The sequence below is a fragment of the Delphinapterus leucas genome, chromosome 10, assembly GCF_059928025.1.
Source record: "Delphinapterus leucas isolate spDelLeu-1000000601 "Yukka" chromosome 10, BTC_Dleu_Yukka2, whole genome shotgun sequence".
Taxonomy (NCBI): Eukaryota; Metazoa; Chordata; class Mammalia; order Artiodactyla; family Monodontidae; genus Delphinapterus; species Delphinapterus leucas.
The window spans coordinates 59,517,605-60,671,037 of NC_143138.1; the positions used below are offsets into that span (position 1 = coordinate 59,517,605).

The 1,153,433-nt window shown below is 43.3% G+C and overlaps 6 protein-coding genes, 1 non-coding gene and 1 pseudogene across 53 annotated transcripts; 5 read left to right on the forward strand and 3 right to left on the reverse strand.

The window, feature by feature from the left end:
- The first annotated feature begins 80,892 nt into the window (after positions 1 to 80,892).
- LYZL4 (lysozyme like 4) lies at positions 80,893 to 86,670 on the forward strand. The gene is made up of 3 exons (XM_089919877.1): positions 80,893 to 81,305; positions 81,410 to 81,610; positions 86,309 to 86,670. The coding sequence occupies exons 1-3, from the start codon at positions 81,167 to 81,169 to the stop codon at positions 86,431 to 86,433; spliced, it is 465 nt and encodes a 154-aa protein (XP_089776003.1). The 5' UTR covers positions 80,893 to 81,166; the 3' UTR covers positions 86,434 to 86,670.
- A 49,530-nt stretch (positions 86,671 to 136,200) lies between these two features.
- CCK (cholecystokinin) lies at positions 136,201 to 141,362 on the forward strand. 2 transcript variants are annotated; one of them, XM_089919103.1, is made up of 3 exons: positions 136,201 to 136,294; positions 137,039 to 137,591; positions 140,929 to 141,362. In XM_089919103.1, exons 2-3 carry the CDS (start codon positions 137,378 to 137,380, stop codon positions 141,060 to 141,062), a joined length of 348 nt encoding a protein of 115 aa, XP_089775229.1. In that variant the 5' UTR covers positions 136,201 to 136,294; positions 137,039 to 137,377; the 3' UTR covers positions 141,063 to 141,362. The 2 variants fall into 2 exon arrangements, with proteins under 2 accessions (XP_089775229.1, XP_089775230.1); XM_089919104.1 differs by lacking the exon at positions 136,201 to 136,294 and having other exon boundaries at positions 136,315 to 137,591.
- A 24,984-nt stretch (positions 141,363 to 166,346) lies between these two features.
- On the reverse strand, positions 166,347 to 330,404 carry TRAK1 (trafficking kinesin protein 1). 31 transcript variants are annotated; one of them, XM_089919118.1, is made up of 19 exons: positions 329,473 to 329,576; positions 323,857 to 323,935; positions 279,592 to 279,713; positions 270,251 to 270,547; positions 243,882 to 244,076; positions 210,133 to 210,209; positions 203,294 to 203,410; positions 200,597 to 200,697; positions 199,657 to 199,765; positions 197,697 to 197,775; positions 196,601 to 196,776; positions 195,858 to 195,932; positions 195,202 to 195,339; positions 191,503 to 191,579; positions 189,951 to 190,187; positions 188,578 to 188,894; positions 182,223 to 182,441; positions 172,454 to 172,556; positions 166,347 to 169,196 (listed from the first exon to the last, which is right to left on the reverse strand). In XM_089919118.1, the coding sequence occupies exons 6-19, from the start codon at positions 210,181 to 210,183 to the stop codon at positions 168,398 to 168,400; spliced, it is 2,598 nt and encodes an 865-aa protein (XP_089775244.1). In that variant the 5' UTR covers positions 210,184 to 210,209; positions 243,882 to 244,076; positions 270,251 to 270,547; positions 279,592 to 279,713; positions 323,857 to 323,935; positions 329,473 to 329,576; the 3' UTR covers positions 166,347 to 168,397. The 31 variants fall into 31 exon arrangements, with proteins under 31 accessions (XP_089775244.1, XP_089775248.1, XP_089775247.1 ...); XM_089919122.1 differs by lacking the exons at positions 323,857 to 323,935; positions 329,473 to 329,576 and adding an exon at positions 330,313 to 330,382; XM_089919121.1 differs by lacking the exons at positions 323,857 to 323,935; positions 329,473 to 329,576 and adding an exon at positions 330,259 to 330,282.
- LOC115804020 (hypoxanthine-guanine phosphoribosyltransferase pseudogene) lies at positions 231,738 to 234,899 on the forward strand (annotated as a pseudogene).
- A 20,610-nt stretch (positions 330,405 to 351,014) lies between the features above and the next one.
- ULK4 (unc-51 like kinase 4) lies at positions 351,015 to 869,236 on the forward strand. 12 transcript variants are annotated; one of them, XM_089919133.1, is made up of 37 exons: positions 351,015 to 351,220; positions 360,365 to 360,558; positions 365,445 to 365,544; positions 367,586 to 367,725; positions 370,047 to 370,209; positions 372,102 to 372,203; positions 372,774 to 372,857; positions 374,495 to 374,570; positions 376,548 to 376,640; positions 379,057 to 379,172; positions 379,319 to 379,388; positions 380,724 to 380,820; positions 385,076 to 385,180; positions 388,363 to 388,423; positions 389,800 to 389,981; positions 390,874 to 390,920; positions 406,214 to 406,292; positions 441,545 to 441,652; positions 447,590 to 447,673; positions 453,836 to 453,997; positions 464,066 to 464,248; positions 481,452 to 481,579; positions 496,852 to 496,985; positions 498,388 to 498,509; positions 498,658 to 498,714; positions 509,716 to 509,767; positions 509,870 to 510,009; positions 530,149 to 530,200; positions 530,300 to 530,444; positions 544,030 to 544,122; positions 573,623 to 573,671; positions 626,596 to 626,701; positions 691,565 to 691,731; positions 702,592 to 702,690; positions 737,683 to 737,868; positions 860,283 to 860,368; positions 863,247 to 869,236. In XM_089919133.1, exons 2-37 carry the CDS (start codon positions 360,421 to 360,423, stop codon positions 863,308 to 863,310), a joined length of 3,870 nt encoding a protein of 1,289 aa, XP_089775259.1. In that variant the 5' UTR covers positions 351,015 to 351,220; positions 360,365 to 360,420; the 3' UTR covers positions 863,311 to 869,236. The 12 variants fall into 12 exon arrangements, 11 of the variants coding, with proteins under 11 accessions (XP_089775259.1, XP_022419342.2, XP_089775258.1 ...); XM_022563634.3 differs by having other exon boundaries at positions 351,015 to 351,196; XR_016394710.1 differs by lacking the exon at positions 351,015 to 351,220 and having other exon boundaries at positions 357,274 to 360,558; positions 863,247 to 867,019; positions 868,082 to 869,236.
- On the reverse strand, positions 430,355 to 431,036 carry LOC111169442 (barrier-to-autointegration factor). The gene is given in 2 exon segments (XM_022563652.3): positions 430,355 to 430,985; positions 430,987 to 431,036. Coding segments are annotated over 2 exon segments (267 nt in total). The 5' UTR covers positions 431,022 to 431,036; the 3' UTR covers positions 430,355 to 430,753.
- Positions 859,525 to 910,555, reverse strand: CTNNB1 (catenin beta 1). 5 transcript variants are annotated; one of them, XM_089919144.1, is made up of 16 exons: positions 910,393 to 910,555; positions 882,289 to 882,349; positions 881,621 to 881,848; positions 881,160 to 881,413; positions 880,790 to 881,028; positions 880,500 to 880,701; positions 879,228 to 879,372; positions 875,710 to 875,813; positions 875,292 to 875,630; positions 874,865 to 875,023; positions 873,240 to 873,359; positions 872,454 to 872,604; positions 872,244 to 872,365; positions 871,088 to 871,148; positions 869,820 to 870,040; positions 859,525 to 868,668 (listed from the first exon to the last, which is right to left on the reverse strand). In XM_089919144.1, the coding sequence occupies exons 2-15, from the start codon at positions 882,299 to 882,301 to the stop codon at positions 869,832 to 869,834; spliced, it is 2,346 nt and encodes a 781-aa protein (XP_089775270.1). In that variant the 5' UTR covers positions 882,302 to 882,349; positions 910,393 to 910,555; the 3' UTR covers positions 859,525 to 868,668; positions 869,820 to 869,831. The 5 variants fall into 5 exon arrangements, with proteins under 5 accessions (XP_089775270.1, XP_022419350.1, XP_022419346.1 ...); XM_022563642.3 differs by lacking the exon at positions 859,525 to 868,668 and adding an exon at positions 868,746 to 869,358; XM_022563638.3 differs by lacking the exon at positions 859,525 to 868,668 and adding an exon at positions 868,746 to 869,517.
- On the forward strand, positions 876,871 to 876,943 carry TRNAR-CCU (transfer RNA arginine (anticodon CCU)). Its single transcript has one exon. It is a non-coding gene; the product is annotated as a tRNA-Arg (tRNA).
- Positions 910,556 to 1,153,433: the final 242,878 nt, after the last annotated feature.

The following is a 1,153,433-nucleotide window of genomic DNA, read 5'->3' on the forward strand; positions in this document are numbered from 1 at the left end:
TTCTTTTTTCTTTATTCTGCTCTGCAGTAGTTATTTCCACTATTTTGTCTTCCAGGTCACTTATCCGTTCTTCTTCCTCAGTTATTCTGCTATTAATCCCTTCTAGAGTATTTTAAATTTCATTTATTGTGTTTTTCATCATTCCTTGTTTCCTCTTTACTTCTTGTAGGGCCTTGATAAATGTTTCTTGCATTTTCTCTATTCTATTTCCAAGATTTTGATCATCTTTACTATCATTATTCTGAATTCTTTTTCAGGTACACTGCCTATTTCCTCTTCATTTGTTAGGTCTGGTGGGTTTTTACCTTGCTCCTTCATCTGCTGTGTGTTTTTCTGTCTTCTCATTTTGCTTATCTTACTGTGTTTGGGGTCTCCTTTTTGCAGGCTGCAGGTTCGTACTTCCCGTTGCTTTTGGTGTCTTTCCCCAGTGGCTACAGTTGGTTCAGTGGGTTGTGTAGGCTTCCTGGTGGAGGGGAGTACTGCCTGTGTTCTGGTGGATGAAGCTGGATCTTGTCTTTCTGGTGGGCAGGTCCACGTCTGGTGGTGTGTTTTGGGGTGTCTGTGGCCTTTTTATGATCTTAGGCAGCCTCTGTGCTAATGGGTGGGGTTGTGTTCCTGTCTTGCTAGTTGTTTGGCATAGGGTGTCCAGCACTGTAGCTTGCTGGTCATTGAGTGAAGCTGGGTCTTGGTGTTGAGAGGGAGATCTCTGGGAGATTTTCACCATTTGATATTACGCAGAGCTGGGAGGTCTCTTGAGGACCAGCGTCCTGAAGTTGGCTCTCCCACCTCAGAGGCACAGCACTGATTCCTGGCTGGAGCACCAAGAGCCTTTCATCCACTCGGCTCAGAATAGAAGGGAGAAAAAGTAGAAAGAAAGAAAGATAGAGGATAAAATAAAATAAGGTTTGATAAAATAATTAAAATAAAATTAGTTATTAAGAAAAGTTTTTTAGAAAAGAAAAAAAAACCGGACAGACAGAAACTTAGGACAAATGGTGAAAGCAAAGATATACAGACAAAATCTCACACAGAAGCATACACATACACACTGACATAAAGAGGAAAGGGGGAAAAATAATATATCTTGCTCTCAAACTCCACCCCCCCAATTTGGGATGATTCGTACTCTATTGAGGTATTCCACAGATGCAGGGTATATCAAGTTGATTGTGGAGATTTAATCCGCTGCATCTGAGGCTGCTGGGAGAAATTTCCGTTTCTCTTCTTTGTTCTCACAGCCCACAGGGGCTCAGCTTTGGGTTTGGCTCCGCCTCTGCGTGTGAGTCTCCTGAGGGCGTCTGTTCTTCGCTCAGACAGGACGGGGTTAAGGGAGCAGCTGATTCGGGCGCTCTGGCTCACTCTAGCCTGGGGGGGAGGGAGGGGCACGGAGTGCAGGGCGAGCCTGCGGCGGCAGAGGCCGGCGTGACGTTGCACCAGCCTGAGGCACGCCGTGCGTTATCCCGGGGAAGTTGTCCCTCTATCACGGGACGCTGGCAGTGGCCGGCTGCACAGGCTCCCGGGAGGGGTGGTGTGGACAGTGATCTGTGCTCGCCCACAGGCTTCTTGGTGCCAACAGCAGCAGCCTTAGCGTCTCATGCCCGTCTGTGGGGTCTGCGATGCTAGCCGTGGCTCGCGCCCGTCTCTGGAGCTCCTTTAAGCAGCGCTCTTAATCCCCTCTCCTCGCGCACCAGGAAACAGGTAAGAAAACGTCTCTTGTCTCTTCGCCAGCTCCAGACGTTTCTGGGGACTCCCTCCCGGGTAGCCGTGGTGCACTAACCCCCTGCAGGCTGTGTTCACACCGCCAGTCCTCTCCCTGCGATCCCACTGAAGCCTGAGCCTCAGCTCCCAGGCCCCGCCGCCCCGGTCGTTGAGCAGACAAGCCTCTCGGGCCGGTGAGTGCCGGTCGGCACCGATTCTCTGTGCGGGAATCTGCCCACTTTGCCCTCCGTGCAGCTGTTGCTGCGCTCTTCTCTGCCACCCGCAGTCTCCGCCCACGAAGGGTCCTCCTAGTGTGTTGAAACCTTTCCTCCTTCACAGCTCCCTCCCACTGGTGCAGGTCCTGTGACTATTCTTTTGTCTCTCTTTATTCTTTTTACTTTTGCCCTACCCAGGTACGTGGGGAATTTCTTGCCTATTGGGAGGTCTGAGGTCTTCTGCCAGCGTTCAGTGGGTGTTCTGTAGGAGCAGTTCCACAAGTAGATGTATTTCAGATGTATCTCTGGGGAGGAAGGTGATCTCCGCGTCTTACGCTTCTGCCATTTTCCTCAACTCCTTTATGTGGGCCCTTATGTGTGAGCTGGTTCCTGCTTGGATCCTCATCCCCTTTGTGATGTGGGATATGGTGTGAGGTGGTTCCTGCTTGGTACCTCATCCCCTTTGTGCTGAGGACCTTTTGGTGTTAGGTGGTTCGTGCTGGGTTCCTCACCTTTTTTTTTTTTTTTCATTTTTTAAAGTAAAAATTTTATTGGAGTACAGTTGATTTACAATGTTGTGTCAGTTTCAGGTATACAGCAATTTGAATCAGTTATACATATTCATATATTCATCCTCTTTTAGATTCTTTTCCGATATAGGCCATTATAGAGTACTAAGTAGCGTTCCCTGTGCTATACATTGTAGGTCCTTATTAGTTATCTGTTTTATATATAGTAGTGTGTATATGTCAATCCCATTCTCTCAGTTTATCCCTCCCTTCCTCCCCCTTCCTGCCTGGTAACCATAAGTTTGTTTTCTACATCTGAGACTTCTCATTACCTTTTATTTTATATATTTATTTTTTTGGTACACGGGCCTCTCACTGTTGTGGCCTCTCCCGTTGTGGAGCACAGTTTCCGAACGCGCAGGCTCAGCGGCCATGGCTCATGGGCCCAGCCGCTCTGCGGCAAGTGGGATCCTCCCGGACGAGGGCACGAACCCGTGTCCTCTGCATCTGCTGACGGACTCTTAACCACTGCGCCACCAGGGAAGCCCTGATTACATTTTATTTTATTTTACATCTTTATTGGAGTATAATCGCTTGACAATGGTGTGTTGCTTTCTGCTTTATAACAATGTAACTCAGGTATACATATACATATGTTCCCATATATCTTCCCTCTTGCGTCTCTCTCCCTCCCACCCTCCCTATCTCACCCCTCTAAGTGTTCACAAAGCACCGAGCTGATCTCCCTATGCTATGCGGCTGCTTCCCACTAGCTATCTGTTTTACGTTTGGTAGTGTATATATGTCCATGCCACTCTCTCAATTTGTCACAGCTTACCCTTCCCCCTCCCCATATCCTCAAGTCCATTCTCTAGTAGGTCTGTGTCTTTATTCCCGTCTTACCCTTAGGTTCTTCATGACATGTTTTTCTTTCTTAGATTCCATATATATGTGTTAGCATATGGTATTTGTCTTTCTCTTTGTGACTTACTTCACTCTGTATTACAGACTGCAGGTCCATCCACCTCACTACAAATAACTCAATTTCGTTTCCTTTTATGGCTGAGTAATATTCCATTGTATATATGTGCCATATTTTCTCTATCCATTCATCAGGTGATGGACACTTAGGTTGCTTCCATCTCCTGGCTATTGTAAATAGAGCTGCAATGAGCATTTTGGTACATGACTCTTTATAAATTATGGTTTTCTCAGGGTATATGCCCTGTAGTGGGATTGCTGGGTCATACGGTATTTCTATTTGTAGTTTTCTAAGGAACCTCCATACTGTTCTCCATAGTGGCTGTACCAATTCACATTCCCACCAGCAGTGCAAGAGTGTTCCCTTTTCTGCACAGCTTCTGCAGCATTTTTTGTTTCTACATTATTTGATGATGCCCATTCTGACTGGTGTGAGATGATATCTCATTGTAGTTTTGATTTGCATTACTCTAATGATTAATGATGAATTTTCTTTCATGTGCCTGTTGGGAATCTGTATATTTTCTTTTGAGAAATGCCTATTTAGGTCTTTTGTCCATTTTTGGATTAGGTTGTTTGTTTTTTTGTTATTGAGCTGCATGAGCTGCTTGTAAATTTCTGAGATGAATCCTTTGTCAGTTACTTCATTTGCCAATATTTTCTCCCATTCTGAGGGTTGTCTTTTGGTCTTGTTTATGGTTTCCTTTGCTGTGCAAAAGCTTTGAAGTTTCATTAGGTCCCATTTGTTTATTTTTATTTCCATTTCTCTAGGAGGAGGGTCAAAAAGGATCTTGCTGTGATTGATGTCATAGAGTGTTCTGCCTATGTTTTTCTCTAAGAGTTTGATAGTTTCTGTCCTTAAATTTAGGTCTTTAAACCATTTTGAGCTTATTTTTGTGTATGGTGTTAGGGAGTGTTGTAATCGCATACTTTTACATGTACCTGTCCTGTTTTCCCAGCACCTCTTATTGAAGAGGGTGTCTTTTCTCGACTATACACTGTTGCCTCCTTTATCAAAGATAAGGAGACCATATGTGCGTGCGTTTATCTCTGGGCTTTCTATCCTGTTCTATTGATCTGTATTTCTGTTTTTGTACCAGTACCATACTGTCATGTTTACTGTAGCTTTGTAGTATAGTCTGAAGTCAGGGAGCATGATTACTGCAGCCCCATTTTTCATTCTCCATGTTGCTTTGGATATTCGGGGTCTTTTGTGTTTTCATACAAATTGTGAAATTTTTTATTCTAGTTCTGTGAAAAATGCCAGTGGTTGTTTGATAGGGATTGCATTGAATCTGTAGATTCCTTTGTGTAGTAGAGTCATTTTCACAATGTTGATTCTTCCAATCCAGGAACATGCTATATCTGTCCATCTATTTGTATCATCTTTAATTTCTTTCATTAGTGTCTTATAGTGTTCTGCATACACGTCTTTTGTCTCCTTAGGTAGGTTTATTCCTAGATATTTTACTCTTTTTGTTGCAGAGGTAAATGGGAGCGTTTCCTAAATTTCACTTTCAGATTTTTCATCATTAGTGTATAGGAATGCCAGAGATTTCTGTGAATTAATTTTGTATCCTGCTACTTTCCCAAATTCACTGATTAGCTCTAGTAGTTTTCAGGTAGCATCTTTAGGATTCTCTATGTATAGTATCATGTCATCTTCAAACAGTTGCAGTTTTATTTCTTCTTTTCCAATTTGGATTCCTTTTATTTCCTTTTCTTCTCTGATTGCTGTGACAAAAACTTCCAAAACTATGTTGAATAAGAGTGGTGAGAGTGGGCAACCTAGTCTTGTTCCTGATCTTAGTGGAAATGCTTTCAGTTTTTCACCATTGAGGATGATGTTGGCTGTCGGTTTGTCATATATGGCCTTTTTAATGTTGAGGAAAATTCCGTCTATGCCTATTTGCTGCAGGGTTTTTATCATAACTGTGTGTTGAATTTTGTTGAAAGCGTTCTCTGCATCTATTCAGATGATCATATGGTTTTTCTCCTTCAATTTGTTAATATGGTGTATCACGTGGATTGATTTGCGTATATTGAAGAATCCTTGCATTGCTAGAATAAACCCCACTTGATCATGGTGTCCGTTCCTTTTAATGTGCTGTTGGATTCTGTTTGGTAGTAGTGTGTTGAGGACATTTGCATCTATGTTCATCAGTGATATTGGCCTGTAGTTTTCTTTCTTTGTGACATCTTTGTCTGGCTTTTCTATCAGGGTGATGGTGGCCTTGTGGAGTGAGTTTGGACGTGTTCCTCCCTCTGCTATATTTTGGAAGAGTTTGAGAAGGATAGGTGTTTTCTCTTCTCTAAATGTTTGATAGAATTCGCCTGTGAAGCCATCTGGTCTTGGGCTTTTGTTTGTTGGAAAATATTTAATCACAGTTTCAATTTCAGTGCTTGTGATTTGTCTGCTCATATTTTCTATTGCTTCCTAATTCAGGCTTGGCAGGTTGTGCGTTTGTAAGAATTTGTGTATTTCCTCCATGTTGTCCATTTTATTGGCATAGAGTTGCTTGTAGTAATGTCTCATAATCTTTTGTATTTCTGCAGTGTCAGTTGGTTACTTTTCCTTTTTCATTTCTAATTCTATTGATTTGAGTCTTCTCCCTTTTTATCTTGATGAATATGGCTAATGGTTTAGCAATTTTGTTTATCTTCTCAAAGAAGAAGCTTTTAGTTTTATTGAGCTTTGCTATCATTTCATTCATTTCTTTTTCATTTTTTTCTGATATATTTATGATTTGTTTCCTTCTCCTAACTTTGGTGCTGTTTTGTTCTTCTTTCAGTAATTGCTTTAGTTTCAAGGTTAGGTTGTTTATTCGAGATGTTTCCTGTTTTTAAGGTAGGATTGTATTGCTATAAACTTCCCTCTTAGAACTACTGTTGCTGCATACCATAGGTTTTGGGTCGTCGTGTCTCCATTGTCATTTGTTACTAGGTATTTTTTGATTTCCTCTTTGATTTCTTCAGTGATCACTTCGTTATTAAATAGTGTATTGTTTAGCCTTCATGTGTTTGTATTTTTTACAGATCTTTTCCTGTAATTGATATCTAGTCTCATAGCATTGTCATCGTAAAAGATACTTGACACAATTTCAATTTTCTTAAATTTACCAAGGCTTGATTTGTGATCCAAGATAGGATCTATCCTGGAGAATGTTCCATGAGTACTTGAGAAAAATTTGTATTCTGTTGTTTTTGGATGGCATTTCCTATGAATATCAATTAAGTCCATCTTGTTTGATGTATCATTTAAAGCTTGTGTTTCCTTATTTATTTTCATTTTGGATGATCTGTCCATTGGTGAAAGTGGGGTGTTAAAGTCCCCTGCTACGAATGTGTTACTGTCACTTTCCCCTTTTATGGCTGTTAGTATTTGCCTTATATATTGAAGTGCTCCTATGTTGGGTGCATAAGTATTTACCATTGTTATATCTTCTTCTTGGATCGATCCCCTGATCATTATGTAGTGTCCTTCTTTGTCTCTTGTAATAATCTTTATTTTAAAGTCTATTTTGTGTGATATGAGAATTGCTAGTCCAGCTTTCTTTTGATTTACATTTGCATGGAATATGTTTTTCCATCCCCTCACTTTCAGTCTGTATGTGTCCCTAGGTCTGAAGTGGGTCTCTTGTAGACAGCACATATATGGGTCTTGTTTTTGTATCCATTCAGCCAGTGTGTATCTGTTGATGGAAGCATTTAATCCATTTACATTTAAGGTAATTATCGATATGTATGTTCCTATTCCCATTTTCTTAATTGTTTTGGGCTTGTTATTGTAGATCTTTTCCTTCTCTTGTGTTTCTTGCCTAGAGAAGTCCTTTAGCATTTGTTGTAAAGCTGGTTTGGTGGTGCTGAACTCTCTCAGCTTTTGCTTGTCTGTAAAGATTTTAAATTCTCCATCAAATCTGAATGAGATCCTTGCTGGGTAATCTTGGTTGTAGGTTTTTCTCCTTCATCACTTTAAATATGTTCTGCCACTCCCTTCTAGCTTGCAGAGTTTCTGCTGAAAGATCAGCAGAAACTCATGGGGATTGGGGATTCCCTTGTGTGTTATTTGTTGTTTTTCCCTTGCTGCTTTTAATATGTTTTCTTTGTATTTAATTATTGACAGTTTGATTAACATGTGTTTTGGCATGTTTCTCCTTGGATTTATCCTGTATGGGACTCTCTGTGCTTCCTGGACTTGATTAACTATTTCCCTTCCCTTATATGGGAAATATTTTCAAATATTTTCTCAGTCCCTTTCTTTTTCTCTTCTTCTTCTGTGACCACTTTAATTCGAACGTTGGTGCAATTAATGTTGTCTCAGAAGTCTCTGAGACTGTCCTCAGTTCTTTTCATTTTTTTTTCTTTATTCTACTCTGCAGTAGTTATTTCCACTATTTTATCTTCCAGGTCACTTATCCGTTCTTCTTCCTCAGTTATTCTGCTATTAATCCCTTCTAGAGTATTTTAAATTTCATTTATTGTGTTTTTCATCATTGCTTGTTTCCTCTTCTTGTAGAGCCTTGATAAATGTTTCTTGCATTTTCTGTATTCTATTTCCATGATTTTGGATCATCTTTACTATCATTATTCTGAATTCTTTTTCAGGTACACTGCCTATTTCCTCCTCATTTGTTAGTTCTGGAGGGTTTTTACCTGGCTCCTTCATCTGCTGTGTGTTTTTCTGTCTTCTCATTTTGCTTATCTTACTTTTTTTGGGGTCTCTTTTTTGGAGGCAGCAGGCTCATAGTTCCTGTTGTTTTTGGTGTCTGTCCCCAGTGGCTACAGTTGGTTCATTGGGTTGTGTAGGTTTCCTGGTGGAGGGGAGTAGTGCCTGTGTTCTGGTGGATGAGGCTGGATCTTGCCTATGTCGTGGGCAGGTCCACGTCTGGTGGTGTGTTTTGGGGTGTCTGTGGCCTTTTTACGATTTTAGGCAGCCTCTGTGCTAATGGGTGGGGTTGTGTTCCTGTCTTGCTAGTTGTTTGGCATAGGCTGTCGAGCAGTGTAGCTTGCTGGTCGTTGAGTGAAGCTGGGTCTTGGTGTTGAGATGGAGATCTCTGGGAGGTTTTCGCCGTTTGATATTACGTAGAGCTGGGAGGTCTCTTGTGGACCAGTGTCCTGAGGTTGGCTCTCCCACCTCAGAGGCACAGCACTGACTCCTGGCTGGAGCACCAAGAGCCTTTCATCAACAGGGCTCAGAATAAAAGGGAGAAAAAGTAGAAAGAAAGAAAGAGCACAAAATAAAATAAAGTAAGCTAAAATAAAGTTATTGAAATAAAAAATAGTTATTAAGAAATAAATTTAAGAAAGAAAACAAAAAAAAACGGACGGACAGAACCCTAGGACAAATGGTGAAAGCAAAGCTATACAGACAAAATCGCACACAGAAGCATACACATACACACTCAAAAAAAGAGAAGGGGAAAACATAATGTATCTTGCTCTGAAACTCCACCTCCCCAATTTGGGATGATTCATTGTCTATTGAGGTATTCCACAGATGCAGGGTATATCAAGTTGATTGTGGAGATTTAATCCGCTGCATCTGAGGCTGCTGGGAGAAATTTCCGTTTCTCTTCCCTGTTCGCACAGCTTCTTTGGTTCAGCTTGGACTTGGCTCCGCCTCTGCTTGTAGGTCGCCTGAGGGCGTCCGTTCTTCACTCAGACAGGACGGAGTTAAGGGAGCAGCTGATTCGGGGGCTGTGGGTCACTCAGGCCGGGGGGAGGGATGGGCATGGAATACGGGGCAAGCCTGCGGCGGCAGAGACCAACGTGATATTGCACCAGCCTGAGGCGCGCCGTGCGTTCTCCCGGGGAAGTTGTCCCTGGATCACGGGACCCTGGTAGTGGCGGCAGCAGCAGCCTTAGCGTCTCATGCCTGTCTGTGGGGTCTGCGCTGTTAGCCGCGGCTCGTGCCCGTCTCTGGAGCTCATTTAAGCAGTGCTCTTAATCCCCTCTCCTCACGCACCAGGAAACAAAGAGGTAAGAAATCGTCTCTTGTCTCTTCGGCAGCTCCAGACGTTTCCGCGGACTCCTTCCCGGATAGCCGTGGTGCAGTAACCCCCTGCAGGCCGTGTTCACGCCGCCAGTCCTGTCCCTGCGATCCGACCGAAGCCCGAGCCTCAGCTCCCAGCCCCCGCCGCCCCGGTCGTTGAGCAGACAAGCCTCTCGAGCCGGTGAGTGCCGGTCGGCACCGATTCTCTGTGCGGGAATCTCGCCGCTTTGCCCTCCGCACCCCTGTTGCTGTGCTCTCCTCCGCCACCCGCAGTCTCCGCCCACGAAGGGGCTTCCTAGCGTGTGGGAACCTTTCCTCCTTCACAGCTCCGTCCCACTGTTGCAGGTCCTGGTCCTATTCTTTTGTCTGTGTTTATTCTTTTTAATTTTGCCCTACCAGGCACGTTGGGAATTTCTTGCCTATTGGGAGGTCTGAGGTCTTCTGCCAGCGTTCAGTGGGTGTTCTGTAGGAGCAGTTCCACAGTAGATGTATTTCGGATGTATCTGTGGGGAGGAAGGTGATCTCCGCGTCTTACGCTTCTGCCATTTTCCTCAACTCCTCTATGTGGGGCGTTGTGTGTGAGCTGGTTCCTGCTTGGTTAATCATCCCCTTTGTGATGTGGGCCCTTTGGTGTGAGGTGGTTCCTTCTGTGTTCCTCATCCCATTTGTGATGTGGGCACTTTGGTTTGAGGTTGTTCTGGTTGGGTTCCTCATCCCCTTTGTGATGTTGGCCGTTTGGTTTGAAGTGGTTCCTGCTTGGTTCCTCATCCCCTTTGTGATGGGGGCTTTTGGTGTGAGGTGGTTCCTGATGCGTTCCTCATCCCCTTTTTGTTGTGGACCCTTTGGTGTGCGGTGTTTCCTGCTCGGTGCCTTATCCCCTTCGTAATGTGGGCCTTTGGCGTATGTTGGTTCCTGCTGGGTTCCTCATCCCCTTTGTGATGTAGGCTGTTGTCGTGAGGTGGTTCCTGCTTTGTTCCTCATCCCCTTTGTGCTGTGGGCCCTTTGGAGTGAGGTGGTTCCTGCTGGATTTCTCATATCCTTTCTGATGTGGGTCTGGGGTAAGTGGTACCTGCTGGGTTCCTCATTCCATTTCCAATGTGGGCTTTGGTTGTGAGATGGTTCCTGCTGTGTTCCTCATCCCCTTTGTGATGTGGACCTTTGGTGTGAGGTTCTTCCTGCAGCATTCCTCATCCCCTCTGTGATGTGGGCTGTTGTTGTGAGGTGATTCTGGCATAATTCCTCATCACCTTTGGGATCTGGGCCCTTTGGTGTGTGGTGGTTCCTGTTGGGTTCCTCATCCCCTTTGTGATGTGGGCCCTTTGGTGTGAAGTGGTTCCTACTTGGTTTCTCATCCCCTTTGTGATGTGGGCTTTCAGGGTAATGTGGTTCCTGCTGGATTCCTCAACCCCTTGTGATGTGGGGCTTTGGGTTAAATGGTTCCTGCTTGTTTCTTCATTCCATTTGTGATGTGGGCTTTTGGTGAGAGCTTGTTCTTGCTGGGTTCCTCATCCCCTTAGTGATATGGACCCTTTGGTGTGAGGTGGCTCTTGCTGGTTTCCTCGTCCACTTTGTGATATGGGCTTGTTTGTGTGAAGGCTTCCTGCTGGGTTCCTCATCCCCTTCGTGATGTGGGCTTTTAGGGTGAGGTGGTTCCTGCTGGGTTTCTGATTCCCTTTGTGATGTGGGCTCTTTGGTGTATCATGGTTCCTTGTTGGTTCCTTATTACCTTGTGATGTGGACTGTTTGATGTGAGGTGGTTTCTACTGGGTGCCTCATACCCTTTTTAATGTGAGCTTATGGGGTGATGTGGTTCCTGCTGTGTTCCTCATCCCCTTTGTGATGTAAGCTTATGGTGTCAGGTGGCCCCTTCTGGGTTCCTCATCCCCTTTGCGATGTGGGATTTTGGTGTGAGGTGGTTCCTGATGGGTTATTCATCCCCTTTGTTTTGTGGACCCTTTGTTGTGAGGTGGTTCCTAGTGGGTTCGTGATCCCTTTTGTGATGTGGGCTTTTGTTGTGAGGTGGTCCCTGCTGGGTTCCTCATACGCCATGTGATGTCACCTTTTGTTTTGAAGTGGTTCCAGCTTGGTTCCTCTTCCCTTTGTGATGTGGGCCCTGTTGTATTTTCTTAGGACAGGGCCAAAAGTCAGCTCATCACACGAGATGAATTGTGCCGAAGCACAGCAGTAGAGGGCTGCCGCTTGCTCAGGCAGAACAGCACCATCTGTCTTGCTGTGGTAGCTTTTATTAAAGCATTATCTAGGTTTACACTTTAAGACTTGTTTTCTTAACATTTCAGAAGTGCCAAAGCAGCAACCTATGTTTTTATTAATTATACAAGCAATAATTGGCTTTCGTGAGCACCTGCCGTGCTTCGTCCTTGAGCGCAAGAACAGCACAAAGTTCCCACCATGATTTTGATTATACTGAAGCAGCACAAGGACATCTCCTTGCATTCCCACCACTCTGATTACACTGAGGACATCTCATGGATCAGTGCCCAGAGCACTCAATGCTTCTTTTGCAGGCCCCCGGTTTGCCGCAGGGGCGCTCGAAGCATTCAGGACTGTTCACAGCTCTGGCTTATTCGCATGCCCCCGGTTTGCCGGGGGGGCTCAAAGCAATCAGTACTGTTTGCAGTTCTGGCTTATTCGCCAGCCCCCAGTTTGCTGGGTGGGGGGCTCATGGGTCACGTCTCCTTTCCATGTCCTCAGTTATCCCACTACAGGGCCCTTTGCTGTGAAGTGGTTTCTGCTGGGTTCCTCATCCACTTTTTGATGTGGACCCTTGGTTGTGAAATGGTTCATGCTGGGTACCTCATCCCATTTGTAATATGGGGTTTTGGTGTGAGGTGGTTCCTGCTGGGTCCATCATCCTCTTTGTCATGTGGGCTTTAAGTGTGATGTGGTTCCTGCGGGGTTCTACATGCCCTGTGAGATGTGGTCTTTTGGTGTGAGCTGTTTCCTGCTGTGTTCCTCATACACGTTGTGACGTGGGTCCTTTGGTGTGAGGGGTTTCCTCCTGGGTTCCTTATCCCCTATATGATGTGGGCTTTTCGTGTGAGGTGTTTCCGGCTTGGTTCCTCATCCCCTTTGTGATCTGGGCCCTTTGGTGTGTGCTGGTTCATGCTGGGTTTGTCACACCTTTTGTGATATGGACTCTTCAGTGTGAGGTGGTTACTGATGGGTCACTCATCCCCTTTGTAATGTGTGCTTTTGATGTTAGGTGGTTCTTGCTGGGTTCCTCATCCCATTGGTGATGTGGGCCATTGGGTGTGAAGTGGTTCCTGCTGGGTTCCTCATTCCCTATGTTTTGTGGGCTCTTGCTGTCAGGTGGTTCCTGCTGGGTTCCCCATCCTCTTTGTGATGTGGGCTTTTAGTGTGAGGTGGTTCCTTCCAGGTTCCTCATCCCCTTTGCGATGTGATGTTTTGGAGTGAGGTGGTTCCTGAGGGGTTCCTCATCCCCTTTGTGTTGTGTACCCTTTGGTGTTAGGTGGATCCTGCTGAGTTCTTCATTGCTTTTGTGATGTTCGCTTTTGTTGTGAGGTGGCTCCTGCTGGGTTCCTCATACCCTATGTGATGTCATGTTTTGTTTTACAGTCGTTCCAGCTTCGTTCCTCATCCCCATTGTGATGTGGGCCATTGTGTGTGAAGTGGAACCAGCTGAGTCCACATCCCATTTGCGATGTGCCCTTTTGGTGTGAGGTGTTTCCTGTTCGTTTCCTGATTCCCTGCGTGATGTGGGCTTTTGGTGTGAGGTGGTTTCTGATTTGTTCCTCATCCCCTTTGCTATGTAGGCTTTTGGTGTGAGGTGGTTCCTGCTGGGTTCCTCATCCCCCTTGTGATGTTGGCTTTTGGTGTGACGTGGTTCCTGCTGGGTTTCTCATCCACTTTTTGATGTGGGCTTTTGTTGTGAGGTGGTTTATGCTGGTTTCCTCACCAACTTTGTGATGTGGGTTTTTAGGGTGAGGTGGTTCCTGCTGGGTTTCTGATTCTCTTTGTGATGTGGGCTCTTTGGTGTAATGTGGTTCCTTGTTGGTCCTCATCCCTTTTGTGATGTGGGCTTTCATTGTGAGCTGGTTCTTGCTGGGTTCCTCATATCCTCTGTGATGTCATCTTTTGTTTTGAAGTGGTTCCAGCTTGGTTCCTCATCCTGTTTTTGATGTGGACCCTTGGGTGTGAAGTGATTTCTGCTGGGTACCTCATCCCATTTGTAATATGGGCTTTTGGTGTGAGGTGGTTCCTGCTGGGTTCCTCATCTCCTTTGTGATCTGGGCCCTTTGGTGTGTGCTGGTTCATGCTGGGTTCCTCATTCCTTTTGTGATGTGGATTCTACAGTGTGAGGTGGTTACTGCTTTGTTCCTCATCCCCTTTGCAATGTGGGCTTTTTGTGTGATATGGTTTCGGCTGGGTTTCTCATCTTCTTTGTAATGTGGGCTTTTGGTGCATGGTGGTTCCTGCTGGGTTCCTCGTCCCGTTTGTGATGTGGACCCTTTGGTGGGAGGTGGTTCCTGCTGAGTACCTCATCACATTTGTAAGTTGGGCTTTGCTGCGAGTTGGTTCCTGCTGGGTTCCTCATCTCCTTTGTGATGTGGCCTTTGGTGTGAGGCACCTCCTGCTGTGTTCCTCAACCCCTTTGTGATGTGGGCCCTTTGGTTTGAGGTGGTTCTTGCTAGGTTCCTCATCCCCTTTGTTATGTTGGCTTTTGGTGTGAGCTGGTTCCTGCTGGGTTCCTCATCCCATTGCTGATGTGGGTCATTGTGTGTGAAGTGGTTCCTGATGGGTTCCTCATTCCATTTGCGATGTGCACTTTTGTTGTGAGGTGGTTCCTGATGGGTTCCTCATCCCATTTTCGATGTGGACCTTTGGTGTGAGGTTGTTCCTGCTGTGTTCCTTATTATCTATGTGATGTAGGCTTTTAGTGTGACGTGATTCCTGCTGGGTTCCCCGTCCTCTTTGTGAGGTTTGCATTTAGTGTGAGGTGGTTCCTGCTGGGTTCCTCATCCCCTTTGTAATGTGGGCTCCTTGGTGTGAAGTGGTATCTGCTTGGTTCCCCATACCCTTTTTGATGTGGGCCCGTTGGTGCAAGGTGGTTCCTGCTGGATTCGTCATCCCCGTTGTGATGTGAGCTTTTGGTGTGAGGTGGTTCCAGATGGGTTCCTCATCCCCTTTGTGTTGTGTACCCTTTGATGTTAGGTGGGTGCTGCTGAGTTCTTCATTCCTTTTGTGAAGTTGGTGTTTGGTGTGAGGTGTTTCCTCCTGTGTTCCTAATACCCTATGTGATGTCATCTTTTGTTTTCAAGTGTTTCCAGCTTGGTTCCTCATCGTCTTTGTGATGTGGACCCTTGGGTGTGAAGTGGTTCCTGCTGGGTACCTCATCCCATTTGTAATATGGGCTTTTGGTATGAGGTGGTTCCTGCTGGGCTCCTAATCCACTTTATGTTGTGTGCTTTTTTTTTTTTTTTTTAGCATCTTTATTGGGGTCTAATTGCTTTACAATGGTGTGTTAGTTTCTGCTTTACAACAAAGTGAAACAGTTATACATACACACATGTTCCCATATCTCCTCCCTCTGGCGTCTCCCTCGCTCTCACCCTCCCTATCCCACCCCTCCAGGAGGTCACAAAGCACAGAGCTGATCTCCCTGTGCTATGCGGCTGCTTCCCACTATCTATCTACATTACGTTTGATAGTGTATATATGTCCATGCCTCTCTCTCGCTTTGTCACGGCTCACACTTCCCCCTCCTCATATACTCAAGTCGGTTCTCTAGTAGGTCTGTGTCTTCATTCTGTCTTACCCCTCGGTTCTTCATGACATTTTTTCCCCTTAAATTCCATTATATATGTGTTAGCATACGGTATTTGTCTTTCTCTTTCTGACTTACTTTGCTCTGTATGACAGACTCTAGGTCTATCCACCTCATTACAAATAGCTCAATTTCGTTTCCTTTTATGGCTGAGTAATATTCCATTGTATATATGTGCCACATCTTCTTTATCCATTCATCTGATGATGGGCAATTAGATTGTTTCCATCTCTGGGCTATTGTAAATAGAGCTGCAACGAACGTTTTGGTACATGACTCTTTGTGAATTATGGTTTTCTCAGGGTGTACGCCCAGTAGTGGGATTGCTGGGTCATATGGTAGTTCTATTTGTAGTTTTTTAAGGAACGTCCATACTGTTCTCCATAGTGGCTGTACCAATTCACATTCCCACCAGGAGTCCAAGAGTGTTCCCTTTTCTCCACAGCTTCTCCAGCATTTATTGTTTCTACATTTTTGGATGATGCCCATTCTGACTGGTGTGAGATGATATTTCATTGTAGTTTTGCTTTGCATTTCTCTAATGATTAATGATGTTGAGCATTCTTTCATAGGTTTGTTGGCAGTCTGTGTATATTCTTTGGAGAAATGTCTATTTAGGTCTTCTGCCCATTTTAGATTGGATTGTTTGTTTTTTTGTTATTGAGGTTCATGAGCTCTTGTAAATTTTGGAAATTAATCCTTAGTCAGTTGCTTCATTTGCAAATATTTTCTCCCATTCTGAGGGTTGTGTTTTGGTCTTGTTTGTGGTTTCCTTTGCTGTGCAAAATCTCTTAAGTTTCATTGGGTCCCATTTGTTTATTTTTGTTTTTATTTCCATTTCTCTAGGAGGTGGGTCAAAAAGGATCTTGCTGTGATTTATGTCATAGAGTGTTCTGCCTATGTATTCCTCTAAGAGTTTGATAGTTTCTGTCCTTGCATTTAGGTCTTTAATCCATTTTGAGCTTATTTTTGTGTATGGTATTAGCGAGTGTTCTAATCCCATACTTTTACATGTACCTGTCCAGTTTTCCCAGCACCACTTATTGAAGAGGCTGTCTTTTCTCCACTGTATATTCCTGCCTCCTTTATCAAAGGTAAGGTGACCATATGTGTGTGCGCTTATCTCTGGGCTTTCTATCCTGTTCCATTGATCTATATTTCTGTTTTTGTGCCAGTACCATACTGTCGTGATTACTGTAGCTTTGTAGTATAGTCTGAAGTCAGGGAGCCTGATTCCTCCAGCTCCATTTTTCATTCTCAAGATTGCTTTGGATATTCAGGGTCTTTTGTGTTTCCATACAAATGGTGAAATTTTTGGTTCTAGTTCTGTGAAAAATACCAGTGGTTGTTTGATAAGGATTGCATTGAATCTGTAGATTGCTTTGCATAGTAGAGTCATTTTCACAATGTTGATTCTTCCAATCCAGGAACATGCTATATCTCTCCATCTATTTGTATCATCTTTAATTTCTTTCATTAGTGTCTTATAGTGTTCTGCATACAGGTCTTTTGTCTCCTTAGGTAGGTTTATTCCTAGATATTTTATTCTTTTTCTTGCAATGGGAAATGGGAGTGTTTTCTTAATTTCACTTTCAGATTATTCATCATTGGTGTATAGCATTGCCAGAGATTTCTGTGAATTAATTTTGTATCCTGCTACTTTACCAAATTCATTGATTAGCTCTAGTCATTTTCTGGTAGCATCTTTAGGATTCTCTATGTATAGTATCATGTCATCTTCAAACAGTGACAGCTTTATTTCTTCGTTTCCAATTTGGATTCCATTTATTTCCTTTTCTTCTCTGATTGCTGTGGCTAAACCTTCCAAAACTATGTTGAATAAGAGTGGTGAGAGTGGGCAACCTTGTCTTGTTCCTGATCTTAGTGGAAATGGTTTCAGTTTTTCACCATTGAGGACGATGTTGGCTGTCCGTTTGTCATATATGACCTTTATTATGTTGAGGAAAACTCCGTCTATGCCTACTTTCTGTAGGGTTTTTATCATAACTGGGTGTTGAATTTTGTTGAAAGCATTCTCTGCAACTACTGAGATGATCATATGGTTTTTCTCCTTCAATTTGTTAATATGTTGTATCACATTGATTGATTTGTGTATGTTGAAGATTCCTTGCATTGCTGAAATAAACCCCACTTGATCATGGTGTATGATCCTTTTAACGTTCTGTTGCATTCTGTTTGCTAGTAGTTTGTTGAGGACATTTGCATCTATGTTCATCAGTTATATTGACTTATAGCTTTCTCTCTTTGTGACATCTTTGTTTGGTTTTTGTATCAGGGTGATGGTGGCCTCGTAGAATGAGTTTGGGAGTGTTCCTCCCTCTGCTATATTTTGGAACAGTTTGAGAAGGATAGGTGTTATCTCTTCTCTAATTGTTTGATAGAATTCGCCTGTGAAGCCATCTGGTCTTGGGCTTTTGTTTGTTGGAAGATTTTTAATCACAGTTTCAATTTCAGTGCTTGTGATTTGTCTGTTCATATTTTCTATTGCTTCCTGATTCAGTCTTGGCAGGTTGTGCATTTCTAAGAATTTGTCTATTTCCTCCAGGTTGTCCATTTTATAGGCATAGAGTTGCTTGTACTAATGTCTCATGATCTTTTGTATTTCTGCAGTGTCAGTTGTTACTTCTCCTTTTTCATTTCTAATTGTATTGATTCCCTGTTTATTTTGATGAGTCTGGCTAATGGTTTATCAATTTTGTTTATCTTCTCAAAGAACAAGCTCTTAGTTTTATTCATCTTTGCTATCGTTTCGTTCATTTCTTTTTCATTTATTTCTGATATGATCTTTATGATTTGTTTCTTTCTCCTAAACTTGGGGTTTTTCTTTTCTTCTCTCAGTAATTGCTTTAGGTTCAAGGTTAGGATGTTTATTGGAGATATTTCCTGTTTCTTAAGGTAGGATTGTATTCCTGTAAACTTCCCTCTTAGAACTACTTTTGCTGTATCCCATAGGTTTTGGTTCATCGTGTCTCCATTGTAATTTCTTTCTAGGTATTTTTTGATTTCCTCTTTGATTTCATCAGTGATCACTTCGTTATTAAATAGTATATTGTTTAGCCTCCATGTGTTTGTATTTTTACAGATCTTTTCCTGTAATTGATATCTACTCTCATAGCATTGTGGTCGTAAAAGATACTTGATACAATTTCAATTTTCTTAAATTTACCAAGGCTTGATTTGTGATCCAAGATAGGATCTATCCTGGAGAATGTTCCATGAGTACTTGAGAAAAATTTGTATTCTGTTGTTTCTCAATGGCATTTCCTATGAATATCAATTAAGTCCATCTTAATTGTATCATTTATACCTGGTGTTTAATGTACCATTTAAAGGTTGTGTTTCCTTACTTACTTTCCTTTTGGATGATCTGTCCATTGGTGAAAGTGGGGTGTAAACGTCCCCTACTATGAATGTGTTACTGTCACTTTCCCCTTTTATGGCTGTTAGTATTTGCCTTATGTATTGAGGTGCTCCTATGTTGGGTGAAGTATTTACAAGTGTTATATCTTCTTCTTGGATCGATCCCTTCATCATTATGTAGTGTCCTTCTTTGTCTCTTGTAATAATCTTTATTTTAAAGTCTATTTTGTCTGATATGAGAATTGCTAGTCCAGCTTTGTTTTGATTTCCATTTGCATGGAATATCTTTTTCCATCCCCTCACTTTCAGTCTGTATGTGTCCCTAGGCCTGAAGTGGGTCTCTTGTAGACAGCACATATATGGGTCTTGTTTTTGTATCCATTCAGCCAGTGTGTATGTTTTGATGGAAGCATTTAATCCATTTACATTTAAGGTAATTATTGATATGTATGTTCCTATTCCCACTTTCTTAATTGTTTTGGGCTTGTTATTGTAGATCTTTTCCTTTTCTTGTGTTTCTTGCCTAGAGAAGTTCTTTAGCATTTGTTGTAAAGCTGGTTTGGTGCTGAGCTCTCTCAGCTTTTGCTTGTCTGTAAAGATTTTAAATTCTCCATCACATCTGAATGAGATCCTTGCTGGGTAATCTTGGTTGTAGGTTTTTCTCCTTCATCACTTTAAATATGTCCTGCCACTCCCTTCTGGCTTGCAGAATTCCTGCTGAAATATCAGCTGTTAACCTTATGGTGATTCCCTTGTGTGTTATTTCTTGTTTTTCCCTTGCTGCTTTTAATATGTTTTCTTTGTATTTAATTTTTGATAGTTTGATTAATATGTGTCTTGGCATGTTTCTTCTTGGATTTATCCTTATGGGACTCTCTGTGCTTCCTCGACTTGATTAACTATTTCCTTTCCCATATTAGGGAAGTTTTGAACTATAATCCCTTCAAATATTTTCTCAGTCCCTTACTTTTTCTCTTCTTCTTCTGGAACCACTTTAATTAGAATGCTGGTGTGTTTAAATTTGTCCCAGCGGTCTCTGAGAATGTCCATAGTTGTTTGCATTCTCTTCTCTTTATTCTACTCTTCAGTAATTATTTCCACTATTTTATCTTTCAGGTCACTTATCCGTTTTTCTGCCTCAGTTATTCTGCTATTAATCCCTTCTAGAGTATTTTAAATTTCATTTATTGTGTTTTTCATCATTCCTTGTTTCCTCTTTAGTTCTTGTAGGTCCTTGTTAAATGTTTCTTGCATTTTCTCTATTTCCAAGATTTTGGATCATCTTTACTACCAATATTCTGAATTCTTTTTCAGGTACACTGCTTATTTCCTCTTCATTTGTTAGGTCTCGGGTTTTTTTACCTTGCTCCTTCATCTGTTGTGTGTTTTTCTATCTTCTCATTTTGCTTATCTTACTGTGTTTGGGGTCTCCTTTTGCAGGCTGCAGGTTCCTAGTGCCTGTTGTTATTGGTATCTTTCCCCAGTGGCTACAGTTGGTTCAGTGGGTTGTGTAGGCTTCCTGGTGGAGGGGAGTAGTGCCTGTGTTGTGGTGGATGAGGCTGGATCTTGTCTTTCTGTTGGACAGGTCCATGTCTCGTGTGTTTTGGGGTGTTTCTGGCCTTTTTACGATTTTAGGCAGCCTCTGTGCTAATGGGTGGGGTTGTGTCCCTCTCTTGCTAGTTGTTTGGCATAGGGTGTCCAGCAGTGTAGCTTGCTGGTGGTTGAGTGAAGCTGGGTCTTTGTGTTCAGATGGAGATCTTTGAGAGGTTTTCGCCATTTGATATTATGTAGAGCTGGGAGGTCTCTTGAGGCCCAGTGTCCTGAGGTTGGCTCTCCCACCTCAGAGGCACAGCACTGACTCCAGGCTGGAGCACCAAGAGCCTTTCATCAACACGGCTCTGAATAAATGGGAGAAAATGTAGAAAGAAAGAGGATAAAATAAAGTAAGATAAAATAAAGTTATTAAAATAAAGTTATTAAGAAAAAAAATTTTTAGAAAAGAAAAAAAACGGATGGACAGAAACTTAGGACAAATGGTGAAAGCAAAGTTATACAGACGAAATCTCACAGAAGCATAGACATACACACCTACATAAAGAGGAAGAATGGAAAAAATAATATATCTTTCTCTCAAAGTCCACCTCCGGAAATTGGAATGATTCATTGTCTATTCAGTTATTCCACAGATGCAGGGTATATCAAGTTGATTGTGGAGATTTAATCCGCTGCATCTGAGGCTGCTGGGAGAAATTTCCGTTTCTCTTCTTTGTTCGCACACCTCCTTGGGTTCAGCTTTGGGTTTGGCTCCGCCTCTGCATGTAAGTCGCCTGAGGGCATTTGTTCTTCGCTCAGAAAGGACGGGGTTAAGGGAGCAGCTGATTCGGGCGCTGTGGCTCACTCAGGCTGAGTGACGGAGGGGCATGGAGCGCAGGGCGAGCCTGCAGTGGCAGAGGCCGGCGTGACGTTGCAGCAGCCTGATGAGCGCCGTGCATTCTCCCGGGAAGTTGTCCCTGTATCACGGGACCCTGGCAGTGGCGGGCTGCACAGGCTCACGGGAGGGGTTGTGTGGACAGTGACCTGTGCTCGCCCACAGGCTTCTTGGTGCTGACAGCAGCACCCTTAGCGTCTCATGCCCGTCTCTAGGGTCTGAGCTCCTAGCCACGGCTTGCACCTGTCTCTGGAGCTCCTTTAAGCAGCGGTCTTAATCCCCTCTCCTCACGGACCAGGAAACAAACAGGTAAGAAAATGGCTCTTCTCTTTGCCAGCTCCAGAATTCTCCCCGGACTCCCTCCCGGGTAGCCGTGGCACACTAACCCCTTCAGGCTGTGTTCACGCCGCCAGTCCTCTCCCTGCGATCCGACGGAAGCCCAAGCCTCAGCTCCCAGCCCCCGCCCACCCCGGCAGGTGAGTAGACAAGCCTCTCGGGCCAGTGAGTGCCGGTCGGCACTGATTCTTTGTGCGGGAATTTCCCCGCTTTGCCCTCCGCACCCCTGTGGCTGTGCTCTCCTCCGCCACCCGCTGTCTCCGCCCACGAAGGGGCTTCATAGTGTGTGGAAACCTTTCCTCCTTCACAGCTCCCTCCCACTGGTGCAGGTCCTGTCGCTATTCTTTTGCCTCTGTTTATTCTTTTTACTTTTGCCATACCCAGGTACGTGGGGAATTTCTTTCCTATTGGGAGGTCTGAGGTCTTCTGCCATCATTCAGTGGGTGTTCTGTAGGAGCAGTTCCACAAGTAGATGTATTTCGGATGTATCTGTGGGGAGGAAGGTGATCTCCGCGTCTTACGCTTCTGCTATTTTCCTCAACTCCTCTATGTGGGCCCTTATCTGTCAGCTGGCTCCTGCTTGGCTCCTCATCCCCTTTGTGATGTGGGATATGGTGTGAGGTGGTTCCTGCTTGGTACCTCATCCCCTTTGTGATGAGGACCTTTTGGTGTGAGGTGGTTCCTGCTGGGTTCCTCAACTTTTTTTTTTTTTCATTTTTTAAAGTAAAAATTTTTTTGGAATACAGTTGATTTACAATGTTGTGTCACTTTCAGGTATACAGCAGTTTGAATCAGTTATACATGTTCATATTCATCCTCTTTTAGATTCTTTTCCGATGTAGGCCATTATAGAGTACTAAGTAGCGTTCCCTCTATACAGTAGGTCCTTATTAGTTATCTGTTTTATATATAGTATAGTGTGTATATGTCAATCCCAATCTCTCAGTTTATCCCTCCATCCCTCCCCCTTCCTGCCTGGTAACCATAAGTTTGTCTTCTACATCTGAGACTTCTCATTACCTTTTATTTTATATATTTATTTTTTGTGGTACGCGGGCCTCTCACTGTTGTGGCCTCTCCCGTTGCAGAGCACAGTCTCCGGACGCACAGGCTCAGCGGCCATAGCTCATGGGCCCAACCACTCCGCGGCATGTGGGATACTCCCGGACGAGGGCAGGAACCTGTGTCCCCTGCATTGGCCGGCGAATTCTTAACCACTGTGCAACCAGGGAAGCCCTCATTACTTTTATTTTATTTTACATCTTTATTGGAGTATAATTGCTTTACAATGGTGTGTTGCTTTCTGGTTTATAATAATGTAACTCAGTTATGCATATACATATGTTCCCATATGTCTTCCCTCTTGCGTCTCTCTCCCTCCGAGTCTCCCTATCTCACCCCTCTAGGTGTTCACAAAGCACCGAGCTGATCTCCCTATGCTATGGGGCGGCTTCCCACTAACTATCTATTTTACGTTTGGTAGTGTATATATGTCCATGCCACTCTCTCAATTTGTCACAGATTACCTTTTCCCCTCCCCATATCCTCAAGTCCATTCTCTACTAGGTCTGTGTCTTTATTCCTGTCTTACTCCTAGGTTCTTCATGACATGTTTTTTTTCTCAGATTACATATATATGTGTTAGCATATGGTATTTGTCTTTCTCTTTCTGACTTACTTCACTCTGTATTACAGACTGCAGGTCCATCCACCTCACTACAAATAACTCAGTTTCGTTTCTTTTTATGGCTGAGTAATATTCCATTGTATATATGTGCCACATCTTCTGTATTTATTCATCCGATGATGGACACTTAGGTTGCTTCCATCTCCTGGCTATTGTAAATAGAGCTGCAATGAACGTTTTGGTACATGAATCTTTTTGAATTATGGTTTTCTTAGGGTATATGCCCAGTAGTGGGATTGCTGGGTTATACGATAGTTCTATTTGTAGTTTTCTAAGGAACTTCCATACTGTTCTCCATAATGGCTGTACCAATTCACATTCCCACCAGCAGTGCAAGAGTGTTCCCTTTTCTCCACAGCTTCTCCAGCATTTATTGTTTCTACATTTTTTGATGATGCCCATTCTGACCGGTGTGAGATTATATCTCATTGTAGTTTTGATTTGCATTACTCTAGTGATTAATGATGAGTTTTCTTTCATGTGCTTGTTGGCAATCTCTATATTTTCTTTTGAGAAATGCCTATTTAGGTCTTCTGCCCATTTTTGGATTGGGTTGTTTGTTTTTCTGTTATTGAGCTGCATGAGCTGCTTGTAAATTTCTGAGATTAATCCTTTGTCAGTTACTTCATTTGCCAATATTTTCTCCCATTCTGAGGGTTGTCTTTTGGTCTTGTTTATGGTTTCCTTTGCTGTGCAAAAGCTTTGAAGTTTCATTAGGTCCCATTTGTTTATTTTTATTTCCATTTCTCTAGGAGGTGGGTCAAAAAGGATCTTGCAGTGATTGATGTCATAGAGTGTTCTGCCTACATTTTCCTCTAAGAGTTTGATAGTTTCTGTCCTTGCATTTAGGTCTTTAATCCATTTTGAGCTTATTTTTGTGTATGGTGTTAGGGAGTGTTCTAATCGCATACTTTCACATGTACCTGTCCAGTTTTCCCAGCACCACTTATTGAAGAGGCTGTCTTTTCTCCACTGTATACTCTTGCCTCCTTTATCAAAGATAAGGTGACCATATGTTTATCTCTGGGCATTCTATCCTGTTCCATTGATCTATATTTCTGTTTTTGTGCCAGTACCATACTGTCGTGATTACTGTAGCTTTGTAGTATAGTCTGAAGTCAGGGAGCCTGATTCCTCCAGCCCCATTTTTCGTTCTCAAAATTGCTTTGGATATTCGGAGTCTTTTCTGTTTCCATACTAATTGTGAAATGTTTCGTTCTAGTTCTGTGAAGAATGCCGGTAGTTGTTTGATAGGGATTGCATTGAATCTGTAGATTTTCACAATGTTGATTCTTCCAATCCAAGAACATGCTATATCTCTCCATCTATTTGGATTATCTTTAATTTCTTTCATCAGTGTCTTATAATTTTCTGCATACAGGTCTTTTGTCTCCTTAGGTAGGTTTATTTCTAGATATCTTATTCATTTTGTTGCAATGGTAAATGGGAGTGTTTTCTTGATTTCCGTTTCAGATTTTTCATCATTAGTGTATAGCAATGACAGAGATTTCTGGGCATTAATTTTGTATCCTGCTACTTTATGAAATTCATTGATTAGCTCTAGTAGTTTTCTGGTAGCATCTTTAGGATTCTCTATGTATAGTATCATGTCATCTGCAAACAGTGACAGCTTTATTTCTTCTTTTCCAATTTGGATTCCTTTTATTTCCTTTTCTTCTCTAATTGCTGTGGCTAAAACTTCCAAAACTATGTTGAATAAGAGTGCTGAGAGTGGGCAACCTTGTCTTGTTCCTGATCTTAGTGGAAATGTTTTCAGTTTTTCACCATTGAAGACGATGTTGGCTGTCAGTTTGTCATATATGGCCTTTATTATGTTGAGGAAAATTCCCTCTATGCCTACTTTCTGCAGGGATTTTATCATAACTGGGTGTTGAATTTTGTTGAAAGCTTTCTCTGCATCTATTGAGATGATCATATGGTTTTTCTCCTTCAATTTGTTCATATGGTGTATCACGTTGATTGATTTGCATATATTGAAGAATCCTTGCATTGCTGGAATAAACCCCACTTGATCATGGTGTCCGTTCCTTTTAATATGCTGTTGGATTCTGTTTGGTAGTAGTGTGTTGAGGACATTTGCATCTATGTTCATCTGTGATATTGGCCTGTAGTTTTCTTTCTTTGTGACATCTTTCTCTGGTTTTTCTATCAGGGTGATGGTGGCCTCGTAGAATGAGTTTGGGAGTGTTCCTCCCTCTGCTATACTTTGGAAGAGCTTGAGAAGGATAGGTGTTATCTCTTCTCTAAATGGTTGATAGAATTCACCTGTGAAACCATCTGTTCCTGAGCTTTTGTTTGTCGGAAGATTTTTAATCACAGTTTCAATTTCAGTGCTTGTGTTTTGTCTGCTCATATTTTCTATTGCTTTCTGATTCAGGCTTGGCAGGTTGTGCATTTCTAAGAATTTGTCTATTTCTTCCAGGTTGTCCTCTTTATTGGCATAGAGTTGCTTGTAGTAATGTATCATGATCTTTTGTATTTCTGCAGTGTCAGTTTGTTACTTCTCCTTTTTCATTTCTAATTCTATTGATTTGAGTCTTCTCTGCTTTTACCTTGATGAGTCTGGCTTATCAATTTTGTTTATCTTCTCAAAGAACAAGCTTTTAGTTTTATTGATCTTTGCTATCATTTCATTCATTTCTTTTTCATTTATTTCTGATATCATCTTTATGATTTGTTTCCTTCTCCTAACTTTGGGGTTGTTTTGTTCTTCTTTCAATAATGGCTTTAGTTTCAACGTTAGGTTGTTTCTTCGAGATGTTTTCTGTTCCTTAAGGTAGAATGGTATTGCTATAAACTTCCCTCATAGAACTACTTTTGCTGCATCCCATAGATTTTGGGTCGTCGTGTCTCCATTGTCATTTGTTTCTAGGTATATTTTGATTTCCTCTTTGATTTCTTCAGTGATCACTTCGTTATTAAGTAGTGTACTGTTTAGCCTCCATGTGTTTGTATTTTTTACAAATCTTTTCCTGTAATTGATATCTAGTGTCATAGCATTGTGGTTGTAAAAGATACTTGATACAATTTCAATTTTCTTAAATTTACCAAGGCTTGATTTGTGATCCAAGACAGGATCTATCTTGGAGAATGTTCCATGGGTACTTGAGAAAAATGTGTATTCTGTTGTTTTTGGTTGGCACTTGCTATGAATATCAATTAAGTCCATCTTGTTTAATGTATCATTTAAAGCTTGTGTTTCCTTATTTATTTTCATTTTGGATGATCTGTCCATTGGTGATAGTGGGGTGTTAAAGTCCCCTACTATGAATGGGTTACTGTCACTTTCCCCTTTTATGGCTGTTAGTATTTGCCTTATGTATTGAGGTGCTCCTATGTTGGGTCCATAAATATTTACAAATTTTATATCTTCTTCTTGGATCGATCCCTTGATCATTATGTAGTGTCCTTCTTTGTCTCTTTTAATAATCTTTATTTTAAAGTCTATTTTGTCTGATATGAGAATTGCTAGTCCAGTTTTCTTTTGATTTCCATTTGCATGGAATACCTTTTTCCATCCCCTCACTTTCAGTCTGTATGTGTCCCTAGGTCTGAAGTGGGTCTTTTGTAGACAGCACATAAATGGGTTTTGTTTTTGTATCCATTCAGCCAGTCTGTATCTTTTGATGGAAGCATTGAATCCATTTACATTTAAGGTAATTATCGATATGTATGTTCCTATTCCCATTTTCTTAATTGTTTTGGGCTTGTTATTGTAGATCTTTTCCTTCTCTTGTGTTTCTTGCCTAGAGAAGTCCTTTAGCATTTGTTGTAAAGCTGGTTTGGTGGTGCTGAACTCTCTCAGTTTTTGCTTGTCTGTAAAGATTTTAAATTCTGCATCAAATCTGAATGAGATCCTTGCTGGGTAATCTTGGTTGTAGGTATTTCTCCTTCATCACTTTAAATTTGTCCTGCCACTCCCTTCTGGCTTGCAGAGTTTCTGCTGAAAGCACAGCTGTTAACCTTATGGGGATTCCCTTGTGTGTTATTTGTTGTTTTTCCCCTGCTTCTTTTAATATGTGTTCTTTGTATTTAATTTTTGATAGTTTGATTAATATGTGTCTTGGCGTGTTTCATCTTGTTCTTGGATTTATCCTGTATGGGACTCTCTGTTCTTCCTGGAATTGATTAACTATTTCCTTTCCGATATTAGGGAAGTTTTCAACTATAATCCCTTCAAATATTTTCTCAGTCCCTTTCTTTTTCTCTTCTTCTTCTGGGACCACTTTAATTCGAATGTTGGTGTATTTAATGTTGTCCCAGACGTCTCTGAGATTGTCCTCAGTTCTTTTCATTCTCTTTTCTTTATTCTGCTCTGCAGTAGTTATTTCCAGTAGTTTATCTTCCAGGTCACTTATCCATTCTTCTGCCTCAGTTATTCTGCTATTAATCCCTTCTAGAGTATTTTAAATTTCATTTATTGTGTTTTTCATCATTGTTTGTTTCCTCTTTAGTTCTTGTAGGTCCTTGTTAAATGTTTCTTACATTTTCTCTATTCTATTTCCAAGATTTTGGGTCATCTTAGTATCATTATTCTGAATTCTTTTTCAGGTACACTGCCTATTTCCTCTTCATTTGTTAGGTCTGGTGGGTTTTTATCTTGCTCCTTCATCTGCTGTGTGTTTTTCTGTCTTCTCATTTTGCTTACCTGATTGTGTTTGGGGTCTCCTTTTTGCAGGCTGCAGGTTCGTAGTTCCCGTTGTTTTTGGTGTCTTTCCCCAGTGGCTACAGTTGGTTCAGTGGGTTGTGTAGGCTTCCTGGTGGAGGGGAGTAGTGCCTGTGTTCTGGTGGAAGAGGCTGGATCTTGTCTTTCTGGTGGACAGGTCCACGTCTGATGGTGTGTTTTGGGGTGTCTGTGGCCTTTTTACGATTTTAGGCAGCCTCTGTGCTAATGGGTGGGGTTGTGTTCCTGTCTTGCTAGTTGTTTGGCATAGGGTGTCCAGCACTGTAGCTTGCTGGTCGTTGAGTGAAGCTGGGTCTTGGTGTTGAGATGGAGATCTCTGGGAGGTTTTCGCCATTTGATATTACGTAGTGCTGGGAGGTCTCTTGAGGACCAGTGTCCTGAAGTTGGCTCTCCCACCTCAGAGGCACAGCAGTGACTCCTGGCTGGAGCACCAAGAGCCTTTCATCAACATGGCTCAGAATAAAAGGGAGAAAAAGAAGAAAGAAAGAGAGAAAGAGAGAGGGAGAGAGGGAGAGAGGGAGAGAGGGAGAGAGGGAGAGAGGGAGAGAGGGAGAGAGGGAGGGAGGGAGGGAGGGAGGGAGAGAGAGAGAGAGGGAGAGGGAGGGAGAGAGGGAGAGAGGGAGAGAGGGAGAGAGGGAGAGAGGGAGAGGGAGAGAGAGAGAGAGAGAGAGAGAGAGAGAGAGAGAGGGGAGAGAGAGAGAGAAAGAGAAAGAGAGACAAAGAAAAAGAAAGGATAAAATAAAATAACGTAAGATAAAATAGTTATTAAAATAAAAAATAGTTACTAAAAAAATTTTTAAAAGGCTAAACTATACAGACAGAAATCTCACACAGAAGCATACACATATACACTCACATAAAGAGGAAAAGTGGAGAAAATAATATATCTTGCCCTCAAAATCCACCTCCACAAGTTGGGATGATTCGTACTCTATTGAGGTATTCCACAGATGCAGGGTATATCAAGTTGATTGTGGAGATTTAATCCGCTGCATCTGAGGCTGCTGGGAGAAATTTCCCTTTCTCTTCTTTGTTCGCACAGCTCCCTGGTGTTCACCTTTGGGTTTGTCTCCGCCTCTGCGTGTAAGTTGCTTGAGGGCGTCTGTTCTTTGCTCAGACAGGACGGGGTTAAGGGAGCAGCTGATTCGGGCGCTCTGGGTCACTCAGGCCAGGGGGAGGGAGGGGCACGGAGTGCAGGGCGAGCCTGCAGTGGCAGAGGCCTGCGTGACGTTGTACCAGCCTGAGGCCTGCAGTGTGTTCTCCTGTGGAAGTTGTCTCTGGATCTCGGGACTCTGGTAGTGGCGGGCTGCCCAGGCTCCCGGGAGGGGTGGTGTGGACAGTGACCTGTGCTCGCACACAGGCTTCTTGGTGGCGGCAGCAGCAGCCTTAGCATCTCATGCCTGTCTCTGTGGTCCATGCTGTTAGCCGTGGCTCGTGCCCGTCTCTGGAGCTCCTTTAAGCAGCGCTCTTAATCCTTTCTCCTCGCGCACCAGGACACAAAGAGGTAAGAATATGTCTCTTTTCTCTTCGCCAGCTCCAGAGTTTTCCCGGACTCCGTCCCGGCTAGCTGTGGTGCACTAACCCCTTCAGGCTGTGTTCACACCGCCAGTCCTCCCCCTGCGATCCGACTGAAGCCCGAGCCTCGGCTCCCAGCTCCCACTCGCCCTGGTGAGTCCCAGTCGGCATGGATTCTCTGTGCGGGAATCTCCCCGCTTTGCCCTCCGCACCCCTGTTGCTGTGCTCTCCTCCGCCACCCGCAGTCTCCACCCACGAAGGGGCTTCCTAGCGTGTGGGAACCTTTCCTCCTTCACAGCTCCCTCCCACTGGTGCCGGTCCTGTCGCTATTCTTTTGTCTCTGTTTATCCTTTTTACTTTTGCCCTGCCCAGGTACGTGGGGAATTTCTTGCCTATTGGGAGGTCTGAGGTCTTCTGCCAGCGTTCAGTGGGTGTTCTGTAGGAGCAGTTCCACAAGTAGATGTATTTCGGATGTATCTGTGGGGAGGAAGGTGATCTCCGCGTCTTACGCTTCTGCCATTTTCCTCATCTCCTCTATGTGGGCCCTTATGTGTGACGTGGTTCGTGGTTGGATCCTCAACCCCTTTGTAATGTGGGATTTGGTGTGTGGTGGTTCTTGCTTGGTTCCTCATCCCCCTTGAGATGTGAGCCCTTTGGTGTGAGGTGGTTCCTGCTGGGCCCGTCATCCTTTTTGTGATTTGGTCCCTTTGCTGTTAGGTGGTTCCTGCTGGATTCCTCATCCCATGTGTGAAATGGGCTTTTGATGTGAGGTGCTTCTTGCTTGGTTTCTCATCCCCTTTGTGATGTGGGCCCTTTGGTGTGAGGTGGTCACTGCTTCTTTCTTCATGCCCTTGTGATGTGGACTTGTGTGAGGTGGTTCCTGCTGGGTACCTCGTCCCCTTTGTGATGTGGGCCCTTTGGTTTGAGGTGATTCCTGCAGGGTTCCTCATGCCCTTTGTGATGTGCGCCCTTTGGTGTGAGTTTGTTCCTGCTGGGTTGTTCATCTCCATTGTGATGTGAGCTTTTGGTGTGATGTGGTTCCTGCTGGGTTCTTCACCCCCTTTGTTATGCTTGCACTGTGTTGTGAGGTTGTTCTTGCTGGTTTCCTCATCCCCTTTGTGACGTGGGCTCTTGGTGTGAGGTGATGGCTGCTGGGTTCCTCATCCCCGTTGTGATGTGGGCGCTTTGGTGTGAGATTGTTCCTGCTGGGTTATTCATCCCCTTAGTGATGTGGGCTTTTGCCGTGAGGTGGTTCCTGCTGGGTTCTTCATCCCTTTGCCATATGGGCTTTTGGTGTGATGTGTTTCCTGCTTGGTTCCGCATCCCCTTTGTGATGGGGGCTTTTGGTGTGAGGTGGTTCTTGCTGGGTTCTTCATCCCCTTTGTGATGTGGGACCTTTGGTGTGAGATGGTTCCTGCTTGGTTCCTCATCCATTTTTTTTTTTGAGGTACGCAGGCCCCCACTGTTATGGCCTCTCCCTTTGTGGAGCACAGGCTCCGGACCCGCAGGCTCAGCGGCCATGGCTCACAGGCCCAGCCGCTCCGCAGCATGTTCGATCTTACCGGACCTGGGCATGAACCCGCGTCCCTTGCATCGGCAGGCGGACTCTCAACCACTGCGCCACCAGGGATGCCCTTCATCCCTTTTTTGTGTGGGCTTCTGGTTTGAGGTGGTTCGTGGTGGGTTCGTCATCCCCTTTGTGATGTAGGCCCTTTTGTGTGTGGTGGTTCATGCTGGTTTCTTCATCACCTTTGCGATATGGGATTTTCGTTTGAGGTGGCTCCTGCTGGGTTTTCATCCCGTTTGTGATGCGGTACCCTTGGTGTGAGTAGGTTCCTGCTGGGTTCCTCATCCCATTTGTGATGTGGGCCCTTTTGTTTGAGGTGGCTCCTGCTGGGTGCCTCATGCCCTTTGTGATATGGGCCCTTTGGTGTGAGTTTGTTTTTGCTTGGTTGCTCGATGTGGGCTTTTGGTGGGAGGTGGTTCCTGCTTGGTTCCTCTTCCCCATTCTGATGTGGGCCCTTTGGTTTGAGGTGGTTCCTGCTTGGTTTTATCCCCTTTGTGATGTTGGTTGTTTGGTGTGAATTGTTTCCAGCGTGGTTCCTTATCCCCTTTGTTATGTGGGCTTTTGGTGTGAGGTGGTTCCTGCTGTGTTCCTCATGCCCCTTGTGATGTGGGCCCTTTGGTGTGAGGTGGTTCCTGCTGGGTTCTTCACCCCCTTTGTTATGTTGGCCCTTCATTGTGAGCTTGTTCTTGCTGGGTTCCTCATCCCCTTTGTGACATAGGCTTTTGGTGTAAGGTGGTTGCTGCTGGGTTCTTCATCCCCTTAGTGATGTGGGCTTTTGCTGTGAGGTGGTTTCTGCTGGGTTCCTCATTCCATTTGTGATGTGGGCCCTTTGGTGTGAGGTTTTTCTTGTTGGGTTCCTCATCCCTTTCCGATATGGGCTTTTTGTGTGACGTGGTTCCTTCTTGGTTCTGCATCCCCTTTGTGATGTGGATCCTTTGGTGTGAGGTGATTCCTGCTGGCTTCCTCATCCCCCTTGTGATGTGGGCCCTTTGGTGTGAGGTGGTTCCTGCTGGGTTCTTCACCCCGTTTGTTATGTTGGCCCTTCGTTGTGAGGTTGTTCTTGCTGGGTTCCTCATCCCCTTTGTGACGTGGACTTTTGGTGTGAGGTGGTTGCTGCTGGGTTCCTCATCCCCTTTGTGATGTGGTCTTCTGGTTTGAGGTGGTTCCTACTGGGTTCTTCATCCCTTTGCGATACGGGCTTTTGGTGTGAGGTGGTTCTTGCTGGGTTCCTTATCCCCTTTGTGATGTGGGATCTTTGGTGTGAGATGTTTCCTAGCTGGTTCCTCATCCTTTTTTTTTTTTTCAGTACGCAGGTCTCCCACTATTGTGGCCTCTCCCTTTGTGGAGCACAGGCTCCGGATCCGCAGGCTCAGTGGCCATGGCTCACTGGCCCAGCCGCTCCACACCATGTGGGATCTTCCCGGAACTGGGCATGAACCTGCGTCCCTTGCACTGGTAGGCGGACTCTCAACCACTGCTACACCAGGGAAGCCCCTCATCCCTTTTTTGATGTGGGCTTCTGGTGTGAGGTGGTTCCTGCTGGGTTCCCCATCCCCTTTGTGATGTGGTCTTTTGGTGTGAGGTGGTTCCTGCTGGATACCTCATCCCCTTTGTGATGTGGTCCTTGTGGTCTGAAGTGGTTCCTGTTTGTATCCTCATCCCCTTTGTGATGTGGACCCTTTAATGTGAGGTGGACAGTGCTGGGTCCCTCATCCCTTTTGTAATGTGGTAATTTGCTGTAAGGTGGTTCCTGCTGGTTTCCTCATCCCCTTTATGATGATGGCTTTTGGAGTGAGGTGGTTCCTGCTGGGTTCCTCATCCCCTTTGTGATGTGGACCCTTTGGTGTGAGGTGGCTCCTGCTGGTTTCTTCATACACTATGTGATGTCATTTTTGTCTTGAAGTGGTTCCACCTTGGTCCCTCATCCCCTTTGTGATGTGGGCCATTGGGTTTGAAGTGGATCCAGCTGGGTTTCTCATCCCATTTGCGATGTGTGCTTTTGGTGCGAAGTGGTTCCTGCTCCTTTCCTAATTCCTTATGTAATGTGGGCTTTTGGTGTGAGGTGGTTTCTGCTTTGTTCCTCATCCCCTTTGCGATGTGGGCCCTTTGGTGTGAGGTGATTTCTGCTGGGTTCCTCATCCCGATTTTAATGTGGACCATTCAATGTGAAGTGGTTCTTGCTGGGTACCTCATCCCCTTTGTAATGTGGGCGTTTGGTGTTTCTTGCTGGGTTCCTCATCTACCTTGTGATACTGACTTTTAGTGTGAGGTGGTTACTTGTTTTCTTATCCCCTTTGTGATGTGGATCCTTTGGTGTGAGGTGGTTCCTACTTGTTTCCTCATGCAGTTTCTGATGTGGGGCTTTGGGTTAAGTGGTTTCTGCTGGTTTCCTCATTCCGTTTGCGATGTGGGCTTTTGGTGTGAAGTTGTTCCTGCTGGGTTCCTCATCCTCTTTGTGATGTGGACCATTGGGTGTGAAGTGGTTCCTGCTGTGTTCCTCATTCCCTTTGCGATGTGTGGTTTTGTTGTGAGGTGGATTCTAATGGGAACCTCATCCCCTTTGTGATGTGGGTCCTTTGGTGTGAGGTGGTTCCTGCTCGTTTCCTGATTCCCTATGTAATGTGGGCTTTTGGTGTGAGGTGGTTTCTGCTTTGTTCGTCATCCCCTTTGCAATGTGGGCCTTTTGGTGTGAGTTGGCTCCTGCTGGGTTCCTCGTCACCTTTTTGATGTAGGCTTTTTGTGTGAGGTGGTTCCTGCTGTGTTGCTCATCCCATATGTGCTGTGGGCCCTTTGGTGGGAGATGGTTCCTGCTGATTTCCTCATCCTGTTTGCGATGTGGACCCTTTGGTGTGAGGTGTTTCCTGCTCGGTTCCTCATCGCCTATGTGAAAGGGGATGAGGAACCCAGCAGGAACCATCTCACACCAAAACCCCACATTACAAAAGGGATGAGGAACCCAACAGGGATGACCTCACACCAAAGGGTCCATATCACAAAGGGATGAAGATCCAAAAAGTAACCACTTCATAACAAAAGGCCACATCCCAAAGGGCATCAGGAACCATGCAAGAACCACCTCACACCATGGTCCACATCACAAAGCGGATGAGGAATCAAGCAGACTCCAGCTCACCAAAAGCCCACATCACAAACGAGAGGAACCAAGCAGAAGCCACCTTACACCAAAAGCCCACATCACAAAGGTGATGAGGAAACAAGCAGGAACCACCTGGCACAAAGGGCCGACATCACAAAGGCGCTGAATAACCCAGCTGGGACCACCTCACACCAAGGGGTCCATGTCACAAAGAGGAGAAGGAACCCACTAGGTGCCACCTCAAACCAAAGGTCCCACATCACAAATGGGATGAGGAACCCAGCACGATCCACCTCACACCAAAATTCACATCACATAGTGGATGAGTAACCCAGCAGGAATAACCTGACAGCAAAGGGCCAACATCACACAGGGGATGAGGAACCCAGCAGGAACCACCTCACACCAAATGGTCCCCATCACAAAGATTATGAGGAACCTAGCAGGAACCACCTCAAAGCAAAAGCCCACATCGAAAAGGGGATGAGGAACCAAGAAAGAACCATCTCACACCAAAGGCCCCATATTGAAAAGAGGATGAAGAACGCAGCAGGAACCACCTCACACCAAAAGCCCACATCACGAGAGGGATGAGGATCCAAGCAGGAACCACCTCACACCAAGAGTCCACATCATATAGGGGATGAGGAGCCCAGCACAAACCACCTCACACCAAAAGCCAACATCACAATGGGGATGAGGCACACAGCAGTAACCACTTCACACAAAGGGCCCACAATACAAAATGGATGAGGAACCCAGCAGGAACAGCCTCACACCAAAGGGTCCACATCACCAAGTGGATGAGTAACCAAGCAGGAACAACCTCACCCCAAATGGACCATATCAAAAATTGGAAGAGGAACCCAGCAGGAAACACCTAACACCAAGTGGTCTACATCACAAAGGGTAGCAGCAACCCAACACGAACCACCTCACACCAAAAGGCAACATCACACAGGGGATGAGGAACGCAGCTGGAACCACATCACAAAAAGGGCCCAAAACACCAAATGGATGAGGAACCCAGCAGGAACAGCCTCACACCAAAGGGTCCACATCACAAAGGGGATGAGGAAAACAGCAAGAACCACCTCACACCAAAAGACTACATCACAAAAGGGATGAGGAGTCAAGCAGGAGCCACATCAAAACAAATGGCCCACATGACAAAGGGGATGAAGAACCAAGCAGAAACCACCACACACCAAAGGGCCCACATCAGAACTTGGATAAGGAACCAGGCAGGAATCACCTCACAACAAAAGCTCACATCTCCAAGGGGATAAGGAACCAGGCAGGAACCACCTCACACATTAGGGCCCACATAGAGGAGTTGAGGAAAATGGCAGAAGTGTAAGAAGCAGAGATCACCTCCCACCATACAGATACATCCGAAATACATCTACCTGTGGAACTGCTCCTACAGGACACCCACTGGACGCTGGCAGAAGACAGACCTCTCAATAGGCACATGGGTAGGGCAAAAGAAAAAGGAATAAACAGAGACAGAAGAATAGTCCCAGGACCTGCACCGGTGGGAGGGAGCTGTGAAGGAGGAAACGTTTCCACACACTAGGAAGCCCCTTCGTGGGCGGAGACTGCGGGTGGCGGAGAAGAGCACAGCAACAGGGGTGCGGAGGGCAAAGCGGGGAGATTCCTGCACAGAGGATCGGTGCCGACGGGGACTCACCACGGTGAGTGGGAGCTGGGAATTGAGATTCGGGCTTCGGTCGGATCGCAATGAGAGGACTGGCGGCGTGAACACAGCCTGAAGGGGTTAGTGCACCACGGCTACCCAGGAGGGAGTCCGGGAAAGTCTGGAGCTGCCAAAGAGACAAGAGACGTTTTCTTACCTCTTTGTGTCCTGGTGCACGAGGAGAGGGGATTAAGAGCGCTGCTTTAAGGAGCTCGAGAGATGGGCGTGAGCCGCGGCTAACAGCAAGGACACCAGAGACGGGCATGGGACACTAAGGCCGCCACCACCAAGAAGCCTGTGGACGAGCATAGGTCACTGTCCACACCACCCCTCCCGGGAGCCTGTGCAGCCCGCCACTGCCAGGGTCCCGTGATCCAGGGACAACTTCCCCAGGAGAACACACGGCGCGCCTCAGGCTGGTGCAGCGTCATGCTGGCCTCTGCCGCCGCAGGCTCGCCCCACACTCCGTGCCCCTCCCTCCCCCCGGCCTGAGTGAGCCAGAGCACCCGAATCAGCTGCTCCCTTAACCCCGTCCTGTCTGAGCGAAGAACAGACGCCCTCAGGAGACTTACACACAGAGGCGGAGCCAAACCCAAAGCTGAGCCCCTGAGAGCTGTGCGAACAAAGAAGAGAAAGGGAGATTTCTCCCAGCAGCCTCAGATGCAGCGGATTAAATCTCCACAATCAACTTGATATACCCTGCATCTGTGGAATACATGAATAGAGTACGAATCATCCCAAATTGGGGAGGTGGAGTTTGAGAGCAAGATATATTTCCCCTTTTCCTCTTTACGTCAGTGTGTATGTGTATGCTTCTGTGTGAAATTTTCCTCTGTATAGTTTTGCTTTTTTAAAACTTTTTTCTTAATAACTATTTTTTATTTTAATTATTTTATTTTATCTTTATTTTATGTTATCCTCTCTCTTGCTTTCTTTCTACTTTTTCTCCCTTTTATTCTGAGCCGTGTTGATGAAAGGCTCTTGGTGCTCCAGCCAGGAGTCAGTGCTGTGCCTCTGAGGTGGGAGAGCCAACTTCAGGACACTGGTCCTCAAGAGACCTCCCAGCTCTACGTAATATCAAATGGCGGAAACCTCCCAGAGATCTCAATCTCAACACCAAGACGCAGCTAAACTCAACGACCAGCAAGCTACAGTGCTGGACACCCTATGCCAAACAACTAGCAAGACAGGAACACAACCACACCCATTAGTAGAGAGGCTGCCTATAATCGTAAAAAGGCCAGAGACACCCCAAAACACACCACCAGACGTGGACCTGTCTACCAGAAAGACAAGATCCAGCTTCATCCACCAGAACACAGGCACTACTCCCCTCCACCAGGAAGCCTACACAACCCACTGAACCAACTGTAGCCACTGGGGACAGACACCAAAAACAATGGGAACTACGAATCTGCAGCCTGCAAAAAGGAGACCCCAAACACAGTAAAATAAGCAAAATGAGAAGACAGAAAAACACACAGCAGATGAAAGAGCAAGGTAAAAACCCAACAGACCTAACAAATGAAGAGGAAATAGGCAGTGTACCTGAAAAAGAATTCAGAATAATGATAGTAAAGATGATACAAAATCTTGGAAATAGAATACAGTAAATGCAAGAAACATTTAACAAGGACCTACAAGAAGTAAAGAGGAAACAAGCAATGATGAAAAACACAATAAATGAAATTTAAAATACTCTAGAAGGGATTAATAGCAGAATAACTGAGGCAGAAGAATGGATAAGTGACCTGGAAGATAAAATAGTGGAAATAACTACTGCAGAGCAGAATAAAGATAAAGGAATGAAAAGAACTGAGGACAGTCTCAGAGACCTCTGGGACAACATTAAATGCACCAACATTTGAATTAAAGTGGTCCCAGAAGAAGAAGACAAAAAGAAAGGGACTGAAAAAATATTTGAAGAGATTATAGTTGAAAACTTCCTTAATATGGGAAAGGAAGAGAGTCCCATACATGATAAATCCACGAAGAAACACGCCAAGACACATATTAATCAAACTATCAAAAATTAAATACAAAGAAAACATATTAAACAAACACAGCAAGGGAAAAACAACAAATAACACACAACGAATCTGCATAAGGTTAACAGCTGATTTTTCAGCAGAAACTCTGCAAGCCAGAAGGGAGTGGCAGGACATATTTAAAGTGATGAAGGAGAAAAACCTACAACCAAGATTTCCCAGCAAGGATCTCATTCAGATTTGATGGAGAATTTAAAATCTTTACAGACAAGCAAAAGCTGAGAGTTCAGCACCACCAAACCAGCTTTACAACAAATGCTAAAGGACTTCTCTAGGCAAGAAACACAAGAGAAGGAAAAGATCTACAATAACAAGCCCAAAACAATTAAGAAAATGGGAGTAGGAACATACATATCGATAATTACCTTAAATGTAAATGGATGAAATGCTTCCATCAAAAGATACAGACTGGCTGAATGGATACAAAAACAAAACCCATATATGTGCTGTCTACAAGAGACCCACTTCAGACCTAGGGACACATACAGACTGAAAGTGAGGGGATGGAAAAAGATATTCCATGCAAATGGAAATCAAAAGAAAGCTGGACTAGCTATTCTTATATCAGACAAAATAGACTTTAAAATTAAGATTATTACAAGAGACAAAGAAGGACACTACATAATGATGAAGGTATCGATCCAAGCAGAAGATATAACAATTGTAAATATTTATGCACCCAACATAGGAGCACCTCAATACATAAGGCAAATACTAACAGCCATAAAAGGGGAAAGTGACAGTAACACATTCATAGTAGGGGACTTTAACACCCCACTTTCACCAATGGACAGATCATCCAAAAGGAAAATAAATAAGGAAACACAAGCTTTAAATGATACATTAAAACAAGCTTTAAATGATACATTTAAGATGGACTTAATTTATATTCATAGGAAATGCCATCCAAAAACAACAGAATACAAACTTTTCTCAAGTACTCATGGAACATTCTCCAGGATAGATCCTATCTTGGATCACAAATCAAGCCTTGGTAAATTTAAGAAAATTGAAATTGTATCAAGTATCTTTTACGACTGCAATGCTATGAGACTAGATATCAATTACAGGAAAAGATCTGTAAAAAATACAAACACATAGAGGCTAAACAATACACTACTTAATAATGAAGCGATCAGTGAAGAAATCAAAGAGGAAATCAAAAAATACCTAGAAACAAATGACAATGGAGACACGACGACCCAAAACCTATGGGATGCAGCAAATCCAGTTCTAAGAGGGAAGTTTATAGCAATACAATCCTACCTTAAGAAACAGGAAACATCTCGAATAAACAACCTAACATTGAACCTAAAGCAATTACTGAAAGAAGAACAAAACAACCCCAAAATTAGGAGAAGGAAACAAATCATAAAGATCATATCAGAAATAAATGAAAAAGAAATGAATGAAATGATAGCAAAGATCAATAAAACTAAAAGCTTGTTCTTTGAGAAGATAAACAAAATTGATAAACCATAAGCCAGACTCATCAAGGTAAAAACAGAGAAGACTCAAATCAATAGAATTAGAAATGAAAAAGGAGAAGTAACAAACTGACACTGCAGAAATACAAAAGATCATGAGACATTACTACAAGCAACTCTATGCCAATAAAATGGACAACCTGGAGGAAACAGACAAATTCTTAGAAATGCACAACCTGCCAAGCCTGAATCAGGAAGCAATAGAAAATATGAACAGACAAATCACAAGCACTGAAACTGAAACTGATTAAAAATCTTCCAACAAACAAAAGCCCAGGACCAGATGGCTTCACAGGCGAATTCTATCAAACATTTAGAGAAGAGCTAACACCTATCCTTCTCAGACTCTTCCAAAGTATAGCAGAGTTAGGAACACTCCCACACTCATTCTATGAGGCCACCATTACCCTGATAAAAAAACCAGAGAAAGATTTCACAAAGAAAGAAAACTACAGGCCAATATCACTGATGAACATACATGCAAATGTCCTCCACAAACTACTATCAAACAGAATATAACAGCACATTAAAAGGAACGTACACCATGATCAAGTGGGGTTTATTCCAACAGTGCAACGTTCTTCAATATACGCATATCAATGAATGTGATACACCCTATTAACAAATTGGAGGAGAAAAGCCATATGATCATCTCAATAGATGCAGAGAAAGCTTTCAACAAAATTCAACACCCAGTTATGATAAAAAAAAAAAACTCTGCAGAAAGTAGGCATAGAGGGAATTTTCCTCAACATAATAAAGGCCATATATGACAAACCGACAGCCAACATCGTCCTCAATGGTGAAAAACTGAAACCATTTCCACTAAGATCAGGAACAACACAAGGCTGCCCACTCTCAGCACTCTTATTCAACAGAGTTTTGGAAGTTTTAGCCCCAGCAATCAAAGAAGAAAAGGAAATAAAAGGAATCCAAATTGGAAAAGAAGAAATAAAGCTGTTACTGTTTGAAGATGACATGATACATAGAGAATCCTAAAGATGCTACCAGAAAACTACTAGAGCTAATCAATGAATTTGGTAAAGTAGCAAAATACAAAATTAATGCACAGAAATCTCTGGCATTCCTATACACTAACAATGAAAGATCTGAAAGTGAAATTAAGGAAACAATCCCATTTACCATTGAAACAAAAAGAAAAAATATCTAGGAATAAACGTATCTAAATAGACAAAAGACCTGTATGCAGAACATTATAAGACACTAATGAAAGAAATTAAATATGATACAAATAGATGGACAGATATAGCATGTTCCTGGATTGAAGAATCAACATTGTGAAAATGACTCTACTACGCAAAGCAATCTACAGATTCAATGCAATCCCTATCAAACTACCACTGGCATTTTTCACAGAAGTAGAACAAAAAGCTTCATTTGTATGGAAACAAAAAAGACCCCGAATATCCAAAGCAATCTTGACAACGAAAAATGGAGCTGGAGGAATCAGGCTCCCTGACTTCAGACCATACTACAAAGCTACAGTAATCACGACAGTATGGTACTGGCACAAAAACAGAAATATAGATCAATGCAACAGGATAGAAAGTCCAGAGATAAACGCACGCACATATGGTCACCTTATCTTTGATAAAGGAGGCAAGCGTATACAGTGGAGAAAAGACAGACTCTTCAATAAGTGGTGCTGGGAAAACTGGACAGGTACATGTAAAAGTAGGCAATTAGAACACTCCCTAACACCATACACAAAAATAAGCTCAAAATGGATTAAAGACCTAAATGTAAGGACAGAAACTATCAAAGTCTCAGAGGAAAACATAGGCAGAACACTCTATGATATAAATCACAGCAAGATCCTTTTTGACCCACCTCCTAGAGAAATGGAAATAAAAACAAAAGTAAACAAATGGGACCTAATGTAAGTTAAAAGCTTTTGCACAGCAAAGGAAACCATCACCAAGACCAAAAGGCAACCCTCAGAATGGGAGAAAATATTTACAAATGAAGGAACTGACAAAGGATTAATTTCCAAAATTTACAAGCAGCACGTGCAGCTCAATAACAAGAAAACAAACAATCCAAAAATGGGCAGAAGACCTAAATAGACATTTCTCCAAAGAAGATATACAGACTGTCAACAAACGCATGAAAGAATGCTCAACATCATTAATCATTAGAGAAACGCAAATCAAAACTACAATGAGATATCATCTCACACCAGTCAGAATGGCCATCATCAAAAAATGTAGAAACAATAAATGCTGGAGAGGGTGTGGAGAAAAGGGAACACTCTTGCACTGCTGGTGGGAATGTGAATTGGTACAGCCACTATGGAGAACAGTATGGAGGTTCCTTAAAAAACTACAAATAGAACTACCATATGACCCAGCAATCCCACTACTGGGCATATACCCTGAGAAAACCATAATTTACAAAGAGTCTTGTACCCAAATGTTCATTGCAGCTCTATTTACCATAGCCCACAGATGGAAACAACCTAAGTGCCCATCATCGGATGAATGGATAGAGAAGATGTGGCACATATATACAATGGAATATTACTAAGCCATAAAAATTAACAAAATTGAGCTATTTGTAATGAGGTGGATAGACCTAGAGTTTCTCATACAGAGTGAAGTAAGTTAGAAGAGAAAGACAAATACCATATGCTAACACATATATATGGAATTAAAAAAAAATGTCATGAAGAACCTGTCTTTAGGAATAAAGACACAGACCTACTAGAGAATGGACTTGAGGATATGGGGAGGGGGAAGGTTGAGCTGTGACAAAGCGAGAGAGAGTCATGGACATATATACACTGCCAAACTTAAGGTAGATAGCTAGTGGGAAGCAGCCGTATAGCACAGGGAGATCAGCTCGGTGCTTTGTGACCGCCTAGAGGGGTGGGATAGGGAGGGAGACGTAAGAGGGAGGAGATATGGGAACATATGTGTATGTATAACTGATTCACTTTGTTGTAAAGCAGAAACTAACACACCATTTTAAAGCAATTATACCCCAATAAAGATGTTTAAAAAAACAAAAGCTCACAACATAAAGTGGATTAGGAACTCAGCAGGAACCAACTCACACAAAAAGCCAACATTACAAAGGGAATGAGTAACCCAGTAGGAACCACCTCACACAAAAGGGCCCAATTAACAAGGTGGATGAGAAACCAAGAAGGAACCACCTCACAGCAAAGGGCCCACATCGCAAAGGGGATGAGGAACCCAGCAGGAACCACCTCACACCAAAAGCCAACATTACAAAGGGGATGAGTAACCCAGTAGGAACCACCACACACAAAAGGGCCCGATTAACAAGGGGGATGAGGAACCAAGAAGGAACCACCTCACAGCAAAGAGCCCACAACACAAAGGGGACGAGGAACCCAGCAGGAACCACTTCACACCAAGGCCCCACATCGCAAAGTGGATGAGGAACCCAGCAGGAACCACTGCACAACAAAGGGCCCACATCACAAAGGGGATGAGGAACCAAGCAGGAGTCACCTCACAACAAAAGCCTACATCACCACAGGATGAGGAACACAGCAGGAACCACCTCACACCAAAGAACACTGATCACAATGGGGATGAGGAATCCAGCAGGAGCCAGCTCACACCAAAAGCCCGCATCACAAAGGGGATGAGGCACCAAGCGGTAAAAACTTCACACCAAAGGGCTGACATCAAAGAGGGGATGAGAAACAAAGCAGAAACCACCTCATACCAAAGGGCCCCCATCAAAAAAGCGATGAGGAACCAAGCAGGAGCCATCTCATGACAAAAGCCCACAACATAAAGTGGATTAGGAACCCAGCAGGAACCACCTCACACAAAAAGCCAACATTACAAAGGGAATGAGTAACCCAGTAGGAACCACCTCACCCAAAAGGGCCCAATTAACAAGGTGGATGAGAAACCAAGAAGGACCACCTCACAGCAAAGGGCCCACATCGCAAAGGGGATGAGGGACCCAGCAGGAACCACTGCACAACAAAGGGCCCACCCACATCGCAAAGGAGATGAGGAACCCAGGAGGAACCACTTCACACCAAGGCCCCACATCGCAAAGGGGATGAGGAACCCAGCAGGAACCACTGCACAACAAAAGGCCCACATCACAAAGGGGATGAGAAACCAAGAAGGAATAACCTGACATAAAAGTCACACATCACTAAGGGGATAAGGAACCCATCAGGAGCCACCTCACAACAAAGGGCCCACATCACAAAGGGGATGAGGAACCCAGCAGGAACCTTCGGGCACCAGAATCCCACATTACATAGGGAATGAGGAAAGCAGCAGGAAGCACCTCACACCAAAGGACCCTCACCACAAAGCAGATGAGGAACCCAGCAAGAACAAGCTCACACGAATGGGTCCACATCACAAAGGGGATGAGGATCCCATTAGGATCCACCTCACAACAAAACCGCACATCGCAAAGGGAATGAGGAACCCAACAGGAACCACTTCAAACCCAATGACCCACATCACAAAGGTGATGAGGAACCCAGCAGGAGCCACCACACACCAAAGGGCCCAGATCACAAAGAGCATGAGGACCCCAGCAAGATCCACTTCACACCCAATGGCCCACATCACAAAGGGATGAGGAACCAAGCGGGAACCACCTGACACTAAAAGCCCACATCACATAGGGGATGAAGAACCCAGCAGGACCCACATCGCACCAAAAGCCCACATCGCACCAAAAGCCCACATTGCATAGAGAATGAGGAAACCAGCCTGACCACCTCACACCAAAGAACACTGATCACAAAGTGGATGAGGAGCCCAGCAGGAGCCAGCTCACACCAAAAGCCCACATTGCAAAGGGGTTGAGGAACCAAGCAGTAAACACCTCACACCAAAGGACCGACATCACAGAGGGGATGAGATACAAAGCAGAAACCACCTCACAACAAAGGGCCCCCATCAATAAAGGGATGAGGAACCAAGCAGGAACCACCTCATGACAAAAGCTCACAACATAAAGTGGATTAGGAACCCAGCAGGAACCACCTCACACCAAAAGCCAATATTACAAAGGGGATGAGTAACCCAGTAGGAACCACCTCACACAAAAGGGCCCGATTAACAAGGGGGATGAGGAACCCAGCAAGAATCACTTCACACCAAGGCCCCACATCACAAAGGGTATGAGGAACCCAGCAGGAACCACCTCACAACTAAGGGCCCACATCATAAAGGGGATGAGGAACCTGGCAGGAACCACTTCACAAAAAAGGTCCCACATCACATAGCGGATGAGGAACCAAGCAGGAACCACCTCTCACCAAAGTGCCCACATCACAAAGGTGATGAGGAACCCAGCAGGAACCTTCTCGCACCAAAAGCCCACATCACATAGAGAATAAGGAAAGCAGCAGGAACCACCTCACACCAAAGGACCCTCACCACAAAAGGGATGAGGATCCCAGCAAGAACAAGCTCACACGAATGGGTCCACATCACAAAGGGGATGAGGATCCCATTAGGATCCACCTAACAACAAAACCGCACATTGCAAAGGGAATGAGGGACCCAGGAGGAACCACTTCACACCCAAAGGTCCACATCACAAATCAGACGAGGTACCCAGCAGGAAACACCTCACACCAAAGGATACACATCAGAATGGGGATGAAAACCCCATCAGGAACCACCTCACACCAAAAGCCCACATCGCAAAGGGGATGAGGAGCCCATCAGCAAGCTCTCACACCAACGGGCCCATATAAAAAAGGGGATGAGGAAGTCAGCAAGAACCTTCTCACACCAAAGGGTCCACAGCACTAAGGGGATGAGGAACCCAGCAGGAACAACTTCACACCAAAAGCCCACATCGCAAACGGAATGAGGAGACAAGCAGGAACCACTTAACCCAAAGCCTCACATCGGAAACGAGATGAGGAACCAAGTACGAGCCACCTCACATCAAAGGACTCACATCACAAAGGGGATGAGCAAGTAAGCAGGAACCACCGCACAACAAAAGCCTACATCACCACAGGGATGAGGAACCCAGCTGGAAGCACTTCAACCCAAAGGCCCACATTACAAACGGGATGAGGCACCCGGCCGGAACCACCTTACACCAAAGAACCCACATCACAAAGGGGATGAGGAAACAACAAGGAACCACCTCACACTAAAAGCCCATATCACAAGGTAGATGAGGTACCCAGCAAGAACCACTTCACATCGAAGGGTCCACATTAAAAACGGGATGAGGAACCCAGCATAAACCACCTCACACCAAAGGGCCCACATCACATATGGGATGAGGAACACAGCAGGGACCACCTCACACCAAAAGCCCACATAACAAATTCGATGAGGAACCCAGCAGGAGCCACCTCACACCACAAGCCCACATTACATAGAGAATCAGGAAACGAGCAGGAACCACCTCACACCAAAAGTGCACATCGCAAATGGGATTAGGAACCCAGCTGGATCCACTTCAAACCCAATGCCCCACATCACAAAGGGGATGAGGGACCAAGGTGGAAACACTTGAAAACAAAAGATGACATCACATAGGGTATTAGGAAACCAGCAGACACTAAATCACAACAAAAGCCCACATCACAAAAGGGATGAGGAACCCAGCAGGAGCCACCTCACACCAAAGGGCCCAGATCGCTAAGGGCATGAGGACCCCAGCAAGATCCACTTCACACCCAGTGGTCCACATCGCAAAGGGGATGAGGAACCCAAGAGGACCCACCTCGCACCAAAAGCCCACATCGCAAAGAGAATGAGGAAACCAGCACGACCACCTCACACCAAAGAACACTGATCACAAAGTGGATGAGGAACCCAGAAGGAACCACCTCATGACAAAGGCCAACATTACAAAGGGGATGAGTAACCCACTAGGAACCACCTCACACAAAATGGCCCGATTAACAAGGGGGATGAGGAAGCAAGAAGGACCCACCTCACACCAAAGGGCCCACATCACAAAGGGGATGAGGAACCCAGCAGGAACCAACATGCACCGAAAACCCACATTACAAAGGAGATCTGGAACCCAGCAGAAACCATATCACACAAAAAGCCCACATTACAAAGGGGATGAGGAACCCAGCAGGAACCACCTCACACCAAAGAGTCCACATCACAAAAGGAATGAGGAACCCAGCATAAACCATCACACACCAAGGACCCACATCACAAAGGGGATGAGGAACCCAGCAGGAACCACCTCATACCAAAAGCCCATATTACAAATGGGATGAGGTACCCAGCAGGAACCACCTCACACCCAAGGGTCCACATCACAAAGAGGATGAGGAACCAAGCTGGAAACACTTGAAAACAAGATGACATCACATAGGGTATTAGGAACACAGGAGGAAACACCTCACACCAAAAGCCAACTTCACAAAAGGAATGAGGGACTCAGCAGGACCCACCTAACACCAAAGGGTACACAACACAAAGGGGATGAGGAGCCCATCAGGAACCACCTCACACCAAAAGCTCACATCACAAAGAGGATGATGGATCCAGCAGGAACCACCTTGCACCAACGGGCCCAAATCACAAAGGGTATGGGGAACCAAGCAGAAACCACTTCACACCAAGGGGCCCACATTACAAAGGGGATGAGGAACCCAGCAGGAACCACCTCACACTAAATGCCAACATCGCAAAGAGGATGGGGAACCCAGGAGGAATCACGTCACACTAAAAGCCCACATCACATAGATAATAAGGAACACAGCAGGAACAACATTACACCAAAGGTCCACATCAAAAATGGTATGAGGAACCCATCAGGACCCACCTCACAACAAAAGTACACACGCAAATGGAATGAGGAGCCCAGCTGGAGCCACCTCACATAAAAGGCCCCAGATTGCAAAGGGCATGAGAACCCCAGCAGGAACCACCTCACAACAAAAGTGACCATCACAAAAGCAATGAGGAACTCAGCAGGATCCACCTAACACCAAAGGGTACACAACACAAAGGGGATGAGGAACCCCTCAGGAACCACCTCACTCCAAAACACCACATCGCAAAGGGGATGAGGAATCTGGCAGGAACCACCTCACACTAAAAGCCCACATCACAAACAGGATGGGGAACCCAGCAGGAACCACCTCACAGCAAGAGCCCACAAAACATAGGGAATGAGGAACCCAGCAGGAACCACTTCACACCCAATGGCCCACATCACCAATGGAATGAGGAACCAAGCAGGAACCACCTTACACCAAAGAACCCACATCACAAAGGGGATGAGGAAACAAGGAACCACCTAACACTAAAAGCCCATATTACATAGTGGATGAGGAACCCAGCAAGAACCACCTAACACCAAAAGCCCACATTACAAAGGAGAAGAGTGACCCAGCAGTAACCACCTCACACAGAAGAGTCCACATCACAAAAGGTATGACGAACCCAGAATGAACCAGCACACACCAAAGGGCCCAGATAACAAAGGGGATGAGGAACCAAGCCGGAAATACCTCACACGAAAACCCCACATCATATATGGGATAAGGACCCAGTAGGAAACCCCTCACACCAAAGGGCCCACGTCACAACGTGTATGAGGAACACAGCAGGAAACAGCTCACACCAAAAGACCACATCTCACAGGGCATGTGGAACCCCACAGGAACCACATCACACTTAAAGCCCACATCACAAAGAGGATGATGGACCCAGCAGGAACCACCTCACACCAAAACCCCATATTACAAATGGGATGAGGTTCCCAGCAAGAACCATTTCACAACCAAAGGTCCACATCAGAAAGGGGATGAGGAACCCAGCAGAAACCACTTCACACGAAAGGGCCCACATCACAAAGGGGAAGAGGAACCAAGCTGGAACCACTTCAAAACAAAAGGTGACATCACATGGCGTATGAGGAACCCAGCAGGGACCACCTCACAACAAAAGCCCACATCACAAAAGGGATCAGGAACAAACTAGGAACCACCTCACAACAAAGGGTCCACAAAACAAAGGGGATGAGTAACCCATCAGGAACCACCTCACACCAAAATCCCACATCACAAAGAGGATGAGGAACCCAGAAGGGGCCACCTGACACCATAAGCTTACATCACAAAGGGGATGAGGAACACAGCAGGAACCACGTCACCACCTAAGCCCACATTAAAAAGGGTATGAGGCACCCAGTAGGAACCACCTCACATTAAGGGGTCCACATCACAAGGGGATAAGGAACCAACAAGGAACCATGATACACCAAAGAGCCCACATCACAAAGGGAATCAGAAACTCAGCAGGAACCACCTCACCCTAAAAGCTCACATCACAAAGGGGATGAGGAACCCAGCAGGAAGCCTTCACACAAACGGGCCCATATCACAAAGTGGACGAGGAAACCAGCAAGAGCCACCTCAAACCAACGGGTTCACATCACTAAGGGGATGAGGAACCCAGCAAAAACAACTTCTCACCAAAAGCCCACATCGCAAATGGAATGAGGAAACAAGCAGGAACCTCCTCACAACAACAGCCTACATCACAAAGGGGATGAAGAACCCAGCAGGAAACAACATACCCCAAAGGCCCACATTACAAAGGGGATAAGGCACCGAGCAGGAAACACTGCACACCAAAGGGTCCACAACAAAAAGAGGATGAGGAACGCATCAGGAACCACCTCACACCAAAAGCCCCCATCACAAATGGGATGAGGAACCCAGCAGGAACCACCTCACACCAAAGGGCCCACATCACAAAGGGGATGATTAACCAAGCAGGAACCACCTCACACATAAGGCCCCACATAGAGGAGATGAGGAAAATAGCAGAAGCGTAAGACGCAGAGATCACCTTCCTCCCCAGAGATACATCCGAAATACATCTACTTGTGCAACTGCTCCTACAGAACACCCACTGAACGCTGGCAGAAGACCTCAGACCTCCCAATAGGCAAGAAATTCCCCACGTACCTGGGTAGGTCAAAAGTAAAAGGAATAAACAGAGATAGAAGAATAGCGACAGGACCTGCACCAGTGGGAGGGAGCTGTGAAGGAGGAAAGGTTTCCACACACTAGGAGGACCCTTCGTGGGCGGAGACTGCAGGTGGCAGAGAAGAGCGCAGCAACAGCTGCACGGAGGGCAAAGCGGGCAGATTCCCGCACAGAGAATAGGTGCCGACCGACACTCACCAGCCCGAGAGGCTTGTCTGCTCACCCACCGGGGTGGGCTGGGAATGGGAGCAGAGTCTCGGGCTTCGGTTGGATCACAGGGAGAGGACTGGCGGCCTGAACACAGCCTGAAGGGGTTAGTGCACCACGGCTACCCAGGAGGGAGTCCGGGGAAAAGTCTGGAGCTGGCAAAGAGACAAGAGACGTTTTCTTACCTCTTTGTTTCCTGGTGCGCCAGGAGAGCGGATTAAGAGTGCTGCTTAAAGGAGCTCCAGAGACAGGCGCGAGCCGCGGCTAACAGGGCAGCCCCCAGAGACGGGCATGAGACGCTAAGTCTGCTGCTGCCGCAACCAACAAGCCTGTGTGCGAGCACAGGTAACTGTCCACACCACCACTCCCGGGAGCCTGTGCAGCCCGCCACTGCCAGGGTCCCGTGATCCAGGGACAACGTTCCCGGGAGAACGCACGGCGTGCCTCAGGCTGGTGCAGCGTCATGCCGGCCTCTGCCGCCGCAGGCTCGCCACGCACTCCATGCCCCCCCCCGCCCCCGCCCCCGGCCTGACTGAGCCAGAGCGCCCGAATCAGCTGCTCCCTTAACCCCGTCCTGTCTGAGCAAAGAACAGACGCCCTCAGGCGACTTACACGCAGAGGCGGAGCCAAACCCTAAGCTCAACCCCAGGAGCTGTGTGAACAAAGAAGAGAAACAGAAATTTCTCCCAGCAGCCTCAGATGTATTGGATTAAATCTCCACAATCAACTTGATACCCTGCATCTGTGGAATACCTGAATAGACAACGAATCATCCCAAATTGGGGAGGTGGATTTGAGGGCAAGATATATTTTTCCCCTTTTCCTCTTTATGTAAGTGTGTATGTGTATGCTTCTGTGTGAGATTTTGTCTGTATAACTTTCATTTCACCATGTGTCCTAAGTTTCTGTCCGCCCGTTTTTTCTTTTCTAAAAAATTTTTTTCTTAATAACTATTTTTTATTTTAATTATTTTATTTTATTTTATTGAACTTTATTTTATTTTATCCTCTTTCTTTCTTTCTACTTTTTCTACCTTTTATTTTGAGCCATTTTGATGAAAGGCTCTTGGTGCTCCAGCCAGGAGTCAGTGCTGTGCCTCTGAGGTGGGAGAGCCAACTTCACTGGTCCTCAAGAGACCTCCCAGCTCTACGTAATATCAAATAGCGAAAACCTCTCAGAGATCTCCATCTTAACACCAAGACCCAACATCACTCAACGACCAGCAAGCTACAGTGCTGGACACCCTATGCCAAACAACTAGTAAGACAGGAACACAACCCCAGCCATTAACAGACAGGCTGCTTAAAATCATAAAAAGGCCACAGACACCCGAAAACACACCACCAGATGTGGACCTGCCCACCAGAAAGGCAAGATCCAGCCTCATCCACCAGAACACAGGCACTACTCCCCTCCACCAGGAAGCCTACACAACCCAATGAACAAACTGTAGCCACTGGGGACAGACACCAAAAACAACAGGGACTATGAGCCTGCAGCCTCCAAAAAAGAGACCCCAAAAAAAGTAAGATAAGCAAAATGAGAAGACAGACAAACACACAGCAGATGAAGGAGCAAGGTAAAAACCCTCCAGAACTAACAAATGAGGAGGAAATAGGAAACAAATCATAAAGATCATATCAGAAAAAAATGAAAAAGAAATGAATGAAATGATAGCAACGGTCAATAAAACTAAAAGCTTGTTCTTTGAGAAGATAAACAAAATTGATAAACCATTAGCCATACTCATCAAGATAAAAAGGGAGAAGACTAAAATCAATAGAATTAGAAATGAAAAAGGAGAAGTAACAAACTGACACTGCAGAAATACAAAAGATTATGAGACATTACTACAAGGAACTCTATGCCAATAAAATGGACAACATGGAGGAAATACACAAATTCTTAGAAACGCACAACCTGCCAAGCCTGAATCAGGAAGCAATAGAAAATATGAGCAGACCAATCACAAGCACTGAAATGGAAACTGTGATTAAACATTTTCCAACAAACAAAAGCCCAAGACCAGATGGCTTCACAGGAGAATTCTATCAAACATTTAGAGAAGAGATAACACCTATCCTTCTCAAACTCTTCCAAAATATAGCAGAGGGAGGAACACGCCCAAACTCACTCCACGAGGCCACCATCACCCTGATACAAAAGCCAGACAAAGATGTCACAAAGAAAGAAACACAGGCCAATAACACTGATGAACATACATGCAAATGTCATCAACACACTACTAGCAAACAGAATCCAACAGCACATTAAAAGGAACGGACAACATGATCAAGTGAGATTTCTTCCAGCAATGCAAGGATTCTTCAATATACGCAAATCAATCCACGTGATACACCATATTAACAAACTGAAGGAGGAAAACCATATGATCATCTCAATAGATGAAGAGAACACTTTCAACAAAATTCAACACCCAGTTATGATAAAAACCCTGCAGAAAGTAGTCATAGAGGGAATTTTTCTCAACATAATAAAGGCCATATATGACAAACCAACAGCCAACATCTCCTCAATGGTGAAAAACTGAAACCATTTCCACTAAGATCAGGAACAAGACAAGGTTGCCCACTCTCACCACTCTTATTCAACAAAGTTTTAGAAGCTTTAGCCACAGCAATCCGAGAAGAAAAGGAAATAAAAGGAATCTAAATTGGAAAAGAAGAAATAAAGCTGTCACTGTTTGAAGATGACATGATAGTATACATAGAGAATCCTAAAGATGCTACCAGAAAACTACAAGAGCTTAACAGTGCATTTGGTAAAGTAGCAGGATACAAAATTAATGCACAGAAATATCTGGTATTCCTATACACCAATGATGAAAAATCTGAAAGTGAAATTAAGAAAACACTCCCATTTACCATTGCAACAAAAAGAATAAAATATCTAGGAATAAACCTACCTAAGGACACAAAAGACCTGTATGCAGAACATTATAAGACACTAATGAAAGAAATTAAAGATGATACAAATAGATGGAGAGATACAGCATGTTCCTGGATTGGAAAAATCAACATTGTGAAAATTACTCGACTACGCAAAGGAATCTACAGATTCAATGCAATCCCTATCAAACAACCACTGGCATTTTTCACAGAACTAGAACAAAAGTTTTCACCATTTGTATGGAAACACAAAAGACCCCGAATATCCAAAACAACCTTGAGAACAAAAAATGGGGCTGGAGGAACCAGGCTCCCTGACTTCAGACTATACTACAAAGCTACAGTAATCACGACAGTATGGTACTGGCACAAAAACAGAAATATAGATCAATGCAACAGGATAGAAAGCCCAGATATAAACGCAAGCACATATGGTCACCTTATCTTTGATAAAGGAGGCAAGAGTATACAGTGGAGAAAAGACAGCCTCTTCAATAAGTGGTGCTGGGAAAACTGGACAGCTACATGTAAAAGTATGCGATTAGAACACTCCCTAACACCATACACAAAAATAAGCTCAAAATTGATTAAGGACCTAAATGTAACGATAGAAACTATCAAACTCTTAGAGGAAAACATAGAAAACTCTATGGCATCAATCACAGCAAGATCCTTTTTTACCCACCTCCTAGAGAAATGGAAATAAAAATAAACAAATGGGACCTAATGAAACTTAAAGGCTTTTGCACAGCAAAGGAAACCATAAACAAGACCAAAAGGCAACCCTCAGAATGGGAGAAAATATTTGCAAATGAAGTAACTGACAGTGGATTAATCTCAGAAATTTACATGTCAATAACAAAAAAACAAACAACCCAATCCAAAAATGGGCAGAAGACCTAAATAGGCATTTCTCAAAACAAAATATACAGATTGCCAACAGGCACATGAAAGAAAACTCATCATTAATCATTAGAGTAATGCAAATCAAAACTACAATGAGATATCATCTCACAGCGGTCAGAATGGGCCTCATCAAAAAATGTAGAAACAATAAGTGCTGCAGAAACTGTGGAGAACAGGGAACACTCTTGCACTGCTGGTGGGAATGTGAATTGGTACAGCCACTATGGAGAACAGTATGGAGGTTCCTTAGAAAACTACAAATTGAACTACCTTATGACACAGCAATCACACTACTGGGCATATACCCTGAGAAAACCATAATTCCTAAAAGAGTCAGGTACGAAAATGTTCATTGCAGCTCTATTTACAATAGCCAGGAGATGGAAGCAATCTAAGTGTCCATCATCGGATGAATGGATAGAGAAGATGTGGCTCATATGTACAATGGAATATTACTCAGCCATAAAAAGAAACGAAATTGAGTTATTTGTAGTGAGGTGGATGGACCTGCAGTCTGTAATACAGAGTGAAGTAAGTCACAAAGAGAAAGACAAATACCATATGCTAACACATATATATGGAATCTAAGAAAGAAAAACATGTCATGAAGAATCTAGGGGTAAGACGGGAATAAAGACACAGACCTACTAGAGAATGGACTTGAGGATATGGGGAGGGGGAAGGGTAAGCTGTGACAAATTGAGAGAGTGGCATGGACATATATACACTACCAAACGTAAAATAGATAGTGGTGGGAAGCAGCCGCATAGCACAGGGAGATCAGCTCGGTGCTTTGTGAACACGTAGAGGTGTGAGATAGGGAGGGTGGGAAGGAGAGAGACGCAAGAGGGAAGACATATGGGAACATATGTATATGTATACCTGAGTTACATTGTTATAAAGCAGAAAGCAACACACCATTGTAAAGCAATTACACTCCAATAAAGATGTAAAATAAAATAAAAGGTAATGAGGGCTTCCCTGGTGGCGCAGTGGTTGAGAGTCCGCCTGCCGTTTCAGGGGACACGGGTTCGTGCCCCGGTCCGGGAGGATCCCACATGCTGCGGAGCGGCTGAGCCCATGAGCCATGGCCGCTGAGCCTGCACGTCTGGAGCCTGTGCTCTGCAACGGGAGAGGCCACAACAGTGAGAGGCCCGTGTACAAAAAAAAATAAATATATAAAATAAAAGGTAATGAGAAGTCACAGATGTAGAAAACAAACTTATGGTTACCAGGCAGGAAGGGGGAGGGAGGGAGGGATAAACTGAGAGATTGGGATTGATATATACACATTACTATATATAAAGTAGATAACTAATAAGGAACTACTGTATAGCACAGGGAACGCTACTTAGTACTCTATAATGGCCTATATTGGAAAAAATATAAAAGAGGATGAATATATGAATATGTATAACTGATTCAAACTGCTGTATACCTGAAACTGACACAACATTGTAAATCAACTGTATTCCAATAAAATTTTTACTTTAAAAAATGAAAAAAAAAAGTTGAGGAACCCAGTAGGAACCACCTCACACCACAGGGCACACATAACAAAGGGGATGAGGATCCAAGCAGGAATCACCTCAAACCATATCCCACATCACAAAGGGGATGAGGATCCAAGCAGGAACCAGCTTACACATAAGGGCCCACATAGAGGAGTTGAGGAAAATGGTAGAAGCGTAAGACCCCGAGATCACCTTCCTTCCCACAGATACATCCGAAATACATCTACTTGTGGAACTGTTTCTAGAGAACACCCACTGAACGCTGGCAGAAGACCTCAGACCTCCCAATAGGCAAGAAATTCCCCACGTACGTGGGTAGGGCAAAAGTAAAAAGGATAAACAGAGACAAAAGAATAGTCACAGGACCTGCACCAGTGGGAGGGAGCTGTGAAGGAGGAAAGGTTCCCACACGCTAGGAAGCCCCTTCGTGGGCGGAGACTGCGGGTGGCGGAGAAGAGCACAGCTACAGGGGTGTGGAGAGCAAATCGGGGAGATTCCCGCACAGAGAATCAGTGCTGACCAGCACTCACCAGCCCGAGGACCGGTGGCGTGAACACAGCCTGCAGGGGGTTAGTGCACCACGGCTACCCAGGAGGGAGTCCGGGGAAAAGTGTGGAGCTTGCAAAGAGACAAGAGACGTTTTCTTACCTCTTTGTTTCCTGGTGTGCGAGGAGAGGGGATTAAGAGCGCTGCTTAAAGGAGCTCGAGAGACAGGCGCGAGCCGCCGGTAAGAGCGCAGACCCCAGAGATGGGCATGAGACGCTAAGGCTGCTGCTGCCGCCACCAAGAAGCCTCTGGGCGAGCACAGGTCACTGTCCACATCGCCCTTCCCGGGAGCCTGCGCAGCCCGCCACTGTGCAGCCCGTGATCCAGGGACAACTTCCCTAGGAGAACGCACGGCATGCCTCAGGCTGGTGCAGCGTCATGCCGGCCTCTGCCGCCGCAGGCTCGCCCCGCACTGCGTGCCCCTCCCTCCTCCCGGCCTGAGTGAGCCAGAGCACCTGAATCAGCTGCTCCCTTAACCCCGTCCTGTCTGAGCGAAGAACAGACGCCCTCAGGTGACTTACACGCAGAGGCGGAGCCAAACCCAAAGCTGAACCCAAGGAGCTGTGCGAACAAAGAAGAGAAACGGAAATTTCTCCCAGCAGCCTCAGATGTAGCGGATTAAATCTCCACAATCAACTTGATATACCCTGCATCTGTGGAATACCTCAATAGAGTACGAATCATCCCAAACTGGGGAGGTGGAGTTTGAGAGCAAGATATATTTCCCCTTTTCCTCTTTATGTAAGTGTGTATGTGTATGCTTCTGTGTGAGATTTTGTCTGTAGAACTTTGCTTTCACCATTTGTCCTAAGTTTCTGTCCGTCCGTTTTTTTTCTTTTCTAAAAATTGTTTTCTTATTAACTATGTTTTACTTTAATAACTTTATTTTATTTTATCTTCCTTTTTTAAATTTTATCCTTTCTTTCTTTCTTTCTTTCTTTGTACTTTTTCTCCCTTTTATTCTGAGCCGTGTTGATGAAAGGCTCTTGGTGCTCCAGCCAGGAGTCAGTGCTGTGCCTCTGAGGTGGGAGAGCCAACTTCAGGACACCAGTCCTCAAGAGACCTCCCAGCTCTACATAATAGCAAATGGCGGAAACCTCCCAGAGATCTCAATCTCAACACCAAGACCCAGCTTCACTCAACGACCAGCAAGCTACAGTGCTGGACACCCTATGCCAAACAACTAGCAAGACAGGAACACAACCCCACCCGTTAGCAGAGAGGCTGCCTAAAATCGTAAAAAGGCCGCAGACACCCTAAAACACACCACCAGACGTGGACCTGTCCACCAGAAAGACAAGATCCAGCTTCATCCACCAGAACACAGGCAGTACTCCCCTCCACCAGGAAGCCTACACAACCCACTGAACCAACTGTAGCCACTGGGGACAGACACCAAAAACAACGGGAAGTACGAACCTGCAGCCTGCAAAAAGGAGACCCCAAACACAGTAAGATAAGCAAAATGAGAAGACAGAAAAACACACAGTAGATGAAGGAGCAAGGTAAAAACCCGCCAGACCTAACAAATGGAGAGGAAATAGGCAGTGTACCTGAAAAAGAATTCAGAATAATGATAGTAAAGATGATCAAAATCTTGGAAATAGAATAGAGAAAATGCAAGAAACATTTATCAAGGCCCTACAAGAAGTAAAGAGGAAACAAGGAATGATGAAAAACACAATAAATGAAATTTAAAATACTCTAGAAGGGATTAATAGCAGAATAACTGAGGCAGAAGAATGGATAAGTGACCTGTAAGACAAAATAGTGGAAATAACTACTGCAGAGCAGAATAAACAAAAAAGAATGAAAAGAAGTGAGGACAGTCTCAGAGACCTCTGGGACAACAATAAACGCACCAACATTCGAATGAATGTGGTCTCAGAGAAGAAGAGAAAAAGAAAGGGACTGAGAAAAGATTTGAAGAGATTATAGTTGAAAACTTCCCTAATATGGGAAAGGAAATAGTTAAGTCGAGGAAGCACAGAGAGTCCCATTCAGGATAAATCCAAGAAGAAACATTCCAAGACACATATTAATCTATCAAAAATTAAATACAAAGAAAACATATTAAAAGCAGCAAAGGAAAAACAACAAATAACACACAAGGGTATCCCCATAAGGTTAACAGCTGATCTTTCAGCAGAAACTCTGCAAGCCAGAGGGAGTGGCAGGACATATTTAAAGTGATGAAGGAGAAAAACCTACAACCATGAGTACCCAGCAGGGATCTCATTCAGATTTGATGGAGAATTTAAAATCTTTACAGACAAGCAAAAGCTGAGAGAGTTCAGCACCACCAAACCAGCTTTACAACAAATGCTAAAGGACTTCTCTAGGCAAGAAACACAAGAGAAGGAAAAGATCTACAATAACAAGCCCAAAACAATTAAGAAAATGGGAATAGGAACATACATATCGATAATTACCTTAAACGTAAATGGATTAAATGCTTCCATCAAAAGATACAGACTGGCTGAATGGATACAAAAACAAGACCCATATATGTGCTTTCTACAAGAGACCCACTTCAGACCTAGGGACACATACAGACTGAAAGTGAGGGGATGGAAAAACGTATTTCATGCAAATGTAAATCAAAAGAAAGCCGGACTAGCAAGTCTCATATCAGACAAAATAGACTTTAAAATTAAGATTATTACAAGAGACAAAGAAGAACAATACATAATGATCACGTGATCGATCCGAGAAGAAGATATAACAACTGTAAATATTTATGCACCCTACATGGGAGCACCTCAATACATAAGGCAAATACTAACAGCCATAAAAGGGGAAAGTGACAGCAACACATTCATAGTACGGGACTTTAACACCCCACTTTCACCAATGGACAGATGATCCAAAATGAAAATAAATAAGGAAACACAAGCTTTAATTGATACATTAAACAAGATGGACTTAATTGATATTTATAAGACATTCCATCCAAAATCAACAGAATACACATTTTTCTCAAGTGCTCATAGAACATTCTCCAGGATAGATCCTATCTTGGGTCACAAATCAAGCCATGGTAAATTTGAGATAATTGAAATTGTATCAAGTATCATTTCCGACCACAATGCTATAAGACTAGATATCAATTACAGGAAACAATCTGTGAAAAATACAAACACATGGCGGCTAAACAATACACTACTTAATAACGAAGTGATCACTGAAGAAATCAAAGAGGAAATCAAAAAATACCTAGAAACAAATGACAATGGAGACACGACGACCCAAAACCTATGGGATGCAGCAAAAGCACTTCTAAGAGGGAAGTTTATAGCAATACAATCCTACCTTAAGAAACAGGAAACATCTCGAATAAACAACCTAACCTTGAACCTAAAGCAATTACTGAAAGAAGAACAAAACAACCCCAAAGTTAGGAGAAGAAAACAAATCATAAAGATCATATCAGAAATAAATGAAAAAGAAATGAACGAAACGATAGCAAAGATCAGTAAAACTAAAAGCTGGTTCTTTGTGAAGATAAACAAAATTGATAAACCATTAGCCAGACTCATCAAATAAAAAGGGAGAAGACTCAAATCAATAGAATTAGAAATGAAAAAGGAGAAGTAACAAACTGACACTGCAGAAATTCAAAAGATCATGAGACATTACTACAAGCAACTCTATGCCAATAAAATGGACAACCTGGAGGAAATAGACAAATTCCTAGAAATGCACAACCTACCAAGACTGAATCAGGAAACAATAGAAAATATGAACAGACAAATCACGAGCACTGAAATTGAAACTGTGATTAAAAATATTCCAACAAACAAAAGCCCAGGCCCAGATGGCTTCACAGGCGAATTCTATCAAACATTTAGAGAAGAGATAACACCTATCCTTCTCAAACTCTTTCAAAATATAGCAGAGGGAGGAACACTCCCAAACTCATTCTACGAGGCCACCAACACTCTGATACAAAAACCACCCAAGGATGTCACAAGGAAAGAAATCTACAGGCCAATATCACTGATGAACATAGATACAAATGTTCTGCACAAACTACTAGCAAACAGTATCCAACAGCACATTAAAAGGAACGTACACCATGATCAAGTGGGGTTTATTCCAGCAATGCAAGGATTCTTCAATATACGCAAACCAATCCACGTGATACACCATATCAACAAATTGAAGGAGAAAAACCATATGATCATCTCAATATATGCAGAGAAAGCTTTCAACAAAATTCAACACCCAGTTATGATAAAATCCCTGTAGAAAGTAGGCATAGAGGGAATTTTCCTCAACATAATAAAGGCCATATATGACAAACCGACAGCCAACATCGTCCTTAATGGTGAAAAAATGAAACCATTTCTAGTAAGATCAGGAACAAGACAAGGTTGCCCACTCACACCACTCTTATTCAACATAGTTTTGGAAGTTTTAGCCACAGCAATCAGAGAAGAAAAGGAAATAAAAGGAATCCAAATTGGAAAAGAAGAAATAAAGCTGTCACTGTTTGCAGATGACATGATACTATACTTAGAGAATCCTAAACATGCTACCATAAAACTACTAGAGCTACTCAGTGAATTTGGTAAAGTAGCAGGATACAAAATTAATTCACAGAAATCTCTGGCATTCCTATACACTAATGATGAAAAATCTGAAAGTGAAATTAAGAAAACACTCCCATTTCCCATTGTAAGAGAAAGAATAAAATATCTAGGAATAAACCTACCTAAGGAGACAAAAGACCTGTATGCAGAACACTATAAGACACTAATGAAAGAAGTTAAAGATGATACAAATAGATGGACAGATATAGCATGTTCCTGGATTGGAAGAATCAACATTGTGAAAATGACTCTACTATGCAAAGGAATCTACAGATTCAATGCAATCCCTATCAAACACCACTGGCATTTTTCACAGAACTAGAACAAAAAATTTCACCATTTGTATGGAAACACAAAAGACCCCGAATATCCAAAGCAACCTTGAGAACGAAAAATGGGGCTGGAGGAATCAGGCTCCCTGACTTCAGACTATACTACAAAGCTACAGTAATCACGACAGTATGGTACTGGCACAAAAACAGAAATATAGATCAATGGAACAGGATAGAAATCCCAGAGTTAAACGCACACAAATATGGTCACCTTATCTTTGATAAAGAAGGCAAGAGTATACAGTGGAGAAAAGACAGACTCTTCAATAAGTGGTGCTGGGAAAACTGGACAGGTACATGTAAAAGTATGCGATTAGAACACTCCCTAACACCATACACAAAAATAAGCTCAAAACGGATTAAAGACCTAAATGTAAGGACAGAAACTATCAAACTCCTAGAGGAAAACGTAGGCAGAACACTCTATGACATCAATCACAGCAAGATCCTTTTTGACCCACCTCCTAGAGAAATGGAAATAAAAATAAACAAATGGGACCTAATGAAACTTAAAAGCTTTTGCACAGCAAAGGAAACCATAAACAAGACCAAAAGACAACCCTCAGAATGGGAGAAAATATTTGCAAATGAAGTAACTGACAGAGGATTAATCTCAGAAATTTACAAGCAGCTCATGCAGCTCAATAACAGAAAAACAAACAACCCAATCCAAAAACGGGCAGAAGACCTAAATAGGCATTTCTCAAAACAAAATATGCAGATTGCCAACAGGCACATGAAAGAAAACTCATCATTAATTATTAGAGTAATGCAAATCAAAACTACAATGAGATATCATCTCACACCGGTCAGAATGGGCATCATCAAAAAATGTAGAAACAATAAATGCTGGAGAAGCTGTGGAGAAAAGGGAACAATCTTGCACTGCTGGTGGGAATGTGAATTGGTACAGCCACTATGGAGAACAGTATGGAGGTTCCTTAGAAAACTACAAATAGAACTATCGTATAACCCAGCAATCCCACTACTGGGCATATACGCTGAGAAAACCATAATTCAAAAAGAGTCATGTACCAAAATGTTCATTGCAGCTCTATTTACAATAGCCAGGAGATGGAAGCAATCTAAGTGTCCATCATCGGATGAATGGATAGAGATGATGTGGCACATATGTACAATGGAATATTACTCGGCCATAAAAAGAAACGAAATTGAGTTATTTGTAGTGAGGTGGATGGACCTGCAGTCTGTAATACAGAGTGAAGTAAGTCACAAAGAGAAAGACAAATACCATATGCTAATACATATATATGGAATCTAAGAAAGAAAAACATGTCATGAAGAACCTAGGGGTAAGACGGGAATAAAGACACAGACCTACTAGAGAATGGACTTGAGGATATGGGGAGGGGGAAGGGTAAGCTGTGACAAAGCGAGAGAGTGGCATGGACATATATACACTACCAAACGTAAAATAGATAGCTAGTGGGAAGCAGCCGCATAGCACAGGGAGATCAGCTCGGTGCTTTGTGAACACTTAGAGGGGTGAGATAGGGAGGGTGGGAGGGAGAGAGACGCAAGAGGGAAGACATATGGGAACATATGTATATGTATAACTGAGTTACATTGTTATAAAGCAGAAAGGAACACACCATTGTAAAGCAATTATACTCCAATAAAGATATAAAATAAAATAAAAGGTAATGAGGGCTTCCCTGGTGGCGCAGTGGTTGAGAGTCCGCCTGCCGATTCAGGGGACACGGGTTCGTGCCCCGGTCCGGGAGGATCCCACATGCTGCGGAGCGGCTGAGCCCATGAGCCATGGCCGCTGAGCCTGCACGTCTGGAGCCTGTGCTCCGCAACGGCAGAGGCCACAACAGTGAGAGGCCTGCGTACCAAAAAAAATAAATATATAAAATAAAAGGTAATGAGAAGTCACAGATGTAGAAGAAAAACTTATGGTTACCAGGCAGGAAGGGGGGGCGAGGGAGGGATAAACTGAGAGATTGGGCTTGATATATACACATTACTATATATAAAATAGATAACTAATAAGGAACTACTGTATAGCATAGGGAACGCTACTTAGTACTCTATAATGGCCTATATCGGAAAAGAATCTAAAAGAGGATGAATATACGAATATGTATAACTTATTCAAATTGCTCTATACCTGAAACTGACACAACATTGTAAATCAACTGTATTCCAATAAAATTTTTACTTTAAAAAATGAAAAAAAAAAGTTGAGGAACCCAGTAGAAACCACCTCACACCACAGGGCACACATAACAAAGGGGATGAGGAACACCGCAGGAACCACCTCAAACCATATCCCACATCACAAAGGGGATGAGGATCCAAGCAGGAACCAGCTCACACATAAGGGCCCACATAGAGGAGTTGAGGAAAATGGCAGAAGCGTAAGACACCGAGATCACCTTCCTTCCCACAGATACATCCGAAATACATCTACTTGTGGAACTGCTTCTAGAGAACACCCACTGAACGATGGCAGAAGATCTCAGAACTCCCAATAGGCAAGAAATTCCCCACGTACCTGGGTAGGGCAAAAGTAAAAAGGATAAACAGAGACAAAAGAATAGCGACAGGACCTGCACCGGTGGGAGGGAGCTGTGAAGGAGGAAAGCTTTCCACACACTAGGAAACCCCTTCGTGGGCGGAGACTGCGGGTGGCGGAGGAGAGCACAGCAACAGGGGTGCGGAGGGCAAAGCGGGGAGATTCCCGCACAGAGAATCGGTGCCGACCGGCACTCACCGGCCCAAGAGGCTTGTCTGCTCACCCACCGGGGTGGGCGGGGGCTGGGAGCCGAGGCTCGGGCTTCGGTCGGATGGCAGGGAGAGGACCGGTGGCGTAAACACAGCCTGAGGGGGTTAGTGCACCACGGCTACCAGGGAGGGAGTCCGGGGAAAAGTCTGGAGCTGGCAAAGAGACAAGAGACGTTTTCTTACCTCTTTCTTTCCTGGTGCGCGAGGAGAGGGGATTAAGAGCGCTGCTTAAAGGAGCTCCAGAGACGGGCGCGAGCCGCGGCTAAGAGCGCAGACCCCAGAGACGGACATGAGACGCTAAGACTGCTGCTGCCGCCACCAAGAAGCCTGTGTGCGAGCACAGGTCACTGTCCACATCGCCCCTCCCGGGAGCCTGTGCAGCCCGCCACTGCCAGGGTCCCGTGATCCAGGGAGAACTTCCCCGGGAGAACGCACGGCGCGCCTCAGGCTGGGGCAACGTCACGCTGGCCTCTGCCGCCGCAAGCTCGCCCCGCACTGCGTGCCCCTCCCTCCTCCCGGCCTGAGTGAGCCAAAACGCCCGAATCAGCTGCTCCCTTAACCCCGTCCTGTCTGAGCGAAGAACAGACGCCCTCAGGAGACTTACACGCAGAGGCGGAGCCAAACCGAAGCTGAACCCAAGGAGCTGTGCGAAGAAAGAAGAGAAACGGAAATTTCTCCCAGCAGCCTCAGATGTAGCGGATTAAATCTCCACAATCAACTTGATGTACCCTGCATCTGTGGAATACCTCAATAGACAATGAATCATCCCAAATTGGGGAGGTGGAGTTTGAGAGCAAGATATATTTCCCCTTTTCCTCTTTATGTAAGTGTGTATGTGTATGCTTCTGTGTGAGATTTTGTCTGTATAACTTTGCTTTCACCATTTGTCCTAAGATTCTGTCCGTTTTTTTTTCTTTTCTAAAAATTTTTTTCTTAATAAGTATATTTTACTTTAATAACTTTATTTTATTTTATCTTCCTTTTTTTATTTTATCCTCTTTCTTTCTTTCTTTCTTTGTACTTTTTCTCCCTTTTATTCTGAGCCGTGTTGATGAAAGGCTCTTGGTGCTCCAGCCAGGAGTCAGTGCTGTGCCTCTGAGGTGGGAGAGCCAACTTCAGGACACCAGTCCTCAAGAGACCTCCCAGCTCTACATAATAGCAAATGGCGGAAACCTCCCAGAGATCTCAATCTCAACACCAAGACCCAGCTAAACTCAACGACCAGCAAGCTACAGTGCTGGACACCCTATGCCAAACAACTAGCAAGACAGGAACACAACCCCACCTGTTAGCAGAGAGGCTGCGTAAAATCGTAAAAAGGCCACAGACACCCCAAAACACACCACCAGACGTGGACCTGTCCACCAGAAAGACAAGATCCAGCTTCATCCACCAGAACACAGGCACTACTCCCCTCCACCAGGAAGCCTACACAACCCACTGAACCAACTGTAGTCATTGGGGAAAGACACCAAAAAAAACGGGAAGTACGAACCTGCAGCCTGCAAAAAGGAGACCCCAAACACAGTAAGATAAGCAAAATGAGAAGACAGAAAAACACACAGCAGATGAAGGAGCAAGGTAAAAACCCACCAGACCTAACAAATGAAGAGGAAATAGGCAGTGTACCTGAAAAAGAATTCAGAATAATGATAGTAAGGATGATCAAAATCTTGGAAAAGAAATAGAGAAAATACAAGAAACATTTATCAAGGCCCTACAAGAAGTAAAGAGGAAACAAGGAATGATGAAAAACACAATAAATGAAATTTAAAATACTCTAGAAGGGATTAATAGCAGAATAACTGAGGCAGAAGAATGGATAAGTGACCTGTAAGATAAAATACTGAAAATAACTACTGCAGAGCAGAATAAAGAAAAAAGAATGAAAAGAAGTGAGGACAGTCTCAGAGACCTCTGGGACAACATTAAACGCACCAACATTCGAATAAATGTGGTCTCAGAAGAAGAAGAGAAAAAGAAAGGGACTGAGAAAAGATTTGAAGAGATTATAGTTGAAAACTTCCCTAATATGGGAAAGGAAATACTTAATCAAGTCGAGGAAGCACAGAGAGTCCCATACAGGATAAATCCAAGAAGAAACATGCCAAGACACATATTAATCAATCTATTAAAAATTAAATACAAAGAAAACATATTAAAAGCAGCAAGGGAAAAACAACAAATAACACACAAGGGTATCCCCATAAGGTTAACAGCTGATCTTTCAGCAGAAACTCTGCAAACCAGAAGAGAGTGGCAGGACATATTTAAAGTGATGAAGGAGAAAAACCTACAACCCAGATTACCCAGCAGGGATCTCATTCAGATTTGATGGAGAATTTAAAATCTTTACAGACAAGCAAAAGCTGAGAGAGTTCAGCACCACCAAACCAGCTTTACAACAAATGCTAAAGGACTTCTCTAGGCAAGAAACACAAGAGAAGGAAAAGATCTACAATAACAAGCCCAAAACAATTAAGAAAATGGGAATAGGAACATACATATCGATAATTACCTTAAACGTAAATGGATTAAATGCTTCCATCAAAAGATACAGACTGGCTGAATGGATACAAAAACAATATCCATATATGTGCTGTCTACAAGAGACCCACTTCAGACCTAGGGACACATACAGACTGAAAGTGAGGGGATGGAAAAACATATTCCATGCAAATGGAAATCAAAAGAAAGCTGGACTAGCAATTCTCATATCAGACAAAATAGACTTTAAAATTAAGATTATTACAAGAGACAAAGAAGAACAATACATAATGATCACGTGATCGATCCGAGAAGAAGATATAACAACTGTAAATATTTATGCACCCTACATGGGAGCACCTCAATACATAAGGCAAATACTAACAGCCATAAAAGGGGAAAGTGACAGCAACACATTCATAGCAGGGGACTTTAACACCCCATTTTCACCAATGGACAGATCATCCAAAATGAAAATAAATAAGGAAACACAAGCTTTAATTGATACATTAAACAAGATGGACTTAATTGATATTTATAAGACATTCCGTCCAAAATCAACAGAATACACATTTTTCTCAAGCGCTCATAGAACATTCTCCAGGATAGATCCTATCTTGGGTCACAAATCAAGCCATGGTAAATTTGAGATAATTGAAATTGTATCAAGTATCTTTTCCGACTACAATGCTATGAGACTAGATATCACTTACAGGAAACGATCTGTGAAAAATACAAACACATGGAGGCTAAACAATACACTAGTTAATAACGAAGTGAGCAGTGAAGAAATGAAAGAGGAAATCAAAAAATACCTAGAAACAAATGACAATGGAGACACGACGACCCAAAACCTATGGGATGCAGCAAAAGCACTCCTAAGAGGTAAGTTTATAGCAATACAATCCTACCTTAAGAAACAGGAAACATCTCGAATAAACAACCTAACCTTGAACCTAAAGCAATTACTGAAAGAAGAACAAAACAACCCCAAATTTAGGAGAAGGAAACAAATCATAAAGATCATATCGGAAATAAATGAAAAAGAAATGAATGAAACAATAGCAAAGATCAATAAAACTAAAAGCTGGTTCTTTGAGAACATAAACAAAATTGATAAACCATTAGCTAGACTCATCAAATAAAAAGGGAGAAGACTCAAATCAATAGAATTAGAAATGCAAAAGTAGAAGTAACAACTGACACTGCAGAAATTCAAAAGATCATGAGACATTACTACAAGCAACTCTATGCCAATAAAATGGACAACCTGGAGGAAATAGACAAATTCCTAGAAATGCACAACCTAGCAAGACTGAATCAGGAAGCAACAGAAAATATGAACAGACAAATCACAAGCACTGAAATTGAAACTGTGATTAAAAATATTCCAACAAACAAAAGCCCAGGACCAGATGGCTTCACAGGCGAATTCTATCAAACATTTAGAGAAGAGATAACACCTATCCTTCTCAAACTCTTTCAAAATATAGCAGAGGGAGGAACACTCCCAAACTCATTCTACGAGACCACCATCACTCCGATACAAAAACCACACAAGGATCTCACATAGAAAGAAATCTACAGGCCAGTATCACTGTTGAACATAGATACAAATGTTCTGCACAAACTACTAGCAAACAGAATCCAACAGCACATTAAAAGGAACGTACACCATGATCAAGTGGGGTTTATTCCAGCAATGCAAGGATTCTTCAATATACGCAAATCAATCCACGTGATACACCATATCAACAAATTGAAGGAGAAAAACCATATGATCATCTCAATATATGCAGAGAAAGCTTTCAACAAAATTCAACACCCAGTTATGATAAAATCCCTGCAGAAAGAGGGCATGGAGGGAATTTTCCTCAACATAATAAAGGCAATATATGACAAACCGACAGCCAACATCGTCCTTAATGGTGAAAAAATGAAACCATTTCTACTAAGATCAGGAACAAGACAAGGTTGCCCACTCTCACCACTCTTATTCAACAAAGTTTTGGAAGTTTTAGCCACAGCAATCAGAGAAGAAAAGGAAATAAAAGGAATCCAAATTGGAAAAGAAGAAATAAAGCTGTCACTGTTTGTAGATGACATGATACTATACATAGAGAATCCTAAAGATGCTACCAGAAAACGACTAGAGCTACTCAGTGAATTTGGTAAAGTAGCAGGATACAAAATTAATTCACAGAAATCTCTGGCATTCCTATACACTAATGATGAAAAATCTGAAAGTGAAATTAAGAAAACACTCCCATTTCCCATTGCAAGAGAAAGAATAAAATATCTAGGAATAAACCTACCTAAGGAGACAAAAGACCTGTATGCAGAACACTATAAGACACTAATGAAAGAAATTAAAGATGATACAAATAGATGGACAGATATAGCATGTTCCTGGATTGGAAGAATCAACATTGTGAAAATGACTCTACTACGCAAAGGAATCTACAGATTCAATGCAATCCCTATCAAACACCACTGGCATTTTTCACAGAACTAGAACAAAAAATTTCACCATTTGTATGGAAACACAAAAGACCCCGAATATCCAAAGCAACCTTGAGAACGAAAAATGGGGCTGGAGGAATCAGGCTCCCTGACTTCAGATTATACTACAAAGCTACAGTAATCACGACAGTATGGTACTGGCACAAAAACAGAAATATAGATCAGTGGAACAGGATAGAAAGCCCAGAGATAAACGCACACACATATGGTCACCTTATCTTTGATAAAGGAGGCAAGAGTATATAGTGGAGAAAAGACAGCCTCTTCAATAAGTGGTGCTGGGAAAACTGGACAGGTACATGTAAAAGTATGCGATTAGAACACTCCCTAACACCATACACAAAAATAAGCTCAAAACGGATTAAAGACCTAAATGCAAGGACAGAAACTATCAAACTCTTAGAGGAAAACATAGGCAGAACACTCTATGACATAAACCACAGCAAGATCCGTTTTGACCCACCTCCTAGAGAAATGGAAATAAAAATAAACAAATGGGACCTAATGAAACTTGAAAACTTTTTCACAGCAAAGGAAACCATAAACAAGACCAAAAGACAACCCTCAGATGGGAGAAAATATTTGCAAATGAAGTAACTGACAGAGGATTAATCTCAGAAATTTACAGGCAGCTCATGCAGCTCAATAACAAAAAAACAAACAACCCAATCCAAAAACGGGCAGAAGACCTAAATAGGCATTTCTCAAAACAAAATATGCAGATTGCCAACAGGCACATGAAAGAAAACTCATCATTAATTATTAGAGTAATGCAAATCAAAACTACAATGAGATATCATCTCACACCGGTCAGAATGGGCATCATCAAAAAATGTAGAAACAATAAATGCTGGAGAAGCTGTGGAGAAAACAGAACACTCTTGCACTGCTGGTGGGAATGTGAATTGGTACAGCCACTATGGAGAACAGTATGGAGGTTCCTTAGAAAACTACAAATAGAACTATCGTATAACCCAGTAATCCCACTACTGGGCATATACGCTGAGAAAACCATAATTCAAAAAGAGTCATGTACCAAAATGTTCATTGCAGCTCTATTTACAATAGCCAGGAGATGGAAGCAACCTAAGTGTCCATCATCAGATGAATGGATAGAGAAGATGTGGCACATATGTACAATGGAATATTACTCGGCCATAAAAAGAAACGAAATTGAGTTATTTGTAGTGAGGTGGATGGACCTGCAGTCTGTAATACAGAGTGAAGTAAGTCAGAAAGAGAAAGACAAATACCATATGCTAACACATATATATGGAATCTAAGAAAGAAAAACATGTCATGAAGAACCTAGGGGTAAGACGGGAATAAAGACACAGACCTACTAGAGAATGGACTTGAGGATATGGGGAGGGGGAAGGGTAAGCTGTGACAAAGCGAGAGAGTGGCATGGACATATATACACTACCAAACGTAAAATAGATAGCTAGTGGGAAGCAGCCGCATAGCACAGGGAGATCAGCTCGGTGCTTTGTGAACACTTAGAGGGGTGAGATAGGGAGGGTGGGAGGGAGAGAGACGCAAGAGGGAAGACATATGGGAACATATGTATATGTATAACTGAGTTACATTGTTATAAAGCCGAAAGCAACACACCATTGTAAAACACTTATACTCCAATAAAGATGTAAAATAAAATAAAAGGTAATGAGGGCTTCCCTGGTGGCGCAGTGGTTGAGAGTCCGCCTCCCGATGCAGGGGACACGGGTTCGTGCCCCGGTCCGGGAGGATCCCACATGCTGCGGAGCGGCTGAGCCCATGAGCCATGGCCGCTGAGCCTGCACGTCTGGAGCCTGTGCTCCGCAACGGCAGAGGCCACAACAGTGAGAGGCCCGCGTACCAAAAAATATATATATATAAAATAAAAGGTAATGAGAAGTCACAGATGTAGAAAACAAACTTATGGTTACCAGGCAGGAAGGGGGAGGGAGGGAGGGATAAACTGAGAGATTGGGATTGACATATACACATTACTATATATAAAGTAGATAACTAATAAGGAACTACTGTATAGCACAGGGAACGCTACTTAGTACTCCATAATGGCCTATATCGGAAAAGAATCTAAAAGAGGATGAATATATGAATATGTATAACTGATTCAAATTGCTCTATACCTGAAACTGACACAACATTGTAAATCAACTGTATTCCAATAAAATTTTTACTTTAAAAAATGAAAAAAAAAAGTTGAGGAACCCAGTAGGAACCACCTCACACCACAGGGCACACATAACAAAGGGGATGAGGAACACCGCAGGAACCACCTCACACCAAAACGTCCTCATCACAAAGGGGATAAGGTACCAAGCAGGAACCACCTCACGCCATATCCCACATCACAAAGGGGATGAGGATCCAAGCAGGAACCACCTCACACCATATCCCACATCACAAAGGGGATGAGGAGCCAAGCAGGAACCAGCTCACACATAAGGCCCCACATAGAGGAGTTGAGGAAAATGGCAGAAGCGTGAGACGCGGAGATCACCTTCCTTCCCACAGATACATCCGAAATACATCTACTTGTGGAACTGCTTCTAGAGAACACCCACTGAACGCTGGCAGAAGACCTCAGACCTCCCAATAGGCAAGAAATTCCCCACGTACCTGGGTAGGGCAAAAGTAAAAAGGATAAACAGAGACAAAAGAATAGTCCCAGGACCTGCACCGGTGGGAGGGAGCTGTGGAGGAGGAAAGGTTCCCACACACTAGGAAGCCCCTTCGTGGGCGGAGACTGCGGGTGGCGGAGGAGAGCACAGCAACAGGGGTGCGGAGGGCAAAGCGGGGAGATTCCCGCACAGAGAATCGGTGCCAATCGGCACTCACCGGCCCGAGAGGCTTGTCTGCTCACCCACCGGGGTGGGCGGGGGCTGGGAGCCGAGGCTCGGGCTTCGGTCGGATGGCAGGGAGAGGACCGGTGGCGTAAACACAGCCTGAGGGGGTTAGTGCACCACGGCTACCAGGGAGGGAGTCCGGGGAAAAGACTGGAGCTGGCAAAGAGACAAGAGACGTTTTCTTACCTCTTTCTTTCCTGGTGCGCGAGGAGAGGGGATTAAGAGCGCTGCTTAAAGGAGCTCCAGAGACGGGCGCGAGCCGCGGCTAAGAGCGCGGACCCCAGAGACGGGCATGAGACGCTAAGACTGCTGCTGCCGCCACCAAGAAGCCTGTGTGCGAGCACAGGTCACTGTCCACATCGCCCCTCCCGGGAGCCTGTGCAGCCCGCCACTGCCAGGGTCCCGTGATCCAGGGACAACTTCCCCGGGAGAACGCACGGCGCGCCTCAGGCTGGTGCAACGTCACGCTGGCCTCTGCCGCCGCAGGCTCGCCCCGCACTGCGTGCCCCTCCCTCCTCCTGGCCTGAGTGAGCCAGAGCGCCCGAATCAGCTGCTCCCTTAACCCCGTCCTGTCTGAGCGAAGAACAGACGCCCTCAGGCGACTTACACGCAGAGGCGGAGCCAAACCCAAAGCTGAACCCAAGGAGCTGTGCGAACAAAGAAGAGAAACGGAAATTTCTCCCAGCAGCCTCAGATGCAGCGGATTAAATCTCCACAATCAACTTGATATACCCTGCATCTGTGGAATACCTCAATAGAGTACGAATCATCCCAAACTAGGGAGGTGGAGTTTGAGAGCAAGATATATTTCCCCTTTTCCTCTTTATGTAAGTGTGTATGTGTATGCTTCTGTGTGAGATTTTGTCTGTAGAACTTTGCTTTCACCATTTGTCCTAAGTTTCTGTCCGTCCGTTTTTTTTCTTTTCTAAAAATTGTTTTCTTATTAACTATGTTTTACTTTAATAACTTTATTTTATTTTATCTTCCTTTTTTAAATTTTATCCTCTTTCTTTCTTTCTTTCTTTCTTTGTACTTTTTCTCCCTTTTATTCTGAGCCGTGTTGATGAAAGGCTCTTGGTGCTCCAGCCAGGAGTCAGTGCTGTGCCTCTGAGGTGGGAGAGCCAACTTCAGGACACCAGTCCTCAAGAGACCTCCCAGCTCTACATAATAGCAAATGGCGGAAACCTCCCAGAGATCTCAATCTCAACACCAAGACCCAGCTTCACTCAACGACCAGCAAGCTACAGTGCTGGACACCCTATGCCAAACAACTAGCAAGACAGGAACACAACCCCACCCGTTAGCAGAGAGGCTGCCTAAAATCGTAAAAAGGCCGCAGACACCCCAAAACACACCACCAGACGTGGACCTGTCCACCAGAAAGACAAGATCCAGCTTCATCCACCAGAACACAGGCAGTACTCCCCTCCACCAGGAAGCCTACACAACCCACTGAACCAACTGTAGCCACTGGGGACAGACACCAAAAACAACGGGAAGTACGAACCTGCAGCCTGCAAAAAGGAGACCCCAAACACAGTAAGATAAGCAAAATGAGAAGACAGAAAAACACACAGCAGATGAAGGAGCAAGGTAAAAACCCGCCAGACCTAACAAATGGAGAGGAAATAGGCAGTGTACCTGAAAAAGAATTCAGAATAATGATAGTAAAGATGATCAAAATCTTGGAAATAGAATAGAGAAAATGCAAGAAACATTTATCAAGGCCCTACAAGAAGTAAAGAGGAAACAAGGAATGATGAAAAACACAATAAATGAAATTTAAAATACTCTAGAAGGGATTAATAGCAGAATAACTGAGGCAGAAGAATGGATAAGTGACCTGTAAGATAAAATACTGAAAATAACCACTGCAGAGCAGAATAAGGAAAAAAGAATGAAAAGAAGTGAGGACAGTCTCAGAGACCTCTGGGACAATATTAAACGCACCAACATTCGAATTAATGTGGTCTCAGAAGAAGAAGAGAAAAAGAAAGGGACTGAGAAAAGATTTGAAGAGATTATAGTTGAAAACTTCCCTAATATGGGAAAGGAAATAGTTAATCAAGTCGAGGAAGCACAGAGAGTCCCATACAGGATAAATCCAAGAAGAAGCATGCCAAGACACATATTAATCAATCTATCAAAAATTAAATACAAAGAAAACATATTAAAAGCAGCAAGGGAAAAACAACAAATAACACACAAGGGAATCCCCATAAGGTTAACAGCTGATTTTTCAGCAGAAACTCTGCAAGTCAGAGGGAGCGACAGGACATATTTAAAGTGATGAAGGAGAAAAACCTACAACCCAGATTACCCAGCAGGGATCTCATTCAGATTTGATGGAGAATTTAAAATCTTTACAGACAAGCAAAAGCTGAGAGAGTTCAGCACCACCAAACCAGCTTTACAACAAATGCTAAAGGACTTCCCTAGGCAAGAAACACAAGAGAAGGAAAAGATCTACAATAACAAGCCCAAAACAATTAAGAAAATGGGAGTAGGAACATACATATTGATAATTACCTTAAATGTAAATGGATTAAATGCTTCCATCAAAAGTTACAGACTGGCTGAATGGATACAAAAACAAGACCCATATATGTGCTGTCTACAAGAGACCCACTTCAGACCTAGGGACACATACAGACTGAAAGTGAGGGGATGGAAAAAGATATTCCATGCAAATGGAAATCAAAGGAAAGCTGGACTAGCAATTCTCATATCAGACAAAATAGACTTTAAAATAAAGATTATTAAAAGAGACAAAGAAGGACACTACTTAATGATCAAGGGATCGATCCAAGAATAAGATATAACAATTGTAAATAGTTATGCACCCAACATAGGAGCACCTCAATACATAAGGCAAATACTAACAGCCATAAAAGGGGAAAGTGACAGCAACACATTCATAGTAGGGGACTTTAACACCCCACTTTCACCAATGGACAGATCATCCAAAATGAAAATAAATAAGGAAACACAAGCTTAAAATGACACATTAAACAAGATGGACTTAATTGATATTCATAAGAAATGCCATCCAAAACCAACACAATACAAATTTCCTCAGTATTCATGGAAAATTCTCCAGGATAGATCCTATCTTGGATCACAAATCAAGCCTTGGTAAGTTTAGGAAAATTGAAATTGTATCAAGTATCTTTTCCGACCACAATGCTGTAAGACTAGATATCAATTACGGGAAATGATCTGTAAAAATTACAAGCACATGGAGGCTAAACAATACACTAGTTAATAACGAAGTGATCACTGACGAAATCAAAGAGGAAATCAAAAAATACCTGGAAACAAATGACAATGGAGACACGACAACCCAAAACCTATTGGATGAAGCAAAAGTATTTCTAAGAGGGAAGTTTATAGCAATACAATCCTACCTTAAGAAACAGGAAACATCTCGAATAAACAACCTAAACTTGAACCTAAAGCAATTACTGAAAGAAGAACAAAAAAACCCAAAGTTACCAGAAGGAAAGAAATCATAAAGATCATTTCAGAAATAAATGAAAAAGAAATGAAGGAAACGATAGCAAAGATCAGGAAAACTAAAATCTTGTTCTTTGAGAAGATAAACAAAATTGATAAACCATTAGCCAGACTCATCAAGATAAAAGGGGAGAAGACTCAAATCAATAGAATTAGAAATGAAAAAGGAGAAGTATCTACTGACACTGCAGAAATACAAAAGATCATGAGACATTACTACAAGGAACTCTATGCCAATAAAATGGACAACCTGGAGGAAATAGACAACTTCTTAGAAATGCACAACCTGCCTAAAGTGAATCAGGAAGAAACAGAAAATATGAACAATCCAAACACAAGCACTGAAATTGAAACTGTCATATGGGTTGAAGAGCTAAATAGACATTTCTCCAAAGAAGATATACAGACTGCCAACAAACACATGAAAGAATGCTCAACATCATTAATCATTAGAGAAATGCAAATCAAAACTACAATGAGATATCATCTCATACCAGTCAGAATGGCCATCGTAAAACAGTCTAGAAACAATAAATGCTGGAGAGGTTGTGGAGATAAGGGAGCACTCTTGCACTGCTGCTGGGAATGTGAATTGGTACAGCCACTATGGAGAACAGTATGGAGGTTCCTTAAAAAACTACAAATAGAACTACCATATGACCCAGCAATCCCACTACTAGGAATATACCCTGAGCAAACCATAATTCAAAAAGAGTCATGTACCAAAGTGTTCATTGCAGCTCTATTTACAATAGCCAGGAGATGGAAGCAACTTAAGTGTCCATCATCGGATGGATGGTTAAAGAAGATGTGGCACATATATACAATGGAATATTACTCAGCCATAAAAAGAAACGAAATTGAGTTATTTGTAATGAGGTGGTTGGACCTAGAGCCTATCATACAGAATGAAGTAAGTCAGAAAGAGAAAGACAAATACCGTATGCTAACACATATATATGGAATTTAAGGGAAAAAATGTCATGAAGAACCTAGGGGTAAGACAGGAATAAAGACACAGATCTACTAGAGAATGGACTTGAGGATATGGGGAGGGTGAAGGGTAAGCTGTGACAAAGCTAGAGGGAGGCATGGATATATATACTCTACCAAATGTAAGGTAGATAGCTAGTGGGAAGAAGCTGCATAGCACAGGGAGATCAGCTCGTGCTATGTGACCGCCTGGAGGGGTGGGATAGGGAGGGTGGGAGGGAGGGAGATGCAAGGCCGAAGAGATATGGGGACATATGTATATGTATAACTGATTCACTTTGTTATAAAGCAGAAACTAACACACCCTTGTAAAGAAATTATACTGTAATAAAGATGTAAAAAAAAAAAGACGGGAATAAAGACACAGACCTATTACAGAATGGACTTGAGGATATGGGGAGGAGGAAGGTAAGCTGTGACAAATTGAGAGAGTGGCATTGACATATATACATTACCAAACGTAAAATAGATAGCTGGTGTGAAGCAGCTGCATAGCACAGGGAGATCAGCTCGGTGCTTTTTGACCACCTAGCAGGGTCAGATAGGGAGCGTGGGAGAGAGGGAGACACAAGAGGGAAGATATATGAGAACATAAGTATATGTATAACTGAGTCACTTTGTTATAAAGCAGAAACTAACACACCCTTGTAAAGCAATTATACTCCAATAAAGATGTAAAATAAAATAAAATGAAATGAAAATAAAAGGTAATGAGAATACACTGATGTAGACAACAAACTTATGGTTACCAGGCGGGAAGGGGGAGGGAGGAAGGGATAAAGTAAGAGATTGGGACTGACATATACAAACTACTATATATAAAATAGATAAGTAATAAGGACCTACTGTATAACACAGGGAATGCTACTTAGTACCCTATAATGGCCTATATCAGAAAAGAATCTTAGAAAAGGTGAATATATGAATATGTATAACTGATTCACTTTGCTGTATACCTGAAACTGACACAACATTGTAAATCAACTATATTCCAATAAATTTTTTTTAAAAAAATAAAAAAAAAAACAAAAAACGGGATAAGGAACCCAGCAGGAACCACCTCACACCAAAGGGCCCACATCACAAAGGGGATGAGGAACCAAGCAGGAATCACCTCACAGCAAACGGGCCACATCACAAAGTGGATGAGGAACCCAGCAGGAACCATCTCACACCAAAGGGTCCACATCACACACGGGATGAAACCAAGGAGGAACCACCTAATACCAAAGGGCCCACAACACAAAGGGGATGAGGAACCAAGCAGGAACCACCTCACACCAAGGGTCCCGCATCACAAAGGGGATGAGGAACCCAGCAGCAACCACCTCACAACAAAGGGCCCTATTCACAAACGGGATGCGGAACGCAACAGGAAACACCTCACACCAAATGGTCCACATTCCAAAGGGGATGAGGAACCCAGCAGGAACCACCTCACACCAAAGGGCCCACATCACAAAGGGTCCTTATCCCTTTTGTGATAGGGGCCCTTTGGTGTGAGGTGAGTCCTGCTGGGTTCCTCATACCCTTTGTGATGGGGGAACTTTGGTGTGAGGTGGTTTCTCATCCTCTTTGTGATGAGGGCCCTTTGGTTTGCAGTGGTTCCTGCTGGGTTCCTCATCCCCTTTGCAACGTGGGCCCATAAGCTCCCGGACCGTAACGGTGGCTCCCTCCTGCGATGCCGGCACTTAAAGTCGTGATGTGTCCCCTGCTTGCTTCCTGCTCAGAGTCTCTCTCTGTTCAGCCTGAAGTCTTTCTCCTTCCATCTCAGCATCCGAGGGAGGCTTTGTCCTACACGGGCAACAACAAAAATTTTCATAGAAGAAAACACCTCCTCTCCCCTCTCCCTTTCCGCGAACACACTTTGCCTCAGACAACCCCTCAGTGAGTACACAAAAGTGGGGCTGTTTTCTTTCTGATGCCATTTCAGCTGAAGTGTGAAAATATCTTTTCAAACTAGGGAAGCAACACCACAGCTAGAAATGCTTGGATTTGAAAATAAACGCGTGGCAGATTTACACAAATCCCTTGAATCTGTCAGAGATGCTTTCAGCAGAAGGTACATTGCCTGACAAAAGGGGGCTCACGCCACAGAGCTTTGTTTTCCTTGCGTAAGAAGAAGTCTGGAGGTGGGTGACTGCTGATAGCGATTCAGGGATCAGGGGTATCAGGCTCTGATTTGGTATCAGTGTCATTTTCTAGGTCCCCTAATGTCAAATAATGGCAGCATCATCCCTCGTGAGGCTGAGTTCAAAGGGGAAGCAGGGTGGCCTCGAATGGGACTCTCTCCTTCCTTGTGTCTGTTACCAAAAGGAAATCATTCCCAGGGGCCCTCTCCTCAGTGCATTTCCCCTTACATCCTACAGGCCAGAACTAGGTCATACACCCACCCCTAGGCCAGAGACAGGGGTCCTGCCCAATTCAGGGCTCTCTGCCCACCACGGTGGTTCTTTTAGGGAGGAATGGTTTTGGCTGGGCGACCAAAAATATATTCTCAGACCTCTTTCTTTGGGCGCAGAAGCCCTGAGTTCCGGACCTGGTCCTGTTTCTGCCTTACTCAGATATGAATAACATGATGAACTGGATGCATCTTCCTCAAGCCCTGATATCGTCCCTATGGGCCACTTGCAAAGGCAGCAAAGAAGGTGAGCTGGCATCAAGGGTTTCTGCATGACACTGGCTTCACTGGCAAGAAACAGTTTTGAGAACAGGTAAACTAGATCATTTCAAAGGGAACTTCTACCTTGCATGTTTTTGAGTGTCTGTAGGATTGGCTAGCCAGCATCTTTTCTTGTCTCCAGCCTTTTTTTTTTTTTCTTTTTTGTGCAGACGCTGTACAGATATAGATGCAGATACAAACGTAATTATAGACTGTGTTATCGGGTGATGTCTGAGGAGCAGATGGAGATCCATCTGTTGGGGAAGGCTCAGGAGAAGTCCGGCTAGAGCCCAGGGCTGGGGCAAACTGAGAGGGCTCAGCCCTGCGAGAGCAGGTGAAACTCAGGGATTCAGGGCTGGCTCCCTGTCCCCGACTTAGAAGTGGCTGATCCTGGCCCCAATTCAGGGATCCTGGCTCCTGTAGTGGACTTGGGACTTGAAGCAGCCAAATTTATCTTACAGTTAGATTATAGTTGACAAATGATCTTTACAATAACCAAAGCTGTGATGGAACAGTTGGCAGGGGCCCCCTTATGCGCACATCTCTGTATTCTGGGGCTAAAGGTGGCCTTCGTGTATACGCAGGTGTTCTCCACTTGTGGGAGGAGGGATCCTAGCAGCTTTGCTGGAAGACTCAGGACCATGGAGCTTAATGATTGATGCCTTTTCCTGGGTCACCAGGCCTGGGGAACAGAATGTGAGGGGCCAGTGTGATGTTGTGTAGCTTCCCCCGTAGGGCACGAGTGACACGTAATGTCAGGCCATCCCACTACTGTCAGTGCCAAGCCTGACACCTTGGTTAGAGTGGTGCTGTCAAGACTTCTCCACGCAAAGCACATTTCCCCCTTTGTAATTAGTACAGGCCAGGGAGGGAAGGAAACTACATCAGGTTCTAGGGCTGCAGGAGAGGATGGTCCCACAGTGCGCCTTCCTCAGGGCAAGCACATCCCCTGCCACTCCCGGAACCTAGAGAATGTCCAGATAACAATAAGCACTTATGATATTGACTCCCAAGGCCACAGTTTTCTCCCCTCATGCAAATTCAGTTAGGTCATAGTAAGTGAGGAATGGGTACTGATGCATTATTCCTGGCAGAGTGATTATAGCATCAGAGCTTCTGGGGATCCCAGGACCCAGCCAGGGCCGCTCCCCTGGAAAACCTCCCAGAAGCAGCGTGTGGGTGCCCCATAGTAGAAATGAACATACCCTCACTCTGTCCACTCTGACAGAAGCTTGTTTGGGGGTAACTCCAAATGACATAAATGGGGAGATTATCCTGGAGAGTCTGGGTGAGCCTGTGTAGTCACATGTGTCCTTAAAAGCAGGAGGGGAGGCAGAAGGTGAGTCCATGAGATACAACGATGGAAGGAGAGGCAGATGAGATTCAGCGTGAAAGAGAGACCCTTGCTGTCTCTGAAGTTAGAGGAAGGAGGTAGAGTCCAGAAATGCAGATGGCCCCTGGCAGCTAGGAATGACCCTCAGCTGACAGCTGGCAAGGAAACAGAGATCTCGGTGCTACAGCTACAAGGACCGTATTCTGCCAACAGCCCAAATGAGCAAGGGAGTGGATCCTTCTTTAGGGCCCCCAGAAAGGAGCATGGCCCTTCCAACACCTTGCTTTTAGCCTGGTGAGCCCTGTTAGACTTCTGACCTATAGAGCTTTGAGTTCATACATCTGTGTTGTTTTAGCTGCTAAGCTGGAGGTGACCTGTTATAGCAGGAATAGAAAACTAATACAAATGTGCTGGTGACCAACCCCTCCCTGTTTCAGAATACCCTGGTGCATAGCAACTGATGTCATAGAAAAGATTCTAGAAGAGCAGGTCACGAAGAAGGACTTAGGGTTTGGAAGCTCTTGGGTGAGGGCAAACGGGTGATCAAGGAAGTGACCTCTGAAAAATCCCGGGAGCGGAGTGTAGATAGAGCGACTTTCCTGCAATAAACGTTGAGCCTGTTGCAGTGGCTGCTCTTCCCTTCCCCTGAGGAGGCACCAAGGGCCTGCAGAAGGATGGTAAGTGGGTGTACGGTGGGCACGAACTGGGACAGGCATGACTATTCCTGCAGGAGATGCACATCAGCACATTCACTTATTGCTCATCCGATGACAGTTCTGTTGGGAAGAGTAGGTTTTTGTTCAATCATTCATTCATTCATTCACTGATCAAAGATTCACTGAGCACCTACCGTGCCCCAGGTTCTGTTCTAAGTTCTGAGGCTAAAGCAGAGGACAAGACAGGCCAGTTTTCTGCATGCCTGGTGTTTACACTCTGGTATGGGAGGTAGACAAATGAACGAGGAACTTTCTGAAATTTACTTATATTGTGAAGAAAATGAAAACTATTTTCTGGGATGGGGAAGTGCTCAGACAATCCTATTTGAAGTGGTGAGCTTGTTTGAGCTGAGACCATGACAGGAAAGAGCAAGCTCTGTGGTGGCTGGGGGAATCATGTTCCAGGCAGAAGGGATAGCAGGTGCAAAGGACTTGGGTGGGAATGAGATGGGCAGGTACAACGAAATGTGCAAGGTGACTGTGACGGTGTGAAGGTGAACAAGAGGAAGAGAGGAGTGAACGCAGAGGTGCTGTGAGGCTAAGAGACTTCTCTGCTCTTTCCAGTGACGACCCAGCTAATCACTGGCAGGTCCGGGCAGGTCCAGGTCTCCTTGTGAGGACAATGAGAGAAAGGGTCACTGGAGTTTGGTTTGTAGACCACAGCACAGAATATATTCCAGGATAAAAGGCAATGGTGGAAATAATTCAACATGACAGTGGCTGTTGTGCTCCTCATGGTGGGACCGTGATGAGTTATTTTTTTCTTTTCTCATTTTCTATTTTTCAAAATGTGTTTCATGAACAAGTTCTGCTTTCACAGTAAAGAGGAAAAAAGCATTTGAGCATCTGTATCTACTGTCAGGAGAAATGAGTGTGAAGAAGCAGCCATTGGGTTTTGCTGGAGGGAAAGAATGGGGGTGGGGGGTGGGAAGGAGACCTTGGAGAGAGCAGTTTCCTGGGAAAACAGGAGGTGAAGGGGAGGAGGAGAGGCAGGGCCTTGGGTACCATGGGTTTGCAGTGACACGAAACACAGAATTAGGATGGGAAGAGGTATTGTGATTAAGCCAGGAGGGCATCCCTGAATTGCACAGCCCCAGTCCCACAGCACCCTTCTCTTCGGCCAGAGTCCCAGTGATCTCGGTGAGAATTACCTGTGACTCCATCCACTCACCTGGCGGCCATCACCCTGAGCTGGAGAGGATGAAGGCGTCCATGGTGCTCTCCCTCGTTGGGTACCTGGTGGTTCCAAGTGGCGCTGCTCTCTTGGGGTGCTGTGTGGTGGCTAAAAAGCTCCACGAAGGAGGCCTGAGTGATTTTGAGGGCTACAGCCTCGAAAACTGTAAGTAGTCCCTCTCAGCCCCACTCCTCATGTCTTTTCCCACTGCCCCCTGCCCAGGCTTCCCCAGCTCTCCTCTGAGCCACACCCCTCCCGTTCCATCTTAGGGGTGTGCCTGACTGCTGCCTACGACAGCTTGCGCGGTGACTACACCAGCTATGGCCTCTTTCAGATCCGCAACCGTGACCGGTGTGACCACGGCAAGAACCGTTGCCACGTGTCCTGCTCTGGTAGATCCCTCCCTCCTTCCACCCTGGGGCCCGCGGGGGCGGCCGCATTGAGCTCAGAGGGCTGGCCAGCGTTTACAAGTTTGGAGCTGAGAGAAGGAGGGCCTGGCAAAGGCGGGGCTGAACCAAATCCAGGGTGGACCCCAGGGAGGCCAAGCAGAGCACTGCACTGCCAAAGGTCCGCGAGGAGAAGGGGCTGCGGTGAGTCAGGCTGGGCAGCCTGGGACGCAGCGATGGAGACCCACGTGCAGGTGGGCAGAGGGGGAGGCAGGGAGGAGCCTGACGGGTGAGGGCAGAGGGCTCTGGCTGGGCCTGATATAGAAGACACTCTTCTTCAAGGGGAGCGGAGGCTGCCACTTTGACAGGCAGAGTGATCACCGGGAGAAGATGGGCTGTAATTTATGTCTCATAAGAAGGTTATGTATGTTTATCTCCAGAATCCAATACAATTATCTGTAATAGAGGTGGTATTGAGTGCTGTGATGAAAATACGGTGGACTAGGTATCTTGAAAAACCCTCCCACTAGATAAAATGTAAAAAAGTAAAAAAACAAAACCAAAAAACCCCCCATCTTTTAAAGTACCTAGCTGAACTGGCAAGAAAGTAAGAAATCCCTAGAGGCTAAAGAGAGGAGCAAGAATGCAGATAGATAAGTGAAGACTGAAGCCGATGACGACCCTGGGGGTTTGAGGTCACTGTGTAGACAGGGTCTGAGCAAGGTACGTAGGCGCACTGGCAACGTCCAAAGAGACCTGAGAGCCCTGAGAGCTACCCTGTCAGCTGAAAGGGATGAGCTAGAAAACCCCAGAGGGAAGACACTCTAACGAAAGGGGTAAGACAGTCTTCCCTGGGAATTTGTGACCACAAGCCAACAGGACTCACAAGGCACCATCTAGAGGGGCTAGACCTTGTGCTAAGTACTGGGGGCAATTCAGAGGAATTGCATAGTTTTCCTGTCAGGCAGGGTGGGGAACAGAAAAAGCACAGGCTTTGAGGTCAGACAGAACCTTGGCTCTACCTCCACATAATCACTAGTTATGTGATTTGAGCCTCAGTTTTCTTATCTAGAAAATGGAGTTATGGGACTTCCCTGGTGGTGCGGTGGTTAAGAATCCGCCTGCCAATGCCAGGGACACGGGTTTGATCCCTGGTCCGGGAAGATCTCACATGCTATGGAGCAACTAAGCCCATGCACCACAACTACTGAGCCTGTGCTCTGGAGCCCACGTGCCACAACTACTGAAGCCCGCGTGTCTATAGCCCATGCTCCGCAACAAGAGAAGCCACCGCAACTAGAGAAAGCCCGCGTGAAGCGACGAAGACCCAACGCAACCAAAAATAAATAATAAAATTTTAAGAAGAAAATGGAGTTAATAATAGTACCTACCTGACAAGGCTTTTATTTTATTTTATTTGATCTTAGCAGCTTTTTTTTTTAATAAAACCCAAAAACTGGAGCAAATGTCCATCAACAATTGAATGGATAAATAGATCATGGTATACTCTTATTTAGAGACTCTTTTTAAAAACCAAAGTGCATGAAGGAACGTTTTCCTAAATATGTTCTTTTTTTTTTTCTAATCACACATTAATGGAAATGAATAAGTTACAGCTATAAGCAACAACATGGATAAATTTCACATAATGTTGAATAAAATAAGGTAGTCACACAGAGTACGTACTATATGAATCCACATATAAAGTTTAGAAACAGGCAAAACTAATCCATGAGCTACAGATCAGAATAGGGATGAGGTTTTTTTGGGGGGGAAGGGAGTGAGGGGTGCTCCCACAAGGCTTTTACAAGTTTTAAGTCCTGAGCATGGTGTCTGGTGCTTGATGAACACAATTTTCCTTTATTTAAAGAATTTACAAGATAGTTTGGGCATTAGGACTGATACATGTATGTATGCGTGCATACTATGCAGGTAAGTATGTTTGTATGCATGTATATAACAGATAAGTGCCGAATCAAAGTGACGTTTTATTCAGAAAAGGGGAGAGGGCACAGTGGGCTAGGTGGTCAGTGACAGGCTTCTAAGGACTATACTTTTGGATGAGCAGACGCAGGTTGGGAGATGAGTGTGAACAAAGTCTGGGAAGAGGATCTGTGCATGACCCCCAAGCTGTGGGTATCGGTACCATCAGGGTTGGCACTGTCTTTGCCTCCTGCCCCTTGACATGTCTTGAATGGTGGGGTCGTGGAGGAAAGCAGTGGAAGTGGAAAGCCACGTTGGGCAAAGTTGGACTAAGCCAAGGATTTGAGGTTCTGTTTTCCGGGCAACGAGGGGGCAATGAAATAATGTTTTAAGGAGAAGCAATCAGACCAGGTTATGGAAGGGGGGAGACTGTAGTGCGGGCAAGAAGGAGGGGGTCCCAGGTGGGAGGTCTTGGTTTCACGGTCCAAGGAGGGAATGGAAGGATGGATGCATAGACATGTTGGTTCTTCAGGGGCACCTCTGGGCCCTCTCACATGCTGTTCCTTCTGCCTGGAACAGTTTTCCTTCTGTGATGTCAACCCCTTTTCCTTACCTACTCCACTAGATGTCACTTGGCCCAATAACCCTCCCGTGACCCTAATCCAACACTGAATTAGATGTCCCCACTCAATGCTGCATCCCCCATGGTTCCAGGTATCCTTTGTATTATAATTGTCTATAATCTGTATCTACCCCCTTCCAGACTGTAGGCGTTATGAAGGCAGGGATGGATTTATTGTGTTTCTCATTCTATCTCCACTGCTTCTGCTATAGCCTAGCACAGGATATTCACTAAACATATACATTTTTTTGGGCTGCATCGGATCTTAGTTGTGGCACATGGGCTCTTTCTTGCAGCGCGCAGTCTTCTCTCTAGTTGTGGCGTGCAGGTTTTCTCTTCTCTAGTTGTGGCGCGTGGGCTTAGTTGCCCCGCGGCATGTGGGACCTTAGTTCCCCGATCAGGGATCAAACCCACGTCCCCTGCATTGGAAGGCAGATTCTTTACCATTGGACCACCAGGGAAGTCCCCATCATATACATTTTTAATGAAAATATCATTATAAGAATTATAAGAAAAAATCAATAGATTTAGTAAAAGATGACCACATCCTGCTAACTTCCCAGTGTTGTCTGAGAAAAATACAGGGATAGATTTATTCTTGGAATCACATGGAAGCCTCTCTAACGTGAGCCCCTGGTAGCTTCCTTGACATCACTCTGACTTAGCTGCCAAGTGGTGACATGGCATCATTCCACTTCATTTTCTTCACAGCTTTACTGAATCCAAATTTAAAGGAGACAATTGAATGTGCCAAGAAAATTGTAAGTAGCCTGTATTAATGACTTTCACCCACTCATCAAGTCCCACTGGTTTGGGACTGTAAGTGTATAGCAACCAAGATTAAGATGAAAGATCCTAAAGAAACCAAGCCATGTTTTCCTCTATATTAGAACAGTCCCTGGCACAAAATACCCTATGTTAAGTTTTTGTTAAATAAATTATAAAATAGAATTGTCATGGCTTTATACCTACATGTTGGTCCTTCTTGGAAATCATTTTGGTATTAAAATGTGAGACAGGGCGTCCACCTTTTTATTTTTCAAATGGCTGGTCGGTGGTCTCAACACCCATTATTCGTTAACCTATTTTTCTCACTAATTTAATAGACTGCATTTTAGAGTGGGAATCCCCTTGTTAATGCTAACTGTCTTCTGGGTGTTGGAAATATCTTCCATGCATAGTCTTGACTTTCCAATTAATTTGGAAGCTTGGCTGGCCCCCTAGGGCAAGCACTAATGAGCTAAAACCATCTTCATTGTATGGCACTAAGTAGAGATGTGCTGGGCCAGTCTGATCAAGGTCTCTTACGTGCTCAGGATTCCCAGTGAAGTGAGCTCTCATTAAGCTAATAAGCCGCCATGGCTTTTCCAAAGCTCAGATCAGGCTGCTCTGTGGAACTTGGGGCGGACAGGAAGGGAGAAGACCCAGGCTCCCCCCACTCGCCTCCCCAAGGAGTTCCTTCTGCAGTGCCTGCCAGGGGCTATGGAGGGCGCTGCAATTTCTGAAAATACGTCTGTGTGTGTTTTCCCTGCTGCTTTGTAGCTATGAGGGGCCAGGGGGTCGCCGCCCCTTCTCCAACTGTGTGACCCCCTACCCTGGAAGACTCATGGAGCTTCATGCCCGGTCGAGGGATGGGACGAACTGATGTCTAATGGCCTGCAGTGGCCTGGTGACTCCCACCACTTCTAGGATGGGAGAGGAGGACCTGGGGTCTGGATTCTGGCCAAGGGGCTGGGAATAGGAGGGTCATGTTTGGGGGACCAGGAGAAAAGGTTAGAGAAACTCAGTCCAGCTGACCTAGGTTGAAGAGCTGGAAGGAATTTTGGAAGGTGAGGGGTGAAGCAGGTGCATGGAAAGGTAACAAGAGGCCGTGGCTGTGGGACAAGTGTTCCAGTTTCAGGACTAGGATCTGCCCAGTACTCACCATACATGTCACAGAGCTTCTCTGATGCTCACTTCAGAGAAGCTACAAATGCTTTGCAGGGTTGGAGAAGGATTTCGCAGTTCACAGCTCAGCCTCTCCATCTTGCAGTGTGGGGTTTACGGGAAGGGGAGATGTCGTGAGCAGGATGGAGGAAGCACCAGCTCTCATGCCAGCGGGTGGTGGAGCCAGCCAGAGAGAGAGACATACTTGGGATGCAAGAAAGCTTTCAGAACTGTGCCCACTCAAATGCTCCAGGGGCCAGGCAGTGGGTTTAAATTGGCCAGCGGGGGCTGAGCTCCCTGGAGATGCCGAGCTGTGAGTATGGGGAGCCCCCTCCGGTTCTCTCTCCCTGGCCTTCCTCCCCGCAGGACCTCCTGGACCCTCAACTGCCAGGACTCTGACACTCTGGAGCGGTGGTTGGACGGATGCAAGCTGTAGCTACTGGGAAGCCCTCGCTGCACTTGCCCCTGGCATCTTCCTGGTGAAGATGCTCTCCTGTTCACTGCCTTCACTCATCCCGTTGATTATCTCACCGCTTGATGGCTCCGGGTGGAAAAGGGCAAAATTTGCTTCATCCAGGGATGCAGGATGCAGTGTAAACCACTAGTTATTCAACCTGGTTCAAAGGGCTCCGCCTGTCCTATTATACTGTGATTGTTACGACGAAAATCACTATTTACCATTATCATGCCTCCTTAGTATTTAATCTCAGGTGGAGGATTCGAAGGAAGGAAAACATCTGGAAAATAAGATGTGCCCATGATAGTCAATATTAATAGAGAAAGGAGGAAAAGATACAGAGGATGGGAAGGGGGGTCAAAGAAGAGAGGAAGAGACGCCAGCGCCAGCTACGGTGTCCACACTGGGACACACAGGTGGCAGTAAGGAGACCACAAAAATCCTCTCTGCACTTTCGTGGAGAGACTCCAGTGACAGTTGATCTTTCTTATGAAATGTTAAGTTTTAAAAACTTGTCAACACATACTTGTATTAGAGAAATTGTGCAAAAGACAGAAACATAAACAAGAAGAGTCCTCCTGTGATCTTAGAAGCCAAAGACAATCAGTCACTGTCATGCTTTGGTTGCATCCCCTTTCGGTCTTTTTTCTGATTTGGGTTTTTCTTCTTTTCCAACAAGGCTGTGATAATGCTCTAGAGAGAATTTTGTACCTCACTTTTTAGAAAGGAAGAGCATGGTAATGAACCTTTCCCTACATGTATTTCCATTTTAAGAAGAAAGGGGTTTATTTCCAAAGCTTCATGGCTCACAGAATCCTTGCACGGAGTGGAGCAGCAGGTGACAGTCTGGGCTTCCAGGGCGCACATGCCTGAGACATGGAAGCAGTAGTAGCAGCAGAGGACCTGTTCCTCGGAAGCCAGTTCATTTGCGGGAACCCAAGCTATGATGGGGGACCCTTGTACAGGAGGGAAAGAATGGAGGTGGCCCTAGAGAGCCTCTCTGCAGCAACACTTCACCAAGGTGCTAGAGCCTTCAGAATGAAATCTTAAGGCCAGTTAACATGCCATTGGATGAATACACCAGATTTTACTTAACTTTTCCCCCTACTGTCAGATTTTTAGATACAGCCATTTTTTAAACCATTACAAAGAATGCTGTAGTGCCTGTTTGTGGCTTCCCCCTTTTCATTGTCTGCACTTTTAAAACTAAACAACATACATTTCATAAGGAAAACTCGGAGAGTACAGGGAGTCATATGGAAGGAAATTTAAAATGCTCATCATCCCCCCACTGGAAGCAGAAGTTTTCATTATTGTCAGGTAGACACGGTTGGGGGCACCCTGCCGCGGGGATGGTTAGTGTCAACCTCTTCATGTGTGCTCTTCCTGACTTTATTGTGGGTGTGGGCACATTTTTTCCTTATAAACATGAACTACTACTGTGTATACAGTTCTGTATCTTGCCTTCTTCACTTAATATTTCGTGGTCTAAAATTTCCATGCCTATGACAGGGATCCCAGAACCATTTTTAACAACTGCACCGTATCCACTTAGTGGACAAACTATAATGTATATAAGCCCATCTTGTTTCCCCGGTCAATCTAGACAGAAAGTAAACAATATGAGTGAATCATGGCCACCTGAAAGGCAGGCAACACTGAGAGCAAGTCAGCCCTTCCTTTTGTTTGCTTCCTGGTCATTTTCAGAAAGGAGAAGAAAGAGCTGCAAGTTAGAATTTCAGGGGCAGAACTTTTCATCATTCTCAGTACTGATGGATCAGCTTAATCAGTTGGTTTGGGGTGGCTTCCCCTACCTCTAGAGAAAAGGGTACTTGATAGTTCCTGCCCACACAGCATGAATCGTACAGTAAAATTCCTGCTGGCGGCCTCCCTTGCTGTTGAGGTCATTGAGAAGCTTTTGAGGCCTTGAGAGCCCCTTTCTTCTTGAGCTGGGAACCCACATTGTTTCCGAGGTTGGGTCTGCGTGCGATAACACACCTGACCTCAAGCCAACCTTATCCCAGACATTAATGACCACCTACAATTGATTAAAACACTATCTCCTCAAGTGCCACATCCAGCGTGCTGCCGCCTCCTTCCAGCCCATTACTTCTGCCATGGCTCGTCATCGTCCTCTAATGGCCACTTGTGTCAACATGGGCATGAGGCTTGATGACAAAGCAAATGTTAGTGTATTGATTGGACCGGCCTCTCTAGGGTTTCCCAACACCAGCTCCTGGCGTGTTGCTCTCAAAGCCACTGATAATGGGCGTTACGATGAGCACTCATCCCAGGGCCAGATCTCCCTGTCTGCTTCACAGAATGATCAAAGCTAGGTTTAAAAATATCACTAACAATGATTCCTGTTACTATTCTATCACCAGCAACTACCATATTAACGCCAGTTTTACAAATAGTACACATAGGCCCTTACATGCAGTGTTTTCAGAACTTGCAAAATCTTACAGGGTAGGTATGAAGGTATGAATCATAACTATATCATAGGTGGAGAAATAGAGGTTGGAGGAGCTAAATAACTCAGCTTTACTCCAGCCTGGTAAGCGATGGAGATGGAATGGGTATCTCCCCAAAACCTAGAGCTTCCCCACACAGCCCCTCCAAACTCTGGTACAGTACTGGTGTTAATTTTCCATCCCATTCATTAGCTGGAAAATCGGGTCTCCAGCTTTTTAATTAAAGACTTTGCACTGAAGACGTTTTAGGCAACTGGCACATAATAATGGGTCACTATCATAGTGCCCAAGTCAAAGGCTGGAAATTGAGGCCCCAGGAGATGAAGTAACTTTCTCAGCTACGGAAAATCAATAGAGAAGGCAGCGTGGTGACTTGCAATGTTTCCACACTTGTGTCATGATAAAAATCACCTGGAGTGGCTGTAAAATGGTGATTCCTAGGCCATGCCCTTTACCTACTGAGTCATAACTGCTGCAAAGAACTCTGGCCTGTGGATTCTCAATGTACACCAGTTCCTGTGAGATGGAGAATGTCTACTACCTCCCTTCTGCCTTCTAAATTTCTGCAAATGTAGCTCAGTGGGGAAACCAAAACTGCATCTGGAACCCTGTTGGTGCAGGTACCTCCCAGGCCCCCAGCTCCTCCAACCCCAGGGAAAACAAAGAAGCAGGAGTATTGCTCACGACACCATCTTTTCCTCGGTGGGAAAGATTCATTTACTTGAAAAGAGACAAAAAGGATTGTACAAATCCTCAGAGAGGTCTGGTTTAATTAGGTTAATTTGTTAAGTACTTATTGCAGCGAAAAACTTTAAGTTAGTGTGGTTTGTTTCTTTTAATTATTAATTTTTACATCGCTATATAAGCTCATAATATAAAGAGCAAAATAGGTTTTGTGGTGAAAGGGACGAGCGTTCATGGTAACGCACCCATGGTGATTTGAGAGCATCACACCAGGAGCTGGTGTTGGGAAACCTGGGGACCTTGCCACTACGGCATCTCTGAGAACAACAGCTCACAAATCCAGCATGGATGAGCCCTCACAGGTTTTGTCTACACTGCACGTCCCCACCCTCTTGGCCATCCCTGGCTGATATATGGGAGAACCCAATTTTGGCTATGGCCATCATGTTCTCTGCCCTTGAACTGAGGGGCTGGACCTTGGGTTGCTAAGTCACGGACAAGTCAGTTCACCAAAGAGGTCATCAGCAAACCTATTGCTGAGTCCGCAGACCTGTCCCTGGATCTTGCCCTTCTCCAGCCTTGGGTTGACTGTTCCTTTTAACTCTGCGGGATCCAGCAGTATTTACACAGTAAGTACTGCTTTTTGTCTCATTTGACACCCTAAGAAACTTAATATGATGGAGATTTAAAAAAAAAACAAACAGCAAATGATTTACACAGTGAGGGTTCAAAGAGATGCTATCATACAGTCAAGGTTACCAGCCCTGTGTCTGCGCAAAGTAGGTCATCAGGACACGCAACACGTATCTCGTCTCCCTTCCCCCTTTCCTTCTCTTGGGTACCCTACGCGGGAGAGACACACTCATTACCACAAGAATGCTCTGGAGTGTTGTCCTATTGCTTCAGGAGCCCACAGCCCTCTGCCCATCTCATCTACATACTAATGCAATTTCTCAGTATGATATATCGTAAGCGTGGCTAAAAATCCTGGAAGGTTTATTAAGTTCCCTAGTTCTTATAGATCAGGGACAATTTTTTGTAAATTCTTGCTTTTGCTAAACACTTTAATATGCCATCATCTAGGCAACAAAATTTTCCTCGATTCGATTTTAAGGCTAATCTGGGGAAGAACTTTCCCCCTTCCTCTCCAACACTATTAGGAAAGGCCATAAGTCCTGATCAAGAACATTTGCTGGTGCCTCACAGGGAACTTCAAACCTGATTCTGTTTTGCAGCAGTACTGGGTCCTACTTTCTGCCCCAGACCTGATGTCTTGTTGAGGTGCTTGAGGCTACTAGGGGAAAGAGCCCTCAATCACATTTGGGGTCCTGGTACTGGCCATACAGAGAGGCCCCCATCAGGGAACACTGACCCTGGAGAATGAGTCACTCATCTGGTTCTTACCTTCAGCCGTGTAAGCTCAGAGATTGAATCTTTTCAGTCCCAGAAGTTACTGATGCTTGAATAAACATAACCCACGCGGGACCTGAGAACAAACCAGAAAGAAAATTACTAATTTCAAGCAGCCTGGAGGTTGGCAGCAGTGGGGTGAGAACATTCTCTTCTTGGAGGCATTGCTCCTCAGGAAGCCAGGTTATCCGATGGTGCCTTGGTGAACATGAACTCAGAAAGCGAAATTTTAATGGCTCCAGCCTCTCTCTTGGGCAGTGGGTGGGCAGACTCCACCAATGTGCAACTTCTGCCTCTCCTTCAGGCTTCCCTGTTTCATCAGCCTTCACCAAGGGACCCATTCTCCCTGCGAAGGAGTGATTCCATTGTGGGCCTGGGGCCTCTGCATTTCTGTTCACTTGATCACGAGCTGATTTTCTGGTGTAAGTCTCAAGACATCCTTAATTCCTTCCTTCCCATGCTCCCTGGGGTCTCTCTCTCTCTCTCTCTCTTTTTTTTTTTTTTTTGCTGCACCATGTGGCACATGGGATCTTAGTTCCCCGACCAGGGATGGGACCTGCACCCCCTGCAGTGGAAGCCTGGAGTCTTAACCACTGGACCACCAGGGAAGTCCCTCGGGGGTCTCTTTTAGTCACTATGCAGATAGAATCTTGGTTTGGACTGGACTTGAAGGTGGGTAGGAGGGAGGAGTTAAGGCTGACTCAGGTCATAGATTTGGGTGGCAGGCTGGGCGGTGGCACCATTCTGAGCAGTGTGACAATAGTCCCTGTGTATGGAGTGCTATGCTGTGGACCTCAGAATCATCATCTCGTTTAATCTTCCCAGTGTTCCAATGAGAAAAGTACCAGTATATTTCCCACTAGGCTGAATGGCAACTTTGATAAATTCACTTCTTTTGTTTAGTCATTTCATTTTAATTGAAGTTTTCATTATGTCTTTATAGCAGCATTTAAAAGGAACATTCAGAGTGTCCTTGCTCCCATTTCCTGCTGCTGCTGTTGGAGCCTAAGGGTGGAGAGGGGGAGGGGGAGGGAAAGGAGAGTAATATATTCTTTAATAAGGAGAATTCTTATGAGCATATTCTTCATTCATGCTTTCTTATTCATATGGATAATGTATTTATGAGAGTCTTCATAATAAAGAACACAGTCTCATGAATGTATTCTCTTTATGCATCGCCCCCAGTCCCCGCCCCAGCCTGCCTCTCTTTAATCCTCTTTCTCCCCTGTAATCTTCTCCCCTACTTGGTGCTTCAGTCTCCAGCTGCAGCAGTGGAGAGCTGGGGAAGACAAGAGCTAAATATCCCGTAAAATCCTGATATGGGGACAAGACAAGAGCTGATCAACGGAAACAGGATACTTCAAAGAATCAAATGATTTGGTGACTCGCTCATTTGGCAGACTGGGTCTCAGTGTTTTGGGCGAACTGAGCATTTGACTTGCCTTTTGTCTAACTGCCCACGTTAAGTGACCTGGAGTCCTTTTCCAGATGAGGAAGCAGAGGCTGGGGAAGTTAAGGAAGTTGCCTGAGGTCACAGTAACTCGTGTGAGATCCACAATTTTAAAAAGGTTCGTTCGCGGGTGAGTTGGTGTCTTTGTGCCATTCAGCAGGATAAGAGCACAGGAGAGAGGACAGTAAACCTAGGATGGTTTCCTGGTGTCTCTAAAGAACCGAACTGGGGAAGCTGATTTTCTTTTTTAAACAGTTAAAGAGGAATTTGTTTATTAATTTTTAAATGGATAATAGAGAGTATCAAATAACCATTCCATTGAATTCATCTAAAGAAGTTGATTTTTAAGTGTCAAAACCTCAAATGCCTACAGAGGCCAGGAAGGTGAGAAAACCATTGCGGGGGTAAAGGAATTAGAAAAATCTAATGTACTCTAAGAAAAAACACAGTGCAAAGTGTGATGCTACCTGGCTCCTGTCACTTGGCACCAATGATAGGGAGGCATTAGAGATGGGTGAGGACTGCGGTGAACAGAAGAGGGAGCTGCCATCAGCATTGTAGATCCTCTGATTATTCACAAAGATCTGGAAATCTTGATTTTGATATCAAATCTCCCAAGCTGTAAGTGTAACTTCAAATTACTTTTAAATACCGTGTAGGCCAATGTAAGCAAATCTGCATGCTGGATTTGGTCTATAAATTTGCAGCCTTTGTTAGTTGGTTGGCATGGAATCATCACCAAGTCTGGAAGTCGAATCAAAACCATGGATTCCATGTGGCTGTGGGAATTCTGCAAATTCTGATTACGATAAAGAGTAGATAAAACGGTCAAGAAATGACCTCAATACTTACAAGAATACCATTTTACCACTCAAAGGAAATCAGTTTCAAATATATCACCTTGTACATGGAGTGAAGAATTTAAAGAGCAAGCTTTGGAACGTGAGAAATGTGGTGCTGAATCCCAGCCCTACCACTTAACCACTGTGCAGCCTTGAGCAAATCAATTAACCTCTCAGTGCCTTTGTTTCCTCATATCTGGATTCTTGTGAGGCTTCAATGTAATAAGATACAAAAATCAAGATAACTGGCACATGGGAGATTCTTGAGAAACGGTGCTTGCTGAAATAGCAATAGTGATTGTTATCACTGATAATAATGATTATCATCAGTACCTGTATTTATAAACTCTGAGGAAAACTCTAATGAAACTTGTGTTCTAAAAGCTCCTTTTTTTGTTTTTCGGCCTCAGCACGCGGCATGCGGGATCTTATTTCCCTGACGAGGGAAAAAACCTGTGTGCCCCCTGCAGTGGAAGTGCAGAGTCTTAACCACCGGAGGGAAGTCCCCTAAAAGCTCTTTTCCTGGGTGATTTTTCCATGAGAATGGCGAGGCGTTTTGATGTTACTTTCTCATTTCATTATACTTACATTTGGAAGTCACAAAGTCTCTGTAATTCTGTCTGCAAAGCATTCAGGGAACCCAAGTAATCGGTTCAAATCCAAACCGGGTGGGAATTTCTGACACTTGACTTAGCATAAGGCATCTCCAGATACTGTTATCCACTGGCCTTTGGGGGAGGCTGCGCCTTGAGAGGATTCACACAGAATTCAGCCCGTTTCTCCTGCACAGGGCTCCTTAATTCTGTTCTCTGCCCCTTCCATGTTGCCCATCTCTTATTGTGCTATTCATCTCAGCCCAGTCTGCAATCACTGTATTCGATGCGAGAACGGGTCGTCCTCCAGGCAGTCCTCCCAGGACCTGCACACACACACACACAACACACACACACATGCACGCTCTCTCCCGCTCTCATGCTTGGGGTGAATCTAAAGAGCTGGTACCGAGTGCTGAGTGAGGGTGTGTGTGGGAAACAGGGACCCTTATGTTTTGAAAAGACTGAGAAAATCTCTCAACATAGTCCCAGGTCATCCCGGCAGGGAGAAAGCTAACCTGCCTCACACTGTGGCTAGTGCCCAGGAACACAAGACTTGGGGCTCCAAGACAGTTGATGACAAATGTCCAGGACCCCTCACCTCATTCCTGGCTCACTCCTCACCTCCCAGGGCCACCTGCACCAGCTCCTGACTTTTAGGTTTCGCATCCTAATTCTAGCCCAAGCTCAGACCTGATAGGACAGATCTGACTTCTCCTGATGAGCTGTGTTGCCTTGTAGCAGATACCGTGGGTGGCTTGCCCTGACCATTCCCATCCATGTGGACCCCATGATGTCCCCAGCAGCGGCAACCTGCTGCCCAAAGAAGGCTTTCTCTGGCTACTTACACCCACTGAGCTGGCATAAGGAGCAAGCTGTGCTGGGAAATTAAGCCCAGTCCCCCGGCAGCCCTCAACCAATGGTGGATGGTCACTGGGGTGGATAAATATTCCAACTTCCTCACCCTTTCCTGGAGGGACAATCTGAGGTGTGTTCCATCTGCCTTCCAGAGGTCCCAAAGGGGTTGAACTCCAATTGCTCACAGGGGTAGGCTGCACATTAAAACATTCCCTTTCCTGACTCACTTCCCCACTCTCATCCTGGTGTTCCCTAAGATCACCTCCCAAATAAACTCCTCGGCTCAGGGTCTGCTTCTGGGGGAGCCCAGCCTGAGACTGCCCTCTTTCTTATTCTACAGAGTAAGATAATACTCACTGACCACCTTTATTCACCTCACGTCAGCTCCCCAGGGTGAAAGTTTTTAATACTCCCACTTTTCAAGTGAGAAAATGAGGCCACAGGGCGAGCAAGTGGCAGAGGCAGAATTTGAACTCAGATCTTTCTGGCTCCAACAGTCCTGCCTGTCCCATCACAAGACACTCACCTGGTTCCTTCCATCTTGGATGTCTCTCCTGCCTGTTCAAGCCTCAGCTACCAGGAAACAAGTGGGCATGGTTGACCAGTTACTGTGATACCAATTATCACCACAAGTAAAGAGCAGGAAATTGTAATTCAGGAACCGAGTGTACCAAGACAGCTGGCTCCAGCCCACAGAGGCAGGCAGCGCTATTATTTTGAGAATGCTCCTGGGCACGGAATAGCAGCCTTTGTGTCTATGGAGGTTGGCACAGGGATGCTGATGCCCTCCCCAGGCTGTGTAGGAAGACCCAGTGGAAAAACCCAGCTTGGACCCTCTCTTGTCTGTCACTCTTTGTAAGAAATAGAGGACAAACAATCTGGAGTCTGCGCTTCTACTTCCCACGCTTCCCTTTATTTTCTGTGTGAATTTTGGTTTCTTGCTTCCCCACTCTGGACCTTGGTTTCATGGGTTCCATGTGCTGAAGCTATGAGCACAGGCCACCAGGATCCCCTCAACTGCAGCAGAAAGGTTGGAGTGAATTTTGTGTTGGGTGCTTCATTCGGATGTTTTCCCATAAGGTTTGGCCCGTGGCCGACCCCAGACCCAACTTCATCCTTGGACAGGGTAAATAAGATGACAGCCATGTCCCATCTCAGGATAGAAGGAAGCACATCACTGGCCCCAAATTTATTTGTATTATGTGCTTATTCTGACCTGAGATTCTAGAAAAGATGGACATTTGTTCATGCCTGCATTCAAACAACCAACAACCAACAACCAGCTCTTTAGAATATACCTTTGTTCTTGGCTCTGAGCTTGACACCATGGATACAAAAATAGATACTACAAGACCCTTAATCCCAAGCGTCAGTGGCACCCGAAATGCCGCTGGAAAGTGACTAACAGGGATGAATGTGATGGAAAAGGTCTTGGGCTCCCTCTGCTCCCCCTGAGTGTTGGTCTCAGTGAGTCCACCCTGGTAAGGGAATAAACCATACAGCTCGTAAAGGAAGGTAAGCTGCCTCCGGACTAGGGGCAACTGCTTCCAGTATTGCAGAGGGGAGAGGGGATGCCCGGAGAACCTAGACATGGTGTTCGGGTGAAGTCCTGAAAGGTGCACAGGACTTCAGCCTCTGGAGATGGAAGAGGATGACCCAGGCAAAGCAACTGTATACAAAGCCCCTTGACATTCTCTAGGGCACATACTGTTTCAGTTGGAAGCAGCAGAGGCCATTGAAAAAGAAAAGGATGGTGGGGAAAGGCTGGAATGGAGCATTCAGATCATAAGATAGAGCTTCTGAATTCAGCCCAAGGAGTGGGCAACTCTGCAGAGGAGACTTGGCCCATGAGTTCTACAATCCGGACTGTGTGACAAGCCACAGAAATCAATTCCACCTAACTTTAGCAAAGAGAAGAATTTATCAGGAGGATATGATGAGGCTTGCAGAACCGAAAGGAAAGCTGACCAACCAGGCCTCAGAAAATGCAGGAACCAGAACATCTAGAAGAAAATTGTGGTAGGAGTAAAGAGCAGTGTATTAGTCAGGTCTTGCTGCAATAAAGCTGCTCAACAAACAGTCCTTGAATCTCAGTGACTCACAACCTTTCATTTTTCTTGTCCTGGGCATGGGGGTTGGCTGGGATGGCTCTGTTTCAAGCTACAGCTAAGTTCAGGTTGTGCAATACATATCTCCTCATTCTCCTTGGACCTGGGGCTAGCTGGGGCTTGTCTTTTCATAATAGAGAACAGAAGAGTAAGACAAACCACAGAAGGACATTTGAGACCTCTGCTCCTGTCAAGCTCAGTAATATTCCGTTGGCCAGAACAAGTCCATGTAGAAAGAGAAGGAAAACTAAGAAGGTGGGAATCCATGAGGGGTGTGGGTATGTATGTGGGGGAGAGGAGGGTGGTTTTTCAAGGAAAGATACTATAACTACCAAATAGGGGCAGTTTGTCTGTAGGATTACAACACCAGCCAGAGCCCCCTCCTCTCCTCAGAACTCCACTTCCTGAGGAATGCCCTGGAAGTGCTAAAATCCACCCCCTAAGCCTCATGGTATGGGAGACCCTCAGGTGGTTTTACACATTACTGCTCAGACCCAGGTGATAAGGCTGGACCCCCAGGAAGCAGCCTTCATGTCCACATTCTTTTTTTTTTTTAAGTATTTTTTAACATCTTTATTGGAGTATAATTGCTTTACAATGGTGTGTTAGTTTCTGCTTTATAACAAAGTGAATCACTTATACATATGCATATGTTCCCATATCTCTTCCCTCTTGTGTCTCCCCCCCTCCCACCCTCCCTATCCCACACCTCTAGGTGGTCACGAACCACCGAGCTGATCTCCCTGTGCTATGTGGCTGCTTTCCATAGCTATCTATTTTACGTTTGGTAGTGTACATATGTTCATGTCACTCTCTCACTTTGTCACAGCTTACTTCTTTTCCCCCTCCCCATATCCTCAAGTCCATGCTCTAGTAGGTCTGTGTCTTTATTCCCATGTTACCCCTAGGTTCTTCATGACCGTTTTTTTTGTTTTTTGTTTTTCTTAGATTCCATATATATGTGTTAGCATACGGTATTTGTTTTTCTCTTTCTGACTTACTTCACTCTGTATGACGGATGGTCACCTTATCTTTGATAAAGGAGGCAAGAATATACAGTGGAGAAAAGACAGCCTCTTCAATAAGTGGTGCTGGGAAAACTGGACAGCTACATGTAAAAGTATGCGATTAGAACACTCCCTAACACCATACACAAAAATAAGCTCAAAATGGATTCAAGACCTAAATGTAAGGCCAGAAACTATAAAACTCTTAGAGGAAAACATAAGCAGAACACTATGACATAAATCACAGCAAGATCCTTTTTGACCCACCTCCTAGAGACATGGAAATAAAAACAAAAATAAACAAATGGGACCTAATGAAACTTCAAACCTTCTGCACGGCAAAGGAAGCCATAAACAAGACCACCCTCAGAATGGGAGAAAATATTTGCAAATGAAGCAACTGACAAAGGATTAATCTCCAAAATTTACAAGCAGCTCATGCAGCTCAATAACAAAAAAACAAACAACCCAATCCAAAAATGGGCAGAAGACCTAAATAGACATTTCTCCAAAGAACATATACAGATTGCCAACAAACACATGAAAGAATGCTCAACATCATTAATCATTAGAGAAATGCAAAACAAAACTACAATGCGATATCACCTTACATCGGTCAGAATGGCCATCTTCAAAAAATCTAGAAACAATAAATGCTGGAGAGGGTGTAGAGAAAAGGGAACCCTCTTGCACTGTTGGTGGGAATGTAAGTTGATACAGACACTATGGAGAACAGTATGGAGGTTCCTTAAAAAACCATATTCTTTTTTTTTTCACACCTTTTATTTTATTATTTTTTTAACATCTTTATTGGAGTATAATTGCCTTACATTGTTGTGTTAGCTGCTGCTGTATAACAAAGTGAATCAGCTATAAGTATACATATATCCCCATATCCCCTCCCTCTTGTGTCTCCCTCCCACCCTCCTTATCCCACCCCTCTAGGTGGTCAGAAAGCACGCAGCTGATCTCCCTGTGCTACGTGGCTGCTTCCCACCAGCTATCTATTTTACATTTGGTAGTGTATATATGTCCATGCCACTCTCTCACTTTCTCCCAGCTTACCCTTCCCCCTCCCCGTGTCCTCAAGTCCACTCTCTACATTTGCGTCTTTACTCCTGTCCTGCCCCTAGGTTCTTCAGAACTTTTTTTTTTTTTAGATTCCATATATATGTGTTAGCATACGGTACTTGTTTTTCTCTTTCTGACTTACTTCACTCTGTATGAAAGATTCTAGGTCCATCCACCTCACTACAAATAACTCAATTTCATTTCTTTTTATGGCTGAGTAATATTCCACTGTATATATGTGCCACATCTTTTTTGTCCATTCATCTGTCGATGGACACTTAGGTTGCTTCCATGTCCTGGCTAGTGTAAATAATGCTGCAATGAACATGTGGTACATGACTCTTTTTGAGTTATGGTTTTCTCAGTGTATATGCCCAGTAGTGGGATTACTGGGTCATATGGTAGTTCTATTTTTAGTTTTTTAAGGAACCTCCATACTGTTCTCCATAGTGGCTGTATCACTTTACATTCTCACCAACAGTGTAGGAGGGTTCCCTTTTCTCCACACACTCTCCAGCATTTATTGTTTGTAGAGTTTTTGATCATGGCCATTCTGACCCGTGTGAGGTGATACTTCATTGCATGCCCACATTCTTGAGTGAAGCTTTGAGCCCTGTGGCTCCCAAGTATTGACCACTGGGGAGCACCAAGTGTTCCAAGAGCCTCAGCTACCTGTCTCAGATCACTCAGGGGTTGTGGCACCCAAGTTGAAAATACCGAGCTTCTGGTCACCCCTTAGAGTGGGGATCAAAGCTCCCAGAGGTTGTCCCTGAAGCCACGCCCCACTCCAACTCTGCCTCAGGACTCAGTGAGCCTGGGTTCCCCTGGGAAAACGATCTTGGCTCTTCCTTCTCACTCAGTGCTGTGTCTCTGGCTGCTCTCAAGTTCAAAGCTAAAACTTTTCATTCCAATTGGTGATTTTCCCCTCTTGGCCAGGCCACAGCTTAGGTTTCTATAAGCAGAGCGCTGGTTGCTAGGTGACAGCCTCACTCCCGGTTCCAGAGGCAGCCAAGGCAGATATGAACCTGAGAATCTGAAGCTTCCCTTTTCAAGACAAAATATGAAAACTAAAAGAGGAAATAAGACCCTAAATTAATTGGAGGGTTATATAACAGCCAGACACGGTCCTCATGCCCTCCCCACCACCCTGCCAAGACCAGAGGGATATATTTAAATGTATTTTTCAAAATAGACAAAAAAAGTAGGAAGTTGAACTGATAAATATAGTTGGGTCTTTTGATCGGGAGAGGAAATTTCTAATTACGTTGCTTTTCTAAGCTCCCACAATCAGATCTACACCTTCATTAACCACTGAGTCATTAGTGAGACTTATTAAAACAATTAGATCTGCAGAGAACTGCAGCCGTAAGCAGTTCTGACAGCTGCACCAGGAATTTAAACTTTTCATTAAAATTGGATGGAGGCTCTTGCAAATCAATACGGAATAGATGAGCATTCCAAGTGAAAAATGAGCAAAGAACGTGAATAGGCGATTCATAAAAGAACCACAAATGGCCAATAAACAAATGAAAAAAAGTCCCAGTTCATTAGCAACTGAGGAAATATATTAAAACAATGACGAGAAAGCATTTTTTAGCCTATTAAATGGCAAGAATTTAAAAAATGATATTATACTGGATGGTCAAATACACAGAAAACATCTGTGTTTTTGATACACTGTTGGAATGAGGATAGAGAAGACCTTTCTGGAAAGCAATTTGGCCACATATTGAAAATGGTAAACATATAAGCATCTTTTGACAGAGTAACGTGATGTCCTTATTTACAAAGATGTTCGTTCATGCAGCAGCGTTTATAAAAAGGGAGAAATTTGAAAAAATATCTATCTAAAAATGGGATGTTAGTTAAGTAAAAAGAAAGCATTTAATACCGCAAGCCATCCTTCTCCGGATGTGGTAGGAAAGTGTGCAGGGAAGAGGGGCCATTTCTCATGAGTTGAGTGCACACATGTACCAGGTAAACTCCACGTAGAATCAGGGCGGGACTCCTTGTCGCCTGGGTGATGGCTGCTTTAGCAGTTGCTTTTCTCTTTTGCTAAGAAACCCAGGGGATTGTAGAATGTGAGGTGATAACCCAGGGTGGGGTTCCTTCCTTCAACCTCACCCTTGGACGTGAGGCCCTGAAGATAAGCCTGCCCCTTATCACGGATTCATTTTTACTGTCTTTCAAGCCCTGGACTATAGGGCTACAGGCTGTTTGTAGGTGGTTGTTGAGTTGAGTGTTGATTTTGCTTTGGAGGAGCCATGTCCCTGCAATCTGCACATCGACAATGTTCATCCATAATGCATGAGGCTGGAGACCCAAACAAAGAGTACATTCATGCAATGGCCTGTGGGAGTTGATTATCCATACAGAAAAATGAGGAACATTTTCTTCTGTAAGAGCTAGCATTTATCATCACTGTTTCTGTCATCGTCCTAGGCTTTTATTTCTATGCAATTTTGTACCTTTCAGTGCTCCATGATTAGAAATGAATTAAACTCAACTCACCATATCAACCAGGAACAGAGCACCCCGAGGACTCAGAGGATGGGCATGTAGTGTGGTGGGAAGAGCACTGGTCAGGAAACTGGAAGATCCAGACCTGTCTCCAATTTTCTGTCCCTTACCAGCTTTGGGTTTCAGCTTGTTTTTGTTTTTAATTTATAAAATAAGATATTTGAATAATATTATATTAATCAAGTGTCTGGTATATCATTTGTGTCAAATGTAGCTGCATCAATATTCACCCACCAAAACTCAGGCATAAAATGTAATTTTCTTTGTGTGTGTGTATGCATGTATCTGTGTGTGTGTGTGTGTGTGTGTGTGTTGTATGATACATATGAGAAATATATATGACCATATCTTGCTTCAGAGTCATTTCCCTCTGAGGGCAGAAAGCATTTACATTTATCAATTAAAGGTAATTAATTCTTTTAATCAAATTCTTCTGATCTGAATGCCTCTTTTGTGTAAATATTCAGTTAATTCTAAGTTCAAACTTCATGTCTGGAATGACGATGCTTGCCTCTCAAGAATTCTCCTTACCCCTTTTCCTTTCCAAGGAAAATGCAAATCAAAACCACAATGAGCTACCACTTAACACTCACTAGTGTGACTAATGACAGCTAACAAGTGTTGTTGAGGATGTGGAGAAACAAACCCTCAAACGATGCCGATGGGAACGTAAAACTGTGCAGGCTTTTAGGAAAACAGTCTAGCAGTTCCTCAGAAGGTTAAACATAGAATTACCGTATGACCCCCTAATTCCACTGCTGGGTATATACCCAAGAGAAATGAAAACATATGTCCACACAAACACTTGTGCACAAATGTTCATAGCTTCATTGTTTACAATAGCCCCAAATTAGAAACAACTCAAATGTTCATCAACTAATGAATGGATAAATAAAATGCTGTATATCCATCCAGCACAATACTGTTAGACAATAAAAAGGAATATAATATAATACTGATATATACGACAATGTGAATGAACCTTGAAAGCCTTATGCTAAGTGAAAGAAGACAGTCACAAAGGACCACACATTGTTTGATTTCATTTATGCGAACAGTTCAGAATAGGCAAAGCAGTAGAAACAGAAAGTAGATTGGTGGTTGCCTAGGGCTGGAGGTGGGAGCTCCGGGAAAGGGGGAATGACTGCTAAAGGATATAGAGTTTTGTTTGGGGATGATGAAATGCTCCCAATTGATTGTGATGATGGTTGAATAATTCTGTGAATAAATATACCAAAAACCATTGACTTATCAAGTGGGTGAACTTTAAGAGGGTGAGCTGTTTAATATGGGAATTATATCTCAAGAAAGCTCTTACAAAAAGTGAAGAGTCGGTCTCCTACCTCTGATGTTAAGCTGGTAGAATAAAATCTTGAAACTGCTAGTGGTCATATTTGTCTATTTCTGAATGAAGCCAACACAAAGGAAAGCAAACACAAGAAAGGTAGAGAAAGTTTCCTGTAGATATTATCTGAGCCCCTGCTTCAGCCATACCTGAAGCCATATACACCCGGGACTTTTTTGGTTATGCCAACCAACTAACTCTTTTGTTTAATAAATTTTATTTTGAGTCTCTCTCTCTCTCTCATAATTGAAAATATCCAGACTTGTATAGCAAGATGGGCAATCTGTTTTTGTAGAGTTTACCTTGGCTATGATTCCAATTCTACTTTTGAACAGGACTTCCAGAATTTTCTCAGCTACATAAACCTCAGTGTGGGTAAGAGGTGGCCAATTCTGCACACAGGTGTGCTGGGCCCTGAGAAACATCTGTACTGAGTCCACTCCTCACCAGGGATTAGCATGGATGGGACCCCAGTGTCTTGGGGCTCATAGTCACAGGATGGCCTATAACATGAGGCTGATTTTGCTGCAGGGGTAACTATTTCAATCTCCACAGCGTCTTACTTGAAAGTGTCTCAGGACTTCCCTGGTGGTGCAGTTAAGAATCCGCCTGCTAATGCAGGGGACACGGGTTTGATCCCTGGTCCGGGAAGATCTCACATGTCACAGAGCAACTAAGCCCCTGCGCCACAACTACTGAGCCTGTGCTCTGGAGCCTGCGAGCCACAACTACTGAAGCCCGTGCACCTAGAGCTCATGCTCCGCAACAAGAGAAACCACTGGAATGAGAAGCCCGCGCACCGCAATGAAGAGTAGCCCCCGATCACTGCAACTAGAGAAAGCCCGCACGGCAACAAAGACCCAACGCAGCCAAAAATAAAATAAATAAATTTATTTTTAAAAAAGAAAGAAAATGTCTCAGATGCTCAGACATAAAGTGTAGAGTGAGCGAACTCATTAAAGCCATGGAATACTTGAACTGAGGATAAAAAGTTACACAAAACCCTGTTCGTTTCTGAAAAGCTATGTGAAATTTATTCAAGTTATTCAATTTAGCAAAAGCAAGACCATAAAAACAAACGTTTAAGCTGGAAGAAATCTAAGGCATTATCTGGCTCAGGAGCTTCTATTTTCGAAACTGAGTTAATGAAAAAAGAAAAAGAAAAATACTTTCCTTCCTGTACATTTGAAATAACAGTACTAAGCTCTGATTTCACTCCAGAGAACTGTAGGGTAACATGGAAAACCAGATCCACATGTTTGTCTGTCAAAGGTGCCATGGGTTGGCCATGCAGGGACCACTCAATAAGCCCATTTTCTTATTTAGACCAAACACCATCATATTATTAAAATGCACTTTAGAGCAGATTTCATGTTAAAATTTAATGACACAGTTTGAGTTTGTCAGGAAGTGAGGATGAAGTAGATGTAGGGCTGCGGACCGAGGGGCAGTGGTCAGGCTCAGAAAGAAGGGCAAAAATGGACAGAAAAGGCAAGGTGTCTGAAACTGAGGAGGCAAGAGGAGGAGTCCAAGGTCAGTCAAAGGTGGAAAAGAGAAAAAAAGAAAAAAAGATGGAGGAGAGGGAGGCACTAAATCAATCAGGTCTCCATCCAGGGCTCCAGCAAGAGCAGGGACTCGGGGTGCTGGGTGGGAGACTGGACAGCAAGAACCTAAGAGTTTGGACAAAGGTCTGGGTCAGCAGAGGTCAGGGAGGGGACAGAGCCTGGGAACCCAGTGGAGCTCAAGGCCAGCAGGAAGGGCTCACGAAGCTCCGCCCTTGGGCTGAGGGCTACCAGTCAGGGCAGGCGTTCCTGGCTGGGTGGGGAGTCAGGGGCCAGTTCTTCCTGCACCCCAACCTGGCTCTCCCAAGGTCTCTTTTCCCACCTTGACCCGGCGCACTGTCCTCCAATGCTGGGCTCTGCTTGCTCTGGCTTTGGACCTGGCTCCTGTACTCAGAAGTTAGCTTCTGACCTCCAGACATTCACCCTGTCTGCCAGAGCTCTGGTCTCTACCATAACTCACCCCACAGCTTGGAGCCGGAAACCCACCACTTATTCCCAGTCTCTCTGTCACTGTCCTGTGGTGTCCATTGTCCCTCCCCTCCCCCTATGACACCTCTGCTCCCACCAGACTGTCCCAGCCTCCCAGGCACAATTCTCTCCTCCCCAGGAACCTGCCCGGTCCACTGCAGCTTGAAGGAACAGTGCTCAGACCATGATCTGAGCTGCTCGTTTGGCCCTTAGATTGCCCGTGAGTGTTAGTCATCTGATTTGTGCAAACGTCTTACCTCTCAACTAAAGTGAAAAGTCCCTGAAAGCAGGGACTTCCTCGCAGCCCTTATGCAATGCCAGATATACATGTCGTTGATGCCCAATGTAAGTTTCAGTTGAGTGAATGAGGCCTTTGCGTAGTTTTCTTTTCCGACCAGCTTCTCAGCCTGATTGCAGGAGGCTTTTGCTAACAAGCTGTTCTAAATAACGTTGGTTTTGTACTTCAGAATTTGGAATTGCTTATTGGGCTGTTGGTAAAAACCAAACCCAAGGGTGCCTTTTAAGTCAAGGACCCAATGTTTAAAGCTCATGGTGAAAATAAAATAATGAATACCCTGGAGGGATCTTGAAATCAGGGCTGGAATTTCAAATTGGTTATAATTACTTTCTGTCCAGCTTGAGAGCTCTGAAAGCAACTCAGAATTTCCCTTAAATATAATAAACAACCTCAAGTAAGGGAATGAAAGACTGTCCCTGGACCAGAGTCACACGGGGAGGGTTGTAAACGGGGACACCTGTATAGCTGGGCCAGGCGATTTACCTGAGCAACAGGGGGCTGCTTCCAGGCCAGGAGAGGGAAGAGAAAGATGGAAATGCAATGCTTGTTTTTGTAGAAAAGTGCCAATGAGTAAAATAAACATAAGTGAGATGATATTAGATCATTATTGAGAATTTTTGATGTTGATAATGCTTCGAATAAAAGAACCTTTGTATTTTAGAGATATCTACTGCATGATTTACTAACGAAGTGATAAGCACCCTCCCTGGGATTTGCATAAAAATAAAAATAGATGCAAGTAATGGGTAAATGAGAATTTGTGTATACTGTTTTCTCTACTTTCATATGTATCTGAAATTTTCCATAATTAAGAAGTGAAAATGAACAATAAAATAGTCCTGAGCCATCGGCTATGGCTTCAGAATTTCTCCATGAGCTGACTGGGGGAGGTAGGGGGAGTGAGGGTAAGCTAAGGATAATTGTTTGCATAACAAGGGCACTCCTTTTACTTAGATGGTTTATTTGGAATGGCCTGGTGAGGGGCTGTCGGCAGTTATGGGAGAGGGGATGGTAAAGTCCTCCAAAGACTGGCTAATCCTAGGGACCTCCCAGTGAGTTTTTTCTTGAAGTCAGAAACATTCTGGAACGTGTGACCTGTTCCTGCAGGTTTGGGGACTTAGAGGAGGAAGAGAAGCAGCGAAACCACAACCGCTGTGTTCTCTGGCTGTAGAGGGACTGGGTCTACTCCTGTGATCTCGGCTGGTCTGGCTCTGTATGGCCAAGCCCTGGACTCAGAGTTCAAAGAGTATTTGAGGATTGATAAATTGACTGACTGACTGATCATTTGATGATCCCTGTAAAGCCAAGTTATTGGGAGGATTACTTGAGAGCACACGCCTGGCCCAAGGCTAGGCACACTCAATAAATGGTCATCCTCTCCCTCTGATCCCACATATTCTTTGCCCCTTGCATACATCAAAACTGCACGGAACAGTGCCTGGAAACAGAGTTTTTCTCATTTCCGTTTTCTTGCTTTGCTGTATTCAGGTTCTGAACTTAGTAATTCTTTACCAGCTTAAATTTTAAAAGCGTGGTTTTTGGAGAAAACTTCCTACCTAGATGCTGCCTAAACTCAGCAACCATGTATTCTTTCTCTAAAAAGAATATTATACACAGTTAAGCAGTCAGCTCAGGGTCCTGAAGATGCAAAGTGAGCACTATTCACTTATAATGAATACGGGAAAGGCACACGAAAAAGCCCACCTGTCATCACTCTGACCCTCACTTCTTTGTCCCCATGCTCAGTTGATTCTGTCTCCTGAACATCTCTGGAATCTATTCTCTCTCTTCAATCTGAGGACCTTTTTTTCTTTTTTTTTTTAATAAATTTATTTATTTATTTTTGGCTGCATTGGGTCTTCGTTGCTGCGCACGGGCCTTCTCTAGTTGCAGAAAGCGGGGGCTACTCTTCGTTGCGGTGCGCGGGCTCTAGGCGCACGGGCTTCAGTAGTTGTGGCACACAGGCTCAGTAGTTGTGGCTCGCAGGCTCTAGAGTGCAGGCTCAGTAGCTGTGGCACATGGGCTTAGTTGCTCCGCAGCATGTGGGATCTTCCCGGACCAGGCCTTGAACCTGTGTCCCCTGCCTTGGCAGATGGATTCTCAACCACTGCGCCACCAGGGAAGCCCAATCTGAGGACCACTGATGGTTAAGAAGTTCATCGTCTCACTCCTGGATCCTGACAGCAGACCACAGCCTTGATACTTCCAAGTGAATGGATTTAAGGTATTTCCTTGAACAATGAGTGAATAGACAATCTCAGGAAGATAAGTAGAGGCCAGTCCCTACTGAGAACTGGGTCTTTATCTATGCTCTTTACACTATCTTGGCAGGGAGGGGTAGGGGGAGGAGAGATAAGGTCCTTAGCCAAGAGAAGGGCACCATGGCACTGTTCTAGACACCACAGACAAATCACCCTTGTCCTTGATTTCAGGTAGTCTCATATGGGTACATTAGCTCAGCACAACTTAGGAAACCTTACTTACAAAAAAATCTGGAAAATGTAGTTTTTAGTTTTTCAGAGGCTGCAGGAACAGAAGGCAAGCAGAAGAGGAAAGTGTGTGGTGGGTATTGAGTGAGTCCGTCTACAGTATCTGCCCCAGTGGCTCCCCAAACTCTTCCAGTGACACTTTCAAGAAAAAAGGTAAGAGGAGAATCAAATAAATACTATGAAAGCTGTGAAGACAAAGAGCCTAAAGCCACCCTCCATAATTCTAACATTTCTTTGACATCTCATATTTTATCTTAAAAATTAATGGTGAGATTGCTTTCTACTCCATAATATGTCTATGTTTGTTTGTTTACATAAAACTGTGATGCTTCCCCTGAACCTTTCTGGAAAAATTGATATTTTAGATAAAAGTACCACTTTTATGTAACAGCTGCTCATACTCCTGGGATGCTGAGAAGCTCCACTGGGGTAGATCCACCTGCCCTGGCCTGAGAAGCTTGGGATGAAGCCAATATGACAAAGTTTGGCGACATGCCTGGAGCTCACCCAGGAGCTCACCCAGGTTCCAGCACCACCAGCACCTCAGCGCTGAGGTTTCCTCTCTTACCTTCTGTAGGGTCAGGAACCAGGCAGGAGGAGCCCATGGGTGGTGAGAGATACTGTTTAGTACTCCTTCTCAGAGGAGCTGGGGAAGGTAGAATAGTGTGGGTATTCTTATTACCTCTACTGCTTTCATGGGCAATTTCTCCTGTACCACACAGATCCCTATCAGTTTGCAGATAAATTCAACCTCTTTCCACCATGATGACTGCTTCCCATTTGTAATTCTCAAGCTCTTACCTGCAAAACATTTAACATTCTTATTAAAGCTTGTTTAAAGATGTCTTCCTTGGATAAAGTGGCAATTACCAGGTATATGGGTTGTGACTTGGGATCATCTATTATCTTATGATCAATGGGATTGATTTAGATTCTGAGCACTATGGATCTGAATGTTTTCCAGCCAACAGTAGCATCACGGAATGGCAACCAAGTCATTGTTATTACAATGGATGATAGAGGAATCCCTGACAGGAATGGGATTCGAGAACACCATGATTCCCTAGGGTCCTTCCTTTGCAGTCTTAGGATCATTAATGGGAAATAGTTCAGATCCTAATTTTGCAGTTTCCATTCCTACTCTGGGAGCCCAAGGACAATTTTGTCAATGCGGCCTAATTGCCTGCTTATACTTTTTACAAAGTATAAGCTTGGATCAAGAGAATTATACGTATCCACTGCAGTCTCCTCATTTAAATCCCAAGAAATTCAAGAAAATGTATCTTTTAAAAATCTATAACTATTTTGGAAAACAAGAGATGGTGCCATTAGTGGACATTGTGAGAGATACCTGAAAGTCAGAAGGAAATGGGATCAATTTGAAGGATATGGGAAGGAAAGGACTCAAAAAGGAGGAAGGGATTCTAGGGGGAGCTCCGAGGTGGGGAGAGGTGGGTACAGAGATCTGAAGGGGTTCTGGCTGGGATATGACAGGAGAAGCAGACAGGTGGTTCAAAACATCTCCCACCTTCCACTGCTTATGCTACTAGTACGTGACAGAAGTGTCAGCGTTCAGGAGGGAGAAGGGAGTGTAGACGCTTAGGTCACCAGGCAGGCAGTATCCTTCCCGGCCAATGACTCAGAAAGAAACCAGTGGTCCCCACATCCAGAAATCTGGACTCTCCCCAGGCAGCTGTATGTCACCCATTGCCTGCATCAGTGATGATAAACTGTGGTAAATAATGGCACACACACAGACAGGCTTTCAGGACAACTCAACTGCAAAAATGAACACACAACCAAAATTTACAAAACACCTGAAAAAAGTCAAGATCACGTAAGAGAGCACTAATGAAGCAGAGAGAAGAATGAACGAACACCCGAGGAAGCACAGTTAATCAAGAGAATAAAACTTCAGAAGGATGAGAGAGAATTTCACATTAAGCAAGAATAGGTTAGCTTAAAAAAACCAGCTTCAAGGGGACTTCCCTGATGGTGCAGTGGTTAAGAATTCGCCTGCCAATGCAAGGGTTCGATCCCTTGTCCATGAAGATCCCACATGCCATGCGTGGAGTAACTAAGCCCGTGGGCCACAGCTACTGAGACTGAGCTCTACAGCCTGCGAGCCACAAGTACTGAGCCCGCATGCCACAGCTACTGAAGCCCGCGCACCTAGAGCCTGTGCTCCGCAACAAAAGCCACCACGAGATGCCCACGCACTGCAACAAAGAGTAGCCCATGCTCGCCGCAACTAGAGAAAGCTTGCGCGCAGCAATGAAGACCCAATGAAGCCATAAATAAATAAATAAATTTGTTTTAAAAATAAAAAAGCAGCTTCAGGTGTTTAAAGGAATCCATCCATATTTTCTTTCAGTACTTATGATTTCATTTTTTACATGTAGATCTCTGATCTATTTGAAGTTTATCTTACTATACATATGAAGTATAGGTCCAGTGTGATCTTTTCCCAAATGGCTGGCCAGTTGTCTCAAACCAGTTATTACACATCCCATTTTCCCCACGGATTTGAGACACCGCCTTTATCCTGTACTGGATTGATACATGTACTTGGGTCCTACTCCAGGTCTTTCTATGATGCTCCATTGGTCTGTCTCCTCAGGCAACAATTAGTTTAAATATTGAGGATTTCTAGTATGTTTTAATATATGATAAGGCGATACCATATTCTCCAGTATTTTTCTTTTTTTCATGGTTTTCCTGGCCAATTTTGCCTTTTTGTTTCTCCATAGGAACTTCATATCTATCTTCGCAAGTTCCTGGGGGGCGGGGGTGGGGGGAGGAGGAAAGCTTTGTGTTTCTGTAGAGATCACATTAAATTCTTTAAATAGTTTGAGCAGGATTTAAATCTTCATGATGTTGTCTTCCTATCCAAGAATACGTTATATCTTTCATTGGTTTAGGCCTGCCTTTTTGACTTTCAGGAGTGTTTCAGAGGTTTGCACATGAAGGTTTACACATTTCCTGTTCAATTTACTTCTAGATATTTTATCTTTCTGATGCTAAAGTGCAGTGACAACCGTTTCTTTCTTGCCTTGTTCTTATCTTTAGCAGGAACGTCTTCAGTATTTCCCCATTAAATAAGAAGCTGGCTTTGGGTTGAAACATATCTATTTTATCAGAATGTGACCTAACTTTTGACGTATTCTTTAGGCAGCTGGAGAATGAGCAGAAATTGTGCTCCAGGATTGTGTAAAAGAAAGGCACATTTAGAGAACAGTCAGTAATTTAAAATCATTGTAAGGGGCAGGAGAGTAGGTTGCCTGTTACAGGAAAGGCAGGAAATGGGGATGGAGACCGTTAGAAGGAGATCATGAAGACCTCACAGGCTGTGCTGGGGAGCTTGGACTTCTTCCATAGTATAAAAAACCACCAAAAGGTGGTAAGTAGGAGAATGGCATGATTAGATTTATATTTTAGGAAGATTCTTCTGGAGGCAATGGCTGTTGATTTCCATTAACAAAACATTTCCAATACGACAGCAAATCAGACCAGATGCGACCCCACTGGATAAGCCAGGAGGATGAACAAGATCGGTCCAGAAAAAAAAATTGCAGCCATGTCACTTTTTTTTCCTTTAATGTCTTAAAAATTATGGAGTAAGTAAATCTATTCGGGACTAAACGTGAAAGATATTTTCTTTTTTTTTTTTCTATATTTTCAGGACATTTTCAGGTTTTTTTTCAAAGCCTGAAAGTCTTGCTGGGGAGATTCAGCTCCAGGAGGCTGCTGACTCCTCATCCGACCTCAGCGTGAGCTCGAGTGGGCAGACCTAGTCAGGAAGTGGCCCCAGTGGCATGGCAGGGCCTGAGGGACACTTACAGCAAGCCCCAGAATCCCTTCCTTTTGATGAGGACATGACTCTCTTCTCTCCCTTTCTGTTTTCCTGAGTGGAGCACTGGAAATAGTCAAGCACAAAGCACAGCATAGTGGACAAAGAATATGATATTTGCGTTCATGAAAAATTCAACCCTAATTATACCTCTGGGAGCCAGTGGGAGTTATTGAAACAGTGTGCCCAGAATGTTCATCTTGTTAATAGGTGCTGGCCATGGGGTCCTTATTTTCCATGCCATTTATAAAGCCTTTGATGGACAGAAAGAAGCTACTTGCATCAGTCCATAAAATTATAAGATATGAAGGATATTATAATTCTTTGGGGTGGTTTTCTTTTAGTATCTGGTCTAGGAGAATGCCGTTCCTCCCTTCAGTGCAATTTCCAACAAATGCAATAGTCCGCTTAGCAGGAGCTCTCAAAATATACACACTAGCTTTGGTTCAGACACCAGGGATGCATTTTGCTGCCATTTAAAAGTAATTATTTTCAATATGTTTGTGAAGGAAACAGTCTTTAAATTTTATTGCTGACTCTCAATTTAGGAGTGATAGCTCCTAGATTGCAATCACATGGGCTGACATACAGAAACCTTTCAATCACATGGTTTTGGACCCAACTGAAATGGGGAAAGCTCAAAGGAAGTTTTCTAAGGACCGAGGCAGACAAGATCCACTTATTCCAGCATGACAGCCAGCTTTCTGAAGGCAAATGAGCAGTCAGATAAGGTAAACACAAAAGAGTGAAAAGGGAAAAGTAGCTGGTCCTTTTGTTAGAAGGACAGAGAATATACAAACAAGGGTCTTCAGCCTGAAACCAAGTTCAAAAACTCTACTTTAGCGACTTCCATCAATGCTTATGTATGTTGAACCATATGTAGCTCCTGACCTACAAAATCAGTCATTTTATACAGTTCAACCTAATGCTTTAGGAATAACATCATGTCCACACCCTAGAACTTGGCATAACCTGCCATTGCTTTGACTCTAAAGCCTTAAACTACCTGACTGCAGCTTCCTGTCCTTCTAGACCTCTTAGGTCCTCCCTTTCATCACAAATCCATGTCTTCAGCCCAGACCAGTTTGCTAGTCTTCAGGCCCAATGGAGCCAAAAGCCCCCTGGGTGTCTCTACAAGGAACTCCCACAGATACTTCAGTGTGATGGTTTAAGAAATATATCTACAAATTCTTTGAAACTCTTCCCTTTAAGAGGTGGAGTCTAATTCTTCTCCTCTTGAGTGTGGACTGAACTTAGTGACTTGCTGTTAGTGAATAAAATGAAGGAGAAGTGTGTAGCTTACGAAATTGGGTCATGAAAAGCCTGTGGCTTTTGTCTTGGTCTCTCTCTCATCTCATCAACTCAATTCGTCTGTTGAGTTATTTTGAAAGTGGAAAGTGGTTCCTTCAGTTCCAGTCAAGCTTTCAAAATCCTGCATCTTTGGCTAACATCTTGACCACAGTGTCATGACAGACTATAGACAGGCTTACCCAACTAAGAATGTCCTAAATTCCTGACCCACAGAAAATGTGAGATAATAAATGTGTGTTACTGTAAGCCAGTAAGTTCACGGTAATTTGTTATGCAGCAATAGATAACTAATACAACCAAGAACAAGAAGCCCAACTCTTAATTCACCATTGTATTGGTTTCCCAGGATTACTGTAGGCAATTACCACAAATTACCTTTCAACCCAGCCAGTCATTCCAGGAACCCAGGAATGTTTTAGACTCTTCTGTTTTACTCACTCTGACCATCAGGTGGTTACTGAGTTTTGTCAACTTTACTTGCTAGACACCTCAGATCTGCCCCATTCTGTCCATCCCCAACGTCACTGTCTCAGTTGGGGTTCTCATTTCCTTGTAGCCAGATGGCTGGAATTGCTTCCCAAGTGGGCTCCTTCACTTCCATCTCACTCCCCATTTCTTTGCAGCCAGAATGGTTTTCCTAAAGCTCACCATGTCACTCTTCTGCCTGCAAAATTTTGATGACCGCTTGTTTCCTCAGGAACTCTTTGGGTTAACCCTAAAACAAATCCATGATCTAGACTCACCTACCTCACCTCCTGCCATTTTTTACAAGCATTCTTGGCTTTAGCAATACCAATTTGCCTTCAGACATCAGAAAAGCCAAGTTGTTTCACGCAGGTGCTGTTCTTTCCATCTAAAATGCCCATGATTTTCTCCTTTCCCACCTTTATCTAGCTACATTCAAATGTGTTTAAAATTCAGGTTATATTTCATCTCTTCCTAGAAGACTTCTCCAAGTCCCCAGAGGGATTCTGATGCTTCCCCCTACAGCCTCCCTGGGCAGAGGGTGTAATTCTAAATCCATCTTCCCCTTTAGAAGTGTGCTTCTGGGCTTCCCTGGTGGCAGAGTGGTTGAGAGTCCGCCTGCCGATGCAGGGGACACGGGTTTGTGCCCCGGTCCGGGAAGATCCCACATGCCACGGAGCGGCTGGGCCCGTGAGCCATGGCCGCTGAGCCTGCGCGTCCGGAGCCTGTGCTCCGCAACGGGAGAGGCCGCAACAGTGAGAGGCACGCATACCGCAAAAAAAAAAAAAAAAAAAAAGTGTGCTTCCATGAAATTCCAGGATAATGTCCATGTTCATCTACCTTTTTATCCCTAATGCCTGGCACAGTTGTTGCATGTGGTAGGTAAACAGTAAGAGTTTGCTACCTAATAAGTGACTGAATGAGAGCGTCAGGGAAGGCAACATTTATGGCATGATTATAGAGCCCTGATTGAAAAAAAAATCTTCTTCTTTGATAATATAACTTCACCCCTTTATTTAGATTAACATGGTGGTACTTTGTAAAAATTCACCTTGTGTATTAACTGGGGCCCTGCTCACACCTCTGACCACGGAGGAAAGGGACAAAGCAACAGGGAAACGTCACAGTCTGAATTACTTCCATGCCTGTCATCCAGGAAGGATGGGGTTAAGTTTCCTCATTCCTGAAACAGCCAAGGGTAAACAGACTGAGCTTGAGGGAATCCAAAAATCGTCCTCTGCTTCCAGAAGACATGCTAGTCAAATTAAATGGAGGCCTGAAGAGTGCTGCCAGACCTCTGTTTTAGAAAAGGAGGTGGTATCTCCTCTTCCAGCAGACGGAAGGCCTCTGTGGCCTGAGGGGGAGGGAGAATTTCTAACGTCCATACCAGGGCTTCCCACAGGTGCATCTCCATGGCTACCTTTTCATTATCACCAGAAACAAGGGCCAGGCTGATGTAGACATCCGCCAGAGGGCAACTGGGATTTTCCAGATGGAACTGCCACACCCTTGATAGAGAATACCCAGGAAAAGAGGAAAGGGGGCAGGGCTGGTAGAAGCGGTGACCTGAGGGCTTGATGGGCCAGCAGAGGGAACCACCAACTAGCCTGAGAGAGCGGCCCAGGACACCAGCCTTGGGGAGCACGCTGGAGAAATGGGAAGATGGCTGGGGTAACAGGAGAGGATGGTGAAGCTCACCCAGCAGGACGGGCAGGCTAAGCAGTGTTCTTACACATCAGGAAGAGAGGCCAGGAAGGTGACAAGAGGCTGACAGGGAAAGGCTGGGCTAGGCAGGGCTGCAGAGTCTCAGGATCTTTATACCTGTCCCTGGGCCTTACAGAGGTGAGCATTGTCTTTCGGTCCCAATAAAGATGGTCACAAAGGATGCCCCTAGGTCTGAGCAGAGGGACAGGGATGTTTCCTGAGCAGATGGGGGGAGAAGTTAGAGCCCATAGGAAGATCTGCAGTGATGACCCTCAAGAATGGGGGTAGGAGAACACTGCAGATGAGGGGCATTTGCATGCTGTCATTTGTGGTGCAATCTGTGATTCTTGAGTATAAGAACTAAAACCTGCATGAGAGGGACCCCTCCAATTTCCTCCTTGCCTTCTAACCTTGTCCCTTTTTCTTATTTCTTTGCTATATAGCTCCCTCATGCTGGAAACCTTGACTAGAGGATAAGCCATGGCTTACAAAAATGCTTCTTGGGATATACTATACTGATGATGGTATTGGGATTGCACTGATGACATGAGCAAGAGGCAGAAAACCAGGAGTGACTTTTAAACCATGAGTTGCTATTAAAGGTGAAAACTGTTGCCTAAACCCAAACCACACGTCCACGTGTTCAGCTCTCCCGTCCTATAAAAACCCTGACCACAGTTTAATCTAGGGTCACCTGTTCTTTAGGTACTCTCTGAATTGAATTGAATTAATTGAATAAAGTCTTTATTTCTATTTGTCACTTAAATAATTTTCTGATATTCAGAAAAATGGTCCTAGAATGTTATTTGGGTTGTCTGTCCCAAAAGCCACATTCTGGCAAGTGTCCAGTGGCATTCAGGGAGGGGATTAGCCTCTCTCTGCCATGGTTTTGGGCTTCATCTGACCTCACTTTGCCAAGCACACAGCTGTACAGGACGGGGAGAGCTTGAGGGCAAGCATGTAGGAGTTAGTGCAAACCAGATGGAGCATAGCGGTCAGCTCACCCCGTCTCAGTCCATGTGGAAGGAAAGGAGGTGGGGTGGAGTAGGGGCAGGAGAGGGGAAGTTTAATGTCCTTGGGTGTGTGATAAGCATAAGTTTCATCTTTTGAAATAAAGAATTCAAGAACTAGAACTTGCTTTGTATCCCATGACTCTACTTAATTTCTCACTCAAGTTCCCATTCTGCTGGGCTACAGGAAAAACAACCTCAGTCCTTCCTGGGAAACCCCACTCTCTAGGTGGTCCCACAATCCCCGGTCTTGCACAGCGCCAAGGCATTGGGGTAGGGGAACCCTATTTGGTCCTTAGTCATCAGTGCTCACAGGGAGTCATGACAACACCCGTCATCCTGAATTCCCAATTCCTTCAGGCTGGGCAGCTCTTGAAGAGAATTAGTATGTCTTTGTGAAGCACCAATTCGAGTGAGGTCAACATGATCTCCAGGCCAGGGGAGACCATCTCCTCTGGCAGAGAGAGGAGGTTGCTTTTCACAGCCAGGAAAGTTCAAGGGAATCTGGGGATTCAAGACTGTTGGCTTCAGCCACCAAAATGTTTCCCACCCAGGTGTCAAGCTCTCACTCTTTCCCTATTAGCTCCTCATATAGTAAGTGGGATTGTTTTCTTAATTTCTCTTTCTGATAGTTCATTATTAGTGTATAGAAACGCAACAGATTTCTGTATATTAATTTTGTATGCTGCAATTCTCCTTAATTCATTGATGAGTTCTAATAGTTTTTTGGACCACCAAAAAACTTAGGATTTTCTCTAAGGTTTTCTATATACAGTATCATGTCATCTGCGAAGAGTGACAGTTTTACTTCTTCCTTTTCACTTTTAAAAATATATAAGAAGATATTGACATTCTTTAATCCAATAATCTAATTCATGGAATTATGCTTTAAGACAATAATGAACTTAAAGGAAAAAGATCTATTCACGAAGAAATTAGGCCCTTACTTCCTTAAAAAAAATAACACTGGGGCTTCCCTGGTGGCGCAGTGGTTGACAGTCCGCCTGCCGATGCAGGGGACACGGGTTCGTGCCCCAGCCCGGGAGGATCCCACATGCCGCGGAGCGGCTGGGCCCGTGAGCCATGGCCGCTGAGCCTGCACGTCCAGAGCAAAAAAACAACACTGGAAATAATATGAATGTTCAAGAGTAGGAACTCTGGGGACTTCCCTGGTGGTGCAGTGGTTAAGACTCACACTTCCAATAAAGGGGGCCCGGGTTAAATTCCTAGTCAGGGAAGTCGATCCCACATGCATGCCACAACTAAGAAGCCCACTTGCTGTGACCAAGACCCAGTGCAACCAAATAAATAAATAAATATTTTTTTAAAAAGTAGTAACTCTGGTTCATTCATTCCTTCATTCAATAGATGTTTACTTAGCTTTTACTATGTGCTAGACATTAGGTTAGGAACTAAGAACCTAAAAACAAATGTGGCATTTGCCTAGGGATCTGCTGGGGGGAACATGCAAACACATTTAGTTCACAATGTGAGAAAACCACAATGAGGTTGATTTCCCATCTTTAATGATTTCAGTGTACTTCCCCCCGTGCACCATGACCTCCCCAGATGAATTGATTTCCAATTCATTTGACATTAATTTCTAATGTAATTGCAATGTAGTTTTATAAAAGATAAACAAAATGATTTTTCAGGTAGCACATATCGATAAACCTGTATCTCTGAAATACTGAAGAGTCCCAAGATATGGGAGATGATATTTGTTCAACAATAGAATTCGATCCATCAAGTTTTAATGGCCTGAGAGAAAATGTATGGGGGGAAATGAGCATGATTTATTTGTAGATGTAAATCTTATCAGGTTTTTTAAAAAATAAATTTATTTATCTGGCTGCATTGGGTCTTTGTTACTGCGTGTGGGCTTTCTCTAGTTGTGGTGAGTGAGGGCTACTTTTCATTGCAGCACGCGGGCTTCTCATTGCGGTGGCTTCTCTTATTGCGGAGCACAGGCTCTAGGCACGAGCGCTTCAGTAGTTGTGGCCCACGGGCTCAGTAGTTGTGGTGCACAGGCTTAGTCGCTCGCGGCATGTGGGATCTTCCCAGACCAGGGCTCGAACCCGTGACCCCTGCATTGGCAGGCAGATTCTTAACCACTGCACCACCAGGGAAGTCCAAATCTTATCAGTTTTTAATGATGCCTTTTTACTCTCTCTGAGCCTAAAATTATGTCCCAAAGGTAGTTTACGTCATGGCAGTGGGGGGTCAAGTTTACACCATCACCAGGCCCAGATTAGCAGCAGGGCAAGCACATGGGAGCAGGTGTGTGAATAGACCCATGTCTACATCAGAGGATCTGCTCATTGCTGACCTTTCTCAACACAAAGGCTTTCTGTTGATAATCTCAAAATGGAGCTTATCAAGTTAGGCTCAGACACTTTTAAATGTTCACTTGATAAGCTATTCTTCAAAGTATGTTTATGTAAAACACTGTAAAACTTTTTATGATTGAATCAGACCTGGATGAAGATTTAGGATGTCTGTAGTCCATTCCTCTGCCTTTAGACTGGACGGACCAAGGCTACTTCAACTCAGAAAGATGAGAATTTATCTTTTTTCCTGGTAGCATTACGGGTAGTAGCCAAAAACTGGAAACCCTCAAGTGACAATTAGAATAAACTGTAAGATATATTCATTCTATGAAATATAATAAACCGAGCAAGGAAAGTGAGTAAACGACAGCTACAATTAATTCCCCCTTCTATCCTATTCCTGCTACATCCCAGCCCTTCACTGAAAAAAAAAAAAAAAATCAGTGATAATGATAATTGCCCCAAGAGCTAGTTAGCCATTTCTGCTAATTTGCGCCATTGTTTAGAGACATTAACATTTAAAGGCTTCCTCCTACATTCCTTGTGCTTCAGAATAAATTTAGTCCCTTTGGTTCTAATCTTAGCAAAATGAAGGGCCTTGGATCAGTCCCTTGGCCATCTCACCCCCTCATCTTTCTCTGCATCGACCTAACAGCCTTGGCTCTACTTGGATAACTCTTATTGCAAAGTTTCCAAACACATGCCACCCCCTGGGCTAGCCTGTGGCTCATTTCTCAAGGGACAGTGAGAGGAAAACATCTAGGAATTTATTGTTCGGCAGAGAGGGTATCTGCTCCCAACTCCACCAGTTCAGGGGAGCTTTCCCCATTTGTTTTGAGGAGGCAGCACTGTCTTATCTAAACACTGTTTTCAACTCACTTTAAAATTATTATTAGCGAGCCTAAGAAATGGAAACAAATCTATACTGACAACAGATCAATGGTTTCCTGGGGCTTGGGAGGGAAGGTGGGAAGAGATACTTGGAAACTTTGCAGGAGATGGAAATGTTTGTTGTCTTGATTGTGATGGCTTCAAGGGTGTACACATAGGTCAAAAGTGATCCAACTGTATACTCTATGTGCTGTTTATTGTACTCTATACCTCAATAAAGTTATTTAATAAATTCTTAGCTGTTAGTTCAACATCTTTCAGACCTCGTCTAATTTCAAACGCCTTGGTTTACTGATTTGGAAAGCAAAATCCCTCAGTCAATAGCTTGTTTCCCCAGTCCCCAGAGCTGGAAACCAGTAACATCCTAAGCAAGCCCTGCTCTGTAAGACAGCCTTAGCTCCCTGTAATCATGCAACCAGTTCACTGTCAATGAAGCCCAGAGAAATTAAGTCAATTGCAATTTGTTCTTGCCAGAGAGCCTCATCCTTGCAGTTCAGCTGGGAGTGGGCCACTCTGTGACATTGGAGAGGCAGTACAATGGACATTTCATAGATGAATATTATGAAGAGGACGTTCAGCTTCAGATATATGGACCACCACCCCCACCAAGACCTCCTCAAGGCCACGACTAGGCCTTTTCCTTTCCGAATGTGTTTGTTGAGGTGCCTTGGGGTTCACCCAGTGTCTCCTTGCCGGCAGCATCCCAGCTGTGTTAAAGGGAAGGGAATCTAAGGCTTTCTCTTCCGAATCAGTCCCCATCAGTCCCTTTTCTCCATTCTCTTCATGGGGGAGCAGTGGAGAGAGAACACTGAGTATCTTAGAACACCGCCAGAGCCTTCCACAGCAAAGGCTCCAATTGCATTACGCTCTAAGGCAAGGTAGAAGCGAGGAGAAGACGATGATGAACACATGTATCCACGTCTGAGCTGCCTTTTCCAAGGAGTGGCGTGAGTCGTTGATTGTAATCACAAATACCCTTCCTATCCCAAGAATAAATGCTTCTTCCTCCATTCACCTGGATAAACAAGGCGGGACAGACTTGATAGAAGTCAAGGTTCAGACTGAAATGAATGTGACAAAAGCCTGGCTCAAACAAACTGGCAAGAATTGGAATTTACTGACTACCATTACTAGGAAATCCAGATGTAGGTCTTCTCAGGCACAGATGGATACAGGAGTTAAAATCCAAAATATGAAGAAATCAGAGCATCGTTAACATAAATCAGCACTGGACGGGAACATAAATCTTTTCTTCTGGCTTGCTCTTTTTTTTTTTTTTATGTACCATTAAATAGTCTATCAAAGGTCCTAAAAGAAATGAACGCCTCATTTTTCCTAAGGCTTACATCTTATGATTATAGTCATTCTGCATTTTCTCTGTCATGTAAATTTTAAGAATCTCACTAGTGGGCTTCCCTGGTGGCGCAGTGGTTGAGAGTCCACCTGCCGATGCAGGGGACATGGGTTCGTGACCTGGTCCGGGAAGATCCCACATGCCACGGAGCGGCTGGGCCCGTGAGCCATGGCCGCTGAGCCTGCGCGTCCGGAGCCTGTGCTCCACAAGGGGAGAGGCCACAACAGTGAGAGGCCCGCGTACCGCAAAAAAAAAAAAAAAAAAGAATCTCGCTAGTAAAATTTCACTAGTATTGGGAAAAAAAAAAAGCCATTGTCCATCTCTTTTTCTCTTTCCTGTCTCTCTCTCTCTCAGTCCTCCATACTGGCTGAATTCTCAGGCAGACTCCTGCATTTTTGCAACCACCCACAGCTCTTGATTACAAAGGCCTCTACTGATTCTACTGTATCCTAGATAAAGACAAGCCAGCTCCCTCAGTGGTAATGTATCAAGTCTTATAGAGGAACTCTGATTGGCTCTGCTTGGGTTAAGTGCTGATCTGGGAACCAATCACTGCAGCCAGGAGAATGGCCATACCTACTGCCATGGCCCACGCATGAGGGAGTAGGTGAGGAGGGGAATTATAGACCCATCCAAAGCACATGAGTTGGTTTCCCCACAGTAAAGAGGAGCTCTGCTAGCAGAATGGGAGAGGAGATGGCATTCTGGGAAGCTGTCATGGTCCACTAGAAAGAGGAAGAGAAATTGCTAGCATCATACCAGAAGGCTGTTGCCTGAGGATAAAAGTCTCTCCACTTGCTACCTCCTGGAGGGTCACAGAACGCGTCTTCTCTCTTGTGAACCTCCACAGTTCCCATTCATCTGGGGGAAAAGGAGATACTTCAACTCTTCTAGAAAGGCTACTGCCCGCCTCTGCCTGTGCTATCTTGCTTCTGCAGCAGGAGGAAAGGCTATTGGACTGCCCTCCCCATTCACGGTAAAATAACGATGTCGGCTTGTGATTCATTCAGAGCACAGAGAAACCTGACCTTCACAGAGAAGAAAATAGCTCAGACGGGCAGAAGTGATGATGAATGAAATGTCATTTTTCTTGGCCTTGACCTGGAAGACTTAGATACATAGTGATGACATTCATGGAGGAAAGGGGCACCTGTAATCATCTTTTATTATGTGCCTGAGGTTTATGTTCTCAGAAAGTCCGTAATTTGAGGTTCTTTCTCCCCCTCCCTTATTCAGTGCTATTCCGCTTAAGAGAAAGGAAATTTTAGCTGATGTTGCTGTGATTTGAAAGCAAGTCTACCTTGTGCTAAAGCTTCTACTTTTACCATTGACCCCCCCATTTCCCTGGTCCCTGCTTTGCCATCTGTTGGCTCTGTGGCCTCGGACAAGTACTGTAATCTCTCCAAGTCTATTCCCTAAAGGGCAGGTAGAAATAATCAGACCATTTTGGTAGGAAGACACACCAGAAAATGTTCCTCAAATTTCTTTCTTTCCCCAAAACCTAGGACAGCTTTTTAGAACTGCATTTTTAGACAGACTACACTAATAAAATGACACTTGTGCTATATACAAATGAAGGTTATCCAGACCCCCTAAAATGTGAATTTATACACATTTGATATCACTCTGTGCTATGCTAAGAATTGTGTCTTTATCAAATGCTTTTCTTAAATCCACGCACCATTGCATCCCCTTTCTCCTGACTCTGATGCATGAGCTACTTCCTCATAAACACAACTAGGACAACAACAGGGGAAGGGAAAGAGAAAGAAGTGTGTGTGTGTGTGTGTGTGTGTGTGTGTGTCCCTGCACGTGCACACACAAATATGTGGTGAGGTGGGCACCATGATTATTTGACCTGTGCATTCCTACCTAGCAAGGAAGTATTCTGATCATCCCATATGGGCTCCATTCCCATGAGGATCCTCTGTGGGAACCCAGTGCCTCCATGATGTGAGTGGGCATTCAACCAGTCCTAACTTCATACCTAAGGGGAGGGACTTGTCCTCCTGCAAAGTTATTCCACCCAGAAAAAGCAGAAAAGAAAAAACCCTGCATGCCTGTGTCCTTTCCTCTGCCCTGTTCTGTATCCTGATTGCCAAGTAGAGAAAAAAAATAATAGCTTAGGCTTGGTTGGAGCAGTGTATGAGGACAGAGATTTCAGGATGACTTTAAGCCCTTGACTACCGTTTGCTGAGAAAATATGGAATTGCAATCATTTCTCCAACAAAGAATATTTGCTTCACTGACAATATATCTAGGTCTTACTGCTGTTTCTGTGTAAAAGAAACACAGAAAAACCTTTTATTTTGATGCCAAATTGTAATGTAACCTTATGAAAGACATGAAAATAGTGTTGAAACTCAACACGCAACAATGCCATTACTTAGGTGAAGCGATATCAATGTGAACAACTACAGCAATCTAGTCTCCAGCAGTTGTGAGATGCCTGATTTCAAATGTTAAAATGTGAAAAAATATCTACATCTTAGAATTGATAAAATATGATAAACAGGGACTTACCTGGTGGTCCAGTGGATAAGACTCCGTGCTTCACTGCAGGGGGTGCAGGTTCGATCCCTGACGGGGGAACTAAGATCCCCCTTCCGATTATAACCTGCCATCTCAATGAAAAACCGTGCTCCATCCAAGGGACTGTCTAACAAGGTGAGGAATTAATGCTAAACTCACACCTCTGATTGCACAGCGAGCCCACTATTGGCAGTAGGTGTCCTATCCCAGAGGATGGGGAAAAGCCCAGCTGGTACCCCATTTTCCAAACACAACAGGCTTGGTCCATACCTGGTTTGCCACCATCCCCAAAGTGAAGATTACCAGCTCTCCAGTACTTACTCAGTCCCTTAAGCTAACGTTAGCCTTAAGAGGGAGTAGGAGAATATGCCCCCAGGTGTTCTTGGGCCACATTTTGGCTCCAAGTGGGAAAGGTAATTGTAAATTTCAGCTAACCAAGAAGAAGGAGAGAATCCAGGCTTAAAATGGGGGACACCTGGTCAGAGAATTATTTTTCTTTAGATGCCCTTAATTCTGGTTTGGCCCCAGATCTCACACAGACAGAGGATAGATGCAGGTGGGGAAACTGTAGAGGCAGGGGGATGTGGAGGTCACTGCCAGAAAAAGCTAGTTTTGGGGTGATTTGTCATGCAGCAATTGATATTGGAAGGAAGGGAAGGAGGCGGGAGTGTTAGAGGCTATGATAACAGCCCCAGTATGAGCCCATGAGAACCTGAACTATATAGACTGAGAGAGAGAAAAAAATCACCTTTGATTTGACCCAGAAAACTCAGAGCTTGTAAGCCCTGACAGACATGAAATAATCCAGCAGCCAGAATTTCCACTGTCAAAACCTTCCAGATTGGACAACAAACCATCAGACAATTTCGGTCACTGCCCCATATAAAGTTCTACTCTGTAAATTTTCCCTGAAAGGAAGAGCGTGTTTTCATTCGCAGTGGTGATCAGGTTCTAGCTACAGAGAGGCTTCACTGATCTGAACGTCAAGCCCTTCTGAGGAGTGTTCTTGAGAAGTGGCTGCTCTGAGGAACAAATAGAAATGTGTGTGAGGGTGGGAACAAGGTCCAGAAGCTCCTGGCATCCTCCTTGCCTCCCTTCCTAAATTTATCTGCTCTCACTTTCTTTTCTTTTTTTTTTTATTAGTTACCTATTTTATACATATTAGTGTATATATGTCAATCCCAATCTCCCAGTTCATCCCACCACCACCCCCGCCCCCGATTTCCCCCCTTGGTGTCCATACCTTTGTTCTCTACATCTGTGTCTCTATTTCTGCCCTGCAAACCGGTTCACCAATACCATTTTTCTAGATTCCACATATATGTGTTAATATACAATATTTGTTTTTCTCTTTCTGACTTACTTCACTCTGTGTGACAGTCTCTAGGTCCATCCACGTCTCTACAAATGACCCAATTTCGTTCCTTTTTATGGCTGAGTAATATTCCATTGCATATATGTACCACATCTTCTTTATCCTTTCCTCTGTTGATGGGCATTTAGGTTGCTTCCATGACTTGGCTACTGTAAATAGTGCTGCAGTGAACATTGGGGTGCATGTGCCTTTTTGAATTATGATTTTCTCTGGGTATATGCCCAGTAGTGGGATTGCTGGGTCATATGGTAATTCTATTTTTAGTTTTTTTAGTTCTCCATAATGGCTGTATCAGTGTACATTCCCACCAACAGTGCAAGAGGGTTCCCTTTTCTCCACACCCTCTCCAGCATTTGTTGTTTGTAGATTTTCTGACGATGCCCATTCTGACTGGTGTTAGGTGATACCTTGTAGTTTTGATTTGCATTTCTCTAATAATTAGTGATGTTGAGCAGCTTTTCATGTGCTTCTTGGCCATCTGTATGTCTTCTTTGGAGAAATGTTTATTTAGGTTTTCTGCCCATTTTTTGATTGGGTTGCTTGTTTTTTTAATATTGAGCTGCATGAGCTGTTTATATATTTTGGAGATTAATCCTTTGTCCGTTGTTTCATTTGCAAATATTTTCTCCCATTTGGAGGGTTGTCTTTTTGTCTTGTTTATGGTTTCCTTTGCTGTGCAAAAGCTTTTAAGTTTCATTAGGTCCCATTTGTTTATTTTTGTTTTTATTTGCATCACTCTAAGAGGTGGGTCAAAAAGGATCTTGTTGTGATTTATATCATAGAGTGTTCTGCCTATGTTTTCCTCTAAGAGTTTTATAGTGTCTGGTCTTACATTTAGGTCTTTAATCCATTTTGAGTTTATTTTTGTGTATGGTGTTAGGAAGTGTTCTAACTTCATTCTTTTACATGTAGTTGCTCAGTTTTCCCAGCACCACTTATTGAAGAGGCTGTCTTTTCTCCATTGTATATCCTTGCCTCCTTTGTCATAGATTAGTTGACCATAGGTGTGTGGGTTTATCTCTGGGCTTTCTATCCTGTTCCATTGATCTATATTTCTGTTTTTGTGCCAGTACCATATTGTCTTGATTACTATAGCTTTGTAGTATAGTCTGAAGTCAGGGTGTCTCATTCCTCCAGCTCTGTTTTCTCCCCTCAAGATTGCTTTGGCTGTTCGGGGTCTTTTGTGTCTCCATACAAATTTTAAGATTTTTTGTTCTAGTTCTGTAAAAAATGCCATTGGTAATTTGATAGGGATTGCACTGAATCTGTAGATTGCTTGGGGTAGTATAGTCATTTTCACAATATTGATTCTTCCAATCCAAGAACATGGTATATCTCTCCATCTGTTTGTGTCATCTTTGATTTCTTTCATCAGTGTCTTATAGTTTTCTGAGTACAGGTCTTTTACGTCCTCATGTAGGTTTAACCCTAGGTATTTTATTCTTTTTGTTGCAATGGTGAATGGGATTGTTTCCTTAATTTCTCTTTCTGATCTTTCGTTGTTAGTGTATAGGAATGCAAGAGATTTCTGTGCATTAATGTTGTATCCTGCAAATTTACCAAATTCATTGATTAGCTCTACTAGTTTTCTGGTGGCATCTTTAGGATTCTCTATGTAGAGTATCATGTCATCTGCAAACAGTGACAGTTTTACTTCTTCTTTTCCAATTTGTATACCTTTTTCTTCTCTGATTGCCGTGGCTAGGACTTCCAAAACTATGTTGAATAATAGTGACGAGAGTGAACATCCTTGTCTTGTTCCTGACCTTAGTGGAAATGCTTTCAGTTTTTCACTATTGAGAATGATGTTTGCTGTGGGTTTGTCGTATATGGCCTTTATTATGCCCACTTTCTGGAGAGTTTTTATCATAAATGGGTGTTGAATTTTGTCAAAATCTTTTTCTTCACTTTCTTTTCATTATGATTCAAAAATATATTTATTTTATGTGGACATAACCCCTCCCCCACCCAAAAGAAATAATAATAAGCCTGGTTTTCCCAGGACAGTCTTAGTGCTTGACACCAAGGCATCTGCTTAAAAATACAGCCATTGAAGTGACTCTCTCCTATTGTTCAAGTAATTACACCCATCTCTCCACTGTGAAACCCCATAAGGCATTGGGATGTCCTTTGCAGTATCTGTGGGGAGGGAAGGAACTTGGCAAAAGAGCCCTGGGCCTCCTCTTTCCCTTCCAGCAGACAGAAGGGAGAAAAACCTTTGAAGGTTTCATCCAATTATGTTTACTCTAATGGCATGTGCGCATGCTTGTACGTTAAAAGTTACCCATTAGACAACCAGGAAGACTGATCAGGCACATTTGCACATCTCAGTGGTGGAGAGATCTCGAAAGGAGCTGGCTTGGAGAGCCAAGCCCATCTGGAATTGTCTGACCCAACCACACTCCCCAAAGCACCCTCCATCCCCCGCCCAACTCCTATCACCATCTCCACTCCATGGAGTTAATTGTAGTCCAAGATCCCGATTTCAAATAAGAATCAACAGATACATGGACACGGTCTGTGTTCTGCCAAGGTGGATCAGTTTTGCTGCTTCTAATGGCTTCCACTTGTGATTTTATCTAGAGGGCTGTGCTCGGGCTACTGGAGTTTCTGCCTGCACCTACAGAAAACCGGAAGTGCCCACACAGCCCTCAGCCAATGATTGGCGGGCGCAGCTATGAAAGCTCAGCCCCCTTGCCTCAAGTAGGGACATCACTGAGATATAACTTAAATGCCAGAGCTTCCCTGAGGATCAAGTGGAGGCCATCCTGTGTGGGATTTCTCTGGGATCACACCCTGCCTTGGCTTCCCCATCCCTGTCTTGCTTCCCTCACTCTTCGACCAGTCTTCCCTGGGAACACTGCCTGCTGCATCACTCAGATCGGCTTCTGGGGAGCCCAGCCAAGACATTTCAGGAACTTGTTAAAAAAGCAGACATCTAACTCATCTCCAGAGGTTCTGATGCAGTAGGTCTGAGAGGAGACCCCTAGTCTGCCTTTTTAATAGGCATCCCTGATGATTGTGAAGTAGGGGATGGATCCATGGACTCCACATGGAGAATGATTAGTCCAAAACATGGCATTCAGACTCAAGGAAATATATACCTGGGGGTTACCCCGTGGTTGGATGGTCCTAAGAAAGCATGAAAGTCTGGATGCTGGATTGAGGCCGCCTCTGTGGATTAGGGGCCATGAAATATTCAGCAAATGCTTTGCCAACTTGCGCAAAAGGAAGCTTCTGCAACCTGCCAAGATAAACCCTCGTGTTCACATCTACACGTCAGCCCCTGATGCCTGGGAGAAGAAGACTCTTCAAAGCCAACACTACACCCTACTAACCACAGCATCCCAGGACTGTGCAGGTCTCTTAGCTGCATAGCCAGCAGAAGTTTATAGCCCATGGACAGGGGTAATAAGCAGGAGGAATACATTTAACCCTGGAATATGACTCAGGTTGATGGAAGCTGGTTGAAAATTCAACCATTGTAGTTTGGGTTTTTGCAGAAGTAGACCCTAAGCAAAGGCTTTGAGGGCAAGTGGTTAATGTGGGAGGTGATCCCAGGAAGCACAGGGATGGAAATAAGAAAGTGAGACAAGTCAGGGAAGGCAGCCAATAAAGGTTGCATTACTGAGCATGATACCACCAAGGGCCATTAGGGCTGAACTGTGCTAGGGACCTATGAAGCCAGCATGGAACATGGTTCAGCAGGAGAGAGCTGAGGTATGTGGTCACCACTTCCCACTAGTTGCTGGTTGAGGGCTGCTCCTCGGGGCATTCATTCCTTAGCCCTTGAAGCAGGCTCCCCTCTACGAGAGAGAGCACTCCGGCAAAGACTCATGGGGGCTGGGAGCTGGAAGTCAGAACAACCCACACAGGAAAGCAAGTGCTAAAGAGACATGGGCAGGGCACCCATGCCATGTGATGAAGCACCTACACTAATAGGTGAGAGCCTGGTCTGTGAAGGCAAGTTCTTTCCAATCACAGTGCCTATTGCATGGGCCTTTTTAAAGCAAGAAAGCAAATTGTTATGGGCAGAAGAAAAAGAAACACAACCACAGCCAAGAAATCAGTAGCATTTCTCCAGACAAATCCTTGAGACCCATCTGTACCTTCTCAAGGAGAGCAGATTGCCTTGTGAGTTCCAGGGTTTTGGCTGGTAACAAACCCAGCTCCTCGCTTCTGATTTCCCAGCTGTGTGTACAGCCCAGGCGAATGCCTTTAGCAGCCTGGCAACTCTTGCAGCAATTAGGATTGCCAAGAAATAGCTACACGTTCACTCCTGCTCTCTGCATCCATGATTTCCCGTTAAAATTAGCATCTTGTTATACAAGGGGTCATCCCCAGGGAGCCCAGAATAAACCTTCTAAAACTTGATGGTTTCAGTGGACTTGAGTGCTGTTCTCTGTCACTTTGACATCAGTGGAGCTGCTGTTCTCCAAGTAACTGATAGAACTCAGGAGCCCTGGATCTGTAAAACTGGAATGTGGAAAAGGGCTGGAGGTGAGAGTTTTCTTGTCCCCGAGCCCTCACCTCACATGGCCAAGGTTTATCCCCTTGATGGTTTACATCCTTCTAGGAAGTGATTTCTCCCCACCTTGGTTCGTTGTGCAAACGCAGGGTCGTGAAACCAAAGTGGCTTGCTCTGCGTGACACAGACAGTGGGTGTGAGACCTGAGACTCAGAACTAATATCATTTTCACTATGAAGTTCCCAGGGTCAGAGAAGAAAGAGAACAGAGCCCACCATGAAAGAGGACATATTCCTTGAACATTTCTCCAGGTCAAAATATTTGTACACATTGGTGCACATGTTCCCCCCCAAACAAGAAGAAAATAGGGAGATTTGTGTGTTTTCACAGTTCAAGAATGTAATGGGGTCTTTCCTGAGACTTGCACTTAGGGGCTGCAGGAGCCGCTGTTGATGTTTCACCTGATATCCCCTCTGCCTCCCTGAATTCACCTGCAGCTGTGGGGGACACTTCTTGTACCAGCTGATGGCTTCCCACGCCGAATACCTGCATCTCTCTTCTCTGCCTGTTAGGTCTCCCTCTTTCACACTTGCTACAGAAACCCTCAAACAATAGGACATAGGAGTCACGGATAAACGCTCTAGTGGGAAAATTTTGAAGTGATTTCTGTACAGCTTCTTTGAACCCCAGTGGGCCCCAGCAGTAGCCTGTTCTTTTTTTCTTTTTTTTTTAAGACATTGTATGCTTTATTATTATTTTTTTAATTGTATTTATTTTTGGCTGCATTCTGTCTTCATTGCTGCATGTGGGCTTTCCCTAGTTGTGGCGAGCAGGGGCTACTCTTTGTTGCGGTGTGCAGGCTTCTCATTGTGGTCGCTTCTCTTGTCGTGGAGCATGGGCTCTAGGTGCACGGGCTTCAGTAGTTGTGGCACGTGGGCTTAGTTGCTCCACAGCATGTGGGATCTTCCCAGACTAAGGATCGAACCAGTGTCCCCTGCATTGGCAGGCAGATTCTTAACCACTGCACCACCAGGGAAGTCCCAGTAACCTGTTCTTTAACCCATGTTGTATCGACTTTTCTCTCTTCCCCACCTTCTCAGTTCAGCTTCCTGGGATGCCCTCCCAAACACACCACCTGCATCTGGACTTTGTCTCAGGGTCTGTTTACAGGGAGTCCCAAACTAAGGGACTCAAAATATAAGCCAACATTCTTGCTTAAAGACTGAGTCTCTTTTTCCTCCCCACTCCAAGCTCTAGAAACTTACATAAGAAACCCAATCTGGCAGCCACCATCATATCCTCACTCCTCTGCACGTCCTCGGCGACCCTGGGCCCAGCACCCTGACGCTCCCCGCTCAGCTGGAGGCCTGTCTGTTGCCAGCGTCTCCAGGGAAGTCTCACAATGGGATAAACAAACCCCTTCCTTCACTCATCATCATGGGTGCTAGGAAAATCTATGCACAGATCCCTCATTTCCGGGCTGCCAATTTCCACACATGCTGCAGGTTCCTGCCATTCCTTAAGGAATGGATGTTGTGAAAATCTAAATAGAACTTTTACTTTCATGGTTAAATTCCCTCTGCTTTTTTTAAAGCACTGAATGATTTTCTCTTTTCCTTTTGCTCCCTTTCCCGTCAACACGCCCTTTGCACATTGCTCAACATCATCCCTAGGCAAAGTAGCCTCAAACTTGCTTCTCCTAAAACCCTGAACCTCTGGAGCACCTCAGCTGGCTCTGCCCATCTCTGCGCTGAAATCTGACATCTCCCTTTCCACCCTCAGGTCTCAGGCTTGTCCAGGAGAAGCTAGTGCAAATGGGATGCCGTGGTCAGGCCCAATGGTCAGTAGCTTGGTGAGGAGGAGCTTCTAGGCTTGAATAATTATAGGTAAGATTTTCACCCACATGAATCACCGGGGGTCATCCGACATCATGTGCTTGTCCGTCCAGCAGCTTGTCAGACACCCTGCCTCCTGGCCCCCTCCCGCCAAATGCCAGTAGGCACTGCCTATTACTGTGCTCACCCAAAAATTCCTCATAAATTTCCAAAATGTCACCTAGAGAGCAGTATCTGCCACATTGAGAAGTATCACCCACCCTTTGCCCCCTACATGCACAGGCCACAGGAATTCAAACAGAACGGTGATCCAAAGATAAAACCCAGTGGGTTCAGTGGGGTCAGCTCTCCACCACCTCAGAGCTAGTGTTCTCAGGCAGTGAGGAGGTGGCCAAGAAGCTGGAGCTGAAGCATCAATAAGCAAGAAAAGATAAATATGCTGCCCTACTGACAGGCGCGGACGATTGCCCCAAGGGTAACTTGGCAATATTTACCAAAAGTTTAAGTGTACATACTCTTTAATTCAGCAACTCCACCTCTAAGAATTCATCCCAAAGGTAAAAGTGTGCATGAGCAGAATGGTATATATTCAAGGAGCCTCAGTTATAATCGGAACATATTGGAAATTATTTAAATTTTTATCAGTAGGGCACTGGCTAGATGAATTAAGGCACATCCATCCAGTGGAATGTTCTACAGAAACAGAGGTAGAATTATGCCAACAATACAAAGTGACCTCCAATATATATTTTAAGTGAAAAAAGTAAAGCAGGGAACATTACGTATTGTGTGCTTCCAAGTAGGAATTATATGTGTGTGTGTGTCTGTGTGTGTGTGTTTGACACTTAATTGATTTGCTTGTATGTCTGTGGACTCTCTGTGGAAGAATTCACTAGAAACTAGAAGCAGTCCTTGCTTCTAGGGAATGACAGAGGTGAGGGGGAGACTTAGTTTTAACTATATACCCTTTTCTACCTTTAAATTTTTGAATTATGTGCATTTAATACCTATTCAAACCACTTTAATTTGTAAAATTCAGAGCCTTCCCTGATAAGGCTGTCTAGGCACAGCTGTGTCCTCAAGCATTAATTTGGAGTAGGGGAAACAGCCCCCATTGACCAGCAGCCAGGGTGGTAGGTGGGACGTGTCTCTGCTGGAGCCTGGGACATTGCAGGGACTCTTGCTTGTCCTCTACTCCGAGGGGCCTGCTTCAGAGGGAATCTGGATCGGCAGGACCTCAAAGACTTCAGACTGCCCCTCAAAGAATTTAAGTCTCCCTGTTCATTAACTTTTCCCAGTTATGGCCATAGAGGCTGCTCTTAAAACTTCTACAAAGGCAAGTGACCCAAAAGACAGGCCTGGAGACATTGGTGGATGGTTTCCCCGGCAGCTACAATTCCTGTTGGCTTTTCAGTATTAGCTTGAAAAGGAAAGGCTCATTCTGCATGTGGGGATCAATGGGCTGGGAGATGACCTCTCCTCTTTCCTGTCACCTGTTCAGGAGGTGACCTCCCATTTCTGGTGGCTCTTACATCCATGGCTAAAGAAATGGTGTTACAAACAATTCCTGTGGCTATTTGGGAGACAAACAATTCCTGTGGCTATTTGGGAGTCCATGACCCAGCCAAGGGCCAACCAATGGCTTTTCATTCACCGCTATATGTCTTGTAAATCCAGTCAACTAAACTAAGAGTTGTTTCCTCAGTGAACATGTATTGATCACTTAGCATGTGTCCGGGTTCATTCTTGCATTGGGAGAATAAATCATGGCTCCTGTCCTCTGGCGTACTGGCAGATGAGATGTTCGTATAGATGAAGAGTTCAGTTAAACATCTACTGAGCAACTGCTCTCCTCCCAGGCTCGGGAGGGCTGGTTATGATGTGTGTGCCTTGGGTTATCTCACAGAGACCTCAGCGGGAGTAAGTCCACAGCAGTAACCCCCTCGTTAACATGCACTTGATTTTCTTCTGTCTCTTCCCTGCTCCTTCACTCCTGCTTCCTTGAGATCACTCCCAAGTAATCTCCCTGCACCCAGATGCTTGTCTCAGCCTTGCTTTTGTGAACATCTGAACTAAGACAAGAGATTCTGAGGGAACTCATCATTAGGAACAGGAAACTGTTCGCCATGACCACAGCTACTTCTTTCTTTTCTGTCAAATTGCTTCATGTAATGGCAGATGACATTGGCTATGTGGGCCTTTGGAAAATTCCAGGGCAAATAATGGCATTTCTAATACAAGGTTAAGAGAAGAAAATTCAAGGTCCCAAACAGAAGCCTTCAAACACATTTCTAATCACAGCAAACATTCTCCTGACCTCCTTTAAATGGGGATCACTGTAACAAGTTTAAATTCCATGAATAATAAAGTAGGAGTCTCTAGTAGGTCCCTGGAAATTCCACTAAGTTTTGTACAAAAGCAAAATGGACATATATCTTTGAGATACTTCCCATGTCTTTGAGATACTACCTGGAAACGATCACATTCCTGTTTCAGGGACTGCTTTTGGGGATGCCTCCCCAACTCTGAATGGGACCTCACTAAAATTATTTTCACCACAATCAGATGGAAATTTCTAGATTCCAAACCAATAAACAGTCATAGGTTTTCTCTCACCTCTACTCTCTTTCCAATGACACATCTGGATATGGTTCCCACCCTTTCAGTTCCCTGCATGAAGCTAGGGACCTTCCACATCATGGGGCATCTGAGTCCCAGCTGTGAGTCTCACTCAGTGATAAGAGGTTGGCTGGGGTTGGGGTGGCGGCAACAGAGAGGGCTCTGCCCTTTTCTATTTCTTTCCTGAGACAAGGGTAAAATTTAATTGCCATCTCACACTTGGGAAAATAGAAAAAGAACCTCCAAACAAGGTAAAATTCCATTACAACTCCCCTGGTCTTTATTCGTACTGAGAAGAAAAACCATTTCTCCTTAACATGAGCAGTGAGGTCTACATGTCAAAGACCCTCACAGAGGGACCTCAAGCAGGGGTTTGCACGTGTTCATGCAGATACCCTGCCCAACCCCCTCATACCCTCGCCCGGCTCTACTTTTCTCCTAAGCATTTGTGACCATCCATCACCTACTGCACCTGCTAATATTTTCTTGCTTATTATCTGTCTCCGCAACTAGAATGGAAGCACCATAAGTGCAGGGATTTTGCCTGTTTTTCTCTCTGTTGTAACCAAACAGTGCCTGATAGACAGTTGGTATCTTCAGTAGTATTATCCTGAAATTAGACAAAAGCTTGGGGGCAAGTAGTTTATTTGGGAGATGATCCCAGATACCAGAAGTGAGGAAATGAGGAGAGGACAGACAGGACACAAGGAAAATTGTTCAATAAATGTTAACTAAATGGATGGAGGGAAGGGAGTTCAGTAACTGGCTTACCCTAAGGAAATTCTACAGCAGTGGGTCTCTAAGTGTGTCAGGGAAGCACCACCAGCAGCATTAAGGAACTTGTTATAAATGCAGATTCCTGGGCCCCACCTCAGACCTACTTGAATCAGAGACTCTGGGAGGTGTTTCAACAAGCCCCTTAGGTCAGCAGTCCCCAACCTTTTTGGCGCCAGGTACCGGTTTACCGGAAGACAATTTTTCCACAGACCGGGGTATGGGTGGGCGGATGTTTCACACAGTAATGCGAGTGATGGTTCAGGCGGTAATGCCAGCGATGGGGAGCCATGGGGAGCGGCAGAGGAAGCTTCACCAGCTCGCCCGCCACCCGCCACTCACCTCCTGCTCTGCGGCGGGTCCCTAACAGGCCGCGGACCGTTAGCGGTCCGCAGCCCGGGGATTGGGGGCCCCTGCCTTAGGTGATTATGCTCTATAACAACTTTTGTGTTCTCAGACACTTCTTGGCCACAGTCACAAATCAAACGAGTTTCCCCAACTGAACTACACAGCATACTCGTGGGAAAACCACTGGAAAACATCTAATCTGCAGCTCTGTTTCAAAAATGTTGCCTTTAGATTGCAGAAATGCAGCAGCTTCTAGAGTTTAGAAAGGGGGACGGCAACCAGAGGCGGCTCCCCGCCAAGCTCCCTGCCCCGCGCCGGCTCCCCACCCACTTCGATCCCTACAGTCCCACCGTCCCGGGAGCTGAGTACAGATTCCCATTTTGAAAGAATCACTTCCAAATCTTTCTCCGGGAGGGAAAAAAGGGGGAGGAGTGGAGGACCCCGGGAGGGGACGAGGGATGGGTGGCGACCCCCAAGTCCCAGGCTGGAAGGCCTCGGTGCGCTGAGGCTCCAGGGGTCTGTGGAGGAGCCTCGGCCAGGCACTGCTCCTGTTCGCGCCTAGGTTGCCGACGGTGAAATGGGGTTGTCAGTGACGTTTGCAGGACGCGGCGAACGGGAGCAGCAACTAGCGGACTCTCACCCAAACGGCTTCAAGGCGGAGGTGGATGTAGACCCCTACGGCGCACTAGCTGGGGGTCGCCTAGCTACGGAGCCAGGGACGCGACCGCGCAGGGAGGGGCGCACAGCGGCCGCGGCGCCACCCGTGTCCCTACCAGGTGGTTGAGTGACGAGGGGCGAGGTCCTTATTTCAAAGCCGGCGGGGACCCGGCCAGGTGTGAGAGCTCGGGTACTCAGGGAAGGTGGGAGTGGCGGATGCCGATGCCAGAGGGGAATGGGGACTGGGAGGATTTGGGGGACACTCGCTGGCGCCACTTGGCCACAAGGAGCCGCGGCCACCGCGGGCAGGAGGTAGCTCCGCTCGGAAGAAAACACGGCCCTTTCCCAAACTCCAGGCAAAGCCCAGGGGTGTCATCCTCATTTGACAGCTATGTGAATCGGGGCCCAGGACGCCAACAGCCAGCCGTAGCCGAGCCCTTTCACTGACCCGGGAACCCTTGCCCTCAGAATCCTGGAGAACTTCGAGGGCTTTTCATGCGGCTGAGAACAAAGTGAAGACCCCTCTTCCCTCCCCCCCCCCCCCGGAGGAAGCCCACTCTCGGGTCAAAAGACCAGAGCTGCTTGCGATGCTCCAAGCGGGGCCGACACTTCCTCCATCTCAGAATTACACTTTGCGGACACCCAGCCTGGTCTAGCGTCCCCTCCACCCCACCCCCAGTTTCCCTTCTGGCCCCTCTGGTCCCCCGAGCGGACTATAGGCGCGCGGGCAGCTTCTCCATCCCGGAGGAGGGTCCCCATTCCTAGGTCTCCCGCCCTGAGAGGGGGAGATTCGAGCTGGAATGGGCAAGGGAGAGGGGGTGGGCCCGGCTTGGGGAGGAAGCTCTCCCGACAGAGACAGGGCTGACGCCGGACACCCCGCCTGGGACAGGATCACCCGGCTCCGCTGGGCCATTGCCCCCTCTCTCCCGGCAGCCACCTAAATCTTTTGTCGCCCCGGTTGCCGCCCTCTGAGCACGTGTCGCTACCCGGCTGCGTCAGCGCTGGGTAAATAGATGACTGGCCAACGGCTCGGGCGGGGCTATTTAAGAGGCAGCCTCCTGCCCGCCTACCATGAACTTGGCTCGGCTCCCCCGCTGCTCTGGCAGGAACGCGAAGCCGGTCGTGTCCTGTTCCGAAGGTAGGTTCCCCGCTTTGGGGGATCCAGGTGCCAAGTGTCCTTCATCCAAGTGAAGAAGGGTGTCTTCACTTTTGGGCCCCTTCCGTTTCATGTTTCTGTTTTCTGTGTCTTCTTTCCGACAGCTCGAAAGACATTTCTTGTAGTCAGAAAGGACAGTGCGGGTGGGTAGAGCTGCTTTAGAGACTTCTGCTCGCCGGCTTTGTTCTTCTCTCGCGCAGGCAACGCCGGAGTATCTGTCTGTTTGCTCGGATTAGCATGTAAATTGCGATTTGCTAGATGTTACACATCGGGGCAGTCTACTTTGCAATCTTTTCAAATAAACTACCGAGAGCTTTTAAGATTTAAATTCCTTTTCTGAATACTGCAGGGAAATTCAAGTCTTTGGGGGATAGAAACGTGCGTGTTTTATCTGCCGGCGGATCTAAAATGCAGCGGTGCTTGGCTGAAGCCCGATGACTGAGCGCAGATTTCTGACTTTCTTTAAAAAAAAAAAATCTGCCTGTGCTTTGCGTAGTGGCTCATTGCCAGTCCCCATGTACACCTTGAAGAAACTTGAAAGATGTGGCTTTTATTTATTGCTCCCACATTCTAAACCGTGCTTCTTGGTTTTTCACCATTTATTTCCCTATTGGAAACTTCTTAGCTCTCTGGGAAGGTGCTACTATTCCTTAAGGGTCTCATTTCTCCCACAGAGTCTTCTCTTTAGGATAATTTTCACTTATCTTTAATCTCTTGCTTTTCCAGTTAGGAGAAGAGAGACGACACTCTGTAACACTTCCTCAAACTAAAGGAAAACAGAAGACATTCCTTCTGCTAAACAGGGCAGAGGACAGGGTCTCTCTCCGTCCCCTGCACCATTGCCCAGCCCCGGCTGTGGTTCCCCCAAAAAAGACGAGCGCGGTGAGCCCGGACGCGCGCGCTGGGGTCACGGCTCCCTCGTGCTTGCACCTGCCTGGCGGGTCCCGAGCCCTGCGCGTTTGGACTGAGCCCCCTTCTCCGTACCTCGGGGGCCCGACCCTCCGCGAGAGCCCGCGGAGGCCCCACCTTTTCGTTCACGTCCCCTCCCCTCTGCTCCCCGCAGCCATGAACGGTGGCTTGTGCCTGTGCGTGCTGATGGCTGTCCTGGCGGCGGGCGCCCTGGCGCAGCCCGTGCCTCCCGCGGACCCCGCGGGCCCCTGGGCGCAGCAGGAGGACGAAGCCCCGCGGAGGCAGCTGAGGGCCGTGCGGAGAGTGGACGACGAATCCCGAGCGCACCTGGGCGCGCTGCTGGCCAGGTACATCCAGCAGTCTCGGAAAGGTACGGAGGTCGCCTCCCTGTCTCTCCCTTCTGCCTCCAGCAGGAGCTAAACAAGCCACACTTTTCTCAGCCTCAAAGTCTTTCTCCAGGAATAAGGTGGTTCAGCAGCTCAGTAGCTGAGTGGCATATGGACAGCCCTGTCCCCTTCCTGGGCCTGGCTATCTCATCTGTAAAAAGGGCATGAGGGTGGGTTCCCCTCGGCCCCTTCCAGGTCTTTCTGAGATTCAGAGGGAGGCTCATTCATCTCTAGAATTCCTGGAAATCATGATTTGGACTGGGGCAGATTTTTTCCTACCACCTTTATCCACAGTGATACTGATGGCGAACACACTGACTGGGGAGCGGTATTTTAAACTGGACCAACACAGCTGGACAATAAACCACAGCTGCTGGGAGGGGTAGGGATGGGCTCCATTCCCATGAGGCTCTCTTAACCTGCTGTTGTGCCATGACCTGGATTTGAAATTTAACTCATGGCTTGATGAGATGGGGAGAAAATAAAGGGCTTGGCTCTCCAGAATCTCCTATAATTCCATATGAAGGTGAGAAGGGACCTTTTTACCAGGGGATTTCAGAAGGAAAGAATAGAAGATGATTTGTTATATTTCATCCTCTCATTGGGAAATTGTCCCAACTACCATCTTCTATTTTGCTTTCCTGCTAATTAAACTGAAAGATGTGGAAATACTAGTCAGATGACAGAGAACATCTGAAAATTTGGGGGGTGCCTGCTGTTTGTTTGCCTGAAAGTAGTTTAGTATCTGTCCTTGGATATGGGTTGAATTGCAGCCAGACCAGTCTGAAATATCGTAGGCTTTTCATTGACCATAATCTGGAAGCCCCTTCATACCTTCAAGAAAGATCCACCAGAAACAGTTGTGGGTAAAAAAGCCAATTACCAGATGATTTCTCTAGAACTGACACTCGACAGTGGCTTTAAACCACAAATCTTAGCTGGAAGGTCCTTCTTGGTGCCTCTTCTCAGCCCTTTGCCTTCGGCCTGCCGTGACACACAAACTCATATGGGAATACCCGTCACTTGGAACTTTAGCTGCCAACACCCAGGATCAGCAGTAACTAGAAAATAATCATGCTCTTCTATTTGACAAATATGAACTAGAAATAAGTATCTACATCTATAGAGTTTCTTTGACTGTTTTACACATTTTGAGATGACAGTGACTATTTACTCAACTATAGTATATATTATGCTTAAATATTCCAAACAAGAAAACGTACCCTTTGGGGAGTGCTCAAGAGTTTATCATTAGAAACTATCTGTAGAGCTTTCCATGATCTGAGGAGAAGCAATTCTGTTAGTGTACACCTGCCCCAAGTCCAGCAAAGCCCAGTGCTACATCTGTATTGTCTCTCTTCATCCTCACAACAGCCCTGCACAGTAAGGTCTATTATCCTCCTTGTGTCAGTGTGGAAGCTGGGATTCTGGAAGACTGAGTGACCTACATGAGGTAGCACATCTAGGCAGCATCAGGGTTGAGAGTCTACTCAAGTCCTGCCCTCCCTGGAACGTCTGGAAGCCATTCAGCTTCCCAGCTGTACTGTCCATTTTACAAGATTTAAAATTTCAAGGAGCCCGGACCTTCAATTGTGTAAGTCAGGTGTAAGTGCCTACTCTGTGTCCACTAAGTGAGTGAGGACCCTGGTAAATGCACAGAACCATGTGTACCTCAGCAGCAACAGGCAGGAGGATGGGACATATTGCCGTGTGACTGTGCACAGATAACTGGGTCTGAGAGTTTGGCTGAATGCAAGGACTAATATTTCACCTGAAAGGTGTTGAACAATTAAACAGCAGGGGCTGTTTTTCCTCTGCGTATACTGGGGATACCTGCAAAGGGGCTGGAATGTGCTGGGGTGACGCTTAGTTCCAGAGCGCTTAGTTCCAAAGCTGGGAATTAATGGAGCGGGGGGTGGGGGAAGAGAGAGGGGAGAGGAAGAAAGGGTGGGGATATAACCTGCTCTGTAGGGTTGTTTCTGATTTTTAATTTAGCTAGCTTTATTTGATTATCCAACAAGACAGAATACCTGCTTCTGCACTGTCATCAATGAATAAGCCATGGTCTGACTTGATGCAGCCTGTGGGCAGGAGTTGGCAAGGGCAGCCTTGTACAGAAGAGCTCAATGTCAGCTGTGGGACCACGGTGGCTCCCGATACAATAGGAACCATCGAGTGATCCTCCACCCCTCTGCCCTTGAAGCCACCTGGACTTTACCTGTCGAGGTCCCTGAGGGACCTTTCTTGGCCCTTAGGTTGTATAAGAGAAGGCATGACACTGATTTTCCACCCAGGAGACCACTCTGTGTGATCCGTAGGCCAGGACTGTCACATGCCTCATCATGGCCCTATCCACTCAACGTGAATCATTCCTGGACTCATCCTTTTCCTAAGAACTTAACTCCCATCCCTAAGGGCCCATTTCAGGTTCAGTTATTGCATTTTGGTCAAAATGGCTGAATTAGATTACCTCTTTGTTCTGCCCACCCTTCTTTGAGTGTTACTGAGGTGCCGAGATTTTAATGCGATGGTGTGCCTTTTTCTCAATACCACTTTTTTAAAAGAGAAGGTAGCTTTCAAATTAATAATTTTAAAACAGTATTTATCTAGCAGTGGGACTGGATTCCATTTTTTAAAGAACATCCTAACATCAAAATATCGTAATTGCATTACCTTAAAAAGAGTCAGGGGGCTTCCCTGGTGGCGCGGTGGTTGGGAGTCCGCCTGCCGATGCAGGGGACGCGGGTTCGTGCCCCGGTCCGGGAGGATCCCGCGAGCCGCGGAGCGGCTGGGTCCGTGAGCCATGGCCGCTGAGCCTGCGCGTCCGGAGCCTGCGCTCTGCAATGGGAGAGGCCGCAACAGTGAGAGGCCCGCATAACGCAAAAAAAAAAAAAAAAAAAGGGTCAGGCAGGCTCAGGGATATTAAGGTGTAAACTTTAGAAGTGGGTAGTACTGGGGAAATCCTGGGTTAGCACCTGCTGAGAGCCAGCTACATAAGGGAAAACACCCCTAGGAGTAGAAAAACCTAGGCAGGTCCCAGCTGTGAAAGGTGAGAGTGAATGAATTCACCTAAATTCATACAGATCACAAACCACACCCACGACTAGAAAAGACTACCCTGTCTCCAGTTAAACAGACATGGGTCCTTCTCCTCGCTTAGATTTTGGCCCAGCAGTCCCACTATCTTGATACCTCTTTGATACCTTTCAGAAGGTACGTGTTATGTATTGTCTGGCCTTTTCTATTGTTTTCCTTTACAAACTGAACATGTGATGCTCTTAGATATAATGAGCCCGTTTCCTTCCTCTCTGCCCCTTGTAGCTCCTTCTGGCCGAATGTCTGTAATCAAGAGCCTGCAGAGCCTGGGCCCCAGCCACAGGATAAGTGACCGGGACTACACTGGCTGGATGGATTTTGGCCGGCGCAGTGCCGAGGAGTATGAATACACCTCCTAGAAGACCCAGCCTTCGTCAGCACAACAGGAAGCAAACTCCTGACTCAGAGGAGGCAGAATAAGAAAACAATCACGCTCATAACTCGTTGTCTCTGACGTCTGACATTTAAAGTATCTATTTATTAAGTGTTCAATGTGAAAAATCTGTCTGTAACGTTGTCCAGTGTAACCATGCACCTTAGCACAAATGTACAAGTGGAAGACAAAATGTTTCCCTCATCTGTGACCCACACTCCCCGTTCCTAAAGTGTTGCTATGCTATTAAAGTGATTTCATTCTGCCCCTTATTCCCTGTTTCTACCGAGGGCAAAGGGTCCTTTAATCCTCAGAACATTCAAGGAGGGATTCCTGATGTATGCGGCCCAAGGAGGAATCCCTGTGGTAGATGGTCCCAGAAAGGGCTTGAGAAATGAGGGTCAGGCATAGAGCTGGCTTCTCTACTTCAGGCCAGGTAGCTAGTGAAAGGGCCTTCTGTGTCAGCTCCATGGCCCAGCCCTGGCCGCCCTGGGCCCTGGGCCCCAGTGGGGCACCGTGGCAAAAATAACCTGCCCAGCTTATAGCGCTACTCGTTTGTCTGGGTGAATCCCAGAGAGGCAGCTGGAGATGGAGGTTTCCATCAGCCCATCCCCACGGAGTGCTCTCATCTACCAGCTCCATCCCACACCAGGGTTTCTCTGGGGGTGCTCTTGGCCTTTAAACAAATAATGGGGCAGCGCTGGTCAGCACTTTTATATGTATTGGACCTCTCCACGGCCCTGTGGCACAGAGGTTATTGTCCTTTTACAAATGAGGAAACAGACTCTGAGAGATGAAAGTGACTAGCCCGTGGTTCCCCAGCTAAAGAAATTCACAGACTTGTGGGCATATGGCTCCTAGGTTAGCGTGACCTCCATCGCTCTAGCACTTCTCAGACCCTGGAGTGGGTATGAGTCACCTGGAAATCTTGATGAACTGCACATTCTGACTAAGCAGTTCTAGGCTGTGGTCTAAGCAAGGCCCCAGGTAATATCTGGTCCTGGACCCCACTTGGGAGTCACGACAGTATAGAAAAGAGTCTGTGATTACAACCCCTTGGGTCTCACCGTATTCCAGAGATGTATTGCCGGGCATATTCTGGGGGATCTGGTAGTTACCCAGAGCAGAAGCTCTCTTTTCGTGGGCCACTCCCTCTATTGGGTCTCTGCCGGGATCAGCAGAGAGAACTAGTCCAAAGGGATGTCCAGGGATCATCTAACACCAGCCATCACACAGCAGCCTTTCTGTACCTCCTGGCTGAGGCCCCCAGGAACCCAGGGTTTTATCCAGCAAAGGCCTCAGGTGGCCCAATGCAACAGGACATGCAGCCCCAAAGGGGACAGACATTGGAAAGGCTGGTGGTCAGTTCAGTTTTCAAGGAAGGCATACCGCTGTTTGGTTCCATATCAGTTGGGCACCACCCAGTGACCAGTCTGGGAAGTAAATGCTGGTCTATGTGTTACTTTCGTTCTCAAAGTCTTTGATATGCTAATTAGGACCAGATTCAAGCATGCATGGCTTGGGGTGAGCCCTGGAGTTCATGAAGGACTATATGGGGTTGCTTTCCTGAGCTACTCCCTTTCTACGATCTCCCCAGTACTTTCCAGTTCCCTGGGGCTCCCCTTTTTGGTCCTCCACCCAAAAACTTGGGGCTCTGGCTACCCTATTCTGCCACACACTGCCACGTTTGGGCCCATGTTCAGGTCCAAGTAGCAGAAGAATAGAGAGAGAAAAAAAGCAATGGGGATTGACTCCAGCCTCTTGGGATCACAGCTCCTCTGATCCAAGAGCAAGTTTCCCCTTCCCTAGAGTTTTGGCCCTGGCCAGGCTCATGACTGACTGCTACCACAGCAGCTGTGTGTTTGCCTGGGGGCTGTGGCATGAAAGAAAGAGAAGAAAGAAAAAAACAGGAAATGTTCATGCTCTCTGGCCATTAGGAATTCCCTTTTTCACTCCTCGAGCCAGAACCAAGGGGCATCTCCTGGAGGTGTCTGTGGCCCAGACCCCACTTCTGGTCCTCAGCTGTGTTAGGCTCAAGAAAGACCCCACTCATAGCCTTCAGGGACTGTCCCTGCCTCCTCTCTGCCTACCAGGGCCTGGTAGTTTCCGCTGAAATTCTAGGATCTTGATGAAATATTATCTCAAGATGTGCTGAAATTTAAAAACCCAGTCATTCACAGCATCAGCCTATTCTCTCAGATTGGGTGGCTTATTTTATTCTCTTAATTTTGAATCCTTTACTGTGACTCCCAAGAGGCTTCTGGTTTGGAAAATCCCAAGACAGCACAAATGGGATTAGTGACAAGTGGGATGTTACATCTAATCAAGCTCCAAGACTAACAACTTCTCTACCTTTCCTTTCCATGGCTCACATGCTGGTCTGGGCACATGGAAGCAGGCAGAATTGGCAAGAGTTCAAGCCTTATCTGCCCTAACACCTCTGGACTGTAGCCAGAGTGACTCAAAGTGTTTGATCTTTTTCCAAGTTCCATTCTGGAAAGGATTCAACTGCTCTCTGGTATCACCTCGTGTGGACTGTTACAAGCTCTTCACTAGCCCGACAACACTCATGGAAGCGCACCTGTGTGTCAGGCACTATACTGATGTGGCAGGTACAGTAACCAAGAACTCCAGTGGGAGATTCACAAAAGCACAGTATAATGTTCCAAGAATGATGGCAGGTAATATTCAGAGGCTGGGAGAGAGCAGCAGAGCTGGCTGAGTTAAGGGGCAAGACAGCTGGGCAGCTGCCCCAGGAGCCAGTCTCAAAGAGACATCTAGTCATCACTGCAGCATTGGAACCTGGGTATCAGTGAAATTCTTCATACTCAGTAACTTAGCTAACTGAAGAAACGGGCATCGATTCCTCCTCTACAGAAGATGACAATGCCCTCAAGTGGACAGTTTTTTAAAACAACCACTCCTGTGGGTGCCAGCTTCTCTCCATAGAGAAACACGTTGAAATCTGCAGGATTCTCTTTGCCAAGCTGCTGGTTAACCCACCTAGTCAGCTGAAATTTTAAAACCAGATAATTCAGGCCCTCAGACTGTTTATTCTAAGAATGGGTGATTTATTTTATCTTAACGTTGGAACTTGAATACGACTGCCAAAAGGCTCCAGAGCTTGGAAAATCACTCAATGAAACTGAAAAGAGAACAAGAACCACCGACAAATGAAATGCTTTTTGTAGAATTAAAACCAAGAAAAAAAAAAAAGGAAATCTTAGATGTATTTTAAAGATAACTTGGTAGCTATGGTTACCTCTAATTAGTGAGCGCCTCACGCTTTCCAGATTTGAGCGGAGGAAAGCTGAAGTGAAAAACAATTCCAAGTTATTAAAAACGTTAAGTTCCAATGAGTGCATGTAATGTACTTTGGAAATGTAACTTAATGTCTGTTGAATCCAGTAATTAAGAAGTTGGTCTTGCATTTTGGATTTTTTAATTTTATTTTTTTCTGTAACTTATCATTATAACATGTTACAAAAAATATTGCCCCGTGATAGATCAACTTAAAAAGCAAAACCAGGGGGGACCTTCAAGATAGCAGAGGAGTAAGACATGGAGATCACCTTCCTCCTCACAAATACATCAGAAATACATCTACACGTGGAACAACTCCTACAGAACACCTACTGAACGCTCGCAAAAGACCTCAGACTTCCCAAACGGCAAGCAAATCCACACGTACCTGGGTAGGGCAGAAGAAAAAACAGAGACAAAAGAATAGGGATGGGACCTGCACCAGTGGGAGGGAGCTGTGAAGGAGGAAAGGTTTTCACACACTAGGAAGCCCCTTCGCAGGCGGAGACTGCGGGTGGCGGAGGGGGGAAGCTTCGGAGCCTCGGAGGAGAGCTCAGCAACAGGGGTGCAGAGGGCAAAGCGGAGAGATTCCCGCACAGAGGATCAGTGCCGACCGGCACTCACCAGCCCGAGAGGCCTGTCTGCTCACCCGCCGGGGCGGGTGGGGCTGGGGCTGAGGCTCCGGGCTTCGGAGGTCAGATCCCAGGGAGAGGACTGGGGTTGGCTGCGTGAACACAGCCTGAAGGGGGCTAGTGCGCCACAGCTAGCCGGGAGGGAGTCCGGGAAAAAGTCTGGAGCTGCCTAAGAGGCAAGAGACCATTGTTTCAGGGTGCGCGAGGAGAGGGGATTCCTTCCCTGTCTGCCCACAGAAGGCAGAGCACCGCCTAAATGAGCTCCAGGGATGGGCGCGAGCCGCAGCTATCAGCTCGGACACCAGAGACGGGCATGAAACGCTAAGGAGCATTTCACCTCCTGCAGCCACCAAGAAGCCTGTGTGCAAGCCCAGGTCACTATCCACACACCCCCGAGAGCCTGTGTAGCCCGCCACTGCCAGGGTCCTGTGATCCAGGGACAAGTTCCCTGGGAGAATTCACGGTGCACCTCAGGCTGTTGCAGTGTCACGCTGGCCGCTGCCGCCGCAGGCTTGCCCCGCATTCCAATTATAACTACCGTACCCCACACCCCCCAGCTTGAGTGAGCAAGAGCCCCCTAATCAGCCTCTGCTTTAACCCCGTTCTGTCTTGGAACAGCCATTGGGGCCAAACCCAAAGCTGAACCCCAGGAGCTGTGCGAACAAAGAAGAGAAAGGGAAATTTCTCCGTGCAGCCTCAGGAGCAGCGGATTAAATCCCCACAATCAACTTGATGTACCCTGCATCTGTGGAATACCTGAATAGACAACGAATCATCCCAAAAGTGAGGCGGTAGACTTTGGGAGCAACTGTAGGCTTGGGGTCTGCTGTCCATGACTGATTTGTTTCTGATTTTTATGTTTATCTTAGTATAGTTTTTAGCACTTGTTATCATTGGTGGATTTGTTTATTGGTTTGGTTGCTCTCTTCTTTTTTAAAAATTATTTTAATAATTTTTTTTCTTTCTTTTTTTCTCCCTTTCTTACTGAGCCATGTGGCTGACAGGGTCTTGGTGCTCCGGCCTGATGTCAGGCCTGAGCCTCTGCTATGGGAGAGCCAAGTTCAGGACATTGGTCCACCAGAGACCTCCTGGCCCCACGTAATATCAATCGGCGAGAGCTCTCCCAGAGACTTCGTCTCAACCCTAAGACCCAGCTCCACCCAAGAGCCAGCAAGCTCCAGGGCTGGACGCCCCATGCCAATCAACTAGCAAGACAGGAACACAAACCCACCCATTATCAGAGAGGCTGCCTAAAATCATACTAAGTTCACAGACACCCCAAAACACATCACCAGACACCAGAAAGACAAGATCCAGCCCCACCCACCAGGAAGCCTACACAAGCCACTGAACCAACCTCACCCACTGGGGGCAGACACCACAAACAACAGGAACTACGAACCTGCAGCCTGCGAAAAGGAGATCCCAAACACGGTAAGTTAAACAAAATGAGAAGACAGACAAATAGGCAGCAGTTGAAGGGGCAAGGTAAAAACCCACCAAACCAAACAAATGAAGAGGAAATAGGCAGTCTACCTGAAAAAGAATTCAGAGCAATGATAGTAAAGGTGATCTAAAATCTTGGAAATAGAATGGAGAAAATAAAATAGACATTTAACAATGACCTAGAAGAACTAAAGAGCAAACAAACAGTGATGAACAACAGAATAAATGAAATTTAAAATTCTCTAGAAGGAATCAATAGTAGAATAACTGAGGCAGAAGAATGGATAAGTGATCTGGAAGATAAAATAGTGGAAAAAACTACAACAGAGCAGAATAAAGAAAAAAGAATGAAAAGATTTGAGGACAGTCTCAGAGACCTCTGGGACAACATTAAACACACCAACATTCGAATTATAGGAGTCCCAGAAGAAGAAGAAAAACAGAAAGGATCTGAGAAAATAGTTGAAGAGATTATAGTTGAAAACTTCCCTAACAAGGGAAAGGAAAGAGTCAATCAAGTCCAGGAAACGCAGAGAGCCCCATATAGGATAAATTCAAGGATAAACATGCCAAGACACATATTAATCAAAGTATCCAAAATTAAATTCAGGGGCTTCCCTGGTGGCTCAGTGGTCAAGAATCTGCCTGCCAATGCAAAGGACACAGGTTCGAGTCCTGGCCCGGGAAGATCCCACATGCCACAGAGCAACTAAGCCCGTGTGCCACAACTACTGAGCCTGTGCTCAAGAACCCGCAAGCCACAGCTACTGAGCTCACATGCCACAGCTACTGAAGCCTGCGTGCCTAGAGCCCATGTTCCGCAAGAAGAGAAGCCATGACAATGAGAAGCCCACGCACCACAACAAAGAGTAGCCCCCGTTCACTGCAACTAGAGAAAGCCCGCGCACAGCAACGATGACCCAACACAGCCAAAAATAAAAACAAACAAATAAATAAATTTATTAAACAAAATTAAATTCAAAGAAAAAATATTAAAAGCTGCAAGGGAAAAGCAACAAATAACATACAAGGGAATCCCCAGAAGGTTAACAGCTGATCTTTCAGCAGAAACTCTGCAAGCTAGAAGGGAGTGGCAGGACATATTTAAAGTGATGAAAGGGAAAAACCTACAACCAAAATTACTCTACCCAGCAAGGATCTCATTCAGATTCGACGGAGAAATTAAAACCTTTGCAGACAAGCAAAAGTTAAGAGAATTCAGCACCACCAAACCAGCTTTACAACAAATACTAAAGGAACTTCTCTAGGCAGGAAACACAAGAGAAGGAAAACACCTACAAAAACAAACCCAAAACAATTAAGAAAATGGTAATAAGAACATACATATCAATAACGACCTTAAATGTAAATGGATTAACTGCCCCAACCAAAAGACATAGACTGGCTGAATGGATACAAAAACAAGATCCGTATATATGCTGCCTACAAGAGACCCACTTCAGACCTAGGGACACATACCTAGGGACACAGACTGAAAGTGAGGGGATGGAAAAAGATATTCCATGCAAATGGAAATCAAAAGAAAGCTGGAGTAGCAATACTCATATCAAAGTAGACTTTAAAATAAAGATTGTTACAAGAGACAGAGAAAGACACTACATAATGATCAAGGGATCAATCCAAGAAGAAGATATAACAATTGTAAATATTTATGTACCCAACATAGGAGCACTTCAGTACATAAGGTAAATGCTAACAGCCATAAAAGGGGAAATCCACAGTAACACACTAATAGTAGGGGATTTTAACTCTCCACTTTCACCAACGGACAGATCACCCAAAATGAAAATAAATAAGGAAACACAAGCTTTAAATGATACATCAAACAAGATGGACTTAACTGATATTTATAGGACATGCCATCCAAAACAAGAGAATACACTTTCTTCTCAAGTGCTCGTGGAACATTCTCCAAGATAGATCATATCTTGGGTCACAAATTAAGCCTTGGTAAATTTAAGAAAATTGAAGTCGTGTCAAGTATCTTTTCTGACCACAACACTATGAGACTAGATATCAGTTACAGGAAAAAAACTGTAAAAAATACAAACACATGGAGGCTAAACAATACACTATTTAATAACGAAGTGATCACTGAAGACATCAAAGAGGAAATCAAAAAATACCTAGAAACAAATGACAATGGAGACACGACGACCCAAAACCTATGGGATGCAGCAAAAGCAGTTGTTAGAGGGAAGTTTACAGCAATACAATCCTACCTTAAGAAACCGGAAATATCTCGAATAAACAACCTAACCTTGAACCTAAAGCAATTACTGAAAGAAGAACAAAACAACCCCAAAGTTAGGAGAAGGAAACAAATCATAAAGATCATATCAGAAATAAATGAAAAAGAAATGAACGAAACGATAGCAAAGATCAATAAAACTAAAAGCTTGTTCTTTGAGAAGATAAACAAAATTGATAAACCATTAGCCAGACTCATCAAGATAAAAAGGGAGAAGACTCAAATCAATAGAATTAGAAATGAAAAAGGAGAAGTAACAACTGAAACTGCAGAAATACCAAGGATCATGAGAGATCACTACAAACATCAATATGCCAATAAAATGGACAAATTCTTAGAAAAGCACAACCTTCCGAGACTGGACCAGGAAGAAATAGAAAATATAAACAGACTTATCACAAGCACTGAAATTGAAACTGTGATTAAAAATCTTCCAACAAACAAAAGCCCAGGACCAGATGGCCTCACAGGCGAATTCTAACAAACATTTAGAGAAGAGCTAACACCTATCCGTCTCAAACTCTTCCAAAATATAGCAGAGGGAGGAACACTCCCAAACTCATTCTACGAGGTCACCATCACCCTGATACCAAAACCAGACAAAGATGTCACAAAAAAAGAATACTACAGGCCAATATTACTGATGAACATACATGCAAAAATCCTCAGCAAAATACTAGCAAACAGAATCCAACAGCACATTAAAAGGATCATACACCATGATGAAGTAGGGTTTATCCCAGGAATGCAAGGATTCTTCAATACATGCAAATCAATCACTGTGATACACCATATTAACAAGCTGAAGGATAAAAACGATATGATCATCTCAACAGATGAACAAAAAGCTTTCGACAAAATTCAACACCCATTTATGATAAAAACCCTCCAGAAAGTAGGCATAGAGGGAACTTACCTCAACATAATAAAGACCATGTATGACAAACCCACAGTGAATATCGTTCTCAATGGTGAAAAACTGAAACCATTTCCTCTGACATAAGGAACAAGACAAGGTTGCCCACGCTCACCATTATTCAACATAGTTTTGGAAGTTTTAGCGACAGCCATCAGAGAAGAAAAAGAAATAAAAGGAATCCAAATCAGAAAAGAAGGAGTAAAACTATCACTGTTTGCAGATGACATGATACTATACATAAAGAATCCTAAAGATGCTACTAGAAAACTACTACAGCTAATCAATGAATTTGGTAAAGTAGCAGGATACAACATGAATGCACAGAAATCTCTGGCATTCCTATACACTAATGATGAAAAATCTGAAAGTGAAATTAAGGAAACACTCCCATTTACCACTGCAACAAAAAGAATAAAATACCTACGAATAAGTCTACCTAAGGAGACAAAAGACCTGTATGCAGAAAACTATAAGACACTAAAGAAGGAAATTAAAGATGATACAAATACATGTAAACATATACCAAGTTCTTGGATTGGAAGAATCAACATTGTGAAAATGACTCTATTACGCAAAGCAATCTACAGATTCAATGCAATACCTATCAAATTACCCATGACAATTTTTACAGAACTAGAACAAAAAATTTCACAATTTGCATGGAAACACAAAAGACCCCGAAGAGCCAAATTAATCTTGAGAATGAAAAATGGAGCTGGAGGAATCAGGCTCCCTGACTTCAGACTATACTACAAAGCTACAGTAATCACGACAGTATGGTACTGGCACAAAAACAGAAATATAGATCAATGGAACAGGATAGAAAGCCCAGAGATAAACGCATGCACATATGGTCACCTTATCTTTGATAAAGGAGGCAACAGTATACAGTGGAGAAAAGACAGCCTCTTCAATAAGTGGTGCTGGGAAAACTGGACAGGTACATGTAAGAGTATGCGATTAGAACACTCCCTAACACCATACACAAAAATAAGCTCAAAATGGATTAAAGACCTAAATGTAAGAACAGAAACTATCAAACTCAGAGGAAAACATAGGCAGAACACTCTATGACATAAACCACAGCAAGATGCTTTTTGACCCACCTCCTAGAGAAATGGAAATAAAAACAAAAATAAACAAATGGGACCTAATGAAACTTAAAAACTTTTGCACAGCAAAGGAAACCATAAACAAGACCAAAAGACAACCCTCAGAATGGGAGAAAATATTTGCAAATGAAGTACCTGACAAAGGATTAATCTCCAAAATTTACAAGCAGCTCATGCAGCTGAATAACAAAACAAAAAAACCCAATCCAAAAATGGGCAGAAGACCTAAATAGGCATTTCTCAAAAGAAAATATAGAGATGGCCAAAAAGCACATGAAAGAAAACTCATCATTAATCATTAGAGTAATGCAAATCAAAACTACAATGAGATACCATCTCACACCGGTCAGAATGGGCCTCATCAAAAAATGTAGAAACAATAAATGCTGCAGAAGCTGTGGAGAAAAGGGAACACTCTTGCACTGCTGGTGGGAATGTGAATTGGTACAGCCACTATGGAGAACAGTATGGAGGTTCCTTAGGAAACTACAAATAGAACTACCATATGACCCAGCAATCCCACTACTGGGCATATACGCTGAGAAAACCATAAGTCAAAAAGAGTCATGTACCAAAATGCTCATTGCAGCTCTATTTACAATAGCCAGGAGATGGAAGCAACCTAAGTGCCCATCATCAGATGAATGGATAGAGAAGATGTGGCACATATATACAATGGAATATTACTCAGCCATAAAAAGAAACGAAATTGAGTTATTTGTAGTGAGGTGGATGGACCTGCAGTCTGTAATACAGAGTGAAGTAAGTCAGAAACAGAAAGATAAATACCATATGCTAACACATATATGTGGAATCTAAGAAAAAAAACATGTCATGAAGAACCTAGGGTTAAGACAGGAATAAAGACACAGATCTACTAGAGAATGCACTTGAGGATATGGGGAGGGGGAAGCGTAAGCTGTGACAAATTGAGAGAGTGGCATGGACATATATACACTACCAAACGTAAAATAGATAGCTAGTGGGAAACAGCCGCATAGCATAGGGAGATCAGCTCGGTGCTTTGTGAACACTTAGAGGGGTGAGATAGGGAGGGTGGGAGGGAGAGAGACGCAAGAGGGAAGAGATATGGGAACATATGTATATGTATAACTGAGTTACATTGTTATAAAGAAGAAAGCAACACACCATTGTAAAGCAATTATACTCCAATAAAGATGTAAAATAAAATAAAAGGTAATGAGGGCTTCCCTGGTGGCGCAGTGGTTGAGAGTCCGCCTGCCGATGCAGGGGACACGGGTTCGTGCCCCGGTCCGGGAGGATCCCACATGCCGCGGAGCGGCTGGGCCCGTGAGCCATGGCCGCTGAGCCTGCGTGTCCGGAGCCTGTGCTCCGGAACGGGAGAGGCCACAAAAGTGAGAGGCCCGCGTACCAAAAAAATAAATATATAAAATAAAAGGTATTGAGAAGTCACAGATGTAGAAAACAAACTTATGGCTACCAGGCAGGAAGGGGGAGGGAGGGACGGATAAACTGAGAGATTGGGATTGACATATACATACTACTAAATATAAAATAGATAACTAATAAGGACCTATTGTATAGCACAGGGAACGCTACTTAGTACTCTATAATGGCCTATATCGGAAAAGACTCTAAAAGAGGATGAATATATGAATATGTATAACTGATTCAAATTGCTGTATACCTGAAACTGACACAACATTGTAAATCAACTGTACTCCAATACAATTTTCACTTTAAAAAATGAAAAAAAAAAAGTTGAGGAACCCAGTAGGAACCACCTCACACCACAGGGCACATAACAAAGGGGATGAGGAGCACAGCAGGAACCACCTCACACAAAAAGGTCCTCATCACAAAGGGGATGAGGTACCAAGCAGGAACCACCTCACACCATATCCCACATCACAAAGGGGATGAAGATCCAAGCAGGAACCAGCTCACACATAAGGGCCCACATAGAGGAGTTGAGGAAAATGACAGAAGCGTAAGACGCGGAGATCACCTTCCTCCCCACAGATACATCCGAAATACATCTACTTGTGGAACTGCTCCTACAGAACACCCACTGAACGCTGGCAGAAGACCTCAGACCTCCCAATAGGCAAGAAATTCCCCCACGTACCTGGGTAGGGCAAAAGTAAAAAGGATAAACAGAGACAAAAGAATAGCGACAGGACCGGCACCAGTGGGAGGGAGCTGTGAAGGAGGAAATGTTCCCACACGCTAGGAAGCCCCTTCGTGGGCGGAGACTGCGGGTGGCGGAGGAGAGCACAGCAACAGGGGTGCGGAGGGCAAAGCGGGGAGATTCCCGCACAGAGAATCGGTGCCAACCGGCACTCACCGGCCCGAGAGGCTTGTCTGCTCACCCACCGGGGTGGGCGGGGGCTGGGAGCCGAGGCTTGGGCTTCGGTCCGATCGCAGGGAGAGGACCGGTGGCATGAACACAGCCTGAAGGGGTTAGTGCACCACGGCTACCCAGGAGGGAGTCCGGGGAAAAGTCTGGAGCTGGCAAAGAGACAAGAGACGTTTTCTTACCTCTTTCTTTCCTGGTGCGCGAGGAGAGGGGATTAAGAGCGCTGCTTAAAGGAGCTCCAGAGACGGGCGCGAGCTGCGGCTAAGAGCGCGGACCCCAGAGACGGGCATGAGACGCTAAGGCTGCTGCTGCCGCCACCAAGAAGCCTGTGGGTGAGCACAGGTCACTGTCCACACCAACTTTCCCGGGAGCCTGTGCAGCCCGCCACTGCCAGGGTCCCGTGATCCACGGACAACCTCCCCGGGAGAACGCACGGCGCGCCTCAGGCTGGTGCTACGTCACGCTAGCCTCTGCCGCCGCAGGCCCGCCCCGCACTCCGTGCCCCTCCCTCCCCTCCGGCCTAACTGCGCCAGACAGCCCGAATCAGCTGCTCTCTTAACCCCGTCCTGTCTGAGCGAAGAACAGACGTCCTCAGGCGACTTACACGCAGAGGCGGAGCCAAACCCAAAGCTGAACCCAAGGAGCTGTGCGAACAATGAAAAGGAAATATTTCCCAGCAGCCTCAGATGTATCGGATTAAATCTCCACAATCAACTTGATATACCCTGCATCTGTGGAATAACTGAATAGACAATGAATCATTGGGGAGGTGGACTTTGAGAGCAAGATATATTATTTTTTCCCATTTTCCTCTTTATGTAAGTGTGTATGTGTATGCTTCTGTGTGAGATTTTGTCTGTATAACTTTGATTTCACCATTTGTCCTAAGTGTCTGTCCGTCCGTTTTTTTTTTTCTAAAAAATTTTTTTCTTATTAACTATTTTTTATTTTAATAACTTTATTTTATTTTATCTAACTTTATTTTATTTTACCCTCTATCTTTCTTTCTTGTTTTCTACTTTTTCTCCCTTCGATTCTGAGCCATGTTGATGAAAGACTCTTGGTGCTCCAGCCAGGAGTCAGTGCTGTGCCTCTGAGGTGGGAAAGCCAACTTCAGGACACTGGTCCACAAGAGACCTCCCAGCTCTACGTAATATCAAATGGCGAAAACCTCCCAGAGATCTCCATCTCAACACCAAGACCCAGCTTCACTCAACGACCAGCAAGCTACCGTGCTGGACACCCTATGCCAAACAACTAGCAAGACAGGAACACCACCCCACCCATTAGAAAAGAGGCTGCCTAAAATTGTAAAAAGGCCACAGACACCCCAAAACACACCACCAGACTTGGACCTGTCCACCAGAAAGACAAGATCCAGCCTCATCCACAAGAACACAGGCACTACTCCCCTCCACCAGGAAGCCTACAGAACCCACTGAACCAACTGTAGCCACTGGGGAAAGACACCAAAAACAACGGGAACTACAAACCTGCAGCCTGCAAAAAGGAGACCCCAAACACAGTAAGATAAGCAAAATGAGAAGACAGAAAACACACAGCAGATGAAGGAGCAAGGTAAAAACCCACCAGACCTAACAAATGAAGAGGAAATAGGCAGTGTACCTGAAAAAGAATTCAGAATAATGATAGTAAAGACGATCCAAAATCCTGGAAATAGAATAGAGAAAATGCAAGAAACGTTTAACAAGGACCTACAAGAACTAAAGAGGAAACAAGCAATGATGAAAAACACAATAAATGAAATTTAAAATACTCTAGAAGGGATTAATAGCAGAATAACTGAGGCAGAAGAACGGATAAGTGACCTGGAAGATAAAATAGTGGAAATAACTACTGCAGAGCAGAATAAAGAAAAAAGAATGAAAAGAACTGAGGACAGTCTCAGAGACCTCTGGGACAACATTAAATGCACCAACATTCGAATTAAAGTGGTCCCAGAAGAAGAAGAGAAAAAGGGAATGAGAAAATATTTGAAGAGATTATAGTTGAAAACTTCCCTAATATGGGAAAGGAAATAGTTAATCAAGTCCAGGAAGCACAGAGAGTCCCATACAGGATAAACCCAAGAAGAAACACGCCAAGACACATAGTAATCAAACTATCAAAAATTAAATACAAAGAAAACATATTAAAAGCAGCAAGGGAAAAACAACACACAAGGGAATCCCCATAAGGTTAACAGCTGATCTTTCAGCAGAAACTCTGCAAACCAGAAGGGAGTGGCAGGACATATTTAAAGTGATGAAGGAGAAAAACCTAGAACCGAGATTACCCAGCAAGGATCTCATTCAGATTTGATGGAGAATTTAAAATCTTTACTGACAAGCAAAAGCTGAGAGAGTTTAGCACCACCAAACCAGCTTTACAACAAATGCTAAAGGACTTCTCTAGGCAAGAAACACAAGAGAAGGAAAAGATCTACAATAACAAGCCCAAAACAATTAAGAAAATGGGAATAGGAACATACATATCGATAATTACCTTAAATGTAAATGGATTAAATGCTTCCATCAAAAGTTACAGACTGGCTGAATGGATACAAAAACAAGACCCATATATGTGCTGTCTACAAGAGACCCACTTCAGACCTAGGCACACATACAGACTGAAAGTGAGGGGATGGAAAAACATATTCCATGCAAATGGAAATCAAAAGAAAGCTGGAGTAGCAATTCTCATATCAGACAAAATAGACTTTAAAATAAAGATTATTACAAGAGACAAAGAAGGACAATACATAATGATCAAGGGATCGATCCAAGAAGAAGATATAACAATTGTAAATATTTATGCACCCAACATAAGAGCACCTCAATATATAAGGCAAATACTAACAGCCATAAAAGGGGAAAGTGACAGCAACACATTCATAGTAGGGGACTTTAACACCCCACTTTCACCAATGGACAGATCATCCAAAATGAAAATAAATAAGGAAACACAAGCTTTAAATGATACATCAAACAAGATGGACTTAATTGATATTCATAGGAAATGCCATCCAAAAACAACAGAATACAAATTTTTCTCAGTACTCATGAAACGTTCTCCAGGATAGATCCTACCTTGGATCACAAATCAAGCCTTGGCAAATTTAAGAAAATTGAAATTGTATCAAGTATCTTTTACGACCACAATGCTATGAGACTAAATATCAATTACAGGAAAAGATCTGTAAAAAATACAAACACATGGAGGCTAAACAATACACTATTTAATAACGAAGTGATCACTGAAGAAATCAAAGAGGAAATCAAAAAATACCTAGAAACAAATGACAATGGAGACACGACGACCCAAAACCTATGGGATGCAGCAAAAGCAGTTGTTAGAGGGAAGTTTACAGCAATACAATCCTACCTTAAGAAACCGGAAATATCTCGAATAAACAACCTAACCTTGAACCTAAAGCAATTACTGAAAGAAGAACAAAACAACCCCAAAGTTAGGAGAAGGAAACAAATCATAAAGATCATATCAGAAATAAATGAAAAAGAAATGAACGAAACGATAGCAAAGATCAATAAAACTAAAAGCTTGTTCTTTGAGAAGAAAAACAAAATTGATAAACCATTAGCCAGACTCAGCAAGATGAAAAGGGAGAAGACTCAAATCAATAGAATTAGAAATGAAAAAGGAGAAGTAACAAACTGACATTGCAGAAATACAAAAGATCATGAGACATTACTACAAGCAACTCTATGCCAATAAAATGGACAACCTGGAGGAAATAGACAACTTCTTAGTAATGCACAACCTGCCAAGACTGAATCAGGAAGCAATAGAAAATATGAACAGACAAATCACAAGCACTGAAATTGAAACTGTGATTAAAAATATTCCAACAAACAAAAGCCCAGGACCAGATGGCTTCACAGGTGAATTCTATCAAACAATTAGAGAAGAGCTAACACCTATCCTTCTCAAACTCTTCCTAAATGTAGCAGAGGGAGGAACACTCCCAAACTCATTCTACGAGGCCACCATCACCCTGATACAAAAACCAGACAAAGATGTCACAAAGAGAGAAAACTACAGGCCAATATAACTGATGAACATAGATGCAAATATCCTCAAAAAACTACTATCAAACAGAATTGAACAACACATTAAAAGGAACGTACACCATGATCAAGTGGGGTTTATTGCAGCAATGCAAGGATTCTTCAATATACGCAAATCAATCAACGTGATACACCATATTAACAAATTGAACGAGAAAAACGATATGATCATCTGAATAGATGTAGAGAAAGCTTTCAACAAAATTCAACACCCAGTTATGATAAAAACCCCGCAGAAAGTAGGCATAGAGGAAATTTTCCTCAACATAATAAAGGCCATATATGACAAACTGACAGCCAACCTCGTCCTCAATGGTGAAAAACTGAAAGCATTTCCACTAAGATCAGGAACAAGACAAGGTTGCCCACTCTCACCACTCTGCCCACTATGTTGAATAATTCAACATAGTTGTGGAAGTTTTAGCCACACCAATCATAGAAGAAAAGGAAATAAAAGGAATCCAAATTGGAAAAGAAGAAAAAAGCTGTCACTGTTTGAAGATGACATGATACTATACATGGAGAATCCTAAAGATGCTACCAGAAAACTACTAGAGCTAATCAATGAATTTGGTAAAGTAGCAGGATACAAAATTAATGCACAGAAATCTCTGGCATTCCTATACACTAATGATGAAAAATCTGAAAGTGAAATTAAGGAAACACTCCCATTTACCACTGCAACAAAAAGAATAAAATATCTAGGAATAAACCTACCTAAGGAGAAAAAAGACCTGTATGCAGTACATTATAAGACACTAATGAAATAAATTAAAGATGATACAAATAGATGGGGAGATATAGCATGTTCCTGGATTGGAAGAATCAACATTGTGAAAATGAGTCTACTATGCAAAGCAATGTACAGATTCAATGCAATCCCTATCAAACAACCACTGGCATTTTTCACAGAACTAGAACAAAAAATTTCACCATTTGTATGGAAACACAAAAGACCCCGAATATCCAAAGCAATCTTGAGAATGAAAAATGGAGCTGGAGGAATCAGGCTCCCTGACTTCAGACTATACTACAAAGCTACAGTAATCACGACAGTATGGTACTGGCACAAAAACAGAAATATAGATCAATGGAACAGGATAGAAAGCCCAGAGATAAACGCATGCACATATGGTCACCTTATCTTTGATAAAGAAGGCAAGAGTATACAGTGGAGAAAAGACAGCCTCTTCAATAAGTGGTGCTGGGAAAACTGGACAGGTACATGTAAAAGTATGCGATTAGAACACTCCCTAACACCATACACAAAAATAAGCTCAAAATGGATTAAAGACCTAAATGTAAGGACAGAAACTATCAAACTCTTAGAGGAAAACATAGGCAGAACACTCTATGACATCAATCACAGCAAGATCCTTTTTGACCCACCTCCTAGAGACATGGAAATAAAAACAAAAATAAACAAATGGGACCTAATGAAACTTCAAAGCTTTTGCACAGCAAAGGAAACCATAAACAAGACCAAAAGACAACCCTCAGAATGGGAGAAAATATTTGCAAATGAAGTACCTGACAAAGGATTAATCTCCAAAATTTACAAGTAGCTCATGCAGCTGAATAACAAAAAAATAAACAACCCAATCCAAAAATGGGCAGAAGACCTAACTAGGCATTTCTCTAAAGAAGATATACAGGTTGCCAACAAACACATGCAAGGTTGCTGAACATCACTAATCATTAGAGAAACGCAAGTCAAAACTACAATGAGGTATCACCTCACACTGGTCAGGATGGCCATCATCAAAAAATCTACAAACTACAAGTGCTGGAGAGGGTATGGAGAAAAGGGAACCCTCTTGCACTGTTGGTTGGAATGTAAATTGATACAGCCACTATGGAGAACAGTATGGAGGTTCCTTAAAAAACTGAAAATAGAACTACCATATGACCCAGTAATCCCACTACTGGGCATGTACGCTGAGAAAACCATAATTCAAAAAGAGTCATGTACCACAATGTTCACTGCAGCTCTATTTACCATAGCCAGGACATGGAAGCAACCTAAGTGTCCATCGACAGATGAATGGATAAAGAAGATGTGACACATATATACAATGGAATATTACTCAGCCATAAAAAGAAACGAAATTGAACTATGTGTACTGAGATGGATGGACCTAGAGTCTGTCATACAGAGTGAAGTAAGTCAGAAAGAGAAAAACAAATACCGTATGCTAACACATAAATATGGAATCTAAAAAAAAAAGGTTCTGAAGAACCTAGGGCCAGGGCAGGAATAAAGATGCAGATGTAGAGATTGGACTTGAGGACACAGGGAGGGGGAGGGGTAAGCTGGGACGAAGTGAGAGAGTGGCATGGACATATATACACTACCAAATGTAAAATAGATAGCTAGTGGGAAGCAGCCACATAGCGCAGGGAGATCAGCTCAGTGCTTTGTGACCACCTAGAAGGGTGGGATAGGGAGGGTGGGAGGGAGACGCAAGAGGGAGGGGATATGGGGATATACGTATATGTATAGCTGATTCACTTTGTTATACAGCAGAAACTAACACATCATTATAAAGCAATTATACTCCAATAAAGAGGTGAAAAAAAAGGTTGTTGGTTACAAGCAAATCAGAAAAACAAAACCAACCAACCAATCCTTCACCACTGAGGGCTGAGAAGTAGCACAGTACATGTTGTTAAAGTCCCAGAGGCTTGGCTGGCTGTTGACACCTGGCTAAGACCCTTGTACTCATCCCCGTGTAATCTGCTGGTCAGAACTCTGGCCTTGAGAGGGCAGCCTCAGTGGGGCCCAGAGACTGGATATGAGCTGACGGGAGTGGAGGTACCTTCCTACCCAGTTCCTGAGCCAAGCAACCGTTTCTGTGGTGGGTCAGCCACTCATACAGCCGAGCATGCAATGCAGTTTCTTCTCCAGTCACAGACTAGTAGCCCAAGGGTGGTGAAGGCCACCGGTGGCTGGACGTCAGGTAACCAGGAGAGTCAGGGGTCACATGCTGTCACTGCTACTCTGGGCCTTAGTGTCACAGGTGACACATAGAAGCCCCTGGGGGGACCAAGGGTTTATATACTGGGGGGCTTGGGAGAACGACACATCTGTGGCTTTTCTCTTCTGAATAATGTCCGTAAACTTTAGCCTGCAGTTGGGAGTCTCTGCTACCGACGGCCCCCCAGTGCTGCAGCTGCCTGGCCCTAGAAAACCCTGCCGAATTCTGCCCTGCCATCTGTCTTACCTGAGACTGGGGCTCTTCGAGAGCAGACCTCTTTTTCCTCGTAGTCAGGCACCCTGAGGCAGGGCTGTGTCTTCCCTCAGAATGTGGCCCCTCAGTAGCAGTGCTGTGTTTTCTGAGAGTGGTTTCCTGAGGCCGGGCTGTTTCTGTCATCAGACTAGGGCTCCCTGAAGTCATGGCTGTGTCTCCCCTCAGAGTATGGCCCCCTGAGGCAGGGCTAGAGCTCCTCTTTTTTCTTGCTGTCCATGCCCTTCATGGCTTGAGGGATCTTAGTTCCCTGACTAGGGATTGACCCCGGCCAGGGCCAGTGAAACAGTGCAAGCGCCGCATCTCCTCCTCACTGTGTCTCCTCAAGGGCGGAGCTGTGTCTCCTCAAGGGTGGAGCTGTGTCTCCTCAGCCTGAGGCTCCCGGAGGCGGGGCTGTATCTTCCCTCAGACTGGGGCTTCATGAGAAAGAGCTGTGTCTCCCCTCAGACTCAGGGTTTCTGAAGCAGGGATCTCTCTCTCCCTCTTTGAGAGCAGGGCCGTGTTTCCTCACACTGTGGCTCCCTGAGGGTAGGGCGGTGTTTCTTTCCGTTTCTGGCTCTCTGAGGAAGGGCTGTACCTCCCCTCAGAATGGGGCTCCCTGAAGTCGAGGCTGTTTTAATCCTCAGATTTGTTTGCACTCCCTGAGGCAGCTCTGTGTCTCCCCTCAGATTCCGGCTCCCTGAAGGATTGCTGTATCCCCACCTCCTCACTGTGACTTCTCGAGGACGGGGCCGTCTCCCCCTTAGACTGGAGCTCCATGAGGCCAGGGCTGTGTTTCTCTCAGATTCGGGCTAAGGAAGGGCTGTATCTCCCTTCAGAATGGGGCTCTCTCAGCAGGGCTGTGTCACCTCTCAGACTGGAGCTCACTGAGGACAGGGCTGGGTCTCCCCTCAGATCTGGGTTCCCTGACGGAGCTCTGTGTCTCCCCCTCACTGTGATCCTCAAGGATTGCAAGGCTGTGTTCCCTCATAGTGCGGCTTCCTGACTTAGGGAGGTGTTTCCCCTCAGAATGGAGCTCCCTGATTGCAAGCCTCTTCTTCCCCCTCAGCTTCCCACTCCCTGAGCCAGGGCTGTATCTTCCCTCAGCCTGGGGCTCCGTGAGCCAGGGTTGTATCTCCGACTCAGACTATGGCTCTTGGACAGCAGGGCTGTGTTTCCTCAGACTGGGGCTCCCTGAGGGTAGGGCTGTGCTTCCGTAAGATTTTCTGGCTCCCTGAGGAAGGGCTGTATCTCCCCTCAGAATGCACCTCTCTGAAGGCAAGGCTGTTTTTCCCCCTCAGATTGGGGCTCCCTGAAGTCAGGACTGTGTCTCCCCTCAGAGTGGGGCTCCCTGAGCGAGGGCTGTATCTCCCCCTCAGACTGTGCTTCTTGGAGAGCAGGGCTGTGTTTCCTCACAGTGGGGCTCCCTGAGGTAGGGAGGTGTCTCCCCTCGGACTTGGGCTCCTTGCAATCAGGGCTGTGTTTCCCCCCGGAGGGGGGCTTCCTGAGGTGGGGCTGTCCCTTCCCGCAGACTGGGGCTTCCTCAGGGAGAGCTGTGTCTCCCCTCATCTCGGGCTTTCTGAAGCAGGGCTGTATCTCCCCCTCAGACTATGGCTCTTCGAGAGCAGCGCTGTGTGTCCTCATGGCGGGGCTCCCTGAGGAAGGGCTATATCTCTTCTCAGAAGGCAGCTCCCTCAAGGCAAGGCTGTTTTTCCCCTTAGATTCGCACTCCCTGAGACAGGGCTGTGTCTCATCTCAAAGTCGGGCTCCTTAAGACAGGGCAGTGCCTCCCCTCAGAATGTGGCTTCCCCAGGTTCCCGTCTTGCTTGCTTTCTCTGAACAAATACTTCCTCCAACTCTGGATTCAATCATAAAGAATAAAGATTATTTTTAAAAGGAAGATGTATTAAAAGTGGGGTGGGTTAATTTCAAAAGATGGAAATACCGTAACATAGAATGTTTTTTTGTAAACTATTTTAAAAAGGTGTTTTCGGGCTTCCCTGGTGGCGCAGTGGTTGAGAGTCCGCCTGCTGATGCAGGGGACACGGGTTCGTGCCCCGGTCCGGGAAGATCCCACGTGCCGCGGAGCGGCTGGGCCCGTGAGCCATGGCCGCTGAGCCTGCGTGTCCGGAGCCTGTGCTCCGCAACGGGAGAGGCCACAACAGCGAGAGGCCTGCGTACCGCAAAAAAAAAAAAAAAAAAAAAAAGCTGCTTTCCTCTGTCTCCTGGGTATGGCAAGAGGATATTCGAGGTGCTTTCCTCCCCATTCTACGCTCAGTTTTTTCACTAATGCCCCAAACCTGTGTGTATGTCATGCCCTTCGCTGTGAATGCCTGCCTTGGGTTCACCTGGTGAACTTAGACCAGGCCTCATGACTTTCCTCAGTGTCTCTACTAGGACAGCTGCCTGCCTTGAATTACTTTCCAGGGAAAAGCACACCCACCTGATTTTAGGATTGGATCATCAGGGCAGGTTCCTTCAGGTCTTCTGCTGTCTCCAAGTGCCCTCTACAGGCCAAAGAAAATAAATCCTCCCAGGATATGGTGTTTTCCAAATGTGCAAAACATTAATTTTTTTCTAAATTTGACTTAACCCCTATTATGATCTCCCAATCAATTCAGGTAATTCAGAATAACTTTCCACCTCCACCAACTTCTCCCCAGGAAGCATCTAAGTTCTGTGCACCGGCTCTCATTCGAGCTTGGGGTAGGCACATGTCCACTTTCTTTATCCTGTTGGAAAGCCCCCAGGCCATACCTGCCTCTGCTCCCAGGCAATGTTTGGAAGTGAGTCCCACATTTGCCTGGTGCTAGACACTTCGGGACCTCCTGCGGATCTTTCCATTGAGACCCACTTGCTGCCACTTCTACTCTCCCTGTGGTCACTGCTCTGTGATGGGGGTGAGGAGCTGCGCAGGGGTTCTGGAACATCTCCATTTTCTCAATCCCCCCAGGAAATGAGCTTGCCTGTCCTTGGATCCCCACACTCATCTGGGGCTTCCCCCGGACCCTGGACTTGGTTCAGGGACAGGGAAGGCGAAGGCTGCCGCAGCAGCTCCCTCCTTCCTGCGTCAGCTTGGTGAACCTGTTTGGGCCCTGGGAGGCATGGAGTGGGGCATGGGGGAGGGGCAGTAAGCAGTAGAAGGAAAAACTGCTAGGTTTTCCATCCAGATCTTTTTGTCCTATGCCAAAACAGATACTCAGCCTTTTCTTTCTTCGTAACTAAAAACCAAGACTTTGACATCTTTGTTTCCTGGTCCCATCAGCTGCGTCTTTGAGAGCTTCCCTTTGGGCCGTGGTGCCCTCTGGTCAAGCTCCCTGGGCAGGGGGCAGGGCTCAGATCTACAGAAGGAATTTCGTCATAGAACAGGGAGGGAAAAACCAAACCACCTCAAGCAACCCTCTGCCACAGTCACAAGACGGAAGAATGCATTCCTTTTTGTATTTACAAAACATATAGTACGAGGGTGCTTCCCACCTTTTGAGGGTTCCTTTTCTTGCACCTTCCTTTAAAAAAAAATTCTTATTTGCTTTTGCAAGAAATATCTGAAGGTGACTTGCAGAGAGGCAGCAAGCCCCTTTATTTTAATCCTTTGGCTAGTCTCTGCTAGGAAATAGGACATGCTTTCACATAGAGTACAAGGACTGAATTCAGGAAATTTAATATTAATACAATATTTTAAAATAGACTCCCAATATTCAAATTTCTCCGATCATCCCAATCTTTTCTTGTATAGCATCTTTTCCAATTTGGGATCAGGAATTGCATTCGTTGTCCCTTTATTCTGGAACAATTCCTCTTTCTTTCATGGCATTGATGTTTTTCAAGGGAACAGGTACATGGTTTTATAAAATGTCCCTCAATTTGGGTTCGTCAATTTGTGAACTTCATGATTCAGGTTTTGCATTTTTGGAACAGCAGCATAGAAGTGCTGTGTCCTTCCCAGGACATCACACATGAGTGGTACCTGATAGCAGTTTGTCCCATTTGGGTAATGTTCAGTTTGATAACGTGTTTAAAGTGGTGCCCAACAGGTTTCTCCACTGCAAAGGTACCTCCCCAGCACTTCGAAAATTAATAAACATTCTATGGGAAGGTACCATGTATGTAAATATCCTGCTACCTAACAAATTCTTACCCAATAGTTTTAGCATCCACTGTTGTCTAAATGAGTTAGTTTTGCAAAATTGTGGTTTTCCTAACTCTATTGTCCCTTCTACTCAGCATTCTACTTAGAAGCATGCATTCCAGCCTCCTCTTCCCATCCCTCCTCCCCTTGGAATGCCCTCCCCACTTGGCAAATCCTGCCCATCCTGGAAACCCAGATCCAGGGTCACCTTGTCTCAAAGCCTTCCCCGCCCCAGCCAGTAGATTAACCCACCCACGCTCTCTCTCCACTTCAAGCAAGGTGGCTACAGCTACAGCTGTCTGGCCTCCCTGAGCCCGAGATAGGGAGACACTGGGGAGGGGAACCCACTCCTCCCACGGCAGGACTCCCACCCGAACTCCGCCTGATCTAGCACAGTGGTTCTCAGAGCCTAGTGAGCCCCAGGACCCCTTGCCGGGCTTGGTGAAACACATACCTGGACCCTACCCCCTGGGATTCTGATGCACCACCCCAAAACCTCACTGGCTTAACAACAAAAGTTGGTTTCTCCTTCAGAGCGTATGTCAAATGCTAGAGGGCGGGGAGTCTGGTCCACACAGAGACCCAGGATAATGGTGGCTCTGCCAACTTGTGACACCATCATTTCAACATGTGGCTTCAGAGCAAGAGAAGAGCATAGAAAATCATGCATGGACTTTTCTCTGCTCACAGCTCACTGGCCAGAACTAGTCCTGTGCCCTGCCCACTGCAAAGTGACTGGGAAACACGGGGATCAGGAGGGCCATTTGGTGACACTGGTTTCTCTGCCGTAACAATGCTCCCCTTCTCTACTGGCACACAGCCATGGAGACCTTCTCTCTGTTCCTCAAACACACCACATGCTTTCCTACCTTTGGGCCTTTGCACCAGCTGCTCTCTCTGCCTAGATGCCCGTGTGCCAGATGTCACATGGTTGGCTCAAATGCCACTTCCTTGGAGAGGCCTTTCCTGACGGCCCAAAGTAGCCACCCCATCTCTCACACCAGCCTATTTCAATTCTCTGTTGAAACAGGCCTTATTATGCCACGTTTGGGGTCATCTCTCTCCTATTAACAGACTGTACGCACACTCCATGAGAGAAACTGATCACTTATCACCATGTCCCATAGATGTTCAAAATATATCTCCCTCAGCGCATCAACCCTAAGGTGTATTACTATTCCCATTTTACAGGTTAAGAAAATGGAGGACCCAAACAGAAGTGGCTTGCCCCGGGTCACACCACTACCAAATGGTAGCACCTGATTGAAATCCATGCCGCCACCACCCACTACTGTTTGCTTGTGTGATTTCACTGCTCCCAAATATTAAGGTGGCAGAAAATTTTATTTTATCCTTTCGTTCTCCATATGGTGATCCTCCACTGTGCTTGGTTTTTAAGTCTCAACAAGTTCTATGGAGGGCAATTTGGCAACATCTATCTGGGAATTCATCCTACAGATATGCTCACGTATGTGGAAAATTACATATACGCGAGGCTTTTTCATTACAGTGCTGTGAGAGGAAACATTTGGAATTAACTTATAGGTCCGTGGGGGTGTGTGTGCATTCACAGTGGGCATGTGCACGTGGTGGAGTAGTATGCAGCCCTGAAAAGTGAGAAAGAGCTTCAGGGTCTGATTGGAAGGTTATCTAAGGGGATGTATGACATTAAAAGAAAGGTGGGTTACAACAGAAGTATATGACTTTCGTTTCAGTTCCCCCAAGAGCTGAATACCTTCAAGTCCTGCATAGAGATGGTCTCCTCAATGAAAAGAACAAAATACAAATCAGCATAGCAGTGTGCTTTCCATCATTTGAACTTATTTTATTGGTACTAGCAAATAAAATTTAATTGTTGATTTTGGATGCATTACAACACACTTTTTGGTAATGGGTACACGATGCTGATCGTTTATTAACTATACTAAATACTGCGACCTCCGAATTGTTGATTTTTACACGGTTATTTCCTTTATGAGGATGGGTGGCCCCTCTCTCTGAATACATAAAATGGTCCATTCCATCCATGGTTTTCATATTCCTTTGTTATTCTACCTACGGCTTTGAAATACATTCAAATAAAAAGATGTAAGTTCCCTGCAGTGAGTGCACACATACCACAGCGAGGAGAGTTGAAAACACAATTAACCAACACCCTCGTGTTCAGAGAATAAATGGTATGAAATCATGGGACCAAAGCTTGCTCCTGGGGACTTTCTCAAAGTATCTTCAGTGGACATAAGGTCACACTCACTCAATTGAAGGATACGTCTTTTGCCAAGGGTGGCGGGAGGAGGGTAATGGGGGGTGCAAATGACGATTTCATTTTCATATGGTGTTATCCTTCCATAAATGTCTGGAAGAAATGGCCACAGAGCACCGTGATGTGCAGTGCAGTCCTCAGATCAGAATAAATAAATGACCTGCTTGGATTGGAAAGCCGCAGGCGCACCGTGACCGAGCCGGAGAGGACAGAAGATGTTTGTTTAAAATACAGCACACACAAATAATAAATAAAAGTTTGAAACTTAGTCAGTGACGGCGATGGGACCAGACTCCCTGTCTGTTCATGGTTCTTCTCACAACACCTCTACCTCTTCCTAAGGATGAAAAGTGGCACAAGGACACAAAGGGCTTTTGGGGACCACTCTGTTCTGAAACAAGAGGGCAAAACGTGTTTTGAGGGCATCGAATGGCTGCAGAAGAAGACCACAGACATGAAAGCATGCTCACCAGTCTAGGGTCCAGAACAAGGACCAGAACAAGAGGACCGCCAAAGCCTCATTTCTCTGTGAACCAGTCTGGTGTTACCTTTGGCCGTGGTTCTTCTCTTTTACTGTTGACAAAATTTCATCCACCACCTTTCCCCAACCCCCTTTCCTTATGATCCTATTGTTAAAATCGCCTTGGTCTTAATTTGGTTGTGACACTGGGTCCCAGAAATAAGCTGCTATCTCATTAGCTGCTTGGTGTGTCTGAAACTTGTATTTTGGTGCCACAGAACCACAGAGAGAACATTCACTGCGACTTCCCATCTAGTACCATTACTTCCCTGCATATATTAAAAAAAATAATAAAAGCAAAAAAATAAAACAAATCACACAGAACACACAGGGGCTGCCAAACGGGGCAGCAGGAGTGTAAATACATTCTCTTTCAGGTCAGACGTCTGGCCCGACGGTGGATTACAAAACACGGAGGGATGAATTCAGGTTGAAGGCATGAGAAGAAAAAGTCACAGCTCAAGAAAAGAAGCGACCGTCCGTCGGGGCCGAGCAGTGAAGGTCTTGAAGAAGCTGGGACCCAAGAAAGAAAGAACAGCTCTCCCATCGTGAAAGCTACAGCAGCTGCACGTGGCAGCAGACGGAGGCCCCTTACGCTCTTACAGGGAGGGTGAGACGAGGTGCCCAGTGACACCAGGCGGCACAGCCACCGTGCTACGTGACAGCTCAGGATGTGTGGCTCCGGCAGCCAGCCACAGCTTCACTGGTTTCCTATCCATGGGATAAGAACACACATGGGGGTTTCAACGCTTCTCAAAGGAAAGAAGGAGGAAAGACACCGGGCTGCCCCTGCCCCCGGCCAGCACGGGCCAAGTCCTCAAGAGAGCGATGTCGGTGCTGGGGTGCTTCCCGTGGGATTCGAAGGAAGGGCAGGGCAGATACAGGTCTCCAGGTCCTATGTACACATTTTACAGAGTCTCCACTCTGCCCCCATTAGGCACGAGGCTGATTTGTCTAGCTCAGGAGGGGATGGGCAGAGGAGAGCAGAGGAAGCGTGTGCAGTGAAGGGGGAGGGGAGGGAGGGGAGAGCAAGACTGGTTTCATCTAGGGGAAGGGCCTTCTCCCAGCCTCACCGTAAGCTAGTTTGTTTGGGGAGTTTAGCACCCATCAAGATGCCCGAGGTGAGCGTCACGGGGGCTTTCATCTGCATGCTGGACCCCACCATGGTGGGGAAGCTGCGGTTCCGTCGGATGCCACTGTTGAGCTGGAGCCCGCCGATGGCACTGGTGACAGTGGGGCATCCGAGGGGCAGGCCCTCAGGTACCAAGCCTCCGGGGACAAGGGCCTGCGTGGGGCCCGGGGGCCCACAGAGGAGAGGTCCCTGGTCCTCAGTCAAGGTGGGGACGTGGGCTCGCCCCGAGTTCACCACTTTGGCCACACCAAACCTCCTAACTTTGTCCACGAGGTTAAGGTTGGAGACAGACACATCGGTCTGGCTTTCGCTGCTCCGGACAGCCTTCTTCTCCCTCACCTCCCTGAGGATGGAGCTGGCTGGCTTGGAAGCCAGGAAGTTGTCGTAGGGAGGGCTCGTGCACTTGAGCTCGAAGGAGGGCGGGGAAGACACGGGCGACTGCATAGGCGAGTTGGGCGGAGTAGAGGGGATCACGGCCATCCTGGGGGTGTAGGAGTGCAGGATAGAGCCCCGGCCGGCCCTGTCCCAGCTCTGGGGGTCGTAGACAGCCGCGGAAATGCCCCGCTCCTTCAGCAGCCACACCAGCCCCAGGGATGTGCTCATGGTGGTCGTGGACTCACGGACGTTAGTGAAGGATTCGGCCAGGCTCAGTCTCCGCGGAGTGCACGGCGTGGCCACCGGCGTGGACTTCAAGTGGCTGGTGCTGCCACAAGCTGGAGTCGGGGCCGAGTTAAGGCTGATTAAGAAAAGACGACAGGTCATTGATCAGAAAATGCCCACGAGCACCAAGGAAGCAGTCCGTGGCCAGCCGCCTGCAGGGGTGCAGCGCAGGCCTAGGACATGCTAAGGGGACTCCCCCAGCCCAGGCTCCCCAGGTGCCTCTTTCCATGTCTGCTTTTCCTCTCACCAAAGGGGCCATGGATTCCCCGAAGTGGGGACGTGGTTTAAGTTAAGGAAGCTGCATGTGATTTCCCTCTTTCAGCCCTAGAGGGTGGGTACAACTGTCCCCTTTGCAGGTGAGGGAACTGAGGCTCAGCTTAGGTGACTTACTCAACGTCACACTCACCTACTCAGTGGAAGACCCTGGATTTAAACACAAGTCTGAGTGACCCCAAAGATAGGGGAGGAAGGCCTTCAGCAGAGAGGCTTTCTGTCCCTACCAAATTTACTCAGATTCCTGCCCTCCTTCCCAGTAGCCGCTTCCCTGAGGCAAGACGTTAACCAGGGCTACGGGATATGAGAGTTTATCCCGGGAATGGCCGAGGCAGGTGGGACATCTCGGTGGAGGACCCTAGGGTGATGGGGAGACTGAGGCTGAAGGTGCCCATCAACTCAGCAGCAGACCCGGGCCTCCTGACTCCCACCACAGTGTTCTTTCCTCTGCACCCTGCTGCCCTCTAGTCCTTCTCCCGTGGGTGCCCAAGTCCACCTTGATGAGTGGAGTTATTGGGACAGAGGGAGCCACGTCACGTATTATCAGATCTTCATCTATGGAACCACCTAGAAAAAGGCCCACTGGGTGTATGAAACCTGGTTACTAAAGGAAAAGTGGAAAGATTCCTTCGTCTACTCATGTCATGCTGACTGAGGACCCACTGTGTTCCAAAAGCTGGTATCCAGCAGTGAGGGAGTTAGGGCAGAAGGTATAACAGAGGGGCAGCAGGGGGGAATGCACTGCTGTCTGCCTGAAAACCAGGAGAGACCCACTTTTAACAACTGCTTCAGGGATGGAGTGAGGCCACCCAGGCACAGAGGCCCTGAGCTGCTGCTAGATGAGCAACTGAGCGGCACAGAAAACACATCCCTCCTGACGGTCTCATGAGATCTGCCCCGGCACCTGCCTAAGGACGCAGCAGGGGCTTCAGGTGCCCCTGGGAACAGGCAGCTGGGTGGTCCGCGGGAGCCGGGGGATAGAGCCCTCTCTCCCCAGCCTGACAGGGGACAGGCCACATACCTTGGACAAAGCACCAACTTAGGGAAAGGGGAGGAAGGGGATGGGCTCTGGAGCAGGTCCTTGGAATGAGTGGAGCAGGGCCCCCTCCTGCAGGAGGGGCAGGTCAAGGGCAAGTACAAGCAGAGGCATCACTTGGCTGCACACTCAGGAGACCTCACCACTGGCCAGTCTGCACAGGGTGAGGAACCCAGAACAGGCCTGTCTCACACAAGCTCGGGACTGGGGATGCTGGTGGGTCGGGAGTACTCAGAGGAACATGGGATTAGAAACCACAGCAGATTCCTCAGGTTAAAAGGTGGATTCTTCAAAAGGCACAGGTGGGGCTTCCCTGTTGGTGCAGTGGTTGAGAGTCTGCCTGCCGATGCAGGGGACGCGGGTTCGTGCCCCGGTCCGGGAAGATCCCACATGCCACGGGGCAGCTGGGCCCGTGAGCCATGGCCGCTGAGCCTGCGCGTCTGGAGCCTGTGCTCCACAACGGGAGAGGCCACAACAGTGAGAGGCCCGCATACCGCAAAAAAAAAAAAAAAAAAAAAAAAAAAAAAGGCACAGGTGGAATTCTACAAAATTGATCTACAAGCAATAGAGGGCCCCCAAAAAATCTGGACTTAAAATCTTGTTCACAGAGCCATTCCTAGCGAGATTCTCTATTTTGTTTCAAGCTGCCATTCTTTCAAACTCAGGTAGAAAGCCTTTTCTTACTACTGACTTCTCAGGCTTTTTCATCCCTGACGAGGCCAGAAGGACTTAGAGAAGAAGGCAGGAGTGTGGTGCTGAGTCCTATGGCTACAGTCAGAAGGGCACCAGGATGCCAGCCTCTCCCAGGGCGAAGCTCTGTCCAGTGGTTTTAAACACGATCTCTTCAAACATAAAGCTGAGGGATAGGGAAGCCGGGTTCTCCAGAGGCAGGAAGGAAGACTGAGAGACAAGCTAAAATTTAGAGGTCCCCTTCCGGTGAGAACCTCGGTTAGACCTGTATTAGTGCTGGCACTCGGAGCGACTGGGGCATTTAGACAGGTTAGGGGTATCCGTTGTCAAGGCCGAGTTAGCCAGGCACAATCAGAGACACATCCACGCCTACATCGTGGGTTAGTGGCGGCCACGCGTGCACACACAGCTCCTTCATGGGGCCCTGCTGGTAGTGTCCTCACCCCCTGCCTTGCCCGCGGGCTTACTCTCTGCCCTACATCTGCTCTCAGCTCAACGGGGCCTGGGGCTGCTTCGTCGTCCTCCTCACATGACCTGCGGAGAATTATTCATCATTGAAGGTGCTCCTTGGGGCAGCTGCTCCCTCCGAGCTGGCCCTGCTCGCCTCTCTCCCGTAAGTTACCTTCCACTCACCCTGCCACCTCGTACCACAGAGAAGTCAGCTGATGGGGTCACGCTACCACGTTGGGGGAGACCATTTTCCCTTTTACTGGAAGCTCTGAAATCCAGCCAAGCAGACCGCCCCCCCCCCACCCCCGCCCAGGCCATACAAGTCCTCTCGTCCCATGGTACCAACTCTTACCACTTCTTGGAGGTGCCCAAGGGAAATGGACCACGCTGGGCATGTGGTTCCATTCAAGTTTTATCATTTCGGTCATTACAGGGTGGCTGTGACGCATGGCCCCTGGGGCCATCGCCAGAGGCATAAGTGCTACCAGAGGGCTCAGTAACTCCATTCTGTGAAAGAACACGTTCTACTGACAAACTTCGGGGCAAAAAGCCAACAGACTTGGACTTAGGGGCTGTGGTAGTGCCCTAAACTTCAGCTGGTTGAGAAGGGACGTAAGAATCTTCCACGGCCAATAAAAGAGCAACTAAAAGTGGGTCCAGGTCTCTCTATCTGTACTGGATCTGAATCAATAGCGGTCTTGATTCAAAAAGAAAGAAAGAAAGATGGGACTCAGAACAGGCGACTGCAGTGCTTGGGAGATGCTTCCACTGGCTAGGGGTAGATTTGAATGAGCCTCTCTACTTTGGCTTTCCTCAACGTTAAGTCTCACAGGGAGTGTCTCAACCTCACCCCACCCTGCCCACCCCCCGGCCGGGTCCCTTACCTTGGTGTGACCCGCGTGAGCTCGTCTGAAGGGTGCAGGATGCGACAGGTGGTGAAGGTGAAGGTGGAGTTTGTCTGTGACATGCACTTCCCAGGGTGGTGGGCTAAATCGGGGGGAGGGGGGGAAGGGAGGAACAAAATATAGTCCTTGCATCCAAGTACACCCATGAGAAAAGTCAAAATCCCGCATGGCCCTGGACAGATGCAAGAAGCGATGGGCTACCTTGTGAACTGGATCTGGGCGAGGAAGGTGAAACGCAAATGTTCTGGATCGAAGGTGGTCCCTCAAAAATAACCACACTTTTGAGCACTGGTGTGCAGAGCATCGAATTCCAGCTTCCAACCCAGTCCAGACAGGGTTTCCCATCAGCGTTCTTTGGCCAGTAGTGGATTCAGTTTGAAGGGCTAATGGGCCCTTGGGGGTAAATTTGGGTTCCCTCCTCAGAGGTCCAAATCGGCTTCCTTCTTTTGTTGCTTTACTTTTCTTTTCATTGGCAAATAGGTGCTAAACTCTGCCAAGGGGAGGGGAGAGGTGCAGGGCAGGGAGAGGTACTTGCGCCTGGGAACAGGGCAAGGCTCACCGGCTCCCTTTTCTGTTTACACAAAAAGGGGCTTGAGGAAGCTGGCTCCACTACTGTCTAACTGTGGTCGACAGGGAGGGAGATGGGGCCTCAGCTGCCTCAGCAACAACGTGGCAGGAGTCCCAGGGCCTGGGCTCTCCGTGGGGCTGAAGTGCCAGGACCTGGGCTGGGCTGACACACAGCGGTGCGAGCAGCACCAGTCCCCCTGGGCTGCTTTCTTGCCATCTCTAGGATGTCTGGTTTCTGATGAAAATGAGACAGAACAAGTCGTCCTCAACTTATTTCCTCTGAAAGCTCCAAAGAGTTGTTAAGGCAGCTGAAAGACTAAGATCTGGAGCAAAGTAAATCACAGAAGCGTTAGGACCATGCACCAGAAAGCCGGCAGGGGATAAGTAGGAATAGAGTCTACAGGAGACATCATGATTGTAGAGGTCATCCTCGTTCATAACTCAAATGTAAAAAAAGAAGAGAAAAAAAAAAGGAAAAATGATGCTGCTCCCAATAGCATGCAAGGTGAGGTCTGGGTCAGCCCCCCTCCCCACCCACTCCACCCCTGCAGCCCCTCAGCCCCCCAGAGACCTCCTTGGGAGACAACGGATTAGGATATTGGAGGCCATGAGCACGCTGAAGATTCGAAAGGCTGGGACTAGAATCTTCTAGCTCTTTATGGCAAGTTTTCTCTTGGATTTGACAAAAAGGAAAAGGAAAACAAACCAGAAGAGATCGGTGCCCCGAACCTACAGATCCACACACGGGTGATTGTATCTTAAAACAAAAAGAAAAGAAAAAACTAGAACCCAGATGAAACAAACAAACAAAAACATATTGGAGACATGCAAATTGAAGGCAGGCAGGACACAGCCAAGGCACAAAAATGGTGGCGGTGACTCAGGAGCTACGCAAGGCTGGTTTCCCCTGATTATTGTGGTCCAATCCATGTCTTTGTGTCAAGGAAGGCTCCCGTGGCCCCTGGCATGGCAGCCAGCACCACGGCCACAAGAGCAAACTCTCAGCCACTGGGAGCTCCAGGCAAAGCAGGAGGGGGGTGGAAAACACACGTAAAAATAGCCTTTATGCATCTTTGTTTCTCAAGCAAAAAAGTAATGGTTTAGGAACTCAGATAATTGAGAAATGACTGCAAGCAAAACAAAAATGTTAGAAGCTATGAAGAAAAGGCAACCAACCAATCACGATTCTCTGATTGCAATAAGGTCTAGAAGCAAAAGCAACAAAAAACCTGAGAAAAGCATTCCAAATAACAGGCGTGAGGGGTTATTTGGGAGGGAGGAAAGAAAAGTGCAGTAAGTAGAAGTAATTAAGACAGAACAGTTGAAAGAGAGAGAACATTTTTTTTTAAAATCAAACAAAAGCAAGGCTTGATTTAAACTTAGAAGTGTACCCCATTTAAATAGATACATGGCCAGAATATCAAATCAAAAGGTCACACATGTTCACTTTCTCCACCCCATTACATATCGGATCTTCAATCGCAACAGTTAGTGTGAGATGGACATTTTAGAGAGACAGTTGCATCAGCAGAAGCAAAACCCATCTTATTGCAAATGGGTTTTGGGAATAGGAAAAGGCTGCTAAAATTCAGAGGTCATCATTCCCCAGAAGCGATGGACAGCTTTAGAAGACCAAGGAAAATCAACAACAAGGATCAAAAGTGCCAAAGCCAGAGGTTCGGCCCCTCCGCAATACCACTGGGACGCCTGGACCGGCCAGCTCTCCGAGTCACCACTGCCCACCGGGCCGCTGCAGCATCTCCCTTCCTTGGGACACAACACAGAGACAGTGAGTCACCCGAGGCTCCTTGAGCTGCCGGGGGCTGATTCCTACAGTTCTGTGAACAGTAGAGAGCAAATTCCCAAAGCAAGAGGCACTGACAGAGTCCTCTAGGCAGGGAGCAGGGGCTCAGTGGGAGCGCTCACTACTGCAGTCACCACTGCACCCCAAAGCCCTGCCTTAGGTGCTGTGGGTTAACCGCATGCTGCTCGCTTGGGGCCTCCAAGGGCAGGGGTTTTGGATTTAATGTTCTGACTTCCTACTTAAATCCTCATTCCTTTTCTCGGTCTGACTGGAGGACTGCAGTGTTGTGAGCCAAAAGTATCAACACTGCCAAGTACTTTCATCAAATATTTTATTTAGGAATGAACTTGCATTTCCCCCCCTCAAAAGACCCTAACCTTTATTATTTTTCTTTGTCCCTCCGGCCATGGGCTCTGAAACTGGTACAAAAGCCTCATCTGTCAAAGAGAGCCTTTAAACTTAATTGATCCTTGATTATTCAAGACCATCTACGTTGGTGAACTACATACAGGTAGCTACCGTGCAGATTTTTTGTTCTTTAAAATGTGCCACCTGCAAGCACACACCCTTCAGCCGAGGTGGGGTCTCAGAGGGCTGTATAAGGAGGACAGTGCCCCTGCCCACTTGCACTCTGACCAACCCCGGTGTGCTTTCTGCCCAGAGCAGGTGCACTTGGTAAATGGCTCTGACTGGCTGTGCTCCTCTGGGGGCACATGGTGCCTGGTACTGAATGGGAAATTGGGTGCTTGGGATCTTGCCGCCGCAGCCAGTCGTGAGGGAGCCCTGGCCCAGCCCTGAGTCTCCAGTGAGTTGGGGCTTCCTTCTTGGATGCCCTGAAGACCACGCTGGGGATTATCTGCAAGTGTGCTACCCAGACCAGGTTGACTGCTGCTTGGTGGAAGGCTCAGGTCTCCAGGGAAGATGGGCAGGAAAGCCCAGTGCTCTCCTCGCAGCCCAGGGATCCAATGGTGAGAAGAGGAAAGAAACACGGATAAAGTTTGGTATACTGGCAGGGACCTGCAGGGTGACTGGGCTTTGCAGCCTGGCCGTCCACGTGATGAGATCTGTTCACACGAGCTCATGCATGTCGGTCAATTGGAACGATGCTTTCCTTCCCCCACCCACAGGGAAGGCCAGGCTGGGAATGTGCCGGGAGACCAGAAACTTCTCTCTCTAAAGGCCATCATAGCATCGTCCTTAAAAGAACCCTCCCGGGAGCCCACACAGCTGTCAGGTTGCAGCTGCACCTACTGAACTCTATGGGGAGCTGGGACCTACACACACACACGGCTTCCAAGGGGATCTCTGAGGACAGAGGAATGCTGGCCATGCTACACATCCAAGCTATTTTTTGGCTTACAGAAGTAACTTATTAAAATATTTTCTTTAAAATGACAAACCCATCCCAAAATCTTGGAAAAAGGGGTTTTTATCTTTGTGACATACTGAGAGCCTTCCAGATTCTTTTCCCACTCTTCACGGGAAGTGGCCAACTTGTGCAAAATAAACAAAATGGCTTGACGTTTTTCCCCTTTTCTTGATTTGAACATGTTGTGTGAAGCTACCGTCACACGACTTGGATCTGCTCTGCCATTTCTATAAACTCATTCACCAACACACACACACACACACACACTCCCCCCACCTCCTTTAATTCTAGTAGCTGCCACCACATCAACAGTGGCATCCACCGGCCGACCTTTTCTGTCCAAGAAAAAACAAACCTATTGAAAGTAAAAGCACTGTCCATCCAGCTTAAAGCCATGGCTTGAAAGCCCTGCAAACATCAGTACTTTATTTTTTTTCATCTTTTTACCAGCTTCTAATGACTTTGTTGTTTTTTGCTCAAGGAGTAACCACAGTGGAGGTGGGACGCGTATCTTTGCCTGTCAGCTACATGCCCCCCCCCTTTTTTTTTTTTTAAGCCATGTTTTAGAATTCTTCCTAAAAAACTAAACTCTCAGGGCATAGAAAAATGCTCTAAAGACTTTTTCTATCACTTCTTTATATAACTCTGCGTATAAATTTTTCTGGAAAAAAAAGTTCTATGATGAGTCCATGTGGGAAAAACTCCATAAAACCTTTGTTTGCCGTGTGCTTCATCATTTACATAAATGCTGTTTGGGATTAATGTGGCTTTAACAAGTGTTTTTCTCTGGGGGGGTAGGGAATCAAGGGCAGTTTCAGATACAGCAGTACAGCTTCTTTTCTTTTTTTAAAAATAAAAGTGATATTAAACTACACAGTATTACAAGATGACATTTTTAAGCCCTTAGTTCCAGGCTTAACATGGGCCTGTGACTCTTTTTCTCTGCTTCTTAAGCATTTCTTTTATACAGCCCCTGTCTGGTCCTGCAGCTCTAGGGACCCCTGAGTCCCCAATGCAGACATCCAGCCCATAGGCACTGGGGAGGTTTCTAGCACAGAGATTGTGAACCACATCACAAGATCTCTTCCTGGTTTCTGTAAAACTTGTGTTTCCTGCAAAATTTTTAAAAATAAAAAGTCTACTTGTCCCCCTTACACCAAGCTGTCTACTCTGTTTCATCTAAAAAGTGACTTAACAGAGAAACAATCTCACGGAATGGCAAAGAGAGGACCAGAAATTCCCTCAGGTGGCCCTTGGGATATCTTCAGGAGATAAAATGACTCCAAAAAAGAGAAAGATATACTTATTTATTTTTGCCTGCGGCAGGTCTTAGTTGCAGCACGCAGGATCATTGTTGAGGCATGCAGCATCTTAATTGTGGTGCCCGGGCTTCTCTCTAGTTGTGGCGTGTAGGTTTTCTCTTCTTTAGTTGTGGCGTGCAGGCTCCAGGGTGCATGGGCTCTGTAGCTGTGGCCCGCCGGTTCCAGAGCACATGGGCTCTGTAGTTTGCGGCACGCAGGCTCTAGTTGAGGAGCTTGAACTCAGTAGTTGTGGCACGCCAGCTTAGTTGCCCCGCGGCATGTGGGGTCTTAGTTCCCTGACCAGGGATCGAACCCATGTCCCCTGCATTGCAGGGTGGATTCTTTACCACTGGACCACCAGGAAAATCCCAAAATCACTTTTCAGAATGCTGTTAAAATATCAAAAGGGCAAACGCAAGAGTCTCTTTGGATTCTTCGGATGCCAACAAAGCTGGACCCTGCGCCCTCTGCCTTCATGTCCGTCCTGTGGCAAACACCAACAGGTGTGGGAAGCGGGCCTGGCTAAGCGGCCGCAAGTCCATCATCCAGCTAGTGCTACCAGAGCCTGTTCAAGAGCGTACTTCTCCCGTGCGTCAATAGGCGGCGCAACTGGACAACTCACCGGAACCTCAACGCGCACCCACGTGCTACCTCAAGGGCCATCCACTTTAGAAGAGGCATTGTGCAAACAAACGCCCACTCAACAATCCACGTGAGTGCCCCTTGGAGCACGGCAGTGCCCTCCTATGGTTTTCAGAGGTGAGGTTCCATAGAAAAAGCGGTTCCAGCAAGCGGGCTTGTTCTGGAAATGTTAAGCAGGGTTGACTCCGTGCTGTTTGGGATGAGTCAATTATGTGATTCTTCATTCATTTTTCACTTCGGGCTGCACTGGCCTGGTTCTGGTTTACTATACATTTTGATGCAAGAGCACAGGGCTTCCTTAGCATCTCCTAATACAGGGGGGTGAGAGCAGACCCCAGCTTTGTCCATAATAACCAAACTCCTGTAACCGCTACACACCAGGGTGGGGTTGAAAAGTCTTCTCACTAGAGTGGGATCTCTTTGTCAACTCCCTGGGTGGAGATAAGAAGGGACCTTCCCAGAGGGTCTGTGAATCGAATGTATCAGACTTTCCCTTCTACATTCATCAGGTCCTCACGGCCAACGTTCCCTCACAAGCCCCTTTGGGTCCTGCTTCTGCAGTGGGACTGACAGTGCAACAGGATGCCCACCCAGGGCTTTGCTCACACCAGCCCCTGCCCCAGAGGAGGCTGGAGTGATACTCAGTTCCTCGAGCTTTCTGTCTGCCTCCTTTCATCCACCAGCTGTTCCCTTCTCTTCACGTAACCTCTCCTGAACAGAGCCTGGAGCTACGTATCAAATAAGCAAGCTACAAAAGCAGCTAGTTCTTGGCTTTTGCTTCTGGGGGCCCAAGTGCTGCAGCTTCAGGGGTTTTCAAGGGCACTTTTGACCAAATGTGATTTTTGCCTTCAACACTCAGCCTCAAAAATGACACACAGCTCCACTGCAGCACCACTGCCAGATAGGCTGCCATGATTTATCGGAGCCTGTTTTAGGATATTTGTCCCACTGGAAATGGTCTCCATGTGTATGAGCATTAAGTAAACTGACCTTTGCTTTCTTCTATGTTGCATTAATCCTGCCTCTGTCTCTCCTTTAAGAATCAAGGCATCCACGATAATTCACCTGGACTGTCCATCCAACCATCTGCTGACCTAACTCTGTGACTTTAAACTCGGACCTTAATCCTTTACCACACGCGGCCTCTTCTCTACACATAAATACCTAAAATTCAGGACACTGGCAGTACGAGATTATGTCTATTTCTGATAAAAGTGCACTTTCTATACGAATTGAAACATAAAATATATTACTGAAATAAAGTAAAACTGTAATCTAAAAATTGTTTTACATAGTCCATTTTAATCATCTAAATTATTTACAAATATAACAAGGATTTATCCTTTTTAAAGACATGGGATTATAAAAATCAAATAATGACACAATAATACATTAAAATATATTAATAAATATTTTTCAGTACTCAAAATGTTTTCTCCATGAGAGCAGGCTCTAGACAAAAGTGCCTAATGTACAAGTTTTCCCAATTTCCTCCCATAATACCAGTTATTAAAAAAGAAAGGTTAATCACCTTCTGTCTTCAAAGGTTCTCCCTACTAAGTCTTCCCAGGCAGATGGCAGCTCCTGGAACTGTGCTGTTTGGCAACAGGAAAGGGCAGACCAAGGCAGGGACCAGGCCAGCGGGGGGTACAAATTCCAAGACAGAGGAAGCCCCAGGCTTTCCCACTGAAACTTATCTGTCTGCCTGTGACTCCGAGATTGTGTGCATAATGCCACTCAGGGTCCCTGGGATGATTTATGTAGAGTGACGTGCTTCTTACATTCCTAGAATCAAAGTGGTTCTGTCATTCCCCACAGGGAAAAAAGAGCCAGATCATTGTCCGTGTCTTTCCCTCCTGCACTGAGCTTTTACCAAGTCTTGCCCAGAAAACAAGTTCGAAAGAACCTTTGCCTAGATGATCAGACCTTCCCTAAATTACCTTCAGCGATCTATATAATTCTTTCTGGTTGCACACTACCATTGGGACTCCTCTGTAGTTTCCACTGTACATTTGCATGCCTCTCCTCCAAGTTGCTGGGATGGATTTGCTGCAGGTTTCAGGAAGGTGGGAAGAAGCAATGGATACGCCTTTGTGTGTGGTAAGGAAAGTGGTTAGGACTTAGCTCCTCATAACTGGTCCCCTTGCTCCCTCTGTCCTCAGAGAGATATTCTTAGCTGAATTGATAAGCTTTATTCCTTCTCTACAACTTCTCCAAGAGAAACCGAATGGTGCTTCTTTAAATTTACAGGATTCACCTTCTAATCCACCTGCAAGGCTGCAGGGAGGGGTCACCACCCTCAACACGATGCCTGCCCCTTCAGCCACAAAATTAGCAGACACAGTGTCTCCTGTACCACGGTCTGCCTTCCAGAGGGGCACCAGTGCCGATGACACAGGGAGGTAACAGTTCCAGAGGGAAAAGGATTCCTTTTCTTAAGTGAGAAGATCCTAAATAATGTGCATTTTCATTCCCTTGCAAGCTTAATCTGGTAACTCAGTGGCTAAAAATTAAAATAAGACATAAACAAACCCAGGTGCTAAATAATCCTTTTTACTTGATGATACCTCTAAAGTTTATGTCAAAGAAAAAAGAAAAGTTCCTTGGCCAGAGATGTGTGAACTTAGCCAGGGGATGGGAGACACCACCATGAACCTCAGCTCTCTCCTGCCCTGTACTCTATGGGGAGTGTTGTACCTCTCAGGAACGAAAATTATCAGTCACGAAGATGAACGGCCTCTCCTCAAATCTGGCGGCTTGGGGATGTCATGAGGATGACGACATTGGGTTAATTCATCGTTTTCTGGGTCTCTCCCCTCAGCCCAAGCAGCCAGGGGTTCCAGGAAGTCTGGGGTAAATAGTAAACCACGTGACCCTGTGATGCTAGGGCCCTGGGCACAAAGCTTTTCATCCCAGTGAGGCCTAGGATGCGTAATTCTGCAACCTCATGGTCATATCTTTAATATTGGGGTGGAGGGAGGTGGGCACAGAGATCAGTCAGTGCTCTTTCCAGATCCATCTAGAGTTCTCTCTCTAAAAAAGCTTACTGACATCCTCTCAGGGTTTGCTGGATTAAGAAGTATTGCTAAAACACTTAAAAAAAAAATCTACTTTGGGGCTTCCCTGGTGGCGCAGTGGTTGGGAGTCCGCCTGCCGATGCAGGGGACGCAGGTTCGTGCCCCGGTCTGGGAAGATCCCACATGCCGCGGAGCGGCTGGGCCCGTGAGCCATGGCCGCTGAGCCTGCGCGTCCGGAGCCTGTGCTCCGCAATGGGAGAGGCCACAACAGTGAGAGGGCCCCGTACCACAAAAAAACAAAACAAACAAACAAACAAAATCTACTTTGAACACATGTATAAGCTGGAAAGAAAACACATACGCCTTCACTGCAGTTAGGAAAGGGAACAGGCTGATCTATGAAGTGATCTCTGAAATCCTGAACACTTTCTGGGCTTCTTCCAATTTTAATGCATCGTGTAGGTAACAGATCCTCTCATTCACCTTCTGAACGATCCAGCACTCATAATTGCCCCTAAAACTGCCCAACTCAGCTCAGCTCAGTTTGGAAGTCACCAGGGGACCCGAGAAGCTGCCTTTTAGACATGGGGAGAGAGCCAGAACAGGAAGGGGAGCTGATGCTCGGGGCGGGTAGGGGGCAATAATCCACTTCTTTTTAGCAGCCTTTCCTGCTCCCCTTTAAGAGCCCACCGGGCCATGCACCTCCAAGGTGGGCAGGGAGCCGCACCCATTTGTTACAAAAGGAGGCATCAGACTCTATTAAAAAACGGAACCGCACAGTGGGAATGCTTTCATCATCACCCACACAGACGAGCAGAAGCTACAGACAGAGAGCCACTACGGATGGTGCTTGGGACAGAAGTGAGAATGGCCCGGAACTCTGCCTCCGGTAGAGATGCCAGGTTTACAGGAGTGATCGCGATGCCCTCACCAGACCCCTCCTCCTCCTCGGCCGCTGGCGGCTCCTGCATCTCCTCTGGGAAAGCCTGAGGCCGGCTCGGGTAACTCCTGCTGCCTGAGACAGTCACGCGTGCTCGGGACCTCTCACCTGAGGTCTCTGGGTGCTGAACTGGCGTGGAGGTAGCTAGGCCCGGGAGGGAAATGTGGTCACCTGTGTCATCTTCTTCGAAGTCGTTAAGGCAGTACACTTCGTCCAGGTCAACGTCCAGCGTCCGGAAGCCCTTGGTGACCACACCAGGCCGGGGGTCCAGGATGCCCCCGAGGTGAGGCTGGGCCAACTGCTGCCAGTGGTGAAGGGTGGCAGAACCTTGCAGGGGAAAGGGCAGAGGGGGCGACAGGGAGAAGAGAGGGTTAGGACGGGGGTCGAAGCGGATGGCTGTTCACCACCCTCCAGTGCGGAGCGTGAGCCCCAGGGGGCCCTGGGTGCCACAGGTGGACTCTGGTAGGGACACCCATTGAGCTTCCCTTGCCCCTCCTGCTGTGCAGCAGGTGCTAATCCCCTTCCATGCCCGGAAGGGGCACCAATTTAAGGACGAAAATCAATTTTTTTACAAAGTAAAATTAACGCCATACTATGTGCCAAGGACGTTTGGTGACAAACTCTTTATTTTAATCAACTGATGTCAACCCCCAAATCCAACACAGAATCACTTGAGAAATAGAAGAGGAAAAGATAAGCGAGGCAAGCACAGAAGAGGGGTGGGAGGGGGGAATGTGTATGGATTCTATACCAAGTACACACAGCTGGGAACAGGGAAGACAGAGCAGAGGCAGAATAAGACGATGTCAAACCAACTCTAGGACCCACAACAAGAGAAAAGCAAAAAGAAATTAAAGCAGCACACAGAGAAGTGGTGGGCACGGCCGTCACCTCCTTTACCTAGGTTTTCTGTATTCCGCCAATAAGCCTGACAGGCTGCAGGCTTTGGGGAGTGGGAACTGGCTTAAAGAGACGTGATTTAAGAACACATAAGTCCACACAGAGGTCTGAAGCAGAGGAGCCCATCTCCTGGCTGACACCAGAGCCTGGGACTCAGATGACACCAAGCAAGCTCTGTAATAACACCGGAGTGCGTCCTTGAGGACCTGGAAGGTAAACCCGGTGCTCCCAAAGAGAGGTGTTCCAAGACCAAGTCTGCTTAGGAAACTTGGGTTAAGAAGTGTATTTACTGAGGAACTACATCTCAGAACCTTTAGCATGCCACTCTGTGCCGGAATTCTGCCCAACCCATCTGCTAGAGCAAACTTTCTCCCCCTTAGGACACTTAATACCCCTCACACGGCCCTGGTACTGTGGGTGCCCCGCCCGTGGGCATTCTATCCCCATTCCACAGATGAAGAAGCTAGCCACACCAATAACATTCCACGCTCAACAGAGAGACTTTGAGAACAGTTCTCAATGAACTCCCAGACACTCACTGCTGGTTTCCCGAGGGCATCCTGTGTTGGGAGGGCAAGAATCCCTCCAGACTACCAGGATGCCCTGGGGAACGTCAGAAAGGGGAACCAGGGATGCCAGGGGCCAGGAGCTCAGGAGTCAAGATGAAAGAGAAATGAAAGGCAGGCAGGCAGGCAGTGGGGTCAGGAAGTGGTCCAGGAATGTAACTGAACTCCCCGACCCTCCGCTGTGCCCAGTGAGTGCACTGCCTCCAAAACACTGCTGGGAAATAACTCTTCATGGGGCAGTCTCGGCCGAGGAGTCTTGAAAGGATTTTGCAAATGGGCAATTTGAAATCCACTTAAAAGAGAAAAAACTGTACACACTTAGGGGTCTCTCCCGGTTTTAAGTGTCCCAAGTACGATAGCAATCTACGTAACCGCAACCTATTGAATATAACTAGAAAATACTCTAAATGCAAAAAAGAAAAGAGATGAAAGGTACATATAATGAAACAAACCTGTGCATGGGATCCTGAGTCCCAGGTGCCACGGCAACATTTTTTAACAAGCTACCCTGTATGGAGGCGTACCAGCAGGGCAGCTTGCTTTACATGTATCACCTAGACTCACTCCTCAAAATCGCCCTGCAAGGTTAAGTATTATTACCCACACCTCACAGACAGAGGTTCACTGAAGTTACGTAACTTCCAGAGTCACTGAGTTAGCGGTAGCATAGCCAGGGTTCAGTGCTAAAGGCCCAGTTCTTTCTGTAAACTCATCCTGCCTCCCTCCTCAAACCATAGGTCTGAAAACTAGCCAGGAACCTGGGCTCAGTGAGAATATGGAGGAATAAATGGCGGGCAGGGCAGCTTCCCCGTGGGCGTCCAGGGCCTGCCAGGAGATGCACTCTCCCACCAATGGGGTTTCTCCTGCCACTCCTGGGGACCTCCACGCATAATAATCCAAAATGGGCCCCCGGTTTGTGTGTTCACTGTTCACATGTCCACATTCCTGGCAACAAAACTGCACTGGGGAGAAATTTTAAACAAGGCAATACGACACCCAGCCTGGGGTGGCGCATCCAGGTCTTAGAAGGAAGATGAGAAATCCCCAGATGCAATGTGGCCATGGCCACACTGGGAAGGGGACTAAAGGGAAAGTCAACACAATGGAAAGTGAAGAACCATGTCAAGGAAGTGGCAGATCTCCTCATCCTTCTGAAGGGGGTTCTAGACGTTTACAATGCACCGGGAAAGAACTCATTGAGGCTGGAGGTCTGGGCCCGGAAAAGAGTCCCGTGGGCCTCCATTCTCCATCTGTTTAACAGGCTGCCCCATCTCTCCCCACCCCATGCATGAGTCTGAGAGAGAAATGAGGCTACAGAGAGTTGCTATTTGGAGTTAAAAAGGCTACAGAAGTACATGGAGTTTTTTGCATTCCCTGAAAATGCAGAGCAAGGAAATCTAGTGAGATTACAATGGAAAGGTTATGCGGAAAGATGCATAATACGTGCCTTTTCACCCCACGCCTCAGGCCTCCTTTACTCATGGAATAGCCAACCTTTACTGAGCACTAAGGGCCAGGCTCTCTTCTAAGACGCCTACACTTACTGACTCATTCATCAGGATAACCCTGCCATCCTCACATTACAGATAAGGAAACCGAGCGCAGGGAGGTAAAATGACTTGCCAGAGGCTGCACAGCGAGGCCTTAAACCCAGGCTGGCTCCAGTGCCCAGCCTCTTGACCATAAACACCACATCTCAGACAGCACTGAGGAGGCCTCACATAATGTGAGCCTCAGAAATCAGGTGAGTAACACACATGAATGGTCTTCTAATTCTCAAACAGGTGTCTTCTATTCTACAAAAGTGACTATTGGTGAAAACCTCTGCAAACTTGACTGTCATGTGAGTTATGCCATGCAGGGAGCTCATGGACCATCTCCACTCCTGACTGGTTCTGAGGGCCCGAGCAAACGTGGTGGTCCAGGCGTGGCAGTGGATGGGAGGTGGAGTGTGAGGAGTTCTGCCTTATTCAGAGCCTTTGTTGTCTCTTTCCTATCCCCAGCTCCCCCCCCCACCTCCCGTGCCCACCCCTCCTGGCCTCCTTTATTTGTCAAGCACAAAGCAGGAGGATTGCTGTACTATTAGCTACCTCCCATTACCATCACCTTCTCCCCACCCACACGAGAATGAAGCGGGGGTCAGGCAGGCAAAGAGGGGAACCTTCACGTTCCTAGTTGGCACCAGGATGGTCTATGGAGCAGGGCGTGGACAGCGCAGAAACGTAGTTACGGCCACTGCCCCTTTCCTTCTGTTTGCTTTCTTTCCACACCCCGCTGTTCTAACTAAAAGGTTTTCATGTCACCAAAGGAGAAGAAAACTAAATCCATGTATGTCAGCAGAGCACCTAGGGCTTAAAAGTTAGAACTAAACCTGCTGGATAATGTACAGCTTGGAAGTGTATGCTTTTCCCTAATTACATATTAACTTGTTTATATTTGGAAATACTATCCGGTTATAATCAATCAGAAAGGAAGAGCAAAATAGAGGGGAAAAATACTGCCTGATTCATCCTTTTAATGCCGATATATCTCTTTCTAGTTTGAATATTTTGTTTGTCCTTTACCTGCTTAAAACGTGTAAGATAAGATGAAGAGACAAGAGTGCTAGCATTCTTAAACACCTAGCCCAGTTATTTTGGCTGACACCAATAAGCAGATAGCAAGATTAATTAAATAGGTAAGGGAGACACAGATGGACGACACAGATTGGCTATCTGCTATGATCCCAGCCAACATTCTCCAGGGGCCTCACCACAGGTACATTTACCTGGGCCACTGGAGAGCACGGGAATCCTATCAGCTTCTTGGTGGCAGTGGAAAAGGATGTAAGAACACTGGCCCCAGCAAAATACTGGTCCAGGTCTCAACACTGGTAAGGCTAGCCCTTATACCTGAATTACTGGAAAAGGGGCAAGTTCAAGGAGCCTACAAGTTAACAAGCACCTATCAGATGCTGGGCACGATAAAAACACATCACATTTATTCCTTGACACAATCTTGAGTGGTAGATGTGAGCCCTATTTCACAATAAGGGAAACAGGACTCAAAAAGGTAAAGTAACTTATCCAACACCACAGTTAGAGCTGTAATGAACCCAGCATCAGGCAGACTTCCATGTCAGCACTTTACCATATCAAATTAAACATGGTAACACAGAAGTAATTGTAGAGGAGAGGAAGAAAAAAAATATTGGTTGTATTTTAAACAACTAAGAAGTCAGAGCACTACAAAATGGAGCCAGAGGGATAGATCTCTATCATGAGGATACCTTACAGCCCATAGTGATAAGACATGACTTTTTAATGGTAGTGATATGGGTTCCTGGTGAGCAGGGTACTATAGTTGAAATTTATCTTGCAAATCTAATGGGATTTCCTCTTATTCTATTAATTTATCACAAAACTACTGCTATCTACGTCACAAGATTAAAAGAGAAAAGGATGAATTGGTCAAAATAACTTTTAAAAAAATCTCTTCCTACAATATGCTTGGAAAATGAATCCAAAAACATATCCTTAGATGATCTAATGAAACACAAAGTAAAATATAGAAAGCAGACAAGATAGAGATGATAAATTCCAATGACCTCTGAGAGACAAAGGAGAAAAAAGAAAAGAAAGGCAAAAAGTAAAATTGCAGAAATGGAAGATTTTATTGAAAGAAAAACAGACATAATTATGGATCAGAAAACAATCACCAAGCTTACAACTGAATAAACAGTTAAAAAAAGGATGAGCCATCCCTCTTCTGAAATCTAAGAAGGGCCTAAATTATACAATTAAAAAGTAATTATGAAAAAAGAATGTTCGCCCACCCTCTTCCTTCCTTTGGAGAATTATGGCACCCAGCATTTCTTGGGTCTTTTACAAGTACAACCTCATCTTACAGCATGCATCCTAACAGGGGTGATACTGCCCCCCAGGGCTGAAAACTGGTTCTTCTGGGGTGAATATCTGTACTCTCTTTAGGCACAGATACACATATAACACATATATCTATGGCATTAACTTTTCTGGGGGGGAGGGATTGGGAATTCATGTCTAAAATGGCTTCTTAAAGAGGGTAATAAAAAAAAAGGTGAGAAATACTGCCTTACAGAAATTCTGATTTGGCTTTGCATTAGATACATAGTAGAATTCTGAAATACCTTCTCAAACTCTCTTGGGTTTCCAAACTAAAGAAGAAGAAAAAAAAAAATTACAAGCACTTAGTGGCTCTCAGCAGGGTAGCGGTAGGTAAGGGGAACACATGTTATAATGCCTAAAGCAAAAAGAAGGAAAAAAGGGGAGTTTTTCCACGGGGTTAATCATCTAGGGTGTCCATGACACTAGAAACTGAATTGCCCCTGGAAAAGGTAGGCTTAAAGAGGGACAGGACTCACTCGCGGCCAGAGCCACCCCCTTCCCGGCCCCCAAATTGTGGAGGTCTACAAGCCTTGCTCAGAACACTGCATCTGCGGAAAGCCACACCCTCTTTATTTGAAGACCAAAGCGGAACATGTGAGTCAACAAATAGCAAACCGCTTTCACCTGGTTATTGAAAAAAAAACAACTTACAGCGTTTGCTTTGCACACCCCCTCCCTGACACCAAATTTTTTGAGAAGTCAAAGCATCAATTGGCTACACTTCTCACACCCCCAGGCATGTCCTGATTAACCTCTGAGGATGTTAGGAGCGCCTCTGCCTCCCCAAAAGATTTGTACTTCTAAGGTCCTAAATGCAAGAGAAAGAGAACTAGGAAAACCGGCGCCAACACGTTTTCTTTTCTTTGGCTGAGTTGGAGGTTAGTCTGGGCTGCCTGTGTGTGCATTTCCAAACCTGCACCGGGAGAGGTGGAGGCCTGGGCACTCAGAGGAACTCAAACCAGCAGCGCGGGTGGCTATCTCGGAAGAAAAAGGAGTAGGCGTTACAGAGGTTGCCAGCTTTCCGGTGGTGGATCAGGGACCACAGAGAGTCGCTGAGGAGGGCAGAGAGGGGCCGAGGCCCCTTGTGATCACCTTCCAGCGGCTTGACGATCTGCAGCTTCTCGGGCAGGTAGGAGCGGCTGCTGAACGACATGCCAGAGAAGCCGGTGAACTCCGAGAAGCGCGAGTGCGTGCCCAGGGACATGATGCTCTCGGTGGGCGTCAGGGAGCCGCTGAGCAGCTCGCCCTTCTCCGCCAGCTCCCTGAGCTTCCGCTCCTGCTCCTCCTCGAAGAACCTCCTCTCCGAGAGGTAGTTCTCCCGGCGGAGGGACAGCCGCCGCAGCGCCGTCTCCAGGTCGTGGGAGCCCGGGGTGCCCGGCGTGCCCGGCTTCTTGCTCCGCTCCTCGTTTCTGGAAGGAGGGGAAACGGGGGGTGAGCGCAGAGCACCCAGCAGGGGGCGCTAGACAACAACGGCCTTACTGCTAGTTTCCAGGTGGCAGCTGGGTCTTTTAAGGAAACCAAGGCAGTTGAAATTTAGGCTAAAATGGGGAAACAAATGCCTGTCCAGAATAACAATTCCCTCTGTTGGTTCTTTTTTTCCTCGGGGAGGTGAGGAGGGAGCACTAAGGTGCATTGCAAATTTGCACACACTACATAAAATCCAACCCCTACAAAACATCTCCCTCATGACGCCTTAGTCGAAACCTTCTTCAGGCTGATAACCAATATTTTATAATAACTCTAAGTGGACTATAACCCTTAAAAATTGTGAATCACTATGTTGTACACCTACCTGTAACTGACATAATATTGTACAGCAACTATACTTCAACAAGAAAAATGATAAAGTCCAGAAAAAACCAGAGTTCCGATAGAGCAGTTTCCAACTGTCTGACCCATCAGTCAGAAAAGCCAATTTTGTGAAGTCATAGGAAAAGGATGGACAATGAAATGGCGGTGGTGGTGGGGTCCTGCAGGGCTTCAGGATGAGAGGGACAGACCACCACTGAAGAGGACCCATCCCAGTAATGCATAGTGTGGCGGGCACTTGCCAGACACCCTGCACCCCACCTCCTGAAGCAAACCAGATTCTGCTCACAAGACCAAGCCTGAGTCCTCCTCAGCCTTTCAGAATCCAAGCTACAAAGGGGTTCATGAAACAAATGTCTGGTCTGTAGCCTAACAGATAAAGGTTAACAGAAAAAAATTGTCATTTCTCCTCTCCTCCAACATTTTACAGAAAAGCCGACTTCTGGTGCATCCTGTTATAACTCTTTAAACTGGTTAACATAGCAGCATCAAGATAAGCATAAGCTCAGCCGGTTGGTACAACAGATTTGAGAACTGAAAGGTCTACACTTTTCAGGCGACTCTTATCAGCCCCCCTTCTTCTGATTACCGAACCTGTGTTCAATCCCCCCTACCTGTCCCCAAAGCAGAAAGATAAAAGACCCTGGCTGGCTCACCCCAGGTCTGCTGACTCTGCTTCCAGGATGATGCTGTTGGTCTTGTTGTCAAGGACGACATTGCTGACATCACTGCCGTAGAAGCTGGACCGGGGGGTGCTGACACAGCTGGACAGGAGGGAGTTCATGGCCGAGGACTGGTTGGAGCCAGGGATGTTCATGGGGGACGGGGTCAGAGACCTCTGCTTGACGACCTGGTTGATGTTTCTTACGGTCTCAAAGACTCGCTTCTGGTGACTGGGGAGAATGCACAACATCATCCATGACTAAGCAAATGCAGGAACGACCCTGGAGTTCAACCCTCCAAACACTATCCACTGAGAAGCCAACAGGCAGCTGGCCCACTGTGACCCCCAAGCAACCCGACACCCTGTGCCTTTCACGTGTTTCTTAGGGTGTTGGTTGGAATTCAAGAGACTCAATACCCACAGAATTCAGGGCTCCACTACGTGGTTGTGTCCTAAAGTTGATACTGCTTCCTACCGGAGCACAGGCTCCGGACGCGCAGGCTCAGTGGCCATGGCTCACAGGCCCAGCCGCTCCGCGGCATGTGGGATCTTCCCGGACCGGGGCACGAACCCGCGTCCCCTGCATCGGCAGGCGGACTCTCAACCACTGCGCCACCAGGGAAGCCCCTACAAATATATTTGATGTTAACTTTTGTCTCCCACCTAGTTTTCTTCTCTCATGATAGTCTCTAGAAAGCGAATTCCAGGAGGGCAGTGTTCACTGCTCAGCACATAACAGGGCTCAATAAATTTTTGCAGAATGAGTCTTTGTTGACCATTCATATTTTTTTAAAAAAGTAAGACTTAAAGTTAGTCTTAAAAACTTCTATGATGAGATGATAAACACCAAATTAGTCTTTTTTTTTTTTCTGGAAACTGCCATTTCTAAGAGCAGAACCACACTTTGATGCTCATTTGTTCTCTTTTAAGGAGAAAAAGGTAGGTATGTTTCTATAATGGCTGCTTCTTTCTGGGCTGCAAAGGGCTTCACACATGCACCGAGGCTTAGGGACTGGTCACTTCCAGGATCCCGTTTAAGTTCTGTCTATGGGATTTGGGTACAGAGAAAACTTGATGAAATCAGATCCACAGGTTCCTTACACCTCTGAGCAGGCCAAGTGCAAGGTTTCAAGTTAGGAAGAGAGATGGCACAGGCCGGTATGTATGCAGAAAGGAAAGGGAAGCCTTGCTCACACCCCACCCCCTGAAGAGCCCTCTGTATCTCAGATTGCATCTTATTCTTCTTTTCCTGACAGACGTCAAAAAATTTTTAAGTAACATTTTCCACTGAAAAGAAAGATAAAAATGAGCGGTGGTATCAAGATGGAGCCTGTGTGAAGAGAGATGGGAAATACATCTGTCCTTCCCTAACTTTCTGCAAGTTCATAATATATATTTAGAACCCAACCAGAGGAGGAGGGGGGTTGTCAGCTGTGTTCTCTAATTTCCCTTAATCTAGACTGTCTGCGGAAGGATCACAGTGATCACTGCTGGCATCTGAGGCCCACCCCACAGTCCCTGGGAGCTGAGAACCAAGGCCGTACGCGATGTCTGGCGACTCGGGCTCTTCCAGCTGTAGCTCCTTGCGCATGGTTCCCTCGATCTCCGCCGCCAAGGAGTCCTGGGAAAAGCCGGGAGACACACAGTGAGTGAGCAGCAATTCAAGTGCTCTGTCTCTAGAAGAGGCGCGAAGACAGCCTGGACGCAGAGCATAAACCGAGGCCTCGGAACACAGGGTGACAGCACCTGCCACGGGCAGAACGCCGGGCTGAGCGATCCCCATGGAGCTGAGTGTAAAGCCCCTTGGCTCCTATGAACTAAGGGTCTGATAGCAAACCCTATGTTCCCTGGGCTAAACCATGGAGCCGTGGCGGTGACCACAAGAAGAGGCAGAGAGCTTGCGGGGAAGGACCTGAGTGATGGGTGCTGTCACTTGGGCTCTGCTCTTGTGATCCCTGGCCTCCGGCAGGGAAAGCTCCCGTGCCCACCAACCATCTGTGGCCCACCCACCTTTAACAACCGGCTCACATCTCACTTCCGCCAGGAATCCTTCATCTCCTCCCCAAGGAGACAGCAAACACATGAAGACCTTGCCAGTTCTCTGAACACTCCACTTGCGTCTTTCTCTAGCCAGGTTGTGAATTTGTGGGTCTGGGGAAGACCGGTCATTGAGGACTTCTCACCTCCTGGATGGGCCAAGCCCCAAGCTCAGACTCAGCAATGGAGGGGCCTGCTGAGTACCCCTCTCCCTGAACCGCCCACCAGGCCTCACTGGGTGAAGCGGAGGCTGACAAACAATCCCTCATGCTCACGCAGGTGGATGCCGATAGGACCAGGGTGTGCAGAAAAGCACCTGCCGAGGCCTCAGAGGAGGACACCACCTAGGAGAACCTGAAGAGAAGGGCTAAATTCGTGCCGAACTTCCTGCGATGACAGGAATGTTCTCTTTCTGCACCATCCAGTATGGGAGACACTGGCCACAGGTGGCTACTGAGCGCTTGAAATGTGACCAGTGTGACTGAGGAACTGAGTTCTTTTTTTTTGCGGTACGCGGGCCTCTCACTGTTGTGGCCTCTCTCGTTGCGGAGCACAGGCTCCGGATGCGCAGGCTCAGCGGCCATGGCTCACGGGCCCAGCCGCTCGGCGGCATGTGGGATCTTCCCGGACCGGGGCACGAACCTGTGTCCCCTGCATCGGCAGGCGGACTCTCAACCACTGCGCCACCAGGGAAGCCCGGAACTGAATTCTTAACTGCACTATTTTAAGTGATTTAAATTTACATAGTCACTTGTGGCCAGTGGCTTCCCAGCTGACAACGCATGGGGCCTCCTCCAGGGCCCCCCAGTCCACTGGGGATGCTCCCGTCTGGAATTTGTAATTTTTAAGCTAGTTTATTTTTCTTAATACTGTTTACATTCCAAGTTCTGCACAAGGGAAGGACCTTCATACCACTTAAGAGAAGAAACAAGATACCAAACTACTAATGACACTGCTGTTCTGAAGGAAGGTCACAAGCAAGGTCTGTGACATTTGTGGCCATGATCCCCCCTGGGCCATCTGGAGATGAGCATGGATCCCTTCTCAGAATGTTTTTAAATGAATAAAATAATTAGGATTAAAGAGGAAGCCAGATATACTGAGTTAATTACTAAAATATTAATAACTGCAAGTATGATAGAGTAACACACAGGATCGGGTTTCAGGACTGGTAATGACTGAAGTGGAGATTAGCACAGGTGGTGTCTTGGGACATCTGTGGCCACTGACATGCGCTATGAAAAGAGCTGTGATTTCGATGGATGACAAAGTCACGGGGATGCTAATATCGCTGTGGTTTGTTACCTACCTTCATGAAGGAAGGAAACACCAAGTACAGTTAGGGATTAATGAACATATGAGATATAATCCTCCCTCGAAGTTCAAGGGCCCACTGAATCCTGTCTGTAGATCCCAGATTAAGAACTCTTGGCCATAACGCAAGAGAATTGGGAACATACTTGAGCAAAGCCTGCTACTCACTGTTTTATTCGACAGTTAGAAGGGCTGTGGGAGCAAGAGAGGCAGAGCCGGGTGTTCTGCTCCAGAGACACAGGCATGATGCAAGCTTTAGATTGCCTTAAATACCTTTCATGCATAATGCACTTTAAAAATAGCCGTCTTCAAAAACTGAGCTCTGCCAACAGCAGAAAAAGGGCAAACAAAAGCTCCGCCTCAGCAAATAATAAACGTTGAGAATCAATCTCTCCAGAAGAAACCCAAATGCAGACTTAATTCAACTTTTCTTACGTCCTGGTTCAGCTTTAAAGTACAGGTCTGTCCTTGAGAGCAGGAACACAGGACAGTGAACCCCAGGCATGCAGGAGACAAGACAGCCCCAGGAGATGTGAAACCGGGAAGGAGGAAAAGTGAGGCAGGGAGCGTACAAAGCTACACGGGCCCGTCTGTGAGCCGAGCATAGTCAGCTCTAGATGGGGATTCAGGGGATATATTGTCCTTTGCTGCCTTCACTGGGATTCTTGGAATCACTGGATCACCAATCAGCTTCTTGGAAAGCTGACTTATTTACGCTGTGTCTTTCTTTTTTGGTTTCCCTTAGATTTCAATCAGGTGGAGAGAGAGCGCCTGACTTTATATACGAAATCAAAGAAGAAAAGGAGATCATGATTTAGAAAAAGTGGTTCAGACAGCAAGGGGTTGGGTGACAGTGTCTGCAATGCGGAGGGGGAATCTGTGAAGAAAAAAGAGCCCTGAGTAAAGGTCAATTTGAAAGGGACCAACTTTCACAAACATTTATACAGCCCTCCACTCCTATTTCATTTAGAGGAGTTTCTCTCAAAAGGTCTTCTCTCCTCAGAGAGAACTGGTATCTCATCAAAGCATGGAAATAGAGCCTGAAAAGTCTGTGGTGGTTTGCTTTTCAGTCTGTTGATCCAGCCATCCAGATCTAACATCTAGTAAGCACCTACAACTCTACAATGTACCAAGCACTGTGCTAGAGTATTAAAGAGAGGGAAGGAGGAAAGAGCAAATAAGACATGGTCCCCACCTTCAAGGGGCCCTAGTCTGACAGAAGAAGATAAAATGAGAAAGTTCCCCCCAGTACTACTGGGAAATGACCAGCAGAGGGGCACCACCCTGTGCTGACCATAGGGAGAGGTCAGCGTCCTGGAAAGCCCCCTTCTCAACCACATTCCCCTAAAGCTTAAACATGAAACAGATCAGGCCAGGGTGAAAGAAATAAGACTGTGGGGAACTAAGACGAAAAATATAAAAACGTCACACCCAGCATAGAGGGAAATCTTTTTTCAGATCACAGATGCCGAAAGCCACCAGAACGGTTAATAAGCATACAAAGAACCAGCGGAAGCTTAAGGCAATTTAAGAATTCTCCAATGCGCTTGTGAGCCCAAAATAGCACATACTCTAAAAAGGTCGGGGGAAAAATAATGTAGAGTGCCTTCCAAATACCTGAGGTGCCTACTAAATCTAGTTCCTACTAAATTTATCTTCCAAGGGCAGGAGTAGAAAAGACAGATTCAGAGGGACGGAAAATAAAGGACCAATTCGTCTCACGTGGTTAAGAAGCCACGGGCTGGGCTCGCGAGCCCTCATCTCGGATCCAGATCCAAGCTGCAAAAGGAGAAGCCACCTGCAGAGGCTCAGCTCCAGACCCGCCCTCCTCCCAGGAGCACCCGCTGGCCTGAGGGTGGGAAGTGGGGGTCAGGCAGCAGGCGGGCACTCACCATGGGGAACAGGCCCAGCGAGTGGTAGCGCCTGGACGTGGTGTTGGGCATGGTCTTGTTCCGGAGGTTCTTGAGCTCTTCCTGGGCCTCGTGGAGCATCTCCATGCACTCGGCGTACTTGTCCTCCAGCTCGCGCAGCTGCCGGACACCAGGAAAGGGCAGAGGTCTGGGATGTGAGACCTGGTACCGCCCACCCACCCACCAGGATCACTACCAGAAGCTCCCGCCCTCCACGGGACCAGCTGCCCTGTGTCCTGAGGCATAGTTTTTCTTTTACTTGCAGACTCGGAAATCTCCTAAAACACTAACGAGCAACTGAGAGAAAACAAACGAGAGGGCGAATCATCACTCCCTCGTTTCCTGCCACGTCTTTGAACGGGGCTCCTCTGACATGGCGTGCTCTGTGTCCTTTCCCTTATTGGAACGTTTGTCGTGGGCCCGTGCGCACCGGGCTCCAGGCTGGTGTACAGCCCAGCCCCCCAGGTGCTCACGACCAGCGTCAGCTCAACTGGGAGCTGCCTTAGGAGTAAGAATGACATTCAATTCAAAATCAGAATGGTTGTTAAGATGGACGGGACCCACACAGCCTGTTGGAGGGAGGCTGATGTACCCCAGCTGGGACTGGGGCCCTGATGAAATGAGGGAGAGCCACTCACCTCGGCCGTGAGCTGCCGCTGGGCATCCTTGGCGGCCCCCAGGTGTTGGACAAGTTCTTCATTTTCCACTGCACACTAGAACGTGGCAAAGGGAAATCAGCTTCTCTTTTAAGACACGTAGAAAAGTCTAACTTTTCCCCTCTTATTCCCTGATCCGTTATGATCCTATCACACGTCCACAGGGAGATTTTATCTTATACTGGAGTAAAATTTTGTCTTTTATATAGTTTGGAGGGCAGCGTACTTCCTGTGTCCGTGTTCATTCCCTATCGCTTACCCCTACCCTCCATAGTCACAGCCGCTCTCTGGAAGCATTTCACCTCAGGCTTCTAGCAAAGGCCTGACGTGGGGAAACTTAATTGTTTTTTCGCTGCTACATCTTAAATCTAAAGGGGACAAGGTTCTACCGCGGAATATACAGGTGCCCTAAGGACAAATACCAAACTAGATCATTCAGACTTTGAATTCCCAAACTCTCTGTTTACAGCCCCTTTACCTTTCTTAATGAGTTCTATTCATTTGCAGGTTTTTCTTAGGAGGTGAGTGGTGATAAATGTGATCCCCTTGCCAATTCAGGGCAACAAATTTTATGCTATTGAATCCGCTAAGCTTTAGCAAAAGCTCTAAAGGGACGGCACAAATTCCTAAAATATGAATCTAAAGGGCACTGTCTTTGGGGTAAATGCCCCTTCTCCATCTCAGAACAGCTAGTTTTGTATCGGCCAGAGAAACAGAAGCCTTACAGCTTTTGCCTTCTTCTGCAAATCAACTATCTGGGAAAGCAGGTGTGTGATCTCCTCCTGCTGGCGGGCAGCATCTTCCGTCTTCTTGGCCAGTTCCTCCGAGATACTGGCAATCTGCACGTTGGCATCCCCTTTGACCAAGAAACGACAGTCGCAAGAGCCAGAGAGAATGGCTTCTTTGTGGTTTGTCCAAGAAAAAAACATCTTTATTACAAGACAGGGGGGAGTAGTGGAGAGGGCACGTGAAGATGGCTTGGAGGGAGAGTCCCCATCTTCCTATATGGGCTCGGTCTGTCGTGAGGAGGAACCGGCCCACCAGCTGTGGCTCGCAGGCTCTGTGTGGGTGCTCACCCCATTGCCCAGAGAAGATCGGGCAGGCTTTCGCAGTCAGCCGTGAGGTGCCATACCAAACAGAAGGCGCCTCTGGCCAATTCTGCACGTTCCACACAGGAACACACCCCCATCGGTAACAGGAACCCCTGCTGCACTCTGTTCTAGAAAGGAACTATCGCCATGCACAACACAATTCCCCTGGGCGTTTTCAACCCATATTCAGAGCCATAACTCATTTTACTAGATTTAAACATAGGGTGCGTTTCATTGACTTAGTGTCTTGCTGACACTCAGAATACTGTGTTGCCCGTTTGTCTTAACGTGTAAACTTATAATGGAGAGGGTCGGGGGAAGCACATCGTATTTGCAAAGCTGAGAACTCTGGCCTCAACGTTTACACATCAAATTACTGATACTATAAGGCTGTTCTTCCACATCTTCAGCTCAGGACTCCGATGCTGGACCTAACTCAGACATTCGATAACCAGTATTCCAGCAGAAAGCCAAAACTAAAATTAATTTTAATTAATTGCGAGAGACTGGGAATGTATGGCTGACAACACCGCACCCGCTGTCTCATACACGAGGGTGAGGGGTGCCACACAAGATCAGGGGAGGCCTCTAGTTTTCGGAAAAAATGCTACTGAGCCCAGGCTGGCAGGAAGACCACACTCTATCAGGTAATGCAAATCCATCTGGTCTTAATGATGGCAGATGGGGAAAGTAAAAGCGGGGGACAGGAGGGGCGGGGGGCAGGCCATACTCAGCTCCTTCACGCAGTCGTTGACCAGCTGCTGCTCCTTTTCTTCATAGGTAATGGTCTCCGTCTTCAGCTGGCAGGCCTGTGGACAAGGCTCAGGTCAGAGATCCCACAGTCGCACCTGGACGGCCTAGGGGATGCAGCAAGGGCTAACCTGGGTCTGGAAAGCTGCCCTTCAGCATCTCCCCAGCTGTGACCCACTGAGCCCTCAGATATAGAAAGTCAATCCCAACCACTAGAGGGCGCCACACAAAGCAGCTGCTAAAACTCTTGTGAGCGCCCCCTCTATCAGTCGGCCTGTCTATTCACGTGTGCCCGTCCTGGCTCACAGTCATGGACCCCCTTGTGACCCAAACAGTGGCTATGACACAGCCCTGCCTACCGTGGGCATTCTAAGGATAATCACCACCACAAGAATGGCTAACACTTATCACACCTACTACGTGCCGGGCACCATCCTCTGAGTTTCTGAGTAGGAGTTAGACCTGTTGTATTCAGCTGAGCAAAAACAGGGTATAATATGAAAGCATTAAAGTTCAGAGACCCAAGAGCTACCCCTCGGACTCTGGATGGCTTTGCTCCTGGCTGAAAAGGTGGGAAGAGATCTGAAGGCCCCAAGAAAATGCCCCAGTTAGAGAGGTATCTCTGAGCCCTCAGGTCCTGGCCCCAGAGATGCCACAGTCCTGAAAGCCAGATGCAGGAGCCGGAATCTGTGGCTGGGATCAGATTCCCTCCGCTTGCTTTAGGGGAAGACTCCGACAGAGGGACAAATTGCTGTGTGCCTGGGGCTAGAGCATTTACTTGGGGCAGATGCTGGAACTCAGAATGGGGAAAACTGGACTGTAGTCGTGGCTCAGCCACTGCCTGGCAGAGAAAGCTTGGTCGCACTGGGCTTATGTGTCCCATCAGTAAATGAGAGGCTGGAAGAGTTGATGGCTAAGAGACACGAATGACCCTTTCCTCAGGCAGGAGAGCATCCTGTTAAGCCCAGACATGAGGCTCTTCCCAACATGTGAGGCAAGTTCGAGGTGACAGGTGGTCTGCCCTATTGGAGGGACTCTGGGGAACCCTGGGCCAGCTTAGGTGAACATGCAGCCCAAACTTGACAGACAAGGGCCTGATCGATAGGGCTGTACCACACCTCTGGCTAGAAAGCATAAACTCATGGATAAGTAAACAAATAGTACTAAATTTGCATGCATCTGTATTTCTGGATAGGGGTAGTGGGTGAAGGGAAATAATGTAGGGTTTGGAGCCACAGAGACTTACAAACCCTGGCTCTGTTGCTCACTAATTTGCGAGATCTTTGGCAATCAAAACACTTAGTAGCCTGGGTCCCGGTTTTCCCTACTGTAAATGAGAATCAGAGTAACCAACTTCCAGCCTTGTTGTGAAGATTTTTTTAAAAAAAGAATGCAGGCAAAGTACCCACCACAGTGACTAGCCAATCAGAAATACTCAAAAGCACGGGTTTCCAAGCTGCCTCACTCAGTTCAACCTTTTTAAGTTAACTGTCTAAGAAATATGTCTCCAAGTTCTCGTGTACTATTAGGGCACATCTGACCTGCAGTAAAGTGAAAACGAGGCTTTCACACCAGGCCTCCAAGTCACTTCTACGTCCGAGCTGGAGACCACCATGGCAAGGCCCCACTTTCCAGGAGCTTTGGCCCTGACCGAGAAGGAGAAGGGTTTGCTACTCTTACCCAGCCTCATGCTGCATAATTCACCAGTCCGTCTGCTGCAGCCCGGACAGTATGTGCTGCCCTTTGAAGGCAATGCCCAGCTCATAAGTGAGGCACGCCCTCTGGGCACTTGGTGTGGCTGTGACCCCAGGTCCACATGGCTCTTTCACAGACCATCACCCTGGAGGACGGAGGGGCTGTAATCACAGCTATTCTCACCAGACATGCAAAATGGGGCCACCACCCTTGCAGAGGGGACGAGGGCAGGGAGTGCACTTCACCTCTGATCGAAGTACAACGTTCTCCTCTTCAAGGTCCTTCAGCTTCTTTTGGAGAGAATCCAGATGAAAGTAATTCTGGACGGAGGAGGACGACTCATTCCTCTTCAACCTGGGGGAGAAAGTTCACTTTCTAGGGAGGGAGGCATTTCCTCCGACCACCTGGCAAGCCATGGAGAAGCACAAAGAAGGGCCGTTTCAAGGAAAGCTCATGAAAGGTGCAGGGGTGACAATGACCCATCAGGCTGCTCCCTCACCACCAGGAAAACAGCACAGGCTCACAACACTTCAGGGCCACATCCCAACCCTTTGCGGCTACTTTGCCTCAGGTTTCGGGGGAACCAACTCTATTTGAAGTCTACACAATCTGGGATGCCTTCTATGTGCCAAGAACTATTTTAAGTACCCTACATGTATGAACCCATTCAGTGCTCACAGCCCTAAGAACTGAGTACTATTATTATGCCCACTTTACAAATGAGGAAGCAAGCACAGAGAGGTTAATAACTTGGCCATGAGCCACAGAGCCAAGATCTGAACTCAGACCATCGGGCTCTACAGTTCATGTTCCTAATAGGAGACTCTGCTGACTCAGAGAAGCCCCTCCCCCCAGGCACCCCCCAAGGACCCACCACAGCACTGCTGGCTCCAGAACCCTGTATTTCCTCCAAATGCAGAGTCCAGCCTGTTACTCCTTAACAGCCAGGCCAAACCAATCTGAACTGACAAATAAGCAGTAAGACCCAGGAAGAGGAAAACTAAAATCCCATCAGAACGGGAAAATCCATCTGTCGGAGGCACTCAGAGATGTCTGGCCTACAGAAGGCTGAGAGCAGCTGACCTGTGCTGTCAGTGAAGGTGACGCTGTCTAGGCAACTCCAAGCTCATGGACCACAGCCAGCCAGTGCTCCGGCCTCTAGAGACAGGCCCTTGGGTGACTTACGGGGTGGAGCACACAGACTCCGGCTCGCTCTCCTCTGCGGCGCTGGTGTAGAACTGAAGCAGCTCATCCTTCATGGACAGTTCATGCCGGAGCTGTGACACCTGCACAAACACAGCCCGTCACGCGCTCTCTAAATGTGACAGCATCCCCACTCGTGCTTAAACACTTATTGCTCACTGACAACATTTTTTAAATTCCTCATTCAAAGTGAAGGCATGTCACCGATTTTGTGCTATTCAAGGAAAACAAGGGGCTGAGTTTGATCCCATTTAAGAAAAATGCAATCAATTACTTTTTGGCAAAAATCCCTCTGTTTAAATTTGTAGTTTTTACTTTGGTACAAAGAAGAGGTGAGAGGGGACTAGAAGGTGCTAGAATGATGGCTGGGGCGGGGGGCGGCAAGACAGCATAGGGGCTTTGCAAGTAAATGGATGACCAGCTGGGAAAACACTCAGAGAAGCGGACCATGTTACCACATGGAGGAAGAGGTCATTCACTTCTGCCAAAACCAAATCCCATCTCGGACCAGGACCCCTGGTGATGTCAGTTCCGGGTGGGCAGCTACAAGCAGCAAGCCCGGCAACCCTTGTTCTCCCGCTTGGAAAATCTCGTAGCGCCACCTTGTGACTGCTACACCCTCACAGGAATTCTGGCCAAGCTTGGCCAGACCCTGCTTTGTACTCAATGATTACAAGATAGGCATTCCAGATACAGGAAGAAAAGAGGCAACCATGAGGAACTGGCCGTACCGACTACTCTGCAAGGATGGTTCTGCAAGTCGCACTTATTTATACTTCAGGTTTAAAATAAACAAACCTGAACCATAAAAATTTTCACCTGCCCTTTCACCATTCAGCACCGATGAATAGGCAACCAGCACTGTGAGCGAGGATTATAATCGTTTTAATTCTTTCTTGTTTCTAATTTGATTTGGGGTCTATAGTTTATCCCAACTTTCCTACACAACACCGTGAATATATTTTATCTTCCATGGAGAAACCAGTTTTACGTACGTAAAGGCTTCGGCTTCAACACCTGGACTGATCATTTAATGATGTGCCAAGGGGAAACAGTTTTCAAACTCCAAGGTTTCCCAAGGGGACAAAAAGTCACTTCCACCCCCAAGTGCAGGATGCACTTTGTGTGAGGAAAGGAAGCCCCAAGCAAGGGCAGCACCTTGGAGAAGTAGCGCGTGAGGGGCGACGGGTGACCATTTACTGGTTCCTGATGGCATGTCCCTCTGCTCAGAAGGGGCCAAGTAGGGGGCCAGGCTGACCTTCTCCCATACTTGGGAGAAGGGAGATTCAGGTCATGATGCTGGAGGCCGGGACAGCAGGGGTCAACTTTATTTCTCCTTGAACACGACCGTATCTTACCTCATCACCTTTTAAAGAAAGCCCAGGGTTAAAACTTGTCTTTATACAGTGCTGTACATCAATTATATCTCAGTAACACCGGAAGGGGAAAAAAAATCAATAAAAATTACAATAAACGCTTAAAAAAACTTTTTCTTATTGAGTGGCTACTCTGTTTCATCACATTAGATTGGTAAACCCAGACAACAATAGCTGGGAATATCTTTAATGAGGAAAAAGTCTGAATACGTCTTAGGGACATGAATATGGGCATCCCCGTCGCGCCCCCCCCCCCCACTAAGAAAGTTTCTGATAGAAAATAAGGGAGAAGAAATGAGAAGAAGGAAAGCCAATCAAAGTCCTCACAGTTCAGATTCACTGTTCAAAGGCCAGTTACGGGGCTTCCCTGGTGGCACAGTGGTTGAGAGTCCGCCTGCCGATGCAGGGGACGCGGGTTCATGCCCCAGTCCGGGAGGATCCCACATGCCGCGAAGCGGCTGGGCCCGTGAGCCATGGCCACTGAGCCTGCGCATCCGGAGCCTGTGCTCCGCAACGGGAGAGGCCACAACAGTGAGAGGCCCGCGTACCGCAAAAAAAAAAAAAAAAGGCCAGTTAGGATGATGGCAAAGACACTAGCAAGGGGGGCCTGGCTGTAAGCTCCTAATTCTGGTTGTAGCAAACCCGCCCGACTCTGCAGCCTTCCTCCTCCCGTCCACACCGTATCCCTCCCAGAAAATCAGTGCCGCTCCTCTGAGACCTCAGCCCCTAAGTTAAGCCTAAAATGTTCTTCCCCTGCCCCCCACGCCCCATAATGATGGGGGCTGAAGACATAGACCAAGATTTGTATCATTAACATAGTAGGGCTTCGATCATGAAAACAATAGGCTATTTTTGGGTTTGTTTTAGAAACACAAAATTATATTGTGCTGACGAAGGGGCAGTCACTGCCTCACTCTGCAGCATGGCTGCAGTTCCTTCTCCGCCTGCCAACGCCCACCCTGGCTCAGGGATCTCCGCTCATTGTTGGAATAGCCTGTGTGCCCTTCAGCCAAGCTCTGAGTGTCTTTCTCAGCTGACATGATGATCTAGATTCTTGGAGGACACGGGCTGTAGCTGGTCCACACTGGGGGCCTACTGACCATGTGAGGGCTGGTCCCAGCCTGGGCGACCTGTCCACACTGTCGGAAGGAGACACAGGTGAACAGGAGGGGCAGCAGGAAGGCAGCTCTCCATGTCCGGGGAGGGCCTTCCCCAGCGGGATCCCATGAAATCATGACCTTCCTCAGGCATGCCTGTTGCGGCACCCAAGCCCCTGCAGATGCCCCTGCTGGCAGGTCCTTACCTCCTCCCTGATGTGTTCCACCTGCTCCTCCAGCAACTCATTCCTCTCGGTGAGTGTCTTGTTCTTCTTCAACAACGACTGGCCGATCCGAGCAGCCAACTCTAGATCCCGCTCTTTCTGTGAAAGGCAGAAGCGAGAGCAGAGGTTGAGAAAACCTCTGGTGCTTCCAGCAGGAGCCCACAGAACTCAGGGTCAACTGAGGAAAACAAGGGCGTTCAGCAAGGACAAGGGAATCAACTAATTCACCATCCACACACCAGCATCTGACACCTGTTCAAAGAGGAGCTCACTCAGCTACCAGGGCCCCAAGCAATGAAAGGGAACCTTCCGATCTAATGAAAACAAGTCTCTTCCTACAGGAAAGACATGCTTCCAAAAACCTTTCTGTGCAACTGCTTTTGGTCCTTATGTAATCATTTGATAACCTATCTCTCTACCTGAAGGGCTGGGCTATTGTATCGCCAGCACCCAGCACAGGGAGACACTCGGTAACTATTTGCTCAATGAATAAGTGAATCCAGAAATTCCAAAGTGCACTTAAAATAGCCAAGGCAGCCTCTCTGGCACACATTAAGCTGGAATTTACTGAGTTAGAGCACAGCAGGGCACAGAGGAAAATCTTTACTGGCATACAAAGATACAGCTGCCTTTATGGGAGGAAAGCTGTGGCCTGACAGTGGAGACAGCGGGGTGGACGCCGTCACCAAATGCAGACTCACTGATCCTTGCTGGTGAAACTGCTGGCCATCACGAGTAGATGCACTTGCTCACTTTTAGGCGGGGATTGGCATGGGGAGGCGAACTCCGGAAAATGAAATCCTTTTAGAAGCCTACGCTAATTATTCTGCTCATCTGGTGTAAAAAAGCAGAAGAAGAGGGACATGGGGTTTTGAGCAGAAAAAAGCTGGGGATTCAGGAATCTCCGCTTCTGATAACGATGTAGTCTTATGGCTTCCACTTAACAAGGATCGGGTACCCTCTAGATCCATCTTTCCCAAACACAGATTATAAACCATCAGTAGGTTGAGAATCATTTTAGTCATGGCAACTGTCATTTTGTTTTAAATGACATTCAACAGCATAGAACTGAAATACCAAAGTGCATTCCACATAGTAAGGTTATCACTTCATGCTTAAATTTTGCTTGTCACACATTTACCGACAACCTAAGAGGCATTTCTTATAGCAGGTACCCGTCAAAAGTTTAACTGCTCCAGGTGAACCGTTCTACCCTAAAATTTGAGAGTCTGGGTTCTGATTCAACATCCCTGGGGTCCAGTTCCCTCGTCTGTGAGATGAGGTAGGGTGGACGGGCAGACTTGCTGAGGGACCCTTCTAGCTCTATGATTCATTGAGTTGTAAGATACTTCAAAAAAGCATTTTTTATTTCTAACTTCTTATGTATCCACCAAATTATACCATGCAATAGTAGCACACCTTCCTTTGCTCATCACGGGAGTTTCGCTGAATTACGAGCAGAGCACTGGAGGTCAGAGCATGGTTTGGGGGGACTGAATCCAACAGCGATTTGGCTCTCTGGAGCTCTTGCATAAATGATGGTCTCTCTCCCCTAGGTCTTCCATGGTCCTGAAACCTGTAACTGCTGTCCCAGAAGCCAGCTGGGTGTCATGTCAAGTGAGCCATAAATTCCTCCAACTCCTTCCCAATCTGTGCCTCCCCCTCATGCCCTCCCAGGGAACAAAGGGGACCAGTGAGTCTGCCCAACGAACCGAGACGCCCCTCTCTGTGCATTCATCCGTGCCGGCTACTGTGTCTACCAAGGAGGGTCCTTATCTCAGTGGCCCTTTATTACTTTTCAGACACAACGGTTGTGCGTATTTGGTACTGGGAGGAAATGACCCACAGGGATTGTGTGAGGGAACCCACTTCTACAGGGGCCGTCTCAAAATTAGCAACTAGTGCAGGTTTCAGCTGGCTAACTCTCCGTGAAAACTGTAGTACCACTGTCCATTTCCCTTTGGAAGTGTGGTCTCCATAAATCTCACTCCAGTCTGTTAAATCTTTCTACTAGAGCAAGCCCTCAGACTGAATACCCAGCAGGTGCGTCATGCTCGTTGGCTCACTGCCTACTGTCCCGTGCTGCTTGCCGTCATGCAATCCAGCTGCTAAGTTCCAGCACACACAGACATTGCATATGCAGATTTCAGTGCAAACGCATCAAGCCAAAATCATAATGATGAAGACAGGCTGGGCAAGGCACTGATGAGCACGTGAAGAATGCTGAAGGCTTCCCACGGCACACAGGGGCCAGAACCCAAGAGGAATGGGACGCAGGCAGGGGAAGGAAACAAATGCTGAGGGGCTCGACAACGAAGCCCCTCGCCCCTCCCCACTATACCCCAATACACGTCAAACCTCAGACTTGAGGGCCTCCTTGCCCTCCAGAGGGGACAACTCTCACTTTGTCTACACCCAAAATCTAATCTGTATAGTAACATAAAGAAAATGCTCTGCTGGAAAAAAAAAAAAAAAAGGAAGTTAGAGTAAAAATATTCAGAGATGAAATGAAATTCTTAAACAAAAAAGTCATCAGGTCTCTGGTTTTTCTAAGGCAAAAGGCCAGTTGGGTTTCTCTTTAAGAATTTCAGTAATCGGGCTTCCCTGGTGGCGCAGTGGTTGAGAGTTCGCCTGCCGATGCAGGGGACACGGGTTTGTGCCCCGGTCCGGGAAGATCCCACATGCCGCGGAGCGGCTGGGCCCGTGAGCCACGGCCGCTGAGCCTGCGCGTCCGGAGCCTGTGCTCCGCAACGGGAGAGGCCACAACAGTGAGAGGCCTGCGTACCGCAAAAAAAAAAAAAGAATTTCAGTAATGAAAAGAGTCTCATTTCTTACAACCAGCCAACATGTGATAAATATTTACTTCGAAAACCAGGAAAACAGCTAGGAAATGACCACTGGATCAAACTCCAGTGAGAAAATGAGACCATAAATAAATCTCAATTTGGAAATCAGTCATTAGAAGAACTGGTTCTTTTATTCCCCAGGAGATGGCGGTCAGGTGGGGCTCATTCTGACTCTCCTAGCTCCCTCTCTGCAGCTATGTTTCGCTGAAAACTTAATGCACTGTAGGATATACGTATATGTATGGCTGATTCATTTTGCTGGGCAGTAGAAGTTAACACAACCTTGTAAAGCAACTATACTCCAATAAAAATTTTTTTTAAAAAGACTGTGACTTGTGTCTCAGCCCCTTTTAGCAATGACCATGAACACTCGAGCCGCCTGGCACGGCCCCAGAGACGGAGAGCTGCCTGCCTCCCACGCTGAGCAGCTGACTCATCTCATTCACCCATTTTGGGATAAAAAAGCATGACTAAGGAGCTCCTGGAATAACCCTCTCCGTAACTGGGGAGGAGACAGCTTTGCCCAGAGGTAAATTCCGAACAGCAGCAAAAGCCAGGGCGAGCTGCAGAATCCTCTTCCCCTTTAACCCGAAAGCAAACTCTTCACATTGGCCAAGGGCTGTGCTCCGGCATCCCGTGCAAATCCCGCCAGCACCCCGCCTGCCTGCGGCAGCCGTGCAAAACCAAAGCAAACGACCAGAGGAAACGGGACCAAAGCCAAGAAAAGCACAGCATGGCACAACCTTCACGCGACTGGGGCAATTAGACTTTAACCAGGAAACCCGCCTAGTTCCAAAGAAAGGCAGCAACTCAGATGTGATTCTTATCAGGAAAAGGAGAGGCACAGCGTTGTATATAAAACACGCTGATGCCCACAGACCATGGCCATGGTGAGCTGTTAAAAATAAAACAAAAAAGCACAGCAAAGAGCCACCTGAAGAGACTGCCCCACAAATATTCTTTTGAGCAACTCAGTTTTTTTTTTAAAGACGACAGCCTACTTCTTGATACAGTGACACTCATTTAAGCAATGAGCTGTGAGGTGCTGATGACCAGGATCTCCATACAGGGCTGGAGTCTCAGGCTCCTCTGAAGTGGTCCTCAAACATCCAAGCAGAGACGGGTCTGGCCCTGCAGAGTCCTCACCCAGCCCTGCCAGCTCACACCCGGCAGGAGCCAGGAACCACGGGCCATGGATACTCACTGAAGCAGCATCCCATTAAAAAAAACATTATCCAGTTCATGTTTTTAAAGTAAAAATGTCTCACTGACAATCAACTAACCGTACTCCCCAAAACTAAACAAACAGGGCAGTAAACACCTACAGCCAAAATCAACAGGGCCACGTGCATAGTGGTTAAGGGCCCGGGCTGGAAAGCAGCTGAGCCACCGGGTGTCGTCTGTCCTCTCAAATGTAGGTCCCCTCACAGTAGGATGGGGGAAATAGTGGCATCTACTTCTGAGAACTATCGTAGAATTAATGAGATGATGCACAGACGACACCCAGCTCTCAAAGTTTACCCTTAATAATAAGCGTGACCACAGAGGCAGACACTTATCAAAGGCCCATCATTTCCAGGATTAAAAGGGCGAAAGAAATCAGGACCCAACAGGGTCCTCGCCTTGGAAAAACTTCTAACCAATCCAGTTGGATGAACAAAGCCAACAGAATGACAGGGTGGTTCCCGAGCTCAGGGCTGGCTGGGGCACGGACTACCTGGGGCTGGGGGAGTGTGACAGCTTCAGAGATCCCTAATGAGCCCTGCAGTATGACACTCAAGGCAAGAAAAGACAGAGGGGCCAAACGGTGCAAAAGGTCACAGGTGGGAGAGCAGGAGGCAGGTCCCGGTGATGAGTATTAAGAGGATTCAGGAATGTGATCGAGTGTGTAGCCTTGAATGCCATGCCAAGGAGTTCTGAGTGTCGCGGGAAGCCGAGGTCATTAAAGAGGGCTTGGGAGGGTGGCAGCTGCAGGGAAGATGACAGCAGAGAGAAAACTCAAATCTCACTGCCAGGGCTCCAGGAGCTGGAGTGGTGGCCTTGGAAAAAAAATAATAAAGGTACAGACGTAGGACCTCCCTCAGAAGACTTGAGGACTAATTGGGTATGGAGTGAGGAGTGGATTTAGAAACAGGACAGTGTTGAGGAAAATTGACACAGCAGGAAGGGGGAACATGGTAAAAACTATTTTCAAAAGTTGGTGGTGCCAACCAAGCTAGCCTACGAGGTCACTAATGCCAGCCGCCAAGACGGCTGCAACTGGAGAGTCACCAGAAGGCCAGTGCCCTAAAATGCCTCACCAATGGCCCTGTCACACGGCCAAAAAATCTAAACTCACTTATTCGGGGCTGAGGAGTTTGTAACTTCCCTGACATGCAGGTGGTCAAGCGGGTCTCGGCTCCTGCCCTGTCTCAGCTACACTGGGTCTACCCATGGGTGGCCTCCAGGAGAATGGGAGGGGAGTGTGTAGCAGGGCAGGTGAACCCTCAGGAACTTGAGGTAGGGGTAGGGGAGTATTGGAAGGGTCCAGCCCTCAGAGCAGGTAGGAGAACACTGGATGTGCAGAAGGGAAAAGCGCAGGGAAAGAGAGAGACATAAAAATGGGGTGAAAAGGGCTTCTCTGGTGGCGCAGTGGTTGAGAGTCCGCCTGCCGATGTAGCGGACCTGGGTTCGTGCCCTGGTCCGGGGGGATCCCACATGCCGCGGAGCGGCTAGGCCCAAGAGCCGTGGCCGCTGGGCCTGCGCGTCCGGAGCCTGTGCTCCGCGGCGGGAGAGGCCACAGCAGTGGCAGGCCCGCGTACCGCAAAAATAAATAAATAAATAAAGGGATGAAAAGATGCCCCCCACCAAAAAACCTCAGGTCCCACACTCCTGCTTGGTCCTGTGTTTCAACTTTGTTCTGCCACTGGCTGAAAATGATGATTTCTGTGTCTCTCATATCTTTCTACTCTCTTCCTCAAGAAGGGCTAATGAATAGTCACATGACCCCAAATCATTCTAGATTCTAGAGCAGAAGCCAGGGTCTAAAAGTTAGCACCTCTGGGACTTCCCTGGCGGTCCAGTGGTTAAGACTTCACCTTCCAATGCAGGGGGTGTGGGTTCGATCCCTGGTCAGGGAGCTAAGATCCCACACGCCTCAGGTCCAAAAAACCAAAACATAAAACAGAAGCAATATTGTAACAAATTCTATAAAGACTTTAAAAATGGTCCACATCAAAAAAAAATCTTTAAAAAAAAGGTTAGCACCTCTGCATTTGAGGTCTGATTTTGTGGGGAGAGTGGGAGGTAGTGCTTTAAGATGGGCACTTATTCAATAAATACTGAGAACCTACCATGTTCTGACCTGCTGAAGGCATGGGGATACACACATTACACTCACCTGCTTCCAGAGGCCACCATAGCACCTTAATTCTCAAGTGTCAACAGAATGCTGAGAAGAAATTGAGAAAAGCATAGTCTCTAAACTAACTACAGCTCATCTAATCCCAAGCACGTTTCCTAAAATTTTCCTTGCCATGCTTGTTTTGGTTATTTCCATGCTGACACCGCATAATAATATTCCCTTAACCTGATGTAACTAAAAACATAACAAAATGCAACTAAAACATTACAAAGATATGGATAATGATGTATTTTTCTGACATTTTTGTATACACTTAACATATATCATTAGTATATATTTTAAGGGTTTATAAATCTTAAACAGGGTATTCTACAGCAAGTATTTAAATGCCACCCTATTCTGTGTCATTAATACATTCCTTTTAAAATCCAAAATACCCTGTACAAAGTTACAGTGACAGAAGCCAACATAGCTCTCAGTTCAAAAGATAAATAAAATAAAGCCACTGAATTATACCCTGAGAGGGCTCAGTTGCTGAGATTCTTCACCGAGAAAGATGGTAATGTATGCTTTAATTGATATAAATTATAATCAGCTATAAATGACTCTTTGCCTTGCCCCAAATCACTTACCTCCTCAAGAAGCCGAGTTACAGAATCTATGTCATTATATGTCTTAGTCATCTGGCCAACTCTTTCAGCACATAAAACTGCAAGAAATAAAAATGACAATGAAACTACTGATGCTACAAGCCTGCCAAACAAACAACCCACCTAAAAAAGTGACTCTGAAGTCGTACTGGGCATAAAGGGTGATTGGTTTTGCTGGGTTCAGCCCCACCAGGTTTCGTTCCCCGGTTCCAGAGAAAAGATTCAAGCTGTGGGGTGAGGGGGCAGGGGTCTACTGTTCACTGCAAAGCCTTGACGCCGCGCGCGCGCGCGTGTGTGTGTGTGTGTGTGTGTGTGTGTGTACGTGCACATACGCACGTGCACACTCGGGGGTGGTGCTGAGGGCAGGGCGCTGGAGTGGAAAGGGGTCTGGCTTCGTATACGGTCAGCAAACCAAAGTGGGTCAGTAGCACAGCGACTGAGGTATGAACCGTCAGAAAGATCCATAGGATCTCGAACCCACTCACTGTACAGACCCAACTACGTGGATAGACTGGGTCCTTCCCAAAGCAGCTCTTGGTATAATTATTAAACAGCCTTAGCTGATAATTTCATAATGGCACACAGCCCACTCTTCCCCAAATGGACTAAATTCTAAGGCTATGCAACCGGTTTCCAAACCATGAAAACCAGGGTGACAGATTTTTTTTTTTAATCCACACTCCCACCCAATACTCTCATATATGGTATTTCATGACATATGCCATTTGCTTAAGAGGCCTTAAGAGGCTGTCTGCAGGCCACTTTAGGACTGCGCTCTTCCACCGGAGAAAAAGGGTGTGCACTGAAAGGAGGCTTTAGTCTCCAGAAAAATCTCAGGGTGGTTTTATTTTAAATCAATGGCAAGGAATCGATTTGTAGTCCAAATACCATGAAGGTAGCATGGGTTTTATTCTGAGGAGGAAGGAGTGAAAGCAAATGGATTTAGGGCCAAAGTGTAAAATTTTTTGAAACCAGCCACTTAGGGGCTACATAATAACTTGTTAGTAACTCCTCATAACTAAGACTCTAGAAAATCATTCTTTTAAGCGTAGAGAACTTAGCTTTTGCAACAACCCACTTGCAGTCACAGCCCATGCAAGGCCTTTGGGAACTGAAGTGTATTGCTAAACCAAACTCAGTGGCGTTACTAATGGCTAACTGCAACTGGAGAGCAATAGGTTTCTAAATATTTTATAAATCCAAGTAGAGATCATCCTAGCGGGTGAGCGCAGAGAAATCTGATCTGTTGGAATGATTTTCTAGCTTAAGGAGGAGACCTGAAATCTGGTTCCAAATCTGAAACCCTCCCAACACAGGGCCCTCAGAGCTGGGGGCTGGGGGGATGAGCAGAGGTTCCTTTGCTGGCCTCTCCTCCACCCAGTTTATGGCAGGAACCCTCCAGCCAGTGGAGGCAGCATTGCCTCAGGCATTTTCCTTCTCTTCCCAGGGGTTGGTTTGAACCAGAATTTAATTTGATGGAGACGGAGTCCAGCTCAAATTGCTCTAAATAGATCATCAGCCCGAGGTCACAAGAAATCCTTAAGTGGAGATTCCTGTGCCTCGGACAGGAGTTGGTTTTCATGCTGCACAGCTGTGATGCTCTGCAATGGTACAGACAAGACCCGGGAGCCCTCTAGCCAGGTCCCTCTAGGAGAGCATGGCGTCCCCTGTCATCTACCGGCAGGTACAAAGGCCTCTCTGTTGAAGCTTGTGCTGCGACTCTAGGGCCAGCTAATGTCCCCCTTGCTCTCCTCAAAGGACCAAGTCCTCTGCTTTCCTGGAAAAAAAGACGACCAGGCTACATTTTAAACTAATCTTGGTTCTATGTCACCCTAACATAAGAGAACAAGATTCGGAGCAGCTTTTTGCTCTGGGATTGTATTAAACAGAAATTATACTTATATTTTTAAAGCTATTTTTTAAAAATTGCGATCACTGTCGTTAATCACGTGTAGATAATCAGATGCAGATGTCAGAAATAACACAGAGATCCCATATACCCTTTAAGTGTCACCCAACAGTAACATTTTGTAACATTATATTCACAACCAGGGTACTGACATTGCTACAATCCAGGAATCTTACTCGATTTCCCCATTTTACTTGAATGCGCACGGGAGCACATGTGTGATTGTGAGCGTGCATGTGTGTGTGTGAATATTAAGCTCTAATGATGTTATCGCCTGTGTAGTTTCTTGTATCCCCCAGCACAAGGACCCCTTGTGTTGCCCTTTTATAAAGCTAATTGTAGAAATATTTAACATGCTTTAACAATTGAACCCAATAAAACGTACACCTGGGCCAGGGTTTTTTCCAGCATTAACCAGTCAGGCACATAGTGTCACCACGTACACGGTGACTGGAGGCTTGGGGTGCAGAATATGCAGGGAGAACCTCCGGGAGGTTCTGAGGTCTTTGACAGAGCCCACCTACAGAAGTCAGAGGCAGAAATGAAAAACTCCTACGGAAGCATGTGCACTATTATTCCAGTTATGTTTTCAAAATACATATAATCTCACCGGCGGGGGGGTGTACGGATTTACAATACACACAAGAAAACAGCAAAGCCATTAAAAACGCTGATATTTGGATAGAATTACCAATTTTAATATTCTTTTTTGTGCTTAAAAATTTTTTTTTGGAATGATCATGCACTGATGGGAAAACATTACTTAAAATATTTTTCAAAAAATATGCAGTTGACTACAATAGAGGGTCCTTCCTGAAGTAACTTTTAAGAGAAATTAGTAGCAGCAGCAGCCTACTTTTACCAAAGCATGCTGACTACAGCCTGGCCTTGTTCTTAGCCCTCTAGATGGATTATATCATTTATTTCTCAGAGCAATAAATACTACAGGGTAAACACTCACATTAACCTCATTTTACAAATGAGAAACTGAGGCCCAGAGAGGTTAACTAACTCATCCAATGTCACACAGCTCGCAAATGGCGAATTTCAAAATAAAAGGAGACTCCTAGCAGGGGCAGCAGCTAACATTTATGGAGGCCCTGCTATGTCCGGGGATTTAATGTGCTTCTTTTCGTTTACTCCTCAGAACAATCTTGCAGGGTAGGCGCTGTTATGATGACTACTCCACGGATGAGGAAACTGAAGCTCAGAGAAGTTAAGGACCTGACCAAGGTCACAGCAAATGAGGTTGCATATGGCGGGAGCTGAACCGAGGCCAGTCTGGCTCCTGAACTAAACTAAGGAGCCACAAAGAACGCAAGGGCAAGGCTGAGGTCAGCACAAATCAACAAAGTTTAAGAAGCACAAAGAAAGCAAAAAGCATCTGTGGTGTAGGTCAGATCCCTGACTCTGTGGCCCTGAGGCTGAAGTTTTCATAGGAGACTCTACCAAGGTCATGAGGCCCTGGGCAAACTCCTGTAATTGTGTGTCTTGGGTTTCTCTTCCGAGAAATGAGGAATAACAAATGACTCTTTAAACAGGAAGACAAGCACAAGCTGCACGTTTCAAGCACCAGTTTTCTAGATACTCAATCTAAAATAAACTGTCACAAGTTTCTCTCTCCAGGAGAACAGTATTTCAAACAGAAGTTCCACTTCTGACCAAGGGAGCTCTACCAAATAAATCCACTTCCCCCAAAAGGTGTCCAAAACAAATGAAAATGTTATGCTCAGCAGAAGCTAGACATAAAAGACCATCTATTATATGACTCCATTCATATTAACTATCCAGCACAGGCAACTTATAGAGACAGAAAGCAGATCGCTGGTTCCCTGAGATTAGTAGGAGTAGGAATGGGGATTAATTGTAAACAGGCACGAAGGATCTTACGGGAGGGAGATGTGTACGTTCCAAAACCGAATTATGGTGATGGTTGCCAACTCAGTAAATTTACTAAAAAACACTAAACTGTTCACTTAAAATGGGCGAATTTTACAGTATGTAAATTATACCTCAATATTTTAAGTTACCACCAAATAACATGCAAACAAGCATCCCTGAACTACCTATGCCATATTCCAGCCACGTCCCCATAACATGACAAGGTAAACACATTCTTCCATGATCTCACGATGGAGACTTCCTCCGGCCCCAAGAATGTTCTCAGACAGCAAAACTGTTTAGGAATAGCAAATCATCCATTCGAAAACTCAGCACTGGTGAACGGCACATAAATGTACTAATCTATCTCACACAGACTAGACTATTTTTATTTTTTATTTTATTTATTATGTATTTTTTTATTGGAGTATAACTGCTTTACAATGTTGGGTTCGTTTCTGCTGTACAATGAACTGAATCAGCTATATGTATACATATATCCTCTCCCTCGTGGACCTCCCTTGCACCCTCCCCCATCCCACCCATCTAAGTCATCACAGAGCACCGAGCTGAGCTTCCTGTGCTTTATAGCAGGTTCCCACTAGCTATCTATTTTACACAGAGATAGCTGTCATAAATACTTGCTCAGATGGCAGAAGAATTTCATGATATGTCCATAAGAAAACCGAGAGCCAGCTCTCTCCAGTTTTACTGTTTCACCCTTCTCCCAAGTTACAGCCACTTCTTGGAGATTCAGCCATGCCCTTCCTTTGCCTGTTGCCCTTCAACATCTATCTTCAAAGTAATTTAGACTTGGCCCCAAAGCCCAAGTGTATTAACTACTAAGACCCATAAGACACACATGATTTGGCTTAAAAAACAAATAAAACCTAACTATTTTCATGCAGCCCTTGAAGTGTGTACAGGAATAGGGTGAGGCCCACAGTACCTGGTAATAAAAAACAATGCTCATTTGTCAGTAATTAGAACAAAACGAAAAAAGGCAGAACAAATGCTTTGTATTCTTGTTTAAATGGCTTCACGTCAAAACTGGCCAGAAGCGTAAGGAACCTAATTCTTACGAATGTCCCAGGTCCCTTCCCACCTGTATAAGTCACATGATTGATGCTCAAAAAAAAGGGAAGGTTTTGTTTTACTCCCAGACCAGTCTTTACAAAGAAAGGCTCATTTCTAAGCAACCAGAGGGCCCAGAGAGGGGTGAAAACATAAAAGCCTGGTGTATATCTCATCACCTCCAGATGAGCATGTGTCTTGGAAAGGGGAGGTACCCCCTCCCCGCCAGGCTTCCTGCATGAAAAAGAAGCCATCTGGAAAGAGGTAATCAAGTTCAAATCCAGTGTGACGCAAAGACATGATGAGGCACAAAGCTGCTAAGAAAGAAGCTGCATTAACAGAAAGGCATCAACTAATAAGCAGCTGTGGTCTTAAGCTAGAAGCAAACGGGCAGGCTGCTGGCTACTACGGCTGCTCTTAGGTGAAAGGTGCTGGTTTATCATGGCAGCTTCAGGGACGGTCTGTGGGACGGCGTGGTGGCAGAGGCCGGCCTAGAGCCCAGTCCATCGCGAAGAGTGGTCTGTTTGGCCACGACCAGCATCTGCATGGTGCTGGGTCTGTGCACTGGGAGGCGGGAGCGAGGTGTCTTGCCAAGAGCAGAGACCTGACCGTACAGCTCTGGCTACATTTACCTGCCCATCAACATCACCATCAGCTGAAATTTTAGTGTGACGATTGTACAGGCTCACTTCCCCTTGCCAGGGTAGTCTGAGAGCAGGGCACCAAAGCAAGTTACTGAAGAGGCCAGGAAGAAGAAAGGAAATAACTATTAAGTATTTACAACATGCTAACTGCTACCACGGGCATTTTACACATATTATTTCACTTAAAACCCAGAATAACCCGATGACACAAATATGACCCCCATGAAACACTACGAGACAGAGAGAGGGGCTAAGTGACTCGTCCAAAGCCAGACAGGACATAACCATGTACTTGAACCTGGTCTGTTGGGTGATATAACCATCCGCCCTTCCCTAACCTTGAACACTCAGAGTTGACCTATGGTGGCCATCCATCACCAGAGCACTTAATGAAGGCCTCCTTGGTAATAACCAAGTGGCTCACTTATGGGCTGCTCACTGTGTGCCCAGCACTCTGCTAAGTGCTGGATGTCTAAGTGCTGGATGTAGACCCCTCCTTCAGGGTCTATCCTCATCCTAGAAGAAAGTACTACTATTACCCACACTTTAGACATGAGACTGCACAAGGTCACAGAGCTATAATGAGAGGGTCTGATTCTATTTGACCCCCAAGTTGGGGCTCTGAACCACAGCTGAGTAAACACATGAATCCTACCCTCGAGGACTTCGAGGCCTAATTGGGAAGGTCAGACACATGTATAAATTAGTATGGAACAAGCAGGATGTGCCAGGTGACAAAATGCTCTTGGGGAGTTCAGACACAAGATGACTGGGGACTGGGGGACAGGTGCCCCAAGTGGGCAGAGCAGTGAGGGGACCCCAAAATGCACAGACTGTGGGTCAGCTTTGCCCATGGCCAGCCCTGGGGTGATGCTGGTACCCCCACCCCAGAAAGAGAACCGCCCTGAACAAGGGACGTCACCAGAGGCCCGCGTGGAGTAGTCATGGATACTAACAAACAAACCCCAGGCCGAAACCAAGGTGATGAAAACCATGGGCAGAGAGACCTTTGTAACAGTGCTGAGGTCAGTGCTGATAAGCTAGGCCAGCTCCTTTCTCTAACGTGATCCTACAGGAGAGAGTGTTGTAGGGACTCAGTGCTGCTGGCCACGCTGCATCAATACAGACCGCAGGGCCCAGGCCTGATGGCTCTTTCCATGGGGCGGACATTCCCACCCCACAAGACAGCACAACCACCAGCGGGACGCGGCACCATTCCCCACATGGCCCAGCCTTCCCCCTGCAGCCCAGGATGTCCCTCTCAAACTGGAGAAATGAGCTCCATTTGCACTACTTCTTGTGCTTCACCTTGGAACCATCTGGAGAGTTTGGACATGGGACGTTGGCCACCGTTTTCATCTCAGCTTTTGTGGATGATAATTACTGGTCAGTGCTCAGCACCCGAAAACTGCCCTTTGTGCGAAAGACTGACAGCAGGCACCTCTGAGGAGGGGAGTCAGGAAACCCCAGACCATGCCACAGGCTCTTCTCAAATCCTGCCACCCGAAGGCAATCCTGAATGACACCTGCCAGGAACTGACTGACCAAGCTTGCAACTGGCTAACAGCCTCAGAAGCGTCCAGGTGAAAAAACATTACATAGTCGGCCTTCTTTAGGCCTCTCCTTGAGAAAGCTGAGGGAAAACTGCCATGCAACAAACCACAAGGGAGTGATGACAAAACTCCACTCTTCACCAGTGTTTTCCTGGTGTAGGTGCTGCCAACTCGGGCACAGAGGGGGTGTGACCACCATGTCACTCAGCATCACTGTGATTCCCCCCGCTCCAGCTCGTCCTGAGCAGACGGGATGGGGGAAAACGAGCAAAGCCTGTCTTCAAGAACACCACTCAGTAAGAAATCACTTGAGATCGACTCAGTTTCTGCACAACGCAAGCCTCCAGTGACCAGAAGACACAGAGCCCAGGTATTTTCTCTCCTGAAGACAGAAAGAGCAATGCTGCCTCTGACAGCTGTGTGAGCCAAGCAAGCTGCTTCTCCGGGTGCCTTGTGGGTTATGAGGATGACATGAGGTAATGGGAGGCAAGGGCCCGAGGCTCTACTAGCTGAGAGCCTGGGTGTGGCAGAGGGCAGACCCCAAGGCAGGGCGAAGGCCCTGCTCTGTGCTTGTGGCCCTGGGACTCTGGACAACATATCTGAGCCTCAGTCTCTTTGAGTGCAAAATGGGAGTAATGCTTATTTCAAAGGCTGTTTTGAAGATTAAACGGGTGACACTGGGAAGCCTATCACCCCCACAAGGTGACCTGGGAGGGGACAAAAAATGTCTCCTGTATCCATGGCTACCAATATGAGTGTTACCCCAATCTCATTTTGTCCTTCAGTTTTCAATCAGAAGTATCTCTTTTAGAAACATTAGTGGTGTAGAAAACCACCTAAATCACCTCAGAATCCAGGGAACATGGTTACATCCATGTCTTGCACATATTCTCACTATTCACAGGGTCAGAAGAAAACAGGGTCCCACCCAGTGAACACCTTGCTCTGGGATACAGGTCAGGCTTCCAGCAAAACTGGACACAGAAACCAAGACTTCCAAACCAAACCTCTGTCTTCCTGATCTACGCCACAGACTTCCTTCAGGCCGGGAACAAGTCTAGTGAATTTCAATTTACAAAGAAAATTAAGCATGTTGACAGTGAAGTCTAGTTGGCCTTCCATATCCATGGGTTCTGCATATGCAGATTCAACTAACTCCAGATTGAAAATATTCAGAAAAGAGAAAATTCCAGAAAGCAAAACTTGAATTTGCCACACTGGCAACTATTTACATAGCATTTACATTGTATTAGGTATCATGTGTAATCTAGAGATGATTTAACATATACGGGAGGATGTGTGTAGCTTATATGCAGATACTATGCCATTTTATATAAGGGACTTGAGCATCCATGGGTTTTGGTATCCAAGGGGGTCCTGGAAACAATCCCCGGCTGATACCGAGGGTCAATTGTATCTTTCTTTTGCAGTTACTGTCCTGAAAATATTATTTTCACCTTCAGGACAGCTAAAAAAATTTTTATTACTGAAAGGAGGGAAATTGGATGGGAACAAAGAAGAGACAAGGAAGAGAAATATAACAGTCTATCTTAAGATGGCAAATACAGAGACTGTTCCCCCCCGCCCCCCGCCCCCTACCATCGAATGTGATCACAAAGTAGAGACCCTGTCATCTGTGAGATGTGGACCAGCACAGGACAAGGTGCACTGGAATCACCCAGAAGGTGTGCTAAAACCCAGATTGCTGGGTCCCACCCCAGCATGTCTGACTCAGCAGGTCTAGGGCGGGGCCCAAGAATGTGCATTTCTAACCCGTTCCCAGGTGATGCCGATGCTGCTGTGTAGGGACCCTACCTTGAGAACTGCTAGCACAGTACCTAAGAGCAGTCTATGTAGGGCCCTAGAGCCAGTCTATGTAGGCTGAAATCACCTATGAGCTGTGTAACTTTAGAAGGGTTGCTGAAGGTTCCTCTTATAAGTCTATGAAATGGAAAATGATAACAGTACTTAACCTCTTATGGTTATTTTAAGGATTAAATGCATGAATCCACTTAAAGTACTTGGAACGGTGCCTGGCACATAGCAAGTACATACTAAACACTGGTATCATCACCATCTGGCTATCAGTTTAAAAAAAAAGTTCAAAATATATAGATATATGTACATAAAATACATACAATATGATTTTTCTTCTCTTGACGAGGATATATGATACTGCTCTAGAACCTAGTAAAACCTTTCATTTTAGAATCATATGGTTCAATAATTGATTTTAAAAATGATCTTACTATGCTTTTAGACAGCAGCTCATCTCATACTTCAATGTGCATAGGAATCCCCTGAAGGTCTTGTTAAAATGCAGATTCTGACCCAGTAGGTCTGGGGTGGGGCCTGGGAGTCTGCATTTCTAACAAGCTCCCAGGTGATGTGGGTACGCAGGATGCACGCTGAGCGGCCCAGCTTCAAGGGACACGAGCTGATCCAGTGAAATGTGGGCTGGCCCTAGTTCTTAAGAGCAGATGGAGGCCTTTCTCTTGATCACTTCCAGGAACCCAACAAATGCACAGTCCCAGTCGGTCTTTCATTCCTCTCTCCTTTCACCTCCACCATCTCTTTCATGAAAGGACCAGGCAGGGGGTGCCAGGTTTCAGCACTGCTCTCCCCCTTTCTCCAATTAAACACTTTTAACTGTCCTATAGGTGAAGTGTTAATATTTTCAGGGCAGTAACCTCAAAAGAAAAACACTTTCAGTATATAGCCAATTGTAAACCATTTAAAAAATAAAAAGTTATTCTGAGACATGAAAACAGGCCATCACAGAGGAGAATTTTGAAAAAGTTTTTTGATTGCTTTTACTCAAGACCTAAAGAACTTCTTGAAGTCACTCTTTAAACATTCTGTTTCACAACACCGCCCCCCCCCCAAAAAAATCCCTTTTTCCGGGCTGTGAGTGAAAGCCCCAAAAGCCCAATTAGGAAACTCACACTCAGCATTTGGGTGCATCTTTATTTAAAACACTCCTCCTCTTCTCCAAAAGCAGCACCCCTCTGATACAGCCTGGTGGTGAGTTCCCAGGTAATTTCAATGTCAGCCCTTGTACTTTTCTATTTGAAGTATTTCTAAACTTTTTTAAAATTCCTATTTCAAATTGGTGATTAATAATTTTTTAAAATAAACAATTTCCTAAAGTAAACAAAAACATATTATTTAATAATGACTCAGTTTCTTGTCCATTAACCCACCAAAAGCCATTCAGTCAGAAGAAAACAATGAAAACTCTTAAAACAGAGTGCTGGAATGCCGTAAAGTGTGTGCACGCGGGGGGGACTACCGACGTTTGCAAAAAGTATGAATTTCAGGGCTTCCCTGGTGGCGCAGTGGTTGAGAGTCCGCCTGCCGATGCAGGGGACACAGGTTCGTGCCCCAGTCCGGGAAGATCCCACATGCCGCGGAGCGGCTGGGCCCATGAGCCATGGCCGCTGAGCCTGCGCGTCCGGAGCCTGTGCTCCGCAACGGGAGAGGCCACAACAGTGAGAGGCCTGCGTACCGCAGGAAAAAAAAAAAAAAAAAGTATGAATTTCAAAGACCTCGGTTAAGCAACAGAAGCTAGACAAAATAATACACACTGTTTGATTCCATTTACATAGATCGAGAACAGGTAAAACAAATCTAAGGTGATACAAGTCAGGACAGTGGTCTCCCAGGAAGGAGGTGTAAACTAGAAAGAAAGTGGGGCAAGGGGACTTCCCAGGATGCTGGAAACGCAGCTTCTCTCCTGGCAGCTTTACATTCACCACGTAAGACGTGTGTACTTGACCTTATACCCCACTACGAAAATAAAAGACTGCTGTGAGATCAGTGAAACAGCCAGGCCTACATAGACACTGAGAGGGAAAGGATCAGACTGGCGCAAAGAACAGAATTTACCCTCCTCCAAGAGGTCCAGGGTTTCAGGCTGCTTGTGGATGGGCTTCCTCTCTTCACCCTGGCAGTCACACTCAAAATATTCTTCTTCTCCTCCCACATCTCTTAGGGACATTGCTGAAGTCACCCCAAAACCAAAACATCACCCAAAGGAGCGGTCCCTGAAGGAGCTCCTGGCTGCCCTCCCGGAGGAGGCATTGGGGCCGGGGCCCCCGGGGCGCACGCTGGGCCTTGGCTGGGGCCACGGACAAGCCCTGGCTCAGCTGAAGTGGAGAGTGTGCACAGGGCCACTGGCCCATTGGCGCCCAGACGACCCGGAAGCGGGTGGCTCCCACAGAAGGAGGCGGGGCGGAGGGGGGGAGAAGCACCTATCGGAATGGGAAAGCCCTGCCCAGCCCTGGGGTGGCCCTAACGGGTGCTCTGGAGTCAGAAGGAAGGCGAGCAGGCAGGTGCACGGCCTTGGGCCAGCTCTCTGCATCCAGATTCTTCTTCCGCTTTTGCTCCCCCAGAAGCAATGAGGAATGGTAGCTTCCTGGAAGTTTCGCAGCAACTGCACAGGGCAATACCATCCATGCCTCAAGCAGGCACACCTGTCTAAAGGTGGAGCTCTGGCGGAGGAGATGCCCTGGTGACTGATTGCCCAGTTCCCTCAGGTGAGAGAGTTCCTGTGGGCGTGCTTCAAAATTTGAGACAAATCTGACTGTGACAACAGCATGACACAGGGCTGAAGAGGGAAGGAAAAGATCATTCTGGTTTCTAGCAAGAGGAAAAGAAAAAACTGCAGTAAGCACTACTTGTATTAAGCTTACTTCATCCCAGTTTTTCTTTGGTAATAATACATTGCATTTGCTCTTTTTTAAACTGCGTTTTGTAAATCACACTCTCACCCTACATCTGTGTATACACAGCCAAATTTATAAAGATCTTTTCTAATGGCAGGATAAGGGGGAAAAAATCTACAGCCTAATAGTTTGCAAAGTTGCCTGAGAAAAGAATCAAGTTTTATTGCACATCTCACTACCAATTCCTCTACACTGTTTGATTTTGCCTATAACAGTGAAATGGCAGGTCCTTCCATCAAACGCACTGAAAGGTGGCCTGAAGCAATGGTGTCTCAGAGAATCATGGCGCATTCTACAATTCCTGTGCTTCAGCCACCTGCCCGCTACACTGTGGCACATCTCCCTGCTCCTAAAAGCTATACCAGGAGACCTAAACCACCTCTCTGCCCAGTCACCTCCCTCAGGTAACCAAGGGGGCCTTTAGCAGAGGCCAGATCGTCAGCAAGAATTCTCTGCACAAGTTCAGGAACTAGGTCTCGTCCATCTTTAAATCCTTAGGGCTGCAGATCCTGCTAAGTCGGCTAAAAATGTCTGCTAAACTGAATCGCTACCTCCATAAAAACAAATAGAAGACCACAGACCAGTGCCTGTAAACAGAAAACCAGAATAGAATAAAGATTTTCTTACGAAATTAACACCTAGAGACATACTCATTGCCGGGTTACTTTTCTGGAACCTGAAAATGATTGCTACATTTTGGGGTGATAAAAATGTGTTCTTTGTAAAAAGTAGGGTCAGGGCTTCCCTGGTGGCGCAGTGGTTGAGAGTCCGCCTGCCGATGCAGGGGACACGGGTTCGTGCCCCGGTCCGGGAGGATCCCACATGCCGCAGAGCGGCTGGGCCTGTGAGCCATGGCTGCTGAGCCTGCACGTCCAGAGCCTGTGCTCCACAACGGGAGAGGCCACAACAGTGAGGGACCCGCGTACCGCAAAAAAAAAAAAAAAAAAAAAGTAGGGTCAGTAGAAATTCAGTAGCAGGGAGTTCAAAATCACATTTTGAAAATCTTCGTAAGCTTTAAATACAATGTTTATAAAGGCAGACACTCAGGGGAAAAGAATCGTTCTTTAACGATTGGGGCTTGTTAACTCAATGCAAAGGACAGTGAGTCTGAAGCTCTGGGAGGGGAGGGAGGGAGGGAGGGAGAAAGCTCCACTTTGTGCATTATTCATTCGGCGAGTATCAGATTGACTATAAGACGTGCAGGCTAGTGGGAGGGGCTGTAGTATATATAAATGAAAAAAAAAAGCTGATTTCATATATTTGAAAATACTTTTAAGTGATTTTACTCATAACCAGTTGCTTATACTCATCTTTTAACTCAATTCTAGGCTACCTTTAGCAAATGATGTTCACGTCTCTATATATTATATAATTAAAATATATATACATGTAAATTAAAAGATAAATTTAGGACATGGCATTGTGAACACAAGACCATCCTAGCCTCCCCATGTCACCCCATTTCTCTCATTCTTCAGGGTACTCCCCACCTCAAACCCTTCCTCCTTCCCTCCCTCCCTCTGCAGGGGGTGTGAGGGAATTCTCCAACCTCATCCACACCTGCATTCACTTCAAGATTAAAGGCAGAGATGGGACAAAGTGTACCTTCTCTGAGAGAACAGTTTTCCAAAAGTCAAAGCAGAACAGACCCCTAAAGACCAGCACGAAAGCCCGGGAATCCCTGTGCCAGGTGACGGATGGACCATGGGACACGGACATGGGAGGTGGAGCTGAGGGTGGCCCAGCTCACCCCGGACAGTCAAGCAGCTACAGTGTGTGCTGTCCCAGAAGTAAGGACTAGAGCCGTGGCCCAGAGCAGGGGGGCAGGGCACGGGTTCTGACCCACGTCCGGGAACGTTCAAGGCCACAGAAGGCAAGTGTCACTCGCCTCCCTCCAATCAGAGGGAGCTCTTCCTGTGAGTGTCCTCTCCAGATTTATTCTGCACACCCCACAGAAGTCCACCCTCCGCTGCCCAAAGAGTGGTCACGAGCCACTAGGGCTATTTACATTGAAATCTCTATTGATTAAAATTAAATAAAATCCAAAATTCAGTGGCAGTAGCCACATTTCAGACGCTCCATAGCCACATGGGGCTAGTGGCTACCAAACTGGACAGCACAGAACGTTTCCATCATCACAGAAAGTCCCACTGGACAGGCACGCCCAAGGATGCCCCTCGTCTTCAGACATGAACTTGATGCTCCTCAGCCAGCTTGGCCTGCTTTTCCCCTGCAACCTGTTCCCGCTGACCCCCCCCTCACCCTCTGCCAAGAGTCTCCTTCCCCTCTGTATCCCATGCATTCTGCTCCTCTCCACGAGCCTCCCTGTCCTTTTACTTCTCTGCCTGTACAGAGCAGGGTGGCCCGTCACTGAGGGTCACTTCCCCAAGGCCCTTACTTATGCTATTTAAAAAAAATAAATGAGAAACACAAAGCTCTGAAAACTTGGGCTCTAAGCTCCCTCTGGCCCTCTCATCAGTCCTCTAGTCCTCCGCTTCTACATCTGAGGGAGGACGTTATCTCTGCTTTACCAAAGTTGCTGATAAAAATGTACAGCTACGTCATACATTTACATTTAGTTCTTTTTTTTTTTTTTTTAAATCATCTTAACAGCCATTCAGAATACTGCTGAGTTGGAAAGGGAAAGCCAGCCTCTACCTCCAATGGTGCATCCCACAATAAACACACATGAAAAATGGGGCCTGCTTACATGTCTGAACACAAGTGCAGGAAAGTTAGAAAAGCATCTCAAAAGCCTAGTAACAGTTTTTCAATTAATGCTTAAAATACCTCTGACAAAACTTCACTCGCAAACCAGCCACCCTGACCCTGGGTGACATTTTAGAGGTCACTGCAGTCAGGGAACAGCACCCGTGCCACCTGTGTGTAATGCTGTGGATTTTCATTATGGAATAAGACGTCCTAAAAACAACCACTGCGCAATCTGCCTGAGTGTCCCCATTTATAAAATCAGTATGAATTAGACCACCTCCTGCTGTGACATTCAAACCTATAATGTTGTAAAAGGGGACACGACGGTGGATGAGTACAAAAGAGATTGCAGCAAGAAACAGGTGGTCAAGATACCATACCTTTTTTTTTCTGGCTGCGCTGCACAGCTTGTGGGATCTTAGTTCCCCGACCAGGGTCTGGACCTGCGTCCTCAGCATGAAAGCATGGAGTCCTAACCGCTGGACCGCCAGGGAATTCCCAAGATACTATACCTTGTTCAAAATACCAATTACCTTTTGAAAGGGATTTTTAAAAAGAACTTAATAACTAGTACTATTTCTGAAAAAATAAAATTAAGCACTGGCCTGGCACTTCGCCGATCACAAAGAGCTTTTACTTTATTTACACGCATTACCCTCCTTCGCAACGGTTCTGGCCAACGTGGTTATCCCCATTTGCCAGATGAGAAAGCTGGGTTGACAGAGGCTCACTGGGGTACCAGGATGTACCCAACCACTGGTAAAAAGAAACAACAGGCCCCAAATGGAGTTGCTTGTGCTAAGCCCCAGGGCAGCCAACCAAGACTTAATACCTGACCTAAATGCAGCTTCAGCCTCTTCCAGGAATGGAGTCTTAACCAGTCCGTCTGGAATTTCCCAGTCAGCAGTAATGAGGTAATCTGCCTGATAGACCCCATCCATCCCCCAAAGAAAGAGAGATAATCTGCTTTTTCCCTGTCCCTGCTCCCATCTGTCTATAAAAGCCTTCCATTTTATACAGCTCCTCAGAGATCCTTTCTACTTGCTAGACAGGATGCTGCTCAATTCATGAATCGCTGAAGAAAGCCAATTTGATCTTTATATTTATCCGTTGAATTTTGCTTTTTAACACCACACAGCCATGCAGAATGCAAAACAGGCCCCAAAGGCAGACTCCAGGCCAGCACTCTTTTCTGGCATTCTACCTATTTCTAGAATAACTACAAAAGTGCACTCCAGGGCTTCCCTGGTGGTGCAGTGGTTGAGAATCTGCCTGCTAATGCAGGGGACACGGGTTCGAGCCCTGGTCTGGGAGGATCCCACGTGCCGCGGAGCAACTAGGCCCGTGAGCCACAACTACTGAGCCTGCGCGTCTGGAGCCTGTGCTCCACAACAAGAGAGGCCGCGATAGTGAGAGGCCCTCGCACCACGATGAAGAGTGACCCCGCTTGCCACAACTAGAGAAAGCCCTCGCACAGAAACGAAGACCCAACACAGCAAAAATAAATTAATTAATTAATAAACTCCTACCCCCCAACATCTTCTTTTAAAAAAAAAAGTGTACTCCATTTCTTTAACTTAGGGGCATATATAATTGAACCCAAGCCTTTCTGAAAATTAAAAAAGCCTCACACTCTTTATAAGCATACTTTTTTTAAGTGACCAGTGTAGCCAAGAAACAACATAGGATTTCGTGACAGACATAAAGAATTATCTTCCAGACCCCTGTGCCCAGGAATGGTCTCCACTCACACTGGCATGGTTTCCCAAACACACCTGACGTAAAGAATCACCGAAAGTGTGCACTAAAGATTCAGATTTCTCAGGGCCTCTCCTGGTCTGGAGTTAGTCTGGGAATCTGCTTTTTTAATAAGCGAATGATTGCCATTATTTGCCAGGTTTTAGAGGTTCCTGCAATGAGAGGTGGGACACAGCCAACGTAGGTAACCAGGACCCTGTTTGACGCTACAGTTGTTGTTTTTTTAATTTGTATTGGAGTAGAGTTGATTTACAGTGTTGTGTTAGTTTCAGGTGTACAGCAAAGTGACTCAGTTATACATATACATATATCCACTCTTTCTGATGCTAGAGTTTAAACGGTAAACACTGAGTACATGTGTGAAAATTCTGCGAAAACCACTGCTGTACTCTGTTGATCGCTAGCTATTTCAAACCTCTAAAAATTACCTTAAGGTATCGGGCAATCAACCCCTCCAATTTCCTACTATTCTAAGCCCCTGCCCCATACCCCTTGTTTGGGCGGTAGTGGGGGCCACAGAGTATTAGACTCCACAACTAAAACTGATTAAGGGGGAAGGATACAATCAGTGGACTGAATAAAGCTCTCCTAAACCTCAAAGAGGAAAGAGAAAAGCAGCCATTTCTTAATTCCACCTTTAAAAGAGGGGTCCCTAATCATCCTGCAATCCATATTCCCACCCATATGTATTACTTTTTCGGTGCTCACCCTGCAATTTAAGTGCGAGTCGGTAACTCTGACATAAATGATGATTTTGCATCTTTTTCAAAACATATGACTTATCTTTTGTTATTAGTATGGAAAGTTCCCTAGAAGTTTCCCTCACTAAAGATTCGAATGGCAAATAATAAGAGAGACAAAGCAACGCTGTGTGTCTAACTCCTACCTGGCCTCCTCACCAGGAAGTTCAGGACCAGGAGATGAAAGGGTTATTCAAAGACTGATTTGCAATTTTAAAGATGCATAAACACAAAGGCAAATTGCCTTCGTTTCCAGACTAACCTGCCGAGGTCAGGAAAGAACCCTAGTTAGACACGTATAAACAAGTAACGACAACATTAGCATATTCTTGAATTCCACCCTCTTTTGTGGGGTTTCCTAAACCAGATTAGTTCTGAGCTTCCATTCCTTTAATTCCCTGCTTTACTTAACTATCTTTAAAACGAAATGTAACGGGATTACGAAAATGTCAGTTGCCACAGTAAATTCCGTCCCAGTGGCCTTCTCTGCTTCATCTAAATTGGGATGGAGGATAAAGGCAAGTATTTTACTCAGCATAATTCCGACAGTAATTGCAATCAACATTTATTTACCCTTGGACAGATGAGCTGCCTCTTCTTCCATTTTCCTTTTCTGCTGGAAGAAGAGAGATCTGGCTGCCTCGGGGCCAAAAGACTCAACTGAGAAATGGCTGGGTAAGAAAATCCTTCCGATAGACACTCAGATAAGAGCAGGCCTCCTCTCACCCTTCAGATTAACCCCCGAGAGTGACTGGCTTCATTTCCTCAGACAAGGGTGTAAACAGAGCTGGACGGTGTCGCAATTGGGTCAAGACAGTAAGAAACCTTCCTCCCTCACTTCCAGGATGGCTCCGTGGGAGCTATGGCCACACCCAGTGCATCCCCGGGCTGTGAGACAGGCCCTCTGCTGTAACCAATGCTCCGTGATCCTGTGGTCCATACTTTAAAAAGTTATGGAGGGTTCAGCCAGTCACAAATCACCAAGAAAACTTCAAGAGGTCAATGATGGATTCTGAAAAGAAGCACCCCTATAATTGCCTCCTGGAGTTGGGTAATAGGATGGGAACTTGCTTCAAGAATAATATACCCAAAAGAGAAAAAACTGAGTCATCTTTTCCCCTCACAACCCTGGGAGTTGCCCACCATCATCATTACTCAAGATGTTTAAAGATGCACAGGGCCTCAACGTGGCAATGTCTTCATCTAATGCTTGGGGATGGTGGGGCTCAGCTAGGGAAGTTTCTCAGCACATTTTAATATCCATTCACCCCCACTAAGAAAGGCTCTTGGCCCTTTTCCTGCAGCCCATAGTCAAGGCAGAAATCAGCAGATAAAGAGATAATTATGTAGTTCTTAGCTTACTAATGAGGTCAGGTCCCAGCCTTTTACATCATTCAGGTTAATCAAATGTAGTCATGTTAGAGAGACTGAAACTCCAGATTCAATTAAAAACCAGTTAGTTACCTTACCTATTACTGGCTCGCGTGAGGCTGGGAACGTATCATCACTGGGGGAATGGACCCTCTAAGTATATATATTAATTGTGTCCTTTTTGTGTGTGTCTATGTAAAGGCATAGATTGAGAGTCACTTTAAAGAAGAAATTAAAGATGACAGGTTAACTGTGTCATATACAATTTGATGCCAACAGCACAGGAGCCCGAGGCTCCTCCCCTGTAGCCTGAGAATGCACCTCAGTGCAATTTCCTGATGCCTAGAACCTCCTGAGGCCGATCCAGCCACATAAACTCCACCCAGTCTCCTCTGGAATGTGCCACACCCTCCCTGCACACACAGCAGAGGATACCGGCTCTTCCAGCCCCTCCCAATATCTCCCACCCCCATCTCTGGGAGCCCACAAGGAAAATTCATTTGACTTGTCTGCCAGGTGGGAGGCTGCTTCTGCCTTTTCTCCAGCCTCCCCTGTGCCCCCAAGTCTGGGCTCAGAAAAGGGTGGATTCTCCCAGGGCAGAGGACCACTTCCTGAAGACACTAGTCCCTGAACCCTAACGAGGACCTCATCTCCACTTGCGCGCGCGCGCACACACACACACACACGCATCACCCCAGAGAGAATTCAATCCCACTGAAGTGTGATGCTCACAAGCCCATCACACACCAACACCACCTCCAAACTGCCAAGGAGCCTCCCACAATCACGAGCCCTGCCCACCTGCTGTCTCCTCCACCATGCCTTCGCAAGGGTCAGAGCCATGCGGTGCTGGTCCCGTGGCCCTCCTTCTTCCCGTCTCCCCAGGAAGATTCCAGGACACCCCCTCCCCCGAAGGAGACAATGGCCCTACACATCCCCGCTCTGTTCTGCAGGAGTCATAATTACCGTCCGAGCATTCTTCATAATACCAGTCTAGTTCATAATAATCCGCTTCGATAAATTTCTGCATAGTCAGTATTCTTGCAGAGGAGAGAATGCACTTCACGGCGCCATCGACGTCAAGTGAAACGCTGCCATGCCTCCCCGCCCTTCCAAAACACTGGGCAGAAGAGCGTCCCAAAACACGCCAGAATTAAGCTGTGCATTCTTAATGACAGTCTGGAGCCAAAACAGAAAAGGGGCAGTGAAAAGAAAAATTGTGGAGGGTCGGAGGAGCAGAAAGAAAGGCAATTTGCAGAGCTATCAGAGACCCTGGCAGCCCCGCTAATAAAGCGACACCAGCCAGCAGCCCTGAATGGGAGTAGCCAGAATCGTCCTATCCAGAAGCACAGAAGGTGACGTCAGGGACACACACCACCACCCTGAGGTCTCACTCCAGCCTCGCCTCCCGCTCCCGCTCATCTTTCAATCTCACAGTTGCCATAGAAACAGGCCGGCTCTAAAAAATGATGCAGAGATGGAGGAAATGTCTTCCAAGGATGCTGGGAGCAGGGGCTGAGAGGTGCCGCGTTGGCAGAAAGGAGGGTGCAGGTGGAAAAGGGGGGCAGCACCAGGGACCTTACCACCATCGTACCCTCCAACAAATGTCAGCACAAGTTTATTTGCTTAATTCTGGGTCACTACAGAATCTGCATTTGAAAAGGCCACCTTTAAAAATCTGCAACCATTACTTCTTTCCTCAACCTGATTTTAAACATTAAGCATGTTTTCTTAAAAATTTTAACGACCACCTAAAGGAAATGTAAAATACTTAGAAAAATGGAAACGTTTTCATTTAGATACAGTCCTGTTCTCTGCTCATGCCTTTGCTCAAACTCCTAGAAAAAGATCCTGCAACATACAAATAGAGGAGAGGGCCATTACAAAGGGGCCCGTGCAATATAATAGGCTGTTTTCATGGACATTTATATGTGTAATCAAGGTACAAAAATACACACCTGAAGGAAACAGCCCACCCTCAGGAAGGTGGTTCCCTCTGGGGAAAGAGTGAAGGAATGGGACTTTGAAACTGTACTTATAAGTGCATCGGTAACGTTTTATTTATAAAAAAAAAAAAAGTGAAGTTAACATTTATTAGTCCTAAGTGTTTAGCATGTTTGAAATATTTCTTTTAAATGAGTAATGGGATAATTAAACAGATTTTAGACTTCCTATAAGTTAAACTCACTCCCTAAAGCAGGGTTTCTCAACCACAGCACTACTGACATTTAGGGTCAGATAATTCTTTGTTAAGGGGCGCTGTCCTGGGCATGGCAGGATGTTTAGCAGCATCCCCGACCTCTACCCATTTAGGTGCCAGAAGCACCACCCTCTCTCTCTCTCTCTGTAGATGTGACATCCAAAAATGTCTCCAGATGCTGCCAAATGACCCTTGGGAGCAAAATCTCCCTTGGAAAACCACTGCCCTAAAGCAAAACTACCTACAGAACCTCACCAGCCTGTTAGCCAGGTACTGTAACCACCTGTTGGTGGCAACAGCAACAAGCGTGGCCTTGATTCAGTTTTCCTCTTAACTTTCTATAATATATAACATATAATTTGTGTATAATTTGTGAATGAGTAATAGTAAAAGGACTCTTCAACCACCACTGGGAGGGCAAGCTTCTTTCCTTCCACAGTGACCAAACGGGGACAATTTCCCTTTATCCTTCCAATGGCATATGATACCTCAGTGAATGAACTTGGAGGAAAAGGCATCCCTCTAGAGCAGGGCTTCCCAGGCTTTAACGAGCATGTGAATTACCTGGAGCTCTTGCTAAAGGGCAGATTCTGATGCAGCAGGTCTGCAGTTGGGCCCAAGATTCTGCATTTCTAACAAGCGCCCACATAATAGCAATGCTGCTGGTCCCCAGACTACACTGGATGGCAAGGCTCTTCAATAGAATAGACAGATTGGGGTGGGGGGTAGATTTTACAGTGTGTGTGTATATGTGTGTGTGTGTGTGTGTGTGTATCTGCCTGTCTGTGTGTCTGGTAGAAAATTTAGAGGAAAACTATATAAGAGTGTGTGTGTGTGTGTGTGTGTGTGTGTGTGTGCGCGCGCGCGCGCGCGCGCCCTCCTCAGACCCTAACTTGGATACACATTTAAAATTTTCTAGGACATTCACCTAATTAAAGTCAGCAGCCAATGATTTTAATTCCTGCTGTAACTGCCCCCATTATCTGAACATATCTCATCTCTCCCTTTGGTCCTTATCATGTCTCTTCCTGGCAATGATGGCACCTCTCAAGAGCCCCACAGCAAACCACTAGGCGACCTCTCAGATGTCATTCCTCATGACAGGTGAGCTGAGGCTGGTGTCCTAAGGTTTTCCGAGACTTTATTTTTTTAAAGTTCCCTAAGGTGTTTCTAAAAAGATGATTATAGGCCTCATAAATAAACCTATCAACAGTTAACAGGTTCCTCAAAATCACCATGTTCAACAAGTTCAATCCAATATTCGGGGCGGGGAGAGTCCAATATTAATTTTCAAAATGAAGATGTAATAAAGGAACAGGAAATGCAAACTCCACAAAGCATCATAGAAAAGTTAGGTGCAGTTAGAAACCCCTTAAACAAAGGCTGGGCCCATTTACCTCACAGTGCTACGAATTTCAAAAATATTTTATTCATCCCACATCACCATAAAAGCAAAAAATCAATGGATGGATGGATGGATGGATGGTCAACCAATGGCAGGCAGTTTAGCTTCATAGCTAAGAGCAGAGCTTCTGGAGTTGGGCGGCCTGAAGTTTGGTCCAGGATCCTCATTTCCCATCTCTGTGACTTCTTAGACACCTGAGTCTTATCTGCTCAATGGGGTGACTATACCTGCCGCATAGATGGGGCGAGGCGTTAATTAATTAATGCATGGCAGAGCACTTAGCACAGTGCCTTGGGACAAAGTGAGTTTGCGATAAATGTTAGTTGGGATCATCTTCATCACTCTAATTCCTTAAAAAAGGAAACAAGCCAGTATGAGCAATTAAAAAGAGAGTACAATTTTCTAAGCTGTAATTAGGGAAATGAGGTAGAAACGTCATTTATTAGCTTTTCCCAGCATAATTCGTTAGAAGGCATTGAGTTCACAGTAATGAGCAGAAGTGGCAATCTGGGGGTGGGGTGAGGCCATTTACAAATTACTGAACACAACTTACCTCAAATCTGAAGACTGCATATACCCAATTGACTTTTTTTCTTTTAATTAATTATTTATTTATTTTGGGGGGCTGCGTTGGGTCTTTGCTGCTGCACGCGGGCTTTCCCTAGTTGCAGCGAGCGGGGGCTACTCTTCGTTGCGGTGCGCGGGCTTCACATTGCGGTGGCTTCTCTTGTTGCGGAGCACGGGCTCTAGGCGCACGGGCTTCAGTAGTTGTGGCTCGTGGGCTCTAGAGCGCAGGCTCAGTAGTTGTGGCGCACGGGCTAAGCTGCTTCGCAGCATGTGGGATCTTCCCAGACCAGGGATGGAACATGTGTCCCCTGCATTGGCAGGCACATTCTTAACCACTGCGCCACCAGGGAAGTCTCCCAATTTATTTTCTTAGAAAATGCGAAAGAAAGCAGAATGTGTATGAATAAGGAAACAGCATCATTTATGGGTGAATTTTATGGGCCTTGAGCAAATTTTAAATTGAACCTCTATACCAAAACTGCCATGTGATAGGCTCAGAAGGATGCAGTAATCCATCCACAACTCTGCAGAGATGGTTCCAAGGTTAAAATACAGGTTTCTCTGCCTTCAAATCCACACTTTCCTCCAACATTCCCACGACTCAAGACAGTTACAGCCCTTCCTTGGCCCAGGCTTACTGCAGCTGAAAAAGCACCTCCTCCTCCGATGTTCCTGGGCTCCCCCCCATCACTGCCCCACCCCAGGAGGATCAGGAATCGGGATTGGTCCCAGGAGCAGCCTCAGAGAAGACCCCCTCACTCACCCTCATGTTCACACAACACTATTTAAGAAATGCTGACTGCACATCAGACAACAGCCCTTTACAGCTCACTCACTCCTCAGACCCCTGCTACCTAATACCCCCTCACTGGGCAGACAAGGAAAGGGGGCTCAGAAAGTTGAACTCACTTGACCAGGATCACTCAGCAGAAACCAAGAGCAACTGAATCCAAACCCGGCACCAACCACCTGCAAAGCCTTTTCTGTCTATAAGTGAGAAAACAGGCCTGGGCTCTGAGCAGCGGCGGCCGGAGCGCTGGGGCGGGCCGCTCTGCTTTCCCAACGCCTCCCGCCGTGCCGCCGCCTCCTGCTCGGCCAGCCGCCGGCTTCTCCTCCCCAGACGGCCCTCAGCCCGCGCGCCGGCCGGCTCCGTTACGGCGACCCGCAGTCCCAGCATCGTGATTAGTGATGATGCACCAGGTTATGACCTAGATTTATTCTGTAGACCTAATCAGTATGCTGAGGATTTGGAAAAGGTGTTTATTCCTCATGGACTAATTATGGACAGGGCGGAACGGCTGGCTCGAGATGTGATGAAGGAGATGGGAGGCCATCACATCGTGGCCCTCTGTGTGCTCAACGGGGGCTATAAATTCTTTGTTGACCTGCTGGGTAACATCAAATGAACAGAAATAGTGATAGATCTAGACCTATGACTGTAGATTTCATCAGACTGAAGAGCTACTGTAATGACCAGTCAACAGGTGACATAAAAGTAATTGGTAGAGATGATCTCTCAACTTTAACTGGGAAGAATGTCTTGATTGTTGACGATATAATTGACAGTGGCAAAACAATGCAAACCTTGCTTTCCTTGGTCAAGCAGCATAATCCAAAGATGGTCAAGGCTGCAAGCTTGCTGGTGAAAAGGACCCCTCGAAGTGTTGGATATAGACCAGACTTTGTTCGATTTGAAATTCCAGACAAGTTTGTTGTAGGATATGCCCTTGACTACAATGAACACTTCAGGGATTTGAATCATGTTTGTGTCATTAGCGAAACTGGAAAAGCAAAATACAAAGCCTAAGATGAGAGTTCAAGTTGAGTTTGGAAACATCTGGAGTCCCACTGAAATCACCAGGAAAATGATCAAATGTTCTAGTTCTGTGGCCAGCTGCTTAGTAGAGCTTACTGAATGTATCCTCTAAGAATTGTATCCGTTTTGTATCTTAGAAAGGTCAGTTGCTGCATCCGCGAACTCTTTATTTGCACTATGAGCCTACAGACTCTCAGTTCCCTTTGGGTGGATTGTTGTTTGACTTGTGAATGAAAAATCGCTTAAACCACACCACTATTTAATGAAAATATTGAAATTGTATCTGTAAGAAACATTTAAAGAGAAGAATATATTAGTTTTTTAATCGGTATTTTAACTTTTATATATTCAGGAAAGAACAGAAGTGATTGAATATTGTTAATTATACCACTGTGCCTTTAGAAAAGAAGCAGTCGGTTTCATATCAGTGACAGCATTTAGAGGTATCGTTATGTCGGATAAACCATATGTCCTGGAATTATTTTAGTAGGTTTCAGTAGTATTAACTGTATTTTCCCTTTTGTTCAGATTATTTCTGGCGAATCTTTGTCAACAGTTCCTTTTAAATACGGGTCAATAAGTTCTAAAAACCTACCACTTTTTAAGTCTTCAATGTAAAAATCCTTAAAATAAAGGCTGTCTCTTTAAAAGAAAAAAAATAATTGAGAAAACATTCAAGGAGTATTTACAAATAAAATTTGAAAGAAAAAAAAAAGAAGGGGTAGAATTAAAGGAGATAACTCAAGTTGGCATCGCACAGAGAAAACAAATTGAAAAGATATTTTTAAGAACGATATTAAAAATGATCAGGAGAGTAAGAGTTAAGTTAAAATTACCAATATGTCTTTTGTGATGTTAAAAAAAATTCTATAGGTATACCTCAGAGATCCTGCATTTTTGGTTCCAGACCACCACTTTCATAAACCAAATATCGCAATAAAGCAAGTCACATGAAATTTTTGGCTTCAAAGTGCATGCAAAAGTTATGTTTGTATTATATTGTTGTCTATTAAGTGTGCAATAGCATTATGTCTTAAAAATATGTACATACCTTAATTTAAAAATAACTTATTGCTAAAAAAAATGCTAACCATCATCTGAGCCTTCAGCAAGTGGTAATCTTTTGGCAACTGTAACATCACTCATCACGGGCTTCCCTGGTGGCGCAGTGGTTGAGAGTCCGCCTACCGATGCAGGGGACACGGGTTCGTGCCCGGTCCGGGAGGATCCTACATGCCGCGGAGCGGCTGGGCCCGTGAGCCCACAACGGGAGAGGCCACAACGGTGAGAGGCCCGCATACCGCAAGAAAAAAAAAAAAGATCACTCATCACATCCCCATAACAAATATAATAATAATTTAAACTTTTGAAATATTGAGAGATTTATCAAAATGTGACACAGACACACAAAGTGAGCAAATGCTGTTGGAAAAATGGTGCTGACAGATTTGTTCGTTAAAAAAACCTTCAATCTGTAAAAAATGCAGTTATCTGCAAAGCACAATAAAACGAGGTAGGCCTGTATTGTCAGCTCTGTCAAGAAAGCGGCCCAACTAGGACACTATTCCACCCAGCCCCAGCACATCAACATTCTGGTGCCCAGATTTGGGTTAAATCTTAACAGGGCTCCTTGGAGAGTTGCTGATTCCACGTCTTTGGGCAGGAAAATTCAAGACAGGCCTGCAGTAGCATGTTGCAGAAAAGCAAAAGACCACTCCAAAAGGTCTGGGGTAGAAGTGATAAGGAATAGGCACCTGCTTAAAAGGACATCACCAGCCAGTTTGTGATCATTCGAACACCAAAAAGAAAAGATAGCTAATAACAGTTAAAGGAAAGGGGTTGAGTCTGTAAAGGCCACGAACATCAATGAATATGAAAATAAAAAAAGGGCAACCAAGTGAACAAGGCAACTGATATATTGCCTTAGGGAAAGGGGAAAATAATAGAGAGACATTTTTAATCCATCTTAAGAAGTAGGGGAGGGCGGGTGTGTATGACTGTTCTCTTTCTGGCACTAATATCTTTTATAAAGCACTGTATGAACATTTCTCTAAGTAGAGTGGCTATGAATAAGCCAGCCGCATATGGAATGAGGAGGTAGGTAGAAGAACAGAAAAACCTCATGTTGTGGCCACAACTACCCCCAGGTAGGAGGAGGATCAGATCCTGGGCTGCAAAGTTAGTTATATATTGTCTTTTGTAAGCATTTAAGAGACTCTAATAGATTTGGTCTGCAAAGTTAAGAAGACTCTAATTAAATTAACCTGTAATCAAAGTTAAATGTGTGAAAGAATTTAATAAAATTTCTGAGTTTCTAATTATTAGTTGTGTGAACACATAGCTATTCACATACACAGTTTAATAGACTCATATGTATATATATGTACATATAAGAATTTTTAAGTTATTCAATACATTTTAAAAATGACTAAATGCTAACAATTTTGGATTAAATTACTACTGATGCAGTTATGAGTTTGCATATAACTGCAAATTAAGATGAGTTTCTGATCTTAATTTTTTAAAACACTGCCACTACCAGCCACTGAGCTCCTGTGGCAGAAGGCAGACTGCTAGCGAACAGCTTGCTGTCAACTACCCCCTCCCAAACCATCTCCACCTCATTTCAAGCACAGGAAAAGCAGGCACCCATCCCACCTCCAGGGAGAAGGTGGGGACAGAACAAAGGCAGGAGACGACACCCAACAGAGACCTACAGACTCAAGTGCACCCCAGCCTGGATGCAGTCCTCATTAAAATCACTCATACATCTGAGAAGCATACAGAGAAGAAACAGAGTTCGGATATGTTGCATGGTTCCAAGTTTGCTTCCTGCAACCTGGGAGGGCTGCACAGGGCATCTCACGCCTGGGACCGGCAGGTCATGTAGCAGACGTCACAGGGTTCAAAACGCAAACCAGAAGCTCAGAACACAAACCGTACCTCAGAACCACTACGGCCTGAGCCCATCACCCAGGAGGGACGGATGGGCTACAAGCTGAGCTGTCATGTCAATTTCCCACCTGAGTCCGTTCCAACTTTGTCTTAGACATGCTGGATTCACATGAAAAGGAAAACGGTCAATCTGTACAGAATTGCTTGCCAAGCATTTTTGTTCTTAAAAGAAAAAGCAAAGATAAATCAGCACTGGAATCTAGAATGATGAGAAAGAGTGAAAGCTGGCAGGTGGCAGGTGACAAAGTAGGCCTAAGGGTCACAGGGTCATCTGCTCACTGGGATAAGTAGCTGGCTGCTCTGCTCACCAGACACTGTGCCCAGGGGTCCTGGTCCCGGTCAGTACCCTGCATGGATGTGGCTGCTTTGGACCTTCAGAGATAAGCTCCTTCAATTCTCCCGGACGCCTGGCGCCCAGGCCCACGCCTGGAGGGGAATGGCGGGGAGGCGGCGCCTTGACCGCGTGTCGCTGACATGTGGGGAGTGATGGTGCAGCCAGAGCTTCTCTGCTTCCACCTTTGACCCTGCAGACCTCTGTGTAGCTAAAAGCAATGAAAATGGGCCCAAGGAAGAGCCCGCTCACAGGAGGAGCGAGCAAGAGAGGGGAGAAGATACAATTCCAGGGCTCACTCAGGTCCTCACCTGGAAACAAAATTGCCTGAGGTCTTGAGAGCAGCAGAAAGGACACAACCAGTACGTGGGCGTTTACATGAAAGAAACTCACGGTAACTATTTATAAATATATTAATGTGTACGTTTTAGTATTATTTTTGTTAGCTGATGATAATGAAATGTTTTCTCTGGCTATTAGATCCCTTCTCCATGCCCTGTACAACCTCCCCTGACTCCCATCTTTTATCTTTCCTTCCTTCTTTCAACCCCACCTACCACAATGTTTGTCAGCGCTCCACATGGCACCCCTCCCGCAAACACACACGCACACACACACACGCACACAGTGTTTTCTCTTAGGTCACCATCTCATATAACTTTTGACCCCTCCCTTTAGAAGGTCAGCATTGTGTGTTATTTATCCCTTTAATTTGCACAGGCTCCGTGCATATCGTGGTGCCTTTATTTTTGTTTCACTTACGATTTTAGTTAGATGAAGGCAATCTTTGGAAGGGGGCAACAAACAAAATCGTCTTTCTATTCTGTACGTTGTTTTTAATTTTGCTTTGTTTTTACAAAAAAAGATAAGAAAGGAGAAAAAACTTGTTTTTTAATTTGAAGAAGATGCTTTTCCATTTTCTCTTATTTAAGAAGCACTTATTAAGCACCTGTTTAATACAAGGCACTGGGCTGAGGACTCTGGCCTATTCAGACATGAAGTGGGCATGGGCTGTACCATAATGGTTGGACTAGATCAACGGCCTTTGATTTTTTTGCCGTTGTTTAAATTAAATGTTACAAAATTAAAATGGGACGGGGAGCTGGTTTAACATGCAGGTTCCCAGACGCCATTCACTCCTCCCACACAAGCAAGGTAGACAACTCAGTACAGGATGCCAACGGAAGGCCTCAAGGGCATCTTGTGTTGGCCCAACCTGGTGCAAAGTCCCTGGTTAGGTAATGAAAGAAAATCAATAATCAGATGTCTTTGCTTCCTTAGCCAGAAAACCTCAGCTGAAACTCAAACAAGTCAAGCTCATGAAAGATTACAGGTACATAACAGGCACTCAATAAATACCTGTTGATTGATTCATTAATAATACTTTACAGCAAAAGCAAACAGTGAGATGATATCTTGAAACTCTTATTTGCTTCATAACCTTCTCTTCCTAGGAAAAGGATTGTTCCAGATAAACTCAGAGGTGAAGTTGTCAGCAGATCATTTGCACTTGATACAGAGAGAGATTTCTTCTCTCGTCCAATGCTCCTTAACCAAAAAGTTAACAAAAAGCACTGCTCTTAGAAAAGGAATCAGAAGGAGGCGTAACTACCTACATACCAACACGGCAACCCTCATGGCTGGTGTCCACTAAATGTTATGAGACTAGAAAAATCTACAGCACACAGAGTCATCTCCACTTGAGTTCAGGGAAGCATAACCTATAGACCACAGGACACAGGGGCAAAAATCACAGGGAAGAAGGAAACCTCATCTTGAAATTAAGCTACATCAGGCTAAGTTTCACTTGGGACCGTGACCTTGAGTGAAAGAAAATGAATTCTGAATATGTCGGACACATTTTTATAAATAAATAAGCTACTGACATATTCTAAAGCTGAGGGTTTGCTTTCTTTACATTTACTAAATGTGTTTTATTCCTAAACTAGAATTTTTTCTTATTTAGCTTCTCTGAGAGAATGGCTAATTAAGACATAAAGTGAGACCAGACAACCTAGGTTTGAAACTCAGCACCCCACCTTACCAGCTGTGTGATTTGGGGCAAAAGCTCCTTAACTTCCCTGAGCCTCAGTATTCTCATCTGTAGAATAGGGAGAGCAAGACTATTTTATTCAGAGGTCACTGTGAGAATTAAATGAGATACTTGTAAAGCATTAAAAACAGTGCCTGGGGGCTTCCTTGGTGACGCAGTGGTTGAGAGTCCGCCTGCCGATGCAGGGGACAGGTGTTCGAGCCCTGGGCCGGGAAGATCCCACATGCCGTGGAGCAACTAAGCCCGTGCGCCACAACTACCGAGCCTGCGCTCTAGAGCCTGCAACCCACAACTACTGAGCCCACACACCACAACTACTGAAGCCCGCGCGCCGACAGCCCGTGCTCCGCAACAAGAGAAGACACCACAACGAGAAGCCCGCGCGCCGCAACTAGAAAAAGCCCGCGTGCAGCAACGAAGACCCAACACAGCCAAAAATAACTAAATAAAATAAAACAGTGCCTGGCACACAGTAAGACTATCCTTTCTTCCTGTTGCACCATCGAATCCTAAATGCTCCATATTTATGGGTACATTTGCTGTGTGGGTCATTTTCATTTTCTGTGTTTCTCAGACTCAACAGGAGTGAAAATCCACTTGACTGTTGAAATTTGTCTGGAAAGGTCATTCTACCACCTGGTAAAGGTGGAAACCCAAAGCTTTCTTGCCTCTTCTTAACAAGCCAGGTGAGGGCCAGATTTAAAAGGCAAAGCATCGTTTCTCTCCTCTGGGGGATGACATGTAGGAAAGGGAGATGAGTTTTATCCCACCCAAGGTGTCCGCTCTGATCTGTGTAGCAATGGTGTAGGTGACCCTCTTGTCCAATGGTTCTCACCTGAGGGAGCGTATCAGAACCCCCTGGGGAACCACTTACCCTGATTCCCAAAGAGAACCACTGCCCTGATTGATGCAGAAAATAAATCTAAAATGAAAGGAAGGTTTACGTTGTCTTCCCACACACCTCACAACTGATTTAATATGCTGGTGAGTCACAGTGGTGTGAACCATGGCGTGTCCTGGGTTACAAGTGTAAACAAACAGATGAAATCCAGGTACAGAGCAGCGCTCCTAACCTCTGCTTCCACCGACCCCTGGGCCAGTCTGGCAAGGCTCACAGACCCCTCCTCAGAAGGAAGATTTAGAGACGTAAAATAAAATACAAAGGACTACATAGGAAACCAATTGTATGTCAATGCAGTTATTAAAACTTCAAAAAGAAGTCTGCGATATCCGTGCCTCTTTATCAATGCACATTAAATAACAAGATCAGCACATCTAATAATGAATGTAATTTCAAAGCAGTGATGAGTAAAGACCTTATTTCTTCTGTATCTGCTTCTTCTGTAGCATGACATGAAAATATCTGTGACTTCTACTGGTGACAAAGTCACAGGCCCTGGTAATACCACTGTGCTTTGTTTTTTCTATGTTCATAATGAAAGTAAATGCTGCATTTCAGTTAGAAGTTTATGAAATTAAGGATGCAATTTTTTTTCCTTTACAAGTTAACAGAACTCCAATTTCTCTCTACAGACCCTTTGGGGGTCCCAGGACCTCAGTTTGAAAGCCCTGCTCTAGAGGGCGCTGTACGTAAGTTAAGAGTTAAAGCTTGATCGTTCATTTAATTGATATTTAGCAAATACCCACTTTGCTCTAAGCGCACGTACCACAGAAGAAAATACAGAATTAAGGTTAGACTTGAAGGCAAACATGCTCTAAGAACTTTTGGAATCTCTGCCCAATGTTTATTTTGGTTTTCTAATTTTATTATAATTTGTCTTATGCACTGCCAAATCCACCAGGATCTTTTTTCTCTCTCTCCTTTAAATATATCACTAGAAGCAAAACAAACAAACAAATAATAACAGGCCACAATGTCTGTTCCAGTATACTGTTAAAAGGATTTTAGAAGCTATAGATCAGTGCTATGGAATACATACTACGAGCCCTCCACACCTCAACTTCCTTGATAATAAAATCAGCCTGGCCCAAACTGTAGTCATTTTCCAGGGATGAGATGAGTCAGTTCGTATGAAAGGTCTCTGACAACAGTGAAGTATTATCCTTGGGTGGTGTTCCAATTATACTGTGAATGTCAGTGATTGATCAGTGCGTGTGTGAGGGAGCCGGGAGCCTCCCTCAGCAGAGATGGCCAGGCGGAGTCCTGCAGAATCACAGGAGGGCCTGTTAAGGAAGAGTAAGTAACACACAGGGATTTCTGGAAAAATAACTCTGCTGTGAATTCTACTGTGAAGCAGTCTGGAGAAACCAAACACGAAACCTACCGGGGAGGTCACCCAGGAGGCGGTTTTCCAAAAACTACCACATGTCCCTGGGCATACAGATACCGTGAGTAAAAAACAAAAGTGACTTGTAATGAGCCTCCTCTAGGCTACAAGATACACTGGAAGTTCTGAAGCGTCAACTTGACCATTAGTTCAAGTCTAATGTGCTTCATATCTGCCCTGGTGTAGACTATTCTATTTTTACTCCTATCACAACTGACCGTCTGCAGTGCTCACAAACAGACTGTAGGGTTTGCATGAAGTATAAAAACACAGGCCAATTTAAACAAAATTCCTTCCTTACTAATATCTAATAGAGAAAATGTGAAAATAGCCCAGATACATGCTAAAGAAGAAACTTGCAAGTTCGACTTGTTTATTATTAACGATTTCACAAATTCAAGAATATTGGAGATTGGTTTGTATTAGCAAAAATAATTACAGAAAACTTTACAGATGCACAAAACGCTGGGGTTTTTTTTCTTTTTTTTCCCCACTTTATTTATTTATTTATTTTTTTGAATAAGTTGGTTTTGAACCAAGTTATCTCGAAATAGAAGCAGGACTGCTGTACTCTTTTTTTTTTTTAAAGGTGACACAATGATACATGGATATGTAAATGATGTCACTTTCAAAGTGACATCACTAATTTAGACTAGGTTCAAATTAACTTGAATTTTAAGTCAGGAGGGTCAAAACAAGAGAGAACTGGTCTTCCCAATCTCACAGGGCTGCCATGAATTTCTAAAGAGAAAAATTACATCAAAATTACATCTTGAGTGAACGTCAGAGATATCATTGGTATGTTGTAAATCAACTAGACCTCAATCTAAAAACAAAAAAAGCAATATCACTGGTATGAATCTTTTTAATTATCGTATATTTTTCAGATCTGCAAAATCAAGTTTCACATCCTTGTCATCACAAACACACTGAAAGAAGCCCCACCTAGTGTACTGCTCACCCTAACAGGTGTCAGCTCTGCAGCCCACGGCAGGACCAGTTTGCTGCTGCAGCAACATTTTGCCTCTCCTGAATAACCAGTGGGCTTTCACACAGAAATCAGCAGCCTTGATATGTCAGGCTATGTCCTATAAACACTGAGCAGCCTAGAGATTCCCAATACCTTGGGTTTTAAATGCAGACAAGCTCCTCCCCAACACAAGTTTCTAAGGATTTACATGGAAGGAAATGGGAGCATTTTTTTTTTTGGCCCTGGCTAGGGAAGTCCCTGGGAGCATTTTCTTTTTTCTTTTTCCATCTTTTTTGTTGTTGTTGTTAGTAAACTTTTATTTAGTTAGTTTTTGGAATTTTATTTATTTATTTTTTATACAGCAGGTTCTTATTAGTTATCTATCTTATACATATTAGTATATATATGTAAATCGCAATCTCCCAATTCATCCCACCACTGCCCCCCCCACCCCCCTTTCCCGCCTTGGTGTCCATACGTTTGTTCCCCATATCTGTGACTCCATTTCTGCCCTGCAAACGTGGGAGCATTTTCTGTTCTTCAGTATGGTTAAGAGAAAGCTGGTTCAAATGAAAACTCATACTTGTCCCCACTACTCTGACATTTCTATCCAGAAGACTCAAAGTCAAGGCCTTTTATGGGGCTAAATCCCACAGCCGCATTTCTTCAAGTACTTTCCACAGATGGCAGGCTGCAAGATGCAGCGGCCAGTACAAGCGCTCACGTGCGGCCATGGCTAAGGAGGACAGGGCATCACAAGAAAGGGGAATCACTCACGGAAGTACTTCAGCGTCTCCTCAATCTGCTCGGTCGTGAGGTCAATGTTGGCATCTGGAGAAATGAGGGGGGTATGGAGCCAGTCGTCGTGGTCATAACCGTAGATGGTGTCAGCTCTTAGCTTGTAATGGGGCAGCTGCTCCTCCAGCAGGCTGATGATCTCAACTTCCGGAAGGTCAGTGCTGTTGCACACGTCTGGAGGGGACAAGATGGAGAGATGAAAGCCCGACCTGGTGGTGGCCCCGCCGCTGCTAGTGACCTAACCCTGGGGCCTACAGCCAGTGTCTTGGCTACTTACCCGCAGCACAGAGAGGCCAGATGAGGCCACATCAGAGATCCTTTTCCAATTTAAATTCTACTCTTGAAACTAGGAGTTATGCATGCTTACCGCCAGACCTACCTGAAATAGTTCCCGCTTGTTTAGCTGCCTACTTTCTGTGATGTAAAGCCAAATTTCTTGTGCTTTCACCATCTGGGCTAAGTCTTTCTTTCCAACCCTTTCTCTGGCCATTCTCTCAATGACTCTACAATTAAGCCAAACCAGTTATAATTTCACCAATATGCCAAACTTCTTCCTGCCACTGTTAAAACCGTGTCTCCACATAGATAAGATTTTGCCTTTGTTTAATTCATTCATTCACCTGTTCATCCTCCTGCATTTCCTTCCATCCACCGATCCATCCATCCATCACCACAGCTATATCCTGAGTCCCACAGTCACAGGAGACACGATGCAAAATGCAACAGTCATGGTCCTGCCTTTGCAACGCTTGTATCCTCATGGGGCTTCCAGCCATTAAACCAACAAGTGCCCCTCCGTCAAGGCACAGCTTGAATACCACCTCTCCCCCGACAGAATGGTGTTTTGAGCATACCAGGCAGTATTAACCCGTCTTCCTCAGGAAGAATGTGGACACCTTTGCCCAGAAGAAGGGCTATACCAGAGACTTACCAAAATCCCCATCTCCTTCGTATTTAATAAGAAGGCTGCGCGGCAGCCAAAAAAATTACGGAATCACAGGTAAAGAGAGCGTTCAGTGGCCAACTTCCCCCCTTCTGGGGCAGGAGCCCAGGGAAAGCACCTGCTAGCCGCGCCCCCCCCCCCAAACCTCCTACCACTCCACGCTAACCGTTCTTACTTAATTCAACATATAAAGCTTCACTGCAGGACATTTCGACTCAGGAAGTCCACATGGCTTTTCAAGTGCTTACGGAAAGAGTTATAAGTGGAAAGTAAAGACATCTCAAATTTTACTTGGAGCTCTGGGGACTGGAGGGGGACATGTGAACGCTCAGGATTCTCTGTCTCATGTGGGAAATGTCACAGCCAGCGCACTTGGCATTTCAGCCAGCCCCCACCAGGCTGGAGCTGCTCAGACACTCTGCAAAGGTCTGCGGAGAACAGAGTGATGCCCTCCCCTCGGTCAGGGCCAGCAGCCCAACCTCAAGGCAGAAGATGTCTCATATCTCTTTATCATCTCCCACCAACGACAAAACACCCTCCAAAAGGCTCCAGCTGAGCTCCTAACTAAGGAAGTATTTCCTCGTCTCACAGTCGAGTGGGGAGTAAGTTCCCACAAAGCTCATCTCGAGGTGAGGCCTCACAACCATAAAATGACGAGCATCTGGCTGAGGGGATACAGGGTCAAGGAGGGATGACACCCAAACGATGGCATCTCTTGGCTAACCATAGGTCTATCTGCTCCACAAAAGCCCACGCCAGCCTGTCCCTAGGAGAACGGGCAGGGTACCAACACATTCCTGCGTGACGCTCCCACACGACAGGCTAGAATCTTCTGGTGTCACTGCCATTTGGCGGTGGGAAAGGCCACGGACTCCGAAAAATAAAAATAAAATCCCTTCTAAGAACACCGTGTTACTTGTGAGCACACTGGCAGCTGCTCAAACGCTGAGACTCCCCTGTCCTTCCAGGTTCCCAGGGCTGAAAGTCAACATATTTACAGTGTGGGTCCTTGTGCCCAAGAGGTATCGTTTTCCTTAAAGCGTATGATGACCAGTGAGATCAAGTATCCAAAGGTGAGGCTGTGTCAAAAAGCCTTTTTAAAAAACTCTGAATGTTTGACTTTTCCGTAATGTGACCCGCCATGTAAACGTCAACAAGTTTTCAGCTGTGTGGCAGGCCCAGAGAATTAGGAGACGATTTTAAAGACTGCCCAGGGAGCTTTCCTTGACCCTGGCTGCAGGGCTAGGGGCCCCAAGGACCCCCTGTGGAGCGGGACACCACCTCTGCCACATGGAGAAGACACATCTGAGGCCTGAGGTTGGGTAAACATAATATGAGAGCCTTTGAGAAGTCCCCCGGAATGCTTTCACCGTGCCAAGCACCAAGCCAGGAGCCTTCAGTGCATTCTCTGACCCTCCCGGCAACCCGCGACGTAGCTAATATTTGCTCTGACTGATAGGTGAGGAAGCTGATTCACGGGAGCTGTGGAATATCTTGTAGGGCAAGGTCGCCTGGCTAAATAAGTGGTAGATTGTGTACGAGAAGCCTCAGCCGTCTGACTGTAAGCTGTGCCCTTCCCTCTGCCATCTGCTGCCCGTCTCCCAGGCGAGAGCACTAGAAATGCTGGGGGATTCCCAGGCTATTCTCAACGGGAAGTTTTCGTCCTCAACAGGTACAGATTTCATAAGTATGGTAGAGGTGTCCGACTAAACACACTGACAAATCAGGGAGGTGTCTGGATGATTTTTCCTTCCAGAGCGTAGGAAGTAGAGACAAGAACTGAAGTAGCTTGTCTGCCAACCCACCCCCACCCCTGGCGCTTACTCAAGCTCAGTGCGTGAAAGGGCACTGCTGGCCTCACCTGGAGGAAAGGAACCTTTGAATGCTCTCTACGGTCATCATTTCTCCACTGCTCCAGCTCACACTATTAACAAGCTATACCATGTAGTCTCGGGTAAGTCTCAAATGAAGGGCATCCACCTCCTGAGTGAACCCAGGCCCCGAAAGGTCCATGGCTTCTGGCAGATCGACAGCAACAGCAGCCCGGAACCCACCGACCCCCAGCCTGGCAAACCATCAGAGGCCAGGCTCACCCAGGCAAGTCGGGTGGACTTAGGCTCAGCGTCCTCCCCTTCTCCAATTACAACAGCCCCATGGATGCCGGCTCCACCTGTGAAAGACACTTTTAAAATCACAGTATTGCCCTGCTTTAAAAACCTCCCAGCTCCCTATAAAGTGCTTCATGATTCAGCCCGCACTTTCCCAAGACAGAGTCTACTGACTGCTTCCCGATATCCAATTTCTGCTTCTTTCTTTCGGTAAAGTCACCCCGAAGGTGTGGCTGGGCACGTGGCCACACAGCTAAAAACTACATTTTCCACCTTTCCTTGCAGTAAGGTCAGTCCATATGCCTGGTTAACAGGATGTAAACAGAACTTCCGAGTCAGACCCTATCCAACTGTCGAAATGCAGAGATGGGGTGGTGCTGGAGGAGCCGCCTTCAACTGTATAAGTAAAGGCAGCACCTAGGGGGTTACCAGAGCAAACCTGGGTGCCTCGGACAAGCGGATAGGGGCAGCACTCCTGGGCCATCTACCACTTGGACTTTTAAGAGAGAAAGAAATACACATCTACCTTATTAAAGCCACTTCTCAAGTGTCCCTTCAGTGAAGCCACACCAACTTTTTGCCATCCTCCAAACACATTTTCGCACAAACCTTGGTTTGGACGCCAGCTGTTCTAGCTGTCTGGAATGCCCTTCCCTGCCAGCAAACTCCATCGCAAAATATCACTTAAATTCACCCCATATTTCAAGCTTCCCTTGACCTCTCCCCTCTGGCTATGTGTTTAGTACAGAGATTATTTCACTACAATGTTACATGCGTTTTCTAACAGAGAGTCCCTGGGGAGGAGCTCTGAATTACCCCTTAACATCTAACCCAGCTCTCAGCATCACGCTGGGCAACAGGAAGTGCTCCGTAAGCGCTGGATGAATGATGGGAAAAAGGGAGGAAGAATCAGCAAGGGGTGGCAAGCCTAGTCGGACAAACACCCAGCCTTTAGCATGGGGGAGGTGGAGCCATCTAGTGTCCAGGTCTTTTCAAGTCTCACTCAGTATCTTCATCCAGCACGGAGGAAAGTCCCCACGGGGAAGTGAATGTCGCCTCAACCGCTCAGCAAACGCAAATCCAATCCAATGTCCAGCATTCTTATAGCACCACCCTGGGAGCAGAATGTAAGACCTCTTTTCATCTCTTCAGAGCTATAACCCTTCCTAGCTTTCTCCAAGGCATAAGGTTTGAAGCGGGTCCTCCTGTCCAAGCATGGGGGCTTCACTGAGGGCTGTGGGAGGTGGGAGAGGGCCCTGAGGGTCTGGGGCTGTAGGTCCAGCTATGTCCACTCTCCACCTGACTTGGGCTAGATCCATAACCCCCAGAGGGGGCTTGAAGGAGGCCCCTCCATCTAAGCGTTTGCACTGACGCAAAGGTGACACGCCAGGTTCATGAAACGTGCCAGGCGCCCCAGATGATGCACACACTTTACAGCAGAGGCTGCAGCTCTAAATTAGTGTCCAACGTTTAAAAATCAGAGAATCTCATGCAGAAATACAGGTCCCTAGCCTGTTGGAAAAAGCCAGCATATCTAGGACCACACAGTTATAGGCTCTGAGTGGTGGCCACCTCCAGATGGGCGGGGGGTAGCTCCACTGGGGTTTCTGGGCCTTCTGCCTGTACACAGGAGCTGAGGGCGCTGGGCCCAGGAGAACAGAGAGCTGCAAGGGAGAGGAGGACAGTATCCTGAACACTCCCCCAGGCTCCGGAGATCCTAGGAAAAACAGCAGGGGGAGAGGCGAGGATAAAAGGAGGGAGAGAGTGCAGTGCTGGACAAAGGGGAAAAGCTTGGCCAGAGAAAATCTGGCAAAATCAAAGTAAGAGAGGAACAGAAGGGCACAGGAAAGGAGGAAGGAGGAAAGCCAGACCCTGAGGCAGGCCAGCCAGCACCACGACTGCCACCTGCTGGCAAGTGCCTGAGGCCCTGGATGCAGCAAGAGCTGCTCCAGGAGTTTGGAGAATGCGCTCCCAGCCCTGGCCCTGCCCCCAACTTCGCCATGTCACCCGCAAGTCACGTCTTGGTTTATCTGGGGCTTTGTCTCTCCATCTGTAGAACAAAGGCATCAGGTTGCAGAAAAGCTCTTTTTCTACCCAAAATGTCTCCGAGCCACCAGACCAAGGGCTGTGTCTGGGGGTGGCCGCCACTCCCAGCACACCCCGCCTCCAACGAGGGGGGCCCATAGCACCTGGATATGCCAACTTCTTCTGAGAGGGCGGGGATCTGTATTTTTACATAAGATTCCCTGATTTTTAAATGTTGGACGCTAGTTGAGAATTCTGTAAATACCTGAGGTCAAATTAAACACATGTGCCTCCGGTTTGCACGCCGGGGTTTCCCATCCTGGTGTCTAACTCTGGGCCTTGGGAGAAGGTTCCAGACTACACTAAAGGTGACAAACAAAGAACGTGACCCCAGCCTGTGCTTGAAGAAGTTCTGGCTAGGGTCCGTAAGCCCCTGTCATTACGCATTAACCTTGGCAGTGACTGCAAACCCACAGCCATGTTTTAAAGTCTTCACAAGACGAGACAGCTCACCTACTCAGCCGCCTGCAAATCATTCTGTACAGACTTGGAAACAACGCCTTTTTCTTGAGTTATTAGGATTAAAGGGCATGGGCTCAGAGACTCACACACAGGCCATACTGGTGCCAGGGACACATCTGATACTTTGCAACTGGTATCTGCCAGACGTCCTTCTGGAAAATTCTTCTCTATCATAGGGTCACATAGTTAAGAGCCTCACCTAAGCTTCGTCGGGGAACTCAGTGTTAGTAATTATTCTCTAGAATACCACAAAAGTTGTGATTTCACCAACTACAAAGGGACCTTTAGAACTAGAAATTACTGGCTCAACCACGTCATTTAATAGAAGAGGGCTGCACTCAGAGAGGCGGAGGAGGTGGCTGAACGTCACAGAGCAGCCCGTAACAGACGTGAGACCGAGGCACGGTCCGCTGCATGGCCCCCCGCACCAGGAGCCTCAGGAAGTGGCAGGACCACCCCGCAGGCTGACATTCTCCACTGTTTACCCAGCACCCTGCCTGGTAACCAGTAAACGCTCAATAAACATTTTGCTGAACGATACAAACCACTTGTGTCTTTTCCTGCATTTCACTTACTCTCACAAACCAGCAGGGAGAGCAGGGTGAAGGGCAGGAACACATTTACAAACCAGGAAACCAAAGGTTACACGAGGAGCCCAAGTCATTCCACTAGGAAGTGACTGAGCCCACTGCACACACACCCCTGCCCCCCGACACCGTCCCCCCAACTCTAATCCACACACGATTCGCTGCTATTCTCTGCGGCCCCTTGAGAGGATCACCTAGGGAAGGAACCTGCAAGAAAGCATTTCTCCTCCCTTCACTCGTTTGTGGGCATTTCAGCAGAACTGGGGGACCCTCCCGAGAACTGAGCCTGGGGTGATGGTGCCCCGGAGCAGACAGCACTTCTGTAATGGGCTCTTTATATGCTCCTTCGGTTCTACCACAGACCTTCTGTGCCAGGACCTATGAGGGTGGGATCCAGGAGCTGGCTTTTACATCAGGTTCTCCAGGGGGATCTCGCCCATCAACATTTGAGAGTTGACAGCCCCTTGTGATTTTCATTAACTAAATTTGCTTTCTTTAAAAAAAACTGATAAATAAGGCCTGTGGCTCAACGTTCAAACGGTCTAAAAGGGCAACGTGGTCCCCTCGCGCGTCCCTCCCACGCACCTGCACTCTCCCCATTTCCACCCGAGACTTCTCAGACCCCTCCCCAGGGCTGGCGTGAGCTCACACCCAAGCCAGCCTCTCCCAGCCCTGCCACTTACAGAAGGGGACACTGAGGCCCTGCCAGAGGTGCGGGGACCTGGGCGAGGTCTCGTGGCTGAGCAGTGTTGGCACTGGACGCCAGGTCTCCCGATGCCTTCCTGTCCCCACCATCCTGAGTTCACCTCCCAACACACTACCTCCTGCTCACATTCCAGCCCCACAAGGACATGACGGGGACAAGAGTTCTCTTCTCTTCCTTGATGCCTCGCTGTGAGCAGTAACCAGTGTCTCCAGAGACATTCGCATGGAAGCAGAGAGGCCAAGGTAATCAGGATGCAGAGAGAGAAACAAAACCTGACGCTGGAAGGGCCGTGGCCTTACCTGCCACCAGAAGGGACTCTTTCTAAGAAAAAGGATAAACAATGACCCCGGTTCAGTTCCACACAGGTGGGGTGTCAGGTTCTGAGCTGTGGCTTGATCACACACGACACCAGCTCCCCATGACAGCAGCACAAACGGAGACGGCCGAGCCGCCCAGCGGCCGCCTTCACGAGCAGGGTCTCCAACACAAGGCGGAAGTGCCACCTCGTGCAACTGAATGTGGCCCCAGCCACTCAGACTCGCCAGCGTGTTGCGCAACCAGAGGGCAGGAAGAGGCGGGACAAAGCAAAGTCAGAAGAACCCTGCTATGGAGGCCCCCGGATGTCAAACTGATCGCAGTGTTTTGCAGAAATAGTGACTCCAATGGGCTTGGCACAGAAATCTACAAAAGCAGACGATACCATATTACAAGATAGATTGATTCTAACACTAAGACATAAAGTTAGAACTGCACAGAAATTTTATTTTAAAAGGAAAAATTAATGTGTTAATTTTGAGTTAAACCTGCAGGAAAATGCTCAAAACATGGGGTGGGGTAGGGTGGATTAATATTCATTCGAATTTGTTTTACTAGGAAATAAATAGAAAAAACTACTTTGGTTTTCCAGTTTTCTTGATAATTTCTCTTAAAAGCGTACATATTCTATATCTTATAATTATTAAATTACCAGGCGAAAATATTTACATGAAAATAGCCAGTGTCAGTGTGATTGTAATTAATGCGCTCACAGCTGAATTAGTGTTTAGACAGATGGAGCTGGTGGAAATTGGAACGACACTTGCAGTAAACGGTTTGACAGCATGTTTGGAGGACCAAAATTCTGCCATGACCCTCAAACAAGTAATCTCCCATATGGGATTAAAAATGAGAGCGGAATCCAAAAAATCTGAAGGGCAAAATACATAAGTCTGTTTATAGTACATACCTGATAAAGTTAAAAACATGCACAACCAGGTTCCTTGAAAAGTTAAACAGAATTACCATATGATCCAGCAATTCCACTTCCAGGTATATACCCAAAAGAAGTAAAAGCAGGGACGTGACCAGATATTTGTACACCGGGTTCATAGTAGCATTATCACAATAGCCAGAAGGTAGAAGCAACCCAAGGGTCCTTCAGTGGATGAACAGATAACAAAATGTGGTAGATATGTACAACGGAATATTATTCAGCCTTACAAAGGAAGGAAATTCTGACATAAGCTACAATATGGATGGACCTTGAGGACGTTACACCAAGTGAAACAAGCCAGTCACAAAAGGACAGACGCTCTGAATCCTCCTGTGGGGGCTGTTAGAGGAATCAAATTCAGAGACGGAACGCAGAAAGGTGGCTGCCAGGGGCTGGAGGAGCGGGGAAGAGGAATCTGTGTTTAATGGGTGCAGCTGCATCTGGGGAAGATGACGAAGTTCTGGAGATTTACAGAGGTGATGTGTGCACAACAAGGTGAAGTGTACACTTAAAAATGGCTAAAATCGGGCTTCCCTGGTGGCGCAGTGGTTAAGAATCCACCTGCCAATGTAAGGGACCTGGGTTCGAGCCCTGGTCCGGGAAGATCCCGCATGCCTCGGAGCAGCTAAGCCCGTGCGCCACAACTACTGAGCCTGCGCTCTAGAGCCCGCGAGCCACAACTACTGAAGCCCGCGCGCCTAGGGCCCGTGCTCCACAACGAGAGAAGCCACCGCAATGAGAAGCCCGCGCACCGCAGTGAAGAGTAGCCCCCGCTCGCCTCAACTAGAGAAAGCCTGCACGCAGCCAAAGGCCCAACACAGCCAAAGAAAGAAAGGCTAAAATGGTAAACTTTATGTTATGTATGTTTTACCATTATTTTCTAAAAATAAATAAAAGATGACCACTCTACTCATGTTATCGCCCAATGTACGGTTTTTGTTGGTTCTGGTTACAAAGTCACATAACTCCTGCTATTTTTAGTGTCCCATCTTGTAGAACACAAAGTTTTTCAGAAGCAAATATATTGTTCTACATCAAGAATGCCTGTCTAAAGTTTAATTTTTGTGCAGTCAAATTTTTTTCCACCAGTTTTACTGAGATATAATTGGTATACAGCACTGTATAAGTTTAAAGTGGACAGCACACTGATTTGACTTACACACATCATGAAATGATTACCACAATAAGTTTAGGCAACATTCATCACCTCATATAGATACAAAATTAAAAAGAGAGAAAAAATTGTTTCCGTGTGATGAAAACTCTTAGGATTTACTCTCAACAACTTCCATATATAACAACAGAGTTAATTATATTTATCATGTTGTACATTACACCCCTAGTGCTTATTTATCTTATAACTGGAAGTTTGTGCCTTTTGACAGCCTTCATCCAGCGCTCCCTCCCCCGAAGCGCCCATCCCCCCCTTTGGTAACCACAAATGTGATCTCTGTTTCTATGAGTTTTTGTTTGTTTGTTTCTGAAGTACAACTGACCTACAACACTATGTTAGTTCCTGTTACACAACATCGTAATTCAATATTTCTATATATTTCAAAATGATCACTAGGATAGGTCTAGTCACAGTCTGTCACCAACCAAAGATACTACGAAACTACTGACTATACTCCCCACACTGTACATTTCATACCGTAAATCATTTGTTTTGCAACTACAAGTTTGTACCTCTTAATCTCCCCTTGATCATTTTCTTTGTAATCCTAGCCTTTGGATGGCCTTCCCCATCTCCAGATTACTAAAATATCCAGCAATATTTACTTCTAGCACTTCTACGGCTTCATTCTTAACATTCTCTCTTTGAATCACATGGATTTTATTGGGTTTGAAGGAGCTATACAGGGATCCAGCTGTACTGTTTATAATGATAACAAACAACAGCAATAATAATGGCAACTGTTTATGGATGCTACCATCTCCAAGCATTTATCTCCACTGACTCATTTAAACTTCCCAACAGCCCTAAGAGTGGAGACTATTAGCATCCCCACTTTACAGAAGGGGAAACTAAGGCACAGAGGTTAAGTAACTGGATCCACATCACGTGGTAAGTATTAGACCTGGCTTTCTCACACAGAGTCTGGACCCATTGGCCATAGCCACCACCCACGCTGCCTCTGGCCCTCTGGTTGCACTGATTAAATAATTCCTCCGTGTAACTCTCTTTTCTCTAAATTCTCCTCCTCCTCCCAACTTCCACTCTCTTGAGTACTTTGCTTTGAGACTTCCTAAAACATAGCACATCGCTAAAGCTTTACTTTTGACCCATTCAGAGACTTTGTCTTCAAATGTCAGACGTGACTGATCTTACTTTTGTCTTGCCTCCTGGTGGTTCTACTCTCGAGGTTCTGTTAGTTACCTGTCTTTTGTTTTATAGAATATGTGTCACCAGATTCTTTTTTTTTTTCCCTAGTGATTTAGGGCTGAGTTTCCTCCAAGTGCTGGGAATGGAGGGTGGCAGGCACTAGGCAGGGTGGCCTCCAGCTATGAGTTACCAGCACCATTTACCCTTTTGTTTGTTTTGCGGTACGTGGGCCTCTTACTGCTGTGGCCTCTCCCGTTGCGGAGCACAGGCTCCGGACGCGTAGGCTCCGCGGCCATGGCTCACAGGCCCAGCCACTCCGCGGCATGTGGCATCTTCCCGGACCGGGGCACAAACCCATGTCCCCTGCATCGGCAGGCGGACTCTCAACCACTGCGCCACCAGGGAAGCCCACCATTTACCCTTTGAGCTATGCAAACATCATCATTTTCTTATGGGGGTCATGTTGTGAAAGACAAGGAAACACTGATTTGGAAGGTTCACACTCTATCTTTAAGATATGACACCTTATGATATCACATCAAAGAGGCATGATAGACACTGCTAGTGGCTTCCCAACCACCCATACTCTCCTACTTTCCTTAGTATCAAAGACCTGGGAAGTCTACATTTCTCAGCCTCCCTCCTAGCAAGGTATGACCAAGAGCGTTAAGTTCTGGCCATTGAGATTTAAGCAATGGAATGGTGAGGCTTTCCCAAAGGCTGCCTTCCTACAACCTGGAACTTGGACATGATAGCTGGAGCTTCAGCAGCCTTCTAAGACCATGAGGTGACCTTAAGGATAGAAACCACGAGTATGGTGGAAATGAAGGACAGGAGGAGCCCAGGCCTTTGAAGACAGGAGGGTCACACCAGCACGGCAGAGCCTCCCTCTGAACTTCTTTTACGTGAAAGAAAAATAAATCCTATCAGGTGAAGGCACTGCTCTATGCAGCTGAGCTTAAGCCTTGCTGATACAGGTAGTTACCTTTACATTACTAGGAGGTAAATCTGTATTTTTCTCATTATCTGTAGCAAAAATAGGATAACTTGCTTATACTTCATCTCACTAATCTTCCTCCCCCCTCTTGGGTTTTGTTGCTCTAATCTGGGGGTTCAGATCCAATTTCCTGTTTTCAAATTATTAACTCTTTACACTTAACCTTTGCTTTCTGGTTTCCAAAAACACTTACACCCAATATTTACAGTTAGACTCTCAAAGACCTTCAAGGCAGCCTGAGCAGCTACCAGAGTTCAGGGCCCAATCCTTCTGTCTATCCTCTCCTCCCCAAAGTCAGCCCTTACCAAGGAACAAAGGAAGTCAGTTAGCATAAGGGATAAACTTTGAGATAAAGACTTATGTGCCAAATCACAGAAACTTTATTTTATTAATAGAACAAAATTTTGTGAACCCGAAATTCCTGCTGTGCCTCTACCATTCAATGCAGTCAACTGTCTTATTGTTAATCTAAACTAACTTCCGGAACAGGAAATTCTGTTTATAAATGAACAATGGTTACTTTTTCAGAACATCACATGAGATCATCTGGATATTAAAAGATTTCAAACTCACCCAAAAACAGATCACTACAGTCTGATAATAAACAGTTAAAACAGATGAAACCATAAAACCTGGGCGTGAAACGATGCCATGTTACTTGAACCAGGTTTCAAACCAACACAAATGTACACTCAAAATGTAGAAAATTACAAAGGATAACCTCCTACAAAGAAGAATACACATGAAGAAATATAAGCCTTTGTTAAATATAAATAAATAAAGGAAAAAAAATTAAAGTTATCTCATCAGGTGACGTATGTATGATACACAAGCGTCAGGAGCAGTTAAAGTTCCTCTGAGGTGCGCACTTGAATAGCATGGATGACCACTCAAGATTCCTTGCTCAACTCCCCAACACCAGGGATGAGCCAACAAAAGCAAGGACAGCAGAAACCAAAAAGCGACTCTCTGAAAGCTTATTAAAAATGCAGGGCTTCCCTGGTGGCGCAGTGGTTGAGAGTCCGCCTGCCAATGCAGGGGACACGGGTTCGTGCCCCGGTCCGGGAAGATCCCACATGCCTCGGAGCGGCTGGGCCCGTGAGCCGCGGCCGCTGAGACTGCACGTCCGGAGCCTGTGCTCCGCAACGGAAGAGGCCACAACAGTGAGAGGCCCGCGTACCGCAAAAAAAAAAAAAAAAAATGCAGCCACACTGGGAGACATGTGAGTGTATTGGTGGGTGACAGCTAAAGGGCCTGGGGTGTCTTTTTGGGGTGATGAAAATGTTCCAAAATTAACTGTGGCGATGATTGCACAACCCTGTGAACATACTAAAAACCATCAAATTATACACTGTAAATGGGTGAATTCTATCTCAATGAAGTGGTTACTCACACACCAAAAATGTAACCCCACAAGGAATGTGAAAAAAGGTCTCTGGGCACACCTACCACCACCCTTGGGCATATCTCCAAATCTCCTGCCAAACACTGTTCATGAAAGACGTATCTGAATCCATCCAAAAGGTTAAATCACCTTCCCTATCATCCTAGGAAAGCCCAAGGAATTTCTAATACCCTTCACTGCCATTTCTACTGAAAATGGGTCAAGCAAAATGAGATTTCATGCTTAGAAACAATAAACTCTGGCTGCCTGGAGACTCCAACGATATGGAACAACTGTTCACGGCTTAACAATGCTAAGGAGAATGGGCTATTACTGGACCCAACAGGAGCCCTTTGAATTTTTATTTTTGGCTTCTCAGCTAAGAAGGGATATTTCTCTCTTATTGTTAAGTTGAAGTCCTGATACAGATCAGGGCTTGAAGGTCTAGACCAGCAGTCCACCAACTACAGTCCACAGTAAAATTCGGCCCCCTGCCTGTTTTTATAAATAAAAATTGCATTGGAAAAGAGCTACGCCCATTCCTTTAGGTATTGTCTGTGGCCGCTGTCTGCTACAACAGCAGAGGCCACAGAACTGACAAACCTAAAATATTTACTCTCCGGCCCTTTAGGGATAAGTCTGCTAGCCCCTACCCTAGGCCATCAGAGCCCAGGTCCTTCCCCTACCCACCCCCACTGAGTTTCCCAGCCCAGCAGAGCTAAGAGACTAGGCAAAGGGCTTAAAGGTCACTGACACCACTTCAGGGGCTTTCCTGAAGACCACCTACATGCCTGTGCCATTCAAGACCACTACTGCTACCTGAGGGTCTTCTAAAATCCAGGCTGATCTTCCCTCATTCCCCACCCTTGCTATGGCTCACTTTGAATGAAGAATCATTTCGCAACTCAGTGACCTTGAGCTAGGCCATGGAACTTCCCTGGGCCAATGGAATGTGTCACTTACTGCATGTCCAATCAGAGGCTCTGACTGTGCCTGTGTGGTTACATTTGTCCCCTTGAGCTCCTGTCCCCTGCCAGGAGAAGAACACGGCCCTACACAGCTGCTGCCCGTCATCCCAAATCTTCAAATGAGACAAAGTGAAGCAGACCTGAAATGAAGCTCAGGCATGGAAACTTAAGACAAAGAGCAAGGAGTAAATGTTGCAGTAGCCACTGTGAAATTGAGAGTTGTTACCCAGCATTTCTACAGCAAAACCTAACTAATACACACACCCAATTTAAAAGCATGTAAAGTACGGCCACCGATAACTAGAAGGATAAAGTTCACTGCATAGGACTGACATTCCATCACCATCAGGATCTCCTAACAAGTAGTCTAAGCAAGGAAGATGTGGCCACTCTTGGCTTTCATAACACCCTCCCTTAAAAAAACAACTCCTGGAATTAACTCCAGCAAATAGCAGATGGGAATAAAATAAAATAAAGGTGGGATGGACCAAGGCAGGAGAAGAGATGGGAGCAGATTTCTTTTGTTCTACACATCTAAAGTTGCCGGCCCTACCTGTCATACTCTTTAGACAAGTAACTCCTCTCTCCTCCAATCCCTTTCAAAAGTTGCACACCCAGGGCACTGCAGGTGTCTGGTCTCAAGGTTAAGGCTACCACTCCAGTTGCTAGTGCTCCTCTGGCCCACTAGGTGGCGCTGCATCCGCACCTGGGCAGGCCCACACCCTCCCTCAGGTCCCAGACAAAGGGAGGAGAGGACACCAGAATACAGTACTTCCAGGCCTGCCTCAGACTCAGACTTGGCCCTTCCCATTTCTACTCTCCACAAACCCCTCCTTAAATAGAAATGAAATAACACTGAGCAATGGAGTTCAAACCTACAGTTAACGACAACCTGAGTTGTCTGTTGTGAGGTTTTTTCAACACCGAAAAAAAAAGTATAGTTATCAGATACGCTGAAATCTAACGTGTTGGGTTGGGTGTGAGAACTGAATTCCTACCAAAAGAAGAGAAGGGAGGTCAGGGTTCCCATGCCCATTGGCTCTGCCTCATCATCATGTTTCTAACCATTAAGAAGCAAGACCTTCCTTCTCTCCCACCAAGAACATGACCCACATGCACGGTCCATCATGTAGATCAAAATCCAGTTTAGCGCTGAAAACCTCCTGGAACAGGAAAATTCGAGTCTTGCCCTAAGCTGACTCTCTGGGGGTCTGGGCTTCGTGTTGGCAATCTCTGGCTCCTCTGGCCATACCAGGTCATTTTCTTCCACCTGCCTTAAAAAGTCCTTGCTAGCTTGAGACTGAAAAAGGGAATACTGCCTGCTATATCAGTAAACAAAGGATGTCACAGTCATCACCGATTGCAGCCATCACCAGACAGTGAGCTGGTGAGCCCTGAGGGAACTCGGGAAGGAAGAGAATACCTGCCATCTAGCAGCCTTCAGACTGCAGCCACTCCCTACCGTGAGCCCCGAGGAAACTCAGGATGTGAAAACACAGGATACTGGCCCCAGATAGCCGAGATGCCTATCAAAGGAATGATTTCAGTGAGCCCAGACTCTTTCATCTTCCCATACATAGAGAAGTGCTAAATTCCTTAACTTGGGATATCTGTTTGTTTTTAATTAACAATTATCTTTTTTAATTTTTATTTATTTATTTATTCTGGCTGCACAGGGTCTTCCTTGCAGCACGCAGGATAGGATCTTCCTTGCGGCATACGAACTCTTAGTTGCGGAATGCACGCGAGCTCTAGTTCCCCCACTAAGGGTCGAACCCAGGCCACCTGCATTGGGAGCGCGGAGTCTCACCCACTGGACCATCAGGGAAGTCCCATAATGATATTCTTTTTTTTTTGTGGTATGCGGGCCTCTCACTGTTGTGGCCTCTCCCGTTGCGGAGCACAGGCTCCGGACGCACAGGCTCAGCGGCCATGGCTCACAGGCCCAGCCACTCCGCGGCATGTGGGATCTTCCCGGACCGGGGCACGAACCCGCGTCCCCTGCATCGGCAGGCGGACTCTCAACCACTGCGCCACCAGGGATGCCCCAATGATACTCTTTTGACATTCAGACTACCTGCCCTTTGTTGCAAAACTTCTATATAACCTGGCTCCCCACTTGCCTCCTTGGAGCAGTTCTCTCAGGGTTACTTGAGATGCTGCCTCTGGGCTTGAAGTCCTAAAAATTCCCACTAAATAAAACATAACTCTCAATCGTTAGGCTGTGAATATTTTTGAAGTCGACAAGACTCACGCTGCCCCTGGCTTGTGCTCACTTGTCCACTGCCCAGTCCGTCCCCCTGCGGCATCAGGCTTGCAGTCATCATCCCCATGACGTGATGGGCACATCACCTCCAAGCCAAACACCGTCCAGCTCCCCACCGCTCAACTCCTGGACCCCATGCTCCCCCTCTGCCAGCGACCTCTGAAATTTGAAATCCACACATCTCCCTCCCTGCCCACAACCCCCAGTCCTCACAGTTCTCAAGACCCCCTCCCCTTGATCCCCCATATCGCCTCCATCGCCTCTTCCCATGCAGCTTCAATCCCACAGCCCTCCCTCCCTCTGTGGTACTTTCGCGGCACCCACAGGACAAAACCCAATGCTGCACAAAACCAACAGTCCACCTTACTCTGCCCTGAAGCTGGGCTCCGGGGGGTGAGGGGTAATCACAAAGCATGATGGGTAGACGGAGAGCCCTAGAATGCCGTGGGCTCCCAGGCTCACCGCGCTTGGCACCCCATCTCCTCCTCCAGCACGGTGCCCAGGGGTGCCAGGGAAGGAAGTCCGATGGGCTGGGTAGGGTCTGAAACAGCCTCTCCCCGGGCGGGAAACTAGGGTAACACAGCCTCTGCGCAGCTTCCAGGTGCCCAGAGCAGAGGCGGGCTGGTCCTCTCTCCTTTCCTCCTCTCCCAGAGGTCACTTCCCTCCCGAAGACTCCCAGAACTCCCAGCCTTCAAGCCTCCTCTTCACTCCATTCCTCTCCCAGCACGTTTACCTCCATCCAGAAGAATTCAGAAGATGTCCTGCCCAGGGACTGCAGGCAGAGTGAGACAGGCCCTCCTCCCTCCATCCCCTCACCTGCAAGCTCACACCTTCACGACAAACCCCTGTGTTTCCCAATGAGCATTACAAAGCCCTTCATTATCACAGGAAGCCTGTTACCTAAGACACTACAGCGAAAGGGCCAGCTTTACAACAGGCCAACCTCACCTCTCCCACATGCTGGAAAACACCAAAGAACATTAACGCAGCACTCCCTGTAACCTGCTGTCTTTACCTAAGTGGTTCTGACTGAACGGGACGGCGAGGCTTACCATGTCTTCACCAACCGAGATCCACCTCCGTTGTCAAATTGTTTTACAAGGCAAAAAATTAAAAACTGTAACTGTTTCTTTTTATGCAGTGGGGGAGGGGAAACACAGGGAAAGGAAGGAGAGAAGGGAAGGAGTAGGGAGATGGGGAAACAGGTAGCACGGAGGAGAGAAAAGGAGTGGGAGGAAAAAGAAAGAGGTGGAGAGAAGAAGGGGGACGCAGTGGTGAGAGGAAGAAAGAAGCAAAGGAGAGAAGAAAGGAAAACTGAAAGCAAAAGTTCTCCAAGAGCGCCCTCTGGAACCAGAAAGCCTGCTGGCCCCTGTCTCTATTCGATTTCCCTATTCCGGACATTTCACATGTGACCTTTTGTGTCTGGCTTCTTTCAACGAGCACACTGTTTTCAAGGGTCATCCATGCCATAGCATGTATCAGTACTTCATTCCTTTTTATTTCTGAACTATACATACTCCATGGTATGAATATACCACATTTTGTTTACCCATTCATCACTTGATAGACATTTGGGTTGCTTCTACTTTTTGGCTATTGTGAATAATGCTGCTTGGAACACTCACATAAAGTTTTGTGTGTGGAAATTACGTTTTCAGTTCTCTTGGGTACGTAACTAGGAGTAGAATTGGTAAGTCAAACAGTAACTAGTATGTTGAACCTTTTGAGGAACTACCAGACTGTTTTCCACAGTGCAAGCTTTCACCTTGACTGCAACATCATGAGGGACCCTGAGCCAGAGCCACCTAGCTAAGCTACTCCTCAGTTCCTGACCCACAGAAATATGTGAAACTATAAATGTTTGCTGTTTCAAGCTGCCAAGGTTTGCGGAAGTTTGTTACACAGCAAGAGATAACTAACAGATGAGAATTAAACGAAGTTAGACACAAAAGGTGTTTAGGGCAGTGTCTAGCACATAATAAGTGCTCTATCAATGTTAGCTACTATTAACACAGTATCTTCCCACCACAGGGCCTTTGCTCATGCTATTTTCACTGCTTGGAATGCTCTTTCCCTCCCTCCCTTCCTGCTATCTCCTACTTATCCTTCAGATTTCTGCCAAGACTACTTTCCCACAGAAACCTTCTTAGAAATGCCACTTCAGGGAATTCCCTGGTGGTCCAGTGGTTAGGACTCTGCACTTTCACTGCCAAGGGGCTGGGTTGGATCCCTGGTCAGGGAACTAAGATCCCACAAGCCACGTGGCGTGGCCAAAGAAAAGAGAAAGAAATGCCACTTCAGAAATCCCCTTTATACAATCTCTTAGCACCCTGTACTTGTGTGAATATCAAACATAGTCATAGTTAAATTGTAATCTGTGTAACTATTTTCAAGACATTTTTCCCCTTCCGAAATATAAAAGAATCTCAACCTGGCACACCGCCCTACCCTCTGTACACACAATGAAATCTCAATAATACCTCTTAAAGGCCAACAACCCACTAGAAAAATAAGCAAAGACAAAAAACAGGTTGTTTGCAAAAAATGAAATAGAAAGGAGGCAGAGACTCATTCATAATTAAAAAGAAACAAAATAAGATGAAATACCATTTTTTATGACTATCTGATTAACCGTGATGAAAATGGTTGATCAAACTCAGAGACTGCCACTTCCCCACATGGATGCTGGGCACTTAATGGGTGCAGGCTCTCTGGAGGGCCGTGCTGTGATGCACGCAAAATCCTAAATGCACATTTCCTGTTAGCCCACAGACATGCAGGATAAGTGACCCAAAAGATGTACACGCAAGAACGCTGTTCCTTGGAGCACTGTTAAAAAGCAAACACTGGAAACAACTTAAAGCATCTGTCAAGAGGGGACTGACAAAAAACAGAGGCTCTTTTTTGGCCACTGAGTGGCGAGTATGATGAACTCCCTGCCCTTATAGCTGCTACTTGCACAGCAACCCTGTCTGCAGGGGCAGTGCCTGCCTGCTCACTACATACCCTAATGAGGCCAGGTCCACACACCTACAATCAGAATCCAGGCTCCATCATTTTAATTTAGTTTCTCCTTTACATTACAGTAAGGCATTACACTGGTTCTTCTAAGATGATGTGTTTAGATGGATTCGTTGTCTATTAATTTCTGATTAATAAAGGAGGAAGTACACAATGTTTGTTATAAAAAAAAAACATGTCTGAGAACAGCTGGTTTAAATAAATGGAGATGATAACGATACAGCCAAACGAGTGACTATAGAGCCATTGCAAAGCATAAGGCAATATTCTATGTACTGTAATGAAACAATCGTAAGTAGTAGTTAATTTTTTTAATGCAGATTAGGGTATATGGTATGGTCCCATTTGTGTATTTCTAGAAAAGGAATTATGTGCATAAAAACTTCCTGGAACGATTTTTTTTAATGGTTAAACTGTACAGATGGACGAGTGATGGTTACCCTACGTTGACTATGCTTTGGTACAATTCCAAGTTTTACCATTTGCATGTGTTACTTTCATCATTTAAAACCCTAGTTAAATGAAATTATTAGAAGAGAAAAATCCACAATGAAGGAAGTTAAATGGGGCCAGAAAACAACACTACTGGATTGTAAACCCAAGGATGCCTGGTTTCCATGAGAGGACAGGCCACCCCACTCTGCACCTCCTTAAAGGTGAGGGTGATAACAGTACCTGCTCGGCAGGATTGTGCTGAGAAAAAAGTGAGTTTCCAGAGCAGTGCCTGGAAGCCTGCCAAGCACAGAGCAACTACTCAATATGTGTCAGCCATTGCTAGCATCTGTGATGGCTGTCAACTTGACTGAGCCGTGGGGTACCCAGATATCTGGTCAAACATTATTCTGGGTGTTTCTGTGAGGGCGTTTTTGGATGAGATGAAGATTTAAATCGGTAGACTGAGTAGAGCAGATTCCCCTCCACGATGTGGGCAGGCCTCATCCAATCCACTGAAGGTCTGAAGAGAACAAAAAGGCTGACTCTCCCTCGAGTAAGACAGAATTCCTCCTGCCTGACTGCCCTCCAGCTGACATCAGCTTTTTCCTACCTTTGGACTCAAACTGAAATACTGTCTCTTCCTAGGATGGCGAGCCTGCTAATCTCTGGACTGGAATGACACCGCTGGTTGCCCTGGATCTCCAACTTGCCAACTACAGATCTTGGGACTTGTTAGCCTCCATAATTGCGTAAGCCAATTCCTTATAGTATGATATATATATGTAATATTATATATATATATATATATATATATATATATCCTGTTGGTTTTCTCAGGAAAGCCCTGACTAATACAAGATTTGTAAAATTTGATTTGTTCCAGGTCTAATTACAGTTACAAAGTTTCTGTTCATAATAGTTTCACTTGATTTGCTCAAGTCTGTCAATGTTCACACAAGATCAGACGCCAGAGAAGAAAGTCAAGTTTCTCTGGGCCGTGAGTCCCAGAGTCACCAGTGAACTGTGTGGCTGGGAGAACATCCAAACCCAGCTGCAAGGCACACCCAGCACCCTCTCTTGCTGAATCCCTGGAAAGCCCCTACCCAAACCTCCGCAAAGTGGGACAAACAGGGTGCTGACGGCAGAGGCCCACATCTGGCCGCTTCAGTCCCACTAAAGAGCATCTTGAACGAAGTGTGTGTGAAGTGACACTTGCTCTAATACTTGCAAAACAAATTAATGTAAATCCATTATGAAAACTTGGCATCTAAAAGAACACCCTTAGGAATAGTATTTGTGGCTGGGACCAAAGCACCCCTGATCAATTCTTTAATAAGATTACTCTTTACTTTTCTTGTAATTTATTATTTGCCAGCTTCCTAAAATGGTTTAAAGTAGGCAAGGACTAACACCAATACATTAGGTGCATTAAAAACCTGCTTCAAATTCAGAACGAAACCAATTAGGAGGATAAAAATATAGCAGGCACCTGCAACTGTAGCCTCCCAATCACATGTCAAGAATCTTACTAATACATTTTAACTAAATTTTACCGTATATGTCAAAACCTTGTGTGATAAATATTCTACCCACTCACCTAAGGATGAGAAATGGAGAAGCAAGGTCAGCTGGTAACTCCCAATCTCATTTACAGCATGTTTAAAAGGCAAATGTGAATGTTTTGTGTTTTGCTGAAGATTAAGTGTTAGCTCTAAAATCAGCATAACAAGGCCCTCCTCCTGCACTGCATTTGCAAAAACAAACCAACTGCTAAATAGGGGCCATTCCACTGAGAGAAGAAGCAAAGAACATTTCTAAATGATAAATTTGAAAAAAACTTGTAATTCCCTAGATTCTAATTCACGTTTTCTCTCTCTGTGAAAGAAGATATGTTTCACTGTCCATTCTTTTCTGTTTCACCTAGCCAAGTAAGTACCATTTACATCATATATTTTCAATGGAAAACACAGTAAAAATTTTATTCTAGACAGGAATTGACAAGCAAGATTTTACATTCAATTCATAAAAGAAAGTCCATAATACTTTAATTTGAGCATGTTTTCAGAGGACAAATCATCAACTCTGATGGCTTTCGATCAGTGACAGAAAAGGGACAAATCTGAAATGGTGGCCCTGTGATGACAAGGACACCAGACAGGACAGTTCCCATAAGCATAGTGGCAGCAATCCTGTCTGGGTCACAGCGAGTCATTTCCACCTCTGCCCACCTCCAGGGCTCCGAGGGAGAGGCCAGAGCTCATCTACGGACACCAGCAAAAAGCTGGCCTCGAACAGATGCTAGTTGAACAGAATTATTGAACAAGCCTGAAAATACTTTAAATACACAGACGCACACACACACACACACACACACACCCCACAGCATCTCCATTATCTCCCATCCAGAGTCTCATCTGTCTTGAAACCTAAAACTGAATAGAACAGGGCGAGAGGAGCTCATGCCTCTGAGGAACTCACTGGTTTGTGGCCCAGCAGACTGTGAGCAACAGCACACAGACGGGACAGAAACCAGACGGGCCATCGATCATCAGGCTCTGATCAGCCTGGAGGAAGTGAGGAGCAACGCCAGCCCCACATCAAGAGACAGGCCAGGGCAGAACTCATTAGCAAGCTCGCCGTCACCGGGGTGTGGATGGAGGTACAGGGCCAAGCACATTTAGTACAGAAAAAAAGAGAAGTGGGGCAGAAAAGAGGGAAGGAGCGGGGGAGACACCCTGCCTGACACTGTTCTTCACCTCCTGAAAAATTCCTTGCTGACCCAGACACCAGGTGACGCTTTAAGAAACCAGGATAAGACACAGGATCAGGAGGATCAGTAGGAGAGGCCAGAAGGGGCCTCAGAGACTGTGGTCAGCCGCTGCAGAGAATTTCAAAGAGCAAGGTGGTGGAGTCCAGAAGCCCGGTCCCAACTCAGACCCACTGCTCATGGCCCTGCAGGGGTCACCTGCCTCCCCTGAGCCTGCATGAGGGGCTGAGGGGTGAGCAGCCTCCGAGGTCCCTCTGCTCTGCCTGTCAGTAACTCGATACTGCAATTCCCCACCCCAGGTCCAAGGACAACCCGCCAAGCCGAACAGAACAGGAGAGAAACAACTTTCCCTGTGGCCTTTTCACCCTTCCGGCCGCAACTTTCACAAAGAAAAGCAACAGTGGACATGCCGGGCAAACACACTTACCACATGAGCTTGTCCGAATGAGCCTGCCTGGGCAGAGTCTTGGCAGAGGCTGGGCCCTCACGGGCTGCTCAAACTGACATACCAATGCCATGTGCAGAAAGAAACTCCAACAGCAGTTCAGAGCGAACAGCGATCCCCCATTAGCACCCGACCCAGGCAGCACCTCAGCACAGCCAGCTTCTGTACCTACTCAGCAGTTCTCTGAGCTTGCTTGTTGGGGCAAATCCTAAGACTACTCGCTGCCCTGGAAGCACAATGGGTTACGTAACTAGAGGCAGCATGGGCACCCTATCGGCTCATCTTGTTAAACTGCCCCAAGAAGAAAATGACGCACCCCAAAATGTGATATCCCTAGGTTGAGGATAAGGGGAGGGAGAGGGGGAGCAGGGCTTTGTGATGGGCATTTGGGCTTTGCCTAAAAATTAAAGAGGAACAAAAAGTCTGCTGTTCATCTCAGCGCTCCCCAGGAACTGTGGGTGGCGTGGATTTATTAGAGGCCGGGTGCCAAACGGTCTCCCAGGACTGCACTTGGCAAAGCCCTTGGAGTCCACATACGCATTCTCGGAGAAACTCCAGATCTCTGGAAAATGTTTTCTGTTCTGTGTCTTCCTCTCGGTGACCGACAAATGAGACTTTAACCTGAGCGTGTTCTGCGTTGTCGGGCTGCGTCTTAAACACGTAACAGTGTCTGTGTTTACGCTCCTGTTTACCAAGCCACTGCCAAACGTGACAGCACTGAGCTGCTTCTCAGCTGTCTTATGGTGCTTGCTACAGATGTTCCAGCAAAGAACCCCCAGTTACCATGCCCCATAGCCTTTGAAGTTTCAGCACTGCAATTCTGCCATTACTTTGCCCTCGGTTGTCATGTTCAAAGCGAAACGACTTTGACAAGCTAAATGTTTCCCGGATTTCACTGGCACAGATGCCACTAGAATCCCAGTGATTATTAGCTCATGTGTTTAGACGAATGAAGATGCAGTTGGGACACTGCCTCCTCCGAGAAGCCCTCCTAGTCTCCCGGATCCTTTCCCCTCCAAGGCTCACCCAGGCACCCTCCTTGATGCTCTCCCGTGTGCTGTGCTTATCACTGCACAGCCTGCACAGCCTGTTTGCACAGCCTGTTTCCACTCATCTACGTCCCCACCCAACTGGACGATATTCCTTGGTGGGGGATGGGGGGCAGGTGGCAGGGAACACATAACCCGGGGGTCATGACCTACACGCAAGCCCCGCCCCTTAGAGCTCAGGGTCTTAGGCCAGATGCTGAACCTTTCCTGATTTAGTCTCTTTACCTGTAAAAACAGGACAACAGTCTCCATTTAATGGGGATGCAGTACTAATTAAATGACACAACTCATTCATTCAGCAAATGTTTACTGAGCACTGGCCACAGGCAGGCGCTCTTTCAGACACTGGGACTCGGTGGTGCACAAAGTCCTTGCCCTTAGCGAGTTTCTATTCTACTGCAAGTTTGGTCAACGAAATACAAACATGTAGTACTCACGGCTAAGTATGGGGAGACAGCTAAAGCAGGTAAGGGAGATGGGGAAGGTGGGTGTGGACCACCCTCTATGCAGGGGAGTCACAAAAGGCCTCTAAGGAAATGCCATTTGGAGAAAGTAAAGAAGGAATCAGGAGGACATCTAGGGTTAAGGCGATCCAGGTGCTGAGCAGCGCAAGAACAAAGGCCCTGAGGTGGGATGTGCCGGGTGTATCCAAGAATTAGTGAGGAGGCCAGTGTGTCCGGAATGGAGTGAGTGAAGAGGAGATAGGTCAAAGGGGCACAGGCAGCCCTGTCACTTAGGCCACGGTCAGAAGGGAGCCCGCTGGAGGTTTGGAGCACAAGAGTTAAACCACCTGACGTTGTATTTAAAAAGCCACTCTTTTGGCTGGGCAGAGATTGGATTGCACAGAGGCAAGAAGGGAAACAGGAGGCCCAGTTAGGAGCCCACTGCAATGATCTGGGCGTGAGATGAAGGTGGCTTGGACCAGGGTAGTTACTGTGGGGCTGGTGAGAACCAGTCAAACTCTGGACACACTGGGAACAAAGAGTCAACAGACTTCCCAGCAAACCAGGGTCTGATAGAAATACAGAGGTCATGAATGCTTCCAAGGCTTCTGGCCTGGGCAACTGGAAGGATTAAGTACCATTTAGAAAGACCGCAAAGAAAGCAGGTGGAGGGGGAAATCAGGAGTTCATTTCTGGCCAAGTTAGTCAGAGATGCCCAACAGGCGTCCAAGTGCAAGTGTTGTTATGTGGAGTCAGACCGACACATCTGGCCTTCGGGGCAAAGGTCCAGTCTGAGGACAGGAACTGGAGAGTGCTCAGCGTAGAAGCACATTCTAAATCCCGGAGCCCGCGTGAGATCACTTAGGGCGTGGGTTACCCGAGAGAGTGAAGGGCTGAGCCCCGGGGCCCCCAAAGTTCCCAGAGGGGAGCAGCTAGCAAGGTCGGGACCCAAAGCCAAGGGAGGACAGTATTTCCAGGAGAAGCGGGTGGTCGGCAGTGTCAACTCCTGCTGAAAAGGCTAAGGATGGACCCCTGAACCGAATGAGGCCGTCAGCACTGGGGGCACGGTGGGGTCACAAGCCTGCTCGCGGTGGGCACAGGAGAAAAACAGGAGGAAAAACAGAGCAAACCGAAGAGCAGAGACACAGGCGCTAGCTGCAGGGAAAGCAGAGCAAAGAAGGATTCTTTTTAAGAAGGGAGAGATGATAGCATGCTTTTGTGCTAACAGAAAAGATCCAGGAGCAAGGAGAAACGGATGGTGTAGTAGGGAGAGGGCGGGGGCCGGAAGCGTGTCCTTCAGGGCACAGGCAAGCAGCAGTAGGATTTAGTGCACACGTGGAGGGGAGGCCCCTGGTGCAATCGGGAGCTCAGGGGGTCAGCACCCAGGCATTCGGCTGGGATCCCGGCACCTCCAAGCCCCTCACACCCAGGAAGCTCTTGACATGGGGTGGGGCTGGGGGCCCTCAATGCCTAACTGGAGAGAGAACAGGGGAAAACTACACACCATTCCCACTCAGAGCCCCCTCCTGTGAGGGCTCCAAGCAGTTGTCTCAATGATCCCTTGAGGAAAGACACAAACGAGAGCTCCGTTACAACGTGCCTGAATAGCAGATGTCGCCAGCGCGCTGGGGGATGAGCGCCCTGTTCTCAAGACACTGGGAAGGCATGACTGACAAAACTCGACAAAGTTTTTGTCTGTGCAAAACTTGACAGTGTACAAAGGGTGCTGCAGGGAGTTCCCCACTGCTGCAGCCCACAGCATCATGGCATGTTATTTCCATTACACCTATCTTATGTCTGAAGAAACTGAGCCTCAGAGAGAGGGGCAGGGGGCCAAACTACACTGAGCCCCGCTACGGGCCAGGGACGCTGCTCAAGGTTCAGTGATCCCGTCTTTAACCTTCACGACAGTTCTATGAGGTGCTGTCTTCATCTCAGACAAGTCAGTTCTGGATGGCCAGTCTCATGATCCCAAAGCTCAGCCTCTTTGCACTTCGGTAGTCCCTCCCCACTCTCCACATCCCTCCCCGGGACCCACTCCTACGGCCCCACCCTTCCCCGGACCTCACTGACTTCCCCCGTTCCTGGCAAGGAGAGGTACCCTTACCAGTGATGGTGCAGGCATCCCGGTACCCTCTGCAGCCGGGAGCATCTTCCACAGCCTCGCTTACATAGTGTTCCTCAGGGATGCCCGGGCTGCAGGCTAGGACTGCATGGTTGCACGCCTCCGAAGGGGGCACGGAGTTGGCCAAAGTGTCGTCGTGCAGAGCTGTGGCGTCCAGCTTGGCAGGTTTCACGGGGAGGTGCCCACTGCCATCGGGGACCCCGCTGCCGGAGTCAGGGGCAGTCGGGCAGACGGCCCCCAGGAGGTCTGGCACACCAGCAGCGGCTCCTCACGGGGAATCTATGGGACAATCCAGAGAGAGGAGCTCAGTGACTTAGAGTCTCTGAAAAAAAAAAGAACAGAATCTTCAGAAAATAAGGACCCCGAGATGATGTGGGATCAGACTGTAAATTCTGTTTCCTTCAAGCCAAGGTACTTCCAATTGAATTCTTCAGTTTCGATAAAAGAACTGCAAGGGAAGTTCCATTCAACCAATCAGGTACCAGTACAGAACAAAATACAGAGTGTGTGGCTTCATTTACTAACTGAAACCTGTCTTGAAGCAGCTCTAAGCAAATCAACAGACTGGACCACAGCTAAAATGATGACACCTACCCTGAAATGAGCATACCCAGGTCACCTGGCAGCCACATGGAGCGTGGGAAGAGCTATGCATGAGCATCCTGGGGAAGACATGCACCCCTCTAAAAAAAAGCCATCTTTTTTTTGTATATTGAATTATATAAGATGTGATACCTCTCTTAAACCCTTTCCAACCACCGTATATTCTCAACTCTCCAAGAGCTTTACGGCATGCCCCAACCTTAAGCTACAGCATGAAATTAGAAGACTTCTTTAAGAATATGATGCAAACTACAGACCTTATGCCAAAAAAACACACGCAGGTTCAGGAAAATCAGCCCATTCATAGGCTCTCAGGAATCCAAGGGCAGCAGGTTAAGGGTCTGGGGACTAGCAGGTCACTCTCTCTAGGGGCCATTCCAGCAACATCAGCCTGACCCAGGGTCCACACCCCCGCGTAAAATCTGGATGGGCCTAAAAAATACCTGCTAGAAAAGGGATGGTGCATGGCAGAGGCTACTGAGAACCCCATTTGGTTCCAGTAACAGCAAACCTACATGCAAGAGATGTCTCCACACGGTTCAGGAGAGCGCTACCACCTTAGACATTAACTTTCAATTCAGCCAAGGGCCCTTTCCTCCAAGCCCACCTCCACATACCACATACTGTGGGTATGCACACATATATCCAGAAAAAATGCCGAACATGACCATCATGAACAAGACAGAAAGCCTGAGAAACATTCTTCAGCAGGACAGTTCTCAAAGTGTGGCCTGAGAACGCCCGGGGTTCCCTGAGACCAGTTTAAACGGTCTGCAAGGTCAAAATGATTTTCTAAGGTACTTTCACTATCATTCTCTCATAGATGGTACGATGGAGCTCTCCAGAGATTTCCATGATGTGTGATGATACCTTTGTTCTGAAGGTTAACGAAGGGAATGTGTACTTCTGAATCCTTGTGGTTTAAAATTTTCTGTTTTGATTTCTAATACAATATGTGTAAATCAAGGTGACACACGTGAACAAAAGCTCTTTGGGATCCTCAATCATTTTCCTGGGACCAAGAAAGTTTGAGAATTATTGTTCTAGTAATAATATATTTACAGTTCATTTTTTTTTTAAATAAGAAAAAAAGAGAAAAAAGAGTAAAGTTAACAGAGATTTACTCAACATGGTGCAGTCAGTGATGAAGGGAAACAAACTACAGCCCTCAATATGAAGTTATTTACCAAAATACACCAAGAGTTCCTATTGTAAATGGTGATAAACTCCCTGCCCTCATTAAAATGAACATACAAATATAAAGTAGGAAGAGGTGCGGGAGCCTGTACATCCCTGGTGAAAAGTGATAGGGAGCCAGAGATAAAAAACAGGATTGTATCAACAACATCTCCTCAGTGATTCAAGTACAGACAAACGGAGAAGCCGCCCAGTAAGAAAAACCCTGGAATTCTCAAGAAGAACCCCCAAAATATTGTGGGCAGCAGAGGCCTGAGGGAGTGGACTAGAAGACCTTCCAGAAGGGAACCAATTAAGCTATTGTTATAGGGTACTCTAAGATATTTAAAGACATAACGACCCCACTCTTCCCGAGGAGCTGCAGGTACTCGGACCACACCTTGTGAGCTATCCCTATTAAACAGATGGACAAAAAGAACTCAGAGGTGGGGAATACAAGCTAAGTAGGCACGGCAGTGAAATTAAACCAGGGACACTTAAAAGAAGAAAAATGGGCAAAGGATATGAAGATTCTCTCCCCTCCCCAAAAAAGAAGTACACAAACCAAACATTGTCAGGACCCTTAATTGTGATCCAAAAAAATCTCTTTATCAGACTGACAAAGATTTAAAAACTATAACAATGCTCAATTTGATAAGAGTTTTAAGAAACTTATAGTGGAGAGATGGGTAATAAATTCAGAAGGACAGCTTGGCTAAATGCATGTAGCTTTTTGGCCCGAGGATGCACAGACCAAGGGTGCTTATCACAGTGAAAAGCTAAGAACAAGCTAACACGTAACAGAGAGGATGGAGCCAATTACGGTGCAGCCACAGAGACGTGAACTCTGCAGCTGCTAAAAGGAAGTGTCAGAGCAGATATGAATTGATCAGCGTGGAAGGATGCTCTACACAGAGAAATGGTAGGTAATGAACACGGGCTCTAAAAGGTTTTGAAAACTCATTAATGGATTGGACCCTCATTCGAATTTTCTTTAATCTGTACTTCGACGCAGTCTATATGATCCTTACACAAAAGTTTGAAATAGTTTCTCCCTTTGCAAAATGCCATTGTCCCCCTGAAATCAATAGGGTTTTTTTTAAGTTGAAATATAATTAACATACCATATTTTGTTAGTTTCAGGTGTACTACATAGTGATTTGACATTTGCATACGTTATGAAATGATCACCATAAGTCTAGTAACCATCTGTCCCCACCAATCAATGTGGTTTTTAAAACAAAGGGTCAAAAACATAAAGATTTCTTAAAGAGAACTTCAATCATGGATTTTACAACGTTTGCTTTCATTTTCTATAAAATGAGGGAGTTGGCCTAAATCCTGATCACCAGCCCCAAATCACTACCGTCCCTCCTCCTAGTACCTTTGCTTCAACTTACAGCTCTCACACACTAACTCCGAAACACAGCCAAATAGTTCAAGTAAGTGCAAACATTTTCTCAAAAAAACAAATTTTGGAGACACCAGCCCGTGCTCACTCAAGCCTCAAGGGGAACTCAAGCAACCACATTCAAGTCCAAAGTCCCCTTTTTATGGGCATCAACTGGCAAAGCCTTCAAAAGCTTGAGAAGCCCTCTTTTTTTTTTTTTTTAAAGTAGAACAAAACTACTCCAATTGATTTTCTTTCATCTCAAACCCCAGTTAAAATAATTAAGCACACAGATGTGTATATTCAGCATTCACATACATACCAACTTGAGGTCCATCATATCCCATGATTTGTGAATTTTAATTCTCACCGTATGACTTTTTTGCCAGAACAGTATTTTTGTTTTACTGTGGTTAAAAACAAACACATAACATAAAAGGTACCATCTTAACCATCTTTAAGCTCAGGAGTGTTAAGTACATTCACACTGTTGCACAACCCATCTCCAGAACACTTTGCATCTTGCAGAAATGAAACTCTGTATCCGTTAACCAATAATCCCCCACTTCCGCTCCTGCCAGCACGGGGCAGCCACCAGTATGCTGTCTATCTGTATCTCTATGAACTCACTACTCTTAGTGCCTCCTATAAGAGGGATCCTACTGTATTTCTCTTTTAGTGACTAGCTTATTTCACTTAGCATAATGTCCTCAAGGTTCATCCATGTTGCAGCATGTCAGAATTTCATTCCTTTTTAAAGGCTGGATAATATTCCACTGCACTGAGAAACCCTTCTTGAAGTAAAAAGATCAATCTTTAGCCCATGAAAATCTAGTGGGAAATAATCTAAATCTCTATCAATACAAAAGCAGTTTATAAATTATGGCCCGCCCAAATCACTGGATTTTATAAAATAAGATTATCCACATAAGGCACTTACATCCATGCCAGGTACATATCACAGTCTCAAAATAATCATTATCATTGAAAGTATCATTTCCAGACTCTCGGAATCAGGCACCTTTCTGGACTCTCCGCCAATATCCATATGCCAACATTTCCAAACCTATTGTATTTATATCGTGAAACCTTTTGCCACAGGATATCTGGCCCCATGGCATTTATTTCATGGAACAGACTTTGGGGAAAGCTTCTCTGTATTTGGCAAACCTCCATACCTTCATCACCCCCCTGTCCAGGACTCATCTCTCCCACAGGCTGTGGGAGCTCCTTGAAAGCATGGGCTGGCCCTAGCACCTGTTAGTTACTGAGTAAAGATCTGCAGAATAAATAATAATGAATGAAACAAGGGGTTTGGTCCAAACGACCTGAGGATTTCCTGAAGCTACGAAGCTGTAGTTCTATGATCCATACAGGAACCAAAGGGTCAAAACTCCCAAATTACACACAGCTAACCCTGAAGATTCACAGAAATCAATGGGGAAACTTTCTGAAACACTCCTGAGGTGTTCCAGGGATGCAGACCACCTCCCATGGGCCCTTCAGAATGGCCTCAAATGAACCTCACTTCATCCTTTCCAATACAGATCAACATACACCAAATGTGATGTCACGATTAAACGTGTAAGATCATCCATATACAATAATTCAGGAATCAGGAAGCCTCATTTATAGACCACTGAAAATCTGGGTTGCAAGTCCCTCATCCAGTTTTTAGAAGAAAGAGTCACAGCAGGTACCCTGTGAGGAGACCCAGGGACCGCGGAGTGCTGAGTGGTGCTCAAAAGGGCACCGTTAAGGACTCAATTTCCTAGGACAACTGTTTATCAGTGTTTTTATTCATAATGCAGTTTTTCTGCTGATAACTCAGGATCTCTAACAGCTCAAGGATCAGAAATAAACAGAGCCAGGCATCTGATCAGACTTGCAGAGGAGGCAAGCCTCCACTGTGGGAGAGACCGCCTAGCACATGGCCTCAACGACCCCAAAACATCATTTGGGGTGAAGAGGAGAGAGATGAGTTCCTGTAGGTCTCCAGCCTCAGTTTCCTCCTCTCTGAGGTAATAACACCCACACCTCTCGGACTGTTAAACTGATTACGGACACAGATGCAAATAATGTACCCAGCACAGTGTTAAGCACACAGCAACCCTCCAAGTTCACACACTCTCAAAGTGGTCACCTCCCCCTCAAAATGATTCATTTACTGTCTAAGAGAAGTGACCCTTGCATGTTCCTAAATTTTCACAATTTCCCACACCAGTATTCTGTTAAGGCAGTGCACAATTGTACAATCTTAACAGTATCAACTTTTGTTGAGACTTATGGTGTGCGCCAGATACTATGTCAAGTGCTTTGGAACCTCTAACTTCTACCACCTGCCGCTGGTCACCTCTCTCTTAGCTGAGTACTGCTACCAGTTCCATTTTACAGCTGAGGACAAGAATGCTCAGAGAGGTTCAGTAACTTTCCAAAGGTCACAGAGCCAGCAGGAGGGGGAATCCAGGTCTGAACTGAGAAAAGTGATGGGAACCCCATGGGAAAACGATCCTCAGCTCCTGGTTACTGCCCCTCACTCTAATGTACGCAGGCATTTCCAAGGCTTCACACGGGGTTCAGGAACAAAGCAGCCACAGCCCTGGATGCTCTCTGGCTCTGGCCAACCCTGGCACACCAAGCAAAAGGCTTCTTTCAGGCAGAGGGCACAAACGAGGCTTAAGCAAAGTGAGAGTGCATGGCCCTGAGAGATGAAAGCGCCTCTGTCTTATCGATTCTGCTTGGGGAGCCTTTGGGAAGGAGAGATTTTTCTTCGCAGAGGAGTGAGAAATTCTGCAACCTGGTCAAATTTTCAGCAAAAGAGGTACCAGGAAACGAAGCAGGAAATAGTACCCAAGGAGGCAGGCTGTTTTGCATTTGAGCTGAGAGGGATCTCCTGCCTCTCGCCTGGGGTGCTTGGCCCAGGTCCGGTGCCTCACTCTTCTCCTCAACTCGTGATCAAGATTCCAGCCCCTAGGCTGTCAAAGAGTACTGACCAAGCTGCTCAAGCCTAATGCAGTTTGCTGCTGACAGAATACATGTGTGCACGATTTCCTTCCCCTCCAGCATGGGATTTTTGTGGCTCAGAACCTGAGCAAAAACTCCAAGAGCTGTGTGACACTGAGGGGACGGTGTCACTCCTCTGGGCCTCAGCCACCCCATCTGAACAAAGAAGAGACTGAATGAGCAACAAAAAGCCAGTGGCCTTGCAGATAAGCCATGCCAGGAACCCCAAGTGCAGGCAGGTGGAGCTGCAGGAGGGCTTCTGTGTCCTAGTCAGCCCTTCCCCCACTGCCCCAGTGCTATTAGCACGAACCCTCTGCCACCCACGTGTAGGCAACTTCTGGCAGGAGAGCCAAGCGATACTGTGCAGACAGAGCTGCCCTTTGTGAACACAGATCACCTGTTTCCCAAGGGCTAAAGCAGGAGCTTCCTCCAGGACAAACTCAGAGGCTGTCAGGAGAAAACCAGAACAGATCTTCGGGGCTGGCGGCCCAACAGGTGACAAGGAGAAGCCCGTGCTGGGTGACCCCCTCCATGGTCAGCCAGGTGCCTGCCCTTTCAAGGTTTATGTTTGGGGGGCAGAGGCAGCCAATGTATCTGGGGGACTGACTTACTGTCACAGTTCAGCAATTCTGAACAAACAGGTCCCAGTGCAGCAAAAGTTTTCAAAACGGGATAAATTGTTCTCCAGGGTCATATCAGCCCTCTACTGCTATTGTGACAAACTGCCACAAACTTAGTGGCTTCAAATAGTCATTTTTCAAGTCACAGTCCTATAGGTTAGCAGTCAGACACGAGCCTCGCCGGGCTCCAGCGGAGGCGTCAGCAGGGCTGCGCTCCTTCCTGGAGCTCCAGGGAAAAACCCGTATACCAGGTGTATTCTGGTTGTTGGCAGAAATCAGTTACTTGTGGTTGCAGGACTGAAGACCATACTTCCATGCTGGCTGTTAGCCGGGGGCTGGTCTTTGTTCCTAGAGGCTGCCCGTGTTCCTTCTCCTCCTTTCCTCCTTTCCATGGGCTCCTAGAGGCCTCTCTCCAGTCCCTGCATGCGACCCCTACATCTCAGAGCCAGCAAAGGCATGTCGAATCCTTCACACACTCTATCTTCTCCTTCTGCTGCATCTTTCTAGTCTCCTCTTCTGTCCTTTTCTGTTTTTAAGGGCTCATGTGATCACACTTCAGATAATCCAGGACAATCTCCCTATCTTAAAGTCATGTGACCAATAGCCTTAATCCAACCTGCAAAGTCCCCTCATAGCAGTACCTAGCTCATTACGTGACTGACGAACCAGGCGACAGGAGCCTTGAGAAAACAACTTCAGAATTTTGCCGCCCACAAGGGCCTTCGGTTCTAAAGGCACAGTATGCTTTAGAAGCCCCCACTAGCCCCAAGCCTACTGAGAAGGCAGACCACAGTCAGCCCACAGCCTCCCAGGCCCTTTCAGCTCCAGAGCAAGATGACTCAGATCCAACGATGGGTACCACACAGGACTGGGTTTAGTCCCAGCCCAGCCACCCCCTACTGACTGCAGTCCCGGGTCAGGTTCCAAGACGTCTCATCTATAAAATGTGGGTACGACCAATGGTTGACAAGCTGCCGGAAGAAGCAGACACAATGAAAGGAAATGGCCTGCCAGGCCTAGGACGGCAGGCCTGAGACCGAATCAAAAGTCTGGAGACCCACCTTAGGGATCACAAGCATTTAGCACCTGGACATGCAATGGAGGCACTTTTTCACCACATTGTTTCTATCTTAGGAATAATCACATGAGGCCAAGGAACTTGCAGGCTGTGGATAGTCCTAAAGGAAAAGAGCCGTTTGAAATCAGGGTGAGCACCCCAGAACCTTGATACCTGCTTGAGGCCGACACGCTCGCAAAGGATCTTGACTAAGGCCTGACTAGCACCAGGGTTCCCCCCTCTCTGGCCAGGGCTATTTGCTTTGATGCTATCTTACAGCTACTTCTCTGAGCAAACGGCTGCCTGCTTACATGGTGATAAGATGAACATGTGCTTTTTGCAAGTGCAGAGAGCCCCAGCACTCCTTGCAAAATGAGCTACAGGTCTGGCACTGGGCTTGTTCATTTACATGCATGATCTCGTTTAAGGATCACAACCTATGAAGTAATATCCGTATCTGCTTTTTACAGGAGAGAAAACAGCCTCAGAGAGATTAAATTACTCTCCCAGGATGTGAACCTAGATTTGAATGGCTCCAAAGATGTTGCTGTATTACAGTTTTGAGTGTATTGTGCTTATGTCCTTAAAGTTGTTCGAAGTCCGGTGGAGAATCAGATATTTCATGGGGTCCTCGACCAATGATCATCCTCCTTCATCTAGCCACTGTCTCTCAAAACAATGCTCTTGCCATAACAGAGGCAAAGGAACTCAAAGCGAAGACCCCACTGAGACCACTCAAGCCTGTATAAGAAATATGCACACCCCGGATTCAAAAAGAGTCATGTACCAAAATGTTCATTGCAGCTCTATTTACGATAGCCCGGAGATGGAAACAACCTAAGTGCCCACCATCGGATGAATGGATAAAGAAGATGTGCCACATATATACAATGGAATATTACTCAGCCATAAAAAGAAACGAAATTGAGCTATTTGTAATGAGGTGGATGGACCTAGAGTCTGTCATACAGAGTGAAGTAAGTCAGAAAGAGAAAGACAAATACCGTATGCTAACACATATATATGGAATTTAAGAAAACAAAATGTCATGAAGAACCTAGGGATAAGACAGGAATAAAGACACAGACCTACTGGAGAACGGACTTGAGGATATGGGGAGGGGGAAGGGTGAGCTGTGACAAAGCGAGAGAGAGGCATGGACATATATACACTACCAAACGTAAGGTAGATAGCTAGTGGGAAGCAGCCGCATAGCACAGGGATATCAGCGCATAGCACAGGGATATCAGCTCGGTGTTTTGTGACCGCCTGGAGGGGTGGGATAGGGAGGGTGGGAGGGAGGGAGGCGCAAGAGGGAAGAGATATGGGAACATATGCATACGTATAACTGATTCACTTTGTTATAAAGCAGAAACTAGCACACCACTGTAAAGCAATTATACCCCAATAAAGATGTTAAAAAAAAAAAAAAGAAATATGCACACCCCAAACAGACCAAAGATGGGGGTCTGACCTCCAGGGCCATGTTGGGCTGGCCGACAGCTGACGGGCGACTGTGCAGGTCTTCTCCTCTCCTACTTCTCCATCATATCACTCCCCACTTCATCTGACTTTTCTGGCCAACGGGACAAGGGGCTAAGGAGTAGAAAATATCATGTAAGAGTTGAACAGCTGGGGGAGGAGGAGATGAGTTGCAGTTTTGCAGCAACGGTGTCAGGAAAGAGCAGGACCGCCAAGAAGCAGCCACTGGCCCTACAGGACGATGCTGCTCTCTGTGGGCTTTCACACGCGTAACGCCATTTGTCCCGTAAAATAAATCCGTGCCACAGCTCGGTAGAACCGTTCTCATTCTGTGAGGTGGGGAAAGGTTAAGCGACTTGCTCGAAGTCTTCTCTCAGATAATGGCAGAAGCATCTCAGATGATGACGGGAAGCATTTCTTATTTACTCAAAAATGTCAACTACTGCTATACCATGCTGCAAGAGGAAGGAGCATCTTGGGAGAGGGCATGTGTGGCCACCCACAGAATGAGGAAGAATACTCGGAGGAGCTGGTATCAGCAACTACAGCCAGAAAGTCGGAGCCACGTGAGGTAACCAAAGGCACAGGAAAGGAGATGCCATATGGTCTCCAGGATGGCAATCAGGGCTCTCTGTGAAGTCCTATGAGCATGACTGAGGGTTCCTAAAAAAGGAGAGGCCAGGACAGCTGGAGACTAAGGCAGATACTGTCAAGGTTTCCACGAGGATGACTGAAGGGAAGAACTCGAGCACGGAATGGGGGCTGCACGGGTGTGCCCGTCACATATGCCCAACACCTGCGCCTGTCACTTGTGTCTGTCACGTCTGCCTGACCCGGACACCTGACAGGTGTGCCCGTCACGTGCGCGGTGCCCTCACATGTGTCTTTCCTCCCTTGCTCTCTCTCTCTCCCAGGCTCTCATGCCCAGGCACACACAAGCACCCACGGACACCAACACACACATGTGAAATAAATGTCATTCTTAAGGCCATACTGTTCTCTAGCTCTGAAGGTGAATCCCTCCGATTTTTTTTTTTTAATCAAGAATCACTCAAAGAAAATTTCCATCACTCAAGTCAAGTGGAGAAAAATGCCTCTGACCCAGCTTAGTCCCATAACTCAGCCTTCTCTTTCTAAACTGTGCTGAGGACAGAAGCAAACCCACCAATACAAGGCAGTGCCCCCTGCAGATGCCTACGAAGTAAGGACAAAGCCATTTCATCGGTCAGGTCTCACTGAATGAGAAGTGTCATGTGACCAATTCCCCGGTTTCCAAAAATAATTCTGCTACAACCCAGAGCACAGAAGTGCCCAGCCACGCTGCCTTCTGTAAGCCCAGTGCCCTCTCCCAGAATAAGGAAGAAAGGAGAATAAAAAGGCAGCGCGCTCTGACAGCCTTACGTAACAGTCCCTGTCTCTCCGGCTGGCCGCAGCAGATTTATAATGTGCCATAAATAGCTCCCTCTCCAGGGAAAGGAGACCACGCTGTGAGGCTGAGCTGCAGAGCCTCACTGACAGCCTGCCTCTCCTCTTCCATCCCCAACGGAACCTTCATGCGTCTTGCAGCACAAAGCGAGTTCAGTGAGAGCAGCTGGCCCAAGCCCAGCGCAGACCTAAGAGACCTGAGTCACCTAAGAGACCCTAAAAGCTGAACAAGACATTCAGGGAGCACCGTGTAGCACAAGCCAGTGTAGGAACCATAATTACAGCACGGTCCTCTGCAGACAAGCCTCCCCAGCATAGCAGGCCGACAGAGCCGCTCTGTGCTCCCAAACCAAGTCGGGACAAACAGCAGCCTCTGGACATTTCATTCTGCTAGCCAGAGAGTGTAAGCCACCCTGGCAGGCGGCAGGCAGGCTGGAGGTGGTTCTTGGTGGAGCATCATGGCCCGTATGCTCCCTGCCCCAATTCGAACCCCCATCAGAAAACCCCGATCTGCACCAGAGTCCTCTCCACATTCCCAGGTCCAGGGAGGAACCCTAGAGGCTGGCCAAAGCCGGGCAGGGTGTAGCAGGAGTGGGAAGCTCATCCCAAATCCCTGTGGGGTGGCTTGTTGGAAATCTCTGCGATTCCAGGCTGGAAAGCGGTTGCTCTGAAGAGGAAAACTTTCCGAGAAGACTCAGATGTTTTAAATGAGGAAGCCCTGCAGCCCACACTGCATGTGCTGTCACTTCGAAGGGGTGTGGGGTGCAAGAAACGGGGAGAGAGAGAGTCGGGATCCACGGGGAAGGCAAGTACGTGAGACCTGTTAGTGATAAAACCTCACCCAGCCAGAACAGTGGCTGCGGAGCTGTCACGCTCAAGGATAAAGGTAGTATAATAACCAGAGTGAGGAAGAGGCCTGGGAATGCGGGGCAAGAGTGAGAGAGGAAGAGAGGGAAAGAGAACAGTTCTCTGTACGGGACCCCTTGCTGGGTCCCGGCTTTTACTGCACTCACTCCCCGGGTGGAGTCTGGCTTTAAAAAAAATCATAATGACTCCAACAAGGAAAAGAACACGAATGCTTCCCGGTTATTGCAGTGACCGTGAGCCCAGCCAGGCCCGGGTACATTACCCCAGGGAATGCTGACCTAAAACTCAGGGCAGCCTGCAGGCCTGCGTCATGGCCCTCCTCCAGTTGCCGATGGGGAAACTGGGGCTGGAGGCAACGCCCCACAGTCCCAAGAACCTAGAGGCGGGGCCAGTGTTGAACCCAAATGTGTTTAATGCCTCAGCACATGGCAAACGCGCCAATAAATGCGTAACGACAACATCAACTTAGTTCATGGTATTCTTCTCTTACCACTTATGTAGATCTAAAATTTTCAAAACCAGTTGGGACATAAAAAGGAGCAATCCTACATGAAAAAGAAACTTTTAAGATTATAAGAGAAGGTCGATTTCAAGACAAATGCTTTCAAAGAAACCATGAAGATTATTTTACACTGAAAAATGTTAACCTCCCCAATAAAAATACTCATGTAGGAATCATTATGAGAGAAAATTCAATAATAGTTTTCAGGAGAAAAATCACAAGTAATCAGAGAAATGAAAATGAAAACAAGTATGAGATACCCTCTTATTATCTATCCCACATGCACACCTTTTCCCCCTAGTTATAACCTGTGCCTCTGACCATGTGGGTAAGGAGGTCACTCACACCCGGGAGTACGCATCAAAAGCAGTTCCACTTGGGGCTTCCTGGTGGCTCAGTGCTTAAGAATCCACCTGCCAATGCAGGGGACACGGGTTCGAGCTCTGGTCCGGGAAGATCCCACATGCCACAGAGCAACTAGGCCCATGTACCACAATTACTGAGCCTGTGCTCTAGAGCCGGCAAGCCACAACTACTGAAGCCCACGCGCCTAGAGCCCATGCTCCACAACAAGAGAAGCCACCGCAATGAGAAAGAAGCCTGTGCACCACAAGGAAGAGTAGCCCCTGCTCGCTGCAACTAGAGAAAAGCCAGCGTCCAGCAACGAAGACCCAACGCAGCCATAAATAAATAAATTTATTTTAAAAAAAAGAAAAGAAAAAAATAGCAGTTCCACTTCTACAATTATTTCCTAAGGAAAAATCATAACGGTGCACAGAGATTGAACTTTCCTCTTCCAGCACTGCGTCACAGTGAAACACTGGAAAATAAAAAATGTCTAATAATACGGATTTCAATGAAATAAAACATGGTCCATCCATATAACAGGTCCGTACATGTTCCATTCCTAATGATGCTGCAGAGAAACCCACGGAAGCCAAGAAAAGGTACTCGGGATAGCCAGAGTGGGAAAAAGGCAGGTCACCAAACAGGGTATAGAATATAGTGTCTCTGTTTCAGTAAAAATGAGACACATACAAATATAATTGAAGAAGATCTCCAGTAGAATTTCATCTCCGCAGGCATCCTTTTCCCATCCACAGAACTACACCCAATAGCCCTGTTACCCCTCCTTATTAGGTCCTTGGCTGTCCTCCAGCACGACAATCGAGCCCTCACCTCTCCACGCTTCAGCACCGCTGCACCGTCCTACCAGCCCACACGTTTGAACAGCCTGGATATGAGCACATTTCCTCACCATGGCCACAGAGGTACAAATGCCATTTCCTAAAGCACATCCACTACAAGTTCAACCCCTCTGGGGACAGAAAGACACCGTCACCATTAGTCACTATGGGATGTTGGGCAGGTCGGTTTAACTTCTACAAGCCTCAGTTTTCTCATCTGTAAGATGGGAAATAGTAATAGTACCTAATGATGCAGGGCTCTCACGGGGATTAAAGGAGATAATACACTAAAGTCAAATGTCCTCTAAGCCCTTAGTAAATGCTCAATAAATCACACCTCTGCTCAGACCTCTGAGAAAACTCCCCAGAAGCAGGGGTTAACCTTCTGGGGAAATGGGCGCCCTATTTCAACAGGCACTTTCCTACAATCAGACTTTATAAAAAGTTCAAGCACACGTAATTTGAATTCCATGCCTCCTACAGTATTGGCAGAAACTGAGTAAAATAAAGACTTACTCCTGTCTGTTTTGTTCACTGTTGTGTCCCCAGTGCCTGGAACATAGTAAAAGTCGAGTGTAGAATGAATTAAATGATTCACCCTTTATGCTCAAACCTACTGAACACAACCAACCCAACTGTTCTATCTTAACCACAACTACACGATAGGCTAGTCACCACGATAATTGTGGTGACATAAAGTACAATGGATTTCCACTGAGTCATCTGTCATATTAGGAAATGAGAAGGAAATGTGGGATCTTCCCGGACCAGGGCTCGAACCCGTGTCCCCTGCATTGGCAGGCGGATTCTTAACCACTGCGCCACCAGGGAAGTCCTTAAATTGTGTTTTGAAGAAAGCTTCACTTCCATTTCCATGTGAGCTTCTCAATGTGCACTGAACCTACAGTGAAATCATAGCCTTGTGTTTTTGAAAACAGATTCCGCAGCTATGGAAACAAGTTGTCACTGTATACTGACTTCACTGTAGGATCAAGTGAGAAGAAACATCTCAGCTTGGACACAGCTACTTAGCTACAAACATTGTTCTTTTCAATAAAAGTGCTTAACCGTAATCAATAAAGCCCTTAAGTTCCTAATTCTCTAGACAAACTGTAGCACATAAAAGTTCCTTCAGCCAACAATTCATACTTCAGGCACATGTGTAGTAAAAAAAAGTGTCCCATTCCTGATTTTATTAATTCCAAATAATCCCCCGAGAGGCAAGTGGGTTCCACTTGGTCCACATTCAAAGTCAGATTCTAGACTTAAACCAGCTTGACGGCAAAGAACAAATTCTCTATAAAGCACTAATGCGGGCATCTGGAAATTACCAGAAAGGAATGGGAAATCTTAGCTCAATTTTTATCATCCACTTTCAGTAAGTAATCCAAAACAGACCTTGGAATTACTCATGAAGTAGCACAAATAATTAGGAATGTGTGGTACTGACAGCAGAAGCCCAAAGTCTCTATATAAGAATATCCCAGGAAGCAGTGAGGTCAGAGATCAGAGCCACCAATGGGCTGAAGGAAGCACATTTTTACCCCAGAAAAAGGCACTCCATTAGTCTTTCTGACTGAAATTAACAGGGCCGTTACTAGGAAACTCGTCAAAACAGCCATGCAAACATTGAGTGAACACTGACAGCTGGGCCTTCAGTCACAGAGCTTCCTGGGATGGCAGGATCTCACTAGGGTGAGGGATTATGGTTAGTACAATGCATAAAGGCAACAGCAAGACAGGAAGTGAAAGGAGGAAACACACCAGCTAGGCACTGGATGGCGGGGAGCCGGGGGGGAAGGGGGCAGGGAGGACTGAGTCATCCCCAAGCAGAAGAGGGCTGGCACCTCACTAGTCCCCGCCAGACACCACCCCCAAGGGTGCCAACTGCGGGAGGCCCCACAGAGGCACCACATCTGACCGTTGATGACCTTGCTCAGAGGGACCAATACCCACATGCAGCTTTATTTAGCAAGCCAAGCTATCTCTTTGTCCCTCCATCATATTTCCAGAACAGAGCAAGCAGCATCTCTGCACAGCCTTGGTGGGTCTAACACACCTCACAGCTCCTCTTCACAACTTAAAGTTGAACAGCAGACCCAGCTAAGACAGCTTGCTCATAGCTTTAAAACAACACCACCCACGTGGCCTCAGGGGAACTGATGGGGTCACATTTTTACAACTGTGTTATGCTTTGCCTACACTGTGTTTTTAATTTTTGGACTAACTGCCAAGTCTTAAAAATCATAAGTTTTCACACACGAAAGTCTGGATTGCTCAGCCCCTCTTGATAAATGTGGAGATCCGGCAACTTGAGGCTCACATTCGTGAGATTTTGCTGACAAGTAACACTTGGTCAGGACCTAGAAAGCAGCTGCCCTCCAATGTGCCAAAGTCCCCACCACTCCCTAGTACCTGGTACCCGGTTGATCTCATCCCTTTGTGTTATCCACCTGGCCTCTATTAGCATGTTCTATAGGAAAAAAAGGGGGCAACATTCTGGAATAGCTTTGCTTCCACCAATACAGAATGATTCCAATCTTGGCAGATCTTCTTTTATATGTCAATGTCATTTGCAAAATTCCAGTTAAAAAGAATCTCCGGAAAGGGGATTGGTTTTAGATAGAGTTCTGATTAGCTTACTGTTTATACTTACAATTGTGACATATAACCCAACATAAAAATTTTTAAAGAAATCCTTAAACTTCACATCACGAGAATTTTCTCCAACAAATCCTACTGTTCAATTTACAATCAGAATCTTCCAGGAGATCTATCAGACAGACCTTCAAAGACTAGATAATCCCAATTATACTTAAATTGTTCCAGAGCAAAGGAAATGAAAAAGAAATCCATTTCTTTTTATGAAGTACATATAACACTGACACCTAGGTACTTCCCTGGTGGTACAGTGATAAAGAATCCGCTTTCCAATGCAGGTTGGGTTCGATCCCTGGGACCCCACATGCCGCGGGGCAACTAAGCCTGCGTGCCTCAACTAGAGCCCGCGTGCCACAAACTACAGAGCCCACATGTCCTGGAGCCTGTGCGCCACAACTAGAGAAGAGAAAACCCACATGCCACAACTAGAGAGAAGCCCGTGCACCACAACGAAGAGCCAGCATGCCGCAATGAAAGATCCCACATGCCACAATGAGGAGCCTGCGTGCCACAACTAAGACCCGAGCCAAAAATAAATAAAATAAAAATAAATAAATAGGGACTTCGCTGGTGGCGCAGTGGTTAAGAATCCGCCTGCCAATGCAGGGGACACGGGTTCGAGCCCTGGTCTGGGAAGAGCCAGCATGCCGCAATGAAAGATCCCACATGCCACAATGAAGAGCCTGTGTGCCACAACTAAGACCCGAGCCAAAAATAAATAAAATAAAAATAAATAAATAGGGACTTCGCTGGTGGCGCAGTGGTTAAGAATCCGCCTGCCAATGCAGGGGACACGGGTTCGAGCCCTGGTCTGGGAAGATCCCACATGCCGCGGAGCAACTAAGCCCGTGCGCCACAACTACTGAGCCTGCGCTCTAGAGCCCGCAAGCCACAACGACTGAGCCCGCATGCCACAACTACTGAAGCCTGCGCGCCTGGAGCCCGTGTTCCACAGCAAGAGAAGCCACCACCATGAGAAGCCCGCGCACCGCAACGAAGAGTAGCCCCCGCTCGCCGCAACTAGAGAAAGGCCGCACACAGCAATGAAGACCAACGCAACCAAAAATAAATGAACAAAATTTTAAAAAATAGATAAATAATAAATCTTAAAAGAAACCACTGACACCTAAACCAGATAAATACAGCACAAAAAAAATGTAAACTAGAGACTAACCTCACGCGTGAATAGCAGCACCTTGCTCCACGAGGAAATGCCAGCAGCATTCTCAATAAGGTTGGCGACAAAGTTATATCTATACTACTGTAATATCTCCACGGCTATGTAACAATGTGCACAACAATCGACAGCCTTCATCAGTAACCAGTTAGAAGATGCAACGGAAGATAAAACGCCAAATACGACAACAAAATATAATACTCAGAAGTAAACTGAACAAGATTCATGTAAAACACAGGAAAACATTTTTAAAAATCCAAGTGATTCACTATGACACAAATTAATTGTAAGAGTAAAATACTGGAAGCAACCTCCATGTTTACATATAGGAGTTTATACCAAACAATGGAATACTACGCCACAGTAAACAAAAGAATGTATCGGGAAGATCTCCGTAAACCGATTCTAGAACAGTCTCTGGAATATACTGCTAAGTGAAAAAGAAAAGGTTACTACTTTCTCTACAAGGAAAAGGGGAAATAAAATATTCACACTTAAGTAGCTATTTATTTTTACAAAAAGAAATAAGGAATAAACTAACAATGGAAAATGGATTACCTTTGGGGGTGGGTAGGAAAAGGGTGAAAGATTAAGAAGGTAATGAGCCGCCTTTGGGTAGAGCCTTTCCTACACTTTGGACTTTGGATCATGTTAATGTTTTACATAATCTAAAATTTTAGTTAAGCCAATGAAGATGGAGACTCTAACACTGAATATAAACAGAAAGAAATGGACATAACCAGATAGCAAACAGTAACAACCTTAGCAACCTTAGCACTCAGAAGAAAAGAAAGCATCAATCAAAAGAGAAAAAAAACAAAGAAAGCCTCAATCAATGTCACTGGTGCATACAACACTCTTGTATGTACTCAATGAGATACACTCTCTAAGGGTCAAAAAGAACTGCAAAAAGTAAATCTTGAATTTTATATAGTAGGTTTGTTGATGGTAGTGGTATGAGTGTAGCCAATTTTTTAATTATTTGGGGTGCAGTGTGTAAATATATTGGTGTTGTTTATAACAAGGTTCGGGAGTTGTCAGTTTAGTTGGAAGGGCAGGGAAGGCATTTTTGGCAGAAGGCACAAGAAAACCGTAAAAAAGTTCAACATGGGTGGAACTTAAGATCTGGGGGGTAAAGGTGGAGAGGCGAGTGCAGACGCAGGCCACTTCAGCACACAGCTCCAGGGGCTACTACTCACACTGTAGTCTATGTAATCGTATAGTAAGGTGGCCCTGGCCTCGCACCCCATGCTAAAAAGAGCTTGGCCTTTGTCCAGAGGCAAATAATCCACCATGGCAGACATTCTCTCGGCTGCAAGTTCACCCTGAGACGCTCAATGATTTAAAGGTAACCATGGGCTTTGACATGAGAGCTTCATGGCCTGGAGGTCAGGAATACTCAGTATAAACCAACACTGCCAATTCAGATCTGCAGAAAGACATGTATCTTAAAACCTATTCTAAAACCTATTCTAGAATTTCCACAATTCTGTGACCTCTGATTAGACTCAAACAATATCAAAGCAAACGGCCTTTACCCAATGTAACTACTGAAAAAAATGTGGCTACTTAACCCATTGAAAATATATCCTTAATATTCTAAGGTAAAATCAATTCATAGATCATTTTCAGAAAAGCGTTTTCATTTCCCAGAAGAAATCTAGCACAAATATTTTAACTTCAGTATTTTAGGAAACATTCTGTAAGCTGCTTAAAATCTTTACTTTTCAATTGCTTTTCCATGATAAGTTCATAATAAAGCAAGATTCATCCTGTCCTTATTAGTCTAGAATCACATGGTAGCTTCCCAGATTCCACTTGACAACATCCTAAGAGTTCTTAGGAATTACATTCAGGTAACTCAGCAAGTTCAGAAAACTGTTTCGCAACTCAAAAGTCCTCCTGCACTGACTTGGGACTGTCTGTGAGAGAATTCACATTTTTGTGATGCGTCACCATCACCCAATCCAGGAGCCTTCTGTGGCATGTCCCCCAGGTCCTATCTCACCTTGGTCTTGGGGTGTTTCAGTTATCTACTGTTATACAGCAAACCACCCCAAAACATAATTGCTAAAAACAACAACGACTGACTATCTCTCACATTTCTGTGGGTGTGGCAGAGGCTCAGCAGGATGGTTCTTCTTCTGGTCTCACTTGGGACCTCTCGCGAAGTTGCATCAGATGATAACAAGGGCTAGGGCATTTAAAATGAGTTCCCTCACATGTCTAGCACCTTGGCAGCGATGCTGCAAGACTGGGACCTCTCTCTCACGTGGAAACATGTTGTTTCCACCCATTGGGCTTCTCCAGTGGTGGCAGGAGTGTTCAAAGTATGAGGCAGAAATCGAAGATCTCTTTAAACTCGGTCTTGAGAGTTACACAGTGTCACTTCTGCCACAGTCTACTGGTAACAGTAAGTCCCAAGGCCAGCTCAGATTCAAGGGGAAGAGATACAGACTCCACCTCTCCACAGGAGTGTGGCAAGAATCTGGAGCCCAGCCCAGATTTGTATAAACTCCTATATGTAAAGACAGCATCGTTCCCCTCGGACAATAAGGTACAGCTGTGCTGCCCCTGCCTGCTTTCTCTTTGTTCACCATATGGCTCACAAGAGAGTAAGAACTTGGGACTTCCCTGGTGGTCCAGTGGTTAAGACTTCGCCTTCCAATGCAGAGGGAGCTAAGATCCCACATGCCTCGCAGCCAAAAAACCAAAACATAAAACAGAAGCACGATCGTAACAAATTCAATAAAGACTTCAAAAATGGTCCACATCAAAAGAGTAAGAACTCACGAAGTCACCAAGTCTTTCCTGCAAGAAAAGTCTGATTACGCAAAGAACCTTAATGCTTCTTCGGCTATGGTCAAGGACAAGAGTTGCCAAACTTTTTCTATAAAAGGAAAGAGAGTGAATATCTCAGGCTTTGAAAGCAATATGGTCTCTGTCACAACTATTCAACTCTGCCACAGCAGCAGGGAAGCAGCAGTAGATAATATGCAAACAAATGGGTATGGCTGTGTTCCAATAAAAGTTTATATACAACAACAGGTTGGAGGGGGACGGAGTTGGCCTACAGGACTTAATTTGTCGAGCCCTGGGCTAGGAGAATGAGTGCTGGATTTCGGACTGGAAAATCAGGCCTGGAAGTCTGACTTTACTCACTATCCATGTGACCTGAGTTTCTTCAACTTTCTGAGGTTACCTTCCTCATCTAAAACGTAGAGAAAATGCCATTCATCTTCTGAGGCGGTTGTAGGAAGGGATATGCGTGAAAGTGCACAGCCCCTTCCCTCAGTAAGAAAAACATGCCTTAGTTCTAGCCTGCAGGGCCTGGAGAACAGCTCCTCCAGAGGGGGGGGTCCCAGGGAAATCTAGCTGGCAGGACAGAAGGACTGTCCACCACTGTTTCCCAATGGAATGGAACCTTCACTGATGAAAACTGTATTTCGCAGCAGACTGAACAGTCTTTGTTAGAGACCTGGCCCTGTTTTGCTCTTCCTCGATAGCAAAATATCTTGTTTTAAGGCATACAGACAGTATGGACGCAGATGGTTTTTCACAAACAAGTAAGCATACATGGTCAGCGAGAAGAAAAAAAATACCAAAGTAAGCAAGCCTCAGAAGTGTGATTACTCAAATAGAAAGTTTATTCAGCGGTACAGCAGTGTGATCATATTGTATTCAAGCTGGTTTTGTAGCTTCTGAAAAGGTTAAACAAAAAACAGTCTCTGAGACAAGTATATATATACATTTTTTAATGCTAAAGGCGTCACTGGAATTTTTTTAACATGGGAGTGCAAGCTTTACTTTTCTAAAATTGGCCCTGAGAAGGAAAAATAAAGTATTCAAAAAATCTATCCTTAGCCAAAAGGAATTTAAAGCATTAAAGTACTTGGTTTGCATCTCCCCTAATAGGGCAGTGCTTTGTAATACCAACAGTCCTCTAAGAAAATAAGAGATTCCTGTGTAGCTGGCAGCGTTCTACCCCAGCTTTCAGAAGATTCCATTCATCCACAGGAAAGTAGACAGATCAGAAGCTGAGTGATTTGTCCACTGTCAAAACCTCGTCCGCTGTAGGATTTTCCCGCAGCACCCACAGGAGCAGGATCTCAGCCATGGCCCCTCTTGCAATTTCATCGCCCCCTTCTGCCACAGCCGTGTGGCCCTGGCCAGAGCAGCTGTCCCAGTCTCCAGGAGAGACAGCTGCGTTCTGGGGGGACGGCGTTAGAAGGGCGTGCGTTCCCTCCTAAGCCCCAGAGTGAGTGCCAATGGCTGTCATCATTTGGATTGAAGGTCCCCTTCCAAAGCAATCTGGATCACTTCCAGAGCAAAATACTACTGAATAAAGTTAAAATCTAGGCAAACGGATGGATGGAAGGATGGATGCTTCGGACTTGTTGCTCCTGATCCATAAATTAATAAATGGATGTATATTGTTGGTCTTCTGAGTCAGAAATGAGATGGAAAAGAAGTGAGATGACTTAGCATGAGACAAGCAAAAGCGAACATTCCCAAATTCCCTTGTATTTGTACTTGAGCGGAATGGAATTCTCACATGATAGCTGGGATGTCTATATTAAGGATCTCAGGCCAATCTTCTACTAAATAAAGTTCCAGTGGCGTTGAGTTCACATGATACCCAGAGCTCTCCAGACAGCTGCTTGTTCTCCCCACATCTCCCGCTTTGGAACTGCAGCTTCAGAGTAGCTCCTTGCCTGCTCTTGCCATGGCCAGAGTCCATGCTGTACCCAGGAGGTGTGAGGGTGATGAGCTATCAAAGGACTGACAGATAACAGAGCTGCCTCTCTCACGCTCTCTGTGTATGTGTGTGTGTGTGTGTGTCCGGAGCCTGTGCTCTGCAACGGGAGAGGCCACAACAGTGAGAGGCCGACGTACGGCAAAAAACAAAACAAAACAAAACAAAAAAATCCACCACTGAAGGTCGATGGGTATGAAACATGTTAACATCAGGGGAAGATGGATCAAGGGTGTGTGGGAACTCTCTGTACTCTCTTTGCAAATTTTTTGTAAATCTAAAATTATACCATAATAGAGGTTTTTTTTAATAATAAACTTTAGGTCAACTTGAAGGCTTGAAGCATATCATTCCAGTTTCCAAAGGCTCCTCCTACATAAGGAGATGAAGCTGATCAGGTCCCCAAAGGACTGCAAAACACACCTGACGTTCTGTGACTCCTTAGTGTTGACATCAAGACGTTTCCCCCTTCCCCGATGGCAGGCTGCAGCTATACACTAGTGAGATTGCTAAGCCGAGTCCCACCTGCAGGACAGGCAGTCAACTGCTTATTATGTTCCTAAGCCTTCCCACACTGTCGGTGCCTCCCTGCCTCCACTCTCCCAAACGCAAAGGGATAACAAATACCAAGACGTGACAATGCGCAGGGGAAGCAGAGGGGCAGTATTCACATGTCTCCTTCTTACCCACAAGAACCTTCCTCAGGAGACTGAAGCAGACTGGTCCTAATTGCGACGGCCCGTGTCAAAACCATGGCGGGGGCGGTGGGGAGAGGGTGGGGGGATGGAGGGTATGGGGGTGATGGTCAGTGGGGGTGGAGGGTGGGGGAAATGGGGGTGAAGAGGTGGGGGGATAGGGGAAGGGGGGGTGAAGAGGTGGGAAGGGATGGGACCACGGTGATAGGCATGGACCAGTCAATGCCTGCTCATGCCTCCCCCTCCCCCAGCCCCAGGTGTTGCAAAGGAGGAGGCTAAAGAGTGGAACAAAATCTGGATTCTGTTAGGAAAGAGGAAAGGGTAGTAGAAGACGGATATGTGAATTGGCAATCGGTTTCTGCTACTCCCATCATTCATTTGCTCATTCATTCATTCATTCAAGCAGCACCACTGTGAATCTGCTGACAGTCTGTGTCTTGAAAACTCTTGCCCAGAATTGGATTCTAGCCCTCCAGGAGCTTATGGTAGAGCCACATTTGCATAAGAATATTCCATTTCTCTGATATTCAAAGTAGCACTGGATATCCCAGGCAGTCTAAATACCAAAGAGTAATTTACTGGTTTCAGAGTGATTTTAATTACTGCACCGTAAAATGCACCAGTGCCCCACTTCCCATCTCCATGGTCACTGCTGGCTGGGAAGCTGCTTAATCTGAATCGGTTGAGGCAGCAGAAGGTGCCCTTCACCAGGCCCCATCCTATTAATAGCAGCTGTGCGTGACTCAGGTTACAGGTTGGCTCAAATCCGTATCAAACTGGCTCCTCCAACTGAGGCAATTTTGGTACTTAACTTTGTCTCTCACATGAGATTCTTATTTTTAAAACCCAAGTACTGGAAACAGAAAAGTTGATGTTGAAGTATATTAGAAAGGATATAGAGCAGTCTATTATTACAATTAAGGCCAGAAAAAAGTAAGCACTGTGATTTTCAGAAAAAAAAAAACCATCCCAAGTACTCCATGTTGTATCCTCACGTGGCACACAGTTAAAGCTTAAGATACGAAAAACACATACTATTATGTTGCATTTGGGACATTAAAAAGCAGGATTTCTTACCTTGTTTCTACAAGATTTCTGAGTGAATAGAACAAAAAAAGAATGCTTTTGATTTGACAATTTCTAACATTCACCTGGGTTAAACAAACTATTTAATGTCAGTTAACAGATATACTATCTATAATTTTAAAACTCAATGATACAAGAGAAAAGGGTATATTTCTATTTACGTTGAAATATGGTAAGCATTTATTGCAGGATACTTAACCCCAGGTATATTTCAATTAAACAAAATCATTTCAAAGGTTTGAATGACACAAATGGCCAACGGGCACATGAAAAGGCATCCAACATCAACAAACATCAGGGAAACGCAAATCAAAACCACAGTGAGACACCAATTCATACCCTCTGGGATAACTAAAATCAGAAAATAATAATAAGGTACTTCCCTGGTGGCACAGTGGTTAAGAATCTGCCTGCCAAGGCAGGGGACACAGGTTCGAGCCCTGGTCCGGGAAGATCCCACATGCCGCGGAGCAACTAAGCCCATGCGCCACAACTACTGAGCCTGTGCTCTAGAGCCCGTGCTCCACAACAAGAGAAGCCACCGCAATGAGAAGCCCGCACACGGCAACGAAGAGTAGCCCCCGCTTGCCGCAACTAGAGAAAGCCTGTGTGCAGCAACAAAGACCCAACACAGCCAATAAATAAATTAATTAATTAATCAAAAAAATAAAATAAAAACAAATTGTTTTTAAAATAAAAAAAAGATAATAACAAGTGCTGGAACCCTCATACACTGCTTGTGGGAAAATGTAAAAGGGTGCAACCACTCTGGAAAGCAGTCTGGCAGTTCCTCAAAAAGTCACCATATGATCTAGCAATTCCACTCCTTCCCATCTACCCAAGAGAAATGAAAATATATGTCCACACAAAATCTTGCCTATGAATGTTCGTAGCAACATTATTCATAGGAGCCAAAAGGTGGAAACAATCCAAGTTCATTAACTGATAAATGGATAAACAAAATGTGGTATATATCCACAGAGGGAATATTATATGGCAATAAAAGGGAATAAAGTACTGATCCATGCTAGAACATGGATGAACCTCGAAAACATCACGCTAAGTGAAAGGAGCCAGACACAAAGGACCATATGTTATATGATTCTATTTATGTGAAATGTCCAGAATAGGCAAATCCAAGGAAACAAAGCAGATTAGTGGTTGCCTGGGGCTGGAGGATTGGGGGAAATACGGAGGAAGTGGTGATGAGTATGGGGTTTCTTTTTGGGGTGATGCAAGTGTTTAAAATTGATTATGGTGATGGCTGTACAACTCTGTGAATACACTAAAAACCAGTGAATTCTACACTTTAAAGGGGTGAATTGTATGGTATGTGAGTTCTATCTCAATAGAACCATTTTTTTTAAAGCTGTTAAAGTCTATGGGAAGGGGTGACAATAAAGGGATAGGCACAATTTGGAGTGATGAAACTATCCCGTATCCTGGTGGGGATCACACAACTCTATACATGTATTAAAATTCACAGAAGTGGATACGCCAAAAGAAAAGAGTCTATTTCGCTATATGACAACGTGAAAAATAAACATTTTTCCATGAGTCTATGGCTTTGGGTATGCACAGCTGACGTATTATGAACAAATGCTCAAAGATAATCACGTCAATGATTAGTCTGTAAGACAGGGAATGACTGACCTCTTGCTGACTTGGCTGTATCTGCCTCAGTGAATAAAATAACCAAGTCACCTCCACTTAGCACCACGCATAAATTGTAACATTCCCTTCCAAACAGTTCAACCATGCTGGGAACAGGTATGATGGTGATAAAACAGCAGAAGGCCATTTTGATAGGAAATAATGGAGTCTTCCGATATAATGCCGCTTCTTCCAGCCACTAGGTGAGGAGTGGGACTGGCTGTACGACTGGTGAGCAGGTGACCTGGGGTGAGTTATTTCAGACACTCCTGCTTAAACCTACCCACAGCTTCTCATCATTGCTTAAATAAAACCCAAGCTCCTGATTCTGGCCTGCAAGGCTCTCACTGTGCAGCAGGTATCTGGCTGTACCAGGCTGGGGGCCAGGGCAAGGCAGGACAGCAGCGTGGGCCATGAAGCCAGCCAGGCCTGACCCTGCAGCCAAAGGGAAGACTGAAGGAGGTCATTCACTCCACGGGATTGATTCATTGATCACGCTGACTCAGTGCTCAGCGCAGTAACCGGCACATACGAGCCCTCAATAAACAGCAGCTGCTGTTACTAATTTTTTTTTTTTTTTTTGGCTGTGTTGGGTCTTCGTTTCTGTGCGTGGGCTTTCTCTAGTTGCGGTGAGCGGGGGCCACTCTTCATCGCGGTGCGCGGGTCTCTCACTGTCGCGGCCTCTCTTGTTGCGGAGCACGGGCTCCAGACACGCAGGCTCAGTAGTTGTGGCTCACGGGCCTAGTTGCTCCGCGGCATGTGGGATCCTCCCAGACCAGGGCTCGAACCCGCGTCCGCTGCATTAGCAGGCAGATTCTCAACCACTGCGCCACCAGGGAAGCCCCTACTACTGTTACTATTATAGACACACAAGTTCCACACACATACACAGACACACACACACACACACCCCAACGTCAGCTTCCTAAGGACAGGTGTCTGCCTCCCCCGTATCCTCAACACCCACAGAACCAGTCTTAGAGAACAGAGGTAAGATTCAGGAAGAGCCCAAGTGTTTAGAGAAAATTCTACAAAAATTGAAAGCAGACCTTTCCCAATATCTCTGTCACAGCTTACCTAAGTGTCAGGGTAGAGTAGGCTGTCTTCAGGGAGAGAGATTTTGGTTCCCACCTGTGTGAGACGAGCAGTAAATCCATCGCTGGTCATGGAAAAGGCACAGGGGACCCTCAGCAGACAGGGGCTGGGTCTCATTTCACTCAGGAAAGACAAATCAAGGAGGCAGGGAAGGCAGCGTCCCTGGATTTGGAATACCTCTTTGCTCGGGCCAGCTGAGGCCTGCTCTACCTGCCCAGCCAGGTCAAGCAGGGTCAGTGTGAACTTGGCTCAGAGCAGGCCCTTGCCAGGGCTCCTGTGGGCCTGGATCCTGGGGGCGGCGGCGGGGAGGCAGTGGCTCTTCTGACAGGATTTCTCCAGTCTTCACCCGGGTCCAGGAGGAAAGGAGACCACACCACAGAAGGGGGCCAAGCAGAGTGCACCCAGCTCCCTCACGGAGAGGATAGGCTTAGCAGGACCCTCGAAAGCAGCCACTTGCCCCAAGGGTCCTCTTTTACCCTCTTCCTTCGCCACCAACGTGATCCCTAATTCTGAATGGGACTGTGGTATTTTCTCTCTCGCAGAGTGTTCGGGTTTTTTTTTTTTTTTTCCCAGGGATGGGCGGCTGGGGGGTGGTCATCATCCACCTTTTCTTTCTCTAGGTGCAAAGGATGAGCTCAGCTATCACACTACACAAACTGTAAACGTCCACTAAAAGTCAAGCAGACGGGGTCCATAAGGTCCACCAGCTTAAACAAATGGAAAAGAAAAGATTTCATTGTATGGGGCATTGCCTGGGAGAAGCAAGAACTCATAAAAACAGCCATTGTTCGGGAGGAAAGAATCCGACGGCTTTATTCCAGGCAGCACATGAAAAAGCAACATTCAGCCAGCTTGCAGAGTCAGGGAATCTAAATGGCAGTGGAGTGGCCGGTCAGCCGGCTCCCCCTGCCTTTCCCCCTTAACAGAAGGCTTGAGAGGAGCCAGGCACACCAACACCACCAAATGCCATGGGAAAATGGCTTCTTGAGGGCCTGTGCACCTGGCCCCCGATTTGCTCAGGATGCAGGGAACTCTGACAACGGGAACTCAAATCCTGAGGCCCCTCACCACCCCAGTCCTTAGCACACTGGTGTCCGTGGCTCTTGCATGATGGGGGGGAGGGTCAGAGGGAGACAAGGGAGAACAATGCATACAGTGTGAGCTCAACCAGGTTAAACACACATCTCATGAGCATATGCACACAGAATAAAGACTGGAAGGAACCCCCAGAATGCCAACTGCTGTTATCACTAGCATCCACACACACAGACCTTGTTAGTTCTTCACATAATGTACAATAAGACAAGTTATTTTTTCCTTCCAGATTTAATCATGCTTTGGGTCCACTTGGCTACTTTCCCAAATCAGAGGCTGAAATTGCTCAACAATGGCATAAGCAGCCTTAAGCAGTGATGCTCCAGGGATATTTCCCTCAGGAAGCCTCAGGTGAGATTACGGCTCCCTAGGGGGATAGCTTTCCAAGTTTTCTGGGACTAAACCCCAAACCCACAACAACTGACTTTTCTGTGTGTGTCTACAAGATCATCTGAACGAGTTAGCGTGCACTAGAACCTTCTGGAGGGCTTGCGAAAACACAGATTGCTGGGCCCCAAGCCTGAGTTTCTGTGGTCTGGAGTAAAGCCCGAGAATTTGCATTTCAGACAAGCTCCCAGGTTAGCTGATGCTGCTGGCTGGGGACCAGCAGGAGGGCCACTGTTCTAAACCAAAAGGTAATTTCAAGCCAAACGCATCCCTAAGACAACAACACACCGAACTCCAGCACAGGGCTGATGCCATGCCCCTCAGAGCCCAACCTGGCGTGGAGCGTTTTTGCCTTGTAACCTCCTTTAAATTCTTGTGAGTTTGGACTTCAATGATTACTCCCTGCTTCTGACGGAACCTGCAGATCTAATAATTCAAAAACTGGGCACGTGCTAAGTAAGCTATCGTATCACGAGGCCATAGCGCAGCTGCAAAACACAAAAAGGTCTCCAAATAAGTCACTGGGGTGTCGCCAGGCAGTAGAGAACACAGGATTAGAAGGGGGAAAAGGCGATCCTGATGAACAAGAAATAAAGTTATTTTAAGACCCTCAGAAAATACCAAAACTCACAGTGTTCAGAATTGACAATCAAAAAGCATACATTTGGGGTTTCCCTGGTGGCGTAGTGGTTGAGAGTCTGCCTGCCGATGCAGGGGACACGGGTTCATGCCCCGGTCCAGGAAGATCCCACATGCCATGGAGCGGCTGGGCCCGTGAGCCATGGCCGCTGAGCCTGCGCGTCCGGAGCCTGTGCTCCGCAACGGGAGAGGCCACAACAGTGAGAGGCCCACGTACCACAAAAAAAAACCAACAACACAAAAAGCATACATTTACTGGGAAGGAAGAGAAAGCTACTCAATTAGCACCAGAAATATGACCCATTGGTGCTTTATGGATTTATGATTGGCAGTTAGTTTTAAGGGAAAACATTTCTATTTCTTCCTCCCAAAACAAGTACTATAAATTACAGCAGACACTGCACCTTCTAGCCTAAATCCAAGTGTAACAACTGTGAACACACTGATCCATCTTCCCCCCGTTAGACGGGCTCCAAGCATGCAGTAGACATCCTCTGAATTCCATCTTCGCAGGAGTGGGAACTCCAGCAAGAGCTGGTTTATCCTCCTGGCCGGTCAGCTGAGCCACAAACTCCTCCAGAGCAGGAAAGTCTTGTACAAGCAGCCAGGCAAGGCAGCACAGAAGCAACCAACCAGAACCCACACCTGCCGGTGGAGCCACCTAACTCCAGCCTGTCTTCCTAAGCTATGGCCTTCTGAGGGGCTCTTAGGAGTTCCAGATTAGTGCAAAACTTACGTGTGATTTTTTTTTTCCCCAGATGTGCTCTATGGCAGATCTGAATCAATAGAAAGAAATAAAACTGTAACAGTTGGACTTCCCTGGTGGTGCAGTGGTTAAGAATCTGCCTGCCAATGCAGGCGACACGGGTTGGAGCCCTGGTCCGGGAAGATCCCACATGCCACGGAGCAACTAAGCCCGTGTGTCACAACTACTGAGCCCACGTGCCACAACTACAGAAGCCCGCGCGCCTAGAGCCCGTGCTCCACAACAAGAGAAGCCACCATAATGAGAAGCCCACACACCGCAACGAAGAGTAGCCCCCGCTCGCTGTAACTAGAGAAAGCCCGCGTGCAGCGACAAAGACTCAACGCAGCCAAAAATAAAATAATAATAAAATAAATTTTTTAAAAAAACAGTAACAGTTGCTCAGCCAAAACACAACACTTCCAGTGATGCAACGCTACCCAAGTGAGTCCCCAGTTTTTATCTGTTTGCCACTCAGTTTGGAGACCACTGCCCCAGAACACACATTACTGGCTCAGATACCAGCCTGGTACAGGAGAGGAGGGAGGTAGGAGAAGAAGGCCAATCTCTGCAGGCTCAGAGGTGTGCAGGCACAAGTGCTCTGCTTATAGGATATACTAAATTGTTCAATTACCTGAAGTTCACACAACCAAAAAGCTCCAACAAACAGATTTTTTAAATTACCTTTATATGTAACGGGCAATTATGACAATTCTGAAGAACGTCTAAATAAAGAGTACACTGCGCAGTGTTCCAATTTATTAAGCACAACGGCCTGATTTCCAGCCCTCCCAGCTGCAGGAGCCTCGGCTAAGTGGAAAACACATGCCAGGTCCTCAGGATCACAGAACACCGCGGGCTGGGCTGAGATCTGCGTCCCAGTCTGGGGCCCAACCACGGCAGCGAATGGAGAGTCCAGGGGCCTCAGAGGCCCCATCTTCACTTTAAGCGTTAGCATTAGGCAAAGGGTATCTGATCTTCCTTATCCCAGAGTAGACCCATGACTACCCAACCTCACAGAGAAACTTCAGCTTTTGTTTCAATGAATTAAATAACAATGTGATTCCACCTTTAAAACTTCTACCCTGGAACAGTTTCCACAGTGGGTTTCCTGTAAGCGAAGATGAGTCCAGCTTCCATATAAGGTTATAAAATGAAAAGGTATACATTTATAGAGATAAAATATACTATAAAGTGTGTTCTCATGAGCAGAAGTTTATGGTAGCAATAGGTTTCTGCTTTGAGAAATTTTAATCATCACATTTCAAAATTGCCACATCTTACAGGAAATCTTTCTTTTTTTACATCTTTATTGGAGTATAATTGCTTTACAATGGTGTGCAAGTTTCTGCTTTATAACAAAGTGACTCAGTTATACATATACATATGTTCCCATATCTCTTCCCTCTTGCGTCTCCCTCCCTCCCACCCTCCCTAGCCCACCCCTCTAGGTGGTCACAAAGCACCGAGCTGATCTCCCTGTGCTATGTGGCTGCTTCCCACTAGCTATCTACCTTACGTTTGGTAGTGTATATATGTCTGTGCCACTCTCTTGCTTTGTCACAGGAAATCTTTTTAAAGAAACGCACAGGCATCAGCTGGTAAAGGTTTTATTTTCTTCGAGGAAACTGGTTTTACGGCTTGAGTTTCTTAAACTGAGCTAACTTAAAAATCCAGAGAAATCATGTAATTCAAGTGAAAAAACAGAGCCCAGAAAGAAAACTGGCAGCAGGCTCATAGCTATTTCAGTGGCTGACCAGCTGACCTTTGCCACTAAATATTTGTAATAACTAATAGATAGCATTTATTAATAAGCACTTAACCTGTAGCACCTCTCCTCACCCTCACCACCTGATGAATGAAGCACCCCATCTCAGTCCTACTGAGGAGACCGCAACTTTAGAAGCTTAGGAAATGATCACACGGCTGGCAAGGGGTAGAGGGGGCTAGAACCTGGGAGGTCTGGCCCCAGAGCCCAAGCTCTTGGCACCGCAAGACGAAACTTGTACTGGCAGATCCAATTTATCGACTCTACTTTCTAGGAAAGTTGCCCTCTTAGACAGAGAAAACTCCTTCCACGTAACACAAATGAGATGCAAACGACCTTTAAAAAAAAAAAAACAGCCTGAGCCTGGGTGGGAGGGGAATCTGGGGGAGAATGGATACATTCTCAGCCATATGTATGGCTGAGTCACTTTGCTCTGCACCTGAAACTATCACAACATTGTTAATTGGCTATACTCTAATATAAAATAAAAAGGTTCTTTTTACAAAAAAAAAAACAGGCTTAAGAGTAGATGGGGGTGAGGGAGGAAGACACTGTAGTAATGAAAAAGCAGTATTTTAAAATTCCAGCATCAGTGTTATGGTCCACAATCTACAACAACCCAGTGCCTGGGGCCACCTGAAAGGTGGGTTTGTACCCAAGCCAGGGGACAGGGACACCTGGACTCCAGCAAGTCAAGAGAACTAGCTGGTCACGGGCCACACTTTTTATCCCATACCAATCCACTTCCGGAGATCAGCACAAAGAATCACAACCAGACGGCAAGGAACACTTGCCTTTCCATTTTCAAAACACTAAACTATGATCACAGTCATCATTTTGTTTTATTTAAACTATACAGCCTCCCACTAACCAAAGGCATTTTAAAGGGCCAGGAAGAAGGCTGTCCATCAAGTTATCAAGAGCTCTAAGAGGCCAAAGCATTGTCCTCTTCCAAATCCCAGTCCCCTGGAGAAGGAGCGGGGAGGGGCTCCTGTTCCCTCAGCAGGCCACTGTGTGAGAACCGGAGACACAGGGAGCAAGGCCAGGGACTGGCTCAGAAATGGCCAGACCTTCCAGACACAGCCCGTCTGAGACCATGGACACTGGGATCCCCTTTACTCCCCACCTCCATGGAGAAAACAGGACACAGGGGCTCGCGTTGGAAAAACCCACAGGCAAAAAGCCAAAGACAACATCCATCTAAAGCTGGAGAGATTCGCCCACAGGGCTGGGGGTTTGGAGCAGTTAGAGGGGTGCTGGGGTCAGAGCAAGGACAAAGGATTCCCAAGACAAAGGGGGAAGGGAGAGGGCAGGGGTCAGGAGGAAGGAACTAGGGAGAGGAGGAGGGATGAAGGAGGGACCAGCAGGAGAGGCCATGGGGAGGAGACAGGAGGAGGAGAAACGGGAAAAAGACAGGAGGAGAGGGGCGAGATGGAGGGGAGAGAAGAGGACAGGCAGGAGGAGAACTAAAAGCAAAGACAAAATGAGACAGCTTAGGGCTTCCCTGGTGGCGCAGCGGTTGGGAGTGCGCCTGCCGATGCAGGGGACACGGGTTCATGCTGCCCTGGTCCGGGAAGATCCCACATGCCGTGGAGCGGCTGGGCCCGTGAGCCATGGCCGCTGAGCCTGCGCGTCCGGAGCCTCTGCTCCACAACGGGAGAGGCCACAACAGTGAGAGGCCCGCATACAGCAAAAAAAAAAAAAAAAAAAAATGAGACAGCTGAGCTCCATGAAACGGTTGCCAAGCTGCTGCCCGTAAACCCACAATAACAACCACCGATACACTAATCCTTACCCCAAAAGGGGAGGAAAGGTCAGCAAGAACCGTAAAGCAGAGTTCCCAGGATCGAATTCCACATAAGCATCCTTCTTAATGAATTCTTTACAAAGGAGACCAACATCCTCTGGTAATAAGAACCCAGGATCATCATTCTTTTTAAAAGATGAGACAAAGAGATCAGTATAATTAGCAGCACTTCCAGACCATGACAGGTCAGGGTCTACTTCAATATTAAAGACAGTAATCACAGCAGTGGCAATGATACATAATCAGCCCTAGAGAGTAGAACAGCCCTTTCGCCATCCAAATTAAGAATTGTATTCCTTGTCTGGGACATATACTGTGAAGCAATCACTTTTATGGGTTCTTTTTCCAAAAGAAAAAGGACAAAGAACTTTAGTTCAATGAAAAAGAATTTTTCAAGCACAAGCAACTTCTATTAAGAAGTGTCTGTTTCATTGAAAAGAAAAGGTATTTTCACTTAATGGCAGTTCTGAAAAATAATATAAAAAAGTAGTGAGGCAATTTCTGAAAATCATTTATTGTAATATACCATATTAATAAAATAGAGGACAAAGACCATATGACCAGCTCAAGAGATGCAGAAAATGCATTTCACAAAATTTCAACAACCTTTCAGGACAAAACATTCAAGAAATTGGGAATAAAAAGAAACTTCCTCAACCTGATGGAGCGCATTTATGAAAAACTTACAGATAACATCAGACTTAATAGTGAAAGACTGAATGTTTTCCCCTATGATCAGGAACAAGACAAGGACGTCCACTCTTGCCACCTCCCTTTAACACTGTCCTGGAAGTTCTAGCCAGAGAAAATAAGCCGAAAACTACTTGCCGGCTGGGCAACCTCTAATTGGTTTCCATGAACCCACCTCTGCGGGGGTCGGCTGGGAGGATAAATTGCTATAATCCATGTAAATGCTCAATAAATGTTATCCACTGTTATCATTAAGAAAGAAGAATTTCCACTAAGATCAGGAACAAGACAAGGTTGCCCACTCTCACCACTCCTATTCAACATAGTTTTGGAAGTTTTAGCCCCAGCAATCAGAGAAGAAAAGGAAATAAAAGGAATCCAAATTGGAAAAGAAGAAGTAAAGCTGTCACTGTTTGCAGATGACATGATACTATACATAGAGAATCCTAAAGATGCTACCAGAAAACTACTAGAGCTAATCAATGAATTTGGTAAAGCAGCCGGATACAAAATGAATGCACAGAAATCTCTGGCATTCCTATACACTAATGATGACAAATCTGAAAGTGAAATCAAGAAAACACTCCCATTTACCATTGCAACAAAAAGAATAAAATATCTAGGAATAAACCTACGTAAGGAGATACAAGACCTGTATGCAGAAAATTATAAGACACGGATGAAAGAAATTAAAGATGATACAAATAGATGGAGAGATATACCATGTTCTTGGATTGGAAGAATCAACATTGTGAAAATGACTCTACTACCCAAAGCAATCTACAGATTCAATGCAATCCCTATCAAACTACCACTACCAAACTAGTTCCATTTTTCACAGAACTAGAACAAAACATTTCACAATTTGTATGGAAACACAAAAGACCCCGAATAGCCAAAGCAATCTTGAGAATGAAAAACAGAGCTGGAGGAATCAGGCTCCCTGACTTCAGACTATACTATAAAGCTACAGTAATCAAGACAGTATGGTACTGGCACAAAAACAGAAATATAGATCAATGGAACAGGATAGAAAGCCCAGAGATAAACCCACGCACATATGGTCACCTTATCTTTGATAAAGGAGGCAGGAATGTACAGTGGAGAAAGGACAGCCTCTTCAATAAGTGGTGCTGGGAAAACTGGACAGGTACATGTACAAGTATGAGATTAGATCACTCCCTAACACCACACACAAAAATAAGCTCAAAATGGATTAAAGACCTAAATGTAAGGACAGAAACTACCAAACTCTTAGAGGAAAACATAGGCAGAACACTCTATGACAAAAATCACAGCAAGATCCTTTTTGACCCACCTCCTAGGGAAATGGAAATAAAAACAAAAATAAACAAATGGGACCTAATGAAACTTCAAAGCTTTTGCACAGCAAAGGAAACCATAAACAAGACCAAAAGACAACCCTCAGAATGGGAGAAAATATTTGCAAATGAAGCAACTGACAAAGGATTAATTTCCAAAATTTACAAGCAGCTCATGCAGCTCCATATCAAAAAACAACCCAATCCAAAAACGGGCAGAAGACCTAAATAGACATTTCTCCAAAGAAGATATACAGACTGCCAACCAACACATGAAAGAATGCTCAACATCATTAATCATTAGAGAAATGCAAATCAAAACTACAATGAGATATCATCTCACACTAGTCAGAATGGCCATCATCAAAAAATCTAGAAACAATAAATGCTGGAGAGGGTGTGGAGAAAAGGGAACACTCTTGCACTGCTGGTGGGAATGTGAATTGGTACAGCCACTATGGAGTACAGTATGGAGGTTCCTTAAAAAACTGAAAATAGAACTACCATATGACCCAGCAATCCCACTACTGGGCATATACCCTGAGAAAACCATAATTCAAAAAGAGTCATGTACCAAAATGTTCATTGCAGCTCTGTTTACAATAGTCAGGAGATGGAAACAACCTAAGTGCCCACCATCGGATGAATGGATAAAGAAGATGTGGCACATATATACAATGGAATATTACTCAGCCGTAAAAAGAAACGAAATTGAGTTATTTGTAATGAGGTGGATGGACCTAGAGTCTGTCATACAGAGTGAAGTAAGTCAGAAAGAGAAAGACAAATACCGTATGCTAACACATATATATGGAATTTAAGAAAAAAATAATGTCATGAAGAACCTAGGGGTAAGACAGGAATAAAGACACAGACCTACTAGAGAATGGACTTGAGGATATGGGGAGGGGGAAGGGTAAGCTGTGACAAAGTGAGAGTGGCATGGACATATATACACTACCAAATGTAAAATAGATAGCTAGTGGGAAGCAGCCGCATAGCACAGGGAGATCAGCTCGGTGCTTTGTGACCACCTAGAGGGGTGGGATGGGGAGGGTGGGAGGGAGGTTCAAGAGGGAGGGGATATGGGGATATATGTATGCATATGGCTGATTCACTTTGTTGTACAATAGAAACTAACATGGTATTGTGAAGCAATTATACTCCAATAAAGATCTATTAAAATAAATAAAATGAAATACTTTGCCCAACATCAAAAAAAAGAGAAAGAAGAAGCAAGTGTTAGAGCCCAATTTTAGAGGCTGAAAGAGATTATCTAGATCTCGCTCAGGTTGGTTCCTCTAACACACTCTCCCAACACAGAACATGCTATTCCCTCCACCTGAATGGCACTGCCCCCTCCGTTTGACTGGCTACTTTTCCTTTAGCTCTCGGCTCCTCAGGGGAGCCTTCCCAAACTTCCTAAGCCACAAGTTCCTATGATAGCCCTCCAAGCACAGTGGCCTCATGGTCACAGTTACAACTTTACATTTGTTTGTGAAATTGCATTATGTCCATGTACACAACCATACTGTAGACTCCGGGGGGCAGGTCTGTGTGTCTGTTCACCATCCCCAGCACTGTGCCTGCCATTCATTCAACGAAATCACTGTGGCAGTTATCTAGAATAATCTTTACTTAAAACCAACTGATTATGGACTTTAATCACATTTACAAAATACCCTCACAATAACAGCTAGATGAGTGTTTGATTGCATAACTGAGGACTACAGCCTAGCCAAGTGGACACATTGAACTGACCATCACACCCCCTAAGATCAGGAACAAGGCAAGTATGTCACCTTTTACCACGCTTACTCAGCACAGCGATGAAAGTTCGAGCCAGTGCAATAAGGCAAGAAATGGAAATGAAAGGCACATGGGTAGGAAAGGAAAAATAAAACTGTCTCTATTTGAAAAAAACAAAACAAAACACTGTGCCAGGCACTCTGCTAGCTCCTGAGCATCCCCAGTTCACGTGATATATGACGTCCCTGACTTACAGCAGCTTCCATTCTATTTAGGGGAAAGGCTGGAAACAAAACCCATAAACCAGTGAGTAAGATCGTAGAAGAAAATAGGCAAGGGTGGTCCAGTGGTTAAGACTCTGTGCTTCCAATGCAGGGGGCGCAGGTTTGATCCCTGTTCGGGGAACTAAGATCCCACCTGTGGCGCTGCCACAAAAAAAAAGAAAGAAAGAAAATGGGCAAAAAATGGGCACACCATAAGTATTTGTCCAATAAAAGAATGACAAAGACCCTTCTCTAATTAGTTACTTAACTCCTAAAACTATCAAAGTAACTTTTGTTTGTATCAGACCACAATAGCACGGCTCTCCTCCATGGTTCCACAGTGCTATCTCTTCACTCTGCCAGGTTAACTTCAAAGGAGCATAAGCTCCCCAGAAGGTTAAAAGGCACTTCAATAGCCAGGGACAGATCTGGCCTGAAAGTGAGGAGACACTGCCTCTAATTCTCAGGACCAGAAACACATCAATTTTTCCCAGTTGCGACATGAGTCAGAGCAGCCACGGCTATCTCATGACCCAGGAATTCTGTTACACGGCTCTTGTGACTACAAGTTGTGATTTTAAAAGGTTCATGAATGTGTGATAAAAGAGAGCACAGGGAGGCTGCAGAGAAAGTCGGCTCCTGTGAGGCCGGCTGCTATTTCCAAATCCATGCCCTTCTATCACCCTGGTGGAGGGACGGAGCAACTTAAACCAGCACCATGAAAACCAACTGAGTTAAGATTGGAAAGCTCACTTTTGCCCTTCAGTCATTCGGGAAATATTTATTGAGCAACTATTATGTGCCAGGCACCATTATGTGCCCCCCTAGTACTGGGAATATAGCAGAAAATGAATACAACAAAAACCCCCGCCCTTGTGGAACTTGCAATCTGTGGGGAGTACCTATCTCAACAAGTTTTGTCCCCTATACTACACAGACAGGAATGGCCCTTTGGCTCAAGAGCTGAATGCCGAGTCAGACGTCTGCGTGCCTTCCACTGTCCAACTGAAGCCTTGCACAATGCTCTTTACCGTCAAGGAGCCACAGACAAAAATAACAGCAGTGATAGGCCACTGGAAAAAAACCTGCTGATACAGACAGGTAACCTGGTGTCAGGAAAGGCTTCCGAGGCCAATCTCAGGTCAGAACTAAAAGGTGAGTGGGAATTAGCCAGCCTGCCAGAACAGGCTGTGCAGAGATTGGGGGGGGGGCGCCGGGGGGTCCTCTACAGGAGAGGTAACAGCAGAGGAAAAGTCCCGGAGGAGGAAGAAAGCATGGCTCAGTTAGGGGAACTGAAAAAGCTCTGAATGGCTTCAGCAAAGGAAGGAGGGGCAGCAGCCTCTTTGGCCCCATGGGGAGTTCCTGAATGGGTTTGAAGCAGGGGAGGGATGGGATTCTATCTGCACTTTAGAAAGGTCACTTTAGCAGCAGAGTAGAGAAAATACTGGAGCAGCCAAGCCTAGCAGGGCATTAAGGGAGATCTGGGAGGCGACTGCCCAGAAGGGAGGGAATAACAGAAATGGAGAGTCAGGAAAAGGTCCAGGTTCCTGCCTGAGCAGCTGAGAGCAGTGGTGCCCTCCAAGTGACTAGGCAGACCCTTTTTATGGCGGGGAGAAGGCGGGGACGAGGGGGAGTATGTGGTGGCACTGGCGGTGGTAATGAGCTGGGCAGTGTCTGTGCATCTTAACATGGAGGTGTGCGGTGCGCAAGCCGGTAGGTAAATGGGTCCAGAACTCAGGAGAAAAGATTTGGGTTGTGATGGGAACCGAGGCCACAGGTGTGGTGGCCTGTAGGGGCAAAGTACAAGGCAAGGTGCTCACCTGAGGTGACACACCATGAGGACACCACCACTGAAAGGCTACACGGGGGCAGAGGAGGCTGCAGCCTGCCAAGGCGGGGTGGCGGAAGGAGGGCGAGGGAGGCCTTGAGGGTGTAGCTTTCCAGAAGCCAAGGGAAAAGAGTGTTTTGGGATGGAAACGATGCAAGTAGTGTACTCTGTGCTGTCAAAGGTCAAGAACGCCAGGACTGGAAGGTGTGCTCCGGGCTCAGCACCAAATTCACTGTGCTGGTGGTGGTGGAATCAATCATGGGCTCAGGCGCCCAATGGTAATAGGGCCACAAAGAAGAGGAGAGGACGTTTCAGCGAGACTGGCAGCAAAGAAGGGAAAAGCTATGAAAGGGGGTGAAGACATGGGGTCTAGGAAGATAGCAGAGAACTGGGTATGTTATAGGATAGTGGGTGGGGTCCACGGATAGATGATGCTCTCCTAAGAGACAGAAAGGAGGGCTGATCAACAAGCACCAGCCCTGAGTAGGTGGGATAGGATGCGATCCAACAAGAGGGCACAGATCAGCCTCAGGCAGGAAGAGGGTCCTTCCCTCACGTGACAGGAGGGAGGACAAGAGAACGGCACTCCCACGGCCGGCCGGGCATGAAGGCTGCAGGGCAGCTAGGCTGCTGTCTCCTGCTCACTCCGTTAAAAGTATCTACTGGGCTTCCCTGGTGGCGCAGTGGTTGAGAGTCTGCCTGCCGATGCGGGGGACACGGGTTCGTGCCCCGGTCCGGGAAGATCCCACACGCCGCGGAGCAGCTGGGCCCGTGAGCCGTGACCGCTGAGCCTGCGCGTCCGGAGCCTGTGCTCCGCAACGGGAGAGGCCGCAACAGTGAGAGGCCTGCATACCGCAAAAAAAAAAAAAAGTATCTACTGAAAGCAAGCGCTTAGGTATTTGAAAGAGACATGGGAAGTCTAGATCAGTCACTGCAGCAAAACGCAGAGAGAGAAGCCCAAGGAACCACACGGGAACTGCTGGGCGGAGCCCACGGCTCGGCTGAAGCTGCTTTTACACGGTCATCACGCTGGGTGACAGGTGATTATATAATTTCTCCAGCCATCCCCAAAATGCAGGGGCAGAGTTCTGCCAGGTGGCACCAAGGAAGGACAGCAGGTACTCAGTGAGGACAAGATAGGGTGGAAGGGGAGAAGCCAGGAACCTGGAGGGGGCAAGGAATGCGTGCAAAAGGCTGGAAGGACTGGAGTTCAGAGAGCAGGGACGTTACGCCTAGGATGTGAGGTGAAACAGATAACTCCAGGAGATGACACAGTCCAGCTGTGACAGGGGCAGTGGGTGAAGCAGGGTGGAGAAGCCACTGCTGGAGGGGAGACAGGCAAGGTGCTAGGTGAGTCATCAGAATCCAGAATGATTCAGAAGTAGGTCGGGGAAGATGACCTGAAGTCAAATGCTTAAGTCTTCCCAGGAGGAGGCAGTGAGGCTGGGAGCGAAAGGAGGAAGGAGGGGATAATACACCGAAACTCACCAGCCCCAAAGGAACAGGCTCAGAGCTTCTTCACTGAATGCCTGCTACATGCTGCCAACCAGCAAGAACAAGGCAAACCTTCCTATACATGCCCTTCTTTAATCCCTGCAATCACACTACACAGTCTTATTCTATAGATGGAAAAATCGAGGCTCATTGGCTAAGAACTCGCCCAGGGTCACAGTGCTGGACCCAGAATATGAGGTTCCGGCTTCTGACATCAAATCAGCTCGTGCCCACCACATTCACAGAGAAGACAGGGTAGATTGCATTATTTATGCCCCAGCAATCACATATGCCCAGGCAAGGGTTCTCTAATTGCACCTCACACCATCTCCGAGGAGGAGGGGTCAGGGGCCACCCGCTGGTGGCTAATAAGCGACCACCTGTCCTCCTGAATGGCTCACTGTACTCACTGAGATGGAAGGCCACAGTAATTACCCAGAGCCCATTAAAAAGAGCCCAGAACATGATGTGCTAATAGTTCCAGAATAAACTCATCGAAATATCTGTTTTTAAGGAAACACTAGTCTGGAATTTATATTTCTAAAAGAGCTAACTTGACCCTACTCAACAGGAAAAATCCCTTCCTTCCCACACTTCCAAACAAAGCAGCCAGCGTTTTAATTCCAATGACAATGGATTTTCATTTTTAGGAGGACAGTGGCCTACCACACTTTTTTAGGGAGGTAAAAAATATTGGTGCCACCGTCTCAGGGTGATTTAAAAAACAAAAACAAAACAACTCTGCCAGAAAGCAGCATGATTTTCTGTCCTCAAATACTTCAGATTCCAAGAGAATGCACCCTTCAAATTCTTTACCCATAACCTCAGCCTCTGACCCATCTGAAGCATGAACACCTGCTTTACAAGGGAACCTGCTAAGCATTCTTAGCTCAGTCCCTCCAAGGCTGCGGTGGACCAGCCGAGTCCCCTCACTTCTCCGGAGCTGTGGCTGTGTTTAGTTTCTCCCCTGTGCCACGCCTCAAGGCCAGCCTTGCAGGGAGGGAAATAATCTCAGATTGCTGATGTGAGCAACAGTGATAATGATAAACCTTGGATCAGCTGTTTAATCTTTTTTAATCTCCCTGGCCCCTGAAATTCTGATCCTCCCTGGGGGGAAAATGCTATCACCCACATCCATCATAAGGAAACCGGAAACGTACCTTCAGATAGCCCCAGTCTAATGTAGGAGAGAAGCATTTTTAAAATAGTCAATTTCCCAATGCCATTTGCAGCAACATGGATGGACCTAGAGATTACCATACTAAGTGAAGTAAGTCAGACAGAGAAAAACAAATAACACATGATATCACTTATATGCAGAATCTAAAAAATGATACCAATGAACTTATTTACAAAACAGAAACAGACTCTCAGACATGGAAAACAAATTTACAGTTACCAAAGGGGAAAGGGTGCGGGGAGGGATAAATTAATTTGGGATTAGCAGATACACATTACTATATATAAAATATATAAACAAGGTCCTACCCTATAGCAGAGGGAACTATATTCAATATCTTGTAATAAACTATAATGGAAAAGAATCTGAAAAAGTATATATATACATAAAAAAACTGAGTCACTTTGCCGTACATTAGAAACTAACAATATTGTAGATCAACTACACTTCAATTAAAAAAACATAAAAAATAAGAAATAAAATGGTCAAGTTCCAATAGGGCACTGTCTCCAGACACAGGTTAAGCAAATATGTGTACTTACACTGAGACAATATTATCGAGCCCTTTAAGAATCCCGGAAAATTTTCAATTTTGAAAATCCATATTCCTAAGGTTAACAATCATCAATTGTTATTGATACTGTGTTCTGAGGCGTATTGCTCCTCTGTCTCTTCGTCATCTGTTCAGTGGTTACTTCATGCTCATTGATTTGAGATGCACCTTCTGACTTCTGCCACGAAGCGTCGTTTCTCAGCCATAAAAGAAAATAGCATTCTCGTCCTTCCCACTGTTTAGCTCCAGCTTGAGATGAGGACGCCTCCACTCATTTCTTTGGTGTTGGGAAAACTTAAACCCCAGTGCCCCTACCAACCACTTGACCAACAAATTGCATGTAACGATTTTTAACACCAGGATTCTTAAACTGTGTAAATGCTTTGTGATGTTAAAAATTCCACTTAGAATACATGTAAGATTGAAGGCATCACACTAGATCTTCTTTGCTCGTGGCTTCCCTCACCCAGCGCCAGGTGTCCCGAACTGCCAGCCACCGGGCCACAACACATCTTTCCACTGGCCTTCAGCTGCTACCACTCTCCCTAGGCCTGTACCAACCTCTCCTCTCTCCCTGCTTCCACTCCTGCCCCCATACCCTGGCTCTCCACACAGCAGCTGGGGGATCGGTGAAAAAAGTCAATCAATTCATGTCACTCGCCTGTCCAGAATCCTCCAGCAGCTTCCTTCCAATCATACTTGGATTAACATTTCAATTCCCGACCAGGGCCCGGAAGGCCAGTGAGATGCAGGCTTGTGCTGACCATCCCCCTATCCGTGTCCACTTACCCAGAGGGGTGCTGCCCTCCAGCCACACTGGCCTTCTTGCAGAGGCCTGGGCACTTGCTGTCTGCCCTACCTGGCACTCTGTTCCTCCATATTTTCCCATGGCTCATTCCCCTCCCCTCACCATTACTGGGTCTCTTCTTACCCACAACGTTTGCATCTCTCTGGCCTGCCCCCAGACCTGGACTGTCTGTTTACTGTCAAATCTCAAGGCCTGGCCCAGAGAAGCCACTCAACACACACTTAGCAATCATTCTTCTAAGGAGACCTCCAGCTCCTACCCTGCCAAGAACACCCTCACTCCAACCAAAGGTGACTCTTACCTGCAGAAGGCCGATGAAATCAGAACTAACCACCTTTCTGGAGCAAACATGAACCACTCAGCAAATACATCGGATGTGGCATGTACACATCTCTGCCCACAGCCCGGAGCTCCAGCACCTGCACCCACCAGTCTGTAAGGTTCCTCTTCTCCAGATAAAGTTAGGAAAATGAAAAGAGACTGTTCCTGTTTTTCTTTCCCATTCTCTCAATTGGCAGAGATATCAATGTGAATAATTAGTTGCCCAGTTCAGTATCACTTTTCTCATGCTGATCTCACTCTATAGTTGGAGTTTGGGGTGTTTTTTTTACCTTTTTTGCAACTAAATACTTTTTTAAATTCAAAAAAGTATTTTTCTACAATAGTTATATTTACTCTCTCTTGAAGAAAAATGCCTAGGTTACAGAAACTTTTCTCAAGATCTACTTCTGACAGTTATAGCCATCATTAGAGTAAGAAAAGATGCTAATGTATGAACATATTATTTCATTATTTTTGAAATGAGAATATAATGCTGTGTCATAGCTACAAAATTAATATAAATATTTCAAAATATCAACACTTTGAAATAAACATGAGGAAACTTCTATAATGAAGCCTGCATCACTCTGAGCTTTAAAGAATATACATTGAGGTCATATCATATAACAGCACATTTCCTGCAGAAATTCAGGCTCCTAGAACAATAATTTAAGTCAATCTGATATTGATTCTATCTTGTGATCCCAAGCTGCGATGTAGGTTACTATCAAAAGAAAGGGAGAGGGGGAAGGGACATGTGGAAGCTGACTGATAAAAGCTGGTCAATGAGATGCAGGAGAGGTCATCAGCAGAACCAACAAGGCACAAATCGTGTGCCAAACTAAACAACAATTACCCGTGCTCCAGGCCAGCTCATCGATCTGTTCGGGCTTAGAGTGGCCCTGCAGCCACCGCTGTGCCACAGGAATGAAGAGGGCATTTAAAACGGACACTTGGCCAAACAACCTCCAGTGTAGCATCACCCTCGGACTTACCTGCCCTCCTTATACTTTCTAGAAATGCCAAGGTTCACTTTTACCCTAAAACGGGCAAACTTTCTTCCTGCCCTACTGTGTCTTTTTCTAGTTCCACACAGGGTTAAATAAAAGGGCCTAAAAGGAGAAAATAAGGAAGTATGGAAGGGAGGGACAGAGGGAGCACCAGGGGAGTGAAAACAACACAGAAATAGAGAGACAGAGGGAGGGGAAAAGACACACAGAGAGAAAACAGAGAGAGAGACAGAAGGAACAGCAGAGAGAGAGAAAATAACACCGAGGGAGTGACAGTGAGAGGGAAAAAAAAGGAAAAAGTTCATGGGAAAAAAGGAATAATGTGTTTCATGGAAAAGCTATTTGTTTCCGAGTCGCTCTTTTTTCCATGTACTGTATCATGCCATATGTGGGAAGTGAGGGAGGCTGGAACTCCGCCTAAGAACATCTGCCAGGGACCTTAAAAGCCTTAATAATAGCACAGCTGGTGTCCCCAGCCTAATGAGCTCACCACCCACGTGACCCCCCTTCCTCAGAGGCTCCTCCAGGGAAACGAGGGGCCGAGGGCTGGCCCAGGCCCGCCTCCTGCCCTCCCCCACGTCCAGGCTCTCCTTCCTCCACTGCCTTCGCCCTCCCTTTCCTGAAATCACCCCCACCCGTTTTCCTGAGCTAACTTACTCTGATTCCCCCAGCTCCTCGGAACAGAGAGGTTCTTAACACGAAAGGCAAATATCAGAAATAAAAGAGGTGGACATCCCTACAGACCTTCTGGACATTAAAAGCACAATAGTTATGCCAATAAATAATTCAACAGCTTAAATGAAATGGACACACTCCTTGAAAGAGGCAACTTGCCAAAACCAACACCAGAGGGAAGAAAAGGTCTGAAAAGCCCAATATCTATTAAAGAAATGCAACTCCTAAATGAAAAACCTTTCCACATTCAAGGAAAGGCCAGGATGCCACCACGTGGGCCTTTCTGCCAGGGTACAGGCCCCTCCAGGATCTCTGGCGATTCACTGTCTCTGACAGGGAGGCTCTCGGCCAGCTTGACTTTCCCACTGATCACTGCCTGTAACTAGGAGGAAACCATGCACACAAAATTGGAAAGGAGGGTGCTGGGGTATGGGAACAAAGAAGTGAAGCTTTACAAGTTTGGGAAGTTTTAACCCTCGCTGGTATAATTTTTTGAAACCAATTCCCATCACAGTGCACTTTTAAAGGCCCTCTGGGACTTGAACAAACGGCACCTTAGCATCAGGATGGGCAAGGATTTCAACTTCTAAGGGGAAACCTATTGGAAATTGACAGAGAGGAGACTCCAGTTGGCCCTGACACGGTATCCATAGTAATTGGAAGAAGCTGAAAAATCTGCGATCTCTCTCTCAGTCCGAGCAACACATCCCAACCACAGTGAGGAGCCAAATGGACATGATACGTGGGGCTTATTCACCAGAAAAAGACAAAGGAGGCCACGTTTCAGAAACCGCGCTCGGTGATACACAATACCATGGATGTCTGTAAGCACGTACTGAGGCTAGCAAATTACATGATTCTATCCCTGCCTACCAGGTAATTATATCAACAGCAATCACATGATTAGCTGGAAGGTAGGCAATCATTAACTTTTCCTACTGTTAAACACGGTTACACACCAAAAGACAGTGTTTTATACCTTGTTAATGCCATGAATAAGCTATCTAAGCCTTGACAACTTCCTGTTTTGATTTATGACACCAATGCCACTCCTGCCATAAGTTAACATGGCAAAATTCACAAAACTTTAAAGAACAATTATGGTATTTTAAGGACTATAAGCACTTTTATACAGTATTCCCTTTTGTTGAAATGTTTAATAAACTGAGAATCCTTTCCAAAAATAAGAGTTGTTTCCGTTCGCAAAACACCAAAAGCATTAACAGAATCAGTATATTCTTTATCAACCTTGTCCTTCCACTTTCACTCTTTTTAGGTTATACATCCAAGGTCAAGTCTATGGTTCTCAAGTCTTAGGGACTCCTCCTGGCTCCATCTTCGGGCCCATAACAGTACACCTGGCCAAGCTGTATTTGGGCATCAGGCAAAAAGAAAATTCAGTAATACCGATTATGTCTTTATTTAAAATTTTGATTTTTTTCATCACTGATTTCTTTACATTAATTTAGATTTTTTTTGAAATATTGCACTAAAATACTATTGATATTGATTACTTAAATTTTTTGGCAACTCCCCCGCCCTTAAATTTTGTACTGTAGGCAAGTGCCTCAGTCACTTTAACTTAGCCAAGGTCCTAGCCCACAATAATAACAATACACCTTGGGTGAACCAATGAAGCAGAATAAACACCCATGCTCCCTGTCAGAGACTGGACAACAGCTGCCTTACGGACCATCTACTAGGGGTATGTATGTGTGTGTGTTCTAAATGACTCCAAGGGGAAGGGGGATTGGTAGGAAAGCCACAAGTTCGAGCACAGTTAAATTCTGTGGAATAAATATTTTACATCATGTTGCATTAAAATCTAACAGTGGCCAAATTAACTAGGATCTTTAATTATCTTACACATTCAGCTCCATTAATTTTTACTTACATATACACCTTATACAGTCAATACTCCCTCAGAGGTAACCACCACTATTCTGATCCTTATTACAGGATAGTTTTGCCTGTTTTTTTTGTTTTACTTTTTGTTTTATTTATTTATTTTTGGCCGCACCACGCGGCATGCGGGATCTTAGTTCCCCAACCAGGGATCAAACCTGCGCCCCCTGCAGTGGAAGCGCGGAGTCTTAACTGCTGGACCGCCAGGGAATTCCCTGCCTGCTTTTGAAAACGGAATCCTACAGTGTATAATTTTGTGTCTGGTCTCTTTTGCTCAGTATTTTGCCTGGAACTTTCATCCATCTGTTGCATGGATTAGTATTTCATTCCTTTGTATTGCTGAGTAGTGCTCCGTTGTGTGGATATACCAATTTGTGTATACAGTCAGCAATAATTAATGGACATTTGGGCTTCTTCTAGTTTGGAGCTATTGCTAGTAAAGCTGCTAGGAACTAAGTAAAGAACACTGGTTTCTGCTGAGTGTATGCCCAGAAGTGAATCACTGGGTCATAATATATACGCTCAGCTTTAGTAAATATTGCCAATGTTCCCAGTGTTTGTTCTTCTTTGCATGCGGTGCATGAGGATTCCAGCTGTTCCACATTCTCACCAGGGGTTGATATTGTCAAATTTCTTATTTTGTCCATTCTGGTGGGGCTGCAGAAGCATCTTTGCTAAAACAAGTGATTTCTAATTCCAATTTTACCACGATTCTACAGCTCCAATAGTACAAACCGTAAAACCTCAAGTAAGATGTACGTGAGTCACAAAGCGCAGAAAAATCTCTAATTCACAGCTCATTATTTCAGGAATTCATAAAAATATGGACACAAGCAATATGTGAGACAAACACACATGATGCTTGGCAAGGAAACCTGAACACATTCATGAATACCAAAGGAATTCTTACAGTCAATGTGTTACTGTAAGATGTTTACAAGGCTAAGCCAGCATCTCTCCTGAACCATGGAGAAACGAGTGATACAACTCTACAAATAAATGCACACCTATTATGTATGAACGAACCCAAAGAACATTTTAGCCCTTATCCTCCTTGGCCTCTCACAGCAGAGGGACCCTATGAACCCCACCTATCGCCACAAGAACACTCTCTCCCAGCATTTCTGGTCTCCTCCTGGTCAATCTCTGTGAGTGCTTCTACATGTGGTATCACCACTGTCCACACGGGGATAGCCCCCAGACCCTAACCTCACACTCAGATCTTTCTACTGAGCATCAGCCCCAGACGTCCCACTGCCCTAAATACCTCCCCTTGGAAATCTCACGAGCACATCAAACTCAGCACATTCACAATAGGATCCTCCAGGCCTTCACCCCTACACAACTGATTGATGTTAATCCAATGTGGAAATCTTGGCCCCAGGCTTGACTCTGCCCCCCTCCCCGAACCCTACCACCATCTCCCCGAAGAGCAGGGCTCATCCCCTCAACATCACTCAAAGGAATCCACTTCTTTCCACCCACAATATCACTTACAACCCCAGGTGAAGTCACCACGCTCTCTCTCCCTGGGTAAAGCCAGGGCTTTCACTGCAGGTCTCAGTCAACCAGGAGGTGGATGAGGCCTGGGACCACACGCCGGCCTGGGCACGTTCACCAAGGGAAAGCCAGCCACCTCCCCTAAACGACACCCCTGCCCTGCCACGGCTTTCTCTTAGGAAAGTCTACAAACTGCATCCCTTTTCCGCCCTTGTGAACAAATGTAGCTGCAGCTTCAGAGTTTATGAGGGAAATTCTGAGACTTGATTATCCTCGTCATTCTCTGTCTTGCTGCCTCTTGCCAAATAGAGAATCCAGTATATCATAAACGATAAAGGTCTGACTATAAGATAACCAAACTCCCAGGGATATTTATTTTCTTTTTTCCCTTCCATAGGAGTATTATTTCTCTTCTAGTATCAAGAGACTTACCCAGCTAAAAGTTTTTCGTGTCATGGATAGATCTAGAGATTGTCATATTGAGTGAAGTCAGAGAAAGACAAATATCATATGACATCACTTATATGTGGAATCTAAAAAAATGGTACAAATGAACTTATTTACAAAACAGAAATAGAGTCACAGATGTAGAAAACAAACTTACGGTTCCCGGGGGAAAAGGGGGGAGGGATAAACTGGGAGATTGGGATTGACATATACACACGACTATATATAAAATAGATAAGTAATAAGCACCTACTGTATAGTGCAGGGAACTCTACTCAATACTCTGTAATGGCCTATATGGGAAAAGAATCTAAAAAGTAGTGTATATATGCATGTATATAGCTGATTCACTTTGCTGTACACCTGAAACTAACACAACATTGTAAATCAACTATACTCCAATAAAACTTTCTATTTATTTACTTTTTTAATGTTTTTTTTTTTTACGGTATGCGGGCCTCTCACTGTTGTGGCCTCTCCCGTTGCGGAGCACAGGCTCCGGACGCGCAGGCTCAGCGGCCATGGCTCACGGGCCCAGCCATTCCGCGGCATGTGGGATCTTCCCGGACCGGGACACGAACCCGTGTCCCCTGCATCGGCAGGCGGACTCTCAACCAATGCACCACCAGGGAAGCCCTCCAATAAAACTTTTTAAAAAATAAAAAGTTTTTCATGGTAACATTCAATAGTTGCTATGACATTCCTCTTGTACTTGTAAAGTAGCTCCTCGTTTAATAATACAAACTATTTTCCTACCTTGCAAGTATAGTATAAATACATCCACTGCATTAGCCAGCACTTTAGCCTATTTTCCCAATGATCTGTTTGTCATTCCTTATCTACTGTTGTAGTAATAAGAATATTCTCCTTATTTTCTCAAATAGAAAGGTATTTTCTCAAAATTTTAACACAAACTACACTTCTCCCTTTAAGAGACCTTTGAAATGTCTTGATATTTGTGTCCAAATATCAAGTCAAAGGGATTTCTCTAATACCTTGGGATTCTTGCAAAGTTAACCCTTTCTCCTCAGAGCCAAAGGAGGGAAGATAGTTGTCAGATGAACAAAAATCACTGCCTTAGATCATGGGGGCCATTCCTGCTAGTATCGCAAAGATGAAGGCCAGCACACACCCCTAGGGCGTGGCACAGATATGTGCTCCAAAATTATCTGTGGATGAATGGATCATAACAATGGCTAACACAGAATGCTTACTGAGTTAAGCGTACATATTAATTCATGTGATCCTCTTAAATAACTATATGAGGTTATCATATAAGGTAATGATTCAGGAACTCGCTATCATAAACAGTTCTTTGCTGGGTTCAACATATCTAGCCCCGACAAAGCACCAATCTTAAAGTGGGGAATAAAAAAGGAACACGGCTTCAAACACATCAACAGTATGGTAGTTTATCCAGACACATTGTTAAATCTGGACGTTTTTATTTTTTTACCAAATGAAAAAAAAACAAGGCTATACACTACTCAGGTCCATAAAGCAAAATTTTACAATTCCCATAGTACTCAGCCTTTTATTGAAAACATTCTAGATACAAAGGTTGAAATGAAATACCCACCGTCCAGATAACAATCTTTTCTTCTCTGCAATGAAAGCCAGTAAGCCAGTTGTCTCAGAAATTCTGCACCCAAATGTAGCACTCACAGGGCACCAGTGAGTCATACATGTAACAAATTGCTCATTTTCCTGCTCCCCACCTTTCCTCTAAATCATTACGGCTGCTATCCCAGAATCATAGGTTTGCTTTTTTGTTTGTTTGGTGTTTTTAATCCCCCATCACAAAGCTTACCAATTCCAACTTTGTTCCAATTTCGTAACTCAACAAGAATCTGCCTGTCCCTTTAGTTTAAGTAAACCTCCAGTTTTCTTCCCAGGTTTGAAATTCTCCAACGAAAGCAAGGCCCACATCTTTGGACTCCTCTTTTAATTGAGGGAAAAAAAAAAAACAAAGGCCCTTGCCATTCTAACTGTCCTGCCAGATTTCTGCCAGTGTCAGACCACCACCACCCCACCCCCACTGAAAGTCAAGGTCCGAGGAGAAAACCAAATTCACTGTTAGAACCCTGTATTCAGAATCACAAAATGTAATGGATTGTCTTCCTGAGTTGCCCTTCTGTTTTATCCTCTTTGGTCCTCCAACTCACACACTCCAATTTCCATTCAAAATAAAGAAGGTGAGGGAAAAATGGAGGCAAAGACCATAAACACAGAGACCCTAAAACACTGGTAGCATCTAGAAACCTTATTAACCTGAATCCCACTACACTTGCTAAATAAATTAAATGTGACGCCCCCAGAGTTAAGCAGCAATCAAAAGCAAGGGCTGAAGCAAGAACTCCTATTACCAACCACTTTTCAGGAACTCCCCACAGCTCAAAGCAAGGCAAAGACCACGGTTAGTGCTGGGAGGATAACAGAATGAAGGGAGAAAAGTGACTTGAAATAACCATGTCACAACCATTATGATGGCAACTATAAAAAACAAAAACAAAAACAGAAAATCGGACTTCCCTGGCGGTCCAGTGGTTAAGACTCCATGCTTTCAACTCAGGGCTCATGGGTTTGATCCCTGGTCAGGGAACGAAGATCCCACATGCCGTGTGGCTAAAATAATTAATTAATTAATTAATTATACATAAAGTAAAATTAAAAAAAACAGAAAATCACAAGTGCCAGTGAGGATGTTGAGAAATTGGAACCCTTGTGCACTGCTGGTGGGAATACAAAACAGTGCACTCACTGAGGATAACGGTGTGGTGATTCCTCAAAAATTAAACACAGACTTACCATAGGATCCAGCAATTCCACTTGTGGATACATACCCAAAAGAAGTGAAAGCAGGGACTCTAACAGTTGTTTGTGTACCCATGTTCATAGTGGCCTTACTCACAACAGCCAAAAGATGGAAGCAACCCAAGTGTCCAAAGATGGATGAATGGGTAAACAAAATGTGGTACATACATAACAATGCAATAACATTCAGTTTTAAAAACGAATGAAATTCTGGTACGTGATACAACATTATAAACCTTGAAGACATTATGCTAAGTGAAATAAGCCAGATACAAAAAGACAAATACTGTATGATTCCTCTTATATGAGGTTGCTAGATATTCAAACTCATAAGAGACAGAAAGTAGAATGGTGTTTGCCATGGGCTGAGGAGAGGGGGAGAATGGGGAGTTAGTGTTTATTCAGTACAGAGTTTCACTGGGGTAAGATGAAAAAGTTCTGGAAATAGATGGTGGTGATATTTGTACAACAATGTGAATGTACTTAATGCCACAAAACTGTGCACTTTAAAATGGCTAAAATGGTAAATTTTATGTTATGTTTACTTTACCACAATTTTTTTAAAGAAACAAAAATGGTCACTGCATTAGGGATTTCCCTTCATCTCTCAGACTGGAGGACTTGGGCACCTCTAAGGGAAAAACAGAATTTGGCAAAGATAGGTTATCTGCTCCCACACCCCACAGGAGGTTATGGAAGGGGCACGGTAGCCCTGTGGCGCTGCACCTGCTAAGGAAGCAGGAGGGAAGATGGTAGGGTGAGGAGAAAGTTACATATACTGGGGTCAGATCCACTCACCTTCCATCTGGCTCCCATTCTGTCATTCTTGTGGTCTCCCATATTCACAGTGCATATGAGCCAGCACTTAAGATTTACTCTTCAAAGGGTAGGTAGGTGGATAGGTAGGTGGATAGATGGATGGATACATGAATGGACATTTCAACTACTTGGCTAGAATTTGAGAACTGCCTATGACCGCTCTGGCATATTTTTAAGAACTCAAAACACCTCCCAATGTTGGGGTAGGGAGGGTAAACCACTGGTTACATTTTGGGCTGCTTTTCTCACTACTGATTTAGAATGACAGTTTGTCCCTTCCCTCTTGGGTCCTCCGATTATACAGTTCACTGCATACAAGTGAAGGAAGCGAAGAGGTGGGTGTTGGGAAGAGAGTGGATTCAGCAATCTTTTCTGAAAACCCCAGCCCCTTTCTTTTCAGTGGAGGGCAAGGGGTTGAATCCAGCTTTGAGCACCAATTCTCCCCAGCAACGCAGGGAGCAAGTGTGTGCTGGCTACTTACTCTTCCCAACATACGAGAAGTCTGGCCTTGTGCTTCTGAAAAGAACATTCTGTGTAACCATGAAGGAATGTCTAACGATTAACACCACCTGGGGACGTGTTTAAAATGCAGATTCAGATTTAGCAGGTCCCGGGCAGGGTCTGCCATTTTGCAGGTCTAACAAGCTCCCAGGTGATGCTGAGGCTGCAGGCCGACCCACCACACATTGAATAATAAGGCCTTACACTCCTGCAATCAGCTGGAACCATGACAGCAGGGACCAAAATCAGGCAGAAACAGCAACAGTCAGGATCTCCCTCTAATGAGCATCACCCTCCTCCCACTGCCATTCTCCACCCAGGCCACAGCCACTTGGTTCCACCATGAATCTGGACCCTTTGTCACTTTGGGATAATTAGCCAAGCCATCTGCAGTCACTCACTCCCAGCTTTTCTCATCATACTGAAGACAACTGATGCTCCTGGAGCTCAAAGAAATTTTTGCTCCCCACTCCCCAAGAAAAGTTTCCCCATGGTCCTCAAACAGAAACTCGAGGATGGCTTCTGCATTCATTGCTTACCTGCTCCTCTTGGCTAAAATGCATGATTCAATAATACAAGTGAAGCCAAACTATTTTCAATACTCTAGGGAGACATTTTAGCTTTGGCCACATCACAAACTGGAAATTTTGGGGGAAGGACCATAATAAAAGGAGGCGAGCATACACTAGATCATGCCTCCTCTACTTTTTGCAAAACTGAAAAACTGAGAGCTTGCAGGATGCTACCATTAAAAAAAAAAAAAAATCCAAGCCCACCCACAGTATATGCTGTTGATATTAAAGAGCTGCCTGGAAGGACTTTTTTGACTTTACCAAAACATCAGAGGAACTGATGGAGAACCTCGAAAATCCTCTGGTTCTCCATATGCATGGATGCTTCTTCTCTCCAAACCTGGAGAGAGAAGAAAAAATAAAATCTCATATTCCTATTCTAATCAGTACCTATTTTAAAAGCTGCAAATACACCTGCATCTATGTTATCAAATGTAGAATTTACCAATAGCTAATCTGTGTAAACACAAGTCAGGAGACAGTGGCTTTTTTTTTTACGGTCTTTTTTTTTTTTTTAAATAAATTTATTTATTTACTTATTTATTTTTGGCTGTGTTGGGTCTTTGTTGCTGCATGCGGGCTTTCTCTAGCTGCGGCGAGCAGGGGCTACTCTTCGTTGCAGTGCACGGGCTTCACATTGCAGTGGCTTCTCTTGTTGCAGAGCACGGGCTCTAGGCGTGCGGGCTTCAGTAGTTGTGGCATGTGAGCTCAGTAGTTGTGGCTCACGGGCTCTAGAGTGCAGGCTCAGCAGTTGTGGCACACAGGCTTAGTTGCTCCGCGGCATGTGGCATCTTCCCGGACCAGGGCTCGAACCCGTGTCCCCTGCATTGGCAGGCGGATTCTTACCCACTGCACTACCAGGAAGCCCTCCACAGTCATCTGAGATCCCACACCAGGTTTTAGGACTTAATTAAGTTCAGGTCCTTGATGTCTCATCGCAGATAGAATTCAGTGAGAGACAAAGTGATAGGTTAGAAGCGGATTTATTTAGAGAGAAACAAACCATCACAAAGCCATCTCAGGAGGCAAAAGCACACCAGTGGCATTTTGTTAGTCAACAAAATCACACTATCTACTAACTAAGCCTAGGCATTAGGAGAAGTACAATAAAGAGGGAAGGGCTCTGAATGGCACGCTAAAGGATACTCGTCAGAAAAAGTCAAACCACTTACTCCACATGTTCGCAGTTATGTCCAACTAATTCTTTTTTTTTTCTTTTTCAATTCTTTTATTTTTCGTTGCATTGGGTCTTCGTTGCTGCCCGCGGGCTTTCTCTAGTTGCGGTGAGTGGGGGCTACTCTTGGTTGCGGTGTGCCGGCTTCTCATTGCAGTGGCTTCTCTTGTGGAGCACGGGCTCTAGGCATGCGAGCTTCAGTAGTTGCGGCACGTGGACTCAGTAGTTGTGGCGCATGCGCTTAGTTGCTCTGTGGCATGTGGGATCTCCCTGGATCAGGGATCGAACCCGTGTCCCCCGCATTGGCAGGCGGATTCTTAACCACTGTGCTACCAGGGAAGTCCCTCAACTAATTCTTTTTTTCAAAAAAGATTTCAAAGCCCCCTGAATACCCCGAGCAGGGTCTTCCTTAACATTCAAATCCAGATAATTTATATTCTGGTGGTTCTTTAATTTACTCATATACCTATTTCCCCTAAAAAATGGAGCATCCTTTCCAGATGTCAGTACAAAATCCATTTCCTCTGGGAAGATTACCTTCTGCTGTGAAGTGTCCTGGCGTATCATAAAATCTGGAACTAGAAGAGATCCTAGAAATAATCCAGTTCCAAGACTGTCAAACTGGGGTACAGGTGCTTATGCTGTGGGGAGCCCCCAGAGCCCCAGGGAAAATAAGGTGCATCTTCCCTGAGCGCTTTTTGACTCAAGGCAGCAATTTAAAGCATTTTTATACTAAAATACGTAAGATGAATCCTGCATTCCATTCTACATCAAAGGAATCGCTGAGGGCTTCCTTGGTGGCAGAGCGGTTAAGAATCTGCCTGCCAGCCGCATAGCATAGGGAGATCAGCTCAGTGCTTTGTGACGACCTAGAGGGGTGGGATAGGGAGGGTGGGAGGGAGACGCAAGAGGGAGGAGATATGGGGATATATGTATATGTATAGCTGATTCACTTTGTTATAAAACAGAAACTAACACACCACTGTAAAGCAATTAAAAAAAAAAAAAGAATCGGCCTGCCAATGCAGGGGACACGGGTTCAAGTCCTGGTCCAGGAAGATCTCACATGCCGTGGAGCAACTAAGCCCATGCACAACAACTACTGAGCCTGTGCTCTACAGCCTGTGAGCCACAACTACTGAGCCTGTGTGCCACAACTACTGAGGCTTGTGCCACAACTACTGAGCCTGTGTGCCACAACTACTGAAGCCCACGCGCCTAGAGCCCGTGCTCCACAACAAGAGAAGCCACGGCAATGAGAAGCCCGTGCACTGCAACAAAGAGTAGCCCCCACTCGCCGCAACTAGAGAAAGCCCGCCAGCAGCAACAAAGACCCAACACAGCCAAAATAAATAAATTAATTAATTAAATTAACTAATTAATTTCAAAAATAAAAGGAATTGCTGAAGTAACACTGAAAAGTCGTGGAAATCTCAGGCTGAGCTCCCCCATCCCCCTTTCCAGGGTTCCTTTGCCCTGAAGGTTATGAGGGCAAGTTTCAGAAGCATGAAGAGAATCCATTCCCTAGCTTGAGACACGGAAACCAAAAGACTTTCTCAAGGCTGTGAGTGGCCATCTGAAAGGTCACTGCCCCTAGATAGTCTTCAGAGAGATTTACAGTGCTTCTCACCACCACCCAGGTGAGTCTGGGAGCAGTCTTTCCTAGAATGCCAGACTAGAAGCACAAACAAGGATTTTAAGAGCTCACTTCCCACCCAGTTCCACCCTCTTCTACCTCAGGTGCAGTATTAACAAACACATAATTAAATAGGCTTCTCAGTGAATAATGAAGCCACACAGCCCTTCAAAAACACATGTCAAACCCTTTCTTTAACCAGCTACACATCATTTGGTATTATATGTAGCTCAGAGGCATCTAGATTGACACATATGCTATTATTTACTGTCTCTTTGCTAAAGCTTTGAATTTTTCAACAGTGCAGGTGGCCTCCATTTGGATACACCTAATAAGAAGGCAAGTCAAAATAGGGAACATTTATTCAAAAAGAAGAAAAAAGAGTGGGGGAGGAACCAGAAGACCCATTCACAGTGTATCTCTATACAACAGACACTCACCCAAGATAAAATCTAAGAACACACATGAGCCTTGGGCTTGGTGGAGATAGTTCTCTCCCTAACATCTGAATCTCCTTAAAAGAACCATCCCTGGGCTTCCCTGGTGGTGCAGTGGTTGAGAGTCCGCCTGCCGATGCAGGGGACATGGGTTCGTGCCCCGGTCCGGGAAGATCCCACATGCCGCAGAGCGGCTGGGCCCGTGAGCCATGGCTGCTGAGCCTGCGCGTCTGGAGCACGGGAGAGGCCGCAACAGTGAGAGGCCCGCGTATCGCAAAAAAAAAAAAAAAAAAAGAACCATCCCTTTGTCCTCCCACAAAAATCATGATGCATACCAAATACAGATGAGTTAAATAGATCAGGGTTCATTTTCAAAACCAAGGGTCATGTAATCGTATATTTGAACAGGCTGGCCACTGTAATATTATCCTCAAGTTTATTAAGCTGCAAGACAGGTGAAAGGCTTGATTTAATATCTGCAACCCTCAGTGAGTTTAAATGAACTCTTCACCCTTCAATGCCTTTCTCATTGGAGCCCTATAGGAGAAATAAAGAACTGCCCCTTCAGGAAAAGCGGCCACCAACCTGCTTGCCTTCCTCGGCTGTCTTCCAGGCTGTATGGTGCCAAAGAATAATCAAGTGTATGAAAACACCAACAGCTGATGGGGCAGAGAAAGCCCAAGGTCTGCTGCCCATCTTGGGAGCAGGCAGTCAAGATGGGAAGCCCAGAGGGTTAATGCCAGACTCATCTAACAATTACAGAGACCTACTATGTGCAAAGTCGGGGTAGGGGCTCAGAAGAAAGTCCACATCAGATGGCAAACAGTAAAAGGTTGCTAGTTTGGAAACTGAAAGTTTAGGAACTCCTCGGAATGCGAACAATGCTATTTTATTTTCAAAGTCCTTTTACAGGATCTGATTCAACCCTCACAATAAATCTATAAGAAGGAAAATAACCGCTATTATATCTGCTATCTTATCCCTGTTAGGGCTCAAAAATGTTACCAAGTCACAAATCTAGTCATGTTGGAATGAGACCTGAAAATCCTCCCAGGTCATTCAAACTTTTGCAGACACTTTCATTCAAAACACTCTTTAATCCTTACAACAGTCCAGTGAGGTTTGTTTGGGTTTTGTTTGTTTGTTTTAGGGGGGCAATCCCAGAGAAGGGGAAGCCAAGTCAAAGAGGTTAAAAAAGGGCCCAAGGTCACCCAGCCAGCAAAGAGAGAGAAGAGCTGGAATCTGAATTCAGGTTCCCCACTCCAAGGCCAATGTCCTTTTTTAACACACCAGAGAGGAGTGTGGGCAACACAGCGAGAGTGGAGACACCCTCCACGGAGAGCTGGGGATGGGAAACCAAATCCCACAGGTCCCTGGGGCATCAAACAGGAAACGGCTTGTGCTCAGGCCAAGCTGAAACCCAACTCTTGCCAAACCTGCTGCACACAGACATGGGCTTTCTAGCCAGCTCAGCATCATCCCTGAGCCCGGCTCAGCGCTCCAGGTGGCTCAGCCCATGATTGTCTGGGCACCTCTGTGATAAAGCTGGGGCCAGAGGTCGAAGCGCAGACAAGACTGATCTTTCCAAACCAGGAGAAAGAGGAAGGTGCCATCTGTCACTCCAGGTCGAACTCTGAACCTGCCAGCCAACCTGTCATCCTCCACTGGAACTTGGGACACCCTTCCCAATGCAGCCTGCCCAGAGCCCACACTGCTCAGTTGGCCACCTCCCTCTCTGCTGCTCTTGTAGTTGGAAACCGGAAAAGACCCTGTTCCTAGTTTCCCTGGGGTTTGTCTCCCCCCCACCCCATAACCAAAAGATGCTCCACGGAAAGGGTACCCAGCCGGCCTACACACTCGCAGACACTGACAACGTCCACACATTTGTTTGAAGCAAACAAAGTTCTAGGGAAGCTTATGGGAAAAAATATTTTTTAATCAGAGGCCTAGACATACTTAGGAGGCGCTCAAAGTGGACGCTGATTTCAGTTTCTGAACAAGTGCAGCGAAGGGTTCTACAGCACGTAGACTGAACGGGTAGGGGCCATCCAGCGCCAGCCCCAAGAGCAGCGGGGCCGGGCTTTTGACCTGTACTTCCCTAAACACAACTTTACAAAAGAAGCAGCAATACATTTCATTAAGTTTCTTGTTACCTGCAGGAGGCTGACCTTGGAGATTCGAAAAGAACTGAAAAACTCAGGTCAAAAAAGTGACAAAGTGAACTTCTTAACTCTCAGGACGGAAAGGAGGGGTCCTAAAAGCCATTTGTCTCGACCGAAACACTCTCAGAATATGTAGTTTACATTCGTTTTGCGGGTGAGTGGCAATCGGGGTTCAGCTCTCGCTCAGCTCGGGACTCTTTGAAGGTCGCCTCACTGTCACTTCGGAGTGCCGGAGCCCGGAATCCAGGCCACGCGGCGTGACCGATACGATGCACTACTGGCACCCTCCTGTGCCCCCCAGGGCCTCCCGTAGGTGCGGCCGATGCCAGAGGGGGGCCGCCCCCTCAGGGTCCCTGCCTCTCGCCGCTACCACACCACGCATCCACACTCCCGGGACACCCGTGTCCTTCTCCACCCACCCCCGGGCCCGATGCGCCTGAGGCACGGGTCAGCGGTCCTCGGGCTTACCCTCGAGAGGCGCACGAAGCGCGGCCCCGTAGCAGGCGTGATCCCGGGGGCCTCCGGCGCGGGGCTGCCCGGGCGCTCGGCTCTCCTGGCCGCCTCCCCTTCGTTGTCCTCGGCCGAGTCCCGGCCGCCCGGCGGCTCCGGTTCCCTCCGCAGCAGCCGGCCGGGCGGCACCGGGGCGCACGCGACAGGCTCGGCTGGGGCGCCTCCTCCTCCTTCCTCTGCCCGCCCGCCGACTCTGCGCTCCTGGGCTCGGGGTCCGAGGTTCCGGACGCGGGGCTCGTCGGGGCGCTCGGGCACCCCAGCGCTCCCTCCCGCGCCGCCCTCCCGCGCGCGGCCGCTCTCTGGGGGCGTCTCGCTCGTAGCGCGCGGCCGTCAGGGGCTCTGGGTGCGCGGGGGCGGCGGCCGGGTGGGCCCCAGGGCGGCGGGCGGGGGCGCTGCTGTGGACCGGGGCACTGATGCGGGCGCCGCGCCGCGGCCTCTCGCCATGGCTCTCGGCGGGCGGGCGCTTCGCACCTCCCCTCCGCGCTGCCGTCACCGCCCGACGCTCGCCGAGCCCTCCCCTTCGCCCGGCCCCGCCTGCCGGCCCGCGCCGCCACCTCCAGGACGCCCGCCGGGCGGAGCGCGTCCCAGCGGCCCAGAGCCAAGCCCCTCCTACCTCGCTGGCAGGTGACCCGCTCCTGCGACTTTGGGCCTGGAGAAGTCCCCGGCGAAATACCCCGGGTCGGGAAAAGATATCACACACCACCACCACCACTACCACCACCCCCGCCGCGAGCACTTATTTACTTCTAGCACTTCTCCGTGCCCGTCCAGCCAGTCTAAGGGCAGGGTGGAACTCACGCGGAGGCTGTTTGCCGAGAATACAGTAGAAGTCCAGACGTTTCGTTCCTGCAGGCCGGGCCGTCCCTTAGGAAAGCAGTCCTTAGTCTTAAATAAGGGTGGGACAGAGCTGGGAGGTGGGGGGAATATGGATGAACAAAATGCCACCAAAGGGTAAGGGAGGAGGACAGGTGTGCGGCGGATCAGGAAACGATCCAGGAAGTAAGTCCTCACAGGCTACTCTATTATGCAAATGACCGGTGGAAGGTTTAACGGGGAACAACACGCATGACCTCATTTCCACTTGAGGCTGCTGAGTCTACAGCGTTGGGCTAGTCCCTGGCCAAAGGTCATAGAGGACATTGGGAGGACATGGAGAAGACTCAGACCAGAACTGAAGACCCAAGGAAACTAACCCATAGAAAACCTGGTTTCCAGTACTGGAAGAGTCAGTGTACAGTAGAGACTGGGTCAGGCAAGAATCATCAATGGATACTCACCCTAGGGGAGACTTTACTGGGGAGAAGATATTTATCTGGATTAATGTGCTTTCCCATAGGTGGTTTAGGCTTATTAGTAGCAAGAGAGAAATATTCAATATATAAAGGCACAGGGAGACAGCACCTTGACCAGGATCAAAACTGACATCACTGGGCTTCGCTGGTGGCGCAATGGTTGAGAGCCCGCCTGCCGATGCAGGGGACGCGGGTTCGTGCCCCGGTCCGGGAAGATCCCACATGCCACGGAGCAGCTGGGCCTGTGAGCCATAGCCGCTGAGCCTGTGCGTCCGGAGCCTGTGCTCCCCAACGGGAGAGGCCACAAAAGTGAGAGGCCTGTGTACTGCAAAAAAAAAAAAACAAAAAACTGACATCATTAATGAAAGCAGATGGATATCATGTCCTCAGAACACATCACCTATGCAGTATTTCCAGGAAGAATGCATAACCTGAATCTAATGATAATGAAACCCCAGACAAACCAAAATGAAGAATATCTATTAAAAGGGGGCAGGAGTTGTATTCTTCAAACATGTCAATGTCACAAAAGAAGGCTTGGGAAATGTTCCAGATTAAAGAGTGCTATAAAGTCATGACAGCTAAATGTGATACCTGGTCCTGGACAGGATTCTTTTGGGGGGAGGGGACGCTGTAAAGGACATTCCAGTGGACAAAATTGGAATCCTGATAGTAGATTAAAGTATTGGATCAATGTTAAATTCGCTGATGTTGATAATTTGTACTATGTTCGTGTGTAAGAATAGCCCTATCCTTGGAAATACACACTGCAGTATTGTGTAGGGGTAAGGGGGCATTCTGTATGCAACTTACCCTCAAATGATTAAGGAAAAAAATGTTGATAGAAAAATGATAAAGTAAATGGGCAGAATACTAACAATCAGTGAATTTGGGTACAGGGCGTATTGGAATGTTTCTGTAAGTTTGAAATTATTTCCAAATAAAAAGATTTTGAGGGACTTCCCTGGTGGCGCAGTGGATAAGACTCCATGCTCTCAATGCAGCGAGCCTGGGTTCGATCCCTGGTTGGGGAGATAGATCCCACATGCATGCTGCAACTAAGAATTCACATGCCACAACTAACGAGCCCTGGAGCCGCAACTAAGGAGCCTGCCTGCCGCAACTAAGACCCGGTGCAACTAAATAAATAAGTAAATAAATATTAAAAAAAAAAGATTTTGAAAAACCATCAAGTGGGAGAAGAGATGAGGTGGGAGGAAGGCAAGAAGTGGTCATAAAAAGACAACACAGGATCCTTGTGGTTTTAGAGCTTGTGGCTTTAGAACAGGTGATAAAATTTATATAGAACTTACACAGACACACATAAGTACAAGTAAAACTGGGGAAATGGAGTAAGGCGGATTATATGAATGTCAGTATCTAGTTGTGATACCATATTAAGGTTTTGTAAAATGTTATCATTGAGGAAATTGGGTAAAGTGTATTATTTCTAATGACTGAATGTGAATCTACAATTATCCCATTAAAAATTTCAATTGGGGGCTTCCCTGGTGGCGCAGTGGTTGAGAGTCCAATTTCAATTGGGCTTCCCTGATGGAGCAGTGGTTGAGAGTCTGCCTGCTAGTGCAGGGGACACGGGTTCGAGCCCTGGTCTGGGAGGATCCCACATGCCGTGGAGCAACTAGGCCCGTGAGCCACAACTACTGAGCCTACGCGTCTGGAGCCTGTGCTCCGCAAAGGGAGAGGCCGTGATAGTGAGAGGCCCGCGCACCGCGATGAAGAGTGGCCCCGGCTTGCCACAACTAGAGAAAGCCCTCACGCAGAAATGAAGGCCCAACACAGCAAAAATAAATTAATTAATTAATAAACTCCTACCCCCAACATCTTCTTAAAAAAAAAAAGAAAATTTCAGTTAGAGGGAGTTCCCTGGTGGCCTAACGGTTAGCATTCCAGGCTGTCACTGCTGTGGCCAGGGTTCAACTGAGATCCCTGCAAGCCACATGGCAAGGCCAAAAAAAAGAAAAAGAAATTCAATTACAAAAAGAGATCAAGCATATTCCAGGTGTACATAAATGAGCATGGCTGCCTGGGAATTCAAAGAGCAAATGTGCTGGAGCTGACTCCTAGTGGGTTTAGAGCAGACATGGAGCTGTTACCAAGAGCGAGGGTTTTTAAGGAAAAAAAAAAAAAGACTATGTGAAGTATAACTGACAGATCAGGTTCCTACCAGTTCTGTAATTTAAGAATCCTAGAGCTGGGGGATCTTTGAGATCATCTAGTCCAACCTTCTCATTTTCAGGAAACTGCGGGCAGAAAAGTGGTACATGACCAGAGGAGCATCAAATTAGTGGTAGACCCATAACTACAACTCTTGTCTGCTGAACATGTGCAATGGTCTTTGCACCTTTACCAGCTGCCTGTCACTCTCTATATCCATGAGATTTAGTCAAGTTTGGTACAGAATTTTGAAGTCATTCATTCACCCGTTTGGAGTGTGACAGTGGCCTTGTGGGAGCAGGGTCTTGACATTTGGTTTCCAGCACCAGATGGCAGACATGTGGATCCCGCTCAGGAGGAGGAGGGGCCAATCTCCCTCTAGAACTCCCAGCTTGGAGGAAACAGGTGGCAAGCAGAACGCCTGGAGTGAGTGAGCCCCTCCCCCCAGCTATGGGCCCTGAGCTGCTTGGAGATGCTGATAACCTGCCTTTGCTGCAAGTCAAGGGTGCAGGGCCCTGGGAGGGAGCCAGGATGGGCACACAGAAGAGAAAACAGTCATTGCCCTGGTAGGTCCCAGCCTCATCCAGTGTTAGCAGAGGTCTCTGCACCAGCAGTGACTCTGGGCTTCCCTGGTGGCGCAGTGGTTGAGAGTCTGCCTGCCGATGCAGGGGACACGGGCTCGAACCCTGGTCCGGAAGGATCCCACATGCCTGGGAGCAACTAAGCCCGTGTGCCACAACTACTAAGCCTGGGCTCTAGAGCCCACGAGCCACAACTATTGAGCCCAGGAGCCACAACTACTGAAGCCCGTGCACCTAGAGCCCGTGCTCTGCAGCAAGAGAAGCCACCGCAATGAGAAGCTGGGGCACCACAACGAAGAGTAGCCCCCGTTTACCGCAACTAGCGAAAGCCTGTGCGCAGCAACGAAGACCCAATGCAGCCAATAAATAAATAAATAAATAAAAATTTTTTAAAAAAAGTCACGCTGGCCTCCCTTGAGCCACAGAAAGCCACGCTATTCTTTCCTTTTGTCAAATCAAATAAAAATCAACACGTTTGTTGATATTTGCCAGGCTCTGAATTAGTAACTGGGGGAAAATACAAACAAACAAAACAAACAGCAAAAAAAAAAACCCCATATCTGATCCCTGACCTTTAGGAACACAAAATACAGCAAAGAACCCAAGATGGAAATGTAGAAAATGATCTGACAAAAGAATTAAAATGCTATTAGCTCTGTAGGCTCGGGTTCTCCTCAAAAGCAGTGTTGGAGAAGGGCTTGAGGGCAGTGATCACTTTTGGGAAGTGATCCCATGGAACAGGGATGGGAAAAGGAACCAGGACCACACAAAACAGAGAGGGAGAGAAAGCCCATCCAAGGGTGCTTAATCTAGGTGGTCACCTCTGTGATCAACTGAGCTCAGTCCCACTGGGGGGGCCCTCTGAGGAACTGCATAGAATGCAAGACAAAAGGAGGATACATCTATCCACCATCTCCTACCTCTCATTGGTCAAGTGGATGCTGAGCAAAAAAGTAAACGAAGCAAGTATGACACAGGACATACATGCATAAAATGATGGCTGACTCACCAGCAAGAAAGCAGCCTGAGGGCAGGGATTTTTGTCTGCTTTATTCATTGTTGCTTTCCCAGCGCCTGTTACATAATGGATGCCCAGTCAATACATACGGAATGGTTGAAATACTAACTCAGGTTGATAATAGAAGACATTGTAAAAAAAAATAGGAGCATAAGTCATTTTTTAACAATTTGTGTCTGTATGTGTCTATTTGTGCCAGGTGTTGGATAGGCTAGGGTGACAGTATAGTGAAAACAGGTATAGTCCTGGCCTCATTGGACCTTTCAGTCTAGGAGAGGAGTCAGGTAACATGATACATACACACATATTGAGTTAGCTTGTGACAAGTGCTATGAAGAAAAGGGTGCAGGCACTAGAAGTAGGTAATAGGCAGATTTATGATAGATTACTTGGTTTGGGAGGACCTGTCTAAGGAGGTGACGCTTAAGTTGAGACCCAGAGGAATAGGAGCCAACCATGCAAAGGGGAGGGGGCAGCATGAGACAGAGACCCAGAGGCAACAGAGACTCTCAATAGCTGGAGCTCTGGGGAAGAGCCAGACCATGGGCCTGTGATGGTTTTGGTAAGAGAAGAGTTTTAGGTAAGGGAACTTGAACCTGCCACCATTCCAGAATGAGAGCAAAGGTCCAACTACCTTATATCCACATTCACGTTATCATTGAATGTCTTATCTTGGGGTTTTAATCTAACATTTATTGAGCACATATATGTACCAAGCACAGTACTAAATGCTTTCATAATAACAGCTCATTGAATCCTCACAGTAACTCTATGGGGTAGCTGTTACCATCTGCAGTTTATAGATAAAGAAACTGAACCTCAGAGAAGTTAATTAACTTACCTAAAGTCACATACAATTGACAAGGTCAGAATCCACTCCAGGTTTCTAGCCTCTTATGACTAATTAAACACATTGCTTTTGTTCCCTGCATATAAAGGAGAATCAACCTCAGTCTCGGAAGATGGGAAGAATGGAGAGGTGAGGATTGGGGCGGGAAAGGAATCCTATAATTAAGACATTAATGTCGATGCATTGCTCACAGATTCCTTAGAAGGAAAAAAAAATGGATTAGTACCAATAGCTTCTTTATTGCATCTGGTGTTTATCTTGAGACTTTAAACACCAGCTATGCATGGATAGCTTCCAAATTTATACTTCTAGCCCCGACTTTCCCTCCTGAACTCCAGACTCCAGAAGTTTATAAACAAACTTCCTACTTGACACTGCCATTTGGATGTCGAATAGGCATTTCAGCCTTCTATGCCCTAACCGGAATTGCTGGTCTTTCCCCAATTTCTGCTCTTTCAGGCTCCTAGGTTTCAGTGGCTCAGGCCAGAAACCTTGTAATCATTTATAACTTCTCTCTTCTTTCCACCCCACATCCAATCTGTCCTCAAGTCTGTAGGCTCTACCTTCAAAATATAGGCCAGAATCTACTTCTCACCACTGTCACTGTTTCCGTCTTACTACAAACCACCGTCACCTCTCCCAGATTCCTGTTAGAGCCTCCTAAATCCCTGCTTACTCCCCGGCCCCCATCTCCCCCACAGTCCATTGTCAACACAGGAGCCAATGTTCTGGAAAATGTGAGTCACATCATGGCTTTCCTCTTTTATTTTTATTTTATCTATTTATTTATCTATTTATCTATTTATTTATTTATTTATTTCTGGCTGCGTTGGGTCTTCATTGCTGCCCACGGCTAGTTGTGGAGAGTAGGGTGGTCTGCTCTTCACTGCGGTGCACGGGCTTCTCATTGTGGTGGCTTCTCTTGTGGAGCACAGGCTCTAGGAGTGCAGGCTTCAGTAGTTGTGGCACGCGGGCTCAGTGGTTGTGGCTTGCGGGCTCTAGAGCGCAGGCTCAGTAGTCGTGGCGCACGGGCTTAGGTGCTCTGCAGCATGTGGGATCTTCGCGGACCAGGGCTCGAACCCGTGTCCCCTGCATTGGCAGGCCGATTCTTAACCACTGCGCCACCAGTGAAATCCCAGCCTTCCTCTTTTAAAACTCTAAAGTCTCCCCAGTGCTGTCAGTATAAGCAAGAGTCTTCCCAATGGCCCATAAGACCTACATGGTCTGCCCCCGACCTCATTTTCCTCTTTTCTCCGACTCACTCACTCATTCCAATGGTCTCCTTGCTGTTCCTTGAACGTGCCAGGGACACTCTCACCTCAGCACTTTGGCTCTGTTCCCTTTGCCTGGAATACCCTTCCCCTCCTTGAACCATCTCATTTAATAATGCCACTTCTATTCCCTTTGCATCCCACTTCCCTTGCCCTGCTCTATTTTTTTCTTATTTAGCACATTTAAAAATACTATAAAATTTATTATTGTTTATTTTCCATCTCCTCTTTCTTGATTCATGAGGTAGACTTATTCCTAGATGTATCCTCAGCACAATATCTAGAACATAGTAATTGCTCAATAAATATTTGTTGAATGATCAAGCCTTCAGAATCTAACCAAAGATCAACATTTTATTGTTTAGGGGGTGGAGAATGTAGTAATTTTTGTTTTTCATATAAAACTTAAAAGATCTTGAGGATATGTCCCAAACATTCTTAGCTATCTTTTCACAGCCCATTGTGAAGTGACCATCTATCAAAAACCTACTAGATCCTATTTGTTTCAAGATCTACATTATTATCCTTGGGGTAATGAATGTCCCACATTACTTTCTGATTATGGTGGAAAAGGACTCCTTATCTCCAAGTTCTAGGACTCTACAGTTTCATTGGATGACTCTGTTGACACTGGCTAAACCTCTGGCTTTCATGGACTTTGAGCTCATCTAATCCTCTTTCTAAGCTAAAGAGTCCTAATCTCAGTTTAGCCTGGTAGAAAACAACCTCTGCTATTTTAATTCTCTAGTTGCTCCTATCTAAATCTTTTCAAATGTATATGCCTTTCTGAGTTTCTGGTGTATATTTTAAGTGTGGCTAATATTATCCTAGATGCTTGTTTCCTAGTGCTGTGGGTATATGTTTTGTTTTATTTTCCCCTGAGCAAGGATTCTTCATCCAGGGTCCATGGGGGTCCCAGGGTAGGTGTTGGGGTTAATTAATATTAGAGTGGACTAAAGTGATATAATAGGTAACACTAAAATATAATGGCTGAACACAATGCCAATGTTTTGCTCAAGTAATAGCCTAGAGTAATTCCAGATTGTTTCACACACTTATTAAAGGACTTGGGCTAATTTTGGCTCTGCTGTCTTAGGTCACCCTGGGCCTGGCCATCTCAGTTAGGGGTTGGGGTAAAGAGCATGGAGGAGGTTTTATGAGTCAGGCCTGGCAGGGGCACACATACCACTTCCACTCAAATTTCACTGGCCAGAGTTCCTACTGACATAGCCACACTTAATTGCAAGGGAGGCTAGGAAATATAGTCTAGCTGAACAACAAAGAAGAAGGGGAAAATAGATTTTGGTGCTCAGCTAGCATTTTCTGCCAAAGGGAGGTCTGAGAAACGGACACATGCACAAAATATATTTTTTATTCCATTTGTTTTGTGCTATTTTGAAAAATATCAAGAAAATTTGCTTCATCAGTTAAAATTATTAGCTTATGGTTTTACTATACTTTATGCTTCACCAGGAAGCACGAAGTTATATGACTGGCCCAGCTCGGTCACATGACTGTAAGGACTTAGGGCTGCCGTCTGTTACTCATGAAAGATGCCAGTGCATATGATCTGGCAAGGTACAAGCATCATCATACCATCATACTGTGTTATGACATCTGAAATAATTTCTTGTTAATAAGAATGGAGCAAAACCTGCTCTGAGGGACACTCTTGGGGCTCCAGCCACATCCTTTGTGGCCCTACAGTTTCGTGCAGCCAGTACCAGCTGCCAGCCCCTGCATCTCTTTCACTGTCTGCCTCCCCTGGCCACTGAAGGCTGCTCTGCTCGGTACAGTGGCCTGGAAGTTCTGGGGAATTGATGACCTTGTACCAGAAGTTCCTCTGTCCCTTAGGGCAATGTATGTTTTATGCTGGCTGCCAGAATCCCTCCATGTGATTAAGTTCCAGTTAGTTTTGCTTGATTAAACATCCTTCATTGGCTATCCTCCTTCCCCTGTCTCACTTCTCTTCCCTCCTGCCTATGTTTCCTGGGATCACCAAATAAATTGCTTGCATAGCTCTGGATCTTCTTCTGGAGGAACCCAAACTAAGACACCTATCCTGCCATGAGTATTACGCATACTAGTCAGTGTTTGCGCTCAGAACAGATTATATTGGAAGCCGTCAAAGCAAAGAAAAGAGCCTCAGAGAAAATTCTTTAGCCACTCTGTGATTATGTCACAGTAGAAGGGAGGTGAGGAGAGGCAGGGTCAGCTGTTTCCGCACTGCAATGTCTCTGAGAAGAAAACGAAAGTAACAATCTTGCACTGCTCAGCACCATCAAGTAGAACATTTTCCTCCTGGTGTTACTAAATTTATCGCATTTAGCAAAATAAAGCCATTGACCCAATATGAATAGATTCCTGTTTTTTTGACTGGGCCCTGGGAGTAAAGAACCAATAAGAAACAAACTCCAGGGCTTCCCTGGTGGCGCAGTGGTTGAGAGTCTGCCTGCTGATGCAGGGGACACGGGTTCGTGCCCCGGTCTGGGAAGATCCCACATGCCGCAGAGCGGCTGGGCCCGTGAGCCATGGCCGCTGAGCCTGTGTGTCCGGAGCCTGTTGCTCTGCAACGGGAGAGGCCACAACAGTGAGAGGCCCGCGTACCGAAAAAAACAAAAAGAAACTAACTCCATGTAGGGTATGCTAACTTGGCAAAGACACAGCTGAGTTAAACGATGGAATAAGGTGGCGAGACACAGTTTAACTTATTCCTCCCAAGCCCACTCCGCATGGACCAATTAAATGGAGGATGCAGCAGCAGCAGTCTCTTAAAGGAAGATGCCAGGCCTGTCAGCTGAGTACACAAAGAAGGACTTTCAGGAATGGAACGAAGCGCTCATTCCTTTCATTTTACTTGAATCACCCCATGGGACAGGACACAAAAGCCACCTCATCACATGGGATGACATTATTGCCAACAAAAGCACAAAGCCCAGGGCAAAGTGCAGGAGTGCCTACGTCTGAGCATCTTGGACATTCTGAAGAAAGCGTGAATCTTTTTCCTGAAAAGCCAAACTTGAGTCAGCTTCCATTCAGAAACCTTGTTTGAAGCAGCCTTCAAGGTCATACATCCCAGGGCCAAGCAGGAAAAAATGACACACTATTCGAAGAAACTTGATTAAGTCATTGTTTCCCTTTTCCCGTCTCTATTTCAAAAGCTTGTTGGATAGAACACATTTTATTGATTCTTTTCCTCCCCCTCTCAATGGGTTTGAAAGTTTTGCAAACTATTTCTATTTCTTTAATATTTACCCTTAAAATTTTAACAAATTTGTATTTTTTTAAAACAAGACGTAATCTTACTTGAGGATGTACTCTAGGAAAACAAACAAGGATGAACACAAATAAAGAACGTAATCATTCACACGCAAAACATGATGATAAAATACAATATATGCCTGGAGCATCTGGGAGTGCCAGCAAGTAAGAAGTGCTCAAAACACAAAACCCAATCCAGCCCACAGTGATAGGGTATGTCAAAGGGCACAGGAGTTCACTGAAAGAGCATCCAATGGTCAAAGCTGAAATAATTTGAACCACAAAATAAAGTAGTATTGGATTATAACCCCCAAGGTACAAAATAAATAGCCATGAATCCACACTGATATAGATAAATGATTGAATAAATAAATACATGGGGAGGCAGAGACAAACCTCTCATGCAGAAGAATTCCAAATAAAGTGTGTAGATCTCTACTCTCAAGTGCATGGTGCACAACTCCGCACTCCATAAGTGTGGACTGCACATAGTAACTTTCTTCAAAGAGTACAGCATAGAAAGGGGGAAGAAATCACTGTATGGTGGAAAAACCTGACAACCACCAGCTCAGTTAGGCAATCAAGGTTTTCAACAGTGATAAGTCAGGTTGATAGTATGTAATTTTGATATGATGTGATGAGAATGGTACTTTGCCTCCGTGGTCATCCTCTCCCAAACCCACAACCCCAGTCTAATCATGAGAAACATATTATAAAAATCTCACTTGAGGGACATGCTAAAAATATCTGACCAGTACTCTTCAAAACTGTCAAATTCATCAAAAACAAGGAAAATCTGAGAAACTATCACAGCCAAGAGGAGCCTAAGGAGACACAACAGCTAAGTGTAATGTGGTGTCCTGGATAAGATCCTGCAACAACAAAAAAAGAATATTCAGTAAAAATTCAGGATATCTGAATAAAATATGGACTTTAGTTAATAAGGTATCAATATTTTTTCATTAGCAGTATTTGTGAAAAATGCACCACACTAATATGAGATATGAATAATACAGGAAACTGAGTGTTGATCATATGGGAACACTTTTACTATCTTTGCAACTTTTCTATGAATCTAAAACTATCCTAAACTAAAAAGTTTACTTCAAAAATAGTGGTAAACATTGAAATTGGTACAATTTAAGGTCTAAATAGTTTTTAATAATGTGATGAGAATGTTTAATGCATTGGTTATTAAACAGCCATTTCCGTTAACAGTATTATTTAAATGTCAACAAAATGAATGACTTGAAATTAAGAGATAATTTCTGCAAAGTCTGGACCGTTATGGGTGAAGGAAGAAGATGGAGAATGGAGATCAGTCTAAAGGTTTCATCCTGTGTAAGGTATGATTTTGATGGAGAAAGGTAAGTTTTTTTTAGATATTAGAGGTTTTTGCTAGAGAAACTGAAGTATAGCTGTAGAACATTCAGATCAATAGAGGGGAACAGTGATAAAGTCAAAACAAAATATGACAAGAATAAGGGCAATGAGTAACCGATGGTCAGAGGAAACATTAAAAGGTAAATCCTCCTTTAGAAAGAGAAGACTCTCAGACAGGGTGAAAAAACAAAGTCCAACTTTCTGGTGTTTATGAAAGACACACCCAAGAGAACACGATTTTTAAAAAGTTGAAAGTAATGGGAAGGGCAAAAATACAACGAAAGAATGCACAATAGGGGGCTTCCCTGGTGGCGCAGTGGTTGAGTCCGCCTGCCGATGCAGGGGACGCGGGTTTGTGCCCCAGTCCAGGAAGATCCCACATGCTGCGGGGCGGCTGAGCCCATGAGCCACGGCCGCTGGGCCTGCGCGTCCGGAGCCAGTGCTCCGCAACGGGAGAGCCCACAACAGTGAGAGGCCCTTGTGCCGCAAAAAAAAAAAAAAAAAAAAGCACAATAAGTTAAGAAAAGAAAAAATAAAGAGAAAGCACAGGTGACTGTTAATATAGCAGCAGTGTCCTCAAATTTTGTACACCTGCCTTTCTCAGTCAGCTCACCTACAACCTGAGTCCACATCTGACCTGGGTGCAAGGAGTTGTGCCTCTCCCCCCGGTAAACCTGAGGATCCTGAAAATTTCACATTTTCCAAAAATCCATCCCATTATTCTCATCACTTCTTGTGCTGGGCCTCTAAATGACCCATTGCAGGCCCCTTGCCTCTGCAGATCTCACTAGCCAATGCCACTTTGAGGCCCCCCAACTGTCTGCCTGAGCACAGCTAATATAAGGTTGTCGTGTTTAATTAGAGTTGACTAAGACCTGCGGATAGTAATTACACGTTAGCCCAGTTAACCAGATGGAAAGACTCAATGTTGTGATATGTCGTTTATCCCCAAATTAATCCGTGAATTTTATGTAATTCCAATCAAATGCCAAAGAAATCTTATTTTAAGGAAATGACAATATATCCTAAAGTTCATATGGAAGAAAAAATACATAAGAATATACATGACAATTAAAAAAACAATCAAGGGGTACTAATTTTGACCAGAAAGCAAAATATGACATAAAGTGACAGTAATTAAGGAGTTATTTCTGTCATAAGAATAGACGAATTGCACAGAACTGAGAGTAGAAAAGCAGAATAATGTATCTGTGAGATTTTAGTTTTATGGATAACAAGACACTATTTTCCCCTCATTATAGTAATCTAGATTCTTAAGGGTCCTGGATAATCAAATAGAAACTATTTTACTGGAAGAAAACTGTATTAAGTTTCAGTAATCCTATGGTGCCCACTGTGACATGGGTTTTAGGCAAAATCCTGGGACAAATCAGAGAAAACACTTTTCAAAAAAACCACTTTTCTCTAAGTGTTCCAGTCTTCTCTAATTTCTTCTTCCTCTTTTTTTTTTTTTTTTTCTTTTTTCGGTACGTACGCGGGCCTCTTACTGTTGTGGCCTCTCCCGTTGCGGAGCACAGGTTCCGGACGCGCAGGCTCAGCGGCCATGGCTCACGGGCCCAGCCACTCTGTGGCATGTGGGATCTTCCCAGGCCGGGGCACGAACCCGTGTCCCCTGCATCGGCAGGCAGACTCTCAACCAGTGCACCACCAGGGAAGCCCTCTTCTTCCTCTTTTTAAAGAGGTGATCCTGATAATATAACCCTAGGGGCCTCACTTCATCCTTAGAAATTCCAAGATTAACAGCCACCACCAATAAAATCAGCCGTTTTTTAAAAAAAGTTATATTATAAAAAATTTCAAATATAAAAATAGAATCAAAGGGACTTCCCTGGTGGTCCAGTGGCTAAGACTCCGAGCTCCCAATGCAAGGGGCCCGGGCTCGATTCCTGGTCAGGGAACTAGATCCCACATGCCACAACTAAAGATCCCACATGCCGCAACTAAAGATCCCACATGCCGCAACGAAGCTCCCGCATGCCGTGATTAAGACCCAACGCAGCTAAATAAATAAATAAACAAATATTAAAAAAAAATAGAATCATAGAGTGAGCTCGATGTATTCACCACCAGCTTCAAGAATTATCAGTGCGGAGCCGATCTATCTCTACACTCACACAATCCCCTCATCCCTTGAATTATTTTGAAGCAAATCCCAGTCCCGGACATCATATAATTTCACTCATAAACATCAGTGTTACAGTTGGGGCAAAGATTAGACTTAGGGTTAAGGTTAGGTCTAGGGTTGCAACAGAGTGAGTTTTAGGGTTATGGCTTGGGCTTGGCTTCGGGCATTTGTTAACCTTAGGACAAAGAGCCATAGGGTGGAGGTAGGGCTACGTCCAGCGTTATAATTAGGATGAGGGTTAAAGCCAGTGGAATGCTCATATGGTGAATGTAGTACATGTTCTTGATTTCACACCCAGGTTTTCTAGCCTGGCTAGTGTGCGCATCCTCCATTCACTTCCTTCTGAAATTTACTCTTACCTTAACTGTAACAACCTCAACCCTGGAAATTAGGTTGCCCGTCCCTAGTAGCCTGCAGTCACAGTTTGACTGCTACAGGCATTCTAAAGTGACACCCTTGCCTCAAGGTGGGACCAGCTCTGGGGTGCAAATTTTGGTTCCAGGCTCCCCATGGGTTCAGGCCTATCGTAGTCTCCATTGCTTAGCTCTTCTCATGCCCTGTCTTGTTTCCCTCACTGCCCTCCCCCTACAAGCAGTTTCCCAGTAAATCACATCCACAACAATCCCCTTCTCAGGTTTCACTTCTAGGCAACTCAACCTAAGATAGTGATCAACAACCCAAATATAACAAGGAGATTAATATTCTGAGCTGTCAAAAACTGACAGTCACCTACAATGCTTATCTCAATAAGAAAAGGAAACAAGATGCATAACCCCCACTGACTACATATCCTACTCCAGGGACAATATTTTTCTCTCTCTCCTTCCAGTAAGCTCAAGGAGGCAGAATCCCATTTTTTTGTTCACTGCTTTAGCCTCAGGAGCTAATGTAGTACCTGATCAAGGAGGCAGAATCCCATTTTTTTGTTCACTGTTTTAGCCTCAGGAGCTAATGTAGTACCTGACACATAGTGGGCCCTCAATATACATCTGTTGAATGAATGGACAGATGATACATATGATTCCTCTAACCCTGCTCCTAGACTATTGCCGACTCCAGGCAGTCACGATGCCAGACTTTTCTCTCATAATCTGAGGTTCTTTAGTTACAGCCAGGCCGTGAGACAGCTCAGTGCCCTGACTCGAAATGAACCCCTGTCACACACACTGCACTGCCTTGTCTTAACCATTTTCCCTCTCTGTATCTTTTGTCATCCTTGCCCCTTCATTCTCTGCGATAATTTTTCTTTCTTCTGTATTATTAACATTTAATACCCAGGGGATTAAGAACCATCTCCAACTTGTTCAAAAATGGAGAACTCAATGGCGCAACTTTAACAAGCTAGCAACAAACCTCAATGTGCTTATTAAAAAATTGGTCTGTAATGAAGGAGGCACCACAAATTCCCGAGGAAAGGAAGAATTTTAGCACTAGGATAATTGGTTAATTATTCTGAGGGGTAATAAAGTTATAACCTAATTTACCAATGTTCATCAGAACAAATTACAGATGGACTAAGTAATCTGATACCCCAAACTGAAACAAGTAGAAAAACAGGTGAACAACTAATCTCCATGTGGGAAATGCCTTTCTAAGGTTAAAAATAATTTTTTAAAAATCACAAAGGAAGTGTTAAACCTTTGGCACCACCCCATCACATATGAATTTATCCTCAGGCAAAAAGTCAGAGATACTTGCCAAGATGGATGTATAAAAATGTTCATTTCAGTGTTAACTATGTATCAGGAAAGAGGAAAAGAAACTGGCGTTTACTCTCGACAAGGAGAGTGTGCCTCTCCTCTCCCCTATCAGAGACTGTTAGGGAGGTTGACCTAGTTATTTGTAAGAGAAAAATCTGAACTCAAAGAATCTGCATATTCTTTGCACTGCTAAAGGTAAAAGTCAGGAGTGGGCGACATTTGTTTAGGCAAACTCCTCAATGACTTCACTGATGATGAAAGGTTAGATTAGGTTAGTTCTGTCTAGAGGGAGGTGAGTAATGGATAGAGAGTTTAGATGCTCCAACAGATAACATGCTAAGACCTACAATTTTCCCCTGAGGACAAGGAAGAAAGGGAGGTAAAGTCCTGGATGAGTAGAAGAGGTAAGAAAACTTGCAGGCTGTAGATCGGCCACACTCCATTTTGTCCATTTAAATTATAAATGTATAAAGTACACACATATATAAAATATAATTTAAACATATATTCATTTAAATTACATGGTGTACAGATAGAATAGGTAGTACAATTGTGTGCTTCCAAATTAGAACTGTTCAAAATGCATCTCTAATACCCAGTCCTGCACCCATCCACCCACTTCCCCTCCACAGAGTCAGTAGTTACTGGTTTCTCGTCCATCTTTCAAGAGATGGTGGATCTACTCTTTTATATATGAGAGACATATATTCTTGCCCCTCTTTTTTTCTTTCCACAGATGGTAGTCTACTACACTCAGTGTTATGCACCTTGTTTTTTCTCCTTAATCATTAGTCTTGTAGATATTTTCATATCAATGCACAAAGAGCAAATTCATTTCTAATTTAATCAGTCTCCTGTTGATGGACATTTGAGCTGTTACCAATTTTTAAAAATTACAAACAAGGCTGTAATGAATACTTTTGTGCTTACGTCGTTTTGCAAATGTAAGAATATATCCACTGGATAAATTTTTAGAAGTAGAATTTCAGGGTCAATGGGGATGTGCATTTATTATTTTGATAGATATTGACGGATCACTCTCCCATCAGCAATGTGAAGGTGCCTGCTTTCTAACACCCTTATAAGCATCATGTCTAACATTCACTTAAAATTTTTATTGAAATATAGTTGATTTACAATGTTGTGTTTCAGGTGCACAGCAAAGTGATTCAGTTATACATACATACGCACACATATATTCTTTTTTAGGTTCTTTTCCATTATAGGTTATTACAAGATACCAAGTATAGTTCCCTGTGCTATACAGTAGGTCCTTGTTGGTTATGTATTTTATATATAGTAGTGTGTATATTTTAACCCCAAACTCCTAATTTATCCCTCCCCGACTTCCCCCTTTGGTAACCAGAAGTTTGTTTTCTATGTCTGTGAGTCTGTTTCTAACACTTTTCAGTTGTTCCCTTTCTGGGCTGTAACCTCCCTCTGTTATTGCTACAACTTCAGTAAAACCTGTTTCACACAGTAACGTGGGCTTTGGGGAAGGAAGAAGAAGAAAGCACTGTCAGGTACAGGAGGGGAGTCAGGGCCAGAGGTGGACAGGATGTGCTGGAGATAAGACGGTCGGAAGGGACCAACCATTAAGAAATTTTTTGCAAGAAGTGACCAAAAAATACATTTTCACTGGAAATCTAGTTCATCCAGGAGTTGCCACAGTATGTGCAGTGGATGTTAGAGTGATTAATTTTGTTATTAAAGGAAAAAGACATCCTAGGAGGCCAGACATTTTACAGGCAATGGGTTAGTATTATAAGGTTGAAAATCCCCTGTCCAAGAGGGAGGTGGTGTTTGGCTTTTCAGGAATAAGTTGGTGCTGGTAGGATGATCATGCTCTCTCCCAGGCCTTCCAGAGTGATGGGGCACAGCAGTCCTGAGGCTCCAGGACTCCAGCTTCTGTCTCCAGGAGAATCTGTTCCTTGAAGGGAGGGCTGGAAACCCCATGACACCTTGGCAAGCCTCTGTGTCCAGTTCTCTGGGGAAATGACAACCTAGAAGAACATCATAGAAACCATCTCCTGCCCTCTCGGTTTATACCCCTGGTTAGTGGATTCCTCCCCACCCTCCATTCTGTTTCATTCATTTCTGTTTTTTTTGGTGTGTTTTTTTTTTTTGGTACGCGGGCCTCCCACTGCTGTGGCCTCTCCCGTTACGGAGCACAGGCTCCGGACGTGGAGGCTCAGCGGCCATGGCTCACGGGCCCAGCCGCTCCGCTGCATGTGGGATCTTCCCGGACCGGGGCATGAACCCGCGTCCCCTGCGTCGGCAGGCGGACTCTCAACCACTGCGCCACCAGGTAAGCCCTCATTTCTGTTTTTGTCTTTACTAATGCTTTCCTTCTATTTCCATGGGGATCATTTTGTTGTTATTTTTCTAAGCTCACTGTCCTTGAGCTAAACTTAACAACAAAGAATTGGCAAATCCACAACCATAACGAGTAACTTCTAAAAATGGTTCTCAGGAACTGGCAGAGCAAGCAGGACAAAGCAACGTAAAAAGAGGATTTGGAAGATTTGAACATGTCAGTTAATAAGCTTGAAGATATGCATATAAAATTTTGAACCCAACAAATAAAAACAAATCTTCTTTTCAAACTCCTGTGGAACATTTAAAAATAGTAACCACCGATTAGACCACAAAGGAAATTTCAAAAAATCCCCCAAAGCCAAATAACATACAGGCCAACTGCAACAACAGCAAAATTTGTTAATTAAAACCAAACAAAACCGTAACTCTTAAATATCTCTTAAAGAAAAAAGATAACACAAACTATGGATGCTATACCTTTTCACGTCTATAAGGCTATTAATTATAATTTTGAAGTTTTAGTCTGCTCTCTGCATTGTTTTTGTTTCCTCTGAGTTACTTTATTCGTTTGCTTATTTTAATCTTTGTCTTTAGAGTCTTTTCTTGTATATCATGATATTTCTGGCTATGTGTTCACATGCAAGGGTAAGGCACTAAAAGGCTCATTCAGTGTTTATTGCACATTTTGAGGGTTTATTGATGAATAAGCTTCACTTTGTGTCAAGGCGCTGAAATAGCTCTTGTGAGGACAGTTATAGCCTTTTACAAGTGTCCTGGTTTGGCTTCCTTCTGAGTAGAAGTGGAGCATCTTTCTCAGGTTCCCCAGTTGTCATAAGAATATGTGAACTTCTTTTTTTTTTTTTTTTGCGGTACGCGAGCCTCTCACTGTTGTGGCCTCTCCCGTTGTGGAGCACAGGCTCCGGACGCGCAGGCTCAGCAGCCATGGCTCACGGGCCCAGCCGCTCCGCGGCATGTGGGATCTTCCCCGACTGGGGCACGAACCCGTGTCCCCTGCATCGGCAGGCGGACTCTCAACCACTGCGCCACCAGGGAAGCCCAGAATATGTGAATTTCTTCAACACAGGTGCTGCATATTTAACTGGCTTTAAGGAAAAACTACACTCCAGGTATTTTTCATGGTAGATAAACCTGGATTTAAAGCTCTTCTATCATTAAAAGTTGTGAGCTAAGTGTAGCAGTGTCAATGGAAGCTTCTCTGCTGAGCCTCTACTCTGAAAGCTTCCCCAGACTAAACAGACCAAGAGGGCTGAGTGCCCTGAAGCATACCCATCCCTGAAGAGGCCAGCGGCATTGAATGGGGTAAAGCTATCTGCTTATGTGGAGCGAACATGAAGAGGAATCCGCCTATGAACTCATAGTGTTTACAACAATGCAGCTTTTCACAGCGCATGTTATAGACCTCGAGGATGCATTTATTTCAGGAATAAATTTTTCCTGACTAAACGGTTTGTTTTTACTTTGTAGCCAGTGAAGATTTAAGATTTTCTAATAGCAGCTAGAATACACAAAGCCCATTTCAGGGCCCATTCTGCACACTTACCATCATTCTGGGCCTTCAAAATATGTATTTTTTTGTTGTTGTATCTTCTATCCAGGATCCAGGTGAATTTTCTTAATTTGTTTGCCCTTTCCCTAATTTTTTTTTGCCTAACTTTACATGTATTATTATTTTGCATGCTTCTTCAAATGAAGAAAGATAACCAATAAGTGATTTTTTCTCCTCTGCAATGTCTAACATAGTGCTTTGTTCAAAGGAACTTTGTATGTGACTGAATGAAGAGATTCTTTATGATAATCTAGACAGTAGGAAGAGGAAGCAGAAGGTATTTCTGAGAGGAAGAGGTTGCATGTAATTCAGCATTTGGTATCCTTCATGTCAGATTCATTCTTACCAACTATAATGAGAAGGAAAATCTAAAATTAAGGTGAAGGCAAAGGTCACCCTGAAAGTGACCAGGAATTGAAGCAATTAAGAACATGGTGTTTCAGCTCTGCCCTGTTCAAGAACCTAAACAGCACTCAGCTGTTTTTTATTTTTTGAAATTGAACTAATGCCTGTTGAGGTCCTACCTTTGGTCCAGTGGTTGTCACTGAGCGGGGTGAGTTTTTCCTTCAAGTGCTCTCTAGCTTGTGTTTGTGATATTGTCTTAAAATTATCTATAGCAGTTTTTAAACTTTTCTGGGTCATTGGTACCTTTGAGAATCTGATCAAACCATAGACTCTCCACCCAGAAAAATGCACATGCACACAACATTTTAACTGCCTTGGCAGGTTTATGTATTCCCTGGAGGCATCCAAAGAACTTAGGCTAAGAAGCACCAGGATTTGGTATTGTTTCTGACATGAACGCGTAGGCTGTCAAAACTCGGAATAAACTAGCTGATATTTCATTGTATGTCTTGATTAATTAGGAAGCGATAGATGAGGAATTTTTTTCTACATCAATTCTCTTAAATACAAAAAACTGACAATAATGGCTAATGTAAGACTCCTGAGAAGGCAAGAAGGGTTAGAAGTCAAAGAATAGGAGATGTGGTTAACTTGAGATCAGAGAGAGGCACGGTTCCTACACGTAAAGGTTTGCAAAGCGTGGTCCCTTATCGGCAATATCCACATCACCTGGAACCTTGATAGAAATGCGAAATTAGGGGCCTCGTCCTGATTTACAGAATCAGAAGTTCTGTGGGTGCGTGGGCTTGTTTTAACCAGCGCTCCAGATGATTCTGATGCCAAAGTTGATAATCTCTGCGCTAACTCGCATGGAAGAGAGGAGCTGGTGTTAACGTTTCTGGTGGTTGGAATTTGAGAACGTGGAGCTTTGAAAGTCATGAGCAACCAACTGGAGATCAGGGATCTGGTCTGTTTTCTCATGTACAAGAAAGAAGGTAATTCATAGCCTTCTTTTTTCTAAAGGGTCAGGAAGCTATTCGAGGAGCCATTCGTTATCCGGATTATGTCGTCACGTCCACCTGAACTCTGGAGGGCGTCAGAAAGAAAAAGGATGGAAGGAAACGGAGGACACTGGGTGCAGGAAGAAATGACGAGGGCCCAGGACTCCACTGCCACAAACTATGCAACTACCGCCGAGGTAGTTCTCCTCCACCCGCCCAAGCCCCCAGTCCCCACACACAGTTCTGATGGACACTCTCCAACACTGCCGCCCGCTTCCGGGCCCCAGCCAATAGCTACTCAAAGTGCTCAGCCAGTCAGCGCCCCTGTGCTCCTTCCGGCGTTCGGCGTGCTGCCCTGGAAACGGGATGGGCTAATCCAAACGCGGAGGGGTGCAGAACTCGCAAGGCCGGTCGCCGACGCTCTGAGCCCTGCACTTTTTACCCCGACCTAGGGTAGATCGGTGGACTCGTCCTAACGCTGGGCGCGAGGCGGCTTCACTTCCAGGCCCCAGCCAATGGGAAGCGAAACTGCTCAGCCAATCAGCGCCCTGCGCTCCTTCCGGCGTTCTGCGTGCTGCCCTGGAGACGGGCAGGCCGAATGCAAACACAGAGGGGTGCTAGACCTGCACGGCCTCACGCTGTCGGCCTTGCTCCATTGCTTCGCCCCTGGCTTTTGGCCAGTGGACTCGTCCTAAGGGGTCGGGGGCGAGACGCGCGCACTGGCGGCCGGCCTCCAGTGGACCTGCGGCTTTTCCCCACCGAGCTAGAAGGTGAGTGGTAGTGCCGTTTTTAAGGTGGGTTCCTGTGTCTTTCAGCGTTTGTTGGAGAGACTGTAGGCCTGCAGGGGAGCCAACCACCACCCTCCCTCCCTCCGTGGACCCTGTGCCCTCGGCGCCCCCTCTCTCTTCGTGTTCTGCTTTGTGTTTGTGTTAAACCCTGCACAACTTTTGGTTCAGGGTACGCGGGACACCTATTCTAGACCTGGGTTCGGGAGATGCGCTTTATAGACGCCCCGTATTCGGAGTTTTATCCCTTAAAACGCTGACTTAGCTTTCCGGGTTCTAAGCCGGCCTCGCTGACTGATGTCGGTGGACGTGGGGAGGCAGTGAAAGCCGCCAGTTCGCCGGCAGCGATCTACTTGGGGTGGGGAGGAGAGGGTGTTTACGTAGCGACTTAGAGCCTACACTTCCGACGTCAGACCAGGCTCAAAGCTTGCAGTTGATTTGGTTCGAAAAGTGTTGCGAGGAGGAGCACTTGTTTAGTGCTTAGCATAGTGCCCGCCGCCTTTTGTGCTCTCGGGAAAGGTTGACTTCGCCTGCGGTTTTCAAAGGTAGCGCGCATCCGGACGGCGAGCTAAAACGCAAAATTGCTGGACCCTGTTTCCAGAGTTTCCGATTCAGTAGATCTGGGCCCAGGGCGAGAATTTGCATTTCTTTCGAGTTTCCTGGTGTTGCTGATTGCCGCTAGAGAGGGAGTTAATGATTTGAAGGTGGGGATGATTAAGAGGAGGGTTCACTCATGTCTTTACCAGCGTGCTGTTACCACCTGAACCGTTTCAGAGTTTATTGAATGTAGGCTCTGTCCGCTGAATCTTAAATGCTTCAGTTGCTCGTATGTGTGAATTCCTCTGACTTCTGGCTTCTCAGATGATACCTAGGTGAACTTGTAGATTAAAAGAGACTTAAAAATGCACCATGCTTTTAGAAAATGTGGAAGACTAAACTGTGGTATATGGGAATGCACACTACAGTGAGAAAACTATAAAGAAACGCATCAAAGTCCGGAGAGTGATTACTTTTGGGGAGTAGGAGTTGTTATTGTCCTAGGCTCAGGGAAGGGATTCTGGGGTCGCTGGTAAAGTGCTATTCCTGACCTGAGTGATGATTACAAGGATGTCTCTCTTATAATAGTACATTAAAGTATACATTTATTTTGTGGGTTTTTCTGTATTTGTGTTTTATTTTACAAGTTGAGGTTACAAATGTTAAAAAACATGCATATTAGGAAGTCTAAGGTGAGGAACATCCCTGGAGTGAGTCAAAAAGAATCTTAGTCATGGGCTTTCAAATTTGGAAGATAACTTAAACTTAGAAGACCATCTGATCCAATTCTTATTTTAGCCTAAGGAAGTTGAGCTCACAGAATCGGGAAGTGCTGCAGGTAATAAACCCTTGTCTAAACCCAGTTTGTAATTGATGTGTTTTGTTAATTTCAGCTGCCTGCTCTGCTCAGATGCCTCTATTCAGTGAAAGATTGAGGACGTGAATTTGGCCTGACTCAAATTCAAAATTTTAAGGTTTTATTTTCTTGTGGCCTAAAACCTTGTTTTCAAGAAATCACTCATCTTACATAAAAACTTATTTCAACATCTTATTCTGATGTATCCTAATGTACCAATTCGTGAACATTTAATTAAGGTCTCTGGTTATTTTTTTTGCCACATAATTACTCCTGTTAAGGCTGCATTTTAGTGGGTTAGGACTCGGCACTGGTTCTGTTTACCTGAACCAAAAGACTGGCACACATTTCTCCAGGAAAGATGGGTTTATTTGGCATCAGCAGGGAATCCCAATTCGGGGTGTGTAACCATGACAAGCCACCGTGCAATTCCCCAGCATGGCAGGGAAGGCGAAAGCTTTTTTTAGAGAGGAAAAGGAAGTTGGGAGGGCTGTAATAAACAAAGAATCCATGGCTTTTCATTGAGTTGAGTCCTTGCCAGCCAAGAGGAATCTTTCTTCTTCTCCTTGGGCTCTGCTATCTTTGCAGGGCATGAGAGCTCCCCGCTTCTGGTCTTCTGACTCTAATTGAGGTTTCTGTTTATTAGTTTTTTACACTTCTCCATTTTGATCAAGATTTTTCTCTGAAAGCATTGCTGATCAAGAGTCAGGTTTTCTAGTTTCAGGGGCTTTTTGTCCCTCAATGTCGGGAAGTATCTTTCCTGGGTGTAGTGTCTCAAGTCGGAGGGAAAGTGCACAGATGGGAAACCTATTAAGGTCACAAGTAACAAGGAAAGGTAGGAGGGAGAACTCTCAGGCACTTTTAATCTAAAATGCATATGTTGTCAAGATGATAGACATTGGCGATCCTCTGAAGTCTTAGGCCATCATCAAAGGTTTGGCTTCTGTCTGGTTAGGCCATTCAAAATGGCTGTTCTCTGCTCTCTGTACACGCCCAGCTTGACCAGTCCCTGCCTCACTCACGTGACTATCCAATCATCTTAATTATAGAGGTTAATTAGTCCCTGGTAACTGATGAGCCCATCTGATGTCAATTCCCGCCCCCGTAAATGGTAGCCTCCTCCTCCCTTGAGTAGTGAAGAGTGCTGCCGTGTCCTGTCCTGCCTGCTGTCTGCCATACACGGTGGGGTGTCACTCCAGGACCTTGCTTCAGGCATGTAAGATCCTCTGTCCAGTAAGCCATTTATGTCTCTGTCACTGAGTCTGGGCTCTTCGAGGCTTGGCAGCTACAAGGCTTGCAGGCCTGAGGGGTGCAGCCTAACAGTGGCAAACTTCCAGCAGGTCTGATCTGGATGTCTTGGGAAAGCTGTCTCATCAGATACTGTCTGCTTCAATTCCGGGAAATCTTTACTTTCAGGTCACCAGAGGATGTGCAGGTCCAGTCAGAGTGCGGTGCTTCCTTTAGATGTATTGTGAATCCAAGAGTTGTATTCCTTGGAGTTTGGTGGCACAAGCGTTGGTTACTAGTACTTGATAGGGGCCTTTCCAGTGATGCTGAAGACAGTTCTTCTGGAAGTGTCTTTTCCAGTAAATGAAATCTCCAGTTTGCAAGGTGTGATGCTTAAGGTCTTCGTCTCCTGAGGGTGCATGGTAAAAAGACTGCCCTACCGGGCTTCCTTGGTGGCGCAGTGGTTAAGAATCTGCCTGCCAATGCAGGGGACACGGGTTCCAGCCCTGATCTGGGAAGATCCCACATGCCACGGAGCAACTAAGTCTGTGCACCACAACTACTGAAGCCCGTGTGCTTAGAGCCCGTGCTCTGCAACAAGAGAAACCACTGCAACGAGAAGCCGGCACACTGCAACGAAGAGTAGCCCGTTTGCTGCAGCTAGGAGAAGCCGGCACACTGCAACGAAGAGTAGCCCGTTTGCTGCAGCTAGATGAAGCCCGCACACAGCAACAAAGATCCAGCACAGACAAAAATAAATAAAATAAGTAAATTAAAAAAGACCGCCCTACCAAAACATGTTTTTTTTTTTTTTTTGCGGTACGCGGGCCTCTCTCACTGTTGTGGCCTCTCCCGTTGCGGAGCACAGGCTCCGGACGTGGAGGCTCAGCGGTCATGGCTCACGGGCCCAGCCGCTCCACGGCATGTGGGATCTTCCCGGACCGGGGCACGAACCCGTGTTCCCTGCATTGGCAGGCGGACTCTCAACCACTGCGCCACCAGGGAAGCCCATCATGGTTATTTTTAATAGAGACGATTAGACCTTTCAATGTTGGAGTATCTCTCCTTTTATTAATTGTGGGTAGTAAGAAGCAGGGGACAAGTGCTTTGGGTGTCCTGTGATGATCTCAAAGGTTGAGAGTTTCTGAATTCCAAAAGGGGTGGATCTGAGATTTAGGAGAACCAACAGCAATGCTTTTGGCTAAGGTGTTTGGAGGGCCTTTACACATTTTGCCAATTGAGTCTTCATAATGCTGTTAGTATGTTCAACTAAACCAGAGGATTGAAGATGGTAAGTAAAGTGTAAGTGTTGTAAAACCAGATGAACAGCGCACACTTGTTGAGGCACCTGACCTGTGAAATGGGTTACTTGATTACTATGAAGTTTGAGAGGAGTTTCCCAAGTAGCAATACTCTTTTCCAAAAGGACTTTAGCCACGTTAAGAGGCAGTAGGCTGTCTGCAAGGGAAGTCCAGTGAAAACGTACAGACCGTGACTAAATCATACTTTATTCACTAGATGAAGTTTTATGAAATCCATTTGCCAGACCTCAAATGGTCCATCATGGAGATGAAAATGTCCCGGGGCAGTACGCACAGGCCTACATGGGTTTTATTTTGACAAGTGAGGTAGGCACCTTTTGTGGCCTTCTTAATGTTTCCCCAGCAGTATTGATTCATGAAGGCTATCATTTTGTCAGTAGACTGATGCTTTAATGCATGTACAGGGGTGAGGAGTGGGGATCTTGGTCTCCCATAGGACTGTTGTTACTTAGTTCAAACCAGAGCTTTCTCTTCTATCAAACCAACAGTTGCTGAATTTCTAATTTTTTTTTTAAGTCAGCAGGCAGCTTTCTTTTATTTATTTATTTTTGGCTGCATTGGGTCCTCGTTGCTGCGTGTGGCCTTTCTTTAGTTGCCGTGAGTGGGGGCTACTCTTCGTTGCGGTGTGCGGGCTTCTCATTGCGGTGGTTTCTCTTGTTGTGGAGCACGGGCTCTAGGCGCGTGGGCTTCAGTAGTTGTGGCACATGGGCTCAGTAGTTGTGGCGCGCAGGCTGTAGAATGCACGCTCAGTAGTTGTGGCGCACGGGCTTAGTTGCTCCGTGGCATGTGGGATCTTCCCGGACCAGGGCTCGAACCCGTGTCCCCTGCATTGGCAGGTGGATTCTTAACGACTGCGCCACCAGGGAACATCCTGAATTTCTAATCTTGTTTTTCCTTTTCTGAGGCCAACTGTTGGGCCTTTCTAGCCAGTTTTTCTAAATTATCATTTGGAGAAATATCTCTGGACCGTGACAGAGGTTTGGCTGCCGTTGGTCCCTTTAAGGGCAGCATTCCTTGCAGAAATAGCAGCAAGGTGATTTCCTTTTGCTTCCAGAGAGTCAAGCTTAGAATGCTGTGGAATCTTAATAATAGCTAAAGCGGCAGGTTAAAGTATTGCATTCAATAATTCCCGAGCATAGGGGCCACTTAAAATTTTATTTCCACTGGAAGTAAAGAAGCCACATTGCTTCCCCAACATTCCAAAATCATGAGCTACTCTAAAAGCATATGTACTGTCATTGTAAATATTGACACTTTTGTCCTTGGCTAAACTACAAGCCCCTGTAAGGGTGTATGTTGGGCTGAAGTAGCCATAGGTAAAGATGCTGCCTCAACAACATCAAAAGGAGTTGCAATAGCATACCCAGCACAGTATTTGCCATTGTCACCTTTAAAATAACCATCAGTGAACCATGAGAAGTCACGTTTACCCAGTGGAATTTCCTATAGAACCATGAGGTGATTCGTGTGGAGAGGTACTTTGTTGGTGAAGGAGGGGAGAAGAGTAGCCAGGTTAAGTTATTACAACAATAAAAGAGTTATGGGAGGGGCAGTTAACAAAAGGATTTCATAGGCGGTGAGGAGTCCAGCTGATAAACGTTGAGTGTAATGAGAATTTAGGAGAGCTTCTATTGCATGAGGTACAGATGGTTAAAGGGGATCCCACATGATTTTCCCAGTGGCCTTAACCAAAGGGCAGTGGCTATAATGGCTCTAAGGCAAAGGGGTATCCCTGTGCCACAGGGTCCAGGTGCTGTTTATAATACCCTTTGGGCTGATGGTGGTCTCCATGGGTTTGGGTGACTACCCCAAGGGCATGCTCTTCCTTTTCATATACAAAAAAGAAAAAGGGAATATGATAATGGGGATGCCCAAGGGCAGGTAGGTTCATCAAACTCTATTTTAAGGCCTTGAAGGCTGTGTCTTGTGGTCCTTCTCAAAAGATTGGGTTGAGGTTGTTATTGTTGAGTAAAACATGTAGAGATTTGGCTGTAAGCGAAATGTGGGATCCAATTTCTGCAGTAACCAACTAGCCTGAGAAAACCTCACAGCTGGTGGTTAGTTTTGGTTTTGGGAAACGTAGGCTGCCATGAAGTCTATCTGGGTCTAGGTGTAGCCCTTTTTCTGATATTAGATGCCCTAAATATCAAATCTGGGTTTGGGCAAATTGCAGTTTTTCTTTGGTGACCTATGTCCCTTTAAGGCCAAAAGCTTTAGGAAGTGGATGCTATCTTCCTGTGTTTCTGTTTATTAATTAAAAAAATTTTTTTTATTGAAATATAGTTGATTTACAATGTTTTAATTTCAGATGTACAGCAGAGTAATTCAGTTATACATGTTCATTAATTTTTTACAGTTCTTTTTAATGAGTGGGTTTCAGGGAGGAGAGGAATGTAAAAGGGACTTAGTAAAACTGTTTCTTAAAATAGATATTATCTGTGCCTTTTTTGGGTTTGATTGATTTAAATTCAAAACTGTCCTACATTTTTTCTACTTAGAATTTAGAAAGTTCGCTGTTAGTAGTTCGATTTCTTATTTGTTCTAGATACCAGGTTTATAATCCAAATGACTAAATGTAATTACTAGCCTATAAGTGTTTTTAATTTTAATTTTAATTTTGGCTGCATTGGGTCTTTGTTTTGTGCGGGCTTCTCATTGCGGTGGCTTGTTGCAGAGCACGGGCGCTAGGCACATGGGCTTCAGTAGTTGCTGCACATGGGCCTTAGAGTGTGTGGGCTTCAGTAGTTGTGGTGCGCGGGCTCTAAGGCACGCGGGCTCAGTAGTTGTGGCTCGCGGGCTCTAGAGCGCAGGCTCAGTAGTTGTGACGCAGGGGCTTAGTTGTTCCGCGGCATGTGGGATCCTCCTGGACCAGGGCTCGAACCCATGTCCCGTGCATTGGCAGGCGGATTTTTAACCACTGCACCACCAGGGAAGTCCATGAGCCTATAAGTTTTTATAGTAGAATTTTTCCCATCTTGCAGTAAGTTTTAATTTCATTGGAAGTTGGAATCATAGAGTTATTCCTAGATTCTTAGATTAATGGTTTCCTATACCAAGACAGGGGTCAGTAAACTATTGCCTACGGGCCAAATCTTGCTCCTCTGTCTGTTGCTGTATGGCTTATAACCAAAGATGAATAAGTTCTGGAGATATAATGTACATCATCGTGATCATAGTCAGCAAAAATGTACTATGTACTTCGAAGTTGCTAAGAGACTAGATCTTAAATGTTCTTGCCAGAAAAAAGAAACAATTATGTGGTGAGATGGTTACCATCATAGCATTACTTAACACTATTATAATGTATAAATGTGTCAACACGTTGTACCCTTTAAACTTACACGCTGTTATATGTCAGTTATACCTCAGTACAAATATTGAGATAAAATTCACATACTATAAAATTCACCCCCTTTAAAATTGTACAATTCAGTGAATTTTAGTGTATTTACAAAGTTATACAACCATCCACATTATCTAATTCTAGAACATTTTATCTGCCCCCAAAGAAACCCCATACCCATTAATTTATTGCTCTTTTACGTTCTGTTTCATAGGGATTTTGCTATGTTCTGACTTCCTGGGTACCATACGGAAACATAAGCTGTTTTTAAAGAGGATATCTTACTGCTTGGATAATTTCTGGGAAGTTTTATGTAGTTTAGCATGTATAATCCTCTCAAAGAGATGCCAGTTTAAAAGATGTTTTTGGTTGAGTAAATAACTTTGTTGTTGGAAATATATTTAATATATCAAGTCCATTGTTTTATTTCAGTTTTAATTAAAAATCTAGACTAGTGGGCTTCCCTGGTGGCGCAGTGGTTGAGAGTCCGCCTGCCGATGCAGGGGACATGGGTTCGTGCCCCCGGTCCGGGAAGATCCCACATGCCGCGGAGTGGCTGGGCCCGTGAGCCATGGCCGTTGAGCCTGCACGTCCGGAGCGTGTGCTCCGCAACGAGAGAGGCCACAACAGTGAGAGGCCTGCATACCACACACACACACACACACAAAAAGTCTAGACTAGTAAAAGACTACATCAAATTGTTATTCACTCAGGAATACTAGGGGATTTTTCTTGGCAAAGAAAATGAACTCATTATCCTTGATAATGATGTGGATGTTTTAAAAAAAAATTCTTGATTTAAAACAGGAGTTGGCAAACTTTTTCTGTAAAGGGCCAGATAGTAAATATTTTAGAGGGTGTGCAGGCCATAGGGTCTCTGTTACTACTACTCAACACTGCCATAGTAGCCTGAAAGCATCCTTGGGCAAAATATATAAATGATTGAGCATGGCTATGTTCCAATTAAGCTTAATTTATAGAATAGGCAGCAGGCTGGATTTGGCCCAGGAGCCAGTAATTTGCTCAGCCAGTAGTTTATTTGCTTCGAATAATATTTGGATTGACGCCAATCCTTATGGATTAGATAGATGTACTATCATTCCATATTTGTTTATAGAGTGTATTCACAGACATTGTCTCATTTCTCATCATTTGGGTTTAGGTGGGGCATATTACCCCATTCATTATACAAATATTGACACAAAGTGCTTTCCAGTGTAACAGAGAAAGTAAGAGGTATCAAGATACACTGGCTGAAATCTCACTCATTCCCTGATTTTGTTCCATGTGTTGGAAATAGCTGTCATTTTCATTATTTTTATTAAAGTCTTGTTACTAGGGCGTTGGATATTAGTTTGTGAATTGTTTCTTTTATTTTTTTCCTTTTTTCATTCTATGAAAAAGACTTGTATTCAACATTTGTAGGTGAATATTTTGAATTTATAGAATTATTAGATTTATTTACATATTAAATAGCTTAGGCTAATTAATCATGCAACTAGCTTGCATTAAAAAAATATATTTATTTATTTGGCTGTTACTTGGTGTTCGTTGCTGTGTGCATGCTTTCTCTAGTTGCAGTGAGTGAGGGCTACTCTTTGTTGCACGGGCTTCTCATTGCGGTGGCTTCTTTTGTTGCACAGCATGGGCTCTGGGTGCGTGGGCTTAAGTAGTTGTGGCTCGCAGGCTCTAGAGCGCAGGCTCAGTAGTTGTGGTGCAGGGGCTTATTTGCTTTGCGGCATGTGGGATCTTCTCAGACCAGGGCTTGAATCCGAGTCCGCTGCATTGGCAGGTGGATTCTTAACCACTACACCACCAGGGAAGTCCCAAGCTTGCATTTTTAAGTGTCATTTTTGTTTACTTTTTAGGAGCTAGAGATGCTATTAGGCTGCCATTTTATCAAACGTGAGAAGTCAGCCCAGAGATGGAAAACTTCATTCTGTATGAAGAGATTGGCAGAGGAAGCAAGACAGTTGTCTACAAAGGGCGACGGAAGGGAACAATCAATTTTGTAGCTATTCTCTGTACTGATAAGTGCAAGAGGCCTGAAATAACCAATTGGGTAAGTCAAGTATGTTTCCCTCCCTTTGGGAAAAGACAGTTATGATCAGATAGAGTTAAGTAGTATGTAAACAGAAGCCATTGAACTCACTATAGCAAATGGCACATTTTCAATTTGGAATGGGCAGCCTTTTCTCTGTAGTGCCACCAATCCTGAATAATGACTAATAAACATACCCAAGTAATTAGCAACTTAGGTTTTTGTTGTTTGTTTTTGTAAGAGTCAGGGAAAATATACTCTATATTAGATCACTTACTTTTAAATTTAGTATATGATTATGAAGCTTTCCAAAGGAAGGACATTGGGTGAGAGTGACTTGGGTTTGCAATAGCTGTACCAACTTTGCAGCCCAGGCTCCTTGGACCAAACCTAGCTTTTTTTTTCCAACTTTTTTTTTTTATTGCGGTAAAATACACATAAAATAAAATTTATCATCAAGCATTTTTAAGTATACAGTTTGATATTAAATACATGCATATTGCTGTGTAGCCATCACCATTTTATACGAGGTACCTTTCAGAAACAAAGTACAAAGGTGATTGCCGGAGGCCAGGGAAAGGGGAAATGGGGAGTTATTGTTTAATGTGTATAAAGTTTCAGTTCTGCAAGATGGAAAGAGTTCTGGACAATTCAACAATCAAACTCTTGGTATTTTCCCAAAAGAGTTGAAAACTTATGTCCACACGAAAACCTGCACACACATGTTTATAGTAGCTTTATTCAAAATTGAAGCAATCAAGATGCCCTTCAGTAAGTGAATGAATAAACAAACTGCTACATATATGCAATGAAATACTGTTTAGTAATAAAAAGAAATGGGCTATCAAGCCACAAGGAGACACAGGAACCTTAAATGCACGTTGTTAGGTAAGAGAAGCTGATCTGAAAAGGCTACATACTGTATGATTCCAACCATATGACATTCTGGAAAAGGCAAAAGTATGGAAACAGTAAAAAGATGAGTAGTTACCAGAGTTTGGGGGGCGGGGGGAGGAGTGGGAAGGATGAATAGGTGGAGTATAGAGGATTTTAGGGCAGTGAAACTCTTCTGTATGATACATGTCATTACATATTTGTCCAAACCCATGAAATATACACTCTGTTTTCCACAGAGGCTATACCATTTAATATTCCCACCAACAGTGTGCAAGGGATCCCATTTCTCTACATCCTTGCAGGCACTTGTTATTTTCTGTTTTTTTGTTTGTTTGTTTGGTTTGGTTTTTGTTTGTTAAAACAGACATCCTCATGTACATGAGGAGGTCTCGGCTTTTGAAAGGTGTGTGAACAGTTAAGGGAAGACTTATGGGGGGCATATGGGGGGCAAGGTGCACAGTAGTTGGTAGATTCAGAGTTGGGAACATGAGGAATTTCTCTTCTGAGGTGAAAATCTAAGCCTTCAGTTAGGAGATGGGGGAAGGGGAAGGCAGTGTTCTAGAAAAGAGGAAAGAAAAGGTGTGAATTAGTCACCTGGAGAACAGACCAGCTGGGGCCATTTGAGATTGGGAATCATCAGTGGAAGGTAGCTCAGTCAGCGTGGTTTGTGTCTGCTTAAGTGCCTTGGGTGTATGCAGAGTGTGTGGAGGGTTGAATTGAACTGGAATAGCAGTACTAGAGCGAGTGAGCTGGAAAGTGAGTGAGTGGTGGTCATGGACTAGGGTGTGTGGAAGAGATTTTGGAGAGAATACAGTTATCAGTAAAAAGAAAAAATCTAGGGCTTCCCTGGTGGCACAGTGGTTGAGAGTCTGCCTGTGATGCAGGGGACACGGGTTCGTGCTCCCGTCTCGGAAGAGCCCACATGCCGCGGAGCAGCTAGGCCCATGAGCCATGGCCGCTAAGCCTGCGCGTCCAGAGCCCGTGCTCTGCAATGGAAGAGGCCACAACAGTGAGAGGCCCGTGTACCAAAAAAAAAAACAAACAAAAAAACCAGGAAATATCTAGCAATGCTGTCCAGTAGGAATATAATGGGGGTTACACACATTTTTATTTTTTATTTTTGGCTGTGTTGGGTCTTCGTTGCTGTGTGAGGGCTTTCTCTAGGTGGTGAGTGGGGGCTACTCTTCGTTGTGGTGCGCGGACTTCTCATTGTGGTGGCTTTTCTTGTTGCAGAGCACGGGCTCTAGGCGTGCGGGCTTCAGTAGTTGTGGCACACGGGCTCTAGAGCACAGGCTCAGTAGTGTGGCCCGTGGGCTTAGTTGCTCCGCAGCATGTGGGACCTTTCTGGACTAGGGATCGAACCTGTGACTCCTGCATTGGCAGGTGGATTCTTAACCACTGCGCCACCAGGCAAGTTCTTGTGGTTACAAATCTAATTTTTATTTTATTTTATTTTATTTTATTTTTTTTTGCGATACGCGGGTCTCTCACTGCTGTGGCCTTTCCCGTTGCGGGGCACAGGCTCCGGACGTGCAGGCTCAGCGACCATGGCTCACGGGCCCAGCCGCTCTGCGGCATGTGGGATCTTCCCGGACCGGGGCATGAACCCGTGTCCCCTGAATCGGCAGGCGGACTCTCAACCATTGCGCCACCAGGGAAGCCCTACAAATCTAATTCAGTATCTATGCTGAAAAAGGAAAAATAAGTGGAATTCATTTTATTAATATATATTACTTAATCCAGTATATACAAAGTATTATTATTTTAGCGTGCAACCAGTATAAAGTTATCGAGATATTTTTCTAATTTTGATGTTAAGTGTTGAGCATCTGGTGTGTGTTTTACACTTGGGGCTCATCCCAGCTCAGACCAACTGCTCCTCAAAAGAGCACAGTAGCCATCTGTGGTGAGTGTTGGCCACGGTATCTCCTGCATTGGCCAGCGCAGGCTGCAGATGGGTGGTTGCGGTGAGGGTGGAGGGTGAGGTTGGCAGCCCAGCGTCTGGAAGAGTGGGTACTTGGCATGTGTTGAGTGTACGGGAGGGTCCGGAGGGGTGTGCTGTGGCCTGAATTCTGTCGGGATTTCTGTACCTCTTTTATTTTTTCACTAGAATTTTCCCTTTTCTGTGCCAGAATCAGCAGAGATCCCTTTCAACTTGCTCACTGAGGGTTCTCCGCATTTTCTCTTGGCCTTATATTAGGGATCTATTACAAGGTGCTCTTCAAATTCTTTCTTGGTCACTCTGATGCTTTTTTTCCTACTCATCTGTCTTCTAAGTCATGTAGATTCATTTTCCTTTATTTTTGGTACAGTATGAGCCCACCTAATTGTTCCTAGAGTGTGCCAAATTCCATTTCTTTTTTTAAAAAAATATTTATTTATTTATTTGGCTGCGCTGGGTCTTAGTTGCAGCACATGGGATCTTTTTTTCTTTTTTTTAGCTGAGGCATGCGGGATCTAGTTTCCTGACCAGGGATCAAACTCAGGTCTCCTGCATTGGGAGCGTGGAGTCTTAACTGCTAGACCACCAGGGAAGTCCCCAAATTCCATTTCTAAAACAGGGAGCTCTGTATTTCTACTAATTATGGGCCCGTTAGCCAGTGTTGAGTGATAGTAGAATTTGTAATTTTGTGTTTTGTTTTTTTTTTAAACTGTACGAGGGCCTCTCACTGCTGTGGCCTCTCCCGTTGTGGAGCACAGGCTCCGGACACGCAGGCTCAGCGGCCATGGCTCACGGGCCCAGCCACTCCGCGGCATGTGGGATCTTCCCGGACCAGGGCATGAACCTGTGTCCCCTGCATCGGCAGGCGGACTCTCAACCACTGCGCCACCAGGGAAGCCCTAATTTTTTTTTTTTTTTTTTTTTTTTTTAAAGAAAATCAGAAAGCAAGGGTGCAAAGCACTTTGGTAAGTTAGTCATCAGCAGTTCTGAGTCTTGATGGTTCGCACACATTTTTGTGGTTTTAGTTCCTATATATAATGGGATTTTTAAAGGGAGGAAGCAAAAATTCCAGAAGCAACTTAGCGTTTTTTAAACAGACAGGCTTTTGCATCTTTATTGTTGAGTTTTGAATTCACTCTTGTTTTTGGTGCATAAGTATTCTTATAATCTAATGGAAATGTACATTTTAAGATCAGTATGTTCATTGTAATCATTCCTCTTTTAAGAATCTAGGTGAATTGATATTAGAATTCACTAAGGATATGCTTAAAAAGAAAATAGAAGGCTTTGAGAGTTCTTTTCAGTATTGTAAAAGTAATACACTGTCATTATAGAAAATTTGAGAATATAGAAAACTGAATAGAAGGAAAGCAGCATTGTTGTATCACCCGAAGGCAATCAGTGTTCTTTTTGGTTTGTTTCTTCTAGTCTTTTTTCCTATGGGCTTTTAAAAAATTTTCTAATCATGTTATTACATAATTTTATTTCTTGCTTTTTTCACTTAACATTATAACGTCATTTTTCCATGTTATAAAATTCAACAAATACTTTAATGTTGGCCTAATAATAATTATTAATATACAACTTATTTAACTATTATTGTATTTTTGAGCGTTTAGGTTATTCTTACTTAAAGGTTTTTTTTGTTTCCTTTAAAATTATTTCTTTTTTCCTCATTATGAAAGTACTGGGTACTTAATATAGGAGATAGAAAATGAGAAGTAGAAAGAATTTAAAAACACGAGTAATTCTACTCCTAACGGCAGCTATTTTGATGTATACCTTCTGGTCATTTTTCCTATGAGTATTCTTTTGTGATGTTAATTTACACAAATACACAAAACTTTTGTACAAGGTTTTGTTTGTTTTTAAAGACTGTATATTGAATTAGCATTTTTCCATGTCACCAGCCTTCATAACCATCATTCTTAATGTCTGTATAGAATTCCACTGAATAAATCCCAGTGTCTTCTTATTTATTTCCCAGTTGTGTATTTAGGTGTTTCTTAATAGATGCAAGGGTTTAAGAACTTTTTTATTTTAGTGTGAATGCTGTGTGTTTTTATAGGTTCGTCTCACCCATGAAATTAAACACAAGAATATTGTAACTTTTCATGAATGGTATGAAACCAGTAATCATCTCTGGCTAGTCGTGGAACTCTGCACAGGTAAGATCATGTAAGAAGTGCTACGATTGTAGCCACAATTATATAGTTTTGAAAAACATATGATGTAGTTTTTTTTTTTTTTATAAATTTATTTTATTTATTTTTGGCTGTGTTGGGTCTTTGTTGCTGTGCGTGGGCTTTCTCTAGTTGTGGCGAGCAGGGGCTACTCTTCGTTGCAGTGAGTGGGCTTCTTGTTGTGGTGGCTTCTCTTGTTGCAGAGCACAGGCTCTAGATTCGCGGGCTTCAGTAGTTGTGGCACGCGGGCTCAGTAGTTGTGACTCATGGGCTCTAGAGCGCAGGCTCAGTAGTTGTGGCGCACGGGCTTAGTTACTCTGCGGCATGTGGGATCATCCCAGACCAAGGCTCAAACCCGTGTCCCCTGTTTTGGCAGGTGGATTCTTAACCACTGTGCCACCAGGGAAGCCCTGATATAGTTTTTGCTATTTTCCATTTTTCTTCTATTACAAATATAAGCAGTGTTGATACTATTGAGTACGTTAACTTGAACACCTATTGCTTGATAGATATTAGGGACTGGAAAAGGGTAAAGGTGTTTGGTAAGAGGAAGACGTGTAAAATTCAATTTGGGGTTAACTTTACTTTGGTATAAAATAATGCTAAATCACCTATATAACACTTAGAAATCTTTTTTAGTGATTATTGATCAAAAAAGCTTTCCCATTCAGTAAAAACAAAGTATTTTAGGTCAACTAGCTATTAGCTAATTAGTTTATAAAGTGCTTATCTTTTTATGCGAAGGATACTTGCTCTTAAAAACTTAAGCAATATGGAAAAATACAAAGATGAATCAACAAATACCACCACCTAGCAATAATTAGAGATAACATGTTATAGCTCTTGCTTGCTATAACTTTCTAGGACTATATACAGGAAGAAAGGTGACTAAATACATAGATACTGTATTATCTGGGCTTTCAGTTGCAGTGTCTTTAGGAAAAAATGTAACAAGTACCATGGTTAGTGTACTTCTATTTATACACTGAGTAATAATAAATCATTAAATATTAAGATGAAATATAATTATAGCTTTATGAATCTCCTACATACTGGCACTTAGAATTTAATACAATCATTAAAGAGGTTATTTGGAATAATTCATTTGCATTTTATTTTTCTGAATCAATAGGAGGAGTCTATGGTTTAATTACTTTCATGAGATGTACACACTTTTGAGGTGATCAGGGCACTCAACCTGTTTTACTTTTTGCTTCAGCTGTTATTTGTGACCCCTGGCCATTGTAATAGCCTAACTCTAATTTATGCCTGTGTTTGGAATGGTTCCTCACCCGCCAAACAAAATGAACAGACCCCAAAATACGCCTACCTTCATTGCACTAATTCTGATTGAACTTTCAGATGCCGGCTAAGACTTCACTTTCTCTGAACTTGACTCCTGTTATAATCTTGACCCTAAAAAAAAAAAAAAAAAAAAAAAGGTTTGTTTCTGGCACTTAGATGGCAGCAGATGTGAGTGGGACCCTGGTAGGGTATAGAAATGGAATTTGCAGCGTGTCTGCCATTGGCCTTTTATTTCATCAGTGGTGTACGTGAGGGTTTGTGATTTTCTGACTATTAAGGAAGAGCACCTTTTTTTGTTATGCAGTTCTTGTAGAATGTGACCTCACTTTGCACAGGAGTAAACGTAACTGTACTTTGCACAGTGTGATTAAAGTGCACAGCTTAGGTTAGTATTTAACACTAATTTTTGTAGCTGTTTCTTTCCTGAGGGATCTGGAGTGAGAAATCACAGCACCACAGTGATTCTCCCTTCATCCCACTGGCTTATTTATTCACTGTTCTTACAGTCTGAGCAGTCATTCTCCCTGAGCTGGCTCTGGAGCGTGGAGGTTTCCATTTACGGTGCTTGGACCACTGTTTGTTAACATGTATGTTTCCCCTGCCAGACTGTCCAGGTATACTGATTTGATCATGTTTTAATGCTCAGGTCCCAGCATGGAACCTCCCAGAGGCACTGTGTAATATTGGTGGGTTAAAGTGGGTGATTTTAATCAACTTGCAGGTGGTTCCTTAGAAATGGTTATTGCTCAAGACGAAAACCTCCCAGAAGATGTTGTAAGAGAATTTGGGATTGACCTGATTACTGGATTACATCATCTTCATCAACTTGGCATTCTCTTTTGTGACATTTCTCCTGGGAAGGTAATTCATGAAAGTTTGGGTTTCCTGTTTGTGTTTCAATTCATAGGGCTTCCTCAAAGATGTTTTTATTTTTAGATACAATTTTGATATAGAACATCTTGAAATTTTAAGTGAACATTTTTTTTAAACAAAAGGAAGTACATTGTACTATATTTTAGGTTCCTATTTAGCTACCTATTGAAGTAGCTTTTAGAAAGGGAAGTCTCCCCTCCTTTCAGGGTTCTTTGAGTAATTATTATTGCTCTTGAGGTATATGGTGAATGATGAGCTCAACAGATCAGTAAGATAAGATTCTTTGCTCTTAAATTATAGTACACGGTTATGAGCCATTATTTTAGTTTGATGATGACATTCTTGGCTATGTATGTATGATTCCTGATATTATGGATCAAATATTTTTCTTTTCTGGTAAAACTAATTATCCATAAGTAAACGTGCTTCAGTGTAGTAGAGTCACAAAACCTGCTTAGAGTCAGAGCCACATTAACACTGATACTTAGAAGCTGTGGGCCCTGGACAAGTTACCTTTTCTCTCTCTCTGTACCTTAGTTTTCTTGCCTGTGATGTGGAAGTAGATATTTCAGGGAGATTGTGAGGATTATGCATTATATTTAGGTTAAACTTTTAGGACATTTCTCAGGGATTGTATGTGTTACTGGTCTTAGCTGCTAGTTCTTTTCCTTTGTTAATGTGAACACAATGAAATGAAAAGTTGAATATTTCCTTGTTAAACATTTTTCTAGGCCATCTATATAAGAACCTAATTAAACCTACAAAAAGCTCCGTAAAAATTCTGTATAACAAATAGAAGTTCTTGTTGGAATATTCATATACTTGTGTCAAGACTATAACCACTTAACTGCATTACAGCCCTGAAAGCAGCTATAGACAATATGTAAATGCATGGGTGTGCCTTTGTTTCAATAAAACTTTATTTATGGACACTGGAATGTCAGTTTCATGTAATTTTCACATGTCAAGAAATATTAGCTTATTTTCATTTTTTTCCAACTGTTCAGAAACATAAAAACCTCTCTTAGCTCATGCTTATACAAGCCTAGAGGCTATAACGTACCAACCTCTGTGTGGGAGCTCTTTAGTGAGGTCTAGTATCAGCTCTTTATAACCTAGGAGCTTCAGGCTGATAAGTAAGGTTACTTTTATTCCAGAACTGGGGTTGGCAGAGTTCCGGCAGGATGACTGTTTCTGTAAATGGAGTTTTACTGGAACACCCACATTCTTTCATTTATGTATTGTCAGTGGCTGCAGACTTCCATAATCAGGACAGAAGCCTTACGGCTTGCAAAGTCCAAAATATTTACTAACTTAAAATTTTTATCTGCCCCCTGCCGGTGGTTTTCAAAGTGTGTTCCCTGTACCAGCAGCATCAGCATTACCTGGAACTTGTTAGAAATGCAGGTTCTTGGGCCCTGCCCCAGACCTGTTGAATCAGGAACTCTCAGGGTAGGGACTAGTAGTTTTTCTTAACAAGGCCTCCAGGCTGCTCAAAAAAAAAGTTTAAAGGTCACTGTTGTAGACTAACTGACATCCTTAGTATTTGTGACTAGAAGTTGAGGGTGAACTTTAAATTGCTTTTAAGGACCAAGAAGCCCCCTGATCCATTGCCAGGGAGGAAGAGATAAAGGTATGATTTCAACAATCAACAGATAACTTCTAATCACAAATTATATTAGCAGACTTGTGCACTTAACACATGCCAGTCACTGTCAGAAGCCTTCTGCATCGTGTATAGCCTCAGTCCTTACAACAGTCCGAAGAGTTAAGTATCATTTTTTCCATTTTGTAGGTGAAGAGACAGATTTACAAAGGTTAAGTAACGTCTGCAGGTCAGACTGCCAGTAAGTGGTGGACCTAGGGCTCAAATCTAGATCTCTAACTTCAAAACCCTAGTCTTAACCCTAAATCATATGTCCTCATTTGAATGAACAACCCCTAGGACAGGTGGGCTTCCAAATCCTCTTTCAGCTGTCACTGAGAATAGGTGAGTATAGCTTGTTTCATATACTTTCCTCTTTATCTTTCCCAAAAGACTGAGGTTTCCCTCTGTGGTTAAATGATGTGTTTTTCATCTACATCTGAGAAGGGACAATTTAATGTTTGATTCTATTACTAGTCAAATGTTGGATTTATGTTTCTTTGGCTTCTTTTTCTAAAAACTTGTAAGCATTTAATTTTCTAAGTTGTGATGAAGCAAGAAAACCAATACTCAGAGTTCTATAGTGAGATTATAAGAGGTACGGATGGAAATGCAAATTGAATAGAATTTGTTTCTGAACACATTTGTTTTTTAACCTTTATAGATACTCTTGGAAGGGCCTGGCACACTGAAGTTTAGTAATTTTTGCTTGGCCAAAATGGAAGGTGAAAATTTGGAAGAATTCTTTGCATTGGTGGCAGCAGAAGAAGGAGGAGGTGATAGCGGGGAAAATGTACTGAAGAAAAACATGAAAAGTAGAGTCAAAGGTACGTGGAGAGCTTCCAGGTCAGAACTCTAGTTGTGGGCCGCCCAAGTCACGTGTTTAGGAAATAATGTCCACCTTTTATGTTGCCAGTCAAAAAATGTATTAAAAATGATCAGGAGAAGTCTGGATTTATGGATGGTTTTGTCCAGGGCCCACATTTTCCGTGTGGCTCTAGTGCCGTGTGAGGCGCAGGGAACCTCTGACAAAGCCTTATCCTTAGCTTTATCACTGACCACTCATTAGAACATAAGGAGCGGGGTTTTGTCTCCCTTCCTGCTGTATCCTCAGCACTTAGAACAGTGTCTGGCATACGCTGGTGGCTCAGGAGATACTCAGCGTTGTTGAGCAGCTGATATTCTTCTGCAAGTAAGGAAGGTTTCTAAGGGTGCGTCCTTGGGAGGTGGTTTTGTCAGTGAGATGGGGCCTGGGCCGTTAGATTGCTGTGCTTGAGGGGAGAGTGTGAAGTCATATTTCTTATACCAGAACTTTTGATAGAAGTGATAAAGATCTTTTTTCCTCAAGTTCCTGGTGTATGTACTTGAGACTTTGGACCACCGAAGCTCTGGTACACTCACCAGGAAGCAAAGGGCACTGAGAGAGAGAGTGGCATCCTTGGGCTTGGTAGTCATATGGCCGTGGATGAGAGGAATGAGGGAAAGGGACGGCGGGGGAGCAGCGGGTTAACAGAGGCCCCATAAATACAAGCAAGGAACTTTAACTTGCAGGGCCAGTCTTGAAGTAAGATTTCACGCCCAGGAAGAAGGCTTTCTAAATCCCCAAATATCATTCCGTGGCATCCTATGAAAATGAGTATTATGGACTATGCTTTTATACAGAAACCAAGGAGGGCAATATGTTTCAGGAACGTGTATTTGAAATTTTCCCCTTTCGTAAGGGGAAGAGGGCTGTGTTGTGAAGAAATGTCAGAGTTTCTAGCAGTGACACTCGATTACTTCTGAGCTTAATCTAAGAACAGTCCCCATGGTGGGCGCACATTAACCTCTTTTCCAAGGGATTGGTGATTACTCACTTCATGGTAAGAACATTCTCATTGGAAGATGGGAGGCTGTGGGTTTTGGCGAGTGCTCTGTTACTGCCCAGCTCTGTGACTTAGAGGATGTTAGAGTACCTTCCAGGCTTCAGCTGCTCTCATAAGTAAGCAAGGGAACTTTCTATCTCTAGAATTTGGTGTTTCTATGTAATACTAAACTCTGTATCGAGTGTACATGATACACACTAGTGCTGTTCACCAAATAGGTCCTGTTCTGTTCCTCTTCTGGTTACATGGTAGGATTGCATCTTCCCTGCCAAAGCTCACCAAGTGTGCGCAGAAGTGATGCGAGTCTCTTTGGGAATTTTAAGAGCCAGTGTTTAATTTGCTACGTTCTTTGCCCCTGCCTTGGTGATTGAGGAAGCATGGTTGAAATGAAGCCTGGGTCTTGGATGGACTGACTGTGAGGGTCGGGGCCCCTTGGCTGACCTGTGAGGGACGTGTAGTTTCAGTTATAAGAAAACCTGTGTGGTTAAGTCAGTGGGAATTTGGGGTGCTTACTGCTGCATAACTTAACCTATCCTATTCAAAATACTACAATCAAAGGTTCTTTTCTTTCAGCTATTTGCATTGTTAATTTAAAAAAAGAATGCACCTCAATGTGCCACACCTCTTACTCAGGTGAACATTCAAAATCTTTGTATTTTTATATATTCTCACATAGTCTTGGGAAGTGGGACCTTAATATTAGAAAACATTAAAAAAATGTGAAATATGCATGAAATTATATTTATGTGCGTGTTCTCCCATCTTTTTTCACCTCACCTGGTCTCTCCTAGGTAGATTTGTGTTGGGAGCAGGACAAACGCCTAACAAAGCTGTCCTTTCTCCCTTGTTCTTAGGATCTCTTATCTATACAGCTCCAGAAATTGTGAGGGGTACTGACTTCTCCATTACCAGTGACCTCTGGTCCTTGGGCTGCCTGCTCTATGAAATGTTTTCAGGTGATTACTTTCTGGTTCAGTTTAAAATCAGAGCTGGACACACACACCCAAAGGTTACATCTGGAGTTTTCAAAGAGTTTACCTATAAGATGTGAAAAAGCTAGTTTTCCTAAAATTTTCTATGTACTGATTTTGGCCGACTTGCTTGGTGTCTAGGCATATGCAGATTTGTAGGAACTTTTGACATGGAGGTATTTTCCATGATGATCATTTGGAATGTTGAAATATGCCTAACTGATGTGTCTAACTGATTATTAGCAGAAAATCTTGTAAAGGTACCTGTGACTGTGAATTGTCAGATGTATCCAGTGGCCCATGTAGCCATTGGATCATGGTTGTCCATAAGTGAATTTTGTATTTGTTAGGTTGATAAATTTTGAATTACACAACTATAAAAATACATAGACAGTGTGCCTGGTATGTACTAGGCATTCAATAATTAGTTATTGCTATATACATATTTTTTCCTGTAAATTATGCAATCCTGAACTATCTGTAGTTGAGATTTATTAAGAATTGTTGGTAACAGCAAACTGTTGTTTAATTTTGCAAGTTTTCACATGATTTCAGGAAAACCTCCGTTCTTCTCAGAAAGTTTCTCAGAATTAGTTGAAAAGATTTTTTATGAAGATCCTTTGCCACCTATTCCAAAAGGTAGGATGTTTTTATTATAAATGCAGTTAATATACTCCTTACGTGGACTAAAGGTGCACTTTTATCCCCAAAGTGTGTTTGTATTGATTCATAACCCCTCAAATTTATATTTTCTAAATAGTCACAAATTGATATTTTTAGAAATGCTAGCATTCCTTTTGCTATTTTTAAAAAGATACTGAAATGGAAAACAAAGTACTACTAAGACTTTCCCTCATTTAAAAATACAAATTATCTTGTGCTCCTATATCAGAAGAAGTCTGGTTCAAAGATTTAAGAAACTCAAACTTTTATGTCTTTTTTTGGTGTGTTCATGTGTATGTACCATTTACTTAATGTGTAGTCATGTCCCATGTAGTTATTTCTATTTAGTGCTTGAATAGGAACAAAAAGGTGTTTCTCAGTCCTTATCTTGATGAATCAGAATGCTACCCAGATAAGCTTTTAAAGTCTTTTAAGCTAGATATGGTTGTATTTTTAAAGTGTTGGCAATTTAATCATACAAAGTGTAATTAATGTAAGTCTACCATTAACAGTTTTAAGAAAAGAAAAGGTACAAACATAATAAAACACTTTGCTACACAACTCAAAAGATGTGAATCTTAAGTCACAAAGATGAAAACAGGACTTTATGAAAAATAAGGTTGTGAGTTTTTAAAGAAAAAACATCCTCAGTAATTAATGGAAAGAATAGAAATACAGAATATTTTCAATATTTTAAGAATCATCCTTGGTGAAAAAAACAACTCTCGATATTTTGAAAATGGTCTATATTTCTTAAAACAAAACATTTCTTTTTTATTAACTTTATTTTAATTTTCGTAGAAATCAGTCCTTCCTGTCTCCTATAATGATGACTTCTGATTTTTTTTGTTGTTGTTTTAAGTACTCATAGTACTGAGTATTGTTTTCTCCTAATAAGTTAAAGATTTTTATGTAGGGAACAGAAATCTGAGAATGAAGATATCAAAGGTCTGGTCAAGATACTACTTTGGCCTAAGCGTAATTATTTCACAGGGATCTTGATCAGACTGTGGCCACAGTGCCTGATAGCACCATCTGTTCTGATGGCTTTGGCCGTTATCTTCATGGCCACTTCTTTTAATGATAGACTGATAATTTGACCATGGTATGTACCTTTCTAATATAAAAAGACAAAACACTTGGAGATTAATGGAATTGGACATTGTCATAATATTGTGATGATTATTTTCCTGTTAAAAATCTTTAAAGAGAGATTGCAAGTACTCTAATCATAGTATATTATAAAGCAAAGCTGGTCAAGTTAAGAGAAAATGGTCAGAAAATGAGGCATAATTAATAGCTGAAGACCAAGGGTATGAGTTTGTCAAGCTGGTGGTCCTTACTGGGCTTGTTCAGTAAAGAGAAAGTTTAGAGGTTAGTCAGAACTTAGTTTTTGAGATTCATATTTTTTGTGGTCCAGGGAAGAGTTTTTAATTTTTGTGTCCTGCCGCCCCAGCCCTCTCCTGGCATTAAATGAAGACTGTTACTATGTATTCAGTGTTCTCTTAAAAATAGTTTATGTGCTTAAAATACTGTTATTATGATGTTGATGTAGGGTGTGTTTTCAGCTACTTATCACTTTTTTTCTTTTTTGGGTATTACTTTGTGTATAGATTCTTCTCGTCCTAAAGCTTCTTCAGATTTTATTAATTTGCTTGATGGTTTACTTCAAAAAGATCCTCAGAAAAGGTATGTATGGGTAGTACTTTAACATGAATAGAGACTGGAATCCTTTTTGCCTTTAGTGTACTTCTAACACTGTACCGGTCTTAATATAGAAAGAACTGTTCAAATTATCTTTTTTGAAAAAAAAAGAAATCTTGAGTTTACACTGAGTGGCTGCTCTCGGTTTACAGGTGTTTTTAATCATGAGGAATTTTAACTCTTTTAATGTAGCAAATGGTCGCCTCATAGGTTGACAGATTTTCTTGTAACTCCCAAATCCAAGAGGTACATTTTTTTTTTTTGCCCCCCCGTTGTGGATTTCAGGCTAAAACTGTCTTAGCCTACTCAACTAGGGATGACACTGTCAAGATACTTAATGTAATAACGACTAACGGAGCAATATTTCAATGCGATGTGATTTATGATAATCCTGTCATACTGGGAATATCAAGTGACAGGATAATAGGCACAGTGTGAATTTTCTGTGTTGCAGGGATGGCAGGAAGTTAGAAATCCTTATGGTGTGGAGTGGGGCAGGGCAGGAGGGAGTGGGGAGTGAAGAGGGGGTCTCCCTGGCCTGGGAGACAAGAGAACCTAGGTTCTGGTTCTGCCACTAGGTATCTAGGGGTTTTAGGCAAGCATTTGGGGTCTCTGCTTCAGGGTATAAATGAAGAATAAATTTAGTGTAGCATGTAATGTATCTTCATTAAATATAACTGAAAAACTGCAGAAGACTGTTGATTCTCGTATAAGTTGTAAGACACTCCTATGCTTACAATAGAATGCTTTTAGGATCAACGTTATTTTAGTGGATACCTTCCCAGACATATTTGGATAAGATATAAATATACTTAATTTAACTTACTTTATTTAGGATTTATTTAGGACACATTTCCACATATTTATATCCCATATTAAATACTCTTTTGCATACATGAGACCACCCCATAATCTAGCCTTTTTCTCTCTCTATATTTGCTTGGTTATTTTAAATGGCTGCTGAATGTACATGTAATAACCTGTAATAACAACATTGAGAGTTTTCTTGATTTAGAATATCATATACACCGACTGCTACAGTAAATATCCTGTTTTTGTTTTTGTTGTTCACTTAGGCAGTTATCACCTTTGGATAATTTTCTTAAGGTGGGGTGGCTGGCCAAAGGCTGAGAACAGTAAAAAGTTTGACACATTTGCTGCATCCTAGGAACACGGGTGGGTTTATACCTCCAGCATTAGAAATTTCCTCCCCCCCCCCATTGTTACCTACAATGGGTTTTGTTGACCTTATAAATTTTTGCCAATCTAATGGATGAAAAAATATTCCATTTTATTGGTAATTTTAATTGTTAGTGAATTTTAGGAGCCCATTGTATAAAGGGAATATTATATGTGGTTGCAAATTCTCTCTTTTATATTTGTGTTTTAATTGTGATCAAGGTAGTTTTTATTTCAGTATGGAAATTTTGAACGATTAAATGAATCAGATACAAATTACTTTTTTGTTTTAAAATTTTAGTCGAGCTTAATCATTCTGAGTTTGAGTATACCTCAGGTATAATCTGTTTAATTAATTAATTAATTTTTTGGCCGCCTCTGCGGCATGCGGGATCCTAGCTCCCCAACCAGGGATTGAACCCGTGCCTCCTGCAGTGGAAGCATGGAATCCTAACCGCTGGACTGCCAAGGAATTCCCCTCAGGTATAATCTACTAGTAGTAAAATTTGATGCTTTGCTAGTGAGTCTGGGTTTTAAATATGGCCTGAAGTCATTTTACAGTGGGTGAGCTAGTTAGATAACGTTTCGACTTCTAAAGAGAAGCGTGACTCTGGATATAGTCATGAGGTTGATAATCTTGTTTCTTTCTGAATGAAGCTCTAAAAGTGAAGTTCCAACAAGAATGTGTGAAACAAATCTGATCTATGTAACTGGGGCATGTCCTGGGAATTCTCCATGGTAAATCATGTTAAAATAGATTTTTAACATTTATGTTTTATAAAGATTAACTTGGGCAGGACTACTGCAGCATTCATTTTGGAAGGATGCTTTCACTAGAAAAGATCAGGACTCAAGCAACGAGGATTCCAGTGTCAGGTAGTATAAGCTTATTTTTGTGTGTGGGGCATGGTTATTAAACACTTGTACCCTTGCTATTCTATTTTTGCAGCATCAATGACATGAATTTCTATGCCTTCCTAATAGGAGGAAATCAAGCATGTGTTTAATTAAGGGTTGCTTAAAGAGTTTAGTCATGACATTTTGTGTTCTTGATTTTGCTGATTTTCTGGTCAATTGTTTATCCAGGCAGGGATTTAGTATGGTCGTCATTAGTTTTTGTTCATTGTGTTCAGCTGGCTTCCCACCTTGTCAGCACATGGTAGGATCTCATTTCCCCAAGTTAGGTGCAGTCACGTGACTTGCTTTGGCTAATAAAATGTGAGCAGAAGTGACCTGTGTTATTTCTGGATGGAAACTCGAAGAGCCACTGTGTGATGTGCCACATTTCTTTCTCTTGATGAGGTAATTGGGAAGGAAATGTCCAAGTGGAGTTGCTGTCAGGCTGGGTCTTTAGTGACCATGGTGAGCATAGCTTTCCTGCCAGCCTTCAGTGGCTATGTGCTTGAGTGAGACATAAAGCTAGGAGATTCTGAGTTCTAGGATTTGTGGATTTTGTGTTACCACAGTATAACCTAGTTCATCCTGACTAATCCACTTCATTTTATTATAAAATCTTTTTAGCCCAGGACAGTTATAAAAATGATGGTATTTTCAAAAAATTAATTAATTTGTTTTTGGCTATGTTGGGTCTTAGTTGTGGCATGTGGGATCTTTTGTTGCAGCGTGCAGGCTTCTCTCTAGTTGTGGTGCACAGGCTCAGCAGTTGTGGCGCCTGGGCTTAGTCGTCCCACGGCATGTGGGATCTTAGTTCCCTGATCAGGGATTGAACCTGTGTCCCCTGCGTTGGAAGGTGAGTTCTTAACCACTGGACCACCAGGGAAGTCCCAAAGTGATGGTATTTTGAAAAGAACAAGGTGAGAAGTAGATGAATAGAGGCAAAGTCCAGATAATTGACTCCCCCTCTCCTCCGTTCATTCGATGGTAAGTGGTTGTCTGATTCTTAATTTTGATCTTGTAAATTCACTGTATCGGATAGAGAAGTCTGAATTCTATTTAAGGTCTCTCCCAAACTTCAGTTTCTGTGATCCATTGAGCTTCAGCTATGTTTTCACATTGTATTAGACTCTGAAAAGTACAGAAACCTGGGCTTAGGACCTGGTCCATCAGTGTCAGCAAATCCCAGGACACCTTTCACCTTAGTTTGTCATCTTCCTTTTAATCTGTATACTTTTTATTTCTTTTTCTTGCCTTACTTCCCTTGCTGGGACTTTTTCGGTAAGGTAATGAATGAGGAGTGATGAAAATGAACACATTGCCTGGTTTCTCATTTTAGAACGAAAGCATTCAGCCTTTACTTGTTAAATATGATGAGCTGGAGGTTTTTGTAGCTTCCCCTTTTCAGTTTGAATGAATGTTAAATTTTGTCATTCTTTCTGTATCATTTGATATGATCATGTGGTTTTTCTTCTTTAGACTCTCATTATGGACTCTTACATAAAGTGGTTTTCATATATTGAGGCAGCCTTGCCTTCCCACAATAAACCCCACTTAGTCATGGTGTATTATAGTTTTTATGTCTTGATGGATGTGTTTGGGACCAAGTAGCAGTAGGACAAGGAGAGAGGAGAAAAAAGAGAACAGAGCGACAGAGATTTGCTTCACATTCTTGGGGGTCATAACTCTCTGGCTAGAGAAGAGAATGTTCCTCCTTCAGGGTTTTAGGCACTGGCCAGAAGCGGCTACTGTCCCCTGTAGCTGCTGCAGGATTACCTGCAGGCTGGGGAAGGACAAAATGGAAAAAGCAAAAGCACAAACAAAAAACTAGGGTGTTTCCACCGCTCTGACCCTTAGGGGTCCCCTTTCCTGTTCCTTGGAACAGAAATAGAGGGCTTCTCTTGGGGCTCCTGTCTACTCACTGCTTTTGAGTCCAGGTCGAACAATACTGGAAGGGAAAAAAATAAAAGGGAAACTCACTACTGGTTCACTGATATCTTGAGTTCTGGTTTACTTCGCCGATCTGCCTGCTGTTACTTATTTTTCAGGGATAAGGTTTATAGGCTTCTTAGTACAATACCTACCATGTAGTAAGTGCTCATTTTAGCTACTCAATGAAAAATATTACTTTTCTAACTCGCTAGTTGTTTTTTTTTTTCTGGCCATGCCACACAGCTTGCAGGATTTTAGTTCCCCGACCAGGGATTGAACCCAGGCCCTGGCAGTGAAAGAGCGGAGTCCTAACCACTGGACCACCAGGGAACTCCCTCTAACTCAGTAGTTTTGCCAAATGTCCTGTGCAGTTTAAGTATCTTTTCCAACCTCTTGTTTGACAGAGAAAACTCTACAGAAAGCTCAGTAGTAAGCTTGGTTGTGTTGGGTTTCTATCGTTGAACAGCAGAAACCTGGAGTATTCTGGGTCACAAGATTCCAAGGAGCTTCTCAAGAGCCCTCATTGTGGACAAGCAAAAGGGGAGAAGAGTGGTGAGCAGCTCAGTCACTCGTTTAGACTAGGTGAGCTTTCATTTGGCACTCTTGAACTCAATGCTATTTCTGAGAGTTCCTAATTTGCGTTACCTTTCTCTTTAAATCTCTGTGTACGTCGTGCCCTGCTCATATTTTTGTTCATTGATGGATATTGTTTTATCTTCCTGCCACAGAAAATCCATCTGAGTTGCGGCCTAAGAGCACTCTTGGGGGTCAGTTGAATGAGTCCATGTTTCTTCTCAGGTATGTAAAATGACGGAGCAATAAGGGATCCATGGGAGATGAAAGTGAAATCTTCTTCAAGTGTCTGTTGTCTGGCTGGTAAACCATGTTACACAGAAATAAAGGACAGGGAGAAATGCAAATTCCAGTCTCACTCTCTACTTTCAAAGTTACTGTTAAGTGCTGGCCAATGGAATGTAGACGTCGCTACGTATTTTTAAAAAATTGTAACCAAACCACCTTATTTTTCCTATTTATAAGGGTTAATTAAAACGTTTTCATTTTGTACTTCTACTTCAAATAAAATTGAATTTAAAATTTCAGAACTCCAGCTTTATTTAGATAAAGACTTACAGAAAAAGAACAGGTTGTGTTTTTATTTAAATGTCGCTTTATCTGGGAGGCTTAAACAGTATTTGCAATCATTGAAATAATAAAATCAGAATGGTATTTAAAGTGACTAAGACCAGTGTATTTAAAATTTTATTAATGTGTAAATATTGTGTTATATTTTATTTATAGTTTTAGTCTCATAGAGAAATAGTTTAATTTCATGACATAGGGGTTATAATGATAAACTAAAATTTCCTGATTTGTTTTACTCATATTTAAATATAAAGCATGTTAAATTTATTTATATATATCTTAGGCATTTTAAATTCAGTTTTTTAAAAAAAATTTTGTATGATCTCTGGTATATTTTATGACCTAAGTAAGTCCTTGTTTAATGAATGAATAAAAAGGCAAGTAGATGAAGGAGGGGTGATAATTTGGAAATTTGAAGGAGTTCATTAAAAGAGACCGTAATGATCTGAATGGAAGAATTTCTTAAAATGCAGAAAACTCAGAGACCTGGGTGTAATGGAGTGGTCCACAGAGTATGGCAGCCATCGATAGGTGTAGGAGGAATCATTAAAAATAGATACAGAATATAACTTGTTGCTTAAGTAGGTACCAAGGTAATTTTCCATTTCAAACATTTTATGAAATAAAATTGTAAACCTTGTCTATGCTTTGTAGAGTATCTGTTCTATTTTATTATGTTAATCCTGCTTAGATCAGCAGACATTAAAAAAATCTTTTTTTTAGGTTTCTGGTTAAAACAGAAAATACTGTATATAGTATAGAAGCTCCAAATAAAAAAAACAATTACCCAGGAAATTACTTTGAAAACAGTTTAAAAAAATGAGTGTCATAAACACAAATTAGAGTTTAAAGTTTTTAAAATCTTAACGAGGTCACATAGAATCATCATATTCTACCGTTTTTCATGAGATGTGTTTTTTAACCCAGAAAATAGTAAACAGGATAAAGTTTCTGAAATGTGAGTAATGTTAACTGGTGTGCACTTTTCAGTTCTCGTCCGACTCCAAGAACTAGCACTGCAGTGGCATTAAATCCTGGTGAGGCTATGACTCAAAATTCACCACAGAAGACTTCTCCCTTGACCAAAGTAAGCAGAGATGGAATTTTCTTTTTTTCTTTTTGCGTAGGATACAGGGATTCAGAAGAATAATTGCAAGTTAATCTCTGAACTGTGTTTTTAATTGCAAAATTTACAACTGAGTCATCTTCCTTGATTATCACTGGTTTTTCTAGTAAGTACTCTTAAGAGAGAGGTGCTTCATAGGTGTTTTTTTGATAACAGCTTTATTGAGATATAATTGACACACCATATAATTCACCCATTTAAAGTGTATAATTCAGGGGCTTTTAGCATAGTCACAGAGCTGTGCAGTCAGCACAGTCAATTTTAGAATGCTCATCATTTTGCAAAGAAGCCCTGTGCTCATTAGCAGTCACTCCTATTTTCTTCCAGTTTCTCTACCCTCTTGCCTGAGGCGACCACTAATCTACTTTCTGTCTTTATAAATATGCCTATTCCGGACATTTCATATAAATGGGATCATACAATATGTGATCTTTTGTGACTGGCTTTTTTCACTTAACGTAATGTTTTTAAGATTCATCCAAATTGTACCATGTATCAATACTATATTCTTTTTTACTACCCAATAATACTCTGTTGTATATACCACATTTTATTTTTCCATTCATCCATTTGTGGACGTTTGGATGGGTTTCCCCTTTTGGCTATTCTGAGCGATGCTGCCGTGAACATTTGTGTACATCTTAGTGTGGGTGTGTGTTCTATGCTGTATCACATGATAACTGTTTAACCTTCTGAAGAACTGCCAAATTGTTTTCCAAAGCAGCTGTACCATTTTACATTCTCAGCACCAGTGTATGAGGGTTCCAATTTTTGCACATCCTCACCAAAACTTGTTATTATGTCTTTTAAAAAATTGTGGTAAAATACACATTACATAAAATTTACCGTTTTAACCACCGTTAAGTGTACGGTTTGGTGGCATTAAGTACATTCACACTGTTATGTAACCATCACCACTATCCATTCCCCCCTACCCATCCCTCACCCCAACCCCATCCACTGGCAACCATTGTTCTACTTTCTGCTTCTATGAATTTGCCTAGTAACCTTATATAAGTGGAATCACACAATATTTGTCCTTTTGTATCTGGCTTATTTCACTTAGCATAATGTCTTCATGATCCATCCACGTTGTAGCGTGTATCAGGAATTTCATTCCTTCTTAAGTCTGGATAATATTCCATTGTGTGTATGTACCAATTTATTAATTCATCTTTTGATGCACAGTTGGGTTGCTTCAACCTTTTGGTTATTGTGAATAGTGCTGCATCGTCTCTTTTTGGTTACAGCCATCCTAGTAGGTGTGAAATTATATCTCACTGTAGTTTTAATTTGCATTTCCCTGTTGGCTAATGATGTCGAGCATCTTTTCATGTGCTTATTGGCCATTTGTATATTTTCTTTGGAAGAATGTCTATTCAAACCTTTTGCCCATTATTGAGTTGTAGGGGTTCTTTATATATTACAGATATATGATTTATAAACATTTTCTTCTGTTCTGTGAATTGTCCTTTCACTTTCTTGATGGTGTCCTTTGAAGCACAAAGATTTTAAATTCATTATCTTTTTTGTGTGTTTGTTGTTGCCTGTGTACTCTTGGTGACATAACTAAGAAACAGTTGTCTACTCTAAGGTCATAAAGGCTTATTTCTCTGCTTAGATCTTACATTTTGGTCTGTAATCCATTTTGAGTTAATTTTTGCATATGGCACGAGGTAGGGGATCCAACTTCTTTGTTTTGCATGTGGATATCCAGTTGCCTCAGCACCGTTTGTTGAGAAGGCTCTTCTTTCCCAAGACATTAAATAATGTCTTGGAATTCTTGTTGAATATTAATTAACTATAAATGTGAAGGTTTACTTCTGGGCTCTCAGTTCTATTCCATTGATTGATATGTCTTTCGTCATGCTACTAGCACACTGTCTTAATCACTGTGGCTTTTTAGTAAGTTTTGAAATTAGGAAGTATGATTTCTGACTTTGTTCTTTTTCAGAGTTTTTTGTTTTTGGCTATTCTGGGTCTCTTGCATTTCCATATGAAGTTTAGGATCAGTTCGTCAGTTTCTGCAAAGAAGCCAGCTGGGACTGTGACAGCAATTGTGTTGAATCTCTAGGTCAATTTGAGGAGTATCGCCATGCTAACAATATAAAGTTTTCTTCCACAAACATGGGATGTCTTTCTATTTATTTAGTTATTCTTTAATTTCTTTCAATCATAGTTTTTTTGAATGCAGAAATATTCTGAAGTAAAAAATTCACCAAGTTATTATTTATTGTACTTATTGCAGTTGTTGCTGTATTTTTTATGTAATGTGAAATGCATTCGAACCATGTGAAACTTAATTTTGTATGGAAATGAAATGTAAATAGGTTGTAATAAAATCTCACTGTGCTAATAATTGGTTATATGTGAGATAGAAAATCACTGTAAAAGTAAAAAAATGCATTCTGAAAGGCGATAGATGTTGAATTTCTTCTGCCAGATGTTTATTGTGGAGGAGTGTATGTAATTATTTTATTGAGAATATTTAAGCACTAATTATATAAGGGAGCTTATGTTTTGTAATTTTTTAAAATAAATTTCTAAGTTTGTTTACTGGCTGCGTTGAGTCTTTGTTGCTGCGCCTGGGCTTTCTCTAGCTGTGGCGAGCAGGGGCTTTTCTTGTTGTGGAGCACGGGCTCTAGAGCACAGGCTCAGTAGTTGTGGTGCACGATCTCAGTTGCCCTGCAGCATGTGGGATCTTCCCGGACCAGGGCTCGAACCCACGTCCCCTGCATTGGCAGGCGGAGTCTTAACCACTGCACCACCAGGGAAGCCCCTATGTATTCATTTATAAACAAGGGAACATAATTTTATGACTTAATTTTTTCATTTAATATGTAGGACCTCATTGCAATTTTTGATTAGTTTATTCCTGAGCATTTTATTTAACAGTTTATTTTTTACTATTGTGAATGGGATATTGTATTTTTATAACCTGTTTTTGTGCATACATTCACTTTATGTATATGAAATTAATTTCTACATATAATTTTCTAATTGGTCTACCTTACTCATTTTTAGATTATTGTAAAAGTTTTTCAGTTGACTTCATTTTGGCTTTTCTTTCAAGTTTATCTGTTTTGAAAGTCCATGTTCTTAAATTTTCTTTAACATAGTTTTTTACAGAAGTTCCTCCTTACTTATTCTTCATGTGTTTTTAATATGTCTGTCTTCTAAGTTGAAGAAGGGTTGTTGAGGTTTCCATGAACTTTGTTAGCTAATTACTCTGTCCCTTACCTTAGTTTTGGATCATTTCTTTTTCTGCTTACCTTTCACTTCACTGATTTGATTTCCTGGTTAGCATTTTTTCAGTCAAAGTTTCAGTGGAAGTTCTTAATGCATAAATCCTCTTTTTTTTTTTTTGTCTGATGTGAAATACTAAGGCATAGCACTAGGAATAAAAGTTGAGTGTTGGGCTTCCCTGGTGGCGCAGTGGTTGAGAGTCCGCCTGCCGATGCAGCGGACGCGGGATCGTGCCCCGGTCCGGGAGGATCCCACATGCCGTGGAGCAGCTGGGCCCGTGAGCCATGGCCTCTAAGCCTGCGCGTCCGGAGCCTGTGCTCCGCAACGGGAGAGGCCACAGCCATGAGAGGCCCGCGTACTGCAAAAAAAAAAATAAAAGTTGAGTTTAAGGAGAGCACAAAGAAACATCTTGAATAACTGATGGGGAACATCTAGTTATTCATTTTCATTATGTGTCAATTCCGCTTTAACTAGGATTTGTAAAGATGTGGGTGTTTAATACTTACATAACAGGTCAGTACTTCAGCTTGAAATTTTTTTATGCTGTAATTTAAATTTCATATTGAATATTCTGTAAAGCAGAAATAAGCTGATTAAGTTTTGGCCGATGAAAGATAACAACCCTGCTGGTAATTGAAAGACCAATTTGTCTCATCATAGTTCAGAACATCAAACTATAGAAGATCTGTTTTCTAGTTCTAACCAGCTATTGTGGTAAACACGAGCAAGTCAGTTACTTTCTCTGAGCCTTGTTTTTTCCATCTGTAAAAATGGGAATAGTGATACACTAGATTTAGGATTTTTGTGAAGATCAGATGAGACTGTCTGTGGAAGTGTTTTGAATAGCAGTGGAGGTCCATTGATACAGGTGACTTTTTTCAGTGGAGTCTACTCAGCATCTTACTAGCTCCGTCTCTTAAAGCTTTTCACTAGTCACAGAAACCGGGTCTAATTTTTGTTCTTGTTTCAGATTACAAGTGGACACCTGAGTCAGCAGGACCTGGAGACCCGGATGAGAGAGCTTATCTACACAGACTCAGATCTTGTCATCACCCCAATTATTGACAATCCGAAGGTGCGGGAAGGCACCCTAACAACCGAGGGCTGAAATCTGGGTCATGTTTTCATTCCCAGTATACTTTGCCTTATTTTCCTTTTTTTTAAAAAAATTATTTTTTGGCCACGCTGCATGCGGGAACTTAGTTCCCCGACCAGGGATTGAATCCACGCCCCCTTTCAGTGGAAGCGCAGTCTTTTTTTTTTTTTTTTTTTGTGGTACTATGGCCTCTCAGTGTTGTGGTCTCTCCCGTTGCGGAGCACAGGCTCCGGACGCACAGGCTCAGCGGCCATGGCTCACGGGCCCAGCCGCTCCACGGCATGTGGTATCCTCCCGGACCGGGGCACGAACCCGTGTCCCCTGCATTGGCAGGCGGACTCTCAACCACTGCGCCACCAGGGAAGCCCGGAAGTGCAGTCTTAACCACTGGACCTCTAGGGAAGTCCCTTCTTTGCCATATTTTCTCTCCTGTTCTTGTTGTCGTCTGCTTTTCTTTCTTTCTTGCCACGTGTCTACATTCCTAACCCTCACCTTTTCTGTAACCCTCTCCTCTTCCTGCATCACTCTCTCTTTCACTGGAAGGGTAAGTTTTCTTCCCCCCTTTGCAGCAGCTCTGCCTGTCAGTACATGAGCTGGAGAGTACATGAGCTGGAGAGTGGCTGCTGACTTCTAGACCTCAGACCTTAGCCTCAGTCCCTTCATTTCTCCATATTTACTTGGGTGAATTACTCCAGACATTCTCCTCGCTGATGTGTTGTGAAGGCAGATGTCAGGGAGCAGCGCTCACCAGACTGGGGTGGGTGGGCAGATCACAGGGAGGCCACACCTCTCATAGGTTGTCAGGATTGTAGGGCAGACGATGGGGAGACACGGGGAGCTTGGGGAGTCAAGGTTACAATGCACTTCTAACCCAGTGGGATTTTCATTGCTTCACATCTTTGGAATATAATACTGTATTAGTAGGGAATGATGAGTACTCTCCTTGGAAAAGGAAACTAATTTCTCAGTTCCTCTGTTTTCTGTTGATTTCCAGCTCCAGCACACATTTCACCACCTATTATGCATTTTTATTTCCTTCCTTTTTTTAAAATGTCTTTTTCTTTATTCATTTATGACTGTTTCATCTCACTGGGGAAGTTTCTATAGTCTGGCACAAAAGGCTTCTTAGATCAATGTTTATTTACTAGATAGACAACATTTAATATAGATTACTCAGCTATTTGTCATAATGGAGCTATCTCTTTTTATGCATTCAGGTATCTGGCAGAGTAACTGTATATTATACCAAATTTAATGGGTAACGGTATTTTCCCAGTGGAAGTTCTAGAACAATTTGTGCTATCTTTTGACCATATTCTGTATTTCTTTCTTTTTATAACCAGACCTAGTTGTTTCTGGGAAACCTTAGAAGTTTTTTTTTTTTAACTTTTAATTTTGAACTAATTTTAGACTTAAAGGTTCAAAAATAGTAGACTTCCTGTATACCTTTTACCCAGCTTCTCTTAGTGTTAACAATGTACAGGAACACAGTACTGTTAGCAAAACCAGGGGATTGACATTGGTACAGTGCTGTTAACTGATGAGCTGATTTGAATTTCATCAGTTGTGCCACCAGTGCCCTTCTTCTTATGTTCCAGGATCCCATGTTACAGTTGTTTTTTTTTTTTTTGCGGTACGTGGGCCTCTCACTGTTGTGGCCTCCCCCATTGCGGAGCGCAGGCTCAGTGGCCATGGCTCACGGGCCCAGCCGCTCCGCGGCATGTGGTATCTTCCCGGACCGGGGCACGAACCTGTTTTCCCTGCATCGGCAGGCGGACTCTCAACCACTGCGCCACCAGGGAAGCCCTACAGTTGGTTTCTGTGCCTCCTTAGTTTGCTCCAATCTGTCCTTGTCCTTCACAGTCATGTGGTAATTTCATATTCCTTCCTTGTGTCTCATGACCTTGACACTTTGAAGAGTACTGGGCAGGTATTAATATTTTGTAGAATGTCCCTCAATTTGGGTTTGCCTAAGTGTTTCTCATGATTAGAATGAGGATATGCAGTTTTGGTGAGAATACTACCAGCAGAAGTTTAAAAGATGCTCTATGGAGAGGTTTTGGAGAAGTTAGACATAGAAATGATGATTGAATTTTTTTTTTTAATTAATTATTTTTGGCTGCATTGGGTCTTCATTGCTGCATGCGGGCTTTCTGTAGTTGCGGCGAGCAGGGGCTACTCCTCATTGCGGAGTGCGGGTTTCTCATTGTGGTGGCTTCTCTTTGTTGTGGAGCATGGGCTCTAGGCACATGGGCTTCAGTAGTTGTGGCACTCGGGCTCAGTAGTTGTGGCTCGCGGGCTTAGTTGCTCCGCAGCATGTGGGATCTTCCCAGACCAGGGCTTGAACCTGTGTCCCCTGCACTGGCAGGAGGATTCTTAACCACTGGGCCACCAGGGAAGTTCGATGGTTGAATTTTTTAATTAAAAGTGTCATGTTGAAGTACCCCAGCTATTCCAAACTCATGGTTCCAGCTGCTATACGCTTTCCTCACTTTGCTCAAGGAAATCGTGTGCTTTCCTATTCATGAAGTGTATCTTCGCCAATTCAGTCATCAAGTCCTGACCACTCTTCAAGACCTCATGCCACTTTCCAGGTCTTCCATATACCCTGCCCTGACCACATCAACCTAAAGTCCTTTCTGATTCTCTTTCTTTTTAGAAACACTTCTCTGAAGTGTTCTGTCTGTAATTATGTCCCGCCTGTTTTGCATTCTAATTTAAATATCTTATGTTTTTCTGTGGTTTCACAGATGTTTGTCTTATCTTTCTAGCCAGTGTGTCGGCTCTCTGGCAGTAGGATCATGTCTTTGTATCCCCCTTAGCATAGTGCCTCACCCTAGCAGGTATCCAATAAATATTTGTTGAGGAACTAAATTTCTAACCTAGAGGTAAATTAGCCTAAGAGTAAGCCAGGATAGGGTGACCCTTTTCCATGATGCTTTATTTTATTGAAGATATCAATTGAAATGATTTTATTTTATGCATTATTACCTATATTTGTATATTTTACTCTGAAGGGGCTTTGTTGAATGCTTATTCTTTTTGGTGATACATTTTACAGTGTTCTTTTCTGTCCTCATTGATTTATAATCTGATATAGGAGACATATCAGGAGATAGATACCCATCTTAAAAGGTTTTGTTTTGTTTTTTTAACCACAGATAATGAAACAACCACCAATTAAATATGATCCAAAAATATTGCATCTACCAGCACATTCAGGTAGGATCATAAAGGGCTTATCAAGCACATAGATTCATGGCGGACAAATACAAATATGAAATTTAATAGCAAATGGAATATTTTATTTATGAATAGCTAAATTTTTATTTTCTTGCCAACTGGCTGTATTCTTGAGACACTGTATAAATTATAAACAACCTGTAATCCATTTGAGCCAGCGTTTGCCCTTACTCAGCTGGGTCTAGGCTGCTCAGTACTCTTGTGAGTGGGAAAGTTCCTATGAAACTGGGCGAGTTTTCCTGTTGAACGGGTGGGCCCTTCTCCTGTCCTTTCCCTTGTAAAGCCAGTTGAATTTCCAACATTAATGGTGCTCTTATGGGTACAGAAGGTTGGAAACCACAATGAAGAATCGAGATTCTACTTGAGGGAGTAGGGCAGTTGAGATTAGGGTCAGATGGTTGGTTCACTTTTGTGGGGTTGATGTAGGACTGGAGGTACTTAAAGGTCGATTGTTACGTTCCCTTTCCCCTAACAAAGTCTTACTTAGGGTGAGTATAAGAATTTTTCTTATACCTTAAATTTTGTTTGATAAGTTATATTTTAAGCTGTTAAACTAGATCTGGAAAAATTCTTCATCATAGCTGGAGTAGAATCTATGATTTGAAATCAAATCAAAGTAAATTCAAAATAAACAACATACGTTCAAATTGAAATAAACTGTTCCAAGTAGAAGCACTATTTATGAAAACTTAGAGGAAAATTATCTCAAAATAATATTCCGTCCCTTTCCCCCTTTACTTTGAATTATTTTAGGAAATTATTGTTATAGCTTATTTTGTTTAAATATAGAGATTAGGTGAAACTATGTTAATTTTAGCTGGCATTTCATTTCCCACTTTTTGTCTTTTGTTTGTATAGGGGTTTGGAGGTGGGACTCCCAGATGATTTCAGCTTTGTATTAACCTAGTTATGTTTACTAGTAATTTCACTGGGACCTTATAACATCTGTAGAAAATTTGGCTTTTCCAGTACTTTAAGGCTAGGTTGCTTTATTTATGCAAAGGGTATCTTGTTTTTTCCATAGTACAGTTTTATTTAAGTTTGCATTTTGTTATGTTCTTGGTTGCGAGAACATTCTCCTAAATTTAGGCATCTACCTTCTTTTTTTAAGCATAGGTTTCCATTGACATAGTTCAAACCGTCTCCATGGGGAGAAAAAGAGATGAACATAGAAGAGCAAATAAAAGTAGTGATGTCTTTCGAGTATTTTTGGTTTTGACAGTGTAAATTTATAATTTTCTGTGTGCCCTCACCTTAGGCGTTGAAATTCTGTGTTCCGTTTTATTCTTCTTGTAATGTTCTCAGCAGTCCTTTTTCACATGGGCCCCACTTTTAATATTTTCTTTCCTCTGCAGTGGATAAATTAGTATTTCTAGAAGACCAAGATTGGAATGACTTTCTGCAACAAGTGTGCTCACAGATCGACTGCCCCGAGAAGAGCACAGGGGCCTCCCGAGCCAAGCTGAATCTCCTTTGCTACTTGTGCGTGGTGGCCGGGCACAGGGAGGTGGCCACCAGGCTCCTCCACTCACCCCTGGTACGTAGTTAAGTCGTGAAGTAAAGGCTCCTCCTATCACGGGCTTGCAGCTCTCCTTCTGCACATAACTCTTTTATTTCTGTAGAGATTAAAACAAGCGCTAAAATACTAATACGATTTAATTACAATGAAAAACAGTGACTCATCAAGATGATAGGTTTGCCAGAATTGTCCTCTGTTTAATGCTTAGATCTAAAAGCAGTTGAATCGACAGTGATTTTGAACCACTCCTTTGGGAACACTCAGCTTGCATTTTACGTTAATTTGTAGTAGTTGTAAGGTATTTTTCATCTGTGAAATCAGAAGACAGAGGTCTTTTCATCAACTGCTGGAGTGAGCTGCCCACGTGGAATAGGGGCTCTTTTTACTGGGTCTTCCTGGTAAATTCCAAGGCTTCCGATGTGACGCTGAACGGGGAACTGAGTCTCTAAGACTTTTCTTTTTCCTTCTTCCCCTGGAGATATTTCTTGGACCGTCTTGATTCATCGATGAAACCATGGGAATTTGGCAGATCTTTTGAAGTCATCCTCAGAAAGGAGTTACAGTGGTCTGGGGCCTTTTCCCTTGTGGGCCTTGGTTTGGGAACTGGCTTGAAAAAATTTAAGTTCATTTTCTTCCAGGATAGTATTACAGCTCCTTATTTGGTACTTGGTGTGTGTTTGTGGGGTGAGGGGCAGAGGCATATTTAGGGAATATAATTCAGTTGGAGAAACTGAACGTTCTTATTTTTAGTTTTTATTTTTATCTTATATTTACAAAGATGCAAAAACACTGAACGTAATTAATTTCCTTGGTGCAGGATTTGCATTTCATATGTATACTGGTTTGATTTGTTAGTGGTCACTTTCTGTGTCATTTCATGAATTAAATACATCTTAATTTTTTTTTCTAGTTCCAATTGCTAACCCAGCATTTGCGAATAGCTCCAAACTGGGATAGGTAAGTAATATTTACATCTTAATAAATTATTATATTATTAAGTAGTTAAAACATACATATTTATCGAAAGCACATAGTCCTAAATACTTATCACGAAATAGTCTAAAGTAATGATGACCCTGAATCATAGCACTTTCTGTAGGCATCCCAGTTGTCCATTTAAAAAGATTTCAAAATAGTCTTTATTGTAATATTATAAATATAATTCCAAGGTTATGTAAACTACATCTGGAAGCTTTATTAATGATTACTCTTTTGAATATTCTTTATCAAATACTTTACAATTATCCCTGTGTTTTAATTTAGTTATGCTTCTAAGGCGTTTTCCCTTGCCACTTTATCTTTCCTTAAGATGGTTTACAAAATCTTATGAGATTGTGTTCTGTAAACTCCTGATGGAAGGATGTGTACTTGCTTATATGAGGGCAGCATACTTGGTGAAAAGCTCATTAAAGTGTAAGAAGGCTCTGTGCTCTAGTTGCCAATGAGACTTGGTCAGATAATTGATTACCTCTTTCCGAGTCTCAGCTTCTGGGGGACTGTTTGTGGGATGATGAAAGTGCTTTGGATTCAGACAGATGTGGGTGTAGATCACAAATCTGCCCCCGGGCAAATTATTATAACTGCTGAGTGTCAGTTTACTCATCTGTAAAATGGGGATAGTGTATCAACTTCATAGATTTTTGGTAACAATCAAATTTTTTTTAACTGAAGTATAGTTGATTTACAATGTTCTTAGTTTCAGGTGTACAGCAAAGTGATTCAGTTTTATATATTCTTTACAATTAAATTTTGAATGAAGTAGGTGTATGAAATACCTTGCCCGGTGCCTGGTTCTTAGTGGGTACTTAGTGTATTTTGGGGGTTTGGAAGTTGGTGTTATCAATCCTACTTATCTTGTATTATTGTTGAGAAGCTTGTGAAAACTTGAATGTGAAGGGGTTTTGTAAAATGTGCCAGTGGTAGGATAGTAATTATTCTTCCATGCTGCCAAAATATAGGGGAAACAATAGGTGTTCACAAAACGCTTTTTTGGATAATTATTCCTACGCATCTTCTAATGTTACTCTCTCAAGGTAAAATCTGGCGTTACAAAATAGGATTTTTAGATCATTTTTGGGCATGTTAAACTTTGAGAAGGATTGTGGTATGCTCACTGTAAAAGAAACCAACAAAAAAATCCTAGCACTTCGGCTAAAACAAATTATATCCTTGAATAGGGTGCCCTCTGCTGATTTTTAAACAACAGACATTCTTAATCCTTTCCAGGTACTACTATTTTTTTCCATTTTTTAGATTTAAGTTTAATTGTAAAACAGTTTTTATTTGAGGAAAATATGGATAGATAAGCCCTATGCTTGGAGCCTCCTTTTAACTCTCTTTCTCCATTCTAATACTGCTTCTTCCGGCGAGGCCTTTTCTGTCCTGGGTCATATCACCTTGACAGCATATGATAAGGGTCTTTAACTTAGCCGGGGGACAATCACTGTTGAAGTATGTGTGTTTATTCCTTGGCTTTGTTCAGTATATAGAAAAACAAAATAAAATAACATGTAACTTTTTATGTTTCTCCACTTTATAACATGTATTCTTTTAATGTCACTAATTAATTTGTCTAAGTTTTTTTATGGTATGCCTCTTTTTATATGCTATGAATATTTGATCATTTTATTTACCCTTCCCTATTTTTGGATAGTATTATAATATTGTAAATAACATATTGATGAACATTTTGTGCTTAAATCTTCATGCCTATTTTTCCTTTCTCCCCTAAGGGCAGATTTGTAGAATTAGAACGAATAGGTAGAGGGCAATAGATATTTTTGTGACTTCTGATAAATTGCTGAAATGGTCTATAGAAACATGATATCAACGTGCATTCCCAGTCAATGTGTGTAAAAATGCTGTTTTGTTAGAACTTTTAACAGTGAATACTTATCAGATTTTATAGCCTTTGCCAGTCAACTTTATTGAGGTATAATTCACAGATAATGCATAATACTTTAATTTAAAAATTCTATTAATTATAAAATATACGTAACAAAATTTACCATTTTAGCCATTTTAAGTGTATAATTCAGTGGCATTATGTATATTGTGATACGTATGTTGGGCAACCACGATCACTGTCAATTTCCAGAACTTTTTCATTATTCCTAACAGAAGCTCTTCCCCATTAACCAGTAACTCCCATCCCTCCTCATCCCAGTCCCTGAAAACCTTTGTTATACTCTTTGTTTCTATGAATTTCCCTGTTGTAGATACCTAATATGAGTGGGATCATACATTTGTCCTTTTGTGTCTGGCTTATTTCACTTACCTGAATGTTTTCAGAGTTCATCTGTGTTGTAGCATGTATCAGACTCATTCTTTTTTAAGGCTGAATAATGTTCCATATATGTATATGCCACAGTTTATCTTTCCATTTGTTGATGGACACTTGGGTTGCTTCTACCTTTGGCTGTTGCAAGTAGTGCTGTTGTGAGCATTGGTGCACATATATCTGTTTGAGCCCCTGCTTTCAGTTCTTTTGTGTATATACCTAGGAGTGGAATTGCTGGGTTATTTGATAATGTTATGTTCAACTTCTTGAGATACCATCATAACTATTTTGCACAGTGGCTGCACCATTTTACATTTCCATCAGCAATGCTTGAGGGTTCCAATTTCGCCACATCCTCTTCAACCCTTATTTTTTTCAATTTTTTTTAATAGTAGCTCTCCTAATGGGTATGAAGTTATATGTCATTGCGGTTTTGATTTGCATTTCACTAATTACTGATGTTGAGCACCATTATTTACCTTCTCTGGAGAAATGTCTGTTCAGGTCCTTTGCCCATTTTCTAACTGGGTTTTGTGTTGTTTATTTATGGGAGTTCTATATGTATTCTAGATGTTAACGACATATTAGGTATATGACTGACAAATACTTTCTTCCATTCTGTGGGTTGCCTTTTTACCCTGATAGTGCCCTTTGCATAAAGTTTTAAGTTGTGATGAAACCTAGTTTTTCATTTTTTCTTTTGTTGCCTGTGCTTTTAGTGTTCTAAGAAATCACTGCAAAACCAATGTCAAAAATCTTTTCATTTGTTTTTTTCTAAGGGTTTTATAGTTTTAGCTCGCATTTAGGTTTTTGATCCATTTTGAGTTAGTTTTTTTTTTTTATACAGTGTTAGGTAAGAGTCCAGTTTCATTCTTTTGTTACGTTTATATCCAGTTTTCCCAGCACCATTTGTTGAAAAGGCTGTCCTCTCCCCATTAAACGGTATTGGCACTCTTGTTGATAATCATTTGACTGTATACGCTGAGGGTTTGTTTCTGGGCTCCCTGTTCTGTTCCCTTGGTTTATAAATCTGTCTTTATGTGAGTATCACAGTGTCTCGATTACCATAGCTTTGTAGTAAGTTTTGAAATCAGAATATGTGATTTCAACTTCGTTCGTTCTCAGGTTTATTTTAGGGTCCTTTGATATTTATATTCTAGGAAAGATTTTTCTAATTTTTAGTATAGTTTGGTACTTTAATAAAGTAAATGCTCATCGTCAATTTTTAAAATACAGTTTCTCCATTTGTGAATTACTTCACTTCTTGGTTGATGGGATTTCACTATTCGGTAGTTTTTTGTTTTGTTTTTTAAATAGAATATCTCTCAGGCTCTGCTTCTGGAGTTCCTCCTTCCTTGAAGCTTTCTGCCTGTGGTTTGGGGGCTCAGGCATAGCAGGCTGAATGAGACCTTCTTGCACCTTCAGGCCACACTCACCTCTGTGCCATGCTGCTTTGTTGCTCACTCCTGTGCTGGCTGCAGCTCTGGAAGACTCAGGGGCCAACCTGACTTTTTCTTCCTCTTATATGTGACCAGTTTGATTTTGTTTTCCAGTGAAAAAAGAATTTTTCTTTATATTCCAGGCTTGCAAACTTTTACTAGAATGTATCTAGGTATCCCTTTTTACTAATTTGCATTGCCAGTCGGTCTGTTAAATGCTGCAACCTTTCTTTTGCTTTCCTACTTCCTTACGATTTCCTCATCTCTATTTCATCCTTTTTCTGCTCCTGAAACTCCTGTAAGATGGGTGTGGGATTTTGTGTGTCTCTCTTTTTTTTTTTTTGCTTGCCTATTTATTTATATTTTTGGCTGCGTTGGGTCTTTGTTGCTGTGTGCGGGCTTTCTCTAGTTGCGGCGAGTGGGGGCTACTCTTCGTTGTGGTGCATGGGCTTCTCATTGCAGTGGCTTCTCTTGTTGCAGAGCATGGGCTCTAGGCGCGCGGGCTTCAGTAGTTGTGGCACGTGGGCTCAGTAGTTGTGGCACGTGGGCTCAGTAGTTGTGGCACATGAGCTCTAAAGCGCAGGCTCAGTAGTTGTGGCACACGGGCTTTAGTTGCTTTGTGGCATGTGGAATCTTCCCGGACCAGGGCTCGAACCCGTGTCCCCTGCATTGGCAGGTGGATTCTTAACCATTGCGCCACCAGGGAAGCCCAAATTTAGGGTCTATTGACTTAATTTTCTTTTGCTTTCTCACTCTTTTATTGAGATACAATTCACATATCAAAAAATTCACATTTTCTTGGTTTTTGTTGAGTTTATTTTTTAGAGCAGTTTTAGGTTCACTGCAAATTAAGGGGAAGGAACAGAGTTTTCCCACATATCTCTGCCCCCACATATGCATCGCCTCTCCCAATTATCAATATCCCCTGCCAGAGTGGTACATCCTAAATTGACACATCAAAATCATCCAAAGTCTATACTTTACATTACAATCCTGTCTTAGTGTTGTACATTCTGTGGGTTTGGACAAATGTATGATGATGTGTATCCATCACTGTGGTATCATAGAGTATTTCCACTGCCCCCAAAATCTACTGTGTTCTGCCTATTCACCCCTCTGACAACCACTGAACTTTTTATTACCTTCATAGTTTCTCCTTTTCCAGAATGTCATGTAGTTGGAAATGTAAAGTATGTAGTTTTCTCAGATTGGCTTCTTTTACTTCGTAACATTCATTTAAGGTTTCTCCATGTCTTTTCATGGCTTGATAGATCATTCTTTTTAGTGCCAAGTATCCCATTGTCTGCAGGTACCACGGTTTATTTGACCATTCACATACTGAAGCTCATCTTGATTGCTTCCAAGTTTTGACAATTATGAGTAAAGCTGCTGTTAACATCCATGTGGACATATGTATTCATCTCCTTTGGGTAAATACCAAGGAGCCTGATTGTTGGATTGTGTGGTAAGAGTACATTTAGTTTTGTAAGAAATCACCAAACTGTCTTATAAAGTGACTGTACCATTTTGTATTCTCATCAACAATGAACGAGAGTTCTGTTGCTTCACATCCTTGCCAGCATTTGGTATTTTCAGTGTTCTGGATTTTGCCTGTTTTGATAGGTGTGTAGTGGTATCTTGTTGTTTTAACTTGCATTTCCCTGATGACATATGGCGTGGAGCATTTTCTCATATGCTTATTTGCCATCTGTATATCCTCTTTGGTGAGGTGTCTGTTCAAGTCTTTGACCCATTTTTTCATCAGGTTGTTTTCTTATTGTTGAGTTTCAAGAGATCTTTGTATATTTTGGAAAACAGTTTTTTATCAGATGGGTCTTTTGCAAATATTCTTTTCCAGTCTGTGGCATATCTTCTCATTCTCAACATTTCTTTTGCACAACAGAAATTATTAGTTTTAATGAAGTCCAGCTTATCAATTATTTCTTTCATGGATCATGCCTTTGATGTTGTGTATAAAAAGTCATTGCTACACCCAAGGTCATCTAGGTTTTCTATGTTATCTTCTAGGAGTTTTATAGTTTTGCATTTTACACTTAGGTCTGTGATCTGTTTTGAGTTGAAGTTTTGTGAGCGGGTGTAAAGTCTGTATCTAAATTCATTGTTTTTCTTGTAGATGTCCAGTTATTCCAGTACCATTCATTGAAAAGACTATCTTTGCTCCATTGTATTGCCTTTGCTCCTTTGTCAAAGATCATTTGATTATGTGAGTCTGTTTCTGGGCTCTCTATTCTGTTCCACTGATCTGTTCTTTTGCCAATACCACGCTGTCTTGATAACTGTCGCTTCGTAGTAAGTCTTGAAGTCAGGTAGCATCAGTCCTCCAACTTTGTTGCTCTTCTCCAGTATTGTTGGCTATTCTGGATCTTTTGCCTCCATGTAAACCTTGGAATCAGTTTGTCAGTATCCACACTGACAATGTGGAATCACATCAAATCTACAGATCAATTAGGGAAGAATTGACATCAGGACAATATTGAGTCTTATTCATGAACATGGAATACCTCTCCACTTGTTTACTTCTTTGATTTTGTTCAATAGCGCTTTGTAGTTTTCCTCATATAGATATTATACATATTTTATTAGATTTGTTCCTATGTACTTCACTTATTGGGTGCTAATGTAAATGGTATTGTGTTTTTAATTTCAAATTCTACAAGTTTGTTGCTGGTAAGACTTTTATATATTGACCTTGTATCCTGCACCTTGCTGTAATCACTTAATAGTTCCAGGAGGTTTTTTTGTTGTTGTTAATTCTTCAGGATTTTCTGTATAGACAGTCATTTCATTTGCAAACAGTTTTAGTTCTTCCTTCCCAATCTGTATGCCTTTTGTTTCCTTTTCTTGTCTTATTGCATTACCTGGAGCTTTCAGTGTAATATTCAAAAGGAATAGTGGTGAGAGGTGATGTCCTTGTCTTGTACCTGATCTTTTTTTTTTCCTTAACTATTATTTATTTATTTTGGTGGCGCCAGGTCTCAGTTGCAGCATGTGGGCTTCTTAGTTGCAGCACGTGGGCTTCTTAGTTGTGGCACGAGAACTCTTAGTTGTGGCATGCATGTGGGATCTAGTTCCCTGACCAGGGATTGAACCTGGGCCCCCTGCATTGGGAGCATGGAGTCTTACCCACTGGACCACAAGGGAAGTCCCTGTACCTGATCTTAGTGGGAAAATTTTGAGTTTATCACCATTAAATATGATGTTAGCTGTATTTTTTTGTAGATAGTCTTTATCAAGTTAAAGAAGTTCCCTCTATTCCTAGTTTACTGAGTTTTTGTCATGAATGGGTGTTGGAATTTGTCAAATGCTTTTTTTGCATATATTGATATGATCATGTGATTTTTCTTTTTTAGTTTCCTGATATGATGGAAATTCACTTTTTAAAACTGTACAGTTTAGCGGTTTTTAGTGTAATCACAAAATTGTGCATGTATCACCACTGTCGAATTCCAGAACTTTTCATCACCCAGTGAGATCTCGTACCTGTTACCCTCTTCCCCTCAGTCCCTGGAAACCACTAACCTACTTTCTGTCTATAGATTTGCCTATTCTGAATATTTCATATAAATATACAAAATGTGATCTTTTGTGACTGGCATCTTTTCACTTAGCATAATGTTTTCAGGGTTCATCCATGTTGTAGCATGTATTAGTACTTCATTTTTTTTGGCTGTGCCACATGGCTTGTGGGATATTAGTTCCCTGACCAGGGATCGAACTTGGGCCCCTTCAGTGAAAGCAGGGAGTCCTAACCACTGGACCACCAGGAAATTCCCACTTCATTCTTTTTTATGACTGAGTAATATTCCATTGTATGGATAAACCGTATTTCATGTATCCATTCTTAATGGACACTTGGGTTGCTTCCATATTTGGCTGTTACGAATAACACTGCTCTGATCATGTGTATAAAGGTTTTATGTGAACATATGTTTTAATTTCTCTTGGGTACATACCTAGTAGTGGAATTGTTGGGTCATATGGTAATTCTGTGTTCAGCCTTTTGAAGAACTGCCAAACTCTCTTTTACTGCTTTTCCCTGATCTTATCTTTGGGTTTTCAAGCTTGATACTTATCCTTGCTCATTTTACTGAGAATCACTATTTTATTTCAGCAATCATATTTTCAAGTTTTTGTTCATTTGTTCTCTGATTGGTCCTTTTTCCTAGCTGCCTATATTTGATTTACAATGTACTTTTGAATTTGAGGATAAATTATAGGATTATAAAAATTCTGTTTTGGAATAGATTTTAGGGTTAAATATTGTGACTAATATTTAAGGTTAAACATTAGGATTATAAAAATTTTATTCTTTTTAACCTGTGGGTCACTTCGTTTTCATCATGGTCCTGCTTTTTAATGCTGTTGGCTCCTCAGATGCTTGGTGATCTTTAGTGCTTAGTTTATATTATGAATAAATGGTTAAATTGATCAGCATAGAAACTGGTAGTACACATTTCCCCTATGGTTCTCTTACTCTGTTTCTCCAGCAACGTCTTCTTTAAAGGGCTAGCCTGTGAGTGGATGATGCCTGTTGACTAGTTGACTTGTATGTTGGGAGCCCACCTAGCTGAAGGAGCAGGTAGGCAGGCTGGAGGCCTCTTCAGTTTCCAGGTTGGGTTTTTCTTTGGGGTGGGGCTGGCTTTCCTCCATTAACCTCTTTCCTTGCTCTGGTATCTGGTGTGGAGGACCACTCTCTGTTCTCCACATCCATACTTGTATCCCACCCCAGAGTAGATTGCTTACTGCAGGGATAATTTCACATTTTTACCCTGGAGGCCAGGACTGAGGGTTTATTCTGTGTATCAGGGAGGGAGATGGGAAGGAGGCAGGACCTAATTGGCTCACCTGTTCATTGTGAAGTTCTCTAATCTGATGATTGTCTATGACTAATCCTTGCTTTCTGTTTTACTTTATTCCAAGCCTCTGAGGCTTGTTGGGAAGACCTGTCTTTACCTGTGGTTCTTAGACAGGAATTTCTTCTCTCCATTTTCTAATTCCATCTAAGTGTGTCATCTAGGATTTCCTCAAACATTCTGGTCTACTTTCAGCCATTCTTTCTGTCTCCAGTTATTTAATTATAAATTTGTTTTCTTTTAGCAGACTCTTGAGGGAACAGAAAAGTGGGTGTCAGTGTCCCGTCTGCTATCGTAAAGTTTTTTTTAATTTAATTTTTTTAAAATACAGCAGGTTCTTATTAGTTATCTGTTTTATACATATTAGTGTATATATGTCGATCCCAATCTCCCAGTTCATACCCCCACCCCCACGTTCCCCCCTTGATGTCCATACGTTTGTTCTGTACATCTGTGTCTCTATTTCTGCCTTGCAAACTGGTTCATCTGTACCATTTTTCTGAATTCTACATATATGCGTTAATATATGATATTTGTTTTTCTCTTTCTGACTTCACTCTGTATGACAGTCTCTTGATTTGTGTTATTTACACGATTGTGATTAATGGGCTTTTTTTTTCTTTTTGCGGTACGCGGGCCTCTCACTGTTGTGGCCTCTCCCGTTGTGGAGCACAGGCTCCAGACGCGCAGGCCCAGCGGCCATGGCTCACGGGCCCAGCCGCTCCGCGGCATGTGGGATCCTCCCAGACCGGGGCACGAACCCGTGTCCCCTGCATCGGCAGGCGGACTCTCAACCACTGCGCCACCAGGGAAGCCCTAATGGGCATTTTTATTTTTCATTTGCTGTCTAAGCTATACAGAAGTGCTTCTAAATTTACAAATGTTTAGGATTTTTGGTTTATGTTTGTTATTTCACTTTTATTATATCATCATATGTCCTGTATAATTTCTGCCTTTGGGAATTCTATGAATTTATCTTTGTGCTCTAATAAAAAATCATTAAAAAAATGTCGTGGGGCTTCCCTGGTGGCGCCGTGGTTGAGAGCCCGCCTGCCGATGCAGGGGACACAGGTTCGTGCCCCGGTACGGGAAGATCCCACATGCCGTGGAGCGGCTGGGCCCGTGAGCCATGGACGCTGAGCCTGCGTGTCCGGAACCTGTGATCCGCAGCGGGAGAGGCCACACCAGTGAGAGGCCCGCGTACCACACACACACACACAAAAATGTCATGAATGTAGTAGATAATGTGGTAATCATAGCTGGCCCATTCAGCACATATTAAATGTTAGACACCATGGTAATTTCTCCACACGGATTATTTCCTTTGACTCTTTGAGTAACTTGGTGAGGTACATATTGTTGTTAGTCCTAGTTAATTAACATGAAGTCATCAGGCACATGAAGGAGGAGTAACTAACCCAGGGTTTCTCTCCTCCCCCGCCCCAACCATGGGGCCAAGACTGGCCTCAGGACATTTCATTCCAGAGTCCTGAACACCATCCTATACAGCCTCCCACTGAGTAAGTGTGGTCTGAGTTTAGATCGTAGAGCTTGATATATACATCTGTTACTATGATGCTTGTATGTTTGTATTCACTGTGGCTTTCTTGCTGTGCTTGGGAGAGAGGTAGATTGGAGTTTCCCACTACTATTGGGTTTACTTTTTATTCTTTATTATTATTAATATAATAATATTATATATTATTATTCTTTATTAATATGGTTTGTAACGACTCACAGCTTACATCCTTTGTAGGTCATACTGTTTTTAGTCCTCAAACCATCTTTTCCTCATTTAATGATTTTAGCCTTAAATTCTGCTTTGATATTTACGTTGAAAATCCTGCTCCAATTTTGTTTACCTTTATTCAGTCATATTTTTACCCACCCATTTTCTACTAATGTGTTTAGTTACTTTGTTTTGATGTTGATATTATATTCATTCAACAAACACATATTGAGGGACCATGCCAGGTACTGTCTTAGTGCTCGCAGCCCTGCCTTCATGGACCTTGTGGGCTAGTGGGGGAGATGGATGATAAATAGTCTGTTTTATTAAACACACAAAGAAGTAACTGTAACATTTTAGATCTGCTCTAATACAGTAGCCGCTAGCTGCATGTGGTTATTTATTTCTTTATTTAAATTTATTTATTCATTTGTTTAATTTTTGGTTGCATCGGGTCTTCGCTGCTGCATGCAGCCTTTCTCTAGTTGCAGTGAGCGGGGGCTACTCTTTGTTGCGGGGCGCAGTCTTCTCATTGTGATGGCTTCTCTTGTTGCAGAGCACAGGCTCTAGGCGCACGGGCTTCAGTAGTTGTGGCACAGGGGCTTCAGTAGTTGTGGCTCGCGGGCTCTAGAGCACAGGCTCAGTAGTTGTGGCACGCAGGCTTAGTTGCTCCGCGGCATGTGGGATCTTCCCGGACCAGGGGTCGAACCCGTGTCCCCTGCATTGGCAGGCGGATTCTTAACCACTGTGCCACCAGGGAAGCCTCATGTGGTTATTTAAATTTAGAACTAGTTCCATATTTCTCAAAAAACTAAAAATAGAACTACCCTATGACCCAGCATTTTCACTCCTGGATATATATTTGAAAGAAACAAAAACACTAATTTGAAAAGGTAATGCACCTAAATGTTCATAGCAGCACTCTTCACAATAGCCAAGACATGGCAACAGCCTAAATGTCCATCAGCAGATGAATGGATAAAGGTGTGGTACATATATACAATGGAATACTACTCAGCCATAAAAAGAACCAGATTTTGCCATTTGCAGCAATGCAGATGGATTTGGAGGGCATTATGCTAAGTGAAGTAGAGATAGACAAATACTGTATGATATCACTTATATGTGGCATCTGAAAAATAAACTAGTGAATATAACAAAGAAGCAGACTCATAGAGAAGAAACTAGTGGTTATCAGCAGTAAGAGGGATGGAGGAGAGGCAAGATAGGGGTAAGGGATTAAGAGGTACAAGCTAATTTGTATAAAATAAGCTACAAGGATATCTTGTACAACACAGGGAATATAGCCAGTGTTTTATAATAACTATATGTGGAGTATAACCTTTAAAAATGGTGAATCACTATATTGTACACTTGTAACTTATATAATATTGTACATCAATTATACTTCAGTAAAAAATAAACTAGTTCCTTAAAGTAAATTTTGTGTGTGTGTGGGTATACATATACATATATATATTTCTTCAGTTGCACCAGCCATACTTCAAGTGCTGGATAGTCACATGCGTGTGGTGGATACTGTGCTGAACAATGTAGACATGGAATGTTTCTGTTATCGCACGAAGGTTTATTGGCCATTGCAGCTTTGCGTGCTGTTATGGATGTGGGATGTTCTGAGCTACAGCGTAATGGGTCATGTGGGGCACCCGAAATGGTGACCTTTAAGAAGAATTCTGAATTACGAGACGGAGCCAGTTTTATGAGGGCATTACATATAGATATAGCTGTATGTAAGTATTTGGTATAAATTGAGAAATATTGTCACTATTAGTTTAAATAGTTTACAACTTAAAACTGTAGGAGTTTCAAGGAGGGTGTTTTCTCTTGTTCTGATAGGAATTGTTTCTCGTGAGAATGGGAAAAATATTTAATTAGCATGTCCTGATACATTTTTCTTTTAGTTGGATAAATCTGGTTGCCATTATCTAATTTTGTAGATTGAAAAAGTGCTTCAAGGTTTCTGAAGTATTTTGAGCTTGTCTTTGAACTGAGATAAATAAGTTTTTGCCTTGCATCCTTTAATTCATTAGTGAGTTTTTGATAATAGCATTTGTTTTACATTGTGAGAAAACTTAGAAGTTAATCCATCTGACCTTCTAAACTGCACACATTTAAGCAATTCAAAACTGAAGTGTAATTGACTTGACTGTGGTCCCGTATCTGGTCAGTGACAGAGCTGTGACTGGAAGCTTTTCCTTGTAACTTTTGGGCCAGTGTCCTGCCAAATCTTTTTCAAAACCATTACTTTTAAAACATAATCTTCTTACTCAGAGGCAGAATGCTAATCATAGAAATGCCTAGGACTTCTTTAATCTGTTTATGTTTAGAGATTTAAATGGCTAATCCAAGAAGCATTGAAAGCCATAAGAATTATCTCTGTATGATAGAGTTCTGACAACATGAACACTTACCTGTGGTACTTCTCTGAGTGTGATTTGTTTCCCTCCACGGGTTTTGCACAGTTTATTTTACGAATATGAAAAGTAGAGGCTCTCTGGATGAGGAACATGCAATGCAGGCATTACTAAGTAAGAGTACAGTTATAATCAACTCAACCATTTTTTTCCAATTAAAAAAGTCTTATGAAAACTAATTTTCTCCATGAAGTGAACTTTTCCAAATCACCTGAAGTGATATTTAATAATTATATTTCATTATAAAACTACTTTTATAATTTAATACTTCATTTTCTGCTGGGTAATGAAACAAACACCTCGCTGAAAGTATTTTTACAATATTTGTTAGACTTGTAAAAATTTCTTTTAAAGTGACTATATATGCTTCACTATCCTGATATTAATTACTGACTACTTGCGTATAAAATCATTGGTCTACTAATAAGTAGAGCAGAAATCTTGAGAAAGAAAGACGGAGCTGGAGGAATCAGGCTCCCAGACTTCAGACTATACTACAGAGCTACAGTAATCAAGACAGTATGGTACTGGCACAAAAACAGAAATATAGATCAATGGAACAGGATAGAAAGCCCAGAGATAAACCCTCGGACATATGGTCACCTTATCTTTGATAAAAGAGGCAAGAGTATACAATGGAGAAAAGACAGCCTCTTCAATAAGTGGTGTGGGGAAAACTGGACAGTTACATGTAAAAGAATGGAATTAGAACACTTCCTAATACCATATACAAAAATAAACTCAAAATGGATTAAAGACCTAAATGTAAGGCCAGACACTATAAAACTTAGAGGAAAACATAGGCAGAACACTGTATGACATAAATCACAGCAAGATCCTTTTTGACCCACCTCCTAGAGAAATGGAAATAAAAATAAACAAATAGGACCTAATGAAACTTAAAAGCTTTTGCACAGCAAAGAAAACCGTAAACAAGATGAAAAGACAACCCTCAGACTGGGAGAAAATATTTGCAAATGAAACAACTGACAAAGGATTAATCTCCAAAATATACAAGCAGCTCATGCAGCTCAATATCAAAAAAAAACCCCCAAATGGGCAGAAGACCTAATTAGACACTTCTCCAGAGAAGATACACAGATTGCCAACAAACAAATGAAAAGATGCTCAGCATCACTAATCATTAAAGAAATGCGAATCAAAACTACAGTGAGATATCACCTCACACCAGTCAGAATGGCCATCATCAAAAAATCTGCAAACAATAAATGCTGGAGAGGGTGTGGAGAAAAGAGAAACTTCTTGCATCGTTGGTGGGGATGTAAATTGATACAGCCACTATGGAGAACGGTATAGAGGTTCCTTAAAAAACTAAAAATAGAACTACCATATGACCCAGCAATCCCACTACTGGGCATATACCCTGAGAAAACCATAATTCAAAAAGAGTCATGTGGGCTTCCCTGGTGGCGCAGTGGTTGAGAGTCTGCCTGCCGATGCAGGGGACATGGGTTTGTGCCCCGGTCAGGGAGGATCCCACATGCCGCGGAGCGGCTGGGCCCGTGAGCCATGGCTGCTGAGCCTGCGCGTCGGGAGCCTGTGCTCTGCAACGGGAGAGGCCGCAACAGTGAGAGGCCCGCATACTGCACAAAAAAAAAAAAAAAAAGAGTTGTACCACAATGTTCATTGCAGCACTATTTACAATAGCCAGGACATGGAAGCAACCTAAGTGTCCATTGACAGATGAATGGATAAAGAAGATGTGGCACATATATACAATGGAATATTACTCAGCCACAGAAAGAAATGAAATTGAGTTATTTGTAGTGAGGTGGATGGACCTAGAGTCTGTCATACAGAGTGAAGTAAGTCAGAAAGAGAAAAACGAATACCGTATGCTAACACATTTATATGGAATCTAAAAAAAAAATGGTTCTGATGAACCTAGGGGCAGGACAGGAATAAAGACACAGATGTAGAGAGTGGACTTGAGGACCCGGGGAGGGGGAAGGATAAGCTGGAACAAAGTAAGAGAGTAACATTGACATATATACACTACCAAATATAAAATAGATAGCTAGTGGGAAGCAGCGGCATAGCACAAGGAGGGTGGGAGGGAGATGCAAGAGGGAGGGCATATGGGGATATACGTATGTATATAGCCGATTCACTTTGTTATACAGCAGAAACTAACACAATATTGTAAAGCAATTATACTCCAGTAAAGATGTTAAAAAAAAAAACAAGCAGAGACTTTAAAAAATTTTTATTTTCCATTTCACTATTAAAGCACAACTTGTTCAGTTTTTGTCACCGTTACAGATGGTGCTACAGAGGGCATTGCGTTCAGGTCTCCCTGTGTACACAAGGGAACGTTTCTCTGGACCGTATACGTACAGGAATGTTTGCTCACCCTGTCTCATTCCACTTCTATCTCATGTTAATGCTTACAGTTGTGTAATGTGACTAACTGGGGTTGGTTTCCTTAGTCCTAACTCTCCACTTCAGAGCCCATTTTCTCTCTGTTTACAGAAGGGCCAAGGTAGCTCGGTTGATTGGTTTACTGGCCTCGCACACAACGGAGCTCCAGGAAAATACACCTGTCATTGAGGTAATTTCTTTCATTACTGAAATGTTACGAATGGCAAAGATTGTTCTTGATTTTAGAACATGCAGCTTTCATTGGTGTTAAGTGTGGAATTGTGGCAGTTGTTATAAAATAACCTCAGTAGGCCTGTACACTTCAGCACAGCCGCTCATTTACAGCACAGTCTGTCGTCAAAGGTGGTGCGGTGGAATTACAAGGCTTGTGGACTCTAGTCATCATTACTGCATTTCAGTAATTTATGGATAAGGTTTATTTCATTACTAGTTTTCATGTGGTCTACTCAACATTTTATTATAACTGAAGTATTTTCTACTGAAGCCCAGCTCAACTTCAAATTAAAATTTTTTGGGGTTTTTCACATTGAATTTAGTGTTTTTATCCCCACCAGTTGTCATTTATTTCTGACAATAGTGACAGTATTTAACTGCCAGGCATGCACTAAAGGTATTTTCAAATGTGGTCGGCACTGTGTATTCACGGGTTCTGAGTCTGTGGATTCAGTCAGCCGTGGATTGAAGATAATCAGGGGGAGAAAAGTTCTAGAAAGTTTCAGAAAGCAAAACTTGAATTTGCTGCACACTGGCAGGTATTTATATAAAATTTACATTGTACTAGGTAGTATAAATAATCTAGAGATGATTTAAAGTATGTGGGAGGATATGCATAGGTTATATGCAAATACTAGGCCATTTTATATAAGAGCATCTGTGGATTTTGGTATTTGTGGGGTTCCTGAAACCAGTTCCCCACAGATGCTGAGGGACAACTGAATCAGCCATTTCTTTCGAATACCAATATTGGGAAGCCCTTATTAATTAACCAGTAATTCCAAGTCCCACGAAGTGGATGCTACTATTGTACTGCCCTTTTTTTTTTTCTCGTGGTACGCGGGCCTCTCACCGTTGTGGCCTCTCCCATTGCGGAGCACAGGCTCTGGACGCGCAGGCTCAGCGGCCATGGCTCACGGGCCCAGCCGCTCCGCGGCATGTGGGATCTTCCTGGACCGGGGCACGAACCCGTGTCCTCTGCATCGGCAGACGGACTCTCAACCACTGCGCCACCAGGGAAGCCCTGTACTGCCTTTTTGAATGTTCCTGAACACTAAAAACTACTTTCTATCTATCCTGTTAATGTGTACTGCACTTAACTGGCAGTAGATTTTGAGAGTGTTGAGTCAAAATAGGTGAGAAAAACCAAGGCTTTTAAGGGGGAAGGGCAGAACTCCTGAAGGAAGGAGAAAATGGTAAAAAGAAGGGATTTTTATAGAGCCAGACCTGGTAGTGTGGTTTTTGGGAGAATTGTTTAGCCAAGTACTGTCTAATAGAACTATCTGTGGTGAAAGAAGCTGTCCTGTATCTGTGCTGTCCAGTACCGTAGCCAGTTGCTGGGATGGTATTCCAGCTAGTCCTGGGCTGTCTAAGTGGAAGCAAATGGGAGATTAATTTGTGCCCTGTGCATTTCCTCTGCTTATGATTCTGTCCCCATTCCCTGCAGTTATTAGACCTCTGAGCTACTAAAGAAAATGTTACTAAGTCTAAACTTTTCCTTCTTTTTGTGACCAAGAAAAATGAATTGTGACCTATATGATCACTGATGGTACCCAGCTTGGCTATCAGAGATCTATAAACTAGATTTTTATCTAAAAGACCAAGCAGATAGGGCAGTGACACTTAGGCAGAAGAGGAGAAGACTTAGAAGCTCAAGAGTGGAGGCTCCTTCTGATGACTCAGAGCAAAGGGTCTCCAATGAAACAGATTTGCTGGAGGAGATGGGAGAGAACTTGATGAAAATTCTAAGACGAAGTCCTGACATTCTAGAGGACATTCCTGGATAATCAAAATAGGAGGGAACAGTGTGCCATGAAGAAAGAGCCCCTGAAGGTGTAAAATATGACTGAATTAAAATATTCAGTAGATGCAGTAGTAAGTAGGAGGTACTGGGTACCTTAGAAGCCGAGTTAGTGAATTTGAAGATAAGTAGGATGTGAATTCTCTTAGGATTCAGAAGAACAAAAAAAAGGATAAAAATCATGAATTAAAAAGGCACGGAAGACAGTTGCAGAACATCTCTTACACTGTCCAGTATGGTAGCCATCAGCCAAAAGTGGCTACTAGGCACTTGAAAAGCAGCAAGTCTGAGTTGAGATGAGCTGCAAGTAGAGACCACACACCAGATTTTGAAGACTCAGTATGAAAAAAAAATAATGTAAAGTATCTCACCTGTAATTTTCTTTATAGATTACATTTTTATTTTAAATTTTTATTGGAGTATAGTTGATTTACAGTGTTGTGTTAGTTTCAGGTGTACAGCAAAGTGAATCAGTTATACAAATACATATATCCACTCTTTTTTAGATTACATTCTAAAACAGTATTTTTGGATATATTAGGATAAATATTTTAAAATTTTTACTTTTATTTTTTAATGTGGCTACTAGAAAATTTTAAATTGCCCGTGTGGCTTGAGTTCTATTTCTATGGGACAGCACTTATCTAAGATAAACACAATGGGATTTCCAGGAGGAGAGATCCAAGCAAACAGAAATGAAAAATAATGGGAGAAAATTTCACCCTGAGCTGAAGAAAGACTCACATCTTTAGATGAAAGGTTTTTCACCAAATGTCAGGCAAAACATTGAAAAAAAAGAATGCATATGTAGACCTATCCTGGTGAAATTTGTAATTTCAAAGATAAAAATAAAACTTGAAACCCAGGTTATAAGGAAATAAAAGCAAATTAGACTTAACATTTAATTTTTCTGTAACACTAAAGGCTAGAAGATAAAGAAAATGGTGGAAATGGATCGACACTTAGGAGGTCATGTGATGTTAAATTTCTCTGTTACGTCCATTGTACTGCCTACTTGTGGGGACAGAATACATTTTCAGAAACTCAATCTGAATTTCACCAACATTTCTAAAAAAAATTTACTTGAGCAAGCTACTTGAGGAGCTGCCAACTTCAACACCCACTTTCCCACCCAAGTTTTAAGATAATGTAAAGGAGAAACAAATAAAAACAATGAATCTATTTAAATGTAAGTCTAAATAATAGCTGCTACTGTTGTGAAATATCATCTGGAAAGAATGGATTCTTGAAAAAGAATATAAATATTCTTAAAAAATTAATAGTAGCATGGAAGTAAATTCTGCATTGTTTTAGAGGGTCTGAAAAGGTAGGGGAGAAGGGAATGGAGAAGGAAAAAGCAAGTTCTTTCTTGTTCTTTTACGAATTGAACACTTACGGAGTACCTCTTGTGGGTATGGCCTGTGTTACTTGCAGTAAGACCGTCGTTTCAGGCAAGTTCTTGTCTTGTTCTAGAAGGAATTCATAGATGCTGTTTTATTCTTGGCACTGATAATCCATTTCATTCTTGGCATTGATACTCTTATTCTTCTTTTTTTTTTTACATCTTTATTGGAGTATAACTGGTTTACAATGGTGTGTTAGTTTCTGCTTTATAACAAAGTGAATCAGTTATACATATACATATGTTCCCATATCTCTTCCCTCTTGCGTCTCCCTCCCTCCGACCCTCCCTATCCCACCCCTCCAGGTGGTCACAAAGCACCGAGCTGATCTCCCTGTGCTATGCGGCTGCTTCCCACTAGCTATCTATTTTACGTTTGGTAGTGTATATGGGGAGGGGGAAGGGTAAGCTGTGACAAAGCGAGAGAGTGGCATGGACATATATACGATACTCTTATTCTTAACAAATATTTGTCAGTACCTGCGTATGTACAGGGTGCTATCTAGGTGCTTATTTTATAAAAATAGATGGCAATCTCTGTTCTTGCAGAGCTTGTGTTCCAGTGTAAGGAGAGAGATAATAAACAAATAAATATATAAAATTCAGTGGTGATAAATGCAGTGGGAAAGATGTAGCAGGGTTTGGAAATGATGAGGTGGCAGCAGTGGTGGTTTAGAGATTGGCTGTTTGGGGAAGGCTGAGCAGAGACCTTAGGGAATTGAGGGAATAATTCCCTCAGCTGGTGAAGAACATTCCAGATGGGGAAGACACATGCACCCCAATGTTCATTGCAGCACTATTTACAATAGCCAGGATATGGAAGCAACCTAGATGTCCATGAACAGAGGAATGGATAAAGAAGATGTGATGCATATATACAATGGAATATTACTCAGCCATTAAAAGGAATGAAATTGGGTCATTTGTAGAGACATGGATGGACCTGGAGACTGTCATACAGAGTGAAGTAAGTCAGAAAGGGAAAAAGAAATGTCGTATATTAACTCATATATGTGGAATCTGAATAAATTGGTATAGACGATCTTGTTTACAAAGTGGAAATAGAGATGCAGATGTAGAGAACAAACGTATGGATACCAAGGAGGAAAGGGTGGTGGTGAGATGAATTGGGAGATTGGGATTGATGTATATACACTATTGATACTATGTATAAAATAGATAACTAATGAGAACCTACTGTATAGCACAGGGAACTCTACTCAGTGCTATGGTGACCTAAATAAGAAGGAAATCCGAAAAAGAGGGGATATATGTATATGTATAGCTGATTCACTTTGCGGTACAGTATAACACAATATTGTAAAGCAACTATACTCCAATAGAAATAAGTCAAAAGAAAAAAAGAAAGGACTGGGGGTAGATAAGTGATTGGCACGTTTCGAGAAGCAACGAGGAGGCGAGTGTAGCTGGAACTGAGCATGAGATACCGATGGGAGATGAGGTTAGTGAGGTAGCCAGAGGCCAGGCCATCCAGAACCTTGTTGTAAACCATGGTCAGAACTTGGGGCTTTAGTCTGAATGAGATGGGAAGCCATTGGAGGATTTGGAGCAGAGGAGTGCCTTGGTGTGGCCGATGTTTGGAAAGGATCACTTTGTTTCAAGGACAGGGGCAAGGTGGAATCAGACCAGTTTAGGGGGCTGTGGCAGTTCAGATGAGGGATGGTGGTGGTCACTTGGACCAGGTTTGTAGTGGTGGAAAGAGTAAAAAATGATTTTATTCTGGATACGTGTTTTTTTTTTTTTTTTCCACAGATAGATTTTGAAGAGTGTTGATAGATCTGCCAGTTGCTATGATATTTGAAGGCAGACGTTAATAACCAAGTCTGGCCAATATAAATTCTAGTATTCAATATGAAAAGTGCTGAGGCATCAGAAAAGCAAATCCGAAATGAATTTTCAAGACAGGCACCCGACTGGCAAAAATTAAAAAGCCTTAATAGTCCTCAGTGTTGGTGAAAATACTGAGCAGAAGGAGGGTTCACATGCTCCTGAGGAATGTAAATGGGCGGAGCCGCTCTGGGAAACTGCTTGATCTCTGAAAGCTGAGCACGTCACTACCCTGTAACCCAGGGTCACAAGTGACATGTACAGGAATATATATTGCCAGCATGATTTGTAACAGCCCGAGATTTGAAACAACCCACGTGTCTATCAACAGCAGAATCGACAAAGTATGTCGCCTTCACACAGTGGAATGCTGAATAGCATTGCAAATGAGTTCATCCTTTCAGCACTGGGAAATAGGCTGGGGTGAATCTCACAGTCATAGATAGTTTTCCTAGACATCAGTAGGACATTCCCTGGGCAAGACTGATCTATATATTCAGGAATGTCCTGGGGCTGTGATGGCTCTTGTTTAGAGGGTCAGCTCCTGCTCGGTGCCAGAGGTGATGAGGGAGAGGCATACGTAGGTAGGAGTCATGGAAGGTCTGGAGATGAGGGCTGCCTTGAGGCACAGAGCCTGGGGAAGACAGAACAGAAGGCAGGGCTGGAGCTGAGAGGCTGCCCAAGTCCTCGTGCTTGGGACTCCTGTGGCTCTGATGGGATAGTATATTCTGCCACAGGAACTGGGCAGGTCTGGGCAGAAGGCACCAGTCACCTCGGGTGATGTGCCCAGCTCACCCCTGGCTCCACGCCTGTGGCCTGGTCCCCCTGGAAATTGCTGCGGCTGTGGCTACTGGGAGCATTTGGCCCAGCAGTTCTTGAGCTGAACCTGTCCCCGTGCTCACTCGGGTTGAGTTCTGTGGCCAGTGCTTTTTTCTCTTCAGAAACTGGGTACTCGGTGTTCTCAAAGTATTTCCCTAGCTCCTGTTGCTGTCCCTTATTAAACATTGCATTCCTGGGCTTCCCTGTTGGCGCAGTGGTTGAGAGTCCGCCTGCTGATGCAGGGGACACGGGTTCGTGCCCCGGTCCGGGAAGATCCCACGTGCCGCGGAGCGGCTGGGCCCGTGAGCCGTGGCCACTGAGCCTGCGCGTCCGGAGCCTGGAGCCTGTGCTCTGCAACGGGAGAGGCCGCAACATTGAGAGGCCCGCGTACCGCAAACACACACACACACACACACACACACACACACACACACACACACACACACACACACACACACACACACACACACACACACACACACACACACACACACACACACACACACACACACACACACACACTGCATTCCTGATGCTCCATTGAGAGGAGGAAGTGCGTGTTAATTCCTGAGGCCCTTGTGTACTCTGTTCTTTCACTTTTCCCTCTCTAGGTTTGCTGGTGTTTTATTAATTTGAAATTAAACTTGGGAAAAATCATACTTAATTTAAAACAGCAAGTGTATATTTAACTACCTAGGAAACTTTTGAATTATGAATATACTATACTGTGAATTATTTTCTGTTGGATAATGACGAGCTTACAGAATAACTTGAAATTGTGTCAGGTGCTCCTTTGTGATGCCATCTTTTTTTTTATTCTGTTACTACTTAACGTTTTTTAGCTCTTGATTAATTCCTATGACCAATTGGCTGTAACAATTAAAACAGCCACTAGAGGGCGCTCAAACACTGGAAACAAAGTTTTTCAAGTTAAGAATTTATTTTACAACTTCGGGAAGAAGTAGGCTTGGCAGGTATTTGGTACTGTGTTCATCTTTTCCCTGTTTTTTGGAGTTTCTGCTGCATGAAATGTGGTTCCAGTCCATTGGCAATTATTACCATTTGAGATTAACGAAAGCCATGACAGCCTCTCCAGAACAATGCAGTCATTTCAGGAGATTTGGACTCCTGGGAGGCCGTATGATGAGCCTTAGGTTCAGAACTCTTGAGACCAGCTTTCTGTAACACAGTTGTGTCTTCATACATAGTTTTTCAGTAAATCATTAATAAAATTTCAAGTGTGAGACGCGTTCTGATTTTTCCGGTAGGTTTACTACCAGCAGACAATAAAACTCGTGGTTGAAGATCCTGTAGGCATTTTAAAGGCATAGAATCTCATTTTATTTTATTTAAGTAATTTATTTTTTAAATTTTATTTTATTTTTTATTGGAGTATAGTTGATATAGTGTGTCATTTTCAGGTGTACAGTAAAGTGATTCAGTTATGCATACATATATATTCTTTTTCAGATTCTTTTCCCTTATAGCTTATTACAAAATATTAATGGTTTCCTGTGCTATACAGTAGGTTCTTGTTGGTTATCTATTTTATATATGGTAGTGTATATATATGAATCCAAAACTCCTAATTTATCCTCCCTCTCTTTCCCCTTTGGTAACCATAAGTTTTTCTATATCTGTGGGTTTATTTCTGTTTTGTGTATAAGTTGATTTGTATCATTTTTCTGTTTTTTAGATTCCACATATAAGTGATACCATATGACATTTGTCTTTGGCTTATTTCACTTAGTATGATAATCTGTAGGTCTTTCCATGTTGCTGCAAATGGCATGATTTCATTCTTTTTTATAGAACCTCTTTTTTTTTTTTTTTTGCGGTACGCGGGCCTCTCACCGCTGTGGCCTCTGCCGCTGCGGAGCACAGGCTCCGGACTCGCAGGCTCAGTGGCCATGGCTCACAGGCCCAGCCGCTCCGCGGCATGTGGGATCTTCCTGGACCGGGGCACGAACCCGGGTCCCCTGCATCGGCAGGCGGACTCTCAACCACTGCGCCACCAGGGAAACCCAGAACCTCATTTTAAAGATAGATTTTATTCATTTTGTTTTATTATTTTTGGCTGTGTTGGGTCTTCGTTGCTTCAGGCGGGCTTTCTCTAGTTGCGGAGAGCGGGGGCTGCTCTTTGTTACGGTGCGCAGGCTTCTCATTGCGGTGGCTTCTCTTGTTGCGGAGCACAGGCTCCAGGCGCGGGCTTCAGTAGTTGTGGCTCGCGGGCTCTAGAGCGCAGGCTCAGTAGTTGTGGTGCACGTGCTTAGTTGCTCCGCGCCATGTGGGATCTTCCCGGACCAGGGCTCGAACCTGTGTCCCCTGCATTGGCAGGCGGATTCTTAACCACTGTACCACCCGGGAAGCCCTAGGACCTCACTTTATTATTCATCACTGTAATCCACAGTGCCTAGCCAGCCGAGTAACGTGTATTTCTGGTATTCAGTCAGTGTTAAAGGATTTAATGAATGATTATAAGAATGGTGGGAAAGTGTGGCAGTATAATTTGTTACAAAGAGACAAGAAGAGATGGAGAAAAATCTATTTTACTATTCTTATGATACAATTCAGGTCCCTTCCATCCTATTCTATCATCAATGGCTACAGAAAAGAGTTGGTCATGATCTCTTGTATATATTGAATATTTAGAAGCATTTATTCAATTCTTCTTTGTCTTTTCTACAGAAAAATATTGCCAGCTTCTTAAACTTTTCTTCCTAGATATCACATTTACCACCCTGTTGTGATTTGTTGTGGTTCTTATGTGTAATAATTTATAGTAAATATTATATTATCCTACATATATGTAGTCTTAAGCATGCAGTGGATATATTTTATGAAATTAAATATAGAGCCTTAAAATTTAGAACTGGAAGGAATATTAATAGACACTCTAGTTTGATCCCTTCATTAAACATTTTTATTATGGAAAATGTCAACATACATAAAAGTAGACTGAAATAATGAGCTATCAATTCCAACGATTATTAGAATTTTACCAATATTGTTCGTCTGTTGTCTTATCTCTCTCTCACTCACCCTCCCTATCCCATTCCTTCTCTCTGTTCTCTTCCCTCTGTCTTCTCCCTCCTCCTTTCCCTTCCCCTTGCTATAATGGTGTGCGGGATCTTATTTCCCCAATCAGGGATTGAACGTGTGCCCCCTGCAGTGGAACTGTGGAGTCCTAACCCCTGGGCTGCCAGGGAATTCTACCACCACCTTGCTATAGTATTTTTTAAAAAAATTCCGGACATCATATTATACTCTTAAATACTCTAGTACATATATCTAACAGAAAAGGTTTTTAAAAAATACAATCACAATACCATTATGACACCCAACAAAATCGACAGTGGTGTCTTAATATCATCTAATACCCAGTGTTCATGTTTTTATGATGGTCTTATACATGTCATTTTTTTGTGTGTGTGTGTCGCGTCTTAGTTGTGGCACCCGGGCTCTTTGTTGCGGCACGTGGACTTCTCTCTAGTTGTGGCTCGTGGGCTCCAGAGCGCGTGGGCTCCAGAGTGCGTGGGCTCAGTAGTGGCAGCACACAGGCTTAGTTGCCCCATGGCATGTGGGAGCTTAGTTCCCTGACCAGGGATTGAACTAGCGTCCCCTGCATTGGAAGGCAGATTCTTAACCACTGGACCACCAGGGAAGTCCCTCATACCTGTCATTTTGTATTTTATCATTGAACCAGGATTGAAACAAATGCAGTGTATTGCATTTAGATAACGTTGACTCTTAAGTCCCTTAATTTCAAACATTTTCCTGTTATTTTTTAGTGCCATGTATTTATCAAAGACAAATTGTCATTTGTTTTAGCCAAAGCTGCAATGTTGGAAACTTTCTTCTGTCCTTTTGGTGCCGTGGTTCTCTCTCACCTGTATTTCCTGTGAACTGCTAGTTAGGTGTAGAGCCTTGATTAGATTCAAGTTGCTTTATGGAGGAAGGGTAGGAATTCCCCCTGCCTGGTGCTGTGTATTTCCTGTTGCCTCATAGGGAGGTGTGTATAATAATGTCTGGTTGCCTCCTTGTTACTGGTGTTGTGATTGCTCACTGGCTTCAGGTGTGGTCAGCCCTGTGATTATGAACTTGCCCATCACACTCTCATACTTAGTAGTTTTAGCATCCATTGATGACCATTGCTTAGCTGCATTAGTCCTTTAGGGTTGCAAAAATGATAATTTTCTCGTTCTGTAATTCCTTTCTCATTTACGGCTGGGAGTTTTCCTTACATAAGAGCTTTCCCATATCAGCTAATTGGTTATCCTAAAATATAGTTTGTTTAGAGAAGGCAGGATAAATGATTGTTGCCCTTTATAGACCAATATTCAGAATAATAAGTTGGTGCCTTAGTAGTCTTAATCTGTCCAATGAGATTTTCTTTCTATTAAGAAATTATGGATTTACATATGTATGTTTATTTCAGTCTGTTGCAGTCATTAGTCTTTTAGATGCTTAAGTTGTTCCATCTCAGGCCAATAGGAGACCGTTCTAGTTTGCTCCTCTCTACTTTCTACATGAGCCTACTACTGTGTCTGATACCTTCCTTGCTTTCTGTCAACAAGATTTCACTGTTCTTGGGAAAAGTCAGCGCTAGTTCTGAAGTCAATTCTATAAGGAACCTTGTTTAATTTTAGCTGAAAATGGTGCTTCGAGAATGCAGTCTGGGTAGGGGTGCTCACTGCTGCTGGGATTGTCGTTTCTTTTAGAACTTTTCACGGGTGAGAGCTAGGAAATATTTCTTAAAGAGAAAAGTCACAAGTTCTTTCATACCTATACTTCCAGTTCACATTTAAAATTATGTTTTTTACCTTTTTATTTAAAATTTTAATTTCTCATAAACTGCAAGTCTTAGCTGCTAATGACATTAACATGCCTATTTTCTTTAACCTATAATTTGGATTAAATAGTTTAAAAATAATAACCATATTATTCCTAACAGTAAAACTACAAAGTGCTGTTTAAGATATTTTTGTTTTGTTTTGGTGTTTTTGGTCCTTGGGATACAATCCACTAGGTGATATATACCGTCAAAATACTGAGTTTTCAGGTCAATTCAAATAATTCTTCACTTTGTACTTCTGTCACCGGTATGATAAATAATTATATATATTTTTCAATTTGTATTACATATTTTGGCATTAGAGATTTAGGGATTGCTTTGTGCTTTCTTTTCGAATCAAAGATGGTAATGCTTTTTTTTTTACTGAAGAGTTACAAATATACAGAAATGTGTACAAAACATAAATTTCATGCTCAGTGAATTGTCACAAAGTGAAAACCCAGGAAGCTGCCACTGGTTCAAGAAATAGAACATTGCCAGCTCACGAGCACACCCCGTGTGCCCTGTCTCGATCGCTAGTCTCTCCCTTTGCTCTAAAGGTATCTACTACCATACCTTCTGGTACTGTGATTACTTTGCCTGTTTTGAAATTTATTTAAATTGAATCATATGACGTATTCTTTGGTATCTGGCTTATTTTGTTACGTGTCATGTGTGAAATTCATCCTTGTTTTAGGTGTCTAGTTCCTTTACAGTATCACACCACTAGTGATGGACATTTGGGTTGTTTGCCATATTTGGCTATTATAAATAAATCTTGTAAAAACATTTTGATGCACTTATGTGAACTTTCTGTTAGATAAACCTAGGAGTTAGAATTGCTAGGTCATAGGGTATGTGTATGTTCAACTTTAGAGGGTAATCTAAGCTGTCTTCCAAAACAGTTATATAAACTTAAAATCCTTTCACCAATGAAAGAGAATTTTCAGTGATTTGTATTCTCATTAGTACTTGGTTTTGGTATAAAATCACATTAAATTAGTATCTACCAAGTTCTTTATTTTTAACATGAATGAGTATTGAATTGGTTATATGATATCTATAGAGGTGATTGATAGGTTTTATTCCTATCTCTGTTAATAGGTGGATTATATCAGTGGCAACCCTAAAATTAAACCACCCTAGCATTTTTCAAAGTAACTCTACTTGAGTCATGATGTAGTAACATCTTTATAATGCACTGTTGGATTCTTTTTGCTAATATTTCTTCTGGATTTATCTCCCCATTTTTCCCCCCATGACATTGAGTTCTTGAAAAGCCCAAGCCAGTTGTCTTGTGGAATGTTCCACATTTGTCTACTTGCTTTTTCTTAGTATCATGAAACTTGATTTTCTAGTCCCTACATTTCCTATAAACTGTAAGTTAGGTTTGGAGGCTTGATTAGATTCAGGTTAAAGTTTTTCTTTTTGTAAGACTATATCATAGGTGATGTTGGGTGCTTCATATTTCGTCATATCAGGAAGCATATGGTGTTTGTACCCTATTAATTGTACTTACTTGGGTCACGTGATTAAAGAGGTGATGCCATATATCTCCATTGTGAAGTTACATCTTTTTCCTTTGCTTTCCTTTTCTTTGGCCTCTTGCTCTCTATTAAGCTGCACAATTGCACCGCTTCCTCCGCTCTCCCGGTGCCTTGCATGCTGTAGCTTTTCATTACTGGAACAAACTGCACATGGCAAGCTCAGTCATGGTCCTTATTTTCCACAGTCCTCATTTCCAACTTATAGCTTTTTTGAAGAACAAATGATACTTGTTTCACTTTTGGGGATGTACATATTTTATGTACATAAATGAAATTGTTTTTACCTAGAGTTTTCCCCATGTAGCATTTATTATGCTTTTTTCTAATTATAAAATAACGTATGGTTTTCTTCTTTAAAAAATATTTCATTTATTTATTTATTTGTCTGAGCCGGGTCTTAGTTGTGGCACAAGGGGTCTTTACGTGCGGCATGATCTAGTTCCCTGACCAGGGATCAAACCCTGGCCCCCTGCTTTGGGAGCGCGGAGTCTTAGCCACTGGACCACAAGGGAAATCTTTGGTTTCCTAATCATGACAAGTTAGCTACTTAGATTACCTGGAAATCCTCCCACAGCAAAAGAAATATCTAGAAATGCAGGATAAAATGTAACAAAAAGATCTGTAAAATACTTAGATGCGCAAGAAAGGGAAATTCTCAAAAGTCAGAAATGGGGAGCTGAAATCTGAAATGGTAAGACTTTGAGGTAGGGTGGTGGTTATTGCTGTTAATTTTGAGATCTGGTAGAACCTAAGAACAGTAGATGAGGCCTTAGTTTCCCCAGTGGCAGTTAGTTGGAACTAAGGCTCTTGAAGAGCTATCCCTGTAGTAAAAGGGGAATTTTGCAGGGAGAATAAAAAAAGGAGCAATCCATTTATCTACACGGGGAGATAACAAGCAAGCTTGTTGATTTTATCTTCAGCTCTAGAAAGGTTAAAAAAAGTTTTCATATAAGTTTGTAACCACAGTTTTTTGAGTTCATTAATGTTTGGAGTATGCATTTATACTTCTTCCCAACTGAGAAATTAACATAAAAATCAGACCTGGGTTGGAGTTCTGGTTCTGGTAATGGTTGAGAAGCTTCTGCCAATAATGATAAATCTAGACAGAATATAAAAACGGAAGTAGGTAGAAGCTAGAGGGGACCCACAACTTGAAAGAAAGGAATCTGTGTGAGCTGTGTTTTTAACTGGCTTATCCTCAGGCAGGTACTCTGAGTTCACACAGGGGAACAGAGTTCAAGTAGAACCCAACAGTCTTGCTGGATCAAGGAACTGAGTCCCACCACTTAACTTGGTGGGACTTGACCTCCAAACTCCATCTCCCCAGCACACTGAGCAACTGTTGAAATTTCTACTCCTCTTTGACCTCTCACTCACTGCTTTCTGCTGGGGTCCGGGGAGTTTCACTCAGTGCACACACACAGCCTCCAAGTTAGCCAAGGACCTCAGAAACTTGCGGAAAATTTTCCGCAATTATCCCATCAAAATTTTTTTCTATCTCATTCTGTATTTTATGTGTATATTATGTTGTATGTACACATTGTATGTGTTTTTGCATTGTATGTGAAATAGGTAATGTTGATTTAAGGTGAAATGTGATTACTTAACGGATGCTGTCATAACCTGAAGAGTATCCAGTAAAAACGTAAACAAAGAGCTATAGCTAATTTGGTCAGTAGAAGAAATGAAATGCAATTCTAAATCGATACTCAATCAAAAATAAGTCGGGAAAGGAAGATTAAAGGGAGAAAGATCAAATGGGACAAATAGAAAGCAAATAGCAAGATGATAGACTTAAACCATACCACATTAATAATTACATTAAAGTTCAGTGGCCTAGATACTTGAGTCAAAAGGCACAGATTGTCATACTGGATTACAAAGAGAAGCCTAGCTATATCTAGTTACATAAGCCATACTTTAAACATGAAGATAGACTAACAACATGGAAAAACATATACCATGGAAACACTGATAACAAGAAAGCTGCATGGTTATGTTAATAACAAAGTATATAGTAAGGGAGTTACACTAGAGATAAAGATGGGTGTTTCATAATGAGAGTTTCAATTTATTAGAAAACATTAACAATCCTGAATTTGTAGGCACCAACCAAGAGCACTTTAAAATAAATGAAGGGAAAATTGACAGAACTAAAAGAAGTAGACAAATCTGTTATTGTTGGGTAATTTTTAAACAAGCAAGACAAAGTCAGAACACAGCAGATTTGAATGATATGAATGAAATTGAAATAATTGACATTTATAGAATACTAATTTGAACAACTGTAAAATATTTGCATTCATTTAAAATGTACACTGAATATTCACTAAGACCATATTGTCAGCTATAAAATATATCTTAACAACAAAGGATTAAAATCATTTAGAATATATTCTCTGACGACGATGGAATTTAGAAGTTAATAAGAGGAAATCTAGAAAATTCCTGAAATATTTAGAAATTAAGCAAAATACTTTTAAGTAACTCATGTTTTTTTTTCCTCTTTTTTCATCAGTTGCATGATTTATTTATTTTTACTGAAGTATAGTTGATTGACACTGTTGTTTCAGGTGTACAGCACAGTGATTCAGTTATACATAATATATATCTATTCTTTGTCAGATTCTTTTCTCATAGGTTATTACAAAATATTGAGTATAGTTCCCTGTGCTGTACTGGTCCTTGATGGTTATCTATTTTATATGTAGGAGTGTATATATGCTAGTCGCAGACTCCTAAATTATCCCCCGCCCCTTTCCCCTTTGGTAAGCATAAGTTTGTTTTCTATGTCTGTGAGTCTCTTTCTGTTTTGCAAATAAGTTCATTTGTATCTTTTTTTTAAAATTCCATGTATGAGCGATATCATATCTGTCTTTCACTTAGTCTGATCATCTCTAGGTCCATCTCTGTTGGTGCAAATGGCATTATTTCATTCTTTTTTCATGGCTGAGTAATATTCCATTGTATACACATTCCACATCTTCTTTATCCGTTCTTCTTCTGTTGATGGGCATTTAGGTAGTTTCCATGTCTTGGCTATTGTAAGCAGCACTGCAGTGAATTGTAATAGTGCTGCATGTGTCTTTTTGAATTAGTTTTCTCCAGATACACGCCCAGGAGTGGGATTGCTGGATCACAGTGGTAACTCTAATTTTAGTTTTTCAAGGACCCTCCATACTCTCCTCCATAGTGGCTGTTCCAGTTTACATTCCCACCAACAGTAACTCATGTGTGAATGAAAAACTCTGAAGAGGGTTTAGGTAAATTTTAAACTGAATGATAATGGACGCCTACCACGTCAAGAGTTTTGTGATGCTGTTGAAGTGGGAGCGAGAGGGAAATAGTCCACAGCTTTAAATGCTCAGAGTAGAGCACTAGCTATGAAAAGCCGAACACATATCCCAGTTGCCTGGAAGGCTTGTTAGAATGCAGATTGTTGGACCTCACCTACAGAGTTCCTCATTCAGTAGGACTGGAGTGGGGGCACACTTTGTATCTTAATAGACTCCTAGATGACTTTGTACTGCTGCTGGTTCCAGGACTGTACTTTGAGAACCACTATATGAGAAATCAAGAATGTTCTAAGTACCAATTTAGGAAGTTTAGGGCTTCCCTGGTGGCGCAGTGGTTAAGAATCCACCTGCCCATGCAGGGGACACAGGTTCGAGCCCTGGTCTGGGAAGATCCCACATGCCGCAGAGCAGCTAAGCCCATGCGCCACAACTACTGAGCCTGCGCTCTAGAGCCCGTGAGCCACAACTGCTGAGCCTGCATGCCACAACTAATGAAGCCCACGCACCTAGAGCCCATGCTCTGCAACAAGAGAAGCCACTGCAATGAGAAGACCGTGCACCACAATGAAGAGTAGCCCCCGCTCACTGCAACTAGAGAAAGTCCGTGTGCAGCAACAAAGACCCAATGCAGCCAAAAATAAATAAATAAAATAAATACATTTATTAAAAAAAAAAAGTTTAGGAAAAGGAAAGGAAATTCAACCCAGTGCAATTAAAATAAAGGAAATACTAAAAAATAAGAGCTGAAGTCAATGAACTGTAAAAGTAAAAGTATATAAAAACCAGTAAAACTGGTAGTTCATATGTTGATAAACTTATTAAACTTGTAGCCAAATTGATCAAAAGAAAATAAAGAGAAAATACAAATAAGCCATGTCAGGACTAAAAGGGAGACAGCAAGGGAGTAGATCCAGCACTCAGGGTACTAAGGGGGTAATCTGAATAGCTTTATGCCTACTTACTTGACAGCTTAAATGGACAAGTTGTCCGAATATCACAACTTTCTGGAACTGATAGAAGACAGAAAAATTTGGAGAACCCTATGTGTGTGAATACATTAATAAAAAACCTTCCGCTCTAAACAGCTCTGGGCTTCTGTGAGTTCATTGGTGAATTCAACCACCACCCTGCCCATATATTTGTGTGTGTGTGTGTGTATGTGTGTATATACACATATGTAACAGTATATACACTGATATATGTTTATATTTACTCAACATCACGTTTACTTACCTTTATGAGAAGGTACAAGACGGGCAACATAGCATGAATGATAACCGGGTAATTGTCCTTAAATCAGAAGGGACACGATTCACTGTCACAGGAAGAAAGGATTAATAAATGGAGGTGGAGTGGGGGGTGGGAGAATGATTTGGTGGTGGGAGAATGAGGGATCTTGTATCTAATGGCTTCTGACAATGGAGTATCTCAAGGTAACCACCAGAAGGAGGTGGAGGAAAAAATATGAAGTTGTCATTTCAGAGAATGGGACAGAGAATAAAGCTGCACAGAAACCAAGTTTGGTTTGTTTCACCTTAAATTGTTTATCACAATCTGCCTAGTTGTGTGATGTTCTCCAGAAGATAATTGGGTCTTTATTCAAGGGAGGACTTGAGTCTGTCGAGGGGAGAGAGTGGTCATTTCCAAATGCTCTTGCCTAAGGCCTTACAGTTTTAGGTCTTTTCTGTTCAGAACCCAGTCTATGTAGGAAAGCATGTAAAGAAAGACTGTGAGAAGGTGGTGGGATCATTGGCTTGGGTGTTTAAAGGAATATTGCGGAAGGGCTTTGAATAAGGAAGCTTGAGAGAGGTGTGAGTGAAGGCTGTGTGAATTGGAGAAGTATTGGGGATACTGTGAGGGTGCTGGGTGTGACTGGATGAGTCGGGGTAGAGGAACAGGTCAAGGGACCAAGTGTTACGAGCTCAAGGGACCGTTGCGTGGTCAGGGTTCCAGTGTGCCTCCCATAGGGACGTCCACCTGGCTGAAAGTGAGGGCAGGAGTATAGGTAGGGAGGAAGGTGGTGAGCCAGGAAGGAAGCCGTGTCCTCAGCGGACAAGAAGCCTGAGCAGGGGGGTCAGCAGCCAAGGGCACTGAGGAGAGAGGGCAGTGTGATAAGATGATGCGAGACTCAGAATCACAGGCCCTTGGTCAGGACAGAGGTTTTGAGAGCATCAGCCGGAGTGAGGAGGAACGCAGCCTCACCCAGCCTCAGGATACACTTTGAGTTCGGCTAAGGATGTTTGCTGCTTGGCAGGGCAACAGGAAACATAGAGAGACGTAGGTTTTCCACGTAAATCTCAGGGAAAACGATCTCTCTCTTCTTTGGCTAAAGTGCTATTGATAAATTTGGCCCACCATAAGGACTCGCTGAACAGCAGTGCCGCCTGTGTGAGGGTCTGTGTTATAGCCAAACACAGAGCACTAGTCAAAATGTTGCCAGTGGGAAGAGCTCTTAATGGATTAGTTAACCATGTTTTTGTGAATACTTTTCTTTCTAAAACCTGGATTTGAGCAGGATTTTCTTGTTGATGGTAATTTATGAAAATGGTGCTAGGTGCTTTCCTGAAAAAACTACCTCTACCTTGTTGGGCTTATATTCCCCCCTTTTCACAGGCATCAGATGGCCCCGCAGGGTGCTTTGTACCCCACTGCTGCCTCAGTGTAGCATCACCAGCAGTTTCTGTGCTGAGGGGCTGTAAGACGCCATCTTTCACACCAGGCACTGCGCGACCGTTTCTGGCTTGTTTGAGGGCCTGAGCTGGGACTGATTCTCATTTATAATTCTTCCTCATGGTTAGTTTCAGTGAATTTGCCCTTGTAACTTTCTGCTAAACAAACTTCTTTTTCTGTTACTTTATGGACAGCATGAGAGACAAATTTGTTAAATAATAAAGCAAGGGTTGAATAATATTCATACCTTTGTGTAGAACGAAGTGAAACGTTCTGGGTTTATTATATTAAGCCATGATGCTGAAGTGCGTATCGTTTGGGGAATTGCCATATTTGAATCACTTTTGCATACAAATTAAACATCTCACGTCAAAGAATATTTAAAAGGCATGCTTCCTAATTTCTTATAATGATAGAATTCATTTAATTTCTTACCTGACATCTTGTAGAACAATTTTCAGCCTCTGTGTTTGCTGCTCTGACTAATTTTTATGCTCATTTTACCTGGGCTATGAACATACCTTTGTTATAATGTTTTTAGGACAGCAGTTGTGAGGCTTATATATTTGAATGTGATATAATTTAGTAATCCTTGGGAACCTAGCAAAGCATCACATTTAATTTTCTGTTAGATGAAAGAAACATGGGAAGAGAATTGGTGATGGAAGGAATTGCAGAGAGCACAAAATGAGAGCTGATTCCTGAAGCAGAAAAATGCAATTTAAAAATGGGCTTCCCTTATATTTCTATTTGAGGAGTGTGGAAAAGATGACATTAAGAATATAGTGATGGGCTTCCCTGGTGGTGCAGTGGTTGAGAGTCCGCCTGCCGATGCAGGGGACACGGGTTCGTGCCCCGGTCCGGGAAGATCCCACATGCCGCGGAGCGGCTGGGCCCGTGAGCCGTGGCCGCTGAGCCTGCGCGTCCGGAGTCTGTGCTCCGCAACGGGAGAGGCCACAACAGTGAGAGGCCCGCGTACCGCAAAAAAAAAAAAAAAAAAAAGAATATAGTGACAAGTAAATAATACTAGTTGTATATAGCAAGCTCAGAACTACAGTATTGGAGCTATGTCTCTGTGCCATAACTTTTAAATTATTATACATCGAAAAGAATTTTAATAAAGGACAATGGTAACTTGACCTCTTAAGGAAACATTTATGTCGTGAGCATGATTGTCTTCTGCTCTTCCCAAGTAAAATGTCATTTAACCCTCAGTAAATATATATATATATATATATATATATATATATACTTTGCCCCCCAATAGATGCTTACATTAGATACAGAAGAGGGGACCTGCCACCGTGTGGCCATACCTGGAATATATGTCTGGCTTGGTTTCTTCTGCCTGGCCTGGAATGGCCTCTTCCCCTGTCTGTGTCAGGTTTAGTTTGTGGGCGCCAGAAGGAAGCAGAGAAGAGTGGAAGGAGGGTATATGCATCTCTTTCTGGTATGGCTGCCAAGAATTGTGACTATAGTACCCTATGTTGGTAAAAAGGCACGTGTTAGGACAGCATTGCTGTTCTCGTCACCGTAGGTAGATTCTCGCTGGAGGCCTCTGCAGGCTGCCAGTGTCTACTTTGCACCCCTCTCCTTAGCCTCTGCCACCCATTTGCCATCTGTGTACATCGATGCTTGATGAGTAGTCAAGAAGTGGGATTCAGAGGCTGATTCTCTGATACTGAGATGACATATGAATTCTGTGTCCCTGGTGATTCCAGCAGTTTCTTTCCCTTTTTAAAAAATTTGAGTAAGACTAACTCAAAACTATAAAACCAGTAGTTTATGAAGGCTTAGAAGGCCATTGCTCAAAATGAAGCCTGATAACTTATTAATTGGTCAGTCTAAGTGTACGATATGGGGTTCCACCATTCTTTTCCAAGGTGGAAAAGATGAATCCAGCTATTGGGGTGAACCTGTCATTTTCAGTATTAATTGATTTCACAAGGTGATAAGGAAAAACTGGAAAGTGAAGCTTTTCAAAGGGGACTACCATTCACCCTCCCTAACCTGTGGCACACTCAAATTGGGATAATTCAATGATGGTTTATTTACAGAGGGGTGATTGAGTACAAGGGATGGTGCCATTTTCCAGGGTTGGTAATAGTAGAATTGTTCTCACCTTTCGGTCCCAAAGGAATAAGTGGGTTGGGGAGTTCCCTGGCGGACCAGCGGTTAGGACTTGGCACTTTCACTGCTGTGGCCTGGGTTCAATCCCTGGCCAGGGAACTAGGATCCCGAATGCTGTGTGGTGTGACCAAACAAAAAAAAAGAAAAAGAAAAAAAGTGGGTTGGGATGAATGTGGGTCCTGGAGCCCAGAAGGAGATGCGTTTGGGAGGCTGATTGAAAGGGGCAGGACCGTGGATGGTGGAGTTGGCACAGGTGCAGGGGCAAGGATGGCTGATCCATACCTGGAATGGGCATCTCTTCCTGTGAGGGCACAGTGCTGTCCCCTCCATGATCAGAGAGTTCTAGTGTAGTCAACTTGCTGCTGGCTGGCCGGCCAGGCCCTCCAGGGAATGGAGCTGTATGATGGCTCAGTATTGGCCTCTGTTCATGGCAGGTTGGGCACCCAGCAGTGGCAGTAGGCAGGTCAGCCTTGGGGAGCAGAAGCCCCTGTTGTTGAGCCTATGTATTGCCTCCATCCTTCCCCCCACGTTCTTTGTACATGGCCTCGTTGAGCGAGCACCAGTGTAGCTGGTGAAAGATGCTGCCTGGCATCCGCGGGATCGTTCTGCTGTTCCAGCTGGCTGGTGATGCCCTCTTGTGGGCACTTATATGGTGGGCTGTGGATGTCCTCACACTCTGTTCCTGTCCCAAGAGCCCATCTATGCCTCTCTCCCCCAGACTTTTTTTTTTTTTGTAGTACAGTTGTTTTCTTTCTAAGTATTTGACCCCCTGGCAAGCCTGTTAGCTACTGCTTTCTGAGCTGGTACAGATGCATCCCTAAGTCCATCTCTCTCTGGGCAGTGCATGTACATTTACCATAAACAAAGTCCTGCCCACTCAGAGGATTTCCTTTCACCGCTGTCCTTCTGGGCCACCTTTGGGTGGGATTGCACTGAAGTGGCCATCCACTTTGTACTGGTGCCGAAGTACCATGCAGATCCATGTGTGTACCAGGTCTATTTATGCTTTTTCGTCCTGGCAGGGAGGAAATGGTAGAACTCCCTAGAAAGTCACGGGGATGGGCTGAGGAAGGGAGAGGCAGCCGAGCAGTGACAGCGGATACCATGGGAGTCTGAGCTGCCTGCATATGGAATGTGAATGAGTGAATCTGCTTGGCTTGGGCTCATATGTACCATTTCAATTTTAAAATAAGATGCTACTGTGCATAACCAATTTTGTGGTAACATCAGGTTCATGATGGGCAGATCTGGTCCCGAAGTATCTGGAGGCAGGCATTCAGTCTCAGCCAGGGCCCAGCAACAAGCCAGGAATGGCTTTTCAAATGGAGAATGACGGTTGGCAGAGGGGAGGGCAAGACTTATTCCAAAATCTGGGGCATCTGTGCTATGAGTCTGCTACAGGAGCTTGCCACAGGCTTTCTATAGCATCCCTTTCTGCCACAGTCAGTTCTGACAGTGATACGACACGTCTGCTGGGTCTGGCAGACAAGCCTGGACCTGCTGCAGAACTCCTTCTTGGGCCTCTCTCAAAACTGGCAGCCTTATCAATGATCACTAAATGGTTGGAGCCTCTGAAATCCAGATGGGCTCGCTAATCATTGGACCTCCTAATCTTGGTGGGTAGTGCCAGGTGTAGCAAATTCTGTCTCACTTTAGAAGGAATGTAATCGCATGCTCCAGGACCCCTGGATTCCTAGGAACTTCACCAATGTTAATAGACCGTGAACTTTTGGCAGGATTTATCTCCTACCCTCTGGCATGTAAGTTAGGGTGCTGCTCACTAGGTCCAGTTAGCATAATATCGTCGGTGTAATGGAATAGCATGTTGTCCCGCAGAGTAACAAGATGATCAGGGTCCCTCTGGACTGTATTATGACAGAGTGGGAGACTTGATATAGGGGCAATTCAGCAAGTAGAGACAACTTTTGATTTTTTTTTTTTTTTTACACTGATTGGCATAGAAAAGAAAGTGCCAGGGGCTGTATTGATTTGCTTCTGTAAAGATGCCATATCTGAAATTGCAGCTACAATCAGCATCGTCATCTGATTCGATTTGCGAAAGCTGTAGTCATTCTGCGTGACCCAAGTGGATTCTGCACTGGCCTAACAGGAAGTTCAGTGGGCATGTGGTAGAAATCACTGCCCCGACACCTCTCAGGTCTTTAATGGCACTGATCCCTAATCGTTGATCTCCATGGATATGATTTGCTTTTGGTTTACTGTCATCAGGTGGGCAGGCAGGGTAGGTTTTCTATTTTTTTTTTTTTTTTTTTTTTTTTTTTGCGGTACGCGAGCCTCTCACTGTTGTGGCCTCTCCCGTTGTGGAGCACAGGCTCCGGACGCGCAGGTTCTGCGGCCATGGCTCACGGGCCCAGCCGCTCCGCGGCATGTGGGATCCTACTGGACCGGGGCACGAACCCGCGTCCCCTGCATCGGCAGGCAGACTCCCAACCACTGCGCCACCAGGGAAGCCCTGGGGTAGGTTTTCTAGTTCAGTTGCTGCCACTTTGGTCCTTCCTACTCTAAATAGGGATCTGTTGTGGGAATCCTTCTAATTAGTATCTTTTTTCACTGTATGTTCTAGGGCTAGGAAAATAACAAGGGCTAGGTGTGTGGGCCCACTGGACAGATGTGAGATGGATTTGGTTAAGACTCCACGCAGCCCCTGGCCTTAATAAGCTCCTCCTCTGACTCCTGGAGTATAGTGACACCTTAGGGCTTCAGAGGTCAACCCTCGTTCAGAGCCAGTATCTAATAAGTTCAGAGAGTCTGAGCATTTCCCTTTGCCCAGTGCTCAGTCATGGTAAATGGCTGAGGACCCTCTGGGGAAGCAGAGTGCTGGAACAGATTCACAGCATTTACCTGTGGCCAATTTGTAGGCGTCTCTTTCACGGGGACTTCAGCTTGGTCCAGGAGCTCTGGGTCTGTGAACCAGCTTGGGCGTGGGATCTGGATAAGAGGCTGTGAGTCCTTGTTACGGTGATTTTTGTTAGGTCTCTGCCCAAATAGACCCAGACGTTTTCTTACTGTATGTCAAGTATCACCTTTGTAGGCTGATTTGATGGTCAGTTGACCAATGACTCAGATTCTAATGGGTCAGAATACTCTGATCACCAAATTGCCCTGTGACTCACTGTGGCACTTGTACGGTTAAGTGCTGCCATTGGTCTTTGCTATCCCTAAATTCCTTTGCTCCCTCTGTGATCAGAGAACCCAATTCCATCGTCAGTGTGTCTTCCCACTGTCGTTTCTGACCTATAAAGGATCCCGCTGCAGAGCTGCTCAGAGGCGCTGGTGCCCCCCCTCACCAAGGCATGTTTCTTAGGTCCTCCCAGGAGGGGTGGTTTAGGGGGATGGCTGGGCAGATTGCACTTTGCAGAACCATTCCAATGTTTCCAGTTCCCTGAGCTTTCAGACTCTGTCCGCTGTAGCAGTGGTTCTCAACTTTAGTGGCTCATAAGAATTCCCAGGGGGCTTTAAAAATTCTCATGTCCAGGCTATACCCCAGACCAGTTAAACCAGAATCTCTGGGGGTGGATGCAGATAGCCGTAGTTTTTAAAGCTTCACAGGTGATTCGAATGTGCAGACACTGGAGTCCCGCAGTAGTGATTCTCAGTGTGGTTGAGGCCATCAGCATTAGCATCTCTTGGCAGCTCTTTAGAGTTGCACATTCTTTTTTTTTTTTTTTTGAAGGCCACTGACTTTATTGATTTAAAAAACTTTACAAGGACAGTGACTGTTCTGCCAGAAAGAGGGCCAAATGGCATAAAACAGACCAGAGGTGGGGGCAGGGGGGCAGGGACAGGGCCAGGAATCACTCAGAAAAGCTGGTAACTGCTGTCACGAAACTGGCAGGGAAAGGAAAAGGGGGATGCATGCAAGGGTAAGAATTCCAAAAAAGTTGAAATGGTGAGGGGAGAGAACTCCCAAAAGACCCTGGAGTACATGGGATGTGCGCACGACAACAGCAATCTTTTCCTTTGTAGAGGACGGGGGAGGAGTCCTCACTTGACTGCAAACTCTGGAGACTCAGTGCTGGGGCTCGGGGTCGGGGGCTCCCCAGAGAGCATCACAAGAACGCGTCGCACCACTCTCGAAGGCACCCGAAGCAGTCCCGGGACTGCTTGGCGTTCGCACCGCACGTGTCCTTCAGCCATTCCCGGAAAAGATCTTCATCTTTCTTTAGCACCAGAAACTGACCAAGGACCACATAGGCCTTATCAAAGCCCCTTTCCTCCAGCTTCTTGCCCAGGACTTCGCCAATCCCGGCCAGGCTTCCCACTGGCTTTTCCCCCATGGGCTGCCACGAAGTCTCGGTGCTTTTGGGAGGTTGTCATCTTGATCAGGCTTAATCTGGGAATCCCACAGCTCCGGTTCCGTAACGGGTTCTCCCGCCACCCTAGAGTTGCACATTCTTAGTGCCCACCCCAGGCCCACTGCGTGAGAAGCTCTGAGGGCAGGGCCCAGCTTTCTGTGTTTTTACAGATTCTTCAGCGATTCCGTTGCATACTAAAATTTGAGAACCAGTGCTCTGCAGTGTGCTGGTGAAATCCTAGCGTTTTGACCTCATTAATTAAAGGCCATCATTAAGGCCACATTTCAGTTGGTCAAGCTAGGAAACTCCCAGGTGTTTGAACCTCTGGCCTCCAAGGTGAGAGGCATTGTGACTGTGAGCTGCAGACCTGCTTTTTTTTAAAAATTAATTTATTTTGTTTATTTTTGGCTGCATTGGGTCTTTGTTGCTGAGCGCGAGCTTTCTCTAGTTGCGGTGAGAGGGGGCTACTCTTCGTTGTGGTGCGCGGGCTTCTCATTGCGGTGGCTTCTCTTGTTGTGGAGCAGGGCTCTAGGCGTGTGGGCTTCAGTAGTTGTGGCACATGGGCTCAGTAGTTGTGGCTCACGGGCTCTAGAGCGCAGGCTCGGTAGTTGCGGCGCACGGGCTTAGTTGCCCCTCGGCATGTGGGATCTTCCCGGACCAGGGCTCGAACCCCTGTCCCCTGTATTAGCAGGTGGATCCTTAACCCCTGTACCACCAGGGAAGCCCTGCAGACCTGCTTTTTTTTGATTCTCAGGGAAGATTTTTTTTTTTCCCCACCGTTTCATTCAGTACCAAGGTCTTGAGGTTCCTTACTGCCCTCTCTTGCAGGCTGGTTCACTTCTTATTCGTACATCCTTGGGGTACCAACATAATGTGAATGGTTTCCTGTGTGATAGCACACCATGGGTAAGCCCTAGAGTTTGTGTCTTGTTCCATTTCAAAAGGTCATTTCAAGGTCACAAAGATTCACCCACACGCCTGCAGGGTTAAAGTGTCTTGAATGCTTACCTATTTCTTTATTTTCTTGTTTTCTCTCTGTTTGAATATTTTTTAAGTTTCTGTCTTTGAGATTTCCTTAATTTCTTGCCAGTTCAGCTATGCATTTTGTAAGGATATTTGAAAATATTTTATCTGGCATTTTACAATTACTTTCCATGGGAGGAATCTTTAGGATATTTTGTCTGCCATCTGCCAGAAATGGACAAAAGAATTTTAATGATTAATCAGGTTTTGAACTACAGATTTATTACAGAGTTATTGCAGTTTGACATTGAATTTCTTAACCTGTATAGCAAGATTTCTCAGTATACTTCTCATTCACAGCTTTTCTGGTGATTGGTGCTTTGCGACACTGGTGTCAGTTCCATGATATAAATGTTCACGGCAGATCTTAGCTGCCGCACAAATGATCTTGTACCCTAAGATATGGGTGCAGCAGTTTAATGACTTGTTTTGTCAGTGATTCTTTTAAAATGGGAAAACTTCATCATTCCTATGTATCATTAGAGTGGTCTCTGTGAATTGGATGATTAGCGCTGTGTCTCAGTCAGGATATGACTAGCTAAAGATATGGTAATGGAGACCATCAAAATCTCAGAGGCTTCAAATTCTCTTGCTGCAGGCCTAGGTGGCTCTGAGGGCAGCTGCCCTCAGCATTCCAGGCTGCTTCCAGCTCACGTGGCATCTCCATTCAGCAGGATGCTTTCATGTTTCCTGGGGCAGGGGAATAGAGTAGGGAAAATTGCACGTAGGTGTACATACATCATTTCTACCCAGCCAGTTGGTCAGAACTACTCACAGGCCCCACCCAACTCCAGGGGAGCTGGGAAGTATTTTTGTGTGTCCAGGAAGGGATGGGAACTGGGCGGCGCAAGTACTGTTTACTGCTTTTGCAGGTTGACTCTGCCTAACTTAAGCATAAAGGGTATTTATTAGGGGAAATGAGCAAGGTCAGAGACTCCAAGAGGAGGTCTGGAACAGTCAGGACCTGGGAGCTCCAGAGGGCCTTTGGAGCAGGACCCTCTTGGAGTCTTGCTTGGGACCATTGCTAGAAGGAATGAGTGAACTTCAGCTGTTCCTTTATTCTCTGTCACCCGACTCAAGGTTCAGATTTCTGAGCAAGAGCCTTGGCTGTGGGAGGAAAGATGTTTCTGAAGGGAGCCAGGGGCCCTTGCAGGTTCCATGTTTGGAGGGCTTCCCACACAGTGCCTGCTTTGTCATCCCACAGACCAAGCACAGTACAGGAGAGGTATTTCTTCAAAAGGAAGTTGGGTGATGTTAGGAAGAGCGATTGGGTGACTGTTGACCAAAAAAATGACACATTCTTTTGCAGTTGGAATTTGTTGACATCTAATTAAAAGAAAAAATCCAGGAACTTGATAAAGTTTGTGTACCTACTACTTCCAAACTTTTTCTACGGCTGTAAAAGACTGAGAAATTTACTATGCGTTTTATTTGCTTTTCCTGACAGTTCATAATCTTTAAGAGAAAAAAATCCACCAGTTACAGGTTGTTTGTTTACATTTAGGCCTTGATAGGGAAGTGACAAGATAGCAGTCCTTACTTCTCCCTGATTATTTACTTTTAGGAGTTCGATGCCATGTAGTTACCCAATTAACATGCAGAGAATTAGGGATTAAAGTTTACATCCATAGACGCTATTTTTTTTAAACATCTTTATTGGAGTATAATTGCTTTACAATGTTGTTAGTTTCTGCTGTAAAACAAAGAGAATCAGCTATATGTATACATATATCCCCATATCCCCTCCCTCTTGCGTCTCCCTCCCACCCTCCCTATCCCACCCCTCGAGGTGGTCGCAAAGCACTGAGCTGATCTCCCTGTGCTATGCAGCTGCTTCCCACTAGCTATCTATTTTACATTTGGTAGTGTAGATATGCCAGCGCTACTCTCTCACTTTGTCACAGCTTACCCTTCCCTCTCCCCGTGTCCTCAAGTCCATTCTCTACGTCTGTGTCTTTACTCCTGTCCTGCCCCTGGGTTCGTAAGAACCATCTTTTTTTTTAGATTCCGTATATATGCGTTAGCATACGGTATTAGTTTTTCTCTTTCTGTCTTACTTCACTCTGTATGACAGACCCTAGGTCCATCCACCTCACTACAAATAACTCAGTTTCGTTTATTTTTATGGCTGAGTAATATTCCATTGTATATATGTGCCACATCTTCTTTATCCGTTCATCTGTCGATGGACACTTAGGTTGCTTCCATGTCCTGGCTATTGTAAATAGAGCTGCAATGAAAATTGTGGTACATGAGTCTTTTTGAATTATGGTTTTCTCAGGGTATATGCCCAGTAGTGGGATTGCTGGGTCGTATGGTAGTTCTATTTTTAGTTTTTTAAGGAACCTCCATACTGTTCTCCATAGTGGCTGCATCAATTTACATTCCCACCAACAGTGCAAGAGGATTCCCTTTTCTCCACACCCTCTCCAGCATTTATTGTTTGTAGATTTTTTGATGATGGCCATTCTGACCGGTGTGAGGTGATACCTCATTGTAGTTTTGATTTGCATTTCTCTAATGATTAGTGATGTTGAGCATCCTTTCATGTGTTTGTTGGCAATCTGTATGTCTTCTTTGGAGAAATGTCTGTTTAGGTCTTCTGCGCATTTTTGGATTGGGTTGTTTTTTTTTGACATTGAGCTGCATGAGCTGCTTGTATATTTTGGAGATTAATCCTTTGTCAGCTGCTTCATTTGCAAATATTTTCTCCCATTCTGAGGGTTGTCTTTTCGTATAGACGCTAATGTTAAAACTTTGATGTCCAGACATCACCAAGGAGAACTTCTTAGTGTTGCCACATTGCAACAACATTTTTAATTATTAGATACAGAATTTTTTTTTCTTCCAACAGGTTTACCATCTTTCTGTTCCTGCCTCTTCAGCCTTCTCCTATCTGTCTAGTGTGTTTTCTCTCTCTCAAACTTTTTAAACCAACACTTGTGAAAATGAGAACTTGAAGTTTCAAGTCTACAGATCTGAAATGCAATACCCAAAGAAATCTAAGATTTCATAAAATTGAAGAAAGAATTATGGGCTCCCCCTTTATGTGCCCAAGCTGTGTTTGGGACATTGAAAGTGGTGTTCTAAGAAAGAAAAGGGCTGGGCAGAGTGGTATCAATTGGAATTCTCTGTTCCTTTGAGATTGTGGAATGCCTCTTACTTCAGGGATTGGGGAGGAATACTGAATAGTATCTAATTTAGAAGACTACGTTGTTGTGATGGCTGCTGCTTTATCTCCCTTTGGGAATAGTTGTATAGGGTTTCAAAAATGTCCCTTTGGCCTGGAGTTTAATTCAGTTTCTGTTTGTAGCTGTTAATTGTATACCTGTTAACATGGACATTTAAAAACTATAATTTGAGAGTCAAGAGCAAGCAAACTCTTTCTGCAAGTTCAGAATATTAGTTTTATAACTGCAGAACTTCTTACTTCTTGATCTTCCTGTCTTTCTGCCTAAGAGACTCAGTCCAGGGTATGTGAGATTGAAGCACATTTGACCTTTTAATGTCAATCTGATGATTTCAGATAAAGCCAAAAGAGGCCTGGCTTCACTTTGTCAGAGTTGTTGTAAAATGGGTTTTGATTTCAAAATAGTTTAGGAAATAGCATTACAATCTTAAATTATTACTAGAAATAAGCAACCCATCATGCCCGTGGTCGCAGAAGGATAGTTTCTATTAGGGTAATAGAACCAGTGATGGTGTAGATATGCCTCAAAGCATAATGATACTAGAAATAAGAGTCCCCCCACCAACCCCCTCATTTTCCTTAGGTTTTCCAAAAATGCACACAATAGTAGCACAATACTTGAATATCCCATTTTTTATCTCTTTGAGTTTCAATGTTAGAAGGCCAGGCAAATTTTTTTTTTATAAATTTATTTTTGGTTGCACTGGGTCTTTGTTACTATGCAAGGGCTTTCTCTAGTTGCAGAGAGCGGGGGCTACTCTTCGTTGCGGTGTGTGGGCTTCTCTTGTTGCGGAGCACAGGCTTCAGTAGTTGTGGCACGCGGACTCAGTAGTTGTGGCGCACAGGCTTAGTTGCTCCTCAGCATGTGGGATCTTCCTGGACCAGGGCTCAAACCCATGTCCCCTGCATTGGCAGGTGGATTTTTTTTTTTTTTTTTTTTTTTTTTGCGGTACGCGGGCCTCTCACTGTTGTGGCCTCTCCCGTTGCGGAGCACAGGCTCCGGACGCACAGGCCCAGCGGCCATGGCTCACGGACCCAGCCTCTCTGCGGCATGTGGGATCTTCCCGGACCGGGGCATGAACCCACGTCCCCTGCATCGGCAGGCGGACTCTCAACCACTGCGCCACCAGGGAAGCCCACAGTTTTCCTTTTTAGTATTAATATTTCTTTAAATTTTTATAGAACAAGTGGAAAATCTATGCAAATAACATTGCAGGGAAACATTATTTGTTGTGTATTGTTTAGTGGTATCCAAAGTTAATTTTTGCAAGTGAGATGTCATGTTGCTGTGGCATTACTGGCATAGATTATATGATGTTTGTCAATTTACAGGACACCGAGCTCCAAAGCAATTTCTTTTATGCTGGAGGCAGTTCAGTTTTATCTCTTTAAGGGTCTGCAGCATTAAAATGTTTTTAATTTCCTGTGATGCTTACTGATACAAAATGCCGGTGGATGATAAAATGGAGAAAGGCTATATGTCCCTGCTATGAATTTTGTGAAGCAGAAAGTTGGATCTGGATTTTGAATTTGGTATGAGGTTGACTTGAAAAGAAGTAAACCTTTTAGTCTGAGATAATTGTAGATTCACATGCAGTTGTAAGAAATAGTACAGAGAGACACTGGGTATACTTCATCCAGTTTTCCCCGATAGTGACATCTTGGAGAACTATCGTGCAATATCACAGCCAGAATATTGACGCTGAGATAGTTAATGAAGAGAACAGTTTCATCCCCACAAGGATCACCCTTATTGCCCTTTATAACCACACCCTCTTCTCTCTGTCTCATGCCCCTCCTTCCAACCCCTGGCGACCACTAATCTGTTCTCCAGTTCTGTACTTCTGTCATTTTGAGGATGTATGAATGGAATTGTGTGGTCTGTAACCTTTCAGAGTTGGCTTCTTTTCACTTAACGTAATTCTCTGGCTATTCATCCTGGTTGTTGCACGTGTTAACAGTTTGTTACTTTTTCTTTTATGATTTTTTTTGACGTGGACCATTTTTAAAGTCTTTACTGAACCTGTTACAACATTGCTTCTGTTTTATGTCACGGCCCTCTGGCTGCGAGCCATGTGGGACCCCAGCTCCCCGACCGGGGATTGAACCCGCACCCCCTGCATTGGTAGGCAAAGTCCCAACCGCTAGACTGCCAGGGAAGTCCCAACAGTGTGTTACTTTTTATTGCTTAATAGTATTCCTTAGTATGGCTGTACCACGGTTTATTTAACCATTTACCTGATGAAAGATACCTGGATCATTTCCAGTTTGGTTAGTTACAAATAAAGCTGTTGTAAAATTGATGTACAGATTTGTGTGTGGATGAAAGTCTTCATTTCTCTGGGATAAATGCTGATGAGTTTCTGGGTTCTCTGGTAAGCTGCATGTTCAGTGGTTCATTTGTGTTGTAGAGAAACTGCCGAACTACCTGTACCATTTTACATCCCCACCTGCAATGGTATGAGTGATCCAGTTTCTCTCCATCCTCAGCAGCAGGTGGCGGTGTCACTCTTTTATTTTTGCGATTCTGATAGGTGTGTAGTGATGTCTCATTGTGGTTTTAATTTGCATTTCCCTGATAGCCAGTGATGTTGAACATCTTTTCATTTGCTTATCTGCCAGTTGTATAGCTTCTTTGGTACAATGTCTCTGTGCTTTTGGTATCAGATCTACTCTTTACCTAGATTCTGAAGACTTTATCTTATTTTTTTACTACTAGTTTTCTGTTTTACATTTAAATCCATGATCCATTTTGAGTTGATATTTTGTATAAAGTGTCAGATGACTTAGGTTGATGTTTCCTTTTTGTTTTTCCTGTGGAGAGCCATTTGCTCCAGCAACATTTCTTGAAAAGATTGACTTCCCTCTGTTGTATTGCCTTTGCACCTTTGTCAAAAGTCAGTGGGCCATACTTGTATGGAGCTAGTTCTGGATTCTCTGTTCTGGTCCGTTGATCCGAGTGCCTGTTTCTCTGACAATGCCACACAGTCTTGATTACTGTAGCTGTATAATAAGTCTTGAAATCAGGTGGAACAGTTTCAACCACCATATTCTCCTTTTTCAAAATTGTTTTGGCTCTTCTGACACTTCTGCTTTCCACATGAACTGTAGGATAATCTTATTGATATCTACCAAAAAAATCTTGCTAGGATTTTGATAGGAATTTCAATAAACCAAGCTGTCAGTTTGGGGGAAATTGACATCTTTACCGTGAGTCTTACTATATATGAACATAGTATATCTCCTTTTTGTATTCATTTATGAGATGGTTAGTCAGGAGCCGCCACAAGAGGAGAGAGAGGAGAGGCTCAGGAAAATAAAGTTTATTATGTTTACAGGTCCTAGAGACAGGCATGGCATACAGGGCCATATGGAAAAACCCCAAGGTAGTCAGGAGGCAGAAAAGGGGAGGGCTTAAGCCATAGCCTTTATTGGGGTTTGCACGGGAAAGGCGAGGCAGGATAAACACCTTAGAATTGGCTAGTCTGAATAATTTCAGCAGGCTTTGGGCTATAGGAAGAGTCTCTCGTTGCGTGGTACCTGGTCCTGGGATGATGAAGGGGAAGAATATTGCCTCCTGAGGTATAAGGGCCAGATAGAGGAGGTATGGCTCTGGATTGGCGAGTTTGCATATTAAAGACATGATCTCCTGGGCCTTTGCTACCTCTAAGAATTGGCTGGCCCTGGGAGGGTAGGGTCATTCTCTCCCCAGCCAGAAAGGTTTTTTTTAAGATGTCAAAGCATCATATTGTACAGAAAATAAAATACACAGACACACACACACACGCACACACACACAAATACATGTTTTCATTTATTTAGCTTGTCTTTGATTTTTGAAAAAACGACATTGTTTATATTTATATTATGCATAACTTTATCAGCCTAGTGGTGTCATCGTTTTACCCATTCAGGTGAAGTACAGAAAACTTATCTCCCTTTTCAACATTTAACCTCCCTCATTTTTATATAGTTGTCTTAAATATATCCTCTAAATACATTTAGAACCAAATCAAGCATTTTCCTAACATTTACTTCAACCATCCAACATAATTTAGAAAACTTAATAGGAGGCGGAAAGCCTATTGTATTTACCTGTATTTTTGCCTACCATGTTTTTGCTTCCTTCCTGATTTTCCAAGGTTCTTTTTTTTTTCTTTTTTTTAATAATGTCCTTTCTCTTTAGAACACTTCCTTTATCTGTTCTTTTATGATAGGTATGCTGGTGACAAATTGCTGTTTTTGTAGGTGAAAAGAAAAGGCTGAACATTGTTAATTTCAGATGGGTTCAAGGTAATACTAGTGGATGATCAGTACGGGTTGAAAGAAAAGGAAAACTGTGTGTAGAAGTGACCTGCAAGGGCTAAAGTGATGTATATGATTCCTTTTTCCTCCTCAACCACTTTATATGGGGGATTCACTGTGTGTAAGGCAGTGGGTGGTGGGAGTTACACAAGGTGGTATCCGTGTACAGGGGAATACTACTCAGCAACGAAAAAGAATGGACTATGTATAAACATAACAACGTGGAAGAATCTCAAATGCATTATGCTAAGTGAAAGAAGCCAGACAAATAAGAATACATAGTATATGATTCCATTAACGTAAACTCTAGAAAATGCCAACTAATGACAGAAAGTAAATCAGTGGGAGGAGAGAAAGGTAGTGAAATTGAGGGATAACCAAGGGAACTTGAGGAAACACTTGGGGGTGTTGCTGTGTTGATTGTGGTGGTGATTTCACTGGGACGTGCGTATGTCAAACATATCTAATTGCACACTTTAAATATACGCAGCTCTGGAAATTCCCTGGCGGTCCAGTGGTTAGGAGTCGGCACTTTTACTGCCGTGGCCCTGGGTTCAATCCCTGGTCAGGGAACTAAGATCCTGCAAGCCTCACGGATGGCCAAAAAAAATGCAGCACATTGTAGGTCAGTTGTAACTCAATAAAGCTGTTCAGAAAAACCCACATCAACAAGTGTTCCTCCCATGCATGACTGTTGTGCAGCTCCCTGATGTGCAACTCCAACTTGTCCACACTCTTGTTTTACAATACGGGACCAGTGATTACAGGCTGGGATGTTGTAGCATCGTCAAATTGCTCTGAAAGTTTTTAAGTGCTCAGTTTCAGGTTTTAAACTTTTTAATTTTTTAAAAAATTTATTTTTTGTTTATTTATTTTTGGCTGCATTGGGTCTTCATTGCTGCGCACGGGTTTTTTTCTCTAGTTGTGGTGAGCGAGGACTACTCTTCGTTGCGGTGCGCGGGCTTCTCATTGCCGTGGCTTCTCTTGTTGCGGAGCACGGGCTCTAGGTGTGCGGGCTCAGTAGTTGTGGCTCACAGGCTTAGTTGCTCCGTGGCATGTGGGATCTTCCCAGACCAGTGCTTGAACCCGTGTCCCCTGCATTGACAGGCGGATTCTTAACCACTGCTCCAACAGGGCAGCCTTAATTAGTTTTTAAAGTGAGATATAATTGACATATAACATTGTATTAGTTTTAGCTGTACGACCTAATGTTTTGATATATGTTCAATTTAAAAAGTTATATCTTGTCACAGTAAGAAATCATCTTGTTTGTGCAGCATGTTTTCAGTTGCACGCACTGTTTCGGAGCAATGCTTCACACTATTTATACGCAGTTTTTTCCCATCTCATTCTGTATGTATCATTCTGAAACCGTTGTACCCTGCTTCATGGTCACAGTATCATTTGATTAGCCTGTGTTCTGGGGTATACATCCTGGCATGGAGCACATGGGATTTTCTCAGTGTGAGTCCTAGGAAATTAACTAGATCTGATAAAACATGCTGCCGGATTTCAAAGTGGATTATAGTGGGATGTTGGTATAATGTTGCCCCACTTGTATTTTTGAAGGAATCATTTAAAAGTTTCATGCAGTGTAAGAATTTTTCCAACTGGGGTGCGCTGGAGCATCCCAGGGATCTGGCATGGGAAAATCTGTGTTCAGGTTCTGGTTTCCAAGTGGACTGGATGGCATGGGGGCAAGCTGCTGCAACTCTCTCAGCCTAGGTTTTTTGGCTTTAAAGATAGAGCAACGGTTCCCTCACAGAAGATTGGCGATATAGTGAAAATGCTTGGTACCTGATAAGTGCTGTAAGTCGGTAAGTTTATTTCACTGGGTGTATTTGTATCTTCGTCTGGGAGAGTTACTGTTTTTTCCCTTCAGGAATAAGGCCCGTATATTGAAAATAATTTGGAAACCAGTTCTTAAAAATGCAGGGTGAATTTTGTAGAGTGTCTTGCCTGTTACATATAGGCTAAAGAACCAAGAGATACACATGAAATAATATACTTTTTCCCTCTCTTTTCAGGCAGTTACTCTCTTAACCGAATTAATTAGGGAAAACTTCAGGAACAGCAAATTAAAACAGTGCCTTTTACCAACCCTGGGGGAGCTGATCTATCTTATAGCCACCCAGGTAAGATTGTCTGGTTAACTCTGTTGTTCTTTGATGTGTTCTGACATATCATGGCGGATATCAAAATCAAAGTTTTTTGATTTTGCCCCTTTGAGCACACCTAAGGAATTTAGGAAAATTTTTACCTCTGGAGGAGAGAGGCTCTCAGTGTCTTTCTGACTCTTCTTCTATCTCTCCTTGTCTGTCTTCCCTCTCCCCCAGTGCCTCTTTTTCTTTAAAGTGTAGGAGATTCTAAGGCTGTATTTTAAAACCAGTGGACCAGAGTCCCCGAAGTACTTCCTAGGTTGCTGCCATCTTTGACTCCTTCATGCAAGAGGGTCCTGTTGGTTCTCCCAGTGTAAAAGCGCCATTATTATTTAAAACACTATGTGTAAATATAGCTCTTAACATGGCATGAGAATTTGTGACTGCAGAATTTGACCTCTTATATTTGGGAATATACTGAATAGATATAGATAAATTATGAGTTATTCATTTCATGTGATGCTCTGAGTGTTTTAATGAGCACCAGTAAGTTACAAGTTAATCAAAAGTTCTCTCCTTGTACTTACGTTTTGCTTCTAGAACTTGCTTAAATGTTATATAACCTGAGTATCCTTAGTATCTAAATTGACTTTCTGGATGATCATCATTTTAAGGCAATTAACTTAATTACTATAAAACATCAGTATTTAAAATCATTTAGTTCCATGCGTAGTATTGATAGCCTGTACCGCAAATCTCACCTCCTTAGTCTTCGTTTTCATAAATGTCTTGGCTATTCCTGGCCCTTTACATGTCAGAATAAATTTTAGAATCAGATTGTCCAGTTCTGAAATCATCTTTTGAACCCTGCATTGACTCTACAGAAATACTGCTGTCTTTGTGATTTTGAGTCTCCTAATGCATGTTCGGGATTGTACTGCATCTATGAGGAAAGTATTACCACATTTATGATATGTTGTCCTTTAATGCACACAAAAATGGTGTTTTCATATATTTATATTAAAAGATTTTTCATTTAAGTCATTTAAATTATTGGGTTGGCCAAAAAGTTCGTCATCTTAACAGAAAAACCCAAATGAACTTTTTGGCCAACCCAATATATTTCACTCATAAAGCTTTTGTACATTTGGCTTGGTTGAGTTTATTCTCAGGTAATTTTATATTTTGAAGAGATAACACACTCATGAAACTAGAAAACTTGGAAGTATAGAAAGGTATACAGAGAAGGGTCTCTTTTCTATTTTTGTCCTCCATCTGTGTAGTTCCCCAATAAATAACCATTACGATTACTTTCTTATATTTACAGCATTAGTTTTGCACAAATGAGTGATTAGAAATGTAGATTCTTACTTTGTCTCATTTTATATAGCAAGTAGAGCAACATTTTTCACTTAATAGTTACACAGTATTAAAAACAGTGTATGGCGATACATACGCTGGAGCTATTTCTTAATAATTAATATGGATGTCTTTCTCAGTTAGTACTTAGAGCTCCCTCCCTCCTCCTCTTGCACTGGAACATTCTCTTGTGTGCTAAGTTTTGTGAAAGACAGTTTTCCTTGCAGTTCTTCGGGGGTGGGGCTGGAGAGTTTATATTGATTTTACTCTTACCTTGGGCCCTGGAGGCCTTGACATCAAAGCTCAAATTTACCAAGTTCTGCAGGCCCTCAGAATAAAAGCAAACTTCAGTGCTCTGTTTATCCCTTCATGCTTGCAGCTAATTTTTGGCTTGATTATTCTTTGTTTTCTTGTCAGCTCTCTGAGGCATTTTAAGGATACAGAATAAAACTGCTTTCCTTAGAAGAAAGGTCAGGTATGTCAGACCACAGGAAGTGTGGTCTGCCATCTTATCATGGGTGGGAGTCTAGTCCAGTTTTTTTTGGGGGGGGGGGCATGTGTCCCATTTTTTTTTTTTACCTTTCCCCCCAGCTTAATTGAGGTATAATTGGCATACCATAAACTGCACACGTTTAAAGATTAAAATTTGATCAGTGCTAATATATGTATACATCTGTGAAACCATCACCACAGTCAAGATAATGAAAATATCTATCGCCTCCAGAAGTTTTCTCAGCACCGTTTGTTACCCCTCCCTCCTGCCCCTCTCCCCACCCCCAGGCAACCGCTGATTGCCTTCTGTCATATAGACTAGTTTGCATTTTGTAGAGTCTTATATAAATGGAATAATGCAGAATCATATTTCTGTTTGTTTCTAAAAGTAGATCTAGAGAATCATTTCCCTTCGTTCTCACTTTAATTGGATGTAAGCTAGGCTGTTTTAATAAAGGGATGATTCTGTGGCCATGACATTTGACCACATTTTATGATAGCAAACCAGAAAAGGAAGTTATGTCCCTGGACCCACACAAATCACTAATATTTCATGAGATGAGGCTGTTTGTGGCGTTGTCACTTAGCATATAGGTAAACCTTAACATCTCAGGTCAGTGCTGACGTAGTGAGACTGACCTGAAGTGATATATGTATACGCACACACACGTACGTACATACATGCATATCGTATATAATGTAGACACCTAAGTCCTGTCCTTTTGATTTTCTGGTAACACCCTAAGGTTATAAGCATGAGAACAGAAGACCAGACTGTGATTCTGACGAGGATATTATGAGGCAGCACATTTATAGTTTACGTATTTTTTTTTCTGACTTTTGTCAAGGATACATATCACATTGAGGCCAGGTATTCTTATATTTTGTCCTTTTTGTCCAGCCCATAATCATTTCCAGATGATCTCCTTGCTTCACTCTTGTGTCCATTGAAGTCTTCCCCAGACATCAGCCAGAGTGAGCCTGTTAAACCCATGAGACTCTGCCGTTGTCACTCCTCAGAGCCCTCCCATGCTTCCTGTCTTCCCGGTTGTCACAGCTAAATCTCCAGTTACCTTCTGGGCTCTTGTGAGCTGCCTCCCCAGTCCGCATATGACCTCTGCCCTCACGACCCTCTTACTTGTTTCCTCCTCCCAGGCGCACTGCCCTCCCCACAGTTCCCTGAAACCCTTTGTACCCTGATCCTGCCTCCACACCTTTGCATTTGCTGTTCCTCTTGCTTGCATTGTTTTCCCCCTAGATGTTTACAGTTTCTCTCTGCTCACGTGGATCCCTGCAGAGAGCCTTCTCCTGGCCCTGAGCAATGTGAGATGGAGCCTCTCTGACTACAGTCTTCCTCTAACCCCTTAGCCTGCTGTGCTTTTCTTCCTTTTTTTTTTTTTAACTAAAAAAGTTTTGTTGAGGTATAGTTGATGTACAATGTTGTGTTTAATTTCTGCTGTACAGCAAAGTGACTCAGTTTTTTTAATATATATATATATTCTTTTTAATATTCTTTTCCATTATGGTTTATAACAGGATATTGAATATAGTTCCCTGTGCTATACAGTAGGACCTTGTTTATCCATTGCTATGCTTTTCTTTATAGCGCTCATCACTATCTTGACTTTATTTTGTTTAATTAAAAAAAAACTTTGTCCCCCACTAAATACCATTAAGACAGAACGTTTATCTTTCTTGCTCACAGCTGTGTGGCTATTGTTTAGAAGAGTTCCTGGCACACAGTAGGTGCTTTTTTCCACTCATGAACTGCACCAAGGCCAATGGGACTGGAGGGGAATGAGCAGGAAGCAGGGCTGCAGAGACTGGCAGGGACGTGACCATGGAGGGCTCCTCGGCCAAGTCGGATGCCTGGGTCTTCATCCTGAGAGCAAGGGGAAGCCGATAAAGTTTTAAGAAGGGTAAGCGTGTCATCTGATTTAAGTGCCACAAAGATGACTGCTTTATAAGTGGAGAATAGATTGGAGGATGGTAAGAGAGGCTTCTGGATCCTAACGGACAGTAAGTGAAGCAGGAGCAAACTTAGGAGAGGAGTGGGCATTTCAGAAAAGAGAATGTCGATAGGGCTGAATGTCCAAGAAAGAGGACCACAGAGTCCCCTGGCTTGAGTGACACGAAAGTCACCGGTAACCCAAAAAGAGCTGTTTCGTGTATTTATTTATTTAATGTGGAGTGAGTGAGGCCGAAGAAGTCAGACGGCAGCGTGTTGAGGATTTAGGGGGAGGTGAGGACACTTGAGGAAGTGAACGTAAAGCTTAGGATGGTTGTGGGAAAGAGCGGAGGGGCGAGGGGCTGTTGTGAGAATGGGAGACAACAGGGGGCCAGATCAAGCTGGCGGAATAGAAGGACGTGGAGCTCACCTTCTCCCACAAAGACATCAAAAATACACCTCCAGGGGACTTCCACTGCCGGGGGCACGGGTTTGATCCCTGGTCGGGGAACTAAGATCTCACATGCCACGTGGCCCAGCCAAAAAAAAAAAGAAAAACATCTACATGTAGTTCTCACAGCACATCTGAAAATGGGAGATGACAGTGAGTCTGTTCTAGTGGAAATGGAAGGGGTCCCGTGGAGATAGGGCATCGAGCACTTAGGAGAAATAAGGGATGGTCCAGACCCTAGTGACCCTGAAGAAAGCAGGGTGGGAATGGGCTTGTGAGCCCACGTGGAAGGGGTGGAGGAGCCTGTCCTGCTGTAACCACTGGGTATGAGCGGCAGCTCGCTGCAGGTGGAGGTGAGGTCGTAGTTCCTCTCTCATCACTTCCATGGTCTCCGCGGAGGAGGAAAAGTAGGTGAAGTGATGGCAGGGCCGCGGGATTGAAGTACTGTGGTCCTTTAGGAGAGGGAATTGGTCAGAGAGAGAGATGGGCCTGGAGAGTGACGTGGAAGGTCCCTGGGCTTACTGATCCTAGGTCCTTTGTGGACTCTGTGTTCTTGGTGTCACCCTTCCAAGAGCCCAGCTGTCTGAGCGCAGGCCTGGAGAAAACAAGCCACTGGCTCCCTCTAAGGTCGAGTTTCCCCGGGCCCAGGACAAGGGCACTCCAGAGGGTGAGGTCATTCAGGCCTTTGGCAAGAGTGATTAAATGATAGACCAGGAATCTAAATGGCTGTCAGGGAGGGTTGGGGATAGACTGGGGGGATGAGAAGGGGTGGGGGAGGGGAGACGGGGAGCAGAGCCCAGTGACGTTAAGGAGAGGCTGTGGTGGACCTCTTGAATAAATGAGCTGGAAGGGAGGAAAGTTGTGTTTGGAAGTTGAATTGGGTGCTGAATTCGCGATTTTTGGGCTGGAGCAGCTCTGGATGGTAATGTCTAGATTATGACCCTATGTGCAATTCCATGATTAAGGGTACAGTTTTAATGGGTCACAATTCTCATCATGGGTATTAAATACTTTTGGATCAGTAAGGTACCAGTTCTAACATTTGGACAATCTTAAAGAAACATTCTAAGCAGAGCTGAATTTCTTCTGCTATAAAAAGATTATTGTTTTTCACCTTTCTCTGTGGCCCCTGGTTTAGTTTGTGATTTCATTTGATAGGTTCCAGGAGTGTTCTAGCGGTTAGCTCTCTAATTTGCTTCTTCTGTGAAAGAATTTTCCCTGATGTCATTAAAATCAGCGTACCCGCTAATCATAATTGCTGACTTTTATTGAGCTTTGTCTTGCTAGGTAGCATCCTGAGTTTTACTAGTTCCTATGGATTATCCGGAGATATTACTCAAAGCTGTGTGCTCTGTGCTTTCAAATCGTTACAGATAATGTCATACCTTTTAGGTAGGAGTAGCTGTATCATCACCTACAGTTATCAGTGGAATGGTTTCTCTGTCGACCAGGTCATACTGTCATTTCTTAGTTCTTTCCATCTAGCTACTGCTGAGGGGATCTTATCAACATCATATACAACATAATGAGAAACAGAAGAAATACCTTGTATGTACAGTGCAGTAAAAGACCCCTCATCAGGTCATAATTGTCAGACTGTACTTTCAATAGAATGTTAAGAAGTTTTAGGTAGTTTGTATATATGAAACCGAGCCTTTTTCTTGAAAGGGTTAATATCTTTTGTGCTATTAGCTTCACTGCCTTTCCTTCCACTTCATTTTAGGAAGAAAAAAAAAAGGAGCCCCGAGAATGCTGGGCTGTTCCCTCGGCTGCATACACGGTGCTAATGAGGTGCCTTCGGGAAGGGGTAAGCCCCCTTTGTTGTCCTCTGTAGACGCTTGCAATTGTAATAACCCTTCAGGCACTGTGTGAGGATTGTAGCCTGCAGCAGTGCAGGAGCCTGTCAACCAAGCACTGTATTGCTCCTGAATTTAAGTAATGCCGACAAGCCACTGTGAGCCAGGGACCTACAGTGGATCAAGTGTAAAAACGAACTAACTCTCATTCACTTGTTTAAATGTCTTGCTTTTTAAGAGGTGATAGCAAATATAAACAACCTAACTAGTTCTCAATAACATATACTTAATCCTCCCCTCTCTTTTAAAGTTATCAATACAACAGTTTAACAGGCAAGGTGTATGCAGAGAATTTTCTGCGAACCTCAACATCCCTGTGATTATCTTGTCAGGTTGCCATTTTGTGGTTCAGAAACGGGGAAGCTGCCACTAGTATCTGTTGATTTTAATATTAAGTAGTAATTATTATGTGATGTGGGTTTTTTTTTTTTTTCAATTTATTCACATCCCTTCTCATGCTATTGTTAATGGCTGAAAACCAGCCAGCTGGCCAAACAACCAACCTGAATACGTAGCTCCTGTGTGTAATTGTGTAGAGGATTTAGTAACTGACCTAGAAGGTTGGCATTTTTCTGTTTGCTTTAAACCTTGACATTGTTTCACCCAAGGCAGAGCCATAAGCTAAAAACATTCCTTAAGGAATGAAAAAAACACATGTCAGAATAAACATCTTTCTTTTGAGTTCATTACTTCATGCGTTATATGGTAATGGAATGATGTCCCAAGTGTAGAAAAATCTCTGCAAGGTTTTCCCCTGGTGATCCAGAAAGGAGGTGTGAACACTTACCCGCCTGTAGGGTTAACGATGTAGTCAGTTGTCACTGTGGGATGTGAATGAAGCCAGTGTTCTTTACTTTATCAACAATATGAGAATTAAGTTATTTTTATCTGTAGTCAAAAGACATGTTTGGATTTATCATTCAAGGCCTCAAGCTAGGCACACCTGGGGGCACATGGATGAAGAAGGTGGAATTTCTATTCATGCACAGATCCTACCTGTTGTGGGAGCTAAGATAAAAATATAAAGTGGAATCTGTCAAGTACATTCATGCAAAAGAATAAAATACAGGAGCTCAAAGGAGAAAGGAGTCTTCTAGAAATTTTTTAAATGGTGTAAAGAAATTTTAAAAACTTTGTGTCTTTAATTTATAAAACTTAGATTAATGCCTAGTAAAAGATGATCAATTCTAATCCATGAGGTGGTATCCTTTATTAAATATATCCTCCCCACCCCCTCCTGTGTTTTCATTGAGTACATACTGTAAAGAATAGAGTTTGAGGGCTTCCCTGGTGGCACAGTGGTTGAGAGTCCGCCTGCCGATGCAGGGGACACGGGTTCGTGCCCGGTGTGGGAGGATCCCACATGCCGCGGAGCGGCTGGGCCCGTGAGCCATGGCCGCTGAGCCTGCGCTCCGCAACGGGGAGGCCACAATGGTGAGAGGCCCGCGTACCGCAAAAAAAAAAAAAAAAAAAAAAAAAAGAATAGTGTTTGATATACATGTGCATTGTTAACAAATAATAACTGTAAAATAGCGATGTAGCTAATGATATAGTTAATGAATATACACACTTGCCTTTTGTCTTGGTATGTATGACAAGTCTTGTATACTTTTCATTAAGAGGGAGAAAAGTCCAGAACTCTCTAATTTATGAAAATTTTATATGTTTGAAAAGCATTTAAGTGTATGCTTTGGCAGCATGTACACTAATATTGTCCCTATTAAATAAATTCAGAGGTGATCATCATTTTAACAATGGTAATAGAGATGTGAGTCAAATGCCTTTGATCTTGTTACAGATGTAAACGCTCAGGTGGAAAGAGGGGAAGTATTTAGAGTGAGAGACTTAAGGTGGAACACGCAAAAAAAAAAAAAAGGAAGATTTGGTATAATTGTTTTAAAAAGAGTGTGGCAGTATAGAAGAAAAGGTACCCATGATGACACTGAGTCATCGTTTCAGAGTTGGGGCTGGCATTTCGGAGACCTTGAGCCGGGAGTCAGAGGATGTGGATTTCAGTCCCAGGTGTGCCACTCTTGAGTAGTTTGATACTGGCCAAGCCCTGGGGCCCCAGCTGATGTTTTGTATAAGGAAAGGTACCTGTGTTGGTTGATCTTCCACATGCTTCTGACTTGGGCCCTCTTTGACAGCTTTCCATTCCATTGCTTTGACCTACTGTAGACAATAGCAAAGAGCAGTTCTCCCCTTGGTATCATTGCTGTATTGATCTCAGGAATATTTGGCATTGAACTTAGATGGCATATGTTCTGTATGTGCATGGAATAGGGAGGCTGAGAAAGCTGGCTTTTCTTGAAGGTAGTTATTTTTATCTGGGTAGGTAGCAACCTACTGTACAGTGCGCACAGAAGCTGGAAATAGTACCTAGAGTGTTTCCACGTGTTTAGAGGAGATTAATTTATGCATTTGTATCTAATCAACCACCTGTTTTTTTTATAGCTTGCATAATAGTCTGTATATAATTATGGGTGCTGAACTGACACCTGGCATATGTTAAAATGTGAGGTTCAAAACATAAATGGTTGGCTTTATTATTCATTTCTGAACAATAGCTTATTAGATAATTTTGGTGTAACAAAATTCTTTTAAGAGGAAATTGAATTTTCAGTTTTAGTGCTTTTTAAAAAAGAAAACTATTGGTAAATTGCTTGTATTTAATTAGGAAAAGATGGGGCTTGAATTAGAATGTATAGAGGCGTTAGCCATTATATGTATTACCTTTGAAGTGTTTTTAGACACTAGTTAATGAAAATGAGAGAGAAGTTAAAATTCTTGATACTGGATAAAAGTGAAAATGTACAGCTGTATTTTCTGTTTTTGTAACTGTCACAGTTTAAGTTTAATCTTCCTAATAAAGAATGTGTGTGCCATCAACATTGGGTTCTCTGCGGGTACGCACAGTTCTCCTCGCCTTTATGTAGTGAAAGTGAGCAACACGTATGTGGAATAGGAATGATGCAGGGTTTCTTGTGTTTTTCCTTTTAATATCACTATTCATAATATTTGGAATGCTGTTATTAGTAGGACGCAATACTAAGTATGGAGTTACCTAATGTTTCTTGAAGCAAACCTTTGAGAATGGCACAAAGAAGCGATCCTGAGTTTGCACTGAGTAGGGAGTAGACCAGCTTCCAGAGACTTGGTGGGGTAAGAGGCACAAAGTATGGTATGTTCACTGCTAGGGTGAGAATTATACCTCCTCTTCTCCTGCAGCAGATAATCTTCAGGGGGAAGCTCCACAGGGTTCTACGATTTATATTGGTTCGGTTTCTCTGTAAGTTTTCATGTTCCTTTAACTGTTTTATCCCATTACATGCTTTGTAAACTTAACAAATTCTACACCTCTTTTGTTTCTTTCTCATTTAATACCTGCTTTTATGTTTTTTCTATTTATCTTTTTATTATCTAATGGTATTGTGTTTAGAGGGAGTGGTATATGTATGATTTTAAATCTTTGGTATTTGTGGATACTTCTCTCATGACTCAGTATGTATATGTACTTAGGGGGAAAGAAAGGTGAATTCTGCCATTGTTGGGTGATGTGCTTTTTTTCTTATAGTAGCTCAAGCTTGTTAATGTGATAGATAGATATAGATATAAATCTATGTTCATGCTGATTGTTTTTTGTCTTTTTTATCAGAGATAGGGATTTAAATTGTTTTTCAGCTTTATTGAAGTATGATTGACATAAAATTGTAAGATATTTGAAGTGTACAAAGTGATGATTTGATATATGCATACATTGTGAAAGGATTCCCCCACTGAGCTAACACATCAGTCGTCTCATATTTTGTCCCGTTAATCTTTTTTTGGGGTTGGGGTGAGAACATTTAAATTCTTCTCTTTTAGCAAGTTTCAATTATACTATATTGTGTTATCAACTAGAGTCACATTGTTTTACATTAGATCCCCAGACTTTATTCATCTTACAGGTGAAAATTTGTACCTTTTTACCAACGTGTCCCTATTTTCCTCACTTTAACCTTTGTTTTTTTTTTTAAGAATGTCCCTTTTCTTTCTTTCTTAAATTTACTTTTTAATATTTATTTATTTATTTTTACTTTTGGCTGCATTGGGTCTTTGTTGCTGTGTATGGACTTTCTCTAGTTGCGGCCAGCGGGGGCTACCCTTTGTTGTGGTGCTAGGACTTCTCATCGTGGTGTTAGGGCTTCTCATCGTGGTGGCTCCTCTTGTTGTGGAGCACAGGCTCTAGGCGCGTTGGCTTCAGTAGTCGTGTCTCGTGGGCTCTAGAGCGCAGGTTCAGTAGTTGTGGCACATGGGCTTAGTTGTTCCGTGGCATGTGGGATCTTCCGAGACCAGGGCTTGAACCCGTGTCCCCTGGTGGATTCTTAACCACTGTGCCACCAGGGAAGTCCCTTACCTTTGTTTTTTTTTTTTGTTTGTTTGTTTGTTTTTGCGGTACGCGGGCCTCTCGCCGCTGCGGCCTCTCCCGTTGCGGAGCACAGGCTCCGGACGCGCAGGCTCAGCAGCCACGGCCCACGGGCCCAGCCGCTCCGTGGCACGTGGGATCCTCCCGGACCGGGGCACGAACCCGCGTCCCCTGCATCGGCAGGCGGACTCTCAACCACTGCGCCACCAGGGAAGCCCTTTACCTTTGTTTTTGAAGGGTGTTATTGTTGGATATAGATTTATAGGTTGACAGTTATCTTTTTTCTTTTGGTACTTTAAAGATTGTTCCACTGTTTTCTGGTTTGCATTGTTTCTGATGAGAAGTCTCCTGTCATCCTTATTTTTGTTAGGTTATGTGTTAGATAATCTCTACATAATGTGTCTTTTTACTCTAGCTGCTTTTACAGATTTCTTCTTATTGCTGGTTTTTAGCAGTTCGATGATGATGTACCTTGGTGTGAGTTTTCTTTTTTCTACTTGAGGTTCATTGAGTTTCTTAGAGTGTGAATTATTAATTTTCATAAATTTGAAAAAATTTCAGCCAGTAGTTCTTCAAACAAATATTTTTTCTGCCTCCCTCTGCCCCCTTTTGGGATTCTCATTGCACATACATTAGGTTGTTTGAAGTTGTCCCACAGTTCACTGATGTTCCAATGCTTTTTTCTTTTTTACCCAGTCTTATTTCTTTCTGTGTTTATTTTGGATAGTTGTTTCTTTTTTTTATCTTTCTTCTTCTTTTTTTTTTTTTTTGCTAAGTGTTGTGTCTTCACTAATCTTCACTAATCATTGAGTCTGCAGAGTCTAATATGTTAATCCATTTCAGTGTATTTTTCATATAAGACATTATAATCTCTAGCCCTTGGATTTAGGTCATTTAAAATTTTCTATTTCTTTCCTTATGCTTCTTTCTTCTTTCTTTCTTCTTGAGTGTATGGACTGTATTTATAGTAGCCATTTAAATACTTTTTTCTTATTCTGTCACCTGTGTCATTTCCCTTAATTAAATTTTCTTTGTATGAGTCATATTTTCCTACTTTTTAGTGTGTGTGAACTTAATTGGATGTCAGACGTCATGATTTTTATGTTGGGCACTTTTGTTTCTTTATAGCCTTTTAAGTACTTTTGTGCTTTTTCTTGGACTCATTTAAGTTACCTGGAAACAGCTTGATCCTTTTTGAGACTTTTAAGCATTCTTAGAACAATCCAGAACAGCCTTTAGTGTAAGGGTTAATTTGGTCACACCACTGGTGCAGTCTCTTTCTTCGGGCTTTCCTTGATGCCCTGTATTCAGGTGGTCTTTAGCTTATTGGTACACTAATCATTTCCAGCCCTGAGTAATTTCTAAAGATTGTTCTGCATACTCCTTATGATTTTAAAATTATCTTCCAGTTTTTATGTTATGCTGTAAGCTATAATTGTGTATTTTCCAGATTATTTCAGCCTTTTTATTGAAATACGTGGAGAATTATGTTATGCTAGGTTTAGTGATTAACCAAATGTAATAGTTTTATAATAGCCTGAAAAAATGACCACACCTCCTAAAACACCTAACACATCCAGGGGCGCTCTTGGTATCAGGGCTTTATTTATAAAGCAGTGATTATGAAGAAATGATGTGTATATATTTCTCATCCTAAATAATACCTATTTAATTTTCTCATTGTTTTCTACTCCTTCTCTCTCTCTAGGAAGAACGTGTCGTGAATCACATGGCAGCAAAGATTATTGAAAATGTCTGCACTACCTTTTCCGCTCAGGCCCAGGGCTTTATTACAGGAGAAACTGGGCCTGTTTTATGGCACCTATTCAAACATTCTACCATTGATTCTCTTAGGATAACTGCAGTATCGGTAAGATGGAGCATCTTTTGGGGATATATTTGCGTGTATTTAAATACCAAGCTTGAAGAACTGTGCTAGATACAGAGTAAATTTCATTGGATAGGTAGAAATCTCAGAGTAACAGTTGGTGAGAACAGTAATTTGATTTTCTCCTGAAGCAGGAGGACTGTCAGGAAATTCCAGTAGGATCTTGTGTGACCATGAATTACAGTTTCAAGAACTATTTGGAGGTGATAGTGGAAAACCATGGCAGTGGTTAGGGTGCAGGATTTGGTTTGGTATATTTCTAGTGTCCCTTGACTTTTCCCGTTAGCTCCCTCTTTCACACTTAACGTTAAATGGGTTTATCATGTGGTTCAAATGAATTCATGTTAATGTTCAAGCATCTGTGATTTTGCAGTTTCTGTATTTTGATTGGTTGTCTACTGCTTTGCTTCCGTGGTTATAATGACTTGATGTAAAGGATAATTATGTATGAAGATGTGTTAACCTGGTTGTATCAATTTAATAGCCGGTTGAACAGACACAGGCCTTTCTCATATGATTTATTTATATATTCTTTTTGATCACCAGTCTTATCTGGACTCTCAACGTTATCTGGTACCCTCCCTGTATTTCTCTAGTCTCCTCATTCTTGTGCTTCTCACTGTGCCAATTTCAGACCTTATCCTCTTTCCTTAACCCTCCAATCCCATGTTTTCCCTCCTGCCTCCTCAGTAAATGGCTTCCCCCTCAGTAAATACTTCCCAGAGAAAAATGGAGACATCCAGCGGGAATTATCCCAGTGTCTTTCTTACACATCTTTGGACCTATTTGCATCCACAACTATCCTGCCTCAGTTCTTTCTCTCCTGTTACAGCTGACCAACTGTCCCTTCTCCTGTCAGAGACAAACATGTCCATGATTCTTCTATCTCTTCTTTTTTTGAGAATCTCAACTCAAATGGTTATTTTTGCTCTTTCCTAAATCTTTACCCTCTCCTTGTGTACTAGATCTTTCTAATCAGTGTTCAGGTATTCTTTACCACATTAAAAATAAAAAGACACACATAAAAACATATCCAGAGTTTCTTAGGAGGTACCTCCATCCCTCCTCCCCCCTCCCCCGCACCCCACCCCAGCCATACTTCTTTAAAGGGTTATTGCCACAAGCTTGCTCCTTTCTGGCCTGTTTTCTCTTCAACCCTATCTGGTATCTGTCCTAAAAACACTAGTGAACTTTCTCAAGCCATCTTTGAGTCACATCTTAAGGCATTCGTTTTAATCCTGGGCCTTTAATAAAGAAAAACCTTGCTTTAATTGGGTTTGTATTACCATTTTCATTTTTATGCTCAGCATGATTTCTTTTCTTGGCAGAGATTTTTTTCCACTTGTTCCCACCAAACTCTCATACCTTCTAGCTCTTTCTTCGTTTGACACATTAAGCTTCACTCTTTGATCTTGGGCTTTTTATATTTTGTTCTTAGTGTTCATCTAATTTATTAATTTTTCACTGTAATTTTTCCGATTTCCTCCAAAATGTCTCTTCTTTTCTGCTCCAGGATCATGTTCAGTATCATATGTTATATATTCTTTTCATATTTCTTTAGTCTCCTTCAGTTTGAAACAATTCCCCAGTATTTCTGGGAACTTCATGTCATTTACAGGTTTAAAGGACACAGGGCTTGTATTTTGTAGGGCAAGGCTCGACTTGGGTCTATATAGTGTTTTCCCATTAAACCTCCTTAACATCATTGAGGACCCTTACCTGTAGCATATGCCTCTGTGATCGTTGCCATATGATGACCATCTGTTTCATTCCTTTTATATCAGAGATTGGCAAATACTTTCTATAAAGGGCCAGATGATATGTATCTTGAGCTTTGATGGCCACATATGGTCTGTGTTCCATATTTGTTTGTTTTCTTTAACACTTTAAAAATGTAAAAACCATTGTACATTGTTCTCATGAGCTGTACAAAATCAGGCCTTTGGTATTGGTTGGAATTCTATTTTAAAGAAGCTCTTTCCCTTCTCCCACACGTATGTGTGTATTTATATCCTTATGATCATGGATACCTTTTTTTTTTTTTTTTTTTTTTTTTTGTGGTACGCGGGCCTCTCACTGCTGTGGCCTCTACCGTTGCGGAGCACAGGCTCCGGATGCGCAGGCTCAGCGGCCATGGCTCACGGGCCCAGCCACTCGGCGGCATGTGGGATCTTCCCGGACTGGGGCATGAACCCGTGTCCCCTGCATCGGCAGGCAGACTCCCAACCACTGCACCACCAGGGAAGCCCCATGGATACCTATTTTATTCAAAGAATTGTAATGTGATACTACTATTACCACTATTATTATTTATTGTTTGGATGCTCAGATCATCCTAGAAGCCTTACAAGCTGGCTTTTGTGTCCCATTGACCTATTTCTTTTTTTAAAAAATAAATTTATTTATTTATTTTATTTTTGCTGCATTGGGTCTTCGTTGCTGTGCGCGGGGTTTCTCTAGTTGCAGCCAGCAGGGGCTACTCTTCATTGTGGTGCGCAGGCTTCTTATTGAGGTGGCTTCACTTGTTGTGGAGCATGGGCTCTGGGCACACAGGCTTCAGTAGTTGTGGCCTACAGGCTCAGCAGTTGTGGCACACGGGCTTAGTTGCTCCACGGCATGTGAGATCTTCCTGGACCAGGGCTCGAACCCGTGTTCTCTTCATTGGCAGGTGGATTTTTAACCACTGTGCCACCAGGGAAGCCCCCATTGACCTATTTCTATCATTGATCACTTCCTTACTTTCTGACACCATGCAGTTTCTGGGCTACTTTTGTACTTGCTCTGCCAGCCCTGGAACCAATCATTTCTCCAAGGGACCTTTGGTATTTAGAAACCACGATCAGAGTGCTGTGCTTATTGCTATGGGGTGTTATTGTTTTCAGGCCTTCTTAGTATTCAGAGCTAGAAAAAAGTATATGTACTCATAATACACACGCATATAGAATTGTTCTTATATCTATCATTGTGGGTATTTGGAACAAAACTCATGCATTCATATTGATACTTCCAATTTGAATCCCATACTTAGGATTCTTTTCAGCCTTCCCATTTTCTGTGTTTGTAAATCTAATCTCATGCAGAAACCTGGTTTCAGTTATTCTCAGTATATTTACTGATCTGTTCAATCAGTTAATTTATTCATTCAGCATAACAGACTCCATCCACTCTGGCCGCTGCCTCTATGTCATTCCCTTTCTCCCGTGTCACTGCCGAGTGTGTCCTGAGCCACTTGTGCTCAGTGCTCCCATTCCCCTCTGACCTCTTTCCTCAGAATCTGATGTATTGCCCTTGGGAGGGGAAGGTAAGGGAAGATAGACTAAGGAAAACAAAGGGTTAGGTATCATTTTTGATGCTTTATCTTCCCTAATTCCTTCCCCTTCGCTGTTTACATCCAGCCAGTCGACCTGTCCTCTGACTCTAATTCATAGATACTGCTCAGATCTGTCTGCCTCTCTCTGCAGCTCTGCTGCTGCCTCCATGATCCAGGCCACCACCATCTCTCACTGAGACCAGTGGAGTGGCCTTAACTGGTCTCCCACGGCCAGTTTGCTGCTCCACTAGTTCCATTTTCCATACAGGGTGAACTTCATAAAATCACATCTCCTCTTCTTACTGCTCTGCTAAAACTTTTCAGCATCTTAAAATTTTTTTTTAAAGGACGATAATACTAGATAAATACTACAGAGTACTAGGTAGAAGTTAAGAATTGGCAAGTGCTTTGAGTTTCAGGATAAAATTTAATGTTTAAAGCAATTAGCACATTTTGTGGGGTAAATTAGTTATGCTAGCTTATTTTACTGTAATCCCTTATAGATTGTAAACTCCTGGAAAGCCAGGACTGTGTTTTGTTCATCTTCCTATCAGTTTGAAGCCAGGTCTTTGGTTGCAGGTTTGGACTTTCCCTGCAAAGGTTGATATGGAGCCTCTTGTCTCACGTCATGAGTGGAGGGCAGGAGGTTGATAACATTAAACGTTCTTCTTTACTTGGGCTACAAGGGGAAATAGGCCACAGAGGTCCCGCTAATAATAGAATGGGGAATACAGTATGAGATCATTGTTTGGGGGGATCCTAAAACAAAGTTATTCTAACATCATAATCTTAAGAAAATTTCACCTGCCTTAAGAAGATTCATTAAAGGTTGAGGATATAGAAACTGAAAATACGCATCCTGACGACACTTTACACAGATTCCTAGAGGGATGACAGTTGAATTTTCCCCAGCACGTCCTACAGAGCTGAACTTCTTTTTTGGTTTCTTTTCCGATAACAACCTCTCAGGAATGTGCTCTGGAGGTTAACGTACCCATTTAGTGATAAAGATCAGAATTCTTCACATGACTTTCAAGATGTTGGGTGATTTTTGCCTCTGCCTACCTCTTTTGTCACATCTCCTAACACTCATTCCCTCACTTACTGTGCTTCAATGACACACATGTTCTGATATTTTCAAGAATTTCCAAGCACTCTTCGGCCTCAGGACTTTTCCCCTTGCTATTCCCTGTGCCCAGGATGCCTTCCTCCGGCTTTTCACATGGCCGATTCTTCATCTTCTAGTTCTCAGCTTAAATGTTACTTCTTTCATCAGGATGTTTCTTGCCCCTCGAGTCTCTTTGTATTTTCTGTCATAGCAGTCAACACAGCTGTATTTATGCAACCTATGTATGCACATCATCATACATTCTGTTAGGAGGTCAGTTCTAGGAAGGCAGGGACCCTGTTGCCGTTGTTCCCTCCTGAACACGTGTGGTAGGTGCCCGGTGTATATCCGTTGACTTGATGGCTGCAAGAGCAAGGCTGGAGGATGGTGTCATCAGTGCTGAGTCACCATCTTGCTCCTTGTTCCACGTGTTAACAGTCTGTGCCTCCTGCCCGTGTCACTGATTTTCTGACCCGTTTCTCCTCGTCATCTCTTGGCCCCATAGAGTCCCCCTGGACCAGTGTGATGCAGATGAGCAGCATTAACATCACCTGGGAACTTGTTAGAAACACAGGTTTCTGGACCCTGACCCAGACCTGCTGACTCAGAATCTCTGCGGGGAGAGGCCCAGTAATCTGCATTCTGACAAGCCCCCAGGTGCTTCTAATGCCTGCTGAAGTTCGAGAACCAGTGCCCTAGACCTTGGAGCTCTTGAAGAACACTGGCCTGGCTTGGAGTGAAAGATGGCTAATTAATCCTTCCCGCTCAGGAGTGGTGGCATCCATTGCTTAGGGATTAGTTGTCGAAGGGAGCGGACCTGACTTGGGAAGTGTATTGAATGCATAAAAGGGTTCCTAGAATTATTAGGATTACAGGGAATCTCTGTATGAGCCACAGTGGGAACGAGAGAAACCTTTAGAGTTAGATTGAGTAGAATGGCTCCTATGAGGGAGGTTGCTGGGCTAATTAGAATTACTGAAGTGCTGAGAGGAAAGGTGACAAAGTGAAGAGTTTTTTGGGGCAGTGGTTCTCGCTGGGGTTGGAGGGGAGCTTTTCAACAACACTGACTGCTTCCTCCTCTCTCTCCGCCCCCTGCCCCTGTTCTGATGTGTCTTAAGATCTCAGAGCAGGTGAGAGTGTGTCTAGTTTGAAAAAGTTCCCAATGTAATTTTCATATGACATGAAAAAATCATTCAAAAGACAGAAAAGAAATGATTCTTAGACTTACTCCATGGTGACTGTGTTCATGTTTCTAATAGATATGCCGCCTTCAGTTTTGAATTAATCTCTTTCTTAGACATTGCTTTTAATAAATAGATGGTCACAGATTCTGGAGGTAACACAGTGTCCTTTTGGAGGCAAATTTTGAAGTGAATTTTGAACTGGAAGTGTACTTTCCAGTTTTAAAATGTAGTCTCAAGCTCTATTTTATTAAGTAAATATTTCAAAACCTAATCACTGAAGATCTATGTTGAGATTTGATTTTTTTTTTGATTTGGAAAATACAAGCCCTCATGTGCTCTTAAGCTTCTGTGAGCTTTCAACTGTGTTTGATATCCAGAAGTGACGGGTTAAAAGTTATTTGCTGCATGAGCTCTTCAAAATGGAAGGTAGGTTAGGCTTTTGAGCAGCTTTCTGTAGAGGAGAACTTCCAGTTGCCCTCATATTGCTTTGAATACACTTAGAAGCAGTCTGGACAAATCTTGTATCAAGAAACATCCCCATTATGATTGCGTAGGGATTTTATATCAATAGGAAGTCAGTTTTGCTGTGAAAGCCTCTCTGAGAATTGTTACAGTGCTAATGAGACTTACTGTTCATTGTCTCGAAGCCAGTTTAAGGGAGACCCCTAAATATCCTTGAAAAATTCTAATCGTAGCATGATCTTTAGGGGCTCTATTTAGACTGCTCTTATTTTTTTTAATCCAGGGATTGAATAATCTTTGAAATAATACTGACTGAAATAATGAAATAAATCTGTTTTCTTAATTGAAATATAATTGATTTACAGTATTATTAGTTTTAGGTGTACAGCATAGTGGTTCAGTATTTTTACAGATGATACTCCATTAAATGCTATTACAAGATAATGCTATCATTTCCTGTGCTATATTCTGTATCCTTGTTGCTTATCTATTTTATACATAAGTTTTTATCTCTTAATCCCATATCCATGACTTGCCCCTTCCCCTTTTTCTCTCCCCTCTGGTAACCACTAGTTTGTTTTCAGTATCTGTGAGTCTGTTTCTGTTTTCCTATACACATTTGTTTGTATTACTTTTAAAAAGTCCACGTGTAAGTCATATCATACAGTGTTTGTCTTTGATTTATTTCACTAAGCATAATATTCTCTAGGTCCATCCACATTGCTGCAAATGGCAGAGTTTCCTTCTTTTTTATGGCTGAGTAGTATTCCATTGTGTATATATGTACTACACATTCTTTATCCACTCATCTGTTGTTTAGGTTTCTTTCATATCCTGGGTATTATAAATAGTGGTGCTGTGAACATTGGGGTGCATCTATGTTTTCGAATTAGTGTTCTCATTTTTTTCTAGATATATACCCAGTAGTGGAGTTCCTGAGTCATGTGGTAGTCCTATTTTTAGAGTTTTGAGGAGCATCCATAGTGGATGCACCAATTTACATTTCCACCAATAATATACAAGGGTTCCCTTTTCTCTGCATCTTCTCCAACATTTGTTATTTGTAGACCTTTTTTTAAAATTATTTCTTTGGCTGCGTTGGGTCTTCGTTGCTGCGCACAGGCTTTCTCTAGTTGTGGCGAGTGGGGCCTACTCTTTGTTGAGGTGTGCGGACTTCTCATCGCGGTGGCTTCTTTTGTTGTGGAGCATGGGCTGTAGGGTGCGCGGGCCTCAGTATTTGTGGTACGCAGGCTCAGTAGCTGTGGCCTGAGGGCTCTAGAGCGCAGGCTCAGCAGTTGTGGCGCATGGGCTTAGTTGCTCCATGGCATGTGGGATCTTCCTGGACCAGGGCTCGAACCCGTGTCCCCTGCATTGGCAGGCGGATTCTTAATCACTGTGCCACCAGGGAAGTCCCTGTAGACATTTTGATGATAGACATTCTGACAGGTGTGAGGCCACCATTAGCCTGGTACCAAAATCAGACAAAGACACTACAAAAAATAACAGGCCAATATCTTTGATGAATATAGGTGCAGAAATTCTCGACAAAATATTCGCAGAACAAACCAACAGTATGAAAAAAGGATCATACACCATAATCAAGTTGGATTTATTCTAGGGATGCAAGGATGGTTCAACATTTGCACATCAATCAGTAAGGTGCACCACATTAACAAAAGGAAGAATAAAAATCACACGATAATCTCAGTAGATGCAGAAAAACCATTTGACAAAATTCAACATCCCTTCATGCTAAAAACTTTCATTAAAGTGGGTATAGAGGGAACATATCTCGACATTATAAAGGCCATTTATGACAAATTCACACTGCCATTATACTCAGTGGTGAAAAGCTGGAAGCTTTTCCTCTAAATTCAGAAATAAGACAAGGATGTTCACTCTCAACACCTCTATTTAACACTGTATTGGAGGTCCTAGCCATAGCAGTCAGGCAAGAAAAATAAATAAAAGGCATCATCTAAATTGGAAGGGAAGAAGTAAATTGTCACTATTTGCAGGTGACATGATACTTTACATAGAAAAACCTAAAGTCTTCACCAAAAGAACTATTAGAAGTAATAAGTGAACTCAGTAAAGATTCAGGATACAAGATTAATATACAGAAATTTGTTGCTTCTCTATACACTAATAATGAACTATCAGAAGGAGAAATTAAAAAAAAAATCACATCAAGGGACTTCCTTGGTTGTCTAGTGGTTGGGACTCCAAACTTCCACTGCAGCAGATGCAGGTTTGATCCCTGGTTGGGGAACTAAGATCCTGCATGTCATGTGGCCAAAAAATTAAAAAATAAAATAAAATCACATCAAAAATACTAAAATACCTAGGAATAAACTTAACCACGGAGGCGAAAGACCTATACTCTGAAAAGTATAAACACTGATGAAGGAAATTTAAGATGATTCAAAGAAATGGAAAGGTATCCCATGCTCTTGGATTGGAAGAATTAATATCAAAATGACCATACTGTCTAAAGCAATCTATTAGATTTAATGCAATTCCTATCAAAATACAACATTTTTCACAGAATTAGAACAAATAATTCTAAAATTTGTGTGGAACCACAAAAGATCCCTAATTGCCAAAGCAATCTTGAGAAAAAGGAATGAAGCTGGTGGCACCACACTCCCAGGCTTCAGACTATACTACAGAGCTACAGTAATCAAAACAGTATGGTGGGCTTCCCTGGTGGCGCAGTGGTTGAGAGTCCACCTGCCAATGCAGGGGACACGGGTTTGTGCCCCGGTCCGAGAAGATCCCACATGCTGCAGAGCGGCTGGGCCCGTGAGCCATGGCTGCTGAGCCTGCGCGTCCGGAGCCTGTGCTCTGCAACGAGAGAGGCCACAACAGTGAGAGGCCTGTGTACCGCAAAAACAAAACAAAACAAAACAAAAAAACCAGTATGGTACTGGCACAAAAACAGACACATAGATCAGTGGAACAGAATAGAGAGCCTGGAAATAAACCTATGCACCTATGGTCAGTCAATCTTCAACAAAGGAGGTAAGAATATACAATGGGGAAAAGACAGTCTCTTCAATAGATGGGTCTTCATTTTCCCTTCTTTACTACCTTCTCTGTCCTTCACCTGAGAGATGCACCAGACAAATTTCCCTTCCGAGAACCTGCTCTGCTCTTCATGTCTCCGTGTGAATACGTGTCCTCTTCTCTCTGGCTAGAATTTTCTTTACTTACTTTTTCACCTTACTTTCCCACTCACCTTCAAAAACCGACTCAATTATCATTTTCCTTATGTAGCTTTTGTTGACTTGCTTTTCCTGCCTTTCCAAGCATAATTGAGCCCATTTCTATGACAACACATTAAATTCTATGAGTTTATTTATTTTAAGTTTCACCTTTGATACTCTATGAGCAGTTGAGGAGTAGCTCAGGGGTCTGATTACCTTGGTTTGAATTCTAGCTTTGCCATTTACTAGCTATATGCCTTTGAGCAAATTACTTAAATATTCTGTGCCTTAGTTTTATCACCTATAAAATGGGGTTAATAATAATACCTTTCATATATGTTATTTGGAAGGATTAAATGAGGTAGTCTTCAGATATTCTCAGATCATGTTTTTCACATACTAAACAATAAACACTTTTATGACTATTTTTCAACCCTTAGCTTAGTGTCTGCACAAAGAAGGCTTATCTTAATGTTTTTTATTAAAGTTTTTCTGTGTAGACTCATGAATTATTTTCTCATTTTAGTTAACTCATAATGCATATGATCATTGTAAGAGTTTCTAATGTTTTACAGCAACTTAAGTATTTATTGGTAGCTGGATTATTGTTTTAATTTTACATGTGTTGAAATTGCCCAAATTTCTTATGCCAAGGTAAGTAATGAAGGAGCAAGGTAAACACCTTCTACTCCTTTCCACAGAAGTATTTGTTCTCTTTTGGGGCACTGGTTCATGGGCTTGGAGTAGTCTGATGGATCTGTTCTTCTGTCCCTGCAGGCCTTGTGTAGAGTCACTCGCCATTCTCCTACTGCCTTCCAGAATGTTATTGAGAAGGTGGGACTGACCTCAGTAATAAACACCCTGGCCTCTGCCATCTGCAGAGTCCAGCAGTACCTGTTGACCTTATTCAGTGCTATGCTGTCCTGTGGGATTCATCTTCAGAGGCTAATCCAAGAAAAGGTTTGACCTATTACTCTACTTTAAAAATTGTTGTGTTCTCCTACAATTTTAGTGGCTCAGTAAGCAATGTATCTCTGTAGAATTTATTTTTCATCTCAAGGGGCCCTTTTGAACTTTGCCAAACCTCTGTACCACAGGACATTCATCTGAAGATGTTATAAAGTCTTTTAGTGATTGAAATAGAAATCTGTCTGCTTGTCCCATTTTAGTAATGAAAAGTTAGAAAATTTATGAGCCCTTCTTACATGCTAATATTTCTTATGCCTCCTTGTCGTCAGCCCTCATCTCTTTTCCCATATCCCTTGCCTGCCTTAAGGAGGGGTCCTTTTATATTCTCTGCTTACCCTGATTCATTTTTATTCCTTTCCTTGTCCTAATACCCTGCCGGTACACATAACCTTCAGAGCTCCCTTTCTCTTGTTTTTAACTTAGTCTCCTTCCAATCCTTTGATATTCCTTTATTTTATGGAGTGTAGAGTTTGTAAGTATTCAATTCGTATCAGAAAACTACATAGCTACAAAGAAGTCCCTGTAGTAGCTTTCCTCAAAGTGTCTTCTCTAGCGCCTGCTAAGGAGTGATCCCTGGACCAGAAACATTGCATCACCTGGGAGCGTCTTGGATACACAGACCCTCAGGCCCCACCCACACCTGCTGAATCAGAATTGACATTTTAATGAGGTCTTTTGCGGATTTGTTGGAAATTTATGGTTGGAGAAGCCCTGCCCTTGAACATTAGTGTTCAGTGAGGTGTTAACAGGTGAAAAAAAGTGGACCATGGTTATATACACATTTGGAAAGCAATGAGTCAGACATATTTTCAGTTGTACAACATTTTCCACTTTTTCGTGTGCTCATGTATATTATGAATCTTCATGAGGGCAGTGTAGTATGCAGTATTCTTTATACTTATTGGAGCAATTACCCTTTTTCTGAGGGGAGATAACTGTCAAATTGGAGTTTTGTACAACATGGTGAAGGTAACACTGCTAGGAAGTATGGAATGGGGCCACTTAAATATAGTGTTTGCCATGTTTCTCCTGCATGAAATGCAACACGTTAAATTTGGTTTTTTATAAAACTAAAAATTTCAGTAATTAATAATTGTCAGGCTTACATAATAAACTTGATCTTGAAAGTCAAAATAGAAAGCAATCCATTTTTTGCCTTTAATTAATCTGATTTAATTCTGTGAAGAAATTTGAGCCTCAGAGAAAGTATAGTCTGTGTCTAATTTTTTGCTATTAAATTTTCCAAGTCATTGTATTAGAAAAAGTACCACTTGGGTAGTTTTGCTATGTAAATTGTGGTAAGAGAGGCTGAGAGTTTTATTTTTCTCGGATTTATTGAGTTTAAGATATTTCACAAAGGTAGTAAAATAATATGCACTAATTAATATGACTTTGTAATTGTTTTATAATGTTTAATGTCCCATGTATCTTAAATAAATGATTGAATAATTACATGTGTTAAATGAGAAATAATCTTTTGATTTTAACTAATATTGGCACTTAAAAATTTTTTTAAAATTCTGGTTAAAAACATAAAATTTACTGTTAACCATTCTTTTTTCTTTTTTTTTTTTTTTTTTGTGGTACGCGGCCTCTCACTGCTGTGGCCTCTCCCGTTGCGGAGCACAGGCTCCGGATGCGCAGGCTCAGCGGCCATAGGTCACGGGCCCAGCCGCTCCGCGGCATGTGGGATCTTCTCGGACTGGGGCACAAACCCGTGTCCCCTGCATCGGCAGGTGGACTCTCAACTACTGCGCCACCAGGGAAGCCCTGTTAACCATTCTTAAGTGTACAGTTAGGAGTGTTAAGTAGATTCACATTGCTGTGAAACAGAGCTCCAGAACTCTGTCAACTTGTTTAACAGAAGCTGTATATACATTGTATATTTTGGGTGGTATGTTTTAAGACTCTGGATTTTATTTAAATCTTCTGTTTTAGTAGGCCTCCTCTGACACCGAACTGGCAGAGGAAGGATGGTGATGCTTTGTTCCTTCCAGGTTGGGGTGAAAGTCCAGGTTCCCCTGTAGACTTCTCTTGACACCCGAGGGGTGTGGTAGAGCCCCTCCTTACTGCTGGGCAAGGGTGGAAATCCAGGCTTTCCACTGGACTTCTTCCTATGCCCCCCTGGCTGGTAGGGGGAGGGCTCCTCATTATTCCTCCACTGACACTGGTTGGGTAGGGGTGGGCGCCCCATTCCTGGTGGAAGGTGGTAAAGTTGAAGGCTTCCCACTTGCCTCCTCTGATGCCATCCCAGCAGAAAGAAGGAGGGGAACGTGATTACTGCTATAAATGCTTGGAGGTCCAGGCGTCCCATCAGTATCTCTACTGATACCATGGTTGGGGCCAGGGGGCCTTGTTATTGCTGGGTTGGGATGAAAGTCCCAGCTCTCTCTTGGTCCTTTCTATTTCCCTGGCAGGGAAGAGTGTTGGGGTGCCTTGTTACGGTCACGTGAGGGTAGGAGGCTAGTCTCTCTTCTTGCCCCTTGCTGAAGGGGCCATCTTCTTTCCGTGGTGTTCGGCTAGAGTAGAGTAGCTATTGTCTTAATGGTTTTGGTCTTTCCACGCTGCCCCTTTCCTGATCCTTTGGCTTGAGAGAGCTGATTTTTCCTGTGTATTTGTGTTTCTGTGCTGTTTGGCTCCTGGATTATCCAGCACCCAATCTGGGATGTATGAGGCAGAGAGAAAACCTAGCAAACTCAGTGATATATTTATTGATCCTCAGGTGCTGAGGCCTCTAACCATTCTGCATCTTTTCTGTCTCGTCCTATAATCTTTAAAATGTATCTACGGCCACTGAGTAATATACAGTGAATTGTCATTTAAAAGGTAAGGTTCTATTTTTTTAAATTAAAACAATTTATAGCGAACATTTATTATAGGCCAGACACTTAGTGACTTATAACCCTGGGTTATTCTCAAATGAGACTTAGTGTGTTGAGTGATTTTGTCAAGTTCATGGAGTTTATAAATGCTAAAGCTGATGCTCAGGCCAGGCAGTAAACAAGGAAACAGAATTACTTTGGATAGTGTTAGTGCTCTGAAGAGCATCACACAGGATGATGTTGATAGAGTGTCTTGCAAGGGGAAGTGTGCAGGGAGTGGAGCCAGACACCATTTGCTGGGAGGGAAGTCAGGGAGGGCCTCTCTGAGGGGGTGAGGTTCCAGCTGAGCCCTCAGTGACAAGAAGGAGTGTGCTGTGTGAACCTCTGCAGGAAGAACTTTGTAGTTCAGCTTCCCTGAGGTGTGAGGTGTCATGGGGAGACCCAGGAGGAGAAGGAAGGCCAGCAGTGCTGAACGGAGTGAGCAGTGAGGAGGGGACATAGAAAGAGGCTGAGCAGTAGGAAGAAGACCCGGCTCATGTACGGCTGTGATACTGGCCTTCCTTAGGGGTTTCGACACAATGGCCATTGTTTTATTTTTACTTAAAGAAAAGTACAAATATTTGTATATAGGTGTGTGTTTTAGGGGCAGGTTTACCAATCTTAGTATTGCTAATTGTGTTTTTTCAAGTGCTTGGTTGTTAATGGGCTAGAATGAGTGAAAGAGGAAGGGACCCAGGAACAAATACCAGGCTTATTGCTTCCTGCTGGACAGGGAGAAAGAACTGCACCTGTTCTTTTTGGGGGATTGATGCCTCTATATGGTGATATTTTTTTGTTGTTGAAATTCAGTCCCCAAAAGAGGCCCATGCCATTCCTTTTAAATAAGAGAAATTACTATTTACTGCAGAAAATGTAGCAGAACCTAAAGAAGAAAACAAAATCGACTGTAATCTCACCACCCAGAGCTAATTACCATTGCCATGTGGGTTTATCTCTTTTTAGCCTTTGGTCCGTATGTCTATGAATTTTATGCATATTTATACAATTACGATAAAAATGTGTCGATTTATCATTTTCATGAATATGTCATTAAATATACCGTAGGAACATTTAAAAAATTACTATATAATTTTTCATTTTGTGCCACTATGGTAACTTAACCCTTCTCCCACTGTTGACCTGTTTGCCTCTGACTTTTTGGTTTGCACTCACCCTGATGCAGTGAGCATCCTGTTTACATACAACTTTTTTTTTGCGGTACGCGGGCCTCTCACTGTTGTGGCCTCTCCCGTTGTGGAGCACAGGCTCCGGACGCGCAGGCTCAGCGGCCATGGCTCTCGGGCCCAGCTACTCCGCGGCATGTGGGATCTTCCTGGACCGGGGCACGAACCCATGTCCCAGGCATCGGCAGGCAGACTCTCAACCACTGCACCACCAGGGAAGCCCTACATACAACTTTGTGTCTGCTGCTAGTAGAGTACCACAGGTGTTATGCACACTTAGAAGGCTGTGCATAAACAATGCTAAATTGTTCTCTAGAAAGGTAGTTGATGAGAGTACAATTTACTTGTGATGGTGTGAAAAGTGTTCACAGCCATGGTGACAAGGGAACTCTTTTGAGTTACAAATCATGTGTTCTGCATATTCAAGTAAATAGAAAAATTGGGCAAAACAAAAAGTGACAAACTGTTTTTCTACCCTGTTTTCAAAAAAGAAAAAACAAATGAAACTCTTAAAAGGATACTTTCTGTACCCGTGGTAGGTGGTCCTTTGTAAGTAATTCTTGCATCATCACTAGATGTAGGGAATTGATAACCTTTTCACAATTCAGACACTTGAATGACTCTCAGCGAGAAGCTTCTGGAAGGCCTGACCAGGCATAAGAGAAAACCTTGTAAGTTAGGTGTGAGTTTATTTACTAATCTTTGCCCTGTAAACTGATTTTTTAAAAAGAATTCCTGGTTTACTTTGTAAACTACTTTGTAGTTTTATTTTTCTCATTCTTCCAAGCTTATTAATGTGTCCTACAAATATTCGATCTTGAAGATCTGGGGCTGGAGGAGTTTGGGAGTGCATAAAGGTGTTTCCTGCCGTTTTACTAGGAAGACAGGTATTGGATGAGGTCATTGCAATTTCCCTTAATTATAATATCTAGAAACTTAAAGTAGCTAATGCCATTTTAATTTATTTTTTATCAGATTATGTTTATAACTTTTATGAATTTGAGTTTAGTATTGAAAATCCAGAATATATGAGATATAGAATACAGAAGACTAAAATAAACTGCTTAACCATCCCAAAATAATCTCTTTAAAAATTTTGATATCTGTCTTTCAGATTCATATTTATTATGTGTATATGTGTACACATACACAGACCTTCACGAATTTCCTTCTCCCTGCTGCCACATACACATGCTATTAGAATCTTTTTACGGTAATTGGATCAGTTGTATACTGTTTGTTCATACTTTTCCTATTCAGTGATGTTGGGAACGTGTGTCTAACTCAGTATAACTCTTCAATATTGTTTTTAAAGTGTTATGACGTTCCATCATGTGAAGGTATCCCAATGCATTCCAGCAGTTCACTACTGCACATTTTAAAATTTCATTTTTTTTGCTAGGGAGAACATTCTTATGGCTAAATCCTTTCACATGGACATCTGTAATTATTCCTTTAGGATAAACTTTTAAGTAAAATTAAGCACTATCTTAGCTGCTCCTCCCAGAGTCTCTCATCAAGGATTTTATATTCAATATCTTGGGTGTTCTGTTACAGAGACCACAGGTAGATGTATGAACATGGAAGAGATCAGTTCCCATGAACTCTTCCTGAGGAATCTGTCAGAGGATGAGCTTTAGACAACCAAGAAATGTTTGAGTAAGTTAAGAAGACCAAGTAATGTGGGACTTCCCTGGTGGTGCAGTGGTTAAGAATCCACCTGCCAATGCAGGGGACATGGGTTTGATTCCTGGTCTGGGAATATCCCACATGCCACAGAGTGACTAAGCCCGTGTGCCACAACTACTGAGCCTTGCTCTAGAGCCCGCGAGCCACAACTACTGATGCCTGTGCACCTAGAGCCCGAGCTCTGCAACAAGAGAAGCCACCACAGTGAGAAGGCCACGCACTGCAACGAAGAGTAGCCCCTGATCGCTGCACCTAGAGAAAGCCATGCGGCAACGAAGACCCAATACAACCAAAAATAAATAAATAAAATTAAAATAAAAATTAGAAACAAACAAAACAGGGCTTCCTTGGTGGCTCAGTGGTTGAGAGTCCGCCTGCCGATGCAGGGGACACGGGTTTATGCCCCGGTCCGGGAAGATCCCACATGCCGCGGAGCAGCTGGGCCCGTGGGCCACGGCCGCTGGGCCTGCGCGTCCGGAGCCTGTGCCCCGCAACGGGAGAGGCCACAACAGTGAGAGGCCCACGTACCGAAAACGAAACAAAACAAAACAAAAAAAATAACCCAGTGCCCGATTCTTGATGTTAGAAAATTGAAAATATATAAAACCCCGGGAGCCCTACTCTGCTGTATTTCAATTAATTGAGCATAGTATACTCACATCAACTTTTTTACAAGTTACATGGATTCAAACATCTGCCTCATTTTTTTTTTTTTGAGGTATGTGACCTTGAATGTACTTTGTAACTGCATAATCAGTGATGCATACATTGCACTTCATATGCTTTGGGGTCACTTAACAATTTAAACATTACTCTTTAAAGTCATACCGTGTTTCTCAGGTGGGTTTGTTCATGCTCGTTGGTAAGATGATTTCCTCCTGGGCGTTACTGACTACGGATACTGCCTTTCTAATTTTTGTCTTATTTGCTAATTTTGACAGGAGCTGCTGTCCATTTTTATTTTAGCAGTCTAGTTTACTGAAGCTGTTGCTTCAGGTTTCATGTTGTGACCAAGTAGCACAACAGTGATTAATAATAAGTTGGAAGGTGCAGACTGCTTATGTTGTTTGGAAGTACTATGGAAGATCACTATGAAATTTCATGCATAGAAAACTTTGAAAAATTTGAAAGCTCAGTCAGCTCAGGTTTTTTTTTCTCACAAAGTCACTAGGCATCCTGACTCAGTGGTTGCTAATTTAAAATATGGTAATTAGTTTATGCATTTTAATAACATGAGTTTGTATTGACATTCTGTTGTCTACGTTAATAAATGTGTTCTATAAGAAACATTTTACTAAGCTACTTGGCTAAACTTCTTTAAGGAAAGTGTAAACCAAAAACAATTTTAGATTTAATCAGTACATTTTTCACTTCCATCAGCCTTAAATGGGAAAATCGTGTCAGTGTATTATCCACATTTTTTTTTTTTTTTTGAGGCTATTATCATTTGGTGGCCAGGCTGTGCTCATTGATTTTCACCTGTGACAGTAGATTGAAACAGATCAGTTTTACCTCTTGAGAAATAAATAACTTGGACGTTCTCTACATCATCATTATTTTTTATTTATCTCATAATTTTGTCCTTATGATATGTACTGGAGGGGTTTTTATCCTTTTGCTTACTTTTGATCAAGATATCATTTTCTTTGTGATGGAAGCTTCATATATTTCGACCAGTTCCTCACATTGTGAACATTTCATCACACCATCTTTACATTACGTAGGTATGTCCGTTCTGAAATCACTGCCAAGAACCATTTGAATGTTGGACATGAACTCGTTGTTCCGTGGTTTGGGCTATAGAGCTAAACAGCTTCTGTTTTTTTTTTTTCTCCACGTGTAAAATTTAGTTATGTTGAGCCAAATGGCAAGATGAATTTAAATCAAAGCTGAATACATAGTGGATTGCAAACTGAAGTGACCCAAGGTCATTTTTGGTCCTCTAAAGTAGCTTTGATTATTCATCCTTGGCACTAGGCTTTGCCTGCAGCCTGTAATCTTCCCTCCTCAGTGTTGTAAGATTAATACTGTTCTAGAGGTCTGGTGCATGTTGCTTAAGATTAAATATGGTGCCCTGGGCAGTTAGTTTTAGGGAGTCAGTCAGTACTGTTCATCTAGTTTTTCTGAAATGACTAAATGAGAATTTATTTAGGGCACAAGATGCTTGTAGGTTTAGATCCAAAGTTAGAGTCTGTAATATATTGTATCTTCTAAGGGACTTGGAATTACTATGTTAGAAACAAATCTTGTATGCGGTTTCTTTTATCTTCGGGTATTTGCTGTGCTAGTTTGTTTCACTCAAAATAATAGGCATTATTTTAGTTTTGCCAGATTGTTAGTAATGGCTGCATAACGCTCCATCAATAAGAAATACGGTAGACCTTATCATCACTTCTTAGTGACATGTCTGTGTTTTTAAAATTATGACCGTTGCTGTACGAAACTTCTGTTGCGCCTGGAAAAATTTCCTCTTTTGTTACATGCTTAAGCTATATTTCACTTTTGCTGTGTAACTACTTCAAAATGTAGTGGCTTAAACAAGAGCAGTAATTTAACTTTGCTCACCAATCTGTAATTTGGGCAAGGTTGGGAGAGATTGAGTGGGAGCTGGAGAATAAACTTGCCAGAAGGCTCACTCAGATGACTGGGAAGTTGGTGCTCGCTGTTCCCTGGGAACCCTACTGGGCTGTGGGCTGGGAGCCTCAGTTGCTTTCCACATGGGCCCTTCAAGGCTGCTTGGGCTTCCTCACAGTGTAGTGGCTGGGGTCCAAGAGAGAGTGTCCCAAGAGAAGCAGGCAGAAGCCGCATGGCCTTTCAGAGCTGGCTTTGGAAATCATGTAGCGTCACTTCTGTGACTTCCCTTTCCTACTCCACCTGCCCTCCCCACATGCATCATTAGTGTTTGTAATGAAAGAAGGTAAAACTGGATATGGGTAGATGCAATCTTTTCTACAATTAGGATTTAACAAATTCCCTATTTTGGGAATGTTAAGGTGGTTTCTATTTTTGTTTGTCTTATAAACAGTACTACCATGAGCATTCTTCTTCTCAAAGCTCTTTTGTTCATCACTTGGTTAGGCTAAAATTCTTGAGATATAACAACTGTGTCAGAAGAAAATAACAGTTTTAAGGCTTTGGAGAAGTAACAACTCACTTTCCTACCAGCTAGAGGAAAGGTTGAACACTTACTCTCATATGAGCTACATTTGAGATTTATCCATTTACCCATGACCATGCCAGCTCATCTTTGCTAGTCTGCTTTGTTTTAAAACAGATTCTTTTTCTTCCTAAATTTGCATTTCTTTGCCTACTAGTTAGGGTACATGACTTATTTGCTTGTAGGCAGTTTAGAATTCTTTTATTAGTTGTTTGCTTGTTTCTGTAATTTTTTACACTAGAGTGTTCATAAAAGTTATATTGGTAAAAGTTATTTATACCTAAAGATATTGATTCTTTGTAAAAAGTTTCAAATATTTCAAATACTTTTTCCAAGGTTGCGTATTTATTTTGACAGGTATATAGTATCATAAGTTTGTTTTCCCCCGTTATTTAAAATTTTCACAACCTGTTGAGAGTCTTTCTGGTAAAGGTAGTAAAGTAAGGATATCATTAGATGAATCGTCTGCCCTTTATCTTTTTCATTTGCTGAAGTCTTAAATATCCTTGTGAATGTTTTGCTCTTTCTTTTGTTTTATTTGTATTTTCCATACAAATTTCAAAAATGGAATTCTTGCAGCTTTATGCTTTATGATATTTTCTGGTATCTAGTTGGACAAACACATTCAGCCATTATATCAAGGCTATGAAATGTGTGTGTTTGATCATCTCCTACATGCTATTCTGTCAAGCACTGTTGCTCTCGCACTCAGGTTTCTTGACTCCAGATTACAAGTTCTTTACCACGATATTAAGCTGCTGCTTCATTTTTTCCAGTGTTTTCTTATCGCTCCATAGCAAGCTATAGTTTTCTTTGTGTAAATCATACATTTCTCTTTTAAGTTTTCTTAAATTGTTCTGTATTTTTGTCATCCTTAATCAGAACACATGTTTATGTGTTTACTAAAAGACACGTATAAGAATGTCCATAACAGCTTTACTCATTGTGGTTCCAAACTCCAAACAACCCAAATGTCCAAGAGTAAAATGGGTATATACATTTTTCTGTGTTCACACCATGGAATATTATACAGCAATAAATTATGAACTACTTCTATACGTAACATAGCTGACTTTTACACCATTAAATTGAGGTCAGGCAGTGGTAATTCTTCTTTTTCAGGCAGTGGTAATTCTACTTTTTGTGTATCTTTGCTGTCTCCCCTTTTTCTTGATTAATTTAGTGAGTGCTTTATCTATTTTGTTGATATTTATCAAAGGCAGCAGTTTGATTTATCATTTCCCTTTTTTTCCTTTTACCTTGTTAGTTTCTGCTTGCATCTTTATTTTCTCCCTTTGCTTCATTTTGCTTTACCTTGTTCTTTTTACAGCTTTTTGTGTTGGGAATTTAGTTCACACACTTCTTTCATTTTAACTTACAAATGTATTTTCAGGTCACATTTTCTTCTGACGACTGCTTTAATTGTATCCTATAGATTCTTATATATAGTGTTTTTACTGTTATTTTTTTTAAGTTCTACAATTTTGGTTTGCATTTTTTCTTTACTCAAGGATTGTTTAATAGAGTGTTTTAAAATATTCCAGGTAGGAGGGCCTTTTGTATTATTGATTTTTTTTATTACTTTCTACTTCTACAGCACTGTGATCATTACAGTTATTATTTTTTACTTTATGGATTCTATTAAGGTTTTCTTTATCACCTATTATGTAGGTACCTTAAAGGAACATTTCATATTTAAGAAAAAGGTACATTTTCTATTATTTGAGTCTAAATTTTAATATATATCCATAATATCTAATCTTTTACTTATGTTAGTTAGGTCTTCTATATCCTTACTTATTTTTGTTCTCATGACAGTCTTGGACTGAGTACTGTGATTAAGTCTTCTATTCCTTCTTCCATCTCCTGTAGTCTTCACTTTTTAAAGGTGTTCACTATACTATGTAAGGCATAACCTTCATTACTGTATTCAATACTGTTGTGTATGTGTTGTGAATGGTGGCCTTTGGCATTAAAAATTGTTGTTTACTTCTTTTTGTCCTAGATTCTACCCTATATATCAGGAAAAATCGTTATGTAATTCTTTGTATATCAGTAACAAACTTTCTGCTTTCGTTTTTGCTTGAATTTGCCTGATTGTATGTTTATATGTATTGATTTATATATAAAATTTATACACAATGCAATTCATATTTTTTTGGAGTGTAGTTGTACGAGGATTAACACATGCATAGACTCTTGTCACCATCACAAGAACGATACAGAACTATTCCAACATCCCAAAGAATGACCTTGTGCTGCTCCCTTTTTTAGGTAAACCATGTCCCATCCCAGTTCCTGGCATTCAGTGATGCCCGTATGGTTTTACCTTTTCCAGAATGTTATATAAGTGGGATCCTATATGCAGTATGTGGGCCTCTCACTGTTGTGGCCTCTCCCGTTGCGGAGCACAGGCTCTGGACGCGCAGGCTCGGTGGCCATGGCTCACAGGCCCAGCCGCTCCGCGGCATGTGGGATCTTCCTGGACCAGGGCACGAACCCGTGTCCCCTGCATCGGCAGGCGGAGTCTCAACCACTGCGCCACCAGGGAAGCCCAGTATGTAATTTTTGAGACTGGTTTCTTTTACTTAACATCATGCAGTTGAGATTCCTCTGTATTATTGTGTGTACCGTTAGTTCATTCCTTTTGATTGCTGAGTACTATTCCTTTATGTGGATATACCACAGTTTATTTATCTATGTACCTGTTCAGGGACTTAAGGATTGTTTCCAATTTTTGACTCTTATGAGTAATGTTGCTATCAACTTTTACATGTAGATTTTTCTGTGAACATAAGTTTTCATTAAGTGAAATGATATGCAGTGGTTGGGGCATATACGATAGATATGTGTTTAACTTTTTTTTTTGGCTGCGTTGGGTCTTCGTTGCTGCACGGAGATTTCTCTAGTTGTGGTGAGTGGGGGCTACTCTTCGTTGCAGTGCGTGGGCTTCTCGTTGCAGTGGTTTCTCATCACAGAGCATGGGCTCTAGGCACGCAGGCTTCAGTAGTTGTGGCACGCGGGCTCAGTAGTTGTGGCTTGCGGGCTCTAGAGTGCAGGCTCAGTAGTTGTGGTGCACGGGCCTAGTTGCTCCGCAGCATGTGGGATCTTCCCGGACCAGGGCTCGAACCCGTGTCCCTTGTATAGTCAGGCGGATTCTTAACCACTGCGCCACCAGGGAAGTCCCTGTGTTTAACATTTTTATGAAACTGCTAAACTATTTTCCAGAATGATTGTGCCATTTTGCGTTCCCACAAGCAGTGTATGTAGAATTCTAGTTGCTCCACATACTTGTCATTTTTAATTTTAGTCCTTCTAATAAATATGTTGTGGTGTCTTGTGATCTTAATTTGTGTTACTATAATGATTATGATGTTGAACATCCTTTCATGCGTTTATTTGACATCTGTGTACATTCTTTGGTGAAATGTCTGTTTAAATATTTTGTCCTTGAAAAATACTTTTCTTAATGTTGAGTTTTGAGAGTTCTTTATATATTCTGGTAACAAATACTTTCTCCTAGTATGTGGCTTATCTTTTCTTACAGTGTCCTCCCCAGAGGAGACATTCTAAGTTTAAGTTGAGTTCATCAATTATTTCTTTTATGGATTGCGATTTTGGTTTATATCTAAGAATTCTTCCTAACCTAAGGTCATGAAGATTTTCTCCTCTGTTTCTTTTTAAGATTTTGTGGTTTTACATTTTACATTCAGTTCTGTGATCCATTTTGGGTTAGTTTTTGTATATGGTGCAAGGTGTGAGTTGAAGTTTAGTTTTTTGCATGTGGATATCCAGTTGTTTATAGCAAAAACTTTTTTCCAAAATTCCCTTTGTACTTTTGTCATAAACCAATTGACTATAATATTTCTGAACTCTCTACTGTTTCCCCTTAGTCTGTGTGTCTGTCATTTTGTCAATACCACATTGTTTTGATTACTGTAGTTTTTAAAATGTCTTAAAACCATTGTGTGATTCTCCTGTCTTTTTTCCCCCCAAATTGTTGTGCTTATGCTAGTTGCTTTGCCTTTACATATAAATTTTACAATTAGCTTGTCTGTATCTACTAAAAATCCTGCTGGGATTTTGATTGGAATTGCATTAAATCTATGAGTCAGTTTGGGGAGAATTGATATGTATATTAACTATCTTGAGCCTTTAATACATGAACAGAAAATGTCTTTTATTTATATCTTAAAAATTTTTTTCTTACTGTTTTGTAGTTTACTGTGTACAGATTCTTGGCATACTTTTTAAGGTTTATACCTATATTTCTTCTGTTTTTGTTGTTGTAGCTATTTAAAAAAATTGTTTTCCAGTTCATTATGACTGGAATGTACAAATTCCAGTGTATACAAATATATCAGATCTTGCTAAAACTCACTTATTAGTTCAAAAGTTTGTTTTTTTAGATTATTTGGGCTTTTCTATATTGTCTTGATATCTGATACTATTTCTTCCATTCCAATCTGAATACCTTTTACTTTTCTGTCCTTATTGTACACTGCCTATGACTTTCAGCAAAACATTGAATTATGAATGATGGGACAGCCTTGCTTAATTCCCAGTTTCAGGGTGGGAGGAAGCATCAAGTCTTTGAACATTTAGTAGTTAGCTGTAGGTTTTTTCCTAGATGTTTTTGAGACGGGGGAAGTTCCCTTCTGTTCCTAGTTTGGTGAGAGATTTTATCATGAGTGGATATTGAATTTTGTCAGATGCTTTTTTGTTATCAACTGATGTGATTCTGTGGTTTTCCTTTTTTAATCTATTAATATGGTGAATTACACTGATTGATTTTCATATATCGAACTAGTCTTGAATTCCTGGGATAAATCCCACTTGAGTGTAATGTATTATACTTTTAATATATTGCTGGATTCAACTTATATTTTGTTGAGGATTTTTTTGCATCTGTGTTCCTAAGGCATAGTGTCTATACTTTCTTTTCTTATATAACGAACTGTTTTGGACCTTTTTTATGTCTATAAATGCTTGTTTAATGATACTTCCTTCTGATTGAGCTGTTATATTACAGATTACCTCTGTTTCATTTTTTTGTTTTGCTTGGGTGGAGTTGGAGACTCTTCATTGGCTGAAGTACTTTAATTCTCACTTTTTGTTGCCTTCTTAGAATAGCTTTATATGAAACTTGCGTCCTGTGTTCTGTACATTTTGAAATGTCTTAAATTATTCTGGGATAATGTTCCATGTAGAAGAGATCAGAGGTTTCAGTTGTTTCTAGGGCTCTTAGTTATTTTTATTTCCCTTAGTTCTTTTTGTGTTGTTGTTAGTGATATTTATATATCAAGAAATTTAGCAATTTATCCATAAAATGTGCTACAATTATCTTACCTTGTTTATGCAATTCTTTTTTGTTCATTTATAGTGTTTTATCTCCATATAGAATTTAACATTTTTTGGTATTCATATTTCTCATGCTTGTTTTCTTCCTTTCTAATACATTATTTATGAACATTTTCTCAAATCTGAGATTTTATTTATCTATTTTTTTTTTTTGCGGTACGCGGGCCTCTCACTGTTGTGGCCTCTCCCGTTGCGGGGCACAGGCTCAGCAGCCATAGCTCACAGGCCCAGCTGCTCCGCGGCATGTGGGATCTTCCCACACCAGGGCACAAACTCGTGTCCCCTGCATCGGCAGGCGGACTCTCAACCACTGCGCCACCAGGAAAGCCCTCAAATCTGAGATTTTATATATGTATAAATATGTATCTGTATCTTCCATGGCGTCTTGTAGATCTTTTAATCATTTGGTGTTTATTTTTTAAATCTTAGATTTGTCTAGGGCTTATTTTCAAGTAGGACAGAACCACCACTCATGACTCAGTGTATTGATTTTGGTTAGATCAACATTTAGCAAACTTTTATTACATCACTTTTTGTTTTCAAATTGCATTCAGATGCATCAGGTATTCTGTCAATTTTTTCTCCTTAAAGAGATCTCTCCTGGAGCCTTCTGACCAACTCTGTTACGAATAGGCAGCCTCTGTAGCTGGTTACAGTAGCTGTCACCCTGGAATCATCCTGGGATCCCCTTTGCCTCTTTCCTGTGTTCTCCGCTTCCTTGGTTTATTTCCTCATGGTGACTGTTGGGAGTATATGAGAGGAGTGGTAGTACAATAAGCGACTTTGGAAGGGTCATAACAAGCCAGATTGTGAAGGGCCTTGTATGCCGCGATAAGGGATTTTAGCTTCATCTGCTGAGGATATTTTATAGGCGAATAATGTATTTGCTTTTATGGAAGATCACTGTGGCTGCAACTTGTAGAATAGGTGGAAGAAAGCAAAGTTAGACAAAGCCTGCTACAGTAATTCAAGAAAGATATAAGGATGCATTGAAATAGGGCAGTGACAGTGTGAGTGTTGTTCTCATAGAAATTGGGTATCAGTTGGACACCTGAGAGAGGAAGGAAGAGTCAAGGAGGGTGCTCATTGATGACCCTTATAGTAGGGTTATCATGCTTAGGGTAGGTGCCAAGTTTAGTGTTGGACGTGCAATACAAAGAATTGCACTATATCCTGTACCCACGTTCACCAGATGTTAACGTTTTACCTTATTTGCTTTATAGTTTCTATCTTTTACCATGTGAGTGAGTGAGTGTCTGTGTGTGTGTGTATTTCTATTCATTTGAGATGAGGTCACAGACCTGATGCTCCTTTACCTCTAATTCACTGAATATTCCCAAAAAATAAGCCATCCATTTAAAAAGCAAGAAGCTAACATTTATTTAGCATAAATTGCTAATCTGGACCGTATTCAGATTTTGAAATTGTCCCAGTAATGTTCTTTGACGTGAAATAAAACTTCCAGATCTTGAATTGCAGTCAGTTATCATGACTCTCTAGTCTTCTATAATCTGGAACAGTTTTTAAGTCCATGGCTAGTGGGTATTTGAATGGTTTTGGAATTAGGCACGTGGATGTGTGGGAGCAATGTTAATGCGGGAAACAGATTTGTGGTTTTGGTCCTTGGACCACAGTGTATAAATTAGAACTTGGGAGCTGACTGTGGGGAAATGGGCTTTCTACTGTAGACTGGAAAGGTGGAAACAGATCTATTACTCAAAGGCACCTTGGTGTTGATCCTGTTTTTTTACTCCAATTGATGAATTAGTTTATTTGGTTCAGGATCCAGGTCAGCCTGATGCAGAGGTACAGATAAATAGTTATATAGATGTATAGATATATCTCCATCCTTAAACAGAAGCATATACCTGACTGTGTAAGCTCTTCCTGCCTGACAGTATAGCACTCAGTGTAAAAGAACTTTGGCAAAAAATTGAGCTGTTTACATCTACGTTGGACACACAGTGTCACTGCTAGGTGCTTACCTCTGTCAAGGACTCTAGGGAACTTAACGTTCCTGCTCTCTGTAGCCATCTTGTTAACAGTACGATTCCATATTTCTGCCTACTTACATTCATGAACGCTTTGTGTGTGTATTCCATTTTTTTACATATCAATAGGCACCTGAAGTGATGTATAAATCTGTCTGTTAGAAGAGAAAATGACACTAATACTTGTCAACACTTATTCCTCTGTGTTGTATTAAACCTTTAATTAAAGAATGTTATAGAAATATAGGTTTTTCTTTTGTATCCCATACTGGCTGTTTTTTTTTTTGCTGTATGCGGGCCTCTCACTGTTGTGGCCCCTCCCGTGGTGGAGCGCAGGCTCAGCGGCCACGGCTCACGGGCCCAGCCGCTCTGCGGCATGTGGAATCCTCCCGGACCGGGGCACGAACCCGTGTCCCCTGCATCGGCAGGCGGACTCTCAACCACTGCGCCATCAGGGAAGCCCTGGCTGTTGTTTGTATTTTATGTCTGTAGGACCTCAGCTGTGTAGACTGGAGACGTGATCTCTGTGTGTGCAGGTTTGCTCAGAAGTTGATGCCTCCATGCAGTTGTGACTTTCAGTTCTAGTTGTTTATTGCTACGCTTCTAGTCGTGTGATGGAGGGGTTAAGAAGCAGGCTTTGTCATCTGCCTGGCCTGGATTTGAATTCAATTTTGTGAATTGGGGCAAAGTGCTTAAATTTTCAAGATTCCTTTTTCTCTTTAAAATAGGGATAATATTATCAACTCTTCATAACTTCTTTTCAGGTTTAAATGAGATCATACATATTAATAACTTGGTATAGGGAGCAGCACAAATTAAAAATGCAAAAGCAATAGCTGATATTATTTTATTTTCTGCTATCTGTTTGGTTATTACAGTCTATTGACCCTCAGAGTTGACTGCTCTATTTATTTCATGTTTTCTCAAAAAATATTCTGATGTCTCCCACAGGATTTTGTCTCTACAATTATCCGTTTACTGGACAGCCCCTCGACATCCATCAGAGCAAAATCCTTCCTGGTTCTTCTGTATATTTTGATTCATAACCACGAGATGCTGCTGCTCAGCTGCCAAGCACGGTAAGATTTTCTCTGACAGTTTCACCAATGACGTCAATTTGACCCCTGCTTATTAGTTTTATTAGTAGTATTTCTTGGCCCCTATGTACCTGGTATTCAAAATTTTTTTCCTAGATTTTTCCAAAGGTTTAATGTTTCACTTGTCACCTCAGCTTGGAAACACTGAAGCAGGATGTTGGGAAGTGCTTGGAGTTTCGAGATCTGAGTACAGTCCAAGGCAGGGTGTTAAAGTTGGTTTTGGTTTACATTTTTGCAAGGCGTTCTTGACTGGTGGTTTGGTCATAGTTCCGATTTGTGTGAGCTTCTGGAATGAGTAGCTGAAAGCCCAGAGGAGCAGCCTAGAAAAGCGGAGGAAGAGGCAGGGCGAGGATCAGGAGTACATGGACTGGTTCTCGACTAGGCAGATCTCTCACTGTCTCTGGGTCTCACCTCCTTCCTCTAAAAGGAGAAGCTGTTCTGATGCACCTCAGGTTCCCTTCATCTTTTTTTTTTTTGCGGTACACGGGCCTCTCACTGTTGTGGCCTCTCCCGTTGCGGAGCACAGGCTCCGGACGCGCAGGCTCAGCGGCCATGGTTCACGGGCCCAGCCGCTCCGCGGCATGTGGGATCTTCCCGGACCGGAACACGAACCCGTGTCCCCTGCATTGGCAGGCGGACTCTCAACCACTGCGCCGCCAGGGAAGCCCCTCCCTTCATCCTTTGATGCTTCTCGATTAACGTTTTTGAAACTGTCTGGTCCGTGCTCTTGAACATACGGTTTATCACCTATTTCTCAATCTGGCTTTTTACTTGTTGTAGGATACTGGGGAGATCCTAGAATTGCTGAGATGGATCTAGGTTAGGAACTAGAAAACTTCTCCTGGAAACAGAGAGTAAATGTTTTAGGATTTACGGGTCAAGAAGCAAAATTGCTAACACATATATATGGAATCTAAAAAAAAAAAAAAAAAATTGTTCTGAAGAACCTAGGAGCAGGACAGGAATAAAGACGCAGATGTAGAGAATGGACTTGAGGACACGGGGTGGGGGGAAGGGTAAGCTGGGACGAAGTGAGAGAGTGGCATGGACATGTATATACTACCAAATGTAAAATAGATAGCTAGTGGGAAGCAGCCACATAGCACAGGGAGATCAGCTCAGTGCTTTGTGACCACCTAGAGGGGTGGGATAGGGAGGGTGGGAGGGAGACGCAAGAGGGAGGAGATATGGGGATATATGTGTGTCAAAACTCAGATTTGTTTAGGCTTTGTAGATTAAAATTAATAATATAAATTACTTTCAAAATCACATAGGTAGCCAGTCCAGACTATGGAAGAATGGTTGGTATTTTTTCCTTTTTGCTTTGCAGCCCAGGTATTACACTAGTGAGCATATAAAATGCAATGTTGAATATAAAGGTATGCGAAAGGGAGGCAGACTTCAGGTTAGCGAGATGTTAAAATTCTCTGTGATGAGTTTGTATAGCAAACTCTTCTCCCTTCCACACCTGTGCCTTGAAACTCCGCTAGCACCTGTGTTTCCGAGCTAACCGTGATGCTGCCTGTCTGCCGGAGAACTGAAACCTCATATCAGGAGCCCACGATAACCTTTGCTACATTATGTAGATATTTTTTCCTGCTTACCATCATCACCATCAGCCTTTTCTGGATTAAATTTCAGCACGGTTTCTATGATGTCAGCTCTGAAATCTATCTCGTACAACAGGCAGTGAAATTGAGCTGTCAGGGTTAGATAAAAATGATATAATAGCCCCCAAGTGTTCACCTATTTCTCCAAACGATTTCATACTCATATTGAAAATGACAGGAGATAAAACAGGGTCTTGTGTGTCTCTAGAAATGATAACCCTCTGAGGGATGAATGGTCTTGTAAGTTCATTGTGTAGGTTTGCTGTGAGCCAGCAATGTCAATGCCTCCTGATGGATCAGGTTTTCCTAGAGGTTTTTTGTTTGTTTCCCCATAGCATTGCTATTAATATGGTAATCAGTGGGGAAAAAATCTGCTTTGATCTTAAAAGATTTTTTTTTTTAAAAAAGAAACGTTTACTTTGTATAATTGGTTAACTGTGTGGGAAAATATTTTCTCAGCTTATACCATACAAAAGTCAATTCCAGATGTATTAAAGAATTATATATGAGAAAGAAACTGTAAACAGCTGGAAGAAAATATGTTTACATATGGGCAAGGAGAGCTTTTCTGAGCAGAAAAGGATTGAAAGAAACCATGAAAGGAGATAGTGATAGTTTAGCTATATGTAGTTTAGAAACATTTATATCCCCCGCAAATCATAAATAAAATTTCATGGTAAGAAAATCTGTGAATTATTGCATCGTATATAACACAGAGTTAATCTGTGTACTGTAAAAAAGATTCATAAAGATATTCAGCTTCAAGTCTAATCAGAGAAATGCAAATTAAAATGATAACCAAATACTGTTTCTATCCATCATAATGTCAAATTAAGGGAAGAAACCTTGCACTGTCTTATATCCAAAGTACTATCGTATATCCAAAGTACAGTTACAGGGGCAACTTTTAGCCAGTAGGTGAGGTTACCTTTTTGAGGGCATTTAAAAATGTGTATCATGAATCCTTCTGATTCAGAAGTTGCACTGTTATAAATAAACTTGAATCACAGATTCGTACTTTTCTGGGGATGTCAAGTACCTGAAGGATCTGAACCAGCCTTTTCTTGGTTGCTTAGATTTTTGTTAACTTTAGCTTTTAGATATGGAAGTACCGTGAGGCTCTTCAGAGAATCTCCTGGGTAGCCCCAGTCTGCACTGTTTGACAGCAACGTAATATTCCCTTGGTGGTGATGAATCACTCACTCTTCATCAGTAGAGTAATCCTCTTCATCCGCCAAAATGGAATTTTTGCTGTGTCTTCTGGTGGAAACCTTTCTTCCTTGGACCCCTTCCAGCAGAGCTCAGGGTCATGGAGACTGGAAGTAAAAATCTTGTGAGTGGGCTATTAGGTATAATACTGAGAGGCAGTCACTCCCACTTCTGCCCCTTGATTACCAGACCTGTGTGTTTTGACTGTGGGGAAGGCAAAAGCATATATTTTGTTTACTGGTTCAACGCATACACTTTGTTGTTGTAAGGTAGGACCCAGTTTTTCGTTGTGTTGTTTCCCAGCTGGCAGCACGACTGAGTTCGCAGTCGGCCATTCCTCCTTTCAGTCAAGCCAGGTGCCTCTGGGTGATGGCGTACTTGCTGATGGGCAGGTTTAGTGGGCTTGAGCGTATTACCACCTTTCTTTTGCTATTAATAAGTTGCTTGATCAGATATAGTGTTACATTGATTATCATGATGGTAAATGAGGTATTTCTTAAGTCTGTACTTAGTGGCACTGGCAGAAGCATGTGGCAAGGACAGCGAGTCCATATTCAGGGTATAACGATTCCAGCGAGGAGAGTTTACTGCCCCTTTTGTACACCAACCTGTTGCTAGATGACTGGCTGTTCCCCCCAGGATATGGGGCCAGGCTGAGGGCTCAGCACTGGTTTCTTGTGTTGGCTGGAGCGGCAGAATCTAGGCCGTCGTTGATGAGGAGCATTCCTTACATTGAGTGTTAGGATTCTAATGTACATTTTGGGGAGGACACACATCTTCAGAATATAGTGACCCAAAGATCAGGGTCGTGATTCACTTATTGATGCTTCCCTGGGGCGCCATGCATCAGCCCTATTTTCCAGGCACCGAGAATATCAGTAGACATGCTAGGTCATAAGGCTCAGCATATGGCAAAGCAGCTTACACTGCAAGTTGGAATTGCAGCAGAGCCTTTATTCACTCCAATCCCATTAAAAACTATTAAATTTATGAGTCTCTCAGATAATGAGTCCGAGGGACACATTCAAAGGTGGTATGTATGTATTGCCTCCTAAGTTCACAAAGCCTACGTTTTGGGTCATAATCAGTAGCAGACGCAATAACTTGTCTTTGACCTGGAGGGATAGCCCAACATGCTGTAGACCACTGAGCCCTAGGAACTTCATTGAGGGCTAGTAGGCCATGGATTTTTATGCGGTTTATCTGTCTCTCCCATGTTTTACTAAGCCAACTGAAGTGCTTGCTGCTACCTGTTTCTCAGATCCAGTCAGCCTCATGTCATCAAAGTGCCAGTGCGCAAGTACAGGTGTGATGTTGGTGGGCCATCAAGAGGATGTAGACCTTTGCGGACTGTTTTGATGGCCAAGAGCAGGATCGTTAGCATAGCTCAAAGGCAAGGCAGTGAACTTTACTGTTTGCCCCGAATAAGAAGCAAACACGTGCTGGCAGTTCTTCCAGATGCATACATAGAACAAAGCCTTTGCCAGGTCGGTAGCGAGTACCACGTCAGGGCGATGTTGATTTGCTCCAGTAGAGGTACCAGACCTGAAACTGCAGCTGCAGTTGGAATCACAACCTCTTTATATTTTGGATAATCCACACAGTCATTTTCTAAGATTGTTCACAGACCAGACAGGCGAATGGGGATATGATAGATTTTATCATCCCCATACCTTTCAATTTTTTTGATGTTGGTATCCATTCCTATGATTTGGTTTTCTATGGATATGGGTTACTATCTTTTTTAAAGAGGGGACATGCCAGGGGCTTCTGTTTGTCCCTTTTTACCATAATAGCCCTCACCGCACAGATCAGATGGCCAATGTGTGGATTCTGCTAGTTGCCAAGTATGTCTATTCCAGTTATAAATTTAGGAGCTGAAGAAATAAGCATGGAGTAGGTCCATACATGTGGTGTGTCAGTGTAATTTGAATTTGGACCAAAACTGACTATAGCCTGACCATCGCAACCCAAGAGACGGTAGCTTTCATTACAAACAGAAGTGTTGGATGATGAGTTTGTTGAAGATCCCATATTTATTTTTTTATTAATATTTTATTATTTATTTATTGAAGTAGAGCTGATTTACAAAGTTTCAGGTATACAGCAAAGTAATTCATTTATATATACATATATATTTTTTTCAGATTCTTTTTCATTATAGGTTATTACAAGATATTGAATATAGTTCCCTGTACTATGCATTAGGTCCTTGTTGTTAATCTATTTTATACGTAGTAGTCTGTATCTGTTAATTCCAGATTTATCCCTCCCTCCCAAGATCCCATATTTAAACTACAAATTTTTCCTTAAGGGGGAAAATACACTTATAAGTTAAAGGATGTGCAGTAGATACATAAAAATGTGTTTAGATTGAAGTGAAGCAAAGAAAAGCATGGTGTCTTGATTTTCTGGAATAGTATATGGTTTCAACAAGGAACTGTTTGTGAGGTGGTCCAGGGTGAATCCAAGTCGGATAGATTAGCCACAGTTTGCATCTCATGTCAGCATCATACTGCACATGGGGAGATCTGCAGTAGAAATAGACAGTGGAGTAGTCCATTGATGGGCACCGAGCCCAGTAGGACCAGAAGGGGAGGGAGGATGTCTCAGGGGGGTAGGAATGGGGGTGGGGCAGAGGTGAGGGCATCCTGGAGGAACCCGGATTAAGGTAAAGCAGGGGGTGTGGCTTCTTCATTTTTAAACCCCGTATAATTGATTTCTCACCATGTGAATGTGCCATCCTCTCAATAAGAGACTAGTGGAATCTTGTCTGCGGTTCACACCATTTCCAGGCAGCCAGCTCTTCTCTGCTCTTGAGCTCCCTTCTGTTTCTCCTGTTCACCTGCATACTCGTAACTCCTAATTGCCCGCCTGGCTGACTTCCTCTCTCATCATTTATCTGTGCCATTGCCAGATTCATATTCCTCAAATGCCACTTTCATGACGTCATTCCTTTGCTTTTTCCTTCAGTCTCCCTGTGACCCCTCTCCTCTTAGTTACCGTGGCCTTTGTTCCACGTTTGCTGATACTAGTTCCTTTAAAAATGGTTCATAGCGTTGAGAAACTCACCTCTTCGTATCAGCTTCGAAGTGTAAACTTGTTCCCCTGCCATTCAGAGCTTAGGGTTCTGCTGGGGTTCTCCTTGCTTCCCAGGCACGTTTTTCCTTCATGTGAGCCTGGGCCTTCCCTTAATGCACTTATATCTGCACCATCATCCTTAGGAAATTCTTTGAAGGTTCTGGCTGTGAATGGTGCAATTTCCTGTTTTTCGGGATAATGTGAATCTCCTTTGGGAATGTGAAGAAAAAAAAAAAAAGGGAAGTATAATATTTGGGTTCAGTTGGCCAACTTGAACCAGAATTTGCCTCTGTAGTTACAGGGCTCATGGTAGGAAGTTAGCATACATTCTTTGCTTTTGTCCCACCTCAGTCTCTTCTTTGCTGGTTCTCCCTCTTCTGCATCTTCCTGGGCCCTCTGTTTCTCTTACATTGCTATCCTAATGTGATTTCACCTAATCCAGTGGCTTCAAATACCATCTATTTATTGATATGCACCTGTATGACCTCTCTACACTCCAGCCTTATATTATCTTAACATATTCAATGGCATGCCCGAGAGGAATCTTCAAGTTGCCATAAACGAACCAAATCTGTTCCCGAAGTCCACTTCCACTGCCAGACTCCCCCCATCTCAATAATACTTGGATTACTGTTCAGATCGTTTATCTTTTTAACTTGATATCTTTGTAGACCACTAAGAAATAACATTTGCAGTTCCATCGTAGAACAATTTTGAAGTGTTTATGGACACTACCCTCAAATGTTTCCACATTTTATTTCCTTCGTAGAATGTGAATTCTTTTACTAACTAACGTTCCGCTGTCAGTAAAGTCAATTTATTCTACTATAGCCTGTGTAAACACATCCTGTAATGTGAAGGCGTCAGGGAGGGCATGAAGAAATGAAGCATCATTCTAGACTGAGTTTTATATTATTTATAAATATATTATTTATAATATATTATATGGATCCCTTCAGTCTTTTATTTCTCCCAGCAGAGGTAATAGATATTTTCTTATGTGTTAACAGTCTGTGCTAGTGGTTGAAAAGTGAGTCGTTTTTGCCTTAAAGAGATGGTATTTCATACTGTCGTAATTAAGTAGCACGTTATTAAATTTTGTAATCGATAATACAGATTTTAGAAAAAATTGACTCCTTAGAGACAAGTGTGAATTTACTTTTTATACTCTGTAAACTTTGATGGGATTTCTTTTGTATTCTCTGATTTCCAAAAGATAAACATTTCCATTTTCCCTGCCCTCTGTTTCTGGCAACCCTGTTATTTATATGGAGGATTTCCAGGCATAGGGAAAGAACCACTTTTGAATCATCTCAGTCTCTGGTTGGGTTAAGGTGATCCAGGATTATATGTAAATCCTGTCTCGGGAAGTCTAACCCTAGGCCTCAAAATATCCTTCCACTGTTTACAGACTGTGTGGATAGAGTCTAACGCTCATCAGAAAGTACTCAGGCGTATGAGAAGATAAGATGATATGATACAAAAACCAAATGAGATAAACTACAGTATCCCCAGGGGTTACAATGGAGTTAATCAGGTATAGACCTTAAAATAACTACGATCAGTATATTCAAAGAATTTGGAAGATGGAGAATTTCAGTAGACAATTAGAACTATAAAGACAAACAAAGTGGATGTTCAGTAACTGAGAGGAAGAACTCAGTGGATTGGGTTAACTGCAGATTAGACACAGCTGAATAGAGAATTAATATACTGTACTCAAATCATCTGGGATCAATGGAGAGCAACAAAAGGATGGAAAATATGGAGAAGAGCAGAAGAGACAGAAGAAAACAGTGGGGAAATGATGGTTTTTAACAATAAATGGTGCTGGATCATTTTGGCATCAATATAAAAAAAACGCTTTATCTCTAAATTACACTGTACAAAGGAGTTAATTCATGTAGATTGCACATTGAAATGTAAAAAGATAAAACAATAAAATTTCCAGTAGATCAGACACATGAACATTTCTTCATTACCTTGGAGTTAGACCAAGAGTTTTTAGCAGGACACAAGAGCACTGTCATAAAGGAAAGTACTGATAAATTGGATTGCCTTAAAATTAAGAGCTTCTCTTCATCAGAATGCATCACTAAGAAAGTAACAAGACAAGCCATAGAGTAGGGAAAAGTATCTGCTATACACATAATCGACATGGGCTCTTAACTAAAATATATAAACAACTGAAGGGCAGATAACCCAATAGAAAACTGAGCACAGACTTGAACAGGAACTTTACAGAATTGGTTTTCTTTGAATGGCCAATTAATACCTGAAAAGATATGTTCATAATCATCAGGAAAATGCACTTTGGTCACAATGAAATACCAATGGATGTCCTGAAGCATGGCTATAATTAAAAAGCCTCATAATGCAGAATTGTGGCAAGGATGTAGAGGAACTGAAATTCTTATACCTGCCTGTTGCAGTGTGAATAGACTTAATCACTTTGGAAAACTGATCATCAGCAATGCCTATTAATCTGAATCTAGGCATACCTTATGATCCAGCAATTTCACTTCCAAACACATATCCAACAGAAATGTTTCCATGCATTCAGCATAAGAAGTGCTTGGCCATATTCATTAATTGAAATAGCCCCAATGTCCATCAACAGTAAAATGAATAAACTGTGGTATATTCACACACTGGAATACCACACAGCAAGGAAAAAGAATGTAGATGAAGATCTGCAAATATAATGTCAAACAAAGAAGACATGCTCTCAGATAACTGGTAATATTTAGTCTGGTGGTTGAAGAGTTGAGGGAATGCCAACCTGTTCTAGAAGTACTCAGCGCATGGGCAGATTTTGTTGACTTTGAGCTTCACACCAAGATCATCTCTATGGGCATTTTGACATGAACTTTAGCATCAATATCTCTAGGGTGTTTCTCTTGGGCCAGTTAGTTTCGCCGAAGTGCGTTGCAGGTGTCAGCCTGGAGGGCAGGGACCTGGCTGCCTGGGTCTGGGGAGCCACCCTGGGGAAGGCGGCTGGAAGTTCTAGTATTCATTGTGCAGAAATTCACCTAGTCTCCTGGTTTTGTTTGGTGGCCACTTCCTTTTTTTTTTTTTTTGGCTGTACCATGTGGCTTGTGGAATCTTAGTTCCTCTACCAGGGATTGAACCCGTGCCCTCAGCAATGAAAACACAGAGTCTTAACCACTGGACCGCTGGGGAACTCCCCCGGTGGCTCCCTCTTTGACTTGGTTTGCTTTCTCCTAGTCTAGAAACTTTCTGTTTGACTTTCTTTAGAGAATAAATCTCCAGACTTCCACGTGTGTGCAAGTCTGGCAGTAGTCACCTAGATTCATTGGGTAGAGGAGGTAATCTACAAATCAAACACTTTTTAATCAGATTTTGCCAAATATTTGTACTTTTGCTCCCTTTCCTTCACCCTTCATTTTTAGAAGTATCTTTTCAATGCATGGTACCAGGGCAAGTGGTTATCTACTTGGAAAAACAGTGGAATTAGATTTCTTTTGAAATCCATATGATAAATCAGTTTCCAGTGGATTGAAGACTTCCGTGTGAAAGACACTCAAAGGAGAAGAAAGAGAAAGAAGGAAAAAAAAAAAAGGAAGGGGAAGAGGGACAGTTCTGGATCATATAAATAATGCCTCCAAGTCAATAACAAAAGATCAATAACCCGTGGGAGAATGTGCAAAAGACCGGAACAGGTATTGCACAAAAGAGAAAATATGAACAACAAAGAAATATCAGAATATGCTTACCATATTAATAATTACTAAAGTTCGCATTAACACCACAAATATAAATGAGTAAAAATTGGATACTACTAGATATTGATGAGGTGGTTGCTCAGGGGGACTTGTACACTGCTGGTGGGAGTAATTGGGACAACCATTTTGGGAAACCGTTTGGCAGTGCTGTGAAGTGGGACATTTGAGGTTCCATTTCTTTTTTTTTTTTAATTGAAGTATAGTTGATTTACAGTATTGTGTTAGTTTCAGGTGTACAGCAAAGTGAGTTATACATATATATGTGTATATATCTATATTTTTTCAATTCTTTTCTGCTGTAGTTTATTATAAGATACTGAATATAGTTCCCTCTGCTACACAGTGAGTCCTTGTTGTTTATCTGTTTTATACATAGTAGTGTGTATCTGTTAATCCCATACTCTCAATTTATCCCTCTCTCCCCTTCCCCCTTTGGTAGCCGTAAGTTTGTTTTCTATGTCTGTGAGTCTGTTTCTGTTTTGTAAAGAAGTTCATCCCATTTATAATGAGAAAACTGAAGCTTTAAAGAGCTTAAGAAATTTGGGCTTCTCTGGTGGCACAGTGGTTGAGAGTCCGCCTGCGGATGCAGGGGACACGGGTTCGTGCCCCGGTCCGGGAAGATCCCGCATGCCGTGGAGCAGCTAGGCCCGTGAGCCATGGCTGCCAGGCCTGCACACCCAGAGCCTGTGTGAGCTTAAGAGATTTGTTCAAGATCACGCTGTTAGAAAGTGCTAGGGCTGGGAATTATAGCCAGATTTGTTGAAATCTCTGTCAATATTATCAAGTTAAAAGAATGACCCTACTGAAGGAAAGGAGAAAAATAATCTAGAAATCATAATGGGGCACAGGCCGTAATAAAGTTTTGGGGTACTGGTGTGGTATTGCTGTTGATTTACCCCTTTTCTAAAGTCAGCCTGACTCTTGACTCAGTGAGAAGATGGAGGTCTATAGCTCTTACAGAAAGTGGTAGTCTGTTTGCAGGGCACACAGCATTTATCACCTGGTAGCATATCCTGTGTAATTGAGCATTACATCAACTAAAAATTTTTTTTAAAAAATTGGCTGTGTAGAACAATGATACTACTTCATGTTTTCAAAACATTTTAACTTAAGTTTTGAATAGGTAACTCCTACTCATGGTTCATAATCCAGAAAAATTCAAAAAGTAAGAAATTACACGTCATGCTCCACAGCCCCAGATTACCACCATACGAAATAAAGCGTTATTATTACTTGCTTATTCATCCTTCCAGAATTTTTTTTTAAATCCAAGCAAAAGTGAGTATAGATTATATTCCTCTCTTGTTACACAAAAGCGTACTATTTTGAACTTTGCTTGTTTTACTTAACGTACCTTGCGTTTTTTCCCCAAAATATATGTAGAGCTTGCTCATTTTTTTGGTAGCTTCATTGTAACAGTGGACTGTATTTTATTTAACCAGTTCCCTTTTGCTGGACAGTTTCCGCCTCAAATTTTTGCTGTGTGTCATATGTATACAGGTATTTTAATAGGAATTGGAAATGTTTTTTCCCAATTTGTCTTAAAAATTTTTTAGCTTTATTGAGATATAATTGACATATAGAATTATAAGATATTTAAAGTGTACATCGTGGTGCTTTGATATATGCATACATTGTGAAAGGATCCTCCCATCTAGGTAACACATCCGTCACTTCACATATTTTCTGTTTTTGTGTTTGGTGAGAACATTTAAGTTTTACTCTTAGCAAATTTGAACCGTATAATACAGTGTTCTCAATTATAGTCACCAGGTTTTACGTTAGACCCTCAGACCTTATTCATCTTGTAGCTTAAAGTTTTGTACCCTTATACCAGCTTCTCACTATTTACCCCAACCCCTGGCAACCACTTTTCTATTCTTAGTTTCCTTTGAGTTTGACTTTTTTTTTTAGATTCCACATATAAGTAATACCATGCAGTGTTTATCTTTCTCTGTCTGGCTGATTTTAACTTAGCATAATGTCCTTAAGTTCCAGCCTTGTGTTGCAAAGCAATGATAATTCCATTGCATGTATACACCACATCTTTTTTTTATCCATTTATCTATTGATGACCAAATGGGGGACGTATTTTTCCCCAATTTATTTGTCTCTTGGTTTTGCTCATGGTATCTTTTCCTAAGCAGAAGATTCTTTTACTTCTTATGTGATCCAGCAGTATAATCAAACAGTAGAATTAAGAAAAAGGCCTTGGGGGAAATAAGGACCAAGGAATTGATGTAGAGAACTAGGTAAAGTCTTACAGCAATCTCAACAGCCATATGTATCTATTCAGCTGATGTTTATTGAGCCCTTATTTTGTGTCAGGAACTATGCCCATAAGTGCAATGATGTTGTGGTGAGAAAAATCAGATACAGTCCTTGCCCTTGGCTATTTTTAAATTTACTGGAATGACAAACAGTATCAGATAATAAAAATATATCAAGAAACTGCAGTTAGGTAAGGGCCTTAATGCTATGAGACAATGTCATAGGTTTAATTTAAGAAGTCAGTGAAAACTGCAGTGAATTATGGAATATGTATAGGAGTTCACCGGCAAGGAGCGGAGAGAAAAGCCATGCAGGCAGAGAGGCAGTACCTTGTTGCTGGGGGAGGTATTGAGTTTGAGGGACTGTAAGAAGAACAGTATGACTGCCGGGGAGAGAAAGCAAGTGGAAGCTGGAGAGATAGTTGGGGGTGTTGTAAGTTATGATAAGGAGTGTTAAGAACTCCCATGTTAAGAAGAGTGGTGTTCCACTGAAGGGTTTTAAACACGGGAGCAAGGTGGTGGACAAGATCAGTTTAGATGTAAAGCGTGTAAGGGTTAGACAGAGTAGAAGCAGGTAGGCCAGCTAGGAGGCTCTGGTCATAGAAGAAGGAGAAGGGAGTTTGGAAGCTTGCATTTGGTGAGGAGTGGAAAAGTGTGATGGTTTAAGGAGTATTTAATGATTGACTTGGTGTGGGAAGTGAGAGAAAGGGCGGTGAGAAGGATGACTCCTGGGTGTCTGGCTGGTAGAGAGTGACGCTGTATGGTGGAATATTATATTCTGAAAGACAACCAGTTTTGTTGGGATGATAATGGTGTTTTTTGGGGATCTGTAGAGTTAGGAATGCCTTTGAGACAAGCAAAAGCAGATGTCAAGTCAAGTCAGCAGTTGAATGTACAGGTCTGTAGCTTGAGACACTAGGTTTGGGCTGTACATAGGTGACTGGAAAATGTCTGTGTAGGTAGGTGGTAAATTAAATCATGGGTGGGGATGAGATGACCTGCGTGAGATGGGTAGAAAGGAAAGAGTAGTGGACCCAGAACTGAGTTTTGATAGATTTGAGCATTTAGGAGCATGAACCAACAAAAGACCCAGAGAAGGAACAGCTAAAGAAACCAGAGAAGGAAACTAGAACCGTATGCTGTCATGATGTGTAGACGAGCAGGAGTGGCAGGTGTATTGAACCCTGCTGAATTGTTCAGACAGGTGAAGGCAGACAGGTGTCCATTGGCTTTGATGTCATGGAGGTTGTTGGTGACCTCAGAGCAAGTGATGGGAATGAGAGCACATTGTGGTGGGTTGAGGAAGTTAGGAGGAAAATTGGAGATACAAGGTGTAGATTTCCCTTTTAAGAGGTTTTACCGAGAAAGGGAGGAGAGAGGCAATGGGGCAGTTGGTAGAAGGACGTGAAAAGCGTTTTGTTAAATGGGAGAGTGTGAATATATAAAAGCAGAAAACGAGTAATTGGCAGTTTTAAGATTCTGAGAAAGTGGAAGGGAATGTGATCCAAAGCACAGTTGGAAGGAGAGAGAGGTCTGCAGTTGTGATGGGAGGAAAGGAGCCTAGGATAGGACGCACAGTAAACTGAGAATTAGGAAGAAGAGTTTTTTTCATGATGCTCTCTATTTTCTCTCTACAGTAGGAGGCAAAAGCACTCACTGAGAGTCTCATGAGAGGATGGAAATTTCAGGGTATAAAGAGAAGAAAAATTTGAAGATAGACTGGGAATAAGTCGACCAGTGAAATGTAGTTGGGTCACTGGTACTGTCCAGTGCCACTGAGTATTGGTGACATGCATTTACAATAGAGTGAATCTGCCCCATATTTAACTTGAGCAGGCTCTCTGCAGATGTACAGAAAGTATATAGATCATTGGATTCATCCAAATCGTTTGGCTGCTTGGGTGCAAAGAAAAGAAAGAGGGCAAGAGTGTAAGTGAAGAAGTTCTGATGGATTGGGAGAAGATGTCATGGATTCAATTAGTGGAAGTTCCCAGCAGGCTGAAGAACTGTCACAGTGCAAGATCGTGCAAGTAGGAATAAGAGCAGATTATGGTCAGAGGGCATGTTTATAATACTTAGCTTGGAGGGGATGCAGTTAAATGCCGGAATCTTTAATGTTGGAAAAGCTGTTCAGCAGATGGCGAGACTGGGCAGGGAGATATCGCGACCCATCTTGGGGAACCGAAAAGGAAGATGGTATTTTCTGGTCCCGCTCCTTAGCTGGGCTGATGGAACAGGTGTCAACTAACCAAACTTCTGATTTGGTTTCATTCCCAGGTGTTTGCTAATAGGGCTCCAAATAATAATAAGCAGGAAGGCAAAAGGCTGCATAAATCTACCAAGAGAGCCACGTAAATGCTAAGTGTTAAGATTTCAGTGTACGTTACGTGTGTGTATTGTGTCCAGAACCACCCCTTTCCGGTTTATAGTGGGAGTTTTTGGAAGTTCTGAGAAGTAGAAGTTGGGTGGGATGAGTGATTGCAACAGAGCTGGAGAGATGGATAATGGCAAGGGAGTCCAGCAAGGGAGATTGCTGTAAAGGGGTCTTTGAAGTCAGGGGACTCGTTGACTTTTAGAGAGTTTCGGGGACTGGGAACTTGGGGAGTGGGTCCAGCAAAGGGAAGGAAACGTGGGCCTAAAACTTTTCAACAGTACCCTAAGTAACGAGACTGATGGTTCAGTATGTCCCCTAGTTCTGGATCGGAGGCAGTTGGTTCAGAGATTGATATTTAATAAATGCCAATTGTTTGAAGAAGAAATAAGTTTGTTGAGACAGATTTCATAAAACCAGTGGACAAAAGGGCATGTGAAATCCAGATGTTCAGATAGTGTCTGCTATCTATATCACCCAGTGCTGAAATGAAACTTTTTCTTTGGATTTATATACACAGTTTAATGAAAGAACTGGAATTTATATGACTCGCCTGGGGTTCAGAGCAAGTTTAAGACTGATGACCAACACAAGTGCAGACAACTTGTGGTTCTACTTTGAATCTTTAGAACACCAAAGCCCTCTCCTCTCCAGTGGCTTTTGTTTGCCTTTCATCTGTCATCTGAAGAATGTGGTTTCCTTTCATGGGCCGGAGGCAAATGAAGTCAGGGCATTGTTTTGTAATACATCGGCAGAGAGATTCAAAGTTGCCTTATTTTCTCTCTGCATAAATGTTTCGATTTTTCGAAGGCAAAAATAGACTGTGCTTGACAAGTTGCTCCAAATCTAAATGTCAACAAGATGGGGACTGTGCCCCCTGGAAACACTTGCCTTGGTGGCATGTTCGGGCAGGTGCTATCAACTGTTTTATCATGAGAGGTAATCTTTTGCATTTTGCTGTGTGTAGACTGGTGATGTACATCGAGAGAGACAGCAGAAAGACCACTCCAGGCAAGGAACAGCAGAGCGGCAATGAGTACCTGTCCAAATGCCTGGACCTGCTCACCTGTCACATCGTGCAGGAACTGCCGCGAATCCTGGGTAAATTGGAGTCTCGTCCTCAGGCCCCTTGCTGCTTACCTTTCTGCGACTTGGCATTTAGGCATCCCTTCTTTTTTTGTTCTTGCCGTTTTTTTTTTTTTCAGGCGAGTGCAATGACACTTTTTCTTGAATGTGTAGTTTCAAAATTTGAATGTGCCTTATCTGTTTTCATAATTATTTTGTATCAGTGACATGAATGAGGCAATGAGCAGGCTAACGGTTACACTGAGTGTCATCTAGCAGTTTTGGAAAATAGAAGGAAAGCATTTTAATTGGTTAAAATTGGACTTAGGCTATCATTTTAGGTAACTTTTCTCAAGATTTCTCTCTGCATAATTCTGAAGAAAAGCTTTTTCCTTCAGGTTATAGCCACAAATTTATTTTTTGTTAAAAAAAAATTAAAATGCATAGGCATTAACATTTAATATTAAAGAATTTTGATATTAAAGTTCAAAGTTTGAAATTTTCTTTGGTCTGAATAAAAGATGAAAGTAATAATGATTTGCAAAGGATGTTTACTACAGCTAACAAAATTGGTTATTCCACTGTTACTTACAGACATGAAAATAATCTAAGGAATGCGTACGCGTACGTTTAGTTTAAATCTCATTCCATGCTTTTCCAGCAGATGTAGCTATAAACCAGGAATGTTTAAAATGTTAAATTTGACCCAACCCATTATGGGAAAAGATATTTAGGTGCAGAAATTCAGAATATTAAATCAAAGTAATGAAAATATCTTCATGGCTGATTTGACAGTAACTTTTTGCTCCTTACTAATACTGTGGGAGATTTTTGCCTGTTAATGACTGAAAATAGAGCATTTCAAAATTTATTTGGATTGTAACCTTTTTAAAATCTGCAAACCAAAGGCCATGAGCTGGTCAATTGATAGTTGAGTTTCTTATTACCTGACTCGTCCTATCTTAGGAGATGAGGGATTCAGGTATCCAACAAACAAGTTTTATTTATTATTGGACTTGCCATCCAATGAGAAGTATTAGGAATTGATATCTTATTACTACCATCCTGTTCTATTGTTAAAAAATTCTGACCTATAATCTGTTCACTTGTAATTTTTTAATAACTTTTTTCTGTTTACATAAGTAATGAGTGCTCATGGTTGAAATTCGGAAAGTGCAAAAAAAAAAAAGAAAAAAATCATTTCTATTTTAAATTTCTAGGTGAGATATCAATTTTATATCCATCCTGACCCCAGAGGCCACAACTTTCTGTTGTAATGTCAAGAGTTGTGAATAAAACAATGCAGCTTCTACCCACTTCTTTTATTTGGAGATTAATTGCCTCACTCAGCAGTCCCATTAGTGTTCAACCCCCAGCCAGTGGTCCCTACGTATCTGTGGTCTCTAACCTCACGTGTGCTCTGGGGTGTGCTTCGCAGGTGACATTCTGAACGCCTTGGCTAACGTTTCTGGTCGTAAACACCCATCCACAGTTCAAGCGAAGCAGCTGAAGATGTGTCTCCCCCTCATGCCTATAGTGCTTCACCTCGTAACGTCTCAGGTAACATCCTGTTTGGAAAAAATGTATATAAATGTGACTCCCTTCTTTGTAAACTGGAGCTGAGAAACATCAACTCAGACAAAACATTTTCATTTTTCTTTTGTACATGGCTTTCGGGATTTAATCTGTGGAAACTTTCATCACACAGGTATTTCGACCTCAGGTTGTAACAGAAGAGTTCCTTTTCAGTTACGGAACTATTCTCGTGAGTAATGCTGAATCCTTCACGTTCCTAATAAAAATGTGGCTGTCTCTACTGTTTGTGGGATTTGGTGTCAGAATGAGGTAATTTTAAAGTCTTAGTGGTATTTATTTGTCTCTAGGGAAGTGACCTTTTTATATTTTTATCTGTTGACTGTAAGAAAATTTGACATTTGGAGGAAAAATACATTCTCTTCTGATAATGCACTTTGTTCAGAGACAGACCCAAGTAGCGTAAATAAGTCCATAGAAAACATTTTCATAGATTTTGATATTAAACAGCATGAAAAAATTTAAAATAATAAATTAAAAAATTTTTATATATTTATATTTAAAGTGTGCACTTTGATACACTTTGATATGTGCACCCCTACGTTTATAGCACCACTATTTACAACAACCAGGACATAGAAACAGCCTAAATGTCCACGGACAGAAGAATGGATAAAGAAGATGTGGTACATATATATAATGGAGTGTTACTCAGCCATAAAAAAGAATGAAATAATGTCATTTGCAGCAACAGGGATGGACCTAGAGAGATTATCATGTTAAGCAAAGTCAGCCAGACAGACAAATATCATATGATGTTGCATATATGTGGAATCTAAAAAAATGATACAAATGAACTTATTTACAAAACAGAAGCAGAATCACAGACATAGAAAACAAATTTATAGTTACCAAAGGGGAAGATGGGGGAGGGATAAATCAGGAGTTTGGGATTAACATATACACACTAATATTTAGAAAATAGATAACCAGAAGGGGCCTACTGTATAGCACAGGGAACTGTATTCAGTATCTTATAATCACCTATAATGGAAAAGAATCTGAAAGAGAACAGATTTATACATATATAAAAAATGGAATTCTGGGAATATAGCATCATCATTTACTTTGGCTAGCATTGTTGAGTTTTGTGCAGTATCTCTCTTTGTGATGGTATTTCTCTAACTTGAGCTCAATTTTTTTTTTTTTTTTTGAGCTCAGTTTAACCTTGCCTTTAATTTTGAAGAGATGAGTAACAATGAAAAACAAATCATCCTATTATCTTTCACTTTGATTTTTGCTCACAAAAAATAGCCTCTTTGGTCAAGTTGTGGCTCGTGAATTATGTTATCTTTTTCCCTTGCCTGGAATAGTTACAGTATGTACTATTGATAAAATGGGGAGCTGTACAAAGGGTCACACAGCATCTTCGGTCTTACTTTGATATTAATAATAAACAGTGAACGGAGATTTTCAAAATGCCATGTCATATAGGTATCTAGTTAAAATGAAGTAAACATCTCAATTTTATTGCTTGTTTGGAATAAAAAAAATGATAGCCACCCACAGGTGAGAATATAGTTTTCTAGAAGAGTCATCATACGGTGAAGTATGATGTTTTGAAGTATGAATGTTGAGAAGAGAGGTCACTGATTTTTGTAAGCAGTGTGTTTAGTCAGTGCAGTACGGGTCCTTTTGTACTCATTTTCAAAGTGTTATCATCCTTGAGTCCTGAATTCTACGAAGCACATAATTTTCCTAGTACATTCATGAATTTGAAAATTATTAGAATTTTGTCTGCCACCTCCTTTAATTTGCTTTTTAATCGTTTTAAAGGACAATGTGGGCATCATTTTTAGCAGAACTATAATTCTATATTTGTAACTCCACTGCGCTAACATATTGATGCCTGAAAAGAGTAATTTTGCCCTTGTAGCCCACCTTGGAACATTTTGGCACAGTGATCGTTTGGGACAGATATAATTGTGTTCATTCTCTTTATTTTTTCTCATGTGTAGTACTTTTCTGGGCCTACATTAACTGAGTACAATTTAGGTTTTCAAGGAACTACCAATATAAAAGTCCTCCAATATAAAAGTCTTTGTGGGCTTTAGGGAGACCTCATCTGCTCCATGTAACTCATCTGCTTCCACTGAGAAAGGGCCTCCTCATCTTCTTCTCCCAGGGGTGGGTGTACCCTTTGAAGGTTGGGGGTGTTCTGTAGGGCTCTGTATGGGTTTTCTTAACAAAAGCACTTTCAGGGCATAGAAAATAACTTGCCTAGTTCAAAGGTAATTGTGATACTGAAAATTCTTTAGCAGTCTTTTCCCTGATAATGTCGCTCAAGTACTGGGAGTTCATACACATAATGAAAAAGGTCTTTTGGCTCTCTTTGGACCATTTTCCTGGTTTGAGTCATGGCCAGTCCCAGAAATCTTTTGTTATTTTTCTTACCTCATCTGTTATTTGGCCTTAGCTGTGTGTTCATCTTTCTTTACTCGGTGTTGATGGCACTGATGAGACACTAGTCCAGGGAGAATAGTATTGGCTAAAATCAAGGACCTGGATTTAGTTACCCACGCAGCTCTAGTGTACGTTATGATGAACCGTTGAGAGTTAGATGTTGCTTCTGTGAGTTGATTCACAGTCTACTCAGAAGATGCCACAAATACTGTTGAAGTCACAGTGCCCCTCTGGTGCCGGAGGCATAGGCAACTCCCCGGCAGCCTACAGCCCCTTAGAAGTTCATGGTGTTCATTTGCACAGTAAAGCCTCTTGAGTTTTCTGCTTTAAAAGAATTAACTTTACATTTTGCATAGGCAAGGCTTTCCTGAAGTTGTTTGAGAGGTTTTGGGTTTGTTTTTTCTGGGGGTGGTGGTGGTGGGAAGGTTGCACAGTTATAAATGTTTGTAGGCCAGTGTGCAGAATGGCTTTGTGGAACTGGCCAGAGCACAGTGCTTCTCCCGTCCTGGTGGTCTGAGGGACCAGACCATTCATGTGTATACACTTAGCACGGTGTTGTGAAAGCCCTGTTGTTCTACCTGGAGGTAAATTATTAGTTTTAGTGTTTCTCAGAATGTGTCTGGTTGAGTAGCTACTGTATTATGGCAGGCCTGTTGTCCTTTTATATTTAAAAAATACACCTTAATTTGAGGTATCCAAGCTTGGTCCACCTTTAGTAGCTGTATACTTGGACTTCTGCTGAAGGAGCTCTCCAGGAACTGCTGGCCTGCCTCAGGTGGTATGATCTCCCCTCATTAGAAGGCTCCTGACGGCACAGGCCGGAGGGGGCATTGGAATTGTGTTTCCCATTGGCTTCAGTTTTCCTACTGGCACCAGGCATGGTTTGCCTGTTAACCTATAGACATCTTTTATCTTTTTGGTAGAAAAATTCAGGGTACTTCTTAGATGGAGGTATGAGTAGAGGAATTAACTTTTTGTAAACACTTCTTCTTCCCCAAGTAAAATGAAGTTTTGGTCTCCTTATGTTTTAAAGAGGCAAGTGTTTGGAAGCAATTTAACAGGGCACCTTTAAACCATTATTAAGCTTTCAAAGGGTCCAGGCCAAAGAGAACTACATAGCTGATAATTTCTATTTTCACTTCTTATTGGCAGAAGCAACGTGCCATTGTATCTGCCTCCCTCTCCAGTTAAAAAAAAAAAGTACCTAGGGATACTTTTAGCAGGGAAGCATCTAGGGAAGTGCTATGAGGAAGTTCTGCGGTTAATTTCACCATAGTTCTTTCGAGCCTCGGTTGAATTGGGCTGAGAAACAGGAAGTAATGACAGGAAGGAAATCTGTTTGAGAACTCATGATGTGTATTATCCTTATGTTCACTGTGTTTCTTGTGTCCTTCTGAAAGTGCTCTTGATTAATGAGCTGAGGAAGAGGACTTTGTTCTTAAGTTCTGGCCTCATCAGTTGATAAAAGTACAGTGGTTGTGTGGTGGCTATAGTTTTCTACAAAAAGACATCAAAATTCAAATTTTCAAATGAAAGAAATGATAAAATTATTGTGATTTTTCACATAAGAATATAATTACAATCTCTGTCATTGATAAATCTTCACTCATCCTGGGCATTGGGATGATTATTAAAAGACATACTCCTGCCCTCTACAGATTTTTATTTATTTATTTATTTAACTTTATTGTTTTGGCTGTACTGTGCAGCTTGTGGGCTCTTAGTTCACTGACCAGGGATTGAACCCGTGCCCCCTGCAGTGGAAGCTCTGAGTCCTAACCACTGGACTGCCGGGGAATTCCCTGCAGATTTTTATTTTAAGTGAATGTTGTTTTGTTGATAGATTGTGACTTCACTTGTAGCAGATAAAGCAGAGAGAGTGTACTCTTGTATTTTTAAAAAATATACTGTATAATTATTTTTTTAAACATCTTTATTGGAGTATAATTGCTTTACAATGGTGTGTTAGTTTCTGCTGACTATATACTTACTCATTGCCACACGAATGTTCTTGTTGTAAGGTTTTTTCCTTTTTTTCCTTTTCTTTCTTTTCTTCCTTTCTTTTTTTTTTTTTTAATACAGACCCCGAATTGATATACCCACCTTGCTTTGAGAGCTTATTCTCAGCTTCTCTGAAGTACTGAATAGTAATGCAGGGCACTGGTCTGCCCTGGAGGCACAGCTTTCCCTTTTTCTCTCTAGATAGGGCCATTTTTTTGCCCCACAGTAAGTGCCCATCCTATTTGTTCCCCTGCTAAACTCCCAGCTTTGAAGCTCACACCCTTAGAAGATGCCCCATGTACTGTGGTCACCTACAGATTTTTCTGGGTCATTGCTTCTCACTCAGAGTCTTTTCGCACTGTCATTCTTAGAGAATCGGATATCCCTAGGGAGGGTCCTTCCAACACCTCAGCCTCTCAGCTCCTCAGCCACCTCCCTCCCCATGAGCTTGTCTTTCCCTCCCTCCGTTCCCTCCGCCCATGGCCTTATATTCAGCGTCACTGCTCTCTGGGTCCCACACCTAATTTCCAGCTCTCTAGCCCTGCTCCCCATCTCCAACAGCCGTTTAATTCCTCTGAGACTTAAATTGGCCTTTTACCACTTTGCACTCACCATCCTGCCCTCCCTGGGCCCAGTGACTTTTCTCTTTACTCCCCTTAGAGTCCCTGGTTCAACCCCTATCACTGCCACACGCACCCGTAATCCCTCTCCTGTCTCTTCCTCCGTTGTCCTCCTCTGGCAAACCCAAGTCCTCGTTCAGTTTAATTCTCTACCTACCCCACCCCTGCTTTGAGTGACTAAATATGGCTAGAGGAAAACACGACGAAAATAGCTGGTCTCGCTTTAAATTCATGACTGCTCCTCTCAAACAAGCCCTGTCTGCAGACTGGGACATCTAGTTCCTTTTCCTAATTTATACACCTTCGCGCTCACCAAATGACTCTTCATACGTTCCCTCCTCTCCTTGAATCTGCAATGCCTCCTGCCCTGTCCTCACTCTCACCTGATTAATTCCTGTTACACTGAGAATGAAGAAGAAGGAATAGATCCAAAGAGATTTAAATTGGTAAATCATTGAAACATTCAGTAGGGATTTTTTTTAAATTAAACTGGGGAAGTATAAGGAAGAAAATAAATTGAAAGAACCCTATAGTTTCACCATCTAGAAAACCCTTGTCGCTGTTAAAACAGAAAAAAAATTAATGCATGTGCATAGCTAGAAAATTCCAACAGTGCAGAAAAGCAGAAAATGAATAGTGAAAGTGTACCTCCTGGGCCGGTAGTCCTCCCCAAAGGGAGCCTCTGTGAGTGGTTCCTGTGACTTCTTCCTCGAAAATTTTTGTTCACATCTATGTTTGTATATTATCTATATATTCTTTAAAAAATTATATAGAAAGATCATACTATAAACACTGTTCTCCCTCTTCTTTCTTTACTTAAGTAAGCTATTGACATTTAAGTAGATTTATTGAAGTCAAAAGACATCTTTTTATGAACTCTTTTCAACATCAAATCCATATTTATTCAGCCAAAGTTACGTGCCCATGTTGAAATGTTATGAAATTATTTCAGCCAAATTATTACGAAAAGCTTACAGTGCCTCTTTTTATTACTTATCATGTTATTTCGTTGTTAGTCTTTTTTGCTTTAGTTATAGACTGAAAAAGAGAATTCAAGCATTTATAAGACATATGCTTATTACAGAAAATGTAGAAAATTATAGTGATATTGGAAGAAAAATATCACCTATGACTATCAGTCGTTAACAACCATTGGTAACATATTGTTGTTTACTTAGTGTTTTCAATTCATGTATATGCATTTGTGTGTAGAAATCTACGTATGTATATATAAGATATGTATATGACTTATACCAATACATGTGGTTGAAACTATGTTGAGTATATATAGATTTGTATTCTTTTTTCCATTTAACATTGTATCATAACTATTTTCCCGTATCTTAAATTTTTTTTTCACTTTTTTTTTTTTTTTTTTTTTGGCGGTACGTGGACGTCTCACTGTTGTGGCCTCTCCCGTTGCGGAGCACGGGCTCCGGACGCACAGGCTCAGCGGCCATGGCTCACGGGCCCAGCTGCTCCGCGGCATGTGGGATCTTCCCGGACCGGGGCATGAACCCGTGTCCCCTGCATCGGCAGGCAGACTCTCAACCACTGCGCCACCAGGGAAGCCCTTTTTTCACATTTTAATCGCTACATACTGTCCCACCTGTACGAACTGTATACAGTTTGATATCATTTCAGTAAAGTTTAAAAATACTGAAACAAAAATAGTATTTAGAGACATATGTATATGTGGTAAAACTATTAAGAAATGCTGAGGAAATGATAAATTCATGGTAGTGGTTATCTCTGGAGGAATGACAGGCAGGTGGGATGTGGGAAGCTCATGCAAAGAATTGGGAATATCTTAGTTCTTAACTCGAATGGTAGGTTTAAGAGTCTTTATTCTTTATAACATAAAATCTATCTGTATATCTTCTTTTGTGTATGTTATATATAGTCTTGTTTTTTGAATGTTTGAATTTTATTTTATTTTTTTATACAGCAGTTTCTTGTTAGTCATCCATTTTATCCACATCAGTGTATACATGTCAATCCTAATCTCCCAATTCATCACACCACCACCCCCCCACCCCCCACTGCTTTCCCCCCTTGGTGTCCATACGTTTGTTCTCTACATCTGTGTCTCAATTTCTGCCCTGCAAACTGGTTCATCTGTACCATTTTTCTAGGTTCCACATATATGCGTTAATATACGATATTTGTTTTTCTCTTTCTGACTTACTTCACTCTGTATGACAGTCTCTGGATCCATCCACGTCTCAACAAATGACCCAATTTCGTTCCTTTTTATGGCTGAGTAATATTCCATTGTATATATGCACCACATCTTCTTTATCCATTCGTCTGTCGATGGGCATTTAGGTTGCTTCCATGACCTGGCTATTGTAAATAGTGCTGCAGTGAACATTGGGGTGCGTGTGTCTTTTTGAATTATGGTTTTCTCTGGGTATATGCCCAGTAGTGGGATTGCTGGATCACATGGTAATTCTATTTTTAGTTTTTTAAGGAACCTCCATACTGTTCTCCATAGTGGCTGTATCAATTTACATTCCAACCAGCAGTACAAGAGGGTTCTCTTTTCTCCACACCCTCTCCAGCATTTGTTGTTTGTAGATTTTCTGGTGATGCCTATTCTCACTGGTGTGAGGTGATACCTCATTGTAGTGTTGATTTGCATTTCTCTAATAATTCGTGATGTTGAGCAGCTTTTCATGTGCTTCTTGGCCATCTGTGTGTCTTCTTTGGAGAAATGTCTATTTAGGTCTTCTGCACATTTTTGGATTGGGTTGTTTGTTTCTTTAATATTGAGCTGCATGAGCTGTCTATATATTTTGGAGATTACTCTCGATTTCGTCTTTTATAGCTGTTATCAGTTGCCTTATGTATTGAGGTGCTCCTATGTTGGGTGCATAAATGTTTATAATTGTTATATCTTCTTCTTGGATTGATCCCTTGATCATTATGTAGTGTCCTTCCTTGTCTCTTGTAACAATCTTTATTTTAAGGTCTGTTTTATCTGATATGAGCATTGCTACTGCAGCTCTTTTGATTTCCATTTGCTTGGAATATCTTTTTCCATCCCCTCACTCTCAGTCTGTATGTGTCCCTAGGTCTGAAGAAGGTTTCTTTTAGCCAGCATATATATGGGTCTTGATTTTTTTATCCATTCAGTGAGTCTGTGTCTTTTGGCTGGAACATTTAATCCATTGACGTTTAAGGTAATTATTGATATGTATGTTCCTATGACCATTTTCTTAATTGTTTGGGGTTTGTTTTTGTTTTTGTTTTGTGGTACGCGGGCCTCTCACTGTTGTGGCCTCTCCCGTTGCGGAGCACAGGTTCTGGACGCGCAGGCTCAGCGGCCATGGCTCACGGGCCTAGCTGCTCCATGGCATGTGGGATCTTCCCAGACCGGGTCACGAACCCGTGTCCCCTGCATCGGCAGGCGGACTCTCAACCACTAAGCCACCAGAGAAGCCCTGGGGTTTGTTTTCGTAGGTCCTTTTCTTCTCTTGTGTTTCCCACTTAAAGAAGTTCCTTTAGCACTTGTTGTAGAGCTGGTTTGGTGTTTCTTAATTCTCTTAGCTTTTGCTTGTCTGTAAAGCTTTTGATTTCTCCATCAAATCTGAATAAGATCCTTGCTGGGTGGAGTTATCTTGGTTGTAGGTTCTTCCCTTTCATCACTTTAAGTATATCATGCCACTCCCTTGTGGCTTGTAGAGTTTCTGCTGAGAAATCAGCTGTTAACCTTATGGGAGTTCCCTTGTATGTTATTTGTCATTTTTCCCTTGCTGCTTTCAGTAATTTTTCTTTATCTTTAATTTTTGCCAGTTTGATTACTATGTGTCTTGGTGTGTTTCTCCTTGGGTTTATCCTGTATGGGACTTTGTGCGCTCCCTGGACTTGGGTGGCTATTTCCTTTCCCATGTTAGGGAAGTTTTTGACTATAATCTCTTCAAGTATTTCCTCGGGCCCTTTCTCTTTTTATTCTCCTTCCGGGACCCCTATGATGCGAGTGTTGTTGTGTTTAATGTTGTCCCAGAGGTCTCTTATCTTAGGCTGTCTTCATTTCTTTTCATTCTTTTTTCTTTATTCTGTTCTGCAGCAGTGAATTCCACCATTCTGTCTTCCAGATCACTTATCCGTTCTTCTGCCTCAGTTATTCTGCTACTGATTCCTTCTAGTGTAGTTTTCATTTCAGTTATTGTATTGTTCATCTCTGTTTGTTTGTTCTTTAATTCTTCTAGGTCTTTGTTAAACATTTCTTGCATCTTGTCGATCTTTGCCTCCATTCTTTTTCCGAGGTCCTGGATCATCTTCACTATCTTTATTCTGAATTCTTTTTCTGGAAGGTTGCCTATCTCCACTTCATTTAGTTGTTTTTCTGGAGTTTTATCTTGTTCCTTCATCTGGTACATAGCCCTCTGCCTTTTCACCCTGTCTGTCTTTCTGTGAATGTGGTTTTCGTTCCACAGGCTGCAGGATTGTCATTCTTCTTGTTTCTGCTGTCTGCCCTCTGGTGGATGAGGCTATCTCTAGCTCATTTTTTAAAGGAAACAAACTGATATATTTCCTGATTGTGTGTTTCATAATAAACTGGTAGGAACACTTTAGTGATTGTGATGAATTATTGGAGAGTCAGCATGAACTAGCTTGAGAGTTGAAAACTCCTGGGGGCTCAGTCTAAGGTAGGGGACACTTTGTGGGTTTTACCTCCAGAAGCTCCACGTAGTTCTCACATTAACGATTGGGAAAAAATCTCATGTTCTTGACAGTCCAGTGATTAAGACTCTACGCTTCCAATACAGGCGCTGCAGGTTCGATCCCTGGTCTGGGAACTAAGATCCCACATACTACTCGTGTTGGAGGGTCTCCTGCAGAAGTAGGGGGGTGGCTGTGGTTTACCATGGGGACAAGGACACTCTATAGTCTTTTATATTTACCAAAAATTTTAAGAAACAAATAAGATCTATTGATATTTTCCACTCCAGGCTAATTGCTGACATAATTATTTTTTATTCCAAGGCTATCTTATATTTTATTTGCTATTTGTTATCATATCTAAAATATGATATATGTATTATCTTGTGAGCTAGGGGCAGGCACTCAGTTGCAGTGTCTCCGTGCATCACCAGCACAGGTGCTCCGCCTGTTATTAGCCGGGGCAGTGATGGTTTCATTCACATCATGTTCACAGAGCACCCCTTCTGTTTGGAGCACTCACTTGGGGTCTGGGAGGTTCACCCCAGGTTGTTCACAGCTGAGCTGCTCAGGCCTGCCTCTGAAACATTGTTGGGGGTCATCCCACAGGGAGGCATGGGCATGGTGTGTGGGGCACAGTTAAGGGAGTTGGGGTCGGGGTACAAAGTATGTAGGAGGGTCTCAGAACAGTGGTGAATTTTGAAGACAGGCCTTTAACTGCCGCATCTTGATGCAGTACTGATGCTCAGGGTAGCTAAAGCTTGACCTCCCTTTGAGATGACTGTTGCTCCTGATTCAGTGCCATCCTCACTAATGTCCCAATGTACTGCGTGAGTAAGTGTGGCACGTTGGAAATGGTTTATGTGTCACCTGGATTATCCTCACTTTACCAGGTTGACCTTTCTGTGCTTATATTGCTATTGATTTTATTTTAACATTTCGTCACACTGGTAGTGATTTGTATATTTAAAAATGATTATAGTTTATAGTGTATATATACTATTCATATGATCATGTTTCAAAGCTATGATTATAGTGTTCATAATATGTATATAGTACTTAATGCCTTCCATGAGTTATTTCATTAAGAATGATAGATAGAGTTTTGGGCAAAATGTTACTGTTTTTTTAAGGACTGTCTTATAAATATTATTTATTTGCAGTTACCATTCACGTGTAGTGTAGAATTATCCAAGTTTTAAAAAAAATTTCTAATGACTTTTGTGTGTTAACTCCATCAAGAGACTTTCTAAAAATATTATCTTTCCGCTTCTGGATAAAGAAATTAATGCCTACTTATCCCATGAAATTTAGAAACTGTAGAAAAATATAATGCGAAGATAAAAATCACTTGATTCCTACTGCCTGGAGTTCATCATGGTGAACATCTATAGGATCATATATTCAGTTTTTTCTGTGCATGATTCTTATATCAGAGCTATTTTAAAATCTCTATTTATTAACGTTTTTATTTTTTACAGAGTCATATTAAATCAGTAGACTCAGGAGAAACTAACATAGATGGAGCCATAGGTGAGTAGACCATGGGACATTTTACATCTGTACTTGAGGTATTCTGATATTATGATTTTGGACATATAAATAAACATCTGTAATAATTAACTGTATTTGTAGGACTGATGGCATCAGAAGAATTTATCAAGATCACCCTGTCGACTTTTGAAGCAGTGATACAGTATCCTGTTTTATTGAAAGACTATTGCTCTACGGTCAGTTCTGGCGACTTTGGAGAAAGATACTTCTTTGTTTACTTGGTAATTCCGTATATAAAGAGACTAGTTTACATGTGCTTGGTTCATATATGTTCCTCACATGAAATAACCATTGAGAAAAGTTGCCCCTTGACAGGATGAACATAAGAAATCCCTTCCTTCCTTGTTGACTTGTTTTTGGTGGTTCTTTGCTCATTATTCTCTTTCCCTTCTGGTCCACACCTTACCCCCAGTGTGCTCCTTCTTACTCCTTGCCTGATTGTTGGTTGTAACCAACAGCGAAGACTCTTAGAACAGAGTTTCTCAACCTTGGGCTATGGGCATTTGGCGATGGACAGTTCCTTGCTTTGGGGCATGTCCTGGGCATTGTAGGATGTTTACCAGCATCCCTGGCCTATACATAGTAGATGAGGGTAGCACCCAGTCCAGCCCCCCTCGGCTGCAACAACCAAAAGGGTCTCTACACATTGCCAGATGTCTTCTGGGCAGTGAAATTGCCCCCATTTGAGAACCTGTGCCTTAGGGTGATCCTTAGGTGAGCTGAGTGATGACTTTAGAGGAGGGAGGAAAGTTTTGTGACTACGTTCTCATCAGCAGAAAGCCTTCAAGAAGAGGAGCCAGGTAAGACGAGGACCACAGCAATCATTTTCGTATTCTCCTGGTTCTAGGGGTTGACTTAGGTCAGCAAGGCAGTTCTCAGTCAGGGTCTTTCAAGAGGTTCCAGTCAGTGGTTCCTGGGGCTGGAATCATCTGAAGGTCACTCCCTCACATGTCTGCCTCCAGCTGGAACTCTGCAGGCATCTCTCTCTCCATCTCTGTGGGTGTCTCCAGCAGGGAGACTTCAGGGTGGCCCGACTTCTTACATGGCAGCTTAGGACTTTAATGATACATTCTCAAGAGAGAGGGGATAATTATAATAATTATTATTATTTTTTTGCGGTACGCGGGCCTCTCACTGTTGTGGCCTCTTCTGTTGCAAAGCACAGGCTCCGGACGCGCAGGCTCAGCGGCCATGGCTCATGGGCCCAGCTGCTCCGCGGCATGTGGGATCTTCCCGGACCGGGGCACGAACCCGTGTCCCCTGCATTGGCAGGTGGACTCTCAACCACTGCGCCACCAGGGAAGCCCGGGATAATTATTTTTTGAGGCTAGGAAATGTCTACCAGCTCTTTATGGTTGTTCTCTTTTCAATATATTTTATTATAAAATATAAAATACAGAAAAGTGTATTAAAGTGTGTGTAGTTTGATGACTAGTTGTAAAGCAAGTGCTCAAGAAATCACCACCCAGTTAAAAAAGAAAAACAAAACACAATGTTACCATTCTGAGCCCCGAAGTCCCCTCAGTCACAAATCCTTTCCTCCCTGGAGAGGGGACCACTATCCTGACTGTCATAGTAATCATGCCCGTGCGTTCCTTTGTGGGCCTGTGCCTGCATTCTTAAACAATATAGGCTGGTTTTGCCTGCTTTTGCTGTTTGTTTCAATACCGTATGTATGCATTTGTGACTTGGGTTTTTTTTGCTCAGTGTTTGTAACATCCATGTTGTTAAGTATCTTTGTGCTTTTATTCTTCATGAGTGTATAGCGTCCCATTATAGAAACCTGAGTATATGAAATATCACAGTTTACTTATTTATCCTTGATAGACATTAGGCTATGTCTAGTATTTGGCACTTACAAACAATACTGCTATAGATTTTCTTGTTTATGTATTTTGCTCCACATAAGCATGCATTATTTCTGGGGTACATACATAGGAACGGAATTAGTGGCTATAGGAAATATGCAAACTCAGTTTGTCTAGAAAGTGACATTGTGTTTTCCAGAGAGGTGGTGCCAGTTTACTTTCACACCAGCACTGCAGGACCTCATGTCCTCGTTCTTCCCAATTCTTGTTATTTCAGCCTTTTAAATGAATGGGTGTATAGTGATGTTTCACCATAGTTTTAAATTGTATAGTCAAGACTACTTATGAGGCTGAGTGGTTTTTCACATGTTTACTGGCCATTTGGGAATAATCTTTTATGACGTGCTTGTCCACGTCTTTCTAAGATTTTGGTTTTCTTGTGTAGTTTTTCAAATTTATTGGCGTAAAGAAGTTCATAGTATTTTCTTGCCAATTTTTCTCAGTGTTTGTGTAATTTAATAATATATCCTTTAAAAATATTTGCTATTTACTGTTATTCCTTCTTTTTCTTTTCTTTAACAATCTAACTAGAGGTTTCTTAGTTTTAACTAACTTTATCAAAGAGCCAGCCAGTGTTCGGTTTTGCTAATCTCCTACATACTATATGTTTCTTTTCTATTTTATTAATTTCTGTTCTGTTTGCTTAATTTTGTTCTAATTTTGTTAATTTCCATTCTGTTTGCTTCCTTTCTCCTATCTTTGGATTTATTCTGCATTCTTTTTCTAACTTTTTGAGATAAATAGTTGATTTTTAAAAATATTTCTTCCCTTCTGACATATGCATTGAAGATCGTGTCTCCCTCCTAAATACTGCTTTAGCTGCATTCCACAAGTGTTGGTATGTAGCATTTTTGGTATCATTCAGTTAAAATATTTGCTTTCATTCATGGGTTATTAAGATAAATAAATTTTCAAACGTATGGGCACTTTTTAGTTTTTTTAATAATTGATTTCTGACTTAATTGCATTGAAGTTAGAGAAATATTCTAATTTCAGTCTATTGAAATTTATTAAGACTTGCTTCATAGTCCATTACAAAATTTTTTGGTAGATGTTCTGTATGTGTTTGGAAAGAATAGGTATTTTGCAATTCTTAGGTGCAGTATTCAGTTATGTGTCTGTTAGGTTAAATTTATTAGTTATCTTGTTCAAATCTTTTCTATCTTTATTAATTTTTATCTGTTTGTCCTAGAAGTTACTAAGAGAAGTGTTTCTAAATCTCCTTTAAGGCTGTTATGAACTTGTTTATTCTTGTGTAGTTCTGTAGTTTTTGTTTTATATATTTTGAAGCCATATTATTAGGTGCATGCAAATTTAAAATTATTATGCCATTTTATGAAATTGACCTTTTTCTCATTGTAAAGTGACCTTTATTTTCTAGTAATGCTTTTGTCTTAAGATCTGTTTCATCCCAGCTTAATATAATCATACCTGCTTGCTTCCTGATACATCTTCTCTCATTCTTTTCCTTTCAACATCTCTCTGTCCTTATGTTTAGATCTGTGTCAAGTAAATATATAGTATTTAAAAAAGTCTAATTTGACTTTTCCCTGGAACATATACTCCATTTACATTTACTGTAGTTGTTAGTATATTTAGATTCATTCCACCATCTTCTTTCAAGCTTTGTCATACATATTTTCTTTTTTCCCACTTCTACTTTCTTATCTTTCTTTTCTGTTGGCTAACTTTTTTCTGCATTTTTTTTTCTCTATGTAAGGTTGGTAGCAAAAGTTGAACTTAAAAAGAAATGATCTTTAAGTAAAGTACAGGCCATAGCCTACTCAACTCCATTTAGTCCTCTCATGATATATATGTAACTTTTACCTGATATATATATTTTTTTGATATTTTAAAGTCTGTCTTGTTTCTCTCTCTTTTTAACTCCCTTTTGTTATGAAATGATAAAAGAATACTCATTATTACTACTATAATATGGTCATTTGCCTTTGCCCCCATATTTACTACTTTTCTTGCTTTTCTTTCTTTCTTACTTCTCAGTCCTTCCATCTGGGTTCACTTATTTCTGACTGACATTCATCCTTCACAGTTTTCCTTAGCTTTGGGTGAGCTGGTGGCAAACTCTTTGTCTGATAAAGTCATTGTTTCTTCCCCCCCCCCCCAATATTTATTTATTTTATTTGGCTGCGTCGGGTCTTAGTTGTGGCATACGGGACCTTTTAGTTGCAGCATGCAGGACCTAGTTCCCTGACACTGGATTGAACCCAGGCCCCCTGTATTGGGAGCACGGAGTCTTAACCACTGGACCACCAGGGAAGTCCCAAAGTCATTGTTTCTTGAGGGAGATTTTTTTTTTCTGACTGTTGAATTCTAGGTTGGCAGTTACTTTTGTTGTTGTTTAGTACTGTGAAGATACTATTTCATTATCTTATGTTCTGGGTTGTTGCTATTGAGAAGTTCACTGATAGTTGGTTTTTCCTGTGAAGATAATCTGTCTCTCTGTTCCTTGTTTCCTCCTAAGACTTTTTTTGGGGTGGAGGGGGGAGGGCCTTTGGTTTCTATAGACTCACTGTGTCGTAACTAAATATGAACTTCTTTTTGTTTATTCTGCTGAGGATTCTGTGTACTTTTTGAATCTGCGGATTGTCCCTTTTTCTTCAACTTTGCAAAATTCTCAACCCTTATCTCTGCTTATCTTCTCTCTCCCCTGCTCTGTCTCCTGTTAGCAGCTCAGATCCCATGTATATTAAACTTTCTCACTGTATTTTCTATACTTCTTACTGTCTTTCTGTATATTTCACCTTTTTCTCTCTCAGGGTTATATTCTGGTTAATTTTGCTCTGTTTCTGTGTTCAGTCTGGGGCCACATACATCCACAATGTTTTAAATTTTGGTTGCTTTTCATGTGTAGAAGTTATGTTGTCACTAGAAATTCTGCTTGTCTGTTTTATTCAATCTACTGTATTGCTTGTTATAATTTCCTCTTCCTTATAGTTATTTCCCAGTTTGTGCTTTGTTTATTCACATTTGTTAGATGTAGTTATTTTACACTGTCTCATAATTTCAGTGTCAGAAGACTGTGATGTGGTGTCTGTTATATCTTGCTCATACCCACTTCGTCTTGTTTTCTTGCACACCATGTTAACGTTTACTGCGTGTTGGTCATGGGACTTGAAATCTGTTTGTGGGCATTCCCTCAAGCCTAGTGTGGATGTTCCCTCCTCCAAGAGGCTTCATGTTTGTTGGGGCCCTGCCAGTCAGGGCTATCTCAGACCACGGTCATTTGTACCCAGTGTGAAAATTCCTGAGACCGTAGGTCTGAGAGCATAACTTCTCAGGGCAGCCTTCTCAGCAGTTCCCAGGAGTGTGAATTTATGTGGAGGGGTTGGTGACTAGATCTGGTTTTCCTAACTCTGAGGGTATCATCCCCACACCCGCCCCAAAGTGCCCAGCTCCGTGTAGAAGACTCCCAAAACTCCACACGCTGGGCAGACGTGAGCTCAGACCCCTGTCTCTCTGGTCCCACTGGCCTCCATTGGAGCCTTGTGTTTGTGGTATTGGTAAATGCCTCCAGAGCACTATCAGTTCCTTGCTCATATGTTCTACTCAACTCTCTAGCTAAGGCTTTCATTCAGAAATTGGTAGGAAGGCTCCCCCACTGCCTTTTCAGGTCTTAAATATTTTAAGGTTTTGGTTGTTGATATTTTATCTGGCAATTTTTCATTGTGAATTTTCAGTGAGAGAATTAATCCAAATAACCATACCCACTATTGCCAGAAAGCCTGTTTGTTATGGTTACTTTCTTAGCAATGATTTCTCAGTCTTCCATTGAGATACTACTTGCCTGAGTGTTGCTTATTGATTCTTTTCCTTAATGAGCAGTAACCCCATGGATAATTTGTTAAGATCCAGTATTTACAAATGTCTATACTTATATTTAATTAGACATTTAATTAGTTTATTTTCTAATCATGAAGTGCTACCATAATAATCATTGCAAGGACAGCCTGTGTTACTATAGGAAAGCTATCATTGTAACTCATGGACTTCCTAAAAAATATTTTTTTAATGCTGTAACTCATGGGAAATCCTCTAATTACCTCTTCTTGAGCATGACTGGAATTCGTGAAATTGAAGATCCAGCACCGCCAAGGGTATCACATTGTTGGAAATGTTAGCACAAACTATATTCAAGGGTACTGGTCAGTACTTTGTTATATGGAAGTGGTTACATGCATTTAATTCTTGCCGAGCACAGATAGTTGACTCACATTTTTTCCCATAGTTGAGATCATTTAGTGCCTCATAGTTGGAAATTATCAGTGTGGCTTGCAGAGCAGTTAGAAATACCATAATGATTTGGTTTGTACAGAGAATTTGTTCCCATTCATGGTGGTTTCAAAAAAAATGTTATTAATAGCAAAGGGGAAAATAAAGATGATTCTTTATTAGAAATTTCTAACAGTAATATACATAAGTTGCCTAAAATATAATCTTTAAACTTTAAAAACCATAAAAGCTTAAGCCATGGCTTTAAGCTAAGCCATAATACCTTCTTTAATGAAAAGCCTGTCCTTTTGTAAGTTTTTAAACTGAAGGCTGGAGGCTAATAAACATTGAGTAGTTTAACTTGAATGAAACTAAAGTTTTGAGTTAGTACCAAGAGTTGGTGAGGATGTAGAGCAAATGGAACTCTCAGAAACTTCTAGTGGGAATGTAAGTTGGTACAATTCCTTTGGAAACCTGTTTGGTAGTAGCTACTGAAAGTAAACATGAATACATTATGACTCAGCAATTTCACCTATAAATATACATGCAATAGAAATGCAAGCATATGTTCACCCATATACACGCAGAGGATGCTCATAGCCCCAAATGGGAAACTATCCAAATGCCAATCAACAATCTAATGGGTAAGTAAGCTATGATTTGGTCATGCGGTAGAATACTTTGCAGCAAGGAAAACGAATGATCTGTAGTTACACTGAAGAACATGGATAAATCTCACAAAGTTAATCTGTGACAAAGATAACAAATACGAAATAACATGATCGATTTGCATTAAGTTTAAAAACAGAGAAAACTAATCAGTTACGAGTCAGGTTAGTGGATACCCTTGGGGCAATTAAGGGTTTACAAGGGGGCTTTGTCCAAAATGTCCTGGAAGTGCCTTTTTTTTTTTTTTTTTTTTTAATCTGGGTGCTAGTAATATGAGTGTTTTCATATTGTGAAAGTTAACTAAGTTATATACTTAGATTAGTACATCTTTGTGTTATATTAAAAAGTTTACATAGATATGAAAAATTTTTTCTAATAAAAAAGTGTTTAGAGCTTAATGTAAGCCTATTTTTTTAAGCCTATTTTTTAAATGAAGTTAACTGATATCAATTAGCATATCTATGTATCATTGACATGGACTTGTATTCTGTATCAGTTTCCTGTAGCTGCTATAACAAATTACCACAAATTTAGTGGCTTAAAAAAACACAGATTTATTATTTTAGAATTCTGTAGGTCAGAAGTACAGAATGGGTCTTTGGGGCCACAAGCAAGATGTCAGCCTACCTGTGTTCCTTTTAGAGGATCTAAGGAGAAAATCTGTTTGTTTGTTTGTTTGGCTTTTCCAGCTTCTAAGAGCTGCCTGCATTCCTTGGGTTGTGACCCCCTTCCTCCATCTTTGAAGCTGGCAGTGTAGTACCTTCAAATCTCTCTCTCCCCTCTCTCTCTCTCACCTCTGCTTTTGTTGTCACATCTTCTTCTCTGACTCTGGCCCTCTTGTCAAGGACCTTTGATTTTACATTGGGCCCACCTGTATAATCCAGGATAAACACCTCAAGTTACTTAATTTAATCACATCTACAAAATCCCTTTTGCTGTGTAAGGTAACAAATGAACAGGTTTCAGGGATAAGGGTGTGGACATCTTTCTGTCTACCATCATTCTGTCTACCACAAATTCCTATTTTTTTCGATGGCTTCATTACTATAATTATTTTGGTGCTCTAATTACATCAGATTTGGCCTTTCAAGTTGGCTCCTCTGTCCTTGTGACATACCCTCTCATTTTTTGAGTGAATTTTTACTTTGTGTCACAGCAAGATATTCTTGCCTCAGCTTGTAACTAACCTGACCTGGCTCTAGAATCAGTCATTTCTTTGAGGAGCCCTGGTTCCCTTTTGTGGGAAATGGCTTTAGAGACCACAATCAGGGCGCTAAATGTCTCCTGTCTCCTGGGATGTCTTAGCTTCTAGACCCTTCCAAGAAACAGAGCTAGGAAATATATACATGTAAGTACACGTATGAACACACAGAGGACACACTTGTATGCATACTTACATATACACGTACACACACATAAACATAGTTTGAAATCATGAGTTCACACCAGTGTCTTCAAATCCAGTTCATTCCCACATGGTTCTTTCTTACCTTGCCCCATTCCATATTTTTGTGTCCTTTCTTCCTTTGTAAAAATTCTGGCTTCCAGCAACATCAGCACATTTCCTCATTTGCTTAATGTTATAATATGTCTGAAATTGTTGCAGAATTGCTTTACCCAGACCAGTACGAAAACAAACCTCATGAAATCAGGATTTGTTTGCAGAATTTCCTCCTCCCCCCACCTCCCAGATGTCACCCAAGCAAGGCTGGGGTGTATAGTCAATACTTGGATTAGTGCCCCGTCTTCCCTTTTAGTGTGGTCATATTGAATAATATTCATTTGAAATATAGTTGATTTATTTTCAGTTTGCTTTCAATTTTAGGTTTTCTTTTCTTCCCTTCTTATGCTTTTTGATTTGATTTGATTTTTTTATTTTATGTATTTATTTATTTTTGCGGTACGTGGGCCTCTCACTGTTGTGGCCTCTCCTGTTGCGGAGCACAGGCTCCGGACGCACAGGCTCAGCGGCCATGGCTCACGGGCCCTGCCACTCCGTGGCATGCGGGATCTTCCCGGACCGGGGCACAAACCCGTGTCCCCTGCATCGGCAGGCGGACTCTGAACCACCGCGCCACCAGGGAAGCGCATTGATTTTATTTTTTGAATATGTAGAAGGTTAGCATGCTTCCAAAAGTAAAAACTGTAAAAACAGACATATTCAGAGCAGCATCACTCCCTTCCCCTCTCCCCCCCGGGTATATAGCCTGTTCACTTCATCACCATTCCATCATACCCTCCCTACTCTTATAGGTAACCAGTCTCGTTTTCTGGCTTGTCCTTTCAGTGTTTCTTTTTGTAGAGATAACGTTTTCTTATTTCCCCTTTCTTCCTTATATAAGAAGTAACATACTATATTTTCTCTTTTGCACTTTGCTTTTTCATTTAGTATGGATACTGGAAATTATTCCATCTCTTTCTTCATAAGAGCAGTGTAGCACTCCGTCATGTTTGTGTATATCATAGGTTGTTCAACCCATCTCTGATGTGTGGACGTTTGGGTAGTTTCTAATCTTTTCAATCACAAACAAGTAACCTTGTGCATGTGCAGTTTCCTTCTGTTGGAGGTGTCCCTTCAGTGCAAATTCCTGGACTGTGGGATCAAAGGGTAAATGCGTATGTAGTTTTGCTAGATACTTCCCGAGTCCCTTCCACATGGGTTTACTATTTTGCTTTCCCACCAGCGGTGATCAGAGGGCCTGTTTCTCCCCAGTCTTGCCAGTAGTGTATTGTCAAACTTTTGAAATTTTGCCAACCTGGCGTGGCCTTGGGAGTTCCTTAACATCTTTCTAAGCACTTAACATTGTAAAGAAGATTTGAACAGTGTTGTGTCTAGTTTTTATAGTTAGTTGTTCTCCTGGGAAGGGGCCTTCTGAATCATCTGCTCTGCCATCAGCAGTGGTAGAGGTCATGTTCTAGGCACGTTTTTCCTGGACACCTGACAGTACCTTGTGCGGGGTAAGGAGACTTGCAGTTGGTGTGAACATGTTAATTGTGCTGTCAGATGTACCAGGTTTTTTAAGGTCTACTGAAATGAAGGAACTGCTGATTAATTTTCAAAGGTAGAATATAGGAATTTTAGTTGAGTGCTTAGAATAGTAAACTTCCATTTTCAAATTATTTACTTCCATCAGTAAAATTTTTTTTAAAGTAAGAAAAAAAACACCCTCTACAAAAATAAGAGTATGAAGCATACTTTCATTATAAATGATTAAGGTTTAGAAATACACTTTCCATAGGTTATAAGATTGTTGCTTTATTCTTTGTGAAATAAGAACATTTGCATGTGGGTACGTGGTTACTTACAGTTTAAAGCTGCTGAACTTCAGTATCTCATGTTCAACCTTTCCTAAAATGGAAAAGAAGTTTTTAAAATTATAAACAAATCTTCATCTTGGGCATCAGTGGCTTTACTTAAGAACAAATGAAATATGGTTTAGCGTGAGCGTAATTTACATGTTTCAGTGCATTTGTGATCGTTTAGCTTGAAGGTCTCAGAGCTGTCTTTAGCATCCCTACCTCACAGACATTCATTTCTTCTGAGCCATGTTGCTGAGGACCATTAGTAGTAATTAATGTGCATATGCAGACACATGTGTTTTGAATGAGGGACCCAGTTTTTGAGCACAGAAATAAAAATGTCCCTAGACTTGGGAATCTGCATTTTCAAAAAGACTTCAAAACGACTCTGTTTTTATGACATGTCCTGAAATGACCTTTAGCACATATGAATATCTTTGTTTAAGAAAGCAATACCACTAACATTAAATATTAAAATTCATTGGATTGCTCCATATAGGTGTATTACCTCTGCAACTAGAAAAAGTAATGAATGGTGGAATCTTATGATAGAGAAAAGCCATTAATGCAGGGACATTGCATAGAGTTACAGTGGTATTTATTTAAGTGGTGTACATGTTGTTTATAAGCTCTGTGGAAGATTCTAGAAGGGGAAGGCACTGATGAACAAATCATCTAACTCCACAGCAGCAAAAGGGCTCTCAGTCTATTGTCTCAGATGTTCCAGTCTCTTCTTTTTAACAAGGAGACCTAGTACCAATGAGCAAACCATGCCAATTGGAAGGGTTAGAAGAGTTTCTCTGTCATAAGCTGTATCAGACTTTTGTCATCCTAGATTCCTCACTGTGACTTGGAAGTGATTTGGTAAAGAGAGTTTTTAGGTTTTTGTCCTTTTTTCTTCACTGTTATCTATTTTATTGCCGTTTGGCATTGGGTTGTCATTAAAGCATACCATTTTCCTTGAGGAAACAGTGGGGGGGTGGTGGTGAAGAGTAAGCTGGGACGAAGTGAGAGAGTGGCATGGACATATATACCCTACCAAATGTAAAATAGCACAGGGAGATCAGCTCGGTGCTTTGTGACCACCTTAGAGTGGTGGGATAGGGAAGGTGGGAGGGAGATGCAAGAGGGAGGGGAAATGGGGATATATGTATACATATAGCTGATACACTTTGTCATGCAGCAGAAACTAACACAACATTGTAAAGCAATTATACTCCAATAAAGATAAAAAAAAAAAAGATACACGCAAAAAAAAAAAGCATACCATTTTCATGTGACTTCTCAAAATGCAGACTGAGGCTCATCATGGGTCACACCGCACTCCCCAAGTGATATTTTTGAATCACACATTCTGTAACATGACTAATCGATAATCGTTCTTTGTATTGGTATTGAAACTGTACAACCTCAGGTGAGATTCAAACACAGCCAAAACTCATACTGGAGCTCAGACCCACTGTCTTTTAATTGAAGTCGCACACCTGAAGCTCAGGCTCTTTATGTCTCAGTGCAGAAGGAATTCAGTGAGAGGCGAAGTGATAGGTAAGAAGCAGATTTATTGAGAGAGGTACACACTCCACAGACAGAAAGCAGTCCGTCTCAAAAGGCGAGAGCAGCCCCAAAATACAGGGTGGTTAGTTTTTATGGGCACAGTAATTTCATAGGCTAATAAGTAGGAGGATTATTCCAGCTATTTTGGGGAAGGGGCAGGGATTTCCAGGAATTGGGCCACCGCCCACTTTTGGGCTTTTTATGGGTGGCCTCGGAACTGTCATGGCACCTGTGGGCGTGTCATTTAATATATGCTAATGAGGGAGGGCTTAAGGTGTGCCCTGATTGCCATGGGGGGACTGGAGTCAAGCTGATGAGAAACAGAGCATCCTATGTGGTTTGGATAGGAGAGCATATTTAGGTTTCTCTGGTTGGTCTTGAGTCAAAGGGGACACAGTACAAAAAAGAGTGAGGCTGGCAGTTACCGACCAAGTCCTAACCATTCTGAGTTTATGGCTGCAGCTGTTACAATGTGGCTTCCATGCTGTTTCCTGCACAGGTTGCGGCTGGAGTCCTTTTGTCATAAATAGTCTGACCACTGTTCATTTGTATATTCAGACTCTTGGAAGCAAACATTAGGAGAAGGTGAAAAGCAGATAAAATACTAGAGTCAGTGAGGTAAAAACTCAAGCATTGGCAATGAACCATGGAAAGTAAATAAGCCCTTGCACATTCCTGTAAATCTTGGAGAGGACACTAGATTTCTTAGAGCGTGCAGGGCTAAGGGTTTTCCTTTTAAATCTCGAAGTTTGGGGTGATGGCAGCTGACAACTAGGATACAAAATCAAATGAGTTTTTTTTTTTTTTTCTTGAGAAATTAGCATTCTATAGGACAAGTACCTTTTATGTTTCAAAGTTTTTTTTTACATCCTATTCATATTAATAGGATAAATTAGTATGAATAGAGGTATAGCAGTGATATAAAAATGGACACAGAAAACAAGTATTTTGTTTACTCATATATTCATAATAAGTGCCTTTTGCAAACCACCTGTTTAAATGAAGCAATGAGAATACACTGGGGTGCTAGAATCAGGCCCTGCTCTGAATCGGTTCAGTGCTGGTTGAGAGGAAGGGACCCATATGGAAAGCAAAGATTGGACCGCCGTAGTTGATTGGACTGTGTTGGTGGTACGCATGGGGCATGCCGCGAGCCCTACTCAGTCTAACAGGGTCTGGAGATGATTTTTTAGAGGAGGCAATTCTTGAGCTAAATTTTGAAGGCACGTAGGAATCAACTCCTGATGGGCTCCTGTGGGAGGAGTGGGTGTTATAGGCAGAAAAAAATCATGTATACAAAGGGAGAGGAGTGTGAAACGATTTCATAAGTCATTTTATGGTTTCTCCGAGTATTATTTTGAGAAACCTAGTGTAATTTACTTGAAACTACTTAACCTTTCACAAGAGGTGTGAAATTATATGCATGAGTTAGTTTTTTTTTTTTAACTGAAGTAGAATTGATTTACAATTTTGTGTTAGTTTCTAGTGTATGGCAAATTGATTCAGATATATATATATATATATATATATACACATACATACACATATATACTTTTTCAGATCCTTTTATAGTTTATTACAAGATATTGAATATAGTTCCCTGTGGTATATAGTAGGTCCTTGTTGTTTATCTGTTTTATATATAGGAGTTTGTATCTGCTAATCCCAAACTCCTAATTTATCCCTCCCCACCCTTTCCCCTTTGGTAACCTTACGTTTGTTTTCTGTGTCTGTGAGTCTGTTTGCGTGAGTTAGTTTTAATCTCTGTCCTAGGAGAGGTCAGTTTATATGTGAAGTACACTTTCAGGAATACATCCTCCAGGGATGATTAGTTAGCATTTGAAAAACTCTGATCAGAAGTTCACACTTGTGAGGTGTCTTTATATTGATGATACTTTTGTTAGAAAGATTTTTTCCTTCGGTGAAATTAGTCCTTTTTGCAAGAGATGTGGATTAGCTAGAAATATTGTACAGGTGGCCCACCCTTGGAAGGGTTCAAGAAACCACTGAGCCCAGCCGAGTGGTGTTCTTGGCATTGGACTCATTTGTTCCTGTGTTTTGTATGCTGGAAGCCTTGGGCAGTCTGCCGAGGTTTGCGGACTCCTTCTAACAATGGTGTTTTTAAATGCATAAAGCAAATTAAATAAAATGCACAGGGTTATATAGGAAACCATTTGTACTGAAATATAGTTGTCAGAATAGTTTTTTAAAAAAATTTGCCCTGCTCCTGGGCCCAAATAACCATCGTTACTGTGGTTCCAAGAGCCTTTTCCTGTGTTTGTTCTCCCCTGTGCCCCCAGATCACTTCGAGCACCCTTGGAGCTGCTCTTTTATTTTGCAGCAGTCCCCTTCTGTGAGCGAGCACCTGTGAGCTCCAGAGATTTGGGCCTGGAGGCTGAGGCTAGAACTTTGCTTCATTTGTCATCTTGAGACAGTCTCTCAATTTAGAGTTCCTTTCTCATCTCTGACTGGAATCTTGCAAATTGTATGTCTAGATGATTGTTTTAATTCTCATGTGAATGTTTTCAAATTAAATTCAGAGTAAATTACTGTAAATATCTCAGAAAAAGAAGAAAGAAAGCCTAAGTCATCGCATGGATCTCTAGGCCTTTGAATCTAACTTCTGGCAGCTCTTTAGTTTAAAGGCAGTGGCAGCAACAACAATAAAATACATCCCAACCTCTTCCAGGAAACGCTGGCTTTTGTCTCCACATCCCAATTCATATAATGTTAGTTACTTTATACATATGTGTATACGTATTTGTAAATGGGCTCATTTCCCTTCTGGCCCTTAGTAGCTATTAAGTTCTGAGAGTGGTGGTGATAAAAATCCCCTTACCTACATACTGTGAGCTCATCTAAATCATTTATTTTATGTTTGTGTGTGTATGTATATGTATTATATACACACACAATTAATGTTTGTAAATGTTGGGATGTGTCAGTTATACAGACTTTTTTCCCTTGCGTTTTTTTTTTTTTTTTCCGTACGCGGGCCTCTCACCGCTGTGGCCTCTCCCATCGTGGAGCACAGACTCCGGATGCGCAGGCTCAGCGGCCATGGCCCACGGGCCCAGCCGCTCCGCGGCATGTGGGATCTTCCCGGACTGGGGCACGAACCCGTGTCCCCTGCATCGGCAGGCGGACTCCCAACCACTGTGCCACCAGGGAAGCCCTCCCCTGCATTTTGTTGAGAGTAGATACCCTTCTGATTTGTATGGGAATTTATTGAAATGGTTTATTTTCTTTAACTTCCTTTGTTACATTTTCTTTACATTTTCTGCCTTAAACGCTACTCCAGGAACTAAAGGTGTTTCTTTGCTCTCATCTCCGAAGTAACTAACATTTTAAATGTTTTATTTTCATGTTGTCTTTTTGGCTGGAATCATTGTATATTTAACTTTAAGTGAACATTTTGCCAAAAGATATGTGGTCTCCTTTTTCTTGTGAGGATTGTAAAAACAAGTCTTTTCCTGAACACCATTTATTATTTCAGTCTCTGTAGTTATTGAATAGAGTATAAATAAAACTAATGAAATTGTTCTTCAGTTTTTATATCCTTTGCCTGGTTTGACTGGCTAAGCATGCAGGTATTTTCAGTGTAATTTCATTTTTCAGTTCATGTCTTCATGGGTAGCTTTCGTTTGATAAAGTAGTCAACTGTCATCGCTCACCAAAAATACGAATTAAAGGTGAATAGTCAAATAACGTTCTAAACCTTCTTGTAGTCTTCATTTACGTATTATAAAAAGCATTTTATTTTTCCATTACCACCCTCCTGTTACTTCTTCTCAAGGATCATTCTCAGTTGGAAGGATTAAATTTGTATCATCTTGGGATGCTATTATAATTGCCTTGAGTTATTCAGAGGAATACTGTGTTAATTTAAAAATTAAATAATATTATAATTAAATAGATTTCTTCTTTTAAGACTTACGAAATACATTTTTAATACAGAAATTTACATTTAGTATGTATTTTAAGATTATAGGTATTGTTTCAGGATACATAGTGTCATGCTGCCTGTATCATTTTGCAAGTTGATGTTTTCATTAAATAATGAAATATAAATGTAATGATTTATTCACTGTCTTTTCACTCCTGAAATCAGATCTGCAGTGAGTGTTTTTAAATGTGTCACGTAGAAGCTGAATTGCTGAGTTGTATGCTGTGTTCATGTTCAGCTTTGGTTGGTATTGTGAAATTGTTCTTCCAAGTTAAATACTGATTTTTTTGTGTGTGGTATGTGAGTACCCATTTCCCCCAGTCTTGGTATTATGTGATTTTCTAACTGGATTTGTGTAAATTGGTATCTGTTTTGTTCTACCTTTCATTTCTCTGATTATTAGTGGAGTTGAGTAGTTTTGATATGGTTACTGGCTATTTAGGTATTCTCCTTCGGCGGGTCCCCTGTTCATGTATTCTGCATATTCATCCATTGTCAGGTATAGGGATTGCAGAACTTTCTCCTAGCCAATGGCTTTTCTTCTCATTTTGTTTATGAGGACTCATCTTCTACGAGTATTTTTCATTTTAATGTCAAATTTATTAGTATTTAAAAAAATTATTTATTTTGGGCTGCATTGGGTCTTCGTTACTGCACGCGGGCTTTCTCTCGTTGTGGCGAGCGGGGGCTACTCTTCACTGCGGCACGCGGGCTTCTCATCGCGGTGGCTTCTCTTGTTGAGGAGCACGGGCTCTAGGCGAGCAGGCTTCAGTAGTTGCGGCTCGTGGGTTCTAGAGCGCAGGCTCAGTAGTTGTGGCGCACGGGCTTAGCTGCTCAGCGGCATGTGGGATCTTTTCGGACCGGGGCTTGAACCCGTGTCCCCTGCATTGGCATGCAGATTCCCAACCGCTGTGCCACCAGGGAAATCCCTGTTAGTATTTTCTTTTAGTTTGTACTTTTTAGGTATCATTTAAAAAGGCTTTTCCTACTCTAATAACACAAAGGCCATTCTCTCATATTTTCCTTTAAGAGCTTTTGTTTTAACTGTTAGATCTTTAAGCCTCCAGTAATTTTATTTTAGCATTATGATATTTTTTTTTACCAAATAGACAACTAAATTGTACCTATTCCTTCAGTGAATAGTCTATGTGTTTTTCCACTGTTGGTAGTACTCTATCTGCTACTTACTGCGTTCCCATATGTATCTGTTTCTAGGCTCTCTGTTCTGTTCCATGAATCTCTTTGTCTACCCCTTTGCTTGTGCCATCATGTTTATTTCCATCACAGTAAACTTGGAAACTTGAGAAGGTGAACCAAATATGCCTCATGCTTTTTGGAAAATTTTCCATTATTCCTGACCCTCTCCTTTCCAAATACATTATAGAATCAGTATGAGGAGTTCATGCAAACCTCGTTAGAATATTTATTTTTATTGGAATTACAGATTAATTTGCACAGAGTTGACCTCTCTGAGGCTTCTCATCAATTACTATATTTTACCTTCATTTATTTTTTCTCTAACATATAGATCTGAGTGTCTGACCTATGTCATTTTCCTTCTTTCTGAAAAACTTAACATTTCTTGCAAGGCAAGTCTACTGGCAAAAGATTTCTTCAGTTACTGTGTGTGTGAGAAAGTCTTTATTTTTCCTTTTACTCTTGAGGGATAATTTCACTCAGAATTCTAGGGTGGTGTTTTTTTCCCTCTCAGCACTTCAAATATTTCACTCCAGCATGATGTATCAGGTAAAATGAACTGAGATCACTGAGCCGTTAGTGTGAAGTTTTGTGTTTATCTGGCTAAGAGCCAGGCTGTGTTTACTGTTTGCCGTAGCTGTAGGTTTCAGAGGCTAAAATTCCCCATAATGTCCTTATTTTGTCTCTCCTGTTGTCTTGGGTTTCCCTAATAGCTCCTTCTGAAATAAAGCCTGTGTCTTTATAATAAAGCAGCTCTCTGTTGTAATCCTGTTATTACACAGGAGCCCTATTGATGTGGTGAGGTGGGGGGAGGAGGGTTCCGTAGCCCCTCTGATTTGGTCTCATTCCTCTTCTGAGCATGTGCGCCTGGGCTGTGAACTTCACAAGTGCGTCTCACCTCACCCCCCTCCCCGTGTCAGGTGCAGGTGCACGCAGGGCCTGAAGGAGGTTTTCTCTCTTCTGCTCAGACACCGGCAGTTACTCAGTTACCCTTTATGTTTTTGCTCCAGCTGCTGGCTCCACGGGTGGTTTCTGCTCCTGTTAAGCCATGATTCTCTGTCTTTGCCTGTCTCTTCACTTCTGGGGGACAGCTGGTTTGCCCTGCGACTTGAAGCCTCTGGTATGTCTGAGAAGAGTTACTGATTTTCAGTTTGTCTTTTTTCTTGTTTTGAGCATGGTTGTGACAGCTTTCAAGCTGTTTTTCAGAAGTCCATCGATGGCTGTCATACATATTTTATATATATATATATATATATATATATATATACACACACACACACACACACACACATATATATATATATTTCTGTGAAAGTCATGATGTCGTAGACACCTTGGAATTTTATTACTGTTGTAAATGGTATCTTTTTCTAATTATGTTATTTGTTTGGTTGTTGTAGGCATATTGGAAAACTACTGATTTTTGTCTCTTCATCTTCCGACAGCCTTGCTTTTTGGACCATGCCTAATTGTTGGTTTTCGAACTTATTGAGTTGGACATGTAGATAATTTCAGTCCCACTCCTCTCTTAATATGCTCTCTTAAACCTTCAAGATAGATGTTGAGCGTGTTGATAGCGGTTGATAGTGGGATATATTTCTCTTCTTCGCATAGTTTTTGCTTTTGGTGTACCTGGGAGTTTAGAGTTCTAAAAATTCCTTAGTGAAGCTTGATGTCTATGCTTTGAGTGATGTGATGTCACTTAATGGAAGAGGGTAAACAAAACATCCCTAGTTCTTAGGGTTGTGGTACAAATATCTAGATATAATGTTACGTATAAACTTATTTTGTGGAGTGGAGCTAGAACAGGGTAACACTGACGGACCACTACCCATATGTGGAGATCCTTACCTGTGTAGGGTATCCTTTCATTGGTTTGGACAGCAAGAGGGTGGTGTTGGGCCGTGGACCGCTTTTCCTGCCCTTTTGTCAGTGTGGTGAGGAGAGCAAATACACATCTTAGGATCAGGAATCAGTTCAGCTATAAACAACAGGAATTTTGTTTATTGTCACCAAAAGAGATAGTAGTTTTCAGAATTACACTGTGGAAATGATTTGTCCTTTCTTCATCATCCATTTTCATTTGGGGGGTAAATTTGTTATTTTGGAGTAGGTTGCAAAACATATTTGATTGTGCTCTGTCTGATATAACTAGAAAATCATAGAGGTGGTTTGTGTAATGGGTTTAGATCTTTGGAATCTATTTCTAAAAATCACCAAGATTAACTTGTCATAGCGCTTTGATGTATTTGCAAAAACATGAGGATTATGTATCTCCTTTTCCTCCAACATTTTAATTGTTGTTTACTTTAAACCTGACTATCACCAGCTTACATATCTATATTTGATGGTTCAGTGTCAACCCATGCCAACCAGAGTTTGTATTATATACTAAAGATCCTTTCATAAACTCTGAAGGTTTTGATAAACTACTGTCTTGATGACCATAATGTCATTTTGACCTGAGGACTTTTTCAGATTTAAATGAGCTTGGTGGTTTATTAAATGTCATGCAGAGTTTAAATCCTGGGTAAATTTAGCTGTTGCTTTTTTTTCAGTCCTTTGACTAATGATTCTGTCAGTGGAAAAGGCATGGGTAGTGGTTGATATTGTAATAGGGGTGGGGTGGGCGCGAGTGACAGCGTGTGACCCTTAGTGGGGCGGTTAGACGTCCTGCTCCCCCAGCAGTCAGCCTCACAGTGGTCTGCGCGTAGCAGAGAGTGCGGTGAGAGGCGGATCGTGGCTGGCCTTCTCCTTGGGGCCCTCCAGGCCCTCTGGCCTTGGGCCGGTGGGTGAGCTGGGGGCCTTGGGGGCAGGCTGCGGACTGTGTCCTGCAGGGCTCCAGAGCCCTCACCAGGCCACCCACGGTCCAGGCTCGGCCTCGAGGCAGCGGCGAACCTCTACCCCATCCCTGCCTCCACGACCTAATGGCGGTGGCGGTGGTCTCCGTGGGTCGCAGTGCGTGGGACACGGCCCCTGATTTGGGCAGCCTGAGGGCCGGTTGGGTCCTGGGCGCCTGGCTCCCTCAGGGATGACGGCTGGGCGGGGTCTGGGGACCTGGCACCGAGGGCGCCGCCAGCTGAGATCTGCCTCCTCAGCCGGGCTAGGCACTGGCGGGAGGACCCGGGCTGGGTGCTGGAGCAGCACTCCTGGGCAGGGTGACCGGCCCGCGCAGGGACCCCTCCTCTTAACGAGGCCTGGACCTCGGAGGGCGAAAGTTGAGCCTTGGGATCTTGCCCCTTCTTGTCAGAACAGAGACTAACATTTGTTTGGTGGACGTTTACAGCAACATCATGACCTGACCTCAAGAGCAAAGGATCTGACACCAAGAAGCTTCCAACAACTAACCCTGCCCCTCCCTCACCTTTCCTGTAAAAGGGCTTTGCTCAAAGCTTTCGGGAAGTTCAGGGTTTTTAAGGCAAGAGCCGCCCGTCTCCTTGCAGGGCCGTGCAATAAACCTTTGTCCGCTCCAAACTGCGACGTTTCAGTATTGTTTGGCCTCACTGTGTGTCAGGCACACGGACTTGAGTTCGCTCACAGTATCAGTTTTTTGTTTGTAGGGATTTGAACCAAGTCTTTTACGTCTTTCCTTTTAGGTGGTTGATTATATCCTGCCACCCTTGGTCTCCTTGGTTCAAAGCGGGAATGGTAAGTGTGACCACATCAGTGAGAATTCCATCAGTTACACATTCTGTTTTCATTCTATCTCCATGTGGTCACGTTCTTGGCATTTTGTTTTCTTTCAAGTGGAGTGGAGACTCTTCAGCTTGCGGCTGCTCTCAGAAACCACATCTCTGCTCGTGAACCAGGAGGTTGGTGATGGCAAGAAGGAGGCGAATGTCGACTCTGACAGCAGTCTTCTGGCTCTCATTAGAGATGTCTTACTTCCCCAGTAAGTCCCATGCACTGCACTCAGGTAGAGAAGTGTAGGGTGCCCAGGATGCTTCTGGCAAACGAGGTCCAATGATGGGCTCGGGGTCGCAGGGACCTTATATTTTTGTCCGGGGGCTTATGCGCTTGCTGTAAAAGAGGTCTAGAAAGAGAGGCAGTAACTACTATGCTGTATAGGATGCAGGAGAATCTCAGTCCATCTTCAAAAACATCCATTTAGAACTTTATCTGTTTTCTACAGGGGACATGACTGGAGTTTTGCAGGTTTAAAAATGTTTGTGGCCAGAGGGATAAGGTTTATTATTCAAGGTCCACATGACAAGACTCCTGAACATAAAATTGGGACTTTTCCTGGACCTACTCAGAAATAATAGAGATGGAAAGAAATCTTCCTTTCCTCCCCTCCAAACTCTTGGAATGGAAATTAAGTTGAGTTAAAAACAGAATATTTTTTGCGGGGGAGGGATGGCGGCAGAACAGTTAATGAGTATTAATGAACAGAAGGGGAGTATTTTTTTCCTTTTACTCCATTGCTCACATAGCACACACACAATAGATGACTGCTAAGAGCACCCAATGCAAATATGTTAAGCTCTAAAATGGCACCTTATAATTCAGACAACACTGTAAATTTTATCAAAGAAAAAAGTTGAAGTTAAAAAAAGTGCATGCCACATATCACTATTAAATAAATTTTTTATAAAATTAAATGTTGGAAAGCGCGTCAGGCATTAAAGCGCGTGCCTGATCCTGCTTCCTCAGGGCCTGGCCTGCAGTCTGAGTCAGTTCAGCAAATTTTCAAGGATGGCAGCTCCACCAGATGCTCCCCGATATTTGTTAAACTTCTCAAGATCTGTTCTTATTAAAAAGCCTTTTTTTTTTTTTTTGCACAATATAGAAACCAGACCTAATTATATTCCGAAGAGCTCGACCACTCCTTGTTGGCTTAGGAAGGTATATTTTATGAAGTGTGTAGCCAGCGTGTGACAACCCTTCTCCCAGCTGAGGGAGCCTGTCTTGACTGACGGGAGCTTGACCTGTGATGGCTTGATTTACAAGCTAGCCCCTTGGTTCTTTTTGCCTCCCGTGCTTCTGCAGTTGGCTTCAGGGAGACTCCTGGTAATACATGCAGTAAGAATACTTTTGATACTCAAAGTAAGAAAATGATTATCTATATGAAAAACAATTAAACTTTGTCATGTGGAGCTTTCTCAGTGATAAACTATCAATGAATATATTTTTGGTTGCATTTGTTATATATGCGTGTGTGCATTGTGTGGTTTGTACTTAATGTGGGTAGATATAAGATTCCAATCTTGTTTCATGGGATTAATTAATGCTATCAGTGCCATCTTATGTGCTACCCGACGACTTGTACTGAAGCAATTTTCAGGATCTGAGATGTCCCCCAAGAGGGACAGGATTACCTCCAGCAAGACTTCTCAGTTTAACAATAGTTTGTTAACACCGGTGCACATTTGAAATAAAATCTCATCGTTTCTAAAGTCTGCCCACTTATGGAACAGTCTGTAGTATAAAAAGTATTGAATCTGTAATTTTAGTGCTCCTATTTTATTCATTTGAGCTATCATAAATAATATGTATTTCCTTTAATGGGCATCTTTACCTTTTCCAGAGATGAGGAATTAAAGAGGAAAACACAAATGTAAACCACATGGCAACTCAAGAACAAATGTAATGTAGATGAGCTCAGGTTTTGATTAAGCAATTTGAAATCCACTTTGGATAATGTTATGGGATTTATTGGGATGTGGTGTGGAATGTTTTCAAACCTTGTGTACTGATTCTGATGTGAAGTGCAGGTCTTGGCTCTGCATTTAATTTTTTAAGCCTCAGTTTCCTCATCTATAAAATGAGGATAATAGTACCTAATTTAGAAGATTCAGAAATGAGGATTAAATGGGATACTTCTTGTAAAGCACTTAGTACAGTGTGTGGGACATAGTACGTTCTTTGTTTTATTGTTTATTTTATTTATTTTTGGATGCGTTGGGTCTTAGTTGCGGCATGCGAGATCTTCGTTGAGACATGCGGGAATCTTTCGTTGTGGTGTGCGGGCTTCTCTATAGTTGTGGTGTGCGGGTTGTTTTTTCTCTTCCCTAGTTGTGGCATGCGGGCTCCAGGGCGCGTGGGCTCTCTAGTTGAGGAGCGCAAGCTCAATAGTTGTGTCGCGTGGGCTTAGTTGCTCCGCAGCACGTGGGATCTTAGTTCCCTGACCAGGGATCGAACCCACATGCCCTGCATTGTAAGGCAGATTCTTTACCACTAGACCACCAGGGAAATCCCCCATAGTACGTTCTTGACAAATATGTAGCACCACTACTGTTATTATTAGGAACATTGTAATCCCTCCTATTAAACTTTAAAATGAAGATTGTAATGGTACAGTGATAGTAATACTCCATACTCCATAGAAGTGGCCATTAAATAGATGCTGATGGCTGTGCCCACCTGGCATATATAGTAAGGGCTCAATAAATATTATGTAAAAAATCTAAAAAAATGAAATACAAATGATGAATTCATTTAATTTTGATACTAGAAAACTAGAAACCTTGACAAGGAATTTGGTCTTTGAAGATAGCTCTTGGTAATCAATAAGTTTAGAAATGCTCATAATGGAAAATTCATGTTCTTCAATGAGTATGTGCATATAATGGCTTAAGGATAATGAAGTTTCTAGAGTTTATAGGAGCTATATAAAACCTGCTTCAATGTGCAAATAGACATATTAACGTCGATCCTTTTAATTTTGTTAAAAGTTTTAATCCTTTTTTGACCTTAAAAAATACTTTGGGTAAAGCCAAGGTGACAATCTTTTCAGTCTTTTCACCTGTAAGTGTTGTATTAGTTAAGACGATTTCTTTTTTTTTAATAAATTTATTTTATTTATTTATTTTTGGCTGAGTTGGGTCTTCATTGCTGCACGTGGCTTTCTCTAGTTGCGGCGAGCGGGGGCTTCTCTTTGTTGCGGTGCGCAGGCTTCTCATTGCGGTGGCTTCTCTTCTTGCGGAGCACGGGCTCTAGGTGCACGGGCTTCAGTAGTTGCAGCATGCAGGCTCAGTAATTGTGGCTCATGAGCTCTAGAGTGCAGGCTCAGTAGTTGTGGCACACGGGCTTAGTTGCTCCGCGGCATGTGGGATCTTCCCGGACCAGGGCTCGAATCCGTGTTCCCTGCATTCGCAGGCGTATTCCCAACCACTGCGCCACCAGGGAAGCCCCAGTTAAGACGATTTTATTTGCAAACAGTAATACTTAACTCAGACTAATTTGCAAAGTAATTATTTGCTCACATAACGAAGAAGTCAGAGACTTGTGCTGGTGTCAAATATAGCTGGATTCAGGGGTTTAAATTACGTCTGCAGTACTGTGTGTATGTCTCTTTCTTACCATCTCTTCTCTGCCTACACCTATGTGGCTTTGTTCTCAAAGAGGCTCTTTCTACTTGGTGGTTAAGTGGCTCCTGGTTGATGATTCTAGCGAAAAGAGTGGATGTCTTTTCTAATGGCTGTTACAAAATTTTCAGGGAGCACAATAATTTAATCTTGTTATAAATACCATGTAATACCTCTGTTCCAGGTGCTTTTCAGAACTGTGGTGTGATATGAATGAAAATTCAGTTGTAAGAATAAATATCATATTAAAATAAGTATTAGTTATGGTTCTCAGAGAAACAGAACAAATAGGATATATATATATATATATAGAGAGAGAGAGAGAGAGAGAGAGAGAGAGAGGGAGATTGAGATTTATTATAAGGAATTGGCTCACATGATTATGGAGGCCAAGAAGTCTTAAGATCTGCAGTGTGCAGGCAGGGACCCAGGAGAGCCAATAGTATATTTCCAGTTTGAGTCTGAAGGCCTGAGAACGAGGAGAGCTGAGGGTATACTTACCAGTACCAGCCTGAAAGCTGACAGGCTGGAGACCCAAGAAGAGTTGATGTTTCCATTCAAGACCAAAGGCAGCAAAAGACCCATGTCCCAGCTCAAGGAAGTGGGGCAGGAGGAGTTCCTTCTTACTCAGTCTTTTTGTTCTATTTTGGTCTTCAGTGGATTAGATGAGGCCCACCCACAGTAGGGAGGGCAATCTGCTTTACTCTGTCTACTGACTCAAACGTTAATCTCATCCAGAAATACTCTCACTGACACACCCAGAATGTTTGGTGACACACCAGTAATCAAACGTTGGTGGCCTGTGGCCCAGTCAAGTTGACGCGTCACCCCATCTATCATAGATAACGTGAGTGAATGGCTTACTATATAAATTGTGAATATCAAAGAACCGTTACCCCTTCTCACTGTGCATGCTTTGCTTTCTAAAGAGATGAAGTTTAGTTACAAGCATTTGTTTAGTGCCTTTTGTATGTGGAGGATTATGTAATAACCACATATAGAGAGATGGTATTTGAGTTAGACTTTGAAACCTGGGTATGATTGGATGGAAGAGGCGTGGCTACCCCAGGCAGGAATGGGGTAAGCAGAGGTGTGGAAGTGGCAGAGTGGTGGGCAGTAAGCAGACCAGCTTATTTCTAGCAGAAATCTGCATGTGAGAGTTCTGTGAAATAAGCTTGGGAGAAAAGTTTTCTCTCTTCATCAGCCCGTTCATTCACTGATACTAATTATATCCATCTTATTTCATGGGCATATTTCTAATAATGACTAAGATAGGCACAGCCTCTGCCTTTGTGGAATGGATTGTCTGGTAGAGCCAGGTAGTTCATAAATTAATCATTTTTTTTAACCGTAGAAGTTTGTAAGTCATAAATGTTTAAGTATAAATTAAATAAATATCAAAGCTACCGGCTTAAAACAACAGAAATGTATTCTCTCACAGTTTAGGAGGCTGGAAGTCTGACATCAAGGTGTCAGCAGGGTTAGTTCTGTTTTGAGACTCTGAGGGTGAATCCACGTATCTCTGCCAGCTTCTGGTGGCTTCCGGGCATCCTGGGTTTATGGCAGCATCTCTCCAGTCTGTGTCTGTCTTCACATGGCCTTCTCCCCTGTGTGTCTGCCTCACATTCGCCTCTGCTTCTCTCTTGTAAGGACATCTGTCATTATCTTTAGGGCCTACCCTTAAATTCAGGGTGATCTTACCTCAAGATCCTTACCTACTTCTGTAAAGACCCTTTTCCCAAATAAGGTCACATTCACAGGGGGTCAGCACTTGGACATATCTTTTGGGGGCCATCATTCATCCCAGTATACAGATGCAGGACCAAAGTCACTGTTTCTGTGCTGCCTCACGTTCTTTTAGGTGCCCGAAATTCTTTTCACGTGGCCCCTCCATCTTCAAGTCCACAGTGGTTTGTCAAATCCCCTTCATGCTTGCCATTACTCTGACTTCCTCTTTGGCCACCAGCTTGAGAAAACCATATGCTTATTGAAGCTGGTGGTAGTGTTCATTGGTAATGTGGATCTTGTGATTAGAATGTATTTGTATTCAAATCTTGGCCCTGCCATTGACTTGGTGTGTGTGCCCTCCCTTCCTCCTTCCCCTTCCTGCTTTCCATTTCTCCTCCTTTCTTCAAGATAGTTGAAATGCCAGGAACGTAACTGCTATCTGTATGGTTAATGAGGAAAAGTTTTTTTCTGGGAAGAAAGATAAACCACATATACTCAGAAAATTGCCATGACTTTTTCCAGCAAAGAGATAAGATTTAATTTTAAAGGTTCATGCAGAAGAGAAGAAGCAATATTTAATGGAACTTAAGCCCAGAGTGACCTTATTAATTAAAATCAGCATCTCTCAGAAGTTTTATATCAAAGTCATTATCAGTGAAATCTTAACATTGAAAGTAGTCCTCTGCTGACTGTTTGAACTTTTTCTTCTGACACTTGTTACATAAAGGGAGAGCATTGCTCTTTCAGTATTTAGCTATAAACAGGACTAGATCCTCCACTCAGGAAACACATCACTACTCTTGGGGAAGAGGAAATTCTAATATTCCTACAAATGTAAATAATGTAATTTGAACTACCTTGTGTGATTGTTCACAGGAGGTTTAAAACCCTTCGTCTGCTCTCCTCTCCCTCCTTTCTCCCATTTATCATATAAATGATATATCAAGTGACTTCTATGTGCCGGGAACTCAGAATACAGTGGTGAGAAAGATTGAATCCTTGCCCCTGGGTGTTCTTACAGTATATTGGGTGAGACAAAGCAGTAAATAAATATATAAGGTGATTTCAGTTAATTGTGAGTGCTCTGAAGAAAATACAGAAAATGGTGTAAGTAGGTAGAGAATGACACCTGCCGTATCAGTAAACAAAGGATGTTGTGGCCATCAAGCCCTCAGCCACTGCCACCACCCCAGACTCTGCACCCTGGGGGGATTCAGGATGGAGAAAAGCAGGACACTGGCCCCAGATAGCTAAGGTGCATATCAAAGGAATGATTTCAATCAGCCCAGACTCTTGCATCTTCCCATACAGAGAAAAGTGCTAGATTCATTCACTCGAGGTGCCTGGTTTTTCTTTAATTGACAGTAATCTTTTGATGTTCCGACTACCTGCCTGGTTTTTGTTGCAAAAACTCCTGTATATCCTGGCTCCTCCCTTACTTCTCTGGAGTAGTTCCTCAGATCGACCTGAGAGGGTGCCTCTCAGGCTTAAGTCCTCAACAAGTCTGCCAAATAAAACATAATTCTCAACTTTTAGGTTACACTTTTTTTTTTTAAATCGACAAAGGGAAATGGAGGGAGGGTCTATTTTATTTTATTTCAATAGCATAGTCAGGGAAGGCTTTATGCCAGGCAGCAAGCCGTGGGGAAAAAATGTGCTGAGCAATTTGCCTTTGGTAGACTGGAACCACTTTGCGAACATGTTTTGTTCTGTTTTCATATTTTTCTTTAGCTTTGAGTGTTTCGTATTGAAAAGAGATCACGCTGATATAAATGTGTTTACAGTGTTTTTATGACAGTAGGACATTCAGCATTTCTCTCCTGGGGAAAGTGAGTACTGTCTTTTTTTTTTTTTTTTTTTTTTTTTACAATTCTCTTGTGACCTGTACAATCATCAGGGCCATAATGACTTCATAAATTATTAAGGCTTTGTTTTTTAAAATCTCAGAAAGGACTGTATCCTTGACAACTTAGAATTGTATTTCCTTTTAGAAATTTGAATTTATAAATGGATTTTATTAGTTGCAACACACTGTAGAGTTGATGTCTCTGAAATAATATCCAGCAAAAGTCATGAGTTTCACTACCTGATTTCTGTGTTGGTGGCTCAGAGGACATCCAGATGTTTCTGTGTTGCATCTTTGTCTCCCTTAACTACAAGTATTCTATGTTGAAATAGGCATGAACTTGACCATCTTTGATGGGAAACAGAATATATAGGAGTATTTCATTTTGGGCCATTCCTTAGATAAGATGTTTTTTTTTGCAGATAATATTTAATTAAATATTTTTGCACCAAAAGAAAGTTCCACTTTGTTCTTTTTACTTAATCCTTTTATGTTTTGAGTGTGTACCTAAATCAGTGCATTTAGGTGGAGTGATTTTTCCTCTTTTGGGGGTACAACCTATGGGAATCTGAATTGGGATAATTTGGGAGTTAGAGTAAAGGTAAAGGTACTTTCATCCTTCTGAATCAGAATAATTCTAGTGCTCCAGTTCTTTGGATAATATTTTGTAAACCTTAAGTGTTGCTTTAGTGAAGTCATTGTTTGGTTGTTGTTTTTTAGCCTTTCAGGCCTTCATAATGAAAATTTGCTGTTGATTCTATCGAAGAAGCCCAGACATTAGGGCTTACCATCTGAAATTATATTTAATACTTATTTTGAAGTCTTACTTATGTTTCTCTCACTTAAAAAATATAATATATATATATGTATGTATATATGTATCTTCCCCACCATTTGTTTATTTCTCCATCCACTATGTATCCATGTAACTACTGATATGCCTAAGTATCTATGCATCCATGCAAGACAATAGAGTGTCGCGTAGAACTTAGGTCACATAAAAACACAAGATTGGAAAGTCTCAAGATATCAACTATTTATTTGATTTATGCCCTCTCTCAGTTCATAAAATTTTGGAGTTGACTCAAGATATCACCTAGTACAAATTTTGGAAGAACCTGTACAGAAAATGCCCAAAAGAGTAGGCTATCTTCCCCTTTCTCATAGCAGTCCAGGGAAAGTCCGCAACTTTCTCCAAAGGTAGATTTCACCTCCATGCTTTTGCTGTTTGGCAGCCTTCTCTTTATCTAGCCCCACACATCTCCTTCCTTTAAACTCTTTAAGCCTGGAATCCACCTTGCACTGTTACAAATGCATTTTAACATAATGCCTTCCTCATAGCTTCCTTTGCTCAGAAACCTTGAAACCTTTAGGTTGCAGAAAATAACATTAATAGTTCTTACCCCGCCATTCAAGACTCTCAGTGTTTTGCCTCTTGCCTACCATTTTATGTTAACATCTGCCTTCTCCACTATATGGTTTCTCCATTCCTGGTGAGATTTACTTAGTACTTTCTGAAATTTCCTCCTTGGAACCTGTGTCTTCCTCCTACCCCCAGACATTGTACTGTGAATATCTGTATCTATACTTATATAACACTCTTTTATTGACTGTCTTGTGATCTCCTTACCTATACCTACATTTATAAATGTTTTAAAATCATTAAACAGTTCCTGGTTAGTAAATATGTAGGATTTTCCCTGTATTTCACTATTATATGTACTGCTACAAAGACCATTTTTAGGGCTACAACTTTGGGTGCATACTGATTTCCTTTTGTTGAATCTCTAGATGTGGAACCACTGTGTTGAAAATTAAATACATGTTAAGGGCATTTGACATGTTTTGACAATGTTTTTTTTGAAGATGACAAACGGTGTATACTACCAGCTTCTGTTTATGAAACTGCCTGTTTTTCTGTACTCTTAGTAGCTTCAGCTTGCATTCCTTCAGATAGTCATGATGCTGACAATTTTCTCCCCATATTTGTTGGCCATTTACATTCTTCTTAGGTGGATTTTATACTTTTTCTTTTTTTAGTGGGATGGTTGTTGGTTTGCAAATAGCTCTTTACATATTAAGAATGTATAGGGCTTCCCTTGTGGCACAGTGGTTGAGAGTCCACCTGCCAATGCAGGGGACACGGGTTCATGCCCCGGTCTGGGAAGATCCCACATGCCGTGGAGCAGCTAGGCCCGTGAGCCATGGCCGCTGAGCCTACGTGTCCGGAGCCTGTGCTCCGCAACGGGAGAGGCCACAACAGTGAGAGGTCCGCGTACCGCGCAAAAAAAAAAAAGAATGTATAAAATATACCAATATTCTGCAAATAAATTTTCCTGCATTTGATTTGTTTATGGTGGTTTTGCCACTGAGAAGCATTTACTACTTAAAAACTTTAAAACTGTGAATATTTTTTGGATTCATTTCTCTTTGTTGTCATGCTATAGAGGCCTTCTCACCTAAGAATATGTGAATATTTACTCATTTTAGTATTTCAACAAAGTTAAAATTTGTACTTGAATTTTTAATTTATTGATGATACATTTTCTTAAGATATGGCCTGACCGTTCTGTCTCCCTTTCTGTGATGACTCTTTCTTGTCCAATGTTGGGTCACCTTTCTTTCCTTATAATTTGTGTGTCTATTCTTGATCCCACACTACACTTAACAATTCTAGTGGTTTTGTAAAGTACTTTTCGCTTTTCTTTTAGCAGGTTCTTCCTCATTGTATTTGTCCTTAAAATTCCATGGATATCCTGGAATCACTCTTTCCTCCCAGATTCTCAGAGTACACTCCATTGACATGTGAAATGTGAGTTTAGGGTTTAATTCCAGCAGAGTGGACCTTTTTATGATATGGTGCCTCCCCTTTCCCTCAGTGAAATAGGCACTTCTTTCCATGTGGCCAATTCTTTGGTCACACCCCCCAGAATAACTCCTCACAATAATCAGAGTTATTTAGGTAGCCTGTTTCAATGTTCTGCCAGCCTACCTGCTTGACACTGGTTACTCCAGGCACTTGACAAGGTAGGGAAGAGTCTATCCCTCGGATCCCTGAATATGTGATTTTTAGCACTTTTCTCTCCTCTTGGATAGAGAATTTAGTATGAATGGCTTTTCTTGCTTGGTTTTCAGCTGTTTGGGACCTAGCAAAGATCCCTTATTTGGGGAGGATCCTAGAAGTGGAAGAGAGGGGTGTTGGGACACTATCTAGACAGCATGCTCTCATGTCGATAGCGATTGCAGTCTCTGGCCGGGCTCAGGGCACTTGGAGGGCTCCTCTCCAGCCCCCGTCCATCCAAGTGGGCCAGCTCCTCACTGGTCACTCTCCTTTATAGCCATATCAGGAGTCTGGGGTTATCTTTTTTTTGTTTTGTTTTCCTGCCAAGTCTTATTCAGAGGAGTGCAAAATACAATTACTATCAGCTCAGTTGCAATCTCTCTCTTGAGAAAGACAAGCTTAATAAATCACAGCATTCTTTTGGCTAGTTCTTGCTGACCATTAGAAACCTATCTAAAATATGTTCAATATATCAATATTTCTATTCTAAACATATCCGTTATAAAATTTACCCTTCTTTTTCCAAGGGGGGAAAAACATAGCAATATTCTTTGGGAAAATTGTTACACATTAGGCTGGTACAAGCTTCACCCTTCCCTCCTGTTTCAAGGTTAAATAACCTTCAAACAACCTCAACACATTCGTATTTCAGACAGTAAAAGTTTCATCAGTGTTTTGTTTTTAAATGTAGGTTCTACATATTCTTCAGTCCCTTTAAAAATATTTCATATTTTTCAGTCCTCTTGAGATTGTTTTCTCTATTATATTTCTAACTAATTGTCCATATATTCTCCTCTGCTTTCTATACAAGCATGTGAGTAAGGACATCCCATGGGCAGCTTTTTAAAATTCATAGTTTTGTGGTCCTTTCCTCAGTGATTCCAGTAAGTCTGGGAGTGGGGACGAGGGGAGCTGGTCATCTGGGATATGTGAGTGACTCCTAAGAAGCTTCTTACCCCTACTTCTGTTGAAATTCTCTGGCTGACAATTTGCGAATACCAGTCATCAGTGGAAGAGTGCATTCTTCTCTTATCTCTGACTTTAATGCCTCACTATAAACTCAGCAGTGCCTCAGTTTCCCTGTTAAGGATGTGTGCTGCAAACGCTTAGCTCAGCAGGTGTGGGGTGGTTCAAACCCTGCACATTACGAAGAAACTGGCTCTTGACTCCCTTCTGGGAGAGTCCTTCTGAGCCTTTGGAGTATCCTTCCTGATAAGAGAGTCTGTATCCCTGGGGCCTTGAGCCATGCCAGATAATTCACGCTAACAATGTGAATTAAGGCGGGGCATTGGGCCACACCATATCAGCTTGACCCTCGGAGGGGCTGGAGACAGAGGTTAGCCACACAGGCACTCCACACCTAAGGGACCGACCGCTAATAAAACCCTGGACGCCAGTGCTTCCCTGGCTGGCAGTACTTCACACGTGTTTTCACGCCTTGTTGCTGGGAGGATTAAGCTCTGTCCACACAACTGCACTGGGAGAGGACAGCTAGAAGCTTGTTGCCTGGTCCCTCCTGGACTCTGTACTATGTGCCTTTCATCTTTGCTGATTTTAACCAGTATCCTTTCTCTGTAATAAACCGCAGTCGGGAACATAACAGCTTTTCTGAGTGCTGTGAGTCCGTCTAGCAAATCATTGAACCTAAAGGTAGTCTTGGGTGCCCCCAATTGAGGATGATAAGAGCTTTTTATTTTATAAGACTATTAAGAAAAGGAAAATGCTGAGTTGTTAGTTTTTTAAAAAATTTCGAATTGTATGTTAATTTTACAAATACATTTTTATCACCTCTAAAGATGTTCCTTGATTTTTGTTTTATTCGTATGATAAAATGTCTGGTTTTCCTCAATTTGATTTTTATTTGTTAATATTTTATTTATGAACGATTGGTATTTTGTCTTTTATCTTTGTCGTACATGGGTGAATCTTTAATTGCTGTAATTTAAAAATATTTCATAAGAAAAATTACTGAAATGTGGTACTTCCTGGCTCCTTAAACAGAGTGTTCTACCCAGTTTAACATTTTCTTGACTCACTACCCCCGTTTTGAACATTATGGTGTGTAATGGGCCCTCAGCTCCCATTGGGGGATGAGCGGCTGCTTCCTCTGCGTTAAATGCTCCCTGGACTGCTTTCTGCTAGGAGTTCTTGGGTTTGCTTTCTTTTGTTTTTCCTATGCTTTCAAGCCCCACTTCTTGTAATTCTTGGGTTGTCTTTCTGTAATAGTCCCTCTCCTCCCTTTATTGGCTCCTTTTTTAAAGACTGTGGGCTTAGAGGCTGCATAATTAAGCTTGTTATGTAATGATTTCTAAAATGAGAGTAAATAGGCTCTGAGTAAGAGCCTGGGGCCCTCTACTCTAGAGGATAAAACATCTGCTTCATGTCATGGAGTTTTAAATACACATTTTGGATTTTTGGAGATGTTTTGCTCCCTCGTTAGTTGGTTGTTCTGGAGAGTTAAGTCGTAAAGTTGATTGGTTAGTTTGTCCATTTATTCGTTCATTCATTTGGTGCTTATTAACTGAGCATCTACATGGTATTGTTTACTGGATAGCTGAACCTAAGTAGGTCACACACAGTATACAGGCCAGCTCTGTATCTAGCAAATAACATGGGAGCGCAGTGGAAACTTTTGATGAAGCCATTTTGAGTTTTATTCTCTCTGGTAGTACTTTTCATTTCAGGTTCTAAAGTATTAATAAGAATGCCATTCAGCAAAGAGTTGACATAGCAGATCTGAGACTTCTCTCCTGAGAAAGTCCTGCTTGCAAGGTTGGCCTTGGCTGCCATCTTGGAACTTGGCTCTCAGAGAGCTGCCATTCAGTGTTTAATTGATGAGGTTAGTCCACTGTGCCCAGACTGTTTGTGCAGACAGTATGGTTTATGCTGGATGCCTGCTTTCATTCTGGGAGTCTGGGATTTTTGGTACATGTTAGGTTGCCTATGCGACCAGCCCCACATGATAAATACCTCGGTCACTTGAGTGTCTAATGGGCCCTTGGGCAGTAACATCACGCACACATGCTGCGTTTTTGTGGCTGGGGGGAGAGTGTGCTCTGTGTGACTGCTCGTGGGAGGGAGAGAGGATAAGAAGGACGTAGAATCTTCCAGTCTCCACCTGTGTCTGTCTCCTTTATGACTCAGCTGTGTGCCCTTGCTGTGCTGCTGTACAAAGTCTGTACTATAAATACAACTGTATGTGAGTCTCATGAGTCCTCTAGAATCCCCGAATGTGAGGGTGGTCTTGCGACACCCAACACAAATGCCTAATGTTTCTGGACCTCTTACTGTGTGCGCAGCTCAATACTAATCATTTTACCTGCATTGTCTCATTGAATTTTCCCAACATCCCTGCTCTGTGGGGTAGGTCAGTATCATCACCACCATTGGCAAGTGCTGGTCCTATATCTCATACATTTATTTCAGTATCTATTTTCTTCCACATGTTGAAAACATGGAATATTATTTCTGTTGTTCAGAGGAAACGTTAAGTGACAAAAGCACTGAGTGTTTTTTAATCACGTTGTCATTTCAGGTACGAGCACATCCTCACGGAGCCTGACCCCGTACCAGCATATGCTCTGAAGCTGCTAGTTGCCATGACTGAACACAACCCAACTTTTACCAGGTACTGTCACTTCAAATTTTCTTTTCTCTGCTTCTCATCTAGAAAGTGAATTTTCTGTGTTCTGAAAATGTTGTTAAAGATGAGATTCTACAAGGCTTATGTTTGAGTTACCATAGTGGTAAATTTTCATGTTTTATGGTTTGTAGTATCTGTCATCTGTGGTGTTTTGGGTCATGTTCTCATATTTTTATTCTTTATTAGAGTTTGCATACTGTGGAATTCATAATGCTTTAAAATGATAAATTCTTTAAAGAGAAAATACTAACACATATACTTTTATTCTTTTTAACATCTTTATTGGAGTACAGTTGCTTTACAATGTTGTGTTAGTTTCTGCTGTATAACAAAGAGAATCAGCTATATGTATACATATATCCCCATGTCCCCTCCCTCTTGCGTCTCCCTCCTACCCTCCCCATCCCACCCCTCTAGGTGGTCACAAAGCACTGAGCTGATCTCCCTGTGCTATGTGGCTGCTTCCCACTAGCTAGCTATTTTACATTTGGTAGCGTATATATGTCAGTGCTACTCTCTCACTTTGTCCCAGCTTACCCTTCCCCCTCCCCGCGTCCTCAGGTCCATTCTCTACGTCTGTGTCTTTATTCCTGTCCTGCCCCCTGGGTTCATCAGAACCATTTTTTTTATTTTTAGATTCCATATGTATGTGTTAGTATACGGTATTTGTTTTTCTCTTTCTGACTTACTTCACTCTGTATGACAGTCTCTAGGTCCATCCACCTCACTACAAATAACTCGATTTCATTTCCTTTTATGGCTGAGTAATATTCCATTGTATATATGTGCCACGTCTTCTTTATCCCTTCATCTGTCGATGGACACTTAGGTTGCTTCCATGTCCTGGCTATTGTAAATAGAGCTGCAATGAACATTGTGGTACATGGTTCTTTTTTTTTTATTTAACATCTTTATTGAGGTATAATTGCTTTACAATGGTGTGTTAGTTTCTGCTTTATAACAGAGTGAATCAGTTATACATATACATATGTTCCCATATCTCTTCCCTCTTGCGTCTCCCTCCCTCCCACCCTCCCTATCCCACCCCTCCAGGCGGTCACAAAGCACCGAGCTGATATCCCTGTGCCATGCGGCTGCTTCCCACTAGCTAGCTACCTTACGTTTGGTAGTGTATATATGTCCATGCCTCTCTCTTGCTTTGTCACAGCTCACCCTTCCCCCTCCCCGTATCCTCAAGTCTGTTCTCCAGTAGGTCTGTGTCTTTATTCCCGTCTTTACCCCTAGGTTCTTCATGACATTTTTTTTTCTTAAATTCCATATATATGTGTTAGCATACGGTATTTCTCTTTCTCTTTCTGACTTACTTCACTCTGTATGACAGACTCCAGGTCTATCCACCTCATTACAAATAGCTCAATTTCGTTTCTTTTTATGGCTGAGTAATATTCCATTGTATATATGTGCCACATCTTCTTTATCCATTCATCCGATGATGGGCACTTAGGTTGTTTCCATCTCCTGGCTATTGTAAATAGAGCTGCAATGAACATTTTGGTACATGACTCTTTTGGAATTATGGTTTTCTCAGGGTATATGCCCAGTAGTGGGATTGCTGGGTCATATGGTAGTTCTATTTGTAGTTTTTTAAGGAACCTCCATACTGTTCTCCATAGTGGCTGTACCAATTCACATTCCCACCAGCAGTGCAGGAGTGTTCCCTTTTCTCCACACCCTCTCCAGCATTTATTGTTTCTAGATATTTTGATGATGGCCATTCTGACTGGTGTGAGGTGATAGATACCTCATTGTAGTTTTGATTTGCATTTCTCTAATATTAATGACGTTGAGCATTCTTTCATGTGTTTGTTGGCAACCTGTATATCTTGTTTGGAGAAATGCCTGTTTAGGTCTGCCCATTTTTGGATTGGGTTGTTTGTTTTTTTGATATTGAGCTGCATGAGCTGCTTGTATATTTTGGAGATTAATCCTTTGTCCGTTGATTTGTTTGCAAATATTTTCTCCCATTCTTAGGGTTGTCTTTTGGTCTTGTTTATGGTTTCCTTTGCTGTGCAAAAGCTTTGAAATTTCATTAGGTCCCATTTGTTTATTTTTGTTTTTATTCCTGTTTCTCTGGGAGGTGGGTCAAAAAGGATCTTGCTGTGATTTATGTCATAGAGTGTTCTGCCTATGTTTTCCTCTACGAGTTTTATAGTGTCTGAGCTTACATTTAGACTTTAATCCATTTTGAGTTTATTTTTGTATAAATGACTCTACTGCCCAAAGCAGTCTACAGATTCATTGCAATCCCTATCAAACTACCAATGTCATTTTTCACAGAACTAGAACAAAAAGTTTCACAGTTTGTGTGGAAACACAAAAGACCCTGAATAGCCAAATCAATCTTGAGAAAGAAAAACAGATCTGGCGGAATCAGGCTCCCTGACTTCAGACTATACTACAAAGCTGCAGTAATCAAGACAGTATGGTGCTGGCACAAAAACAGAAATATAGATCAATGGAACAGGATAGAAAGCCCAGAGATAAACCCATGCACATATGGTCCCCTAATCTATGACAAAGGAGGCAAGAATATACAATGGAGAAAAGACAGCTTCTTCAATAAGTGGTGCTGGGAAAACTGGACAGCTACATGTAAAAGAATGAAATTAGAACACTCCCTAACACCATACACAAAAATAAGCACATACACTTTTAAAAAGTCAGTTCTCACCTCATTGTACTGAACAATTATTTATTTTTTTCTGAACAATTATTTATTAAATCTCTGTAGTATTTATAGACTATAATTTTTCTGCTTTTTTTAGAATTAATGTTTTTTTTAAAAATAAATTTATTTATTTATTTTTGGCTGCTTTGGGTCTTTGTTGCTGCATGTGGGCTTTCTCTAGTTGCAGCGAACGGGCTACTCTTTGTTGCGGTGCATGGGCTTCTCATTGTGGTGGCTTCTCTTGTTGTGGAGCACGGGCTCTAGGTGCGCGGGCTTCAGTAGTTGTGGCACGTGGGCTCAGTAGTTGTGGCTCGTGGGCTCTAGAGTGCAGGCTCAGTAGTTGTGGTGCACAGGCTTCATTGCTCCGTGGCATGTGGGACCTTCCCTGACTAGAGCTCGAACCTGCGTCCCCAGCATTGGCAGGCGGATTCTTAACCTGTGCGCCACCAGTTAAGTCCTTTTTATTTATTTATTTATGTTTTTAGTTGACATATTTTCATTGTGTAGTGGAGAGCTTTTTGTCTTTATTGAAGACCCTGCCTGTGATGATACCAAATTTTTTCGTGCTGGTTGCCTAGGGTAGCAGCAGCTGCTTCACACTTGCAAAGAACGGCTTGTCAGAGAGCACCCAACTCTGCAGAAAGGCAAGAGAAGAGTTGTTGCTTTCAAACAAGAAGACTAGTTTTGGTTGTATGGATGGTGTGTGAGGACCTTTTGCGTTTGGATCCTGTACCTGTAGGTGCAGTGCACCTGTAGAGTTTCCCTTTGATGTTTCTCAGAGAACTAAATCATACAGTCCCAACCACCTGGATTTCACCCGGTCTTCTGTTTACAAGTCCTGCATAGTGATGAGCCAGCATCATATTGTTAGTGCTGAACAAGAAAGGCTATTTGTAGAGTATCTGTATTGAGTGAAAGGCTGACCTAAGACAACCTTCGCAAGGGGTGTGCCAGGGCCCGGGGTATGCCATGACCCAGTCGCAGGGCTGCCCCGGTGCTCTGGGTCTTCAGGTCAGCCACAGTGTGGGGCCTGTCACAGCTCTCAGGCCTATGTCCTGCTGTGAGCAGCCTCATTTGTTTCCAGAGAGTGACATATAAACATTACCCTGTACTCCCTGTGCCACGTTGCAAAAGAATTTGGGGAGCACTTAACCCTTTATATTGTTGGCAATTCTGAATCCTGTGTTTCTGTAGTCTTTTAAAAGTCTGTCCAATGAGCCTTCTAAATTTCTCACTCAGAAGGCACCATTCTCTATTCCTACAGAAGAAGTTTATGTCTAAAGAGTGAATCTGTGTTAGGAGTTAAAGCCAAATTCAGATAGTTGTTTCTTTTCTGGACCTTTGATACCAAGTGGGAATATTGTATACTGATTTTATCCTTTCATTAGATTGAACAGATTGCATTTCCTTTTTTTTTTATGTTGACTCTTGCTCATTGATGTGGCATGTTTTCAGGCTACTTTCTCTTCTTGCCAACTCTTTATTAAATTCATCTGAATTTCTTCATATTGAGGGAAAAAATCTAGTGAGATGGAAACAGATAACTGATGGCCTATAACCTTTTTATTTTAAAATGGTTAGACACTAGGTTTAGAAGTCAGTTTATTTTTTTTTTTAGTCTACAAGCAGAATTCAATGGATTAATTTTTATAAACTTTTTTCTTTGTTTTCCTTGCATAATTAATACTTGAATATGTTGTCTTTGTATTAAATTCCAACACTATGATCAAGAGGTCCCCTGGGCTTCCTCATTCCCCACCACTGCTGCACAGGTCTCTCCCCCAGGGCTAATACTTCTTATTATTTTGGTGGGTGTCCTTCCTGAACTTTTTGGGGGGCTATTTAAATTCAGTATGTATATACTGAATTTAAATAGCTTTGCTTTGTGGTGGTCAGTTTTTTAAAAAATCATAGATAGTATCATTGGGTATGTGTTTTTCTGAAATTTGCCTTTTCATTTATCAAAATTATTTGAAGATCTTTTTGTATCAGTATTTATTCACACTCTTGGCAATATCTTTGCCAAAATTACGGATGAAAATGGGATTTCATTTCATTTTGCATTCACTTATCTACTGATAAGCTCGAACCTCTTAATATTTATTCACTAAATTCAATAGTAAAAGGTCCACAGCCTTCAACCGTCAGTTCTACTTCTAATTATCTGTTCAAGAGAAAAACTCATATATACACAAAGATTTCTGCCTAGGCAAATAATTTTTAAAGTGAGAAAAATGGTTTTAAAATTAAGTTATGTTATAGCTGTAATAAACACAACTATGTAAGGGTTTGAAAGGGCAAGATACATTTTGCATACTGCTCTACAAAAATATCCTAATAATTTTGTAAACTGAAATTGTTTATCACCCCCAAACCCCATTTAAATACCACTTTGCCTTTTGTAGGGTCTCTTTCTGTATTCACTGTCCTCTTCTGTTTGCCTTTTCTCTTGAAACAGGACATTAAAATGAGAGTTGTCCCATGTCGATTTTGGCTCAGGCTCCAGAGGTCAAGAGCAAAGCATTAAAGGCCTGTTTCCACCCACCCGCTCTCTTCTCCCCCACCCCTTCTAAAGGGAGGTGCTAGATCCCACAGGCCCTAGCAACCTGTGTGCATTTTGCAAAATCCATTCATATACCTTGAAGCGGGGGATGGGGGAAAGGAAGTTTTTTATTTCCCTAAGTGGATTTTCTTTTTTTTCAAAAACGAATTTTAAGTGCAACATTTCAAAATGGGTAATACATTTCTATTTGGGGGAAAAAAACAATATAAAAAGATAATACCAAGAAGACCTGTTCCTTCCTCTCCCCACTGTGGTCTTTCCTCACCTTCCCATTATATCCCTTACGGCTGACTGCTTTATTCCTTTTATGTCCAAAGGCAAACTAACGTGACTGTGTGTTTTCTCATCTCTCCCTTTCACACACAAATAGCATATTATGTATGTTTTTCTACCCTATGGCTTTTTTCCCCAATTTTGTTTCTGTGTCGATACATAGAGAGCTTCCACGTTGTGTTTTACAGTTATAAACTCTTCCATTGTATAGATATACCATACTTTGTCTCATTAATGTCTAATGGATAGACTTGAGTTCTTTCTAATCTAGTGATAGAGCAAAGAATGAATAATCTTATATTCATACTTCATTTTGTATGTATGCATGTATGTCTTACAGGCTAAATCCCTAGATATGGTATTTGTGTATCAAAGGATAAATGCACTTAAAATTTGTTTTTAAGTTCGGCCAAATTGCCCTATGGTGGGGACTTGACCATTTTGCATCTCCAAAGGACATGTTTGAGGATGCCTGGCCCCCTACAACCTTGCTATCAGAATTTGTTGTTAAACTTTGGAACTTTGCCAGGGTGATGAGAGGTTATTTCATTGTAATTTTAATTTGCATTTTCCTTTTCATGAGTGCAGTTGAATATTTCTTTATATGGTTAAGGGCCATTTGTATTTTGCTTTTTGCTCATGTTCTTTGCCATCAGTCCTTGGTCTTGGCAATGCCACCCTTCAAACAGAAACACCTCCTGCTTGGCTTTCCATTGCACAAATACGTTACAGGCCACTAATCCGTTTTACTTCTAACAGTGTCTGCACTATTCCTATTTTTTTTTTGCTGTCCTGAGTAGCGTGACCATGGCTGTTACTTTGTATGCTACTTGTGAATCCATGTACGTGTCTCCATTGTGTATCCCTTCTAGAATGGAAATACTGTCTCACAGAGCTTGTGCTTGCCCAGATCCAGTAGATACTGCCAAGCAGTTTTCCAAATTGGTTGTACCAATTTACATTCCGACTAGCATTGTTCACAAGGTCTGGTTGTCATGTAAGCTTTTAATTTTTTTTTTTTTTTTTTTTTGCGGTACGCGGGCCTCTTACTGTTGTGGCCTCTCCCATTGCAGAGCAACAGGCTCCGGACGCGCAGGCTCAGCGGGCATGGCTCACGGGCCCAGCCGCTCCGCGGCATGTGGGAACTTCCTGGACCGGGTCACGAACCCGTATCCCCTGCATCGGCAAGCGGACTCTCAACCACTGCGCCACCGGGGAAGCCCTAAAATTTTTTTTTTAAGTCAGGTTTATTGAAGTGTAAGCTTACATAGAGTAAAATTCACTCATTTTAGGTACGCAGTTCTCTGAGTTTTGAGAAACATACACAATCATGCAACCACCACCACTATCAAGATAGAGTATTTCCATCATTCCAAAGTGTTCCCTCATGCCCCTTTGAATGTTAGCTTATAAAAATTCTGTTTGCCTGGAGAATGATATGACCAGACTGATTTTAAGTTTCATTTTAGTTTTTAAAATTTATTTTTTAAGAGTTAATATATAACACATTTCAAATTTCAGTATTTGAAAGAGTTTACATAGAAAAGCATATTTTCACCCCAGGAGATAGCCACCCTTTGACCAGTTTGTGTGGACACAGTGAGTCCAAGTCCCCTTTGTCCCTCGCTAAGGCTGGACATTTGACCAGTTTGTATATTATCTTTCACATATATGGTAGTATGTCGACTGCACCATTCTATACTCCTTTTCAAAAATATGTATAACAGCTTTATTGAGATATAATTCACATACCATCTGTACTTTTTTAAAAAACAGATACATAGTATTACATTTTATGAATATTCCGTGTTTATTTAACAAGTCACCTTTTGGTGAACATTTATGTTTTTCTAATCTGTTGGTATTATAAAACAAGGCTACAATTATAATGAATTAATTATTCATCACGTGTGTATATATATGGATAAGATAAATAATGAGAAGTGGAATTGCTTCATCACAGGGTACATAATATCATCTGGGGATCTTTTTTTTTTTTTTTTTTTTTTTTTGCGGTACGCGGGCTTCTCACTGTTGCGGCCTCTCCCATTGCGGAGCATAGGCTCCGGACGCGCAGGCCCAGCAGCCATGGCTCACGAGCCCAGCCACTCCACGGCATGTGGGATCTTCCCGGACCAGGGCACGAACCCGTGTCCCCTGCATCGGCAGGCGGACTCTCAACCACTGCACCACCAGGGAAGCCCTGGGGATCTTTTAAAAAGTCTAAAACCCAGGCCATATCCCAGGCCAATTAAATCACAATCGCTAAGGCTGGACATAGACATCAGTAGTTTTTGAAGCTCACCAGGTGATTACATCGTGCAAAGAAGAGGGTTTTCTTTTGCTCTTTCAATTGAGACCTGTTTCTCTGCCTTTTCATTTTGCTTAACTTACTCTGCCTCTGTAAATTTAGGTGAAACACTTAGAGGTTGCTGTCTTGAAGTGTTGTCCTTATATGGGAGTGTCCCTGTGTAGACTGCGCGTGCCCAGTGCCTTTCGTGGGAGATCTGGATTTGACGTGGACCCAAGTCACATCAGTGAGTGCTGGCAGCTCTCTCCTAGGTGGGGGTGGAGCTGGAGATGGAGGGGCTAGAGCTGGCACCAGGTGTGAGGCAGGACCACCCCTCTGCTCAGTGGCTATCACCACCTAACAGGGGCAGGGTCTGATCCCAGGTTGTAGAGCAGAGGCCCTAACGGTCGGGCCGGAGCTGGCTCTTTGCCTTTAAGCATGGGCCTCCCCTGCTCCGTGCCCTGGGACCCTTGCCCCAGAGGGGGCAGTGCTGAAGTAAGGGGTCCCGTGGGGGCTTTTGGCTCATGTCAGCTGCAGACAGAGGTTCGATCTGTCTCCAGTGCGCCTCCTGCAGAGGCACCAGCAGTTGTTTCCCTTGCTCTGCTTAGACACAGTGAGTCCAAGTCCCCTTTGTCCCTCACAGCCGCTCACTCCCCTAGAGCAGTCCTCAGTTTGCGCTCTCCATCCTGCCTCGGGGACAAGCCAGCATGCACCTGTGTAGGCGTGGAGTCCAGGCTTCCCACAGCCCTCCTGTTGGTCCCAGTGGTCCTCCAGCCAGCCAAGGGGGCTCATCTCCCCTGTGTAGGACCCCAGGGTTGGGGCCCAATCTGTGGCTCACAGCACTCCCTCCCCAGGGCGGGTCTCCACCCATGTATCTTCCCCTTTCCTCTGAGTTCCCTCCCAGTGGCACAGGTCCCAGGCTGATTGCTTTTCTTCCCTTCCTACCCAATTACTTGTGGATCTTTATCCCAGCCTTAGTTGTACAGAAATCTTTTTTGCCAGTTTCCAGTTAGTTTTCAGTGAGAAGTGTTCTTCATGTGGATGTATTTTTGATGTGTTTGTGGGGGAAGCCGAGGTCCACATCCTCCCCCTCTGCCATCTTGATAGATCTCCCACTGTTGTTAACTATTTTTTGAAGGTAAAATATCTTACATTCTTATGGAAGATTTTATAGATGGATGTGTTTATGTTATACTGTCTGGTTGTAGGGAAATCCGGAGTGTATACACATGTATTAGGATGTCTGTCTGCTTTCCTTGTAAACGATTTTTTGATTTGTGACCCTGTTGAGTTTGTGACCCCTGGACTTTAGACAGGATGCTTATTTCAACAAAGGAATCTCTTCTCATTCAAATGAGAATCTCATTCTCATTCAACACAGATGTGAATTCATGGTTACATGAATACTTAGCAGCTATTTCGGGGTCAGAAGTGTATGGTTTCAGATTGCTTTTTTGGTGTGACATTTACAAGTCTACCACTTAGAGTTTATTGTACACCTTTAAAAGTAGTGGTTCCCCAGTTGTGTACAATAGAGTGCTGGTAAATCCTAGTAGGGGTTCAGTAAAGCTTTTTGTGTTTCACAAGGCATCCTCATCTGTAGGCTTTCCCTGGTTGTCTAAAACAGAGATTCATAAGCTCTGGCCCACAGGGCCAGGGCCTGTGAGGTAAGAGTGGTGGTTATGCTGTTAAAGAGTTGTGCAGCCTAAGCGGGCTTCCCTGGTGGCGCAGTGGTTGAGAGTCCGTCTGCCGATGCAGGGGACACGGATTCGTGCCCCGGTCCGGGAAGATCCCACATGCCGCGGAGCGGCTGGGCCCGTGAGCCATGGCCACTGAGCCTGCGTGTCCGGAGCCTGTGCTCCGCAACGGGAGAGGCCACAACAGTGAGAGGCCTGTGTACCGCAAAAAAAAAAATAAAAAAGAGTTGTGCAGCCTACAGACACAGACGAATTTGAGGCACAGAGAACTTGCGTCTGGCAAAGCCTAAAAATATACTTTCTAGCCCTTTTCAGAGCATGTTTCCTGACTGCTGAACTGAAGGAGTACAACTTTTTTGTCTTTATTCATGAGAATAGAGAAATATTAGAACATTAGCACTATATGGGACTTTGGGGAGATCATTAAAATGTACATTAACAAAAAATTACTCTTGAGATCAACACACCAGGAAATGACTGCCCTCAAAGAGAGGGTGTGTTACACTCACAGATTCCGGAGAGGAGGGAGCACACCACGCCACGGGCAGCCACGTGGGGAAGCAACAGAGGCAGTCGGGAGGCAGAGGAAGGAAGAGGAGAACATGGGCCAGAGCCTTTGTTGTAGTTGACAAGGGTAGGAGTGGGTGAGCAGGCTTAGGATTGGCTGCTTGAATCATTTCAGTGGGCTCTGAGGTGTGGGGTTTATCTCTACTTAGCTGGTACCTGGCCCTGGGATGGTCAGGGCAGGGAAACAGTGGCCTGGAGTTTAAGAGCTCCATATAAAGGAGGCTGTTGGGGGTTTGGTTGGCTTGCATAGGAAAGGCAAGCTCAAAGGAGAGTAGTTTGCTATCTCTGGGAACTGTCTGGCCCTGGGAGGGGCCTTCCCCCCAGAGTTAGTAAGATCTTAAGATGTCAAAGAATCAAAAATACAGAATAAAAAGACATGATCAGTATCCTGGGCCAATGTCTTCATTTTACACATGAGGAAAGTGAGGCCCCAGAGGGAATTTGTGTGCCCCAGACGCCGTAGTCAATGCGAAGAAGATCAGGTTTCAGATCTAGACCTCCCAGTCCCCTGTTGTTTGTACTTATCCAGCAGAGCCACATTTTAAAAGACACCCAAGTGAATATCACAGTGGATTTTGAAATAGGATTGTTTTAAGTTTCTTTGTGTCACATTTACCTGTAAGAGTGGTCCAGTTCCTCAACATACTTGTCTTCAGTGTCGTGTGGATCTGATAATAGCACACGCGTGATTCTCCTTTGTTTCCCTCTGCCATGATCGTTAGGTTCTGGCACTCCTCTCTCTCTGTTTTTATCATTGAGGCAGCTCTTGGCACAGTTCTGGTTAGTAATATCCTGGTTGCTGACCTGTGCCTTCCCTCACTCTCCTGGATTTTGAACCCTCCTCTGCTCATGACTTAAACCACACTTACAGGGTTGAAATCCTTCCTTATTATGTTAATTATGATATAACGCATCATCCTGTCTCCTACAGGAACTAATGTAAGTCTTTTTTTAAAAAAAAAAATTTATTTTATTTATTTATTTATTTATTAGTTTTGGCTGTGTTGGGTCTTCGCTGCTTTACGCAGGCTCTCTCCAGTTGCCGTGAGCAGGGGCTACTCTTCACTGCGGTGCGCGAGCCCCTCACTGCGGTGGCCTCTCCTGTTGCAGAGCACGGGCTCCAGAGTGCACAGGCTTCAGTAGATGTGGCGCGTGGGCTCAGTAGTTGTGGCTCGTGGGCTCTAGAGCGCACGCTCAGTAGATGTGGCACACGGGCTCAGCCGCTCCGCAGCATGTGGGATCTTCCCGGACCAGGGCTCGAACCCGTGTGCCCCGCACTGGCAGGCGGACTCCCAACCACTGCGCCACTAGGGAAGCCCCTAACGTAAGTCTTTACGTAAGCACTCATGGAATAGGTATTAAATAAATTCTCTCCATCCATCCCAGTCTTCTGATAGAATTATGGAAGGACACCAATCTAAAGCCTTAGGAGTTTGATCCAAGGCATTCTGTTTTCCTTAGTGCTTTGTGAGGAAGATCAACAGTAATTGATCCAAATCTGTTTTGGTGTTTTTTTAAATCTTTTCAGGAAATAAAAAACTCTTATGTGAGTTTTTCCTGGTGCAAGTGGTAGTACTACTTCTGCTTATTTTCTTCTATTATCTTGTTCATCATCACAGAGATTTCCCCTAAGTTCCTGGTGACTTGGTACACACTTTATTGCCTAACCTTACTGTATGGGGATCAGTTGGGTCCATTGAGACTGTTTATCTCGGTCCTTAGAAACAACTTAATCTCTTGAATCTGTTTTCCTATAGCAACCCTGTATGCTGGAGGCTTACTCACTTCAGTTATCCTCTTCTGATTCTCATGGGACCAGTGACAACTTTCCTTATGGAGTGGCAACCAGGGCCTGGCCAAGAGCCCAACATGCTGATGTGTCTTTGGTCACATGGTGCCTGGGCTTGAGCCACTCACTTGTCGTGTTGGAAGCCAGCATTTAGTTGAAGTCTTTGGTCAGAGCAGTCCCTGGCGTTTGGGGGGCTACAATCAACAATAATTCGCAGTTCCTTCCTTCTTTATTTAAATAGATGTTAAGGGATTTTTAACAGAATGCCGCCTAACATTTCCTCTTGAAGTAGTTCCTTACTTGCCCACAAGAAAGTTCATTTGTTTCTTTTCTCTTCTTCACAAAGTCTCTTGAAGGTTTACAGTTCATTTCCATTGTAGAATTATGGAACTTCAGGGCAGAATCAGCTTTGATATTTTTCTACCTATAGGAAAAGTTAGTATTATTCATTCATTCATTGAGTCACCTCACAAATAGTTGTGTTCTCTGAGTTGGACAAAACATACACGGTCCTGATTTTCATGGAGCTTATGAATGCATGGGGGTAATAGACAATAAACAAGGAAATCAGTTTAAAAAACCCATGATTTCAGCTAGTGATGTAAGTGGTGTACAGAACAGTAAAGCGGGGTTAGAGAATGGAGAGTGATGGGCTGGGGTCAGCTGTTTTCAAGAGGGTGGTTAAGAGCTTCTTTGGGAAGGTGACAACATACAAGATTGAGGTGACGAGGTGCATTAATGCTAGCTTCATTATTAGAGAAGCAAGCCTCTGATTTTCTGCACCTTTCAGCTGAGGGGAATAACAGCAGTGTCAGGTGCTGCTGCGAGTGTAGGTAAGATGAGGATGGAGAACTAACCGTTAGAGCTGGCAAGAGGAGTGATTTCTTAGGGGTTATTTTTGGTGGCATTCAGGGGCAAAAGCCTGGTGGAATTCACTGAGAAGGGAATGGTGAGGTGGAGACAGGGAACATCAGTAATTCTAAAGAGAGTTTTGCTATAAAGCAGAGCTGGAAAATGGGGAGCTGGAGGGAGATACAGGATCAAAGCAGTTTTGTCGTTCTGAATATTTTAGTGATGTTTCTATGTTGATGAGGATGATCTAGTGCAGAGGTTGGTAAACTACAGCTTAGGGGCCAAATCCAGCGCACCTGCTTTGGTAAATAAAATGTTATCAGAACACAGCCACACTGATTCATTTATTTATTGTTTGTGGCTGCTTTTGTGCTACAGTGGGAGAGCTGGGTAGTTTTGAAAGAGACCGCATGACCTGCAAAGCCAGGAGTATTTACTTCTGGCCCTCAACTGGAACAATTTCCCAACCCTTGATCTCATAGGAAGGGTAAAACTGATGAAGCAACAGGGTGAGCAGTGCCTTGTTAGACTGATATCCTTGCCTCCTAGAGGGGTAGCCCCCGCAATGCTCCCTAAGGGAGAGGTGTTAGAATCCAGTGCACGGGCGCAGGGGTAATTGAGCCCGGAAGTTAGGAAGTGATGCTCTGCCTCTGGGATGCTTGAAAGTGGTGCAATTAGTAGTCATAAAACTGTCTAGAAACTGGGTGCCTGAGGGGGGATTAGAAAAGAGTTTGGAAGTGATGAGGTCATTGAATTGAGTGGTCAAGGTACTGAATTCTTATTTGGGTAACTGGAAACTATGTTCTGTATTCCTATTTTTAGACTATTTATAAAAACGAACTACTAAAGCCTCAATGTTGTCTACATATTTCTGTTTGGGGCTGTTGCCATTTGTTACTATCCTCCGTTTCCTACTTTCAGATAGAGAGTAAAATGATAACTATTACTGTGATTATTGTGGTCATTATTTTTTATGAGTTCCTCTTTTTATACTTGCGTTTTAAAAAATTATTAAGACATTATTTTCTCTGTGGAAAATGCGTTATATTTCCCTTATTAAACTGTTTAAGCATGTTCAGAATTACTATTTATTCTTAGCTCTTTGAGGTAGGACAGAGCTCAGTCCTCTCTGGAACCCTGCTTAGAGGTGTTTTTTAGCCTGGGTCTTCTATCTAGAATAGATATCTTCTGCCTAGAAACATATCTAACAATAGAATGTTGGTTAAATCTCAGGTGTACTATGTCCTTGGCCATAATTTATCACCTGCTCATTACTTGCTCAGACTTAAGCGTTAGAGACACAGTTTGGGCCTGTGATTCTCCATGTCTTCCCTGGTGCAGCTTGATGGAACCTTGGAGTGGTGGGCAGTGTGTGCAGCCCATAGGTCCCTGGTCATCTCCTCCTCAGCTGTTCACTGTCAAGAGCCTTCGGCTTCGTGCGCCCCTAGACAGAGCCAGAGACTGTTCTGCAGACTCTGTGGCCATTGTAGAGATGACATGAAAGCACTGGGAAGATAGTACTGCTCACATACCACAGTTCTTTTAGCGCAAGAGTTTAGCCTGGGCTGTCAGAGTGTAATGCGAATTCTGGGACTGCATTCCAAGCCTCCCAAGTAGTTGAACACTGGGCTTAATTCAGTGGCAGGCTCCTCAATTCCCCAGTCATTATTAGGGAATGAGTCAGTCGCGTAGAGAAACCTTTCTCTGGGTTTTGTGCCAACAGTTTTATAGGTGTGAGTCCGCAGTGAGTTTTCCTGCCAGTTCTATGAGGAAGTGAAAGCTCTAAGTGGCCTGTGTGCCAGTAGAAATGAGACCTTCCCCTTGGACAGCTCTAGGGTGAGAGTGTCAGTGTCCATGGCTAGCTGGCAGTCATGGGCATTGGTAAAACCAAAACCTTCCGTAGCTTTCGTAAGCCATTGCCATCTAAATATTGGTATCCTTCAGTGGAACACTTGATTTCTCATTTACATATAGGGTATGCCGTCAAAGCAATCTACTTTATTCTTTACCATAATAAACAGTTTTCCATTTCTTTATCCAGCCATCATAGGCATCATTATCTTTAGGATTTAAAAGGAGTATCCTTTAAATTATTTGTTTATTTAACATCAGATTAACATCTTCATTTAATTGGTTCGTTAAGGAATATGTCAAGATGACAGTTGAACCAATGGCCTCAGACCAGAATATTAATGTATGATATGTTTATTTTGACTGATGCATTTATTTACCTTTGCTTGGTGGGAGTTTCCAACTTTTCTTATTGGCGTCTTTGATTTTTTTGAGTCATCAGCTAATGCCTTTTGGTTATTTTGTACTTGTAAAACAAATTTGTTTTACTTCTGATGGTGTTAAAATGTGCAGCACTGGGGACTTCCCTGGTGGCGCAGTGGATAAGACTCCACGCTCCCAATGCAGCGGGCTCGGGTTCGATCCCTGGTCAGGGAACTAGAGCCCACATGCATGCTTCAACTAAGAGTTCAGAGGCCCCAACTAAGGAGCCCACATGCCACAACTAAGAGCCTGCCTGCCACAACTAATACCCACCACAATCAAATAAATAAATATTAATAAATAAATAAATAAATAACTAAAATGACTTGGCTGAAGAGGCCCACCAAGTCACTAAAAGAGCCTTCATTTAAAAAAAAAATGTGCAGCACTGAAAATGGTGGCAAAAGGGAAAAGATAACATTGGCAATGAAACATTTCCATATTTCGTACTTATACAGTTATTAGGTCTCTTTATGAATCATAGTTAATTTAGGAACCTTTGTTTACTTGGTTATTACAGCCAGCGAACCATCGTGGCATCCTAACTGTAGAAATAACAGCTAAACAAAGTCTTTTGATGTGATCGGTGTACCTTCTGAAGTCTGAAAGAATAAGTCCCCTGATAATTTTTGGCAAGATTTAGCCTCATATTTCTGTTGTCATGTTTGCACTTTCTTTTGGTGATTTACCAAGGTAATGGACCATTTTAGAATTAGCAATGTACTTATGCTGCAGACTCGTCGTTGTTGTTAATCTACTGTTGATGAAGCCAGGCGTTGTCTGAATCCATCACATACACCTGTCACTGTCAGTCATCTTTGTAGAACAAAGTGAAATCCAACCGAGTGGAATGTAACATGAGGCACAAAGCACAGATTACCAATTCAGTCCTCTTGTCTCAACACCAAACCCTCTTCCATGTCAGGTCTTCTGATTTTATATGATGACAGTTATTGGTCAGAATATATTACAGTGTTTGCTGTACAGACGGGGCCTTTGTCATGTAATTAAAGAGCATGAGAGCTGCCAGACTAAACAGTGGTCTGAGTTTCAAATAATGTTCTGAGACTTCCTTGGCACATTTTTATCACCATCTCGAACATGTGTTATTACTTAGCATTCTTTGCCATAGCTAGATTACAGAGGAAAAAAACCCAGGCAGTGAAGGAGACTAACCCTGGTTCTTCAAGGAGATAAATGCCTCCGAGGTACCTTGTACCCTCAGAATGCACCATTTTTGTGTGTGCATCTCTCTGCTTGTACTCATACATCCTGCTTAAACCAACTGTTTACAAAGTCAACATAATGGTCAGCTTTTACGGACAGACTTCATTAGTTACCTTGAAATTCTAAAGAAGGGTAGGCCCAAAGGGCAAATGGACAAAGAACTTGAAATAAACATGAAAAAAAAGAGCCCCCCTCATTAGTAATCAAAGAAAATTCCACTACGATGATAAAAAAAAAACATCAAACTGGTAGAGTTTTTTAAAAAAATAGCACTCGTTCAGAGGCTAGTGAAACATCCACTGTCATAAATTGGTACATCTTTTATGACAGGCAAACTGACAGTATGTATTAAACCTTAAATGTAGCCTTTGATTCCACTTCTAGGAATTCACCCTAAGAAAATAGTACAAGATATACACAAATACTTGTATACAAGAATGTGCATTAAAACATGATTTAAAACAGCAACAACAATATTAGTAAAGACAGCTGGTATCTGTCTTTACAGAGAGCTTTGTATGTACCAGGCAGGGCTGGGTGCTTCACAGGCACAACCTTATTTGCTCCTTACCATCAGGAAGGGAAGTAGGCAGTGGTATCACACGGGAGGAAAGTAATGCTTGGAGTTATGTGTGCAGAGCTAGGAAGATCGAATGAGAAGTTGAACTCATTTGACACGATTCCTTAACCATTACATTTGTTTTTTTCCCTAAAGAATACTAGTAAAAAGTGGAAAACAGGGTTTCCCTGGTGGCGCAGTGGTTGAGAGTCCGCCTGCCAATGCAGGGCACATGGGTTCGTGCCCCGATCTGGGAAGATCCCACATGCCGGGGAGCGGCTGGGCCCATGAGCCATGGCCACTGAACCTGTGCGTCTGGAGCCTGTGGTCCGCAACGGGAGAGGCCACAACACTGAGAGGCCCTCGTACCGCAAAAAAAAAAAAAAAAAAAAAAAAGTGGATAACAGGGGTCCATCAATAGAAGACTCGTTAAATACAATGTAGGGCAGAAAAGTATACAATGGAATATTACTCAGCCATAAAGAAGAATGAAATAATGCTATCTGCAGCAACATGGATGGACCTAGAGATTATCATAGTAAGTGAAGTAAGCCAGACAGAGAAAGACAAATATTGTATGATATTGCTTATATGTGGAATCTAAAAAAATGATTCAAATGAACTTATTTACAAAACAGAAATAGACCCACAGACAAAGAAAACAAACTTATGGTTATCAAAGGGGAAAGGAGGGGAGTTTGGGATTAACAGATAAACACAACTATATATAAAATAGACAACCAACAAGAATCTACTGTATAGCACAGGGAACTATACTCAATATTTTGTAATAACCTATAAGGGAAAAGAATCTAAAAAAGGATATATATAAAGTATATGTGTATATATATATGTATAACTGAGTCACTTTTCTGTACACCTGAAACTAACACAACATTGTAAATCAACTGTACATCAATTAAAAAAAAAGAAAAAGAAGTTGACCCTAATAACAACAACAAAAAAAGTATGTAGGTATGAGAACTCATACTTTAATTGAATATGTGATCACATGGGAAATGTTTTAAATACATTTTAAAAATCCCAATATATGTAGGATGATTTGAGTTTCTCTCTCCCCCTCTACTGTGATATAATACACGTAACGATCTATTAAAATAGGCGGATTCCAGTTCTAACCCCAGATCTATTGTTGGCTTTGTGAGTGAGTGTGAGCAGGTTGCTTCACCAGCCTAAGCATCAGTGTTTTCCTCTGTAGAATGGACTCAGCTATGGTTATTACACATTAAACAAGGCATGGCTGTCCAAGCAACACAGAGTACATGTACAAGAAATGGTAGCTATTATTTTAATGATGAGGTTGGTCCCATGTCTTATATGAATGAAAAAACAAGGAAATAATACATTAAAACTTATTATTTTCTTAGAGTGCTGGCATTATAATATTTTATTTGTAATGCTTTGCTATTCTCCCAAACGTAACATTCAGTGTATTATATTTTATGCCTCCGTATTTATATATTTTATAGAAAAAATTTTATATAAATAGCTACATACAATTATTATGGTTTTTAATAATTTTCTATAATCAAGAAAAAATACATTTGTTAAAACACATACACACAGAGACACAGGCTGGCGGTTCTTATCAAAAGTTAAAATGTGAATGACAGTCTCTAATCCATCTTACGGTTTTTCTGGTCAGCAAGGTAGCCTTTGGTTCAGTAGTTTCAAGTTGATCGTCACTCTCTATTTTTGTCTGTTAGTACCATAGTATCATGGATTGATCTTAGAAGTAGCCCCTGAAATGAGCTTGGGGATACTGAAATTATTCAGCGTAATGAAAGTACAGTTTATAGGAATTGGGACTGAAGCGAAGGTCTGAACATCAAGGAGGTTGAGCTGAGTGTTAAGCTGTTCTTTTTGACCCTTTTCCATTCCACTCCCATTGACGTCCTTGCTTCCTACCTCCTGTGAACTTTTGAGACTTCCAGGTTTTCTTTTTCTTGCCAACTCTTTAAATGTTGGTGTTCCATGGGTTTCTGTCCTCAGCTCACTTCTTACTACTCTTTCCAAACTTAACTCACTTCTTCTCCAAACTAGCCTTTCCCCCATACGTTAGCTTAATATTGTATCTTAGAGCAGTTAAAAATCATGAAGTCTGAAACTGATTAGCTGTGTACCTTGGATAAGGTTCCATGCTAGTGTCCTCCTCTATAGAATAGGTTACTCATTCCTACCTCAAGGTAAGGATTAAGTAAGAGGTGAAGCCCTAAGCCCAGTGCATTATTGCATAGGAGCTTCCATAGATGAGATCCCTTGCTGTGATGTTTGTTGTTCTGGTGGCAGTCATGGCGGTGGCCTCCAGGTAGGACAAGTCAAGCACCTAGAGTCATTCTGAATTTCCTTCCTCCTCTGTCTCTCCTGCATCCAATAGATTTTCAAGTCCTGTTGATACAACCTCGTTGGTCTTTTCCTATTTACTCCTGCTTTGGTTCTTATCACCTCTTATCTTGAAAGTGGTCATTGGCAGCTACCTGACCTTAGTGTTCCCAGTCGTTTTTGCATTCAGTCCATCCTCTCACTGTAGCCTGAATAATCATTGTAAAAAGGTAAAGCTGGTGATGGCATCATTTTGCCTAATCCTTCTCTTAGTGGTACCCAGTCACCTAGAGCAGGGACATGTGCTAACTCAGCAAACTTTTTCTGCAAAAGGCCAGATAGTAAATACTTCGGGCGTTGCTGGCCATATGGTCTCTCTTGCAGCTACTCTGTCATTGTGGTGTAAAAGCAGCCATGGACAATATGTAAATGAATGAGCATGGCTGTGTTCCAATAAAACTTTATTTATGGAAGCTGAAATTTGAATTTCATGCAGTTGTCATATGTCATGAAATATTCTTCTTTTGATTTTTTTCCAACCATTTAGAAACCTAACAACTTTTCTTAGCTCGTGGGCCACACAGATACTGGCTGGTGGCAGGGTTTGGCCTGTAGGGTGGAGTTTACCAAATAAGTTGAAGTTCTTCAGCATGGATAACAAGATCTTTTGTGATCTGCCCTGGTTTATTCCTCCAGCCTGATCTTTTTAAAAAATTATTATTATGTTTTAATGCAGACTTTATTTACTTATTATTTTTGGCTGCATTGGGTCTTAGTTGCGGCACACGGGATCTTTCCTTGCGGCGTGTGGGCTCTTTGTTGAGGTGCACGGGCTTCTCTCTAGTGGTGGTGCGTGGGTTCCAGAGGACGTGGGCTCTGTAGTTTGCGGCACACGGGCTTAGTTGCTCCGCGGTATGTGGGATCTTAGTTCCCTGACCAGGGATTGAACCAGTGTCTTCTGCATTGCAATATGGATTCTTAACCACTGGACCACCAGGGAAGTCCGCAGCCTGATCTTCTGTTACCTTCTCCTTACTTCTTCCACTTATTCAATAAACTCACCTTTTCTCTGTCCTTAATGAGTCATCATGTTTTTGCTTTCTCTCATGCTGTTCCCTTTGCCCAGGGCACAACTCATTCTTAGCTGTCCTCCCTCCCCTTCGACCCTGTCTTCCATCCACTACTTGTAGATAACCTACTCCTCTTTCAAGGTTCAGCTCGAGCAGAGCTTACTCTGTGCAGTGAGGACACTCATGTCAGCTGCCTGGGTTTATATCTCAGCCCCACTTCTTGTCTCTCGATCAGTTCTTTGTCTCTCAGTTTCTCGTCTGAATAAAAAAAGGAATTCATCATCATCCCTGTGGTTTCTCTTCGTTAGAACCCACTGAGCTAGCACGTGGACAGCACTGGGAATCATGTTTTTCACATAGTTATTGTGCAATCCACGTTTACTCTGCATCTCAGATAGAAGAGACTATTTCTGTTGTCCCTTCTGTACCCTTTATAGACATCTGTCATAGCACTTACAATACTTGATATGGCTCTCGGCCCAGTGCATTGCATTCAGTAGTAATAGGTACTCAGTAAATGTTTATTGGGTGAATGAGAGAGAAAAGGGAGAAATCTTAGCTTGACTTTAAGTGGATTCCAAAACAAAAATCTCTTGCACGTTACTAAGTAACAGGACAAAAAGGAGCCACAGAGAATAAGGTTCATTAAATTGAAAATAAATTTTAAAATATCTTATATACAATGGCTGTTTTTTAGTATCGGGCTCATGTCCATAGGAGGAAAGAAATGCCACGTGGACAGTCTAGTGGTCCTCTTAGGAACCTGTGTTCCTGCCAATCCTTTCTCTTACTGATTTGCATTTCTTTCTGTTCCTTCCCCTCCCCAGTCCTGCAAGGATGAGCACAGTTCTTACCTGTGGTTTCAACATGTGGAGCTGTGGGACCAATACAGAATTACGTCTTGGAAAAAGTGCCAAGGATTCAGTGAATTATTAGAGTAAGGAGGCCAGCTGCAGAGCCACGGGGTTCAGAAAGACAGAAGGTGAGGGCTCAGGACCCAGGCAGAACAGAAAGCACTGGGCTGGATGTGGGGAGGCGGGGCCAAAGCCCTTGGCTGGTTAACAAGAGCGTTGTTGCCTGTGCAGGGACGGTTTGTGTAAAGCCGAGGACAGAACGGGACTTTCAGGCATATCACAGCATCTAGAATTAGAAGGAGTCAGAGATGTCTTGTCAATGAGCAATACACTGCGTGGAGAGCCTCTTGACTACTGTTCTTCCTTCTCACCTTCTGTACTTTCTGTGATAGAAACATTCTGTTGCCTGGATTCATTCAACAGATGTGGATTATCACAGGGCTGTATTGGGCATCTATTGAGGTAATAGGTAGAAAAGCATGTTTGAAAGTTGCTAATGTAAAGTTCTTCTGTTTCCACCTAAAACCTCCTTTCTATTGGAAATCGTTTGCTTTATACATAAGCAAAGTGTCTCTTACTGAAATTCATATCTTTTTCATCTTTTTTAAGCTCGTGTGCTAGCTTATTTCTGACACTTTCTCAGCAAATGAAGCAGTCAACTTTATAACTTGGATTAAGTTATTTTTATATTGTTTATGTTTTGTGACCACTGGGGTGCAAATTTCCTCAGGGAATAAGTAGAATGCCTATACTAAGGAGGATTCTGTAGATGTTGGTAAAAATGACTACATCTGAAATTCTCTGTGCTAAAGCTGCTCAAATCTTAACCCTGCCCCTTCTTTTGGGGAAAAATAAGTCTTTATATGTGTACCTTTATTGGTAAGACTTCTGCAGTTCTCTGCAAGAGGATTAGCAAGCATTGCAAGCAAAGGCAAACATTTCAAGGAAAAACCTTACAAATATTCTTGCTTTCAAGATAGACATAATATCATGCCATAAGTAAACATTATGAAACCATTTCCTTTTGAAGTTGATTCACTGAACCACTAATTTGAAATGCAGCTTGATGTTAGAGACCTTTTATTTTAAATGACTGTTGTTGGTCCACTAGACTGGTAAGTTAGGTGAGCCATAAGAAACACAAAAGCTTTGTGTGTAGTCTAGCACTCAGTTATTAACAAATATGAAATCTAAAACTCCTAACCAACGTTGTTGGAAAGCTAACAGACATCCAGCATCTATTTTGGGTTCGTACACAAGTTGGCCAGAAGCAGCTTATTCAGAGAATGAAATCTGAATTATTAAAAAAAAAATGGAGGCGGGGGTAAGATGGAATTGGGGTTGGGGGGAAGGTCAAGTTTATAGTGGGCAGAATTCTAAGATGACCTTCAAGACTCCAATCCCATCTTCTCTCAGTGATTCAGTTAAACACTAACTTAGTCCTGTTGTGAGGGGATATTGCAGATGTCATTAAGGTCCCAAACTAGTTGACCTTAAAATACGGAGATCATTTGGGTGGCCCTGACTAATCATATGAGCCATTTAAATCTGGTCTAGAGGTCAGAGACAGGTAAGCCAAAGAGATTCGAAGCTTGAGAAGGATTCTACGTGGAGGAGATTCTCCGTTGCCGGTTTTGGAGATGGAGGGAGCCACGTGGCAAGGAATGTGAGTGGCCTCTAGAACCTGAGAGGGACCCCTAGCTGACAGCCAGCAAGGAAATAGGGGCCTCAGTCCTACAACTGCAAGGAACTGAGCTCTGTCAACAATGATGGAAAATGGATCCCTTCCACCCTCTAGATGAGAATTTAACCCAGCTGGCATCTTGATTCCAGAATTTTGATACTCTGAGCAGATAACTCAGCCATGCTGAGCTAGACTTCTGACCTACAGACCTTTGAGCTAATCAGCAGGTGTGCTTTAAGCCATGAAGTTTGTGGTCACTTGTTGTGCAGCAATAGAAAACTAATATGAGGCCTCTGTCATGTCTCCTTTGCATCCCTGTAGTAGCCTATTAACTGGTCTCTCTGCTTCTAGACCAGTGTTGCTCAAACTGGTGAAGAAACAGTTTTTGAAATTCCAGTGTGTTGCAGACCAGTACTGTGGCAGATCGTGCAGAGGGCTGCAAAAACATCTCCCGTCCCTGTGCTCTTCTGTCACGTGACCATGCCACGCCCTCTCTCAGGAGGCTCTAGTTTCCTCCACCTGAGTCTGGGCTGGCCTTAATGACAGGCTTATAACCTCTTACCATTTTCAGGGGATGCCCTGTGTTGCAAGGCTGTTAGAAAAGGCCATGCAGCTTCTGCCTGGTTCTCTAGGAAGGCTCCTCCTTGGCACTCAGCTGCCATGCTTTGAGAGGCCATGCCACGTGGAGAGGGCAGTACTGGGTGATCCAGTCAACGGAATTAACAGCCTTCCTTGAGTCATCGCAGCCCAGACGCCAGACATGTGAATGAGAAGCCTTCAGATAATTACAGCCCCTAAGCTGGTCTAGTCAACCCCAGCCTTGTGTCTTCCCAGCTGAGGCCTCAAACATCGGGGACAAAGACAGGTCATCCCCACTGTGCCCTGTCCAAATTCACGACCCACAGAGTCAGTGAGTGTCATAAAGTACTTACTGCTTTCTGGCACTACATTTGGGATTGGTTTGTTATGCAGCAGAAGATAACCAGAATAAACATTTTAATAAAATGCTGTGAAAGCGAAATTATAAAAGGACAGAATATAAGCAGAAAACACAGAGTGTCACTGCTATGCTACTCTGTCGGTCAAAGTAGTTACAAACCTGCCAGGATTCAAGAGGAGAGGATACAGGCCCCACTTCTCAAAGAGAGGAGACTTGAAGAATTTGGGAGCCATTAAAAAAAAATTTTAATTTTGAAATAAATTTAGCCTTATCGAAAAGTTGTAAAAATATTACAGAGAATTTCCATATGCCCTTCACCCAGCTGCCACTAATGGTAACATCTTATGGAGCCATAGTACCGTTGTCAAAACCAGGAAATTATCATTGACGTAATATTGTTAACTGATCTGCAGATTTTATTCCAGTTTTGCCGGTTTTCCCAATAATGTCCTTTCTCTGGTCCCGGGTCTAATCTAGGACCCCACAGTGCATTTAGTTTTCAGGTCTCCTTAGTCTGCTCCAATATGGGACGGTTCTCACCCTTCCCTGTCTTTCATGACTAACGCTTTTGAAGTGTACAGGTAGTTATTTTGCAAGATGCCCCTCAAATTTGCTTGAATTTTTTCATGGTTAGATTAGGGTTATGCATTTTTCACAAGAGTACCCCAGAAGTTATGGTGTGCCCTCCTTAGTGTATGATATCAGGGTGTACATGATATGTATGTCTTATTCAGTATGTCTTATTCCTGGTGATGTGAAACATGCTCCTTGGGGAAGGTGCTCCCTGCCAGGGTTCCCCACTGTAAATACCTTGTGGATAGATCCTTGGAGACTATGCAGACTATGCAGATATTCTGTTTGTCATCATATGTTGCTGGGGCCTTGTTATAAAACTGCCACAAAGTTCAAATTTTTTTATCATTAGATCCAACAGATTAAAACTTAATCTTGCCAGTTTCTGTCATTATGGTGTCATAGATGTGGGATGTTTGCAGACTGGCTCTGGTCTGCAGACCACACTTTGAGGAGCAATGTTCTAGGCTGCACTGCTTCACCAGTTCCTTTATTCCTATTACTGTCAGACTGGAGTTTGAATAGCAAATCCAACGGTGTCGTTCTTCAGCTTAAAATTCGTCAGTCTCCCCATCCTTTTAGGGTGCAATCCAAACTTCTAAGCCCGACGGTCAAGGCTACATCATTCTGCTCCATCTTTCACATTGTCCCTTTACTAGTTAGACTTCTCCGATTATCCTCACCATTGTATCCAGGTAGGCACACCTGGCTCCTCCACACACTGTAGCTGGCCAATCCCCTGTCTTTCAAGGCTGATGAGCACCTCTTTTCAGTAGTCTGGGCTCACTAGGTTTTCCCCACGTCTCGTCCCCTGTATCCTGTGCATATATCTCTGATATAAGTTGAATTTTGTTTTTATGTTTGGTTATGTATATGTCAAGCCATTTAAAAATTTTATTGGAGTATAATTGATTTACAATGTTGTGTTAGTTTCAGGTGTACAGCAAAGTGATTCATTCATATATTAGCTATATCATATGATATTTGTCTGTCAAGCTATTTGACTTGACTGAGCTTAAAGGCATCGATTTTGAGTTATAAGATTAGCCCATGACAAGGGTTCAAGAGTGTTAATCATAACTTGAGATAGTATCCAGGAAGAAATGTCTCCAGTACTAAATAAGATCTGTGTGACCAGATGGATTCCAGAAATGCAGAGACAGTGTGTGGAGAAGCCCTTTGGGGAGGACATTGTCCCTGTTGGATAGGGTTGACTGTTGGGGCTCTAGACTTGTGGCCCTTTTTCCTGTGTATGGTCTCTACCCCAGGGGTAGATAAAAACTTCAAGCGAGGAAGCAAACTCAAGACAGTGCAGTTCCATGGGTGGACCCCTGTGTCTCTGTAGGCCTGTTTTATTGCTTTTGGGGACCACTTTCTTTGTCCTGCAAAACTGAGCAAAGAGCAGGTGGAGATCCTCTGCCTTCCTCTCCCTGTACCTCCTAAGTTTTAAAGGAAAATTTTAAAGAATGCTAATAATGGTTTGAAATTCAACCCAACCTAGTGTGATAGCTCTCTAAACAGAACGGGAGTGATCTCCCTGTACAGATTTTTCCTGTGTTGCAACTAGTCTTTTATATCTAAATATTGCTAGGCTTACTTTATATTTAGCCCTATTTTCAAAGTATATGAAATGTAATTGTGCCAGAAAATAGAGAAAAGCAAGGCCGCCATGATTCCATAGGTCACCGCTAATAACTTTACCTCGAAAGCAATTGTCCTTTCTTACATCAAAAGTGTTGACCTATTATTTAAAGTATACATTTTAATCTTTTTGGTAATCATTTAGCACATTTTATGATAAAATCTTCTTAAAATTTGTGCTCATAGCTTCCAGAGATAAATTTCAACTAAGTATTTATCAGAATTTAAATACATGGTATTTTAGATGAGTTATCAAGCATTAATAAATACATGAAGATGTTATCAATAAATGATTTATCAATTAAAAATTATCAATAAATAATTTATCAATAAATAGATGTTTAAAAATTTCCCAATACCAATGGCAACATTTACTTTAAGAACAGGAGGGAGTTAGGATGCCAAATAATGTATCCTAAAGATTTTCATAAGTTCATTCAAAATTTTCTAATTCAAACAGCACCTCTTTTGTTAATAACATAAACCACAGATATACAAAGTCCCAGACAATCTCCTGTAATAAAACCTTGTAAGGAAGATTCTTTCACCATGTACAATCTTATCATTAAATTACACTGTTGAGGGGAAGAAGAACGCCCCTCCCCAAGAAAAAACCCAAGGTAAAGTAGTCCCAAGAATGGAATTTGGAAAGGGCAGTATATTTCAATTTAATCATCTGGAATTACTTAAATACAGTGTGCTTAGATGGCTAACATAAAGGAAGAAAAGTTTACTGGTCTACAGTTACTGTCTTCACAATCCTTTGAAGATTTGGGATAAGTTCAAAAAGATCTCTACTTTGTTTTTGGTTTAAAAAATTCACATAAATCTTTTCCCTTCCTGTCCTTCAGGCTGTCTATAAACCATAGAAATTTCATTCGTTTCAAATTCAGGACATAACAGACTCATGTAGTAAGATGATACTGGTCGTTTAAATCATGGGGGCCAACCACAACAGAGCCCCCGGATAAGATAGCCTTTGGAGGCATGATTTTCCAAAGTCTCTGTGATGACTTAAGACCTGCTGCCTGAATAAATCCCTGAGAACCGGCCGCATCCACTTTGTTTAGAGGTAAGCCTCCTCCTCCCTGCTCTACAGAGGCCTGAGCACCGGAGCTGCTCCCCAGAGGACCAGGTCAGAGCAGGAGAGCTCCATTACTCAGAGCACATCAAGGGTTGATCATTTGAGAACCGAGCTACTGATTGGACTTATGATGGTATGAAAGGAGATGCTTAAAGTAAGGAGACGTATTTTTTAAAATCAAAATTTAAGAACATATTGAAAACTATGGTCTCTAAAGCAGTCTAAAATCTGTGGATTTCAGATATATTATATACAGCTCACAGTAAAACAAAATGCATTTTATGTCACTACCCAGTACACGTATTCAGACCTATAAGTGAAATAAAAATGCCACGGACAATACTGTGTGTGACACCCTTGGATATTTTCTATTGTATTGTTTTAAATTAAGAAAATGCTAGTCAATAGCCGGTAAACTCATTGCCCACTTATCAGTCACTTCCCATGGTCTGGAAAAATGCTGCCTCAGATAGTTGTAAGTGTATGCAGCCACCGTTGTCCCATACCTGCTTTAGAGTGCTTTGGGGATTACATGTGAGGTTAGTTCACGAGTCACAGAAAATGTCATAGAAAAAAAATTTTTTTCACTAAAAGTGATTTTATTTAGCTTGAGTTCCCTTTTTATTTACCAGATGTGGCTCTAAATTATGTGTTAGTCAAATCAAAGAACAAAATTTTTCTGGTTGATTGTGTTCAGAAGAATGTGAGGATCGAAGTGTTAGAACTTGAAGGGGACTCAAGAGGTAGTGCAGGCCAGCCTGCTCGTCATGCAGAGACCAGGAGACGAACTAGTTGCAATTTTTAAGAAAGAATTAAGGTCGTTTATGTGATCATATGTTAGTAATAGAATGTATTTTAAAATACCATCACAGAAAGGCTGGTGTTGTGAGTGGCTGCTTCTGGATCTGAATGTTGGGGTAGGCTGTGATACAGGGAGCTGTCACTTCTAGGTACCATTGGGGAGGCAGTGGTGCCTGTGTCCCTGTGACTTTCTTGGCTGTGGTTGCTAGGGCCACTTGGAGATGTATGTGCTTGGCTCTTTCAGCCTGGGCCTAATAAAAGTATATATCATAAAAATTGAAAAAGACCTATTTAGCAAACGATATGGTTAACATCTAGGAAGCTGAGCAAGAGGATTAAGAATGTGCTGAGGTAAAGTTGTGCTTGGTCCTGAGTCTGTGCATTTCCTGTCCTGCCCAGGCATGGTATAAGGAGCTCCATCCTCACATCTGAGCCTTCAGTTGCCCAGGAAAGTGAGAGAATGTAAATGAATTTAATATTTGTGGTCAAAACCTTTTCCCTCTAATATATCGAGACTACAGAAATCATCGCGTTTATTTGTGCTAGATACTGAGCTAGGGCTTTCTAAGTGATTCAGTCTCTGAGACTTCTCTCTGTATCTCACTTTTCCTTAACAGATATTTGTAAAACGCTGTGATCTTTTTTTTGGCTAATCTCATAGGCTTTTCTTTCATCAATGTATTATCATAGACAAACAAGCTCTAGGGAGGCCAGACGATAAATTCCCTTCCTGTCCTCCTGGTGTTTTCTGTGAAATAGACAAACAACACATACATGCAACGAAAACAACATGCTTGTCTTAAGTGCTGTAGTTTATCCTACAAAGTAAATTCTAATCAAGTTAAGGAACCTGATTGTTTTTTTAAACTGGAGCAGGATCAGAAAATTATAGCTTGTGGGCCAAATATGGGACACTGCCTGTTTTTATAAATAAAATTTTATTGGAACACAGCCATGCCTATTCATTTATGTATTATTTATGCCTGCTTTTACATTATGGAGACAGAGGTAAGTAGATGCTATAGAGACTGTGTGGCCTGCAACGCCTAGAATATTTACTATTTGGCCCTTTATAGAAAAAAGTTTACTGACCCCTGGAATAAAGGAATATTTAGAGATTGAAGTATTGTCCTTAAAAAACTATCACTTTTGAATCAAGGCTATTTTCCCTTAAGTAGCATGAAAAAATTCTTCTGTTACAAACAGATGACAATTTATAACTAGGTTTGATGAGAGAAAGTGCCTAGAAACTATTGCGTGATTGATGTCTACCTTTTTTAAAAGATCATTAAAAATCATTGTACATTAAATCATTAATGCTGAGAAGATAGCTAATGAGGCATATGAAAGATTACAGTGTGGCATGCTAATAATTTAACCACAGGGAGGATTGGTTACATTATTTCAGCTGGCATTGCCTACTTTGACAGTCTTTATAATAATTGTGAACTTTAATAAAATTTTACATTTATAAATATCAGTCTGAGGTTTTACTTGCTACAGTTCAGTGAGGCTAAGCTAATAGTCATTTGCAAAGAAGCCTCATGTTTCTTGTGTTTAGATGTAGTTCAGTGTATTAAAATGAGTATTTAGTCATAATATTTTCCGGTCACAGAATTTAAGCAGTAAAACATGGGGCTGCAATGCTCCATATCAGGGTAGCAGTTTAAATAATTTTAAAATAATTAATAAATTATCTTTTCATTTTTTAACAGACTTGTGGAAGAAAGCAAACTGATCCCACGCATTTTTGATGTAATTCTGGTAAGAGAAGAAATGTGCGTCCGAAATTCAAGTGAAATTTAAAAGTTTTTAAAGTTTTGACCACGTTGTTTGGTTGGGTTCTAACCCTAACTCTGCCCAGAAGGATTGTGTGTCCATCATGTCACTTAACCTTATTAGGCCTCAGTTTCCTTGTATGAGCTCTTGTCTAGCTCTGAAATTGTATAGGGATGCTGTTTAATGACCTGCCCTCTTTCTGAAAATCCTTTGCATTTTATTTCTATAAAGTTAAAAAATATGTTGTCTAATATAGAAAGAATACTGTATCTGAGGTTGGTTTGTGGAGGAAGGGTAGAATGACGATCACTGTGCTTCAATATGAATTTTCTGATTTTCACCATGAAGCTCTCTGACTTTGTCATCACTGGGTCAGATCAACAATTTTATGCCTATGGGCAGAAGTTGTCTTCTTCAGAATGTAGAATAGCTTAGCTTCTGTACACCATTTTTTCCATTCATAGAACACAAGTTGATTGAAAACCATCGGTTAAAGAAGACCTTTCCTCTCTGGTTCCTATGTGTAGAGAATAAAATGGGACGTAGGGTTGGCTTTTCTCACTTCTGATAAATCCCTATTTATACTAAATAGAAATCTGAGAATTAGGCTGAAAACTCAGTTGGTACTTATAGCAAGGGAGTGCCCTTAGCCAAAGAAGTGTTCTCTTGTACCTGAGTGGGTTGTCCCCCCCTTACCAAAATGTTTCCCTCCATAGCTGACTGACAGTGCAAGGGACAAAGGAGGGGGACATACATGTCTGCAGTCAGATCAGCCGAGCCTGCCTTGGTCATCAGTAGAGCAATAGCTGTTATTGTCTGATAACCCTACCAATGGAAGATTAGCCCTGTTTAATCATCCTAAATTATTAATCTACAAGTTGTTTGCGTGCTGATAGGGCTGTCTGGTAAAAACGTTATTTTTCTTAGCTGCAGATCGCCCTTTTTTTGGTGAAGAGCTGTTGGGTTTGCTGAGCTATTTGAGTTAGGCGGGGAGTAGGGGTGGGCATGGGTAGTATTCCCAAAGCACGCTCAAGTGACAACAAGATGACCCAGAGCTGCCATGCTAAGAGAATTGTATTGCTTCAAATAGTCAAAGGGGATTTTAGAGGCAGTATCAGGAGAAGAAAGGGAGAAAAAGGAGATGAAGAACCATGGAGATCATCAGCTGTCTAGTGGGGATTTTTTAAGCTTTCCCAGTGGTATGTGCATCTCCCACCTTCAGTAGGAGATACATCACTTGCTAATTCGTTGTGGAGTTGGATTTGTTTTTGGAGGGCCACGGGTGCCGTTAATGTTGGGTTCGGCTGCACGGTTGGGCAGGGGGCAGGAGCCAAAGCTGTCCACATTCAGCCACCTCTGGCTTGCACTTGAAAAGAGACTTGGTGCTGCAGACAGAGAGAGCTGGAGCTAGACTGGACCTTAAACTCATGGATGTGACTCATCCCCTTGCTGTGCCAGGAGGGCTTCTGAGCTGCTGAGGTCAATACAGCTCCTTTTGTGACTGATAGAAAGTTCTCTACCCAGCCTTTGGCAATCATCTCAAGGTCTAAAATCCCACACCTGGAAAATTCTTCCGTGTATGTTACCGAAACCCCTCCATACGTGATGAATCTTTGTATAACAAGCACCTAGCAAGGCTTCATATTGTGCAGATGTTTAACTGATTAATGCCACCATTGAAACCCCTGTCATTGTGTTGTAGCTGTCGTTGGGGGTGCGTAGAAGTGACATATACTTTCCAGGTCAGGATTTCAACTTGTCCTGAGCCCTGTGACCTCGGAGGCATTTCTGGGAGGAGGCTTTTCCTCCTGCCGGAACAGCTCCATACTCAAGTGTTTTGTAGGCCCTTATTTTGAAAAGAGGTCCTGCTGCTAAGAAAAAGTAAAGAAAAAAAACAGTTGGAAATCACTGCTTTTTGGGACAGGACTTTTGATGTGTTTGAAAAACATTATTGAATCCCTATTCTATTTTTGACTTTCTTGAGTTGAATAATCACTACTTTTTTCTCTGTATAAATACATTTTTAATCAATGAAGTATCTTTGTAGCAGTTATCCTATGAACTATTACCTTGTCCTTTCTAAATTTTTGTCACCGAGCTAGACGTAATATTTTATTGATTCTATGCTGTACTTTTTTTTTTTCCCCTCATATTTTAACATTTCTGAATCCAGGCTATACTTCCCAAACCAATGACATTTTACAGTTGCTTTCAGCCAGGTGACCTGGTTGTCATTGCCTTAACCAATTCACTTCAGTTTTATTTTTCTTTTTATTAGTGCCCAAGAACGATATATTAGAAAAATATATGTCTAAGTTTAAAAGAGCTCTTTCAATAAAAATAAAATGAAAATTCTAAGTAATAAGAAACCATGCCATAGTTTAATTGGCAGCATTTTTCTTCTGTAGTGCTTGATAAAATAATGGTGTATCTTAGAACTGATGGATTCCTGGATTCAAGAAAACACAGTGTATACTTCAGTTGGGTTTGGTTTCTAAGTTCAAGGGCCTAGGTGGTGTCTGGCATATATATAGCAGCTTCTAGCAATGGTTTGATCAGAACGAGACGTAATGAAAAGATTGTACGAGACCCTTTGGCTACTGCTTGTGTCTTTTAGCCACTCATTAAAAAATACAACAGCATTTGACTCGTTTAGCTGGTGGTCCACTGTGACCTCTTGATGATTTTTTTCTTCACTCTTAGCACATAACTGTTTTCCATCTTCGGTTTGATGTACTTAGAGCCTGATAATGGGCTTTATAACATCGTTGTTTTCTAGAGTTCCTCGTATGATATGCTCTTACCCACAGTGTAAGAATCCTCTCCTAGATGTTTTTCATTACAAAGCAAAGCTGTTTCTTCTGGTGGGCAGGAATTGCAGTCAGCTTCCATGTCTTTCCTGCAGGCTTGGAGGGAGGTGAAAATGAAGGCAGCAGAATTCTAAATTTGTCATCCTGTTTGGTAGGAGGTTTCTCAAGGGAGAAAGAGAATACTGTGAACTCCAGGGGAGGGAGTGATTGGCTCTGCTCCGTGTAGGGAGAGGAGTTTCACAGAAGAAGTAACCTTTGAACAAGGGCCTGGTGCTGCAGGCACCAGGAGAGGGGGCATTCCAGCTTTGGGGATGGTGAGTACTTAAATGTGCCTGCACCAGAGCCGTGGAGAGATGGTAGGGAGTGAGCAGTTTGGGACCAGATTCCCGCAGGGCTTTATACTGTGGTTCTTTCTTATTTGTTGGCTTTGCAAATAATTTATGCTCTTCAAAATCACAGTCCTCTAAACAAACTAGTGGTTACCAGTGGGGAGAGGGGAGGGAGGAGGGGCGATATAGGGGTAGAGGGTTAAGAGGTACAAGCTATTATGAATAAAGTAAGCTGCAAGGCTATATTGTACATGGGGAATATAGCCAATATTTTATAATGCCTGTAAAAGGAGTATAGCCTTGAAAAGATGTGAGTCAGTATCTTGTACACTTGTAGCTTATATAATATTGTACATAAACTATACTTCAATTTAAAAATTAAAAAAAATCAGGATCCTCTATTTAAAAGAAGACTTTTTGAGCCCCTCTGCTGCCTGGCCATTGGGGTTGGGTCTGGGAGAGGATCAGGATTAGGGTCATGGGCTTATACTGGAAACTTGAAACAGGTTGAAAGCCGGATTCTGGGAGTCACCTGTAGGACTCCATCAGCGAGGCTTCTGACATCAGCCAAAGGGACTGTGGGAAGGGAGCTTAAAAGATAGAGCTGGTCTCAGAGGTCTCATCTAAGGGTCCAGGAGTTCTAACACCACATTCAGGCCAGAGAACAGGCAGGATGTTTTTAATCCTGTGTTCCAGCTGCAAGTGTCCCCACTCTTGGCAGGCCAAGCGGTGGGAAGAACCAGGTAGCTGATAGCTTACAAAAGGGAGCTGTCGCAGCAGCTCGGTGCTGCTTCCCTGGCAGCACAAGGCAGCTGTGTTGAGGGGAGTGGAGGCTCAGGCAGCCTGCATTGATTTTAGCTGACTCGATTCCCACATACAGCCTTCAGGGTCTACGACTCTAAGGCAGTCTGGATCTGCTCAATAAATGCGGGCTCCTGGAGAAAGTCAATCATAGGAGGACCTGGTGGCTTGGTTTTTGAGTGCAGAGTTGCTGGGCGAGCGGGATGGAAAGCATTCTTCTTTCTCCTTTGCCACTTTCCAAAGAGTAGACATTGCTTTGAAATGTGTCTTAAGTATGAATTTGGATGGATCAGCCTTTGGGTTTTGCTATAACTCTAATCTCTCTTCATTTTATTTCAGTGGTTTATGTTTTGACCTACTTCTGTAAATCATTATAATGCCAAGTAATATGGGCAACCTGTATTTTATTGGAAAAAAAATCTATATTCATAGCAGATTTTCCAATATGTGCCAAAATATTGCTGTCATGACATTTTATGTGTCTATTCCAGAGCAGACAATTAAAGAGCAATTTCATTGGCAAATGTTAACAATAAAAATGGGATTAACAGCACACGAGTTTGACAATTATATTGTTTTAACAGTTCTCGAGGATAACAGTTGAAGCAAGCTTGAGTAAATCTTCCAAGTCAACTGTATATTTAGAAAAGAGTCTCTTTACCAACCTTTGGAGCCTAAAGGATTTAGTCCCTGAAATACCAAAGTAGTACAGACTGGTAGCCTCATTACATGTAAGGAACGTTTCCAATCCTGAGCGTTCATCAGGCTTCTAAAATTACTTTGCTCCATTCTAGTTGCAGCCCATCTAATGTGAATTGGTTCTTAGGGTTAAAATGACAAGTTACTTATAAGTTTAAGCGTCTGCATGCTTGTGTCCAGTATGCCATTAATAAGCTGCTGCCCTGTGCTTGAGCATGAGCTTCTAAAACAGAAAACATGATTGGATTAAAATTTCAAAATGCTTGACTGAGGAAGGTACTTTAAAAATTACACAAAGAGTACGTACTGAATGCAGGGGATAAATCTGAATTTTCTGTCTACATGGATACCTATCAGGGATTCTGTAGATTGTAAGATGGAGCTCTATAACCAATTCCTGGTGTATACGAAGATGATATTATACACTGCTAACATTACTGCCATTAAAGTATGTACTTCGAAGTGTTTTGTTCAGTGGGGGTGAGGAAGGAGATGGATTTGCGCAGATCTGTTCTGTAAACTGATATTTACAGAATAACTCTGGGGCTAGTGTGCAATGTATTGATACTGGATTGAATGAAGTGAAGTTGCCCGTACAGCAGCTGAACCTAATGGCTTTGATCTGATCAATACCATGTTATCTGGTTAGCTGAATAAATGGGTTGAAGCTAAGTAAAATAAACTTCTATCAGTATACTTGGACTAAAGCATGACTAGTTACTGCATAATCAGCCCAAATGGTTTGAAAGAAGATGGACTGTATTAAGATAAAAACTACATGTTATATCCACTGAAAAAATGCTAAAATAGGGCTTAGGATATCTTTGGCCAGTCACAGGGCATATATAGGGAGTGTGTTACATAGCGCTTCTCCCAAGTCAGTGTAATCTTGCGTGTTATCATCATTGTTCTTGTTTCTAGTTATGCTCTAGTTCCTGGGCTTCACTTTGAGGAAACAGGTACTATTCCCTCTTCCTTCTCTGTAAGGAGATGGTCTAGTTACAAACCGTAGAAGTAGAAGGTGATAGGATGTCAAATAATGTACTTCCTAAGAGTGTTAAGCTTTTGTGTTTTTTTGGTTTTATTCTTAATTGATCGTGGGATTAGACTTGTGAAGAAGTAAGTGTAAAATTAGGGCATAGCAAATAAATGAAACCTCAACAAGAATGAGTTACAGACCAGTGAAAAGAGACACATGGTCCAATAAGGTGTTATAAGGGAGAATCAAGAGAAAACAAACACTGGATTAAATTTTGAACAAGCAAAAGAATTAGTATAGTACTGGAAGAAGAGGAGGTGGTCTTGTTTGAAGGGCTGTGAATCTTAGGTACTTATGTGAGCCTGTCCCCCTGCACTCATCTCATTGCCTGTGCTGTTGATTAAATTTCTCGTGCAGACCTGCGCTTTTCAATATGGTAGCCAGTAGCCACATGTAGCACAACGAGCACTTGAAACGTGGCTGTCTGAATTGAGATGCGCTCACAGTGTCAAATAGATACCAAATTTCCAAGGGAAAAAAGAGTGTAACGTAGCTGATTAATTTTCCTGTATTGATTACATGTTTAAATGGCAGCATTTTGGGTGTGTTGGGCTAAATGGAATATTATTAAAATTAATTTTATGTTTCTTTTTTTTTACTGCAGCTTTCAGAATATTAAAAATACGTGGCTTGCATAGTGCTGCAGTAGGTGATTTCCTGTCTTGTATCCTCAGTCACATTGTGACTTTCGCTTCAGGAGGAAACTGCTCTATGTACAACCAAACCGCATTCGTCCCCAGCACATTGCCCTCCCTGCTTTTTGTTTTTCAGTATGTTTTGATTTATTAGTGAACAAGTGAGGGAAGTGAGGCATGGCTGTTATATTTAGACCCTTTCTTCAATCGCAGCTGACCTTTCGCCCCTTGATGGTGGATTGGAAGATGAAACGGTAGGAAGCGCCAGTGTTCTTCAGTATAATGTACTCACAAAAGACAGTGTGGTTGTAGCTCCCCTGAATTTTGGCCATGACTAGTGATACCACTCAACTTTACTTCTTTCCTAACTCTGCAATATATGAGGATGCCCAGTGATTGGCCGTTGGTCAGCTTTGGGTTCAGGCTTCTGTTAAAATGCCCACTGTGGTCATCAGGCCTTGCCCATTCTCACTACTCCAAAGCCCTGTGTGTTTGGGGCCCTTTGATAGATGGACCAAGGTAAGGTAACTTGTGGTATATACAAAGAGGTACTGGAAGAGCCAAGTTTAAAAGCAGTGATCATTCATTCTCAATATATGACCAGTGAATGTTATGTTATCTGAAAGTTCCTCAGTAATGTAGGACCCCATAAGTTTATTCATGACCAAAATTATTGAGATACCCACTTTTTTGAGAATGTGGAAATACCAGTAAAAAGTTACTAGTTTTGATTAAAGCAGCAAACATCTACTAGCATTTGCTTTTGATGCTCTTTGCATTTATTTTCTTGGATGAGCAAGAAAAAGCAGAATTTATGTGCTTACCCCCTCGCTGCAAAGGATTTTCAAGCTGAGCCAGGAAATCTGATGCAGTAAAGCAGGTTACAGATTTATGGGGAAAGGAGAGCTTTTTAAATAGCTCTAGCAAGTGAATTGCATTTTGGATTTATTAGAGGTACCAAATTGGAGAAACACTATGATGAGATGCCAGTAAGGGCAAGTTATTACACAGGATTTTTTGGTTTATTTTTTTCTGACAACAAAAACAGTACGTGCTTGTAAAAAGTTCAAATCGTACAGAAATGTCTAAGATAGAATGGGAAATTCTTCCATAATATCACAGCCTACAGCTTGATGCATATTTTCCTCATTGTTTTTCATGTATGTATTTTAAAAAAATATTTATTTATTTATTTGGCTGCACTAGGTCTTAGTTGCAGCATGTGGGATCTCTGTTGCGGCACACGGGATCTTTAGTTGCGGCATGCGGGATTCTAGTTGCGGCATGTGAACTCTTAGTTGCAGGATGTGGGATCAAGTTCCCTGACCAGGGATCGAACCCAGGCCCCCTGAATTGGGAGTGTGGAGTCTTAGACACTGGACCGCCAGGGAAGTCCCCCACATATGTATTATCTCTCTCTTATTTTTTTTAAAAAAATGGGACCCTACTAAATAATATATTTTATATCTGTCTTACTTTACAGTGTCCATGGCAGCAGGGTGTGTGTGTGTGTGTATGTATGTACACCCATATGTGTTATTTGTTCTATTTGATGGCCATATAATATTTTTTGTATTAGCATAATTTATTTAGCCAATCCCCACTGACGGACATTTCAGGTTTCCCCCCCAACTTTCTGCTAATATGAGCAGCACTGAACAGAGAATATCTTTGTACATCTGTGTGAGTTTCTATAGGATAAGTTCTTAAAAGTTGCATATTACACCAAAGTATATACATCTTTTATATTTTAATATTACTCTCTGAAGTGGTAATATAAAATTCCCCACGCAGCAGTAGTATAAAACAACACCTGCCTTGCCATACTCACAACTGAGTATTACTGGTCTTTTAAATCAGGGGTCCCCAAGCCCTGGGCCACGGACCAGTACCGGTGGTCCTTGGCCTGTTAGGAACCCGGCCGCACAGCAGGAGGTGAGCGGTGGGCCAGTGCGTGAAGATTTATCTGTGTTTACAGCTGCTCCCCATTGCTCACGTTACCACCTTAGCTCAGCCTCAGCATTATGGTGAGTTGTATAATTATTTCATTATATATTTCAACGTAATAATAATAGAAATAAAGTGCACAATAAATGTAATGCACTTGAATTATCCCCAAACCATCCCCCCACTCCGGTCCGTGGAAAAATTGTCTTCCACGAAACCAGTCCCTGGTGCCAAAAAGGTTGGGGACAGCTGTTTTAAATTGTCAGTTGTTTGTATTTTGACCCGTGTGCTTTTTAATATCAGAGTCAAATTTATCAGTTTTTTTTGCTTATAGCTTCTGTTAGGAAAGAACTTCTCTTCGACAAGGTTATAAAGTATTAATCCATCTTTTATTCTATACATTTATGGTTTTATCATTAAATCCTAAATCTTTGCTCCAAAATAACTTTGTTGTGAGGAACGACTACAAGTCCAGCTTTTCTCTTCCCCATACCTCCCTCTCACCATCACCAAATTCTTTCAGTGGTGTTCGTTGATGTAATTCAACATGATGGTGACTTGAAATGCCATATTTATCATTCATTCACTGTATTTTGTTTATTGTTTGTATTGACATATGTAAGCTGCATATATTAAATGTATCAATATAATTTGATGAGTTTTTACATAAATATGCAATCAAGATAATGAATGAACATACCCATAATCACCAACATTTCCTTGTGCCTATTTTTAACCCATCCCTCCCTACCCCCATTCCTGTCCCAAGCAACTATTAATTTACTTTGTCTCTGTAGATTAGGTTACATTTCCTAGAATTTTATATAAACTAGTAATAAGGGATGGACTCTTCTCTTTTTTAATGAATCCCTGGCTTCTTTTGTTGAGCATACTTACTTTTTCCTAGGGAGAAAGCATTATGTCTGATCTGAACCATTGGTTTTGTTAGAATCCTTTAGCAGGTTGAGAAGTTCCCTTTCATTCCTAGTTTGCTGAGAGATTTCACTGACGGATTTTTTTTCTTCGTCTCTTAAAATCATCATGTAATCACTTTAAAACATTTTTTAATATGGTGAATTTATTGATTGATTTTTGTATGTTAAAACAGTCTTGCCGCCTGGAGTTAAAATCCATGTGATCATGCTGTATTTTTTTAATATATAATGCTGGATTTGATTTAGTAAAAATTTTAAGTATTTTGTGACTATGTCCATGAAGGATATTGTTCTATAGTTTTCTTTCCTTATAATCTTTTTCTATTTTTTGTATCAGGGTAGTGTTGGTCCCAGGGAATGAGTTGGAACATGTTCCCTCTTCTGCAAATTTTTGGGAAAAATTTTCTTTTAGAATTGGTATTTATTTTCTCCTTAAATGTTTAGTAAAAATAACCGGTGAAGCCACTTGGGCTTGAAGTTATCTTTGTGGGAAGCTTTTAAAGTACAAATTGATTTTCACTACTGGATAGAGGGTTATTCAGTTTATTTCTTTCGGTGTCTTTCAAGGAATTTGTATATTTCATTTAAGCTGTGAGATTTATTGGCATGAAGTTGTTATGGTGTTACCTTATTATCCTTTTAGTGTCTGAGAATCTATAATGATGCCTCCCTCTCATTTCTGATACTGCTTTTTTGAACAGTGATGAAAAAGAGTGTTCCCTTTTTATTTCCCTTCTGATTTAGTTAGCTAGAGGTTTACTGCCTTTATTTGCCCTCTGAAAGAACTAGCTTTTGGTTTTATTGATTGTTTTTCCTATTTGTTTTTTCGTTAATTTCTGTTCTTTATTACACCTTTTCTGCTCTTTCCTTTGGGTTTCATTTTCTGCTCTTATTCTGATTTTTTAAGAGATGCTGAGGTCATCAGTTTGTGACTTCTCTGTTTTATTACTGTAATCACTTAGTACTATAAATATCCCTCTAAGCACTGTCCTAGTTTCAATTTTGATATGTTTTATGTCATTTTCATTTAGTTCAACATAATTTCTAATTTCCTTTGTGATTTCTTCTTTGATTCATGGATTATTTAGAAGTCTGTTAGTTAGTTTTCCCATATTTGGGGCCCAAATGTATTTTTTATCGATTACAACTTAATTACATTGTGGTTAGAGAACATACTTTGTACGATTTGCATCCTGTACAATCTCTTCAGACTTGTTTTATGGCCCAGTCTATGGTAAATGTTTCCTATATACTTGTGGAGAATGTGTAACTGCTGTTGTTGGTTGGAGTGTCCTGTGAATGTCAATTAAGTCAAGTTGGTTGTTAGTGTCGCTCAAGTCTTCTGTGTCTTTACTGGTTTTCTGTCTACTTGTCTGTCACTTACTGAGAGAGGGGTAATAGTGTCTCTGGCTAAAATTGTGTCTTTGGCTAGTTCCCTTTCAGTTATATCACTTTTGTTTTCTGCTTTGAAGCTCTGTCATTCCATGTAAAAATTAAATTTGAGATTATGTGTCATTTTGAGGAATGGAACTCCTTATCATCATGAGATGCTCCTCTTTCTCCTTGGTAATATTCTTCGTTCTAAAACCCACTTTGTCTGATGTTACTATCACCACTGCAGCTTTCTTTTCCTTTTCTTTTTTTTTGCGGTACGCGGGACTCCCACCGTCGCGGCCTCTCCCGTTGCGGAGCACAGGCTCCGGGCTCGCAGGCTCAGCGGCCACGGCTCACGGGCCCAGCCGCTCCGCGGCATGTGGGATCCCCCTGGACCGGGGCACAAACCCGCGTCCCCCACATCGGCAGGTGGACTCTCAACCACTGCGCCACCAGGGAAGCCCATGCAGCTTTCTTTGGTTAGTGTTAGTAGGCATATCTTTTCCCATCCCTTAACTTTTAACCTGTCTACGTCTTTGTATTTAAAGGTGTTTTCCTGGAGATAGATGTACTTTGATTTTACCTCTTTATCCAGTCTTACAATATTAATCTTCTATTTGAGGTGTTTAGAACATTTTCATTAAAAATATTTAAATCTACCATCTTACTACTAGTTTCATGTCGCATCTTCTGTTCTTCTTTCTCGTTTATTTCTGTCTTTTCCAGCCACCTTTTATATCAGTTGAGTATTTTACCTTTTAATGGTTGGTGTAGGGTTTACAATATGCATCTTTAATTTACCTCAGTTTGCCTACTATCATGTAGGTAATTACCCTGATGTAATGATTACCTCCCAATATACTACCAGACAAAGTAACCAAGGGTCATTGGACATAGGGGATCACAGATCAAATAAAAAAAAAACTCACATCACGTGATTTATTGACCCAATTAAGTGCGTATAGTGAGAAGTAAGGCGTAGGGTAAATTAAGACCTTTTAATAGGGTGCAAGCAGAGTGAAGTACACTCCACCTGAATCCTGAGGAACAGTGTGTTTGTATGCTATCCCCCCGCACCCTCAGGCTGCATCAGCCTTCCTCAGAGTTGCGTCTGAGGAACAGTTGCCACCGATGGAAAGTATCTCAGGCCAACAGCACATACTTGGTGCGACATGTATAGTTGGCCCTGGCCGTACTTGCCAGTGAACTTGCTGACCATCCATGGGTTTTATTTGTGTTTCTCAAGCAAAGAACACACCTGAGTAGATGTCACCAATGTGTGGCTTAATTAAAACTTCATGTATTGGTATCTGCTATTTTAGTATTTAGTTTAATATTTAGTGTATCATGAACATTTAGGGCCCAGATGTCTTATGTATGTTTAATGACTCGTGAATACTAGGTATCTTCTGGTCGTTTCATCCATTTGTATTCATCTCTAGCACACTTATGCTCTATCTTTATATGTCACATCGTATGGGCATCAGACATCCCGTTTTTTCTTCCATCTCAGAATAAATCCTCCATGTAATATGGAAGTGTATGTCACACCACTCCGTGTCTTATGTGAGAACCTTTCAGCAGCATATTTCTATTTGTAGGGGCTTCTTATCACCTATATCATGAGATCTAATTCCTTCCGAACCCTGCATGATCTGACTGTGGTTTCCTGTCCCACCTCATGTCATCCTCACTTTCCCTTCCTGACTGTGCTGTTACCATGTTGACAGCTCAGTTTACTGAATAGGCTACGCATAGGCCTCCTTTTCTCCTCCTCAGGACCTTTGCTTCTACTAGTCCCTCTCCCCAGAATGTTCTTCTCCCGTCTCCTTGCATGGCTGAGTGCATCTCATCCTTTGAATTTCAGAGACCTCTCTACCTCGTCCGCACTTTGAGAATAAGGGGCCACACCTGTCTCTGTAGCCTCGCCTGTCATCTGGCACAGAGTAGCCTTAGGTGTTACGTGGCTATATTATAGTTAAGGAATAATGCATTATTATTTCTAATGTCGTGCTAGATTTAATACGCGAACTTGTAGAAGGGTTTTTACTTAAGTATTTGTAAATGTATGAAATTGTTCTGTAGTTTTCATGTCAGGCCTACCACTGTTCTTAACTTTATATTGGGATATAGCTATAGTTTCACAAGAAACTGGAAAGGTGGCACAGAGAGGTCCTGTGTACTGTGCTCAGTTTCCCCCAGTGGTTGTAGCACACTTAACTAGAGTACAGTATCAAAAGCGGAAAATCTACATTGGTACACCATGTTCTGCATCATTCAATTTGTGTACATTTTTTGAGGGTTGTTTTATGGCCAAGGATATGGTCTTTTGGTTTATGTTCTGTGGATGCTTGAAAAGAATATGTATTCTGCTGTTATTGGTTGAAGTGTTGTATAAATGTTGATTAGACCGTTTTGGTTGATGGTGGTGTTGACTTCTATATCCTTGTGATTTTCTTTCTAGTTATTTTATCAGTCGAGGAGAGAAGGGTGTTGAAGTCTTTAATTATAATTATGGATTTGTTTCTTTCTCTTTTCTCGTCTCCCAGTTTGTATTTCCGTGTGTTTGCGTCTCTATTCCTTGCTTCATACATATTTAGGATCGTTAAGTCTTCTTGGTGATTTGAATCATCATGTCATTTTATCATTATAATTTTGTCATTATGTAATATCTGTGTTCCTTCTCATTTTCTTTCCTCTAAAGTCTGTGTTTTCTGATATCAATATAGCCACACCTGCTTTGTTTCGATAAATGTTTGCAAGGTATGTCTCTTTCCATCCTTTAAATATTCAGCCTCCCTTTATCATTATAGTTAAAATGAGTTTCTTGTAGGCAGCATATAGTTGGGTCGTTTTTATTTCTTAATCCACTCTTCAAATCTGTCTTTTCAGTGATTTATTTAGACCTTTTATATTTAATGTAAGTATTGATGTTAGATATTAAGTTTGCCATTTTATTTTTCTGTTTTTCCTTTTTTGTTTTTGGTTCTTTCTCTGTTTTCTTTCTCCTGCCTTCCTGTGGATTACTTGAATATTTAGTTATCATGTCTCCTTAATCTTCTCTAGGCTGTGGCATTTCCTCAGACTTTACTTGTTTTTGATGACCTTGGCAGTTTTGAGTATTACTGGTGTTTTCAAGAATATCCCATGATTCGAGTATGTCCAATTTTTTTTCATGATGAGATAGTTATGGGCTTGGGGGAGGAATACCACAGAGGTAAAGTGCTGTTTTCATCACATCATATCAAGGGTACAGGCAATCAACAAGACCTGTCACTGAGTGTGTTAACCTTGATTATGTGGCTGGAATTTGTCAGGTTCCTCTACTCTAAAGTTACTCTCCTCCCCCATTTCCATACTTTACTCTTTGGAAGCAAGTCATTAGGCACTCAGAGGTTGGGGATTAAGTTCCACCTTCTTGAGGGCAGAGTATCTAAGTAAATTATTTGGAATTTTCTATACAGCAGATTTATCTCTTCTCCTCATTCAATTACTTTTTGACAACTTTAAAATTTGTCCCCTGGTTATTGGCTCTTCAGGGTTTTTTTTTTCCTTCTTTAATTTACTTTGGAAATTTGAATTTGTCTAGACTATCCAATCCATTATTTATTAAAGTACATTGTGTAAATATTTATTTTCATATTGGACATTTACCTTTCTTCCTAATTTCGTATATTTGTGACTTCTCTCATTTTGTCTGCATTAAGATAGTGTTTAATGCTTTTTCCCCAAATCACTAGGTCTTGGATATTTATCAATTCAACTGATTGTATTCTATTACATTAATTTAAAAGAATCATTAATCATTCCTTTTTCTCTCTTTTTTTTTTTTTTTTTTCTTTTTGTGGTACGCGGGCCTCTCACTGTTGTGGCCTCTCCCGTTGCGGAGCACAGGCTCCGGACACGCAGGCTCAGCGGCCATGGCTCACGGACCCAGCCGCTCCGCGGCATGTGGGATCTTCCCGGACCGGGGCACAAACCCGTGTCCCCTGCATCGGCAGGCAGACTCTCAACCACTGCGCCACCGGGGAAGCCCCCTTTTTCTCTTTTCATTAGAATTATTTTGTTCTTGTCCTGGTCTCTTGATTTAAGTGCTTTTATCCATTTATCAATTTTCCTTCTGAGAAATAATAGGCATCAACCTGAGCTACATCTGTTTCCTGAGTGTGTGTCAGGGAGAGAAGTGGAAAGTGGTATTATGTGGAGTTTTGGGGCGTGACCTGTGGCCATCATTGTTGTTCAGTCAGTTGGTCATCAGGCACTGCTGGAATTAGAGAGGAGAATGAAACACAGGTCTTGGCCTCAGTGAGCTCACAGTTTACAGTGGAGGCAGACATAACTCGAAAGCTATAACACAGAATGGTGTAAATTGTAACAGAGACACAGTGGGCCAACTCCCTGCTTGTGGGGTGATCAGCGCCCCTTCCAGGAGGGAAGCACACTTGGGCTGAGCAGGAAGTGTTGCAGTTTGCACATTGGACCATATTCACCAGCAGAAGTGTGTATTTGTTCTGTCTGCTCCCTTCCCCAAAGGGCGGGCGTGCCTGTCCTTCCTGTGCTTGGATGAGTCTGTTCTCCTGTCAAGGTAAACTGGCAGTGAGTCCTCGTCTCTTTTCCCAGCTGTCTCTTCTGAGCATCACCTGGTCTCTGTTGACCAGGTGAGAGGCCTTTGTCACAGGTGCTCACAAAACCCTGTCCTTCTTCATAGCACTTGTCATTTTGCAGTTTTATGCTTGTTTTGTGTGATTAGTTGATTAAAAGTCTACCGCATGATTACTGACTTCGTGAAGCAGGAACTATGTCATATTTGGTCGCCATCGTATCCCTGCACTCAGATCACTGACTGGCACATAGTAGGTGCTCAGTGAATACCTACGCGGTCGAGAGAGTGTGTAAGGGGGAGTGGTGGTGGATGGAAGGAAGGTGCTTTGGGGGTCCAGACTCTGTTTCTTGTCCTCTGTGAGCCTCAGAAGAATATTAACCAAGGATTTGACATGGTTCAATTTAATTTAGAAGTATCTACCCGGGAACCATTTGTGTGGAAAGCACATTTTACAACACGTGAGTAAAACAAGCAGTGTTAAGTAGATTATTTTTGTAGATATTAACCAGTAGTTATTATTCACTAACCTTCCCATTTTGAAAATGCCTTTTCTGAGCAGTCTTTTTATATGTTAATGTAGATTCTCTCCTGTGCTGTGGGTAGGAGTGATGTTGAGAGGTTTTACCTATGAATATTGTCTCCACCCACCGAGACGTCCACGTCCTAATTCCTGAAACCTATGCACATGCTAGGTTGCTGGGCGACGGGGATTTAAGGTTGCAGGTGGAATTAAGGCTGTTAATTAGCTGACCTTCTGATAAGGAAATGATCTGGATTTTATCCCCCTGGGCCCAGTGTAATCACAGGGTCCTTAACTGTGCAAGGAGGAGTCCTCAGAGATGTGACTCCATGGTCACGGGTGGCTTTGAAGGCGGAAGGTGGGGCCCAAGGGATGCAGCGGCCTGCAGAAGCTGGAAAAGGGAAGGAGACAGCTTCCAGGAAGGAATGCAGCCCTGCCAACATCTTGATTTTCGGTTCCGTGAGACCCGCCTTGGACTTCTGACCCCCAGAACTGTAAAATAATACTTTTGTGTTAAGCTGCTAAGTTTGTGGTTAATTTGTTACAGCAATAATGGAATACTAAGAGAATACCGCTTACTGTATTTTATGATAAGCCTATCTTGTAAACAATCATGAGGAACATCACAGAGCAGTCTTTGTAGAAGCAGCAACTGAGACTGCCTTGGAAATCTGCTTGGGTCTTTTTGTGTTGGTGTGTTTGGTAAGTGATACAAATATCCACATATATTTGATGTTTTCTTAGATTAAGACTCACATTATGATTCTTGACCTAAATTGGGCGAAGCAGAAAAAATGTTCTCTTTTTATTCTGATGCTGCCCCACATGATTCACACGTGAGTACTTCCTGCCGCACCATATAACTACGGCAATTTCTAGGTTTCGTTGTAAAAATGATTCATTTTGCTCTCCATGACAGGCTTTCGTTTGAAATATATTACTCATGTGCTCTGGGAGATTGCTCACATACATCTCTCTCCCCCTGTCTGGTCTCCTGAGATGCTCTGTATCTGTTGAATCATTGGAATTTTATTTTACTTCACTATAAAATGTTTTATAGTTTTCCATAGCTCCAGTTGAGCTACTTTTTAACAATTAATATTTTAGAGGGTTTAGTTGAGAAAGTATGCAGTGCTGTAAACTGTTTAGATAGATGCCGGGGGTTGCAGCTGAAGCCAGGCCAGGCCTTTCTCCCTGCGATGGAGGCGGCTCAGCCATGGGGTGGTGAGGTCATCTGGGACCAGGGCGAATCTGCTTTCATTGGTTTTGCATACGGGGGATACTTGTAATGTTTGGTGGGTCCACTCAGCCCTCAGGGGCCTTAGAACTCTTAAGGGTTATTAGCTTGGGTCCTTTGGGAAGTCAGGGATCGCCAGTAATGAAAGGAATGCTTAGAAAAGAGGGTTTTTTTTGTTTTTGTTTTTAGGAAGTGGTCATTATTTTTTTAATTTAGGGAAATACATGTCAAGAGGCACGTTTTGGTTTTCACTTTTTGCCACGTGGTATGTTTTGCCAATGTATCTCCCTTGGTCCACACAGAGAAAAGAATTCTTGGATCCTGTTGAGTTGCCTCAAGAATCCTTAAGGAAGGCCCAGCTACAGAAGAAGAGTTAGCTCTTGGGTTGGCTTTGGATGGCACATGGGGACATATGTCCCTTAAGGCTTTTCCACGGTGCCCCACCAGAGGGTGGGGAGATACCAGAACATCTGGGTGTCCACTCTGGGTGGGACTTCCCTTCTCAGGCACCTCCATGCTGCCTGCGAACAGGGGCGCTCAGTGGATTTTACCCCCGACTCTTAATTGAGGACTCTGCAGGTGTGGCCTGTTCTCAGGCCTGGCCGCCCACCCGGGGAGCTGCAAAGAGACACTCGGGTGGGATGCTACCTCTGTCTCGAGGGTGGAGGTCAGGGATGCTATGGTAGCATACAGTACACAGGGTTGGCCCCAACAGAGACCTCCCTGGCCCCAAATGTCAGTAGTGCTCACGTTGAGAGAGCTTTCCCTGGAATCTGGCTCACTTTCTTCCTTCCCACGTCTACTGCTGTCATCATTCTTGGTGACTTCAGTTTTCGTGTAGATGGCCATCAGTACCTCAGCCGTCTCACTTCGAATGTTCTATTCCATCCCCTGCACGTACCTCGTGTGTCCAGCCTGGGGGACACATTTCTAACCTTGTCCTCGCTCATCAGGGAACTCCCTTCACAGTCTCGCTCCAAGCAGCCCACTTTGACTGCCCCTCCTGTCCTTCCAGCTCACCTACTGTGGTTCTCTCAGGAGTCCTTCCGCCTCATGGGGGTGTCCAGACCCTTGATGCCGCCATTCTCACTATCTCTCCGTCCCTTGTGTCCTCACTTGCCTTTCTCTGCTCCGTGATGTATCCATCTCATGCCCTTGGACCCCAGTTCCCTTACCGCCCCCCCATTCCTTACCTGTCACAGCCACAACTTTTATTAAGCCCAGCTCTTTTCCTGTTTTCCATCAACCCTAACCTGATAAATTAAAATCTGCTGGAGAAAAACACAACCATACTGACTATACCCGTTTCTCTTTAACTGACTAAATCCCAACTGGGAATCCGTGGTGCTCTGTGTGTTCCCGCTCTCAAACCACAGCTCCCACTACCAAGCGGCCTTTAGCTTCACTGAAACATTTGCTCATCCAGCACCAAAGCTGCCGACCTCTAGGCACGTGTACCCGTCTCCTTCTCTTTCTCCCCCACCGTCCCCTTGGTGGAATGACTAGAATAACCCTCCTTTTATCAATGGCAAACCAAGTCTTCGACTTGTGTTCTGGGCCCACCCCCTCTGGCCTTTGTAAGGTTTTTCTCTCAGCTGTTGTCTTCTCTGGCTCTCTTGTTACGAAATAGTAGGCATGCTCTTCTTCCCACACTTCTCTGCAAGTTATTACTTAATTTCTCTTAGCACCCTCGTAGCTAAATTTCTTGAAAGAGTTGTCTTTGATGCTCTCTTTTTTACCTTAGGCGGTTTCCTCACCTACTCTGTAGGTTTTTGTTTCACTTCTTTACTGAGATTGTGCTTGTCAATGTCAGCAATGACTTTCACACTTGCACATCCCGTGGTCTCTGTTGTTACTTCCTTGACCTGAAAACAGCTCTTGATAAAATTGCCTGCCCTCTTTTGTTGAGACCATTCTCAGCCTTGGCTTCTGTGGCCCCACCCTCTGCAGTTTCCCTCCCACCTCCCTAGCTCCTGCTTCGCAGGCCCCTTTGCGGACTCCTCAAGCTGTATTTGACCTCGAAGATACAGGGCGCTTCAGAGCCTGTCTTGGGACCCCTTCTCTTTTTTATCTGCATACTTCGCCCTAAGTAAATCTATCCATGTCCATAGCTTCAAATACTATTGCGTTAGTAATTCTCCATTGACTGCCCTTTTTAGAACGAACAAACTGCATTTTTAGCCTGTTCAGTGCCCGGGGAGGCCGGCCCAACCAGCTACATCACCTGGTTTCCTTAGCCTCTGGCTTCTTTGGGGTTCTGCCAGTAGGAGGTGCTGGCGTGATTGAGGGCACCTCCCCGCCTGGTGGCCGTCCTGGCAGTGGCTGAATTCCTTTATAACTGCACTTCCTGTCTGGGGTCCCCTCCTCTGTGGCTCCAGCTCCTCTGGGGCTGTGGCAACACGATCCCTTTCCCTTGTCACTTCGGGCCTAAGAGTAGTCACTGCTGGTTCCTGGGTGCTTCAGCACCCCTGCAGGCTCTCTCCAGCTTGCCTACGCATCTGTGAAGAGTCCCTTCATGCTGCATTTTCAGCTGAGTCCTTTTGAGTGTGCCATGTGTCATCTCATCTGGTCAGTGCACCACCAGTAATCTGATAACACTGTCTGTATCTGCTGCAAACTTGCAAATCTTATGTTCAACCTTGATCTTTCATTTGGAGCCCAGAGTCTTGTGTTGAGCCGCCCATTTGAAATCTCCACATAGGTGTCTTAAAGGTATCTCAAACTTCACCTAGGCAAAGAGGTTTTCTGATTCTGTGCCCACTGCCCTTCCTCACCCATACCCAAACTGTTGCTTCTATAGTTTTCTCCATCTCCGTAAAATATACCTCTCTCCATCCATGTAGGACGATTATATTCTCTTCTTCTTCTAAACATACCTCCATTTGCCTACTTTTTCCATCTCTGTTACCACCACCGTGTCCAACTCACTGTCATATCTCACTTGGATTGCTGCGATGTGTCCTGCCTGACTCATCTCTCTGCTTCATGGTTTCTTTTTCCTACTATCCGTGCTCCAAATGGCAGCCAGATTTTACCTTCTTAAAATGAAAATTATATATCCCTCTGCAGTTTAAAACCTGCCAGGGCTTGACATCCCACTGAAAATAAAACCAAACCTCTTTACTCAGATTCACAAAGTCCACATCATCTCTTCCTTGCACCCCTCACCGCTTGCCCCATCACCTGCTTCAGCCACAGTGGCTGTCCTGTTTCTCCAGCTCGTCAACCTGATATCCACTTGGGACCGTTATGTAAAGTTCCATTTGCCTAGAATGCTCTCCCCTCACCTTGGTATGGCTGGTATCCACTTATCATTCAAGTTTGTCTAAATCTTACCTCATCTGGGAGGTGCTTCCTCCAACTGACCCGGTATTTACTTAGTCACTATTTATCAGATCACACCATTTTAATTCTTAATGTGGCCCTTAATACTTTTTGATAGTTTTGTTGCTTATTTGTCAGTTTTGTGTCTTCAGTCAGTAAGATTTAAGCTTCATGAGGGCAGGGATCTTCTTTGTCACATTCAGCACTGAAACCCCAGCACCTGGAAGAGTGAGTGACATTACTAGAAATTGTATTTGTTTTTCTATCGATTGCCTATTCATGGCCTTGCCCATTTTTCAATATACATATTTATCATTTTCTTAGTGATTTATAAGAGCTCTTTATATGTTAATTACATTAAATTTATCACATACGACCTAAATATTTTCTTCGTTTGTCATTTGATTCTTAGTCGTATTTGTTGATCTTAGACATTTCAGATACTTTTGGAGTCACATCTATATACTTTAAGATTTTGGTTTTGATATTAGACTTTAAAATAATTTCCCTGCTCCTAATTAGAACAACATTTCTCTCTCTTTTATGGTTGTGATTTTATTTTCTAACACTGAACCTTTGAATCTACTTAAAATTTGCTTTGGAGTGTGATTTAAAATAAAGATCTAAAATTGTCTTTCTCCAATATTTAATGATTTAACACATATTTAGGGCGTTTAGTATATACAAGGTGCTTTATACATATTAACTTCTAATCCTCATAACAACCTTATGAAGTAGTTTGCCTCATTGTTACCATGAAGACTGCAGAGGCATGGAGAGGCTAAGTACTTGCCCAAGGTCACAGGATGGTAAGGGTCAGTTCTGTCTTGCTCCGGAGTTTTGTACTGTTAACCATTAACAGTCTGCTACCTCTGTTACTGTTAAATATTCATTTCTGCACTGTTTTGTAAGTAGCCCATCCATCTCTACTGTTTGGAAAAAGCCACTTTTAACATGATGTGAAGGTATATACATACTCAGGTCTCTTCACAAACTTTCTCACCTGCTTAATTGTTTTAACCTCTATTGTAGTGAAAGTACCACACTTAAAAATTTAGACTTTCATTTAATCTTTTCCTCATTCTTCTTCTTCAGGTGTTTTAGTATCGTTATACATTTTTACTAAAACCCAGCTCTATAGAAAAATAAAAACCTGGACCATCTCTATTAAGGTTGTTTCAGTTCCATAAATTCTGGCTTTATTATAAGGAACCATGAACAGACTCTTAGCGGGATATGAGGAATTACTTTTTCACACTATGATGACTCAACTCTATGGCCACTGCAGGTCGAGTCTTCACGGGACATGAAATTGTAGTGTGAACGTGATTAGCACAAGGCTGGTGACAGAATAGACGCTCAGTAATTATGCTATAAATGTAGAAATGAGAATAATGTGTCAGTCTCCACATTCTTTTTCTAATTTTCATTTGTATCCTTTCTGTTAGCCTTACATATTTAATGAGTAATAATGACTTTACTCAAATGAGATGAGGCATTGAAATCTATCCCCTCGTGCCAGTTCCTTTTGGGGAGAGAAAAATGCTGAGTTTCCAGGGTTACCCTTTCCTCCTCCACTGCTATTATCATCCCTACTGGAATGGATTAGGAGAGGCACCAAGATGTCTGGCTTCTCTGCAGGGACTTTCAGAGATTTTATTTTCAGAAAACTTTCCTCATTAGAGCCTAGGCAATTTGGGTCCACAAGAAGAAGTTTAGTAACACAAACCCATTGTTTCTTATAAGGAATCGTTATGTAACCCATTGTTTCTGAGAGAAATGGAAGCATCCATTATATGAAACACTAGTCATTGGAAACCAAGATGAGCAGGGAGATAGAAAGAATATCACTGGGTAACCTTTTGTTCTACTGAGATTGGCATTATGTATGGCATCTTTCCAAAACCGATCTATAAATAAAATTCCATACCTTTTTTTATTATGCCGCATGCTTTTCTTTAGGTCAGCCTAGCCACAGAATGGTTTATATCCTAGGGATGAATGATGTCATTCCAGGAAGAATGTTTTCCATTGAGTATTTTCATAGAATGTTCCATATATCAATATTTGTAATGGATTTCTTATGATGAGGCTTTGGAATTGATGTGCTACTTTGAGGACCACATTGTTTTCTTTTTTAAAAAAATTAATTTTTAAATTTATTTTTGGCTGCATTGGATCTTCGTTGCAGTGGGTGGGCTTTCTCTAGTTGCCGCGAGTGGGGGCTGCTCTTTGTTGCGGTGCATGGGCTTCTCATTGCAGCGGCTTCTCTTGTAGAGGAGCATGGGCTCTAGGGCACACGGGCTCAGTAGTTGTGGCTAATGGGCTCTAGAGTGCAGGCTCAGTAGTTGTGGCTTGCGCGCTATAGAGTGCAGGCTCAGTAGTTGTGGTGCACGGACTTAGTTGCTCAGCGGCATGTGGGATCTTCACGGACCAGGGGTCGAACCTGTGTCCCCTGCGTTGGCAGGCAGATTCTTAACCACTGCACCACCAGGGAAGTCCCCATATTTTTTCTAATAGATAGGACGTTAACCTCCCACTTACATGGAGTAATTGTTGGTCCTAATGGTTAATCCTTGAAAACCACCCCCCCCAAAAAATAAATAAAAAATGTCAACTGAGTCATGCAATTTGGCTTGTATTATGCATGTATTATATATGGCTTGGGTTCAGTTGAAAAGTGAAAACAAAACTGGACTTTAGTGACCTGTGGCAACATTCACACTTTGCAGTGCAGATGTATGGTTCTATATTACTCAGTGTCAACTGAATATATTTTTTCTGTGTGTGGTTAGTTTGTGTGTCATTAATGAGGTTCGTGATATCAGTTGCTTAAGAAGAATACACTCACCAAAAAACTAGGGTGGGAATGTTAATGTGCCTACCAGAAAGCAATTGTGTAAGTAATCAACTTAATGGTAATATTATTTTATACACTTATTTCTGCATGTATTAATATTTCCTCTTTTATGTTTCAAGTTAAGGGGCCATTCAAGGGTAAAACACTTCACATAATGTATGGATAGAGTTTGATAAACTCCTAGGCCAAGCTAAGGGTAGTGCAAGTTTTTGTTTCACTTACTGTGTTGTTTTGTGCTTTCACCATGTGTGTACAAACTCTGTACACATCTGCATAATTATTGACATGTACACATCAACATTTTTCCTTTGACATTTTCTCAGGCAAACTCGTTGCACTTACATTGTTGGGGAGAAATAATTTATGCCAAATAATTTTAATAAGGTAAATATTTAGGGAAATGAGCTATGACTTTTCCCCCCTGGTTAAATGTTAAAATATATTTACAGAACCCATCACTGCTTTAGGAGTCAAAGAACTTGGGAAAAGGAAGAAAATGTGATAGTTTGTTCATTGGAAAAGGAAAAACAAAACGAACTAGAAAATATTTGCTGGCACTTAGATGAAATAGTCCCTGTGACATTTGATCAGTATTTACCTAAGGAAAACTGTGAAAAAAAATACGCATTTTCTGATTTCCGGTGGTTTGTATGAGTTTAAAATTATATATGTTTGGTCTTCCCTGGTGTCGCAGTGGTTGAGAGTCCGCCTGCCGATGCAGGGGACACGGGTTCGTGCCCCGGTCCGGGAGGATCCCACATGCCGCGGGGCGGCTGGGTCCGTGAGCCATGGCCGCTGAGCCTGCGCATCTGGAGCCTGTGCTCCGCAACGGGAGAGGCCACAGCGGTGAGAGGCCCGCGTACCGAAAAAAAAAAAAAAATTATATATGTTCTACACCAGGAAATGGTAACAGCCTAGATCATCAGTTTGAAAAACTCAGTATTGTCCTTTAAATATAATGATTGCTTTTCCTTTTTGTACAAGTGTTACATTTAGATCTTCATTGTATGAAAACTGAAATACACAGAAAAGCCCAAAGAAGAAAATAGAAATTAGCTATAACCCCATACCCAGAGATAATCATAGTTAATATTTAGTGTATTTTTGTGTTTGTTTCTATGTGTCTTTCTCTCTATACGTCGTTTCTGTTTTAGATATGAACTAATAAATTTCTTTGTGTGGTTCCAGTATGCATGAATTTCAACTACTGTGGTTTAGTTAAGTAACTCCAGTTTCCTAGAAACATGGCTCACATTTCACTTACCATGGTATATAAACTGTGAGTAATTGCATTAAGTATACACTTCACTGCTAGCTTTTTAAATCAAGTCACTAAGTGAATAACAGATGCACATCACAATGAGTGGCCTATCACATCACTTCTTTCAAAGTCTGTTGGTGATTTGTCACGGTGTTTCTGTTCAGGCTGAGACAGCAAAATCTGTAGTTGTGTTTCCTTCTCATCTTCCAGTGATAAACCCACAGGACATTTCACAAATGTGGATAATTGAAAAAGAGATTGAAAGACAAAAGTTCGGCAGAGAAAGGAAATGTGATAATGCTGGAAATAAAATTTTAATCAAATGTAAATGGAATTAGAGAATAAAAATCTGTGGGAATGTTGACCCCTGCTGCCATTCCAGGAAGTCTATATATGCAGCCAGAGGAACTCAGCAAAGGTGCATGTATTGACACTAGTGAGGAAGGTGGTTGTACTGAAAAGAGTTAAGATTTCCCAGAGGAAGTGACATCAGTTAAACAGTAGCATGAAGGGAGCTCTCAGAGATATTTCACAACACTGAAAGGCAAATGATAAAATATTAGAAAATGAATATGACAATTCCCCAAAGCATAGAAGAGATGATCAGTTTATAAGTTATATGATGAGGAAAACACAAGTACTGTTCAAACTGTTGTTTGTTGGTGTTTTACAGCGATGAAATAAAACACTTTAATTCTCAATGTTTCTAATGTTTCAAATTACAGTGTAGTAAATATCAGGGATTAAAAATTCCCCTCTACATGCATAGCTGATGATAAGAGTTTTGAATGTTTCGACAACAAATTTTAAAGGTCATGCAACAATTATATTTTTTTCCCATTAATTATTAAGGTCACTTTGTGTGATTTTAACTTGCACGGTCATTGTAGCAGTAGTTTCTGTAATAACTGTAGAGGTTACAGATAGTATATTTTCCATCAAAGAGAGATCCTTTTTTTCTTAGGCATTTAGGGTAAGGGGTGGATCAACTTAATCCAGTCAGAAAGCAAGCTGTGTTAGGGCTGTCTTATTAAGACTCCATTCTAACTTTGGTACAGTCTGTTCTTTAGGTGTGGCTTTCCTGGATGTTTGATTGAGACCTCTTAGTTCTTTGTCCCCTCAGCTCTGTAAGACTGGAAGATTCAGCTCTATCCTTCAGAATGTCCCACCCTCATTCTCACAGCTAATGCCTCATGTACATGCAAACATATTAAGGCAAATATCTTAAGGGAGAGACCATCTGAATGCTTGAATGGATTGCTTTTCCTGACTTGTTGTTGTTTCTTTCTTTCTTTCTTTCTTTTTTTGTTATTGGAGTATAGTTGATTTACAATGTTGTGTTAGTTTCATGTGTAGAGCAAAGTGAGTCAGTTGTACATACACATATATCTACTCTTTTCTTAGATTGTTTTCCCATACAGGCCACTACAGAGTATTGAGTAACTCGAGTTCCCTGTGCTATGCAGTAGGTTCTTATTAGTTATCTATTATATATCTATTATATATCTATATATATTTATATAGCAGTAGTGTATATATTTCAGTCCCAATCTCCCAATTTATCCCTCTCTGCCGCAGAGCAGAATAAAGAAAAAAGAATGAAAAGAATTGAGTACAGCCTCAGAGACCTCTGGGATAACATTAAATGCAAGAAAATTTGAATTACAGGGTTTCCAGAAGAAGAAGAGAAAAAGAAGGTGTCTGAGAAGATAACTGAAGAGATTATAATTGAAAACTTCTCTAACATTGGAAAGAAATAGTCAATCAAGTCCAGGAAGCACAGAGAGTCCCATACAGAATAAATCCAAGGATAAACATGCCAAGACACATATTAATCAAACTATCAAAAATTAAATTCAAAGAAAAAATATTAAAAGCAGAAGGGAAAAGCAACAAATAACATACAAGGGAAACGCCATAAGGTTAACAGCTGATCTTTCAGCAGAAACTCTGCAAGCCAGAAGGGAGTGGCAGGACATATTTAAAGTGATGAAAGGGAAAAACCTACAACGAAGATTACTCTACCCAGCAAGGATCTCATTCAGATTTGATGGAGAAATTAAAACCTTTACAGACAAGCAAAAGTTAAGAGAATTCAGCACCAGCAAACTGGCTCTACAACAAATGCTAAAGGGACTTCTCTAGGCAGGAAATACAAGAGAAGAAAAAGACCTACAATAACAAACCCCAAACAATTACGAAATGGTAATAGGAACATACCTATCGATATTTACCTTAAATGTAAATGGATTAAATGCTCCAACCAAAAGACACAGACTGGCTGAATGGATACGAAAACAAGTCCCATGTATGTGCTGTCTACAAGAGACCCACTTCAGACCTAGAGACACATACAGGCTGAAAGTGAGGGGATGGAAAAAGATATTCCATGCAAATGGAAATCAAAAGAAAGCTGGAGTAGCAACACTCATATCAGACAAAATAGACTTTAAAATAAAGACTATTACAAGAGACAAAGAAGGACACTACATAATGATCAAGGGATCAATCCAAGAAAAAGATATAACAACTGTAAATATTTATGCACCCAACATAGGAGCACCTCAATACATATGGCAAATGCTAACAGCCATAAAAGGGGAAATCGACGGTAACACAATAATATAGGAGGAGACTTTAACACCCCACTTTCACCAATGGACAGATTATCCAAAATGAAAATAAATAAGGAAACACAAGCTTTAAAAGACACATTAGACCAGTAAACTTAAGTGATATTTATAGGATATCCCATCCCAAAACAACAGATTGCACTTTCTTCTCAACTGCTCATGGAACATTCTCCAGGATAGATCATATCTTGGGTCACAAAGCAAGCCTCGGTAAATTTAAGAAAATTGAAATTGTATCAGGTATCTTTTCCGACCACAGCCCTATGAGACCAGATATCAATTACAGGAAAACAACTGTGAAAACTACAAACACGTGAAGGCTAAAAAATACACTACTAAATAACCAAGAGATCACTGAAGAAATCAAAGAGGAAATCAAAAAATACCTAGAAACAAATGACAATGAAAACACAATGACCCAAAACCTATGGGATGCGGCAAAAGCAAGTTCTAAGAGGGAAGTTTATAGTAATACAATCCTACCTCAAGAAACAATGAAGATTTACACCTATAGCAATTAGAGAAAGATTTACACCTAAAGTAATTAGAGAAAGAAGAAAAAAAAAACACCAAAGTTAGCAGAAGGAAAGAAATCATAAAGATCAGATCAGAAATAAATGAAAAAGAAATGAAGGAAACAATAGCAAAGATCAATAAAACTAAAAGCTGGTTCTTTGAGAAGATAAACAAAGTTGATAAACCATTAGCCAGACTCATCAAGCAAAAAGGGAGAAGATGCAAATCAACAGAATTAGAAATGAAACAGGAGAAGTAACAGTTGATACTGCAGAAATACAAAGGATCATGAGAGATTACTACAAGCAACTATTTGCCAGTAAAATGGACAACCTGGAGGAAATTGACAAATTCTTAGAAAAGTACAAACTTCCAAGACTGAACCAGGAAGAGACAGAAAATATAAACAGACCAATTACAAACACTGAAATTGAAACTGTAATTAAAAATCTTCCAACAAACAGAAGCCCAGGACCAGATGGTTTCACAGGTGAAATCTATCAAACATTTAGAGGAGAGCTAACACCTATCCTTCTAAAACTCTTCCAAAATATAGCAGAGGGAGGAACACTCCCAAACTTACTGTGTGATGCCACCATCACCCTGAAACCAAAACCAAAGATGTCACAAAGGAAACTAAAGACCAATATCACTGATGAACATAGATGCAAAATCCTCAAGAAAATACTAGCAAACAGAATCCAACAACACATTAAAAGGATCATACACCATGATCAAGTGGGTTTTATCCCAGGAATGGAAGGATTCTTCAATATACAGAAATCAATCAGTGTGATACACCATATTAACAAATTGAAGAATAAAAACCATAGGATCACCTCAATAGATGCAGAAAAAGCTTTTGACAATGTTCAACACCCGTTTATTATAAAAAATCTCCAGGAAGTGAGCATAGAAGGAACATACCTCAACATAATAAAGGCTATATATGACAAACACACAGCCAACATCATTCTCAATGGTGAAAAACTGAAACCATTTCCTCTAAGATCAGGAACAAGACAGGGTTGCCCAATCTCACTGCTATTATTCAACATAGTTTTGGAAGGCCTTGCCATGGCTCTCAGAGAAGAAAATGAAATAAAATGGATCCAAATCGGAAAAGAAGAAGTAAAGCTGTCACTGTTTGCAGATGACGTGATACTACACATAGAGAATCCTGAAGATGATACCAGAAAACTACTAGAGGTAGTCACTGAATTTGCTAAAGTAGCAGGATACAAAATTAATGCACAGAAATCTCTTGCATTCTTATATGCTAACGATGAAAAATCTGAGAGAGAAATTAAGGGAACAATCCCATTTACTACCGCAAAATAGTAAATACCTAGGAATAAACCTTCCTAAGGAGAAAAAAGACTTGTATGCAGAAAACTATCAGACACTAATGAAAGAAATTAAGATACAAACAGATGGAGAGATATACCATGTTCTTGGACTTGAAGAATCAACCTTGTGAAAATGACTGTACTACCCAAAGCAGTGTACAGATTCAGTGCAATCCCTGTCAAGCTACCAATGACATTTTTCACAGAACTCAAACAAAAACTTTTTACAATTGGTATGGAAACACAAAAGACCCCGAATAGCCAGAGCAATCTTGAGAAAGAAAAATGGAGCTGGAGGAATCAGACTCCCTGACTTCAGACTATACTACAAAGCTACAGTAATCAAGACAATATGGTACTGGCACAAAAACAGAAATACAGTTCAGTGGAACAGGATAGAAAGCCCAGAGATAAACCCATGCACCTATGGTCACCTAATCTATGACAAAGGAGGCAAGGATATACAATGGAGTAAAGACATCCTCTTCAATAAGTGGTGCAGGGAAAACTGGACAGCTACATGTAGAAGAATGAAATTAGAACACTTCTTAACACCATACACAAATATAAACTCAAAATTGATTACACATCTAAATGTAAGGCCAGACATTATAAAACTCTTAGAGGAAAACATAGGAAGAACACTCTATGACATAAATCACAGCACAATCCTTTTTGACCCACCTCCTAGAGAAATGGAAATAAAAAGAAACAAATGGGACCTAATGAAACTTCAAAGCTTTTGCACAGCAAAGGAAACCATAAACAAGACGAAAAGACAACCCTCAGAATTGGAGAAAATATTTGCAAACGAAGCAATGGACAAAGGATTAATCCCCAAAATATACAAGCAGCTCATGCAGCTCAATATCAAAAAAACAACCCAATCCAGAATTGGGCAGAAGACCTAAACAGACATTTCTCCAAAGAAGATATACAGATTGCCAACAAACACATGACAGAATGCTCAACATCACTAATCATTAGAGAAATGCAAATCAAAACTACAATGAGGTATCACCTCACAGCGGTCAGAATGGCCATCATCAAAAAATCTACAAACAATAAATGGTGGAACAGGCGTGGAGAAAAGGGAACCCTCTTGCACTATTGGTGCGAATGTACATTGATAACAGCCACTCTGGGAGACAGTATGGAGGTTCCTTAAAAAACTAAAAATAGAACTACCATATGACCTAGCAATCCCACTACTGGGCATGTACCCTGAGAAAACCATAATTCAAAAAGAGGCATGTACCACAATGTTAATTGCAGCACTATTTACAATAGCCAGGACATGGAAGCAAGCTAAGTGTCCATCGACAGATGAATGGATAAAGAAGATGTGGTATATATACACAATGGAATATTACTCAGCCATAAAAAGTAATGAAATTGAGTTATTTGTAGTGAGGTAGATGGACCTAGCATCCATCATATAGTGAAGTAAGTCAGAAAGAGAAAAACAAATACCGTATGCTAACACATATATATGGAATCTAAAAAAAAAATAGTTCTGATGAACCTAGGGGCAGGACAGGAATAAAGACACAGAGGTAGAGAATGGACTTGAGGGCACTGGGACAGGGACGGGTAAGCTGGGATGAAGTGAAAAAGTATCATTGATATATATACACTACCAAATGTAAAATAAATAGCTAGTGGGAAGCAGCTGCATAGCACAGGGAGATCAGCTGGGTGTTTTGTGACCACCTAGAGGGATGGGATAGGGAGGGAGGGTGGGAAGGAGGTGCAAGAGGGAGGGGATATGGGGATAGATGCATACATATAGCTGATTTAGTTTGCTATACAGCAGAAACTATACAGCATTATAAAGCAATTATACTCCAATAAAGATGTTAAAGATGTATATATACCCAAAAGCATTGAAAAAAAATAGTACTGCTCATTAACAATGCATCTAGTTATCCAAGAGCTCTGATGGAGATGTACAACCAGATTAATGTTGTTTTCATGCCTGCTAACAGAACATTCATTCTGCAGCCCATGAATCAAGAAGTCATTTCAACTTTTAAGTCTTACTCTTTATGAAAGACATTTCATAACGCTGTAGTTGCCATAGATCGTGGTACCTCTGACGGATCTGGGCAAAGTCAATTGAAAACCTTCTGGGAAATATTTACTATTCTAAATGCCATTAACGTCATTCATGATTCATGGGAAGAAGTCAGACTCTCAATATGAACAGGAGTTTCGCAGAAGTTGGTTCCCACCTTCATGGATTACTTTGAGGGGTTCAAGACTTGAGTGGGAGAAGCAACTGCACATGTAGTGGTTGTAGCAAGAGAACTAGAATTAGAAGTGGAGCCTGAAGATGTGACGGAATTGCTGCAATGCTGTGATAAAGCTTTCATGGATGAGGAGTTACTTCTTGTGGATGAGCAGAGGAAGTGGTTTCTTGAGATGGAATCTACTCCTGCTGAAGATGCTGTGAAGATCGTTGAAATGATACAAAGGATTTCGAATAGCGCGTAGACTTAGTTGGTAAAGCAGTGGCAGAGTTTGAGAGGATTGGCTGCAATTTTGAAAGACTTTCTGTGGGCAAAATGCACTCAAACAGAATTGCAAGCTACAGAGGAATTGTTCATGAAGGGACGAGTCCACGGATGTGGCAGAGTTCATTGTCGTCTTAGTTTAAGGAGTTGTCGCAGCCGTCCCAACCTTCAGCAGCCACAAAAATGACCAGGCAGCAGCCATCAGCATCAAGGCCAGGCCCTCCACCAGCAAAAAGACTGTGACTTGCTGAGGGTTCAGGTAGTGGTTAGCATCTTTTAGCAAGAAATTCTTTTTAAATTAAGGTATGTACGTTGTTTCTTTAGACATGACGCTTTCGCACAATAGACTGTAGTAGAGTGTAAATGACTTGCACGTGCCCTGGGAAACCAAAAAGTTTGTGTGACCCACTTCATTATGATATTTGTGTGTTTGTGATGAAACTGAACTTGCAATATATCTGAGTTATGCCTGTACCACTGACTGTGGGAGATTTTACTCAGCCTTTACAGACTTTCTGTTCGGCTTACTAGCCTTGTGCAGCTTCGGAATCCATAAAATGTCTTCCGGGGATACTACTATTGCATTTGAGGCCCCTGAAGTTTCCTATTTGTCATTCCAGCCCCATACAACCTTTCAAACCATTGCTAGTTTCTCATGCCTTCAGTGGAGGCCCTCTCTAGGTACCAAGCTTAACTTTCAGCCAGCATCTAGAACCAGCAGATGCCCCCCTCCCTAGTGGGGGAAATGTTTGGAAGTGTCAGTTCACCCTGGAAAAGTTCTCTACTTTCTGGATTTTAGTTCAGTTACTTCTTGGTGCTTTTGAGCCCCTGTTATCTCTACAAATATGATTTTGTAATTTTTCTGGAGTTTTCTAGTAGTAAGGTGGTATTATTGGCCTGTGTGACCCATTGTATCCTACTAGAGGCAGAAGTGTCCTAATTCATTATACTTTGCTTTTATCTTTTTGAATTTCCTTTTGCTTTCTTTTGGTAACTTCATTATTTCCTTAGCTTTTTAAAAACTGAGTGTGTATTTCTATATTTTTATTGTTGCAGTATCTAATGCTGTATGTTTTCCTCTGATAACTTTAGCAGTATTCCATAGATACTAATGCGTTGTTTTCATTATCCTTATTTTCATAGAACTTTGCAATTTAGATCTGTATTTCCCTCAAGAGTTTTAAAATAGCATTTCAGAAAAGCTTGTTTGGTTTTTTAATTACTTAATAGTATTGGATAATTGCACTGAAGAATTTTTATTTGGGGGGAAATTTATTGATGTTTTCTTTGTGTCTGCTCTGGTGACTTTTCATGAATTCTCTGTGTATGCTTGTGTACACTCTGTGTACATATGTCAGAATTTGACACATGTCTCTAAGATATGGCTTATGGAGCAGTTATCATGCGTAGCCATACTAATAAGCTATCTTAGATGGAAGGAGGTGGTATATAGTACCCGATTATTAGTATGGTTTCATGTATTTCTCTTCACTTCTTCTGACTTCTGAGAGTTGCTGCTGTGTTATTGGGCGTTTACATATTAGTAATCATTATGAACTTATTACATTTTATGATCTCTAGTTAAAGTTGTTTCGTAAGTGTACCCTTAATAATAATTTTTTTTTCTTTCTCTTCAGACCTTAATACAAAGTTAGAATGGAAAGTTGGTACGGATTTATGTCTGTTCATCATATAACACCCTCCCAACCTCTTTTCCCATTGGTACCATTCTTTCTAAATGTGAGTTTTTCTACTAAGTCCTTTATTTCTTAATAGCCTCCCTTAGGATTTGGCCCAGAGACTCATTTAATTAGCGAATGGTGATTCTAGTTAAGCTTCATAGCTTTATCATCGTGACACGTTTTGCAAGTAAACATGCTTTGGAAAGAATATCTAAAACCCCACCTACCTATTCTGACAGGTGCTTCCAGTTCTCTGCAGAGACCAGAATGAACATCCTTTCCCATCTTCCTCTATGGCATTCCATGAGAGATCGCATGATTGTTGACAGTCGTTTGCCTGCCCCTCGACAGATTGTGTGATTGTTCACAACTTATGTACTCAAGGATTCACATGTAGATGGCTATGCAGGAGCGTCTTGCTGGAAGCAAACAGTCCAGCAGTTCCAGTCTGCAGTAACAAAACACTCGGAACATGGTACCAGTCCATCAAAGAGTCGTAGGAGGAGAACAAGCATGGGGGCTAAGTCCTGAGGAGGTGAGGTGGCTGGTAGTGTGGAACCCACCAGCGGCTGAGGTGGGGATGACTGTGACTCCCTTTCAAGCCTGGTCTAGAAGGAGCTGCCTGGTTGGAGATAGTCTCTCTAGCAGGTAATACGTTACTGTTGAATAGGATTCTAATTAGAGTGTAATGTTTTCCTCTGAAATAAATATAAAACAAAGTATTCATCTCTCTGAATGGTTACTTCCTCATTGCAGAATGAGTAAAATTTTAGATGATCCGTCTCATCTTATTAATCCCACTGGGTTTATTAAATGAGACTTGTTTATGCCTGCAAATCACATTGCTGTAAAAGGTTGTTTCAATAGACAGAGGTAAAATCATAATAAAATAATTTAGTAAAAGTGGGAGCTAGGAGTATCCTTAATGGAACACGATTAGATTTAATTTTCTTACTGTTTCCATCATTAAAGCTCCATTATCTTTTCTGAAACCTCATTTAGGCTTCCAGCCACAGCACAACTCTGAGGCATTTCTGGGGAGCACATAGAAGCCCGTGAGTTCCATTAAAAAACAAAAAGAGCCAGTAATATGCCGTTCTTTCATTTTTGCTGTTTGATATCAGCATCTCACATCCAGAGTATCGTATATCCTCCGTCTAACCTCATCTCTCTCTTTTTTTAAAAAATTTTTTTAGGCATAATCACCATGTGTGGTTATGTTTTGGTTTTTGGTTTTTGTTTTTTTTTGGCCGCATTGGGTCTTCGTTGCTGCGTCTGGGCTTTCTGTAGTTGCAGCGAGCGGGGGCTACTCTTGGTTGTGGTGTGCGGGCTTCTCATTGCAGTGGCTTTTCTTGTTGTGGAGCACAGGCTCTAGGTGTGTGGGCTTAGGTAGTTGCAGTATGCGGGCTCAGTAGGTGCAGCACGCGGACCCTAGAGCATGCGGGCTTCAGTACTTGTGGCTCGCGGGCTCTAGGGCGCAGGCTCAGTAGTTGCAGCACACGGGCTTAGTTGCTCTGCGACATGTGGGATCTTCCCGGACCAGGGCTCGAATCCGTGTCCCCCGCATTGACAGGCGGATTCTTAACCACTGCGCAACCACGAAAGCCTTCTGACCTCATCTCTTGAAAGCCGTATGTATCATTATCTGAGAGCTTTCATACAAAAGAAGTTTGGTTTTATAGTTGAGAAGAAAACTTAAGACTTACTGATGACTGTGCCTAAAGTGCAGAGGCTCTGAGGATTCCTAAGAATCCTTCTGGTTAGCCCTTTGCCTTCAAGGATATCCACAGCTACATCATATTTGTAGATAATAACAGAATCACTAACAGTGTTAGCCTTCTACTCATGGTAGAAGGATAGTTAAGAATCCATATGCCTTAAAAACCTCCAGAAGTTTTTGCCCCCTCTGTTTGCTGTATCTAAGGAGTGAGAACTGGCCTTTCCAGCCAGAGAGGTAGAGCCTAGTGAATTCAGGCTCAGTCTGAAGTCAGTGCCCAGAGGCCCGCAGGGCCAAGTGAAAGCAGGAAGGGAGGTGTGGAGACCAGGTGATGCAGGCTGCTCAGAGGTGAGCTGAGCGAGGTTGGCAGGGAGTGACCCCTGTGGAGTTGACCACGAGGGTGACATGGTGCCACTCCTGCCCACTCTGTGCGGAGATGATGTAACTCAGATCCGTGAGTCATAGTGACAGTGGATGTCTAGTTTGCTTTCAACTCCACTGAATCCCCAAGAAATTAATATCCTGGGCATTTACTATAAACCAGGATTTAGTGCGGGTTCCAAAAGTCTTAGCCAAGTGTTGAGAGTAACCGGCCTCAGTGTGCCCTTGTAACGTCTCCTGTCTCTCAACTGCATGTTCCTGAGTTGCAGGGTCTCTGCTCTTCCTCAGGTTCTAGACCTCCCCAGGTTCCTTCCCAGGTCCGTTCCCGTCTCTTTCCTAAAATCTTCTTTCATCATCTCAGTTCTCCAAGGTCTCATTCCCTGGGATACTTAGAGTAGGGCTTGCCTTGATAGGCACGCCGTGCTGCCCCTTAGCCTGTTCTGACTGTCTGCCCTGCCCACCCACTGGATGGGAAGCTCCCCAATGGCAGGTATCTCGGGGCAGGTTTGGGGCACTTCATCAGGATCTAGGGCAGGCCTGGCATATGCTGGTCTTCAGTACAGATTGTTGAAGGAGTGACATTCATTTGTGTGCAGAGGAGATTTTTCATTTTTTACCTTCTTCAAAATTATATACTCTATCTTCTGTAATACAGCAGGGTATCAGTTGGGCAGACTACTCAAAATGATGAATAATCAACAAATTGTTCATATAGTACTTTGTAAAGAGTTTTGTGTATGTCTGTGCAAGTGTATGTGTTTGTATGTTTTTAAATTTATGCAATTTCACACTAAGACCTTTTTTCTTTTTTAGTGTGGGGTCTTAGCTACCATCCATTTATTCTGTCCAAGTGAGTTTTGTTTTCTATGTTATAAAACCCTGTGATTCAGCAGACAGTAATTCATAAACATACTCTTTTTCTCCCTCCCTTCCAAAATTTATGCGGTGAAGTTGGCATTGACGGTAACTCAGCTGGATTCTGCTATTTGGGGTTCTTCTGGGGGGCTGAAGAAAGGCAGGATTCTGAGGACTTTTTTCCTCACATTATATCACAACTTTATATTGTTCTTGGGTTTGATCAGTGAGCATTCTGTGGAGGGGTAGATGGGGGGATGCCAATCTAGTGCTAAAACTTATATTTAAGTGATCTTTGCCACAACCCACAGATAAATATTTGAGACTGTGCAGAACAGTTTCATTTAACTATAGTCACAAAGCTTAGAAATTGTTATATAATTTGACATTGTTTAACCTCTCATTCAGAGATTCATTTGGGAAAGACACAGCATCGGGTATAGCATCAAAGGATGTTAGGGAAGAAAAGGACCTTAGCTTGAGTCTCCAAGTAGATCGTTGCTCTCTGGGCATCCATTTCTGCAGCCATAAAAGACCCCTGCTGCTTGTTTCCAGTGGAGCTCGCAGCCCTGCACCTGGATAAGACAGCTGATGCAAAATGATGCATCTGGGTGCTCTGCCCCTCTGAGTTGCTGTAGGGGAAAGTCTGCCTGTCATCTGTATGGCTTTAGACAACGTGTTTCCAGCTGCCGGAGGTTTTGCCTCTTTCTCTGCCCTTGTTGGATCTGGTGACAATGAGTTGGACGATGTGGCCTAGAGTCATTGCTCTCGGCCTCTCTCTCTGGTGGAGTGCAGATCCCTGGTGGGAGCAGAACGCACACGTTTTGTTGAACTTCAGAGCATAGAGACGTGCAACGTTTCAGAACTGGAGCTACGTGAATTATTTCTTCTGCTTCCTCAACAGGTTTTGGTTGGTTGATTGGTTTGCTTAACCTGCTACTTGTGCCCTGAGAGATGAGATTCTAAGTTTAGCCAGTAAGACTGGCGAATGATAAAGTCCAGTCCTCTGGGAGTGGGCTGTTTATGCCTGTGAAGCTCAGGGGCATCGCCTAAGGATCAACTCCCCTTCTCTGTTCACCCCATGCCAACACAAGCTCATGACAGCCGTCACCATTCATTATCATGCACCCCAACAGGAGGAAGGATTCCCGGCCAGCCACTGAGCCCGAGGGGACCAGGCATCTAGTCATTTGCAGCTCATCAAAATTCACATGCAGGCCCCCACTCACTGCAACTAGAGAAAGCCCGCGCGCAGCAAGGAAGACCCAAGGCAGCCAAAGAATAAATAAATGTAAAGTAAAGAAAAAAAAAATTCACACGCAGGAGGGGCTGTGACACCATCACTCTACTCGCAGGTGAGAGTGTGGTAGCAAGAAAGCAACCCAAAAGGAGGGCTCCACGAATCCAGAAACAGCTGGAAGTGCCCAGAGTTAAAGAGAACAGTTAAAGTGCCCAGACTTAAAAAGCACTTCCTCTTGCTTTTCTGCTCCCTGTCTGTTGAGAATGGCAGGGGTCCCCTGGGGGCTGACAGTAGACAGTGGTGCCGTGCAGGAGCAAGAGCTCTGTCTCTGTGCACCTCCCTCTGAAACACTGGTCAGCATTTCTTTGGAGGCACCCAGTGGCTGGATGTGTGCTAGGTCTGTGCCTCACTTTTCGTTCCAGATGGAGGTGAACAGCTGCCTTGGATGCAGAGACCTCTTGATTTAGCACCTGCAGACGAGGGGTTATTCCCTGAGCTCAGCCCTAGTGGGCTGACTTTTCCTCTTGGGGAAAATCCTTCTGACCCTCTTTTCTTCCTTCCCATCCTTTCTCCCGCCGTAGTCTGTCTCCCTTCCATCCTTCCTCCCTCCCCTTATTCTTAGCACTCGTTCTGATTTCTGGTTTTCTCTCAGACCTGCATGAGGAAAATTTAATGATGCCAACTTGACATCTAAGCTCTTCAAGCTGAAGTTCATTTATTGAAATACAGGAGTTAAAAATATGAAAACACCATAGCTTTCCCTTTTCCCTCCTCCTCACTTGCTCATTTCTGAGCTCAAGGGACTTTTCATGAACTGGTGGGACTGTTGGTTTCATGCAGAAACAGTGCCGCGACCAAATGGGCACTCCATAGATGAGTCTTTGATGCCTAACCTATAGCCAAGGCTGCCAAGGGTGTTTGTCCCAGAATAGATATTAAAGGGGAGGGTCAACTGATGTCTCAAGGCTCTTAGGCATACTGCCTGGTTTGGCATAAGAAATTAATTTAAACTGTCATTTCCCTTTTCAGCTTCAGAAATGGACATGGCAAGTATATGGTCACTTTCTCCCATGGTCAAGTTGGTCAGTCTCCTGACTCTTCTCGTTTGCCCAGCCCATGCCCTGCAGGTTTATTGATCCTTTTTCTCAAACCTTTTCCCAGCAAAATACACCTTGATCCCCCCTGTGGTTGTCCAGCATGAACCACATTAACATTGACCAGTTTATGCTTATATCTAGGGAATCTTCCAATTCCATTTAATTTTTTAAATGCTAGTAAGAACACAAAATATCATCTAGGAAATGAAAAATTCCTGAGATGATTTTATCACATTGCAGCCAGTTTGTTTTCCAAGATGTTATAGTTTTTATCGTCGTGTGGCCAAAAATGAGCTTATCGAACGTTCCAACAAATACAACTGTTATTATCTAAGTAGAGTCTAAGAAAAGGAAAACTGCCCTCCATTATGGAGATTGAGAACAAAAGTGTGATCATGCATAAAATACCAAGTGCAGCAAATTTTAGGGAGAGTGACAGAGATCTGGGCTGCCTTAGATGCTGCTGATTTTTAAACATCACATATATGTGTTTGCAGTTCCCCTGATGTCTGATTTGTTACCTGCTCAGAATAATTTATTGGGAAAAGGTGCTCCTTGTTTAACATTTCTATGAGATGGCTAGGCTCTCCTATCACCTGTTTAGAGATAACCCTCTGCAACAAAAACTGGTTGAAAATATCCTGTCAGCTCCAGAAAGTATGTGCTTCCCAGGCATGGGGGTCAGTAGGCATTATGTTGAGGTTTTCCCATTTCCCCAACGGTATCTCACCTACCTGTTCAGGGATAAGAGCTGACCTACCAAAAAGATGCTAAGGACAAATGAGTCTGCAGCCCTGGGGAGCAGTACTTAAAGCACTACTCCAGTGTGCACAAAATTTGTATCCATCTTTAAAGTTACCTCCTTGACTCTGCATACCTCGATATGATCGTTATTTACTTTTTTATTGACGTATAGCTGATTTACAGTGTTTTGTTAATTTCTGCTGTACAGCAAAGTGATTCAGTTATACATGTATATACATTCTTTTCCATATTCTTTTCCATTATGGTTTATCACAGGATCTTGAATATAGTTCCCTGTGCTTTACAGTAGGACCTAGTTTATCCATTCTGTATATAATAGTTTGCTCCTGCTAATCCCCAACTCCCAATCCATCCCTCCCCCACCCCCCTACTCCACCTTGGCAACCACAAGTCTGCCTCTATATCTGTGATTCTCTTTGTTTCGTAGATAGGTTCATTTGTGTCATATATGAGGTTCTGCATATAAGTGACATCATATGGTGTTTGTCTTTCTCTTTCTGACTTACTTCACTTAGTATGATACTCTCTAGTTGCATCCATGTTGCTGCAGATGGCATTATTCATTCTTTTTTATGGCTGAGTAGTATTTCATTGTGTATATGTACCACATCTTCTTTATCCATTCCCTGATGTGAATTTTAGAATCGTGAGGGCAAAGTGAGGTAATGGAAAAGGAAGATGCACTTCTGAGTTGAAGTCCTGGCCCTATTCCTTATGTTCGCTTCTCAGGGCTTTGATTTCTTTATTTTTAAGATCAAATGATTGACATAGAAAGTCCTGTCCAGTTCTTCCAAAGTCTGGTAGTGTGATTCTTGCTTTGCTCCTGGCTTGCCAGCTGTTTTGGGGCAGGCCAAGGAGCTCTTATGTTTTTTTCAGCCCACTTTTTTTTCACTTACTGCACCATTTCTTTATGTGCCTTGCAACCCTAGGTTTAAGTAAACTTCCAGTCGTTTCCCGGTAATATCTTTTTCCTGCAGGTTTTACTGGTTCTGCTTTGGGACAGGAACCATGAGTACCAACACCTGGGGAACTCCCACTGCAAAAACTGCCAACTCCCACAGTCACGATAGCTGTAATTGAAAGCTGTCTTGTGCTAATTCTGTGTACTGATCTTTTCATTCATTTTTGCCTTCTGTAATATTTTCTTTCTTTAGAATAGGACACTTCCTTATATTTTTGAGCAGTTATCTTTAACGGAGGGTCCCATTAAAACTGTCATCGTCTTTCAGAATTTTAGAGTGTACATTTTCCATGCTGATTCAAGTGCTTCATGAGTACTTGACAAATATGTAGCAGGTGAGAGATTTTATGTGTTTCATTTTAAGTCAAAATGTCTGAATGTATCACTTATTGCAAACATTATTCAGATGTAAATAGATACTGATTGAAAACGTTTTGAGAAAGGTCTTTTTTTTATCCTTCTGTAGTTTTTTCTCACACCCTTGAATAGCATACTTTAGGCGCTCCATAAATATTTACTGATTGCTTCATTGAAGGCAGTTTCTAGTTGCTGACAGGTTCATTTCTCGGAGGAGCATCCCACAAGCTGTATATCCCTTCCCGAGCTGTGTTCGTATAAGCGACATCGAGCGTTTCCTTATTTTACCAGAGGCCACTGCACACTGGGCACTGCACCTAGGCTCTGGAGACCCGGCTAAAAGTCCTGACTTTTCCCTCAAGGGGCTCGGCACTGGCCGAGGAATCGATGAACAACAGTTAAGGGATGTGGTAGGTGCTGTGACGAAGGCAAGCACGGGAAGGTGATGGAAACGCCGTCCAACGTGAGAAGGGCAGCCTTCGTGCCTGCCCGCACCCCAGCTTCAGCAAACAACATCTGGCCTGAATTTTTAAGAAGGAATATGAGTTTGCCAAGCCTTTAATGTTTTTTTTTTATTGTTGTTCTTTTCCTTTTCTTTTTTTTTTTAATTCGGGTATAGCTGTTTTACAATGTTGTGTTAGTTGCTACTGTACAGTGAAGTAGAGCTCCCTGTGCTATACAGCAGGATCTCATTAGTTATTTTATACATATTAGTGTATATATGTTAATCCCAATCTCCTGATTCATCCCCCCCCGCTCCTTGGTGTCCATACGTTTGATCTCTACATCTGTGTCTCTATTTCTGCCTTGCAAACTGGTTCATCTGTACCATTTTTCTAGATTCCACAGATAATATACAATATTTGTATATTATATACAAATAATATATATAATAATATATTATTATATTATATATAATAATATATACAATATATAATATACATATATATACATATATATGTATATACATATATACATATATGTAATATATACAATATATATAATAATATACAATATTTGTTTCTGACATACTTCACTCTGTATGACTGTCTCTTATGTACAAATATATATAATTATATATAATAATATAATAATATACAATATATATAATAATATACAATAATATACAATATTTGTTTCTCTCTTTCTGACATACTTCACTCTGTATGACTGTCTCTAGGTCCATCCACATCTCTACAAATGACCCAGTTTTGTTACTTTTGTTGTTGTTCTTACTTTGCACGTTGGCAGGGATGCTAAGAGAAGGCAGGAGGGGTTTTGTGTCTGGGATGCACACTTGTATTTTCTCTTTCTCATCTGTCCCTGCTATTTCAGGCCTGTATTTAGCTCAGAGAGCGTGTTGTGGGCCAGAGTGGCCTGTCTTTCAACACTCCAGGCAGACACATGAAAGGGGTACAATCCATCCCTGGGGACACTGGTCCTGGCAGCTTCCCTTCGGCTCCACGGCCAGGGTTCTCCCTCCTGAATAGTGTTGGCTCGGGCCTACTGCGCCTGCCTTGAGGCCTAGGGCCCTGCTGGGAGCCCAGAGGACGGAAGCTTCCTGCTAGAAGCCTAAGTAATGTGAAAGGGCACGGCTGGGGAAGCCAAGTGACACAATTAACCTGCCGGAAGGGCATCCACAGTGCACTGCCGTGGGTGTTGCACAGGACTGGGATTCTAGAGCCGAGCTGGCACACTGATTGACAGATGGTACCAGCCGAGCCAGACTCCCTTCTGTGCCAGCTGGAATGTATTGCTGATAATAACTTGTGTTTGCTGCCAGAGGGGCTCTACCATGTTTGTCAGTCAAATTTAAAAACAATTTGAAACTCTTTTCTCTTGTGTGTTTAACCAGAAGGATGGAGGGAGATCTAAATAAAAGAAAGGACTTAATTTTATACCTCTAGGCCCTTAGGGTGAGAGCATCTTATGTTTTTGGCTACAGATTGGGGAAGAACATTTCCAGGCCCTTGGAGTCTCCTCAGAGCCTGCTCAGCCCCACAAAACCCCGACCACAGGGCAGAGGAGCTGGTTAACTGCTTCACAGCTGGTAGAGCAAAGGCCCAGTAGCGGTTACCCCAGCACCAATTTCCTCATACCCCAAACAGTCCCACTTTGGACCCCTACATCCTGGCCTTTCTTCCCAGGAAATCCCATGTATATATTTATGAGTGAATTCATTTTAAATCACTCTGCCCTTGCCGTTTAATCCAGTTTGTTTCCTTCCCTGTTTCTCACCCCCAGGGGTCAGTATTTGTCTCGATAAGTCTTGAGACTATTTCGAACTCATAATGCAATGCTCCTCTGGGATTGAAAGCCTTGGAGCTCCAGTGCCCTTGCTCTGTCATCTCCTGGTTCTTGTGGCTTCTCCCCCTTTCAGGCCTTGGAATCCCACTGGGACTTTGGACACAAACTGGACTGTGGGAAACAGTGGCCTCCCTCCACCCTGGATCTACTGTAGACTCTGACACACTCACTCCCCAGGCTCGCGGCCCCCGATGTCAGCCCTGAGAGTGGAGCCTAATCTCTGCCACTTTAGAAAGAGGAAGCTGGTTAGCAGTCAGAACGGTGAGGCCGGAGGTAGAGATACCTTTAGGAGACGGTGGTGGCCCTGGCCAAAGAGGGCAGTGGCAGTGGGGTTGGAGAGCAGACGACAGATTCAGGAGGGGCTCGGGGAGAACCAGGGGACTGTCGTGGCTGTTTGGATGTGGGAGATGAGAATAGAGACAGTAGTCCCGGGTGATTCCAAGATTTATGACTGGGTAACTGGGCAGATTGGAGGGCCGTTCATTGAATTGGAAAATGGAAAAGGAGAAAGTGTGAGGGGAAAGGAGCTGAGTTCAGTTTAGATCCCACTGAGTTTGAGCTGCCTGTGGGACAGCCTTGTGAAAAATCAATAACATGAAAGTGTCCTCTTCGGCACGCATGTACTCACGTGGTTTGGGTGCCCTGAAGGCTCGATTCTGCAGGCTCCAGATCTCTAGCGTTCTGGGCACGCAGGAGAACGTATGAAAAGGAGAGTGGGTGGACACCCCACTACGTCCTGGGGCAGCACATCTGTACCAAGTGCAAGTACATGTGCAGTACAGGGGCAGCTTGCAGAACAACGTAAGTGTTTCCCCCTGAAAGGTAATGTGAATGTGTGTTGAATGGGATATGCTGTGTGTTTATTTCTAAGAGATCGTGGATGTCACGTGTGCATCACTTGTGTGTGCTTCTGCTTTTCGGTCTCTCGGTGCTCTCTCTGACCTTGTAGGATCGGTTCTTGTCTTCTAACGTGTTGTCTTTTGAATCCCGACCCACACCAAGGGCGGAAGAGAGTTGCCACAGTTCACTGTTATTTTTGATCGTTAAAGGTATCTCCTACCCGGACTGTTCAGACCCCAGCCCCACTTTTTCATCTGGACCTCTGGAGTCTTCTAGTGCCGTTTCCATCGTCAGATATTAGCATCAAGTATAACGCTCCGTTTACAGTGAAAGCACTTTGGGAAGGCTGATCGTTTTTTAGCGGTGTTTCCTTGCTGTGCCCTTGGTGTTGCAGAGCTGTCCTCTTCAAGCACTGAAGCAATTAGTTTCGAGAAGGCTGATTCTTCAGGGTCCAGTGGTCTCCTGCCTTTCATTTGCTGAAGCTGTACATTTTAATGAAGTTGTTTCATCTATGTTGCCAAACACTAGAATTTTGTGGCTTCCATTCTAATTATCTCTACTGGCAAATGCTATGTTTTATTAGAACTCTCAAGTGCCCTGTTTGTTAAATGTCCGTACACTGTGGCGTTGGGCACACAAATTAGGTCAGCCTTGCTTATTGGGCTATGGATGAAGGAGTTAAAGATTTTTGTCATAATCTTAAAGTGCAGTAGGATCGCCTTGGGTGTCTTTGTAGGATAGCAGTGATGTCTTCTCCTGTGAGCTCAGCTTTCTTTCTCACCCATCAAGCCTACACTGACACTGAGCGTCTCAATCATGTGGCTGTTGACTGTGGGGCCAGTACGTAATTTCATCCTTGAGGGTAGTATGCCCATTCTTCCCTTTCCTTAGTTGCCTAATACCCACATCTTGCTTCCCGGGTTGCATGTCTTACAGCAAATGATCTGTATTAAGGGCTCTTGTGAAGCCAGGAGTTCCCAGTGGTGGTGACACAGGGCTGGTCACATTGTAGCCAAAGACGGAGGGCAACATTACAGTAGTGGCCCCAAATCAATATGTCTGTGCCTCTTTCCACCCCTGCCTCTGGATTCTTTTAAGTCCGTGGGTCCTCAGGTCATGTTGGCTAACCTGGGGTGTGCTGACTGGTGACCCTGACACCCCACCCTCCATTAATGTGGTCAGCGGGCAACGTCGCTTGGTGATTAGGTACCCCTGCCATCCAACAGACTGGATCCCAGCTTCACAGTCGAGGAGCTGGGTGATCCTTGGCAAGTGACACTTCATCTCGCTAACCTCAATGTCCTTATCTGTAAAGAGGGGAGAACTGTAATGACTTCAGGATTTTGGTAAGGATTAAACGAGATAGAATGCTTGGGGTAGAGTCCATGGCACATAGTACCTTATCAGTATATTGTCAGTGCTGCCTTGTCCGGGCTCGGGCCCATATGGCTGCTCTGCCTCAATCAGCACAGAAGGTGCTGGTGCCTGGGCCCCAGACCCTGTGCCAGAGACCCTGTTGCAGGTCATTAAAAGCTTCCTTCTCTCCTCACACCACTTTTCTTCCACGTGTTGGGGTGCCAGTGGTGTGGACCCCTTTCTTTATTAGTGAGCCATGGGGATTTAAAAAAAAAAAAAAAAAAGACACCAGGATTTTACCTAGGCTTCTGTTACAGTCCTTTTACCCTGGGGCTCAGGGAGACTTTTTAGGGAGAGGGGTTGTCTTAGAGGAACATCTAATGAAGACACAGCCTTTAATCAGCATCTTCCCTTCCCTCCAGCTCTGACCCAATGTCTTTGAATCAAACTTGTGGTTCCCTTTCCTCTTTACATCAGTCTTCCGGGGGCCCAGGAAGAACCCTCGTCCCACATGTTTACCCTGGTGGTTTCTCCCTTCGTATAATTCCCTACTCTGACTTTGAAAGTAAATACGATGTTTTTCAAAGCATAATTTATCCCCTGTGGGCTATGAACATGGTTGTGAACAGCAAGAACAAATCTTAATAAAGTTGCTAAGAGAAATGAAATAACTCAGTTTGATAGAAAATAATAGAAGTATGCTTAATTCACATGTATACCTTCTCAACTCTTCTTCGCCTGTCTTTAGCATTCTTTCTGGGGGCAGTTATGATCTAGGCCACAGCAATAACTGTCTAGGTTCCCCCTAGAGAACCATGTTGTCATCTTGAGCAGGAACAGTGACTCTGTTCCATGGTCTCCCTCCCTCATACTAGGTAGGAAACATTTATGCCTACAAGAAGGAAGAGGAAGTAAGTACAATTTTATAATATAATTTTAATAATGCCCCTACTTTATTTAGAACAAAGTTCAGTCTATGAATGGTCTGAAAATCAACAACAAAGAAACTAAAACACAACAGTGCTCTGAATAATGGCTGGAATAGAAAAGGAATCATGCCTCCCAGTCTGGCTGTGGGATTATTGGTCTCTATTCTCTGCATCAACTATGGTGCCCTGAGTGTTTCCAGTGATAAGGTTAGTGGGGGCTTTTGATAGAGTGTACCTTTATGCCGCTCTGCGGATTGAGTAGTGGGGCTTCCTTCTGCAGTGATTCTGGAAACCCCAGGCCAGGAGTCTCAGGACCTGGTTGGCTGGGGTACGGTCCTGGGTTCTTAGTGTTCAGGAGTAACGGAGGTTTGGAAACTTGGCTTTTGTACTTAAGGGAAATGCCTACATCAACAGGTGGCTGTCGCTCTGTGAGCACAAGGAGAAACCAAAGTATTGGCTTTGCAATGAGCCCGAAATACTGCCAAGAGCACAGAAAAGGTGCATTTAATCATAAAAACATGTATATGGAAGGAACAATGGATTTATCTCCAGTAAAACTGACCTATATTTGCCGACAGACTGGCCTTTGAACCAGAAGTGGTATGTGTTATTTTACCAAAGGGGACCAAAAGAAGAGATTTGTTAGTGTCTTTATTCTTCACAAGAACAGGTTTCCTATGTATCGTTAGTTACTTTATCATGAGTAACATGTCACGTCATCTTCGTGCTTATTAATCACCCTTTCCTTCCAACCAACTGTACGAATAATTAGACGAAATTGGTGGCAGCCCGTTGCTTCCACATTAATATTCTTAAGCTGGTGTCAGTGAATTTTATATGGTTGAGGCTGTTCAGTTTGGCTTCTTCGTATCTATCGATTGCCCTTTTTGAGCAGAATGAAGGTGTTTTTATTAAGCTTGGATGCCAATGAGAGTTATTTTACGGTGACCACAATGCAAGGCACTGTCAGCATGTCGGGGAATGGCAGGCGTGGCGCTGGATGGGCTCGGCTGTCCCCCGGGCCCGGCTGCCAGCCCCGCAGCTAGTAAGTCTTCTGTTTAGGCTCGTCTGATGTCTTTCCCTCACTTATACGTTCAATGACCTTGTGTGTATCTATCTGTAAAGGTAGAACAGAGAAACTCACAGCCTAATAGCATCAAACATTAACATCCACTCTTAAGCCTGTGTTTCTAAAGAATATAAATTTTCAGCCAGTGGTATTTGGAAAGCAGACCTTTTTGGCTTGTATTAAAGATATAGATGGTAAGACTCATGAAATCACGTGGCTCCTGTTGGTGGGATGTACACGTCTGTTAACTGCAGTTTCAGAGCCTGATGCTGTGTTGGTATTTTGGTGCGCTTTGGAAGCCATGTGTTCATCAGGGGAGTCCCGGTGTCTCTGCTGCACGTCCTCACTCTGAGACCTGGGCTACTGGAGCCTTTACCGTCTAGACCATCACTGGTCTTAAGGGCAGAGGAAAGACAGGACGGCGAAGCCCTCTCTGACCCTTAAAGCGTCTGCCCAGTTGAGTCTATTGGCCAAAGTAAGTCCAGTTATGGGCATCTCGAATTATGAGGGGGCAGGGAAGTGCCATCCTCCTGCATATGTAGGAGGGGGAAGTGGGAAATCGTGTACATTTGTAATGACTAACTCGAAGTCACAAATGTAGATTCTTGAGTAAAACGGAAAGCTGGTTCCTTGAAAAGACCAATAAAATAGGCAAGGCTTTGGTGAGTCTGACCAATAAGAAAGCGGGAGGAGACAGGTAAAAGGTGATGTCAGTCGGTTCAGAGAAGACAGGTGAAGACAGGTGACTGCTGTGTACGATTCTATTACAATACGTTTGGAAACTTGGACATTATAGGTGATTTTCTTGGAAAATGGAAAGAAAATTGGGTCAGTGTGTACATTCCTGAGTATAAGACGTTTTTCAAAAAAATATTTAAAGATCTACCGGTAAAAAGACATTGAGCCCAGTTGCTTTTATTAGTGAGTTCTACCACATCACCCAGAAATAGATGTACAATAAGTATTTGTGGAATAAAATGGATGGACAAGGCTAGCGTGAGACTGATACTAAAATCAGATGAGGATGTCACTCACAGGCCAATAACATTGAAGAACATTGATTCAACTACCCTAAAACAAACGAGCTAACAGAGCCTGGCAGCATAAAGAGTAAATCCAAACCTGCTCAGGCGCTGCCTTCCGAAGGAGGTATGCCTTACGTGCCTTGTTTAAAACTGCAGCCTTCCCCCGCGGCACTCCCAAACCACTTTACCCTGTTCTGTTTTCTCCTGTAGTGTGTATCATCTTTAACATACCATGGAATTATTTACTATGTTGTCTTCCCCCTCTGCTTCAAGGTAAACTCCACAGGGCAACCGCAAGGGCAGGGCTGTTTCTTAAAAAAAATTAGTGAAAAAAAATTTTTTTTGGTCTCTTCTATTCACTGACATAAGCCAAGTGCCTAGAACAGTGGGCACTTGGTAAATGTGTATTGCAAAAATGAGTTAATTCTAAATGCAATATGGGATCCTGGATTGGATCCCAGAACAGAAAAGGATGTTAGTGGAAAATGTGAAATTTGAATAAAGTCTGTAGTTCCACTGTTACTTTTGTATCAGTGTTAAGTCCCTAGTTTTGTTTCTTATTTTAAAGATTTATTTATTTATTATTTATTTATTTTATTTATTTTTGGCTGCGTCAAGTCTTAGTTGCAGCGCACGGGATCTTCGTTGAGGCATGCGGGCTCTTTTGTTGTGGTGCGCGGGCTTCTCTCTAGTTGTGGCATGCGGGTTTTCTCTCCCTAGTTGCGGCATGCAGGTTCCAGAGCGTGCAGGCTCGGTAGTTTTCCAGCACGCAGGGTCTCTACTTGAGGCGCGTGAGCTCAGCAGTTGTGGATCATGGGATTAGTTGCCCTGCGGCATGTGGGATCTTAGTTCCCTGACCAGGGATTGAACCTGTGTCCCCTGCATTGGAAGGCGGATTCTTTTTTTTTTTTTTTTTTTTAACGTTTTTATTGGAGTATAATTGCTTTACAATGGTGTGTTAGTTTCTGCTTTATAACAAAGTGAATCAGTTATACATATACATATATCCCCATATCTCTTCCCTCTTGAGTCTCCCTCCCTCCCACCCTTCTAGCTGGTCACAAAGCACCAAGCTGATTTCCCTATGCTATGCGACTACTTCCCACTAGCTATCTATTTCACATTTGGTAGTGTATATATGTCCATGCCACTCTCTCACTTCATCCCAGCTTACCCTTCCCCCTCCCCGTGTCCTCAAGTCCATTCTCTAGTAGGTCCACATGTTTATTCCCGTCTTGCCCCTAGGTTCTTCATGACCTTTTTTTTTTAAGATTCCATATATATGTGTTAGCATACAGTATTTGTTTTTCTTTTTCTGACTTACTTCGCTCTGTATGACAGACTCTAGGTCCATCCACCTCGCTACAAATAACTCACTTTTGTTTCTTTTTATGGCTGCGTAATATTCCATTGTATATATGTGCCACATCTTCTTTATCCATTCATCTGTCGATGGGCACTTAGGTTGCTTCCACGTTCTGGCTATTGTAAATAGAGCTGCAGTGAATGTTGTGGTACATGACTCTTTTTGAATTATCGCTTTCTCAGGGTATATACCCAGTAGTGGGATTGCTGGCTCAAATGGTAGTTCTATTTTTAGTTTTTTAAGGAACCTCCATACTGTTCTCCATAGTGGCTGTATCCATTTACATTCCCACCAACAGTGTATGAGGGTTCCGTTTTCTCCACACCTCTCCAGCATTTATTGTTTGTAGATTTTTTGATGATGGCCATTCTGACCGCTGTGAGATGATATCGCATTGTAGTTTTGATTTTCATTTCTCTAATGATTAATGACGTTGCGCATTCTTTCATGTGTTTGTTGGCAATCTGTATATCTTCTTTGGAGAAATGTCTATTTAGGTCTTCTGCCCATTTTTGGATTAGGTTGTTTGTTTTTTTGATATTGAGCTGCATGAGCTGCTTGTAAATTTTGGAGATTAATCCTTTGTCAGTTGCTTCATTTGCAAATATTTTCTACCATTCTGAGGCTTGTCTTTTTGTCTTGTTTATGGTTTCCTTTGCTGTGCAAAAGCTTTTACGTTTCATTAGGTCCCATTTGTTTATTTTTGTTTTTATTTCCATTTCTCTAGGAGGTGGGTCAGAAAGGATCTTGCTGTGATTTATGTCATAGAGTGTTCTGCCTATGTTTTCCTCTAAGAGTTTGATAGTGTTTGACCTTACATTTAGGTCTTTAATCCGTTTTGACTTTATTTTTGTGTATGGTGTTAGGGAGTGTTCTAATTTCATTCTTTTTTTTTTTGTTTTTGTGGTACGCGGGTCTGTCACTGCTGTGGCCTCTCCCGTTGCGGAGCGCAGGCTCAGTGGCCATGGCTCACGGGCCCAGCCGCTCCGCGGCATGTGGGATCTTCCCGGACTGGGGCACGAACCCGTGTCCCCTGCCTGGGTAGGCGGACTCTCAACCACTGAGCCACCAGCGAAGCCCTAATTTCATTCTTTTACATGTAGCTGTCCAATTTTCCCAGCACCACTTATTGAAGAGGCTGTCTTTTCTCCATTTTATATTCTTGCCTCCTTTATCAAAGATGAGGTGACCATATGTGCATGGGTTTATCTCTGGGCTTTCTATCCTGTTCCATTGATCTATATGTCTCTTTTTGTGCCAGTACTATACTGTCTTGATTACCATAGCTTTGTTGTATAGTCTGAATCTGGGAGCCTGATTCCTCCAGCTCCGTTTTTCTTTCTCAAGATTGCTTTGGCTATTCGGGGTCTTTTGTGTTTCCATACAAATTGTGAAATTTTTTGTTCTCAGTCTGTGAAATATGGAAGGCAGATTCTTTACCACTGGACCACCAGGGAAGTCCCATTTCTGAGTTTTGATCAGTGTACCTTGGTTGGGTATGCTGTTAACATAGGGAACATTTGGGTGAAGGGTATATGGAAACTCTCTACACTGTCTTTGCAACTCTTCTGTAAATCTAAAATTATTTCAAAAGAAAATTTTATTAAAACTAAGTCCAAAGAATTCTAAGATCCTTCAGCATTTAAAAAGTAAAATAAAATTTCCACTCAGATGACACCTTCTCAATGAGTCCCACCCTGACAACACCATGTAAAATGATGGACAGCCTCACTGCTGAACTCCCAACCCTCCTTTCCTGCTCTGCTCTTTTCTTTTTCTACCATAGCACTTGTTATCTTCTAACACGTAGTCCAGTTTACTTACTTACTGTGCCTGCTTTTTTTTTTTTTTTTTTTTTTTTTAGTATTTATTTATTTGGCTGCTCCGGGTCTTATTTGTGGCATGTGGAATCTCTAGTTGGGGCACGCGGGATCTAGTTCCCCGACCAGAGATCGAACCTGGGCCTGCTGCTTTGGGAACACAGAGTCTTAACCACTTGACCACTAGGGAAGTCCCTGTGCCTGTTGTTTGTTGTCTCTTTCCATGAGGACAGGGAACCTTGTTTTGTTCTCTCAGGTGCCTAGAACAGTGCCTAGAACAGATACATAATAGGTCTTCATTAGTTATTTGTTGAGTGACTTAATAAATATGATATAACTTATGTTTAGATAACAGAGCAAACCATGTATTCTGTGTGTGTGTGTGTGTGTGTGTGTGTGAGAGAGAGAGAGAGAGAAAGGGAGAAAATGAATAGGAAAGGGTCTGGATGGAGTCTACTAAATTGATACACCCATAACTCTTTAGGATAGGACTCGTTATTAACAGAGTGACCAAGGGGCGGGGCCAGGGCTAGTGTGGGACAAGCTAGCTGCCTAGAAGCACTCACTTCCAGCAAGTGCTTGCATTGGCACAGTCCTGAGAGAGAGTGCCTCCATTCTTTCTATACTCTATGCAGCTGGCTTGCCTCCCCTAGTCCTGGAGCTTAAAAACTTTATTTTTATACTATTTGAAATTTTATAGTTTCAATCACAATCAGTGCTAGTTGTTTAATATTTAAAAAATTCAGAAGAGTAAATAGGAAACAAAACTAAAGCAAGTTATTTTTTAAATTTTATTTTATTTATTTTTGGCTGCGTTGGGTCTTCGTTGCTGTGCGTGGGCTTTCTCTAGTTGTGGCGAGTGGGGGCTACTCTTCATTGAGGTGCACGGGCTTCTCATTTCTGTGGCTTCTCTTGTTGCGGAGCACGGGCTGTAAGCATGGGGGCTTCAGTAGTTGCGGGATGCGGGTTCAGTAGTTGTGGCTCACGGGCTCTAGAGCGCAGGCTCAGTAGTTGTGGTGCACGGACTTAGTTGCTCCGCAGCATGTGGGATCTTCCCGGACCAGGGCTCGAACCCATGTCCCCTGCATTGGCAGGTGGATTCTCAACCACTGCGCCACCAGGGAAGCCCCAAGTTATTTTTAAGGTCCCTTAAAAGTTACAAAGAAGTTGTCTTTTGTGTCTTTACAATGAGAAATGAAGGCCAAAGTTACTCCCTGCTGTATGATGCAAAGCGTTAGGGAAAGCAGAATTCACTTTTTCAGGTCCCAAGTGTAGTTTATTACACTGAAGCAGTGATGCAGTAAGTCATATCCGACGTAACCAGCAATGTGTAAGACTAAAGAAGGAGAACAGCAGTTTACTCTCCAAACTGCAGAAATATTTCTTTCAGAAGTTTTTCTTCTGTGATCTCAAAATCACTTTCATGTGGTTTCCTAAGTTCCACGTACTTGATCTCTGATCTCTCTGACTCCTTTGGTGCCCTTTGAAAGCACAGAGGGCTATGTGGTTGTCCCTCAGTGCGTGGGCAGGGGACCGCATGCAGCAGTGCTGGCGATGAGCGATTCGTACTGCCTCCCGCTCACCTAACGCACTGATGGGCCCTTGCCACAGAGGGGTCTGCTTCACCCAAGTGCAGAAAGATAATCATTCAACCTTGTAAAAGAATGCACGGATGGAGGTCGTTTGATCATTTGTCTTTATTATGATGTAATGCTATTTCTGTACTGTTCTGATGGAGTGGTGATCTGTTGCAGGAACATCAGGCGAACATTCTGGGTAACACCATGCAAAGTGTGGTTGCATTGCTCAACAATCTGGTCACCTGCAAAGATCTGAATATGAAGCTCCTTTATGAACAAGGTAAATGCTTCTTAGACTTCATCTTTGATTGTGTTGAATTTTGCCTATTTGTAAGTTTCCTCATTTTACATAGTAGAGAGTCAAGAAGTACTATTTAAAGTTGATCAATCAAAATAGATGTTTAAAGGTGTACGAATAATGATAACATTACCAGCAAAAATGGAAAGTGTCGTTAGATTGTGGTAGATTCTCTGAGTTAATTCATTGTCCTTCATGGCACAAAATCAATACAAACTCCTTACAGATGAGAAACCAAGAAATAGAGTGTAAGCAGAGTATTTAGACTTATTTGTGCCTGTCAAAATGAAAGCATATATGGTCAAAAGCACCTTGGAAAATGAGACTGGATGAGTTGAGGGTGGCTTTACGTTGCACTTGATGCATATCTGTAATATTAAAATGAAAAACTTTTTAAGGACTTCCTTTTTTTAGAGTAGTTTTAGGGTTAAAACCAAACTGAGAGGGAGGTACAGAGATTTCCCATAAAACCCCTGCGCCATTGTCAACATCACTCACCAAAGTGGTATGTTCTTTACTAAAGAGAGACCAACACTGACATCCTAGTCACCCAGAGTCCTTAGTTTACAATAGGGTTCACTCTTGGTGTTGTACATTCTATGTGTTTGGACAAATGTATGACATATATCCATCATCACAGTATTACACGGTGTCTTTTCTTTCATTGCCCTAAAAATCCTCTGTGCTCTGCCTCTTCACACCCCTGCCTTCCGCAAACTCTGATCTTTTTATTGTCTCCCTAGTGTTGCCTTTTCCAGAATGTCATAAAGTTAGAATCACACAGTAGGTAGTCTTTTCAGATTGGCTTCTTTCACTTAGTAATGTTTATTTAAGGTTTCTCCATGTCTTTTCATGGTTTGATAGCTCATTTCCTTTTAGCGCTGAATAATTCTCCGTTGTCTGGATGTACCACAGTTTATTAATCCATTCACCTAACAAAGGACATCTTGGTTGCTTCCAGGTTTTGGCAGTTCTGAATAAAGCTGCTGTAAATATCTGTGTGCAGCTTTTTTGTTGTTGTTGTTGTTTAACATCTTTATTGGAGTATAATTGCTTTACAATGGTGTGTTAGTTTCTGCTGTATAACAAAGTGAATCAGTTATACACATGTTCCCATATCTCTTCCCTCCTGCGTCTCCCTCCCTCCCACCCTCCCTATCCCACCCCTCTAGGTGGTAATAAACCACCTAGCTGATCTCCCTGTGCTACGCAGCTGCTTCCCACTAGCTATCCCCTTTACGCTTGGTAGTGTATATATGTCCGTGCCACTCTCTCACCTCGTCACAACCTCCCCCTCCCCCTTCCCATATCCTCATGTCCGTGCTCTAGTAGGTCTGTGTCTTTATTCCCGTCTTACCCCTATGTTCTTCATGACCTTTTTTTTCCCTTAGATTCCATATATATGTGTTAGCATACGGTATTTGTTTTTCTCTTTGACTTACTTCGCTCTGTATGACAGACTCTAGGTCCATGGGGACTTAAGTTTTGAACTCCTTTAGGTAAATACCAAGAAGTGCAGTTGCTAATCATACACTAACTGTTCGATTTTGTAAGGAACTGCTAAATTGTCTTCCAAAGCGGCTGTACCGTTTTGCATTCCCACAGAGAGTGAGAGGTCCTGTTCCTCAGCACCCTTGCCAGCAGTTTGTGTTGTCAGTATTGTGGATTTTGGACATGGTGATAGGTGTGCAGTGGTAGCTCATTGTTTTAACTTGCCTTTCCCTGATGGCATATGATGTGGAGCATTTTCTAATATTCTTGTTTTCCATCTGTATATCTTCTCTGGTGATCTCTGCTAAGATCTTTAACCTAATTTTTAATTGGGTTATTTGTTTTCTTACTGTTGGGTTTCAGGAATTCTTTGCATATTTTGAACAAGTGTCCTTTATCAGATCCGTCTTTTGCAAATATTTTCACCCAGTTTTGTGGCTTGTCTTCTGATTCTCTTGGTATTGTCTTCTGCAGAGCAGAAGTTTTCAATTTTAATTAAGTCCAACTTATCAGTTATTTCTTTTATGGATTTTGTCTGTGGTGTTGTATCTCAAAAGTCATCACTATACCCCATGTCATCTTGTTATGTTATCCTCTAGGAGTTTTATAGTTTTGAATTTTTTACAATTAGGTCTGATCCATTTTGAGTTAATTTTTGTGAAAGGTATAAGGTAGGTTTTGTGTGTGTGTGTGTTAATTTTTGTGAAAGGTATAAGGTAGGTTTTGTGTGTGTGTGTGTGTATGTATGTGTATGTTGCTGTCTAGTTCCAGCACCATTTGTTGAAGGGACTGTCTTTGCTCCATTGTATTGCCTTTACTCTTTTGCCAAAGATCTTTTAACTATATTTATGTGAGTCTGTTTCTGGGCTGTCTGTTCTGCTCCATTAATCTATTTGCTGATTCTTTCACCAGTACCACACTGTCTTTGATGTCTGTAGCTTTATAGTAAGTCTTGAAGTCGGGTAGCGTCAGTCCTTCAACTTTGTTCTTCTCCTCAATATTGTGTTGGCTGTTCTGGGTCTTTGCCTTTTCATATAATCTTTAGAATCAGTTTGTTGATACTAATAAAATAACTTGCTTGGACTTTGATTGGGATTGCATTGATTCTGTAGATCAAGTTGGGAATATTGTTGCATTTTAAACATAATGTCTACTACTTTTATATTAATAAAATCTTTCATTTGAATGTTCATAAAAATAAGACTTGAATGAGATCAGTCAGTGGATAAGATCATTAAGTCCCTGTTCTGATTTTTTCCCCCAAGAATTTAGAGTTTTGTTTCTGTGTGGTCATTATATTTAAATGTCGGCAGTATTTTTTTCCTCCCCTAAGAAAAATGTACATTCCCAGCAGTAATAAATATTGCCAACAGTTGAGGGATTCGAGTGCATAGAAATATTTATTCTTTTATACAGCAGCATCCTATTCTGTTTTATGAGTATGTCAGAATAGACCAGTACTCTAATGGATATGGGTAATGTCCAACCTTTTGCTATTACAGATAGTTCTGCAATGAATAACCTTATGCATGCATACCTTCACACGGGAGCAGGGCTATCTATAGGGTAAATTCCTGGGGTTAGAATAGCTGGATCAAGGGGTATATGCCTCTGTAATTTCCATAGATATTGACAAGGTGTTGTAAGTAACATGCCAATTTGTACTTCCATCAAGTCACATGAGATTGGTTGTCTTGGGACCTAAGAGTATGTTATGTTTTCCCATTTGTTTGACTTTGTTTCTTTATAGTTTTCCTTATATAGGCCATATGCATTTCTTGCTGTTTATCTCTTCCCAGGTTCCTTCCCATCCTTTTTTGCTTGCTGTTAGAAATAAGGAATTTTCTGCCAATATAGTTTTCAGTTATTTTTTTTAGTACGTGTTTTTGATTTCTATTTATTCACTTTGTTCCTAGGTTAATTCTCTTATTACTTTCCATAGTAATGGTTTCTAAATGATTCTGTTTACTTTCTGGTTATATAATAATAACCATTAGTAACCATCTTCCTTTTCAACTTTTATAGTTCTATTTTTTCTTTCTTGTCCAACTGCAAGATTCAAAGAGAATGAGATAGAGGATACCTTGGTATTACCTCAGAATCCTTTGTTCTGTTTAAGAAGTACCTATCTATTTAAATTTTATCTTCTGTAATCAAGAATAAATAATGACTTTTGTCAAATGCTTTCTTGGCATCTCTGGAAATGAGCAAATGATTTTTCCTTGGATCTATTCACGTAACAGATTATATTTAATAGATTACCTAATATTAAATCATCCTAGCATTTGAGTCAGTAACCACACTTAATTGTGATATAATATTCTTTAATTGTGCTACTTAAATTCTTTGTTAATCTTTTATTCAGGATTTTCCATTGCTACTTATAAGTAGGATTGTTGTCTTTAGTTTCGTTTCCTGTTTCTTTCTTTCTTTTTTTTTTTGCATGTGGGATCTTCCCGGACTGGGGCAACGAACCCGCGTCCCCTGCATCAGCAGGCAGACTCTCAACCACTGCGCCACCAGGGAAGCCCCTGTTTCTTTCTTTTTTAAAAATACTGTTTCTTGCTAGATTTTGGTGTCATTGCTATGTTCCTTCTTCTTTTTTTTTTTTTAAAAGGACGTTTTCTCTCTTCTTTTGAACTGAATTGAGATAGCAGAAATTATGCAGTGATAGGAGATGTAGGAATTCCATCCTAGCCGGTGAAGAAACCTTGCTATGCACCTAAGTAAAGTTACACCAGCCTGAAACTAAAGGCTACTCTAGACCTGCCATAGAGTTTCGACCATGTCCTAGGACTAAGGATTAAACCACTGTAGACCTTTCCTAACAAATAATAAAACTTATCCCTTAGGGTCAAAAGGTTCACAAGGAATTTAACTGCCTGCTAGAACAAAATACCACTTAAGAGATGACAATATAACCCACACTCTCTACAACATATTATCCACAGTGACAAGTATACAGCCAAAACTTAATATACATGAAAGAGAAGCTAGAAAATGTGGCCCATGATGATGATATAAAATAATAATAATAATAATAATAAAATGTCAGTTCAAACAAAGCCCAAGATAACCCAGATGTTGGAATCACCAGATCAGGCGCTTTTTTCCTATCTGTTAAAAATGTTTATTAGCAAATAATAGAGAGGTAAGATAACCCTAGCACCCAACTGATGCTCAACAATCAGGAGATTTGAAAGGAGAGTAATGCTCTCACTTTATTATTCAAGGTGATTTCATGTGGTCTTGGCATTCTTGTACTTCCTAAAATCATCCCAAATTCTGAGAAACTCAAAACCAGGAATCTGTACCAGTTTTCATGTGTTGCACTTTTTTTTTTTTTTTTTTTTTTTTTTGGATAGAGTTTTTTCCAGCTTTTTAAAGATGCAGCCGAACTACAACAATGTGTAAGTTGAAGGTATACAAGGTGATGATTTGGTAGGTGTATATATTGTGAAATGGTAGATCAGGCTTTTAAACAGCTATTATAAATATATCCAAGGCCAAAGAGAAAAGAGGTAGGGAATTTCATCAGAGAAATGGAATCTATGAAAAACTAGAGCCAAGTAGAAGTCTAGAACCAAAAAGTATAATATCTGAAATGAAAACTTCCCTGGAGTTTAGCAGATTAAAAACTGCAGAAGAAACAGTAACTAAACTTGAAAGATTATTAAAGTTTTCCCATCTGAAGAACAAAGAGAAAGATTTTTAAAAAATGAAAGAACGTCAGTGACCTGCGGGACAGTAATCAAGCATTCTAACATATGTGTAATTGGAATCCCAGAAACAGAAGAGGGATAATGGGGCAGAAAAAGAATTTAAATAAATAATGGCCAAAGTATTCCCACATTCGGTGAAAATATTTGCTTATAGATCCAAGAAGCTAAGAAAACCCTTAGCAAGACCGAAAAACAGAAACTACCTAAGCACACAGTATCCAAACTTCTGAAAATTGAAGATAAAAATTTTGAAAGTGTTCAGAGAAAAATGACACATCAAGGAGGTCAGCAATACAAATGATGGCTGATCTCTTGTCAGAAGCAGTAGAGGCCAGAAGAGCAGAAAAATACCTTGAGTGTTGACATAATAAAAGCTGCCAACCTAGATTTTTATATTCAGTGAAAATATCCTTTCAAAGTGAAGGTGAAATATGGACATTTCAGATAAATGAAAGGAAGGGGAATTTTCTGCCTAATGGTAAGTGTTAAATTGACTTTTCAAGATACAGGGAAGTGATACCAGATGAAAACTGAAACTCAGATCTGCAGAAAGAAATAAAATATGCAAGGCAGGGCTTAACTAGAAAAGAATATCTTTTTTTCCCTCTTCTCTGAAATTCTTTAAAAGAAAACTTGCTAGGCAGGCCCCCAGAATGGGTACATTGATGACCCCCATAAACCTATCTTGCCATGAAAGTAACAAAAACACTGGAAAAAAAAAAGTTTGGTAGTAAACTTTGTGAGCTCTGGAAATTACCAAATTACTATAGGCTTGCAACAATGTAAGGAATGTTTATTCAAGAAAAACTGATGAGTCTCTATAAGAAGAGGAGAAGGCTCTCTGGCTGGAGCTGTAAACTGCCTAAATGTTGAAGGCATTCTCCAACACACACGCAGCCCCTTGGCAAAGGTGGAAGACTTACTGATTCAAGGCATTTAAGGAAATCTCTGGCCAGTCTTTAGCTGGGTGCTGAGCCAAATGACACAGACTTCTGTGGCTTGACACTACAGGTAATACAGACTTAAAGAATTAGCACAGGAAAGTCACTGAACTAACTACAACAAAACAGCAGTAACTGAAAACCGTTGGGGTGTGTGTGTGTGTGGGGTCTGATTTCCAAAGTTTACACATTATATGATCTAAGATACCCAGTTTTAATCAACAATTACAAAGCATGCTCAAAAAAATAAAAAATAGGAAGGTATGGCCCATATACAGGAAAAATGCAGTCAATAAAACTATTTCAGAGGAGATCCATATGTTGGATTAACTAGACAAAGATTTTAAATCAGCTGTTATCAATACATGCAAAGAACTATAGGAAACCACGTCTAAAGATTTAAAGGGTAAGCGTGAAAATGATGTCTGCACAAGTTGAGAATATCAATAAAGAGATAACATTATAAAAAAGAACCAAATGGAAATTCTGAAGTTGAACAGTATAATAATTGAGATGAATAATTCACGAGAGGTTCTCAACAGTAGATATGAAATGGCAGAAGAAAGAATCAGCTAATTTGCAGATAGGTACGTCATTACTACTGACCTTATAGAAATAAGAAGGATTATAAGGGAATACTATAAACTAACTATATCCCAGTAAATTAGGTAACTTAGATGAAATTTCTAGAAAGGCTAACTATTAAAATTGTTTATTAAAACATCTGAATCATTGTTCCTTTTCCATAAGAATGACCCGTATTTATAGCCTAGTAGGTTTTTCAGCCTGATTCCTGTGCATAGAAGTTAGGGGGCCCCAATACCTCTTTTCATTCTGAAAATGAATTATCCCTGTCCTTTTTAATCCAAGCTGGTGGTTCTTCTGACGTTATAATTCTAGCAAAAACTTTGTTAGTTTCCTGTAAATCTTACTGAAGTTTATTCCATTAAACAAAAAGCCTGCCCATGAATCCTTCAAAACATTCTCCTCTCTAAGTTGGGCTGAGAATCAGGATACTGTGGAATAATGCCTGTAAGATTCTTAGTAGCCTTATTGGCCAGCTGAGAGAGTGGATGAGGAGTCAGGTGCCTGAAATTGAGATTCCAGAGCTTGCAGCTACTAGCCCATGAAAGCATGGGATTGCATGGCCGAGGCAGGATAAAGGAAAAAAAATCCTAGAAGACAGAATCTTAGGGAATTGGGAGGCCAGGCATGGAAAGATTGTCTATGATGATGGAAGGCATCTACTGAAATTTTGTGTTCAGAGGACTGTTAGATTTGGAGCACCGGAAGAAGCACAGGCGGATTTAACACGAAGCTTAAGTGTCAAGGGCCCTCATTTACGCAGGGACAGTTTACATTCGTAGTTTTTTTTCTTCTTACAGCCTATCCCCACTCCCCAACTGGATAAGCTTCAGTTCTCATAATATCTAGCCCCTTGCCGTGTTTTGTGGAGTGGAGTGGACATCACAAAAATAATTATGGCAAGAGTAGTGTTACTGTAACGTTGAGCTCGGAGAATAAGGGGGCAGGGGTGATCTAGTGGTCTGAGGAGGAGGAGGAGGAGGGGAAGTAGGTGGGACAGACTTTTGACCTGAGATTCAGCACCTTATAGCCTGCCAGCTGGCTGCTTACTTCTACAAATAAATTCTTGTTGAAATATAGATACGTCCATTCATTTGCATGTTGTCTATGGCTGGCTTTGTCGTATAATAGCAGCGTTGAGTAGCTGAGACAAAGACTAAAACATTTTCCTCAGGGCGTTTTAAGAAAAAGTTTGCCAACATCTGGTCTAGAAGCAGCAACAGGGTACGAGGCGACACCACCAAGGCCCAGTGTTAAATGCGGACAGAGTGGACAAAGAAGTATCCATCACTTGAAGGTCCTGCTGAGGAGACATGGCTCTAAAAGGGGCAGGTTTCAGGTAGAGTAGGAAGATAAAAGGTACATATAGACGAGAAGTGGATGATTTGAGGGATTTAGCTGATAACTGACCATGAGCTCCAAATGTCACAGTGGAAGGGGTTCAGAGGTTGGGCAGGGATGGGATGTGGCCTCTGAAAGGAGATGCACAAATCCTCTTGCTGTTTATACTATTTGTGGGTGACTGGGAGTCCTGAGCTTCTTGTGACAGCATGAGTAGGGACAGAGGGCGTGTTGAGTCCAGGTGGTCTTAAGGCTGAGAAGGGTGGTCAGGCTGCAAGTGTGGTGGGGTGAGGAAGGGTAGTGGGATTCCAGGAGTACACCGAGGTTGGGATCTCCTTCCTGGCCCTTGCTAGGGGAGGTTAGAGGGGAGGAGAGGCGAGGCCCTTGTGGCTGCAGAAAGTCTGATTTCATTCTCCAGAGATAACACCAGGTCTGACTTTCCGTTATACTCTGCTGCTTTCCAGACTCTTTGGCTACTAAATGTGTGGGCTGATTTTTCCAAAGTTGGGTAAAAGAGCTGTTGGGTGTTTGCCAACCCAGAGTGTATTAAGATTCAGTGGAGCATGGCCACATGAAGAGTTACTAATGATCTGCCACCGTATGGGCTTGAATGTATGTGGTTGGCTTGAATGAAGTCTTCTTGTTAATTTTTATTTTGGATCACTTCTGGCTCAATCATTGGTTTATGTATTCATTACTTGTCATACAGAATTAAATTCCCTCTTCCAAACATAGTTAACTTGTAACATTAATACCTTAAAAAATCACCCCAATATAAGTGAGCTGTACTGCAGATGGAGTAGAAATGATTATTCCTGCCTTGAGGTGCTTCATTACGGAGCTGTATTAGGCCAGTGTCAAACTGAGTTTCATCCTCAGACCACACACTAACACCCAGTGGTAGAATGAATTCTAAGGCGTCCATTTTTTTGCCCCTCCCATTTTAATATCTCTGAAATAAGTACATCAACCATTGCTATCCACATGGCAGTCCTGATATAGTTTTTGCTGCTGACATGTGTGTGTTGAACCTTGTGGACTGGGTGTGAGTGCCCTGGAAGTGAACCCAGAGACCTCAGGAGAGATGCTTTGCAGTGCTCTCTTGCATCCGTGTTCTCATGGAACAAAGCTTACGGAGCAACGTGGACGTTGATGATTCCGAGTTGACAAATGAGAAGAGTCAGCCTCCAAATGGGAAGAATTTTTTAGAAAAGCTCAAGCGATTAATTTTACTTAGATTTCCTTTTTTATGTATTATAAAGGCAATATATGAGAAAATCCATATCAAAATAAGTCTCAGAGCACTTGCATTGAGTGTAAGACGAAGTTCTAAGTGATAAAGCGTGTGCCATGTAATTGGTAGCGTGTTTTCGTTCTTAGTGGTACTTAAAATAATACTGTTCCTTCTGATCACTGGCATCTTAGACTCATTGAGGTGTGGTAGGTAATATATATGAGGACCTCCGTACAGCGTCTGCCACCTGGTAGGCATCCCAAAAAGTATGCAGACTCTGAGAAGTAGAGTCATTGACACATCTCCAGTATGCAGCTGCATTGTATAATTCAGGATTTTTGCTTAAACATTTTCATTTTTAAATGAAACGTTTAGGGAAAGAATTAAAAAACAAAGACCTTTTGTTTATATTTGAAAAAAGTGTTAGAGTTATTAACATTTTAAAATGGGCTGCCGGCTCATCTCGGTGCAATGACCTTTTGATAATGGATATTAATTCCAGCTTCAGTTTTACCAGCAGAGCTGTCAGCATAATGGATGTACATGACACACTGCAGTAGCCAAAAAACTGTAGCACCTCCAAAGGAGCATTTAAGGAAATTGTTTGTCCCCGTTGGTTTATGGTGTGTCAGAAATCAAAACACTCATTTCTTGCTAGGTTTATTATAAAACTGCCTAAATCGGTGTTTCCTCAAGAGACCAGAAAATCACTATGAGAGCTGTTTGGGCTTTGAAGGTGTACTTGATAGCTCTCTTAGATTCCTTTATATTTAAGAATAACATTCAAAATGATGTCGCAGAGCAGGAGTTGGCAAACCTTCCTGTAAAGGCCGAGATAGTAAGTATTTTAGGCTTGTAGGACCATATGATCTTTGTCGCTACTGCTCAATACTGCCAGTATAGAAGTGACTTAAAACAATATTTGCTTACTCTTCCGTGGGTCAGCAGCACAGTCTGGGCTCTGCTGGTGTCAGCGGGACTCACTCGTGTGTGTGTGTGTGTGTGTGTGTGTGTGTGTGTGTGTGTGTGTGTGTGTGTGTGTGTGGAGCCTTGTGTGGCTGGGGGGATGCTCACCCTCAAGGAGGCACCCTCAGGCTTTTTCCCGTGGTGGCAGCATTCAAGAAGAGTCCGAGTGGAAGCTGCAAGGGCCCTCGTGGCCTGGGCTCGGGAATCTTCTGTCACTTCCATCACATGCTATTGACTGAAGGAAATCACTAAGCCAGCCTGGGTCTAGGGATAGGGAAAGAGGCTCCGTCTTTGATGACGAGAGCTGCAATGAATCCATGACCATCTTTAGTCTAGTACAGTTACCTAGACATTTAGAACCAGAGCGTTACATGACACCACGACTGGCGCACTTGGGGTTGGCACACTACCCTGTAAAGAGCCAGATTTTACATACTTTAGCCTTTGTCGGCCGTAATCTGTTGCAACTACTCAGTTCTGCTCTTGTAGCAGAAAAACAGCCATAGACAATAAATACATAAAGGGATGAACATGACTGTGTTTCAGTAAACATTTATTTACAAAACAGATGATTTTCCACCCTGATCTAGATCATCCAGTCTTTCAACAAGCATTTGTGTGCCAGGCATTGTTCTCGGTGTAAGGAATATGTCGATGAACGAAACTGGTAAGACCTCTGCCCTCATGGAGCAGACATTCTGGTGGAAGAAAATAGACAACAAACCAAACAAACAAACAAGAAGTTTACATTAGATAAAGTTAGATGTTACACGGTGATAAATACTGAAGGAGTCAAAAAAGAAAAAGGGGGTATGAGGTGTCTGGATGGGAGTGAGGTCGACATCCTACCTTGGGGAGCCAAGGAAGGCCTCACTGTGAATATGGTTGTTAAGTAAAAGCTGGAAGGAAGTGAAGAAGCAGCCATACGGATAAACCTGAGGGAAGGTGGGCGGAGAGAACAGTAGGTGTGAATCCTAGGTGGGAGCCTGCCTGGCAGGTCAGAGGAACAGTGGGGAGGCCAGTGTGGCCGCCGCAGCAGAGGAAACACTGGGCAAGACACGAGGAAAAGCCAGCAGAACTGGCTGGTGCCTTCGGGGAGTACAGAGTCATTTTTGTCAAAAGCTGTTTGGAAACTTATGGCTAGACTGCAGTTCAATTTGATTAGGAAATTGGTTGGTAATTACTGACTACCTACTTACCCCTCTATCTTGGTTGACTTGTGAAGATTAGACCGGTGGCTTGGGAAGCAGTGGGACTGAGGACGGTTCCAGGTGAGGCTAATGATAACCCAGGTTGGAAAATCTTTGGTGTATAGACTCAGCTCCCACACAGAGCCGGACTCTTGTTTGCTGTCACCCTGAGGGATTGCTGTGTGAATGGGTCTGGAATTAGAAAGCCCTTTATCCGCAGGAGCAGCACACTCCATCCTTTGAAGAATTCTAATTGTTAGAAAGTGTTTCTTTACCTTGAACTAAAACTGGCTTATCTGTGATTTTTACCTTAGTTGATTCTAGTTTTCCCTGTTGAGACTACTTAGACAACATTTGTTTCCTTCCTTCTTCCTCCCCCTCCCCTCCCCTCCCCTCCCCTCCCCTCCCCTCCCCTCCCCTCCCCTCCCCTCCCCTCCCCTTCCCCCACCTTCCTCCCCTTCCCCCACCTTCCTCCCCTTCCCCCACCTTCCTCCCCTTCCCCCACCTTCCTCCCCTTCCCCCACCTTCCTCCCCTTCCCCCACCTTCCTCCCCTTCCCCCACCTTCCTCCCCTTCCCCCCTTCCTCCCCTTCCCCCTCACCTTCCTCCCCTCCCCCTCCCCCTCCCCTCCCTCCTCCCTCCCTCTCGCTGCATAGGGTCTTACTTGCAGCACACAGGATCTTCATTGAGGCATGTGGGATCTTTCGTTGCGGCACACAGCTTCTCTCTAGTTATGGCGTGTGGGTTGTTTTTTCTCTTCTCTGGCTGTGGTGCGTGGGCTCCAGGGCGCATGGGCTCTGTAGTTTGCGGCATGCAGGCTCTCTAGTTGAGGTGTGCAGGCTCAGTAGTTGTGGCACATGGGATTAGTTGCCCCGCAGCATGTGGGATCTTAGTTCCCCGACCAGGGATCGAACCCCTGTCCCCTGCATTGGAACACAGATTCTTTACCACTGGACCAGCAGGGGAGTCCCTTAGATAACATTTGTTATTTCAGTTACTTATAGGAGGCATTAAATACCTTCCAGTATGCAAGTAAAGTTTAGACTGTAGTAATGTCGCAGTTGGTATCTTATAATATTTTACATTTAAGATACCAGAAATATTTTATTGAGTTTTTTCAGCTAACTATTGATAAGAGGCATGTGTATTTCTTTACTACCCTGTGTAACTATTTATAGCATCCGTTGTTAACATATCTATCAATGTTTGGTGTTCCTTGATTTCAGTGTTCACTTTACTTTGTCCTTTATTGAGGGGATTTATTCAATTATACCTATTCATTCTAGATGGAGTTTATTTCAAGTTCATTTGGCTGTTGTTGGATTACAAACCACCCTATAACTCTGTGAATTAAAACAAAAACAAAAACCTGTTATTTTGACTCTCGTGTCTGTGGGCTAAGCTCTAGGGTAGGCTGTGAAAACTCTTACATTAACAAATTGCCTAAGTTGGGGTAACTCCAGTGGACCCCAGTGAAGTTGGTTTCTTCTAAAGTTCTGCTTGGTTCTGGGTTGTCTTCCCAATCCTTAAATGCATTCAGTGGCCATGGTCAACGTCACCAAAATAAGCATGGTAGTCTTTCACCAAACAAGGGCCCCTGACTGTGACTCCCTGACTACTATGGCTTAATTTCCTTAATGGTCTCAAGCATCTCACGTGAGTTTCCTGCACCCTCATCTTTCTGAATGCCCTGTTCTACCTATCAGCAGTTCCTGTGGTCTCCATGCCTAAAGATTCTGTGATGGGGGAGCTAGGACTGATTTTCAGGATTGATTTTTAAATTATTTATTTATTTATTTATTTGGCTGCATCGGGTCTTAGTTGCGGCACGCAGGATCTTTGTTGCAGCATGTGGCTCTTCATTGAGGTGTGCGGGCTCTCTAGTTGTGGTGCATGGGCTCTCTAGTTGTGGTGCTCGGGCTCCAGAGCACACAGGCTCAGTAGTTGGGGCACGCGGGCTCTCTAGTTGTGGCGCACGGGCTCTAGAGCACACCGGCTCAGTAGTTGTGGCGCACAGGCTTAGTTGCCCCGTGGCATGTGGGATCTTAGTTCCCTGACCAGGGATTGAACCTGAGTCCTCTGCCTTGGAAGGTGGATTCTCAGACACTGGATCACCAGAGAAGTCCCAAGGATTGATTTTTTTTTTTTTAATGTTATCTCCAAGATATTTCTAGAAAATACTTTACTCTTCTGTATTTAGTGAAATTTCACTTGTTTAATGTGTAGGTTTAAACATTGAGGTGTAATTCACATGCCACAAAATTCACCATTTTAAAGTGCACAATTCATTGCTTTTTAGCGTAGTCACAAAGTTGTGGGACTATCTCCATTATCTAATTCTAGAACACTGTCATGACTTCAGACCATCCCACGTACTCCTTAGCAGTCATTCCCATTCATTCGTTCCCGCAGAAACCACTAACTCCTTTCTGTCTCTGAATTTGCTTATTCTGGACATTTCATATAAATGGAATCATATAATATGAAGCCTTTGTGTTTGGCGTCTTTCACTTAGCAAAATGGTTACATTTTAATGTTAAAAGAAAAGGCACAAATAATCTAATTTATTTTTTTTAAGTCTTTATTGAATTTGTTATAATATTCCTCCTGTTTTATGTCTTGATTTTTTGGCCGCGAGGCATGTGGGATCTTAGCTTCTCAACCAGGGATCGAACCTGCACCCCCTGCATTGGAAGGCGAAATCTTAACCACTGGACTGCCAGGGAAGTCCCAAATAATCTAATTTAAAATCTTGTCACCTGAGAAACTTTTGTATGTTTAAGTAACAGTTATTTTCATCATGTACTTGAACTTTTCTGATTTCTCACTACCTTGATATCACTAAAACTTTGCATTAACAAACTGCCCCTATTAGCTTCAAAGAGTATTTAAACATGTCTACATGAAGTTTTGAATCTGAAGTAAATTCTTATGCGATGAGTAGGTATAATCCAGCTCTTAGTTTTAAAAATTGTTCTCATTTTAAGTGAATATAGGGGAAATGTATAAGATATGAATGCTCTCAAAAATATTGAACTTTAGCTGAACATAAAGTGGGCATTTCTTGAATTTGACATGACATTATTCAGTAAGATAATATTACCAGACTTCATTTAAGAATAGTATAAGGTGGATGCCAAGTTGGCTTTTCTTTTCTCTTAAAGATGCTTTGAGAACTCTTCTCTGTTAAGCTAATACTTGGATAAAGATAGGCTTGTGATAAAACTTGGGGAAAACAAGGATCCCAACTTAAATCTCAGGTTATATCTTCCTTCTCGGACAAGAACACACTGCAGCATTAGTTTTCAGTGCTGCGTGTGGGTACTGTATAAAACTAGGTATCTGGAAAAGCCTTCATTGAACTAGATATATTTTCCTTTAATGGAATCGTGAGGTAAGATGCAAGGTTCTCTTTCAGTTTCTATTGCTACGAAGTGTATCTTTTCATTTCTTGTCTTGCCACTCATATGAACCAACAGTTTACTGTACTGAATGAATCAAAGAAATAGCAGATACTTTTCCCTTTTCCCCATTTACTTGGCTTCCTACTTGTAAAGTGGCTGTAGTATTACTTGACTCATTCAGGTAGTATGCAGGTAAATGAAGTCTTAGAGACTTCTGAAACCTGTCAGGAAAGACGCTGTAGTTAACAAAACCCTCCCTAACAAGTGGGCTGTAAGATGAATTCTTTATACATAAGTGTCTGTGTCTATAAATTTCCACTGATAAATTCAAGTATACAGTTAGGCCTAAGCTCTAACAGAAAATCATAAAAAACATGACCTGCGAAGGCAGTAATTTGAAGAGTGGTTTCAGGGTATAGTAGTATTAAGTGACCTCCAGCCTGGACTGTCTGCCATTCTGTGCTTCTCAAGGGCATGTCTGCCTATGGGCTGTGGTCAGTCTCCTGTCTGATCGTTTTATACCTCCTGCTCTCTGAGGGAGTACATTATTTTAATTTTCCTTTCATAAAGTGAAAATTTATGGAGATCTGAAATTCCATCATTCTATTCTGTCCTTACAGTAGCACCATGAAGTTGGTTTCCTCATCAATAAAATAGAGCTTAAATCTTCTTTGCAGGTTTGGTAAGATTTAAATGAGATAATGTATCAATATGTAAAGTGCTTAATAAATAAAGGACTCCCAACAAATAGCTGTATTATTACCACTATTTGGTACCATCCTTGGGAAATAATAATGACTTGCTAGATGAATTAAAGATTTGATTTTTAAAGGCCCTTTTGAATGTTTCTGGTAATAGGAAAAAAGTGACTTTAATTTTACATCTACATTCCCAGACCCAAGTAGAGCAAAAGTACAACTCCATTTTTAAAGATTGCAAAACCTTTGAAATATATCTGCCAAATATTGAGAATTTTATACAAAGGTAAGCAATATATACCTCATTAGGCTGAGCAAGGTATATATTTTCCCCACATAAGCACCACAGTCCTGAAAGACAGCTTCCTGGGCCCTGCGTGGCACCCAGGGCTGGGTGGGGAAGGGTAGAGAGTGGATTGGGAAGGGAGGCAGGAGACATACAGCAGGGGAATCAAGATCATTTTTTCTTGTTAGTTAATCAAGAAGCTAAAATTTGTTTTGGATTCCGTTTTGTTTATAGGAATAGGCAATGCTGTCTTAATTCCCCTCCAACCATGCTGTAGGACTTGGGTCTCAGTGTATGAGACCTACAAGAGATGGGGGGCAGAGGGGGTCTCTCAAGAATCTTTCACTTGCTCAGTTGGCGCAGATGCCCCAGTTGGACAGTCGTATGGAATAAATCACAGCAGAGAACAGAAGCAGTGTTGCAGAATCCTAAAACGTTTATTTGGACCCTGTGATATTTTCCGGTGATGTTCTCAGTCCCACCTTTCACCTGGGTTTGCCTTGCCTTCTTTATTTCAGGCTTCGCCCCTCTTCCTCTCTCAGGTGTGTTCCTGTCTCTGGCCTACTTCAGGCCAGTGGACTCCGTACTCGGTCCCAGTTTTCTTTTCAGCTCTAATCCTGAGTATTTTGGAGATCAGGAAAGACTGGAGGAGAGCATTGAGGGCCAATTTTAGGACTGTGGTATTGATGGGTTTTCCCTGTACTTTCTCCTGGACTCCTGGTTGGCCACTGATTTGCTACCAGGGTCACTACTGGGCATCCCTTTGAAAGTCCATTCAAAGGATGAAGAGGTGAGAGAAGGAAGAATAAGAATGGGGAAGGGGAGGATGCATTTGGGTGAATGATAATCGCTTGTTCCTGGACTCCCTCTACCTTTTAGTCACTGTTTTAAAAACAGCTTTATTGAGATTTAATTGACATACCTTACAACTCACCCATTTAAATGGTACAGTTCAGTGGGTTTTTTTGTGTGTATTCACAGAGTTGTGCAATCAGTTTTATAATATTTTTTCATCCTAGAAAGAAACCCCATGCTGGTCAGCAGTCATTCATCACATCCCCCCAATCCCCTCTGTCTAGGAAACCATTTATCTCTTCTGTTTTTATTGATTTACCTGTTCTAGAAATTTCATATACATGGAATTATATAATATGTGGTCTTTTGTGACTGGCTTCTTTCACTTAGCATCATGTTTTCAAGTTTTATCCATATTGTAGCATATCTCAGGACTTCATTCATTTCTTGCAGAATAATATTCCATTGTATAGATATACCACGTTTTGTTTATCCATTCATCAGTTGATGGACATCTGGTTTTTCCATCATTCAGTTATTGTGAATGCTGTGAATGTTCATGAACAAGTTTTTGTGGGGACATACGTTTTCATTTCTCTTGGCATATATCTAGGACTTGAATTTCAGGGTCATATAGTAACTTTATTATTACTCTTTTGAGGAATTGCCACACTGTTTTCCAAAGTGGCTACACCACTTAAAATTTCTACCAGCAGTGTTATGGGGGGTTCCAATTTCTCCACACCCTTTCCAACCCTTGTTATTATGTGCCCTTTTTTATTATGGCTATCCTAATGGTATGAAGTGGTATCGCACGTGGTTTTGATTTGCATTTCCCCAAAGGTTAAGGATGTTGACATTTTTTTCATGATTTGTGGAGGACTGATCTTGGAACAGAAGAATCTTGGAGAAGGAGATGAGAACTCTCTGATGTATTTTTCATGTAGCGACAGCCAGAATGATCATTTTAGGGGGCAAATTTTATCATATCACTCCGTCTGCTAGCTTTCTGCTGCTCCTAGGAGCAAGACTGGAATCATTAACATAACCAATAGCTCTTATTTCACCAACTTCATTTCAAGCCACTTTTCCCTCTTTTGTCTGTGCTGTAGCCACAGTCACCTTGTCTCTGGTTCTGTCAGGTACTGTGTTGCTTTCCACCGCATGCCATCCCACGTACCATTCCCCACCCTTCTTACCTTATTACTTCCTTCAGTGCTCAGTTCAAACACCATTTTCTCCAGGAAGCCTTCTTTGATATCCCATATTCTCCTTTGTTGCACATATTACAATTTTAATTAAAATATGAATTATGTAATTAATTGATTAATGTCCATGCCATCTGCTAGAATGAAAGCCTCACGGAGACAGGAACCTGCCTGTCCCATTCACAGTTGCATCCCCTGCACAGTTCCTGGTGCGTGGTCGTCACTCAATAAATATGCACTGAGCGAGTGAGTGAGCGAGCGATAGTGGATAAGAGAAGGGCTCACGTTCCACAGTCTCAGCCGCAGTATGCCCTATGCCATATGTGTTGTCTGACTTCAGACCTCATCTGCAGTGATGTGTTTCATATCTTTATTCCCTCGACGTATGTTTATTCAGAACCTGATATACATAAGACAGTAGAGTTCTTTTAAGGCCACCAAAATGGTTAAAATTTGGGCTGCTTACCCAGGTCTTACCCAGTTCCTCACTTTTGGAATCCAGCTGACTAATCTCCAAGGGGAAGATGCTGTTGCTTTGGAGCACAACGAAAACCACTGGTAGAAACTGAGAACATAATCTTGGATTTTGCAGAGCAGTTTTTGGGAGCTACAAACTTACAAGCAGTGATTCTATTTTTGCTTCCTTCATTTTGTCTGACCTTAATTTTGAAATATGGAGAACTATGTGTTAAATAGATTGAACTGTCCACTTTTCCTTCTTTAATGTTTCATTGAGATGGAATGTCTTTATTCCCCTTCCCAAGAGTCTTGTCACCAGTACTCACTTGCGCTTCTTAATCTGAAATACTCTGAGATATCAAAGCCATATTATAACTTATCAAAAAAGTTTTTTAATAAAAGACATTTAACAAGCTCTTTGGCTAGGTCAGATTAAAAACATGTTAAAAATAGGAAGGAGGGACATATAATAGAAGGTGCAAATCTATAATAGTGTCGGGAAATAGCATACAATGTGTTGTACCTCTTATAAATATATCTCAAAGAGCTACTCAAAGAGGTTTGAAGTTATCTTCCCAGAAAAAGGAAATACGTAAGTCCATTATTTAGGGAAGAATTTGAGAAGTTAGCATGTGAGTGGAAGAAAGTAATATGGTATGGTCATTGAAATAGATGGGTTTAAATCCTGAGTCTACAGTTTATTTGGTGAGATATTTTGGGTCTTAATCTCTTTAGGATAATGGTACCTATTTCATATGTTTGTTTGGAGGATTAAATGATCATATATGTAGATTTGTCATGTATAATTAATACACTTAGCATAAGTATTTAAAAATAAGTACTAAAAATAACTGAGTGGTCCTCACATGGGACCATATAAGCAGATCATTAGAGTGAGAAAAGTGAAGCCCAAGATAAGATATTAGATTCTAAGACAGTATCAGGCATTTAAAATGAGTTAAACTTTACTGCTCCAAGTAGGTTACAATGCAGTGTATTGAAAAATTCAGAGCCCTTTTTAAAAAAAAAAAATTGAAGTATAGTTAATTTTAAATGTGTTAATTTCAGGTATACAGCAAAGTGATTGTTATACATATATATATAATATATATATATATACACATATATATACTTTTTCATATTCTTTTCCATTATAGTTTTTTTTCACAAGATACTGAATATAGTTCCCTGTGTTATACAGTAGGACCTTGTTGTTTATCTATTTTATACACAGTAGCTTGTATCTTCCAATCCCAGCTCCTAATTTATACCCCCACCCCTTTCCCCATTGGTAACTATAAGTTTGTTTTCTTTATCTGTGAGTCTGTTTCTGTTTTGAACTTATTTAGTTCATTTGTATCATATTTTAGATTCCACAGATAAGTGGTATTGTATATTTATCTTTTCTCACCTGACTTACTTCACTTAGTATGATCATCTCTAGGTCCATCCATGTTGCTGCAAATGGCATTATTTCATTCTTTTTTATGTCTGAGTAGTATTCTATTTTGTGTGTGTGTATGTGTGTGTGTGTATATATATATATATATATATATCTCACATCTTCTTTATCCATTTTATATGTGAATGGACATTTAGGTTGCTTCCATGTCTTGGCTATTGTAAATAGTGCTGCTATAAACATTGGGGTGCATCTTTTCAAATTAGAGTTTTCTCTGGATATATGCCCAGGAGTGGGATTGTTGGATTATATGGTAACTCTATTTTTAGTTTTTTAAGGAATCTCCATATTACTTTCCATAATGGCTGCACCAGTTTACATTCCCACCAACGGTGTAGGAGGGTTCCCTTTTCTCAACACACTCTCTAGCGTTTATTATTTGTAGGCTTTTTAATGATGGCCATTCCGACTGGCCGTTGTTCTTTTTTTATAATTAATATTTATTGGTGGGATCCTTCCTTCCTTCCTTCCTCCCTTCCTCCTTCCTTCCTTCCTCCTTCCCTCCCTCCCTCTCTTGTTTCCTTCCTTTTCTATTGAGATATAATTTACGTATAATGTTGTATATGTTTAAGGTATACACTGTTGATTTGATACACATATATTGCAAAATTATATTATGCTACATAATTACCATTTCTTTTTTGTGGCGAGAACATTTAAGTACTACTGTCTTAGCAGCTTTCAAGTATATAATACTGCATTATTAACTATAATTACCATGCTGTACATTAGATCCCTAGAACTTATTCATCTTATAACTGGAAGCTTATACTCAGAGTTATAGTTCTTAAGAAGTTACAAAGAAATAGGGGTGGCTAAGAGCTTAGGATGGAAAATATCTCATTTACAGAAAGAAGAATGGAGGAATTTCAGACCTATAGATAAATCTGGCTACATAAAATGATGATGATGTTAGTCTGTGATAATTGAAAAACGGAGAGGCTAATCAGAGAAGGCCTGAGACCATATTTAAGAGGCACTAATAGAGAGGACATCTTGGAGATGGAGATAATTAACTCTTAGATGATATAAGTAGGCTGTGAACATTTGTACAGACAACTGTTAAGTTGGGTAATGCTAGCTTGTGGGAAAAAAAGAACCAAAATTTCAGTAGATTAACATAAAAGAAGTATATCAGTTGTATAATAGTAGAATTTGTGGCCTTCCTGGTCAGTGGGCTGCTTTCTTTCATCTCATTCCATTTCATGCATCTGTCATTCTCCTGGGTCTTTGAATCCTCTGCATCCAACAGGCAGAAGAGTAATATAGTGGAGAAGACAACCTGGTTCTCAAGAACCCCAGCTAGAGATAAAAATACTTGCAAATCATCTATCTGATAAGGAATTAATTTCCAGAATATATAAAGAACCCCTACAACTCAACAACAAAAATCGAACAAATAATTGAAAAAGGGGCAAAGAGCTTGTATCGATATTTCTCAAAAAAAAAAAAAAAAACTACTAATGGCCAATAAGCACATGAAAAGATGCACAATGTTATTTGTCATTATGGAAATGCAAATCAAAACTATAATGAGATCTTTCTTTGAGCTTATTAGAATCACAACTATTTTTTTTAAAAAAAGGAAAACAAGTGTTGGTGAGATACAGAGAAACTGGAACCCTCATGCATTTCTGGTGGCAATGTAAACTGGTACGACTGCTGTAGAAGACACTGTGGTGATTCCTCAAAAGTGAAACATAGAGTTACCATGTGATCTAGCAATTCCCCTCCTAGGTATATGCCCAAAAGAAGTGAAACAGGGCCTCAGACAAATACTTTCGTGTGAATGTTCATTGCAGCATTATTCACAATAGCCAAAAGGTAGAAATAATCCACATGTCCATCAGCAGATAAATGGGTAACGAATGTGGTATATATGTACAGTGGAATATTATTCAGCCATAAAAAGGAATAAAATTCTGTTCCATGCTACAACATGGATGAACCTTGAACACATTATGCTAAATATTAGAAGCCAGACACAAAGGGACAAATAATGTATGAATTTACTTATATTCTACAGAAAGTAGAATAGTGGTTACCATGGGCTGGGAGAAGGGGGAAATGGGGAGTTTTATTTAATGGGTATAGAGATTCTGTTTGGGATGGTGAAAATGGTCTGGAAATAGTGGCAAAGGTTACACAGCATTATTAATGTATTAAATGTCACTGAATTGTATGGCTAAAGTGGCAAATTTTACGTTATATATGTATTTTTACCACAGTCAACAAAGAAACCCGGCTGGAAATAACACATGTCCCTCTTGCTCACATCCCATGGGTGAGAACTGGTGTCTGGGCTATGTGAGGGCACAAGGAGTTTGGGGAATGGAGAGCCTGGCTGAGCAGCCACTTTCTAGCAAAGATCCCACAGTTTGGAAAGAAGAGCACAAATATTTTGCAGATAGCAACTATTGTGACATCAAAGACTAAATTAAAAAACAATTTTTTTTAGTACGTATGTATTTTGCAAGATAGTAAATCCACTTTGGAAGTAACTTCCTTGAAACTGTAGGATCAGGAAATCCCGAAAAATTCTTATCAAATAGGAGCCACGTAAAAGAAATTAATATTAAGGTTCCCATTTTACTAATTATAATGTATGAAATGTTTAAAATGAGTAAAGTGTTCCATATATTGTTTGTATTTGTTCCATGTCTTATTATTAAGGTTTCCATGAATGTACTTTGGTTTTCCTGTCCCTGTTTTCCCCATATGTTCACACGTGCTTCAACTTCAAATTCTCGACCACATTGCTTTCAGCAGGTGGACTGCTGTCTGATGGCCCAACTGTGGGGCATCAAATGACTCCTCTGTATAAGGAAGAATGTTGAGTTTACTTCTGGGTTAAACATTAAAGAAACGTTGCAGGTAAAACTAGAGGCTCCTTAGCTTTAGGCATCCATGGTGGAGAGGCTAATGGAAACCATTCCTTCTAAGGAGTGCAGAGGATGCTGGGATGTTTGGCTTGTAAGCCAGATGATTAATCAGAGCTTCCAGCACTGTCTGCAAATGTGTCTGCCTCTCCTGGGAAACGGGAGGAGGTTCATGTTGTGAGTTGCTCCAATAGGCAGGACTCTGGGTCCTAGGGAAAGTTCCAGGGCAGCCACTTCCTGTTCAGCATAAGACAGTTCTTTCCAAGGCTCTGAAAACTTAGGTAGAGAGATGTCGGCTTCTGGACAAAGTGAGTGCCACAAGTCTCCAAGGGAGACCAAACAGAGAAGCGGTTCCAGTGTGGATGGGAGGTTGGCTGAGGGCGTCTAGAGCCCCTTGACAGCTCTAGAGATTCTGTGATTCTTTCTTATACTTGCCAGCAGTTTGCAAATATTCCTACAACCTCTAAGATGAAAAGCAGAGGAGAAGTTAACGTAATGCAAGAACACTATTAAGATGTAAATTGTTTTCTCTGTTAAGTGCTTTCCCAATGTGCTGAAACACACATTTACTTTTATTCCCTCCTGTCTAGGCTGCTGACACTCAGGAACTAAAGATGAAAATGTGGAATCAAGCAGGTTATACCTGTACAAAGAGAGACAGCTAACATCTGGCTCTTTCTTTTTTCCTTTAAATGATATAATCAGTGTTGCACAGTGTGTCTAACGCCTTCTCTGTTATATCCTTAGTTTTAGAGAAAAAAATCAAATGCCAGGTGGCCATTATTGCAGCACATTGTTGACATATTCAGCAAACAGGCCATTGAAAGTGGTGACAGTTACTAATGGGATTAGAACAGTAATAAAACTTTATAGAGGAGTTTAGTAACTCGTTTACAGACCATGAAACAAAGCTAATAGTCAACCTTCATGGGTGAAGTGTTCTATTTGTCCTGTGGTCCACTGCTTTGACTTTCAGTCCAATATCAAGAGATCACTTAGATTTCAAATGTCTTAATGTGCCTCTTATTGTTAAAGCCTGTAGAATTTTGCACAATTAAAAAAATGAGTCCCCACAGAGCAATGATTTAGTGTTAACATTTTCAGTAAAATGTAAGCTCTCAGCTCTTTCCATTTACAGATACAAAAATGAGTGATTGGCAGACAGTACGATCTTCTGTCTATATAAGCACCAAATTTTGGATTTAATCCAGTTTTCTTCTTTAGGTATCTCTTGGATATTAGGTATAAATAACTGAATAAATCATAGGGCTTTTGTTTCTCATTCTGTTAACAATTTCCACTGTAACTGAGTCTGGGCATTGTAGTTCGTCCTCTCCTCCCTCCTAAGAGCTCTTCCACTGCACCATGCCCAGAAGACTTCGTTCCTGTTGGAAACAGTTCTTCTGATTTGGGTTTTGTTTCCTTCAGTTTCCTTCAGTAACCCTTTTTTGAATCACAGAGGGCTTAGAGATAGAGTATTCCTGAAAATCATTTATTCAAAAACCGCTCGTCGTACGGATGATGAAAGCAAGGCCAACAAGGTGCAGAAACTTGCCCTGGGCTCCCCGAGCTGGAAAGCAGCTGGGATGACCCTGAGGTGTAGAGATTATAACTTGAGCCCCTTTGCTCCCTATGCCTTCTCCAAGGGCTGGCTTACCTCCATCTTCAGAACTGCAAGTGTTTGGTCAAAGCACCATTGGGTATTTTCTTCTGCCTCTCATTTGGAACCAAGCTTTTGCTTTAGTTTTGTTTGCTGTTGATGAAATTGACTGGAACACTGCCTTCTTTCTTTGAGGGTAATATTACTGATGACTCATGGTCCTCCTTTAAAGACATGGGTCAGTATCTTCTCCCTTGTTGTCCTTGGTGACCAGTGGCACGCTATATATATATATATATAGATAGATAGATAGATAGATAGATAGATAGATAGATAGATAGATAGATAGATAGATATCTGGCCAGTGTTAAGAAAAGACATCTCTGCCCAGAGAATAAAGCCATGCATTCTTTAATCCTGGGCTTCCACCAGCTGAGCTCTCTATCTGGGGATGGCATTCACCCTAGTTCTCTGATATGTAACTGGTATGGAAAACTTGATACCTACTTTAAAGATAGGTTTCAAATAATCAAAAAAGTGAGGAGTTGTTATATTTGAAATAAAGAAGAAAGAGTAATTGTTTGGGGACAGGTCCATTTTCTGAAATTGAAGTAGTAAGCAGGTTGGTGGAACTCTCAGTCCTCCTAATCATGTCTTGACAGGGTGGCCAATCCAAAGGGTTTTGACTCAGACAGCTTGATCAGGTATTTGTTATTGGGTAAAGGGATACTCATTCAGATTTTTCTAGCACAACACTGGGCATGTCATTGTTGCTCAAGAAATATTTATTAAGTGAATCAGTAAAAGAATGAATGAGCAAATGCACTTGAAAATTAAAGATCATTGCATATGGTGTGTGCTTGTGAGAGGATCAGGTGATAGGAGAGAGAATAGGTCCAATAATAAAAATAATGACAGTAATTACAGTAATAAGATGTAGGACCCAAGATGGCATGTTTTCTAAAGACCAAGGTGTCTGTCCTTGAACAACTCTGGATCAGGGTCTCTACCTGGCAAAGTGAATGTCCCTTGAGGAAAACCAGTCATCCACATCCTGGGAGCCCATAGGGGGAGCTTTCAGAATGGCAACATGAAAGTGGAACCTGGTTTTGGCCTGAGGGGTTATTTTACTTTAAAGTTGAAGTGTCTTAAGGTAAAACGTATGTAGCCAATGATGCTGTAGACTCATATATTGTTGAAGGGGCAAAAATGTACAGATATATACCAATGTAAACATTTTCACAAGCCCCCATTACAACTGTGTAGCAAAACCAAAGAGAGAGAGAGAGAGAGAGAGAGAGACACACACACACACACACACACACACACACACACACACACACACACACACACACACACAAAAACCCTGAAGCTTTAGTCCTCAAACATGGACTTTCCAATTAAATGTGTCTAATTCTTTTCTGGTTTAAAATGGCCCGATCGTAAATCACTCTGCAGTCTTTTCAAGATCCAGCTCCCTTTGAGAACAGTTTCTCCTCTCCCACTCCTCCCCAAGACAGTCTGGACCTACGGGGTGCTTGTGTGTCCTGGTGGGGCTGGGGGAAGGGAGAGGCTCGTTGGATCCCCTTACAATTAGATACAAATGAAATAAACATTATTTTAAGCTCATTTCCTTCATTTTAATGGTATGAAATGCCTTTTAGATTTTAATCAGATATGCTCCATTATTTTTGAAAATGTGATTTAGCATTTTATGATAGAGCAGTTGGTGATTTACTTTATCTTTTTCTTAATTAGCAGACTTTAGTTTTTAGAGCAGTTTGAAGTTTATAGAAAAGCTGAACAGAAAGGACAGAGGGGCCCCTGTATGTCGTCCTCCCCTATCTCCCCTGTATGGGTTCCCTTCTTATTAACATCTTTCATTAGTGTGTTATATTTATTATAATTGAACCAATTATTATAATTGAACCAATTGATACATTATTATTATATAAAATCCATAGTTTTCTTTAGGGTTCACTCTTTGTATTATACAATTCTGTGGGTTTTGCCAGGTATATGATGTCACGTATCCACCATTACATTATCGTACAGAATAGTTTCACTGCCCTAAAAATCCTCCACTCCACATGTCCATCTCTCCCTCCTTCCCACCCCAAGCCCCTGATCTTTGTAATATCTTTCTAGTTCTACCGTTTCCAGAATGTCATCTGTTTGGAAGCATCCAAATGCAGCCTTTTCATACTGGCTTCTTTTACCAAACAATATGCATTTTAAGGTTCCTCTGTGTCTTTTTGTGGCTTGATAGCTCATTTCTTTTTATTGCTGAATAACATTCCATTGTATTTACCTTATTTATTTATTTAGGCTGCTCCGGGTCTTAATTGTGGCACGTGGGATCTTTGGTGTGGCATGCGGGCTCTTTAGTTGTGGCCTGAGGACTTCTCAGTTGCAGCATGCACGTGGGATCTAGTTCCCTGACCAGGGATCGAACCCGGGCCCCCTGCATTGGGAGTGCGGAGTCTCACCCACTGGACCACCAGGGAAGTCCCTACCATATATAGTCTATCAGTATTCCATTGGGTTACCACAATTTGTTTATCCAGTTACCTATTGAAAATACCTTTGTTGCTTCTAAGTTTTGGTAATTATGAACGAAGCTGCTATAAGTATCTGTGTGCAGGTTTTTGTGTGGACTTAAGTTTCCAGCTCGTTCTAGTATACACTAAGGAGCAGAATTGGCTGGATTGTCTGGTAAACCTATGTATAATTTTGTAAGAAAGGCCCAGACTGTCTTCCACAGTGGCTGTACCGCTTTGCATTCCCACCAGCAATGAGTGAGAGTTATTTTTACTCTGTATCCTCACCAGCATTTGGTGTCAGTGTTTTGGATTTTCACTATTCTAATAAGTTTGTGGTGGTGTCTTGTTTTAATTTGCAATTCCCTGATGATGTATGATATGGAGCATCTTTTCATATGCTTATTTGGCATCTGTGTGTATTTTCTTTGATGAAGTATGTGTTCAGATCTTCTGCCTGTTTTTTAATTGGGTTGTTTGTTGTCTTATTGTTGAGCTCTAAGGAGTCTTCCCGTATTTTGGATACAAGTCCTTTCTCAGATATGTGTTTTGCAAATATTTTCTCCCAGTCTGTGGTTTATCTTTTTATTTTCTTCTGGTTTGATTAGTTTTGATACTTGGTTTTAATGGCTGTTACAGCTGAAAAGTAAACCTCATCACAGTGCATAGATCTTTGTGGAGAAAATGCACCATTGACTCTGCTTCCTAAATTATACTTATTTTCAAAACCGTATGCCAGTTATGCAAATATTTTAAAAAACAATTCGTCTAGTAAAATTTCATTTTCCCAGAACATTGCCTATTCTTACAAACTAATTGGAACACATCACATTCTTCTATAAGGATTGCTTGGAAAACATTTAAGTGGGTGTGAAAATAGCCTCCATTTTTTGGTCCTATCTCATTTACTTTTTACTGAGTTTTAACATGTAGTAGTAAACTACATAATTTTTAAGCATACAGCTTAATGAATTTTTACATATGTATAAACTTATAAAACCAACACATAGATCCAGATAAAGAACATTTTTACTACAGCAGAAAGTTCCTTCTTATCTCTTCCCAGCCCATGCTCATATCCAGGGCCAATCAGTATTCTTATTTCTATCACCATTGATTACTTTAGTCTGTTCATGAACTTCATATAAAAGAAATATAAATATATCCACTTTTGTGTCTGGCTACTTTCATGGCATAATTTCTGTGAGACTCATCCACCTTGGTTCTTTTATAAGTTATTTTTTTAACTTAAAAAATTTCTGTTTAGTATCCCATTGTACTAATGCATTACAGATTCTTTCTTTTCCTACTGCTATACATTTGGCTTGCTTTCAGTTTATGTCTGTTATGAATAAAGCCGCTGTGAACATTCTTTTTTTATATATAAATTTATTTTATTTTTGACCGTATTGGGTCTTCGTTGCTGCGCGCAGGCTTTCTCTAGTTGTGGCAAGCGGGGGCTACTCTTTGTTGCCCTGCATGGGCTTCTCATTGCAGTGGCTTCTCTTGTTGCAGAGCACGGGCTCTAGGCACGTGGGCTCAGTAGTTGTGTCTCACGGGCTGTAGAGTGCAGGCTCAGTAGTTGTGGCTCATGGGCTTAGGTGCTCCATGGCATGTGGGATCTTCCCGGACCAGGGCTCAAACCCGTGTCCCCTGCGTTGGCAGGCGGATTCTTAACCACTGTGCCACCAGAGAAGTCCCTGAACATTCTTGTACATATCTTATTGTGCACATATCCCCTCATTTGTTTCAGAAACATGCAGAACCACGCATGCACACCCACACAGACACACATACCTACATACATACATCTACTAGTGGAATTGCTGAGTCGTAGGGAAGCCATGTTAGTCTTGAATAGACTTTGCCAAACCGTTTTCTCAAGTGTTATGCTAATTTGTACGTAAACTGGCAATGTAAGAGAATTCCAGTTGCTCTACGTATTTGGTCTTTGTCTTTTTAATTTTAGTCTTTCTGTTGGTGTGTAGTAATATCTCGTGTTTTAAATTTGTAACATTTTAATATATTGATTGGCCATTTGGATATCCTCTTTTGTGCCTCGCATGTCTTTCACTCATTTCTAATGTTGACTTGTGTTTTTCTTTTTTTTTTTTTTTTGTGGTACGCGGGCCTCTCACTGTCGTGGCCTCTCCCGTTGCGGAGCACAGGCTCCGGACACGCAGGCTCAGCAGCCATGGCTCACGGGCCCAGCTGCTCCGCGACATGTGGGATCTTCCCGGACCGGGGCATGAACCCCTGTCCCCTGCATCGGCAGGCGGACTCTCAACCACTGCGCCACCAGGGAAGCCCTTGACTTGTGTTTTTCTTACTGAGTTATAGGTTTCTTTATATATTGTAAGCAGGAGTCCTTGGTTGGATATGTGTATTGCAAATAATTTCTTCAATTCTATAGTGTGCCTTTATACCCCTCAGTGATAAACTTAAGGAGCAAATGTTCTTAATTTAATGAATTATACAGTAAGTCCCCTACATATGAACAAATTCCATTCCGAGAGTGCGTTCGTAAGGCTAATTTGTTCGTAAGTCCAACAGAATTAGCGTAGGTACCCAACTAACACAATCGTCTATATAGTACTGTACTGTTACAGATTTATAATACTTTTCACACAAATAGTACATAAAAAACAAACAAAAAATAAAACATTCTTAATCTTACAGTACAGTACAACAGGGGCTGGCAACGAGTAAACAGGCAAGAAGAGTTGCTGAGTGGAGGAGGGAGAGGAGGTGGGAGATGGTAGAGCTGAAGGGCCATCAGCAATAGGAGACAGAGGGCAAGCTGCAGTTTCACTCATGCCTGACGTTGATGGTTCTGCTTCCTTGCTGGAACCAGATGCACGTTTGCATCTTTGAAAGTTCTCAACTTGAAGGTCCATTTGTAGGGGACATACTGTAATTTATATTTTTATGGTTAATGCTTTTTGTGCCTTGTTGAAATATCTTTGCCTGTGCCATAGTCATGAAGATGTTTTCCTATGCTTTTTTCTAAGCTTTATTATTTTCCTTTTATATGTAGGCCTATGAAACATCTCCAGTTACTATTTGTGTATGGTGTGATGAAATGGTCATGGTTCATTTTTTATCTTCTGCATTATTCATTTAAAGACGTCTTCTCTGTGTCTGACTTTTCTTATGGTGTATATCTGAGGATTTTCAGCAGCTATTAGGACAAATTATGCTGTAGAGAAACTCCGTCAGATGATGCTGTATACTTTTTCAAACATCCTTTTTCAAAATGCTCTCTTTATAGTAGTTAACTTTTTCACTCAGTGTTAAAACTTCTCTTTCACCTTGAAGGGACAGGTGAAGAGTGTGTTAAGAAGGGATGTGTGTGTGTGTGTGTGTGTGTGTGATCATCTGCTAGATAGCATACTGACAACTTACTTGTTACCACACAAAATCTTAGCAAGTTTCTTTTTATAAAGAAAAAACTGCGTAAGTCATTTTCAGGTTTAGCAGCTCTTTTAAGATCTCGGTCATGACATTAGCCATGATCACTCTACATCTCATTACAAAATATTATAAAGAAATTCCTATTTTAAAGATCTTGTTTTTTTTTTTTTTATTGTTGTTGTTTTTAAAAAACTAACCCCATCACTGGCTTAGTGTTTGAGAGTGGGCTCTCTTGATCCAGGTTGCCTGGGTTTAAGTCCTGGTTCTGAAACTTATATCCACAATGACCTTGGGCAAGTCTTAACTTCTCTGTGCCTCAGTGGCCTCACCTGTAACAATAGGTTTAATGACAGTGTCCCGTATAGGGGTTGTTGCAAATAGTACATGAATGACAGTAAAGAGGTCAGGATGTTGTCTTGTACAAAGTTCATGCTCCATAAATAGTATACATTCAAATACTGTCAAGTATGAAACCTCAAAGAGGCTTTGTATATCTTTCATTGTTTCCTAAAATGTTGAGAAATACTAGACTGAAAATCACATGAAACAGTTTTATTTTTCTATTGTAGGTGCTTAGTATAAAATTCTTTCCAGTGATGGTGGGAGTTAATATAACTAACATAATCATATAATTTCTAGCGAAAATATCAGGATAAAATACATTGCAGGATTTGTTGCTATAGTAGTAGCTTTCAGAATTTTAGTTTTTTAAACTGACTTCTTTTCAGGACTGATTAGGTTGTCATTGCTTTTAGCACCATAGTGTAGCTGAGGAAAAGTGTAGGAAGCAGAATTGTTCTGAATTTTTGTTTGTATTATTAGTATTAACTTCAAGTTCACTTTTTTTCAGGAGTGAGGTACTTTACCTTTTTTAAAAAAAATTTTTGGCTGCTTTGGGTCTTCATTGCGGTCAGCGGGTTTCTCATTAACGTGGCTTCTCTTGTTGCGGAACACAGGCTCTAGGCACGCGGGTTTCAGTGGTTGTAGCACGCAGGCCCAGTAGTTGTGGCTTGCGGGCTCAGTAGTTGTGGCTCGCGGGCTCTAGAGCGCAGGCTCAGTAGTTGTGGCGCGTGGGCTTAGTTGCTCCGCGGCATGTGGGATCTTCCCAGACCAGGGCTCAAACCCGTGTCCCCTGCATTGGCAGGAGGATTCTTAACCACTGTGCCACCAGGGAAGTCCAGTACTTTACCTTTTGATTATAATTTAGTTAATACTAAATAATATACTTGGTGCATCCATTGAACCAGATGCACATGAACTGCTATTATGTCCCAGTCCCTGGAATTTTACAAAACCCATGGGATTGCCCACTCCCTGAGTCCTGCAGCTCACTCTTTTCCCTCTGGATAATCAAGCGCCACTCTCTTTGTGCAGCAAAGTGATGCATAGATCCAGTGGAAATACCAGTTTTGTTATTTTTTTTTTGGTAAAAATAATTACAAGTTAAGTTCTTATATTTTCTTATCACACTCCAGTTGATCACTTTGGCCTGTGATCTAAAATAACAAAAACACTAGCTAAAGTAACAGAGGACACGGAAATGATTCAATAATGAAGGACTCAGTGTTGGAAGGCAAGAAAATTAATCTGAGAGGAAAAATAAACTATTTATGGGAGACAGGCATTTCTAGTTTAGTTTTTCTTACTATGTGGACAGTTAAAAGAATAACACTACAGAAATGCATTTGACAAAATACAACACCTATTTGTAATTTAAAAACCATTAGCTTACTAAGATTAGAAGGGAATTACCTTAGTTTGATAAAGAATATCTCAAAAAAAAAAAACCCCAAAGCTAAAGCAAAATGTCATATTCAATGTTAGAACATTGAGAATTTCACCCTGGGATTCAAATAAATCAAAGATACTCATCATTATCACTGTATCAGTAAACATTGTATTGGATGTACTAGCCAGTGCAAGAAGGTAAGAAAAAGAAATAGATGTGTAAGAATTGGAAAGAAAGAAATAAAAGTACTATTAGTTTCAGATGACATGAATGTGAACCTAGAAAATTCAAAAGAATCTCTGAGCTATTGACATTAATAAGAAAATCTATCAAGGTTACCAGTGACAAGGTCAATATAAAAATCAATTGATATAAATATTTAAAAAATCAAGCATGTTTCCACCAAGTTTAAACCAAACACTTAAGACTTGCTGTGTATAAGTAGCATCCAAAAGTCAAGTAACTAGGAGTAAATCTAATGGGCAAAATGTCTACACTGAAAACTGTAAGATGTTATTGAGAGGCATGTACAAGGATGTTCATAGTACAATATTTATAATTACAGAAAAGTGGAAACTACTCAAATACTCATCAACTTTAGAATGTTTAAATATACTTTGGCATATTCACACATTGTAATGCTACACAGCAACGAGAATAATGAACTACAACCACTCATAGTACAGTGTGAATGGATCGCATGAGCATAACTTGTGATTCTAGCTCTGCCGACTACAAAAACAGGCACTTAATCCTTGAAATTGGAAGTCAGTGCAGTAATGACTTTTGGGGAGGAGAATAATGTCTGGCGGAAGAATAAGAGGATTCTGGGTAATGGTGATTTTCTCTTTCTCAAGCTGCAGGCTCTTTACATGGGTGTTTTCAGTTGGGGAAAATTCATCTAGCTGTGCACTTATGATATTTACACATTTTTTTTGTTTATAGCAATAAAAAGTTTTTCTAAAAAAATCTATTACTGTTTGTATACACAGATGGTAGGTTAACACTGAGTATATGCCTACCTTAGATTCAGTAAGTCAGATTGGTTTGTCATTTGATAGTACCACATAATAGCTGTGTGACCTTGTGCACTCAGCTAGGGCACATGTGTGAATTGCTTCCTCATCTGTAATATGGGGATAATATCATCATTGTTTAGTTATATTGAGAATTAATATGGCACATAGATGTCACTGAGAAAATGATCATTTCCCTTTAAGGGACTGTGTGTGTGTGAACGTGTGTAAAAAAATATATGTGTGTGTCTATAAAAATATGTGTGTATGTACACATACACACATATCTATGATAGAAAGCAACAACTCAGTGGAATTTTATATTACAACTCGTGATTAGATGATCTTTCTACAAATGAAACCGTATGTCTAAATGTACGTTTATAATTTACATTTTGAAATGAAAGTATAGCCATATAATTTAGCTATGTTCAAGTATAGAGCAGAGTTCATTCAAAAATCTTTTACAGTGAGATTGTGGCCATATTTTTTTTTCCTCTAAAAGCTATTATGTATAATAAAATGTATCATTAGTTACATTTAGGTTGTTATAGAGGATAGGTTGAGATCTAATAATGATTTGTCTCCCTTTGCAGCTTGTCAGATTTAATCAGTAGGTAATGAGACATTGATGGAAAATGAAATTCAGAGTTATGCTCTACACTTCCATATTTGCATACATCACTCGGAAGACCTGAGCCATTTTATAGTCCAAAATAACAGAAATAGCTTTTATTTCCGTTCATGTAGTCATTCAAACGTTTATTTATTTGAATATTTGTTGAGAATGACTAACTCCGACTACTTTTTTAGGCACCAGTCATAGCAATGGATAAAACAAGGGCCCCTGTCTTACCGGTGATTATATTCTAAAGGAGAGAGACAGTAATAATTTATGTGTCAAATATATGTCAGATCATGACATGAATAAAGGGGTAGGACGTGCGAGATGGGGGTGTGTACAGGAAGATTGGGGAAAGCTTCTCTTTCAAGATGACATTTGAGCAGAGACGTGAGGGAAGGAAGAGAAAATCATATCATTGTGAAGGGGATGAGCATTCTCTAGCTGACCAACTGAATACCTCGGTCTTAATTCAAAATCAAATGACCCAAAATAAGAATTTAAAAAACATATCTACTTCAGTGGGGTGTTTTTCTTCTGTTTGTTTTTGTCTATTTCGACTCAACCAAAATGGCCTTTCCTATTGCTGAAATCAAAGCAGTGATTCAAATGACTAGTTCTGAGTGGTGAGGCTCTGTAATTCAGTATTTCTAGCTCTAGCTCCCCTTTTCAGAATCCTTGCTTTCAAAATGTATTTATATCATGAGGGACTTCCCTGGTGGTGCAGTGGTTGAGAATCCGCCTGCCAATGCGGGGGACATGGGTTCAATCCCTGGTCCAGGAGGGTCCGACATGTCACAGAGCAAGTAAGCCTGTGTGCCACATCTAGTGAGCCTGTGCTCTGGAGCCCGCGAGCCACAACTACTGAAGCCCACGCGCCTAGAGCCCGTGCTCCGCAACAGGAGAAAGCCTGCACACAGCAACAAAGACCCAATGCAGCCAAAAATATAAGTAATAAGTAAGCAAGTAAATAAATAAATAAAATGTATTGATGTCATGAGTAAAATTCAGATTTTTTTCAGAAGAACACGGTATTGTTTTATGTCATTTTAGAACATTCAGATGTCAACTATTAATCATCAGGTTTCTTCTTAACAAACCAGAAAAGAAAAAGAAAACCAAATGATTCATAAAGCATGTGTACTAATTACATATATGTTATATTTTTAAGTTAAATATAATGTGAAAAAGGGACTTCCCTGGTGGTCCAGTGGCTAAGGCTCTGCACTCGCAGTGCAGGGGGTCCCTGTTTGATCCCTGGTCAGTGAGCTAGATCCCGCATGCTGCAACTAAGACCCGGCGCAGCCATATAGACAGATAGATAAAATGTGAAAAACTCATTATTTAGGTTAATTTTTTAGCCAGTTCAGAGCTCAGCGTCTTTAATCTTTTTCAACATTCTAACCTAAATAAATGATTTCTAAACAAACAAATAAAAATTAGTTATCCTGTGACATTAGCAGGAATTTTTCTGAGATTTTTAGGGCAGGCAGGACCTTTGGAGCTCTTCTAGTCTGATTCCTTAGTGTCGGTGAGGAGGTCCTGAGGAAGGTAGGGTGCCTGCAAAACTAGATGAGACAGCTGTGATCTGCAGGCTCTAAAACCAATGCCTCTTCTTCTTCCGCAGACCAGTTATAGTTTTGTCTTTTAAAAAATGTGCTGGGGGCTTTCCTGGTGGCTCAGTGGTTGAGAGTCCGCCTGCCGATGCAGGGGACACGGGTTCGTGCCCCGGTCCAGGAAGATCCCACATGCCACGGAGCGGCTGGGCCCGTGAGCCGTGGTCGCTGGGCCTGCACGTGCGGAGCCTGTGCTCCGCAATGGGAGAGGCCACGGCAGCGAGAGGCCCGCGTACCGCCAAAAAAAAAAAAAAAAAAAAAAAGTGCTGGACTGAGAGTTCTGGGGCATCACCAGCACTTCTGGTGTCCCCCACAGTGTAAAGAAGAGCTGATGTCATGATTATTTGTGTAAATAATCTCTGAAACGTTTTACATATATTTAGTTTGTTAACAACTAAAGCTTGATCTCTGTTGGCTTTGTTATTTGCCTTTGTGCTCCCTGTGGCAGAGCCACTGATGGTCCTTCGGGTCGTCAACTACATCTTAAGCGATGTCCAGCTCCCTGAGATTTTGTTGCACTAACCTGGTTTCTTGGGAGAGTTACAAAATTAAATGGTGACTTGCTGAGAAAAGCCTTCCTTGCTTCTGGGAGACTGAGGCTCTGGGCACCCGACATTCGTAATTCTAACTTAGTCTTCGGTATGTAGGATTCCTTTTCACAGTCATATGGGGCTAAGTGTTTTCTGTTCTCTTCGTTAATCAGCTGATAAGTTACCATGCCCATACCTTCTCTGAACTTCTGCAACTATTGAAAAGTCCATTAAAAATGCAGGTATTTTCTTCTTAGGCTAGTTTATCAGTCTGGTGTATTTCTCTGTCAAAAGGCATTGCATTTTTTTTCTTTTTATAATTGGAGTATAGTTGCTTCACACGGCTGTGTCAGTTTCTGCTGTACAGCAAAGTAAGCATTGCATTTTTAAGGCAGTCGATGCGTAGATTTGGTGTGCGCGTTTAACCAGATTTATTAAGATATAATTTACATGTAATAAGATACACTAACTAGGCATGCAATGTGATGAGTGTACAGTTGTGAAACCACGGCCACAATCAAGATATGGAAACATTCATTACCCCAGTTTCCTTGTGCCCCTTTGCAGTGAATTTTCTCACCCACTCTCAGGCCCACGCAGCTGCTAATTTTTTGTGTGTCTGTAGTTTCATCTTTTAAAAAATGTCCTGGACTGAGAGTTCAGGGACATCACCAGCGCTTCTGGGAATTTCTGAGTGGACCTGATCCTAGAGATTGGCTACAGGGAACATGAGGGCCCTCACTCCGTCTCCCTGATTCCTAAAGAAACGTTTCCTACCTTTGCTCAGCTTGGCTTCTCCTTGCCCTTTACACCATCTCTCCTCCCTCTCACCACCAGAGATAAAAAGACTAAAATAAGGAAGCTGATACCCTGGCCCCACCTTAGACCAATGAAATTAGGGTTATTGTACATTGGGACCCTGGCATTGCTATTTTCTAAATATCAGGGTGTCAGCCAGGATTGAGAACCACTGCCTTAAATGGTTTCAGTAGAAAAAAAAAGATAAGATGAAAACTAATGAACTAGGATTCAACTTAAGAAGTTAGAAAAAGAAAAGAAAGGGAAAAAACCCAAAGGAAGGTGATAATAAAGACGAGAGCAGCAATTAATGAAGCAGAAAAGTTCATTAATACAGTAGAGAAGATCAGCAAAGGCAACTCATAGGTCTTTGAAATGATTGATAAAATTGATCAAACTCAAGAAAGCCTCAACAGAAAAAGGACAGAGGGTACAAATAAATAGTGATAAGAATAAAAAAGAGCAGTGGCTGAAGAAATAATAAAAGGATATTATGGAAATATTATGCCAATAAATTTGGAAACATAGAAAAATAGAAAAACTCTTAGAAAAAGATAACTTACCAAACTTGGTTCAAGATGTAGAAAGTCTGAATTGTATTATAACTAGACTGAGTATATAATTTATCATCCAAATCTAGTACTTTCAAAATATTTGTTTACTATGTGTAAATCAGTAGTGTTCCAGACCAAGTAGAATATGTAGTCACCCTGTCTATAACTGTTCAAGAAATTTAAAAACCTTCCTAGAAAGAATAAATCAGGCTCAGATGGTTTTACATGGGAGTTCTACGAAAGTTCAAAGGCCAGATAATTTCAACTTTACACTCTTCCATTATCCCCTACTCATTCTGTGAGGTCAGTTTAATCTCATACTGAAACTAGCCTAGGACAATACATTAACAAAAAATTACAAATCACTCTCATGTATGAACATAAATGGCAAACAGAATTCAGTGAAATATGAAAGAGAAAATACAGTATAAACATATAGGTTTTAATCCAGTAATCTAAGAATGGTTCAGCATTAGAAAAATCTATAAAATGTCACTAACCACATTTACAGACTAAAGAGGAAAAAAATACAATTGATACAGAAAGCCATTTGATAAAATTCAACACTCCTTTAAGACTAAAATGAACCCCCCCCAAAAAAGCTCTTAGCCAAATAAAAACAGAAGGAGACTTCCTTAACTTGATATAGAGTGTTTACCAAAAATATCCAGCAAAACTAAATTGTAAGATAATGCCTAAGAGGCATTACTTCTGAAAATTAGGAACAAGATTATTGCCCATAGACACAGTAAGCCCCTATCCAGCACAGAATGATGTTTAAAGAATATAAAAAGTATAACAATTTTAAAGAAACAGATTGTTGCTATTTATAGATATAATGTTCTACATGGAAAGCCACTACAAGAAAATTATTAGAAATAAAGGGAATTAGCAAGTTGGCTCAATTTAAGATTAATATATAAAAATTATTTCTGTATATAAAAATGTAATATTTAGCAGTAAAAAGTGAAGTCCCAATACATTAATCTAAAAATCTATGTGCAAGGCCTTTATGTGGAAAATTAGAAAACTTTATTGAATGACATTAGTGAAGACAATTGGAGAAATCTGTCTTATTCATGGACGAGAAGACCTGACTATAGCAGAGGTACTAATAGTCTCCCAAACTGGTTAATGAACTCAGTACAGTTAAAATAAGTGTACTATCAGTGTTTTGATTTTGATTTTTGAAAGTTGGTTATCTGATTCCAAGCTTTATAGCAAAGAAGAAAGGCCATGTATAGTCAAACTCTGCTAATTAAGACAGCAGAGTTTTGGTTCAGATACGGTCAAATAAACCCATGGAACAGAAAGATTGCTTAGAAATAGAGCCCTACTTGTTCTGTGGCAGAAGTAGCATTCCAGATCTCTGGAGAAATGATGTAATATTCAATAAATGGTCCTATGATAATAGTTTCTTAGGATAAAGAAATAAATGGGGACTCTGCTTCATATCATTCACAAGAATCAAGTCCAGATGTTTTATATATTTAAAATACAAAGTGATTCAGTTGTACATGTACATGTATCTATTCTTTTTCAAATTCTTTTCCCATTTAGGTTGTTACATAATATTGGGCAGAGTTCCCTGTGTTATACCATTGTGTTTTTATTTTTTTATAAATTTATTTATTTATTTATTTTTGGCTGCGTTGGGTCTTCGTTGCTGCGCACGGGCTTTCTCTAGTTGCGGCGAGTGGGGGCTACTCTTGGTTGCGGTGCGGGGGCTTCTTATTGTGGTGGCTTCTCTTTTTGCGGAGCACGGGCTCTAGGCGAGTGGGCTTCAGTAGTTGTGGCTCATGGGCTCTTGAGCGCAGGCTCAGTAGTTGTGGCACACAGGCTTAGCTGCTCCGCGGCGTGTGGGATCTTCCTGGACCAGGGCTCAAACCCATGTCCCCTCCGTTGGCAGGTAGATTCTTAACCACCATGCCACTAGGGAAGTCCTAGTTTTTATTTCTTAAAGAATTCTTACTGTTAATTCATTATGATCATATTTTCTTTTATGTCTTTCAACATGTTTTTATTTGCTGCTCTAAACCCTGTGTCATCTTGGTGTCTCTGATGTATCTTTTCTTGGTTATGGATTACATTTCCATGATTTTTTGCATATTTTTCATTGCCTGGTGGCAGTTCTGGAGGCTGTATTGTGAATCTGAATTTTGTTGTCTTCCTTTAGAGAATGTTGACTTCTGTACTGGCTGTCATTTTATTTACTGGTGGTTCTGTTTGATTCTTTCAAGGCTTGTTTTAAATTTTTGTTACCACAGGTTATTAGTAAGGTGTGGTTTTTCTAAGGTCTCAGTTGAATACTCAGTGTGTTTAACAAGGTCTCCTTTCTCTGGATTGTCAGAGCTCCTTGTCTCCCAGCTCTGTGCAGTTTTCACACTCTCCATTCAACCTACAGCTTCCAAAGTACCGTTCTCTATCACATCTCCTGGAATCTCATCCAGTGAACATTTTAGTATTTGGCTGAAGACTTTAGGGTACCACTAAGCAGGTCTCTGAAACTTTTTTTTTTCTGCAGTACACGGGCCTCTCACTGTTATGGCCTCTCCCGTTGCGGAGCACAGGCTCCGGATGCGCAGGCTCAGCGGCCATGGCTCATGGGCCCAGCCGCTCCGTGGCATGTGGAATCTTCCCGGACCGGGGCACGAACCCGTGTTCCCTGCATCAGCAGGCGGACTCTCAACCACTGCGTCACCAGGGAAGCCCAATGACCTAATTCTTACAGATCTGAAACTTTTTTTCTGGACAGCTCCACCCTCTTCATTAGTCTCCCTGGCAAATTCTAGCTGCTTCAGCAAACCCTAGCTTCAGTCTCCTGCTCCTCAGCAAAGTGAGTCTGTGATGCTCTGCTTGGGCCCCATCACCCTGTGCTTAGTCTGGAAAGTTCTTTTGGGCAGAATGCCAGTGTGATTATAGAGCTCATTTCATGCATTTTCCCTCTCTTCAGGAATCAGAATCCTGTACTACTTGTCTCACATCTGAAAAACAGTTGTGTCTTTCATTTTGTCTAGGTTTAACATTATTTATGGTAGAAGGACTAGTTTGATACCAGTTATACCATCATGACTGGATGTCAGATTCCTCAGTCTGTTTTAAATTAGAAGTTTACTTATTATCCATATCTCATCCTTTATTCGAGTCATTTGTGTTTCCTTCTCTTTGAAAGGTATATCTGTTTGTTTCCTTTGAGCACTTTTCTTCTGTGTTTTTCGTGTTTTCTTATTGGCTTGTCAGTGTTCTTTACAAATAAATGAACATTAACCCCACCATATGTTATGCAGGTATTTGCTACTTTCTTGTTTGACTTTTAATGTTGTTTGTTAATCTTGCATTTTAGTACGGAAATATGAGATTTTTATAAATATTACTTATAAATCTTTTATGGCTTTTGTGTTATATTAGGAGTGCTTTCTCAACTCTAAATTCAAAGTTCTCTTTTATTTTTTTCTGTTACTTTTATGAATTCAGTTTCGATTATTAAATCATTGATTCACCTGGAATTTATTTGATTTTAAATTGTGAGAGTAGGATTTATTATTTTATGAATACTCTGTGGTGCCAGTACTGTTAAGTGAATGTTCCGTCTTTTCTCCATTGATCTGAAATGCAATCATGTTACATTTCTGTGTATTTTTGTGTGCATTTCAGGCCTCTTCATTCTTCCCTCCAAGTTTATTTACTCACATGCCAGTGCCAAACTCTTAATTTTTGTAGTATTGTTAGTTGTGTATTTAAATGTTTGATTGGGATAATTCTCGCTTCTAGTTACTTTACCTTTTTCAAAAGGTTCCTTGCTATTTTGATTTCTTTCCATGGTAACTTTGTAATTAGGTTGTCTAGTTTCAGAAAACACACTGAGTGCTTATTCTTATCTCAATTACTTTGAATTTATAGATTAATTTAAGAAGAATCAAAATTTTATGATTTTGAGCTTTTCTATCTAAAAACATGTTATGACTCTCCATTTGTCTATCTGTCTGATTCAGTGTCCCTTGGTAGTGTTTTAAGCGTGTCTTCACATAGACCTTGCAGAGTTCTCGTTATATTTATTCCTAAGTATCTCATCTTCTTTTGTTGCTATTGTAAATGGGATTGTCTCTTCAATTCCGTCTTCTAAGTGGCTATTACTCTCTTACACTGAATGTTTTTCTTTTTGCAACAAATTTTAATCTGTGATATTCATAACCTTCATCTAAATGCTGTTCCCTGTCTCTGTCTACTTTTCTCACTGTCAGTCACACAGATATCTATTGAGCACTGGTAGATGTCAGCCACTGAGATGGTCTCTGGGTATATGATGCGGAAGATATAGTCCATACCCTCAAGCACCAGTGATTTTATTGTCCCTCTCATCTAAATTAATTTACATATTCATTTATTCGTTCAGAAAGTACTGAATGTATTTCAAACACCATGATAAGCATTAAAGGACCCACAAAAAAAGCACCCTGTTCAATTCAACTATATATATTCCAATATTTTTTAAGTGTACTTTTCATTCCATTATAATTTCTTTCTTTGAGGAACTTGCTGCCTAGTTGGGAAGAAACATTTTGCGTGGAAAGATAAGTAGTACTACAAGATGATATTTCAAAAATGGAAGGCATAAATGGAAGCTCTCAAAGGAGAAGGAAGTGAGTGGAAGTGTGCACTTTGAGTGAAGTGGAGGCTGTTGGGAAGTTGAGGAGGAAAGACCACCTTGGCTTGAAAGAACAGCAGGAACAGAGGTCAGAGGTAGGAGTGAAGGAGGAGGTGCAGGGTGCTGAGAATATGCTTCCTGGCTTGACAGGTGGGTCTGTGTTGGTAGGCAGGGTGTGGAGGACCTTGAATGCTGGGTTGGACTCTGACTTGGTCAAGCAGGTGATGGCACAGTGCTCGGGTTCTCTCTTGGCAGTGAAGGGACATTACGTCAGTGATACTGAGCCAAGATTAGGCTGCCCCACTTGTGGGATGGAGTTTGGAGGCAGAGAAAACTGACAGGAGGCTGAAACAGTAATTGTAGATACGTGGTGATACAAGCCAACACTGGAACAGGAGAGGAACTACTGTAGCATACAGGGTCATTCAAGAGACACGGCAATAGGGCACAGGCATTTGGGCGGAGAGGGAAGAGATAGCCTTGCTACCAAGGTTTCAAATCTCAGGAGAATTCATCATACCTTTGACCTTTTCCTGAAGATGTCAGTCAGGGAGTCCTATCCTCTGAATCGAATTAACATGTAAAGTTGGGGAAGTGAAAGTATTCATATGTTAGAATAATCCTAGTCATACCCTTTGTGTATTGATATTAATACTATATGTTTTAGTCTTTATAGTTAGAATACAATGATTAGAATTTTGCTAGCCAAGGTAGGTGGGAGGTGACATCTGAAGGACAGTCTCCTTTGAGAGATATCAGTTGAGTAACTCCTCCATAGTAGAACTTGTGTTTACTGGATGTCAGAGTGTTAGTGCTGAATGCTTTGGAAACTTAGCAGCAAAGTAGATGCACTTCTTATACTAGAAACAAGAACTTTGCACGTAGTGCCAACGGAGATGAAGCTTAGGGGCAAAGCATGTATTGGGGGGGTTTAGGGGGAGAAAAGATTGTGCCAGGAAGGGTGATGGTGCTGGCTTTTGGGTCATCACGTTATTAGTAGGATTTGGCTCCACTACCAGAGGAGACCCACCTGTTAATTGTGAAACACTGGGCCAAGCCAGAGAATGAAAGCATAACACCCCCTACCATCTAGATACTTCCAGTCTTCAGAAAGATTACTGTCCCCTTGTGCCCAATGAAATATTCTCTTACCAACCAACTGGTGATGAGTGACAGAGAACCCAGCAGGGCAGTGAGAAATAAACCGTTGTTGAAAATAGATGATCGAATGCTAAAGTGCTTGTAGTGAAGTACTTTTTGAAAATTCTATTGATGACTTTAACAGTAGAAAAAGTAGGAAGGAAACAGGCTTATCTACACTGTCTGTAAAAGAAAGAGAGATAGGGCTTCCCTGGTGGCGCAGTGGTTGAGAGTCCGCCTGCCGATGCAGGGGACACGGGTTCGTGCCTTGGTCCGGGAAGATCCCACATGCCGCGGAGTGGCGGGGCCCGTGAGCCATGGCCGCTGAGCCTGCGCATCCGGAGCCTGTGCTCCGCAACAGGAGAGGCCACAACAGTGAGAGGCCCGTGTACCGCAAAAAAAAAAAAAGAAAGGATGGTAATTTTGAGGGACCACCCAAAGCCAAAGCCAGTGGGAGGTTTCCTTTGGATTGAGAAATTGGCTTAGTTGAAAACAACAGATGAAAGGGAGAGAGGAAGGAAACTTAAGTGAAATTGAATAACTCAGAAGTGAGGGTGGGTCCGGGGGAAGTGGGTGAGAAAGTTTGGAGAAAGAAGGGTATGGGATAGCAGTCCTCCTTTTTTTTTCCCCCATAACTTTCGGTTTTTCTGTCTCTTTTTAAAAAAAAATTTATTGGAGTGTAGTTGATTTACAGTGTTGTGTCAGTAGGAATGAGACTGCTTTTGCTCCGAGACCTCCAGGAAAGATGACCAGAGTATGTCATTTTCTCAGCTCCATTTTCTGTCTCCTTGATTTTCACATGCTCCTGTACCAAAGCCATCCCAATTAGATAAGCAAAGCCAGTACTTAAATGTCTCACAAGCTTCCAAGTAGTATTTGTTTTCTTGGTATCAAGCTTCCTCACAGCTGAGACACTTGAAACTTTCTTCAAGGTGGAACAAACCTCACGAAAGTGTCAGAATGGAATACAAGTTTACTTGGTGTTAGAAAGGTTCAAACTGAACTCTGAACAGAAGCCTTACTCACTGCTAACAAATTTGTACGTTTCAGATCATGATTTAAAAAAATAAAGTGCTGTCAATTTACAATTTAATTTTTTATAAGATGTAAAATATCTGTGTCTTTTCCAATCATAAAAGCAACATATACTCATTATGAAAATTTATATAATGAGGAAGTGTATGAAGTTAAAAGCAAACCCAGGTCACCTGGGTTATCCATGTACGTAGAGCTTTCCCAGCAGAAGTAGACAGTGAGGAAGAATCCAGGTCTGGAGTTAGCTTGCCTTGGTTTACGCCTTACTTATACAATTCTCTGGGAGGTCCCCACTTTCTCATCTGCAGACTAATGGGAATAATAACTGGATGGCCATGGAGGATTAGATGAGATGTGTGTAAAGATAAAGTGTGTAAAACAGCACTGTGCTGAAAAACTAGGAAGTGTTTAGTAAAAAAAATTACTCTTAAATGCCTGTAGTATATGCTATTATACTATATGTATTATTTATTAACTTGGTTTTCTATATTCTATGCTGTAGACATGTTTCTGTATCAGTACATGTAGCTCTACTTCATCTTTTTTAATGGTTGCAAATCTCATTAGTCCCCTCCCCACATAGGCTTTTAAAGAAGCCTGTTAACTATGAAAGTAGTTAACCATTATTATTGCCTTGGCTAGATTATCCAACAGAATTTTTATTTTTTTAACTGAAGTATAGTTGATTTGCAACATTGTGTTAGTTTCAGGTGAAGAGCAAAATGATTCAGTTATGTGTGTGTGTTTGTGTGTGTGTGTGTGTATAAACTGAATCATATGTACATATATATATATTCTTACATTCCTTTCCATTATAGGTTGTTACAAGATATTGAATATAGTTCCCTGTGCTGTATATACAGTGGGTCCTTGTTGTTTTCCAACAGAATTTTTAATGAAAACTGTGAGAGTGGGCATCCTCTCCTTGTTCCTGCCCTGAATGCATATGCCTCTACTGTTGATTGGCCAGTTACATAAATGGACAGTGGTCAGATCCTATATGAAAATAGACTTCTGACTTACAACCTCTGCAGCAACCATTCCAGGACGCCAGACCATCACCTCTGTAGCATTTGGCCCAAATCGGTCAGGACTTGGTCAGGAACTGCCGGCTTCCTTAATTTTTTCCCCTGCTTCCAACTCAGGACCAGACACAGAAAGTCAAATATGCTCCCCCAGACAATGACAATGACAAGGTACCTTGCTCTTAGTTAACCCACCTCCAGCTTCCCCATGCCAACAGCCTCCAATCAGTGTGTTTGCGAAGCCTCTCTGTCTTTTCACTATAAAGCTGTCTCTCTCCTGCCTGCCTGCCTTTGACTCTCTGCCAAACACAAGTGATGCTAGCTGACTCCTTTGCTACAGCAAGCTCCGAATAGCCTCTGCTTGTTCTCATTTGGATAATATTTGTTTATTCCCACACACTGTTAAGTGTGTCTTCTGTTAGTGGTTTTTCTAATGATTAATCAGCTATGAATTTCTAGAATGAGCCCTTCTTTGATCTTGTTGTAATGTCAGTTACTCAACACAAGTTTGTTGAGTACCCAGTATGAGCCAGGGACTGTGCTAGGCTTAGGTGAGATAGGAATAGCCCCAGTAGATGTGTTTCCTGCTCTTGTAGAATTTATGGTCTAGTAGGGAAGACAGACAACTCATCAGATAAGTACACACCTTGATTGTGGTGTGAAGGACAAAAGAGCTTTAGGAAACTGAGGAGTGAACGGGGAGGAAACACAGAAGTGTGGGGTATCCTGTAAGCCGAGAAGGCGGCAGCATTTCCAGAAGGTCAAATGTGTCAAGAGCCATGAAGAGGTCAAGTGTAAGGAGGTAAAGAATGAGTATTACATTTTTCTGTTTTTAACCAGTATTCCTCATATATTTTCTTCTATGGTTGTTTCTGCCAGCTTCATCGTTTACATTAATATTTAAGTGAGTTTTTGCAAGTTCCTTTATAGCTTGAATTGATTTCCAATGTGACTTCAGATTTTTCAGAAATTCGATATATAAAAGCTACATTTAAAATTCTTTGTGAGGATTTTGGCCGGACAGGTGAAAAGGAACCCTGAGGCCAACTGGCTGTAATGAGAGTCAGCCGGAAAGAAGACATGGCCCCAGGAGAATCCTTCCCTGATCCTCTGGACCGGGTCTGCAGTCTCTCTGGTTTCACATCTCATGTCACTTCATTGGTATCTCCCAGTGGCATTTGACATCTTCTGCTTTGGGTTAGATGTGTTTGTCTAGTGTCTCCTCATCCCTGATTTGTGGCCACTTACCCAAGCCACAGAGGGAGGGACCCCTCCGCCTGTGCCTCTATAAACATCAGGAGTGCTGCCTTGTACTTGACAGGTGCTCAAGGATTTTTTTTTTTTGGACTTAAGTTCAGGTGATGAGGATCTAGTGATAGCTATCACTAAGAAGAACAAATTCCAATAACTGTTTAGAAAAATCTTGATGAATTTATTCAATTAGATGTTTGAAAAGAAGGATGGGGGAGGATCCATGCTAAGCTCCAAATTTCAAGGTGGAGACCTAGGAGAATGGTGATGGCTGCCACAATGTTGATATTTCCTAACACTGCATTTGCAAGCTCGACATTCAATGTTTCTTCATTTAGAGTCCGCAGCAATCGCTGGGAAGTGCCGGGTTTTGGCATGAATGCAGAATACTATTGTAAAGATATTTTGCTTCATATAAAGACAAGCACAGCTGTTGTTAAGCATCAAAGCTAAGTACATATAAACAAGGACCTGCTGTATAGCACAGGGAACTATACTCAATATTTTGTAATAACCTATATGGGAAAAGTATCTGAAAAAGAATATATATATATTCATATATATATATTAATCACTTTGCTGTACACCTGAAACTAACACAACATTATAAATCAACTATACTTCAATAAAAAATTTAAAATGCAAAAAAAATTCTTCCTAATGTTTATTTTCTCCACCAGAAAATGGAAAAGGATGTACATTCCCTGCTGATTGTTGTCATTTACTGGACAGCACTGGTGCTGAATACCTAATATTGCTTTGTGTCTCCTGCACCATCAGCTAGAATAGGCTCATTCTGTGAGTGGCATCTGTTAATTAACTAATGTGGAAAGATGTCACTGACGTGGAAGACTGTTGTGGGATAATAGACCTGCTGTGTACAAATGCCAAAATAACTTTTGCAAAATAAGATTTTTTTTTTTTTTTTTTTTTTTTTTTTTTGCGGTACGCGGGCCTCTCACTGTTGTGGCCTCTCCCGTTGCGGAGCACAGGCTCCGGACGCGCAGGCTTAGCGGCCATGGCTCACGGGCCTAGCCGCTCCGCGGCATGTGGGATCTTCCCGGACCGGGGCACGAACCCGTGTCCCCTGCATCGGCAGGCGGGCTCTCAACCACTGCGCCACCAGGGAAGCCTGTAAAATAAGATTTTAATGAAGCAGATTGATTTTCAAGGCAGAGTGTCTTGGTGCCATGGCAGTTTTCTAGCCCTTCTTTTTGTTTACACTTCTTCTTTAGCCCTTTCTATTTCTCTAGTAGTGGGAGAGATTCAACTTGCTATGTAAAGCCCTCCCCATTACCTTTCTCATCCTTATCTCTTCCTAATTACATCTTTTAAAATAAATCTGGGGGTTTTTTTGCATTCACTTACTAGACTGAATAGTTTTATTTTCCTCTTTTTCCTTTTTCAGTCATTTCAGTTACAGAAAAGCAATCTTGCATAGTGTGTAATAGCACAGACTGTGGAGCCAGATGGCCTTGGCAAAGTCTTCTAACCTTTCTCAGCCTCAGTTTCATCATCTGTGAAATGGAGCTGTTAAGGAGATTTTTGTTGTTGTTGTTGTTGTTGTTAGATATCTGTTAAAGCACTTAGAATAGTACCTGGCACGTGATAAGAGCCATCTAGGTTTTTGCTATTATTACCGTTTCTCTGGCTAGTTCTAATATCTAGCTTTTAGTTTAGAGTATTGATTTATTTATTTATTTTACTAATAGTCACAGTTTGTTATCGTGAATCTTTATTGAAGTGTCTGCAAATAATTTTCCATGTAGCATTTTAGTAGGTTTAGAGGAACACAATATTCATTTGCCACATTCTGACTTATAAGTACAAAGTATCAGAGCTAAAGGAAACCTCAGGTGTCACACAGTGCTCCTTCATCATCATTTTCTAGTAAGGAAATTATGGCTCAGTAAGAAGGAGAGAGTTGACCACAGTCACTCTGTTAGGTTCTGTAGGGCTGAGACCAGGATATGTGTCTCCAGGCTGTCAGTCCATTGTGCTTTCTCTGCTATAATTTGAATGATATAGTCTCCCTCTCCATATTTGGCCAACCAGAAATGAGCCAATTCATAAGCTTTTCCTACAGAACAATGTAATGACTATAGAACATCTCTAACATTATCAGATTGGGTTCTCTAAGGTTTTGGTCTATCAGCTGATGCAAGCGCAGAAGTATGTCTCATCAGTAGGAACAGTGGCTGAGGACTTCTTGGTAAAGACGACAGACTAAGCCAAAAGAATTACTTTTGTTTCCTCCTTGTATTAGTTTCTAACAAGGCGACAGGTTTAGCATCCTAAAACAACATAAAAAATGTATTCTCTTACAGTTCTGGAGGTCAGAAGTCTAAAGCCATCTGTTGGCAGGGCTTCATTCCTTCTAGAGGTTTCTGTTTTCCTGCCTTGAAAACCCAAGTTGAAGAGCTGCTAGAAGCTGCTGTATTCCTAGGCTTGCGGCCCCTCCCTTGCATCACTCCAACCTCTTGCTTCTGTCATCACATTTCCTACTACTATCTCCGATCTCCTGCTTCCCTCTTCTAAGAACCCTTGTGATTACATTCGACCCACTTGGATAATCCAGGATAATCTCTCCATCTCAGGATCCTTAATCACATTTATATAGTCCCTTTTGCCATTATAAGGTAATATTCACAGTTTGCAGGGATTAGGATGTGGATATCTTTAGGGAGAGGGGGCATTATTTATCCTACCACAGTCTCAAAATGCCATTAAAATGAGAGTCAAATTATTAAAATCGAAATTATTAATAATTATTAATAATTTATCATTAATAATTATTAAATTATCAAATTTTTAAATTATTAAAATAAGAGTTAAATTATTAACTCCAGGAAAAACAAGAAATTTCCCAGGAAAGGAAAAATAATCATAGTTTTCTATATGATTTGTTTAGGAATAGTGTTTACAGTCATAGCAATGTAATCACTGAACATCAATCTGATTAAAAGTAAGAGATAATCATAGTGGGGGATGAGGCGTGGGAATTGTGTGCATGTGAGGTAGGGGTGGGGAAAGAGAGCTGCATCTTCATTATTTTTTTTTAAAATTTATTTATTTATTTATGGCTGTGTTGGGTCTTCGTTTTCTGTGCGAGGGCTTTCTCTAGTTGTGGCAAGCGGGGGCCACTCTTCATCGCGGTGCGCGGGCCTCTCTTGTTGCGGAGCACAGGCTCCAGACGCGCAGGCTCAGTAGTTGTGGCTCACGGGCCCGGGTGCTCCGTGGCATGTGGGATCTTCCCAGACCAGGGCTCGTACCCATGTCCCCTGCATTGGCAGGCAGATTCTCAACCACTGCGCCACCAGGGAAGCCCTGCATCTTCATTATTGCGTGGTAGGATGTCATCAGATAATGTCTAAAGCTAAAAAACTGCAAGCGTGTTATTTAGTGATACAGAGATAAAAAAATAATCAAGTAAAACTAGTTGCCTCTGGGGAGAGGAGGATGATCTGGGGCTGCAATAGACTGACAAAAATAAAAAATAAATAAATAAATGCAGATTGAAACAAAGGGAAGTAGGACGGGGATAACGCATGGAGTCAAGAAAGGATTTTTTGAAGATAACTGAGTAACTTGAAAATTGACAGTTGGGGAACTGCTAATCTATCCAGTTAAAAGAGGACTTAAAAACAAGAATTCCCAGTCTCCTGTGTTGGTTAGGACTCTTACCTGCATGTATCAGAAACTTGACTCAAACTAGCCACATGAAAAGTGGAAGGTCTGCGAGTCCAAGGGTGTCTGATGGCACTCGAGGCAGAATCATTCCTGGGCCCCAGAAACAGCTAGAACCAGGGGCCCAAATGTGACACTCGAAGCCCTTCTCCCCCCAGTTTCTCTTTTCTGTCCATCACTTTCCTTTTCATTCTTGCTATAGCCCTGCATCCTTGCTGTTTGATCCTGGAGACCATGCATCACCACTGCCACTCCCCTGTTTCAAATGTTAAAATGTGTTCCGCAGAGAGATGTGGCTCTCTCCTTCCCTGCCCTGCTTCTGGAACTCCAGGGGAAGAAAACAGGGCTGGGGACACAGTCACCTCGCGCAGAGCATACAGCGGCCAGGCGATATCTAAACTTCCCGGCTTCTCCTTCTTGGGATTAACTTTATCATGGAATTTTACTTTAAAAATGGGATACTATCTAGTTATTTAAAAGAACAAGTAAGCACTTTATATAGTGTGGGAAGATGTCTCTGACAGATTCTTCAGTGAAAAAAGGCAAGCCATAGAATCTGTTCCATGCATGTATGTGTCTGTGTGTTTATGTATATTTCACATGCCTCGAAAGAATCCATAGCAAGCCCTTATGTATCGTGATTTTTAAGGAAACGGAACGTCTGGGGAGTTTTAATTCTCTATGTCACACATTTTATATACAAATACATATATCTGTATCATTCGAATATTTACAGAGTGTAAGAAAAAAATGCAAAATGCGAATCTGTCCATAATGAGTATATATCGCTTTTATAATAAGAAACCAATGGGAGAAATCTTTGCCACTTTGCATTGCCTATAGGATAAAACCTAGGGTCTTCTGCCTTGGGAATCTGACTACAGCCTCCCTCTCACAGGCCCTATGTTCTAGCCTTCACGCAATTGCTTGACTACGGCATGTTCAAATCCCAACTGGAAATCTTTCTCGTGTTTCTTGACCAAAACTAGTGAGCCCCTCCTCCCTCCTGCCTATCCAAACCCTCATGTCCTACCAAGGCCACTTTGAGTCCCTCCTGCCCCGTCCTCCCACTGATCATTGGTCTCTGACAGATAGCACCAAGCTGACCTTTTATTCTGTGATGTGTTTCCCATGTGGATATCTTTTTAATGGGCCTTGAAAAGAAGGAGCCACTTGTTGAGTTGTTTCCCCCATTGTCTGGCACTATGAAATGTACATCATATGAGCTCTGCATATTGCAAGTGAACCATTGGCTAAGTGAGTGATGCATGTTTTCTCCTGAACGTTTACCCACCAGCTGGGAGATAGATGGCAGGGGAAGGAAAAGGAAGGACCGAAGGTCTTCTGGGGCCTCAAGAGCACATCTCTAGCTCAGGGCCCAGCTCATAGAAGCCCCTTCATAATTCAGCAAGTGCTGCGTTGTAGTCGGAACTGAATTAGACAAAGCTTCCAGGCTTTGGGGAGTGGACTCTGGGCTGTGTTGCTGCTGAGGAGCCACCCTCCCTCCCAGGAGGGTTTCCTTCCCTGCTCCTCCACTCCACTCTCTTCTAGCGCTTTCCTGGGCGTTGCACGTGTATGATCCATTGTTCTTTACCCATTAATTTCCTGATAAAAACTGGAAAGTTTCTGTACCTTTGAGTTAATAAAATTTACTTAGTCATAAACAACATTGTATTATAAGTTTCAGGTATGAAATTAGCATCCACTTCTACTTTTTATATTCTCACTTTCCAAAATTGTTCCAGGTATATTTGTTTAAATTAATCCTATGCTCTTTTAGCTGTCTCTGAGTAATTAAAATTCACGTTATCTTCAGTGCATAAATCCTTTACGTGTTAAGCTGCTCCTTTCAATGGTTTTTATAATTGAGTTCATTCTGTCCAAAACTTTTACCTTCTCAAGTATGCAACTAGAGCCTCATTCTGGCCACACGGAAATAGGTTTATGTGTTGCTAAAATTCAGGACCTCTGTTTAAGCCAGAAAAGGGCATTGCAGCCCCTGAGACAGGTGGCCAGGATAAATCATACACCTGGAATAATTCAGTCCAGTGTTCTTTATCTGTGGAGCTAAGTGATTCTGTGCTAATCACAGGAGAATCCAGGGAGAGCTGTAGACTCAGGGGAGCTGGAGTGAGTTTGTTTTTAAGATACTCTCATAGACAAAGTTTTCTTAGGAAAGTAATTCAGAATGAATGCCCTGAATACAGAGTCCGTTCAGGTTTTCGGAAGAAAAATGTCATTTAAACATTAGTGTCTGTCATATTTGAGAGGTCCCAGCCTATGACATACTTTCCGTTTCAGGTTCAATGAGTTAGTAATTTCAGAGCACAGAATTATGGATTGGCTAGTCATCCTCATCTAGCAAGACTTACTCAGTGTTCCTCTCCTGACTGGGGAAAGCCAAACTCTCATGGGCCCTCGGTGTTTGGGAGGGACAGGTGTGAGGGTGAGGGCTTTAGGTGAGAGTGGACACCAAAGCTCCAGGGCAGAGGCATGCAGAATTGGAAGGGCAGGGACTTCCCTGCTGGTCAAGTCGATAAGACTCCGTGCTTCCACTGCAGGGAGCGCGTGTTTGACCCCTGGTCGGAGAACTAAGATCCTGCATGCCACACTGCGCGGCCAAAAAAAAACAAAAAAGAATTGGGAGGGCAGATGCGGGAGGAGGATGAAGGCTGGGGTGAGGGTGTGGGCTGGGACCGGGCACTGTGTGGACACCCAGGGCCTCTTAGGAAGCACCTATGCCGGCCTGTGCAGGCAGATTGGACACAGATAAACGGGCTGGAAAAAACAGAGGCAAAGACTGACACAAAGATGGTTCAGTAATTCTTAACCTCAGAGATGTTTGGACGTGTTTTTGTTTGGGGTCATTTCTGTGTGTGTGTGTGTCAGCTCCTTAATTTTGGCCAGGAATGGTTGCTGGGATGCTACAGCTCAGGACCCATGCCGTTCACAGATGCCTCCGTTTACCCTTCCGTGTATCCAGGACAGCATTGCCACTTTCACCCTCCATGTTGTTCTATTTAAAAGAAGACGTTTAACTCAGCTGATGTGATGTGACTTCGGTGGTTTTGGTGGTTAAGCGTTGATCATTTGGGGAAAAACAAAACCATTTCCCCACACCGAGTTGCACAGCTACTTTTTTACTCCTCTTCCGGATTGTCTGTTTAGGTTGACTCTAATGAACCCTAGTGGAAATGACCACATGTTTTTATGATGTAAATGTAGAATTATCTGCAAGGAAGCCTCTATCTGGGGAGCTTATGCTTGGATTTAGAGTGTTGTTTTCAAATCATTAATGATAGAAATGGAAAGTACTTTCAAAAGCTTGGAATTTCAAAGTGTACCCTTATATTAGTTCTCTGCTCCAACAGATTTTGAGAAAGTAGTGTTATAATAAGGACACAGTGACCAAAGCTGGGAACAGCTCATGCACATTAATATTTCTGGAATATGAAATGCTTGAAAATAACTTATGGGGATGACCCCTTTAGAGATTTGCTTATAATTAACACAGAATAATTCTTGGATTTTTTTTGAAGAGTTGGTTATGATTCATGTAAAATAGTTCTTGCATTCTATGACTTAATGAATTTTGATTCCTTTTAGAGATGCTGGGATGGAGTATTAAGATGCCATTTGGCCAGAGGACTGGGAAGTATTAGGACGCTATCCCAAATGTCTTTGTACAGCATCTCTAAGGGAGATGACAGGCAAGCAATGCACAGAAACCCTTTTCATTATACTGGTCTCCATAGAGGACCACCCTTAGCCCCACTTCCTATACTAGGTCCATCTGCTGGCCTAGAAACAGAGTTGGCTGTTGCTATTCCTGTGTATTTGCCTCGGCGTTGGAACTTCACTCTTGGATCTCAACACCCTCCTGCAGGAGAGCCTTCTCTTCCTTGCACACAGATGCAAGCCAGCTAGCCCGAGGGGAGGGCCAGGGGACATAGCAAGGGGCTGTGCATTTGCCCTGAGGGTCTGGAGCAGAGCTGACCTTAGCCACAGGTGGCTAGTGTATCTCAGACTGGGTCTGGTTGAGGGAAGAGGAGCAGAAACCCCCTCCCAAGACAGCAACAAAAGAAATGGCTGGGCCCTTCCCAGGGGCTCAGGCCTCTGCCTCTGCTGTATTGTCATTAGCCTTCTTAGGGGCAGAGGAAGGTAGAAAAGAGCCATACACACGTGCCTGCTGACAGGTGAATCCCTTGGAAAGCTTTCACTCTGGAGAACACAGCCTCGCAGTATCCTGGAACTTCATTCAGTCTCTTTGGAGGTGGAGTGTCTTTCTCTTGACTGGGGAGAGTGAAAGTACAGAAATAGGGAATGTTAACTTCCTTTCCTCCCCTTTGCCACCTCCTTAGATTTATGCCTTCACTTTAGTAAAATGCATCATGTGTTAGCTTATTCACAGAGCTTTGCCTATTTGAACAGTCTAATCCTCAAGTTCCATAGCGTGAGGTGAGGGGACCAACAGGCTGCCTCCCTTGCTCCCACAGAGGATGTGGACAACTGGTGTGGTCAACTTTATGCAAATGCCAGTCCAAGCTCTCCTGCCTTCCAAGAAACTCTATTTCCTAACTCCCTCTATGGGGAAATTCTGGACAGCATGGAAGCAAATATGTCAAAACCTACATGGTATGTGGGAAAATGTAACAAGGAAGGTCTGGCAACTTGAAGTCTGACTTCAGGGCACAGGACCTAACAAATTTTACCAACAACAGTCATCAGTAACCTGGAAGTGACCCAATCGGTGAACTTTTCTCAGGCTTTGAACTGTGTCAACTAGATACCCTTGACACTCTTTTTCTGTTTGATTCTGGTCATTTGTTGATGTCTGTGGCATTATGTTATTATGGCTCTTTCTCTGTTATGTTGGCACCTTTGCCTCCATCTCCCCTGTAAATTCCTCCCCTGTCTGGGATCTACTCATCTCTCAGTCTTTAACTCTGGGCCTCTGTCTTGCCCGTCCTCGGAAACTTTTCCACTTTCTCCAGTCATCTCCCACCTTTTTCCGATCTGACTGTTAGCTGGTTTCTAGGCCTTTATCTCCAACAGCCTTTGGGCCTTGGCTTTTGGATGTTATCTCGAACCCAGTGTGTCTTGAAAACTAACATACATTATAGTTCCTGGGAAACTCACTTGCCCATTTCCTCCAGTGAGGGTCTAGTTCTCCTGTCTCTTACTGAGGCTTTTTGGCCACACCTCACTGTTGCCAGGAAGTCACAAATCACACTTGCTGAGGGATGTTTCTGCCCCCTCCTTGCTTCCCACCTCACCAGCACTTGGTCATGGCATAACTGCAGAGGTTTCCTCATTGACTTTCTGGTCTCAGTTCCCCACTGGTTGCTCCCAGAGGCTCCGTGATATTGACAGAAATGGACCTTGGAGTTATATGCAGGTTCAGATCACTTTGTGACTCCTGCTTACTCTGTGACCTTGAACTGGTTACTTAAATCCCCTGAGTTTTCGTTTTCACATCTAGAAAGTGGATATATTAGCATCTGTCCCCTGGAGCTGTTAGAGAATTCAGGTGAGATATTAAATGTAAAAAGCCAAGTGAAAGTCCAGTGCCAGGCACAAAGCAGGTGCTCAGTAAATGCTGCTCTCATCCCAGCAGAGACCACACTTCCTGCTTCACTTAACTTCCTCCAACCTCTCTCAGTCTATCCCAACTGATTTCTTTTAAAATTTACGTATGGTTTATATACAGTGAAAGGGACAAATGTTATATATACAGTTCAGTCATTTTTGAAAAATGCATACATTCCTGTAACCAACACCTCGTTAAAGTATAGAACATTTCTGTTACCCTAGAAAGTTCTGTTCTGCCCCTCCCTCAGAAGCGGCTACTATTCTGTTTCAATCAACATAGACGAGTTTTCTTTAAACGTATTCGTACAGCTGAGTTTATATACCCTCTTTTTGTTCCTGGTGTCTTTCCTTCAGCCCTGTTTTTGAGATTCAGCCATGTTACTATGGGATTTAGCGGTTCATTTCTTTTTGTTGCTGAGTGGTACTCCATGGTATGAATATATCTCAGTTTGTTTATCTGTTCTCCTGTTGATGGACACCTGGGCTATTTCCGATTTGGGGCTATTTTGAACACAGGTCTAATGAGTCTTTCTGTGGACATATGTTTTCATTTTACTTGGATAAATCCCTAAGAGTGGAATTGCTAGGAAATGTAGTAAATATGTATTTAAATTTATAAAAAAATGCCATCTGTTTCCCATCAGCAGTATATGTAAGTTGGGGTCATTCTACATCCTCACCAACATTTGGTGTTGTCAGTTTTTTCATTATAATTATTCCTGTTTGTGTGTGGTGGTATCTCATTGCAAATTTGGAGTTTCCTGATGACTAATGATGTTGAACACTTTTCATGTGCTTACTGACATATCTTTTGTAAACTAAGTGTTCAAGTCTATTATCCATTTTAAACATTGGGTATTTTGGTTTTTTATTATTGAGTTTAGGAATCATTTACGTATGCTGGATATAAGTTCCTTTTTTTTTTTTATTACTGGTGTCCCTGGAACTTTATAATGCCACCACTCTCTCTGATTGTCATTGTCATGACAGCGCAAGTGGGTGAATATGGCTACTTGTGATACACGTGATATTTGGACTTCAGTTATTCCAGTTATTGCTGACTTAAGGTCAATTCAACATACATGAAAGAGAGTTTTAAAACCCCCATCATCTGTCAGTTGACACCATCCATGTCGCATTTATTCCATTTATCCCACGATCATTTGCTAAGAGAAACTGTCAGTTGCCAAGTGTCACTTCTGTGGCCAAAATCTGAATTATTTTTTAATTTTTATTTTATTTATTTATTTAGGAATGTTAAAATATTTATCAGAGATTAGCCATATATTGGGGGTCCTTTCCTAAAACCCAAACATGAAAACCCCCAAAGGAAAATTCCATATAGACTATGATTGCAAATGACTAATGCAATATAATTTAAGTAAAACATGGAAAATACATTGCCTTTTTAATAAAGATCTAAATTGTGTCCCTTTTTGAAGGCTTTGTTTTGTTTTTGAATTTTATTTTATATTTTTTATACAGCAGATTCTTATGAGTCATCCATTTTATACACATCAGTGTATACATGTCCATCCCAATCTCCCAATTCATCCCACCACCTCCCCCCGCCACTTTCCCCCCTTGGTGTCCATACGTTTGTTCTCTGCACCTGTGTCTCAATTTCTGCCCTACAAACCGGTTCATCTGTACCATTTTCTAGGTTCCACATATATGCGTTAATATACGATATTTGTTTTTCTCTTTCTGACTTACTTCACTCTGTATGACAGTCTCTAGATCCATCCACGTCTCTACAAATGAGCCAATTTTGTTCCTTTTTATGGCTGAGTAATATTCCATTGTATATATGTACCACATCTTTTTTATCCATTCATCTGTCGAGGGGCATTTAGGTTGCTTCCGTGTCCTGGCTATTGAAAATAGTGCTTCAGTGAACATTGGGGTGCATGTGTCTTTTTGAATTATGGTTTTCTCTGGGTATATGCCCAGTAGTGGGATTGCTGGGTCATATGGTAATTCTAATTTTATTTTTTTAAGGAACCTCCACACTGTTCTCCATAGTGACTGTATCAATTTACATTCCGACCAACAGTGCAAGAGGGTTCGCTTTTCTCCACACCTTCTCCAGCATTTGTTGTTTGTAGATTTTCTGATGATGCCCATTCTAACTGGTGGGAGGTGATACCACATTGTAGTTTTGATTTGCATTTCTCTAATAATTAGTGATGTTGAGCAGCTTTTCATAGGCTTCTTGGCCATCTGTATGTCTCCTTTGGAGAAATGTCTATTTAGGTCTTCTGCCCATTTTTGGATTGGGTTGTTTTTTTTTTTTTAATATTGAGCTACATGAGCTTTTTCTATATTTTGGAGATTAATCCTTTGTCCATTGATTTGTTTGCAAATATTTTCTCCCATTCTGAGGGTTGTCTTTTCGTCTTGTTTGTAGTTTCCTTTGCTTTGCAAAAGCTTTGAAGTTTCATTAGGTCCCATTTGTTTATTTTTGTTTTTATTTCCATTACTCTAGGAGGTGGATCAAAAGAGATCTTGCTGTGATTTATGTCAAAGAGTGTTCTTCCTGTGTTTTCCTCTAAGAGTTTTATAATGTCTGGGCTTACATTTAGGTCTCTAATCCATTTTGAGTTTATTTTTGTATATGGTGTTAGGGAGTGTTCTAATTTCATTCTTTTATATGTAGCTGTCCAGTTTTCCCAGCACCACTTATTGAAGGACTGTCTTTTCTCCATTGTATATCCTTGCTTCCTTTGTCATAGATTAGTTGACCATAGGTGCGTGGGTTTATCTCCGGGCTTTCTGTCCTTTTCCATTGATCTATATTTCTGTTTTTGTGCCAGTACCATATTGTCTTGATTACTGTAGCTTTGTAGTATGATCTTAAGTCAGGGAGTCTGATTCCTCCAGCTCCATTATTTTCCCTCAAGACTGCTTTGACTATTCGGGATCTTTTGTGTCTCCATACAAATTTTAAGATTTTTTGTTCTACTTCTGTAAAAAATGCCATTGGTAATTTGATAGGGATTGCATTAAATCTATAGATTGCTTTGGGTAGTATAGTCATTTTCACAGTATTGATTCTTCCCATCCAAGAACATGGTATATCTCTCCATCTCTTTGTATCATCTTTAATTTCTTTCATCAGTGTCTTATAGTTTTCTGCATACAGGTCTTTTGTCTCTCTAGGTAGGTGTATTCCTAGGTATTTTATTCTTTTTGTTGCAGTGGTAAATGGGAGTGTTTCCTTAATTTCTCTTTCAGATTTTTCATCATTGGTGTATAGGAATACAAGAGATTTCTGTGCATTAATTTTGTGTCCTGCAACTTTACCACATTCATTGATTAGCTCTAGTAGTTTTCCGATGGCATCTTTGGGGTTCTCTGTGTATAGTATCATGTCATTTGCAAACAGTGACATTATTACTTCTTTTCCAATTTGTATTCCTTTTATTTCTTTTTCTTCTCTGATTGCTATGGCTAGGACTTCCAAAACTATGTTGAATAATAGTGGTGAGAGTGGGCAACCTTTTCTGTTCCTGATGTTAGAGGAAATGCTTTCAGCTTTTCACCACTGAGAATGATGTTTGCTGTGGGTTTGTCATATATGGCCTTTATTATGTTGAGGTAAGTTCCCTGTTTGCCCACTTTCTGGAGAGTTTTTTATCATAAATGGGTGTTGAATTTTGTCAAAAGCTTTTTCTGCATCTATTGAGATGATCATATGGTTTTTCTTCTTCAGTTTGTTAATATGGTGTATCACATTGATTTGCTTATGTTGAAGAATCCTTGTATCCCTGGGATAAATCCCACTTGATCATGGTGTATGATCCTTTGAATGTGTTGTTGGATTCTCTTTGCTAGTATTTTATTGAGGATTTTTGCATCCATAATCATCAGTGATATTGGTCTGTAATTTTCTTTTTTTGTAGTAACTTTGTCTGGTTTTGGTATTAGGGTTATGGTGGCTTCGTAGAATGAATTTGGGAGTGTTCCTTCCTCTGCAATTTTTTGTAAGTCTTTGAGAAGGATAGGTGTTAGCTCTTCTCTGAATGTTTGATAGAATTCACCTGTGAAGCCATCTGGTCCTGGACTTTTGTTTGTTGGAATATTTCTAATCACAGTTTCAATTTCATTACTTGTGATTGGTCTGTTCATATTTTCTATTTCTTCCTGGTTCAGTCTTGGAAGGTTATACTTTTCTAAGAATTTGTCCATTTCTTTCAGGTTGTCCATTTTTTTGGCATAGAGTTGCTTGTAGTAGTCTCTTAGGATGCTTTGTATTTCTGTGGCGTCTGTTGTAACTTCTCCTTTTTCGTTTCTAATTTTATTGGTTTGAGTCCTCTCCCTCTTTTTCTTGATGAGTCTGGCTAATGGTTTATCAATTTTGTTTGTCTTCTCAAAGAACCAGCTTTTAGTTTTATTGATCTTTTCTGTTGTTTTCTTTGTTTCTATTTCATTTATTTCTGCTCTGATCTTTATGATTTCTTTCCTTCTGCTAAGTTTTGATTTTGTTTGTTCTTCTTTCTCTAGTTCCTTTAGGTGTAAGTTTAGATTGTTTATTTGAGATTTTTCTTGTTTCTTTAGGTAGGCTTATATAGCTATAAACTTCCCTCTTAGAACTGCTTTTGCTGCATCCCATAGGTTTTGGATCATCGTGTTTTCATTGTCATTTGTCTCTAGGTATTTTTTGATTTCCTCTTTGATTTGTTCAGTGATCTCTTGGTTATTTAGTAACGTATTGTTTAGCCTCCATATGTTTGCGTTTTTTATGTTTTTTTCCCTGTAGTTGATTTCTAATCTCATAGCGTTGTGGTCAGAAAAGATACTTGATATGATTTTAATTTTCTTAAATTTACCAAGGCTTGATTTGTGACCCAAGGTGTGATCTATCCTGGAGAATGTTCCGTGCGCACTTGAGAAGAAAGTGTAATCTGGTGTTTTTGGGTGGAATGTCCTATAAATATCAATTAAATCTATGTGGTCTATTGTGTCATTTAAAGCTTGTGTTTCCTTAGTAATTTTCTCTTTGGATGATCTGTCCGTGGGTGTAAGTGAGATGTTAAAGTCCCCCCATTATTATTGTGTTACTTTCGATTTCCTCTTTTTTAGCTGTTAGCAGTTGCCTTATGTATTGAGGTGCTCCTATGTTGGGAGCATATATAATTGTTATATCTTCTTCTTGGATTGATCTCTTGATCATTATGTAGTGTCCTTCTCTGTTTCTTGCAGTAGTCTTTATTTTAAAGTCTATTTTGTCTGATAATGAGTATTGGTACTCCAGCTTTCTTCTGATTTCCATTTGCATGGAATATCTTTTTCCATACCCTCACTTTCAGTCTGTATGTGTCCCTAGGTCTGAAGTGGGTCTCTTGTAGACAGCACATATATGGGTCTTGTTGTTGTATCCATTCAGCCAGTCTGTGTCTTTTGGTTGGAGCATTTAATCCATTGACGTTTAAGGTAATTATCAATATGTATGTTCCTATGACCATTTTCTTAATTGTTATGGGTTTGTTTTTGTAGGTCTTTTTCTTCTCTTGTGTTTCCCTCTTAGAGAAGTTCCTTTAGCATTTGTTGTAGAGCTGGTTTGGTGGCGCTGAATTCTCTTAGGTTTTGCTTGTCTGTAAAGCTTTTGATTTCTCCATCAAATCTGAATGAGATCCTTGCTGAGTAGAGTAATCTTGGTTGTAGGTTCTCCCCTTTCATCACTTTAAATATGTCATGTCACTCCCTTCTGGCTTGTAGAGTTTCTGCTGAGAAATCAGCTGTTAACCTTATGGGAGTTCCCTTGTATGTTATTTGTCTTTTTTCCCTTGCTGCTTAGAGATGAGGGTCCATTTCTGGAATGTGGAATTGGAAATATCTGCATGAACTCATTATTTCTTTCTGTCTAAAAGATGTATACTTCTTATCTCTGTCCTCTGAATCAGTGACCCAGTAGCAATGAGTGTTTCTAGTGCTGAGACCATGGTCTCTAAATACCAGTCTCATTAAAAGAAACCAGGACTCCTTCGAGAGGTAACTAATGCACAGTCGTAGGCAGGAATTCATAAGATGAGCTTGAGACATATTATCTTAGTAGAAGGTAGGTAATTTTCAAGGGGCTCTCAGTGGCCATAGATGGACAAGTTTAGCATAAAAATAATAGTGATCGAAATCAACTAAAATCCATAAAATACGTTATTTAAAAACCTATTATATTCACATTGATGCTCCAAAGTGAACTGATCAGTAACCTTGGTAATTTCTAGCTTCCCCCACCCCGCTACCTCGGTCCCATTTGGACTTGCAATCACTCCAAAATCATTGTTGTGAAAACTGGTGAATGATAACAAAGAAACATTTATCAAGCATCTACCTTGCCTTTCCTTTACAAACCATATTTTATGATAGCAAAATAAGTTGATAAAGGAAGGTTCTTTATAGAAGAAAAGCAGATGAAAAAATATACAAGGAATGACAGAATTTGAAAATTCCATATTGCCATGTCTAAAATAATACAACTGGACATTGGTCATTAGTAGATAACGTTTGATGTGGAAGTTTATACTGGATGAGTTAGGCTAACAGCCCGTGAACCCATGGGTCAATTTCAATATCATTAAGAGTAGAACAACTGGACAGTATATCCCTCCAGATATATTGCAACAGGATATACACAGTAGCCAGCTCCAAGTATTCTTGCCAAAATAATCAAACCTGAATTAAATTGAGTCTATAGGTCTAGTTACCAGTTTACAGGAAATGCAGGGATATAATAACAACCCAACAAGAACATCTGCCGGAAAAATATTCTCATTTGTCCAACAAATAAATGGCCTGAAAAATTGCAGGTGGGGAAGAGGACTGTTAGAGGTTGAAGGAGACTTAAGATCTGTGGCCAAATGGAATGTGTGGACCTGCTTTGTATCTTGAGTCAAACAAATGAACTGTAAAAAAGAAGACAGTTTTTTGTGACAGTTGAGTTTTGAACGCAGATGGTATATTGAGTATGTTAAGAAGTGGGTTAATTGTATTAGGTGGTAATGGCGTTGTGGTTATGTTTTTTAAAAAAAAGGTATATGTGAGACTTACAGAAGCAGTTACAGGAGAAATAAGATGATATCTAGAATTTGCTTTAAAATACTAAAAAAAGAAAAGTAGATGGGGATAATTAAACAATATTGGCAAACTATGATAATTATGAAAGAGGGTGATAGGGATTCATTTTACTGAAATTTCTCATGACTTTCTTTGTTTTCATAATAAAATGTTTAAACAAGAAAAACTTGTATTTTCATCTGAAGTGAAAGTTCTGTCTATGAAGAGCACTGACTATATGGCTGAGCTAGGCCATGTAACATCGTATTAATGGGCTTTGCTGGCATTTTCACTGTTACGAAGAAAGACTTAGGTCGTACTTCATTTCTAATCTCATATGAGCACCTTCCCTGACAGCAGGTGACTTCCAAGTGTAATCTCAGAGCTTGGTGTTTGTTGCCTGTTTTTTCACAGGCTGGAAAGGCTTGCCAGCCCAGCATGGATTCGATCGCATTCATTGTGCTGCTTTTGCTTGAAAACTGAATAAAGATCAGGAAGAGCACAGTTGTTCATCAGCTGTTCCGTCTGAATCAAGCAGCATGTAGATGGGTATCCAGGGGTCCGCCTCCTCCTTCTGAAGGACCGCTGTTCACATAGCTGGGTCCCTTGCACCTCTGACCATCAGCATGATGTGTCGCAAAGTAATCATGAACTCCCCAAAAGAGAACATCTTCTCTTGCAGCATGTGTTTACCACATACTACGTTTTAAAGCCCTTCTACCCTACCTGCAGCTCACAAACGCCAAGTGCTGATTCATAGAGTGCACTTGAGTGATGCATGCTAACTCAGAAGAGAATGCCTGTCGGTGTAATGCATGTGTCCTAATAATTGCTTTTCTTTACTATGTGTCATTGATGATATGTGCTATGAAACCTTGTCACTTGATAGAGAAATTTTGCAAATAATTCATTCGACTTTCCCTTCAAGTGTATTTATTTTCAGCTTTGTGGCTTATACCGGTTTTTGCCGCAAGGATTACAACTTTGAATGATGCTCTGTAATTTTGGTTTCTCTCTGCCTTTAGTGATAAAGTTAATTGCTTTTGTAGTCTAATTACTTTGCACTTGTCTAGGAACACTAGATTGGTTTACTGAAAATGACCGTGTGCAGTGTCTGGGAAGGGTACCAAAGGTCGGATGGCTGTGCCTGACAGAGTTTCCATCCAATTGTCCTGAGAACTAGCGACCAGTGGATTGCAGGGCCAATAAATAAGTGGATTGCAGGTCCAGCTTACAACACATGTCCTCCTTCCTTACCATGTTTTTTTCCCCATCTGCTTGTGTAAAATATTTATAGTCGAAGATTCACTTTTTTCTAGAACGTTGAGATCTGTTGATACTAAAGGACCCCCTTACCGTTTCGGTTTATAACATTTCATGTTGTCTTTTCACCACGTTTACATCTGAATCATTTTGGGAATTCAAAATGTAATGCTGCATTACAATAATAATAAAAATGCCAACTTAAATGTATTGGTCATAACAAACTACATCAAAGTGAAAGTTGAGGGCTTCCCTGGTGGCGCAGTGGTTGAGAGTCTGCCTGCCGATGCAGGGGACACGGGTTCATGCCCTGGTCCGGGAGGATCCCACATGCCGCGGAGTGGATAGGCCCGTGAGCCATGGCCGCTGAGCCTTTACGTCCGGAGCCTGTGCTCCGCAACGGGAGAGGCCAGAACAGTGAGAGGCCCGACTACCGCACAAAAAAAAAAAAAAAAAAAAAAAAAGTGAAAGTTGATGAAGACCAGCCACAGTGTGAATATGAGGTTTGCAGAGACAGACCTGGCAATTTCTCAATTTCACATTGTTTAAAATCATTATCGTACACTTTGGAATGCATGTGAAAAAAATCATTTCTTTAGCCTCTGGAGGTGACCCAATTACTTTTCCATCCTTGATAGATCCCCAGTTCACTTGTGGTCTCTGAGCCACCCTATGAAGAACTGTACCTTTAAACAGAACCTGGGGACAGGATGTTTACATATAGCACTGTGCAGTGTCAGGGAGTCTTCCATCCCTGGAAGCCTGTCCATGTAGTATAGTGTTTCTCAAAGTGTAATTTGGGGAACCCTTCCACCAAAATCAGCGGGGGAGCTTTTTAACAAGTATATTCCTAGGCCTCATTCCAGGCTCCTGAGCAGACTCTCTGGGCGTGTGGCCTGGGAACCTGCATTTTAGAAACCCTTCCCAAGTGTACCTGGTACAAATACAGTTGAAGGACTGTTTAGAGTTTATGCAGCGTAGACTATGTATGCCTGCTCTGCTGGGTTTACGTGACACGTTATTTTTATATTTTATGATGAATGTTTTTACCCTTCTCCTATTTTACCCCCAGGACTGGTCCATCATGTCTGTAACCTGTTCACTGAAACTGCCACACTGTGCTTGGATGTGGACAATAAAAACAACAACGAGATGGCAGCCGCCCTGCTATTTTCCCTGCTTGACATTTTGCACAGCATGCTGACCTATACCTCCGGAGTCGTGCGACTGGCTCTGCAGGTAGAGGACCTCTCTCTCCACATCTTGAACAACCCTGTGCCACGTCCCACTTCCCTTTCCTTCTCTTTTCTCTCATCTTCCTTGAATGTGGCTTTATTTTTGGAAAAGAACATATGATTCCGTAGGGAGAGAATACCATATTCATTAGCCATCTTTGGGTGACCAGTGTCAAGGACAGGTAATTTGAACACAAAGTCTGAAAGGAAAGCAGGAGAGGCCCAAGCAAAGAATTGGTGAGTACTCATTAGGGAACTGCTGGCGACCCAGAGATCATTTGGACTGTGAGGTTGGCCAAGCAGTGTGTAGTCTTTCCTGTCCAGAGATGGCACTCCAGCCCACCCCCAACAGGATGGATTAGCTAGCGAGCAGCAGCGGATTGAGGTTATAGGTGCGCATACACACGCACACATAATGTGTTTGTATGTGCATAGATACACACACATACATATACATGCATATGCAACACATAAACCCTCACACTTGCTTTCCGTTATGACTGATAATGTGGAATTGCAAGATGGTTTTTTTTGTTTGTTTTTAAATATCTTTATTGGAGTATAATTGCTTTACAATGGTGTGTTAGTTTCTGCTCTATCACAAAGTGAATCATCTATACGTATACGTATATGTCCATATCCCCTCCCTCTTGCGTCTCCCTCCCACCCTCCCTATCCCACCCCTCTAGGTGGGCACAAAGCACCGAGCTGATCTCCCTGTGCTATGTGGCTGCTTCCCACTAGCTATCTATTTTATTTATTTTACATTTGGTAGTGTATATATGTCCATGCCACTCTCTCACTTTGTCCCAGCTTACCCGTCCCTCTCCCTGTGTCCTCAAGTCTGTTCTCTACGTCTGCATCTTTATTCCTGTCCTGCCCCTAGGTTCTTCAGAACCTTTTTTTTTTTTTTAAGATTCCATATATATGTGTTAGCATACAGTATTTGTTTTTCTCTTTCTGACTTACTTCACTCTGTGTGACAGTCTCTATCTCCATCCACCTCACTACAAATAACTCAATTTCATTTCTTTTTATGGCTGTAATATTCCATTGTATACATGTGCCACATCTTCTTTATCCATTCATCTGCTTATGGACACTTAGGTTACTTCCATGTCCTGGCTATTGTAAATAGAGCTGCAGTGAACATTGTGGTACATGATTTCTTTTGAATTATGGTTTTCTCAGGGTATATGCCCAGTAGTGGGATTGCTGGCTCATATGGTAGTTCTATTTGTAGTTTTTTAAGGAACCTCCATACTGTTCTCCATAGTGGCTGCATCAATTTACATTCCCACCAACAGTGCAAGAGGGTTCCCTTTTCTCCACACCCTCTCCAGCATTTATTGTTTGTAGATTTTTTGATGATGGCCATTCTGACTGGTGTGAGGTGATACCTCACTGTAGTTTTGATTTGCTTTTCTCTAATGATAGTGATGTTGAGCATCCTTTCATGTGTTTGTTGGCCGTCTGTATATCTTCTTTGGGGAAATGTCTGTTTAGGTCTTCTGCCCATTTTTGGATTGGGTTGTTTGTTTTTTTGATATTGAGTTACATGAGCTGCTTGTATATTTTGGAGATAATCCTTTGTCAGTTGCTTCGTTTGCAAATATTTTCTTCCATTCTGAGCGTTGTCTTTTTGTCTTGTTTATGGTTTCCTTTGCTGTGCAAAAGCTTTTACGTTTCATTAGGTCCCATTTGTTTATTTTTGTTTTTATTTCCATTTCTCTAGGAGGTGGGTCAAAAAGGATCTTGCTGTGACTTATGTCATAGTTTTCCTGTGTTTTCCTCTAAGAGTTTTAGAGAATCTGGCCTTATATTTAGGTCCTTAATCCATTTTGAGTTTATTTTTGTGTGTGGTGTTAGGAAGTGTTCTAATTTCATTCTTTTACATGTAGCTGTCGCGTTTTCCCAGTAACACTTACTGAAGAGGCTGTCTTTTCTCCATTGTAAATTCTTGCCTCCTTTAACAAAGATAAGGTGACCATATGTACATGGGTTTATCTTTGGACTTTCTCTCCTGTTCCATTGGTCTATATTTCTGTTTTTGTGCCACTACCATACTGCCTTGATTACTGTAGCTTTGAGCTGGAGGAATCAGGCCCCCTGCAAGATGGTTTTGAGGGCTAGAGATGTATTGGGTTGGCCAAAAAGTTCCTTTGGTTTTTAAGTAAAAAGACACATTTTTCATTTGCACCAAGAACTTTATTGAACAACATATTCACCCTTTTTTGTTCCACTGCCTTCTGCCATTTTCAGGCAACTTCATAATTCCATTTTCCCAAAACTTTTTGTCTTTTTGAGCCAATAACTGTCCCAGGTGCCTTTTACAGTCTTCCACGGAATGGAAATTTTTCCATTAAGAGAATTTTGTAAAGACCTAAATAAATGGAAATCCGAAGGTGCAATGTCTGGTAAAAATGGCGGATGAATCAGAAGTTCCCACCCAAGCTGTAAGTTTTTGCCTGGTCATCATAGAAACACGCGGTCTTGCGTTATCCTGATGGAAGATTATGTGTTTTCTGTTGACTAATTCTGGACACTTTTCATTGAGTGCTGCTTTCAGTTGGTCTAACTGGGAGCAGTACTTGTTGGAATTAATCGTTTGGTTTCCTGGAAGGAGCTCATAATAGAGGACTCCCTTCTGATCCCACCATATACACATCACCTTCTTTGGAAGAAGACCAGCCTTGGTGTGGTTGGTGATGGTTCATTTCACTTGCCCCACAGTCTCTTCCATTCCACGTTATTGGGCAGTATCCACTTTTTATCACCCATCACAATTTGTTTTAGAAACAAAACGTTTTCATTACATTTCAATGGAGAATCGTATGTGGAAATACGGTCAAGAAGATTTTTTTCCCTTAACTTATGCGGAACCCAAACATCAAAGCGATGAACATAACCAAGTGGTGCAAATGATTTTCAGCGCTTGATTTGGATATTTTGAGTATGTCGGCTGTCTCCCGAATGGTATAACATTGATTGTTCTCAGTTAATGTCTCAGTTTGATCGCTCTCAATTTCAACTGGTCTACCCGACCGCGGAGCATCAGCCAGCGAGAAATCTCCAGCATGAAACTTCAGAAACCACTTTTGACATGTTCGATCGGTCACAGCACCTGCTCCATACACTGCACAAATCTTTTTTTGCGTTTCAGTTGTGTTTTTACCTTTCTTGAAGTAGTAAAGCATAATATGCTGAAAATGTTGCTTTTTTTCTTCCATCTTCAGTATTAAAATGGCTACACAAAAATCCACCAATTTTGATAAGTTCTTTTTAAATGCACGCTGATATGACAGCTATCACTAACAAAATTGTTTCAAATGAAGTTAAAGACAACTAAGTGCCACTAGGGCCATCTTATGGAAAAGCTGAATGAATCTTTTGGCCACCCATCATTTAGTGGCTATAGAAAAGTCAGGTAGCCCCAGACTGTAACCTGGCATCGTGCTCTGAGGAAGGAAGGGCATGTGAGTTCACTGAGTAGTACTTTATGTGTTAGGTACCACCACATGCTTATCTCCTTTCATGTTTTCTCTAAAGAATTGAGTCAGCTGATACTTAGATCATGGGATAGCACACAGCCAATATGAATTCACTGTTATATTTAGAATCCCAATAAAATTGCAAGAGATGGGTATCAATGGTAGCATCCTGGCTTGGATAGATGCAGAAGTTGATGTTGAAAGCAGACTGTTCTGATACCTTGCCAAGAGTCACAGTAGCAGACCCAAGAATGAATCTCTAGACCCCGGTTTAGTCTCTGTTATTCATCATTATCTTTTACCCGCAGTTAAGGTGGTGAAGTATGTAGCTTGTCTTGTGTGTTTTACTAAATAATTCCAAGATCCCCTCAACCAGGATGATAGTCAGTCAATAAGTTTTCACCCAAACTTGTAAAGCCAGTAGATGAAAATTGCCTTTGGACTACGTTGCTGTTTTTATTTGCTCATATTCTAAATGAACAGTAAAGCTTGGCTAAGTACTTACGGAATCCTGAATTATGGATTTCTCTTAGTTTTCCCTCTCTTTTCTAATAAGTGTCTCTTCAGAGAGCATTGTTTCTTTTTCTTAAAATTTTTATTGGAATGTAGTTGATTTACATTGTTGTGTTGGTTTCTGCTATACAGCACAGTGAATCAGTTATACATACACATAGGTCCACTCTTTTTTAGATTCTTTTTCCATGTAGGTCATTACAGAGTATTGAGTAGAGTGCCCTGTGCTATACAGTTGGTCCTTTTAAGTTATCGAGAGCATTGTTTCTTATTTCAGTTTCCACAGTGGTAGCTTTATGTAATTCTTCAAGGTGTCGTTGATAGTTACTCTCACAAGATGCTTTGATGAAATCAATCTGTAAAAGATTGTGGGGCTTCCCTGGTGGCACAGTGGTTGAGAGCCCGCCTGCCGATGCAGGGGACACGGGTTCCTGCCCCGGTCCGGGAAGATCCCACACGCCGCGGAGCGGCTGGGCCCGTGAGCCATGGTCGCTGGGCCTGCGCGTCTGGAGCCTGTGTTCCGCAACGGGAGAGGCCACAACAGTGAGAGGCCCGCGTACCGCAAAAAAAAAAAAAAGATTGTGTAGGTTGTGGATAAAAAGGATCAGAAGTCTAAAAATTCTTTAAATTCCAGAACATAGAAATCCTCTTTTATTTCAAGTGATCAGGTAGGGTGTTTAAAAGGAAACTCCTTAGTACAAAGTATTTTCTAATTCTTTTTTTCAATTTGTTAGTGTACCAATAGATCACTGTTTTTTATTCTTGCATTTTTTTCAGCACCACTTTTTTTTGTTTGTTTGCGTTACACGGGCCTCTCACTGTTGTGGCCTCTCCCGTTGCAGAGCACAGGCTCCGGACGCGCAGGCTCAGCGGCCATGGCTCACGGGCCCAGCCGCTCCGGGGCATGTGGGACCTTCCCGGACCGGGGCACGAACCCGTGTCCCCTGCATCGGCAGGTGGACTCTCAACCACTGCGCCACCAGGGAAGCCCTCAGCAGCACTTTGTATTTTACTGCTCTCATCTTTCTAAATCTTTCCCTCTAATATCTGCCAAGTATTGCTTTTGACCTTGATGACCGACTTTGATCTACATGGTACCTGGTGTCAGTCTGAAAGAGGTAGGGTCCTTGAGACTGAATTAGGGAAAAGGTTGGGAAAAGAAATGGAGTGGGCACCAACGACACATCCTTCTAGAACACTGAGCTGAAAGTTCTTTCCAAAGCACAAGTCACCTCTTCCATTTGTCTGCACACCTGGGATTCTTCTGCATTCAAAGCTCATGTCTGCTTTTAACAGGAACCTCTCGAAAGTAGAAGAGCTGAGTGTTGCCAGTGTTTAAAATGATAATAGTGCTTAGATTTATGAAGTGCTTTTCTTTTTCAAGGAGGAGAGGGATATGATGCAGGAATGTGTACTGGGAAGGTGAGGAGTAGGGGAGGGAGGTGTCAGAATCTCTGCTAGGAGTCCGATCCCTATCCCCAACCTACCTTGTGAGTTTGTGTGTGAAGGATGTGGAAGCAGAGACAAATAGATGCCCAGGACTCACTGGTGTGGTGGGAGCACTTGGGCCTTGCAGGCTGGAACACCTTGGATTTGAATCCCAGCCACGTCACTTTTTTTTTTTTTTTTTTTTTTTCGGTACATGGGTCTCTCACTGTTGTGGCCTCTCCCGTTGCGGGACTCAGAGGCTCAGCGGCCATGGCTCACGGGCCCAGCCGCTCTGTGGCATGTGGGATCTTCCCGGACCGGGGCACGAACCCGTGTCCCCTGCATTAGCAGGCGGACTCTGAACCACTGCGCCACCAGGGAAGCCCCCAGCCACGTCACTTTTACCTGTGAGGCGCTGGGCACGTTACTTGACCTGAGTATCAGTTTCCTTGTCTGTAAAGTAGACATGCTAACTACTCAGCAGGGGACTTAAATGAGAGAATACAAGATATGTAAATATGATGTGCCTTAAGTATACCTGGCCCAGGGAAGGTAAGCGATAAATGGTTGCTGTATTATTAATAGCAACAAGAAGAAAGGTGCTCACCTCCCGTTTCTGTTTACAGAGGGTTCCTGGGGGCCATGATTTCTTCATTTCTGTGTCCTGGCACATGGGAGGGCACTCAGTTCGTATTTACGGAGTGAACTAACTCCTAGCAGGCTTACGAGATATAAATTTATGGTTTATTTTGCATTTGTGAGCCTAGCCTAGGGCTTGGCACCTGTGATTTTGGCAGGAATCAAGAGAAGAAGGGTGTTAGGTGTCAGGGAGCTTCATTTTGGTATGACGGCCAATACCCAAATAGTGGAGCAAATCATCATCTTAATACACTGAGATGCCTCACCCCTGGGAGGTACAGGGTCCTGCAGAGTGAACAGCGGCGGGGGATGTTACCAAGTTTGGGGGCTAGGGAAAGAAAATATTCAATATTAAAATCCAGGTCACCTGACTTCCCAGTCTGGGCCTTGTCTCTCACTTCTGGAGTGATGGGGGACAGCTTGATACATTACTCTGGTAGTAGGACGGTTTAACTGCTGTTGGTCTGCAGGTGTGTCGGCATTGCCTGGAAGACTGAAATGTGGCCCCTGAGTCGTCTTTGATCTCACACTCACGTGAAGGCTGCCAGGGTAGGGGCTACAGTCTCTATTTCAGTATCCCTTGGAGTTACCAGTTTGACTCCTCCAGGCTTTGCCCTTATTGTTGTCCCCCAGGAGCTACCCCGTCTGGTGGCTGAGTGCAAGTGAGATTTGTCTGCTGTAGTCCGTGTGGTCCTCATCGTTTCTCTCCTGCCCTTGAAAACTTCGATGACATCTCATTATCTACATATCATTTTCTAACTCCTTGGCAAGACGGTCAAGGCCTCGTATGATCAGCCCCAGGGTGGTTTTCCAGCCTTGTCCGCCAGCCCTCACGTAGCCTATGCGCATGCCAAACAGTCACCTTGGCATTTTCCACGTGGATCCGGTGCCTTATCACTCCCGGCCTTTCCTCACGTGATTCCAGCACCTGAAACACCGGCTGTCCACGTCATTCCCTGCAGACCTCGTCCCCACCATCCAAACGGTGACTTTGTGTCACCTTTTCCTACTCCCGCCCCAGCTCCTCTATTCCCTCCTCCACTGTGGCAGTTTTCACACTCTGCCTTTAGTGCAGTTATTTGAAAACTTGCCATTCTTCTTCTATTTTTAAATTTTATTGAAGTATAGTTGATTTACAGTGTTGTGTTCATTTCTGCTGTACAGCAAAGTGACTCAGTTATGCATATGTGTACTCTTTTTCATATTCTTTTCCATTATATCGAACATAGTTCCCTATGCTATACAGTAGGACCTTGTTGTTTATCCCTTCTATGTATAATAGTTTGCATCTGCTAATCCCAAACTCCCAATCCATCTTCCCTCACCCACCCCACTGCTCCCCGCTTGGCAACCACAAGTCTGTTCTCTATGTTTGTGTCTGTTTTATAGATAAGTTCATTTGTGTTGTGTTTTAGATTCCACATGTAAGTGCTGTCATATGGTATTTGTCTTTCTCTTTCTGACTTACTTTGCATAGTATGATCATCTCTAGATCCATCCATGTTTCTGGAAATGGCACTATTTCATTCTTTTTAACGGCTGAGTAGTATTTCATTGTGTATAGGTACCATATCTTCTTTTTTTTTTTGCGGTATGCGGGCCTCTTACTGTTGTGGCCTCTCCCGTTGCAGAGCACAGGCTCTGGATGCGCAGGCTCAGCGGCCATGGTTCTCGGGCCCAGCCTCTTCAAGGCATGTGGGATCTTCTCAGACCGGGGCACAAACCCGTGTCCCCTGCATCGGCAGGCGGACTCCCAACCACTGCGCCACCAGGGAAGCCCCCATATCTTCTTTATCAATTCATCTGTCGATGGACATTTAGGCCATTTCCATGTCTTAGCTACTGTAAGTCGTGCTGCTATGAGCATAGGGGTGCATGTATCTTTCGGAATTATAGTTTTGTCTGGATATGTGCCCAGGAGTGATATTGCTGGATCATATGGCAACTCTGTTTTTGGTTTTTTGAGGAACCTCCATACTGTTTTCCTTCGTAAAGCATGCCATTCTTTTAATGAAACCGTGGGGTTCTACAGAGTGGGGACTGAGTCGTATCATCTGTGCATGGCAAGCGTGTGGGTGACGGTGTCTGGGGAGCACACCGAGTGTTGACTTGAATTGTCTAGGCCACACCATTGCACGTTGTGCTCTGTTGTGCTTAAACCTGCTTAGGACATTGGCAGCAGCTGCCTGAGGAATTGACTCTTGTTCACTACAGGTGCTGTACCTCTGTGTTCATGTAACAAAGCTCTGTTGAGGACCTGCCCCCTGTGCACTAGATTCATGTAGCAGTGGTAGATGTAATAGAGTTATATTCTTCCTGGCCTTTCTTCTTGTGCCAAGAAGTTAGCTGTATCCCCTTATCTCATTTTGGGTAATGCTGTAATGCCATTTAATATTACATATGGCTCATAAGTTGACATGCCCGTGTTTTATATGTTTACAGCTATTAAATTTATATTTGTACCTAGAGTTCTCGTCTGAGATCCGTACTTAATATATTCAGTAGCTTCCTAAACGTGACCACTAGAATGCCCCACAGTCCCCTCAAATTCAACATGTCTAAAGCGGAGCTCAGGACTCACCTCCCAAACCATTCTCCTGCCAGCAAGCCCTGCCCCTCTCATCCTGCTGTGCAAACTAGAAACCTGGGGGTCATTCTTAAATTTTCCCTTTTTAATATTCCTCATTTAATTTGTTAGCAAATAATTTAGATTTTGCCTCAAGCACTACTGCTAGCACCCAACTCAGGCTGCCCTCTCCTCTTGCCCAGGCTGTAACAGCTGGGTGAGCCAAGAACCATGGATGGCCAGGAGTGGGGTTGGTTACCAGCCAGCAAGGACTGGGGCAGTGAGTTGCTGAAAGGGATCAGTGGGACAGAGGCAAAGGCAGAGGACTGGACAGGGAGGACCGTAGCAACATCACGGCAGAGGTGCGTTTTCTTGCTGTGGAAAGAGCCCCTTGCAGAATGCACACATAAGGTATCTGGGAATCGAGAGGCTGACTCTGGAGAGTGTGCCGTTGGGGAGCTGGAGAGACCCTGAGAGAGGCTGGCCAGGCCCCTGTATTCGTTGCTCGGCTACCCACATGTGACCCTCTTGGCGCACAGAGTTTCTGCTGTGGGCCTGGATTTTTGTGAGGAGAGTTGAATTTCATATGCATTCCTGATGTGCACCTTCCTCTTCTGCAAGCTATAGCATTCCCTTTCTGGAACGCTTGGCATCTTTATAAGGAGGTGGTACCCGAATACTGGCGGGCAGGGTCAGGTTGTCTCTTGGTGACAATAACAAATGACTGTAGACCTTGGAGGGTCTGGAGGCCCACTGGATATCCTGGCGGGAAGAGTCCCAGTGTGTGCTTGTGCTTGTAGCCGTGTCTCCTTGCTTATGTGTGTTTGGAAAGGAAGCAGTGGCCCCATGCCCCTCCCTGCCTAGGTGCTGGTTTGCAAGACTGCCTTATTTTTCCCAAGAGACAGTTGGTGTACTCTAAAGGATAACATATTAATGTGCAAAGGCCGATATTCCACCTCACATGGTGCTTCAGAAGGCAGGATCAACAGCCGAACTTCAGAAAGGTTCAGACCTAGGGTAGTGCTACGCGTTTGTTTTCTGGGAGGAAATTTCACCTCTCTAATAGAGGCCAAGGGTTGAGGTAGGGATAGGGGAGGGGAGAGGTGAGAGAAAACTCCTAGCTACCAATTATTGTTGTCCCCCTTGGCTGCAGAGAGGTGCAAGCTGTTAAAAGGCAGGTGTCTGATTTTCCACAACATCCTTTTTTTTTTTCTTTTTCCTTTTGAACGAAGGAAAGCGCGCCACTTAAATTCTCTCCATACGCCTGAAGGCAGAAGGAATCTTGGCATTTATGTGAGGGGCCCCAGAGTCTATGTTAGTGACCGAACTAAGGCGGGGCAGCCTGCTTTAAAAAGGCTCTGGCAAAGGTCATTACCTAAAAGTAGTTTTGTTCTGAGTGAAATTAAAAACAGAGAGGGTGTATGCGAATGAAATGTGTATGTGCTATAGCAAATACAATAAATAATCAGTGCCTTCTCTCAGTATAAAATTATTCATCTCTATGATAGAAATCTTCTCTGAAATGAGGCAGTTCTATAAAACTCCTGGGAAAGACACACTTTAAGTTAAAGCCACTCATTTCTGAATTCTTACTTCCATTGTGTACTTCCTAAGCAATGTAGACCTGTGTCTGAAGCTTCTTCATGCAGTGTCCAAAGCCTGTTCATTCGATCAATATTCTAGATGTTATTTGAGCAGGTGTGTGCATATAGAGAAGGAAGGCACAGCAGAATGCATTTGGTCTGCATCATATAATGTGTATGTATAACAGTGCCCAGAAGAGGTGAGCTTCTGTGATTTGGGGGCATTTAGCCTGGATTCATCCTCCAGCTTTGTCACCCATTGTCTGTGGGACTTTAGACAAACTACTCAACCTCTCTGAACTTTAGTTTTCTCCCCTGAAAAATGGGGATAACTGCACCTCGTCTCAGGATGGTTGGGAAGATAAAGTGCTTTACTACGTGCAGCGTGTGAACATCAATATCATCCCTCCAACGACAGCCCTGGTTATTGCTTTATCTGTGGTCCACCCTGATCCGCCTCTGTGGCCTCAGCTGGTGGCAGTGTGTGTACTCTGTCACATGATTACCCAGCATAACTTCTCTTCAGGGGCCTGAGGTCAGATGCTTCCTCTGCGCCGTCATCTGTTGGGACTGGGTGGACCTGTCTCCTATGGCCAAACTGACTAATCTCCAAGACCCCCTTCCCCTCTCCTCCCCCTGTTCAGGCACAGAAGTCCGGCTCTGGAGGGGACACTCAGGCCGCAGAAGACCTGCTGCTGCTCGGCAAGCCTCTGACAGACCTTATCAGCCTGCTTATCCCGCTGGTAAGAGCTCACACACCTGCTTGTGTGTCTCTCAGGTCGTTGCAGAGGGTGAAGTGATTTTATTTGAATTTCATGATGTCTTGAGTTGCTATGCTCTTTTGATTCCTTTCAAAACTAGAACCAAAAGAAGTTTCAGAAGATTATTTAGCCTGGAAATACTAAATTTCTACTTTAATATGCGGAGGCTAATCATTCATTTAAGTGGATATTTAAGTAAGGCAGAGCCTCAAATTCTTCTTAATGGATGTGAGGTTAAAAAAAAAAAAAGGAAAATCAAGAAATGAATTCCAAGAAGGAAGAAGAAATCCATTGCGGGCGTCAATTCTCTTTCAAAAAGATATTTTAGGGTTACTTGGCATGCAGGACTACCCTGAAATGCAGAAGCGCAGACAGAGCTAGAGCATATCCACCACAGTCTCCATAGAAATAAAATGAAATAAGTGAAATTACACGAAAACAGATGAGAATGCACAAGACTACTGAGTATGTGAAAAGAACCCAATGGAGACTTGAAGTTTGGACCAACTGAACCTCTTTGTAGTTTTGACGTGCATTTCCCTGATAATTAGCCATGTCGAGCATCTTTTCATGTGCCTGTTGGCTATCTATATGTCTTCTTTGGAGAAATGTCTTTTTAGGTCTGCTGCCCATTTTTTGATTGGGTTGTTTGTTTTTTTTGTTATTGAGTTGTATGAGCTGTTTGTATATTTTGGAAATATGCAGGACATAGATGGGGCTCCAATGAACAGAGGAAAGACTAACCAAATCATGCACTCTTTAAGGCCATATAAAAGACTCAAAACGTCCCCATTAAATATAACTGATGCAATATATGGTATGTAGGATAATACTTATATTAATAGCATATAAGATTTAAACAATAAAAAAAGCTTAAAGGCAGTTGAAGAATCTATTTCAGGTAAACTTCTAGGATACTCTATTTCACATATGTATCTTATAGACAGGGTTTTGGTGTTTGCCACATTCTGAGATTTGCTTTAATAGTTGAATTTATTCCAATTAGATTTATTCTTAAACTTATCTTTGGTCTTAATTTTATTGTCTTATTGTATATTTTCTTTCTAAGTGTTTTCCTCTATTAGACGTAAGGTTTAATGCAAAACAAAAAACCTTTATCAGGACAAAGAGAAGGACTCTACAATGGTAAGGAGTAAAGTCCACAGGAAGATACAATAACTATGAACCTTTTTGTGTCAAATATCAGAGCATGGAACTATAAAAACAGAGAAGGACCAAAACATACAGGGAAAGACCAAAACATATAGGGAAAACAAAGTACAGTAATATCAAGAGATTTAACCTGTCTTTCTCATTGCTTGACGACTCAGGTGGATGAAAATGATGATGTAGAGCAGGGTTTGGCAAACTAAGGCATGTGGACTAACTCTGGCCCACTGCCTCTTTTTGTAAGTAAAGTTTTATTGAATACAGCCACACAAACAATTGTCTATGGCTGCTTTTGCATCTTGACGGTAGAGTTGAGGAGTTACAACAGGGACTCTGTAGCCCACAGGCCTGTGTTGTTTACTATCTGGCTCTTTACGGAAAAAGTTTGTTGACCCCTGGTATAGAGGATATGAAAACTTTAGTAAGATTAATCTAATAGAAGTATATCTGTCTCTCTACCCTGAAAATAGAGACTGTACCTTCTTTTCAATTTTCTGGAAATACTTTAAAAAGTTCACCATGCGTTAGGTTAAAAGCATATCAATAAATTCCAATAAGTAGGAATTGTGTAGACCACATTGTTTAACCATAATATACTTTAACTAGAAGGAAAAATAAAAACAATAAAAATACACTGTTAGCAAATATTATCGATGAGCACAAAGACATTGTGATTGCGTCAGTCTGGGTCCCAACCACATAGTGATTTAAATAAAAGAATTTCAGTACAAAGAATTATTAAGCTATAATTGACGAGTAAATGTAAGATTTCAAAAGAACTCTGTAGGGTATCCGAAAGCTGAGGGAGAGGGAGAGTACCTCAGGAAGGACAAACTTGAAAGGGGATACCTCTTCCCCAAGGCTGTGGGTCAGACCTCATTGGAGAAGGTGTGACTACAGCCCACAGGACAGTGGGCAAATTTGCTGGGTTGCCCAGGCCAGAGCTCGTCCACAATCCCTGGGAAGCAGGAAGCAACCCTTGAGAGTGCCGGTGAATCGTAGCTAGCGGGCAGACACACAGAGGGTGGCAGGGTGCCGCTGCTGGTGGTGGGAGGCCTGGAGGGTCCGATGTCTGTGTAGGGAGGACCACAGGAGACGAACCCAGAGAGGCAGGCAAGTAGGGGGAGTCGGGGTGCCAGTGCTCGGGAAAGCCTGGAATGTACAGTCTCCACTAGGGAGAGCAGTGGAACTGTGGTCACAGGCCAGGCTAGGATGAGGGCTGCAGAGGGGCCCAATATTGTTGGCCCCCGGTAAGGTCAGACCTCCACCAGATGCCACGACACCCGTACTTCTGGCCTACACTACAGCTGCCAGAAATAGCTGGAGAGCCCCTTCTTGCTGCAGTGTATCCTCTGAGATATTTTCCCCAGCCTTTGGGACTCTGAACTCCTGTTACTAGTAACTTGATCACACTTAGGTTCTAGTACATTGGCCAAATGTCTGCCTAAAGTGTGTGAACTGTGTTGTGTACATACACATTTACCACTGGAGTCATTAGGTTTAAAAATGGCCTGCGACAAACAATATGTCTTCTCTGGAAAAGATTAATACACATTTACAGCTGTGTATACAGTGAAGAAAAATAGTAATAAGGCTATTGAGGGCCTCAACTGGAGCACATACAGACCAAAGATAAATTTTTACAGTGGTTGTTAAAAATGTGATAAGTTACAGAATGAGGTGCTGGAATTGCTTTCCCACAGGGAAAAATAAGCAGACTTTTAGTTTTCACTGGACTTGGGTAATTGTAGAGGTATTTTACCTAAAGGAAGGAGAGTGAACTTGTTAGCTTTTGAGGTTCTTTCCAGATAGGGTCCTGTGAAAGTAAGCGTACTTATCCTTCAGGGAGCATGAAACCTGTCAACCCATAATTTACGACCCATGTTTACACTATAAAATCATAGTGAACTGTGGGTATAAGATGGATTCTCAGTCTGTTTTTTTTTTTATATAAATTTATTTATTTTTGGCTGCTTTGGGTCTTCGTTGCTGCACCCCGGCTTTCTCTAGTTGCGGTGAGCGGGGGCTACTCTACGTTGCGGTGTGTGGGCTTCTCGTTGCGGTGGCTTCCCTTGTTGCGAAGTCCGGGCTCTAGTCGCGCGGGCTTCAGTAGTTGTAGCTTGTGGTCTCTAGAGCTCAGGCTCAGTAGTTGTGGCTCACAGGCTTAGTTGCTCCGCGGCATGTAGGATCTTCCCAGACCAGGGCTCGAACCCATGTCCCCTGCATTGGCAGGCGGATTCTTAACCACTGCGCCACCGGGGAAGTCCTCTCAGTCTGTCTTGAGTGTGAACTACTTAGAGAATCTGATGATTCTAAACTCTCCGGGAAAAATGCCTAGACTCACCTATATGCAAAGTTCTGTACACAATACAGAATTTCAAGGGGCTCTTTGAACCCTCAATTGGTAACTGTAGTGTGAGTAAGATATGGCTAATAAAATATATAACAAGTTGACTATGTCTCCTGAGGAAAAGACAAAGCAGGGTAGTTGTTTGACATAAATATTTTCTTTTTTTAAAAATAAATTTATTTTATTTATTTATTTTTGGCTGCGTTGGGTCTTCATTGCTGCACGCGGGCTTTCTCTAGTTGCGGTGAGCAGGGGCTACTCTTCATTGCGGTGTGCGGGCTTTTCATTGCAGTGGCTTCTCTTGTTGGAGAGCGCAGGCTCTAGGAGTGCGGGCTTCAGTAGTTGTGGTGCACGGGCTCAGTAGTTGTGGCTCGCGGGCTCTAGAGCGCAGGCTCAGTAATTGTGGCACATGGGCTTTGTTGTTCTGCGGGGCTCGGAACTGTGTCCCCTGCATTGGCAGGCAGATTCTTCACCACTGTGCCACCAGGGAAGCCCCTAAATATTTTCTTTTTCAAGAAAATACAAAGCCCCAGGATATGTATCCCAGATGAATTTTGTAACTAGGTAATTAATTGCTATAAAAATTACACTGCAGCTTCCTTTTCCCCTATTAAAATAAGTATTTTCAAATTTATAAGAGAGAATTGGTTTTAAGGTTTTCCTTATTATATGCCAAAAATGCCAGTCTTCAGCCTGGCTTATACTTTTCATATTAACCATGCCTTTCTTGGCCACCGGAAAGCTGTCCCTCTGCAGTCTGGGTAGGATTGCAGTCCTCACCTAGCATCTCCTATGTTGATCTCCTGTAATATCCTCTGGATAACTTTTCTTTTAGTGAAGTGTCTGGCATTTCTTCTTGGCTGTAAACTTGTAGTCTCCTGACAAAAAATTATTGAATTACAGAGATCCAGCATATACTCTGCAGATAATAATATACAGGATCCTCAGTATACCTTCATAAGCATCATGCATAAGATCAAAGAACAGCCATTGGGTACACAAACATGCCAATTTATCACACAGTACAATATAGAAATTCTTTTGCTATGCTTCTAGGTTCCCTGGGGCCCTGTGGAGGGAATAACTAACTACATGATTTGGGCCAAGGAAAAAGGGCTGTTTGAATTTTTTCTCTCTTTTTGTTGTGATGAAATAAACATAACGTAAAATTTATCCCGTTAATCAATTTTAAGTGCTCAGTTCAGTAGTATTGAATATATTCATAATGTTGTACAGTCATAACCACCATCCACCTCTGTAATGCTTTTCATCTTGTAAAACTGAAACTCTATACCCATTAGACAGTAACTATCCCTTCCCCGCTCCACACAGCCACCATCCTATTGGGTTGGCCAAAAAGTGCCTTCTGTTTTTAAGTAAAAATAAAAGACACATTTTTCATTTGCACCAAGAACTTTATTGAACAACGTATTCACCCTTTTGTTCCACTACCTTCCGCCATTTTTCAGGCAACTTCATAATTCCATCTTCCCAAAACTTTTTATCTTTTTGAGCAAAGAACTGTTCCAGGTGCCTTTTACAGTCTTCCATGGAATGGAAATTTTTTCCATTAAGAGAATTTTGTGAAGACGTAAATAAATGGAAATCCGAAGTGCAGTGTCTTGTATATACGGCGGATGAATCAGAACTTCCCAGGCAAGCTGTAACAGTTTTTGCCTGGTCATCATAGAAACATGCGGTCTTGCGTTACCCCGATGGAAGCTTATGTGTTTTCTGTTGACTAATTCTGGACACTTTTCATTGAGTGCTGCTTTCAGTTGGTCTAACTGGGAGCAGTACTTGCTGGAATTAATCGTTTGGTTTTCTGGAAGGAGCTCATAATAGAGGACTCCCTTCTGATCCCACCATATACACATCACCTTCTTTGGATGAAGACCAGCCTTTGGTGTGGTTGGTGACGGTTCATTTCACTTGCCCCACAGTCTCTTCCATTCCACGTTATTGGGCAGTATCCACTTTTTATCACCCATCACAATTTGTTTTAGAAACAAAACGTTTTCATTACGTTTCAATGGAGAATCGTATGTGGAAATACAGTCAAGAAGATTTTTTTCCCTTAACTTATGTGGAACCCAAACATCAAAGCGATGAACATAACCAAGTTGGTGCAAATGATTTTCAGCGCTTGATTTGGATATTTTGAGTATGTCGGCTATCTCCCGAATGGTATAACGTTGATTGTTCTCAGTTAATGTCTCAGTTTGATCGCTCTCAATTTCAACTGGTCTACCCGACCGCGGAGCATCGGCCAGCGAGAAATCTCCAGCATGAAACTTCAGAAACCGCTTTTGACATGTTCGATCGGTCACAGCACCTGCTCCATACACTGCACAAATCTTTTTTTGCGTTTCAGTTGTGTTTTTACCTTTCTTGAAGTAATAAAGCATAATATACCGAAAATGTTCCCTTTTTTCTTCCACCTTCAGTATTAAAATGGCTACACAAAAATCCACCAATTTTGGTAAGTCTTTTTTTAAATGCACGCTGATATGACAGCTGTCACACACAGTCTAACAAAATTGTTTCCAATGAAGTTAAAGACAACTAAATGCTGCTAGAGCCATCTTACGGGAAAAAATGAACAAAACTTTTGGCCAACCCAATATTTTCTGTCTCTGTGATTTTTGACTATTCTAAGTACCTGATGTATGTGGAGTCATATATTATTTGTCATTTTGTGACTGGCTTATTTCTTTTAGCATAGAAGTGGTATTTCATTGCAGTTTTAATGTGTTTTTCTCTAACTATTAGTGATATTGGGCATCTTTTCACGTGCTTATTGATCATTTGGATATCTTCTTTGAAGAAATGTCTATTCACGTTCTTTGCCCATTTTTGAATTAGGTTGTTTGGTTTCTTGCTGTCGAGTATTAGAAACTGTAATCTGAAAATTAACGCATTATCAAATATATGATATTAAAATACTTTATGCCATTCTGTGGGTTGCCTTTTTACCTTGTTGATATTGTGTTTTGATGCACACTTCTTGAAAATTTTCATAAAGTCCAGTTTGCCTAATTTCTCATTTGTTGCCTGGTGCCTTTTGTGTCATATCCAGGAGATCGTTGCCAAATGCAGTGTCATGAAGATTTTGCCCTATGTTTCTTCCAAGAATTTTATAGTTTTAGGTCTTACACTTAGGTCTTTCATTCACTTTGAGTTTATTTTCATGCATGGTGTTAGGTAAGGGTCTAACTTCATTCTTTTGAATGTAGATATCCAGTTTTCTCAGAACCGTTTGACGAAAAGACTATCCTTTCCCATTGAACGGTCTTGGCACCCTTGTCAAAAATCATTTGACTATATATGTGTGGGTTTATTTCTGGAATCTATGTTCTCTTCAGTTAGTCTGTATGTCATTCTTCCGGTTTCATCATTGTAGAGTAAGTTTTAAAATCAAGGAGTCCAGCTTTATTGTCCTTTTTCAAGATGGTTTTGGTTATTTGGGGTGACTTGAAATTACACATGGATTTTTGGATGGGGTTTTCTATTTCTGCAGAAAACTTTATTGGGATTTTGAGAGGGATTGCATCGAATCTGTAGATTGCTTTGGGTACTGTTGTTGTGTATTATATTGATTGATTTTCATATACTGAACCATCCTTGCATTCCAGGAATAAAGCCCACTTGTTCATGGTGTTTAATACTTTTAATATGCTGCTGAATTTGGTTGTCCAGAATTTTAAGATTTTTGCGTCAGTGGTCATTAGGGATATTGATCTGTAGTTTTATTTTTTACACTGTCTTCTGGGTTTGGAATCAGGGTGATGCTGGACTCATAGAGCAAGTTAGGTGTTCCCTTCTCTTCAATTTTTGGGAAAAATTTGAGAAGGATTAGTATTAGTTCTTAAAATGTTTAACAGAATTCATCAGTGAAGCCCTCCAATTCTGGTTGGGGAACTAATATCCCGCAAACTGCACGGTGTGGCCAAAAAAATTAATAAATAAATAGGGACTTCCCTGTTGGTCCAGTGGTTAAGAATCCGCCAGGGGATGTGGGTTCCACCCCTGGTTGGGAAACTAAGATCCCACATGACGTGACGCAACTAAGCCTGTGCACTCTAGAGAGCACGCCACAACTAGAGAGCCCATGTGTTGCAACTACTGAGCCTGCGCGCTCTGGAGCCTTCACGGCACAGCTAGAGAGCCCTCACGCTGCGACTGCTGAGTCCATGCGCTCTGGAGCCCACGTGCCGCAAATACTGAGCCCACATGCCACAACTAGAGAGAAGCCCATGTGCTGCAACGAACACACCGCACACTGCAAGGAAAGGTCCCGAATGCCACAATAAAGAGCCCGTGTGCTGCAACTAAGACCCTAAGCAGCCAAATAAATAAATAAATAAAAATGTTAATAAGTAAATAAATAAATGAAAGAGAGGAAAATAGGAGACTATTTTTTAAAAAATCACATTATCTCACTTGGCATCCAGCACGGGCAGCAGAATTGGTGTTTGACGTGTAGCTGAGGAGCCAGCCCCACGTGCACGCCAGGAGGTAGCACCTAGGCTCTGTGTCGTTGTGGTCTGCAGAGGTACTTGCAGAAGATTTTTGATTACTAATTCAATCTCCTTACTAGTGACAGTTCTATTCACATTTTCTACTTCTTCATGATTCAGTCTTGGTTGCTTTTGTGTTTCTGGGAATTTTTTCAGCACGATATTTTTTTTTGTAGGAATTGTTTAATTTGTTCTAAAATGTTCATGAAATACAAAGAACCTTAGTATAGCCAGGACAACTTTGGAAGAAAACAAAGTTGAAGGGTTGACACTACTTGATGTCAAGATGTACTATGAAGTTACTATAATCAAAATAGTGAGGTATTGGTGGAAAGATGCCTTTGAAGCTTGTGGATATGTTTGTTACCTTGATTGCTGTATGTTATAAATATGTGTCGTTTTTTGGCATGTCAGTTATGCTTCAAGGAAACTGTTAAAAATAAGTCCTTTTGAGGCTACTCTATTATTTTCATTTCTTCCTGAATGAATTCACCCGGTAGTCATTGTGTTTGGTGGTTGTCTTTCTCTGTTTTAGGCTTCCTTCCTAGTCAGGCTCATTAAGAGTGGAAGTTATTTGTATTTTGTGATGCTGCTGTTTCTTTTCTCTGCACCAGCCCCTTGCTATCTAGTGATATTATGGTTACCTTGATTCTGCTCTGGGTCCCCAAATTCCAATATCATGATGATACTGGATTTATTACAAATCCAGACATCGAGCCTGCAGGGGATTTGGCACAGGTTCTGTTGCTGCTCTTTTCAACAGTAGAGCAGCTTCATTTATTATCCGAAGCCCCAAGGCTGGAACAGCTTCTTCAGCTTCTTTTTGTGGACAGGAACCCCAACCTCCATTTCACACTCTGTGCCTGACTTTTGTCCTAGCTCCACATGGGGTGTGGCCCCAATTGTATTGGAGATCCTAGTTGGTATAGATACTTCTAACAGCTTTTGAACCTCAAGCTTCAGTGTGTTTGTTTCATTTCTGGTCCACAAAGATATTTGTATCGTATAAATTTTTTTCTTCTTGTAGTTATTATGGAGGTAGTAGTGCAAAATTTGAAGTCACACACTATCTTGACTGAAAGTCACTTGTCTGTTTAGTTCCCAGCCTTACTACCCACCCTTTCAAAGTGGTTGGCCATCACAAGCTCTCAGTAAATAATTGTGGGGTGCACGAATGAGATATAACAAGTGCCGAAACCTAGTTACAAAATTGTAATACGAGCTGATTTATATCATGCTGTTTGTATGTGTGTATAAAGGGCACAAAAAGAAGTGAGGGTAGAGTGATTTATACCAAGGACTTAACAGGATATTTCTCGACAATTTTTAATTAAAATTTTGATTTAGGGTGTGAGTCATAAAACAGAAAGGTTTAGTGTAATGAGGTGGGGCAAGGATCCTCCTGAGAGGGCACAGGACAGGTGACATTCAGCCTCAGCCTTGGAAACATTCTTCACTCAAGAGTGGCCAGAAGCTGGCCTCGGAGGCAGCTCTCACCCTGCATCAGTGGGGACCAAGGGGTCTTCTTGCTTTTCCCTGAGTATAGTAGGTAAGGCATGGAAGCAAAGCAAGGAAGCAGCTTAGTGCCAGCTCTTTCCTCTCTAGAGATATCTGACATTCTGTCCATCAGATGGAGAGCTGTATCTGGACTGTAATTCTAGCTTCAGAATCTTGAACGTTTTTCCTAATACACCTTATTTTTAGTAAACAGTGAGGTGTTTTTTTTTTTTTTTTCTAAATTTAGGATTTGAATTCTCAGAGTCAGATCTGACGGGTACTCCATGCTTCTTGAATGATTCAGAAGCATGTATCTCTCCCACTATCTCTGCCAGTGGCCAGCACAGTAGGAAAACTTCATAAATATTCACCAGCTCTGCAACTCTTAAGTTTCTCACAGTAGCTGCTACAACAGCATTCACTCTTTAATTCTGCCAGTAAGGGTCAACATACTGTTCTGTTCAATGGAGACGAAGAACGATTTGGTTGGATTTCCTGTGGCAATAAATTCGCTCTGTGATGCTATACTAAACTATATTTTGGTCCTCCAAAATGAGCAGCTAGGTATGTCTCAGTAGAGCATAAAAGTTTATGTTGAATTTTAAAATGTTGTTCTTCTACTTTAGGCTCAGGAAGTTCCATGTCTGGGCACCTGTGCTACACCCATGAAATGATAAGAATAATGATTTCTTTTAGAAAAAAGCAAATGAAATTTTTTTGATCTACATTCATTGTGATGATTTGCTAATCGTAATTCTTTTTTAAAAAATATTCTTTTATTTTTTTTCCTATTTTTTAAAAAGTGAATCATAGTTAATTTACAATGTTGTGTTAGCTTCAGGTGTACAGCACAGTGATTCAGATATATACTTTTATCAGATTCTTTTCCTTTATGGGTTGTTACAAAATATTGAGTATAGTTCCCTGTGCTATACAGTAAGTCCTTGTTGTTTACCTATTTTATATATGCTACTGTGCATATGTTAATCCCAGACTCCTAATTTATACCACCCCACCGCCCCCTTTCCCCTTTGGTAACTGTAAGTTTGCTTTCTATGTCTGTGGGTCTATTTCTGTTTCGTAAATAAGTTCATTTGTATCGTTTTTTTTAAGATTCCACATTTAAGCGATAGCATATAATGTTAGTCTTCCTCTGTCTGGCTTACTTCACTTAGTATGACAATCTCTAGGTCCATCCATGTTGCTGCAAATGGCATTATTTCATTCCTTTTTTAAAAAAATCTATTTTATTTATTTATTTTTGGCTGTGTTGGGTCTTCGTTGCTGTGCGTGGGCTTTCTCTAGTTGCGGCGAGCGGGGGCTACTCTTCGTTGAGGTGCACAGGTTTCTCATTGTGGTGGCTACTCTTGTTGCAGAGCAGGGGCTCTAGGCACGCAGGCTTCAGTAGTTGTGACACGCGGGTTCAGTAGTTGTGGCTTGTGGGCTCTAGAGCGCAGGCTCAGTAGTTGTGGTGCTTGGGCTTAGTTGCTCCACAGCATGTGGGATCTTCCCGGACCAGGGCTCGAACCCCTGTCCCCTGCATTGGCAGGCGGATTCTTAACCACTGTGCCACAAAGGAAGCCCTATTTCATTCCTTTTTATGGCAGAGTAATATTCCATTCTTGATGCCCTTCCTGAGTAGGCATGTCACTAGCAGCAGCCCCTGGGTCTCCTTTCTAATTACTGTCAAAGAGCATGACTACCTGGTCCCCCTTCCCAAGCAGACCATTTTGGGCAGATGGACCCTAACATGTTCTTATCCAGTGACCCAGCACAGCCAATTGACACAGTGTGTAAAAAGCACCTTTTTCATCCAATTTATCTGAAAGGTTCACCAGGGAGTTAAAATGACCATGTCTTGCCTACAGGTCAGTAGTTGGACCAGAAGAGCTCTGCTGGTCCCTTCAGTCTCTGTCATTTTAAAATTCACTCCAGAGATAATGAAAACTACCTAGTATCAGTATCAGAAAAGGTGTAGTATTTTTCAGAAAAAAATTCTCAGGGAATCTTGGTTACATGCAGTTCCATGTTCCTACTTTTAAGTATCACTTGGGCCAAAAGATAATTGTATTCATATTTAGTTCAAAGTTATGACTTATTCTCACATAGAATCTTAGCAATTTTAGACTTATTTGGGGCCATGTCTGCATGATCTGGTGAAACAAATTGAGAATCATCAACCTTGACTGAGTTGAACTCATTAGCATACTTCTTAGAAATTGGTGTATCCTTGTGTGGATTCTAAGCCTACGTGTGTACCTTCTAATAGGTATTTTTATTTTTATTTTCATTCGATTCCCTAGGGTCATTAGTAGTCAGGTTTCCATAGTTTCTGTCTGTCCTTGGAATTGAGCCATCTTCGGGAACAACAGTATGACATCACTAAAGCCTTGTCATGCAGAATTCATTTCCTGTCATCATTCTACCATCAAGAGCATGCCTTTTGGACTATACACTTTCAAATTCAGTAGACAAACACTCATTTTACAGAGAAGTAGATTTGCGTATAAACTGTTTGGTTAAGCTTCTCCTGGCTTTCTTTTTGTCAGTGTGAATGGAAGGGTTAAATTTTCAACTCACAACTTTTTTTATAAGTGTGGTTTAGCACATAATTAAAGGTACACTTGAGGCAAAAACAGGAAATTCACATTTCACGTAAATGAAACCTCAAAGCTGTTTGGAATGTGGAGGCCAAGATAATTACAAAATCCATCATGCAGAAACACTGCAAATACAGAAAATTCAATGTGTAACTTTGTGATCAGTTTCTCTTAATTTATCACTGAGAGAAAAATAAATTGAATATTTAATAACTAACCTCTTCTTTCCTGTACTAGTTATTGTTTAAAAATCAGTTCAAAACATTTTGAGCATTAACACTGGGAAAATATAAAGTACCAAAATATAAAATAACAATAGAATAATGTATTATGTTTTTATGCTGGAACCTCACATACATGATGCCAGAAAGTGCAAATGAAAAATGAAACATGAGACGGTAATCCTGATGTATGGGTAGAACAGCTCCCTTCTGAGTTTTCATTTGTTTGTTTGTTTTTAATGCTTATAGTGACACGTAGTTTCTGGGTGTGCCTGCGAAGGTGTTTCTGAAAGAGACTAGCATTTGAACAGTAGACTCAGTAAAGCAGACAGAGGAAGGTGAGTTTGCTCTGCACTTGAGCTGGGACTTACATCTGCTGCCATCATATGTTAGAACTCTTGGATCTTGGGTCTTTAGACTCAGACTAGGATTTACACCATTGGCTCCCTTGGTTTTCAGGGCCTTTAGGTTTGGAGAAGAACTATACCATCAGCTTTCCTGAACTTCGAGCTCATGGATGGCAAATCATGGAACTTCTCAGCTTCCATAACCATGGGAGCCAGTCCTTCATAATACATCTCTTTCTGCATAATTATATATCTCCCGTTGGCTCTTTCTCTGGAGAATCCTGTCTAATATACTAGGTGAAAGGGTTGTAAATTTTAAATTTTGATATATATTACCAAATTGCTGTCCCTAAAAGGTGGAGAACCAGTTTTCATTCTCACTAAAAGAGAGACTGCCTGTTTCCCCACAGCCTTGCTGATACTGAGTTTTATGAAATTACATCATTTGCTTTTCTTATAGATGAAATTTTTTATGTCTTTGGTGTTTTGTATTTATTTCATTTTAAATGTAACTTAGCATCTTTTGTGGGTTTGTTAGCCGTTTGTGTGTCTTTTCCTATAAATTGCTTTAGTGTAATCTTTGCTCACTTATTTTCTAGTTTTTTTAGTTTTCTATTTAGTTTCCTTTGTATATTAAGAAGTTTATAATTTTGTCATAACAAATATACTTTTTTATTTTCTCTTTGTATTTCTAATTTTTATTGGTACTTTAGCTATAAAAGTAGTTTTCATTCAGTAGTCAACATTATCAGTGTTTTTCTTTTTTTTTTTGGTGGTACTTGGGCCTCTCACTGTTGTGGCCTCTCCCGTTGCGGAGCACAGGCTCCGGATGCGCAGGCTCAGCGGCCATGGCTCACGGGCCCAGCCGCTCCGCGGCATGTGGGATCTTCCGGGACCGGGGCACGAACCCGTGTCCCCTGCATCGGCAGGCGGACTCTCAACCACTGCGCCACCAGGGAAGCCCATCAGTGTTTTTCTTTATGACTTTTGAATTTTATGTCATCTTTTAAAAGGCCTTCTCATTCCAAGACTATAAATATATTCACTTGTATTTTCTTTTAGTACTTTCATGTTTGCTTGTTTTCTACTTTTAGATATTTGATTTAGTCAGGATTATTTTGTTGTAAGGAGAAGGGTGGACATCTACATGGTGGTGTATTTGTAAAAGATTTCAAACATCAAGTACTATTAAGATTTTTGTTTTGTATCCTTTGCCATATAATTATTAGATAAGTGGGAGTAGCACCTGCATATCTTATGAAAATACCATTTCTTTGAATATAATTATATTTATTCTTTGTGCCACAATCATTAAATAATTGGGAGCAGTTTGTGTCCTAAGAGATAATAGGAAAACATGTCCTATGAAAATAGCATCTCTTTGGCCTAATTGGATGTTTTCCTAATAAAACTGAAGGGGATGAAACCATAGTGATTCTTTTATAGCATAGAAAAGGAAGTGAGTAGTAGCCTCCAGGTAGGAGAGCTATTCTGATATATCCTGCCAGGGGTTACACAGAAGAGCCTTGCTTTTACATTATGTGATCCTCCAGAGAAAGTAGCATTTTCAGCTGGTTTCCTCTGTGGAAAGACACCTTTTCTCCATTGGTTAATCAGAGAGAAACAGTCACGCTCAAGACATGTGAGGTGATGAAGAAAATTCCATTTAAAATTGCGAGGTGTTGATGGATAACAGATAACTTGATATATATATTTGTGTGTGTGTGTGTATGTATTGTATATAGGTATTTTATGTCTAGTTTAAGGTCATACTGATTGCGTTTTACTTTGTCAATGCTGGTCTTTAAATATCCCGGCCTCGTACAGTGTGTGCTAGATTTTTAAACTGTGGAAACTGCTGTTACTTGTCTTCAGCAGGGATAATAGCCTAATAACGCGGAGCTCTGCATTTATAGATAACAGCAACAAAAAGAGAAATGGTTACATCTTTAAAAAGGGGAGACAAAACGATGATATCTGATTGATTTGACAGTCCACGTGAGGCTGTTTGGCAAGGCACAGTGGCATTTCCATCATGGCGTTGGGTCACCTCTGAACACCAGTTAATTTAATTACGGTTGTGTTGGCTTCATTGGTTGCCCAGACGAAGGACCTTGGGCAAGTTAGTAAGTCTCCATTTCCATGTCAAAAAAAAGGAGAAAATTTTAACACCACACGGGGTTGTTGGGAAGACTAAAGGAACAGTGTGTGAAGAACTGTTGGCACGGCACTTGGCACATAGTAACCCCCACCACCAGTGTGCTTTTCTCTCTCTGTTGTATTTATACTGGTGGCGGCATTATCTTTATTACTCAGTAGTACAATAACATGCGATGCAAAAACCCCTACGGCTACAACCTCAAAATGCAATTCCCAGGTGCCTTCAGACCATATTTAAGATGAGCAGTAAACACCCTGAATTTGTTTTATTTTTGCCACCCTGAAAAAAGCCCTTTGATTTCATGTAAATTCAGAAAGCATGCCGGTGCATCATTTTTGAAGCAGAAAAATAATGTGGATATTTACCCATAACTGTGGTACAGTGAAGTTAGCAGTTTTGATAATGGTGTTTGGCTTTTTTGTTTTGTTTAATGCCCGCAAAATTATCCTGCCTATAGCTCCCAGAGGTCCTTCCCATACAGCATGTTCTGTAATCATATTACGGATCTAATAAACATCTCTCTTATTGTAATAAACTCTTTGTGAATAGCCTCATTAATGTGCTGAAATAATGTACCCAGGGGTATTTCCAACAATTTCATTCTAACTCTAAAATAAGCTGCCCTAACTAACTGCCACTTCATCTCCAGTGAGTGTGCCCTGCAGTGTCGCACAGATCACGAAGGTGCAAGGGGCAGAGCCTCCCAGTAAAGCTGCTTTGGGGGCAACAGAGTCCCACAGTATAAAACTTCAGACAAACAGTCTCACTTTTATTTTAATCCTGGATCAGTTTCTTTGAATAAGTGAACCATTAGTTTGTAAAGCTGAGACTTTACCGTATGGAATTTATGCTTAATGTCTAGATAATAAAGCCATAACTATAATTAACCATTTTATGCAGAGAATTTTCTTCTCCCAATTGTAAAAAAATTGCCTGGTTTGATAAGCTTTTTACTGTGAGGAAGTGTTTTTTTAATTTTATTAGCCTGGTAACTTTACTATAAAATATCCATTCGTTTAATGGAAATAAAAACCCTTTTTAGGGATAAATATATTACCTCCTATACATTTTCCTTTGGGGTATATTCTCTACCTCAAACCTGTATTATTTAGATATGAGCTTTTCAGAAAGGGATTATTTTAGCATAAAGAGAACTCCAGGTGTTTTTTGATATCCTGGATTCAGTAAACAGTAATTTTTGCAGAATTCTAATCCATGTAATTCTGTAATACATTTTTGAATCTTTTTTTTATTATTATTATTTATTTATTTATTTATTTTTGGCTGAGTTGGGTCTTCGTTGCTGTGCGCGGGCTTTCGCTAGTTGTGGCGAGCAGGGGCTACTCTTCATTGTGTTGTGCGCGGGCTTCTCATTGCGGTGGCTTCTCATGTTGCGGAGCACGGGCTCTAGGCACATGGGCTTCAGTAGCTGTGGCTCTTGGGCTTAGTTGCTCCGTGGCATGTGGGATCTTCCCAGACCAGGGCTCGAACCCGTGTCCCCTGCATTGGCAGGGGGATTCTTAACCACCGTGCCACCAGGGAAGTCCACATTTTTGAATCTTATAACCAAAAAGTAAAAAATTCGAGTTTCTTTGTTCATTATTTGGCAGTCATAAGAAATCATGATGGTCTGTTGCAGGAACTGTTAAATGCAGCCTTAGCCCTTCACATCTTCTCCAGCCATTATTGTTCGTTATAGTGAGTCTTGCGTTTACCTCTTGACAGTTTGTGAGGGTCATTACAGAGGGTACCCAGGAAATTTCCCCATTTTAAAATTTTTGGGGTAGGGAAGACAGCTTTACTTCAAATATTTGAATTACAAAATATGCCATCAGCCCATTAAAACAACCCCAAGCAATATAGAAATGATAGAAGTAAAACTAAAGTCTCCCCTCCCCGAACCAGGAACTACCTCTTTTTACTTTGCTTACAATCACATGTGTTTGTATCATTGTTTTTCTCTTGTATTGTTTTAGCTTCCATTTCTAAAAATAGTACCAGAGGATAGATATTTTGTAACTTGCTTTTCTTTTTACTTATCGCAATAGTATGGACATCTTTCCAAGTCAGTATTTATACTAGAGAATGGACTTGAGGATATGGGGAGGGGGAAGGGTAAGCTGGGACAAAGTGAGAGAGTGGCATGGACATATATACACTACCAAATGTAAAATAGATAGCTAGTGGGAAGCAGCCACGTAGCACAAGGAGATCAGGTGCTTTGTGACCACCTAGAGGGGTGGGATAGGCAGGATGGGAGGGAGGGAGATGCAAGAGGGAAGAGATATGGGGATATATGTATATCTATAACTGATTCACTTTGTTATAAAGCAGAAACTAACACATCATTGTAAAGCAATTATACTACAATAAAGATGTTAAAAAAAGATCTCATTCTTTTTATTTTTTTAATTTTTTTTGTTTTTTTTTCCTTAAACACAAGATAGCATAATTTTTTAACACCTTTATTAGAGTATAATTGCTTTACAGTGGTGTGTTAGTTTCTGCTTTATAACAAAGTGAATCAGTTATATATATACATATGTTCCCATATCTCTTCCCTCTTGCGTCTCCCTCCCTCCCACCCTCCCTATCCCATCCCTCCAGGCCGTCACAAAGCACCAAGCTGATCTCCCTGTGCTATGCAACTGCTTCCCACTAGCTATCTACCTTACATTTGGTAGTGTATATGTGTCCATGCGTCTCTCGCGCTTTGTCACAGCTTACCCTTCCCCCTCCCCATATCCTCAAGTCCATTCTCTAGTAGGTCTGTGTCTTTATTCCTGTCTTACCCCTAGGTTCTTCATGACATTTTTTTTTCTTAAATTCCATATATATGTTTTAGCATACGGTATTTGTCTTTCTCTTTCTGACTTACTTCACTCTGTATGACAGACTCTAGGTCTATCCGCCTCATTACAAATAGCTCAATTTTGTTTCTTTTTATGGCTGAGCAGTATTCCATTGTATATATGTGCCACATCTCCTTTATCCATTCATCTGATGATGGACACTTAGGTTGTTTCCATCTCCTGTCTATTGTAAATAGAGCTGCAGTGAACAGTTTGGTACATGACTCTTTTTGAATTATGGTTTTCTCAGGGTATGCCCAGTAGTGGGATTGCTGGGTCATATGGTAGTTCTGTTTGTAGTTTTTTAAGGAACCTCCATACTGTTCTCCATAGTGGCTGTACCAATTCACATTCCCACCAGCAGTGCAAGAGTTCCCTTTTCTCCACACCCTCTCCAGCATTTATTGTTTCTAGATTTTTTGATGATGGCCATTCTGACTGGTGTGAGATGATATCTCATTGTAGTTTTGATTTGCATTTCTCTAATGATTAATGATGTTGAGCATTCTTTCATGTGTTTGTTGGCAATCTGTATTTCTTCTTTGGAGAAATGTCTATTTAGGTCTTCTGCCCATTTTTGGATTAGGTTGTTTGTTTTTTGATATTGAGCTGCATGAGCTGCTTATAAATTTTGGAAATTAATCCTTTGTCAGTTGCTTCATTTGCAAATATTTTCTCCCATTCTGAGGGTTGTCTTGTTTATGGTTTCCTTTGCTGTGCAAAAGCTTTGAAGTTTCATTAGGTCCCATTTGTTTATTTTTGCTTTTATTTCCATTTCTCTAGGAGGTGGGTCAAAAAGGATCTTGCTGTGATTTATGTCATAGAGTGTTCTGCCTATGTTTTCCTCTAAGAATTTGGTAGTTTCTGTCCTTACATTTAGGTCTTTAATCTATTTTGAGCTTATTTTCGTGTATGGTGTTAGGGAGTATTCTAATCTCATACTTTTACATGTACCTGTCCAGTTTTCCCAGCACCACTTATTGAAGAGGCTGTCCTTTCTCCACTGTACATTCCTGCCTCCTTTATCAAAGATAAGGTGACCATATGTGCGTGGGTTTATCTCTGGGCTTTCTATCGTGTTACATTGGTCTATATTTCTGTTTTTCTGCCAATACCATACTGTCTTGATTACTGTAGCTTTGTAGTATGATCTGAAGTCAGGGAGCCTGATTCCTCCAGCTCCATTTTTCGTTCTCAAGATTGCTTTGGCTATTCGGGGTCTTTTGTGTCTCCATACAAATTGTGAAATGTTTTGTTCTAGTTCTGTGAAAAATGCCAGTGGTAGTTTGATAGGGATTGCATTGAATCTGTAGATTGCTTTGGGTAGTAGAGTCATTTTCACAATGTTGATTCTTCCAATCCAAGAACATGGTATATCTCTCCATCTATTTGTATCATCTTTAATTTCTTTCATCAGTGTCTTATAATTTTCTGCATACAGGTCTTTTGTCTCCTTAGGTAGGTTTATTTCTAGATATTTTATTCTTTTTGTTGCAGTGGTAAATGGGAGTGTTTCTTGATTTCAGTTTCAGATTTTTCATCATTAGTGTATAGCAATGCCAGAGATTTTTGGGCATTAATTTTGTATCCTGCTACTTTACCAAATTCATTGATTAGTTCTAGTAGTTTTCTGGTAGCATCTTTAGGATTCTCTACGTATAGAATCATGTCATCTGCAAACAGTGACAGCTTTACTTCTTCTTTTCCAGCTTGGATTCCTTTTATTTCCTTTTCTTCTCTGATTGCTGTGGCTAAAACTTCCAAAACTATGTTGAATAAGAGTGCTGAGAGTGGGCAACCTTGTCTTGTTCCTGATGTTAGAGGAAATTCTTTCAGTTTTTCACCATTGAGAACGATATTCGCTGTGGGTTTGTCATATATGGCCTTGAGGTAAGTTCCCTCTATGCCTACTTTCTGGAGGCTTTTTTATCATAAATGGGTGTTGAATTTTTTTGAAAGCTTTTTCTGCGTTTATTGAGATGATCATATCGTTTTTATCCTTCAGTTTGTTAATATGGTGTATCACATTGATTGATTTGTGTGTATTGAAGAATCCTTGCATTCCTGGGATAAACCCCACTTGATCATGGTGTATGATACTTTTAATGTGCTGTTGGATTCTGTTTGCTAGTATTTTGTTGAGGATTTTTGCATCTATGTTCATCAGTGATATTGGCCTGTAGTTTTCTTTCTTTGTGACATCCTTGTCTGGTTTTGGTATCAAGGTGATGGTGGCCTCGTAGAAGATCTCATTCTTTTTAATAGCTTCACAGTATTTCATAGTGTGAATGTACTGTTGTTTATTCAGTTGAATCATCTCCTGATGCATGGCCAGTCAGGTTGTTTCCACTTATTTGCTATTAGGAGCATAATACAATACACATCTTTGTTTGGGTTTAGGTACTTCTGTATTTCCTTTGGTTAGATAAGCACCCAGAAGTGAGATGGTTAGATTAAAAGTTACTTTTCAATTTTAATAAATATTAATTGCCATATGACTTCCCAAAAGATTTTAGCAGTTTATATTCTAATTAAAAGTGTATAAATATACTCATTTTCCTACATCTTCAGCACTACATCTTCTGAGTCTTTCTAAAATTTTGTCCATTTGACAGGTAAAAATGATGTCTCGCTAACTATATTAATTTGGATCCCATGGCTGTAGCATTGGGAAAGAGAAAGGAAATAGAGCCACACAAATGGAAACTATGTGTAACATTAAGGCATTAACTTTGTATAGAGAAGTAGACGATTTTATAGAAAATTAAAAATTACCAAAATTGGCATCAGAATAGATAAAAATATCAAACTTCAAAAGATGTAAATTTGATCATCTAATAATATGTCTCTCAAACTGCTTAAATAGGAATCCACAAGGTCTAAATTTGTTTTCACCACAAGCATGTGGAAAAGAAGGATATGGCAATCCAACAGAGACATTATGAGTATGTATACCGTGTAGAAATTCAAAGATGTCAATATAGGTATTATCACGAAAGCAAATGTTGTTAGGTAAGGTAAAAATCAGAATTATTTATGTTTTAAAAGTTACACGTTGGTTACAGAGGACATGATCACCCTCTTTGCCTTCTAGATGTCTTATGAGACTCTGTTATTAGAAATGATATTTTCAAGGACTACTTTATGATATACAATAGATTCTCCTTTTCTGCAGCTGCAGGGAAAGAAGGAACATTTTCCTCTTTATTATTCTGCTAAGATTTCTTTCACAAACAGTTAGAAGGGCTGCCAATTTGAAGGGTAGATACTAGAATTGCATTAGTTACTACCAAAAGAAAAAACTTAAAATATAGAAAAAAAAAAAAACAAAAACAAAAAACAACCCAGACAACCGGATTCTAATAATGTGATATTTTGCATCTACAAGATCTGTCATTAAAACATTGTAGGCCTGGGTGGTTTTACAAGTGAGTTCTAAATTTTCAAGAAATAGACAACTTCTATACTCTTTAAATAATTTAGAGTACAGAAAAAGATGGAAAGCTTCCTAGTTTATTTTCATAAAGCTATAATAAATCTAATGCCATAACCTACTCTAAAATAGTACAGAACAAATGAAGATCACTTTTACTTATTAACAGAGGTGAGAAAATTTCAAAAAAGTAAATCAGATCTAGCAGTATATTAAAGGACCAATGTAACCAAATACGTTTTGATCCAGGAATTCAAGAATAGCTCAAGCACTCGAAAAGCATAATTTAATATTTTAAGAAATTGAAGGAGAATAAAAACATGACCATAATAATCAGTGCTAAAAATTAGTTCAGCTAAACCTGTCTTCATTTTTAAAAACTCCATTTAAGATAGAGTGAATCTTCCCAACATGTTGAAAGTTATTTTCTAGAAATTAATTGTAAGCATTTAAAATAAACATTGAAAGCATTTTCATTAAAATTGAATAAAGAGGAATGTCTTCTACTGTCACGAAGTAGTCAACAGTGGCGGCAGAAGGAAGCCTGTAGAAGGATTAAACAGGCAGAGGAAACCTGGCCCCACAACACCCTGCGGGGTTGCCAGCAGGGTGGTGGGAGTTGGCCTTCCCACTGAAACCCCACAGCACCTCTGGCCCCTGGGGAGGAGATGAAAATAGGGATGTTTTCAAAAGTCTGTATGAGGAAAGCTCTGCACTTGATCCCTCTTATGCTTTTCTCCAATTTCCACATACAGAAGACCAAGTAGCCTAGTACATGTCCTCCAACGTGATGCCGGGACTTTTCCTAAAGAAGTCGAAGCTGAGAAGAAATCAGACAGTACCCCAGAGTAACGCCTGCCTTAATTTTCTGAGGAGGGTGGTGGTAGAAGTGATGTGTGTCTTCCCCGAAGAGAAGCTTTCCAAGCTCCACACCTGCAGTGTAGGGCTGGGCTACCACCCTCTCCCCGGGTGATCTCGCTCAACTCCTTGATTTCAGGTGTGGCTCTACAAGGACGATTTCCAAGTTTGTATCTTTAGCCATGACCATCCCTGGAATTCCACTCACATATCCTATAATGCTACCTACAATATCACCATAAGAATATCTAAGCTCATGGTGGCTCAAGCAGTGAATGAGGATCTGACTCATGTTTGTGCCGGCTCCGCGCCATCTTGCCCTCTCTGGCCTCATTGTCTAGCCTCTTCTACCACATTCACTCCAGTCATGCTGCCTCGTTGCTCAGACAGGGTCTTGTCAGCCACAGCAAGGCCTTTGGACTATATCTAAATGCGCTGAGAAGTTTTCGGAGGTTTTGAGCAGGAGGGCGATACGATCTGATAAAAGTTTTTTAAAAAATCACTGTGGCTTCTGTGTGGAAAATAAATTGTAGGGAACACAAGTGGAAGCATAATGGAACATTTGGTTACTTCTTGGGTATCTGTCTCGAACATCTTTCTGTCATCCAATGACAAAAGCAGAATCCACCTGAATGTCTACAGTGGGGAGAGAGAAAAATAGCAGAAAGGGACATATGATCAGGCCAAAGCTTTTACACAGAACCTAGCATCTTAACAGTCGGTGTTGACGTATTTACCCTCTATGGTTTCTGCAACTTTGGTGCTTCAGTAGAATTATTTAAATCTCCTTCTATATTGACTGGTTATAATTTTTAAGATGAGCTATGTTTTCCCATTCTTTAGTTATTGATGAGGAAAATGTGAAGTTTATTATGAAACTAGTCAGGGCAGTGCAGGAGGCCCAGAAGTCGATGCTGATTTGACCTACCAGTGACTTTCAACTTATTTTTGGATTTTTTTAAAACCCTGGTACTCTAGTCTATGATATATAGACTTACAACTGAATCAGTAATGGTAATGGCAGGTTTTCTTCCCTCAAAATTTCCACATTTAGGAATATAATGTGCCTGGGGGTCCAAGAAGTAAGGATAACTTCTCAGGGGAAGGGGACAGTGTCAAGGCTGTGGTCAACAGTGTTTCTGGGGCGCTGTCATAAGGAATTAACCACCATTCATCAGCTTAATGCTCTTTTCTGCTGCCTCTTCAGCTGAGTTTGGGCAGGAGGGATGTATTGAAATGAAGAGGAACAGGGATTCATGGCCTAATATGAAATCTTGTTAAAGATGTCTTGGTAAAACAGAGGGAATCTTTTCTCCAGGTGTTTAAATAATATCAAAGGGGTAGAAAACCTTGTATTACTAAGTGGTTTTCTTCTTTTCTTTCTTGGTTAATATATTCTCTTCTCTGAAAATAAATATTCCCTTATAATTTTGGCAAAACACTGTACTAGGCAATATTTTAAAAATAGAATATAAAATGAGAAAGGTTTTGAAATGCTGTATTGTATTATGTGGGTTGAATAAAGGGAAGTAAACAGTACAACTGTGATTTTCAATTTTTTAAAACAGTTTTTAAAGTTGAAGTATAAGTTTACTTTGAGATATATCCAATTTGTGTGTGTGTTTATATTTGTTATCTCATCTCTCCCACAAAGCATTTGAGTTTGCTAATGAGAATGTTTGCTATCAAGTTAGGGTTATCTGGTAAATTACAAGATGCCAAATGGATATACTTAAACTGAAAAAGATAAATTGTTTATCTGAAATTCAAACTTAATTTGGGTGTCCTTTAAAAAAAAAAAAAGGTCTGGCTGAAATTTCTAAGTAGAAAACGTGAAGAAAACAATGAAGGTAAGATAGGGTGAAGTTTCTATACAAATATGAAGTCTAATATAATTGCTAAAGTTGGGCCATGGTTTTGGCCTTAAGAGTCCTGGTTGCAAGACAAAAATGAGAATATAATCATTTACAAGATGTACCTTGCCCAGTAAGTGTGGGGTGAGAGTTCTTTGGGGCAAAAAACATATTCTAGTTTCTAGATCTGAAAGAACACTTTTTTTATGGGTCTCCATTAAAGGGATCCTTTGCAATGGGGGTGGTGGTGGTACTATCTACCTCTTATTGAGCATTTATGAACTAGACAGTGTTTTTCAAAGAGAAGTTTTTGATTAAATGAAGTCCATTTTACCTTTTTTTTTTTCTTTTGTGAATTGCACTTTTTGCATCATATGTAAGAAATCTTTCCCACATCCAAGGTCAACAAATTTTTTGCCTCTGTTTTCTCTTAGAAATTTTACAGTGGTAGGTTTTATATTTAGGTCTATCAATATATATATTTTAAAGAACCATATGAGTTTCAGGGATTCCTGAGGATTCTGGCTTCTTTCATTTAGTGTGGATGTTCCTTGGTGGTTCTGAGCTACCTTAGCTAACCCTAGAATGGACGCATGCTATCAAGTATTTTGAGTTAATTCTGGTATGTGGTAAAAGGTCTAGATTGAAGTTTATATTTCTGCATATTGTTTGAGCACATTTGTTGAAACTATATTCTCAACTGTATTGCCATTGCACCTTTGTCAAAACTCAGTTGTATTTGTGAGGGTCTAGTTCCTGGTCTCTGATCTGTGTCTAACTTTACGCCAATGCCATACTGTTTTAATTATTTCAGCATTATAATAATGTCTTGAAATCAGGTAATATTATTCTTTCAGCTAATATATACATGTATAATATAAAAACTTAGAATCAGCTTGTTGATTTCTACCAAAAAAAAAAAAAACCTATTGGGGTTTCGATTGGGATTACATTTAGTCTTAATTTTGGGAGAACTGGCATTTTAACAAAATTGAGTCTTCTCACTCATGAACAAGATATATCCCTCCAGTTATATGGATCCTCTTTAATTTCTCTCGGCAGTACTTTGTGGGGTTTAGTGTACAGGTCTTTCATCTTTTGTCAGATTTATCCCTAAATCTTTGAATTTTTTAGATGTTATTGTACATGATATTGTTTTTTATGAGTACATATTATAATTATTTACTGTTGGACATTGAGACTGTTTATAATTTTTTCACTTATAGCATTGCAGTGAATAACTTTGTACATGCAGATATACTCACATGTGATTATTTCCCTTTAAAATTTTTTAAAATGATATTTTATTGAAGTGTAGTTGCTATGCATATAATGTTATGGGAGTACAATATAGTGATTCATAATTTTTAAAGGTTATACTCCATTTATAGTTATTGTAAAATGTTGGCTGTATTCCCCATGTTGTACAGTATATCCTTGTAGCTTACTTTATGTTTAAAAAATGATTTATTTATTTTTTAGTATTTATTTATTTATCTATTTATTTATTTATTTTGGCTGCACCGGGTCCCAGTTGCAGCATGCGGGCTCTTAGTTGCAGCCTGTGGGCTTCTTAGTTCCAGCATGCAGGCTCTTAGTTGTGGCATGTGGACTTCTCAGTTACGGCTTGCATACTCCTAGTTGCAGCATGTGAACTCTTAGTTGCGGCATGCGTGCGGGATCTAGTTCCCTGACCAATGATCGAACCCAGGCCCTCTGCACTTGGAGCACGGAGTCCTGCCCACTGGACCACCAGGGAAGTCCCCCTTGTAGCTTATTTTATACCTAATAGTTTGTATCTCTTAATCCCCTACTCCTATTGATATATTGCCCCTCCCCCCTCCCTCTCCCCATTGGTATCCACTAGTTTGTTCTCTGTATCTGTGAGTCCGCTTCTTTTTTGTTATACTCACTAGTTTGTTGTATTTTTAAGATTCCACGTGTAAGTGGTATCATACAGTATTTGTCTTTCTCCGTCCCACTTATTTCACTGAGCATAATGCCCTCCAAGTCCATCCATATTGCTGCAAATGGCAAAATTTCATTCTTTTTATGGCCAAATAGTATTCCATTGGGTGTGTGTGTGTGTACATATATTTATTTATTTTTATTTATTTATTTATATATATACTGCATCTTCTTTATCCATTCATCTGTTGATGGACATGTAGGTTGCTTCCATATCTTGACAACTGTAAATAATGCTGCTATGAGCATTGGAGTGCATGTATCTCTTTTCCATTTAGTGTTTTTGTTAACTGTGTTAAACTCATTTATGGGGTCTAGTGGATTGTTTGTGAATTCCATTGGATTTTCTACATCGAGAATCATGTCTTCTGCAAATAAGCAGTTAAGTCTTCGTTTCCAATCTGGATGCCTTTTATTTATTAATTTATTTTGGCCTGACTGTGCTGACCAGAACCTCCCATGTTGAGCGGAAGTGGTGAGAGCAGATGTTCCTATCTATCTTTCTGATCTCAGGGTGAGGCATTCAGTCTCTGACATATTTTTTATCAGGCTAAAGAAGTTTCCTTCCACTCCTTGTTTGCTGAGTTTTTGTTAGAAATAGGTGTTGAATATTGTTAAATACTTTTTCTATTGAGATCATATGGTTTTACTTTTTTAGTTATTATGGTGTTATGGGTTGACCATATCCCTCAAAAAGTGTGTGTTAAAATCCTAACCCCCCAGTACCTCAGAGTGGGACCTTATTTGGAAATAGGCTCATTGCATGTATATGTAATTTGTTAAGATGAAGTCATACTGAAATAGTGAGGGCTCCCTAATCCATTATGACTGCTGTCCTTATAAGAAGATGACCATATGAAGCCAGAGACACAAGGGAGAATGCAATGTGACGATGCAGGCAGAGATTGGAGTTCTGCTGCCACAAGCCAAGGAACGTCTGGGGCTATTGGATGCTGGAGGAAGCAAGGAGGGATTCACCCCTGGAGGCTTCAGAAGGGGCATGGCTCTGCCTTGATTTCAGACTTCTAGCCTCCAGAACTGTGAGAAGATAAATTTTTGTTGTTTTAGCCCACCTAGTTTGTGATCCTTTATTATGATGGTAGCCCTGGGAAATTAATACATATGATTTATTACATTGACTGATTTTTTTTGAACATTAAACAGACCTACATTCCTAGGATATACTCTGTTTAGTCAGGATGTATTGTCTTATTATCCTTTTAATATTTTGTTTGATAATATAATACCCTTTTAATATTTTATTGTTCCTTTATTTAATATTATTATCCTTTTAATATTATTATCCTTTGATTTGCTATAATTTTGTTTAGAATTTGTGCATCTGTGTATATGTTTTGTAGTTTACTTTTTGTTTGTTTGTTTTTGCGGTACGCGGGCCTCTCACTGCTGCGGCCCCCCGCCTCCCCCCTCCCCGACCCCGCCGCGGAGCACAGGCTCAGGACGCGCAGGCCCAGCGGCCATGGCCCACGGGCCCAGCCGCTCCGCGGCACGCGGGACCCTCCCGGACCGGGGCACGAACCCGTGTCCCCCGCATTGGCAGGCGGACTCCCAACCACTGCGCCACCAGGGAAGCCCTGTAGTTTACTTTTTTATACTGTTTTTGTCTGGTTTTGGTATCAGGGTAATAATGTTGGTCTCAGCAAATGAGTTGGGAAGTATTCTCTCCTCTTCGTTTTTCTTGAAGACTTTGTGCAGAGTTGCTATTGTTTTTTTAAAAAAGATTAATCAGGGGCTTCCCTTTAACCCCTGTAAAGTGTACAGTTCACTGCTGTTTAGTATTTTCTCAGAGTTGTGCACCATCACCATTATCTAATTCCAGAACATCTTCGTCTGAATGTTCAGAAAGGAATTTCATATTCATTAAGAGTCACTCCCCATTCTCTCCCGTCCAGACCCTTGTCAATCACTAATCTACTTTCTGTTTCTATAGATTGGCCTATTCTGGATATTTCTTATATATGGAACTATATAATATGTGGCCTTTCTCTTAGCATGATGTTTTTTCCAAGGTTCATTCATGTCTGTAGCATGTATCAGTACTTCATTCTTGGTTTTGGCAAATAATATTCTATTATATAGATACACCATAGTTGCTTATCCATTTATTATGGACATTTGAGTTGTTAACACTTTTTGGCTATTTTGAATAAGGCTACTGTGAACAATTGTGTACAAGTTTTTGTGTAAATGTGCTTTCTTTCTCTTGAGTATGTATCTAAGAGTGGAATTGGTCAGTCCTATGATCAGTCTGTTTAACCTTTTGAGGAAATAGAGTGCTTTACAAAGCTGCCATCAGCACCAGCAATGTATGAAGGTTCTAGTTTCCCCACACGCTCACCAACACTTGTCATTGTCTGTATTCTTAATTATAGCCATCCTAGTGGGTGTGAAGTGGTATCTCATAGTGGTTTTGATTTGCATTTCCCTGATGGCTAATGATGTTGAATATCTTTTCCTGTTGTTATTGACCATTTATATACCTTTCTGCAAGAAATGTCTATTTTCTTTGCCTTTTAAAAGTTATGTTATTTGTCTTTTTATTACTGAGTTGTAAGAGTTTTTATATTGTGTGTGTATGCAAGTCCCTTATTAGGTATTAGATTTATAGCAATTTTCCCTTATTCTGTGGGTGGTCTCTTTACTTTCTTCATGGTATCATTTACAGCACAAAATGTTTTAATTTTGTTGAAGTCCAGTTTATCAAAATTTTTTTGGTTGTTGCTTGTGCTTTTGGTGTCATACCCGAGAAACCATTGCCTAACCCAAGGACACAAAGGTGTAATTACTCCTATGTTTTCTTCTAAAAGTTTTATATGTTTAGCTCTTGTATTTAGGTATTTGATCCGTTTGGAGATAATTTTTGGATGTGGTGTGGTGTACAGGTCCAACTTCGTTCTTTTGCGTATGGATATCTAGTTGTCTCAGCACCATTTGTTGAAAAGACCATTTTTCTCACCACCTCCCATTAAACTGTCTTGGCACTCTTGTTGAAAATCAGCTTACCATAAATGTAAGTGTTTAATTAGGGGCTCTAAATTCTATTCCATTGATCATTATGCATGTCCTTATTCCAGTACTACATTTACTGGATTACTGTAGCTTTGTGGCAAAATTTGAAATTGGGAAATGTGATCCCTCCAAATTTATTCTTCTTTTGTAAGTTTGTTTCGGCTATTCTTAGTCCCTTGCGTTTCCATATGAATTTTAGGATCATCAATTTCTGAAAGAATAAAATCCAGCTGCAACTCTGAATGCTTTTAATTTGTAGATCAGTTTGGGGTATGTTGCCAGCTTAATAATGTTAACTCTTCCAATCCTTGAACATGGAATGTTTTACTGTTTATGTACCTTGTTTAATTTTTTCCAAGAATGTTTCACTTTTCAGTGTACAGGTTATGTACTTCTTTCAACATTAGTTCTAAATATTCTGTTATTGTTGATGCTATTATAAGTGAAGCTGTTCATTTAGTTTTCAGATTCTTCATTGCTAGTGTATAGAGATACAATTGCTTTTTTTTATTGGGGTATAGTTGCTTTACAGTGTTGTGGTAGTTTCTTCTATACAGCGAAGTGAATCAACTATGTGTATACATATATCCCTCTTTCTTGGATTTCCTTCCCATTTAGGTCACCACAGAGCATTAAGTAGAGTTCTCTATGCTATACAGCAGGTTCTCATTAGTTACCTATTTTATACATATTAGTGTATGTTGATCTCTTATTCTACCACCTTTCAGAACTTGTTTATTTTTATAGTAAAAAAAGTGGATTCTCTAGGATTTTCTGTATGTAAGATCATGTAATCTGCAAATAGGGTTTGCCTTTCTAGATGATTTTTATTTCTTTTCCTTGCTTTATTGCCCTAGCTAGAACTTCCAATGTAGTGGTGAATAGACCTGGCAAGAATGGACGTCTATCTTGTTCATGATCTTAGAGGGAAGGAATCCACTCTTTACCCATTAAGTATGGTGTCTGTCAGCTGTAGATTTTTCCCTAGATATCCTTTATCAATTTGAGAAGGTTCTGTTCTATTTATAATTTGCTGAGTTTTTTTATCCTAAAAGGGGTTTTAATTTTGTCAAATGCTTATTCTATGACTGTTGAAAGGCTCTTATAATTTTTGTCTTTTATTCTATTAATATTGCACCTAACATTGATTTTTAGATGCTAAACTAGCCTTACATTCCTAGGATAAATCCCACTCGGCCATAGTATACAATACTTTTACTATGTTGCTGAATTTGGTTTGCTAACACTTTGCTGAAGATTTTTTCATCTATATTCGTAAGGGCTATTGGACTGAAGTTGTCTTTTCTTGGAATGTGTTTGTCTAGTTTTGGCATCAGCATGGTACTGGCCACATAGAATGAGTTTGGAAGTTTCCATTTCCTTTAGCTTTCTGGAAGAATTTGTATAGACTTGGTATTCACCAATAAAGCCATCTGGGCCTGTAGTTTTCTTTGTAGGAAGGTTTTTAACCGTAAATTCATTTTCTCTAATGGATAAAGTGCTATCCAGGTTACCTGTGTCTTCAGAGTGAGCTTTGGCCTGCTCTCTTCTCTCTGGTACTTTGTCCTATGAACTCTAGCTGCTTTGGTTTTCTGAGACTTTTCACTCTGTCTCCTCAAGTTAAAATTTTTATCTGCTGGTTTCCACCTCAGTTGCCGTCCCTGTGCTTAGGCCTGGTGACCTCGTAAGCCTCTGACCTGGGACAAGAGTAGAGCTCACCTCAATTGTTCTCCATCCCTTGGGCATCACTGTCCTACATTACCTGATGTCTAGTGTCTTAAAAACGATTGTTTCGTGTATTTTTCTGCTAGTTTGTTTTTGCAAGCACTTGGGTATAATCTTATCCTGTTAGTCCAGGGAAGATGGAAAGATTTTTATACCATCACAATCTTTTTGGTAGTGGTGGGGCAGGGCACACAAAACAAAACAAAACACAAACATTATCAAGTTTACAAGGATCCAAGAAATAAGCCATCTTTGAAATTATTACTTATGATAAGCATCCTCCCATGATTTCAACAGTGAAGCAAAACTAACTCAGAAATGAAGAAATGTTAAAGTAGACTGAAATAGAAGCATGAATGCCTGTTCGTATCTCACTAACTACCCAAAAGCTATGAAAATAGAGAAAGGATTAAATATCTTACAATCATGGGAGAATGGAAGGAGAAGCTGTTAGTGGAAAAGAAATTTTGTGCAGTTACTAGATTATAGGAAGCAGATGGAACTGAATCGAAATACAGTGAAGAAACCTATCACCCAGAACATACATAGGAAGAAACTAACCAGAAGGTAGGAACAGATGCAGATGATCTATAAACTCAGAGTGGAAAACTGATGGAGGCCCCAGGCACTCAACCAGGCTAATTGAAGGTGCACATTTAGAACAGGCAGGCCTGTCAGTCCCCTTCCCTTATTAATTTTGCCCTGCTTTATTGCAACATAATAGGTCAAGAACTGCACTGTAAAGAGAATGAACGAGCTGATGTGATTTCTAGTTTGGGGTTATGCCCTAGAAAGAAGCATTTGGAGTTTGAGGAAATCATAGAACACAGGCAGAGGAGGCAACTTGAAGAATCAGACATATACAAATGGAAAGGAAATGGAAGCCAGCTGCCTATAATAATCTGACCAATCTTTCATTCATAGAATAGAAAGCCAAGGACCACCAGACATTTGGGGAAGCATAACAGCCAGAAGGAGAGAAACCAAGGTGAATAAACAGCTGAGCACAAAAGAAAGTTGATAGGAAGTGTAATGGGTTGAATTGTGTCCACCACAAAAATGATATGTTGAAGTCCTAACTCCCAGCACTTCAGAATATTAAACCTCATTTGAAAATACTGATGGTCTAGATGTAGTTAATTAAGATGAGGTCATACTCAAGTAGGGGGGCCCCTAATCCAATATGACTGGTGTCTTTGTAAGAAGACAACCGTGTAAATTCAGACACACACAGGGAGGAAGCCATGTGATGGCGGAGGCAGAGATGGGAATTATGCAGCCGCAAACTAAGAAATGCCAGAGGTTTCCAGCAAGTCATAAGAAGCAAGCAAAGATTCATACTATGAGTTTCAGAGGGAGCAGGGTCCTGCTGTTTGATTTTGAACTTCTAGCTTCCGGAACCGCAAGGTAATACATTTCTGTTGTTTATGTCACCCGGTTTGTGGTACTTTGTTATGGCAACCCTAAGAAAATAATATTGGGAATAAAAGAGAATTTAATAATACTTAATGAAAACATAAAACAAATGTTCAAGTAACCCACAGGAAGGTTAAAAAAAGAGAGGGAATCAGAAAAATAAGAAACAGGGGAAATAAATAGAAGACAATAAAATTGCATGTTGGACTTAAACCCTAGCATCTTAATATTTATCATAAAAATGTAAATGGTCTAAATGCACCAATTAAAAGACAGAGATGACTAGAATGGATAACAAAACATGGTCTAACAGTATGTTGTCTACAAAAATCTCACTTCAAATATGATACAGGCAGGTTGAAAGTAAAAGCTTGAAAAGTATATACCATGCAAATATTAATTTTTAAAAAGCAGGAGTGGCTGTCCTAATATACATGTTAATTTCCTGATTGTGATCTTGTACTATAGTTATGCAAGATGTTTCCATTGGGGAGGTTGGGTGAAGTATGTGTGCTATCTCTTTGTATTGTTTCTTACAATGGTATATGAACCTGCAAATATCTCAAAATAAGATTTATTCACCTGCAAAAGAATGAAGGTGGTCGCCTACTCATACCATATACAAAAATTAATTCAAAATGGATCAAGACCTAAATGTAAAAGCTGAAACTATAAAGTTCTTAAAAATGAATGTAAGAGCTAAAACTATAAAAATTCTCAGAAGAAGCTTAAATCTCAGGACCTTGAAATAGGCAATGGTTTCTTAGGTTTGACACCAAAATCACAAGGAATAAAAGGAACAGATAGGGACTTCCCTGGTGGTCCAGTGGTTAAGACTTTGCCTTCCCATGCAGGGAGTGTGGGTTCAATCCCTGGTCGGGGAGCTAAGATCCCACATGCCTTATGGCCAAAAACTCAAAAAAACGTAAAATAGAAGCAGTATTGTAACAAATTCAATCAAGACTTTAAAAATGGTCCACATCAAAAAAATCTTTTAAAAACTGGATAAATTTGACTTCATCAAAATAAAAAATATTTTGTGCCTCAAAGGACACTATCAAGGGACTTCCCTGGTGGTCCAGTGGCTGAGACTCAGTGCCCCCAATGCAGGGGGCCCAGGTTCGATTCCTGGTCAGGGAACTAGATCCCACATGCTGCAACTAGACCTGGCGCAGCCAAATAAATAAATATTTTTTTTTAAAAAGGACACTATCAAGAAAGTGAAAAGGCAACCCACAGAATGGGAAAACATTTTTGAAAATCATATATCTGCTAAGGGATTTGTATTTAAAATATATAAAGAACACTTAGACTCAATTCTAAAAATACGTATGACCTATCTTAAAAAGTGGGCAAAGTATCTGAATAGACATTTCTCCAAAGACGATATGCAAATGGACAACAAGCACATGAAAAGATTTTCAACATCATTAGCCATCAGGGAGGTACAAATGAAAGACCGCCACGAGTTACCACTCCACATGCACTAGGATGACTGTAATTAAAAATATAGGTAATAACAAGTGTTGGTGAGGATGTGGGAAAACTGGAAACCTCACGCATTGCTGGTGCTAATGGCAGCTTTAGAAAACAGTCTGGCGGCTCCTCAGAAAGTTACACATAGGCTTCCCTGGTGGCGCAGTGGTTGAGAGTCCGCCTGCCGATGCAGGGGACACAGGTTCGTGCCCCGGTCCGGGAAGATCCCACATGCCGTGGAGCGGCTGGGCCCGTGAGCCATGGCCGCTGAGCCTGCGCGTCCGGAGCCTGTGCTCCGCAGCGGGAGAGGCCACGGCAGTGAGAGGCCCGCGTACCGCAAAAAAAAAAAAAAAGTTACACATAGTGTTATCACATGACTCAGCACCTCCACTTCTAAGTATATACCCAAGAGAAACAAATGCTTGTCTGCACAAAAACGTTTGCACACATGTTCACAGCAGTGTTATTCATACTAGTCAAAAGGTGAAAACAACTCAGATGTCCATCAACTGATGAATGGATAAACAAAATGTGGTATATCCATACAGGGGAATATTACTACATAATAAAAAGGAATGAAATACTGATACATGCTACAGCATGGATGAATCTTGAGAACATGCTAAGCGAAAGAAGCCAGTCAGATAGGGTCATATTTTATATGATTTCAAGTATCTGAAATGTCCAGAATAGGCAAAGCCGGAAAGACAGAAAGCACGTTAGCACTGGGCAGGGACTGGGGGTAGAGAGGAAGGGATGACGTGAAGGTAGCGGTTACGAGGTACAGGGTTTCTTTCTCAGGTAATGAAAAAATTCTAAAATTGGTTCTGTTGGTGGTCGCACTACTCTGAAAAATACTAAAAACCATTGAACGGCAGATATATGTTAAATGACTGAATTGTATGTCACAGGAGTTATAGCTCAACAGAGCATTAGAAATAACATAAAACATCAAAAGGTTAAAACGCTTATGGTATGATTGTCATTTCATAATATACCTTTTAATACAGAAACAGTGCTTTCTCTCTGCCTGTTTAGTCAATAACGATTTGGAAACGGACAAGTTCAGCCTTGTCTGTTTCTTAATATCTTCTACAAAGTGGATTTTCCTAAACAAGTTAAGTAAACAAGAATGTAAGGGTTGTGCCTCGGAAAAATCAAACTGTTTCCACACCTGTAGATGCACGTACACCTGTATGAATATATGCATCTGTACATATGCATCTAAAATATATGTTGGTCCTTTGCTTGTCACAGGTCATTCATCACTATGGATTAAAGAAAGGACTGCAGGATTTCCTTCTGATTTTGTGCTGTTAGCCTTGTTTGAGTTACTGTCTGCATTTTGAAAAAGATCCACTCAAAAAAATACTCCTTTCATTAAACTTTGTCCTCAGACTGACATTTTATCCGTTACGCCAAATTTTACTGTGGTTCTTGAGGAATACCAACGCCATCTTCAGTTAAGCTTAAGTCGTCCAATTTATTAATTTTCAGCTTCCTAACGAGGATCCGCAAATGTTTGAAGTTTCATCCAAGTGTCTGTCTATACTGGTTCAGTTGTATGGAGGAGAAAACCCAGACAGCCTGTCTCCCGAAAATGCAGAGAATTTTGCTGAATTACTGACGTCCAAAGAGGACCCGAAGGAGCAGAAGCTTCTGTTGAGGACTCTCAGAAGAATGGTGAGTCCACACAGAGACTGGGGCTTGGGTGGGTGGCCTCAGTGGCAGCCAGTAGATGGGGAGTTGTCATTTTTTTCGACCTAGTTTCATCAAAGAACTCCCAGTTACCTTTTCCCGTAGTCACCTACTGTTAACATTTATCATATTCTGCATATCTATCTGCATATACAAGTATTTTTCTTGAACTGTGAGAGAGTAAGTTATACACATTGTTCTTGCTTACTCCTTAGTATGTGAGTGTGTACTTCCTAATGAAATGGATGTTCCGTTACTTAACTAACCTACAGTTATCAAAACCAGGAAATTTAACACGGATACAAATCTTTTACTAATCTGCCATCTGTATCCCAGTTTTGTCAGCTGTCCCCATAATGTCCTTTATAGCTTGTTTTCTGGTGTAGAAACCAGTCCAGGATCATGTATTTTAGTAGATGTGTGTCCTTAATCTGGAATAGTTCTGCAGCCTTTCTTCGTCTTTCATGACATTTCTGAAGAACGGGCCAGATGTTTTGTAGACTCTCCCTCAATGTAGGTCTCTCTGATGTTTTCTGGACAACTGGATTCAGGTAAGCCCCAGAAGACATACTGTGTCCTTCTCAATCCATCAGATCCAGAGGCTTATGACGTCTGTTTGCCCTTTACTGGTGATGTTAATTTTGATCACTTCATTAAATCAATGTGTTGTTGTTATTTTTAAATTTTTTAATGGTTGCAAAAGGGAGATTTTCAAACTCGCAACGTTTCTAACCCCCAGTATGGTACTGTAGGAAAAATTTTCCCTTTCGCCCCATTTATTATTTTTTTATTTTATTTTATTTTATTTTTCGGCGGCGTTGGGTCTTCTTTGCTGCACCAGGGCGTTCTCTAGTTGCGGCAAGCGGGGGCTACCCTTCATTGTGGTGCACGGGCTTCTCATTGTGGTGGCTTTTTTTGTTGCAGAGCACAGGGCTCTAGGCGCACGGGCTTCAGTAGCTGTGGCTCACGGGCTCTAGAGCGCAGGCTCAGCAGTTGTGGCTCGCAGGCTCTAGGGCACAGGCTCAGTAGTTGTGGCGCTCGGCTTTAGCTACTCCGCGGCTTGTGGGATCTTCCCGGACCAGGGCTCGAACCTGTGTCCCCTGCATTGGCAGGCGGATTCTTAACCACTGAGCCATCAGGGAAGTCCATCGCCCCATTTATTTTATTTTTAAAAATATAAATAGCTGATGTTTACTTGAAAGTACTTTTGAAGACTGACTTATTTTCTTTTTACAGTAGATCTTGTTCTGCTGCTTTCGAAGGCCGTTATTTACAGCAGCTGTTGTGGAAGTTAGTCGAGGAGTGGAGGTCCCGTTAGTCTGTGTCATGTTCTGGCTTGTCAGTCTGTGTTCACTTCTAGATCCAATTATCTTGAGGCGTCCTTTGGCAGTGGAGGCTATGGATGCTCCAGAGAGTTGCCTTCAAGACAGTTTTTATGCTAGTTTGATAGACAGCTGCAGTACGTGACCCAGCTAGATCTACACAGCAGGTTATGGGTGACAGAACTAGAACAGGGATAGAGAGTTACCCTCCTCGCTGCTACATTATGCTTTTGTACAGCCAAACCTCCCAACCGCAGCAATGCTTCCTGTCTAGTGGAGTCATTCCCTGAGTAACCGCATGATGACACAATCTAAGCGAGCCTCCCAAAGTGTAGGATAAATACTTCTGGGGAAAGTAGATCTTGGGCATGGTACTCCAACCTAGCACTAGATGACATTGAATCACATAGTAAGGCAAATATTTCCTCTTCCATTTTCTTTTGATCTTTCTGATGATTTAAGGGGAAAGTCTCAATTTGGTACTGCTGTGTCTTTAACACCTCTCGAATCCTTCAGAATGTCCCTTTTTAACAGAGAGGAAGCCTCTCAGATGACTAGCTTTTTCAGTAGAGATAAGATATTTCTTTCAAAAAATAGTTTTATTCATTTAAAACTGGTGAGTCAATGTGAGGTCAAGTACTAGAAAATATGGTAATATGAGTGATACGTACATGTGGCAGAATCGTGTGTTTGGTGCAGAAACAAAAGCTTGGGGATATTGACCTCACATCTGATAACAATTAATTTTATAGAGATTCACCATCTCGTATTTGAAAATGTTAGGGCCAGATTTAGTTTGGACTTTATAATTTCCGGATCTTTTGGGCATGGTGCTTATATTATATATGATATGACTCCACAGCAGTCACCTGGGGTGGTACCGTCGTCAAGCATGGTAATATTTCTGCTGCAAAGTGTATGAACATTCACACCAAGTGGGTAAACAAAAACTATATGTGACCCCACGTGGGTTAGGTCAGGTTTTGCCACCAAATATGGTTTTGAACCAAACTTAAGAAAAAAGTTTTGATTTTCAGAGCTTTCTAGATTTTAGAATTGCAGAGAGATTATGGACCTATCTTTGGAATAAATTACATCATTTTTAAAAACCAGGTTAATTTAATCATGCAGGAAACAGTTAGACCCCAACTTGGTCAAAGTAACCAGATTACACCATCTTTTAGTTAATTTTACTGTCTGAAATGATTTCCTTATAGTTTCTGACCTGCCACATATAGGGCCAGGTAGGTTTTGTTGGTGGAAGGAAAGTTGAATCCAAGTGACTTTATCTGTGTATGTGAAAGTAGAAGTAGTTTCTGGTTCTGCTCATCTGCTTGTTTTTTTTTTTAATTGTAGTAAAGTAAACATAATATAAAGTTTACCAGCCATCTGTGATAAGTGCTTTATAATCTTCTGAAAACTTTCTAAATTAGCCATGGATGGGTCAGTGTTGGGTTCAAGTGGTGCAAAACACACAATCAGGGATCCTAGGCCTTGAACTTGCCTATCCTGAGGCTCGGTTCTGCTTAAACTTAGTACTGAGTTCAGTACGTTTGGAGAGAAACAGCAGCAGATGACCCAGAGTTGTATGATGCCAGCGCGCACTCCCGACTGATGTGGTCCTTCCCCTCTCTCTCGCCACTTCCTGTCCTCACCTCCGTGGTTGCCATTGCTTTGTAACTGTCAGCTTACCGTCTGTTCTCACCTTCACATTACCCTTGTTCAGAGTAGTGATGTGGTCTTTTTCAGCGTGTCTAGCCCATGAAAGGCTGTCAGCAGGTGATGCTTCTAACTGTGTTAAGGACTTCTGGTGAATTATCTCATTTAATCTTCACAGCTACCTTAGCGGTCAGCTCCAGTGATTGCTTCCCTTTACAGGTTAAAAGCTAAGGCTCAAAGAGCTTACGTAACACTCCCAAGGCCACCAACTAGGACTCGGCAGAGCTGGGACCAGCCAAGCTGACCTGACCCTAGCTTGTGCTCTTGCCAAGTAGCTAGCCACCTTGCTGCTGCTCTGTCCAGGACTGATCTGGACTCTGAGGGTATTTGTTAAGTTGAACTTGACTGAATTTTGATCTAGAAGGCACCGAAGAGATTCATTCTTTCATTCATGGGAAAATAATAGTTATTACTATGTGCATCCTCTACACTGGGGGAACTAAGGCAGTAAGATACGCTCTTCCTGCTGCCTGTTCTCAGGGATCCCTAACTGGAGCGAGAGAGAAACGCCAGCTTCATTATAAAGCAGAATGCAATCAGTGCCACGCTAGAGGAGCCAGCAAAGTTCCACAGAAACATTCCCTTTGGGGAGGAGATTGGCCAGGACATGGTGTTTGAGCAGTGTGTAGAAGGATGTGTTGGTCATCCATGCATGGACCGGGAAGAAGCACATCCTGAATAATGGCCCCAAAACCCACAGGGCTAGACTGACAGACATAAGAAATGGACCAGGAAAGGCCAGAGGGGACCAAACATTTGGAGTTCGGACACCGTTGTTAGAATTAGGAAGTTCTGATCTCTGAAACCAAAGGACAGTGGTAGCATCTCAATTGAATTCAAATTATGTTTACGGTGAAATAAAGCTTTCTCACAGTGCCCGGCATGTAATTGGTATTTAATAAGTATCCACTGAGCTGAGTAAGAAATGTCTATAAAATCTCTACTTTTGTTATTGGCAATTGTTCATTTTTGCTCTTCAGTGTATATTGTGAGCTCATTTGAGTGCTTTGTAGATGCACAGGCCAGAATGAGAGGGACCTTCAAAGGCATTTAGTTGTTCCCCAGTCTGATGCTTCGGTCCCCTCCACACTATCCCTGCCAAGTTTCTTAGAAGGGGGTGAGATTGGATAGGTAGATGCATAGAGGATGGGAACCTGGGAGATAGAAAGAATGTGAGCAAAGATTTCCTGTGATTTTAAGGGGGCTGGCGTCTCAGGCTCTCCTCGGTGGCCTGGGGGAGCCAGACTTGATAGAGAGGCAGGGAGCAATTTGGATTTGTTACCTGAATCAGTAACTGGATTAAGGAGGCTTGTTAAGTGCAGCCTTCTGATTGTAAGAAGTTAAGGAGGTAAAGACAAGCTCTTTAAGGACCTACCTCAAAGGACATTTATTAAGTGCACACTCCTTCTGGGAGCAATTCTTTTTTTCTTAATTGAGGCAAAACCAACATATAGCATTATATTAGTTTTAGGTGTACAAGATATTTGTATATATTGCAAAATGATCACCACAGTAAGTCTAGCTAACATCCATTGCCATAAATAGTTATACATTTTTTTCTAAGATTTGTTTTCTTAGCAACTTTCAATTATACGATACAGTATTATTAACTATAGTCACCATACTGTACATCACATCCCAATGACTTATTTATTTTATAACTGGAAATTTGTACCTTTTAATCCCTTCACCCTTTTTACCCACTCCCAACCCCTCACCACCAATCTATTGTCTGTATCTATGAGCTTGGCTTTTACTTTCCATTTTTTTTTCTTTTAAGATTCCACACAAAATTGAGATTATGTGGAATTTATCTTTCTCTGTCTGACTTATTTCACTTAGCATAATTCCCTCAAGTTTCATCCATGTTGTCACAAATGGCAAGATTTTTTTTTTTTTGCTTGTACCAGGTCTTAGTTGCGGCAGGTGGGCTCCTTAGTTGCAGCTCATGGGTTCCTTAGTTGTGGCATGCAAACTATTAGTTGTGGCATGCATGTGGGATCTAGTTCCCTGACCAGGGATCAAACCCAAGCTCCCTGTATTGGGAGCATGGAGTCTTATCCACTGCACCACCAGGGAAGTCCCAAGATTTCATTCTTTTTTATGGCCAAATAATATTCCATTGTGTGTGTGTGTGTGTGTGTGTGTGTGTGTGTTTGTGTATCAAATTTTCTTTATACATTCTTCTATCATTGGACATTTAGATTGTTTCCATATCTTGGCTACTGTAAATAATGCTGCAGTGAACATTGGGGTGTATATTTCTTTTTCAATTAGTGTTTTTGTTTTCTCTCGATATATACCCAGAAGTGGAATTGCTGGGCCTTATGGTAGTTCTGATGTTAATTTTTTGAGGAACTTCTGCACTGTCTTCCATGGTGTTTGCACCAGTTTACATTCCTACCGACAGTACACAAGGATTCCCTTTTCTCCACATCCTCGCCAACATTTGTTATTGGTTGTCTTTTTGATAATAACCATTCTGACTGGCATGAGGTTACATCTCCTTGTGGTTTTGATTTGCATTTCCCTGATGTTTAGTGATGTTGAGCATTTTTTTATGTACCTGCTAGCTATCTACATATCTTCTTTGGAAAAATGTCTATTCAGGTCTTCTGCCCATTTTTTATTCAGATTGCATTTTTACTATTAAGTTGTATGAGCTCTTTCTATTAATATATTTTGGATATTATTCCCTTATAAGATATATGATTTGCAGATCTTTTCTCTCATTAGGTAGGTTGCCTTTCATTTTGTTGACGGTTTCCTTCACTGTGCAGAAGCTTTTTAGTTTGATGTAATCCCACTTGTTTATTGCTTTTGTTGCCTTTGCTTTTGGTGTCAGATCCAAAAAAATCATCTCTAAGACCAGAGTCAAGGAGCTTACTGCTTATGTTTTCTCCTAGGAGTTGTATGGTTTTAGGTCTTATGTGCAAGTCTTTAATCCATTTGGAGTTAATTTTTGTGTGTGGTGTAAGATAATGATTCAGTTTCATTCTTTTGCATGTGTTCAGTTTTCCCAACACCATTTATTGAAGAGACTGACCTTTCTCTATTGAATATTCTTGGCTCTTACGTCAAAAATTAATTGAACATATATGCATGGGTTTATTTCTGGGCTCTCTGTCCTGTTCCATTGATATATTTGTGTGTTTTCAATGCCAGTACCATACTGTTTCGATTACTATATCTTTGTAATATAGTTTGAAACCAGGGAGTGTGATGCCTCCAGCTTTGTTCTTCTTTTTCAAGATTGCTTTGGCTACTTGGGGTCTTTTGTGGTTTCATACGAATTTTAGGATTGTTTGTTCTATTTCTTTGAAAAATGCCATTGGAATTTTGATAGAGATTGCACTGAATCTGTAAATCGCTTTCAGAGCATTTCTAAAAACAAGAGGGTTCTACTCTGTGAGACTGTCTCTTTTTAAGCCCTGATTGAGGAGTGCCTCTTTCCCCAAAGCTGAGCAAGCCGGGATGATTTCAGAGAGGGCAACCCCAAAATACCCTTGGCCCTACAGTTTCTAAGGCCACATAATAAGCGTGTCCATGACCGGTAAACTGTGGTTATTAGAGAGCCATCTTAGGAATAATGTGGCAGATTCCTCCCTGTGAGTTACACAAAAGGCCCTTTCTTGAAATATCTGTTTCAGCTCCCAATCTTGTGACTAACTTTCTAAAAGCAGAATTTTCACTAACAGATGAAAGAAATAAGATGTTTAATTTGTGCTGATGGGGTTGGGATATGTTTTGCCCCTAGGGTGCTCTTCCTTATTTAGTCTGCATTTAGAACACTGAGAAAATGTTGGGGAAACCTGAGAATTTAATTATGTACTGTAATTTACCAGGATGTTTGGTGGTTTTATAATTATACTTTGTACTCTGGCTTTAAAAATGTGATGGAGATCCTTCCGGTTGCTGCCAGGTTTACCTGTCCCTTAAACTTGATATCAGTGGGAGTTTTCTCAGGGTAATGATCGTGGATCAGCTGCTTGTCACTTAATTAAAGCTAGCTTTACTCCAACACTCAAAATATTGACTACACACAAGCCACCACAAACTTGTTCTGTAAAACTGACTGCCCTCTGAAAGCAGAGGGTGGTCGTAACGCGCTGAGGTTGCTAACTCCTTTCACCTGCCCGCTCACCCATCTACCTGGTACAGCAGAGGTGGCAGCAGTGGGACTTGGGCTCGCTCTCTGAGGGTGAATAATATTAAAGATTATTACAAATATCCATCCCTTGGGGACCCTTTACCCTGCCACTTTCAGAAAATCTTGCTATGCTCGCCACCATTTTTCTTCCAAATTCTCATGTAGGTCCCCTGGTCCTTTCCATTTTCACCATGAGAGCAGAGATGTTGTGTTGCTGAAAATCAGTGTAATAGCATTTCTTCACATACAGAGTTTTTAAAGCTCTGAAGAGACCAAATGAGGAAACTAGGAAATCTGCAGCCATTCTTTTTCTGTTTTAGGAGCAGGATGAGTTGTAGATGTAGAATCAGAAGGGACCTAATTTCTATTAGAAAAGTAAAGAACTATTCCTTGAGGTGTAACAAGAAGGCAAAATGATACCTCTCCCTCCTAGCTTATTTTTCTCATGGTAAGGCCTTCTTTTCTTGCCTTATTTTCCTAAAGGGAAAGAAGTGGGGAGATTGTTGTGAAGCCAGTGAAAATTTTTAGAGAAACACTATGTACCCAAAGGAGTAAAAAGCAAATGTAATCAATTTTTGTGAAATCTCGTCCCTTAGAACGTTTTCCTGAGACTCTGAGAGGATGCTCTTAGGAGTTTCCAAGAGGGATCTTTCCCTGAATCCATACACACCGTTTATTGTTACACTGGATGAGCATCTATGCCCGCGATTGCCATAGGACTCACAAGTTAATTGGGAACTCTTTGATTAATTTGGTTGTATCTTTCCAACAAAGAAAAGAAACATCTTGCTGAAAAATTTTTCCTTAGTTCCCTGAGGGAACATTCCTGAGATTCTGAGCAAGACAAAATCAGGAAGCTTATGGCCAGTGGAATAGGGTCATTTACAGCCAGTCGCTCTCAAGACGGAAACTTCTGTGTTTCTGTGAGTCAAGCCACATCCACCTCAGAGAGGAAGCATGTGGATCTTTGCCGTGGGTTTCCTGAGGATGTGCAACATGTCTCATCCCTCTGAACATGTCTCATTCTCGCGCACATTTCCTGTGCGCATCTGCCCTCTCCCCTGCCCCTTCCCACATGGAGGTTCCTCAAGGTCAGGCTGGGCACCTCCCTGTCCTCCTTCTCAGTCTGATGTTTGCGGGCCCTGGGCAGCATAATTTCCCTTCTGTTTTGACTTCTTATTTCAAGAGATTCAGCTCCCTACCTGCCTCCTGAAATTCTTCTGTCAGATAAAATTCGTTCTCTAATGAGTCTTTTCCTCTTTCCATTCCCGTTGCCATGGATGGTATCTTTAGCCACCTTTCTATCATGAAAGGTTTCAAAACCACACGAAAGTTGAAAGAGTAATAAGATTGAGAACCTGTGTAATCAAGAATTATTATCAGAATTGTTATCATTTCACCATATTTTTCAAGTCTCTGTATGTACTTTATTCACACAAAATGTTGTCACCCTGATATTTTTTATTTCTACGTGTGTGTTTTAAATAATGTGAAAGCAAAGGAATCATGACACTTGGTCCAATAACATTATCACACCCAAGAAAATTAATAACGATTCATAATATCATTAATACCCAATTCATGTTTAATTTTCCTAGTTAAAAAACGACTTAATAGCTTTTTTTAAAAAAGCCATGTTCCAGTCAAGGCTCACATACTGAATTTGTTGTTTTCTTAGTCTCCTTTAATCTAGAAGAGTCTTCCTGCCTTTTTTTTCCCCTATGAAATTGACTTTTTGGAGAGCCTGAGTCAGTTGTCTGGTAGAATGCCCAGCAGTCTGAAATAGTATGAATATTTCCTCACAGCATTTTTGGTCACAGTATCTCATTGGTAACGGCCCCTAATCTTGTATCCCATCAGGAAGCATACGATGCTAGGCTGCCCACTTTCAGTGATGCTAAGTTTGATTGCTTGGCTAAGGGGTTATCTTATGCTTCTCCATCAGGTAGATACATGTTTCCCTTCGCGATCACTAAGTAATCCTCACAGAGATGCTTTGGCACTGTGTGAATATCTGTATTCCCCACAACTTCTTAAAGAAAAGACTATAAAAAGACTATAAAAAATGGGCTAATGGTGATGGAGCAAAAGAAATAGTTAATTTTTAAGCATTAATTTTTAAACTGTGGAAAGGGCCAATCTGCTGTCCTTGAGAACAGGTATCCCTCAAAAAGAGAGAAGACCTACTGCTTTCTTGCATAGTATTAGTTTGTTGAGAATCTACCCATTGTAAATTATAAGTAAACAGCTAAGGGTCCTTGGAATTTGTTTTATGTTTTGTATCCTCCTCATGACCAAGGAGGGGAAGAAGCTGTGAGGGATCATTTATTTATTCAAACTTTGAATATTCCCATTTATAGGTACTTATTATCTGGTTCAAGTGATAGTGATTACAAGTAACTGTGGACTTCTCCTGATTCTTCGTGATCATTCTGACCATCATCAAGCCCACTGTGCAGCTGTTGCTGTGCAGAATGCTCTAGACTCTCTTGGTAATGTGGGATTTTTTTAATGACATGCTTTTTTTTTTTTTTTTTTTTTTGGCGTTACGCGGGCCTCTCACTGCTGTGGCCTGTCCCGTTGTGGAGCACAGGCTCCGGATGCGCAGGCTCTGCGGCCATGGCTCACGGGCCTAGCCGCTCCGCGGCATGTGGGATCTTCCCGGACCGGGGCACGAACCGGTGTCCCCTGCATCGGCAGGCGGACTCTCAACCACTGCGCCACCAGGGAGGCCCATGACATGCTTTTAACAAAACCATCCTTAAAATAGTGAACATTCGAAGCATGTTAAAAATTAGGATGAACACGTTTACTTCCTTGTGGATACAGAGAGCAATGAAAATTGCTCTGGAGGACCTTTCCTTAGGAAGACCTGTACTAAATGTTTCTAATTTGTGTATTTAAAAGAATATTTTAAATGTAATTTTCCTTTGTATAATCTATAACAATTTTAATAAATGAATTCTGTCCGCTAAAAGAATAGTTAATGTCTACATTATATTCATAGGAATAGCTTCCTTTCCTCAAAAGGGTTGTTTTCAAGTTGTTATACTGTATATGACAAAGAACCAGAGTTGGGTTTTGGGTTTTCAGTTTTTAAATAATTATGGGAAAAGATAAAGATAATAAATCTTTCAGTTGATATTTTACATATTTATCTGAGAGAGTATTTTAAATTCAAGCCGTTAGAAAAGTTTAATTTAAAGGTGAATTATGACCTCTTATTGTTGTTTTGTATAAGCAAGTGTTTCGAAATTGATCGACAGAAATACTTGACCAAGTTTAGGTATATGATTTCGCAACACAGGGGTTCCTTTTTGTTATGGAATAAGTAATACTGGAAAACTAACCACCACTTCATGTAAATTCACTTAAACTGGCCGCCTAATAACTGTGGTAAATAATGACAAAATGTGTGGCTGGGTCTTGATCTCAAGAAATAAAACTGAAATTTATTTAAATGCATTGATTTTGTCTTTTAACAACATTATGAAGACATTCTTATAATGGGTCACTTCGCATTTTGTAAGCCTGTGCAGAAAAAGTCTTCGCTAAGTAAGAGTGACCACTCGCTCAGCAAGTAGTTATGCAGTGCCTGTTCACTGCTGGGGATAGAGCCGCGAACAACACAGACTAAGACCCCTGCTCTACTGGAGCTTACCAGGGAGAGTGAGATGACAACTGCATTTATTAAATAAACTATTGATATTTTAGATAGTAAAAGCACTAAGAGGAAACATATAGAAGGAAAGAAAGATAGGACGTACAGTGGGACATCTGCAGCCCTGGATGATGTGACCAGGGAAGGTTTCAGCGAGATGACATCTGAGTAAAGACCTGAAGGAAGCCAGGGGGAGATTTGGAGCAAGACACACTAGACAGGGGACAGCATTTGCTAAGTCTGCAAGGCAGGTGCCTACCCAGGAACCCCAAGGAAGCCAGTGTGTCCAAAGCAAAATGAGCAAGAAATAGATACGTAAGATGTGAGGGAGATGACAGAGAAGGGTTTGGTGGAGGGAGGAAGTTATCCTTGCAAAGACTGGCCTTCATCCTGAGTGAGACGAGAGCCTGTGGAGGGTTTTGAGCAGAAGGGTGAGGCGATCTGGTTGCCACACTGAGAGCGGTCATTGAAGCGGGCAAGGGGTGAGAGATGCCAACAGGTTATTGCAGTCCTGGGGAGTCCTGGTCATGGCTTGGAGCGGTTATATTTTGCATAAATCTTGACAGTACAACCAGTAGAATTTGTCAGCAGATTGGTTATGGGCTGTGAGGCAAACAGTAGTCAAAGATGATTCCAGTTTGGGCCCAGCCCAAAACCTAGATGGCCAAAACTCAGGAGGAGCTGGTCTGGGGGAAGAGGGGAAATCGGAAGCAGTGTTTGGGACACATTATGGGTAGATGCCTGTCAGCCATCCAAGTGGGAATGTCTAGTTGGCTGTTGGATCTACAGGTCTGGAATTCCAAGTAAGAGAAGTCTGGACTGGAGGGAGAAACGGTGAGAGGTGGTGATCAGAACATGGGCTGTTCGAATGTGGATTCTGGAAGGCTGCCAGTTAATGGCAAAAACCAGGTCTAGAGTAAAACCACAGGAGTGAGTGTCTGAAGTGTGGAGGAAGACAGGGTCATGGGAAGGAAAGCCAGAGACCTGAGTGGTACTAGAAGGACCCTCTCTATGGACGGCAATATTACCAGGCACTGTGACAAGAGTGGCACTGGGGACAAGGACAGTGAGCTGGGAACCCAGTGATCCACAGCTGCAGCAGGGAAGAGTAGCAGGCGGTATTCTCTGGCGACATCAGGTTTAAAGCTGGAGGGGGGGCGCTTCCCTGGTGGCGCAGTGGTTGAGAGTCCGCCTGCCGATGCAGGGGATGCGGGTTCGTGCCCCGGTCTGGGAAGATCCCACATGCCGCGGAGCGGCTGGGCCCGTGAGCCATGGCCGCTGAGCCTGCGCGTCCGGAGCCTGTGCTCTGCAACGGGAGAGGCCACAACAGTGAGAGGCCCGCGTACTGCAAAAAAAAAAAAAAAAAAAAACCTTGGGGGGTAATGGAGGAGAGGTGGGGAATGGTCAGGAAGCAGCGGGGAGGACCACGGAGCCATCTCCGTGAATAAGGAACCCGAGAAAGGGCTGTACAGAGCACTGTGGGTGTGAGCCCAGGGGATGAGGGGCGACCTGGGAGACCTGGGCTCTGCATTGTGATCAATGTAAACTAGGATGAAGTGTGGGTGCTGGAGACTGGTCCCGACTGAGATTGCGCAGACAGAATGCATGAGGCTGTGAGCAAGAGGCAGGGACCTTGCTGGTGCCTGCAGAGTTCTGGGCCTTCTCCTGACTCTAGCCAGGACAGAGGTGACCGCACGTCTCTCTGCCCACAAGAATCAACAGAGGGCTTGTCTTGCTCTGAGTGGGCAGAACCCACCCGAACCCTGCCAGGGCGGCCTGTAGCTGGGCCCTTTTCCTCCATCACATTAGGCTGTACCAGCAATTCTAGACATTTTTGCGTGTCATCTTTCACATTCTCAAAAGTGCATGATAGCACATTATAACAGCCTTCATATCTAACCTTCTCAGCATCATCGTAAAATGCGGTCTTTTTTGCAAAACTGTTTAAGGTCTTCATTAATTTTCCATTGCTATTCAAATTAGTATTCCCCTTTGAAGTTCCTGCCCTTTCTTCACACTTGAAGAGATTTTTCTCTTCTTTAGCTGGTGACCATCCGGTGTTGTCTGTCACACCTTCCCTCTTCAAAGACTTTGTATGTCTGTGTCTTTATTTCTGTCCTGCTCCTAGGTTCATCAGAATCATTTATTTTATTTTATTTTATTTTATTTAGATTCCATATATATGTGTTAGCATATGGTATTTGTTTTTCTCTTTCCGACTTACATAGAGAATGGACTTGAGGACACGGGGAGGGGGAATGGTAAGCTGGGATGAAGTGAGAGAGTGGCATGGACATATATACACTACCGAATGTAAAATAGATAGCTAGTGGGAAGCAGCCGCATAGCACAGGGAGATCAGCTCGGTGCTTTGTGACCACCTAGAGGGGTCGGATAGGAAGGGTGGGAGGGAGACGCAAGAGGGAGGGGATATGGGGATATATGTATATGTATAGCTGATTCACTTTGTTATACAGCAGAAACTAACACACCATTGTAAAGCAATTATACTCCAATAAAGGTGTTAAAAAAAGAGACTTTATGTAATTCTTCCACTATTACCGGCAATGATTTAATGAAATCCCATATCTTTTGTAAGATTTGAATTTTCCCTTTGCAGTTGATTTCTATATCACAGATATGCTAATTAAAAAAACCAAAAAACATTGTGCCTAGGCCTGGCTGAACACGTGTGTGTGTGTTTGTGTGTATGTGTGTACATGAGAGAGAATCACCCATCAATTTATCAGTAAACATATTCATGCCCCAAGTTCCTGGGGGCTGGGTTTTTGAAAATAGAAATTTGGGTAATAAGAACCCTTTGCCACTCTGTAATCACCCTTTTAGCTTAGCAAATCTGATGGTCCCACATTCAGGCATAGTTTCTGCTTAAGAATTTGCCTTTAAAATTAACCATCACAATAAATGACCCTTCTGATCTATGTCAGTAGACATTTACTTTGATCTTTCAGTGTTTTGATTTGTGGGGTGGATGAGTAAGCCTGAGCAAACCCACACGATCTCTTTCTAGTATTTCTCCTTAGGACTTCAGGAGATAGATGAGGAGGTTAGGTGGCCGACATGTGGGGTACAGAGACCAATTCTCATTGACATCTTAGGGAGTTGAGCCAAAAATCCTAGACCATTATCTCAGGGGTTGTTACTGAGACCTGTCGTAACTTTTTCTGTTTCAGGGATTAGCTTTTTCTAACAACATTGCTAAAGGAAACGTATTGAAAGTGTTCCTGAGAATTATTTCCCGTACCATCTTGCTTTCCTATTTCAGTTGCAAACATGCCACTGTCATGACCCTCCTGGAAGCAAATAATGATTGGGACTCTCATTTCGAATTATCCTCGCCTCCCTTCTTGATTTATACACAGAACAGATTTATCCTTTTGTCAAAGAAAGTTGTTAAGTTCTACACAGTATAATTTTTTTCAGGATATTAAATACTTTTATTTACTATAAACTGATAGTACTTTCTTTCTTTAAACCCCAAGAAGCATTGTAGGTTTCATTAATTGGGTCACAAAGATATTTGGTTTTAAGTACCACAAAAGTTTTGATGCCATTTGCTTTTTTTAAAATTCCTTCATTATTATGTCAAGAAACAAAGTCTGTTTATAAACTCCACATGGACTTTTTGTGTGATGGTTATGAGAAGGTTTTAATGAAATTTGAGAGTGTCTCTAGAGATCACAGATCCTGGGGCCTTTAACGTTACTGTGTTGCTTAGCAACCTGGAAGTCATTTCATTTCCAGGCTCTGTAATAATATGATATACTTTTCTTTGCCAGTCCCTGATGAAAATGTAATGGAAATAATCCCTTTCTAAAGGTTGCACTCCATGAGTGGGCGGTAACATAGATTTTTTTTTTCCACCGTCTGGGCAGGTTTTTAATTCATTGCACAAGTATTGCCTTCTGAATGTTGTACGTGACAGAGTGAAATACATTCTAAGATGGTATTCTTAAAAGGAAGACCTACTCTTCTGATATAATGATTAGAAATACCATAGAAGTTGTCAACATACACAAGTGTACTTTCACCATGTTGAAAAAAAGGGTAAACTTATCAGTTGACCACCAGTTAATGCAAGAATGTCTGCTTACTCCTAGATAATTTATTAAATCCAAGTATTTGCAGGTATTAGACAGGTCTTAAGAGGACAGTAAAACGAAATGCTTTTGAGTAATAGGAACAAAACCAGTCTACACTGGTGAAAAGTTTGACTTATTGACTGTTTTTGAAAAAATATTTTTGTAATTTTTCTAAAGCAGTATTTTTTAATTATAAAAGTAATACACAGTTTGCACATGAAGTTCATACATAGTAGCATTGTTCATAAAAAGTGGTAACAATCCAAATGTCTGTCAACTGATGAATGGATAAATAAAATGTGGTATATCCATGCAATGAAATATTATTCAGCCATAAAAAGGAATGAAGTACTGGTACATGGTATCCCATAGATGAACCTTGAGTGTTTTGCTGAGTGAAAGAACTTAGATGCAAAATGCCACACACTGTGTGTTTCCATTTTTATGAAACATGTACTAGAACTGACAAATCTACAGAGACAGAAAGATTAGTGGTTGCCAAGGCCTGGAGAGAAAAGGGAATGGAGAGTGACTGTTAATGGATACGGGGTTTTGGGGGAATGATGAAGGTGTTCTAAAACCTACTGTGGTGATGGTTATATACCTTTGTGCATATTCTAAAAACCACTGAATTGTACACTTTAAAATGGTGAATTTTATGATACATGACTTTGTTATAAAAAATAACGGCATACAAAAAAAGGAATATGACTTGGGAAATATATAAGAGTAAAAAGGAAATAATGTCATCCTTAAACTTATAATCCATACATTACCATAGTTAATGTTTTATTTCTTTCTAGACACACAGATGACATATACGTATGTATATGTGTATACATATGCACATAAACACATACACATATATTGACATACAATTTCTAAACAAGTTAAGATTTTAAATTATGATGGTGAAAAAGTTCATGTGTTTACCTTGATTGCCTCCCAAAATCATTGAAATGATCAAAATAGGTATAAAAATAAGTGAAAATGCACAACCTCACTGGAAACAAGGAAAGTTATCAGTGGTAGATGCCTAATTTGGGAAGTTTCTACAAGACACAATTAGTTTAACAGAAAGACTATTCAGAATTTAGGAAACCATAGACCGCCATAGGGAAAGAAGCAGAAATGCTGAGACGCTCTGGAAGAATCTCAGGAACAGCAGAGGCTCAGAGGAAGGGCAGAGCCCAGGCCCAGCCCACACCTTGGAGCTGTTCACTGTGCACAGGGTCTTCCCTAGGGTGCCCTGTGGTGGGCACAAGAATAACTGAATTCCAGACTGGGCTGCCCTGGTCCTCCAGAGCCACTGCCCTCCGCCAAAGTGGATGCTCAACCTTCCATCCTGTTCCTTCTCTGAAGTTAAGTCTTCATTCATTTTTCTTACATTTCTCTCACTCACCCCAGGGCAAGGCTGCCCATATCTCTCAGCAGCATCCTTCAGGAGCAGCTTCCCCAAGGAATTCAAAGCGAGATCTTACAAATTCCTGAGGTACCAGTCCTCGCTCATTAGATCTTCATTTTACGAAAGATGGGCAGACAAAGAAGAGTTGCTGGACATTTGAGGAAAGTCAGTGGCCAAAGAGTGGCCACAGGTGAACCAGAAAAGCCAGTGGCCACAGGAAAAAAAATATAAGAAAGAAGACTTAAAAAAAACTTCTAATTAGTATTCTCACAGAGACTTCAAAGATTATCGCATCCGTAAAACAAAACATGACGTTCCAGTTTTAAAACCCAGTAGAGGGATTGAATAACGGAATAACCTGACAAAAGCCAAGTGAATTATTTATGAAACCAACTTGAAGAATTCTTTCTGAGCACAGAGCGAGAGAAATGTTACGAATTGTGGCAGATGGGTCCAGGAAACCCCACAGCTCTTCGTGGGAACAGTATATTAGCAGGTCTGATGATCCACCCACATTCAACACCCTCCTGGCACAGAGAAGGTGATGAAACCCTCAGTTGTGGACAGGTTCCCCACATCCTCCACAGGAGAGCACTTTGCTTATAGGGTATGTGCCTAAGTGGATATCTATTCCCTTCTTTTTTTATTCCCTTCTTTTTTTTATTCCCTTTTATTCCCTTCTTTTTAAATGAAGCAAGTGTTAATGTTTACTGTGATGTGAAGAAGTGTTCACTCACGACAGGCCCTGGTAGGACAGCTAGATTTTCCAGACCAGATACTGAGATGATTCAGCAAAAGGCACTTTTAAAAAATTGAAGCATAATTGATGTACAATGTTATATAAGTTACGGGTGTACAGTATAGTGATTCATAATTTTTAAAGGTTATACTCCATTTATAGTTATTTTTAAATATTGGCTATATTCCCTGTGTTGTATAATATATCCTTGTAGCTTGTTTTGTGATAATGGTCTGTACCCTTTACTCCCCTGCCCTTGGATTGTCTCTCCGCTCTTTCCCCTCCCCACTGGTGACCGCTAGTTTGTCCTCTATGTCTGAGTCTATGTTTTTTTTTTGTTATATTCAGTAGTTTGTTGTATTTTTAATATTTCACATATAAGTGATGTCATACAGCATTTGTCTTCCTCCGTCTGACTTATTTCACATAGAATAATACCCTCCAAGTCCATCCATGTTGTTGCAAATTTCATTCTTTTTTTATGGCTGAGTGATATTCCATTATATATGTATACACATACATACATATACATGCATGTATGTGTATATATACATATAGATACACACACACACACACACACACACACACACACCACATCTTCTTTATCCATTCATGATGAACACTTTGATGAACACCTAGATTGCTTCCATGTCTTGCCTATTGTAAATAATGCTGCTATAAACATTGGGGTGCATGTATCTTTACCAGTTAATGTTTTGAGGTTTTCTTGGATATATACCCAGGAGAGGAATTTCTGGGTCATCTGGTACTTCTATTTTTAGTTTTTTGAGAAACCTCCATACTGCTCTCCACAGTGGCTGAACCAATTCACATTCCCACCAACAGTGTATGAGGGTTCCCTTTTCTCTGCATCCTCGCCAACATTTGTTGTTCGTGGTCTTTTTGATGATAGCCATTCTGACACATGTGAAGTGATATCTTGTGGTTTTGGTTTGCATTTCCCTGATAATTAGCGATGTTGAGCATCTTTTCGTGTGCCTGTTGGCCATCTGCATGTGCTCTTTGGAAAAATGTCTATTCAGGTCTTCTGCCCAATTTTTAATCAGGTTGTTTGTTTTTTGGATGTTGAGTTGTATGAGCTGTTTATATATTTTTGGATATTAACCCCTTATAGGTCATATTATTTGCAAATGTTTTCTCCCATGCAGTAGGTTGTCTTTCATTTTGTCGATGGTTTCCTTTGCTGTGCAAAAGCTTTTAAGTTTAATTAGGTCCCGTTTGTTTATTTTTGAAAAAGCACTTTTGGATTCAGAATTGAGTCTAGTGAAAATACTGAAAAGTGCCACCTTGGGCATAGTTTCCTGGTGTGGTGGAGTTAACAGGACCTCTAGGCCCTTGCTACTCAAAACGTGATCCCAGACCTTCAGCAGCTTCATTACTTGGAAGCTTATTTGAAATGCAGAATCTCAGGCCCCACCCTATGCCTGTTGAGTCAGAATTTGTGCTTTAACGTGGCCCCCAAGTGGTTCTAGAGGTGGTTCTAGCATGGTCTAGAGGTGGCTTCTAAAAATCCAGAATGGGTGGTTAGCAGAGCCGTAAGCAAGATTTGAGTCTGAGAGATGCCCTTTTCAGAACCCAGTGTGTCTTTAGCCAATTCCAGATACTTTCAGTTATGTTTGCTGGGAAGGGGACTGGAACTCTTTTTTTTTTTGAGACTGGAACTCTTAATTTGTGTCTGTCCATTTATTTCTGGAAGACCTACTGACATCAGCTTCTAAAAATCTTTTTTATTTCTTATTTTAATTTTTCTCTTATTTGAAAATGATAATGACATTCAAAATTGACGTAACTGTTCAGGATTTCTGTCTCTAAAGGCTATTTTATCTAGTAAAGAATTCACAAGGGGAGAGACTTGGAGCAACACCAGGAGAGAAATATCAGGAAGAGAATACTGATTAAATAAAGCTGTGAAACAGGCTAGCGGAAAGTAGGAGAGTTTTTTAAAAAAATCTGTTAAAATGGTAATATCCTCCGGCTAATGCATTAATAATGCAGTAGCAAGGGCAAAGGGCCCAGCTTAGGGGCTGGCGGAGAGCAGGTGGGCCAGCATTGTTGCTGATCCATCAGTTCAGGTGCAGAGGCTGGGACATGGGTTCGGGGGAGTACTGAGTGAGCCCTTTTAGACAGTCAAGCACCAGTGACTGGATTAAGGGAAGACACTTGGACATGGACAGGCAGGTTCAGACCTCACTCTGTCCCTTAGCTGCAGCGTGTCCTTGGACAGGTCACTTAACATCTCAGAGCTGAGTGCTAATTTACCTGGTAGGGCCCTTAATAGAGGATTACAGGAGATAGTTACGCAAAGGGTTTATCATAGTGCGGTGCATCCCTTGTCACAGCACAGAGAAAGCCACCGATAAAAGCCTTAACGTACATGCGCGCACACACAGATACATATTTTGGAAATGGCAAGTGTCTTCATAAATAACCGGGATCCAGGCATACATGCCTACCAGATTGTACACTTACCTCCTTCTTATTTGCTCAGTAAAGGCTTTTTCTGGTTGAGAATGCACATCCTTCCTGTCAGGGATACACACCTCCTGCTGAGGGGTTCAGCGGCAGCCGAATGAGAACACATACCGCATGATGCACGTGTTTTTATTGCTTGTCTCTGCAAGAACCCAGAGCTCGGAAGTCAGCTTTCTTGCAGCTACAGTCAGATGTGGGGAAGCAAGCCTGGGCCCCAGCAGTCGCCCAGCACAGGGAAGGCCTCTGCCGTCTGCTTCGCTGAACTAGGGATCTGTCTCGCCCAGGAAAGCACAGAGCAGTCACCAGGGCTGCTCATGACTTATGCATGAAGCGAGGTGATCCCATCTGGCCTCCCTCAAGGTCTTCACCCTTCCTTGGCCCTTGCCTGCTGCCAGCACATAATCCTTAACCCCTGGGGAACCAGAGGCCCGTGGCCAATTACTGTGGGCCTCTCCGTGTGCCCCCCAAGGAGCTCCTTGTGCCTTGTTAGGCTTAATTGCATGGCCCCTGAGAGCTGGAGCCTCTGGTATGGGTCTCATCAGTGGCCCCGGGGCATCCTGAGGATGGGCCGCACTGCTGGGAGAGTCCACTGCGAGGTGGTGCACGGGCGGCGGCCTCCATTACCACTACAAAGGCTGCAGGCTGGCGGGCTGGCGGACTCTGCATCACTGCACAGTAACCTCCCAGAGACAGTGCGGCCAGAGTGGGGCTCTGCTCTCCGGAGCTTCTGAGCCATTGTAAACCTGGAGCGTTCTCTGCGGCTAAGTGCAGGGACCTTCCAGTTACTGTCACTGTTAATCAGGTGACTCTAGAGACTAGGAAACGGTTTTCTTCACAGCTACCGTCTTGACCACCCTCTTCATAATGATATAACAGCCAACGTGTATTGGGTGTTTTCTCGGCTGGCCACTAAGCTGAGTCACTGACCTGGAAAACATTAGAGCCACCCTATGAGGGGAGATAGGAACACCCCATTTCCCCAGTTGGGGAAACTGAGGCACAGGAGGCCCCGTGAGTATGTGGGGAATCGAGGATTTGAATCCAGATATTTTAATTTAACATCTTTAACCATCATAAGTAGTGTATATTGTATCATATTTACTGCAAATAAGGAAGAAATTGTACACCTTAAACGATTAAGATGGTAAATTTTATGTGACATGTATTTTACCACAATTTTTAAAAATTGAAAAAAGGAAAGGAAGAATGGGCAAAGTCCTCCAGGGACCTATTTTTGTAAATGTGTTGCTGATGTGAATCTTCCTAACTGATCTCTGCTTTATCAGTAGCCTGAATATGTCAGTCTCTAATTCAATCCCAAATGTCTTTTCTCTTAAAATTGTCTTTTCTCAAAAAAAAAAAAAATCCCCAAATAATTTAGCACTGTCATACCTAGGAACTTTCTGTATATTTCAGGCAGCAGTACTTGGAGGGGCTGCATTTTTCATGCTCTTTAATCCACAGGTCTATGCCTGTAGGACCTCACACCTGAAATGAATCACCTTACTATAATTAACCCTCTGCTGTCTGCTCTGGCCCAAGAAGTGGGCTGTTCTGGTTCATTGAGGCATTCAACTGATGGTGTCTCAGGAGAGTAGACTGCAGTAAGAGAATGTTTATCAGCAAAACTCTTCTAAACACAAATTAATCTCTGCTTGACTATTTTGAGCTCCTTTCTGAGTAGACAGTGACCTGTGTAATGTTTCAAACAGCGAAACGCCAAGTATAGGCTTACTCAGTTATTTTGTTGTTTTTTTACAAGAAGGCTGAAGCTCTTACTTCATAATGATATAAATCCATAATATAAACCACCTTCCCTAGAAGCAACTCCAAAGCATTAGAATCTACCTTTAAAGATATTATGGCAGAAACTTGCATGTAATACACATCTATTATATCAGAATTTGAGTAAGGAGCTGCATTTTATTATCATTATTGCTATTACACACTCACACAGAAACGTGTGGAGAACAAAATAATAAAGACTCATGTAACCACCACCCAATGAGATGCTGCTTTGAAAAAAGGTTTAATCACACTAGGATATGAAAACTGATGGTAATGTTGTAATATAAAATAATCCCTTATAATGATGTATGTTCAACAGTACAGCTTTCCAGCTTCTAAGCAGTTTTCTGGAGTATATGCAACAAGTTCTGATGGATTCAGTCGCCCGCATCCTCAGGGGATGGCCCGTGTCAGCCCTGATCCCAGGAAAAGATGAATTTGTGTCCCAGGGCACTTTTCAAACAACAGGAGAAGGAATTGGTACTTTTGATAATTTTGTCTATTTTTCCTGAGTTTTATCTCATCAAATGAGGGTTTTCTCTCAGTCGACTCTTAGTTTACTGTTTTCTCTTTCAAACCTTTTTAAAAGATGTCCAAACCCATCATTTTTTTTTCCATCTTCTCTCTCGGCTAATGATTTTTCTTCACACCTCGCTGAGAAATTAGATCAGGAGAGAACTGCCACAGGCTCCCACCCCGACATCGCCACCTCCCACCTCTTCTGCGGGGGAGGCCAAGGCCTCCGTCCCCTCCCTCTTGCTCAAGGATGTGCCTCCAGCATCTGTTCCCCTTCCATCTCCTGCCTCGCAATGTTCCCCTCCGCGGGGTCAGTCCCATCAGTGTACTGATACGTTGTCACATCAGCCATCTTTAAAAAGGAGAAAACACTTTCTGTACCCACATCTCTGCCTAGCTGCCCCATTTCTCTCCCCGTCCCAGCAGAGCTCCTTGGGATCCAGGTAGCCAGGCTTCCGTACGCACCCCTCCGTCAAAACAGCCCTGAGCATGGTGGCTTGTGAACAACAGTCCTCGGCCTTCCTTTCACTCGGCCTTGGCACAGCTGGTGGCTCCTTGAGGAAACTCCTCCCTTGGATTCTGGGACGCCACACTCTCTTGCTTCTCCTCCTGACATGCTGGCCATTCCTCTTGGTTTCCCTTGCTGGTCTCTCTAAACACTGCGGCGCTGAAAACTCCGCCCTAAGCCCACTCCTCTCCATCTGCGTCTGCTTCTCAGGGAGCTCGGCCCCCGGGGCCCCTGAACTTGAATCTGATGGCGTCGGCAGCCAGCTCCCCATCTTTGCTCAGCCGACCACGGGTATCTCAGATGTGCTGTGGCCTTCCTTCCCTAAGCCTGCTGCCCCATCACCCTCCCCATCTCAGCCATGGCAGCTTCAGGTATGTCAGGTCAGACCTTGCACAGGCTATACGAGTGCTTCTCCAGCAGGGCGGCCTTTGAGCGGGGCCCAAAGGAAGCAGGGGAACAAGTGAAGGCATCTTTAACTTCTCCCCATCTCGCTCCAACCCCGTTGTCCACACAGATCAAGAACCTGATCTTTTCAGTACCTCCACCTCCCCTGTGCTGATCCATCACCTCTCACGTCAATTATGATAACTGCCTGAACGGGCCTTCCTGCTTTACCAGTGCCCCCCCCCCCCCCCCCCCGTTCCCGTCCCCGCCCCACAGGCTGTTCTCAACACAGCCTCCAGGGCGATCCTTTTAAAGCCCGAGTGAAGTACGGCTCCCCGTCTCAGAGGAAAGTCACAGCCCTTCCCTCACCTGCAAGGCTCTCACAGTTTGGCCTCCACTCCTGGCACATCTCAGCATCCCTCCTGCCACCTTTCTTCCCGCTGCCTCCAATCCAGACATACTTGCTGCTCCTCAAACATACCAGCCACGCTGGTACCTCAAGGCCTCTCTCTCTGGAAGATGCTTTCCCAATCCCACATGGCTTCCCACCTCCTTTCAGGTCTTGACTCAGGTGTCACCTGGACCGAGAGGCCTTCCCTGGGCGCCTCAGTGAACGAGACGCCCCTTTCCCTGCCTCTGTGCCCTCTGCCTCCTGACCCAGCTTGCTTTTTCTCCATTACACTCATCGTTTGCTGGTGTCTTGTCTGCTTGCTTGTTTATTTTCTACTGCTTATCTCCGTCACTAAGATATAAGCTTTATGAGGTCTGTTTTTAGCATCTTTTCTGTGTCCCTCACACACAGAATTGTACTGGGCCTGTGGTTTGTTTGGATAAATGAATGGTTTTTATAAACGTTGCACCTGTTCCTCCTTGGCTGGACTCAAGCCACAGGCTGTCCTGCAGAGCCCACTACTTCGTGGCGTGTTTGCCCCCAAATGCCCTGTGGCAAGAGATCGTGTAAGAGGCAGCGTGGCATAATGATAAGCAGCCTGGACTCCAGAGCCAAAGTCGCTCGTTTGAAACGTAGCTCCGCTTACTAGCCCTGTGACCTCAGGTTCCTTAACCTGCAGTGTCCCAATGCCTTCATCTGTGGCATGGGATTCTAATAATACTCTCTTTGTGTAGCGCTATTGTGAAGATCAGATGAGTTACTTCTGCAAAAGCAGTTAGAACAGTGCCTAGCGCGTTGCGAGGTACTATCTAAGTGTCAGCTCTGTTGTGTTTATTTATCTTTGGATCTGCCGTGACACCAGCCACAGCAGCCTGAATTAAGTGAGCATTCATCAAATTGACATGTCTCCTGTCGGGGGGACGACGTAAGGGAGAGTGGGTGGCATGTTGGATCGTTGGGCTGCAGACTGATACCCAAGCCACTCCCATTTCATAAAGGTGTTCAGCAAACGCGCTGAGCCCTGCTCTGCACCATGCTCTGTGCTGGGCATCGGGCAAAGCATGATGGGCAAACCCAGGTAAGTCTCCAGTCCCAGGGAGCTCTCAGCCCTGCCCTGTTGAGCCGTCCCGCTCCGAGAAGCTGACAGTGAGGGAAGTAGCCCAAATGCAGTCTGTGGTTTCATCTCACTGGCTCCCACCCAGCCCAAGGCGGTTGTGGTCTTCCTGCCAGCTCCGTGCACCACGCTCAGAGGAACGTTCTGCCCACACACCACTGACGTTCTCAGAGTTGGCTCAGAGCTGCTTCCCTCCAAGCTATGGTTCATGAGGAGACAAGGCTTTCATTTCCAGCCTAGGTATAAGTCCCTGCTTATGCCATTGGGAAACCTTGGATAAGTTGCCTAACTTCCGTAAACGTTCTTTGCTTTATCAATGAACTACAGATGAAAGCATCTGCCTGTAGGCTACTACGAGGATCACATGTTTGCCCAAATGTCGTCACATATCCCAAGCTTTTAGGGTCACCATTTCCCTTAATCTCCAAGGAAAATATGCCACAGGGTCCAGCACTCCCCCAGGGTTGCAGAGGGTGCCTGGAAAGTGGAGGGGGCTTCGATTTTATAGGTTACTTACATCCCCGATTCCTGCCTGCTGCTGGCCTTTCTCTCCCTGCCCTGCTCAGAGCTCGGCCCTGAGCCACCTTCAAAGTTCCACCTTCCCAAAGGTGGAGAATGGGGTGTTTGCAACCTGCTGCCTGAATCGGTAGGCCATATTCTACTCTGCATCCCACTTCCCACGCTGCCCCTTTCTTTTTTTTTTTGCGGTACGCGGGCCTCTCACTGTTGTGGCCTCTCCCGTTGCGGAGCACAGGCTCTGGACGCGCAGGCTCAGCGGCCATGGCTCACGGGCCCAGCTGCTCCGCAGCATGTGGGATCTTCCCGGACCGGGGCACGAATCCGTGTCCCCTGCATCGGCAGGCGGACTCTCAACCACTGCGCCACCAGGGAAGCCCTGCCCCTTTCTTTTCAGCTCCTGCCTTGTCCCCTACCTGGGACTTGCCCTTGCCACTTGAAGCTACCCCTCAGGCTCCTGGCTCTCATGGGCTTTGCCTGGTATCACCTTACCTTCCACGCTGACCCTGTCTTCCTTGTGGACCACCTAGACTGGAGGAACATTCTTGTTTTCTTAGCTAACAAAATTCAGTCTTTATTTTATTTGCTGATTGTACAGGTAACATCAGACCTTTAGTCATAATCATTCAAATGTTGCAGAAATGACTAAGAAAGTTAAAAATCCCAGAAAAGGGAGTCCGACTAAACATACTGTCCCACAGTTGCCCTTTTGCACTGGCTGGTATGGCGTGGAGTTTTAAATCTGGTTCATCTACAATTAATAAATAGGAAGCATATAGTTTACCATGCTGTGATTTGGAATACCACCGCATTCTCGGACTTCTATGAGTGATTGTATCAGAAAAGAAAGGTCAGAACCACTAAGAATTCAAAAGGGAGTATCAAGAGAAAGGGCACTAGCTGATAATAGGGCAGACCCGACAATAACAAATCAGATGCATTTCTGCCAGGCAGCTTCAGGTCTCGTCTGTGTGTCTGACACATCCCAGTGACTGTCACAGCTCAATCTCCTATTAACAAGACCTGATGTTTTTTTGAGCGATCCTCTTTCCTTTATAGAAATACACGTAAGGTCACAGTAGAGCCAATGAACAGTTCGGCACAGAGAACATGAAGGGACAGGACCCCTGCGTGGTAGCCTTCAATATGAACATAAATTTAATTACGAGGGCCATGCCTATTATTCATCTTACCCAAGTAAGAATGATTTTTAAAAATTACCTGTATGGAAAAATTACTGGAGAGTTAAATGAAATATCCAGGTGTTTACCTGAAAGAGGCTGTGGGGTATCCTCAGGGCTAGAAATCAGGTTTACCAAGAGTTTTTGTTCATAAGTTTTCTGTTTTGAATTTGATGACATTTTTCAAGCTAGCGGTTTCATTTTAGCATACCCAGTAATGAAATAAACAAAGTGTGAAGTGTGAGACACTGCTAGTTAAACATTTATACCAGCCCTACCCTGTCATTTCTTGAAACTATTAAAATGTAATGTTTTTATATGAAATCATTATAAATTTATAACAAGTCTAATCTGTGGTGATGCGCTGTTCCGTGGACTGTGAATTATTGTTCTAAATTTCGGGTGGCAAATGCTTTCTCTGAGCTGTGGTGCTCAGATTAGTTCCTATGATGCAGTGTAAGAATATATCTTCTAATTTGCATAAAACATGAGTGCTGATTATACAGTTTGATTTGAGACCTTCTAAAATATTTTTCCCAAACAACAGTCCTGACAATCAGCTCTCTTACAATAAGGAAGTGCTGATTGATTGTGAATATTTCCCTGAAGACTTTCTACCCCAAAATCTCTATTATTAAGAATGTATCCGTAGCGATGATGACACCAAAAAAACATCACCAAGTCTTCAAGATGGGTGCAATAATTGGGCTGTAAGCAGACGTCAGGTTCTGCAGGGCTTTAGCTACGCCCAAGGGCATTCTTGGGCTTGGAGGTGGGGAGTTAACCCAGGGCTGGATCTCTCTTCCAGGGCACGTTTAGGTGTGGGTGGACCAAAAGCTACCATGTTTTGGGGGTGATTGAAGAGTATCGGGAATATGCCTTTTCACCTCAGAGTATCTCTGCCTTTCAGGTCCTCCCTGAAACCATCGTCAGTTCCTAAAATTCCACCACTAGAGATCTTTCTTTGGGGAACAAGCTCTCATTAATAGGCAGGCACTCTTGGAAAAAGTGTTGTGTGTGCCCTTAGCACCGTTAGTTCCTTGGCAAATAAGAGTTTTCTAGCGGCTTTCCAACGTGGTAGGGAGCTGAGAACAACTCCTTCAAGAATGATGAACCTAATAGGAAGAGGGCAGTGCTTTGATGCATGTGTTAGGGGAAAGGAAAGAAGATGATCCAGATCACTGGGGATAAGGGAATCCACAAGGTAGGAGTGGGGTCAGCAAGCCATTCTGGATTTCCACAATATAACAGAAGGCAAGTGTTTACCTAGACAACACTGCACGGTAGCTCTTGTCTGCAATTGCATGAATACAGATTTGGAAAACAAGTTATACTTGTTTATACTTGTAGTAAACACAGGTTCTTTTGTGGGCTGGCCTGACCCCCTCAGAGTTTCATTGCTCTGTCTCACAGTGGGGCCTTCGTTTCCTGAGCTTCCAGGAGCCTTTTATAAGTTGGCCTTGGTTAAGCTTCCCTTTGGTTCCCTCACTTAAGAGTAGATAAAGTACAATAAAAGAGCACTCTATTGTGTCTTGACCTCAAAGAGCTCCCAGTCTTAACAGGCAAGAGGCCTGTTACCACACATTGTTTGTAATTAGAAGGTGAAATCAAGAAACAGTTAAACAAAGATGAGAATTACCTGCAAATGGGGTCTAAAGGTAGCTGGTTGAAAACCATTCAGCATGGACATCCCTGAAACAGCCAGAGAGGCTGGTTTGTAATGGATGCAGCCTCTGCCAAGTCACTCAAGCCTTCAATAAAAGGGGATTGGTCCTCATGGTCTCATAAGGCCCCTCCCCATGAGGTCACGACCCCAGGACAGCCTCTGCTCAGCCACTGTGGACTGACGGGAGAAGGAGGGTGACAGGAGCCAGTGATGCGCCAGCCATAGTCATCCTCTCATGTGACTCACAACGGGACTACATATCCCAGCACCCCTGGCATTCGGGTTCTAGCCAATGGGGTGTGAGCACAGGTGTGGCCTCTGAGCTGAGGCTCCTTAGGAGGCAAAGGTGTCTTTTCCATCATCTCTCTGCCCCTTTGCCAGTTGGATACACAGGGCTGTGAGGCCCCCGTGGGACAGTGGGGCCACAAGATGGAAGGAACATGTGCCTCGGAGGCATCAGGTCACCTTTGAAGCTTGCACTGAACTGTTAAAGGAGACGGTAATAAACTTCTAGGGTGTTAAGCCCCTGAGGTTTAGGTGAAAGAGTGGTAGGGACTATCTGGTATTTCATCTAGCATTATTTTGACCAAGGTAGTAGGTATTACGTTAGTTACTTCTGTGGAAGTAAGATGGAACGTTGTTTTGCTTTAGTTGTGATTGACTTCTTTTTTTTTTCTTATGTATATCCTTACAATGAATATTATTCAGCCTTAAAAGGAAACGAAATTCTGACACATGCTACAACATGGACGAACCTAAAAAAATTACGCTAAGTGAAATAAGCCAGACACAAAAAGACAAATAGTGTATGATTCCAATTTACTTGAGGCACATAGTGGTTGACTTCTTATTAACACTCCACTACTCCAGATTGTTAACCAAATACGTCAATATAGATGTGTGCCTGTTTCACTGGCCTTCTGAGAGCCTTATCGGGTTTGTATTCAGTGAAGTAGGTCAGTGCTTAGTGGAGCCAGGCCCTGCAGGTTCTAGCCCGTGGGAACCTGATGTCCAGAGAGGCTTCTAAGATGGGGAGACTCAGCAGAAATGGGTGTTAAGCTTAGAACTTCATAGAGTAAGCAGGAAACAGTATCCCTGGGAGAGGCCAAAGTCAGATGGTTTCTTAGATTCTTTAAGCCCAACGAGGAAGGCCACCAGATACTGCTGGCCTTGAAGGCAAGTCCAGTTGAGGAAAAGCACGGGAAGGAAAGAGTAGGAGGCAGATGTCGAGGCCCATGGGCACCATTCTGACCCAGTGGAAGATGCTACTGATCTGTTTTGCTTGGGATTGGAAAATGCATATACCCTGTTCTCTTGTGAGTTGGCCTTGTCCGACCTCAAGAGCTTTCTCATCCCCTGTTAACCAGCACCTTAGGTAAGATCCCCTGAGTCATCTGCCATCCTCCGTGCCACACAGCTTCCTGTTTGGGTTTTGGGCTCCGCAGAGGCTGGGAACCTAGTCTAAAGGAGGAGGTTAAGCAAAGAGGACTGCTAAGTTGCTCTGCTGGGCCAGTCAAAAGGGCACTTTTCTGGGAGGGGAGGTTACTGCGGTGTTAAGTACTTTTGGCTTCTTCTTGGTGGCCGGAGAGTCCTGAGCCTGGAATCAGAGCGTGGGGAGAATGAGCTTATACCTGAGAGAGAGGGGTCCCAGCAATATGAAGGGGGCAGGGAAAGCACTGGTTAACAGGCGACCAGCTAAAACCCCTAGAGGGACACAAAAACTCGATACAGACTTCTAGGTGTTCTCTCTTTTTTTTTTTTTTTTTGGTGGCCTTGGGTCTTCGGTGCTGCGTGCGGGCTTTCTCTAGTTGTGGCGAGCGCGGGCTACTCTTCGTTGTAGTGTGCGGGATTCTCATTGCGGTGGCTTCTCTTGTTGCGGAGCACGGGCTCTAGGCGCGTGGGCTTCAGTAGTTGTGGCTCGCGGGCTCTAGAGCGCAGGCTCAGTAGTTGTGGTGCACGGGCTTAGTTGCTCCACGGCATGTGGGATCTTCCCGGACCAGGGCTCGAACCCGTGTCCCTTGCATTGGCAGGCAGATTCTTAACCACTGCACCACCAGGGAAGCCCTAAGTCTTCTGTTTTGAATGGCAAATCCTTTCTCATACTCTCAGTAAATACTGTTGTAAATATTATTCAAGAAAGCTGTGCCTGGAGGGATAAAGGAAGTGGGAGCAGTGTGCATCCTGGCAGGGGCAGCGTGGGGTGTGACCTCACCTTTGTGGCTACAGTGACCGTTGGAGCACTTGTTGGGGAGGGAATCGGTGGTCCCCGAATCCAGGTGGTAAGTAGGAGCTGAGTCAGAGGATGCCTGCCGCCGAGTAAGAGTGTGAGGACATAGCTATACATGGGAACAGTCTGGAGACATCCCAACCCCCTCACATACACTGGAGCAGTGTTTGTCTGTCTTTTTTTCTTTTGCCATTTTGTACCCAAGGAAACTTAAGACATTTTTCCTATTTGCTTCTCCCTATAAAATTTAAATACCACAGATATTTTATATATATACATACATACATATATACGAATATACGTGTGTGTATATATATGTGTATATATATGTATATATGTGTGTGTGTGTATATATATATATGTGTGTGTATATATATATATATATATATATATATATATATATATATATATATAGTGGTCCTTTGGAGGGACACGAATCATTGTAATAACTAAGGTGTAGTCCTGTCCCCAGCCAAAAGCCAATTTCTACCCTTATGGGAGCAATATTGCCCTGGTAAAAATGCATGTCCTAGAAGGTGACCTGGATAGAGGAGGGAAGGTCGGGTCCTGTACCCCGTGGATAGGGTGACCCCAGCAGTCACTTGGGTGACTGACGCTGGACACAGAGGAACACCTGTCCCTCTGGTGTGGAGATTCGCTAGGTGGTACGGAAGTTGGCTACGTTTGAAAAGGCAGAAACTTGGATTTGTCCCAAGTTTATCTTTAAGCAGTCCGTAAGGCTCCTGCAGCAATCCTGGGGCGTGGGTGGCAGGTGGGGAAGTGTCTACAGCTTGTAGCTGGAATAAGAAGAGAAAGAATGAAGCAGTGCCCTGTCAAATACCATCCGCTCTGGAATGCCTGAAATTTCTAATTATTTCAAAATACATCCTGGAAAAATTGGCGATTATGCCACTTTTTATCAGCTGCAACTGGATGCGTGTGGTTTCAACCAAAGAGCTTCTGGTTTGACTCCTTTTGTGAAGAAGGAAGGGCCATTAATCTCTGTCTCCACGGGCTCTGGTATCCGGCCTTCCACCAACAATCCCAAAGAAGTATTTCCTGCCAGGCTAAGTTGTCGTTTAGGAGAGTCAAGGCCTTGACTCACCAACTTCTGAAGGGGTTTGTCAAGTGGTGACACAGGGTGTGAAGTTTCTGTCTCCTGCCCAGAGGCTTGCTGGCTGTCCAGAGGACAACTCTTGGGTGGTTTGGCCCATCTTCCGTGAAGAACACTCTTGTTGGGAGTGAAAAAAGGTGGCCGCTCACTCTGAGAGCCATCTGGAAGGGAGAAATTGATCATGTGACACACTTAAAAGTTTTGTTTTGGCTTTTGCCAAATGAATGAGGGGAATCTTTCATTACAAGGTCCTACGGTTGCCATCACTGATGCTCCTGAGAAACACTGGGTTCTTTTGACTGAGCTTTCATTGTGGAAAAGCCGGGTGGAGGCAGATACCTCGTGAACCTCTCTGTGGGGGAGGAAGAGGCCCTGCCGCTCACCCTCCAAAAGGACCAAGTCTCGTTAATTCCTCTACAGAAAGAAATCTGCAGACGTCTGGCGACAGTACCCAACTCCTTTGAGACTTTAAAATGGAAATTCAAACTTCTGGATCTTTTCTGTGATGACAGGGGCAGCTCCAGTGAGGCAGACCTTGCCAAACACAAAGACACTTCTTGAAAGACGTAGTAAAGAGTGAACCATGAATACTACACGATTCTGGAGTTGCTTGATGCAAGCCTAGATTTGGTTACTGTAACCCCCCACACACACACACCCCCCCCCCCACACACACCCGGCTATCAAACACTCTGCCATAATCTCACTTTCTTACTGAAGCTAAATATAACAGCAAGCCTTCAAACTGAAGTTTATTCTGAAGCAGGATTACTTTTTGGTTTATATGCACAATAGGCATATAAAAAGGATAATGAAGGGTATATAATACTTTATACAGATTATTTTTTCTACATTGTATTCATCTTAAAGAAATAAACTTGCAGTGAAATATAACTAGTTACATGAAAACTCTCACGTTTCTGTTCATGCACATTTTTCTGGAGAATGGATCCATGACTTTTAGTCTTAAAAAGACCCATGACTTAAAACAAAAAACAAGAAAAATAAAAAAGAAAACAAAGGGTCAAGGACAGGCTCTATAGGGGAGAGAGACATCTACAGCCACGTTAGAATTTTATAAAATGATTCCCTCAGCTTACACTTTCATTATCTTCTTAGGTTAAATATGAGGGCGCTAAATATGATGAATAGTAGGTTTGCATAAAATATGGACAAGATCTGTGTTTATGAAGGAATGACTCAAATCACATTTATCATAATGTAATACTAAATTATAAAATATATACCATGTGCCTGGAAATATACCCGTGAAATAGCACAGAGAATTTATGTCCATATTAATAATGGCAAGATGGTCAAAGTAATCTGGGTCTTATTTTTCAGAAGGATATGTGTGACCTTGACAGTGGTGCCATGGTGATACTTCCTTTACTTCATGGAGGAAAAACCGACATAAAGGAAAATTATTCTGTTTCATTGAAAGTAGAGATGAAGTACCTTGGGCCCTATATTCCATAGCGAGACCCCTCCAAGGAGAAACTTGTATGCCTTGTATGTGTGCTCAGAGCTCCAAGGGGAAATTGGCTTTATGTGTATATTTGATAAATGGGATGAGGGTAGAAAAGACCCTATTCCTGTTTTGCCATTCTAAAGCCTGCCTTTGCCTTTCCTAGAGTTCAGTTCTACTTGAGGGACAGGACTTTGAAGCTGCTTCTTATTACTACGACTAGTAATACTTCTACTAGTAATACTACTACCAGTACTACCACTACGGGTCCCTCTCATCTATCTGCTCAAGAAACGTTGGGTGTTGGCGAATGGGGAAGTTCCATGCTGGCCCCTGAGGAAGACTCAGGCATAGGGGCTAGGAGGAGAGTAGTTTGGCTTAAGTCATCCCAAGCTGAATGGACTTAGAGGCCAGCTCTCAGGAACCAACCTAGAAAATCAGACTTCCTTAAGGATGACCCCAGAGACCTGCAGCTTCTGAGCGTGCATTATTCTGCAGGTGCTTCTTTTGCCCCAGTCAAGTCACGAGAGTCTGTGACTGCCTTCTAGGAGCTATATTAGATATGGACGAGAGATGGAGGGATGTTCTGTTATTGTGAGAAAACTAGGCTCTATAAATGATAACGCTAGGGGGCGGGTATGAGGTAAATTCAGTAGGAGTTCAGCCTTCCATCTCGTGTGGCCTTTGGTATGGCCTGACCCCTGGAGATCCACTGGTCTTCCAGATGTGCTCCGTCTCTCTTGGCACCTGTATCTTAGAGACTGACTTAGGGAAGAGTGAACCACTCAGGTCACAGCTTTAGGAGGGCACTTTGGTTCCTTGGGTCTCTTGGTTCGGGGTCAGCTTACGGAAGATGTTCTCTTCTCTGGAGTCGCCAAGCTTTCTGAGTCTTGGCGTAAGATGAGCACCAAGAAGGCACAGCCAAGCCATGTTCATACCTTCTAATTCAGATTATGCTGAATGTAGTAGATGAGTAGATTAATGGACATGGAAGGAAGCTCTCTGGGAAGTGTGATGTATTATGCCAATGTGAGGAACTTCTGTTGACCTCTTGTGATTTTTCCTGCTGTAAAACTAACAATGCTCCGAAGAGTTTGATGTGTACATTGTGTGTGTGTGTGTGTGGTATGCGGGCCTCTCACTGCCGTGGCCTCTGCCGTTGCGGAGCACAGGCTCCGGACGCGCAGGCCCAGAGGCCATGGCTCACGGGCCCAGCCGCTCTGCGGCATGTGGGATCTTCCCGGACCGGGGCACGAACCCGTATCCCCTGCATCAGCAGGCGGACTCTCAACCACTGCGCCACCAGGGAAGCCCTGATGTGTACATTTACCCTTGTTTTCCTGGAGCTTGGTGTGTGTGTTCAGTTACACTTCTCTCTCTTAGAATATGATGATCTTGGGGCAGTGTAAGGAGAGAGACATAGGCTTTGGAGGAGAAGAAATTTCAGCTGTTTGGACCTCCCTGAGCTCACATAGCCTCTCTGACCCCCATTTCTCCTCTGCGAAGCAGAGATAATAAAATATACATTCTAGAATTGTTTTTGAGAAATAAATAAAATAGTGTAAGGAAAACACTTGCAGAAACCCCAGCAGGTCACAGACACACTCAGTGGTAGCCATTACCTTGTTCTCCAGGACACCTTGTGTAGGGACCCGGAAATGCCGCATTGTGTTTGCTGGTGGTCAGTGCTACACCTGTGCCAGAACTTCATCCTTTTGCCTTTGAGACCTTGTCTTTCTTTTTGCCTCCTCTCAATCCCCATTTAGTTTTTTAACATATTAAATCAGCAAATCTGCCTGTTCATAACTTTCTAATACCTTATTTTTCATATAGGGAACAGGTACTGAGGCCTGTGGTAAATCAGGCTCTGCACTAGGGGTTACCGTGGGTTTACGCTGCCCTCAATGAGCCCACAGTACGTGGCACAGCAAGGCAACATGTGGTCCACGCGCTGCAATGATTCCATTGGGACGAGGGCCTCCTTTTTTTCTTGGAGATACTAGGTGGTATCTGAGATGAGTTTGAAACATTCATGTATGATGTAGGCGTGCTGATATAGGGGGAAGAGCATTCCAGGTACAGGGAACAGCCTGAGAAAGAGTATGGAGGCAGAAAAGGGAGATCCATATAGGGGGAAGGAAAGGAAGTTTTAGATGGAGGTTTTTTAAATTTAATTTTTTTATTGAAGTATAGTTGATTTACAATTCTTCAAGTGTAGAGCAAAGTGATTCAGTTATACATATATATATACACACATACATATATATGTTCTTTCTCAGATTCCTTTCCATTATAGGTTATTAAAAGATATTGAATATGGTTCCCTGTGCTGTACAGTAGGTCCTTGTTTATCTGTTTTATATATCGTAGTGTGTATATGTTAATCCCAAATTCCTAATTTATCCCTCCCACCCTCTCTTTCCCCTTCGGTAACCATAAGTTTGTTTTCTGCGTCTGCGAGTCTATTTCTGTTTTGTAAATAAATTCATTTGTATCATTCTGTTTAGATTCCACATATAAGTGATATCATTTGATGCTTGTCTTTCTGTCTGACTGACTTCATTTAACGTGATAATATCTAGGTCCATCCACATTGCTGCGAATGGCATTATTTCATTCTCTTTTATGGCTGAGTAGTATTCCATTGTGTGTATGTGTACACACACACGCATATATATATACCCCATATTTTCTTTATCCATTCATTTGTCGATGGACACTTAGGTTGTTCCCATGACTTGGCTACTGTGAATAGTGCTGCTATGGACATTGAGATGCATGTATCTTTTTTTTTTCTTACACACACACACACACACACACACACACACTGTATTTTATTTTTACAGGAGATAAATAGACTGACACCAAGCATTGTAAATGGATGACCACAACAAAAGCAACGATTGCAATTACCAAACACGAAATACTCATACTATGTCATGATATTGACATTCAGTCCAGGAATCCTCCACTGTAACAGCTCCTTTACTTTGCAGTGAAAATTGATTTGTATATTCTTTGCCTCTGAGCCCTTGTGGGCTTTTTTTTTTTAATTCAAACAGAAAGTCACAAAAATTATAATCATCCTCATGAGTTCACTCAGTCCCATGTAATTAATTTTTTTTTCATCTTGATCTTTTGTTAGCACTTTTATGAGTTCATCAGTTTTCCATTAGAGTTCTGAAAATGCTTCTTCATTCAGTTCAGCAGTATAGTCAGTTAGCAGAAACCTGTACTTGTCAGAGTCTTTTCCATGAATTCCTTGGAGATGAAACCCTCTTATAGGAACATATTTGCAAAAGCATCAGAGTACCCCCAGAGCTGTCTGTAAATGACAAAAGACTTAAAAATGACCACGGTTAAAGATTGGATGAAAGTTCATAATAATGCGATTGACAAGGAAATTTAGTTATTTCTGAGATATACATTTTAAAGTAATAACTAGAATTATGACTTATAACATTATACCAGAACATATAAGAGTTTTAGAAATTTCATGTAATGTCTGAAACATTTATATTAACATATTTCCATACAAATAACCCAAAGAAAGTTTAGTATTAGTTGTTTTGTTTGTTTATACTGCAGGTTCTTATTAGTCATCAGTTTTATACACATCAGTGTATACATGTTAATCCCAATCGCCCAATTCAGCACACCACCATCCCCACCCCACCACAGTTTTCCCCACTTGGTGTCCATATGTCTGTTCTCTACATCTGTGTCTCAACTTTTGTCCTGCAAACTGGCTCATCTGTACCATTTTTGTAGGTTCCATTGAGATGGAACATTGAGATGATGGACATTGAGATGCATGTATCTTTTTGAATTAGAGTTTTTGTCTTTTCTGGATATATGCCCCAGAGTGGGATTACAGGATCATATGGTAGCTCTATTTTTAGTTTTTTAAGGAGCCTCCATACTGTTCTCCATAGTAGCTATGCCCATTTACGTTCCCACCAGCAGTGTAGGAGGGTTCCCTTTTCTAGATGGAGTGTTAAATGCATGCATGAAAGGGAAGAGGAAGAAATGAAGTTGCCAAGATGAATCAGAGCCTGATCTGGAAGGGGTTTGTCTACCGCCTGATTTTTGAGAACTGGGAGAAATATGTCTTGTCTCCTGCAATGTTATAGGCTGTCAATTCTCCCTTTTTTTTAGACTATGAACTCTAAACTAGAAATATGCAAAGTTAGAATTCTCTGTTTTATGATTTCTCCAAAAATAAAGAAGCATTTTGCATGCTGAAGACTTGAAAGCAGTAGACACACAACAAGTCTAGTTAGAACATGTGTAACTTTGGACTGAGTCTACTATTGGGATAGACTTTAAAGCTGATACTGTGTGCCTTTGAACTCAGCCAGAGCTGCAGGGATGGCACTTTCATTTAGTTCTATTCAGGAAAAAGTATAAATCTTTACTTGTGAATCCTATGTTGTTGTTGTTTTTTTACCTAAATACTTGTCCCTGTGTCTAAAAAGGGGGGATTCCAGTGACTAAATTCTGTAATTGGAGTTCTTTGAAGATAATCCTGAGTAATGACTCATGTATTACAGGTTATTTTTAAGCCATTAGAAAAGTTGGAAGCTCATCAGAAAAAGCATTGAGTCTATACATGACAGAGCCCCCAAATCCACATGACTGACTCACACCCTTGTCACGTTCAATGCCGTATACTCAAAAATACTTGGAAAATGGTTTTCTAAGTGAATTATTTCAGGAGAAGAGGACTCAAGGATATAGCATCTCTGCTTGCTGTCATCTTTTTCAATTATTTTACCTAAGATTTCTTTTCCACGGCATACGTGAAAATGTGCTTCTTCCTTATTCATTTTGCGGTTATTACGAAAAGTCGGTCACGATGCAAATGAACGTCATCCAAAAGCTTGCACGTATTGAACTAAGCCTGAAACCATTCAATGTCAGGATTCTTCTGCCCCTTTCAGCCTCCCCTGCTCCCTCCCCACGTCTGCTGTAGATGCGCCTCCTGGGCCCCATTTTCCGGGCACTAAAAGGAGCGCTGAGTCTGCAGAGAAGGAGAGGTAAGGACTTCAGTAGCCAAAAAAGTTGGGAACAATGCTGTGAAAGAGGAAATCTAGTTGTGAGACACGTACAAGAAAGAGGCAATACGAACTTTCAAGAAGCTGATAAAATTAAGTACCGATGTCATGACGTGTCCAAACGTGAGCGGTGTGTCATGTTGAAGGTGACAAGAAGGATGGACCGTCCCAGTGAAAGTATGTCCTCAGTGCATGGGGCAATCCGCTCGGTAAGTACTGGTTGAGCGCCTCGTGAAAGCACCTTCCTGCCCTGCCGAGGGCCTATCAGCGGGTCCCCAGTGCGTTCAGGATAAACCCTGGAGTCTTGAACTCGGCTTTTGAAGTCCCTGCTGACTTCTGCTCATCTCCCTAGTGTTGCCTCGCCCTCCTCCCTCCTTGTACCTTCACTGCAGCTACTCTGGCCACTGACAGTTCCCCTCGCTGACCGGACTCTTGTTCACCTTTGAGTTGTTCCCTGTCCCTGGAGCTCTGTTCCCTCCCAGCCCTACCTCCTGTGCTCACCTTCTTCCCCTGGCCAACCCCTGCTGTCTCTGCAGGCTCAGTTTACAGCCTTTTCTAACCCGAGTTGGGTAACATCTTGGGCTTCCCCCAGTGTAGCATTTCACGGCATTATTGTGTTTCGTTTCTGCACGTAGACTGGATGGTCTTTGAGGAACTGTCTTGTTCACATCCACTAGCAGTTAGCAGAGTGCATGGACCATACATAGAAGACTCCCTGACATCGAGAGGGAGGGAGGACAGAAGAATGGGGGAGAGAAAGAAGAGAGGAAGAAGAAAGAGAGAGAATCGAATGCCTGCAAGGCATTGAGCCAGACACTGGGAATAAAGCATCAGTTAAAAAAAATAAATTCCCTCGCCCGCAAGGAGCTCACAGCTTGGTGGGGAAGAGAGGTTCGTACTAAATTATGAAAAATACAGCACGAGAAAGCATACGACAGGGGTGCAAGTCATATGCAACCAAGTGTGCTGAACCCCCTCAGGGCAGCTCTTGAGCACGAGAATGAGGCCTTGCTACAGACCTCAGGGTCCGCGGGGAGCAGGGGCCTCCAACAGGTGAGGCCAGGCGGTCGGGTGAGGAGGCCACCCTGGGCGGAATGCTGGCTGGGGAGGTTGCCATCTGCAGACACAGGTGCCCACGGGACCCACCTTGCTTCCTCTTGGGATGGTTGGATCAAGCCTGTGCTTTGTGTAGGGACACTGAGGACCTCTGGACTTACGTGCCCCAAATCACAGAAGAGCACCCCTCTTCTGATTCCTGCAGGCGTGCTCTCTCTCTCTCTCTCTCTCTCTCTCTCTCTTTCACATGAAGAGAGAGGGAGGGAGGGAGGGAGGACTTTCAGCATTAGTATTGTTCTGAGGAGCTGCTTGATGTAAGGTTTACCCTCTACCCAGAGCTAGCCCAACTTCAACAGTTGCTGCGATGCTGTTATAATAAAGAATACGGGTGGCAAAGTATATACAGGCTTATCAAATTTGGACATTAACCACTATGATCTTGGTTAAAGTGTTTAAAAACATATAAAGCTAATATAAAGATGCCCAGAATACAGTCTAAGTGAGTCACTGTTTTTCATGTAAACTGTGTGAGACCAAAGAGAGGGACACATCAGCCCTGCTGCGGCTCCTTGTTTCCCGTTTATGTCTCGTCAGTAATCTCACGAGGCCCCGGGTGGGGAAGAAAAAGATAATTAGCGTTAGGCTGTGGGAGAAGCTTCCACAGTGACAGAGACTTATTCATTGTTACGGACAATCACAATGCGACAGGAGCTCGTAAGGATGCAAATTAAAACAAGACCACAGCTTGTCAGTGGTTTGCTTTTTTGTTCCTCTGACTCTGTATTAGACAGTAGCCACTTGCGTATTTCTTATATGACTTTAGCTCTAACAACAGTAGCAACATCCTAGTTATTAGGGGCCCCTAAATCAGCTTTGATTGCAAAACAGACAAGGAAAAGCTATGAGAAGCCTCAGCTCAGTAGCAAGTCGAGATGGGAGCATTAGATTGTGGTGCAAGTCCATTAGCCTCTCAGGCAGCCCTTTTCCTCTGCACGCCCATCCCTCTCCCCGGGATGTGAAGTGGCCTGTGGCCGTGCACATCTGATATGACTGGGTGCGCTGGCCTGTCCCCGTGCACGAAAACGCAAATGGAGAAGCTTGATTCTGAACCCTCACCTCAGTAACATCGTCTCCCCATACGCTTCTCTACTCAGCATCGACCAAGAACTTAAAAGGAGGCAGAGAAACTTATTAAACCATCATGGTAGTTTCTTCCATTTCATCCACGTCTTACCACAAACGATGTTTGAGTTGTTTTCTCCAAAGAATTACGTCATTTAACACATCTGCTAAATTTTTGTGCGTTCTTAGCTTTTCATATAGTGCGATTTGTTTATAAATGTTTCAGGAAATGTTCTGTTATTTGAGATGATTTTACAGATGCTTTAGGTCTTGTCCTTCTCCCTTGTAGCCTCCACCAGGAGATATAGCCAACTTCCTCCAGCGATTCTCAGGAAGAGTAGTCCTGAGCCCAAGGGACAGAGATGAGAGGGGTGCCTGCCCTGCTGGGAGCGGACCAAGAGTGTGGGACGGGTGAGGAGAGTGGCTCACGACCGCCATTCATACCTGTCTGTTCATCTGTTCTCCTGGGCCAGACATGGCTACTTGCTGGTGATGTTATCCCTAGGGATACCTGTTGATAACGTTGGTAGGAGAGAAAAGAGATTTGAGGGATGAGGTTATTTTCAAAGTTTCCCCTTCCCCTGTCACTTATAAAGAATTTGCAGTAGAGGCATATAGTGTGCTCTGTGAGGATGGCTTAGGCACCTCTGTCTTTTGTGAAATCAAAGTTACAATATAGTGATAGCGATGGTTCCAACATCAGGCTTTCTCTCTTTATTTAGGTTGCCGTTCTGGTTTGGGCAGGTCTCCATGGTGTAGGTAAACTTTCACTTGTGGGGCTACGGTTGTCCAAGCTTCCCTGGTCTGTCTTTATCATGCTTAATGTGGTGCCAGCAGGCCAGCTCCTCCAAAGAGCTCAACTACCAAACAAAATCACAGTACTTTCTCTGTACTTTTTCTGAAACGGGCCTAGCCCTGCCTTTTGTCACCGTCTGTAATGATCAGCTATCATGATGGTAATGCACAGCACGATGATATAACACACTACCCCAGAACTCTGTAGCATCGCGTCAATAAGCATTTATTTCTTGAACACATAATGGCAGGTCATCTGGGTTTCTCTGATGTAGACTAGGCTCAGCCAGGCCTGGCCCAGGCCACAGGTTGGATTCAGCCCCACTCCATTCCTCAGGGCCAGTGGACCGGTCGGAACAAGGCCTTCTCCTGGCAGTGGCAGAAGCACAAAAGACCAAACCCAACCATGCGAGTCCATTCCTGGCCTCTGCTTGTGTCATGTCCACTAACATCCCGTTGGCCAAATCAAGTCACATGGTCAAGCCCCAAATCAAGGAGATCCAAATATCCCTACTCACTGTGAAGCCAAATCAAGTCGCATGGCCAAGGCCCAGTGAATAGTTGCTGGAAGTAATGTAAACTATCACACCATCACAGGGCCTGGCCACAGAAGGCGAATCCCACATCAGTCTCCTTGTTCCTCTCTTGCCGCTTATGCTGAAGACTCTTAACCCCTTCACGGTATAACCACAGTACTTGTGGGAGAATTAAGAACTCACGTGTTGGAGAACAATTATAGGCTCTTAATCCAGAGGGAGCACCAGTTATGACCCCAGCCTGGGACATTCCCAGGTGGGATGACACAACAGCCAGGCTTCCATTTGGAAATTTGAGGAGGCTGGTCCTATTCTCAGCTTAGGAACCATTCTCTTACCCCCAGCCCCAGCGTATCGTTTGTACATGTGTCTGTCTCCTCTACTGGGCTCTGATGTCCTTCGAGAGCAGAAACTTGTCCCTTTGTCCCCTGTGTTTCCACCTCAACCCCATCCAGTTCTATAAAAGACTCCCAGGGAACACCTAGAAAATGGCAGAAACTTCAGCCTTGCGCTGCACGTGGTTACCAGTATGAACTGGGCTCATTTTCGCATCATTTTAATCATGGAACATTTGAGATGTAAAGACTTTGAGCAATCATGCAGTTCAGCAGTGTCCGGTAGAATCTCCTGCAGTTGGAAATGTTCCATGTCATACTGTCCAATACAGCAGCCACTAGTCATAGGTAGCCCTTGAGTACTTCTAATGTGTCTAGGGGAACTGAGGAACTGAGTTTTAATTGTATTTAATTTTAATTAATTTAGATGTATACTTAAATAGCCACATGTGGCTAGTCACTACTATATTACCATGTAGGTCTAGTTAACCGCTTGTTGGCCCAGAGTGGACATCAGTAGATATTTCTTGAATGGATGGATGGATGGATGAGTGAGAAAGAGAGAAATGGCCCCCACACCAGTGTCACACAGCAAATTCGTGGCAAAACCAAAATAAGGGGCTGGGGTATGGACAGACTGACCTGGGCACTCCCCTGATGCCATGTCACCTCCTCAAGGCCTGTTTGCATTACTTTCATCTTAACTCCTGTACTTGTAACCTTCTAGCAACATCTGAATACCTCACGGTCAAATAGGTTGTGGAAAAAAAAAACAACAGAAAAACAAAATTATTTTTCTGCCTTTAGTAATTTGAAGAGTGAGCATTAAAAACCCAAACATCAAATAATTTTTACACAGTAGAAATAACATATACTTTCCATCCAAATTAAAACCCACGCTCCCAGCAATTTAATTATGCAAATGTGATATAAGCAGCAGTGAAACAGTGTTAAAGGGGAAGAATGAAGATTGATAAGCTGAAATTTCTGGTGACATTTTCCTTTTTAATTTCCTCTTCTGGTTAATATTATGCTGATTTTCATGCACTGCTTAGGTGGAGACTTTCTTTGTGATAAGTGCCTCTACAAATTTATGCAAATAATATTAATCACTGTTGAGAAACCAGCAGCCTTTCCCAGCCCTGCTGCCCACAAGTGTTAGACAACAACGCTGGGTGGGTCTTGAGCTCTGAACGTGATTAAATACACTGGTTAAGCAAAGCTGCTGTGTTCAGAAAGGGCTGTTTTCCTTTAGCTGCTTGGAGAATTCTAAATTCAAAGTATAATTCCCACCTTTGCTCTAAGAGGGGCCCCCAACCGAAAATTGAAGAGTGGATGTAGGTTGTGTTGCTCCCACTTCACCCGAGGAGCCCCATTCCGCTGGTCCTTTACAGTCAGGAGCTCTGTCTTAGGGTGGGTTCTTCAGAAGCAGACCTTGAGATGAGGATTCGGGTACAAGGAGTTGACTGAGGAAGTGCTCCCTGGTGAAACCTATAAGGGGTTGGGAGACACAGGACATGGAAGGGGAGAAAGCCAAACAACAGTGGGATCTCAGGCAGAGTTCTGAGGAGGGTGGTCTCACCCTGATTCCACAGGGGACACTGAATGGAGGTTGTGCATCAGAATTGGTCCCCACTTGAGACCAGGGGACTGGGCTTTTGTCCGTGGCCCTCCAGTCAGTCATTGGCAAGAGGTATCCTGTGGGATGTGACTCCCCAGGTACTGCAGCCCACTGGGAGTGCAGGCCCTTGGGTGTGCTCTGCAGACTTGGGAAAAGAGACCCGAGGGGATTGGGCAGAGCACCGGCTGTGTCTACTGGAATCTTACTCCAGGCCCCTGCCCACAGCTGGCACCCCCAGCCTGCTGCTCTTCCTCCAAAGCACATGGTCTCTCTTCCCTGGAGTCCCCTTGGGGCCCTTGAGGGCTTCCTATCCAGGCAACTGGGATTTCTTTCATAAAGGTTATTATTCCATCAGATCACAGTGGTATGTTAACAGCAGTCTTCAAGTTTTAAACAGAGGGGTGAGCCGTGGAGGGAATTTGTAGCCAGGCCAGTGAGGAAGATGTTTGGGTCAAGAGAGCTCCTCACGAGCAAGGCCAGCTAATGAGGAGCCCACATAATCCAGAAATTAAGATTTGGTGTTTTTCCTCCAGCATCTGGGAATTTCCTTATAAATCTTAGGAATGCTGTGGTGATTCCTGCCTTGCCGTGGCCAGCACATTCCGAGCTTGATCTCGGAGCAGTGGAGTGTCCAGCGGGTCATCCTGCCACTTCTGCAGCCGCCTCCACAGGCCTGGGCACAGTCAGGGGAAGGAAACTGGAATTCCGGGTGTGGGTACCCTTGTGTCGAGGCACTCAGATCCTATTGGAGAAAAATTGGAGCCCCAGACACTCTCTCTCTTCTTATTTACTTCCTCCCTCTCAAAGAAGGTGCTTCTCTGATGGGCTCTTTCTGCAAAGCAGAAATGCTATTTTGAAGGTGAACATAAAAGCTTTCTTGGCAAAGAAATTGCTTTGTTCCATTTGAGAATCCTCTCTGCCTTTGAGAGAAGAGAGGGTGTGGGGCTGTGAGAACTTGCTTAGCCCTCATCAACTTTCCCTCTGGTTTTCAGAGACGAGGCTAGACAGAAAGGCTCACACATTCTCCCCATGGCTCTCTGTGTCCCCTAGTCGCCGAGCTTCAAGGGCCACCATATCCAGAGCTGCCGGAGATCCTGGGATTTCTATTAGGATGGCAAACCCAGGGGGCTGGGCCGGAGCCCATACTGCAGGAGAGGAACCAGATTTGGATTTACTGTCTGGGTTGAGACAGACTAAGTGGCTTTGATAATTCCACCTTATGAAATGAGGACATTGTATGAAGGGGGAATTGTAAACTGTAAATTTTAGCTCTTGGTGGTGATAATGGTGGTGAATTCTGGGCCTCAAGACTTCACAATTCTATGTGAATGCACGGCTGTATTTGCATCTGTGCACACACGTGTGTGTGTGTGTGTGTGTGTGTGTGTATCGTTTTTCCTATCCTGGCAAGTGTGGCTGGTGTTGATGTGACCTCAGATACCAGCCCTTCCCGCACCCCGCCCCCCAGAACAGGGAACGTAGGAGCCCCCTTCTTCACCCAGGCCCTTCCAGACACCCCCAGTGACAGAGAGGGGTGACAGCTACTCTTATTCCCGAACCCCTCCCCCTCCCCAAGCCCATACAAGGACTCTGTCAAAACAACGTCAATTTTATTTTCCCAAAATTGCCTAGTTTCGTATTTTTAAATAAACACAGTAAATATATACTGTGTACTAGAATTTTAGAGCCCAGAAATGTAATATTCAAAATAAAAATTAAATCATCATCAGGATTTGGAGTTACAAGACATGGATTTGAGACCTGCATTTACCGTTGGCTCATTATGTGGCCTGCAGTGTCTCGGAGCTTCCCTTTCCCCATCTAGAAAGTGGGGCTAAGGCCGAAGTAGAAAGACTGTGTGACAGTTCCGTAGGATGACGTTTGAGAAGTGTAGTGACCTGGAGAGGACTTCTCACACAGAGCTAATGTCATCAGCGTCTTTAATAAAGTGTTTGGAGCTGTGGCGAAGCCCCTCCCCAGTTGGTATTTTTTTAATAGATCTTTATTGGAGTATAACTGCTTCACGATACTGCACTAGCCTCTGTTGCACAACAAAGCGAATCAGCCACATACACACGTACATCCCCATATCCCCTCCCACCCTCCCTATCCCACCCCTCTAGGTGGTCACAAGGCACCGAGCTGATCTCCCTGTGCTGTGCAGCTGCTTCCCGCTAGCTGTTTTACACTTGGTAGTGTATATATGTCGATGCTACTCTCTCACTTCGCCCCAGCTTCCCCTTCCTCCCCGTGTCCTCAAGTCCAAGCAGAGCTTCATTCTCCCCCCCGTCGTTCCCAGCAGGTTACTGGCAGTGGGGCTGTAGCCGCACGGCTTCCTGTGCCGGGCATCCCTCAGGCTGCAGGCAGACGGCAGGGACGTCCTGACTCCCCGTCTCCCAGGCTCCCCGGAGACCCCATCCTACCTGGTCCCACCCATTGCTGGGCTCTGTAAGTGCAAACGCTGGACGCCTACCTGGGGCAGTTAGTGGTCTGGCCAAAGAAGGGGCAGCCCACGGGCATTTGTAAAGGGGAGTGTGGGTGGACTTTGCAGTGAAATAGCAGTTTCTCCTCCAGCCCCACGCCTGCCTGTACCGGCAAGTTCACTTCTTAAACCTTCAATACATTGACTCCTCCTTGAGAGCTGGTGAAGAGAAGTGGCTTCTGTGCTTGTGCAGAAGCAACATGGGACAGACATCCATAGGACACTCCTCTGACCACTTTGTCTTTCCCAGGCTGGAGCCCAGCAAGACCCCTGGACTTCAGATGGGGCTTGAAGTTCTCCCACCTTCATTTTCTGTTACGTTTTCTTACAAGCTTTAAACTTGGTGTGGAGGACCCTTTACTGCATGTTATTTTCCTAGAGCTCTTGTCGGTAGTTTCTTTTGTACAGAAAGTGTCGTCCTCCAGAGGCAGTTTCATTATAGTGGGGGTTTTCCTGGTAACAGTACGGGGGTCCCGCTGGGAGTGCCTGAGGCTGGGATGCCGCGTGTTGCAGGGGCAGCAAGCTGAGCCCTGATTCTCCCGCTTGCCTTCCCTGCCTGGTCTCCAGGGGGAGCTGAGTGAGTCTGGGTGGAGGACAGGCTCACCTTCTTTGTGGCAAATACTATGCAGTCAGCTGGCATAACTGGTTCCCTCTTTCCTCCATGTAGCACCTCTATTTCTCTCTTTATCCCTCTCTCTCTCTCTTTCTCTCAGCCTTGTTCTAGAAAAGGTTTACAAGGGTTTTTGGTTTGTTTGTTTTTTTTCTATTTTCTGGTTAAGTATTTCTTTATAAGAATGTAGAGCATTTTTTATTTGGGTTCTTTTCATTTTTTGCATATTCCTTTAGAAGCTCGGAATGGACATTTAAAAATTATCTAAAATAAGAAATAATGTGAAACAAGAACATTGGTGCTCTTCAAAGACCAAATACATCCTTTCTTTCTGTCCTCATGCATGTGACATTCAACTCTCTTAAATGCCTCATGCCTCCAAGACACACCTGTTTTGTAACTGCTAATTTCCATGGTGTAAGTCAGCATTATGTACAGTATTCCTTAACAAAATAGTTCTTTGCGTATACACCTTATAATAATTTATAAGGCCATAATTTTCTTACATCTTGTGTCATTAGTGTTGTGACTTCTTTGCAGAAGGGAACAAGTATTTCATTTTATGATACTCTTTCTTGTATTTCTTTTGTCTGTCCCCAAGAAACATCAGCTACCACCAAGAAATATTTTAGTAATTTCCAATGCTGTTAAACTTGATGATAATATGAAGATGAAGATATTCTCATTTAACTACTTAAGAATTTATTAAATAAAAGAAAATAGAGATTGATGAATATTCAGAGTCACTGATGACATCAGTTCTCCTGTCCCAGGTCATGAAATGTGATTCTTTACACTCAGATCATCTTACTGTGGAGTTAACCAGCATTAAGCGACCTGAGCCTTAGTTCCTAACTCAAATTAAGCTAATTAAAAAGTCCACCCTTTTTTTGTTTTGTTTTTTTAGCTGTCTTTTAAAAAAATTATCTCTTTTTTTGCAAAGACATAATGTAATTATTGACTACATTCCCCTCACTGTGCATTTTATATTCTGACTCATTTATTTTGTAACTGAAAGTTTGTACCTCTTAATTCCTCCCCCCAGGCACCCTTCCCTTTGGCAACTACCTTTGTTCTCTTCTATTTTGTTACGTTTGTTGTTTTTTCTTTTTTTAGATTCCACATATAAGTGAAATTGTATGGTATTTGTCTTTCTCTGACTTATTTCAGTTAGAATGATACACTCTAGGTCCATACATGTCACAAATGGCAAGATTTCATTCTTCTTTATGGCTGAGTAATAGTCTACTGTATGTGTGTACACGTGTGCATGAGGGGGTGTGTGTATGTATCACATTTTCTTTATTCAGTCATCTGTCAGTGGGCACTTAGGTTGCTTCTATATCTTGGTTATTATAAATAATGCTGCAGGGAACATAGGGGTGCTTATATCTTTTTGAATGAGTGTTTTTGTTTCTTTGGGTAAAGACCCAGGAGTAGAATTGCCAGATTGTATTGTAGTTCTATTTTTTTTTTTTTGAGGAATCTTCATACTGTTTTTCATAGTGGATGCACCAATTTCCATTCCCATCAACAGTGCATGAGGGTTCCTTTTTCTCCACATCCTTGTCAACACTTGTTATTGGTTGTCTTTTTGATAATAGCCATTCTGACAGGTGTGAGGTGATATCTCATTGTAGTTTTGATTTGCATTTCCCTGATGATTAATGATGTTGATCTCTTCATGTACCTCTTGGCCATCGTATATCTTCTTTGGAAAAATATCTTTTCGGATCTTCTGCCTAATTTTTATTTGGAATTTTTTTTTTTTTTTTACTATTGAGTTGTATGATTTCTTTCTATGTTTTGGATATTAGCCCCTTATCAGATATATTGTTTACAAATATCTTCTTCCATTCAGTAGGCTGCCTTTTTTTTTAATTTATTTTTTTAATTTATTTTTATTTTTTTTATACAGCAGGTTCTTATTAGTCATCAGTTTTATACACATCATTGTATACATGTCAATCCCAGTCGCCCAATTCAACACACCCCCACATCCACCCCCCCCGCCGCTTTCCCCCCTTGGTGTCCATACGTTTGTTCTCTACATCTGTGTCTCAGTTTCTGCCCTGCAAACCAGTTCATCTGTACCATTTTTCTAGGTTCCACATATATGCATTAATATACGATATTTGTTTTTCTCTTTCTGACTTACTTCACTCTGTATGACAGTCTCTAGATCCATCCACATCTCTACAAATGACCCAATTTCGTTCCTTTTTATGGCTGAGTAATATTCCATTGTATATATGTACCACATCTTCTTTATCCATTCGTCTGTCATTGGGCATTAGGTTGCTTCCATGACCTGGCATTGTAAATAGTGCTGCAATGAACATTGGGGTGCATGTGTCTTTTTGAATTATGATTTTCTCTGGGTATATGCCCAGTAGTGGGATTCCTGGGTCATATAGTAATTCTGTTTTTAGTTTTTTAAGGAACCTCCATACTGTTCTCCATAGTGGCTTTATCAATTTACATTCCCACCAACAGTGCAAGAGGGTTCCCTTTTCTCCACACCCTGTCCAGCATTTGTTGTTTGTAGATTTTCTGATGATACCCATTCTAACTGGTGTGAGGTGATACCTCATTGTAGCTTTGATTTACATTTCTCTAATAATTAGTGGTGTTGAGCAGCTTTTCATGTGCCTCTTGGCCATCTGTATGTCATCTTTGTAAAAATGTCTATTCAGAACCTCTGCCTATTTTTTAATAGGATTTTTTTTTACTATTGAGTTGTATGAGTTCTTTCTATATTTTGGATATTAGCCCCTTTTTGGTTATATTGTTTACAAATATCTCCTTCCATGCAGTAGGCTCCCTTTTTATTTGTCGATAGTTTCCTTTGCTGTGCAAAAGCTTTTTAGTTTGATGTAATCCCATTTGTTTATTTTTGCTTTTGTTTCCCTTGTCCAAGGAGACATATCCAAAAAGTATTGCTAAGACTGATGTCAAAGAGCGCACTGCCTATGTTCTAGAAGTTTTATGGTTTCTAGTCTTACATTTAAGTTTTTAATCCATTTTGAGTTTATTTTTGTATATAGTGTGAGAAAGTAGTCTAATTTGCTTCTTTTGCATGTAGCTGTACAGTTTTCTCAGCACCATTTATTGAAGAGGCTGTCTTTTCCTCATTGTGTATTCTTGCCTCCTTTGTTGTAAATTAATTGCCCATGTAAGTGTGGGTTCATTTCTGGACTCTCTATTCTGTTCCATTCATCTATATGTCTGTTTTTATGCCAGTACCATACCATTTTGCTGACTATAGCTTTGTAGTGTAATTTGAAATCAGGGATCATGATACCTCCAGCTTTGTTATTCTTTCTCAAGACTGTTTTGGTTATTATGGGTCTTTTATGTTTCCATATGTATTTCAGAATCATTTGTTCTAATTCTGTGAAAAATGCCACTGGTATTTTGATGGGGATTCCATTGAATCTGTAGATTGCCTTGGGCAGTACTGTCATTTTAACAATATTAATTCTTCCAGTCAATGATCGTGGTATATCTTTCCATCTGTTTCTGTCTTCTTCAGTTTCTTTCATCAGTGTCTGTTTTCAGAGTATAGATCTTTAGCCTCCTTAGTTAGATTTATTCCTAGGTATTTTATTCTTTTTGATATGATTGTAAATGGGTTTTTTTTCTTAATTTCTCTTTCTGATAGCTCCTCATTAGTGTATAGAAATGCAACATATTTCTATATATTAATTTTGTATCCTGCAACTTTACTGAATTCACCAATGAGTTCTAGTAGTTTTCTGGTAACATCTTTAGGATTGTCTGTGTATACCTCGTATCATCTACAAACAGTGACAATTTTACTTCTTACTTTCTAATTTGAATTCCTTTTATTTCTTTTTCTTGTCTGATTGCAGAGACTAGGGCTTCCGATTCTGTGTTGAAAAAAAAGTGGCGAGAGTGGGTATCATTGTCTTGTTCTTGATCTTAGAGGTAATGCTTTCAGCTTTTCACTGTTGAGTATGATGTTAGCTGTGGGCTTTCATATATGGCCTTTATTATGTTGAGGTATGTTCCCTCTATACCCACTTTGTGGAGTGTTTTTATCATAAAGGGTATTGTGTCAAATGCTTTTTCTGCATCTGTTATTATTCTTCAGTTTGTGAATGTGGTGTATCACATTGAGCAGTTTGCAAATTTTGAACTATCCTTGCATCCCTGGGATAAATCCCACTTGGTTGTGGTGTGTGATCCTTTTAATGTATTGCTGAGTTTGGTTTGCTAACATTTGTTTGAGAATTTTTGCACCTATGTTCATCAGTGATCTTGGCCTGTAATTTTATTTTTTGTGATATCTTTGTTTGGTTTTGATATCAGGGTGATAGTGGCCTCATAGAATGAGTGAAGAAGCATTCCTTCCTCACCACTATTTTGCAATAGTTTGAGGAGGATAGGTGTTAACTCTTCTCTGAATGTTTGTTAGAATTCACCTGTGAAGCCATCTGGTCTTGGACTTTTGTTAGCTGGGAGTAAAACTCCACTCTTAATAAGTACGCTAACTACTATTTTTTTTTGTAACTTAATTACTCATTCTAAAGAACATAATTATATATAAGAAAGAATCTTGTGCCACTGTTAAAAGTACCTTTTAAAAAAATCAATTTAGAATTGTCAAACTTTTGTTTCTGTCAGTTGTATAACCATCAGTTTCATGTAAATAACAATTTACCTTTGTTGACCTTTCACTCTCAACTTTATAAATTTTCGTCCTACTTTAAATTCTTTGTCCCTAGGAAAAGAGTCATCATTTTGACTGTCCCTTTCCCGTCCAGCTGTGACATTCCAGAACCCTGTTCAGTTTTTCCTTCCCCCTTTATTTGAATCTTGATCTCTACTCATTCAAAGGGTGAATTAAAACATAAGTTAATTAAACATGAAAGTTTGGGGCTTGCCTCGTGGCACAGTGGTTAAGAATCCACCTCCCAATGTAGGGGACCCAGGTTCGAGCCCTGGTCTGGGAAGATCGCACATGCCACGGAGCAACTAAGCCCGTGTGCCACAACTACTGAGCCTGTGCTCTAGAGCCCGTGAGCCACAACTACTGAAACCTGCACACCTAGAGCCCGTGCTCCGCATCAAAAGAAGCCACCGCAATGAGAAGCCCACGCACCACAACGAAGAGAAACCTACGCACCGCAACGAAGAGTAGCCCCTGCTCGCCGCACCTAGAGAAAGCCTGCGTGCAGCAACAAAGACCCAACACAGGCAAAAATAAATAAGTAAAATAAATAAGTTTAAAAAACAAAAAAAAAAAAAAGAAACTTTTTTGTGGTTAAATCTTTTCCACAAAATTCACATCCATTCTGATACTAATATGCACATCTCAGATATCTTTCTTTGGCAGTAATCTTCAAAGACCCAGAACTCTTTCTTTGTGTAAATGGTATGTAGCCACACAAGGGGACTTCCTGCCACCCTGTTTGGAGAGTATGTGGAAGTTGAGTGGGGGAAGAGTAGCAGACAGAAGCACCTGCAGAGCCCGCATTAGCGTCACTCTCCACAGCTCATGGTTATATATATATTTATGGACAAGCATGAAGCCTCCAAAGATGCTTAAAGCAGGTTTACCAATTTTAAAATGTCTGTCTGTATTTATTCATATTTATATAAATATATGGTCTAAGCAGAAAAATAGCCCATAAAGAAAATCCCCCAAAGTCATGATGGAGGTCCAAGAATTTAGAGCTGAAAGGAACCTAGGATATCAGATGGGACACCCTTTCTTTGTAGCCAAGGCTTTGGGTCCCTCCAGTGTAACGGAGGAAAACAAAGAACACAGTGGCTAATAGAACCGAAAGAGACTTGACAGACCTCCAAATGAGAGTGGATGAGGCAGCCTGTCAGCCCAATTCAGAGAAATAATTTTAACAAAGATTTCTATAGGTTAAGCTCTCTCCAATTTGCAACCCCTTTCACAAACCTCCAATTCCGCACTCTTCCTATCACCATAGCAACACTCTTCTAATAAACAACTAGAAGGGAAAAAGCGATTTTGCAAATGTGACTGTCTCCTACCCTCAGTTTTGCCATTGTGTGTGTGTGTTTTCCTCAGTTTTCCTATCCTGTGAACTTTTATTCTCTCTCAAGATCTTACCATTTTATAATAAATAGCACCTGGCCATTAAAATGGGAAAGCCAGGCCTGGAAGCTTTAATAACTTGGCACTATGTATTTCACTTAGATCAATGGTTCTCAAGTGCCAATCCATGGCCCACCTGCTTTGGAGTCAATTAGACCCCAGTCCAGACCAGCTGAATCACAATCTCTCGTCAGCCCAGGAGTCTGAATTCTTAATGTTCTCCACTGAGGTGCTACCAGGTTTGCCAATCATGATTTATCTCATATTATACGTGTCCTGAATAGCCAGCATCCCAACTGTTTATATGTCCTTTACAGCAAATAGATGAAAAATAAAACAGCTCAGTTCAAACTGCCTGAATGATAAAAAGAAACTACAGGATCTGTTTCTGACAACTTCTCCCCGCAAAAAAAAGAAAGAAAAAGAAAATTATCACGAGATGACACTACCTTTAGTTACCCTTAGGTAAGATATGAAAGATTTCAGAATTTTAAAAATACCAGACACTGAGGCAAAGAAACAGTACTGCAGGCCAAGGTGAGTATGAAACATTTGCTGATTTCAACTCTTTCCCCGGACAGAGGCCCAGTACAGATCCCCCAATTCTGATTGTCTATCCAACTTCTCAGCATTAACTTTTCCATGATTTTTAGTGTATCTCCATTTAAAGGGAAGTAAAAGGCGTCACAGTCACAAATAGAAATGAGTGGTGACTGAATCACCAGTTCCCCTCTGTGAATGCAGGTCTGTTGGGGTTGTGTACACCATCGGGTTTTACTATTATAACATTAATTTCCATAGATGCCACTGGCAGTCAGTCTGCAGTTTGAAATTATCCAGGTCACACTTGTCTGCATGATTCAATTTAGTGACTTGATCTGAAACATTTCTGGATGATGTCTTCACAGTTTATTCTGACTCTGATATAGTCTGAAATGGGACCTTCAGGAAAGATTCTCTCTCACGCTGTCTGGATTTATCATGGCCATGCATAAGTCATCCAGAAGTGTGTTATTTTCCTGCCCTCTGGGTCTCAACGCACCATGCTTTGCTTGAAGAAAGAAAAAAAAAAAGATTTGTTTCAGAAATTTCATCTGAGATGACTAGAAAATATTTTTGAAGATTGATTAAAGTTGGTTTAAAGGTTAATACCAAGCTTCTTAAAGAAAGGATCTTAAACTATTACCTTGCTTGCTATATAGCATCTGGCCTTCCGAAGCAGCACGGTATAGGCTTACTCCATTGAGCAGCTAAGACTTCTGGCTTCTGACCAAGACTGACGTTGGGAAGATGGGTAGCTCTAAATACTGTCGTTTTATAGCACTAAGTGTCATTAATCATGATGAAATCAAGTGGTTTCTTGCTTAGACTTGACTGTTCTCCAGAATTTTTCCTAAAATCACTTGAATATTTGACTGGAATTCACAAATGTTGATGTGGCCCTCAGATCCGCTTTGTCATTGGTGCTTCTGGAGTTGATCGGCTTTGAAATGGAAATGTAGGCTTGTTGATTTGTGTTTTATTTTTTCCCTCTTGGCTGGAGAATTTGTACTTACTGGAGGAATCAGCCTTGTCCTCTAGGCCATATAGTGGTCATGCTCAGATTTCCAGTGGGTGCAGAAGAAAGACTCGTGAGCTTTTAAGATTCAACATCCCAAGATCTTACTTCTTTTAATTATTATCTTGTACTGCTACATCATATATTTCTTACATCTTACTTTCTCTTTAAAAGCTATTTATTTTAGCTTATAGAAAACTTGGAAAGACACTTAAGAGGAAAGAAAAATTATACCATAGTCCCAGATAAATTATTGGTTATAATTTTGATATATTTCCTTCTAGTCATATATCTACTCATTCCATATTAAGAGATATTCACTGATCACTTGCTCTTTATAAGGCACTAAGGAAGGCTCTGAAGTTATTGACAGTCAACCAAACAGAGACCAATTGCATTATTAGGTATCTCTCATTAAATACAAATGGATAAAACAAAGTGCTTAGAAATTTGCCTTAAACAGCCTTAGAGCTCTATTCTGTGGGCTTGGCAAAGGTGTTAATGATGAGGGAAGCGGATTGCAGAGAAAAAGCTCATTTTCACCTTGAATCTATAAAATACTTAGGAAAGTGTGTAAGTAAATATAGAAAAAGGAGAAACTGAGGAATCCTAAATGACGTCGTGACACTTTTGTTATCTTGGGGTTGGGGATGTGGAGAGAAAAGAAGATCATAGGAATAACCTCAGGTAGACATTTTTCTTCATGTTTTTACTTTTTTCCCAAGGATCTAAAGGCACGGAATTAATATTAAACAGTCAGGTTTTATTCTATAGTTGTGCATGTTATTATCCCAAGAACACTCCATTTTCTTCAGGTAATTGGAGTAGATTAGCTGTCAAGAACCGTGGAGTAGATGCCCAGTTTGAATTGACTCGCCCAAATGTTTCTGCTCGCTTGATGAGTCCCTTACATGCATCACTGCTGTACCATTTCCTCGACTGTTGGCCCAGAGGAGCTCCCTGCCCCTCGGTAGACAGTCTTGCCTGACACAGTCCATACTAACTAGATCTCTTACCCTAATGAATGGTTGCAGGCCCGACCTGCAGAACTAACATTTACCTAAGTCGGTCTGGGGGCAACTCCCTTCTTTCACCCAAACGGCCGCTGTGCCTGAAAGAGTTCATTATGGAGTTTACTAATAGCCCGTGTGTGTGTGTGTGTGTGTGTGTGTGTGTGCGCGCGCACGCACACGTGTGCATGCTACATGAGCAGACTCCTTGGTCTTTGGGAAACTGCAATGCCAAGTGCTAAGCTGCAGATCTCATGTGACTCCCTACAGAGCCTGGCAGATGGACCATTCCTTCTGGTCTCCCTCTGGCCTCCTCACCTCGTTTCTCTATGACCTTTTTAGCCACTGTGAGCATAACAGCATGGCTCAGTAAGAACCCTTACCTCCAGACTACTTCCCTGGCTGTGGCTGGACTGCTTTCATAGGCTTAGCTCTGCTGCCTGGAACTATTATGGAGCCCAAGTGAAATTATGGGCATAAAAGTCCTTCTAAGCCACAGAGTGCTGGGGCCAAAGGGTTCTTTGGAGTTTTTAGATGCCTTAGGGGTAAATGGGTCTCTTAGCCTGTGACTTGGCTCTGGGCCTCTAACTCTCCAGTCACCCCTCACCTTGATGATCCACAAGCTTCTTACAGCATCATTGCTTGTCCATGCCCAGCCGTGGCCCCTGAGCCCTCATTCCCAGATGGGTTTGTAGCACAGCAGGAGAATGGTTAGACCTCACTTAACTGGTTTTGCCTATAAAAACTGCCTAGGTAAGCATTGCCTGAGGAACTGGGACAATGTGTGAGCAGTGGCCAGCCTCGGGAAAGGTCCAAATGTGCTCAGATTGTCAGATAAGTCATGAAACTCATAAAAAAAGAAGTCAGTATAGCATTGATTTCCTTGGGAAAGCAAAAGCAGTCCCAGGAGGCTTGTGGGGACGAGAGAGAAGACAATTGAATGAAACAAGGAGGAAATAGGCATGCAGGGATCCGAGAGATGCAGAGCATCCTTGTGCTGGCAAATTCTAATGTCTCTGGCATTGATTCTGGTACACTTGAGTCCAGAAAGCTCAGTGACGGCAGGATTGTAACATCAGTGGCAGGAAACAGCTCTCAGCTTCAGGGGAGAAGCACATTTAACTGTCTAAAGAGAAACCATTGGGGCTGTGGAGGTGAGGCCAAGTAATGTGATATTAATCTGAAACATCTTCATGCTTGTACAAGTTGGGAACTTCTAATCTTGGTGCCTATGTTTTAATAATCCTGTATGTTTCTGTATTTTTATTCCTTAATGCAGTACCATTTTTCAAATCTAATATTGCTCTTCCAATAAATACCCTTTCTTATGGAGAGCTTTATTTTTTCATTCAAATGGTTTTAAACCCGAAGATATATAAACAAAGGTGTTTATTGTTACATTGCATTAGTGAAAACTTGGAAATAATCTAAATATTCATCAATATGGGGACCTATTATGTAAATGTTGGTCTATCTGCATAATAGACTACCATGCAATACACAAAAATAATGAGGTGGAACTATATATATTGATAGGAAGAGATGTTTGTGGTATTGGGTTATAAAACTGTAGTTTTAGTAAGACTCCATTTTTATCAATACTGAATATATGTAACTAAATAAGTTTAGAAAAGAGTTTATAAGGAATAGGCATTACACTGTTAAAGTGTATTCCTCTAAAGGTGAAAGTTGTAGAGGGAAGTTTTCCTTTTCTTATCCATGTATATATGAATTGATCTGTAGTATGTGGGTTTCTTACAATGAGCATGTGACTTTTCTTTTTTAGAATTCAGGTTCCTTCAAAATTAAACAGCAGTGGAAAGAAAAAGATCACTAGAGGCACCAGATATTATAATTTTCTTGAACTGGATTCACTGCTCCCCAGATTAAGCCAAGAAGTTTGGAAAACCTGAAAAACCAGAGATTTCAAAGTAACCAAAAGAGCCATTGGATGTTCCCCAACATCCTCTGTTTAAGAATTTGAACTGTTGACACACACAGCAACTTGGATGCATCTCAGAGGCATTGTGCTGAGTGAAAGAAGCCAGTGTCAAAAAGTTCCATACAGTAGGATTCCATTTATCTGACACTCTCAAAATGACAAAACTATGGGGAAGAGATCAGTGGTTACCAGGCTTTGGGAAAAGGGGCAGCAGAAGGGAATTAGTTTTGGTGATGGAACTGTACCATATCTTGATTGTGGTGATGGTAAACGTGCAATTTACATGCCAGAATTCTTAGTGACAGAAACATATATTTTACTGTACGTTAATTAAAAAAAATTTTAAAGAGGTAAAATAAAGGGGAACCAAGGAAGATTGTGTGTCTGTCCCACATAAGAACTTGGCTGTGGTCTTCTGGTTTGTTCAGCACCATATATCCACCTACTCTGCAGGCCTCGCTCTCCTTGGCTGAGTCCCAGGGGCAGCCTTACCCTCACCTCTGCCCAGGATCAGTTCCTCCACCTATAAGGGATTGTTTAGTTTCTATTTGAGTAAATCCCATATCAGGAAGCCCAGCATCTTTCAAGGCTTTATGTTGGATTTACATATAGGCCTTCTGTGTAACTTCCTGTCTGTAACTTCCACCAATGGAATCTAATTTTGCTCACTGATAATAAAATAAAACTAAGTCCAACCTCTCTTAAAACTCCAGAAACTTCTGTATATTGCAGTCACATCTCTGCTCCCTCAGCATCCCGCCTCTCCTCCTCAGAACTGTTTCTTTGCTCATCCTGCTACATGCTGATTTCCAGACCCTCCACCCCTCTGGTCTCTTTTGTCTGCCGCCTCGTTTGTCAGCATCCCTCTGAAAATGCAGGGCCCAGAGTGAATGTGCTTCTCCGTCTGTGGTCTGACAATAGAGAACAGAGCTGGCCCACTCTCTTGCTGATTCTAACAGTTCTTAATTTAGTGACAGTGATGGTTTCTTCTCCATCTGTAGAAACTGTATCACTCTGTGGACTGAAAGTGTGCAAACACTGCCTTTTTACACATGCCGCTGTGAAGCCTCAACTCCCCATCCTGTTCAGTAGGAGCGGGTTCTTTTGTCGTTCACTGCAGAATTCCGCATTTATCCTGTTCAGTTACGTCGTCCTCGGGTGACCATCCTGAATTATCCAGATCACTTTGCATCCTGCAGTGTTCTGGCGTCTGGCATATCTACCTATCTCCCCACGCTCAGGCTCAGACCTGCCAAGTCTTCATCTCCATTATCTTCATCCTCTAAGACGTGAAGAAGGGAGAAGTCTGAACTTCATTTCTGCCCCATTGCCTCTGACTCAGTGGGAGAGCCTTTTCCACAGGAAAAGAAATGCCAACATGCCCTAAGGTTTCCTCTGCCTGTGTTCCTTTCCAAAAAGGTCCCTCTTGTGTTCTGAATGTTGTCACTCTTTATTGGTGACTGTTAACGGTACGCCTTGATGCCAGTTTAGGTGGCTGGGGCAGGATGGCTCCGCATAAATACAAGTTATCATGCTAATTAGCATCACTGCATACTTAAGCAGGTTGGAAACCTCACGGCCTCCTCTGGTACTTCGTAGGTCTCTAGTTATTATGAAATTACTGCACATCTGTGTGTCTTATTTCCGTAACTGCTGCACTTGGAAGGTGACTACTGGTCTCTTCCAGAATGAAAAGGTGTCAATTATGTTCATAATTGCGAATTCTGAAGCAGCTTCTCTTAGTGGGTCCTGGAGGGGAGTGTGCTGGAGATGACAGAGAAGGCAAGTGGCCGGGGCCCCGGTGCCAGTGCAAGGGCAAATGGCTATGAACGGAAGTAGAGATTCCATAGAGAGAAGTGAGAAAAAGATCTCAAGGAAAAGCAAGTTATAAATGCTCATCGACTTGAGGACATGGGGAGGGGGATGGGTAAGCTGGGACGAAGTGAGAGAGTAGCATTGATATACGTACACTACCAAACGTAAAATAGATAGCTAGCGGGAAGCAGCCGCATAGCACAGGGATGTCAGCTCGGTGCTTTTTGCCCACCTAGAGTGGTGGGATGGGGAGGGTGGGAGGGAGACGCAAGAGGGAGGGGATATGGGGATCTATGTATACATATAGCTGATTCACTTTGTTATACAGCAGAAACTAACACAACATCGTAAAGCAATTATACTCCAATAAAGATGTAAAAAAAATAAATAGTCATCGAAGCACTTTGTTGGCATGACTAAAAAGTGCCCTTGCTATAATGAGGTAAATTAAATAGGCCAGGGATTTGGTGCAATTTCCTTCTGAACAAAGTCCCCTGTGGACTTTGTACAGCAAGATATCTTCTTCTAGCAGGTTGCTCAGGATGTGAGGATAAAGGTAGAAGGTGCTAGATTGTCCTTTTTCTTCCCCTTCTAGAAACCAGGGGTTTAATTCCAAAAATTGTTTTTTCTCATTTCACCAAAAATAAACCACCCCCAAAGCAAAACTTCTGTGCTGGTCCACCTTATCAAAAGCTTGGAAACATCAAGTCAGAGAGCCTAACATATAAATGCAGTGTTATCAAACACTGAGCTGTTTTATATAGTTATTGCTAAACTAGTTGGTCAAGGGACTGCATTCAATCCGGAGCCCTTACCTAAAACATCTGCCAGTGTGTTCTAAAGGCCCTGCTCTTGATGGGATGAGCGGGGGGAGAGGGGTTACGTGACTTCTGGCAGGGGTCCCTCTGGTTGCTAGTCTGGCTCATGGTGCCCCTGTCCTCTGTGGCCTTTACTGTGTCCCTCCAAAGCATCAGGCACTGTCAAAGAGGACCATTTCTAAATGACCTTGAAACAGTTAAACTGTCCATCCTACCCATCAGCGTGAAGTGACTTAGGGAGAAAGAGAAGAAGACACTTCATTAAAAACAGCTTACAACTTCTGTCAAATGGACTTCGCACATGACCACCAATAGATTGCATGTGAGCTTTTCTTTTATCCAGAATCCCCAAACATGTACCCTATTGACTGTAAGCTTCTTTTGCCTTAAGTCTGCCATTGACCTAATATTTTTCTTTTTACTTTTTTTGAACACAGGAGGGAGGATATAATGTAATCCACTATATGCGTGTTCTTGTGTATATACAAGCATGCAAATGGAACTCTCTTTAACTTAAGGTTAATACATTTTCCAACAAATGTAGGGTAATCTAGTTGAAGAGGAGAATTGGGAATTGTAGCCAGCAGGCGTTTCAATCACAGATTCTAAAGTGCACTTCAGTTAATAATGAAATTCTTGCAGGAATTAACTGCAAACTTGTATTCAAGAATCGAATTTGAGGAGTTGTCCGTATTGATTTGTGAGGTATAATGGTACCTCTCGTGACCAGAATGCTGTGAATTTGCTGCCTGCAGAAAGAATGAGAGAGCGGGTCAGAGCAGTCTGTTCTTGGGGAGCTCCAGCTGTGCCGAAGCAAACAGTCCCAGTTAGTGGGAGGTCCAGGAGCCTCGTCATTGTGTACAGTGATTTTTACTGGAGTATGATAAAGACCTGGCTTTACTTTATTACATATATAAAAGCATTATTTTATATGTCTATATAAATATACACATTTATCTATATAGATGTGTACAGACATACACACGTGCATGTATACACATACAGTTAGGGGTGTGTGTGTGTGTATAGTATGTAAAATAAAATCCATTGTTTCATTAAAAACACCTTCTCAGTTCCAGGAACTTGGCTCCTCACATGCAATTTCAGTGTCTCCGAAAATCATTTTCAAGCAAGACAATGACATAAATCCTTGAATTTACTGAATGGATAAGTATTTGTATTGAAAGTATCTGCTTTACATAACATCACATAAAATCTGATTTCTTTTTTATACTTAATTGGAGTTTAACTCTTATCTTTCTTCTAAGAAACCAGTGAATAATTTATATTTAAATATAAATATTGTTTGAAAAGTTGTTTCTGTCTCTAATCCACACGTAGTCCATCTTAATTCTTCCAGCTGCCCAGGACACTCCCACCTCCTGGGCTTCTTTTATTTATTTATTTTTTAAAATATCATTTATTTATTTATTTATTTTTGGCTGTGTTGGGTCTTCGTTTCTGTACGAGGGCCCTCTCCAGTTGTGGCAAGCGGGGGCCACTCTTCATCGCAGTGCGTGGGCCTCTCACTATCGCAGCCTCTCTTGTTGCGGAGCACAGGCTCCAGACGCACGGGCTCCGTAGTTGTGGCTCACGGGCCCAGCTGCTCCGCGGCATGTGGGATCTTCCCAGACCAGGGCTCGAACCCGCGTCCCCTGCATTAGCAGGCAGATTCTCAACCAGTGCGCCACCAGGGAAGCCCCTGGGCTTCTTTTAGATGTCATTTTTCTGAGTGACCAAACTGATATTGTCACTTTTTGGATAGAGAGCTTTGCCTAGGGGATTCTTGGGAGAATATTGCCACAATAGCCATGTTATAGTCACCAGGGGCTGAGTGTACAGTTCAAGCGGTTCTTTAATGAAAAGCATATCATTTAAGCCATCAGAAGATCATAGTTTATGCTGTGAAGAAATGAGGGACATTCTTACCACTGTAAGAGGACCAGCACTGCTGGCCCTTCCCTTCTCCCTGCTAGTGTAGATAATCTCATTTGGCTGGGTAATTACCTCCTTTGGAAGGATGATGGTTTGTTTTTATTCTCGCGGTGCTAATGTTTTCCCAATCTATAGTTTTAGTACAGGATTTCCTTCACGGGGCTTCCCTGGCGGCGCGGTGGTTGAGAGGCCGCCTGCCGATGCAGGGGACACGGGTTCGTGCCCCGGTCCGGGAGGATCCCACATGCCGTGGAGCGGCTGGGCCCGTGAGCTGTGGCCGCTGAGCCTGAGCGTCCAGAGCCTGTGCTCCGCAATGGGAGAGGCCACAACAGTGAGAGGCCCGCATACCACACACACAAAAAAAAAAAAAAAAAAAAAAAAGATTTCCATCACGCAAGAGGGAAACGTGCACAGTTTATCGTGATATGCTGGTTGGAAAACAAGAAAACCAAAGGAGGCTCTTCTGAGATCACGGTGCACAGGGTGAAGGAGGAAGATGTCCTTATGTTGCTTTTGATGAAGTGAAGAGAAAAATGCTGGCGAGTAGAGGCCCAGAGAGAGAGGGTGCCTTTCGCCTCAAGCCTTTGCTTTTGCGCCTACTGTTCCCCCATTGTTCTTTCCACTTGCCCGAATCCCGTCCATCCTTCAAGACCCATTGCCATTTCTGCTCTCTCAATAGCTGTCAGCCCCCTCCTCTGCTGTCTGCACACTGAATGGTTGTTCCCCCGACACTTAATCCTCTGTACCTGATGGTAGTTCTCTGTGCCCTGTTGTCTCTGATTATTGAGTTCTTATTAAACTTTTCATGTTTGCTCTGCTATATCACATTGCCTCTGTGTAGCTCTGCACACAGAGTAGATACTCAGTAAATGCACTGAATTTGCTAAAGGATCTCATAAGATGTTCAGTGGTTCCCCCCTCACTCAGCTTAGCCTTCTTATTCTGCAGAGGATTGATGACTGTTGCACAGTAGGAGATACAGTGACACTAACTAGGTATCTCCTCCCCAGCAGCCAGGCCTCCATCTTCTTTGTGTCCCCTTGTGTCCCCAGCACAGGCCAGGCACACCAGAGATTCTCAGAGCCTGCTTGCTGAATTGAAAGAAAGAGAAAGGACCGCCTTCTTGATGCTGCGGCCCCAGATGAGATAGCTGCAGCCTCTGAACCCCAATCTCTGGCTTGCCTGCCTTCCTGCTGAGCCAGACCTGCAGTGACAGTCATCATTCCTCAAAGCCAAAGAACTGGAATGCTGCTGGATCATGAAGCAGCTCAAGATAACCAGGTGTAGGCTTTGCTGCCTTCCCCCCTTTAGGAACCCAGGGAAGTAACTAACCTGTACCTCCCACAAGAAAGGGGAAACATTTCCAATCTTTTCTTTTTTTCTATTTTTTTAAAAATTCTAAAGTCTGTCTGTTCCCCCTTGAATTGCGGTTATTTGCTTGTTACTTTTTGTTGTCAGTAAAAATGCCTCTCCATCACCTTATCTGCCCTTTACACCCCTTGCAAGTGCTCATGGGAGTGAGATTGGGGAGGGGGTGCTGGGGGGAAGAGGACTCTCGGCAAACCTGCAGGTGCAGCCAGCCCTGCCTGGTGGGCAGTAAGTAGGCAGGGCCATATGCATGGCGCAGGATCCCTGAATGTCAGTCAGCTCCTAGCCGGCCAATGGAGAATTAACTTTCTATAGCACAGGAGTGCCGAGACCACTGGAGTATTTTGTCAATACTGTAAATCCCGGTTAACAGAAATGTGTATTTCTTTGTCTTAGAGCTGAATTTAAAGTCTCTCCGTCTAGAGAGACTTACTTTCCCCACTCTTCTTTGTTGTTTGTTGCTGTTACTCAGCTAGGAGCCAGGATTTAGTTGTTTCTTCTCCTTCTCCAATCTCCACTCACGCACAGAGAGCTCTTTTGTGTATGTATGTGGGTGCATTTCAGATGACACTGTACTATTGATAATGTTTTTTTAAAAAACTTTTTTTCCGCAACACTGGACTTTAAAACTCCATTCATGTTACTATATGTACATGTAGTTCTTTGCATCTGGAGTACAGATCCAGGATGAACTTACAGGACCAAACGTAGGGCATGGGCAGGCTGTCTTTCAAAAAGTACTGAAAGATTGTTTGGCTTGATTTGACAGAGGTTTGACCTGCACCAGGTTAAACCCGTCCACAGTGGCTCTTGAGGGTTCTTGGCTTCTGCACATCCTTGCGGGATTTGGTATTACCCAACTTTCTGTTTGCTGGGCACTGACATCCATTTCGATGGGTGTCAAGTAATATCGTAAATTTAATTTGTGTTTCTCTGCAAACAAGTGCTTCTGTGAATTTTCTATTTGTATCCTTTGCTTATTGTTCTGTTGGTATCTTTGGCCTTTTCTGGTTGATTTGCAAGTATCGCTTATATGTTCTGGGTATTTAGATCTAAAGATGGCACATATTATCTCCATGCCTGTCATGCTTGTTAACTTTGCCTGTGATGTGCTTCGTTAACCAGAAAAAACATCAGCTGTCTGCCTTTGTTTGTACCTTTGGAGCCTTGCTTAAGAATTCTTTCCCTTATCCAGATCATATAGATAACTACCTACAATGTGTCCTTCTCACCTTAATTTTCAAAATGGCATCCTGTAAATCTTTGGTATATATTTATTTCTGTTTCTTTTTGAGTGAAGCAAAAATTTTGACTCGAGTTTTAATATGTTTGTGATGTAGTCTAGCAAGTACGCTGAGCATTGGCTGATTTGGCCAGAAGGAAGCATCCATCATTTCTTTAACCAGTGGCTCCCAAACTTTAGTGTTCATGGGAATCACCTGGGAGCTTTGAACAAATACAGATTCTTGACCTCTACCAAAGATTCTGGTTCATGAGGTCTGGGGTCAGGCTCTGCTCTTTACCCAGTTCTAGGTGGTTCTGATGCAGGTGGTCTGTAGCTATTACCTGAGAGCTACTACCTTACAGTAGGTCCAGTTGTATCAGGTACATCGCTTTAAGAAACACTGTCCACAAAAATTCACATAAGGGACTTAGAGCAAAGGGAGCGTCACGGAAGATTTACCTGCAACATCAACCCAGCCTTTAGAGTGGGAGTCTCACTGGGTGGGAGGAAGCAAGGCTTCTATATATGCAGGAGTTGTTGAATATTTTCTACCCCAGCTCTTTGCACACTAATGCTGAGTTTCTAAAGGACACTGGAGACTAGAAAAGGGTTTTCCGAGGCTGTTACAACCCTAATTATTACCTCTCATCTTATTTTAAAGGGGCCCCCTGAAGTAGTAATGGAATAGTGAAATCTTGGGAGGAAAAACCTTCCCAGGATCCGAATTTGCTGCATTATAAAGGGAAAAAGTAAGAACCAGGAAGACCTGGCAGTTAAGATCCATGGACTGTTTCCAGGCCTAAAAAAATGCAGTAAGATATAATTGCATGAAATTACTGAATCTTCAAACTCATTCTGAAGCAGCCTAGATGCCTTATTTGAAGGATGGGCCTCAGAATCAATTCAGAAGCCTGTTCAAAACTGAGAAGTGGGCTTCCCTGGTGACGCAGTGGTTGAGAGTCCGCCTGCCGATATGGGGGGCACGGGTTTGAGCCCCGGTCCGGGAGGAAGCCACGTGCCGAGGAGCGGCTGGGCCCGTGGGCCATGGCCGCTGGGCCTGCGCGTCCGGAGCCTGTGCTCCGCAGCGGGAGAGGCCACAACAGTGAGAGGCCCGCGTACCGCAAAAACAAAAAAAAACAAAAAACAACTGAGAAGCATTTTTGTCCAGGACCGTGGCCGGCGAAAGCTGTTCTCAGTGGCCAGCCTGGGTTGTGGAGCTGGGCAAGGTTAGCGAGTGTCCTCTTTGTCCCACAGACACTGGAGGAATTTATGCTAGGTGTATGAGGCTCCTGGGGACCCAACAACTCTCCCTGTTACTGAAAATTCGGCTGTAATTCCAACAGTTGTATAATCACATTCATCGTCGTTTTCAGGGTAATGATAGTGATACTCTCTGGATTCACATAGCACGGTTTACATAGGACTTTGCACTAGATTATCTCATGATAATAATGGCTGCCTTTTGTTGAGTGCCCACAATGAGATGGAGGCTTTATGTATATGACCCTTCATTCTCCCAAGAAATCTGTACTTTAATAGCTGGGGAAACAGGCTCAAAACCACTGGGAGAATTTCCTTTAAGTCTCGTAACCAGTAAGCAGCAGAGCTGGAACCAGAATTCAAAGAGCAGATTCTCTAATCATATATGGCCTATTTCGTAATTTAAAGAAAATTCAAGTTTATTTTCGTTTAAACCCTTAAACATTTGAAATGTAGCGTACTTATATCATTACTGAGTTTTACTAAGTTATGGGAAAGTTTTGTATCTAAATGTATGAAGAAACCATTATGGAATCAGTAGATAAAATCTTGGGCTCTCCACTTATTAATTCAGTGACTCCGGCTCCACCTCTTATTAATTCAGTGGTTTAAGGAGACTTATTTAACCTCTCTGGCCTCAGTTTCCAGATCTGTTAATTGGGTACAATAGCAATACCTATTTCATATAGCTTTTAGGAGGCTTGCATGACCTAATATATAAAAGTGTTTAGAAAAGTATCAGGTGCATGGTAAACAATAAATGTTAGATGTTTAAAAATTGAATATGGTGATATGGCATTTCCTTGGCAGATTGGAGATGTACTTGCTTTGATCACATACCAGAATATATTTAGGCTAGTAAAAACAATGTTTGCAAAGGTTTCTCCTTGTTTAATAGAACCTAGATTTTGAAAGAGCCACAGACCTGCAGGTTCTCCCTTTTGATCTGGGCTCTCCCCAGATCGATAGCACTTAAACATCTAGCTCATTCTTTTCTGGGTGGGGGGGGAGCAGTAAAGCTTTATTATTATTTTTTTAACATCTTTATTGGCATATAATTGCTTTACAATGGTGTGTCAGTTTCTGCTTTATAACGAAGTGAATCAGCTATACATATCCATATATCCCCGTATCTCCTCCCTCTTGTGCCTCCCTCCCACTCTCCCTACCCCACCCCTCTAGGTGGTCACAAAGCACCGAGCTGATCTCCCTGTGCTATGCGGCTGCTTCCCACTAGCTATCTATTTTACATTTGGTAGTGTATATATGTCAGTGCTACTCTCTCACTTTGTCCCAGCTTACCCTTCCCCCTCCCCGCGTCCTCAAGTCCATTCTCTACGTCTGTGTCTTTATTCCTGTCCTGCCCCTGGGTTCATCAGAACCATTTTTTTTTTTGGATTCCATATGTATGTGTTAGCATACAGTATTTGTTTTTCTCTTTCTGACTTACTTCACTCTGTATGACAGTCTCTAGGTCCATCCATCTCACTACAAATAACTCAATTTTGTTCCTTTTTATGGCTGAGTAATATTCCATTGTATATATGTGCCACATCTTCTTTATCCATTCATCTGTCGACGGACACTTAGGTTGCTTCCATGTCCTGGTTATTGTAAATAGCTAGCTCATTCTTGATGAGTTATGAAAACCATGCGCATATGACATGAAAAGCGCTTTTAAATCTTTTGAGCCATTGAGAGCTCAGTGGAAACGAGGTGTCCTAATAGCTCTTATGATGGAAATCACCTGGTTTGCAGTATAAATTGCCGTCACAAGCAGCCCCTTGTACTAGTCCACAGACACCCCACCCTAGAGGAGATGCCCACAGACACCTGAGAAAGAAACAGTCTGCAGGTCCGTTCCCAAGGCTGCCTCAGTCTCCACATGGCCACTTAAATGCCTCTGGGGCCATCTTGTACTAGTTTTAATATTGCATTTAAGTAAAAAAAAAAAAAAAAAAAAAAAAAAGGACCTGTTTCTAGAAATCCACAAGAAATATCTAAACTCATTTTCATAGACCTGTTACAGTTAATCATATCTTTTCAGATGCGATCCTTTATTCCTCAAAATCCATCATAATAGAATCAGTGGTACTGAGTCCTGCACAGTTCTTTTTAGAACAAAATTAACACATACTGGAATTAAGTTTTCTAAATGAATCAGTCATCTTCTACCAGTTATGGGGACGTCACTGATTAAGACCTCCTCATTCCAAATGCTGCCCATTTTCTTTGTAAGCCACAGTTGGACACACAATGTCAACAACAGTGTCCAAATAGTTTTTCTAGATTTGCTCTGACCACGCAGACCACGTGGCTGACTGCCTGCCGCTGTCACTCCGAGATGACTCAGGTGGCTGGCTGGCCCTGTTCATCAGGATTTGCCTCGGGGCACGTCACAAACCCTGGACTTTTCTTTCTGCCAGCATCGTGCATAGTACCTAACTACAGAGAAGATTCTCATTAAAGTGTTTTAGGATTAGGTAGCTATAAACAAATCTTCATTTGTGGCATTTCTCGTAGTACTATTATATTTATACTTAAAAAGCTACAGTTTTGAAGTAAAAACTAAATATAACTGTGCCTACTTACTGAATTCAAGACCAAACCCAAGTATTCATTTTTATGAAAATATGCAAACAACCATTTTTTAAAAACTAACACATATATATGGAATCTAAAAAAAAAAAAAGAAAAGAAAAAATAGAAGAACCTAGGGGCAAGACGGAAATAAAGATGCAGAGGTAGAGAATGGACTTGAGGACACGGGGAGGGGGAAGGGTAAGCTGGGACAAAGTGAGAGAGTGGCATGGACATATATACACTACCAAACGTAAAATAGATAGCTGGTGGGAAGCAGCCGCATAGCACAGGGAGATCAGCTCGGTGCTTTGTGACCACCTAAAGGAGTGGAGTAGGGAGGGTGGGAGGGAGGGAGATGCAAGAGGGAAGAGATATGGGGACATATGTATATGTATAACTGATTCACTTCGTTATAAAGCAGAAACTGACACACCATTGTAAAGCAATTATACTCTAATAAAGATGTTAAAATAAAAATAAAATTAAAATGTAAAAAAAAAAACTAACAACACAGTTCAAACAGATGTGGACTTCTTAATTTATAACCTCAAACTTAATCTACAGGCTGAAATTATGTTTTGAGACCCACATTTTAAAAATATCTTCTCAACTCTCTATGCCAGAGAAACAAAATCTCATCTATTACCATTTATCACTCATGGAATGGAAGAACAAAAACAAGGGTTTTTTTGTCCATCTTACTTTTTTCACCTATATTTTCCTTCATTAGGATTTGCTCAAGAGGCAAGATAAAGAGTTGTAAGCAATTTTTGTCTTAAAACATTAATAATTTACCTTAATCCCTGGCACAATAGCAAAGGATATACCCATTAGTTAAAAGGTCAATAAAACTACATCCACAGGAGAAGGGAGGTCAAGTGACGATTCCCTGCAGCATGTGTGAGTTAACAGTAAACAGCTATCAAAAGAGAGGAGCTGGCAGCAGCTTTCCCAACCTCAGGACCAGAAACTAAGTCTTTCTTGTCTGTAATCATGGGAAGTTATTCTAGTGAGTGGCAGAGCCCCAGTCTGTGGTTTAGATAGCATTGCAGGATAAACCAAAACACCTTCTGGAGTATTTCGATAAATTTCTCCATCAGAATTGCAGTTCTGTTCGGCATCAGCTGTTTATCCTGAGGTTCCTACTATGATAAAATCAGTAAATTTTTGTTTAGAAGGATGTATATTTGACCAAGAAAAAAAATGGTGGTTGTGTCTTGGTCAGTGTGAGGGGAGGGAGGGGGACATCAGGCTGGAACTGGGCTATGTCACCTCCTCTTCCATCACAGAAGTTTAGCAAACCCTTGTGTTAGATTATTTACCTTTATAAGTAATCAGCTGTACAGGGACAGCAAAAAAGTGAAATGATAGTGTTTCAAAATCAGAAGTGAGTTTGAATTGCTGAGAGAGTAGATGTAATTGCCTATTTTACATTAAAATATTCAATCATTCAAACCTTTGAATGTTTAAGGAGAGTATTAATGTTTTTAGAAAATAATACGTTTTTAAAATTTCAAAGAAAAATATATGGGCGAAGAGCAAAAGAAGAGGAAAATATTCCAAGATGTTAACTCATTCACTTAACGAAGATTTGAGTGCCTGTTATGTACAAGAGGCTGTTGTAGATGCTGGCATATGGTGACGAACTCAAAAAAAGACAAGTTCCTGCCTTCATGGAGCTGGCACACCAGCTGTGGGGAGGGGGCACAGCATACTAGTTGTTTTTTTTTTTTTAATTGAAATATAGCCGGTTTACAATATTATGTTAGTTTTAGGTGTATAACACAGTGATTCAGTATTTTTGCAGATTTTACTCCATTATAAGTTATTAGAAGATGATGGCTATAATTGCCTGTGCTGTACAATATATCCTTGTTGGTTATCTATTTTATACATAGTAGTCTGTATCTCTTAATCTCACACTCCTAATTTGTCCCTTCCCCTTTCCCTCTCCCCTTTGGTAACCAGAAGTTTGATTTCTATCTTTTTTTGATTGAGGTGTAGTTGATATACAATATTATGTTTCAGGCATACATAATGGTTCACAATTTTTAAAGGTTATACTCCATTTATAGTTACTGTGAAAATATTGGCTGTATTCCCTGTGCTATATAGTATATCCTTGTAGCATATTTATTTTATACATGGTAGTGGGTTTTTAAAAATATTTATTTGTTTATTTATTTTGACTACGCTGGGTCTTAGTTGTGGCACACAGGATCTTCGTTGTGGCATGCAGGCTTCTTAGTTGCGTCACGCGAACTCTTAGTTGTGGCATACATGCAGCATCTAGTTCCCCGACCAGGGATAGAACCCGGCCCCCCTGCATTGGGAGCTCGGAGTCCTACCTACTGGACCACCAGGGAGGGAAGTCCCTATACGTAGTAGTTTGTACCTCTTAATCCCCTACCCCAGCAGTCCTCAACCTTTTTGGCACCAGGGACCGGTTTCGTGGAAGACAATTTTTCCACCGACAGTGGTGGGGGGTGGGTGTGGAGGATGGTTGAGGCGGCAATGCAAGCAGTGGGGGAGCGGCAGATGAAGCTTCGCTCAATCGCCCACAGCTCACCTCCTGTGCGGCCCGGTTCCTAACAGGACTTTGGGGACCCCAGCCCTACCCCTATCTTGCCCCTCCCTCCTTCCCTCTCTCCACTGATATCCACTACTTTGTTCTCTGTATCTCTGAGTCTGTTTCTTTTTTGTTATATTCACTAGTTTGTTTTATTTTTAGATTCCACATGTAAGTGATATCATGCAGTATTTGTTTTTGTCTGACTTATTTCACTTAGCATAGTAGCCTCCAAGTCCAGTCACATTGCTGCAAATGGCAAGATTTCATTCTTTTTGTGGCTGAATGGTATTCCATTTTTGTGTGTGCTTTGGGGGGTGTGTGTGTGTAACATATCTTCTTTATCCATTCACCTGTTGGTGGACACTTAGGTTTCTTCTATATCTTGACTATTGTAAATAGTGCTGCTATGGACATTGGGGTCCATGTAGCCTTTTAAATTACTTTTCGTTTTCTTCAGTTATATATACAGGAGTAAAATTGCTGGACCATATGGTATTTCTAGTTTTAATTATTTGAGAAACCTCCATACTATTTTCCACAGTGGCTACACCAACAGTGTGCAAGGGTTGCCTTATCTCCACATCCTCACCAGTATTTGTTATTTGTGGTCTTTTTGATGGTAGTCATTCTGACAGGTATGAGGTGATATCTCATGGTGGTTTTGATGTGCATTTCTCTAATTATTAGTGATGTTGTGCATTTTCTCATGCGCCTGTGGGCCATCTGTATGTCTTTTTTGGAAAAATGTCTTTTCAAGTCTTCTGCCCATTTTTAATTGGTTTTTTTAATATGTTGAGTTATAAGAGCTGTTTATATATTTTGGATAGTAATCTCTTATAGGTCATATCATTTGCAAGTATTTTCTCCCATGAAGTAGGTTATCTTTTTGCTTTGTTGATGGTATCCTTTGCTGTGCAAAAGCTTTTAAGCTTAATTAGGTCCCATTTGTTTATTTTTGCTTTTGTTTCCTTTGCCTTAGGAGACAGATCCAAAAAAATGTTGCTGTGATTTATGTCAGAGTGTTCTGCCTATGTTTTCTTCTGGGAGTTTTATGCTTTCTGGACTTATATTTAGGTCTTTAATCCTTTTTTTTTTTTTTTTTTTTTGCGGTACGCGGGCCTCTCACCGCTGTGGCCTCTCCCGCCGTGGAGCACAGGCTCCGGACGTGCAGGCTCAGCGGCCATGGCTCACGGGCCCAGCCGCTCCGCGGCATGCGGGACCCTCCCGGACTGGGGCACGAACCTGTGTCCCCTGCATTGGCAGACGGACTCTCAACCACTGCGCCACCAGGGAAGCCCCTTTAATCCATTGTGAGTTTATTTTTGTATATGGTGTTAGAAAATGTTATAATTTTATTATATATATATAGCTGTCCATTTTTTCCAATACTACTTATTGAAGAGACTGTCTTTTCTCCATTGTATATTTTTGCCTCCTTTGTCATAGATTAATTTACCGTAAGTGCATGGATTTATTTCTGAGCTCTCTATATTGTTCCATTGATTTATGTGTCTGTTTTTGTGCCAGCACCATACTGTTTTGATTACTGTAGCTTTGTAGTAGAGTCGGAAGTCAGGGAGTCTGATACCTCCAGCTCTGTTCTTCTGTCTCAAGATCATTTTGGGTGTTCAGGGTCTTCTGAGTTTCCATACAGATTTTAAAATTATTTGTTCTAGTTTTGTGGAAAATATTCTAGTTCTGTGTAGCTGGGTACTGGACCTTCTCACGGGCAGGGCATGTCCAGGAGTGGCTAAGGGCTCAGGGGGGTTCTTAAGGCAGCCTATTTGCTGGTGGGTGGTGCTCTGTCTTCACCCAGTTAGTTGCTTGGTCTGAGGCATCCCAATACTGGTGTCTACATACTGGTGGGTGGGAGTGGTGCTGGGTCCTGAGGCTAATAAGCCAGAGGGAGGATTCCAAGATGCCATTTGTCAGCACCAATGTCCATGTGGTAGAATGAGCTCCCCAAATTCATTGCCACCAGTGTCTGTGTCCCCAGGGTGAACTCCAGTTGCCCCTTGCTTCTCCAGGAGACTCTGCAAGATCAGCAAGTAGTTCTGACACAAGCTCCTTTCAAATGACTGCTTCTGCCCTGGGTCTCGGAGTGTGTGAGATTTTTGTGTGCATTCTTTAAAAGTGGAGTCTCTATTTCTCACAGCCCTGTGGGTCTCCTGAAAGTAAGTCCTCCTGGCCTTCAGAGCCAGATGTTCTGGGGGCTGGTCTTCCTGATGCAGGACACCCAGGCTGGGGAGCCTGACGTGGGGCTCAGACCCTTTGTTCCTTGGGGAGAACCTGTGCAATTATAATTATTCTCCCATTTGTGTATTGTCCACCCGCGGTTATGGGTCTTGACTATACTGCTACTCCACCCCTCCTACCCATCTTGTTGTGATTCCTTCTTTATATCTTTGATTGTAGAAGATCTTTTCTCATAGGTTCCAGTCTTTTTCACTAATAGTTGTTCTGTAAATATTTGTAATTTTGGTGTGCCCATGAAAGGAGGTGAGCTCAGACTCTTTCTACTCTCCCTTCTTGGCAGTCAAGTCCTCTGTTCATTTTTCTTCATTCTTGTTTTCTCTTTGTTCTTTGGATTGCATAGTCTCTCTGTTGATATAACTTCAAGTTTACAGATTCTTTTTTCTGCCCTTTGAAATCTACTGTTGAGGGTCTCTAGTGAACTTTCTGTTTCATTTTTGTACTTTTCAACACCAGAATTTAATTTTTTTTTAAAAAAATTATCTGTATTGATATTCTCTATTTGATGAGATATTGTCATCATACTTTGCTTTACTTCTTTAATCATGGTTTCTGTTACATCTTTGAGCATATTTATAACGCTGCTTTGAAGTTTACGTCTGTTAAACCTAGTGTCTGGGCCCTGTCATGGTTTCTGTTGCCTTTTTTTTCCTGTTTGGGTCATGTTTTTCTGTTTCTTTGCATGTTCATAATTTATTGTTGGTAACTGGATATTTAAGATAATATATTGTAGCAACTCTGGTTACTGGTCCACCTTCCCTCAGAGTTTGTTGTTGCTAGTTGCTTGTTTATTTGTTCAGTGACTGGCAAGTTATTGTAGTGGAGTCTGTTTCTCCTCACCCTCTCAACAGCATGGAGCCTCTCGTGAAACTTTCTCAGGAGTGCAACCTTGGATATATTGCACAGTCACCCTGAGATGATCATGATTTCAGTAGGCTCTCTATCTCTTTCCCTGATCTCTCCAATAAGCTGTCTGCATTTTTGGTATCATATCAAACTGTTATCCTTTATTAATTGCTGAGTACCATCTTTGTTTTCAAAATGCTCTGGGAAAAAATTGCTCACAGTCTGATCCAATTAAATTTGGGCCCCTTTGCAGGGAATTTTTGAGGCTAGTCTTGAGATTTGTTCTGACCCCAGGAGGGCTCCTCTAAGCCGTCTCTTTCCTTGGTTCTCTCTGGTAAAGAAGTTGGCCTGCAGTTTAGGTTGTTGCTATGATGAAGCTACTAACCTCCCCTTGCTTGCTTACTACCAAAACCTTATTTGTTTTTGAGAGCATCCTTTGCCTTGAACTTCCTCACACTCTGTTCCAAATAAAGTCAGTTCCTGTGGGAAGAGCTTTGAAGTTCTTCGTTCTTAAATCCTGCCTCTTCCCCTGGGCAAAATCTCTGAGGCACAAATCTGGAGCTGGGGGAGGGGACAGTGACCAGTTTCTCTTAGAATGACACCCTTGTTTTGTGAGCAGCGTCAGGTGGGGGCTGAAGCCTCTGGCCTTTTCAGTTTATGTATTCCAGGGTGGATCCTCTGCCCTATGAACAAACAGGGGTGAGGGCCATCTGGGCACCAGTATTCTCAGTGTGCCACACCTGATGTTAGAGCATCTGCTCTCTGAGTGGGAGCTGGCTGGAGGAAGGGAGTCCCCAGCCTCTCAGCTGTATTTGTCTAGAGTTTAGCCTCTGCAACACATAGTTGGGCAGGATGAGAAGCACAGGTGGCTTGCTCCTCCTAGGAGTGTATCATAGCCCTTAAGTGGGAACTGGCAGGAAAGGGAGCCCTGTATTCTTGGTGCACCAGCCTGGAGTGGAGTTTCCATCATACTGAGGTGGAAAGGGTGAGAGATTAAGTGGATCATGGTTGAAATGCCACAGACTTTCACTGTTCATACTGAGTATTAGTGGGTTTTCTTTAGTAACTGTTTCTTCATTTGTTGTATGCCCTTAAGACAATTTTAGACACTTTTAAAAAATAATTTCTACCAATTATGCTTGTTTTGCTGGGACTGGGTCCATGGAGCTCCTCACACTGCCATTCCGGAAGTCAGGAATACCGTATTTACTCAAAAGAACAACTAATGACAAACTGATTAGACTCAAACATTTGGCAGTCATTTTCTCAAAAATGAAAGAAGTCTGTCACTTTGGAAAAGACAACACATTTGTTGCCAAAAAATTCAGTTTTCAAGCAAAAATTAGAATTTTAGAAATGTGTAATCGCCACTGAGAGTTTGGCAACCTCCCGATACTTAAAAGACTTTTCCGATGAGATCAGTGGTGATATTAATGAGTATGACTTTTTTAATATTAAATAATGAAATGTGTCAACATTTGGGCATATCTTTACAACTCAGTAGAACAATATTTTCAAGATGACAAACACAAGATATTACAAAATTTTATGTGGTAAAAGACCTATTTTAAGTGCATGATAAGCTGATCAATTTCAACATAATAGAGTATGAAAAGTTTACTGATACGGTTTCCATTTCATGCCAGTTATCCTTAAGAAACTGACACTTGCTGTATTTTGGAGTAGTATCAAAGAAGAATATTCACAGTTCCCTGGAAAGACAATTATGATACTTCTCCATTTTCCAATTTTGTATCTGTGTGAGGCTGAACTTTCTTCATGTACTTCAACCAAAACAATATATCCCAGCAGATTGAATGCAGAAGCAGATATACGAATACAATTGTCTTTTAATACACCAGACATTAAAGAATTTTCAAGTGTAAAATAATGCCACTCTTTTTTTTTTTTGCGGTACGCGGGCCTCTCACTGTTGTGGCCTCTCCCGTTGCAGAGCACAGGCTCTGGACGCGCAGGCTCAGCGGCCATGGCTCACAGGCCCAGCCGCCCCGCGGCATGCGGGATCTTCCCGGACCAGGCACGAACCCGTGTCCCCTGCATCGGCAGGCAGACTCTCAACCACTGCGCCACCAGGGAAGCCCAATAATGCCACTCTTGTTCCTAAATTTTCTTATTTTAAAAAATGCATTTTTAAGTACAACATTTGCTAATATGCATGGTTTTATTATTATAATTTTTAAATGAATTTATAAATGTTTTTTAAATGTCTCAGCTTTAATTTCTAGTACAGTAAATCTTGATAAATATACCCCACATAAACAAAATGTCTTCGAGGTCCTCCAGTTTTAAAAATGTAAGGGGTCCTGAGAACAAAAGCTTTGAAAACTACTCATCTAATGTAGACCTATATATAATTTTCATTAGATCAGTGTTTTCATATATATATATATGTTAGTGTGAGTGTATGTGTGTATATTTGTACATATGTGTGTGTATATGTGTGTATATATATATATATATACACACACACACACAAATACATATATGTATGAAAGCCTGCACCAGACAAAGATGTATTCTTTACAAGGACATATGGAACAATTACACTTACAGCTTATTACAAAATTTTTTAACAAATTTAAAATAAATAATATACTCAGACCACATTGCTAACCACAGTCAAATTAAATTAGAAATGAATAATAAAATAAACCATCCCATCACCACTATCACCACTACCATTATTTGTTTGTTTGGAAACTATGGAATATACATATTCTTAAATAATTCATGTCTTTAAAAGAATTTCATAATGTTAAAATTAAAAGTATTTAGAACAGTTATGGTTGTCTATTGCCACAAAACAAAGCATACTGAAACTTAGTGGCCTAAAAATATAACATTTATTTTGTTGACCGGTCTGTAGTTTGGCTTAGACTTAGTAAAGTCATATGTCTCTGCCCCTCTATTCCACGGGACGTCAGCTGGCGCATCTCAAAGTCTGGGGCTTGGAATCATCTGAAGGCTTACTCTTGTGTCTGGCAGTGGATGGTAGCTGTCAGCTGGAACACCTATACACGGCCTCTTCACATAGCCTGGGCTTCCCCAGAACATGCTGGCTTGTTCTAAGGATGACCGTCTCAGTAGAGCCTTGCAGTAGCTGTATCTCCTGCTATGACCTAGCTTCAGAAGTCACTCACCATCACTTCTCTCCACTTGAGCTCAGTCAGTCAGGCTGAAGGAAGCAGGAAATTAGACTCCATCTTTTGATAGAAGGATTATCAAAGAACTCCTGGGCATGTTTTAAAACTACTATAGAATTGAAGTAATAACATTATATAGCTTAACCTAGGCAGTACTTTAGTGCCTTAACTAGCTAGAAGGGCATTTTAGCATTAAAAGCAAAGTTTGAAAACAAGAAACATTGAAAATAAATGTGTTGAATGTTCAATAGAAGAAGCTTGTAAAAGAATAACAGATTAAGCTGAAAGAAAGCAGAAGGAAATGCTAGATGTGAGTGGAAATTAATGAAATAGAAAATAATGCAATAAGTGAGAAGATCAACAAAATCAGAAGATGTTCTTAGAAAATACTAATAAAATAGTCCAACTGGCTAAGGGAAAATAACAAATAAGTACCAACAATGGGAGCAACCCCTAACATATAGTGAGCACTAGATATAATAGTTATCACTTTTATTGCCAAGGATGGGTCTAAGCATATTACATACCTTAACTAGTTTAATTTTCACAACAATCATGTGAGATTGGTTCTTTAGGTAACCCTAATTTACAGGTGATGAAACCAAAGTATTATAGAGGTTGAATAATTTACCCATGGGACACGTAGCCACTGAGTGCCTTACTACTATTTGTCTTTGCTGTATCTGTAATTATGCACCTCTTTTGATTCCTGGTGGTATTTTTTGTCTTCTCTCATTTTCTCCTGAGGTTTGTCTACTCTGTCGGTGTTTAAGAACCATCTCTCGACATTGTTGATTTGTGTGTTTGTTTGTTTCTGTTTCATACATCTTTGCTCCTACAGTTCTATTTTCTTTAGATTTAGTCTTTTCTGCTTCTAATTTATTATTGAATAATTTTCATGATAAGCTTGTTACTTTTCAGCCTTTCTTCTTTTCTAATATAATCATTTAGGGCTATAAATATCCCTCATAGGGCCGTTTGCACAATTCTACAAGTTTTGGTATATAGCATTTTTATTATCACTCAGATCTAAATTTTTTAACAATTTTATTATAATCCCTTCTTTGGATCATGAATTATTTTTAAGTGAGGTTTTGGGGTTCCAAACTTCTGGGTTGTTTTGTTGTTACTGACTTCTAATTGAATTGTACTGTGGTCAGAGGACCTTATCTGTATGGATCCTAATTCTTGAAAATTTTTGAGACTTGCTTTATAGCCTAGTGTGTTATCACTAATGTTTTATATGTGCATTAGGAGAATATGCATGCTTCACTTGTTGGGTGTAAAGCTCTATATATACTCATTAAATTGAGCTTATTAATTATTTTGATGAAATATTCTATATCTACTTAAATTTTGTATCTGCCTGATTATCAGCCAGATTGTAAATTTGTACCTTTCTCCCTTTAGTTCTATCAGTTTTTGCTCCCTATATTTTGACACTATTTCACTGGTGCATTCGAGTTTAGAATTGTTTTATTTTATTGGTGATTTCAAACCTTATTATTCTGTAATAACTTCTTCTATCCCTAATAATGGTTTTTATCTTAAGGTCTATTTTTTAAATTAATATAGTTACCCTAGATTTCTTTGATTACCTTCCTGGTTGGTCTTTTTCCACATTTTTCCTGCAACCTTTCCATACCTTTGTTTCAGAAGTATCTCTTATAAAGAACAAGGAGCTGGATTTTGGTTTGTTTGCTATTCTTTGGATAACTCTCTGTTACACTTTTTACTTAATTGTTTTCTTAGTTTAACTCTTTTATTGTAAAATATCTTTCAGACAGAGGGCATGTAAACATATTTGCATAATTTAAAGAATAATTATAATGCAAACAGATGGGTAACCGTGATGCAGTTTAGGAAAAGAACATTTTCAGCCCCTCGGAATCCCTTGTGCACCCTCCCCTGCTATATTCTGCTCTCTTCCTCAGTGTAACCACCCTCCTTGCTTTGTGATAATCCTTCCATTGCTTTTCTTTATAATTTCATCATCTTTCCCACTAATTTTTAAATTTCTTTTAATTTCTAATAAAAACACTTAAGACTTTAAATTATCCTTTCAGTAGCCCTTTAGTTAAAAACTGCAAATTTCAAATGTAGTCCTTCTATTCTTTTTTAGTTCTAAATATGTTCTGTGTTCCATTAAATACATTCTGTATTCCATGAGTTCACCCTTGGTCATTTAGCAGTATGTTTTAAATATTCAAAATTTATGATTTTTTAAAGTATCTTTTAATTATTTTTGTCTATTTTAATTGTATCATAGGTCAGAAGATACCATCTTGCTGATAATAGTTGTTAGCTATTCATTGAGCCTATCCTTTTTGGTCAATTTTTGTCATTTTTTCACGTGTTTGAAAAAAACTCTACGCTTTAGCTATAAGGGTACAGAACTGTATGTGTGTCCGGTATATTTATCTTGTTAGTTCTGTTCCATTCCTGTCTTTATCATCTTCCCAATGTTTTTGTCTGCATGATAGACATCTCTCACTGTGATTATAGATTTCAATATCTCCTTATAATTTGTTCATTTCTACTCATATATTTAGGGTTGTAGTATTTGTGTATATGCACATCACAGTTGTTAGCTTCCTGGCAAACTTCCTAGAGGACTGTTCTTTTATCGGTGTGTTCAGGCCTTCCTCATCTTCATCCTTGTTTTTTTATTTGGAGTTATCATTGCTGTACAATATTATATAAGTTATAGGTGTACAATATAATGATTCACAATTTTTAAAGGTTATACTCCATTTATGGTTATTATAAAATATTGGGTATATTCCCCATCTTATACAATATATTCTTGCAGCTTATTCTGTACCTAATGGTTTGTACCTCTTAGTCCTCTATTCCTATGTCCCCCCTAATGCTTTTTACCTTAAGGTTTGTTTTACCCTTTGTTTGCTTGTTGTGTTGGTCAGGGTTCTCCAGAGTAACAGAACCAATAAGATGTGTATATAGAGAGGTTTATTTTAAGTAATTGGCTCACACAATTTTGGAGGCTTGTTGAGTTCAAAATCTGCGGGGTAGGCCAGGAGGCTGGAGACCCATGGAAGTTGCAGGTGGAGTCCAAAGGCAATCTGCTGGCAGAATTCCCTCTTTTTCTGGGGAGGTCGGTCTTTTTCTACTAAGGCCTTCAACTGATTGGATGTGTCCCACCTACATTATGGAGGGTAATCTGCTTTACTCAAAGTCTGCTGATTTCAATGTTAACCTCATCTAAAAAAATGCCTTCACAGAAACATCTGGAATAGTGTTTGACAAAATGTCTGGGTACTGTGGCCTAACCAAGTTGAAACATAAATTACCATCATACTTGTTATTTCATTTTTAGTTTTACTCTCAGCCTTGCTCTGCTTTTGTGCTTTTAGGTAGGTTTCATTTGGTATTCATTTGAATAACATAAAGTTAGATTTTGTTGTTGTTGTTGTTTTTGTTTTAACATCTTTATTGGGGTGTAATTGCTTTACAATGGTGTGTTAGTTTCTGCTTTATAACAAAGTGAATCAGTTATACATATACATATATTCCCATATCTCTTCCCTCTTGCGTCTGTTGTTGTTTTTATCTGATCTGGCAATCTCTGTCTTGTAACTAGTCCATTTATTCTGTTCACATTTATTGTGATCATATTTGGAGTTAATTTTTTCTGCCATTTTATTGTATTTTTCTGATTCTTTCCCCTTCCCTTTTTTTTTTCCTGGCTTCTAGTAAACTGATTGAGAAGTAAATAAATATGTACCTTTTTCCTTCTTCTACTGGTTTGAAAAATAGATACATTTTGTTTCTTTTATTTAGTAGTCATCTTTAAATAGTTAACAGGTATAGTTAATTCAACAAAGTCTAAATGCAGTGTTACTCAAAGCATGAACCATAGATTGGTGCCAATCCAAGGACTTTTCTGTACAATGAGATTTGGTTCACAATGAGATTAATAAAGAGATTGAGTTTGCTCAGCACGTGAGGATGGAAAGTGAGACCTTCGATAAATATGAGAAGGGAAGTGGAAACTCAAGCTTTTGTGTACCAAAATGAGCATGTTCTCAGGCAGCCACCACTGCTCCAGGTTTTAATTTCTTCCTTGTGTTTTCCCACTGGGGATTTCCCTTACTTCCTTGCTAGTTCAGCTGTTTATTTAAGGGAATGTGGGTTATATTTTATCAGCACATCTAGGCTATTATAGTGTGAGAATTTTTGGTCTAGGCCTTAACGTTGGGAATGGAAGTCTCTCACAAGGCATCTTTATCATCAGGAAAAATATTAATTAATTTAAATGAAACAAAGGGACCCACCTTTACAGAGGGCTGGAGTTCCCCTCTCCAGGGTAGATATCTTCCCCCTCTGGGCCTGACCCTGTCACTTTGATGGCCCACCATGTGCACCCCTGTCCATATTAGGGGAATGTTCCCCGCCTTGTAACTCTTGGCAGGAAGCTGCCAAGACTGCCTCAAATGATAATACTTTGTACTCCTATTCCAGCCTCCCTTGCAGCTGGGCTACAGGTGGGGATTTCAGCTCTATCTCTCAGACTCCCTCACTGCACAAATGGCATTGCCAAGAAGAAGCGGGGCTGTTGCTAGTCATGGCTGTAGGATAACGAGCTTCCCACTCAGCAGAGAGCGTGGTGTAGGCTGGGGTCCCTTGTGGCAGTGGTGGTAATTGGTGTGAGCTTTGTCCCTGAAAGCTTAGCCTCAAGGCTTCCAGCTCCCCCCCAAAATCGTGAGCCCCTGATGTCTTTCTATGCTGAAGTCAGCCAGGGTTGATCTCGGCAGCTTGCTACTAAAAAGTAAGAATCCAAGTGTTACATTTATCCATGTTCAAAGTTCCTGTTTCTACTGAGCCAACAAGACCATGTTCTCTTGAAGAAGGAAACCCCGGGCAGATGTTTCACCGTTTTACACGTGATACTGAGTACCCCCTACTCACATTTTTCAGGCCTTCAAATGTGTCCCTCTCTTTAGTGACAAATACAAGCAGAGCATCCATTGGACATGACTACTGGATGTCTGGCCCCCTCCCAGGTATTTCTGAGTATTCTTGGGGATTTTGAACACCTCTTGGCTGTCACCTCTCACGTTATTCTCTGCCACGCAGTGCCCAATTTCAGTCCCGGGCACTTCTGCAGGCTGCTGTCCTCCCCAGCTTGGCATACCTCAGAGCACAGGTGTAGCTACAGAGCTTGCTACCCAAGGTGACCCTGAGTTACAGACTTGAGCATGTCAGAAGGAAACTACAGTGCAGAAAAGACACATTTACAGCTGCAGTCTTAAAGACCATCACTAGTCCCTGGCCCAGAGAACCCCTTATCTCAGAGGACACTGCTAGACACATACGCAGAAACTCACTTCTGTTTGTGAATCACTTCTGTATTTTAGTGTGAAGAAATAACTTAGGGAGAAATCAAGCTGACACCTCACTAACTTCACTGCCTCCATGGAGAGACATTTGCACATTACTCCAAATGTGCTCTAATATAAATGTGGTGGCACAGTTCTGCAGTCACAGGATCTTAATTTGAATGATTACCACTTCTCCCGTTTTCTTTGGGAAGTGGAATTAACACTCCAGCATGAACTAGAAATGCTAAATTGTTAATAGCCTCCCTAGAGTTTTACTTCTTGCTATGACATCTTCAATGATTTAATCTTGATTTAGGCAGAATAAAATATCACAGTGTAAGCTCCTGAACTGGAAGTTCTTTAAATGTTCTTCAAGAATAGGCAACTCTTTTCTCCTGAACCCTGAGAAGAAGACAGTGTCAAAATCAATTATGAGCCAAATTATCATTATCAGAGCCAATGCTATCATTTTAAAAAATTGTAGTGACTTAAGAATAATGATAACATTTGCTCATTTATATTTGAATGTTTGACGTTTTATGAATTTTGAATACGATACTGATTTTGGTCCTTCTGACATAAATGCATAATTTTGTCTTCTAATCTTTTGCTATGGACTGTTTCAGTACACTTCATTTTAGGAAAAGCTTCACTTTAATATTATGAAATTCTCTTATGATGTCTGCATTGAATTAGGGATAAATTATTTAGATTTTCAAATATTTAAATAAACTTGTTTATCTAAAGTTTGACATATAGAGAGCCAAAGATAGCTGATTTGCTAACGTAAATCACTGAAATGTTTGAAATTATCCATATTCCCCGACATTCATCATGAGTTTTTAATTTAGAATCATAGCTTTTTATTATTTTTCTTCATTTAAAAATTCTATGTTCACTTTAAATAAGGACTGTTTTGCAACTTGGAATCTGAACTTTTGGCAGAATAATTGGGAAGTAAATAAACCTGTGCTACAACAGAGCAGTATTCTAAATATTTCAAGTACTTGGAAAATAGTTAAAGTAAATGGCTCATCACAACATGCTGAGTTTTCATAAAACTATCTCTTTTGATCACACACTTGGTTATTCAGAGAATAATCTCACTGCATCGTTCCTGTCAGCTGTCTATTCTTTCATATTCTTTCTTCAGAAGGCCACCAGGGGAACTTCCCTGGTGGCCCAGTGGTTAAGACTCCACGCTTCCATTGCAGGGGGCATGGGTTCGATCCCTGGTAGGGGAGCTAAGATCCCACGTGTGGCAAAAAAAAAGGCCACTAGACATTTAAAAGCCACAATGGTAGGCTGGCCTTCACCGTCATCCCTGTTCCCTCTCTTATTCTGGATTCAAGACATATGAAAATCCCTGTGTACTAGCTTGCTTAAACAACTGAGTCTTGATTCAAATATCATTTTGTGTCCACTCAATCATGAGCTGGAGAAAACTCCGTTTATCTCAGAGAGGAAAGCTGAACATACTTTAAACTGATACTCAAACTCTTTAAATACGTCTATTCAATTCTCCATTAGCCAAGCATTCTTCATAGCACTTCTATTGATAAAAGTTGTTTCCTACACAAGAGAAGGAAAAGACCTACAAAAACAAACCCAAAACAATTAAGAAAATGGTAATAGGAACATACCAATCAATAATTACCTTAAATGTAAATGAATGAATTGTTGAAGCCAAAAGACACAGACTGGCTGAATGGATACAAAAACGAGACCCGTATATATGCTGTCTACAAGAGACCCTCTTCAGACTTAGGGACACATACAGACTGAAAGTGAGGGGATGGAAAAAGATATTCCGTGCAAGTGAAATCAAAAGAAAGCTTGAGTAGCAACAGTCATATCAGACAAAATAGACTTTAAAATAAAGACTATTGCAAGAGACAGGGAAGGACACTACGTAACGATCAAGGGATCAATCCAAGAAGAAGATATAACAACTGTAAATATCTATGCACCCAACATAGGAGCACCTCAATACAAATGCTAACAAGCCATAAAAGGGGAAATTGGCAAATGCTAACAGCCATAAAAGGGGAAATTGACAGTAACACAATAATAGTAGAGGACTTTGACACCCCACTTACACCAATGGACAGATCATCCAGACAGAAAATAAATAAGGAAACACAAGCTTTAAATGACACATTAGAACACATGGACTTAATTGATGTTTATAGGACATTCCATCCAAAAACAACAGAATACACTTTCTTCTCAAGTGCACACAGAACATTCTCCAGGATAGATCACATCTTGGGTCACAAATCAAGCCTTGGTAAATTTGAGAAAATTGAAATCATATCAAGCATCTTTTCCAACCACAGTGCTGTGAGACGAGATATCAATTATAGGAAAAAAAAAACTGTAAAAAATACAAACATGTGGAGGCTAAACAATACGCTACTAAACAACCAAGAGATACCTGGAAACAAATGACAATGAAAACACGACAACCCAAAACCTATGGGATGCAGCAAAAGCAGTTCTAATAGGGAAGTTTATAGCAGTACAATCTTACCTCAAGAAACAAGAAAAATCTCAAATAAACAACCTAACCTTACACCTAAAGTAATTAGAGAAAGAAGAACCAAAAAAAAACCTAAAGTTAGCAGAAGGAAAGAAATCATAAAGATCATGTCAAGGGCTTCCCTGGTGGTGCAGTGGTTGAGAGTCCGCCTGCCAATGCAGGGGACACGGGTTCGTGCCCTGGTCTGGGAAGATCCCACATGCTACAGAGTGGCTAGGCCCGTGAGCCATGGCCGCTGAGCTTGTGTGTCTGGAGCCTGTGCTCCGCAGCGGGAGAGGCCACAACAGTGAGAGGCCCGCATACCGCAAAAAAATAAATAAATAAATAAATGAAAAAAGAAATGAAGGAAACAGTAGCAAAGATGAATAAAACTAAAAGTTGGTTCTTTGAGAAGATAAACAAAATTGATAAACCATTAGCCAGACTCATCAGGAAAAAAAGGGAGACGACCCAAATGAACAGAATTAGAAAGGAAGAAGGGAATTAACAACTGTCACCTCAGAAATACAAAGGATCATGAGAGACTACTGCAAACAACTATATGCCAATAAAATGGACAACCTGAAAGAAATGGACAAATTATTTTTTTTAATTATAAATTTATTTGTTTTTGTCTCTGTTGGGTCTTCATTGCTGCACATGGGCTTTCTCTAGTTGTGATGAGTGGTGGCTACTGCTCGTTGCAGTGCGTGGGCTTCTCATTCTGGTGGCTTCTCTCGTTGCGGAGCACGGGCTCTAGAACACACACTCAGTAGTTGTGGCACACGGGCTCAGTTGCTCCGCAGCATGTGGGATCTTCCCGGACTAGGGCTCAAACCCGTGTCCCCTGCATTGGCAGGTGGATTCTTAACCACTGCATCGCCAGGGAAGCCCCTGGACAAATTCTTAGAAAGGTACAACCTTCCAAGACTAAATCAGGAAGAAACAGAAAATGTGGACAGACCAATCACAAGCACTGAAATTGAAACTGTGGTTAAAAATATTCCAACAGGGCTTCCCTGGTGGCGCAGTGGTTGAGAATCCTCCTGCCGATGTAGGGGACGTGGGTACGTGCCCCGGTCCGGGAAGATCCCACATGCCGCGGAGCGGCTGGGCCCGTGAGCCATGGCCGCTGGACCTGCGCATCCGGAGCCTGTGCTCCGCAACGGGAGAGGCCACAGCAGTGAGAGGCCCGCTTACCACAAAAAATTTAAAAATTTAAAAAATAATTCCAACAAACCATAGCCCAGGGCCAGATGGCTTCACAGGGGAATTCTGTCAAACATATAGAGAAGAGATAACACTTATTCTTCTCAAACTCTTCCAAAGTATAGCAGAGGGAGGAACACTCCCAAACTCATTCTACGAGACCACCATCACCCTGATACCAAAACCAGACAAAGATGTCACAAAAAAAGAAAACTACAGGCCAGTATCAATGATGAACATAGATGCAAAAATTCTCAGCAAAATACTAGCAAATAGAATCCAACAGCCCATTAAAAGGATCATACACCATGATCAAGTGGGGTTTATCCTAGGAATTGAAGGATTCTTCAATATATGCAAATCAACCACTGTGATACACCATATTAACAAATTGAAGGATTAAAACCATATGATAATTTCAATAGACGCAGAAAAAGCTTTTGACAAAATTCAACACCCATTTATGATAAAAACTCTCCAAAAGTGGGCATACAGGGAACCTATCTCAACATAATAAAAGCCATGTATGACAGACCAAAAGCCAACATCATTCTCAAAGGTGAAAAAAATGAAAGGATTTCCTCTAAGATCAGGAACAAGACAAGGATGTCCACTCTTGCCTCTCTTATTCAACATAGTTGTGGAAGTTTTAGCCATGGCAATCAGAGAAGAAAAAGAAATAAAAGGAATGCAAATTGGAAAAGAAGAAGTAAAACTGTCACTGTTTGCAGATGACATGATACTATACATAGAAAATCCTAAAGATGCCACCAGAAAACTACTAGAGCAAATCAATGAATTTGGTAAAGTAGCAGGGTACAAAATTAATGCACAGAAATCTCTTGCATTCCTATATACTAATGATGAAAAATCAGAAAGAGAAATTAAGGAAACACTCCCATTTACCATTCCAACAAAAAGAATAATATACCTAGGAATAAACCTACCTAAGGAGGCAAAGGACCTGTATGCAGAAAACTATAAGACACTGATGAAAGAAATCAAAGACGATACAAACAGCTGGAGCGATATACCATGTTCTTAGATTGGAAGTTTCAACGCTGTGAAAATGACTATATTGGGACTTCCCTGGTGGCACAGTGGTTAAGAATCTGCCTGCCAACGCAGGGGACACAGGTTCGATCCCTGGTCTGGGAAGAACCCACATGCCGCGGAACAGCTAAGCCCGTGAGCCACAGCTACTGAGCCCACATGCCACAACTACTGAAGCCCGCATGCCTAGAGCCTGTGGTACACAAGACAAGCCACCACAATGTGAAGCCTGCGCACTGCAATGAAGAGTAGCCCCTGCTCGCTGCAGCTAGAGAAAGCCCGTGCACAGCAATGAAGACCCAACACAGCCAAAAATATATATAAATAAATAAAAATTTAAAAAAAAAGAAAATGACTGGACTACCCAAAGCAATCTACAGATTCAATGCAATCCCTATCAAATTACCAATGACATTTTTCAAAGAACTAGAACAAGAAATTTTACAATTTGTATGGAAACACAGAAGACCCCAAATTGCCAAAGCAATCTGGAGAAAGAAAAACAGAGCTAGAGGAATCAGGCTCCCTGACTTCAGACTATACTACAAAGCTACAGTAATCAAGCCAGTATGGTACTGACACAAAAACAGAAATACGGATCAATGGAACAGGATAGAAAGCCCAGAGATAAACCCATGCACATATGGTTACCTTATCTTTGACAAAGGAGGCAAGAATATACAATGGAGAAAAGACAGCCTCTTCAATAATTGGGAAGCTGGGAAAACTGGACAGCTACTTATAAAAGAATGAAATTAGAATATATCCTAACACCATACACAAAAATAAACTCAAAGTGGATTAAAGACCTAAATGTAAGGCCAGACACTATAAAACTCTTAAAGGAAAGTATAGGAAGAACACTCTATGACATAAATCACAGCAAGATCCTTTTTGACCCACCTCCTAGAGTAATGGAAGTAAAAATAAAAATGAACAGAAGGGACTTAATGAAACTTAAAAGCTTTTGCAGAGCAAAGGAAACCATAAACAAGACGAAAAGACAGCCCTCAGAATGAGAGAAAATATTTGCAAATGAAGCAACTGACAAAGGATTAATCTCCAAAATATACAAGCAGCTCATGCCACTCAATATCAAAAAAAACAACCCAACCCAAAAATGGGCAGAAGACCTAAACAGACATTTCTCCAAAGAAGAGATACAGATTGCCAATAAAAACATGAAAAGATGCTCAACATCACTAATCGTTAGAGAAATGCAAATCAAAACCACAATGAGGTATCACCTCACACCTGTCAGAATGGCCATCATCAAAAACTCTAGAAACAATAAATGCTGGAGAAGGTGTGGAGAAAAGGGAACCCTCTTGCGCTGTTGGTGGGAATGTAAATGGATACAGCCACTGTGGAGAAGAGTATTGGAGGTTCCTTAAAAAACTAAAAATAGAACTACCCTATGACCTAGCCGTCCCACTGCTGGGCATATCCCCTGAGAAAACCATAATTCAAAAAGAGTCATGTACCACAATGTTCATTGCAGCACTATTTACAATAGCCAGGACATGGAAGCAACCTAAGTGTCCATCAACAGATGAATGGATAAAGAAGGTGGGGCACATATATACAATGGAATATTACTTAGCCATAAAAAGAAACAAAATTGAGCTATTTGTAATGAGGTGGATGGACCTAGAGACTGTCATACAGAGTGAAGTAAGTCAGAAAGAGAAAAACAATATGCTAATGCATATATATGGACTCTAAAAATATGGTACTGATGAACCTAGTGGCAGGGCAGTAATAAAGATGCAGACGTAGAGAACGGACTTGAGGACACGGGGGGGAAGGGGAAGCTGGGACGAAGTGAGAGAGAGTGACATGGACATATATACACTACCAAACGTAAAATAGATAGCTAGTGGGAAGCAGCCGCATAGCCCAGGGAGATCAGCTCGGTGCTTTGTGACCATCTAGAGGGGTGGCATAGGGAGGGTGTGAGGGAAGATGCAAGAGGGAGAGGATATGGGGACATATGTATACATATAGCTGATTCACTTTGTTGTACGGTAGAAACTAACACAACATTGTAAAGCAATTATACTCCAGTAAAGATGCTAAAACAAAAAAAGTTTCCTGTGAGAACACACAAAATGCCCACGTTCTTCATCCAAGAGCTTTGAATGATTCTAATTTCCCCCTGGTCTTGCTCTGACTCTGACATCTTCAGCCTGGCCATTTGTTATCAGTTAAGCCTGGGCTTCAGTGTCAATCTTAAATAGAAATTTTAATGAATTAATATTATAAAAATATTTACTAATCAGGAGACCTAGATTGTTTTAGAACCTTGAACTGAGTTTTACTATAGGTAATCAACATCAAATAGCTCTTAGAAATAGAGTACCTCTTGCCAACAGGTGTTACATTCATCATGGATTCAAAGTTAGTTTTCACAGACATGTTTTGTCCCTATAAGTATTTTGATTATGAGATCTTTTAGTGATATCTGACAATGTTTATTAAATGGCAACGAGTCTCTTGATTTTATGTTTTTCACATTTTTTCATTTGTATTAATAGATACTTAAAAATGAGTTTACCCAGATGCATTCCTTTGCAGTATTGTAAACACAGCACCCCTGTTTCTGCAGAAAATCACGATCAACCATTCTACCCGGTGCTTAAGCTGTTGTCTGGCTAAAAGTTAAATAAGTTAGGATTGGCGTAAAATCTTTTCAGCTGTCTCTGTACCATTAAATAAGTTAGTGATCATGTGTTATATCAGTTCCTGGTGGGTAACTCGCAGCTAATTAGTAGGTATCCTGGGTCTCAGCAAGATTCAGTCCACTGTATTGTCATTATATTGAAATGCACATTTCCTCTCATTTTTAAAGACTGAATAGCATTTCACTTAAAGTGAAAAAGAAATGCCAACTGGTTAAGAGAGAAAAAATCTACTTAGTATAATATTCTTCATATCAGCGGCACCATCCCTGCAGGTATCAATTTCTCCCCACTTCGCTCAGCACAGTCTTGACTAATGAAGGAAGCCGGCAGTGCCAATGATCCCTGGGCAATAAATGATTCAGAAATCACGCCTTTTCATTTTGGAGTGAAATACAGCAGCCTCCTCGGACCCTTTCTGGCTCCTGTTCCATCAATACGGACGTGACCTTGGGCAAGTCCCTGAGCCAGTCACACCACATACTTCCAAGACCCTCCTCCTCAGTCTGGGTTCAGCTACTTCCTTATTGTGACTTTAGATCCCAGCTATTCTAGGTCAGAAGAAGCCCCCAAAATCCGTGAGATGGTCAAAATTTTATTATGTTCAGTCCAGAAAGCGTTCCGTCGGTATTGTGAGATCTGTGCTCAAGAGTTCTGGGACTGACGCTCAGTTAATGCGTCCCGGAGCTTCTGGCTTTTCTATAGTCCATCAGAGGGCAGAAGTGCTGCGCCATGCCCGGCACTGGATTGTCGCACTGGTAATACCATCTTTTAATGTTTCAAGGCTCCAAATTAACATGACCTGTTTTGGAGTTGAAGGTTTCACAATTTCTCTTTCTCATCCCTGATCCCAGGGTCTAAAATTAAGGGGAGGAAAAAAGTCAATTGAACAAATACTTATCTACCATGTACCAGACTTTGTTCCAAGATCTGGGGATGCATCAGTGAAACAGAACAGACATAAATCCCTCCTCTTGTAGACTTTACATTCTAGTGGGGGGAAGCTGACAGTCAACAACAAGCACAGGACATTATATTATACAGTGTATTACGAATTCTACAGTGTAGCAGGAAATACTAAGTGCTGGGGGCAATTAACAAAGGAATGGGAGTATAAGGTATGAAGGGGTTTGGCTGCAATTGGGAAGGTGACATTTGTGTAAAGACTTGAAGGAGGTGAGGGAGTGAGCTGTGTAGGTGTCTGGAAGAGAATCCCGGGGAGAGGAAACGGCAGATGCAAAAACCCTGAGACGGGAGCGTACTTGACTTACTCAAAAAACAGGAGGTTCAAGGAACAGCAAGAAACCTGGCGGGCTCAGGGAACATCAGGGGAGGCCAGTGTGGATAGAGAAGAGAGGGGGAGGAAGAGAACAGTGGAAGGTGACGTCAGGTCACTTATTACAGTTTCAAGAACAAAGATAACCGTGGCTCTGCCCAGGGTGGTGGTAGCAGGAGTGGTGCGAAGTGGTCAGGTTTTTGAAATGTTTTGGAGACAGAACTGGATTTCCTAACAGATTGGATTTGGAGCGTGAGACAGAGAAAGGAGTCAAAAATGACTGCAGGTAGAGTAGATTTGGAGAGCAAGATGGGGTGTTCACTTGTTCAATATGTTAAACTTGAGATGCCTATTAGATACACAAGCTCATGTCCACCAGCGTATTTGACTTTTCCTTCCAGTCTTGGTATTGACTCGGTCTTGGCGAGGCATGTGCATAGGCTCAGAATCTTCTGGGATTTCCTTGCTGTTGCATGGATGTGATAAGCTGAAGGTTAGGCTGAGTTCCTAGAGCGTTAGCTATAACCCACCCCTTAATTTGCCATGCAAAAGAGCCTTCCAGAATGCAAGGAGGTGAATGTAATATTTCTAGGTGGTAACCTTGGGCTCCTAATCTGTTTTCTAAGAAGAGAAAAGTAATTCTTTTATAAATGTCAGTACTCTAACTACTGTTAGCCACAAGTCACTTGTATCATGCCTGGGAGGATGTCAGCATAGCATTCTCCTAGCTGAGACCTATGTGGTGCTTTCTTGTCACCATCTGGGTGAGGAAGTGTCCAGTGCCCTCACCAGGCTGTCTGGTGGCTGTGTGTGGACATCCTTAAATTAAGACAAAGCTTCTCCCAGCTGTGCTCATATTATTTGGGAAGTGTTCTGCAATCACAGAATAATTTTAATACAAAAATCAGTGAAAACTTATTGCAAGATTCTGTATTGTTATGATTATGTTAAATAATGCCCATTAAAAACATACATGTAGAGCAAAGTTACACATACATACATACTCAAATACTGTATCTGTAGTGATGAAGCTTCCTCCTCTAAAAACTCATTTTTTGAAACGCCAGTACCCACCAGTTTTCACAATTCAGAGCTGCTGTAAATGTCCCAGAAATAAATATCTAAATAACATTTACCTCTTCCTTAATTCTCTGCATTTTCAAAATCTTATGCCAGCCTCATTTATCCAGTGGTATATAAATCAGACAGCTCTATGGTTGCCCCAGGCTTTCATCCACTCAAAGAAATGTAAGCAAAGCTCCCAGTTTTCAATGTTTCATCTGCTAAATGTGTACCTCCTAAAAATAAATCCAGTTTTGGCAAGTGTGTGATGACACTGGTGCTCAAACCCTGCTCATGTCAGTGGAAATTGGTTCAGCCCCTGTGGAAAGGATCTGATGGCGTGTTTCAAGGGCCGTATTATTGTTAATAACCTGCATTCAGTAATTCTGTCCCTAAGGATCTATCCTAAAGAAATCATCCAAAACATGGGAAACGTTTTATGTAAAAAATTATAATTCTTGGAAATTACAAGCAATCCAAAAGCCCGTCAACATGGGCATGATAAGATAAATGATATTATACTCCTTCAGTGCAATATTTTATAGTCAGAAATTACTATAATAAATACAGATTAGCAATGTGGAAAAAGATATGGGCTATAATGGTTGGAAGTAAAGCAGCACAAAAAGCATATGTTCACTAGAATTACAAACTACTCCTCTTGAGTAGAGAATCATAGAACATAAAAATCTCCCCATCTAAATTTCTGGGAGACCCCACCCCCAGTTGCATCAGTTAACTATTGTTGCATTAACCAACCACCCCGAAACTTGACTTAAAACAAGAGCCATAGTCATAGCTCATGATTCTGCAAGTCAGCCATTTAGGCTGGGAGGTGCTGGCCTTTCTGGGGCGTCTCATGCATCCCTGCTCAGCTGCAGGTCAGGTAGGTGGCTCTGCAGGACTGCTGGGCTGTCTCACACATCTGGAGCCTTGGCTGGGACAGCTGGGCCAGTCCTGCCCCATGTGACCTCTTCTCCGGCAGGCTAATCTGGGCTTGTTCTCTTAGAGGTCCAAGAGGGAGAATGGAAGTGTGCAAAATCTCTTGAACCCTAGGCTTGGAACTGGTACCATATGGCTTCCATCACATCCTATTGGCCAAAGCGAATCAGAAGGCCAACCTGGATTCAAGAGTGGGAAATAGACGCTACCTCTTGATGGGAGGAGCTGCAGAGTCACTTAGTCGGGGGTGTAGATACAGAGGGGAAAATCATTGCAGCCATTTTTGTAAATGTTCTGTGCCACCAACTCATTGAATTGTTGAGGTTCCTAACCCTCAGTGATTCTCTAAAGAGTTCAGCTATTCCAAACCTGATGTTTTACTCCAGCCTGAGATCCCACCCAAACACCCAAACAAGCGCCACTTGGGATGGGCCATGGTGTGCATCCTGGCTGGTCAGTCCCTTGCCGTGCCATTTCTTACGTATTTTGAATATTTCTTCCATTTGACCCTCTCTGATTGGAGGACTCCTAATATGCATGAAAGTTTACAACCTTCCCGGTGTTATCAATCCTCTAATATACAGTCTGGAGAAGGAGAACCTAATTGTTAACTGATTTAATCTTCAATAGCAGAGGGCATAGCTATGGAAGCTGGGACCCTTATTTCTTATTTCTAGATCAAAATCTTATTTTCTTTTTGATTTAAGAGGGAGAAATGAGAATAGGAAGATCTAAATATTTCCAAATAGCACCAATTCTGGTGAAGTTATTTATGTTAAAGACAGGAAAACATGAGTGGACAGGGTATAGTGTTGAAGTTCTCTCTGACTTTTGGGGACTGATCGATATGGGGTTGAATAGAAGCTTTTAAACTCTTCACTTTTTATCTTTAAATGCTTAGCAAAAGCCACTACTTTTGGTCTTTGAGTCCCAATGCTCTCTCTCCTTATGGACAGAAAAACTTCAATAGTTCATCCATCAGCAAACACAAAAGCTCAATTTTAAAAGTATCTCAGCAGCTTTCTGGTTTGAGTTTATGTATTAGCCTTGTAAGCCAGATATTATTTTTCATCCATTGCATTTTAAGCTGAATATCGCTTGCTGTATGTGTTGTATGATACTGTTTTGGGGTCTGATTCTTCCATTCATTAGCAGAACCCAGTGATAGATGCAGTGTCCTCAGTAGAGATGGGCAGCTTTTTGCCTGCTGTAAGCCCGTAAGGTGAAGTGCTGCCTAGTCAATTGTTGACTGGGGAGGTATTGATTTGTGTTAGGCCTTCGACCTATAGGTGCTACCGGTGTGGATGTTACATTGCCAAGAGAGCATCGTTCGTGTCCTTTGCATCTGGGATGATGAGCTGAAGTTCATGCTCTTCTGCAATATGATAATGCATTAGCCCATCCAAGAACTTCTGATGGCCTGACCATCCTCAACCTCTTACGGTGCGAGAGGCTGTGCTTGGCAAGGTACTTTACTTCGGAAAGCAGCAGTGGTCCATCATAAAGCACCTCAGATGTTGGAGAAAACACATCAGTTAATAGTGTGAACTTTTCTTTGCCTTCAGTTGATTTCAGTGGCTATTAACCTATGGAGCTTTAAGAAAGTGTTGGCCCCTAGTCCCCAAAGATTCTGATGTGCTGGGTCTGGAGGGGCCTGAAGATGTGTGTGTTTCAAAGCTGTGGAGGTGATTCTGGTGTGTAACAAGGGTTGAGACCCCCTGGATTAGACCTGTGTTCTGAGGAAGAAAGGTCTGGCAATCCTTTAAAGAGGGCTCAACGTCGGCAGCCTTTGGTCTCCTCCTTTCCAGTGCAAGATGCTGGGAAGCTCTGTGGGACCCTCCTGTGGCGTGGCATCAGTCTCAGAATCAAAAAGCTGAGGCACACCCTCTGTTCTGCTTTCCAAGTGACTGTAGCGGGAAGCAGCCACCCCCTGCAGGTGCCAGGCATCAGTGACTACAGAGAGTCAGGAGCTAGGGGTCCGGAAGGAATCTAGGATCACAAAGCACACACGGGAAAGCTAAACAGCAAATAAGTGCAGGCGAGAGCACAGCAGGGACTCATGGAGGCTGTAAGAGGGAGAGGAGTTTCTGGAGACATGGGGTCCCTGCAGGATGGATGGGCTTTAGTGAGGCAAGGAGAGAGCACCTTCCCAGCCGGGAGCTGGTACACGGTAGCACCTGGGGCATGGCCCCCTCACTGTCTCGGGCCCCATTTGCAGAGGTCTGAAGCGTGACAGGCCTGTGCTTGGGAAAAGTTGGGGGATTAGGTCTTACCACCGTGTTCACTGTCCGTTTCCCCAACCTGATACTTCCTCCTCCTTCCTTCTGTGACCCCCATTCTGCTTGTTCTGCCTCGATCTGGATGTCACCCCAAGGCCCTTTGCAGCCTGGGCCCCGTCTCCCCCGCAGTGATCAGCTTCTGGCCATGGAGACCCCGGCTTTTTGCTCAGGCCCTTTTTGGTCTTAGAGCCATTAGGCGCGGCGTTCCCTCTGCTCACGACACTCAGATGCTCTGCTCTTCCTCTCGCTCCTCGTGTGGCCGCCTCCTGTTCTCCTTCAGGCCCCAGCGTAAATGTCAGCCCCCAACAAAGGCCTCTCATGTCTCATGCTCCTTCCTTTTTGCGCCAATGGCACTGAGCTGGCCGCCTCCCCGCCATGGTCCCCAGCTGCTGGGCAGAGATTTCTGTGCTTGTTTTACAGGCAGGACAGACCTTCCTGACTCCCAGCCTCAGCCAAGGAGCTTAGCTCTGGTTTCGCAAGTCTGGGGCCTGTAACCTCGGGCACCCACCAGGCTGGTGCTACAGCCGCCCTTGTGGTGGGTACCCTGGTCAAGATCCCTGGAGGGTTCGGCTTCCCGCCCCACTCTCCACTACCCTTTAGGAATCCTTTCCCTCTCTTCCAGACTGAATTTTGTGTCTCCTTGTCATTTTGGTTGTGTGCTACCCTGCGTTTCAGTGCGTTTCGACAAAAGGAGGGACTTTCCCCCCCATCACTGCTGCTGACCATATTGACCCGGAGTCACATTACTACAAACCAAATCTGATCACTTCCTTTCCCGAAACTCTCATAATTCTCTCCTACTCACAGAGACAGGTACAGGCTCCTTCACGTGGCGCATGAAGCCTGGCACAGCTGGCCCCACGGTCTTGGACTCACCACACCCTTCACACTCTCATGCCTTGGTCCCCGCTGTCCTCTCCACAGGCAGTCGTTTTGCTTCCTCTCCATCTCACAGACTGTATCTAATCCTTCAAGATGCAGATCAAGTGTCGCCTCTACCATGAGGGCCTCTCCACCCATCTCACACCTGCCCTCTGCTAATCCCTTGGCGTCCACCTGTGCTGCTCCCAGCGAATCATGGCTTCTCTCGGCCTGACTGATCTCACCCCCAAAATCGAATCCACCATCAGCTGGAAAGGGACCCTGGGGATTGTAGTTCCTGGGGTTCCCTACTGTGACAGGAAAGAGCTTAGAAGGGTACCGATGGTCCAGAGTATCAGGAAATGGCATACATGTGCCACAGTCCTTCCCCACAGGGAACTCATGACCTAGAGGAGCCCGAGTAATCCTGGGCAGCACCCGGTACGTGCTTTATGACATTGCCTCCCAGCCATTCGGTATCTCAGCAATAGAACTCAGTCCAGTTCCTTGGGCTTCCCCGAACTGTTCCCAGTGCAAGCCCACCGCTCACTAATACCACCACACAGCCAGAAAGGGCTTATTGAGGAGTGGAAGCCAGGGAGGATGGCAGAAGGCTAGGCGAAAGGCAATATCACCTAGAGAGTAAGAGCAGAGGCTTGGAAGCCAGAATGTGAGGGTTCGAATCCCAACTCCTCCACTTTCCAGCTGGGTGGAAGTTACTTGACCCCTGACTCAATTTCCCCATCTGTTAAATGGAGGTCATAATCATGCCTCTGCATCCAACTGTCGTCTGATTAAATGAGTTCACACATATAAAGCGCCCGGTACATAGTAAATCTTCAGGAAGCTTAGCTGTCACCGTCACCACCACCACCATCAGCAGCATCAACGTCATCCCTGTAATAACGTGCGGCAGAGACCTTGCCAGGTCTCGTACCAGAGTAAGGTTGCATTAATGGAGAACGTGGACATCGGGGCCCAGTGCCAGGTATTAGACTGGCTCACTCTCCTCCTTGGGCTCCTGCCCTCCCGTCTGAGCCCTGTTCCCTCTGTACAATGAGGAGAGTTTGGATGAATATGCCCCCAGATTCCTTCTGCTCTATCAACCTTGGATTCTGCGGCCACCTTCAACCTGAGGCTCGGAAGGATGCCAGGGGATACCGCTCAGGCTTTCATCCTGGCGAATGTTCGCCTCAGCCTTGGCCTTTTGTCAGTAGAATATGTTTGTGTTGAGTCACCAAGTCGTATTAAAGCCACTTGGTATTTTGGGGATATTTTCAATAATGCTAAATTTCCGAGCGAATTTTGTGGCAGTGATTATGATCATTGTTACGGGTTTTGGGTACAGATAATTATAAAATCTAATTAAGAATTCTGAGTATTGAGTCGCCCTTGGGGATTTAAGCATTTATTCCAGTCGTTTTAGTGCACTGTGTCTTCTCCCTCAAACACCTGAAACGGTAAACTCGGTAAGCAATAGCCATGATTTTTCGGTGGTCCTTGCACTCAGATGATGGTGTATTATTCCAGAGGCAAGAACATTTTAAGTATGTGGTTTATAATTGCCATAACAACAGCCGTAACGAAACAAAGCAATTTCAATAAGTTAACTAAAAATGTGTAAATGTGTGGGAGATGCAGCTATACTCACAAAAGGTCGAAAGCCTCAGGAGTGGCCTGGCTGCTTCACATGCTCCCCCCACGGTGCCCTCGGACACGGAGCCTCCTCCACACCCAGTGTGTTTGGTGCTGTGGGTCCCCAACAGTCAGGTGGGGAGGCCCGGCTGGGGAGACGCTGCTCTCTTGTGAACCAGAACAAAGGGGAATCCAAAGGTTTGACCATCAACATTTCAAGACTAGGTTGGAAATGATGGCCACTCAGAGAATTACTTTGAAGAGGGTCCTTCTCCGAGTAAACACAGCCACCGGGCAGGTGCGTGAGTGGGGCTGGCTGGTCTTTGGCTGCCGTTCCCTTGGGGTATGATAAGTTAAGGCCCCTCAAAGCGTTCTCGGCGTCATGTATTAGGTACTAGTAGTTATATTATCAGCAAGTCACAAAAACCCCGAGTCAGGGCTTCCCTGGTGGCGCAGTGGTTGAGAGTCCGCCTGCCGACGCAGGGGATGCGGGTTCATGCCCCGGTCTGGGAAGATCCCACATGCCGCGGAGCGGCTGGGCCCGTGAGCCATGGCCACTGAGCCTGCGTGTCCGGAGCCTGTGCTCATCAACGGGAGAGGCCACAACAGTGAGAGGCCCGTGTACCGCAAAAAAAAAAAAAAAACCCCGAGTCAAACAGTGCAAGCAAGGAGTGGGTGTGTTACATCTCATGGAAGGGGGTCCGGAGCTGCACGAGGTTCCGAGGCTCTGCTTGCCCCTCATTGTGCAGCTGCCCTCCTTCTACCAGCTGCTTTCTTGGGCTGTAGCAGGACATTTGCCGCAGCTTCAGATCATACCAAGACCGACCCTCCAGAGTTTCACCACCTCCTGCCCAGGTCTTAGAGAAGGGACCCTTTCCAAGAAGCTCCCAGCAGACTTGCCCTAAAGTCTCAGTGACTAGATTCAGGTCAGGGTCCTGGCTGGCGATCAGCTCCCAGGATTCACTCAGACAGTCAGAAATGACCTCCTGTCCCCCGGAGGCTCGGTTAGGAAGGGAAAAGTGGAAGTTGGGTTTGTTATGATCACACATGCTGTATTTCAATTTTTTTTTTTCTGTTTGTGAAATCACTTGAAGTTGAGTTTTCCCACAAAACTACATACAAAGAATAACCAGACTCAAACTGAATTTTAGTATAATTCTTATCTTTGTCCAAAAAAATCACTGTGTTCCCTTTAGGTCTTTCCAAGCACCCTGAAGGTAACTCTGAAGACACTTAACCCAGTCACATTATGTTACACAGACTCATGGCATCTCTTGGCCAACTGAAGGTCCAACTGAAGGTCCAACCTAGTTTGGCCAGCTGAAGGTCCAACCTAGTTTAAGAAAACAAGGCTCGCATACTCTGCCCCCAGATGTCCCCATGTGTAGCCCTGATAAATAATAAAATTCACTGGACTAAACTTTATGAGTAAACGTGACTTTGGTTCCAGTGCAATAACTTCCCGTTCACAGATGGCTCTCGTTCATATATTTGGACTCTGGCGGATGTCAATATCATCTTAGGTGGGTTTGAGGCTCTTACTGGGAGGATTTGGTTGAGAGAAAAACTCTTGCTTCTCCTGGAGTTACCGCCAGGCCCTCGATGTGCAGGGAGTGCCTTGTGCGTCGGCCTCTGCCATCTTCTGTGAGCGGTTTGCACAAACAGTGAACAGCGCATTACAAGGTGAAATTGGCAGCAGGCCGACCCTGAGACAGTCCAGGCCTTGCTGTCTTGGGTCCCTGGAGAATCGCGGTTGGGTAAAGATGATGGACATCTGTGGAGAGCCTCCTGGATTAACTGTCACTCCTAGGGTTGAGGTCTTCAGAAGGGCTGAAGGCCCGAGGCAGCGAGGGCTGGTGTGGAGAGAGAAGGCAGCCCCGAGCGTGTGAGGGCCTGAGCTTGGGGTAGAAGGAAGATGCCCTGCAGTTTGGGCAGGAAGCCTTGCCCCAAACCTGTGCTCCTACCCCGCTCTGAGTGTGTGTTCGGGGCCACCTTTCTTCACCTGGCGCCAGCCTCCCTGCCTCCCTGGCCGTGGCTGTGGCTGCAGCCTGAGGTGTTGCCTGGGCCCTGCCTCCTCTCCTGAAGGCCTGGACGGGTCTTGGGGCTACACCCAAGCGGGACCCTCTGCGGCTCGTCACAGCCTCAGCCAGCCAGCTGCCCTCGCTCACTCCCCCTTCTGCTTCTGCCTCGGCTAAGGGCAGGTTCGTGGCCTCTGAGGTCCTGGGCTGGGCAGATCTAAAAATGCAGCCTCGTGAGGCTACATTTAGGGCCAAATCCAGGCTCAGGAACTTCCCTCTCAGGCTCAAGAAAGCTGCTCTGAGCCACGCTCCAGGTTAATTTAGGACCAAATCCAGGTTCTTGAACTTCCCTCTTGGGCCCAAGGAAACCACTCTGAGCCGCACTCACCCCCTCTGAAAAGCTGAGATAAAAATAATGCACACCTCAGAGGGTTATTTCAAGGATTCAAGAAGATAACATATGAACAACCTTCACAAACCATAATGCACCGATCTATTATCTTTTTAAAGGAAATTGTTCCATATCGATCTCTGAAGATACAGTCTGTCTCGTTCAGCGTGGCACGTAAATCTGTCCATCAAAACGAGGTCCCCGAAAAGACCTTCTTTCCCTAGTTCTTGACAAAATGAGTTCAGCTTTAAGGCAATCTCAGGTTCAAATTTCAATTGATGAAAAGAATGTAGAGTGAACAGTCTCTCATCCAGTCCTGTTTTCCAGTCACTAGACTCTCCGCTCTGGAGACAGCCAGAATGATCATTTTTCTGGACATTGCTCCAGAGGTGCTTTATGGAGGGGAATGTTGACTGTCCATCATCCTCCCCTTTTACACAAATGGCAGCTGACTCTGCACACTGCACCTCTCTTTCCCACCCACCCCCCACTTGTTTTATCTTTGCCAATCAGAGAGGTGGTAATGGTATTTTGCTGTAGTTTTCATTTGTATTTTACTTACTGTAAGTGAGACTAAGCACGGTTTCCTGTCTAAAAGCCATGTGAGTTTCCTTTCTTGTGCACTGTGTTTTTGTATGTTTTGCCCATTTTTTTAAAAATTGACCCTGTTATTGATTTCTGGGAGCTCTTTACTAGGGAAAGGAGCTCTTCGTGAACTATGTCGCAACTATTTTCCCAGTTTTTCATTTACCTTTTAAAAAAAATTTTATTTATTTGGCTGAGCCGGGTCTTAGTTGTGGCATGCGGGATCTAGTTCCCTGACCAGGGGTCGAACCCAGGCCCCCTGATTGGGAGCGTGGAGTCTTAACCACTGGACCACCAGGGAAGTCCTTCGTTTACCTTTTGATTCTGTTCGTATTGGTGGTTTCCGAGCACAATTTGATTTTATGTAGTCAAGTTTCTGTCAAAATTCTTTGCAAAAAAAATGAGGACAAAGTGCTGTTCAGCTCTGACCTTCCAGGGAGTCTGTCTCAAGCCTTTATTCTTTTTCTAACCCCTGTTGTGATCCTCTGATCTCCCCTGTCAGCCAAGGGAAGGTGGCAAGGGCTAGGGCTTTGACCTGGGATGGTCCAAAGAAGCAAGGGAAAGTCTAAAACTTTGAGCCTTGCACCAGATGGAGAACACAGATGACACCTGAAGCGAAGGGCTGTCTTGAAGGTCAGGTAACTGGAGCATAGGGCTTCCCCAGAGCTCTGGGAAGGGCGTCTTTTGTTCACTTGGGGTTGGTTAAAGGTTCCAAGCCTGCCCCACACTTACCATCATCAGACAACTGTAGGAGAATGAGAGAATTCACCTAGTCAGTGAGTTGAAATCCGGTGTGTGGTCAGCCAGTGGGGCAGGTGTCTGCCATTCACAGATACCTTCCCTAGCTCATTTGCTCCCCCTAGACACTAAACCAGGCTCTTGTGGATCAACGGTAGTCTCACCTGTTACATATTCTGTCATTGTAGAATCTTGGAATCAGGGGCTGGTTCTCAGTCCTTTCTGCACCGAGGTCCCTTCCTAAATACAGCTGTGGCAAGGCCCATGCCCAGCAAGGACAGCTTGCTACCAACTTGCTCTGCCTGTAGGCTGGTGGCAGCAGCAGCTGAGCCAGTCTTGGTCGGTGGGCACAGCAGAGCCTCACGTTTCCTGGGCAAATGGCATCACCGTGGACCCTACCAATGTTGGGAAAGATTCTGAGCGGGTTCACCAGCAGCTGAATAGCTCAGCTCTTGAGCTGTTGGAAAGCTCTTGAGCTTTCCAACATTTGACGGATACACCAACTTGTCTGAACTAGTAGCCGGAAGGTTTGTGCTGAATGCCATTACTGCTTCTTCCCCACCCTTTCTCTCTCCGCCCTTTGGCCATTCTCTTAAAGCCGGATTCTAATCTTTCTTTGAATAGAGTATTTCTCAAAAGAAATGTTTTCTCCCTCTGCTAGATACTTGTGCAAGAGAAGATAAGCAGGAGGCTTTGATCTTCTAGGCATTCTTTTTAAGTTTGATCTTTTGATCTAATGTTTTGTTTCTGTGTACTTAATGGTTTGCTTCAAAATCACCTAAATATCAAGTCAAAGAAGACAAATACTTTTCAAAAGCAGAATCCATACCCATGCTTTATTGTAGCCCCTAACAAAGCGCTATTAAATTGTCCTTTGCAACCAGCAAATTGTTTCTACCCTGGCAGGAGGTGAAGAGGAGAGCTGCGCCAACCCGAAGCCCAGATAGCGAATGACACGGCAGTCACTCTGCTTTGTCACATCACTGTCCTAACTAATATCCTTTATAGGAAGTAATATATAAGTTCTTCTTGCAGGACGTTCACTGAGCACCACAGGCTGTGCAGTGGGCCCATGTCTTTCTTGTGAGGGCTTTGAGTTGACCTAGTTCACCCTACTTCAACCCCATTGGACTCTGGGCCTCTGAGGCAGTTTAGTGGGCAGTGCAGGGCACAGCTGTCTCAGGCATTCCCACACAGAAGAGTTAGTGGACAGGGCACCGCATCCAGGTTATCAGAGTTGCAGAGCTATGATAGAGGCATTCTTTTCCCATCACCCTTCATCTTCCCTGCTACCAGGTAGGTAGGAGTCCTAGGCACATGAAGCCATGAGATACAGGACGCAGAGGAATTCCGACAACCTGGAGCACAGCTGCATGGGATGTAAGTGGCCGCACTGCTTGCTGAAGTGTCAGAAATCTAAACAAACTGCAGTGGATCAAGCCCACCAGGATTTTTATTCTGGTTCAGTATAGGTACAGTCATGTAGTCTAGGCCAAGGACTGTAATTAATTTGGCTATATCTGTGCCAAAAGATTCTTGCAAATAAGAATTTAAGATTCTGTGTTTGCTACGCATCTTTAACTCCGTGAGTCAGTCCTTAGAGCTTTTTTTTTTTTTAAAAAAAGGTAATTAATCTGTGCTTTCTGAAGAAAACTATTACCACTGTAACTGAACATCAGTGTATTATTGGCTATCCGTGTTGCTGTACAACCTTAAAATACACTGCAAAGTAATGCATGTGCACACAAAAAAGGAAAAACTGGACACGTTCTAGGTATGATAGAGAAATGTTTAGATAAATTTTGGATGTGTAAGCATTACAAAGTAATACATGAGGACTTCCGCTTTAGGGAAAGATGGAAGAATAGGACACGATACACCCTCTTGCCTGAAACAACAACACGATATATATAAACAGTGTATAATAAGCAATAAAACAGTGGTTTTTAAGACACTGGGCATCAGGCAGTGAAAGATAGTGATCCCTGAAAGACAGTATACAACAGTCCTGCCCAACAGCCAGTATCCTAGAATTGAATCTCATTGGCCTGGCTTGGGTGACGTTCCACTGGGACTTCTTAGACAGGCTTTGGTCGTATGCCCACACCTGAAGGAAAGGGTGGGTATCAACCTCATCCAAACCACACCCAAAGAAAAGCCCAGAAGAGAGAAAGCGCTCTGGACAATTAAAGTACTGCTCCCATCCCAACAGGCTGTACCCCAGGTCCTAATGCCTTTGCCCTGCCAGGACCATGATCCTGGGGTGCGCTGGGAAGTGGCTCTCTGAGGGGGACTTTGGAAGGGATGTGGCTGGGGCCATGGCCTGGGTGTGCTGCTGGCTGTCAAGAGAGGGGACTGCTCTGGACACTTGAGAGGAGGAGCTTGTTGGCGTGGTTCCTTGGTATTTTGTATATTTTCTCTTCCAGACGAACCTCGAATCATACCAAATTCCATCCAAAAAACTCTCATTGGCATTTGATAAGGGTTGCATTGGATTTTCAGGTGAACCCTGAGAGAGCTGACATCTTTCTGTATCTTCTTCTCATCCCTGAGCATGTAATTTCTCTTCTCGTATTTGAATCTTCTTTAGAAGTTTTCAGTTTTCTTAATAAGTCTTGCACAGTTTTTGTGAGTTTACTTTTCCTCTCTAGGTATTTCATAGCATTTGTCATCTTTTCTTTATTTTCTAACTGGTTATTGTAGATTGTATCACGTATGATTATTTTGGTTCCCAAATGACAAAGAAAAACTCAGTTAAAACTTCTTTATAATAAGTGATTGGATAAACAAACTGGTATATCCATACAATGAAGTACTAACTAATAAAAAGGAAAGGATTAGTGATACGGGCTACAATATGGATGAATCTCAACATAATTATGTTGAGTAAAAGAAGCTAGACAAAAAAGAATATGTACTAGATGACTCCACTTATATACAATTTTATGAAGTGCAAAGTAGCATATTGTGACAGAAAGCAGTTGAGTGGTTACCTGGATATGGAGGGGGGAGTGGGGAGGAGAAGGGAGGGATTATAAATGGGCAGGAAGAAACTTTTGAGGGTGATGGGTATGTTCACCATCTTGATTGTGGTGTTTGCGTCACATAGGTATACAACACGTGTACATATACACATATGTATACAACTGTATACATATGTACTATATACTCATATATATACAGCTGTATACATATGTACAGTTTAGCAAATTGTACAGCTTCTGTTTGTATAGTTTATCATGTCAATCAAGCCTCAGTAAAGCTGTTAAAAACTAATATGTGCAGGGCTTCCCTGGTGGCGCAGTGGTTGAGGGTCCGCCTGCCGATGCAGGGGACACGGGTTCGTGCCCCGGTCCGGGAAGATCCCACATGCCGCCGAGCGGCTGGGCCCGTGAGCCATGGCCGCTGAGCCTGCGCGTCCGGAGCCTGTGCTCCGCAACGGAAGAGGCCACAACGGTGAGAGGCCCGTGTACTGAAAAAAAAAAAAAAAATTAATATGTGCAGACAGAATGAAAGTGATAAAATATAGAAAAAGGATGTAGAAAATGTAAAAAAAATAAATACAGTTTTATAAGTCCTATATCAATTAGGTAAAAACTGCACGTGATACAGATGGTTAAAAAGAAACCATTTAGAAAGATGGTTATTTTAGGGGAAAAAAAAGTTATTACAATAAATTTTGCCAGTTGTTTTAATAATATAGAAACAAATAAATAGAAGACAAAAATGCCCTCTATTCTCAGATTTTGTCATTTTTATGGATTTGAATTTCTATTTCTCTATTTAAGGTTTTTAATAGCTTCCTTAGAAATATAAACTTTCTGTGCCAAAATCTCTTCATGTATAAAATGGGAACTTTAATAGCACTTAACCCTTAGAAGCTTAAATGAGCTAATTCATTTGTAAGTTCTTAGAACAGCAGTACCTGGCATACGGTAAGTGCTCAGTATTTGTTCGCTCCTGCCATGACCAGCTGCTACTAACAGAGCGTTGCCACAAGGCTACCTTGGATCTCGGAAGGACCAGCAGAAGATTGAGCTTTAGAGCACTGATTCCCCCCCATCCCTGTGTACTCAGAGACAAATAACAAAAGTTAGAAAACACATAGGGAGGGAAGGGAAGGGGCTCAAGATCTTTGTTTATAGTTTCTCACTCTGAGGACTTGAGACCTCACAGAAGTGCAGAGCGATTCTTTGGGTTCTGTAGGGAGAGGAGTGGACAGGTGGGGAGGTGGAGCCCTCAGCCAAGGTCATGGGCCCTCAGCTGGGGGCAGTATGATGGGTGGAGTGAGTACCTTACCTGAATGTCCAGGCCTGGCCCTCAGACCCTCCCCCATCTGGCTGTCTCATCCTCACCTCTTTTTCTGGACTTTGGGCCCCCTATTTGAAGAGGTAGTTTTTATTGTGTATTGTGTACGGATCCTTTCTTCTCTGAGTGACCTCTTGGCCTCCACGTTAGCTAACAGCCTGGTCTGTCATTATCCTGGGCCGCTGACAGTGATGTGTGTATGTGTGTTTATTCTAATGTATGTGTATATTTCACCTAGTACGGAAAAGTCTATAATTTTCACATTTAACAGTTCATACTGATAGTGTTTTCATTGCACCTTCAAACTAGAGGTAGTGTCATCACAAAGTACTGAGGGTGGAAAAAAGATGAGCCACCGCAGAGTCCAGGATGTTCCCCAGCACCCTTTCAGCTACAGTTATGTTCAAGTGCTTTACTCTCTACTTCTATTTACTAAGTAATTTAACGTTATACGAAAGTGTAAAATCAAATGTTTACCATTTGAATAACTCTTAAGAGGCATGGAGATTGTACTATTTAAAGGAATCCTGTGAAGGTCCAGTATGTAGATAATCTGCATAAAGTTGCATTTCCTTAAAACAGTCCCGGAATCCCTAAGGTCTTAACTCATGTTTCATTATCATGAACCAAAACATCTCATCAAGGTAACAATGGATCGTGGTGCCATTCTGTCATGAGGTGAAATGGACTGTAGCCTCATAATAGCCCTAAATTAAGGGAGCCTGTGTTCCCCTGAAGCCATCTCATCCAGATACGGGAGACGGTGCATTAGCAGAGGACCATCAATTCCTGGAACTCATTTGTCTATCCTAGGCCCAGTAACTGTTCCTAGGATCTTCTGTAAAAGGACATGTTGAGTGGCATGGAAAATTCCTACAGCCTGTGGCCTTTATTCTTTTCATGGATTTGCACTGAAATTATTAGTGAAGCTAATTGAGGAGGATTATCCATTTCCAAGGGATACCTTGGAATGGTGATTGAGTGATTATCCTCTAAATACAAAGTAAGAACGTCGTGCCCGTCACACTTTTTCCAGAATCCTGATCCATTCCAAAACTCATACAAAACTAATTTCAGGGGAATATAATAAAGCTTGCTTAACTTAAACTCTCACTCATGTTGGTCATATGGGAAAAAAAAGAAATACCTAGTGATAGCTGAGTGCCAGTTTGGTCTGGATATAAAACATCTCCCCTGGATTGGTTGAGTCAGTCAGTGTAACTGGTGAGCACTTTGGTCCAGAGAGCAGCTCAGGGGCTGACCTCTGTGAGCTGCATCTGAGGTACTGCTGCTGGGCCGGCAGCAGCTATATGCAAAATCTGTACTTTCTGGAGCCACATTCAGGGATGGCGGAGCGAGGGCTTTCAAGGATGCTTCGCCAGGGGGCGCTCTGCCTTAGGAAGCCGGGGAGGGCCCAGCAGCACACGTGCATTCCGGGTGGGATACATCCCAGTGATGGTCACAGACCCAGGTACCGCAGAAGGAAGGCCGTTGCATATCACAACAAAGGCTGGTCCAAGACCTAGCTTCATATGTTTAAAAAAAAAAAAAAAAAAAAGGGAGAGGTAACCTCCTGAATTTCCTCAGACATCCTAGCATAACTTGAGAAGGCAGCATAATCTACCTCAGCCAGGATCCAAAACCCAGGGTCTCTCAGCCTCAGCGCTGTGGACACTTGAGCAAGGTTCCCCCTCCTCCCCTCTAGTGAAAGAAATCCTTTTCTCTGTCTGTTTATTTTCCTGTCTCTGCTCAGTGAAAACCTCCTTAGAACACTTCTGCCTCTGAACTAGGGTCCTTGAGGCACTTTAAGTCATGAATACTCAACCTCATCTGAAAGCACCGAACGGTTTCCTCTTGGGTGATGCTCTTTGGCTTCTAAGAAGCTTGACCTTGTACTCGGAGCCATTGAGGAAAACGTGAAGAAACCACGGTCCAGCCTGTCTGTGGGCAAACCACCTACTTCTGAGAATCCCCCCACGGTCACTCGCCTGGGTCGAGGGGGAGGCCCTCTTGGTCACAGAGCTCTGGGCCCGACTCTGCGAGGCCCCTTCTGTGTCCCGTCTGCTCTAGAAAGGAGCACAGGCAGAGCCTGAGGCTTCTCTAGACCTCCACCCACTAGAGACCCACTTGGACCACAGCTCTGGCATCCCTATCAAAGTGCTCAGGGTGACCCGGAAGGAGGCCGCACGAGTGGTCACTGCTCCCTTGAGTCCAGGACCCTAACCCTGTCCTGTCACCAGCACCGGCTCCTTGTGCCCGTGCCCCGCCTCCACCAGGGCCCAGCCGCCCAAGGATGAGGACGGAGCCTGCAGAGTTTGGCCACCTCAGCCTGCCAGACCCTTTCGTAGAGGAACACCCAGGCTCTTTGATGTTGCTCTGGAAGCCTCCAAGACCTCGCTTCAGTTAATTTTAACCGAGGCCAGTTGGACACTTGTCTGGGAAGTTGTTTCCTGCACGTACCAACTCTGCTTGGCCCTGTGCGGTCCATCAGGTTTGCCCAGAGCGGGAATGTTTAGGTCGGCAGACTTCTCCTGGGAGTTTTCCACCCCCTATCACGCACATGCACACACCCTGTCATCACCCAGCTGTGCAGAATGGATGCTTTGGGGGTCAGCTGACGGCTGACCTGTCTCTCTGAGGTGAAAATCCAGGAACTTCACCAGGCCCCTTCCCCCTTGTGGGACCAGCCTTTCTCAAAGGGCCTCACAAAGATTTCCCTCCAGCGGTGGTCCGGCCTGTGGGAGGGGAGCCCGAGATCTCAAAGGAGCTGCTCATTTTCTAAAAATGGTCATCAGTAAAATATTTCCAAATGGAGTATTTGATCAAGTCCCTCAACAAACATAAGAGCCACCAGGGGAATTTTCAGCAGTCAATGTCTGGCCTAAATTTGGACTAATTGATGTCTGATGGTTTTAATTATATCAACCAAATGTGCTTTAATTTTCTTCCCATTTCATTTCCCTCCCAGTGTTATCAGTCCGAGGAAATTTCAGCAGCCCCTAATGTTTCCTTAGAGAGTCCCAGAGGATAAGGTAACGTTTGGAGGACAGTGCAAGACAGCAGAGGAAGTAAGTGGACTCTTAGCTCTGCCCGACCGTGTCTGCCTTGTTCGGATGGGTGTCGAGGATGCTGCCGAGGTGACGGAGTCCCTCAGAAAGCAGGCTGCTCCCCGCGGCCAGGCTTTTGCTGACCGTGGCTGCCTGTGTCTGCAGACCTGCCCACCAGCCCTGAGCGGCCCCTCACTTGCCTTCCTGGCTGGAGGCCAGGCTGAGTGTTCTGGTCCAGTCTCCAGGCCTGGCTGTCTTGAACTGCAGCCCCCGAGACCCTCTGTCGGAACTTACAAATCCCAGCTCGATGCCTCTGGAGTCCTCTGTCGTGGCGGCCCTGAGGGCCTGTGGTGACAAGGTACTAGACCCAACCCCAAGGCTCCTTCTATGCTTGTGAATTCAGTGGATTCACGGCAGCCAAGGAGCTCCTGCTCAGCGCAGCGTGTGACTATAAGCAGAAGTTACAGCCGGCCACGACCAACTGACCTTTCCCCCCACCTGTGACGTGTGTGTTTCAGGAGGAGGTTGAAGACTTCGCTCATTTAGGTGACAGTTTCACCGTGTGTTTCGGAAGTGGTCACTTACCAAAAAATGAAACACTCGTTTACTAAGTCTGTTTACAAGCTTGCTGATAATGGTCAGTAATTTATGCCCCGCCCCGAGAATTAATAAGTAATCCGTGTTACCCGTTTTTCAGATCTAAGCTCTCCATGCCTGCCTTTTCTTCCTCTTCTCGGAAAAGTCCTTGAATTGCTTTATTTCTGATAGAAATCTCCAGGGCTCTGTTTCCATAGCATAGAGGCTAGGATGCAGACTCTCCTCTCGTTCCCCCCAGAAGGATCTGTTTAGGTGCTTTGCCTGCGAGGAAAGGTCCGTGCTTGGCTCGTCAGCACCCTCACCCCGGCGGTCACCCACGCCTCACCTCTGCTGACGTGCAGGCTCTGCCGTCCAGGACGAAGGGCCCGGCAGCATCTCGTCTGTGCTTAGTCGAACGCTCAGCAGAAGGGAGGGTGCTGGCCGGAGAGTCCTTGGGTGTGGTTCGCTGAGCCCTGCCGCCTGCCCCTGGGCCGGTTCTGCATCCCCTCCTCACTGGCTCCCTGCTTCCAGCGGGTCCCTGCTTCTGCCACCTCCAGGCCCCCAGCAGGGTCCTTCCCCCCTTAGGACCCGCGTGACAGCTGCTCTTGCCCCTCCGCAGAATACGGGTCCCCAGTCTCTTCTCGTGGCTCGTTCTTTCTCACCGTCACATCCTCACGCGTCGTCTCCTCGGGGAGACTGTCCTGGGCACGCGGCCGCCCGCCGCACTTTCTCTTCTCCCCTCTCCCCTGCTTGATTCTTCCTGACGCCCACCACTGTCTCAAATTATCCTGTTTACTCTTTTTTTAATTGAAGTATTGTTGATTTACAGTGTTTCAGTTGTACAGCAGAGCAATTCAGTTATACATACATACATACGTATATTCTTTTTCAGATTCTTTTCCATTATAGGTTATTACAAGATCTTGAATATAGTTCCCTGTGCTATACAGTAGGTCCTTGTTGTTTATCTGTTATATATAATAGTGGTTCTCTCTCTGTTAAACCCAAATTCCCAACTTATCCCTCCCTGCCCTTTCCCCTTTGGTAACCAAGTTTGTTGTTGTCTGTGAATCTATTTCTGTTTTGTAAATGAGTTCATTGTATCAGTTTTTAGATTCCACCTGTAAGTGATATCATATGCTATTTGTCGTTCTCTGTCTGACTTATTTCCCTTAGTATGATCGTCTCCGGTTCCATCCATGTTGCTACAAAAGGCATTATTTCATTCTTTTTTATGGCTGAGTAATATTCCATTGTATACACATAGACAGCATCTTCTTTATCCATTCATCTGTCGATGGACATTTAGGTTGTTTCCATGTCTTGGCTATTGTGAATAGTGCTGCTAAGAACATTGGGGTGAGTGTATCTTTTTGAATTAGAGTTTTCGTCTTTTCTGGTTATATGCCCAGGAGTGGAATTGCTAGATCATATGGTGGCTCTGTTTTTAGTTTTTTAAGGATATTCCGTTTACATTTTAACTGTGCTTCTCACAGTGGAAGCTCTGCCTTGACACCCATCCTACACTATACCCCCAGAATCTAACTAAAGAGGACTTGGCATGTAGCAGGTGGTCCAGACGCCCCGTCTTCTTCTTCTTCTTTTTTTTGGCCACGCCATGCTGTTTGCGGGATCTTAGTTCCCCAGCCAGGGATCGAAACTGCGCCCTTGGCAGTGAAAGCACAGAGTCCTAACCACTGGATCGCCAGGGGATTCCCAACACCCTGTCTTCTTGACCACAGAATCATGCTAACTAAGATTTGTCAGACCCTTTACTGCTGCAGAAAGAGCCTTCATGTGTATTCAGCTCGTGTCGGACTGTGATTTCTTCTCTGCCCCCCTCTCACTAGCCTGAGGGCCTTGGGAGCGAGGATGATAACGCTGGAGACCTCAAACTGAGCATGTCCCCATCGTCATTTCATGTAATCGCAGTCACGTTCCACACATTGCTTTTGTATTTTCTGCTCTTTACCTAACATTAGAGGGTGTGCATTTTCCTGATTGTTCTTATTTATGATGCTGGATCACAGCAGCGTGGTTTAGTGGCCGACAGTATCCTCACTAGGTCGAGTGAGGAACTGGGGAAAGAAGGAAACTGGGGGGACCTATTAAGCCTTGTTGACCTGATATCACTCACTTGCCCCCGCCCCTTTCCCCACCATCCAATAGAAAGCTCAGAAAAAGGACTGGAAGCAGGCACTGAATAAGCCACTTCCGCTATCTGCTTCTCCACCTCAGAGCCCCGCCATTAACACACACAGCCTACCCACACCACAAATTCAAGGACTGCGTTGTCAAATAGACCCCTCAGTATGACCCCATAGAGCATTCCTAAGGATCAGCTGGGATTTGTTTGGGTCAAGCTCACATAATATCTCCTCACATAGTCCCTCACTTCTTACTATCCTAAGTTCTCACACTTACCAAATCACAGGACAGTTACTATCTTGGGTGTTTTCTCTTGTGAGGAGCTGATTCCAGACACATCCCGTGGTTGACATCCTAGCACCACTGACTGGGAAACGTATTCTATCGTGTTTGCCTTTCTAAGCACTTGGATCAGGTCCTCTGGGGAAAATGGTGCGGTCTGATCCTGTGTTTCCCCAGAACTTTCTTTGGGCCAACTTACAGTTTATTCTTATATCCACAAGAGATCCACAATCCTATTTCTTTGCCAATTAAAACTGCTTTTTCCTCACTTATTTTGGACTTGGCTGTCGTCGTTAGTTGGATCAGGTCTAAAAGATTTCCCAAACCAGCTATATTTATGTTCAACATTTTAAACTTACTGGATGGAATGGCCAGAAACTGATGTCATTATGAACAGTTTCTAAGCATTAAGGGCATTTTTACTGCCCCGAAGAGAGCTGAAGAGAGCTTCATTTAGCTGGCCTAAAATGAAGAGGGCAGCTACGGATAATTTTCTTCTAGAAAGCAACCGTGTCTCATGGGGTGACAAAGAAAAGCATTCACATCCTCAACATGTCATTTCCATGGGCTCTGGATTTAGCAGGTGCCCACAGGTACAGATGGGAGTTTGGAGAGGAGAACTGAGGTGTCGGGCCAGGTTGGGGAGCATACAGACCCCAGGAGGAGAGGAAGGAAAGGTCAACAGAGAGAAGAAAATCCTTCCACGCTGGCGTGTTCTCACTAAGGTCAGCTCGCCCATGCCACTTGGTAACTATTTGCCCACCATCTGTCCTCCTTTGCTTTTGCTGCTTCTCCAAATCTGGAAAGATCAGATGAGAGGAGAGTGCTCCCCAATTTGACCCCGGCTCCAGAGACTGCGGTCTTAAACACGGCAGGCCAAGCCATTCCTTCCGTGACCTGGGCTCCTGGAAGCCGGGGCTGGCTCCCCCTGGGCCAGAATGGCAGCCTCCTCCTTACTCATGGAAGGTGTCAGCTCCCGCCTTCCCCAGTGGCCACTGGCTGTCTCTGTGCCGCTGCTTCTGCAGCCAGACCCTTATGTGGGCGGCAAAGGGCAGCACGGCGACTGGGGCAGGGAGGGCGGTGGAGCGAGTTGGCCAGATCTGGGTCTCCATGCCAGCCTCACCCCATCTCTAATGTGAAGTCATAGAAGACCTTCCTCGTAGGGTTATTGTGAAGAGAACAGGAGATAATGGTACACAAACTGTAAGTTCACGTCCCATCCCCAGCAGGGACAGCCCTCCACCTGAGGGTGTGAGGAGAGATGCAGAAAAGCCTTCTGGTCGCCAGGCGCTAAGAGAAACTACCAAGCGCGTGGTGGTCTGCACATCAGGGTGTGTTTGCTGGAAGTACATATGATCCAGGGACTCCTTCGGTCAAGACCTGGAACACCTGACGCTGTCTAGGAGAGAGATTCTGTGGACCCTGCTCCCACTGGAAATGATGGGGATCAACAACAGCAACAATGAGGGGAGCAAAGGGTGCCAGACGATCTACCGGGGTGGCAGGGGGCACCAAGCAGCACGGTTGGTAAGCCTTTACACTCGATCACCGGCATGCAGCCAGTGGAGCCTGAAGTGCAACACCGTGTCATCGGTCACTCGGTCATTGATTGTTATTAATCAGCCAGGCGGCCATCAGCCGGGCAGAGTGCTTAGCAGACGTGAGGATGGAACGGACTCTCTGGATCTTGAAGGTGGGGAGACTGGGTCTTAGCTCAGTTCCACTACCTGCTGGCCAGGTGACCTTGGGCAAGTCACATTAGCCCTGCTGGCTTCCGTTTCCTCTTCTGTAAAGTGAGCCTAGGAATACTTCTTTTTCATGGTCGTCAGAAAGAAGCTCACATATTTGAAAGCACTTAACTCTGTTCCTGCACATAATAGGTGCTCAGAAATGGTGGTTTCCTTTCTTGAACCAAATTCCAAGCTCTTTTTGCTCTAAGGCCTGCTGACTCAGTTAGTTTTATAGACAAAGGTGAATCACGACAGTTTTTACCTGAAACCTAGGTTTTCTTAGCTCTGCCTATGCATGTTGGTGAACGCCCTGTGCATCCTCCCACCCTCTCCCCTCCCCGTTCTCCTTGAATGCTCGGCATGGAAACTCATGGGTGATCTTGAACAAGAGGAGCTCAGCTGTTTTCTTCCTCTTCAGCCTTCTTCAACTTGAGGAATCACTGTATCCGGATGCCACCGTCTCCCCGGGCCTCTGTGCTGCCAGGGTCTCCCTGTGAGTTAAAGCTACACTGGGCTCCATGCAGCGCGTGGAAGAACGCCTCCATAGCAGTCCGCCTGGATGCAAAGATGGTGCCGCTTCTGGCCCGATACCACCCAGCTTCACTGTAATGTCTCGGTCTCCCTGCAGAGAACCTGAGTTCACAGGATCTGGGCCAAATCCGGGTGACTAAGGCTTTGGAACTGGGCCTGCCTCATCCACAAGCCCACACCTCTGCCCTCGAGATGCCCCAGTGTAGGTTCCAACTGGACCCCCTCACTCCTTGGTGATCAGCAGATCTACTGACAGGCATTCTTAGGGATGCCTCTAGATTTCCTTCAGATCATCCACCTGATTACTAGCCTGGGTCAGAAGGGGGCCTCACTTGCTTTTGTTGAGGAATACAACATTTCTAAATGGACTCCCGGGAAGGCACAGATGCCATGAGGCAGCCAAAGGCCGTGCGTGAGAATTACTCCCTTCCACCCCGGATGCATTCAGCAACTCATGGAAGACACACACGGGCCTGGATGCAGAGCAGCTTGTATTCATACAGTCTTGCTTTAAATGTGGATGTGAAAGGCAGCTCAAGAAATTTCTGGAGACCCCCAGAGTGAGCACCAGGTGGAAAGCGGGGAGGGGCTGCCAGATTCCATCACGCCGACCAGAGGTTCTTCCCAGATTCCAGCCTGGCATCAGAAGGCAAGGGGATAGCGAGTCTCGATATGCAAGGGGTAGAAATGGCTTTGAAGTAACAAAAACCTTAACCGAAGAGAAGACAAAGTATATGTTAAGAGAACAAAATAAAGGGGCTCGATGGATAGGTTTATTTTTGAAATTGAAACTCTCTGAAGTAGAGTTGTCATAGCTACCTGCTTGTTTTTACTCGTATTTATGAGATCTGAAGGCCACGGAATTAAAATAATCCTCCCGTGTGTGAAGTGTGTGTCTGTAACAACAAGCGCCGGGGAGCACCTGGGCCACGCTTGCTCTCGTCAGCTCCGTCTGCTGGGTTTTTTCTGGTCTGTCCGTGTTGCCCGGGCCTGTCCAGAGGAACTCACGATTAGAAAACTAAGGTTAACTTGGCGGCAGCGTGCCACACACATTCAGGATCAGGGAAGAGACAGACACGTATCATTACACGCTCGTAACAGAGGCCGGCGGCCTGCCTGTGCCTGCCTCACTCACGGCTACGGAGCTCCACACGTGAAACCATTTCCAACCAGAGACGCTGGCAGCGGAGCTTTTACGAGCTGCAGGAGGACGATGCTGTGAGTCAGATTCATGAGCATAAACTCACAATGTATCACGATGATACAAAGTAAAGTACATTCTGACTTAACGCGTTTTTAAGACCTTTGCTGAGGAATGTTGGCACCAGGCCTGGCTTTGTCCCCCGGTGGCCACTGTGGCCCGGGAGACCTAGTCTCCCCTCAGCTCCCCCGGGCACACTGAGGAGGCTGCCAACTTCAGGCTCCTGTCATTACCGAGGGCTTGAGATGGCTTCTTTTGGTAGTTTGCATTTGGGAAGCTGAAATCCGGAAAGGAGCCAGCCCACACTCCGTCCTGGACGGTGGGTGTGTTTAAAAAAAAAAAAAAAAAAAAAAAAGCCACTACCTTACAATTTGTGAGCCTGGTGGGAACGTGAGGGGTGATTCTGCAGGACACCAGCCTCTCCTTTCAGTGTTTTGGTTACACAGTGATTCCTGAATGCTCATTGACACAACCCACGTTCAAGGGACTGTAGCAGAAGGTTGAATAAAGTAGCATATTTACCCAAAGTCCATCATTTGCTTTTTCATATCCCCTCAATTAAACAGAGATGGAGGAATTGTCCTTCCAAGTTGATCTTAATTCTAAGCTCAAATTCCCGACCTTTTTATGGTGTTTCCCTTAAAGATCCCGATGTTTTGAATGGATGCCTGTCTACCAGGTGAACTTGTATGTATTTAGTATAATTCATGTTTCCATTTTGATTGACTTTAGCCATCCAGCTACCAGTCAGATGTCTTAGGAGCAGGAAAAATGTGAGGCAGGCGTGGCTTAGTTTTCAGGAAATGAACACCTGCCATTTGATGTTTTGAAATAATAAAATCTACTCATGGACTCTTAGAGGTCCAGGAACCTCTGCTATAGAGCATTATTGCAAAATAAAATTGTTTCCTTGTCTTGGCTAATGGAAGTGACTTCTAATGAAAATATTAACTACAGGAGGAAGGTACTGTGCTGACACTCTTCGCCAGTGTCCTCTTGCATTATTTATTTTCTTAGAGAGTCACTGCAGTGCTCGCGCTTGAGTACTGTCATCAGAGCCATGAGAAATTCTCCAGCAGTTGCTCAGCCGTGAATTCAGTATCTCAGTGGACAAGTGTCACTTTCCCTCCTGCCTCATGAAGGACGGGTCTCAGGGTGCCCAGAACGTTCTCTGCTTAGGTAACTCAGAAGAGGAGGAGGTGGGATGACTTTTGAGCAGACCCACAATTTGCTGTTTAACGAAGTTTAAGTACTGAGAAAATAGAAGGGTAAAGGCCACACTGTCTGATAAATACAGTGGGGTGTTTCTAAAAGAAGGTCGGTACCCATCATAATTTATAACCTTTGGTGGCCAAAGAGGAGACCAGACTCCGGGAGAAAGGAGTAACTCATTCCAAAGGATTATTTCAAAGCCATTTAAAATCCTATCACAAGCTTGACTAATCCTAGGAAATTGGTGTCAGAGGGCAAAATAATTTAGCAAGGCAGATTAAAAGTCTTATCTTTTCAAAAATTATCCAGACTTATCTTTACTGATATCTCATTAAAAATCCAGTCAGACCTATATACCGAGTAAGGCATGAAGGCTTTCCTAGCTGTTTTTCCATTTCCCTGTTGAAGGACGTCTCGGTTCCTTTTTCTTTTCAGTGATTTTTGAATAAAGCTACTACAGACTTTTGCACACAGGTTTTCGTGTGGACATAAGTCTTCATTTCTCTTGGGCAGATACCTAAGAGTACAATTGCTGGGCCGTATGGTAAAACTACGTTCAATTCTATAAGGAACCGCCAAAGTGTCTTCCACCGTGGCTGTACCATTTTGCATTCCCACAGCAATGAATGGGAGTTTCTGGTACTCTGCATCCTGGCTGGCCTTTGTTATTGTCAGTTTTATGAATTTTAGGCATTCTAATAGGTGTGTAGTGGTATCGCATTGTAGTTTCAATTTGTGTTTCCCTAGTGACAAATGATATTCAGTATCATTTCATGTCCTTGTTTGCCATCTATAATACCTTCTTTGATGAAGCGTCTATTCAGATTTTCTGCCCATTTAAAAAATTGGGTTATTCTCTTGCTGACTTTTAAGAGTTCTTTATATGTTCTGGAGAAAAGTCCTTTATCAGATATGTGATGTGCAAATATTTTCTCCTAGTCTGTGCTTTGTCTTATTCTCTTATCAATCTTCTACAAAGAGCAAAGGCTTTTAAAAAATTTTTTATTTATTTATTTTTTAATTTTTTAAATTGAAGTATAGTTGATTTACAATAATGTTGGTTTCAGATGTACAGCAAAGTGATTCAGTTATCCATACATATGTATATATCTATATTTTTTATTCTTTTCCATTATAGTTTATCGCATGATATTCAATATAGTTCCCTGTGCTGTACAGTAAATCCTTGTGGTTTATCTATTTTATATATAGTAGTGTGTATCTGTTAATCCCAAATTCCCAATTTATCCCCCCCGCTTTCCCTTTGGTAGCCGTAAGTTTGTTTTCTATGTCTGTGAGTCTGTTTCTGTTTTTAAAATAAGTTCATTTGTACTATGTTTTAGACTCCACATATAAGTGGTATCATATATTTGTCTTTCTCTGACTTACTTCACTTAGTATGATAATCTCTAGGTCCATCCATGCTGCAAATGGCAAAATTTCATTCTTTTTATGGCTGATTAATATTCCATCGTACATATATAAAGAGCAAAGTTTTTAACATTGATAAAGTCCAATTTGTCCATTTTTTTCTTTCAGAGATGGTGCTTTTGTGTTGTATCTAAAAACTCATGAACAAACCCAAGGTCTCATATCTTTTCTCCTATATTTTCTTCCAGATGTTGTATAGTTTCACATTTTGCATTCAGATCCATGATCCATTTTGAATGATTTTTTTTTTTTTTTTGGCCACGCCTCACGGCTTATGGGATTTTAGTTCCCAGACCAGGGATCGAACCCAGGCCCTCGGCAGTGAGAGCGTGGACTCCTAACCACTGGACCACCCAGGAATTCCCTTGAATGATGTTTTATTTGAGGTATTAAGACATGTTCCTAGGGTCCTGTTTTTGCATATGGATGTCCATTTGTTCTAGCATCATTTGTTCAAAAATGTTCCCCCATTCAGTTACCTTTGCACGCTTGTCAAAACTTTGATATTGTTTGTGTGGGTCTGCAAAAAATCCTGCTGGGGTTTTGATAGAAACTGCATTAAACCTATATTTTGGGAAAATTAATATCTTTACTATATTGAGTCATCTAATTCATGAACACATTATATCCATTTATTTAGTTTTTTAAAAATTTTATCAGCGTTTTATAATTTTTAACATAGATCCTGACGTATTTTGTTAGATTTATATCTTTGAAATTTGTCAGAACTTGTTTTATGACCCAGTATGTGGTATATGTTGAAAAGTTTCCATGGACATTTGAAAACAACATATATTCTGCAGTTGTTAGATGAATTTTTCTATATATGTCGATTAGGTCAGGTTTGTTAATCTTGTTGTATAAAACGTCCATATCCCTTCTGATTTTCATATGCATGTTACTGGGAGAGATTGAAAAATATCCCACCATGATTATGGATTTGTTTAACTCTCACTTTGGTTCCGTCATTTTTTTGTTTTACAGATTTTGAGGTTGTTATTAGGTACGTTTAGAATTTAGACTTGATATATCTTCCTGGTCAGTTGATCTTTGTTTTTTTTTTTTTTTTTAATTTATTTATTTATTTGTTTTTGGCTGTGTTGGGTCTTCGTTTCTGTGCGAGGGCTTTCTCTAGTTGTGGCGAACGGGGGCCACTCTTCATCGCAGTGCGCGGGCCTCTCACTGTCGCGGCCTCTCTTGTTGTGGAGCACAGGCTCCAGACGCGCAGGCTCAGTAGTTGTGGCTCACGGGCCTAGTTGCTCCGCGGCATGTGGGATCTTCCCAGACCAGGGCTCGAACCCATGTCCCCTGCATTGGCAGGCAGATTCTCAACCACTGCGCCACCAGGGAAGCCCAGTTGATCTTTTTATAAATATGATATGTCTCTCCTTATTCCTAGTTATAATTATTGGCTTAAAGTCGAGTTTGTCTGATATTAGCTATACCAACTTCCTTTGGTTACAATTTGTGTGGCATCTCTTTTTTCGTTCTTTAAACTTCAGTTGCTCTGTGCCCTTATATTTAAGGTATGTTTGTAAGCATCATGTAGTTGTGTTATATTTTGGTTATATCTAATCTAACAATGTTAGTTAGTCTTTTATTTTGTAGTACTTGGTAAATTTAGATATTGATATTTTGGGCCTACATTTACCACATTACTCTTGATTTCTGCTCTGTTTTTCCTTCCCTCTTTGGGTTTGGGTTTGTTTTGCTCTTTTTCTAGTTTCTTAACATGAAAGCTTGGATTATGGATTTGAGACGTTTCTTTTTTAATGTAAGTATTGTACTATAAATTTCTCTTTAAGCACTACTTTAGCTGCACCCCACAGACGTTGATATATTGTATTGACATTTTCATTCAGCTCAGAATCATTTCTAATTTTCCTTGGGATGTCCTCTTTGATCCTTGGATTATTTGAGTGTGTTGTTTAATTTCCAATTGATTTGGAGATATTTTTGTTATCTTTGTTATTTATTTCTAGTTTAATTCCATGATGATCAGAGAATATAATTTATGTGATTTCAGTTCTCTTAAATTAGTAAATATTTGTTTTTTTACCCAGAATATTGTATACCTTGGTGAATGTTCCTGGATTCTTGGGAAAGAATGTAATTTCTGCTGTTGGTGGGCTTCGTGCTCTACGAATATCAGTGAGATCCAGTTGGATGACGGTGTTGTTCAACTTTTCCATATCCGTGCTGATTTCTGGTCTGCTCATCCTATCTGTTACTATAAGAGTTATTTGAAGTCTCCAGCTACAGTTTTGGATTTGTCTGTTTTTCCTTTCAGTTGTATCAGTTTTTCTTTATGTATTTTAAATTTCTGTTGTTAGATGCATACACATTTATTGTTTTATCTTCTTAGTGAGAGAACCCTTTTATCAGGATGCTATGTCTTTATTTATCCCTGATAATTTTCTTTGTTCTAAAGTCTTCTTTGCCTGATATTAATACAGCCACTCTAGCTTTCTGTTGATTCCTGTTTGTATGGTGTATCTTTTTTAACCTTTTATTTTAACCAACACAGGTTGAAGGTGAGCCTAGAAGTTCATAAATAATTTTATGGGGTTGCTTTCTTGAGCTCTTCCCTGTTATCTCCCCAGTACTTTCTGGCTCCCTGGGTCTCCCATTTTCTGTCTGGCCACAAACTGCTTAACCTCCGCAACTGTCATGTCGGGGCCAAACATTGTGAGAACAGAGAGAGAGAGAAGAGTTTTGGCTGATGGCTCCTGTTGCTGCCACCACAGAATTGCCTGGGGCCTGGGGCAAGAGAGAACTGAGGAAAAGGAAAGGGGGGTTCATCTACTCTCTCTGAGCTTTTCGAAGTTTCCTTTCCCATTCCTCAAGCCTGGCTTCTCCTGGGGCTCTCTCTTGTGCCCCACTTCTGGGGTTTGGGTGTGTTGAGTTCAAGGTGGTCTGTACTGGAGGGAGAGAGGAGATGGCGCTTCGGTTTCAGTGTCCTTCCCCAATCTGCCAGTGTTGTTTACTCTTCAGTGTTCTGAAAGAGCTGCCCTGTGCATTCTGTTCAGGTTTTACATGGAAAGGGGGGCATGTGTTTTCTCTGTCTTTCCCAGAACTAGAACCTCTGATTGATATTATTTAAAATTTTTATTTTCTAATTAACTCATATTGATAGAACAACAACTGATGTTGCTAGTAAGAGTTCAGGTAAGTGGCCAAATCACATAGTTTTCAATTAATCCTCTTGGCTTTGTTTATGCTTGCATTTATTGTCAGCTGCGCACGGTGCTATTCTCGTCTCTCGCTTTGATCACACAGTTTTCACCGTATTCTTCTGTTTGCACCTTCCAACTAGCCTCGTGAGTGAATGTAGCCTTGTTATCTCTTTGCAACTTGGAGCACAGCCTCTTACCCACGATCCCACGGTAGGGCTGGTAAGGGCAGTGAGTCTGGATGTAGCTCAACTGAGCTGTATGAGGCAGGGTTTTGAGAAAAATTAGATGGGAATCCTCGCTGAAGACCCTTTCAGGGTAAGTTTGTGCTTGCTTCAGACAGAATTGAACTACAGCAGCCTTCTGAACTCATCAAGTGGGGTGTAATTTCAGAACAGATTTACACACAGCTCTTTTAAGATGCAAATCTCTGCAGAAATTACACCTGATGCAGTCGAGCTGGCAGCTGGGGTCTGGCACACTCAGGAAGCGGGACAGGGGCTCAGTGGAGGTACAAATTCATTCACGTGCAACTCAGAGGCCACATTAAGGTCTAACTACCCCTGTGACCTTCCTATCACCATGAGTGATTGATTAAGAAATATTCAGCCTCTCCCTGAGAACTACAGAGATGATAATCCAGCCCTGGTTGCTATGATCAAGTGGAAAGACAGAAAATGGTGGGGACAGCCGAGGCCCGCCTGGTTCCAGCCTCATGTGGGGTTAGGGTCAAGCTCCCTGTGTACTGCCGTAGTGGTCCCTTAATCTCACTAAGCTTCAGTCACCTCATCTATAAAACACACTACATGCTTACCTTGCAAGGTGAGGCTACTGAAAGGGATAAGTGAGAAAATGTACAGGAAACTGCAGAGCCTTTTGAAATGTGAAGTTCCATACAAGTGTTTATTAGAAAATATTTATTAAATATCAAAGATAAAAATAGGACATGAAACGTGCATTAAGAGAAACAGTCTAATTGCAGAATCAAGGTTCATTCCTCAAGTCTTCTCTGCCTCGTAGGGCATGGACTCGTTTTACCGAAGGGCTGAATTGGGAGGTCTCCAGGAGCCTGGGCTGGGTCAGCACCTATCCGAGTCCCTTCCAGCCCTGAGAGTTTATGATTCTGCCTCTGGTGCCCAAGTGTCCCTCCTCTGTGTCTCCCGGGACGGCGGCCATTGGCAGAGGCACACTTCCCAGGGTACGCGGGTGAGGGTGTGACCAGTTTCATTCCTAGTGCCTCTTTCTTTTCCCAGGCTCCTGAGATCACGGGAGCCCAGCATCATCCTTCTGTCTATATGAAAGAGGTTGTGTTGGGCTTGGGACGCATGGGCCCACTGGGTCCCGGAACCGACAACTGGAAAGTTTGTTCACCCATGATCTGCTTTAACTGAAATGTTCAGGCTTCCAGAACACAGACCCTCCTGAGGGACCGACGGGAGGCACCCCATCCTCCCCTGGTGCATCTCCAGCTGCAGCGGACTCCTTCCTGCTCACCCCAAGGGTTGCCTCCGTGGTCAGCAGCGCACTGGGGCTCAGGGCTCACTGCCCGATAGCACTGGTGGCCTGAGACTCAGGGTGCCCGTCCAACGGATCGTGGGTCAGGGATGGGCCAGCCGACCGCTTTCCTCTCCCTCCCTTGCAGATCACCTCCAATGAGAAGCACCTGGAGAGCCTCAAGAATTCGGGCAGCCTCCTGCGGGCTCTGGAGTGGCTGGCTCCGGCTGGGGGGTACGTAGGCCCAGGAGGGCTGTGGGAGGAGCAGCACAGAGCGTACCTGGGCTCAGCAAATAGCCTGGCATTCCTTTTCTCCACTCTTCTTTCTTCCCCCGCCCCCCGGTTTCCCCTACACACCAGGGACCATCACCTTCTCGCCTGACACTGCGCACTGAGATCCCTCCCTCCCAGTGTGGGATGGGCCACTCTGCCCCCCCACCCCCCGGAGTCCCCACTATGGAGGCTGGGGGAGGTAACAGGAGGGAGAAAAGAAGAGCATCCTAGCCGTGCAGCACGGGGAGGCCGTATTCCCATCTACAGATGGGGACGGGAGCGGATTATGACCAGGTGGGAGACCTGATGAACCTCATGAGAAAAGCAGTACCTGTTTGTGCACACGTGCCCCCCGCAGCAGCCTGGCCAGGGGCCCCATTACCACCACCTTGCAGAGGGTCTGGAGGCCCACTCTACAGCCCCGGCTGCCGTCAGAGGGAAAACTTGAACGCCTAGAAGAGTTTGACACTGAGAAGCTGAGGTTAGGTCAGCCTCTCAGTCCTCAGCTTCACAGTCAGTACGTCTAGAGCATCCTGGAAGTGAGGTGCCGAGACCAGGACGGCCCTGTCACCCGGAACACGCTGCACCCTGTGGAGGGAGGAACCGGCCTCTCTGCCAGCCCCCCGGTGACGCCGATGCCGGTGTAGTGAGGGCGCTGGGAGGGTTCTTGCCGCACACACCCCTGCACTCCCTGGAGAGGCGGTTCCAGGGTTGGGCGGGGGGGGGGGGGGGCGGGTAGGGCTGACGAGTCATTTAAAATGTTAGTGCCACGTGACCAGAGAAAAATGGCATGGGAATAAAGAGAGAACTGCCCCCAGGTATCCACCCTTTAGGCAGCCGGTGTGCTGTGTAATGGCTCACTGCATGTGACAGCGCCAGGGCCTGGCAGGTGGGCTCTGGGGGCAGTTCAGGGGCTTGATTAAATGACTCGGGTGAGTGCCTTGTCCCCAGAGCTGAGGGAGGCGGCCGGAGGGCGTGGTGGCCCCTGAGCTGCAGCTGCTCTCCCTGCCCTGGGGAGGAGGCCCCACCTGCTAAGGGGTACCTGGCCTTCGCTGGGTGTGCGGGACGCGGGGTGGTGCACGGCATTCCTGGTAGTTTGTTTTCAGGGCCAAAAGGTTCTATGGAATCTGCTTCCTGGTGTTTGGGGTTTTGTATTAGTTGGAGAAGCATATGCGGTTGAGGTATTGCTGGGAAGGTGAGTCTGCGAAGGCTCAGCTCCATGCAGCCTTGTTGTATTAATCCTGGATTGGGTGGGGAGGGGACAGCGCCTCCTGGCCTACCCCACCCCCTTTACTCTGTAGCTTAAGCCAAAGATGTCAGTTCTTACCCGTGGTTACTGTGAGCTGAGGGGAAGGACGGGCTGACTTTGATGGGAGGGGCCCCTGCTCAGCCCGGGGGCCCCTGTGGTGTAAGGCAGGGACACTGGCTCCCCGGGCTGGGCCACAGGCCTTCCGCTAGACTGGTTTTTGTGAGGAGCAGGTGATGCCCATACCTGGGGACCCTGGCCTTGTGCAGACAGCTGAGATGAGGCCCCTGTGAGCAGAGCAGATGTGTGCTGGCAGAGGGTGGGAGAGCCACCGGGAGGCATGGACTTGAGTGGGGAGCTGCTGAGAGCCCTTCCTCTCCACGGCCTGCCTGTGTGGGACTCCCCCGCCCCCCAGCTGGGTCCGAGGCCGGCACATCTTCATGCTGTACCAGTTTGGGAGCGCTGGACCCAAATTTGGACCAAACATGTGAAAACGAGCCTCCCTGAGGCTGGTGGCCTCTTCCGTACCCACACGTGTCACTCCAGCAACTAACACGTCTACACCAGGCAGGTCTCATACTGGTCGACAGGCTGCTGCTCTGAAATTGTCCTGTTCGGGCTTTGTTCGGATGGCCCCACCAGAAAAAGCGTTTCTCGTGTTGACAAAGAGTGACCGGGTGGCAGCATTCTCAGTTCTGATGGGGCCCTGCCAGGTGGGTGTGTCCTCCTTGCCAGTCACTGGCCCCCAAGGGCTGCTCTGGCAGGCGGAGCGGGCAGCACGGCTCCACCCGAGTAGCCTGGTCTCAGCCGGGAGCAGGCCAAGTTCAAGTGCATTCCCTCGGCCCTCAAAGGGGCCTTTGATGGCACCATCTCCGACCACAGTCCTGTCCCCCTGCGACCCACCTCTTTTATGCAGCCCCCTGGCACTTGGCAACAGCTGTATTTCTGTGTAGCGAAGGGCGTGCTGTCAGCTAATTTGATACTTCAAGGCACACTGCTACGCGCCATTCTTTTCTTTGGTGACAGTTGTTAAAGCACAGGTTTAAATGTGTCTCAAACAGTTTGCTCCAATAACGAAGTTTCCATTTGAAGCTCTTAATTGCACATCCACACCTATGAGAATAAGAAACCCATGAGACCTATGAGAATAAGCTTCTGGCTCATTGGCCAGAAGGGGCAGCATGGAGCAGGGAGTGTCAGCAGCTGGGATCTTTGCTGGATGGCACAAGTCAGCTGCAGGCAGGCGCCGGGCAGGCTCACTGTGGGCCTCGGGCCAGCAGGCTCTGGCTGCCGTCCGCCTGACTTGCCCTCACAGCTCAGCATCGGTGCACCTGGCCAAAGTGGGCTCAGACGTCGAGGGGTGGGTGGCAGGGCCGGTGCTGAGCCCCTGTGGGACTGTGGGCTTCGGGGTCCTCACCTCATGGCCCTGGAGCCTGCAAACGCTGTTTCTGCTTCTCAGGATGATGCTAGGGGCAGCTCTGGGAAGCAGCTGGTCCATCAGGTACTCGGGTGCAAAAGAGGCCAGCCCCTTTGGGAGACAGAGCATTTTACCCTGGGGATGCCTAAATGTCTCTGCTTTGGTTTTTCTCACAGTTCGTCGGCCAACAGTGCAGTGGCTTCCTTGGCCCTGGAGATCCTCCAAGCTGCTGGACACTAGGCAAGAAGGCATTTAGCACGAGCCCACTCTGCGGCACCCACCCTCAGCTACACACATTCACCACGTGGCACCTACAGCTCTATTTGGATCTAATAAAGTCAGCTGAACCCAGAACCTCTGGCTGAGATGATCTAACTCCAGACCCTAGAACACCCACTCAGAATGGACCTCCTCGGTGCATGTGTGATGCATCTGGGAACCCCAGGTTTGCTAGCTGTTCTCAGAATGCTCTTTCCCTCTGTGTGGGCCCGGTAGGCCTCTGCTAAAGCCTGCGCTGCCTGTGCTAGTCTAGGCCTGCCAGCATCTATAAGCATCTTTCTTCTCTGGAGAAGATTTAACAGGCAGGACTAGGCAGGAATGCTCTCCCAGCTACAGCTCCAGAGCAAGCCGTTGGAAGTTATAGTCTCTTCTCTTCCTCCTACTTTTACCTGCTTGGCTTTTCTTCATTTCAGGGATGAAGTGATTCCAAGAATCTTGGGGAGAACTGGGCAAGACTGCACTAACAGGAACAGGTGGTTAAAACTTTGCCTAAAGGAATGCAAAACGCTCAAGGAACGCTGGCTTCCTTGAAGATCTGCTCATCTAGATGGGATGATGGCATCAAGGTAGAATCACACCCCCAACTTCTACCAGTGACCCCCCTTATCCTCGAAGCCTTTCCAGCGTCTTCCTCACACATATGCCCTTAGTGCCCCCCTGTGTAAGAGTCAAGCCTGTGAAAATACTGGGTGGACACTGCGGAAAGGGGCTGGGACTGTTGTACTGAGGGAGGGAGGGGTGGACCCTGGGCAGCTTGAACCAGGTGAGCAAGTTGAGAACATTCCTTGGCCTCCTCTCTGGGTCCTCTGTTTCCCCACCTGCAGAATGAAAGGGCTCGACTAGATCAGTAGCTGCAGTGCTCTGGGCTGCTTAGAGAGGGGATCTGCCCCTTGACACACACCGCCTGAGCCCAGATGGGCTTCTGTCCCAGGCAGCAGCCCCTATGTGGGGGGAATGGGCGGGGGACGCAGAAGCGGGAGGCACAGGGGCACAAAGGCGGCCCCACACCTACTGCATCACGGGAAGCTGGGCACACTGTCGCCAACAGGCCCACTTTGCCGCGGTGATCTGGGTAATGTGCCAGCTTCCATTTGGCTTTGTAACGAACACAGCAGCTCCGTGCCCCCCTCCGTCAAAGGCGTGGATGTCACTTACCTTATTTAAACCTCACCATCTGCCAAGCAGACCTTCTTATCTCCATTTCATAGGTAAGAAAACTGAGGCTCAGAGGAGCCAGTCCACTTGCCCAAGGCCCCACTGCTGGGTTGAACTCGGGACTCGGACTCCACAGCCTGTGTGTCTGCCAGTGGGATGTCCAGAGTCGAGCTGAGTAGCAGGGGTGTAAGGGGGAACCCCACCCAGGAGCAGGCAGTGTCCTTTGCTCTCATAGCCTCCTAACTGCCCCACAGGAAGTCCTGCTGGGCAATGTGCCCGCCCATCACCAGGCTGTGCGCCCAGGTGGCCCTGGCCTGGCTGGATTTGTTCCTGGGGTGGGGGAAGCTGATGGGGAGCAGCTGGAGGCCTGGCCTTCAGCTCCTGTTGCTTTGCCTCTTTGGTCCAGGGAACAGGCACAGTTCTCCCTGTTTTCCCAGAAAATCTGTTCTCTCTCCTTTCATTCAGCTCTCAGGGGAAGCACCCTGGAGTTCTGGACCTAGAGTCCCCCAGAAGGTATTTCAGAGCAATCGAATTCGTCTTTCTCTACCCTTTTGAGTTGAGCAGGGAGGAGTCTTTGCTGCTTAAGGTGAAACAGGAGGAAAGTTTTAACATTCCAGAACCATGTTAAGTGGACCATGCCTGGCCCCGAGTCCCACAGCCTTGCCTCTTTGAGGAAAGGCGTATTTGAATAGGCAAGGGGCAAGGAGGAGATGGTCCCAAGCAGGGCTAGTACCCCACCAAGGGTGTTCAGCCCAGGGTGACAGGCGCTAAAGCTAGCCCACGCCAAGTTTTGCACCCTGGCATGAGGCTATGTCCTCTTGGAGTTAGGGGACCCTTTTTGTCCTTCTCACAAAGGTGCCTTATGGAAAGCAGCAGCCCCAATCCTAATGAGCTGAGGTAGGGACATGAGCAGTCTGGCTGAGTAGACAAGAGGGAGGCGGAGAGCAGTACCCTTCCCCTGCCCCACACGAGAGGCCCATACCCTTTTGGGGCTTCCCCGGCTCCAGTTCTGAGAAGACCTGGGCCCCAGCCACCCATCAGAGCTCTCAGGATTCTCGCAGTGACCAGAGGCCCAGACCCAGGTAACTACCGGCCCTCCTCTTCCCACCACCTCCAAGCTTTAGCTGTTTGCTAATTGGCTACAGTCCGTCGGCTGAGCCCCCCAGGGATGAATGGCATCACTGAAGTTGCAGGGTGAGGGGGCAAAGGAGGCAGCAGGAGCATGCCTTGCATGGAGCGGAGCAGAGCGGACCGGTGAGTGGCTGCACCAGGCTGCCTTCTTTCCCTAACAACAGGCCCAAAGCTTTGAGACCTTGCCTCAACTTACAGCCTGAGAGTAGGTGCCCAGTGAGCTGTCCCTCTGTGACAATCTATCTGGGGTGACTCTGGCCTGGAGGGTATCCTGAGAGGAACTGACAGTCATCTGGCAGCTAAGCAAGTGGCTCTGTAGGACACAGCAACAGAATTTACTGACTGACGGTTCTTTGGGCTTGTCTAGCTCTTCCTGTTTCCCATATTATCATGAGGTTTCCCCTATTACCTCATGAGGTTCTGAGGTCAATTTTGTGAATGCAAGGCAGCTCTTAGCCCTGTGGGACAGCTCAGAAGTGGAGGCTCTGGTGGCTAAGGCTTTTGTCCATAGTGAGCGATAGTGAGAGGACCTGGGTCTCTCCTGCCTCCACTTGAAGCAAAATGCCCTTTATTCTCCCTCCTCCAACAACAGAAAAATATGTAGAAATAAATCTCTCTGATAAAGGACTTATGCAGGGGCTGCGGTAGGAGCCTCAGGAGGGAACTGGTAGGGAAGGGGGCGGCAAGAAGCTACAAAAGCCCAAAGAGGCTTGGTCCCTGGGGAGACCTGTCTGGAGTGGGGTGGGGGCAAGACTCACTGAGTTTCAGGAGGCTTTGGCCCCAACAGCCTCAAGCTTCCAGGAGGCCGAGGGAGGGAAGGGGCAACAAGCACCAGCCTTGGCCCAGAATAAGGACCAGGGCTGTGTGGAGTCTTGATGTGACCTGGAAGAAGGCTGGCCTTTCACACCTGGCCTCTGGCCTCTCAGAGGCTTGATGCTGAGGTGGCAGAGGAGGCCAGTCACCCCCCTGTAGATTACTCATGAGGTGGGGAGGTGGAGTGGACACCACACAGGACGTTGATGAATAAGAAAAAGGAAGCACTACCTTTTCAGCCTCCCGCCCCCATTATTTTCTAATTGCATTTGATGGGTGTTCACTCAAGCAAGGCAAGCAGTTAGGTTCTCACCTAGTAGAACAAAACAACTGCAGTGGAGCAACTCAGCTCTCTGCTGGTTTACAAACCATATGGCACGATTCGGATCTTCTGTTTTTATTACACTAATCAAGACATATTTATCTCAAGATCTTTCACTGTCAAGGATTCCAATAACCAGATCAAAGCCTCATGTCTAGAACACCTCTTCCAACATGGAAAAGCTTCATTTTTCAGCTCATTGGTGGTCACTGCAATGGGATCAGATGTCCTACGCACCTCCATCCCCAGGTAACCACTATTCTGTTTTTTGGTGGTAATCTAAATTTTCTTGCTTTTTAGTTTTACTATCTCTGGATGATCTCCTTAAAACAGTTTGCCTTTCTTTTTGCACCAGTGCAGTCCTACGGCATGCATTTGTGACTTGCTTTTTTGTTCAGTATCATATTTGAGACATACCCATACTATTGTGTTGAAGCTGTAGTCTTTTACTGCATTGCGGCCATTCTCTTGCAAATTACTGGACACGTGGGCTTCCAGTGAGGACTTTTGACATTTTGTTGATCATGGATTTTTTCTTGCATTAATTTCAGTTTTATCCAAATGGCTACCTAACTGTTCTACACTTTTACTAAAACGTCCCTCTTTTTCACACTGACCTCCAGTGCTACCCTTAAAGTGTCTATTGTCTTCATCTTATTCTGTTCCCTTAGTGTATACTTCTACACACGTGCCAATAACAGTGTAAATTTCACCACCTCTAGCTTTACAGTTAGGCCTTGACAGCTGACAGAACAAGTCCTCCTGTCATCTTATTCTTCACAAGTGTCTCTGCCGTTCTTGGCTCTTTGTCCTTCTAAGTGCACTGCAGAACTACCTTTGCTGAATCAGATTAACCTTCATATAAAGTTTTTACATGGAACTTCAAAACTATGATTTTAGGCAAAGCTCTGAAATGTTTTCTGGTTTAAAAAAAACAACACACCCTGCTGTGGTTCTTTATGTTAAAAGCTGAACTCACTAGAGATCTTCGCTCTAACCAATAGCTCTAGCCTACCTAATAGTTCATGCAGTGCTGCCCTGGTTCTCTGTGTCATGCACTGGAGGCACAACTGCCCCCTCACCAGGTACACAAATGTTTCCTCTCCAATCCCAATTACATCTTAGACCACAGGGAAGAATTTATAAAGCTTTCTCAAAGGGTCCTCATCCAACAAAAAGGTACTGAATACATGTTTTTAAATACACAGTAAATCACAAACAAACAGCCCTCCCTAAGCACAAAACACTTCCATGCTTTTTAAAGCCCAAAACACAAGTTCTAACAAACAGGTCTACTGACTCTGCCCTCAGGGATGAACTACGCCTGTCAGACCTACCACCAGGATGACAGGCTCACCTGGCAGACAGCATGGAAGAAGGCCCATTCTAGTTCTCTCTGATATATTCAGATAAACACCGGCAGGTAAACCATCTTAACTATCAGTTCAAAGTGGAGTTGAAGGAATTCCCCGCTCCAAATGAGTCACACTTCTGTGAAGGTGCTTGAAGTCCAAATCCAGGTGAGTAATTCTTCATTATTACCTTAAAGGAATGAAACCATGTGATGGAGTCTGGGGTGGGGGATGCCTATTGGGCAACACGGGACAAAACTGAAAGCCAAAGAACTAGATGCCTTTAGTCACGTGGGCAGGATTTATACACGTGGCTGCAGCCAGGATGAAGGAGTCTTAGCCATAGCTCTAAGCCCAGAGTCCTTCAGTTGGAGACGATGGACTCCCCCCTCTTCTTACACAAGCTCAGAATCAACGTTCAAGGCTGAAACACTTTTGGTGCAATTTAACCCAGGGGTAAGTGCTAAAGAAGCTTGGCAAACAAACAATTCCGTCTATTAGCAGTAAGGCTCTTTCCATCATTACTTAAGTTTATTCAACTTCATCCTGAGGAAGACACATAGTGAAATAATTTATTACCCTCGCAAACCACTAAGTGACAAGGAAAAAAAGGTGACACAATCGAATGAATTAAAAGTTTAATTCTGAACCATTTTTATAACCGCATTTTCTCTTGAAGCATTGTATCACCGCAGGTTACAACAACTTTGGGATAAAAGGCAACTGGTAAACTGTCCAAAACAAGGTTCCAAATAACACCTCTTACTGATTTACCCTACCCATACATATCCCAAATAAAGTTTTTGATCAAAAACATGAAATAGATCCACCTGCTTATTTTAAGCATATTAAAAAGGAAACTAATTGGACCATTTCTATTTGTCTATTTTATACAAAAAGGCTACACAATGTTACACTTTATTCAGATTACAATTAGAGTGATTATGAATTAGTGTTCTACACCATTACTCAATTTTTAAAAATTAGAAATTGCTGTAGCAGTATTCACTATAACTTAACACTATGAGAGACTTAAAAAACTAACAGTTACTGCAAAAAAAAAGAAAAAAAGAAAAAAAAAGCTACTTCAAAGCAAGCAAAGTCAGTACCATTACAGATATTTAAAAAAAAATTTTAACAAGCAAGGCTAGAGTTTGATAAATTCCATCTTGTGATCCACTCTTGTGCATTCTTCACTTCTTGAGTCACTCCCAAAATCCATTTGTATTGTTACTCCTCGACCAAAAAGGACCAGAACAAAAAGTTTACTTCAATTGTTCCCATAGGAAACTCAGCTTGGTTAGTGTGTCAGGCACTTTCTGAGATACCAGCCCACCCCTCGAGCCCTCTCAGCAACTCTACAGGCCAATCACAATGCAAGTTCAGACAATACAGCTGTATAAAGAGAGAAAGGCTGCTATTAATGTTTAGAACAGCAAATGTTACTCATTTGAGTATTAAGTTGCAAAAGCTGTGGCAAAAAACATTAAAGTTAATAACTTCCACACATGACCACGTAACAAACCAGAAATCTGAGAACATTCACATGTTCCAAGACATCTCCTTTCAATGTATCTTTTTTTGTGGCAGATTTACAAATAGGCCTAAACCACTCCCACCCTACCAACCAAGTCTTTCTGAAGTTCTGTAGGCAGAGTAAAAGTATTTTACCCAAACTGGCTTTTTTAACTTCTTACCTAAAGGATGATTTACAGGTCAGTATCAAACCAGGCCAGCTGATTGCTGTCACCTGGAGGCAGCCCATCCATGAGGTCCTGGGCATGCCCCAGATCTGGCAGCCCATCAACTGGATAGTCAGCACCAGGGTGGTGGCCGCCCATCTCATGCTCCATCATGGGGTCCATACCCAAGGCATCCTGGCCGTATCCACCAGAGTGAAAAGAACGATAGCTGGGATCTAGGAGAGTCAGGGGTAGCAACGAAATGGGTAAGGGAGAGAGAGAGAAAGAGAGACGACATAAAAGTGAACACTAAGGTTAGGGACATCCAAGGGCAGCAAGCTTGTCAGAAAGCGATGCTTTCTAACCTCTTCAACTTCTGGCTTTCTTCAGCTAAGTGCCAGTGCCAGGCCACCCATGAGGCCACACAAAGCCTGTTTCCACCAAAGGCAGACCAGCAGGTTCTAGTCCTGGGCCTCTGGCATTTACCCAGGCAGGGACAGGTTCCTGAGGGGGGAGCAGCAGCAAGCAATCTACTGTGTGTGACACCTAGGCATCAAGGAGTCATGGCAGGAGGTGAAGGCAATAACAAGGAGGTCTGGCAACTGTAATCTATTTGGTAGAAAGTCCAGGCGACACCCACAAAAGTACAAAGAAAATGTGCCAGTTTCCAATGAAACCTTTATATGTTTTGTATTAAGGGTTAACAACATGTACCTGTGAAGGTAAGAAGCTTATAAGCTTTAGTGGTTTATTAACTAGGAAAAACCAGGTAAGATTATAAATTTAAGATGAATAGTTACAGCTGTTAGTGGTCTACCCCTAATTATGCTCCACTCGCCACTACCCAGGTATGAATTGTATTTTTAGAGTTTTCTGCAAAGCTAACTATGTAAATACCCGTCCCAGAGCTGAGCCTGGGGACAGAAGTTTCCATACTCTCACTTCCTGGGTGGGTTGTAGACACAGGTATTATGGGTTCTCTGAACAAAAAAAACAGAATAAAAAGCCAGGCGACTTGTACATCCTGCACTGTACTGCGGAGGCCTAGCAGTAGTGACACATGTTTATTGGTGTGATCCTACTGCTTGCTCAGTGTGTGGCTCAGAATTCCCTGTGCTCCAATAAAGATAGTACTGCTGACTCTAGAATTTAAGAACTGCCTTTAATTGCTACCACTACTTTCCTGCCAACACTGGTTTCCCAGATGAGCAAACCAGCTCTTTTGATAAAGCTTTGGACCTTTAGCTTGATCTGGAGATAATCAAGAAATGTGAGACACATACCATCCTGGCGATATCCAAGGGGTTCTCCCTGGGCACCGATATCAAGTCCAAGATCAGCAGTCTAGATAAACAGGTATAAAGCAAAGAAGCAAAATGAAAATTCTCAACTCAAAGCATACTGTCCAATATTTTGAAAACATACTTATTTTCAGATTATGAAAAGAATAAAGAACTCAAACATTATATAGAAATACTTAGAAAATGCAGAATTACTTTGAAATACAGATGTATACGATACAGAAATACTTCAAACTCTACCCTTCAAAGATACCTAGAGATACCTAGAGAAACATGTTTTCCCACTGCACACAGTATTAAAAATACTAATTTATTCTTTCCACAAGTATACATTATTAAGTACTTACTACGTGCCAGGCACTGTTCCTGGTGCTAGAAATGTAACAGGAAACAAAACAGGCAAAGTGTCTACCCCCAAAAGGAGCTGCTGACAGGATATGTTATATGAAAAGACTTTTAGAGCCTGCGCGGCTAGAAGAACGAAGTTGCCATTAACTGTGAGAGGAGAGGTCTGGAGAAAGGGAGTGGGTGAGGAAGTTCAGAGCTCAAGTTGGAACATATTAAGATTGCCTATTAAACAGCCAACTAACATACTACTCACTGTTGGGCAGTTTGCTTTATTTTTTTTCCACCTAACAATATACAGGATCTCTCTCCATTCATTCAACAAATATAATTCACTTTATGACTATGTACCATAATTGAAAAAACTTTCAGGGTGGTTCTACTGTTTCAATGAACAACTGTACTGAGGACAAATACTGAACAAATTAATAGAAATTCAAGTAGAAAAGTAGGTGAAAAATTGAGCATTTTTTAAGTACTGATAAACCGACCTCCAACTAACAGTGGTTAATAGACTGCCTCTTTCCTAACAACCTTTTGAAAACTGCTCTTTAATCTGCTAACTTTTTCATCTGTCTCCCTTGGAAATTCTAACTTGTTTGTTCTGAATAGGCTGTTTTTAAAGCTGTAGTTTTTCCTCACAGCAGTGACTAAAAGAGTGTAAAGAATGAATGTTCAAGCCAAGGACACAGTCAGTGCAAATGAACGTGTACTGAGTGGTTTGAGAGGAAACCACAAACCGCCTTATACCTGCTCTAGCAAACAGCCAAATAAACGTGCTCACGCTGCCTACCTCATTCCAAGCCATTGGTTCCGTTCTGAAGAGAGAACTGGTCAGCTCAACCGAAAGCCGTTTCTTATAATCCTGTGGCTTGTCCTCAGACATTCGGAACAAAACAGCAGCTGCATATGTTGCTGGGAGAAGGATGGAATAAAGGTCCTTGAGGAAAAGCTGAGGCGTCACTGTACACAAGCTAAAGGCTCTGGTTCCTTTCCTACTTACCCACACCTTCATTCCTAGAATGAAGTAATTCTGTCAGAGGAGCTGTGGCTCCCTCAGCTTCAATAGCTTCTGCAGCCTCCTTGTCCTGAGCAAGTTCACAGAGGACCCCTGCAGCTACTCTTTGGATATTTTCAATGGGAGAATAAAGCAGCTAAGGAGAAAACATACACCCAAAACCTAATTAAGCCTAAAGTTAAAACATGACAAGCACCCCATTGCACTGTAAACATTCCCAATTCCCAAGTCAGAGTGTAAGCGGTATTTGTACTTGCTTGTATTAAATCATAAACTCTAAATTTATGTTCTTGAGTGATGCTCAGGAGCAATGGGTTTCTAGAGCATTTTTAGCTATGAACCTTTTCTTCAGAGTTTTATTCAAGCTAAAACTTGGAAGACCCAGAGGTGGCTGGAGGCCTGTGCTCTAGCAGCCCAGACCAGCTTTCGTCCCTTCAAAACTGAGCAACCCTAAAGGTGGAGGAGAAAGTCTCCTTCCTTTCTTGAGGTTCTAGTCCCAATGTTTCTCCTTCTACTGCCCAAGAAAAACGAAGGGAATTTTTCATAAATGTATTCAACTAAAAGGACATGACACATTGAGATTCTATTTTTTATACTTTGAACAGGAAGCATGGGCAGTACTGCCATTTTAGAAATGGTGATAGTAGATGAAAAATTAAATGCTGGTGCCCCTATTTTGGTCTCTAATTTCCTGATATTTTGCTTATCTTTAAAATCCTGAAATTCTACTGACACACAGAATCTAGAACACCTCACTTAAAAGCAACATACCTGCACAAACAATGGAATGGTATTTAGGCCTCTGATAACAATTCGGTTGTGAACATCCCGAGCTAGGATGTGAAGGGCTCCAGTACAACCTTCAACTATTTCTTCCATGCGGACCCCCTCCTACCAAAAGAAATATGGTTAATAAATAGGGCATTGTCCTCTCTAAAGTTTATATACTTGAAAGGCTTTCTGTTCTGAGTAGCAATTACTAGATTAGTTATTCACATTATAAACCCAAAGTTCCCCCGAATTTGCAATTAATTAAGTTCAGGAATGAAGGTGGACTCCATTCAGTTGAATGTCACTTTCTGAAAGTGGCCTCTTGTCAGCACTAATTCCAAGCAGCACCCCTCCCCCATCACGGTACTGTGGCACAGCAAAGCACAGCTTCAATATACCTCTGAATCCCAAAGATAACTTTCTTACAGTCAGGGCACCAGTCACTCTGGGTAAAGGGATATATAGAGAAAAGATACACAAAGATGGGAAAGTGACGTGCAGACTATGTCAGTGTTTTCTTTCAGATGCTCCCTCTACCTTTGTACATCTATGTGTATTTGGTGAAAACTTAGCAAAGTTTTGTCACCAACTGCTAAAATTCTACTGAGCTGCCAGTAGAAAATGCACTCACCTCCTCCAAGACTATTCAACTGACAGCCTATACGGGAGAAGGAAGTTACAGCTTTTGCAAAATATAACTACAATCTGCTCTCCCTCTAGCTGAGTTTTTTAAAAGGTCATAATTCTGCTACTTGCGGCAGCTTTTATATTCAACTTCATTTTTATAAGGACACAAAAGCTCCTTTCTTCCTAGAGAGATTTTAAAAGGTACCCTTTGCATTCTATTAAGCCACCTCATGGAGACAGGCCAACACCAAAAGTAATGAATAGAGAAAGGCAAAGCCTCCTAATGAGTGCATCCATATCACAACTAGCAATCAGTCCCAAGATCTGTTCTTGTAAAGTCTTGTTCTCTAAAGTAACCTGATTAAATACGAGAGAATCTTTGAAGGTCTGAGTCTTAAAACACATTCTGAGGAATCAGAAGTGTCTTTAGATACTTGTAATGAAGCTAGTTTTAAGACCGCAAACTTGACATCAAAGTTCCAGGCTAAGATTATAGGTAAAGATCCCAGAAATGCTACTACTTAGTCTTGTAATTTGTTGGCATTCGTTAAGTCCAGGGAAATAGTTTTAAACCACTCTTGGAAGAGCTAGTAAAAGGTACGTTAAACATTTATAGGTAGAACTGCAGTGGGGGATAAGAGACTCTGAAATCAGACAGACTTGGATTCAAATTATGGCTCTGCTACTTCCTAAGGATGTGAACCTTTTGTATGGATTAAATGAGACCCCAAAGCAGTAAATCACACTCCATACCCCCTTTGTACGATTGAGGAGGCAACGATGTTAAGGACATGTCAAAGGACATACCACTAGGGGCCACATTACTCCTTATCTTCTTCTATGCAGCCACAGAGACATGTCAGTTTTTTTAGTCAATAGCAAGCAGCCCTTCAGGCAGGCAGGAGGATGGAGGAAGCCAATGACCTCAGTAGTTCAGGATCTTATGGATTTTTGCATTCCTTTTAAATAGCCAGATGTCACTATTAAGATTTACCTACCACAAACTGCTGCTGTGTTCCACCCATAGATGTACGGCGCTGGGTATCCTGATGTGCACGAACCAGCAACTGAACTAGTCGTGGAATGGCACCCTGCTCACGCAAAGGTGCGTGATTTGCGGGACAAAGGGCAAGATTTCGAATCAATCCAACGGTAGCCTGCAGAAAAGAAGAGTAAAGAACTGGCAAACAACTCAACAAAACCATTTTCTTACCCTAAAATTCCTAACACACTACATCTATCACTTGAAAGTAAAACTGACTACAGAAACACTTCAAACCCTCACCTCCATCCCAGACATATTTCCTATTTACTAAAGCATACAACTCCTACTTACCAATGCCCGGTGCCTAGACAGCCATCTAATAATAGTCAGAGGCAGTTCATTTTCAATTCTGCAACCTTCTACTTTCACTGACAATTTACCTTGATCAGAGGCCAATGGGATGGTGGATGTAGGAGTTTAACCACAACTGGCAGTCCATAGTGAAGGCGAACAGCATTCTGGGCCATCTCAGCTTCCTGGTGTCGGCTGGTCAGATGACGAAGAGCACAGATGGCAGGCTCAGTGATATCCTCCCTGTCACCAGCACGAAGGACAGTACGCACAAGAGCCTCTATACCACCCACTTGGCACACCATCATCTTGTTCTTGTAATTATTGCAAGTGAGATTAGAAAGAATTCCAGCTGCGCAGGTGACCACATTTATATCATCTGAGCCCAGAAGCTGAACAAGGGTCCCAAGAAGACCCTCCATCCCTTCCTATGGAGATGAAAACAGACGCTCAGGACATATTCAGCTTGACTCTTTTCATTAAGGCACCAGTTTACTCAGAATTTACCTGTTTAGTTGCAGCATCTGAAAGATTCCTCAGAGTCCAAAGACAATTCTGAACAAGACGTTGACTTGGATCTGTCAGGTGAAGTCCTAAAGCTTGCATTCCACCTAAAAAGATTTTAAAATATCTAAGGCGATGGCTAATAGCTCACAAGTCGTATCAGTACAAAGTGTCTTCTCTAGTCTTAGAAGGTGTCCCTCTTTATTGCCAAAGCTTATCCCCTCCATCGAAGTCCTTTATTTCCTTTCATTTTCTACAATGCTGCTCAGTTTCCCTTTCTCTTCCAGTTCATCTCACCTAGTGACAATTTCTGTCAAATATCTATTGTTCCTCCCCTGTGTGGAAAAAGCCTTCATTCTCTCCACAGTCCCCCTGTAGGTAATATTCCTATTACTTATTTCCCTTCATCCAATTATTTCAAAAATATTTAATACCAGGCTCTGTTTTGAGTTGGAGCTATACCAGTGAGCAGAACAGTCTAAAATTCCTACCTTCACAGAGCTCATGGTCTACTTGGAGGTAGACAATGAACAAATACACAACTAGTAAACTAAAACTATACAGTGTGTCAAATGGTGTTAAGTGCTACAAAAAACATAACACAAGACAAAGGAGGGGGCTACATTTTTAAGTAGGGTAATTAGGTCACCTAAGTGTGAAGGGTGACATCTGAGCAAAGACCTGAAGGAGTTATGTAAACTCATGGGGTGAGAACAATCCAAAAAGAAGGCACCAGAATGCTTAACGTCTCGGACTGTATAAAAGACACTGACTCAAAAGATGTGCTTCCAAGTTTCACAACCTTCCATCATTTTAGGACCCTAATGAAGGACGTTTACACTGGCAGAGGAGTCTAAATGGAAGCTCAACTCCCCACACACTGGCTTAACTTTACCATCTCTCTCCTACCGACATCACTTCTAAATGCAGTGGGATGTGCTTTCCCTTGTCTCCTTGTTTATCTTTTCAGGTCTGCTTTATTTCCTCAATTAGGTTAGGTCTACCTGCTATAATTCTCACGGCACCCTGTACTTTTCCCTTCACAGCATTTATCACAACTATAATTTAGCCTACCACCCCTACAGTAAGACAATATCATCCCTATCTGGTTCATTCCTCACAGTAGCTCCAGCTGCTAACAGAGAGCACAAGGCTGATGCTACTTCCCTGGTGGTCCAGTGGCTAAGACTCCATGCTCCCTATGCAGGGGGCCCAGGTTCGATCCCTGGTCAGGGAACTAGATCCCACATGCCACAACTAAGAGTTCACATGCCGCAACTGAAGACCCCTCGTGCCACAACTAAAAGATCCCTGACACCGCAACGAAGATCCCACGTGCTGCAACTAAGACCTGGCGCAGCCAAATAAATAAATAATTTTTTTAAAAAAAGTAAAATTATATTTAGAGAAAAAAGACTTGATTCCCCTCAGATCTCATTCCCTCCCTCCACTGTTAAGAGAGTGGATCTTAGTTCCAGATGCCTCTCAGAATAGCCTGAGAGACTTAAACACACACATTCTGATTCAGCATGCCCAGGGTAAAAGTCCGGTGCAGATGGCTTAGAGGCACCCCCGCCTCTTCCCTGTAGCCCTTACTCACATACACTAAGAGGGCAACTCCCAAATCTCTATCCCAGCCCAGTCTTCCCTTGCATTCCAGTAGCATACATTGCCAGCTACCTACTGATCTTTAGTCACTTTGAATATGTCAACTCAAATAACATTCATCCTTTGCTATGTATTTTTAATATCTAATGACTTCATTCCTAGAAGCCTGTAACATCCCAGTGGCCTGGTCTGCTTGCCTTTGGTCATTCGAACTGTCATACGATGCTAGTATTAATATTCCCAACACCTCACTGTGATGCTGTGCCACTGCTCAACAGGCATCAATAGCTTCTCATTATAAGATAAAGACCAGGGACTTCCCTGGTGGTGCAGTGGTTAAGAATCTGCCTGCCAATGCAGGGGACACGGGTTGAAGCCCTGGTCCAGGAAGATCCCACGTTCCATAGAGCAACTAAGCCTGTGCGCCACAACTACTGAGCCTGTGCTCTAGAGCCCGTAAGCTACAACTACTGAGCCCTTGCACCACAACTGCTGAAGCCCACGCGCCCAAAGCCCGCAGCAAGGGAAGCCACCGCAATGAGAAGCCCACACACCGCAAGGACGAGTAGCCCCTGCTCGCCGCAACTAGAGAAAGCCCGCGCACAGCAACGAAGACCCAACGCAGCCAAAAATAATTAATTTTTTTAAAAAAAGAAAGATAAAGACCAAATGCTTTAGCATAACCTTCAGGAGCCCTTTAGGATTTGGATCCCACCTAGTATTTCAAATTGACCTAAGCATTCTACACCTGTGTTTCCAAAGCTGGAATAAAGCATGAATAAACATCTTCCAGGGACCTAGAAACTCCTGCACAATATAGCCCTGCCTGGCTCTAGCTCATTACCCTCATCCTGAGCTATTCATCCCATTTACTCACTAGGTTCTAGTTACACAGACTTTCTCTTCGGCACCTAGAACTCAACAATTTCTTTCCTACCTTCAGGACCATCTGGAAGGCACTTAATCCTTCTCATATAGCTTACACCTTCTCATTCTGCAATTTCACTTAACATCCCCCCCCTCAAGGAAGCCCCTTCCCTCCCCATTAATTCTGTATCACTATTTGCTTGCTGTTCATTTCTCTTGTGACATTCATTGCAATGTGATCACTCCATCTTTCTGCATATTTTTGTCACCTTCACCACCTATAAGAATAAATACAGGGACCATACCTATTTTGTTATCCACTGTATACCATGTGCTTATTACAGTGCTTGAAACACAGGGGCTGAATATTTTCAGAATAAACAAATGAGCATCAGAATAACCTAGGGAACTTCTAAAATTCAAGATTCCTAGGCCTCCAGTCCCATACATTTCCAGCTACCTACTGACTCTCTTGTCACCTCAAAACTCCAGGGATTCTGATTAAGTAAGTCTAAAAATCTGTATTTGTTGCACACATTCCAGGTATTTCTGGAATAGCTGTTATCAAGCCAAGTATTAGCCACCATTTTTTTGTTTTTTTTTGTTTTTTTTGGCGGTACGCGGGCCTCTCACCGTTGTCACCTCTCCCCGTTGCAGAGCACAGGCTCCAGACGTGCAGGCTCAGCAGCTGTGGCTCACGGGACCAGCCGCTCCGCAGCATGTGGGATCTTCCCGGACCGGGGCACGAACCCGTGTCCCCTGCATTGGCAGGTGGACTCTCAACCAGTGCACCACCAGGGAAGCTCCTAGCCATCATTTTTGATGGGTAATATGAACACTGCCTAAACTAGGCTTGCATAGCACCAAAGAAGGTGTCTAGCAGAACATACACTTTGTCTGAATGCAACTTTGGCTTCAAACTGAATAGGACCATCTACTTTCAGCCTGTTAAGGTCAGTTCTATCACCCTTTTCCTAAGAAAGGTAATCTAATTAGAACTACACGTGCTGCAAACATGAGAACCCAGAATAGACAAGTATACTTACCAGCTTCTACAATAGCCGGCTTATTACTAGAGCAGACAGACAGCACCTTCAGTACTCTGCTTGTGGTCCACAGTAGTTTCTCATAGGTGTAGGTCCTCATTATATTCACTAAAGCTTGAGGTCCACCACTAGCCAAAATGATCAGCTAGAAAGATGCGTATATATTGTTAGTCACGGAATCTTGATCAAATGCCTGAGAAAAGCTACTATTACCAACCTATTTTATTATACAAGAATTTCAGCCAGCTTAATGACTTAAATATATTCCTGGTCGTCATTAGCTAGACCCCCATACTGGGGCCCTATTTAACCCCTCCTTGTACAACATTTCACTCAAATTCATGCACCCCAGTCCTCCCAAAAATATATAAACTCTGGCCCGGTTTTCTTCTTCCCACACTGATCATAGTAAAAGGAAAAACAAAAACAACCAAACACCGTGTTGGTATGAAACAGTAATGCCCAGATACACAAGTTACATCAAAGCCAATGTTGAGTGAAAATGTGAACCAGAATGGGCACTTAAAAACTCTTAATGATCTGGCTCTTTGCTATTCCTAATCATAACCACCTCAAAAAGAGACAGCATAAAATAGTCGTTCTTGCCCTTTACTCCCCCGCACACCCCCACCTCCTGACTCTACCCCGATCTGAAAACACATCTCATCACTTCAGGCCTCTGCTAAAAACTGTTTCGCATTATTCTTTTAACATGTTCCACTAAGCCCTGCAGGATCTGCCCTATCTCAACAGTCTCACCTCACACACTTCCTCTTCCTTACTCTTTGCATTTCTTGAATTTCCAAATCTTGCCCTGCTCCTCCCTCAGCAGAACTGTCAAAGATGCCATTTCCTCTCCCTAACCTTCATTCACCTTTAATCAATCCCATCTTATCCTCAAGAGCTAAACTCAACTATCACTTTCTCCAAGAAATCTGCTTGAACCCTCAAAAGAGGGTCTGGTTCATTTACATGCTCTCATAGCCCCTTTACTTCCTCCTAACACACGAATTAAATAGTAAATAGGGTATTATTTCAGTGTCTCTCTTCCACCCAAGAATAAAAGCTTTAAGAGAAGCTTGCGTGCTATATCCCTATCACCTAGCATTAGTGCATTACATACTGACAACTCAAATATTTAAAGAAATAGAGATGTCCAACTTTTCCAGGATACATACAAAGGGTGAGGCATACAACGAATTTGCCAAAATCCATAGAAGGACATGACATTGGGGGTCTCCCATGCTCCCACATTCAGTACAATTCTTTTACCTTGCTTTCTTGATTGCCATAAGCTAAAATCTGAAGGCAGTCTGTTGTAATAGCCAAGAATTTAACATTTGTTTTGTTGAGCAAGGCAACCATTTTCTGCAGCCCGCCAGCTAAACGCACTGCCATTTTAGCTCCTTCCTGATGCAATAAAAGGTTGTGGAGAGTTGTAATGGCATAAAACAATACAGAATCCACTGGTGAACTGGGAAGAAGAAAAAAGTCTCATCAGAAATGTTGTGATTGCACTCTTCTCCTTCTGAGCTTGCAGCATTCTGACCATGTTTTCTTACCCAAGCATCTTCACCAGGGCAGGAATGCCCCCAGACTTAAAGATGGCCAGCAAGCCCTCACGATGATGGGAAAGATTGTGTAAGGTCCCAGCAGTACAGCGAGCCGTTTCCACATCATTTGTATTCTGCATGGTGCGTACAATAGCAGACACCATCTGAGGAGAACGCATGATGGCGTGTCTGGAAGCTTCCTTTTTAGAAAGCTGATGGACCATAACTGCAGCCTTATTAACCACCACCTATAATGTACAGGAATTAAGAGACGTCATTTTCCAGTTTTCAAATACTGATACTGGGTAGATATTATAAGACTACTTCCTTGGGAGTTTCCTTCAAAGCAGATTAAAAAGCTAGCCATGTCACTACTTACCTGGTCTTCATCGTTTAGCAGTTTTGTCAATTCAGGGATTGCACGTGTGGCAAGTTCTGCATCATCTTGATAGTTAATCAAATTTACAACTGCATGTTTCAGCATCTGTGATGGTTCAGCCAGACGCTGGACATTAGTGGGATGAGCGGCATCAAACTGTGTAGATGGGATCTGCATGCCCTCATCTAATGTCTCAGGGAACATAGCAGCTCGTACCCTCTGAGCTCGAGTCATTGCATACTGTCCATCGATATCTGGAAAAGGTAAATTCAACACTCAGTATCCATAGCTCAGCATTCACCAAGTATTTGCTATCCTAAACAGTCATGGTGATATTGCAATCACTCCCTTCTCTTTACCACACCATTTTATTTAAGCTATTATACACTAACTTTTATTAGAATAACTATTTAATTCTCAAAACTGCATTCTGACTTTCAGTAAGGCAATAATACTCTTACCAGCTACTTGTTCTTGAGTGAAGGACTGAGAAAATCCCTGCTCCCACTCATACAGGACTTGGGTGGTATCCACATCCTCTTCCTCAGGATTGCCTTTACCACTCAGAGAAGGAGCTGTGGTAGTGGCACCAGAATGGATTCCAGAGTCCAGGTAAGATTGTTGCTGCCAGTGACTAACAGCTGCTTTTCTGTCTGGCTCCATGGCCATGTCCAGCTCCATCAAGTCAGCTATAAAAATCAAACAGCACTAGTATTACTACCAGGGAAATGTTACCTTAATTAGAGAATAAAAATCTATGCTATGACTCACTGAAATCTTTTTAGAAATAAAGTCAAGTCTGAAAGACAGCCAAAGATAAGAGAATGATGGCCAGGATCAGCTCAGTGATGAAAAATCTGTACTCTTAGGAGACCACCTAACAGTTACTCACTGAATCAGTGAAGAATGGTACTGCATCCAGGCTCCAGAAGCAGTCATCCAGACTAGATTCCTGCTGGTGGCTTGTTTGCTATTTCACCAAGCCATTAGGAGGAGTGAGCAGAAAATGGAGCAAAAGGTAGCCTGACAAGTAAGCAGGGAGAGAGGAAAGCAGGGGAATCTGAGCCAGACTGGGTTAATGGCAATGAAGCAGAGCCCCAATTCAGTAACTAAAGACTATGATACAAACCTTGGGTAGCCATTGTCCACACAAGACTTTCAAAACCGTAGTATGGTGTACTTCAGAGACCCTAAAAGAGTTAATCAAAGTCATTAGGATTTAAAATTGTTTGACTTTAATACTCATAAGTCACTAGGATGGCCTGTCAAACATCATGGCCTACATCCACAAAAAGCCCCAAGTCGTCTTTTACCATGTGATATAGTGAAACACGGACCTCATGGTCTCCTCCAAACACTTCAACCACAGCTCTATCATTGCCAAACTTCTAAGTGAAAACTTCTCTTTAACAAGCACCTCTTTTCAGGAGAAATATAAATTACAGATATACAGGATGTCAAAAACGCAAAATTACTGAAGATGACAAAGAAAGCATAAGCACTCTACTAATGAAAGCCAGGGAGGGGAAAAAGCTATTCAAAATCAACTCCTCCTTGAGTTCCAAAAGTCCTCTCCTCTCCCTTTTTAATTTCTTTCACTGAAAAATTCATAGGGCTTCTTTGGACAATAGAGGTCCAGTGGGATTTTAAAAACACCAAATTAAAAAAAAAAACACCAAATTTTCATTTAACGGGTCAATTGTTACTGTTTTCTTTTCTGATATAATACAATGCCATCTAAAATAACTTCATAAGGTATTTTATGTGTGGTGACTGGATCAGAACAGCAGATTTCAGATTTTGTACTAAGAAGTAAAATTACTTCTCAAATTAAAGTTTGCAACACAAATTAAAAGCACCTTTTTTAATCAAACTTTTCTAAGTTCAATTTTATAGCAATGATTTATTATAAATACAAGTGAATGCTTTGATCAATGTAAAAATCATTCACATATATATTAAAAAATCTTAGCATCTAATTTATGTCTGCATTTTGGCATTTTTGTGTAATATTCAGGAAAACACTGAATTACACAGGGAGCTATTTGCAAATGAGACCAGTTTAAGGGCTCATGGTCTCTAGACATTCCTAATAACAAAACTTCCTTTATTACATAGTTTGCCCCAAACAAGTTCCTCTTGCACTACAAATTAAAAATTAGATGTAAATTACCAACGTGGACTAAGATACTTAAAGTGTGAACTGTGTTTTCTATCAGTGTCCAAAAAAGTTTAAATGTGTTTAATATAATGCAGTTGGAAACTGTACTCTGAAGTCCTATTTTCTCTATGTAAAGGAAGCATGTGTTGATTATTCCTGGATTTGCTCTTCCAAAACTAGATTTTTATAACCACAAAGATAACTTGACACCTAAAGCTGACAAGAGTTGTGGACACAATTGTTTTATCGTCCACAGTAGGAACAACTGACGATTTACTTACAAGGCAAAGTGAAGGAGAGAAGATAACAAAGGTGATTCCTGTCAACAAGAAACTTATATTTTAAAATCATGTACTAAGTAGGATTATGTGTTTATTGTTTCGATTCAACAGGATGGGAAGGGGTGTGTAGAAACCTGCACTTTTAATGAACATTCTAAGGATGCAGAAAGTGATCTGCAGACCATATGTTGAGAAATACTATGATGGAAGAAACCCAGGTTCTCTGTCCACCGATGGCTGTATTTTAGTTCGCATCTTCTGCCTATCTTTGAGAATGGCTATTTAACCATTTCTCCACCCCTCTGAAAAATGGGTTCCCCACTCCAGCTCCCAATATATTTCCAGGGAAGGAGACTTAAAACATGTTTTACACTGAGCTTCTCTGGCCAATGCCACAGGACTCAAAAACCAACTAGTCACATCTACAGGTGCAGCTGTTTAACAAGTGCTTTGATGTACCTGGCATCAAGAAAAAAAAAAATACTTACAGTGTCTTTTTCCTTGTTGAGACAAAGACAAAACATATTAGCCAGATTACTGGGTAAAATCTACTTATGTGGGCTGACCTAGTAACTTGACCAAGATTATAATGATTTTATGGAAAAAAGCAAGTTCATGTTCCAAACTTACAATATCTACTTGCATGTTGGGGACGTCTTAGTACTATTATTTTTTTATAGCACTTTCAAACTTATGCAACATACATAAAAATTATTCTTGCTCTTCAACCCTCTGAAGTGAGGGAGGCCAAGTGTCAATCAGCAAGTAAAGAAGTAAAAAGTAGGAGTGAAAATGGGGATCTACATAAGCAGCAGTATATACCAACTCATCCCTACACTGATCTGCAGACAAATCCAAATTTACCTAAAATTTGAGAAATATTTACTGAAGAAATTGAATTTCCTATCCAGAGAACTACGGCAGAATCTTGCCCCAAAGGAAAGCTTTCCTTATTCTTCCTCTTGGCAGAGCTTTCAGCCCAAGGGCTGGCTCTCCTCTACTACACCCTGCCATACATTAAGGGCCTAGAGCTCCTAATTAACTAAGGCTTATCAAAGACTTCAGGAAAACCAGACTCCAGAGAAACAAAACTTTAAAATCGGGGTAAGGTGGGGATGGAAACAGAATGTTTCACTTTATTACCCTCATAAAAATTGGAGAGAATAAATAAAAAGTTCAACAGATAACTGAAATTGAGAAAAACTCCTAGAGCATAAAGGAGAAAGACACACAGAATACAAGAGAAGGAACAAGAGGATCAACTCAGGGGATCAAAGCTCCAACTTCAAAAAGAATTATGAGAAACAAAAATGAGGAAAAGCCCACTATGTACCAATCAAGATAAAGGGAGTATAATGATTAAAAAAAAAAAAAAATGAAGTACTAAATGTTCCCAGATGCAAGTGACCACAACTATAGACTACATTTAGAATGCTGTGTGTCCTGACAGCTTTATCACCACCAAGTGGTGCTCTGACAAAGAAAGAGGGTGCTGGGGGATCACCAATTTATCCAGTCTAATGAGGTAATGGATACATGCACACTTCCTTTTTCTCTTTTTGGTTAACATATACTCTTTTCCAATTATATATTTTGTAAAGAACACCTCAAAATTCATCTATTTCTGATTTAAACTCTATAAGGTTTAGAAAAATATATATCCATTACATATAATAATTTCAATCTAAGGAGAAAGTTCATCCTACACCGTACCTTATTCTAAGTATTGCTATGAGTAATTTTTCCTTCAGCTTTTCTAACAAGACTACTTAAGCATGCTAGGTTTTTCTTTTTTCTTATGAAATTTTTCAAACATGCAGAAAAGTGGACACAACTTTATAATGCACACATCACCTATACTTAACAATTATTAATATTGTGCCATACTGGTGCCTTCCTACAGAATGATTTTAAAGTAAATTACATACATTAGTACATTATGTGGCTATAAAAAGTAACGATATTTTCTTACATACCACAACATTATTACAGAAGATTAGCCTTAGAGCTAACTTCAAAATGATTGTTGGGGGGCTCTACTTCACCTTTTGTATTTTAAGTGGCCTTCGGTCAAAATCTACATGAGAAATCTTGACACAATATAGATATCCCCCATCAACACAAAATTATCTTAATTACCTTGGATTTCAAAAAGTTTGAGTACTACTAACTAGAAGTAACTTTGCTATAAAACAGATTATCAAACCAGTTTATAATAGATTACTGGCTGTTCATGCTAACAATTAACTTTTCCAAGAATCTAGTAAGAAAGTGCACGAAAAACTTTTGATATACTCTCAGGAATCAGAAAAAAAGCTCTTACTAAAGTCTATTTTGTAAATCTAAAAGCACATACATATGCATTTTTATTAACTGTCACTACTAATACCTTGCCATTTAAAAACTTATAGTCTCCTCAAATCTTCCTGTCTCAGCACTTTTTATTCAACACTAACACTTTTAAGTCACAACTTACTCTAGTTTCCTTTCTGCTTTTACTCCTCAGCTGTGTGTGTGTGTGTGTGTGTGTGTGTGTATGTGTGTGTGTGTGTGTGAGTGAGAGAGAGAGAGAGAGAGAGAGAGAGAGAGAGAGTGAGTCCATGTCCTGGGAGGGGTCTTCCCCAAACTGGGCAATAAAAAACAAACATTTAATGACACTTGCGCTCCTCTGAAACACCTAGATTGATACTCCTGGTATTATCTTTAAATATGTAGGTACAAAAATGGCCATTAGAAATCTGAACTGTCTGTGGCTAGGGAAAATTAGGATGTTCCTGATCATTTTCCTTCTTTCATTTTAGTGTCTCTTCTACCTCATCCATAAAAATAATATATGCTTAGTATAAAATGGTATTTTCCTTTGGCATTCCCATAATAATGACATTGTTATATTTGGTATTCTGTTAAATTTACTGTTGGGGGGGCTTCCCTGGTGGCGCAGTAGTTGAGAGTCTGCCTGCCGATGCAGGGGACACAGGTTCGTGCCCCGGTCCGGGAAGATCCCACATGCTGCGGAGCGGCTAGGCCCGTGAGCCATGGCCGCTGAGCCTGCGCGTCCAGAGCCTGTGCTCCGCAACGGGAGAGGCCACAACAGTGAGAGGCCCGCGTACCGCGGGGGGAAAAAAAAAAAAATTTACTGTTAGGTGTTTTTTTTAAATATAAAAATATAAAAGCCAATTCCTTGTGTTGTAGACCCTTACCAAATATTATCTGTACTGTATCATAGGTCTATACTATAATTTAACCATACCTCCCATTCTTGAATATTTAGTTTGTCTTTCCTATTTAGTTTGCTATTCAAACAACACTGAAAAAACATCTTTGCATATAAATAGTTCTCTTAATTTCTTCCACCTCCCTTCCACCTAAGGACTGCTTCAATTACTGGGTTAAAGAATAAGAACATTTAAGTTTTAAGGCTTTTGATACATAGCTCCAAAATACTGATGGAGCATAAATTGATACAGTTTTCAAAGAAGGCATTGTACTAGTGACCACCTTACCAAGGGCCTATCAAGCGTCAACTGTTACCTTGGACAACTTTTTTTTGGCTGCGCTGGGTCTTCGTTGCTGTGTGCGGGCTTTTCTCTAGTTGTGAGGAGCGAGGGCTACTAGTCGTTGCAGCGTGCAGGCTTCTCTTTGCGGTGGCTTCTCTTGCTGCAGAGCATGGGCTCTGGTGTGCAGGCTTCAGTAGCCATGGCACACAGGCTCAGTAATTGTGGCTTGAGGGCTCTAGAGAGCAGGCTCAGTAGTTGTGGCGCATGGGCTTAGCTGCTCCACAGGATGTGGGATCTTCACGGACCAGGGCTTGAACCCGTGTCCCCTGCATTGGCAGGCGTACTCCCAACCACTGTGCCACCAGGGAAGCCCTCGGACAACTTTTAATAGCTATGTCCACCCATCTAATGTATATACCAGCACCCCACCTTACAAGTTTTTCTAAATTCTGAGAAGACTGAATGCTTAATTTTTTCCCCTACTTGTAGCCGTTTGTCTTGCCAGATTTTTATGTCGTCCTTTTAACATTTTTATGCAGTACATGTATATGTCATGCGTAAGAAGTCACTTGAATAATCGCTGATACAGTACATTTAAACCAACTACGTGTATCTGAGAATATGATTTCACTACTTAAAATAATTCAATTATGGCAATATACTTTACATGTATGATATGTCATTAGTCTCACTGATGAGTAACTGCACACAGCATCTCTGGTCAATAAACACAATCCTAAAATAGTTCTGATCCGTCACGAAAAAAAAAATGTTTTAAGACAAATTTTCACTTTTTCCACTCTAAGAACAAATTACTACAAAAAGTAGAAACTGTTTTTCTCCAGCTTATACTAATATAAGCTACCAAAAAGACGGATCTTTTTCAATTTAATTTCTTTCTTTTAATTTTTCTTTTTTTTTTTTAACTATAGTTGACTTAAAATATTGTGTTAATTTCAGGTGTACAGCTTCAGATTCTTTTCCATTACAGGTTATTACAAGATATTGTAACCTCCCTGTGCTATACAGTAAACCCTTGTTTTTAACTATTTTATATACAGTGGTATGTATCTGTTAATACCATACTCCTAACTGATCCCTCCCCCTCCCCCTTCCTCTTTGGTAACCCTTTTCCCCTTTGGTAACTATCTCTGTGAGTCTGTTTCTGTTTTGTAAATCAGTTGATTTGTATCATTTTTTTAGATTCCACATATAAGTTATATCATATGATACCTGTCTTTCTCTAACTTACTTCACTTAGTATGATAAACTCTAGGTCCATCCATGGTGTGGCAAATGACATTATTTCATTCTTTTTTATGGTTGAGTAATATTCCACTGCATGCATATATATATATACACACACATATACACACGCACACACTCTGTGTGTGTATGTGTGTATATATATATATATATATACATACATACACACACACTCACACCACATCTTCTTTACCCATTCATCTGCTGATGGACTGATGGACACTTAGGCTGCTTCCATGTCTTGGCTATTGTGAATAGTGCTGCTATGAACACTGGTGTGCATGTAAGACTGATATTTTAAAATACAGCTATTTCAAAATACATACAGAATAGCCTTTATCGACACAGGCACATTTTTATAATTTCCAAATATAATTTTATGCAAGTTGAAAAAAACCCAACACTTCATATTGTTTATGTAGTAAAAGTACAAAGAATACACACCAGCTTCTTAATACTCAGGGGCAAAAGGCATAGTATGCAAAAGGATATTAAAGATGGCTTCAATTCTTTAGCTGTGTGTGTGTGTGTGTGTGTGTGTGTGTATGTGTTTAATCAAACGAACAGCAAAATTACATCTGTTAATCTGGGTGGTGAGTACATGAGTGTTTATTACATTAATCTCTACACTCTGCATAGCAAAAATAGCTAAATAAAAATAAGAAAACAGCCATACATCAATATTTCAGATAAAATAATTTAAACTCCAAATATGATTTTAAAACACTTTTGTATGTTAATCTTTTAAAGTTCATTAAAATGGAGTTACCAGAAACAACATGAATATTTTGAAGAAACTTTTGTTAAATCAGCTAAACCTTACACACTCAAGTCTCAAATATGAGAATAAAATAAGCATGTCCATCTCCTTGAAAAGGTAGCAGTCACAGAAGCTAAACAGCCTACAAGTCTATTTTAAAAGGCTAGGGGTTGTAGTTATGTGGGAGGATCTGTTTCCATTACATCTTGAAACTGAAAATTCTGTTTCTCAAAGTTCACAAAATGATGACTGGCTAAATACTTTTAAACTGAGGGCACTCTTTTTAACATTCTAGAGACACTTTTATACCCATTTTAAGTGGATTTTACAGTCTGATAAAGCTGCACAGAAAACACAGTTCAACCAAATTTTTAATGAAAGTTATTAAATTATATACAAACTAGTTTCCTACATACATTTAAGACAGTCAGAAAAACATAATCACAAAGAGTTCACTCATAATTGCAACAATAAAAACAACAAAAAAAGGTACATACAAAATTAAAAGGAGAGCTGTCTTATTCTTGACTAGAATTTTTTTGTACTATATAAAGATGCCAGTTTTCTCTAACTTAGTTTATAAATTCAATGTATTCCCAAGAAAATGCTCAGTTAGATTTCTTTAGGAGTGAAAATGATTCTTTTTTTTTTTGGCGTTACGCAGGCCTCTCACTGCTGTGGCCTCTTCCGTTGCAGGGCACAGGCTCAGCGGCCATGGCTCGTGGGCCCAGCCGCTCCACGGCATGTGAGATGTGGGATCTTCCCGGACCGGGGCACGAACCCGCGCCCCCTGCATCGGCAGGCGGACTCCCAACCACTGTGCCACCAGGGAAGCCCCTGAAAATGATTCTTAAATTCATTTGGAACGGAAGTGTGAAGATAATAGAAAAAAGACTAAAATAACGATAAGGGACCAATTCTATCAGATACTAAAATTCATTATAAATCAACAGCCAAAGCAATTAACAATTACATTATGGGGGTAGGAATGGTTAAGAGACTATAGTAATCAGAAAGCACCCAGACTTAATGTAGCAATTTAATAAATGTAAACGGTGATATTTCAACTGGTGGGAGACAGCTGGATTACCTGATTAATAGTATTAGGAGAAAGGGACTTTTCCTTGTAAAATACCATTTTTTCACTCTTATTGTATTAAAATTAAACCTACATATGCCAAATATTTACAGGTTAAAAGAAATACCAATGGGATAAAATATGGTCTATACAAGGGTGGTATATATGGAAATAAAACCATGGTAAGAAGCCCAACATAAGCATGACTTGGAACTCTGAAATCAAATAGATAGGATAATTTGTGTGTGTGCATAAAACCTTAAAATCCCGAGCAAAAAACCACCATGTATAAAGTAATTTTTTAAATGACATATTGGACACCAGAAGTGAAATATGATTAAAGGCTAATATCCATAGTACACAAAGAACTGAGGAGAAATCAATAAGTACAGCAGAGAAAGGGCAGGAACCATCACTGAAGGAAAAATAGAAAGTAAGCAATAAACATATGCAAAAGAGTTTAAACTCATTTATTTCTGCTTATCAGACTGGTAAGACTGAAAAGATAATACCGACTGCTGAGATGGATATAGTTAAACTGGCAGAAACTTTTTGGATGGTAAGTTGGCACTATCCATTAAATGTAAGTGTAAACACTTTCACATAAAAATTCCAATTTTGTAATAGAAATGTATTCTGCAGAATATTCACAGAAGCATGCCAAGGGGCTGCACAGTGACGCATTCACAGAGAAAAAGCTGGAAATTACCCAAATGCTCATCAACAAGAGAGTGAATAAAAAATAATGTATCCATTGAATGGAATGTATATTCATCTCTTCAACAAATATTTAAGTATCTTTTACGTTACTAGCATTGCAGGAACAGTGAATAACAGTCAGAGAGTCAAGGTCATACGTCTAGGAAAGCCTGCATTCTATTATTAGAGAGTTAAGCAATAAAAACAAGATAATTTGAAGAGTGAGAACTGCTGTGAAGAAAATAAACAAGGTAAGAATAGAGTGACTTAGTTGGGGAGGAGGGCTACACTATGTAAGAGTGAGTGATGAGGATGGAAGCGACAGGAGCACAGAAGGAGGAGCTAGCCAAGTGAAGATGGGGCAGAACACTCCATGCAGAAAACCAATGCAAAGGAAGGAAAGACCTGTAGGGAAACAGTACTGAAAGGTCACCAGTATAACTAGAAATCAGGGAACCATGAAAAGAGGTAGGGAGCAGATGGGTAAGGGTACATGCTGGGAAGCCACTGGAATAACTAACACCTGTGATTTAGGATTTTTAAAGTTCACTCTAGTGTCTATATGGAAAAAAAAGACCACGAGGGTCAAAAGCAAAGCAGGGAGAAGAGTTAGGAGACTACTGTAAATCATCCACGTTGAGAGGGTTAGAGAATTACTATGAAGCCGTTAAAAGTTAAAAAGAATACATAGAAAAAATTCAACATATATCTAATATGCAAGGCATTGCATACTTTTTAATAGACATTTTTGCAAAGAAAATGTATAGAAATAATATATCGGTATTAGAAATGATATTTGCCCAAGAAAATATCTATCATTTAGCCCACTCTATGTTAGCCAGTGATATACAGCATTAAGTAAATGTTTCTAAACATAAAAGCTAAGTGGCCTATAAAATGGACTTTCTGCAAAAGAAATGTGGAAACTACTCAGCCAACCATTAGCACCTCACGGCACAAAGAAATTGCTTAAAAAAAGAGACATTCTTAGGAAAAATAACCAATGTTTTCTAAAAGCAAAGAAATCAAACTTACTGTAGGTTTTTAAAATATTTAGGCAAATGTCATTTTATTATATCAATAAATTTCTATTTTTAGTAATTTAACCTAACAGAGATTTTTCATTCAGTTCTTATTCTACTAAAGCGGCGATATTCTAAAAATCAACTGCATCACAAAGTAATGGAATCTTCCCAAGCAACCTCATAAAGTAGGTAACATTCCCCCAAATCATCAGATGAAAAAAATGACTAGCAACAGTTAATATGAGTAGAGCTATTAAACTGCTCTGTTAAAACTCATATCCAGGTCTGTCTAGCTCAGTCACATGCCCTTTCAATCAAATCATTTATCCCATCCCCACCCCAAAGTTACACACTATTAGTATTTAACAATCACTGTTGCAGTTAAGTGCAAGAGAAGGGTTAGCAACTTTTAGATAAAAGTATCATAAGTAATACTAAAGAACTACATTCTTTAAACAGTAACCACAGCAAAAAAAAAAAATTTAAAAATATTTCTAAGATTTGAATCAGTACATACTCCATATTTTGACTCTGTGCCTAGCAAAAATGCTGACAAGAAAATGCAGGATTTTCAAACATGAGTATATTATGCCAAGGAAATGGAAGATTTTACTTCAAGAAAGTTTCTAGATGTTACTCTCTAAATTCAGGCTACAGGCAGAATTAATGGAAGGGAATCAAAGACTTCCAGAAGCAATTTAAATGCATTGCTTTTTATCCCATAACAATAACCTTCCTCTTCTCCACTTGTTGTAAGAGTTCCCCTTCCCCACCATACCGGCACACTGATCTTTAAAAAGAAAAAAAAGAAAAGGCATGCTCAATATGTGAACTCTGAGAGGTCTTGGGGCTGTACCTTTAGCTCCTCACTGCTTCCAAAGTACTTAGCACACATTAAGCTCTTAAATACTTGATGGACTGAATGTGCTAAAAACAAGAAAAATGTTCTAAAAGTAGGCAGAACAACTAAAATGTAATATAGAGGCTTAGAAAACCAACAATTATATATACCTGAGACTTCTTAAATGCCTTTACGAACATGAAGGATTCATTTGTGAACAATGTGTATCATCTAGAACAGAAGTCAGCAAACTTTTTCTGTTAAAGGCCAGACAGTAAATATTACAGGGTTTTGCAGGCCTTAAGCTCTCTGTAGCAACTATTCAACTCTGCTATTGTAGTGAGAGAGCAACCACGGACAATATGCACACTAATGAGCATGGCTAGGTTCCAATAAAACTTTATTCATGGGGCTTCCCTGGTGGCACAGTGATTGAGAGTCCACCTGCCGATGCAGGGGGCGCGGGTTCGTGCCCCGGTCCGGGAAGATCCCACATGCCGCGGAGCGGCTGGGACCGTGAGCCATGGCCACTGAGCCTGCGCGTCCAGAGCCTGTGCTCCGCAACGGGAGAGGCCACAACAGCCAGAGGCCCACGTACCGCAAAAAACAAACAAACAAACGAAAACTTTATTCATGGAAAGTGCAAATTTGAATTTCGTAAATTTCACGTGTCATGAGATATTATCTGTCTTTTGATTTTTATCAGCCATTAAAAAGTATAAAAATCATTCTTAGTTCTCAGGCCATACAAAAACAGGTGGTAGGCAGCAGTTGGCCAACCCTTCACCTATTTATTACTTTCACTAAGTACAAACGAAAGGCAAGTGAGTTTACATTTTAATTAAGTACATTAAACCTAAATGTGAAGACCAACAACAGAAAGGGTTTTTAAGTGGGCTACTAGGTTACTAAGAGAAGTCACTCACCTTTTTCCCAGGAGTATCTTCAAAAGCAGGCTGTGTGAAAAAAATGAAACTGGACCAAATGACATATGAAAGCCACATCAAGTCCATTTGTTTGGGAAAAACATATCAGGCCATTAAGGTCAGGTATATGCCAAACTAGAACATGGCTTCAATATGCCTTTTTCTTCCCCCCATAAAAAATGTTAGCCACTGTTGTTGTTATTAATTAATGATCATTATTAATATCACTTAGACCCGCACGTTTGGCCAATGGAGACAGTGTCTACAGAGGATGTTATGATGACACAGAAATTATGAGTTACCTAGAATTATTTTTTAACTCTCTAGAAACAATTTCTAGTGTTACTGTCATAGAGAGAATGATTTTTCATCTACTTTTCCCCCAATAGTGTATATATATATATTTTCTGATTATAAGTTAATAAATACCTTTATACAGAGGAATATGAAGAATATTACTGTCTTAATAATTCCAACTTTCTCTCTATGCATTTTAGTCTAATTTTTCAACAGTTACGCACCTGGTACTTTCAGAAAGTGCTCAATGAACATTTCTGAAGATATATACACGGCTGACCCTTGAACAACACGACAGGGGTTTAGGGGCACTAGCCCCCACATGGTAGAAAATCTGCATACTGCTATCTCTGCCTCAGAAACAAAGGAACTGATAAATGACTCGCCCAAGGATGGGACAGAATCAAAACTCAAACCCCTCGTTTTTTTCTTCCACATACTGCGATCTCTAATCCAACAGAAACTTTTCCTCACACTTAAAGATTTGTAAAATCAAAATACAGGCACTACATTTATTGGTGGAAAAAAGTGTTTAAGTTGATGTATGCAGTTCAAACCTGTGTTCTTCAAGAGTCAACTGTACGGGGCTTCCCTGGTGGCGCAGTGGTTGAGAGTCCGCCTGCCGATGCAGGGGACACTGGTTTGTGCCCCGGTCCGGGAAGGTCCCACATGCCGCGGAGCGGCTGGGCCCGTGAGCCATGATGCTGAGCCTGCGTGTCCGGAGCCTGTGCTCCGCAACGGGAGAGGCCACGGCAGTGAGAGGCCCGGGTACCGCAAAAAAAAAAAAAAAGTCAACTGTACTACGTATCTTCATACCAAATGTGTTTTCTAAAGCATTTTAACTAAACAATGTATCACAGAGATATCAACAGGTGTAGATATAATACCAAATTCTGTAAAACTGTACAGATTATCAAAGAATTTAAATTTCTTATAGCAAACTGACTTTGATACAAATACTGTTACTTCTGCTATTTATATATTATTTGATATATTTTTGCTACTTCTCTTTCACCTTTTGAATCTTTGTTTTAAATGTGCCTCATACATTGAATATCATGTTGGGTGTTATCTTTTTTAACCCAGTTGGAGAGTCTTTTTTTTAAACATGTTTTTTCATTTATAGCTGTTATAAATTATATGCTGGTCTTGTTCCTCTTGTCTTACTTTTGTCTGCAAATCCTAACATCTGGGTTATTTCAGCATTTTTTTTCTCTTGACTTTGGGTGACTTTTTCTTATTTTATCACATGTCTAGTAATTATTGATTGTATATTGCATACATTATAGATTGTGTATTAGATATATTGTGGAGACTCTGGTTTCTGGAGTCTTCTAAAGACTGTTGAGTTTTCTTCTTTAAGGCAGTTAAATCACCTTAATTTTACGGAGCTTGGTTTTACACTTTCTTAGGAGGAATCTATTTCAGATTTTACCCTTAGATTTAGGGTAAATTACCTTAATCCTGGGAAACGTCTTTACTCCTAAGGTGTGACCCTTCCCTGGTTTCAAATGAAAAGCATGAGGTGTTTACCAAGACCCCCTAACTTGGCAGGACCAAGCTCCAAACTCTTCTTCACTGTGCGGGTAGAAGCTGAAATCTCTGCTCATGTTCCTCAGTGTTCCATGTATTGCTTTAAAATGAGAGTTCCTTGGAATTGCCACCCCCCACCCCTCGACACACACACACACACACACACACACACACACACACACACACACACACACACACACACACACACTTCTGGGGTAGGCCGAGGATCTGAAGGGAGTTATGTACAGATTCTGAAGCTCCCCTCTGGGACTCCCTCCACTGTGAATCTACCTACCCCCCAACTCAACTTCCAGCCATCCTGGCAACCCTGAGCTCCATCGTCTGATACTTCATGAGTTCTAGTCATACTGCACCAGAAACACTGGTGACTGTTCTCATTGGAGAAGCCTTAGAAATATGGATGTCACCCAGTGAGTGTAGTTCCCTTCTTTCATGGGTCACATCTCCTCAAACTTCTTTTGCAGTTCTCTTGGTACCTTCCAACAGTTATTTTTATTTTTTTTTCCAGAGTTTATAATTTTTTCTTCCAGTTTTATTGAGATATAAACGACATACATACTGTATAAGATATACAGTATGGGGGCTTCCCTGGTGGCACAGTGGTTGAGAGTCTGCCTGCCAATGCAGGAGACATGGGTTCGTGCCCCGGTCTGGGAAGATCCCACATGCCGCGGAGCAGCTAGGCCCGTGAGCCATGGCCGCTGAGCTTGTGCGTCTGGAGCCTGTGCTCCGCAATGGGAAAGGCCACAACAGTAGAGGCCTGAGTACAGAAAAAAAAAAAAAAAAAAGATATACAGCATGATTTGATTTACATACATCATGAAGAGTTTAGCAAACACCCATCATCTCATATATAGATACAAAATTAATAGAAAAAAATTGTTTCTGGTGATGAGAACTTAGGATTTACTCTCTTAACAGCTTCCATATATAACATAAAGCAATGTTAAATTACCATGGTGTACATTACATCCCTAGTACTTATCTATCTTTTAATTGGAAGTCCGTACCTTTTGACTGCCTTCATCCAATTTCCCCCTTTAAAATTGTGTTTTACTAAAAAGATCTCCAAGCTTGCTTGTAGAGCCCTTTAAACTGGCAAACAGATCCTTCCAAAGGCTCTAACCTGGAACTTTAAAAAACACAGGTTACCAGGCTCCATCCCCACGGTTTTCTATCAGCAGGGCTGGGATAGAACCTTGGCACTGTATTATTTTTTTAAGTGCCATACATGTTGCTGATGCTGCTACCCTCAGAGCAAAGGGCTACAGCCGTAGACAAACTATATGACTCAACTCTATGTATAACATTAGTCAGTAACCCAGGCTAAAAAACCCAAAACATAAACCCGACTCCACAGAGTAACCCTAACATCAGCTCCTTGCAAAGCATCTATTCATTAAGACAGCACATATTCTAACTTAATCTTTAGCAACCTTCTGCCCCCACACAACGCATATCAAGTTTACGGCACTCTCCCAAGCAGAAGGACATCTTGCTGCGTTTGACAGCCTTACCATAGCAGTAGGTCTCCTAATTATGAGGCTCTCTCAAATTTAGGAAGAGTAGCAGAATATTATAGAAAGCAGAGTAAGCTAGGAAACTTTTATTTTCAAAATGTTACTCCATTACCTGAAAACAAAGAAATTCAAGGAACTCTAAATCTCTGTTCTACTGTGAGTCCAAAAATACACCAATAAATAAGTCATAACCTGGAGCTATATAAGAATGCCCAATTGGTATATTATCTTCTCAGTTTACCAAATTGTGATTTAATCAAGAGATTTTCTGTTCCACAAGAAACCTCTCCCACAATTCTTTCATTTACTCCATAGTTCCAGGATATAGCAATACCAATAGCATAAATGCAATGTAAAGATTTCATATATTCAAATTTTGTTATGCAACTGCTACATACCAAGAAGAGTAATAGATTCTGGGGACACAGTGGTGATATAAAATAGATGTGGTCCTTGCATTCTTGATAGACAGACAACAAGTGAATAAACAATTACAAACAGTGATAAGTGTATAACTAAGTTAACAAGTGGGAGAATGGAGTGGAAATGACACTAGGACAAGTGCAAGGCCCTACTCAGAGTGGCCACAGGCTTCTGTGGTAACCTTCAAGGGTACCTTTAAGCTGTGAGGATAACCTTCAAGCTGAAACCTGAAGAAAGATGCAGAAGAGCCAGCATGTAAGGAGCAGAGCAGGAACATTCCAGAAACAAGAAAACATGTGCAGAAGCCCACAATCATCAGGACCCCGTCATCTTTTAAGACCACGGTGGTTCGATTAAAGTGGGAAAGTGTGATTAAAATGAGATGAGGCTGAAAATAGCCAGATCATGTAGGGCTCTACAGCCTTTGTTAAAAAATGTATTTTTTACTCTAAGTGCCACTGAAAGTCCATAAAAGGTTATAAGCAGGTGAATAACAAGATCGTATTTGAGTCTTTCAAAACTGGCTTTGGCTATAATGAAAAAAAACTGAAAGGGGAACAGAAAAAAGGGAAACCAGTAAAGCAACTATAGCAATGTCCAGGTAACAGATGGTGGTGGCCTAGGCTAGGGTAACAGCACTAGGAACAAAAAGTAGCTAGGTTAGAGAAATACTTTGGAGATAGAAAAGAGTCTCTGGTTGATGGACTGATTGCAGTAGATGAGAGAAATTAAAGTAGATGAGAGGAATTAAAGATGACTACTAGGTGTTTGGCTTGAGCAATTAGGTTGTGATACTTACTGAGTTTGGTGCAATGTAAGAAAGGAGAACGTTTCTAGAACTGCGCTGTCCAATACAGTAGCCGTTAGTCACACATGACTATTTACATTTAAATTTTATTAAAATTTAGCTCATCAGTCACATTCCAAGTGCTCAAGAGCCACATGTAGCTCGTGGCGACCATATCAGACCACACATATGTAGAACACTTCCACCATCACAGAAAGTTCTACTGGACACTGCGGTTCCAGAGGGAAGTTAAAAAAAAAAAAAAAATGCACCAAATGCTGAGTGATCCAGCAAGACTAAAGGTAAAAAGTATCTCTTTGACTGGTCAGCATGGAGGTCCAACAGTGAGTTCAGCAAGAGCACATTCACTGAAATAATGAAAGCAGAACACACACTGGAATAGGAGATGAAAAATGAAGACCATATCCATAGGATATCTCTTTCAGACTATGAAAGGGAGCAGAGAAATTAAAGGGGCATTAGCTGGAAAGAAACAAAGGTCGTCCAATTCCAGAATATTCACCCATTCAACAAGTATTTATTAGCACCTACAACTTCCAGATGCTGTTCTGAGTACCAGGCATACAAATCAGAAAAAGACAGTGACGGGGGAAAGAACAAGCGAGTAAACAAATGTTACTTCAGAGTATGATTAAGTGCCACAAACTAAATAAAAGAATATAATAAAGTGAAAATGAGTGAAGAGGGAAGAACTCAATCTGACATGAGCCATAAATGACAGGAAGGAACCACCTCTGCAAAGATGGAATATATTTGTATGCTATTGGGAAAGATCCAAAATGAGGTGAAAAGATTTAAAAGTCATTCACTCAACACACATTCACTGATCATCTAGTTATGTACTATTATTCTAGGTACTGGGAAGAAAACAGTAAGGAAATAGACAATAATCCCTGTCTTCCTAGAGCTCATGTTCTAGGAGGCTAAGAAAAAGGTGGTAAAAAGGTAAAATATCTATTATGTTAGACAGTGATGAGGCCTAAGGAAAAACATAAAGCGAGATAGGAGATAGAAAGTTGGGGAAGAACTGCACTTTTACGGAGTTTGCAGAGCCTATTGTTTCTAACTCCAAAGCATTCCTCCAATCTAGCTACTCTGTCCTACTGCTACTACCCTAACCTAAGCCACCACCATCTGTCACCTGGATGATTGCGGTAGTTATTTTACTGGTTTCCTCTCTTTCTTTCTTATCTCCTTTCAGTTTTATTTCTATGAAGAGTGAGAGGAGGAAAGGAGTAGGTGATAAAGAGAGTAGTCCAAACACATAGGAGTTTGTGCTTTTACAGAATGAGACGGTTAAGCCGCTGGAGGTTTTCAAACAGAGAAGTTATATGATCTATTGCTTTAAAAGGATTATTCTGGCCACTGTGTTGAGAATACGTTTAAGGGGAACAAAGGTGTAAGCAGGAAGACCAGTTAGAAGACCTGTGCAGTAATCCAGGCAAAAGATTAGGACAGCAAGGCTATGAAATGGCATGGTAAGAAATGCCTAGATTTTGGACATATTTTAAAAGGAGAGCAGACACAATTCTCAGACAGGGTTTGGATACGGGGTGCGATAAAGACAGTCAAGAACAGCAAGGTTTTAAGTGTGAGTAACTGGAAAGACTGAGTTCCATTTAGGACAGACTAAGAGAAGCAGCTTTAAGAGAAATTGGGAGCTCAGTTTTAGATATTACATTTGAGAATGCTTCTGAGACATCCAAAATGTTGGGGAAAAAGTTGGCTATCAGGATCTATAGTTCAGGGGAGAAATCCAGGCTAGGGATATAAATCTGGAAGCCATGAGCAAATAGATTAAATGTTTAAAGCTATGAGACTGGAGTGTATTTACACAATGAAAAAGGAGAGGTCCAAGGACTAAATTTTCAGCCACTACAACATAGAGGTCAGAGATGACAGAAAAAGCAAGGAAGACTAAGGAGGAACCACCAGTGAGGTAGAAATAAAACCTGCTAGCAGATGTGGTGGCCTAGAAGCCAAGGGAAACTTGTGTCTCAAGCAACTGTACCAAATGCTACTGAGAGGTTAAGTGAGATGAGGACTAGAGATTTATAACATGGTGGTCACTGGTAGGGGCTGAAAAGAAAAGGGGAGAGAGTGTATCCAAGCAATTGTTTCAAAGTGTCTTGTTCGAAAAAGCAGCAGACTGGGTGGATGAAAGGGGAAATAGGAAGAAAAGATTTTTTTGTTTTAAATGGGACAAATAATATCATGTCTGTATGCTCACAGAAGGAAAAACCAATGATGCCAGAGAAGGGAGAATGACAGGGTCGTATTCTTGAGAGCAAGAGGGAATGGGATCTAGTATAGAAATGAGCTGGTTGTCCTTATCTCTGAACGCTACAGTTTGTCCATGATGACAGAGGAGAAGGTAAAGGGCACAGTCACAGATGTGGAAGCATACAGGAATTCTTCCAATTATTCAATATGCTTTGTGAAATAGAAAGCAAGGGAAATAGATGAAAGCAAGGCTGGGGGAGTGGGTTTGGGGAGGTTTGAGGAGAGAGGAAAAAGATACAGTCATAAAGAGGGGTGAACTAAGAGACCAAGGACCACTGGACATGAAATCAGAGAGGGACAAGGTTGTTGAGAGTGTATATAAGGAAGTGATTACGATTCAACATGAAATTTCAGTTGGGTAGAAGTGAGGGTGAGGGATACTGAAAAGCTTAGAAAGACAGTGTAAGTTTCAGTGGGGCTGAAAGGCTGTTTGAATTGAAGTACTGGGGTGGTTGAATCAGATGGAAAAATAAGATCACTGGAGGAGAGGACATCAAGGAACTAAGAGGTCAGAACAGCGGAAGCATCCTCTACATCAGTGTTACTCAAAGTACCAGACCACGACACCCTAAGGAGCTTGTGCCAGATTATATAAACCAACATACTGCTTCCTCCATCAAAAAAGTTTTGGCACCAAAAAAAGTCTGCTGAACTAAACACTGAACTTAGCAACACAGGTGAGTTACATTTTGGCACAAACTCCTTACTGCAATTCATACTAGTAACAAACAGTTCACAGACCAGGTGACATTTTGAGCAGCAGTGCTCCACACGGATATTGGTATCACCAAGAACCAAGAATTATGACAGAAATAAAGACGACAGTGAGCCAGGAGATAATGGTATTCAAGGAAGTAGGGGAACGACCCAGTAAAGTTGGTAGACGACTGAAATGAGGAGGGGTAGTGGGTGGTATAATTTGATGGCATGAGAGTCAAAGCTTAAAGTTTTGGAAAAGAATGGTCAAGAAGTGATAATGAGGAACAAAGAAGACATCTACTCTACCTCTTGGTTCACCAATAAAAGGTGTGCAAGAAGAGGAAACATCTACCACTTCAGAGAGTTTCAAAGTCAGTAGCATTATCAGCGGAGAGGCTAGGTTACAGCTGGAGCAAGAACGAGAAGGAAACATTCCCAGAACAGATAGACAATAAAAAGGATTTGCTAAGGACTATGAGTTCCAGAAGGCACAATGAATGGACTTCAGGAGATGATAATATGTGGGAGATGGAGACCAAAAACAGCAATGGGATTCAAATGTGGAGGGATATGGGTAATACATACAGAAGAGTGAGGCATAACTAAAGAAACAAAGTCCTACAAAACGCATGTGTTAGGACTGACCTCTGACCAGAATATAATGCTTACTCCTTTATAAAGATGGACCCTCCATCCATGCAGATTGATAATAAGAAGGTGAAGGAGTTCCTACTTATTTAGCTTCTGATGGGGAAAAGGGGACTAGTATGACGAGCAAAGAGATGGTTAAACAGTCTTCTGTCTTAGCACTTTCTAGAGAAATGTAATACGATCTGGGGTGTAACGGCAATAAGGAGAAACCTAAGGCTCTTTGGCATATAGTCAGGGCATTCTTCAAGCATGATTCAAGAATGTAAGTATTCTTACAAAAAAGATCCAGTTTTAGTATTTTAACTATCATTACTTTGCCTTATGAGTGACTCCCAGATTTCTAATCTGTTAAACTTTATAGCCTCTTTTCATTCTATGGGGGAATAGACTGGCTGGCACTCTGACTCGGACCTAGGAAAAATGACAGCAGAATTAAGGCAGGAAACGGTGACCTATAGAGGACAACTATCAGATATGAGTTTCACCTTGTAAATGGAACACAGAGGACATTCATAAGTAAAAGTTACAACGATATAAACCTCACTCATATCTCATGTGGCTTTTCCAAGAGAAGATATCAAATTAAAAAATAATAAAATAATTTAAAAACTAAACAAACTTTAGGTAAAACAACTTTAAGCAAAGTACCAGAAAGACTAATAAGAATCTATCTAAAGAGTACCAGGTCAGCATACTATGTTTCCTATATAACATTTATGTAGTGTCTACTTTTGTATCTAAATGAACTGTTGGGTATAAAGTAATGTTTGACATTGCTACATTCTTTCAGTTGCTCAGGAAAGATTTGAAGTGTCTACCTCACCACTTTCTACACAATAGAATGGAACTCCACTTAGAAACCTCCATAGTTAGTTGGATTGAAAAATATTTCCAAGAAACCCTTGTTCCTCCCTTACACATGGGTCATTCATCTGGTATATAGAAGACTTCAAAGACAGACTCACTCCCTACACCCTTACCCCCAAACCACTTAATTATACTATAAAGTAGGGGGGCAGCTTTTAGAACCCCCTCCCTGGGAAGCAAATTACAATCATTAAGATCATCTTCAAAATGCATTCCCGAGAAAGTCTGCAGTAAATCTAACTTCTCACAATTTTATATGGATAATGTACAATAATGTGTGTACATAAATATCACAATTATTTCAGCTATCATAAAACCTGTTAATAAAAGAAACTTATTAACTAACCCTTTAACATGTGCACATCTTTTCGTTCCAAGTCAGATCTGCTACCAGCATTTAAGATAAGATTTATCACAGCTATCCTTTGTATGCCATGAGGACTGATGAACTTCAAAGAACTGAAACAGGTTAAAAATATCTCCCTCACCCCCAATTTTTTAACTAATTGTTTAACACACCTGTTACATCAGTTAAAAGGAAAATATCAGTCCAGCAACATGTAAGTTATGAAATCACAAGTAAAACCATGGGAATATGAGTGAAGAAATTAATAGATGGAAAGAAACAGGGGAGCAAAATGGCACTGCGTGAAGCAGTTTCAAACCAGCATCATCCAGCTATTCATACTTTTCAAACTGTTTTTTTTGGGGGGGGGGTTGCGGGGGAGGCCTTTTCAACAAGTTCAAAAGAAATCAGGGGCAGGAAATTTCTGGACTATTACAAGAGAAACTTTACAGTGGCTCTGTAAAGTTATATGGGGATTGCGGAACAGGCCAAGGGGTGAACACCTTGGGATGAATGTTTTGTGAAAAGTCCACTGATTAGTTTGGCTTGCATGCTATACCATATCATATAAAAACAATTGCAGTCTTCAGCACTATTTTCAGATTTTTTTTAAAACCAATGTTGGCCTATGTTTTGCGTTTTCAGCCCAGACATAGTCTGCCATTTAAACATGTAGTCAGAAAACTAAATACCCAACTTTCCAAACTCTGGAAATGAAAAACCTTGCCCTAGCAGCAAAAGATTTAACCAATATCTACTTAATTGCCTGCATAAATTTATTCTGACCAAATAGCAGTAAGCCATTAATTTAAATAAAACTAATATTCAATTAATTTTTCATTACCTAAACTTTGCTTTTCAGTTTTAAATCTAGTCTGATAATAGTTTATCACAGAAATGCAGACTTTGGCTGAAAACCAGGACATGAGTTAACGCCATCAATAAAATTTCAGGCTGACATGATTGTGTACACATAGCCAGAATTTGCCCAGCATTTTAGGTACCTTCAAATATTAAGTTTTGAGACCTCATTTAAGAAAACATTTTTAAAAACTATACTTAAGATGATCAAGTAATAAACAAGTTATTTCTCCTCCTTTTCCTTGACCCAAACCATCTTAATTCCTAAACTTATAAGTGTACGTTTCCCAGATTTCACAAAGTTAGTAATATGAACCTGTTTTAAGTTTCTAATCTATAATCGATACAAGGCATTTTTCAAGTGCCAAATATGAATCTAATAGTTTAACAAATCTTACTTCCTAAGTTATACATATATATACTTATGTATACATAGATACAGATGCATACATACCCGGAGAATCGTATTACCGTCAATCATTTAGTAGAATCATCATTATAAAAAAACTGTACTCTAAATGGACTACTGCAGATGTCACAAACTGGCAGATCCTGCCAATAGGTGTATTTAATTTGTGTTACAGTGTCTCAAAACACGAATTTCATTCACCAATGTGTGCAAATCATGGGATGCACATTAATCCAGATTTCCTGCTTCTCTTACTGGAAAAAAAATTCAGATGATGTGGAAACATGAACTACTTTCCCACACAATGGCTGGAGCTGAAGACTGGCTTAGATAGGACATGTGTTCCCCAATTTGTCGTCGTTCACAGGGTCCCAGTTAGTCCATACCTGCCTGGCCCTGGAGACACTGAGTAGTTATTCCCACTGTGATGCAAGATCAATCCTATATGGTTTGTGACAGCAATCTTACTTTAGTCACTTATCTTGAATGTCAAATTGTTGCATGCTATATAAATGAAGACAAGCAGCCTATTTCAAGAGATAAATTAGGTCCTCAACAGGCAGAATTTTTTTTTTTTAAGTAAGATGTACACAGTTTTCAGGAGAACTTTCAAATCTACTCTCATCTCATAAAAATCTTGGAAAACTGGAATAGAAGCTATTTGACCTACAGACAGTAAATGATGCAAACACTAGTTATGGACTTAGCCATTACTTATTCCACATATGATGCTTTCTGAAGGACCACAACCCATTCTGAAATAACCATTTATATAAAACAGCTGAGGCAATCTTGCCTCATGTTTTTAAAAAGGTATAACAGGGACTTCCCTGGTGGCGCGGTGGTTAAGAATCCGCCTGCTAATGCAGGGGACACAGGTTCAAGCCCTGTTCCAGGAAGATCCCACATGCCACGGAGCAACTAAGCCCGTGTGCCACAACTACTGAGCCTGCGCTCTAGAGCCCGTGAGCCACAACTACTGAGCCCGCGAGCCAAAACTACTGAGCCCGCGCGCCTAGAACCCATGCTCTGCAACAAGAGAAGCCACCACGATGAGAAGCCCGCGCACCCAAAGAAGAGTAGCCCCCGCTCGCCACAACTAGAGAAAGCCCACACGCAGAAATGAAGACCCAACAAAGCCAGAAATAAATAAGTTAAATAATTTTTTAATCTATTACAAAAAAGGTATAACAATACATTTCTTAAATAGTCAAAAATCATTATCAATGTTTCCACAAAAATATACTAAATTCCAAGAGCAAAATAGAGCAGTAAGTGATAACAGTCATTTTCCCTCCCTACTCAATCAACTTTTAAATTTCATTTCAAGCACCTATTTACGGAAAATATACAAAGTTAAAATTTTTTTTTCTAAACTGAGAATTTTCCATAAAATGACCATTTGACTTCTAAAAGCTATTTTTTTTTTAAATGTTTGCTTTTATTTATTTTTGGCTGCACTGGGTCTTCGTTGCTGTGCGCAGGCTTTCTCTATTTGCAGCGAGCGGGCGCTACTCTTAATTGCGGTGCACGGGTTTCTCAATGCGGTGGCTTCTCTTGTTGAAGAGCACGGGTTCTAGGGCATGCAGGCTCAGTAGTTGTGGCTCGGGGGCTCTAGAGCGCAGGCTCACTAGTTGTGGCACACGGCCTTAACTGTTCTGTGGCATGTGGGATCTTCCTGGACCAGGGCTTGAACCCGTGTCCCCTGCATCGGCAGGCGGATTCTTAACCACTGTGCCACCATGGAAGTCCCTAAAAGCTATTTTTAAATGGGCTTTCTTCCTGTTACTAATCAGAATCTGATTTAAAACAAGTATTTTCATAAAATAATGATACTAATAGAAACAGCAAGAACTTTTAACATAGGAGTGTGGAGAAAGGTTTTTACTGAAAATTTTAAAGGTCAAAATACTGGTATTGTGCATCACAGCACTATACAAATGTATACGCTACACAAATGCCTACAGTCACTAGGCATTGTGCTCTAGAGTTCACGTAAGTTGACTCAACTAGCTTTGTTGATACCCAGTTCTTAACACAGACATAATATTCCTTGAAAATAAAACCAAGTTGAAGACTTACTCATGTTCTACTGTATAAGAGATTTTAGACAAATTGACAATTCACTTCTTTGTTAACTTCTTCTGAGAATTTTAGTTTCTGTAATTCATTAATATGGCTAGACATGAGGGTCATTTACCCCAAAATTATACTGAGTTTTTGGTTTATAATTATGATATATTTAAGCAGAACTTCCTATTTTAAGTAACAAATAAAATTTAACCCCAAACTTAACTTTGACCTTTCTCCTGCAAATAATGGTTGAGATGACATGTTCTCAAGACGATCTTTTAATCAGCAGTAATAATATAAATAAGCTATTCTAGAATTCAAAAGGTTCCTTGACTGATGCTTTCCCATCAAAACCGTTTGTAAATATATTCCACGCAAACTTGATGGGGAAAAAAATACCACTGGCATTATATTATATCCACTGGAGGGCACTCAATGTGACCGAAGCATGCAATAGTATGCCCTAACTCTATTCTCACTCAACTGCATCAAGTTTGAGGGAGACTTTGGGGATAGGGAATCTCTCTTAAAAGAAGAGATGCCCACAATTAACAAACTTACAAAGATAGTTAAACTCTAAAAAGGGTTCCTAATGTGACTGACTTTGTCTATTAAGAGCTGCTTTTTCCTTAGGGAGAAAGCAGATTAAAAACACACTTCAAGGATACAGGCAGGGTTCAGGCCTCAACAGAAGTATCTAGATTTCAAACCTGGTCAAGCTCAGACTTGCGTAAAACACAAAAGCAGCATTCTTAAGTAAACAGAGGAAATAAAGAACTTTCTCCAGAGTTTAAGTGATGAAAAACTACACAAGTTAACTCCTACTCATTTTCAAGCAATACAAATCACATATTTTCCTTTCATGAAACTTAAGTACTTATTTTAGCCTATTACTCTATCACACCACAATTAGAAAGGTATTACATAAACAATACTCTGTTAAAGAATGAGAACTGATTCTGCAACTCAGTATCCTCTCAATGAGGGTACAAGAGGCAACAGCTACATGCTCTGGACGAATCAGCAAGCAGTAGCTCCTAGTCTGTGTTTTACTATTTACTTTTATGGTATAAAAATGTTTTTAGTCAAGGTGTTTCAACTAAAGATACCATATTCCCAACAAAGAGAGAGCTACAAGAATACAACTAAGTTAACACAACTAATGTTTTCACAACCAATGTCACAAGTCAACATGTAGCACGAAAGAGTTGCCAATACTTTTTATTAGAAGTTTGTCCTGCTCTAAATGCATTCATCCCTTCTGCCCTGGGTTGGCAATCAAGCATGCTTCCAACCAAGCTCAAAGTACAAACTTAAAATTTACCACCTCCTCCTCTACAATTATTATCAGCAACTAGTAAACCATAAAAGAGAAATAAAAGCTTATTGTAACTGGACAGATGTATATTGTTTCATTTCAATAACACAAAAGTTTCATTTGGCTGAAGATACTACATATACTCCATTTCTGTGGTTTTAAGTTCAGTGCTACTTATAACTATAAAAGACTGAGATTCAAACTTTTGAATTCTCCATGTTCCTAGTTTCAACAATACTTACGCTCCTCTTTCCACCCCTCCCAACAATAAAAAAGGATATCTGCAGATAAAGTTTTCCTAAGAACCAAATCTCAAAACACCCTTAGAGAAATCTGCCTACTTCATATTTTCCCTTTCCCATTTGGGGAGGTGGAAGAGGGAAGTGTCTATGAAAACAAAAATACACTTCATTTATATGTATAATTTTTATTCTCTTAATCACTAGTAACAGTAGGAAGCTCAATTCAGTTTCAGTTTTAATATGGGAATCTACATTTTTCTACATAATTACCTTGGTAAAGGAAATAGACAACATTTCAAAAGAAAGAAAATTCTTGAACACTTTCTGACACTTGAACACTGCTAAATTTTTTTTTTAAGCCACTTTTTTTTTTTAATTGGTTTTTCCTGAAAGTGATTTTAAATGACTGCTCTAGCCTCTGGGAGAATCTCAGGCCTAGAACTCCACAAGGGCTCTAAGTTACATACCATACTAAACTTTCTAGTGCAGTTTTTTAATTTCCCCCTCAAGGACTTCAGACTTGAATAGTCTCAGCACTCCTTTAATCCTATAGAATAGTCTTCTGGAAGCTTTTCAAGCTACTGTTGCAATCACTTTAGGGCCTTGTACATGGCCTGCAGAACAAAGACCAGGTCAAAGTAATGAATACTGGGCACAACTTAATCAAATTTTGTGAAAGGATATTCTCAAACCTTAATGGTACTTTTTTTTTTTAACCCAGATATTTGTGGGTTTAAATGTAAAAGTAAAATAAATGTAGCAGCCGCCTTAGTTCACACCGGGGGGCGGGGGGGAGGCGCGGTGAGCCTCCCAAGTAGAAGTTTACGTCACTAATTTAAGCAGATACTAAACAGCAGCATTATATAAATAACATTTCAAGCTATGTCCACTATTTCTTAGGACGAAGACAAGTTAACAGGAAGATAGTGAAGGTACTGAATGTACACCAAGGGACAATAATGAAATGGCTTCCCAAGTTCCAGACAAAATACTTTATAACTTAGCGATCTAAAAAACAGCAGCCCAGACTTTATCAAAGGCTAGCCGTCTCTTCAAGTTGCTGTCTAGTCTAAGCCACCACTATTCACGACACAAAGCTCTCGTTTCACTAAAACCACTCCTCGATTTCCTTCTGCCGACCTCTGCATACCAGCAGGCCAGTCTCCCTTCATTCACCACTCACAAACTCGGGGGGGGGAGGGGAGACCACAGATGTCTGGAAGATACAAAGTAGGAGACAATGCTCCCTCCAACAGGGAACAGAAATCGAAGGAAACAACTACATCCGACTGCCAAAGCTTTCAAGTTTAGCGGATTCAGAAGCGGGCTGTAAGAACTGAACTTCGAAAGTCTCTGTTCCAAGTCCTCTCCCCAGACAAAACACGGAACAAAGTTGCAACGCTTGAATTTCCTTCGGGCAATTTCGTAGCGAGGGAAAAATTCACCCCGCTGGAAAGTGTTCTCAAAATCAAGTTTAGCTGCCATAAAACTATCTGAATAAAGAATTTCCACGAACAAAATTTTCGAAGCAGTCAGAGGCTGAATCCCATGGGTCACTTGATAAGAGCCAGTTAGCCAGTCGCCCTCGCCCTTATTTTTCCCAGGACCTCCCTTGCACGCCGCTTTCACCCACCTGCACCGTACAAGAAAATATACGTGCAAGATATGGATTTTTATCTGTGCAAACCCTCCTGGCGCATCGCACCGTCTGCAATAACAGTTTGGATCCTCTAAGGTTTAAAGTTGCTTCGATTTAAACAAGCGCACTCACGCCGGCAGGGCATTAAAAAAAAAAAATACTAACGATCCTCTTAACAATCCGTCCTTAAGCACGAAAGGGGGAACCTGGAGATGGCACCTCGGGTGGCGTCCCAGGCCCAGCGCCCGCACCCCAACTCCCCGCGGAGGCCGGGAAGGCGGAGTCCCCCGTCCCCACCCCGCCCCCCACCCCGGCGCATCCCGAGGCGCAGGGTCCCTCCCCCAAACTCAGCCGCGGCCGAAGCCCCGGACAGAAACCACAGCACTCCCCCCCACACCCCGCCGGCCATCCGAGCTCCAGGACGCGCCCTCGCGGCGCCCCCTCCCCGAAAGCGGTGCCCCCCGGGCCCCCGAGGAGCGGCGCGACCGGAACCGGGCCAGGCCGCCGCCCTCCACCCCCCGAGCGCGGCCCGCCTCCGCCGCCTCTCCGGCGTCCCCAGCCCGCAACCCCCGCTCCCCACCCGGGGCCTCTGGGCTGCGCTGGGCCCGGTTCCCAGGTGCCGCCGGGACCGCGCGCCCGCGACGAAGTTTGGCTCCGAAGCGGGAGTGGGAGCAGCCCCAGAAGGGTAAGGAAAGGAGCGCCCAAGCACCTCAGGGGAACAGGCTCCTCCCGCCGCGGTAGTCCGACCGTCCTCGGCCTGCAGTGGCGGCTCGACGGGGATCGGAGCTGCTCCTCGGACCTTCCTCGGTCTCCGCCTCCCCTCGCTCTCCGCTCCCGGGGCCGGCCTAACGCGGCTGCCACAGACCGAGAGGCTTAAAATGGCGCCGCACAAGGAGCTCTTATAAGTCGCGCAGGAGCCTCTGTATCCTGCCGCCAGCGGCGCAGCGCGAAGCGTTCCGCCGCGCGAGGACAAGGGGCGGGGCGCGGGGGGGCGGTGGAAAGTAGTCCCCGCGCTGCGGAGCAGCCCGCCGCTGTCTGCCGGCCCGGGGCAGGGGCGGGGCGCACGCGTCCTCTCCGGACGCTGTCCCGGGTAGAGGCCGGCGGCTGCCCCGCCGTGCGGAACGGGAGAGCGGCCCGCTAAGGCGCCGTGGTCCGAGTCAGGGAGGCCGGGGGCCCCCGCGAGCCGGGGTAGGCTGGGGGGAGGACGACGCTGGTACTCTCCACTGTCCCGAGCCCGACGTCCCCGCCTCGCGCGTGCCCCGGGCCGTGAGAGCGGACACGGGGCTGGCCGCCCGCTGCCCGCTGCTCGCGGGAGGCGGCATCGGGACCCAGGCCCTCCGGGGCCGAGCGGGCCAGGCGGCACAGGTCCCGGGAGGGCGGAAGTTCGGGGCCGGGGCCGCGCCGGCGGCGCGGGGAATGAGGTCGGGGCCCGCCCGCTCCGGGCGCTGCTGGGCGCCGCCGCCGCCCGGCTCCCGGTCAGGGGACCCCGGCGCGTTCGTGCTTCCGCCGTAGTTGCGGTCTGGGCCCCAGGCTGCCTGCAGGACTTGGCTCGCAGGCGAGCCAAGAGCCCCAGAGCCCCGCCACGGTCCGGATCGTGGATCTCGCATCCCTACCGGCTGTTCACCCCGAATCTAGAAATGAAGTACCCGGCCGAGCCGCCGGCTCTCCCCACTCCCGAAAGCTGTGAACTCGCGTTAGGATAGGCGCCTAGCCCGCAATTCAACAAGTCCTGATGAGTCCCTACTGTGAACAAATGACTGATAGAAATGGACTAGCTCTAGAGCCCTGCCAACTAGGTTAATTCTTACAGATTCCATTTTCATCTGGTTCCACTTTGTTACTAAGTATCAATAGATTTTTGTGGTGGTGGCGAGGATTTTTCTTTGGAGGAGGTGCATTTATAGGGTATCACTTATTTAAGAAATCCAAGTATGTTGTTTATGGAAAGAGCTATCGATTAGGCAGCTTCTAATTTTTAAAAACGCATTTTCTATTCTTCAAAAACATTTTCGAATTCGTCTTAATAGGTTGAAGTTGGTTCTTCATTTACCTTGGAAATGTCTCCATTGTAATCCAGCAGGATTGGCATTTGTCAAAGCTGAAAAAATTATGATCGATTCACTTTCTCTAGTCTGTTGTTGTATGCTTATTTTTCCTCCAAAACAACGGAGAGAGTACAAAAAGCAACAAAGTTATCTTGAGGCTTTTATCTCTGTAATTAATGCATGCAAACAATAGGTCTTTATACATAGGTACTGGCAGGAAACCGTCTTACTCATTCACTCATGGAGTAGGTTATGTAGTTTTACGCATAGCTATGCTTCAGGGGCAACATGTTCTTTAAATAATTCAATTTTTTCCCCTATCTTAAGGATATTTTATTATATACCGTGGTAATGTTAACTGCTGTCTATCACCATAGCATACGTGGGGCCCTGCAGTGGGAAAAGTCCACAGGCTAAGATGATGTTCAGTGAGATCCATTGTCTACAACGACTTTCTCATTTGTGCCTTTGCTAGTAGTTCTGTAGAATTAAGAGTAGAGGATGGTTGCAGTTAACCATCTGGTCATAATTTGAACAGATCGAAAGGAAAAAGATACTTCATCAAAGCAGTGTTTCTAATATAAACTTAAAACTGTAAATGGCATTTTTTCAGGTACCGAGCCCCAATTTTAATGTTTATATACACAGTTAAAGAATATGCAGTTGATTTGATTAAAGTCATATATTTAAAATAAGATGACTAATAAATATCAGAGTAATTTTTTAACAGACGTTTCCTTTTTCTGTGTTCAGGTTTGGTTCTGTTTTGCTGAATAAGGCACACTATTAAAACTGGTTAAGGAATATCTGCACCATTAGAACATCTAAAGGATAAAAACTCTTCTAGGTTTGTATTTCTCTATTTAGATGCCAAAATAATTGAAGCATTTTTCTATAATTTAGATATCTTAATCTAAATTTATAATTAATATTTAAAATCTCTAGTTAATACTTTAAGCAAACACATGTTAGTAAAGGAAATGTAAAATTTGCAGCAGGCTATTTTTCCCATCACATCTAAGTGTACTGAAGAATTACTGGGTGACTAGCACTAAGACGAATTAGTTGAATTTAACAAATTGCTCAGAATTTTTATTTGCTTATCCCCAAGATAGAAATTGTTCCAATTGCCTCACCAAAAATATGAGATGAATAACTTCTCTGAAATGAAGACAAATATTAACATTAAACCAACAAGAAATACAAGCATCAAAATACCTGATGAGTTGGTGAAATAAGTGATTTTGTAAAAATGATTTTTAAAAATTGACCTTGGGCAATATATTTCATAAAAAACACTTGGTTATCTTTTTACACCTTTTCCTTCTAGAGCTAGCCACTTGGGTTTGACGTGAATTAATCCATTTCGTGAAACTGCAGAGGACAAATGGTTCTAAATTTCAGGCTGTGTTCCTGGAAACCAAACGTGTCTCCAGCTGGTTTAACAGAGGAAGTATTACCTGTCATGATTTCAGACCATTGGCACATCCAGCAGTGGTTCCATGGAGCCTGAAGGTACAGCGTCCCTTCACTAAAACACATACTTTTGAATCACCTTAGGCAAAGAAAGAAATGCCCAGATTGTTTTTGCACTTCCGACAGAAACATTAATCAAGGCAGCATTGCAAAGAAGGCCCGTTCCCTTTTGGGACAGTTAACTCTATCAAATCCACTAATTAAACATTTATTGAACACTAAGACAATGGGCTTCCTTTAGAGAGAAATGGATGCCTGGCTCCTTTTGATGAGGATCCTTAAATGAATGTGTAATTGTAATTGTTAAGAAGCCCTCCTTGAAAAGAAACAGAAACAGTAGAAAACAGTGAAACGAGGGTGTGGTCTCTTGTGGACAATCTGAATCTCCTTGGGAAGAATCCTCCCCCAGCAGAAAGGTAAGACTAAATAATATTCCATGCATTTATAAACAATAACTCCCGACTCTCTAAGAAGACTCGTTCAAAAATATTTCTTTTCAACAACCTGCAAACACTGGACAAAAATCAGAATCAGCTTTTCATTTAGCAGTTCATCAAGTGGGCTGTTTATGGATTGGGGCTTTTGATTTGCAACCCATCATCTCAGGGTTCAGTGTTATCTTTTGATTTCTTTCCAGCTGAACAGACTAAGTAGTTGTAAATACCTCTTGTCAGACTACATGGTTGGCTATTCTTACACACAGAAGTCATCTAGGAACCCACTGGGCAAATTCGGCGGAGAGCCACTATGGAAAGCTTGCATCTGGTGTGCACTGCGGCACGAGGGGGGGCAGTGAAGGTGGTGGGAGGCGATGTCCATGGTGGTGGCGGCGGCAGCAGCAGTGGTAGTTATGTTCATGGCCGCTTCAGCTATGCCAGGAACACTTTTCATGCATGGAGTTACGTGTTCTCCAGGCCTTCATTGGCTTGACACAAGAGTCTCTGCCATACTAAGGAAGTACATTTTAATGGCTACCATAGAAGGTGTAAGGAGAAGCAATGGAGACATCGTCCATCATATTCAAAGAGCACAAAGGTATATGTTTCTCAATGTTTCTAAGAACTAAGACAAACACCGCTGCATTGCTAAGAAATCATGCTTTGGAGACATACCTCCCCCAAACATACACACACACACACACACACACACACACACACACACACCTCTCTATTAAAAATTTCAAAATGGTTGCAGATACTTCATTCACAAGAAGGTTAAAGGCGTTTCCCATCGAAAGAAGGATTAACTTACCGGAGGATTCTGGGACTGCAGATGTATACTGCGACAAAATCCTAAATTCATCGAAAAAAATCATTTCTAGACTCCAGCTGCTAAAAATAATAGAATTATAGTAAATCATGGATAAGATTAAAACAAGCCATTTTCACATTCCAAAGTGTTCAGGAAAAAAATGATTCTTTTCTTTTAACTCCTTTCTTAAACAATGCAAATTTTAAAGTAGCTTTTTCTTTCCAGAGCACGCAGCGCCATGAAATCGATAATTTTTGATCTTTCGGTTAGTAGGCAACATGGTGAGCTATTGCAGGGACTGCAGGCAGCAGACATGTTCTTGTCAGCTAAAAATTTTCATATTGTTTTTGAATCCATTGAGATTTGTAGATGTGATACCACTGGTTTTTTGTTTTAGCTTGCACTAGGCTATAGGGACACAAACCCTCAGTTTATCGACATATCCAGGTCTATTGCTTTATATATATTAAAAACAGGGAGTCTTACTGGATCTTAAACAAAAAATTATGTAAAAGGAGTGGCTGGTGTGATTATAATCCCATCATGCAGGGTCCACGGTTCCCATTTAGTGAAATTTCGCAGAGGGCAACTTCTTAAGAACATCCCTGCTGTGCAGAGTGAAAAGCATGAACAAACCAAAGACAGAATTCATCTGTGTTTATATTTTACAAACAATGAAAAACCTACTCTTTGTATGCCTTTTTTCCCCCACCTTATTATTTCATGAAAACTGCAGCATTTTCCCCGCCCCCATCCAAACACTCACCACCCCAGCACTGCAGTATTCCGTCCCTCTGTTGCTTCTCCTTCGTCTTCTTTTTCGCTTTCACAAATTCTGCACGCGCCATCTTTGTGTGGGGTGATTCTTTGCTAATTTCGGTTACCCATTCTCTCACAAATCGGTTCAGAAATAGAAAATTATAGTGTGCTTTGGGGCTTAATTTGCCTAAATTTCTTCCAGCCTTCCCTTCTGACACAGAAACATGGAAACAACAGGGAGGGGGGGCAAAAAAAGAGATATTTCTATTATTGCCATAACCTGTTGTATACAGTGGTGATAAGAAATATTATTAACATAATAGCAACAGCTGCAGCCTAATAGAAGCTATGAGATAATTAATGTGCTACAACAAATTAATTTGCTGCAGGTGCCTCTGCTGCGAACTGAGTAACCCATGCCATATAAAGTCTAAATAAAATGATGAGTCCCCCCACATGCTAAAAGAATACAGAGCAAAACGTCTTGTTCAGTAAATATTATGCGTGCCTATTGTAAAAAAAGAAAAAAATCCTCCCCAGCCCCTTCCCCCCTGTCCCCCACCAACCTATCTCAAATGGTTTAGTCATCAGTGGATAACAGTGGAGTTGGATCGGGTGTTTATGTGTATGAGTGTGTATGAACGCAGGTGGAGGGTATAGCTTTCTTAAACATATGGAAGTTTGATGCTGGGTCTTAGCTGGAAAACGTATGGAACAGCTATAGATTTCTTTTTAAAAATCAGCTCCATTGGTTTTAAAACAAAAATTAGTGTATTCATGTGTATAACCAGAAGGAAAATAACAGTGTTGAGCTGTAGCCCATCTTTTAAAGCTAATTAATCTTTTAAAAAACCACCTCTCTTACAAAAAAAAGGAAATGTGTTTATAGTGTGGCACTCTTCATTGATGTGAAAGAGAGACTTTTTCTTTACTCTCACTTGCTGTCAAGTTGAGTGTTTATGGAGAATGATTGCTGGTTATATCACAAGTGTGTTCCAGAAATACACCGCATCAGACAGGGCAGCATGGACAGGGCCTGGGGAAGGTCACAGTGCCAGAAGCAAATGTCCATTTTCCGTTTTGCACCACTCAGCAAAAAATAACTTTGAGCCTAGAAAAGTGGAGGAACATAGAGATTGATTTTTTTAACTACTTGACCAAAAAAAAAAAAAATTCTCTTAGCGTAGGGATATAGTCATTTCTGAGTTTTCTCCCAATAATGCTACCGAAGAAAATGACATTTCTGTTTTCATTGCAGCCTCAGTTTGTTGTTTGTTTAAAAGTCAAAAAATATAAATTTTACCATTGATCTAAATTTTCAAGGATATTGTTTACTCAAATTTACTTTATTGGATGATCTTAAATTTTAATTCTAAATCTTACAATAAATTAGATCTATAGTTTCTTAAACAATGCATAGATTTTTTAAAATAGCATTTTGCTTTAACTTTGCAGAAATTTTATTTCTAGGAGAGGATATAAAATTATTCAAACAGAACACTGTTCCGGCTGTATCCAGAAGGGACACTGCATTTGCACGGGTTTTCTTTTAAATATATTTTACTTCACATATTCTTTCAGGTGGACAGCAATGCTCTGAGTTACCACCATTCTCTAGACGAAATTACCGTGTATTTGTCACACCATTTCTCATGCAGTGACGGACATACATTTTACTCCGTCTTTCTTTTGTTTATGCTAAAGCTTTTTCTTCATAATCCACTTTCAAATCTGCCCACATTTTGAATTTATGATTATAGAATCTGAATTAGGGGGGGAAAGAAATAGAAACAAAGACTGTATTGTTTTTCTCATAAAAAGAGGAGAAACAGCCAATTCTTTGATAAAAATGAGAAAAGTTGATAAGTATGGAATATATCCATCTCCTCTGGGATTTTCCAGTAATTTTGATGTTAGTCGACTGTGTCGTTCCACACAAATGGAACTCTGTGAAATCATATAGTTCTATAATTATGAAATCAATTAGAGAAAGAAAAAATGCTTCAATTTCTGTTGCTTTAAGGGATCATCCATTCAAAATATTACCCTTCCCCTATAAACTGTATTAGAATCTAAGCTATAAGAAATCAAGACTGTAAGTGTCTAACACACATATTCCTCTTTCCTGTGAATGTTCTCTTTTCATAGCATCATGATGCCAAATCTCTCAACCTTTCCTCATAAGACTTAGTTTTCAGAACCCTTATTCTTACATTATCAGAACAAGGGACACTGTGCAAGTTCTAAATAGTAGAAAATGATTGTTGTAAACCAGCTTGCTCTGGGGTGGTTTGTTACACGGGAAAAGCTAACTAATATAGCTAAGATGATGCAACTTTCGCCTTGTTTTTAATAATCACATCATACCACAGGTTTATCCTGAGCTTGTTGTCTTCTAAAACAAAAATGTCTAAAGATTTTAAATTATGCAGTCTGGTTAGTAAAAAAATTTTGAGCATATGCTCTCTAGATGTCTATTTATTTAAATCATATACAGGTACTGCTGTCAATACATATATTAAATATCAATGAAGCTTGGCTTCTTTTTTTTAAGATAAAAGGTCAGTATAGGAGTTGCAGTATTTTATTTCCTCATCCCAATAGATCCTCCTGGGCACCTTTTGGGTTATATTCCCACTATTCAGGACCACTCTTCTAAAACTATGAAATCTTCCACAAAATCTGCCTTAAAGCATTGTTCATCTATTCTGAATGTGTGCAATTTGTTTTTTAAAACTAAACTCAGCTTTATTTATCATAGTTGCTGATTGTTGCAGAACCCTTTTGGAAATTACACATTGATCTTTTCTATTAACTGAGTTTAAATAAACCCCCTTTGGTTAAAAAAAAAAAAACAAACCACCATTTGTTTTTCTAGCAAATGTACCTAGAATATATACTGGTTTGTGGGGTCTCTTGCATCACCATTTTCTCTTGGTATTTAACTCTTTTGTGTATGTGGATATGTATCCCATTTCTTTCTTTAACTATGTTTTAAGAAGGGGGTGTTGGGGACTTCCCTGCTGGTCCAGTGGTAAAGAATCCGCCTTGCAATGCAGGGGACGCGGGTTCCATCCCTGGTCAGGGAACTAAGATCCCACATGCCGCGGGGCAACTAAGCCCAAGCGCCACAACTACTGAGCTCACATGCCTCAATGAGAGAGCCCGTGTGCCGCAAACTACAGAGCCCACGTGCTCGGGAGCCTCTGCACCACAACTAGAGAAGAGAAAACCCGCATACCACAACTAGAGAGAAGCCCGCCCACCACAATGAAAGATCCCGCGTGCCACAACCAAGACCTGACACAGCCAAAAATAAATAAATAAAAGAAGGGGGTGTTAATGACATTTTCAACAAAGAGGATGAGGATGCCTTTTCAATGTCAAAAGATTCTGAGATACCTCACATGATAGTAGCTGTACTTTTAGTATCTGTTGATTAAGAATCTGCATGATGACAAAAAGCTACTATAAAATCAGTAAGGCTTTTAAACAAATTTGTGTTTTATTAATCACTGTGGAATCTACATGAATGTGAATACTAATCACAGACATATGTGGAAGACTCATTTTTCAGTGCACAGACGATTCTTCATGCCCTTCTGGGGTATTTGGGCCCTTGCTTAACTTGGTAATGAGAAAGCCACTGCAGGAATGAAAACAGGAAACACAAATCCCACTCTGTGGTGCACTAGTTCAGTGACCTGGACAGACTCTTTAACCTCTCTGAGTCCTGGCATCCCCTCTGTAGTGGCAGAAACAGCAGTGGTGGTGGGAGTCACAGTAATCCAAATGGTGACATCCATTTGCTCAGGTTATAAGCTAGATACACAGAGCTGGAATTTGAACTCTGTACTGTCCAGTGCAGTAGCCATTAGCTGTGGGTGGCTATTTAAAGTTAAATGAATTAAAGTTAAAATAAAATAAGGTTAAATTAAATTTTAATTCCTCGGTCTCATTGGCACATTTCAAGCACTCAGTAGCCACATTTGGCTACCATATCGCACAGCATGAATAAAGAGCCATCATCAGTTCCACTGGGCATTGCTGAACAAGACTGTCCAACTGCAAAGGTTGTACTTTTGCCACTGGATTTAAATCTTCCTTACTCATACATTCCTTTACTTTTCCATCCATTTAGCAAACATTTACTGAATACCTACTACATGCCAGGCACCATGTTGAACACTGGGGAGTTATCTCACTGTGTTGTTGTCAAGGGCAAATGTATAGACATAAAAGAGCTTTCTAAGCTATAAAGTTTTAGATGAAAGTGAGATACTTGTAGGTTGTAGTTGCTATTATAGTAGGGCTCCGCTTCATTGAGGGCGGGGTCTATGTTACTCTTCTTGGAATCCGCTCCTCCCTCCCCCACCCCACCTCCAGCACGTACCCATCAGATGTGAATGCATAGCTTCCCGTTATAGTGCATATGTGTCAGTTTTTATCCATCCACTTTCTGAACCCTTTTCCTAAATTAGGGGAATTCATCAGGTAGCGTATGGGCCGTGGAGCTGGATCATGGGCATGATGCCTCAGCTCAGCCAATCAGATTCTCTGCTTGGGACTCTGAAACTAGAGCGCATGACGTGAAGAAGCAGGTTTACTTATTTCAGTGACTGCAGCAGTTATGTCCACTTTCTACGCAACTGTCACTTTACCGGATCTACGATGGTTAATCTTAAAGGCAACTTTATTTTGTCCACCCCAACCTGACACCCCCTTAAGCCTCCTTCTTAGGGATAGTCCCACCATTACCATTGGATGCCACATGAAATGAATGCCCGTGACTTTCCTGGCCTTTGTCAGCTAACAAAGTTTTCTGGTCACTACGTTGCAAAACACGGTCTCAATTTAACACTTCCATCTTCAGTCGAAGGTAAAAATTCTCCCCTCGTCCCAGCTAGGGCTGCGAGGAGGGTGGCTTGACTCCTGCCTCACACCATCATGTCCTCCCCGCCGCCCAGTTGCTGTTTTTGACCCTTCTGGGGTTGCGGCCATGAGGAAAGGTAAGAGGAACGTAGTATTTCTTAACAGACTGGTTACTGTTGTCAACTGGCTTTTGCTCTCTGGGTCCGGCCAATGATTAAAGGTGGCCCTGTTGTGGACATTCTTGTGGGTTCTTGGGCAGCTCCCCTGCCAGAACACTCTGCCCCTCCCTTGGGTACGGAGTGACTCCACAACAGCCCCTCTGACGTTCTCTTCAAGGATCTGCCTCCAACCTCGATCTCTCATCCCTTTCACGTCCTCACTACGCTCAGTTCTGGGTCATCTGCTTTGACATTTCTGCCTGGTGACCTGCCCCATACCTTACTCTGACATTTAAAAATTGTCATATCTTTGTGGCTCACTTGAACCTTCTGGCCTGACCTCCTGCTCCCCTAGGGACAGCAGTGAGGGCGATGACAACAGTGACCTCATCAGATGCTTCTGTGGGTATTGTTTCCTCACCTCCTTGGGCTTCAGCTTTTATTTTGAGCCTGTTGCTTCTACCTTCCTGGTGATTCTGTGAATTATCTAATAGCCTTTCAATACATTCTTTTTCTGCTTTAGCCAGCCAGTCATTTTCTATTCCTTAAGTTCAACACCTGCTCTGATAAGCATTTCCATTGTAATGTGTTTTTCTAAATAAATTCATTTATTTTTGGCTGTGTTGGGTCTTTGTTGCTGCACGCGGGCTTTCTCTAGTTGCAGCGAGCCGGGGCGGGGGGGGGGGCTACTCTTTGTTGTGGTGCACACGCTTCTCATTACGGTGGCTTCTCTTGTTGCGGAGCACGGGCTCTAGATGCGCGGGCTTCAGTAGTTGTGGCTCGCGGGCTCTAGAGTGCAGGCTCAGCAGTTGTGGCGCATGGGCTTAGCTGCTCCACGGCATGTGGGATCTTCCCGGAGCACGGCTCGAACCCGTGTCCCCTGCATTGGCGGGTGGATTCTTAACCACTGCACCACCAGGGAAGCCCCGTAATGTATTTTTGACTGTTGTCTATCTATCTCCCTAGTTTGCATCTAGTCACTATATCTCCAGTATCCTTTCACATTGCAAAGCAATGCAGGCACCATGTACAACAGTCAAACAAATCCGAAATATGTAACATGGAATAAAAAAGTGCTACATAATTCCATGCCCCTCAGATTTCCATGTTCATCAGCATTTCTAAATTTATTTTGGAAGCAAATAATAGATTCACATATTTTAAATATATTTCACCCTATCCACAAGTTACCATCACCACAACCCTCACCTTAACTCTCTTATTTCTTCCGTATCCCGCCACTTTCTCTATGCATATGTAAACAAACATGACCTTGTGTTATTTTCCTTTTACCCTCCCCCCTTTTTACGCAAAGATAGTATAATCTTCTTGCACTTTACTTTTGTCACTTAACAACGTATCTTGGAAATCTCACCACATCCACTACCCAGAGAACTGCCTCAATTGTTTTTAAAGCTGAAGAAAGACAAATACTGTATGATATCGCTTATATGTGGAATCTAAAAAAATACAACAAACTAGTGAATATAACAAAAAAGAAGCAGGCTCACAGATACAGAGAACAAACTAGTGGTTACCAGTGGGGAAAGGGAAGCAGAGAGGGACAACACAGGAGTAGGGGAGGAAGAGGTTCAACTATTATGTAAGAAATAAGTTACAAGGATATATTGCACAACATGGCGAATATAGCCAATATTTTATAATAACTATAAATGGAGTATAACCTTTAAAAACTGTGAATCACTATATTGTACACCTGTAACTTATATAATATTGTACAGCAACTATACTTTTTTAAAAAGCTGCATTTTAACTCTCCCCTTCCCATCGATGGACGTTAGATTGTTCCCAAGAGTTTGTCATTACAAATAGCACTGCATAAATCATCTTACACGTGTGTCATTTACGACCGGTGCAAATCTTAACTGTAGGATAAATTCCTGGAAGTGGGACTGCTGAGTCAAAGCGTATATGTACCGGGAGGGCGGAATCAGTACTAGGTACTGTTAGATTCCCAATAACTAGTTGGCACTCCCAATTGCCATAGATAGGTGTTGTAACAGTGTCTCTTCTCACCAGCAATGAGAGAGAGCCTGTGCCCTGGGAGCTTCACTGATGGAGAGTGTGGGGAAAGATGCTGCCCTGCCTGACCCACACCCGCTAGAAGGTCTTCTCTAGACCAGCTGCCACTCTGCCCCAGGGCTTCTTTCTGGCTCCAGGAAACAGGCTTGACCTGTGTGTGAGCCTGGGGGATGGACAAGGCAGAAACGCCTGAGAGTTCATTCTCCACAAGCAACCATCAACCAGTGATGGTCAGGGAGTTGGTGGATAAATACCTCAGCTTCCCGTTCTTAGAGGGGATAACCTTGGAATGTGTTCTGCACTGTCCCCCACGGTTCTCCAACTGAGCTCCAGAACACACCCTTCATAACACCTTTCCCTTTCCTCCTTACTTCCCTACCTGTGTTTCCTGCCCTCACCTCCCAAATAAACTACCTACACTGAAATATTCATCTCAGGGCCTGCTTCTGGGAGAACCCAATTGAACAGCCTGTCATCAAAATTTTGGAATTGTATCAATGATATTGCAATGTCATTTGGATTTGCATTTCTCTTGTGAGTGAAGTTGAGCATATATTCATTCATTTGAGCTCTTTTTAGTTCTATTTCTGTGAACTGATAGTCGTCTTTTGTCTATTAGTCTCTTCAATTTCTATAAAAATCACTCCATAATAGGAAGATTAGCTCTTTGTCTGCAATATGAATATTTTTTCCAGTTTGTTGTCCTTTGTTTTTCTGTTTTTCTGCTTTTCTCCCTCTCTTCCTTCTCCTCTTTTTTTTTTTTTTTGCCATTCAGAAGTTTTACTTTTTATGTAGACAAATTAATCAGTCTTCTCTTGTCTCTTCTGTATTTTGAGTCATAGTAAGAAATGCTTTCCTCCGTTCCAAGTTATAGAAGAATTCCATGTTTTCCAATAAATCTTTAAAAAAAACCTTTAGCTTGCATCTTTAACCCACTGGAATTTATCCTAGTGGATATTCATCAACAGTTACCTTCATCATGCTTCTCCTGCACTGTGATCTCTCTCCTAGAATCACAATCACCCTGCAACTGCCCTTGGATAACTTTGAGCGAGGTGTCCTATTTCACTGCCCCAACCTATTTCCTCTTGTAGATGATTATGGATCTCTTGGCTTTCCTCTTAAGTTGGCCTTTACCACCCTTAGTAGCAGAAGAGTTTCCTGCTGCAGCATTTTTCTACCTGCAATAGCTCCCCTGTATCTTTTTCTTACTGAGCCCATGGGTTATCTCATCTGATAGCGTACATTTTCTTCCTTTCCCACAACTCTTCATTTTTTCCCTTTTGTTCTGTTCAAAATGGCAGAGCAACTTGTGTGCCATTTTCATATGGTATTGGACCGGATCTCTCCTCAAGATTGCGGTGTGTTTTTCCTTGCAGCCTCAAAAAGTAATGAAAAAGATTGAGAGTGCCACAAACAATTTTATAAATCTGTGGGGTCCTTTTGCAACTCGGGATGTTGCGGTGTACATTTTAAATTTATTTTTGTCTTGATAATTATTCACTCTTAGGGAGAAAAATACCAAAAATAGACAGACCGACAGACAGATAGATAGATAGACCTGATCTGTATTCATCTATAGAGTGTTAAATAAGTCACCCAAATCACATCTGCATATGAACTTGATTAAATTCTGTTGTTTGGGCCAAAGTGGACAAATTAGAAGGATTAAACCTTTTTTTTTGATTTGTTGCTGCCTTTCTGTTTGGCCATCCCTTAGGTGTGCTTCTAAAAATACTGCTCTTGCACTTTTGGTGCTTTTTTATGACATTCTAGGTCAATTCTGCCCCCTAAATGTGGGTGAATCATACTCAGTGATCTTTGACCTTCTTCTAGTTAAGTAACACCCATGGAGGGCTAGTCTCTTCTTGGAATGAAAGAAGCCCATCATGTTCTATTGGCCTGGTTAACTGTCCTACCATTGAATCAGAGGCTCTATTCAACGAGAGAAAAGGAAACCAGCTATCATTCCTTCCTCCCACGGGCCTTTTAAGCTCCTTTTGCCCACAGATGCCACAAAGAAAACGCATCACCTCTGTCTGTTTACTCGTCTGCCCCTGTGTGTACCAGACTCTGCTTGTTCTACCTGAGAAGAGAATACTCCTGCCTGCTGCAACTAAAGTAACACAGGGTCCCCTTTCATGGATACCCTCCACGGCCTTTCTTCCTTTTTCCTGCACGAGACCATGGGAGGAAAATTGGGCGGTGAAGTGCCCATCTCCCTACCAGACCTTCATTCTTCCTGCCTGTTTGCAGTGTCGCCTCTGTGGAAACTTCCATCACAGACGTCTCCTCCAGGCATCCCCACCTTCCTCATCAGCATGCTCCTCCCCTGAGTGTCACTGGCTGTGGGATTGTAAGACTCCATTATAATAAAGGTGACAATGACAGATCTCAAGGAAGTCGAGCTCCAAAGTGAGGGAGGGAGGCACATCAGAGAGAACGGGCCCTGGGAGCCTGATAATGAGATGGAGAGGACTTCTTCTGCTTATGGGTGAAAAAGACAGGGAAGTCTCTGAAGACAAAGCACATAATAATGTGATCACAGAGCCCTCCTAATGGGGCCGATGTGATGTTCAGAACATATATTCTTTTCACTGCCTTACTCTTACGTTCCAGCGGAAAGGTCTTCAAATGAGTGTTTACTCAGTGTACCTCACTCGGTAACACCAGACTCTGGGCAGGACTTTTATTACAGCAAAGTTACATGCAGGTATATGTTTAATTGACTTAATAACCCTGGGGCTCATAGATGATTTTTTCTAAACTCTTTGTCTCCGTTACAAGAATTTAAAAAAATGTTTCGTCAGACGTAAATCCCTTAATAATGTTGTCAATTTATTTCTTAAAGATTTTCTAACACGCTTAGCTGGGTGCTCCGTTGCTCTTTTCTTCTCCTAAAAGGCGGCTTTTTTTTTGGAACAGAAGTGTATAAACTGGGTCAGCCATCATGGCCAGCTTCCTGTGTAAGGAACGCCCTGTTTTCTCCAAGCTGGAATTTGGAGATGCAAGACCTCTTTAGGAAGTGACTTGAGGGCCTCTTGGTGTTCAGGAAAGAAACAGGCCATAACTCTGCCTCGTGTGCTGGAGGGGACTGCTGCTCTCACGGTAGCTGGGGATGCAAATGTTCACGTTTCTCTTGGACTGGACCCGGGCCGGACCTATTGGCATGGCTTGATTGAGTTGATATAGCCTTTCCCTTTCTTTCTGTTGATATAGCCTTTCCCTTTCTTCTGTTTCTCAGTCCCTGAGTCTGGCAGTCAGAAAGGCAATCGAAGTCATGACTCTCCCAAGTGCATGTAGATAACAGAGGATTTTCCAGAGCTATTTGTTCCCAGAGGGCTTTCTGGATGGTTCCTGAAATTAGGAACGAGAGGGATGGTCCACCAGCCCTAAATATTTTTTGCTTAGGACTAAGGTTTTCCAAATCCTTAGTGGGAATAAAGAATGCTAATGGGTATGGGGGTTTCTTTTTGGAGTGATGAAAACTTTCTAAAATCGACTGTGCTGATTGTTGCCCAATTTTATCAATATACTAAAAATGACTGAACTGTACACTTTAAATAGGGAAATTGTATGGTATGTGAATTATACTTCAACAAAGCTGTTATAAAACTGTATTCATATGTTTGATTGTTAATAATTAATCCTATTCTTAGCGGATCCCATCCTTAATGAATCTAATGATATGCATCGCTCAAGACCAATAGGAATCACCTGGGACTAAGTGCAGGTGCCAAAATAGCTGAGCAGAGTTGGTGTAAAATTTGTTCCTGTGACAGACTCAGAAGCTCACATAGTTCTAACAAAACACTGTTATGCAATTCATTCATTTCAAAATAGGGAATCTGAGTTTTGTATTACTTACTTACGTAGCCTAAGATTAATTTTTAAAATGTTAGGGTAAATAAAAGCTCAGAAATACACATAATCTTCCGGTCACCACTTGCCCGTCACCTGCTACTTCCTGATTCACTGGCAGGAGGGATCACACACAAACATTCCCAGTGGAATTCTGGGGTCGTGTACCTCAGCATTTTCTCAGGGCAGCTGCAGGTAGGGTCAGGATGTTGGGAAGTCATCGAATCCAGGGCTTTAGAATGCCTGTGACCCCTCCCTCACTTTGGTGTTGACCTCCAAGAGCTAGCACCTGTGTTTCTTTTTTAGAAGCTGGTCCTCAGTCTATAGGGACCGTATGCACAGAGAGCCAGCAGTGCCTAGGAAGAGATGTGCCCACCCACACGGGGCGTGGCCCTTAATCAATGACTGATGGGTGCACACGGGGAGCATTGAAATGCCAGGTGGAGACAACTCTGAGGCATCACTCACGCTCTAGAGCCCCTTACGGCAGCGGTCCCCAACCTTTCTGGCACCAGAGACAGGTTTCCTGGAAGACAATTTCTCCACGGAAGACGGGAGGTAGGGATGGTTCAGGCGGTAATGTGAGTGACGGGGAGCAATGGGGAGTGGCTGATGAAACTTCACCTGCTCGCCCACCACTCACCTCCTGCTGTGCAGCCCGGTTCCTAACAGACTGGTCCGCGGCCTGGGGGTTGGGGACCCCTGCCTTATGGGAACAGGCAAGGCCCCTTCGAGGGTCTCTGCGGGGGAACGCACCTTTGCTTAGTTTCCTCCCCTTCCCTGCTTCCCTACAGGTCTCCCCTGGGAGCACTTCCTCTAGAAATCCCCTGCACAGGGATCCTCACAGCAGAGGCTACTTTCAGGGGCCTGACCTAAGACCAGAGTCCACATACCAGGCTAATCCGTGTGCTGGTGGTTAGCGTGCCTAGGCACACTGTGGGTACAACTGGTCTCCGAGTCTTAACTGTGTGAATCCAGCCTCTCCCTCTGGAAAATTGGAGTGCGTGGGCAGGCAAGGGGTCAGGTGGGACTTGACAGAAGCAAGATGTAGAGAGAGAAACACGGGGGTCCTGGAGCAGGGCCAGCTTTGTGGGAATGCAATCTGTGCGGTCACATAGGGCTCTGCACTTAGAAGGACCCTTGGTTTAATGCTCTTACATCGTCAACTTGAAATTCGTAATACTTTTTGAAAAAGGGCCCTGTACATTCAATTTGTGCTGGGCCTTGCACATTATGTAGTTGGACCTAGTCCATGTATCTAACCATATCTGAAGCTACATACTCCTGGATGTTTTCGGTTTCACAACCCAGCAAATGTCCTTTGGGCTTCTGTCATTTGCAGCATATAGAGCTATAAGCACAGTGGGTTCCCAACTGCAAATGTCAGAAACTCATTCTAGCCGGTTTCAGCAGAAAAGGAATTTGTTCAAGCATTATCAGATAACTCAGAGAATCTGAGAGGTCCAGAGGAACAAACCTGAACGCCCAGCGGCAAAAAATAGTGGCCAGATTCTATCACAAATAGAATACATCCCTGGACACAAATATCACGTTCACGTACCCGAGTCTGGGGCTGGGATGCTCCTTGGAACCTTTGTCACAGGGAACTGGATACTCTGCCGCTTCGCTCAGCTGAATGGGTTCCATGTGCCACCAAATTCTTCATGGCATTAGCTTCCCAATCGAAGTCTCCTGTGGGTATCAGATTGGTGAAGGCTATCTCGTGCCTGCACCTGAGAAGCAGTAGCAGCTGGGCAAGAGGCATTCTAAATAGCTTCTCTCTTGCATTGGGTGGGGGCGGGAGGGGGGCAGTCCTGAACCAGAGAATTTCCCCAAACACAGTAAAGGCATTGAAATCTGTTGGGAGGCATCCACGGGTACCCACTACCCACTACTTACATACATTTGAATTCTGCTGCTGACTGTGCGCATAGGAAGTACTTCATAAACGTGGAATGAATCACACACACTTTCTACTGCTCTCAGTGATTCAGGGGTCTCCCAGTATGCTCCCCCCAACCAACCCTTAGGACATCCTACACCTTGTTGCCTTTTTGGGGCTGCCCCAGGCCCACTTTTCGACCCCATGTCCCTGGTACTGTACTATTTTCCACCCATCTGGAATCCCAACCAGGACAATACGGGTACGTTTCTGCAAAGCAAAACAGAACCAAGCCCTTAGGTTATAAGGGTTTGTTTACCTGGAGGCAGGTGGAAAGTGCTTGATAGATGTTGTTGGCTGCCACAAAGCAAGTCCCACACACTTACTGCAGCTGGCAGGTAATGAACCTATTTCTATGCAAAAAAGGATCTCTTTGTTGCTAATAATTTTTATGCCGCTTCCACCCTGTTCAGAAGGAGTATTTTTCGGAATCAGGTGTTAACAAAATAATGAACCAAATAAAATGTACAGTTAGCAATTATCAGTTTCCTTTGATGAATCCGCCCTCGAGTTTGTTATTGCCAAGGTGATGTAAAAATTAAACAGAAGAACAAAAGAGTGCCTTTGGGAGGGGCATGAAATCATTTAAAAACAACTGTTTCATCCATTTTGTACCGTTGTACTGAATACATTTATTTCAAAGGAGAGGCTGGAGTAGAGAGTGGAAATGGGCGGAGGGCCCACCATGGACACCAAGCTCCTCGAGGCGGGGCTTTTCGGCTGTTTTGCAGAAGGCTCTGGGTAGCCTGTGGGAAGAACACCTTGGTGTCAGAGGGATGAGGTCGGGCAGACATCAGCGGGGCCAGAATCGTGTCTAACTGGTGTGTGCTCGGGGCTGTGCAGGATTTGGAACCCGGAAAGAGCAAAGAGCTGTGTCTTGTCTCTCTCTGCCCTGGGTGAGCTTGTCGGCTCAGTTTTTCTGAAGCTTCACTGCTGGTTGGGGTGGTTGGCATGAACCAGGGCTCCTCTAAGACGCTATTCTCTCCCCACACCCCGGTTAGAAGGATTGTCAACCGTCATTCTGCCAGAGAGGTCAGGCATTGCTAGAGCCTTCAGTGTCCTTCAAGGGGGGATGGGGGTGGCTCTGAACTCTGCTTCCCTGGGAATCAGCGAGGAGGCTATGGTAGGTGCTCAGAAGACATTTGCTGAACAACTGCTTGTTCACTTTAAGCATTCATCTGGGCTGTTTCCACTACAGCCTTCTTCCTCTTTCTGTGCTGCCCATCAGTCACTATGGCTTCTTGGAATTTTGACAGAAAGCATTAAAACATAAAATGAAGTCATAAATCATTCTCCTGAATGCCAGGAATACATATCCACCCTGCGTGGACTGCCCCGCAGTTAGGGTCCGCTCCTGCATCCCCAATCCTCAAGCCCGGCTCCTCTGTGTTGCCCAGGATGGGATAAGAACACAGGTCAAATTCCATGTTTCCACTGTGAAGGAAGCAGCCACCTCCTTAGAGGCAGTTTCTGAATAACCTGTGCTGTATGTTTTCACTGACCTTAAATCCAAAGCCAAATCGATGATGAAGAGCCATAAGGACGAGACAGGAAGCTTGAGAGATTCACTTTTTAAGGGATCAGCCATGTCTGTGAAATCTCATCTCGGCTCCCAAGTGCCAGTCTTCACGCCTAATACAGCGCTTCTCGTGACCTCCCCTGTGGCATCCTGTGGGCTCTGGTCTCACCTCCTATCATCTGTAGGAGATGACGAGGCTTTCTTCACATTGAAGGGGAGACCCAGGACACACACGTCTCAGCTGCCATCTCTGAGATGCAGAGCACACTTCCTCCTGTCCCTGGTGGAACCACGGCAGTGGGTTTAAATCCACAATCAAACTCATTTCCGGGCATGTGGGAGGTCACTTTCTGAACTGAGCTTCCCTGCCTGCAGCCTCTGAGATCAGAGTGACCAAGCGGAGCTTCCTCTTTTTCTCCCCAAATTTGGCCAAGACAAGATCTTCCGGTAGGCCAAGCTGCAACTCACCACCAAGATACTTCTGCATTTTTCCTGTTCCACGGGATGCCTAAATCCACAAAGCGGGCAAAAGCATCTTTTCAGAAGAGATGCCAGCTGCTGATTACCCGTGCTAGAAGTATACACAAAGGAGTAAAACACCACGCTGTAGAGCGCCCTCCCCGTCCTGCTCTTGGAAGAGCTTTGGCTTCCTGAACCTAAGAAACATCATGGCCTAGCAGTGTAGGGCATACCCATGATTACAAATCCCGGCTCTGCCACTCTCTGTCTATGTGACCTTGGGCAAGCAACTTGACCTCTGCGACTCAAGTTGGTCATCTGTAAAATGAGGGTAACGATTGTACTGCGTCACAGGGGTGCTGTGAAGATTAAATGAGACAGGGCATAGCCTGGTACCTGGAACATTCGGTAGGAGCTTAGCGAACATCAATCATTAGCCCGTTACTCAGATGTGGGCAGAGGAGAGAGACATAAGCTTCCTGGGAGCCTGGAATCCTGAAAGACGCTCTCCTGAGGGGTGCAGGAGCATGAACAGGGTATTGGGGCAAATGCTATCACCCTTTAAAGTGGCAGCTAGGAGCCTTCAACTCTGACCAGCCTCCCCCGCATGGATGGCTGCCTCTGCCTGGGTGACCTTTAAAATGGGCAAAGCCATGGGCCCAGAGGCTTTTGCTCTCCCTGCGACTGATTTGTCTAATTATCATTCTCCCTGGGATTTGACTGACCAGAGGTGAGCTCAAGAGAAAAGGAGGGGTCAAATATCAATAGAACCTTCTGCCCAGCACAGAGGAATTGGAGTTTTCTGGAAGCTAGGGCAAGACTTCCAAAGGTTTTCAGCAGAAGGGTTGCAGGATCAGAATTACGTTTCTGGAAGATCACAAGGGAAGACATTGTACACCCACAGGTGTCTGTAGAGGGCCATAGAGTCAGGCAGGAGGCAGGGGGTGAGGGAGACCTGCAGTGGACTCCCCAGTTGCTCAGGGAAGAGGTGACCCACCTGGACCAAACAGGGCAACAGGAATGGAGAGGGAGAACGACGAGAGAAGGGGTAGGAGTGAGTCGAGAGGTAGAATCAGCTGTGCTTTGTGAATGACTGGGTGCAGGAGCGGGACTGTGGGGAGAGCAGCTCTCACGGTTCTGTCTGGAACGTGACGCTGCCCAAGGCAGGATGAAGAGCAGGTTTGGGGGAAGGTGAGCTTTGGGACATGCTGAGTTTGGGGTGCTTGTGGGAGGCCCCAGTGGCAGCTCCTCCCTGAAGATGCAGGCTCAGAGTGGGTGTGGTCTGCACGGGGGTGGTTAGTTCCAGCTGTGGATGAGCTGCCCAGGGAGAGAAAACTTAGATGAGCCCAGTGATGGCTTTGATGTCAACTCAGCTGAGTTACAAATCAGCGTGGCCTCAGCATGGCAGGGCACCGCCCGCCCCGAGGTCCTTGGGTGTGGGGGGGTGTCCAGGCTGTACCTCCTGAGACCACTGCTTCTGGAGAACTTGGAGGAGAAGCAATGTGGAGATTCTGTGCAGGGCTGGAAGCTGGGGAGCCAAGCGGTCTCACAGGAGTGTCAGCCCTCCTCTGGTTCCCCGGCCTTGCACACAGTGCCCCACTCCCTCTCCATGCCCTGCACAGGGCCACAGTCAAGTGGGAGGGAAGCCCGCCCCTGAGACAATTCTCTGCCTGCCCTGAATCCCTGGGGATGCCTGCCAGGGAGCACTGGGCCTCTGGGGAGCTTTGCTTTCTCGCCTCTGAGGCTCTGCAGAGCCTTGGCTGTCGGCGGGAGACAGGAGGGCAGCATTCCCTGAGGCTTGGCACTACTGGGGTGGGGGGGGGGCGCAGCACGCTGGTTCTGCTCTGGGAGAGAGTTCACAGGTGAACACTGCGGGTGCGGTCCACAGCCGCCGAGGAAACAGAGAAACACTCCAAGCTGTGCCTTGTACAACCAACTAAAGCAAAGATGGACAAAGCGACTCCGTCTCCTTGAGAGCCTGCTTGAGGCACAAGATTGATGATGGGGTCCTCTGCAGTCAGGGACGTCATTTATTCACTCATTGTAGGTCTTGTGGAAATGCCACATCAAAATGGCCTGAATCACTAGCACATCCATAGCCTCACATACTCACGAATCACCTACACTCTCGGCGTCAAGAGGAACTTCATCATCCATCCATCCATCCATCCATCCATCCATCCATCCCAGAGACTGCCACTGTGCCACACCCTCAAATGCATGTAGGGAACACAGTGGTGAATCAGACACGAACCTAAGAAATGCACAGCCTGGAAGGAAGAGAGGGATAAATAAACATAGCCCCCATTATCTCCACCATGATGGTCTTCCTGTTATGATTGGTAGACTTCAGAACAATGGTAGGGACGAAGTGGGCGTGATCAGTTCCACTTAGGTTGGAATGGGTGGCTGGTCAGAGAGGACATAGCTTTTGAGATCAGTCTTGCAAAAAGCAAGAGGGGTGTTTAGCAATATGCTATTCTGTACATCTCCAAAGTTCCTGAAGCTCTAGTAGTTAATCTTTGCTACCTTGAACTAAAGACCAAACTTGTGGTCTCTGGGGGTATGGAAATGGACTGAAGAGCAATTGATTCTTTTTAAGGTCCTGCTTAGATATTAGAAAATTACTTAAATTTAACTTTTCCAAATATTTTGAAATATGAATAAGTGGATAAAATTTCACTGAATAAGAGAATGAGTCTTTTCTAAGAGCCCTGGTTATTGTCAAAAGAAAGAAAAAGGACGGCAAAAGGGAGGTTCTTTTGTTACAAATGGGCCTTTATAACTTTTAGGGAGGAGGAAGCTAAAATATGGAAATTTCTATCACTCATTTTTATTGTTTCATAATCACCTGATTCTGTTAAAAGGAGTTTTTTTTTTAAACTCTCACATGATTTAAACTATCCTTTAAAAGTAGAGAGACAAGAATTCCAAGATATCAGAAGAATGGAGGCTGTACTTACTGAAGATGTGCATTAGAATCACGTGGGCCCTGCTCAGTACTTTGTTCCAGCATGCCCCATCCCTGCTCTGACGAACTGCACATCCCCAACTCCAAACACATGACCTGGGAGGGGGTGTGACAGTTACAAGACTCTGACCCCTTGCTGGGGGATCATGTGACCCAAGCAAGACCAATCAGGGTCCGTCTCTGAGACTTTTCGGTTGGAGTTGGAGAAGGGCCCTGTCCCAGGGGTTATGGATCAGAAAGGAGTTGAAGTTGAAGAAGAAGGTGGCCTTATTCTCTACCACTCAGAGAAAGCCTGTCTGCTGTGGGAGAGAATGAACCAAGCAGATATAAGCAAAGCAAAGGGAGAGACAGAGAGCTCTGGTTTCGTTTCTCATCCCTAAAAAGATACATAAAAATGAGCTTTGAATGGCTCAAAAGGATTAGGAAAAATAGGTCAACTAAGAGAATCCAAATGTAAGTGGTTCATTGGGAACACTCAGTGTGGTAGAGATAGAAACATGAGACATGTTTTTCCTCCCCATTGCTGTGCTCTGTGATATCTGCTTTTCTTGATCTTTAATTTATCTTGGCACAGTCCACAACTTTCTGGCCACTTTCAGTGATTAAATACATCCAGGTCCTAATAAAAACACCAATCTTCTATCCAGTGCTGTGATTTCTCCTCTGCCATTGCTGCCTAGACTTGTGGCTCAAAGGACTTGTAGGGAGAGAAAACATGGTCTTCCTTTCCCTTATTTCCCATCGCTCATGTTTCTAGCTGGTCTACACTGGGCAGTAGGGGAGGGATGGGAAGAAGGGGTCAACTTACACAACTCTCATGTGGTAAGGGGGCCTTGATTTCTCTCTGGTTCAGTACAGCCTGCCAGGTGATGCAGCTTCCAATGGCTCCGAATATGCTTTGCCTAGATAAGTGACCGGTGGACCTTTTGTCTCATCTGGTAGGGTAGGCTGAGAGGAAATTGAGCTGCCAAGCCACATGAAGCTCCCGCTAGAGATTTGAAGGAAGATGAATGGTACTTAAGTAACAAGAAGACCGTGAAATCAAACCATTAAAAAACAATTTCAAGACCAGTCAACTTCCCTCACCTTCTTTTCACTGTGATAAAGCCCCCCAAAGTCATCGGATGGTTCTTTTGATCTTGCTTAAGTTGACTGTGTTGACTGTCTCACCATTTTCCACCGGGGCACAGAGGTACTCCTTGCTTTGGGGGAAATGCCGCTTCTGGGAGAAGATGGGGAAAGGGGAGACTCCACTTCCTTCCCCCACTTTCTCCAGTTATTTTCCAGCCTTGAGGACAAAGCTGGGATTTCTGAGGCTGAAGTCACCAAGGTTGCCTGCAGGCATACCTAAAAGAGAGAGCCTCACTAGGTTTACTTTTCTCTGATTTTTAAAAACTTCTTTCATCCAATGTGAGCACTCTGTCACTCTCTACCCTAGAAACTTGAGTTCCAAATTGAGGTCCAGGAGGGACTCGTGTGGGTTTTTGGCCCATGGAGCAAGATGCCTTCAAATCTAGTGGTGATGGTGGTGTGAGTGTCACCTAGGATGTCATAGATTTCTTCTTCTGTCCCAAAAACCCAACTTCCCAACTTTCCATTTTTTAGTTTTTAATTTAAAAGTTAATTATACAAATTATAAAGAAATGCATTCTCCTTGTGAAACATTAAAGCAAAACACTTTGGATAAGATTACAGACCACTTTGACAAACAGTGCCACCCTCCCACTAAAGAAGTAATAGCTATGGCAGGAAGACATGTACCCCCTAGCTCTTTTTCTACTCATTAACATGCATGCTGTGTATTTATGTCCCCGTAGAAAATATAAAGAATGTGTGTTTAAATTTATTAAAGGCATTCTGTTTTGCACACTATTCTATAACTTGTTTTTCCATTTGACATGGTCCTTCAGGTTGGAAGGACTGAACTCAGAGCTCTCTCTCTGGTAACACAGCCTGGAGGGCATGAGGGAGGCTGAAACCCAGCCCATCTCCGCTAGCTTAACCCAAAGAGAAGGCTGTCTTTCTCTGACTATTCTAATTCATTCAAAGATATGGTGTGTGATGTGGTGGTCCTGGATGGATCCTCCATGCTCTACATAATTGCTTCGTAGTATTCCCTTAGTGTGGATACACTGCTTTCGATGGATCCATCCCCGTGGTTGGACATCTAAGTTTCTTCTAGTTTCTCATGATCGTAGGAAATGCTGCCGTGAAGTTTTATGTCTGTCTCTGTGCACATGTGCAAATATTTCCCTAGAGAAGTAGTGAGATTTCTGAGTCACAGGGATGCACATTTTAAATTCTACTAGACAATGTTAAATTGTCCTCTGAAGGGCCCCACCAATATGCAGTCTCACCAGCAGTGTACAAGAGTGACCATTTCCATCATCCTCACCAACACCGGATGCTGTCAGACTTGGATCTTCCTTCCAATTGCCGTCCCCTTCTCAGTGTGCATCTGGTCGACCCTACCGCTCTGGGGTTGTTCCCAACCCCCTGTCTTATTTTGTTCCTGGTTTCTTCATCAACTTGATCTCAGTCTTGGCTCTCTGGCCACCTGAGCTTCTTTCTCCTTTGTCCTGACAAGGAGCGTCTGCTCTCACGCTGGCCTGAATTCCAGGTGGCAAGTGGGCAGGAGAACAGCTCTGCCTCCATCTAGCTGTGTGACCATAGATGAGGCCTCAGTTTCCCCATCAGTAGCATAAAGGAACTGGGTTCCAGGAACTCCAGGATCCTAGCTCTCACTTTAACCAGGCGCTCTTGCCCGCATCAGAGCTAACCACCGTTCGGTCCGGGTGGAATGCTTTACTGCAAGTGCCCACAGTCAGACATGAGGCATCTGAAGAAGTGATGGGTAGGCATGGACTTTATTGCTCCAATAAATTATGTCACCATTCATTACTGTGTTTTCATGGGTGAGGATGGGTGATGAAGGAAGGACCTTTCGGTCTGCCCAAGCTCTCCACCATGTAGTGAGCCTTTCTCAATTAAATCGGGCTTACTCACACCTCTGCAGCCACTTCCTTCCTGCTTTTCAGACCAGATCTTCCCCATTTATTCTGAAAATATTTATTGAGCAGCGGCAACATCCCCTTCTCCACGACCACTTTTGCGAGGGATGAGAGTAGAAGAGGCAGGGGGTGGAAAAGTGCTTTTATGAGCTGCCTGCTCTCATGGCTTAGTTCACTGCTGTTTAATAGAACTGTCTGAGATGATGGAAATGTTCTCCAAGATCCATGCTGTCCAGTATGGACAGACTGAAGCGCCTTGGACCACTTGTTATAGAAGGTGTGGTTGGGATCCCTGTGCTAGCGCATAATGAATGTAAGGAAGCAATACAGTCCTGGGGGGCTCGCGGCAGACACTCCAGAACTCAGTCCTCTCCACTCTCTTTAAAGCGTCAGTCTCTTAATCAGTAAAGAACTGAATCGAGGATGAAAGGACGTAGCGTGTCTAGGCCTTGACCCAGGGCCTGGCCCACTGTAGATGGCCAACTGGGGTATTATTCCCTTCCCCTCTGCTCTGCTGTCTGGGTTCTCAGGACTCCTGCGTGCTTCAGACAAGTAAAAGGTTCCACCATGAGGAGGTGGGACTCAGGGAGCAGGGCCTATGCTTCAGGTTGGAAGGACTGAACTCAGAGCTTCTGGCGGGGGCAGGCTGAAAAGGCCACCTCCCCCTTCAAAGGCTTCCAGAGCCTCAGACTCTGATTCACCCAGGTGAGTTGCATAACTTTATGGACGCCACAAATCATATCACTCCCACTGTGGGGATTTCCAAGGGCGGGAATTTGCCTCTCCCACTACAGCCTACCTGGACAGGTGTTGGAACATAACAGGTATTCAGTGAATAATGGTGGGTGGGTTGATCACCCAAAGTCATGTAGTTTGAGTGGCAGCCAGGAGCTATGAGTTTTAGATACCACCCCCCACCCTGCCCCCAGCTGTGTTCCAGGAAAATGCAAGGACTTTGGGGTCGCAAGTTAGGGCTGGACCCTCAGCTTTGCTGTTGCCTGGCTCTGTGATCTTCGCAAGTGCTGACTCTGCTTGTTGTCTTTATTTCCCTAGTGCCCTCCAATTCTGGGACCTGAATATGTATGGCCTGCTTTTGCTGGGCAGGTCCTGAGGCTGGCATAGGCGTTAAGGACACACTTCTCCTCAGGCTGGGGTTTGTTCTCCCAAACCCCCGCCCCCTCTCCACACAGCGGAGCTTGCAGCTGGCTTCCTGTGGCTCCAACAACAGGCGGGCGGCGTTCTCCTTCCCTTCCCTGACCTCACCCAGCAAGCACTCCAGAGGCGGTCAAAACAAACAGGACTTGCACGACCCGGCCAGGAAATCCAGAACAAAGGAGGGCTTCTTTTATCAGCTGTTTCCTTTTGTCAGAAGATAAATCGTGAGAGCAATAACCTTAAAAAAAAAAAAAAAAAACTAGTACAGAAGAGAAATAAAATCAGTTAAATACTACTTTGATAAATTTGAGTAATTCATTTATTTTTCATTCAATGAGTATGTGATTATTATGTGTCAGGTACGTGGTGCTGTGGCTGTTTCATGGTGTACAAGACATGCAGTTGGACCTAGAAGAGTTCAGGGTTTAGTGGAGATTAGAAATAAGAACCTGACAGGACTACAGTACAGTAGGACTAGGGGTCACTGACTTGGTCATTACTGTGTCCCTACTGCCTGGAATTCGGTGGGCATGTAATGGGTGCTTAATAATGATTTGTTGAGTGAATGAGGACAGATGCTTGGGAAGCCCATAGGAGGGGTGCCTAATCCAGAATCCAAAGCTTCTTGGAAGAAATGACAGAGAGACCAGAAGACTTGAAGAAAAGGCAGGAGTTAGCAAGGCAGAAGTGGTGAGGGGAGGTAGGGAAAGATGGGGGTGGGCAGGGGTTGGGTTTTGCAGGCCGAGGAAGCAGCATCGGGTTGAGAATAAGGGCCTTGGGTGAGCTCAAGCAAATAAAGTTGCCAATAACTGACCACTTTTGACTAAGAAAAACTGCAACGTCACATGGTTCAACCAAATACTTAAAATGTCACTGAATAATCTGGGACGAGATCACGTGGGGCCTTATAAGCTGTGTCAAGATATTGAATTTTTCTCCTGAGGGCATAGAGTGGCAACGAGGTTTTACTTTTTTCTCCCCCCTAAAATAAAACTATTTTTTTTCATATGGCTCTATAACCAATACATGTTATTATTTTAAAAATTCATATTATAACAAGAGTGAAAAGAAAAAAGATAGTAGTCATCTTTGATCTCACCACCCAGATAACCATGGCCAGTTTGAACCGACGTAGTCACGACAGTGTGTTCTGCCTTTTCCCGACTTTTCTCTCGAGTTGTATACATGAAGAGGAGCAGGGCATGAAGCTGCTACTTAAAAGTTGCCAGTGGCCTCTGTGTCTAACCGGGGCAGCTGGAGGTTACCATGGAAAAATTCATTTTTGTTTTGTGAGCAATCACAGTGGGAGAAAGACATGGCAGGACTTTTTTGGGCTTAGTTGCTGTATGTCCTCACACATGGCTCACATGAGGTTGCTCGGGACAAGGTGGATACATAGGTACAAGGTCAAGGTCAAGGGCATTGAGATCTAACATTTTCTCTAAAAAACGAAAACAAAACCAAAAACATTGGAAATTTGAAAAATGGAGAAAAATTCAAAAAAGAAAATGATCACCTGAATCTTACCTTGCACAATCCCATTATTGACATTTTTGGTATATTTGCTCCCAGAGTCCTTTTTCTCTATATATTGTGTTCACATACATAGTGATAGATCAAATTGAATTAATGTTCAGCAAATACTCACTCTTTAGTATTTGCGTGTGCATGTATTCATATGTGTACACCCACACCCATAGAAAATAAGTAGTAATGTTTTGTGTCCCTCTCCCTTTTGCCATTTTATTTATTTTTTAAATAAATTTATTTATTTATTTATTTTTGGCTGCATTGGGTCTTCGTTGCTGCACACGGGCTTTCTCTAGTTGTGATGAGCGGGGGCTACTCTTCGTTATGGAGCCTGGGCTTATCATTGCGGTGGCTTCTCTTGTGGCAGAGCACGGGCTCTAGGTGCACGGGCTTCAGGAGTTGTGGCACGCGGGCTCAGTAGTTGTGCCTCACGGGCTGTAGAGCACAGGCTCAGTAGTTGTGGTGCACGGGCTTAGTTGCTCCGTGGCATGTGGGATCTTCCCGGACCAGGGCTCGAATCCGTGTCCCCTGCATTTGCAGGTGGATTCTCAAACACTGTGCCACCAGGGAAGTCCCACCATTTTATTTTAGAACTCTAGCTTGGAAATTCCTAAAGGGATTTTGTTAACCTGAAATAATCCTTTGCAACTCTTTGATGATATGCCCTTAACTCTAAGAAGGTCTTTTATATCCTAAAATTGGTGGGTTGGAGCCACTGTTGGTATCTCTTCAGAATCAGAGCCTCCTCCTTTTTGCGGTGTTATGTTTCTTACCAATTTTACCAAGGGTGGGCATAATTGACATTTATAGAACAACAAGTCAAGTCCTGCCGCTTATAAAACTGGTAAGCGGGCCACAGACACTTCTCTGTCTCTGTGGCTGGCTTTCATGGGGTGTGGGTGGATGGCAAGGCTGTCCACACAGAGCCCAGACCTGCTGCCCAGAGTGGAGAGTGAACACCTGAAATTGATCAGGTGGCTGCTTGTTCATTAAACAAGCCCTGCACCCCTCCTGGTCCAGACCCACCACTGCCCCCCACCTCCCTGAGCCCCCTCCCCAGGGTTCCAGGCTGACTGCCTCTCCATGATGGGGGAAGCTTCAGCCCACAGGCCCCAGCCCTCCCAACCCAGGCACATTCTGGGTGGGGCTCAGGGTTGGCCATGGAGAGGCAAAAATTATGGAGACTTGTGACATTTCACTGATACGCTGAGCGCTGAATCCATTTTATCTTTGTTTCCATATTTCTCTTGGGGAAAGACTTCACCTACTAAGACCATTCCCGTGCAAGATGGAGATGCCTCAGCTCTCTGCCCTCTTTTAATACCTTTCAGTCTTCCAACTTTTTCTAAGTGCCTTTAACTTTTGCAGTTGTAGAGAAGAGTTCTCATTCTAAACTTACTCTTTTTTGCATATGCTCATGCCCTCTTAATGGCTTGTCCTATGCCACCAGCAACCCTCCCCCTGCACGTCCCCGGGATTGCAGGCTGCAGCGGCATCTGTAGGTTGAGGGCTCGCCTGCCCAGCCACCAGGGTCCTGGTGGGTTTCCTTGCAGTCCCCTCAGTTGCTGTGTATTCCCTTTCTGTTGTCTTGGGACTCAACCCCTTCTTCTGTATCATCTCATATTAATTTTATTAACCAGAAGAAATTAGAGATTTCCTGTTGGTCTGGCAATCAGAACTCCAGCCTTGATAATGACACCTTCTTTGTTTCTTGTTCTTTTCTCTACTGCTTTCCATAGCGAGCTTTGAGGCTCTGGATCAAAGACATTTTTACTCTTCATCTAGTATGATATTAATAACCACTCAAAGGAACAATAAAGCAACAATAACAACAACAACAGCTTACATTTATTGAGTGCTTACTACGCACCAGGCACTGTCTCACGTATCTTACCCATATGATCTCTTTTGACCCTAATAACTATCCCCACTCTAGAGATGAGAAAAGGTAGGCACAGAAAATTTACATAGCTTACCGAAGTGCTAGAACCAATGTATAAACCCAGTCAGTATCCCAGATTAAGAGCCAGGAGAATACACTGCTTTTAGAAATACCCGCATATCCCGTTGGCCCACTTCCCAAAGCCTGCTTACGTGGTCTTGGGCCATCAGATACGCTTTGTCCCGAGGGCATGGATGACTGCATATGTCTTCTTGAAGGCTCTGCGTCAAGACTCTTTTTTTTTTTTTGGTTGTTCCTGTCTACACTGGCTGCAGCTGCTTCTGTAGGTTCTCAGGGACGTGCTTTATCGGGATTCAGAGGTCCCTTCCCCAGGCTCGAGCAGTGCTCTCTGGGATGCATCCCTGATTGGAGCCCCTACGATTGTGTTCCCGATACCTTGGTCTAGCCTGCGGGTGATTCCATGACAGGCTCCGGGCTTGGGCCGGAGGCAGGAATCTGCATGCGTCAGCCGGGGGCTGATCCTCTGCTTCAAAGGTGTTTTAGTGAGGCAGGCATAGCCATCAACTTCTAGATACCTGGGGCAGCTATGATGGTCCATGGTCCTGGACATCAGTGTCATGTTCCTGCTGGTATACCTTGTCCCCAGTACCTCCCCCCAGGTGCTCCTTTGAGCCAGCCTCCTGGCTTTCCTCCAGCCCTCTGGACCCCAGCGATATCAGGTGATGGGGCCAGACAGCTGGGATCAGTCTCCCTGAATGGCTCTATCTATAATTTCATGGTCATTTGGACTGGTATAAATGACAGTGGTAGAAAAAATAACCCCATGTGCAGAATGACTCTGGTAAGGTGAGTCAGACTCAGTGACAGAGGTGTGGGTTATGGTCAGAGTGAGGCTTCAGTAGAATCTACACCGACCCAGCAACCCCCTTCAGAGACGTAGGCCTCCTGAAAACAAGACAACTTCCTATAGTAATGGTGTTACCAGGGGTCCTGTCTCTCTGCTGTGGGACCACTCCTCCACTCAATAACTGGATGAGTTAGAAGAGAATGGTGACCCTTCCAGCCTGCTGGATGTGATAACCAGACATCAGGAGGCAGAGGGTGAGAAGCTTCCCATGAAGGCAGTGGAAGAGCTGATGTGGGGAGTTTGGGCCAGTGGTCCCTGAGCGGGGGTGCAGAAGTGGTCAGCAGCAGCATGAATGTGCAGAGGTTCAGAAGCCCAAGGCCTCCCCAAGGGGCGCTAGAGCCGAGGAGCTCAGAGCTACTGACAGCAGCTGACAGGCTAAGCGAGGAGGCATTCAAATGGTCCGAAAACTCGGGAGAAGTGCCCCACCTCATTTAAGTTTGTTAAAAATCAGGTTGGCAAAGATGAAAACAACTTATTGGTGAGCAAATGAAGAAAACGGCACTCTCATACACCGCCGAGGGAAGCATAAATGAACACTGGTCCATAATCCATTACCTGAAACTCTTGGGGACAGAAGTGTGCTGGAATTTAGAATTTTTCAGATTTTTGAAAAGCAACATGATGTATAAATTATATAACACTCCCTGTAGGAACTAGGGCAATATATACATTTATGTGTCTGCATGAAATGTACAAATACTCATACTAAGTGGGATAAATAAAGCCATAAATAGCCTCGTGTCCATTCAGGTCAGGGTGTGCCACCAAATGAGTTTAGTTGTTAAACTTATTAAAGCATTTACAGTTTTCAGAGTTTTCGTGGGATTATAGATCTTGTGACCTTTCTGGAGGGCAATTTGACCATATGCATTAAGAATCTTAAAATAGGGACTTCCCTGGTGGCACAGAGATTAAGAATCCACCTGCCAATGCAGGGGACACGGGTTCGAGCCCTGGTCTGGGAAGATCCCACATGCCACGGGGCAACTAAGCCCGTGTGCCACAACCACTGAGCCTGTGCTCTAGAGCCCGCGAGCCACAACGACTGAGCCTGAATGCCACAACTACTGAAGCCTGCCCGCCTAGAGCCCATGCTCCGCAGCAAGAGAAGCCACCGCGATGAGAAGCCCCTGCGTGCACTGCAACAAAGAGTAGCCCCCACTCACTGCAACCAGAGAAAAGCCCGAGCGCAGCAACAAAGACCCAATGCAGCCAAAAATAAATAAATAAATTTACTAAAAAAACAAAAAACTTAAAATACACATGCTTTTTCACCCAACAATTTTTACTTCTAGGAATTAGTTCTACGGACATAATTGTGATTATGTGCAACAATCTAGTAATAAGGATGCTCATTACTGCATTGTTTTTGTTTGAAAAAGAAAGAAATTAGAAACAACCTAAATGTTTACTAATGAGGAATTGTTTAAATATGCAATGGACTATGAGGTGATCCCTAAAAATACTTTTGCTTACTGACTTGGAAAGAAGTGCATGATATATTGTTTTAAGGCAAATTTAAGCTATGAAGACAATCTTATTTGTGTAGTAAAACTTAGAAGAGGACATATGCACTAACCAGAGTTATTTCTAGGTTTTTATTATGCATAGTTTTTCTTTATTTATTGCTAATGTGGTTTTTCTCATTTTCTTTGAGTTAGAAAAGTAAGACTTTCAAAGAATTCAGATGTATATAAGCTGTATAAAACAAAGGCTTCCACTCTTCTCACCCCTCCCTAACTCCTCCTTGGGGGTAACATATATCCATTAGGTGGGTTTCTTTCCAGACAATTTTTCTCTGTTTGTAAATGCATAAAAACTTTTTTTTAAACATCTTTATTGGAGTATAGTTGCTTTACAGTGTTGTGTTAGTTTCTGCTGTATAACAAAGTGAATCAGCTATATGCATACATATTCCCCATATCCCCTCCCTCTTGCATCTCCCTCCCCCCGCCATCCCACCCCTCTAGGTGGTCGCAAAGCACCGAGCTGATCTCCCTGTGCCGTGCAGCTGCTTCCCACTAGCTACATATTTTACATTTGGTAGTGTAGGTATGTCAATGCTACTCTCTCACTTTGTCCCAGCTTACCCTTCCTCCTCCCCGTGTCCTCAAGTCCATTCTCTACATCTGTGTCTTTATTCCTGTCCTGCCCCTAGGTTCATCAGAGCCATTTTTTTTTTAGATTCCATATACATGTGTTAGCATATGGTATTTGTTTTTCTCTTTCTGACTTACTTCACTCTGTATGACAGACCCTAGGTCCATCCACCTTACTACAAATAACTCAATTTTGTTTCTTTTTATGGCTGAGTAATATTCCATTGTATATATGTGCCACATCTTCTTTATCCATTCATCTGTCAGTGGACACTTAGGTTGCTTCCATGTCCAGGCTATAGTAAATAGTGCTAAATGCATAAAAACTTTTAAAGTAATTTTTCCATCCATGGAATTTTAAGTAATTTTTCCATACCGTGTATATTGTTCTACATTTGACTCTATCAATAACCTGTTTCCATGTTGCAAGGGTGGACCTTAGTTTACTCAACCCTTTCCACCTTGTTGGACATTTAAGTAGCTTCTATTTATTGGCTATCTCAAACAATGTTGCAAAGAACATTCTTGGGCATGTGCCTTTGTGGACATGTGCGTCATTTATGTGCAAGAGTTCTTAATTTTCATTTTCCTACCATGAACATGTGTTCTTTAGATTATTAAAAATCTTATTAAACACATTAAAATATTCCATTAGATTATTTCAAATAGCCTGAAGCCACTCAGTTGGCCCATTTTTTTCTCAGGATAAATGAGCTATTTGTTAGCACCACCTTATAAATAAATGCCACATGTTTTTGAGCCACACGTATTTTTTACAGATTCATCCTCCCTGAGGAGTCTCTGGTCCAGGGCAGCAGACGGGAGTCTTGGTTGCAGTTGCCAAAGCCTCGAGGGGTGGGGTGTGGGTGTGGATTGTCCTTGGATGGCTCTGCGTGTCTACTTTGCACAGACAAGCTGGTGACCTGGGGGCCTTCCCTTGGCAGTTGGTGGTCGCTGACCACTCCTGGGAACGCTTCAGTTGCTGATCCCAGGGGATAATGGTTTCCCTGGGGGTGGGCTGGCTTCTCTGGAGTTTGGGCCTGATGGGTTTTCTGGAGGTATACGGGGGTCCTGGATCCAGAGGGGAGCTCCTGGGGTAGTGAGGGCAGGCAGAATGGGTCCTCGTCCTGGGCCCAAGTTCTGGGCTTCCAAGCCCTCTCTTCCTTTTGTGAGTGCAAAGCAGATGCCACATTTCCTTAATTTTCAGAAAACCATTTTTCTTTTGCATTGCAATGCACCTGCAATAGGAAGCGGACATTGAATGTGGGAGTGACCTTCCCCTGCGCTGAATGTGGGAGTGACCTTCCCCTGGCTCTTCCTGAAGCCTGTTTTATCAGAGGCTGGAAAATCCCATCCCTTGTATGCAGAGGATAAAGGAAAGTCTTTTCTGAAATTCAGACTGGACTTAAGTGTGAGGCAAAAGCCGAACTCATCATTCCTTTTCCTGGCTGCTCGGTGCCCATCCCTTCTCATAATGCTGCCAGAAACCCTCCTGTGTAATTAGTGGGGCCGTAATTAATACATTAGAGGAGTCTTCCTAACAGATCCAAGCCAGTGTGTCCTCTTAAAATGGGGTGGGACGCAGACTTTACAGGCTTCTACATGTTGACCCGAAAACGTCCAGTCAGACAATCGCATTGTCATCCCCAGCCATGCACATTTATATGCTTCTCAGACACAGCGGCCCCGTGGAGGAAAGCAAAGGGATGAGGAAGGGTTATGAGTGATTGAACTGGGGACTGGAGACGGTGGGCTTGGAGAGCTGGAAAAACTGTGCATGGAGCTGTGGTTCCAGTAATAGAAACTTAGGAAGGCAGAGGTGAACTGGGTGGCGAGGCAGATTGGGGATGTCACAAAGAAGTGTTTATGAAGCACCTACTATGTGCCAGGCACTGAGATGCTGTCTCATTCAACTCCTGAGATAAATGTCAAGATCTCCCCTTTTACAGGTAGCAACGGGGTCCCACAGTGGTGATGTGACCCTCAGAAGGCCACAGTTACGGACTGAGTTTCTTCTGGCTCCCAAGGCTTAAAGGAAAATCATTCTTACTGCAATCTTTCTTCAGTCTTTTCCCACCAGTCCATCCAGCGCTCCATTGGTGAATGAACGTCCTAGAATCCTGGTTCGGCTCACTCCCTCCACAACCTTGCTGGTCCCTACCTCTGCAACCTCATTGCCTGTGGATGGAAAACGGGCCCCCTTTTTTACAGCCTCGCTCGGGTGACAGTGAAGATATTGGCCGAGACACTCTCTGAAGTCTCTTCTAGGCCTACTGGTCATGATTTTATGGTTGGAAAATATTTATAAAATTCATAAATATTTTTCTAATTAATTTTACAGAAAGAAAGAAACAAAAAGAAAGTAAGTAAAAAAAGAAAGAAAGAAAGAAAAGAAAGAAAGAAAGAAAACTCACCAGACACTCCTAAGAAAAAAATAAAATCATGACCATGACCATCCTACACTCAGTTGACCAAGCAGAGCCTTGGTGTTCCTTTTCCCCCTCACCCAGACTTAACCATTCAGTCACAAATCATTAACAAAGCCTAAATAGCCTCTAACCCACCCCTGTCTTTCCATTTCTCTTACCTCCAGAACTTTCCACCTGCTTGTCTCTGAGGCTTGCGTCCTCTTTCTTCCCCTCTTGGTTAGTGGATTCCTACTCCTCTTTTGGGATCTCACCTTGGAGGCACCTCTTCCAAGATCCTTGGAGCCATTCCGCCCCCAGGTTGGGCTTGGGAGCCCCTCCTGTGGCCGAATGACCTGGCCCACAGTTCTCCTGTGGCAAGCACCAGTTAACATATGTGAAGGTGATTTTAAACTGTAAAGTGCCATTCAAGCATTTCCCCTTCTTTTCCCCTTTTCTTTCTTCTTGCTGTTCTTTCTTACTTTCACCCTTCTTCCTCCTCCTTATTTAGCAGAGGTCCTTCATCTGAGGGCCAGTAGGCGGCACTTCCCGTGTTTGGGTAAATGTGTACGTTTCCGGGGACTAGGTCCAGAGCTTTCATCAGTGCCTCAGGTGTCATTGACCCAAAAAAGGTTAAGAATCACTATACATTTTCTTGACACAAATGGGGAGCAAGATGAAGTAGGCTTTATTCTTTAGCTCGTCATCATTCTCTCTGTCCTGCTTTATCTTTCTAGAACACAGACACAGACTTAACGTGGTAAGCCAAACTTTCAGATCTAGGTTGAGGTAATATTGGAAGCACTAAAGTTCAACCTCAAAGCAACTTCTTGCCTCAACATTGTCTGTCCCCAGGAAGGCAACTCCAATAAACAGTGCTTCCTTTAAATGCTGGGGAGAGTGAGGAGTGAAAGGCCAGGCTCCCTGTGTGGCTTGATTTTCCTGGGGATCAACTGAGGCAGCAGGTGCTGAGAGGGGTTTGCACCACGGACCAGAGGCACCACCCCTGGCATCCCCAGGAGAGCTGCCTTCCTGCCTCGTGGGCCCAGCATTCCCAATTGCTTCCTCCCAATGAGGCCTGAGGCGCTTGTGAGAAGGGATCACTATTGCTCAGTTTAATGTCCATTTAATATATATTTCAAGATAAAGACCGAAGATTCATGGGTTCAGCCTGTGAAGGTACAGCATAAATGTGTGAAAATAAAATATCTCCTGACCTCGCCATCAGAGACACAGATTTTATTTTTTTCTTAGGAGTGTCTGGTGAGTTTTCTTTCCTTTCTTTCTTTCTCTTATTTTCTTTCATTCTTTGTTTCTTTTCTTTCTTTTTCTTTCTTTCTTTCTTTCTTTCTTTCTTTCTTTCTTTCTTTCTTTCTTTCTTTCTTTCTTTCTTTCTTTCTTTCTTTCCCCTCTCTCTCTCTCTCTCTCTCTCTCTCTCTTTCTTCTTTTCCCTTTTTTTTGGTGGTGGTTGTCGTAGCTCAACAGGGCTTTAAATTTAGGGAGTAGTCTGATCAGTCATAGCCAGAGCCGGCAGGAGCGTGGACGATGTGACCTGGAAATACAGGCCTATGAGTTTTGTAATAAAGCCCTCAGTCTGCGGCTGGGGCCCTGAGGGGAGGCTCCAACTTTAGCCTGCCCTAAACAAAGGGTGGAGTCATAGAAACAGCATCATAATAACACTCTCAGAGTGCTTATCGAGGCCCTGTCTTAGTGTAGGGGGCCCCCAAGCAGATCGAGGTAGGAGGAGTTTGGAGAAGTAGGACAGGGGAGGGAAGGGAGCTGATCCAGGGTGAGTAAGTGAGCAGGTCACCTCTGTAGGCAAGGGGGGCTCAGTCCACCAGGGAGGAAGTTGGGGCACTTATTCACGAACTCCGGTCCCTCACTGGTGGAGGATTGCTCTCCAGGGTGTTTTCTGGCTTCTGTGACACAATATTCTGCTACACCTCCAATGGTTTTCAGTCTACTTTTTGGGGTCCTCTTACTCTATCCATCATTTTTTTAAAATATAAATTTATTTATTTATTTATTTGGCTGCATTGGGTCTTTGTTGCTATGCACAGGCTTTCTCTAGTTGCAGCGAGCGGGGGCTACTCTTCGTCGCCGTGCGTGAGCTTCTCCATTGCGGTGGCTTCTCTCATTGTGTAGCATGGGCTCTAGGCACGTGGGCTTCAGTAGTTGTGGCTCATGGGCTCAGCTGCTCCGCGGCATGTGGGATCTTCCCAGACCAGGGCTTGAACCTACGTCCCCTGCATTGGCGGGTGGATTCTTAACCACTGCGCCACCAGGGAAGCCCCACACTATCCATCATCAAATGTAGAAGTGCCAGAGGACTTGGTCACATCCCCGTTTCCTCGGTTATCTGCCCGATCATCTTAACACTATTTATCTTATCTGCTCCCTTGGCTTTAGTTCTACCTGTGAACTCATGACTCTGTAATTCCCAGCTTGCGCAGACTCCTAGTTGTCCCCCTAAATGTCACCTGCATCCCTAGATATTTGTCAAACACCACCCGCTGGCTCTGGAGCCTGAGGAAGGGAGAAATAACATCAGAGGATGAGCTCAGGAAGGGTCTGCTTAAAATAGGCAAGATTGACGGCAAAGGAATCGTGGCTCATCCTTTTCAGTCATTTCCTTGTAAATAGCAATGAGCACCTTCCCCTTTTTTTGGCAGTCTAATCACTATGAACTCCCCTCTGGTGGGTACTTTTTTTAGAGCATAATAGAAGGTGTGATATCTTGTGAGAGGCGCCAGAATCACTTGGAGAACGGCAGCTCCGGGATTGAAGGAGGAGGTGACAAGTTCCTGGGAATATTAAAGATTAACACCAAATACTTTGTTGCTATTTAACTCTGACGATTCATGTTGCTGGAGCGGAAACAGAACACTTCTTTCCCTCCCTACTGTTTATTCCTTCCCTTCTCTGTTCTAGGGATTCAGAAGCTGCGGATGTCAGATGCCAACTCCTTAAGGGCTGAAATGGTTTTATATAATAACAGAGAGGGGGAGCCTACAAAATGAAGAAAGAATCTAATTCAGTGCTTGGACTGAAATGGGAACTGGAAACGAGGGTGGGGGGGAAGCAGTCTTAAAAATAGCTCACTCAGAGAGAAGAATGCGGCTTGTCTCCCAGTGGCAGGCAGGCGCAACCCTTGGGTGAATTATAGGAACCTACTGTAGGCCTGTGTGTTCGCTTTTGAAATGTTGATCATGGCTAAAAGGAGGCGGGTGGAGGGGAAGGCTGCTGGTGCCTGATGCTGGGAGCAGCCTTTGGCAATGGATGAGGCTGTCAGGCCCAGGTCCACTGCCTGCACAGGCAGCGTGCCACCTGGATACTTATGCCCTGTGCCCTCCTGCTGGTTACTTATGCAGCTCCCGGTGCTGAAACTCCAAGCCTTCCCAGTGGGGTACACAGGTCTTCAGAGGAGGCGGGGGAAGCAGCCTAAGAAGATGGGATGAGGTGGAAAGAGAAGGAGGAGAGAGGGCTGAGACAGGAGATGGTGATGAACATCTTAGACACCCAGTGGCACACACACACACACACATGCAAACACACAGAGTGCGAGCATGAGAGAGAGACAGAGACAGAGAAGACAGAGAGAGGGAGAGAGAGAGTGCAAATGGGAACAGAAGCCCACAGGGAGGAGCAGAGAGAAGCCAGACAGACCCAGAGACAGAGGGAAGGAGGAAGACCGGCAATGGATTTATTGCTGGGTAATGAGAAGGAATGAGATACAGCACCGGCCCCCAGGCTGCAATGATGCCCTCTTCCTATGCCCCAGCCCCTCACTGCACTTGCAAGAGAAGCCATGGTTGATTTTGTCTTGTGGTCACATCTTCGCTTCTAATGGACAACCCCCAGGAGGAGGCTGAAAACTGTAGGCTTTCACTGCAGACCTCCACCTTGGCAGGTGGTCAACCAAGGCCTTAGCTTCTGTGCCCAGTGCGTTGAGGGATTTCTGGATCAGCCCTCTTTCTTTTCCTTTTCATTGATGACAGCGCCAAGTGCCTCATCTATATCCCCCTGAGATTCCCCCAAACAGGGAAGTGAACCCTGATTCCTTCTTCCCTGGCCCGTGATGCCTGAAAAGGTGAGCATGCAGACAGACCAGGTGACCAAGAGCACCTCCTATAGCATCTTGCAAATCTGCACCCATAAGGAGGAGGATGGGAAAAGAGGGCAAGACCTCTGTCCTGCATTCCTAGTGTCTGGCGCGGCACCACCATGGGGGCCCCTCAGCGCTCACCAGTCCCCCTGCTGCAGGTTCTGGTCCCAGACACGTGTGTCTCTCTCTGCCTGAGGACTCTGACCACAAGTGCGTTCGGCTTTGGGAACAGACCTAAGCCAACCAACGACCGTGGATAAGCACTCCACCTGCCTCATCTCTTGGATGGCACAACTCTGAGGCCTGTCAACACAGCTTCCCAGGGCGCCCCAGGTGCCCAAAGAGGTGACCTGTCCATAAATACTCCCTGTATCGTCTGTCTTTCCTTCCCTATCCCACTGCACCTACTGCTCGCCTGCAGCTTTCTGGGGTGGCCTCCCAGTGACCCAGGTGCCCTCCAGTTCTAATCCTTGGGGGGACCCCCCTCTCCAAGACAGGGTCTGTGTGGTTACAGTTGTTTCCTCCCAGTGCCTGTGAATGGGCTGGGCTCTGTCAACAGCGTGTAAAGCGTCACACCTCATTCTCATCTGGGTTGCCCAGAGACCCCCCCAGGGAACTTGCTAGAATCAAAATGTGTCTCTAGGACTGCCAGGCGGGAGCTGCCTTAATCAAGAAACAGCAGAGAAACAAGAAAATCATGGGAAAAGAATAATCATGGTAATTTCTGCACTTTGACAGACATACTTTGAGAATTAACAACCCAAATGGAGTCAAACGCCCTTGAAGCAAACCCTGAACTTGGAGTGAGCAGACCCAGCCTATCTTGGTCCTTCTCAAACTCTGGCTTTCAACGGTGATCTGTGAGGCGGGCTCAGGCAGTAGAAATGTGGACAGTGGCTGCCGCCGCCTCCATCCTTAAAGAGAAAGATTCTGGGAAGAATGATCCTCCTAAGAGAGGGGCCAGTTTGGTCAGAACCAAACTGAGCAGAGTTTGGTCACTGGAGGACACAGGCTGGAGTCGAGTCGCTGCTCCGCCACATTCTGGCTGTGTTACTTTACTGAGCCAAAGATGTAACCTCTCTGAGCCTCAGTTTCCTCACCTGTACAATGGGGGCCAACACACCTCATGAAATTGTCGTGAAGATTAAAAATGACTTAATGCACGTCCAACAGCTGATATCAAGTATAGCCCCCTTTGCCTTCTCTTTGTCCTCCTCCAAGGGAGCCACCCCTGACAGAGGGCAGGTTGAGGGTAAAAGGAAGTGTGTCCGGCCACACATTCAGGCATCAGGACGGCCGGACACCACGGCTCCCATACACAGCCTGTCTGCATCCGTGGGCGTGGGAAAGAGATGTAAACGCAGACAGGCATCAAACACGAGTTAGACATGCCATTCCGCGCCACCGACACATTTCAGAAGGGCACATCACAAGGCTCTTGTGGAAGGCCTGGCGGCCGGCCAGGGTCAGACCACAAAAGGAAGTTGTTTCCCCGCTGGAGCAGCCGGGTGTGGCCAGGGCACCACGTCACTGCAGAGAGTGGGGCTCTGCTGGGATTTCCTGCCCTCCCTTCCGCTCTTTCTCCCGTGGGCCCTGCTGCCAGCGGCTCAGGTGCCAATACCCCGGCCAGCGAGGAAAGTCAGCTTTCACCTGACCCTTCCCCACGTCCCCGGAAGGGCCGAGCCGGTGCTGTTTACACAGGGCCTCTCGATATGGCCCTGCAGCCCTCCGGACACCGCCGTAGCTCTTCCTCCCCTCAGAGGACCAAGGAGAAGTTTCTTTCATCCACAGTTGGTAGAAGTCGCATTCCATCTGTGGCACCAAGGTCTGAAAGGCAGCCACAGGCCAAGAGGTGGCAGAAGGTGTGTGACGTGGTTGGCCTAAGTCATGCCTCATTCCCGGCAGACAGTCTGCAAATATTTATTGAGGGGCTGCTCTGTAGCAGCTCTGTGCCCAGGTCTGACAGAGATGCCCTGTGCGAGACAAGGGGCTTATGTTCCAACTGGGAAGACCAGACTGACACGTGGAAACCAGGGGTCCTGTTGACCCCAATCTATGCTTATAATACTCCGATGTGCGGCAAGGTGCAGACCACACACGAAGACGCTGGTTACTCTCCGAACCCCAAGGAGGCTGTAGAAGGATTCTGGTTTGGCCCATGGACTGTCCTCCATGTAGCACTAAATGCACTAAGTTCTCAGATGGGCCCCTTGTGGTCTCTGGCCTCCTTCCTTACTCTCATTCCTTTGCCCCGTATCTTCGGTCCCACATAAGTTTGATCCCTTCAATCTAAGCTTGAAAACATCCATAAGATGTTTGCATTTGTCAATTAGCCCTTGCAAACAACCTTGCAAGTGAGGTCCTGCTATTTCCGTTTTGCCAAGGAGGAAACTAAGGCTTATTCAGCCTCAGGTATCAAACCGGATACCTTATGTCAATAGCATCGTGCTTTTGTAGAGCACCTCGGTTCCATTTTCTTATTTGTCCAATGACAGCCTGGCTCACGTCTAGCCTTCCCTCATCCGGGGGCCCTGAGCATGGTGCTGGGCATACAGTAGCTGCTGTGGGAATTAATTCCACCAGCGAGTTCGCTCTTGACTCAGAGCTGAGCTCCATGTACTAAGGGAACGAGTATTTGCATTAGGGAAATAGAAGGGGGTCATTGTGGGACTGAGGCTCAGTCATGGGGGTGGGGAGAACCTGGGGCCTTGGAGGCAGGGAAAGGGGGTCCTAGGAGGCCAGAGATGGACACAGAAAAGGAGATGGAGGTGGTCAGACATAAGCTTCTCCTGTGCTTCCACTTTGTTCCATGCAGAGGGAACTCCTAGGATCTAGGGGTTCGTGGACAGCCCCTCCCGGGTCATGAAAACCTCCGCTTTCCCTCCTTTCTTTCTTTCCTCCCTCCTTCTCTCTCTCTCTCTCTCTGTCTGCCTCCCAGACTCCCAAAGCTCCTCCCTCCCTAACTGCATTAGGCTTTAGCCTTGGAACTGGCACCTGTATTTTTCAGGCAATGAAAGCAAACCCTGACTGTGTTGTGATGTTCTTTTCAACCAAACTGCCTTTTAGGTAAATACTTTTTGGGCCAATCTCACTGAATTAACTATCTGGGTCATTTGAATTTCTTCTCCAGGAGATAATTATGGCCTTTGGGATATGTAAAGTGTACCGCAGCCCTATGAGCGGACAGGGAACGCCAGCCTCTCTCTCCCTACGCCACCTCCTTCCATTTCTATGTGACCCAGGGAACTAAATTAGCAGTGACTCCCTCTCCAGGGTCCAGTGTTGCTTTGTCTCTCTGGGGGAAGTCCCTTAGGCGTTCAAGGTAGCTCTAAATGTGAGGGAGAAAATATGCATGTTCTTTTCCGTGAAAGCAGTGACTTCCTTCCAGGCAGCTACATTTTTTTGGGAAAAATAACATTCTGTAGACTCCCTCTCCAATTCTGGAAGGTGAAATAGAGCAGTAAGTAGTGTCGTTACCATGCTATCGCTTTGGGACCACTAAGGCTCATTCACGGCACAAGACAAAATCTCTTAGACCCGAGTTGGGGAGTGGGTTGCTGGTAGGGGTAGCTGCATAGCTTTGACTATAGTAATGAAACTCTGTGGAGGAAGAAGCTGCTAGCCCTTCTCTGGCTCGGGAATATGGGAAGCCACCTTGAACATGAGAATGGTTCCTCTGTACCATGAAAAATGTAAGATGAGTCAGTGTCGTCCTAGGGGAGAGTGGACACTTTCTGTGTCAGAACAAGGCTGGCTCTTCCCAATACCCCTTGAGGGGCAGAGCTGGCAGGAGGGAAGATGGTGGGAAAGTTTGCAAGTTCTATTCATTTGCCAGGACAGCCATAACAAAGTACCACAGACTGGGTGGCATGAACAACAGAAAAACGTTTTTTTCTCACAGTTCTGGAGGCCAAAAGTCCGAGAGAAAGGTGTCAGCAGGCTTGCTTTCTTCTGAGGCCTCTCTCCTTGTCTGTAGTTGTCCACCCTCTCCCTGTGTCCTCACATGGTTTTTCCTCTGTGCAGGTCTATGGTCTAATCTCTTCTTGTAAGGACACCATCGGTCACACTAAGGTAGGGTTCACCACATGACCTCCTTTCACCTTCGTGACACCTTTAAAGGCCTTATCTCCAAAAAAGGTCGCAGTATGGGGTACTGGGGATTAGGATTTCAACATATGAATTTTGAGGGGGACAAAATCCAGTCTCTAACAGGTTTCCTGGGAGGAGGGCTGGGAAGGTGGGAGTTGAGTGACAAGGGAGTGGAGGGGAGATTACTACTTGTGCCCCAAGCTGCCGATGTTCAGATAGGTTAGAACCTCCATGGGGCACTGGGTCATCCTGAGGCCCCTTGGCCAGAGGATACCAAAGGGCCCAAAGGTGAGCTCACCACGGAGGAAGGGAAGCCCGGGCTCTTGACCCAGGCTCACCAGCACGGTCTAGAGGCTGGCGTGTGTGGGCGTGAGGAGTCGGGGGGAGAGCAGGGGTGGGGAGGGGAGCTGCTGGAAATGGCTGAGCATATGAATGCAAATCACAGAACTGCAACCCTGGAGCCCAAACTGGGGCATCACAGGCCGCGCAGAGGCTTGTGTGAGTGAGGCTGCTGTGCACAGCTGTGCCAGCTGCAGATGGCATATTTGTGTCCTATGGCCACATGGCTGTGTGTGAGAACGGCACCCTTGGAGCCGGGCTGCGGCCCGCGCGGCGGGGCAGTGTGGCTCTGACCCCAATGGAGGGGCATCCATCCAACTCTGCAGGACCAGTTTTCAACAGTGACACCACGTGGCAGCCACAGAAGCAATACCAGGAACAACACTGGGCAGACTCTCACTCTTTCTCCACCAGGCATTTCAAGGCAAGGCTGACCTCTTTAAGTCTGTAAGGCCCAAGTGTATTGGGAGACAGAGATAGAGAAGGTGCCAAGGAGGAATTTTCTTCCACATAAGGTGGGAAGGTGGGAGTTGGGTGATTAAAGAATACAAGAGATATGACTGATTTGTACCCCCAGGTTGGTTGAATGGAACATACCAGTTGTATTAAGATCCCTTTGGGAAGAGGGGACAACTTTTTCGGGTGAGATTTAAAAAATCTGCAGTTCTGACACCATTAAGCTCCTAGAAGAGATCATAGGCAAAACATTCTCTGACTTAAATCGTACCAATGTTTTCTTAGGTCAGTCTCCCAAGGCAATAGAAATAAAAACGAAAATAAACAAATGGGACCTAAGCAAACTTACAAGCTTTTGCACAGCAAAGGAAACCATAAACAAAACGAAAATACAACCTACGGAATGGGAGAAAATATTTGCAAAGATGCAACCAACAAGGGCTTAATTTCCAAAATATACAAACAGCTCATATATCTCAACAACAAAAAAACAAACGACCCAATTAACTAAAATGGGCAGAAGACCTACATAGACATTTCTCCAAAGAAGACATACAGATGGCCAAGAAGCACATGAAAAGCTGCTCAACATCACTAATTATTAGAGAAATGCAAGTCAACACTACAATGAGGTATCACCTCTCACCAGTCAGAATGGCTATCATTAAAAAGTCTACAAATAACAAATGCTGGAGAGAGCGTGGAGAAAAGGGAGCCCTCCTACACCTTTGGATGGAATATAAGTTGGTGCAGTCACTATGGAAAACGGTACGGAGGTTCCTCAAAAAACTAAAATAGAATTACCATATGATTCAGCAATCCCAGTCCTGGGCATATATTCAGACAAAACTATAATTCAGAAAGATACATGCACCCCTATGTTCACAGCAGCACTATTCACAATAGCCCAGACTTGGAAACAACCTAAATGTCCATCGACAGATGAATGGATAAAGAAGATGTGGTACATACACACAACGGAGTATTACTCAGCCATAAAAAAGAATGAAATAATGCCATTTGCAGCAACATGGATGGAACCAGAGATTGTCATAGGAAGTGAAATAAGTCAGAAGGAGAAAGACAAATACCATACGATATCACTTATGTGGAATCTAAAATATGACACAAATGAACCTATCTATGAAACAGAAACAGACTCACGGACATACAGAACAGACTGGTGGTTGCCAAGGTGGAGGGGGTTGGGGGAAGGATGGAGTGGGAGGTGGGGATTAGCAGATGTAAGCTATTATATATAGAACGTATAAACAGCAAGGTCCTACTGTATAGCACAGAGAATTATATTCAGTATCCTATGATAAACCATAATGAAAAAGAATATTAAAAAAGAATGTATATATATGTATAACTGAATCACCGTGCTGCACAGCAGAAATTAACACAACATTATAAGTCACCTATATTTCACTACAGAAAAAAAGGAGAAAGTCTGCACTTTTGGATTTTGGTTCAAATTTTGACTTGTCATACATCCAAATGTACACGTTTTATCAGTTTGTGCTCAGCAACCGGGCAGAGATTCTTATGCAGGCACTCTGGCAGACACGGACAGAGCAGTATTAGCCTCCAGTGACTTACTAATGAAGGAGGAGAGACCTGAGCTGTTCCATCAACTCTGTCCCACATCCAAGTCAGCTGCCTTCAGGGAAGAAATGCTCTGTCTCAGAGTGGGTTTCTCAGAAGCAGACCCTGAGACAGGGATCTGTGGGAAACTGATTTATTAGGGAGGTGCTCCCAGAGGGAGGGATGGGGGAGCAGGGCTGTGAGCCCAGGCAGAGCTCTGGAAGGTCACAACTCACAGTTTGTGGGCTTTCCCAGTCCCCAAACAGTCAGTCCTTGGCTAAGGGACTCCTGGGAGGTCAGAAATTTCCAGGCACTTGGAGCTTTTTGCTCTTGTGAGCAGAGTGCCGCGGCAGCCCAAAGACAGTCTTCCCTAGGGAGAGGCAGGTATGGCTGCTGGAACCAAAGGAACCCACTGCTGGGGGAAGGGTGCACAGAAAGGATCAAAGGGATGCCTCTGGGGGTGGGTAGGGCTCTGTCCAGGGTCCCACTTCACGAATGAACAGCTCCCACACCTCATGTTGACTCCTCCCCCCAGAACTGTTCTAAGACCTGATTCAGTGGAGGAGTGTGAAACTTGGGCCAGAACCACCGAGGAGGCTGAGGGTGACTCCTTAACTCACCAGCTTTGTGACCTTGAGCAAATAACTCTGACCTTCACTGTCCTCCCTGGCAAGATGGGAATGGTAATTCCTCCCTCCCAGGGCAGTTGTAGAGATAAGAGAGGCAGAGCCTGCTAGGCACCTGGCCCCCTGCTTGGCCCACAGCAGGAACCTGTGAAATGCCAACTCCCTGCCCTATGACTTCCCCTCCCTCTTCTTGGGGAAGAGCCTGTTCCCCGTAAGCGCCAGGTGCGCTGCAAAGTCCCTGTGACCTGCTCGTTTTGTTTACGTACCGCTCAGCGGAAGGTAACAATTTAGATGGCAAATTGCACTGCCAGAGTCGGGGAGTTGGTGTATTAATTCCTGACTATTTACTGTGACAGGTTTAAAGCCCAATATGTCAGGGAATACTGGGGCTCCCACTCTGCAGCACACAGAATTACAAAGACAGACGCACCTTGCTGCTTCCCGGCAGCATTAAGCATTTCAGGGCACTACAAGTTCCCATCATCTCCTGTGCTCAGGGGGCTGGGAGCACCCAAAGGGTTGACTTCATCCTGTCTCCTTTCCCAGCAGCTCCCGGGCTTATGGGTGCTGGGGGAAGCCACCCTTTCTCTCTTGGAGGGGCACAGACAAGCCCTTCCGCAATCTGTATAGCTCTGTACAGTTGCAGGACGTACTTCATTCCAAATCTGAATTGATTTGTGGAAAGGTAACATGACACAAAGGTTCTCTGTGTCCAAATAGAAGTAGTTTAGGAAATGTCCAAGAGAACCTCTGCCATTATAGGAAATTTCTCTAACACACCCTGTCCAACACAGCAACCAGTTAGACACATGTGGCTACTGAGCCCTTAAAGTGTGGTGAGTGCGGACAAGAACTTGCATTTTTAATTTTAGTTCATTTAAGTTTAGATAGTCGCACATGGAAACTGGCTACTGGTTTGAAGAGCACTGGGGTAGCCTCCTTTTGCTGTGACTTATGGAGGCTATAAAAATGTTAACCACAGCACACATGGGTAGTGTCCATGAATAACCATGAATAGCGCACATGAATGCTCCACAATGAGTTATTGCTAGAATATACATCCTAGTGGAGCTAAGAAACATAGCACAGGCGTCATAAAGGATTTGCTGATCATTCCTTGGAGGTGACATGCCTAAGACACAAACACTCATAAGTGATTCCTGCCTTCCAGGTTGACGAAGGATTCCTGCGGGGAGGACCACGATGATCACCTCTGTTTAAGTGAAGCTGGTCATCTTCTCGGCCTCAAATTGAAATGGGAAACGAAGGCATTTAGTCCCCTTTGAATCCAAATGAGCAAGTTTCCACTGATGTTCCTGGCTTATCTGCAGGGCTGATTTATTTTAAGAGAGGCAAATATCCTGGGGTAGACTGAAAAAGCCAATTCCTATCTCTTTTCTTGAAGCTTCTGCATCAAACCCTATTAAAGTATGAAGAGGATCCTTAAGCCAGAAGGCCAGGTAATCCTGTGTCTACCCTAAAATAAATCCGCAAGAGGAGCCTTTTAGAAATCTGAATATCTTGCAACACTTTTGGAAACAAGTGCTCCAGAATGAGGTGTGTTTGATAACACGGGGACAGATGACTCAGTAAAGTGACCTGCATCGTAGAAACTGCTGGTGCTGTGAACACTGTCCTTTATCATGTGGCCAGGGAGGTTGAACTAACCGGCCCAGTAAGTGATCCTGGCAGATCCTGGCAGAGTGAGGAGGCGCGGGGAGAGACGGAGGGGTGGAGTGCTCCCAGAACCAGGGACTGAGGGCTGCCCAAGTGTGGCAGAGACCCAGTCAAGGCCGGGGACACCGAGGGGGGACACAACCTGGCCGGTTAATATTTTCCAATTCTCCCAGTTTCTTTTTTTTCTTTCTTTTTTTTTTTTTTTTCCGGTACGCGGGCCTCTCACTGTTGTGGCCTCTCCCGTTGCAGAGCACAGGCTCAGCGGCCATGGCTCATGGGCCCTGCCGCTCCCCAGCATGTGGGATCCTCCCGGACCGGGGCACAAACCCGTGTCCCCTGCATCGGCAGGCGGACTCTCAACCACTGCGCCACCAGGGAAGCCCCTCCCAGTTTCTTGAATGAAAAACTAACCTTTATGCTAAAAGGAGTTTTCCCGTGGATGATTTAGGGAAGTTGTTACAGTTACAGTCCCCTTAGGAAGGGATTGCAAGTAGGAACACAAGAATCAGGGCCAATGGAAAGTCTGGTTTCAACCAGCGTTCAGAGAGTGTCCACTGCACTCCAGGAACCATCACTCAGGGTCATTTCCTGGGTCACCTGTCCCTGAGTCACCTAGCACACAGCATTTTGTGCCTCGCCTTCCAAAATTATCTATTGCTATCTAGATTTCTAAAAGACTCCTCTTGTTGATTTAGACACAGGATTCCCTTGCCTACCGATTTAAGAATCCTCCCCACAGGTTCGTAGGTTTGACTCAAGAGCCTCAAGGAAAGGAGGTAGGAAGGGGTGTGAGAGATAAGGATGAGAGAGGCGTGGCTGTCTTCTGGTTGCTCCTGCTAGAGTAAGGGAGACGGGGATGGCAACCAACAATTATAACACCATGCAGTGATTGTTTAAATAAAGCTGGGCGCTGTGCATCTTGGAGCTCAAAGGAAAGGATGACTAACTGGGGAGCAGAAAGCAGAAGGTGAGTTAAGAGAAGTGAGCTGGGGAGTTACAGCAACTTAGCAGACCTTAGAAAATAAGTAGTAGGACAGAGAAAGGAAAGGCAGGCTTTCTAGACAGGGTGCAGAGGGCACAGGTGCAGAGATCAGTGTATTTGTGGATGAACAGAGCCCTGTAGCCTGGGCAGGGTTGGGGGGAAGTGTGCAGTCCCAAGAGTCAAAGCAGCGGAGGGAGGGAGGGAGCATTAGGACCAGAAAGGGCCCTGCGTGCCAAGTGGAGGAATCAGAGTTTTATCCTGTAGGTTACTGGGAAATAGCAGAGGTCTTGGAACAGGAAGTTTTGTGATTAGCTTTGTTTTTTAGGACTGGAACTGGGTATTCTTCCTTCCTTATCAGCCTGTGCGTATAAGTGAAGTTACAATGAAAGCGTGACCTGTGTTTTGCTCCCGTAATTTCGTATCACCCCCCACCTGCTGAAGGGAAGGACCCCACCACACCTGGGATATCCCCAGGTGACCCTGAGGAGGAGGGTCCTGCTGGTAATTCCACGGCCTCCTGCTGCCAGGCTGGCACACAGCTCTCCAGGGGTGAAGGTGGCCTTCCTGCCTCCACAGAGACCACCTGTGCTCCCCTCTCCCACCTGTCGGGATATTACTTCTTCTCTGTGGTAAGTCCTGTTAGAGGGCCCCATGGCAGGGTGACTCAGGCCCAGGAGCATCACTGGGTTGTCAAACTTCCTCTTCGTCTTTTTTAAATTAAGATTTTTTATTTTTAAGGGAACCCTCCTACACTGTTGGTGGGAATGTAAGTTGGTGCAGCCACTATGGAAAACGGTATGGAGATTCCTCAAAAAACGAAGAATAGAATTACCATATGATCCAGCAAGCCCACTCCTGGGCATACATCCAGACAAAACTATAATTCAGAAAGATACACGCACCCCTATGTTCACAGCAGCACTATTCACAATAGCCAAGACATGGAAACAACCTAAGTGTCCGTCAACAGAGAAATGGATAAAGAAGACGTGGCGCATATATACAATGGAATACTACTCAGCCATATAAAAGAACGAAATAACGCCATTTGCGGCAACATGGATGGAATTAGAGGTTATCATACGAAGTGAAGTCAGAAAGAGAAAGACAAATACCATACTATATCACTTATGTGTGGAATCTAAAATATGACACAAATGAACCTATCTACAAAACAGAAACAGACTCACAGACATAGAGAACAGACTTGTGGTTGCCAAGGGGGAGGGGGTTGGGGGAGGGATGGAGTGGGAGGTTGGGGTTGGCAGATGTAAGCTATTATATATAGGATGGTGAAACAACAGGGTCCTGCTGTATAGCACAGGGAACTATATTCAATATCCTATGATAAACCATAATGGAAAGGAAAGTAAAAAAAGGATGTGTGTGTGTGGTGTGTGTGTGTGTGTGTGTGTGTGTGTGTGTGTGTGTGTGTGTATCTGAATCACTTTGCTGTACAGCAGAGATTAACACAACATTGTAAATCAAGTGTACTTCAATAACAATATAAAAAATTGAAAATTTAATTTTTTTTAAAGAAGTGTAAGGTTCACAACCAAACTTCTGTTTTGCTTTGGGACCCCCCCACTTTCTTCCCAGAGCACAGGGCTGGATTTGAGGCTCTTGGCTGGGTTGAGACATTGCTGGAAGCTTTTCAGCCTCCCCTGAGACAGGCAGATCATCCGTGGGAATTTATGGTTGTGTTTAAGTGAATTCTCAGCAACTCAGAAATATTTTCGAAGGCAAATTGAATTTTGGAGGCTTTTCCATCGTGAATGCTGTGCTTCTCCCCTGTAGTGTCAATAATTCTGTACAGGAGGGCAGGGAATTGGTGATACGGCCAGGTCCCAGAATTGAACTAAAGTAGTGCAAATCCCAGGTCTGCCACTTGTGGTGTGACCTTGGCCCAGTTACTTAGTTTGCTCTTTCTCAGTTTTCTCCTCGATTAAATGGGGATAATAACAGTATTTCCTACACAGAATTGCTGTGAAGATTTAAACGGGTGGATGAAGTTTAGGGCAGTGCCTCGTATAGCACAGGGGCTCAGGCAGTGGTGATGACGTGCGATTACTTTCTGCTTCACTTATCGGGAAGAAAGGGAATGTGGATGGTATAAATGCAGTGGTGTAGTAAAGCGTTAAATTAGTAGGAATTTCAGGTGGATCGAGCTGTGAGACACTGCTTTGCTTTTCAAATGAGCATGGTCACAGGAAGTTGGAGAGTATTTTTCTGTAGATAAGATTCAAGCGAAAGCTGACAATGCTGACAATGATTTTCATGGGGGATGTTAAAAGTAGCTTTGCCCAGAGTGAGGGACATAGATGCTCTGACCTGGACAAGCTTTGTCTCTGTGAGATTATGCGGCTCTCATCGTGGGGTGTGGAGGAGTTTGGAAAAATGAGCTCTTGAGAAAGACACGTTGCAAAAGGAAGACATTATACCCCTCTGGCCCTTGCACTCTAGTTGTTCTAGAAGCAAGGTGCAGGCAGGCTCGGAGACTAATGAAATAACTGCTAGAAGCCCCCAGGTCTCCTCTGGTAGCAGGACGTTCCTCAGCTGCTAACTAAGGAAGGCTGGTTCTTTCCCGCCCGGGCCTTGGAGCCTGGGGCTGCTGTTCAGTGTTTAGCCTGGAAGGCAGGTAGTGTCCTCATGAAGTTCATTGTCTCAAGCTGGTCTCCTTGTTCATAGGCAGTAAATGCAGCACGAGCACGTGAACCCCAAGCGGCCATCCAAACCCAACGTCCCAGTGGTTTTCGGCCCTAGACCGGTAGGTAGGACAGGTGGGAGTGCTCGCTGTGGCCAGGCTGGATGGTGCCGTGGGCAGAAGGCCTGCATCCCAGTGTTCCTCAGCAATTCCTGGCTCTAGTGGATTCCACTCGCCACCAAGAGAGGCGTCTTCTCCCCACACCTCAACACTCCATCTTTATGTAAAAGTAATTTTCTTTTATCAAAAGCTTATTAACATCAAAATTTTAGTAAAGTCAGCTTTAGAGAAAGAAAAAAAATCCCCTTCCCACCAACACAATTATTTTTGCATATTCTCCTTCAGTCTTAGCCATGTTCTACATATAGTTTTAAAGATTTGCAACCAGTAGTCTACAACTTGTAGTCTAGTTTTCACTCGACATCATGTCATAAGCGTCATTAGTGTCGCTCTATGATTTCCTAATTATTTTTTAGAGCTTTATGACATATATTCCACTGAGTTACTAGACTATCATTTATTTAGTCATTCCCTATTAATGAACATTTAGATCATTGTCAGCGTTGGCTATGATGGTGACTGCTGTATGAATGTCTTTGTATTTATAGTCAGTTTCTTCTATTAAATTCTTTCTTAGGATAAAATACAGGAGATGGGCTTACAGGATTGAAAGGTATGAACATTTGTTTTTTTCTTAATACAGATCATCTTCCAAAAGGACTGAACTAATTTACAACGTTACCAGCGACATATGATGGTACCATTTCCTTCCCAACTTCTCTCACATTGGCAGTTGCAATACAAATTTGGATTGTTAATTTTTATAGTACCCTATATCTGTTTCAATCACATTTCTTGGATTAGTCCTCCCTCTATCTGACCCTTTAGTCCAAGAAGATCTAGCAATCCACCATGCCCTGCTGGCCTTAACTTTCTAGTACCTCCCTACAGCCTCCAACTTAATCCTGAATCTGTTTTCACTGATTCCTAAAGCTGGGGAGAATCACCCTGCCTGCCCCTGGCACCTGCCAGACTTGGTTCTCTTCTGGATTCTTCTAGCATGGCACGTTTTCTGTCTCGTCAACTCCTCCAACTGTTTCAATTAAGGAATTACTCTTCCGTGCTCTCTGGACAGCATCCCTCCCTCTCCTGATAGCAAGCACTGAGGCGGACAATTAGTGCAAGTGGTAAAGAACACTTTCCCATACATTTGATTATAACGTGCTTTCTCTTTTGGGAGTTGTCTCTATCCTTTGCCATTTCATTCATCCATGCATTCATTCATTCCAACAAATATTACTGAGTGCTTAAGGAATTCTGGATGGTAGAGATATGACAGTGAAAATATAATCTCTGCCCTCATCTAGCTCACAGTTTACTGGGGCACACAATATTAACCAGTGAGCAAGTGGACAAGTAATATACCAGGCAGTGATAAGTGCTAAGGAAACAAAAGCTAAAGTAGGGTAAAGGGACAGAGAATGCTGGGGAAATGTAGGCAATGGTGTTCTGGAGCTGGCTTGCACCATCTCTTGAAAACTGTGTGCATCCCTCCCCAGCCCGTGTCCAATGACCTCACAGTGGCAGCTTGAAACTGGTCATGGTGGAAGTGTTGACATCACAAGCATAAAATTCTACAATTCAGGAACAGCTTGCTGTTAAACTTTTGTCAGCACACAACTGGACGTGGTGTTGCCATTTTGTGTGGGTTGGTCAGGGAAAATCTCACTGAGAAGGTGACATTGGTCCTGGAGGAGGTGACGGAGGAGCCCTATGGTATCTGGGGGAAAGGCATTCCAGGCAGAGGGAACAGCCAGTGAAAAGTCCTGAGGCAAGTTGTGGTTGGCACGTTTTAGAAACAGCAAGGAGGCCTGTGCAGCTGAAACAGATCTGGAGGGGCTGGGGAGCGGAAGGGTGGTAAGTGATGAGATGGCATGGGTAGGGGGTAGACTGGTAGCAGATAAGATCAGATATTGGCCTTGCAGGTCACTGTAAATATTCTGGCTTTTACTCTTGATTTGAGATGGAAGTCACCGGATAATTTTGAGCTGAGACGTGACATGTTCTGATTTATGTTTTAAAAGGACCACTCTGGCTGCTATGTTGAGTATATAAGTGTAGGAGGGCAGAATTCCAATCATTAGCAGGCTTTTGAAATCATCCAGGAGACAGTTGATGGTTGTTTGGATTGGTAGTGGAGGTGAAGGAAGGGTTAGATTCTGAATACGTAGCCCAGGAAGAACCCACCGTATTTACTGATGGATCAGGTATGCTGTGTGGGAGAAAGAAGCCAAGGATGATCTCTTTCTATTAAGGCCACTTCCTATATTAACTTTAAAGGAAATGTTTTAGTTTAGGAAGATTTGAGGCATGGTGGTAGACACCACTCAGCTCTTTGGTTTATACTTCTTTCTTCAACCAGTAGTTGGTTTATACTGAACCAACTGAAGAAACCAGTAGTTTCTGAAACTACTGAAGAAACCAGTAGTTTCTTCAATACAGATCTTACTCTGATGAAAGATTTCCATTTAACTATGTTTGATTTTGAGCAAGCCAACGATGCACAGATGTTGGGGAGAGTGCCAGAGGTCCACAAAAATCCACGGTCCCCTGTTCTCACACATAGTAGCAGAATTCACACCGGGCACAAGGCAGCTAGATGCATCTCTGGGAGCAAGTGTGGGCCAAGGGGAGGTGGGTGGAAGTATCACCCTGAGGTGAGCACCACACAGAAGAGAAGACATTTTCCCTCTTCTCTTACCACATAAGCTCAAACATTGACGTCCGATGTGCCGATGACTTGGCTGTGACCATGAACCGGGAACTGCGAAGGAATAAGCCGGAGAAAACCAAGGTTCTGAGATGACCAGGTGGAACAGAGCTGCCCGCCACCACTTCTATCAGGACTGTTACATGAGAGAGAAAACACAGTCTTTTCCAAGCCATAGTTTCTTGGGAGTCTTTTTGGTATAGCAGCTTAAACTTTACCCTAACGTAAGAGCCAGTTCCAAAACAAACCAATGAACCAGTGGAAAATCAGAAGGTAGAAAGTGACATATTCCAACTGAGGAAGGAAGCCTGAAGGATCAGACCCTTTAGGCGAGTACAGAATGGAGAAAGACCAAGGGCAAAGGGCCACCCAGTAGCTGGGAGCACCTACAGAAGGTTAGCCGTGATTTTAGGTGGGCGCAGTGGGAACAAATTTGCACTGGTAACAGTGAGTAGAAAGGCATTGGGCGGAGGAGAGGAAGCATTCTGGAGTTTTAAGATGGAAAGATTTTCCTAGCATGAAACCCGTGTGTACTGGGAAGTGGAGACTGAGGTCAAAAGTCTATTAGGGGGGTATCATTCCACCGTGAAGAAGGCAAAACATGAGAAATGATCCTGGGAGAAGACACTCTTGCAGTCACTGAAGAGGTGGAAAGAAAGGACCCAGTAGGCCTTTTGAAAAATATGTCTTTTATTATCCATGCACTAACCTTGATCTATGCTAAGGGAGGGGCGGAAAGACACCTAACAACCTTCCCCATTAAAGTTAATGGGGAATCTTCTATAAAGCCTAAGGGCAGAATATGACATGATGAATCCGTATGATTATATCATGAAGCTTCCCAAAGATAAATAAGGCTCTTAAGAGACATGTTTATTGGTGAACAATTTATATCGGTGTACATACCATCAGCTGGAATGTAACACACAATTGCTGAGGATAAGGCAGGAAACGATGACCAAGTTTGGCTCCAGCTGGCGCTGCAAGAGCTGGAGTGCAGTAAATAACTGCCGAATCACAATGAAGATAAATTGGTGCACTGGGTGAACACTTCCAGAGAGCCAACACATACTTCTTACTCTCTATGAGGAGCTGACATTGCCTGGCCCTTGAGGGAAGCAGCAAGGTTTCCCATCAAGGCCACTTCAGAGGTTAGGTCAATGTCTTTGGCAGGAGGAAAGGAGCTGCGTCCTCATGCTCTGGCATCCTGGTCAGGCACACGTGTGAGCCTATGTTTCAGCCAGAGGGACTGGACTGCCATCTTTTCCATAGCCCTCTGGGTGTCTGCACCTGGAAGAGCTCTGCCCACTTCATTTCTCTCTGTGTCTTCAATACTTTGTCACTCTAAGGGGACATTCTTTTTTTATTTTTTTTAATTGAAATATAGTTGAGTTACAATATTGTGTTAGTTTCCGGTGTACAGCAAAGTGATTCAGCTCTACATATACATATATATATATGTATTTCAGATTATTTTCCATTATAGGTTATTATAAGATATTGAATATAGCTCCCTGTGTTATACAGTAAATCCTCGTTGCTTATCTATTTTATGTATAGTAAATAAATATACTACATTTTTGTCTGTTAATCCCATACTCCTAACTTATCCCTCCCCCCCTTCCCCCTTGGTAACCATAAGTTTGCTTTCTATGTCTGTGAGTCTGCTACTGTTTTGTATATAGATCCATTTGTATTATCTTTTAGATTCCACATATAAGTGATATCATATAGTATTTGTCTTTGTCTGACTTACTTCACTAAATATAGTATTCTCTAGCTCCACCCATGTCGCTACAAATGGCAATATTTTATTCTTTTTTACGGCTGAGTAATATTCCATCGTGTATATATATCACATCTTCTTAAGCCAATCGTCTGTTGATGGGTTATTTCCATGTCTTGGCTATTGTAAACAGTGCTGCTATGAACACTGGGGTGCATGTATCTTTTCAAATTAGAGTTTTTGTTTTTTCTGGATATATGCCCAGGAGTGAGATTGCTGGATCATATGGTAGCTCTATTCTTAATTTTTAAAGGAACCTCAATGCTTTTCCATAGAGACTGCACTAATTTACATTCCCACCAACAGTGCAGGAGGGTTCTAAGGGGATATTCTTATAGTTCCACTCCTCACCCTCCCAAAACGTCTAAGTCTTCTGTGGTTTGGATTTTATTTCCCTACTCTGCAGAAGCTTGCTAATCACTGTGTAGTATGACAGTAACAAACATGCGGGCTGTGAAGTGGGCCTGCTTGGGTTCAAATCCTGGCCATGCGATGTATGAAATCTGTGACGTTGGGCCCAGTGTCCTCATTTGTGAAATGCAAACGATATTTGTGATGAAAGGCATCATAGTATGGTGGTTCAGAGTGCGGGCTCTCTGAACTATCTGGGTTTGAATCTCATCCCCACCATTGACCAGTTGTGTAGCCTTGGGCAAGCCTATTTAACTCTACTTAAAAATGAGGATGACAGGGCTTCCCTGGTGGCGCAGTGGTTGAGAGTCCGCCTGCCGATGCAGGGGACACCGGTTCGTGCCCTGGTCCGGGAGGATCCCACGTGCCGCGGAGCGGCTGGGCCCGTGAGCCATGGCCGCTGAGCCTGCGCGTCCGGAGCCTGTGCTCCGCAACGGGAGAGGCCACAACAGTGAGAGGCCCGCGTACCGCAAAAAAAAAAAAAAAAAAAAATGAGGATGACAACAGAACTTGCCTCATGTGATTGTTGTAAGAATTAAGTTAGCTGATCCATGACACATGGCGAGCACTTACTAAATGTTACCAATGATTAATTGAAGCGTTGTGGTAAAGATTACTTGAAAAATACATATACCAGGCTTAGATTGATGCTAGGACATGGAAACACTGGATAACCGTTTGCTATTATTAATTAAATTCATTGATTACCTCTCCAACTGCCAAATCAATTGAGCATTTTCTTCATCTAACCGGAGTGCATTGGAAACTGTTGGTCACTCCTATAACCTTGAACTTGCTGTCCTTGGGTATCCACTGACACTGAAGTCTCCCGGTTCTCCTCATACTCTTCCAGCTGCTTCTTCCTTTTCATTCATGAGCTGTTCCTTCTATTTTCTTTCATGACTTCCTCCTTTTCCAAAAACCTTTTACACGTTGATGTTCCCTAAGGGTCCTCCTAAACACTCCTTTTATTTCCATGCTGCACCCTCTCCCTAATTTAATCTACTTTCTTGGTTTCATACTCTTCTGTAGCTCAATGACTCCAGTCCTCTCTTGAGCTCAATTCTAAGGTATCCGACTGCTTCCTCAACACCTCCGTCTGGAAGTTCCATAGACACCTCAAAACTCACGCTGGGTCACACCGACCACCATCTCCTGCAGCCCGCTTTTTCTCTTATATTCTGTGCTTCTGTCGGTAGTTACACTCACTCCCCCAAGCTGGAAACATTGTCAGCCTGACTTCCCCTCCTCCAGCCTTTTTAGCCAATCAATCTACAAGCTCTGCCCGTTGCTACCTCTTAAGTATGTATCAGAAAGTGCAACTCTTCATGCTCACTGCCATTCCCCAAATCCAAGTCACTTCATCTCTCAACAGAATTACTACCATCACTTCCTAAGTGACCCCCTCCCTCCCGGCTTCCTATGCCAACACATTTCCTACACAGCAACCAGGATGATATAAAATACACATTATTCCAATCATTTCATGCTTAAATCCCTCCAGCCTTCTTGCCCTCAGCAGTAAATCCAAAATCTTCAACACAGCCCACAAAGCCCACAGCTCCAGCTTCATTTGTGCCTTGTGCTCCAGTGAGATGAAGAGCTCTGGTTTCCAGTCTACATCCTGCTGGTTCCCACTTTTATTCACTGCCTGTGACATTCCCTCTCCACGTAGCACCTCCCAAAGCTCATCACCTTTAGGATTCATTTCAGGTGTCAGCCTGCCCTACCTCCTCTTTCCTCCAAGTCTTATCGGCCCCTCTGGACTACAGCCCTGCATTCATTTCTATCACTCCACTTAAACCAAGAGAATAAAATGGTCTTCGTTTGTATCTGTTTATCCCACTAGGCTGTAAACTCCATGAGGGCAGGAACTGGCTCTAGTTTTCTCAGTATATTCTTAGATGCTAGAACACTGATAGGCATATCACAGGGGCCCAATAAATGTATTTTTAAGAGAATGAGCTCATGAAGAAATAGACTGTGATCCGGCTGAGGTCAGGTCCTTCGAACGAGAGGCAATGGGCTGTCCTACCCTCATTAGCTGGGTGTGCATGCAGAGAGACAGTGTCCCTAGGCTCAAGTTTCTGGAAGAATTGAAGAAGCCTATTAGATACAAGGCAGAAAATGGGGTGAGGACTGCATGCATCTATCTGGTTAGGGCTCTTCAGGATAGCCTGAACTGGATAGGGACGGGCAGGAGTGAGCACCTTCCTGGGGAAGCTTGACGTGGATACTAACAGGGCTGATGCTAAGCCAGTTGTGCTACATTATCTCCCATGATAATTATTCCTCTCTATATAACCATACCTCTTTGCAATGACTTTGCAGCTCTTCCCATCAGGAGGTGACGCCTTTTCCCCTACCTCTTGAATCTGGGTTGGCCTCATGACCTATTTCAGCCAACAGAAAGTGGCAGAAGTGACACTGTGACAGGTCTGAAGCTAGGATCCAAGAAGCTTTGTGGATGTTTCTCTCTTGGAAATCTGTCCAGTCATGTGAACAAGCCCAGGCCAGCCTGCTGGATGATGAGAGACCAAGTGGACAAGAGCCGAGTCAGCCCTGTCGTCCAGCACAGGCCTCAGAAATATGAGAGCACAGCGACCATCAGCAAAGCCACCCTACAGCTGACCTGCATCCGACTGCAGGGGTACGAGGAAGCCTTGCCAAAGCCAGAAGGACCACCCACTGAACCCAGTCCCAAATGCCAGGACATGCTATTGTGAGCTAGATAAATGGCATGGTTTTAGCCACTTCGCTTTGAGGATGTTTGTTATATAGGAATAGATAACATCATTTAACAAAGTTGGATGGGATCTGAGAGTCAGAGAAAGTGATGTGGGTCTCTTTCCCCACACTTAGCTCTCACTGCAAACAAATGCCATTGTCCTTTAAACTTAATTTTACTGGCCATTACAGGGGAAAATTTCTGGCTCATGTCTAGGTCAGTGGCACAGCTGATAAACTGGGTGATCAGTTTATATCCTGTCTCCAAATGCCCACTTCCAGAGCCCCTCTCATCTTTGGACATTATCCCCAAGGAGAACCAGCAGTGATGGCTACACCACCCACAACACTACCACCTGAGCTCCTTCTGCCACTCCTTGAAGGTGTGTGCCATGATGGGTGAGCATGGGAAGGTAAGGACCATGGCAGTGACATGTCTAGACCTGAAACCTAACAGTGGCTCACTGTGGGACTTGATCTCCTTTTTTTTGGCTGCGTTGGGTCTTCGTTGCTGCACGCGGGCTTTCTCTAGTTGCGGCGAGTGGGGGCTATACTCTTTGTCGCTGTGTGGGCTTCTTGTTGTGGTGGATTCTCTTGTTGTGGAGCACAGGCTCTAGGAGCGCGGGCTTCAGTAGTTGTGGCACGTGGACTCAGTAGTTGCGGCACATAGGCCCTAGAATGTGTGGGCTTCAGTAGTTGTGGCACACGGGCTCCAGGAATTGTGGCTCACGGGCTTAGTTGCTCCGCGGCATGTGGGATCTTCCCGGAGCAGGGATCGAACCCGTGTCTCCTGCATTGGCAGGCGGATTCTTAACCACTGCGTCACCAGGGAAGTCCCGGGACTTAATCTCCTTGAGCCTCAGTTTCTTCATCAGTAAAATGGGGCCAATGATGCTTGCCTCAGAGGGTCACTATTAGGATTAAGTGAGATAGTACTTGTGATAGGCCTGTCTCATTGTAGGGTCATTATGAAGGGTGGGGGAAATCATGGAGGCATGGGGCCTAGCATAGCTGAGCTTGAAAAAGATGTCTTTTCCTATATGAATGAGGAGACAGTCCCAGTGCTCCTTGCTAGCTACAGGCGTGGGTTCAGATTATCTTAGAACCATCAGAGGAGGCCTGAGGCAGGTAGGGCTTCCCCCCGGAGCCCCACCCCCACCCCCGCCTCAGAAATCATGCCCCTGGCCAGAAACCATGGGTCCTGCCCTTAACGACTCTGCTGCTGTCCTGGTCAGGACAGGGCCATGCTCTTGGCAAACCTTCTTTGTGCTTTGTGCTGGCGATGTAGTGTTTAGTGAATTTCTTCCTGTTTGGGAGCCTAGAAATGATTGCCTTGGTGGCCCGGGCACGTGTTTTCCTAGCAGAAGAGCACGTGCGTGGGGGATGGTTTGCTCGTTTGCAGCCAGGTCCCCCCTGCTCCCCACTGGTCTACACCCACACCCGCAATATTGCTCCAATTCTTGTGGGCCAGCAGGCTGTGCCCAGGGGTGTGGACCGACGTCCATCACAAGTCAGATTGAGGGTTAGGAAAAATCATTTGGGACGTGATGACAATCGCAGGCACAGACCCTACACTTGTGGCTGCTGTTTCTTTTCATAGACTGTTCCCAGGGGACCTCTGTCCCAAGCAGTTGTCAATCTCTGCTAAAAACCTCCACATTTCCCCAGACCTCTAGAAAACTTTAAAGAGGAAAACGCTTCAGCTTTGAGTCATCTACTCTTTTTGCTACCCTCCATCTCATTCCATACTCTTCCAGTATTTTTGCATATGCACACATATATACACACTGATATACATCATACATACGTGTGAGGACCTCTCTCCGTATATACGTATGTGTGTATACATGAAGAGATAATACATGTATGTATGCATGTACGCACATAGACACAAGTGTATGTGTAAAATGGGATCATACCGATTAGCAGCCTTCTGTTTTCACTTAATATATCATCAACATCTTTGCTGGTCAGTAAACTTTTATTAAAAGGCCACAGTCTAGAGAAGCCAAAATTCAGTGCCAAGTTCAGTGCCTAAAAGATCTTGTTTGATAGTGTCTTTTAAAGACTTTAATTTGAATGTCTTAGGAAGGGGCATAAATCCTTCAATCCCTGACTGGCCCTGGAGGCATCTGAGACTGTCATCCTGAGTTTTCTATTATTATTTAAAATTATTATTATCCTACCGTATCAATCAACATTTCTCAGTAGTAACTGGCATTTGGGGACAGACAGTTCCTTGTTTTCTGGGACTATTTTGTACATTTCAGGGCACTTAGTATCTCTGGCCCCCGCTAACTCAATGCCAGGATGCCCCCAGGTCAATGTGACAACCAAAACTGACCCCATGTATGGCCAACCTGGGCCATCTGTTCTTGTCCTGGGTGAATGATGAGATCATTGTAGACTCTCCTTCATTGACATGTTTCAGTATGATGATCATATATCCTAGTTCACCTGGGATGGTCCCAGGAACTCCTGGGGTCCAGACGTATTTATTACTAGCACCCACTTTCACTCTTAGAAGTATCCTTGTTTGGATGATAAATGGCTACCCCCAAGCATAAGGCCCTGCTTCAGCAGTGGTTAGAGTTGACAGAGTTCTCTGCCTGGGAAAGACTGCCTGCTAAAGGTGCTAACTGTGTCTTCCCAGAGTTAACCTATCTGTCGGATGCTGGATGGCTTCCACTGGGCGGTGCCATGGACAGATCCCATTCCCAATTCCACGGCTAAACATCAGGGCATTCAGTGACCCGGGCACACTTTTTAAAAACGTGAGCAGAGGATTGGCTTAATGACAGTGCTTGGTTGGAGAGTCAGGGTGTCTGATGACCCCTTAGATTGATGAAGACCTGGGGCTTTACAAAAAGGGACAACCTCTTTTATCCACCCTCTGTGGAGCCCCAAGCAATGAAACAGGCTGCAAGTGTGGTATTAACACTTATGCTATGGACTGCACATCTATTTCCATAGTGCATGTATATCTGTGCTTTATATATAAGGATTAAGAATTTTTTCAAGCCCCCCTTTAAGAATTAATTTTTGCCCCCTTGTGGGTGATAGCACTCCCGTTGAGAATGTGTGGCCTAGAAAGGTCTGCCCTGGGGAGGGGAGGGGAGGGGAAGGGGAAGGGGAAGGGGAAGGGGAAGGGGAAGGGGAAGGGGAAAGGGAAGGGAAGGGAAGGGAAGGGAAGGGAAGGGAAGGGAAGCAGAACTTTAGGGTATGAAGGGCTTCAGGGCCCTTGCACCCTCCCTTCCCTGGAAACTTGCATTCTCCCTTAGCGTATCCACAGGTGGAGGGTCAACCTAGCTTGCAAACCCTGGCCCTAACCTTAACCCTGACTGGATGGTGGATGGTGTGTCACAGACATCACTCAGGCAAGAGGCAAAGTCAGGACTTGGGGCTCCCCAGTCTTGGGCCAGAGCTCTTACTTGGGTCCATTATGTCTCTCTTTGGATCTCCTCTTAAGATGCTTAAACCTTCACGCTCTCATTTACATCTAAAAGATACAGTAGGTTTGGAAGGACCAGATGTCTCAGAGAGAAGGCTCCTCGAGGCTGTGGGAGATGAAAGTTCAACAGTCACTTAAAAACCAAACCCAAAGGACTGAGACTTCTCTGTGGGCTCATTGGAGAAGTGAATTCCATCGGGAACCTTCTAGTTAACCCTTTTATGTGGGGACAAATGCTTCACTCACTCAGGTCTTCCCCCAGGAACCTGGCCCAGGCAGCTGGTTATCTGGGACACGGAAGGAGATTCACCCCAAACCTTTGACTGCAAAGGAGCTGGGTTGAAGGTAACTTGGACTGACATGGCTGCAGGCCCCGCTTCTGCCTGGTGCCATTTCCAGGTGGATCCTTAAATATTTAGAGTAGGCCCCGTGCAGGAAATGTGTCCTGTGTGGAAAGCTGAAGTTCTTGCTATTGTTCATTCTTATTTATGGCCTTTTATGGATTGGTGCTCCTTTAAAGAGATGTGTCAACTATTCCTGTGGGGAGCTCTGTTTATCGACACACGATTTGCTCTGTGTTAGTTATGCATGAATCATGGGCATTACTACAATCTGGAAGACCACAGAATTTTACATGAGGTGGTGCCTTTCCTGCCAACAGGTTTCTCAAATGTCCTTTCTGATTTTGCTCATCTAACCTCACCTCAGATTCATACTTTCCACTAGAAATGATGTATTGCTACTGGATTTTAAAAATTAAAACTATTCTGAACGTATGTGGCAAGAAACACTTTGGGAATCAGTACATGTTAATATCAATATTAATCAAAATAATAATATTGTTGGGGCTTCCCTGGTGGCGCAGTGGTTGAGAGTCCGCCTGCCGATGCAGGGGACGCGGGTTCGTGCCCCGGTCCGAGAGGATCCCACATGCCGCAGAGCGGCTGGGCCCGTGGGGTACTGAGAGAGTACATATTTGACATCTGACCAGGACGCTGGACTTCAGAGTGTACTGAAGGGTGGCCCAAGGGCAAGTCAGCTCCCAAGACTAGGAAGTAGCTGGGGAGGGAGCCTGAATTGAGCCCACCAGTCCCAGGTGGAAAAGCCAAGGTGAAGGGTTTGATTCCTAAAGGGGTCAGGAGCCATTTGGTCTTTACAGAAGTGACTCCTTGGCCAAATTCCATACGAATCTCACCCATGATGCCCCCAGACTCCGCATGTACCCATTCTTTCCTCAGAGGTCTAGCTGACCCCGCACTCATCTTTCCCTATCCTCGTGCAAATGCCTGGGCCCAGTCCAAACTAGATGAGAGGGTACCGATAAGTAATCCAAGTCCACAGCTGACAAAACAACCCACAGCACACGTCCTGTGTCCAGATGGGGACCAGGGGTCAACTGTGTCATCTGTCTTTATGAAGAGAGCATGTTATTATACTAATTACAGTGTACTGGGCTTTACTGGGAACCAAAAATAGATATATGTGGCTTCTAAGGACAGGCATGAACATTCCTTTGGCTTCCTTTGCTATGTGATTTTTTTTTTTTTTTTTTGGACAAATCTTTGCCATGATTAGTAAAAAAAAAAAAAAAAAGAAGAAGAAGAAGGAGGGACTGCCACTGCGCCACCTTAAGGCACTTCTGGAAGGGCATTTGCATTTGACCTGTGCTACTGTCACATGTGCCCTGTTCACGGTGCTGTTCCCCACGGTCATGTGTGATTGCAAAGGACACAAGAGAGGCAGCCCCACTGTATCCTCTGCTGTAGCTTTTTTATTTCCAGCCTCTTTACATCTCTTAATGAGGAGCTGCACATCACAGCCCAGCCTGGGTGGGCCCACGAGGCCTTTTCCCTGGAGAAGAAATTGGTGAGAGGTTTGGGCTGACTCTGCACCAGGAGGAAAGAAGGAATTAGCATTTATTGAGCTCCCGCTGTTATATCTTGTTGTGCTCCCCTGAGCCAGATGTTTTGGCTGATCACTGCAAAATCTCTGGAAGGTAAAAGAAGAAGCCTCTGCATAAAGAAGTCAAGGGTGGAGCTGAAATCTGGGCTCAAGGCTTTTCATTCCAAGCCCGTGTTCTTCCTGTGTTATCTCAGGATAAAATTAATCCACGGCCAGATAAAGGATGAGTAGAACTTAGTGCTTGGCAGATTCCGCGAGATACAGGCAGTGGGACATGGTGTGTCTGTCCAGGTGGGCGTTTGTGCGCTGGGGGTGGAGGTTGGGTGGGGAGAGGAGATGCAAGGAGAGGTGGTCAGAACAGACCGTGGACGTTCTGGATGTTCTTAGTACTTTGAAGACCCTGAGGAGCCAGTGAAGGAGGGGTGGTGGGTCCAGATCTGTGTCCTGTAAGCATTGCTCTGACTGTAGTGTGGAGGCCGGGCTGAGGGCAGACTTGTCTCAGTAACGCAGGCAAGAAGCCATCAGGGCCTCGTGAGCCGTGGCTTGCAATGGCTTGTGATTTAGAAATATGAGACTGCTGGCGACTCAGTGAGGCACTGACGGGGAGAAGCGCCGTGAGCGCCAGGCTGTGGCTGGGTTCCACTGCAGTGGTTCTGAGTTATGGCTATCAGAAGTCAACCTCTGCTGACTGAAGCAGAAGAGAGCTTCATGGAAAGGACACTGGGCAGCTAGAAAATCCGTTGGAAGGGAGACGCCTGATCTGGGGGATAAGCAGCCTGGAGCAACACCCAGAACCACGTGGAGGCAGAAGGGGGCTGGGGAAGCTTCTGCTGCTACTATTGAACCCTGGGTGGCATTGCTGCCACCTCTGTGCCACACACTTGAACCTGCGGCAGAGACGGAGGGAAAGAACTCCATCATTCCTGCTTCTAGCTCCTGAGTCAAAGCCCAGTGTGGGCACAGGGCTGGTGGGTCCTGCAGGTGGCCTGTGCCCTGACTGCAAAGTCTGCTGGAGATTCCAGTTTCTGTCACCGTCATCATATACAATGGGTGGCAGGCACCCAAGACAATGAGAACTCATAAAGTGGGAGACGCCCCAAATAAAAAGGCGGTTGAGACACTGGATGGCCAAATAAGATGATCAAAATCCACTAACATAGCTTTAGTTGAGAACTGAGAAACTGGGGGCAGAATTGAGAAATTGGGTGCTGATGGTAAGAATATTCTCTAACAGGTATTGAGCGATTACTCTGTGTGCTAAGTGCCCTAAATGCAGAATCTCAGTTAATCCTCATGACAAATCCCCTGGCAATTAGGAATATTGTATCAATTTTACAAAAGAGGCAAATGTATTACAGACATGTCCCTACACACACCCAGTAGGTGGCTGAACTGAAATTCTAGCCTAGGCAGCCCATCTTCTGAAACAGTGGTAACGCTTCCGTCAGTGAGGGCTGCGTGAGGACCTCAAGGTGTATTTCTTTATATTAGAGCATCGTAACCGACTGTCCCTAGGCCTCACTGGTCATGGGGAAAAATTATGCCACATTAACTGTTAATAGGAATGCCAGTCTTTTGCAAGGCCCCATCTCAGGACTCTCGTGGGAGTCTCCAAAAACCGCTGAGTGGGATTATGAGTCAGACCAGGTCATTGGTTATTGGTCACTGTGTTGTCACCATCCTTTGCTAAGCCCAGGCCTGCTGTCAGTGCTGCTGGCCACACTGAGAAACCCCAGTGCTCCCATCCAGACTTTTGATGGGCGGACACTCTCCTGCAGCCCCTCTTTTTTTTTTTTTTTTTTTTAAAGTCAAGTAGAGTTGATTTACAATGTTGTGTTAGTTTCAGAGGTACAGCAAAGTGACTCGGTTATACATATATAGGTATATCTATTCTTTTCCAGATTCTCTTCCATTATAGGTTATTACGAGATATTGAGTATAGTTCCCTGCACTATACAGTAGGCCCTGTTGTTTATCTATCTATTTAATATATAGTAGAGCGTATCTGTTCATCCCAAACTCCTAATTCATCCCTCCCCCTCTTTGCCCTTTGGTAACCGTAAGTTTGTTTTCTATGTCTGTGAGTCTGTTTCTGTTTTGTAAAGAGTTCATTTGTATCATTTTCTTTAGATTCCGTATATGACATCATGCAATACTCGTCTGATTTACTTCACTTAGTATGATAATCTCTAGGTCCATCCATGTTGCTGCAAATGGCATTATTTCATTCCATTGTGTGTGTGTGTGTGTGTGTGTGTGTGTATGTATATATATATATATGTATATATATATATATACACACACACACCACATCTTCTTTATCCATTCATCTGTCGATGGACATTTAGGTTGTTTCCATGTCTTGGCTACTGTGAATAGCGCTGCTATGAACATAGGGGTGAATGCATCTTTTTGAATTAGCCCAGGAGTGGGCTTGCCAGATCATATGGTAGCTCTATTTTTAGTTTTTTAAGGAACTTCCATACTGTCCTCCATAGCGGCGCCTGGCAGCCCCTCTTGGTGGCACTGGAAGTCCCCCCCTCTGACACCTGCCCCCCATCTGCCAGACAGAGGCACCTGCAGCTACACAGTCCCCCAAGGCCACCACAACTGCCTCTCAAGCCCAAGATCCTCCAGGGCCACTGGCCCTCCCCCAGGAGAGGCCTTCAGAAGCAGATGTCTGTAGCTCACTCCGGCCCTCATGGCCACTGACTGTATGAGGAGAGAAGAGGATTAGCTCCCCTCAGCCATGCTCTGTGACAGGGGATGCGCAGCAAGGCTACTTGCTCCTCTAAGATACTCTAATTTTAGTGGGAGGGCAAGTTTAGTTACTCCTACAAGCCACACCCACTTCAAATCATTCTCCTCCCATCCCAACCTCATATTCATTCATTCATTCGGTCAGCAACAAATATTTAGAGTGGAATGATTATCTGTAAAATGATAATACCTACGGAATAATGGTATCTATCTGTCTTGGTTGGGATCTCCCTGAAAGCAGGGACTTGGGTGTGGGCTGTTGGTTTGGAAAGTGATGCCAGGAAGCAGGAGGGAGGGGGCAGGAAGATGAGCTGGGAAGGAGGGAAGGCCCATCATGAGGGTGCGTTATCGGGGTCCGAGGAGTGTGCAGAGCCCCCCGGAACTGTCCTCCTGAAGGAGGGGGGCAAGAGCATTTATCCACAGCTCCTAGCCCCGCCCCCCTCAGTGGAGAGCTGCCCGGAGCGCGGAGGGGGTGCTCTGGGTTACCTGCCCCGTCCTGTCTTTCAGTGGGTTGCGGAGGTAGAGAAGGTCAAGTGTGGGGATGCGCCCGAGGGGTCCTGTCCAAGGAGGAGTCCCCCACCACAGCTGGACTGAAATCCGGGGTGAGATGAGGAGCCATGATGCGACACCCAAAACGTATGCTGCACTTCCCTGGGACGTTGTTAATGGTTAAGTGAGTTAACCTATGTAAGATGACTAGAACAATACCTGGCCCCAGTGAGGCTGTGTGTGTGTTTGCTATTATTATTGGTGTGACAACTGCAATGTGCCTGGTGCTTCTCTGTGGATAAGCCCTCATGGGACTTACCTTCAGGTCACAAAACATGCCTTGTTTATGTATCAGAACTCTGGCATTGTTCAAGTTCCTTTGCCAGGAGGTTCTTAGCCCCCAGGTAAATGGGTCGCCTTGAGGATGGTCGGATGACATGACCCCACCTGCCTGTTTGCCTTGTATCTCTGTTCTATCTCTGCTCCATCACGGAGGCCTCCCTGTGCACCCTGCTGCTCAGGATTCGAACAAGGATTTGAAAGCTAAGGTTTGAGTCCTGGGTGTAAAACAATCAAACCCAAGTTGTCTACCTTCTGAATTATATCCTGATGGGAAGAGAAGACAGCTGGGGAGTAAAGTCACTTAGCTTTTTAATAATTGATGGATAAGAGATTGCAGTATGTGTAAAAACATACCTTCTGGATATGCCACTAAGAGCGGTTCAGGCAGAAGAAACCACTCTCCCGTCCCCTGAGGCTGGCCTGCCTTTAGCTAATCTGATGACCTAATCCTTTCACATGGGAGAGGACCAGAGCCTGTGCGTCCAGGCGATAAATGCCCCTCTTCACTGAGCCTTCTGGAGGCAAGTCCGGTCTAGCCAGTGGCTCACCCATCCAAGCTAGATGACCTGCCTCCAGTCCCAAATAGGAATGTCCAGTCCTCCTACCCCTGCCTTGTTCCCAGACTAAGCCTTGACCATGCTGGCCCCGTACCTGTCCCTAAGATGCAGCCCTTGATATGCCTCCGTGAGGACTGCCTTGGTCACCTTCTTGCTGGCTGACTCCTTGGTTTACAGTGGTTTCTGGCTTCACAGGGAACCCCCTTCCCCTCAACCCTGTGGTAACACAGCCGGTCATAGGACTGTTGCAGCCCAGGGTGCAGCCTGCTCTAGCTCCACCTTAGCTCTCACAAGCAGGAGTTGGTGAGGTCTCACCCCGAGTGAGAGCCAGAATTCACTTACTTTCCAAATGTTAACATATTGCTATGAAAACTTGTTCCTATTGGTCTGTAGTTTCTTATTCAAAATCTCAAGATCCAGGGCTTCCCTGGTGGCGCAGTGGTTGAGAGTCCGCCTGCCGATGAAGGGGACACGGGTTCGTGCCCCGGTCCGGGAAGATCCCACATGCAGTGGAGCGGCTGGGCCCGTAAGCCATGGCCGCTGAGCCTGCACGTCCGGAGCCTGTGCTCCGCAACGGGAGAGGCCACAACAGTGAGAGGCCCGCGTAGAGCAAAAAAAAAAAAATCTCAAGATCCAAAAAAGCTCTGAAAATCAAAAGTTAATTATAATCTAAACGGCAGCAAAATCTGACCTAACTTATCTCATTTGCCAGAAATATCTGACCTACACTCGGGGTACTATTTACAGGCTTTACGGATCTCACTTGGTGTGAACATGCATATGTGCCGCTACAAAAATATTAATGCCACTGGTGATGCTTTGTCCTAGAGCCCACTGGGAGTGCTGTGTAAGATGCGGTACGTGTACCACATTACCCTTCCAAAATACATTCTACATTCTGAAGCGCACCTGACCCCAAGAGTTGGGGATGAAGGATTGAGGCCCGGTGTCAGGATGGCCCCAGGGAGGGTTATGATCTGGGAGAGGTGGCCATGAGTGACTTTTGCTCCAAAGCTTAGGATGCAGGGAACCGGGAAGAGCTGCCGCCTGAGCTAAACTGGGGTTTGAAGTTGCTTGTCATATATTGCAATAATAAGGTCCAAGAAATACTGACAGGGCACTGACAGCGTCTGTACACTTCCTGTCATTGAAAATTCAAAGGAATTTTTGCACTACTTTATCCGATTTACAGATGAGGGAAAAGAAAGTTGTTTCCCCCAGTTTGGTGGGAGAGCCAGCAGAGTCTGGAAGAGCGGTAATTGTGCTCAGCAGGGGAGTCATTGGTGCCTAGTGATTGATTAAGTAAAGGGTATGTTATCCATTTCTGACCAATGAGACATGAGGGAGAGCCTGTGTGTGTGTGTGTGTGTGTGCGTGTGCGTGTGCGTGTGCGTGCGCGTGCACGTGCGCGTGTGCGTCTGTCTGTGTCTGTTGAGGTGGGGTGGAGAGTGGGGAGGATGGGGTGGGGGGAGTGTCTGGGGAAGGTGTGCCATCTCCTAGGAAGGAGACTCAGTGAGAGAAATAGCGCCCTCCTCCTCGTGGGCTCTGCCAGGAGCGCTTGGTACTGATGTGTCGTCCGGCCCTCACCCCTAGGAGAGTTTGGCATCGAGGATGGCTGAGTGGTAAGACGGAGGGTCCCTCAGTCTCTAACCACAGTATCACCTGGCGGTTGATCTGTTTCCACTTCAGACTATTCTGCCTCTGGACTTGCTTATTGTTGAAGCCATGGGTGAGCTGGAGCTCTCTGTTCTTTGTACCCCAAAGCATCCTAACTGATAGCGTTGGGGGTCGTCATGTCCTTGAGACAAGAGCATCCACTAAGGTGAGAAATAAGGGAAGGGCATGCCATGGGCAATGGGGAGCTTGGCGTTTTCTGTGAGATGGTGTGAAACATACCTCGTACTCTACCTGGAACATCCCCAAGCATCTATAGTAATTAAATAACTATTAATGAGCTTCTATCAGGCATCTACCCCATGGACAGCACAGGGACAGGGCTTTCTGGGAATAAAAGAGTCACACAAAGCACCGTCCTTGTCTTCAAGCATCATACACTTTAGTTGGTGGAGACAAGACTAGAAATAAAACAAAATAAATGGCTTAGAGAACGGTGTGATCAGCGTGTGCTGGAGTGGGTAAAAGCTTCAGGGAGATGGGACAGCTGGGGCTTCATCGGGGGACGGACAGAGGGGAGGACACTGAGAACAATGTGCTCCAGATGACACTGCCTGAAAGTAACAGAGCTGAGATTCAAATCCAGGATATCTGACTCCTTCCAACACCTGGGCATCTGACTACTACACAGGGAAATATTCATGCTCTCAAGATGGATACGCAGGCTTGGAATGCTGATTTATTAATTTAAAATGAGAAGGACGAAGTGAGAGAGTGGCACTGACGTATAGACACTATCAAATGTAAAATAGATAGCTAGTGGGAAGCAGCCGCATAGCACAGGGATGTCAGCTCGGTGCTTTGTGGCCACCTAGAGGGGTGGGATAGGGAGGGTGGGAGGGAGACGCAAGAGGGAGGGGATATGGGGATATATGTATATATATATAGCTGATTCACTTTGTTATACAGCAGAAACTAACACAACAGTGTAAAGCAATTATACCCCAATAAAGATGTTTTTTAAAATTAATTAATTAATTAAAATAAAATGAGAAGTACAACTGGCCAGTATTATAACCCCAAATTATAACCCCAAATTTGGAAAGCCAAATTATATTCACTAGGTCCCTGAGGGAGCCTGAAGCAAATCAACAGATACCCCTGATACCTGGATGGGGCCATGTGTCTTCAGGGGTGGGGCCCCGGCTAGGTACTGATAAGAAAATGGCCAAGCCTCCTGGTTCAAAGTTCCTAGTTCAGTTCCAGGCTGTTTATAATACGCTTCTCCAGACATGGTCAAACTCAATGGGCCAGGCTCTAGGAATTACCTATCCTTCCGTTCAATGGCGCAGCTACTAAGTGTTTAACACATGGCTCTCCGGGAACAAAAGCCTTGATTTGTAGAATTTCCCAAGTTCCACAGCATAAATATTCCAACCAAGGCTGATTTCAAGCTACCAGTAGGCAGAGCTGTGCACAGTGGTCCTCCTGACTGGTATGGGTGGCTTCCAGGACACCACTGTGATCACGCTGCATCCTGCCTCTCCGAGACTATGTCCAGATGTCCTGATGGGAGTGTGGGGTGTTCCCAGACTTCTCAGTAGCACATTTACCAAATTAGTCACAGCCATTGAATGCAAACTTTTTCACTTAAATTCTTGGGGGAAGCCCTCATTTCCAAGTTGTTAAAGAACACTTTATTTTTACCCCCACACACCACCAACTAACACAGTTGTCAGGTGGCCATCATAGTGGCTAGGAACCTGATGGGCTCAAGAAACCAAAAATGGATTTTCTTTTCATATTGTCTAAAGTCCAGAGTTCTGTGAAAAAAAATTATAAAGAGTGGAGTATGGGATCTGCAGTGGACTGAGAAACACCATGGGTGGCAATAGATACATTAGTACAGAAGAATCTTCTGGAACACCCTTGTTCCCTCTACCCCTCCCCCTACCTCACTTTGCTGTCTTGCCCAACATAAAATGACAGGAAAAAAAAAATCTGTGTTGCTTAGTAACAGCCCAGGATGCAGGGAAAGACCAGTCAATATAACTCTGAATTAGGGCAACAACACCCCACAAAAACTCCATCTTGAGGATTTAAAGGAAAACCAAAGCACAGTTATAGTCTCACTACCTGGTGGTGGGGAAGGCCCATTAGCTCTGGGCATTGGGCTATTTAAGATGAAATGTCTGGGATATGGATTTTTTTTCTGGGAAGAATAATCTACTCTGAGGTCATCAAAATCAATAGGCCACTTTGAAGGCCGACTCGAACCATTATTGGTAATGTTTTGGATGTGTTTGCGAATCAACAGTTCAGCAGAAATAGGACCATTTAGTAGTTCCCATGGAGAGCCCTGTCAGGCTTGCAGTGAAGCCTCTCCACCCACTGAAAGCACTGGCGTCTCCCAAGGGCTGTGGGGAACCTGAGGGAGCCTGAAAGCTGAAACCAGCAAAAAAGATTGAGTGTGGAGCTTCCAGGGTGACCAACGGTCCCAGTTTGCCTGGGACTGATGGGTTTCCTGGGATGGTGGACTTGTAGTGCTAAAGCCAGGACAGCCCTGGTCAAACCAGGGCTGCTGGTTACCCTAAGCCGTGGTTCTCAACTGCAAGTGATTTTGCCCCCCAGGTAGGGTTACCGGATAGAATCCAGGATGCCCTGTTACATTTGGATTTCAGATAAACAATGAATACTTTTTCAGTATAAGTATGTCCCAAATATTATAATAAGATGATTCCTTGCTTACCTGAAATTCAAATATAACTAGGCATCCTTTTTCTTTCTTTCCTTTTTTCCTTCCTCCCTTCCTCCCTTCCTCCCTTTCTCTTTCCTAAATCTGGCAAGCCTACTCACAGGGGACATTTGGCAACAACTGGAGGGGTTTCTGGTTGCTACAACTGCAGCTTGTGTGCGTGCGGGGTGCAGGGCAGTGCCACCAGCACCTAGTAGTAAAGGATGATGCTAAGCTTCCTAGAATGCATGCGACAGCCCCTCATAACAAGAAATTATCTGGATCCCGGGACTTACCTGATGGCACAGTGGGTTAAGGCTCCATGCTCCTAATGCAGGGGGCCTGGGGTTCGATCCCTGGTCGGGAAACTAGATCCCACATGCATGCTGCAACTAAGAGTTCGCATGCCACAACTAAGGAGCCGGCAAGCCACAACTAAGGAACCCATGTGCCACAACGAAGGAGCTGGCGAGCTGCAACTAAGGAGCCTGCCGGCTGCAACTAAGACCCGGCGCCACCAAATAAATAAATAAATAGATATTTTTTTAAAAAATTATTTAAAAAAAGGAATTACCTGGACCCAAGTGTGAGGAGTACAGAGACTGAGAAAGCCCATCCTAGATCTCACTTAAGCTGGGCACCCACGTAACTTCGTCTTTTTGGGAGGACACTTAAGGACCAACATGGGTGCCTCTGCTTCACATACACACGGTAAAATGTATTATAAATTCCTGACCTTGAGTGTTTTCAGTCCAATAGTCAAACAGCCATTGGCATTTAAGAAGTGAGTAGGAAAAGGATTTTCCCTTGCAAGGCACCCCCTTCCATCTTTGAGGAGAGCCAGGCAGGGTGTGCATGACACAATAGTTCAGATAAAAGCTCAATCGGTGTGGTCTCCAGGACGCCTCCGTCTCTCCAGACTTTTATGGTGACATTTCCTCACACTCCTGAAGCTTGTTCTTGGCTTTGAAAACAGGGCTTCAGAATGTCTTCATTGTTTTACCTAGCCGGTACTGGCAGCGCCTGGAGTTTTCCTGAAGGAAACTGTAGCAGCAGGAATTTTGTGTAATACTATAATAAGGGGGCTTTATCCTTTCAAAAATACATCCTTTCTCCTTGTTGCCAGCTCTCCTACAGCCCTGTGAAAAATGTAACTCAGAAGTTACTGAGGCGTTTTTATGTTTTTCCTGTCCCCCTATAGTTCACATCAAGCAACAGAAGGCAATTATTCTGTAGTCCAGCGGTCCCCAACCTCTTTGGCACCAGACACCGGTTTCATGGAGGACAATTTTTCCACGGACGGGGTTGGGGGGGAGAATGGTTCAGGCAGTAATGCAAGCGGTGGGGCTCCCTCGCTGGCCCGCCGCTCCCCTCCTGCTGCGTGGCCTGGTGCCTAACAGGCCTCGGACCAATACCGGTCCGCCGCCCAGGGGTTGGGGCCCCTTGCTGTAGTCCATGCTTAGGAACGCTGGCTTGAATGAATGAATGAGTGAATGAGTGAATCAAAATGTCAATTCTGTGCTCATTTCCCTATTGTGTGAGCAGTGAAATGTAAACAGGGGCATCTGCTTAAAAGGAATTGGTGAATTTGATGACCCTAGGTGCCTCATAGAAGTGCGATTAGTGTTTTATGGGTACAGAGTTTCAGCTGGGGAAGATAACACGTTCTGAAGATGGATGGCGGCAATGGTTGTACAACATGATCGTACTTAATGCCACAGAACTGTACACTTAAACATGGTGAAAGTGGTAAGTCTGTGTTATGTATATTTAACCACAATTTACAAAAAGGAATTGGTGGTATGGTATTCATCTAAGCATATAGTAAGTGTTCAATAATGCTTGCTGATTGACTGTTAACCTAAGGTTGATCTGGGTCTATTTGCATGTTTTCCCCCCAAAAGCTTGGCAATTTGCCTCATCATCCTGTATAGTTATCCTTAAAGTGAGGTGGACACTGCCTCTTCTTTACTCCGGCAATCACTTGAAGATAAGCCTCTACCCTCGCGGAGGAGGAGCAATGAGGTTTGGGGCCTTGATCTCGACTCCAGGGGCACACTGGATTGGGCTGCAAGTAATCCCAGTGGCCTGGCCTGTGATCTGTTTAGGACCAACGAGTGACCCATTTTGGACCAGTGAGCCATAAGGAGAAGGGGGCTGCAGATTCTGTGAAAACTCTTAGAGGGGGCGAACAGCCACATGGCTCCTGACGGCATCTCAAGAACAGAGGGGATCCGGGTATAGGATGAAGCTGATTTTTAGGGGGCAGAGAGGGAAGGCAGAAAGACCCTGGGGTCCCCAGTGTACTGCTGGATCCACCCCTGAAGCCACCCGCTTCTGATTTCCAGTCTGTATGCCAGTGAGGTTTCTTGTTTTTGTAGCCACTTTGAGCTGGCTTTTCTGTCACCTGCAGCTGGAAGCGGGGCTGATCCCTGTGAAGCTAAATAAACATAAGCTTTAGATCGCTCCACTTACATGAGCCCTGCCAGTGCCACAGGAGGTCCTAACAAAGCATTCCCATGTTTTTGTAAAATTTGCAAAGGCCAGGTATTTTAACTACAGTGCTTGAAACCACTGCTTCTTTCTGATGCACCTGTGTCACAGTGCCTCGGGGGTTGGTGCCGTTGAGGCAGCCATGGGCAGTCCTGGGATCCGGGAAGGGGTGTGGAGGGCTATAGTTCACAGTCACTTTGTGGTTCAGCCAAGAATTCTCTTACCTCCCCCAGAGCTGACTCACTTGGTTTAACATCTTGCAACCCTCTATGTGCACATATATGAAGCTAAGCCTATAGCCAAGGGCTTAGGAACCATGGGGTCTCCCAGATCCATGTTTAAGTCCTGGCTCTGCCCTCTGTGTGGTTTGGGGTCACATATATACCTCTCTTAGCATCACTTTTCTCATCCATAAGATGGGACCCACCTCACAAAACCACTGTAAGGATAAAATTATGCAAAAATCTTGGCATACCCTAAGTGCTCAAATAGTGAGAGACATCAAATATTGTATCTGACCCTTAAGAGGATGACCCAGTTTATTCAAAGCCCAGAAAGATAGACGGTTGAGGCCAAACAGGGGACACATGTGGGTGAGGTGTGACCAGAGGGAAGGGTGTGGACTGTGACAAAGTGGAGAGGGTAGGCCCTGCCATAGAGCAGCCAGTCTCAGCTCCAGCCAAGTGTTGCCAGGCAGTGGGAGTTGAGGGATGCCAGTTTTTTTTTTTTTTTGGCTGTGTTGGGTCTTCATTGCTGTGCGCGGCCTTTCTCTAGCTGCAGCGAGCAGGGGCTACTCTTCGTTGCGGTGGGCGGGCTTCTCATTGTGGTGGCTTCTCTTGTTGCGGAGCATGGGCTCTAGAGAGCAGGCTCAGGAGTTGTGGCTCACGGGCTTAGTTGCTCTGTAGCATGTGGGATCTTCCTGGACCAGGGATCGAACCTGTGTCCCCTGCACTGGCAGGCAGATTCTTAACCACTACGTCACCAGGGAAGCCTGATGCCAGTATTTTTAAGAAAAGCCAGAAAGTCAGATTTTTTTCCCCTAAATTCTGCAGAGATTTTAAAGTCTTCAAGTAATTTTTAGAAGTTAAACCCTGTATAGGCCAAACAAAATAGAAGCAAGGGCTGAATCTGGCACACCTCACTGGTTTGCTACACTTGCTTTGAAGTCTGGAGGTCAGCCTGTGAGCTCCAAATGCCAAGGCCACCTGGCCTCTGGCTCTGCTCTCTGTCCCTGCGTGTCTCCATCCATCCCCTTGACTGTTGCAAGGCAGGGAAAAATACTTCTACGTGTGGACAGCTGAAGACATGATGTGAAAACCATCAAGGGGAAGAGAAACGAGAACAAGCAGGGAGATCAAAGTTTCTGCAACTCCTTCCCCCTCATGCAGACATTGTGTTTCGTTGGAGACCAAAAGTCAACCTACTTCAGCTCAATTCATTTCAATTAAATTTCCTAAATATTACTGCATGCCAAGCCCTAAGCTAGGTCTTGGGGATTTTTTTTTTTTTTTTTTTGCATGCTTACTGTGTGCTTGGCACAGAGTTAGATGTTTTAACTACTTTGTCTCACAACAACCTTGTGAGGTAGAAATGATCTTCATTGTGGAGAAATAAAGACTCAAGGGTGCTGAAGCTCAGACACAGAGAACCGAACTGTGGTTACCAAGGGGGAGGGAGTTGGGGGAGGGATGGAGTGGGGGTTTGGGATTAGCAGATGCAAACTGTGATATATAGAATGTATAAACAACAAGGTCCTACTGTATAGCGCAGGGAACTATATTCAATACCCCATAATAAACCATAATGGAAAGAATATGGAAAAGAATATACGTGTGTGTGTGTAAGTGAATTACTTTGTTGTACAGCAGAAATTAACACAACATTGTAAATCAACTAAACTTCAATAAAATAAATTGAAAAAAAAGAGTGGTGAAGCTACTTGCCTAAGGTCCCCTCACTAGTCATTGACACAGCTGGGTTTAAGCCCCAATCTGTGATCTGTGCATCTTCACATCCCTTCTTGGCTCTGGGCTACCATTCTTTTCTCAGATGCAAACAAATGAAGTGTAAATCTTGCAGCAAATGTGCTAAGCGTTCCAGTGGAGGTGAATGAATGTGCTGGGGGAGGACAGGAAAGGGAAGGGCCTTCCCCAGCGATTCTCAGGCTGCCGTGTGCACGGGGATCACCTAGGGCTTTTCACACCCGGGGTTCTGAGTCAGTGGTCTGGGGAGGGGCTCCAGAGTCTGCATTCCTAAGAAGTGTCCAGGTGATGTCCAGGCCGCTGCTCTGTCTGCCACACCTTGAGAAGAAAGGCTCTATCCCGTGATCTCAGACCCTTTGAGGAGAGCCACTTGAGTGGAATGGTGACAAGGCAAGGATGTGGCTGGTCAGTGTGAATCCATCACTGTTTCTAGAAAAGCAACCCTCCCCTCTGCCTATCTTCTGATGTGTACCTACTCATGGTTGCCAAGAAATTTAAGGCTACTGTCCAATTTAATCCTCAGTTATCACTATACACATTTTACAGATGGGGCTCAGGGCTCTTAATAGTTCTAATGAATCTAGCATTCCTGATTTCAGGCAGGGGGAATGAGCTTGAGATGTAGCAGGAAGGATTCAGTGCAATAAACAATGCCAGAAACACAAGCCCCAGACCCCAAGTGAAAGGGGGCAAAGACGTAACTAAGGCCAGAGAGAGTGGTGGAGGGGTGAGAGGTGAGTGATTCGGGAAGCCTGGGAACCAGTGGCAAGTTGCCAAAATTAGGATCTTGGCAGGGCTATGCATGCTTCCTGGTCTAGATTTCATCCGTAAAGGTCCATGCCAGGAACCTCCCTCTTCAGTTAGAGGAACTGAGTCTAAGGTTTCTCCAGTGGAACCCACCAAACTCAGAGGCCCAGCCTTGCAGCCACCATATTTAGAGTCGCTAATGCTCACCTACCCTGTAACATCCTGCCCTAGGTGGTAGCCTTTCCCAGATGCCACTGATGTGCATGGCTACCCTAAGACTTGCCTGCTAGTCTTCCATTTTTATGACTTATCAGTGAAGAAGTGTTGGGAGATTTCTAGGACAAGACACACAGGCACTGCGGATGAGAGAGAGGGCCTTAGGAACTTGGGGGATTAAGTTCTTAGATGCATCATGATGAGAGGTGCGTGTGAGCTGTCATCTTGGGGCCCTAGCAGTAGGTCTTTTAGGACAGCAGATTCCTCATCTCTAGTTTTCTGGGCCACCCTATAAACTTGGTCTAGCAATCTGGCACCTCTCCATAGAAATGGGAGGAAGGGGGGTTATTGCTTGCTCCTCAGGGCCTGTGTTGGGGAGATCTGGTCAGCTCTGTGATTCCAGGTTGGAAATCCTGGGTAAGTACGTCATCTCGGAGCAATAAACACGTGCTGCTTCTTCCATGCCTCCTGAGTTAGCAGAAATGTGCCCTCCTGCCCCAGTGAGAACCCAAGTGGTTTCTAAATTTCCCCTGGCCTAGCTGGAACTGATTCTCTGAAGGCAGAACAGGTTAAAAATGTGTTTTAAGCTCCAGGCAATTGGAGAAACCTTGCAAAACCCCTGACACCAAGAGGACCTATAGTGGATTTTATCTAATATTAATAATGATCAAATGCAGTTGGCATCGCAGCTCTTAAGATTCTCCAGGAGAACATCTTTTGGTTTGAGACTCAGAGAAGACAGTATGATGCTTGGGGTGCAGACCTCGTCAGGAAAATATAATCAGGAAATGAAAGAGCCCCCAGGTTAGAGTCTTGTGCTCCTAGTTTAAAAACATGCCCTGAATGTAAATTGGTGCAGCCACTATGGAAAACAGTATGGAGGTTCCTCAAAAAACGAAAAATAGAGTTGCCATCTGATCCAGCAATCCCACTCCTGGGCATATACCCAGACAAAACTATAATTCAAAAAGACACAGGCACCCCTATGTTCACAGCAGCACTATTTACGGGAGCCAAGACATGGACACAACCTAAATGTTCATCGACAGATGAATGGATAAAGAAGATGTGGTATATGTATACAACGGAATATTGCTCAGCCATAAAAAAGAATGAAATAATGCAATTTGCAGCTATATGGATGGATCTAGAGATTATCAAACTAAGCAAAGTAAGTCAGAAATAGGAAGACAAATACCATATGATCTCACTTATATGTGGAATCTAAAATACGACACAAATGAACTTATCTACGAAACAGAAACAGACTCACAGACATAGAGAACAGGCTTGTGGTTGCCAAGGAGGTGGTGGGGGGGAAGGAAGGAGTGGGAGCTTGGGGGTAGCAGATGCAAACTATGATATGTAGGATGGATAAACAACAAGGTCCTACTGTATAGCACAGGGAACTATATTCGATATCCTGTGATAAACCAAATGGAAAAAATATGGAAAAGAATATATATATAAAATTGAATCACTCTGTGGTACAGTGGAAATTAACACAACATTGTAAATCAACTATACTTCAATAAAATTTAAAAGATACAATAAAAACACGCCCTGAAAGCACGAGAGAGGGTGTTTCTCTCTACCGAAACACCCTCTTTCCATAGGGAGAGAGGTCGCTCACAGAACTTGCCTCATATGGGGCCCTGAAGGAGAGAGCAGGTCCCTTCCCCTCCAGCCAGGAGGACGTCACGGGGGCAGAAAGGAAGGCTGACAACCCTGGTGACCAACAACAGCAGTGGATCTCATAGTGTGGTCCTAGGACCAGCCACAGCAGCATCTCGTGGGAACTTGTTAGAAAATCAACTTTCAGGCTTCAGCCCAGAGCTGCTGGCTCAGAGAGTCCGGCGGTGGAGCCCGGCAACCTCTGTTTCACTAAGCGCTGTGACAGACTGTGATGCTTACTTGAGTTTGAGAACCACTGTTCTGCATCAAACAATGGGACTAGACTGGTGAGAAGATGTATGTGTATTGACTGGTATAGTGTTTGAAATTTTTTGAACTGACTTCCAATGTTTCAAAATGGGTATTTTTATACGAAAATTCACATTTCTGAATTTTCCTGTGGCCTTTCTTGGGGAAAAAAAATAGGAAGATCTAGCCACAGGGGACTCTCATAACTGCTTGGCAATGACTGCCTGGTGCTGAGGAGAGGCTACTGCTCTTAGAAAGGGCACGAGCCCCCCTGGGAGCAGCAGCCCCTCATTACGTATCTCACTGGCCGGCTGCGCTCACTTCCACTGGAGGCCTTTGAGCCGTTGGCCCATAACCTATATGACGTCTAGTGTCACCTCGAGTTGAAGTTTATTCAACACCTATTTGCTGAACACTTACATGATAGGATGGGCTTTCTGCCGCCCACATCATCTTCTTTCCTCCCTGACCCTTATCATTCCCAACCTCAACTCCCTCCACCTTTTGCTAAGATGGGGAAAAAAGGAATGTCTTGTTTAGCGCAATACCCAGCGTACAGCCGTGGAAGGCAGTCACTCTGCTCTGATCGCAGTCTTGAAGAAGTGAATTCATTATCATGTTCAGAAGGAAGGGACACTGCCCTTCTGTCAGGCTTGGGCAGGCATTATCCGTGGTTTGGGGGTCCTCAGAGGTAGACACACTCATTCAGCAGCTGGTGGCCCCCTAGCCTGGGATGGTCTGGGACAGTTGACACTCTTCTCTGTGCCAGACACTGGGCTGGGCTGTGAGAACATACAAGGTGATGGAGAGCCTTCTCTTTCTTTTGGAGACGGTTGGCAGGGGCAGCATGTAAAGGTCAGTCTGCATTGTCAATGCCAAACGCATGGTCCTAAACAGGTGGCAGATACTCTACCCTTTATGTCATTCCTTCAGTCCCTTTCTCTGTCCCTTTTTACAAAAGTAACAATCCCTCTTTATAGACAAAGGGTCTACCATGGTGCTTTCTTCCATTAGGTCATTTGGTTATCAAGCGAGGGGTAGGTTCTGGGGAGGGAATGAAAATGAAAATTGGGGAGTGAGGGGGATTAGAGTGCTCACAATTCTACACTTAGCTTTTCTAGACCAGCTGTGACTTGACAGCCCAAGGCATCCTCAATTGAACATAAACCTTCTCATTTCTGAATATACATCCCTGAAGGCAGCTGGTAAGCTGTGTACCCACCGGGGCCTTAGGACCCAGTGGCACTGAGTGGGAATCAGTCAGAATAGTAACAATGTAGGGCTTTTCTGATGGGTACATGTTGCTGTTGACTAATTCCTGGGGCCTGCTTGCCAGAGGATGCAGGGGCAAAAGAGGGGAGGTGGGTCCTGGGGGCCAGGTCGAGCCGCCGGAGATGGAGAGTGTTACCAGGAGGCTCAGGGAGGATTTTTAGGTGGGAGGCTGAAGTAAGAGCCCGGTGGCGGAGGGGCAGGGGACGCGGGGTGTGTGTAATAGATGGATAAGAAGTTTGTACAAGGGAGACGAACAGGAGTGAGGACTGGGGAACAGGACAGAGCGATCGAAGACTCACTCCTGTGATCATGAGGTAGCCACCATGGTGTCCTTGGAGCTTAATCTTGCCTCTCTTGGTTTGGGCAGCTCTTGAATAATGTTTACCCCCAGTAGGACCCATCTTCGAAAAGAATGAGAGGTGGGAGAGCAGGGAGGGGGAGTTAGAATCAGAAAATTCAGTCATTAAATGTAAGCCTCACTTCAACCCTGCAAAGTATGGAGTTGTGTTCCCGCGTAGCCCAGATATCCGCTGACCAGTCTCTCCTTTGACACCTAAACAGAGATGCTTTTCCCCCTGTGCCAGGCCACTCCCCTTACTGAGATGTCTGTGATGACCCGGGCCTAGGTGCTTATGACACTTCTGAACTCCCGTGCTCACCCCCACCCGCCTTCCAGGGCCACTTCCTCCGTGCTCTGTATTCATCTTCTTTCCCATGCCTGGCCTCCCTCCTTGAACTACTTTTCGTGCGAGTGGTAGACTTTACCCAAGTCTGGGAGCAGCAGATGGCTTTGTCTTACAAACAACATCAGATGATGCTGGATATTCCTGATCCTAAAAACCCGGCCTTCACCAGCCCAGCCACCACCTTTCTCTTTCCATCTCCATCGGCTCACGTGATTCTCTTCCATCCCCACACACTTCTGATACCTTCTTGGTGCATGGTGTGTTAGCTGCCACCTTGCCTCACTGTTGCCATGCAGACCATTTTCTGGGGGTATCTCCCTCCTTACCTAGCGTGGCCCATCACAGACGCTTCCTGAACAAATATGTAAAAGGGATGCTGGTGCCAGCCCAAATAACTTTTTTCACCCTGCTGCAACCACTTTACAACTGAAGTCTCTGAGGTTCCAAGAAGTTGGCAGCCTGGCTAGGACACACATCTTCTGGGCCACCTGGGGAGACATCTGAAGGGGCTTCCTGCCCCCCAGGAAGCTGGACACTTGGAGGGCCTCAGCTGGTGGGGGGGTCTTGTCCTTCTGTTTCCTCTTCATGTCACGAATCTCCTGTACTCGCAGGGCTCCCTCTTTTTTTTTTTTTTTTGCGGTACGCGGGCCTCTCACAGCTGTGGCCTCTCCCGTTGCGGAGCACAGGCTCCGGACGTGCAGACTCAGTGGCCATGGCTAACGGGCCCAGCCGCTCCACGGCACGTGGGATCCTCCCGGACCGGGGCACGAACCCGTGTCCCCTGCATTGGCAGGAGGACTCTCAACCACTGCGCCACCAGGGAAGCCCTTGGGGCTCCCTCTTTTAAAGCAAGGCTGTGGAGGGAAGGCTGTGATGGGGCCAACATTCCATCAGTTCGCCCTCTGGGTGGAATGGCTGTGGGTGCTGGGTAGGCCAAAGTGCCGCAGTGTCAGCGAGTTCCATCCCTCCAGCTGTAGCCAGCCCAGCACACTTGTCTCAGTTTAACACGCTGCCGAGTACATTGTACCTCATAGCTCAGAATCAATAAAGCCAAGGCAATTTCCTTAACATGCCATCAATAAAAGATTATGGAAGGGGGAGGGTTTTCTTTAGAAGCTAATGCCTTACTAAAGTTCAAATGAGGCAATATATAGTAAAATAAATTCAATCTCTATTTTCACTCCTTGCAATTTTAGTGGAGACTAAATGAAATGGAACTGTGTTGATTTTAACCCGTTCAATATATCTTCACTTCCTAAGAACCAAGGTCATTTTTACCTTCATGGGAAGGGAAGCAAAATATAAAATACCCATACTGAACAGTAATGCATTTGCAGGGTTTTGAAAGCCAGGTAGATGGCTGATATATTATGTAATTCATTTCATGGCATAGCTGAATGTGTTTTATAGATAGTGTTTAACCTTGCCAGTTCTGCTCTCAGATAATCCCCCTTCTGAGGATAAAAATCATATATTTAACATAAAAGGAAAAGTTGGGAGAGAAAAGTAGCATAATGTGTTCTGTATAACAGATAACCAGAAGTTGCTTACACAGAAAGATGATCAGAGCAAGTTCATTGCTACTTTGCCTTATTAGCTAATCGTCATGTTAATATTGAGAAATGAGGTGATAACCATTGAGTGGCACTGTGCTACTGAATGACAAAATGTATCCAGTGTTGCTTGGCAGGGTGGCATGTGGGCAATGGCACAGACCCTATCTATCACGTAAATGTTCTGTGATCTTGGGTAATTTACTTAATCCCTTTGAGGCTCAGTTTCTTTGTCTGTGAATGGCCATAGCTACAATCACTGTAGTGGATAATACTGGTTATTTATTCATCATTCATTTTCCTTCCTCCTCCTTCCCAACGGAACCCTGATTTTGTTCAAGTTCTTCCAACCCCTAATTCCATACAGGAATCTTGATTCATTCCAAGCAGTACATGCAGCCCCTGGCATCTATTATTAGTCCAGGGAAGGGCATGTGGTCCCAGTTGGTCCAATCAGATTTAAAACAGAGGTATTTTACTGTCAAAATGACTATACTACCCAAGGCAATCTACAGATTCAGTGCAATCCCTATCAAATTACTAATGGCATTTTTCAGAGAACTAGAACAAAAAATTTCACAATTTGTATGGAAACGCAAAAGACCCTGAATAGCCAAAGCAATCTTGAGAAAGAAAAACGCAGCTAGAGGAATCAAGCGCCCTGTCTTCAGACTACACTACAAAGCTACAGTCATCAAAACAGCATGGTACTGGCATGAAAACACAAATATAGACCAATGGAACAGGATAGAAAGCCCAGGAATAAACTCATGCAACTATGGTCAGTTAATCTACAACAAAGGAGGCGAGACTATACAATGGAGAAAAGACAATCTCTTCAATAACTGGTGCTAGGATAACTGGACAGCTACATGTGAAAGAATGAAATTAGAACATTCTCTAATGCCATGCACAAAAATAAACTCAAAATGGATTAAAGACCTAAATGTAAGACCAGATACTATAAAACTCCTAAAGGAAAACATAGGCAGGACACTCTGACATAAATCACAGCAACATCTTTTTGGATCTGTCTCTTAGAGCAATGGAAACAAGAACAAAAATAAAGAAATGGCACCTAACTAAACTTAAAAGCTTTTGCACAGCAGAGGAAACCATAAACAAAATGAAAAAACAGACTACAGAAAGGGAGAAAATATTTTCAAATGATGCAACTGACAAGGGATTAATCGCCAAAATATACAAACAGCTTATACAATTCATTACCTAAAAAACAAACAACCCAATTAAAAAAAAAAAAATGGGCAGAAGGCCTAAGTAGGCATTTCTCCAAAAAAGACATACAGATGGCCAAAAGACACATGAAAACATGCTCAACTTTGCTAATTATTAGAGAAATGCAAATCAAAACTACAATGAGGTATCACCTCTCACCAGTCAGAATGGCCATCATCAAAAAGTCTAGAAATAATAAATGCTGGAGAGGGTGTGGAGAAAAAGGAAACCTCCTACACTATTGGTGGGAACATAAATTGGTATAGCCACTATGGAGAACAGTATGGAGGTTCCTTTAAAAAACTAAAAATAGAGCTACTATATGATCTAGCAATCCCATTCCTGGGCATATATCTGGAGGAAACCATACTTGGAAAAGATACATGCACCCCAATATTCACTGCAGCGCTATTTACAATAGCCAAGACATGGAAGCAACCTAAATGTCCATCAACAGATGAATGGATAAAGAAGATGTGGTATGTGTGTGTGTGTGTGTGTGTGTGTGTGTGTGTATGTATGTATGTATGTATATATATATATATTTATATATATATATATATATATATATATATATATATATATACCACAATGGAATATTACTCAGCCATAAAAAGAATGAAATAATGCCATTTGCAGCAACATGGATGGACCTAGAGATTATCATACTGAGTGAAGTAAGCCAGACAGAGAAAGACAAATATCATATGATATCACTTATATGTGGAATCTAAAAAAATGATGCAAATGAACTTATTTACAGAACAGAAATAGACTCACAGACATAAAAAATAAACTTATGGTTACCAAAGCGGAAAGGTGGGGAGGAATGAGAAACAAATTAGGAGATTGGGATTAACATATACATAATGCTATATATAAAATAGATATAACAAATAAGGACCTACTGTATAGCACAGAGAACTATACTCAATATTTTGTAATAACCTGTAAGGGAAAATAATCTGAAAAGATAGATAGATAGATAGATAGATAATATATATAAATGAATCACTGTGCTGTATACCTGAAATTAACACAATACTGTAAATCAACTATACTTCAATAAAAAAGTTTTAAAAATCAATCAATCAATCAATTTTAAAGCCAAAAAAAAAAAAAAAAAAGAAAGAGGTATTTTAACTTTCTCCTGGCGAGTATGAACAAGGAAGCATATTGTCCCAAAGGCCATTAGTCACCATCTTGCAGCCACATGGGGAACTAGACTTGATGTGAAGGCAGTAGTGAAAATGACAAAGCATACTACCAGGAAAACTATACAACAGCTCTACAAAATAGTTCCAAAGAAGTCAGGGATTTGAATAAAGATAAAAGAAGAAGTTAAAGGCTAGAAAACAAAAGAAAGAATAATCAATAAAGGGACTTCCCTGGTGGTCCAGTGGTTAAAAGTCCGCCTTCCAATGCAGGGGATGCAGGTTTGATCCCTGGTCGGGGAACTAAGGCTCCACGTGCCGTGGGGCAACTAAGCCTGTGTGCCACAACTACAGAGCCCATGTGCCGCAACTACTGGGCCCACGCGCTCTGGAGCTTACACACCACAACTAGAGAGAAGCCCACGCGCCACAACTAGAGAAGCCCGCGCACTGCAGCGGAAGATCCCACGTGCTGCAACTAAGACATGACTCAGCCAAGTAAATAAATTAAAAAAAAATTTTTTTTAGATCAATGAAAGCATTCTGTGAGTATCAATGGGCTATATGGAATTTACAGTAAAGAGTATAATATCATTCATTATTAAAAAAAAGAATAATCAATAAACCTTAAACTTGTTCTTTGAAAACACCAACAAAAAGATAAACCTCTGGCAAATCTGATAAAGAAAAAAATGTAGACGATACAAATTTGAAATATACAATTTCAAACTTTTTCCTGCCATCTTATTTTAGTTTTATATTTAACATCTTATGTGTTCTCTCTTCCCCTGATTCTGGTTTTGAGTGGAGTTGACTGCATTTTATTTGATCCTTTTCCATCTTAAAGACTTGAGAAATTATATACTATTTCTCGCCTTCTAGTAGTTACCTTTACTTTTTAAATAAAAATATTTAAACATATTTTCTATCCATATTTAAAGTTCATAAATGTTTATGTCCTCTCTCCAAATAAGAACATAACTTTGGCTTATTTTTATTTTCCTAGTCTCTCTGCCATCTCCCTCCCACCCCACTGCAGTAATCTCCCATGCTGAGATCATTTAGCACTTTAATATTAATTTTTATTCTTTTTATCAAGTAGTGGATACCTTTTTAGATAGCTGTGAGTTTTGTTGATTTCTTTGTCATTGAACCTCAGCCACCCAACTCACATGGTCATTTTCTAGTCTAGAATTTGTCATCCATAACAAATGAATCATGACCGAATTCTCCATTTTAAACATCCAACTATCTTATCATCATCACCTTTCTTTCTATCTCATTGTTCTGGTTCTCTCACGGCAGAAAATATCTGACTTTATTGAAACTTCTAAATCTTTGACATTGTCTTTTGTCACCATCCTTCACTGCCTAATTCCCTCCCTACCCACTTTAAGTTACATGGACAGCACAGTATGACCATCCCTTGTAAACTCTCTTTGTCCCCTCTCCCTTCATAATTACTCCTGGAAAAACAACCTGGTTAAACCCAATTTTATGCTTACTCTACCGTTTGTGCCCAAGAAGCTTAATATTACTGGAGAAAATTACATTAAATCACTTTAAATGTATGACCTTAGATCTCATATGGGCACGCAACCCTTCCAGACACTCTTGCTACTCTTCCCCAATAAATGTACTTTTCCACCCTCAAAAACAGAAGCTGTGCTTCTTCTCTTCTTTCCTCAAGCCTCCAAAAGCCCCTCACCACTTAATCTCAACTAGGACCTCAATTCCAACTTCACAGAGAAAAACTTTAATTAGATGTGAATGACTTTGTCTTCCACCTGTTGGTCTGCCATGTTGTCTGTATTTGTACCTCACTGTTATAATGAAAAACTTGGGTCCCCTCCTATCTAAGCCCTGCATTTTACCCTGCATCCCATCCCCTCTAAATTCAAGGATTTGCATACTGCTATTATCCCCTTTCTGTCCTGCATTGACACTTTCTCCCTTTCAATTAGGTCATCTCACATATATATACATACCTCAGTATCTCCCTCCTCAGATAAAACCCTCTTGATCTGGCATGTCCTTTCAGCTTTCCCATTTCTCTGTTCCCAGTCACAGCTAAACTCACTGAAATATTTGAGTATAAACCAATCTTTCAAATTCCTTCCTTCCCATTTTCACTTCAGTCACCCCAGCCACATCTCAGCCTCATCAATCCACACTGACAGGGCTTGTACTAAGGTTGCCTTTGACCTACATCTTGCCAAAGCTGAAGGCCAATTTTCTGTCCTCACCCAACCTCTCAGTGGTATTTGATCCATCCCCACCGCTCCCTTCTTCTTTGACACATGACTTCTTCTGATTCTGAGATAACACACTCTTCTTATGTTCTTCCTATCCTACTGCCCACACTTTCTCAGTCTCCTTAGTTGGCTGCTGCTTCTTTCCAGATCTCTAAATGTTGGAATGACCAAGGCTCTTTCTTTGATCCTTCTCTGTCCATAATCTACTGGTGGTCTCCTCCAGTCTTATGTACGTAAATATAATGTATGTGTTGATGACTCTCAAATTTTAGTGAGCAGACCTGATCTTTCCTCTGAATTTTAGACTCATATATTCAACCATCTACTCAACATCTCCACATGCTTGTCTATTAGACATCTCAAACTTGTCCAAAGACAACTAGTGGTGACCACACCCTCCCCCATCCTAGCCCCAACTATCCCCTCTATGTCATCCCCATAGTACCACATGTCACTACCCTCCATGGCGTTTATGATGCCAAGAACTTGGTTAATTTCAACTCTTCGTTTTTCCTCATACCCCACATGCAATTCACTGGCAGGTCTTGTTGGCTTTACCTCAAATTCATAGCTCGAATCTGTCCACTTCCTTTGTAACCACACTGTCTTTGGTTTAGTCCAATTTTCCTTTAATCTTTCCCCTGGACAACTTTAATAACCTCCTTAGTGATCTTACTATCTCCATTCTTGCTTCCATAACAGAATAAAATACACACTGTGGAATATTTCAGACTCATAGGAAAATACAAAGAATAGCACAACAAACATCTATACCCGTAATTCAACATAAGAAATAAGATATTCTTAACATAGTTGAAGTTTCCACAAGAAGATCCCTGATTGTCACTCTCTCTCCTCTAGAGGTTACTGTCCTCTTTCATTGTATAGTTATTACTTCCACATATGTATTTATGTCTTTACACTTTAACTAAATAGTATATATTTAAACAATAGGCATATATAAGCAATATGTAGTTTTGTTTTTCATCCCTTGGCTTTTTTTTTTTCAGGGATGCCTGTGACATTCCTTAATGGCTATGATTCCCTCTCCTCTGACCTCAAGACATCTGGACCCACATTTGTGCAATTTGCATAGGGCCTTTCAACTGCACAAGACCTTTGGGTTCTCAAAGGTCTCACTGGCCTTTGGGTCAGTCTCATTGCGCTGACCCACCCACTGGTACTTCTGATTTTTCCCTTTGTCCACACTTCTCACTGACATTATTTGAAATCATGTATATATTTATGTAAGTTGCTGCAAAATGTTTTCTTATAACTGGGCAAGGCTCAGGTCAATACATAAATAAGTAAATTTGACACCTCCTAAAAGAGAGAGGAGAGTTTGATATAGAGCCCTTGCATGGTGGCAGCAGGAAGCCCTCTTTTTTTGCATTCAGCATTCTGTTCTACAACAACTGACCAGGTCACCTTGTACTGTCCCAGGAGCTAATCTGATGTTTTAATAACATTTTAGGATTAACTGCATTATTCAAAACTGTACTGTAAAGGATCATGAACCATAAACCAGCTGCTCAAACACCTAACCACACAATGTCATCATAATGACATCCCAAGTCTCCATTTTCATTGGAGTGGGGAGGTGGAATAAGGATGTAGGAAGTGCTCTCAGACCTCATAATTATGATATAATATATTTAGGCTCACCCCCATTAAACCTTCTATTTCAGACTTCCCTGGTGGTGCAGTGGTTAAGAATCCAGCTGCCAATGCAGGGGACACGGGTTCGAGCCCTGGTCTGGGAAGATCCCACATGCCGTGGAGCAACTAAGCCCGTGTGCCACGACTACTGAGCCTGCACTCTAGAGCCTGCGAGCCACGACTACTCAAGCCCACGTGCCTAGAGCCCGTGCTCCGCAACAAGAGAAGCCACTGCAGTGAGAAGCCCGCACACCCCAATGAAGTGTTGCCCCGGCTCGCTGCAACTAGAGGAAGCCCGCACGCAGCAACTCAGACCCAACACAACCAAAAATAAATACATAAGTTTATTTAAAAGAAAAAAAAAGGCTTTTATTTCTTCGAAACAATTGTAGCATTGATTTTCAAGGATAGGCTGGTACCCTGGTAGGTTGTTGTGTCAGAAGAAGGTAAGTCTAGGATAACAGAGAATATGGCGATTGCCTTCAGACACGAAAGTGGCTACCAACGCGGGAAGAGCACTGGAGTTTTTCTGTGTGGCCCCAAGAGGTAGAACCAGGTCACGGTGTTCAGTTCAGTAACGGGAAGAACTTTCTTATGGTCAAAACTGGCAAAAGATGGAATGGCTTAAGCTATCTGTTGTTATTTGAGGTCTTGAGACAAGTGCAAAATGAGAAAAGTGGGTGAGGTCAGCTGTGTCCTCTGGTTGGCAAAAATGAAGTCTCCCTTAGCTGTGAAATAAAAAGACACTACCCATTCCTAAAAAGTTTACAGATATATCTATTACACATCCATTAATTGAAGATGATGAATTCTGAGTGCTTAAGAACTTCACGAAATCATTACAACGATGTGGATGTTTGAGGAAAGGGCTTGTCAGTTCTCAAAGGAAGTTTCATCCTCATTTATTCTGTTTGGCTCTTCTGAGGTGACAGGTGAGAGGGGATCCTTCATGCCAATGAAGAGGGCTATGAGCTGAGAAAAGTTGGAGGACTGTTGACTCTGCTGTAGCTTACTTGGGCTATCAGTCCCCTATTCTGAGTGATCAAAGAAAAGAATGAGAAAGGATTGCTCTGTCCTGGTATCTGAATTGTTAACCTTGGGAAGTGTGCCCCAACAAGTGAACAGCAGTGAGTAGACAGACATCTGAGATACTGAGTGAGTCATGGCTGAAATCGTCCATTTTGATGTTCCTGTGTATTGCTGAATATGTACTTTATCTTTCCATAGTCTGGAATACTGGCAGTCCTATTTGAAAGGCAATATTTCACAACAAGCATTAATACTTGTGCATTTGAATTCCATATTCTAGGCTGCCTTTCATCCTGTGCACGTGGCCAGTGGCCACAGCTTCCCCAGTGGTCAGTGATGGTCAGGGGTTGTAGAGAAACACTGGAGCACCTCACCACCTCCGCAACGGCATCCTGACTGCTCTGGGTCAGCTGGGATATCCGCTCAGCCACTCTGATGCCCACAGCCAGGAGTACAGGGAGTGAGCATCCCACGGGGAAACCCTTGACCAGCAGGGACAGAAGCTGGTGTTCTCTCCTTCCCTTTTCCCAGCACCCCACTCCTATTTCTTAGGATCATTTCCCAAACTGTGCAAGCCCAGGTCCCAGGTTCTGCGTTGGGGAGTAAACTTGGCTAAGACGGACACCAATTTGTTTTACTTTGTGCAAGTTCCTTTCTCTCCCTGGGCTTCTCTTTCCTCTTCCTTGAAATGAGAGAATCAGGCTTGTTCATTCCTTCCAAAACTAAGAGTCTATAAAAAAGAGGAAAATTGTCAAGAGTTCCAGGAAATCCCATCTTCCTCATTAATTCCTTTATCAACATTCAAGTGATTTAACTCCAATTCAGATAAGCCTTCCACAGTTTTAAACACTTCCATTCCTCGTTGTGAGGGTGTGGCAATTCTGCTTTAGAGTTTCTGTTATCCCCCTGGCCCTTCAGACCTTATCCTGAAGTAGCAAGAAAAAAAGCTATCAGGTAACGTAGTAATAGAAATGGTCACAGGTCCACCCCCCTCTTACTATTTTCCTACCATTCACAATGACTGCCTCACCAGGGAAACTTGGAATGGGGTTTGGTCTCTGTAAATAACAGTGGCATTGCTGAGCCCAGTGGTCATGAAGGGCAGGGACAGAAATGACATGCTGTCAGCAAACACTGGTTTCAGTCACATGACGCAATAAAGGAATAGAGAAAGTCAAGCAGCTCTCCACTCGGAAACTTCACCTTCAGGGTCCAGACCTGGAAAAACTGGACTGAATACATTTTAGGAAATAGCAGATTCCCATTCAGCTACAAACTTTAAGGCAGTTTAAGATTGAGACAAAATATTTAGTGCTAATAAAGCATTTTGATGCTTATTTATTGGTTGTTCCTGGTTTGAATAGCAGAAGCCAGGAGAAAGGTGGATTGTGGCCGGAGGTTGGATTTTTTGCACTCAGGTGGTGGGGGACAGCCTCATAGTGTAAAGATGCTGGGAAAAGCTACCAGCTGCTAGGCAGTGAGGGTCTAGGGCTGGTAACTTCCTGCACTAAGGCATCTTTGCAGGACTTTGTAGGGGGTAGGGTGATGAAGCTGCCACCAAGTGGAGGTTTCGTCTAAATCCAGCCACTTCCCTTAGTCCAGGCCACCATCAGCTCTCTGGTGAATGACCTTCCCATTGGTCTTTGTGCCCCTCCCCCTCTATTCTTTCTGCATGTAACAGCCAGTGTGTTCTTTAAAACGTAAGTCACATCGTGTCTCCCCCCAACTTAAATACCTTATTTATTCATTGGCTTGTTTGTTTTCTCTCCTTGCCCAGTAGAATGTGTGCTCTAGGAGAGCAGGGGCGTCTGTGTTTTTTTTGACCACTGTATCCTCGGCAGTATGGCTGTCCCTGGGACTTATTAGGTGCTCAGTAAATATGGGTTGAACTGTTGACTTCCAAATGTCCTCAAGAATCATCAGTTGTATTCAGAGGGAACCAAAGTCCTCCAGAAAGAGAGCACTCCCCATACCCAGAGGGATGCAGCAGAAGGAACTCAAAAGATGAAAATCTGGTTGATGTTGGACATGAAGAGGTGTTCTTGGCCTCAGCAATTCCTTCTGAAGAAGGCTCTTGTGCAGTAAGAAGCTTTGAAAACAAGAGGCTAAGCCTTTAGCTCATGCCTGATACTACTCAACACGTAACGTATCCTATCACCAGGGACTGGGAACAGAACATGTGCCAGCAGGCTGCTCTGAGGCCGACCACCTGGCAGGCAGTGCACTGCAAAGCACACCCTGAAGATGCACAGGGTCCTCCCCTTCCCATTCCCAGATACTCCCCATGCAGCACCAGGGGTCTTAGGAAGGAAATGACGGTCAGCTGGACATTGAGTTGGTCCCCAGAGGGAAGTGACCACTTGACTGGCCCCACCACCTTTTCTTGGGGCAGCAGAGCTGGTCTCGGGGTCAGCTGTGAACCAGAATTTGTTGCAGTGAGAGCTGGGTAGCCCAGCTTTGAATTTGGATCAATGAGAAGGTTGGAGTGATTGATGTTGAGGAAGTGGAGCTGGAAGAGTGGGGCAGACACCCAGGTGTGCTGGTCCTTTCATCTTCACATCAAATGCTACCTGGTGAGTTACAGGGAACAGGCTGGGGGTGGAAAGACTGAGGGGTACGCAGCTGCTGCTCAAAAGCAGAGACGGACCATGTGGCTGAAGACGGATCCTGGCTTCCGGTCAGACAGCTAGCTCTAAGGAACAGGCTGCAGTTTCCTGGGAGGGGTAGACAGGTAAGCGTCTCCTAGTGGATGAAAGAGCTGGGGGCTGATGATGTACACAATGGAAATATGATAAATTATTATTCATTCACGTATTCATTTGTTAATTTAACAAGGGTCTACAGCCTTGATAAGCAAAGTAGGGGCCATGGCCCAGCAGTGTCAGCATTATCTGGGGAGCTTGTCAGAAATGCTGAGTCTTAGGCCCCACCACCACCCTCTGAACCAGAATCTGCCTTTTGATAAAACTGTCAGGGAATTCTTAGCCATTGCCAAGCCAGAAGGCCTGATCTACAGGATAACTGTAACGGCCCACTACTGGGTAGGGCCCTGCAGGGAGGCTGAGGGGGTGCATCTGGCAAACATCATGCCCCCCACCCCCTGCACTGTGCAGGGCTTGGAGGAGGGGGCCCAGGTGCTCCCCCTGCAGGCGTTACTTCTGAGAAGACACACCTGGCTTATTCCTTTCCGAAGTTCATGTAACATCTGCCCACTTCAACAAAATAGGAACACAAATGACAATAGCACGCAGCAGTGACGAAGAACAAAGGAGGCGTGAGTTCCCTTTTATTATTATTATTTTTTTTGCGGTACGCGGGCCTCTCACTGTTGTGGCCTCTCCCGTTGCGGAGCACAGGCTCCGGACGCGCAGGCCCAGCGGCCATGGCTCACGGGCCCAGCCGCTCCGCGGCATGTGGGATCCTCCCGGACCGGGGCACGAACCCGTGTCCCCTGCATCGGCAGGCGGACTCTCAGCCACTGCGCCACCAGGGAAGCCCCGTGAGTTCCCTTTCTTGATGGGTTTGAAATAAAGCCCTTCTCTTGCATCCTCTCCCCACCCCCAATGAAATTCCCAGTGTCCTCCCACCAAAGAAAAGTTGCTCTTTCTGAATGAATGAATCTGTCCCAAATCACACCTCTGTGTGAATTTAAATCAGTGACCATGTGCATTTCGACACTCTTGATGATGCCAGAGCCAACAAACAGGTGGGAGAGGCATCTGGGGACAGAGAATCTACACCATTCAGGTGAGTTATGTCATCTTAGAATGACGGTCCTGAAAACGACCCTCCCACCGTAGGAATCTGAAAAAAGCACTTTCCAATTTATAAAAGTACTTCTTTCCTCAGGCACCTATTCTGTAGGTGAAGAAACTGAAGTTCAGAGAGGTTGTGACTTGTCCAAATTTGCATAACTAGCGGTAAGTGTTAAAACTGAGATTTTTAACCTAGCTCTTCAACTAGAAAATGTGTGTTCTTTATATACTGTTAGGCTGTTTCTACAGTAGGAGAATTCTGGGTTATCCAAGAAATCCCAAGTCCCTCATCTTTTTCAATTTTCCATTAATTCATGCAAAAAGAAATTTATTGAGCACCTTCTTCATGCTTAGAGCTGAGGAAAGAGGGCAGCTACAAAGATAACACATCCATCCGCCCATCTATCCACCCATCCATCCATCCACTGATCTATACATCCAATTGCTGCTTTCAACCTCAAGAAATTGACAGAACGATAAAGGAGAAAAGCCACACTGAGATAACTATATTATGCCCATGCCCCTGTGATAGGAACTGAACTTGCTTCACCACCAATTTCTTGGCCCCATATAGCCGATGTCCTCCCACTGACAAATGCTAAAATCTAGAGTGCACTCTCTCTCCGGGCTCTTTACTGCCAGCTACTGAACCAAGTGTGCTAACCACATTTCACCGTGTCAGTAGACACCTGGAATTAAGCCACTTTACCACGGTCCAGAAAAATATACACTCCTGCATTTTTCGAGCTTAGATATGCATTGACAGCTGAGATCTGCTGAGTAGCAGTGGCACTATGGGAGTAAGGCTGTCTCCCTCCCACTCTGTCTCTTCTCACCACCCCTTCTCCATTCAGGGAAGCTCCAAGGCTTTTCTCCCTCTTTTCGGGTGAGTCATTCACCCATCTCCTAACCCCAAAGTCGTACAACGAAATGTATCATAGTCCTCAGGAGAAAAAGGACTTTCTCTTTGCCAGGAGGACTTGAGAGCTGTGATATTTTATCTTTCAATAAACTCTTTGGTTGACATACAGCATACAGGCAGAGAGTGTACACATTAGAAGCCTACTGTGTGACAAGTTTTCACAACGTGAACACAGGTGAATGACGAGTATCCAGACCAAGAAACAGAAAAAAAGCAGCACCCCAGAACTCCCATCTAAGACAGCTGGTTAATTGAATGAGCAGAGTTTTTCTTCCTATTACAAACATGAGAGGAACGTGGAAAGGGCCATGAAGGGAGGAATCATATCCTACCAGAAAATGGAGGAGGCTTTAGTCTGGCAGGAGGGAGCAAGGGAGGCTTCAGAACAGAGCCCTGCGAGCTGAGTGGTGTTTGGTCCAACAGGGAAGGGGATCGTGCACCAGGGTGGCTGGGATGGCTTTAGCTTCCGAAAGGATGTGAAGGCTTTCAGCAACCGGCAAGGAGCCCAGTCTGGTCTGTGACTGGAGATGGGGGAGGGTGAGAAGAGAACACTGGAGAACCTAAGGCTGGGACCGCCTTGTGAAGGATCTGGAATATTCAGTGGCAGTTGCAGGACTTTCGATGTATCTATTAGACTCAGTGCTCCAACTGACACACACACAAAATCAGATTTGTTTAGGCAAAAAAATAAAAAGCAACATATTGCCTCAGGCTCTGCTTCATCGAGAGTTCAAAGGATGACAAAGAATAGGTTTGCCCCCCTTCTGTTATTTTATCTCTGTCCTCGGAGTTGTCACCTTTTAATTTGGGTTCCCCCAAAGCAGAGCCCAAGGCAGGGATTTGAATGTCATTTGGGAAATGCAGGAAGTACAAGTGGGGATGTGGGGAACTGACACAGAGAAGGGAAGACAGCCAGAAAAAGGGGCGGCATCAAGCCAGCTCTCACTGTGGGTGCCTGGAGCTGGATCCCACTGAGAAGCTCTGGAAACCATGTAGAACACACACTTCAGTGCTACCCTGCTCGAGGGGCAAGGTAACAACTCCACCAGCCTTCGGTGGAGGGCTGCTCATAGGGAGTGTTAATTCCCTGGCACTCAGGGAATGCAGCCTTCTGAGATTTTTGAGAAAGCCCATAGGCAGAGATGCAGTGGCGAGTGGCTGGTGCCCATGAAGGGGTAAGGGGGCCCCAACAGCATCAGCCATTCTTTTTTTTTTTCTGCTTTACAACAAGATGAATCAGTTATATATATACATATGTTCCCATATCTCTTCCCTCTTGCGTCTCCCTCCCTCCCACCCTCCCTATCCCATCCCTCCAGGCAGTCACAAAGCACCGAGCTGATCTCCCTGTGCTATGCGGCTGCTTCCCACTAGCTATCTACCTTACGTTTGGTAGTGTATATATGTCCATGCCTCTCTCTCGCTTTGTCACAGCTCACCCTTCCCCCTCCCCATATCCTCAAGTCCATTCTCTAGTAGGTCAGCATCAGCCATTCTTAGCGGGACCTGTCTTCACCCTCACAAATGGCAACCGGCATTTCTTGGGGCTGGAAGGGAGAGATTTTTCTCCCCCAATACACGAGCAAAAGACCCGATTCTAGCTTTCACTTTGTCCAAATTGGGTCACTGGAATTAATCTGAGGTCGGGGGAGGTGATATCATAGAAAAGAACTTCCATGCCATTAGTTGACTCAGCAGAGGAAGAAGTTAGTTCCCACTGCAAGATGAGGCGTCTGGTGGGGATGTGGTGGGGTGTCCTGGAGGCACCTGGTATGTGGAATGGAAGCCTGAGAAAGGGCCTGGGCTGAAGGTGTTGACGCAGGTGCCCGTCTTCATTTGCGTCTCCCCAGAACAGACTCTAAGACAAAAACCTGGGTGCAGGTAGCTTATGTGGGAGGGGGAAGTGATACAGGGAAGGAAAAGAGGACAATTCAGGGGGTGTTAATGGCATGTCACCTCTGTGGGCGAGTGAGACTCAATCCTCTGGGACCTCTGGGAACCAGTGTAGAACATACCTCAGAATTTCTCACCAAGGCAGAGGAAACTGAAGTTTCTGTTCACTAGCTCCCATCCCTCCTTGGCTGAAAGATTTCCTGAGGTGTTTTTTTACTCCCCAGTCCTTCCTGCCTGATCTGAATGTGGGCTCAGCACAGTGCCTATGGACAGAGGATGCCCTCAGGCCGAGAGGCCCAGGAAGCCATCAGCAAGTGGCCATTAGCTGGCTGCAGGAACCCTCCAGGGTGGTCTGGAGGGGATGTGGCTGGGACACGATCGTCATCTACTGCGGGGCCCTCCTGTTCTCCTGTCACTGTGGCAGAGCCTGCCCCCAACCCGACTCACACCTTTTTCAGTCTTTAAATTCTTCACTCTCTGTTCCCAGGTAGCCCCAGAGTCCCTGTCTCCTCTTACCCCACTATCTGTACCTCCATTGGCCCTGGATGTCAATGTTCTAGACGGAAAAGGTAGTCCTTTGATAAATTCCCACATTAAAAGGAAACAAGGAATAAAAGCTCGCAGAGGGGAGGGTCAAGTGTTAATCCAAAATTGTCCCTGGGAATGGAAAGGGCCGTTATGTGGGCAGAAATTAAGCCACCTGCCCTGTATCTATTAGCTTAATTGAATCAGTGCTTCTCAAGTGGCCTGGAGGGTAGTTTGGAATTTCTGGGGAGTGTGAACCAGGCACACGGCCCCCTCTGAATCATGATGGGCCTCCCTGCAGAGAGGTGGAGGTGGGGACACGGCCTCCTCTCTGCCTTTCTGGTGAGGAATCCCTGTGTGAAATCTGGGAAGTCACTGATGTGCGAGCCTTGGAACGCAGACGATGTGGCGGCACAGGGGAGGCTGAGAACCGCTGGTTTGAAATATAATCCTGTGTCCCCACGTGCAGTAGAGTGGGAGGAACTTGTGGGGAGAAGACATGGGTTTGAATTCAAAACTGACTAGCCCCTGAGCTTCTCTGCATCCCAGTTCCATCATCTGTAAAATGGGAATGATGACGCATGGGGGAACTGAGGGAATTTATAGAGTTTCTGGCACAGCATTTGTACTGCACACTTATTTATCATTGTTCATTTTGCAATCAACCCTCTGAGTGATCTTTAATGCAGAGCCCCTACCCAGTGTGCTTATGGAATAGCAGTCTCCTAGGCCCCTCCCTTCCAACCGTTATTTCTGACCCTCCTGCTGAGCTCCTGGTTGGTGTCTGCCTCAGAGTTCAAGCTCCCTCCACTGTTGCCAAAGGGGTCCTCGAAGCGAGGGGTCAGGGATGTTCTCCTTCATCTCATGATCACAGCTGTTATAGAGCACCTCTCTTTGTCTTGCAGGCTTGGAGAGCAGGGGCACTCTGGAGGCGGGCTCAGATGTCCCAAGGGCTACCGCAGGCTGCAGATAAGGTCTGCTTGCAAGCCTTGCAACAAAGGGTGGTATTAACAGGAAAGGCTTTGCTAGGGCAGGAAATAGAGGGTGAGCATCCTCCCTGGCAGGGACAACGGAAGTGAGAACCATGACCAGATCACCTCCTCAGAGCCTCCTTCCTGACCTACCCCCTACTCCTCCTCCCAATGTGAATTTGAAGATGTTCCCTCCTCCCCCCTTTGAGCCCCACAGGGCACACTCTCACCAAACAGCTGTCCATCTCATCTATTAGGTGCATTTGTCTGCATGACTATTTCTCCTTTTCTTATATGCCTGCAATTAGTACCGAAGTCACTGCCCTCAAACATTCAACATGGTATTTTTTTTTAAAAGCGACAGTAAACAAAAAATAGCGCGCGCGCGCACACACACTTACACATACACAAAATAGAACGTTCAAGGAAACTTCACTTGCATTCCTAAAAAGACGCTGACGGCTGTGGCTGTGGATTCTCTGAGAAGCCTGGGTAAGTTAACAATGTATCCTAAACCCAAATGCCAACACAAATGCCCTTAGGGCGAAAAGCCACTTGCTCCCATTTGGAGGAAAGGAAGTGGGTGGAAATTCCCAGGAATTCCCTGGGTGAATCCTGCAGAGGCATTGCCTCCAGAAGACTGATCCCAAATATAGCAGGTGCAGCTGGCCCAGGGCAGGAAAAGCATTCCTGGGCTGTTCTTTACCCTCAGCCAGCAGGGACTCTGCCTCACAGTGTGCTCTCTTTTCTGCCTCCTGGATCAGTGTGACATGCTCCAAGCCTTTTTCCTACCCTTAAAGCCCCATGCAGCAAAATGAAAAGGAAATTGCTGTCCGCCCTTCCCCTACTTGCTTCACCCAATGACAGCCAAGGACACGTTTTTGGCTCTTTTTCTGTGACTGCTTCATGCACTTGCTGAATATACTAGGAAGCCAAGCAGAAAGTTTCTGCAATGAGAGCCTGCCCAGTTCAAGTCCCCCCAGGGCAGGACCTCCGAGAAAGCCTCACACACAAGAGCTCGGTGGAGGAGCTGGAGAGGATGCACAGTCAGCCCAGCTAGTATATTCCACTGGCCACTTCTAATGCACAAACCCTATGCACAATTCCTTCTGGAATAAGGTGGGGAATAGATGAAGAGACAATTACACAATGTTAGTTACATATTCATATATTTAGCCTTTACATACGGACCGTATTTTCAGAAGAGTTTGCAAGTGTTCTACATTCAGGGACTCACTGTGGGTGGTGTATACTCATAGTTGAATCTTTCTGTAATAGGATTTGCTGAAAAGTAGCGAAAAGATTGGACCATTCAGTAAAGGTGTTGGAAAGAAAGAATACCATACCCCTACACCACACCGTGCACAGAAGTATAAGTGAAGAGGATTAAGAATTTAGACTTAACAAAATGTAGTGCTATTAGAATAAGGCACAGGACGGTTCATTAAAAAAAACCCAACAGTGCTTGGGTGAAGGCCTTCATAAGCAAGAAACAGACTCCAAAAAGCCACAGCAGTGGGAAATTAAGAACTTTCACCTTATAAAATTACAAAATTTCTGAACAACAATAAAAATAATCCCATAAACAAAGTTAGATGGCAAAAGTTACAGGCAGAAGAAATATTTGCAACGTATTTGATACAAAAGGGATTATAAGCCAGAGTAGGTATGTGTGTGTATGTGTGTCTGTGTTTTCCAGATCAAGAAGAAGCTGTGACAAAGCGAGAGAGAGGCATGGACATATATACACTACCAAACGTAAGGTAGATAGCTAGTGGGAAGCAGCCGCATAGCACAGGGAGATCAGCTCGGTGCTTTGTGACCGCCTGGAGGGGTGGGATAGGGAGGGTGGGAGGGAGGGAGACGCAAGAGGGAAGAGATATGGGAACATATGTATATGTATAACTGATTCACCTTGTTATAAAGCAGAAACTAACACACCATCGTAAAGCAATTATACCCCAATAAAGATGTTAAAAAAAAAAAAAGAAATAGTTGTTGTTGTAGAAAAGTGGACAAGAGATGTGAATGGGCACTTCGGATTTTGCTTGAATCCTTGTCTGGGGGAAACCAAACGAAGACAACGGGGTCCTCCTGGAAGGAAGGCAGTGGTGGCACCTCCTTTAAGTGGCTTCCCGATCGGAGAGCATCAATGAAGGGCCCAGAGAGGAGGAAGGGTCAACTATTCGAGAGCATATGTGTGACCTTTGCAGTTTGGAGGAGCAGGGTGTGGACAGATTTTTTTGCATGAGGTGCAGGCTTGTGCCACTGAAATGTAAATTATTGCTGTTACTGGGATCTCCACTTTGCTTACATTGCCGTCAGTGGGACAAAAACACATGCTATGTTAGGGTTTCTCACGGTCCCTGCTTTAAATAAGACTAGGACAGCTGGAGTTGCGGGATTACTGAAGGTGCACTTTTCCCAGCACCATCAGTCACTGCTCAGAGATTTAAATTTCACACGTGGAATCTGTAGCCTGTGAACCACTGCCGTTTAAGTGGGATATTAATAATTTGTGCCCCTTCTACTACCAAGAAAAAGTTTTGAGAAATTACTGCTTATGTTGTGAATCTTAGAACATCCTGGGTCAATTCATCCTCTAACGTTAACTGGTCAAGGTAGCTGCTGTTTGTGACATCAAAGATTAAGTTTTCATAATCCACGGTGGGCTGGCTCCAAACACAAGACACAAGTTTCCAGCCTACCCGGGGATCCTTTGATTCAGATCCTTTTCTTCCACACACACAGCAATCGCTGAGTCAGTTCAAGCCAAATGGACTTATTATGAAGACCATCTCCTTTCTGGAAGGTGATACAAAGTCAAGACAGACCTTGAAGGCACTTCTGCGTCTCTGCAAGTGTGTTATGTTGTTACTACTGGCGATATCAGATTGTTAAGGCATAGGAGAGGTCAACTAGTTCGTGCCGGATGAGATGTGCCTGAGCCACCTGCCATGCTGGTCTCACATTACATTGGACTTAGCTTCTTTGAGACGCAGCCTACAGGGTGATCAATTAATACTATTAACCGTGTAGATTGTGCTGATTGACAGGTGCCTATATAGGTGCAGGTGGGTGGCAAGTAATGAAACTCGTCTCAGCAAATCAGTTTATTTGTAAGCTATAGAAATACCTTGCCTTCTCCTTAAAAATGGCATAGACGAGAAAACTCTGTATTACTATAGACGACAATTTTTGTGCTACGTTGACCCTAAAACTCATCTAGGTGTCGCTCACTTGATAATATGCCAGGTGGTTTGGAAAAGATTCTAACGTTTAGCAAGACTGGTCAAAAGATTTTGATGAGAAATCCATACAGATTTCTGCAAAATGAGTGCAAAGGCAGAATTTCTTGACATAAATCTATCTTGATATAAATCAATAGATATTTATACATCTATTTAGTTTGAGAAAGGATGTAAGCTCTTGTCAACAGCAGTCTCAAACAAATATTGGAGTTATAAAATTTCAAGGTGTGTATGACCTCTGTATGACATAAACCAAAACTTTCAGAAAGGTCCAGACCTTTAAGAAAGGTCATTCAGTGGCTGGGTCTGCTGGGACAGAGGGAGGCACATGATTGCTCAATCCTAGTAACTCTCCTTTGAAAAAAATTACCTTGTGTTTCCCCTTAATTACAAGTTTCTTTGCTTATTAAAGATCTGGATGTGGTTTCATCCCCTTATATCACCCAGCCTGAATGCAGAGCAGGGTGAGGGTGGTAGGTGCCCAGTTGTAAAAATTCAGGCTGGCTTGGAGTGGGACACACAGGCTTGTAGGAGGCAGAGAAGGCTAGGAAAGAATGGCAAGAACGAGGGCTGGGGTGAAGGACAGGACTCTAGGGCAAGAGGCTTGCCAGGGTGGCCTAGACTTTGGTAGACCTTAGGAGAGTCCAAAAGAGCAGAGGCAGTAGGCGGTGCTCTAAGCTGGAGAGGGCTGAGCCCATGGGGAGGTGAGTCCACTAACCAAGCTAACTACCCCCTGCAGAAGCCGCAGTGCACAGCACCACGTGGTTCCTCTCCAGAGCGAGGGTGTAGTGGATCCTCAGCAGTTCCAGGGCTCAGGCCAAGAAGCCTGAAGCTTAACACCAGGCGTGTGGACAACAGAGGGTGGGTGGCTGGCCCAACACAATGCTATGAGTGAAAGGCTGACACGGGGGCGTGGGGCCCTTTGGTGGCCAGAGGATTCATCACAGCAGATACCACGCTTGCGGCTCAGCAGGAGTAATTCCAACCCTACATGCTGGGGCTGAGCTGCTGAGACGCCATTTGCTATAAGGCATGTCCCTGATTGGCCAAGGGATATGCCTTGCATCTTGAAGGATGTAGCCTTCTCATAAGAAGCCCAAGAATGGCCCAGATGCACGTGGGACTAATAAGGCAAGTACCATGTAGCATGCTGCCCTTCACAACTTGTCCCTGTGTTCCCTTGTGCAGTCTCAGCCAAACTGGTCTCTTTGCTTTCCCTTAGGAAGACCCGCTGCTCTCCCACCTCAGGGCCTTTCCACTTGCTCTCCCCTCCACCTGGACTGCTCCTCCCCCAGACATCCTCCGGGCTCACTTCCTCACTTTATTCCAGTTGCTGCTCAAATAAACCTAAGAAAGGCCTTTCCAGACCGTCCTTACTAAAATAGCACTTTTTCTTTCTCTAGGCTTTTACTCTGGATTTATTTTTCATAGCACTTATAATTCCTTGATACTATATCATCTATTTATTGTACACTATCTCCCCACTCTAATAAAAGCACTATGGGGGGACAGAACCAACTTTGCCATCATATTTTCAATGTGTAGAACCAGACTTGGTACAAAGAGGTGCTCAATAAATATTGAATGAATGAATGAATGAATGATTGAGCAGACTACCAGTGCCCATCACATGGAGCGAGTGGCTGTGGTGCGCACCACCCGCCCTCGTGTGTGTGATCAGTACGGTTAATTAAATGAGGTTGCCTAAGGTTGCCAGTGGTCCTAAGAGAAGACTAGAGGACTCCAGAAAACTTGGAGTTGCTGGGTGTTGTGAACAGAAGCTTTCAGTTTGCAGTGAACCTTCCCACTGCATGGGTCTCTCCCCAGCTGGCTGTCCCCATCTCCTGGGCACAGTGGCAGCCATGTTTGACACAAGCACCCCCAGACCTCCTGCAGGGGCTAAAGACGGGCAGGCTTCCGGCAAGTTGCAACCTTGAAAACAACCTGGGAACTGCATCCCCAGGACACAAAACCCTCTAATCTGTATTCTCAGTAAGAGTCGAGAGGACACTGCACTGTGGAAAAGGGGGAAATCTGAAATCAGGGTAGATTGCTTTCTGATGAGAAACATGAGTTCTTTAATTTAGAAAACCATTCCGGACAGCATGAATAGCATAGTGGATAAGGCAGAAAAGAGACTCATTGATTCTGAAAGATGGTTTGATAAATTATCTGATTACTCAGAAAGGTAAAAAGATTTCCTGTAAGTGTAAAAAGATTGAGATCGTGAGCAAAGAGTCAAGAAAAATTGATTCAGGAGGTGTAATAAAAGCTATTTTCCTGAGCTGGAAAGACTAGAATCTTTAGATTAAAAGGGCTTACCAAGTATCAGAGAAATTAAAATAAAGAAAGAACACACACTTAGAAATATCCTGGAACATTTTTTAAAAATTTAAGAATAAAGAAAAAAATCTTACAAGTAACCATGTAGATAAAACAAAACGATCACGCTGACAACTCACTTCTTTTCATTATTTTGATCAGAAGCAAATGAAGCAATGTTACAGATAGCAACTGAACGATTCTGGGGCCAGGCAAATGGGGGAGGAATTCCCAGACAGACAAGGTCTCCGGAAGGATGTAACTCACTTCTTTTCCTTCATCCTGTTTCCTCAGAAAGTAGTCCAGTGATCTTGGAAACAAATCACAATACAGAACTCAAGCATGAGGAAAATAAAATATGAAAGAAGTGGGGTGAGCAATGATAGAGTTAACACATATGCTATATATATATATACAATGCAATATTACTCAGCCATAAAAAAGAATGAAATAATGCCATTTGCAACAACATGGATGGACCTAGAGATGATCATACTAAGTGAGGTAAGTCAGACAAAGACAAATGTGATATGACATCACTTACATGTGGAATCTAAAAAAATTATACAAATGAATTTATTTACAAAACAAAAATAGACTCACAGACATAGAAAAGAAACTTACGGTTACCACAAGGGGAGAGAGATAAAATTAGGAGTTTGGGATTAGCAGATACACACTAGTATATATAAAATAGATAAACAACAAGGTCCTACTGTAGAGCACAGGGAACTATATTCAATATCTTGTAATAAACTTTTTTTTTAAGCATTCCGTGTGATTCTCCACTTTATTTCTTTTTCCTGTGGTTTTTTAAAAAAATTTATTTATTTGTTTATTTTTGGCTGCATTGGGTCTTTGTTGCTGCCTGTGGGCTTTTCTCTAGTTGCAGTGAGCGGGGGCCACCCCTCGTTGCGGTGTGTGGGCTTCTCACTGCGGTGGCTTCTCTTGAGGAGCACGGGCTCCAGGTGCATGGGCTTCAGTAGTTGTGGCTTACAGGCCTAGCCGCTCCGCGGCATGTGGGATCTTCCCGGACCAGGGCTCGAACCCGTGTCCCCTGCATTCGCAGGCGGATTCTTAACCACTGCGCCACCAGGGAAGCCCTGTAATAAACTATTGATATAATGGCAAAGAAAAAAAGAAGCTTGCTTAATAGAAAAAAAGTTGAATTATTGTCTAAATAATTAATAAAATATTTAAATACAATATTAAATATAATTAATTCAGTATTTAATTTTGTAAGGAAACAAGGCAAATATAAAAATAATTGTGAAAAGAAAAAGATTGATAATTAAACAATATCATTAGCTTCGATTTGAAAGCCAAGGTTATACCAAAAAAATCTTGGGAAGTTGGAGGTGGACATAGGTGGGAAAGATAGGCAAGTGTACTAGGTCTCTCGCTTTCCATGGAGAGGGTCAGCAGGGCCTGTAGCATTCCTGACAATGATAAAAGGGCATAGGAGCGACTATTTTTTGAAATATAAGGGTAGCCATCAACCCATTAAAAACAGAATTAACAACTTTCAAATCGCTTGGGTAAAAAGAACAAGCACACAAAACATTTGGCCAAAGATAGGAAGAAAAAAAAGCAAGGAGGCATAAAAATCCCAAACAGATTGCATAAACTAGGATGAAAGAAATAAGACCAACTATGTCCATCTTCATATCAAATACGATAATAAATAAAAGCAAAGAGTCCCAGGTTGATCCAAACATAAGTGATTTATAAGAGACATATCTAGAACAATGACAGAGAAATGAAAATAAATTAGTAAAGAAATAAATACATTCATACATAATGATGACGGGGCAAGAATCTACCAGGGTAAGACACACAAATAAGAAAAAGGAATCCATTTAAGAAGCAGGCTTGTGGAAGGAAGCTTGTTATGCCCCATAATTCCTCCTAGCGCGAGCACTGTATTTATGTGGAAGGAATATATTGATGGGCCACTGGGGTGACGTGGAGAGCCCAGGGACAAGCTTAAGCCTCAGAATACGCCATGCAGGGCCCAAAACAGGACTTACCCATGATCCCCAGAGGGAAGTAGAGAGAGAAGAAAAGGAAGTGGCAGGATGCTATGCTCTGCACTGTGGCGCCTTCCCTGTATTCCCCACAAGGTCAGTTAGGTCAGCTGAACCCCCGCTGAGCCCTGGGCATCAGTGGGCTCTCTGTGGGAATGGGTAAAGGAGCTTGGCTTTCCATCCAAGTTGATAAAGACTGAAATATTTCAAGCAGATTCCAGGTGCAGAGAGGATCCTAAGGAGGCAGTGGCAGCAACACAGAGAAGGCCTTTTGAGTTTTCCTGGGGGCACGGGTTTGGGGGTCTGACTCTGATGCACTGACAGTGAGGTCACACCAGTAAATGCACTCTGATGGAGATGTGGGGACCACACAAACCAGACCAGAGCAGAAGTTGAGGGCTAGAATGTAACAGACGCAGGCGCTAAGCTCCCATTACCCCATCCATACCAGGAGTGGTGGAGTAAAGAGCCACAGGTGGGGAGCTGGTAGCCCTGGCAGCTATGCTTGGTCATGGGAGGCCGTCCATAAGTTTGGGCCTGTACCCTCTACTGGAATAAGTGCATGTGGACCACGTCAGTGCTCTGTCCACATGCCCTCAGACCCCTTTCTACCACTCTCGTGTGCTCCCTGCCTGCCCTGTGTTTGCACTGGCGTGCAGCGTTTCTCTGGAGGGCTCCTTCAGGCTGCTGCAAGCCACCAGGCCTGCCCGAAGGCAAGGCTGGGAGCTCCTGGGAGTTTGCTTCTCCACCGTGGCCCTTAGCCAGTGACTAATGGGTGTGGGTGGATTCAAGCCCATTCTCTTTTCTGAGGTGTCCCTTCCACTCCAGAACAAAACTTACATTCCAGAGCTCCTGGCGGGGTCAGGCTGAGACCGTCTTGGTCGGGACCTTGCTTGAGATCACTCCCAGCTCAGCTTCCTGCCCTTCTGGGTCCTGTACCCCCTACTCCCTCATCAGATCCTCATCTCAGGGTCTGCCTATGGGGAATCCAACTACAACAGGTATGCCAGCTTCTTGCAGTTCTGGTTATTTCTACTGTCTAATTTCCTCCCTTTGCTCTGGCTTCCTGCCACAAGCAACCTCATGACTTGTTTCCCAGGTAGATCCTCTCACAGGGAATGAATGAGTTGAACTACAAACACCCGCATTAGGGCGTGCTCTCGCTTTACACCTTACTCTCGGAGGACCTGTTAAAGAATATGCCCCCTCCAGCTTTTTGAAAACCTGTAAAGTGGTGGTGGAAACTTTTAGTTGTTGGAGTCCCGCTTTGTCTATAACGGGTTTCTCCTCTGTGGAACATCAGGTCTGGGATGCTGGCAAAACACAAAAGATATGTGGAATATAGTCTCTACGGGAACAGTATCATAAGTGGAGAGTCAAGTTCTATCTAGAAAAGAAAATAGGGTGGAATGTAACAGATCATGGGTAGAGTCAAATCAAATACCAGGAGATCGACGATGGTTAAGGAGAAGGAGAGGTTAAGATAGGTAAGATGGGAGCTAAAGTGAGCATCCAGAGATTAAAAAGAGCTAGAGAAGTATGAGCAGGCAAGAAAATCTGCTCTCACAACTTTTATTCAACACTGTACTGGAGGTCTTACTCAAAGTAAAAAGGCAAAAAAAAAGAGGAATAAAAGGGATGTAAATTGGAATGAAAAAATAAATAAAATGTTCTTTACTCACAATGACATGATCATCTACATAGGTTATCCAAAACAATGTACAAAAAATCGACCTGAACTAATAAATGGATTTAACAAATCTGCATGGTATAATATCAATATAAAAAATCAACTGTAAGTCTATCTACTAGAAACAAACAATTGGAAATTGAAGTAAAAATGCCATGTACAACGGCACCAAAAATTATAAAATACTTAGGGACAGATCTGACAAAAGTTGTGAAAAGGTCTGTGTGCTGAAAACTATAAAACATTGCTAAAGAAATTAAAGAATACCCAAATAAATGGACAGCTAAACTTTATTCATGGGTTGGAAGACTCTGCATTGTCAAGATTATTATTATTCCTTGATTGATCTACAGCTTTAACAATCTCTATTAAAATTCTAGTAGGCTTTTTGTAGAAAATGACATCCTGATTCTAAAATTCTTGTGGAAATGCAGTGAACCTAGAATAGCTAAAACAACTTGGAAAAGAACAAAACTAGATGGTTAACACTACCAGACTTCAAGACTTAATAAAGCTACAGTTATCAAGATAATGTGGTATTGGTCTCAAATTAGACAACGAGATCAATGGAACAGAAGAGAGAGAGAGCCCAGAAATTGACCCATACATATGTGGACCATTGATTTTTTTTAAATAAAGGTGCATGTAGTATAGAGAAAGATTAGTCTTTTCAATAAAGTGTATTTAACAATTGGAAAACACACACACACATACAAATGATGAACTTGAGTCCATACCTTGTACCATATACAAATATGAACTCAAAATGGATGATAGATCTAAATGAAAAACCTAAAAATATTAAGTTGGAGAAAAAAAATAGAACATCTTTTTGACCTTGAGTTAGACAAAGATGTTTCAGATATGACACCAAAAAATAAAATTTAATAAAATTAACATCATGTAAATTAAAAACTTCTTCTCAGGGACTTCCCTGGTGGTGCTGTGGTTAAGAATCTGCCTGCCAATGCAGGGGACACATGTTCGAGCCCTGGTCCAGGAAGATCCCACATGCCGCAGAGCAACTAAGCCCATGCACCACAACTACTGAGTCTGCACTCTAGAGCCTGCAAGCCACAACTACTGAGCTCACATGCCTAGAGCCCATGCTCCACAACAAGAGAAGCCACCACAATGAGAAGCCCGTGTGCCGCAATGAAGAGTAGCCCCCGCTCGCTGCAACTAGAGAAAGCCTGTGCGTAGCAGTGAAGACCCAATGCAGCCAAAATATAAATAAATAGATAAAAAATTTTAAAAAACAAAACCCAAAAACTTCTGCTCTTAGAAGGACACTGTTGGAAGAATAAAAATACAAGCCAGGTACTTCCCTGGTGGCGCAGTGATTAAGACTCTGTGCTCCCAATGAAGGGGGCCTGGGTTCGATCCCTGGTCAGGGAACTAGATCCCACATGCATGCCGCAACTCAGAGTTCACATGCCACAACTAAGGAGCCCATGTGCCGCAACTAAGGAGCCAGCAAGCCACAACTAAGACCCGGCGCAACCAAGTAAATAAATAAATATTAAAAAAAAATACAAGCCAAAGACTGGTATGAAGTATTTGCAAGATATATTTCTAATAAATAACTTATATGTCATATATATAAAGAAGTCTCATAATTTAATCATGAGACAATTTTTTAAAGTGGGCAAGAGATTTGAACGTGGGTAATAGATTTGAACAGGCACTTCACCAAAAAAAGATATATAGATGTCAAATGAGCACACCAGAGGATTCTCAACATCATTAGTCGTTAGGGAAATTTGAATGAAAACCACAATGACATAAAACTATACATCTATTAAAATGTATCAAATTAAAAAAATCTACCCTGCAAAGTGTTGCTGAGGATGTGAAGGAAATGGGACTCGCAGGCACTGCTGTTGGGATGTTAATTGGTCCAACCACTTTTTTTGTTTTTTTTTTGCGGTACGCGGACCTCTCACCGTTGTGGCCTCTCCCGTTGCGGAGCACAGGCTCTGGACGCGCAGGCTCAGCGGCCATGGCTCACGGGCCCAGCCGCTCCACGGCACGTGGGATCTTCCCGGACCGGGGCACGAAGCCGTGTTCCCTGCATCGGCAGGCGGACTCTCAACCACTGCACTACCGGGGAAGCCCGGTCCAACCACTTTTGAAAACATTTTGGCTATTCCATTTCTAGGTATTCACCCAAGAGAAAAGAACTGTATGTTCATACAAAAACTTGTACATGAATGTATACTTTATTTGTAATAGTCAAATATGGGAAATAATTCAAATGTCTATTAATTGATAAATGGATAAACAAGTTGTGGCATATCCACACATTAGAATATTATTCAGCAATAAAAAGGAATGGACTATTGATTTATACAACAACAAGAAATTCTAGAATAATTATGCTAAGTGAAAGAAGCCAGACAAAAAAGATTATATATAATTCCATTCATATAAAACTCTAGAAAATGCAACCTTATCTACAGTGAAAGAGATCAGAGCTTGCTCAGGGAGGGAGTGTAGAGATGTGAGAGAAAAGGTTACGAGGGGCAGCAGGGAACTTTCAAGGGTGGTGGACATGTTCATTATCTCGATTGTGGCATGGTTTCACTGCTGTATCTATATACCAAAATGCATCAGACTGCATTTTTGTGTGTGTGTGTGTGTGTGTGGTACGCGGGCCTCTCACTGTTGTGGCCTCTCCCGTTGCAGAGCACAGGCTCCGGACGCGCAGGCCCAGCGGCCATGGCTCACGGGCCCAGCCGCTCCGCGGCATGTGGGATCTTCCCGGACCGGGACACGAACCCGCGTCCCCTGCATTGGCAGGCTGATTCTTAACCACTGCGCCACCAGGGAAGCCCCAGACTGCATTTTTGATACGTGCAGTTTACTGCATGTCAATTATACCTTAATAAAGGAACATCACTTTCCTTTTTCTTTCCTCTGGGGGAAGGATCTGGATAAAGTCTGAGTGAGCCAACTTGCCTATTACGTTAAGCTTCCAGCTCTCCATTGCAAATCCAGGGGTGGTCTGCCCATTGCTCCTCTCAATTATCCTGCTTGGTGGGTAACATTGCAAAGTATTGTTTCGGCTCTGCTGGAAGGCTGAGCACTATTTTCAGTGGAGCGGAATTTAATCTCATGATCACCAGCAGTCCAGTTAGGGTTAGGGTGGATGGCCCTGCCTTAAGACTGCAGACCCTATCAACAAGATAAGGTGCATCATTTCCAGGAGATGTAGGATTGCCACTGCAAGGCTATTTTTAGGAAGCTGCTTTTCTGTCCAGAACATCCACCTGAAAATAGCTCTGAGCATTGTGGAGGCAGCACCTTGCAGCATACTGAACTGAAAGCTGAAAGCTAAAGATTTATGGAGCAGATTTTACCTCTAATTCCAGATTTTGTAATGATACAAAACATGTTGATAATAAACAGCAGCTCTAAGAAGCTTGAGAATATGATCCAAATTCAATTTACTCCTTGCCTTTCATCTGGGAAGAATCAAATTATCAGGTTCCTAGAGGCAGGGGGGAAACAATTAATATTTCACTCCCCTCCCAGATAATAGTGGATCGTTCTAGTGCATTTCTACTCACAGCTCATTTCCTTTTTCTTCCTTGTTAACAGAGTCCTAATTTTGTTCAGGCAGCAGGTCGTGTAAGCCAATCATGGCAAGCCCGTTTCCTTTTGCTGGTGATTGGTATAGAGGTAGTCATGAGAACAAGGGCTGGCAAAGGAGATGGAAGGGGAAGCTTCTAGGAACTTTTGGGGGAATACAAGAAATCCAACACATGAAGGAAGCCCTCTCCACTACCTCTTCACTCCTCCCTTTGGGGCAGGGTATGGGGATCTGATGCCTGAAGTTGCAGCAGCCGTCTTGCCACCAGAAGACCACACCCGGGGAAGTAAAGCCAGCACACTGAAGAGGCAGCATGGAAGCATGGGTGCTTCATGACATGGGGAACTCCTGAGGCAAACCTTAAACACTCTACCTCTGGATTTCTTGATAATTAAAGAATAAAAGTCCTAGTAGCTTAAACCATTGAAGGCTGGGCTTTGGCTGTTTATAGCTAAAGCAATCCGAAGGGATGCACACCCCGTGGCTTTCCCCCAATATCTGTTCTCTCCATCTTCCTTAGTAAACAGAACCCCTCAGTCTTCATCTGGGCATATAGTCACTTGGATTAACGCTCCATTTCCCAGCCTCCCTTACAACTAAGTGTGCCCATGAGAACAACGAGAGCAGTTGTGTCAGGTGGCAGCTGCGGGGAACTGTCTTTAAAAAGAATTGTTGCACACACTTTGCTCCTTTGTCTTTATCCTGTTCTTTATTCACCTACTTGGAATGAGAATGTGATGGCTGGAACTTCAACCACCGTCTTGGACTGTGAAAAGGAAGGTCTCATTCTAGGGCAAGTGGCAAGGTGCGAGAGCCCAGGTCACTGAGTCTTTTATAGGAAAGAACAGCCCTGGATTGCCCATCTTCAGGCTTTTATATGAGAGATATGTCAGCTTCTACCGTGTTTAAGCCACTATAATTTTTTTAAATGTAGTTGAATTTAATCCCAACTGATACATTAAATAAGCACCTGCTGGAGGTACCCCATAACCATCATAGCTATCATGTCCTGGGTCCACAGCCGACCTCTAGCTTCTAGATGAAAACAAAGGAACTGACAGGAAGTTGCAGCCACTCGAATATGCTGTTGTAGCATGAAAGCAGCCAATAGAGAATATGTAAACGCATGGGTGTGGCTGTGCCCCAATAAAACTTTATTTATAAAAACAGGTAGTGGGCTAGATTGGGCCTGTGCACTATGTGTTTCCAATGCCAAGTGCTATGTTAGATGCTCATTTATCAAGCATTTGCAATGTGACTGACCTTGTCCAGAATTTTCAAAACACTATCTCTCATTATTCTAATCAGAATCCTGAAAGTCTTACGGATGAGGACACTGACACTTGAAGACAGTACGTAGCATGGTTAGGGCTCACAGCCAATAACAGTGCTGGAAGTGGACCCAGACCCGCATCTCTAAAATCCATGCCTGTGTGAATACATCACTCATATTATTTTCTGCAAATGAAATTTCTCTTCTAACAACTGTGTGAGTTGTGCCTGTTAACACGGTCCGCAGGCGCATCTGACCACATTTCTGATGTTCCCCAAGGACCAGAAGAGAAGAAATGCCAGCAAAGCCCTGGGATGAGGCGAGAGCACAAACATTGTCTCGTTTAACACACTTCCTGCAGACAGAACAGTCAGCTTCAAACCGTGGGTGGGAAAGGAAGGGAGAGACAATGGAAGGAAAAAAAGAGAGGCACGAGGCTCTGAGGAATTCCACAGCAGAACAGCCTAATTATAGTGTCTCCTCTCTCAGGCCTGAGAACCCAGTGGGCAGGAAGTTAGAAATACCAAGCCTACCAACAGGGATCTACCATGGGCTGACCCCTGAATGAAGGGCTTTCTTTCTGTGATTTTTATTTAATGCCCACAAAATCCCCATGAAGTTGATAGCAGGACCCCTTTCTTAGTGGCATCAGAGACTCAAGAGAGTTGGGTAGATTGCACAAGGCCACCCAGACAGTGAGGGGCAAAGCTGTGAATTAAAGGACACCTGTCTCATTCAGAAGCCCAAGTCCACTCCCCGTCCCCTGGCTTTCCAGGGTCAATCTTGAGGTAGAAGAGCAAGGAGGGCTTCTGTGGGAGTGGTTTATCCCAAAGGCAACACCCCACTGATCAGAGTGTGTGCCTGTCCAATCCTGGTCGTTCCTACTTGTTTCTCTGTGGGCGGGCCAGCAAAATATGCAGGGATGTAGGGAGTCGGAGTCCCTTCTGGCTGCTCTGTGATAGCAGAGTATATATGTGTGGGAAGTAGATGATTTGAGTGGGAGGTGGTGGGGCTAGGACTAGGGAGATGGCCCTGGGGGTGAAAAAAAATGGATGGATTTGGGAGCGCAATAGGACACGGTCATGGACTCAATGTGGGAGGGAGGAGGAGAGAGAAACCGGGGGACAATGCCCGGAGTCTGGCTTGCGCAACCGATTTGAGAGAGATGGGTTACAAGTTCCATTCTAAATAAATTAAGTTTGAGATTTTTTTTTTTTTTTTTTTTTTTTTTTTTTGCGGTACGCGGGCCTCTCACTGTTGTGGCCTCTCCCGTCGCGGAGCACAGGCTCCGGACGCGCAGGCTCGGCAGCCATGGCTCACGGGCCCAGCCGCTCCGCGGCATGTGGGATCTTCCCGGACCAGGGCACGAACCCGTGTCCCCTGCATAGGCAGGCGGACTCTCAACCACTGCACCACCAGGGAAGCCCTAAGTTTGAGATTTTGATGACATATCTAAGTGTGTGACGTCACCTAATGAGTCTAGAGCTGGGGAGTGAGGTCTGAGCTGGAAACAGACATTTGAGAGTTGTTGGCATTTGCCTGTGTAAAACCAGCGGCCGGCTAGGTGTCCCAGCCTCCAAGAGACACACCATCCTTATGCTCTCTTTCTTGTGCTGACTGGCCCTGCATCTTGGTAGAGCCCCAGCTGCCCTGCTGACCCCAGCATGCGTTCACACTGCCTCTGTAGTGGCCTTAGAGCACACCAGACCTCCTCTTCTCCACAAAAATCCTGTGTAAGTACGGACAGTCCAACATGGGGCACCAGGCCCTAAGCTAGGACCCCATTCCTCTTAAAGGCCCCATGGTACCCAGCACTCTCCAGGAGGACCGGAAGGGGCTGAGTACCCAGTGCAGCACGTGGAGCTTTGTGCGTGATGTCTTCTGGTTCCCCCGCTTCTGGATCCTTGTATCTTTGGTCCTGATCTCTTCCCAGCTCCGGAAGAGCCCTTATCTCCCTTGTTGAGCTTTATTCTCCCAATTTTAGCATTGTGTGTTCAGTGACCTTTAAGCAATACGCAACCACCTCCAAGTTCTTTCTAGCTTCTTTTATACATCCACCTAAAACGTTCACTCTCTTTCTTCTAGATGTTAAACAGAATTATCAGAACCAGGCTCTTTTTTGGCTACGGCAGGTGTTTCTCCAAGTTTCATATTATCTGCTATTGTCACTGACGTGCTGGGATTCTGGTATAAACACCTCTGCTCAGGAGACAAAGGTGAGATAAGGGAGACTATAGGTGACTAGCCGGTGGGAATTTGCTGCAGGGTCCAGGGAACAGCACTTGTCTTGGGCCCAGACAACCTGAGTTCAATGCCAGGATCCACCTGGTAATAGGTGTGTGAATGAGGGCATATATCACTTAACCTCTCTGTGTCTCAGTTTCTGTGTCCGTAAATAGTGATAATAATTTCAGGATTATTGTGAGATTGTGGGGTGTGTGGGGAAAGTGCTTTGTACGCTGTGCATAGAATTACAAAGGTAATACGTTATTTCCTGTGCACAAAACTCAGCAATTTGTATAATTAGAGGCTCTTACGTTTCTGCTCGCTCAGTTGCGTTAGGTGGTAAACATCCCGAGGGCTAGCTCACACGAGCCCGGACGGCTGCTGGGCGCTCGGCGGAGGTACAGGGTTGTGGCAGCTTCTTCCGTTCAAAGTCGCCTTTGTCTCTGTGCTTCTGCACTTTAATCAACTTTTCTTTTTCTTTCTCTCCTTTCACATAGGGATGATAATCAGCTCACATTCGGCATACATCAGGATTGTCAAGATGTCAGAGTGGGAGAAAGGATGCAGGGAACCGAGGAGGGAGGGAAAATCCACAGATAATGGAAGCATCAGTGCTCACATCTTGCTTTTTCTCTTTACCTGAAGAAATAAATGAGAAGCAGCCCACCTGAAGTGGCCATAACCCCAGGGCCTTTACAACCCGTCCTCCTGGGTGGCTACCTGAGGGGAATCTTCCAGCTGAACTGGTATCAGCTGTACCCCTTTGTCTGTGAGTGTCTGGAGCTCTCACTCTGTGTGCCCTTTGGCCTGAGAGAGCTGCCGGAAGCCTCCTCGACGTCTGTGTTGACTCTCTCTGCTTCTCTGGCTTTTCTCGGCCTCTTTCCTGTTCACCTCTGTCCTCAACTGTCTGGTAAGCCTGACTCATAAGAAACCACAGCCAAGTCACCTGGAGGTCTGAGTCACTGGCTCTTGGAGCATCTCTTTCTTAAAAACATAATAAAGGCAAAAGTAAGTGCCTAAGTCAGGGCTGGATTTTGCAACAGATTTCAGCCAAGTATTGCTTTAAATGGTTAGTTCTGGGAATTCCCCACATGGGTCAGATGACTTATCTTTGGCAACTAGGATACTAGTGAATCATTTTATCTCTTAGCAACGGACTTCCCTCCTCCCTCCCTCTTTCTCTGCTCTGCCTCCACAAGGGTTTGCAGAGAACCCGCGTGTCCCAAGCATGACACTACGTCTTGGATGTAGAAATGAGACACAGTGTGATGCTCAATGAGCTCCTGGTGCACACAGGGGATAGACCAGTGAAGGCACAGGGACACATGTGACAAGTTCACCAGTCGGGTTAGCACAGGGGCACTGAGCTCAGCCTGGGGATTCTCCTGACCCAGGGCCGGGTATGAGCAAACCAGGTGAGGGGGGCAGGGGAATCATCTTAGGCAAGGTCAGAGAATTTTCTGCCACCTTCTTTGGTGGTCACCCGAAATGCTCTCTTACACAGCAGCTGTCTTCTACCGTTGGGGCCAGTTGAGCCTGACTCTCCTCTCCATCACATGGGAGTGCCCTGCAGGAGCGGGGATACGACAAAGGTAGCGGTCAGAAGGAAGATGGAAGAGGGCGGCCCCTTCCTTAGGGAGCCCTAAGAAAGGCAGCTACCTTCCATGCCAATGTCCTTTGGGCTAGACTGACTAATCAATCTTCTGGGTGATCCACTGGTGAGCAGTGCACCTGCAGGCACAGCGGGGAGCAGGAGATGCAGAGGGACAGTACGGTGGTATCCGATGCTTTTGGTACCCTGTGACACACTCCCTCAGCCCACCTATGATTCAGCCGCAGCTCTGATGGAAACTCAGTGTGGGCTCACATGACAACATCCAGCTCAAATGCAAGACAAATCTTCCCGTGTCCCTGCCACAGCGCCATCTCTGAAGCGGGGAGCCCTCACACAAGCACAGCCTCCGAGTGTGATGAGGTAAAACCTCCGGAGCCACCATCAACCTGTGGAGGATGAAAGCCAGTAGAGATACACCCAACTTCTCATCCTTTGGGTGGAACGTTCCTCAGGTATGTTTGCAGTCCAAAAGGAATTCAGAGGAATGAAGGTGTGATGGCAGGTCCGTTGAACAACTTCTCCAAGTGGCAATAGGCATGGCCTTCCACCCTCTGGCCACATTCCACCTCCTCTTCTCAGGAATTCCCTTGTAAAGGTGCACCTTGTTCCGACCACAAGTGCACAGTGTTTCTCCTTAGGCCCTTGCGAGCCACACCCTCTAAACTGGGAGTTCTGTGGCCTTGGCTGAGAAATCAGTTGGCTGAGCCGTGTTGGTCAAAGGCCACGTTATACTTTGAGACCTTCGACTGGAAGGGAGAAGGGCTGAGATTTGTTTACCTGGTGCTCTTGCTGTCTAAGTTATTCTACTCCACTCAGTCCCCACGCTGGCTGGCTTTGTGCTGGGCACTGGGGATACAGCAGGGAATAAAGCACTTGCTGTCCCTGCCTCCATGGAGTTTGGTGGGGAAAACAGACATTAAACAGATGAACACTGAGAAATATGTAGTAGCCCTTCCAGAACTCACTGCCAAGAGACTGGTAGCAGAAAGATAAACCAGGGAAGTCCCGAGGAGATCAGGAAAAGCTCCTCTGAGGTGCCCCTTCAGCTGAGAGAGATGGGGCGGGGGCAGGAGGCTGACAGTGTGCTCCAGGTGGAGAACCAAAGTGTGCAAAACAAGGGGCACGGAGTAGCTTGAAGCTTTTCGAAACTGGAAGTGAGCTGGTTGGCTGGAGAGCGGGGTGCCTGCGGGCTATGGTGAGATCTCTTCATTGCCAATGATGAATGGTGACAGGAGCACAGCCTGCTGCTTCCAACGGTCAGCCTGTGAGCAAGCATTTGCCGAGACCCCACGGGCTGAGCTACACTTTGTGGGGTGCAGAATAATGTTTGGGCCCTGCCCTTAGGAAGTTCCAAGCCACAAATGAAAAGAGACGCGTACTTCAAGGAGATGTGTTGTTTTCAATCTATGAGAGGGTGAGCTGGCGTTGGCAGACTGAAAATATCACCAAGACGTCTGACCAGCCTCTGCAGCTGTTGTACATTACTGGGGTCCAAAGGTCTGGCCTTCAATGTCTTATTTTTTTCTCGCCCAGTATCCTTGCTCTAAAATAGAAAAAAAAACCCAACCAACTTAAAAACAGTCTTGTTTACTTTATCCAAGATTAAAGAGCTTGAACTGACTTGGATGGTCTAAATGGATTTTTAAGTGCTTTATGGACAAGTACCCCTAATTGCTAAAATGCTAGACTGGGCTTCTGTGACTCTGTGCAGTGCTTGTGTTGTCTGGGTTTGCTTATTTACTCTCCTTGTTAGAGGTCAAAAGCTAAGTCTCAGATTAGAAGATTTTAATTTTTGAAGCTGAGGACTGAAACAAATTCTTCGGAGCCATGTCACACACTGGGCAGTGGCCTTCAATTTTCTTCCCTGAGTAGGACAGTCCAAGGTCTAACAACGCCTCTAATCCAGTGCTCTACACAGGAGAAATCAGTGCGGTGGTGAAGTGCCCTAGAGGTGCACGTCATGGTCCACGTGTTTTGGAAATTCAGAACCACCACAGAGAAGTGTAGTGGGGCGGGCGGGGCAAAGCTAGAGTCTCTGGCCTCTCCTTCCTCTTCTGTTCACCCATCATGGAAGCAGCCTGGGATGGTAGAAGGAGCCCGGGATGTGGAGACCCAGGTTCTGAGCGTCAATCCTCAGTGACTCTGGGTGGGACACTTCACTTCTCTGAGTCTTGGGTTCCTTATTTGTAAAGTGGGGATGATAATACCTGCCTCAAGGATTGGTTACTGGTTCTAAATCGTGAAGCAAGCGCTCAGGCATCCCCAAAGCCATCAGACTCAACAGAGTTCTTGTGAGAGTCCCTCCCCTAGAGAAACAAGTCCTACAATTTTTGCAGAAACCATCCTCCTGGCATTAGAAGAAATTATACTTAGGGATTTTTCCAGGGACCGGGAAGAATTTCTTAGCTACTTTGTAAAGATTTATTGCAATATTCTTGGGAGAGGCCTGGCGGGAGGGGTCGGGGCAGGGTAGTTTATATAATTTCTTTGGAATTGATTATCTACTGAGCTTTTTATTAATCAAAGGTTGGTGTGGCCCTTCTCTTTCTGCTGTGTCATTTCAGCCATTGCTTTTCTCATGATTTCTGCAGGATGGCGGATAGGAGGTGAGCTCTGCACTGTGGACCCACCCAGCACGTTAAGGATCCCCAGCCAGTCTGGTTTTTACAGGCCCATGAGATGAGTCTGTGGGCCTCCAGACCATCCAAGGCTGGTGGCTCAGACCCGGGGGCCCCTGGCTCTGTGGGAGGCTGGAGTCACCCATTGGGTGGGGCAACCGGTCCCTCTGGCTGCCCAGGCAGCGTTCCTGAGAAGCTTTCAGGGACAGATGACTGAATGTCCATTGTTCTCTGGAGAGAAGGGCCAAGACCTGTACTAGAAATCTGCAGGGGAAACAAAGGGAGATAAAGCGAGACTATGAAGCAAGCCCTGCGTTGTGAGGCACCAGCTAGCTAACGGGTGTGTGTATCAGGTGGGCAGTGCTTCCTGCCCTGAGTCCAGCAAGGAGGCGGAGGCAGCTCTACTCATAAAGTGGGGTGCTGTGAGGGGAGGAGGGCCGGCGAGAGACTCATCCCCATAAGGGGAACGGAAAGGGGGCTCGCTGCTGAGGGTACAGTCTGAGCCAGGCCTTAAAGAAGACTGGAAGAGGGGTGGGGAGGTGGCCATAGCCGAGGCAGCTGAATTTTCAGACGTACACAGGTGTCGTGGCTGGAGCCGCGAGTTTAGTGTGAACCAGCTGTTGAGTATCGCAGGGGAGACCTGGATGAAGGAGGCGCTGACCAGCCTGGAGTTTTGGCCTAGGCACTGGCTGGATGTTTTCCATCACGTGGGTGACTCAAATAAGTTGACAGGATGCACATTGGTATGAGGCTCTTTTCACTTATTTACCATGTGGCATGGGAAGCTCTTTCAGTATCCTATCTAAGAAGAATTCATGGTGGAAGAACTACACGAAAAGAAAGTCATATGAGACTAAAGATCTGAAGAGAGGATTAGAAAGAACAGAGAGCAAGAACTCTTTTTAATGCGCAGGGTAAAATCAAAATGGATGGACTGGGCTTCCCTGGTGGCGCAGTGGTTGAGAGTCCTCCTGCCGATGCAGGGGACACGGGTTCGTGCCCCGGTCCGGGAAGATCCCACATGCTGCGGAGCGGCTGGGCCCGTGAGCCATGGCCGCTGAGCCTGCGCGTCCAGAGCCTCTGCTCCGCAACAGGAGAGGCCACAACAGTGAGAGGCCCGCGTACCAAAAAAAAAAAAGGATGGACATCCAGTTTAAGTTGACCACACTACTTCTCTCTCCTGTGACCCCACTGAAATGACTGCAAATGAATTTCAAAAAGGAAACCCCCCCCAAGAGGTCCAAGAAACAGGAGAGGAAACAGCAACAGATGAAAGCATTCAACAGACGTTTGGAAATCAAAATGTGGGTGAAGCACGGTAGAGCCAATTCACTCTACAGAATCTGGACTCAAAAACGCCAAGGACAGCAAAGGGCAGGGAGGCCCTGGGAGCTGGAACCAGGGGGGGCCGGTTAAAGATGTCTGCATATTAGCTATACTCTCCTCTGTGCCAGTGTCACGGAACAGCCCCCTCAGTGGGAACCTGCCTCCTCCTAGGTAGGCTGACTTAGAAAGACTCAATGCAGAGGACACGAGACACAGTCAAGGTTAGTAGGGGAATTAAGGGAAAGCGTGTGTGCTAAGCAGGGGGACCTCTCCACATTCTTCCTCTCCCAGCCCTCCCCAGAAGGCTGATGGTCAAGCATGGGCAGCCAGGGAAGACTGAAGCAATAATCTCTGGAGAGGATAAATATCTCCGGACTGAAAACTGGATATGAAGGTAAGTGGGATAGAACGTATTGTCTATTGGATCCCATTACTCACGCTGCTGTCATATTGGTTATTATTGATTCATTAATTGTACCACTAGAGAATACAGAAATGTGGGTACACCAAAGTGAGAAGGTACTGTCTGACCCTGGGTCAGGGGAAAATGAATGTCCAATGACCTCCTGAAAGTGACTTCATAAAGACGGCTCAAGGTCACTCAAATGTTACTCTTGTTACCTAATTCTCCAGGTCACACGGTTCTTACATAATTAGGTAACAAGAGCTATAAGGATGCTGCTTCTTTGTGTTTTGAAGCCCATGATATAAAGCTCTTCATTAAGTTGAACTAGTATCTGAACATCTTTGACACCATGCCAGTTTCATATGGCTCAACCCACCTTTAGTGGCTCGATATGACAGGTAGAGAGAGGGACTGTGCGGGGTTTTGTGGCTCCAGGTTTCATGTTCTGGCAAAAATCTCTAATAAGAAATAACCTTGGTTACCTGGAGCAGAATTTAACTTCTTTAATAGGTAGGCATCTTTAAACCACAGTAAGATTTAGAATCTTTAAACCACAGTAGGATTTAGAATTAAGGATATAACGGCTTAAGAGAATAAAAATCACTCTACTGATTTTTTTTTGTTAAGAGGGAATCATTTTGGGCTTCCCTGGTGGCGCAGTGGTTGAGAGTCCGCCTGCCGATGCAGGGGACATGGGTTCGTGCCCCGATCCGGGAAGATCCCACATGCCGCGGAGCGGCTGGGCCCGTGAGCCATGGCTGCTGAGCCTGCGCGTCCGGAGCCTGTGCTCCGCAACGGGAGAGGCCACAACAGTGAGAGGCCCGCGTACCGCAAAAAAAAAAAAAAAAAAAAAAAAAAGAGGGAATCATTTTATTTGATTTTATTTTTTCTGTGCTTAGCCAGGTTTTTTTTAAAATTTATTTATTTTTAACACCTTTATTAGAGCATAATTGCTTTACAATGGTGTGTTAGTTTCTGCTTTATAACAAAGCGAATCAGCTATACATATACATCTATCCCTGTATCTCCTCCCTCTTGCATCTCCCTCCCTCCCTCCCTATCTCACCCCTCTAGGTGGTCACAAAGCACTGAGCTGATCTCCCTGTGCTATGTGGCTGCTTCCCACTAGGGAATCATTTTATATTTGGCATTTTCGGTATGCATAATATGAGAATTTGGCTAATTTAACTCAAATTTAACGCAAATTTAAAATGTGTATTAACATTTTCTATTTATATATATCCATGTATATATCTCTATTCCTATTAATCTATCTATCTATGTAGCCCACTACCTGTCTTTGTAAATAAAGTTTTATTGGAACTCAAAAATAAAATAAAATGTGTATTAAATATTTGTTTTAAATTTGTGATTTTAGGTTGAATTAGAACATTTAAGGTAACATTAAATTCAACATAATGATGAATATTTTAAACATAAACATTATTTACATTCTCAGGAAAGTTTCGTTTGTTAATTCAGAAAAACGAAGTATTTAAAAAGAAAATTGAAAATACATAGAACAAAAATGCCTAGAAATACAGGGATAACTTAACAAAATCACAATGATAGTAGATTTTATTACAGCTCTGTCATTATTTGGTATATCAAGGACCTAAAAATAAGCAATGTAGAAAGGATTTAAATATCACAACCAACAAGTTAATTTAATAGCTCTATATAATTTTTTTTTTTTTTTTACCCTGGAAAGCATGTTTAAAACTTAGCGTTTACTTGACCACAAAGAAAATAAATCCTCTTCAATAAGAGATTTTTCAGGTCTCATTTTCAGAACACACGCATCACAGACTGACGCTATTTCTGCAGCCCCCTCCTGCAGTCCACTCTACTGGTGAATAAATCAAGCCTCCTTGGGGGTAGTAATGAAAGGGGGCAGAGAGTAAAGGATGGAGCAAAGGGAACTGGTGTTCAGTGCCTACTGTGTACTGACTCGTCTGTGCACCATCTGCTTTTCTTACATTTTCTCACCCAATTCCCAACACCCTGTAGAGGCATCACGACCCATTTTGCCGGTGACAGAGCGTTGCTCTCACTGTCCACAATTTGGACTATCAGACCCCTATCAACTCCAGCCAGCAAAGTTCCTGCCTTTCACTGGAGGGAGGAGCTTCACCCTCTGCCCCCAGACTTAAGTCCTCTTTCCCATCTCTGGGTGGCTCTCTTCCACCTTTGTGGTAAAACGGGGACTGTCACATTGACCCACTTCCCAGCAGCGGCGTGAGATGTAACAACTAATTACGAAGGCTAATAAAATATTTACAGAGCCTATCACACACTTTGGAAGTGCAAGGGCTAACTTAATAAAAACAAAATAACAGTGCTAGATAAACAGCACACAGAGCCTAGTGCCACTCTGGAAAAGGGTAAACAACTTGCCAGGGTAATTTCAGGCTCTATTAGACACTTGCAGCAAATATCACTGTTATCCAAGAGGAGAGAAAATCTGCCGCACAGGAAATCCCGACTGAAGGCTGCAGTCCAGCTGTGCAGAGCAATGTGGTTTGATAAAAATGAGCAGTGACCTTTCATGCAAGTGCTGGTACCTCTGGGCTTTTTCAGAATTCAGGAAGGTAGAAGCGAGCTGGCTCCATGTAACCTCGGGCTCAAGCTCCAGGGCCTTGCCTGATTTGGAAAGAAACCCATCTCCAGGAATCTGAAGCAGCTCCGGGCTGGCCAGGCTCAAGAAAGGAGGGATGTCTTGATGAGAAGTGTAGGGGCATTTGGATCTTTGCAGGGGACAAATGAAGGAGAAAGTAGCACAGCTATTTAAGTAACAAAAAGAAGGCCAGTGTCTCAGAAGGGTCCAGACAGGAAGACAGATCCCATGCCAGGAATTTCGTGCAGGGACTAGAGGGAGGAGAAAAGCTGAAAGGGCACCCGGGAGACACCGAGGCCACCCAGAGACCATCAACAGAGGGAAGCTGCTATCACCCTCAGGGGCCAGAGGAGCAAAGGTAGAGGAGGTGTTGCCAGAGCCCAGATGTGAGCTGGACCCATGAAGAAGACGCAGTTGATGCAGAGACATGACTCAAAGCAGAGCAAGGAGGGGACAAATCCTAAGATGCATAGTTTGCATGGTGGGTACTTGTGGCATTGAGCAGGGCAGGGGAGGGCTCTGAGGGCCAAGATCAGATGCTCAGTGCAGAGCAAGGCAGTGGAAGGTGGCACTGAGCGAGGTCAGCTAAGCTAGATAGGATGCTAGGCTCCCACCAAAGCACAATGGGAAACACTTAACAGGCTTTTCCGTTTTTTTGTTTTTGTTTTGTTAATCCCAAATTTATCTCCCCACCCAACCCCCCAGCCCCCTGCACTATCGCCTTTGGTAACCATAGCTTGTTTTCTATGACTGTGAGTCTATTTCTGTTTTGTAAATAAGTTCATTTGTATCATTTTTTTTTTAGATTCCATATATAAGTGATATCATATGATGTTTGCACACTTAACAGGTTTTTAAGCCAGGAGTGACTTTCCCATCCCACGTGCTAGATAAACAGCAGATCAGTAGCAGAGCTCTGGACTCCTAACGCCCCGTCCAGCTCATGAATCATCACCTGGGGAGCCCGGTACCCACTGCATGCACTGTCCATGAGAACAAGCCTTTGGGTGAAGGAATATGATTCTGGTCACTTAACACAAGTTGTGAGAATCACAAGGCTGGCAGCACGCCCCCCCCCCCCTCCGCCCTCGGGAGCATGTGAGCTCTCTTTCCCTGAATTTGAGTTCCAGCCTTTTACTATTTCAAAGATCCAGTGCCAGGGGCAACCTAATTCTAACTGGGTAACCAAATTCTAATACCATGTAGGCATGGAATTCCAGTTACAGAAAGTCACCTTTACTTCCACCACAAATTACTAAGCCTGACAACAGGGTCAGCGAACGGAGCAATGTGTTAAAAACATCAGGGTATGTGAATCGGTCAGTTGACCCCAGAAAGTAAAGTAGAAAGCTCTAGACAAGCCCTGCTTTAGCTTTCCTCCCCAAGAATGGTGTTTAAAATTGTAAACTGTCTAATGAATCAAGTGAGGAGCATAAGTTCATGGGGTGTTAATTTAAAGGCTCACTTGGACTTTGATTGACTAATTTAGCTCTTGTGACAGTGTGATGATTTTGGAAACTCCAAACTGGGAAGTAACACGAATTCATTTCACCCACTCTTTGTCAACAGAACTGAACTGCTGGGAACTGAATTGCTGCATGCCTCTAGATGGGCAAGGAGATGGGGGTCTCATAAACTCACAGAATCAGGGAAATAATTTACTTAAGATTGTCTAATTTGTTAGGGGCAGAACTGGAGCCCAGAATCCAGGACTCCAGGCCTGGGGTTGTGCCTGCCGGTGACACAGGGAGAGCTATTTGGTTAACAGTGTCCCCCCACGTCCCATATTCTTTTCCGAGCCTCCTGTATTTTTCAAATAGCTGGACCACAATAATTACTCCTACCTCCCATGGACCTCCCATAACACTGCTTTGCTTCTGGAGCTCCAAGAGTTTTCAGATCTGATCCTTATCCACAAGCTGTGAGGAGAAGCCCATGGGACTCAACCGTCTGACCTTAGGATAAAATGAGAGAATGCATTTCCTGGCGCCCAGCACAGAGCCTGGGACACTGCAAGCAATCAAGCAACACAAATGTCTTCCGTGGTGGTGGTGTTTATTAGCAAGTATGCTGGGCAGTCTCCATTGCCTTTCCCAGCAGACCAACCCTGACGGCAGGCTCTCCGTCACCCCTGCTTTCTGTCTGCTGTCGCTGTAGGAGGCACGGGAGGTTGAGGGGCTGCAGTCCTCCTCCATAGGCCACGGCTCTTGTGCGGGTCATCACCCCTCCCTGTGCCACCTCGGGACCGGGAAGGCAAAGGCTCCCATGGCTGCTAGCCTCCGGTGCCTCACCGGCCCATGCTGGCTTCCTAACCCTGTCCACACCCTCAAAAACCATCCTTCCTTATACTCACCTCAGTTACTCCATCTGAGTGTGCCCTCCTTTTCTGGACTCTATCTAATCTAGTAGTTGAGTAAACTATATTTCACAGTAAAAAGTCTGTTTGAAAACTCTCAGGGCCTGTTACAGGCTCTTTGCCCAGCTGTGGTCTGGGCACACCTGTGTCTTTGCTATTTCATCCTTTCAAACTTCTCATCAGGCAGGTTATGGGAAAGGAAGTAAGGGGAATTTGGCCAAGGAGGGTGATCAGACATTTGACTTATGGCCTACGCATACAGATTTTCTGGATCATGGCCATCGAAAGTATTCCGTCCCACTGTAACCTCAAGTATGCTTGGGTACAATTGCCAAGCTCATGAGTCCCATACACCTCTCTTCTGTACGGGTCACAGATTCTTACGAGAACTACCATATCCAGACCATTCAGTGTGATTTCTGGAAAACTGAGTATCAAATTCCAGCACCAGAAAAATGTTAGGCACGTCCCAGGGCACTCAATACCTATTCATGGACTAATGAATGAAATCTGAGATCTACCACATCCCACTACGGTTGGCATATGGGGTAGACTCAGAAGTATAACTTCTTGAGTGCAAAACATGCCCCTATGTCTCCATGCCTACGTGTTCAGGCATTCTCTGTAGAAGGCAATTGAATGAGTGTTGCTAGGTACCAACAGAAGCATCCAATTGGGTCTCTGATTTTAAGTTGTCTTTTCTAAGGGAATATACCTTGCCTTCTTGAGGCTGGCATTTCATTGAAAGCCCCTGATTCTAGCTTCTTAATTGACTAAAAGAAAAAAGGATGAGAAGACTCTAAATCTCTACAGCTGCCTCTACCGACTCACTGCTGGAGAACATTGACCAGCAGTTGCTCACAGGATGACTCATACTAAAATACTGCTTTTATGCCACAGGTCCTTCTTTCTTCCTTTCGGGGTTTGGTAACATTTTTCTGCCCCTCAGCCAGCGCCTCTTTTGTGTATGGACCCTGGGGCCCCAGGGAAATCCTGACAGAGAGTCAGAGTTGCTTGGCCTCCCAGCGCTCAGGCCTCAATGGCTAAGCCTGTGCCTGTCTATTACTTGCTTTTCTGAATGGACACACTTCATAGCAAAAGGTCCTGTTAGAATGTGTACTTCCTGGAACATGAAAGACATGGATGGGAGAGTTTATGTGGGTGAAGTGGGTGGCAATATAGAAATACTTAAATTTGACCAGCACATATTTAAATATAAAGGGAAGAAAAAAGAAAAAAAAACTCATTCTACAGCACCTGCCTACACAGAAAGAAAGAAAATTTAGCTGAGAGGGCAGGGAGTGGGCTAAGACCTCTGGTCCTAAAGCAGTTTGCTTGATCTGAACTTCCTGCTGGTCAAATTTGCTTTCAGGATACTCCCTCTAAAACCCTAGTGATCCCTGGGCTTTAGGAGCTGGTACTGAGGGCATGAACTCAGGCTTCACCACTTTCTGGCTGTCTGAACTGCAGCAAAATGCTTAGGAACCATGGGCTTCAGATTCCTCATAGAGAAAGTGGCCAAAGATACTTCTCTTGAAAAGTTGGTCTGAGGATGAAATTAGATAATGTAAGGGTTTTAGCTAAGTGATGGCATACGATAAATGCTAAATAAATACAAGATCACCCTGTCTTCTGACCTTAATTAATTTAATTTCACAATCCTGAAAACAAGGCATTTACGCACTCACTCATACAACAAATAATTATGGTGCTGACCTCAGTCCTTGGGTATATAACCAAAGCATAACCCAAGTGATGAACAAATCTAACGGGTTCTTGCTCTCAGGGAGTCTAGCAAGAGAAAATAAGCATTAACAAAGCTCCACACGAAGAAAGTTTTAGCTACATGTGTGTTAGGAAGAAAAAGAATAGGGCCCCATGAGACACCATAATAGGCAGATATGAGTTTGTATGTGGAGGAGGTCAGGAATGCCTCTCTGAAGAAGACACATTGAAGTTGAAATGAAAGGAACTGTTAGAGTTTGCCCAGCAAAATCAGAAGGGTGGGAGGAGAAAGAAGAGGAGAACTCTGCAGTACATCAAGATGTGTGAAGACCCTGAGGCAGGAAGAGGTTGGTGTGCTCAAGAAATTGAAGGGAGGGTGTCATGGTGGGTGTGCTTTGAGGGAGCTAGAGAGTAGGATCCAGTGACAAAGGAAAAGAGTAGCCACTGAGCGTGAGAGGTATGTTGGTGGCCTCAAATGAAGTAGGAAAAGCAGACCAGAGGATTCGTGGCCCCACGTGCCCCATGTTGTAGAGATGGCCAGCTCCCATCAAAGATCATGCTTCCAGAGTACAGACTTGTTCCTGCGTAAAGGCTGTCCAGTCAGGACACCACTAGATTTCCAAGCCCCTTGCATTTAGATGTGGCCATCCGACTACAAATCAAAATGATGCAAGTCATTTCTTGATCAAGACTCTGAAGAAGCAGGTCCACCTTCTCCATATGCCCTCTTTCCCATCTTTCCAGCTAGAAGCAGATGTCTTTGAGACAAAGATGCTGGAGTGCAAGACAGAAGGCACTTTGGTCCCTAAATCCTGGGGGATAGCTGCTGGCTTACTAGGGCCATTCACCATGGACTGGTATGGTACCGTGAAGTAGCCTTCTTTTGTGTTTCAACCATTATATAATTTTTATTACAGCACTTAAGCATTCCTCTTAGACACTGTACAAAGGAGCTGTTTTGTTTTGTTTTGTTTTGTTTTGTTTTTTGTGGTACGTGGGCCTCTCACTGTTGTGGCCCCTCCCGTTGCGGAGCACAGGCTCCGGACACGCAGGCCCAGCGGCCATGGCTCACGGGCCTAGCCACTCCGCAGTATGTGGGATCCTCCCGGACCGGGGTACGAACCCGTGTCCCCTGCATCGGCAGGCGGACTCTCAAACACTGCGCCACCAGGGGAGCCCTACAAAGGAGTTTTGATTTTATTCTCAAAATTTTATCTCAGGACTTCCCTGGTGGCACAGTGGTTAAAAATCCTCCTGCCAGTGCAGGGGACACTGGTTCAAGCCCTGGTCCAGGAAGATCCCACGTGCCGCGGAGCAACTAAGCCCACGCGCCACAACTACTAAGCCTGCACTCTACAGCCCAGCCCATAACTACCGAAGCCCCTGTGCCACAACTACTGAAGCCCACGTGCCTAGAGCCCGTGCTCTGCAACAAGAGAAGCCACTGCAATGAGAAGCCCGCACAATGCAACAAAGAGTAGCCCCGCTCACCACGTCTAGAAGAAAGCCCGCGCACAGCAACGAAGACCCAACGCAGCCAAAAATAAAAAATAAATAAATAACTAAATAAATTTTTTTTAAAAAAACTTTATCTTGAGTTCTAAGTGTAGTGGGAAGTCACTGAAGAATTTTCAGCAAGGAACTGGCACGATCTGCTTTCACTGTAAAATGATTACTCTGGCTGAACAAATGCAGGGAGGGGTTGGGAGGTCTAGAACTGTATAGTAAACAAGGAAAGAGATGATGATGGCTAAAAATAGTGGTAGCGGTTGAGAGAGAGAAGTTCTGGTGTTCAGGATCACTAGGACTCCATGACGGTGGGTAGGTGGGTGAAGATAACCCTCACGTCTGACTGGAGCATCTGCCTGCCATAATGGTGGACTCTGGGAGGAGTCCTGGCTCGGGGAGAGGGCAGCAAGGGTCAGAATGTGCAGGGCAGAAGCAGGGGCATCTCTGCGTCGCACCATCTCTGTCGGTCTCTGCAATGGAGCTCATCTTTGTGGGATTCTGCAGTCGCATTACCAGACAGAGTCTTCGGTCTGGTTGGCGTGGGACGACTTTCCCATACTAAGCAGGAAACCCATCGTCCATTCATTTATTTGCTCATTCATTCACTCAACCAGGTACGTTGCTAGGGACGGGGGGTGGGGGGGGTGGGGGGTGGTCAGCACACAGTCCTGCTCTTGAGAAGCTCATAGTCTCATACTCTCCATCGTTCACTGCTCATATAAATTTATCACAGTGGAATCAGTAGCCAGAAATACGTGGCCAGAGGAACTGACGATTAATGAAAATATTGTTTCTGATACGGAGAGTAAGTGGTGTGAGGGGCAAGGGTGGAAAAAGAGGAGGTCTAGGAACAGAAAGGGCAAAGAAGGACTGTTTCCCCTAAAATTTACAGTGTTTCCTCCTATACAACTTTATAGGATACTTAACATGTGCAGGGAAAAATCAAGACCCAGATGTTTATGGACCTCCCCAAGGTGTCAACAGCTAGAACAGTCTTTGACTCAAGGTCCATACCTCCGTCACTGCACACCATGGGATGCTTCCCTGGAGAGGTAAGCGCTGTTTGTAAATGAGTTTGGAGGAAAATGGTTGAATGTGGGGATTAAGGAGAGGCTATTCCACAGAGGGGCAGAGTGATGCCCCTTCACCTGGACAGGTGTTCAGGGCTGCCTGGCCATCTACCCTGGGTGAGGGCCCAATGGTTAGAACTGGTTTGGTCAGGTTCCCAGTATGGAGGCAGAGGGTGACGGCAGGCTGTGTCCTGTGAAGCCCAGGGAAATTCTGTCTCCTGGTCAGGGAGGAGGGTATTGGGCTGGAAAAAAGGACATGCGGACAAGGTCAGAATGTGCAAGCAGTGGACCAGTGGTGTGTAGGGGATACGGCTTGGTTTCTAGACCTCAGGGCCTCAGTGGGGGACTGTTTAAATCTAGTCAGAAGCAATGTCATTTCCTCAGAGAAAGATAACCCTGTCACGTGTGCGTGTGTGTGTGTGTGTGTGTGTGCGCGCGCGCGCGCACATGCCCACAAGCATATGTGCATGCTCTCATACATACACACGTACGTGCTCAGGGCGTGTTCCATGCTGGTGTGGGGTTCAAGACGGGTAGAGTGGAATCAGGGGAACATTAGGAACAGGAAGCCGACTAACCCGGAAGCTGGGAGAGCCAGCCTGGGAAAGCACTGGTTTCCGCCCATGCGGCTCTCTCTGTATCACTGAGTCTCCCAGTTTTGTTCCCAAGATTCACCACACACCGTTCTTTCTTACACGATCCTTACTTATAACTGGGGAGGTATGCTGAAGACTTGGGGATGCTTCTAGCTCTCCCCAAGATGGAAGAGGCCCCGTTAGCCTTTGCTAGAAGGAATCAGTGGCAAAACAGACACTGTGCTAATATCAAACACTTGGATTCTGTCTGTGAAAGGCGATCTGTTAAATACAAACATGCCTTAATGTTTCCACCTTCTGTAAGACTTTTCATGAGTATATGCTTATAAATCGTGAAAGCTCTGCTTATATATTCAGTGCCTTGATTTTCAGACTGGAAAAAGTGGTCTCTGTCTCAGCCCATAATGACAGTGGATTCCCTGAGGATTATATGCAATTTAACACCAAAGTGCTTACATGATGTGCCAAACACTTTAAAAATACTCTTTTAATCTTCTAACAACCCCACGAGGTAAGTACTCTTATCGTCCCATTTTACAGACTGGGTCGCTGAGGCTCTGTGAGGTCAGATAACTTGCCCAAGGTCACACAACTGGGAAGTGGTGATGGCAGGATTTGAATCCAGGCTGTCAGGCTCCAGAGGCCCTGCTCTTGACCATGCATTCCTCCTTCCATGGACAAGAGAGGCCTCTGCTCTGCCTTGTTGCACTGAATGGTTACCAGGCTGTCTCCTGCCCTAAATAGGAACCTTCTGGGAGGAGCTGTTTCTAGTTTCTCGTCACTCCTCCAGCTGGAGGCACAGAAGCTAGCATGTGGGAGAGCCCACCAAGGCTTGTTTCATGTCTGCTATTGGGACTGGAAAGGCCTGCCTAGGTGATCTGGTCCATTCTTCTGCCCCAGCAGCATCATCTGGGATCCTACACACAGTGACCTTATCCACAGCGCCTCAGCCCCTGACGGCTTTCCCTCCACAGTCTCATCCCCTCTCAACAAGCTCCCCTGGCAGACCAAGCCCTGGTGCACGACCACGGGCATCTGTCACTTCTGTGCAGGGCCAAGAGGAGATGTGCCCGCAGCACTGAACAGGACACACTTTATCTGAGCTGGACACCAGAGCAGGCTATGGTCGTTTGCTACCTCCACGACAGAATGCCCTCCAGTTTCAACAAGGATTTTGCTGCCAGTTTCACTGTGTTCCTTCTGTTTCAGGAGCACAGTAGGTAATTGGTGAGACAGATGCTCAACGAAACTCAGAGATTCAGACGTAGACACGTTCCTGAGTGGGGAAGAAACATTCTATGTGGCTTGGGTTTTCTCCAGAATGTTGCCCTGAGGCCTAATAGGAATGAGAAAAATAGATGGGCCTTTTCCATTTCACTAGTAGACTTGGAAAAGAAGGGAATTTAATTTTAGGGACTTTAAAGTCCTAACCACATTTTAAAAATGGTGGACCTTTTTATTTAATATTAATTTTTTTACTGAAGCATAGTTAATTTACAATGTTGTGCTAGTTTCAAGGGTATAGCAAAGCGATTCAGTTGCACATACATATATATATATATATATATTCTTTTTCATATTCTTTTCCATTATATGTTATCGTAAAATATTGAATATAGTTCCCTGTGCTGTGCAGCAGGTCCTTGCTGTTTAACCTATTTTATATACGGTGGTGTATATCTGTTAATCCCAAACTCCTACAAAATGGCAGACCCTGACCCAACGAAAGAGCTGATTAAAGGAGGCAGGAGGGTAACATTTACTGAGCTCCTGCTATGTGCCAGGTTTTTGTATATGTTCCTTTAAAAGTCCCAATAAGTTCACAAAGTGACTATTTTGAGGTGCACACAGATGAGACTGAGATTCAGAGGTTATGTGACCTGCCCAAGGTTACACGACCAGTGGGTCACGGAACATGAATACAAACCAAGGTGCATGTGACCCCAAAGTTCACGGTGTTCCCAGCACACAGCACTGCCACAGACCTTTACTGAGCTACCTACAAAGAATGATTCTCTAGATTGCTTCAAAAGATGTCTCTAACTTTTAAAAACACCATAAGTATATAAAGAAAAGTCTTCTATTTTGAACACATAACACCTGTTCCAAGATTTAAATGGTAAGTAGCATAGTGGTATATTGTATTTTGGAAATAGCATATTTTTGAAAAGCTCTCCTAAACTAACTTGACAGAAATAAACCATACCAAGTAAAAGTAAAGAAAGCTATAGCTGCTCCATTTGGTATTTCAAAATTTTTCTTTCTGACCAAAGCTAACAAGCAACAGAGTCAAACAAGGAGACGTTAACTATTAACTTGGGGGTGAAAAGTCAACGGTAAGCACATTCTTGGTACTACCCTGCCCACACTTCAGCAAATATTAACACATACGGGCAAGGACATTTTCCTGTAACTATACGAGTGTGTTGTATACATTTGAAAAACGCCAGCAGTGAAGGCATTTCCCCAATGCTCAGCCCTTCTGTTACAGAGGCCCCAAAAAAGTAGCCTGCTTAAGGTCACCTGGTCAGTTAGAACTGGGACCCCCGAGGAGAGCAGTCCCTGGCATCCCACCTCTGTGTGATGGTTGGATGGCTTTGACCTGGTTGGACAGAACTGCAGTACATGGCATGACTGCTTCCATTTACAAAACACTGATGAGTTCATCGTCCTCCTAGAACTAATATCATATCTGAAATGAAAAATAAATTCACAGCCCCATTCTGATCTTTTGCCTCAGGTCTGGGGCTAATGGGTAGATGACTATTGATACCATAACTTTCTAGACTTGAGTTTGCAGACTGGTTTTCTAGAAGGAGAATGGCATAGTAGAAAATGCATGCAACGGCATCAGACTGAGTTGAGTCCACAACCTAGCACTGCCACTGGGCGGTTGAAAGCTAAGGGCAAGTAATATCTCCCTCCTCCCCGGATCTCAGCTTTCCTATTGACGAAAGGGAAATAATGATATGTAATAATCCTCATGTGTAGAGGGCTGAACGCTGTCCCTCCCAAATTCATGTCCACTGGGAACCTCAGAATGTAACCTTATCTGGAAATAGAATCTTTGCAGATGAAACATATTGGATTGAGGTGGACCCTAAATCCAATGACTGATAGTCTTATGAGAAGAGGACAGGATACAGAGAGTCAGAGAAGACTGTGTGAAGACAGAGGCAGAGATTGGAATTACACTGCCACAAGCAAAGGAACGCCAAGAGCCATCAGAAACTGGAAGACTCAAGGGAGGATCCTCCCCTAGAGCCTTCAGAGGGAGCGTGGCCCCGCCAGCAGCTTGATTATGGACTTCTGGCCTCCTGAATTGTGAGAGAATAAAATTCTGTTGTTTTAAACCACCACTTTCGTGGTAATTTGTTACGGCATCCGAAGGAAACTAATACGCTGTGCAAAAGGCTCAGTAGGGTGCCTATCATGGGGAGAATAACAGATAAATGCCTGTGCTAACTTGGAAGATAGAAAATGAAGTTTTAGGCACGTCCAAAAGGATCTCCATGCAGAATGTTTGAAAGTGTCAGCTGACTCTTACTAGCTATACATGGTAAGTTACCACAAGAAAGAAATGGACTCAAAAGAGAACTGGCCAGTTTGCAAGCCAATTTTAGAGGGAATATGGAAAGACTTAATGTGAAAAATTAAAACTCTCTAGCCTCTTGAGTGAGGAAAAGATGATCAAATTAATACATGACCTCAAGGTAAGATCAAATCAAGGATGTGTTTATGAAATGCTGAAAGAATTAAGGTATCCCTGGTAAGTCCACTCAGCCGGACAGAAGGGCTTTCAGAAATTTTAAGGGTGATGTCCCACAGCAGGTCACATACTCAAAATGGCAGTGATTAAGTCTACCGAGAGAGACTTGTCTTGAAAAGGACTGTGGATGTGACCTTGTCTGTTCAGATAAACAAAACGGGGTCTGGAACACAATATATATTTGTTCAGTGAATGGGTGTATTAATGAATGAGCTAGAAGGAAAAAAGTCTAGAATAAAATGATATATCTGGAGCTTGCATTCTAAGCGGGGGGAGATAGACATACACAAGTAAACAGATAAAAAACAAAAAGAATTCATATGAAAAAAAGAAAAGTAAAGGGATAGAAAGTGACCAGATTTGGGGGGCTGGTGAGGGATTGTATTAGATTGGCTAGTCAGGGAAGGCTTCTCTGAGGAAGTGACATTTTGGGCAGTGGCCTGAATAATCAGAAGGAACGAGGCTCTCTGAGGGGAGAACTTCCCAGGTAGAGGGAATGGCAGGTATAAATGTCTGAAGTGGGATCAAGGATGAGTTTTACAGTTTATGTCTGCAGCAGAGGTAAACTCAGTTCTAGACGATCATATTCTCTGGAATTCGATGAGGACCATCCTATTTTGTGAATACTTTACGATGCATTTTTGGTGGCTTCCAACAGTAGAAGGGGGAGGGGCTGGGATGAACGAGGAATTTATGCGGATAGAGGAACAGAGAAAGACATTGTATGCATTTGAATTTACAATTCCAATATAAATAGCTGGGTGTTTTTAGATTATCCACTTGGTTTTTAGATTACTCAAGCTTCAACCCCCTTCCACTAAAGCAGGCGTTTGAGAGTGGCTGGTTGACATCTTCAAGGATCTGGTCTTCCATGCTGGGCTGTGCAGCCTCCCCGTGGTCCTGTCCCACCTCTGCCCAGGCTGCTCTCTCTCTGAGCTGTGTGGTTGATCTCTGCTGGCCGGGGAGCTTTTGTGTGTGTGTGTGCGTGTGCGTGTGTGTGTGTGTGTGTGTGTGTGTGCGTGTGTGCCGGGGAGCTTGTGTGTGTGTGTCTGTCTGTCTGTCTGTCGGGAGGCAGCACGTCTCCTGGGCACCTGCCCTCCTGAGTACAGGTGGGCTCCTGGCAGTTGTGTGACCCATCGCCATTCCCTTTACTTTGGGAGAAATCTCGGGGGCTCTGAATGGTGACCCGCTTTCTCAAGGTCACAGGGCATGACCACTGATGGTAGCCGCCTGGATTTCAACACCTCCCTTTCCTGTTTGCAGTGACCCAAGAGCTCTGGGTCTCTTCCATCCCTGGGAGACCGCTCACCCCAAGCCAAATGGTGCCTCCTTACCCAGAACCAAGCCCCGTCCCCTAAATAGCCTCCTTGCTCTCTTGCGCTGCCCTCGAGCTGCTCTAGGTGTTTCCGCTGGGGGTTCTCCAGCCCTTAGCCTGCCACCCTTGACCTTCCTGGAGTTAAGACCCCTCCCTCCCTCCGGAACCTCACCTTGGGGTGTGTTGCCATGTCAGCCAGGCAAACAGCTTGACTCAGAGTCAGGTCGAGGGTCCCTCGTGGGACCTGGCTCCAGCCACAGGTGGGAAGAAGGCGGGGTTTCCTCTCATTCCACACAAGCCCGAGCCTCAGTAGGAGGCATGGAAAGCCCTGTCTTCGGTGGAGTGAAACAATTCCTCTGCGCTCACTGCAGCGAACAGCTTTGGCTCTCTTTCTACAACCCTTGCTCGTATCTCTTCGAGGCAAGGCTTCCCTAGGAGACTGCTGAGTCAGACAGTCCCCAGGGAAATCCAGGGGAAGCTTGCCAGGCAGAGCGGCCAGTGGGGGCCCCTCCTACTGAGCCCTGCATCACCCACTCCTCCTCTGCGCCTCCTGCCAGGGCCACAGTCAAAAAACACTGACCCTCCTGTGACGCCGGATTTGGCTCAATCTATGCGTCAGAGCCTGGAGTGTCTCCCGTGGGCCAGGCCCTGTGATGTGGGCCAGGACTTTGAGGAACTGGTACAAACCCTGCCATGACAGGTGAGGACACGGAGCCTGGACAGAGTCCAGGTCTCCGCTGGCAGAGCTTTCCTTCCTGCTTCATAGCACCCCCTGCAAGAGGCCCTCGGTTCTTCCCGGACCATCTCCTTCCTCTTTCCCTCAATTTCAACTTCCCTTCATTTTTTTTGTTGTTTTTTATTTTGCGGTACACGGGCCTCTCACTGTTGTAGCCTCTCCCGTTGCGGAGCACAGGCTCCGGACGCGCAGGCTCAGCGGCCATGGCTCACGGGCCCAGCCGCTCCGCGGCATGTGGTATCTTCCTGGACCGGGGCCCCTGCATCGGCAGGCGGACTCTCAACCACTGCGCCACCAGGGAAGCCCCTCCCTTCGTTTTTTGTAACGAGATCATGTGGAGCCAAACTCCATCGGCCATGTTTAATCTGTGTTCTATTCATGTGGAAAGCTGCCCTGACTATGTATCCTGGAGAAGTCTGGCCTTGGTCCTTCTCAGGACCCACTCCTGTTAGCAGCCACTTTCTGTGCTTCTGCCGGAGGAGCAGGGCCTTTGCCCTCACAGCACCAAACGTGCTGGGGTGAGTACGCCTCCGGGTGTTGACTGAAATCTCTGAGGCTCAAGGGTCCATAGGACTAAACCAGAGACCGGGGGTTTGGGATGGTCTCAGAGCAAGGAGGCATCCACCGGTAGCCGTCACATCCCATCCCATCCTACAGGGCATAACTGCTGCTGCCTGGTGCAAAGGGAATTTTTTTTGTTGTTTTTTTTGTGGTACGCGGGCCTCTCACTGTTGTGGCCTCTCCCGTTGCAGAGCACAGGCTCCGGACGCACAGGCTCAGCGGCCACGGCCCACGGGCCCAGCCACTCCGCGGCATGTGGGATCTTCCCGGACCGGGGCACGAACCCGTGTGCCCTGCATCGGCAGGCGGACTCTCAACCACTGCGCCACCAGGGAAGCCCAAAGGGAAGTTTTAATTGGAAGCAAACCATCAGGTTGGTGTGAATAGCTCACAAATCACAACAGGAAGTACATCACACCATTGGGAATAAATGCTGTGGAAATTTTCTTCATAGAAAAGGAAGGGAGAGTGTTACATCGTACCAGACATTTGTACAAAATGACTAGATGTGGAAATAAATAGCTAATTTATTTCAAGTTTCGTATTCGTTCGTTTTCCATTTATTCTAATGTAATTCTCCTTAGTATAATGGCGTGGCATGTATATATACATGTGTCTGCAGGCCTGCAGTTGAGAAGGAGATCCAACCCTCAGCGGTTTTTGTCTGATTCTGCACCCAGCAGGCAGCGATGTGTCCCACTGTCCCTTGTGACTATTTGGCCTCACTCCAGAATCTCATCACATCCCTCACTGCTGAGAGAGTACGATCCCTGTGCCTGGCATGGGGACCCGCTGGGACAATCTCAATGCCATTTTCACAGCCAAACACATTGAATTTACATTCTTTTTTGCATAATGCTGTTTCATTTAACATTTTCTAAAACGGGATGAGAAAAAAAGGGTTTTTTGGGGTAATTTATTTATTTCTCTCTTGGTTTGGGTTCTCCCCAAAACAGAGCCTGAAACAAAGCCTTACATGCTAACAGTTTTTTTGAAAGGTGATTCCAGGAAGTAGAAAGAAATGGGGAGGCTGAGAAAAGAGGAAGAAGAGAATCCAATAAAAGATGAGGGATTGAAGCAAATATAAACTGGTTGTTTTGTGGGTACCTGGAGTAGTCTTTCGGGGGGCCCTCTATGGAATTGTGTAGAATGCACCTCAGAACTGTCCACTTGACCAAAAGGAGGTTGGGACATTTTTGTACCAATTCCCATCCTCCTCTGAATAAAGGCTTCTCCTGGGGATGTCAGCCCGCCGCCCCCCTAACCCTCTGGGCTGTGCTTGTGTGGAATGAGTAAGCCCTGGTGGCCTTGGAGAAACTCCAAGGTAGAAAAACCAAGAGAAGCTCAGGAGATTGGGATGCTGTTGCCTGCAAATATCAGTGCATCACAGCCGCCAGCTGAAGCTGGAGAGCACAGACGAATCTGCAGCAACGTTTCTCATTCAAAAGAGAAAGAAAGGGAAAAAAAAAAGCAACCCCAGATTTGCAGTGGTATACACAAACACCTACAGTACAGGACATCAAAGATGTGAAGAAATTGTGCAATGAAGGGGGAAAAAAAAAAACAGAACAAAATTTCCCTTAGTTCTTCCTAGCAGCCAGTACAAGGAGAATGTGACTGTATTTGGAGATGGGGCCTTTAAAGAAGTAATTAAATTAAAACGGGGTCATTAGGGTGAGCCCTAATCCAATGTAACTGGTGTCCTTGCAAGAAGAGGAGACTGGAACACAGACAACACAGACAGAGGGACAACCACGTAAGAACACAGTGAGAAGGCAGCCAAGTGCAAGCCAAGGAGAGAGGCTTCAGAAGAAAGAAACCTGCTGACACCTTGATCTTGGACTTCCAGCCTCCAAAGCTGTGAGAAAATAAATTTCTGATGTTTAAGCCACCTAGTCTGTGTTACTTTGTTATGTGTTACTGAGCTGACTAGTACATAGTCAGTATGTGCTGTTGTATGAACTGGATCATGTGATCTTTTTTTTCTTAAAGGATTTAAAAAAATTTTTAATTTTCATTTATTTTTGGCTGCGTTGGGTCTTCACTCCTGCGCTCAAGCTTTCTCTAGTTGCGGCAAGTGGGGGCTACCCTTCGTGTAGTGCGTGGGCTTCTCATTGCAGTGGCTTTTCTTGTTGCAGAGCTCAGGCTCTAGACACGTGGGCTTCAGCAGTTTAAACATGTGGGCTCAGTAGTTGTGGCACGCGGTCTTAGTTGCTCGCGGCATGTGGGATCTTCCCGGACCGTGTCCCCTGCGTTGGCATGCGATCCTTAACCACTGCACCACCAGGGAAGTCCCTGGATCATGTGATCTTACCTCCCTGCTTGGCGGGAGGCGACGGTGGGCACCTGACCCAACTGAGGCCTGACTACAGGCTCAGCATCAACCCATGGAGAGTCATCAAAACCTCTACTTTGGGGATTTGGGCCAAAAGACATGGAGAGGTGGACGTTGTTGGCCTTTGCTGAGCACTGGGAGTCCCAACAGACTTGGGACTAGAGTCCCAAGTTAACCCATGAGAAAGTTAACCCATTGGTAAAAGAAGCAGATCTGCAGAGAGAGAAGGGAGAAGATGGGTAGAAGGAAACACAGGTGAAAAACACAGTCCCTAAGATACGGAGAGAGGCAAGATATGAGATACTCCTGACTCCTATGCGGGGGCGGTGAGGGAGGGGTGGACTGGGAGTTTGGGGTTAGCAAACACAAACTATTATACCCGGAATGGATAAACAACAAGGTCCTACTACATAGCATAGGGAACTATATTCAATATCCTGTAATAAGCCGTAATGGAAAAGAATATGAAAAAGAATATATATATATGTATATATGTATAACTGAATCACTTTGCTGTACAGCAGAAATTAACACAACATTGTAAATCAACTATACTTCAATAAAATAAATTAAAAAAAAAAAAAAGATATCCCTGACTCCTAAAGACTTCACTTCCCACAGGCCTAACTTAGTTTCCTGTTTTGGGAATATCCTTGATTTACAGATTTTTATTTGTAATTTTTAAAGTCTATTTTATTATAAGCTTTCTTTGCACTTAAAAATTAACGCTGCTTTACTCACAGACTTAGAGAATGAACTTATGGTTACCAGGAAGGAAAGGTGGGGGAAGGATAGATTGGGAATTTGGGATTGACACGTACACACTGCTATATTTAAAAAAGATAACCAACAAGGACCTACTGTATAGCATAGAGAACTCTGCTCAATATACTGTAACAACCTAAATGGGAAAAGAGTTTGAAAAAGAATAGATACATGTATGTGTATAACTGAATCACTTTGCTGTACACCTGAAACTAACACAACATTGTTAATCAACTATATTCCAATATAAAATAAATTTTAAAAAAATTAACACTGCTTTTGTACTTTGAAGTATTCAAAAAATATGAATATATTTACTCTAACTCTTAACTCCATCATGGCTGGTTAATTTTGTAGAGAAACTACAACCATACACATGCTTTTTTTAAAAAAATTTCATTGGAGTATAGTTGCTTTACAACATACACATTTTCAGCGCATTATACAATGTAACACACATGTATCTTCTGTTTTTTAAATAAAACTTCTAATAAAATAATTTGGAGCAAATAAAAAAAAAAAAAGACCTCTCTGTAACTTTTAGTAAACCCCCCTGGGTACAGCATCTAATCCTTAGCTGGATGGAGAATATGAAGAGAAAGAATGATTTACGCAAGAAAATGGAGAAATCAGGGACCTAAGGTTCACGATGAGGTCGCGAAGGGGAGCAGCAGGGATGGCCGAGTGACACATTTTCCCCAGCAAACCTGCCAGCTCCATACATCTGTGCATTTTAATGTTCCATTGGCCCATAATCAATCCAACATGGTATTATGTTTTACAGGACAAATCTTTTATTTCAATGATATTTTGGACTCAAGAGTTTATTCAGGCTCAAAATCAGGCCAAGCAGACCACCGTCCTTTCTTCCTTTGTGTAAGTGGCATTCATCTTGTCTGCGCTTCCTGGAACCAGTAAACCGCCATCTAGGTGGTCTGTATGGGCCCCTCCAGTGTCCACTGAGCCATATCTTCCATCCTACACAGCTGTCATTTACATGGAAGGGGCTGCAGTATTACCAGCACCCCAGCAGTGTGGCCCAAGTCAAATGTACGGGTATGGTGGTTGGTTCACACCCTCTAGTCTAGACGTCAGGGTTGGGTGCCAACCCCAGCACTTCCCTAGTGCATGTGTCATTTTTCCTCATGCCATTAACACCTTATGCTTTATATTTTATAACTTGTTGAATAGACTGTGCTCTGTGACTAGACTGCACGCTCTGTGAGGACAGGACCATGTCTTTCATTATCACTGTGGCTCCTTTAGTGAGAGCGCAGGAATTTGCTTGGAGTAGGTGCTCCCTAAATATCTATTGACATAAAACGGAGTACACTGTCCCCAGCTGTTGGCCAGGGGATGAGGCCGTCTGATTCCTCACTGGGAATACCACAGTTGTCAGAATGTCATTTCTGCATCCCTAAATTGTGTCCTCTTCTCCATTTAATACATTCCCCTCAAGTCTTAAAGAATCCACAGAAAGAGATGGCGGCGACCACAATTCGTCTCTCCGCTCTGAAATGTGAAGTCACTTTGTGGTTATGAGGCAGTAAATTTGCCATCGTTTTTTATTGGAAATGGTGACAAGAAGGCAGTGATCAGCTCCCACTGCTTCCCTGGGATTTCCTTCACGATCGATGGCGCGGCCACTTTTCCTGTCACTATCAAAGGTTGCTTGGCCTTTTGCTGCGGGAATTCTTGGAGTACGAGGAACGAGGAGGGGCATGGGGAAGCCCACCTGAATTTATCAACCTGGATTTCCAGTAGGAAATGGGTCAGGTTGCATGCCAATGAGAGACTGTTTCCCCCACAGTCCCTGCTGTGTTCAGGTGGCTTCTTAATGTCTATCCTGGATCCGGGCAGGCACGGTGAGCCACAAGGGCATGGCATAACGGAATGTAGCCTCATTGGTGATAATGAACAACCACTTGGGAAAAAGACTGACTACAGAAAATGTAATTACTTTTAAGTCCCCCAGTTCTGTAAATGCATATAAAATCACACAGGACTGGGCTGGTTTGTCTTCATAAGAGCTATGAAGGAAAGGTTTGCTAACAAAACAGATTAAACAAAAATGCAGGCGGCACGTTCAGACACCTTAGGGAACCATTTTTTAAGCTCTTTAGCAAAGGCTGTATGTAAATCAACAATGAGCCAGAATATTTACCTATTGAACTTTGTTTTCTTAGACAGGGAAAAAATATTTTTTTGGTCTTAGTCATAACGGAAGGAAAGGGAGCTCTTTTAGGTGAAGGTGGGCTGTGGGACCCTGCAAGCTCAAATGTCCTCTTACCATCTGACCCTCTTCCACGGCCAGTGTTGGCCCCTCAAGCACCTCTGCAGAGACCTGGGACGCCAGGGAGGCCAGTTTCAAAGCCACCAATCTGACAGGTGTGACCTAGATTTGGAGCTATCTGATAAGAAGGTAGAGGAACTGCACATGCTTTAGAGGAACCAGATTGTTTCTGAACAAAACATGCTCTAACCACGGCTTTTCTTTCACCAGAGACTTATCCTCATTCAAATATCCTTTGCAATTAGCCCAAACGATTGTTTAGAGCCCTTCAAATAAAACGATTACAGAGAAGGGGTGGGAGAGGCAATACGAAGCTGAGCTGCAAGTGATCACAAGTTCTTGGAAGAACAGCAAAGGGAAGGACAGAGGTTACCTGGTCTGTGCCCGTGTCAAGAGAGGAGGCAGGAAGGGAACAGTGGCATGGAGTTGAGAGGTTTGAAATGGTTATTCCCAGGAGCCAATACCAATATACTTTCAAAGGCACTCGGCCAACCAGGAGTGTGGAGCCACATCTCGAGGGATGGCTGCTGCCAGCACGCGTGTGGCACACGCGTGCTGGAGGCTGTTCCGGACTACATGGTCCCAGGGCTGCAGACTGAAGTCCAGCAAGGTCGAGCCTCTGGCCAAGGAGCTACAGCTCAGCCTGACCGTCCCCAGACCCTCTGAACACTGCTGACCCTCCCATCCTCCCATCTCCATGTGGCCACCATGATTTCCCACCAACATGCTCTGGAAGATCAGTGGATTGAAGTGGGCAAGGATGCTTAGGGGTCTGCATTATTTAAGTGACTCTCCCATTCTCTGTGTATTAGGGCGTCTGCTCCTTAAGAGCAGGCAATATGCCTTACTCCTTCTATTTCCCCAGGAAACACTGCGTTGGGTGTTCAATATATGTTTGAGGACGAGTGGAAGGGAGGGTGAGAAGTAGGAGAGGAGTGTGGGGGGAGACAGCAGTGATTCTGGACTTGTGATGCTAGTCTTTCAGCAGTGATCAGCCTTTTAGGCCACCCTCAGCAGCGGCTTGCCCAGTGCCTCACGAGCCAGCAGCGCCCATCTGCCTTAATCTTTGTGCTCACTCTGCTGCTTCGAACACCCACTCCCCTTATCACAAAGTAAGGCAGCAGCAGGCTTTCAAGATTCCCTGGCTGGAAAGGCTGCAACTCTTGCAGCACTTTCTTTCTGTTTATAAATAAGTTCATTTGTGTCATACTTTAGATTCCACATATAAGTGATATCATTTGGTATTTGTCTTTCTTTTTCTGACTTACTTCACTTAGTATGATCACCTCTAGGTCCATCCATGGTGCTGCAAAGGGCACTATTTCATTCTTTTTGATGGCTGAGTAATATTCTATTGCATATACGGGCCACATCTTCTTTATCCATTCATCTGTCGATGGTCATATAGGCTGCTTCCATGTCTTGGCTATTGTAAATAGTGCTGTTATGAACACTGAGGTGCATGTATCTTCTTCTGGATTGCTGGATCATAAGTATGTTTGGTAAGTTTCTTTTAAGCTATTACAGTTTCTCCTCTCTCATGTTCTCAATGTCATTTATATATTGGAGAAATCCAGTCATTTGTCCCATGGAATTTCCCATTTTTTGTTTTTTTTTTTAAATTGGGCTTCTTTCTTCTTCAGTAATGTGGTTTAGAAAGTTCCTCTATCTCCTGAATTTCCTATAAACTGATAGTTATGTCCAGATGCTTGATTAAATCCAGGTTTAATTCTTTCCGGCAAGAATACTCCTTAGGGAATGTTCTTGTATACTTCCAACTGCATTATGTGAGGAGACATAATTCCCATGGCAACTTCTTAGCTTACATCCTTATTAAATACATAAAGTTTCTTAAACTTTATATACTTTTCTTGAATCACAATCTGGCTCCACTTGTAGGTTCTTACCATTAACTTTAAGATTTAGCCCTAGAACCATGATAAACCACTGGGTACCCCCAACAGCTGAACCACCTAGAGATCAGCAGGTATAACATAGGAGACTTGTCCTTAAGTTTCTTTTTTTTTATATATATAAATTTATTTATTTTTGGCTGTGCTGGGTCTTTGTTGCTGCACGCAGACTTTCTCTAGTTGCGGTGAGCGGGGGCTACTCTTTGTTGCGGTGCGCGTGCTTCTCATTGCCGTGGCTTCTCTTGTTGTGAAGCACAGGCTCTAGGTGTGCGGGCTTCAGTAGTTGTGGCACACGGGCTCAGCAGTTGTGGCTCGCGGGTTCAGTAGTTGTGGCTCGTGGGCTCTAGAGCGCAGGCTCAGTAGTTGTGGCGCACGGGCTTAGTTGCTCCGTGGTATGTGGGATCTTCCTGGACAAGACCTCGAACCCATGTCCCCTTCATTGGCAGGTGGATTCTTAACCACTGCTCCACCAGGGAATCCCTTAAGTTTCATTTACTGTCCACATTTATCATTATGCCATGCTGTTGATTTTTAACCTCTGGAGCCACGACAAAGTTCTGCTTGGAATGAAATAGTACGTGGCATCGAACCAGGTGCTTGTGTTACACAGTTATCCTCAGAGCTGTAGGGAGTCAGCCATGTTCTTATAAACAAAGCAACTACATCCACAGATGTAAGTTAGTGATACCAATAAATAACTTGCATGCTTTGGTTAAAGCTCCCCAGCTACATTTAAGCAAGTTTGCATAAATTGATTAACAAGAATTCCTAGCTGCAATAATACTTAATTACTGTCCCAGAACTCACAACTATAGTTTTGGGAACTAGATGCAAAAACGTCCTCCATCCGGCTAAGACTTTTATTCGCATCTCCAGAAATTCAGGCAGATGTTCGAGGGCCCTGGTATCTCAATGCCTAATGCTTCTGCAATTGCAGAGAACGAGGCGATTGTGAGATTAGCCCAAGTTCTGCTTGCCTGCTTTCTTTCTACTCAGGAGCTGGGGAGATAATTTTCACTTGTTAGGAAAAATTAACCCAACCTCTCAAATTAAATGGATGCAAATCTCACAATCAGGGGCTCAGAATCCAAATGGAGTCACAAACGGTCTATTGTGCAGACCTGTCTTATGGAAACCTGATCCATTCATAGAGGAGTTGGGATCCTTCTTCGGGATGTATTTTGAGTTTTATGAAGACTCCCTTGGGAATCTGGAGCCCCCAAGGGAATGGGCTATCAGACACTGGAAGGGAATATTTGCCAATCACACCCAAGTTAGATCACCTTTACAGAAGAAATTGGTGTTGTTTATTGGTACTGGAATTGGTGCTCCTAGAGACATCCCTGATTTGGGCCCTGAACTTGGCTCTGGTGACTAACTGGGAGGCTGAATCCACAGCAAACTTCTGGAGCGGGGCCACGTTGTCACAATCCACTGATTAATCCATGAGCAGGTTTCCAGGGCCCTTCTCCAGCTCCTGGGGCAAGGCATCTCTGTGTCTCAGTTTTTCCACTATCACAGGGATAACAGCAGCCCACACTGGAGAAAAACATGATTGGAAAAGCAACGCAAGAGTACGCTGTGAGTACCAACACCGTACTCACAATTCCCTAAGCCTGGAGGCTCCCGTGCGCCATGGAGAAAAGTTTTATTTCCTTCCAGTGGTCAGGAAAACACTCACGCTTCATGGCTTCCTCAGCCCTCCAGCTTCCAGACCGAGGCAAACGGAGTCAGTGGGAAATTGCTGGGGAAGCCAGCTGTGCAACAGTGAACAACTGTCTTTGTGAGAGAGGAAGGCTGTGCCGGGCAGTGGCTAATGGGCCTGCGCAGTGGAATTTTTCTCCCTTTTTAACCAGACTGAGCCTCGCTCCCTTCTGGCAGGCAGACAGGCCCCCTCTTCCAAGTATGCAGGAAAGTTCTGTTTTGACAAGCACACACATTCTTTTTCAAAAGCCACAGAGGCAAACGCCTTTGTTGCAGACGGACCAACTCCCTTCCAGCCCAGGAGGTGAAAACCCTTTCATGAGCCACATAATGGGAGCAGCACTGCACTGGCTGATGCAGGCCCCGAAAAGTACACAACTTCCATTCTGTGGCTTCCACATACATAATGTCCCTCCCCTCACAAATCCAAAGGCTGGCAGGGCTGTTTGTCCGGCACTGGGCCTGCAGGGAGCAGGGGGTTGGCAGGAGTCATGAGGCATTTTTCTGTGGGCTCTGGTTTCCTGGCCAGTTGAACCCAGTCCAATGATTGTCCCAAGGTTCTGCCAGATAAAACAAGGAGAGAGCTTTTCTAGATGCCTGGTGACTAAGAGAGGGGGGAGGGAAGGCACAAGCAGGATGCGGGGAGGGGGCACCCAGGTCCCAGCCAAGGCCGTGGCTCAGGAGACCCCTACCCGAGCAAGGACTCTGACTCTGCCCCATGGAATGGCCTCCAGAGACCTTGCCCTTCAGGTGAACGCGTGGCACTCAGGCCCTTCTCCCCCTGGCACGGGGTCCTGATCTTAGCACCCCTTGTGACTGAAAGTCAACTTCCCTGGAACAGGGGGTTAGCATTTTCAGTGAACTAATCCCAGTTGCGATATTCAGTATTCTGAGCAGTCGGCCCTATCCGGGAGCAGTCTGGAAGGCTGCTGCTTCCCTGAGATGGTATCAAGAATGGTATAGGGACTTCCCTGGTGGTCCACTGGTTAAGACTCCGCGCTACCAATGCAGGGGGCCTGGGTTCGATCCCTGGTCAGGGAACTAGATCCCACATGCCACAACTTAAAAGATCCCGTATGCCACAACTGAAAAGATCCCGTATGCCGCAACTAAAAACATCCCGCATGCGGCAACAAAGATCCTGCATGCTGCAACTAAGACCCGGTGCAGTCAAATAAATAAATAAATATCTTCTTAAAATCAATTATTTAAAAAACAAAAAAAGAATGGCGTAAGACACTATCCACTTCCAAAGTACCCCACTGAACTGCCCATCTACTGTGCTTGAACTTCATACACTTGGAACCACTAATTGGGAGTCACTAAAGCATCATCTTCAAAAAATTCTGCTTAATATTTACAAACAATGCTACCAACAAGGGCTGAATTTCCAAAATATACAAACAGCTCATACAACTCAATAACAAAAAAACAAACAACCCAATCAAAAAATGGGCAGAAGACCTAAATAGACATTTCTCCAAAGAAGACTTACAGATGGCCAATAAGCACATGAAAAGATGCTCAACATTTCTAATTTTTAGAGAAATGCAAATCAAAATTACAATGAGCTATCACCTCGCACTGGTCAGAACTGCCATCTTCAAAAAGTCTATAAATAATAAATGCTGGAGAAGGTGTGGAGAAAAAGGAACCCTCCTACACTGTTTGTGGGAACATAAATTGGTATAGCCACTTTGGAGAACAATATGGAGGTTCCTTAAAAAACTAAAAATAGAGCTACCATATGATCCTACAATCCTACTCCTGGGCATATATCCAGAGAAAACCGTAATTTGAAAAGATACATGCACCCCAATGTTCACTATTTACAATAGCCAAGACATGGAAGCAACCTAAATGTCCATCAACAGATGAATGGATAAAGAAGATGAGGTACATACAAACAATGGAATATACTCAGCCATAAAAAAGAATGAAATAGTGCCCTTTGCAGCAACATGGATGGACCTAGAGATGATCATACTGAGTGAAGTAAGCCAGACAGAGACAAATGTCATATGATATCACTTATATGTAGAATCTAAAAAAATGATACAAATGAACTTATTTACAAAACAGAGACTCACAGACATAGAAAACAAACTTATGGTTACCAAAGGGGAAAGGAGGGGTGGGGGGGATAAATGAGGAGGTTGGGATTAACATATACACACTACAATATATAAAAGAGATAAGCAACAAGGTCCTACTGTACAGCACAGGGAACTATATTTACTATCTTGTAATAACCTATAATGGAAAAGACTACGAAAAAGAATATATATATATATATGTATGCCTGAGTCACTTTGCTGTACACTCACAACTAACACAACACTGTAAATCAACTCTACTTTGATTATTTTTAAAGTTCTATTTCAGATGCACATGTTAAGTTCACTATTATGCTCTAATTAAAATACATAAAGTCATGTAGGCAAATTACAAAATATATATAGACTTCACTCCCCTGGGGGGTCTAGTGGCTACTCCTCTGGGACCTCTTCTTCTTTTGCCCTGGTTCTATGTTCCTCTCACTTCCTCAACATGAAGACCCTCCTTCCACATCAGTCTCAACACACCCACACTGGATTGACTATTTCCTAGTGTCTAAGCCGAGGAGTTAAACACAGAAGTTGTCCAATGTCCAGTATTTAAAGTATGGATACTTTCTGTGTTGATTACAGTTCAGCAATTCTATTTCTGTTGCTCTGTTATTTTGGTACCTAAGTGTGACTGCATAGATGTGTGAAATGTTGACAATTCCAGAGGAGCTCTTTTCTCCTGAAATATAAGGGCTCTATGATATCGCTTTTTGTAAAAATGTCTTTGAAGTCTTCCTACAAAGTGCCTGAGTTCAGCCCTGCAGAGGTGGGCAGGGTGAGAGGGTGAGAGCTCCTGATAGGCAGGAAGAGGACATCATCCAGGCTGCTGGTGGCCAAAAGGATTCTGATAACTCCAGGCTCTTTCCCCTGCAGTCACTTTAGGTCTCCGACTATCGAATGCCCCTCTGGCTCTAACAATTTTTCTCTGACCATAAAACGTGGCTTAGCCAATGCTCGATGTTTAATTATTTCAGTTTCATGAAGTCTAAGTTACTCAGATTGTCTTCTTGTCTTCCAGTTCTTTCAAATCCAACCTGAAGAGTATTCGAGACCTAGGGCTTTAGGATCAATGCAGGGAGGAAGGTCCAGGCTTCTAAGCCATTCCCACCTCTAGGTAAATGCATAAAAAGAATAAAACAGGGCTTCCCTGGTGCCGCAGTGGTTGAGAGTCCGCCTGCCGATGCAGGGGACGCAGATTCGTGCCCCGGTCCGGGAAGATCCCACATGCCACGGAGCGGCTGGGCCCGTGAGCCATGGCCGCTGAGCCTGCGCGTCCGGAGCCTGTGCTCCGCAACGGGAGAGGCCACAACAGTGAGAGGCCCGCGTACCGCAAAAAAAAAAAAAAGGAATAAAACAAACCTATATACTAGGAAGCCTAATGTTTCCCACTGATTTTCACTTTCTTTTTGTTTTTAATGAAGGGTAAGGAAGGCAGAACTGTGTGGCGCACGAGAGGAAAGGGACAGAAGGGAGAGCGGTGCCAGTTTAGGCCAGAACCATTGGTACAGATGGTCTGGCAGGAGCAGCGCTGGACATCACCTGCATTGGCCGGAACGCAGCACAAGCCTTCAGAGCCTCGGTGAGCCGCATTGGCAGCTCCAGCCAGTTTCACCCCTGAGACCGGGCCAGCGGTGACCTCAGGGAGTGACCAAGTTCAAGCTGAGGCTTCTTAGTGCGGGCACAAGTCCCAGAGACAGGAGAGAGGCCAAAATCACAGACAGAGACAAGGGCTAGGAGCCCAGAAGCTGGAGTGGAAACCAGGCAAGAAGGACCCCAGCAATGAACATTTTAGCTGGAAACTTCCACTTAACAGTCACCAGCTGCCTTGAATGTGGATGGTAAGATGCTGGGACGAGACAGCTGGGTTCAAGGAAGGAAGAAAGCAACCAGATCCTGGTAGGTAGAGTTGGGCACAAGAAGGGTTTCAGGTACTGCTTTACGAATGATTTAACATTTCAAAGCCTAACATTTTTAGCCCTTTGTGGCTTTATAGGAGGATGTGCCCCTGTCTTCTGGAGCCGTACCATAACTACTTGGCCCAGGCCCATCCTTGAATCAGATAAAGGCAGTGGCCGTAGTGTGACAGCAGTTGAGCTATTGGCACACATCCTGCATCCCGGGTGCCCATGTGGGGCCAGAGGGCTACTCCCCTAACCAGGGGATGTCTTGCTCTTCCCCTGCCTTGTTTCCAAACCTCATTCATTTATTCAATAAACAGTTATTAAACAATTACGGTGTGCCTTGTGCCATGCTATACAGAACTGGTTCCTTATAGTCTGGTGGGGATTTCAGACAGTAAGGAGGCAAATAAAAATAATGACAAGTGATTACCAATTATGATCATGGTTTTGAAGATAAAAATATGATGCTACGAGAAAGAAAAAGTGGGGTTACCTACTTCGGAATGGGAAATCCATGAAGACCTCCCTGGAGGAGTGGCATTTAAGCTGTGGCCTGAATCAAGAGCAGGAGTGGGAGAGAGATCATGCAGGCATAAGGAAGAGCATATGTGAAGGCGCTGACTCAGGAAGGAGCTGGAAGCATCACAGAACCGAAGCAGGTTTAGCCTGGGTATGTTGTCACGGTGGTGACAAAAGGCAGAAGCAGAAATGCAAATGGAGACGTGTAAGTGCTCTGTCAAGCATCTCCTTGTGTCACCTCTACTAACGTCCCATTGGATAAAGCAAGTCACGTGGCTGGATGCAGAGAGAGTGCGAGGTCATCAGAGGTCACGGCAAAGTACATGACTGAAGGAAGGAGTGAGGTATTCGAGCCATAGATGTGATCGCTCTACCACACCTGAACTCTTCTTTTTTTGCTTCTTGGTAAAGGAGGAGAGCTCATCTCATTAGGAATTTGGCCTGATTTAATGTTGGAGGATCACTGACAATTTTTCCTTTATATATTTTAAATTTACATACCAAAAACTTCACCTTTTTTTTTGTATACTTCTATGATTTCTACCACTTGTAGAGACTTGTGTAACCACTAGCACAAATAAGATACAGCGTATCTTCATCACCCTTCAAAATTTCCTTAGGTCACTGCTATTTTGAGAGCTCATGTCTGGATGCTACACCCCAAAGAAAACAGGTAGGGTTTCTTTGTTTGTTTGTTTTTAACATCTTTATTGGAGTATAATTGCTTTACAATGGTGTGTTAGTTGCCGCTGTGTAACAAAGTGAATCAGCTATTTATAGCCCCATATCCCCTCCCTCTTGCATCTTCCTCCCACCCTCCCTATCCCACCCCTCTAGGTGGTCACAGAGCACCGAGCTGATCTCCCTGTGCTATGCGGCTGCTTCCCACTAGCTATCTGTTTCACATTTGGTAGTGTATATATGTCCATGACACTCTCTCACTTCGTCCCAGCTTACCCTTCCCACTCCCCGTGTCCTCAAGTCCATTCTCTACATCTGCGTCTTTATTCTCATCCTGCCCCTAGGTTCTTCAGAACCTTTTTTTTTTTTTTTAGGTTCCAAATACACGTGTTAGCATACGGTATTTGTTTTTCTCTTTCTGACTTACTTCACTCTGTACGACAGATCCTAGGTCTATCCACCTCACTAACAAATAACTCAATTTCAAAGCTGGTGGTTTTGAATGAAAAAAGTTAAATCCTTGACAGCACCTCTGGAGCGTTCTGTAGCCAAAACTTGAGGTTTAGCTGAGAAAGTGCCCTAGTCAAAAGGGTAAGCCATCAGATAGAACACCCTATGAAGACTACGGTAACAAGAAATTTAAAAATCTTCATGTCGGAGGGATCTCAGCTGGAAGAGATCTCCACCCCACCATTTTACAAAAAATACGAAATCCCTGATGGGTTTGAGTGCATTTTCAAGGAGGAGGGGAGAGAAAGAAAGAGAGAGAGAGAGAGAGAGAGAGAGTGAGAGAGCTAAAACAAGAACCCAAGTCTCTTGCTCAGTCCAGTGTTCTTTCTGCTGTTCAAAGCTTCTTTAGCCATTGGCCACTCACCTCCTTTATAATGTTCATCTCTACCTTTTGTGTTCATTCTCTGATCATCTGGCCCAGTGGGAATGGACTGGTCTCTCAGTGCTCTGTTTTCTTAATTTCTCTAGTAGAAGCTGAAGGCATTGTTTTTCTCCAAAAAACCCTACTTGGTGCTCAGGGATTTGAGATGCCTCCCCTAGGTTTGCAGAGGGAACGAGGTTTTAGTTCCCAGAAAATTTAATACACAGTTTGATCTTTGCTACTCTATTGAACTCCTACTGAGCTTGCATTTCCTTATCTCATAGCTCTCCCAGCTGCCAGGTAATTTGATCTGGATTTGTCTTATCAGTCTGAGGACAGCAAGCAGGTGACGAATGAAGGGCTAGGGAGGCAGCTGTCTCTTCTTTGAAGCCATGGCATTTTTGGAAGGGACTGTGTGTGTGTGTGTGTGTGTGTGTGTGTGTGTGTGTGTAGCAGTTGCTAGAAATGGAGGTAAAACTCACTCCTACACTTCTTAGCCCAAGAACTGTAGTGTTCTTTGTCTTTGCTCCCTCCAACTCACTTAGATGGGACTCTTTCATCTTGAGGGTTCTTGGTGTTCATGGGGTTTTGTGGTGGCCTGGTCATTGTGGCTCTCTTCCCAGAGGACAGAATTTCCCTGGCATGACTTTGGTTGATCTTAAAACAATAGCTCACACTTATAAACCATGGTCAGATGCTCAAGCTGAGTGTGGAATGGCACGGCAGGTGGATTATTCAACCTCCCAGAAGACAAGCCCTGTTGGTACCATGGGGCTGCTGCCCCAGGTAACCTGGCTAGGTCTTGAGCTTCAGAAGTGAGATTAGAGGATCAAGGAGAAGCTGTTGAGGCATGGCATCTGACCCACTTAAACCCGTTATACTCTCTTCAAGAGTCTGATATGTCCTTTGAGAGGCAACGCCTCTGCATTGTAGCTCTCCTGCATGACTGCGGGGAGAAAGCCCTCTATTTCTACTGGAATAAAAAAAATAAGCAGGGAAAATGGAATCTAGACTAATGGATATCCAGACCCAGCAGGACAAAGCCCTGTGATGATGAAATCACCAGGCTGACTCTGTGCGATACTATTGCTGCCATAGACTAACGAGAAAGGTACCCAGCCCACCCACTTGATACCTCAGCATCCCTGTGCCTTGGGGGTGTGATGTCATAAAACAAGTCAACCATCATTTAAGGGAGTCATTTCAGGGTTTCCCATCCCTGCTCTCTGGCTCACTTTCCCTCTGCTGCTGTCACCAGGATGTCAGCACCCAAATTAATGCAAGGCCCCAAACCAAGCAAGCATCAGTTGGATTGTCAGCCCAGTGAATGACCCACCCTGGGGACCTGCTGTTATAGCCCTACCTCAGCTGTCACCTTCCTGTGGCCTTCCACTTTCCCCAGGCAAGCAGAGCTGCCAAAAACAGCAGTCAGCTTCTCCCAGAGGAAGGGAAAGCTGGGTGGAAGGTCAGGTAAACACAGGGCCTGAAAAAGCTCTTCCCTCCCCAACTCACACACGTTGCTGCGTCTTATCCTGGCTTCAAGCTAAGGACCTCTAAATCCAGCCACAACTGTAACACTGGGATGGCAGGAGGAATGTTCAGCCCAGAAACCACATCCTCTGCCGTGCCACAGCTGGCACCGGTGAAGGACGTGGAGTTAAATCGAAGAGGAATTTGAATGACAAAGTGACACGATGTCTATCTCAGCTAATGATAGGACAAGTTGGTCTTCCATCGCTGGCCAGGCAAAACCGCCAGGCCCAGATCTGTATTTAAAAGCTATTTCTCATGGTTTTAAGTCACCAGCTCAAGCTCAATATCTAAAACAAAGAGAATGAATTATGGAACAGGACAAAGGGAGCTTGTTAATTTTCTCACTGATACACTGTGAAATGAAAGCTTTATTCTAAGAATGGTATATCCTCAGGGCTCTCTCTGGAGAGACGCTGACAAATCCAAATGTCCTTACTGTTTCCTTTATCCCCCCTACTTTAGGGCTTTTTTGATAGACATTTATAAAATATGTATATTTCATGGTATGTCTGTATCTGTAGGACTCGGGGAATTCAAGTCTGTGATTCTCTTCAGGACTTCTCTGACCATAAGAAGTGTTTAGGTGGTATTATTGAACACACACACACACACACACACACACACACGCACGCACATCAGACTGTGTACAGCCTGTCTGTATGTATTACAGAGATACCCCTGCAGGCTGCTGGCTATTGTCCACGCTGGTGAGCTACAGCCCATCTCCAACTGGAACCCAATGAAATAATCATGATAATTTTGCCTTCATGTATCACCTTTCATCAGGAAGGATGAAAGGACTTCAGACACTCTGGGTTCCTCTTTGATCCGGGCTCCTATCTGGTGCACCAATCTCCATTGTGTATTCTGCCCCTACCCCACAGATGGGCCTCCCATTGATGGTAATTGAACTTCCATATGCAGAGCACCAAGGGGCCAGCCTGGCCTGAGAGCCTCCTGTCGGCTGCCAGGAAGGAGAGGGCTGCTTCCAGAGGGCCTGCAGTGCCTGTTCAGCGTTTGCAAAAGGGCATGGACTATAAACATGGGGAAAGAGGGAAGGAATTCTTAGCAGCAACTTCAGTTTTTAGAGAGGGATGCTTAACGGCAGGTGAAGGAACATTCTAGGCAGCAATAAAACAAATCTCCAGAATGTAGGTGTTGCCTAAGGCTCTGCTCTTAGCGGTCTTCTCAGCCACACCCAGGACTTTAGGTATTAGCTTTATGGGAAGGACTTTGAAATATATATCCCAGACTCAAACTCTCCCCTGGGTCTAGCCAGGCCTCTCCAGCTGTCTCCTGGGCATTTCCATCCACATATTTCGCTGGAACTTCTCAACTTCCACCAAATATAATGTATGATTCTTCCTCCTTTGCTCTCAAATAGTTCCCTTCCCTGACTTTCCTATATGTAGTTGCTGGAGTTAGAGTGAGCCGTGGGTAAGTTAGTCAAGATCTTTGTTCTCGCGGAGCTTGCATTTTGGAGAGGGGGAGGGGAGAACGCAATAAACAAATAATAAATGAAGATGAGAAATGCCAGGGAGTGATGGGTCAGGTGATGATAGTCTAGGGGTTTGGACTGCCTTGGACAGCGATCAAAACTGGCCTCTCGGGGCTTCCCTGGTGGCGCGGCGGTTGAGAGTCCGCCTGCCGACGCAGGGGACGCGGGGTTCGTGCCCCGGTCCGGGAAGATCCCACATGCCGCGGAGCGGCTGGGCCCGTGAGCCATGGCCGCTGAGCCTGCGCGTCCGGAGCCTGTGCTCCGCGACGGGAGAGGCCACAACAGTGAGAGGCCCGCGTACCGCAAAAACAACAACAACAACAACAAAAACCACAAAAAAACTGGCCTCTCTAGGGAGAGGATCGGGAAGAAAAGCATTTCAGGTGGAGGGAAGAGCAAGCACCAAGACCCCACGGCAGCAACGAGATTTGCCCGTTTGTGAAACAGAAGAGATGCTGGGCTGCTGGAGTATGACAGAGGGTAAATGGGAGGAGAGGAGGTGGGAGAGGTGGGCAGGGAGCAGATGAGGCAGGGCGTGCTGTGTGAAGTTTGGATTTTAATCTGAGTGCCGTTCAAAGTCAGAGGAGGGTTTCGGCAGGGGCTCTGGGAGCTGATGTCCATTACTCGCATCTCTCAGCTGAGCCTTTAAGTCACTTTGACTCTTCTCTGTATCACACACCTCTCGCTTTCCACATGGGCAGTATCTAACAAGGAATGAGGGTAAGGTTTCGGTAAACCTCCAACTCCCCGCATCTCCCCTCCAGGGTCTTGGACAGAGTCCTCTGTGTTCAAAACGACTATAGCAGCCAAACGGAAAACAAAGCATCCCTTTTGTGATCACTGGGAAAGCACCAGTACCCCTAAGGCTGTGAATGTGGCTTAGGCTAGCGGACCAAAGCATAGTTTTCTCATATTCTGAGAATTTAAACCTTGGAACCCACCTGCCGAGGCATGCCTGCTGGAGGAGGGGGTGAGCGTGGGGTGGTAGAATGGAGATTGGCTGGTGCATCCATCTCTCAGCTGCTGTCAGTGTTGGCTGCTAAAGGATCACACCTGTTTCCTCTGCCAAAGAATTCCCTTGGGAGGTCACACCTCCCCATCAGGGGGCAGTGGGCAGCCCATGACCCACTGGCATGGGGGTACAAAAGGCCGGCCCCTTACCAACGGGTGAGACAAGTCTGTGGTGTTCATGCTCCAGAGCTCCCTCGGGGTCAGACCAAAGCAGTCTCCAGCTGAGCCCCCTTCCTCCTTGCTCTGTCCTCTGCTCCATCTGGCTCCCCCACTCCCCTTCCCCCGACAGCATACTCTCAAGACACATGCCCTCAATCACCTTTTCAGGCTCTGTTTCTCAGGAAGGTAACCTAAGACAAGTGGAGATATAGCCAGACCTTTTAAGGATCCTGGACTTAGGCTCCCTGCCACCTGTCTCCTTTAAATTCATCCATTTATTCAACAAACAGTTGAGACATGTTTCGTACACTCAAGACCATGAGAAACCCAATGGGCACAGCCCATGCCATCGTGGAGAGTACTAACAGGGGGAAACGCAGACATTAGACAGGTAAATGCATCCACTGGGTACAGGGTGGCCAGGCAGGTCTTCCTTGCTGTAACGGGATTGTTTGCCTCCAAGGCCATATTTCCAGGATGATGGAGGGGTAAGAGAAGCACAGCCACCAGCCACCAGAGCCTTTCTTCTGCTTCGGGAGCTGCTGGGACGTAGTTGGGATTAGGGGCCAAAACGATATTATTTAGTCTCACCATCTCCCTTGAGCTGACTCTTGTCAGTCAACCCACATAGGGAGGTGCAGTTAAAGGGGAGAGGACACTGCAGGAGGCCCCTTGAGGTGCTCACTCCTTGTTTTTCTAATTCTTTTACCTTTTGGAAAGACTTGCTCTTTTCAGTCTCTCAGGAGGATGGTCTACCCATAGGTGATATGGCTGCCTCCCCAAACAATCTGGCCAGGATTTTAACCACCAGCCCACAAAATCCTAAACAGTTTATGCCCAGCAGCCCATGCTGTGAGCTGAGATTCAGGCTGCAGTTCCCATGACTGAAGGAGAACATTCCAGCCATCCCTGGGCTCTTCTATGGAGGCTATATCTTGCCAACGAATTCTTTTTGCCCTGGGACCCGTGGCCACTCTGCTGGGCTGAGAATCTTCCTGTGTTCATGGGGTTCTCCTGCTCCCAGTGGCACCAGTCGTCTCAGTTTCCCACCTGGAGGAGGTAGAGGAAAGCTGTTGGCTGACACTTGTTCAGGCCACTCTGAGAGGTGCAGCCTAGGGAAGACCTCTGTGAATGGCAGCCAGATCCCAGCATCCTCTGTGAGTGCCTGCTAGCGGAAGAGATCCCTTAGGGCCAGCAGCAGCAGCATCTTGTGTGCCCTGTGCAGTTACACAAGGCTCCCCCCTCAGAAGGGTCTCGTGCTTGGTTTAACGCTCTTGGTTTAATGGTCAGCAGTGGGAGAAGACAAGAGTGGGGGCAGAGGAAATCCCACTGGATTGTCAAGAGGACCAGATCTGTCTTCTCTTGCTCTGGCAGACGTTTGGAGCTGGTCATTTTTCTCAGGGAGCTCTTGTGGGCTCCTTGGAGGCTTCCTGCTAGCCCTGCACTGGAAGTTGTCTCCCTCCAAACAGATGTTTCTCTCTTCCAAGAGTCAGCTGAGGCTCTTTCCACAGCCCTTAGAGATCCAGCATTCCCCCTCAGCTCCTGGGGCTTCTCTTCAGAGGAGCTCAAGCGAACCCCACTCTTTCTTCTGCAGAGCCCTCTTCCACCCAACTCTGTCTCCTCAGTCTTGCCGCCATGGGCCACTTTGTCTCTGTCAGCTGTGCAGTAAGACACTGACCTTTCCTTCCACACTTCCCAATGCAGGCCACGCATGTCACAGTGTTCTGAGTGGCCCCGCGGAAACCCCCTCAGTAAATTTGAGGCAAAAGTAGCACTTCCTGCCACTTCCCGTAAGTGGAGTGAGACATCTCATGTCATGGCAACGGCTTTCTCCAAAAATAAACACACACACCCCTTCAAAATTCTCTCTCACTCTCTACTATATTTGTGTATTTTCTATACAAAATATAGTAGAGTGGTGGGTGAGAGAGGACTCAGGAGTTTTGAAACCAGTTCTTGACAATTTTCTTTCTTTCTTTTTTTTTTTAAACATCTTTATTGGAGTATAATTGCTTTACAATGGTGTGTTAGTTTCTGCTTTATAAAAAAAGTGACTCAGCTATACATATATATATATGTATCCCCATATCTCCTCCCTCTTGCGTCTCCCTCCCACCCTCCCTATCCCACCCCTCTAGGTGGTCACAAAGCACCGAGCTGATCTCCCTGTGCTATGCGGCTGCTTCCCACTAGCTATCTGTTTTACGTTTGGTAGTGTGTATATGTCCATGCCACTCTCTCACTTAGTCCCAGCTTACCCTTCCCCCTCCCGTGTCCTCAAGTCCATTCTCTATGTCTGCGTCTTTATTCCTGTCCTGCCCCTAGGTTCATCAAAACCATTTTTTTTTAAGATTCCATATATATGTGTTAGCATACGGTATTTGTTTTTCTCTTTCTGATTTACTTCACTCTGTATGACAGACTCTAGGTCCATCCACCTCACTACAAATAACTCAATTTCGTTCCTTTTTATGGCTGAGTAATATTCCATTATATATATGTGCCACATCTTCTTTATCCATTCATCTGTCGATGGACACTTAGGTTGCTTCCATGTCCCGGCTGTTGTAAATAGAGCTGCAATGAACATTGTGGTACATGACTCCTTTTGAATTATGGTTTTCTCAGGGTATATGCCCAGTAGTGGGATTGCTGGGTCGTATGGTAGTTCTATTTGTAGTTTTTTAAGGAACCTCCATACTGTTCTCCATAGTGGCTGTATCAATTTACATTCCCACCAACAGTGCAGGAGGGTGTCCCTTTCTCCACACCCTCTCCAGCATTTACTGTTGACAATTTTCTTTATAATTTTTTTCTTTTGGCCCCGCCTCACGGCTTGCGGGATCTTAGTTCCCCTACCAGGGACTGAAACCTTGCCTTCCGCAGTGAAAGCCCAGAATCCTAATCACTGGACCACCAGGGACTTCCCTACTTTGTAATTTTCACATGCGGGATCTGGCTGTGGAATTTCACACTGTTGTGTCTCATTGTCTCTGGGGAAACTTCAATATTAAGATCTTGATACATGCCAGGCCCTGGACTAAGCACCGTCACTTAAATAACAGACTACGTACAAAGCCCTATGAAGTTTATGAAGTATCTCACATACCCCTACCTCAACTGATTCTCCCAACAGCTCTGTGAGAGACATTATTATGTCCTCGCTTTACAGGTAAATCTTTTGAGATTCAGTTGGCTGTGTGGCTGGCCCTTGTCACTTACCTACGAAGTAGGATGGCCGGGGTGGAGACCCCCTCCCAGGTTTTCTTACTCCCGAATGCCCGTTCTACCTTGGCATCTCTGCCCAGGAAACAGACGTGGATGTTGGTGACCATGACAACAGCTTCCCATCAGCACTCTGTGAGGTATGGGAGTAATGGGTATGAACATGCTTTGCAAACCATACAACAAACGACCAGTGGAGTGTGATACTATTTATGTGGTTATTACTTTTAGCTTCTGGGTCATCTGGGTTGACTATTTAGGATGCCGAAGTTCACAGTCACCTGCAATGGTCATCCCACTGCTGGACTTTGGACCACTCTGAACACGGTCTACCCTTGTCTTCACCTCATGTGCCCTGTTTTGTGTATTTGGGGGTCCCTGCCCACAAGTGAGGTTTACTTTTCCTGCCTCTCAGTACTTCAGGCCTCTGCTGATTGTCTCACCTAATTACCTTGCCTTCACAAAGGTGAGAAGGTGGAGGCAAAACTACAAATCCCAGCTAGGCTACCTGTTTTCATGCTTTCAGTGGCCTGTCAGAGACCATAGCTTCTGACCTGGTCAAGTCCCACACTAGTCATGCCATCCCAAAGAGTGTCTGACATGGTGGGCAAGGAATCAGGCTTCTGGGTAAAATTTACATGTGGACAAGATCTTGTACCTTCAGATCTTACATCAGATGGTCATCTACAGAGGACTACCCTGGCCTTGAGTGGAAGCAGCTTTGTACTCACTGAGGACATTGTAAGTGATCTAGAGGAGTTATCAAAAGGGCAGAGGAACTCAAGTTAAGGAAACACTGGGTAAAAACAAGAAACAAAAGATAATAATATTTAGTACATAATGTATTTAGTAACTGCTAAACACTTTCATGCATTATTTTTTATCCTAACACTAAGCTCATCGGTCTGTGGGGCAGGTATAATTATTTCCACTCTTCACATCAGGAAGCTGGGGTACAGAGAGGTTAAGTAACTAGTCCAAGGTCACATATAAGTGATAGACACAGGATTCAAACCTGGATCTTTCTGAGTTTGAAGCTTATGTTATTAATCATTATGCTGTGTGTGATCTGACTTCTTAGGGACACTGGAGAGGAAAACGGTAGATGTATCAAATGTGGGGAAAACCATAAGAGCTATTTTAAAGAAAGAATAAAGCACCTTTGTTCCAAAGTTCCATCAGTGAATATGCCATGAAAATGTGTATGATTCTTCTAGATTCGTCTCTTCCAAAGTTTCCCAAGCACTCTGCCTTGGCTCATAACGTAAATAATGGCTCTACAACTGAAGTTTTGCAAGCTAAAGCATCTTTAAAAGAACTCTGGATGTGTTACAGAAAAGTGATTTTCCAAAAACACACATTCCTTTAAAATTTCATTCTGAAGGGCAGTCATGAGGCCTCCTGCCCCTGTGGCCAAATGCACCACATTAAAGCAAATGAAAACATAACTCAGATGGTTAATATGAATTAGCCTTTCCATAACCCTTCATATTGTCAAAGCGCTCTGCCCTGCTGCTTCTGGTTTGTATAAACTAAGTGATTCAGTCAGCCAAACACCAGGAAGAAAGATTTCACCAGGCTTTGATTGAATTAAATGGTCTACCATTCTTTGGCCAATGCTAAAGGTTTTATATGAAATTGAAACAAGAGAAAATTCCTGGGCTAAGAAAGTCTGATGACCAAGAAAACCTCTGGAATAATATTCTCACTACAGTCAACCAAGAAATATCCAAGCACCCCCCCACCCCTCAGGTAGGTAGCAACTCTGTAAGAAAATAATTGGTAGGCCTTTGTCCTTTCCCTCTCTACAGAGTGAAAGCACCAACCCTTTCCCTTTGGTGGCACGGCTGGCATGTTAGTGAGTTTTGTCCCCAAATCCGAGGTACCCTGAAGAGCAGTGTCTCAATTCAGGTACTCCCATCAGCGGACCCCGAGACAAGAATTTGAGTGTGAACGGCTTATTTGGAAGCGCACGCCGGGAAACTCTGGTAAGAGAGTGGAGAATTACAATAGGGAAGAAAAGCAACCAATGAAAGGTCCATATTCAAATAAGTAGCCACTTTGGGACACGAGAGCTTAATCCTGCTTGGGCCCTTAGTGACTCTGAGTTTCCAGCCTGATGGGTAAGGAGCTGGGGTATTTACACACCACCATTACATATAGGTTAATAGCTGCTGGATAAGGATGTCAAATCCCCAGCAACACCAGCCCTCCCTCCCGCAGACGGAGCCAGCTCCAGCAAGCCAGAGAGAGCCCTCAGGCAAAGTGCCACAGGTGCTACAGTCAACATGCATAGAAATGGTAAATGCGATGCAAGCTGCATCTTGAGGAGGGGTGGAAGAAGGTGAGAAAAGCGTAGAGGCAGGGCTGACTCACGTATTAGGCCACTGTCTGGGGCCCATGATGCTTTTAGGGGCCCACGAAAATGTTTTAATTTGAATTTCTTTTAAGATCAGAAAAAAGAATGAACATAATCATTAAAAAGATATAATAAAAATCCAGCTTGTATTTGTCTTTATACCAGCACTGTCATAAAATATAATTTTTAACATTTTTTAATGGAGGAAGGGGCCCATGGAGACTCACAGAGTCATACACTGTCCTTGCGCAGAGGAAAAGCTTCAGTTATTTTTCTTGATTTTTGGCATATTCTACCGTTTCAAATGGCTCACACTGGTCCAAACCACCTACCTCTCCTGTTTCATTCCCTTCCTCTTTTCTTTCTTTCTCTTCTGCTTCCATGCTCCTGTGTCCCTCCTGCTGTATTTTTCTTTGTGTATCTGTAGTAGACATCTGTTATTTTTGTCTGCCCAGCATCTACTCCCAAATCTTTTGATAAAAGCCTCTGAATTTGCTTTTGAGAAGCCAGTCTGCCCTACCCGCTCCTGGCCAAGAGACAGGCGGGCACTTGACATAAATGAGATACTTGCTCCTTGGAATGCGACTTCTGAACAGAGTAATGTAAAAACTACATTACTTCCTGCTCCCCAGATCCCTGGTGTGCCCTAGCTCCCATCCTCTTTGAAATCTCATTCTTCAGCTCTTCTTTCCATTCTGTAATGTATAAGATAGATAGATAACGTATATGAGAGGCATATATATATATATGCCAATATATATACATATGTATAGGAGAGGCGTACCGTGTTCATAGATTAGAAGACTCAAGACCATAAAAGCCATCCATTTTTGTTGATTTGATATCCCAAACAAAATATGAGTGGTTTTTCTTTCCATGAAAATTAGTAAGTTCTTTCTAGAATTTCTATTGCAATGCAAAGAGCAAAGGATAACCAAGACACTCTTGAAGAAAAAAACATAAATCAGGATGATTTGCTTTACCAGATGACAAGAATTATTATAAAGGTTTAATTACTGAGGTACAGATAACTAAGGTAAAAATCTAGACAAATACACCAATGATACAGAACAGAGAACCAAGAAACAAACCCATATATGTATAGATACTTGATTTATGACAAAGATGGCACTGCAGAGGATTAGAAAAAACACTTTTCAGTAAATGGTGCTGGGGCAATGAGATACCTACATGAAAAAAAAAATGAAGTGGATCCCTACTTCATACTATACACAAAAATCAATTCCAGATGGATTTAAACCTAAACGTGAAAGGCAAAACAACAAATTCTTTAGAAGATAATATAGGAAAATATATTCATTATCTTGGAGGAAGGAAATAATAGAGAAACACATAGTAATTAATGAAATAGAAATTTGTTAAGATGGTAGATCTAATGTTAAATGTTCTTATCACAAAAAAAGTAGTAGGAAACTTTTAGAGGTGATGGTTACATTTATGGCATTGATTATGGTGATGTTTTCACAGATGTATACTTATCTTCAAACTCAAATTTCAAAACTCAAAATCAAGTTGTGGGAAAGTCTTTGCCTCCCTGGCTCTTCCACTCACCCCTTTCTTGTGAACTTTTTACACCTCTTGGGTTAAACAAGGCATAGAAAACACTGACCTACAGGAAAAGATTACTAAACAGGACTCAAAGTTAAGAACTTGTTCATAAAAATCACCTTTAAGAGCATGAAATTACCTTTAAGGACATGGAAATACAAGCCACAGAGTGGGAGAAAACCCATTTAGAACACATATAACTGACAGAGGACTTGTATCTGGAATATAAAGTACTATAAATCAATAAGAAAAAGGCATACAACCCAATGAAAAAACAGGCAAGGGACTTGGGCAAGTCATTTAGAGAAGAGGATGTCCAAATGGCCAAAAATACATGAAAAGGTGATTAATTTCATTGTAATGAAAACTGCAACCACAATGAGATGCCGATGGATGTCTCTGACGAGGGAGACCAAGTGTCTTCCAGGTTAAGAGGAAATTTACTCTTTACTGTATACACTTTTGCATTAAGTATATTTTACATTATACTTGTATTTAAGTTAAAAGAAGGAAATCAAAGTACATTTGAATTAGAGAAGGAAGACAACGGAGGGAAGAACAGAATTGACAAGACAAACCCTATTTCCTTGCTGTGGAACAGTGACAGGCATCAGCTGATCGATGTTCTTGAGCTCTGACAGCCACACAAAGAGAAACTCGTGGCTGATAGATTAATTGATGGAGTAATCCAACAGGTGATTCAGGCTCCCAGACCACTTGTTCTTTTCTGAAAGAAGTCTGGTTTAGTGGGAAATCTGGTTTTCTTTAGCTCGTGGAGGGTCATACTAGCCTGGGATGATATCTTACTGACTTGAAATAAACCCCTTTGGAATACATGTATGTTTTAACTGAATTATTTACGGAGGGGCTAAATTTTTCTATCCTTATGGACCAGTCATTCACCGAATATTGACTATACCACGTGCCACGCACTGTACTAGATGATGAGGATGCAGCAGTGAACAAAACAGACAAATTCTCTGCCCTCTTGAAGCTAATCTAGAAGGAGAGACAGAAAATAAACAAATAGCAAGAACAACAAAGAATTGCGGGTAGTGCTATTTCAGATAGGGTGGCCCTGCAAGGCCTCTTTGAGGAGCTGAGATTTCAGCAGAGACTGGAATGAAATGAGAGCGGGAACCATACATCCTCCACAAAGGGAACAGCAAGTGCAAGAGGCCTAAGGTGGTCTGCGTATTGATGGGCTCTACTGGGGTGATTGTTGATTCATGGGATTAGATGCTATTTTACTGTGCTGTTTCCTTTAAAGAGGTAAAGTTACAAGTGGGTTTCATGTCTGTCATTTGTCTGGATGCGCTCCTCTAGACAAGCCTGGGTTGAATGTAGATATTGTCAGTGACCTGCTATGAAAGAACAGATTGTCTGCCCTGGTATCATGGCCATGTCATTCATATCCCGGAATGGCTAATGAGGTGTCTTCTTTTGGTATAAAACTAGGGTCTGGGGATTGTTGGGCTAATTCTGTAATGTCTCCAAAGTAAAGAGGGCATCACTAACCACCATCATAAACTGGGGGTCTTAAGCTCCCTCCCACCTCTCCTCTCGGTATTTAGAGGGCGTATCTTGAGCTTCCAGACCCCATCCAGGACCACCTGTTGCTCCTATTCCCACAGTCTTCCTTTGGGTTCCGACTTACACTCTTGTTTCTTCCATACAAAAGCCCTATTTTCTTTTCTTCCACAATGAAAGTTGGCTCGTCAAAACCTAGAGCTCAAACATTTAGCAACCAAAAAACTGGTTCCCCTTTCCTTCAGGGCAGGGAGGGCTTGCTCTTCAAACTCTGCCAGCAAGTGATGAGATACGTGCTTTCCATCCTGGAGGTGGGAAGTGTCCTCCACTCCCAGAGCAGATTGTGTCCCAATAATGGGACAAAGGAAAGGGAGGAGAAATAGTTGTCAACGTGTAAAGCCAGGTGGAATAATCAGTTCCTGCCACCTTTTCTTCTGCCTGTGGTCTGTTTGTGTCCCCAGTGTCCCCAGGACAGAATTACTTTCATTACGCAGACACACCACCCACTACTTGGGGAGGGACTCCCTGACTTCCTTGGGTGTGTGCCTTAGCCTGGCCCCTAGATGAACTGCTCACCCCCTTTGTGCTTTGTTTCCCAGGGTGTGATTTCCTCATTATTCTGTCTCTTGTTCACCTCTGGGTCACCCTGCAAGTGTTATGAGGCTCCAACATCACCACACAGGTGTTAACTGAAGCTATGGGAAGGTCTTCGCCTCCCTGGTTCCCCGACCCGACCCTCTCTTGTGGCTGCCTGCGTCTTCCTCCAATTCATATTTGACTTTCCTGCTACAATCCCTGGGGAGTCCATCATCAGACCCACCTTCTCAGAAAGCACTCCCCATCCCCTGCCCAGCCAAATGAGCCCACCTACACTTGAACTTTGTACATATAGGGACAGTTTTCCCATCATCTTCCTTAGGAAAAATAACCAGGTTATTTCTAATGTGAACCACCTTGGTGTTCCCTCTTCCACTTCTTCCCCATATTTTGTTGAAGGGTCAGGACTTACGTGGGCGGCTTTCAGTAATGACCATTTTGTTCTTGCCATATTGTCCTCAGATTTGTACCTCAATTGGTCCCCTTCTTGCAGCTCCTGGCGCCTTACTATGGTAACATAATTTAGTCAGGTCCCTGCTGTGCAAAGCAGCAGTGGTGGTTAAATGCTACTCTTCCTGTAACTTGGGTCTAAGGCCACCTGTGCCCTCGATCCAGTGGCTCACCTCCTTCACTTATCCCCAAGCAGAGGTGGTTGGTAACCAAGGTCCCCTATCAAACGTAATGGCATCTTTCCTGGTGGCATTAAGCATGTAGTAACAGTACCACAGAGAGTCTCTTGCTTCTTCTACTCAGGGGAAAGTGTTCCTATCTGTGTACATGGTGAGATGAGGGTGGGTCAGGCAATGGAAAGGATGACCCTCCCTCCTGAAGGCAGGAGAATATCTGATGTCCTATGAAGCTCCCGAGCCAGTATGAATAGGGTAGTGGGTCTCAAGACAGAATATGCATTAGGACTCTTAGGGATCTGGTGAAAATGCAGATTTCAGGGATCCACTGACAGATAATGAAACTCAGGCACAGAGATTTTATATAACTTGTCCCAAACTTTTCAGTGAGTTAACCTGTAAATTATACTGTCTCTATTTAACTTTTAAACATATTTGTTTTATATTCTGAATTTGATGCTTTTATTATCTGAAATGCTTAAGGGTCCAAATCTGCTGTTGGTTGATTCTCCTCATGGAATCATGGCTCAGGGAGTTTTGTTTGAGCATTTGTTTTATAATTTGAAGCTGTGAGTTCAGGTTGGGTGGGCTACGTCTGTGGGTGCCCTGTGTGGCTTAAGTTGGGGTGGGAGGAATCTCTCCCAAAGGGTTTTAGTTTTGCTTCTTTCCAAATGTCTCAGAGATGTTTCCTACCAAGGATCACTTTTTATTAATTTTTTGGTTTGGAGTCTCCTGGGATAAATTTTTTTTTTTTTTTTTGGCTGTGCTGGGTCTTCGTTGCTGCGTGTGGGCTTTCTCTAGTTGTGGTGAGTGGCAGGCTACTCTTCGTTGCGGTGTACGGGCTTCTCATTGCGGTGGCTTCTCTTGTTGCAGAGTACAGGCTCTAGGTGCATGGGCTCAGTAGTTGTGGCACATGGGCTTAGTTGCCCCGTGGCATGTGGGATCTTCCCGGACCAGGGATCGAACCCGTGTCCCCTGCATTGACAGGCAGATTTTTAACCACTGGACCACCAGGGAAGTCCCATCCTGGGATAAATTTGAACCTGGACCCCATATGCAGGAACTCCGGGGATGCAAATTCCCCAAGGAGAATATTTTCCATTCAGAGGAGAGTTGAGAGAGATTTAAGCTAGTTGGTCACTTTCCTTTGATGGTAAGTAGACCTTCTCTAGTTCACTGTTTGTATTAGGGCTCTCCAGAGAAACAGAACCAACAGGATGTGTACATATGTAGAGAGAGATTTATTTTAAGGAGTTCCTTCACATGATTGTGGAAGCTTGGCAAGCCCAGAATCTGCAGTGAAGTCTGGCAGGCTGGGACCGAGGGAAGAGTTGCAGTTCAAATCCAAAGGTGATCTGCTAGCAGAACTCCTTCTTGCTTACAGAGGTCAACCTTTGCTCTTAAATTAAGGTCTTCAACTGATTGGATGAGGCCCACTCATATTATGCTTTACTCAATGTCCACTGATTTAAATGTTGCTCTCATCGAAAAAACACCTTCACAGAAACATCCAGAATCACATTTGACTACATATCTGGGCACTGTGACTCAGCCAAGCTGACACATAAAATGACCATCAAATCATTTGTGTGAGTGTGGGACATCTGAGGATCCCGGCTTTATGCAAGGGTCTCACTTTCTGCCTCACACAGGCCCCAAAACTTCATCTCTTACCCTGCATGGAATTAGTCTATTTTTAGATCCAGGTTTCTGAGCTCCATTTAGGATGACCTAATTCTCAAAACTTGAATTTTCATTTGGAAGCCTATTATTGCTCTCATTAACTTACTCTTCTCACTTGATGTTCTTGAGAAAACCAGCTCTTTAATGATGTGTAGGGATTGTGGTAGTGTATTTCCTTGACCCACAGATCTCAGACCGAGTGATTTGGTAATGGATTTTAGCACCTGCAATTCACACAGTCTTCACTTGCTATACTAAAGGAAATTCAAGTTAAAATGTTGTCAGCTCAGAGAGCAATTATCATCTGAGCCCAGTTGATTGTGGTGTCATGTGGATCTGGCTTTATAAAACCATGGCCATAGATTAACTAGAACTCACTGCAGAGTGTGTATACCATAGTCATTGAAAAGGACCCAGTGGGTAAATCTTGTATTAATGTTACTGGTGCTAATAAAGCCACCATTTATGAATCCCTTACTGTTAGGCATTGTGCTAGGCACTGTGCATAGCATTTTTAGAGAAGTTATTTCCTCTGAAACCCATGGATCCAGGAGCTCCAAGGAGCTAGGGTCTGCAAGAAATAGGTACTTGTTGTTACCATTTTACAGATGGAAAACAACCAAAGCTTGGAGAGGTTGCCTTAATAGCTAGGTTTATATTGTGATATTGCTGTGTAAAAAACGATTCCAAAATCTCAGTGGATTTCAACAAGCATGGGTTCGTTATGGTTACGTTTTCTGTTTAGTAAATTGTACATGCTTCAACCTATAGTGTGGATTCAGTTCTTATGAATTAACCCTTTTTGAACCCCAGCTGTCTTAATTCTAGGTCTCTAGAAGCAGGACCTGAGATGGGGATTTTTGCGCAAGTGACTTATTGGGGGAAAGCTCTCAGGAAAAGAAGAGTGAAGGAAGAAGAAGGGGGTGGGGCAGAACTAAGCAGAGATGTGGTCTCAGCTGGAGTCCACTTTAGTCTGACCCTCCATATCCCTGATCTGCAATGTGAATTGAACCACAGAATTGGCCCCACCTGGTGGTAAGGGGACTGGCGTTTTGTAACTCTGTATCAGCCAGCCAGTGGCTACAAGTCGCCCAAGATTGGTGGTGAGGGCCTGCAGAACCCTATCTAAGTGATGTGCAGTCCTCCTGCAGACACATCGTAGCCAAGAGAAAGTTAACATGCTTCCATTGTGCAGGGAGAATATCAGAACATCTGCTATCAGTGGCTGGGAGACACTGAAACCCTCTAGAAAGGTGGGAGAATATTAGCAATAGAAAGTTGTGTCTAGGATGACTTGAGTGAAGCCTTGCCAGAAGGTGGAGGTGACTTTACATTGCATGGTCCCTTTCTGAAGACGTGAAGTGTTTTAATAAAGTGTATTGCTGTGAGAAAACCCTTTTCCTTATTACAGAGTCAAAAGCCAAGTGCTGTGTGTTATTCCTGAGATTTTTGCTTACATCTCTGTCTCTCCACTCCTTGTATAAAAACCTTAGTTCTCTAACAACAAAAGATCAGCAAGAGGAATTATGAAAACAATCCCATTTAATATTGCATGGAAAAGAATAAAATACTTAGGAATAAGCCTACCTAAGGAGGCAAGAGACCTGTACTCCAAAAACTATAAGACGTGACGAAAGAAATTAAAGATTACACAAATACATGGGAAGATACACCGTGTTCTTGGATTGGAAGAATCGGTATTGTCAAAATGACTATACTAATCAAGGCAATCTACAGATTCAATGCAGTCCCTATCAAATTACCAATGGCGGGGCTTCCCTGGTGGCGCAGTGGTTGAGAGTCCGCCTGCTGATGCCGGGGACACGGGTTCGTGCCCCGGTCCAGGAAGATCCCACATGCCGCGGAGCGGCTAGGCCCATGAGCCATGAGCCCTGAGCTTGTGCATCTGGAGCCTGTGCTCCGCAACGGGAGAGGCCACAACAGTGAGAGGCCCATGTACCGCAAAAAACAAAACAAAACAAACAAAAATTACCAATGGCATTTTTCACAGAACCAGAACAAAAAATTTTTTAAATCTGTATGGAAACACAAAAGACCCCAAACAGTCAAAGCAATCTTTGTTTTGCCAGGGAAGCCCCAAAGCAATCCTGAGAAAGAAAAATGGAGCTGGAGGAATCAAGCTCCCTGGCTCTACACTATACTACAAAGCTATAGTCATGAGAACAGTATGGTGCTGGCACAAAAACAGAAATATAGACCAATGAAACAGGATAGAAAGCCCAGAAATAAATTCACACAACTATGGTCAATTAATCTATGATGAAGGAGGTAAGAATATACAATGGAGAAAAGATACTCTCTTCAATAAGTGGTGCTGGGAGAACTGGACAGCTACATGTAAAAGAATGAAATTAGAATATTCTTCTAACACCATGCACAAAAATAAACTAAAAATGGATTAAAGACCTAAATGTAAGACCAGATACTATAAAAATCCTCGAGGAAAATATAGGCAGGACATTCTTTAACATAAATTGCAGCAATATCATTTTGGATCCACCTCCTAGACTAATGGAAATTAAAATAAACAAATGAGATCTAATTATGCTTAAAAGCTCTTGCACAGCAAAGGGAACCATAAACGAAATGAAAAGACAACCCACACAATGGGAAAAAATATTTACAAATGATGCAACTGACAAGGGATTAATCTTCAAAATATATAAACAGTTCATATAGCTCAATATCAAAAAAACAAATGACCCAATCAAAAAATGGGCAGAAGATCTAAACAGACATTTCTCCAAAGAAGACATACAGATGGTCAACAGGCACATGAAAAGATGCTCATCACTGCTAATTATTAGAGAAATACAGGCGGTCCCACCCCCTGCGCCCAGAATGGAGCCCGCATTTCCGCAGAGCTGGAACTCCTGGCTCGGGGTCTCTTCCCTCCGCCATCACTGAACTGCCCCAGAGCCCGAGAGGAGGGTGACCTCACTGAGGCTGCTGGCTCTGGAGGGGCCCCACCAGCCGAAGCCGCGACAGTCCTTGGGACCGCGGGCCAGATCACTCATCCTGGGGTAAGTCACCTGCCATGTCATGAGGACACTCAAGCAGCCCTAAGGAGAGATCTATGTGGCAAGGAACTGAGGTCTCCTACCTACAACCACTTGACTACAGTGTGCTGAGTCCAGTTCTTTGAAGTATACAGACGATCGTAGTGCATTTCTGGAGGAGGAGCTTCAAGATGGTGGAAGAGTAAGATGCGGAGATCACCTTCCTCCCAACAAATAACATCAGAAATACATCTACATGTGAAACAACTCCTACAGAACACCTACTGAATGCTGGCAGAAGACCTCAGACCTCCCAAAAGGCAAGAAACTCCCCACTTACCTGGGTAGGGCCAAAAATAAAAAAAAGGAAAAACAAGGACAAAAGAATAGGGACAGGACCTGCACCAGTGGGAGGGAGCTGTGAAGGAGGAAAGGTTTCCACACATTAGGAAGCCCCTTCACGGGCGGAGACTGCAGGTGGCGGAGGGGGGAAACTTTGGAGCCACGGAGGAGAGCACAGCAACAGGGGTGCGGAAGGCACAGCGGACAGATTCCCGCACAGAGGATCGGTGCCGACCAGCACTCACCAGCCGGAACGGGTGGGGCTGGGAGCTGAGGCTCGGGCTTCGGTCATATCCCAGGGAGAGGAATGGGGTTGGCTGTGTGAACACAGCCTGAAGGGGGCTAGTGCGCCACAGCTAGCCGGGAGGGAGTCCGAGAAAAACTCTGGAGCTGCTGAAGAAGAGACAAGAGACGTTTTCTTGCCTCTTTGTTTCCTGGTGCGCGAGGAGAGGGGATTAAGAGCGCCGCTGAAAGGAGCTCCAGAGACCAGCTCGAGCCGGGGCTATCAGCGCGGACCCCAGAGACGGCATGAGACGCTAAGGCTGCTGCTGCTGCTGCAGCCACCAAGAAGCCTGTGTGCGAGCACAGGTCACTATCCACACCCCCCTCCCGGGAGCCTGTGTAGCCCGCCACTGCCAGGGTCCCGTGATCCACGGACAACCTCCCCAGGAGAATGCATGGCGCGCCTCAGGCTGTTGTAACGTCATGCCAGCCTCTGCTACCGCAGGCTCCCCTTGCATCCGTACCCCTCCCTCCCCCCGGCCTGAGTGAGCCAGAGCCCCCTAATCAGCTGCTCCTTTAACCCCGTCCTGTCTGAGCAAAGAACAGACGCCCTCAGGCAACCTACACGCAGATGCGGGTCCAAATCCAAAGCTGAACCCCGGGAGCTGTGTGAACAAAGAAGAGAAAGGGAAATCTCTCCCAGCAGCCTCAGAAGAAGCGGATTAAAGCTCCACAATCAACTTGATGTACCCTGCATCTGTGGAATACATGAATAGACAACGAATCATCCCAAACTGAGGAGGTGGACTTTGGGAGCAGCGATATATATATATTTTTCCCTTTTCTCTTTTAGTGACTGTGTATGTGTAAGCTTCTGTGTGCGATTCTGTCTGCATAGCTTTGCTTTTACCATTTGTCCTAGGGTTCTGTCTGTCTGGTGTTTTTTTTTATTCCTTAAAAAAATTTTTTTTCTTAATAATTATTTTTTAGTTTTTATTTTAATAACTTTATTTTATTTTACTTCATTTTATTTTATCTTCTTTCTTTCTTTCTTTCTTTCTTTTTTTTTCTCCCTTTTATTCTGAGCCGTATGCAGTACAGGGTCTTGGTGCTCCAGCCAGGCGTCAGGGCTGTGCCACTGAGGTGGGAGAGACAAGTTCAGGACACTGCTCCACAAGAGACCTCCCAGCTCCACATAATATCAAACAGCGAAAATCTCCCAGAGATCTCCATCTCAACGCCAAGACCCAGCTCCACTCAACGACCAGGAAGCTACAGTGCAGGACACCCTATGCCAAACAACTAGCAAGACAGGAACACAACCGCACCCATTAGCACAGAGGCTGCCTAAAATCATAATAAGGCCACAGACACCCCAAAACACACCACCAGACGTGGACCTGCCCACCAGAAAGACAAGATCCAGCCTCATCCACCAGAACACAGGCACTACCCCCCTCCACCAGGAAGCCTACACAACCCACTGAACAATCTTAGCCACTGGGGACAGACACCAAAAACAACGGAAACTATGAATCTGCAGCCTGCGAAAAGGAGACCCCAAACACACTAAGTTAAGCAAAATGAGAAGACAGAGAAACACACAGCAGATGAAGGAGCAAGGCAAAAACCCACCAGACCTAACAAATGAAGAGGAAATAGCAGTCTACCTGAAAAAGAATTCAGAATAATGATAGTAAAGATGATCCAAAATCATGGAAATAGAATACAGAAAATGCAAGAAACATTTATCAAGGCTCTACAAGAAGTAAAGAGGAAACAAGGAATGATGAAAAACACAATAAATGAAATTTAAAATACTCTAGAAGGGATTAATAGCAGAATAACTGAGGCAGAAGAATGGATAAGTGACCTGGAAGATAAACTAGTGGAAATAACTACTGCAGAGCAGAATAAGCAAAAAAGAATGAAAAGAATTGAGGACAGTCTCAGAGACCACTGGGACAACATTAAATGCAAAAACATTCAAATTATAGGGGTCCCAGAAGAAGAGAAAAAGAAAGGGACTGAGAAAATATTTGAAGAGATGATAGTTGACAACTTCCCTAATATTGGAAAGGAAATAGTTAATCAAGTCCAGGAAGCACAGAGAGTCCCATACAGCATAAATCCAAGGAGAAACACGCCAAGACACGTATCAATCAAACTATGAAAAATTAAATACAAAGAAAACATATTAAAAGCAGCAAGGGAAAAACAACCAATAACACATAAGGGAATCCCCATAAGGTTAACAGCTGATCTTTCAGCAGAAGCTCTACAAGCCAGAAGGGAGTGGCAGGACATATTTAAAGTGATGAAAGAGAAAAACCTACAACCAAGATTACTCTCCCCAGCAAGGATCTCATTCAGATTGGACAGAGAAATTAAAGGCTTTACAGACAAGCAAAAGCTAAGAGAATTCAGCACCACCAAACCAGCTTTACAACAAATGCTAAAGGAACTTCTCTAGGCAGGAAACACAAGAGAAGGAAAAGACCTACAATAATAAACCCAAAATAATTAAGAAAATGGCAACAGGAACATACATATCGATAATTACCTTAAATGTAAATGGATTAAATGCTCCCACCAAAAGATACAGACTGGCTGAATGGATACAAAAGCAAGACCCATATATATGCTGTCTACAAGAGACCCACTTCAGACCTAGGGACACATACAGACTGAAAGTGAGGGGATGGAAAAAGATATTCCACGCAAATGGAAATCAAAAGAAAGCTGGACTAGCAATTCTCATATCAGACAAAATAGACTTTAAAATAAAGACTATTACAAGAGGCAAAGAAGGCCACTAAATCATGATCAAGGGATTGATCCAGGATAAAAATACAACAATTGTAAATATTTATGCACCCAACATAGGAGCACCTCAATATATAAGGCAAATACTAACAGCCATAAAAGGGGAAATCGACAGTAACACAGTCATAGTAGGGGACTTTAACACCCCACATTCACCAATGGACAGATCATCCAAAATGAAAATAAATAAGGAAACACAAGCTTTAAATGATACATTAAACAAGATGGACCTAATTGACATTTATAGGACATTCCGTCCAAGAAAAACAGAATACACATTTTTCTCAAGTGCTCATGGAACGTTCTCCAGGAGAGATCATACCTTGGATCATAAATCAAGCCTTGGTAAATTTAAGAAAACTGAAATTGTATCAAGTATCTTTTCCAACCACAACGCTATGAGACTAGATATCAATTACAGGAAAAAATCTGTAAGAAATACAAACACATGGAGGCTAAACCACACACTACTTAATAACCAAGAGATCACTGAAGAAATCAAAGAGGAAATCAAAAAAATACCTAGAAACAAATGACAATGAAAACACAATGACCCAAAACCTATGGGATGCAGCAAAAGCAGTTGTAAGAGGGAAGTTTATAGCAATACAATCCTACCTTAAGAAACAGGAAACAGCTCAAATAAACCTAACCTTACACCTAAAGCAATTAGAGAAAGAAGACCAAAAATCCCCAAAGTTAGCAGAAGGAAAGAAATCATAAAGATCAGATCAGAAATAAATGAAAAAGAAATGAAGGAAACAATAGCAAAGATCAATAAAACTAAAAGCTGGTTCTTTGAGAAGATAAACAAAATTGATAAACCATTAGCCAGACTTATCAAGAAAAAAAGGGAGAAGACTCAAATCAATAGAATTAGAACTGAAAAGGGAGAAGTAACAACTGACACTGCAGAAAAACAGAGGGTCATGAGAGATTACTACAAGCAACTATATGCCAAAAAATGGACAACCTGGAAGAAATGGGCAAATTCTTAGAAATGCACAACGTGCCGATACTGAACCACGAAGAAACAGAAAATATGAACAGACCAATCACAAGCACTGAAATTGAAACTGTGATTAAAAATCTTCCAACAAACCAAAGTCCAGGACCAGATGGCTTCACAGGCGAATTCTATCCAACATTTAGAGAAGAGCTAACACCTATCCTTCTCAAACTCTTCCAAAATATAGCAGAGGGAGGAACACTCCCAAACTCATTCTGCGAGGCCACCATCACTCTAATACCAAAACCAGACAAAGATGTCAAAAAGAAAGAAAACTACAGGCCAATATAACCGATGAACATAGATGCAAAAATTCTCAACAAAATACTAGCAAACAGAATCCAACAGCACATTAAAAGGATCATACACTATAATCAAGTGGGGTTTATCCCAGGAATGCAAGGATTCTTCAATATACACAAATCAATCAACATGATACACCATATTAACAAACTGGAGGAGAAAAACCATATGATCATCTCTATAGATGCAGAGAAAGCTTTTGACAAAATTCAACACCCATTTATGATAAAAACTCTCCAGCAAGTAGGCATAGAGGGAACTTTCCTCAACATAATAAAGGCCATATATGACAAACCCACAGCCAACATCGTCCTCAATGGTGAAAAACTGAAACCACTTCCACTAAGATCAGGAACAAGACAAGGTTGCCCACTCTCACCACAATTATTCAACATAGGTTTGGAAGTTTTAGCCGCAGCAATCAGAGAAGAAAAAGAAATAAAAGGAATACAAATTGGGAAAGAAGAAGCAAAGCTGTCACTGTTTGCAGATGACATGATACTATACATAGAGAATCCTAAAGATGCTACCAGGAAACTACTAGAGCTAATCAATGAATTTGGTAAAGTAGCAGGATACAAAATTAATGCACAGAAATCCCTTGCATTCCTATATACTAATGATGAAAAATATGAAAGAAAAATTAAGAAAACACTCCCATTTACCACTGCAACAAAAAGAATAAAATATCTAGGAATAAACCTACCTAAGGAGACAAAAGACCTGTATGCAGAAAATTATAAGACACTGATGAAAGAAATTAAAGATGATAGAAATAGATGGAGAGATATACCATGTTCTTGGACTGGAAGAATAAACATTGTGGAAATGACTCTACTGCCCAAAGCAATCTACAGATTCAATGCAATCCCTATCAAACTACCACTGGCATTTTCCACAGAACTAAAACAAAAAATTTCACAATTTGTATGGAAACACAAAAGACTCCGAATAGCCAAAGCAATCTTGATAAAGAAAAATGGAGCTGGAGGAATCAGGCTCCCTGACTTCAGACTAGATTAGAATCTAGTCTGTACTGTAGACTACAAAGCTACAGTAATCACGACAGTATGGTACTGGCAAAAAAACAGAAATATAGATCAACTGAACAGGATAGAAAGCCCAGAGATAAACCCAAGCACATATGGTCACCTTACCTTTGATAAAGGAGGCAAGAATATACAGTGGAGAAAAGACAGCTTCTTCAATAAGTGGTGCTGGGAAGACTGGACAGCTACATGTAAAAGAACGAAATTAGAACACTGCCTAACACCATACACAAAAATGAACTCAAAATGGATTAAAGACCTAAATGTAAGGCCAGACACCATCCAACTCTTAGAGGAAAACATAGGCAGAACACTCTATGACATAAATCACAGCAAGATCCTTTTTGACCCACCTGCTAGAGAAATGGAAACAAAAATAAACAAATGGGACCTAATCAAACTTAAAACCTTTTGCACAGCAAAGGAAATCATAAACAAGGTGAAAAGACAACCCTCAGAATGGGAGAAAATATTTGCAAATGAAGCAACTGACAAAGGATTAATCTCCAAAACATACAAGCAACTCATGCGGCTCAATATCAAAAAAACAAACAACCCAATCCAAAAATGGGCACAAGACCTAAATAGACATTTCTCCAAAGAAGACATACAGATTGCCAACAAACACATGAAAGAATGCTCAACATCATTAATCATTAGAGAAATGCAAATCAAAACTACAATGAGATATCATCTCACACCGGTCAGAATGGCCATCATCAAAAAATCTACAAACAGTAAATGCTGGAGAGGCTGTGGAGAAAAGGGAACCCTCTTGCACTGTTGGTGGGAATGTAAACTGATACAGCCACTATGGAGAAGAGTATGGAGGTTCCTTAAAAAACTAAAAATAGAACTACCATACGACCCAGCAATCCCACTACTGGGCATATACCCTGAGAAAACCATAATTCAAAAAGACTCATGTACCACAACGTTCATTGCAGCTCTATTTACAATAGCCAGGACACGGAAGCAACCTAAGTGTCCATCAACAGATGAATGGATAAAGAAGTTACGGCACATATATACAATGGAGTATTACTCAGCTATCAAAAGGAATGAAACTGAGTTATTTGTAGTGAGATGGATGGACCTAGAGACTGTACAGAGTGAAGTAAGTCAGAAAGAGAAAAACAAATACCATATGCTAACACATATATATGGAATCTAAAAAAAAAGAAGAAGGAGAAATAAATGGTCAGAAGAACCTATGGGCAAGGTGGGAATAAAGATGCAGACCTACTGGAGAATGGACTTGAGGATACGGGGAGGGGGAAGGGTAGGCTGGGACAAAGTGAGAGAGTGGCATGGACATATATACACTACCAAACGTAAAATAGATAGCTAATGGGAAGCAGCCACATAGCACAGGGAGATCAGCTCGGTGTTTTGTGACCACCTAGAGGGGTGGGATAGGGAGGGTGGGAGGGAGGGAGGGAGATGCAAGAGGGAAGAAATATGGGGACATATGTATATGTATAACTGATTCACTTTGTTATAAAGCAGAAACTAACACACCATTGTAAAGCAATTATACTCCAGTAAAGATGGTAAAGAAAATTTATTAGAGAAATACAAATCAAAACGACAATGAGGCATCACCTCACAGCAGTCAGAATGGCCATCATAAAAATGTCTAAAATAATAAATGCTGGAGAGGGCGTGGAGAAAAGGGAACCCTCCTACAGTACTGGTGGGAATGTAAATTGGTATAGCCACTTTGGAGAACAGTATGGAGATTCCTTAAAAAACTAAAAATAGAACTACCATGTGATCCTACAATCCCACTCCTGGGCATTTATCTGGAGAAAACCATAATTTGAAAAGATACATGCACCCCAATGTTCATTGCAGCACTATTTACAATAGCCAAGGCATCGAAGCAACCTAAATGTCCATCAACAGATGAATGGATAAAGAAGATATGGTGTATATATACACAGTGGAATACTGCTCAGCCATAAAAAAAGAATGAAATAATGCCATTTGCAGCAACATGGATGGGCCTAGAGATTATCATACTAAGTGAAGTAAGTCAGACAGAGAAAGATAAATATACGATATCGCTTATATGTGGAATGTAAAGAAAAAAAAGATACAAGTGAAATTATTTCCAAAAGAGAAATTTCCAAAAGAGTCTATTTCACAGACTTAGAAAACAAACTTATGGTTACCAAAGGGGAAAGGTCGGGGGAGGAACAAATTAGATGCTTGGGATTAACGTACACACACTATTATATATAAAACAGATAACCAACAAGGACCTACTGTATAGCACAGCTCAGTATTTTGTAATAACCTATAAGTGAAGAGACTCTGAAGAGAATATATATATATGAAGAATATATATATATAATATATATATATCTGAATCAGTGTGCTGTACACCTGAAACTAATATGATATTGTTAATCAACTATACTTCAATTAAAAAATTAAAAAAAAAACAGCAGTCAGATTACAGCAGTGCAAAGAATTACACTTGAGATATTCTTTCTATCACACCAAATTACCTCCAGAGACAAAGGAAGTAGGCTACTCCTCATTTAGTTGTTGGCTGTGAATCCAAGAGATTTGGTGACACACTGTTTAAATAAAATTAGTTGGAATACACAAACTGGTGTGAGCTGGGTGGAGTAGAGGGTAACTGGATTAATTTAAAACAAAACAAAACAAAACAAAAACTTAGTTCTGACCCACATGGTCTCAATCTTGGGTTGCTATGTCAGTTGCTTCATCATTCTCGTACCTCCAATCTCTCCCCCTTCCAGCCTGATCATGTAATACTAATACCATCACACCTTTGATAAGGTCCTCCTGCTGAATATCTAAATCCCCTATCTGGCCTTTCACACTGTCTGTGGTTTGACCCAACCTGCCCTCACCACTCTGTTTCCCACCACTTTGAACCCCATCCCTTCCTCCTCTGCTTCAGGGGTTCCTGATCACACTCACTGGTGTCTTTTACCATCAGCCCAACTTGTGCCCAGCAGCAAGCCAGAGTGTCCCATAAGCACGTCAATAAGGCCCAGGATATACTGCTGCCCACAGGTGAGAGGTCCCATTTGTTGGGAGGGGACAGAGGTGTTGCATTTAATTGTAAGACAATACAGGAAGAGGGAAGGAGCAGCCCTTAAGGCAAATACCCTAGGTTACTCTTGAGGTTATGGAAAGGTGTGGTTTTGAGGAGTTGAGCACAGAAGTTGCTATGCTGGAGGCAGAGGAGCTGAATCCCAAGCGTTTCAACATTGCAGAGCCAAGCCAGGCATGGAGAGAAGCAGCACGGTGAGTTCACCTCAAGGGCCTGGAAGCAGGCATCTGCCAGTCCAATCCAGTTGAGTCAGTTATGCCAGCTGTTCCCAGAGGGCATGGTGCTTGGTGCTGACAGGAAGCTTCTCACTCTCTGTCCAAGTTAAAGCAGCATTCTTGATCTGGGCAGGTAAAGGCCGGCAGGTGAATGCTATTTCCCAGAGCAAGGCATAAACACTTCTGGCTGGCAACTCTAGCCCAGAGCTCCAGGCCTTCGGGGCTGGGGGATACAAGCTCTAACAGTCCTTTATCTCTCTAAGCTACTAGTTTCCATTTCTGTAAAGTAGGCAATAACATTGCTTCATTCATAGACGGGCTGTCTAAGTGCCTAGCACAACATTTAGCACACAGTGAGCGCTCAGTTAGACTTTAATCTTCTCACTTCTGTCACACCTTCTGCCACAGGAAGCACCGCTCCCCTTCCCCTGGGAGTGAACTTCAAGAGTCTGTACTGGTTACACCTCCCCAGGACCTCCTGGGCTGCCCCCCCACCAACTGTATTTTCTTAGCACCCACCCGACATGCATAGTCTTATCACAAAATAACAAGGAGCATTGTTAATTAATTTTTCATAACTGTGTTTGTGTCTGCACCATCTCCCTACCCTGCAGTGTTATGCCATTCATCAGTGGTGCAGACATACTTCTTGCCCAGTGTGACTACTCCAAATGTTAGAACTTATTCTTGGGCTAAACTAAACCAGCCCATCTTGATGTCTTGAGCTGGGACAATGGTTAATAACACCATTATTCTCTCAATAAAAGGAAAGAATTTGCACCCTCCTCTGAATTTGTGCACATTGTGAATTTCAGACTATACTGGCTGAATACAAAATTCAAAAGCTTTTTTCTTTGATCTCAAGTCTAACCGCCAGACTCCAGTTGAAAGCTTCAGCTGACATGGTTTGCTTTTCATGACGAAAGTACGTCTTAGGAGATGTTTGCCTGTCAAGGAGAAAATCTATGAAAGCCCAAGAGTTTAAACTCTGCCAGTGCGGCCACAGCTCCTCCATCCCATGTCGCATCTTCCTCCATCCTTGAACAGTTGATAATATGGGTGGTGCGGGAAGAGAGGAAGATAACACAGTCACCTTTTTAAAGTCAGCCTTGCTTCAGCTGTGAGAACTGAAGACTATGAAGATCAGAGCAAGTCCATATACCAAGTCTTCAATGGACTTTCCTTTCCTTTGAACATGAAAGCCCCAACTTAGGCTCCCCGAGGCATGGAATCACTTAAGCGATGGTCACCCTAGGCCCAAGTCCAGCTGTGAATAAAGTCAAAGATTTCAAGGCTCAAATCTTTATGAGAATGGGTCATTTGACTACGCCATGTATTTCCAAAAATACGCTGAGGATTGGAAGTAGGAGGAGACCTAGCGGCTTGGTTTTCCTCCAGTGCCAACCAGGGCTGTGTCTAGAGCTCTGCCTTCCCTTCCTTGTTGTCCACTGTACGACTATCTGTGCAATGTCAATAAAAAAGGGCCCCAGCCCTTAGATCTTTTGCCACTATTTCTCAGTTTTAAAAAAGAATGTGTTTTGGACACAAATGTTTTAGAAACTTTTATGCATGAACTCATCTGCCTTTAGTCTCATTTCCTCACTCTCTGGATGAAATAGCTTTGGGGTACAACACACAGAAGAACGGGACCCATTTGCCTTCCCACCTCCTGCAGTCTTCTAGACTCCATGATTGGAGCTACTTACTACCACCTCCAGACTCTGAGGCCAGTGCTTTCTGGATCCTAAGATATTTAATGGGGTTCTAGGCCAGGTGTCCTCTTCTACCCACATGAGACATGTGCTGGCCTTATACTCCATTCCTTGTCCCAGGGGCATCCCTTTGGGTTTGGGTTTTTGTTTGTTTGTTTTGTTTTGTTTTGAACCAATCCGATATTTTACACTCCACTTCTAGTTTGGCTTTGGCTTTCTTTCCCCCCCACCCTGCCTTAGTCTCTCAGGGATTTTCTTATTTTTACCCATCCTGTGCCACCTTTGTGACACTCTTCTGTCTTCCCATATTTCTCCCATTCAGCCTCCTGCCAAGACAGCTTGCTACTCATTCATCCTCTTCCTGGATATTCTGTCCTTTTACCTCCTGTTCAGGCTATATGTTGCATTCTTCGGGGCCTTTCTAGGTCCCTGCCAGCCTTGTGATATATTTCCATTGCCTATGATGCCTCAGTAGTCTGCCCTGCCAGCCCCTGGGATCTGGTTGGATAAAAGGGTATGACTGAGCCTCAGCAAATCAGCTATAGCTTGGTGTTCTGGATCAAGAACTGTAAATATGGGCCTGGAACGTTTGCCACTTTTTGAAGAAGTTTCAGTCCTGGGTTTACTGGCAATATAATGGTTATAGAGAACCTGGGTTTTTGTCTTAGCTCCACCTTTCAGATTCTGGGTCATTCTGGCCAAATCTCTTCCTCTTATTTTCCTTATCTATGAAATGGGACCCTGAAGACTCTTCCAACTCTGAAGTGCCTTGATTCGAGTATATTTTCATCTGAGGCAGTTCTGCTTTCAAAGATGCATGAGCTCCTTATGAGATTCATCAGTTTGGGTGGAGAAAGCTAACATCCTACACTTGGTCTTTATCTAAAACTTGGTCTCTATCTTCTTTTCCCAATAGCATTTTATTTTGTGTTGCTCTATTTAGAGTCTCATCAAACAATTCAACAAATACCTATTGTATACTGGCATAAGTGAAGAATGACTTTGAGAATGAGATAAGACACTTGCACATGAGTGTCTTCCTCCTTAGTGGAGATAAAACCACCAAAACTGCCATCTGGGGACCATCCCAGAGCTTCCAGATGTTCCTGCCCCTGCTCTGCCTCTCACAGACCTAGGGCTAGGAATTTTATGAGCCTTCCTAGGTATGCATTTTCTCTCCTTACAGAGGAAGAAAATAAATCACCCTATACCTTGGGAAAGATCATTAAGACCAGGGTCTTTAAAAGAGTAACTCTGAGCCGACCCAGTCAAGACAGGCTCTTCTCCATGTTTATCCTGAGAATTCTCCTTGTAATATGACTGGGCCAAATAACAGCATCTCATATTTCTATAGTAATTCAAACCTCACACATTGTTTTTGTCTACCTTACTTGAGCCCTAAAAATAACTTTGTGAGACAGGCAAGGCAAATTATATATATATATATATATATATATATATATATATATGTATGTGTATGTGTGTGTGCGTGTATATATATATATGTATGTGTATATGTGTGTGCGTGTGTATATATATATGTATGTGTGTGTGTGTATATATATATATATATATATATATATATAAAATCCTGTTCCCATTTTCCATACACGAAAACTCAGGCTCAGGAAGATTGTATGACTTGTTCAAGTCACTCTCCTGATGACTGATCCCATGTCCTCTCTCTTCCCTTCATTATCTTTTTTAACCTGAGAATGTGTGTCTGCCTGCTCAGCCGTAACCTGAGCCTTGCTTTGCAGTGACGACCAAAGAACCTCTTCAGACAGTTTCATAGATCATTTTCAGGCAGCTGTGGAGAGGACAATAAACACGATCTTATAGCTCAGTGTGCAGAGAAGCAAGCAAGATACGGTATTATACATGGTCATGGAGCCAGAAGCCCTAGATCCAATCCTCCTGGTGGTATGACAGATGACTTCATAGCTCCAAAAATATTTTCAGTCAGTTTCTCATAAGCTCCAGTTGTCCAAAGCTTCCAGAAGCATTTATGAGGTGGGGAGAGGGGTGGCAACAGGGTGCTTATTGCCGCTTTGCTTTAAACAAAATTACAGAGTGAGACTTTTAATTTGCCTCTTCTCTAGCAGCTCGACCAGCACATGTGGGTGGGTTGATAAGGTCTTTTCCTCTCCTCTACTTTTTAGCAGGAGAATTATTCTTGGGGAAAACCAGATGCTGCAATTACTTGGAAAAAAAAGAGAGGACCAGCCACGTATCTAATTACTAAGCCAGCCTCACATGTGTGCCTGCTTACCTACTGATGTGCAAATAGCCAGAGAGTCCTGTGTATGGGGAACAAAGTCCACATAAGCTCACAGACACACCCATGCACTGCTCCTCCCAGGAGGACCCTGAGGACAGCTCTCCAAATGAACATGGCAGGGCTGAGTCTTTAGGAGCTGAAGGGGAAGAGGTCCTCCCCAATGTGGCAATCTGCTAATGGGAAAAAGACTATCTGGTCTTAGCATGTCAGAGGACGGAGGGCTCCTTAGGAGCCCTGCTACAGCCTCCTGGTTGTAACGAGAGGAAACCAGAGACCAGAGAGGGCCACGCTGAGGACCAGGGCCAGACACAGCCCTTGGGTGGCTATTCTTGCTTTTCCTCCCAAGGCAAGCCCACTGAGGCAGCGCAGATCTCCAGAGCCTCCACACCTGCTGTGCGTCTGAGTAAGGGGGAGCATTCCAAAGATGCCTGAGTCCCTTGTGTGTTGGGATCGCATGCAGGAGGAAGCGGACTGCAAGAACACACAGGGCAGACTGCACAGAACATAAACTATACTCAGGTGGTCACCACAGCCTGTATTCTGAGAGAGAGAGAGAGAGAGAGAAATGCTATCCAGGCTGACTCCTAAGTAGCAAGGAAACCCAAGGGAAACTAGGACAGTGCTTGGCTTGCTGATAGGGGCGGCGTGCTGTGAGCCCTGTCAGGTGTGACAGTGTGTACACCTTCACAAAGGCAGACAGACTAAGTCCCAGGATGCAGTGACAACGTTCCTTTAAGTAGACAGAAACTCTAGGTGACTCCACAGGGCCATGGATGCTCTGGGGGACCCCGGAATTTTTGCAGCTGCACCTTGGAGGGGCCGTAATGTGTACGGGGCAAACTTTAGAGGTGGTTTTGACTTCTCAAAGCATTTAAAATTCCTTAGAAACCCACTACAGCAATGAGCAGTCTCTGCTAAAGATGTTTTGTAGAGAGAAATGTGTGAGCCCGCGGCCTCGGAGCTTGCTGCTAATCTGTCTGCTGTCCAGTGTCAGCCCCTGCTCAGCATTCCTGCTACACCTGGTTATCGCAGGAGGCAGAACCAAGAGGTTTTTCTGTTTTGTTTTGTTTTTTTTGGTGGCAATTTATTTTATTTATTTAGTTTGTTTGTTTGTTTTTGGCTTTCCTGAATAGGTTTGTATTTCAGTTAGTTCTCACTTGTCTTTCTTTGAAATGTGCCGCTGCTTTTCCTCTGATTTTACCCCCCACTCCCCGGGTTGGCTTTTGGCTTTGACAAAAGTAGGACATTGAGGGGCTTCCCTTGTGGCGCAGTGGTTGAGAGTCCCCCTGCCGTTGCAGGGGACACAGGTTCGTGCCCCGGTCCGGGAAGATCCCACATGCCGCGGAGCGGCCGGGCCCGTGAGCCATGGCCGCTGAGCCTGCCCCTCCGGAGCCTGTGCTCCGCAACGGGAGAGGCCACAACAGTGAGAGGCCCGTGTACTGCAAAAAAAAAAAAAAGTAGGACATTGAAACATAAATCATAAAAACCAGAAACTCCCTCATCTCCAACATGAAAAATCTTGAAGTTGTACATATGGTGTAAGTCCAAGTCTTTAGTTTTGATTGGATCAGAAAGACTGCAGACTTTGGAGCTGGAGAGACTGCAGTCAAATCCTATGTTTGATATTTACTTCTAGGTTCCTTTGGGCAAGTTCCTTAACCTCTCTGCATCTCAGTTTTCTCATCTGTAGAGCAGAGATCATTATGCCATCCTTATTAGATTGCCTGAGGATTTAATCAGTCAGTCACGTACAGCAAGCAGCACATGGTAGCTATTCAACAAATGCTACCTCCTTCCCCAGCTGTCCTCTTGTCCTCTGTGTCCCTGTCAGCAGCTGTCACCCCCAGACATGGTTCACATGGCCGCTATCCATCTTCATAAAAAGCCTGACATGGTGGGTTCTTTTAGGGAAGCATGAAGGGAAGGGGTAGTCAGGAGCTATGAGCATCTGTTAATCCAAGCATTTTAATAGATTTCCTTTGAACAGAGAACACCCCTATCATATACCACGTACATGGGAGTTTTCATTCTCCATGGAGAGGCATTTTGGTTAAGCATGAGACTCTGGAATCAAGCAAGCCTGAGATCTTGTGCCAGCTCAGCCATTTACTAGCTGTGTGACATGGGGCAGGTTATGTAATTCTCAAAACCTCAGTCTCCTCATTTGTGAAATGGAGGAAGCAGATCATACCTCACAGGGTTGGTTGTTATACTGATTAAATGAAATAATACTTATTTTGCACTGTTTCCATTATCTGCTACTACACAACACACCTTCCCAAAACTTAGTGACTTAAAAGAAAGGTTTATAAAATCTAGAAACAATAAATGCTGGAGAGGGTGTGGAGAAAAGCGAACACTCTTGCACTGCTGGTGGGAATGTGAATTGGTTCAGCCACTATGGAGAACAGTATGGAGGTTCCTTAAAAAACTACAAATAGAGTTACCATATGACCCAGCAATCCCACTACTGGGCATATACCCTGAGAAAACCAAAATTCAAAAAGAGTCATGTACCAAAATGTTCATTGCAGCTCTATTTACAATAGCCCGGAGATGGAAACAACCTAAGCGCCCATCATCGGATGAATGGATAAAGAAAATGTGGCACATATATACAATGGAATATTACTCAGCCTTAAAAAGAAATGAAATTGAGCTATTTGTAATGAGATGGATAGACCTAGAGTCTGTCATACAGAGTGAAGTAAGTCAGAAAGAAAAAGACAAATACCGTATGCTAACACATATATATGGAATTTAAGGGGAAAAAAAATGTCATGAAGAACCTAGGGGTAAGACAGGAATAAAGACGCAGACCTACTGGAGAACGGACTTGAGGATATGGGGAGGCGGAGGGGTGAGCTTTGACAGGGCGAGAGAGAGTCATGGACATATACACACTAACAAACGTAGTAAGGTAGATAGCTAGGGGGAAGCAGCCGCAAGGCACAGGGATATTAGCTCGGTGCTTTGTGACAGCCTGGAGGGGTGGGATAGGGAGAGTGGGAGGGAGGGAGACGCAAGAGGGAAGACATATGGGAACATATGTATATGTATAACTGATTCACTTTGTTATAAAGCAGAAACTAACACACCATTGTAAAGCAATTATACCCCAATAAAGATGTTTAAAAAAAAAAAAAAAAAAAGAAAGGTTTATGATTTCTCACGATTCTGCAATCTAAGCCGGGCTCAGCTGGGTGGCTCTTCTGTTCCATGTGGTGTCCATGGGGCTGAAACATCCAAGATGGCTTCTTCAAGCCCATATCTCACACCCCATGGTGGCTGGAACAGGTGAGGATGATACAGCAGCTAGCTAGCTAGCACTCTCTCTCTCTCTCACCTCACCATTTCAGAACTTGGGCGGTCTTTCCACATGATAGTCTCAGAGCTGTTGGACTTCCTATTTGGCAGCTGGCTCCCAAGAGAAAGAAGCAAAAACTGCCAGACCTACTAAAAGTTGGTCTAGAACTGGCACAGTGTCATTTCTACTACATTGTGTTGGTTGAAGCAACTCAAAGGGCCAGCCAGATTCAATGGAGGGGAGGTAAGCCCCATCTCATCCAGTGAGGAGCAACACGCACCTGCAGGATGGGAAGGACTTGATGGCCACCATATTTGGAGACCTGCTACAATAAGCCTGCAGTCCAGTGCCTGGAACGAAATTCATTTTTGAAAATGCTTGCTTGAGATCAGATCAAGAACTCTGCACATATCAGAAAATGAAACATAGACTCCACACCTAAAATTTTAGGAGATCTTGGGCCCTTCAGATGGATGAACAAGAAATAATTCCAAGCAGGCATCCCCAACCGAAGCCCCAAGAATGCCAGGTTCCTCCTCACTCATTACATCCATGTCTTGTGCCTACATAAACAACCTTCTCAGAGTGTTGTAAGCAGTGCAGAGGTCCTATTTGCCATGGGGATTAATGCAAAGAATCTTGGGAAAAGGTGGTTCTTACAGCTCAGAGCAGAATGTGAAAGCCATTTTAAAGACTTGTGATGTTTCATAGTTACTACAAAAAAACCATTTGGTGGAGAGATTTCTACTACAATAAGGAATGATTTTGTGTGTCTGTGATCCTGTAAGCCATTAGACAGTTATGGATATGGAAGAGGATACTGCTGCAGCAAGTTGGAGGTGGAAAGAACATGGATATTTTCATTAATCAGACTTCAGAGCAAATGAGACAGGCAGAGCCTTAATAATGCTGGGTCAGGTCTGGTCTCCTAAAAGATTAGGTTTTCTTTACCCCCCACCTGCCACCCGCCACAAGTTGGCAAAGTTGTATAATATTCTTCTTAAATAAGAATGGAGGGCTTCCCTGGTGGCGCAGTGGTTGAGAGTCCGCCTGCCGATGCAGGGGACACAGGTTCGTGCCCCAGTCCGGGAAGATCCCACATACCGTGGAGCGGCTAGGCCCGTAAGCCATGGCCGCTGAGCCTGCGCGTCAGGAGCCTGTGCTACGCAACGGGAGAGGCCACAACAGTGAGAGGCCCGCATACCGCAAAAAAAAAAAAAAAAAAAAAGAATGAAATAGAGGATAAAGCAGGGAAAGAAATGGCTGGTGTATATGTTCAAGCCCAAAGACGATGTCAAGAAAAATTTCTAATTTTGGAGAAACTGAGAAAACAGATATAACCACTAGATGAAATTACCAGGTTTTGCTCCCACAGCTTATACCAGTATATTTAACTGCAGGAGGAAATAAAACAGCAAGACAATATAAAATCCTGCCTTTTGAGGTTAGGCAAAATTTAAAGTTTGTAGAGACAGGGAAGAGATTATACCTGTGTTGCATGTTCTGTGTTTGGACCCTAGGCAGATTTAAATGTGTTTGGTGACATAGCCTGTGGTCAGAGTGAAACTGAAGTAGGCAAACTCTTCTTAGATTCTCTTTTCTCTTTTTACTCGCCAATCTTGCTTCTGAGTTGCCCTTTCTATCTCCCTGTTCCCGAGTGCCTGGTGCTCTCACGGTGCAAGATCTCTTCTCCCATCTCACAACAATTTATACTAGAAGAGGAAAAAAATTTTTTCAATCTGCTGGGAGAAGAATTTCTTTTAGGAAGGAAATTGTCTTTGTGTAGGTAATACAGTACCTTGACAGGTTGCTGAAGGATGGAAGGGAAATACCCTGAGGACATGGTCTGGGAGGAGGCAAGGAAACAAAAGAGAAGGCTGAAGTGATCCATGCTGGAAACACGCAGGAGCTAGAAATAGGGACGTAGCACAGAAGACAGCATGGCCAGGAGCTGGCACTTATGATGGCAGAAATGGCCCAGCAACATTTCTTGACAGCGTTCTACTACAACAGCAATTCCCAGACATTCTTTGTTCACAGCGGCCTTAGTCTCTCTCTAATATTTTTCATGGTGCCGCTCCCCACCCCCAGCAAGGGCCAAAAGAAATACGTAACCATTGTTTTATTAATTAAGTAGTAAGCCTGAACAGTTTAATATATCCAAACAACTTAGCAGCGTTTCCTGTTCCATGTTATTTTTCACAAGGTACTTGCTTTTTATCTCAGCCGCCCTGAACATCCAAGATTCACAAAGATAAGATATCATTGAAAGGAATGTAGCACAATCTACTGTTGAAACAGGGAACTACTTTGAGCTAGTAACTTGTGCAGTGCCCAACAGATTTTGAATACCACTTTGTTTCTTCTGCAAGTTTAAAATATCCTACAGCACCACTGTGAGTTTGCTGCAGCCCCCCGGGGTACCTGGTAATACAGTATTGGGAAGCATGGTACTACAGTATTCACTTTTCAGTTGCCTGTGTTGACTGCCATGTTGTCCTGCTGTCTCTCCCTCCCAACTTTCAGCAAGTTCTAATACACCTGAAAAGGCCTTGTGTGAGTGTCTAAAGTGGATGAGTGTTGAAGATGGTTCGTTGAGTCAGGCTGGGGACAGCAGGCACAGGTCAGAAGTAGAGCAGAAAGCAGAATTAGTTCAGCAGAGGCAGGAGCTCAATGTGAGAGGTGTACCCTCGGACATGACCTCTGGGCCTTTTAGAAATCGCAGGGTGGCATTTCACTTTCTGTAAGATTTGGAATGGAATTTGAGCCAGTCTTTGGACAGAATGACTCCAGTTGGCATTTGTTAAGAGTTGAGTATCTATTATCTATTGGCAAGGTTTGTAGAGTATTTAATATAAATTACCATCATTGCTTAGCCTAAAATTGGAAAAGTGTGTTGTGGGGACCAAAAAAAATCCTTTTATGGAATATATTTTGACAAAGTGGAGACCAGCCTTGAAGATTGTCATTTTACATCAATCGCACAATAGTGCCATGACTAACTGGTAATTTGCCCTTTTATTTTATTGAAATGCAGAACATAAAATTTACCACTATAACAACTTCTAAGCGTACAATTCAGTAGTGTTAAGTATATCCAATGTGTTGTGCATCCAACCTCCAGAACTTTTTCATTGCAAAAATGAACCTCTTTACCCATTAAACAACTCCTCATTCCCTCCTCCCTCCCAGTCCCTGGTAACCACAATTTTGTTTCTGTTTCTACAAATTTGGCTACTTTAGATACCTCATGCGAGTGGAATCATACAGTATTTGTCTTTTTGTGACTGCCTTATTTCACTTAACATAATGTCCTCAAGGTTTATCCATGTTGTAGCGTGTGTCAGAATGTCCTTCCCTTCTGAGGCTGAATAATATTCCATTGTATGTATATAACATATTTTGTTTATCCAGTCATCCATAGTGGACACTTAGGTTGTTTCTACCTCTTGATTACTGTGACTAGTGCTGATATAAACATGGGTGTGTACCCTCCTCTATTGTTTCCGTTGTATTCCCCACTATACCATATTATACAATTGACTTATTTAATATGTTTATTGTATACTGTCTGTTACCCCTCACTAGCATGGAAGTTCCCTTACGGTAGGGATTTTTTTCTTGTTTCTTCCCTGATGTATCCCAAGCAGAACAGGGTCTGGCATATAATAGAGATTCATTAAATAGTGTTATTAATAAAATTAGTATCAAACACTGACCACGTACCAGGCCCTGCGCTAGGCTGGAGGAAGCACCAGCGAATAAGACGTGGAATTTACACTTAGTAGGAGAGTTAAGTAAAATTAATTGGCGGGTTCAAATTTGGTAAAACAAGCTTACTTACAAGAACGTTGTTCGTTCTGCAGCTGACCTTTTCCTTCATATGGCCCCTCTTGCTTGGATATCACTACCTCTGTTACTTATGTGTCCTAATGACTAGAATAAGTTATTTCTATCTACTCATTTAAATTCTACTTGATCTGAAGACATTTGAATAATTTAAATTGTGATTGAATAGCGATTCTATTTTTATGGAACATTTCCACCTACCGATCTGGCTTAACCGAAGAGTATATTGCAGGATTCTCCTAAACATTCTTCATTTAAGATTAATATCCACATGAAGAAAAGCTTTAGATGTTTTTCTCATCATATCTTCATAGAATTACTTGGAATATCTCTACAAAGGTATGATCTGATTTCCAAAGCCCAGGTGACAGCTATTTTTTTCACTCCGTATTTTTACTTGCACAAAATTCCAATGTTCCTGAAAATAACTAAGCACCCTCCTAGGTTGGTGTCCTAGGAGTTTATCTATGAAGAGCTCAGCAATTCTGTTCTGTTCTCTGGGCGTACGTGGTCAGTGTGCTTGATTCTCTCTCCTGCTTCTGCCTGATCTCATATTAAAACTATTCTTTTTATTCCATCCTCTCAGTAAATAGAAAAGTTTCTTTGGTTATTTTTTTCTATGAAAAAAAGTAATATATGATTATTCCAGAAAGCACAATCACAGAAAGAACACACAGGACACAACTGCTCCAACTGCTATTAAAACCTGGTGAATATGATTCAGATCTGTGCTGTCCAAACTGGCAGCCACTAGGCACATGTGGCGATGGAGCACTTGAAATGTGGCTAGACCGAATTGAGATGTGTTTAAGATGAAAACACACATCAGATTTTAAAGATTTCACACACACACACACGCGCGTGCGCGAGGATGGAAAATCTCTCAATAATTTTTATATTGATTACATGTTGAAATTATAGTGTTGTGGATATGTTGGTTAAATAAAATATATTACCAGCTATATTCATTTCTTTTTACCTTCTTTAATGTGGCTTCTAGAAAATGTAGAATTACAGGGCTTGCATTACATTTCTAACGGACAGTGCTGCTTGGATAATCATTTTCTGTGTGTCTCTGTGCCTATATACGTACTTTAAGAGCAAGATCATGGTACTTTCTATTTCATAACCCACATTCTTCACTTATTATTATATTGTTGGCATATTTCCATGTCTATAAATATAGTTCTTCACGATTATTTGTAATAGCCACAACGTTCCATTGTAAAATCAGACCATAATTTCTTGAACCAATACCCTATTATTAAACAGTGAAATGTTTCCATTTCCACTATTAAAAGAGCATCGAAATAAATATCCTTGGGCCCACATCTTTGCTAATGTGAGTGACTATTTTATGAGACTAATTTTCCAAAAGTAAAATTGCTAAATCAAAAAACACACATTTTTAGGACTTCTGTTACTAACTAAAAACTATCAAGTCACTCTCTAAAAATGTGGTGCTAATTTAAACTCATCAGCAGGTATACTTGGGTTCATTTCCTTATAGCTTTCCTTTCCTGCTTGGTATGGTTTAAAGAAAAATCTCACTGTCTTCATTTTACTACTTCTGTTGTAAGTAAAATGAAAGCGTTCTCCATTTTTATTAGCACTTTGTGATTCAACTTTTGTAAACTAACTTCATGTCTGCAGCCCATTTGTCTTTTGGAGAATTTCTCTTTTGTTATTGACTTACAAGGATTTTTTTATAGATTAATTATATTAATCCTTGGTCACACATGCTTCATACATTTTTCTTAGTTTATTTGCCTTTTAATCTTTTATGTTATTTTTTGATGTTCAGAGGTTTTAGTCCTCACATAATTTTCTTTTAAGATAACTGCCCTTGAGCTGATGTTAAGGAATTCCTTTCATACTTTAAAACGATGTCGTTATTCAAGTATAACGTCTTCCAGTATATTCTTCGTGACATTTTTTATATTTATTCCCTTACACCATATGGAATCTATTTTTGTATAGAAATTATGAGGCTTATCTTTTCAAAATGTTTAGCTACACATCCCAATTCCATTTATTAACCAGCTGTCCTTTTTTTCATTGGTTTAAAAAGTGAGCTAACGTGGAATGATTGAGTCCATACAAGGTCAAGTCCACGTAACTTCACAGAAGTAGGATGGAAAAGACATATACCTGGGTCTAGGATATAGGTGGGCAGGGATCAGGTAAATCAAAGAGGAGGAAGAGGAAGAAGGGGACAGGCTACCAGCCTTCTGTATGTACTGTTCCCAGTCATGAGTGACTTTAGTTGAGTCTATGGTTTTAACCTGTTCAGAATCATGTACCACCTAAAAAGTCTGAGTAAATTTAAGGTGTCTTGGTCTTGCCCCAGCAAACTGTGTACACATATCCATCTTTGAACATAATAGCATGAGGTTTACAGATCCCCTGAAGTCTGTCCAGGTACTTATTGGGGTACATAGACCTCAATGAAGAGGACTCTATACCTTGTGGAAGAGAAGATCAAAGACCTAGAGGTAAGTCGTACTCCAGGTAAAGGCAGGTACAGGGTTCTACTCCTCCCTTTATGCTGTCATACTGAATACCTGCCAGCCCCCAAGCTAAGACTATACTTCTCAGTCTCAGGCCTCTGTTCCTACTGACATCTTGTCTAAAATGGCATTTTCCGCTGCAGTGGATATTGCCTCCCGAGCATCCATTCTCCACCCTGAAATTTCTATCAGAACCCTTAGTTATCCTTCCACCCCAGGAATGGACCCCACCCCTCCCAGCACCAGGGGTGGATCCTGGTTGGCTCAGACCAGCCAGGACACTATATGCTTTGACCATAGTCAGTGGTCCGGGAGTGGACATGTGATCTAAGCCACACACTTGATGGAAATAGAGGTCTCTTGCTTGGGCAAAAGCTGGAACAGAAGCACTCTCTCTCCCACTGGACACAAAAGGGCAAGCAAAGGCACCACCTGCTGCTGTTAGCCATCCAACCAACCAGCTTTAGAACAAAGGCAGCACCATGGAAGGCAATGTGAGGAGTGGAGGAAATGCCTTAATGAGATGCTGAGCCACCAGATCCATCATCCTCGAGGGCTGCCCTAACTCAGGACTCCTGTTACTCGAATCAATAAATTACTCTTGTTGTTTAAGCTATTCTGAGTCATGCTTTTTGTTCCACATAACGTAAGTTTCCTAACTGATACATCCTGGCCTAGGGAAACCCGCCAAGACACTACCTTCTCTGTGCCTTCCATGGTTAAACCAGGTAGAAGGGATGCCTCCCTCCAATGCATCTCTACAGCCTTTTGTTCTTCCCTCTCATATTGTATGAATGCCCCTTACTAGACAGTACACAAATTGTAGGTCAGGAACCACAGCTTGGGACCTTTCACATCCTCACAACACCTAGCTGTTAGCTGGTGTTCAGTGACTTTTTGAAAGCTACACTACGATTGCCTCACTCCATGACTGGATCTGTGGCTTCCTTTATCACCAAGATAAAGTTTTTTAAAAGGGCTGAAAGAAAGGTTAACAGAAGTTTCCCTGATGCCCAGAGAACCAGCGAGTTTCACAGGTTGTGATTCTCCAATCTGAATGTATTTTTCATTCACTGGAGAATTTTTTAAAATACAGAGGGACTTCCCTGGTGGTCCAGTGGCTAAGACTCCACGCTCCAAAACAGGGGGCCCGGGTTTCACCCCTGGTCAGGGAACTAGATCCCACATGCCACAAATAAGAGTTCGTATGCCTCAACTAAAGATCCCGCATGCCACAACTAAGACCCAGCACAGCCAAATAAATAAATCAATATAAATAAATAAATAAATAAAATAAAATATAGATGGGGGGGCTGGTTCAAGAGGTAAGAGTAACCTCACATATTTACTACTAAACGGCAATAAATAAGTGGTCAGAAGATGATCTATTATTAATAAAGGAGTGAAAATGGTGAAGGAAATGAGAGACGCTGATGAATCTCAGGGCAGAGTGGGACTGGAAAGGGGCATCACAGTTCAGAGGATACAGAGAGAACAGCTTGAGAAAAGTGCTGGTTGCTGGGTTGCTGGGTAAAAAGAGTGGGAGTGGCAAAGGGCCACAAACTGAAATGACTCCTACCTCTAGGACATGTAGCATCAGAATTTGCCCCTAGGAGAGAAATTCAAAATAAATGAACAACGTGATTGGATGTCTGATGAAGGGGTTGCACCTTTGGGCTTGACTCTTTCTGTCTTGATATTGAGGGTCACTGAGTGATCACCTGGTCTCCCTGGGCCCCCTAAAATGAAGCCTTCTGGTTGATCCATCTGGTCTACTTATACAGAGCTTACAGGCAGCCTATGAAGGAAATGGAACTTCAAAAAGGTAGGGAAAACTCCAGCCACTTATCCATATTAATTGCCATAGTTATTCTTTCATGTATAAGATGGAACAACCAAGATTCACCAGCTACTGCAGCACACGAACAGAACAAATAAGATGGGCCAATATGAACAGACAGAACAGTGGCCCCAGAAAAGCAGCAATAATTTCTGAAGGAAAAAAGAACTTTAAAGAAATCTCATTTCTCTCCAGAGAAAGTTAAGTGGCTACCTCATCCGTTAAACAAGAACATGCAGCTATAAAAAGGAGCAGTAAAAGAATGAGTTCATAAATTATATATATAATGTATAATTTTACACATACTGATTTTATATTTGTAAAAATTACATGCATATGTATGTACATATCATTTAAATTTAGTTTGCCCCACTAGAATGTAAGTTCCATGAGGGCAGAGACTTTGTTTTTTCCATTTGCTGTGTTCCTACTACCTAGAATCTGACACAAAGAAAGAAAAATAAAAATATAACCAACCCAAAGGAAAACAGAAGGGGGTGAAAGGGATACTATGGATGAACTAAAATTCTTGCCTTTCAAGGTAGAGAGTCAATAGATACTTCTTAAAGTTGAGAAATCACGAGAAAATATTATAGGACTTCCAGGTCAAAACGGTAGATTGAACATGTGGATATACTTTTTCTCTGTCTCAAATCCAAATAATGTTTGGAAACTGGAGAGTAGATGGATGAGGACTAACTTTCTTAACTGACCTGGAGCACCTGAATTCCAGGCTTATAGGAGAGAAAGTTGTGAAAGGTCCATTGGTAAGAGATGGGGTGCAGAGCATGTACGGTTTGATAAGGTAGAGGTGAGATAAAAGAGGACTGGACCTGCACCTTCTGAAGAGGGAGGATGATAAATACTAAAAAGTTGAGATGTGTGTGTGTGTGTGTGTGTGTGTGTGTGTGTGTGTGTTCATATATACATCATATCTATATCTGTCTATCTATCTATCTAAAACTTAGTATATGGAGGTAACTACCAAAAGAATCCGCTAAAAGAATTTAAAGCAGTTAACTCTGAGGAGAGCAAAATGAGAAGGGGGCTTCTGTTGTTTGTAACAAATTTTGTTGGACAATTTGTAAGCTGTGTACTTATATAACCATAATAATTTTTTAATTGTTGAATAACAATAAAAAGTTATACACTACCAGGTGAAAACAAATAGCTAAAAGTGGTCACCTCGGGAAAGCAGGATTATGATGGAGGGGGCTGAATGAAGCATAGAAATATTTTCATACCTTTAAATGCCATTTGAGCTTTTATCTCCATGTGTGTTCAGTAAATATCTCTCTTTCTTTCTTTCTATCTATCCATCTATCTATCTATAAATAGCCTGATTACAAAAATAGTCAAGATAATTGTCCTCCTTGTATCCATGCCCTTGTGTAGTACCTTCTGCGTTGGTCTCCGGCTTTGGCCACTTGACTTGCAATGGCCAACAGGACAGTAGACAATGGGACACAAATGTGATAGAAGCTTGAAAAGTGCTTGTGCATTGGGGTTTGCCCTCTCTTGCTGCTCTTGGGACTCTTAACAGTGCAGTCATATAAAAAAGCCCAGGCTAGCCTGCTGGAGGATAAGACAACATGTGGAACAGGTACCAACTATTCCAGCTGAGGCTCTCTTAGAGCAGCTAGCCCCTGGTCAACCTGGCAGCTGACCACAGAGGCCCAGCAAGACCAGCAGAAGAACCACCTAGCTGAGGCCAGTCCAAATTCCCCATGCACAGAATCACAAGCTACTGAACAGTTACATGTATAAGAATGAAATTAGAACATTCTTTAACACCATACACAAAATTAAACTCAAAACAGATCAAAGACCTAAATGTAAGGCCAGACACTATAAAACTCTTAAAGGAAAAAATAGACAGAACACTCTTTGACGTAAACACAGCAATATCTCTTTTGATCCATCTCCTAGAGTAATGAAAACAAAAAAATAAACAAATGGGACCTAGTTAAACGTAAAGATTTTGCACAGCAAAGGAAACCACAAATAAAATGAAAAGACAACCCACAGAATGAGAGAAAATATTTGCAAATGAAGTGACAAACAAGGGATTAATTTCCAAAATATACAAACAGCTCACGCAGCTCAATATCAAAAAAACAAACAACTCAATCAAAAAATGGGCGGAAGAACTAAATAGACATTTCTCCAAAGAAGAATACAGATGGCCAGTAGACACATGAAAAGATGCTCAACATCACTAATTATTAGAGAAATGCAAATCAAAACTATAATGAGATACCAACTCACATTGGTCAAAATGGCCAACATCAAAAAATCTACAGACAATAAATGCTGGAGAGGGTGTGCAGAAAAGAGAACACTCCTACACTGCTGGTGGAAATGTAAATTGGTACAACCACTACAGAGAACAGTAAGCAGGTTCCTTAAAAAACTAAAAATAGAACTACCATATGACCCAGCAATCCCACTCCTGGGCATATACCTGGAGAAAACCATAATTCAGAAAGATACGTGCACCCCAATATTCATTGCAGCACTATTTACAATAGCCAAGAGAAGGATGCAACCTAAATGTCCATCAACGGATTAATGGATAAAGAAAATGTGGTACATATATACAATAGAATATTACCCAGCCATAAAAAAGAATGAAATAATGCCATTTGCAGCAACATGGGTGGACCTAGAGATTATCATACTAAGTGAAGTAAGTCAGACCGAGAAAGACAAATATCATATGATATCACTCACATGTAGAATCTAATTTTTAAAATGATACAAATGAACTTATCTGCAAAACAGAAACAGACTCACAGATTTTGAAAACAAACTTATGGTTACCAAAGGGGAAATGTGCGGGGGGTCGGGGGGAAGATAAATTAGGAGATTGAGATTAACATACACACACTACTATATATAAAACAGATAATGAACAAGGACCTACTGTATAGCACAGGGAACTCTACTCAATATTCTATAATAACCTACATGGGTAAAGAATCTGAAAAAGAATAAATATACATATGTGCATAACTGAATCACTTTGCTGTACACTTCAAACTGACACAACACTGTAAATCAATTATACTCCAATAAAATATAAATAAATAAAAATTTTTAAAAAGAACCATGATCTAAATAAAAGTTTGGAGACTTCCCTGGTGGTCCAGTGGTTAAGACTCCACGCTCCCAATGCAGGGGGCCTGGGTTCAATGCCTGGTCAGGGAACTAGATCCCGCATGCTGCAACTAAGAGCCCATATGCCCCAACTAAAGGTCCCTCATGCCACAACTGAAAAAGATCCTGCATTCCGCAGCAAAGATCCCGCACACGGCAATGAAGATCCCGCATGCCCCAGTAAGACCCAGCACAGCCAAATAAATAAATAAATATTTTATAAACAAACAAATAAAAGTTTGTATTAAACTTTTAAATTTGGGGCAAGTTATTATGTGTCAAATGTTAACTGATAGATGCAGATACAAAGATAGAAATAGAAATAAAATAGAAATCATATATTTCTAGATCCCAACCCAGATTTCTAGATTTCTGGATCCCAACCCAGATTTATGAGATCATACTAGAGGGTGTATCCTGAGAATTTGTGTTTAAAAATCTCCACAATGACTCTAACACAACCTGGACAAGCATTTGAAAACCACTGGTATGAAGCAAAGATCAAAGGGTTTGGAGATCTGAGTTCCAAGCCAGGTACTTCTACTTACTAATTGTGTAATCTTGGGCAAGTGAAGTTAAACTTCTCTGAGCTTCCATTTTATCCTCAGGAAAAGGGAGGAAAGTTGTTACGGCGATTAAATAGGCTGGTGTATGCAAAGTGTCCAGCATCATACACAGAACTTCTTCCCCCACCTCCTTCAGCAATCCCTAACGGACCCTTACAGAGGAGGCTGATTCTGTGTATAATTCTGGAAAGCCTGCGGGTGGTTTGGCTATGATACTGGATTCTTATTGTCCTTTCTATCTTTAATAAAGCACAAGACAGAGAGAGGTTGATGGAAAACCACCCACAGAAGGGTTTTATTTCCCTCATTTGTCAGGGTGACTTTATAAAAATGTTATAGTGTGAAATAAGAATTTTCCAGGATAGAATGGAACAGGCTATAAGGAAAAAACAGGGCTGTTATCAGATTCATGATTTTGAATGAATGATTTGGAAAATCTCAAATACAGGATGAGAAGTTTCCAATGAGGGGACAAGACATCTTAGACCCAGAGCAAATAGCATGACAGCAACCTCAGAATGTCAAATTGCCTCCACTTTCTGTTTGAGTCTGTAGAGCGAATTAGGGTGACTGGGAGCAAGCTTTGTAGAAGTTTGAAAGGCGCGGGCCTCAGTGTTCCCATCTGTAAAATGACAGGCTTGAATTAATTGCTCTCTGAGGTCGCTGTGAACACTGACATTCTATTAATTTACAGCCAGAACATTTCTCCTCCTTGTCTAACTGTATTGTGCTTTCTACCCTCTGTTTTGAAAAGACTTTCTTTAAGATAAGCACATATGTGGCCTATCATCTATGTCTGTGTTTCTTTTCTTTTTTTACATTTTGGAGCACCACACTATCCAAAGAAGAGCTATATGCATTGCCTCAGTTTCCCCTAAGTAACCAGCATTTGTGAGGACAAAAATAAAATGGCTTAGTGACATTAAAAACAAACAAACAAAGGAACAAATAGAATGATTGGCCACGCTTATTTGTCAATGCCTGTTTGCTCTCATATCAGCCAGAAAACTGGCTCAAACTCAGAACATTCATTTTACTGTATTACAAACTGCATCATTAGTTGACATTGGAAAGAGAACATATACTCTGTGTGGACTCCTAGTGACCAGAGTCCCAGGCTTTACCCAGGTTTTTGTTACCCAAGCATCTGTCCCTGAGCTTGGGGGCCCTGCCCAGGGCAGTGTTATGCACAGCCCCTATCGTGAAAGAAGTTATTATGCAAGAAAATTGGAACTGAATACAATCAGACAAGCTTTACCCATTCTGGACTCAGAAAACCATCTAACTGGCAAGCAATACGTTCTAAAAATACTTGAAATTTAAAACTATTTAAAATCTTTTTTTAATCCTATCAAAGAGATTGATGGCATTTTTTACAAAGTGAACATTTTAATATTACCACTTGATGATCTTTCCCAACATGATCATAAAACCATGCATGGGATGCACAGACATGGCCATGGACACATTCACTGACTGCATATACCAAACCAAAGGCACAGGGTAGGGGCTCTCTACCCTTGGAAGACTCAGTACATTACCAGCTAGGCCAGTGATAGCCCAGCTTTGCAGGAAAAGGGGAGTGAACACTACTACCCACATCATTGATTAGAACTTGGCCGCTCCAAGCATATTCTATGGACCAGGGGCATCAGCATCCCCTGAGATAGATAGAAATACGAATACTCAGGACCCCACACCAGACCCAGTGAGTCAGAATTTGTATTGTAAAAGGCTTCCCAGGTGACTCATGTACATGCTAAAGTTTGAAGAGCACTGGAGTAGAGCATCTCCCTTATCCAGGTGGGATTATTTTCTCACTGGGAGAGACTGTAAAAACTGGCCACAGATTTCTCTCACTTCTGTTTGCATTCCGCTTTGCTCCCCCATCAAGACGTGGAGTCTTTTTCTCTACCTCTTTGAATCTGGGCACTTTATGTCTTGCTTTGAACCACAGACTGAAGTAAAAGTGATGATGCTGGAGTTCTAAGTGTGGGCCTCAAGTGGCCTTGCAGCTTCTGCTTTCACCCTCTTGAAACGCTGGGAACACTAAATGAAGAAGCTCAAGCTAGCTGGCTAGAAGATGAAAAAAATGCGGTGAGTGAGGCCCAGCCAAGAGCCATAACCATTAACCCAACATGTGAGTGAGTCATGTTAGATCATGCAGCCCTGGTTGAGCTGCCAAACGGTAGCAGCCTGGATAGTGTCCTCTGAAAGACCAGCAGAACAAAAAATGAGTCCAATTTCATCTTGGTGGAAGAAATCACCTTTGCTGATGTAAAACTAAGGGGTGGGTAAGTTTATTCCTTGGGAAGCCCCTTTGGTGATAGGTTCACAAATGATGGAATGACAGACCTATTCATGCTGGGTGATTAACGCAAGCTCTACAACCAGTGTTACCCTCTCCACAGCTCCCTGGATGGATGCTATGAAGAAATAATAAATAAATAAAAGCCATGATCTGAAAGGATGCTCAACATCACTAATCATTAGAGAAATGCAAACCAAAATTACAATGAGGTATCACCTCACACTGGTCAGAATGGCCATCATCAAAAAATCTACAAACAGTAAATGCTGGAGAGGGTATAGAGAAAAGGGAACCCTCTTGCACTGTTGGTGGGAATGTAAATTGATACAGCCACTATGGAGAACAGTATGGAGATTCCTTAAAAAAATAAAAATAGGGGCTTCCCTGGTGGCGCAGTGGTTGAGAGTCCACCTGCCGATGCAGGGGACATGGGTTCGTGCCCTGGTCTGGGAAGATCCCACATGCCGTGGAGCGGCTAGGCCCGTGAGCCATGGCTGCTGGGCCTGCGTGTCCGGAGCCTGTGCTCCACAACGGGAGAGGCCACAACAGTGAGAGGCCCGCGTACTGCAAAAAAATAAATAAATTAAAAAAAAATTTAAAAACTAAAAATAGAACTACCATACAACCCAGCAATCCCACTACTGGGCATATACCCTGAGAAAACCATAATTCAAAAAGAGTCATGTACCACAATGTTCATTGCAGCTCTATTTACAATAGCCAGGACATGGAAACAACCTAAGTGTCCATCGACAGATGAACGGATAAAGAAGATGTGGCACATATATACAATGGAGTATTACTCAGCCGTAAGAGAAACGAAATTGAGTTATTTGTAGTGAGGTGGATGGACCTAGAGTCTGTCATACAGAGTGAAGTAAGTCAGAAAGAGAAAAACAAACACCGTATGCTAACATATATACGGAATCTAAAAAAAAAAAAAAAAATGGTTCTGAAGAACCTAGGGGCAGGACAGGACAGGAATAAAGACACAGACATAGAGAATGGACTTGAGGACATGGGGAGGGGGAAGGGTAAGCTGGGACGAAGTGAGAGTGGCATGGACATATGTACACTACCAAATGTAAAATAGATAGCTAGTGGGAAGCAGCCGCATAGCACAGCTAGATCAGCTCAGTGCTTTGTGTCCACCTAGAGGGGTGGGATAGGGAGGGTGGGAGGGAGATGCAAGAGGGAGGAGATATGAGGATATATGTATACGTATAGCTGATTCACTTTGTTATACAGCAGAAACTAACACACCATTGTAAAGCAATTATACTCCAATAAAGATGGCTAAATAAATAAATAAATAAAAGCCATGCTCACAATTTCCTGATATCTGGCTCCCAGATTTATGCAGAGACCTCTGGCCTGTCTGGCTGCTCTCTTCCCCATGCCTGATAGTTTCTGCTCGAATCCAGACAGCAGCCAAGGCAGTGACTTAGGAGTCTTTGGTGAGCAGTGCTGAACTGGAAAGACTCTAAGCTTTGGGGTCACCCAAACTGAGATTTGATCCCGACCCTGCCACTTGCTAGTTAGGTGACTGGGGAAATTATCTACCTTTTATGAGACTCAGCTTTGTCATCTGTCAATTGAGATTAAGAATCCCCATCTATCAAGATTGTTGAGATTATGTATAAGAAAGAGAGCATATTATGAATGCTCCCTAGTATATTCTGCATAAATGAGGCTAGGGGTGTGAAAGCCATAACATCCCTGACAAGTGTCATTTTGAAAAAGACAAAACACCAGCCCCCACCCCCTGACCACAACCCTGCCCACCCTTCCAGAACACCAGACTTCTATACGGCTGGACACTCCGACTACAGTCTGCATGTTTATCTGATGCCTGCTTGGCAGCCATTCCATTTACAGCCGTTGGAAGGAGGGGGCAGGGTGATCAGCACTCATCTCTGGGTCACCAGGTCAAGTGGGTACTAATCAGTAAAAATGTTTGGCTATTAAATGCTCCACTGAGTGCTTTAAATATCACCTGACGTGTCATACATCTGGATTAGCCGTAGAAAATCAATCTTTACCATATGCAAATTAAGGACGAAATGAGATGGTCCTTGTGAGCCATTGCTGTGCCTTAGCACACTGGTCCTTCAGCTTTATTTAACTGGCCTGAATTTTCTCCCGTTTTGCTTCAGTTTGTGACTTGAAACCCATTATCCTTTACGCAGTTTATGGTCAGAGAGCGCTGATCCCAAAGATAACCTTTAGAGGGATTCTGCGAGTGGCCACTGGCTTTGTTTCCTCATCTCCCCCGTGTAGACTTAGCGGCCACCGGGAGTGAACTTAGCTGTGCTGGCCTTGGCCCTGAAACCATCTCCTAAAAACTAGATGTTTATCTTGGTCGTGATGCACATGGTGCATGCATGTGTGTGCCTATGGGTGCAAATATGTATTCTAGGAATATATTCAGGAAGTTAAGTTTTCCCTTAAAAATAAGACACAGTCTTTATTAGTCACTCTCCTTGATTCTACAGAGCAGTAAAGCCTTGGGATCGGACTTCTCAGAGCTGGATTAAATCACTGGTCTTGGGATGTCAGAAAACAGGCAAGTTTTTGACCACTCCCCACACTGCTCTGTTCCAGCCCATACAAATTACCGTAGCAGAAAACCTCAGGTAGGGAAATGGAACAAAATCATTGGCGACCTCCCAGGGGAATGAAATGCTAACTTTAAGGCCCAGCAGCCGCCAGCTACCCAAGAATTTAATAACGCTCTGCCTTTGTATTCGGCAAGCTCGCAATAGGATGCAGCTAATTAGCCTGCCTGGGAACCAACTGGCAGGGATTGGAGTGGGATGGAACGGAATGATGAATAATCGCAAACTCTGTGTACTACTCACAGTTTGCTAAAAACTTGCAATAAATTATCTCACTTAATCCTCTCAACAGCCACGTGAGGTTGGTTTATTATCCAAGTTACAGTATGAAAACTGAGATGCAAACAGATTAAATTAACCTACGAAAAACCTTAAAAATGTTCATGCCTTCTGACTAGTAATTCCTTTTCTAGGAATTTACCTTGGGAAAATTATAATAAGTCCAACAATAAAGAGATTTATTGACAGACGCCTACAAGGAAGGTACTTATAATCGTAAAAAATTGAAAACAACTTACATTGTGCAAAAATAAAAAATTACTTGGATAAATTACAATAATTCAATATAGGGGATGCTCAATAATCTCTCAAAATCAGGTTTCTGGGGCTTCCCTGGTGGCACAGTGGTTGAGAGTCCGCCTGCCGATGCAGGGGACACGGGTTCGTGCGCCGGTCTGGGAAGATCCCACATGCCGCGGAGCGGCTGGGCCTGTGAGCCATGGCCGCTGGGCCTGCGTGTCCGGAGCCTGCGCTCCGCAACGGGAGAGGCCACAACAGTGAGAGGCCCGCATAACGCAAAAAAAAAAAAAAAAATCAGGTTTCTGAACATGATTTAAGGAATTAAGTGGATTATGATTTAAGGAAATAAGTTGACTGTTTTAAGATAAAGAGTATTTTAAAAAGAGAATTGCCTCCTTTACATACAGTATAATCCCTATTTTTCAGTATCTCTGTGTCTATGCCTGGAAAACAAGAGGAAAGAAATACACTAAAAGATTAATAATGGTAGTGTGTGTTTCATGAGTCCATTAACATGTTCCCCTCTTTTTATTTTTCTCTATTTTCATAACTCTCTATAATATATAAATATCATAATTAAAAGTGAATGACAATAAATTAATAAAATAATAGTAATATACATAAAATGTGTTAATGTTAGCTTACTCATGAGGAACTCGTGAAAATCAGGAAACTAAAACATATGAGATACTCGGAATGCTTTTGAAGGTCAGAGTAAACATATACCAAATATACTTATTTTATCAAAACCATTTTGCCCATTTCTAACTCATTTATCTTTAACAAGATAAACAAGATTTCACGAGGCTCTGGTAATGATCCATCTGTGAAATCACTGGATGTTTGGCTCGTCCCTGCAATTTTCTATACTTATCTTCCTTATCCTTCACAAAGTACTGTCAGTGTTTGGGAAAATGGTTTTGTGAAACTTAGTAAATTGCTAGGTAAAATATTTCCTTGGATAATGGTGTGTCTGACACTTTAAAACATCTGAAAACTCTCCGAGTTATTAGATCTCGGGTAGAGGAGGTCAGATAATATCTCTGGAGACGGCTCCTATTAGGGGAGCTTTGGGTGATATAAAGTATGAGCCAGGGGTGGAGGGAAATGGCAGGCTCCAACTGCAGAATTCTAAACAGACATTTAGAAGGAATTTCCAAACAAGAGGCACAGGCCCTGTTTCTATCAGAGTGGAGGGAAGCAAATTGATTCTGCAAGGGAAAAATCTGGCCTTAATGAGGAGACTTCTTATGATGTCCAAATTCCATTTCTTAACATTTATTTTTTGGTTAAGCTGCATTGAAAGCTATAATTTTAGCATTTTTGATTTGGGGACTTCGAACTTTCAATGTATGGGTTTTCCAAAATTATTAAACTCATTTGGATTATAGTGATAGTTTTTTAAATGTATTTTTTTTTTTAGTTTTTGGCTGCGTTGGGTCTTCACTGCTGCACATGGGCTTTCTCTTGTTGTGGCGAGTGGGCGCTACTCTCCATTGCTGTGTGCGGGATTCTCATCGCAGTGGCTTCTCTTTGTTGCAGAGCACTGGCTCTAGGCGCAAGGGATTCAGTAGTGGCACACGGGCTTCAGTAGTTGTGGCTCGTGGGCTCTAGAGCGCAGGCTCAGTAGTTGTGGCACACGGGCTTAGTTGCTCCGCTGCGTGTGGGATCTTCCTGGACCAGGGCTCAAACCCATGCCCCCTGCATTGGCAGGGGGATTCTTAACCACTGCACCACCAGGGAAGTCCGTACATGTAATTCTCTTTTTTTTTCTTTACCATCTTTATTGGAGTATAATTGCTTTACAATGGTGTGTTAGTTTCTGCTGTATAACAAAGTGAATCAGCTATACATATACATATATCCCCATATTTCCTCCCTTTTGCATCTCCCTCCCACCCTCCCCATCCCACCCCTCTAGGTGGACACAAAGTACCAAGCTGATATCCCTGTGCTATGCGGCTGCTTCCCAGTAGCTATCTATTTTACATTTGATAGTGTATATATGTCCATGCCACTCTCTCACTTTGTCCCAGCTTACCCTTCCCCCTCCCCGTGTCCTCAAGCCCATTCTCTACATCTGCGTCTTTATCCCTGTCCTGCCCCTACGTTCTTCAGAACCGTTGGTTTTTGTTTTTTTTTTTTTTAGATTCCATATATGTGTGTTAGCATATGGTATTTGTTTTTCTCTTTCTGAATTACTTCACTCTGTGTGAGAGTCTCTAGGTCTACCCACCGCACTACAAAGAACTCAATTTCATTTCGTTTTATGGCTGAGTAATATTCCATTGTATACATGTGCTACACCTTCTTTATGCATTCATCTGTCAATGGACACTTAGGTTGCTTCCGTGTCCTGGCTATTGTAAACAGAGCTGCAATGAACAGTGTGCTACATGACTCTTTTTGAATTATGGTTTTCTCAGGCTATATGCCCAGTAGTGGGATTGCTGGGTCATATGGTAGTTCTATTTTTAGTTTTTTAAGGAACCTCCATACTGTTCTCCATAGTGGTTGTATCAATTTACATTCCCACCAACAGTGCAACAGGGCTCCCTTTTCTCCACACAGTCTCCAGCATTAACTGTTTCTAGATTTTTTTGATGATGGCCATTCTGACCGGTGTGAGGTGATACCTCATTGTAGTTTTGATTTGCGTTTCTCTAATGATTAGTGATGTTGAGCATCCTTTCATGTGTTTGTTGGCAATCTGTATATCTTCTTTGGAGAAATGTCAATTTAGGTCTTCTGCCCATTTTTGGATTGGGTTGTTTGTTTTTTTGATATTGAGCCGCATGAGCTGCTTGTGAATTTTGGAGATTAATCCTTTGACAGTTGCTTCATTTGCAAATATTTTCTCCCATTCTGAGGGCTGTCTTTTCATATTGTTTATAGTTCCCTTTGCTGTGTAAAAGCTTTTAAGTTTGATTAGGTCGCATTTGTTTATTTTTGTTTTTATTTCCATTTCTCTAGAAGGTGAGTCAAAAAGGATCTTGCTGTGATTTATGTCACTGAGTGTTCTGCCTATGTTTTCCTCTAAGAGTTTTATAGTGTCTGGCCTTACATGTAGGTCTTTAATCCATTTTGAGTTTATTTTTGTGAATGGTGCTACGGAGTGTTCTAATTTCATTCTTTTACATGTAGCTGTCCAGTTTTCTCAGTACCACTTATGAAGAGACTGTCTTTTCTCCATTGTATATTCTTGCCTCCTTTATCAAAAATAAGGTGACCATATGACTGGGTTTATCTCTGGGCTTTCTATCCTGTTCAATTGATCTATATTTGTGTTTTGTGCCAGTTCCATACTGTCTTGATTACTGTAGCCCTGTAGTATAGTCTGAAGTCCGGGAGCCTGATTCCTCCAGCTCCATTTTTCTTTCTCAAGATTGCTTTGGCTATTCGGGGTCTTTTGTGTTTCCATACGAATTGTGAAATTTTTCGTTCTAGTTCTGTGAAAAATGCCATTGGTAGTTTGACAGGGATTGCACTGAATCTGTAGATTGCTTTGGGTAGTAGAGTCATTTTCACAATGTTGATTCTTCCAATCCAAGAACATGGTATATCTCTCCATCTGTTGGTACCATCTTTAATTTCTTTCATCAATGTCTTATAGTTTTCTGCATACAAGTCTTTTGTCTCCTTAAGTAGGTTTATTCCTAGATATTTTATTCTTTTTGTTGCAGTGGTAAATGGGAGTGTTTCCTTAATTTCTCTTTCAGATTTTTCATTGTTAGTGTATGGGAATGCAAGAGATTTCTGTGCATTAATTTTGTATCCTGCTGCTTTACCAAATTCACTGATTAGTTCTAGTAGTTTCCTGGTAGCATCTTTAGGATTCTCTATGTATAGAATCAAGTCATCTGCAAACAGTAACAGTTTTACTTTTTCTTTTCTGATTTGGATTCCTTTTATTTCTTTTTATTCTCTGATTGCTGTGGCTAAAACTTCCAAAACTATGTTGAATAAGAGTGGTGAGAGTGGGCAACCTTGTCTTGTTCCTGATCTTAGTGGAAATTGTTTCAGTTTTTCACCATTGAGAATGATGTTGGCTGTGGGTTTGTCATATATGGCCTTTATTATGTTGAGGAAAGTTCCCTCTATGCCTACTTTCTGGAGGGTTTTTATCATAAATGGGTGTTGAATTTTGTCGAAAGCTTTCTCTGCATCTATTGAGATGATCATATGGTTTTTCTCCTTCAGTTTGTTAGTATGGTGTATGACATTGATTGATGTGCGTATATTGAAGAATCCTTGCATCCCTGGGATAAACCCCACTTGATCATGGTGTATGATCCTTTTAATGTGCTGTTGGATTCTGTTTGCTAGTATTTTGTTAAGGATTTTTGCATCTATGTTCATCAGTGATATTGGCCTATAGTTTTCTTTTTTTGTGACATCTTTGTCTGGTTTTGGTATCAGGGTGATGGTGGCCTCGCAGAATGAGTTTGGGAGTGTTCCTCCCTCTGCAGTTTTTTGGAAGAGTTTGAGAAGAATAGGTGTTAGCGCTTCTCTAACTGTTTGATAGAATATACCTGTGAAGCCATCTGGTCCCGGGCTTTTGTTTGTTGGAAGATTTTTAAACACAGTTTCATTTCAGCGCTTGTGATTGGTCTGTTTGTATTTTCTATTTCTTCCTCGTTCAGTCTCGGAAGGTTGTGCTTTTCTAAGAATTTGTCCATTTCTTCCAGGTTGTCCATTTTATTTGCATATAGTTGCTTGTAGTAATCTCTCACCTACATTTAATTCTTTAATTCACCTGGAATACGTGTAATTTCTTTTTTACATAAAATATTTATTCACTGAGGATTAGTATTAGTAATTTTATTAATAGTAATCATCCCCACTACCATTTGTTAGCACTTGTTATCTGCTCTGAATTGTACTAAGTCCTTTTACATACATTAGCAGACATCACTTGCTTTAAACTTCACAACACTATGAAGATCTGGGAACCGAGCCTCAGAAAGGATGAGCAGGGACAGAGCCCTTAAACATTCTGCTGTGATGTCATTTGCATCACAGACCAAAGAGTTACATCAGGCATGGTCCCTTCCTGCAGTTTTTGTTTGGCTCCATTATTCTGCCTGTCCAGTCTTGCATCTTATCATTCAAACAGCTGATAGGTCAAGTCTATCCCGATGAGTCTACATAATCAACATTAATCTTGACTATTCTTACCCATACATTCTCCCAAAAGATTTTTAAAATAATTTTTATGTTTTAATTATCCAAGTAATACATACTCATTATTGAATGCTTAGGAAGTACACATAAGCAAGAATAATAAAAGTTAAAATCACTTATGAACTTGCCCACCCGGAGATGATCACTGTGACAGAATTTCCACGTTCATCCTGTTTACTTATGATCTGTCTCCTCATTAGAATATAATTTCCACGTAGTGGGGGTTTGTCTCTTTTGATCACTGTTGCATCCCTGGGATCTACGTAATGGGTGACACGGTCTGCTGCCCAGACCACAAGTCCAGGACCAAGGTGCTCATTACCCAGTCTGCTCAGAGTGCTGGCTCACAGGTTAGCCCTTCTCTAGGAATAGCCTTCAGCCAAGGGGAATGCCTCTTCCAAGGTTACATCTCCTCCACAGAGGTAGCCCACATCAATGACCTGTGGGTTTGAGGGTATAAAGGCCCAGCTCCCTGGCCCCAACTTGGAACAACTCCAAAGGGCCATTTCATTCCAGAGCTCCCTGTGGAACTGGCTGAGACCTATGATGTGACTGCATCAGGTTCACCTCCCTCTGCCCAGTCTTGCTTCCATAACTCCCCTACCGATGCTATTTCTGAGACCACTCCCAGTTAACCTCCTGAAGGTGAACTTCTCCTACAAAGTCTGTTTCCAGGGAACACGACCCAAGTTAATGTAGAACACAGCCTGACACATAGTCGGCTTTATAATATTTCTTGAATGAACATACGCAAAAATTTTTAGGGGTCCCTCCTTCATTCCTGGTGATTCTCACTCTTCAGCAATGAAGCAGAAGCTCCATCATGCCCCATGAAGTGAGAAGAAGTCAGCTATTCCTGTGCAGCCATCAACACTATTGCAGCTTCTTCTCATTACTGCATCCTCGACTCTTGATGATGCCCCAGGGCCCCATCCACTGCTTGTTCAAACCAGTGACCAGGACAAGATCCCAGCTTGCCTACTGATTCTGGGTAGCTCTGCACCCAAACTCCACTGTTCTCCCCAAATCCTGAGGCTTATTATCACTGCTTACTGAAGCCAGGGAATCTGCAGAGATTCCAATCCTGCTAAGCCTGCATTCCTGGGTCTCTGCCCAAGTTACAGTGGTCCTGGAGGGTGGGAAGGATGCTCCCTCCTCAGTGTCTTGTTCAGATAAGGGCACTCCACAGTGGAAGTGGCCTGGTCTTTCAACTTTCAGATCTTGGGTTCATTAACATGGCTACTTCTTGAGAGCATGACCCAGTCAGGATGACTGTGTTGGGACAAGTAAGACAGATCTGGAAACCAACACATGCCCCCAACTCTTGGTCAAGTCGTCACCTACTCTTCTGATGAAATCTCTCTCTGGGTCTATCTGAGGTCAGGATACCTAGAAACAGAGCCTGAAATTGGGTATTCTTGAACATTAATTTATTGAGGAACACTCTCCGAAGAAAGGGAAGCAGCATGGGGAAGGGGGAGGAACTAAAAAATATGTGGTCTCTGCTGAGTCAGCTTCAGCCTGATCCCATGGGGAGCTTTGGAGCAGAGGTTGTACCACACATTTTTGAAGAGCTGGAAACTAATTCCTATAAGTTGTTGTCATTGTTCTTTTTTGCAATAAGATACATCACTTGATACACAGTAGAAAGTATGACTGTCGATAGGATCTGACAGAATCCACATTACACTATAAGGGGCCAATACATCTGTTATCAAAATTTCCCCTTTGGTTCACCCACAGAACATTTTCATTGCAGCCTCTGAATCAAGAAATGAAGCTTCACTCAATTTCACAGACAATCAAGGGGAAAAAATGATGGGTCAACATCCACAAAGCAATCAATGTGATAAACCACATTAACAAAATGAAGGATAAATATCACATGATCATCTCGATAGATGCAGAAAAAGCTTTTGACAAAATTCAACATCCATGCGTAATAAAAACTTTCAGAAAAGTTGGTATATAGGGAACATTTCAACATAATAAAGGCCGTTTATGACAAACCCACAGCTAACATCATACTCAATGGTGACAAAATGAACGCTTTTCCTCTAAAATCGGGAACAAGACAAGGATGCCCACTCTCACCGTTTATATTTAACATAGTATTAGAAGTCCTAGCCACAGTAATCAGACGAGAAAAAAGAAATAAAGGCATCCAAATTGGAAGGGAAGAAATAAAACTGACACTATTTGCAGGTGACATGACACTGTATATAGAAAACCCTAAAATCTCCACTCTCAGGTACACACCCAAAAGAAATGAAAACCTATGTCCACACAAAATTTTGTACACAAGTAGCAGCACTACTAATAATAGTTGAAAAGTGGAAACAACCCAAATGTCCATCAACTAATGAGTGACTAAAAAAAATGTGATATATCCATACAGTGGTATGTTATTCAGTATAAAAAGGAATGAAGTATTGATAAATGCTAGAAAATGGATGAACTTTGAAAATATTATGCTAAGTGAAAGAAGGAAATCACAAAAGGCCACATATTGTATGTTTCAATTTATATGAAATGTCTACAAGAGACAAATCAATAGAGACGGAAAGTGGATTAGTGGTTGCCTAGGGTGCATGAGTTCGTTGGGGGTTGGGGGTGGGGAAATGACTGCTAATGAGTAAGGGTTTTCTTTCACGGTGATGATAATGTTCCAAAATTAGATTGTGATAATGGATGCACAATGCTATGAATATACCAAAAAGCACTGAATTGTACACAAACAGGGCAATTTTATGGTATATGAATTATATCTCTAAAAAGCTGTTTAAAATAAAACTAGCACTATCTCCATAAAAGGCCCAAGAGTTAATCCACAAATTAAAGACAAACCGTTAACACTCACAATTACAATGCCCATAAACTGCACAAAGTCCCATCACTTGGAGGGATGCAACAATAAATTTTCCATCACTATGAACAGCAAATCAAGGCTGCCAACGTGAGCATTTAGGAGGAAAAATACCGACAGCAAATACGGAAATATACATGTTTGACACTAATTAGTGTTGGTTTCAGTCCCTATTTTGTGGGTTGCCATATAGGTTTTGTATTTTTTCCTCCAACCTTTACATCCATTGCCAAAATCAGGACATTGCATGTCTTAGGGAGGGGTTTCCTGCTAAACCAGAAGAGTCTCAAGCAAACCAGGATGGTTCATTATTCACGGACAAGAGAGAAGGAAAAGGTCTTTCCTTCCCTGTGTCATGCTCCATGTGAGGGCAACAGACTGGACTATTTGAACCCCAGTGTCCTGCAGAATTTTTATTCCTAATGTATTTCATCTTCTTTGTCGATCTTATGAATGAGACATTTTCTTTTGTATTCCATTTATTGTTTGTATATAGAAAAGCTGCTGACTTTATATATTAATTTTCTAACTACCTTACTGAATTTTCTTATTGTCTCCTAGGTTTTCAGTTATTTTTTTCTGGGTTATTCAAGGTTTATAATCATGGCATCAGGAAATAATTATAATGTTGCTTCCCCCCACCCATCCATTATTTTAATCCCTTACTTATAAACCACTTTATCTGTAAAGGCTAAAACTTCCAGAAAACCCCAACAGTCAATTCAGAAGGCACATCTTGTCACTTGCTTTAATGACAATACTGCTATTAAGTATTTCGCTATCAAACTGACTTTTGGGCAGAGACAACTTTAGCATTTCAAGGAGTATCTATATATTTTATCTCAAGATTTTATGAAGAATGGATATTGAATTTTTTTCAAATGACTTTTTTGAATCCTTGATATGAACAAACAGTTTTTCTCCTTTGATTGGGGTGAAGTGTATTGATGATTTCATAATATTGAATCATCCCTGGCTTTATTGAAACTGGATCTCACTGAGCCATGGTTCATAATTTTGCTAATACAATGCTCAGTTCTAGTTACTAATTTTTATTACAATTTTTACATCAATATTCATGAATGAGCTTGGAGGTCTTCTCTGTGTTCTGTCTGATTTGAATGCCGGTGTTATTTTTGGCTTCCTATCTATCGTTGTTGGGCTTGGAGACAGTTTTCAGTGTCGGATTTCTCTGTTCCTTGAATGTTTGAAATTATTTACCTGAGAAACCATCTGGGCCTGGTGATTAGGGGATGATGCATTTTCACTTTCTTCTCTGATTATTGGCCTGTTTAGAATTCTTATTTCTTCTAGAGTAAATTTTGGTGATTTCTATATTTTCTAAACAATTAATCACTTCATCCATGTTTCAATCTAATTTGCACCTAGGTTTGCCAATCATTCCTTGAAACTTCTTTTAATATCTTCTGTACCTCTTGTTAATTCTTTCTAATTTTTTATTTATTTCTAATATAAGTGGTTTTGTCAAAGAAATGGCAATCAGATTTTTAATTTATTGATTCTTCTTTTTCTGCTTTGTAATTTATTAATTCTTGCTCTCAATTTATTACCCCTGATGGTTTTTCCTAACCTCCTGAATGCATTTTAAAAAATTTTTCACTTGTAGTTTCTAATACATATATTTATGGCTTTATTTCCCTGTGAAACCAGCTTTGGCCATTTTCCATTAATTTTGAAACTCTATATTTTATTATTGCTAATTTCTAACATCTGCAATTTCAACTTCAATTTTCTCACTGACCCAAAAATTGTCTAAGAGGAAAATTAAGGGTTTCCCTCCTTGTTATTGCATTATCAAATAAATGTAATTACACTAATAAATATGATGTTGCTTATTGGTTTATAAAAAATATTATTCATCATGCTAAATTAGTCAAGACCCTGGCAGGAAGCAGAGGGCACACTGAAAAGAATTTAACTAAACAGAATTGAATGAGGATACTAAGTATAGACGCATAGGCTGGGTTGAGGGAACTGACAAAAGATAGTGAAGTGCCCAGGACCTAGCAACAGTGAGAATCCATTACCACCCCTAGGCCTGAAGAGACAAGGGCAGGGAAAAATATTACTGCAGCCACAGAGGAACACCACCACTGCTGAGACTCCAGGGGGTGGAGTGGAATGCAGAGGATAATTATCCAACCCCTCGTTCTCTTCCAGGTTTCTGCCCACATCCAACGGCCAAACACAGAGGACCCAGTAGATACAGTCTGTGGAAGTCAGCCTCAGAACGACACAGAACAGGGTAGAAAAGGGAGGAGAAAAAAAGTTTGGGAACAAAAACTGGGAATAGCCCAGTAGTAAATATCATTTTCCTCTTATTCAAACATCAGAAATAGATATAAATTCCGTTAATGCTCTGTGGTCCGGTGATGAATTCCATTGATTGTTTATATAATTTCAAAGCATCCTTGCATTCCTAGAACCCCTGACATATTCTCTTCATTATACTTTTCAGTTGCTGTAACCTTTTATTAAGAATTTTACATCTACGCTCATAAATGAGACTGGTCTATAATTTTCCTTTTTGAATGGCAATCAGTGTTATGCTTGTCTTGTGAAATGAATCAGAGGAACTTTTCACATTTTTAAGTTCTGCAATAATTTATGTAACAAAAGAATTGTGCATTTCTTAAAAGTTAAAAAAATTATTCAATCATGTTCCTGCTAGGAACTGGTGGTCTTCTTTCAGGTAATTCTTGGATAAGTTTTAGAGTTTTCCATAATTATTAGTTTGTATAGATTTTCTACTTTTTTTTTTTTTTTTTTTTTGCAGTACGCGGGCCTCTCACTGCTGTGGCCTCTCCCGTTGCAGAGCACAGGCTCTGGACGCGCAGGCTCAGCAGCCATGGCTCGTGGGCCCAGCCGCTCCGCGGCATGTGGGATCTTTCCGGACCGGGGCACGAACCCGTGTCCCCCGCATCGGCAGGCGAACTCTCAACCACTGCGCCACCAGGGAAGCCCTAGATTTTCTACTTTTTGAGTCAATTTTGGTCATTTATAATTTCCTTAAAAATGGCCCCTTTCCTGGAGATTGATTTTCTCCAATAAGTCCATTTTCCCCAAACTTGGGGTAAAATGGTCCTGGTAAAGGGCTTCTGCATCTCCCGGGCCAGCCCAAAGGGTTGTCATGGCTGCAGCATGGAGAGATCCTCAAAGGTAGATTAAAACAGTTAAAACTAATAAGAGGGGTTTTATCTCGAGACAGGATTGTTCAGGCTTCCCCACAGCTGTTGACAAAGGCTGTGCCCCATGGAGCTGACCACAGGAGAATGAGCTTAAGGTGACCTTCCATCCAGAGTGATTCACCATGCGGTTGGGTAAACTCAGCACCTGTCTACCCTGGAAACTGACCTCTCAGAACCACGGCTGTGATTTAGCCTCCTGCTTAGCAAACGTGACAAGGAAGTGGGTGTGAGGAGAAAGAAGGGGAAGCAGGGAGCCCAGCTCTAATGACGATGTGACTCCCTGGCTCGGCCACTTTGGATGTGTCATTGTGACTAATCTCACTGGGCTTCAGTTGCCTGATCACTGAAATGAGAAGCTCTGAGGACTTCGCAGATTTATGATTCTATTAACAGATTCCCCCCAGGAGTAAGCTTAACACAAACAGTTTCATGCCTCACCTCCAGTTCTCTCCCTAATAAGAAATGGATCCTCCTGTCTAAGTAACAGTGTCTGAGATCTGCTGCAGGGGGGACCAAAAGTCCCTGCTGTTTCCCATATATCTCCCCTCCAGCCTAACCTGCCTTGAACTTAAAAGTTTTCGCATGCTGGGTTTAAGGCATCAACAGACCGAGCGAGAACACTGTCCTGGAGAAACAACCTTTGGAGTATCTGACAACTTCAGAGGCACTAATGCATCCAGTTGGTAAGGTCCTGGGGCAGCAGAACGAGCTGATGGGGATGGAGAGGTCTAGTGCATGGGATGCGGCTGGGGAAGGCCAGCCTGGAATGACAACCACAACTGCAGGGGATGGATGGGGAGAGGTACAACTGGCAGGCAGGGGACAACATGGTGGCTTTTGGGCCGCTAAAGGTGGAAGTGGACTGAAACACACATTAGCCTGTGGGAGTCTGAGGAATGATGAGCTTCAAGGACTCTGGCAATGTAGTATCTTTGGAAGCCAACCAAACTGGGTTTCCACCCCAGTTCTGCCACTCACTACTGGGCTACTAAACCTCTGTGAGCCTCTTTCCTCAACTGCAAAATGGGAATAATAATGCCTGTCTTTAGGGCTGATAGGAGAGTTAGGTGAGATAATGTATAAAAAGTACTTAACCATGGTGACTGGTACAAGTGAGAATTCAATCCATATATCTATTATTATAATAATTCCCAGTTTTACCACCATCCTTCTCCGGAAGCCAATTTTAATTAATGTAACTAATTACAAACATTTTTGTGTTCCTGCCAAGCACCGTGCTGTTCACTGTTTGGGTTTTACGGAAGAATGTGGCATATTCCCTACCCTCCAATAGCTTCCAATCCAGTGGAGTAGATTTGTACACAACCAAGTAAAACACACAGCAAAACAAGCACAAGAAACAAATAGAGATGCCCCAGCATACTGTGGGTTACCTAGGAAGAAGCCATGGACTCTCGGGGTAGGAGTGGAGAATGCATCGGGGAAGAATCCCTGCAGGTGAATTAGGCCTTAGAATCTGAGAGGGTCCTCTAGTCCAACACCCTCACTTTGCAGTTAAGGGCCCAGGAAGATTTAAAAAAATCCAGGCTTAACAATCATTCAGATAGTGAACCCAGACTATGTGCCAGTCATTGTCAAGACTGACTTTTCAAACCTCACAATAACCCTATGAGATGGAAATTCTTGCCATCACCATTTTACAGAAGAAGAAACTGAGGCACGGTGAGGTGAAAAGACTTGTCCAAGGTCACATAGCTTGCAGGTGGGAGAGCATGGATTTGACCCATGTTGTCCTGTCCACCACAGCTGCCTCTCTTAACAGCAGAGCTAGAGCTTAAGCACACGACTCATGACTTAAAACCCCAGGTTCTCCTGTTCTCTCACACAGCTGCTTCCCAGAGGAAGAGAAATGTTTCAGAAGGTGAGGAATTCTGGGTGATCTTTCCAGGCTGAGGACAGAGCAGGAGCAATAGCATGCAGATGTGAAGTACTGTGTTGTCGGAAGCGTGTGCAGGTTCTCATAGCTGAAGGGCAGAATGAAATTAATCAATAAAAGACAGCAGCTGAGGTTCCTGCACCATTACAAACCTCAAATATCAGGAAAAGAAGAAGCCAGGAACAGCAACATTCGATAAACTTTGGACATAAGGGGAGGAAAAGAGCTGTCATTTGGGCATCGGGCTCCCCAGTCAGCATAGAGACGATAGGGATTTAAAGCAAACCTCCATATATCTGGAGAAAACCATAATTCGAAAAGATACAGGCACCCCAATGTTCACTGCAGCACTATTCACAATAGCCAAGACATTTAGGAAGCAACCTAAATGTCCATTGACAGAAGAATGGATAAATAAGAAGTGGTCATGTATACAATGGAATATGACTCAGCCACAAAAAAGAACGAAAAAATGCCATTTGCAGCAACATGAATGGACCTAGAGATGATCATACTAAGTGAAGTAAGTCAGAAAGAGAAAGAAAAACATCTATGATACCACTGATACATGGAATCTCATTTTAAAAAAATGATACAAATCAACTTATTTGCAAAACAAAAACAGACTTATATCAAAAACAAACTTATGGTTACCAAAGGGGGAACATGGCGGGGTGGATAAATCAGGAGCTTGGGATTAATATATGCACACTACTGTATGTAAGACAGATAACCAACAAGGACCTACTGTAGAGCACAGGGAACTCTACTCAGTATTCTGTGATAACCTATATGAGAAAGGAATCTGAAAAAGAAAGAATATATGTATATGTATAACTGAATCACTTTGCTGTACACCTGAAACTAACACAACCTTGTAAATCAACTATACTCTCATAAATTTTTTTTTTAAATAAAGCAAATCTCAACTCTAAACCCACTCCTCATCTTGGGTTCTCTAGCTCTGCAAACATTGATACTTCCACCATCCATTCTCTTGCTAGTCAGAAGACCAGGAGGCATCGTAAACTCATCCTTCTCCCTCGTTCCTCTGTCAAGCCTACTTTTTAAATATTTAAAATATTTTTAATTTTGAAATTGTCTCCTGTGTTAATCTAGGTTCTCCAAGAAGCAGATGCCAAGTGTGTGTAAACATGCAAGGATTTTGATTAAGGGAAATGCCTATGAGAGAAAACATGGAGGAAGCCAGGAAGGCGGGAAGAGTCATCAAACCACGATGCAGTGTGACCCCAGGTGAGAGAGAGGGAAGGAAGGTTGGGTAGAGGTGTCCTATACTGCTGTGTAGTGTAAGGAAGTTTCCACAAAGCCATTGGGGGGTTCTGGAGCCAAAACCAGCCATGAGAGGAGTCCACGGTCTCCTGGGAATATTCCTGCATTTGTATTACTGCCACCCTCAATGATTGGCGGAGAGCAGTCCATGGGAAACATGGCTTCAAAACAAGCATGATGTTGGAATGCAGAGAATGACAGCAGGGCCCCTGGTCAATTATGTTCCCTGTCACTGGAGATCTGTGAGACTGGGCTCATAGGTACCACCATGTGAGGATAGACTCCTGGCTCCTCACCAATCCTACCATCACCAGCCCAGTTTAGACCCTTCCATTCTCTGGAGGATTGCAGCAGACCCCCGACTGGTCTTCCTGCTGCTAATCTTTATCCCCCTAACCCTTTTTCCACACAACAGTCAGAAAGACCTTTCTAAAACACATACCTAACATGTAAATCTTCTGATTAGAGCCTTCGATAACGATTTTACCAATTCCTTTGAAATCTATAAATGGAGTTCTTGCTTTGAATAAGAGATTGATTGAACAATTAATCAAAAAAGATGTCCTTGAACTAGTTAACACGTGCATTATTCCAGCGCTCAGACCTCTGGGTGAGGTAAGACTCTATGGAGACTGAAAATACAATTTAACCAAGATACTTAAAGCATTATCTCCACTGAAAGTCTAATAAAGGTCTTGTTGATCTTGTTGGGGAATTAAAACTTTTGTAAAATGTGACTTTGCTAAGCTTATTAACAGCTGATTATTAATGATATTACAGCAAAAACACAATTAAACTCAAGCAACTACACTTGGAGCTCTACATTTGGAATTTTGTTGACCTTGGGATTTTCCAATACTTTACGGACACCCTGCCATCTAGGACTCAGGGGTGGTACCACCTTTTGGAAATGGTATTAACTGATCCTACCTAATCATGAGGTAAACAAATCAGTAGCCATGGAAAGACTGGAGGAAGTTCTTGCCACAAGACATGAGAATCACAGTGTGGCTCCCTAGGAACACAATGTAAACATTTGCTTTCATGTCAGTAATTTAAAAGTCTGTAACTCCTGGGACAACTGGACCATTACACGTAGCCCTGATCACTAGCTTTTACCTAGGATGAGACCATAATTTTATGTTCACTCCCACCTATGCAATGCTGAAATCCTTTGACATAGCAATATACGAGGAGAAATACCTATTAGGAAAATCGGAATACCACTGAACATTGTCATGGTGATCAGTTAATTGTGTGAAACCTGAAATTGGTTCATAATGTAAACTGAATATTACTTCTAATACAAAGGAATTTGAATCACCCTTTAGTATCGGGACCAGTTCATATCTGCCTGAGAAGCAGCACGGTTTCTCCAAAAGACATTCATCATATTAGTTTAGCTATTATACAAGTAGTCCTCCAGGAATTATCTACATGAAAGTTTGAAAAACTCCTAGGCTTGATGGCTAGTTATTAATCCCAATAATGCCAACACGTACAAAAAAATCATACACCAGCACACTATGACACTGGCTTCTAATATCTTCCATGATCAAGTAACTCATAACAATCATTTCAGGTGAATGGCTTCTTGACTGTGGTAGATTCTTTTTCCAAATGCCTCCAAGCTACTAAAGATTGAGGGTCAGAGGACCAAGGTTCTAAATCCCTCAATCGTTGGCCACCAGCCTGCACCTTTGGCAGGTTCCTAGGAAAGAGACAAGAAAGAGGCTAGGGTGAGGGAAATGCAAGGTTGCTCTTGCTTTGGCCCCAGAATTACACAGGAAGAGTCCAGGCTTGGTAGCTGAGTTGGACCACAGAAGGGTGACAATCTTTGTGTCTCTGGCCAACCAACTACACTAAAAACAGTCTGTGATGGTCTTATGTGTCAACTTGGCTGGGCCATGGTGCCCAGATAGTTGGTCAAACATTATTCTGCAAGTTTCTATGAGGGTATTTTTGGATGAGATTAACATTTTTATTGGTTGACTGAGTAAAGCAGATTCCCCTCCATAATGTGGTGGGCCTCGTCCAATCATTTGAAGGTCTGAATAGAACAAAAGACTGACCTCCCCTGAGCAAGAAGAAATTCTGTACACACACACATGCGTGCACGCATGTGCAAAAATCAGAATGCCACTGAACGTTGTTATATATATAAATATAACAATCATATATAGATACAGATATAGATATAGATTCTGTTGGTTCTGTTTCTCTGGAGAACCCTGTCTAATACACAGGCCAGGAGGATTCCTCGAACTTTCTCTCAGCCCACAGCTGTGAAGAAGAAATGAAAGGTAAACCTCCCACCCGCCGAAAATAAACCCTGACCCACAGAGGGGGTGTTTGTCTCTCACCAGGGCTGATAGCTGATCTGCCTAAGCTCACACACTGAGGCTCTCCCAGGGCAGAGGGAGCCTCCGAAGTAGGCATTTGACAGTGAAGTGTTTCCACCCCAGAGTGCTGGAGCCTATTTTACACCAGGCCCACATCACCTGGATGCTCAGAGTCACCAAGATGCCCTGTGCTGGATATTTTCCACTTGACCCTTTCTATCCAATCTGCCTATCCATACCAACCCAGGAAGCTGATTTTGTGAGCCACATCAACAGGCTCTCTTACCTCCAGGCCTCCAGTTGGATTCAGCCACTCCCCCAAAGGTCATTTCTCCCATCTGCATCCCTCCCCAGGGGGCCTCTCTGTCTCGGGGTTCTGAAACCTCTCCCTCTCCTCAGTCCTTTAGAAGCACTCATTGAACCCTGCTGTTTCAGACTCCTATCAGTCTACGTGTTCTGCTGAAACTGTCCACACCTCTGTAAATAATCTCTTTCTGAAACTCTCTTCAAATTACCCAATTTAAACGTGTGATCTCTTTTCTGACAAGACCCTGACTGACCTACCGCCTCCATTAGGGGTGAAAGATTTAACAAAATAAAAATACAGGATGCCCAGGTGAAGTTGAATTTCAGATAAATAACAAAATTTTTTTAGTATAAGCAGGTGCCAATATTCATTGTTTATCTGAAAAATTAAAATTTAACTGGGCATCCTGTATTTTAACATTTTAACTGGCACCTCTAGCCCTCACCATCAACTAGGAAAATATCTTGGGGATTTTGGTGAACTTCAGCTGATCCCTGAAATAAACAAGGTTAATGACAGACTCAGAATCTTAATACTCATGATGCACATATGGTCCTAATTTTCAGGACTGTTCTCTCTCTCTCTTTTTTTTTTTTTTTTTTTTTTGCTGCACAGCATGTGGGATCTTAGTTCCCCGACCAGGGATCAAACCCACACCCCTTGCAGTAGAAGTGTGGAGTCTTAACTACTGGACTACCAGGGACATCCTGCAGGACTGTTCTCTGAGTTGTATACGTGTGTGTGTGTGTAAATGTGTGCATATACACTGAGAGAGAAAAAGGAAGAATGTGAGGAAAGGTGAGAGCAAGAGAAATTAATGGGATATAAGCCTGGAAAGGAAGGATGGGGCTGGTTATTCAAGAACTTAAATCCAGTGATGACAACTTGGGCCAATCCACTCTCTATGACTTTATCAAACTGTTGGATACACAATAAGAGTTCTGGCCCTCCTCTGCATTATCCAGATTTTCTTACATATCTTTTATGATTGACTCTGATGAATCTGGCTCTCCAAGTTTGCTTTGTCTTTTAAAAAAATCTCCTGAGGGCTTCCCTGGTGGCGCAGTGGTTGAGAGTTCGCCTGCCGATGCAGGGGACACGGGTTCGTGCCCCGGTCCGGGAAGATCCCACATGCCGCGGAGCGGCTAGGCCCGTGAGCCATGGCCGCTGAGCCTGCACGTCCGGAGCCTGTGCTCCGCAACGGGAGAGGCCACAACAGTGAGAGGCCCGTGTACCGCAAAAAATAAATAAATAAAATAAAATAAAATCTCCTAGATTTATGTCAAAGGATAAAATTGGACTCTAGGAATCCTGCTAGTCCTACTAACTTTAAGCCACCTTTGGATATTATTTCATGTTCAATTTGTAGGACAGATTCTTGATCATAAGATGAGATAAAAAGATTCAATTTAATTCCCCTTTTCTTATATTTTTCTTACAAAGACAGAAAGAAAGAAAGAATAAGAAGGTGAATATAAGGAGATTTGATAGCTCAAATTAAGTGGCTGGAAAAAAATGGAGACGTTGTGGCTCTAGTAAATCGATAGGGAAAAAAACAGAAACATGATGTAATCACCAAATAAGTTATTATTTTTCTCAGCCTCCAGCTATTATAATTTCACTGGATATCTCATAAGCTCTTACTGTTCTGGGAGATACTCCAAGCCTTGCTCCAGTATTTCACAAAGAAAAATTTGCCACCAGTCTAGAAAGTGTTTGATGAAGTATTATTGCAAGTGCCTTTTCAGCAGCATGGCGGGGTGAAACAGGAAGAGGAGGGGCTTCTTTCTTAAGACGGATGAAATTGAGATCGTTGTTTGAAGGACGAGAAGTGAATACAGAGCTCCTCTGAGAAGATATACACACTGTAATGACTCAAAGAGCTGAAATTTTTGAGATGAGTATCAGAGCAAGAAAGTAATAGTGAACATGAAGGAGAGAAAGAGGAAAAAGAGAAGGAGGAAGAGGAAAAGGAGATGGGCTAAAAGGAAAACAATAAAGGAACAATTGAGGTTTTTTCTAACTCAATTGTTAAAGTACAAATTTTTATCAGTGGATAATAAATTAAAACCTTCCTTAACACCAGAAAACCTTTCTGCTCTATATGAATTTACCCTGTAGAGCAGTGGTTCCGTTATTCCTTAAAAGTCTTAATAAATTCACCATATTGGATCCCCCTTGTTGGAATGAAAGATCCCAAAGTCATGAAAGAAATAGATATAAAAAGGTGGGGCCCACAGAATTTCTAAGATGCAAGTGTTAACCAGCAAAATGTCACTTAGGCAGGTATCCCTAGAAGCAGACCCTGAAACAGAAATTCAAAGGCACACGATTTATTGAAGGAAGATCTTGGGAGAAGGGGAATGGAGGGAGCAGGATGGGGCAAGGAAGAAGCTAAGCTTGGGTGTCGTCCCCACTGGAGACAAGCCTCAGCCTGATCCCCTGGGTTGTTCTGGAGGATGAAGTGCAGCATAACTTTGGTCCCACTTTAAAGCCAGCAGCTGGCCTTTTGTACCCCCATATCAGTCAGTCATGGGCTGCCTCTCGAGGTGAAATGTGTAACCTCAGGTTCAGCCAAGGGCAATCCTCTGGAGAAGGAAAAAATTATGAGCCATTAGCAGCCAACACTCACAGCAGGCAGGAGCTGGGTACACCAGCAGGTAAAGGGCATCTGGTGGGAGCCTAACTCCAACTGTGGGCAGGATTTGAGTGTTCCTCCCTGGAAGTTCCCCAGCCCCAAGCAAAATCAAAGGATAGAGACAGGGACCACCCAACTCCATATGCCAGAAGCATTCAGATATCCAACCCTGCCAGGACACTAAGTGACACCTGTTTTAGCCCTAGTCTTTGCCTTTCCCTCCCTTCCTAGGGTCACAATTGACACAGTTCTGGCCCCTGATCCTTCTGCATTCCTGTAACCCCCCAGCCCTCTCTACCATCTCAATCTTGGCTTAGGGCCTCTTGGCTACCAGTCCACCCTGAGGCGGGCACTCGGTCTCGCTGAGTCCTCATCCCTGCTGGGATTTGGGCTGAGAGACCATAGGAGCCTTTAGGCTTAGGAAAGACATAGAACACTGGAGCCTGAAGGACCTTCAGAGACTCATGCAGTCCACACGCAGGCCACAGGGTCTGTGGTGGGGAAGGACCTTGCCACGTGACTGGTCTAGTCTCTTACCACAGAGCCCAAAAGTTTTACAAGCATCAACCGGCTCAGATGTCCACTCCCAGTCCAGGTACCTTTGGTTAGAGTCTTAAGGTGCATAGGGCAGTCTCTTCTAGGCAGGGACTGTGGGTAGAGCAGGCAATGAACATACATTCATCTGACCCAAAGACAGCCTATCCACTGGCTGGTCAAGAACCAATCAGATTTTCTTCCTCAAAGATGCAAAATGAGATGCACAGAGATTATGGTTAGCAAGGATCAGTACGCCCACCGCCTAAAAAATGATCATGGTGTAGAGAGAAGCCAGTGGAGGTCATGTAGGATTTCAACAATATCTACATGTCAGGTACTTTCATAGGTTAAGAGGTCTTCACACAAGGACATTGACAATTATGGAGGCAAACGTGAAAATTCATGCAAGTTTCTGTTGCTTTTTCTTGTCTACACTGCAGAAAACACAGTCCTTGCCCCCCCCACCCCCACCAAGACTGGCATTTTGGTAAGGTTTTATTTTTTAATTTTTTTTTTTTTTTTGCCACGCCATGCAGCTTGTGGGATCTTAGTTCCGGCACCAGGGATTGAACCTGGGCCCACGGCAGTGGAAGCACGAAGTCCTAACCACTAGACTGCCAGGGAAGTCCCTTGGTAAGGTATTTTAAATTCTGCTACTTCCAAATGACAATTAACCAGTTTCTCAATTTCAAAAATCTAGCCTGCTGTGAATTGAGTTAGGAATGGTAGAATTTGTCTAAGGAGCTTGACAGTTTTATGCATTTTGCCATGGAGATTATAGCCACTGCAGCGCGGGGACAGGGGCTGGCTTGGGGGGGAAATGAGTGCTCATTGAGCATTCTGTTCAGGCAACTGCCCATTATCCAGGGGGTGGATGATCCAGTTTGGGGATTTTTCATGCTTCTGGCTTCTCCTCCCTGCTACTGTCTGCCCTTTGGCCACATTACAGATCAAATTAGAATGTCTTTGAGAAGATAGAAGGGGAAGGGACAGGTAGAATTCAAATTGGTCAGTTTTGCAGCTTGTTCGCAGTTCTAATGCATAAGATCAAAACCAAAGGCTAACGTGGGGTTTTGGATTATCAGTGGATTATACTGAACCTATAACAGACCTCCCCTCCATTCCTAAAGAAATTGGAGTCTGACGAGGATTCACTGTACTTCACATGGACGTCAGGGCTCAGTACACAGAATCCCAAACACAAGCATTTTAAAAGTTTAGAGCTGGAAGGGGCCTTAGATATGATCCAGCCTTGGAAAACTGAGGCTCTGAGATCTGAAGCGAAGTGTCCAAAGTCACGCCATAAGATGATTGCCAGTGGCTAGTGGACAACATGAGAGGAGAACTGAAACCAGTTAACTCAAAAATTACATATCTGTGGCTGGTTGATACGTGACATATTAATTAAATGTGCCCTTTTTTGATGCCCTGTGGCTTCTTGTTGGGACTCTCCACCAACCGGGAACTAAAATCAAAATCACCCATTGAGGCACAGATGCCTCCGGCACTGGGAATAGAACCCCCGACCCTAAAGAGGATGTGGGGGTGATCTGGTGGCTGTCCCCTTCCTCCCTCACTGCTCCATGTGCCTCCCTCCTGAAGCTGTGTGCTTGGTCAAAGAGGACAACCTTCCCAGAAAGAAGAGAACCCTTTTCCAATCAAGGGTATATGAGCCACAGCGCTCCCCTGCTAGGACCTCCAAACAAGAACACAGCTCTGAGACTGAGACTGGACAGACCCCAAAGGCGTGTCAGGGGGCAAAAACCAGGTTTTCCTTCTGCCTGACTGGAGGAGGGCAGAGTTTAAAGATCAAGAGTGAGAAGCCATGTGTTTCACTGCCCACACACACATCGTCATCATCATCGTGATCACCATCACCATCACCATCATCCTCAGAGAGAGGAGAAATAGAAGAGGGTTCTTCATGAGGTTTAGGGAGAGCTGAGAGAGAAGAGGAAGGCCTTTTGCTTCTCTTCTGGAGGTTTCCCAAGGTGGCACTCTCACCCAGGTACCTTGCTGGAGCCAGCAGTGTGTAAGGGAGCTGGTACATAGGAGGGGAGGGAAGCAGGCAGCACGTTCGCCAGCTGTGGTGTGGTGGGGAGGCTCCCATGGTCCCAAATCCCCCCATGGAAAGAGCCAGCATGCTGCCTTGGAAGCTTCCAGGTGAACGAGGTAATTCACGGAGATACACACCAAAAGGGAGCACAATTTATGTGTTGAGGGTCAAAGGGAGGCATGACTGATTTGGTTCTAAGCGAGTTTTTGGAGACCAGATCACCCACAGGCCACACTCAGAGTATGAATTACATGAGCAACATGCCTCAGCAAGGCTGTCAGTATCCTGTCCACCTGTATGGGGAAGCCACCCCACCCTCCACGCAGCACCCAAAGCAGGGGAGAAGGAGGTGGCTGCTACCTACTAACCCACAGCAGGTCACCACAGATCATGACTCACTGCCTGCTCCTAAAGCCCAGCAGTTTAGTAGAACCAGGAGAGGCACAAAATACCACCGTGTCATTCTGGGACCAAATTGTAAACTGTAGATCCTGAGTTGACCCTAGAAATGAACTGGATGAAGTTTTCTGCTGTCCAGGGGAACTGGAACTTATTCCAGGGAGGGAAAGAAAAGGAACTCCCTTGCTGTACTTGGTGTCTGGAGGGCTGTTGTTTTTTTTTTCCCCCACTTTTTTTTTTTTGGATTTTTGAATTTTGTTATTTTTTTATACAGCAGGTTCTTATTAGTCATCAGTTTTATACACATCAGTGTATACATGTCAATCCCAATAGCCCAACTCATCACACCACCACCGCCACCTCCCCCGCCGCTTTCCCCGCTTGGTGTCCATACGTTTGTTCTCTACGTCTGTGTCTCAATTTCTGCCCTGCAAACTGGTTCATCTGTACCATTTTTCTAGGTTCCACATATACGCATTAATATACGATATTTGTTTTTCTCCTTCTGACTTACTTCACTCTGTATGACAGTCTCCAGATCCAGCCACATCGCAACAAATGACCCAACTTCGTTCCTTTTTATGGCTGAGTAATATTCCATTGTATATACGTACCAAAATTTCTTTATCCATTCATCTGTCAGTGGACATTTAGGTTGCTTCCATGACCTGGCTATTGTAAATAGAGCTGCAATGAACATTGGGGTGCATGTGTCTTTTTGAATTATGGTTTTCTCTGGGTATATGCTCAGTACTGAGACTGTGGGTGATATGGTAATTCCATTTTTAGTTTTTTAAGGAACTTTCATACTGTTCTCCATAGTGGCTGTATCAATTTACATTCCCACCAACAGTGCAAGAGTGTTCCCTTTTCTCCACACTCTCTCCAGCATTTGTTGTTTGTAGATTTTCTGATGATGCCCATTCTAACTGGTGTGAGGTGATACCTCATTGTAGTTTTGATTTGCATTTCTCTAATAATTAGTGAGGTTGAGCAGCTTTTCATGCGTTTCTTGGCCATCTGTATGTCTTCTTTGGAGAAATGTCTATTTAGGTCTTCTGCCCATTTTTGGATTGGGTTGTTTTTTTTTTTAAATTGAGCTGCATGAGCTATTTTTATATACTGGAGATTAATCCTTTGTCCATTGATTTGTTTGCAAATATTTTATCCCATTCTGAGGGCTGTCTTTTCGTTTTGTTTATGGTTTCCTTACTGTGCAAAAGCTTTTAAGTTTCATTAGGTCCCATTTGTTTAGTTTTGTTTTTATTTCCATTACTCTAGGAGGTAGATCAAAAAAGATCTTGCTGTGATTTATGTCCAAGAGTGTTCTTCCTATGTTTTCCTCTAAGAGCCTTATAGTGTCCAGTCTTACATTTAGGTCTCTATTCCATTTTGAGTTCATTTTTATGTATGGTGTTAGAGAGTGTTCTAATTTCATTCTTTTACATGTAGCTGTCCAGTCTTCCCAGCACCACTTATTGAAGAGACTGTCTTTTCTCCATTGTATATCCTTGCTTCCTTTCTCATAGATTAGCTGACCATAGGTGCATGGGTTTATCTCTGGGCTTTCTATCTTGTTCCATTGATCTATATTTCTGTTTTTGTGCCAGTACCATATTGTCTTGATTACTGTAGCTTTGTAGTATAGTCTGAAGTCAGGGAGTCTGATTCCTCCAGCTCTGCTTTTTCCCCTCAAGACTGCTTTGGCTATTCGGGGTCTTTTGTGTCTCCATACAAATTTTAAGATTTTTTCTTCTAGTTCTGAAAAAAAAAAAGCCATTGGTAATTTGATAGGGATTGCATTGAATCTGTAGATTGCTTTGGGTAGTAGAGTCATTTTCATAATATTGATTCTTCCAATCCAAGAACATGGTATATCTCTCAATCTGTTGGTATCATCTTTAATTTCTTTCATCAGTGTCTTATAGTTTTCTGCATACAGGTCTTTTGTCTCCCTAGGTAGGTTTATTCCTAGGTATTTTATTCTTTTTGTTGCAATGGTAAGTGGGAGTGCTTCCTTAATTTCTCTTTCATATTTTTCATCATTAGTGTATAGGAATGCAAGAGATTTCTGTGCATTAATTTTGTATCCTGCAACTTTACCAAATTCATTGATTAGCTCTAGTAGTTTTCTGGTGGCATCTTTAGGATTCTCTATGTATAGTATCATGTCATCTGCAAACAATGACAGTTTTACTTCTTCTTTTCCAATTTGTATTGCTTCTATTTCTTTTGCTTCTCTGACTGCCCTGGCTAGGACTTCCAAAACTCTGTTGAATAATAGTGGTGAGAGTGGACATCCTTGTTGTGTTCCTGATCTTAGAGGAAATGCTTTCAGTTTTTCACCATTGAGAATGATGTTTGCTGTGGGTTTGTCATATATGGTTTATTATGTTGAGGTAGGTTCCCTCTGTGCCCACTTTCTGGAGAGTTTTTATCATAAATGGGTGTTGAATTTTGTCAAAAGCTTTTTCTGCAGCTATTGAGATGATCATATGGTTTTTCTTCTTCAATTTGTTAATATGGTGTATCACATTGATTGATTTGTGTATATTGAAAAATCCTTGCATCTCTGGGATAAATCCCACTTGGTCATGGGGTATGACCCTTTTAATGTGTTGTTGGATTCTGTTTGCTACTATTTTGTTGAGGATTTTTGCATCTATATTCATTAGTGATACTGGTCTGTAATTTTCTTTTTTCGTAGTATCTTTACCTGGTTTTGGTATCAGGATGATGGTGGCTTCATAGAATGAGTTTGGGAGTTTTCCTTCCTCTGCAATTTCTTGGAAGAGTTTGAGAAGGATGGATGTTAGCTCTTCTCTAAATGTTTGATAAAATTCACCTGTAAAGCCATCTTGTCCTGGACTTTTGTTTGTCGGAAGATATTTTACCACATTTTCAATTTCAGTGCTTGTGATTGGTCTGTTCATATTTTCTATTTCTTCCTGGTTCAGTCTTGAAAGGTTATATCTTTCTAAGAATTTGTCCATTTCTTCCAGGTTGTCCACTTTATTGGCATAGAGTTGCTTGTAGTAGTCTCTTAGGATGCCTTGTATTTCTGCGGTGTCTGTTGTAACCTCTCCTTTTTCATTTCTAATTTTATTGGTATGAGTCCTCTCCCTCTTTTCCTTAATGAGTCTGGCTAATGGTTTAACAATTTTGTTTATCTTCTCAAAGAATCAGCTTTTACTTTTATTCATCTTTGTTATTGTTTATTTTGTTTCTATTTCATTTATTTCTGCTTTGATCTTTATGCTTTCTTTCTTTCTGCTAACTTTGGGTTTTGTTTGTTCTTCTTTCTCTAGTTCCTTTAGGGGTAAGGTTAGATTGTTTATTTGAGATTTTTCTTGTTTCTTGAGGTAGGCTTGTATAGCTATAAAGTTCCCGCTTAGAACTGCTTTTGCTGCATATCATAGGTTTTGGATCGTCGTGTTTTCATTCTCATTTGTCTCTAGGTTTTTTTTTTAATTTCTTCTTTGATTTCTTCAGTGATCTCTTGGCTATTTAGTAACGTACTGTTTAGCCTCCATGTGTTTGTGTTTTTTACGGTTTTTTCCCTGTAATTCATTTCTAATCTCATAGCATTGTGGTCAGAAAAGATGCTTGATATGATTTCAATTTGCTTAAATTTACTGAGGCTTGATTTGTGACCCAAGACGTGATCTATCCTGGAGAATGTTCTGTGCGCACTTGAGAAGAAAGTGTAATCTGCTGTTTCTGGATGGAACGTCCTATAAATATCAATTAAATCTACCTGGTCTATTGTGTCATTTAAAGCTTCTGTTTCCTTATTTATTTTCATTTTGGATGATATGTCCATTGGTGTAAGTGAGGTGTTAAAGTCCCCCACTGTTATTGTGTTACTGTCGATGGCCTACTTTATAGCTGTTAGCAGTTGCCTTATGTATTGAGGTGCTCCTATGTTGGGTGCATATATATTTATAATTGTTATATCTTCTTCTTGGATTGATCCCTTGATCATTATGTAGTGTCCTGCCTTGTCTCTTGTAACATTCTTTATTTTAAAGTCTACTTTATCTGACATGAGTATTGTTACTCCAGCTTTCTTTTGGTTTCCATTTGCATGGAATATCTTTTTCCATCCCCTCACTTTCAGTCTGTATGTGTCTCTAGGTCTGAAGTGGGTCTCTTGTAGACAGCATATATATGGGTCTTGTTTTTGTAACCATTCAGCGAGCCTGTGTCTTTTGGTTGGAGCCTTCAGTCCATTCACGTTTAAGGTAATTACCGATATGTATGTTCCGATGACCATTTTCTTAATTGTTTTGAGTTTGTTTTTGTAGGTCCTTTTCTTCTCTTGCATTTCCTACTTAAAGAAGTTCCTTTAGCATTTGCTGTAGTGCTGAATTCTCTTAGCTTTTGCTTGTCTGTAAAGCTTTTGATTTCTCCATCGAATCTGAGTGAGATCCTTGCCTGGTAGAGTAATCTTGGTTGTAGGTTCTTCCCTTTCATCACTTTAAGCATATCATGCCACTCCCTTCTGGCTTGTAGAGTTTCTGCTGAGAAATCAGCTGTTAACCTTATGGGAGTTCCCTTGGATGTTATTTGTCGTTTTTCCCTTGCTGCTTTCAATAATTTTTCTTTGTCTTTAATTTTTGCCAATTTGATTATTATGTGTCTCAGCGTGTTTCTCCTTGGGTTTATCCTGTATGGGACTCTCTGCACTTCCTGGACTTGGGTGGCTATTTCTTTTCCCATGTTAGGGAAGTTTTCAACTATAATCTCTTCAAATATTTTCTTGCATCCATTCTCTCTCTCTTCTCCTTCTGGGACCCCTATAATGCAAATGTTGCTGCGTTTAATGTTGTCCCAGAGGTCTCTTAGGCTGTCTTCATTTCTTTTCATTCTTTTTTCTTTATTCTGTTCAGCAGCAGTGAATTCCACCATTTTGTCTTCCAGGTCACTTATCTGTTCTTCTGCCTCAGTTATTCTGCTATTGATTCCTTCTAGTGTATTTTTCATTTCAGTTATTGTATTGTTCATCTCTGTTTGTTTGTTCTTTAATTCTTCTAGGTCTTTGTTAAACATTTGTTGCATCTTCTCGATCTTTGCCTCCATTCTTTTTCCGAAGTCCTGGATCATCTCCACTATCATTATTCTGAATTCTTTTTCTGGAAGGTTGCCCATCTCTACTTTATTTAGTTGTTTTTCTGGGGTTTTATCTTGCTCGTTCATCTGGTACATAGCCCTTTGCCTTTTCATCTTGTCTATCTTTCTGTGAATTGGGTTTTTGTTCCACAGGCTGCAGGACTGTAGTTCTTCTTGCTCCCGGAGGGCTGTTTTGACTGTGAAATTCCCTATCCAAAACATTCGTGGTTGAAGGCATGGCTGTCCTTTGTCTCCTGAAAGCAACGTGAGAGCATTTGGCCTCAAACTGTGGCTGATGAGACAGTTGGAACTACCCACTAGGCCTGCAAGGAGAAACTGGTGAAAGGTTTCAGCATCCAGTGAGCAGCTATAATGCCCCACACTGCAGTCAGTGCCTACAGCTTTCTCAGCACCCTTCTTGGAAAGTCTCCACATGGAGGAAGTGTTAGAAAAACAGGTAGTATGTACCAGCATGGGCACTTACATCAGGTCACTGAGATGCCAAAGCCCTTTCCTCCTATGCCAGATGCCTCCCAGGACAGTTAATCAGAGAAGCTGAGAACCACCCTCAACCTCCAGCCTCACCCCTCCCTCCTGCTATCCCCTCCCCAGGTGCTGTAAGAGTAGGACGGTCAGCAGCTGCGCACACTAATGCAGCCCTGTCTGGGAACAGAGAACCCAAGGAGGATGCAGCGGTGGCCTCTGGAGGGGTCAGCGACTTGTCCAATTGAAAGCCTACCCTCCCTTTGAACCAGGCACAATCCCCCCGAGAGGCTGGGTTGTGTCTTTCCCTTGGCAAATCACACCAGCCCCTTGGGAGGGAGACTTGCTGAATGTGGCAGTGTTGACACAGCAGTCACTGGACATGTCCCAGGAAAGCAGGCCCCAGCATGTGAGATGAATTTTCTCTGAACCATGTGGTTTCCAACGTGTCAGAAAAACAAACTTGGAGAAGTCTGTCTGGCTTGTGTGCCTATACAGACCCCTCTTCCAGAGCTGAAAATGCAGTTGGCCATAGCCTCTTCTTGCTTTAAAACAAATAAATAAAGTCGGTCCTTGAGTCTGGTTCTTTGAAACGTGAGGCGTGGACAATGGGGTCTCTTTCAAGTAGCAGCCCCAGTGGCCACGTGACCAGGCCTGTGTGCCCGAGGAGGCCAGTGGAGGCTGCCTCTGCTCTGGGCACTGGGGTCATTTCAGCTGAGCTGCTGGCCCTCCCCTCGGCCGGCCTGCCTCCAGGCCCTTGGCTACTCCTCTTCCACCCAAACATCTGAGTTCCTGTTCCCAAAATAGCTGTGCAGAGGAAACCACCAGGACTCAGGGCCTCTGCAGTGAGTGAATTCTCGGACCGGCAGGGATGCAGGGAATAGGCAGGGCCTGGGTGGAGGGGGCAGGGGGAGTGACTGCCTGTCACTCCTGCAATTCACTAGTCAGGGCTCCGGTTCACCAGCTGGGGAGATGCCAGGAGGCCCGTCAACACCCACTCCCCTCGCTCCTCCCACTGGAACTTCTGTTTTTCCCATACCAGCAAGGCGAGGCAGCAGCCCAAGACAAACTCGTTTCATTGCTTTCCCACCCTGCAGGAAAGGCACTCAAGTGTGTCTGACCTTCACATGAACTGCCAGGAACTCCTCCTTTCTCTCCAGGGACTGTGGCTAGCTGGGCACGTGCAAAGGGAAGCATTCTAGCTGCTCCCCACCTCCCACCTTCCCAGGAAATGATGCCAAAGAGGCCCCCTTTGTTTGTGGCAAAAGGAGGGGTCTCTGCTCCTCCCTGGCTGGTAGCAAGGAGGAGGGGCTGGCCTTGAGTCAGAGTCCTGGGAGGGGTTCAGCCTCTGCGCCCTGGGCGCTAGAACTCCGGCAAGGGGGCCACTCCTCTCCCTTCCATTAACATAATGAGGAGACAGTGTCACCCAATTCTCTAAGCCAGGCGGTCTCAGCCCCAGCTGCACATGGAGATCACCTGGGGGTCTCTCAATAACCCCTTACACAAGCCGCCCCCTGACCAAGGAAGTGAGACTCTCTGGAAGGTGGGACCAGGAGCTGGTATTTTCTAAAACTCCCCAGGTGGTTCCACTGTGCAGCCACGTTTGAGAACCACCGATTTCACAGTCCTTCTCAAACTCTAATACCTATGAACCACCCGGGATCTTGTTGAAAATCTAAGTCCCTGTGACCACCTAGAGGGGTGGGATAGGGAGGGTGGGAGGGAGAGAGACGCAAGAGGGAAGACATATGGGAACATATGTATATGTATAACTGATTCACTTTGTTATAAAGCAGAAACTAACACACCATTATAAAGCAATTATACTCCAATAAAGATGTTTTAAAAAAATAAAAATCTAAGTCCCAGTTCAGCAGATGAGAGCAGGGCCTGAAGTTCTGGAGGTTGAACAAGGGATGCTGCCACTGCTGGTCCATGGAACACACCTCACACACTTCGAGTAACACCCTGTACTTCTCCCTGGCTAATCTGATGGGAGCAATGAGGAGAGAAGATGAGGGAGTCAGACTTCTAGGGCTGGAAGGGACTGCTAGGCTAGAAGCCATGTCCATGCATCTGGAAAATCTCTTCAACGGAGGAGAGGTCTGACAGTGGAACTAGCACTGAATTCAGGGTGGAGTGAAATATAAAGGTAAACCTTAACCTTCAAAGCTGGGATGCAAGAAATGGCAGTGTAAGGGGTTACCTCCGACAAGCCAGCTCCACACCTGAGGCTAATGGTGGCAACACCCATCTTAACGCTGACACGAGAGTGACATAAAGCCCCATTTGGGGTTGTCCAGAAACATCTGGCTGAACAGGGTGATGGGATCCCAGTGGGTTAAGCAATGAGCGGGATAAGGCGTTTACTTGTCTCGGGGGGTTCTCAGTATCTCAAATAGGGCTGACATGCTCTGCCTACAATAGGGAAAGCCTTTCTGCTGCTTATAACTTTTTCTGTTTCAGTCATCGCCTTAGAGAATAAGAGTAGCATCAGAATCTCATCATAACAGGTTTCTCAAAGTTATACAGGCACAACATCCAAAGTCTTTGAGCCACAATTGCCAAGCATTCCCTACTTCAACACTTAAGTCAGAAGGGCTAGAACAAAAAGCATCGACACAGGCAGGATTTGGGACACACTACTCTCCCCAAAGCTCTTTAACATTGGTAAGATGGGGGGAACAAAAGGACCTACCTCATTGGATTACTGTGAAAATTAAATGAGGCACTATATGTAGAGCACATAGCACAACACCTGGTACATACTAAATGCTAGTTGCTATTATAATTATAATAATAGTAATTACTATTAAAATAATAATATTCCTCTCATAGGATGTGAAAACACCTAGCATAATGCTTAGCATAGAGTAGATGTGCAACAGACACTAAAGCTAAGCAACAGCTAGGTTGAGTTTTCCTTCTCTGCCTCCCACTTTTTTAGGGTAAATCAGCCTTTAGTTGGTTTCCATCTACCCCTCAATCAGGTTTCTTGGCCTCAGCCCTAAACCTGCTCCCGAATCCCCATCCGACAGCACAGAGAAGGTTTAGAATGCAAATTCCCCTGGGATAAGTGCAGCCAGAAGACCTGCCTGCTTTCCTGAGAAGAGGCCTTCCTGGTGGGAAGTAAGAGGAAAGGGTAGGGGCTTGGGAAAGGAGCGCTTATTTAGAGACCCCGTAAGTGAAGGGCTCAGGACCCGGTGCCGCGCAGATGCTACTCAGTCATGGCCAGCATCCCACCCCGCTTGAAGAGGAGGAGTCATCCACACCTAAGATGAAATGCATGCCTTGGCACCAGGTACCCTTGGCACACATCCACGTGCTAGGAGAACGGCTTGAAAAATCATTTCTTCACCACTGGAAGTTTCTGCCTCTGTTGGAAAATACATCTCTCTCTCTCTTAGGACTCAGAGCAGTAAGTCTGGATGGACTTACAGCAGGCTCACGGTGCCCCCTTGAATTTAAATAGACGAAGACTCCGAGGGAGAGGCTGGGGCTAAGGAGGAGCCATGCCCTGGAATGTGACAGCATATGTTCCCTCGCGGAATTCTACTTCCTGATAACCCTGTGCTGGAGGATCTGCTTTCTGCCAACCTCGGTCTCCATCTAGCTCAAGACATTCTGGGGTGGGAAGTGGCAGAGCAGGCCTTCTGGAGCCCACAGAACCCGGGAGGAAGGAGGCCTTCTGACAGGCGGTCCACGTGGCCTTGGTTGTTAGAAGGGGGTTGATGCTGAGCATAGTGTGGGTTTGTCTCCCCGGCCCCGTGGACTCAGGTCTGTCCCGGAGGAGACATGGGAAGGCCCGCGGTGTGAAGAATGTGAGGCTCTGGGGAGAGAGTGTAGCCCAGCTGTGCCTCTCCTCTGCCTTCTGTGAGCTAGAGTGGAGAGACACCTTCCTCTCCTCCACAGAGCACTTTGTCATGCGGAGGGCTCTAGCATTTTCTTTGGCCGGGCTGGCAGCTCCTGGTGTGGAGTGGAACCACAACCTGCCAGAGGTCATGACATCCGGTAGGCATGGCAGTGCCCAGGACAGGCTGCAGTGCCCAGTGAGAGGGAAGGATGGAGGTGCCCATGCTCCCAAGTCCAAGCTCATACTGCTTGCCACACGACAGGCCAATCAATCGAGAGAGTCTGGGGGGCAAGGAATAGCAACTTTACTTAGAAAGCCAGCAGACCAAGAAGCTCGTGGACTAGTGTCCCAAAGAACCATCTTGCCTGGGTTTGGGTGCTAGGTTTTTTTTATCGAACAAAGATGGGGAGGTGAGGACGTAAAGTAAAAAGGCAATAAGTCACTGCAAATATTTCCTGGTTCTGGCCCGAAACAGGCAATGCTCTAGGCCAAAGGGCAGCAAAAGAGGCAGGGGAGGACTTCCCTGGTGGCGCAGTGGTTAAGAATCCGCCTGCCAATGCAGGGGACATGGGTTCAAACCCTGGTCCAGGAAGATCCCACATGCTGTGGAGTAACTAAGCCCATGCGCCACAACTACTGAGCCTGCGCTCTAGATCCCACGAGCCACAACTACTGAAGTCCGTGCGCCTAGAGCCCGTGCTCCGCAACAAGAGAAGCCACCGCAATAAGCAGCCTGCACACTGCAACCAAAAATAGCCCCCACTCACCACAACTAGAGAAAGCCCGCATGCAGCAACGAAGACCCAACGCAGCCAAAAATAAATATATATAAAATAAATAAATTTTTAAAATATATATTTAAAAAAGAGGTGGCGGAGCCGGGGACACCACGTGGTGGCCAAGTGGGCTTGGGCTTGAGCTCCCAGAGGGTTCCTAGGAACCCTGTACGGGAGGAGTCGCCAGACACCGAAGCCCTGTATTGGCTGGTGGTGGGTGATTACTGTCTACATCATTTAAGTTTTCACCCAAGCCTGGGAGGGCCCGAGGAATGCTGGGACATTTGTCAATTTACCAATATCATTGGGATGAAGCCTATTTTATGCACATAGCCTTAAGCACTCACCCCTTTCCTCTCTCTCTTTCTTTGCCTATCTGGGTTTTTGTCTGCCTCTGCCTTCCCTCCTTCCCCCCATCTCCACGTCTGTCTCTCTCTGTCTCTGTCTTATTCACCCCTTCTCCCATTCCCCACACAACGCTTGACCCATGACAAGCATTCAACAAATATTTTTTTAACTTCATATTATAGACAAAGTCAAACAGACACAAAAGTAGCAGAATAATTTCCGGAACCTTTGTGTGCCCATCACCCATCTTCAACAATCTTGGAAGTCCCCTCCCACTGCTCCCCCCAAATTATCTGGAAGCAGGCTCAGACACTGAATTACTTCACTCATAAATATTTCAGAAGATGTCTCTAAATGATAAGGACTCGATAAAAACCATAACTACGATCCCAGTAACACACTCAAAAATGATCAAACATCAAGTTAATATTATCAAACATCAAGTCAGTGTTCCAGTTTCTCCAATCGTCTGATTTTTTTCACAGTTTCTCAATTCAAATCACCTAAATACGATCCACTAATGTGTTCTGTTAATAAGTGTCCTAAGTCTGCCAAGTCCCTCTTAAGCTGTAGCCAACAGATATTTCAACTGATCATGTCTCTTTCTGTTTCTCTGTGACTTTCCAGTTTTCTATCTCCCCTGTATCTACATCTATCTTCCTGTTCCCCACTTTGGTTTCTGTCTGTCTCTGGCTGTCTGTTTCTGCCTAACTTTATCTCTCTATGAATATTTTTCTCTCTCTGTGCCTTTATCTGTAACTTACTCTCTCTGCCTCCTTCCCAAGCCCTGTCTTTGTGTCTCACACATACACACACACACACACACACACACACACACACGCCCAGGAGAGTCAGTAAGGAGGCACTACACACACCTTTGACTGAAAGTGTATGAAGAGTTGGGTCCCTGACTGAAAGGTTAGTGCAGCTTTACTGAGGCACCTCCTGCTTTTTTGTGCTAAGCCCGGTCCACTGGCTCTCTTGAGACCCTCTGCTTATTGAGTGCCCCTCGACAATCTACATGTAGGAGACAGCTGGGACCACAACAGAACAACCAACATGAAGGCTGAGGAGTGCTGCACAGATGTCCGTGGCATTTGTTACTTTATCTGCTGCTCCAAATAAAATTAAAAAAGCTGTAGAATGCTCGATGACCAAGCGCTATTTTACACCAATCATAGGGACAGTGCTCGGTTTTTAAAGAAATCTTTTACAAAGTCTTAAATTATTTGTTAGAGCTGGAGGCAACCAACCCAGAGTTTTTCCATTCTTTTCAGCAGTGGAATTCTTTTTGGAATAAAATCTTACATAAAACCCAGATATATAAAGGGGATAAAAACAGAACATGGGGGGGCTTCCCTGGTGGCGCAGTGGTTGAGAGTCTGCCTGCCGATGCAGGGGACACAGGTTCATGCCCCAGTCCGGGAAGATCCCACATGCTGCGGAGCGGCTGGGCCCGTGGGCCATGGCCGCTGAGCCTGCGCGTCCGGAGCCTGTGCTCCGCAACGGGAGAGGCCACAACAGTGAGAGGCCCACGTACCGCAAAAAAACAACAACAACAACAAAAAAAAACAGAACATGGTATGTGTGGGATGGGGAGGTAGAAGGAGAAGTCTGTAGACAATAACTTAGAAGACAGACCTAACCAAACTCATTTTGCAAAGGAGTAGACTGCCTGGCAGAGTAGGGGAGGGGACCCACGCGAGGTCTTGCGCTGCCTTCATCGTAGAATCAAGGGCAGACCCTAGCTCTCTACTCAGTGCCTCCTACCTGACAAAGCAAATACAGCGTTTCATGGAGGCCCTGGGCCTGGGGCTTTTTGGTTTTTTGAAGCTAGTCATTTCGGCAAATGTTCTGAGCTGAGTAGTGCCAGAGCTGTGGCTCCTTTGCGCTCAGGATGGAACCTGTTGGTTGGCTCTGGCAGATGACAAACGGCAGGATGACTTTAGAATCTGATCACCAAGGTCAGAGCTGGAGAAATTGAGACCGCCTCTGATGGGAGTGGTCCTGCGCTTGTGGGAAGGCAAGTCCGGAGCGACTGGCTCACAGAGCCGGAGAGTGTCCTTCCTTGATGAAGAGTAGGTGCATCGAACAGATTTAAGATGGAAGGACTGAGCGACAGGAAAGTACCTGCTGGAGGAGAGCTGACCTAGATACCTGGCCCACAGCTGCACACCTGGGCATTCAGGGAAGCCACAGACAGCAAAGCTGAGCGCCTAGAAGAGACTCCTGGTTCTTGCTGGCTGGCTACGTGCATCTCCATTGGGTCTGCTGCGGAAAGCTGCTAGGGTGGCCCAAGGCAGCAGAATCTTGGTTCGCAATCGAGGTCAATGATATATAAGCTCAGTGGAAAATTACGTTATTCTGTGCAGCTCAGAGAATTGAGAAACACCTGAGCTTCAGGACCAGAAAGACTGCACATAGATTCCAGCCCCACCACTTTCTAGCTAAGCTTCGGTTTCCTCACCTATGAATCAGGATGATGCCGCCTACCTAGTTCACAGTGTATTTTCACATCAGTTATCTCTCAGCAACGTTGCGAAGCATACTGTGATGCTAACTTTATCAATGAAGAAACTGAGCCCCAAAAGGACTCACCCGCCCCATCCCACGTAACGGGTGAGTGTCCCAGCTGAGCTGATCTTCACGTGGCTCCTGGTCCACGCTTTTCCCATCGCCCCATGATCATGCTGCCTCTTGTCTAATCTCCAGTTGGACCAATGAGAGCACAGGGGCTGAGAAATATTACATCTTAAAACAGCCAAGATTCAAATTTATAGAGAAAGAAAATAGACTACTTGTTGCCTGGGGCCGGGGTGGGAATGGAGATTAACTGTAAATTGGCACAAGAGATCTTATTGGGGGATGAAAATGTCATAAAACTGATTTATGGTGACAGTTGCACAAGTCTGTAAATTTCCTAAAAAGCATTGAATTGTATGCTTGAAGTGGCTGAGTTTTATGATATGTAAAATATACCTCAATAAAGCTGTTAACAAAAGCCAAGATTATAAAATATGTAGTTTCTTAGAATTGTCTGTTTTACTGATCATAGTTGGAAGCAATTAGTATTAGTTTATTTCCTTTAAAATTTGTTCCTTGTCATTATGGATTTGAGAAAACAGAAAGATCCACTTGGCTCTATAGTAACCATTAGCAATATGGTTAAAATCTGCTTCACCTTGTTCTCACTGTGAGACCATAGGCTGGTGACCATGAGATTGGTCAACATTAGAGGTAATACATATAAAGAGCTGGCGGGGGGAGGGGGGAGGGGGGAGGGTGGCAAATGGTGGGCTTTCACAAATGGCAGGGTTAGAGGCCTGGAAACACCTTTATACCCGACCATCACAGGGCGAGTCATCGGCACGGTGCAAGGCTGTTGTGACAATTAGAAATACCACGGGAGAGCACCTACACCCCTCCTGGCACTTAATAAATCAAGGCAATAAACATCTTATGTCCACCGGACC

Excerpts from the sequence above, each read along its gene's own strand:
- LYZL4 (XM_089919877.1), top strand. The coding sequence starts at position 81,167 with ATGAAGGCGTCCATGGTGCTCTCCCTCGTTGGGTACCTGGTGGTTCCA. Across the intron at positions 81,306-81,409 it reads GGGCTACAGCCTCGAAAACT|GGGTGTGCCTGACTGCTGCC; the intron begins GTAAGTAGTCCC and ends GTTCCATCTTAG. Across the intron at positions 81,611-86,308 it reads GGGCTGGCCAGCGTTTACAA|CTGTGAGTATGGGGAGCCCC; the intron begins GTTTGGAGCTGA and ends GGAGATGCCGAG.
- CCK (XM_089919103.1), top strand. The coding sequence starts at position 137,378 with ATGAACGGTGGCTTGTGCCTGTGCGTGCTGATGGCTGTCCTGGCGGCG. Across the intron at positions 137,592-140,928 it reads CATCCAGCAGTCTCGGAAAG|CTCCTTCTGGCCGAATGTCT; the intron begins GTACGGAGGTCG and ends TGCCCCTTGTAG.
- TRAK1 (XM_089919131.1), bottom strand. The coding sequence starts at position 266,724 with ATGGCATTGGTATGTCAGTTTGAGCAGCCCGTGAGGGCCCAGCCTCTG. Across the intron at positions 195,340-195,857 it reads AGCGGCAGCTCACGGCCGAG|CTGCGCGAGCTGGAGGACAA; the intron begins GTGAGTGGCTCT and ends GGTGTCCGGCAG. Across the intron at positions 191,580-195,201 it reads CGCTGGGCCTGTTCCCCATG|GACTCCTTGGCGGCGGAGAT; the intron begins GTGAGTGCCCGC and ends GGCTTTTCCCAG.
- ULK4 (XM_089919133.1), top strand. The coding sequence starts at position 360,421 with ATGGAAAACTTCATTCTGTATGAAGAGATTGGCAGAGGAAGCAAGACA. Across the intron at positions 380,821-385,075 it reads AGACTTCTCCCTTGACCAAA|ATTACAAGTGGACACCTGAG; the intron begins GTAAGCAGAGAT and ends TTCTTGTTTCAG. Across the intron at positions 441,653-447,589 it reads TCTATCTTATAGCCACCCAG|GAAGAAAAAAAAAAGGAGCC; the intron begins GTAAGATTGTCT and ends ACTTCATTTTAG.
- CTNNB1 (XM_089919144.1), bottom strand. Across the intron at positions 881,414-881,620 it reads CACTCAAGAACAAGTAGCTG|ATATCGATGGACAGTATGCA; the intron begins GTAAGAGTATTA and ends TACCTTTTCCAG. Across the intron at positions 875,814-879,227 it reads GCCGGCTATTGTAGAAGCTG|GTGGAATGCAAGCTTTAGGA; the intron begins GTAAGTATACTT and ends AAATCTTTTTAG.